Source organism: Ambystoma mexicanum, chromosome 4q, assembly GCF_040938575.1.
Source record: "Ambystoma mexicanum isolate Mex_15411 chromosome 4q, UKY_AmexF1_1, whole genome shotgun sequence".
Classification (NCBI taxonomy): Eukaryota; Metazoa; Chordata; class Amphibia; order Caudata; family Ambystomatidae; genus Ambystoma; species Ambystoma mexicanum.
Window position 1 is genome coordinate 51,809,437 of NC_090928.1, and position 1,153,433 is coordinate 52,962,869.

At 45.9% G+C, this 1,153,433-nt stretch overlaps 2 protein-coding genes and 1 long non-coding RNA gene across 11 annotated transcripts; 1 reads left to right on the forward strand and 2 right to left on the reverse strand.

The window, feature by feature from the left end:
* Positions 1-100,528: 100,528 nt before the first annotated feature.
* Positions 100,529-493,173, reverse strand: LOC138467454 (zinc finger protein 300-like). 3 transcript variants are annotated; one of them, XM_069607458.1, is made up of 7 exons: positions 493,006-493,173; positions 425,750-425,870; positions 347,783-347,893; positions 287,798-287,911; positions 228,244-228,342; positions 138,104-138,463; positions 100,529-100,822 (listed from the first exon to the last, which is right to left on the reverse strand). In XM_069607458.1, the coding sequence occupies exons 1-7, from the start codon at positions 493,027-493,029 to the stop codon at positions 100,797-100,799; spliced, it is 855 nt and encodes a 284-aa protein (XP_069463559.1). In that variant the 5' UTR covers positions 493,030-493,173; the 3' UTR covers positions 100,529-100,796. The 3 variants fall into 3 exon arrangements, with proteins under 3 accessions (XP_069463559.1, XP_069463560.1, XP_069463558.1); XM_069607459.1 differs by lacking the exon at positions 138,104-138,463; XM_069607457.1 differs by lacking the exon at positions 100,529-100,822 and having other exon boundaries at positions 119,748-138,463.
* A 166-nt stretch (positions 493,174-493,339) lies between these two features.
* Positions 493,340-745,344, forward strand: LOC138467455 (zinc finger protein 436-like). Of its 7 annotated transcripts, none has more exons than XM_069607462.1 (8): positions 493,340-493,604; positions 518,805-518,925; positions 589,918-590,025; positions 593,403-593,486; positions 631,575-631,685; positions 633,781-633,879; positions 710,806-710,940; positions 715,266-716,038. In XM_069607462.1, exons 1-8 carry the CDS (start codon positions 493,581-493,583, stop codon positions 715,961-715,963), a joined length of 1,380 nt encoding a protein of 459 aa, XP_069463563.1. In that variant the 5' UTR covers positions 493,340-493,580; the 3' UTR covers positions 715,964-716,038. The 7 variants fall into 7 exon arrangements, with proteins under 7 accessions (XP_069463563.1, XP_069463562.1, XP_069463565.1 ...); XM_069607461.1 differs by having other exon boundaries at positions 493,342-493,604; positions 518,799-518,925; XM_069607460.1 differs by lacking the exon at positions 493,340-493,604 and adding an exon at positions 493,627-493,792 and having other exon boundaries at positions 518,799-518,925.
* Positions 631,681-861,427, reverse strand: LOC138467457 (uncharacterized). Its single transcript, XR_011268101.1, has 5 exons — positions 861,351-861,427; positions 833,139-833,352; positions 724,566-724,797; positions 716,076-716,140; positions 631,681-631,859 (listed from the first exon to the last, which is right to left on the reverse strand). It is a non-coding gene; the product is annotated as an uncharacterized lncRNA (long non-coding RNA).
* Positions 861,428-1,153,433: the final 292,006 nt, after the last annotated feature.

Here is a 1,153,433-nt window from a genome sequence, read left to right on the forward strand (position 1 = left end):
ACAAAACAAGTTCCTTTTTGTTTGCACAGCTCCAGGTGCTAATAGCCTTATAGAACTCATTAGAGGTCATTATCACCTGGGATAAAGATCCTTCTGAAACTCATAGCCCTTGTCTTTGCCCTAGGCAATAACTTGGGTTTACTGTAATAATGACCCCCTGCCTTGGTCAATAAGTCTTAAATAACATTCGCTCTGAGTGCAGCATTCAACTTGGTTGCTCAGAAGTCAGGCATTCATATGTCAACATCTGTGTTCTAAGGTGGGAGCTGTGCACCCTATAGCTGCTGGTTCTGATTGAAAAATAACACATAGACACACACTAGTGAAAAATACTTCTGTTTATGCAGTTTAAAAACGGAACTTACCTGATGCTGTGTTTACCTCTCCCTCTCCATCCGGGATGCTGCAGTCGTTTTCAGTGTTCCTTACCACTTCGCAATGAAGACTGAAAGCAGACTATCAGTATCCAGGTGCGGTGAAACAGAAGTACAATCAGCACCAGGGGCGAATGAGTTGCCTGCATCGCATCTCAGTTTTTTACCCGTGGGCGCTAATGGCAATACAAGCCTGGGGGCGGCAGGCTATTAAACACACCGCCGAGCCCGCTTTAAGCACCCTATATTACCTAGGGCCCTTCATTTTGGGGAAGCCCCGGTAGTGGCTGGGACATCCCACCAAGTTCTTACAATAAAATGACTGGCTTTTCAACAATCTTACATACATCACTGGTAGAACTTGACACATAACATGTATGTATGACCACACGCCCATGAATGGTTTGTTTGATTTTCATTCATATTTTACATGGTTTGCGCAGTATATTTTGTTGAACAGATTTTGCTGATTCAGTTGAGGGGATATCGAATGAACATTTTTTTATAAATCACTGTAAATTAAGTTCAGGGTCGGACTGGGACAAGAAATAGGCCCGGACACCAAAAAAATAGGGGCCCACCCCTCGCCTCAAAAAAGTGGCCCACCCCTTGCCTCAAAAAAGTGGCCCTCAAACCATCATCCGTGAATCGCGTCGATACACAACTTTACAGAAAAATGCTATGTATTGAGGGGTCATGTGTCTGTTACATTACAACACAACTCATAAAATAACATTACTTTGCATACAGTTCTGTGACAGGGTGCACAGCTGCGAGGCGCAGGAGTGGCATGAACCAACCACCCCCACTGCAGTTTTGGGACCTGCTGCAAGTCAATGCTTATACAGCGCTCCGCAACCCCAGCAGGGAAGGAGGGTTAGGGTGACGATGGTTGGATAGGAGGGGGTTGAGGGGAGTAGGGAAACCAGAATGAGGTTTAGGGAGAGATTATGGATAGGTTGGGTAAGGTTTGATCACTGCGCATGCTTCCAGCTAGCTGTTACACTCATACAAACACACGTCCCAGCGCAGGATCAAAGGATTTCTCCCTTCTCTGGCAGCTTTGGTTTAAGTTTCTGGCAGAAATAGCCCATACGCCCCTCACTCTTATACATTGTACACAATAGATGTGCCGGGACTTGCACTCCAGTCCCCAGTAAGTTAGTAACTCCCCTCATCTCCCTAGGTGCAGCGTTTGGGGGATCTGGAAGCATGTACCTGTTTAAACTTTACATACAACAAGAACACCAACCCCGGCACCATTTTTAGTTTGCGCTATTGGGTAGGGGTGTGGCTAGGGCTGGAAAAAGATCCAGGGGCAGGCTATGCTAATGTCGGGACTGGCGATACTCTGGGCTAGCTACCATTTTGGTTGTAGGCAGCCCTGCCCCCTGAGCTTCTATCCGGGGCTATAACGAAAAGAGAACCAAGGGTTATAGCCTCCTTAGACCCCCCCACACTCGCTAGCAACGCCTTTGCTCATGGGAACTCTTTGAGCTCACATTAATCAGCCTTATCAAACTTGCACTTGAAGTGCCTGCCAGTGTGTTTATCAAAGCCGTCTTCTGAGAGTTATTAGCTTAATTGGAGTTACAAATCGCTACTGGTGTAATAAAAATGTCTTAACCAGGTCATCCTAGAGCCACTTGATTTATAGGCATTCTGTGTGACCTGCTCGGAAGTCCTGTTAAAAACACTTGTGCTTGTGTGGAATGTAACCATGGTGCCTGCGTGGTGCGTGTGCATCAGGTCCTATATGACTCTTATGCCGTGTGTGTAAAATGGTTGGTTATGATTGTGGTTTTTGCTGTGGAGTACATATGTGCTGTGGGCGATTCGTTCACTTCACACTATTGCTTGTTGCACTGCACACACACTAGTAAGTTAAGTATGGGCCAACGCCTTGGATTCGGTGGCCGTGCGAGCTGCTGAACATGGGAGAGCGCAAGCCAAGCGTATGAGAAAAGTGACCATAGACCAGTCTGAAAAAGTCCCACAAGCACACGTTTCTTATTTGTTACTATTCACAAAAAATTCAGAAGTTTCTATAGGCACATTTAGGAAAATAATGTTGCCAAACACAGTGTATTTTAAAACACCCAGGTTTAGTAATACCATGAGCACAGTGTACATACTCCAACACTGGCCTGTTGGCCCTGCCCTTCAGTTACTGCCCTATTACACGTTAAACCAGCTGAATCTAATGATAGCAGTCTGAGTCCTGCCCAAATGGCGTCTTGCTCTGGAAGGACTAGAGAGCGAGAGCAGACAGGGTACAGTAGTTTGAGATGCCCATATACTGCCCATCAGAAGTGTAAAAGCAGGTGGCGCTCGTTGCTGGTGACATTTACTGTGAACACTTGCCTTTTTTGGAAAGTGTGCTTTGAACCACTGTAAGTTACAATGTGGTGGTAAAAAATGGGCATGGATTCTATAATCATCCATGGAGAAAGACATGTGACAGCCCTTGCAATAATCCATTCGGCAAACACAGAGTCACAAAAAAGGATAAAATAAAGTGGACAGAAAATCAGAGGTTCAGTGGTGCAACCTAAAACGATGGGCCATCCCATTCCGAATGCGTTGAGCGGGAAGCCAAATGTGGCACAACGCAAAGCTCTATGGGCAGGTACACCACGGAAGCTGCAGTGGTGTAGGTTACACTCACCCCACTGGAGCCCTCCCTTTAGCTAACAAAGATTGGACACACTTTTCAAAAGGGTTAGAATAAAGCTGTCACGATATCTTATAAACTGCAAACACTTTGGATTCAGATGAGCAGGTTTTCTATTTTTTTTTTAAACATTTGTAGTGGTAAGGTTTGAGGTGCATGCATCAACAATTCGTAAAACACTAGAACACTTTTGTTTTCATAAGTGAACAGATAAAACGAAGTATGTCATGATAAATGCATTGAAATGAGCCACAATGTATTTGCCCGCCGAGTTTCAATATAAATGCTCTGCTTCGCTTAGTATGTGTGTGCTATTTCAAAAGCGCATACGTTTCAATGCAAAGTAGTGTACCAGCCTGAAAATATCCTCAAAAGGTGTACACTTCTGCTTGCCAAGTCGTGCCAAAAATAAGCAAACCCGCAGACTGAATTTGCTAAGTCGTTTACAGAGGCCTATAATTCCAATCACTTCTTATTGTTCAGCAGTTCCTCTAATTATATGTTGGTGCACTGTGTTCGTTTGTAAATAAATCAAGTCCCAGAAATATCTCTGAATACTACTGATATGTTCTTTTCAAGCAAAAGTATTTGCAACTGTCTTGAAACTTGGCCTAGATCAGATGAAAAAAGGCATCCCAGTTTTTTGGACACTGCTTAGGTGTTGGGAAGAGAGGTTGAGATAAGCTAAATACAATCCACTAAGATATCGAATCAAATATTGAAAACGGCTTTCATTGCATCGTATCTAAAGCGAGGATTGGCAGTTTAGGGAGGGTGAGGACAGTCACATTGCAGCCGATTGGGGCTGAAAAGCGAAACAGACTGCGCACTGCACTCCGTGACAAATGTTGTTAAGGCAATAAAAACACACACACAACAGGATAATACAATAAAAAAACCGCAGGCGCCTCCTATCAAGGCAGCCCCTGTGCTGTGGACCCGAGGCCCCCGCAGGCTATGACATGAAGGGTAATTACCGTGGACCCGGGGATCGAACCCGTGTTGCTCCATGTCGTTTTGCTTTCAAGGCGAGCACGTTGCCCCCCTAAGCTATCCTCCCGAGACCTGATGTTCGTGTGATTTTCTTTGGGCACAAGCAGCCTGTGCATGCGGTACAAAGCCAGGAAGGGGCAGTTTTGGGGGAGTAGAAAAAGCGGCATGGGCAAATCTAGGGAGATCTGGCGCCGCATGAGGTAGAGAACAGGAACTGACAGAGCAATATTGGGGCAGAATGAAGGACAGCGCGCAGTAAATTTGGGGCAGATCCTACCTAACCTCCGCGATGTAAAACGCACTGAGTCTGAGCTAGCTGGTGGGCTGCCTGCCAATCCATTAGAAGTCTGACCTTACCTGATTGTGCAATCTACAGCACAGTTAGCAGGCTGGCTGCTGTGGCCTGGGCACTGACGGCCTCCTCTGACTCGCCTGCCCTGCAGCCCTGGTGGCTCCTCTCCTCCTTAGTGGCTGTGGGCAGTGGCGGGCTGACGGCCTCCGAGTTGTCTGGTGGTCCACCACTGGACTGGTGTGTGCACTGCAGTGTGGCTCAGCTGGCTCTCTCTGTCTCTGTCTCTAGTAGTCTGTGCCCGCTCTGTGCTACCTGTGCGCCGTGTGGTGTGGCCAGAATCGTGCCCAGGGTCAGAGGGCCAAGGCAAAAATCCTCAATCACGTCACGTGGTGTGACGTCGTGGACCTGGCGGCACAGAGTCTATGTAGGGCGAGCAGCTGGGCCTGCAGTGAATTTTGCTGGCCCCCGCCTTGTTCGGCAGCGGCCGCAAGCCCCAGGCACAAATTGCTGTTTCAACTTTGCAAGAAGTGCAACAAATTTGTTGTTACTTCCTGCAAAGTTGAAGTGAAGCAACTGAGTGTGTGTGAAATGTGTCAGTGGCTGCACTGCTGTGCCAAAGTGCCGGAGGCCAGGCCCAGCTCCCAGCCCAGCCCTGAAGCCTAGGCAGGCAGGCTGCCCCGCACAGTTGGCCCCCCAGGGTCAGGACTCAGAGGTGTCAATTGCTTTAGTTTGTAATTGCTAAATTGCTAGATCAATCAGAACTAAGCTGGCCCGATCGAGCCAAGCACATGACACTGCATGGCGCCGCCCCCCCTCGGCACGGCCGCCGGTGGCCACTGGCCACCGTACTTGATGCATATGCATCTGCATGCACCATAAATTATGATGCATGCATGATGCAATCATCAAAGCAAGGTAACCCAACATCTCAGATCTGTTGTGTTACCTTGCTTTGATTAATTATTTATGCTGATGCAGTCTGACTGCAGACAGTGCAGCCTCCTGTTGCCCGGCCCAGCCCCCCACCCCCTCATGAGTCTTGACACTTCCGCTGGCCGCGGCCTGCTGTGAGGCAAGCTGCTCCGCTCGGTCACGTCAGGCAGGGCTGCCCGCCCGCAAGCAGTGCTGCGGGCCACGCCATGCCGCACACATATTCTCATACAGAGACAATTGGAATTACTAATTAAAAAAAAAAAAAAACGGCCCAGGGGTGGCTGCCGAAAAACCGGCCCCAGGAGTCCTCAAAGTCGTTCGGCCACGGGCCGATCGACCGAAAGGGCCAGTCCAAGCCTGATTAAGTTTCATCAAAAGTAACTTCTGTGTGCTGATGCACATAATTAATGGGTTAAAGAAAGGCTGGCCACTACAGTTTTCCAGATGGGGATAGCTGTTGTTTGTTATCAGTGAAGACTAAGAAGTGGGATATATTTCAGACTGTGTTGCTCTGTTCTTATTCAGTTAATAATGCATAATGTAATTAAATAAATGAATACAAACATTTCATTTCGAAAGATTCATAGCTGCTCTTTGGAAGGAAATGTTTCTGTGCTGCGAGTGACTTACATACTGTATATGTTTTCTTTAAAGTGGAGTAATAAGTAGTGACAGCAATACATATTTCTCTTACGAGATATGTACACTGAACATTGTGATTAAAGTACAGGAGAAGACATGTTGCTACTATGGATTTACGGCAGTACATGATACGGGAGGCCGTTTGCTGGCACACTATGCACATGTGTGCATACGATTGCTGCCAGCCTCGGATATATGGCAAATGTCAACATAAAGCCAATTAATGCGAAAGTCTCACATACGCTATATTAAGTGGCAAGGTAAAGTAGAACTCCTCTACATAACGCAGGTGTTTTATTACTGCATAAGTAAATGTGGAGCTGCCCAGACACAACTTAAACACTATTGATAAGTGTGCTAACATAAGTTATCATGTGTCATATGTTACGAATGTGCCAACAATACGTTGACACATTCGCAGTGTCGTCACGCTCTGACCAGTTTTTTTTCTAAATCTGTTTAATACATTTTTCAAGATAATACAATCAATGAACGGGGAGGTTAAAATAGGTAAAACATTAAAATATCACGAACATAGCATGTCGTCAACTGTTACAATTTCCTATATACAAAGAGAGGAAAGGAAAGAAAAGGAGAAGAGAAAACTACAGTGACAAGGACATCACTTAGAGTATAAGAGAGGCGGCAGATGAGATGGCCAGATTGCCGCTTCAGAGGAAAAGGTGGACACGCAGAAGCTTAAGTAACCTACTTGCTGCTGCAGGGAATTAAACGTGGATTTTCTGCATGGGGAGATAACGGGGCCTTCCCCTCATGCTCAGTAACAGGCGAGACAACATCAATTTCACTGCGAGGGACTTTACCACAGTGAAATGCACAGTGGGGGGGAAACGACATACCCAGGTGGCCTGATACATAAATAAGACTTTGCACAGTTGCCAATTGATCTGAATTATAATAAGAGCAATACACAATGTATCCTGCAGCCTGGTAACAAGGAATGTGCACTGTTCATTAGGCTGCCAAACCAAATGTAGAATGTTCTAAAAACAGTGACAGCGATAGTGAAGTGTGGAAAGGACGACATAGCACACAGAGAGCCTCCTGTTCCTCATCACTTCTGGGCAACGCTGCAGGCCCTGCTAAGGAAAGTCTTTAGCTCCACCATGAGTCCTTGCAACTCCTGAGTGGCGTTGTCCAATTCTGCATCAACCATGGGAAACCGACTGCAGTCAACGGAACAGGATTGAGCTACTTGACTGAGAGACTTGGTAAAAGACTATTTCTGTAACAGACCTTCGTACTGACACCAATGGAAGAGTTGATCTGTGAACCTACTTTCCCAAAGGTGGGAAGTCGCACTTCTTTGAATCTGGGCAGACAGGGAGACAGCAACCCAAGGACTCCATCGACCAGAAGGGAAGCATACTCTGCATCCCAGATAACTTTAGTCACACTTTTTGCCCAGCATAAGTATCAGACCAGATTGCTGGGGAGAGACTTTGTTTTCATTTGGATCAGACACTTGACAGTGCCAACAGAAGAGAAGTGGGGAAGCAGTTGGAGTCAGGAAGGTGTATCCATACTAGTACTGCTAGTTTCCATATTATCCTGAGCTCTAAAACGAAGATCCTTGCTAATTTAAAAATTCCTTTCTGTGAATCACAAATAAAGGCCCTTTCTTTCTAAAACTGGAACTTATCTGTCTGGTCGTGTTTCCTCATGTTTTTGTGAGAATACAAATACATGGATTTCAGGCCTGCACACAGAACAGTCTAACATCCTAGATTTCGAAGAACAAATCTTTGACCAATTTGACACTTCTTATTTTTGTAAACCTCCTTTACAATTGATTGGATCAGTTCTTTCGTAGACAAAAAATCTCAACAAATCAAATTAGGTCCTTCCCGGTCACCCTCACTGCATTGTTGATGGCTTGTCCTTCTCAGCTCTACTGTTTAACATCTATATTGTGCCTGTTGCGAGATGTCATCAAACGTTTTGGCTTAAATGTACAGTACTTGCCATCCTCTGCCATTTACCTGAGTGCTCAGATAACCATGGTTCAGAGCGCCACAGACAAACAGACAAATGTACACAGATGATACTCGGTCGGTCGCCCTTATCACCTTTCGGCCTACAGATCACCTTGAAATTGCCTCACATCTGCCCAAAACTATTCAAGATGATTCAAAGCTATTCAGAGCTGGATGAACACTCAAAATCAAGCCCTTGATGGTGATAGTTGGGAAATCCACATCCTACCACCCCAACGCCCTTTAACCTTACCATTCGTCTGGGCCAGTGAACTATCATCTGCCCCATTGCCACATCCTTAGCTATACACCACCAAGTTAATTTTGATGTACAGTTCTCACTGCTCAACCAAGTCAACATGGTGACCAAGAACATCAGACACAAAAACCATCAACCCATACTTGCCAACGCTCCATAGAGCATGTCTAATCAGAGCTATCATTCTACAAAGGCTAGACTGACTATACCACCTCTTTATTCTTCACTCCCCTTCAACATCACCTAGGCAAATTCCAAAGTATCAAAAAGGAAAGCAGCTAGGCTCATACTAAACTTGAATCTGCATGATCATGTCACCTCTGATCTGACACTGGCTCCCTGTTTCTGCTCGCATTTCGATTTAAAAAAAAACTTTATTTATCACCTCGAATACTCTCCACAGAAACAGTACAGGACCAAATCAAGAAATATAACTCAATCAGAAAGATTCACTTCTCAGTCGCCTGTTTTCTCCAAGTTTCCTGCTTCAGGAATTCAGAAATAAGGGTCACAGCTCTGCTGGTAAGCTCTAAAGTTATGAAATTGTTTCCCTATTCATGACCAGTAAAAAAAAAAAGACGAATTTCTGAAATTAAACACCCACACGCGGATTACCCGTTACTGAAAATCCTGAAAAAATGCATCCTCCTTCCCCATAACCATGGGCAGCCAATACATGAATAAGTAAATATGTATAGGCCGCCCTCCAGATAAGGGATGTACTTCCTGTTTTACTGCATACAGGAAGGCCAATAATACTCCCATATAGAAAAACCAAAAGATACACAGGTCATTCCGCCTCCCCCACCCCCACCCTTGCCACCTGCACTGCTGTGTTGTGTTCAGAACAGTGGCATCCGAAATACATGCCACAAGCCGAGATCTGTATTATCTGAAGAGGCCCTGTGAACTTAAAACATGTTTACATTTATGGCAACTGCTGTGCTCAAACAAAATGTGTTTTACAGTAAAAATGCCAATGGTTTCTAAAATTAGAATGTTTTTTTTGTTGCTTTATTTCTGTTTGTTTGTTTAAACCTTTACAAAATTGTAACAAATATATACAAACAAACAATATTAGAAAAACATCATATACAGATATTTAGCAATAATCACACCAATATTAAAACCCTAGAAAACATACAAGAAACTCGTAGCCTTTTAAGAGTAATTGGATGTCGACACAACGACATATATACATATATACATGCCCAATGAGTTCAAAACTTCCTAACAAAAACATACTAGGAAGTGATAAAAGACTGGCAAGTATATTTTAAAATCTAGCCATTACAAGATCAATTCATTAATACAGATCACATATGTTCTTCAAAAAAGCAATCACACGGATCCTTAACGCCATCGAATTACCATTCCTCATTTAATACCACAAAAGTTCTCGATCTACACTTTGAATGGTAATAACAAATTGTTCAAAGTATAGAATTCGGTCATGCGTAAGGGCAGGACAAAGAAGTAAAATGTGGTCCAAAGTTTAATTTGTTCCCTCATTTTTACAGAATCTGCACCATTTCCATGTATCAGAAGACATATTCCGAATGTTAAGTATGTAGTTAGTTTTTAATACGTTTGTCCTAAACCTCATAAAAGCATTGCGTAAATTTGTGCTTGGGTACTTAGATAGATATTCTTCAATGGCAGGGAAACATTTCCAAAAAAGAGTTGACCTAGTTATAGATTTTCGACTGTGTTATATTAGTTATGTTCTGATGTCAATCACTGCCTTTCAATTTTTTTTTTTACTTTTAGCGGATTAGACAGTAACATTTCAATAGTCACACCCAAATTTGAGAGGACACCTTCAACTTCACTTTTCAATTGATTCCGAAATTCACTTGCATTTTCCATACCTGCTATGCATATAAGTCAGAATTTTTACCAATTAAGCATTTCCTCCTCTTAGTTGTCAAAAAATAGTCGTTTGACAGTGAGAAACACTTTTTTACTCACATTAAAGTCCTTTCTCTTCCAACTTCCAAAACTAGGGGGCAAAATACCAATTACAAAGCCTATCTGGATCCCTATGACCAAGGCAACCTGCCATTCATGTGCTGTGTTACAGAAACTTTGCACCAGTGCAAGAGCAACATTGCATGGTTTTGCACAAGGGCAAACGTTGCCCTAATGCTAATAAATAGTGGTGTTGTCCTAGTGCAAAAACGTATTCTTTCAATGCATTTTAGCATCAGGGAAAGGTTTGCCATACTGCTATTGCTAATAAGCAGCAGTATTTAAAGTGGGGCCAACGTTGCCCTGGTGTGAACATTTATCAAATTTGCACTAGTGCAATGTTTTTCTTAGTGCCAATACCTTGTAAATAGCACTTACACCAGTGCAAAGTTTCTGTAATTCTAGGACTGTTTCTGGAATACAGCCGTAGAAAATTCAAATGCCTTCCAGAATCTAATACACTTCACCAAAATTGTCAATGAGTATTGAAGCTGGACACATCATCTGACACCACCCATGAATGTTAAGGAAGACTTCCTAACAGCCGTAGATGACAAACAAAGCCATTTAAACATGTTTCAAATGCTCAGATGTCCATAATCCTGTAGTCCTTCCTTCCATCTGTTTACTGTCATCTACTGCTAATTTGAGTATCTTCTAATGCTCAAATCTGTAGGCAATTTTATCACATGACATGATCCACTCGTGCATAGCACCTTTTTAATATTTTGGTTGCCTTCTAAAGTAACCCTCTAAGTTGTTTAGTTATTGCTGTGCCAATATATGCCAGTATTTCCATGTAAGAACACACTTTGGCTTTGCCCATAATATCAGAAGTACCACTGTAAGAAGACCTGTCCATGCTGGCTGTGGCAATATATGCAAGCATTTCCACATACAGTGTACATTCCAAAGAGGGTGCTAAATAATAATTAGATAAATCAGAGTTGGGCTAGCTGAGTAGCAGCCCACCGGCCCCTTTTTATATTTGCAGTCACTTTTGGCTGGAAAAGTGTCAATGAGCCCTGTATAGATAAATGTATCTCCTACCTAGTCACAAAGTGATTAGAGCAAGGTCTGGTAAGAGGCATGCAGATAGATCTTGCTAATCTTGCGGTAACACAGGAATCCTAGAGATTCTGGAGCAATTAGTGATCTATTGTCTGAAGTAGAGGTGCATTAGAGACAAATTCCCTGGGTTTTCTTTTTAATCGTGAATATTATGTCTCCCCCTCTGTCATATGTGCAATAATACTTTTGGGTGATCAATTGTCCTTAGCAATTGCTACCATAAGATTTGCACTGGACATTTTTCCTGGTACATTAACTTTTTTCATAGGATACTTTTTTAAAAGTGTAATATATGAACTAATATTTAATGTTCTACTGTTTGTTTGAAAGGCTAATTTCTCTAATTTTAACCCAGAATCAATTCTGACTCCTACCGCTCTATGCAATTTGCCAAATCCTCCAAATTATTTTACCGTGATTTGCTGTTTTCCTTTTCTTTTCTAACTCTAAATTATGCATTGTGTAAGGTTTGCTTGTACACCAGATCACAAATGAAATAAATATTGAATAGTACCCCTCCAGCCTTTCCTTTGATGGGGCCAAGCCAGTGGGGATGGGGTGGTCTGGCCTCTATCTAAATGGCCTCAAGGTGGGTGGATGAAGCAGACTCCCCTAAACCCTGCATATACACAGTAGCTCACCAGTAGATCAGAAGGAATTCAGTAAACAGGCCACCGACACATGAACGCTGGATGGAGGTCTGCAGGACCAAGTGCAGGCACAACTCTTGAATGGACAACCAAACATGCTCACCACCAGGTGAAGGAAAGGCGCTCTTTACCTTGCCCTGAATGTTAAGTTAGCCTAATATAGAGAGTTAATTCCATTTTCCTCAAAACGGAAAACCATGGAACGCCAAGGAGCAGCAGCAAGCTGCCGAAGAAATTCCAAGATGGTGCCAATGATGTGGCGATCTTTTATAGGCATAGGTCGGCTGAAAGCAAATAACGAAAACACCTTTTTGGCCAAACCAATCCCAGACCAGATTACTTTAGATCCCACTGGTCTGATAGTATCAAAGGAAGCAAGACATATCAGTAGGGTAGGCAAGATGGAGAGAAGCAGTCATGCTGCTCAAGTGCTGGAAGGAATCTTGTATGCCGACTGCCTGAATCAAGGCAGAGTCGACATTGCAGGAGAAAATGGTGTACGTGAGGAGGAACTGAGAGAGACTTTAGCTACTGAGACGTGAAGGAAGGCACGCACGCTGTATTTTTCTTGAAGGAACCAGAAACCACTTCCATGAAAAATAAAGCCCCTAGCTGGAGGGCCAAGTATGCTGGCTGTCTAAAAGAACCTTGGATGAGTTTGTGGAAAAATACCTATTGCAGAACCCAAGATACAAGAGAAATCAGAGACCACATGCAGTCCATAGTCTGGAAACCACACCTCTTGGAGATGAGCAGTTCTTCGAGAGGCCTGAATCATGAGTAACACTGGAAGACAAGACTGAGGAGAAAGCATGTGCAATGCTTGAACTCTTTTCAAGATAGGATTTGTGAAATGTTGTGCTGACCAAGAATTGGAGAACTTTTTTTTTATAGCATAGGTTTAGTCTGTGAGCTAACAAGACTTTAGAATTAGGTTTTAGACTTTTGCTGGCCACTGCATTTGTAACTTACGTTACAAGAGCAAGGGTTCCAAGAAAGGGCAGAGACGTGTTAAGACTAGGAAAAGGAGTTTATTCTTTAGTACCAGGTTGACCATGAAGCTGCATAACCCCACTTTTTATTGGCACATTGTGGGAAACCTAAGGGTGTTCTCCTATTCCCCATGGACCCTCTACGCAGGTGACCAAGGAAAGGCCATCGCTCTTGAATCCCGACCCAGGGGGTGGGCAAGTGAGGGAGCATCACCTGAGTGTATGGTCTGTGGAGACTGCTAGTAGGATGCACTTGGGAGAGACATGGGCCCTCATTCCGAGTTGGGCGCAAAGGGATACCGGGCACTGTTAAGGACATCGGTGCCGGTAATCCCTTTGCACCCTATTCCGAGGTCCCTTAGCGGGTCCCTTCCTTAACGCCTGGTTTTACCAGGCGTTATGGACGGGGCCCGTTAAGGGACTTCAGAGCTAATAACGGTACCGCAATTTGCGGTACCGTTATTAGCGCCTTCCCATTGAGCCCTATGGGGGCTGAAATGGGAATGGGGAATGGCTTTTTCAATGGGGACCTACCGGTCCCGCAAAGGTCAGAATAGACTGGTAAATCCCCATTGAACCAGGGCGGACTCAGTACCGGTATTGGAGGTAGTCATGGCGCGAATAGCGCCATGATTACCTCCATACTCGGAATGAGGCCCATGGTATCCTGCTTTTCCTACTAATGATCAACCCAGCCCTTCCCCTGTCTTCATGGGGTATTATAAATCAACTCCCATGACTTCCTCATGCATAACTACAAAAAGTACTGAGATGAAGAAGAGGCAAACCGGAGTATTGAAGAGTAGTTGCTTTCACCACTCTGGTACTGGGACGCGGAAGAGACTTGCTGAGAGCAGTAGAGGTCAGGCATGTCCCCTTAATGATCGTCAGGCAGGGCTAATTGTAAACTCACACCTGCAGCCTGTTAAGGGGCTGCAGGTGTATACAAAGCCTCACCAAGTGAGAGTGAGAGAGGAAGCAGTGGCGGTGAAATAGCAGCAGAGAGGTCAAGGGAAACAGCAGGGAGCTGTCCATGTGGAGCACACCTATGGTTCAGGGAAGAGTCGTCCAGAAGCTAGAGTACAGTGGAACCAAAGGGGCCTTGAAAAGAGAGCCGTGTTGGAAGGCGGCCTCTTTTTCTATTGCTCAAAGTGCTTGTTCTCCTGGGGCCAGAACCAGATCCAGGAGTGCCTATGGGGTATGAGGTGGAGCCCTGAGGCACCAACCGGAAGGCTGGGAAATCTGCACTGCAGAAACTCACATTGGAGCAACCAGTGAGTTTCTAAGCAAACAGAAACTTGGTATGCGAGTATTTGATCTTACACGCAAGGTTATATTGTATTGGAGGGCCCACCCCTCGCCTCAAAAAAGTGGCCCACCCCTTGCCTCAAAAAAGTGGCCCTCAAACCATCATCCGTGAATCGCGCCGATACACAACTTTACAGAAAAATGCTATGTATTGAGGGGTCATGTGTCTGTTACATTACAACACAACTCATAAAATAACATTACTTTGCATACAGTTCTGTGACAGGGTGCACAGCTGCGAGGCGCAGGAGTGGCATGAACCAACCACCCCCACTGCAGTTTTGGGACCTGCTGCAAGTCAATGCTTATACAGCGCTCCGCAACCCCAGCAGCGAAGGAGGGTTAGGGTGACGATGGTTGGATAGGAGGGGGTTGAGGGTAGTAGGGAAACCAGAATGAGGTTTAGGGAGAGATTATGGATGGGTTGGGGATGGAAGGGTAAGGTTTGATCACTGCGCATGCTTCCAGCTAGCTGTTACACTCATACAAACACACGTCCCAGCGCAGGATCAAAGGATTTCTCCCTTCTCTGGCAGCTTTGGTTTAAGTTTCTGGCAGAAATAGCCCATACGCCCCTCACTCTTATACAATGTACACAGTAGATGTGCCGGGACTTGCGCTCCAGTCCCCAGTAAGTTAGTAACTCCCCTCATCTCCCTAGGTGCAGCGTTTGGGGGATCTGGAAGCATGTACCTGTTTAAACTTTACATACAACAAGAACACCAACCCCGGCACCATTTTTAGTTTGCGCTATTGGGTAGGGGTGTGGCTAGGGCTGGAAAAAGATCCAGGGGCAGGCTATGCTAATGTCGGGACTGGCGATACTCTGGGCTAGCTACCATTTTGGTTGTAGGCAGCCCTGCCCCTGAGCTTCTATCCGGGGCTGTAACGAAAAGAGAACCAAGGGTTATAGCCTCCTTAGACCCCCCCCCACACCCTCGCTAGCAACGCCTTTGCTCATGGGAACTCTTTGAGCTCACATTAATCAGCCTTATCAAACTTGCACTTGAAGTGCCTGCCAGTGTGTTTATCAAAGCCGTCTTCTGAGAGTTATTAGCTTAATTGGAGTTGCAAATCGCTACTGGTGTAATAAAAATGTCTTAACCAGGTCATCCTAGAGCCACTTGATTTATAGGCATTCTGTGTGACCTGCTCGGAAGTCCTGTTAAAAACACTTGTGCTTGTGTGGAATGTAACCATGGTGCCTGCGTGGTGCGTGTGCATCAGGTCTTATATGACTTATGCCGTGTGTGTAAAATGGTTGGTTATGATTGTGGTTTTTGCTGTGGAGTACATATGTGCTGTGGGCGATTTGTTCACTTCACACTATTGCTTGTTGCACTGCACACACACTAGTAAGTTAAGTATGGGCCACAGCCTTGGATTTGGTGGCCGTGCGAGCTGCTGAACATGGGAGAGCGCAAGCCAAGCGTATGAGAAAAGTGACCATAGACCAGTCTGAAAAAGTCCCACAAGCACTCGTTTCTTATTTGTTACTATTCACAAAAAATTCAGAAGTTTCTATAGTCACATTTAGGAAAATAATGTTGCCAAACACAGTGTATTTTAAAACACCCAGGTTTAGTAATACCATGAGCACAGTGTACATACTCCAACACTGGCCTGTTGGCCCTGCCCTTCAGTTACTGCCCTATTACACGTTAAACCAGCTGAATCTAATGATAGCAGTCTGAGTCCTGCCCAAATGGCGTCTTGCTCTGGAAGGACTAGAGAGCGAGAGCAGACAGGGTACAGTAGTTTGAGATGCCCATATACTGCCCATTGGAAGTGTAAAAGCAGGTGGCGCTCGTTGCTGGTGACATTTACTGTGAACACTTGCCTTTTTTGGAAAGTGTGCTTTGAACCACTGTAAGTTACAATGTGGTGGTAAAAAATGGGCATGGATTCTATAATCATCCATGGAGAAAGACATGTGACAGCCCTTGCAATAATCCATTCGGCAAACACACAGTCACAAAAAAGGATAAAATAAAGTGGACAGAAAATCAGAGGTTCAGTGGTGCAACTTAAAACGATGGGCCATCCCATTCCGAATGCGTTGAGCGGGAAGCGGGAAGCCAAATGTGGCACAACGCAAAGCTCTATGGGCAGGTACACCACGGAAGCTGCAGTGGTGTAGGTTACACTCACCCCACTGGAGCCCTCCCTTTAGCTAACCAAGACTGGACACACTTTTCAAAAGGGTTAGAATAAAGCTGTCACGATATCTTAGAAGCTGCAAACACTTTGGATTCAGATGAGCAGGTTTTCTATTTTTTTAAAAACATTTGTAGTGGTAAGGTTTGAGGTGCATGCATCAACAATTCGTAAATCACTAGAACACTTTTGTTTTCATAAGTGAACAGATAAAATGAAGTATGTCATGATAAATGCATTGAAATGAGCCACAATGTATTTGCCCGCCGGGTTTCAATATAAATGCTCTGCCTCGCTTAGTATGTGTGTGCTATTTCAAAAGCTATTTCAAAAGCGCATACGTTTCAATGCAAAATAGTGTACCAGTCTGAAAATATCCTCAAAAGGTGTACACTTCTGCTTGCCAAGTCGTGCCAAAAATAAGCAAACCCGCAGACTGAATTTGCTAAGTCGTTTACAGAGGCCTATAATTCCAATCACTTCTTATTGTTCAGCAGTTCCTCTAATTGTATGTTGGTGCACTGTGTTCGTTTGTAAATAAATCAAGTCCCAGAAATATCTCTGAATACTACTGATATGTTCTTTTCAAGCAAATGTATTTGCAACTGTCTTGAAACTTGGCCTAGATCAGATGAAAAAAGGCATCCCAGTTTTTTGGACACTGCTTAGGTGTTGGGAAGAGAGGTTGAGATAAGCTAAATACAATCCACTAAGATATCGAATCAAATATTGAAAACGGCTTTCATTGCATCGTACCTAAAGCGAGGATTGGCAGTTTAGGGAGGGTGAGGACAGTCACATTGCAGCCGATTGGGGCTGAAAAGCGAAACAGACTGCGCACTGCACTCCGTGACAAATGTTAAGGCAATAAAAACACACACACAACAGGATAATAAAATTAAAAAAACGCAGGCGCCCCGGTGCCTCCTATCAAGGCAGCCCCTGTGCTGTGGACCCGAGGCCCCCGCAGGCTATGACATGAAGGGTAATTACCGTGGACCCGGGGATCGAACCCGTGTTGCTCCATGTCGTTTTGCTTTCAAGGCGAGCACGTTGCCCCCCTAAGCTATCCTCCCGAGACCTGATGTTCGTGTGATTTTCTTTGGGCACAAGCAGCCTGTGCATGCGGTACAAAGCCAGGAAGGGGCAGTTTTGGGGGGAGTAGAAAAAGCGGCATGGGCAAATCTAGGGAGATCTGGCGCCGCATGAGGTAGAGAACAGGAACTGACAGAGCAATATTGGGGCAGAATGAAGGACAGCGCGCAGTAAATTTGGGGAAGATCCTACCTAACCTCCGCGATGTAAAACGCACTGAGTCTGAGCTAGCTGGTGGGCTGCCTGCCAATCCATTAGAAGTCTGACCTTACCTGATTGTGCAATCTACAGCACAGTTAGCAGGCTGGCTGCTGTGGCCTGGGCACTGACGGCCTCCTCTGACTCGCCTGCCCTGCAGCCCTGGTGGCTCCTCTCCTCCTTAGTGGCTGTGGGCAGTGGCGGGCTGACGGCCTCCGAGTTGTCTGGTGGTCCACCACTGGACTGGTGTGTGCACTGCAGTGTGGCTCAGCTGGCTCTCTCTCTCTCGGTCTCTAGTAGTCTGTGCCCGCTCTGTGCTACCTATGCGCCGTGTGGTGTGGCCAGAATCGTGCCCAGGGTCAGAGGGCCAAGGCAAAAATCCTCAATCACGTCACGTGGTGTGACGTCGTGGACCTGGGGCACAGAGTCTATGTAGGGCGAGCAGCTGGGCCTGCAGTGAATTTTATTGGCCCCCGCCTTGTTCGGCAGCGGCCGCAAGCCCCAGGCACAAATTGCTGTTTCAATTTTGCAAGAAGTGCAACAAATTTGTTGTTACTTCCTGCAAAGTTGAAGTGAAGCAACTGAGTGTGTGTGAAATGTGTCAGTGGCTGCAAAGTGCCGGAGGCCAGGCCCAGCTCCCAGCCCAGCCCTGAAGCCTAGGCAGGCAGGCTGCCCCGCACAGTTGGCCCCCCAGGGTCAGGACTCAGAGGTGTTAATTGCTTTAGTTTGTAATTGCTAAGTTGCTAGATCAATCAGAACTAAGCTGGCCCGATCGAGCCAAGCACATGACACTGCATGGCGCCGCCCCCCCTCGGCACGGCCGCCGGTGGCCACTGGCCACCGTACTTGATGCATATGCATCTGCATGCACCATAAATTATGATGCATGCATGATGCAATCATCAAAGCAAGGTAACCCAACATCTCAGATCTGTAGTGTTACCTTGCTTTGATTAATTATTTATGCTGCTGCAGTCTGACTGCAGACAGTGCAGCCTCCTGTTGCCCGGCCCAGCCCCCCACCCCCTCATGAGTCTTGACACTTCCGCTGGCCGCGGCCTGCTGTGAGGCAAGCTGCTCCGCTCGGTCACGTCAGGCAGGGCTGCCCGCCCGAAGGCAGTGCTGCGGGCCACGCCATGCCGCACACATATTCTCATACAGAGACAATTGGGGATAGCTGTTGTTTGTTATCAGTGAAGACTAAGAAGTGGGATATATTTCAGACTGTGTTGCTCTGTTCTTATTCAGTTAATAACGCATAATGTAATTAAATAAATGAATACAAACATTTCATTTCGAAAGATTCATAGCTGCTCTTTGGAAGGAAATGTTTCTGTGATGCGAGTGACTTACATACTGTATATGTTTTCTTTAAAGAGGAGTAATAAGTAGTGACAGCAATACATATTTCTCTTACGAGATATGTACACTGAACATTGTGATTAAAGTACAGGAGAAGACATGTTGCTACTATGGATTTACGGCAGTACATGATACGGGAGGCCGTTTGCTGGCACACTATGCACATGTGTGCATACGATTGCTGCCAGCCTCGGATATATGGCAAATGTCAACATAAAGCCAATTAATGCGAACGTCTCACATACGCTATATTAAGTGGCAAGGTAAAGTAGAACTCCTCTACATAACGCAGGTGTTTTATTACTGCATAAGTAAATGTGGAGCTGCCCAGACACAACTTAAACACTATTGATAAGTGTGCTAACATATGTTATCATGTGTCATATGTTACGAATGTGCCAACAATACGTTGACACATTCGCAGTGTCGTCACGCTCTGACCAGTTTTTTTTCTAAATCTGTTTAATACATTTTTCAAGATAATACAATCAATGAACGGGGAGGTTAAAATAGGTAAAACATTAAAATATCACGAACATAGCATGTTGTCAACTGTTACAATTTCCTATATACAAAGAGAGGAAAGGAAAGAAAAGGAGAAGAGAAAACTACAGTGACAAGGACATCACTTAGAGTATAAGAGAGGCGGCAGATGAGATGGCCAGATTGCCGCTTCAGAGGAAAAGGTGGACACGCAGAAGCTTAAGTAACCTACTTGCTGCTGCAGGGAATTAAACGTGGATTTTCTGCATGGGGAGATAACGGGGCCTTCCCCTCATGCTCAGTAACAGGCGAGACAACATCAATTTCACTGCGAGGGACTTTACCACAGTGAAATGCACAGTGGGGGGGAAACGACATACCCAGGTGGCCTGATACATAAATAAGACTTTGCACAGTTGCCAATTGATCTGAATTATAATAAGAGCAATACACAATGTATCCTGCAGCCTGGTAACAAGGAATGTGCACTGTTCATTAGGCTGCCAAACCAAATGTAGAATGTTCTAAAAACAGTGACAGCGATAGTGAAGTGTGGAAAGGACGACATAGCACACAGAGAGCCTCCTGTTCCTCATCACTTCTGGGCAACGCTGCAGGCCCTGCTAAGGAAAGTCTTTAGCTCCACCATGAGTCCTTGCAACTCCTGAGTGGCGTTGTCCAATTCTGCATCAACCATGGGAAACCGACTGCAGTCAACGGAACAGGATTGAGCTACTTGACTGAGAGACTTGGTAAAAGACTATTTCTGTAACAGACCTTCGTACTGACACCAATGGAAGAGTTGATCTGTGAACCTACTTTCCCAAAGGTGGGAAGTCGCACTTCTTTGAATCTGGGCAGACAGGGAGACAGCAACCCAAGGACTCCATCGACCAGAAGGGAAGCATACTCTGCATCCCAGATAACTTTAGTCACACTTTTTGCCCAGCATAAGTATCAGACCAGATTGCTGGGGAGAGACTTTGTTTTCATTTGGATCAGACACTTGACAGTGCCAACAGAAGAGAAGTGGGGAAGCAGTTGGAGTCAGGAAGGTGTATCCATACTAGTACTGCTAGTTTCCATATTATCCTGAGCTCTAAAACGAAGATCCTTGCTAATTTAAAAATTCCTTTCTGTGAATCACAAATAAAGGCCCTTTCTTTCTAAAACTGGAACTTGTCTGTCTGGTCGTGTTTCCTCATGTTTTTGTGAGAATACAAATACATGGATTTCAGGCCTGCACAAAGAACAGTCTAACATCCTAGATTTCGAAGAACAAATCTTTGACCAATTTGACACTACTTATTTTTGTAAACCTCCTTTACAATTGATTGGATCAGTTCTTTCGTAGACAAAAAATCTCAACAAATCAAATTAGGTCCTTCCCGGTCACCCTCACTGCATTGTTGATGGCTTGTCCTTCTCAGCTCTACTGTTTAACATCTATATTTTGCCTGTTGCGAGATGTCATCAAACGTTTTGGCTTAAATGTACAGTACTTGCCATCCTCTGCCATTTACCTGAGTGCTCAGATAACCATGGTTCAGAGCGCCACAGCCAAACAGACAAATGTACACAGATGATACTCGGTCGGTCGCCCTTATCAGCTTTCGGCCTACAGATCACCTTGAAATTGCCTCACATCTGCCCAAAACTATTCAAGATGATTCAAAGCTATTCCGAGCTGGATGAACACTCAAAATCAAGCCCTTGATGGTGATATTTGGGAAATCCACATCCTACCACCCCAACGCCCTTTAACCTTACCATTCGTCTGGGCCAGTGAACTATCATCTGCCCCATTGCCACATCCTTAGCTATACACCACCGAGTTAATTTTGATGTACAGTTCTCACTGCTCAACCAAGTCAACATGGTGACCAAGAACATCAGACACAAAAACCATCAACCCATACTTGCCAACGCTCCATAGAGCATGTCTAATCAGAGCTATCATTCTACAAAGGCTAGACTGACTATACCACCTCTTTATTCTTCACTCCCCTTCAACATCACCTAGGCAAATTCCAAAGTATCAAAAAGGAAAGCAGCTAGGCTCATACTAAACTTGAATCTGCATGATCATGTCACCTCTGATCTGACACTGGCTCCCTGTTTCTGCTCGCATTTCGATTTAAAAAAAAACTTTATTTATCACCTCGAATACTCTCCACAGAAACAGTACAGGACCAAATCAAGAAATATAACTCAATCAGAAAGATTCACTTCTCAGTCGCCTGTTTTCTCCAAGTTTCCTGCTTCAGGAATTCAGAAATAAGGGTCACAGCTCTGCTGGTAAGCTCTAAAGTTATGAAATTGTTTCCCTATTCATGACCAGTAAAAAAAAAAAAGACGAATTTCTGAAATTAAACACCCACACGCGGATAACCCGTTACTGAAAATCCTGAACAAATGCATCCTCCTTCCCCATAACCATGGGCAGCCAATACATGAATAAGTAAACATGTATAGGCCGCCCTCCAGATAAGGGATGTACTTCCTGTTTTATGGCATACAAGAAGGCCAATAATACTCCCATATAGAAAAACCAAAAGATACACAGGTCATTCCGCCTCCCCCACCCCCACCCTTGCCACCTGCACTGCTGTGTTGTGTTCAGAACAGTGGCATCCGAAATACATGCCACAAGCCGAGATCTGTATTATCTGAAGAGGCCCTGTGAACTTAAAACATGTTTACATTTATGGCAACTGCTGTGCTCAAACAAAATGTGTTTTACAGTAAAAATGCCAATGGTTTCTAAAATTAGAATGTTTTTTTTGTTGCTTTATTTCTGTTTGTTTGTTTAAACCTTTACAAAATTGTAATAAATATATACAAACAAACAATATTAGAAAAACATCATATACAGATATTTAGCAATAATCACACCAATATTAAAACCCTAGAAAACATACAAGAAACTCGTAGCCTTTTAAGAGTAATTGGATGTCGACACAACGACATATATACATATATACATGCCCAATGAGTTCAAAACTTCCTAACAAAAACATACTAGGAAGTGATAAAAGACTGGCAAGTATATTTTAAAATCTAGCCATTACAAGATCAATTCATTAATACAGATCACATATGTTCTTCAAAAAAGCAATCACACGGATCCTTAACGCCATCGAATTACCATTCCTCATTTAATACCACAAAAGTTCTCGATCTACACTTTGAATGGTAATAACAAATTGTTCAAAGTATAGAATTCGGTCATGCGTAAGGGCAGGACAAAGAAGTAAAATGTGGTCCAAAGTTTAATTTGTTCCCTCATTTTTACAGAATCTGCACCATTTCCATGTATCAGAAGACATATTCCGAATGTTAAGTATGTAGTTAGTTTTTAATACGTTCGTCCTAAACCTCATAAAAGCATTGCGTAAATTTGTGCTTGGGTGCTTAGATAGATATTCTTCAATGGCAGGGAAACATTTCCAAAAAAGAGTTGACCTAGTTATAGATTTTCGACTGTGTTATATTAGTTATGTTCTGATGTCAATCACTGCCTTTCAATTTTTTTTTTTACTTTTAGCGGATTAGACAGTAACATTTCAATAGTCACACCCAAATTTGAGAGGACACCTTCAACTTCACTTTTCAATTGATTCCGAAATTCACTTGCATTTTCCATACCTGCTATGCATATAAGTCAGAATTTTTACCAATTAAGCATTTCCTCCTCTTAGTTGTCAAAAAATAGTCGTTTGACAGTGAGAAACACTTTTTTACTCACATTAAAGTCCTTTCTCTTCCAACTTCCAAAACTAGGGGGCAAAATACCAATTACAAAGCCTATCTGGATCCCTATGACCAAGGCAACCTGCCATTCATGTGCTGTGTTACAGAAACTTTGCACCAGTGCAAGAGCAACATTGCATGGTTTTGCACAAGGGCAAACGTTGCCCTAATGCTAATAAATAGTGGTGTTGTCCTAGTGCAAAAACGTATTCTTTCAATGCATTTTAGCATCAGGGAAAGGTTTGCCATACTGCTATTGCTAATAAGCAGCAGTATTTAAAGTGGGGCCAACGTTGCCCTGGTGTGAACATTTATCAAATTTGCACTAGTGCAATGTTTTTCTTAGTGCCAATACCTTGTAAATAGCACTTACACCAGTGCAAAGTTTCTGTAATTCTAGGACTGTTTCTGGAATACAGCCGTAGAAAATTCAAATGCCTTCCAGAATCTAATACACTTCACCAAAATTGTCAATGAGTATTGAAGCTGGGCACATCATCTGACACCACCCATGAATGTTAAGGAAGACTTCCTAACAGCCGTAGATGACAAACAAAGCCATTTAAACATGTTTCAAATGCTCAGATGTCCATAATCCTGTAGTCCTTCCTTCCATCTGTTTACTGTCATCTACTGCTAATTTGAGTATCTTCTAATGCTCAAATCTGTAGGCAATTTTATCACATGACATGATCCACTCGTGCATAGCACCTTTTTAATATTTTGGTTGCCTTCTAAAGTAACCCTCTAAGTTGTTTAGTTATTGCTGTGCCAATATATGCCAGTATTTCCATGTAAGAACACACTTTGGCTTTGCCCATAATATCAGAAGTACCACTGTAAGAAGACCTGTCCATGCTGGCTGTGGCAATATATGCAAGCATTTCCACATACAGTGTACATTCCAAAGAGGGTGCTAAATAATAATTAGATAAATCAGAGTGGGCTAGCTGAGTAGCAGCCCACCGGCCCCTTTTTATATTTGCAGTCACTTTTGGCTGGAAAAGTGTCAATGAGCCCTGTATAGATAAATGTATCTCCTACCTAGTCACAAAGTGATTAGAGCAAGGTCTGGTAAGAGGCATGCAGATAGATCTTGCTAATCTTGCGGTAACACAGGAATCCTAGAGATTCTGGAGCAATTAGTGATCTATTGTCTGAAGTAGAGGTGCATTAGAGACAAATTCCCTGGGTTTTCTTTTTAATCGTGAATATTATGTCTCCCCCTCTGTCATATGTGCAATAATACTTTTGGGTGATCAATTGTCCTTAGCAATTGCTACCATAAGATTTGCACTGGACATTTTTCCTGGTACATTAACTTTTTTCATAGGATACTTTTTTAAAAGTGTAATATATGAACTAATATTTAATGTTCTACTGTTTGTTTGAAAGGCTAATTTCTCTAATTTTAACCCAGAATCAATTCTGACTCCTACCGCTCTATGCAATTTGCCAAATCCTCCAAATTATTTTACCGTGATTTGCTGTTTTCCTTTTCTTTTTTAACTCTAAATTATGCATTGTGTAAGGTTTGCTTGTACACCAGATCACAAATGAAATAAATATTGAATAGTACCCCTCCAGCCTTTCCTTTGATGGGGCCAAGCCACTGGGGATGGGGTGGTCTGGCCTCTATCTAAATGGCCTCAAGGTGGGTGGATGAAGCAGACTCCCCTAAACCCTGCATAGACACAGTAGCTCACCAGTAGATCAGAAGGAATTCAGTAAACAGGCCACCGACACATGAACGCTGGATGGAGGTCTGCAGGACCAAGTGCAGGCACAACTCTTGAATGGACAACCAAACATGCTCACCACCAGGTGAAGGAAAGGCGCTCTTTACCTTGCCCTGAATGTTAAGTTAGCCTAATATAGAGAATGAATCCATTTTCCTCAAAACGGAAAACCATGGAACGCCAAGGAGCAGCAGCAAGCTGCAGAAGAAATTCCAAGATGGTGCCAATGATGTGGCGATCTTTTATAGGCATAGGTCGGCTGAAAGCAAATAACGAAAACACCTTTTTGGCCAAACCAATCCCAGACCAGATTACTTTAGATCCCACTGGTCTGATAGTATCAAAGGAAGCAAGACATATCAGTAGGGTAGGCAAGATGGAGAGAAGCAGCCATGCTGCTCAAGTGCTGGAAGGAATCTTGTATGCCGACTGCCTGAATCAAGGCAGAGTCGACATTGCAGGAGAAAATGGTGTACGTGAGGAGGAACTGAGAGAGACTTTAGCTACTGAGACGTGAAGGAAGGCACGCACGCTGTATTTTTCTTGAAGGATCCAGAAACCACTTCCATGAAACATAAAGCCCCTAGCTGGAGGGCCAAGTATGCTGGCTGTCTAAAAGAACCTTGGATGAGTTTGTGGAAAAATACCTATTGCAGAACCCAAGATACAAGAGAAATCAGAGACCACATGCAGTCCATAGTCTGGAAACCACACCTCTTGGAGATGAGCAGTTCTTCGAGAGGCCTGAATCATGAGTAACACTGGAAGACAAGACTGAGGAGAAAGCATGTGCAATGCTTGAACTCTTTTCAAGATAGGATTTGTGAAATGTTGTGCTGACCAAGAATTGGAGAACTTTTTTTTTATAGCATAGGGTTAGTCTGTGAGCTAACAAGACTTTAGAATTAGGTTTTAGACTTTTGCTGGCCACTGCATTTGTAACTTACGTTACAAGAGCAAGGGTTCCAAGAAAGGGCAGAGACGTGTTAAGACTAGGAAAAGGAGTTTATTCTTTAGTACCAGGTTGACCATGAAGCTGCATAACCCCACTTTTTATTGGCACATTGTGGGAAACCTAAGGGTGTTCTCCTATTCCCCATGGACCCTCTACGCAGGTGACCAAGGAAAGGCCATCGCTCTTGAATCCCGACCCAGGGGGTGGGCAAGTGAGGGAGCATCACCTGAGTGTATGGTCTGTGGAGACTGCTAGTAGGATGCACTTGGGAGAGACATGGGCCCTCATTCCGAGTTGGGCGCAAAGGGATACCGGGCACCGTTAAGGACATCGGTGCCGTTAATCCCTTTGCACCCTATTCCGAGGTCCCTTAGCGGGTCCCTTCCTTAACGCCTGGTTTTACCAGGCGTTATGGACGGGGCCCGTTAAGGGACTTCAGAGCTAATACCGGTACCGCAATTTGCGGTACCGTTATTAGCGCCTTCCCATTGAGCCCTATGGGGGCTGAAATGGGAATGGGGAATGGCTTTTTCAATGGGGACCTACCGGTCCCGCAAAGGTCAGAATAGACTGGTAAATCCCCATTGAACCAGGGCGGACTCAGTACCGGTATTGGAGGTAGTCATGGCGCGAATAGCGCCATGATTACCTCCATACTCGGAATGAGGCCCATGGTATCCTGCTTTTCCTACTAATGATCAACCCAGCCCTTCCCCTGTCTTCATGGGGTATTATAAATCAACTCCCATGACTTCCTCATGCATAACTACAAAAAGTACTGAGATGAAGAAGAGGCAAACCGGAGTATTGAAGAGTAGTTGCTTTCACCACTCTGGTACTGGGACGCGGAAGAGACTTGCTGAGAGCAGTAGAGGTCAGGCATGTCCCCTTAATGATCGTCAGGCAGGGCTAATTGTAAACTCACACCTGCAGCCTGTTAAGGGGCTGCAGGTGTATACAAAGCCTCACCAAGTGAGAGTGAGAGAGGAAGCAGTGGCGGTGAAATAGCAGCAGAGAGGTCAAGGGAAACAGCAGGGAGCTGTCCATGTGGAGCACACCTATGGTTCAGGGAAGAGTCGTCCAGAAGCTAGAGTACAGTGGAACCAAAGGGGCCTTGAAAAGAGAGCCGTGTTGGAAGGCGGCCTCTTTTTCTATTGCTCAAAGTGCTTGTTCTCCTGGGGCCAGAACCAGATCCAGGAGTGCCTATGGGGTATGAGGTGGAGCCCTGAGGCACCAACCGGAAGGCTGGGAAATCTGCGCTGCAGAAACTCACATTGGAGCAACCAGTGAGTTTCTAAGCAAACAGAAACTTGGTATGCGAGTATTTGATCTTACACGCAAGGTTATATTGTATTGGAGGGCCCACCCCTCGCCTCAAAAAAGTGGCCCACCCCTTGCCTCAAAAAAGTGGCCCTCAAACCATCATCCGTGAATCGCGTCGATACACAACTTTACAGAAAAATGCTATGTATTGAGGGGTCATGTGTCTGTTACATTACAACACAACTCATAAAATAACATTACTTTGCATACAGTTCTGTGACAGGGTGCACAGCTGCGAGGCGCAGGAGTGGCATGAACCAACCACCCCCACTGCAGTTTTGGGACCTGCTGCAAGTCAATGCTTATACAGCGCTCCGCAACCCCAGCAGGGAAGGAGGGTTAGGGTGACGATGGTTGGATAGGAGGGGGTTGAGGGTAGTAGGGAAACCAGAATGAGGTTTAGGGAGAGATTATGGATGGGTTGGGGATGTAAGGGTAAGGTTTGATCACTGCGCATGCTTCCAGCTAGCTGTTACACTCATACAAACACACGTCCCAGCGCAGGATCAAAGGATTTCTCCCTTCTCTGGCAGCTTTGGTTTAAGTTTCTGGCAGAAATAGCCCATACGCCCCTCACTCTTATACAATGTACACAGTAGATGTGCCGGGACTTGCGCTCCAGTCCCCAGTAAGTTAGTAACTCCCCTCATCTCCCTAGGTGCAGCGTTTGGGGGATCTGGAAGCATGTACCTGTTTAAACTTTACATACAACAAGAACACCAACCCCGGCACCATTTTTAGTTTGCGCTATTGGGTAGGGGTGTGGCTAGGGCTGGAAAAAGATCCAGGGGCAGGCTATGCTAATGTCGGGACTGGCGATACTCTGGGCTAGCTACCATTTTGGTTGTAGGCAGCCCTGCCCCTGAGCTTCTATCCGGGGCTGTAACGAAAAGAGAACCAAGGGTTATAGCCTCCTTAGACCCCCCCCCCCACACCCTCGCTAGCAACGCCTTTGCTCATGGGAACTCTTTGAGCTCACATTAATCAGCCTTATCAAACTTGCACTTGAAGTGCCTGCCAGTGTGTTTATCAAAGCCGTCTTCTGAGAGTTATTAGCTTAATTGGAGTTGCAAATCGCTACTGGTGTAATAAAAATGTCTTAACCAGGTCATCCTAGAGCCACTTGATTTATAGGCATTCTGTGTGACCTGCTCGGAAGTCCTGTTAAAAACACTTGTGCTTGTGTGGAATGTAACCATGGTGCCTGCGTGGTGCGTGTGCATCAGGTCTTATATGACTTATGCCGTGTGTGTAAAATGGTTGGTTATGATTGTGGTTTTTGCTGTGGAGTACATATGTGCTGTGGGCGATTTGTTCACTTCACACTATTGCTTGTTGCACTGCACACACACTAGTAAATTAAGTATGGGCCACAGCCTTGGATTTGGTGGCCGTGCAAGCTGCTGAACATGGGAGAGCGCAAGCCAAGCGTATGAGAAAAGTGACCATAGACCAGTCTGAAAAAGTCCCACAAGCACTCGTTTCTTATTTGTTACTATTCACAAAAAATTCAGAAGTTTCTATAGGCACATTTAGGAAAATAATGTTGCCAAACACAGTGTATTTTAAAACACCCATGTTTAGTAATACCATGAGCACAGTGTACATACTTCAACACTGGCCTGTTGGCCCTGCCCTTCAGTTACTGCCCTATTACACGTTAAACCAGCTGAATCTAATGATAGCAGTCTGAGTCCTGCCCAAATGGCGTCTTGCTCTGGAAGGACTAGAGAGCGAGAGCAGACAGGGTACAGTAGTTTGAGATGCCCATATACTGCCCATTGGAAGTGTAAAAGCAGGTGGCGCTCGTTGCTGGTGACATTTACTGTGAACACTTGCCTTTTTTGGAAAGTGTGCTTTGAACCACTGTAAGTTACAATGTGGTGGTAAAAAATGGGCATGGATTCTATAATCATCCATGGAGAAAGACATGTGACAGCCCTTGCAATAATCAATTCGGCAAACACACAGTCACAAAAAAGGATAAAATAAAGTGGACAGAAAATCAGAGGTTCAGTGGTGCAACTTAAAACGATGGGCCATCCCATTCCGAATGCGTTGAGCGGGAAGCCAAATGTGGCACAACGCAAAGCTCTATGGGCAGGTACACCACGGAAGCTGCAGTGGTGTAGGTTACACTCACCCCACTGGAGCCCTCCCTTTAGCTAACCAAGACTGGACACACTTTTCAAAAGGGTTAGAATAAAGCTGTCACGATATCTTAGAAGCTGCAAACACTTTGGATTCAGATGAGCAGGTTTTCTATTTTTTTTAAAACATTTGTAGTGGTAAGGTTTGAGGTGCATGCATCAACAATTCGTAAATCACTAGAACACTTTTGTTTTCATAAGTGAACAGATAAAACGAAGTATGTCATGATAAATGCATTGAAATGAGCCACAATGTATTTGCCCGCCGGGTTTCAATATAAATGCTCTGCTTCGCTTAGTATGTGTGTGCTATTTCAAAAGCGCATACGTTTCAATGCAAAATAGTGTACCAGTCTGAAAATATCCTCAAAAGGTGTACACTTCTGCTTGCCAAGTCGTGCCAAAAATAAGCAAACCCGCAGACTGAATTTGCTAAGTCGTTTACAGAGGCCTATAATTCCAATCACTTCTTATTGTTCAGCAGTTCCTCTAATTATATGTTGGTGCACTGTGTTCGTTTGTAAATAAATCAAGTCCCAGAAATATCTCTGAATACTACTGATATGTTCTTTTCAAGCAAATGTATTTGCAACTGTCTTGAAACTTGGCCTAGATCAGATGAAAAAAGGCATCCCAGTTTTTTGGACACTGCTTAGGTGTTGGGAAGAGAGGTTGAGATAAGCTAAATACAATCCACTAAGATATCGAATCAAATATTGAAAACGGCTTTCATTGCATCGTATCTAAAGCGAGGATTGGCAGTTTAGGGAGGGTGAGGACAGTCACATTGCAGCCGATTGGGGCTGAAAAGCGAAACAGACTGCGCACTGCACTCCGTGACAAATGTTGTTAAGGCAATAAAAACACACACACAACAGGATAATAAAATAAAAAAAACGCAGGCGCCCCGGTGCCTCCTATCAAGGCAGCCCCTGTGCTGTGGACCCGAGGCCCCCGCAGGCTATGACATGAAGGGTAATTACCGTGGACCCGGGGATCGAACCCGTGTTGCTCCATGTCGTTTTGCTTTCAAGGCGAGCACGTTGCCCCCCTAAGCTATCCTCCCGAGACCTGATGTTCGTGTGATTTTCTTTGGGCACAAGCAGCCTGTGCATGCGGTACAAAGCCAGGAAGGGGCAGTTTTGGGGGGAGTAGAAAAAGCGGCATGGGCAAATCTAGGGAGATCTGGCGCCGCATGAGGTAGAGAACAGGAACTGACAGAGCAATATTGGGGCAGAATGAAGGACAGCGCGCAGTAAATTTGGGGCAGATCCTACCTAACCTCCGCGATGTAAAACGCACTGAGTCTGAGCTAGCTGGTGGGCTGCCTGCCAATCCATTAGAAGTCTGACCTTACCTGATTGTGCAATCTACAGCACAGTTAGCAGGCTGGCTGCTGTGGCCTGGGCACTGACGGCCTCCTCTGACTCGCCTGCCCTGCAGCCCTGGTGGCTCCTCTCCTCCTTAGTGGCTGTGGGCAGTGGCGGGCTGACGGCCTCCGAGTTGTCTGTGGTCCACCACTGGACTGGTGTGTGCACTGCAGTGTGGCTCAGCTGGCTCTCTCTGTCTCTGTCTCTAGTAGTCTGTGCCCGCTCTGTGCTACCTATGCGCCGTGTGGTGTGGCCAGAATCGTGCCCAGGGTCAGAGGGCCAAGGCAAAAATCCTCAATCACGTCACGTGGTGTGACGTCGTGGACCTGGGGCACAGAGTCTATGTAGGGCGAGCAGCTGGGCCTGCAGTGAATTTTATTGGCCCCCGCCTTGTTCGGCAGCGGCCGCAAGCCCCAGGCACAAATTGCTGTTTCAACTTTGCAAGAAGTGCAACAAATTTGTTGTTACTTCCTGCAAAGTTGAAGTGAAGCAACTGAGTGTGTGTGAAATGTGTCAGTGGCTGCACTGCCGTGCCAAAGTGCCGGAGGCCAGGCCCAGCTCCCAGCCCAGCCCTGAAGCCTAGGCAGGCAGGCTGCCCCGCACAGTTGGCCCCCCAGGGTCAGGACTCAGAGGTGTTAATTGCTTTAGTTTGTAATTGCTAAGTTGCTAGATCAATCAGAACTAAGCTGGCCCGATCGAGCCAAGCACATGACACTGCATGGCGCCGCCCCCCCTCGGCACGGCCGCCGGTGGCCACTGGCCACCGTACTTGATGCATATGCATCTGCATGCACCATAAATTATGATGCATGCATGATGCAATCATCAAAGCAAGGTAACCCAACATCTCAGATCTGTAGTGTTACCTTGCTTTGATTAATTATTTATGCTGCTGCAGTCTGACTGCAGACAGTGCAGCCTCCTGTTGCCCGGCCCAGCCCCCCACCCCCTCATGAGTCTTGACACTTCCGCTGGCCGCGGCCTGCTGTGAGGCAAGCTGCTCCGCTCGGTCACGTCAGGCAGGGCTGCCCGCCCGAAGGCAGTGCTGCGGGCCACGCCATGCCGCACACATATTCTCATACAGAGACAATTGGGGATAGCTGTTGTTTGTTATCAGTGAAGACTAAGAAGTGGGATATATTTCAGACTGTGTTGCTCTGTTCTTATTCAGTTAATAACGCATAATGTAATTAAATAAATGAATACAAACATTTCATTTCGAAAGATTCATAGCTGCTCTTTGGAAGGAAATGTTTCTGTGCTGCGAGTGACTTACATAATGTATATGTTTTCTTTAAAGAGGAGTAATAAGTAGTGACAGCAATACATATTTCTCTTACGAGATATGTACACTGAACATTGTGATTAAAGTACAGGAGAAGACATGTTGCTACTATGGATTTACGGCAGTACATGATACGGGAGGCCGTTTGCTGGCACACTATGCACATGTGTGCATACGATTGCTGCCAGCCTCGGATATATGGCAAATGTCAACATAAAGCCAATTAATGCGAAAGTCTCACATACGCTATATTAAGTGGCAAGGTAAAGTAGAACTCCTCTACATAACGCAGGTGTTTTATTACTGCATAAGTAAATGTGGAGCTGCCCAGACACAACTTAAACACTATTGATAAGTGTGCTAACATATGTTATCATGTGTCATATGTTACGAATGTGCCAACAATACGTTGACACATTCGCAGTGTCGTCACGCTCTGACCAGTTTTTTTTCTAAATCTGTTTAATACATTTTTCAAGATAATACAATCAATGAACGGGGAGGTTAAAATAGGTAAAACATTAAAATATCACGAACATAGCATGTTGTCAACTGTTACAATTTCCTATATACAAAGAGAGGAAAGGAAAGAAAAGGAGAAGAGAAAACTACAGTGACAAGGACATCACTTAGAGTACAAGAGAGGCGGCAGATGAGATGGCCAGATTGCCGCTTCAGAGGAAAAGGTGGACACGCAGAAGCTTAAGTAACCTACTTGCTGCTGCAGGGAATTAAACGTGGATTTTCTGCATGGGGAGATAATGGGGCCTTCCCCTCATGCTCAGTAACAGGCGAGACAACATCAATTTCACTGCGAGGGACTTTACCACAGTGAAATGCACAGTGGGGGGGGGGGACGACATACCCAGGGGCCTGATACATAAATAAGACTTTGCACAGTTGCCAATTGATCTGAATTATAATAAGAGCAATATACAATGTATCCTGCAGCCTGGTAACAAGGAATGTGCACTTAGGCTGCCAAACCAAATGTAGAATGTTCTAAAAACAGTGACAGCGATAGTGAAGTGTGGAAAGGACGGACATAGCACACAGAGAGCCTCCTGTTCCTCATCACTTCTGGGCAACGCTGCAGGCCCTGCTAAGGAAAGTCTTTAGCTCCACCATGAGTCCTTGCAACTCCTGAGTGGCGTCGTCCAATTCTGCATCAACCATGGGAAACCGACTGCAGTCAACGGAACAGGATTGAGCTACTTGACTGAGAGACTTGGTAAAAGACTATTTCTGTAACAGACCTTCGTACTGACACCAATGAAAGAGTTGATCTGTGAACCTACTTTCCCAAAGGTGGGAAGTCGCACTTCTTTGAATCTGGGCAGACAGGGAGACAGCAACCCAAGGACTCCATCGACCAGAAGGGAAGCATACTCTGCATCGCAGATAACTTTAGTCACACTTTTTGCCCAGCATAAGTATCAGACCAGATTGCTGGGGAGAGACTTTGTTTTCATTTGGATCAGACACTTGACAGTGCCAACAGAAGAGAAGTGGGGAAGCAGTTGGAGTCAGGAAGGTGTATCCATACTAGTACTGCTAGTTTCCATATTATCCTGAGCTCTAAAACGAAGATCCTTGCTAATTTAAAAATTCCTTTCTGTGAATCACAAATAAAGGCCCTTTCTTTCTAAAACTGGAACTTATCTGTCTGGTCGTGTTTCCTCATGTTTTTGTGAGAATACAAATACATGGATTTCAGGCCTGCACACAGAACAGTCTAACATCCTAGATTTCGAAGAACAAATCTTTGACCAATTTGACACTTCTTATTTTTGTAAACCTCCTTTACAATTGATTGGATCAGTTCTTTCGTAGACAAAAAATCTCAACAAATCAAATTAGGTCCTTCCCGGTCACCCTCACTGCATTGTTGATGGCTTGTCCTTCTCAGCTCTACTGTTTAACATCTATATTGTGCCTGTTGCGAGATGTCATCAAACGTTTTGGCTTAAATGTACAGTACTTGCCATCCTCTGCCATTTACCTGAGTGCTCAGATAACCATGGTTCAGAGCGCCACAGCCAAACAGACAAATGTACACAGATGATACTCGGTCGGTCGCCCTTATCACCTTTCGGCCTACAGATCACCTTGAAATTGCCTCACATCTGCCCAAAACTATTCAAGATGATTCAAAGCTATTCAGAGCTGGATGAACACTCAAAATCAAGCCCTTGATGGTGATAGTTGGGAAATCCACATCCTACCACCCCAACGCCCTTTAACCTTACCATTCGTCTGGGCCAGTGAACTATCATCTGCCCCATTGCCTCATCCTTAGCTATACACCACCGAGTTAATTTTGATGTACAGTTCTCACTGCTCAACCAAGTCAACATGGTGACCAAGAACATCAGACACAAAAACCATCAACCCATACTTGCCAACGCTCCATAGAGCATGTCTAATAAGAGCTATCATTCTACAAAGGCTAGACTGACTATACCACCTCTTTATTCTTCACTCCCCTTCAACATCACCTAGGCAAATTCCAAAGTATCAAAAAGGAAAGCAGCTAGGCTCATACTAAACTTGAATCTGCATGATCATGTCACCTCTGATCTGACACTGGCTCCCTGTTTCTGCTCGCATTTCGATTTAAAAAAAAACTTTATTTATCACCTCGAATACTCTCCACAGAAACAGTACAGGACCAAATCAAGAAATATAACTCAATCAGAAAGATTCACTTCTCAGTCGCCTGTTTTCTCCAAGTTTCCTGCTTCAGGAATTCAGAAATAAGGGTCACAGCTCTGCTGGTAAGCTCTAAAGTTATGAAATTGTTTCCCTATTCATGACCAGTAAAAAAAAAAAAGACGAATTTCTGAAATTAAACACCCACACGCGGATTACCCGTTACTGAAAATCCTGAAAAAATGCATCCACCTTCCCCATAACCATGGGCAGCCAATACATGAATAAGTAAATATGTATAGGCCGCCCTCCAGATAAGGGATGTACTTCCTGTTTTACTGCATACAGGAAGGCCAATAATGCTCCCATATAGAAAAACCAAAAGATACACAGGTCATTCCGCCTCCCCCACCCCCACCCTTGCCACCTGCACTGCTGTGTTGTGTTCAGAACAGTCGCATCCGAAATACATGCCACAAGCCGAGATCTGTATTATCTGAAGAGGCCCTGTGAACTTAAAACATGTTTACATTTATGGCAACTGCTGTGCTCAAACAAAATGTGTTTTACAGTAATGGTTTCTAAAATTAGAATGTTTTTTTTTGTTGCTTTATTTCTGTTTGTTTGTTTAAACCTTTACAAAATTGTAATAAATATATACAAACAAACAATATTAGAAAAACATCATATACAGATATTTAGCAATAATCACACCAATATTAAAACCCTAGAAAACATACAAGAAACTCGTAGCCTTTTAAGAGTAATTGGATGTCGACACAACGACATATATACATATACACATGCCCAATGAGTTCAAAACTTCCTAACAAAAACATACTAGGAAGTGATAAAAGACTGGCAAGTATATTTTAAAATCTAGCCATTACAAGATCAATTCATTAATACAGATCACATATGTTCTTCAAAAAACCAATCACACGGATCCTTAACGCCATCGAATTACCATTCCTCATTTAATACCACAAAAGTTCTCGATCTACACTTTGAATGGTAATAACAAATTGTTCAAAGTATAGAATTCGGTCATGCGTAAGGGCAGGACAAAGAAGTAAAATGTGGTCCAAAGTTTAATTTGTTCCCTCATTTTTACAGAATCTGCACCATTTCCATGTATCAGAAGACATATTCCGAATGTTAAGTATGTAGTTAGTTTTTAATACGTTCGTCCTAAACCTCATAAAAGCATTGCGTAAATTTGTGCTTGGGTACTTAGATAGATATTCTTCAATGGCAGGGAAACATTTCCAAAAAAGAGTTGACCTAGTTATAGATTTTCGACTGTGTTATATTAGTTATGTTCTGATGTCAATCACTGCCTTTCAATTTTTTTTTTACTTTTAGCGGATTAGACAGTAACATTTCAATAGTCACACCCAAATTTGAGAGGACACCTTCAACTTCACTTTTCAATTGATTCCGAAATTCACTTGCATTTTCCATACCTGCTATGCATATAAGTCAGAATTTTTACCAATTAAGCATTTCCTCCTCTTAGTTGTCAAAAAATAGTCGTTTGACAGTGAGAAACACTTTTTTACTCACATTAAAGTCCTTTCTCTTCCAACTTCCAAAACTAGGGGGCAAAATACCAATTACAAAGCCTATCTGGATCCCTATGACCAAGGCAACCTGCCATTCATGTGCTGTGTTACAGAAACTTTGCACCAGTGCAAGAGCAACATTGCATGGTTTTGCACAAGGGCAAACGTTGCCCTAATGCTAATAAATAGTGGTGTTGTCCTAGTGCAAAAACGTATTCTTTCAATGCATTTTAGCATCAGGGAAAGGTTTGCCATACTGCTAATGCTAATAAGCAGCAGTATTTAAAGTGGGGCCAACGTTGCCCTGGTGTGAACATTTATCAAATTTGCACTAGTGCAATGTTTTTCTTAGTGCCAATACCTTGTAAATAGCACTTACACCAGTGCAAAGTTTCTGTAATTCTAGGACTGTTTCTGGAATACAGCCGTAGAAAATTCAAATGCCTTCCAGAATCTAATACACTTCACCAAAATTGTCAATGAGTATTGAAGCTGGACACATCATCTGACACCACCCATGAATGTTAAGGAAGACTTCCTAACAGCCGTAGATGACAAACAAAGCCATTTAAACATGTTTCAAATGCTCAGATGTCCATAATCCTGTAGTCCTTCCTTCCATCTGTTTACTGTCATCTACTGCTAATTTGAGTATCTTCTAATGCTCAAATCTGTAGGCAATTTTATCACATGACATGATCCACTCGTGCATAGCACATTTTTAATATTTTGGTTGCCTTAAAAAGTAACCCTCTAAGTTGTTTAGTTATTGCTGTGCCAATATATGCCAGTATTTCCATGTAAGAACACACTTTGGCTTTGCCCATAATATCAGAAGTACCACTGTAAGAAGACCTGTCCATGCTGGCTGTGGCAATATATGCAAGCATTTCCACATACAGTGTACATTCCAAAGAGGGTGCTAAATAATAATTAGATAAATCAGAGTTGGGCTAGCTGAGTAGCAGCCCACCGGCCCCTTTTTATATTTGCAGTCACTTTTGGCTGGAAAAGTGTAAATGAGCCCTGTATAGATAAATGTATCTCCTACCTAGTCACAAAGTGATTAGAGCAAGGTCTGGTAAGAGGCATGCAGATAGATCTTGCTAATCTTGCGGTAACACAGGAATCCTAGAGATTCTGGAGCAATTAGTGATCTATTGTCTGAAGTAGAGGTGCATTAGAGACAAATTCCCTGGGTTTTCTTTTTAATCGTGAATATTATGTCTCCCCCTCTGTCATATGTGCAATAATACTTTTGGGTGATCAATTGTCCTTAGCAATTGCTACCATAAGATTTGCACTGGACATTTTTCCTGGTACATTAACTTTTTTCATAGGATACTTTTTTAAAAGTGTAATATATGAACTAATATTTAATGTTCTACTGTTTGTTTGAAAGGCTAATTTCTCTAATTTTAACCCAGAATCAATTCTGACTCCTACCGCTCTATGCAATTTGCCAAATCCTCCAAATTATTTTACCGTGATTTGCTGTTTTCCTTTTCTTTTTTAACTCTAAATTGTGTAAGGTTTGCTTGTACACCAGATCACAAATGAAATAAATATTGAATAGTACCCCTCCAGCCTTTCCTTTGATGGGGCCAAGCCACTGGGGATGGGGTGGTCTGGCCTCTATCTAAATGGCCTCAAGGTGGGTGGATGAAGCAGACTCCCCTAAACCCTGCATAGACACAGTAGCTCACCAGTAGATCAGAAGGAATTCAGTAAACAGGCCACCGACACATGAACGCTGGATGGAGGTCTGCAGGACCAAGTGCAGGCACAACTCTTGAAAGGACAACCAAACATGCTCACCACCAGGTGAAGGAAAGGCGCTCTTTACCTTGCCCTGAATGTTAAGTTAGCCTAATATAGAGAATTAATTCCATTTTCCTCAAAACGGAAAACCATGGAACGCCAAGGAGCAGCAGCAAGCTGCCGAAGAAATTCCAAGATGGTGCCAATGATGTGGCGATCTTTTATAGGCATAGGTCGGCTGAAAGCAAATAACGAAAACACCTTTTTGGCCAAACCAATCCCAGACCAGATTACTTTAGATCCCGCTGGTCTGATAGTATCAAAGAAAGCAAGACATATCAGTAGGGTAGGCAAGATGGAGAGAAGCAGTCATGCTGCTCAAGTGCTGGAAGGAATCTTGTATGCCAACTGCCTGAATCAAGGCAGAGTCGACATTGCAGGAGAAAATGGTGTACGTGAGGAGGAACTGAGAGAGACTTTAGCTACTGAGATGTGAAGGAAGGCACGCACGCTGTATTTTTCTTGAAGGAACCAGAAACCACTTCCATGAAACATAAAGCCCCTAGCTGGAGGGCCAAGTATGCTGGCTGTCTAAAAGAACCTTGGATGAGTTTGTGGAAAAATACCTATTGCAGAACCCAAGATACAAGAGAAATCAGAGACCACATGCCGTCCATAGTCTGGAAACCACACCTCTTGGAGATGAGCAGTTCTTCGAGAGGCCTGAATCATGAGTAACACTGGAAGACAAGACTGAGGAGAAAGCATGTGCAATGCTTGAACTCTTTTCAAGATAGGATTTGTGAAATGTTGTGCTGACCAAGAATTGGAGAACTTTTTTTTTATAGCATAGGGTTAGTCTGTGAGCTAACAAGACTTTAGAATTAGGTTTTAGACTTTTGCTGGCCACTGCATTTGTAATTTACGTTACAAGAGCAAGGGTTCCAAGAAAGGGCAGAGACGTGTTAAGACTAGGAAAAGGAGTTTATTCTTTAGTACCAGGTTGACCATGAAGCTGCATAACCCCACTTTTTATTGGCACATTGTGGGAAACCTAAGGGTGTTCTCCTATTCCCCATGGACCCTCTACGCAGGTGACCAAGGAAAGGCCATCGCTCTTGAATCCCGACCCAGGGGGTGGGCAAGTGAGGGAGCATCACCTGAGTGTATGGTCTGTGGAGACTGCTAGTAGGATGCACTTGGGAGAGACATAGGCCCTCATTCCGAGTTGGGCGCAAAGGGATACCGGGCACCGTTAAGGACATCGGTGCCGGTAATCCCTTTGCACCCTATTCCGAGGACCCTTAGCGGGTCCCTTCCTTAACGCCTGGTTTTACCAGGCGTTATGGACGGGGCCCGTTAAGGGACTTCAGAGCTAATAACGGTACCGCAATTTGCGGTACCGTTATTAGCGCCTTCCCATTGAGCCCTATGGGGGCTGAAATGGGAATGGGGAATGGCTTTTTCAATGGGGACCTACCGGTCCCGCAAAGGTCAGAATAGACCGGTAAATCCCCATTGAACCAGGGCGGACTCAGTACCGGTATTGGAGGTAGTCATGGCGCGAATAGCGCCATGATTACCTCCATACTCGGAATGAGGCCCATGGTATCCTGCTTTTCCTACTAATGATCAACCCAGCCCTTCCCCTGTCTTCATGGGGTATTATAAATCAACTCCCATGACTTCCTCATGCATAACTACAAAAAGTACTGAGATGAAGAAGAGGCAAACCGGAGTATTGAAGAGTAGTTGCTTTCACCACTCTGGTACTGGGACGCGGAAGAGACTTGCTGAGAGCAGTAGAGGTCAGGCATGTCCCCTTAATGATCGTCAGGCAGGGCTAATTGTAAACTCACACCTGCAGCCTGTTAAGGGGCTGCAGGTGTATACAAAGCCTCACCAAGTGAGAGTGAGAGAGGAAGCAGTGGCGGTGAAATAGCAGCAGAGAGGTCAAGGGAAACAGCAGGGAGCTGTCCATGTGGAGCACACCTATGGTTCAGGGAAGAGTCGTCCAGAAGCTAGAGTACAGTGGAACCAAAGGGGCCTTGAAAAGAGAGCCGTGTTGGAAGGCGGCCTCTTTTTCTATTGCTCAAAGTGCTTGTTCTCCTGGGGCCAGAACCAGATCCAGGAGTGCCTATGGGGTATGAGGTGGAGCCCTGAGGCACCAACCGGAAGGCTGGGAAATCTGCGCTGCAGAAACTCACATTGGAGCAACCAGTGAGTTTCTAAGCAAACAGAAACTTGGTATGCGAGTATTTGATCTTACACGCAAGGTTATATTGTATTGGAGTGGTCGCGTGAGTGGTGAGACATGCTTTTGAAGGTTTTCGGTCCGAATCCTTGGAAACCTGTGAACAATAGGACTTGTTAATCTTTAAACAAGTAAGAATACTTTGTTACAGAATGGATGCGTGCAGATGAAAGCAAGATTTTGAAAGTCTCTGAGTGCTGGGCATATTCAAAGGCAAACTACAAAGGCATGTTACAACATAGTGAATTGAAACTAACAGAGTGATTTATATGAAAACCTTTAAACATTATTGAATACTGAACCGAAAACAAAGATTGACAAATACATCTTCATATTCTGAATACCGCACTGAGAGAAGATTTTTTCCTATGAAGATTCAAAAGAAATTAAGCTTTACCATTTAAATAAATACAATGTATGCCAAGTCCAAAAGTGAATGAAACTTAAATTGCAAACAACGTTCACATACATTGAATCTACAATTCAGTTAAATGTTAAACCAAAGAAACCAACGCATATTGAACTCTAAGGTGAATAGAACTTTAACAAAGACAGCAAACCCAATGTATATTGTAATCCAAAGTGAATGGAATTGTGGAGGTTCACTGTAAAAAGTGGATTAAAACGAAATACTATTTTCAACCAAGACATTTTTTGTACAAAGACTAGTCATATGCAGAGGGTGCAAGTGTGGTGCAGAACAGTAAGAGAATCGGGAAACCTCATCATATCGCTACATCATTGAAAGTATATCTTGGGGAAGCGAACCATGAGTACTAACCTTATATTACTTTGGACCTTAAGGCAATCCTGAAACTTTTGTTAGAACTGCTTTATACTCGGGGAAGAGAGCTGAAAGAAAGCTGCAAGTTGTACAAAACTCTGAACTTTATGCTGAACACTATTTGGTAGGTTCCTGACATCCCTACACGTATAAGATTAGTTGTGAGGGCAAGTATAGGATTTGGACACAGACAGATTCCTAAATTGAACTTGTGGACTTTGACTTTCTTTAGTTTTGGTTTGGTAGGGATATCCCACCATAGTATAGGGCAAGATCAGCGTTTTTCCATCCTGACATTTACGTTAATAAAAGTGTTTACTTTGAACCTTGAATCTGTTGCCTGTGTCTTACTCCAAGATGCTCTCACACATCCCTGGCACTATTTTATATAGTTCAACTCCTTTTGTTTCTAGAATATTCCCTTATTCCTTTTGGGGTGTACTCCTCCCCAAACCCGAGAAATCTCCTATTAAATTGTTTCAAGCACATCTGGTCTGTGCCCTAATTTCTTAGAAACTCACATAAAGTTATGTGAGTGCCAAGTTTCTTTGTCTGCACGTTTCAGCTCCCCGAATTGGGGAACTCTTATTTAGGTGGTGCTCTGTTATGGAGAATTCTCACTTATGGCTAATTTCCCTTACCTAAAGAGTCCCCCAGCAGCTTTGCTGGATTTGAAGGGTTTATTTCTTTTTACCTGCTAAGAGTGAGACTCTTTTTTCCCACTCTTAGGCATCTTTGCTATGTGTGTTCTAGGCTATTTTGTGTTTAATGCCTATGGGATCTTTTCTCTCACCCATAGGAACCATCTTTATGCACATGTGTTACACAGAACCCTCCGTGCAGTGACCTTGGGGGTGTCGTAGCAACCCCGAAACATAGACTCCATACCCTGGGACTGACTACTGTCTCCCAGGGTATGTAAAGTCCCCATTGACTTTACTAGTCAATCTCTATGAACTAAACCAGTACAACCCATCTTAATATGGAGGTACTGGAAGGGGTTAATAGTTTTTCCCCTATGTTCATTTTCGAGAGGGTACCTTAAAGTCCCTCTCTACAAAGTTTCTGGCTGGTGGCAGTGGTTACTGCCTTTTATATTCGACCGTGAATATTTTCCTATGGGATTTTCCCATTGTTCGAGGCTTTTACTGACAGCCTCTAATATACCGCCGGTGTACTTTATTATTAACTTTACTCCGGTAGGTTTTATTTGCCAGAACCTTGATATAACTTCTTTCTCGAGTCTTACTCCATTTTCCTAACCCAGGTCGGGGATCCCTTGTTCGCACTTTTGGCGGGCTTCTGCCAAGAAGCCCTCCTTTCGGCGCCTCTGAGTCTGGGGTGGGTCTGTTGTTTGGGAGGGGGAGTAGAACCCCTGGACAGAGTTGCCACAGCAACTCAGATCGCACTCTAACCTGATAGGCTGGAGGGTCTCCCGCCAAGAAGACCACTCCACTGTGTGAGTGACAGCTAGGCTGTATGAATGGGTCTCTTTCTGCATAAAAACAGGGTCCTGAGGACTGGAAGAGCAAGACGTCGCCACTGGAACTACAGAACCGAAGGGGAGAGAAGCCACAGATATCTTCAGCATCTACACCACCGGTGAAGCCCTGCCGGGTCGTCTCACCACTTTTCTTCCACACAACGAGAGGAGATCTTCAGCGAAAGAGTCTCCTTCCCTTGAGCTGGTGGGGTCAACCAGTGCACTTATCGCTTCCTCAGACCTGCCTTGGTCGAATCGACAGTGCCCCACACTTGGAGACTGGATAGCCTGGCAGCTATCGACCCGGACCGCGATTAAAAGGAGCGTACCTTTTAAACTTCGTTTGGCAGCACCGCGGCTGGTTTCATCCCTGGGTAGTGCAGCGACTCGAACCTTCCTCCACGACGAGAGCCTCTCTTCCTCTGTTGGACCCCTCGGCCTGCAGGAACTACCAGGAACAATCGCCACTGCAGGAGCCACTTCTCCACGTTTAAGGTACATTGTTCCACCAGGCCGGCCTTTCTCCATGGTAGCCCTAAAGGTGTTTTAAATCCTTTAACTACTTGTGGGGTCGGCCGCCCTCTCTCTTAACATAGTCTTACGCCTCGCATCTACCTCTTCAATATTTTTCTACTAAAGACTTGACTGCAGCTACAAGAACATTTTTGCTCCTAAGCTCTTGGTCCTGTACCACTGACTCTGGCTCAGGCCTATTGACTCTGGCTGATTTGTTAGATCTGCTCTCACTTGAATGGTTTTCAATGAGAAATGTGTTGATGCACCTAAATCTTCTAGACCCCTCTTCCTTCCTACTGTTTTAACTTGTGCAGTGCCATTTTGCTCAGTTTTCATTCACTTATCTTTCTGCTAAAGTGTGACTGCATTACTTGTTCACAAAACTTCAGGGAAGTGTTGCTAGGGGGTGTCTGAAGATATTTCGGTTTAACTTGTGCTTTCCCTACAACTTCTTATTTGGTTTTACATATAAGCAATATATATATCACAACAGCAATCGCAGAACAGCAATCATTCAATATGGGTTAGCAAAAGCGACTCATGGGAGGGCCAGAGTGCAGGGAGCAAAAACGTCAGAATGGCCGTTAGATCATGGACTGTCCTGTCCTTTTCCGCCAGGCGGATTGTGGGGCGCTGGATAGCTATGGAGTGAGGCTGTGGTTCAATAAAGCGGGCTGCTTTGGAGCCATCTTGTTAACGGAGGCCTCCTGGTGAGGGCCGGGAACCTGGGCCGCTGATCCGAATTCTTTCGGAGCTCATCCTTGCTCCTGCACTGTTGCCGTAAATGAGAGTTGATGATTCTGGAGGCTTTCTCCCCACACGATGGAGTTGCCAGGACTCGGGTAAGTTCTTGCCAGGTTGGTCATCCCAGCGAGGTGTCTTTCTTAGGGGGACCCCGGAGTCTTCGTCTTCTGCCGGCTTTTGACCATTCTCCTGTGGGAGGCTTTTCCCGAGGAGGTCGGGATGGTTATTCTGATTCCGACTCCCCGTCAGACTTTCTGAGGCCCATGAATTTATCCGCCTCTTTAGGCGTGTGAATTTGCCTCAGGGCTCCTTCCCATTTAAATTTGACTGAGGTCGGGAAACCCCATTGATACGGAATCTTTCTGTCTCGTAGCCATTCCGATAGAGGTCGCATGATTTTCCGCTTTTGTAATGTGGAGGCGGCTAGGTCCTGATAGAGCGAGATTGCGGAGCCCTGGAACGTGATCTGGCGCATTTGCCTCGCCTCGCGCATAATTTCTTCCTTCATTTGAAAGAAATGGATTCTGACTAGTACATCCGGTGGGAATGTGGATTCCCTTCTTGGGGAGGTTCTGTGCACCCGATCTATTTCCAAGGGTGCGCTATCTGGAAGTGTAATTATAAATCTAAGTAGATTTGTGACATAGCTTTTTAATTCTGCATCTGGGATGGAGGAAGATATTCCTCGTAAGCGGATGTTATTCCTCCGAGAGCGGTTCTCTGCGTCCTCCTGTTTTGCCTCTAGGAGGTTGCATCTTGCCTCAAAGGCCGCGATCCTGTCCCTGTCCTGCTCGGTTTCAAATCTTTGGTCACAGACCTCCGCTTCAAGCTCGGCCGTTTGGTGTTCTACTTCTCCCATCCGCCCGTCTAGAGAGTTAATTTTCTTAGTGACCTCTTCTGCGCTTTTTTGGATTTCTTTAGTCAAGGCTGACAGTAGATCTTGCAGGTCGGCTTTAGAGACTAATTGGGATGGGCACTGGGTTGATGCCGGTGTTGCAGACATGGGGATGTTGGTGGGATCTTCCGGTGGGTCCCCCTTTCTGGATCTCTCCGTAGTAGTGTTCGCTAGTAGGGAGACGATGTCCGCTTGCTTAGAGGCCTTGCCGCTTCTTGACATCTTGGAGCTGCTGGGTCACTGTGGCAGGACTTACTGCGTGGGATTATTGCTAGTATACCACGGGGGGGGGAGTGCGGCGGGCCTCGGCGTGCCGAAAGAAAGGTCCCAATGACCTGAGAAGGTGCGGTGGACTTATAGGCAGAGGGGAATGAAGCCGCGGCTAGGCGGGTGGTGCCCCTCGCCTTTGGTGTTGTTCGGGGGGCTGTTATTAATGAAACGGGCGGGCAGTCCTCCCCTCTCCTCACCTTAAAGATGTCGGTGCTGTTCTGCTGTGTTTTCGAGAGGTCTGAGGACTCCGTGTCGACCCGCAAGTATGCGGCTTTACAGGCCCAGTGAGATATGATCCGGGTGATCTGTGCTGGTGTAGGTTCACTGCGTGTCGAGGAACGCTGGGCTGAAGGTTTGGGTGCAATCCGGCTGTGGCTTGCGGGGTACAGCGGGAAAAGCGTTGTGGTGGGTACCTCTGGCCGGGCCTGGAGATTTGGCTGGCAGGGGGGCAGTCGCCGCCGGAGTGGTCGCCAGGGGTGAGCTGATGAGATGTTCTCCGCTTGCCGTTCCCCACTTCCCGGAGGTGGAGCTGCTCAGTCTCGGCCGACCGCAGCCAGTACCCCCCGTGTGGGATAGAAGGGAGGCGGTGGGGAAGAAAACCGGGGCCGAACAGCTTCTGGTAAAGTTAGCTCAGTTCTATGCAGGTCCACAGTCCTACGTGCGATGGTCTGCCTCCGGGGCTGTGCGGGATGATTGGGGTTGTCCCGGCTTCAGGGCGTGAGAAAGCTGGAGTCAATGTGGGCTGGAGAGCTGTGTGCGTTAGGTGGCTTTGTTTGCTTTAGGGCGCCGGCCCCACCTCTGCATGGAGGTACTCCTCTGTTTGAGCTCCGCGGCCGCCATCTTGGATACGAGAGGGGACCCATGTGAAAGAAATTGCTGAAACTTCATAATCCGGCCATGGCGCGGGGTCCCACTCGGTAGACAGCTGCTGGCGGTATTCATGCAGCGGTCGTTTTAGTTTCACTCCATAACGGGGCGTTTGCAGCCGCGGCACGGTGGGCCTTTCAGGAGCTCCTAAGAAGCCATTCCACTCGTGGTGGCTCCGAGCCACGCCCCCCAGTTGTTGTTTTTTTAATGTTTTTTTTATTTTTATACTTGGTTTAACCCAAAGGTTTTTAAAATATTTTGTATTGAGTTCCTTCAAGTTTACAGTCTATTTGCCTACTTTTCTTTATCTACAGTTGAAAGAATTGCATCCAAGATTTTCGCTGTAGCTGTGACCCAGGTTGTGCGGCCGCCTCCAATTAACCTGGACCACCAGGTCTCCTCGTCAAAGATATGTGCCGCTGATAACATCGTCTTCAAATAGGGACCTCTTATAGCCTCCACTCCTGGACACACTACAAGCAGATGTTTCGTCGTTTCCACTACCGACGGATCTTTAAAATATCTACATTTGTTTTTTGTGGTCAGGCCTCGTATCTTCAAGATTTAATTATTGGTGTGGAGTAAAGTGAGGCGGGCTCTTAAGAAGGTATTCCTCAGCTTGCGGTTAGGGTATTTTTCTCTAACGGTTGTAGTTCATGTAGTTTATAGGTCATGAGAGGCAGGTGTGACACCAATTTGTATGCAGCGGCCTGATCCAAGGTATTAATCCAATCGAGCTTGTTTCGTTTCTTTTGGGATTTTCATAGGATTCTCCACCAGCTCTTTTTTGGGGCATTGAATTAAGTCCAGTTTCACTTCTTGATCCTTGTACCATTGATTCAGGACAGCAGAATGGCCTCCTTCTGCCTCGTTGTTTATTGCTTCTAATAACTTGGGACATTTCTCCAGTAGTAGTTTTCTGAACAACATTATAATGTTCCTTTCTACTATCGAGACCATTGAGAGCTGACTCATTTCACATCTTATCAGGACCAGTGGCGTTGAGCTTGGTAAGTTCAAAACTTCCCTCCAGTATTGGCTTTCGAGTGTGGTCCAATTTTTTTTAGGTAGCCCGGGCATGGCTTCAGCTCCATACACAAGTGTAGGGACAACCTATGCTTTATAAAAATCCACAATTGGTATGAGGGAAAAGCGACCAAATTTCTTATCTATCGCTTTAGCCTGGGATATTAAGCTCTTTGTTTTTGCCAAGAGCTGTTTTTGCATTGCATTTTCCTTTGGCGAGTTGTCCACCATAATACCCAGATATTTGAATTATGTGACCTTCTCAATATGCTCTCCTTCCATGGACCATGTAAAGGAGTCGCTTTTTTGTTTCACTTTTCCGAAGAAAAGACTTTTGGTCTTGGGCTTGTTTATTTCGAGACCATTTGCAACAATGTATTCAGCAAAGTTAGTAAGTTGCCTCTGCAGCCCTATTGCTGTTTGGTCTGCGATGATATCATCCGCATACAGAATTCTTGAGATTTTCATGTTTCCAATTTTTGGCGGAAATGATCGGACCTTATGCTCTGTTTCTTTATAGTCACCAATTAAACTCAAAAAGAGCGCCGGTACCAACAGGCATCGTTGCTTAACCCCCTGGTTTGTTAGGATCTCCTCAGAAAGTGTGCCTTGATGGTCGAGCCTCACTTGGATCCTTGTAGCCGTGTGGAGTGCTATGATGGGATGTAATATGGCCGCTGGACACTTCCAGGACCTTAGCTTTTCCCAGAGCCTCGATCTATTGACTTGGTCGAAAGCTTGGCTTAGATCAATAAAAGCCATGTAGGTTCACGTGCCAGCGGCAAGGGACTTGCTTTTTAGGATGTTAACCGTTAGAATGTTGATGGTTGTTCCAACGTTCTTTTTAAAACCAGATTGAAGCGGGTCATTGCAAGGAGAATCCTTTGCCCAATTTTGGAAGTATTGAAGGAGTAATGATCCATAGATCTTGCCGATCACATTTAGCAGAGCAATAGGCCTAAAGTTCATAGGATCATCTCTCCTCCCTCTCTTATAGATAGGAACAACCACAGCATTGGTCCAAGATTCTGGTAGAACTTTCGCTGTTGTAACTCTTCGGAAAACTGCACTAATAAACTTTTCCCAAGCCTCTGGGTGTTCTTTTAGATGCATGTTGGTCAGGCCGTTCGGCCCTGGGGCCCTTGAGTTTTTTAGTTTTTTCAAGATATACAGTATATCTTCAGGATCGTGGAGCTCCACCCAGGATGATGTACTTTGGTCCTGTGTAGCAGTGATGACAGCAGCAGAGTCGAAAAAGAGATTTTCGAAATGCAGCATCCATTTCGCCTCTGCAATACCATTGATTAATGCGTCTGAGTTGATCCATTCGGTTGCATTAATCAGAGCCCAGAATTCACGAGAGTTTTTGCTGGACACACATCGCAGCATATCTTCTGAGTCTTTTTGATACATGGCATGTCGATGCTCTATCAGCCAAGACTTGTAGGACCTTAGCTCACTGATCCATGCTTGTTTGTTGATGTTGGAACTGACTTTCGTGAATCTTCTCTTTAGTTTCCTGAGTTGTCGTCTTCTAGTAACCAAAGTTTGATCATAGGTGTGGACTGATTTATTCGTAGATGTTCTATTTTTCAGTCTGGGTTTCTTGAAGATGTTCAACAAGGCACTGTAATCAGGTGGTATAAAGACGCCGTCCGATGACTCCAACTTGGTGTAATTGGTTGTCAGGAGCGAGGCGATTTCCTTTCAGGTTTGCTTCTAGCTTTGGGACAAACGTCGTTTTTTCCTTTGAGGTGACCAACCAGGTTAGACATAGCAATTTGTGGTCGCTCGCCTTGGTTTTAACAATGTCAAAAGATGTGATAATTGACAGTAAGGCAGACGAGGCATAAATGTAGTCTATTGTTGCCGACGAGCTACGACCCTCCGATGTTGGAAGCTGGTCTGTGCTTGTAAATAGCATATCCACGTTAACAAGGTTTTTGGATTTCATCAGCAATGACCATTTTTCCCCTCTAAGTTCAGCCTTAGTTCCGGCCTTTCCTGTCAGTTTCTTAGCACATACAGCGTTCAAGTCTCCACAGACATACAGATGGACTTCAGAGTATTCAATGTATGCTTTGTCAATTTCTTTTTCCACCATGTCCAAAAAATCTCGATTAGAGATGGCATCGGAATTCTAGTACACGTTTTTGATTATCGCTGTTGTTGACGCTGATTTGTTCAGTACTACATTCCAGTAGTTCCATTTTACTTGTACTGAGATCGTGAGGAGTGATATTGTCAAGATTTGAATCAGTTTTATTCCTTTTCCATTCCTGATTGCAGTTATCAGCCCCGAAGAAGGTCTCCCTTTCGGTCCTTTTTTAGCTGTTGCAAAAGCTATTTCAAATCCATCTAAAATAGGCTTGGTGGTAAGCCAAGTCGCCTGGAGGCACAAGATGTCAAAAGAGGCCAGATTGACGTCACCCTGTACTGTGAGATGCATAAACCCACGGGTGTTCCACAAGCATAATTTGGCTTGGTTGATGTTTACGCATCGTGTAGAGTCATCTTCGAAGTTTTTGATGGACTTGAATTGCTATTTTTTTTGCGGGACCAAGGCTTTTGGAAGCCATGCCCAAAATGTTTGTAGAGGGTTAGGTTTTTCCTTATCTTCGTTGAGATTTTGAGCCGTTTTCACCGTCTGCATGCAGGTTCTTTTAATTAGTGTTAATGGCCCCCGAGGATTTCTTTCATATTTCGTCACTGCCTCCTCTGATCTTTCTCTGTAGCTTACTGAGGTCGGTTGAGAAATGTCTGCTTTTCTTGTAGTTTCTAAGTGAGGTCTTCTCTTGTGCACGTTACTCGACCTTTCGGTCGCTAATGCTAATGACTTTACGTTGTTATGCTGCTCTGAGGAATGTTTTTGCCTCCTCTCATCAAAAGATCTAGTGTCCTTGATGGAATCTGCCCTTTTCCTTGGACTACAATGAATAGGGCTAGATTTTGAGCATTCACCCAGTTGTTCACCCCCCGCAGCTTCAATTTCACTTAGATCATATCCCAGTTTCAGAAGGTGCTTCAGGCAGTCACGCAGCTTCTGTATGACCGATCTCGAAGAGATAAATAGATAGGCGGTAGCTTGTCGGCCTTCGTGGATCGGCTCCACTATTTGCAAATCCTTCGATTCCACAGATCTTAGTTTAGGGATGCTATGTAGCAGTTCCATCACCGTTCTTCTGTTAAGGATCACGTAGTCTCGGCAGTTGCCTATTTGTTCCAGTTTAAAGGCAGAGGGACCAGTCTTCATTGGATGGAGTCGCTTTTTGGGTGGAACCTCTCTTCCTCGCGGTTCTCTTTCATGTCTAATTATTCTTCTATTCTCTTTACTAACTTCTCGCAATGCATCTTTCTTGTGTCGCTCATGGGTCTGCTCCCCTTTTTCAATTGTGATGTATGCGAGTCTCCCTGCACTGCGTTTGTCAGAATGTGTGGCTTTGGTCTTGTAATGCTTTTGGGATCCTTAGCTGGGTTTCTTACAACCCATCTCAGACAATTTCTCAGAGCCCCAATTTGCAGTGTGGGATATCTTCTTACATCGGTCTTCCAATGACAGAAATAGGGATTGGTCTCCTACATCATTTGTAACTTGGTCTGCTTGAGATTCGGATTTGTGTTCACATGTTTTCCCCTTTCTTGTTGGTCTCTCGGTAAATTCTGAGGGGGTTACCTCTCAAGATTGGCTCAGATTATCAAGAACTTCTTCCATCAAAAGGCCTTCTGTAGATTTTGAGGTGTTTGAAGCTATGGAAGTCTCCAGTAGGTCAATACAGATTGGAATAGAAGCTTCCTCTGGGTGGGTTGGAGTTGAGCAATTTAATTTTGTGTCTGTCCTTAATCCACCCTTATGGATCAGCTTCCCATCAGTGAAGCTCTTTTCCTGAACCGGTAAGCAAAATACCAGTTGTTTCTCAGTGTTCATGACTGGTACATTTGTCGGTCGGCAGTCTGCGAAAATAGAGAAGTCTTTATCACAGGTTCACTAGCCTTCGATGGATGGTTCTCAGAGTCAAACAACACTATAGTGCCTTTTTTTCCACATACACAGTTTTGAACCTTCTTTGGGCCATGGAGGCTGCTAGCACTTCCTTTCTTTTCTAGATTACTCTGCGGCAAACTGATGGACTTGGACTTTTTAGCTGGCGGTTGAACTGTAGAACTTGGCTTAGTGGTAGGCATGGCTGCACTCTCCGTTACATTCAATGGCAGTTGGATTTTGTTTGGCTCACTGTCCGCATTTTGGGTCTCCCTTTCGATGATTACAGTTGTAGAGGTCATTTCGGTTTCCTCTGAAGGTATCAATTGGTTTCTTGGTTTCAATTGGAATTCTTTTTCCACCTCAGTGACATAACCTTCCAAATATAAAAACTTTGCGTGCATTGTTGCCAATAAAGAGCTGTGGTCCTTTAATGAGTCATTTATGGCCTCATCAGCGTTACTATGGCCAGTTTATTTTCAGGTGATTTCTCAGGCATAGATTCTCGGCAAGGGCTTCTTCCCTTTTCCTTAATTGGCATAGTAATTACAGGTATGTATGTATCTTTAGCCACTGTTAGGCAGAAACCACTGCAAAAAGATTTAAGACTACAGGTGTTTGGCAGTAAACCCACTTGGTAGCAGTCTGTACCACACAGATTCACTTGGTAGCTGTGGCTGAGCAGTCAGACTTCTCTCAAGAAGAGTTAGGCAGTATGCAGAGTATACACAATAGGTACATAGACACAGTAGTACAAACAAACACTGACCAGAGCTTTGGTGTAAAAGTATATAATTATTTATTTAAAAACACACTTGTAAATCACACTAGCAAAAAAGAGGTAAGTAATTTTAGCACACAGTCACTATCATATATATACAACCCTATTCACTTATTAGACAAGTCGTAGTGAGAAACACCACTTATTTTCAGACAGAGGTGAGCGCTTAACATAAGATGATACTCTAATAAGTTGTAAAGAAAGGGAGGGAAAAAGGCAGAGTTAAAGAAGCACACAAGTTTCAATACTTTCTCAAAGAACCACAGCAAGGCAGGATAGGCAGAGTTCTACTGGAGAGCAAGGAAGTCAATTGCAAGGCCCACTCTTGGAGAGAGCAAGCAGAAGGGGTCCAGGTTCACCAGTGGGGTTATGCCCAAACAGTCCTTGTAGATAGTTCTCACCAAAAGGATGAAATTAAAGTCAGGAAAAGTTAGCTAGGTTGTCCCAGGCCAGCCCAGGTTAGAAAGTCGAGGCTTTACTGTCACCCCGAACGATCTGTCGCAAGGGAAGCCAGGCGGGACACAGTACCTTAAGTGTGAAGGAAGCTCCAGCGGGGGCAGTTGTTCCTGGCAGCAGGTGCAAGTCGGTGTTTCGTCCAGAGGAAGAAGAGGTCTCGCCGTGGAGGAAAGATGAAGGTCGTTGCACTGCCAGGGAAGAAACCAGCCGCGGAGTTCTCAGTTAAAAGGCACTACCCTTCTCTTCGCGGTAGTGGTAAACCGTGGTATTCCGGTTGCCGGGGTGCTTGGCACAGGCAAGACGGCCACGAGATGCTCCAGGAAGGTGAAAAGAAGGAGAAACTGGTTATCCCCACCAATCAAAGGAAGAAAACTCTCCGGACTGGAGATCTCCTCTGTCGTCGGGAAAAGTGGTAAGACGGTTCAGCAGGGCTCCACCGGTGGTGTCGTCGTTGCAGGTCGGCTCAGCTTCTCCCTCCTTGGATTCTTTGGTCCTGTGGCGACTTCTCAAGTTCCAGTCCCCAAAGTCCTGCTTTTATGCAGCAAACCCCCATTCATTCAGCCTAGCTGTCAATCAAACATGCTAAGTGGTGAGCCGGCCGGCTCACCACTTGGGCCAATCACACAAGAGTGCGACTTGAGTTACCCAGGTAACTCAGTCCAGGGTGCCTAATCCCCTCCCACACCCTCTGTGGTACCCAAACAGAGTGGCACCACTTTTGGAGGCTTCTGTGGAGAAGCCCGCCAAAAAGTGGAACAAAGGGCTCGACTCGGGGTGGACTCACAGAAGAGAACACAAACGCCATTTTAGAATCGAGTTCTGGCAAAAAATACCAACCGGTGAATTAATATAAAATAAATAAACCGGCGGTATGTTCGAGGCTATAAGAATTAAATAATTAAAGTTGGTAGCCTCGAACAATGGGACAATCCCATAGAGATATATTTGCGCCGAATATAAAAAGTAGTATCAACTGCCACCAGCCAAAACTCAATCGGGGGGACGGAGACGTGCCCCCTCGACCAACAGACCCCGGGGCAATCGAATTGCCCCGACCAGTACGTCCACAATATGATGGTTTGTACTGGTTTCTGTTCATAATTTGGGACTAGTAAAGCCAATGGTGACTTTACGTGCCCTGGGAGACACTAGTCAGTCCCAGGGTATGGAGTCTATGTTGGGGGGTCGCTACGACACCCCTGGGTTATGGCACGAAGGGTGCTGTGTAACCCACATAAAAAAAAACACGAGACCCTATGGAGTAAAAGACCCCGTAGCCCATAAAACACATGGAAAGTGAAAGGAACACCTCAAATCATGTCTAAGAGTGAGAGCAAAAGAATCTCACTCTTAGCAGGAGAGAAAAAAGTAAACCCCAAAAATCCAGCAAAGCTGCTGGGGGACTCACTAGGTTTGGGAAATTAGCCTTACAGAGAATTCTCCCTAACAGCCACTGGATTGTTCGCCTCAAGTATCGAAGTCAAAGCAGCAGCTTCGTCACTTTCCATATGCTTTTTGTTTCTTGCCTCCTCTGTGTCTTTGTCATTTTGCATTTTGTCTATTAGCAATTGGGGAGTTTCCAAGCTATCCGTCCAAATCTCCTTCTCTAGTATCATTGATGGAGTTGAATCTAACTGGAGTTGGTCTCTGGACATGTGGGTAGGCTCAGGCTATTCTGTCCCATTCATTGGACTGGTCGATGGGTTCTTTTGGCCCTCTAGGCTAGGCACACTTGTGTCTAAAGTTGCACTAGGTTTCTCAATCAGCAAATCCTCTGAGCTGTAGACAACTTCCAACATCTCGCTGTCGATTATTTCACATATGTTTTCGAACTTTCTTTTACAACATTTCACAAAAAAGTCTGCTAAGATTTGAGAAGAGAAGCTGTTGTTTTCTGGTTCACTTTTATTGTTTGTGTTTTTCAAAGTTCGCCTTATTGTCCGTTTGGCTATCTGGTTTTCGACGTTGTTGTGTTCTGCTCCTTTAGACCTTGGCAACTTGCCTGGGTGTGTAGGTTGGCCTAAAGAAGGAACTGATGACATTTTTTTTTTGCACTGTTTTCAGTTTTTTGGGACACGGACCTTCATCTGTTTGTATGTCCGGCGATCTTATGGGTGGACGCTCTCTGGTGTGACTTTGTTGGCCCGGAACCTCGCCGTCTTCATTTTGATCTATTACTTCTGTCCCTGCTGTAGTAGAAGGCGTAATTAGAGGCGGCGGGTGGATTTCCACGTCCACCCTTACCGGTATACCTCCCTGTTGGCCCCCCGGATAGGGGGCTTCATACAGGTTTACAGCCTGTTCAATTTCTATCCATGCCTCAATTGGCTCCGCCACCAGGGGGCCCTCCTGGGCGTCCTCTACTGGCGGATCAGCGTCGTCCTCCACGGCTTCCTGTTTTTTTTTCACTGTGCTGTTTTGCTCAGTTTTCACTTCACCGCAAACGTGTCTACAATTGAATAGGGAGTTGTTTATGCTTTTCCTTGACTAAACTTAACTTACTTTAACAACTGTGATCTATGTGTTGGAACTAGATGTGTATAGAATAAATATATTCTCTTTTTAATACAAAGCTTTGGTCAGTGTTTCTGTTCTCCATAGTACTGTCCTGCCAATTGTGTAAACCCTGAATACTGCTCATCTCCCTCTTGAGATAAGTTTGACTGCTCAGCCACAGCTACCAACTAAATCTTTGTGGTACAGACTGATACCAGAGGGGATTTATTGCCCTCACCTGTAGTCCTAATCTGGTGTAGTGCTCCCTAAGGGAACTGCACTGGATTCTGCCTAACATGCTCTAATGCTTTTTTCAGCTTTTTTGGCCATTGATATACACCACATCCCTCAGGCTGCAACAAGTTTGGTAGTGCCTCTCATGTCTGTCAGTTTGCAGGTGAATGAACACTCCTTGTTCCGAAGGGCAGAATGGGGAATCACAATAAATCAAAGACCCACCTCATGTTTGACAAGGGGGCTAGTCCTAAAACCGGTGAAGGTCTGCTTTTGCCTCAGTCTCCATCCCGATTATCCCTTTCAAACTCTGGGGTGGTTACAGGGGCACTCAGGGGCATGTTCTCTGCGATTAAAGAAGGCCTGTGACCTAGCAACCTTGAATCTGTTGGGGGTCTACAGAGTTCCCAGAGTGTATTGCCTAAAACTGACTTCCCTGGTGCTGGTAATTGAATGGTAACAGTATCAGGATAAACGTTGATACTATTGCATGGATGAAATTGACTCTGGTCAAAGTGAGGGGTGTTTTTCAATGCTAGGATGTTGGGCCTGTTAATCAGGAGCTTTGGGCACTGTCATTTGAGGAGGGGGTGCATTCAATGTGGTCCTCTGACTGTCCCCTTCCATTGGCAGGGTGTCATGGCTCACTCCATATCATTTATTCCTATTTATATACAGGGAGGAACAATGCTCCTTTGATCCCAAAAGAATGTACAATAGATAAGACATCAGATTTGACCGCAAGCAGTGAGCTTCTTACGATGGGGTGAGTTTGAGTGACATTCTGACCAGGTTGTGAGGGGGTAAATGGAACAGTCCCTGGGGACAATACATGGGTTGACATACATATATTAAGGAAAACCAACATTAGACACTTTTAAGTGCATATAGGTGGTACGGCCAGCTGGGTTAGGGATGTGACCATGATGGATGAAGTGCTAGAGTGGAGTCAAAGAAAGTGAGCGACTTAGGTAGGCTGGAGGCGATGGAAAAGTGTTAGAAGGCAGATGAGAGGTAGGTTAAGAGGATAACTTGGAGAAGAAGAGGCAGGATTTTAGTTTGGTTTTGAACAAATCGGTGTTGGCGGCTTCTCGGTTGTCCGGAGGAAGAGACGTCCATGCAAGTGGAGTAAGAAGAGAGAAGGAGCAGAAGTGAGAGGTAGCATAGGGAGGGTGAGGTGCCACAAGGATAGTTGAGGAGGCAGAGCAGAGATTATGAGAAGGATTGGATAGAGGAAGATAGATGGATACGGTCGTGCCTTACCGTGAATAGATTTTTGAACCAGGAGATGAAATTAAAATCTGGCCCTGTTTTGCATTGTCAGCCATCCAGCCTGGTGACGATACAGAAAGTAGGTGTAAAGTTTGGGCGTTCAAAGAGAGTCCTTGTAACAAAGTTAATGATCTTATCAAGAGGACAGAAAACATAGTTGTGGAGAGCAAAGAAGATGCTGGCACAGTAGTTCAGTTTAGAATAGTCAATTGTGATTAGAGATGCTTGGTGGTGGTAAAAGGAAAGAAGTGACTGATTTTCCTAATATTGAGGAGGTTGAGCCAAGCTGCGGTTGCAGGTTTGGAGATAGAAATAGAGATGGTGTGAGAAGGGTCATAGATGATTATGTTCCAAGCTGAAGAAGAGTAGGGGAGAGTGTTGAGGGGAGCTGGATAGGCATGGGTAGAGATGAGAGTATTTGGCTGGGAAGAAGAGCAATATTTAATGGCAGAGAGACAGTTTTAAATGTTCATAGATAAATCAGAGGTGAGTTCAGGGAAAGAGAGGATGATGTGGGTCATGTTTGTGAAGAGTTGGCACGAGAACCAAAAGGAGATTAGTGCCTCAAGAACAGAGGTGTAGAGTGTAAAGAGGAGAGTACCAAAGACAGAGCCTAGTGGAACACCAACAGTTAGAGGAGTGAGTTGAAAGATGTTGTTGCTCCAGGAGACAGAATTGATGAGGTGCCACGTAGGATTCAATCCAGACAAGGGCTTGAACGTGAATCCCAAGAAGAGAGAATGTATTGGGGAGATCAGAGTGATCGGCAGTGTCAAAGGCAGCAGGAAGGTCAAGGAGAATTAGGATGGAGGATAGGGTGGCGTTCTTAGCAAAGGCAGTAAAGGTGGGGACATACATGAGAGCAGTTTCCATGGAGTAACTTGAGTGGGAACTTGCTTGTAGGGCTCTCTAAGGTTGCCTATGACATTTGTAAGACGGTTGAACACAACCCTTTGAGCACTTTAGAGTAGTATGAAAGAAGAGATGCAGGGCGAACGTTAACTGGTAAGTTTGGGTCAGCCCATTACTTATTTAGGAGAGGGATGACCATGGCAGATTTGAAAAAAGGAGAGAAAGCAAATGGAGTCAAAGGACAGGTTGAAGAGTTCAGCGAGGTGAGAGGCCACTAAAGGGGCAATAGGCTTCATTAGCTGGGGAGCAAGAGGGTCTGATGGGGCACAAGAGGAGTTTGCCTTCATCAATAGAGCTACGATGTCATCAGTATTAGTGTGGCTAAAGTGGGAGATAGAGGCATAGGATGAGGGTAGAGTAGGTGGAGCTGAGAATATAGGAGGAAGGAGTGTGACGAAGGTGGGAGAGTGTATCTACTAATTTTGAAACTATTTGCAGCAGTATTGAAGTAATTAGCTGTGAGAGTGAAGTTGATATCAATAGGCTTTGGAGGAGTGAGGAATGAGTTAGTGTGACCTGTTTCCGGCTGGGATGGTTGTAGTGAGAGTCAATGAGGATGAGGTAGAAATTATTTTTCGCTCTATCAAGAAAGTATTTGAGAGAGTTTAGGGCACAGAGGTTGAGTTGCAGGTCCTAATGCGAGTGGGTACGCCTCAATTTGCTCACTAGCCAATGCATGTCTGTGCGGAAAGAGTGTGTGAATATGGTGGGCCATGGTCGAGGTCTCTGAGCTTCAGTGGTGAAAGTTAGCAGTGGGAAGTGTAAGGTTCAGAAATGAGAGGCGGACACAAAGTGGTAGTGTTTTCAACATCAGACATGGTTATTAAAACAAAAGGGTTGGATAAAGGCTTCAGTCCCTATTCTAAAGAGAGTTTCCCTACCCAGGAAACTAAAACTAAAGATCAGTCTGTGTCTTGTCATCAAACTTAGGTAAACTGTCCATGTGTCCAAAACATATCTGACCGTCACACTAGAAATGAAACAATTAAGAAGTGCAAGGAAAATTGTCTCTGATCTAGGTTTAGCCAAAAGGTGTTCAAATGTAAAGCAAATGGATAAATCCAACAAAAATGGTTTCTTCCAATGATACGGACATTGGATCCATAGGATAGTTTGCTTCCCCTAGAACATTTCAGAAAGGATGGTGAAAGTTTCTTTTCCAAACAATGGGCCTCATTCCTAGCGTGCCGGTATCGTGGCGGTAGAGCCGCCAGGATGCTGGCATTTGATACTTACCTTTACCGGCACTCGGTCCGGCGGCATTGCCACTGGATTATGAGTGCCGGCGGGATGGTGTAAATCCTGATTCATGGAGTCCTATAGGACTCCATGAGATTTTCCGTCATTAACACGACCAGCAATGCAATTTGCCCCAGATCACGAGTAGTGGTAAGGTGGTAAATCCCCATTTTCCATTGGGTCCATTGGACCCAGTGGACATGGGTGGCACAGTTACTGCCAGCGCAAATACTGCCAGCAGTAATAGCGCTGAAAATGCCCTTACCGCTGACACATTCGCCTGGAGGTGAAATGTGTCGAGGTAGGGCCATACTCTGGATTGGGCGGAGCGGTAAATGCAGCGGTAATAGTGTTACCACTGCATTTTCCTGCTTCACCCAACTCCTGATGAGGCCCTGTTAAAATTAGGTGAGGGCCAACTAAGGGGAAATATATTATCTGCTTAAACAATATAACAATTTTGAAACTGTCTGAAAGTTTACTAATCAGAATTGGATATTCGAGATACATGTTATCAGTGGCTAATAAAAACTCCCCATAATCACTTTGGCAATGTGACAATAGTCTTTCTTTAAATCTGTCCCCATCTTTGGACAATGCATTTGCAGAATCTAATTGGAACGAGTACTTTAAAGATAAGTTTGGTCATAATCCCCCAATGCATCCATCATTTGAGGTAACCACATTGGAACCATGCAAGGGTACCTACTCTAGAGATGACATTGCATTAAAAATAAATAAATCCAAAAGATCAAGAGCAATGGGCCCGGATGGGCTTTCCAACTTGTTTTTGTCATGGAGAACCTGCCTAGTGGGCAGACCACTTGCACAACCTATACTAAAATATTGTGTTGAGGTGGATTATTCCTACTTCATGGTAGTTATGCTTTATGTTCCAATTTTCAAGAAGGGTGGGTGGTCTTTCCACTCCGGCAAACTACCATTCCATAGCACTTCTTGATGCATCTTTTAAGATCTTCGCATCATTATTATAAGACGACCTTCACAATTCGTCAAGGTCGGTTGGTCGGCGGTCCAAATATCAAACTGGCTTTCGTAAAAACATTGGCACTTCCCTTAATGGCATTATAATACATCTATTACACGAACAAGCCATGCAGACAAATAAATTGACACCTTGCCTGTGCCTGTGTGGATCTTACTGCAGCATTCGACTGCATTAATAGAACTAGACTATAAAATAAATTAAGCGGTTTGGGCATTCCAGGTGGTCTAGTAAACATGCTTATCGAGCTACACAAAGAAACTACTGTAGAAGTAAGATTGAAAAACAGTGGAAATCTAGCTGGGAAGGTGTGCACATTTGTTGAAGACAGAGTTGAGTCTTTTTTCCCTGTCATTTTAATTTAGATCTTTCTGAATTTGTGGATGACCTATCCAAATGCTGACAATTTCCTCACAAATTGGCCATCAAAGTATTTCCACTCTTGTTTGCTGGCAATATCGTCCTTTTTGAACACACCCAGATTGGTCTTCAACAGACTCTTCATTGCTTGAATCAATATTTACGTTACAAACATTGGAGTAATAATCGTTCTAAAACCACTATCCTCATAACAAAAAATAACTGTTGTAATTCAAAATACAACTGGTTTATTGAGGTTGCTTGTCTTAATGTTATTTCTAATTTGATTTATCTGGGTTTGTCAGTCCATGCCAAGTTCCGGACAGGGAATATATGTGTCAGCCAAACTCTATGCATATATGCAGAAAATTAAGAGGAAATATTGTAAATTTACGTTAATTCCCTAAATAATATTTTATGTGGGGAAAGTCCTTTGGTCTATATTGTATGGCCTTGAGACTGTTTTGTTTTTGTTTAGACTGGCAAAAAATAAATGTTATGCAAGGGCTATTTTGGAAAAGGTTGTGTCTTCCAACCTTTTTTCCCTTAGATTTAATACGCCATGAACTTGGTATTCAATTGTGGTGTTCTTACGCTATTTGAGGAATTACATTTAGGTGCTTTCGGGAAATTAAGTTCTCCTTTAAATTCTTTTATAATCGATTGTGACAAACGTTTGCTGGAAGTGAACCATAATCGTCATACCCTATTGACCAATCCATGTAAAATTAAAGGTAAAGTCAGATTGCATGACTGGAGGAGGTATCAGGACCAAATTGGGAAATATAAAATACATTCTAAGAATGGTAAAATCCATAGACCTCATAACTGACTACCTAAATAGCTGATGAGATTTCCTGACCCTTCTTTCCACTATATTTATATGCGTTTACATGTTAAACTCCTCTGGACTCTTCAGAGATGGGGCCCCTTCATGGCTATCCATCCTGAGAATGGAGTCTGTCGGCTCTGTTCTAATCTAACACACCTAGAAACGTTGAAACATCGCTTGATTTATTGTGATTCTACTGCTGAAATAGGATACATTTATTTGGTAAATGTGTACACAATCTTTCTTTTTTTTGTTTTCTTCTTCAAACTTTCTTCATTGAGCTTTATACACAATCTTTCATGTTTGAATCTGGAATCACTTTAGAATCGACACGGGTAGCTCCCAGATTTCATTAATGATTGACTTGATTTGTTGCCTGATATCAATACATGCATGTTTAGTTGAATCTGTTTAAAATAATCAAAGAATCTCTGTTTCTACATATTGTATGTCATAATTTTGTTACATGTTCAGTTTGGGTGGTTTTGGCATGCCTGGATGGACACACTGAGGGGTAGGGCAAATACTTTTGAATTCCCCCTTGATAAACCCCCTGGGTTCTTGGTTCTGGACCCTCTCTCCTGTGCACCTTCCTGCGTCTTTGCTATGTGCTGTACTGCTGTACTCTTCTTTCTCTCTGGGCTTTTTGGTCCTTCCGGATGCCTTTTTTGGCACCCATCTTTGTTACCTCCTCCAGGGCCTATTTCTTCTTCAAACCCAATCAGTCTTTTACAACCTCTAAGAACCACCTTGCTTCCTGTCTTGCATTGCTGGTTAGCTCATCTGAGCACCACCCTCTTCCTTTATCAGCTCTACCACTTCTTTGCTCCTTCGAGGCCACTGTCCTCCTCTGCCACCACTTCTTTGCTCCTTCTAGCACCACTATCTTTATTTGACACTTTTTCAAACCTTTGAGAACTATGTTCTCCCCTTTCCGGTCTATCATTACTTTACTTCTTTGAGGACAATCCTCTGCTTCTCTGCAATCTGGCACTTCTTCACTCTTTTTAGCACCACACTTCTCCTCTTTCTGCCTCCCTCAACCTTCAGAGTTTCTTCTTAACTCAGAAGATCTTACTTGAACATTTTCTCACACCCACCCTAAACTCTTCCACCCGCTCCTTAAATGCTGCAGTCTCCTCTTTAACCTCCCCCACCTGCTCCTGGAAATCTGTAATCCCCTCTGTACACTACTATTCTAATAACATCCTCCTTCTACTTTTTCAATAACCACTTGCCCTCTAGCTTCTCACAGTTCCTCACCTTACCCTGCTACTCCAGTTTCCTCTTCCAGCCTCTGTACGCCTCCCTCCTGTTGCTCTCTTCAAACTCCTCCCCCCGTTCCTGCTTCAGTCAAAACTCCCTCCCCCCCACCACTGTTCCTGCTCCAGTCACTGTTCTACATCGTCAAATCTTCCACGCTGACTTGGAGTCTGGGTTCTTCCATACTGACTTGCAGTCTGGGTTCATATAGGGCATTGGCTTCAGTTTCCATACTCTTTGGGAAAAGGTGACTCAGGTGTGCAGACTTGATAGGCAGTACTTAGGAGTTGTAATACTCTGGGTGCGTGTAATGTGTGTGCTGAACCGCAGCCTCAGGCAGTACATCTGCCCTCTTGGGGTTCTCAACATGCACTTCAGGTTGCTAGTATAGATGTTACTTGGTAGGTTCTTGGCCTACCTCCTTCCCAGCTCTTTTTGGAATTAGTAGGGCTTTTTTCAGGTGAGCAAGGGGTTCCCTTATTTGCCCTATTCGTTCTAAATGGGCCTTTATGATGCAGGTATATTTGGTCTTCCCCTTTAAGGGGGCAGGTGCCTAGTTCTACATGGGGGAACCTGAACCCCAGGTACTAGTCACCTCAGGGTGGTCCGTAAAGGTGTCATCGTGGGTAGGAATCTGGCGGGGGTGGAAGTGGTTGTGTTCTCAGTTTTATCTCCAGGGGGATTATGGGTGCTGTATTTCTCATTTAAGGCAACCTACTAGACCGCAGGGCTGCAGCATGGTGCTCCAGGGAATTTTCTGAGTCCTTACCCAGGGGTTGCCATACTGAAACTTACAGGTTTCCACAGTCATAGGCTCACCGGCACCCAGCGCCATGCAGGGGACTTTGACAGAATCTTGGCTAATCAGGTTCTCAAAGCAAAGAGGATGCTCATTAGTATTGATATTCCTACAAGGCTAGTTATAAGATGATGATAATTTGTTATTTATATAGCACTTTCATCAAGGAGCTGTACAAACGGTGTGCCCCTCCCCACATTCCATCTCCCTCCTATCATTACTCAAATGCAGTAGTTTAGTGTTATTAGGTAGCGTTTATATGTTAGTCAAAACTATAAGGTTTTAGTGTCAGTAGCCATAATGGCAACAACGGACGTGCAGAGCCTTTCAGGAGCACTGAAGCTGTGCCCTCCAAACTCAGAGGGAAAGTCGCCATCAGTTGAGGTACAGTGCAATGGCACCCTTCCCCACATGTTGCAGTGCTACTTCTCTGCGATGCATCTGCATTTCTACGGCAGCACCCCTTCCAGAGGAAGCAAGGTGCAGGAAGAACAAACAATCTCAATCTGAAATGGTCAAAAGAACGTGAGCAAGAATGACTAACTACCTAGGAAGAAAAACCTGGAACCAGAAGGAAAGGCTGTCTTCCTTGCATTGTGATCCTGGGTGGAAAAGATAATTGCCAAAAGGCTAATCTGGTGTCATGTTGCCCTAACTGGTTAATCGATCACCATGGCCACACTCACCATGCTGCAGTGATTAGAGAAACAGACAACATGGCACGCGCCACCACAATGGTAGGAAATTAACCGAAGGCTTCCTTTCCGGGTGGTGTTCATCCTCTGCCGCCACCACGCCAGTAGCTACCGGCTGGCAGATTGCGATGGGCTCCCTTGCGCCAAGGGCTTAGAGGAGTGTAGGACTAATACCTCTCATAGCTAAGGGCCCAGCGAAGTATCCTGTTCCTAACACTTAGAGAGTTAGTCATACATTCTCCAGAGTAAGTTTAAATATGTCAGGCCTTTGCAGGAGGAAGAGAACAGTCAAAGTGGAATTAGGTTTCCACTTACCAAGGCAATAAACTACTGGCCATGCCTTTTTATATTCTTTTATACAAAGGTAGGCAATGTCTCTCATATCAGCATGCAAGGGGCGCTAACCACAGCATTGAGCATGCCCGATTCACATCCCATACTACCCGACTTGGTGTAGGCAGAGGGCCATTATCTCAGGTTTAATGTTTTTTTGTGATTTTAGGAGGGTAGACAGGAGACTGAAGGAGGCAAAGAGACAAACAAGTTACTTACCAACTGTAACGTTCTTTCGACTGGATGTTCCTCGCACGTATTCCTCATCTTGTGATAATTAGTTTCGCCAGCTTCGCTGCATCGGAAATTGTTTTTCGGCAGAGGGCGCTGTGCTCGAGGTCGTGGCGTTGAATGTCCCTCGACGTGCTCCGTTGGTATAAATGGCTCGAGCCGCGCTCATTGGCTTCAGTTCTATTTTTTCGAGGAAATACTCGTGGAACATCTAGACGTATGCTGTGACTGATAGGCCCATCGTGAGAGGAAATTGCAAGAAAGTATAAACTATACTGTGGGGTAGGTTGGGAGGGTCGATGAGGAATACGTGGGAGGAACATCCATTCGAAAGAACGTTACAGTTGGTAAGTAACTTGTTCTTCGAATCGATTGTGTCCTCCCACGTATTCCTCATCTTGTGATAGACTCCCATAGCAGTGATCAATCTGGAGGCGGGAGTACTAGTTTTTGTTTTCATGTACAGATTGAAGTACTGCTCTGGCAAATAAACCCTCATTTGAGGAAGAGGTATCCAAACAGTAATGTTTGGTAAAAGTATGTATTGATGCCCATGTTGCAGCTGAGCAAATATCTTTTGCCGGGACTACCCTCTTCAAAGCCGCAGAAGTGGCCATTCCCCTTGTGGAGTGAGCACGTAGCCCATCCGGTGGGTCTTTTCCTGCTAATCTGTAGCATTCCAATATAGCTAGAATAATCCAACGGGATATGGTTTGTTTGGTCACCGCTAAACCCAATTTACAACCTGTGTATCCCACAAAAAGTTGGTCGTCTTGGCGTAATTTTGCCATTCTTGAAATGTAAAAGCTGATAGCCCTTTTAGGGTCCAGCTTATGTAATCTCTCCTCTTCTTTCCCCAAATGAGGAGGATAAAATGTTGGTAAAACAATTTTCTGCGACAAATGGAAGTCGGTAACTACTTTCGGTAAGAAAGATGGTTTAACTTTCAGAATTACTTTGTCCTTATAAAAAGTGGTATATGGAGGTTTACATGAGCGAGCCTGTAGTTCACTAACCCCGTGGGCTGATGTTAATGGCACTAGAAGGACAGTTTTTAGTGTCAGAAGCATCAATGGGCATGAGTGCAGAGGCTCAAATGGTATACATGTCAAGAATTTAAGACTTAAATTCAAATCCCAAGTTGGAACATGGAATGGTATTGGTGGATATACATTTTTAAGTCCTTTCAGGAATTGTATTATTAATGGAATTTTAAAATAAGAAACCTCTTCCGAGGTACGCTTTAAAATGGAAAGCGCAGCCAGGTATCCTTTGATTGTTCCTATCTGGAGCCCCAGATTGGCTAGATGTAACAGGAAAGAAAGCACCATTGGTGTGCCACATTGAAAATGGTCCACATCTCTATCTTTGCACCAGTTACTGAATTTATTCCAATGACACCGGTACAAAGATTTTGTTGCTGGCCTCCTGGCCGAAAGCAAAATCTCCATTACGTCATCCGGAAGGTCCCAATCCTTGCATCTCAACCTCTCAGAAACCATGCATGAAGGTTGAGCGTGTTGATCTCTGGATGGAGAACCCGTCCTTCCTCTTGCGAGAGAAGATCCTCTCTTTGTGGAAGACGTACTGGAGGGCAGATGGACATGTCCAGAAGGTCCAGGTACCACGTTCTCCTGGCCCAATCCGGGGCAATTAGAATCATGGTTTTCCTGAACTTTCTCAACCTCCTGATTACTTGAGGAATCACGGGGACTGGAGGAAACGCGTACAGCAGGGGAAAATCCCAATCCACTACGAACACGTCTCCCAGAGCTCCTCTCGGAGGAAATTCCCTTGAGCAGTACTGATCGCACTTTCGGTTCACCGAGGTTGCGAACAGTTCCACCTGAGGGGTTCCCCAAAGGGTGAAGATCTCCAGAAGGACTTCCTGAGCTAACTCCCACTCGTGGGAGACTGTGCTCCGCCTGCTCAGAGCGTCTGCCGCCATGTTCTGCTCTCCGGCTAGGTTATCTGCCGATAGAGCGATTCCTTCTCGTATTGCCCAGAACCAGAGCTGCATTGCCTCTCTGCACAGAGGTAGTGATCCTACGCCTCATCTTTTGTTGAGATAGTACATGGCCACTGTGTAGTCTGTCATTATCAGGACATTCATTCCCTGTATGGAGGGCAGGAAGGCCTTCAGCGCTAGCCTGATTGCCGTCAGCTCCAATAGGTTGATGTGTAGTTTGAACTCCGATGGAGACCAACGTCCGCTGATTGTCAGATCGTTGGTGTGAGCTCCCCACCTCGTGAGTGAGGCGTCCGTCACTACTGTTATCTCCGGCCATGGTTGCCAAAAAGATTCTCCCTTTAGGATGTTGTCGTTGCAAGCCCACCATGATAGATCCTGAGCAATTGTGCTCGGGACTTGCAGAAGATCTGACATATTCCCAGAGAATTGGGACCACTGAGTTCTGAGGGCCCATTGAAGGGATCTCATTCTCAGTCTGGCCTCTGTCACCAGAAAAATGCAGGATGCCATGAGGCCGGGCAACCTCAGGAAATCGAAGGTCGGCAGATGCTGGGCTTTCTGGAATTTTGTTACCATCTGCTGGATGTGGAGAGCTCTCACCTCGGGCGGCGAGGCTTTGCCCGAGGAAGTGTCCAAGACTGCTCTGATAAACTGGAGTTTTTGGGATGGTATCATGTAGGACTTCTTGAAATTGAGGGAGAAGCCCAGGTTGTGGAGCAAGTGGCAGGTGATCGACAGGTGTTCCTGAGTTTGTTCTGGGGAACGTGGTCTGATTAGCCAGTCGTCCAGGTAGGGGTATACATGAATCCCTCCTCTCCTGAGACTTGCTGCCACAACTGCCATCAACTTGGTGAAAACCCTCGGAGCGGAGGTTAGCCCGAATGGCAGAACTCAAAACTGATAGTGAGAACCGCCAACTGCGAACCTCAGGTATTTCTGTGCTTGGGATGGATCGGCACATGAAAATAAGCATCCTGAAGGTCCAATGATACCAACCAGTCTTGAAGTTGGAGAGGCTGAAGGATCTGAGAAAGGGTTACCATCTTGAACTGGTCCTTCCTGAGGAATTTGTTTAATTTTCTCAAGTCCAAGATGGGTCTCAATCCTCCGTCCTTTTTGGGGATGAGAAAGTAGGGGGAGTACCAGCCTTTGTTCCTCTCCGCTACAGGTACATGTTCTATTGCACCTTTCTCTAGCAGGGTTATAACTTCCTGCCAAAGGAGCGAGTCTGGAATTTTGGTCGAGCTGGCTCCCGGTGGATGATTGTGAGGTCTTTTTAGGAAGGGAAGGCAGTTACCCTGAGCTACTGTTTCCAGTGCCCAAGCATCTGAAGTAATGCCCCGCCATTCTTTCAGATGCTGAGAGATCCTGCCTCCCACTGGTGTTTTGTAAGATAAGACCTCAGATTTGGAGTCCGGCTGCAGGAGCGGCTGAGGGCATAGATGTCGTTCCTGAAGATGGCTTTGTCGTCTTTCCTCGTCCACCACGAGTGACATTTCATCTGCCCCTTTGAAAGGCCTGTCCTCTTCCTCTACTAACAGAGGAGTAGTATCGAAAAGGACGACCCCTCCAGGAAGGTGTGCCCGAATAGGGTCTCTGGGGCTGTCGCATAGAGGCACTAAGGGACTTTGCTGCCGCTTTCGAGGTCTGTAGTTTTTCTAGGCCCTCATCAGCCTTACTACCAAACAGCCTCGAGTCATCAAAGGGCATGTTGAGAAGCCTGGTCTGCACATCCGGTGCAAATCCCGACTTCCTCAACCACGCAAATCTGCGCAGTACTGTGCTTGAAGCCATGGATCTACTGATACTATCAGCAGTATCCAGTCCAGACTGGAGACATGCCCCATTGCCTCCTTACCGTCATTGACTATATTCAGGAAGCCTTCCCTTTCCTCGGCTTCCGGAATATGTTCAGCCACCGCCGAAATACATTCCCACAGGGTATGTGTGAACCTGGCCAGGGTACACGTTACATTGGTAGATTTTAAGGCCATGCTACCCGAAGTAAAAACCTTACGAGCCCAGGCATCAACCTTTTTATCCTCCCTGTCTGGAGGCATAGTTGGGTATGCTGTCTGCCTGGATGTATTAGCTGCCTGAATAACCAAGCTTTCTGGAGTATGGTGTCTACTCAGGTATTCTGGATCAGAAGACAAAGTTCTGTACTTTTTTGGTAGATTGTTGTCTATTGCAGCAATGCTATATGGTTTCTCCCAGTGCCTCTCCACTGTTCTTTGTAATGCCTTATGAAAGGGAAGAATTGGATCGTTCAGAGGGCCTCTGACTATAATATCCATCATGTCATCCTGTTCAAACTTAGGGGAAGCTCCTCCCCAACCCATATACTCAATCACCCTACTCATCAGATTTCTGTAACCTGAGTCTGCATGATCTGCCGGATCAGGTGAAGCAAACTCCAATTCAGGTGATGTGTCCACACCACTGGCAGAATGTAGAGTTTCAGACAGGTCTCTCATTTTAGTCTGAGGATCTACCAGTTCCTCTGGAACTTGTCTAATTCCATATTTTACTGCATACAGAGTGATTTCCTCTTCATCTGAACAAGATTCCTCAAAAATGGAAGACATGGACTTAAAAAAGTCAGATCTTGGTAAAGGTATAAACCTTCTTTCTTCCTCCTCATGAATTGTCGATGGAATCAGAGTTTTCTTCGAGGTGGCCTTCGAAGGAGTCGAAGGAATCTTTGAAACACTCGAGGAAGCCCTCGACAGAGGCGTCGAAGATGAAGTAGGCTTCGACGTCGTAGTCGTCGGTGCCGATGGCGTTGACAAAGTTGCACCCGACTTCGATAATTTAATTTTTTATGAGGGATCGGCGAGATACTCGATCCTCGAGGGTCTCTCGACGATTTGCCGACTCGAGATTTATGGGTACTACCCGGTTTGGCCGCTGTAGTTCCAGACTTCCCTGCATCGTCCAAAGGAGCAACCGGGGTCTGACTTTTCTGTGGTTTCTTCGAGGGGGTCGAGGCCGCATTCTCGAAGACCTGCAACATTTTCTTTCTAAAGCTCTCCCATTTAGATGGGGAATCTGATCTAGTCGGGCATCGAATCAATTCAGATGACGAATCGGACGATGACGACGGAGATCTATGTCTCCTCTTGTGCTTTTTTGAGGAAGACGAAGAAGATCGTCTCGACCTGCTATGAGATCGGGATCTCTTCGAGTGCCTTTTACGGTGTTCCGATTCTTTAGAGTCTGATGATTTTTTATATTTTTTTGACAATGCTTTCGAAGAGCCCTTCGACGCCTCCCGCCCCCGCCAACTTACTTTTCCTCTCACGGAGGGCCTTTTCAGTCATTGATTGACAAGAACCACAGTCGCCTGTTCGGTGGTCTGTGCCCAGACACCATAAACAGATTCGATGGGGATCAGTGATGGACATCTTCGATCCACAATCGCTACACTTCTTAAACCCCGTCTTGGGAGTCGAAGCGGTCGAAGAAGACATTTTTTTGATAGAAAATCCTGAAGCGCACCGTTCACGAGTTGCGAAGCAATCGGAAAAACACAACTGAAGCCAACGGGCGCGGCTCGAGCCATTTATACCAGTGGTGACGTTGACACAGTACGGAGCCCATCGAGGGACATTCGACGCCACGACCTCGAGCACAGCGCCCGGTGCCGGAAAAAAATTCCGATGCAGCGAAGCTGGCGAAACAAATTATCACAAGATGAGGAATACGTGGGAGGACACAATCCATTCGAAAGTGATGAATAGAAGAGGGTGGTCAGAGAATGAAAAATCAGAAGAACTGGGGAGTAAAGATTTGATTGAGTAAATTGCCAAAGTTGTGGATCGCCAGGTCATGAAGGGCACCCAGAGAATGGACTAAAGGAATGGAAGATTATGTAAGAAAAGGTTGTTGGTGCTGGGGGAAAATAAGAGGACATTGAAGGGGTTGGTGTGCGAGTTTGAACAGCAATTTATAAAAAAAAGTGGAGGAAGTCAGTACAGGGCATATTGACTGGCTTTATTAATCGTGATACCAACATTACCAACTTTGATAGATCAATGAGGGAAATTAGAAACAATTAACTAAGTGTTAATGGATGTAAGTGTGGTATTGTCATGAGGTATCTAAGTTTTTGTGACAGCCATTGCAGTAAAATGGCTGTTAAAATGGATTTTCAGATCCAGTCCTGTGGGAGGTTTCTGAGAAGCCACCCTAGTTGATGAGCAGTGTAATGGGCTGTTAGGTCTAGCCAAGCTATCAAGGTAAGCGTGGGCTGAGCAGTAAGGCAGACCTCAAGAGTATGAGGGTGGTGGATCGCACACAGAGCTTTCAAATAAATGAAATCCAACAGGAATATAACAATATGCAACTGTATTAGGATTTTAAACTCTATGCAAGTAAAGTAAATCAAGCATTTATCACTATAACACACACTTGGTGATCTCAAGGGGAGATCTCCTACAGTTTACACTAGAAACAGTAAAATCAGATCAAATAAATTGAAACGGGTGAAAACTGATGAGTAAAGTGAAACACAATGCAATTCAATCCTAAACTATATATTATGCCTAATAAGTCTACAGTGCCTAGAACTTAAATAGCTAGTCAAAATGAGACTTGACGCAAGTTTAAGTGTGCAGCGTAAGGGATCCCCAACACAACATTTTTTTTCAAAATATACAATATTCTGTATCAAAGACTACATTAAAAGTTAATAGAAACATATTTTTTTAGATTCAATTACACAATGTATCAACAACTCATCTGTAGTAATTATGCCTTGAATTTCCGATTTTCAGAGTGACCACCCCTGTTATTCGGTATCACCCCATAATTTCGCTATAGAAAATACTGAGGCTAAAAATGCTGATTTGTTTGCTGTGCATTTCTACACAATTATATGTGGCGGGGGGGTTAGGGTAATACACAATGTATGGGGAGTATGGGAGGGCTGCAGGGGGCACCCATGCATATAATTGTGTGCAAATAGAAAGAAAAATAAGTATTTTCAGCTTCAATATTTTTTTTATTAGATAATCACATAGATCTAGTTATTCAGAATCACAGGGGCACCTACTTGTGTAGTCGGTCTAGTTGTAGGGGGTCTAGAGACTGTGTATGCAGTAGCTGAATTTGGTGTTTGGATTGATTCTGGCTAGGCAGCGGTTCTGCACTTCAATGAGATGGTTCCAATGTTTTTCCATCAGGACGGGCCAGGCACTTCCATAAAGCAGCCACAGCATGTCCCATGACAAGAAGTGACCCCCAGGAAATAGCAGAGACTGTCACCAGCGAAATTCACTGTGATCAGATGGGCAGCAGGAGAAACATATTGCAATGAAGACAGCTCCGGAAAGGCCTCACTTGAAGCAGGAGAGGAGCTACAGCAGGATGGATGGTCTTAAGCTACAGAGCCCAAACTCCAACACAGGACTCCGACGGATGCACTGGAAAGGCCTTGTGTGAAGCTCGAGAGCAGAGAGGATCGCCCTGAGATACCTCTGAAAGCTTCAGGGAGCAGGATTCTTGTGCAGAGAGCCAGACTGGTTGACCCCTCTACCCTAAGGATCGAAGCACCGACATGGGTCTTCTTGGATCTTGATAAGAGCGGCAGGGCTTCACATGGACTTTGGCAATGTTGGTTATCTGCAGCCACAGTCTTCCCGCTCTTCATCATGGTGCTCCTTTGCTTCAGGGTCTTGACTCCAGTTGATGATTTTAACCCAAATTCAGGCTGGGGCTGTCCTAACCCACCAATGATAAGTATCTGCACCATTCAAACTGGCAAGCGCTGTCCAATCATCTAGAGCCTCTGGCCCCATAGTAGCCCAGTAACAGATATCCCATGGCTGGAATGTCGATTGGGGCAAGACAAAACAGTCCCATTCATCATATCTTGGCAGGCTGTACACACCTCCACCTTGCCTGGGAACTCCAGGCGGAAGCCGCCCAATGTACATGCCTAATATGGCATTTCCTGGCTTAAGATGGCAGGAAAAAGCCCAAAGGACATGATGGCCAAAGAATTGAGCAGAAATTGCATGGAACTGCCATTTTGAGTATATGGTACTTAAAATGGCATTAAACAGTAAAAAATTAAACATACACACAAATACAATGAAAAAACTGTAGAAATGAGTCCACTACCACCAGCCCACCCTGGACATATCAAAAGGGTACAAATATGTTAGAACTGAAAAACAAAAAGGGATACATAGTACCCCCGCTGCACTTCACTGTAAGATGATGTGCCCTATATTAAAACAATGAAATTAGAAGAGTCTTGCACAGGGGACAGAGCCCATGTAAACTGGCAACCATATGGGCTGACCAGTGCGCACGAAATGAGTGAGTTGAGAAAGGGAAGTAAAGATAAAAAAGTCTTTATGTACCGCCATGACTCAATGGAAGGGAAGTTGACTAAAAGAAAACTCTTTCCTAAAAATGGAGGTGGTGTAAGTCAAAGTAATCAGTAAAAGAATAGATTTTGTTACAGATTGACAGAGCATTCTACAGTTACAAAGTGAGTTGAGTAGGGGGAGCAGGCAGAGGTGGAGGGAAGAGGATATGCTGCGTGGGGTAAATGGGGTAGAGAGGTTTGGAGTGAATGTGGAAGGAGCACCAAGAGCGTCATCGTTGATATAGGGAAATATGATCAAGGTGCAAAGGATAAGGCAGGGTCAGGATGGCCTATCTTAGGTGGGGGTTGGGCACATGGGTCATTTCTGGACTTTGAACGCCAAACAGGACAGGAAGTTACCCTTGATTATGGGCACATTGGCTCGAACCCTTGGGAAAACAATCAGAAGGGAGGACATATGTTACATGACCCTCTATGGAAATAGCCCAGGTGGCTTCCACCAGATTTTGGAAGCCTTTGACTCTCCCTTGGTCCAGAAGGGAAAGGGGCACTTCGCTTTAGCTACAGGTCACTCAAGTGGTGGTCAGAGCTCCACTTCCGTGAACTCTGAATCCCCTTCAGAACTCAATGCTTTGGATTTTCTCAGTCACCCTCTCAAGTTCAGATGGAAAGGCATTGCATTCATGCCAGATAGTATATCTTCTGCATGGGGCAGCCTGGAACTTGATTTGATATGATGATATGGCATTTATAATGCACCTGTACACACATGTTTGTAGGCGTGACAAGACAAGGAGGGGGAAACAAAGGGAGGACAAAACAACGATCTTACTAGGCCTTGTGTCATTCAGATCACACAAGCGCAGGCAGGGGAGGGGAGAAGTGCAAAAAGGGGGGTGGAGTTGTGCAAAAGGGAGGGGGAATGGAGAAGTGCAGGTAGCAGAGTGCAGCCAGCATGTGGCTAAGTGTTGGTAATCAGAGGGTGTAGTCAGCAGGTGGCTCATAAGTGCAGAGAGAGGGGACTGTAGGGTTACAGATACAGACCACAAGTGCTATGGGGTGGGGGGGAGGCAAAAGGTAGTGCGAGGTGCAATTGAGCAGGCAGGGACCTGGGCCCAAATTCAGATGGTGGCTAGGTGATTAGTGCATGGAACAGGTGGGCCATCAGCAGGGGAGAGGAAGAGAGAAAGCGGAAGCGAAGAGGAAGGTCTTGAGTTGCTTCCGGAACACAAGATGGTTCTGCTCAAGTTTGATAGAGGCAGGGAGGCTGTTCCAAAGGGAGGCCCCAGCCAAAGAAAGATCTGCCCCCAACTCTCTGCTTGGAAAAGCGTCTGACCCTCTGAGAGTTGGAGGTGAATGAGCGGAGAGCCCGAGAAGGGAGATACTTAAGAAGAGAGAGTTGGAGGCAGTGCGGACCTAGGCCCCAGAAAGCCTTGTGGACAATGCAAAGGGTCTTGAACTTGAACCTTGCCACCACTGGGAGCCAATGAAGAGATTTCATAGCTTAGAGATACGATCCCTGGGCTTGAGGCCAAGGAAAGGTCTTGCAGTCCTGTTCTGGATAAGTTGTAGAGGGCGGAGAGTAGAGGCAGGCAGATTTAGAAAGATGCTGTTGCAGTAGTCCAGCCTTGAGAGGACCAGAGCTGAATTTCTGAGGGAATGTGAGGAAGGGAAGAATACCTCTGAGGAGGTGCAGCTGATAGTTTGATTTCTTAGAGACGTCAGAAATGTGAGGAGAGAAGGAGAGGGTGGAATAGATGATTACTGCAAGGTTCTTAGCTTCACAGGTAGGAGTAGGAAGAGGACCCACAGTGGGCGGCCAGAGAGAGAGGGGAAAGGAGGGAGCTTGTGTTCTGATGAAGAGGCTCACCATCTTACTGGTATTGAGGCAAAGATCATTGGTGGCACACCACTCCTGAATTGCAGACATACAGGAATGAGAGAGGGAGTAGAAGCGACTGAGAGGAGCCTAAAAGAGAGCTGAGTGTCATCCGCATAACTCTGAAAGTTGGAGCAGAGAGCAGCTATGCTTTGGGCGAGAGAAGCTAGGTATTGGTTGAACAGCCAGGGAGAGATGTTAGACCCGTGGGGAACACCACAGGTAGAGAGAGATAAAAGAGAGGAAGGACCCCAGTTGGACCTGAGAGGGTCGGTCAGTGAGAAAGGATGTCATCCAGGCCAGGGTCTGATCAGTGATACCCAGGTTATTACGGAGGCGCTTGAGCAGGATGGCATGGTTGACTGTGTCGAAAGCAGAAGAAAGATCAAGGAGAATGAAGACAGAAGGAAGGTTGGAGTCAAGGTTGGAGAGCAAGTCTTCATGGATGTTCAAGAGAGCAATTTCGGTGCTTCTGGCCTCTCTGAAGCCAGACTGATGGTCATGGAGACAACCAACAGATTCAGTGTGAAGGTTAAGCTGGGAGATGGCCAGCTTTTCCAAGAGTTTGCCTAAGTAAGGAGTGATAGAAATTGGGCGATAGTTATCCGGAGAGGAAGGATCGGCAGAGGGCTTCTTAAGGAGAAGGAGCACAAGGGAGTGCTTCAGGGGTAGCAGAAAAGTTCCAGTGGCAAAAGAGTGATTGCAGAAATTGGCCAGGGGTGGAGCAAGAGTGTTGATGTGGTCCTTGATGATTTTGGAAGAACAGGGAAGTACCAGTTTTGACGAGTCTTTCATAGATCGGACTTGTCTAGAAACATCATCTGGGGTTAACAAGGGAAAGGAATAGAAGGTAGGAGGAGAGGAGGCCACAGACAGGCCCGGCGTGAAGGAGGAGGAGGAGGAGGAGGAGGAGGAGGAAGAGAGGGTGGGCAGGATGTCCTGAGTTTTAGTGATTTTAGCCAAGGCCGTGCAGAGGGCCTGGGAAGGGACAGGAGAGTTAGAGACTGCAGCAGGATTGGCCCACTCCTTGCAGATTTTGAGGAGTTTGGCCAAGTTGTTAGATGCTGCAGAAAAGCAGGCTTGGATGTGTATTCTCTTCTTGGCAAGGACAGAGAGTCTGTACTGCCTTTGGAGCGGGCGGCAGACCAGTTTGTCAGAGGGTGCACCTGTAGCCTTATACTTCCTCTCAGCCACCCTGCACTTCCATTTCAGGGTGACGAGGTATGAGTCGTACCAAGAGTTGCATTTGGATTTAGGCTTCAAGGGGATCCTCATGACAGGGGCAAGTACATCAGTTAGAGATAGAAATATGGAGGTTAGAGAGGGCTATGGCAGGATGTGAGTCAGCAAAAGGTGTAAAAGGAGGAGAGAAAGTAGGGGCGAAAGCTTCAACTGACACACGCTTCATGGGTTGAATGACCAAGAAGATAGGTGGCAGAGTTGGAATTGGCTAGGGGGGGTAGAGAGAGAGAGAGAGATGGGAAGAAAGGAGAACGTGGTCACTCCAGGAGAGAGGAGTGGTAGGTCATCCACAGAGGGGTACAGGTCAGAGGTACGCCCTGAGGAAGTGTTGTAGGCGCCCGAGGATGGGCACAGGAGAAAAGAGGAGAGGGCAAGGTAGACAAGGAAGAGGAGATGCGTGCCATAGTGGTGGCAGAAGAACGAGGCAACAGGGTGGCCGGAGAAGCAGCAGGGACAGCCATAAAGGTGGCAGAGGAAGAGGGAGGTGGAAGAGCCAAAGAGGGGAGAAAAGGGACAGCAGGAGAAGAAAGGACGTTGATAAGGCGCAGGAAGCATCTATCAAAAAGGAGGAGGTTGGCTGAGGGCCTTGGACAATGACAGTGCCATTTAGGTAAACATTAATGATGGTCTTGGAGGAATGGAAGGGGGCCAGGAGGGCCTCCCATCGAGTGCCACTATTAATGAGTGGGGAGGAAAAAGGAGAAAGAACAGAGACCATATGAGGGGTCGATAGGCACGGAGAGGGAACGCCCAAGAGGATGCCGGTAAGGGTCTGTCTAGAGGAAGCACTGGTGTAGGTATCAGCGATTGGGAGGTCTGGGTTGGAGACCAGGATATCCCTCTTGAACTTCTTCCGACCATACTTAGTGAGAAGGATAGGATAGTCAATTGAAAAAAAGTTAGTGACGATAGGAGAGACAGAGAGCCCCATAGAAGGTGCATAGGGCAGAGTGGAGAAAAGGGAGAGTGGAGGGGTGAGGGTGGGCTAGGTAGCAGGCAGGGGGGAGAAACACTAGGCTGAGGGGAGGACACAGAAGGAGGAGGGCACAGAGTGGACAGAACAAATACTGAAATCAGATACAAAGTATAGACAAGCAAACAAGAGCAAAGCGCAGCTAAAAAAAGAACAATCAAACAGGGAACCTGAAAGATGGAGTGAACAGCAAGGATTTAGGAAATTAAACAATGTAAACAACCAGGAGAAACAAAACTGCCAAGGCAGAGCAGTCAACCAGGGAATCTAGAAAAAGAATGAACAGCAGGGATACAATGACGCAAACAACAAAACCGCCAAGACAGAGCAATCAACTAGGGAACCTAGAAAAAGAATGAACAGAAGGGATACAGTGACGCAAACAACCATGAGATACAAAAACGCCCAAGACAGAGCAATCAATCAGGGAACCTAGAAAAGAATGAACAGCAGGGATGCAGGCAGTACGATCTAAGCAAGCAACCATGGTTAGTAAACAGCCCAAGGCAGGACAACTACAAAGGGAACCTAGAGGGAAAGAAAAGAGCAAACCACGGAGAACAAAATCACAGAGTACACAGTATGTCAGGTGAAGGAGTGAGGAGGGGTAAGGAAGGGCTGGCAGGGGAAGCGTAGGGTGCGCAGCAGGTGGAGAAGAAGGCCTAGAGTTGTGAGGGAGCGCAAGCGATCAGAGATGCGAGGGAAAGGATGCAGCCCAGGATGCAAGGAGCGCTTGCGATCGAGGAATGCGAGGGAAAGCACACGGCCTAAGCACCAGGGAGCGCACGCAATCAGGGAATGACGGCCAAGGACGCAAGGAGCCCATGCGATCAAGGAATGCGCGGGAATGCACGTGGCACAGGACATGAGGAGCACACGCGATCAATGAATACGAGGGCATGCACATGGCCTAAGCGCAAGGGAGCACACGCAATCAGGGAATGCGTGGGAATGAACGCAGCCAAAAACACGAGGAGCGCACGCGATCAAGGAATGCATTAGAACGCACGTGGGCTAGGAAGCGATGTGCACACATGATCAAGGAACGCAAGGGGACACACACAGCCTAGGAAGCAAGGAGCGCACGAATGCACGCAACCTACGAAGTGAGGAGAGAACTCGATCAAGGAACGCATGGGAACGTACACGGCCAAGGTCACGAGAGCGAACGCTGTCCTAGAATACGAGAGTGCACACGCAGGCGGAGTAGAGATGACCTAAGATGAGAGGGAGCAAGTGACCGCACGCAAACAGGGATTGCGACGATGCATAGTGAGCGAGGGGCGAGGAGGGGGAGCCAGGTACAGGTCACAGAGGAAACAGCGCAAGTGCAAGGTGAGAAGGGGCACCAGGTCAGGGGGTTACGTGGACTAAAGCAAGCTGAACTCTCCCCGCAACCTCTTACCTGGCAGCCACAGACAGGAGAGTGAGTCATCCGCACTCGCTGTCTGCACCCCATCCCCTTCGCTGCCAAACACCTGCATCGCTCAACAACACAGCCTTGTCCTGTGAGGGCTTTGCCAAAGAGGGTCTGTGCCTCGGTTCTTATAGGCACGGATGCGTAGGCGTAGCAAGTGTGCTATGTTTCATCGGGCAGCATCTGCGTCGCTCAACACCCCGGCCTTGTCCTCCGAGGCCTTTGTTGCAGAGGGTTCGTGCTTCGGTTCTTATAAGCGTGGACGTAGAAAGCATGTTACGTTTTGTCAGGCAGCGTCATCTGCACACCTGTGTCATGATTCCTGCCCCTCATGTCCCCAGCCCTCCAAGATGTCAGCCTGAAGCCAGGCCACGATCACCTACATGGCCTCTCCATCCCTCCAAAGACCCACTTGGAGTCAGACTTGGCGCTTGTGACACCAGCCTCACTCACTCCCATAGGATAACATTGGGGATTGGCCTTGTAGTGCATTGATGGGGACAAGATGGATGCCCCCACATATTTCGGTTCCCAGAACTGCATGTGCAGTCTAGACTTTTGGGTGTGGTTCAGCCCAGAGACACCTGGGATACCCAGAGACTATTTAAGCCACGCCCAGGCTGAGAAACATGCTTTGTGTTTTCTGCACCTGCAGCGTGACACTCACCATGTTCGGATCGGTCTCCAGTAGGCCTGCATCTTTCTTCTGCGCTCAGCTCCTGCAAGAACAAGAACACTGTTAGGAACAGCCTTACCTTGCAGCGCTTCTGCCCATTATTCATCGCTCCTTCTGTTCTGCGGGCATCTTCGGCGGTGTCATTCCCATCCCGGCACGCCGCTTCCTAAGGAAAAGGGAAAAGAATAGAAAAAAGGCATTAGTAAGCATTCAGCAAATCTAAGACTGTACGAGCTTCAAACGCTTACCTGAATCCCAGCCTCTCTGGAGGAACTCTGTCTCCGGAACTTCTCATCCATCTGCAAGAGGGAAAAGACACTCCAGGTTAGCATGGAAACATCTAGAGGCACCGCATTTCTTCTTCATAACCAGCATCCACGCTGAAAACGTTGCGCCACCCAAAAGACACAGAAAAAGAACTCAGTTCAATACAAGTACGAAAGGGTCGCATTGCGCTCTCACTCACCTTCAGCGCTACTCATCTCAGCAGTACGTCACCATCCCCAGACGTCGGCCATCATCTAAGGAAGGAAAGGAACAAAGTTAGAGAACTGTTCAAAAGACTCATTATACTTACCTGTCGGACTCTTGCCAGTGAAGTAACTAGGCAGCAACAAGCCTGCATCAATCAACGCGCCCCTGCGCTGAAAGCAAGACGGAGAGCACACTTTCCAAGAAAACAAGGTGAGCTGTGGATCAAAGGGAGGGGTTGGACCCCGGTGAATAAGGGGTTCAAGCACACAGAGACAATAGGGAGTTAAAATCTACCAATCCTGTGTTTCAGGCCCAGTCTCCAGTCGAGTAGACTCCAGGGAAGGGTTTGAGGTCGTAAGAGGTCAGAACAGGCTGAGGGACGTCCCCGTGGAAAGCAGGTGAGCTTTACACCTGCATCCCTCAACACTGCAGCTTTGTCCTGCGGGGGCTTTGCCGCGGAGGGTCCGTGCTTCAGTTCTTATAGGCGTGGACATAGCAAGCATGCTACGTTTCATCGGGTAGCGTCTCCTGCGCAGCTGCATCGCTCAACACCATGGCCTTGTCCTGCGAGGGCTTTAGGACTTCTCTTCACTGCTCCACCCTCAAGGGCTTGGCATGTGTGGCCCGGTAGGACTTCTATGCAGGGCATGCCTCGCTGGCCAATAGGCGGGCTGACAAAGGGCATGGCCCGGATGCCCGGTTTCAGTGACCCACTTGCCGTCCAGACTGGGCAGCTCTTCTGCTCTTTGCCCCGGGCAGTATCACACACACTGACACCCACCAGGGTCCAGTGGGTGCTCGGGCTGCCCCAGGCATGCAGTCCAAACCCATGGTTACTAATCCGGGTTGCCCAGCTTACGTGGGCTAGCACTACAAATGACTTTTAGGCCCTTGGGCCAGGCCCGCAGGGAGGTGGTTTCTTCGCTCTTATTCCTGTGGCTCTTTCACTTGTCTAACGGTTTTTCTCTGTTTCTTTAACAGATTCTTTTCTTCTGTTAAATATCTCTCAGTCCCTTCTTGGGGCAGGGGAGTTATGTTTCCTTTGTCCCAACATTCCATCCAGCACCACGGTTGGCTATATGGAATTGTCCACTACACATACACACACATAAATAAAACACACACTACATCCATGAAATACTTTATTCAGAACCCTGGTATCTGTGGCTTTCTTCTAGGTTTCTCTCATGGGCAAGTATGTAGTCCATTCTAGCCATGGCCTATTGCATCGCGTGGTAATATGCATGCAGGAAGTACAGGAAAAGCCTGTGGTCCTGAGAAGCCTAATTGCAGTGCTCAGTGCACCAGCAACCAGTCCAGGAAGCCAGATCGGGGAAGCACAGTTGTTCGCAGGCACGCCAAACAAACATACGTGCAAACTCACTGCTCAGATGTTAGATGGTTCATTTCCAAATTGGAGGCAGCTTTCCCCACTTGAACCCAGCACACTGTGGGACCACGTGGACCTGCAAAAGCATACCTCAAAATTTCGATAAATTAATAGATCATATCCTAACCAATATAAAAGACCTAATGCTTTTGATATAACAAGGACCTTGACAATTCAAAAGAAAATCAATCACAAGACCCAACGCAGCCCAGAGTGAGAACTAATCATGAGCCAGGTTGTACCATCAGGCCCCACTTCAAGTGTGTAAGAGGAGCTTGGAAATGCCAGTGAGGCCTGAATCCTGGAACTGAGCGAATGTGCTGAACCAGACTCTGAACATATATGAGGATGCTGCCATCTGCAGAGCAAAGATGAGACTGTTTAGGCTACTACAATGGAAACTGTCCGACCCAGGGCAGATGCTGCACCATCTGGGTTGGTGGAGAGCTTTGAACCTAGGACCAGTTTCCTTCCTAGAGATATCTCAGAAGAATTCATGGCAAGATTGTAAGATGTATGTCTCCCTAAGAAGGACCTTAAATGAGGGAGGGGGAGAAATACCCAGTGATGCTGAGAACCATGATCTGGTGAGACCTAATTAGGTGAATGCTGAGAACCAGGTCATGGAGAGACTTGATGACGTGAATGCTAAGAAACCCGACGTCATGGTGCAAGGTTAAGGTGGAAACCCGAGGAGCCTAAAACGAGGCAGAAGTCTGGAGAGAGGTTATGAAAGCAGGAAGACCGAAGAAAAGTCCAGATTTTAAGCAATGCTGGAAGAAACTTCACAGGATCCTTTTATCTTTTGTGGCTATTTGAGTGTAGGATTTGTGAGCTTTTTTGTTGGCCAAACCTTGGATCATTTGTTATAACTAAGGATAGCAAGGAGGCTAAGGACTCATTAAAATTATGGTTGGAATTTCTGTTCTGTTGAACACATGTATCAACTTCTGTTTGTAGGCTAGATTGCCCCAGAGAGCAACAATGACTCTTAAGAATAGGTTATAGATGATACGATTTGGTTACTAATCCTTGAAGGTGGTGAACACCTTGAGAATCACCCCACTTTCTATTAGCCCATTTTTGTATTTTATTTATGTTTTATAAAGCACCTTAAACCAAAGCGCTGTACACTTTAAAACAGAGCAGGGTACAAAAAGTGGTAAACAGTGAACAATCAATACTCGTAGCAAACGTTCAGGGATATTGAAGGTGAGTTTTCAAGGAGACACGAAAAAGAGACTAGACAGTATTAGAGCGGAGAGAGAGTTGAAGTGCATACCGGTGAAGGGGAGCAAGAAGGTGGAAAGATCGGAAACGGGACTGAGCACACGAAGGGCGGGGCATGTTAAGTCTGAAGAGGAAGGAAGATCAGAGAGAACGAGGTTTAGTGTAGAAAGATAAAAGTGAAGCAAGATAATCGGGGGCAAGTCATAGAGGGATTTGAAGACTAGACAGAGACAATTAAATTTTATTTGGGAACGAAATGGTAACCAACCAAGTGAAGAAGAAATATAGTCTCGGTAGGAGAGAAGACAAAGTAGATGAACAGAAGAATTGTAGATTGATCTTAAAGGGGCAAGATGGGAGATCGGAAGACCAAACAAAGTGGTGGAACAATAGAAAAGTTGAGAAAAGATTAGTGAGGAAATAAGTAGTTTAGAAGCCTGGAAAGTAAGGAAGGGACGGACTTTACGAATATTATGAAGATGGAAATGACAGGAACGAGAAGTGAGAGAAATATGGTGAGCAAAAGAAAGATTTGAATCAAAATGGAGGCCAAGATTACAAGCAGTAGAGGAAATAGGAAGATTAGAAGGAGGAAAAGATATGAACGGTGGTGGAGGATGAGGAGGTAGAGTATTAGCGGATAAGAATAGAACATCTTTCTTTCCTTTGTTAAGGGTAAGTAAATGAGATGCCATCCAATACCTGATGGCAGAGAGACACCCAGTGAGGGTATGTGAATTTCAGGAGTGAAAGAAGAAAAAGATAGAACAAGAAGAGATAACAGCAGCGAGTTGTGAGGTATACGATGAGAAAAGAAAGGGACCTAAAACTGCGCCTTGGGCCACTCCGTGATCAAGGGGGAAGGACGAAGAGGTGTCACCTGCCCAAGAAACAGAAAACGTTCTATTAGACAGATAAGAAGAGAACTAAGAGAGAACAGAAACCTTTAGACCGAAGGAAGAAAGGGATTCTAGAAACAAAGAATGATCCACAGGGTCAAAAGCAGCAGATAAGTCAAGAAGAATAAGAAAAGAGGAGTGTTTGGAATAGTGGGCTGAGGGAAGAGAGTTAAGCACAGAGTTCAAAGCAGTCTCAGTAGAGTGAAAGGGACGGAAACCAGAGTGAAAACGCAGGAGAGAAAGATTAGTCATGAAAGAAGAGATTTGAGAATACTCAAGACGCTCTAGGAGGGTGTGCAGTCATAATGTCGAAAAAATAATGTCAACTTACAAAAAAGTCAAAAACGTAATGTAAAAAAAAAAAATCAAATGCTTTATTTTTTTATTTATATGTTTTTTTGGGTTCCGCATGTAAATAAAAAGGTCAAAACAAAAAATAAAATAAAAAAGGGGGGTTGGGAGGAACCCCCCCATTTCGAATAAAAAACGTAGTAAAAAAGACATTCGATTTTTTTTTTACATTATTTTTTCGACTTTGACTTTCGACATTATTTAATTTGACTTTATGACTATAAACCCTCTAGGAGTTTAGAGAGATAAGGTAGAAGAGAAATGGGACGGAGATTAGAGACAATGAGAGGATTACCTGAGGGTTTCTTCAAGAATGATACTTGCATGTTTAAAGAATATGGGAAAGACAGAAGTAGAAAGACAAGTATTAAAGAAAGGGAAAATAGGGTATGAGAAGAGGGTAAGCCTTCGGAAATAAGAGCAGAGATGGAATTGGACCGGTACGGGTAGCAGTGGGATGAGCTTTGGCTAACAGGAATAGTAGATCAGTATTAGAAACAGGGGCAAAGCTAGAAATGAAAACAGAAGGGATAGTGGCAGAAGGAGGTGCAGAGGTTAGATGAAGAGAGGCTTCAATGTATTGGCACAGAGAAAGAACTTTTGAAGAAAAGAAGTGGGCGAAGTCAGAAGCAGAGAGTGTGGAATTAAGAGAGTGATCAGGAGAGGGAGGGGAAAGAAACCATTTAAGAGTTTGGAAAAGACGCCTAGGGTGAGTAGACTGAGCATGAAGAAGGTCAGAAAAGTAAGCATGTTTTGCAGAGATTAGGCAGTTATCATAGAGAGTGTGATAGGAGAAATAGGAAGAGCGATTAGATGAAGCCAGTGCCTTTTAAGTCGGCGAAGAAGACGTTGCATAGAGCGAAGATGAGGGGAAAGCCTATGGCTGAGAAGGTTTGCAAGTAGGTTGGAAAGCAGACAAAGGATAGAGTTGATCAAAACTAGAAGAAAGGAATGAGGAGAGAGTAGATGCTGCCTCATCAGCATTAACAGTAGAACAGCTTAGGGAGAAGGCAAGAATAGTAGTACAGGTGCTGTGAAAAAGAGATGAGTTGAAACTATGTAGATCATGCCAAATTGTTTTTTTGCTGGAGAGGAAATAGGGGAACTCTGAGAAATAGAGGATAGAAGTGACACAGAGAGTAGGTGATGATCTGATAGGTAAACAGGTAGGGCTAGTACTGAGGAAGCAGAGAAAGTAGAAAGAAAGATTAAGTTAAGCGAAGAGCCAGAGATGTGTGTGTGGAGTAGAAAGAGGCGAAAGAAAGTGAGAGTCCATAATAGAGAGGAAGGAAGTGGCTGAGTGTACTGAAGAGAGATGAAGATTGAAATCCCCTAATAATACAAGAGGAGTAGGACTAGGGAGGATAGGGGACAGAAGGTTGTCTACATCATCACGGAAAGTGCCAATTGAGCCTGGAGGACGATAGATAATGATAAATGAGATGGCATGAGGTGAGGTAAAGATTTTATAGATTAATTCAAAAGAAGAGTAGAATGGTGTGGCAACAGACGGAGGAATAGAGGAATAACAGGGACATTAAAGTATGCCAGTGCCGCCTCTGCAACTACTGGCTCGAGGGACAGGAGCAAAAGAAGACAGAGAAGAAGTTAAAGAGGCAGCGACAGTAGTTTTGTGTGGTACAATCCAGGTTTCGGTGATACAGTACTGCAGTTGTTTTATTGCAAAAAGATCTGGCATTCCAGAGACCGAGGTTAATAGTGGCAGTTGTATTAGTAGTGGAATGCTAGATGAGATTATATTAGACACAGGTGTTTGTAAACCTGGCATCTGAGTGAAGGCTTGCAGGGGAAATATAATTGGATATTGTTATAGTCATGAATATGGAGACCAGTACCTTCTTGAAGATCCTGATGCCGGGAGATGGTTTGCGTGGGTGCACTGGAGAAGGAGTAAGGGGGCAGGGTTGTATTACTACTGGGCCTTGTGCTGCATTCTCGCCGTGCACAGCTGCAGACAGCAGCAAGCAACTTGGCCCAACTTCGCCACGGCTTCGCCTGGAGGCGGGTGTTGTAGCCGGCGAGCGGGGTGAAAATGAGGCTTGGGGCATGGTTTGCAAGTTGCCGGGTGTTGTTAGGTAACGTCACAACAACGCTGGTGGCTTTGCAGGCCTCAACGGAAGAGCGGGCAGCACAGATCTTCCTGATTGTACTCCTGTACAATCAAGGTGCAGTTTCCTTCACAATCCGGGCTGGTGGAGTTTAAGCAGTTCACGCGGCCGTGCAGACAGCAGGAAGCAACTTGGCCCACCCGTGACACAGTCTGCTGTTGGAACATCCTTTGCATTTCTAACTACTACCCATATTTCTTATAAGCGTTTAACCAACACATACCCTGGAAAACATGAAATAAAGACCATATCTTAAACCATAACTATCCGGTGCCAAGAGTGTCATTGCTCAGTTTCACTACACTTGTCCATTAAATCTGCTGACTCAATTTATCTCAGCATTAACGATGCAACTAGTTGTGAGCAACATCTCTGGAAAGTACATAATCTTGTGTTTGAACACCCTTATTGCGAAGATCCAACCTTCCTGTATTGTTTGTAATTGAAGAATGAATCAGCACACTGATAAATCCCTTCCTTACAACCAGCAATACAAAAGTATCATTTGGAGTCATCAGCCAATCTATCATACAAGTAATCTGACGCTTCTGCCCTCATTCATTCTAGAATATTTCATACTGAGAGGGATAACGCAGAGACATCTAAACCAAAATGATGTCCCAATAGGTACGGTTTTTATTGTGTGAAAAAAGGGATTTGAGTTAGGAGCAGGTCAAATAGAAATAGAAATAGAAGCACAGAGAAAACTCATACAGTTCTCTGCCAATCTATGTCAGGGCTGTCCCCTGAGTTAAAGTTCAAGAACAGTAGGTTTGTGGTCAGAATGGCTGCTGTAAGAAAGTCCTCTGCCTTGGGATGATGGTTGGGGTGGCAATGTTGTAGATGCCACCACTCGCGATGTAATGCTGGGGACATAGTCGAGAGGATGCTGAGGCCAAGACAATCATTTCCAGATCAGGCGGCAGGGGCTCACCACATTCCAAAACAAAACAGTGTTTTCCCTTTATAGGACATTGAAGAAGTCACCCCTAGAGTGTGCCCTGTGACCCATCCAAATTTCTAAGATCTTGGTTAGGCCTTCAGTTCCTTTGGGGCCAGACATGCCTGTCACTAGGGAGACGAGTTTAGTATGCAGTTACAGTATGAAGAGAGACTCAGAATGAAGAGAGACTCAGAAGGCTTATGCTCTGATTAAAATGAAGGCTCAGTAAGATGTACACATAAAGGGCGGAAGACAAAGCGAAGCTGCTAAGTGAGCAGCTACACAGTGTTTGCAACCCCTTGTGAATGCATGAGACCAGAAACCTAGCTAGTGAGGGGTTGGGACCAGGAACATAGTTGGGAGCCCATGGCACAATCAAAGAAAATCCGAATACATTAAACCCCCTTGAGACAGACCTGAGCCCAGAGGAGATCCCGGGAGGTGAAGCTAGCTCACTATTTAAAGAAGTAAGAAAGGCGAGAGAGAGCTAGAGAGAGAGAGAGCGTGAGAGAGAGAGAGAGAGAGAGAGAGAGAGAGAGCGAGAGAAGGGGAGGGATAAACCATGCAGAGTTGGAGAGGAAGAAGGTTGATTGGAGGATGCAGGAATGTGAAAGAGGAGTAGGAAAATCACATGGAGAGAGGAGGAAGTTGAAGTAGAATAAGGAAGGGGATTAGAAAGACCACTTTGAAAAAGAAGACAGGTGAAAGGAGAGGAGCTGGGGAAGATAAGCTTGAGAAAGGGGAAGGATTAAATATGAGGCAGGACAGGAGAAACCCACCAAAAGGAAAGCGAAGAGAACGAATAAGGTGATTAAGAGTAGTAATCCAGTAAAGTTAAGAATGAGGTTGGAGGAGCGGGCAAATCAAGTCCAAAGAACATTAAGGAGACAGACTTAAGGCACTGACTATCCCTAATAAACTGTGACAAGGCCAGGGACAAAGCCTTGTCAAGAAAGGGGGTCGACCCAGGAAAGGATCTCATTCCCCTTACCAATTCCCTGCCAATATGTTTGCGTGCAGAAACTTACCTCCTGCCTTTCCACCACAAAGCAAAGCCAGTGTTCACCTATGCCTCTCATGTCTGTTAAATCCAGAACAGATGAGTAGCCGAAGCGGGCCTCAAGGGAGGCTTATGGGAAGGAGTGGTGGCAAATAGCAAAAGTGCTGGCCGTTGTGGTAAGTCAGAGATAGGAGACAGACAAGAGGACAGGTTTGAACAAGACAATTTATTGAAAAACCTAAAGAAAACCTACTCTAGGCCCTATTTCTCTGATGAATTTCCTACATTAGAAAACAACAAATGGGTGTTGATCAGGACATCTAACAAAACCAAACTCTGTCCTCTGCTAACCTATTTCTGCGAGAGAAAGAAAGAAAGAAAGAAGGAAAGAAAGAAAGAAAGAAAGAAAGAAAGAAAGAAAGAAAGAAAGAAAGAAAGAAAGAAAGAAAGAAAGAAAGAAAGAAAGAAAGTTTCAGTTTAGCATTAGGCTCCTCCCCCTTGGGTAAATTGGTAGTGGTTGGTTTTCTGACGCCCATCAAAAAGAGTTCCCGGTGTCTCTTCCAGCTCTCGGTCTAAGTCCAAATCAACAAAAGAAATCTCTTTCAGATCTAGTTAATACAGTGTTCCCGTCAGGTAGTCTGAACAGTTTCCAACGTACGCCTTCTTCTCAATGTATTGTCCAGACCTGGGTACGTCGGTAGTCACAACAAAAAAAACAAAGTTTGCTCTATGTTGCTCCTGTGTTGTTAACAATCTTAGCTTCATGTATACTGTGGGCCTGCTCCGCCCTGCTTGGGCTACCTCTTCTCTCACCCCCTCATGGGGTATTGGATCTCTCAGCCCCAGGTGGTCCACGGGCCTGCTCAGCCCTTCTTTGTCTGTCTTTCTTCCTCCCCGCATCCTGGGGTATTGAGTTTCTCAGCCTATTGTGGGCTACTGGCCTACTTAGCACTGTTCAGGTTCCTTCTTTGACCCCGTTGTGAGGTATTCAGAGTCTCAGGCCCGGGTGGACCATGTGCTCATTTTGCCCTGTTCGGTTGTGGCCTCACCGCCCTCCAACCTGACCCCGTGTACAGCTGCGCAGCTTCATTCCAGCAGCAAGACTCACTACTGGAGCTGGGTTCTCCATTCCTTGCGGATCCACACCCTTGACTCATTATTGGTCTGCGTGGTCGGTTAATCTGCTTTTCTTATCCCCGTTTGGGTCTCCGGTATCGCACAGCAGTACTTCTTGTTGCTTCTTCACTCGCTTCCTGCTTCTGTGGCTGCTGCCCTCTTGGGGTCCCCACATTTTTCTAAGCATCAGTGTTCTTTGTGCTGCCTGGTGTCTCAACCACCACATTCTCTGTGTCGCTCTCCGTACTTCGTCTGAGAAAGAACCTCCCTCTTCTGCATATTGGCTGATTCTTTCCACCTCGACTGGCTTCCGTCTGGATTTAAGTTACCCCAGGAAAAGGGAGAAGAAGATTCCACTGTTCACCCATTTCACCAAAAGGCAGCAATGAATACAGGTCAGACATCAAGTCATCCACTTTAAAGGGGACTTGTACACGATTACCCTGTTCAATTCCCATATAACCATCAAACATTGTGATCTTGGAAGTGAAGGGAGGTTCCTTGTCCAAAGAGGGGGGGGTGGGAGGACACCGCCAATGGCATCCCGCTTGTCCTGGCCCCTAGGGAGGGTATTGCGTAGTGTGATCGCCTCCTTTGTCCAAAATGGTTGCCCCCCCTTCAATTCATCCTGTGGGAAAAGAAGTGCAACCTGGTTTCCACAGGATGTGGGCCCATTGAAGCCATAATGGTGCCTCCCTGCACTGAGATGGAAAGGGCAGGGTGAAGCCGCCATACCAAACTCGCACAACGACCCGAGTGCCCCATATGTAACATTGATCCAGGGGCCAGACATAACTGACCCACTCTCAACAACCTATAACCCTCAGTAACGTCAACTAAAGGGTGCATCCGGGCTCAGAGGGGATCCACAGAGAGCATGCGGAAAGGAAGTGGGTGGGGCTTAGTCTTAAGGTGAGGTCACACGAGGAGGAGGAGGAGGAGATGGATGGATGGATACCAAGAGACCAGCAGGAGAAAGAAGGAGACGGCAGTGTGTGGAGGGGCTTGATCAAGAAAGTGAGGTGTTGGCTTGGGAGTAGTAGTATTTTGGCAGAGTGTATGGCCATGTTTGTGAGACGAGTGAATTGGGGCTAGTGTAGGAAGTGACTGACGTAGATTATATTGAGCAAGAGGACAGTGGTAGTATTGGTGGCAGTAGAGTGGTAGGGATAGGAGGAGAGTTGTAGTGGTGAGAGTAGAGTGGTAGGAGGAGACTGGTAGTGGTGGTAGTAGAGTGGTAGGAGAGTGGTAGTGGTGGTGGGTGTAGAGTAGTAGTGGTAGGAGGTGAGTAGCAGTAGTAGGAAGAGAGTGGTTGTAGTGCCCAGAGGAGAGTGGTGGAAGGGAGAGGTAAGGAAAGAAAGGAGTAATACCAAAAAGTGGCGGTGAGGACAAGGGACGGAGCAAGAAGGAGTTAGCACATAAGGGAGAGGTGAATCTGGATGTGAGTGGCTGAGGGCCTCATTACGACCCAGGCGGTAAGTTACCGCCTGGGCCGTGACTTTACCACCATGGCGTAAACTACGTTTACGCCATGGTGGTTGGCGGACTTACCGCCCCATTCCGAGGTCGGCGGGGCGGTAAGTCCCCAATCCCCATTTACCCTTCCCCATTCCCATTTTTGCCCCATAGGGCATAATGGGAGTGGGGAAGGCGTTAATTACGCCACCGTAAATTACGGTGACGTAATTAACTCCATGGTCCCTTAGCGCCATGGATTTTAACACCTGCTAAAAGCAGGTGTTAAAAGCGCCATGGCGCTAAGGGACCTCGTAATTGGCGGTAAGGGGTCGGCGCAGCTAACGCTGGCGTTAACCCCTTACCGCCAGGGTCGTAATGAGGCCCTGAGACAATTCGAACAGAGTGAATGCAGGGCACTGTTCCCCATCTACCCTACAATGCTAAGCGGGACGAGACTACTGAGCGCTAGAAAACCATGGGTGAGTTAATGAGCCAGCATTTAGGGAAATCATCTGTAACGAGAAGCAGGGGTTACCATTAATGAGCAATAGCCAGGATGTATGGATGCATTGGCTAGGTTAGGGACACCCTACCCAGGCAGGAGAGAGAGGGACGACGCTACGTGACCCAAATTCCTAATAAAGACCCCTGAACTGTCTGTGAGAGTCTGCGTGAGTGGTGAGCTATCTGTGACAAAATATCTTGAAATCTATTTTTCTGTTGGTTTGTGCTCTGATTAAGCCATGTTCAATTTGTGATGCTGATTCAGATGGAGCCTGTACAACCAAGCCAATCACAGTTCCTTAGGTCGGTATTCTTGAGACCCAGAATCCCAAACAAATCTCTTGATGCCTTGAAATCTCATATCCAGAGGTTGTGGTAATGGACTCATTTTTTCCAGCTTCTGCGGCCTGTCGGTGCACCACCAATCATTGGGGCACCGGTTGGCCGGGGTCATCCTATCGCTGCTGAAAGTGTATTTCTTCCCTCTCTGTCCTGGGTCAATTTTAAGGCCCTTGTCATTACAGCACACAATCAATGGGAGTCTCATTTTAGGTCAGGTTTCTGGAATGAGCTTCTTCCACTTGTATCACTTTCTGGCTTTCTCTTTCAAAAGCCTCTGGCTCAGTTATTTCTTCTCAGTATTTCGCAGTCCACCTAATGGTTTCCGGTATCCAGCTAGCCTTCTCGTTAGCAGCCACCAGCTCTGGACTAATAGCAAGTTGTCTTTTGTATCATTGGTGGGATTCCAATCCGACCATATCCAGAGTAATTCACCCAACTAGCCTGCTTCTCTACACTTTTTTTTGACTTTCTATTTGATGGCATATGCTCTTTATTATCAATTGTCGACTTTCGGCTTGCAAATTCCTGGTGAGCTTATCACTTGTGTAGTCTATTTGTTATCTCTTAGCTCTTGTGGCTTTATTCAGTGTTTGGTTTCTCCTAGCAATATTATCTTCCAGCACCTCTGAATGTTCTCCTCACTTCTACTCTCCTTCCTCCTGTCTTGGTTTCTCCATACTTCCGTGTTCCTTCAAATCTTTCCTTTCTGATGTGCATTTCCATGACTGCTTTCCCCTCTGTCCTCCAACCTGTTGCTCACCCATATGCCTCTTTCCTTCTGCTCTCCTTTACTCTCCTTCCTTCTTCATGATACTTTTTCCCCAACATTTTGCTCTCCTTCCTTCGCCTCTGTCACTCTTCTTCCTTCAGAAGAAAAAGTCCAGAGGAATTTAATTTATAAACAAAGTATCAAAAAGGATGTATTGTGCCTGATACATCATTTACACAGACAAATTAATCATGACTTAATCAACACTTTGGATATTATTTACGTTGCAGGAAAATTAAGAACAAACAATTCGATACAAATAATCCAAATGACAATCAATCATTCACTCATTGGTCCACACACAGCCATCATACATACACATTCTATACAGTTTATATACCCAACAACAATACATCTATGATAAAACCTGTTAAAAATCATGGCTAACAAATTACATTTTTAAAGTGCATTCAATGTACATGACCACTATAGTTGTAGATGTGGTCTACTCCTGGGGTGGGTCAATTAGATATACAACATAACCTCATCCCCAATTTCTCGACTGGTTTCGACGTATTTACATCATTTAACAACGTCATCATCAGCAGAGCAAGTTTACACACTAAAACAAAGGGAACCACACAAAACTACTATGAGAACCTGGCTTTCAGGTAACACAATACACGCTATGTGGGACCATTCGTAATAGGGATGCTCCCGCAATTCAAATCAATTTGACCATTATTACAAAGTACATAAAAAAGCATTAAAATGGTGCCACCCAGGACAAATATCTCTGGGGTGCACCATTTGGTTCCTACGGTGTCAGACAGAAAGTGCTACCATACAAAATTGGTGCCCTGAGGTGAGGTGGAGGAGTAGGTCATGGCAGCCACATATCACAGGATCAAAATATAATGAAATAAGGAACAAGTTACTTACCTGTAACTGTTGTTCTCCAGCATGGGTCTGGCATAGATTCACATGCTCATGAATATTCCCCGTTGTCAGGCTGGGAATCAGTATCAGTTTTGTTTCTGATCTGTCTTTCTTAGTAGTAACCAATCACTGATCTCTGGGTCATACTGCCCCCAGCCAATGACTGCCCTCTCCCTAAGCCCCTCCCCTGGCAGCCATCGTCAGATTTGGTAGCACGTAAAGTGGCATTATAACCAAGTGAAGAGCCGCAGAGGGGTAGGAGGGAGGGTTTGTATGTGAATCCATGCCAGACCCATGCTGGAGAACAACAATTACAGGTAAGTAACTTGTTCCTTCTCCAGCATGGGGTCTGGCATGGATTCACATGCTCAAAAATATAAGAATACATAGCAGTACACACATGCACAACCACGGTAGGTGGCAAAGGCTCAAGATTAAGCATTACATAAACTCAACATTTAGCACTCTTACCTCCTCACCAGGCCCACCTTCAGGCGAACAGGTTGCGCAGCACTGCTTGGCCGACCCTGGACTCCTCCCTGGAATCCCGGTCGACGCAGTAAAATCTTGTGAAGGTGTGCGTCGACCTCCACATAGCAGCCCTGTAGATGTCCAGCAGGGGCACACCAGACAAGAACGCTGTGGTAGCAGCGATCGCTCTGGTAGAATGGGCTCTCGGACGGCCGGGCAACAGTCGGTTTGCCAACCGGTGACAGTGCATGATGCAGTCGGAGAGCCATCTAGAAATGGAAGCCTTTGAGAGAGCCTCCCCTTGGTTCACAGGTCCAAAGTTCACAAGTAGCTGTGACGTCTTCCGAAAACTCTTTGTGCGGTCCACGTAGAACTTCAGCGCTCTAGCCACATCCAGCGAGTGCAAAGTTCTCTCGGCCGGCGACGAAGGCGACGGGAAGAAAACTGGTAACACCAAGGGCTCGTTGAGGTGGAAGTCCAACGGCACCTTGGGCATAAAGGAGGGGTGCGACCTCAGCACCACCCTTGTGTCATGAAAAGTCAAGTATGGAGGCTTTCAGGATAGGTCCTGGATCTCTCCCACTCGTCGTGCGGAGGTGATGGCCACAAGAAATGCTGTCTTCCACGACAGAAACTTCAAAGGCGCAGAATGCAGAGGCTCGAATGGCGCCCCTATGAGCCTTGACAGCACCACGTTGAGTTCTCATGCCGGGGCAGGAGCCTTCACCGGCGGGAACGATCGGAACAGTCCCTTCATAAATTCCTTCACCAGGCGATGAGACCACAAGGACGCCCGTCCCCTAGTTCTGGTGTATCGGGAGATCGCAGCCAGATGTATCTTGATGGAAGCGTGAGCTAGTCCAGCCTTGGCCAGCGACAGTAGGTACGGCAGTACTTGAGGGGCCGTAATCCGCAGACGGTTAATCTTCTGTGCACGGCACCAGACAGAGAACCTCTTCCACTTATGTCCGTAGCACTTGAGAGTTGAGGATGCCCTGGCCTTTGCAAGAACCTCTCTGCAGTCGGCCGGGATATCGTACCCTCCATACTCTAGTGCTGCAGCAGCCAGGCCTGCAAGTTCAGCGACTCCGGGGCGTGATGAAGGATGACGCCTCCTTCTCTGGAAGGAAGATCTGTGTCCATCGGCAGCTTGACCGGTAGGGATGCCGACAAGTCCAGAAGGTCCGGGAACCAGATCTGCCTCGGCCATGACAGGATCATCCTGCACCGGGACCTCTTGAGCTGGTTGATGAGTCGGAGCAGCAGCGGCAACGGAGGGAACGCATATAGGAACAGGCCGTCCCAGGGGAACGAGAAAGCATTGCCCATGCTCCTGCTGGCGAACCTCTGGCACTTGGAGTTCGCTGCCATCGCGAACAGGTCGATCTGGGGTTTGCCCCATCGCTGAAAGAGTCGGTCCACTTGATCCTGGCGTAGTTCCCATTTGTGGCATGAGCGCGAGTGAGTCGGCGATGGTGTTTTTTATCCCTGCCAGATGAAACGTCACCAGAAACATCCCTTGAGCAATGGCCTAATGCCACAAATCCTGGGCTTCCTTGGATAGGGCCGGGTGTCATGATGCCTGCCCCCGGAAGACCAGACCAGGCCCAGCAGCCCCGGAAGCAGGCATCATGCCACTTGGAGCATGCCCAAAAGCCCCAGTTAGGGGCTGTTTGGGTACAGTCCTGGCGCCTATGGCACCAGGCTCATAAAGATAAAGTCAGTCCTGGCGCCATGGGCGCCAGGCTCATTATTGATAACTTACCTGAAGCAGACCATGCTGCATACTGACCTGAGGCAGACCATGCTGAATGAAGACTCAAGCCAAATGAGGCTTAGGAGGGACTATTTTACTGAATGGACTATTTTGTTACTTAGGTGGGGCTGTGGAAGAATACTTACCTGGATCTTCTTCCAAGGCTATTTAAACTACGCCCGGACAGCCACACGTGCTTCGCGTTATTCTGCTTGCTGCAGCGTGTTTTCAGCAGCTCCAGTCTTCAGCCACGCCCGCTTCAGTCCTGGGACTCCTTAAACAAGAAGAAAAGAAGGATAAAGGTTAGAACAGGAGTTTTAACTTTAATCCTTACCTGAATCCTGATCCATTTTGCCACGGAACTGAAAGACAGAAGTCTTTGAAGCATCGCTTCGCATTCCTACGGCGCCGCACTGAACTCACCTGCTTGGCGGAACTTCAGCATTCCATCACGCTCTCTCCATCTCGCGGCTGCCCTCCAACACCTAAGGAGACAAAGACAGCAAGGTGAGCAAGGGGACTCCCTAAGGCTATACAAGCTACCCCCAAGGACTTACCTGATTTACCACGGGAGGTACTCGCCTCATCTCGGATCAGCGCAGTCAACTCTGCTTCATCGCCGTACCCTGGCCCCTAAGGGGAGAAAGCAAAGACAATACCAGTTACCCCCCACAAAACTTACCCGATTTACCACGGGGGTCTCACCTCATCTCGGGTCGGCACAGTCAACTCTGCTTCATCGCCGTACCCCAGCCCCTAAGGGGAAAACCACAATAGAGTTACCTGAATCTTACTGAGTGCCATTTGGAAATCTTCGAGTGGATTAATCGGCAACCTGCAAGGAATCGGACAGAGTGAAGAGCAGACATTTGAACTCTTATGAACAATTGGACTTTAGAGTCAATACTGGAACTCACCAATTCCTCTACGCCAGTGAAGTAACTGGTCATCAACGCGCCCCTGCGGTCGACGCAGGATGGAGAGCTCATCCTTCCAAACCATCAGGTGAGAGTAAGGAGGGGACATCAAGAGTGATCTGTGGGAAGACAACGGGAGTGGGGAAGGTGGGTTGACACTCAATTCCACGGGTGGTTAATTCCTCTTCTCCTTTGCAGAAGAATATTCTTGCGAGCCAGACAAACAGGGCTGAGCGGGCAAGTCCAGCCAGTCATCTCGGCGCTACACGTCACGCTGGTGGAAATAACAGCGGCCCAGTTCCGGTTGACGCCCCCGTGGGAACCAGGTGAGCGTAACACCGGGGATCTGTTTCCGCCCTGCTTCCGGATATAGAACATCGTGGTGGTGTTGTCGGTGAAGATCCTCACCACCTTGCCCTTGAGGGACAGGAGAAAGGACCTGAGGGCCCAGAACATCGCCCGGAGCTCCAGGATCTGATGTGGAGCTGCTTCTCCTCCGGAATCCAAAGGCCTCTCGCGTGAAGATCTCCGTTGTGCGCTCCCCACCCCTCCAGGGAGGCATCCGTCGTCTCCGTTGTCACCGTCGCCTGGTGGGCCGGGGTCTGAAAGTCTGTCCTCGCCGCTAGATGAGCGCGGGTGCCCCACCACCGGATCGCTTGTCGGAAGGTCTCGTTGATAGGGATCCTGTCCTCGAAGCTGCCCATCGCTTTAATCCAGCGGGCGTCGAGGAACTCCTGTAGAGGGCGCATCCGAAGCCTGCACAGGCGCACGAGATTAATGCAAGAGGACATCATCCCGAGGAGGGGCTTGATGGACCTCACCCTGACAACGCCCATGGCCAGCAGACGCTGCACCTTGCCTAGGATGGCCTTTGTCCTTTCCTCCGACGGCGAGGCCAGACACGCCACTGTGTCGAGCTTGGCTCCCAGAAACAGTGTCACTTGAGAGGGGACCATGTGGGACTTGGGGAAGTTGATGAAGAACCCCAGGTCCGTGAGCAGCTGGACCGTCTTCGCTGTGTGTTCTACGGCAAGCTCCCTTGTCCTTGTGCGAATGAGCCAATCGTCCAGGTAGGGGCAGATGTGGATCCCCTGCAGGCGCAGCCGCGCCGCCACTGGAGCGAGGCACTTGTTGAAAACCCAGGGTGCCAACTTCAATCCGAACGGGAGGGCCTTGAACTGATAGTGCCGCCCTTGGACCACGAATCTGAGGAACTTCCGGTGTCCTTTTAGGATGGGAATGTGAAAGTATGCATCCTCCAAATCCAACGACGACAGGAAATCGCCCTCCTCCAGCTGTCCCAGCACGTCCTGGAGGGTGACCCTCCGGAACTTCTGTGCCTTGATGTACTTGTTCAGTCGTCGCAGGTCTAGGATGGGTCGCCACCCTCCTGTCTTCTTTTTCATGAGGAAGTACCATGGGTATACTCCGGAGCCCCGGAGCCTCTTTGGGACGAGCTCGATGGCACCTTTCTTGAGCATTGCCCTTACCTCCAACAGTAGTTGGGGGAAGTGGTTTTCTTTCCTGGCCACGGGAGGAACGTATGGGGTACTTTTTTAGAAATTTGTGGGTGTGCCCCTGGGCCAGGGCGTCCAGCACCCAACGGTCGGTGGAGATGGACTCCCACACGCTGACGAACTTCGCCAGCCGGCCTCCCACTGGGGTGCTTCGGTGGGGGCCCGACGTTACGGTCGGTTCAATCTTGCTTGGAGGACGCCTTGCCACCTTGGTCTCCCTGACGACGACGGCGGGATCCACCCGACTTGCCTCGTCCTCTATAGGCTTCCTACGACGAGGAGCGGGCCGCTTGGTGGTACGTAGAGGAGCTACCGCCAAATCCCTTGGAGGCACCCTGCTTGCCTCCGGAGCTCCAAAAGGACGGTCTTTGTTGCTGGAGAACTCATAGGGCCTTAGCTGTCTCTGTGTCCGCTTTGATGGCTTGGAGGGACTCATCCACTGTTTTCCCAAGCAGGTTGTTCCCATCGAACGGCATGTCCAAAACCTTGGCTTGTACGTCCTGGCGGAAATCCGTCGCCTTGAGCCATCCTCGTCTAATGAGGCAAACGCCGTTGCCTAGCTGGTGGAAACCGGTGTCGGCAATGTCCGTTGCCACCGTTATGGCATGGTCCGACGCCACCTCACCTTCCTGAAAGATCTCCAGGGCCTCAGCCCTATTGTCGTCCAATAGGAAGTCCAACAGGGGGGCGATCTTGTACCATAACTCCCTGTCGTAGCGGGCCACGATCGCGAGGGCGTTGGCCGCCTTAATCGTTGTTGCCGCCGACGAGATAACTCGTCGTCCCATTGCATCCAGCTTCTTTCCTTCGCTGTCCGGAGGGGAAGTTGACGTTGAGGCCGATGCCCCACCCCCGCTTCTTGGCCGCCGCTGAGACGACCAAGTCAGGGGTCGGTTGCGCCCTAAGGCACAAAGGTGCCGCATCGGGTCCCGGTACTTCTTCTCGTACCGATCCCTCTTGGTAGGCGTTGTAGACGGGTTCTTGAGAAGGGTGAGACCCTCGTCCCAGATGTCATCCAGCAGAGGCACGGCGAGGACTGTCTTCCTCTTGGCCTCGCACCGTTGATAAAGGAAACCCTCCTTCTTCTTCTCTTCGGGACAGAGCTGAAAAAGCTCAGATGCCCTGGCGATCATAGCGTGGAAAGACCCAATCTTGTCGGGCGGGGAGGCCCGGGCTGGAGGCGATGGGAGCTCCGTCCCGTCGTCGCCCCCGACGTCATCCGTACCTGTCGTGGCCGTGTCCGTTCCCGTGTCATCCCCAGGTACGGGGGACCTGGGCAAAGGCTGAGCAGGCCGCGAGGGCTGAAAAAGCAGGGCTGGATGAGTCCGTCTTCTCTTGTTTGGGGGACTTCCCGACAGGCCTGGCTCTGGCTCCTCTGTCGGGCCTGGTTCCAGCTCCTCCGTCGGTGGTAGGGGCAATCTCGTCCTTATCTCCGAACATAAGGATTGTATTGCCAACAAAATGGCCGCCGAGTTGTCCTGCGGCTCCGGAAGCGATGGGCGCAACGGTTGACTAGGAAGCTCACCGACGCCGCCACCGCTCCCGTCGTCCTCTCCACTGGGATCCCTCCCGTGGGACCAGGCCTCTTCGACGGCCTCGTCGAGGCCCTCCAAGACTTCAACCAGTTCCTCCTCGGAGGCTGTGTCCATGTCCACAATGGCCAGCGGCTCCCCCCCTCTTTTTCCGCCGGGGTCTTCACGGGGGTCTTCTCGATGGGCCTGAAAGAGGCTTCCCTCCGCGGTGGCAGGGAAACTCTGGGCCCCGAGGTCGCCTCCACTGGTGTAGCCTCCTCAGGCTGCACCAGGGCTGCTGCGACTTCCTCGATAGAGGCCTTAGCTGGGTGAATCAGGGCCTTCACCACCTTCTACAGGCCTGTGGCCTTCACCTTGGGGGAGGGTCACCGCTTCAGTCCCCCTCGGCTGGATCCTTCGAGACCGACCAGGGCCTCTCCAGAAGCTTCGCCAGGTTCTCGGCTTTCCTCTTCCCTGAGCCAGAGCGTTGGCTCGTGGCTGATGGACCTGGAGAGGATGCGCCCTGCCTGGCAGCCGAGGAGCCCGACCGTTCGGCGCTCCCTGTGCCCGCGGACTCGCAGTGCTTTGCCTTCTGTTGGGCCCCCGTCACCGGGGCGCCCTCACAGGACTTAGAAGACCACTCAGACTTCTTCTTCTTCTTCTCACCTGACGGGCTCTTTACTTCCAACCAGTTGGAGAGACGAAGATGTCGATCCTTGATGGTCTGTTCCGACATGTTCCCGCAAAACGCACAGTCCTTCTCCACGTACGTTTTGTCCTCGTGAAGGCAGTAGAGGCACTTCGAATGTTCATCCTCTTTGAACACATTCTGCAGCTGGCATCCAGGGCAAACTCTGAACAGCTTTCCGGGCGTCGAGCTTCCTTTCTCCTGGGCCATGTCCGGGGTAGGCCACAGAAACTTCTGGACTCCTCCAAGAAGCGTAACTCGACGAAAACTTCACCCTTGAGGGGCGTAGAAAAATCCGAAACGGGTCCCCGTTGATTGGATGTAGACACAGTGGAGCTTGAGGCCCTATTCCACTGAAAAATGAGAAAATCTCTTTGAAAAGGCGCGAAAACACAGCAAAAAGCTTGAGAGCTAAACACGAGGACTCCCAACACTTGAGCGTGCGGTAAAAATCTGAAGATGGCTGCCAGGGGAGGGGCTTGGGAAGAGGGCAGTCAATGGCTGGGGGCAGTATGAACCATAGATCAGTGATTGGTTACTAGTAAGAAAGACAGATCAGAAACGAAACTGTTACTGATTATTTGTTTACCGAGGATTCCCGGCCTGACGACGGGGAATATTCATGAGCATGTGAATCCATGCCAGACCCCATGCTGGAGAAATGTTCTAATCATACAACTATGTGAAACACTGGCAGCCCTCCTGTACCATATGCTAATACCGTGAATTTAGGAGTCGTGAAATTTAGGAAGCCGCCTCAGTGACAAGTAAAACATTTTCCATGCAAGAGGGCTCATGCAAGAAGCTTTAGGATGGTATGCTATCACTGACCTTATAGCTAGGAGAAACTGCTTCTCAAAGTGACAGAAGCTTCTACATCATGGGCCAAACGAGACCGTGGTTAACAAAATCTGAGGGATAATAACACGGACCCCTCCATGGTGGTCACTGTGACCAGTACTGTGACTGAAAAAGTGGTGGTTCTAAGAACAAATCAATCGTAATTCCCAAAGTAATCACGCAGCCCAGGGCAGTAGTCCAACCAAGTCCAACCGAGGTATCCCAAGTCTGCGCTGGCACTGAGAACATCTGTATGACAAAGGAAGGATACATGCCGTAAACCTGTGTGGGAATATGAATCTCAATGGTACTAGATGTCAGCACCTAGAAACAGCATAAAATGGCATGGATGCGGCTGAATCCGCACTGGGAACATCTGTATGGCAGAAGAAAGAAAATCACATGCCATGAGCCCATGTAGCTGTATGCGTCTCAATGGTCTAGTAGACAGCCCCTAGAGACGGCATAAAGTGGCATAGATACTGCCATCTGGGACTGATACCTTGAACAAATATTCATCTAAGTCGAGGGCTACAGTTAACAATAATAGCCTGCAATATTTGCCCATTAATAATGAACAAAAAACTTCAATGAGCTTGAAATCCATACTTTCAGCAGTCAGGGGCCGGCACCCTTGTTATTGTGTCATGGCTAATATGCGTCCAAATATGGCGGTATTACATATGGGGACTCCGCAGGGTTAAATAACTAGCGCTTCATTTGCTACAAATGTTGCCTCCCAAGTGAGTTGCTTACCGTATTCTGCATCTGTTCTCCTCACAAAGCTTCTCGTAAGGCACCACAGCAATACAATGCCGAAGCTTCCAAACAAGCGTCACGGCGTGTCTAGCAGCTGATGTTGTCAGCACGCATGTATCTCTTAACACTGTCGCGTCACTTCCTCCAAATTGTGACGGCCAAACCAATAACGCGCTAACCCTCTAGCGGAGAGTGGTCACCTGGTCTCCCACGTATCAAGATACGGAAGTTACTGTCACTCAGGCCCAGGCTTTCAGGGTGGTCACGTGGTCCTGTAGAAGTGAATACAGATTTTCCATACATTCATTACAGAAAGTCATGATTCTATTAAAGACTCGGAGGCGAAAGATTAGGCTCAGATTATGCTCTCACTTCTTTACTTTTACTCGAGCAGCAACAAAGAACAAAAACAATATCAAAAGAAACTACAAATCCCAGGAAGAACTAATATATTTGTAGTCCATTTTTGATAGGGTATTAAACAACACGTGACTTGTTTCTCCAATCACAATGTCTTCTCCTCTATAACACGTCGTAACCCTAAAGTCCTTCCTCTTTCTTTCGCTGAACTAAACCAATTTGTGTCCCAACCGGTAAACGACTGAACTTCTTAAAAGATCTCCTCACGGCGCCGTTTTCTGCTCTGTCCCTGAAACAGAAATAAACTATTACTAATCCCATTATAAACGGGTGGGCAATCGCATATCAACATTAACATGCCAATACAATATGCATCATTACAACATCACATTATTAACTTATACAGCAGCAATTGAAATTGGGTGGGATAATCTTTCGCCTCTGAGTCTTTAATAGAATCATGACTTTCTGTAACGAATGTATGGAAAAACTGAATTCTATGTCAAGACTCGGAGGCTCAGATTATGCTCGTTTAAAGCTTACCTACCACCAACGACGCTACTTGCTCCACTGGTCCAAAATAAAAGTTCTTAAACGTCTCCTCATTAGACCAGTCTGCCGCCTTCAAAATATCCTCCAGAAAGGCTCCTGCCAAAAAAGCAGATGACGCCATCGCCCCTCTTGTGGAGTGTGCTCCTAACTGACTCACGTCTACTCCTGCTTCGGCCATGCACCACCTGACCCATCTAGCCAAGGTGGCTGATGCTACTGCCTTAAAAGGTTTCCTAATAGCTATCAGCAATTGACTCTCTCCCACAGGTCTCACCCTATTCGCATTCTCCTCATACGCTTTAAAACATCTTACTGGACACAATTTGGGTTTACCCGGAAATGCCATGTACTCAACTGTCTAATGTTCGTCTTCGTCCTTTTCTCTATGTAAAATACTACACCTGCAGGCGAAAAGGATTTCCTATTTACCTCTAACACTCTCACATCGGACACTCTCTTACAGGAAATCTCAGACACAATAAGGTAGTTAGTTTAGCCCACAACGCTTTCCTAGATAGATACTCATTATCTGGCCAAGCCTGAAACATCCTCAATACTATACTCACATCCCATAAACGAGAATATCTGGACATAGGTGGTCTCATACATCTGATGCCTTTCAGCAACCTACATACTAGGGGATGTTCGCCTACCGGCTTATTCTCAATGTACGCATGACCTGCTGAGATCGCTGACCTATAAGTATTAATGGTCCTGTAAGCCTTCGCTTGCGCTGCTTGTGCTGCCAGGAAATTCACTATGTGCACTACATCTGTGTGTATGGGATCAACTTGCCTCTCCAGACACCAATCACTCCATCTGTTCCATGCCATCCTATAGGCCTTCCCTGTGGCTGGAGCCCATGATTCCCTGATAAATTCTTGAGCTGCGCCTGAAAGTCCTGGCCTAGCCCAACCTCTCCTGAAATCCCCCAAGCCATGAGACTCAAGTTCCCTGACCTGACCAGTGGATGAACTTCTCCTGCTGGATTCAACAGTATATACTCTCTGTCTGGCAACCGGATTGGAGCTTCGTACGACACCTCCAGAAGATTCGGGAACCAAGCCTGACCTCGCCAATCTAGCGTTATCAGAACCACTGTGGCTCGCTGTCGCATGACTTGAGCACTGTGCGTGCTATCATGGCAAACGGAGGAAAGGCGTATTCTCTTGCTAGTCCCCAGGCCTGGAGAAATGCATCTGTCACTGTCGCTTCCGGATCCGGTCTCCAGCTATAAAATCTGGAGATATTCTTGTTCAATCTGGAGGCAAAAAGATCTGTCTGACATGGACCCCAGCGACGCATTATCTCCTGAAATACCGAGTCGTCCAGCTGCCAGTCGCTGGAGTCCCTCAGGTATCTCAAGTTCCAATCTGCTACCAGATTGAGATCTCCTGGCAGATGCTCCGCTCTCACGCTTATTCCTTTCTGGAGACATATCTGCCAGAACTCTTTGGCCATCTCCGTCAGCCTTTTCGACTTCGTTCCGCCCAATCGATTTATATATCGGACCGCTGAAACATTGTCCATCTTCAACAGAATGGCAGCTTTCACTCCTTCCCGGGTCCAACACTTGACAGCGAAGGAGCCCGCCAGAAGTTCCAAACAATTGATGTGGAGACCCAGCTCTTTGCTCGACCATCTCCCTCCAGTCGATTGGTCTCCACATCTGGCTCCCCATCCCCAACGGCTGGCATCGGACTCTAACACCATGTCCGGGGATGAGCCAAATATCGCCCTGCCATTCCACGCTTCCATGTGGTAGTACCACCATTCCATTTCAATCTCGCTTCCTGCAACACTCTCACTTTCTGCTCATAAGATAGACCTCTCCTGAGATGGTCTATCTTCAGCCTCTGCAAGGCCCTGTAATGCAGGGGCCCTGGAAATATCGCCTGGATCGAAGATGACAGACGGCCTACTAGCCTCGCAATGTCCCTCAAAGAAATCTCCTGTTTCGTCATCATGCTCTTGATCTCTTTCTTCACTGAGTTCACTTTGTCCAACGGAAGCTTGGGAACTCCCTTTGTCGTCTCTAAACTGAATCCTAGAAACTCCATCTCCTGTGCTGGCTCTAGCTCCGTTTTCTCCCAGTTTATCAGAAAACCTAACTGTTGCAGTAAAGCCGTAACTACCAGAATCTGTTGAACTAGTATTCCCTTGTCCTGACACATCAGGCAGATATTGTCCAGATAAATAATCAGCCTGATCCCCTGTCCTCTCAGGAATGCTATTACTGGTCTCAGTAACTTGGTGAAACACCATGGTGCTAAAGCCAGTCCGAACGGAAGGCATTTGAACTCCCATCTCCTTCCTCTCCATATAAACTGTGAAAGTTTCGTCTGCTCTGGGTGAATTGGAATCGTTAAGTATGCATCTCTGAGATCTATCCTTGCCAACCAGACTCCTTGCTGGAGAACGTCTCTTAAAAGATGCATCCCTTCCATCCTGAAGTGCCTGTACACTAGGAAGTAATTCAAACCCCTCAAGTTTATCACTGACCTTACCTTGTTTTTCCTTTTCACTAAGAACAGGTTGCTGAAACCTCCTGGACCTTCTGAGGCTGGACCTATTGCTTTCGTTGCCCTGAGTGACTCTACCTCCTTGTCCAGAAGATCTTTGTCTTCTCTGCTGAACTTTATCTGCCTCGGCAAAGCTACCCGATATGGCTCTTGCCAAAATTCCAACTGAAAACCTTGCACGATTTGTCTTACCCATGCGTCTGAGGACAACTCCTTCCATTTCTGTACAGGCAATTTCACTCTTCCTCCTACAGGAGGAATACTCACATTCAGCGACTTTACTAATTGCACATCTCTCACCTGGTGTTGCTGTCTGCCATTGTTCCTCCAACCCCTGCCCCTGCCTCTTCCCCTGGAAGGGAAGAAGGGGTTGGATCTCCGGTCTTCCTGCCTCCAAGAAGTTCTGTCTTTGTAGGGGCCCCTGTATTGACTACGGCTGGACGAGCAGCTCTTTCCTCCTCTACCTATGCTCCTTGTCCTGTGACCAGGCAGCTAGGCTTCGCAGGATGCCCCTCTCCCTCCGGGGTCTTTCAGCACTTTCCATTCTCTGGACTGCCTCACTCATGCGGAGCCCACTGACGTGGGGACCGTCAGAATCATCTGAGTAAGTACTCATATTAACAACGGCTTCTCAATGCCGTATTAGTGCCTTATGCAGTTTACTTGGGCTGCCCCCGTCACAATGTATGTATTTATATATATTTATATGTAGCTAGGCAAGTCTCTATATGAATGCAGTCTTACTTGGGACTGAGCCCGTCAATAAGATTACACAATCTCTTAAAGCCTCCTCCCCAGTAGGCAGAATGATGAGGGGTCAAAGCAATTTTTCACCTGATGTGCTCAGCAAAGGCTTGAAATCAAACTTTGGCCTGCGGTACCTGTTTATGCCACTAGATGGCGCCCGCAGCTCATAGAATCAGTAAGAACCAACACGAGTCACTGAACGATGCTGCTTCGGGTTCTTTATATAACAATTAAGGATGCCGCTCTCCGAACGTTAAAACTGGTGCTCTCCACTCCTAACGGAAGCTCGCAACGGCGCCGGAACCCCAGGAGTCCTGTCGCAAACTTCCATACTCACAGTGCCCCCTGCTGAGGGAACCGACACCGGAACGAAGTCCTGTCACGTCTCTCCCTTGCGGATATATTCCACCAATAAACCCTGGGCGCCCAGCGTGGAACGTCCCTACGCGCGTGCTGCCTAACGTTATAAAAGCACAAATACAGTATGAACATCCGAAAAATAAGAAGTAATAAAAAGGCACTTATCTCAGCTGCTCGAGCAGCAAAGAAAGAGGAAGGACTTTAGGGTTACAATGTGTTATAGAGGAGAAGACATTGTGATTGGAGAAACAAGTCACATGTTGTTTAATACCCTATCAAAAACGTACTACAAATATGTTAGTTCTTCCTGGGATTTGTAGTTTCTTTTGATATTGTTTTTGTTCTTTGTTGCTGCTCGAGTAAAAGTAAAGAAGTGAGAGCATAATCTGAGCCTAATCTGAGCCTCCGAGTCGAGTCTTGACATAGAATACGTTGCAGATTAATAAATCTGTATTAGACCGACGTATAGCAACAGCAGCGACTGTGTGACCATGTGCCGTCATGATTGTGTGATTTGTGGACCTGATTATTGTGATATGGTAGATTATGCACCATAAAGGTACCTAATGCGGGCTGTCATTTGGTGACCAATGACGATGTATCCAGCTCCTTATAAACGATGGAAGCTAAAAGTTGCGAACAAATTACATAAAATTTGCAGCTCCATGCCTCTAATCTTTTGAAAGTTGACAATTGTCATACACAGGGATGTTCTTTACAAGGCTAAATGTCAGTGCTCAACAAAGTAAAATCACAGTTTGATGGAGGCAGAAATAGGCCCCAAAGTATCCGCGAGGTGTGCCCGCCAGTCCAGGACACTTGATACTGTTAGGGAAAAACAGCCACCATAGAAACAGTAATTGCCCCCGCTTTCAGGTGGAGTGATGACATTTGTGACCCAACAGGATCCCATATGGTCCCAATCTGGGGCTCCTAACAGTAAGGGATCCAAGGTTCTAATGTTTTGAGGCCTTTAGTTTAATATTACCCCCACTTTCAAATGGGGTAATGGAATCTGTTGTCTAACAGGGCCCCATAAGGTCCCAGTCTGGGGTTCCTACCAGTTTGGGTTCTTCTTCCTTCTGCCAGAATTTTGCCTCCTATTAAGCCTTTCCCTCCCTGCTCTTCCTCCAACCTCTAGCTTGCCTTCACTCTGCACGCATCCATGTTATCTCCAAACTCCCTCACCCAATTCTGAGCCCAGCCCTTATGTTACTCTGGGCTAATGGGGTGACTTGGCACCAGCATGTCCATATTAACTGGGTTTATGGATTGGTCTGTGGTGTTTGCCATGCCCCACCCCTGCTTAGGTAATGGACTCCTAATTGTGAATCGACTGCCTGCGACTCCATGGACCTAGCATAAACTGCCTTGTCTGCATCTTGGAATTAGGTGGCCCTTTCATGCAGCCTGCCTGATTCCGGCAATGGCTCCACCTATACCAGATGCATGCTCCTCTTCTTGGAGCGTCTAGCCTCCATAATCCCCACTGCCTCCACTGTGCCTCTGGCATCAAGCCAAGAGCACACATGTGGCATCTCTCTGATTCACATTGTTTGGCTCGCGAACTGCGATCTGAGTTCAGGCGCCTCGAGCACTGTGAAGAATAATGTAGTCCTAACTTAAAGGGGGTGACAGGCTCCTACATAGAGTATCGGGGTGGGGAGAGGTCCTCAGAGGATATGCTATGTGCTACGTCTATGGTTCACATTATCTGGGTCCCTCTCTCACCACTTCCCAACCTCATATCTGGCAATTCACCCTAGATACCGATTTTTAAAATACAGCACTCAGATTCTACCCAGTCCACCCAGGTAATCAGCATACTAATAGGTACCTTGTGGGCCAATTATAATAGGAAAGGCCTGAATGGTAAGGGTGCCCCCACCCTCCTGTTGTCTCCAGCTTCATACTGTACATGTTCACTATACAGGAACCCATCTCCTTAAAAATGTCCTGTTTCCCAGAGGCTTACCCCTCTTACCGGGAACAGGCTCAAGCCAGGCTCAGGCCTTCAACGGAGGAACACTGTCTTAACCCTTACAACACTCTCCTCTATGGTTCTGCCCTTTGCACAACGTCCTCTCTCCTGAGCAGGTATACCTGAAGGTTCTGTCTGAGGCACCTCAGTTAAACCTAAAGGTGTAGGGGTAGGAGTACACTTACCCCTTCAGGTTTTGCATTTTCAATATTCTGTAGGTTTTGATCATGCATGAGCCAAGACCGTTTTGGTCTGTGAGGTAGTGATAACAGATCTAGGAGGATATGATTGGTTAGATATCATACCTACGCCGTCAAGGTCATTCACAAGAGAGATTTTACATGGAACATTTTCCTGAATGCTAACAGGAATGGTTATAGTCACATATTTCATTGTCAGGGCTACACATGTTAAAAGGAACTGTAAAGGGGGCCCCATGAACAAATTATTGGTTCTCAAAAGAGTATTAGCATAATGCTCTGGCATGCATAACTAGGGTTTTATCAACCACTGCCTGGCTAACATTTGGTTTCAATGTCATTGGTGAGAATACTGCCTTCAAAATACTTTAAAATAATCCTACAGAGGTCCCGAAGGGGTTTAGCATATTGCTTCCAGGCCCCTATTGATACTAAAGTTATCTCTACAGAACATCAGACTGGCAGCCTGGATCCCCAAGGTTTTACCCTTACATTTGTGTCTCCCTCACATGGTCAGATGTCTAGCATATCCAGCATGCACCAAATATTCTGGGGATCTTATTCTGACCTCATTCCTGCTTAGCAGCAAGAGAACCACTAACCGTATTACCTCTTGCATAGAAATAACCCCCACTATATTTGAGGTGTGTGACAAGGTTGAGTGGTTACTACAAACGACAGAAGCCGCCAATAGGTATAATGTATACTTTATTAGGGACTATCTAGAAGGTTGGAGCAAAATAAACTTAAATCAAACTGATGGTCAGAGTGGCAGTCTCTCTGGTTGCTCTTGTTTATCAGTCTTATAGTTATTGTCTCAGAAAGCCTCTTTGGGTATCTTCCCCGTTGCCCCTCCCAGTATTTACCGGGCAACAAAGTTTCTCTTTGCAGATGATCTTCTGTATTTCATCGACCTTAAACAGGTCTGTAGATCCGCCCTCTCAGGCCAGGTTGGTACATGGTCAGGTGCTCATAGTCCACACTATAATTTGTATTGGGCTGACACATCCACTTAGTCCCCAGTTTCAGCCAGAGGTGAGACCATCTTGAAGGCTCCAGAGTCTGTCCTCTATGGTACTGTCCCCCTCCGATCCAATCTCCCTTGTTCACCACCCCTTTGACTTTCATCCTTGTCACCCCCAACGTATGCATGGGGCCTTCAATTAATTCCTCTTGTCTTACTCTTCCTTCTGATTAACTCAGTTGCATCTCCTTGATGCTTCACCACATACTTGCTCCTTCTACTTCTGGGATGGAAGTATTTCCCTCTGTTGTTTCCTCAATCCTTTCTCTGATCCCCTCTTGGTTCCGCTTCCTCAACTCTTGGTTCCTTTCTCCCATTACTCCTTTTCTCACCCCATCCTCTTCTGCTCTTTCTTTTGCCACTTCATCTCTTGTGGTCACCACCTACTTTTCAACCCCTTCTGATGCCACCACCTCCTGACACAAATTCCTTTGATTACCTCCCTATGCTCCTCCTGATACCTTCAGCCTCTCCTCTCTCCAGCTTCCCTCTAAACCACTCTTTCTCTGTCTGCAAAATCCAACAAACACTTTGGGACTCATTACGGGTCCAGCGGTAACCCTGCAGGTGCTACCAGCGTGTTGCCGCCAGACTCGTAATAATTTACCGGCACCTGACTTCCCGGTGCAACCGGGCAATTACAAGTCCAGCGGCCGGGAAGTCAGGCGCTGGTACATTTGTTAACCCCCTTTCCCATAGAGTCTTATAGGATTCTATGGAAGTGGGGACACAGGAGCACCGGCACCGTTAGCAACGGTGTGGGTGCTCCCTTGACAAGTCTGCTTTGCGTGACCACTGCACCCGGCAGGGTCAGACCTGTCAGGCACAGCGGCTCCGGCAGACAGACTTGTAGTTTGCCGGTCCGGAAACAAGGTTGCCAGTGAGTTTACCGGCACCCTTGTTTCCGGACCGGCAACATTATAATGAGGCCCTTTGTCTTTCTTCCAGATTTTGTAGCCCTTTGATCCCTTACCCTGGGAAGGATAACACATGTCCTGTGTGCGATTGTTCATTCCTGAATGTGACAGGATGCCCCTATATTAAATATTGAATTAAAGAGTTTCTCCTTTCCCAATGTGGGTCTGAAATGCTATGCGGGCAGAGCCTCTAAAAGGCTGTCCGCCATCTTGGATCCTACACTCGGTTCACGCATGCATGCAGGAGAGCAGGCCCTTCATTGAGCGTTCAAAGCCACAGCAGTCTGTAGTAAATCTCTCCTGTGCCTCCCTTTTTATAGCAATAACACATTTAGCTCCTGTTCTTTATTCCTGGTGCAATCACAACTACTTGAGCTCACTTCGGTGAAAGGGGCATTTATTAAAGTGATTGTTGGCCTTCCAGCTTGCATGCTGCTCATAGTAGGGCACATGGGGCATGCCGCTGCACCTGATCCAACTACTGTGGGATTGACCCCTCCTTATGATTGTTTGTCGTCTCACTTTTCTAAAGAGATCTCCTCTCTTTGTGTGGTGTTGCATGGGACACCCACACATCTGTATCTATGGCTTATTATTTAGAGTACAAAATGTTGGTACCAGGCATCTTCCCAAACACAAGGATTAAGGCTTTCTTCATGCTATCTCTGAAACATCCAATTCCAAAATTGCTTCACAACCACTATGGAGAAATCTAATTACAAGACATATAACGCTGTACAACCTGCAAACCATTTCAAATGTACTCACCCAAGCCAAAACATAATTCCCTACCTTAGGTATGGTCACTAACTCCTTATAGAACTCAGGAATATGAGGGGATGCAGAGTCATTCCCAGTCATGGAAGAATTTGTCCCTGATGTGTTGGCAGCCGCAAGCTACAATTTTTACGTTTCAGCTGATGTACCCTTTTCCTGTTTCCTTATATAAACTCTGCCTCAGAACTTATAAATTCCATGTTTGTTACCTTCAGAAACTAATTAGTAAGCTTTGAAATACAACTCCAATGACTTACCTCTGAGAGACTCAATGTCTACTTCTTTACGTACCTTAGTTCAATCAGAGAGGCAGGCTGTATTTGAGGGGCAGTAGAGGTCCCTGGGTCTCCCCCATCAGTAAGAATACTGTCTTGGAAATTCAAGATGGCTTAAATTGCATATGACTATAAGCCAGTTGCACAGATACGTATAGGTATATACAGTTCTTCAGGGTCTCCGCTGAAAATATATACATTTATAAGAAGTACCTACAGCAGATGCAAACTTTAAGCACTTGTAGTGTAGATAGTTAATTGGCACTTATGTGATGTCCACGAAGTCCTTATACCGCAAATCCCATAGCTGCTTCTACTGTCTCTGCTGATAGATGAGGAAGAACAACATTTGAAGTGCAAGGTTGTCAGTAAGTCAGTCTAAACTCTCACAATGTTAAAGCAGTCAGGCTTTACTGTTAGGGAGGGCAGAGGATTGGTAGAAGGTACAGGTTCCACACCTATCAGCATACAATAAGGAATTGTCCACACAGTTCGATTACTGAAAATATATACTCTTTATGTAAACGTTTTGCATTAAAGATTATCTACAGAAAAGGTAAGTACTACATTTCAGCAATGAATATTACAAACAGTAAAGTGTCCCAAGAGGAGACACAGGCCTACCAATGACATATGTCTTGAACCCAAACAATACCTGAAAAAGAAATACCAAACCGTACCTGAAAAAGAAATACGGTGGATCAGCCTTTTTGAACATCTCAACAACCTCAACAACACTCTGAAACTTCCTCCCAACATAAATATGCACAATAGAGGAACATTTGACCTTCAGGAAAGCACTAAAAACAAAGTACTTCAATTTGCCCACCTAAACCCATACAACCATAGTCTTAGTCAAAGAAAAACGAGCAGCTCTAATGAAGAGAGGTACAGCACAAACAACTGATTCTCGAATAAGGGCCACAGAGCCACGTGATCGAAGCGGTTAGGCCTTCCAGTGAAAGTGAGACCACCAAACAGCAGGACCCAGTTTACTCACAGAAACCTCCATGACGATAACTCAATCCTACTACACAAGGATCACCCCCCCTCTTCCTACCAGCGCTAATAAAACTCTCCATACTCCTGCAAACACACCACACACTAACCAATTATGCCACACTCACACTGCAAATGCATCACCCACACTGACACCTAAGAAACCCCACACTTCTTCCAATAACACACACAATCACAACGCAATTACGGCACCCCTTAACCAGTAACACAAAGAGCACCCGGACGCACTCAAAAGCGCATGCACGCCCACCAATCCATACCAACAAGAAATGAACGCACACACAGCGACTGTTTTTTCGCAACTGAAACTACCAACACAACAGCAAAGCACTGGTGCTCTCTTTCTCCTCCTACTAACCCACCCCTTTTACATTTATTTCAGAGGCGCTAAAGTGCCTGGCGACCATGCAAGTTCCACGGTACAATTATAAAATAACAAAATACTCTAAAAAAGTCAGTTACACAGTTGCAACAGCAAAGGTACTACTAGCTGCGAGTTATAGGTTTTTAAGTCAAAAACTGTCCAAAACATGAACACGACTTTGTAACCTACAAGGTAAGTAATTCAAATTCAAAACAATGTCCCAAAAAAGCTACTCAGTCAACTAAACCAGTGTTCATCACAATAGTATAGATAAGTAAGAATTTAGAGCACTTTTAGGGAGTTAGGAAAGTTACCCCTAGGAATGAACATGACCAAACCAATAGTTCACTAGTGGTTATGTTTGATCAAGAGCTGTGAAAGAGGCATGCAGTGTTCTGGAAAAGATGTGGCACCCCCCCCCCCATGGGTTCCTGACCCAGGTCCAATGTTCAAAGGCTCAGGAAAGTATGGTTGCAGGATGACGCAAGAGCATCGCACCAGTGATGACAAAAGTTCACAGGCAGGGTGGGGGGCTTGGGACAGGTCTGTAGGAAAGCACCCAAGACCCCAACAGAAGAGATTCACAATGAAGCTGAAGTTAGAGGACCTCAGGAAGGCTCACCAGGCTGATTGACACCATTGAGAAGGCCCAGGAGCCACGGGTGCAGAGGTGTTTTTTGGTAGTGGAATTTAGTTTTGGCCTTGATGCCAGTTCCTGAAGCAGGGTCTGTAACCAGAACCCTGGAAGAAGGTGGGCGATGAAAACACACTTGACATCATTGGAACACCTCCTCAAGATAATCCATGAAGAACTGGATGTCACAGATGAAGCAAACGTGAGTAAACACAATTGTGATCCTTACCTAGTGGTGCACATATTCTTGTATGGACAATGGCTTTAGGGCAAGCTAGAGGAAGACTCCCACAAACAGAGGCAGCTTCAGGGGCCTGAGATTCAATGTCCCACGATAGAGAAGATACTGTGGGTGAGCAGTACGCAGCACCACTTGATGTTCCAGGTACAGCAAGGCACCCACTCACGATGAGAGGATTCTCAATCCAAGAAGCGTCACGGGAGCACCAGACTGTGATGCATGATGGTGAATCACCTTTGCTCACCCTCAAGAGAAAAAGATGGCAGCAGCACAATTTCGAACAGAGTCGTCAGCATTATTCTTGAGTCTCTCAGTTTCCACAGAATCAGTCTTGTTCACTAAAGAAATTATAAACACCCACATTGCTGGGGCTTACCCAGGCCACCAGTTGCCTATGGTGTACCATTGAAAGTTAAAGAAGCTATTCAATCAGAGCTAGCCAGCTTTCCTCCAGATGTTCAGATACACACACAGCAAAGTGGATTAAGGTGCCAGTGAGACCCATATCCAGTCAAACGGGATTCCATTCACTCAGAAGCTCCTTTAAATGTGAACCCCAAAGCGGTCCTCAGGTGATTATGCTGTTCAATGGATACTGTTGTTTTATTTTTCGAAAGCTGATTTGTTGAACAGTTTCTATATAGTGCGAATATACAAGTAATGTTGAGTCATCGCTGTTAGCGAGATGGTAGACTAATCACCAATAATTGCAGTGCTATGTAATATATGTACTCAATAAAATTTCTAAATCAAAACAAACAAAAAACAGATTTATATTAGCAACTGAAAAGGAACAAAAGGCTACATCGTAGAGGAAATTGTCTACACAAAAATGTCACCATGCAAAAAGTAAACTACTGCAAAAGGCCTGCATTGAACATTCTCCCTGGGTGAGACGGCCCTCCAAGGGGCAAGAACATGGGGTAAAAGTCTTCCCCTTTCTCGGCGGCCATGTGGGATGTTAGGGCAGCATATACAACAAATGAGTCACATGGTAGTTGGAGTTTAAGAAGAACCTTACACAAAATTAAAATCCAGACATAGTGAAGTCAGCAAAAATAATTGGGTCTCATCGTGTGAGGCAAAAGAGCAAAAAAAGAGATAAGAAGGAATCATCCCTGATTTTGCTTCTATGTACCTCAATGTAAATTGTGCCATATCATGATTTCCCTCCTGGATGTCACAATGTAATATGTGAAGTACTGTAACTGTCTACTACATATGGCATCTTCACCTCCTTACAGTGTTGTTCCTAGGGAACCAACAAAGCCCCTGCCCCCTTTCCCTTGCCATAGGGTGTTTCTAGAATGAGTTCTGCCCTGCAACTATTTTCACCTACAGTCTACTTGGTACCACTGCTGCAACCTCTATTGTGTCTTGCCATCTTCCCATTATTTCCCCACTCTGATCCAGGACCAAACTCTGCACACTGTCTGGTGACAGACACAAGTTCATATCAGGTGCCTCAAGACGTCTCTAACCTCAGTGCTCCAGATAAGATTTAGAGGTGGGAGTATTCCCCATTTTTTAAAGTTGATAGTAAAATTATTTTTAGGGAGTAAAAATGTAAGTCCAATTTACAATGGGTGTATTTTATGAGCGGGTAGAAATAAGTTTTAACTGGAAAATGGAAATGTTTTTTACTAATCATTTCTTTGCACCTCGTCAATCAAGTACATTCAAAGATACATGATTACTTCTTTCAATCGGGCAGTAATAATAGCTTCCTCCTGTGGTACTATCTGCGCTACTGGTTCAAACATATACATGGAGCTGTGCGGGTGAAAGCTGTGGGACAAGGTTCTATGTGTCTGTTTCCTATTTTATTGTTGTGGGGTGTATTTGTATTACTTATTTTTATTTTTGGAAAATATTTGCCTATTTTTAGGGAGTAAAAGTGGCTGATACACCCCTTATATGTGGGGCGGTTTACCCTACCTGAAGGGCACCAATACAGGGACTTCCCCACACTAGATGACAGCTACATATTGCCCACGTAGCTTTCAACTAAAAATTAATTGCACTAACTTTCTCAACATCTATGTTCAAACTTAATTTACATAAACCAACTAAGCCACTCATGGCAATATAATATACCTCCCAAGAGACATCCTAAAAGGGTACATCTCTACAAGCAACTTACTTATCACAGTTTCAGCTAGTGCATCATAGGACAGTGGGCTTGCCTCTGGATAGAAAAATCTAAATGCTCTTGACGAGAAACGCCTACGAACAGACTTACAAAGGTACCGGAGTAGTTTGGAAATGCACACATCAATACTACATCAATGCCATCTTCAATTGTCCCTTTCTTCCCACCATTCTAACCAAACACCCCTCTCTTTCAGATCCACCAGAGCTCTAGGAGATCACAAATTGCAGCAGAACTTGGTAAAACAAATTAGTAACATGACACAATATAACATCTCATTTGACAGAAAAATCAATAAAAAAGTGCATGTACATTACCACAAAGGTGTCTAACAGTTTGGACAGCATTAGAATTTTTAAATAACACCAACCTTTAGATGCCAGACATTGGGAACTTAAACCAGAACTAAAGTGGCCTATCCAATTTATTCAGCTGATCAGTAATTACAAGTTACTCACCGTAGTAACTAACGTACTCTTAGTCCATAGTCCCCTTTCCTCCATATTGTCTTTTTCACCAGAAAAAACCTTCTCCCTCTTTAAATCTAGAGGCGCGCGGGGTGCAGACCTGGGAGCTTGGGCTGTCCTGACTAGGCCCAGCAGCACCACTCCTCAAATTGCCTAAGTGACACCAGTTTTATTAGGGGGGGAAGATGGTGGGACGTATGGAGGAAAGGGGACTATGGACTAGTACGTTAGTCACTATGGTGAGTAACTTGTAATTACTCTTACGCTCCGTCCCATTTCCTCCATACTGTATCAGCGATTACAACTGAATACAGCCCCAGGGTGGAGAGGTGACCCTCCTTAAGAAAACAAATTCCTTAATGCTGCCTGAAAGAATGCTGGGTATGATCTTGAGCGGGCATCCCAACAGTAGTGCTTGCAAAGAGCAGAGGGGGTGGCATCAGTGGCTGCCCTGCTAATGACCTGCCACGGTACGTGTCTCTGGCGGACGACCGCCGTGGCCTTGGCTCTGAATGTGTGGACATGCATGTTTGCCGGAGGCCGCTTGCGTTGCCCCTCCTAGGCCTCCTTCAGGAGGCCACCATCCACCTTACTATGGAGGCCTTGGAAGCCTGATATCCTGGCCCTGACCCTCCAAGGGTGATAAACAGAGCCTCAGACTTGCGGAAGCTTCTAGTCCTGTCCAGAACTTTGGCGCTCCTCTAGCATGAAGACAGTGCAGAACTGTCTGTCTGAGAAAATAGGGAGTACTATCTCCACATTTAGATGGAACGCAGAGACTACCCCAGGTACATTTGCGGGATGCGTTCTGAGGACCACTCTGCCCTGTGAAAGGTAGTGTATGGCTAGGGTGCCATCGGAGCTTGGATTTCGCTGACACCTCGTGCAGACGTAAGACCCACCAAGAGGGCTGTCTTAATGGTGCTTACCCTGATGTACGCGGATGCAAATGGTACAAAGGCTTTATGCGCCAAGGCACCCAACATTATGCTGAGGACTCACACAAGGTTTGGCTTCTTGATGGGAGGGTAGAGCCTGGAGAGGCCCGTCAACTGTCTTAACCACCGGATTGGAGGATGAAAAAAAACGTCCTCCTCGGATTCCCAGTAGGCTCTGGTTGCCGGCAGATAGGCTTTGAGGGTGAGCTAGATGGCCACCCACTCGAGCTAGTCGATGAGGGCTGCCTGCTCCTGACAGAACCCTCTCCGTGGACCCTGTGGCTGTCCAAGGTAGCTTCCCATCCCGCTAGGGATGAGTCAGTGGGTAACCTGCAGAGCTAGCTGACGAAGGGGCATGCGTATCTGTAAGTTGCTCTCCTTGCTCCACCAGACTAGGTTGTGATGGAGATGTGGTGGAATGCTGACCGGCTCCGCCTGGGAAACCTTCTCCCGATTCCAGGCGGCTGCGCAGTGTAACTGCAATTTAGGCGTTGGTACAACCATGCCGAAGTCACTGTTCTGCTGAGAAAATACCCCTGGGGCATCTGATGGCTGTGACCGGTGGCCATTTTGTCAGGCTGCGTGCTGCGTGCCTGTGTCATGGTGCTTGCTGCATTGGGCCCGCCTCTTCCAAGACACCTAGCGGTCAAGGTTGAGGACTACCCTGCACCTCAGGACTAGGCCTGGTAGGCGGATTGAGTGCTGTGTACAGGTGCCCCCTCAGACATCTGTCTGGGACTGGGGGGTAGCCCTTTGGGCCTTACCCCGGTAAAAGAACCTTGCGGCCCCTCAACGGTAGGATCTCGTGACCCACTCGGCCTTGCTGTAGTAGCAGCCTCGGTACCTGCACTGTTACAGGGACCTGGAAGGTCCCTCCCGTGCCTGTGCCTCCTGGACGGAGACAACTTTGCAGGGTGTGTGGTGCGTACAGGCGCCCACCTTGGACATCTGTCCAGTACTGGGGCATAGCCCCTACGGTGTAGACCCAGTAATTGAACCTTGCGGCTCACCCAGCGCAGTAGCCTGTAGGAGCTCCCGACCCGTCTGCCTGATGGCTTGGAGCTGAAGCAAGCAGCCTTGGTACCTGCCCTGGTACCAGGACCTGAAAAGTCCTGGTACCTGCCTTGGTACCAGGACCTGAAAAGTCCCTCCCGCTCCTACACTTCCTAAGGGAAAGAGCCGCTTTTGCAGGATACGTGGTGTTCTAGGGCATAGCCCTTCGGGTGTAGACCCGGTAATAAACCCTTACTGCCCTTCAGCGCAGTGTCCGGAAGGATCTGGCAACCCCCTCGGCCTGACAGCCGGTAGCTGCAGCAGCCTCGGTAGTTGCACTGGTACCAGGACCTGAAAGGTCCTTCCCGCTCCTACGCTTCCTGGGAAGGGAGTCACTTCTACAGGCTATGTGTTGCGTACAGTCACCCCCTTGGACATCTGTCCGGTACTAGGGCGTAGCCCCTTCGGGTTAGACCCAGTAATAGAACCTTGCGGCCCCTCATCGCAGTGTCCGGTAGGATCTGACGACCCCTCGGCCTGACGGCTGGTAGCTTTATCAGCCTCGGAACCAGCACTGGTACCAGGACCTGAAAGGTCCCTCCTGCTCCTACACTTTGTTGTAAATGCAAGGTACATGGTGTGTACAGGCGCCCCCTCGGACCTATGTCCGGTACTAGGGCATAGCCCCTCGGGTTACACCTGGTAATCGAACCTTGCCCCCCTCAGCGCAGTGTCCGGTAGGATCTGGCAACCCCTCTGCCTGACGGCCAGTAGCTTTATCAGCCTCGGAACCTTTACTGGTACCAGGACCTGAAAGGTCCCTCCTGCTCTTGCACCTCCTGGGGGTGGAGTCGCCTTTGCGGGATAAGTGGTGCGTACAGGCGTCCAATCAGACCTCTGTCCAGTACTAGAGCAAAGCCCCTCGGGTGTAGACCCGGTAATAGAGCCTTGTGGCCCCTTATCACAGTCACCGGTAGGATCTAGCGACCCCTCGGCCTGGCGGCCGGTCGCTGTAGTAGCCTCGGTACCTGCACTGGAACAAGAACCTGAGAGTTCCATGCCACTCTATGGGTGGATGAAAACATTGCCCCTACCTTGGGCCTGGACTTGTCCTGACAAATTACTTTCAGTCCTCTGGTTTCCGAAGAGCCCCTTCCACCGGGCTAACCTGTTCTTCAGAGTGCGTTGTAAGCGCATTGCACGCGGTACAGGACTCCCAGCCGTGGTCAGGGCCAGGGCAGCAGAGGCAGAGAGCATGACGAGATGTAGGGAAGAGCCCCTTGCAGGCTGAGCACCTGCTGGAGCCTGCTGACGTCGAACTGTGCCGGGGAGGAGCATGGCGCCAGAGGACAGAGGTATCTGATTAAAGACAAGAAGATAAAAAGAAAATACATATCTGGGGAAGAGCATGTGGAATTACAAGGCCGGAGGCCTAACCCAGGAGCGCTGGTGAAAGCGGTCCGATCCCATCGACGCGGAAAAGAGGACAGAGGAATGACGCCAGTGTGCGTATTCAGGGGAGCCCATGATCCCAGGGCATCTCTAGATTTAAAGGGGAAGAAGGTTTTTTCTGGCGAAAAAAGGTTCAGTCTCCTGTCCCTAGCGAGGGACGCCCATACAGTAAGTAGGAAAGGGGACGGGACGTAAGAGTAAGCTTGTTATTGTATACCTTCTCAAAGTTTTGACTGAGCCACATTGCCAGATATTTGTTGTAATACTACATCCATGACACCAAATGGCAAGAGATCCAGGGCCATTCCAGTGCAGCCAGGCAGAAGGTATAATACAGACCTGTCCCAGTTCATTGTAAGAGACCATTGTAAAATCCATAATACCCCCAAACATCGGTGGAACGTGGAGACTGGATCTCTCATGTACAATAAAATATATGCATCCAAAGATCATATGAGATTAACTCCCAATCCACACCCCTATATCAACAAATTGCATTCTTATTAAACATGCATTTGGCTAAACTGCATGGGCAGAGGCCAATGGAAACAGAGCACATCCCTGTCTCATGCCCCACCTAATCTGCCATTCATCCTAAACCACGCAACTGGGCTAGGCCCTGCCATTGACTCAGTGCATTACAAAGATACTCAGCCAATGTAGGTACTGCTCAGTCTGAAGTCCTTCAACATCCCCCAGCACAATCTGCCCCTCAAAGGATTTTTCGGCATCCGGTCTAAACGTTGTAGAAGGGTCCTTACTAATGTTATACTAATCCAACAGCAAGAAAAGACTATATTGGTCGAGATGTGTATTCCCATGTAGAATAAATCCAGCGTGATCCTAGTGAACCAGGCTGGAGATCACCACAGTCAAGCTACCAGCTAGCACATTACAATGGATATTAGCATCAAAATTCAAAAGTGACTAGGGGTATGTTATGGGCCATGCCCCTGACATCCGTATTGGCTGTAGCCAACAAATAATTATCTCATTGTTGAAGGTGACGTACCACGCTCCAGCCCTTCATTGTTTACTTTGAGGTGGTAGTGAAGAGGGAGTAACAATTCCAAGTGATTTCCCAAAAAGTATTTTACCACTAAGTAATTTATTTTGGTAAAATGACATGGAACCCTGTCATCCATACGCTCTGACCTGCCGACTATAGAAAGTCTCAAAATTCTGCACAAAAAATGTAAATCCCTCCAGAACTAATAGCACCAGGAACCACAGTCCCTGTTGACCATCCACGCCAAAGCTCACCCTACTTTGTCACCACCCTCAAGTTGTGTGGCCTTTGACAAACTCATCTGCATGAGTCTGAGGCCTTCCAGTGGAGTGACCAAGTGGACGTGGACCTCTCCCTCAAGCTTGTGGCTGATGGGAAGCATCCGTATGTCATCCTCAATTTGCCCCCACGACAGGACGGGGACCATCACATGCTGGGACAAAGTGCTTCTGGCCCTTAAAGGGCTTATGTTGGAGGTCTGTGACCTGGATCGGAACCAAGTGCCCTATTTCCAACACATGTTCAACCAAATACAAACCCTGACATCACCAGAAGATATTATACCAACGCAGAGGATCTGGCAGTGCCATAGGTTCCACACCAAATTTTTATTAACATGAAATAAATGCAAAAATCAAATATCTACACTTGCAGCACAAGATTGGGTGTAGGACAAAGAACACATGTGGCTGGTAGTGTTAGCACTGATCACAGTAAGGCATAGTATCATTAGTCCATTTTAAAAGCCTCAGTTTACTTCAGTCCAATACTGGTCATGGTTGCAATGTTCCTATTTCATGACAGTCCTCTTGTTCCTGGTTCTAAATTCCTGGTTTCTAATTCATGGCCCATGGTTTTTGAAATTATTGAATTTTGATTTTGTTTGCTTAATAATATTCCCCACTTCCTGGTTTCCCTTTCAAGCATGCCACTGTTCTAAGCCAGCAATTTCTGATGCCTTCCTGCTCTTGCAGAGCACAGTTTGCCTGTGCTCTTTCGCATCTTGATCTTACTGTGTTCCACAGTCTAAGGCCTCCTGGCCTGCTATTCAATTCCAGTCCTGGGCCTGATTCAGCTTGGTTCCGAACCCTGTTGGCTCCTAACCGTGCCTCGTGTTGCAGTCTCCCTTTTGCGGGTGATCTGATGGCGGCCCTCTCTGGGCTTGCTAGATTCTATCCCTGCCATGGGGTCTCGGGTTTCATCCCCCCTTGTGGGGTAGTCTCCCAGCCCCCGTTTGGTCTCTCAGCTTCTCTTGGGCTCTTCACCTTCGCACTCCGGCTTCGGGTATATGGATTCTCGCCCCAATTCAGGCTGTTTAGTGCCTCAGCCCCTCTTGGGATCTTTAGCTTCTCACTCCAGCTTGGGTTATGGCTGGGCTTGTCTGCCCTCCTCCTGGTGCCCTGAATGCACTGCGTACCTGGATTGCGACTGTGGTGTTCCCCAGGAAAGGTGGCAACGCGGCTCCAGCTTCTTTTCTGTCTTCCACATTGGTGAATGGACTTCGGTGCTTCACGGCATTTGGCTACATTTCCTGTGATCGCCTCTCTTCTCTTGTTGGTGGGGCCGAGCGTCTCCAGGTCGGGCTTGGTTCCAGGTAGCAGCGTTCTGAAGGCTTTTTCGCTACTCTGCACTCCATGGCATCTGTGTGGGTCTGCATCCCGACTTCACCTCGAAGCAGGATGGGCCCTCCTCTGCATTTCGGCTCTGAAAGCTTGCATGCCTCTCTCCTGCTCAACCGCTCCTGGTTGGTCCCACAGGCCCTTAATGTTCCTCCCTGGGAGGAGACAGAACAGTCCATTGGTCCTCCATTTCATACAATGAAGGCAACAGTAAAGAGTCAGTTACCATACCAGTTACCTCTTTATGACCATTCCTATAGGTGTCTGGTGCAATCCCCACATAGCCAATAAAGACATTAGATTCCTGGGACAAGGGAGGATAATATATATCCCTGTGTAGGGATAGTCTGCCCTCCAAGTGGGGGTTCAACTCCCAGTGGGATTCCGCTTGCCCTGTCCCTTCGGTGGTGTTAAGCTTAGCGGTCTCATTGGGGCGTGGCTATGCGGCCATGCGGTAGACAGTGAAGCTCGGGAGCTCCGAGACGATCCTGAAAGAAAATGGACTAAACTGGCTGGATTTGCCACATAACACAGCCAAAACGCAACTAACTGGCAGCGGAATACCCAAGGAACAGCTGGGGAGTTTTCTGTGGAGAATCGGAGGAAGAAACAAGTAAATTAAGCATATTGCAGATCTTCCCCGCCGAATCCAACATGGCGGGCGCATTCTGCGTGGCTCACCAAGGAGGACCCTCGCACTGAGCAAGCCAACGGCAGCCCTGCCAGAAACGAGAGATACGCGGTGATAAGACCAGCGAGTTCACCACGCCACATGCAGACTCCTGACGGGACCTCGGCGGGCCGAGAGGCACCCGAACCACCCAGTGTGAGTGTACAGTGAGGACAACGGCTTCATGCATCAGAGAACTGCCGGTTGAGGAGCTGTGCGTGGAAAGTATGCACCGGAGCAGATTCAGCCGGGGCGGTCCCGGAAGGGAGGAGTGGCGGAGGTGTAACGGAGGGGACCCTGAGACCCACAGTCCCTCAACCTCCGCTCCCCCCATGGGGGCCAACAATATCTGGACCGACCCAAACGATCTGGGGGTGGGGCAGAACACCGCCTGTTGGGCCAACAGCACAAGGGCAACAACAGCACAAGGGCAACGCAGCACCCATGTGCATGTCACCCACCAGGAGCGGTCGGGCCCTGAGGCAGCCAGACCGCGACGGGATCAAGGCGGTTTCCACACCCGCCTGCACCATGACAGCGAAATTGCCTGCAGCCCCAGCACGAGGGAGGATTGCAGGTCCACTTCCGTGCATAACACAGCGCCTGGAGAGCGGGGAGAAGAGCCAGAGGGACCTGAAGCGGCTAATCAGATCCACAAGATGGTGAGTGGTGTGGTAACAAGTTGACGCCGGAGGGGAACTCAGGCCCTCGGCCCGCCACGAGGTGCACACAGTAACCGGAAGATTTCAGGCACACCTGGCAATGGGGGGGCCATGATTTGCCACTTCATTACACCGGTGCAGGCGCTGTCCAAACACAAACTTTGATCCACCGGGTTGGGCCTGAACAGACCGCTGGAGTAGCACAAAGCACCCCGACCCGGGCTCAGGGGGCCGAACTTCCGATACGAGGGCGCTTGATAAGCCCACTAACCAGAAGGTGCAATTATAACACAAGCATCCCGGAGTGAATGTCAGAACAGAGGTCATAAAGTGAAACCCACGCCCCCACCCACAGGCAGCAGAGACAGTGAAGGAAATAGAACCTACCTGAGGACAAGGGAGGTAGCTCACCTCCGAATAGCAGCCGAAATAAGCAACAGAGACAAGTAAGGAAACATTACGCTCGATACATGAGAGGGCGCAATCCTTCCCTCTCCCCCTTCCCCCGGGGGTCAACTGAACCACACCTGCACTGCCTAGCACAGCAAATAGAGGTCAAGGGCATCTTTTGTGCACATAAACCCGGGAACACGGCCCAAACAACAGCTAAGGATCGTGACACTGGGCCATTGTAGGACCTGGCCAAACACAGAGGGAAGTTGGAGGCCTCCGGACATTTACCTGGCGTGAACAACAGGAAAGAGTGCGCATGCTGAGCTGACACCTGGGAAAGCACAACCCATGGTGTCTCCTAGAGCAGACCGGACTCCACCCGCAAAGCTGGACCGGGCAGATACAAAACAGGTGCAACCTGCTAGTATACACCCCCTGTTAAGTGGCGGTACTAGGCCACAACAAGCACGAGAAGGTCCAACGCCCTGTCCGGTGCAGCGCAACTGCGATGCGAGGCACTCAGTTACGCACAGCAAACAGAACACAAGGTGAACCCCCAGGAGAATTTGGTGGGGGCAGGAAAACTGCAAAAGTGCACAAGGACTAGACCTCTGAGCCTGCAAAGAAGTAAAAGGAGAGAAGTGATCCTGTTTGGGCCGGCAGCATCGAACTCACGCTAAGACCTTTCGCAGAAAAACGCATAGCTGTGAAGAGACGCCCTCGGACGTCTAAGTGATAACCCCACCTGTGATGACAGACCGTGCTCCAGGCGCTGAGAAGGTGACTGAGTCTTGCAAAACGCCAAGGGGAGGAGAATGCCAGACAAATCAAAAGGCGGAAGAGGCAAACAAACCAGCATGGAATCTTTTTCCAAGAAGCATGACAAAAGCCAACCCACCTCGTCGGACACAAACATGGCTGCAACTAGCTACGAACTGCAGGAGGGAGGCCGAGGCGGTGGCCCCATACTGGAGGTTGTTGTTTACTCTTTTTGGCAGGAGTGAAATACGTCTGCTGTAAGAAGTCAAAGTGGATTTGCTTGAGACGTGAATTTAGTGCTATTTTTTTGTGTTTGACGTAATATGAATGTCCATTCCTCCTCAGGTATTACTAACTGTAGGGAGTTCTCCCATCTTGTTTTCCTGCGTGTGTTGACGGGTACAGTGTCTGTTAAGATGGATCGGTAGATGGTTGAGACCAATCTGCCCTTGCCTTGTGCTTGGATCACATCATGCAATAGTTGCCAAGTTGAGGGTTGTCGCAGGAAGGTGGGGAAGAGTGCCTGGAGGGTGTATCTAGTTCTGAAGTAGAGAAACCTGTCCAGGGAGGTGACGCCCCCTCTCTCCGTTGCTTGTTGGGGTGTTATAAAAACTCCCTCATTGAACAGGTAACCCAGAGTGTTTATCTGCAACTTTCCCACCCATTGATGAAAGACCTTTTCGGAGGTCAGAGGGATCCCTGGTATGAATTTGATCGAGAGGAGGAGCGAGTACCTCACCGGAACTTTGTATTTTTGTGCGAGTCTCTTCCAGATCCCATAGGTCGCGAGGACAACATTCATGGTATTGTTGGGTACTGGGAGCTGACTAATGATGACCACCCTCAGTAAGTTGGGAGTCGCAAGGGTGCGCTCTATTTGTACGTGTGGCCTGACGAAGTGTGTGGTGTACCATTAGCTGAGGAACTGCGCCTTCGTCGCCCAGAAATATCTCTCTAAGTCAGGGAGAGCTAATCCCCCCCTTGACACCGGGAGTGTCAGCATTGAGTGAGCGACCCTGGCCGGTTTGCCCACCCATAAAAGCTCTAAGACTAGACTTTTAATTTTCTTCAGAAAGGGTTGTGGGATTAAAATGGGAATATTGGAGAAAAGGTACAGCAGTTGTGGTAGGACCACCATTTTGACTAGTGAGGCTCATCCCCACAGGGTTAGCGGGAGAGATTTCCAATGGTTTACTTTCTCCTGCAGTGTTTTTACTACAGACTCGTAGTTGTCACGGAATACTTCGTGGTAGTTTAGTGACATCAATATCCCTAGATAGCGTACCCGTGAGGTCTCCCATGCAAAGTGATAGTCATCAGTGAATGGTTTGGTGGCAGGAGTGAGCGGGAATATGATTGATTTAGTGTGGTTAATTTTTAGGCCAAAAACTGCCCCAAATTTAACTACTTCCCTCATCACTGGATTCAGATTTTCAACGGGGTCTCGAATGAATAGCGCTACATCGTCCGCATTTAGGGATATAATCAACCTGTGTGGACCTATGTTAAGTCCCCGGTGGAGTTGACGGGATCGCAGGGTCGACGCCAGCGGTTCCATTATCAATGCGAATATTAACGCTGATAGCGAGCACCCTTGCCTGGTACCCCGTTGTAGTTTGATGGGGGCCGATCTCGCTGATCCCACTAGCATGGTAGCTTGGGGGTTGTTGTATAATAATGATATAAGTTTAATGAAATGGGCACCTAGGCCCATCCAGGTGAGTACTGAGAATAGGAAAGGCCACTCTCCCGAGTCGAAGGCCTCTTCGGCATTGAGCAGAACCGCGACGGCCCGGTGAGTGGGGTCCAGAGCCTCGATAATCCCAAACAGCCTTCTGATGCCGAATGTCGTACTGCGACTGGGCACAAAGCCAGCCTGGTCCGCGAGCACGAGACCGGGCATCAGTGGTAGTAACCTCTTTGTAAGTATTTTTGCGAGTATCCTGTTATCGAGGTTAAGTAGAGAAATGGGTTTATACGACACGCATTCTTCTGGGGGTTTGCCGGTCTTGTGTAATAAAATGATATTGGCCTCACGAGAAGACTGTGGGAGAGAGCCTGATTCCAGCGCCTCATCGTACACCTCGGCAAGAAGGGGAGCTAGGGTATTTGCAAAAGCTTTGTAGAATTCCCCCGTTAGGCCATCATGCCCTGGGGCTTTGGTGTTTGGGAGGGTTTTGATAGCTTCAATTATCTCTTCTGACGTGATGGGTTCATTGAGGGGTTCTCGCAGCTCTTTCTCTACCCAATAGAGTTCTGTGTCTTCAAGGTACCTGTGTAGGGCTTCAGTGTCCGAGTTGTATTTTGAGGTGTACAGGTCCTGGTAGAAGGATTGGAATGCTTCTGCTATTTCCTCGTCTGTGTGCACGATCGTGCTTGTCTGGATCGTATCCCTTCAACCATCGTAGGCTTCTGGTCGGCATTTACTAGTTTTGCCAGGAGGGCTCCTGGTATTTGGCCTTCGCCGTATTGACAGACCTGTCTGTTGCAGCTTAGGAATTTTACTTCACGTTTCGCTGTGGCTCTGAACGTCTGCATTTCTTTTTTAAGAGCAGCCTGGCAGCGTGAGTCATTTGTGGTGGAACATTTGAGTTTGAGGAGTTTTAACTGTTCCTCACTGGAGGTTAGTTCCCGTCGGAACAGTTTAAGGAGCTCTGCTCTAGAGCTGGTGTTGTGCACTGCCGAGTGGAACGTGTAGTCACGCTGCTCCCAGTTACTGTGCCTCCACGCATCCACTAAATCGTAGGCTTTGCATATTTCCTGCACCTGGAGGCTGGCTTTGGAGATCGGCAGTGTTGTGTTCCGTGACCTGTCTTTTGTGGGGTCTAGGGCAGTGTTCAGATCTCCTCCCCAGACAATTGTCTCTGCGCCTTGTACTGAGAGATGTGTGAGCACCCAATCAAAGCTGTTTGCACCATCAAAATTGGGGCCGTAGGAGTTGACCAAGGTGATTTCTTTGCCTTCTACTATCCCTTTCACCAAGAGAGATCTGCCTTCTGTGTCTTTCTCTGAGTTTATCAGCCGAAATCCAGTCCTCCGACTGATCAGGATCGCTACACCTCTGGCATACGCTGAGTACGAGGAGAAATATCTATGACAGCCCCAGTTTCAGGCCCATTGATGCTCGTTTCCAGGGAGGAGGTGCGTTTCTTGGATCATGGCCACATCCACTTCATGCCTCTTCGGTTTGAAGGATCTACCTTGTTTTAGAGGGGCGATTGCCCCCTCTAATGTTCCATGTGGTGACTTTGAATTGTTTGCTTGACCTGCAGGTTTATGCTGATGTTGTTGAATCTGACTCGAGGGGTCTCCAGGCGCCGCAGGCGGCGCTTACATCTGATTGCTGGTGGTCTCCAGAGTGTGTGGAAGAGGAGGTACGACACTGCGTGGTGGCTTGGGTGGGCGGCGGGGGTCGCCGGTCCGGAGGCGCATTCCCAACCCCATTCTCCAACTTCTTTCCTTACACGGCCAACCCCCAATTCGGCCGTTTGCTCCTTTGGTCGGGGTACGATCCGCAACGGCGCGGGTCTGTCCCCTGAATTCCCACCCATTAACAATGAACAATTGAGTTAACTTTGCTGTGCAAGGGGTACTAGAGGCTTCCCAAGTTGCACGGCCTCGGAGTGCTTAACTCCCATGTTTATTTCCGAAAAGTTGCTGTGTTTTGTACGTAGGTTTTAGTGCCGATGACCTTGTGTTAGTTATGTTGGGTTTCTGTGGATTCTTTCTCTTTGTGCTTGTGCCTGGTTGATGTTTAGCCTGGGGCATCCTGCTCGATCCAAGAATGCGTTTGCCTCTTTCGGTGTCTGGAAAAAATGGACTTTTCCCCCTTGTTGGATTCTGAGACATGCCAGGAAGAGCATTGAGTATGTGATTTGGTTGTCTTTGAGCCTTTGCCTGGTGGGTGGAAGTAAAGGATCTCCTCTGAGACTGGACTGCCGGGGAGAAGTCCGGATAAAAGTGTATTCTGTCTCCGTCGTGGTGGAGCTCACCTCTCTCCCTGGCTAGTCGGAGGATGGTAGCACAGTCTTTATGATTGAGCAATTTTTCAATTATTGGCCTGGAGGGGGCACCTAGGATGGGTTTCGAGGATGGAATCCTGTGTGCTCTTTCCACTACAAACAGGTGAGAGAGGGCTTCCCGACCGAAGAGGGTGGCGCATAGTGCTTCGACGAAATCTTCCATCTTCGCTTCAGGCTGGTGTTCCCTCACCCCGATAATCCTAATATTATTCCTTCGTGAGCGACCCTCTAAATCTTCACACCTGGCGGTGGCTGCCTTCATTTGGGTCTCAAGTTGGGTGACTCTTGCCACAAGGGTCACTGTGCCGTCATCCAGATTGGACACGCGTTGTTCAACCTCGTTGAGACGCTCAGTGTGAGTGTCCATTCGGTGTTGGAGGAGATCTACTTTAGAGGAGAATCACACCCATCTTGTTGTTCAAACTCCCTATGCCTGCTTTTAGGTCTAACAGGAGTCCCTTAATGTCAGTAGAGGCGATTCCCTCATCCATTTGGTGCCCACTGTAAGTTGGGGTCTCTGGCTCCTCTTGGAGTCTGGGGGTTTTGGGGACTGTTTCAGGCTCGAAGGTCAGCTTTCTCTCCGTCTTCCCCATTGGACCTGCACTGTTGGGGTGTCCCTGCGTTGAATATAGCATGCGCAGTTTCAAGGCGCTAGTTGTCCCCCTGAGATGGGGCGTGGTGCGTGTTATGCGGGGAGTATTGGTGATGACAATGCGTCCCCCTGGGGGCGAGGAGCAAGGAAATGTCACCCAGCTCGGGTGCAGTACTTTAAGTTTGCAGTTCACAGGGGGGGCTGGAAGTCTAGCAGTGGGTGGGAGAGGAAAGGTGCTGCCCACTCGGCGGTATTTGTACAGAGTCCACTTCTTCAGGTAGTGTGGGGCAGTAGAGGCTGTTTCCCCACTCCGCCTCGCCGAGGGAAGAAGACCCGCCACGCAGCCTCTCAATTTGGATGTTGAGTTCTAGAGGAAGGTGCGCGGTTTGTTGAGATGCGCGGCTTGGGATCAGACGCAGCCTGAGCACGCAGGAGGGGGCCCGAGCAGGACTGCCAAAGGTTGGGTTAGCGTTCCCCCAGCACCCGCCGTACTTGTGAGGAGTGGTTGGCTGGTGGGCCCCCGCCACTGGTCTCTGCCTGCCTCTCTGGTGTTTTGCAGGGCCGCCACTGGTTGCCATCCGTGGCTCCTGGGTCACGGCTCCCAGCCCAGCTCCCCCGCTCCGCGCAGCAGGAGGAAGATGCCGCGCACCGCACCGGGTCAGGTGGTGTGAGCAGCGGGAAGCCGGGAGGTAATCAGGCTCGATCCTAGGCCCCCCGCCCGAGCCGCGGCCCCCAGTCGTCCGCTCCAGTCGTGGCCGTGGATGCAGCGCCGTGGGGCCTCTGCTGCAGGGAGGGGGGCCACACTCCAGCCCCCGTCCGCGGCCCGCGGATGATCAGCACGGCTCTGTCTCTTGGGGATGTGGTGTGGGAAGGCGGCTCTCCTTTGCCCGATCCCCGCTCAGGCACAGGCCGTCACCCTCCGCCCCGGCGTCTGGTGGGTCCACTTGATTACCCTGGGCGTCAGTCTTGGGTGACTGCATTTAGGGTCGCCGGGTCTCCGGTTTGGCCCCAAACTTCGCAGGACAGTGGGGCAACATCTGGCCAGCAGGGATGTTATTTGGTCAGGTCGACAGTATTCCGAATTACAGAGGATGATGCTGGATTAATAATGGGTCGTGCCGGAGCTCACTAAGATGCGGCCATCTTGGTTGGCCCTCTAGCGCCCTCTGAGGCAGCATCCATTTGGGCAGGGGATTTCAACTGTGCATTGGACCCGCTCCTAGACCGTTCAGACGATAAAAACAAGAGGCTGGCCCCACCAGCGAAAGCACTCCAGGAGGAATCTACATGCAGACAAAAGGGGATACACCCACTATAGTGCCCCACACGGTACATTTTCATGCATACATAACCTTTTTTACTGGGAGAATTCACTAGCGTACGTCACAGAGCGAGAACACTCTCTAACCATACCCCGGTAACTGCAATATGGGCATACACGCACAGGAAAGCCCCAATACCGACTTGGAGATTGAGGGCAGAGACGATGCTAGAGGGGGAGGTCTAAGGGTATCTGCAAGATACGATAGATGATTACTTTCAATTCAACACAGGTAGCATAGACAGATCGGCAACAGAGTGGGACGCCTTTAAGGTAGTAGTCAGAGGAGCAGCGGTTGGGTAGACAGCGGGACTCAAGGGGAGGGTCCTGACAGAACATGGGGAGATCGAACAGGAAATAGAGAGGATGGAATCGCAAGCGGGTTCACTGGGGGTGGAATCACCTGAACTAGTATCCCTTAGGATACAGTGCAAGGCAATCTGGGAGAAACTGGGGAATCTAAATTACGCGAAATACACCCAAAGGCTACATGCTGAAGGGGATAAACCGGAGAGGCTCCTGGCCTGGCTAACCAAACAAGAGGTTAAGAAAGTCCCAATCAATGTGATTAAGAATAATGCTGGGGAAGAGGTGAGGACCCAGGAGGGAATAAACAAGGTTTTCTCGCAATTTTACGAGTCCCTATACTCAAGTACTCATGAAGCAGATAACTCGGATATTGCAGACACCCTAGACCAGATTGACCTCCCAAAGTTTGAAGTAGAACATGCACAGATGCTCAAGGCTCCCTTAACGGCAGGGAATTAGAAGCGGAGCTAGACAGCCTCCCGACGTCCAAGACTCCGGGACCCGATGGGCTACCCGGAGAGTTCTACAAGACATATAAGACCACTTTAGTTGCTAAATTATTGGAGGGGTATCAGGAAGCGTTTGAATTGGGCCAGTTGCCAGACAGCATGCGAGAAACCCTCATAATACCCATCCTGAAACCAGGTAAACCCCCCCTAGACGCAGGCTCTTACAGGCCTATCTCATTGATAAATCAGGACTGCAAAATCCTAACGGCAGCTCTAGCCAACAGGCTCAAAAGGGTAATACACACAACTAGTGCACCCCGACCAGATGGGCTAGGTCCCGACGCGTAACACCATTTGGAACTTGCAAAGGCTACACCACGTGGTGTATCAAACCAACGGTCAACAGGATAAAAGCGTTTAGCGTCTTTAGACTTGGTTAAGGCCTTCGATTCTGTGCACTGGAATTGGCTGTTCAGGGTGCTGGCCCACTTTGGGGTGGGTGAGGGCTTCCTTACATGGATCAGGTTATTGTACAGAGACCCTAAGGCCAGAGTCAAGACAGGGAGGCATATCTTGGAAGCATGGAGGATATACAGGGGCACAAAACAAGGCTGTCCACTATCCCGATGCTCTATATTAGCTTTGGAACCCTTAGCGGTCTTCGTGCGAGTAACAATGTCACGCACCTCCTGTCATTATACGCTGATGATATGCTTTTGTTGGTCAATAACCCTTGCGTAAACCTTCCCGACCTCCTGGCGGCAATAGACGCCTACGCCATACTATCAGGCATTTCCATTAACAAAGCGAAATCCATCATATACCCCCTTGGAGAACTTAGACAGGTTCCCATAAAGCAGTTGCCACACCTGGGTCTCACGTGGGCACCACGCACCTTCTGATATTTGGGTATAGACATACATCACGACCCTGCACACACACACATACTGCCAACATGCAAACGGCCCTAGAAAAAACTATGAAATCCATGGAGTTCTGGAAGACATTGCTTTTGGGGATGGTAGGGAGAGCAGCCCTCTTAAAAATGACGGTCCTACCTCGCCTGTTACATTATTTCACAAACATACCTTACAACATACCTGGGTTATTCTTTAAGAAATTGTACATGATAGTGTGAGAATTCCTGTGGGGCGGAGGGCAGAATAGACTAGCTCTACATGCTCTACAAAGAGACTACCTGTTCAGGGGAATCAATGTGCCGGGCTACGAGAGATACTATCTAGCAGGACAGCTGCAATTTGTGGTTCGATGGCTAGGGGATGAAGAATCCATAGATTTGCTGCTATTCCAGACGGCATTGCAAAACTGCTACCTACGAGAACTCATCTGGATGGACAAATCCTGAGCCAAGGGCCTCCCAACCCTGCTCAGATTGGGGCTAGCGCTATGGAAAAGGGTGTGTAAGATTCAAGGGACCCAAGACCAGTGCTCTCTGCAGATCCCCCTGGCGGGACTTGCAGGCACCAGACCGGAGGCTTTGACTGCATACAGGGCACACTGGGAAGCTAAGGGAGTGGCTGAGGTCGGAGGCCTATGGAAGGAAGGGAAATGGGTACATTTCAACCCCCTTACAGAAGGAAATGAAATTCACAAAGGAACTTTCATGCTACACAATAGCATGGTCCTAACTATTAAGAGGAGATGGCCGGATCTTACCGAGGAAGGGGAACCGCAAAAAGACCTAGATAGGTGGTATGGCATCTCAGAAGGAGAACATATGACATCAAGGCTGTACGAACAGCTCATGAAAACTAATAACACCAAGAAAATGCAAGCGCGTGGTGAATGGGAGTCTGAACTCCAGAAGCCCTTTACGGATCAAGAGTGGTCAAGGGTCCTACGATATACGAAAACGGTCTCAAGAAATGCAAGATTCAAGCAGACGCAGCTCTATGTCACCCACAGAGCGTACATCACCCCAAAAAGACTTTCCAAAATGGGGAACAAAGACATTCAAACTTGCCCCAGATGTGCCGAGGAAAATGCAGACATGCTCCACATGTTCTGGGGGTGCCCAGTAATATAAACATTTTGGGAAGACATCAAAGCAAGGGTGACAAGGGGCGGAGTGCAAATGCAACAATGGACACAGAGAGCTACTTGTTGGGACTATTCCCAAAGGGTGGCAAGCAAAGGACACATATAGCCAAGATGAAGGACTTGATGTGCATTTTGGCGAAACGCCGGATTGCCATGTCGTGGAAGACTGACACAGGGCCCAGAATACAAGCATGGTGGGCCGACTTAAATCGTTGGGCATTGGCAGAGACAGTTGTATGGACCAGTGCAGTACAAAGAGGGTCAGGAGAAATTAGCGACAAGTTATTAGCCTGGAACACACTTCTACAGGATATGCTAGGATCCAGAGACGACAGAGATATTGAGGACCCGATGTGTCGGTTAGCGTGGTCATACACCAGACAGATCGAGAGGAAAGCCCTAATGGGGGTGTCAGACCAGCTGTGGTGCCATCCGAACATTAGTCCAAGAGGTTGGGCGAAAGGACATGCAGCCAGTAACTCAAAACCCAGTAATTGTGCATGGTGGAAAGTGCAAGCGCCATAATCATCACTATCGCGAGAGCCTCCCCGCAAGTATTGCCATCTGTATGTTATGTTATTTTATTTGTAGTTTTGTTGTTTATGTTGAATGTTTAAAAAACAATAAAGATTTTTTTTTTAAAAAGCTTAGCGGTCTCACCTCCCGAGTCCCTAAGGGGATGGCTCCCTTTGGGGGCAGGGGTCAATTCCCTGGATTCATCATATTCCGTACTTATTGTTAGGTGTAGTGTGATGTTCTGCTGTACCTGTGTGAATGCCTAGGTTTGTCTCACTCTCCTGTATGCGCTATTCCCACATATCCCTGTGACAGATTTCAACAACCACCCCCTGAATACCTGTTGCTGGGTATCAGTGATTGGCATGCCAGCAGGATGTTAGTAGCAATGGGACTACACTTTTAGAAAGTGCCCCAGCCAGATTGTTCAATAACAAAGTGTGTTCAATAACAAAGTGAAAACGCGGTTTTGGTTGCCATATCTACCACATCTATTCCTACCAAACGATTTCTGGCTGGCATTCATAGAACCAAAGTTATTCTAAATTGTGCATTGGCCTTCTCTGGAATAAGAACGGAGGAAACCCTCCTTTGAAAGGAAACAAGTAGTTTTCACAATGACTGTACATCCCCTAGGCCTGGTGGCAGTTTGGTTAATAAATAAGTATAAGTCATATCTGGTTTTATAAGGTGGCCTATGGGAATAAAGTAAAACAAAAGAGTTTATGGCTGGAAGGTTTAGAATTAATCTTAACCTCTGTCATCACTCTGGGCAACCCTCCAGATCATCGTTCTTCACCTGCCAAGCCATTACAGGAAGGGGAAAGACCATAAGCAAATCAGGCTTGGTCCCACATCAAAAGGGGCAGTCCAGCATGAACTGCTGGGTCAGATCCCTTTTGCACGAGAGCACAAGCATGCTCAGAGCTGTTTCGGCCTCATTGGGTGTCACCAGTGAGGAGTAGCTTGTGTCTCTAGGCCTATGGGAATATAGTTATACTGACCAAAACCATTTGAAGTAATTTTATTGTCAGCCTGATTTTTAGTGACTCATTCAACTGTCATAGTTTTGTGTACCCTTGTCTGAAGCTGGGATTCACCCACAAAAAATATTTGGGTCCAGCCCTAGAAGACTCTTTTGTTCTCTCTGTGAAGGCTTGTCAGCTTCCGAAAGGGGACAGGATATACCCCCAGGGGGTTAGCTGGTAACTGGTGCCTCAAAGGCAATCCTTTCAGGACCATAGAGAGGGCGCACCATTGTGGAAAGGAGAGTCTCTTTGATGTAAGGCAGACATGGGAGAGGGAGGAGTTGGAGTAGAGAAATTACAGTCAGAAGAAAGTTCCCATCATCTTGGCATCTATTAGGCCACCTACACTTCCTGTGCTCCCTCCCTACTTCTTGCATACAAAGCACTCTAAGACTGACATCACCAAGTAAACACTTTTACAACAGCAGCCAGGACTGGACCCTCAGAGTAGGCTTGAAATAGACCAATTTGACCTTGGCAAATTGAGTCTATAAAAGGGTGAGGCTTCCCTCCCCTTCAGTTCAATCACCTTTGGACTCCAGAAGGAGGAGTATTTCATTGGGGTATCAGTCGGTCCAAAACATTCAGCCATTCAGGTGAAAATAAGGACTTCCAAGGAAGGAGCAAGACATTCCCTTCATCCATCCCAGAGAGCCATTTTGAGTGACCTGATGCTGGGCCTGCCTGCTTAGACACTGGTATCCAGGACTCTGCTTCGTCATGCTAAATGCAATTTACCATATGTTGAACAGCACTGGGTATTGGACTCAATCAACCCGCTCACCAACCAGAAGATAAAGCTGTTGAGCCCAAAGAACAAGAAGGAAAGGTATCTGTAGTGGTTCTGCCCCCCCCTGGCCTGGATTTTAGGGCCATAGTGACACTTAGAACCGTACTTTTTACCTTTGCAAAATACATATACTTTGAACTTGACTGCTGAGTCTATTTAGGCAAAAGTCTGCATACTCTCTCTCTTCCTTTACAGGGGTCCATTATTAGTATTTATTGGTCGCTTTTTGTTTTTTGTTTAATTGAAGACTTATTTTTTGTAGAGCCTTGATTGGACATGGTTGTTGCTTGGGTGCTTCTCGGTTAGTTCACATCCCTCTTCAAGAGGATAGCTTGCTCTCGGCCCATGCTCCCTAAGGGGCGAACGGGATGTATCATTCATGTTGTGCCAGTTTCACTCTTATGGTTGAGATTACTGCTGGTTTAGTAGTAGTGGGGGTCTGAATAGGAGCTTCAACCACTCCTGCAAACCAGTGGTCGTTTATCACACCCTTGTCAAGAGTCTTATCTATTAAGTTATCCTCTCTTTGATATTACAGTCTTTCTGTGTCTCTGTTTGATTGGTAAAGAAAATGGGCATTGCTGGCATCCCAGGCTGTGTTTCTTGTCCTTGTGAGCATGGTCTTTAATTTGTGTTATGCCATACCATAAAAGGTGTCAGCTCACAGACCTAGAACAGCATGGATGGGCGATATTTCTTGTAATCATAAAGAACTTACAAGTACTTACCCCACATTCCTTTCATATAATTGTCTTACCTTCTACATGCACAACTGGGTGTTCGAGTGCATGCACCTTGGTTCCTCTGTGCATGTAGATTGATAGGTTATTTACTCTCTGTGTGATCTTGTGCACATTTTTATGCCAATAACTCCTGCATAATGTCTCCCTTTGACAGACCCTTGACATTCCCCATGCTGTGGAATACCCAGTTTGGATCATAGATTCCAGAATTAGATTAGTCGGAATTGCTTTGGATGAGGTCCCAAGGCTTAGCAACATTGCTGTACATCAACGGGGTGATAATTAATAGGTTATTCCTATGTGAAACTGGAGTTTGAATGGAGTTTGAATGCAAAACACTGCAGGGGAATTATTAATATATTGTCTGTCTATCAACATTTTCTTGCTAATCCATTGTAAGTGGTAATTAACCTCCCTTGCTGAAGCATGGGTGCGTTGCATTTGAAATACAGTGCAGCACAACTTACCCGTAGTGTAGCACAGGTGGTGTGTAAAGGCTATTCTCCGAGCAAATTTCGGTGCACTGTGTTTTACAAGCAAAGCATACAATATTTATGGTCAGACTTCAGTTTTACACATTTTAGCAGGGAAATTATAGTTTGACGATTATCCTGATAGCCTATAGACCTTTTCATAAAAGCTTTACGAGGGCGCACCCTGACCTTCCCACCATTAGGAACATGATTTCATAGAAAAACAGTATTACATGCAAAATAATGTTTTAAAATGACATTATGACCATTAGTACATAACATCAATATTTGGGTAGATGATATGATGTACTATTTTGACCTAGAACCTAGGAATACCAAAACTGTGCACAGATTTATTGAGTCTGTCTTTTTCTTTGCCTAATGGTCTCATTACATTTCGGGTACTTACGCAGTTTTCATATTTATTCTGTGAGAAACCTGAAGATGTCTCTCTAGCTAGTCCCCAGGGATATGTCATCCAGGTGGCCAGGACACGGCCATTGCTATTGGAGCCAGTTTCTGGGGGTGGACCAGTGCGGGAGGATCACCTGGATGGGGGGTCCTCTGGGAGTGGGACACCGACAGGTGAGATGGAGTATCCCCCTTCCTTTGATACCTTTTCCCCATCCTCTCACCTAGGATATTCAAAACCACTGTTCCCCTCCTTTACGACACGTAAACTTTTGTACAACACAAAGGACAACGGACTAACACCAGAGCCGTTTACCTGACATGTCCCAACACAAGGGTCAGACCAAGTCAGGCAATTAACCTGAATTACACACATCTGATGGCTCTTTCGCTTCCCCACAGGGATAAAAGGTGGAGCACGGCAGACGGTACAACCAGACAGCTACTCAAGCGCAGCAGTTCAAGAGAAGGATAAAGGCGGCAGGAATCGGGAGGGTGCCGAGGAGAGAAGTGACATTGCCCTTTTTGTCCCAGACCTGTGGAACCTTTGAGGAAGAAAGCCTTAGACCGCGAACAATAGCAAAAGTGTCTTGCAGCAAATGTCAACGGTACACGGGGCAAAGCCTACGCCAATAAGCAGGAGCGAGGGAAGCTCCTGCGACCGTGCTACCGGCCTTGACTCCAGAGAAGCCAAAAGCCAAGTGGTTCATCACAGCCGGTGAGTTGAGGGGAGAACCAATAAGACCCGGGCCGTGTTAATTGAGAATCAGCTTTTACCCAGTTCAATGAACTATGAAAGAACTGTAAAAGTGTTAAGGGGAGACAGCTGCAGAGGGAGACCAGCACCACATCGGTGCTAACTCAAGAGACTCTGGTCGATCCCCATCTGAGCAAAACTACAGAAACCAAGAGGCTGTAGGAGGGCTGTATAAATCGGCCAAAGAGGTCATACTGACGGTCAAGCAAAATCCCTGTTCAATCGAAAGACTTTGATCTACAATCTGTGTGAGAGAAAGGGAAGCGAATCCCACCGTGAGAGAAAACAAGGGAAGCGAATCCTAACAGGGGAAAAGTCTAAAGTCCCAAGAAACAGTGTGTAAACAGAAGTGTTCCCGGCAAAGGGATGTCTGCTGGAACTATTTAAAAAGGCATTAAGATTTGTGAAGAAGAAAAAGCCATAGTAAACCTGACCAAGGAAGGCTTAGAACAAGAGAGGTCAGCACACGGAAAAGGGGGACCCAAGGGTGGAGAATCCTCACCCTAAGTGAAAAGAAGAAACAAACTTTCATTTGTTGAAGGAACTTTTGTTGTGTTGTTTTGAAGACATCAGGTCCTCGAAGGCAAGAGACTTTCAAGTGAAACGAGACTTGGCCATCGACGGCCCTGATAACTGAAAACTGAACTGTCATCTCGTGCTGGGAAAGCTCGAGAGTGTGCTGTGCTCCACGATCCCACCTTACCCTGTGCTCAAAACGTGGGGAATGGAGACCCAGGCTATCGCATCCTGACATATTATTTGAGAACACTACTTTCTTTTCTTGAGAACTATCCCACAACTCTGTAAGGTTTGGCAATAGGTTTCTTAGTATAGGCCCTTTTATTTTGACACAATGCCACTAGGACTGCCTTATTTTTCATTTGATGGTTGACGCTTGCTCCCATCCTAGATTTAGGTGATTTTCCAACTGGCATACAGCATTCATTGTTCAATAAACACCCTTGAACTTTGCTCACTTGTGTCCGTCTTACTTGTTGTCACCATGAGTTCTTCACAACACACATAGCATTAGATCAAACTATTTGTTTTGTTTTACTTTGTCTTTGTATGTATTTTCCAATGTCCAAAGAGATGGTGCTTTCGGCTGAACCTTTTTCCACATTCATTGCACTGATAAGGTCTTTCACCTGTGTGCATTCGTTGGTGTCTAATAAGAATTCCCTTCTGACTGAAACTTTTTCCACATATAGCACAATGATAAGGTTTCTCCCCTGTATGTGTCCTTTCATGAATTATAAGCTTTGAGATTGTAGAAAAGATTTTGCCACACTCAGTACATGTGCATCTTCCCTTTTCTTTATGTGCTTTCTGATTTGCAGTACGGCTGTTCTTCTGGCAGATCTGCTCACCTTCGATATGTAGGTATGTTTGGTAGCTTTGCACTGGGGTTGATTCACATGGAATAATGTTATCATTTATTGTAGAACCCTCAAGTGTTTTATCAGGTTCTAAACTCTGCACATAGGGTGCTATCTGATGTAAGTTGGAAGGTGTAAGTTTACTGTAGCCCCTTTCCAACTGTGCAGTTTCCCCTCCATCCTGTTCCAGATGATGACCCGACCACAGCTCACTATTAGATGTCCTTCTCTCATAATCACTATGGCCCATGTTTGCTTTCAGTTTTTTTCCTGCAGATTTGCACAAGGTTGATTTATCAGTTTGTTTCAAAGAATTATCCAGGATTTTCTTTCTTTTCATGGTCCGTTTCCCTGTTGAATTAGAAATAAATACACATTATTAGCATTCTACAATTGCATTGTAATAATAATTTCATACCAGATAGGTAAAAGTGTTCTGCGCTGCAAAGGAAGAAAACAATGTATTTTTCCTTCAGGTGAAGAGATCCTGGTAGAACTATGCAAATAAAGGCCTGGAGTACGACACGATAGACTGACAAATTTGACAGCTTACATTGAGCCACAAAGGACAAACAAGGCTCAGAGGGGATTGAAATACAGTAGCTAGACCTGCCACATCCCTCCTGTGGCAACCTGTAAAGAGGCTGCCACAGAGAAGAATAGAGTTACAGGTTCAGCTCCAGTAATAATAAGTAAATAATTTAAAGTACACAAATTACTGTAAAACTATCACACACCATTTATGTACAATACTACATAATCCCATTAAGTAAATGATTTGTACAATAAGGAACTGACAAAGACATCAGCATTAACTCATGTTGTTGAAGACACACAGAGCAGTACCAACTGCCATTAGAATGTAATCTTTCTGTAAACACCACATTAATAAGAGCGCGTGCGTTGATAAAGCAGTACATAACAGAGGAATTAGAACAAATAAAATTGGCAACACAGTTTCAATGTTTTTTCGATATAATAAATCCCAAACTATTATTAGTGCATCATGCCAGGATTGCAGCTATTGTTATAACTGGAACATGCAGGAACGCATGATGAAGTGTAGGCCATTCTGATTTAACCAACCTTTGGTTACCATAACAGCTCAGTGAAGACAATTGTATGTCACATATCTACAGCACCATTCTAGAATACCATTCTTTAACCTCCTCCCAGGAATTTAATATCTACATTTTTAGATGGGTCTCGTGACATGCTTGGATTCTGGTGCAGCACTGTCTAAGCTGTTAATGTACCATGTTTTTGGTTGTACCTTACACCGACAGGTCATGTCAATTCTTTGGTTTTCTTTTTCCATGTTGATCCAACCTGACTAGCTCTAGATGACATGATATGAAAAGATTGCAGAAGAGCTGCAGACCCCTTCTCAGCACCTCATCATATTATCTCCTCTAGAACTCTTCTCAAAGCTGTTGAGCTTGTTCTGCAGGAACATCTGGTCTTCAATTGAAATTAAGGTTGGATTAGCAGGAGCTACATGCAGCTCCTGGGTATCCAGCATTAACCAGTGACCAGGCTCTACCACTTGGGAACAAGGAGCTACTAGACAGCATTCCGCAAATCTTATTTCTACAGAAGATGAAAACACATAATTTGGTCCATTATTTATGACCTCTCCTACTTTAACTGAAGTATAGGCTTGTCCTAATGTTTATTTGTAGTTTGTCCCAAGTCCGCAGAGTCAAATTCAGGTGTGTTTGTTCGGCATCAGTTGGCCTGGGGAGTCAAAAGTAGATCCTGGTAGATGTTGCTGTCAATCTAACCAGGCTCTTCTATGCTACAAGCAGGAGCTAAATAGCACCCATCAATTTCAAATCCGGAATTGCAGGCTGAATCACCCAAGTTTGAAATTCCAGACCTACGAACTTGTGGCTGCCTATGTCGCTAGAACACTGCAGCAATATTTTGAAGTGAAGGGGAAGCACGCTGTGGGCATTGTCGGTGGGGTGCCAGTGAGCCCACTTCCATTGTTTCCTGATCGCTAGTGCTTTGGGCAACATGCAATGTGGAGCTATGGTCTGCTGGATCTGTGATTTCATCAGAGGTCGGACATCAAGAGTATGCTCAGAAGGCTGAATATTGTGATGTATTTGACTTTGGATGGTTGCTGCAAGGCAGGGCTTGCCAGCTGTTTATCTTTATACCCAAGCCTACTGGTAATGAGGAGGTTTCCATACGACATGGATTAGAAGGATCCCCAATTCAGAGGACATCTTCAGCAGCACCCAGAGATCACAAGTGGATTGGTACTCTTGGGGCTCACAGCAGTTCTGGAAGCCATGAAGCTGTTGGGATGCATGTCCAAGTCCCCTGCTACCCAAAACGATTCTGGTTGAGGAAAAAATATATTAAGGGCATAAAGAAACTAAGAAGCATGGTGGTAGGAGCAATAGGTGACATACAGGTAGGGTAGGGGCCAGGGGGCAGTGGGGTATGTGTCTGAGAAGGCCCAGGGGAGGGGGATGTACCTGTGGGGTGAGGGAACATAATAGGAAGTAATGAGAATGAACCATGTAATAGCCAGCCCTGTCCCGCGGCAGAAAGCACTGAAATGCGCCACATGAAAATTGACGCCTTGAAAAGCCAGGTCCCGGCATCAACAGCAGTAGATCTTGGCATTCAGCACCAATACACTGTCCCATCCCTGTTCCCAGCCCAGACATCAGACAAAAAGGCCTTCACGCAGAGCAGATACAACTATCCATTGTTTCACATTGCAGGCCCATACCATCAGAAAGGAATGCAAATAGCCAAGCGTGGGCAGAGCTGCCCTGAAGGATGATCTCTTGGGGCCCAGGGAAGAGGTCCTGAGCTGCCAAAACAGTCCCCCTCCAGATAATGATCACTCTATTTGAATTGCAATATGCCCATCAATAGAACTCCTAAATCCCTCACTATTTGACTGATTAGGGTGGTCCTGACAGAGCCCCGGTGAAGGTTCGGGGAAGGGTGGCTGTCAAGGGGGGAGCATGGGAGAACCAAAGTGGTGCCGAAAGATATCAGACACTCCGGTCCCCTGCACACCTTTGTGCTGTTTGACAGCCAATATAATATTAGACAGATGTTAATACATAGTATGTATACATCATTAAATCAAAATAATATATACACAGGAAAGTTTCTTTTGTCCAGTTCTTCTTTATACTTAAAAATGAAACGCACAACGTGTTTCAGGATACATGATTCCCTTCATCAGGTGCAGTTTAACCAATATGCAGAATAATTCATTTGATCAAATTCATATTAATTCAAACTGTTCTGGAATGTATTTTTGTTAAATGAAACAAAGCAAAACATCTTACACAGAATAATTTTGATTGTGCAAAGCAAGCCCTCCTAGATTGTTAAAGACATTCAGACAGGCTAATGGTGAATCAGCCAAAGAGGGACTCAAGTAGAGGAATGCCTTAAGGATCATTCATATCAGTGAGCAAATCAAGACATAGTCAGGGTGAAGCTGGTGGGTGTAACCCCTTCAGAAAATCCAAAATGGAAGTATGCAGCTAAGGTGAATACCAAAAATCAACCAATCAATCTCCTATTGGTGAGGAGAGAAATGAATTTAAATATTATACAAAGTACCTGGAAAGTATGGAAAAAGCAGTGGAACGCAAATAGGGCATTTTGTGAACGCTGCAGGAATCTGTACCTAGAGGGACAGATGCGCACATTGAGTAAAGTGGAATAATAGAAGGGAAAATAAAAGAGATAAGAGAGACAGGCAGTATTACCTTTCAGTGAAAGTGCCAATGTCCTGAGAGCATTCAAACATAGCGTACAGAATCTTCAAGTTCTTAACAACTTAATATCAACAGGAGTGTACTCACAAGTCTTCTATTCCTTGAACTCCAAACTTAGATGAACACAGAACGTCCCCCCAGTCGTCCAGAGACCAGAAAACTGGGCTCTGTGCAACCCAGGGGGCCGCCCCCTGGGAAACTCTCTTGGGGAATAAAACCCAGATGACTGAGGTTGAAGATGCTTCAGAGTTCTGTGTTGAACCAGAGTTCCAGGATAGCTTAAACAGTAGTAAGTTTTCCAGCAATTCAGGTAGAAAGTATTGCAGCCAAGATCCACAGTCCATTGAATCAGGAACCGAAGGAAGACGGAGCAACCCAAAGAAGCTGGAAGGGTTGCGGTAGGAAAACCTTGCAGCGGAAAGTAGGTTTTCGGAAAAAAAACAACTTCAGTTTCGGACAGTCTCAGCTGTCTGCAGTGGAAGGGAAACGGAACAAGGAAGAGAAGAAACAAGTCGGCAGAAGCACTGTGAAAGAATGGAAGGTGAGCTGTGGGAGGATGGCGGAGTGAAGTGAAATAAGGAAAGGAACTGGCAGAAGCGATGTGGAAAAAATAAAAGCGAGCCGCGGGAGGATGGCGAAGTGTGGAGGAACAAGGAAAGGAGCTGGCAGAAGCGCCATGGAAAAATGAAAGGCGAGCCGCGGGAGGACGGCGGAGTTTATAGAAACAAGGAATGGGCGGCTGCGGCAAAACGGCTGCGGACAAATAAGCAAAGTACGAATAAGTCTAGATTGAAAATAGACAAAAGAACGGGAGAAGGGCAGAAAAGGAAAAGAATGTTAGAGTAAGGATTCAACGTAGATAGAACGCGAAGCGAGGAGTACTGAGAAATGAAGGAAACGTAATTCAAAGGATTTCTAAAAAGGGAACTGCAAACGCGGGGGAGAGCAGGAACAATGCTAATACGGATAAGACGGAGTAGCAATGCAATTACCTGTCTTCCCCCACTGCAGATATAGAACTGAAGGGAGCTGTTGACCTGGCTCTTCCATCTTGGATGGAAGACTAGACTGGTAACAACAGTTGATGGTGATAGAACTGAGTAGCCGCCATCTTGGGTTCCATTGTGCATAACGAGGATGATGAATCTTCCAGTGTCTACAGAAGGACCGAGGGGTACTTCTGACACAAGTGTGTGAACGTTCGTAATGTTAGTAACTTCTATGTCTAAAATCCATCTAGCATTGAGTCAACGGTTGACGATCAGAGGCTACAAGAAAAGGTAATTGGCGTTGGATATAGTACGCAGTAGAGCTACTTAGTCAATACAACCTAAGTGAACTTGTTATGCAAGGGCGAGATGGGCTACCTGTACTCTAAACAAGAAGATCTCTACCGCATTTGACAACGTGAACTGGTCGCGGTCAGATCTGTTGTATTTGAAGTTACCATGACGACATGGTATAGAGATAGAAGACGGACTGCGTGAACGTAAATAGTGCAGAGCGTGTGCACATATAGGACTAGGTAGAAACGAGTGTGGCAAAAATAGGGAAGTGTATGCAGAACAAAATGCATTTGATTAAAAATATGTACAAATCTAAACGTCATTCGTCATCTGTTAAAAAAGATTTATGAACACCCAATATGATATTTATGAAAAAAAGAAGGTCAACATTACGGTTGGCTGAATCAAAAATCATTCCACATTCAAACTTCAGAAAAAATACAATATTGTGTTACAGTTTTCATAAACTATTAACAAGTCATAATGTGGGTGTCAGGAATCAGGGCTGGCAAAGGCGTGGAGTGTGTAAAAACGCCTATTGAGACATTATGGGCTGAATTGGATGTGAAAACTACAATTCCCAGCATCCTTGGTGGTTCTGGGTAGTTCGGCCCGTGCGCGCCTTGTCAGCTGCAATGCATTAAGAATCAACGTAGCTTAAAGGCAGGCAACGGCTACCGGCAGGTGTGGCTTAGTGTTTTTTATTTGCGGCGGAAGGCAGACGGCCTCGTTCGGTCTCAAGGAGTTGGAATTCGCGTGCTACTGAGGCAAGGCACGCTCGGGAGTTCACGTGTTCACTCTGCAGCATGAAGCAGGAGGGGCGCTGAGTCACCGGCAATACAACGCTTGAAGTTCTTCATCTGGGAAATTCCTCTGGGTTTCCCAGACTCCAGTTAAGTACTCAGGAGGGCAATACGGGGCACTATTGACAAAACGGCTTGAAGTGATTGTTCAGCTATTTTCATTTGTGTCTGGGAGGTCCCGAGGGGCCCCCAGATCTAAGATAAGTAACGACCGCATTTCTTGTATTTTACATGTTGGGAACAAAACTAAGTGTCTTGGTTACGCATGTGGCACACAAACATTCTAAAGTGTGTATTTGGGTCATTCCGGACTTATTGCAAATGGACCATAACTTTTAACTAGTGAATAAAACTAAGGGAAGTGTATTTATGTTGTACGCTGCTAACGCTGCCCTACGGGCCATGTGCACTGTTTAATCATTCTGGGAAGTTTTCCTTTATGTGTTCATATTGCTTGCTTATGTGTTGTTTCAGTCAGAGTCTGATGTAAGCATTGTATAGTACACGTATTAAGGTGTACTATTCTGGAGTTAATCAAATGTCAGGAGTACTGGTGAAAGTAATGTTTGTTGTGTGCTAAACAGAGTAGGGTTTTTTCCTGGTGCTTCCCTGATCCCATCCACTGTAGGAGTTCCTCATCCTCTTTCCGGTTTACCTAAATTCCCCTCCTTATCCTCAACCTCTCCCTAACCCCTCTTCCCCCCATTGGCTACCACGTGGTGACCTGTTATCTAAATCAGGCACCTGTGCCAACCACAGTGGGAGGGTTGAGTTCATTCGGCTTCCGTGGTTCGGGGGAGAGTGTCGATCTCTCTTCCCTCCAGTGACTGTGATTGTGACATAATAAGCCACCCCCAAATTGGGATACTCACAACCACCTAAGCCAAATGGAACCGACACCTCCACCTTTAGCAGATGTGCTAAAGGCTTTACAGGATATCCAGTTGGAATTAGCAAATGCTAGGCAGGAAGCTGCCACACTGAAGGCGCACGTACAAGGTTTGGTAGCACAAGGTACTCCATTAGAGGGGCCCAGTACTTCCTCTACTGCAGGCATGCCCACTAGGGGAAGTCCTACGGTTATTGTTCAACCGTCGAGTAATGTACCTTTGGCAGCGCCAGAATGTTTTTCAGGAGATCCTAGAAAATACATGACCTTTCTAACTCAATGTAGACTCCATTTTTTGTGCAAGCCGGCGGCATTTGAGACCATCCAAGCCAGAACCGCTTTTGTAATATCTTATTTGACGGGAGATGCAGGAGCCCGGGCGATGCCTTTGGTACAGAAAGATGACCCCTTGTTATATAACTGGGATAATTTTCTAGGAGAATTTGGGAGATTGTTTGACAGAAGGGAGGTTTCATTGGCCCAAGACAAGGAGTTGTTAGGACTAAAACAGAGATCACGAGATTTGGTTACATATGTGACATAGTTCAATAGGTTAGTGATTGAAACTGAATGGCCAGTGGCAAAACAGACGGTACTGTTCTATCAAGGGCTACTGGAGGAACTGAAAGACGCCATTGCGCAAGTAGAACCGCAACCTGGTACTTGTATGGCAATGGTAGATTTAGCCCTTAGATTAGATCATAGAATGAATGAGAGAAGGGGAGACAAGAAGAAACCAGAAGCAGTCCCGTTTGTGAGATTGGACAGGAGTAGAGGAGGAAGAAGTAGCGATGTTGAACCAATGCAGATTGGGAGCATCCGAGGACCTTTATCAGAGGCAGAAAAGGAACAGCAGAAGCTTAATAGATTGTGTTTGTATTGTGGCCAGGCAGGTCATTTAATCCGTACATGTCTTAATACTCCACAGAGGAGTACTGGAGGGGATCGAGGCAAGAAGGAGGCGGGAAAAGAATTGGGGCGACCTTAGGGGGAACTCAGGTGACAGGCCCGAAGGAAGAAAAGTTCCCCAAATTGGTGGCAAATATAGTTGGAAGTAAGACATCTCATTTGTATATTTTGGTAACATTATGTTGGGCAATGTCTGAACAGGGGGTGATGGCAATGTTGGATTCAGGAGCCACAGGTAACTTTGTGGATATTACATTGGCACACCAGTTAGGACTACCAATACAAGATAATACAAGAGTGGAAGGGGCACAGTCGGTGGACGGTTCTCCTTTAGTGTGTAGTCCAATCAGACAACAAACGCAAACTTTACAGATGACATTTGCATCAGGTCACACAGAAAACATTGTTGACTTGATAGCTGCTCCACAGTTTGGTTTAATTTTAGGTATGCCTTGGTTAGTGCAACACAATCCCAGAATTGACTGGGGAAAGCACACTGTTGAATTTACAGAACAGACATGTCAAGAACATATGGTATCGGAGGTGGGACTGGTGAAAAGGTTAGATAATCAAGAAGGAAGAAATCAGTTGGTGGGAACAGTGGATGTAGGGATTCCCTTGCAATATAGAGAGTTCCCAAAGGTGTTTGACAAAAGTGGGGTGGAACAGCTGCCACCCCATCGCCCATATGATTGTGTCATTGAATTGGAAGCAGGGGCGAAGTTGCCTTGCAGTAGAATTTACGCCCTGACAGAAACAGAAAATAACCATTTAAGAGAGTATTTGGATGAAATGCTGGCGAAGGGATTCGTTAGACTTTCCACCTCCCCGGTCTCTTCTCCATTGTTTTTTGTCCCAAAAAAAGAGGGGACATTGCGAACTTGTATAGATTACCGCGCATTGAACAAAGTAACCATTAAGAATAGGTTTCCATTACCGCTAATTTCAGTATTATTGGATAAGGTGCGGGAGGCCAAAATTTACACTAAATTGGACTTAAGGGGGGCATACCACTTGATCAGAGTACAGGAGGGGCATGAGTGGAAAACGGCCTTTCGGACAAAGTTTGGTTTGTTTGAATATTTGGTCATGCCGTTCGGATTATATAATGCGCCTGCGGCATTTCAATTCTTTATGCAAGAGGTGTTGAGGGATCTCATTGATGTGTTTGTAATTGTTTACATTGATGATATTTTGATTTATTCAGTTTCACCAGAGCAGCATGTTCGGCATTTGAGGGCAGTGCTTCAGAGGTTGCAGGAGTATCAGCTATGTGTAAAATTGGAGAAATGTGCATTTCACACCAGGCAGATGGAGTTTCTAGGGTTTATTCTCACTCCAGAAGGTGTAGTGATGGATGCCAAGAAAGTACAAGCTGTGACAGATTGGCCATCTCCTCAATGCATCAACGACGTACAACCGTTTGTAGGATTTGCCAATTTCTATCAGCGTTTTATTAGTAATTTCTCAACCATTGTAATACCAATTAGGCGATTGCTTAAGAAGGCAACACCATTCATTTGGGGTCCTGAAGCAGAAAAGGCTTTTCAGACTTTAAAGTTTGCATTTACAACTGCACCGGTGTTGAAACATCCAGATACCAGTCAAGTCTTCCAGGTGGAGACTGACGCTAGTAATTTGGCAGTAGGGGCCATATTGTCACAGAAGGATAAGGAGGGGGTATGGCATCCAGTGGTATTCTTTTCTAGAAAGTTATCGGGTTGTGAACAAAACTATTCCATCACGGATAAGGAGTTGTTAGCTATTCGATCAGCATTTTTAGAGTGGAAACATTACCTATTGGGGGCTAAGCATCAGGTAATAGTGGTAACTGATCATAAAAATGTGCAATACTTTAAAACTGCTCACAAACCTAGTCCCAGACAACTCCGCTGGTCTCAGTATTTTAATGAATTTGACTTTGTGGTAACATTCAGGCCAGGCAAAAATAATGGAAAAGCGGATGCACTGTCTAGGCAGCAAAATATGGAGAGTGGGGTGAGTGAAGTTAAAACAATTATTCCCTCTGAGAAAATCATTGGAGCAATCACCACAAACTTAATAGGGGAGGTTAAGAAGGCATTACCACCTGGGCAACTCCAGAAGTGGTGCGACAGTCATCCAGCAAGAAAGGTGCGGCAAGGGTTGCCATACCATCAAGATCGATTATTTCTTCCAACTTAAGAAGTACAGGAAAAAGCATTATATTGGTGTCATAATTCTCCCTTAGCGGGACATGCTGGGCAAAGAAAAATGCAAAATATGCTAGAAAAATATTTCTGGTGGCCTACATTGAGACAGGATGTGGGCCATTATCTAGTGAAATGTGAACATTGTATGAGAAACAAAGCAGATCATGTAAAGAAAATAGGGTTACTACAACCATTACCAACCCCTGAGAAAGTATGGACTCACATATCAATGGATTTCATTACCGACCTTCCATCTGATAAGCAATTTGACACTATTTGGGTAGTGGTGGATTTTTTGTCCAATCAAGCGCATTTTATTCCTTGTGAAGGCATACCTGGAGCAGGCAGGTTAGCGGAATTGTTTCTTCAACATGTGGTTAGACTACATGGTTTGACAAAAAGTATTGTTTCGGACAGAGGTCCTCAATTTACTTCACGGTTTTGGCGTGCTTTTTGTCGCATGTTGGGAATCAACTGTGCTCTTTCCACTAGTTATCACCCTCAAACTGATGGTCAGACAGAACGAGTCAATCAAACACTCAAACAATACTTGAGAGGCTATTTAGGTGATGGCCGGGAGTCGAGGGTACAGGCACTCTGGTTGGCGGAATTTACATATAACAACATTCTGCATACGTTCTTGGGTATGTCTCCTAATGAATGCCTATTTGGGTATGAGCAGAATATGATACCAGAACATTTACCGGAAGTGGAGAATCTACCAGTGTTACAAGACCGAAAACAGTTGCTTCTCAAGATCCGACAGAAAGCCTGCACTAATTTGGAACAGGCTAAGAAAGCCTATAAAAAACATGCTGACAAACACAGACAGGAGAGTCCGCCTTATAAAGTAGGGGACAGAGTTTGGTTATCAACCAGAAATCTCGATATAGTGCAATCTCGAACATGTATGCCTAGATATATTGGACCTTATGAAATCATTGTATGCGTGTCACAATCAGGGCTGGCAAAGGCGTGGAGTGTGTAAATACGCCTATTGAGACATTATGGGCTGAATTGGATGTGAAAACTACAATTTCCAGCATCCTTGGAGGTTCTGGGTAGTTCGGCCCGTGCGCGCCTTGTCAGCTGCAATGTATTAAGAATCAACGCTGCTTAAAGGCAGGCAACGGCTACCGGCAAGTGTGGCTTATTGTTTTTTCATTGTGCGGCAGAGGGCAGACGGCCGCGTTCGGTCTCAGGGAGTTGGAATTTGCGTGCTCGGAACGCTCGGGAGTTTACGCGTTCACTGTGCAGCATGAAGCAGGAGGGGTGCTGAGTCACCGGCAATACAACGCTTGAAGTTCTTCGTCTGGGAAATTCCTCTGGGTTTCCCAGACTACAGTTAAGTACTCATGAGGGCAATGCAGGGCACTATTGGCAAAACGGCTTGAAGTGATTGTTCAGCTATTTTCATTTGTGTCTGGGAGGTCCCGAGGGGCCCCCAGATCTAAGATAAGTAACAACCGCATTTCTTGTATTTTACATGTTGGGAACAAAACTAAGTGTATTGGTTAAGCATGTGGCACACGAACATTCTAAAGTGTGTATTTGGTCATTCCGGACTTATTGCAAATGGACCATAACTTTTCACTTGTGAATGAAACTAAGGGAAGTGTATTTATGTTGTACGTTGCTAACGCTGCCCTACGGGCCATGTGTACTGTTTAATCATTCTGGGAAGTTTTCCTTTATGTGTTCATATTGCTTGCTTATGTGTTGTTTCAGTAAGAGTCTGATGTAAGCATGGTATAGTACATGTATTAAGGTGTACTATTCTGGAGTTAAACACAGGTCAGGAGTACTGGTGAAAGTAATGTTTGTTGTATGCTAAACAGAGTAGGGTTTTTTCCTGGTCCTTCTCTGATCCCATCCACTGTAGGAGTTGCTCATCCTCTTTCCGGTTTACCTAAAGTCCCCTCCCTATCCACAACCTCTCTCTAACCCCTCTTCCCCCCATTGGCTGCCACGTGGTGCCACGTGGTGACCTGTTATCTAAATCAGGCGCCTGTGCCAACCGCAATGGGAGGGTCAAGTTCATTCGGTTTCCGTGGTTTGGGGGAGAGTGTCGATCTCTCTTCCCTCCAGTGACTGTGATTGTGACAGTGGGTATAAATATGTTATCGAAAGAGTCTTATTCTTCCAATGGTCACAATAGAAGAACCAAACTATTTCACAAATTAACAAAGCTGTAGATATCTTGAAAGAAACTTAAATGGGAACACTCGAGAATGTATTGATACAATACTACATAAGTGTATATTACATATGAAAAAGACAACATTACAATTTCAGATAGAGTTATACTGTTAAGTGACAATAATAGATGAAAAATGAATGATAAAATTACATGAATTGAGCAATCAAATCGCTCAAGTGGACACATTTTCCCTTATTGTACAGCCAATAGAAACATGCACATCAAGACAGTTTGATGCAATGTGTGACAACACAGTTAAAACATAGGATATAATACATTTTTAGAATTCCCAAAAAGTCTGATCTTAACAAAATTGGACTAAAATTTACAACAGCTGATTCGAGATCATAAGAAACAATGTATATTGAACTCTTCAGTCATCCCTCTTGGATGTACCGTGTCTAGCAAGTGCATCCAGTGCATCCCTCTCTGAGCTGGTTTCTTGAGTTAATCTCCACCTCTAGATGGGGCATGGACTACTTCTAATATGATAAATCTGATCTGAGCCAGATTATGTCTACATTGCTTAAAGTGTCTGGCTACTGGAGATTTCGGGTTCTGTGTCCGGATGTTTGATTTGTGCTCTACCCATCTTTCACAGGCTGCTCTGTTAGTTTGTCCTATGTAAAGTAAGTCGCAGGGGAATTTTATGGCATAGACCACTCCAGTGCTATTACAGGTTGTATAGTCTCTAAGAGCAATTTTTTTCCAATGTGTGGATATTGAATAGTGTTCCCTTTAATAACATGACTGCAGTTGCTACACTGCAGACATGGAAATGTTCATTTTTTGCATGTCATCAATCTTTTTCTGAGTCTTGGGGAAATGTTTCTGCTTTCACCAATCTGTCTCTAAAGTTTATCCCTCTCTTGTACGCCATCATCGGGGGTTTGGGAAAGAGTTTTTGAAATGATGGATCGTGATGTAGATATTTCCAGTTATTGGTAATAATCCTCCTATGTGTAAACTCTGTCTAGAGAACTCTGAAATATAAAGGAGTGGTATTCCTTTATCTTTAGGGACTGGATGTAGTAGGGTGTCTCTGTAAATAGCGTCAGCTTTCTCATTAGCCTGTTCAACTATATCAAAAGGATAACCTCTGCTCATGAATTTGTTTTTTTTATCATTGTACTCTTTCTCTAGCATACCGCTGTCAGTTGTGAGCCTTTTAATGCATAAAAATAGACTGAATCGTAGACTGTCCTTTATTTGGCCTGGATGGAAACTTGCGTAATGGAGTACATTATTTACATCCATGGGTTTGTGATATACGTTTGTCTGTAGTCCACTCTCTGTGATCTTAAGTTCAACTTCAAGGAAATGTAATGTTGGTTCCCCCACCTCTAGTGTACATTTAATCCTGGGGTGTACATTATTAAGAAAGTTGTAAAAACAAGTTAACTGTTCTCGGGTGCCTGACCATATCAAAGATATCGGAGGTCATTACGAGGTAGCCATGCCGCTACTAGCATCATGGATACCCACTTACCTGGTCCGGGTTCCTTGAATGAGGAATTACCGGGCCATTCTGACCATGGAGGGCCCGGTAATTCCTCATTCAAGGAACCCATCCCCATTCGAGCCCCCATATGGCTCAATGGGAATGGGGAGGGCGCAAACCACGCGCTTGTTAATAACGGGCCCATTGTTAGCACCCTGGTCTGCTCGCGGGACCCGCTAAGGGCACCTGCTAAAACCAGGCATCCTTAGCGGGTTCCCGCGAGCAGACTCGTAAGGAGGCGGTAAGGGGTTGCCGGCTCCGGCACCTATACCGGCACCATTAACCCCTTACCACCTCACTCGTAATGACCCCCCATCGTCTATGTAGCATTTCCAAAAAGTCAAATGTTTGTTCCAGACTTCATTCTCAAGAATATGTTGTTTCTCTACATGAAAATATTGGCATAGGTGGGGGCCCTCACTGAACCCATCGCTGCGCCAGAATTCTGTGCATAGAATTTGTAGTCAAACCTGAAATAATTATTGTGCAGGATAATATAAAGCAACTCAATTATAAATTGTTTCTCGCCCCTCACTCCCTCTTCTCTCAGTAAGAGCCATTCTACAGCTTCCAGACCGTCTTGTTGGGGGATAGAAGTATATAAGCTCCCCACATCTGGAGCAAACTGAATGTAGTTAGTAGAGATCATGTCGATGTGAGTAAGCTTATTCAAAAAATCTGTGGTGTCTTTCAAATATGTGTCAGTAGCCTGTACTAGAGGCTGCAAGAACTTATCTACATAGATGGCCAGTGGATCGAAGACACTCTCTGGGATGCAACACTTGGTCTAAAGGGTGGTCTAGTTGCACGTTTATGGATTTTGGGCAAATCATAAAATACAGACGTTATCAGGAACTGATTAGTCATAAAGTCCTTCATTTTTGTGGAATCCAGCCATTAGCTTCAGCTTTGTACAGTGTGGTCTTAATTAGATGTTTGATATCGATGATGGGGTCCCTATCAAGTCTCAAGTATGCATTTTAATTGGTGAGGAGATTGGGACAACTGGTATGGTAAAATGTTTGATCCATGACTACTATAGCTCCTCCCTTGTCTGCAGGTTTGATAACTAAAACTATCGTCCTTTGCCAAATTTTCAATACATTTCAGATGGTTATTTTTTATATTTATAGGGGACTTCTTTTTATAATTGATCTTGTTCATCTCTTTGATGACTTGTGTTTCAAACATATTGAGCGCTATATTATTGAAAGATGGAGTAAATTGGCTCTTAGGTCATATGCCAAAAAATCAAAAGAAGGGGAGTCTTGTTCTATTGGCGGTTGAAGTTGGAAGAACATCTGAAGATGCATTCTGAGTAATAATTTGTGAAAATTGACCTTTTCTGCAAATACGTTTTTATTAAATGCGGGTACAAAAGAAAGCCCTTTGTTGAGTAATCCTAATTGTTGGTCACTTAATGGTTTGCTCGAAATTTTAACCGCCATTGTCCGTTGCGCTATCTTTGATTTGATCACAACTTTCTTTTGGCCTCTTCTTCTTTGCTTCTTGGGTCTAAAAAAGGGAAGGTTCTGTATTGGTTAATGGTGGTGTATTGCCTGAATTCAATTGACTTTCACCCATGGGGGGATCTAATTGAATACGTTTCGGTCTCCCTCATGTACTATCACTTGAGTTGCTGTCGTCACTTGCATCACTAGAGTTGGATGGTCCACTAGGTTTATGAGGATTTCTTCTGTTGGAATCCCTGAATCTCTCTGTGTAATATTCCTGCCAATTATAGACAATGGGCTTCATTATGAGTTTGCCGGCCCGGAAACAAGGGTGCCGGTAAAGTCACTGGCACCATTGATTTCAGATCAGCAAACTCTGAGTCTGCCTGCCGTGGCCGCTGTGCCCAACAGGTCTGACCCTGCTGGGCGCAGCGGCCATGTTAGGCAGACTTTTCAGGGAAGCACCATCACTGATGGTAACGGTGCTGGTGCTTCGTGTTCCCACTCCCAAAGAGCCCCATAGGACTCTATGGGAATGGGGACTTACATTTTACCGGTGACCGACTTCCCAGGCCGCCGGACTCCTAATGAGCTGGTGGCACGGGGAAGTCAGGCGCCGGTAAAGTATTATGGGTTGCACCAGCAGGGTTACTGCCGGACCCGTAATGAGGCCCAATGTATCTCATATAATCCAATGTATCATGCTTGAATTTCCTCTGTTCTATGGCCTGTTTGTAGTTTTTTTGTAGTTAGTGAATTTTATGTTGATGTCATCCAAAATACCATTTAGTTCTTCTAATGTTTTGAACACACTCAATTGTGTTATCAATTCTGATATTTCAATATCTATGGAGTGCAGATTTTTTGAATAGTTCTTATATGGTGAGAAGAATGAGGTCAAGTGAACATTTATTTAACATTTGGTCCCATTTCTTTACAAATTCTATGGTGTTCTTGCGTAGAGTGGGACGTAAGTACACTCGCAAGCCCCTTGGGATATGTCTGGATTTGTAGTATTCTACTAGTGTCGAAGCATATAGCTTCTGTGAAATTTCCCATCTGATAAGTCTTTCAAGCTTGTTGATTAATTTATTAGGATCTGCAGTGTCTGTTGTATGTTCACTTGTGTGATCAAAGAAAGAATCCTGGTAGCCTCGTCAGAGGAAAATGCTAAGGTTGTAGCATGCTTGTCAGTGAGATCATTAATTCTTGAGAACATTACAAAATTTAGATATAGGTATCTCTGGGGGAGCACGGAGCAGGTTCTCCTGTGATTTGTACTACGAGGTGCACGGGATGAGGCCAACCGGTTCAGTGCCAGGGATGCATGGCGGGGGCGCCTGTGTGTCTGGGATCCAAAGAACCTCCTCTTCTTTCAGAGGGCCAATTTGACCTCGAGAGTATACACTGATCTCATGTCTAATTACCAGATACACATTACGTGAGGTGTCCATGGGGAAAGAAACATTCTTAAGCAGGCCGCCAATCATGTCTCTAGAACCTAAGGTGGCAAGGCCGAAGATCATGTGGAAGGAGATTGGCACAAGGAAACCACAACCAATCATCCGGCATTCCACACGGAGCGGGTGATGTGCACATAGGGGATGGCCAATGAGTGTGGGGAATGGGTACCCTGTATTGTATGCGTCATGAGTGATGACAAACTCCTTTATAACGTGATGCCTGCTTTGAACTAACCAGTACGCTCCATGGCAGTTGAGTTTGAATGCCCCTACTACATGTACTTTTTCTCTTCTGTATGAGAAATAAAACTTTGTTATCAGTGCAAGACGTGCACCTAGCCTTTTTCCTCAGAGGTTTGTTTTTATTTGTCTGGTTGTCTGCCCCATAGAATTTGGTGACCCTGATGTGATCCCAGATTTTCTGCAGAGACAGAGTATTTCTGGCCCCACATCTGGAGAGGCACCGCCCACCTGCAGCGACCAGTCCCTTATGCACAACCTGGAGTGGTTTACAGGAGCCCCTGTTGCCCGAATTCCTGTCTGTTCTTTGGAGTGGGGCGCTGCTTCCGGATTGTGCAGCCCGTTGATGGGACCCTGTGACGAAGGAACTCGGGAGAACATGCAGACGTAAGGGCATCTTTTGCGGGAGAAAACAACATGGGGCGGGAAACAAGGGGATAAGCGTGGCTGTTGAGGAGTGTGAAAGGACGTGATGATGCAGCGATTGAGGTGTGGGTGCGTAGTAGAAAGACCACGTGGCGGTTTGCTTTTTTGTTATATTTGTATCATTATATGAATTAAGAGGATAATGGAGTAACGGGATCTTTCCTGCTTGGGGGAAGAAGACAGCGCTGTATCTTTAAGGAGAAAAAGAAAGAAGAGTAGATGCTCTGTATATTGAGTGGGCCTGGGATCTCCCCGTATAAGAGGGGCACTGGAACAAAATATAGGTTCTTTTGGTGTTTTGTATTGATTTTGTTATTGTATTGGTGGGGACTGAGGAGGGATCCAAGTTGGTGGTGTAGAATTTTGTGGAATTGTGTGAAGTGAAGGTGCATGTGATGGGCGGTTATATAGTGGGAGTGTGTTGGTATGAGATTTGATTGAGGGAAGAACGAGTGACGGGGTGTGGCATGGAGGAACGGTGACAATATCGGGGTTGAACAGGGTGGGGCAATGGGAAGATAGAGGTGCTGCAGGTTCGGACCTCTGATAAACAGAAATGTTTTGCTTAATACGTTTGACCAGTGGTGGCCAAAATGGTACAGAGTACCCCCTTAGAATACATGTCTGCGGCTCTACCACTGTACAAGGAAACGATTTTAAAATATCACAAAGAATGGGTGGCTGAGATGAGGGGAGGACTGTTTCAACTTTGGCCAGAGCAGGGGACCAATAATAAAGAGATTCTAGGACATATGTATACATTTCTGGCATTCAAGGACAAGGGGAAAAAGTTGAAAAATAGAAAAGAAGTGTTGGAGTTGTGGAAGATGGTAGAAGATTTAGAGGACTTTCCCACAGGCCAGGCAAAGCCACTAGCGGGGTTACCAGTATCAGGGGTCGAGACCGCCCCCACTGTGCCGCCCTGTCCAGAACCCCCTGCCCTGCCTGCATCAGAACCCACAGTACAAGCACCCTCAAGTGCACCACAGCCCCTGTTAGGATGTTACCCTAGCCGTGCAGCCTCAGGATAAACAAATCCAGTGTATGTCCCTGTACCCGCCACAACGCTGCCACAAACGCCACCACAGGCCCAGTATCAGAACCTCCCGAATCCCATGGCATTGGTGGCTGGGTGGGGGCAAGAGCAGGGAGGGCAAGTTAAGAAACCACAAAAAGAACTAGAGGAAGCATTGAAGAGAACACATGAAGAGTTGGCACGGTTGAGAATGGACAGGAGGGATGGTCAAAAGGTACATAGCAGCCTGGATGAGTGGAGGGCAGGAGATCAATTGTTCAGGATCGACAGTACCAACATCAGGGGAGTGCAATTAGAGAAAGTGGACAGGGGGGAGGAAGACAACGAGCAGGACGTTTGGATTACGGGACTGCGCAGTCGGTGGATGAGATGGGAGGGGACCCAGGAGAGGAGGAATGGGACACAGTGAATGAGGTAGAAGAGGGGAAGGCTCTGCCCATGGTATCACCACAAGTGGAGTTTATGGAGGCCCAGGTTCAGAAACCGATACAAGTGCATAGCAGTGGCAAAAGGTAAAGTGACGGAGAAGAGGAAGGTGAAGAAGGTGACAGGGATGCAGTTCCTTGTATTACATAACGGACCAGGGAGGGCTCAGTATGTTCCATGGCTGCACATGGATAAATATAATCTTTTTTTGTTTTGTTTTGTTAATCTAATTAAAGTGCTGCCATCTCTCACTGCAGGGGTGTGGAAATGGATCTACGTTTTGAAAAACAAACTGCTTGTATTTCTTTGGTTGTAGGCGATTTGAAGAGCTTATCTTTTGTGATACTGTGAGACCAGGCAGATGACATATGGGTGAAAGTAGGGTACCCTGGAGTGTGATTGGGGATGACATTCATGACAGGGCCCATTTTAATGACATAAGGGCTCAGGTGTGGGCATCTTTATGCCGTGCCTACCCTGACACCCAAATCTCCAGTCCATCATGCGACGCACAATGCGAGATGATGAAGACGCTACCTACTATATTTTACAGATACAGGAGATGTGGGCGGTGGAAAAAGGCAAATCATGGGATCAATCGATCCCATTCTTTTATTTTGTGGTTAACAAGGAGCTTTCCGAGGAGGTACAAAAGGAACTGAATAAGATAGTGGGGATAGAGGCAAAGGGGTGGGGGGGGATACAGTCCATAATCATACATCACTGTAAACGGTTGAGAGAAAAAGGTAAGGTAATGGCCCAGCGAGTACAAACAGAGGAAGTGAAACTGGTGCTGAAAAAGTTAGCAAAGATATCAGTAGAAGGGGCGGTAGTAGTGGCCTTGCAGGACGCACAGACAGAGCGCAGGGCAGAAAAGGCAGACGTGAGAACGGCACCTGCATGGGCAGAAGGATACGAATGGAATGGTGAGTTTCAGCCACAGTATCAGGGGTGGCCTTGAGGAGGGTACCCACAGGTAGACAGGGATTTGCAGGCTTGTGGAGGGGGGGAAGGAGGCTTCAGAGGGATGGCGCCTAGAGGAGGAAATACAGAACAATGTTGGACGTGCGGGAGGATGGGACATTTGTCACGAGAATGTAAGAGAAGGCCAAGATTTGCATATAACAAGATGCTCCTGTATGCCCCAGGACTGCAAGCCCAGTACCCGCAACATTATGTCCACGCACCAACAGCGGCCCGATTCAGTGCACCACCTGTGCCAGCCCGCTCCCTACACCATTTCCACAACTACAAGCACAGATCCCCAACGGCCCAGTTCCTTACTTAGCACCTCCTGCCACACCCCAAGCACCTCAGATACCCAGCAGCAATGCATCCCTAATGGCACTGTCACACACTATCACGGGAAGAGCGTGATGGGAGAAAATCCTTTTGTCTTCCCCGGGACAAACACATATCCAGATTAGGACAGCCTACAGAGAGCCTTAGCGTGCCCAGTCCTGCCAATCACTGCCAACCCAGAAGAGGAACCCTTGGTGGGCATGGAGATAGGCGATAAACCTTTTATTTTCATGGTGGACACAGGTGCAACTAAATCATGCCTCAACAAAGGGCATTTTCCGTTGTCAGGTGAGGTTATGGACATGCAGGGCTTCTCTGGGGCAGTGAAATCAGTTCCATTCACAGAAGAATTGACCATTAAGGTCAGGGGCAAGGTGGTGCGGGCCCTGTTGTTGTTTTCGACAACAACCCCAGTCAACCTGTTAGGACTAGATGTGTGGTGTGTTCAACCTCAGGGATGTGCCACATAAAGACTATGGTGGTCATCCATGATTTAGGGAACATTGCTGCCTGAGGGATTCTAATTCACAATGATCTGTTCATTTATGGGATTAAAGCGCTGTTAAATGTAATTCCCCAGGTAGGTAATGAGTGTTGGTGTATACCTTCCGATTTTGTATTCAGGCCTGCCTTGTCCCAAGAACACGTAGCATGGACGACTCTTATCTTGGACATAGAAGGGGTGGTGGTGTCAGAGAAAAGAATTGTCCTAATAGGGACAGACACTGATGGAGGGGAGTGGTCCACGGTGCTGTACATTGAACCAACTCAACCATTGAAAGAAGTGACTGATGTTGATTTGTTTGAGGATAAGGACGATGACAGAGAACTAGTGCTGGCATTGTGTGTTCCTTTTGGGATTATGGTGTAAGATCTAGCACGGGTTCCTGAGTTTGTGGAAGACTAACCCCCATGATGTAGGGCTCTTGCGTAGCGTGGCTCCAATACAAATTACCCTTAAGCCAGGAGAAGTATTGCCCAGAGTGAAACAGTACCCACTGTCCAAAGAAGCAGAAGAGGGAATAAATGACACCATCACTGCCCTCCTACACCAATGCATTATTGTACCCTCTAACTACACCTACAATACTGCTATATACCCTATCAAGAAATCGAAAGGGTCTAGTTGGAGAATGATTCAGGACTTTGAACGACATAGTGCAGGCTGAGTTTCCAGTGGTTCCCAACCCGTGACAATACTATTGCCTTGAAAAATGCATTATTCTCAGTTCCATTGCACCGTGATTCACATAAGCGCACAGCATTTATGCATGGTGGGAGGCGGTGCCAGCATACAACATTGCCTTGGGGTACTGTGAGTACCCCAGTATCTTTAAAAGCATCCAGACTTGGGGAATACACACGTGCTGAGTACCATCATTCAGTACGTGGATGATTTGTTAGTATGCAGCATCAACAAACTATCGCCCTGCTGCTGCTTGTTGACAAAGGGTATAAAGTGGATAGAGCGTAGTTACAGTACTGCCAACAGGAGGTGTAATACCTCAGTCAATTTACTTCTGTGCATTGAAAGAAAATAACACCAGAATGTGCTGCAGCAGTGTGCAGCAGGCCCCAACCTGTAATGGTTAAAGACATGCAGAAGTTCCTGGGACTGTGTAATTTTTGCAGGGCATGGATCTTTGACTACACGACTTACACACAACCACTGCTACAGCCCCTTAAAGATGCCCAGAAAGCAAAGAGCCCAATCACATGGATCGAGGACATGCTTACTAGTTTCTGAGAGTTGAAGATGTTTATTGCTATAGCCCCTGTCCTAGCCACACCCGACTAGACACAAAACCTCTACCTCTTTTCACATTTGGACGGGCAGATGATGATGGCTTTACTAACACAGAAGAGCATGATAGGCCACAAGCCCCAGGCATATTACAGTGGCATGTTAGATTCAGTTATCCAGGGTAAATTCCCTTGTGAGCAATCTCTTGCGGCAGCCATTGTTACGATGGGGTGTTCAGTGATACTGTATTTGCCATTTTAGAACGATCAAACTCAACCTTGAATACACAGCGAGCGTCAGCCTATGAGGTTATAATGTCCAGCCCCAACATCTACACAGTACGGTGTAAAACAGTGAACCCAGCCACATATCTGACAGAAACTGATGCTAATGATGTACATGACTGTGCAACGTACGAGGGACTTTACAATGATATGCTGTCATGATGCCTACCCCCGGGGACCCAGACCAAGTTCAGCAACCCCGGAAGCAGGCATCAAGTTATTCTAAGCAAGCCCAACAATCCCTGCTAGGGGCTATTTGGGTGCAGTCCTGGCGCCTATGGCGCCAGGCTCATATGGAGTCAGTCCTGGCGTCTATGGCGCCAGGCTCATAGATTAAAACTTACCTGATGCAGACCATGCTGCAAACTCACCTGATGCAGGCCATGCTGCAAGAGCTCCAAGCCAAAAGAGGCTTGGAAGGGACTACTTTACCTAGGGACTATTTTTTTACTCGGGTGGGGCTGGGGAGGAATACTTACCTGGGACTACTTTGGAGGCTATTGAAACCACGCCCTAAGAGCAGCACACACTTCGCGTTATTCTGCATCCAGCAGCGTAGCGCTCACCGTCCATGCAAGTCTGCATCCAGTGTTCTGCCACGCCCGCCTCGAGTCTGGAGCTCCTACAAAAATGGAGAAAGAAGGAGAAAAGGTTAGAACAAGAGCAATACCTTTGATCCTTACCTGAATTCCCGATCCATCGCGCCTTTGAGCTGGAAGAAAGAAGTTATTTTATGCGCGTCGCCTCGCCTGCTGCAGCGCCGCGCTGAACTCACCAGCCTTCGCAGCATCTTCACATTCCACCGCATCCTTCTGCATGTTCCCGCCGCACTCCGGCACCTAAGGGGAACACAAGAACAGCAAGGTGAGCCAAGGGAATACACAGAGGCAATATTAGTTACCCCCCATATACTTACCTGATTTTACCACCGGGGGTACTATTCCTCTTCACGGGTCGGCGCAGTTTCCACTGAATCCTCGCCGAACCCAGCCCCTAAGGGTAAACAAAAGGACAGCAAGGTGAAACAAAGGTACAAACAAGGGGAAACCTCCTCACCACAATAGACTTACCTGATTTTACCGCCAGAGGCATTATTCCCCGAGACTTCATACTTTCTCTCAGCGCCTGAATAAGGGAGAAAGCAACAGGTTACATATAGACATTATTTTATCGAACTGTGTTGGATAATACAAATCCTTACCTGAATATTACCGGTTGCCACAAGGAACTCTTCGCTAGGGTCAAGCTGTAACCTGCAAGGAATCGGACAGAGTGAAAGTCAGACATTTGAACTCTTACGAACTACATACTTACGGCGTCTTGCCGGGACTCTCAGAGTCAATATTGTTCTGGAACTCACCAATTCCTTCGAGCCAGTGAAGCAACTGGTTATCTACGCGCCCCTGCGCTCAATGCAGGATGGAGAGCTCTTCTTTCTAAACCATCAGGTGAGACTCTAAGAGGGGACATCAAAGGTGATCAGTGGGGAGATCAGCGGGAGTGGGGGGGTTAACGCTCAACTCCACGGGTGGTTAATTCCCTTTCTCCATTTGCAGAAGAATATTCCTACGGGCCAAGCAAACAAAGCTAGGTGGGCCAGTCTAGTCCGTCATCTCGGCACTACGCGTCACATTGGTGGAGACCGCAGCTGTCCAGTTCAGATCGAACCCCCTGTGGGAGCCAAGTGAGCGTAACACATACCAAAAGAATGTGATTATGCCCTTGACACCGGAGAAGTATTCTTTGTTGACGGTTCAGCGACTATTGACCAGGAGATAGAAAAGAAGCACATAGGGGATGCAGTAGTCAATCTAGCAGACAAAGAATATGAAATACCAGTGCAAAAGAGGTTACCCATGCACTACTGAGCTTATTGCTTTAATTGAAGCATTGGAGGCAACACAGGGCTGCCTAGTAACAATCTATTCAGACTCTGCTTACGTCACAACTACAGTACATTCGGGATTGTCCCGGTGGAAAAGGATAGGACTTAGAAGAGCAGATGAGTCTGCAGTACAGCACACTGCCCTGCTAGGCAGACTAATTTATGCCATATTACGGCCCACTCTAGTAGCAGTGGTGAAATGCAATGTGCATACCAATAACACAGATTTTATTTCTCTCTGAAACACTGCAGCAGACACAGCGGCAAAGTTGGCGGCCACCTTCCGGTACCAGATATTGCTAAGTACACTGAGATTGCAAATATGCAGTTACAATCACTGGTTCCCTATACATCTTTACCAACTACCCAAATAATTCAGTTATATGGTCTGGCCCCACAAGAAGAGAAAGCATTGTGGCTAAAGAGAGGTTGTGTACAGTCCCCCACAGATTTGATATGGAGGCAGGGAACTACAGGTAAGGTGGTAATGCCCCATGAATTGGTGATGGTTGCATTTGAACAGTTGCACTTCCTTTCTCATGTGTCCAAGCAGCACATTGCTGTGGATATACAGGAGTATTGGTACATGCCGAACATCTAGGAATTGTGGAACATTCTAATCTCCAATTGTGTTGTGTGTCAAACTTACAGCACTGGGCAAACACTGCAGACGTTACAAGGCACTTTGCCTCACCCTACTGGGCCGCTCCGCGAGCTTCACATCGATTATGCTGACATGAAAAAACGGCGCAACCCCTTCCGATACCTAATTGTGGTGGTGTGCCTCTTTTTCTGTTGGGTTGATGCTGGTCCATGTGCACATCCAGACGCCAAATCTGCGGCCAAATTCTCAGTAAGAGAATTGTTTCCCCCATGGGGAGTGTGTGAAGTATTGAAATCAGACAATGGCCCACACTTCTTCAATGAGCTGTTCAAGGAAATTCCAGCTCTGCTAGGCATGAAGTGTGTTCCATCTATCACCCTCAAGCCAACGGCGTGGCAGAATGAATAAATGGCCTCTTAAAGGCAAAATTGTCAAAATTGTGTTACCCTCAAGAAGAATTGGGTCCACTGCTTTCCCTTGTCCCTCGTCAGCATGCAGACGCAACCCTGTAAGGATCACCATGTGTCCCCTCATGAAATAGTAATGGGACGGTGTATGCACATGCCATTATCGACAGTTAGAAGAGCCTTAGATGCTCACAGGGCTGCGTCCATATTGGGGGGTTAGTTTAAACAATATCGGTCTGTTTTGATGAGATCTACCAAGCTTATTTCTCGACAGATAGCAGTACAGCGATCAGAAGACGACACAAGCACTGCATCTGACTCTGTGAGCTCACCACACCTCCAGCTGGCCCCTGGAGATTCTGTCTATGCAAGGGCCTTTGTCTGCAGGTGGAGCGAGCCGATGTATAACGGTCCGTTTACGGTGGTATACGCCACTCCAGTTGCAGTCAAGGTAAAGGAGCATATTGGGTACACCTCTCTGATGTCCAGCGGTCTCCCCATACCACACCTCCTGTGTCTAAGACACCACCAATTCTTCTGTGGCATGATCATTTTCTTTTTACATGTATGAAAAGTATTATGTGTTGACTCTAGACAAAATAGATTGTGGACTTTAACCAGTGTGGATTTATATATGTATATACAATTTTGTGATTATCCTTCAATGTTTTCACCTCATCAGTGTAAAAGCATCACAGCACACTCGACGATCGACCAATTTCATCGACCCTCATCTTAGAAGGTTTAGCTGCTAAACATTTTTGGGCCTATTTTCACTGTACTGGCCCCATTATACAGCACTTTTCAGAAAGCACACGCACAGCATTTTCACCACTACCGCCACCCATTTTATGTTGTCGAGGTATATAAAGGGGTGTATGATTTGGGTGGGTGTGTGGATATGGGAGGGAATCCATTTGGGCAAGATATCATGCAGACTGACAGTTATACAAATGAACTTATTGATGTGAAGGACACACAAGTGACTAACACTGTTACATGGAAATGGTCACGCAGAGTAAAAAGGGGGTGGATGAATGAAGAGGATATGCTGAATACAAAGGGTTTGTATTAGAAACAATGGCAGATGTGCACCATCCAGAATTTAGTAATTTGTGGTACAGCCACATGCGCTCAGTGGGGAAACAGAGGGCAAACAGAAGCTGCTATGTCTGCTTCTTGATCCCCCACGTGTCAGGAGCACCCAAAATGTTAGTGCCCAGGAAACATTATCTGTAGAAGCTCAGTGTTTAGCCCATCCACCGGTATGTCGGGTTCGTAGCCTGTTTCAGGGGCACTGAGTATGGCTCGTGTTGATGGACAGGGACAAAGCAAAATGTGCCAATAATGCTTAAGACGCACAGTGCAAACCCCGGCCACTACTGAAAATGGAAGGTGTACTGTTCGTATCCAACAGGTGGCATGAGCCGGTGGTAAGCTGCACAGCAAAGGGATTTGTGGGTTTCATGAAGAAGTAATATCGGACATTAACAAGTGTTGTGCTATCTGGACGACATATTTTCCAAAGCTAACATGGATTGAAACCAAAGAGACTCCAGTGAAAATGCAAGCACCAGAAGAATACCAACTATGCTTCCAAGGGCTCGGAAATACCGCTGTGGGAACCAACTGTAAATGCAATAAGACTGTATATCCCAGACTTAAGCAAGGGTACTGCAGCGCTGAACATGAACTGGGTGTGCGGCCAGTAGGCGTACTTGTAACTCCTACCATCATTGAGGGGCATTTGTTCATTGGCGACATTACATTCAGCCATTCTTGTAGTTCCTGAAGCACACCTCACCATAGCACCAACTCACGTTGCAACTCAGGCAGGCAGTCCCCCCCCCAGCCCCCACAGGTGAGTAGAAAGAAGCAGTCACTGCAAAGACAGAAGAGGCGATCGAATTACCTATCTGAAGATTTCTCCAAGTTGTTGAAAGAAATACCTGACAAATATCGGTTGTACACCAAGACGGTGGTGTTCTTTGCATCCATACTGTTACATGGGGTCCAGGCTGTAGCAAGCTGGAAATGGCTCCAAATAGTGAGGTGGGAGATGATTCAGTTTGCGAACGATAACGAGCGAGGACTGAATGCAATCAAAAGCGAAATGCGGGCCATCAGGGGGCATGTAAAAAGATTGGACTGCCCTGTTGTACCTAAATACCCCCAAATGATGCAGAAAATCATTCTCTGTCACACATAATAGGAGCCCTACGCAGGCTGAAGACTGGCATGGAAAGTGAAGGCGGAGATGAAGCCAACGATTGGTTTGAGACAATGTTTTTGTGGGCCCCATCATGGCTGGGAGCACTGGTGAAGATCTTAGTCCCTATCGTAGTGCTCCTGCTGGTGATGTTCTGTACGTGCCAGATGACACTTCGGTGCTGTATAAAGACACTCCCAATGATGATGGTTTTGATTGGGGCAAGTAGTACAACTTGTGGTACAAAAGATGGGCAGGCCCAAACAGACGACCCTAAGAAACGTCATATGGTGAGAATCCAAAGACCCATAGACCCCCCAGAGATAACAACCATGCCCCCCCACCAGACTCAGAAAATTACACAGAGCACTGGGTCAACCTATCAGGTGATGGAGGGTGTATATTTACCCCAGAACAGTATACCAAAGCGGGTGAACGTTTGTGTGACGTATGTAGGATTTCGGTACGTCAAGAGGGAACATGGAGAGCTCAAGAGGCAGCAAGGGAGGCAGCAGAGTTAGTTAATGTAGGATTAACTAAAGGGGGGAATGTTGGGATGGATGTCCAAGTCCTGCAGGGAAATACAAGGTAGCTGTGCATTTCATCATGCACATTTTAGCAAAGGTCGGAATTTTAACTAGGGTCAAGGGTGTGAGAATCATATATTTGACTGAAGGCTATGAGACTCAGGCTGAATCTAAATAGATGCCAATGTTGGGAATGCACAGAACACATGCTAGAAAATAATCACTTTGCTCCACGATACCACAGTTGTGGGCTGAGTTGCACTCAAAATAAAACTAACATATTAATTTACCTTACCCATTTAACATATAACAGATTCCCATACTAACATTTAGTGCAAACCAGTCCATGATATAAACTTGGTGCAGATTGATGGAAATGCATGTGGGTCTGGGAATGAAGTGAACTAAATGTGCAGGTTTAAAGCTGCCCTGTGTCTTAAAGTGTGGAATGTGAGATCCGTTTCTGCTAAAGACATTGCATTGTTTCAGAGGAGAAAGAGCGCCGGATGAATATAACATTTTCTCGGTCAAAGGCACACAGGAAATCCTGTGCTATTTTAATGGGCTGATTTGTCAAGGGGAGGCTCTTTGAATGACACATGAGTTTAAGAAAGAGGGTTGAGAATGGGCGGGTTCTTTTTCACTCACTCACTGGCGAAGGCAGCAGAAGGGCTGGCAGAGAGACAGCTGGTTCATGGGCTGTCTCTCTCTCTCTCTCTCTCTCCCTCTCTCTCGCTCTCTCTCTCTCTCTCTCTCTCTCTCTCTCTCTCTCTCTCTCTCTCTCTCTCTCCTGGGTTGCCAGTCCTTAGAAGAGTTGCAGTCTCAAGCACCATTATCTTTGATTGACCCTGAGCGCGGCAAGCAGAAAGGCTGGGGAAGGACTTTGTGGGTTACTGCCAAGCTGAGTCAGGGAATATCGCCAATTGAATCTAGGTAATTATGCAGTAATTGGGGAGCGTGTAGTGTTCGATTGATACAAGGCAGCATAGGATTAAGTAAGTCATTTTATTTTTAGGCGCTGCATATTAAAATTTGAATAGTGCATGTAAAACTGTGTTCATATTTCTCCAATTTTTGCTGCGATAAAACTCAAGAGTGTCGCAAGCTGTGCTCTACCAATTTGTTGCAAAGTTCAAGGCTAATGACAGGCAGAGCTCTGTGCATTATCGCAAACAGAGTCATTTGAAATCCATTGCAGGAAAAACGTTGCTTATGTTTGAATTACAACATGGGTGTACATGTCATATTGTGTAACTTGCATATTTCTAATTTCTGATAAGGAATAACAATTTGAAAAGGTAATTTAGTCTCAGTGTATTTATTCTGCATTCGGTCTCATTGGGTTGGCATGCATAGAGATGCAAAACATGCAGTAAGAAAAATATCAAAGTAAAGTTAGTCACAGTAAATTGAATGTTTTGTATTTCATGTCCAGTACTTGTTTACCGTTATTGACCCTGGTAAAATAATTATTAGGCAGTGTTCTGAAATTAGTATCACCACTATAAAAATACCCCAATAAGTTTACCACAATATATTACCAAGAGCTAAGAAAAATACCACCATACCAAAATACCACAAAATACCACGAGACACTAAATATAGCCCAAGAAAAGATCTCTAACACTTTGGTGCATTGGCTGGGAAGTGGTAAAATAATTACTGGGCGTAGCCTTGCATCATAAAGCATAACCATATTGTGCACTCATTCTCTGAATTAGAGCTGTGAGGTAGTGCAGTACTGTGTGCTCACTTTGACTCTTGTTATAGTGTCATTGGCAATAGTACCACAATAGTACCGCCATGTTCCAGATTCAGGCTAAATTTTCTGAATTGTCAGATTACCTCGAGGCAAAGCATTATGCTCATGCAAACTGGTCCTTGGAAAATGTGACAAAACATGGAAAAGTAGGGTTAGCACAGAGGTATAAAAACAAAGCCTTTGAAGGTATTTTTGATGAAGGAAGTATTGTCCAGGTGTGTCTCCTTAGACTATTCCGAGAGCCAGAACGCACAGAGGAAAAAAACTGCATCATCACACTGTGCGCAAAACATTGGTTTCTGCTACACAGATCCATAAAGATGCAAGCGAAACACAGTGACATCATTAGCAAATTACAACGCAGTTTGGATAATGACTGTGATCAGGTGCAGCCATTGAAAGCAGAATTAAAACAGAGAGAGTTAGACAGGGGAGTGCAAGCCAAATGTAGCGACCTTGCTACTCAAATGGCTCAGAGCGAGAAACAACTTAATGAGAGCGAGTAAGAAAGAACCCATTTAAAAACAATATTGGATGATATAAGGCAAGACAAAGATGTTGCAATTTCCAAAATGCAAACCCTTAGAGAAGATAACAGAGAGAAAGATAAGGAATCCGATGCTATGGAACAGGAGATATTTAAATTACTGGATGAAAATTAAAAAAAAAGCCAGAGCAATTGATCATTGTCAGACATAGATCAATGAATTGCAAGCAATAATCAATAAGGTCAGGGACCAGAATTCTGCTCTCCGTCATGAAGCAGAACAACTACATGGATAGTGCAAGGACTTGGAACAGCAAATATTTAATCTCAAGTCTCAGGAAAAGTGACAGGGTACTACATTCATTAGAGCTGAACTCAATCACAGCCCTAGCCAAGTAAATGTACCAGCAGCTGTCTACACGGCCAGACCTGGTTATAACCCAATGTTAGCATCTGAATCGCCTACAAATATTCACACACGTTTTTTCCCACACGAGAACAGGAATGTGCGACAAAATGACACATACTAGAATGCACCATGCAGTCCTTTAAAAATTATGAAATCTATCAAGACTTTAATTAAACCATTCAAAAGGGGTGGGGGGATTGTTGTATGGAAGACCATTTAGAGGCTGTTAACGATGTATTCAAATCACTTCAGATTCCTAGGGAACAATACAGACAGTACTTTCACCTCGCTCTAGATGCAGCAACTGCTAGTATCATTCGTGGTCTCAAGGGACAGGAAAATGTGTCATGGGCAGACTTTGAGAAAGAGATTAGACATCAATTCTCACCTTACCAGTCTATACAGCAAGCCAAGAAAGCTGCTTATACTATGACGGCGCAGCAAAATGAGTCCCCTCGCCAGTTCTTTCAAAACTTAAAAAGAGCATTTTCATGTTTTGATGTGACCTTTAATCCTAACTCTGTAGAATTTAAAACTGCATACTTTTATGGGCTCCAAAAAGAAATTGTCTCCGAGTAAATTTGTGAATTTGACAGGAAAAAACTACTAGAATGGATAATAGAACAGGGGACCACATTGTATGAAGTGATATTTGGTCAGAAAGAGGAGGGGCCTAAGAATAAAGAGGCAAAACCAAAGTCTAAGGAATCCATACCAACGATTTTGGAGGTAAAATCTGTAAAGATGCCGCTAGAATCAGCCTAAACTCAGGCAAAGAATGCAATGACACCTAATCAAAGGAGCGTGCCTCCACAGAGGACATCACCCCAAACTCCTAGGTTCCAATCCATTGATCCCAGCAACACAAGTTCTTACATTAGTCCAAGATATCTTGGTATTTCTCTCAGAGTGGGGTTTCGCCATGATATGCCAGGCCTAAATAACAATCAAAATCAAATGGACAATGGCCCATACCAGACACTAGGGGCCCAGAGTAAATTTAATACAATGGTGTATGGCCACCAAGAAATACCAAGATATGTGGATAGATTCACATTGAAAATGGAAACCAACATAGGGAACAGTTCCCACCAAATGAAAGAAAAATTTGAATTATATACCTTGCGAATATAATCAATCCCCACCACTGGTCGACCATGGTCAAAGGATGGTCAATCCACATTCTCCGTCACGTGAATTCAAAGGTAACACAAATAGAAATCAATCTCCTGAAAGATATCAGAACAGGCCTAATCAGGGTGACTTTAATCATTACAGGCCCAGACCACAAAGAGAGGAAGACATGGACAAGTTTGAATGCTAAGAGGCCCAAGTCAAAATGTTGTCTGAACAGACAGGAAAATTATGCACAGTCAGCAACAGCCAAGTGAAGGCGCAGAAGGGTATAGGAGTGATCTTGTGTTGTGACAATAAGTGACTAGCTAATCACCTCTGCCCTGATGAAAACACAGATGCCCATGAATCGCCTTTGAATACAAATACTGAATTGCTTTCTGATTTAAAATGAGTAAAGAAACTAATGAAAGTGAGACAGGGAATGATAACACACACAAAAAGGGAGTGTGGTTCAATTTGGAGCTGAATCAGACCATTCAGGTGTGTGAAGATGAAGAACAAAAAGGAGAAAATGAACACGAAAAACCCAAAGAACAGAGAAGCAGATTTAAAAAGAGTATCCAATGTGAAAATTAAACACACAATGAAGAATTAGGATCAACAGATAGATTATCCTCACTTAATAATTAAAATACTGTTCATACCCACGCAGAAGGAACAATTGTCCAAAAGTCAGGTGTAGGTCAATCACCTGAAGAATATTTTGAACCACGGATGTTCCAAGGGACAGAAATGACATGCTCCGTACAAAATGCAGCCAGAAGCTGACATGCTGTCACATGACACTTGCGAAAATACCCAGCCAATAGTTTGCAATGTGGAGGTAAGCAGAGAGGACCCAGACAATGGGAAAGCCACAATGAGAAATTGGGGTGTGAACACTAGTGGTCCCAAGTGAGAGGAACAGTCAGTGGCTACACTCCAAATGGGTTCTGAGCCCAGGACAATAGACAAAGAAATTCAAAATGAAGTGGGTAAAAAGGAGGGTAAAATGTCATTTCATATGCACATTTGCCTATCAAAATGTAAAAACGATCTAAGAAAAGTAAGTCTTGAAATTAGTAAAAATGTAAATGTTTTATGTGTACTAGAAGAGGTTGAAGATAGGTACCATGCTCCTATCACTATTGAAGAAAAATGTAATGCATTTGCAATGATTGACACAGGTGCCCAAGCAACAATAATGTCAAAAGAACTGATGAAAAGCATCCATGAAGGGAGATACCCACAAAATCATGTAAAGGTGAGACAAAATGAAGCCCCCGTGAACAATTTCAATGGGGAAGAAATACCTATTAAAGGTGTCACTGAGGTTAAAATAAAGATAGGGAAGCATCGGATGAGACAGGAAGTGTTGGTCATACCCATTCATGAAATACCCTTCCTCATAGGGACAAATTACCTGAAGAGATTATTGCCCCTCATTGATGGGGTAAATGGAGTATTGTGGTCCTTAGCTAAAAAGCCATTGAGACCTAAGAAAATAATGACCCAAAGCAACAGTGTAAAAGAATGCCACACTGTTGCTAAATCAGAAAGTGCAGTGGAAGTATATCTGCAGAATGGCTGTGTGCCTAGTGTCATTGTCATGTTCATATGTCAGGATGAAATGCGAGGTGAAAAAGAGAAGCAGTCTTTGGAGATTTATTTGGACCCTAAGAAAAACTGGCTAACAGAAATAGATGAAAACACGTTGCCTTTTTATCTAAATTAAGAAAAATGCAAATAAAAGATTACTCCAGAGTTAAATCAAGAAAAATGTATTTCAAGAATCTCAGAAATACAGATGTGAGAAGTGCAGCCATGGAATTCTATCCGTGTGAATGGGCACTCTGAAATGGTTGAGGCCATGTTGGTGCTTGAGCATGAAAGGAATTTCATTAGTGAAAAGGTACTCCGGAAAATACTTGACAGAGAAGAGATCCCAAAGTTTAAAATAAAGAACCAACAGATTTTGACCTAGATGACCCTAAATTGGGACAAAGCATTGTAGGAAGATGCATGTTAAAGATTACAATTGGCTCTAAGCGTATTCACCACAATGTGTGGATCGTGAACGGGACTCAAAGCACATTTTATTTGGGAAATGACATCATGCACAGAATGTGTATTGTACTAGACTTTCTAAATCAAAAGGTCTGGTCCAGGTTAGGCAGAGCCGCACCTGAATTTGAAGACAAAAGACAAGCTTACCATTGTGCCCAAATTACACCATATGCAATTGAGCTTCAGGTGAAAAGGATCTTACCATTCCCACATTCACCAGACAATTTACAGTAGCATTAAAATATAGGAAGGGACAACAGATAAAAGATTCTGATGCATTTGTATGCCTAAATGAATCCATAAAGCATAAAGGGATATAATGCAAATGTACAGCACTGATAGAGATTGGGGATGGACCATTATAATCCTGGTGGACACTAAAGGGTGTCAAGACATTAATTTGGAAGAGAACTCAGCATTTGGAATGGAAGTACAGAAATCTTACTGCACTTCTGATTTCAGTAACTCAGCGATCGGGAACATCAATGAAAGCTATGTGACTGCACAGGGTTAATTACCAGAATCATTGGAGTCTAAGGATAAAGGAATATTTAAGGTTCAGTCTGTGTATCCTTATGAGCCGAGTGAAATGGTATGCTGTCATCAGGATGATTGTACCCTATTCGAATTAGGTGAATCTAAAAGAGAAAAACAGCATATTGAAATGGGGGTCAATATTCCAAAATATTTTAGTATAGCGACTCTACAGAGAGACACTGCCACACGATTAGAGGAAAGTACAGAGGTTCCTCCTTTGGAGGATTTCCCAGAGTTTTCTAAAATGGTAGAGGAGCAGATTCCAGCTGCAGATGCTTGCACAGGTGAAGAAGAAAAAGACCAATTGAAGAAAATATTCTTCGAGTTCAAACAGGTTTTTTCCAAAGATGCCTATGACTGTGGGCTGACCGATTTGCATGTGGCCACACTACCAGAAGGACATGGTAGAGAGCCGGTATTTGTGCGGCAATACAGGTTACCCCTGGCATGTTTGGAATAATCAAAACTTTAGAATCTATAGGAATCATTAAGCCTATTCATAGCCGGCATCTAACAACTCGGCTGAACTCCTTAAAATCTGCAAGGAGCTGGCCAATCCTGCTACAGTCTCTACCTCTCTTGTCCCCTCCCAGGTCCTCTGCATGGACCTGGCTTCTCATTTCATTGCTAAAACTCAGGACATCCTGTCCCCTCTCTCTCTTCCTCTCCCCCTCCTCCTTCTACTCCCTGCTCTTCCTTTGGCCCTTCTTCGGCCACCTCTCCTCCCTCCTTCTCTGCTTTTCCCCAGTTCTCCTCTGACAAGGTTTCTAGACAAGTCCGATCTATGGAAGTCCGTCAAAACAGGTTCACCTTTGTTCCTCCAAAACCATTAAGGACCACATTGACAACTTGACTCCTGCTCTGGCTGATTTCTGCAACCACTCCTTCACCACTGGAGTCTGCCCCTCCCCCTGAAGCACTCCTTTGTACAGCCTCTTCTTAAGAAACCTTCTGCCGACCTTTCCTGCACAGCTAACTATCGTCCAATCTCATCACTCCTTTCCTGGGCAAACTCCTGGAAAAGCTGGCCATCTCCAAGCTTAATCTTCACACTGAATCTGTTGGTTGTCTCCATGACCATCAGTCTGGCTTCAGAGCTGCCAGAAGCACGGAAACTGCTCTCCTGAACATCCGTGAAGACCTGCTCTCCAACCTTGATTCCAACAACCCCTGTGTCCTCATCTTACTTGATCTCTCTTCTGCCTTTGACACAGTCAACCATGCCATCCTGCTCAACCGTCTCCGTTATAACCTGTGTATCACCGATGAGGCCCTGGCTTGGCTGACCTCCTTCCTCTCCGATCGACCCTCCCAGGTCCAACTTGGGTTCTTCCACTCCTCTCTCTCTACCTGTGATGTTCCCCAGGGGTCTAACCTCTCTCCCTGGCTGTTGCCCACCGCATTGCCGTTCTCTGCCCCAACTTTCAGTGCTTTGTTGATGAAACAACTCATTTTCAGGATCACTTCCCCCACCTCTTCTCCTTCTCTCATCTCTGACTGTCTGTCCGCCATCCAGGAGTGGTGTGCCGCCAATGATCTCTGCCTTAATTCCAGTAAGACAGAGATACTCCTCATCGGCACACCTGCTCCCTCTTTTCCTGTCACTCTCTGGTCGGCCTCTCTTGGCCCTCTTCCTGCTCCCACCAGCGAGGCTAAAAACCTCGGGGTCATCTTCGACTCCACACTTTCCTTCTCTCCTCACATCTCTGACGTCTCTATGAAGTCACACTACCAGCTGCACCTCGTCAGAGGTATTCTTCCTTTCCTCTCCTTCCCCCAGAAGCTCACTGTCTCCAGAGCTTTGGTTCTCTCTAAGCTGGACTACTGCAACAGCCTCTTTCTAAATCTGCCTGCCTCTACTCTCCGCCCTCTGCAACTCATCCAAAACAGGACTGCAAGATTTATCCTTGGCCTCAAGCCTAGGGATCGTATCTCTCCAGGACTGAAATCTCTGCACTGGCTCCCAGTGGCAGCGAGGATGAAGTTTAAAACCCTCTGCATTGTCCACAAGGCCTTCTGGGGACTGGGACCTCAATACCTTCAACGCTCTCTTCCTAAATATCTTCCCTTTCGATCTCTTCACTCATCCACCACCAACTCCCTCAGGGTCAGTCGCTTCTCCAAGTAGCGAGTTGGTGGTAAATCTCTTTCTTCTGCTGGGGCCTCCCTCTGGAACAGCCTCCCTGCCTCTCTGAAACTTGAGGAGAACCATATCCGGTTCCAGAAGTACCTCAAGACCTTCCTCTTTGCTTCTGCTTTCTCTCCTCCTCTCCCTGCTGATCTCCTGGCTGAATCTGATACTGCACTGGTTACCTGGCTACCCTCTGATCTCGGGCCCAGGTCCCCTCCCTGCCAGTTGCCAACTTGTACTGCCCCCTGGCAACCCTTGCACTTGGGGGACGGTTTCTGTATCCCTACAGCCCCTACTAGCACTTGACCCTTGATATTTTCTCTTACCCTTGCACTTGCCACCAGCTGGCCGCACTTTTATTTATTGTCTTTATTCATATTACTGTTATCCCATGTACTGCACTGCTCTTTCCCCTTTCCCCCTGCACTTTTCCCCTTCCCCTCCCCCTGCGCGATCTCAATGTCACCTGGCCTAGTAGGATTGCTGTCTGTCCTCCCTCTGTTTCTCCCTGCCTCGTCGCGCCTTGAAACACTTGTGTATAGCGCGTTAAAAATGCCACATCATATCATATCCTATCATATAGTACATCAAATACTCCTATATTAGGTGTGCTAAAACCCAATGGCGCTTGTGTGCAGATTTACGAGAATTAAACAAAACGGTACCTGTCTCAAGGTGACATCTTCCATTTATTGATCCGGACCTTGCACAGGTTCACGGGTCAAAGGTATTTACCACCTTAGACCTTACAGCTGGATAATGGTGTATGCCACTAGCTGAATACATTCAAAGTGTATTTGCATTTTCATTTGACAAATCACAATATGCATGGTCCCAGACCTCTTTCGGGTATGTCAATAGTGGGAGTGAATGTGGGATATTCCTGAGCAAGGCACTTCCAGATGCAGCTGAAAGAGGAACAATAGTTTATGTGCATGATGTGCTAATACAAAATGAAGATCTGAAAAGCCACTTCAATGAGATTAGACATGTACTCAGTCAGCTACAGAAGGCTGGGGAAAAAGTATCTTTACAGAAAGCACAGTGGTGCAGAAAAAGGTTACATTTCCTGGGCCTTGAAGTGACAGAGCATGGATTAAACCCACAAAAGAAAAACATGGAAGCAATTCAGAAACTAAAAGATCCCACTAACTTGTTACATCATGCCCACGATTCCATAACTGAAGGCCACAGAGGTTCACAGAAAACTTTCGAAATTATAAAAGATTACACCTATTGGCCACACATGTCTCAAGATGTTGAGCTCTACACAGGAGGGTGTTTAGTGCGTACACAGTTTCAGCCTGCATCACCAGCTCATAGAGCCCCATTAATGAAAAGGGGTTTGACACTCCCATGGTGCGATCCACAGGTAGATTATGTAGGCCCCGTGAGGAGATCAGCAAGGGGAAACAGTTACATGCTGACAGTCGTTTGTCTAATCTCTAAATGGTTGGGGTGCATTCTAGCTCCAGACTGCAGTGCGCAAAAGGCGGCCACTTTACTGATAAATCATATTTTTTCAAGATTTGGTTTACCTCAAAGAATAGAGTCAGACCGTTAAAGTCATTTCACTGGTGCATTAATGACAAAAATGTGGCAAATCTCGGATGTGAAGAGGAAGCTACACATTTCTTACCGGCCCTCCTCTTCAGGGGGTGTGGAACGGTGTAACAGATCAATAGTGGACATGTTAAAAAGTTTTGTAGCTGATGCAGGGTCTAGCTGGGATTTGCAGCTTGCATTGGTACTAATGGCTCTCAGGTCAACGCCCTCTAAATCAACAAATCTCAGCCCTCATAAAATTATGACAGGTAGAAAAATGGTTTTGTCACAACACTTACTCTACAGAACAAATTAACAGGTTCTTGTAAATGCATCCACAATTCATGAATATGTGGAAGAACTGAGAAAGCACTTGCAATATGCGTTTGCATTTGCGCAGCAAAAATTTGGAAAAGATAGCTGAAAGTGCAAAGTCATATTACGATAAGAAGACATCTGTGAGACAATATGAGATAGGAGACCAGGTGTATACGTTTAATTTTGGGAAAGATAAGCATAAAAACTCTAAATTTCTTGCAGCATGGCAAGGGCCATATATACAATTGCTACAAAGGAGGGAGAATTAACAGGTTGTCCATGTTAATCAAATTAAGCCCTTCCACCTGAAACATGAGGTGTAAACGCTAGAGGGAATTGAGACTAACAGAGAGTGGAAAATGTGATGATATGTGAATAAAGCGCTTAACTATTAAATAGAATTACCATAGCAGGTCAAAAGGTATAAATAGTGTGAAGACATAAAAATAGGGTTTGAAGAAATAAAAGGACAAAATATATCAAATTAGTAAGCAGGGATATAAATAAGTAACTACTGGAACGGGGTATTGTAAATAGATAAAGGCTCAGTTATTTGCATTATTTTATTAGATGTTGTTAAGATTGGTTGTGATTGAGACTGTTGCCTGAAAAAGTGCTGTGTGAATTTGTGCGTTTAAAGTATGTTATTTTCAGATGGTCCTAAAAAGATGTCCTGGCTGCATTATATGGGATTTGTTGTATAATCTCCAATTGCAACTGTATGCCTAATATAATTTGATTTCAGACACCCAAGTGAGAAGGGAAAAATAAATGGATTAATGTACTTGATTCTTAAATTGTCTTTTTCTTTTTAATCTAGAAAAAGAATTATTTTCCCTGTCAGTGCGCCGTATCCCTCGAAGCGCTGGATCTCTGGAGGATTCCACTGGAATGGAGTCCCCTGGAAAAAACCCTGCACCAAAAAAGGGGGTGAAGATGAGGACCCCAAATGGAAATCCTGATTTTATTTTTATTTTATTTATTTTCTGAGGCACAACCACGTGGGTTGAGCTTCTAACGTGCTCGAAAATGGTTTTTCATTTAATGTTTATGCGTGTTAATATATATTCCAAGATGGCGATCTGCCTTTTATGCCCGCAATAGCAGACTATTCACCAAACAAGGATCAGCTCACTTCATCTTCTACGGCCTGCATCGGATTGGTCCGCACTGCACAGCCTACCAGCTACACCGGCAGGCGGAAGCCAGCCCAAGTCTCGAAGGACCGTTCTCTAAGGCCCCTGTCTGTGCCTGTCCGGCCCTTCCAGAGCCCTGGAGCCTACAAGCTCGGTTACTAGCCCTATCTGAGATCCTGGCCTCCCTTCACCACCTACGGCACCTGTATCAAGACCCCCACTTCTGCCTCGCTGTCACCCTCTGATCTCCGACGTAACGGCTCGGCATCCTAATTGTCAACCTCCAAACACTTCGGAATCTCCCGCTCGCTCGCCCTAGCAGATACCGGTCAGCCTTAAGTCACCGCATACTAGTTATTGTCTGCTTCTCCAACTTGTCGACTACATACCCTCCACCTTCAGTATCTGTAACATCACAATTCGCAAACATATACTGTAGACAATGTTTTAGCTATATTGTACCTAGTTATCTCCTAGCACGGTCCGAATTGCCAACATAACGTGTCTTTAGTTCATTAACTGCACTGTTTTAGGCCAGTACGACCTCACTGCACTGAACTATCTTAGCTAATGTCACCCTAAGTACTTTAAATATTTAGCACATCTTGCAGAAGGTGTCCGCCTATACTTCAGTTTGGCACACACTAGCTTGAACTCATATTGCAGCTCCACCATGAACTCACAGACAAATATGCTACTCTCCAGGCATGACCCTCCCTTACCACAGCCTATTACAGGCCTCCAGTCATACCTCACGCACTATTAAGACTACAAATCTCCCTTACCCTCCCTCACTACAATGCCATTCCCCCTACTCGCTTCCTTCTAGCAGCGAATACACTCTACCTCCAGTCACCACTATGGCCATGCCAACCATCTGAACCCAACAAAAATTCGGCAGATCAGCTCTTAACCAGGCTACAGAAATCCACCCTCAGTCTACCCTGCCCAACAGCTTTTAGAAACAGCAGATTGGCTATATGAACAGTCAGTCTCAGCAGGACCCCAGCCTCAACTACCATCCCGCCACCCTCCTGGCGGAACACTCACCTAAACTCCAGAACACCCCTCCACACCAACATGACTCACAAACAATACACTATCCACACCCACGCTCGGAACCCACAGAGCCTCTTCAATCCTAATAGGAATTATGCCACTTCGATACCAAGCCTCAGTCTACCCTGCCCAACAGCCTTTAGAAACAATAGGTTGGCTATACGAAGAGTCAGGCTCAGCAGGACCCTAGCCTCAACTACCATCCTGCTGACCTCCTGGCAGAACACTCACCTAAACTCCAGAATACCCCTCCACACCATTATGACTCACAATCAACACACTAGCAACACCCACGCTCGGAATACACAGAACCTCTCTACTCCTACTAGGAATGACGCCACGTCGATACAAAGCAAACTTGACCATCGAACATCAACACAACCGCAAAACTTAGACATCTCTTGCAACCCATGGCAATACATCAACTCAAAAACAATTTAACTCCAGGGTGCCCTCATTAATGCCAGGTCTCTCCCAGCACATGCCCTTGACATAGCAGACCTTATCATCACCAACAATCTGGATTTCTTAGCCATTACTGAAACCTGGCTCCATGTAGCAGCAGGTCCAGCTCTTTCACTTGAGGTCCCTGATAACTACACCATCCACAGGTCTGACAGACTTACAGCTAAAGACGGCGGAGTAGAAATCATTGTCAAGAACACCCTCAACACTAGAGATTCGCCTAACCATACCCTCCACTCAGGCAAACTATTATCCATCAAAATTGCTTTATCCCCCACGAGCACCCTGAATATACACCTCATCTACAGACCTCCCGGCCCGATATCCACATCGAGGATGATCTAACTCAACTCCTCTCCACAAACACCAAACCCAGCTCTCAAACTGTACTGTTGGGAAAATTCAATCTTAGGACAACAATGGCCTAGCTCTTGCCAACACCATCTCCGCACTAGGATTTACTCATTGAATCAACAACCATACACATTCCAAGGATCACACACTCGATTGGCTTGTGGACCTTAACTGCAACACAAATATAATCTCTAACTCCCAATGCCCCTGCACCGACCACCACATCATCACATTTAATATCGCCAATAACTTTGGCCTAGAATCCCCCTTGCCTATGACCCCAGCTGCCCGGTCCAGAAATTCACGAAGCATCACAGCGAACAATATCCTACCTCTGCTAACCCCTATCACAGCATTCCATGACCCGCAGATCAATGACCTCTCAGCTATGGTTGATTCATCCAACTTAACCATTCTTGCAGCCATTGACAAAGTCGCACCTTTAGCCTTGCGCAAAACCAAAGCCCACCTTTACACCTGGTACAATTCTACTCTTAACGCTCAACGTAGTTCAAAAAGAATAGCCGAGTCCAACTGGAAAAAACTCCTGACTGAACAGAATAAAGTCACCTTTGCTGATGCCTCCAAAAGTTATAAGCAGGCTATCATCCAAACCAAAAGCTCCACATACAATGCGAGGATCCTGAATGCTAAATAAGGGTCCAAGGAACTCTTTGCTATCCTGAGAGAACTACAATCGCTAGCACCACCTATAGAAATGTGCATCAAAGTTGAAAGTTGGTGCACCGCACCAGTATTCAAAAAGCCCTCCTAGATAAAATAGCACTTCTACAAGCTAACATTAAAACAAAAAAACTCAACCTTAAACCTGCCCAACAAATCCAGACTCCTAGTAATGCTAGCTAGAAAATTAGCGCTCCTTTTGATTTCACACCTGTTTCAAATGAGGAAGCCTTGAAAATCATATCAAGTCTCAAACCCTCAAGATGCAATGGTGACATCTGCCCAGCTTCGCTTATCAAAGACTGTGCGCCTGAACTGACACTGTTCCTCACAAGACTAATCAATGCCTCATTTGAAAGCAGCAATGTTCCAACCAACCTTAAAGATGCCTGGGTCCTAGCTCTACTAAAAAAAACACTCTAGACACCAATATACTTACAAACTACCGACCTATAACCATAGTGCCTTTCCTTCTCAAAATCCTGGATAGAGCAGCTTACCTACAGATCCAGAACCACCTCAAAGCCAATAATCTCCTTGGCCTACGCCAATCTGGCTTCCATCCAAGACATGCGACAGGAACCGCCTTACTTGACTTAAAAATACAAATGGATGAGATAAAAGACAAAGGCAAATTAGCTCTCCTCCTCCTACTTGACCTCTCTGCAGTGTTCAACTTAGTCAATCACAATATACTCTGCAATCATCTTGCATCAGCAGCACACTTCTCACCAAAAGCTGTTCTCTGGATTCAGTCCTTCCTCTCAGATAAATCCATGAGAGTCTTCTCACCCAGCTCAGCAGCTGTACCAGCCACAGTAACCTGTGGTGTACCTCAAGGGTCCTCAAGGGTCATGTGTCTCACCTACCCTCTGTAACATATTTGCAAAACCACTTTTCGACCATCTTGATGATTTGGGTAGATAGAAGGTAACACTATCAAGGTATCCAAAGAAGTAAAAACTCTTGGTTTTTACCTGGACTGAACCCTCGCCATAACCAGACAAGTCAACGCTATGGCGTTGTATGCAGCCTACACATCAAAGCTCATCACTCCCTGTAGGCCCTTCCTATCACCAGAGAGCTGCATCACGCTAGCTAGAGCCCTCATCCTGTCCAGACTGGACTACTACAACGCCCTCTTCGCTGGATCCAAAAACTGCAACATAATAAAATTACAGGTTATCCAAAATAACGCCCTAAGAGCAGCACTCAACATCCCTAAAAAGATGCACATATCCACGATCAGATGGAACGCCCACTGGTTACCTGTCTAAGAGCGTATCCTCTTCAAAATACTAGCTATGACCTACGAATGTCTACACAACTCAGCCCCTAAATACTTGGCAGACAAATTTACTTCCAACCAATCTAATAGGCCCAAACGCACAGCGTACATACACCTACTCACCACCCCCCGATTCAAGCTTCAGAAATCTGGAGGCAGCAGCTTCCCAGTGGTAGCTGCCAAACACTGGAACTTACTACCAGCTGCATTAAGGTCAGAAGCCTCATTCTGGACTTTCTCAAAAACACCTGAAAACTTGCTCTTCTCCCAAGAACTACTTACATAAGAAAGCAACTTGCACCCCCCACAGCCCACACTCACAACACCAAGAACCTTGCAACTTAGGGTGCTGACTATTGGATACTCCATTTGTATTTTCGCAACCTGTAGATATGCCTGGACACTCAATGTTCTTCAAGTCTAGCGCTACCTGTAATTCCTATGCGCATCTATACCTGCAACCTTTATGTTCCTATATGCATATGTATTTGCTTCTGTGCAACCTTGAAATGCCTGTACGTCCTAAGCTCAAGAATGCCTTGGTAACCTGTAACTTTTCCTTTCCTGTAACATCTATGCACCTTTATGCACAAGAATAGTGCCTAGATCCCATGGGTTATGAGCGCTCTACAAATCTCAAATAAATAAATTGAGTTATGATTTGAAAGAATTGCAATGGACTCCGGCGTGGACAGAGTGAAGCAATCCGTTACATTAATGAAACAATTCTGGCTCTTAATGAGCAAGCGACAATATTAGAGTATAGTACCAATATCATTGTTATACATGATAAACTGCTGCATGATATTTTAAATGTGGTAACTCCATTTGAAAGCATTATAACAAAGTATTTACAAGAAATTCAAAACACAGTATCTCAGTTGATTGAAGGCAATATACCTCTGTATTTTTTGTCATCTGATAGTATTTGTCAAATGATGGCACGGATTACACAAAGGGAGGTTGAGATAATCCAAGAAAGAATTGCATTGGAGATGGGGAGTGCAATACCATTATATATTAATATGGAAAGAATGGAAATAGGTGTTCCACTGTGCATTCCGTTTATTACCCCAGAATTGATTTATGAAACTAAGTTGGTACATAATGTAGGTTTTTGGCAAGATGACAAATATGATGGAGATGGTAGCATTTCAAGCATGGGAACCTGATTTTTATCTGATACCAAAATTAGATATACCTGTATTAAATTCAAGGAAAATAATTATATATGTCCAGGCAAGCCATTTATACCTGATGCAGCAGGTGCTATTTGTGGGTTGAGATCAGACCATGGGGTGTCTAAGGGGTGCAAGGTGATTATAAGTAATACAAAAGTTGAGGATTTGGCCCATGCTAGGTTGATTAAGCATAGGTGGTTAGTGAGTACTGCGATGACAAATTACACAATTACTCAACTTAATCATGGTTCTTTTATTGTCAAACAATTGCAGCATAGCGCGCTCTACATATCTGTCCTTAAAGATACAGTGGTGTCAGTGGGCGTATTGCCCCCGTTTCATGCCGATGTAGATTTGTGGGAACGGAAAGTGGAGAACATTGATTTCTTTTGAAAAAAATGCGTTTCCCATTGATCCAAATATTCAATTCTTACTAAAACATAAACGCATACACATGATTATAATTAATCTGAACAGAGGTAACATTACTTTGAGTAGTTTAGGCATGACAGAGGCAGATTGGGGGACCTGGGTCGAAAGAGGTTTAGTGATTTTGGCGGTTCCAATGGTGATTATTTTGTTATGGTTGATTGTACGTATAATTAAGATGCAGAAGATGATGTTTGTTTTAATGACAATGGGGAGAGAGAAGGTCCGATTGGGAGAAGTACATGTGTTTTAGAACATATGTTTTTTCCTGCAGTGATTTCAGTTGTGTCCCAGCAGAAAAACAAAGGAGGGTGTGTAGGGAAATACAAGGTAGCTCCGCATTTCATCATACACATTTTAGCAAAAGTCTGAATTTTAACTAGGGCCAAGGGTGTGAGACTCATATGTGTGAGTCAAGTGTATGAGACTCAGGCTGAATCTAAATGGATGCCAATGTTGGGAATGTGCAGAACACATGCTAGAAAAATAATCACTTTGCTCCACGATACCAGAGTTGTGGGTTGAGTTGCACTTAAAAATAAAACTAACATGAAAGTAATTTACTAATTTACCTTACCCATTTAACATATAACAGATTCCCATACTAACATTTAGTTCAAACCAGTCCATGATATAAACTTGGTACAGACTGATGGAAATGCATGGTGGTCTGGGAATGAAATGAACTACATATGCAGGCTTAAAGCTGCGCTGTGTCTTAAAGTGTGGAATGTGAGATCCGTTCTGCTAAAGACATTGCATTGTTTCAGAGGAGGAAGAGCGCCGGATGGATATAACATTTTCCCTTCTGTTCTGCAGTTTTAATCTCAGTCCAAAGGCACACAGGAAATCCTGTGCTATTTTAGTGGGCTGATTTGTCAAGGGGAGGTCCTTTGAATGACACAAGTTTTAGAAAGAGCCTTGAGGAGAAAGGGCAGGTTCCTTTTCACTCACTCACTGGCGAAGGTAGCAGAAGGGCTGGCAAACAGAGAGCTGGGTGCTGGGCTGTCTGTCTCTCTTCTGGTTTGGCAGTCCTTAGAAGAGTTGCAGTCTCAAGCACCATTATCTGTGATTGACCCTGAGCACGGCAAGCAGAAAGGCTGGCGGAGGACTTTGTGGGTTATTGCCAAGCTGAGTTGGGAAATATCGGCAACTGAATCTAGGTAATTATGCAGTAATTGAGGAGCATGTAGGGTGCGATTGATACTAGACAGCGTCGGGTTAAGTAAGTCATTTCATTTTTAGGCGCTGCATATTAACATTTTAAATGTGCATGTAAAACTGTGTTCATATTTCTCCAATTCCTGCTTTAATAAAACTCAAGAGTGTCACAAGCTGTGCTCTACCAATTTGTTGGAAAGTTCAAGGTTAATGACAGGCAGAGCTCTGGGCATTATCGCAAACACAGTCATTTGAAATCCATTGCAGGAAAAATATTACTTATGTTTGAATTACAACGTGGGTTTACATGTCATTGTGCACAACTAGCATATTTCTCATTTCTGATAAGGAATAACAATTCAAAAAAGTAATTTAGTCTCAGTGTATTCATTCTGCACTCGGTCTCATTGGGTTGGCATGCATAGAGATGCAAAACGTGCAGTAAGAAAAATATCAAAGTAAAGTTAGTCACAGTAAATTGCTTTACTCTGAGAGGCTGAATGAATGTTTTGTATTTCATTTGCATTTTTTATGTATTCTGGGATGCAAGCCACAAGGGCATAAAAGAGTGGTATTGTAGATAAAATACCACAGGAGGGGATGAGTTAACTATTCAGTGTACTATGTCCAGTACTTGTTTACTGTTAGTGATCCTGGTAAAATAATTATTAGGCAGTGTTCTGAAATTAGTCTCACCACTATAGAACTACTCCAATAAGTTTACCACAATATATTACAAAGAGCTAATCAAAATACCACCATACCAAAATACCACGAGATACAAAATATAGCCCGAAAAAGATCTCTAACAGTCCCCTGCCCCAAAACAATTTAGGTTGAGGAAAATATATTAATGACATAAAGAAACTAAGAAGCACAGCGTTAAGGGAAAGGTGGGTGAGCAATAGGCAACATACGGGTGGGGTATGGGGCAAGGTGGCAGTGGGGTATGTGTTCGAGAAGGCTCAGGGGAGGGGGATGTATCTGTGGGGTGAGGGAACATAGCAGGAAGTAAAGTGAATGAACCATGTAATAGCCAGCCCTGTCCCACGGCAGTCAGTACTAAAACGCTGCTATATTAAAATGGAGGCATAGAAAGACCAGGTCCTGGCACCAGCAGTAGTAGATCTAGGCATTCAGCACCAAAACACTTTCCCATCCCTGTTCCCAGGCCAGACATCAGACAAGAAGGCCTTCATGCTGAGCAGATACAACTATCCATTGTTTCACGCTGCAGGCCTATGCCATCAGAAAGGAATGCAAATGCTGCACCTTTCCCAGAAGGACGATCTCCTAGGAGCCGGGGCAGAGGTCCTGAGCTGCCAAAACAGGTCAGTCCAGATTTAGGGCACTAGCGCCCCCCTCACCCAGATATCGATCACTATATTTGAATTACCAGATGCTCATCAACAGAACTCGCTATTTACCTGATTAGTGTGGTCCTGGCAGAGTCCCGGTGAAGGTTCGGGGACGGGGCAGCTGCCAAGGGGCGAATACAGAGCAGGATGTCCTGTGATTTGTACTACGAGGTGCACAGGGTGAGGGCAACACGTCTAGGTCAGTGCTGGGGAGGCATGGCGGGGGCACCTGTATGTCTTGAATCCAATAAAGCTCCTCTTCTTTCAGAGGGCCAATTTGACCTCGATAGTATCCAATGAGCTCATGTCTAATTCCCAGATGCACATCACGTGAGGTGTCCATGGGGAAAGAAACATTCTTAAGTGGGTCGCCAATCATGTCTCTAGAATCTAAGGTGGCAAGGCCGAAGACCACATGGAAGGGGATTGGCACAAGAAAACCACAACCTATCATCCGGCATCCCATACATAGCGGGTGATATGTACATAGGGGATGACCAATGAGTGTGGGGAATGGGTACCCTATATTGTATGTGTAATGAGTGACGGCAAACTCCTTTATAATGTGTTATCTGCTTTGAACAAACAAGTGTGCTGCATGGCAATCAGGTTTGAATGCCCCTCCTGACATGTACTTCTGTAAGAGAAATAAAACTTTGCTATCATCATCAATATACTTTTATTCAGTAAAACAAACCTTTAAGTTTACAATAAAACAATAAATAAGCATTTAATAAACAAACAAATTAAAAACCATACATTCCAATATTCTAAGACTTCCTCAAGTAATTGAAACAAGGCGAGCAGTGCTCGCAGCCTTGGCACATACATTGCAAAGAGAAATAGAGAAAAAGTAATTATCCTAGTTGCTAGCCCTAAACTTCTTTCTCGGCAGCCACGTCCTGTGGCTGTATCGAGCTGTTGCAAATGTCACAATCAGAGAGAGAGAGAATAAGTCAGAAGAAACATAGCCTAGTTAAAAGTATGGACTCCAGAATCTCTTAGGACCGTTTTAAGTACAGAAGTCTCAACCTCTTTGACTTTTCTCATAGTAAAAAGAAATGTGACACTGTTTCTCTTGTACTCCCACACATAGGACAAATGCCAGATGCTAAGGGGCACCAGACCTGGGACCAGACAGCAACTGAAAAAATACCCAATCTCAAGTGCATATACAAATATCTTTCGAATGGGGGCGAGATTTCATCCAGGTACTGCTTGAAGCCTTATTCGCTAATATGGGCAATATAAACACAACCAAGATTGAGAAGAAATTCCATTTAGCAGAAGTTTTTGCTTTATTCATAGCTGATCGGCGACTCCCCTTAGGATCACTCAGTTCACTAATACCCAGTTTTTGTAAAATCTTCTTGATATGGACAAACCATTTAAGGCTTTTGCCTCCGCTCAAGGACATAAGATGTAGCAACGCCTCCTTACACTTTTCCAGTCCCGGTTCATACCAGACCCTTATCCAAAAGAAGTCGGGTTTTTAAACATAGAATGGGTGCCCACAGGAATTATGTTGTACTCAAATGAGTTAAGGCATAGGGAGCCCTGCTGGGTAGAAGCAATAGTTATTTTAAGAATTTATTTTCTTTTATATTCAATTGGCCAACCTTCACATGACCCCAGAGCTCTGACCCAAATAGCACCGCTGGCTGTACTTGCTTACTATATAGGTTTAAAGCCGGGAACACAGCACCACTGCCATGACTGCAAAAGTACGACCTAATGGTCCCACTTAGTTATCCAGGTTGATTGCTGCTTTATTAACCTGGGCAACCCAGCCGGGATACTCTTGAACCCTCACCCCAAGATAGTCAAAGTGGTCCACTTGTTCAATCAGAGTATCTCCCACCTTTAGGTGGATCACCCTGCGTTTAATGGTTCGGGAGCTAAACACCATCGATTTAGTTTTACCTACGTTCAATTTCAGGTGGAGCTCAGAACACTTAGCCAAAAAAATACATAACGTTTTTTCTAGGCACTGTAGAGTGCTTGAGATTAAAACCGCATCAACCACGTAAAAAAGTGCTGCATATATGCATGAGGCTATTTTCGGGCAGTCTTGGCACCCGCTCAACAATACATTGATTATTTTCTGTATGCAGATGTTAGAAAGGAGCGGGGCAAGGACGTAACCTTGTTTAGCACCAATGGACACTTCGAACTTTTGCCTCACCACCCCCCCAGGCCATAACGTATGCAGGCATTTATATTTGAGTACAATTGTATTAGGACATAGATCAAGTCTGTAGGGCCCCCTGGGTGAAAGAAATTTGCCACAACATTCCCCTTGAAACAGAATCAAAGGCGGTACTTAAATCAAGAAATAAACATAAAGGTTAATTTTCCAAAGAGAGGTGTACTTTTGGATCATCTGGGATAGGATCAAACACTGGTCCATCATGCCCCTGTTTCTCCTGAACCCCGCCTGTAGGTCGGTTATTATATTGCTGCTATCCACTCAACCTTGGAGGTGCTTCAATATGATTTTGCCAAATAGCTTACCCACATGGGCATAATTTTAGGGGGGTACGAGGGTGTTTGTCCCCCCCAACTTTCATGGCACACCGTATTGTCCCCATTCATTTGGCTGGGGCACCTTTTCTTCAGGTGTGATGTCCCGCCAACATTTTCAGCAAAGTTACTCCACTGCTTACCCACACCGTCAAGTGAGGAGATCGGATGGTAGTTTGCGGGGTTATCCCTCCCTCCCTTTCTGTAGATCGGGTCAATGACCGCTCTACGCCAGGAGTCATGTGTAACCCCCTTGGCTGAAATGAAATTGAAAACTTTTGAAAAGACCGGGGTCCAGATTTTTATTTCATTTTTTAATATGTCTAAGGGTATTAATTTGGGCCTGGACCCTTACCCCAGTTAGACATGACCAAAGCTACTTCCACCTTTTTTACAGTAATAGACAGAGGAACTGCTTTGCATAAACGTGGCAAAGGGATACCTAGAGGTAAAAAAGGCAAGGAATTACAGTATATGCCTAAAAAGTGGGATCACCACGGCTCACCGCTAATACAACATAACAAGGACTGATCAGATTTAAGATCTCTACTAGAGACCAATTTAGAAAATAAGGGGATATCCCCTGCTTTGTGAGCACTATGCAGTGCCCGCCAACGCTTCGCTGCAAATTCTTTCTTTTTTGACACTAGCAGGGACTTATAATTAGCCCTTAGCAAACGTAACCTATTCCTGTACACCCCCACTTTAAAACGCAAATATTTTTCAATATCTCTCTTCGATAAACGGCAGGCATCTTTACCAGTGGCCGAATCTTGGCCTTCATTGTTTCAAATCCAGCCAACATTGCATTATCAGTAATGTTGGCCGCCATAATAAATTCCATGATGGGAAGCATATCATACAATTTGGGTTTTACATCATGGTCAATTAATTTAGCCCATGGCAAGGATTTTCGGACATTGCCTTTTACCCTAATCTGTTGGGAACAAGTGGCAGAGCAAGAGCAAAAGCATGATATGTTAGACATTGAAATAGAAATCGATAAAGGAGAGTGGTCACTTTCGATCCTCTGGAGTATCACATAATCTTTGATTCTGGCCCAGTCTCTGACTGAAATTATAATCTATGATCAAACAGCCATTATGACCATTAAACGTGTGGCATGCCAGCTCGTCATTTGGGAACCGCCTGGTACAGGCCCTCAGATGTAAGTTAAACATTGTGCATAACTTTGTTATCCCTGCAAGAGGAGCACCTAGCCTTTTCCTCACGGGATTGTTTCAATTTGTCTAGTTGTCTGGTGGTCTGCCCTACAAAGTGCTTAATCAAAAATGATGTGGTGTGCCCTCAAGTTAACTGATAAATAATGAGGTGCGTGTAGCACCCGTCATTCGTCAAATTATTCAGTACATTAAGTGCAGCAACCAAACTTGCAGAAGTCCTAAAAAATTCTTCCATCTTTTTATGATTATTAACATACTATTCACTTGCACATTTTAACATACATTTTATAGCACATATGCTTGCAACTATCAATTTGACTGTGCAAGAACTGCAATTCCCCACTTCAACAAATGCAGAGGCCCACTTATTAAATATGTGCAATAACAATTTATGTAATTCATGATGTGAAATTGTGACCGATAAATAAAGTCTGTTTTCTGAATTTATCTGGTTCTGAGATTATTTTGATTGCATAGTAGTACGAACAAGTGTGTATAATGCAACCTCATAAACAAACATCAACAATATGTAAATCAGGTTGTGTTCGATACCCTCAACTTCCTATTGGCTTATTCCGAACTAATTAATCAGCCGTCAATACTAGAGAGTACATACATGATTGCCCCATTTTACCTAAGGTCGACACCGTTGATTGCTCCAAACGCTCATTATTTCAGAGTTCAATTCATTCAACACTAATCAGAGCTTTCCAGTTTCCACAGGGCATCCGTGGCAAGGTCGCCCATTCATGTTTTTTAATTTCCTTTTAATTCTGGGAGTTGTAGTTTCTTTTTTCATCATTTTAAATTTAGGAAAATTGCAAGTCCCAGAATCCCAAGATAAACAGGACTGGATGACTTTCTCAACCATGGCATAGAGAAAGAGAAATTGAAATCTCTCACGTATACATCTCATCTCTTCGATATGCTAGATGCTCCGCCCAGTTTATGGCTTCACTCTCCTCTTATCTCCAACATCCTCCATATTCCTTTTTCTCTCTCCAACTTCTACCAATTCCTTCCTTGCTGTCCGACCACCACTCAACTTCCCTTAGCCAGCTCCTACTTCAAATACTCACACTGCTTGGTTGAGACTGTGAAAGCCCTGCTATCCCTCCCCTGGCATTGGGTTTCCCATGAGGGGCTACACCTGTGGATGAAAATGAGTGTGGGGATTTGACTGGCAGTGCCTACTTGGTTCACCTGTGATGCCTTGTGACATTGGTGCCTGAGCAAGCCTTTAAAAGTCTACCCACCATTTTGGATTTCTCGCCTCTCTCCTGCACTGTACCAGGCTCCTCATTGCATTCCCTTGATTCACAAAGATCGTGCACATGCTATGTGGTTGTTTTACTTGAGAATAAGCAGAGCAAAAGCATTTTTGAATAAGCCACTGATCCCTTAACAAACTCACTCTGATTGCTCTGCACCAAAATAAATATGGCATCTGTGTCTCCAGCATGCGTATTACAGTAGAGATTGGAATGCCTCTGATGTATATGGCTCGCCGACAAGAGTGCTGCAAGAAAATGTAATGTACCACTGTCTTAATGCCCTCACCGAGCTGGCTCCGGAGAAAAATGTAATGCGCCTCTAATGTCTGAGGGTGCCCGGTGAGTGGCCCCTGGTAAAAGAATGTAATGGGCCCCTGTCTGACCTGGTGTTTTTCGCATGCAAGAAAGACATTTATATCCTTTGATAACTGCTTTCTCTCACTCGCAGTGTTCAATTCCCTTATAGGTGCGGTGTTTATAAATGCCCCACTGCATGAATACATAAAGTGCTTCTTTTTTAACACGAGGAGGGCCTTCCTGTGGTCATTCATATTGCCAGAGATGGGAGACAACCCCCCTCAAAGGGGACATCATTCTTAATTGGCCCTATTCTCTGCCTTAGGGTGGGGGCTTAGTGTGGGCGACCAGCAGATCCTGCCCATATTCTACTGGGCCCATCATCCACAAGCTGTGGGAGGTATGTAGCCGCTTTAGTCACCTCACTAGATGAACCCATGGCTAGGCAAGGGACTTCATCTCATGCCCCATATTGAACTCTGTGTCTAATAAATATGAATGGTACAAAACTAGCCAAAGCAAGTGGAGCCCTACCCATTATAATGTGGGTGTTTCTGCTGGACCACTCTGACTTTAGACATAGTAAGTCTGTGCAGTACAACCTCATAAAACTATTCACTGTAAGACACCAAGTGAATCTGAGGGGTTGGATGCAATAGCCACACTGGATCCAGGAAAGTCATTCAATTCCATCAAACAGAATGTTGTATTTTGTGTACTGAAGAATAGGGGGTGAGCAGGTACCTGATGGACGTAGTTAAGCTATCATATAATTGCCTAGTTTCAGGGATCAGGACACCTAGGGCTATATCGAAGCAATTTAACCTATGGGGAGGCACAATACAAGGGTGATCATTAACTCTTTCATTTTTCACCTTGCAACTGAAGACCTTGTCATCTGTTGTTTGGAGAAAGATACATAGGGATATTCAAGTTTACTTTCACAAACTAATTGTATCTACTTGTAGATAACATGCTACTCTATGTCAAAAACCATGGCATAAATATTCCTATCCTGGTAATAGAGGTGTAAACGTTTGGGAATTATTGGCTGTGTATGAACGGGGCAAAGTCAGAGCTGTTCCCGTAACAACCAACAAAAACATAGCCACTGAGTGGTCACCGGAAACAATTGGTGATCCTAGGGTGATTGTTAGTTGAAGTGTTGACAGTCTCTCTGAACATGACTTTTGCAAAACCATTGCTGAGATGAAAAACAAATAACTGAGGAGGACTACATTGCCTATATCGAATTCGGAATGTATGTCATTGTTTAAAATGGTGGGTTTTTCGTAAGCTACTGTAATCATTCACCAACGCCCTGACCAGATTATGCTGTAAACCATGTGCTTCCCTTAGTTCAATATTGCTCGCCTTTTGTTGGGCTGGTAAGCACCCCGAAGTAAACTGGACCATTCTGACGTCGCCATGTAAGCTAGGGAGCCCTGCAGTCCCAGTATTATCCCAAGTATAATGCCCTAATAGCCCAGGCCTAATATGCAACGCATTGCCCCTCCCTGGTAGTGCCCCCAGAGACACAATTGAAATACCAATTGAACACCCAAGATCACAAGCTAACACCCTGATGGCATAAAATACCTTTGGACATGCAATCATAAAAATAGATGAGGTGCCGATGTGGGCCATGAGTGGGGTTGGCAGGTTTATCATCATCAACTTTATTTGTGACTATAGGCCATAAAAGTTAAACATGTGTCATCGTCATTATATATCTGAAAATTATAACTGAATAAAATGAAAATATGCAACATATATCTGACTAAAACATCAGAGAATCACTGCATATATAATTCATTACAAAATACATTATCTTAAAAAAAACCCTGGCTATAAAAAAAAGCGGCTGTTTGCAGCCATAGCTGCCTTACCAGCGCTCACTGATGGTCATGCTGTCTGAGATCCATCCACTGCCATAAAACGCCGGTGAGTCCCCCGGAGCGGCGAAAGCCCGGCTGGAAAAGGGCGGCTGTTCGCAGTAGGGAGCTGGAGGGGAAACACCTGGGCCACTGTCTACGAGAAGGCGCACCCGAATGGACTAGTCCTGCAAGCTTATCGGCTAAGGTAGCTCTGCTGTTAAATATGCATGTGCCATAGTTGCACACACCCAGTTCCCCTCCTATAAATTACTAGATTATGAAGACTTGTCATCTGCTGTGAGAGTGGGTAAAAGCTATGGGACAGTTTGATCAGCTGTCCTGACTCCCCTGTTGATTAAAAGACAGAAGTAACTAAAAGGATTCTCGCTTGAAGGAAGCAAGGCAACTTTTTTAATGTCCTTCTTCCCTTTAAAGTTTGGGGGAGCGAAGAGGGGGAGATGGACTAATGCTTAGCTATCGGGCATCCCTCGCTCCGCCCCTTATGTGATATCTGTCCCTCCTGTTTATTCTCGATCCTCTGGCCCACAGTGCACCTTCCTGCAGCACTGGCACACAGGCTTTGGACTTACTGGGAGCTACAAGTGACAGTGGCTCAAGATGGGGAAGAAAATGGCAGAGTCTTCTACTTCGCCTGACTCTAGGCAACAGAAAATCTCAGGAATCATGTCAAGTGTTATTATTAGTTAATAGAAATAGAACGGGAATCTAAAAATAGTCGGAGGTAGCTGTATTGGAATGGTCCATGTAGCTACGGAAAGGAAATTATAATACTGCAAAGTAATTGTCAAATCTAAAGTTAATCACCTCAGGGCATTCCTTGCGTTTTTCTGACAAAGTGCTTCAGAATCCAAGGACTTAACGTGCGGTCTGTATAAACTACAGATTTATAGCAGACAAGCATTCACACTAACACTGGAGTTTCGGTGGTGTGCAGAAGTCTCAGTGAAAGGCATTTGAAGTCTGGGGAGGAAGTCCTTTGCAATTTCGCATGCAGCAGTGCTTGTTTACTTGGAAAGAGGATGGGTGAAGAGCTGAGACACTGACGCAGTTTGATTGTAGACGCCAAGAAGAGAAAAGTATGAGGCCTACATTCATGCTATGCAACTTCCTGGGTGAAGCGCCTTTGTGGACCTAAACAGCTAAATTCGATAGAGCCACTCCTTACCCATATTAGAAGATGGGCAGGAGGAAAACAAATCACCCAGATGCAAGGCTGACCAAAGGAAGTTCAAAGATTGTTAAAATGAACCTTAGAGGGGGGTCAATATTTGACGAAGAAAGACGTTTGAGGGGGCACTCGTGTAGTCTGAAACCAAAGAGGTGCTAAGAGAAAGCACTTGGCCCTTTGAGATTCTGGAAGGCTGAGAGAAAGCACACATGAGAAGTGCTGAGGATCCTAAAAGGACTTGAACCTGAGAGCTGCTGAGAACCTTGAGAGTAGTAGATTCTAAGAGATAATGAGAATCAAAGTATTTGCGGGGAAGGCCCCTGGAACTGCAGAAACAAGACAAACAAATAATCGTTCTTCCCTCCTTGTCATTAAGTGAGCAGCAGCACAAGAGAAAATAAACGACCCAGAGCAAAAGTGCTAGTCGGTTGAAAAAAGTGGAGTCTGAAAGAATCCTTAAGCAGCTCAGCTGTGTGAGTGCCAGCCAGAGACTGAAGCTCACAGTTCTGAGTCGAGCAAGGGAGGCAAGGTATGCTCATGTGCAAGACTGAAGCAAGTGGGGAGGCACAGAGACTATACCACCAAGTGAAATACCGAAACCGGTATGCCAAAAGCAGACAAGGAGTGAGCAGTGTACTTCACAAAAGACTGCCAACTGCTGAGCTTACACAGTGAGGGGAGACTGATAAGTGGCAAGTAGAGCACAGAGAGTGGTCCACAATGGACATAGACATGCAGCCTTTCCACCTGAAGAAGCAAACCTTCGGAGACCTGACAAGGGTCTGGCGGAGAGGGAGAACATAGAAAGAAAAACCATCCACAGAGAATTGGAAACCCTGAGAGCCGGACCAAACACATGGGGCCTCATTACGAGTTTGGAGGTAACCATGCCGCTATTTGCGGCATGGCTGCCTCCAAACTCGTTCCAACTCCGGCCTGGTGAATGGAGCAATTACCGGTCCATTCCGAGGTCGGAGGGACCATAATTCCCCATTCACCAGGGCCATTCCCCATTCCCATTTGAGCCCCCATAGGGCTCAATGGGAAAGGCGAAGGCGGCACATAATGGTACCACAAATTGCGGTACTGTTATTGACCCCGGCATCCCTTTGCGGGTCCCGTCCTTAACGCCTGCAAAAATCAGGCGTTAACGAAGGACCCGCAAAGGGAACTCGTAGTAGGGCGGTAAGGGATTACCGGCACCGATGCCCTTACCAGTGCCGCTAATCCCTTACCGCCCACCTCGTAATGAGGCCCCATGGTCTCAAGAGCCAGCCATTTAAGTGGAGATGAGTTGCCTTTTGTTAACTGATGTCCATATTTTTTCCATACCTCTGAGTGAGGGGTTGTTTAACAAGTCAAAGAAAGTGAAGAAATGTTGCACCTTGGGAAATTGAAGTAACAGGTTCCCAATACCTCTGTGGAAGAAGGGATCTGGAGAAACATCCAGTGAGTAAAACATGCATTGCGAGATCAAATGACCATAGGCCCAGTATTTTGAGGAAATAGACTAAATACGCTACGTTAACATACTGGCAGCTGAATTCTTGATTTATAAAATTCATGAGAAAGCAGAGACTCTGCAAAAAACCACATGATGGGAACTAAAGTTCACATTCCCAGATGTACAAGAATTCGAGACTTCAGCCTGGCCCATAAGGTATCAAAAAATGGTGCACGCCTTCCCAAACAGCCTTAAGTAAGTGACCAACAGAAGTGTGGCCAATGACCAGGCTAACTTGCAAGATAGACAGCCTGGCAACTTATAAAAACAAAATCATTTAACATTGTTCTTGTATGTTCTAGCATCATTGTTTTAAGAGTTCGCCACATACTGTAATATAAGAGTTAAGATATATAAACATTCCATGCCTGAGAGGTGATAACAAGCATACATTTATGGCAACCTCAAAACAGAGTAACCCATGTTGTGATTTGTAGGACATGTGTCAATATTGTTAAGGACTCAGACATATGTAATGTATAAGAAGAACGGAACGAGTCTTCAAGCTGAAACATTTCCAAAGCTAGGAAAGGTCACACGTGTGAGAAGGTGAACCCAGTGCCTCTTTGATGGCAACTGTAGAATAAACAAAGCAGGCCATCAACCAAAGGCCAGTACATTTTATGAGATTAATAAACTTGAATCCTATCAACACATTCACACAAAACAAAGTGAGGACTGTTTAAAAAATAGAGGTCATTTTAGACCAAATGTAAAGTATATAACAAAAATGTTTAAGCATTGAAAGAATCAAGAGAGATGCAAACTTTCGTTTTTCACCTGCAGTAAGCTCTTTAATCACCAGGTAAATCTTCAAAGCTAACATTGGCTCTAATTCTGTTTTCCAGAGATGTACTAAAGATACATGTGAATTGTAGCATAAGCATTTTTTAAAAAACGTGTGTACACATAATACATAACAAAGTAGGTATAAAAGACCTTCAGTGGTCTTTGTTCCATTAAATACTTTCCATTTCAAGGATATTGGGGGAATCATATTCCCCAATGTAGAAATCGAAAGGAGGGGCCAGCAGTGTTGGCACCGTTGGGCAAAAAAATCCACTCTGTGTAGTTGTAATCCTTTAAACCATGCAGCAGTTAAAGAGTAAAGCATAAAACACAGGCACAATTGCCTTTACGCTTAACATTTCCTCTATGTGTTTAGAACAGTGTAAATGCCTCCCAAAATTGATGATTGCGGGAGGCATTTAACCCGGATTCCTATGGAATCTGCCTGCTTTTTTAAAATTTTGGCAGTAATCCATTGGTTTACCACCACCATGACAAGCTCATGCTGGTGGAAAACCATATGGATTTGTCAAGCTGAGTGGGGAAAGGGGGCAGATATGTCAATTTCTCTCCTCCGTCTGACAAATCCTAAATAATCCTCAGGATCGATAAAAGTAGATGTAAAAGTGGAGGTAATCATTATTACCCCAATTATACTATCAGGTATATGTAAAAAGCATACCAGAAGTGAGCCTTTCAACCTAATCACCTTTTGTAAGCTGTCACTTCTCTTCAACAAGATGACTCACCAGCTGAAAACCCCTCACAGTTGGCGGAGTGTCAGGAGTGTTTCCTGTGTGGAGTTGCTGTATGTTTCCTCTTGTGACTGTCTGTTTTCCCTGCCGGTTGAACATCTGAGGAGGAGCTGACCTTAAAATACTCATACCACGACGCACAGCGTTGCAGAGTGTCAGGAGTGTTTTCTGTGTTCCCTGTGAGACCGGTGGATATGGGGGGGCAAGAATCAACTTGCCATCTATCTTCACCATCATGGACACAGATGCAGAGATGAGGCAAAGAGCTCTGCTGACAACTAGAAAGTAGGCTCGGCTCCTCCTTCTGTCCAACCAGTCTCCATCTCCATCTACTGTGGTGGCTAACTCCCCGAGGCGAACGGACTATGAAACCGACGTCGAATCAGAGGTAAAAAATTCCCCTCCAGACACCCCCTCCCGTGATCTGACATAAACGAAAGAAAGTTTTGTTCTTGAATCGTGTTGGTGGCGGTGTGTTTGCCGAAGTCACAGAGGTCAAAGAGAAAGCTGCACCGAGCAGGGAAAACCAAAAGCTGGACTTTTTTCTGTCATTTCCTGCGCCTCTGATGCCCTCAAGAGCCAGTCCATTGCTAATTTCTACAATAGCTGCATAGTCTATAGCAACAATAATGACTACCGGCAACTACCATTCTGGTAACCTCCCCAATTAGATAATTGCGACTCACCTAGAGGCACAGACTTCAAATTAACATCAGCTCATCTGGCGCAAGTCCATATCAGTGCAAGTGGAGATGATCGCTACGACCATCAGAAAGACTTACATGATGAGATGTGCTGTAAATTGTCTGCAGAAATAACGGCAAATTATGGTTCTTCACCAAATCTGATCATGCAAGCTGAACAGGGTTGCAATAAAGGCTCAACCACAACCCCTGGTTGCTATGTAAGACACCAAGAGCCGGCATTCTCTAGTATGAATAATCACAGAACGGATAATGAATGTTTGATCTTGGAAACAAAGCGTAATGCGAGCGCAGGCAATATTCGTGAAGAACCAAGAGGGAGTAACACTTCCATATTATTACAACCCATATTTAACACAGAGAACACACACTCAACCGCATTTCGTGGACCAATTCCAGCCAGTGATGACACAATCCCAGCATCTGGATCTCTTGCCGTGGCTGCAAAACTATCACGTGATATTGCAGAGATCTCTCTACAGCTAAAGACCAGCAAAGCAAACATAATGAGACAGGCCTCTCAGTGTGACCTTCCTGCGACTGACCGAGAAATTACAACTATTCCTTCAAACAAATGCAAGAGGATTGATTCATGTACTCCTCCAGGGATTACTTGTTCTCAGGTCGTTCCAGGAACAAAATGAGTGAACACCCCCACAGATTAGGTGTTTACTGCTGACTCCCTGGTGGAACTCAAACCTACCTCTCATGCTTCAAAGGATTCAGATGTATCTTCAACAGACTTCTCATTTGTTCAAATGGACTTTCCCAAGGTGCGAAGAACACGCTTTAATTGGATACATAGTGGAGAAAACCCCAAAACCAACACATGTAAGCCAACCCCCCCAGGACACGCAATCAATAATGGTGTCGGCCTTAACACTTTCACTGGCTCCTTTGTTAAAAATGCATGAAAGTACAAATGACAATTATAAAGATCAGTCGACCCATGATGCATTCGAAATTCCTGCACATTGAATCATTTGTATCAATGGTACATGACAAAAAGAACTGTGAAAGTGAGAGGTAACTTGGCCCAAAAGACATTGGGCCTCATTACGAGTCCGGTGGTAACCGAGGCGGTAAAACTGCCTGGTTACCGCCGGAGTCGTATTACCATTCTACCTCTGTGACTCCCGGAAATACCAGGGCATTACGACCCTGGTGTCCCGGGAATTCCAGAGGCGGAATTCGGTAAATCCCCAGGAATGGGGAAGTGGAAACACCGGCACCATCTTGTGATGGTGCTAGTGTTTCCACGTCCGCCTGCAGGCGGGAGGTGTTCAACATATCAGGTCAGACCTGGCGGGAAGATCACCTCCCGCCTGCAGGACTCGGGATCGGGCGGTCCGGAATTAACAGTGGCGGTGGGTTTACCGCCACTGTTAATTCCGGACCGCCCGACCTGAAATGAGGCCCATTGTTTGAACAATTAAAGGTGAATGGAGAGGTAAAAAAACTCTTAGCAAAAGTGGCGCGAGAAGCCTTGATGTTGCTAAAAATGAACAAACCTCTCTCATTTGAGCTGTGTCAAACATCGGACACTAGTGCAGAAATAAACCAAAATACCAACAGCTCGAGTAAAAGAGGAACAGAAATAAGCACCCAGATGGAAATTTCGAAAAATCATGAGACAGAACCACACACAATGAATGTTTGCCCACTTTCAGTTCCTCTGCATCGCACTAATGAACCTTTACACAGAGAACAAGATCATTTAGAGCCAGTGCTTAGAACTGAGGTTCACCCACTACTCATGGTACAAGACGAAATGGGTGATCACCCGTTTACTTGTATACAAGTGGAGTGTCAGCCTGGAACCATTGATATAAGATCTTCAGCTAGATCTGTTGCAAAGAAATATGGAAACAACTATACAATCTTTTGCAATGGGCAAAAGCAAAAACAGGCCACGAAAGAGAGCAAAAATGCTCCCACAAAAAAAAAAAGTGACACAAGGCACCCAGTTGAAATCTAATAGCTCCCAAACATTCCTTCGCAATCTTAAACTCTATTCTCCAGAACCTGTAGAAAAACCTCCAGAGAAAAGAGTTACAGCAACTAAACACAAGAAGGATGGCCAGGCACCTACCACCTCAAATGATGCTAGAACAACTCCCTTTCAACCTAACAGCTCAGAAATGGGCATGATAAACATGCTGAACATGACGACACATGATGTAGAAGTGGATGAGGAGGCCTACGAAGGCCGGAGTTCCCCAGAAGTGTATCCTTCAAGTTCACCAACGGGATCGTTGGGTCGAATGGTGGTGGTAGTAAGCGAATCTTCATAAATCACTTGTGATCGATACATGACGTTATCAGAAAAAAGACACAAACCTGATGCCAAATCTTGTGAAGAATTTTGTAACACGGATGTGCTGCACGAGTGCCTTGGGGACCATTTAGAGAATTACCTCAACGAAACGCTCTATCACAACAAAGTATTGCCAAAGCAAACATGACCCTGGAGCCACTTCGACATTCAGTAGAGGCCAAGAGTGACATCCAAAGGTGAAAAATAGGGCAAGTGCAAATAATCAACTATTGCTGGAATGACTGACTACTAACGATGAAGGATGGATTAATCCTGAATCGTTTCAATGTTCTACTCTTGCTCCACCATGTCCCGACCATTCGAGCAATTGACTTGGATGACATTTCAGTAGTAGAATTTATCAACGAGCAACAATGCCATCGAGTTAAATTGCAAATTCAGTCCAGAATTATTTGAGATCTTCTACTTGAGGACTCTCCCTCTCTTTTACCGCTGGACTTCAACATCACAGAATGCAAATCCGAATTAGAAGAGTTCACCAGACCAAAGAGTGACCACAGAGAGAGACATATGTCATTACTACTGAAAGAATCACACTCAATATAGAGATCAGAAGCGAATTACAATGCATCTCTTATTAGGTTTAGAAAACCTACATCAAAATTAGAACTGCCTCATTCCACATCTCCTACTAGAAACAAAAGAATAACATCCAGTCTAAGAGAAGGCAGTGAAAACAGTAATCCATTAAAGATAACCTTTAATTGTCATAAAAATACATCCAGGGTGATCACTGAAGTTGTGAGAGAAAAGACTAATGAAACAAAGCAAGACTCATGGGGCTGGTTGGCGAAGGCCCTGGCCATTTAAAACAAAGGATAATGGCAAGACACTGTACAGGAGATGACAACATTAATGGGCTCCTGGAACACAGGGGGTTTTGTTCACCTATTTGCAAAGGATGAGTGAAAATGACAGCGCTTTGACATTTTGTGTCTTCAAGAAACGTGGACAACTAGCTCTCCGATTGTGGGTGGTTTCAGCATCTATTTAAACTCTGCAATAAAAGGCCTCAAAGGTCAGCCCATGGCAGACCTAATGCCATTTGTAAGAAATGGGATCGACCTGTCAGTAAAAGAAGTAAAGAATCCAACCCCTTACATCCAAGTACTAATATTGGAACTTATTCAACAACCTAGAGAATCCGCTGTGCTGCTTATGATAATGAATCTATATTGGCAACCTGAAGCCACGGGTGCGATCAAATTTGTGGATTTAGTAACATTTTTGATCGACAACTTCAAAGCTACAACAAATGACTCATTTATCATTCTATGTGGGGACTTGAAGTGCGTTGGAGTGTTCTCGGCTTCGGACCCCTTGCTGTGTGCCTACTGCTACGAGTGTTTCCTAATTGTTTACAGTTGGAGGAGCAGCTTTTACATCAAGAACTCGCACCCGGACGCAGAGCGTCGCAGAATGTTCTTGGTTTTTGTGGTGGAAGTGGGGATTTGCGTAGGAGGTGTCTGACCCCCACCACTTACCCTCCGTCCTGATGAACGCCTCTCGCTTGCAGCTACCCATAAGTTCCCCATCAATGCTAATCATGCCGCCTCCACAAACCCAGGCTCAGCTGCAGCGCTGCAAGTCTGTATCAGCTGATCTACCTCAGCGGGAGCGAAAGGAGAGCAAGAAACGTGAACAAGTAAGTGTGGAACCTAATAACACTGAAGAGACTTGTGAAAAACGATGTACCTGCTGTACTGGGGGGGCGCTAATAAATGCACTCCGGAACTTGGTAGCACATCTAGGAGACTGTGTGCGCTGCCCCCTAGCCCCAATCCGCCTGATTCATCGAACGAGACACAGCTGTTACCAACTGGCAAAAATTGGAAGGCGTGAAAAATTCAGTAGGGGAACAAAGTGAACAAATGCATGAATCAGCTGAGGGATGTTACGTTTTCAAATCACGTGAATCCCCAAACCACCGATCCTTTCCTACATGGCTCTACAGGCTCTACAGAATGCATTATTGAGTCTATCTGCTCACGCCTAGAGAGTGAAAAAGGTGGAGTTCCTTTGCTGCGTGTATTAGCATGGCGTACAGCGGAATTTAAGAGCAGTGTGCAGGCTGACATAGCGACAGGAATAGTGAGGGTGTTCAGCAATGTAAGATGCCCTAATCACAATGCAGCATGCGAAGAGGCTCATGTCTCTGAGTCCAACAAAATGAAAAGGCAGCAAAGGCCTGAAAAGGAAGTTGCCTGGGACAAAACCAACTCTCCATGGTCCAGGAATAATAAAGAGCCGCCGACAGTGGAGGATAAGCCTAAGGTTGGCAAAGGCAGACTACCGCACTCCTTATTCTTGTTGCTTGAGACCAAGATGTGTACAAGTGTTGAGTGTTTTCCAGAAGCTCATAGTTCTACTCAACAATTAGTTCTGGAGGATCTGCCAGAAGTAATCCAAGGCGACGCGTTTCGTCCTGCCTCTGAGCAAGTGTTTGAGCCTGATGTCCTTGCGGAGTTATGCAGCGAACATGGAGGGCTTGTTTTAACCATTGTTGAAATTTATCTTGTGTGAATGAATGAATAATATTTCATGAGTGTGTGTGTGTGTGGTACGAATGATGATGAGTGGGATAATAATTAACTAAAATATGATGATGTATGATTACATTGCATAAGCCACTGAACCATCTAGGCCCCCATTGTTGGGTCCTATTTGTGGAATTACTTTTCATTGTTTCTTTACAGTGATGTTTTCTTCAATCCTTTTATTAACCCTCCCCTTTCTTTTGATTAATCCCATGAGAGGGTAGTCAAACTGTCTATGCATCTAATTTGTGTAATGCACTTGTGTTTGTATATTAATTAAAATATGCAAATGTTTTAGATCCATCAACTAGGTTGTCTTCTATCTCTGATATAATATTTTTGGTTTGAGGATGAAGGTTAGCTTTCTCCTGTTATTCTAAGACAGCGGTCAGGTTTGGAGTCACAAGCCTTTTTTGTTGCTTAACAAGGGTTCTGCCCTTTATGTGAGGGTTTGCCTGTGACTCATTTCTTTCCCTCAACCTCCCTGTGTTCTGTTGCCGCCTCTAATGAACACAGAGCCGTAATGATACAAAGTTGACGCAACTCACTTGCAGTTGTAGACCAACACCTCAAGGACCTCACAACACTGAATGCTAAACTTACCCATAATAATACAAGCCTAGAAGTCGGCAATAAATCAGAAAGGTGGCTGTCGGAGCTTAACGAGCAAAAGAAATGTATTTACTGTTGCTCAATCACCTGGGAAGCGCAGAAAGAGCTAAATGAGCAAGACGAACATAAGCGCCCCCAAAAATGAATGCAAATCAATTCGAGCCCCACACGGCAAGTTTACTGCTCACAAAAAAGGAAGATCATTGATATAGAACTCCTGAGAAATAGCAGTCTACCCAATGAACGGCGCTCTAAAAACATGACACAAACACAACTAAATAAATCAGTCTCAATGTCTGATGAGACATCCTCGGACTCCTCATTTGTTGAAAGAGAATTCCCCAAAGTAAGAAGAATCATACCAGTGAGAAATCCAAAACCAGCTATCAGTAGCAGGAACAACCTTGACACATACAAGATGGTAGAGAAGGTGGTCAACAAATTAAGGCCAAACATTGCTGTCAGCAATGGCTATTGCAATAGTGCTTTTTACCAAAATGTAAGAGCAGTTCAATGAGAACTACAAAGACCAAACACATTAATTGCCCTCATGAACTCCAAGATGGTCAATATCGAAATAGAACTGCGCGAAATGAAACTACAAATCAGTCATGATAACCAGAAAAAAGAATTGTCAAATAATTTGCTCAAAGAACAGTTAAAGAACAACACTGTAAGGCTCCTTGCGGAGGTTGCAAGAGAAGCCCTGGTAATTCAAAAGAGGGAGCATCTTATTCGAGGAGAAAGAGGCTCCATGAGCCTAGAAATCCCCAGAGAACCAAACAAACTAAAGAGAGCCAGCTCTTGTGTCGTAGTGGAGCCTCAAGTTGATTCACATACGGACAAGCTACTAATGGCTGTACCCAGTGTCACCCCATACAAAAGTGGTGTGAGTAATTGCTTAACAAAGACAAGTGAAGAAATCAGCTTGAGTGCTGCATCCCAACTAGAGGACTAGTCCTCTGAATCTAACAAAAAGTTGTGAAACAAGAAGACAGAGTTAGCTCTGATCTGGGATCTGAATGCCAAAAATTCTTGCAAATTTCTAAGAAACATAAAATCCCTAAATGTACCAACAATCCAAACTTCCACACTCAAAATATCCTCAATGATGTGCGATGAGAGGAAGGTGCCCTCGCAGGAGTATGTCAAAAAGAATGAACAGGATAAAAAAAGCATCAGGCAGGTGGAGAGGGAAGAAGCGACAATGATGAAGGTGATGATGAATCTGTCTATATATGAAACGGGCAGAGATGAAGTCCTGGACGAAGCTGGTAGCGCTCAAGAGGATCGCATCATCCAGGGCTCGGACTCCAAAGAAGAGAATGCGGTGCCTCCCATGGATGAGCCACAGGAGAGCCCTAGCAAAATCTCCAAAAGAATATGCACCATCCCTATCACACTGACGAAACCCAACACTCATAACACAAACCCGAGTGGTCGTGTCACAGACTTTGGCGGTTTTCTAACAATCTCAGATCGAAGAGTAAGAATTGAAGCAAATCAAGTCAATAAAACTCAAAACCGGGCATCGAAACAAAGAGCACGACCACCTGGTCAAACACTCAATCAAGCACGGAACTATTTAATTGATAACCTTTCTCGGGAAACAAACAAGAGAAAAGCTGACGATGACATGGATGCAAAGATGACTGCAGAGCTGACAGGCAGCCTACAGCTTTAATCACCCAAATAAATCAGAGCAAAAGAAAAAAGATAGATTCTAATTATTGTATACTACTCGAGAGAATTATTCCAACTACTGATGGGCTCATCCTAAACCGGTACAATATCCTGCAGCTTTTCCACCACATTCCACAATTAAGATCGATATCGTCTAACGACATCAAAACAGTGGAATTAAAGAAACCACGTTTGACCGGGTGATACTTCACATTTATTCTTGAGCCATTCGTGACATCATTTTAACCAGTACATCAGACATACATTTCGTGGCTTTCGATGTAAAAGAAATTCGCTCTTTGACTCACACAACTAAAACCACCACACCCTTAAATTTGATAGAGAAACATGCAGTGACATTTGTGAAGATGACAGACATCAAAAAGCTCTTGATAACTCAACCAAAAAGCTGTCTACCTACAAGAAAATGGCTGAGGCAGAGGAGCTGTCGGCCTGTAGCTCTCTTGAAGATGAAACAAGTCCCAAAAAACATATAAAAATTACATTTGCATGTGACAACAAAGAACCAACAGTATCAAGAAAATCCAATGCTATTGTTGAGAAAAAAAGCGAGTGTCATAGCTGGAACTGAACTCCAACAAGGATAGCTAATGTCCAACTAACCATGATCCAGCTTTGATACAGATGGGCACGTGGAATACGCGTGGCTTTGCCCATCTGTTTCAAAACATCTCAACATGCTTAAAATCATTGGACATCATTTGTTTACAGGAAACATGGCTGACAACTCTACCATGTGTTGAAGGTTTTGAAATGGCAATAAACCCAGCCATTAACCAACCGAAGGGTCGTCCGATGTCAGGCCTAATCACTCTAGTCGGAACAGGAAGTGGTTTCAAAATACTGAAAACTCTAAACCACTCACCATACATACAAAGGACTATCATCGAATCGCAACAGGAAGTTGCTGGAAAGAGATGGAAAATACATATTATCAATGTATACTGGCAGCATCATGCTACAGGAGAGTGGTCTTTTCTTGATGAGGTCTGTGACTTGATGGATACCATTATGTTAAGCGAGATAAGCCCTAACATTATTCTTTGTGGTGATCTAAACATGGAGTGCATCCAGTTAGAACCTGACAAGAAGAATAAAAGTCAGAAGATTAAACCCTCAAACATCATCAAAATAGCTTGAATGGACAAGATGGAGGCCAGATCCATGCCACTTATGAATGGAAAAATCGTTGGCGACATACCGCCTCAAGCAACATGGAAACGAGGCCTACAACACTCTATCCTAGATTACTTTTATGCCGCTGAACAATTTGCAAGAAAAATTCCCAAACTTAACGTCATTAACATGTCACAAAGTGATCACAACCTGGTGAAAATCATCTGTCAAGGAGTAAAGAACTTCCCTACAGCGACATGGAGACATGACGTGAATGTAGAACCAGGTAGAAACAGACTGAGAATAGACAGCTCCAAAATCATGAACATGGAGACGGCCCTCAATAATAAAGTAAGTATTGAAGGGACCGGTAAAATAGAATACTGTGCTCTCCAACAACAGTACATTGAAAAAAGTAACAGCATGAAAAAGTCGAGATTCAAGAAACATCATGCATATGACCCTGACATTGTAACTAAAAAGAGAGGACTACGGAAAAACATTTGAGCTCTCATGAAAAGTGAGAATGCAAGTCGATTCAGAGACATAAAAAAATGAAATCGCGATATATAAATTGGCTATGCTTGCATAAAATCATAAATGAACAGTGAGACGCTGAAAGGATGCTGAGGAGTATGGCACAGAAAAACTCACAAGAGTTCTGGACTATCATTAATAATGTAGATGCTCCCCAACAATCTAGTCAATGTAACATGGTTACAGAAGTACAATGGATCGACCACTACACATTCTTGTTCAGAAAGCAAGGATTGATTAAAGCACCATGCTATCAGCACCAAAAGGCCTGGGACATTACCATCACCAGAGATGACATCTTAGAGAACATCAAGAGAATCAGTTCGTCTAGGGCTCCTGGCCCAGACGGCTTAACAAATCAAATGTTGAAGCAATATCCCAAAGAGTGGGCTGACTTCTGTGACAATCTGTTTAAGAGCATACTGAAAGAACGCAGGATTCCGACGTTCTGGAAAGGTGCAATCATAGTACCGATATTTAAAAAGGGTGTAAAATCAGACCCCAAAAATTATCGGCCGATAGCACTCTTGGACGTGGTAGGCAAGCTCTTTGCCACCCAATTGCTAAACCACCTAACAGATTGGATCAAATCATCAGGGGTCTCACATCCCCGCCAAACGGGATTTGTTAAAGGCGTAGGATGTGGGCTAAATCTACTGATGCTTAATTTGCTTAAAATGGAAGCAATTAAGAAAAGAACAAAAATCTATCTCGCTTTTGTAGACTTGGCTCACGCCTTTGATAGCGTAGATAGAGAACTGCTATGGTTGAAGTTGGCGAAGTGGAAATGTCCGGAAAGTCTACTAATGGCAATTAAAGAGCTGTACTCCAATACTGAAATTAAAATCCACCTAGACCAAAAAGGTGTACTATCAGCCCAGATAAAAACATCTCGAGGTGTGAAACAGGGTTGTCCCTTAGCTTCAACTCTGTTTAACCTGTTCATAGCTGATGATGGTAGCGCATTAGGAGAAGAGTGAAGATCTTTCCTCCAAAAATTAATGGAAACCACCTGAGCTACATGTTAAACGCAAACAACATTGTCTTATTTGATATAACTCCAATTGGCCTGCAGCATAAATTATCAGCTTTGAAATCAAACACTGACAATAATGGCCTAGAGATAGATGTCGTAAAAACTGAGATCCAGATTTTAAGGAATCGGATAGGATCCAAAGAAAAGCGCAAGAAAAAATTCCAATGCAAGCTTGGACAAGAACCAGTAAAATGCGTAAACCAGTCCCAATACCTGGGAGTCTTCAACGCAGAGTCCATGGTTCAAAAAATAGAAATGAAGTGCAAATTACTATCAGCACAAGGAGCAACGTTAAACAGAAAATTTGGAAATTTACATTGATAACAGTTATCAAATTCTACAAAGCCAAAGTAATACCAGCTTTGATCCATGGTGCTGCTCTTACACAACATGGTTGTTGTATGAACACATATACTGGACAAAAATTCTACACCTACCGAAGGGCACACCAACAGCTTGCATTCGGTATGAGCTGGGGCTTATTTCAATCAATGCAAGGGTCACTTGGAATACCCTGGCGTTATACAGAAAAGTGATTGGTGCAGACAGTTTATTTCAGTGTAAGATCTTGAATCCACCCACAGTGGAAGAAACTGAAACAACGCTGGGTAAATGGATGCAACGCTGCAAAATGGTTCTCACGCAATTAAATACCACCAAAGATGTCCTGCTTTTCAATCCGAATGTAGTAAAGAAGAAATTATGGCAACAGGACTGGGTAGAACCCATAGAAATGAGAGCACAACACAGATGTATGCAGCATAATGCACCAGAATCTAAGGCTCTAAACAAGCTTCAAAAGTATTTAGAAATATTTCCAAGTATTCCTAATTAAAGAAACCCAAAACTTGAGAAAGAAATGTCCGGAAAAAGATCTCAGGTGTAGATTCTGTGCTAACGCAACTGAAACATTGAAGCACTTAGTTCTATTTTGCGCAAAACTTAAAACTCTGAGAACCAAACATCTTGGGACCAAAATAGCTAAAAGACCTTCTCTAAGCGGGGACGATTGGTGGGTAATGATGTACAAAGGAACGTATAACAAGTTGACATTCGCTTTAACATTCTACCTAGAACAGCTGATTAAGAGACTAATGAACTAAGAAAAATGTGGCGTGTCATATGCAAATCAGGATACAGAGCTGAACTGTTCAGATCTTGTGTTATATATTGATGTATGTTGACAATTTCCGGACCATGTGATTAATTTTCATAAAATTTTAAAAAGGTTGTAACAAACTGCAATACAATTTAAAAAAGAAAAAAAAAGAATATTAATTGCTTGGGGCCAAGTCCCAGCAAAGGCAGAGTGCCCAATGGCACAAGCCTAGGGAAGGGAAACATCAAATGGGTGGCTCTGGGAAATGGAAGAAATACATTTACATATGCTGAATGGACAAACTGCAGGAGACATGCCAGGGAAGGCCACATGGCGAAGAGGGCTACAACAATTAACACTAGACTACTTCTTTGGCTCAGAAAACATGAATCAAAGAGTTGCATCCTTTATAATATCCCCTATGAACAACAGTGACCACAACTTATTGGAACTGAGATGTCAACTCCAAATCACTCCTGTTAGAGGACACTGGAGGGAAGCAGTCCTGGTAGTGCCAGTAAGAAACAGGCTTTGTATCACTCCCTCCAACGTCTGTATGCTGACAAAATAATAGCGACTTGCAAATGAGAACAACGATGCAGGAGTTGATTGCACCCCTACTCTCACCGATTTCACAGAAGTGTGGCGGGAAAACCACAGACCCGGCTTTAAACCAAAAGACTCCTATGACACAGAGATACTACTACAAAAAAGAATGATGCCGAAAGCCATCAGACAAACTGCTAGGCTACTGATGCCAGAAAGAGCTGTAAAGCGAAAAAACATCAGTCAGCGCTATAAAAACGGGCCCATTTCCCATAAAAACATTATGCACCAACGTGATGCATAAACCATGCTGCAAATATTATCATCAAAAAATACCAGAACATTCTGGCAGACCCTGAAAACATAAACACCCCCCAACCAGCTCTACAAGTGTCTGAAGCGGAATGGGTGCGATACTATGGCAAACTGAAAAAAAGAGAAAGACTGTTGACCTGGTAATACCCAATCAAAGTGAGTGTACAATCCCATTTGATAGAGATGACATCCTCACCATGATCCAGAAAGCCAGCAGTTTTAGAGCCCCTGGCCCAGACGAACTAAGCAACAGCATGCTTAAGTCCGTCCCAGAAGAGTGGGCCGACTTTTGCTTGATTTTATTTACCGAGATATTAAAAAAAGGAAGTACCGATATTCAAGAAGGGTGAGCGAACAAATCCAAAGAACTATCGATCCATCGCCCTTCTTGATGTCTTGGGGAAAAAATGCCTACTTGGTTTTGGTACGATTGACAACTGGGTCCAAGAGTTTGGAAACTTTGGCTGTTGCCAAACAGGCTTTGTGAAGGAAGTTGGCTGCAACCTTAATCTATTGTTGCTCAATTTCCTAAAAGTTCAAACAATCAAAGATGGGAGCAATATATATTTGGCATTCATAGACTTGACTCAGGCCTTTGATAGCGTAGACAGAGAATTACTATGGACAAAATTGATAAGCTGGAAATGCACGGTGAGTCTCCTTTTGGCTATTAAGGCCCTTTACACTGAAACTGCAATCAATATTCATTTAAATCAAGCTGGCCTATTGTCAAAAGCAATCAACACATACAGAGACGTAAAACAGGGGTGCCCGCTAGCATCCTTGTTTAATCTATTAATCTCAGACATAAGAGAGGTAATGGGGATTCAAGACTCATTCCAACCCAAAATGAATGGCAATCAAACACCCATCGGCTTGCAAAGAAAACTAAACACACTTCAGGCATATGTGTACTGCAATGGGCTCTAAATAAACGTAACAAAATCTGAAATCTCAATACTGCTAAATCGAAAGAGAAAGAAAAAGATGCCTTACCGGTGGTGGCTGGGGAAGGAGCCGTTGAGCTCTGTAGAAACAATAAGATACTTGGGCATGTGCATCAATTCGAGCGTGAACGATGCTCCTTGGGTTGCTGCCCTAAAGAGCTTAACTACCCAGGGTGCCGCATTACACAAAAAATGTGGCAAGTTCTCATTGGTCCTGATTACAATCTTTTACAAACAGAAAGTTGTCCCTATTCTACTCTACAGGTCGAATGTGCATTGTGCCTTTCTTGGGAGCTCTGAGCAACTCTCAAAAGTGTGTTCTGGCAAAAAATTGTACATTTTCCGAGATCGGTTGTGACTACCATCATCAGATATAAATTAGCAATGGAGGATAGCACAGGGGGACGATAGCAGAGGGGCAACGTGCTGGTCTTGGAAGCAAGACCACACAGAGCAACAGAGGTTTGAATCCCGGATCTGTACTTAGAAACCAAACTCAGGTATTAAGCGCGTTATACAAAAAACAATTACATTAAATTAAATCAATGATTGCAATAGTGACATGGAGATCCCTATCCTTGTATAGGAAACTCATTAGGGACTCAGCTCCCCCACAGTTTGCTATACTGCGAACCGGGAACAAAGACAGTGGTGAATGGATCCTAATGAAGTGGATCTACCAATGCAATGAAATTCTAGAAGACCTGGGCTCCTCAACGCCTGTTTTAAAGTCAAATCCTGATGCAGTAAAGAAAAAACTGTGGAATTGAGATTGGACCAGGACTATAGAGTGGAAACAGAAGTACAGGATTTACGAGCACTTATTCAAAGAAGTAAAATCACTGAACATACTGCCCAAGTACTTGGAGAAATTTCCCAGATGATACCATTGCAACTTATTCATGAAAAATTCTTTTAATCAACCTATCTAACAAAAAGCCATGAAGACCGTATCTAATCTGCCTGCCCCAAAACATGCTTGTAGTCACTTCTTCTTGAATGATTAGAAAAATACATATGTAAATTCAAATAACATGGACAGAACTTGGTACATTCTTTTTTCATCCTTTTTGTAAAAGTTTGTAATAAACTAAATACAAATAATTAAAAAAAGAAAACCCCTCACAGTTCAACCTATGAGCAAAGTCTAGATCCATCGGACCAGTCTTTTTCACACAATCGGAAAGATCCTGCCAAATGCTCTTGGGCAAGCATGTGTCGGAAAGATCCTGCCAAATGTTCTTGGGCAAGCACGTGTGGGTAACAGAAATGTAAATCTCTTCTTCTGTGCTGCAACATGGGGGCTGGTATAATATAGTGATGCGGTGTCTAGCTAAAAGGGATGGATGAGGTCAGGGATCTTCATTTCCCTATAGCTTTTTTCTATAAAAGTCACAGGAACCATATTAGCAATTTTAAAGGTATTTCAAACCCTGTAATTCCTGAGACCAATTCTCTAACCTAACACCCAAACCTATGCATGTTTCTGCAATTCCATGCCAAATGCAAGAAATCACCCTTCTACAACCCACATATTGTGCATTCATCCCTCACATCTGGGGAAAAAGGTGTGCAACTTATGCAGTAGGTAATGCAGTTTGTGTAGACATTTGAAGTGGATCTATTTCTTTTTATAGTTATGTTAGACCCTTCTAGTGTGCACTGAAACGATGAACCAATGAGTAACAGGAAGGGGTGAGGGAATCCAAAGATGGAGGCCAGGCCTGATTAGGGCGTGGTCCTGCCCCCAACACCAAAAGTGAGTCCAGCTGCACCTGAAAAGGACAAACAATCCCAGGCTGTCCCCAATTACAGAAAACAGGTGCAGACACTCATATGGCATTCAACTTCGAGGCAGGGATCAGAGCCCTATATAAAGCAGAGCCCCCAGGTGGTTAGGGTGGTTTGTTGGAGCAGAAGGCTAGAGTTTGGCATAGCAAGGAGAATGGAGAGTGGATGAGCTGGAGAGACAAAGGGGGTTGGAGAGGCAGAAGAGTAGAGGGAAGAGTAGCTGATGGGAAAGAGGTTGCTGGTTACCCGAAGGAGGGCAGTAAGACAGAAGTGATTAAATCAGGTGGTGGAGAACACCATCAGGATGTTGATGGATAGAATGACGCACAGGAGGTGAAAGATCTTCAGGCAGGGCCTGATAAAATAAAGGGGGTGGTAGGAGAGGGATATCATGAGTTGGTTTGAGAGTTCAGCATGTGGTTGGAGAAGAGGTTGGGGAGCAACATCAGAAAGAGCCTATAAGAGGAGGAGGGATGATAAAGAATGTTGGTGGGTATTAGAGAGAAAGAGGGAGCCAGTCTACCCTGGAAGTTGGTGGTGGAAGGGGAGGGGCTCAAGGAGGAAACCAGAGGCAAAATAGCCAGCGGTAAGAACCAAGCCAAGTAGGCTAGTTAGGTTAAGCCCTGCGCCGAATGAGTAGAACAAACACATCTAGGTTACGGTTGGAGTGGTGACAGGGGGAGCAGCCAAATGACTACAGGACAGGAAAGGCCTGAAAGGACTCCTCTGTCTCTTACAGCCACCCCCCGCCGACAGCATGACTGACTGATTCACTGACAGAGGTACACTACCACCAAATTAGTCTTTGTGTCTCAGAACGCCGGAAGCACACACCCAGTTAGCAACAAGAAGAAGCATTACGGAACCCTAAAGCTGGCAGTGCCTAAAGAGCAGATGAGGGGTGACTTCTTAAATAATCTATGAGGCTGTTAAGGCCAACTTGTCGACTCCCAGAGACCAGTGAGGCCCAGTCGAGGTTAGAAAATGTGAGCATTTTGGCATTTGAGTTTAAAGAACCCCATTTACTTTAAGTTTTATTAACCTTAATAAAACTGACAAACATGAATGTTTGTCTTGGCATATTTCTTGGTCCCAAGTCCATTCAAACAGATTATATTGGGAAAAGCTCAGGTATGCTGCCTCGAAGTGGCATCTTAGGATATTTATTCTCCCACTCATCTAGTGCAACTTTGGGTGTGTATTTAAGTCTCAATAGTTTGAAAGTTTACTATCCCCCAGAAAAAGCATGTTTGATACGATCAGACTTCCTGGCCACATCCAAGTCACCATAGTATGGAGAACATCACTAAAGTAAAAGACAATGTATTCAGCTTTAAAACATCTGCTAAAGAACTGAAAGAAATAGTGGTGTCATTGGATCACATAGGTCAACAAACAAATGATACAATCTATTCAACTCCTTTAGTTATACCTATTAAAATGCAACTGCAGAAAACACACCATGGTCATCTATTTCGCATATTTACAGATAGCAATTTCCCCCATTTAAGATCATTTACAACCAATCTATTCTTAACCAAGCTAGATACCAGGAACGTTATTTGGGTGTTTCCAGTGGTAGCAGCTGTTTTGCCCTGCTCCCACCCCGCTACCGCTAGACCTGTCCTTGCTACCACTCGGCCACTGGTCAAAGAGGTAGTGCCAGGAGCAGATATCTGTGTTGCACCAGAATAAAGCAGTTATAAATGCAGCTAATTGCGCCACAGCTTCTTTCATCTGGAATCACAATCTTGTTCGCTGGAGAAATAACAGATGCTCAGAGCTTCGGAAGTGGCTACGTTCTGTCTTTGGTTGCTTGTTCTCGTTGCTTAGTGAGACAGCGTCGTGCGGCTTGACTCTCGACACATTTGCTAGGTACTTTCCTCTACCCACATTGGAGCTGCAGCCCGAGGAGAAGTACGAATACTAACAGTGCGGAATGGTGTGTTGTGGTGGGGCAGCCCCTGCCCCCACTGTCTTGCCCCACTGTCTTCTCCCACTGCCTTGCCAGCCTTTTCTTCGCTGTGACGCCCGTGGGATGACCGTGACTCCAAAAGGAATTGAGAGGCATGTTATGAGGTGAAGGGTTAACTCAAGCAAGCTAGGCTTTAATCCTCTCTTCAATCCTCTTTGGTTTGGCAGCCCTGTGGTGAGTTCATATTATACCCCGCGGTCGGGCTGCAACTGATACTGCAGCTTGCTGCCTACCCTCCATCCCACAGAGTGGTGCGAGGCGCAGCTTGTTGGGGCTGCTGGGGCTGACCAGGCTAGTTGGTGCAGTCAGCGCTTAAGTCAAGCGCAAAAACTCGGCCAATAGAGGTCCAACAACTGCAGCCGGTTTGCCCATGAGTTGGTCTCTCTTAACTGTGAGCCTAAAGCTTGATTACAGGGAACACACGCATTGCTCTCTAAAGGCTTGGCAAAGGAGGCCCCAGGCACTGGTGACCTCTGCTTTGGACGAGTGCAGCAGGTGCTGACCAGTCTGCTCAAGATTCTTTCTGGGATACTTCCCATGGCACAGCATATGTTGAGGTTAGGGGCAGTAATAGCCTCTGGTGGAGAGGTGGCAAACTCCTGCACCCCTACTGTTTCTGCCCTGTCCTTTAAACAAACACGGCTGCGGCCCCCCCAGGTCATGAGTAAGATGCAGGGTGGGCAAGGGGAGGCTGCAGTCTGCAACTGGAACACAGATGGTGAGAAAGATGATTTCCCTGCAGCCCAGGAAACTTACACTAGCCCGTTACGAGAGGGGTTGATGGGGCAGGAGAGCAGGATTCGGATGGATGGTAAGGGGATATGGACGCACAGATGATAGGAGTGACTCCCCCGGTCCCAGGAAACATCTACCTATTACCACCCCCGACTTTCTTACCAACAAACGGGTGCGCTTTCATGCTACCAGGCAATTGATGACGCCCAGTTTACAAGATGGGGTACAGTTGAGTCAACATTCAGCTTCTCCATGTTCCCGTATGCTAAACCTAAACAGCGATGCATTTGTTTTTTGTTCACACCAATCTTACTCTTTTGTGTTTAATGATGATGCTGACAATCTTCCCAAAAATGCTGAGTATACTCAAGATAATGTCATGTCAGGTAAATTCAACTGGGGTGGGGCCCTCTGGGTGGACATAGATGAATCCATCCCCCTATGGAACTCGGGGGAGGTCAAGTTGAGCTTACAGACATGGAACTGCTATCCGGATGCACCTCTAAGGAAATCCCCCACTGTAATCAATTGCCTGTTAATAAGGCCGTGAATGCACAGGTGGATGTGAGTGGATGTGAGTGATATAAAAGTTACAGAAACGGCAGGCAAGCGGCAGGAGATCGTCCTCCAGCCTGTAGGGGGTCAGGAGTGGTCAGAAAAAGCCCCCTATAATGTGGGCTGCACATGGGGGGCAGTCACTGATCCCAGGAAGTCTCCGGATAGGTTTGCCCTACCCGCCTTGGACAGCAGCTGGAATTTGAATTTGGACCAGCGGCTGGAGCTGAAGAGAGTGGAAATTGTGTACTCCAGTCAGGCTTAAACAAGATCAAACAGGCCACTACAGGTAAGACCATCATGCCTGTTAATCTGCCGGCACGGGTGCATCAATCTGTTGGGAGCTGTAGTATGGAATGTATATCTGTGGCTTTGATTGAACCAAAAGACTCACCAACCCCATTGTTGGAGTGTATGGCCATGTCTGAACATCCCCGGGGGGTGAAGAAACTGCCCTGCAATATATCTACGGGAGAGGGCGATAGAAACACTTGTGTATAGGCGCGTTACAAATGCCATATCATATCATGTGTGGGTTGGGAAGGGTGTGACAGCTCTGCAGAGAATCAATCCTCTACTCCCTTCTGTATTTATACTACTAGGATAAAAAGGAGGAAAGTCAATAAAGCTAAAAAATCCAAGAATCAACCAGCAACCAAATTGAGGTCTGAACGCTTCAAGTAAACATGTCAACCAGCTATCCAACAATGATTGTATTACTGACCGAAAGCAGGGACGTAGAGTCAAAGGCTACCCCTCTCTTTGATGCACATGGGGGGCAGAAAACCTACAGGAAGCTAGGTATAATTATAAACTAGCCATTTGATCACATCAACATGAATGAAAATGGTACTGATAAAACAAAATGTATTCACATTATGGATACATCTTAAAAAATAAAGACCAACAAATTAATAGTCATACATTGCGCGAAAAGAAGGCATACAATTCTGTATACGGAAATAGGGGTTTAACAAAGAAGGGAGTGATTTCTAACGCCCCTCCACTCCCGGTTATGATTGATCTAGTCCCATCATCCCCTCAAAAGAGATATGTGTTGAACATACTTGTTATGCAGTGTAAACGGATTCCCAGCAACCCAGTGAAGTCAAAAGAGCAAGGGAGGTCTTTCATCTGTCTGAGGCAATGAATAGAGCACAACAGTCTAAGCGTACTGCCCTTTGGCCTTCGAAGGTCATCATGTCAAAGACTGGTTTGTCATTGAGGCCGAAGGACCTAGTAGGATCTCAGCCACAGGCGTCTCAAGAAACATCTATGATTTGTGGGATACTTGCTGTGGACTTGCCCAAGGGTCCAGGAGATCGAACGCCTCCACAATCCCAGGTAAATCCTAACAAAGGGAGAGACACTTCTTTGAATGGTCAGAATGCTTGTGTCATGAAAAACTCCACTATGGTCAAAAGTGGGCCGGAAATGCAGGACAGGGATCATGAGTTGTGGGGTGCCTCCAAGATAATTGGTTGCAAGTTGATTCAAAAGGGTTTGGGTTCCAAGCGACTGAACAGGTCTAGGGTACTGGAAATGTTCATACAAATTCCATCATTAAAGTCATTACACTCGGGAGATATCGAATTCATCGCCCTGTCTCTGTTTACAAATAATCGTATGGTTTCACACTTCTGCTCCAAGATTATATCAAACTTGGTTTGGTCACAGAAGGGGATTTTGAAGTCTTTGGGGTATGATTTGTTTGACTTTAAATTCCCTGAGGCTGCCAAGACATTTCTGGCTCCCCCCGAGGCTCCTGAGAAAACATCTAGAAATGTGGAATCTATGACCTCTCGTGCATTGGCTACTATTCAAACTGTGTTGCCACCTTCCATTAGCTCAAAGGATGTTCAGGATTGGTCCTGGATTGAGGGGGGCGATAAAAACCTTTGTGTCTCTTACAGCGGGACCGAAGCAATCCTAGCACTGGTGAGGTTAAAATTCTCTCGTGGAATACATGTGGGATAATAATCTTTAGATACAACTGGGACAAGAAACTATGTGTTTGTCTTCTTTTGTGTTGGAGGGGTATTTGATTGTTTCATCCCCAGCGATGGGAGGGGATTAGAGGAGGCCGAGCAGGGGCTGGCTATTGCGAAGAAACACCAGCTGGTTTATTTCCTCCTCACTGTGGTTCGAGGGTGCGGGCATCCTGGCAGTGCATGCCTCTTTTCTAGATGGTATTGTGGATGTCCTGCTTGTTAATATATATTAGAACCCAGCCAAACAATCCATTTCAGCTTTTCACTCCTTGCTAGCGCAGACTTTTGACTCATAGTTAACGGCGGGTCACCAACATGCTATGATTGTTAGAGGGGACTTTAATACCTACTGTGCTGAGTCAGAAGGGCAGGGGCAAACATTTTACATGGGGCACGAGTTGGGCCACGTTCATGTCAGCCTGGGATATGCATCTACTGGAGGTAAAGCAGCCGAGTAAGGGAGAACTATTTACCTGACATAGGGGCCCCTCTAAATCATGGCTAGACTATATCTTTGTCTCTGCCCCGCTCAAGGCGAGGTCTTCTCACCTGCAAGCATATGATGTGGGGGTTAGTGATCATCTTATAATCTATTTTACAATGAGTCAAGTTACTTGCAGGTCTGAGGTATGTCCCTCATTGTCGCTGGTAACACTCGAGAACAAGGGGCGGTCCTGCCGCTGGGACACTAAAATGTACAACAAACTCAGGAACTACTTACTGCCTAGTTCCCACTGTAGAAGAGAAGATCAATATGGGGATCCCAGGGTTTCTGTGGCTCATAGGTCACTGGCCCTGTGCATTGGGGAATGTATACAGAGGTTTATTTCTGAAACAGAGGGGCGAGTTAAGGGACCTTATCCCCATTTGTTCGATAGTAGAATCAGGGATCCGAAGAGAATGAAAAGGCATGCCATTAAAACATTTTTAAAGTTAGCTGCATCTGCAGAGGTGTTCGTTAGTCTTAAAAGGCGTGAATGTCAATGACATAAGAATCTCGTGAATGCCTTAAGATATGTACTCCATCGAAAAGATAATCAACACATGTTGACGATGCTCTTGAAGGCTGACAACAGACAATTCTGGAAGACAATCAATCCCAAAGGGGATGCTATGTCCTCATTTGAAGCTGATGCAATACCAGAAAATATGTGGATCTCTTTTGTTGAGGGTAAATTCAATCTTTCGTTGAGTGCCAATTCCTCTCTGTTCGACCATGACAACATCAGGAGTTATGACCCATGTCCTTGGACGACAGAGGATATAATATGGGCTATTAACAAACTTAAGCCATCAAGGGCTCCGGGTCCGGACAGGATCCATCCCCTTTTGATTAAAAAAGGACCCGACTGCGCGGGCAGCCTGGCTCAAACCTTACTTTGACTCTATTTATGGCACGCACAAGGTGCCGACTTCGTGGACACAGTCCATTCTTATCCCCATTTTCAAAAAGGGAGATCCTCAGGATCCGGCTAATTATCGGCCCATTGCTTTGATCGACTCGACTTGTAAGATCTTCTCCACGCTGCTGCTTAGAGACCTGAACACCTACTTAGTGGAAGCAAACATCCTTTCTCGCTTTCTGGTAGGACTCAGGCAGCTAATTGGATCTCCCCTCAATTCCACAATAGTTTAACATCTGTTGCTTAGTGCCAAGCCTCCTCAGCGGGGCAATATCTATATGGCCTCCCTGGGCCTTTCATCAGCATTTGACTGTGTTGAGCGCCAGCGGCTATGGGCCAAACTCCTTGGTTTGAATGTGCCCTGTAAGTTGGTCTGTCTAGTGGCTTCATTGCATTCCAATTAGGATTTGCCTAAATAAGGAGGGGGCTGTCACTAAACCCTTTCAGGTTTCACTTGGGCTTAGAGAGGGGTGTATACTGGCACCAACTCTTTTTAATCTGTGTTTGTGCAACATAGAACATCTGTGGGAGAGACATGAGTTAATTGCGGTAAGACTGGGATATCTGAGAATTCACTGGCTGGCCTTCGCGGATGACATCATAATTTTTGATCGGACTCCGCAGGGCCTCCAAAACAAATTTAACATCTTTGCGGCGTATACCGCAATGAATAAACTGGCCACAAACGGAGCGAAATCTAAGGTGGTGATCTTCACGAAGCTTAAGAACCCAAGGGTGATGCAATGGTGTGTGGGGGAGGATATCATTGAAAGGGTATCATCTATGAGTTATTTGGAGCACAATTTATCCAACATTGGGTCAATTGAAATGTGGCCATGTGCACTAAAGGCGAAGTTAATGCCACTACTCTCTCACATGAGGCATATCTATTGGAAACTATGCAGGTTGTCTATTTTACCCGCTCACGAATACTATTTGGGCAAGATAGAACCGGTACTGTTGTATGGGTTAGACATGGCGTCTGTAGAGCTTGGCACCTGTTCGAATTTTATTTATTTATTTATTTATATGTTTACACTGTGCCGAAGCCCACAGGCATCAGGGCGTACCAAAAATACAGTGGACATACATATAATACAGGACGGGAGTCAGCTCAATTGGGAGAGGCAGGACTAATTCAATGCTAGTCACTTAAAAAGATGCGTTTTCAGCATTTTCCTAAAACTATTATGATTTCTTTCAAGCTTTAGTTTGATTGGGAGTCTTTTCCAGTTTTGGGCTACTCTCACTGGAAATGCTCTTCCAAGTCTGTTAAACTGTTTGAAGGTCGGGGACTTGATTAGACTTGAGGCCTCTGAAAGGATCTTGATGGAATATATTGAGTGATCCTTTCTTTGAGATAAACTGGGGCGTGCCCGAGCCAGTGTAGATCTGTCCTATCCTTGGTGATATGTTCTCTTCTTGTTCTCCTCTTAATTATCCTCATATTGTTATTAAGGAGGATCTGGCATTTAGTTAGGCATCCTTTCCTGGCACCCAACATCGTGCGTTCCCATAGTCCAATTTCGACAGAATTGTTCCTCTCGCAATGGTGACACAATTATCCTTTGCTTAGGTTGGGTCCGATGGACCTGAGGAAGTGGAGATAGTACTGACAGTGTTTGTGTAAATGCGAGAACTGAGCTTCGGCACCCATTGAAGCTTCTAGGAACAAGCCAAGTGTTTTCACTTTCTCACTGACAGTAATGGAGCAGTCTTTAATGGTGAAGGACTTAAACTCTGAACTGAGTTTAGCTCGAGCTTGCATTGAGCCAAAGATCATCATCTCCATCTTCCTCCCATTCAGACACATAGAGTTCCTCACCATCCAGGCTTTGATGGTGTTATATATGGCTTCTACTTTGGCACTGTCCTTGATGTAACACCCGCTTAGTTCCACCACCAACTGGGTGTCATCTGCATAGTTCGTGAAAAAGGCTCCTATGTTATCGAGCACTATGCAGAGACACCTCAGGTAGAGGTTGAACAAAAGCAGGGATAGACCAGCGCCTTGTGGAACTCTGCAATCAATGGGCGTTTCACTGGAGAATTTTTCCCCCCAGTGGATCTTAGACTTCCTGCCTGATATAAAGGAAATCACCCATCTGGTAGCTTCAAGGGAACAGTTAGCTACATTTTCCAAAACCCACTGGAGCTGTTTATGATCTAAGAGGTTGAAGGCTGCACTCAGATCAAGCAGTACAAGTAGACCCGTTTTGCCCTTATTAGTAATGCTCAACATGTGGGTTTGAAGCCGGATTGTTGCCTATGTAGGATGTTATTTGCTTCTACAATCGATTGGAGCTGTGCAGTAGCCACATTGTCCCTGATTTAAAGTAGGAAATTACTGTTAGTTATGGGGTGCAGGTTACCTGGGTCCTTCGGGTCCTGTCCTGTTTTTTTCACTAGGGGTGTGATAGTAACTGTCTTCAGTGCTATTGGTATTTTTCCATCTCTAAATGAGGAGTTCACCATCCTGGTAAACAGGGGTGCGAAGATCTTTGTTTTCCAGGATTATACTCATAGGGAGGATGTTTTCTGCACAGGAGGTTGGTTTCATGGAAGCCAATAGCTTTAGCATCTCTTCCGTGCTACTGGGCTGAAAATCAAAATGATCCTGATTACATGGTGGTTTTGTCGTGGCGGGTGTACTTTGTTGGCCCTGTGATGTAGCTTGCGCTGCTTGTATTGTTTCTGTGGCCTTCTTTATTTTATTTACGAAGGCCTCTTGCACATTTTCACAGTCCTCCTGTGAGTGCACAGTTGGTGGAAGAATGACTTGGGTTTTTCTATTGATTTTAAAATTTCGAGCAGCTTGCTGGACGAATTTGATGCCAATAAGATCTGTTTGTTGAAGAAATTCTTTTTAACTTCTACAATGCAGTTTTTATAATGCTTTTCTATGTCCTTCCACTTGTCCACATTAGTTTGTGATGGTGACTTCTGCATATTTTCTCTTTCCTTCTTTTTTCTCTTTTCAACTCCACTAGTTCAGAATTAAACCACTTTTGTTTTTTTTATTGGCTCTGACCAGCTTATTCCTGATGGGCGCCACACCGGTCTACTAGCTCTTGAAATTGTAAATTGTATTTAACAACAATGTCCTCACATGTGTCATCGCAGAGCTTTCCTCCAGGATTGTTTTAATACCTAGCTCTAGCTGTGCTGTAGTTATTTTCTTGTAATTCCTGTTCTGAATTTTTTTTATGTTCGTTGTTGTTTTTCAATTGAAAATTTTGTATAAGTGTCGAGAAAGATACGTTGTGGTGATCTGTCCATATACAAGGGGTAGTTTTTCCCATTCATGCCTCAAGGGTGTGGTTAATTGCCCAATCAAGTTGGTTCCCTTTTGCAGTTGTCGGTTCTGAATTTAGTACCGAGAACTCAATGTTGTTTAATGCCCTTTCCAGATCAATTGCATCCTTATCCTCTGAGTTTCCTCTACACCTATTGAGGTCTCCCAGTACTACTGGTGCTGTCGTGGTACCTTTAATGTTGTTGAGCTGCTGGATGATTTCGCCGTTAAAATCCAACGTTAGTGAGGGTGGTCTTTAAATCACTATAATGTTAATACAACTGTGGTTAGATGATGTGTGTTTAAGGTGAAGCAGTTTATTGTGGATGGGAACATGAGAATTGAGTCCCTAACTATGACTGCTAGGCCCCGTCCAATCCCTGTTTCCCTATTTTTGTGGTGGATGGTATAACCTTCAGGTACTGCCTTCTCAATTGTAGGGCCGCTAGGGTCCTGGAGCCAAGTTTCATTCAGACATAATATATCCAAGTCGTCCTCAATGATTAGCTCGTGGATACTAAGAGCATGTTTATTCATCGATGTTGTGTTCAGCAAGCATACGTTAAACTCTTTGTTAGCGTTTGCTTTATCAGTGGGACTTACCCGTACTAACGGATGGGTATCTTTCCTCTTTTTATGCTGCCTGTGGGTGTCTTGGTGTACCTTGCTAATACTGACCGACATGCCATGCAAGGGACCTTGTGGAAAAAGGTATTGGGGCTTGCCCTGTCAGTGCCTAATGGGATTGTCAGGCATGAACTCAACTTGATCTCATTACAGGCTAGATTCCAATGGAGTCTGTTATTGTCATACCTTAGGTTTCTAAGCCCCCCAACCAACTCTCTGTATATGGATCTGAATCAGATTATGATCCAATGTTCAGTTCCAGCTTTTAAAAGGTTTCAGGACAGTATGGACAACTTATTGGCACGAATTGGCTCAAACGTGTTGGAACTAAAATGCAATCCTGACGCTGTTAAGGCCAAGTTGTTCAGGGATGACTGGAGAATTACGATAGAATCCATGAACCAATATTCTACCTATCAACAGTATGCTAGGTTTCTCCACAGTTGGGGCCAGCTCCCGGCCTATCTTGAATGCTTTCCCCGCCCGAGTCCCGGAAGGTGTACCTTAGATTTAGGTTGAATCAATTCCATACTTATGAATGGAATTGATAAGTAAAGCGTCATGCCTTGAAACACTTGTTTATAGGCGCTTTGTAAATTCCATATCATAATGCACTAGAAAGTGGCTTGTATCTGACTTAGAAAGGTCATGCATAGGGGATGTTTGTCACTTCTGTAAAGGGAAATCTACGGTGGAAAATTTGAGACACTGGATTCTAGATTGCTACTCTTTGAGTGCGATCAGAATAAAGTGCTTCAATAAAGAACTACATAGTTTTGCCTCGGAAATTCTCTAAAGAACTATTGTGGTCTCGTATTATGTGGGGAAACAATCTATCCCTAACCAATTTGCTTGTCCGATTCTTAAATGAAATTGAATTGATGTGCCACGAGAATAATGTTTTAGAAATGCAATTAATGAATGTATTAATCAAATGAAAGATTTTAATGTAATGTAATGATTGAATGGTCTTAGTTATGATGGTATTTTGGCATCTTTGTACTTTGTGTAAGGTTTTTCTGTTAACCAAATCACAAATAGACAATAAATAAATAAAAGAGATGTTGGAAAAATCATGGAGCCGCCATCACTAACGGGTTGGCAGTCCATTAGTGAAGAATGCCTGAATGGTTGGGTTCAGAGGCGGGGATGTCTGCAGATCATACCCAGTACTGTAGCAACAGGAAGGGTATAGTGCTACGTCTAGCTAGCTGGGAATAGGTCAGAGCAGCCTACAGTACTGAGTGACAGCACAGTATGAACGCAAATCTCATCAGTGGTTCTTGTTGTCTGATTTGCCCATCCAGTGAGACACTGAGTCTATGATGAGATGAGTGAGCCCCAGTGGCTTCTGCCGCCAATCCTGCCTGGACACTGTGACCTGACCCAGATCTACCAGACCTGCATCACAGGCACACTGTAGATAGACGCAAAGTGAGATAATTAATTTAAATGAAGTTGCCCTCTTTGAAATAAACCATCTGTTGCTTCCTCAAGCAAAAAATATATATATTTGGAAGGGTAGCTCAGGGGCAACACACTTGCTTTGGGAACAAGAGGATGCAGTGCAACATGGGTTCAGTTCCTATTCCAGTGCTTAGAAGCTGGATGAGGCTGGCATTAAGCAAGATATAAAGGACCAAAGAAAATAATAAAAAGAGCCTTTTCTAGGGGTAATGTCATGGAGCTGTTGCTGCTGTTTACACTTTAAAATTGAAAGAACCTGCAATGACTGTGACCTGCAACACATCCTTCCCCTCTATCTCACATCCAACAAATACAACTTTGGGTTACTTACCAAATAAGCAAAACAGGAAGGTGATGGCTAGAAGGTTTCAAATCATTCATAACCACTGGCACAGCTCTGGGCAACCCTCCAGACCATCATTTCTCAGCCTGCCAAGCCACTTCAGAAGGGGAAAGACCATATGCAAACCATGCTTGCTCCCATCCCAAAAGGGGCAGTCCAGCCCGAACTGCTAGGTTACACCCCTTCTGCACGAGACAAGCATCCCCAGGCATGTTCCATCCTCACTGGGCATCATGAGTGAGGAGTATCCTGGGTCTCACGGCTCAGCAGGCTGTTCAAGGGGCGATGTCATGGAGCTGATACTGCTGTTTACATTTTAACATTAAAAAAACACGCAATTACTGTGACCTGCAACACATTCTTCCCCTGGACCTCCCATCTAACAAAGAAAACTCTGGGTTACTTACCAAATAGGCAAAACAGAAAGGGAATGGATGGAAGGTCTCAAATCATTCATAACCACTGGCACAGCTCTGGGCAACCGTCCAGAGCATCGTTTTTCTGGTTGGACTTGTGTTGGTCAGTTGCTGTTTGCAGTCTGTGGCCAGACACTTGGCACTGGATGTCTGTGCTTGGGGTTTAGGCCTCTTCAAGATGCTCTGTCTGTTTACAGTTTAGCCTGAGTTATGTACAATAGTCCAGGTTGTTGTGTTGGACGTCTGCTTACATTCACAGTCATTTGGTAATATGGGCCTATACACACTGATATTAACGCTACATATGGTGATCCATTCTTGTATGAAATGTATATCATATTACAGTGATATCATAATCATATTTGTCTTAGTTTATTGAGGAAGAATGCAATGCAATGCCACTTATTTTTTTGTCAAGGGGTGAAAGGTTGCGTGCCATCACTTCCTGTGATGTCAATGGGGCGTGGTCAAATGACATCACTTCCTGTGATGTCATCAGAGGTAAAGGGTTATGTGATGTCACTTCCGCTACCCCAGGCATTTTGGTGAAAAGACGCCCCTTCTAGAAACCCTTTGGAATGCAGATAAAATCATCTTGCTGATACACTGATCTGACGAGGAAAGACATTTACTATTCAATTATCTTAAACACTGCACACTTTGGAGTCATTAGGGTTTTGGTTGAGATACTTTATCACTGTTTTCAGGACCAGCACGAGACAGGTCATTTATAATAATAGTGTAATATTAGTTTGTGGCATTGGTGTCAGGATTGTGTTAAATTCTTGAAGTGACCTTAGGACGCAAATACATACCCAAACAATTGTCTCATATTGCCACAAGGAAAGTATATATGCCTTCATTTGGAAAGGGGGCAGTAGGATCAACGCCCCTCCACCCGAAAGTCCCAGGAATCCTGTGGCAAAACATTATTTTTGTCACAGCATTCTGGATCCCTGTAGGATGGCAGGGAGTAGACACTCAAAAGGTTAATATTAGATTGGATCTCGAAATATATTTATTCAAAACTGTAGATGTGGTACAATCAGATATTTTGGGAATAGATAAATGTATCTTGTCTCAACCACAATGCAATCCAAAACTTTTACCTCCAATCTTGCCATCTTTGTTGGTGTCAGTACATTTTCCTTAAAAAACATTTATTGTATGAGGACATAAGCTAATAACAATGCATAACTAATAGACTGTTTTGATTTTAAAACGACAACCATTTTGGCGATGTTTTCTCAACGTACAATTCCTCCACCCACATTCTCCTGGTTTTTCCTTTATTTATTCACAATTGATGCCAATTAATTTGTAATTAAGTGAAGCTTGACATATCTTTAAAGCTGCATTCGTACAGGGTGATACTGGAGTTATCAGTCAGTCAGATTTTGCTGTGAGAAAACCTTTTATTTTGTTTATCAAATATGAAATATGAACATGAAGGGAAAGAAAGGTCCATTGACATAGAAATGGGCATGTCTATAATGGGATTCAAAGGTAAAAACAACACTATGAACTAATGACATGACTATGATAGGTCCTTGACAACTGCTAGTGCTTCAGGAACAAGTGCAGAACAAAGACGTCTGCCCAGCCTTAATTATTAGGATTCTGAGATCATGAATGTCTTCTGCGCAACAAGAAAAGGAGGCTATAAAAAACATGTGATTAGGGGACAATTGGAATTATACACTGGGTTAATCTATTCTATCAGGTGTCATATTGAATTGCACATAGGGTTCATCCCTGAGTATGTGTTTTACTAAGAGCAGTGAGAGCACTGGAGGATGTAGACCGATGTCAGAAAGTACATACAATCCAGATCTCCTTAAGAGCTGGACAGCCGAGACCAGTAAACACGAATCAAATACTGCAATATGTGACAAGGTATAGGGACCCCCTTCAACCTGAGTTAGGTGGCCATTCTGGGTACAGCCAGAGCCAGAACTCCCTGGCTCCCCACAGTGCTTAAATATGTGCAGGCATATTGGTACTACTGTTCATACCTCAGTACCTATCAGCCCCCATCCTGGCCAGGTCCCTTTTTCTTTTTCAACACACACAAAGACCCGTGAACACCTAACCTCTGTATAGCCAGACAGGAATCCCCAAGCCTAGGAGCAAATAAAAGTAGCGGGAGACCAAAACTGCCACTCCCAGAATGCAACTGGGATCAACTGGGAAACCCAGACTAAAACTAGGGTAATGGAATTGTGACCAAAAGGAAAAAGAAACCCACATCCAAACCCACCAACCCCAGACGGACCCTAGGACCCACAAATCCTTCCCAAACCCAGTTGGAAGCAAAACTCATCAAAACCCGGTGAGAATCCCAGTAAAAATGAGCAGCATAAGCACATGCATGCTGGCCCAAGAACGTAGAATGAAAAGGGGGCAGAGCCAGGTGCCTTCTTAAAGACTTCTAAGGGAAGTCCCAGCCCCCAGAGGACTATCTCAGAGATTGGCCATTGGGAACAGCTGAAATAAAGGGCAAATGGGAGCCAAGAGGGACTCCACAACAGGGAAGACTGGGCTACAAAAAGCCAGCAGGGACAGAGGAGGGTGAAAGCTGTTTGTTGAGGTTGGGAGCAGAGGAGGTAGACCAAGAGACCAGCGAGGAGCGTGGATCAGTAGGAGAAGGAGGTGGAGGTACCTGATGCAGCATAGAGAAAGAGTTAAGGTAAGGTGTTAAGGTGTTAGATGGTGGTATTCATTGATTAGTTTGTGAGAGATTGACTGCTGAAAGGGAGGATAGACAGAAGGGAATGGAATAAAGACTAGGTGTGAAACCGCGTGTGTGTGTGTGTGTGTGTATGTATATATATATATATATATATATATATATATATATATATATATATATATATATATATATATATATATATATGAAGAAGAGATGAAAGTGAGAGTAGGCATGTTCAGTGGTGGGAGTGAGGAGTGTTGGACGGAGGGACCATCAGGATGGAGTTGGCCGGCCAAGATAGGGGAGTGGAGATATAAAGAGAGCAGCAAGAACAGGCAACGAAGTGTGCAGGGAAAGTGAGGAGAGAGATAATACCGGGAAGCAGAGTATAGGGACAGGGAGAGACCAGTGAGACGGTGTAGATAAGAGAAGTGGAAGAGACCTTTAAGATCAGTGGAAGGAGTGTGGAGAGAGAGAGAAAGAGGGAGACAGAGAGGGAGGAGGAGGGGTGTGAGCGAGGGAGAGAAGCCAGGGAGGTGAGGAGTGAGGAGAATGTGTGGATTTAAATATTGAAAGAAATGATCAACCAGACAACCCATCAGGTCCCTTAGGAATTGCCTGGTGGAGATATTTAGATAAAGCCACAGACAGTAGGCCTCCTCCTTGGAATAATGGATACATCCTGACAACAGGCATCAACTGGTGATAATCTACAGATATCGTGAGGATCATTATGGGGAATAGGGAAGCCTGTGTTAGGGAGATGGAAGTCCCTCAGATGACGAGGAGGTAAGCTCCTCAGACCACCCCTAATTTGGGAACCCAAATTCATTTGAAATACCTATTTCTGCTGTAATAAAAAAAGTTACAATTATTTAATTGCTGTGACATTCTGGGAGCAAAGTTTTACATATACTGCTTACCTGTGCAACTGCTTATACTTCTTTGTATATTACTGTCACGATGGTCCAAGCAATAGGTTTCTTCCTCATCTTTGATGTCAAATGAAATAACTGCATTTCCTGTTATATAAAAAATAAATATTATTAATTTGTCATCTGGTCATATTTTTAAGATTGTGAAATTGTCTACTCTGGGAAACTTGAGGTATCGTCACTTTTACTCCCCCTGGATCCTCTTCTCAGGTGTCCAGGGAAAGGCCATCACTTTAAGATCCTGACCCTGCGGGTGGAGAAGCGAGGGAGGATAACCTGGGTAAAGGGTCCTTGAGGATTGGCAGTGGGGTGCCCACAGGTGAAACATGGTATCCCCCTTTCCCTATGGAAGACCAACCTAACCTTCCCCCAGCCTTAATAGGCTATTGTAGAACATCTCCCCTCATTTCTCCTAACTCAACCTTTGATAGTACTGGGACGAGGAAGAGGCGACTAAGAGTAATGAACACTGAAACGTACTGTCACCACTTTGGTACTAGACAAAGAACATGCCTACAGAGTATGTGCAAGGTCAGGTATGTCCCTTTAATCATAGTCAGGCAGATCCAATTGGGAATCCACACCTGCAACCTGTCAAGTGTCTGCAGGTGTATAAAGGGAGACCAATGGAACAAGCAAAGAGAGCAGCAGGGAGACCAGCAGGGGGCCTGCGTCATGAGGAGGCAGCCGTGGTGGGACCTTTGAAGGAGCCAGGACGCCGGCCGATATCCCAGAGAGTTTATGAGCCCAAGGCAGGTCGGATATGCAGTTGCCACAGGTCTGGGAGCCTCCAGGTTGGAAAACAAGCAGCCAGAGCTGTGAGTGAGTAAGAAGAGAGAGGACGCCATCTACGTTCATGTATAAGCACTTGAATTGCCGGTGTGCAGAAGACATCAGCCGCCATGTGAGCGGGGCTTGCGAAGGCTGGCCTGCCTGCCTGAGAAGCTGAAAGCAGCGGGAGCCGCCGGGAAGGAACACTGAGGACCGGCGAGTGTCGGGAGGAAGATGCTCACAAGCCGGAGCGTTCCTAGCAGACCGCATGTAGATAAAGTTATACCAAACTAAATACAAACTTGAAATTAAGCTGAACTATGTTTATTGAATACTGACAATAATACAATCTTGAAAGTGAGTTGAGTTAAACATATTGAGTACCGAACTGAATGCAAATTAGTAACTAAGCTGAATTACGCATACTGAATATCAAACTTAACGAAACCTTGAAATTAAGCATTCTGAACACTAAATGGAAATAAAACTTTATGGGCAAAACAAGTAACTGATGAAAGCTAAAACAGGAACGTGCCAAAGTGAAAACCTTTGAAAAAGAGTGCAAGTGTGAAAGAATGTAACAGAAAGGTGGGGCATGAATCGGACCACCATATAGTGACCTTTTATGAATGGATACAGTGCAGCAAGGCCAAAGTCTGGCAAGAGAGTGTGACCCGGTATGGCAAGGCCAAGAGGTGAACCAGGTGAAACCAGGAGTGTGTAAAACCACCAATAAAGCCAAGACGCTGACAAAGAGAAACTAAGTGAATGTAAATCTGTGAATGGGACAGTTACAGAAGAACCTATGCGAGCTGATGAGCCTAGGGTCTTGGTTGCGTGACCTGTGATGGGTGGATCGTGTGGTCTGACAATTGCACCTAGACCAGTGAGCCCTAAATTGTGAAAGCCAAAGACATTGTGATAAACAACCAAAATGAAGCACAGTAAGAAAAGTGGTAATGCCATTCGGAAGGAGGGTCAGGTTGACCAAGAGTTGTGTTGAACTTTGTAACACAAATACTGGTTGTTACATTTAATTCTTAAGGAAGGGAACCCTGAGACTTAAGGAGCTTCAAGTGGTGTCTTGAGGACGGAGCCTCAAGACCGGTTTCATTTGAACTGTGTTACTTGGAATTCATGAGACTTGTGTGGAATTGTTTTGAACTCGGAGAAGGGGAGCTGAAGAAGAAGCTAAGAGCTGGAAGAAGCTCAGAACTTTGGGTTGATCACCATTTCTTTTATTATTGACATCCCTACACATTGTTTAGTTTTAGTTGTGAGGGCAAGGATAGACTTTGGACCCAGACAGACTTTTAAGTTGAACTCTTTGACTGCTTAGTTTTGTTCAGGTAGGGAAATCCCACTTTAGCATAGGGCAAGTTAGGCCTTCTATCATCCTGACATTTACTTAAATAAATCAGATTGTTTTGAACTTTGAATCAGTTGTCTGTATATTGCTTCATGATTGCTTCATGATGCCTTCACACTACCCAGCATCTGACATGCCATCCACCACCCATAAGTAATTTCAAAATTTGGGTGAGGAAAAATGGACAGACACCTTTCAAATTCCTTGGACATGTCAATAAAAAAAAAGATAATCAACTTTTGTGTCTGTCCCCGAAAAAAACGAATGGGTGATTTAAAAAAATCTTGAGAAATATGGAACTTCACGAACCAGTAGGTTTTCCATTGGTCATGGACGTGTCTGAGCACTAGCTCTTGTGGTGTGAAGCGTGTAAATGCAAGAATTTTAGGCTTCAGTGATAGTGGCTGAAACGAGATGGATCAGACAAATTTGTGTTTTGGAAAGAATTGTAATTGACGTCAACATGCTCTATATAAACACGCATTGGCAATGCCAACAGTTTGGACTTCGTCCCTCCTCATGCCATTCCTCTCTATCTGTTCTCCAATGCAATAGTATCTGCTTATAGGTGTCTCAAGCAACACCTAATATCCCAAACTAAAACAACCTCACTCTACATGTATTACTAGTGAGAGCTTCAGCAACACCTCGCAACACTGTAAATAGAAACAAGCTGTAATATTCATCCTACACAAGAAAGCTCACATTGACTCACCAGTGCTTTTGTTTCATCGAATACACAATTTTGGATTTTGACACGAAAGGTGGTTATCATCTGACAATATTTATTCAATTTCACTCTTAAATTAAAAAAGATTAACAAAAAGTTATATGATAATCAATGTCTGCATCAAAATACACACACATACCAGATTAAACTAACAGACTGTTGATTCATAGTGAGATTTATTGATCCTAGACCAGGATTTTCAAATAGGAGTTGGGAATAATTATTTTTCAATCTGTCTTCTCAAAGTGTGTCACTTTTATGAACCACTTCAGTGCTCAATTCACTTATTAAGGGCTCAGAAGCTGCCATTTTGCATTCAGGCCAAGAGCACTCCTCCAAAAAAGTCAATCTAACTCACAAGAGCTTTAGAATGGAACTCAGCAATTCCTTTGAAAACTGATCGCCATTGAAAATTGCTGATTTCATGGCGTCTAATAGGTCACACATTAAACACTAATGTTACCAACTAAAAAGGTTGATTTTGCATTAAGAAGTCACTTTCACATCATAAAAAATGCCTAAGGTAAATTCAAGAACGTCTACTAACAACCAAGAAGTACAGCAATAACACACAGGTTTAAAAAAAAAACAATATTTGGTAAGCATACACTTCCTGGAGTTCACAGAATATGTTTAAGTGTTAGTGTTCAGTTTCAAAGATTGTTTTTACTCATCAATTCAAATTCATGTACAATTTTTATCCCACAAGTGCCTACAATGAATTGCCGCAAAAGCACATCATGTCATAATCGGCACATTTTTAACAGGAGCATATGTTTCTCAGCACTTCTCTGGGAACTCCGGTGGTCCTGGACCGGAGCCCTAGCACAAGCCCTGTGATGCACTGATGTGAGCTTACTGCGGCCCTCAGAAACTTTTCATTTATCTGTAGTGCAGCATGTCGAGTCTCAAAGCACCGAAGCAGCCGGAAGGCAGTATTATTGGCGATAACCCACAAAATAAAACACTTTCCATTGGTCCATCCACAAACGGTTCAAGAACATCAATAAGGACGAAAGGAATCTTTAATGTACTTCTTTAGCATGACAAAGACAACTCAGTGGTCTAAGAGCATCTTTCAGTTTGTGTCATTCCGTGACTCAGCATTGAGAGCTGGATCACCAAGAAACTATTTTTAACACTGGGTAAACAACAGCTGCATACGACCATAGAGTGTCTTCAACCCTGGAACAGTGATGAGGTTGCAAGACTTATTCGCAATTAAAGCTGACGTCCAAAATTAGATATACCATCTATAAAAATAAGCAACGCACCGTAACGTTTGACAGCACTTGCATTATCAATGACATATAAGTAGTCTGCAGAACGATAATCAGATTAGCCAAGATGTACACAGACAAAAAAACGATTTTCTGATTTGTCACACGCCATTCTCTACTGACTATTACATTCCAGTAACCGAATTTAGACAGTTTAACCATGAACAAATGCAAGTGAAGGACTTTCATAAATCTAACATTGGTGAAAACAAATATGGAGTTCAACCTTTCTCCATTGTTATGCCTGTAAGCTTCTCTGATGTTTACTTGGAACCTTCTCCAAGGTTCCATGTACACATCAGAGAAGCTTACAGGCATAAAAATCGAAATGTTTATAATTTACCAGAGTATATTTATGATTAACTGCTTGGAACCTTCTTCATTTCTTGCCATACCACGTTTGACATACTTCAGGATACATGCTGTTCGCCTGCAGAATTACCCACACGACTCCTCATTCATGATAACGACACAATGAGGAGCGGACACAAACAAAGGCTACAAACACACGTCTTTATTCAAGTGTGTCCCTCACTCTAACTAACTCCTCCTCATCCGCTTTCCTCTCTCCCCCTCCCTGTGACCCGGCCTGCCCCTCACCAAGTGACATGGGTGCCGGCTTCACAAAACATCACAACCCTCCCTTTCTTAGCAAAACGTTACTACTCAGTTAATTTCTTCTATGAGTTTGTGGGGCCTTTTCCTCGCCCGCTGGGGCCTCTCCATCAAGTTTAGCTGCCAATGACAATTCCCTGCCCGCATGGGTGAACTGACCTGGTCCTCACTGGAGTCCTCTCCAACTCCTTCATAGGGAGCATCCCACTCCTGTGGATCAGAGTCCTCTTCTGGAGTTCTTGCCATGACAATCCCGGGCACCTTCTTGAAGTACCAGGAATTTTGGGTCACCTCTCTCCTTTCTCCTTCAGCGGTGATGAGAGACCCTTTCACTCGGATGATAGTCAATGGTTCCTTGTCGAAAGTGGCGGTGTGTTTGTGGGTCTGGGGCTGGAGCACTATCACAAGGTCCCCCACCTCTAGATCATTCTCACAAGCTCTCCTAGCCACATCAGCTCGCTCCTTCATACTTCCCTTGGCACTCATGTCCCGCTCACAGATCTCCGGGTCTACCGCATATCTCTCCCAGGTGCCATGACATGCAGGATTCTTGTGCGTATGTTCCGCCCAAACATCACTTCCGATGGTGCTTTTCCAGTGGTAGTGTGGGGTGTGTTGCGATAATCATGCAGTAGCTGATATAAGATCTTGTCAACAGGCTCTCCCGTCAGGCGTGCAATTTGCACATTTCTCTTGATGTTGCTCATAAAGCGTTCCACCGTTCCATTGGTCTGCGGCCAAATCAGTGTGACTCGTCTGTGGGTGAAACCCATGTATTCTGCAAACGTTTTAAAATCCTGCCCCGTGAAGGGGGGTCCATTATCGGATTTGACTACTCTCTGTATCCCATATGAGGCAACCATCCTGTCCAGCGCCTGTATGGTGTGGTAAGCATAGGTAGAGGGCACCAATTGTAGATCTGGGAATCGAGAGCATTCGTCCATTGCCACAAATATATATTCCACCTTTCCAAGGGAGCAAAGAAATCAACTGCTACCTTGTCCCATGCTTTCTCTGGTAGGTCTGTCATGCACAATGCCTCAGGTCGTGTCCGAGGGCAGATGACTGCACACGTGGGACATTGTCGGAGAAGCATTTCCACCTGCGCATCCAGCTGCGGAAACCCTACTTTCTGCCACAGCATCCTCTTAGTGGACAGAATCCTGCAGTGTCCCTCAAATGCAGGCTCTAAAATCTTCCTTTGTAATGTCCGGAGAATTACTATTTTGGTTGCTTTGAGTAAAAGCCTTTCTTGTGATATGGACAGTTCCTCCCTCACCGCCACCAGGGTACTGAGATCTTGTTGAATTTCTGGGTTGGCGCACACACCCGTCTACTTGGTCTGTCTCCATCGACCTGATTCAATGCACCTGAAGATGATTTGCATGGCCATTTTCTGTGCGATGTGTGCCAGGTCAACTCCCTTTGGGGTAGCTGCATGTAAGATGTAATGTATATATTGATCTACAATTGAGGGTGTAGGCATGGGGCTCTTGCGCAGATATCTAGATAGGAAACCTGAGGGGTTGTCATCCTTCCCAGGGCAATGAATGATGCGGAAACTGTAGTCCTGCAGTCTCAAATCCCACTATGCAATTCTGGGGGGCATTTTTGCTTGAGAGTTCCCATAGATGAAAAGCAGGGCTTGGTGGTCGTTGACCACTGTGAAGGGTTTCCATATAGGAATAAATGAAAATGACCTTCTTTTTCAGCATGCACGTATGCTTGTTCAATCCTTGAGAGACTTCTACTGGTGTACAAGACAATGTGACGTGTCCCGATGTTCCCGGAATAGACCTGCGTCAAGATAGATTCCAACCCTACGGGGCTGGCGTCCACAACCAATTCTGTCTCCCTTGAGGTATTGAAGTATGGCCTGTTTTTGGTGTCCGCTATGCGTTGTCAAATTGTCTCAAATGCCTGATGACATGCATCTGTCCACGCAAACATTGCTTGCTGTTTCGTCAGGGCTCTCAAGGGCTCACTGACTGATGCGAAATACTGGATGTACCGGGTACAGTAGCTAGCGAGTCCTAAAAAGGATCGTAAATCTAAGACATTTGTTGGGGGCTCTGTCTCAGTGAGGGCAGTCACCTTCTCCGGATCCGGGGTCATTGCCTGCGCCGAGAATATGTGTCCAAAGAACTACAAATTGTCCCTATTTAGCATGAGGTGAGCTACCACAAGTGGCATGCACACTCTCGTGAGGGTGTTACCGTGTTGTTCTTGATCTTGCCTGCACACTAGAATGTCATCACTGTAATTTAAACAGCTGGGGATATGCTTTATGGCATTATGTATTTCTGCCCGAAAAATATCTGCACCCGATGAGACTCCAAAACGGAGGGGTTTGTATCCGTAGAGTCCCAGATGAGTGACAAATGTGGTTATGTATCTGGACTCTTTGCTCAGTTCCAGTTGATATCCATTGTTAAGGTCCAGTTTTGAAAATACAGTGGCACTGTTCAGCAGATGGACCATGCGGTGATCCGTGGAGCTTTATGACGCTCTCATAGTATGGCTTAATTAGACCGATGCATATCTACTAGGGGTGTACCGAATATTATATTTACTATTCGGCCGAATACCGAATAGTGGACGAAACTAATTGGCTGAAACCAAATAATTACCGAATAGTAGGTTACTACTGGAAATGTGTCAAAATATGCATAACAAGCCAAAACTGTTGGCTTTACCAATGCTTGTTTTAACAGTCCTTCAGTGAAGGGCATGCTTATAAATAGATCATAGCATAGATGGTGGGGACATGGGAGAACATTGCGGGACAACGGAGGGGGTGGGGGATTTGGCAGAACATTGTGGGACAACGGACGGGGTGGGGGGACATGGGAGAACATCGCGGACAACGGAGGGGGTGGGGGGGACATGGCAGAACATCACAGACAACAGAGGGGTGGGGGGACATGGCAGAACATCACGGACAACAGAGGGGTGGGGGGACATGGCAGAACATTGCAGGACAACGGAGGGGGTGGCGGGACATGGAAGAGCATTGTCATGCCACGTGCTTTGCACCGGTGGCCCGACCAACATCAATACTACTGCGGTGAGGCCGCGGGCACCCCCGTGGCCTCACCGTGCTGAAGGGGCGGGGGGGCTCATTAAAATTCGAGGCCACCGGGGTGGGCAAAGTGAGTTTGGGGCCGCTCCTACAGGAGCGGACCCCATTGCATATCAATGTCGGGCCACCGGCTTTGCACCGGTGGCCCGACCATCATCAATATTATTGCGGTGAGGCCGTGGGGGTTCAGGGCACCCCCGCGACCTCACCGTGTTGAGGGGGGCTCACATACCTGTAAGTTATGGTGGTCTCTCCGGGTGCTGCTGGCATCTGCTGGAGCTTGTCCGTTGGCATAGGAAGTGAGGGAAGGGAAGAACTGTTTCCTTCCCTCGCTTCCTATTTCAACACGTTCTGAGGCTGTTTCCTTTGTGGTCAGGCTGCAGAAGCCAATGAGCAAACAGCTTATTTGGCTTGCAGTTGCTCTATCTTGGCTGATGGATCTAAGTATTTGTGAGTCAGAAGTCTGTAGAGTGCATGTATGAGGCCCAGGTCTATGGCGGCTTTGAAGGTTAGGATGAACCCACTGTCCGTTGCGGCCTCCCGTACATGCATGGTATCCTTTTTGTTTGTGTTTTGTATCTGCAGTGTGCCATGAAGTATGCATTGTAGGGTAGTGACATTTTTTAACCATATGGCTAGATGTTTACCTCTGCTGGTCGATGTCGTGGAGAATGCAGGAGATTGTTGTAAACCTCTTCGCTTATGACATTTACCGTAGCTCCTGTGTCTACTAGGAATTCAGCCGCCATGTCATTTACTTGGAGGAGCAGTTTCGGACTTTGTTCTTTAGCCGTCGGGTTTCCCAGTGCGTAAAGGTAGCCTCTTTTCCATGGTTCTTCACAAGGGTGTTCTCTTCTTCTCGAGTCTTCTTCCGACGATGCACTGGATCTGCTGTCTGTCTGACTGTTCAAACAGGCAGCAAACGTATCTTTTGGGTTTTCTCCTGGACCTGGATACTGTTGTCTTGTTCAACCACCATTCTACTGGTGCTCTCTACTGTGGCTTTCCTTCTTCCCTTCTGTCCATCTGCCTTCGATGAGGTGGTTTATAGGGTTGGCTCGCTGTTCTGGAGGACTCTGCCTATCCCTGCCTTGCGTTGTCCTCCCACCATTTCCTTAGCCTCGTGCTTGACTGCGGTACATGCGACAAACAGCTTTGAAGTGGTTGTCCCCCGCACAAGCTGACCATTGTTGTCCTATGGCTGGGCAGGCGTCTTTCATGAGGAAACTCATATCCACATTGATAGCAGAATGGTTCTCCATTGCCTTTAGTTGTTGGCATTGTCTCCAGTTTGTGGACAATTTCCGTTTTCCCATCACTTGAAGAGCTAGGGCCGCGTCTGATCTTGCCAAGTGTAGGATCTCTTCCAGGGATCGAGGTTTCTGTAGCAACCTCTTTCTAAAATCAGCACATTCTCAACATACAATGATCTGGGATCTTAACTCCTCGTCATTCAAGCAGTTGTTGAAATCGTAGTGTTTAAGTCGAATGCGTAGACGCATGACGTAGTGTCTATCAACTCCCCTTTTGGTTGCTTTGTTGTATGGAACACGTGCCGTTGATAGTCCACATTGGTGTGGGGTGTAAAGTAATCGGTGAGAGTTGTCTTGAGGTTGGTGTAGGTGTCCGTGGATTCAGTTGGCAGCTCATTCACAATGTCTCGCACATTTGGGCCTATGGACAGGGTTAGGAGGCTGTGTTTTTTGTCCTCTTCCAAAGGTCCAAGGGCCTTGATGTAGACCTCGAAATCCCTCATCCATCTTCTTCATCTGGGACCCAAACTGCTGGTTTCCGATAGGTCAAAGTGGGTGGGTAATTGTGTGATCAAATTGTCCTGCAGCCGCAAGGGCAGAGCTGCTGGTGGCGTGACAGGCACTGTCAACTCCTCCTCTTCGGACATGGTGATTCTGTGGCTGGCAGTGGGGAAGTGTAGTATGGCCCTTCTGAAGGGGCCCCTAGGGGACCCTCGTGTAGTGGAAACAAGGCAAATCACCACACACGAACTGATACGCCAGACACGAGGTTGTATTCCCAAAAGCTAGGGTTTATTGCAAAGCAGACAATCTCAGTTGGCCAACTCGGTCTCACGCCCCGCGACGTGTGTCTCCAGACCTCGAGGGACGCAAGGGAGCATTACGCCCATTGTACAGTTTCCTTGAACTGGGTCTGATGATTGACAATTTCGACGAATATGACACCTTCGAACATCTATTTTATCAACAATATGCAACATTGCGAGTCTGGAGACATATTTCTTTGTTGAACAGAACACAGAGCTTCTGTTCTTGCGAGCAAGCTGCTTACGGGGGAAGAGTCGCATTCCAGGCCTTGCTATCTCCTATTTGCTATTTGTGTCCTGGGAGTCAGCACCCTCTGCTGGGCTCAGGAAAGGGGGGCTGTAAGAAAAGCATAATTCAAGCCTTTAGCTGTTTCTTTCTAGCATTTCTACCATATTAACGAGACTAGCTGGCATCAGTGAAATGATTAAATGCCATGGTGCTCTTCCAAGGCTACATGCGGGAGGGGATTGGGCATTCCTCTCTGGGGGTGCCTACGTCATGTTTCAACGAATAACTCCCGGCCCCGCTGCCTTGCTCTTTCGCTTTGAACAACAAAGTAATCAGTGAAGCAGAATAAGCAGAATAAGCTTTCGGCTAAGCAGTTTTGAACAAAAAGCAATGAGCAAACGTTAGAGAACAAAATGGCGATTCTAGTTAAATCAAAAATGGCCGCACATTGGTCAAACTTATGAGTCTGTATTTCTGACATTCCGTACATGAGACGGTTGGTCTTCGGCCAATATGATACATTGCCATTAATCGTGTGGTATCTATTTTCCTAGACTGACAAAACCTCCTTTTGGCCGATTGCCAAACGCCTCATCCATACATTGCACCCTCCTCTGATGAAGTGTCTGATATATCTGAATTTGAATTTGAACCTGAATCTTACATACTACTATATGCATCTTCATTCCCACCAATATTTATGGCCATGATTTCTTTTATCATTTTCATTTCATGCATATCTTTATCATTTTGGCGATACGTTTGTTTTTGGGTTACCATATGGATACACTCTTCACTTATCTCAGTGCAAACTAGGGGCAGACAGTGTCTGCAACAACAGCAAGTCATAAACATTCTGAGCACTATTACTAGTATTGCAACTAACTTCCATCCCCAAGCACGTAATATCCCCCAGAACCAGGACCCTGCCTCCCAATTCCCATTCATGGTATGGAGTTCGGACGTGTAACTTTTTTATTGCTCCAAAAATCGTAGGGGAGGAGTCATTTACGCATACGCAGCACGCTGATCCCCCAATTTTGCAAACTCCCCCATGATCAACCAGGATTACATCAAGAGCCATTCTATTTTGCAGCGTCATTAATCTTATTCCTTTCTCTTCCAGCGTCATGTTGTATAGTATATCAGTTGTTATGTCTATTGTACTCTCTAACACTCAGGATAGTTTCCTTATGTTATGGGAATTTATGGCTTGGGCCAAAAATGGTACAAATTATTTTGCTAAGTCTTCTGTTCTTAAAGCATCTTCTGTGCTTCTTCGTAGCCTGGGTCTGGATAACCTGGCTACATCTGCTGTCTCTAAGAGGAACACTCCCGGGAACAGTAGACCCAAATAGCATGCGCCTCCCCAGTTTCTGGGTAACCAGGGATACGCTTTTTCTCCGCATATAAAATAAACAGGATCACCTACATACACTGGTTCTACTTCTCTTTTGAGAACCGCTGTATTCATACATTTAGTGAACGTTCCTACTGAATAGGAGCCCTTCTTCTTTAAGCAAAAAGGGACAGTTTGTGGGCTATAATTCACTGTATAGGAAGGGGGCACTGCATCTTTATTTTCTTCTGTTCTTACACGGAACGTGATTACTGATGTTTTGGATGGTGGAGACAATCTATCTCGTTGTGCAGGTTTTGGCGTAGGGTTTTGGATTATCATTTGTGCTTTATGGAATATAGGACAACCTATGGGTCTCATAATTATTTCCTCAAATTCATTCATGTTTGTTTTATCTAGTTGACACGTATCACTCTTATGCCATTTCCCATAAAATAGTGCACTTAGTGATGCTATGCATGTAGAACTTAATGGTAATGGCTGCACATACCAACCTATTCCCTTCCCAGCGTGCTGCAGTACATGGGCGCATACCCAGCAATTATTTTTCTTTAAAATTGCATGTGTCATGTTCATTTTGAGCAATAAGGTATTATTCCCATATTCTTCTCTGTGCCTCTCTTCGATTGGGGACAAGGTGTAAGTAATTACATGAAGTGGGCTTTCAGTAGTGGAGATGTTAATTACTGGCAAGAGCATATTTAATGGGTGTGTTACCTCTACGTACCATAGTATCAATGCTGCTATTATTGGCGCTAACATACTCATGATACACATTACTATCGTTAGCATACAGTAAAAAGTTAGCAATATTATCGATCAGCATACAGTTTTTTCGACAATGTGTTTTTTCTAACTTTTCAGTCTTTATACCTAATTTGTTATCAGCAGTGGTGCAGGAGGAGGCTAAAGCTGGTTCTGGCATTCTCTCTCTCACAGTTCTTCTTCTTCCGCAGTGGTCGTCGTGAATATCTCTCCTTGTGGCACTCGTCCAAATGTCAATGAATTTGATAAATGTCAACAGTTCATTCTGCCAGTTCTTAGAAGCCTGGATTGCTTACTTGTTAGGCAAGATCATTATGCATTTGCATGTTTGCTCAAAAGGACTCCAGAGCAGTTATCAATTGCCTTTGTACCATATGCGCCCCACTTGTTCGTTCGGGTTCCGGACACATGGATTTTTATGATCGCACCGAGGAGCCGCGAGTCTTGAGTTTGCCGACTTGCACAACTCTCACGCTTCTCTAGACCTCCAGTTCCTTCTCCAACCGTGATGGGAACCAGAGGCAATGATGAAAAAACCCAATGAAATGCAGCTTCGATCACTCCTTCTTCCGAAGCCATAGATTGTACCGTTTAGCTCCTGGTATAGTATGGTCAATGAATAGTGCCGGTGCACTCCCAGACTCAAACTCGGAGTCCTGCGGCGCAGTGACAGGTGGCTGTGAACGCCGCAGTGGTGATGCAAATTTTATTTCAGGCTGTGGCACAATGGCAGATGCTGGCGGGCGCCAAAGTGGTACATGCTTTGTGTCGGCCCGCAGTGATGCAGGTTCAGCTGGCCAAAGTTGGGGCACTCTTTGCCCTTTCTCCTTTATAGCAATCTTTCCAGGCTTCGCTTCAAGCTTCACTTCAGGTTTAGGCAGATCCTGTAGTAAGGGACTGGCAACAGTTTCTTTCGATTCTGGAGCTGCTGTTTCTTTCTGGTCATCTCGGTCAGGCAATTCTTTGAGCAGCGGTGGGATCTTTTTAGGGTGCGTGGCATGAATCCACGCCTTCCTCCCATCCACTCAGATCGCCGTTTGTGTTGCCAGCAATACTTGATAGGGGCCACGCCATCTGGGTGCTAACGATGATTTTCATTCAAAATTCTTAAGTAGCACCCAAAATCCTGGCTCCAGCGCGTGCCCCGGACCAGTATACCTCATGGGTAAAGTCTCCTGCACCTGCTGATGAATCAAACACAGTTTTTGTATTAAAAGGCCACAATAAGTACTAAGCACAGGATGCTCAACTTCGCAAAGCCGCTTAGGCTGAGGTGCGCACCAAACATTTTCCGGCCTCCCCATGACAATTTCATACGGGGAGAGCTCAGTTCTTGCCTGTACTGACGTGCGCATGCACAATAGCGCTAATGGTAATGCGTCCACCAAACTCAACTTGCTTCCTGCACATATCTTACTGATCTTAGACTTTAAGATTCCGTTGTGACGTTCAATAAGAGCGGCTGACATTGGATGTCTGGAACAATGGAATTGCTTATTGATCTGGAGACCTGCGCAAATCTGTAATATTACTGCGCCCACAAAGTGTGGACCGTTATCTGACCATATGACACGGGGCAGGCCAAAACGGGAAAAGTATTCCTTTAACATTACTTTTGCCGTGCTCATTGCAGTGCAGTCTTTTAAGGGATATGCTTCCACCCATTTGCTGAATGCACATATTACCACTAGGACATAGTTCAAGTTTTGGCATCTCTCCATCTCTATGAAATCAAAATGGATTACCTCAAAAGGCATAGAGGGAGGGCCAAAACTTCCGGTTGGAGTCACTGTTCCTTTCCTACATTGGGCCTCATTACGACCCTGGCGGAAAGTGACTGACCGGATCGCAACAGCGTAAATAGCGTTTCCGCCATTGCACGAAGGAGCAAAGTGCGGCTAATTACGACCCATCGGGCACGAGCATTACGCCATGGCGGAATCCGAAAGGCTGCGATGGCGGAAATGACCCCAAAACGGCCCTTACCGCCGCCGTACGCTGCACCAGGTGCAATACCGCCACCCATCTTAGCGGTCACCGTAATGAGCGGTCACCGTAACGAGCGGGCACCGCAAATTACGGGCACCGTAAATATACGGAAACGGAAGTAAAAGCATGTGGCCGGAACGGGAAACAGCACGCCGCACAACTATAAAATCCGAATCCCAACACAACCATTAAAAATCCGACCCTGACACACATCCCAACCCGTTAGCAACCCCAGTTAAAAAAATAAATATGGGAAAGGTAGCCAAGAAAGCGTGTGACCGCAAGCGGCAGGTACACTTCTCCCGAGAGGAACTGACCGTGCTCACCGAGACCCTCCAGGAAAATGCCGCCGTCGTCTTCTCCAGTCAAATGACCAGGACGGCCCTTGCCAACAAGAAGGCCATATGGGCCCTGGTGGCACAGCGCGTAAGTGCGGTGGGGACAACACCCCGCACGCCACAGCAATGTCGCAAGCGGTGGGACGACCTGCGGATCCGCGTACGCAGCATACTTTCTGCGAACAGGAACATCGCCACAGCTACCGGGGGGGGTTCAGAGTCGCCCATCAAGTTGACCCCCTGGGAGGATATCTGCGCCTCCACCATAGGAATGGAGAGCATAGAGGGAGTCGGAGGGATGGAGAAAGGAGTGCCGACATCCGGAGAATCAGGTAGGTTGGCCAAGAGAAACAATGCGAAATCCACAAACCACGAACATGTGCAGTACCATGTGACCCCATAGTGCAATACATACTTTGCCCTGACAGCGCCCTCTAAAAGTCAGAATGAATAAACAAATCAATCAAGATGCCATAAACAACCCCTACATGTGCAGCATGCACCCCCTAACTGCAGGCAGCCAAATGAATGCATCCTCAATCCACACGAAAATGAGACCACCTCCAAGGCCCAGTCCCAAATCAGCCTCATGTACCACCCCAATGCATTTGATACGTTGCCATTCCAAATCCGACAGACCCATAACTAACGCTCGCCCCTCTTTACTCCACCACAGGGTCCGATACCAACGACGAGCTGCAGGACACCCCTACCAGCACGCCTGCAAAGAGGGCCAGGACCAACGTCCCAAGAGCCTCCACCTCAGGTGCAAGGATCAAGACACGGCAGCAGCAGGAATCAAGTGGCAGCACACTGGAGGGGACTGCAACAGGCACCCCAGCAGCCAGCAAGTCCACAACCCCAGCACCACAGGTCCCCCCAAAGAACGTATCTGATGGCACTGCCTCTGGTGGTAGCAGCACCATAGGTGACACAGCTGTCATGCCAGCATGCTCCGACACGGAAAACAGTGCTGGCGACGTAGGTACCATCCATGACCTTTCCCAATCCCCCTGCATGTTCCATCCCCTACACCATGACGAAACCACGCAGGGGCACCCTGAAGACGACGACTGGCCAACCCCCACAAGTCCTGTGCCAAGGCAACATGTGTTGAGCAGCCCCCCTGTCACACCACCGCAAATGTCCATGGCCCAGCAGAGGCAACAGTCCCTCGACCTGCTGATCGAGCAACAGCAGGAAGTGTCCACGCTACTCAAGGACCATGCAAATGAATGCGGGGGTTCCAGGGCAGCCATGGAAACATCCACCGAGACACTCAGGGCACAAATAGAGAAAAGTAGTGAGAGCCTCAGGGGAGAAATGGAGAAAAGCACCGAGAGCCTGAGAGCACAAATGGAGAAAAGCACCGAGAGCCTGAGAGCACAAATGGAGAAAAGCACCGAGAGCCTGAGAGCATAAATGGAGAAAAGCACCGAGAGCCTGAGGGGGGAACTGCATGCGACGTCCAAAGACGTTTGTGCTGAACTCGCTGCTGTGCGCCGTGTGCTCTCGGAGCTCTCACAAACCCTCAGAGACATGCATGGACGCGAGCAGGCAGAGACATCATCCGTGGCAAGTTCCGTCCAGGGCAGCCCCCAACGCAGATCTGGCAGGAACCTGCGCTCCACGGGCAGGGGTGCCCCTGATACCCGTAGAGGGGGCTTGCAATAGCGTCCAACCACGGACAGCATGCATATTTGGACACTGGTGTTGGGGGGGAGGTAGTAGGGTGGAGGGGGTGTGTTGGGCTTCACTGGGTGGCGGGTCCATAGGGTGTATAAATCAAATCACATTAACAATACAGCATCTCATTATCATCCAATGACATGTGTGGACATTGATATTTGCGTACGAGGCCTTCATAGGCGTACAGTCCACAATGTGCCTGTACTACACACACACAGTGCCACAGGTCCCCTTTCCGTGTAATAGGCACCATGCGTGGTTGCTAGAAGCATGCATCTATGATGCTCTGTCGGATTGCACGTGCATCCTGTGCCTCATGGACTCCTTGAGGTGCCTCCACATCCCCACCCTCATCATCATCATCATCTTCAGGTGCATGCAGTACAGCGTCAGGGGGCATGGGCACATTCCTACGTATGCACATGTTGTGCAGCATGACACATGCCATGACCATCTTAGAAACCTTCTCATGGCTGTACATGAGTGCCCCGCCAGACCTGCTGAGGCTGCGGAAACGAGCCTTCAGTAGGCCGAATGCCTGTTCAATGACCACACGGGTACGTGAGTGGGCATGGTTGTAGTCCTCATCATGCTCGTTCTGTGGGTTCCGGATTGGTGTAAGGAGCCATCTCTTCAGTGGATACCCGGCATCACCTGTATGAGACGAATAAAGGGTGTCAGTGGAATGATAGTGCTAAGTAGCCCCCCCCCCCCTCCTGCAAGGTCATTGACGCATCAAATGGGCCACGATGTCATGCATGGAATGTGACTCACCGAGTAGCCAGGATCTGTGCCCTGCGTGTCGCTCCATGTAGCGTGGTATTCTTGTGTTCCTCAGGACCATAGAATCATGGGTAGATCCTGGAAATCTGGCACAACAATGCGTAAATATCTTGTTGGAGTCACACACCATTTGCACATTGATTGAATGAAACTGTTTCCGGTTGCGGTACTGGACCTCCATGGCATGTGGGACAACCAATTCAACATGGGTGCAGTCGATGGCACCAATGCAACCCGGGATCCCGCCAAGTGCATGGAATCCCACTTTTGCGTTGGTAATCTCCTGGTACGTGCGTGGTAGTGTGATGTGGTCGTCGGCGTGCTTCAGGAGGGCATCGTGCACTTGGAAGAGTGTCCGTGAGAACAGTGGCTGTGAAATGCCATGCAACTGTCCCACTGTGTGCTGGTAGGTGCCTGTGGCCAGGAAGTGGAGTGCAGACACCACCTTCAGTAGGGGTGGGATGGCGGTTGGGCTATCTATCATGCTCACGAGGTCAGCATGTGTCATGTCCACAATGGCGATTATGGTGTCCCGGTCCAAACGGTAGAGGGTGTGGATCTGCTCAGCAGTGAGGTTGAACGGATCGGCTCGGAGGCGTGGGATTGCGGGCCGCCTGCGTGGTGGTAGTGGCAGTGCTTGTGGGCCTTGCTGACCCTGCCTTGCCCTCCTCCTCCTCCTTCTCCTCCGTCTCCCCTGTGCGCCCGGTTGTTGTACCTGTTGTTGTTCGTCGTCTTCTTGTAGTTGTAGCACTTGCAGTGCTATCTGGTCCCCCAGGCCCAACATCGCTAGTCCTGCCGGTAGCATTTTGGAGTGGGAGTGGTTGTGGGAGGGGTTTGGGTCTGCTATATATGTGCTGTCGGCCTGTATGGCCTCCACCTGTGCTGATTGAATGAATCTGTGGCAGATGCAATCCCTTCTGGCCGAGCACGTCCCGCACGTAAGGCTGCATTTGGCCGCATGGCATCTTGGGATTGGAATCATGTATCAAATCCCGATGGCAGTGTGATGTACTTTGACTGATTTTCATGCTATGCTCCCATTGTTACACATGCTATGATTGCAGCCGCTTACATACCTGTGAAGAGTCAGTGGTATGTAGGGCTCGATCGATGGCCGACCCTCATGCAGCACAGTAACGTACTTCACCGACGGGCGTGGCGTCCCATTTGTGATTGCAGCCAGTTAGCATTATGACACACAGCCGCACTACATTGATGTAATTGTGAATGCAAGCGTTCACAGAAGCCTTTTCGACGTAATGTTGCAAGTGAGGAATTCGAAGGCCAGCATTTTTGGTTTTGAAGTAGCGGCGAGGATACGCCCACAGGTCTGGCTGGAAATGTAACGTTCTATTGTAGAATGTCCTTGGGACATGGCCCATAACGAGCAGGCAATGAATGATATGAATTGAATGGGATGCGCAATAGCGTAGTGGACGATAAGGCAGGACGTTCCCAAATCCATCTTGCTTCACAACACTACAGATCCGGCCAGGAGCACAGTGGTTTTTGCAGACTGCATTACGCACAGACGCGATGGAAGTTTCACATATTATGTGAGTGAATATTCATGCGTTTTCATTGCGGGATGAGGGAATGATGAATGGATGCATGGACAGATGATTCCGTTTAGGGTCTGCCATGTACATGGGTTTTTTGATTCACTCCCCTTCCCCTGCGCTATGTGATGCAAGGCTGCCATAGTGGGACTTACGTCTATCTGCCCTTGTCGGATCCTCCCTGTCTCGACGCGCCTTCATACACTTGTGTCTAGGCACGTTACTAATCCCATGTCATGGGTTCTATCTTGACGGACGCATGCACAGTAACCGACGTTGCCAATGGTGTATTTACCTCGATTGATTTCGTTATGATTCGATACTGATTTAGGGGTCTGTTTATTCCTTTGGAGTGGGCTAGCATGCATATGGGTGTGGAATTGGTGTGTTGAATGAAGATTGTAATGCATCATGAGTCCCGTAATGCAATCGGTTAATTTGTGTTTCTTTTGGGTGACAGGTATCTCCTGCCCTATTGCAGATGCCATCTCTACGCCACTCCTCCAGATGGTTTTTACTCTCGACTCCTGCAGCTTCGGGTGAATCAGTGGAGCACCATTTCGATCTTATGGGACGATCGCCAATGGGCCACATGCCCTTACGCTGTACTGGTGGCTAGGTGCAACATTTCGGCCTTTCAGCTCGACTAGTGCCTGCCTCATGGGACGGACCTGCGGTTCTTGCCGCTTCCATGTTGCCTTTTGGAACGTTGATGTAGGCCCTGTGTGCCATGATGGTACAGGGCGTCACACAAGTGGAAGCTGGTCAATTATTGCAGATGCAGCCCTCGGTGATGATGGTTGTTTTGGTGTTATTTTGCAAATTGCTGTGGGGCCTTTGTCATTTGGATGTGCATTTAAATTGTATTCCGATATTTGTCGTGTTGCGTTGTTCTTTGCAGGTGATGTGGCGATTTTCGATTTGTGGCGGTATGTATTGCGAGATGATCTGCATTGTGTTCCGCCTTCTGAGTTGAGTTGTGTGGTACAGTACTGGCCGCGTTTGCCTACGTAGCACAGTATGGTCACGGATAGGGGCTGCCATTGTGACTGTTTACATGATGTGCTGTTCAGGGGCGGGGGATTGGCTTTTGGCCGACTGGTGCCTGTCAGCCAGGTCGATTGGTGGAATGATGGGATGTTCAGAATGTGGCTGGTCACAGGTGACTGTGTTTGCGTGCGTTTGTTGGAGGGGGACTGGGGTCATGTCCATTGGAATAGCTTCTGTATTGATGCCATCTGTGCCCTGCAGCTCCCATCGGCCCCTCTTGGGATGAGCCTGGCTGCTCAGTCACTCTGCCAACTTGTGTGGTACATGCTTCTGCTGATGGTTGGTTTGTTTACTGGCAAGAGTACAGGGCTGGTGCAATCCCCCTCAGGATGCTGTTTTGGATGTTGCCTTGCGCTGGTGGCAAGCGATGGGGGACTACTGTTGTTTTGTGTCATGTGTTCTTGATTTTCATTTTGATGTATTGTACCTTCACATGCCTGTGCTGCATCAGTACGGCTATGGTGACATGCCGTACATGGATGCCCACTCACGGGGCGCTTTGAGCCCCTGCATGCTTTTCTACGTTGGCATGCATGGGTGAATTGTAGATTTCACTGGTTGCATAGTGTGAGTACATTGCGCCTGCCAGGAGTTGTGCAATGTGGCCAGGGAGTGGAGTACAGGCACTCAGTGGGCCATTTACGGTTGGTTCACGATGCCGTATTTCTCGCCATGGCGGAATGGTACTTTACGACGTGCTTGATGGCGTTCAGTACATGTCCGCTAGGGTCAGAATTCGCGTACCGTTGCGCCATGGCGGTGATTCCGGTTTTGCAAGGCGCGCGTGCGCGTACTTGGTGCAGTTAGCGTTGCCGTTCACTGCGGTGTCGCTAATGGCATCGTACTTTACGGTGACGGGTCATAATCGCAACGAGCGGTGTTCGATGGCGGTATTGCATTTCCGCCATCATTTTTCCATTTCCGCCAGGGTCGTAATGAGGCCCATTGTGTTGTAAGCACATGAATCAGTTCTGAACCAACCTTTCTGCATTCTTTTTTATGTTTACATTCTCCCATACCGTAGCTAGGTGCTGGATTATTTTCTTGGCACATATGTGGGTAGGGCTGTGAGCCATTGTGACCATTGCAATTACATAGGAATTTGGCAACATCCAGTTTTTAGTTCCCTTGTCCACCCAACAACCCTCCAAATCTAATTCAGCAGAGCCCTCAGCCCACCTTTGTATCTCATCAGCAGTAGCTTCGACCTGCATTTCTTTGACAGTGGCAATCCCATCTTCTATCATGCAAGGCACTTCCTCAGAATGTACTGTCATCATTTTGGTATTTAAATCAGTGGCAGTTTGTTTCGCAATCCTGTCTGCAAATGCGTTTCCCTCTCCCACTTTACATGTCACTTTTTATGCGCCTCGCATTTCACTATTGCTAGGTGCTTTGGAAGCGTGAGCGTAGACAGCAATCGTACAATCAAAGGGCCATGTTGAATTCTGGCCCCATGTGATGTCAAGAAACCCCTCTCAGCCCAGAGTCGGACAAAGTTATGAAACACGCCAAAGGCGTACTGGCTATCAGTATATATGTTCACGTTCAAATTCTCAGAAATCTCACAGGCTCTGGTCAACGCTATTATTTCTGCGGCTTGCGCCGAGTTGTAGGGGACTCTTTTGCTTTCTACAATGCTCTCTTGAGTAGTGATAGCGTAGGCGGCAGTTGATGTGCCATCAGGTAATTTAAAACAAGAGCCGTCACAAAATAACTCTCCATCTGGCTCTTTCTGTGGGGTGTCACTTAAATCAACTCTTCCCTTCGTTTCTTCCTCAGTAACCATTAAACAATCATGGGGAGGTGATTCGTTGTCACCAAGTTCTTCCGTGGGTGGTGGCATTAATTCTGCAGGATTCAAGGCGCTAACCTCATAATTTGGATATGGGGCGCGAATAGGATGATTTCATATCTAGTCAGTCTAGCAGAGGTGAGGTGTTGCGTCTGTGTTCTATTTAATAGAACGTCTATGACATGTGGCACCATCAAAATGAAAGTGTGCCCCAGTACCATCCCTTCCGTTTGTTTCACTGACGCAGCAGCCGCTGCAACAGCTCGCGAACATCGTGGCAGTGCGCGCGCTACAGGGTCCAGCGCTGAAGAAAAATAGCTGCATGGCCTATTTCTTCCACCTTGTTCCTGTGTCAAAACAGCCAATGCACATCCTCACTTTCGCATACAAACAGTCTAAAAATCTTCTCATAATTTGGTGTGCCCAAAACTGGAGCAGAACATAATGCAGTTTTCAACAACTCAAATTCTCTCTGACATTCTTCATTCCACTGCAAAGGCATCACAGCATCCTTTTTGTCAATGGCACCATTTGTTTCACAATTAACACAAAGTTTCCAATCCACTGCCGGCAATAAGAAGCCATGCCTATTATGGCTCTGACTCCTTTCTGTGTTTTTGGAATAGGCATACCAGAAATGCTCTCTATTCGCTCTGGCGTTAGCCTTCTCCCTTCTTTCGAAAGTAAGTAACCCAAATAAGCCACTTCCTTTTGACAATACTGACATTTTTTCAAGCTGGCTTTGTGGCCATGCGCTGCTAAGTGTGTTAATAGCAAAATGGTACTTTCTTTACAAATCTCCTCTGTGTCTGCAGCGACCAACAGATCGTCTATATATTGTAGCAATACACAACCTGTTGGTAGCTCTAGCATATCTAGTTGTTCCTTTAATGCCCTACTGTAAATACTAGGACTTTCCGTGTATCCTTGTGGAATGCGCGTGAATGTGAATGACCGTCCTCCTAAAGTGAACGCGAACATGTATCTACTGTCCTTGTTCACTGGAATGCTAAAGAAAGCATTCTTTAAGTCAATCACGCTAAAGTATTCTGCCGATGCGTCATAACGAGGGCAACCTCGCTGGGCCAGTTCTATGTTTGGAGTTTTTTTCACAGTTAAGTAGGGAGGGTGGGAATACGGGAGTTTTTGTACACGTTTTTGCACGAGTTGGGGACATGCACTGGGACACATGGAGACCACAGGAACAATTCACATGCAACGCAGCACCTCCTAGATCCCGAGCTCCACCCGCTACACAGAATAAACCACACCACCCCTATGGCTGACACAATAAGGGTTGTTACCTGGAACGTCAGGGGCCTAAACAGCTTTGTTAAACAACGACGGGTCCATACTTACCTGAAAAGATGCAGGGTCGGAATCGCCATGCTGCAGGAAACTCACTTAATACCCAAGAAACTGGAAGCCCTGGCAAAAACTTGGCGGGGTACCCTAATAGGTTTGCCTTACTCCTCCTACGCCAGGGGGGTTCTGATTTGGATTGCCCCCACTGTTCCTTTCCAACTCACTAGCACTAAAACAGACAACGAGGGTAGGATGGTGGTGGTGTGTGGCTCCATAGAGGGAAAAGAGGTTTGCTTGGTCAGTACTTACGCACGCAACCATGACGCGACTGCCTTCTTCCATTCCCTTCATGCGCGACTCAGCCCATATGCGGACAGAATTTTGATCTGGGGGGGTGACCACAACTGCACCCTTGATCCTCTACTTGACAGATCTGATAATAAACATGACTGACCCTCCCCCCCAGCCAAAATACTTTCCAAACTAATCCAACAGTTGCAACTCAGTGATCTATGGAGGGTCCAGCACCCCAAGCAGCGGGAGTACTCCTTCTACTCCCCACCCCACGCCGTACACACCAGGCTGGATTACATCTTTCTCAGCCTAACGCAACAGTCCATATTTGTTGATGCGCGCTACCTGCCTAGGGTGCTGTCGGATCACTCTCCCCTTCTGGTAACCTGGGAGGTGTTTCCGCCCACACCCCCAATACCCACATGGAAGCTGAGGTCCGAGGCCCTACTTGACTCTGCATTCAAGGAACGCATTAAAGATAGCACTGAAGAATATTGGCAAAATAATCTGCATTGCGTTAGACACTTGAGCACAACTTGGGAAGCATATAAGGTGGTCATGAGGGGCGAGATGATTGCAGCGGTTGGGGGAGCCCAGAGATCTCTTACATCCTCGCTTGAGAGCGCAGAAAGGGACCTGAGTACGCTCGAAGGTAAGGCTGACCCATCCCCTTACCACTTAAAAAAAGTGTCCGAACTTAGACAAACCTGCCTAACTCATTGGGAATCCCTTGGTAAACTGAGTTACGCCAAACACACAGAAAGAATCCATGCCCTGGGAGACATGCCCGGGAAACTCTTAGCGTGGCTCTATAAAAGGGAGACCTCCAGGCCACCCATCTGCCATATACTCACCCCCGACGGCACGGCCGTACATACCCAACAATAAATCAATTTGGTCTTTACTGACTTCTATCGTAACCTGTACTCTGAAGCCCTGCCCCCCTCTGATACCAGGATCGAAGACGCCCTTGACGCCAACGACCTACCTAAACTAGACTTGCAATTGGCTGAGACCCTTGATGAGCCTGTCACCCCCGATGAGGTCAAGGTGGTAATCAGATCGCTACCAGCTGGGAAGACCCTGGGTTCGGATGGGCTCCCGGGGGAATTCTACAAGACCTATGAGGAGACTCTTGCCCCAATATTGGCCCAGGTCTTCCCGGACTCCATGAACAAGGCCGTTATTATACCCTTGCTTAAACCGGGGAGGGACGGGGCAGATTGTGGTTCTTACAGGCCCCTCCCTATGCTTAATCTTGACTGTAAGATCCTCACCGCCCTGCTGGCAAATAGACTGCGCAGAGTTATCCCTCTGCTGATCCATCAGGACCAAACGGGATACGTCCCAGGGCGCTCCATCACTGAGAACCTGCGCACGCTGCATGATGTTATCTATAGCACTGAGGGAAGGCCGCAGAAACTTGCAGTGGCATCACTGGACGCCACCAACGCCTTTGATTCAGTGAGGTGGGACTGGCTGTATGCCACTATGGCCAGAATGGGGATAGGCCCTGTGTTCCTTAAGTGGACCCGGCTGGTTTACGCCAGCCCCACTGCGAGGGTACGTAACAACAAAACCTATTCCGCTAATTGGTCCCTACACAGAGGCACCCGCCAGGGGTGCCCTCTGTCCCCCATGTTATACATCCTCGCCGCTGAACCAGTGGTGGCCTACCTGAGACAGGAATATGGAGAGGGTGGCATTAAGATAGACAGGGTGACCCACCTCATCTCTATGTACGCTGCCGACACCCTACTGTACATAAGGGACCCTGAGCACATCCTTCCCTACATCTTGGAAACCCTGGACTGTTTCCACAAGCTCACCGGTATCCAGATCAATAGGAGCAAGTCTTGCTTTTATCCCCTCGCAGCTCTCTACACCGACGAATACAGGTCCCTCCCCCCTCTGGACCTCGAATGGCAGACTACTTCCTTCAAATACTTGGGGATAACTATACACCGCAACCCAGCCACCAAACACATCCTTAATACCGTAAGGGTCAAAGAGTCTCTTACGAAATCTATGGAGTTCTGGGGCCGGCTCCCACTTTCGATGGCCGGGAGGGCGGAACTCCTCAAAATGGTCGCCCTTCCCCGCCTATTACATAACTTCACTAACGTCCCCTTCAACATCCCTCCTCTTTTTTCAAAGATCTCAACAAACTCTGTAGGGGCTTCCTTTGGCAGGGAGGCAGGCACAGGGTGTCATTGGAGACTCTCCAAAGACCGTACAAGAGGGGTGGACTTAAGATCCCCAACTTTGAGCTGTACTTCCTCGCCAGCCATCTGAGACATGTCACGCAGTGGATGGCGGACGAAAGCACGACAGACACCCGTCTCCTTCAGCCGGCCCTCCGCCGGTTGTTACTCAGAGACATACTGTGGGCCGGGGAGGGTGCTATGAGTCACTGCCCTTACCTCGCCAAGCTCGGGATCCGGCTTTGGAAAAGGGCCTGCAAACTGGTCGGGTCGGATGACCCGTTTTCCCCACAGATCCCTATCGCTGCACTCATGGTCACTCACTCTTGGGGGCATGTCAAAACACGTACACAATGGGAGCCCCTTGGGGTGGCCACACTGGGGGACTTGATCCAAGAACAGGAAATACTAACTTTTTCAGAACTCTGTGAGACCACGGGCCTCCCGGCTGGACAGTTCCTGTTGCACAGGGTGGTTGTACATGCCTTGTGCAGTAGATGGCCAGTCGCAGCTGACCTGACCAAGGAGAACGAATACATTGAAATGATATTGAACTCCGCTGAGGGGGGGCCACGAAACCTCACGAATCTACGAAAGCCCTGTTATGGGGTACGACCTGGGGAGACCTCAAATGTAGGAGTAGGTGGGAAACTGAACTGGGCCTCGTTTTTGAAGACAAAGATTGGGGTGACATAGCCCACTATCATAAGAAGGTCTCCAGGAACGCTCGCTTACAGCTCATTCAACTGTATATCACCAATAGAGCGTACCTCACGCCGGAAGCCATATCGAGATTCACGGGAGCTGGAACCCAGTCATGCCCCAAATGCAATGAACCCAGTGCGGGAATGACTCATATGTTCTGGGGCTGCCCAGTAATCAGGGAGTTCTGGTCACAAGTGAAGGACAGAGTGGCTGGCGCAGACATCGTAGTTGAGGTGGACGAGCCTACGGCCTGCATTCTTGGCAAATACAGGCGAAACAGGAAGAACACACCCCTATCCAAGCTCACTGACCTTATTTACATCACAGCCAAAAGACGTATTGCCATGGGGTGGAAAAGCCGCAGAAGTCCACATATGCCCCTATGGTGGGGTGACCTCACGAAGTGGATCATAGCTGAAACCGCGGCATGGGAAACGGCTATTCATGTGCAAAGGCTGGATTCCAGCGAGGAACTACACCGCTGGGTGGCCCTGACGGTGCCCTTGCTCCACCCTGATGCGGATGATACGGAGCGGAGTGGAGGGAGTTGCCCGGATACGGGCACGAACTAGAGAGGAACAGTGAACTAACATGGTCTTGGGGGGGGGGGGGCGAGGGAGAGGGCGGGGTGGGGTTTTGGGTTGTTTTCTTGATATGCTTAACCATTCGCCAATGATGCATTTTTGTATTTGTTGTTTATTTCTTGTTATGAAACCAATAAAAATATTTTTTTAAAAGTATTCTGCCGATGCAGGTATCATTGTCAAAATCGTAGTGACGTCTGGCACTAAGGGAAATTGAGGGTCAGCTACCTTGTTTAACGCGCGCAGATCAATTATGAAACAATAGGGTACCTCATTGTCTCCTTTCTTATATACCGGAAGAATGGGGCTGTTACATGTACTACCTTTAATTTCCTCAATTACTCCCAATCTTACCAAATCTGAAACAATACTTTACAATCCTTTCTCTCCGTCAGCTGAAATTTTATACTATGGAATACGCGGCAACGTGACCACTTCTTTCAAAATTATTTTTACTGGCTCTATCTTTAAACATCCGACATCATTGTCATTCATTGCCCATATACAGGTTGGCACCTTACTCAACTCTCCTGGCAAGGGTTTAGACAAGAATTCAGATACCGGTGCATTCTGTGGCCAAATTGTCAAATACACACCATCGGGAGTGCAATGAATAACTGCACCTAGTTTTTTCAATAAATTCAATCCCATGAGGTTTTCCCCACAATTTTCTGTTAAGAGAAATGGACAATGCTCAGTGAATGGACCTATCGTTACTGGGATTGATTGGAACACTGCATTAATTACTGGTGTACCTGCGAACCCTACAGAAATATTCTTTTGCCCTGACAGTGGTATATCTGGAACCAAGTGATAGTCTTCTCTGACCACCCCCATTTCTATTTTGCAAATGTGGGCATTGCGCTCTCCAGTGTCCTTCCTCTTTGCAATATGCACACTGATTCTGCCCCAACGGCCCTCCATGCATATTTGAATTACTCCTTCCTTGTGCGTTCCCTCTCCCTCTATTGTGTCCCGCTACTTGCTGAAGTAGCACTCTTGTCTTCAATAAGCATGCTCTCAAATCCTCCCCCACCTGTTTTAACAATAATAATTAATCAACAATCGCCTTTTGCGTCCTTCCTTTCCCAACCTCCTTGCTTCTATACCCAGGTGCGGTAAACATTTCAGCATATTCATTATCAAGTTCATTTTTAAGCGCAAAAAGTCCATATACATGTTCCCTTATTTCTTCATCTCTTTCTCAACAACGTGATAATGCATTTAAATCTAACAATCCTTGTGGCAGTAATTTCCCAATTAACTGTTTCCATCTTCCTACTAAATATTCACCCATGCATTCCAACACTACCTGTCTTTCATTGCTTCTTCGGAAATCATACATCAAGTCCAATGCTGCCGTCCCATTGTTCCCTTCTATATACATCTCTGCTTGTACTTGCAACTCCCGCTTTCTCTCCTTGCTGATCGCACTACGGGTCACTCTTGTGCATCCACTTTGTGCAGTCCCATCTCTCGCCCCTGTAGTTTCGAGTTTAATCACGGGTGGGACGGACGGGACTGTGTCTGTTTCTAGGGCGGGAAGTGCGGATGGGATAACAGGAACGGGAAGTGTCTGTTGCGATACTGGCTGGCTAATAGGAGGTACTAAGTGTGCAGTCTGCGGCTGTGCTAGGATTTGAACAATTGGGAGGGGCGCGGGGGTTTGAGCAACAGGAGGGGGCTGGACAGTGGTTCCTGACGCGCTTGTTTTACTTTCTGGTCTTGGACCCCGCTTTGTATTGGTTAACATTTTTTCTATTAAATCATCTGCTATATGCAATTCTTGTTGTGGATATATTCTTTCTACGTTCAACTGTTCGTGTCTACCTGTCCTTCTCAGACTCTCAGTCCACTCCTCCTCCTGCTTTTCTTCCGCTATTTTAGTTTTTGATTTATGCTTGTGTGCATGTTTCTCTCTGCTTCTCCAATGAAGCATAGCTTCCCTTCTCCAGTCCCTAAGGATATCAAATGCTGCGGGACGTGCTTTCTTTCTTATCAATACCTTTTCCAAGTTATCTATTCTCTCAATCTCAAAACTCCCATTGATCGGCCACTGAAAATCTTCTTGGTTTCTGGTGTGCTTATGCCAAATCTCACAGAACATTATCGCACCCACACCATACTTCACATACATCGGCGTTCCCCCAGGTGGCGCAACTTGGCCAATTTCCAAAGATTGTCTACCACAGCGGAAAAACCCCACTAGGGTGGACAATACCTCAGGCATGTTTTAACCTTACCGTCGGCTAATCAACCTTACACTGGGCGTTTGATTTTGCAAAGTCAACTCTCAACCAATATCAGGGTTATTTTGAATCGGGGTACGACTCACCTGATAAGTCAAATTGTCTTCCAAGACACAATTTGTCCGTATACTGACGCAACCAATGACGTTGTGTCTGCGTATCTTGGTTCTGCCTCGTTTCGGGACCCTCGCCTCCTTGTTCTCTGGCCGGGCACGTCGATCAGGGATCAGATGTGTGCAGATCTACAAAGGAGTCTCTCATCACTTATACAGGGCGCCCCAGACACCTTTTGATCCCGGCTCGATCGTCCCGTCCTCGCCGTTCTCTCCGCCTTTCTTATTTTACAAAGTACACGATGGAACAAGTGGGGGAGGATCTCTATTCGGGTGCCATATTGAAGGGGCCCCTAGGGGACCCTCGCGTAGTGGAAACAAGGCAAATCACCACACACGAACTGATACGCCAGGCACGAGGTTGTATTCCCAAAAGCTAGGGTTTATTGCAAAGCAAATAGTCTCAGTTGGCCAACTCGGACTCACGCCCCGCGTCGTGTGTCTACAGACCTCGAGGGACGCAAGAGAGCAAATAACGTACATCAGTTACATATATACAAAATGGACATCCTACAATCAGTCATGACATGTTCATTACGCCCATTGTACAGTTTCTTTGAACTGGGTCTGATGATTGACAATTTCGGCGAATATGACACCTTCGAACATCTATTTTATCAACAATTTGCAACATTGCGAGTCTGGAGATATATTTCTTTTTTGAACAGAACACAGCGCTTCTGTTCTTGCGAGCAAGCTGCTTACGGGGGAAGAGTCGCATTCCAGGCCTTGCTATCTCCTATTTGCTATTTGTGTCCTGGGAGTCAGCACGCTCTGCTGGGCTCGGGAAAGGGGGGCCGTAAGAAAAGCATAATTCAAGCCTTTAGCTGTTTCTTTCTAGCATTTCTACCATATTAACGAGACTAGCTGGCATCAGTGAAATGATTAAATGCCGTGGTGCTCTTCGAAGCCTACATGCGGGAGGGGATTGGGCATTCCTCTCTGGGGGTGCCTACGTTATGTTTCAACAAATAACTCCCCACCGCTGCCTTGCTCTTTCGCTTTGAACAACAAAGTAATCAGTGAAGCAGAATAAGCAGAATAAGCTTTCGGCTAACCAGTTTTGAACAAAAAGCAATGAGCAAACGTTACAGAACAAAATGGTGATCCTAGTTACATCAAAAATGGCCGCACATTGGTCAAACTTATGAGTCTGTATTTCTGACATTCAGTACATGAGACGGTTGGTCTTCGGCCAATATAATACATTGCCATTAATCATTAATCGTGTGGTATCTATTTTCCTAGACTGACACTTCCTTGGCTGGGATGTGATACTTTTGGCCAGGGAACTTACTGTAGTCACGATTACCCGACTTGTGCCTTTAATATTTGCCTGGAAGTCTTTTGCCCTGTTGTGATGGCAGATGAAAAGCCTACATGAGCGTTGCCCATTGTCTTCCCCAAGCAGTAGCAGTGTAACAATGCCCACTGTGCACTGACCTTTGTGTTTTTTTTTCTTCTGTTTATTTCACTGTGTTGAAGCAGCGAGAGTCCTGAGGGGCCGCAGAGCCTTCCTCGTGCATTTACAATAACACGTGTGTGAAGAAAGAGAAACACAACTGCATAGGAGCTATATGCGCCACCTGCTGCGACTTGCCCACATCTCCGCTCCGGCTCCTTCCTTCACTCAGCAATGATTTTCGGACCACTCCGCCTGCTGAAAACACCACCTTCTGGTGCCAGATACTGCACTGGCTTCTTTATTTGCGTAGCATTGATATTTAGGCTGCTCCGCCTGCCGAAACGCCACCTTCCGATGCTGGATACATCTCCTGCGGATCATCTGACGCAAGGCACTAAAAACGCACAGGTCGACTCCTTCTTCGACACTTTGATATCCTTCAGAATATATGCTGTTCGCCTGCAGAATTACCCACAAGACTCCTAATTCATGATAACGACACAATCAGGAGCGGACACAGAGGATACAAACACATGTCTTTATTCAAGCGTGTACCTCACTCTAACTAACTCCACCTCCTCATCCGCTTTCCTCTCTCCCCCTCTCCGTGACCCGGCCTGCCCCATAACACGTGACATGGGTGCCGGCTTCACAAAACATCACATCACAAGTAAGACATGGCCTCGAGAAGATAAACTAAGTTAATTTTTCACACGAGAGCTGTGCAAACAATTCCCAGCACAGACGCTTCTAATGCTACATTTGACCATGCTGGAGTCAACTGCTTGATAGACAAGAACATTGACCAATGAGAACAGTAACTGAACGTGTGCCTTATGTCCATTCATGTGCAGGTTACTCGCACTGAGAAGGCTATGTGGCTTAAAGAAACTGACTTTAAAAGTTAGTGTATGTTCCTGTCTCACCTTAATCTGGGTGCATGCAGCGTGCCATTGGGCATCTGTGTGTCACCTCTGTTGTCTGTACGCAGCCCCAGTAAAAGGATTGGATCAAAGACAGCCGGCCAAACATGAAAGTGAAAGCAAATGCTTTCCATAGGAACGCACTTCCTATCAATGAAAAACGTTATATTAATAATTGTTGGGCCTTGTTGCGTGTGTCCTGCCCTGTCCTGCCACGGCTCAGTAGTTAAAGTGGCAAGAATCCTGTCACCAAAGCAGGAGGGTGAAAGATGCCCATGATAATGGAATCATGGACAATTTCAATTCCAACATGGCAATCCTACCTTTCAAAGTTAAAGTGGCATTTTTTTAAAACATCAATAATTCTTTTTTTTAACTTGTTTATTTTTGGTTAGCGCACAGGAAAACAGATTAGCATATCAGTTCAACACTTTGTAACAGCATTAATATACAGTTGTATATCCCCAGACACCCGCTCCCACCTTTTAGTTCCGGCAGTCTTCTGTGGACTGTCTATTCGCCCCTTAAATCCAATTCCTGATTCGTTCGCTCCTGTCTTCCCCTACATCGCTTCGTCTTCCTCCCTCCTCTCCGAGCTTACGTCATCAGGTCCTGATTCTGGCTATCCTCCGGGGCTTGCTCCTTTATCGATTGAGTCTGTTCCCTATCTGCCGCCTGCTGGGCATATGTCACTAGGCGCGGTTTGTATGTCAGCGCCGGGAAGCACAGGTTATAGTCTATCACCGGCGACCAAATGTTTGTGAAACGGTGGAGGCGGCCTCTATTTGCTGCCATGATTTTCTCAGCAATGAAGTTGTCCCAGATTTTCAACCACCACAACACCGTTAAGGGGCCTTCCGGAGTCTTCCATGTCCGAGCTATTGTGATTTTAGCGGCCAAGAGCAATTGTGTGATGAGGGCCGCGAGCGCGCCCTGTTTTGTGTAGATGTCTAGAATCGGGGTCCCCAGCAGAAGTGGCTCCAGTTCTAATGGCAACGAGATCTGGGTTATGTCTGTGATGATAGCTATACATTGGGCCCAAAAGACCGTCACCACCGGGCATGACCACCACATGTGTAGATAGGAGCCTGGCGAGCCACAGCGACGCCAGCACTGTGGGTCCAGCGACTGGTTGAAGTGGTGTAGTTGAAGCGGTGTCAAATACCATCTCATAAGCAGTTTATGTGCGCATTCTCGGTTGGTGATGCAGAAAGAAGATGAGTGCGTGCAGGACCAGATATCGGTCCAGTCTTGATCCTGGATTGGATGTCCTAAGTCTTTTTCCCACTGCGACATATATTTCGCTCTATTTGACAATAGGCTCACTTGGAGTAATCGCTGCAGAGCCGAGATCCGCCCTCGGGCTGAAGGGTCTGCCACCGTTAATTCCAAGGCATCCAGGTCCCGGGTGGCCCCCTCTCGCGTCTGGGGATGTGAGCACCAGTGCCTGATTTGGCAGTATGAAAACCTGTCTGACTCTGAGAGATTAAACGCACTTTTGCACTGGGCGAATGTCAGCGGCTGGGTTCCTTCGAACAATTGGCTTAGGGAGCTGAGGCCTCCGGCGATCCAGTTTTTAAAGTTCGAGGGGGAAGATCCAGGTGAGAACGCGCCGGATTGTGGAAGACCGGAGCTGAGGGGCCCAGGTCTCTCGGGATACCTCTGGATTTGCGGGCCCAATCCCATGCCTTCAACGTTTGCTTGGTCGAGGACAAAATAGCTGGCCACGACCGCCGCAGTGAGGTTGGCAGGTGCAAAAGAAAACGCAGGGGGAGCGGTAATCGGGATTGTTCTATGTCCATCCATTTGGGGTGCCCTGACGCTATAATCCAAGCCCGGGTGTGAGCGATCTGCGCCGCCATTTGGTATTTTTGTAGGTCAGGGACCCCCAAGCCTCCCTGGTTCGGGGCACACAGCATGTTCCTCCATGGGATGCAAGCTTTCTTCCCCCTCCATATGAATCCAAATATCTTCCTCTGAAGTCTCTGCAGCTGGGGGCGAGGGACTATGATGGGAAGAGCTGAGCAGGCGTATAGAAATCGTGGCAGCAAATTCATCTTACAGGCCGTGATACAACCTATTAGGGATATTTCCTGCTTGAGCCAGGCGTCTAAGTCTTTTTCCAACATTTTCATCAGGGGCGGGAAGTTTATCCGATAGATGTCTCCAGGGTTAGCGGGGATCCGCACCCCGAGGTAGGGGATGGATGTGTCACTTAGTGGGATCGCGCACTGGGAGCTGAAGGATGCCTTGTCTCTCTGATCTAAGCCTAACCCCAACGCTGTTGATTTCACAAAATTGATGGCAAATCCGGACACCTTCCTGAATCTGTGGATTTCCGCTAGGGCGGCTCTTAAGGACTGGGAGGTGTCTGTAATGGTTAGCATCACGTCATCAGCGTAGAGCGCGATCTTGTGCTGGGTGGGGCCCACTTGAAGGCCTTTGATTCTGGTGTTGAGGCGGATCCGCTGGGCCAGAGATTCCATAACCATAGCAAACAGTAGGGGGGAGAGGGGGCAGCCCTGTCTGGTGCCGCATGTTAGGGAGATCGGGTTAGTTAGCAGGCCGTTCACTCAGAGAAGGGTGGTCGGGGTTTGATAGTGCGCTAAGATTAGCTTTAAGAAGGTGGGCCCACAGCCGAACGATTCCAGGGTGAGACAGAGAAACGACCAGTCCACTTTGTAGAAAGCCTTGGTCGCGTCCAAGGCTAGTAAGGCGAGTTTCTTCGAGCCTTGCCTAGCTATCTCGATCAGGTTGAGGACTCTGCGAGTATTATACGTGGTGGCTCTGTTTAGAATAAATCCCGTCTGGTCTGGGTCTATAATGTCCGGAAGAAGCTTCGCTAATCGGTTTGCCAAGACCTTTGAATCCAGGTTTAATAAGGAGATGGGTCGATATGCTGCTATATCTCTGGGGTCTTTTCCTGGTTTCAGCGCTAATACTGTTATCGACTCTTTCATCGATGGGGTTGTTGATCCAGAAGTGGCGAAGGAGTTGAAGAGGGTTGTCATTGGGGCTAGTAGCTGGGGCCAAAAGAGTTTGAAAAATCGGGACGAGAAACCATCCGGGCCCGGGGCTCTAGTTCTTAAGCTTTTAACAGCCTTGTCGATCTCTTCGCTGGTAATCGGGGCCTCCAACTCTTCTCTACTTGTAGTTGAGAGCTTGGGTAAAACGGCTTCCCGCAGGTAGGACTGCTGCTCTCCATGGGGTTTTTGGGTAGCTGACATAGTTTCGGTCACGTGAGCCTCTGCAATTCTCAGCTTATCCCGATCTGCGAATTGGACTGCACGCTGGGGGTCTAGGAGGCCTATTATAGTGTTCCTTCTCTTGATTCTTGCCAGTTTTTCCACCAGGAATTTATTCGCCTTGTTTCCTCTGGCATAGTAGCTTTGCTTAGTTTTGGTTAGCAGCTGGGCTGTGTCCTCCGCGTAATGGGCCTCTAGTTTCTTTCGGGCTGTCTGCAGGGCTTGGTAGGTTCTCGGGGAGCAATTTCTGGCCTTACACGCCGTCTCCGCCTCCAGGACCTTGTCTTCTAGGATGCGGCGGAACTGTTGTTTTTGTTTATGGTAGGCCGCTCCCCGGGAGATCAGTACCCCTCTCACCACGGCCTTCATTGCGTCCCACGTATTCACTGGGGAGGTATCTTCGTTTTTATTATCTTCGAAGAACTGCTTTATTGTTTTAGCTACCACGTCTCTGGTGGCCATATCATTCAGGATCGGGTCATAAAGAGACCATCTGCGTCTTGGGGACGGGTCCGGATTATGAGCTCTTAGCGTTAGCATTATGGGTGCATGGTCTGAATGGATTCTGGGGCCTATGAGGACGTCGTCTGTGCGTGACAGGATCTGTGGAGATGCCAACAGGAGGTCGATGCGTGAGTAAGTTCTATGCACATAAGAGTAGCAGGAGTAGTCGCGCTCCTCTGGGTGGAGGATCCTCCAGGTATCCACCATGTCGAAGGTTCGGAGCAATTTAAGCAGAGCAATCGCCAAGCCAAAGTCTCCGCGGGCTGGGGGGTGTGATCTGTCTACTAATGGGTTGGGGACTCCTTTGAAATCTCCCCCGATGATGGTCTGACCCTCAACAAACGGTAGGAGGGTGCTTTCCAGGGCCGAATAGACTGCCTCCTGCTCTTCGATCGGGGCATATACTGAGATCAACGTGTATAGTTGTCCGAGCATTCGGCACTTCACCGCCACAAATCGGCCATCGGGGCCCAGTTTAGAGTCCAGGATTTGCGGCTTCAAATCTTTGGCGATTAAGATTGCTGTGCCACCCTTCTTTGTTCCATTCGATGCCAGGAACTGTAGTGGGAATTGCCGATCTCTGAGCCTTGTGAAGTCCACCGGAATCAGGTGTGTCTCTTGTAGGAAGACAATGGAGGCCTTGTCATTCTGGATGCGTTTTAGGATCGCTTTCCGCTTCTGTGGGGCGTTGAGGCCTCTAACATTCAACGTTAGAAACCTTAGTTTCTGGAGCGACGGTGGAGCCTCCTGGATGTCCTCTGGGGTGGGATCCTGCTCCTCGTGGGGGGGCTGGGGGTATTCAGTCTTCATTTCGTGACTCAGAGTTAGCTAAGTCTTCCTGCGGCTGGGTTTTCTGTATCCTCCAACAGGAGGGTAACCTTTTATCTGCGTAGGCCAGCCAACGGGCTGGCGAACTTAAACGAGAGGGAGAACTCCAGAATGTGTGGGAGGCCGGGGTTTTCTGCGCAGCCATCACCACGGCTAACAGGGCCCAAACAATTTTCCTCGCCAACGGGGCGGGGGTCGAACCATTGAGATTGGCTTGGCTCCAAGGGTGGGTTGGTGACATACTCCTCGGAGTGGGGACTGGGCCGTTCGGGGCCCGCAGCGTTGCCATGCTTTGTTTTGGCTCCGGGGTCGATCTTAGCACAATAGAAGAAGACATCTAGATCATTTCATCTTCCGGCGTCTCTGTGCTTTAGACCAGGGTTGTTGCTGCTGTCTTTGGGGTGATTGATCTGGTTCCTCTGGCGGGAGGTGTGGACTGGAGGTGAGTGAGGTCTCTGGAGAGCTCGGGTGTAAGATAGATTTTGCGTCCTCCAGGTGGCAGATTTTACGCAGGGTTGCCTGGTACGAGAATTGTAAAGTAGCGGGGAAGAGCCATCGGTAGCGGATCTGCTGGGTCTGGAGGAACAGGGTAAAGGGCTTGAGAGCTCTCCGTTTCTGTATGGTGATCGGGGAGAGATCTTGGTATATCTGCAGGGGAGTGCCCATGAATGATCTTTGGTGCGGCTTATCGCCGAGATGGCCTCCTTGGTAGCATAGAAGTGGACCCTAGTATTCCGGGGGGCCGTCCGAATCTGCTCCTCGTCTCGGGCGCAATCTGTGAGTTCGGTCCAGGACAAGTTGGGCTTTGTCCATAAGCGGGAGGAGAGCCTGGAAAAAATTCCTTATGTATTCCGGAAGCTCTTTGTCTTGAATAGTTGATGGGACCCCTCGGATGCGCAGATTATTTCGTCGAGCCCTATTTTCTAAGTCCTCTTGCTTAAATGCGAGGATCTAGTTACTGGACTGGAGCGCTTGGATCTTGCGTCGCATTTCTATTATCGTTGCGTCGTGGCTCTGGGTCAAGTCTTCGACCTCTCCTATCCTCTGTTCCACTTCAGTGAGTCGTTGGTCCGTTTGTTCTAGCCGTGTGGTGAGTTCGGTCATGCAGGACCGGAACTCGGCTTTAATGTCCCGCATGAAGGCCACCAAGTCATCTTTGGTGGCGAGATTACCTTGCTCTTCCGGGGGCTTCTGCGGGGTGAGTTTAGGAGGGGGGTCCGGTTTCCTTGTCTTGTCTGTTGCCAGGAGCATGGTAGAAATGTCCGCGATTTTGGCTGGTTTGGTGAGTCTCGACATTTTGCTAGGGCTGAGACCCTGGGGATCCTCTTCTGGCTGGGTCGCTGCGGGCAGTCGAGATGTGGCGATCTCTTTGTCCGGGAGCACCTGGGGACGCTTGGGGGGGAAGGATAAGCCACGGCCGGATCTGCTATAGATAGGGTCTCCTGGGAGGGTGAGGGATGAGGCCTCCCCAAGCGATGTCTTTCGGGGGAGAGGTTGATTTGCCAACCGTATTTATTTTAAGGTTGCTGTGTCTATATCCAGGTATTGCCGCTCTTGAGTGTTGTGGGGGGTTGGTTAAGCTTGAGGCGGTTGCAATCACTACCAGGGGGCTGCAGCCATCCAGGATGGTAGATGTAGTGGGTAGAGTGGGCAGGGGCGCCCCAGGAGGTTATGGAGGCAGGAAACGTGGGAATGCCTTCAGAAGGGGGTCGAGGAGTGGTATTGTGTAGCCGGAGGGGGTAGGAGAGATACGTGGCCCGCTCAGGGCAACCAGGATCCCAGATGGTAGAGGCCACTTTCCTCAGCTGGCGTGGTATCTGGTGGGCAGGGGCGTCCCAGGAAGCTGGAGGGAGGCACTAGATCCAGCACCGGGGTGACCGTAGGGAGGGCTCCAGGGAATTTGGCCAGCAGAGAGTAGAGATCTACCCAGGGAGTGTAAATAGCAGGCTGAGCCGCTGAGCGCTGGGGAGGCCTCACTTCAGGGAAGGCGGAAGGCAGAGCAGGATCCGGATCAAGGGGGAACGGAGCGTGTATCCTTCAATGGAGAGAGGGGGCGGGGCACCCGACATGTCCCCCGACACCACTTCCAGAGAGCCGGGCCACAGAGCCGAGGACAGATGGGAAGCACTGGGAGCTCTCCTCACGGAGGGGTCCTGAGAGGCCGATGGGGGCCCCACAGAGTCTCAGGCCGCAGGCGGAGCCACCTCGGAGGGAGACGCCATCGCCCCGACTCTTGGCGTCGACAGTTGCAGGCGAGAGAGGTGGGGGTGGGGGGCGGATGATGAGCCCTCGCCCCCGCACCCGGTCTGGAAGCAGGAGGGCTCCGGGGGACCGGACGTCCCTCCAGGGAGCCGGGCCGCCGAGCGGATGAGTGTTGGGGAGCTCCGGAGGCTCTCCTCCAGGAGGGCCTCCCTCCGATATGGGCTCGTTGGGTCCGGCAGGCAGGCGAGTCGGAAGGTGGCCCCGATGGGGCTCAAGCTGCAGGCAGAGCCATCCGGGGGAAGGAGGGAGACGCCGCCGTCCCGAGACTCCGCTCCAGCAGATACAGGCGAGAAGGGGGGGGGGAGGGGCGGATGGAGAGATCCCGCACCCACGCCCAGGCTCCAGGCAGGAGGGCCTCGGGGTCCGGAGCGGCCGCCTCCCCAGTAGCCTCCGACAGCGAGACCCGGGGCCGCAGCGGAGCGGAGGGAGGGAGCAGGAGGCACTATAGGCGTCCGGACACTGGGCGCCAGAGGAAATGAGGGGCCTGGGTCACGGCCGCCATCTTGGCTCGCTGTAGGGAGACACCCGCACCAAGTTCCCCAGCCGCTTTTTCGTTGTTCCTGCAGCGCTGAGCTCCAGAATCGAAGCAATGGATGCGGGAGTGGTTCCGCCAGCCTCCCCCGCCAGAGGAACAGCAGCAGCGTTCCTGGAGCCGGCTAAATCTTAGTCGAGGCCGCGGATCCCTACGGAGGCAATCAACAGAGCAGCCTCATCAGTGGCGCTCCAGGCCACGCCCCAAAACATCAATAATTCTTAAATAACATACACAAACTAATAATTACTTTTATTAGCATGAAAAATGGGAGAGAAATATTTTATTAGCATATAAACACAACGACCTCCATCTTGAAAGTAAAAATGACCGTCAATGCACTACAATGGAAATGCGAGGAAAGAGTGTAAAAGGGGCGTGGTTTACGTGGCAATGGGTGGAGATTAACATGGGTTTCACCTACAAATGGGTGGAAATGGGTGGACACATAACCAAACAACACCTACAGATGATGTATCCATGCTCATATCTCATCTCCATTTGAAAGCATTGCAAGCCCTCATTCTCAGCCCTCATTTCCATCTCCACTCTGAAGCTCTTATTTCAATGACAATAGTTTTGGCTTGTAGGTGCCGCAATTGACACCTAATAGCCCAAATTAAAAAGTCCATGTTTCTTATTTTACACATGCCCCTAAAATACCTGCAGGGACGACGTCTGAAATCTGAAAAAAGTGGGGGGACTCCGTCCACCCGGTGTACCCTCGACTTGAGCCCTGTTTATATGGCACCTGAAAAGGTGCCATTAGGTGATCTTTTTTGCTGTGGCTGGTGGGTGTAAGGACATTGCCCGGCCCTTGTGGCACGGCCCATTTCAACATGATGTTTGGGGACCACCGCCTTACAACTGGGAACAGTCCAAGGTACTTGTGGTGTGCTTACATAATTCAAAAGAATAGATGCAGATAATCACAGGAGCCAGTCAGTCAACCAGCCAGCGGGTATCTGAAACACTGAATGTCTTCTGAAAGCCTACTAATTGCTTTATGACAGCAGGGTACTGATATCCGGGAAACCAGAGCAAAAAGGCAACGAGTTGATAAGAGGGAGGTGATGGCGTGAGGATGCCAGCAAAAGGCACCTGTAAGGTGCACTGCGCATGTTTGATATCCTGAATGAAAGAACTACATTTCTGTGTCAAGACTGCCAACATTGGGGCAGCTGCTTGAGCCCCCCAGAACTCAGGGACCGTTTGAACTGAAAAACATTATAGGCCCTGACAACCTCCCTTGGTTGTTCTGCAGGCCTGTGTGTGTGCGTGTGTGTGTTTGTGTTGGATGAGGTCGTCATGCTCTGTGAGCAGGAGTGCGGGTGTTGGGGCATGGTGTATTGTGAGCTGCCATGCATTAACCGGCAGGGCATAACTGGTGCGGTTGCAGAAAAGTGTCAGCATGCTCCATTACGCCCCATTACCTATTCTGCAAGATGTGTAAAGCAGTTTCAAATTAAGCCTTTTCCAAATACTCTGCACTTCTGAAAGAGCTCGGCAGTGCAGTACATGAAAGAATATTCTGCCTCAAACCCGTCCCTTCTTATTTAATGACTGTCCTTTTGAGGTAAAAACATTAAAATCATGCATCAGCTCCATGCTGTGGGTGCACAGTTCACAGCAAAATAAGTATAGTTACATGGTATGCAGTGTAACCACAGAGAACAAGAATAGCCATTTTCTTTGAGAAGCTTATGTTCTTAAGGTGTGATCTTTAAAACCAGAACACTGATGTTGGCATGAGAATCTTTGACTTGAGTTTACAGAAGCAATTTCTTAATCCCTATAAATCAGAAAAATGGTCTAAATTTCCTCAACACTATTTTTTTTTACAGTTTGCAGCATTATTTTTTAATATATATATTTGTGATTCATACTTCTCCCCTGGCTGATCATTAACTTCTCCATCAAGTGTATCAGGCGCGCACATCCTGGGAAATGGCTCACCCAGAAGAAAGCTGCACAGCCATGTTAAATAAGGTCTTTGAAATGTGTACTTGATAACGCCAGCTAACGAGAACCGAGTGTTGACTTGCTGATTCCTGGGTGATAAGGGGGGGAATAGGAGGGGGACACGCTTCTAAAATCAGTTGAGGCATCGACCTCACACAAAAACCTGAGGTTCTTCACAATATTTATTCATTGGCATAGGAATACGTAAAGATCCTGAAACACCACAAGAAAACGAACGACATGCCCTTTTACTTGAAACAACACCCATCAAGGAAGCATTGCTGTGAAATGTTGCATTTTAAATTGAACATAATTCCTACTAAGGAAGTCAGATTCAAGACAGGGCATCATCACGGGTTTGGCGGTAGCCCTTAAATGCGGTGATAACGGTATTGCCGCAGCATTTAAGGGCTAGCCCTATCACGAGTTGGGCGCTAAATGGGCTATTTTACCTCCAGCCTTTCTCTGGAGGTGAAAATCCCCTGTTTTTGGCTGTATTACCGCCGGCTGTATTAACCTGCATAGTTAGCACTGAAAATGCCCCATTGAATCCAATGGACCCAATGGGGAATGGGGATTTACCGTTAACACCCAACCTGTGATCCAGTGGTAGTACCGCCGAACCGGTCGGTGCTAGGGCTATTACAGTTGGGCAGTATTACAATCGGGTACAGCCCAACTCGGGATGGTACTGAACGGCCTTTGAGGGTATGTAGTTATTGCTCTGTACATATTGAAACAAGTTGCCATCTTCTGTTCGAATGATTGGCTTTCGTTGAAACCGTTTTAAGCTTTTTCAGCGCTTTGTTCCAGGTGTAGACCTGATAAATACTGAGTGGTTTTGGGACAAGATTTTAAATAGCTTTGAGACATCATTGGATGTATCAATTTTAAAACATTTGGAACTTGCATTGTGTGAAACGGAATGAAGTTTTTTTTATATTCTTCATATTCTTTTAATTTTTTGATATGTAATGCAATGTAATATTTGATGATTTGTGTGTTTTAATGATTTAATATGAACTGATATGAATTGATTTGAATTGAATTGTAATGTAACAAAGTTTTTAACAATGGGCCTCATTATATGGTAGGTGGTAGCCATGGCGCTATTAGCGCCATGGCTACCCCTTACCGCATTCCGGGTCCGTGTTCCCGGAATGGGGACTTACCAGGTAATTCCGTCATTGGCGGGACCGGTAAATCCCCATTCCCGGAACCATTCCCCATTCCCATTTGAGCCCCCATAGGGCTCAATGGGAATGGGGAAGGAGCTAATAACTGTACCGCAATTTGCGGTACTGTTATTAGCTCTGAAGTCCCTTAGCGGGTCCCTTCCATAACGCCTGGTAAAAGCAGGCGTTAGGGGAGGGACCCGCTAAGGGACCTCGTAGTAGTCGGTAAGGGATTACCGGCACAGGTGCCCTTACCGGTGCTGGTAATCCCTTAGCGCCTACCATGTAATGAGGCCCAATGTTTTTAGTTTTGAATTTTTGCAAAGGTTTGTACTTAAACACAAATAAATAAATGACACAAGAAAAATAAATGGACTCACACAATTCCGAAATTGATTTCCCAATATGTTTATTTATTCATTTGTTCAATGAATAAAAACACAGGCACAATACAATAGCAAATGTGACAACCATAAAACAATTCATATATCATCAATCACAACTCTAAAACATACTCTCACAACCATTCACACATCCTACCTAATAGCATCATCACCGATAAACCGTAATACAAATGAATGTGGAAAAACAGCTATATGTGCAAAACAGCGCAGATAAAGTGCAAGCAACAAATGTGGGTGCAAACAGCGCAAATAAGGTGCAAACGATTTACAGTTACTACAATCTGATGAATGCAATTAACCAGTCTACAATGAAAAAGTGCAAAAGTGCCTTGATAAGTCGCATTAGCCAATCTCCCAGATTGAAGCTGCGTCACTATAGCTTGAATGAATCGTAGGTCTTCTTAAATTGGCTTCACATTGATAGTTGGCCTACTCGAGTTTTGGCTATTGGGCTCTTAGTGTGACTGCCCTGCCTTCTTCAGTGCAAGATTCTATTTGGTGCGAGGGTGATGAGCACAACCTGAGTCAAAAAGAGATGTATTAGAGTTGTGATTGATGATATGATATATAAATTGGTTTCTGGTTGTCACATTTGTTATACAGTCTTTTCACTGAAAAATGTTTCAGTGAAAGTGTTTCATCGAAAAATGTTTAATTGAAAACATTTTCATCGAAAAAATCTTTCAATTAATTTTTTTCTTATCTAGAATATATGTATGTATGTTTGGGTGGGGTAAAGGGTTAAAGTTGAAATATTGGGGTTTTGGGGGGACTCACAATAAAAAAGAAAATATTTGGGAATGTTTGGGTGTTTTAAAGGGCAGAAAACAGGTTTGGGGCGACCCCCTCAATAACAAAAAAAAAGAAATCAGTAAATTCAGTGTACAGATTTTCGGTGAAAAGTGTCACTAATCTACAAACATTTTCGTTGAAACATCTTTTCGATGAAAAATGTTTCACTGAATAGACATATAACCGTCACATTAGCTATTGTATTGTACGTTTGTTTTTTTATTAATTGATAAAATGAATATATAAACATATTTGTAAATCAATTACGGAATTGTCAAATTTACATTGCAGTCAATCTAATTAAATTGTATTGTATTGTACTGGTCATTTATATAACGCCATTTCCCCATTCCACATTTGTATGGCCTTTGAGGTTGGAACGCCCTCAGGGACCGAAGTCCATGTATGTGAACATTCGAAGAGTTTGATTTAAGATGCGTGTGTGCATTCTGCCGGGAAAGGACTTAGGGTGGCTGGGCCCTAGTAAGCAACCAGAGGTCAGGCACTTGACGGTTGCTGTCTGTGATTTAAGATAGAGTGCTGGTGCAGGAGATTTTATGTGTGCCCAGCTAGACCAAATTTCTACGTAAGTTGTCGCTGTATACTAATGGCAGGGGTGTTGAGGCACGTAAGGGATTTCAGTGCGGATGGCTATGGGAACTGCTAGACTGGATTTGTCGTAGCCATAGCAGCATTCTAGAGTGCATGAATTGGGGGCCATGCCTGCGGCATGTGTCACGGATGATGTGTGGATTATAATACCTTAGATTCGGACGGATTTTGTCAGCAGTGTCGATTTTCTTAGGTCTCTCATGGCGATGGACTGGTCGTTCGGATGCATCTTCTAGTGGGCTTAGCATGCTACAGCATTTTACCTTTGGTTAGACCTGGCCGGTGGCATTCTCGAGTCCAATGGGTAAATGCATTAAAAAGATCTTGCCACCTTCGACCTGAGATTAGTGGTGTGGTTTCCCGTCCTTCGCGGAAAGAACCAGAGCTGGCAAATTTCCTCTCTACCCCTAGTGAAACTGATGAGTAGAGCACTCTGGGTGCTTGACTAAGCCCTTGATAGTTAAGAAGGCCCATCCAACTGAGTTCATGACACACCTCTCCACATTCAACTGGTCCCATTATTGTTGCTGCCTTTAGCGTTCCGTCTGGCCAAGCATTCCATCCGGCATTTTTAAGTGGTCCCAACCAAGGTGTGATCAGATTATTAGGTGTAGTACGGTAACTGGTTTGTGTAATTTATAGAGCTGGTGGTGCGCACAGGCGGGGATGTTTTATAGTCTGTTGGGTGGGAGTAGGGTGAGTTTATCACAGTGTGCCGCTGCTAACACTGCCAGCATCTACAGGGATTGAGGTCTAGGTGTTTTGCTGGGTCTGGGCCTGTATTTGTGTGTGAGGAGCAATCAAAGCATAGAATGAGAGAGGGATTTCAAGAAGGGGAAGGAAAAAGTCAGCTTTTGAGAGCCTTTCTGAATGTGATGTGGTTGTCAATGCTGCAGATGTGGAGAGGTAGAGTGTTCCAGATAGTGGGAGCTTGGACAGAGAAGGAGGATCCACCAACTCTGGTGCATGTATATTTGCAGATATTTAGGAGAAAGGCTGCGTTATATTGGAGTGTCCTCGAGGGTTGGTAGCATGTGAGTTTATCTTGGAGGAGTTCAAGGCCGGAGTTGTGGATAGCACGTTGAGTAATGTACATGGCTTTAAAGGTAGTTCATCGATCAATAGGGAGCCAGTGAAGGTGGGGCTGATGTGTTCTCCAGGAGTGAGGGAATGAGCAGGCGGGCCGCAGCGTTTTGGATTCTTTAAATTTTTTTAAGTTGGAACGCTGGTGCGCCTAGATAGAGACAGTTTGCATTCTCTAGGCGGAAGAGGATGATGGTGAGGATGGCACAGATTTGGTGTGGATAGGTGAGGTAAGGAAAGATACGCCTGAGAATGCCTAGGTGGACGAAACAGGTTCTCGACAAGGAGTTGATGTGTTGGGAGAGGGATAGATTTGTGTCCATTGTGCATCTGAGGTTTTTCACTGAAACGGAGGTTGCTGGGGTTGGACCTACAGAGTACAGCCAAGGGATATGTTGGGGAAGGAGTGTGTTTTTTCTGCAGACTAAAATTTCTGGTTTCCCAGAGTTAGGTATGAGGTTGTTGGTCGTGATTCAGTGGTCAATATTGGAGAGGCATGATTTACTTATTTATTTGTACATTTGTAAAGTGCACAAAGCCCAAAGGCAACTAGGCGCTGACACTTAAGAAGATGGTTACATGTTTTCTTTGAAGCTTCCATAAAAAAATAAATTTACATAGTAAAACACAAATCCATTACACATACAAAAAATGCATTCAGAGATTAGCTATAGTTACATTGGTTAAGTATACTTGGTGTTTGTCATAGTGGCAGTGGGGTCGTCAACATAGACGTTAAAGCTGGGGGGCATAGTGGTTTTTAGGTTTTTCCTGAATGACCAAAAAGATGTGTCATTTCTTAGTTGCGTAGGGAGTGCGTTCCATAGTTTGGGTGCAATCACCAGAAAGCATGAGCCTCCCCCTTTCTGCCTTCTATATCTAGGGGTGATGAGCAGGTTGGCGTAAGATGACCGAGTCAGTCTATTGGATTGGGTTTTGCTGATTAGGCTAATGAGATAGGCAGGCACCTTATTAGAGATACATTTGTGTGTGAGCATGAGAATTTTTAATATGATCCTGTCATGGACTGGGAGCCAGTGGATGTTGCTCCTAGTGAACGAGATATGTTCATTGATGGGGATATTCAGAGCTGCCCTGATGACGACGTTTTGTAGAGTTTGTAGTTTTTTGATATTTCTAATGCTGGTTCCAGCAAATAGAGAGTTGCAATAATCAATCCTGGAGAGTATCAAGACTCTGGCCAGGGCGATGGAGTTGCCCAGGGAAAGGATGACAGATCTGGATGGGTGGAGCCAGGTGATGTGGGGATTTTGAGGATGATCTGGGTATTATTTGTGTAATTGTAGCAGGCGAGGTTGTGGGAGCGGAAGAGCGTGGGAAGTGGGCTGAGATAGATATTGAAGAGGAGGGGAGATAGGGATGCTCCCTGTGGGACCCGTCCTTGCAATGGGCGGGATGCAGAGATTAAAGGGTGCAGGAGCATGATTTGCGAGCAATTAGAGTTGAAGGAGGAGATCCATGTGACGGCAGTGTCTTTGACGCCTGAAGAGTGTAGCATGTCTAGAAGAATGGTGTGGTCAATACTATCGAAGACAGCAGAGTGGTCAAGGAGGATGAGCACTGTGCATCCTTCCGCGTCCGACGTTCTTTTTATGACATCCCAGATGGACACTAGCGAGGACTCGGTTCCTCAGAGGAGTCTGAATCCGGATTGGGCAGGGTCAAGAAGGTTGCTGGTTTCAGTGAAGTGGCAGAGTTGCTTGTATGATGTGCGGTGCATGAGTTTGGCCATGAAACGGGTGCTGGAGATGGGCCTGTAGTTCTGAAGAATGAGAGGGTCGAGCATGGGTTTTTTGAAGAGGGGTTTGATATAGGAGGTTTTGAATGCTTCTAGGAAGATTCCCAATGTGAGTGATTGGTTAAGGATTAAGCGTGCTTCTGCCTTTGAAGGTTGATGTTAGGATATTTTTGAAGAGAGTGGGCGCGCATGGATCCTCAGGGGACCCTGAAGGGTGGTTTTGTGCTAGGAGAGGAACTCCTATTCTGAAGAGCAAGAGTTGGGACAGGAGGTTAGCGCGGAGTGGGCGGGGGCATTATTGCTACTTTAGAGATGATGGCAGTATGTGTATCGATTGCAATGTTGTGAAAATGTTTACATAACGCATCGCATAGGGATTGGGAGGTAAGTGGAGGAAGGGTAGAGCAACCTGGCGACTTGAATTCCGATATTATTCTAATCAATTCCCTACTTGGGTTGCGACAGTTCAAGATTCTGTTCCCATATAATGCTTTTTTGGTTTTCATGATTTCCAATCTGTAGGCCCCCAGTGTAAGTCTTGCCAGGGGGGTTTGTTTAGAGGCGTCGGGTTGGTTCTCCAGGTCCATTCCAGATGGTGCTTGAGAGTTTTCAGAGATTGCGGTGGGTCGGGGTGAAGATGGTAGGGAGAAGAACATTGTTGAGTGATCTGTCCATGATAAGTGGTGTGGGGGCAGAATGGATTTGATGTTTGTGGCACTGAAAACCGAATCAAGGGTGTGGCCTGCGGAGTGGGTGGGCAGAGAAATGCATTGTGTCAGGTTGAAGGCTTCTAGATTATCTGCAAGAGAGCGGGCCATGGGGTTTGAATGGGGAGTCAAACCAGATGTTGAAATCACCTAGTACGCTGAGCGTTGGATGTTGTGTGATGGTAGTTGACAGAGCGTTGCTGAGTGTGCCTGCAAGGTTTTTATTGTAGCCAAGGGGTCTATAAATAAGTAGGAAGCTGTGGGAGGTAGTGGGTGAGAGTTAGCATTTTACCAGTAGGGATTCATAATCTGTGGTGATGGCTGATGAGTCCTTGATAAGCACTGGAATTTGGTGGTTATGTAGGATCGCTAGTCCCCCATCTCTTCTGGGTCTGTTCTAAACAGTCAGGTTGTACACTGGGGGGTTAGGGGGGCGGGCTCGTGAGCAATGGGTTTGTAGTCGTCAGAAAACCAGAAAACCAGGTCTGTGTGATGAAGAGAATGTCTGGGTTTTCGTCCGAGATAAAGTAAAAGATGTTCCATTTCTTATTTAGACTGGCTTGGCATTGATGAGAATGCAAGAGATTTGGTGGGATGTGGGGGGGGGGGGTTGCGGATGTTTCTTGGAGCGCTGGCAGTTGTGGTGTGTGTTGCTCTGGATGTCAATTGTGCTGGAAGGCATGGGCATGCCCAGGTCGTGGTGGGGATTGATGATGGAGGGTGGAGTAGCGGAGGTGGGTTCAGGGATGGGGTGACCAGAGGGGGCATGGGCGGTGGAGGTGGACAGGAGGGGAGGGCGGAGGATTAGAATGGAGTTAAGACTGGGTTGGGAATGGGAGGGGAGGCTTGGGGTGCAATAGCGAGGTGGCAATTATTGGGATCTGGGGTAGAGTATGGGTGAAACTAAGTGGGCTTGAGGTGGCTGAGGCCTTGGTCTTTTCTTGTCTTTCTGGCAGCCCATGGGGTATGGGTGAGAGTGGGGGAGGCTGTTGAGGTAGGGAGTTGACCAGGACTGCCCTTGCTGCACTAGGTGAAGGGAAGTGTGAGTTGGGGGTGGGGGCAATGTCGTTCAGAAGAGGTGAGACGTGAGATTGGAGACAGAGAGGTGGTGGTGGTTGGACTGGAAGGGTTGGCGGGGTTGGGTAGGTGGGTGGTACGACATGGTCAGGGGGTCGATGATTTCAGTGGTAGCTTTCCAGTGTGTCACTCTGGCTTGGGCTGAGCAAGATCTATGTGGAGGTTGGAGCAGAGGGGGAACAGACATGGGTGGAGGTAGGGCATAAAGCACAGAGTGTTGGAGGGGGTGGAAGGGGTTGCATGCTAGGGAGAAGGGGAGGGAGGATGGGCTGTGCGTGCACGAGGGAGGGAGGCAGGAGGTTTGGGCATCGTTAGGCATACTGGTGCGCCAGCGTGCAGCTCTGATTTGGGCAGTGTGGGGTATGGTGTCTATCTTGTGAATAGGATGCACCCTAATTGAGAGTTCACCCACATATGGATAGTACACCTACATTTGAGAGTCAACAGTACATGGAGAAATGTTAATGTTAATGTTAAAGGACATTTGTACCGTGCACTATCACCAGCGGAGTGGTCCCCTGGTCTAGAGTGGTCCCCTGGCGCTCTGGCGGCTCTGAAAGAGAAGGGGAGGTGGAGTTAGTGGGAGGAAGCAGGAAAAGTGCAAGAGAGCAGTGATGTCCTGTTGGCGGCCTCAGCCCGGTGGGTCCGTTGGCTGGGCCTGGGGTGTTTGCGGCCGGTTGTCGTCGTGTACTGTTGTGCAAGACTATGTGTGTTTTTGTTTTGTTGTTGCGATTTAGTGAAGTTTGTGCGGCTTGTTGTGCTGTAGGTTTTGGTTGTGTTTGGTTTGGAGTTTGAGGGGTGTATGCAGAAAGGGAAATTGTTAGAAGGGTTGGTTAGTTTGCGTCTCTATCCTGAATTGAGGCGCTCAGCTTGCGTAGTCTCCCCTGATGCGGCTCTGTCCTGATCTGGGTCCGACTGGCATATAAGGTTCCTTACTCCTCTGGCCCCCACCTCTAACATGCTCTCTCATAGCTCCCCTTATCCTCCCTTCATACTCCTGTGGCCAGTGCATCTGCCAATGTCAACCTCTCAGGTAATGTGGTGATTGCCAATATCTCGACAATTCCACATCACTGTGGTGCCTGGCGGTAACTAAGGGGCGGGCGAAAGTGTTGGTGGGATTGTCTGGGGTAGTTGACTCAGTTTCCGTGCATGCCGCCTGTGTTCCAGTCTATCCGGTGTCACCCGTCCAGGTGCCGTGGGAGTTACCCTCTTGGGTCAGGGATGTCCGTGTCCTTTCCGGTTTAGTCATCCTTTTTCCGGTTTTGGTTTCCAGATTTAGTCTGTGGTGTTGAAGAGCCAAGTTTTTAGTGATTTCCTGAATTTTAGGTGATCTTCAGTGTTTCTTATTTCTTTTGGGATGTTGTTCCAGGTTTTTGCGGCTAAGTGGTAGAAGGAGGTGCCTCCAAGTTTTTTCTTAAGGTATGCCTAAATTTGAGAGTCAACAGTACATGGAGAAATAACTACATTTGAGCTATTTTGAGCAGTGGCAGAAACGCCAAATGTTAGACAAAACAGTAAATGGAGAGCCACCTAAATTTGACCCTACAGCATTGCAATATCTGTGCAGTGGGAGAAAACACCTACATTTGAGAGTCAACAGTACATGTAGAAACATCTAAATTTGAGAGTCAACAGTAGATAGAGAAATGCCTACATTTGGGATACCTGAGCAGTGGGAGAAACGCCTAAATGTGTGACACAGCAGTAAACGGATAACCACCTAAATTTGGCACAGCAGCAGGGGGATACATGAGCAGTGGGAGAAAACGCCTAAAATTGAGAGTCAACAGTACATGGAGAAATGCCTAAAAGCGGGTGACCTGAGCAGTGGGAGAAAATACCTACATTTGAGACACAGCAGTAAATAGAGAACCTCCTAAATTTGGCAGAACAGCAGTTGGATACCAAAGCAGTGGGAGAAAGGGCCTACATCTGAGACAGCAGTGAATGAAAACAAATTATTAGCTGGATAATATGGGTGTGCTAAGTTATGTAAGATAATAAGAATGGTAGAGCTTTACTGGAATACAATAATTGCTGTGCTTCCCACCCAGACCACACATACCTTGTCCGTCGCTGCTGGTTGACGGTGGCAGGATTCAAACCCGAACACAGGCAAACATGGACTGGAGCTGCTTATTTGGGAGCTGCCCGTTGCCTTGGGCCCTTTGCTCAGGGCTTGCCGGGCAGAGGCTGCCCGGGGAAGTCAGTCTGAAATAGGGCCAAGGCCCAATCAGTGGCGGCTTGAGGCCGGAGAAGGCGGGAACAAGCACCAACAAAATGGAAACAGCCTTGGGAGGTTGAGGCACAGGATACGCTCACCAGAAGTGTGCAAAGCTAACAAAAAACGATTTTAAACAGGCAAATATGCAAAACACAGGGTGGCAGACCCAAGAACTGTACCTGGGCGAGCTGAGGGACCTAATGAAGCTCAGGCCAGGTGTCGAGGGGAAGGGATCCTCTCAGATGGTAATGAAGGGCTGAGGGCCAATCAGAGGCAGCAGGAGACAGGAGAAGGCAGGAACAAGCACCAGCAACAGGGCATGGGATGCACACACAAGAAATGTGCAAAGCTAACAACATTATTTTTTTAAACAAACAAGTATGCAAAATACAGGATCACAGACCAAAGAACTGTACCTGGGTGGGATGGGGACCTAATGAAGCTCAGCCCAAGTCTCGAGGGGAAGGGACCCTCTCAGGCAAACATGGACTGGATCTGCTTCTTTGTGAGCTGCCCTTTGCCTTGGGCCTTTAGCTGGGGGCTGACTGGGCAGGGGCTGCCCTGGGATGTGAGTCTGAAATAGGGCCGAGGCCCAATCATAGATGGCTTGAGGCGGGAGAAGGCGGGAACAAGCACCAGCAGCACGGATACAGCCTCGGGAGGCTGGGGCATGGGATACGCACACCAGAAGTGTACAAAGCTAACAAAAAAGATTTTAAAACAAATATGTAAAATACAGGGTCGCAGACCCAAGAAATGTACCTGGCCGAGCTGGGGGACCCAATGAAGCTCAGTCCACGTCTCGAGGAGAAGGACCCCTCTCAGATGGCAATGAAGGACTGAGGCCCAATCAGAGGCAGCGGGAGAAGGGAGAAGGCGGGAACAAGCACCAGTAACACGGAAACAGCCTCAAGAGTTTGGGGCTTGGGATACGTACAGCAGAAGTGTGCAAAACGAACAAAAAAGATTTTAAACAAACAAATATGCAAAATACAGGGTCGCAGAACCAGGCACTGTACTTGGGCGAGATGGGAGACCTAATGAAGCTCAGCCCAGGTCTTGAGGGGAAGGAAAGCTTTCATATGGCAACGAAGGGCCTAGGCCCAACCACAGGCAGCAGGAGAAGGCAGGTACAAGCACCAGCAACATGGAAATAGCCTCGGGAGGCTGGGGCACGGGATAAGCACACCAGAAGTGTGCAAAGCTAACAAAAAAAGATTTTAAACAAACAAATATACAAAATACAGGGTCGCAGACCAAAGAACTGTACCTGGGCGAACTGGGGGACCTAATGACATGTGGCATGGGAGACTCCATTTCTTTTTCTTGTAGCCCCACCAACCTGACACCATTGCTACGTCACCTCTGCTGAGTGCACGCAGCCCCAGTAAAAGGATAAGATCAAAGCAAGCCGGGCAAACATGAAAGTGAAAGCAAATGCTTTCCATAGGAACGCACTACCTATCAATGAAAGGTTTATAATAGTAATTGCTGGGCCTTTGCAGCCGCAGGAACTGCTTATCGCGTGTGTCCTGCCGTGTCACGGCTCAGTAGTTAATGAGCTGAACATGACAATAGCCATCGGCAAGAATCCTGTCAGCTGCCAGGTGAAAGATCCCCATGATAATGGCATCAGTAAAGGCCTCCTTTGCCTTAATTAATTGCTTTCCATGGTAATGCACTTGTTATGAACGAAATGCTGTAAACAAAATGGATTTGCTTGAACAAAATGTCTCCAACTATAAAACCAAGACACCTTCCAAAACCAATCTGGTAATGCTGACATCACAGGGACTCTACATCCAATCACATGCTACTTATATCACATTCATTCTACATTCACAAACAATCACAAGAAATCAAAACGCTGGACCTATACTGTAAATAAGTACGTAGACAATTTCAATTCGAACATAGCAGTCCTGACTTTCAAAGTTACAGTGGCATTTTTTTAAACATCAATATTTCTTAAATAACATACAAATCAATAATTACATTTATTACATGAAAAATACGAGAGAAATTGTATTAGCTTATAAACATAACAACCTCCATCTTTAAAGTAAAAATGGCCGCTAATACACTACACAATAGAAATGCGAGGAAAGAGTGCAAAAGGGCTGTGGTTTTGGGTGGGAATGAGTGGGTATTCACATAGGTTTCATATACAAATAGGTGGAAATGGTTGGACACATAACCAAACAACATCTACAGACAATGTATCATCCTCATACGTCATCCCCATTTGAAAGCATTACAAGTCCTCATTCTCAGCTCTCATTCTCATCTCCACTCTGAAACTCTTATTTCAATGACAATAGTTTCGGCTTATAGGTGTCGCAAGTGCCACATAATAGCCCAAACTAAAAAGGGGATACATTTATTTGAAGAAAGGCAAATGATCTACAATACATCATCAGAATAAAACCCCACATTATGACTGCTCTGTGGTTGCGGAAGTGCCCCTGCTCGGGGCTCTTCCACAACCTCTGCGACACTCTCTCTTTCTTCCATTCTGCCCTCTGATCCGACACACTCTGCCAGGCATACCTTGGATGTTCTCATCTCCTCAGACATCCCCCTCTTGAACACTCTCACCACCCCTCTCTCTTGGACTGACCACTTTCTGCTCTCCCCTCACCTGAGGCTCTCTGTCCACCATGTGAAGCCGACCCGAACACTGACACCTACCTTCTTAGTCACCCGGCCCATGAAGTGTGTGTCAATGAGGGCCTTTGCCGCTACTTTCTCTGCTCCTCCTGCACCTGCGACTGACTCAAACTCTGACACAGCCCTCTATAACTTTCATCTTTCTATCCCCAACACTCTGGATGTCCTTGCCCCTGTCATGAGAATCTGTCTGAAGCCTAGCTCCAAGTGCAACTCTTGGTATGACTACGATCTCGTCAACCGCCGAAATGCAAGTGTAGGGTGCCTGAGAGGAAGTGGAGGGCATCGGGCGCATCCTTTCACATAGTGGCCTGCTGCCTGCTCCAAAGGCAATAAAGACTCTCTGTTCTATCGAAGATGAGAGCCCACATACAAGTCGAGTCTCTGCAGCTTCTAACAACACGGCCAAACTCTTTATAATCTTCAAGGAACGGCCAATCCTTCTGCATTCTTCACCCTCCTGTCCCCTCCGAGGCCCACTACACAGCTCTGGCTTCTCATTTCACCACTAAAACTCAGGACATCCTGTCATCTCTCTCCTCTTCCTCTCCCTCTACCTCTCTTGGCCCCCGCTCCTCCTCCTTTCTCCTCTTTCTCTCTGACCACCCCAGATGATGTTTCTAGACAAGTCTGATCTATGAAAGTGCCATCCAAGCAGGTGCTCCCCTGCTCCTCCAGAACCATCAAGGATCACACTGACACCCTCGCTCCAGCCTAGGATGACTTCTGCAATCACTATTTTGCCACTGGAACTTTCTCCTCTCGCCTCAAGTACTCCCTTGTGCACCCCTCATGAAAAAGCCTTCTGCCATTCCTTCCTGTCCAGGAAACTACTGCTCGATCTCCATCACTCCTTTCCTGGGCAAACTCCTGGAAAAGCTGGCCACCTCTCAGTGCACTCTTTACACTTAGGGGCTGTATCTGGAACCCTACAGTCCCCTGCCCCCTTGCACTCACCCAGAGCCACGCTGCCCTGGCTGCACTTACTCGGAGCAATGCTGCCCTGATTGCACTTCCCCCTCCGCTCCCCCTGGCAGTTCCCCTCTCCCTGCACTTTTGCATATCGCTCTTGCACTATCTGAATGACACAAGGCCTAGTAGGATTGTTTGTTTTGTCTTCCCTCTGTCTTCCCTCCCCTGTACAGGCACGCTATAAATAACTTATCATATCATATATTGTTTGAATGATTTGAGACCAAGTTAATCTAATTTGAGCAAACTGTAATGTGAACATTGTTAATTGTTTTTCTAAATTGAATCATGGATGATCTGATCTATAGAATTATCATTTCTAGGATAAAAAGGGACACATTTAACAATAAAGGAAACAACAATATATCAACAGATCATCTGATTAGCAAATAACAAGTTAATAACATATCATTAGAGTTATACATTAATCTGATATAAACACAAGACACAGGACAAGACACACACTAACACCCGTGACAGACCCCCACCCCACCACAAGAATTGAAACAAAACTATACACACACACTAGCTACGTATTATTCATAAAACTCATTAAACTGTCTCCATTGTTCCTCGTAGGCATCCTCTCTATGCAATTTACCGAATTTGATCTTCTCAAAACCAGAAAGAAGTTGCACAGTTACTAGCCATTCCTCAACACACAGTTTTTTCCTGGTTTTCCAAACTCTTAATATTTATCTGGTAGCAACTAAAAGAACTTTGTTAACCCAACACAGTGTCACATAATCAAGGTGTCGACTACAATTTGGAGACTTCAAAAGCACAGCTAAGGGAGTTCTTAGAAATACAATATTCCACATCATATCAATCCTATCCAGAACATCATTCCAAAAACCTGTCACTCTGGCACAATTCCAGAGCATATGCAACAAGGTGCCCTTTTCTTTCAGACATCCCCAGCATTTATCACTGTCCTTCAATCCCAACCTACCCATCCTAACAGGGGAGTCCAAAAAAGGCCTCTGTATCAATGGTGCATCCAGCATTTGTTATCTCTCAGATATCAAAGCCTCCAACAATTTATATCTCCTCAATTCCCTCTTATGTAAGCCAAATTTCCCCCTCAAATGTTCAAAGGTTGGTATTCCTCCATCACACCAGATGTCTCCTATTGACAATATACCTCTGTTAATCCTACTCCTCCAACGTAACGTTTTATTATTAATCTGTAATCCTGGGTTGTGCCAGATGGAAGCTTCACTGTACATATACAACCCTTGCCAAATACCCAATATCAGTGAAGTTACAGCCTCCTTGGTGGCAACCACAGCATGTAAAGACGCCACATGCTTAGGTAATTTTCCAAACGAATATAGACTCTCAATGCGATACGGTCTCATCATATTTACCTCGATCTGAGCCCATAGAGGAACCGATGGTCTATCCAGAGTGAAATAAGCTAACGATTCCTTTAATAAGAAACCTTAATAATAATTTTCAGGAATCGGGTATCCAAACCCCCATCATTTACACTACGGACCATAACATACCGTGGAATTTTAGGTCTTTTACCAACCCCCCATAGAAACTGCTGGAATACTTTATCTATATGACTCAAAATCATTTTAGTAAACCTCAAGGGGAGTGATTGAATGGTAAACAGGACTTTAGGTAAGAGCACCATTTTAAGTGCATTAATCCTTGCCCAGATAGTCAATAAGAGTCTTCCCCATTTACGGATATCTCTGCGAAGAGTTTCTATTACTCTATCCACATTATACCCAACCAATCCCTTCATACCTCTTGTGAGATACACCCCTAAATATTTCACATTCCTATTCTCCCATTTACAGTCCCAAGTCATCAATTGATCCCGTATAGGTGTATTTCTGACTGGAAATATTACCGTTTTCCCCAGTTAATTTCATAGTCCGAAAGCCTACCCCCCCCTTCAATCATATTCTGCAAAATTGAGCCCTCCTCCTCTGGATTACCAAGAATGATCGTGACATCATCTGCATATACTAGCACCTTGATTTCAGTCTCCCCTACCCTGAAGCCTGAAAGATTTTGGCTATGTCGAATATAAATCAAGAGAATCACCAATGCCAAATTAAAGGTTTTGTACGATCGGACCGAAAAAAAAGGTCCGACCGTACAAAACAACCAAAAAATGCTACCACCAAAGGTTCGAATACTGTGTGGCATAGTGAGCAGGGTATTGCGGGGGAAACCTCTGCAGCACACCCACAAAAAAAAAAAACGGGGGCTGCAGGGGTATCCCCCGCAACACCCTGCTCACTATACTTTATAGTATAGTGAGCAGGGGGTTGCGGGGGAAACCCCTGCAGCCCCCGTAGTCTGTAAGTGTGTTTGCATGAGAAAGGTGCAAACTTTTGGTAGTTCACACCTTTCTCATGCAAACATTCTGGCCGTGGCAAAATCAGCCGCGGCCGGATCACTTAGAATCAAATTAAAGAGGTACAGTGACAAAGGACATCCCTGTCGAGCGCCTCTGAATAGCTTAAAAGAAGCTGACAGATCCCCATTCACCCAAACCCTGGCACTAATATGCTGTATAGCTCCAACAGCATTGATAAATAAGGGGTCAATAGCCATTTTCACTAACGTATAATTTAAAAAAGTCCAGTTTACACTGTCAAAAGCCTTTTCGGCGTCTAAAGAAATTAGCAACAAACCGTCAGCTTCCGAGTTTGACAGATTCAAAACATCAAGAAGAGTTCTGATATTATCATAGCCATAGCGTTGCTTCATAAATCCTACTTGCGTCCTATCAACAAGATCACCAATGTATTTATCCAACCTATGGGCCAATATTTTTGTAAAAATCTTCACATCCACATTAAGGAGAGATATAGGATGGTAGTTACAACACTCAGCTGTATCTCACCCTGACATAAGGATCACCTTAACAATAGCTTCCTTCATCGAGGGACATAAAATACCTTTCATTAGGAACCAATTACAAAGAGCACACAGTTCAAGTGCCAAAAGATCAAAGGACTGATGAAATTCAACAGCCCTTAACCCTCTGACCACCTGTAGAACTTCCGCAATGGAAATTGGAGCATCAAGAAAATCTCTACCATCACTGGAGAGGCAGGGAACATCAATCTTACGGTCTTCGGCATACAAAGCAGCATAAAAAGAGCGAAAACACTCACTAATCTCTTCCCTTCTAACCGCCACACCACCCAGACCATTATCAATTTTTTTAAAAGATCTCTCGGAGACACCCCTCAATTTGTTTGCCAATAATCTCCCTCAACAGTCTCCTCCTTCCCAGTATCGCTGCTTCAAGAAAAATACACTGCGTTCAGCTTGAGCGTCAACTTTGCATCTCAATAATTCCCTTGCCTTGTCCACCTTAATGCGATCCTCTAGAGCTCTAGTACGAGTAAAGGCAATTTGTAACTCTCCCAACTTCAATTCAAGATCCCTCAATTTAACACCCCACCCTCCTCCTCCCTCTCGCAGTCCAATTTATTAAATCACCCTGAATCGAGGCCTTAAAGGTGTCCCATACCATTAGACTGTCAGCTGATCCATTATTCTTGTTAAAGTAGTTCACAATAGAACTGCTTTGAGCCTTTAAAGCGCTTTCCTCTTTCAGGATAAATGGTTTAAGTCTCCACCTGCAAAAACCCTTTCTACTCGTACCAAAATGTAGTTTAATCTCAACTATTGAGTGATCTGAAAGATACCGTTCAAGAATATTTGCCTCAATAACATTTTCAGCTAGCTTATCAGAGACGAGCACATAGTCTATTCTAGAAAAAGAGTCATGAACCGGAGAGTAGAATGAGAAAGCCTTCTCTCCCTGATGTAAATATCGCCAAGTATCAACCAAATCGAATACCTCCAAGAACTCACAACATTCTTTGCTTGATTTTTGTCTGGTAAAAGAACAAGTTGAGGATCTATCCATTTTATAATCCAGGACACAATTAAAGTCCCCTCCTAAAATCACCAACCCCCCCCCCCCCATATCACGTAACAGTCTGGTTATGGAGTCAAAGAAACTTCCCCCAGCTGCACACGGGCCATAAATGGAGCCTATGGTGGTGAGTTTGCCTTCATATTTCAGATCAATTAAAATAATACGACCCTCACCATCCATAGCTACTTTATCTACTCATACACCCAACCCTCTCCGAATTAGAATTGCTACACCTCTTGATTTGGAGGAATAACAATTTAACCATATTTTCGAGTATTTTGAGTCAGTAAGGAGACTCGCAGTGCCTTCTTCTAAATGTGTTTCCTGTAGAAGAATCACATACATTTTTCCCCTCCAAAGCCTAGATACTATGTTCTTTTTTTTACAGGAAAATGTAAACCTTTCACATTCCATGAACCCAACGTTAACAACCCCATAATATCTTACATACCGAAGCTTTCAAATTTTGACTTTGGTATACCGAAATAGTGTCAGGATTAACCTCACCATGTAGTAAAAGTAGACATGTTCTGTTTATGGCAACATACAAAGCTAAAGCAGACACCAACATAACTTCCCCAACAAAGACAAACACGAAGACACTACACAAAGACATGTAATAGTTTCGGTTGAAAGGAGTCTGACGGAAGTCAGGCTCAGTAAAAAGTTCAATTACTTACACAATTAAAACTGTTCAGAACTATACCCCCCAGTAACCCATGCCCTCAATATAAGTTTCATTCAATCCTTCCTACCTCCCATTATAAGAGATAAAGCATTAAAGAAAAATCAAAATATAAGTGAGAACAACTAACAATCACTATCTGAGTCACTGCGACCTCCAACCTACACTTTGATTTACATTACAGTACTGCTAATAGAACCTTATCCAACAACCAGGAAAGTTAAGTTATCCCCCAGCAATATTGGTCTCCCTACAAAGTATAAGGGGCCAACCAGATTGAATAGACTGTGGATTGGCTTGCAGAAAACTGCAAAAATCTTTGATTGCATAAATCAGCCAAACAGCGCATTAATTTTTGTGTGTGCTCTAAACAAACAGGTTCTCAAGGACTAACTGCCATAAAGGACCCACTTTGGAGAATATTAACCGTGCACCAAAGTAATCCCAGTGTAAATATGTGCATCAAGAACCAATTTTGTAGCAGATGAACCCCGTTGAGAGGTCATTCACTGCAGAACCGTGTGAATGTGCCACTCAAGAGCAAATGCAACCTTCTGAAAAGGGCTCCTTTTCTGGTTAGTGGGATCAAATTATCAACCAAGCACTACTTGTGAAATGCTGGGAAGCGAGGGCCACAACATAATAAATGCCAGCAAAGTATGACCTCTGGAGCAGGTTAAACCTTTTGGGAGGGTGTGGGGGAGCACTTCCATAATAATTCTAGCAAAGGGATAATTCAGTAGTATAATGTTATGCTAAGACGGATTAGTTCCTAATCACTAGCTTCTGAACTATTCCCAGAGGAGAACATACTGGCACGCTGAAAAGTACTTTTACCATGTAATCCCATTGTTTTAAGAATGTAAAGACGTATGGTACCTGAATTGGGGTTGGCACTGCTTTCTCTGATTTCTTCGCCAAGATGGTTAATTAGAATTGAGACTGATTCTTCTTTGTTCCTCAAACGAATATCAGTATTAGGAGGGGGAATTTCTGTTGAACAAGGTAAATAATCGCAATATTAGTAACAAGTAACACACACAGTGTTAAGATTCACATCAGTGGTCTAGGCACATTGTAACCAAGGGTAAATCACAGAGATCCAACTCAGTTTGCACTATTGTTTTAGAAATGTACACTTTTGCTTCTCTTAAAAGTGTAGTTAAACGTTTAATAGCTGGTATGTACAGATGACAAGCCTAATATTATAGTGGGGAAATAACATGTGGAAGGAAACATCCACAGTGACACGTAATAGAATGATAGAATGATCATTTACATTTCATAAAAGACAGACCATTCTTCAGAGACAGATACTGCTATGCATTTTTCTAAAGAAAAGATATTATGAATGGAGAAATGAAAAAGAAACGTAGAATAACAAGACAAGAGCAAAGGTAAAGGTAAATTAAATTCAACAGTCTCAATAGTTATGCAGTGTCATGAAGTCTCGTATTTTTGGTGAGAGGATGGGTCTAGGGAAGCCATGGAGGCAGGGGACTACCACTGCTTACGTGAAGTAGGGGACAAATGGGCTAAACAGTTTCCCAGCCCATACCTAACTTTTATAAGTGTGCATAGATCAGTCATCGCAGACAAACAACCTCTCAGGTCTAAGGACCATTTGCACATTTTCCAGAGCTAAAATAATCACGTCTTCAATGTGCAAGACAGTGGTAAGTTTCTATGTCTCTGACAGCTGTTATCAGTGGTCACTGTGACAAGTGAGACACAAAACAAGAGACTATGGGGGTCATTATGAGTCCGGCGGTAGCTTAGCCGGCAAATACCACACCACCAGAGTCATTTTTTTCCGGCGCCCGGCAATGAGCAATTACCAGGGCATTACAGCCCCGGCGAACTGCACATTGCTGGGTGCCGGAAAAAATTACTCCTGATTCCCATTTCAGAATGGGACCAGTGCTACCGTCAAGGTCTGTGGGCGGGTGCCATTCCGCCTGCCAGCTCCAACCGTACCAGTACAGTTGTTTCCAGAGTGGCAAGCTTGTAATGAGGTCCTATGTAAAATAAATGGTTGTGGTGGAACCCGCTTATGGAGTGTGGTAAATCAAAATCAGGAGACGGGCTAAGTGGCATTTTGGGTGAAAGATTTCTTTATTTTGAACACCAAAAGCCTGAGCTGTCCCTAAGTTTCCCGTCCCTACCCTAAAGAAAATAACAGAGTTTAGAAGAGTGCTCATTAGGATGTCCTACAAAATAAATAAAGTTTGCTGTCCAGAAGCCCGCTCTATCCTGATTTCTGCCGCCCCTACCAATATAACAGAAAAAAGCCTAACTCCCCACACGGATGTCTCTGTATCAGAAAGAGGGGCTCCTAGCCCCGTTGCACAGTTCAAATCAAGATACCAAATGTCTCTTCAAGCTTCTCCTCCTCTGGTTGTGGGTAAATCTTTGGTCAGTCTCTTTCTCCTTCTTCTTCTTGCCACACCTCTCAGGAGGAGGTCTTTCCTCCTCTGCAGCTTCGATGGCTACTCTCCTCCCGTGTAGTGACGTTGATAGGGTCTTTATCCTCCACAAAACTAGGGGGTGGGCATATTCTCTGCCCTCTCTTGTTTGTTGTGGACGGCTGTGGGTAGTGCCTCAAAGGGTCAAAAACCATACTAGCCGTTAGTTTATCTGCCATATAACCAACAAAACTATTAGGTTCCTGAGACAAGGGAGGATGACATAAATCCCTGTGTAGGGATTCCCCCAGTCGGATCCTGCCTGCCTTGTCCCTAGGGGGTGTTAAGTATTGCTGGGTTAAACTCTCTATTCTCACGTGGGGTGGCTCCTTCTTGGGGAGAGGGGAAAATTCCATGGATTCATTGCCGGAACAATAAACACAGAGTCCCATGGACTCACAAATCCCAGTATTCAACATGGGTTTACAATCGGATCTGTAGCATGTGCAAGGTTTACTCAGAGATGTAGGCCAAAGATCTGAAAGGCCAGTGTTGTGAGTTTGCTGAACATCCCATTTTTACCTGTAGGTGTATCGGGCCAGTAGAGATAAGGTTTGTCTGGGTGTTCCCTGATGTGTCTCCCCAAGGGTGGACCTGGTGGGGTCCCGCAGACCTGCTGCTCATCAGGAGACTGTTTAGCACTCTGGTGAATAATATGAGGTTAGAAGGGGACTTGAAAAACTACAGTTGCCAGAATTCCTGTGGAACATCTTAAGTTACTAAGGTAATCCAGATGTGGAACCCTTGCTCACTGTTCTTAGACAGGCACAGCTCCACCTCACTGACGAGGCCCAACCAGGCTGAAACGCGTGTCTGGGGTTGCTGTTGGTAGTCTTGCTCAGAAGAGAATTGGCAGGCATTTTGTTGCTAGACTGCCCTTGGGCAGGACACAGACTGATATGTAGTGGAAATTTCTCTTCTGTGAAAGGATGGTGAGCTAAAGACTCTGGTTGAGACTCTAACCCGGGATATTGGTCGGTTGTAGAGAAACTCCCAGAACCCCCCCTTGTTTGAACATCTTGTGTTGGCCAGGAAGCACCAAAGTATCTGAGTGCTCTTTAAGAAACAATTTTGGGATGTTCAGATGACTCCCTCATGATTTGAGGGATATCTATGGGCAATGCTGCAAGCCCACTGTGCTTCCCGAGAACACATGGAATCTGGGTGAAGACGATTATCAGGACTGCAAACCCTGGGCATTGGCAGTACTTACTTTAGACATCAGCAAGAGTTACCTTAGTAGAAGCTGGGAGAAAGAGGCTCACGCACACTGCACAGAGGAAATCCTGGGGAGACAATGGGATTGGCAACACCAGGAAGAAGCGGGACTGCACACTCTTGTGTTCTGTGTCCAAAAGAGATCCACCATGCCACTGACAAGCATTTTTCCTTTTAATGCCTCACAGGCCCTCCTTAGGGCCTTTTGAACCCATCATGCATTTAAGCAATCGACAACAGGAACTAATACTGATATAATGAACATGAACACTGGAAATAAATAATCAGACCCCATGATTCAAACAAAATCAAGAAATAACCTATGGGAACAGAGAGGAAACATCTAGTTTATTTGGCTGATAATATAAAGAACTGGGAGATTACAGGCGCTGAGAGAATCCTGAAGGTGGCAGACTGGTTTGCCCCATTTCCAAAGAGTGATGTGGTGGATGTGATGGAAGAGATACACAAGAAGAATGCGGCCTGGTTTAAACATACACACATCTTGCGAAGGTTACACAGGCCTACAGCAGGAGCTACCCAAATGGTGGAGCTTGAATGAAAAGGCTGAACAGAAAGAAGAGACCCAAGCTCTTAACCTTGAGAGAACTGAAAGGAAAGGGGTCTAGGATCTGCATCAGCAACCCCAGGGACAAAAGACTGGACAGTGGATAGAGGGCATTATAATTTTGGCTGGCTGACAAGGACCTAGATGAGGGAAGGAAAGAAAAAGCTATTACAGTGAGTGAGCTGAGTGAGCAAAGAGCTTGCGGAAGACCTGGAAAGAAACCTGAAACCAAAGTCTACTGAAACGCCTCCTGTGAAAGCAGAGACTAAGATCTGGCAGTAGATGGGGAAGAAAGCCTGAACTCGAGATCCATTAATGGCCTAATGTGAGTCCCAAAGCCCAGAGTGGTGGAAATCGAACAGAAAAGCAGACACCTAAGGTCTCGTGAAAGACCACTTGTGATTCTTGAAGCCAAGGTCTGGAAAAGCTGCAATCTATGTGAGAACCTTACATTGGGTTGGAAAGCTCACAGAGACGTGTTACAAAACAAGGACAAGGAAGGTACTTGAGAGACTGACAGAACCCAAAGTTCGGGAGAGCAGACTTGTTGTGCAACCTGAGAGAAACCAAGACCTGGAGGGAGTCTGTATATCCAAAGTGACAGCTAGTGAAGGTTCTGCAGACATTGTGGAAAACCACGAGAACCGAGGGCCAGAAGGGGCCTACAAAAAGACCAAGAGAAGAAGGGTGGAAACCAGAATCCTGTCTCCTAGGAAGTGCCTCACAGAAAACCAGCTGAAAGCAGAGCAGTCTGACTGAAAGTGCAGACTGTGAGTAAATACTATGAGAACCTTTTTCCCGGAAGAACCATTTGGTTTTGGACTATTTGTTTTGGTGAAGTACTTCTACAAGTAGCTATACGTGCAGGAGCGGGTAGAAAAAGCCCTGGGTGGATCACTTTAGTTTGTTTCATTTGTCCTGACACTCAAATACTTTGGTTGTACTAGCGTTATTGTAGAGTATATCATCTTCGGTGATAACCCTAGAACCAACAGGCGTTAATCGCAACTGGTCCTGTACTGCATGAATACAGACAATACAAAGTAAACATCTTGTGTCACATGCCGCACTGTTCAGCCTACTAGAGGAAGTAGGAATGATACAATTGCTAAGGTGGTCTAAAGCTGAGAACGAATGGAGGCTGTGCTCTTCATTTCAGCCAGTGGAAGGAATCTGGAGTGCCTTTATTTATAATCTGCCTATAGCGGAGGGTCTTTGACGAGTGCAGCCTGGGCAGAACACTCTGCTGTGAGTTGCTGGTTGCTGCGAGGAAGCAGTTCCGTGGTGCATATCCTGCTACACATTGCCCAAGGAGGCACGGAGTGCCAATAGTGGAGTGCCTTACACGAGTCAGTCCAGGCGGAATACTCGGCTGTGAGTTGTTGGTTGCTGCAAGGAAGAGGTTCTGCGGTGCAGATCCTGGTACAAAGTGCCTGGAGAGGCACAGAGCACCGACAGAACAGTGCTTTTGACGAGTGCAGTTGGTTCTATGTGAAAAGATCTCATTATTAAGGTCTCATGACCGTTTTTCTTTTGATCATAGATCCCAAGACCTTAATAATGAGGTCTTTCCACACAGAAACCCCTTTAAAAACTCCCCTTACCAAAAACACATACATACACACAACACACACGCACCCACACACTTACCCGTTCTCCTCGTCCTGCGCTTCCTGCACTTCCTGGTCCCACTGAGCTTGTCAGTCCCTGCAGGGGTGTGACAGTTCGATATAGAAAGACCGCTCCGTGCGGTCAAGGAGTGGTCTTTCTAAACCAATTTTTTTGTGAAAAGATCTTTTCACCTAGAATGTTGCAGTCTGGGTGGAACACTCCGCTGTGAGTTGCTGTTTGCTGGTCGCTGTGAGGAAGGAGTAGTTCCGTGGTGCACATCCTGCTACAAAGTGCCAGAGGAGGTGCGCAGCTGTGATTGCAGAGTACCTTAGATGAGTACAGTCCGAGCAGTCTGGGTCAGGAAGTGGGCTGCAGCTGTATACTGTTGGAACTTGTGTGACATATGCGGCATTACAGTAAGGCATTTAAAGCTAATCCCATCTGTTTGCCCATGCTGTTCCTTTTTTGATCCCATGCATCAGCTGAGGAAAATAAGTACTAACTCTGCCTGTTAAGTAGTAATGGTGGCTCTACTGCTGCCGCTCCTGTCTGGTCAGCATGATAAAAGGAGCATAACAATGGACCTAAATCTTACTGCAATAGCCAAACTGGCCTCCATTGTAGGAGAACTATCAAAGATTTTTTTATGATAAAGTCCCCGGGATTGGTGGTAGCAAGGAACACATTATCTCCACAGACACCCCAATGGTCATCCATCACAATATGAGTTTGTCCGAGCTCACACTACAGGAAGAGTGCCACGTAGAGGAATGTGGTCAGGCTTTTGAGTTCCCAGAGTGGAGAGGGGGACAGCCTACCTCCTATATGAGATACTGCTTTTTCAATATCTAATAACCCCCATTTTGAAAGAACGTTTGGGATACTCGATTTTGGACTAATACTCTATAGCCCTCCTTCAGTGTCCTGAAGGAGCTTGTTAAGTGTCCAGGAGAGCCTTGACAGTCTAATGTATGGGTGGGGCCTTTGGGCCACTTGTTTGAATATGTTATCTTTGCAGGAACCTCCGCCCGATATTGATCTTATTGAAACCCCACATCTCACCTAGTATCTCAAGGATGGAGCAGGGGTCTTCACCTTTGGGAAATTCTGGGTGTAGCAACTAAGGTGAATCTAGTGAAATCATAGGCATCAACCTTAGCAGCACCCCTCCATGCTGTGAAAAACAAAAACTACAATAACTGTTGAGAAAAAAATCAAAAAATCAGAAAATAGGTAATCCCAATAAAAAATCCTCCAGGAAATTCTTAAGATCCCTTTCTTTACAGGAAATGTGGGGAAGCTCACGGCCCACTCTGTCACAGAAGCAATCTAGCCAGGTGAAAAAGCAGCAGCCTGGTAATTATACAAATCTGATATCTAATTCCAAAGTGACTAGTGAGGAGTTGACTGCAAGCCCAAATGTGCTGTTTGTCCATACAGAGGTCATCAATAATAAGAGTGGGGAACAGGCGCAGATGGTTTTGGATGAAGCTAACCAACAGTCTGATCCCGTGTTAGAGTTGTTCAATATTTCATGACTCTAGATCAGACTCTAGAAAAGCCAATCTACAGGCATCATCGTCACATCCATCAAGGAAAAAACCTTCAATGTTGGGGATCTAGTACAAGAAGGAGTGGTCTCTATTAACAAGCAATACCAAGGACAACTGGATCATCCAACCCGAGTGATCTCAGGTCACATCGCAAACTCTCCTTAATTGCCATTGTAGAACAAAGCAGGACCATGTACCTCATCTGAGGCTGGAATTCATTTTACGGGATAAATATAAACCACTTCTTAAAAGATAAAATATCTTGGCCCTGCTGTATGAGATTCCTTATCACCTCGCATGATATTGACCTGGTGGAATTTATTGATGAGATGCATATGGACTTGGTCGCCCTGCAAATTCCCTTGATAGTAATTAGAGACATGCGCTTTGGCGAATCAGAAAGATTCATGTTGTGACATTGCTCCTTATCGGGAGAAAGCATGGCAAAAGCCCTACTTTCTATCCAGAGCGATTTAACACATCCAAGCTTTGAGGGTGTAGAGGAATGATTGATTACATCATATGATATGATGTGGGATTATGTGCATGAAGATGGCAGAGGGTGGTGCAGGGTTGGGGGGCAGATCAGTTAAGAACTGTAATAACCAGCTACTGAGTAACATTGAGTGGCCCTGGATACTGGATGTTCTCTTTATCCATAATAACACTTCTAATTCCACCCCATTGAACCGTCGGCACTGGCTGAGTCTAATGATTGTTTCATGGAACACCCGTTGTTATTCTCAAGTATGTGGAAACAGCAATTTATGTGGAACCCTTTGGGACCATCAAGTCATTATCTTACAGGAAACTTGGCTTGCAGTAAATGTTTCTGGATGGTTTTACGGTGTGCTGTCAACCAACTATTCAAGGGGCACGAGGTGCCGGGTATCTCCCAATAGCCATAAGCAATACAATGAATATGAATGTTGGGAGGACATGGGTGGACCTTCGGGGTCTGTTGGCCATTGAATGTTATTACCTTGTGAATTCCGTCCGTTCTGAAATTCTAATTCTAAAAATGTATTGGAACCCTAGTAAGGTGTCGATTGGCCCCCTCCTTAGGGAATTAACATTGCTACTTGAAAATTGGAGGGATTTGTCATATGAGTGTGCCATCTTGTTAGTTAATTTTAACACTTATATTCCATGTATGGATAATGAGGAACTATTTCTAGCTGGAGGTTTGACATGGACTAAAGAGGGAGTAAGGGATTGGCCTGGGAACCTTTTTGCATAAATGGAATCTACTCCAATTGAATGGGAATGTTACAGGTGATTTAGAGAGGCTTACAACTTGGGAAAATTGACTCAGCGACTTAAATATTGATTTTTGTATTATATTTATATTTTATCTTATTGTGAATTTGTAAGGCGCTTATACATCAAGTACACTGTGTTTCAAAGTGCCCATAGGGCAGCAGAGAGGGGACATGGGAATGAAGAACAAATACAACAATGAAAGATACTAGGCCCTGTGAGCATTCAGAACGTGCAAGTGCAGAGAGAAGAGAGAAGGGAGTGGGGGAGGGGGGTAAGTGCTAGGTGTTTCAAGAGCTATGGAGTGAGCAGCTGTAAGTGCCTAAATGGAGTGGTCAGCCATCAATAAATAAGTAAGTGCAGGCTTGCGGTGACATAGGCCAGTGGGTGCCAAGGCAAAGTGCTGGGGTGGAGGCTGTAGGTGATTGGGTGTGGGAGGAAAGGACCCGGGAGGACACATATGGGCCTTGGCCACCAATCTCAGCAACTGTGGGATTTAACAGAGAAGGGAGGAAGGGAAGGAGGAGGTGAAAAGGAAAGTCTTAAGGAGCTTCTGGAATTTGAGGGGATCCGGCTCAAGACAAAGAGGAAGGGGGAGGCTATTCCATAGGAGGGAGCCTGCTGAGGAGAGATCGGCCACCAGCTTGCTGTTTAGCGAAGCGCTTAACATACAGAGTTGGTGCCGGAGGAACGTAAAGATCTGGAGGGAGAGTATTTAGTGAGAGCAAGTTGTAGATAGTGTGGTCCCCGGCCCCAGACAGCCTTGTAGATGATGCAGAGGGATTTGAATTTGATCCTTGTAGCAACCGGGAGCCAGTGGAGAGTTATTAGGGCTGGAGAGATGCGGTCCCTGGGCTTGAGGCCAAGGATAAGTCTAAAAGCCCTATTCTCAATTTCAGGGGGCCGCCTAAATGCCTCCGGAATGGCCCTGTTGAGGGCTGTAGGGACCAATCAGATGGCAGGCAGGTCGCGCATCGTAGCACTCCAGTGCTAGAAGAGGAAGGAGGCCATGTTGGAAGGCGCAAGGCCAACGTACCTCATGGTCAAGTGGTGAAAAGTAGACACAACATGCCTCAAAGCAAGGTGGGTGGGCCGGTGGAGAACTACAATAAATAAAGTCAGCCCAAACAAGGGGCTGATCACATTTGTGTTAGTAATAATCTAAGTGTTCAAGTTTTAAGGTACTGAAATCTTAATACAGCGATCATATGCTGTTGGCGGATTTTGGCCTTGTGAGGGGTGTTTCCAGTAAGAAGGGACCGACTGAGCTGTCTGTGCACATGGCTGGGAACCATTTATCCTGGAACCACAAAAACGTTTGTAGATTTAACGCCTCCCTTTACAAAGGAATTGATTAATCTAAATTAGATTGAGGTAAAGTGGCAGAAGAGGCTGTGCAAGTCCATGCCTATGTGCATAGAGTCTAAGCACTAATGTATGCCAGCAGCAAACACCAAACGTTTTCCTTTACCTCTGGAGCACTTGTGGCAAGGACAAAGAGGTACAGAAAGTCGAGATGACAGATAACCCTAATGAGCTCTTGGTTCACAGCACCAAATGCAATTGCGAAAGCAAGGCAGTGTGAACTGAATCATCAGTTTTAAATTCAGGGAACCATTCCTTATTCTCGGCTCAGGGAAGGAAACAGCTGAACACAGTCTTTCAAATATCTGACCCATGGGTAGTCTCAACTAAGTACAAAAACTCAGTGTGCTACAGTGGATATGGAAGTTAGAGATGGGAGCTTGAGCGAGAGCGATGTCGGTCATTGCTGTGAGGAGGTACCCGAGTATAGCGAGTAGGATGGCAAGCAGAAAAAGTGAGAGCAGAGGCAGCGGAGCAGAACATGGAGGTGGAGGGAGAGAAGGGGAGAAAGAGCACAGCAGAGGTTGGAAAGATCAGGCATGGTGGTGAAAGAGACGGAAGAGGCGGGGAAGCAGGAAGGGAGAAACAGAACAGAAGATGTTGGAACACCATGATGAGTAGGAGAGGGATTTGAAAGAGAGAAACAGTGGAGGAGGTGGAAAGTAGCCTAACAACAGTTGTTAGGAAGGGTACACAAGAAGAGATAATGGAAGAGGATATAAGCAGGTGGTGGAGAAGAAAGCCAGGAGGGATGGGGCAGAGGGCATGATCATTGCAGGGTGTAGAGGAGGAAAGAGACCATAATAAAACAACAGAGGAGAAAGAGTGCGGGAGGTCAGGAGAAGGAGGATGGATCACCTGAATGGTAGAGTGTCTACTACCCCAGTGCTGTTGGAAACTGTGGCAGTCTGCCAGTGGCATCAGGGACACAGAGTTTTGCCAATGACTGATACTGAATGGTTTGGACTTGCATTGTCAAAGCCTGGAGACATGGCCCATGACACATGGGCACCATGAACTCAAGGTAGTGGAACTTGTTATCAAGGAGCGTGGTATTCTGAGAAGTACAACGATGGATCAGCAAGCCAAGAAAGAAGTGCCAAAGCACTAAGAACCCACATGACTGAGTCACTTTAATTGATTACCAGGAAGCAGAGGGATGAACTGACAGACTACACTCCTTAAGCAAGTTGAAATTGCTCACCATTAACTTTAAGTGCCCTATAATCTTATTTTAAATGTATCCTAAACACTTGGCACATTTATGTTGTATATTCAACTCTTGGCTCCTCGTTGATTGAGGATTTGGCTGCTGTCTCAGCAACAGATCCAAAATACATAGGAAAACCTTTCATGTGAAGCTAAAGAGTCCCTTGCGCAATGATTCCCAAGATGATAAATATTTTCTAGAATGGTTACATATTTTCGTCTGATTTCCCACTCCCTTTTCATAGGTGGGATTTTGTTATCCAAGTGGCAAGCTATTAATGTAATAACAATGGTTGTCTAAATACAACGCAAGTTAAAAGAGAGATCAATATCTCCTCTAGTTAACCACAACAGAAAATCCTCTCCTGTAGCCAGAATCTGTGTCGCAATTGAAGAAGAAGGGTGTTAGGAAATTGTAGACCAACAACAAAATACCTTAATACATGATTGGGTCATATGCCCCCATAACCATGGAGTAGTGTTTATTAAAATTATTGTAGATCACTTGCAATATTATGGGTCTCATTATGAGTTTGGCAGTAAATCCGTGGTGTTACCGTGATGCCAGTCCCACCGTTTCCGGCAACCCGTAGCGCTGGAATCAACGGCTGATTACGCTTGGTAGGCCGCGCGCATACTGGCATGCTGGAAATGGTCACACTGGCATCCCAGTAACACTGGGAAAAAGGCCATACGCCGGTCGAACCCCCATTCAGAGTGCCGGTGTCCCCATTTCCGGCATGACCATGCTGGACGCAGCGGCACCGGAAACAGCTAATACCTTGACCGGTAAACACCATGACCGGAAATTACGTGATCGCCGGAACAGGAAACTGGTCTGGCGGCCAACATCAAAATCACAATCCACTGCAATCCAAGGGTGCCAGCAATCATCCATCCCTCCTGACTCCAGAAATAAATCCCAAGGCATGGCATCTCGCATCCTGGAGACCCCTCAGCGCAAGCCGGGCTTCACACAGGCAGAGCTGCACATGCTCACCAACACCATAGTGGAGCATGCTGGGGAGCTGCTTTCTACAGACCAGCACCGCCGAACCCAGCAGCGGAAGAAAGAAATATTGCAGGAGGTGGCACAAAAGGTGGCTGTATTGGGGACGACCCCATGCACAGTGAAGGACTGCCACAAGTGGTGGGACGACCTCCGCCTGAGGGTCAGGAACCTCCTGTCTGCACACCGCAGACAGTGCATGGCAACAGGTGGTGGAACCTCCTCCCCAATCTAGCTCCTGCCCTGGGAGGAGAAGTGCAGCAGTGTGCTGCACATTGAGGGAATTGAAGGAGTGGGTGCTGTAGAGGCCGCAGCCGGGACACCTGTTGAGGGTGGTGACTACATGAAGCCCCAATATCAATAACACACCTGACTGCCAGGCAGCCCCCCCCCTCCCTTGCCCAACATGCACCACATTCCCAGTGCCTGCAACCACATTGGTCAGGGGACAGCACCAGCCCCTGTGGCCTGTGATGTCAGTCATGGTTGTATGTAAGGACGGTCCCTGTCTGCAATCATCAGCACGCACAAACCCTGCGCAGCAGCCCTGTACAGCGACCCATGGCAATGCACACAACAGTACCTACTCCCCCCCACCCCCAACTCCGCTGCCCTCTCCACCGTAGCGTGACAGGATTGAAATGGCAATTGCACAGTCCCCATTCCCCAAATGACAAACCAGTAGTAGCCCTGACTCCCCTCCCCAACATGTCCAAATGGTGGCAACCAAGTCCCATGACCGGTCCCCCATGGCAGACACATTCCCAAACGCATGTCAGTCCGCCTCACTGTGTCACCTGCACACTGTGTCACACCCACACCCTGCAGGCACACTCACACACTAGGATAAACACCCATGATACTGTTGTGGACATACACCAAGGCCCTCTGACAATTATCTGTGCGTGAAATCCATGATGAGCACTCCACAGGCACCCTGTACAGCCACGTTAACATTCATGCCCCCAGACACAGACACAAGGCCCCCTGTCACCACATACTGCATTTGTGCCTGCCATGTCATAACTGCCACCACAACCATGCCTGCCCTCACCTGAACCCACACATGGCCACCCTCCAATTGAATGGCCAGGGCATGGACCTTGCATGTCCCTGCCAGACCTACCCCAAACCCCCATTTACATGTTGGACCTGCAACTGGGTCACCCGTTAACTTGCTCCTTGCACTTTCTGAACGCCCCCCCTCCTGGACACTCATCCTTCACATCCCAACACCCCACTCCCAGACAGAGCCGCATGCCACCGTCCCCAGCAGATGCACGGTTACCACCCCAGTAGTCGCAGTAGAGCTATGTTGCATGTGCCAACATCCCAGACCTTGCGGCCGAGGCCACACAACACATGCATGAGTGCACCATGTCATGTACCACGGTATGTCCCCTCAACAGCATGCCACACGATGAACAAATTGCCTCAGGGCAATTGGAAGCTACATTGGTCCCTAACATCATACCTTTCTTCCACCCTCAGGCACATCTGACAGCGATGGAGGCCAACCAGGCAACTCAAGGGGCACCAGACGTGGAAGGCAGTCAACTCCACCACCACCACCCGGGACACAGCAGCACCCACTGTGGCTGTCACAGCTGCCCCCACCATACCGGCAGACTCTGCAGTGATCACATCTGCTGCCCCCACCATCTCGGCAGCACCTGCAGTGGTCACAACTGCTGCACCCACCAACTCAGCATTACCTGCAGTGGTCACAACTGCTGCCCCCACCACCCCAGCAGCTCCAGCAGCCCCTTCCATGGTGCAATTGCCTACAAGGGTGAAGACAGGAGGACAGCGATTTCCCCAACCCCAACAACCACCATCATATGCGCCTGACACCTGCGATGATGAAGCGGCTGATGATGCTGGTAAAAACACGGGGTACCCCTCGGATCACACTGCATATGAGTGGCCAGAATTCAGCCCCATCAATCTGAAGAGCCCTGCACGCCCGCCCTTTCCCAGTGTCAGGGACATGGACGGCTGTCTCCGCCGCATTGAGGAAATGCAGGAAGTGTTGTCGGCCCTGGTGCACCACCTGCAGGAGTCCTGCCTGAGGCAGGGGAGGCGGCCCTGCTCTGCACTGAGGCCCAGCTCATACGGGAAATGTTACATGCATATGGGCATGTGCGCTTGTGACAGGCAAGTCACCTGGCTTCATGCTGTGGAATGCACTGTTGGTGGGGAGGTAGGTCGAATTTGGCTGACATGGCTGTGGAGGATGTGCACAGTATGTACATGCTGGGGTAGGTGGCAGGGGTAAAATGCATTCTGGTACCCGTAGTGCATGTGATGTGCCTATCCATCTGTGCACAAACTGTGATGGTGTGTCCTTCCATTTGCCCATGCTCCACATTGCAAACATGCCCTCCGGCCCATGCATGCAATCTGTGTACATACTGTTGCATGACGCACATGCACTGGTGACAGTGGACAACTCCTCACCCCCTTCAAAGTGCACATGCTATGAGTAGGTACTTTCACTCACCCAACAGCCAGGTCTGCTATCCGCTGTATCGTCCCATGTACCCTGGGAGTGTTGAGTTAAGAAGCACCATGGAGTTGTGTGTGGATTCAGGGAAACATGCACTGCAGTGGCGTACAGGATATCTGCATCACACACAACCTGTATGTTCAATGAGTGGTACATTTTCCAGTTGCGGATGGCCACTCACTTTTCCACAGGTAGCCTGTGCTACCGTCCAATTCCCAACTCCTGGAACATGTTCTGCCCTCTTAGGGAGACCCTCCTTGTGTGGTGGGAAATTATTCTTCATCACCCACCTTCCTAAGCTGCTACAGCCCCTGCAAGAGACCCTGTTTTCGCTCTACCTCACGTTTGCGTGCACCAGCATCTGAAAGTACTTTTGAACGCTATGCTCCACTCTTCTTAGGGACTGGACTGCCTCTTAGTTAGGGATTGGTTGATGAAGAACTGCCTAAAGTCTATTTGCACTGTTTGCTCCCTTTCTCCATATGTTGTGGACCCATTCTGTGCACTATTCCTTTAGGCCACTTGGTAACTTTATATATGTTTGATAGTAGTGTTTTGTTGGTTTGAGGTATTACTGTTGATATTTGCTTTGTGTTTGATTTCAAAGGCCTTAAATAAATGTATATGTATTTTTGATATATACACCTGACTGGGGGTGATTTGTAATGTCCTTTACTGTGTGTGCTCATTATGGGCTTTCAGTCACCCTCACCCCTCCTGAGACCTACTCTTGACTGCCACCAATGCTACCTTGATTGGTCTGGCTTGTCCAGAAGGTTACCCTGTTCCAAGAAACTAGGCTGGCCTTCTGAACCTCTGTCCACCAGGTCAGAGCTCAGAAGTCTATCTTAACACAGGGAGACATCCAACAGTGAAGCATGCAGCCGAAGCCCACTCTGGGTTTTGTGCATGTGCGGTAATGAAAGTTACCCACCATGCCGTAGCAACCCTATCTAGCATATGGTCTTAAGCTCATTGAGTATGGACTAGAAAGCCAGTCCCTGCTTGGAAGCCAACACATCTAAACACTCTTCAGGCTTTCTTTCTTGGTCCCCTTGTTTGTTGGCCTCAGCTTAGTGTCCCTCTTCTAGACTGCCTTGATCTGTCACTCCAGTTCGATTCCTCATCTTATTTCCCTTCTAGGGTTTCCCCTGTCTGACCTTGCCCTCTGTGCTTTCTCCACCAGTTAATTATTCTCCTTCTCCTGCCTTCTATTCCTATCCTATTCCATCTCTATGAAGTCCATGCTGGTGTGGCTTGCGGTCTGCTCTACACACTAGCTCCCTGACTGCCAGAACGTCTTATCTGGATTTTTCGCCTGCCTGTACATCTGGCCTGGACCTTTCATCAGCCTGTACATTCTGGCTGGATCTCTGCCTGACCGAACTTCCTTACCATTGCTCCCGAACCTGTTATCTGCAATATCAGCTTCCCTGGTCAGTGTTCTGCACTGCCCTTGTGCCACGCTAATCCAGAGAAGACAGAGCATGCTGTGTGGAGCTGATCCTGTAACATCAAGCATATCTACCAGGAGAGTGCCGGGTTTGTTCTCCGCCCAACCTAAGCATCTACCTTGTAGGTCAAACTGGAGCACTCACTCCTGGAGCAAATGCATTGAATGACAACACTGTCAGGAAGATCCTGATGCAAGCAGCATTTGTCCATTTAGCGGGAAAGGGAGCAAGCAGATGTGCCTTGCATTACGCTCATTCCCAACCCCTCGGATCTCCTCTGCCTCAAAGTCTGCATTACCTCTTGTTTTCTGCATCTGCCGCATAGACATCTACCACTAGCAAGCTCCTGGCTTACGTGGCTGCAACTGAGAGGCCACCACATTTACCCTGATTTTTTCTGTGCCAGCGGCTGCTTCTAGTATATGCAGCCACTACCCTGATCTCTGTGCCTCTCTTCTGCCTTGCCTAAACCTTGCATGGCATTCTGCGGCTCTCCTGGGCCGGATCCCCTGGCACTGAGGACTCCCTGGCTCAGACACATGTATGAGAGCACCAGCGAGTAAGTGTTTGGTCAGGCACACCTGGTCAATGTGTTGGTTGCCTCTATGTAGGCTTTTCTTTAGCCTGCTTCTACCCCATATTCTTTCTCTGTGCTCACCCATTGTAGGCAAGACTTTATAGGGCATTCAGTTTGGAAGCTCGCAATGCTCCCCAGTTAGTGGTGTCAGCTGCTGGTACCGCCCACCTTGAAAGGTGCTGGGGTATAGGGATCCTTCAAGTCTGAGGAAGATTGAGGGGTGAGTCCAGTCATAGGATTCAAACCTAAAAGTGTTTCTTTGTCTTCATAGCTTCACTAAATTGCTGAACCCATTTTAGTCCTCCAGTCTTCCCATGTCCTCCATCCAAATGCTGTCCGTTTCACCTCCAGTTCCAGTGAAGGTCTGGTCAGTGGCTTCAGCCACTTGGTATTATTCACCCCTTGGTTCTTAGGGGTAAACCCTGCTTAGGAGTCTGGACCACCTTTGCATCAACTCATGTGCGACTACTGGAGAGGCTGTTTACAACACAAACATGCCACATATCATTTAAGCTGCCTCCTATTTTCCCCTTTTTTAAATGCCTGCAAACACTCTGGCATGGAACCCTTTCTAATGTTCCCCCTGTTCCTATCCTACCATATCCTTGTGCTATGCTCCTCTGACCAAAATTATACTGTCCACTTCTCTAGCTCCAACTCCATTTACCAATCACATCTTGCTCTCTCAGAAGCTCATCTCCTCCTTCTCTTCCTTGATCGTCCACCCCCTCCCCCACTCCTTTCAACATTGGCGACATAGAACACCCAGATTCTCTACAAGAAGACTTAATTTCTCACAGACACCACCCTAAACTCTCATTCATATCTATCACAGAAACTGAGATCACCCCATGACACAGCTACAATTTCTGCTCTCCATACCAATTCCGTTTTCTTCTCTCTACCCACTTGGCCAAAAGAGGTGGAGGGTGGGCTGTGGGATTAGCAATCCAATCTATGTGTTCCACTTCCTCCATAGGACTTCCTCCCCTTCATTTGAAACATTCTGCTGTTCAACTCCTTGCTTGCACACTGTGACAACCCTCCTATGCAACTGGCACCAAGCCCCCTTAACGCCCCCTTCACTGATCTAGACTTTCTTGTTCACACTCTACCCAGTGGAACCCCTACCATCCTCTCTCACCACTAGCCTTCTTTAAATTAAACATCATTTCAGAGCACTGACTAAAAATACAAAATAACACGTAAAGCGAAATAACAAATAATAATGACATACACAAATCATCTTACATTCCAAATAAACACAGCAGTAATTCGGGTAAGCAAAAATCATATACAAGTCATGTACCATTCAAGTACTAAAAATCAAATACATTACTTTTTAGCACGTAATTATGATTACATCTAAATAAAGCTCAGCCAATTGTAATGGTTTTCAAGTCATCCCCAATCCTTGATCAAGCAGGGGTTTTATTAATGAAGTCATTGGCAGGCCAGTCGGAATAGACCACTTTAATATCATTGCTTAGTTCGTCACTTATTATTGCTACTTTCAAACTGGATGCGGAAAATGAAGTTCAAAGGTATTTTGTAACAAGTCCAAACAACTTCTAGCTGTTTCCATTCATGCCCTCTATGATCTTCCATTGGGAATCTCTGAGTATGGCATGCCTGGGTGTTTAATGTTCAAGCAAGCTTTATTCAGCATTATTAACCATAAAAGCAGTGATACAGTTGAAACAATTGATTAGAAAGTGTTTTAAAATTCATATAAAGTAATATGAAACATAACATATTTCTGCCATTTAAAACCATTCAGAATTGACAATATTTAGGAAAGAGAACAAGCTCATTATTCCATATATAGCCAAACTGAGCTCTTGCGCAACCAGTTTATATTGGGTCTCATTGTTAAAATGGCTTAAATTCACATCCAAGTGAATGGAACAGTAGGAATGCTAGGGGGGTAAATGCAATCATGTTTTTAAATACTGATTTTTCTCTACGCCGAAGCAGGCAGGAATACTAAATCCCTAGAACTCACTTCTATATTATAAAGCTGTACAAACTTGTTCTTTATACGCCTCAATACGGGCTAATTATATTGAAATTATTTTGCCACCACAAGTAATGCGCCAATGCAGCATTTGCTGACTAAAAGGGTATTTTCTTTTTGAGCTGCCCATGTACCATTGTTAGAAAATTTTACCACCAAATAAACAAAGTAAGGGGCTTGTGTGATAAATCCCATATAACCATACCCATATTTAAATTAACAACAACAATTTTTGATGTGATGTATTAATAAGTGATCTCTACCTCCACAAAATAATTCAACCTCTCTTAGTTTCTTTCTTAGTCCTATGAGAGTTCTTGAAAAGAGGGCTGCATCATAAACAAAGAGCAGAAGGCCCCACACATAATTATTACATTTAGGAGCATCAGTCTTTCCACAACCTACTGGCGCGTGACCATGGAAACATGTGTGACCTTATCTTCATCTTGACTCCTTTAACCACCAGCTCTGCCTTCTCCACTGATTCTTTTGTGAACATAATCTCCTGAACTTTACATTCTCTGAGTCCCCTCCTAAATCTTCCCCCACCCCATTAACTAAAAAAAAATAAAACCTATCTCACTAGTTCCCTATCAAGCTAAGGTCAGGTCCTCCTACTTTTCCATCTCACAACAAAATACTCATTACACTGAGGAGGCTTTCAATGCTCCCTTCCAAAACGGGGGCACTAACACCACCTACCACCACATATAATCCTGCATCAATTCCGCTGGACCATGTGGCAGTAACAGTAAATCCGTTTTGTGGTATTTCACCAGATTTATCACCGAAATACCACTAAATCTGTAATGAGGCTATTTCACCACACCCACCCATGTAAATGCTCCTCTAAACTTCTAGGTGATGCTCCCTCTCCTCCTCTTTCTCTGCCAACTTTGCATTATACTTTTTATCCAAGAACTCTATCACATCCCTATAGCTCTTTCCACCTACCACCCCCTCTAAACTGTAAGACATCTGCCAAAGAGCCAAACCTTTATGTGCTCCCATGGGCTCATTTGCTCCACAAACAATGAAATATCTAGCACCCTTTACCTGATCTTTCTTTTCCACACTCTTCAATCTCTCTCTTGCCTCTGGGATCTTTCCTGCCTGCTACAAAATCCACCCATCTAAAAAAAGCATGTCTTCCCCAGTAGCCAATCCAACTACCTATTTCCTTTCTCCAATGCCATTCAAAAATTCTGGAACATGTGGTGCCCAAACAAATCACGTGTTACCATGATGCCAATTGACTCAGTAGCACCCTCTAATCTGGGTTCTGCACCAGGAATTCTACAAAACCAGCATTGACCCACATCTCCAAATTTTTTACCGCTCTAAACTCTACTCAGTTGTTTTTGTCCTAGATCTCTCTGCAGTCCTTTACACTGTTCACATTCTCGCTCTCTGCAACCACAGCATAGAGGATTGTACTCTGCCCGCATCTGGTTCATCTCACAACTTTTGGACTGGTCTTTCTCCATCTCATGGCAAAAAGAGCACTTACAACCCTATCCCTGTTTCAGTGGGAGTTGCCCAAGGCACTGTCCTTGGCCTACACAAATCTTCACTCTATAGACCCCCTGTCTTGGCAAGATAATCGCTGGTGACACCAGGATCATGGTTTTTCACTCCTTCACACATGATCTCATGTCACGGTTATCTATCTTTCCACCATCCATTACTGGATGGTTGTTTGCTAGCAGATGCTTGGCTCCCCCAAGACTAAGGTAATTTACCCACCCTGATGTATCTAGTACACCAAGCATCCTCTACTCCCCTTTATCCTTACTTTCTGACCTCCTTTGACCTCCCCAAGACTCGCAACCTTGGAGTTCTCTTTGGTAGTGAATATAAGCTTCAGAGGTAGATCAGATCAGCTGCTACATAAGAGAACTCAACCTCCCAGATACCACATCACCAAAATCCTGATTTCTACTCTCGTTCTTAGCTGCCTTCAGTACTGGTCTAGCCATCTACTGAACCACCATTTCCACTTCATTACCTTCTCAACAAAATTCTCAACTTTCCAACTGCTACAATGTACACAATCTTTCACTCCTCTTCCACCTAACCCCACCGCCTCCATGCTGGATGGCTCTCTTTGCACCAAAACACAGTTTAAAATTCTTCAAACTCGAATTCAAAACCATCCACATCGTCACTCCCCTGTATCTTGCTCATCCTTATCCATATACTCTACATTTTTCACCCTCTGTTACCATGCATCATTCAGTAAAACTGTCATCCAGCCATGCTGTGCCGCCTTCCCCTTCCACTAGTCTCCTTGCTCCCTTCACTGAAACTCCTTAGGACCCTGTCATCAAGAATTTAAATAATATATTATCCTTGAAAATCACCTTTAAACAATATCTTGTCTCCCTACTGGGATGCCACTATCATACAAATAAACAAAAACAAAATACAAACTATGGGCGAGTAACAACATATTGTGCAATGTGGAACAAGCAATAAAGATGACTCCAACAGTGATTCAATTTAGATATTGTGAGGTCACCGAACTCCCGATGTTAAGTTGTGTGCAACGCTAGCCACTAGGGACAGAGGTGGTCTGGTGTCTACAGGATGTGTCCCCCAGAGGGAAGATGAGGAGGGATCCTGTTGATTCACTGCCCCAAAGAGAAGCAGGAAACCATCCTCACAAGATTCCCAGGGCCATTTTTATTTTGAGCACCCGATACACCAGAATGTACTATCTGAGCCCAGACAACACCCTGGAGTAAAATATGGAACTAACATTAATCTGCTGAAGGTTGTTTGCTCGCTTGCTGCATTTGCAAACCTGATCGTGTTGACTTATCCCAGAAAGATGAAAAGCTGAGAGCTTGCCAAGCCCATGGGTCAGAGTCTCCATCACCGCTGAGGCTACGCTCAATGAGAGAGACTACGGAGCACCACGGAACTGTACAAACAGCTGAAAGGATTTCTAAGATGACGCTTCACACAGCAGACACTTAAGAAATGTTGCAGTTCCTACTTCCATCTAATAGGAACCATTACTGTATAAATCAATCCTTTAACCAGACTAATAATGTAATGGAGACCTATAAGAACAACTGAAGAGAAAAAACAATCCCATAGAGGAATAGATTGAGTTACAAAGAGAAATCAATCAGGCTAAACCTAGAACAGGCAATAACAGCAGGAGATAAATACAATGGGCTGGGAAATGTCACACTTTGGCTTGGACACAGAGGAAACAGATGGGTTTGCGAACACTTCCTTGACAAAAGGGGAGACAGTGAGAGAAGAGAAGTTGGAGAGAAGCGTGTGTAGCACACTCCCTTGAAACAAGGAGCAACTACTGGAGGTGAGCGGCTAGAGATAACCACTGCCTGGCAGGAGGCAGTTCCAGAACAGCCTGAGAAATCCACTGCCTGACCAAAGGCAGTGCTAGAGAAGCAATTAAAGAAGGCCAGCACCTGGAGAAAGGCGCAGCAAGCCTGCAAGGCTTGGGGAGGGGAACAGCATGTCCTGGAAGAGAAAGTTGTCCAAGCTAATTCCAGAGGACTAGAGACAACTAAGGGGGACTGGAAAGTCAGACAGTGGGACTCTCCCCCAGCAACCCTAAAAGGGGGGCAGCAACCTTAAAGGGGTAGACTGAGGAGCAACTCTATGGCAGAAGGGTTACAAGATCCTCTGCCTGACAAGGAACCAGATTATGTAGGGAGAAATCTCCTTTCAGAAGTACCAGTGAAGGTGATGTAGAAAGGCCACTTTAATCAAAGAAAGGTGAAGGGAGGCCAAATAAGTACCATTCCCCGCCGAGAAGCCTAAGAGAAGCACAAGGAATGGTGAAAACTGTCAGAAGAAGGCCAAAGAAGCAACAGCCTCTGATGAGGGGCGAGAAGGAGCCCAAGGAAAAGGGATGAGAACTGCAACCCGGGAAAGGCTAACAGAATTTTGTGAAAATAGGAATATCACAAGGAAGATTGACTGTGGGTATCCCGTTGCGGTCTGTATCTAAAAAAACGTTTAGTTGGTGTTGATACAATCGGCAGACTTTTGAAATCAGTATTTTTGAAGCCAGGAGGCTCAGAACCTCAGAAGTAAAAGGTATTGGATTTTCTGTTGGACCCCTACTTGGAACTTTGTTATTTAAAATAGGGTGTCCCAGGAGGGGCACAGACCTTTTAGAGTATTAAGAATCTTTATGTTTGCACTTTAGCGCTCCAAATAAATCAGCTGCTAAATTTAGAGCATAAGATCAAAAGAAAAGAGAGCCAGGAATAAGAGGGGAACATTATATAAAAGACCTGTAAGAAGAGAAAAGCTCTGTGGACGCATCAGAAGCAGCGAAATTGTCTTTGTTAGGAGGGTGATAGTTTAGTACGTTACAGAGCCTGTAAGAGGGCAGAGCTGGAAGATCAGAGGAATCTTGCTTGCTGATGGGGTCTGCATGAGTTTATTGAGTTTTTTGGTCATATTTGGTTCGGCGAGTCAGAAATGAAGCTCAAATTAGATTCTTGAGGTGGCGGGAAGACAATGATGTTTGGGCAAGAGCAGGTGAAGTATGATCATGTGCTTTAAGATTGAAAACCAGTCTTGTTGCTCGGTTCTTTGCCTGGTAGGATTCAAGTAGACCAGAATAGAGGATGTTTGCAGCCATAGTCGATCCTGGACAACAAGATGGCTCTGATAAGCAAAGCTTTGTGAGCCAAGAAAATGAACAGAGTAATGTTGCAAGCTAATCTAAGTTGAAGGTTGCAGGATTTTATTAGCCGGTTGATCTGAGCATGTAATTTTATGTTATGTTATTTAGCTTTTATAGTGCACGAGGCAAAATTGTAGTGATCTTAAAGGGCAGAGTCCTTGCCTGTGGGTGAGCAAATTGTGACCCTGCCCAGGGTGTTAATACCAAACCGTAGTCTTTGGTAGGAGAGGGAAAAGGGAGAGTGAAGAAAGGAGAGAATAAGTTGGGGGAGAACAGATGAACAAAAATGGAACAAACATTATGGTAAAATAACACAAGTTCGAATGAACGTGTGAGCCGGGATGTATGTTAGAAAAGATAGTGTAAATCAGGAGGTAGAAAGAGAATGCCTTAAAGGCAACCTCCTCTTTAGGTGGTTCGTGACATTTTAAGCGTAATTAGGTGATGTATTAAGGCTGGTTATGAATGCCTGATGGCTTTGAGATGTGCTGCTCAAGAGCTCCAGATAGTTTTGGTGGTTATGTATACCAAATAATAATGTCAAAAATCTCCCCTAGTAAGTGTTTCTGCAGGCCGGGCAAGTTACGCCCAGTTGACAGAAGTGCTTCAGAGAACAAAGAGTTACCTATGTATTGAGGGTATGCAGGTAATCAAATGGGAAAGGGAGACAAAAAGGCATTCCAACCCAGAGTCAAAATAAAAGGAAGGACAGGGTCCAGGGTTATGTTAAATATCCTTCAGAGACACAGAGTCCCTGCGCCAGTTGTCCAAGAGGAGATACTTTGGTGGGTAAGGTTGGGTTTGATAATTCATGCAATGCAAGTCAATTACTTAAGCAATCAAGAGACAGTGTAGAGGGTGGAGGCCTAACGGTTACATTTATTTTATGACAGGGAATAGGGTGCCTATCCATTCCTTTGGATGAAAATCAACCATGACTAAAAGGGTACCATAAAGGATAGGAGCAACAAAGACGTGTAGTAGGCAAATCTAATGAGGTAATCGTGAGCAGAAAATTCATTATTTTGTGAATTTTGAGTCTGAAAATCATATGTTGTAGAAATGAGGCATAGTAGTCGGGCGCAAGAAAGAAGAAGTCCTCTATTCAGGTATAAAGTATTCGGTCTCAGCGGGTATGGTTTCAAAATGGGTTAAGTCTCACATCAGGGTCGGACGACCCAGTCTTTCCCCTTTGATATGGAGCGTTCCTTCTCTTCTTCCGACGTTCTCTCTGGTCCTTAGTACTCCCAGCGGTACTCCAACAACTGGTCCTGCCGAGTGCAGGAAACAAAGAACAAAAAACCTTGATTCGGTATCCTTTTGAAGACCCCGCCCGTTCCCCTCCACAATCCGCATGCAGAATGCAACCCGGTCCTCCCTTGTATGTCCTGCCCCCTTTCCATGGCTCTGCCGGTCCGGCCCGCCATTGCGTCTGTTTCCCGAGGCCATGACTCGGCTTACCCCATCCTTGTCAACTTAGTCGACCGTCCTTGGGGAAACCTCCATGGCTTCCATGGGTCACCTGTACGGGTCTCCGATGAGACACCTGTGTCCGGGAGTGGACGCCGTCACCGGGTAAGGGCTGTATGGATTGCTTCCACTCATTATTCTGGTTGTGTGTGGCTGGGTCCTCTTGACTGGGGCGGCTGACAGGAGACGGCCTGTAGGAGACCTCAAATGCTGGTATGGTGTTTAGGTTCCTCACGGGGTCCCCTCTGGGAAAACCCACCCGCCTACATATCTGTTAAAGAAAGATATTCTGAAATGTTACTATTAAATGTTATGCATATTGTAAGACTCATGAGTACAGCAGTAACAATTGAAGCCTGAAAATAATGATATAGAACCTTTGACAACACACAAACAATACACGTATCGTCCCGGGAGGATAGCTCAGTGGCAACGTGCTCGCCTTGGAAGCAAGACGACATGAAGCAACACAGGTTCGATCCCTGGTTCCACGCTTAGAAACCTCTGGGTATTTAAGCGCATTATAAATATGCAACTAAGAAAACAAAAATTCTGTAACAGCGCTTCGATGCCCCCGGGCTGTGTGAGCGCTTTAAAAATGCAAATAAATAAATAAAATTATGAGACAGCTTACTCGGATACGGATTCAGGCACCAGTAAAGCTATGCTTATTGGGTTTGCTTGCTTCACTGTGGTAAAGGGACATGGAACAGGATGCCTTCTCTTTGGCTCTTATTCTGACCAAACAAAATATTGCAATGGCTGAAAGGCAGCAAGGGATCCAGTCTTGGGCTGCTGGCTGAAGGCCTTCCATAGGTTCATTAAAGCTAAAATGAATATCTTGGACAAACTGGGAGAAACTGAAGTTGAGACAGGTCACTATAGTGTGGCACAAGGTGTGGGATCTATTGCAAACCCTGTTTCACCTGAGGCAGGCTAAGTAGCTCCAGAACCAACGTACAAGATGCTAAATATGGATTGAGTCACTTGATCAATGGGAGTTGGTATTCCAGGGGCTTAGGATGACCTGGTAAAGGATCAATCGGGGTGGGGATCGGGGGAGGGGGAGCGAATACTGGAGCTTCAGGGCACAGGAAAGTGGTTTAAAGTCATAAAATAAAAACACAAAGTCGAAAGTCATAATCTCTAAAAAATAAAGTCGAAAAAAAAATTTCGAATTTCTTTTTTAGGTTGCTTTTTATTCGAAATGGGGGGGTTCCCCCCCAACCCCCCTTTTTTATAATTTTATTTTTGTTTCACCCCTTTTTTTTACCCCCGGACCTAAAAAAAAAAAGATATAAATAAAAAAAAAATAATTCGACTTTTTTTTTCCGACTTTATGTTTTCGAATTATTGACTGCACACCCAGGAAAGTATTGTATTGCAAAATAACCATGTTGTTCCATTTGTACCATCCTGATATGATTGTTTATGACTGACGTTAGTCCTCAATGTATTGATATATTACTGGACACAGAGATTATCTGAACTATGATGTGTTTAAATCAATAAAAAGAAGTTTATAAATAAACAATAAATTATGAGAAGACATGCATGGACAATTTTTGTCAAAGTGGAATCCAAGTTCCGAAATGACTTGGGTAGGTTAAAGCACTGAGCTTAGTTGAGAAATGGGAATTTACAGTTAACGCCCAACCCGTGATTACCGCCGGACCAGTTGGCGCTAACGCTATTGCAGATGGGCGGTATTACAGCCGGGATACCGCCCAACTCGTGATAAGGCTTAATGACAGAGCAAGTTCTCCCTGTCGTCAATCTAAGACATAAAACATAAATCATTAATCAGAGTACAAAACCAAGATCATAAAGTACAAGTGCATATGTTTCACAGCAAATCAGAGTTCAGCTCATATCAGTTCACAGTTTGTTTTTCTTGTACCATACCTGGCGAATAAACATCGAGACAAAGAATACTACATTCAGGTTTTCTGTGGATTTACAAAGTAGCATAGCTTCCCTAGTTGTTAAGATTCTGAACAATGTAAACAATGGTTTTAAATGTTTCTTCCTCAAGTCACCAAAGCCCTTGCTTATTAGTAGGAAATGACTATCGCGGCACCACAGATCTGGCAACTTTTACTTTGTGTCCTGTCCCAGTTGCCAGTGAAAGACCTTACTGGCAGGCTGCCCAATCGGAATGTAATATAGGAAATGGCCCAAAATGTCACTCTCACAATTGCGACGGCCGAAATGTCTGAATTTTTTTTTAACACCCCCCCCCTTACACCACATAGCTATGTGGGGGGTATGTGATATTATAGTAATATGGGAGGGAGCAAGGGCCCTGCCCCCGCATATCTATGTGGTGTAATGGGGGTTAAATTAATAAATAAAAAAATCAGCATTTTCAGCCTTTGCAATTATGGGGGTCGCAGTGTTAACATATCTCCGTAACATATAATACTTGGGCATATGATGGTGCTATACCATCGAGATATTCCTCTTACCCCTGCTTGGTTTTAAATTTTAAGTATTCAGGCCCACTAGCCAGTGCATAAAGTGTTCATCAATGGAGGCTGGGAAGGGGTCTCTGGGTGAAACAGCATTATTTGTTCTTAACAGCATTTAAGATGCTGTTGGTGTGAAAAGGACCGATGTTGCTGAATTGCCTTGGGAAGGAGGTAAGGAGGAGAAACTGAAGGGCTGAGTGATAGTGATTCTCATTTTGAGGTTCTGGATTTTGGAAGTGAAGAAGTCTTGAGCTTTACTTGCTTTAGATTTTTTGCATAGGAGATGTATGGGCAGCTTGACTGGAATAGACTATAAACAATGCTGCTTTGTTTGGTGATCTTGCACTAACAATATGTTAGAAGGTGGCTTGTTTCAGCCTGATAAGGGCTCATTTGAGAACTCTTTGCTGAATTCACAAGGTACTCTTATCTGCCAACAAAGCCCCAGTCACTGGCATTCTCTTGACATTTTGAGTTTATTTGGGAACCATTTGTTTTGGGAGTCGGATGTTTTTTCAGGCATCTACATATTGGTGAAACAAGGTGCCCAAATGATTCCCTGAGAGCAGGTATGTGTTTATCAAGCATTGCCTCAGGCTTACGTTGTAGAGATGAAGCCCCAGGTAACTCTTTCTCCACCTTTTCCTTGAGCTTTAATATTCCCTTTCTGTGTCCTTGTGTTGGCCAGCCAAATGTTCTGCTTTTTCTTTCCCCACTTTCCTTTTGGCCAGGGCATCTACACCTTCGCCTTTTACACTCTCTCTCTTTGACCTTGGTTTCAGCCTTTCATCTCTCGTCCTTATCTTTGGCCACAGTTCATACTTTTACACTGGCTGCCTGTTCAAGTCCAAAAACAATACCTGCATATTCATAGCCAAAGCAACTGTCTTTCATCCCTGGTTATACAGTGCCCCACCCACTTTCTTCTCCTCTTCTGCCTTTCCATGGGCCACAGTCATCATTGTTATGTTTATTCCTTGGGAATTTGGTGTCCCGCTCACATTCTTCTCCTGTTGGGGTAAGCTGCCTGTTCACCCTTTTCCTCTCCTTGTAGGAACGCTCCTCTTTCACCTGTTGCACTCTTCTTGTTTTCTCTTTCTATCCATCTTCCTCTTTTACTCTACCATTCTCTGGTGTCTGGGTTTTGTCGTTCACTGCCCCTTCCTGTGTGTTTGATCGTTTACTCAACCTTCCCCTGGTCTCCAGGTTTTCTCTTTCACTCCATCTTCCCCCATGGTCTCTAGTTTTTCTCTTTCACTTCTGCTTTTTCCACTCTCTTGTGTCTTACAGGCTGTCTCCTCCTTACCCCACTGATGGTTCCCTCCTCCACTCCACCGTCCATACCTTGCAGTCCTCCAGCTATTCAGCAACACAACTAGTCACTTCTGCACTTCAAAACTCCTGTTCAATTATGTCCTTAGAACTGGCCTTTTTATAGGACTTCGGCTGAATAGCTTCTCCGAGTGGCTGGACATGTCAGTGTTCTGCTTAAGCATGCGCAGCAGCAGGGATGATTTGTAGTTCTGTAACTGGGACAGTTAATTTATAGTTAAGTAACTTGAGCCTTTAAATAGGTCAGCCGCCATTTTTGATATCTTCCTTTTGTGGTGCTACAAGCAGTTCAGCTGGAGCTACCGTCTTGCTTCCATATTCAGGGTGCAGCACTTCCCCTTAGGCTGTCTCTGCCCCTGTAGTTAGCAGGTTAATTTGTGGTCTATAAAGTGTTTTTGTGGGACACAGTTTGAAAAACGATTTGTTGCTGCATTATGTACTGTGTTGGTGTTCCTCTCAATGATTCCAATGGATGTATTGGAAGCAGGAGATTCTCTTTCTGCTGTTGTAGGTCATGAGAATAACGAGTTTTCCTTCCCTCAGGTCTTCCTGTAGCCTTCTGTGTATCTGCTTGTTTTTCAGGGGAGAGTTGCACTTCTCTCTGTTCTCCTGGGTGTTACATGCAACAGCGTTAAGTGTCTCCCACAACTGTCCTCTTCAGGGTGGGAAAAGTACTTTTGTGGGCTGACTATTTCCCCATAGTCTTCCTCCCTTTGGATCTGTATTTGAGGTTTCCAGATCATCAGACGGGTTTCTGTTTGAGAGAGGGATTCTGGAAGAAGTGGACTATATTTGTTTGGTCTTTGGAAAGGATCTGGAAAAATGGTCTTGAGGATATAGTCTTATGAATCTTTCTCGTCTTCGAGGACCCAATGATGTAATTTCTATTTTCTTGTGATGATGATGTATGCCACACCTATCACTTCCCTTTGTTTACCAGCACTAATGAAGTCCAATCAAAGCCTGCTGTGGGAACACTATTGGTTTCTTGCAAAACCTTGAAGCTCTTTAAAAAAGCAATGTTTTAGAAAATAAATATATTCTAAGCACTGAAAGCGAAAAGAAAATAATCTTGGATAAAAGGGGTAAACTGCTACCTTAATACTGTACATGTTAGGTATTCTTTTTAGCAATTGTTGTGAATTTTGCAGTAATTCTTACTATACCATCAGAAGAACAAGTTACTTACCAACTGTAACCTTCTTTCGATTGGATGTTCTCTCTCCAGCAGAGGGCGCTCCACTCGAGGCCTTGGCGTCGATGTCCCTTGGCGGCACCCGTCGAGCAACGACGTCATCCACTGTATAAGAGCCTCGAGCGCACCGGTTGGCTTCAGTTCTGTTTTTTCGTATAATATAGACCATGGATCTTAATTTCTTAAAGGTGTGCCTTTTTTGACCCCAGCCATAAAAGAGTTTAGAGTGTAATTCACGTAAACTGTACTGTGGGGTTGGTTGGGAGGGTCGATGAGGAATAGGTGGGAGGAACATCCAATCGAAAGAACGTCACAGTTGGTAAGTAACTTGTTCTTCGAATGGATTGGGTCCTCCCACGTATTCCTCATCTTAGATAGGCTCCCACAGCAGTTTTGTATTGGAGGTGGGAGTACAGTATCTTTTTTAATCATTGACAGAATGGAGTACCGATTTGGCAAATAGACCTCCTTGAGAAGAGGTCGAGTCCAAAGCATAATGTTTTATAAAAGTGTGCATGGATGACCATGTGGCTGCTGCACAAATATCTTGTATAGGGACACCCCTTTTTAAAGCTGTTGAAGTTGCCATTCCCCTGGTAGAATGAGCTCTCAGACCATCAGGTGGTTCTTTTCCAGCCAATCTGTAACATTCTGTTATGGCTAAAATTATCCATCTGGATAAAGTTTGTTTGGTTACCGGAAGACCCAGTTTGCGTCCAGTGTACCCCACAAAAAGTTGGCCGCACTGACGAATCTTTGCCAATCTTGAGATGTAAAAACTAAGAGCTCTTCTGGGATCTAGTCTATGCAACCGCTCCTCTTCTTTGCTTGCATGAGGAGGAAGGTAAAAAGTAGGTAAAGTTATTTTCTGTGACAGATGAAAATCTGAAACAATTTTAGGTAGAAAAGAAGGTTTGATCCTAAGAACTCCTTATAAAAGATGGTGTGAGGAGGGTTGCTCGAAAGCGCCTGCAACTCACTTACCCTGCGGGCTGATGTCAATGCTACAAGGAGTATTGTTTTCAAAGTTAGGAGCCTTAGCGGACAAGAATGTAAAGGGTCAAATGGAATGCATGTAAGAAATTTTAGAACCAAGTTCAGATCCCACACTGGAACCTGGAAAGGTATTGGTGGAAACACATTATTCAAACCCTTTAAGAATTGAATTATTAAGGGTATCTTGAAGTAAGATTCTTCTTCTGAAGAGTACTTAAAGATGGATAGCGCTGCTAAGTATCCTTTTATTGTTCCAACCTGGAGCCCCAGATTAGCTAAATGTAATAGAAAAGATAATATTATGGGGATGTTACATTGAAATGGGTCCACATTCTTTTCTTTGCACCAGTTACTGAACTTATTCCAACAACACCGATACAGAGATTTGGTTGCTGGCCTTCTGGCCGAAAGCAAAATCTCCACACGTCATCTGGAAGATCCCAATCCTTACATCTCAACCTCTCAGAAGCCTTGCCTGAAGGTTGAGTTTGTTGACCTCTGGATTGAGAACATGACCTTCCTGTTGCGAGAGAAGATCCTCTCTTCTTGCAAGATGTATTGGAGGGCAGATGGACATGTCGAGAAGGTCCGGGTACCACGTTCTCCTGGCCCAATCCGGGGCAATTAGGATCATGGTTTTCCCGAACTTTCGCAACCTCCTGATTACTTGAGGGATCACAGGGACTGGAGGAAACGCATACAGAAGTGGAAACTCCCATTCTACTACGAACGCGTCCCCTAGAGCTCCTCTCGGGGGAAATTCCCTTGAGCAGTATAGTTCGCACTTCCGGTTGGCCCTGGTCGCGAACAGATCTACTTGAGGGGTTCCCCAAAGGGTGAAGATCGCTTGAATGACTTCGTGAGAGACTGTGCTCTGCCTGCTCAGAACGTCCGCTGTTGTGTTTTGCTCTCCGGCTAGATGAATTGCCGATAGAGAGATCCCTTCTTGTATTGCCCAGAATCAGAGTTGCATCGCCTCTCTGCACAGTGGCAGTGACCCCACTCCTCTTCTTTTGTTGAGGTAATAGATGGCCACTGTATTGTCAGTCATTACCAGAACATTCTTTCCCCGTACAGAGGGCAGGAAGGCCTTCAGCGCTAGTCTGATTGCCCTCAACTCCAAAAGATTGATGTATAGTTTGGACTCCGATGGAGACCAACGTCCGGTGATTGTCAGATCGTTGATATGGGCTCCCCACCCCGTAAGTGAGGCGTCCGTCAGTACTGTTATCTCCGGCCATAGCTGCCAAAAAGATTCTCCTCTGAGGATATGATGTCTGCAAGCCCATAATTGTAGATCCTGTGCTACTTGGGCTGGGACCTGCAGCAGATCTGACATTTCCCCTGAGAATTGGGACCATTGAGTTCCGAGAGCCCATTGAAGAGATCACATTCTCAATCTGGCTTCTGGCACCAGAAAAATGCAGGATGCCATCAGACCGAGCAACCTGAGAAAATCGAAGGCCGTAAGATACTGGGCATTCTGGAATTTTGTTACCATCTGCAGAATGTGGTGAGCTCTCTCTTCGGGAGGCGAGGCTTTGCCCGAGCAGGTATCCAGGATTGCTCCTATAAACTGGAGTTTCTGTGATGGTATCATGTTTGACTTTTTTAAATTCAGAGAAAACCCTAGTTTGTGAAGGAAGTGGCAAATCTTGGACAGATGATCCAGGGCTTGTTCTGGAGAACGTGCTCTGATCATCCAATCGTCCAGATAGGGGTAGACATGAATCCCCCCTCTCCTGAGACTCGCTGTCACCACCGCCTTCAACTTGGTGAAAACCCTTGGGGCGTAGGTCAACCCGAATGGCAGAACTCGAAACTGATAGTGAGAATTGCCAATCACAAACCTCAGTTACTTTCTGTGCTTGAGATGGATTGACACATAAAAGTAAGCATCCTGAAGGTCCAATGATACCAACACATCCTGAAGTTGGAGAGCCTGAAAGATCTGAGAAAGTGTGACCATCTTGAATTTGTCCTTCCTTAGGAACTTGTTCAAGTTTCTCAAGTCCAAGATGGGTCTCAGTCCTCCGTCTTTCTTTGTAATAAGGAAGTATGGGGAATACCAACCCTTGTTCCTCTCCGCTACAGGTACATGTTCTATTGCACCTTTCTGTAGCAGGGTTAAAACTTCCTGCAACAGGAGCGGATCCGGATGTTTGGCAGAGTTGTATTCCGGGGGGTGATTCTTAGGTTTCTTTAGAAAAGGAAGGCAGTAACCCTGGGATACTGTTTCCAGTGCCCAAGCATCTGAAGTAATGCCCTGCCATTCTTCTAGATGCTGTGAGATCCTGCCTCCCACCGGGGTCATGTGGGTCAAAACCTCAGAGTGGTTTTGCGGCAGCTGCAGCAGCGGCTGATGGTACAGATGCCGTTGCTGGGTCTGATCTAGCACCTTTTCCTCGCTCCCGAGGAAATTTTCTTTGACCTCTCTGATTGGCCTGCGCTCTTCCTCTTCCAATTGAGGAATAATAGCGAAAAGGATGACCCCTCCAGGAAGATGAGCCTGTGTGGGGGCATTGCTGAGGTTGTCTTATAGCGGCACTGAGAGACTTTGCCGCCGCTTTGGAGGTCTGTAGCTTCTCCAAACTTTCATCTGCCTTGTTACTGAACAACCTCGAGCCATCAAAGGGCATATTAAGAAGCCTGGATTGCACATCAGGAGCAAACCCAGACTTTCTTAGCCACGCAAATCTACGTAGCACTGTGCTAGTCGCCATGGACCTGCTGATACTGTCAGCTGTGTCCAACCCTGATTGAAGGCATTCTCCCGAAGCCTCCTTTCCATCCCTTATGATAGCTAGAAAGCCATCACGTTCTTCACCTTCCGGGATGTGTTCAGCTACCGTTGACATGCAGTCCCACAGGGAATATGTGAACCTTGCCAAGGTACAAGTTACATTAGTATACTTCAAAGCCATACTGCCAGATGTAAAGATTTTCCTAGACCATGCATCCACCTTTTTATCGTCCCTATCTGGAGGGATTGTAGGGTATGCTGCATTCTTTGTGGAAGTGGCTGCCTGTACTACCAAACTTTCCAGAGTTGGGTGTTTGCTGAGGTATTCCGGGTCAGATGAGCAAGGTCTATATTTTGCCACAAACTTTCTATTTACTGCCCCTATGGCTTCAGGACGTTCCCATGCAGAACTAACCCTTCTCTGTAAGGCAATATGAAAGGGTAGAATGGGGTCTTGTTGGGGTGTTCCAGATAAAATATCTGTCATGTCATCACCCTGACAGACTGGTGAACTCCTACCCCACCCCATAAATTCTGTAACTCTGCTCATGAGTTTTCTATAACCCCTATCAACCTGTTCTGATGGGTCTGGTTTGTCAAACTCATACTCTGGAGAAGTATCCAGGCCACTTGCTGTTTGCAAACATTCTTGCAGATCTAGAATTCTTGAATGAGGGTTAATTAACTCCTCTGGGACAGATCTAGTGCCAGAGGTGACTTCCTCCTCGTCTGATGAATCTCCCTCATAGATGGATGACATGGTCCTGAAAAAATCATGTCGACTCTCAGGTTGAAAAACCTTTTCAGGCATTACAGGTTTTTCCCTTATTAAAGGCTTGGGCGTCGACGAAAGCGTTGATGGCGCTGAAGTTTTAATCACCTCCTTCGACGCTGTCGAAGGAACTTTCGACGACCTCGATATAATCGTCGAAGGCGCCGTGGGGACCGTCGAAGGAGCCTTCAAGGTTCTCGAGCGTGAACTCGACGTCGCTTCCTTCGAGGGAATTGTCGACTCGAGGACCTTCGATGCCTTCGATGACGTCGATGTCGCCTTCGATGGCGTATGATCTTTCGATGCCATTTTATTTCCCTCTACCTTCGATTTATGCACCGAAGGATCTGTTTTACGAGGTGATCGAGAAGAGTCTCTTGATGACGCTCTTGATGTCTTTTTACCAGCTTTTCTTGTTTTGGGCCTTCCTCTATCACTTTTCTTGTGAACAGGAGCATGGTCTTCATTAGCTTTTTTTGAGGGAGTCTGGGCCGCGTTCTCAAAAATTTTTTGCATGGAAACTCAAAAAGCTTCCCATTTACTCGGAGAGTCATGCTTCGATAGACATGCTATGACCTCTTCCGAAGATGTCGAAGATGATGTCAGGATTAGTCAGGCGAGTACAAAGGCAGCGAATATGGCAAGGGAAATGTGCAGTAAATCACACAGTGAATAGCTTCGAATTAAACTACGTGCACACAGGAACAACGACTCATGTATGCTAGAACCCAGGAGTGCAAATAGAGTGTGACAACAAAACCAATATATGAAAAGGGATGTGGGGTAAGCACCTGACCGCGAGGAAAGTCGGCAAGCGCCTTACCCCCAATTGCTGTTAGAGGTACTGACAGCGCTAAACCCACGTGGAGGGCAAGCAATGACAGGATCTGTGAACTAACACTCTTGATGGTATTAAATAAGGGAACTAAAGAACAGTACTCACGAGGACGAGATAAACCTCTTGAATGTCAGCTAGCCCACGAATCCTGTTGATGAAACTGGGACCCAGAAAGGCTATAACAGCAATGGGAGGAAAACTAAATACCTAAGTTGGAATAGTGATTACAAATTAGTGAGGAAAACATAAGCATTCACACAGGAGCTAGCTACAACAGCACACCACACCTAATAATCAAATGGGAAATAAATGCAGAAGTGCAATGGAAAACATGGAATGGATCCCAATGGAAAGTAAGGATCAGGAGCAGGGAAAAACGAAATAACCAATGCAATCTTCCCCCTACCCCTCCAAGGAAAAGACAGGAAGCTAATCTAAGAGGAAGGCTAAGGCATACGGGTTTACAGCAGCAAAGGACAAAGTCAAAGAAATATAGAACACAGACAAACTGGGCTGCATCTAAAAGGGGAAAGCACTGAGAAATGCTGCCTGCAAACAGAGGAAGACAAAAGGGAATCAAGGGACCAGAAATCAATTTAGCGCATGAATCCGAAATCCAGGGCGGAGGAACAAGAAAACAGGAACTAGGAACTAGGTACAAAAGCTAAGGTCAAGGAAAAAAGGACTAGTCACAACAGGAAACACTGCAACGATGACGAGCGCTGGAATGAAGTAAGACTGAGGCTTTTAAAGCTGCTTAACGAGCACACGCCTCAGGTGTGCTGATTGCTGCACCTGCAGCCACAGGTGTTGCCTATCCTCCACCCAACCTTGTCCTGCAAGGGTGGAGGTGAAGCAGTGGGCCAGGCATTCTGGGAAGCATAGTCATTTGGTTAAAGAAGCATGCTGGCTGCCAAAAACCTGGAATGGATCCGGAAGGGAAGTAGCTTGGAAAATAGGGATTTAGCGCTCCCAATTCATCACAGCACTGTAGCATAAGGTTCGGAGGAAAAGTCCAGTAGGGAATAAACCCCAAATCATGCCCCCAAGTGGTGGGAACGGGAGCGAAGGGAGCGAGTCGTGACAGTATACCCCCTCCCACGGCCGTCTTCTGGTGCCCGCCACCCGCACGAGACATCTTCTTTCCATGATGGGAGTGCTTTTTCTTTGGAGGTGGCACTGATGGAAATGGTGGCCTGTGGGCAAAGGCAGATGGACTTCCATGATAGGAGCGCTTTGTCTTTGGAGGTGGCACTGATGGAAACGGTGGCTTCTGGTGAGGAAGAGACTCATGGTTCGAAGAACGGCATGAAGGACTTGCAGGACCTGAAGCAGAGTTGGAAGGTCCAGGAAGCTCAGTCACTGGGAGTGGACACTTATAAGTCTTTGAGGAGGGAGGCAGGCTGGTGCAACATGCCTTAGACAATGGTAGAAGCCCTGTTAGCCTTTCTGCCGAGAGTGGACATGCGGGAGGTGAGGAAATTGCTGGCTTCAGGAAAGGTTTATGTTCAGCCATTAGAGAAGGTGGCGACTGAGGTAGAGGTTCAGATTTTCTTCTGTCATCCATCTGGGAAAAGGCTTATGGTTGAAAGTGACTAAGGTTTGACTGCACATGTTCTACGCCTTGGAGACCTGGAAGTCCAATGGGTTGTACAAGGCTGGTACTCCTGGTGACAGTCGTGTAGCCACTTTGTTGCACGTGGGATACAACAGCAGGGACGTTTGGCATACTGATAGGAGTGATAGACGCAGTACTTGGTATTTCAGGCACACTTTGCAATAGGAGCAATAACAGACACATTTTGAACTGCAGCAGTCATTCCCTTCCTTTGGTTACTAGCACCCAACTGGTGCTTCTTGGCGGAATTCTGTTGCACAAGTCCTGTAGGTAATACGCCGGTCTGCACCACCCCCTGTGCACACCCAGGTGAGTGGTTCTGACTCATCACTTGGTCCAGCTTGATGACTCTGAAGCGGGAGCTGGCAAAAGTCTCAAACTCTGATGCTGCATATTTAGGAGGCTCTGATGCTAAAGTGAAGCAGTTGGGAGAATCGTCTTGTGGAAAAGGCAGGCATTCTGGTGCTCCTCCTGAAGCAAAAGAAAGGCAGGCCAGAGGAAACCTTGAGGCTGAAGGCATGCAAGCTGGAGCAATCTCGGTTGCTGGATACAAACATGTCCAGGTCTTTGGGACTGGCTCTTGAATAAATGGCAGACATGGCAGCGGTTCATTGGGTGAAGACACGTGTGCCAAAGATGACTGCAGGGCTGTGGGTTGGATCATGGAAGAGTCAATGGTTGTAGGAGGACAAACAGAAGTCTCAGAAGTTGACAGACACATTGGTGGCTCAGGAATGGAGGGCACCTTTAGGGCAGTAGACTCCTTGGCACCAGTAACCAAAGACTGAGCTGTACCCTTGCAGTCCCTTTCTTTAGTGGGTGACACAGAGTCTTTTTCTTTGTAGAAGTCAAATTCAACCAGTGGAATTACCATAGTAAAGTCTCTGTTAATCAGGATTTCGTCAATTGTCCATTCCTCTGTTTTAGCTTCTGAAAGAGGCAGATTAACAACCAACAGTTCAGGAATCGCCTGCCGGTTTTTTGGTTCTGTATACTGTGGAATGAGTCCATCAGAAGATGAAATCTGTGCTGTTTCTGACTGTTCGGATTGATCAGAATTGGCAGAAGGAAGAGTGAACCCAGAGGTAACATCGTTTTCCACATCAGCTTGAACATCTACTTCAGTCTCAGCAGCTGTATCAAGAGCAGGGCCTAAGCCTACTGTAGTGACTGAATCTGTGTATGCCACCATTGTGGATTGTGTTTGGAAATCAGAAGCTTGCATGTGTGCTAGCTCAGAATTATGACAAACTGCTACACAGGAAATTTTAGGTAAAGGAGTGGCTTGTAAATCTTCAACTAACTGCAATCCCTGACAAACAGCAGAACAATTGTTAGAAACTGTGCCCAGATTAAGCGCTGTGCTAGAAGAAAGACTTTCACTCCCAATAGATCTAACATATTGACAAATATCATGGTTTACCAAAGTCTCTGCACTCAGGGGCTGAACAGTGTTCACTTCATCAACAGATAAAGTCTGAGGTGTATTCAGTAAAGAGTGCAAGGTCTTATTCTCCTTTTGTAAAGAAATGAATTCTTGTCTTAACTCCTCAAGCTTAGCTCTTAGCATGCCCTGCATTAAATGTACATCCCTATCAGTAGGCACAGGGGAAGGCATGGTGGCATCAGGGCTGGATCCTGCACTAGCAATCTGGATGTGCACCGATTGTACATTGTCATCTACTGCTTGCAGGTTCTGTGATTTATACTTTCTCTTACCAACTTGGTCTGTGTTTCCCTTAAGCAAACTATTGACATTAGACCTATTGGCATTAGGGACTACAGTATGTACCTGTGCAAAGGAGTATGCTTTAGACTGAGGATAGAAAACAGAAGTTATGCAAGGAACCCCTCCATTCTTTATGTTTGTACCATGAAACTGTTCAATCTGAGGTGAAGCACAACTGGAATCATGGGATTCAACAACAGAGGTACTCCTGTATAATAAGTCTAACAGTGTGTTGTTTTCTGCGGCTAAGGCTTGCACTGACATAGAATCTGGATCTAAATAAAAGACAGAACTAGGATCAGGCAATGTAGGATGTGCCATCCTGTGGGAAAAATACTTTGCACGTAAATGCCCATTCGTGACAAGGAGTTCCTTTAAGTCAGGACTAGTGATTTGATTGTCACAGGTAAATGTAGGGGAAGCTTTCTGTACAAACTTGTTAGAGGCCTTTCTTCCTTTCTTTCTTAAACTTGCCATGTTCAATGGGAATTTTGGGCTGGTCATTCTGTCAGGATTAGTCAGGCGAGTACAAAGGCAGCGAATATGGCAAGGGAAATGTGCAGTAAATCACACAGTGAATAGCTTCGAATTAAACTACGTGCACACAGGAACAACGACTCATGTATGCTAGAACCCAGGAGTGCAAATAGAGTGTGACAACAAAACCAATATATGAAAAGAGATCTGGGGTAAGCACCTGACCGCGAGGAAAGTCGGCAAGCGCCTTACCCCCAATTGCTGTTACAGGTACTGACAGCGCTAAACCCACGTGGAGGGCAAGCAATGACAGGATCTGTGAACTAACACTCTTGATGGTATTAAATAAGGGAACTAAAGAACAGTACTCACGAGGACGAGATAAACCTCTTGAATGTCAGCTAGCCCACGAATCCTGTTGATGAAACTGGGACCCAGAAAGGCTATAACAGCAATGGGAGGAAAACTAAATACCTAAGTTGGAATAGTGATTACAAATTAGTGAGGAAAACATAAGCATTCACACAGGAGCTAGCTACAACAGCACACCACACCTAATAATCAAATGGGAAATAAATGCAGAAGTGCAATGGAAAACATGGAATGGATCCCAATGGAAAGTAAGGATCAGGAGCAGGGAAAAACGAAATAACCAATGCAATCTTCCCCCTACCCCTCCAAGGAAAAGACAGGAAGCTAATCTAAGAGGAAGGCTAAGGCATACGGGTTTACAGCAGCAAAGGACAAAGTCAAAGAAATATAGAACACAGACAAACTGGGCTGCATCTAAAAGGGGAAAGCACTGAGAAATGCTGCCTGCAAACAGAGGAAGACAAAAAGGGAATCAAGGGAGCAGAAATCAATTTAGCACATGAATCCGAAATCCAGGGCGGAGGAACAAGAAAACAGGAACTAGGAACTAGGTACAAAAGCTAAGATCAAGGAAAAAAGGACTAGTCACAACAGGAAACACTGCAACGATGACCAGCGCTGGACTGAAGTAAGACTGAGGCTTTTAAAGCTGCTTAACGAGCACACGCCTCAGGTGTGATGATTGCTGCATCTGCAGCCACAGGTGTTGCCTATCCTCCACCCAACCTTGTCCTGCAAGGGTGGAGGTGAAGCAGTGGGCCAGGCATTCTGGGAAGCATAGTCATTTGGTTAAAGAAGCATGCTGGCTGCCAAAAACCTGGAATGGATCCGGAAGGGAAGTAGCTTGGAAAATAGGGATTTAGCGCTCCCAATTCATCACAGCACTGTAGCATAAGGTTCGGAGGAAAAGTCTAGTAGGGAATAAACCCCAAATCATGCCCCCAAGTGGTGGGAACGGGAGCAAAGGTAGCGAATCGTGACAGTTGATGAGGGAGATCGATGTTGTCTCTTCTTAGCCTTTTTTGATGACGAAGAAGAAGACTTTCTCGATCTACTCCTCGAATGATGTTTTTTATGGTATTTTTTCAAAGACTCGTCCGAGTCTCTCTTTTTTAAATTGGACTTCGATAAACCTTCCCCCATCGCCAGTTTACCTCTACGCTCTTTGAGGGCTTTGTGGGTCATCGACTGGCATGAACCACAGTCTTCCGTACGGTGGTCGGGATCGAGGCACCAAAGACAATTTTTATGTGGATCCGTCAGGGACATCTTTCCACATTTTAGGCATTTTTTAAAACCTGTCTTCGGTGTGGAAGGGTTCGAAGACGATGACATAGCTTTTTCTCACAAAATACTGAAGCGCCGTTTAACTCGATCCGAAGCGAAGCTAACGGAAACACGGACCTGAAGCCAACAGGCTTGCTCGAGGCTCTTATATAGTGGATGACGTCGGTGCTCGACGGGTGCTGCCGAGGGACATCGACGCCACGGCCTCGAGTGGAGCGCCATCTGCTGGAGAGAGAAAAAATTTCCCAGGCGAAACCCAAAATTAAGGCTATATCTAAGATGAGGAATACGTGGGAGGACACAATCCATTCGAAAGTAATACTTCTCAAAAGGATGTCTAAAGAACATGTAGAAAACCTTAAATGATTTAAGAAACAGAAAAACAACCGACAAAATGATGCTAATGACTCAGAAGCAGTAGAGTAATGTTGACCACAAATATGACACAGAACAGGTAAGGAATAAGATATATGAATAGAACTAGGGAGAGTGGTGGAGAGAAATTGTACAAAAGAAAACGCACAGCATAGGGGTGCACAGTTGTAGTCCCCCATCGGTTGTGTAGAGACAGGGAGGAGAGGGCAAGAGCGTATGTGTGTGCCCTCCAAATAAAAGCAAACAAAAAAACATTAATTGTGGTCAGAGGTGCGGGTGTGGCAGTTTATAGATGATGACCTTTTTATACATGTAAGTCATGAAGAAGTGGTACAAAGCCTTTTAATTTAAGGAATGTAAATCAAGGCATGGTGCAACAAAGTGAAATAGGCAAAATAAATGCCAAAAGTGGAGACTGACAAAACTTATCACATGTTCTGAACAAGTATCCACCTTTACAACAAAATGATAAGAAACAGTCAATTACTCTGATAAAGAAAAAGATCTATTATATCACTCAATATACCAAGGACTTTATTTATGTATACATCACCAAATATGTATTTCCCCTACATAAACAGGAGAACAAGTATAGAATGCGTTATTTTGGACAAAGTTTGAAAGAAATCAATGGGCCTCATTACAAGTCTGGTGGTTTGCCTGCCGGTGCTACCAGCGGGTTGCTGCTGGACTTGCAATATTTACTGGCGCTGACTTGTTGGAAACACCTGGGAATTACGACCCCGGCGTTCCGGGAAGTCAGGCACTGGTAAATTGTTAATCCCCATTCCCATGAACTCCTATAGGACTCCATGGGAATGGGGACCACGGAAGCACTGGCAACGGTGCTTCTGCGAAACTTTGCGGGCGGGTGCAGGTCTGCCCGCCAGGTCTGAAACTGGCGGGTGGGACGGCATCCGCCCGCAGAGTCGTACTGTGCCGGTCCGGAAACACTAGTGCTGGTAGGGTTACCGGCACCAATGTTTCCAGACCGGCACAGTCGTAATGAGGCCCACTATCTTCAAATAATAACCCAAAAATAATATTTACAATATGAAAACTCCACTATTTACCAAAAAGACAAATCATCAAAGGAAAAGTAGATATAACAAAGATGCTAATACATGTCACAAAGACATGGAGGTGGAGGGGGCGGGAACACCACCCAGCACATAAATAAGGTTTAAAAGCTTGAGCCCTTTTTAGAGGTTTATAACTGCTTGGGACAGGAATAAATGAAGGAGATTCCGTCCTGATGGCAAAATAGAATGACACAAGGGATCTGTAACTGCTAGGTCTTTCCTTTCCTCAGCATGTGGCTTATTGAATGACCCATGATATTTCATGATGACTATTAAGCCTTTAAGTGGGAGTGTTTTCAATCTGAATAAAAAGTCCTTTATAAGTAGGCGTTGTCTTGATCTCTGTGATTGGTCGTTAACCAATCTGGAGGAACATACTCACGCTCAACTTCCATCATTTATTACAAGTCTTCTGTCTAGGTGGACAGTCTTAGGGCCTCATTACACGGAAGGCGGTGGTCCAGGGTGCTATTAGCACCCTGGACCATGCCGGTAAATTACCGGCACCGCCTTGGCGGAAAGGGGATTTACCGCCCCATTCCAAGGTTGGTGGGGCGGTAAATCCCCCTTCCGCCATTGCCCTTCCCCATTCCCATTTCTGCCCCATAGGGCTCTATGGGAATGGGGAAGGCGCTAATTACGGCACCGCAATTTTGCGGTGCCGTAATTAGCTCCGAGGTCCCTTAGCGGGTTGGTTATTAACGCCTGCAAAAAGCAGGCGTTAAAACACCAACCCGCTAAGGGACCTCGTAGTAAGGCGGTAATGGTTAACGGCCACCGTTACCATTAACGGTGGCCGTTAACCATTACCGCCTTCCGTGTAATGAGGCCCTTAGTGTTAATGACACTATTCAGGACATTCCCAGGGTCTCTTTTCAAAGGTTGCAATTTAAGACATCTCACCCAGTTTATTAGTTCTTGGTGACAATCAGAATCTTGTCTTTTCATTAAACAATTGTTCCGGGTCTTTCCCCGGCATCACTCAAAGTCAGTTATAACTGGTCTTTGCTCTGGCTGAAGTCACAGTGGGTTAGTGGCATCTCTGGCAGGCCATGGATGCAGGGCACCACAGAAGTAGGACCAGTTCTCCAGATGTTGGGCCCACAGCTCCTCCCAGAGGGGAGGTAACCCCAGAGGATTTCATAGGTATCCTTCTCGGCTGGACTGGCTTCGCTGTCCCAGAGTCCTGAACCTTTCACTGGCCCACCTATTTTAGCTTGCCTTATTGTCACAACGCTCATTGGAGTTTGGGGGTCTGTCACTTAGCTTGGCATTTGCCTCTTAAACTGTGTTTAGAATGTCCTCCTTGATGCTCTACCACATGCTTATTTCTCCTCCCCCTGCTCCCATACAGCGTGTAGATTTAAGTTGCCTCTTGCGCAGCTTTGCGTCTTCCCTGCGTTTCTCCATGAGAATTATCACCTCTGCCACCGTCCTCCTGCTGCAGCACCTTACCTTTCTCCACCCGCTCCTGCTTCACCTACTTCACCTGCAACTGCATCTTCATCTTCTCCAACCTCTACTGCTTCACTACCTCCTCCTGCACCTTGGACTCCTTCGAATGCTCCTCTGGTCACGCCATAATTCTGCTCTACATCTCTGTGCTACTTCAAACTCCTTACCCCTACTTTCCCAGGGCTCTGTTTTATACATATTCACTCCCACCACTTTGACAGTCTCTTTCCTAACCCACTTGTATTCAGGGATTGGCTGGGGCTCTAGTGGCTTATGAACTATTGATCAACGAGTTTCATGTACAAGGCTTTTCTGGATGCCATGGACCAAGCCTTCAAAATTAGGTTGGCAATCTTTGTTGAGCAGAATGCCAGTAAGCATGTTTATCAGGTCCTGCACGTGGAGCTGGCGTGACCTCTCCTCTGACAGTTTCTTATCACATACAGAGAAAGCATATTTACAATCTTGACCAGTAACAGCCATCAATCCCTTCCTTTAAATGCAATAGTAATACCAATTGTCTGCTCACACCTGGCCCGCAGAGTTCCACATTGCAACTCTTAAAGGGCATGTATTAAAAGGGGGACTAATGTGACCCTCCCTTGCTAGCTATTTCCCGTACTGTGGGGGTGAGTCAAGGATTCTTTCCATGCTGCCCGTTCCCCACAATACAAAGCAGGTGGTAGGACCAGGCCCCCTAAGTGAACCCCAAAGGTCAAGCATGGAACATCGTCATATACCCTTCACGTGGTAGGAAAATGTCAGTTAGTAAGAAGCTCTTATATGAGATAGGATAATCTCTTAAAACTATATTAAGTAAGAGATACCAGTATGTCTTTTCAGTTTCGGCTGTAATGAGGCAAAATAATGCTGTGGGTCCAGCTGGCTAGAGGTGAGACTGAGCATGTGCAATAAAGAATAATTAGCAAGGCCTACAAGGTTCAACAGGGAGATGCTCTAACAAAACAGGGTAAGTCACAGTATAAAAATGCAGAGCTGCAAGAAAAATACAAATCAGTGCCAGTGATTTTCATACTCTAATCTATGGTAGGACGATAGTCCTAACTTTGAGTTTACTAGACTCCAACAGTTTGTAGCCAGCAGTGTATTAACCCAAATGATTCACACCCAGTTATTCACAGTCTCAAAAAGGATCACACAGGATTCCAAGATGGCGGCCAGCAGAGGAGGACGTGTGTAGTTGTCTCTCCGAGCCGGTCCGCACCAACAAGGGCAACAAAGAAGCAATTCCGACAGCGGTTTACACCCCCACAAAGTGGTAGCCGAAACAAGAGGGGACCACCATCACTTCAAGCAAGTGCCTTCAGGGAAAAATCTGTGAGGCGAGGACCGGATACAGACCTAGACCGCAACACGGCTGCAGTGCAGCAGAATCCCACAGGCGAGCTGCGAGCTGAGATAGTGGAGGAAAGGAAGGGTGGCGTGAAAGAAAGGGTAGAAGGTGCAGGCCTAAACCCCGTCTTCTCATCCGGGTATTGGAAGGCAAAAGGAGGATAACACGCCCATCAGCGTGACCCTGCCGAAAGGTGTCGAGCTCTGCGTCAAACAGGTGGAAGCGTCCGCGGTCCAAGACAGACCTGCAGGTGAATATCTCCGGGAGAGCAGGGCCAATCTGGAAGCAGCATCGGAGCAGCCAGTGCAGCCCGGGAGCAAAGGACATAGCGATGAGAAATCGGTAACGCCCGCCACCACAGCTGTGTCACGCCAAGGAGGAAAGACAACGAGTGCCCAACAACCCAGAGCACGAGGTGCACCCTGCCGGAGGCCGGCCAGCAGGGGAAGGAAACAGCAACGGCCGTAAGCCCCATACAATATCTGACAGGAGTTATCCCCCCCGCGAGCGGGACTCAGCGGCAATGCGGGTACCGGCGGAGGGACATCCCCAGAGGTGGAAAGCGGGACTTAAATAGATCTCCGATCACACCGCTGCGCGTCATCAAAGACAAGTTAAAGCAGCGAGGACCGAATAGGCAGGAGGGGCAAGGAACCTAGAGGGCCTCCTGTATCAGGTCAACGGGAGGCCCGCAAGTGGAAGCAAGGTCACAGCACGGACCTCTGTCTGGTTCAGGGACGCAGCGGCTCCTCTTCCCACACAAAAAGAAACAATCGCCAAACTCCACAAGGGAGACCCAAGAACAACAGAACAACAGGGAACCCCAATTGGCAACGCATAATAAACAAGGCAAGGGATTTAACACCACGCCAGACCATCAGCAAAGAGGGCAGTGAAAGCGAATCCGAGAGAGAACCCCCGCCTCCACAGCGGGACGCGAAGGGGAAGACACCAGACTACTATCAGCATCAACAAATACATCTGGGACGTATAGAAGGAGGGACCCTGCCAAAGATCCAGCTCAAAGTAGTCTACACCACAGGTTAAGGAGCACCACTGTAAGTGATGCAAAAGCAATACCACAGCTCCAGCATTTATGTCCAAATCCAGACTGAAAATCATGACCCCAGCACATCAATCCCCACAAGGGAAGCAACCCAAAAACATTAAGCAGCTCTGGAGTATGAACGATACTACGACAACGAGGAGCGGCAGACAAGGGGGGAGAAAACAATGAAGAAAGAGGGCATGCAAAATTGCTTCAAAGAATTTCAGAGCCAATTCCTACCCTCCTTCCAGGAACAATTCCAAACTTTGAAAGAGGACATGAAACAATCTTTACAGGAAGTAAAGATAGACATTGTGAAACTGGAGGAAAGAACCAAAATTTTGGAAAAAGTGGTTCAACATATGGAAGACGACACCCACAAATCAGATGAGGCGCTTGAACACCTATATCGCCTATCCAGCAACCTAGAAATCCAATGTGAAGATTTGGAAAACAGATCAAGAAGATCCAATATCAGAATTAAAAACCTACTGGAATTGGTGGACATTCTCGGAAGTTCTGGCTGGGGAGACTTTGAATCCCCAGTCCAGATTGACAGATTGCACAGAGTAGGCCCAAGGAGATCAGTCGAGCCAGGGTCACGACCAAGGGACGTACGGTCAAAAAGAGCAAATCCTGAGAAAGGCGAGAACAATGGGACAATTGAGAGTGAACGGAAAAGAAGTACAACTAGATCAGTACCTTGCACAATCCACGCTCCAGAAGAGAGAAGAATGGGACCAGTTGTCCAGCACTTAACGACCGACCAAGTAAGGTACAAATGGACGTTTCCATTCGGGCTCCTGTTCACATGGGAGGGCCGACAACATAGGATCATGACATGTGAGGAAGGGGAACAGATCCTGCACCTGCACCAAGAAGACGAAGATGATCAGAAACAGGCACAGCAGCGAACAAAAGGCACATCAAAACCAGAGGGTTGGAAAACAGTGGTAAAAAGGAGTCGAGGAGGAAGGAAAAAATGAAAGACAAACAAGTCCAGAAACCATTACAAGCAAGAAGATGGAGGTAACCTCACCATGATAATGGGGTGCGATCCGCCTGGTATCAGATACTCTGAAGCCCAGGGGGAGGTGGACGAAGGGCATTCTTGGAATGACAAGTGGGGTTTAGGATCCCTCACAAGTTAGTTCTGAGGCCGTTTGTGGGCAAGGAGCGAGGGACAATTCATCAGTGCGCTCCTAGGAACCTGGCGCCTCCTCAGGGGATAAGGGAGACTTGGAGGGAGTGGGGGGATTCGGAGTATTGGGCGCAGAAAAGGGAAAAGGGAATGGGGGGCTTGAGCGGACAAGGGGAGAATGGACCGGTGGTGTGGACTCAGGGCTAAGGGGACTAGAAGACCGGGATATGGCTAGCGGGAACTCTAGACTAGTGAAAATCTTAACACATAATGTGCGGGGGATGAACACCCCGCTCAAGAGGAAAAAGCTGGGACGACAGGCTTGGAGAATGAAAGCAGACGTCCTAATGTACCAAGAAACACACATTAAGAAAGCAGACAGGGGCCAAGTAAAGATTAGAGGGGCAACACAAATTTACCAAGCCAACAAGAGGGAAAAGAGAGCGGGGGTCCTGATCCCCCTACAAGACAGGTTAAATGCACATGTCCAGAACTCCGTAGTAGACAAGAAGGGGTGCTACCTCTTCCTCAATGTCGACATAGGATGTAAACAACTGACGCTAGCCTCAATATATGCCCCCAGCACGGGGCGCATTACTATATAAAAGGGGTACTGACGACTCTAGATGGATTTTCCACAGGGGATATTATACTAGGGGGAGGCCGTAACTTAGCGTGGGACCCCAGGATGGATGGAAGCACAAAGTCACAGCTAGGGACAAACGCTCCCTCAAAAGCCTTCAAAAAGACATTTGAAACACTAGCACTCCATGACATATGGCGAGCCATAAGAGGGGAAATGCAGGGATATACCCACTTCTCACATGTTCACAATTCCCAGTCTAGAATAGGCTACATCTGGGCATCCACATGCCTAGTGGGAAAGGTGGGCAACATTGAAATAGGACCAATTGCCCTCTCGGATCTTGCTCCGATAACAGCAACATTTAACAAACACACTACGTGTTAGTGATCTGGTCCTGGACTTCTCAACAGATATATTACAAGATCAGCTATAAAAGACAAGATTGAACAGTAATTCTCCAATTATCACAATGGTGAAACTCCACAAAACATTGTATGGGATGCCTTCAAAACGGTATTGCGGGCTGACCTAATAGCCATAAAAGCACAAAGAGATAGACAGAGAAACAGATGGGAGGAAGAACTAGAGGGGAAACTGAAAGGGCTACAAAATGAGGTAGCAAATAACCCCAGCAGGAACGCGAAACTAGCCTTCGAACACGTACAAGGCCAACTGTGAATGGTAGAAAAACAAAAAAGCAGAAATAGCGCTCCTACACCTAAAACATAATTACTATATCAGCGCCAACAAGACAGATAAACTACTGGCAAGACAATTACGTGGAAAGGGGCGGAGGAAATCGATTATGAAATTACAAGACAAACAAGGCTAAATCAAGACATCCAATGAGGATATTGGGGAAATACTGAGAGACTACTACCAGACCCTATAGAAGTCAGATGAACCACAGGAAGGCAGCAGACAGAAAGAATACCTAGAGAAGCTCAATCTCCCCCAAATCTCAGACTCAGACAAGATGATATTAGATAGGGACATACAGGTTGAGTAAGTGCTAAGTGCAATTAAACAACTTCCAAGAAATAGGGCACCGGGCCCTGACGGGCACCCAGACATTTTTTATAGGAAATACCAAGACATAGTAGCACAAAAACTAACCAGCCTATTTAACATCTTCAAGATAAAAGGGAACATAACCAGATCAATGAATGAAGCTAAATTGGTGGTATTACCTAAACAGGGAAAGGACCCATCACTGCCGGGGTCATACCGTCCGATAGCCCTAATAAATCTGGACGCAAAACTATACACAAAAATGTTGGCGGAGAAGCTGACATGACTGCACCCGACACCTATAGGCCCGGACCAATCGGGATTCATACCCACGAGACAAACAACAGAGTACACCCGCACAGTGTTAGGCAGAATCCTGTGCAGGTCCCTTACAGAGCACTACAGAAGATTAAGACTACAGGTGAGAGCCATAAATCCCCTTTGGTATCAGTCTGTACCACAAAGATTTAGTTGGTAGCTGTGGCTGAGCAGTCAGACTTATCTCAAGACGGAGATGAGCAGTATTCAGGGTTTACACAATAGGCCTTCAGTACTATGGAACAAGGAAACACTGACCAAAGCTCTGTAGTAAAAAGAATATATATATATTTATTTTATACACTTCTAGTTAAACACATCTATCACAGTTCTTAAGCAAGTTAAATTCGGTCAAAGAAAGTATACACAACTCCCTAGTTAAATTGTAGACAAGTTTGAGCAGGAATGAAAACTGAGCAAAACGGCACAGTGAAAACCAAACACAAATGGCACTCTAGCAATTTCTCACAAGGCAGGAAAAGCACAAGTTATACAGAAATATCTTCTTACACACCCTAGCAACACTCCCCATCGGTTTGTGGACCAGATTAAGCAAGGCAGTACATCAGTTTAACAAATAATTAAATGAAAACTGAGCAAACTGGCACTTCACAAGGTTACCAACTGGTAACGTTCTTTCGATTGGATGTTCCTCCAACGTATTCCTCATCTTTGCGGTTATTCCATCCAGCTCAGCTGCTTCGGAAAAAGTTTTTTAGGCAGAGGGCGCTGTGCGTCGATGTCGTCGAGTCGATGGTCCCTCGAAGGCCTCCGTCGAGGGTGACGTCATCGGGTGTATAAGTAGCACGCGCGGTGCTCATTTGCCTCAGTTCTGTTTCTCCCCCTCTTTTGTTATTGATTCACACTATGCAGACTGTGTCGGTAGACAGGTACTTTGCCTTGCGAGAGTTGGAGTGGCAATAGCCCGGGAAAAATCTACAGAGGGGTAGGTTGGGAGGGCGATGAGGAATACGTTGGAGGAACATCCAATCGAAAGAACGTTACCAGCTGGTAAGTTACTTGTTCTTCGAGTGGATTGTGTCCTCCAACGTATTCCTCATCTTTGATAGACTCCCAAAGCAGTAAGGAAAATCCTTATGGAGGAGGGATTCGATTTTTTTTCTTTTTTTTAGATGGCCAAGTACTGAACTGCTCTGCCAAAATTTAACTCCTTAGATTGGGAAGCATCTAGGTTGTAGAATTTTGAAAAAGTATGCAGCGATGACCAAGTCGCTGCTTCACAAATGGACTTTATAGGAACACCTCTTTGCAGGGCTGTAGACGAAGCGATGCCCCTGGTAGAATGAGCTCTTAAACCTTCTGGTGGGTCTTTCCCTGCCAGTCTGTAGCATTCTGAAATGCAAAGGACAATCCAACGTGATATGGTCTGTTTTGTTACTGATTGACCCAATCTTTTTCCCGTGTAGCCAATAAACAGTTGGTTATCCAATCTAAGCCTAGATAGCCTAGCGATATAAAAGCTTTAAGCTCTTTTTGGATCCAACCTGTGGAGTCTTTCCTCCTCCTTACTAGGATGGGGTGGAGGATAGAAAGTCTGTAATACAATTTTTTGATTTAAGTGAAACTCAGATACCACTTTTGGTAAAAAAGAGGGTTTGACCTTCAAAACAACTCTGTCCTTATGGAACACAGTATAGGGTGGCCCAGAAGACAGTGCCTGCAATTCGCTCACTCTTCTTGCAGATGTTAAGGCAACTAGAAAAGCAGTTTTCCATGTTAGCAATCTCAATGGGCATGTGTGCAGCGGTTCAAAAGGAGCACACATTAAGAATTTTAAGACCAAATTGAGATCCCAATCTGGAGAAGATCCGTCATTTGACCTGAGAACTGGGACCATTGAGTCTTTAACGCCCACTGAAGGGATCTCATCCTCAAGCATGCCTCTGGCACCAGGAAGATGCAGGATGCCATGAGGCCGAGCAACCTTAAAAAGTCGTAAGCCTGGAGATTTTGGGCATTTTGGAATTTGTAAACCATCTGGAGAATGTTTTGAGCCCTCGACTTGGGAGGCGAGCTCTTTCCCAAGGATGTGTCTAATACATCTCCTATGTACTGAAGCTGTTGGGAAGGTGTAATTTGCGACTTCTTGAAATTGAGGGAGAAGCCCAGTTTGTGGAGGAAGTGGCAGGTGACTTTCAGATGATCCAGTGCTTGTTCGGCAGAAGGCGCCCTGATCAACCAATCGTCCAGGTAGGGGTAGACATGAATCCCCCCTCTCCTGAGATGCGCTGCTACCACTACCATTAACTTGGTGAAGACCCTCGGGGCGGAGGTCAATCCGAATGGCAGGACTCGAAACTGATAGTGTGAATCGCCAACCACGAAGGTATTTTCTGTGCTTGAGATGAATCGGCACATGAAAATAAGCATCCTGGAGGTCCAATGACAAGATGAATCGGCACATGAAAATAAGCATCCTGGAGGTCCAATGACACCAACCAGTCCTGAAGTTGAAGGGCCTGAAGGATCTGAGAAAGGGTAACCATCTTGAACTTGTCCTTCCTGAGGAACTTGTTCAAGTTTCTTAAGTCCAAGATGGGTCTCAATCCTCTGTCCTTTTTGGGGATAAAAAAATACGGGGAGTACCATCCCTTGTTCCTTTCCGCTGCAGGTACTGGTTCTATAGCACCTTTCTCCAGCAGGGTCAGAACTTCCTGCTGTAGGAGCGGATTCGAAGACTTCAACGGGTGTCTCCCTGGTGGATTGCTTTGAGGTTGCGTTAGAAAAGGAAGGCAGTAACCTTGGGCTATTATTTCTAAGGCCCAAACATCTGAAGTAATGGCTTGCCATTCTTGCAGATGTTGTGACAGCCTGCCTCCTACAGGTGTCTTGTGATGCAAGTCCTCAAAGTGGTTTTGTGGCGGTTGCTGCAGCTGCTGATGGCAAAGAGGCTGTAGCTGGAGCTGGCTTCGCACGTCTTGCTTGTCCACCGCGAGTGGCCTTTCTTTTGCCCCTTTGACTGGCCATTCCTCGCCTTTCCATATGAGGTGTAGTAACAATAGGATCGTCCCCTCCAAGATTGATTTGTCGCACGAAAGAACTGAGGATGCCTGATAGCAGCTCCCAACGATTTGGCAGCGGCCTTTGAGGTCTGCAACCTCTCAAGGCTCTCGTCAGCCTTGCTGCCAAAAAGGTGAGACCCGTCAAAGGACATGTTCAGAAGACGGTTCTGCACGTCCGGTGCAAAACCTGACTTCCTTAACCATGCAAATCTACGCATTACCGTGCTAGTGGCCATGGACCTGCTCACACTATCAACAGTGTCCAAACCAGATTCAAGGGATTCCTGCATAGCTTCCTTTCCATCTCTAACAATGGCTAGGAATCCTTCCCTTTCTTCCCCTTCTGGTATGTGCTCCGCCGCCATTGCAATACATTCCCAAAGAGTGTACGAAAACGTTGCCATGGCACAGGTGGAGTTGGCTGATTTTAATGCTACCGGCTGAAAATACCTTCCTTGACCAGCCATCCACGCGCTTATCGTCCCTGTCTGGAGGGATAGAAGGGTACGCAAGTTGGTTTGAAGCTGTGGCTGCCTGTTTAACTAAACCTTCTGGAGAGGGATGCTTAGACAGATAGCTGGGGTCGCTACTGGCAGGGCGGTATTTTGAGGTAAAGGATTTATTCACTGGAGGAATAGAATCCGGCGACTAAGGCCACCTGGAAAGGTAGAATTGGGTCTTCAGTAGGACCATGGTCCAATATGTCTGTAAAATCATCTTGGACAAAATGGGCTGTAGGCCTGGCCCAGCCCAAATAATCCACAACCTTAGTCATTAACTGACGATATGATGGATTAGCATGTTCACCTGGCTCTAGTCTACCAAATTCGTTCTCTGCGGACGTATCAATACCACTTACATTGTGTAATGACTCCACCAAATCCTTCATCCTGCTTTCCTCTGAAATCAGGCATTCAGGAACATTTGGAGTACCAAATTCAAGGCCAAAGGGAACATTTTCTTCATCAGATCTTTCTTGTTCCTCAAAAATTGAGGTCAAGGATTTGAAGAACTCCTTCCTAGGTAAAGGCTTAAGAACCTTCTCTGGGGGTGGTGTAGGAGGAGTGCTACTGGGTCCAAAATGCAACCCAGGTGCTTTTGCCTTTTCTTTCTCTCTTCCTGGCTGATCTTGTCGAGCTGGAAGTTTCGACGTTGAGGGCTTCAGTGTCGACTTCGACGGCGTCGACTTAGAGGGCGTCGAGGCACCCTTTGAGGACTTGCCCTTCGAGGTGTGTTCGGTCTCGGACAGTGTCGGTGACCTCGATCGGTCGACTTGACTCGAGCTGTTTTTTTCGCTCGACGTCCTAGAAGGTTTTCTAGCCTTCCTCTTTCGATAACCCGGGCTCGAGGGCGCGCGAGTGTCCGAGCAATGGCGCTCCCGGCCAGCTTCCGAGGAAGGCGCGGACCGAGGCTTTGCTTTGTCAAAAACCTCCAACATTTTCATCCTAAAAGCTTCCCATTCTTCGGATAATGAATGTTTTGTGGGACATTTCATCGTTTTTGTGGATTCGTCTGAAAAGAAAGTGGAGGGGGATCTATGGCGTCGTTTCTTCGATTATTTTGTCAAAGACAACCAGCGATGGGAATCGCTTCGGGACCCCGACGGATAACTTTTGCGTTGAGGAGATTTCTCCTCACGGGACCTCGACTCAACGCTAGAGGCTTTTCGGTTGGATTTACGACCTATCTACAGTTTTCCCCTCCTCTCTCGTAAGGCTTTCCCCGTCATCGATTGACACTTCATGCAGGCTTCCATGTCGTGGCCCTCTCCAAGGCACCATAAACACTCTCTGTGCGGATCGGTAATTGACATTTTTGAGCCGCACGATTTACATTTCTTGAAACCCGATTTCGGGGTCGTGGTCGGCGTCGATGACGAAGACATATTTTGTTATTTATCTTTTCTTCACAGAACTCAAGGCGCGCCGATTCTCCGAAGCAACGTACACTGTGGAAAAACGGAACTGAGGCAAACGGGCGCTGCGCGTGCTACTTAAACACCCGATGACATCACCCTCGACGGAGGCCTTCGAGGGACCATCGACTCGACGACATCGACAAACTGCGCCCTCTGCTGAAATTTTATTTTCCGAAGCAGCTGAGCTGGATGGAATAACATCAAAGATGAGGAATACGTTGGAGGACACAATCCACTCGAAAGGGTAGTTATAAGAAGTAGGTGCACCAACACAGTTCCAGTTGAGAATCAATCTAGAGAAGGCAGTTCTAACAAATTTAGCCAGAGTCAGTAGGCCTGTGCCAGAGTCAGTGGTACAGGGCAAGGGCCCAGGAGCAAAATGTTCTTGTAGCTGCAGTCAAGTCTTTGATTAACGATTTTGAAAAAGGTGGATGCAGAAGGTGAAAGACAAGGTTAAGAGAGAGGGGCAGCCAACCCAACAGGTAGGTAAAGGATTTAAAACACCTTTAGCTCTACCATGAAGAAAGGGCGGCCTGGCGGAACAATGTACCTTTAAAATGAAGAAGTGGTTCCTGCGGTGGTGGTTGTTACTGGTAGTTCCTGCAGTTCAGGGGATCCAGAAGAGGAAGAGAGGCTCTCGTCGTGGAGGAAGGTTCGAGTTACTGCACTACCCAGGGATGAAACCAGCCGCGGTGCTGCCCGACGAATAAAAGGTACGCTCCTTTAAATCGCGGTCTGGGTGGACTGGTGCCTGGCTATCCGGCCTCCGAGTACAGGGTACTGGCAATTCGACCAAGGCAGGTCCGGGAATGCAATTGGCAAACTGGTTGGCCCCACCAGCTCAAGGGAAGAAGGCTCTTTCGGATGAAGATCTTCTCTCGTCATGTGGAGAAAAGTGATGGGGCACTGCAGCAGGACTTCACCGGTGGTTCAGTCGTTGCAGATGTCTTTGGCTTCTCTCCTCTTCGGCTGCTTAGTTCCAGTGGCGACGTCTTGCTCTTCCAGTCCCCAGGACCCTGCTTTTATGCAAGAAGAGCCCCATTCATACAGCCTAGCTGTCACTCACACAGTGGAGTGGTCTTCTTGGCGGGAGACCCTCCAGCCTATCAAGATAGAGTGCGACATGAGTTGCGGAGGCAACCCTGTCCAGGGGTCCTACTCCCCCACCCACACAATGGACCCACCCCAGACTCAGTGGCACCAAAAGGAGGGCTTCTTGGCAGAAGTCCGCCAAAAGGACGAACAAAGGATCCATGACCTGGGTTAGGAGGTTAGAGAAAGACACGAGAAAGAAGTTATATTAAAGTTCTGGCAAATAAAACCTACCGGAGTAAAGTTAATATTAAAATACACCAGAGGTATGCTAGAGGCTGTCAGAAAATGTGGTAACCTCGAACAATGGGAAAATCCCATAGGAAAATATTTGCGGCCGAATATTTACGGTAGTAAGTGTTAGGGAGAATTCTCCCTTTAGGCTGAATTTCCTAACCTAGTGAGTCCCCCAGCAGCTCTGCTGGATTTCTGGGGTTTGTTTTTTCCTTCTGCCAAGAGTGAGACTCTTTTTCTCCCACTCTTGGACATGATTATGGTATTCATTTGACTGGTAATGTGTTTTATGGGCTATGGGGTCCTTTACTCCATAGGGTCTCATGTGTTTTTCCTATGTGTGTTACACAGCACCATCCGTGCAGTAACACAGGGGTGTCATAGTGACATCCCACCATAGACTCCATATCCTGGGACTGACTACTGTCTCCCAGGGCATGTAAAGTCACCATTGGCTTTACTAGTCCCAAATTATTAACAGAAACCAGTACAAGCCATCATATTGTGGACAAACCGGTCGGGGCAATTCGATTGCCCGGGGTCTGTTAGTCGAGGGGGCACATCTCCGCCCCCCCTGAGTTTTGGCTGGTGGCAGTGGAAACTACTTTTTATATTCGAACGCAAATATTTTCCTATGGGATTTTCCCATTGGTCGAGGCTACCAACTTTAATTATATAATTCTCATAGCCTCGAACATACCGCCGGTTTATTTAATTAATATTAATTCTCCGGTTGGTATTTTTTGCCAAGACTCAATTCTAAAATGGCGTTTGTGTTCTCTTCTATGACTCCAACCCAAGTCGAGCCCTTTGTTCCACTTTTTGGCGGGCTTCTCCACAGAAGCCTCCAAAAGTGGTGCCACTCTGTCTGGGTACCACAGAGGGTGTGGGAGGGGGTTTAGGCACCCTGGACCGAGTTACCTTGGTAATTCAGGTCACACTCGTGTGTGAATGGCCCAAGTGGTGAGCTGGCCGGCTCACCACTTAGCATGTTTGAGTGACAGCTAGGCTGAGTGAATGGGGGTTTTCTGCATAAAAGCAGGGATTTGGGGACTGGAACTTCAGAAGTCGCCACAGGACCTAAGAATCCGACGAGGGGGAAGCTGAGCCGACCTACCACGACGACACCACCGGTGGAGCCCTGCAGAACCGACTCACCACTTCCCGACGACAGAGAAGATCTCCCGGCTGGAGAGGCTAATTCCACTGACTGGTGGGCACAACCAGTTTACCTTTCTTTCTTCGCACCCCAGCCTGGTTTGAGGTTGAACTGCCCGGGCCAAGCACCCCGGCAACCGGATAGCCACTCACCACTGAACCGCGAATCACCGGACCGCTCCTTGTACCTGAGAAACTCTGCGGCTGGTTTCTTCCCTGCAACGGACTCCTGTCTTCCTCCACGACGAGATCCTCTCTTCCCCCGGACGAAGCACCGACTTGCATCCGCTGCCAGGAACAACTGCCCCCGCTCGAGCGTTCTCACCACTTTAAGGTACCGTGTCCGCCAGGCCTTCCTTTCTAAAGATTGCAACAAGGTAATGATAACTCCTTAACCTTCTGGAGTGGGCTGGCCTCTTTGACCCTCTAACTGGTCCCTTTCCTTGGTCCAACTCCTTTTTGAACCGTTACAAGACTTTTGTGCACTGCAACCGTGTGACCTTGGACACATTTCGTTTTGATCCTCTTAAAGCGGATCCAGCCTATTGACTCTGAATTCACGGTGCTACTTTGCCTTTCTCTCTTGTGTGTTCGTGAAAAAGTGTTGGGATCTGTTTCAATGTATTCTCTGCTTTTCTCTCCCTTTTTAAAACGAATTATTAGAGTGCCATCTATGTTAAGCGCTCACCGCTGTCTGAAAATAAGTGGGGCTTTCCTTAAGACTTGTCTAATATTCTTTTAAGGGAGTGTATATCTTTTAGTGACCGTGTTTTTGAATTGCTTACTATTAGTGCCTGTATGTTTTTCTAGATGTGGTTTTAAATAAATAATGATATCTCTTTTACACCAAGCCCTGGTCAGTGTTTACTTGTTCTACTGTGTTCTCTTGACCTATTGTGAATACTCTGTATACTGCCTAACTCTTCTTGAGGGAAGTCTGACTGCTCAGCCACAGCTACCAAGTGAATCTGTGTGGTACAGACTGCTACCAAGTGGGTTTACTGCCAAACACCTGTAGTCCTAAATCTTTTGCAGTGGTCCCAGAGGGAACTGCACAGGTTTCTGCCTAACAGTAACCACTGCCACCAGCCAGAAACTTTTGAGAGAGGGACTGTACGGTACCCTCTCGAAAATGAACATATGGGAAAAACTATTAACCTTTTCCAGTACCTCCATAGTAAGATGAGTTGTACTGGTTTAGTTCATAAAAATTGACTAGTAAAGTCAATGGGGACTTTACATGGCCTGGGAGACAGTAGTCGGTCCCAGGGTATGGAGTCTATGTTTGGGGGTCGCTACGACACCCCTGTGTCACTGCACAGAGGATGCTGTGTAACACATGTGAATAAAGATGGTTCCTATGGAGGTGAGAAAAACCCCAAAGGTCCGGACCAATCGGGATTCATACCCACGAGACAAACAACAGAGTACACCCGCAGGGTGAGTCATTTAATCGAGAAAGCAGAACTGACCCACACCCCAGCTATCCTCGTGTCCCTAGACACAGAGAAGACTTTTGGCGGGGTGGAGTGGACACAACTCTTCCACACTATGGAATACATGGGATTTGGGGAAAACTATCTGCAAATGATCAAAGCCAACTACAACTCACCAGTGTTGTGGATAGTCCTGAATGGAACTCTGTCAGGACCAGTGTCCCTGAGTAGAGGCAACAAACAGGGATGCCCACTTTCACCTTTACTGTACGCCATATTTTTAGAACCGCTTTGGTTTGGATTCGGCAAACCCAGCTTGTGAAGAGGATAGCAATGGGGGTTAGGGGCGAGCACAAATTAATGGCCTTCATGGATGACATGCTATTAGCACTGACGACCCCAGAACAATCCCTGCCGGCGCTGATAAACTAACTAGATCTATTTGGCTCCATCTTTGGTTTGAAAATTAACATCAAAAGTAAGAAATATTAAACCTAACAGAATACCCCGCAATAGTAGATAGACTGGCCCAAACCACACAATTGAACTCACCAGAAGGGATCACATACCTAGGGATCAAATTAACATCCTCAATTGGGCAGATGTATAAAGCTAACTACCCGAAACTCCTGGCAAATCTAAAAGCAGACCTAGCAAAGTGGAATCCCCTGAACAATTCATGGTGGGGGAGACTGACCGTATTAAATATGGCAGTATTGCCGAAACTACTCTACTACTTCCAAACGCTCTTCCAAACGCTGCCAGTAAAGATCCTGCAAACGTTCTTTAGGTCACTGAATAAATTAGTAAATACCTTTATATGGAAACACAAGCCACCTAGGATATCGACGTTGACATTAACAGCACAGAAAAACCAATGCGGACTAGCGCTCCCTCACCTTCGTAGATACTATGAGGCAGCACAATTGAGGGTAATAAGGGAATTGGTGGTGCACTCCCGCCTACATACCTGGGCAAGACAAGACATGGCGGGGTCAGGCGCCCCTCTCCCAAACCTACTATGGCTAAGCAAATGTTACAGACATACTAAAACCAAGATAAGTGAAGTCGTGGGAGTTGGGATCGAGGCCTGGGACAATGCGGTCAAAAGAGGGGCCCTTACACATTCCAATCATCGTTCTGCCCGATGTTTGGGAATCCGGATTTTCAGCCGGGATGGATCAGAACATGTACACAAAATGGGTGCAGGGAGGCTGCTACAAGATCAGAAACATGTACAGGGGTCAAACAATAAACACACTCCAGGAAGGCAAGCAGACTCTGGGGACAACGGACAGAGATGAATTTAAATATACCCAACTAAAGCATTGGATCACTTCCCCCCATTAGAGAAGCAGCCACAAGACAGCTAACACTGTTTGAGACCTACATGACAACAGACACAGGCTCAAAAAAGATAGTCTCTAATCTCTACAAATTCCTGAACGATCAAGGGGAAGAAATATGGTGAAACTATATGAAACGCTGGTAAAGAACTCTGGGCGAACCCATCACTAGTAAACAATGAGAATATGTATGGAGCATAGTCCCCAAGCTAACAAGCTCAATACAGGTGAGAGAGATGTGGCAGAAAGTTATATTGCAATGGCATTACATCCCTGAGAGGCTTCACGCAATGTAGCCGTCTACCCGCGACATATGCTGGCGAGGATGCCCCAAGAAGGGGTACTGGAGGCATATATGGTGGAGCTGACCGAAGCTCCAGCAGTTCTGGGGAGAGGTGAAGCCACAGGTGGGCAAAATGGTGCAGGGAACAGACCAACTTCGGGATAAGGTATGGATGGAGGGAATGTGGGAACCAGGCAAGGGATCCCACACGAAAACACAAAAGAGGGGAGTGATGATCTTGGTAATAGAAGCTTGGCTGACGATTGCCCAACACTGGAAAAAAAAACCCTACCCACGATATACGACTGGCCACAGAAAGTGTGGTGATTCGTGTCGCTTGGATGGATGACATATCAATTTCAGGGAACACTGGAAGCTTTTTGAAAAGACTGGGGGCATATCCTAGCTCACCTGCAAAGTGACTATATTCTACAATGGTGCCCGCATAAGATCAGAATATTAGACATTTTGTAAAAACTTTCCACACCCCGGACGAAGATTTAATCTACACCATCGAGGGAGGGAGGGGGGAGGGAACAGGGAGTTGGGGGGAATTTAGTAAACTGTTTGTATATTGTAAAATCAATAAAATATGGTTTAAAAAAAGGATCACACAAACTCACTCAAAGTGCCCAAGTGGTTCCAATGATCCACAACCCTTCTGTGGCCAATGGCAAAAGTTGGCCCTCCTGGGTTTGGTAGCTCGGTATCCAGGTAAAAGTTGATTTCTCCCATCTGTGGAGGGTGGACTTTCAAGCTGTAGTTATTGCCAACCCCAAGCCCTTAGCCAAGAGCATTGTGCATGCTTAAGGACCCACCCCTAGTTTCCTACATATAGCTTGGTGCATTTGATGAAATATAATTTGTTACGTACTATCACCTAGCTGAGCGAGTCCTCTAAGTATTATAGTTTTGAATATTGATGCCTAGTTAGTATTTGTCTCTTTTAAAGGTTCCCCTGCAGTATGTATTTCTTTCTATTTTACCCAGCTATTTTAAAGGAGAATGTTTTATCTCCCGTGTTTTTCAAATTGTAATGTATGTTTTGTAATCTTGTACAAAATGCATTTTATGTCTCACAACTGTAGCATCGAAATGTATCACACATTTATGGGCAATGCCTGAAATAAAGTTACTGTTGATTGATTGAAACAGAACCCACACCTCTTTCGTTTTGTTGAGGTCACAGCTATTGTAGATGTGTGACTTACCTGGTAAATGCTTAATAGTGTGTCTTCTGTCAGAAGTCTGTTTCTCTACCTGGATCAGCTCTTCCTTGCCTTTGGAACTTAATGAAAGCACAGTAGTGGCAATAAGAGGACCTGAGAAGTGAAGCAAACAAATCAACATTAATATTCAGATGTTTGCTGGGTTGTCGGAGTCTGGATACATAGTGCAGTGCTTTAACATGGTCAACCCATACAATAAGAAAGCCAGGAATATAAATAGAGTTCATAGACTGATTTAAATTGTACAGGACAAACTACCATGGAGACAGATGCAGGGACATTTTTTCCTACAGTAATAAAGTAAAAGACCACGGAAAGTACAAAAGAGCAGAGATATCCTAATCATCCTCAACATTTGTTGTGTCAAGATTGGGTACAGCAAAGTTATATTCAATACATGACGGGTGTTTAAAACACTTTAAAAGTAGGAATGCTTTAAGTGCTTAGCAAATGGATAGGTATTTCTTGCATAAATAATGGAAGAACTGAAGGCTAAATGAATTCTATATTTTTTCTGGAAGGGAACTTCAAATATATCTTCTGGGTCACGCTTCAGAAGATGTGCTCCCCATGTGAATGAAAGATCCTTGATGGGAGAGTTTCACTGAACCAGAGAATTCTAACGGTTACCAGTCATTTGGTCGAAAAAAAAAGGTTGACAGGACAAATGGTCGACACCATTTGGTCGAAAGCCAAATGGTCGAATTTTTTTTTTTTTGTATTTTCACTTTTTTTTTTGGGGGGGGGTCCCCCCCAACCCCCCTTTTTTTCTAAAAAACCCTTTTTTCCCTAAACGAAAACCTAAAAATATATATATAAATTAAATAAAAAATTCGACCATTTGTCTTTTGACCAAATTCCGTCGACCATTTGTCTTTCGACCAAATGTCTTTCGACCAAATGACTGGACAGCAATTCTAACAGGTGTATATTTGAGAAAATACAGAAAGAACAATGTGCACAGCTGGATCTAGATTTCACCATGCATATTTTCAGTCCTAGCAAGTGACATGTCAAATACTTGAAGCTCTTAGAGATAAGGAACAGAGCATTACACTTGATCTAACAAAAAGAGATAGAATGTCTAGTGACACATGACTTACAGAAGTCCAATCAAGGGAGCAGGAGTTATAACCCGCAGGGAACAGCAGCAGCAGTGTTTGTCTGCAGAGACCCGCCGTACCCAAGCCCTGCCCACCATCCGCTTCAAAATCTTTGGTGTTCTCCCAAGAGGGCTGAAGCCTGCAGGGGATCAAGGGCGCAGGAGTTGTAACCCCCAGGGAGTTTGACCACAGAGGTGAGTGCTCTTGAAGCTTGAAAACACCTTTTAACCTAACCTGGCGAATACCAAGGGAAGTGAAAAAAGCCGACAGTGCCTCCCGTATACTGTTTACCCCAACGCATCGGCGATGACCAGATAAGAAGACAAAGCACTTACTTACAAGAAGTAACATTGGGAAAGATATCAACAATACTCCCTCTAGTTGAGAAGGGAGGTTTTATGACTGTATGGAAATTGTTTGGAAATTGCTTTGACTGCTGGCACCATAGGCATAGGGAGGGGGGGAGCCTCCCAAACCCATACAGTCCTTGGAGGCTCACTTAGATTTCAAAAGAACCGATGTCTCCACCGGGAATTAGCCACACAACTAATTATCCCTGCAAAGAATAATAATTTAAATTAGGCCAGAGAGAGTGAACATTGCATTGAAGCCGGGAAGTGGCACAACAAGTGAGGGTGCAAGGTGTAAGGTGTCTGTCTTGAGGAGAGTGTCACGGATTAAGACCGTCACTCGACAAAAGGAGGGAATTGCACGGAAACAAGAAAGGCATTGGGAGGAGGGTGGACCGGACTGGAGTAAGTGACTAAACGCACTCCACTGGGTCGTGGTTCTGTTTCCTCAGCTAACCCTATTGAAGTAAGCACATTGAATCATGACAACCCAATATAAACAAAGCCCCAGTGGAGCTGGACATAGACTAGATACTGGTTTCTTGGCTCCCTATTTGATTCAGATTTTATTGCCGGGAGTATTTTTAGATATTGATACACTGCTCTTTTTATATAAGACTTTTTAATAATTGGTGTTCGTGAGTTTTTAATATTGTGAATTGCATAACTGCACTGTGCTTTAAATTAGCTGTTCTTAACCCCTTCTCTGTGCATCCTGATTCATGTTCGATTCATTGCTCGCAAGGTATACTGTTTAACTATCTTGGCGAGATGACAAAACACAAGCAGTACAGTCCATCCCACCCAAGGGAGGCATTTAAAATATTCAAACCGATTAAGGATAACCTATTCCTCATCTTTTGATATCTCCATATCCACCTTCAACTGCTTTGGAAAAAATGTCCAGCAGGGGGTGATGCGTGTCGATGCCTGTCGACTTGATGTCCCTCGAGGGCCTCTGTCCCAATGTCGATGTCAACACTGGTATATAGTGTCACACCTCGGCGCCGTTCCACACTACGACCCCGTGCTTCATACTTACCTCAGGGCCGACAGTGGAAAAAGACATCTGCCAAAACTATTGCGCTTCGCCGTTCTGTTTAAGTTCCGTCTTCATCGCCTTGTTTCTGAAGCTCCTCTTTACAGTTTCCAGTCTGCTCAACGGAATTCTGTTTCCTGCTCCTTGTTTTTCGTTTGAACAAAGGACTGCCTGTCTGCCGTTTATAGCCTTCTTGCTCACCCGTGTACTGACTTGAGGATTGATTTAAGGACTGCCTTCTCCATGCGCCCTACTCCCATCTGCACTCCTCCTCTCGTTTGTTTTGGAATCTTTCCATTTGGCTCCACTGTTAAAGGACGCTTGCTGTTACGGAATCTACCTGGTTCCGCCCTATAAGCGCACTTTGGGGACGCCTTGCAATTGTGCACCCACCCGGATCTAGTGCGTCCCTCGTTCCGCCAGGACTAGCTACCCAACTAACATTCCCCGTTTATTATTTTGCACTGTCGTTGTGTTCTGCATCCTGGAGTACAAGAAAACTCTGACTTCCTAGGGTAAGACTTTCAGTCTCTTTTCTTTTCTCCTTGTTACTTACACTACGCACGATAGTTCTAATTCCTTGTCTATAATTTCAGGGGATACCAGGGCATTGTGGTTTCAGAATCCAGGTACTGGGTTGTTCAGGTACTATTCTGTCTTATTCCCACCTATTGGTAGTTGCAGTTATTCCAAGTGATTAACCGTGTGTTGTTTCTTGCAGCTGGGTCCGTGGCGGTGTGTTTCTCCCCGCTCTTTCGGGTGATCGGTCCCTCTGTCTGGCACACCTATCAGCAGTGGGTCATATCATCAGAAAGGTCATTTTCCCTCATAGAGAGGAGGCTCGGGTGGAGGCTCCAACCCGAGCTCTTCAATCAACGCACAGTCTCGCTGGTCAGGCCTCCTGTCTTGTCTACTCCCGTTCGGTGAGTAACATATAGCATGTGCAGCGATCGTTGGCTTCAGTTCCGTTTTTATGCATATTTCCAATTTTCTCTTGGATGTACCTTACGTCAGACAGTTACTCAACCTGAAAGCGCATGAACTGCAATAACAATGAAATTCTTCTGCGGGGTAGGCTGGTGGGCGCGATGAGGAATATGTGAGAGGAACATCCAATCGAAAAAACGTTACCACGGGTAAGTAACTTTTTCTCCAAATGTATTGTGTCCCCCCACGTATTCCTCATCTTTTGATAGACTCCCAAAGCAGTGTTTGCATTTTCGGAGGAGGAAGTAAGAATTTAGGAGTTCCTTATTGGCTTGTGTGTACAGAATGTAACACTGCCTTCCCAAATCCAGATTCCCGGCTCTAGGTAGAGTCCAGACTATAATGTTTTGTGAATGTGTGGACGGAGGACCATGTGGTCGCTGCACAAATATCCTGAATTGGTTCTCCCCTCTGTAAGGCAGAGAAAGTAGGCATGCCCCTGATCGAATTAGCTGTGAGACCCTCAGGAGGATCTTTTCCCACTAATCTGTAGCATTCAGAAATTCGTAAAATGATCTTCCTGGATAAGGTTTGTTTTGTGACTGATATACCCAATTTATGGTCCATGTAACCAACGAAAAGTTGATCATCCTGTCTTAACTTAGACATCCTGGATAAGTAGAAGCTAAGTGCACGCCTTGGGTCAAGCCTGTGTAATCTCTCCTCTTCCTTTCCAGGATGAGGTGGAGAATAAAATGACAGACTTATGATTTTTTTAGTTGAAACTCAGATACAATCTTTGATAAAAATGTAGGCTTAACCTTAAGGTTATCCTTAAAAAAGAGTGTGTAAGGAGGCTTGCAAGACAAGGCTTGAAGTTCACTCACCCTACAGGCTAATGTAAGAGCAACTGAACGGATTGTCTTCAGTGTTAGCAATCTTAGAGGGCAGGAATGAATAGGCTCGACTGGAGCACGCATGAGAAATGTCAAAACTAAGTTGAGATCCAGGCCTTGAAATGAGATCAGAGGGAACACATTTGCCAATTCCTTCTGAAATTGTATCACTAGTGGTATTTTGAAGAATGGTACCTCTTCAGAGGAACCAATAAAAATATCTAGCTCTCCTAGATCCCCTTTAATTGTGCCAACCTGGAGCCCCAGATTAGCCAGGTGTAACAAGAAAGATGAAACCGTTGGTGTGCTGCATGTAAAAGGGTCCATATTCTTATCCCTGCACCAGCTGCAGAACTTGTTCCAAAAAGCGGTACAAGGATTTCCTTGTTGGCATCCTGGCCGAAAGCAAAATCTCCATTACGTCGTCTGGGAGGTCCCAATCCTTATATTTCAACCTCTCAGAAACCATGCGTGAAGGTTGAGTGTCTTGACCTCTGGATGGAGAACCCGAACATCCTCTCGCGAGAGATGGTCCTCTCTTTGTGGAAGACGTATTGGAGGGAATATGGACATGTCCAGAAGGTCTGGCTTTCCCAAACTTTCTCAACCTCCTGATCACAACGCATACAAGATTGGAAACTCCCAGTCCACTACGAACGCTCCTCTACAGGGAAATTCCCTGCAGCAGTACAGCTTGCACCGCCGTTTGACACTGGTTGCGAACAGATCCATGTGAGGGGTTCCCCAAAGGGTGAAGATCTCTTGAAGAACTTCCTGAGATAGTTCCCACTGGTTGGAGACTGTGCTCTGCCCGCTTAGAGCATCCAGCGCCATGTTCTCCTCTCCGGCTAGGTGAACTGCTGATAGGGAGACTCCTTCTTGAATAGCCCAGAACCAGAGCTACATTGCTTTTCTGCACAGTGATAGTGGCCCTACATCGCCTCTCTTATTGAGGTAGTACATGGCCACTGTGTTGTCCGTCATTATCAGGACATTCTTTCCCTTTATAGAGGGCAGAAAAGCCTTCAGCGCTAGTCTGATGGCACTCAGCTCCAAAGGTGTATGTGTAGTTTGGACTCTGATAGAGACCAACGACCGCTGATTGTCAGATCGTTGGCATGTGCTCCCCACCCTGTGAGTGAGACGTCCGTAACTACTGTTATCTCCGGCCATGGTTGCCAAAAGGGTTCTCCCATCAGAATGTTGTCCTTGCAGGCCCACCACAGAAGATCATGTGTGACTCTGCTAGGAACCTGAAGAAGGTCTGACATCCTGCCTGAGAATTGGGACCATTGAGTCCTGAGAGGCCATTGGAGAGATCTCATTCTCAGGCGAGCCTCTGGCATCAGGAAAATGCAGGATGCCATAAGGCTGAGCAACCTCAACAAATCGAAGCCTGGAAGACGCTGGCCACTCTAGAATTTGGTGACCATCTACAGAATGTCTTGAGCCCTCACTACGGGTGGCAAGGCTTTTCCCAAGGATGCATCTAGGACTGCCCCGATGAATTGGAGCCTTTGAGATGGTATCATGTGGAACTTCTTGAAGTTGAGGGAGAAGCCCAGTCTGTGATGGGAGTGACAGGTGGAGCTGAGAGATGTTCCAGGACATGTTCGGGAGAACGTGTCCTGATCAGCCAATCATCCAGGTAGAGGTAGACATGAACCCCCCCTCTCCTGAGGCTCGCTTCACCACCACCATCAACGTGGTGAAAACCCTCGAGCTGAGGTCTGCCCAAATGGCAGAACTCGAAACTGATCATGAGAACTGCCAAAAGCGAACCTCAGGTACCTTCTGTGCTTGTGATAAATTTTCACATGAAAGTAAGCATTCTGAAGATCCAATGATACCATCCAGTCCTGAAGTTGGAGGGCCTAAAGGATCTGTGGAAAGGTAACCATCTTGAACTTGGCCTTCCTGAAGAACTTGTTCAAGTCTCTTAAGTCTAAGATAACTCTCAATCCTCTGTCGTTGTTGGGGATTAGAAAGTAAGGGGAGTACCAACTCTTGTTCCTCTCTGCTACAGGTACTGGTTCTATAACACCTTTCTCCAGCAGGGTCAAAACTTCCTGCACAAGGAGCGGATCTGGAACTTTGAAAATGTTGCTCCGGGTCGATGATCCTGAGGCCTTTTTAGAAAGAGAAGGCAGTAACCCAGGGCTACTGTTTCCAATGCCCATGCATCTGAAGAAATTCCCCGCCATTGTTGATGATGCTGTGAGAGTCTGCCGCCCTCCGGGGTTTTGTTGATTAAGGCCTCTGAGAGGTTTTGAGGCAGCTGATGCAGCGGCTGAGGGTAAAGCAGCGGTTGCCTGGGCGTCTTAGCACCTCTTCCCCGTCCACCGCGGGGAAATCTTCTCTGACCTCCTTCATTCGGCAGTCCTCTCCCTCTTCCAACTGAGGAGTACTAGTGAAAGGACCTGCCCCTCCAAGCTGTTCCAGTGGGGCAAGTTTGTGGCTGTCTGACTGCAGCAGCAAGGGATCTGGCTGCCGCTTTGGCGGTCTGCAGCTTCTCCAGGCTCTAGTCAGCCTTGCTGCCAAATAAATGTGTGTCCCGTCACGGGGCATGTTAAGAAGTCTTGATTGCACATCAGGAGCAAAACCAGACTTTCTTAACCAGGTAAATCTACGCATTAAAGTGCTAGCTGCCATACCTCTGCTGATACTGTCAGAAGTGTTGAGACCAGCCTGAAGGGATTGGCACATTGCGCCCTTCCCATCCTTAACAATGTCTATTCGGGGATCTGTTCAGCCGCCATTGATATACATTCCCATAGGGTAAATGTTATTTTAGCCAGTGCATACGTGGCATTTTATGATTTAAGGGCCATACTTCCTGCAGAGAAGATTTTTTTTTGCCATAGCATCATAGCGTTTGTCATCCCTGTTGGGGGGGAATTGTTGGGTATGCAGTCTGTTTAGATGTGGATGTGGCAGCCTGTATCACCAGATTTTCTGGAGTAGGATGTTTACTTAGGTAAAAGGGGTTACTGCTTGAAGCTCGGTATTTGCTTGTTAATTTTTTATTTACTGCTGGAATTCATTCCGGCATCCCCCAGTTGGCATTGACCTGCCTTTGTAAGGCTACATGAAAGTGAAGAACAGGGTCCTCCTGGGGTCCCTTATCTAAAACATCTGTAAGATCATCCTGCTCAAAATGTGGTGCAGGTTTACTCCATTCCAGATATTCAATGACTCTGAGGGATCTGGTCTTCCATATAAAATTTCGGGAGAAGTATCTATCCCACTTGCAGTTTGCAGAGTCCCATGTAGATCTTTTATCCTCGACTCCTCTGATATAAAAGCCTCTGACACACCTTGTGTCCCATATTGCTACCCAAAAGGACGTGATTCATCAGAAGAGGGTTCATGTTCCTCACAAATTGAAGAAAGTGATTAAAAAAATTCTTTCCTTGATAGTGGGAGAAAAGAATCTCTAATTTTTTCAACCTCCTTCGAGGATTTTGTCACATGCATTGATAATGGCGCCAAAGTCTTCCATGCCGTCGACATCGAGGGCTTTGACAACTGAGGTGTTGAAGATTTTTTTGTTAATTAAGTCGACTCTTTCGGCATAGATGGCATTGAAGATTTTCCTTCAAAGCAGTTTTTCTCGACTCGATGGAACCTCCAAAGGCTTTTGAGGAGTTTTCTCCTGGAGACCCGGGCCAGATGGCACACAGGTTTTGTCTTTTGCCTTCTCTTTGTCTGGTTTCTCGACATGGGCATGACTCTTTCTCTTCTTCATAGGAGGTTGAGGCCATAATCTCGCAGACCTGAAGAATTTTCAATCTGAATCTCTCCCATTCAGCCGGTGAGGCAGATTTGGTCGGCCAAGCGACCCATTCAGGGAAGGAACTCGACGACAAAGACGGCGATCTGTGATGCCTTTTCTTCAAGCGGTGTGAAGACGATGACGAGTGGTGAGACCCACTCCTAGATCAAGATCTTTTAGCTTTCTTCCAACAAGGTGAGTCAGCCCTCTGCTTGTCGGAGGTTCGCTTTTTCAACAGTCACATGCAGCTAATTTGCCTCTACGTTCTTTCAGGGCTTTCAGTGTCATCGATAGGCAGGATCAACACTACAATGTCTTGTGATTGGTTCCGCGACACCATAGACCCACCCGATATGGACATTTTTGCCCTGCAGTCGTTGCATTTCTTAAACTCTGATTTAGGCGTCGATGATACCGACAAAGATGCCATATTGTTTCAAAATAACCGTAGATTCACGAAGGAACTGAAGGGTGCCGGTCGCTGCGTGCGCTATATACCAGTGATGACCTCCACATCTAGACAGAGGCCCTCGAGGGACATTGAGTCGACAGGCATCGACACGCAGCGCCCCCTGCTGTAAAAAATGTCCAAAGCAGCTAAAGCTGGATATGGAGATAGCAAAAGATAAGGAATACATAGGAGTACACAATCCATTCGAAATAAAGGCTCTGTTGCATGACATTGAAGGCCCGATTGGCAAGAAAACAATGATGTCAATCATAGAAGACATGCAAGCGCTGCAAATTGTATATTGGTAACAGAAGACATTGAAATTCTGCCGGAAAGCATAGCACCAGTTCTAAAACCCACATGTAATACAAATATTTCAGGCATCCTGAGAAGCAAAAAGACTTGTTGGCTGCCAATGAGATAGGCAAATTTGAAGGGTAGGAGAGGGGAGAAACGATGTGCTCCCAATCCTGCCAAATGGTGATATGGGAACCCAGGTCATACATGATGTGGACTTCCTAACCTTAACGAGCCTCCCTCAAGCCTTAGAATGTGCAAATAATCAAGACAACAGAATGAGGTGGTGGGGGAGGGGATCTAGACCCCAATGTTGAAGAGGGGGAGGACAAAATATAAATCACGATTCCCACGTCAAACAGGTACCATGCCCTAGAGGATGAGATGACATTAGCTAGCAACGCTAGTAAACAAAAAGGGAGCAATACAGTAGGAACTAACGGAGGCTTAAAAGGAACACCACAATGAGTATTCACCCATAAGGACAACAGCACAGGTACCCAAACAAATGACGTTAGTGAGTCTATCACTTTGGAGTTGGGGCCAGGAAATAGTTTATTAGAAGCACTATGGGACGATTTACAATTGATGATAAGCAAGTGCGGGTCACTGGAAAAGGTTATCAAGGAGCAGTTTACCCACTTTGGCACCAACCTGACCTGTATTAAGGAGTGGCTATCAAGGGCATTTTCATATAAGGACGCTTCTAGCCCGGTATATAGTAGGATCAATTGTCACCCAACGATTGCATTAATACCCAAAGTTGTCCCAGCCAAAGTATGCAAATCCGATCATGGGCCTGATTTGGGAGCGAAAACTAATGAAGGGCGTAATGCAACCAATGAGGTGGTTAGGGAACACATATTGGACCAGAGAACCCCCCCACTCCCAGGTTGGTAATGGACCAGTTGCTAGTAATGTGGATAGAGGGCGTATGGTGGGAAGCATTCAAACCCCCCATATGAATATACATACATCTATGCCGTCATGGATAACACCACCCAATACAACCCTGTTGGGGTATAGGATGACGGGAGGGCCAATATATGATCTGGGTGGGGACCCTTATAAATATCTAACCTCATCCCACGGTGTAAGGGCACAGCAGATCTATTCATCCGTCACACTACACAACGTGGGAAAAGCATTAAGCGGGCCTCTTGAAACACAGGAGTCTCCAGTAAAGACGTGCATCCATTCCTTTAGACCATTATTAGAAGTGACATAATAAAGTGCGTGAGACAGAGGTCCTCATCACGAGTTGGGCGGTATGCCGACTGGGATACCGCCCAACTTTATTTACTTTACTGCCCACCCGTGCTGCTGTATTACCGCTGGATCACAAATTGGGCAGTAAGCGTAATTCCCCATTCCCCATTGGGTCCATTGGACCCAATGGAGAATTTTCAGCACAATTACTGCCGGCGGTATTAGCACACGGTAATTGCGCCAAAAATCATAATTTTTCCAGCGTCTTTACCCTCAGGGATTGGGCGGCCCCTTAAATGCAGCAGTAATAGCATTACCGCTGCATTTAAGGTCTACCGCCCAACTCCTGATGAGGCGCAGAGTATGCTCAACTGTGATGAGGATATGAGCTTGGTCCTCCTAAAAAATGAGTGGCTGATGGAAGGCCTATTGTCCATAGAATTACAGACATACCCTCCGCTGGGGTCAAGAATCTCAATTAGGCCAACAGCCAATGTGTATCACAAGAACCCTCAAAACAGCATTTCTGATCATTGTGGACACGGATCATCAGTAAGCGGAGTAAATAGGCAAGAGACGGTCAGTGACCAGGTGCATACTAGCCTGGATGCGATAGATTGACAAATCCCTACCCCCAAATTGAAGCAACTGCCAAAGGAGAGAGGAGTTAGCTTAATCTCCTAGAGCATGGCTGACCTCAGGAAACATCTGATAGATCCAGACTGATGTAGTTTCATTCGGGGATACAAAGTGGTATGTTTCCAGGAAACATGGGAATTGGGTCTGCTCACATTCCAAGTTTCATTAGGTGCCAGCCACAAAGGGGCCCATGGGCAGGCCGGTTGGTGGACTGGCAATATGGATTGGTACTGCCCCTGATTGGCACATTTCAAGATAGATTCTGGCTCCCCCGAAGGACAGTGTACAGTATCTGGTTCTTAGCTCATTGGACGCTCTATCAATATCCATTTTTAATGTATTTAATCAGGTCACAAATAAAAAAATCTTGAACCTTGCGATCGAATTGGTAAGGAACCTTGTAGAATCAAGAGAGTCACACGAGGGCCTGGAAAATAGAAACATATTGCCTGGTGATCTGAACCTGCAAATCGAGCTCCATCCGGATTTAGATGAGGCTTGGAACGATTATGATGAGGTATCGGATATTCCATTCCTGGACTCATCAATGTCCGGTAGGGTTCATCCACAGGCCCTCGGGTGTTCTGCTATTTTCCTTAGGCATGGGCCTAAGGGCTTGTAACAGGCGTTTTGGAAAGCATTAGCTGGCAAAACCTACTTACCAAGGAAATAACAGCACCACGGACATAGACTATGGGCCTCATTACACGGTAGGCGGAGAACCATGGCGCTATTAGCGCCATGGTTCATGCCGGTAAAATACCGGCACCGCCTTGGTGGAAAGGGGAATTACCGCCCCAGTCCAAGGTTGGCGGGGCGGTAATTCCCCCTTCCACCATTGCCCTTCCCCATTCCCATTTTTGCCCCATAGGGCATTATGGGAATGGGGAAGGCGATAATTACGGCACCGCAAATTGCGGTACCGTAATTAGCTCCCTGGGTCCCTTTGCGGGTTGGTTTTTAACGCCTGCAAAAAGCAGGCGTTAAATTCCCCAACCTGCAAAGGGACCTCGTAGTAAGGCAGTAAGGATTTACCGGTACCGGTAAAATACCGGTACCGGTAAACCCTTACCGCCTACCGTGTAATGAGGCCCTATATCTTGTTATCAATTAAATTATGGGTTAACGCAAAGGTCTTTGAGGTGCTGGAAAAGTAGTAAGTGACCACAAGTCATTGTGCCTAAAGTTGACCAACTTGGGCAAATACGAGAGCAATTACCAAAGTGATCCTAGTTACCCTGTCCAAATTCAGGGGCAATCTAAACAGAGAATTAAATGGCTTGACCTTGATCTAGATTCACTGAAACCAATTATTTACGAGTCGATCCCGCCTGACTTGGAGCGCTTCTTATTAATGGACTCTAGTAACAGAGACTCTGTATAAGACAATTTGATCCGTTCCATACAACCCTTTGTGACTAAGCCCAGTAAGAACATAAAGAGACATACTATAAAACATAATACCTGGTTTGATGAGGACTGCAAGAAAGCAAAGCTTGATATCTTGAATTGTTTAAAAAAACATCAGGGCCCACATAGAACGGAAATGAGGTGCCTCAGGGCAAAGTATAAATCCCTGAAAAAGATCAAAAAGATAATTATGTATGGCGGGAAAGGGACTAAATGCAAGAAGCCTCGCAGTCAGGGGATACTTCTAAGTTCTGGAAAATAGCCAGTGGGAACAAAGAAGGATGAGGCAATGATGTAGCCAATAACATAAGCCCTAGCACCTGGGGACAACATTTCCAGAACCTCTATGGACACCCAGAGTCCTGTAATGCAGAACTGGAATAGAGTAAATTCCCCAGCTTCAGTCCAATTTGAATTACGGGATGTCTATAAAGCTATTTGCTCGTAGAAGTGGGGAAAAGTTTCCAGACCAGATATTGTTCCGATAGATCTAGGGGCACCAGTGTTATGGCATTTAACACAATTCTTAGATCAAATAAGGTACCCTCATCCTGGTAAAATGCGACAATAATTCTGATCTATAAAAAAGGAGGGAGGGAAGACCCGGGGAACTTTAGGCCGATTTCCCTATTGGATGGAGTGGGGAAAGTATTTGCCAAAGTTATCTATTAGCACCTCCAGTAGTGGGTGATTCAGGAAAATGTGGTAGACCATCTACAGACAGGTTTTCGCCCTAAAATAAGTAAAATAGACCAAGCATTTTGTTTACATTTGGTTACGCAGAAATATGTGGTCCAGAGGACTATGAAGGTATATTCTGTCTTCATCAATCTCAGGACCGCTTTTGACTATGTGTCACGAGAGCTACTGTGGTCAATAATGTTAAAGAGGGGGGTACCACTGGATCTTTTACGCATCATAGTAGAACTCTATTCCAACAATAGTGCATCAGTGCACTGGGGGTTGAGGGGAGAGTTAACTGAACCCTTTGAGGTAACTAGGGGGTTGAGGCAAGGATGTGTCCTCGCATCCATATTGTTCGTGCTACACATTGATGAAATAATACACCATGTGAGATACAAATGTTCGGACCAAACGGAACTAGGCCAGGAATCCATCCCAGTGCTCCTTTTCGCAGATGACTTGGTTATTTTTTCTACATCTGTGAGGGGGCTTGCGATCACCCTTGAAGCTTTCATGGAGAAATGCTCGGAATCTGCACTAAAAGTTAAACTAAATTGTTGATGTATATATCCGTATTATTTTGATATAAATGAGTAAAGGTTTGATGTGTAATCCAATCACTGTGCTGTGACAGAGGGATAAAATATTATTTGAATACAGCAGAGAAAACAAAGGTGCATGAATTAGCAACAGCCATCAGAATTCATACAATTAATTATAAAATTACTGCATGCTAAAGCCCAATATAAAACAATTTATAAAAATACAGGAAGAGCAAAGTCAAGCATAAGAAACCAACACCAACTATATATAATCTGTCAACAATGTGATCAATACGCGCCCCATTGCCCTTCTCTGCAACCCCTATGTCATGAATCCTGCAGATTCATCACTGGACCTCAGCCTAAGATCTCCTCACATGTGGGCACAACAAGGCAGCCGCTACCTGATCCTAACAGCGGGGGTGGTATCATGAGGGAGGATCACATGGGAGGAGATGGCTGTCAGTGGGAAGTGATGACTCCTCTGGGAGAGATGCAGTATTCATCTTCCTCTGAAACACTTGTGTATAGGCGCGTTATAAATGACATATCATATCATATCATATCATATCAAGATGAGATTCTCATAATCCTCAAATACCTAATGGTATCTGTCAGTGCACAAGTTCCTCCTATCAAACTACCCAAAGAACATGCTATGAAAAGTCATCTAACCAAAATAAGATGTATACTTTGGTGGTGCAGGAATTAAATATAACATCCTCTAATTGTCATGATTACGTCCTAAATAGAGATCCTAACCCCAATGTTAAAACACAAACCTTTTACACAACATGTTCTAACTCTAACAACTCTCATTTCACAAAGAAATCCCAACTATTCAAATATCAAAACGAGGAAGGGGGGGGTCAAAGTTAGTAAGGATCAACAATGCCATTGAGCAAAAAGAGCAGTCTAGTTGTTACAGACCAAAACACCTGAGCGGGACATTTATACTCAGAAATGATGGGGGAAGATGCTGAAGGAGTAGCTGAGGCAGAGGCATACCAGAGTGCTAGTTCTGCCGCAGAAGCACGGAAAGCTCCCAAAATAAAAGGTAAATTAATAACATAAAAATGTGCAGCACAACAGGAACGCTGGTACAGTTAATAAGAAATAAGAAGAGCGCAGCAGGGATGCTGGACAGGACGATGTCCCAAAATAAAAGGTAAATTAATGCCATAAAAATGATCAGCACAGCAGGAACGCTGGCCTTGGTAAATAAGAAGTAAGAAGTGCACAACAGTTACGCTGGGTACAGTAAGAAGAAGAGCACAGCAGGAACACTGCGCATGAATTGTCGCAAGCTACCGAAGGGGCGGAAGGGATCAGCCTCGAGTTGGCCCTACATTAGAGAAGGGCCCCCGCTCACCGATTTTGCCAATTTTCAGAGCTATTACCAGCCAGCGGTAATAGCGCCGAACATTTCCCGCTGGGCCCAATGGGGAATGAGGAATTCCTGAATGGGCCCAATGGGGACTTACCGGTCCATCAAACCCGTGATCCAGCACTAATAGCGCTGGGGGGTTTGGCGGTAACGCTAATAGCCCTGGCAGTATTACCGCTGGGGTTACCGCCCAACTCATGATGAGGCCCATAGTCTTTTCAGTCCAGAAAAACAATGGGCCTCATTATAACAGTGGCAGTACAGTGATAACGGCACCGGTAGGTCCAGTGAAAGGGGAATTACCGGGCCCGCCAAGGTGGAATGGCCCGGTAATTCCACTTTCGCTGGACCCAGAACCGGACCCGAGTTTGGGGTAGCCATGCCGGTATAAACGGCATAGCTACCTCGAACCTCGTAATGAGGCCCAATGTCCTTTGAAAACCCTGATGTTATGCTTTGTACAGGGAAGAAGAGTCAGTATAGAATTCCAGTATTAATACAGGGGGAAACTTTTTGGGCACAATTAGATACAGGAAGTAGGGGATGTGCCAGAAAAGCAGATCTTCTTCCTCCAGATTGGAAGCCCATGGGACAGAGAACTGCACGTTGTTTTCATGGTCAAACAAAAGGACACTCATTAACCCAACCTTTTGTTACCATATTGGGAAAGGAGATACTGTTATTAGTGGCAGTAATACCTGATCTTCCGACTCAATTAGCTTTGGGTAGTGAACTACCCCATTTGATCAGTGGATCCTTCAGGTGGCCAAATACATTTTAACACAGCTAACTACCACATACAGGAGAAGCAGAAAACTTATTTTCCTTACTCCCCTGGGGGTGGTATCATAAGGGAGGATTACATGGGAGGAGACGGCTGTCAGGGAGAAGTGTTGTCTCCTCTGGGAGAGAAGCAGTATTCATCGGTACAACATCCATTCATCACTGTTTTTTTTCACTGGATTTTTTGCTGCATATTTATTACTGCAAAAACCCATCGAAGAATATGGGGTGGGTGGGTAGAGGGATATAAGGTTTGGGGTATTTTCGGGACTAGATTCTAAATAGGTGGGAAGGGGGGTTTGGGAGGGTAACCCCCCAACAAAAAACAAAAAACATTTGATGAGTTTTTGCGGCAAAAACATCTGCAGCAAATAATGCTGCAAAATAAAAACGGGCGATGGAATGACATGGAACCTATTCATCTTCCTCTGAAGATGAGATTCCCATAATCCACAAATACCTAGTGGTATGCTGTCAGTGTACACGTCCCTCCTATAAAACTACCCAAAGAATATGCTATGAAAAGTCATGAACCAAAATAAGATGTATACTTTGGGGGTGCAGGAATTAAATACAGGATCCTTTAATTGTCAAGATCATGTCTTAAATAGAGATCCTAACCCCAATGTTAAAACACAAACCTTTCACCCAACATCTTCTAACTCTAACAACTCATTTTACAAAGCAATCCAAACTATTTAATATCAAAACCCCAAAACCACTATGGACTTCAGGATCCAAAATGCCTGTGGTACTGGGACAAGGAAGAGGGGGTCAGAGTTAGTAAGGATCAACAATGCCATTGAGCAGAATGAGCGGTCTAGTTGTTACAGACCAAAACACCTGAGCTGGAAACTTAAACTCAGGAATGAGTTGTGTAATAAGGTAGGTCCACGCTCAGGTAAGTTGCTTGTAAGTCTTTAATGTCTCCAAGTACAAGTTGACACGTAGGAGAACAGACACCGGCTTCCCTCCCAGCGGGCACTCACCAACTGACTCCCTTTAGAACACACACACGTCATCCCAGTTATAGAATGCATTGCTATAGGCGCGCGCATTACACACCACTGTAATGATAAACTGCAACCATAGATTACAACAAGTTGCAGCTGGGGGAAGATGCTAAAGGAGTAGCTGAGGAAGAGGCAGAGGCAGACCAGAGTGCTGGGTCCGCCGCAGAAGCAGAAAGGAGAACACCAGCTGACGCTGACACGAGTTATGGAGGCCAGCACCATTGCAGAGTAAGCGCCGCGGGAAGTGGTCTCAGGAAGAGAAGCACAGTCGAAAGGGAGACGTACTCCCAACCTGACATGTGGCGTTTCGGTCTGCAGGTGAGTGCAGCGGATCAACAGAGCTGTCAGAGCTCCGGGAAGCAGCTGAAGATACGTGGGAGCCAGCAATGGAACAAACAAGACAGAAGGTCCAACGCAGCATCAGCAAGGGGAACGGAGACGCCAAAGAAGATCGGTGAGTGTGCTTGGCACTCAAGGTGACCCTGGGGCACTCAGAAAATTACATTTAAGTCATTTTAAATACCAAACAAAATACACAGTATGAAGGCGGCAAGGGTGCAATTCCCCTTATATGGGACACCAATCGGGGTTAACCTGAAACCCACATTGCCAACATCCAAAAGTCTGCAAAGGAGTAACACAAAGGCGGCAAGGGCGCAACTCCCCTTACATGGGACACCAATTGGGGCAAACCCGTAACCCACATTGCCAACAGCCAAAAGGTTATGCAGGAGTAATACAAAAGGCAACACAGGTGCAATTCCCCTTTTATGGCACATCAACCGGGGGAAACCTGTAACCTGCATTGCCAACCGCCAAGAGGCTATCAAGGAGTAATACAAAGGTGGCAGGGGTGCAAATCCCTGTATATGGGATACCAACTGGGGGAGACTTGTGACCCACATTGCCAAGAGTCAAGCAACTTTAAAAAGAGACAGTGATTGTTCAACCCGCCTCACATAGGATACTGGTGTCACTAAGCACAATTATAGTTGTAGGTGTTTTACATCCTGGCAGGTGAGTAAACCAGGAGAGGGATCCATAGTAGTTATTCCTAGCAGACGAGTGGACCAGGAAAGAAGAAGATATTTTGAAGCAGTATGATTGTGGCAAGAAGTGTGGCATTATCAGAAGTAGTTGCTTTGCTATCCTGACAAAAGTATTTCATTTGAAGAATAAGTGTGGCATTACCAGAAGTAGTTACTGTGCTATCCTGACAAAAGTTCCACTTGAAGAAGAAATGTGATATGCTGATAATTGCTTTAGATCCAATGAAAAACAATGACTTTGATTTATGAACCTGTGTTTTGAGAGCGAGACATTTTCCTTATCAAGAATGATATTGGAAAAGACACCAATTGCTTTGATTTATGAACTTGTGTTTTGTAAGAGAGATATTTGCTCTACCAAGAAGAATATTGAGAAATACATCAGTTGCTTTGATTTGTGGAACAAGGGGTTATGAAAGAGACATCTGGCCTCATTACAAGTGAGCTGGTCTGGAAACAACGGTGCCGGTAAGCCTACCGACACCGCTGTTTCCGGACCGGCACACTACGGGTTTGCCTGCCAGAGCCACTGTGCTCGACTGGGCAGACCCTGCCGGACACAGCGGCCACGGTGCCCGTACTTCCGTGGGAATGGGGATTAACAGAATTACTGGCGCCTGACTTGGCGGCCGCTGGGGTTGTAATACCCCAGTGTTACCGTGAAGTCAGGCACCAGTAATTCTTTACGGGTGCGGTGGCAACCGCCGGTATCAACGGCAGGGTTACCGCCGGACCCGTAATGTGGCCCATTTAGTCTAACAATCGGAAGGTCGCATTTGAAGGAAAATATCTCTTGTGTTGAACTGAACAGAACTTAGTTAAACCAGAACTTCTTCAAAGGTATTCCTGCATTGATCCAGGGGAAGGGATCCAACCCTGGTTCCAAGGAGTACTTTCATAACCCTTTTAACTTTGAACTTTTACAATACTGTGTGGAATTGAAGACAGCCAAATAATCCTTGTGTTATTTTGTGGTATGTATTAGTGTGAGGGTCAGAGACATTTTGGACACTAGGTCATCTTTCTTTAGTTTAGTTTGCTAGATACGGGCATCCCCGTTAGGATAGGGAAAGATAGGCGTTTATCTCACTCTTTTTCATTTAATAAATGGTAAACATTGAGAAAACATTACTTTTGTGACTGTATCTCATTTCTGACCCAAGTGAGAAACTTGAGGGTATTCTCACTTCTACTCCGTGGGCTCTTCTACACAGGTGGCCAGGGAAAGGCAATTACTCTTGGATTCTGACTCTGGAGGTGGAGAAGTGAGGGAAGATCACCTGGGTGAAGGATCCTTGGGGATTGGGAGGGAGATATGCTCAGGCGAGGCACATTATTTCCCATGCCCTTCCAGGAAGAATCCTCCATTCCAAAGACAGTAATGGGGTATTGCTATACATGGCCCCTTAACCAAGAAAAGGCTTATATATAAGATGAGTGAGACATGGTAACCCCCTTTCCCTTGTAACAACCCACTCAATCCTTCTGCAACCTTTATGGGTTATTGTAAACCAGCTTTCCTTATTTTCAGTCATGCCATTCTAGTACTGGGATGAGGAAGAGGCGACTAGGAGGCATACACACCAACATACAACCAAACCACTCTGGTACTGAGATGAAGAAGAGAGCCTCAGAGGAATACCACTACAAAGATCAGGCATGTCACAGTAATAAGCCTAACTATAGTCAGGCAATTGAAAGAGAGGACTCACACCTGCAGCTCATTCACCCACCAAAGGTGTTTAAAAGGTGGGATGCCAAAAGAGCACATAGAGGAGGGAGAGAAAGCCGAGACACTGCTGTGAGCCGGTGGATGCGGAGCTGCCGTGTGACAAGGGTCAGAATATCAGGGACTGTAGAGACTGGTGGTCCGAACTGACATGGCGTGAGAACAGGAGTTCTCTGGCATAACTGCAAGTCAAGAGAAGGCAGCATGCTGAGGGGCCGGCCTTCTAATGAAGAGACAGAGTGCTTGTTCTCCTGTGGTGCTGTGAGAGTGTGTGGGTGTCTGAGGGGCAGAAGAGGGAACTCTGGAGGCAACCGATGGTGAGTTTCAGAGGCCAGGAAACCCGGTGTGAAACTGACCGTGAGCGCTGTGAAGGAACCAGTGATTGTGCAAGTATACAACGTAGTATAGTGGTCAGGTGGGTCTGAAAGAAGCGGATCACGTTCTCGAAAGTCTCTGTATGAACTGTTTAATGAAGTACCAATCACGTGAAGTGTTAAAGGGACAGCGCACCTTGAGAAAAGGAAAGGGGCAGTCCTGAAAGGTTCCAACTTGCAAAATGAACATTTCCATGGTGTAAATGAAAGGAAATCTTTATAGCTCAACCTTATAAAACCTAAAAAGCTATTTCAAACTTTGAACTGAATTAAAATAAAGCAAATGGCCCTTTTTTCTAAATACTGGATTGAACACAGGTCAACCACCAGAAGGTGAAAACCAGAAATTGGGAATCCTTTGAGCCTAATAATACTGTGAAATATTTTGAAATTGGGGAAGGGACCGCCAGCTTTTCTACTGTGAATTATTTTGAACTTGGGGAAGGAAACCCCAGTGCTTCTACTATGAATTATTTTGAATTTGGGGAAGGAAACCCCAGTGCTTCTACTATGAATTATTTTGAACTTGTGGAAGGGAACCCCGGTGCATTTGTTGTCAACTGCCTTTAACCTGGGGAAAGAACCCTGGGTCCTGATTTAAACTATTTTCCCTTTTGCCTACGAAGGATAATTTTGAGACTGTGTTACGAAACTACTTCACACTTGGGGAAGGAGCAGAACTTTAGATTAAACACTGTTTTCTTTTGGTTGCTGATATCACTATTGTATAGTTAGTTCGGAAGGCAAGTATAGGTTTTGGACACAGACAGATTCTTCAGTCGAAACTTTTGACTCAGATGTCCTTAGTTTTCTTTAGGGAGGGAAATCCCACCTTAGATTAGGGCAAGCTGGGCCTTTTTCCATCCTGACAATTAAGTTAAATAAAAGTGTTTATCTTGAGATTTGAATCTTTTGTCTGTGTCCTTCTTCATGATGCCTTCACACCTACTTCTGTCAAAAGTAACACAATTACAATGGAGTTAGATTAAATGTACCCTCTGGATTCAATGGATTGGCATGCCTTGGTCTCTTGGACATCCTTCACTTGGTGTCAAGGATTTACTTGGTGTCAAGGATGTACTTGCAAATGCACCACCACGTCTCCTCACTGGATCCGTACAGGCCAGCACAACTGGGATCACAGGGTCACTTTTAAATCCTTACCTGGGTTATCTAGCAAACGAGAGTTGTAAATATGGAGCCATCATCAAGTGTTTGGTGCGAGAAGCAGACCACAGCACTTTTCGGGTATCTCCCACTTCAGGCCAGTCTTAAAAAGTACCTGATTACACACTGGATTTTCGAGCTTGATGGGTAAAAACAACTCATAGGCTGTACTTTATGCTGTGCATCTTGTTGGTATCCAGGCCAGCTTTGTTAGCCGAGGGTACTGCAACTCACATTGTTTATATATGCTTCAGTAGCTGTTTCCCTTCATATTGTCCTCAGGGATCCTTTGACACCTTTGGTTTGGTGATTAGTCTTCTGATGTGGGGCTAAACACCATGTTGCAAGTAATATTAGAGTCAAGAACCCCAGTTGGGAAGCAATGGGCATTATTCCCCACTCTCTTCTGTCTACCCCCATGACTCAGCATGCACCTCCAAACCAGAGGTTGATCCTAGTGTGGGTCGGTCTAAGTTATCTACGCCAATTATTTCACTTCTGATATTTGTTACATTTGTTACGGGAATCAATGAACAAGACAAACTGAGAAAAGTAAAACAAAAGTAATTTATTATGGAACGTTTACAGTCAGTAGAATAAATAATAAACTGCATAAGAATAAATTGCAATGGAAATGCCAGGATTATTCTGTTGGCGGGGGCTAAGGTTCAGGAAAACAAAAAGTCCAAATTGGTGTTTCTTCAGTCTTGTGATATTCCTAGTTCTCCACCCAGAAAGGCAGTACAATAAAAGAACGCCTGTGATCAAATTACTTTTCTAGGGGTCTAGAGGGGTTCCAACTTGGCAGGATCTGTTGAAAGAAAGTATTTCGCAAACTCTATAGCAATGTAAAGTCTCAAAGTCTTTATGTTTCCTACTGCTGGGATTTGCCTGTGTCGCAGGGTTTTCGGGTCAACCTCAGCATGGACTGGTTTGATGTAGATGTCTTCCCTTTGCTCCTCCTCCCCTAGATTTCTCTTTTTTAATTTGTAGTTGGATCTTCTTCTTTGTGTTCTTTGCTATCGGTTCCAGAGAGTTGACCATAGTAGAAACACTGGGGCCCTGGTCAAAAAATGTGTTAAACATGGGTTAAGGTTGTGCCAACTCCCAACATCCTGGATGGGGACCAGGGAAGCTGGGATGGTTAAGAGGATGGGCAACTACTTTGCAGTCTCCTTGGTGGTTTCTAACACAATCCTTGATCCGCAGTGCTTTGGCCGCTCTCCTTTTCTCCTCAATCTCTGTCAACCACAATATCCTGCACTCATCCTCACTTTCTGTTGTTTCTCCTCTCATGGTCATTCCTCCTCCACCTTTCTCTAACACATCCTTTCCCATTCTTCAATGGTAGACTTGTCTAGTACCTCTGCACACTTTGTATCTCTCCTTTCCAGAGATATCTCCTTCTGCAACCATTTCTGGTTTGTGTACTCACAGTCTTGCCCAACTTCTTCACTACTGTCACTATCATTACCTTGTAGAATACTGCTGCCACTGGACTCACCTTTCTCACTGCTCTACACACCACACTCCTCTGCAGCCCTGCCATCCTCAAGTTCTTCATCCTTATGGGAACCTTCTTTACTGTCATGACTACGACCCCCATTCTACTGCTTCCCCCTCAGGTTCTTCACCTGTCTGGGCACCTTTGCTCCTCCGAGCACCATTCTCCTCTGTACTACCTTCACCATTAAGCTCTAAACCCATCTAGGTCCCTTCTTTTCCGTACTACTGTCACCCTTCTTAAGATCTTAGCATACACTTCCCTCGGCCAGGTCCTGCAAAACTCGTTCTTGGAAGGACACAGATCCCCTGCTTTCCCTGTGTGGTAACCTGCCTCTGGTTAAATCACTTGACAGTCTCTCTAACCATTCTGAATGCAAAAAGAATGCTGTCTCTCTGTAAAATTGCAACTTTATATGATCTATGAGCGAACAGTCGGACAGTCGACAATGGGTTGATATGTTTGTACCATTGGTAGCTACAAATGCTGCAGGAAAATCATGAAATAGCAACATGGCATCACACACAATCCCTCCAAGTGACCCCCTCTAGGCCTTTGAAATGACTTCCTTTTGACCATGGTATGATTTGCAACATGAATAGCTTGCGTTTTATAAGTATCTTATTTGTGAAATTCACTGTTGATGAAACACTGTGTTTGTTCGCTTTCTCTCTCTCTCTCTCTCTCTCTCTCTCTCTCTCTCTCTCTCTCTCGCTCACTCTCTCTGTCTCTTTCTCTCCCCTTCTCTGTTTTTCTCTGTCTCTCTAGGATGTTGGGTCTCGCTAGAGAGACCTTTATGCTCTTACGCGGAGGCGCCATAGTAATTCCTTGTGTGGCTGAATTGAAGATGACCAGAGGATCTGCTCCATTTCACCCTGGGCACATAATTTTCTAGCCCAATTTTAAATGAGGTTGGATGTTAAATTGAGGCGTTATAGCACAGGGTTATGCTGTAATGCCTCCATTTAAAACCTTGCTCCTTTTCCAGTACTGGTGAGATGGAGGAAGGACACAAAGGGCAGATAAGATCTCTGCCGTGAATTCTTCCTCCATCTCATTAATTTGTTTCATTGTACACTTGCATGAAACTCTCATACAACAAACAAATTCCTATGGGAACCATCTTGGTTTTGCACCTGGTCAAGATCATGCAGATCTAATAGGAATCCATTGTAAACACTGCCTACAAAGCGCTCTGGAGGTGTTTTCATTTCCATGAGAAATGAGTGGAAAAATGAAAGAGTAAAAGCAAGTTTGCCTACACTTTCCTTTTTTACTTCGCCTCATATACATTTAAAATTGCAGGAGGGGACGCTGCAGCATGTAAGTGCTAACATTGCTGGTATCCTGCATGCAATTAAAGATGTTTCATAAAATAAAGGTGAAAGTATTCCCAGAAAAAGGCTGGGAACTTCATTACCACTCCTAGAAGGTTGTTGCTTTAAATGTGTTTGGTGAGTGAAAGGCAGCTTTCAATCGTGCAATTTCTCGTTATAAAAAAGGTATTCATGTTAAATAATAAATATTACTATTTGATTTGAATGAAGAAAGACTAATACTTGAGTTTAATGAATTTTCATTTGCAAGAGTTTGCAGAATTCTGTTTTGTATTACAACATATATTTGATTCCTCAGATTGGACCAATGACAATTAAGCTCAATCTTGGATGAATAAGTGGTCCATGTGAGGAATTCATATCAGGTGTTCAACAATTCTGCAAAACTCAGGGTATCCATACTGATTCAATGTTACAGGATATGCTTTTGAGATGCTACATCGACTACCAACTAATGGATAGGTCCAGGACCATAAATCAGTATTGCTTGGAATCCCCAATAGTTGACAATGCTACAAAAACTAACATGGAATTGAAACATTATTTGATCCTATTCCAGTACTGATTTAGTTGTCAGCATTCACTAATAATTTATTCAAGATTTTCCTTAGATGACTAGGCTCTCAATAAGTTGCACAGCAACGCAAATCTGTTTTCAATTTCTATAAAACATCATACAAGAAAGTTCCAGGCAATCGGGGGTCTCATATTAGGGGCACTCCCTGTATGCTTTCCTTCAACCTCAAGGGGGCTCTCACCTCCCTAGCCAAGATCCCTACTCTCACAGGCCTCTTCACAATACAACCTCATTGCAGCAAGGGTACCCATACTAGATGAGCTGTCTCTCACCTAGGGGACCCTAAAGGTTGTAGACTTATCTCTCTAAGTCCACCCGGAACGTCCTAGGTAACCTAAGTGGGTAGTCTGAACGCCCAGTCATGCCCTTCCTCTGATGATGGTTTTTCAAGTCTTAGGCTCACCGTTTCCATCTTACTCTGGTTGGTACTCTTCTTGACCCTTCTGATTCCACCTCCCTCTCACTCTACCTCTCTACCCTCCTCCTCCTGGTATTCTCACTTCTTTCACATCGCCTGTCTCTACTCTTCAGCTCCCTCCTGAGCTTATCTACCTTTGTCTTACTCCTCCTTTCACTTATTCTGTCTCACATGCCTAGCTCTCCTTCCACTCTATCTCTCACTGCCTCTCGAATCTCCTTCCCCCTTCCTGGTCTTATCGCCTGTCTCCATTTGCTTCCTGCCTCCTAGCCTAATTCTGCATCTCACCCCTTCTATCTCCACTCTTTCCTAATGCCCCTGATCTTACTCACTACTTCTCTCTCACTCACATTCAAGTATACAAACAAATTGGTACCACTGTCTCAATCACAATACCTTACTTTCACTCTGACAAAACATGCTAAAACTCTCATCCAAGTCTTCCTCCTCTTGCTTTACACTCATCTCTGGTCTCTTGTTTCTCTTTCACCTTCTCAAACCTCACCCAAATACCTTTCACTGCAAATGGACTCACCTGGATTTTTATAGTCTTGCACACTTCCTGACTAGCACATTCTGTGAGCTACACTTGATAATCAAATCAGCTGCTTACCTGTGCCAATCCCTTTGTGATCTATTTCCAACTCCTTCCCTCTCCTCCCTTTGTGTGCAGGACTTCTCCTTGGAAGTCTTCATTTTTCCATGTTCCCTTTACAGCCTCCAATTCTGTTCAGCCTGCTATTCTGATCTCTGGCATCGTTTGTCATCTTCTACCCTTCTGTACTCAGTAAGCCATAGTCCAAAAATGGTTTGAAGAGTGCTTCCGAGTTTCCCCTAGTGTCATTTAGACCCTTGCTGGTTTCAGTTCTACTACTGATGCTCAACTGCTCCTTTGTAGTCAATCTGGGGCCTCACATTCGGCTCTTCAATGAAGGAGGATTGTACACGGGTACCAAAGGAACCACTTCTTTCTTCCTGTTCTGGCTGGGTCTTGTCCCTTTTAGAGGCAGGTGCATTGGGGTGTATGTCATCTGTTTTTCTCCGGGTTGGGCTGCTTTCCAGGATCCATTATCCATTTCAGGAATAGGAGACATTTGTGGAGTGCGGTCGAGTGCTGTTTCGCTGCCTCGCTGTTGGACCAGACCGGACTGCATTGAACCTTCAAGAGACCTTTATTGCAACCCTTGGATGATACAGTGCATTTGGACTCACATCTCTATTTTTATTTTTGCAATCATGGACATAATCTAATACAATATTTCGAATGGATTGTGTCCTCCCACGTATTCCTTATCTTTGATAATTCTATTATCCAGCTTGCTGCTTCGGAACATTTTTTTCCAAGTAGAGGGCACTGCGCGTTGATGCCTGTCGAGTGGATGTCCCTCGGAGGCCTCCATCTCGACATCGACGCCATCATGGGTATAAGTAGTGCGCGCAGCATCCGTTGCTCAGTTCTGTTTTTCCGTGCTTCATGAGCATCGGGAAACGCAACGCTCGGTTCTGTGAGAAAATCAAAATTGCTCGAGTTTTTCTGTAAAAATCTTCTAAACTACGATACGAGATGGCCTCTTCATCGGCTCCATCTACGCCTGTGACTGCCGGTCTAAGATGTCTATGAACAGATCCACACCGGGTCTGTCTGTGGTGCCTTGGGGCAGAGCATCCTTGTTCAGAATGAGACGAGAGTGTATGTCCATGACGGCAAAGGCCTTGAGGGAGCGCAGAGGGAAGCTGGAAAGAGGTAAGCCCCAAAAGTCCATTACCCCTACCAAACGCACTTCCCATGAGTCGAGACCGTCGTCTCCTCATCACAAGAAACACTCCTGGTTAAGTTCTCAAAGCGGATCACATCATTCATCCGCTTCGAAACATATTAAGAAAAGGCGCCATAGATCGCCATCCACCTCATCCTCCAGTTCACCGGAGAGAGTCATATGTCCTACCCAGCACAGTGGGAAGAATTCCGCAAATGTATGATAAAGGTGTTTGAGAATGCGGCCTTGCCCCCCTCAAAGACACCTAGATGCGATACCCCCGGACAAAAGCCTGGCAAACACGGAAACCCTGAGTCTTCGACCTTGGCGAGAGATACTCCTCGAGAGCGTGAAAAACCCTTAAATTGAGGAAAAACCTCTGTGATGCACAAGATGTCGTCATTATCGACTCATACGTCGAAGCCAACAAAGCCGAAGACTGGTCATTGACGCCGTCGGCCACTCCGTCGAAGGAAAGGTCATCGACGCCTCGAGCATCAACCACCTCAACACTGTTCAGGACATTACCCTGGACGACTCCGTCGAAGACGTTGACATAACAGTCGATTCCATCGACGACCTCGAAAACGTACAACTGTTTCATCAGGGTCACTGACGTCTACGTCGACGATTTTGACTATTTCTGCACCAATAGTGACATCAATAGCACCTACTCAGTTTGCCCCATAAGGTTGTTGCCATTTAAGGAAAAGGAAGCTTCGCTAAAAAGGTTTGTTTGGGGTACAATAAATCAATTCAAAAGTGTATATTTTGTAACTGGATATGTTTAATTCACAATCCTGTTAATTTTTTAGAGTTGCGTAATCCTGAAAATCATCAATTGAGTTTTCATCTTGAGTTGCCCATAATACATAAGTGCCAATGCATTTCGGATTATCCTTCTTCAGGGCAGTATTAAGGCAATTTTTAGTAGCACATAACTAATATTCCTTTAATATATTTGTTCATTATTGGCAGATTCACAAACCATTTCATTTAAGTAGAACCGATACAAAAACACATACCATATTGTGTGTAGAAACAATCCATGCATACCATAGTGGAAAGAAAACAAAATAAAAGCACATGTTAGTTAGCTGACAAGCTGATAAATTCTGTCTTTGTAGATAGAATTACATATAAATGCGGGTCCTACCTGGGTTATGCTATTCTCTTACATGTGTACGAGCATGTACACAGAAGTATCTGTGGACAGAAATATGAAAGGCCACCGGACTGTTGGTTTCACGTAAAAATATGCAGAGATTCCTTTTACGTAGCCGCTCTTACCGTAGGACTTGTTCGCGCGTGCTATGGAAGCCGAGTGAGCCGCTGTCTAGCATGCTCGCGCCGGCTTCAGTTTCCTTTTATTGGTCTCCATGGAGACGGTACGAGGCGTCGTGGTCCAGCTGGAGCACATACGCCTCGCCCCCCACCCCCGGGCGCAAGCCCAGGGGCGGGGATGTCTCCATGGAGACCAAGTGATTGCAGACGCTTGTTCCTGGAATGTATACGCTCACCGAGCGTGAAAGAGCAGCTGCAAATACGCTAGTGTTTGCAGTACCCTGTGTAACTGATAGTTAGGATTCAAAAAGATTAGCTCGTAATAATGTGCATGTGTTGTGCAGAATTCACTGTTGTTAAGTGTTTATCACAAACAATTTCTATTAAGCCAAAAAACATTGGGGTAGAGCACCCAAAGCTCCTAGTTGTGTAAATTAAACTTATAGCTTCACATATAACAGATGTCCAGAACGCTATTGTGTTATGTAAATTGCAACAATCAAGCCTTTCATTGAACCAAACATTATAAAAAGCACATAAAGTTAATTTCTTCCTTGAGCCCCCTCTTTTCTCTACCACCTCCAAAATAACAAATTGAATCTGAGCTAGGTTGTGTTTTCTATCATGCCAATGTCTGGCCACAGCTGAATTGGGATTATTATTCCTTATGCAGGACCTGTGTTCATTCCATCTAGTTTTAGCCACCCTGAGAGTTTGGCCCACATAGTATAAACCACACGGGCACTTTATAGCGTAAATCACATTGTGGGAGTCACATGTTGCAAAACTCTTGAGTCTAATTGTCTCCCCCGTATGTGGGTGCTTCACTGATTCGACTGTCATTATGTATCCACAGTTGCTACAGCTCAAACAAGGGAATGTACCAATCCGTTCTGTAACTTTCTTCTTGAATGCTGGTTTAGTTTGGACAAGCCTGTCTTTCAGATTTTGACTTTGCTGAAATGCGAATGAGGGAAACTCTTTAAACAAATGTTCTACTCGTTGATCACATAGTAATGTGTTCCAGTGTTTTTTGGTGATGCATTTAATTCGATTGCTCTGTCGGGAATATTTAGACACAAAAACAAGTGGAGGAGCATCATCTTGTTTGGTCTTCACTTTCAACAGGTCTTCTCTACTTTGAGTAGCTACTCGTGATTGTGCTGCATTTACTTCTTCTTCTGAGTATCCTCTATCAAGAAACTTTTTGCCCATTTCTCTGATGGCAATGTTATAGTCCTCTGGATCACTTACCAATCTTTTCACTCTAAGCATTTGGCTGTATGGAAGATTTTTAATAAGACTCGGTTGATGAAAACTTAGACGTTGGAGCAGGTTCTTACGATCTGTTGGTTTACGAAAGATGGTGGTTTGGTATCCTGTGTTAGTAATGTTGATCTCTACATCCAGAAAATTGATATTTTCTCGAGAGTATTCATGTGTGAATTGGATTCTGGCATCTTTACTGTTCAGATATTGAAAAAATATTAATAATTCTTCCTCTGTGCCTTTCCATACCCCAAAAATGTCAACAATATACCTGATCCACAAACTTAAAGGCATGGTCTAGTAACATTTTTTATTGTCCCTACGGGTCGGCCATGTTTTTTTAAGCCTAAGTGGCTCGATTTTAGAAAACTTTCCTATGGACCTTACCCGAGTTTTCGTCCATTAAACGCATGCAAAAACAAGCACCAGGGAGCCGCCATTTTCTGATAATCCTATCTTTTCCCCGATCACCCTGGCTGACCTGCTTTTGCGGCACTAAATCAATTCCCCCGCCCCTGAGCCTGTCATCAGCAGACTCGTACCGCCCATTTCCCAACGCCAAAGCACGTCTCGTGTCAACATTCGCTGCGCTTCAGCTAATGACGTGTCGCCATGGAAATGGCAGGACGCCTCTCTCCTCAATAAGTATAAACAGACCGTTTCACAACACACAGCAGCCGATTTTCGATTGCATTCCTCTCTCTGTGTTACTTTGAGTATTCTGTGACTCGTTTCTGTGCTATGGTCAGCTACCTTCGCCGCTTGTAGCCCGTGCAAACAGATACCAGTACCACCGCTATAAATTATTTTAGTTTGTTTAACACACAATGGCTACAATAATGCCCTACATGTACGAGCCCGAGTATATGTGGAGGAACTACTGGAAAGGGAAGCACGCGAAAACGATGGGGATTCGGACGGCAGTTGGCAGGACGAATCAACAGATGAAGAGCCTGGGCCTAGTCGCATGGACGGCGTCTCCACCTGGTGCACATGCAATCGGTGCGAGCTAATGCCAACTGAGGACGAGAACTGCTGCTGCTGAGAAAACTCGGGATGCCTGGCCTACATTTCGGAAGGCGAGCCATGACCGCAATGCATCACCGAGCTGCCAGACTTCAGGGCAGCCTGCCTCACACGGGCCGTGTTGAGAATAATGATGGTGCTTATGCACGAACTTCGAGCAACTGTTCGTCCTCGTAATCCGAGTAACGAGTAAGTATACTCTGCTTGTCATGCCACTCCTATTTCATGGTCTTCTACTATATCCAAAATTACATCTACATATCATTGTAACGCATGTAAGTCGTTGAATAGTGTGCATTGTCTAGATAGCATTTGTCCGTGTAAAATGCCATTAGTTACAAGTATTGTCATTGACAACAAACGTTTATTAAACTTATCTTGGTCATTTAAAAACAGTTTGTTTCATTCCTTTTCTCAGGTGGTACAGGCTGGTGGCCTATCGTTCCTTTACATGGTGGCTTCACGGGAGGCTTGGACACCGCGTTCGAAGAGTGATACCCGCCTGTGCTGTTCGTGCTATTAGAGAAATGTTCCCGAGTGACAGCGGTCAGTACAGGGGATTTTCTCTCGCTGTGCTGCAACCTGACCTGTATAATCTTTAAAGTCTTGTATTTTTGTGTCATGAAAATAAGATACAAAATAAAACACCACATATATTTTAACAACGGTTGTCTCGATTTTTTAAATGAATCAAGTGTGTCTCCATTAAAGGATGGACATCAGACATCTGTGCTCCGAATGGGTGAAGGTCTGGTTGCTGTGAAGCAGGGTGGTCACTATCTATCTAAGCTAACATAACATATTCTCGATAATGCATGCACTAAAACACACTTGTTCAAAGTCTTTCAGTAGGTTATGTCTCTATAAAAGTCACACATATATCTATACTAACATTTTCCATTGGATTATACAGTCTTGACCACTATAATACACCGGTTGAAGTGTGGGTCTGTGCTCACAAGAATCTCCGGTATGTGGCATTTGTTATTGATAAGCAAGGATATACTATCATTGATATAAAGGTGATATACTGTATATTGATATAAAGGCGGTTCGCGCCGGTGGATGAGCGCTGGCATGGGGGGCTGTCAGGGGCGCGAAAGGCTAAGGTGCCAAACTGCATGTACACTTCAAAAGGTAGACCACGCCAAGGGGCCATTGTTCACATGGTCTCCTCAGACCCCGTGTCTCCAGGCAGGCCTCCGCTGAGGCAGGCCGCCCCCCTGCAATACACATAAGTGTGTCTCCATTCAGCAGTCTTCCTGTGCCTTATCTGCACGCCCCAGGCCCATCCATCCCACCCGCCCTCTATCAAAGGCGGTTCACACCCGGGGATGCGCGCTGGCATGGGGGGCTGTCAGGGGCGCGAAAGGCCAAGGTGCCAAACTGCATGTACACTTCAAAAGGTCGACCACGCCAAGGGGCCATTGTTCACATGGTCTCCTCAGACCCCGTGTCTCCAGGCAGGCCTCCGCTGAGGCAAGCCGCCCCCCTGCAATACACATAAGTGTGTCTCCATTCAGCAGTCTTCCTGTGCCTTATCTGCACGCCCCAGGCCCATCCATCCAACCCCCCCTCTATCAAAGGCAGTTCACACCCGGGGATGCGCGCTGGCATGGGGGGCTGTCAGGGGCGCGAAAGGCCAAGGTGCTAAACTGCATGTACACTTCAAAAGGTAGACCACGCCAAGGGGCCATTGTTCACATGGTCCCCTCAGACCCTGTGTCTCCAGGCAGGCCTCCGCTGAGGCAGGCCGCCCCCCTGCAATACACATAAGTGTGTCTCCATTCAGCAGTCTTCCTGTGCCTTATCTGCACGCCCCAGGCCCATCCATCCCACCCCCCTCTATCAAAGGCGGTTCACACCCGGGGATGCCCGCTGGCATGGGGGGCTGTGACGGGCGCAAACAGCCAAGGTGCCAAACTACATGTACACTTCAAAAGGTGTCCCACGCCAAGGGGCCATCGGTCACATGGCCTCCTCAGACCCCGTGTCTCCAGGCAGGCCTCCCCTTCAAGCAGGCCGCCCCCCTAATACCACGACATACATGCGTCATTCATTCACAAACACACCCCAGTTTCTAATACTTTAAAAACCACTCGATATGTCTCATGAGAACATCTTTGTGCTTTGCAAGTCAACTCCTGAACGTGCTACCTGGGAACCACTGAGATCTATGCTAATCTGCTTGTCGTCGTGCTATCCGTGAACTTCTGTGACCGCTTTGAGCATACCCATCAGTGCGCTACCTGTGGCCATCCACCTATTCTCCCGCAACATACTGCTCTGCTTGCTGAATCCAACTGTTTGTTGGTCAAGGTAAGGCCACGTATCCTGGTCATATTTCGCAGATTTTTAAATTTCTATCTATTTTCGAGTGGAGTACACAATAGTGCTATGTTCATTGGTCTCATTGCTATTGACTTGAGTTTCCATTGCTATGCTATCAATAGATCTATTTATTTTAATCTGTGTCTATTGTCATTGAATTGCATCCTTCGGGGGTCCAGTCTATAATGTAAGCATGTTTCCTTCTCGTGCAAGACAGAACATCCAAGGGACGAGTCACATGTTCAGATTTCAGTCACATCAATTATACATTTCTGCAACTTATGCAAATACTAAGCAGCACATAATGAACTGGTATAGTTCCTGCGACCAAAACAAACCTTGCATTGATCATTGTATGATTCATTTACTTTTGTATCAAATCTTTACTCTTGAAGATTGTATAATAATGTCGATATTTACTTTTCAGATTTATCAACAATGCCTGCCTGTTCGATTAGCGGGTGCCCTTCGAAGACCCATGTGAAATCTGAAGGAACTACAATGCATGTATTCCCGAAAACTGTTGATCGAATAAGAGAATGGGTCAGACATTGCGGATATCCACTGGATGAGCAGGAAAGTAGAGTCCAACAAGTCTTAGAGGACAAGAGGGGTGATCGATACTGCATCTGCAGCCGGAACTTTTCCTTGGACATGTACACAACTTCTTGGGTAACAAAGAAGAATTAACGGCGAACGACATGGAAATTGCGCGAAAACGCTATTCCCACTCTATTCGTCCACATTCCGCCACCGGTGAGTCAAGTGTCCGGATTTAGCTTTCGGCCTTGCGGGAGTGTGTAGCCGAATGGATTAATTGATATTGTAGGTGTTCTATCCCTTGTAATAATTTCGATATTGATATGAGTGTATAGTTTTTTTGAATAATCACATTTATCAATATATTCTTTTTCGATTTCATAACCCACAAACGCAATGTATATATATATGGGGACAGGGAACTGTGCTGTATTAAGCATTTTTCAAGTATTCTGTCGGCTTACATGGCTATTTTTAATATTGGCATTTCATTATCAATCATTAATTGACCTTTACAACTTCTTGACTATCCCTTGAATCTGAAGCAAGAACATTCTACATCCTTGACGTGGTCGCAGTTCTCAACCACTTCTAGCGCGTATCAGGTAATCTTACTAGGCTAATCCGCTACATACTTGTTTTATGCATGTCAAGTAATAGTTTTATTCTATCGTGTAATTATTTTACCAAATGTTTGGTTACTGCTTTCCAATTGATATACACCTTAGTTATCGTCCACTGGTGTTTGTTTTCAGTTATAATTAGTGTTATCCATACTAATGCAAGTACTGTCTTTCAGGGAGATGCTGAAGCGTCCGCCACATCTACAACATTTCTAGATGTTTTTCAACATCAGGAGGTATGGATACTGACAGCTCCATCGAGCATCATCATCAGAGCTGGAATTCTTGTCGTTTGATTGTTCTACACAATGTTTCATTCGTGGTTAGCCGTTGATATGTACCTGTGCTGTCGACCCCAGGTGTGTGTTATGTTTTCACAATTGTAATCCTCACTAATGCAAGTACAATGTTTCAGGCAGTTGATGGAGCGTCAACCCCTGCACTTGATTCAGAGCCTGACATTCAAGTATACGAATCGGCGCAACAGCTTTCGGAAGTGCGCACTACATTTGCAACATCCATAGATATTCTTCAGCAGCACGAGGTATGGATAATGACAGCTCCATCATGCGTGTTCATATAACTTGATTCCATTTGCTATACTTTCTTCCCTATTATCGCAAGTGCTGTGTTTCAGGGAGACGACGAAGCTTCCACCACAATCACAACATCTCATTTAGATGATGCAGATGTAAAGGAATCGTTGAAATAAGTCGATGAAATGTGATCATATTTGGATTTTCCTTGATTCTTTTGGACAATGCATCATTTGCGGTTATCTCTTTATATGTACCTGTGCCGTCGACCCCAAGTGTGTGTTCTGTTTCCAATATTGAAAAGCATACTAATGCAAGTACTGTGTTTCAGGGAGATGCGGATGCCTCCTCTCCAATACAACCATTCATGGCAGTCCATGCAGAGCCAGAGGTATGGATACTGACAGTTCCATCGAAATAGATCATCACTGGTCGAATACTTGTCGTTTGATTGTTGCACACAATGTTTAAATCGTATTTGGCTATTGAGATGTACCTGTGTGTTCGTCCTCACGTGTGTTTTATGCTAACAATATTTTGATACATAGTAATGAAAGTACTATGTTTCAGGGAGACGATGGAGCCTCATTCTGTGCTGTCTATGCGGATACAGAAAATATAGTCGTTGCAGCGCAAGAGGAAGGGAGGACATGCGGAAACGAATCGGAGCTACAGGGTTCAGATGTTGAAGGTTGAGTCAAAAAAGTTGCAAAGAAAAAAAAACAAAAACAGGTTAGTTACAAACAGTTCATAACTTTAAAAAAATGTTTGTGCTGGGGACTATTTTATGTTTTTTTCCAGTCAATTCTACTACACTCCATCTTGTGTTTAAACTGAACATCCCTTTTCCAATCTCTCCTCCAGTTACCCGTGGGTGTCAGAACTACACACACACAGACAGACAGTGAAGCGAATGAGAGATGTGGCTTGCCAGACCGTGTACACTATGGAGGAACTATTCATTGAGGCGAGGCGTGTTCAGGCTCGAGATGCTCATGTCCAATGGCCAGAACATGAATTAATTGTGTTTGGAGACTACAGCAAAGTTGCATTGGACCATAGCTACAGTGCGACCGCACCACCACAAGAAGATGTTATTGAATGTATTGAAGGTAGCTCTGAAGTAGTTGCAGATCAATTTACACAATCTACACCCGCCAAAAATTTGCCACCAAAAAACCTGTCGACATTGTTGTGTTCTCCCATCAATGTTGAAGTAATAGATGTTGAAATGACAGAGAATGAACCAGCCGCAGCATCCATAGACGCATCAGAACTTGATATCAGCGATATTACTTTCCAATGTGTTGAAATCTCCACAACGTCAAAGGCCGAAACAACGTTGACGCAGGATGACAGTCTAATGAAAGAGAGCAAATACATTGTATTCGACAGTTGTTTGATGGAAATTATAAGTATGCTGAAATGTGTGCATTCCATTAGAGGGAAAGTATGTGGGAAGCCATTGATTAATGTGACTCGTCAAATAAAAGGCAGTAACGTCAAAATAAATGCCGCCTGTAGATTAAATCATAGGTTCTCATGGTCTGCACAACCGATGCTGGGGAAACTGCCAGCAGGCAATCTACTGTGTGCAGCTGCATCACTTTTTAGTGGCTCCAGTTTTAGAAAGTTTGAGGCTTTCTTTCAGTTTGTGGGACTCCATTTCATTTCTAAAGCGCTGTACTACACATACCAACATGATTATCTGTTTCCGGCCATTAGTGATGCTTGGAAAATTGAACAATTGTCTCTAGCAAGTACATTCGAAGGCAAACGATTCAGGCTAGCCGGCGATGGACAGTGCGACAGCCCTGGATTTTCTGCCAAGTACTGCACCTACCACTTTCAGGACATGGATAGTAAGAAAATTGTGAGTTCGGTGGTCGTGCAGGTAACACAATGTACATCCTCAGTGGCCATGGAGAAACTAGGTTTTATAAAATCAGTGGAATATCTACAATCGAGGGGAATGCACATCGACCTCATAGCCACGGATAGACACGTTTCAATTGCCAAGACAATTAGAGAGCAGTTCCCACATATTAAACATCAATTTGACGTATGGCATCTTGCTAAATCAATCAATAAGAAAATCTCGGCTGCAGGGAAAAAAAAAGGTTTTGAAAGTATTTTGCAGTGGTCACATTCTATCACCAACCATCTTTGGTGGAGCTCAAAAACTTGTGAGGGGTCAGTGGAAATACTACTTGAAAAATGGCGGTCACTGATGCACCACTGTACCAACGTTCACCGCTGGACAGCAAATGAACATTTCCACCAATGTGAACATGGCCCTTTGTCCCCAGAGGAGGCACGGAAGAAGAAGTGGTTGATTCCATCTTCACCGACACACAAAGCCATTGAGAAGATTGTCTTCGACAAAACTCTATCAAGAGATTTGAGAGGACTGACAGAATTCTGTCACACAGGAGATTTGGAGGTGTTCCACAATATGTGCCTAAAGTACAGGCCAAAGCGCTTGCATTCTAGCTTTCGGAGCATGAAACATCGCACTCTACTAGCGGTCTTGGCCCATAACAGCAATGTCGGACGTGAACTATCTAGGACTAGGGGTAAAGTAAGGATGCCTCGCTACACTAAGGTGTTTTCAAAATGAAGTAAGCAATGGTTGATCAAACCAGTCTATGATGAAATGCAGTTCGACTTTGTGAAAGGCCTTATTGTTGCTGTGTTAGAGAAGCACAGATATGGAATTTTGGACGTTTCTGTGCAGAGCAGTGATCCACTGCCACCGAACATTGCGACTGGGCCATGCCCACCCGAAGCACAGCTGATTGTGAAGTACAAATCCCGGTTTAAATAATTGCAATACGATTGTCTTTTTGTAAATAAATGTTATTGTACAGTGTACCTGTAAACCTAACCCCTACATTCACCATCATGGGTGGCGAACAAGCTGGGTGTCATCTTTGAATTCTCTCTATTCACCTCACATATGTGTATGTATATATTTTTCTCATGTCTCATCTCATGTAAATGTAAATGCTGCGCACTGTTAATGGAGGGGAGGCTTGCGTATTGCAAATAATAAAACAAACAAACAAACAATAAATCTCACTTTTAATTCAACTCCTGTGGTACTTTATACTTTCCCTGACCTTCCGGCAAAAATTAAATGTCTCAATTTGGGCTGCAAAGCTCGCAGACAACGGGGACAAAATTGGGGCACTTAGAACGCGCCAGCCAAGCGGGCCGTGGCATTTGGGAGAGAAGCCAGTTCGCATTTGCACATTGAGGCACACTACATAGACGGATTCTAAACTTCAAGTTCTCACAGTTGCCTATACTACGTGATGTTGCAAATAAAGAATGCGAAGGACAGCGCCCAGATGAGGCCCACAAGTCGCACTGGATGTATAAGGGTCTATTGTTTTTTGACCTTGAGACAGGGACCATGCCGAAGGAACTACATTTGAAGGGAGTGCGCAATAACGTAAGAGACGATAAGGCAGAAAATTCAGAAACTAGACCGAGTTTCATTTTAGTTCAGTATACGAAAAATCGTTGTCAAGAGCACGGTCCGTTTTACAGACTGCATTACGAAGAGACACAATGGAAATTTCAAATATAATGTAAGTAAATCTTTACACGCTTTTATACCGGAATGAAGATTTAATGAATGGATGCATGAATAAATGAATGAATGAAGAGCTAGGAAAAGCAAGTAAAACTGTTCATAGTGGGCACATGGGCATGCAGGTCCACTGGTCTCAGCGATCTCGATCCTTGGCCCAGCCACTTTTCCATGCACTGCCTACCTGCACTACGGGACTGTCTCTGTATCCTTCAGCCCCTTCTCCCGGCATTTACCTTGCACTTGCCACCAGCTGGCCCTATTATTTAATTTGTACTCAACTAACCATGTACAGCCCTTCCCCATGCGCGATCAGAAAGACACCTGGCCTAGTAGGATCGTTGTCTGTCTGCCCTTGTTCCCCACCTGCCTCGTCACGCCTAGAAACACTTGAGTATAGGTGCGTTACAAATGCCATATCATATATCATATCATTCCTCATGCATGTAGACTGTCGTTTATCATTGTGTGTTGGCCTCGATTTATCTTGTTACTTTTCGCATTGATTTTAGAGACGAACATACTCCATTGAACTATCCTTGCAAGCAAATAGTTTCTGATCGGCCGTAATAAATAAAATGAGTAATATTAATGAAGTTCGGCTAGCGAGACTAATTATCATTTTTTTGTTTTCATAACAGGTATTTGATCCCTTTCTGCCACTGCCATCTGTTTGAGACACCGGCGGATGGATTCTTCAGCAGGCACCTGCAGCTTCGTGTCAACAACTGGAGCACGATCACCATATTATGGGACGATCGCCAAGGGCCCACATGCCCTTATGCTGTACTAGTGGCTAGAAGCAACATATCAACCTTTAGGCTGGACTAGTGCCTAGTTGATGGAACAGCCTTGCGGTTCACCGTGCTTCCAAAGTGATTCTTTTTACGAAAATGAACACCCCGTGTACCATAAAGGAACAGCGCGTGACTCAAGATGAAACGGAACAGTTATTGCGGATACAGATAAAAGAAAATAAATGGCTTCCGGAGTTCATATGTCAATTGCTGAATATTCTCTAAACATTTAATGTCAAATAAATGTACTTTACCAAATGTACCGTGTTGCTGTTTCATTTTAAAGTACAGTTTCATATTCCGAATTGTGGCGCGCTGTGTTGTGAGTTGATCTGTGTTGGTTTCCGGGTTCTGTGTGGAGTCGCGCAGAAGACGACTGGGCGCGTTTGCCTACGCAGCACAGTAACGTCACGGGGAGAGGCGGGGAATATGAATGTTTTGATAATGTCAGGCTCAGGGGCGGGGGAATTGATTTAGTGCCGCAAAAGCAGGTCAGCCAGGGCAATCGGGGAAAAGATAGGATTATCAGAAAATGGCGGCTCCCTGGTGCTTGTTTTCGCGTGCGTTTAATGGACGAAAACTCGGGTAAGGTGCATAGGAAAGTTTTCTAAAATTGAGCCACTTAGGCTTCAAAAAACATGGCCGACCTGTAGGGACAATAAAAATGTTTACTAGACCATGCCTTTAACTTTGGTTGCCATTGTTGGTTCTGTAATATGAATTCTGTCTCGAACTTATGCATGAATTAGTTTGCATAGGATGGAGCCATGGTGGCCCCCATGGCGGTATCAGCTACTTGGAGGTGGTATCGATCTTTATATCGAAAATATGAATTGCTGCTTATAAATTCAAGTAGGGCCATTATAAATTCTTTTTGTGCTGGTATCTCTTCTGCTTTTAGAAGCATCCATTCTACAGCTTCACTTCCTAGGTCGTGAGGGATCGAGGTGTAAAGGCTCTTTACATCTATAGTGAAACAAATGTTATTGGGGTCAAATGGTGTCAAATTCAGAAGTTGTAAAAAGTGTGTCGAGTCTCTAATATATGTGTTCGTTTTTTGAATGAGCGGTTGTAAGAAATAATCCACATATTTGCCAAGAGGTTCCAGTATGCTGTTCATCCCTGCTACGATGGGTCTCCCAGGGGGTTTGACAGGATCTTTATGGACCTTCTGCAGGGTATAAAAGTGTGGTATTCGGGGATGTGAATTGATCAAAAAAATTTTCATGTGATGATTGATCCACTTTAACTCTTCAGCTTTTTCAAGCAGTACTTCCAGATTATTTTGTATCTCGGGTGTAGGGTCCTTTGTTAATCGTGCATAGGTGTTCATGTCACTCAATTGTCTCTCACATTCTTCTTCGTAATCGGTAGTATTTAGCAATACCAAGCCCTCTCCTTTGTCCGCAGACCTTATTGTGATAGATGTATCTCCATACAGAACTCGTATCAATTTTAATTCTTGGGGTTTCATGTTGTGTATTGAATGGCCTTTGAATCAAATCTTTTCAAGATCCCTTGTCACCTGTTCTGAAAGATTTCTATTGAAGGTATACTGATCGGGGGAACAAAAGTTCTCTTGCTTCTAAACTCTTTAAGTTCTTCTTCTTCAGTAGTCTGCACTTGTTCATGTTCAAGCTCGCTAAAGAATACTTTTAATTTCATCTTTCTAATCAGTTTATCCAGTTCTATCTTAGAATCAAATAATGTGCTGTCATATGTCGGTACAAAAGTAAGGCCTTTTTGCAATGTTTCTGTTTCTTTCGTAGTCAATGTCCTTGCAGATAAATTCATCACTATGTTTTCTTTTGTTGAAGTGTTGTGTTAGGTTTCCCTCTTTGTCTTTCTCTTCCCCCGTCTTGTTCTCTTCTTCCTTTTTCTAAAAAAGATGTTGGTCTGCCACTTGGTGGTGTCTCAGAAGGTCTTGGTGATCCCGAGGTACTTGCCAGGTTATCTTCTTCTCTATTTGTAGGTTCTCTTTCTGTGTCTGTACCTGAACTCGATGTCTCACTTGAATTTGCAGGCTTGGGTTTCCTTAATGGAGGACCATATTTATTCATCCAATTATAGACTTCATCTTTTAAATAGTCATATGTATCCCTTTTGAAATTTTGGATTCTCTTGGTTTCTAATTCTGCTTTGTATTCTGCCAGTTTCTCATTGATTTCTTGGAGAATAACATCCACTTCTTCTCTATTTAATGTTGTTACCAATGTTGTTTCAATCTCTTGGATTTCTTTATTTAGATCAGATATGTCTTTTGCTAATTCTTGTATGGTAAGCAATATGAGGTCTAAAGAACATTTGTTAAGTATGGCCTCCCACTTCTTCGCGAAGCTTTTACTTTCTTTACACAATGTTGGACGCAATTGAATGCGTAACCCTCTCGGGATGCGTTGGCTTTTGTGATATCTCCCTAATGTAATTGCATGTAGCTTACGGTTTATTTCTTTTTGAATTAAATACTCCAATTGTTTAATCTGTTGCTTTGGGTCTCGTTGTTTTGTACTACCAGTTTCAAAGCCGCTGTCTCTTATGAGGCCTAGTATGACATCTGCTTCTTCTGATGAAAAACCTAATGTATAATCCCTGTTTGTGGTCAGAGCTTCAATGTCTGTGTATGACATCCTTTATCAGTCTCTCAATTGTTGAATTCCTATCTTCAAACTTAAAACTCGAACCGTGTGCTCCACCTCACTTGTGCTGAGAAAAATGTCAAGAATATGTAGATGGAGAGGAGGGCACTACTTTTATTCAATCCTTTGGTAATCAAATGCTGTAGATGAGTATACTTTTACATTCAAAATACTTTTGCCTGGAGCTGCCAGTCCATATCGGTCCTGTAGCACAAGGACCTATCCAAACTTAGAAAATCCAAAAAACAAAGTAATTATATCTTGTTAGGAATGGCGCTTCTCAGTTTGCCCCATAAGGTTGCTGCCAATTAAGGAAAAGGAAGCTTCGCTAAAAAGGTTTGTTCGGGGTATAATAAATCAATTCAAAAGTGTATATTTTGTAACTGGATATTGTTTAATTCACAATCCTGTCAATTTTTTAGAGTCGCGTAATCCTGGAAATCATGAATTGAGTTTTCATCTTGAGTTGCCCATAATGCATAAGAGCCAATGCATTTCGGATTATCCTTCTTCAGGGCAGTATTAAGGCAATTTTTAGTACCACATAACTAATATTCCATTAATATATTTGTTCATTATTGGCAGATGAACAAACCATTTCATTTAAGTAGAACCGATACAAAAACACATACCATATTGTGTGTAGAATCAATCCATGCGTACCATAGTGGAAAGAAAACAAAATAAAAGCACATTTTAGTTAGCTGACAAGCTGGTAAATTCTGTCTTTGTAGATAGAATTACATATAAATGTTGGTCCTACCTGGGTTATGCTATTCTCTTACATGTGTACGAGCATGTACCCAGAAGTATCTGTGGACAGAAATACGAAATTTCACCGGACTGTTGGTTTCACTAAAAAATATGTAGAGATTCATTTTAGGTAGCTGCTCTTACCGTATGACTTATTTGCGCGTGCTGTGGAAGCCGAGTCAGCTGCTGTCTAGCATGCTCGCGCCGGCTTCAGTTTCCTTTTATTGGTCTCCATGGAGACGGTACGAGGCGTCGTGGTCCAGCTGGAGCACGTACGCCTCGCGCCCCACCCCCGGGCGCGAGCCCAGGGGCGGGGATGTCTCCATGGAGACCAAGTGATTTCGGACGCTTGTTCCTGGAATGTATACGCTCACCAAGCGTGAAAGAGCAGCTGCAAATACGCTAGTGTTTGCAGTACTCTGTGTAACTGATAGTTAGGATTAAAAAAGATTAGCTCGTGAACATCGGGGTAGAGCACCCAAAGCTCCTAGTTGTGTAAATTAAACTTATAGCTTCACATATAACAGATGTCCAGAACGCTATTGTGTTATGTAAATTGCAACAATCAAGCCTTTCATTGAACCAAATATTATAAAAAGCACATAAAGTTAATTTCTTCGTTGAGCCCCCTCGGTGCCAAAGAGCTCAATGGCTCAATCCAGAAGGTTTCCCTTTGGTCCATCCTTTTCTGGAAATTTTCGTGGAGATCTCTTTTCTCTACCACCTCCAAAATAACAAATCGAATCTGAGCTAGGTTGTGTTTTCTATCATGCCAATGTCTGGCCACAGCTGAATTGGGATTATTGTTCCTTATGCAGGACCTGTGTTCATTCCATCTAGTTTTAGCCACCCTGAGAGTTTGGCCCACATAGTATAAAGCACACGGGCACTTTATAGCGTAAATCACATTGTGGGAATCACATTTTGCAAAACTATTGAGTCTAATTGTCTCCCCCGTATGTGGGTGCTTCACTGCTTAGAGTGAAAAGATTGGTAAGTGATCCATAGGACTATAGAGAAATGGGCGAAAAGTTTCTTGATAGAGGATACTCAGAAGAAGAAGTAAATGCAGCACAATCACGAGTAGCTACTCAAAGTAGAGAAGACCTATTGAAAGTGAAGACCAAACAAGATGATCCTCCTCCACTTTTTTTGTGTCTAAATATTCCCGACAGAGCAATCGAATTAAATGCATCATCAAAAAACACTGGAACACATTACTATGTGATCAACGAGTACAACAATTGTTTAAAGAGGTTCACACATTCTTTTTGGCCAAACTCTCAGGGTGGCTAAAACTAGATGGAATGAACACAGTCCTGCATAAGGAACATTAATTCCAATTCAACTGTGGCCAGACATTGGCATGATAGAAAACACAACCTAGCTCAGATTCGATTTGTTATTTTGGAGGTGGTAGAGAAAAGAGATCTCCACGAAAATTTCCAGAAAAGGATGGACCAAAGGGAAACCTTCTGGATTGATCGATTGAGCTCCTTGGCACCGAGGGGGCTCAACGAAGAAATTAACTTTATGTGCTTTTTATAATATTTGGTTCAATGAAAGGCTTGATTGTTGCAATTTACATAACACAATAGCGTTCTGGACATCGGTTATATGTGAAGCTATAAGTTTAATTTACACAACTAGGAGCTTTGGGTGCTCTACCCCGATGTTTTTTGGCTTAATAGAAATTGTTTGTGATAAACACTTAACAACAGCGAATTCTGCACAACACATGCACATTATTACAAGCTAATCTTTTTGAATCCTAACTATCAGTTACACAGAGTACTGCAAACACTAGCGTATTTGCAGCTGCTCTTTCACGCTCGGTGAGCGTATACATTCCAGGAACAAGCGTCTGCAATCACTTGGTCTCCATGGAGACATCCCCGCCCCTGGGCTTGCGCCCGGGGGTGGGGGGCGAGGCGTATGTGCTCCAGCTGGACCACGACGCCTCGTACCGTCTCCATGGAGACCAATAAAAGGAAACTGAAGCAGGCGCGAGCATGCTAGACAGCGGCTCACTCGGCTTCCACAGCACGCACGAACAAGCCATACGCTAAGAGCGACTACCTAAAAGGAATCTCTGCATATTTTTTAGCGAAAGCAACAGTCCGGTGACATTTCGTATTTCTGTCCACAGATACTTCTGTGTACATGCTCGTACACATGTAAGAGAATAGCATAACCCAGGTAGGACCCGCATTTATATGTAATTCTATCTACAAATACAGAATTTACCAGCTTGTCAGCTAACTAAAATGTGCTTTTATTTTGTTTTCTTTCCACTATGGTGCGCATGGATTGTTTCTACACACAATATGGTATGTGTTTTTGTATCGGTTCTACTTAAATGAAATGGTTTGTTAATCTGCCAATAATGAACAAATATATTAATGGAATATTAGTTATGTGGTACTAAAAATTGCCTTGATACTGCCCTGAACAAGGATAATCCGAAATGCATTGGCACTTATGTATTATGGGCAACTCAAGATGAAAACTCAATTCATGATTTTCAGGATTATGCGACTCTAAAAAATTAACAGGATTGTGAATTAAACATATCCAGTTACAAAATATACACTTTTGAATTGATTTATTATATCCCGAACAAACCTTTTTAGCGAAGCTTCCTTTTCCTTAATTGGCAGCAACCTTATGGGGCAAACTGAGAAGCGCCATTCCTAACAAGGTATAATTACTTTGTTTTTTGGATTTTCTAAGTTTGGATAGGTCCTTGTGCTACGGGACCGAAATGGACTGGTAGCTCCAGGCAAAAGTATTTTGAATGTAAAAGTATACTCATCTACAGCATTTGATTACCAAAGGATTGAATAAAAGTAGTGCCCTCCTCTCCATCTACATATCAATAGCACCTACTTCATTTGAAAAAACATATGTTCCTCAATCTCGTTCAGATTACTTCAGAACTGCAACCTCAATTTATGAGGAGGGTGAACTATCTGATGAAGAAAGACCTTTGGTCTGGAATATGGAAGACCTTCTATCCCAGAAGAACTGGTCTTAGAAGAGTCCAGAATGAAACATCTGCAGGACTCCCTGCATGAAGCAAGTGGGATTGATACTTCCCCAGAGGTTGACTTCGGTAAGCCTTATCCAGGGGATCATGCAGAATGCAATTACAGAATGCTCATGAATGGAGTGATGGAATATATGGGGTGGTCTAGGCCCACACCTGTGTACGAGCAAGATGACCTAACGGACATACTTGACAAGGGGCCACAGGACGACCCTATTGTCACCTTTCACAAGGCTTTGCATAAAAAGGTGTCTACCAACTGGGAAACACCGGATGTGATCCCTGCAGTCAGTAAAAGATTGACAGCTAAGTATAGAGCATCAACAGCAGATCCTTTATATCTGTCAAACCACCTAACTCCTGAAAGTCTAGTTGTACAAGATGCAACTTCTTCTGGAAAACAGAATTCATATCCCACAATCCCGCAGGATTGTGATGATAAAATGTTTGATGCCATGGCCAAGAAAGTTTTCTCGGCATGCAGCATCGCCTTAAAGTCTGCTAATGCCACATGCACGCTGGCAAAGTTTGCCAGATACTTTGGGATTGTGCGTCAATGGAGGCTGACAATCTCCCCGAAGGGGAGGAGGGAGACGGTTTCTTGAAAATTAACAAGGATGAAAAGGACGCTATGTGCAAATCCCTCCAGACTGGTCTCGACTCTGTTGACAGCATCAGCAGAGCCATGGCGGCTAGTAGGACAATCTGCAGATTTGCGTGGTTGCGGAAGTCGGAATTCGCTCCAGATGTACAGTCCAGGCTTCTGAATATGCCCTTTGACGGCACTCATCTATTTGGTAAGAAGGCTGATGACAGTTTGGAGAAGTTGCAAACTTCCAATGCAGCGGCCAAATCCCTTGGAGCTGCAATAAGACAAACTGCAAACTGCCCAACAGGTGCGCCCTGCAGGGGCTGGTCCTTTTGCTATTATTCCGCATTCGGAAAAGGCAGAGGATAGCCAGCTCGAAGAGGACATAGACGATTTCCCTTTGTGGACGGGGCATTGGAACTAAGACCGCAGCAGCAGGGGCTACCTTAGCCTCAGCCTCTGCGTAAGCTGCCTCAAAACCTCTCTGAAGTCTTATATCACCAGACAACAACAGGAGGCAGGTTAACTCAACATCTGACAGTATCGCAGGCTATTACTTCAGATGCTTGGCCATTGGAATCAGTTGCCCAGGGTTACTGCCTGCCTTTTCTACACACACCTCAGAGTCATCCACCAGAGGAACAACTCTTTGAAGTTTCCAGGCCCGCTCCTTGTGCAGGAGATTATAGACCTGCTAGAGAAAGGTGCTACAGAACCGGTACCAGTAGCGGAGAGGAACAAGGGTTGGTACTCACCTTATTTTCTAATTCCGAAAAAGGACGGAGGAACGAGAACCATCTTGGACTCGCGAAAATTGAACTTTGAAGTTCCTCAGGAAGGACAATTTCAAGATGGTTATCCTTTCTCAAATCCTTCAGGCCCTCCAGCTTCAGGATTGGTTGGTATCTCTGGACCTTCAGGATGCCGAATTTCTTGTGTCAATCCATCACAAGCACAGAAAGTACCTGGGGTTCGCCATTGGCAACTCTCACTATCAGTTTTGGGTTCTGCCATTTGGGCTAACCTCCGCCCGAGGGTTTTCACCAAGCTAATGGCGGTTTTGGCAGCGAGTCTCAGGAGAGGGGGAATTCACGTCTACCCCTACCAGAACAGGCCCTGGATCATCTAAACTATGTTTGCCACTCCCTCCACAGGCTGGGCTTCTCCCTCAACTTCAAGAAATCCCACATGATACCATCACAAAGACTCCAGTTTATTGGAGCAGTCCTGGATGCATCCCTGGGAAAAGCCTCGCCACCAGAGGTGAGGGCTCAAGACATTCTACAGATGGTATGACTATCAAAAGAAATCAGGATGAGAGATCCACATACAGCTGTGTGGCTTTGAAATTATTTATTCTGATCTCAAAAACAATTTTTGCACAGATGATTTTTTTTAGATATTTACATAACTTTCGATAAGCATGAAAGTGACACGGACAGGTTTGATGTTAAACATATGAAGTACAGATGTGTACCAACCTCTAGAATATAGAGGTAAAACTTCCCAAAAAGAGGCACAAGAAAATACGACAATTGGGTGAAACAAAACTTGAAAGAGTGCTGCCCAGGGCTTTCTTTAGTCCGGCAGTAGCTAACAGACAGTGTACACAACACTATATATAAAACATCCAACAAGGGTTAAACAGTTGTGTCACAGATCATCGACACTGTAGTGTTTCGGCCATAGGGGGCTGGGTTCAAGCCCGTTAGTAAGGTGGCCTTCATCAGGATAGACACGAAGTGTGGTTCTGTCCGTGAGAGTTATCGTCAACTGAGAGTTCGCCGGTGTGGCTGTGCTTGCGAGTCCCTTTTCAATGCAGGACTATCAAGTGATCAATGCACTAAACCCGGTAGACCAGGGGTTCTTGAGTGGGATGTTTCATCAGGATCCAGAAGGTTCTTTGTTGGCCTTGGAGGGTCTCAAATTGGCGTTATGAATCAAACCGATCTTGCTGCATCCTAGGCATGTGAGTAGCAAGATCGGTTCGATTCATCACTCTCATCCTGATTTCTTTTGATATTCATACATGTACCCACCTGGGCATATCAGGAATCCTCCCGGCGCCCTTTAGATATATTTGATTCTACAGATGGTGACAACATTTCAGAATGCCCAACATCTCCCGGCCTTCGACTTTCTGAGGTTGCTCGGCCTGATGGCATCCTGCATCTTTCTGGTGCCACAGGCTCACCTGAGAATTAGATCTCTCCAATGGGCTCTCAGGACCCAGTGGTCACAGTTCTCAGGAAGGATGTCAGATCTCTTACAAATCCCAAACAGAGTCTCACTAGACCTTCAGTGGTGGGCCTGTCAGGGAAAACATCCTGAAAGGAGAACCTTTTTGTCTACCATGGCCGGAGATAACAGTAGTGAAAGACGCCTCACTCATGGGGTGGCGAGCCCATGCGAACGATTTGACCATCAGCGGTCGTTGGTCTCCATCAGAGTCCAAACTACATATCAACCTTTAAGAGCCTAGGGCAATCAAACTAGGGCTGAAGGCCTTTCTCCCCTCTGGGAAAGGATGTACTGATAATGATGCACAACACAGTGGCCATATACTACCTAAACAAGAGAGGAGGTGTAGGGTCACTACCACTGTGCAGAGAGGCAATGCAGCTCTGGTTCTGGGCAATACAAGAAGGAATCTCTATGTTAGCAGGTCACCTACCAGAGAGACAAACACGGTGGCAGACGCTCTGAGAAGGCAGAGCACAGTCGCCCATGAGTGGGAACTAGCTCAGGAAGTCCTTCAAGATATCTTCACCCTTGAGGGAACCCCTTAAGTGGATCTGTTCGTGACCAGTGTCAACAGGAAGTTCAAACCATTCTGCTCAAGGGAATTTCCCCCGAGGAGATGTGCTTGTGGTGGACTGGGAATTTCCGCTCCTATACGCTTTTCCTTCTGTCCCTGTCATTCCACACATAATAAGAAGGTTGAGGAGGTTCAGGAAATCCATGATCCTAATTGCCTTGGATAGGGGCCAGGAGAACGTGGTACCCGGACCTTCTACACATGTCCATCTGTCTTATTATTCGTCTTCCACAAAGAGAGGATCTTCTCTCGTGAGAGGAAGGTCAGGTTGTCCATCCGGATATCAGGACTCTCAGCCTTCATGCACGGTTTCTGAGAGGCTGAGATACAAAGATTGGGACCTCCCAGACGATGTAATGGAGGTTTTGCTTTCGGCCAGAAGGCCAGCAACCAAATCATTATACAGCTGCCGTTGGAACAAGTTGTGCAGCTGGTGTAGAGATAAGAATGTTGACCCTTTCACATGTCATACACCAATGATGTCATCTTTCCTTTTGCACTTAGCAAATCTGGGACTCCAGATTGGCGGGATAAAAGGTTACCTAGTAGCGATGTCCATCTTCAAGCGCACTACTGAGGATCCCTCATACTTTAAAATATCCTTGGTAATTCAATTTTTGAAGGGGCTAACTAATGTTTACCCCCCAGTTCCTTTTCAGGTTCCCCTGTGGGACCTAAACTTGGTTTTAACATTTCTAATGGGTACTCCTTTTGAACCTCTACATTCGTGCCCATTAAGACTTCTTACCCTCAAAACTGTCTTTTTGGTGGCAATAGCATCTGCCCAAAGGGTGAGTGAGCTACAGGCTTTATCTTGCAAGCAGCATCCTTCACATTGTCTTTCACAAGGACAAGGTGGTTTTACAAGTGAAGCATAACTTCCTCCCCAAGGTTGTTTCGGAATTTCATATCACCCAAAAAAATAACCTTGCCTTCCTTTTACCCTCCTCATCATCCGGGGAAAGAGGAAGAAAGGCTGCACAGACTTGATCCAAGGCGTTGCTTGAATTTCTATATTAGCAGACTAGCTGGACCCGAAATACCATTCCGCCTCCATGATTGCCGGAATCACTGGGGCATTACAAACCCGGTGACCCGGTAATTCCGGAGACTGAATTCCGTAAATCCCCATTCTCATGGAGTCCCATAGGACTCCATGGGGAGGGGGACAATGGAAACACTGGTTCCTTCTATGATGGAGCCGGTGTTTCCATTTCCGCCTGCAGGCGGGTGGCGTTACTCGCGCAAGGACAGACCTGGCGGGAGACACCTCCCACCTGCAGACCTCGGAATCAGCCGGTCCAGAAACAACAGTGGCAGCGGATTTACCACCACCATTGTTTCCAGACCGGCAGGGTCATAATGAGACCCAATCTGTCCAATTGTTTGTTGGTTACACAGGGCATAAGCTGGGCCTAGCCATCACCAAACAAACCATTTCAAGACGGATTATTCTAACTATTGTAGAATGTTACAAGTTGGCCGGTAAAGACCCTCCAGAGCACTTAAGGGCTCATTCAATATTGCAGCTTCGTCAGATCTTCAAGGGGGAGTTCCATGAAAAGACATCTGCGCAGCTGCCACATGGTCATCTGCACACACCTTTATAAAATGTTACAGTTTGGATTCTTCCACTAGCCAAGAGACTACATTTGGAAAGGCAGTATTGCTTTCTGTACATGCTTCAAAAAATGTAGTTTTTACTCCCTCCTCCTGCATACATTGCTGCTTTGGGAGTCTATCAAAGATAAGGAATACGTGGGAGGACACAATCCATTCGAAGAACAAGTTACTTACCCATTGTAACGTTCTTTCGACTGGATGTTCCTCCCACGTATTCCTTATCGCCCCTCCCATCCTTCCCCGTAGTAAAACGTCCCTTGTTGGTACAGTCTGTGCTCCCTCAAGGGTAGTAACTGTCTCATCCTGGACAATGCCTAACACTTCAAAACGGAAATGAGCAACGGACGCTGCGTGTGCTATTTATACCCATGATGACATTGACGTCGAGATGGAGGTCTCTGAGGGACATCGATTCGACAGACATCGTCATGCAGCGTCCTCTATTGGGAGAGAAAAAATTCCGAAGCAGCAAGGTGGATATTGGAAATATCAAAGATAAAGAATATGTGGGAGGAACATCCAGTCGAAAGAACGTTACCATAACTTGTTCATCTATCTCCCCTTATAGATATTGGTAAAAGATCTCTAAAAAGCAGATAACGATAGGCTCCCCCCTCCACTTCTAGTTTTTCATCTTAAAAACTGAAGGCCTCTCACATTTGCGCGCGGGTGTGTTTGTGGAGTGCGGTCGAGTGCTGTTTTGCTGTTGCACTGGTGAGCTGGTGAATGGTGACCTTAACCTAACAGTGTATATTTCATTACACTGTTGCAACTATATTTTTTCGTTACTATTATCTTGGCGGTAGTGTTCTCACTGGTAGCTCTTTATGGCTATGCCTGCTAAAAGCAAACTCATTAAGTTCATCCAGCCCAGCAAACGTACCCTGATACGAGCAGCTAGCCCTGCAAGCTCCTCTCACGTTAAGGCTGTGACATCACAGCTTTGATCCCAGTCTCTGACCACCGATATCAGAGCTTTTTGCAGTTCAGAGCGCATCCGCAAGGCTCCAGCTGTAGTTGCCATGCATGCTCCGCCGGCTAATGCAGCATTGAGCTCCATTCAACCAAATGATGCGGACGATGGTACGCTGATTGATCTTTCAACTCCTACTGACGCAATTTTAGCTGCAGGCTTTAATTCACCTGCAGCACGCATTGGTTGTGCTTCTGAACCGAGTGTAACTCAATCTTTTGAAATTTCACCAACAAAACCGCAAGCATCCACTGCAATTATCTTGCTACCTAATATTGTAGTCTCAGCACAAGCGCACAATACACCTTTCCTAGGTTCTACTTTGCTCAATGACACTGTGGACAGTACTGTGCTTCTCTGTATGATGTCATACACACTGTAATCGCTGCAATAGGCGACTTGGTCACTTCAGCTCCTAGTCCAATCATAATGGGCCACATTAGGAGTGTGCCGGTCACGGTAACAATGGTCACGGTATCAACGGTGCTGGTAAGCTACAGGCCCCGTTGTTAACGGACCGGCACACTCCAAGTTCTGCAGGCAGGTTCCGGCCTACAGATAGACCTGGCGGGCGGGACGGCACCCGCCCGCAGACTTTGTAGAAGCACCAGCACTGTTGCACACACTGCTGGTGCTTCTGTCCTCCCCATTCCCTTTGAGTCCTATGGGAAAAAACAACGACTCTGACATGGCTACCACCGGAGTTGTAATGAGGCCCAATATCTCCTCACATGTCCCCCATTCAAATGCCTTGACCTCGCTCCAATGATTTATCCCAATCACCTATTATGGGCCTCATTATAAGCTTGCCGGTCCGGTAATAACAGTACTGGTAAGCTTGCCGGTACCATTGTTACCGGAACGGCTGTAAAGATTGGAGGGGGGTGGTCTGTACTTCTGCTCTCTATATAGTAGAGGAGAGGCACAGAGCACCCCAGCCAAGATTCTCTATTTGGTAGCTATGGTCGAGCAATCCAGGCCTAGCCAGAGGTCGAAGTGGGCGGGAGCGGTCAGGAGCAGTGATCCTATACTTTTTATTTTTAAGTTTCATCGTTCCTATACTTTTATTTTAAAACAAAACCATTCCAGAACGCTTTGTTTTTAAAATAAAAGTATAGGAAGAAATTGAAGCTTGCACTTCAGTGCACTGCACTGAACATTCCAATAAAGAGTGGGAATGTTTGTTTGGGGGTTTGGATTGTGTGTCGGACGGGGTGTGGCGATGGGGTTTGTGGGGAGGTGGGCAGGCCAGCAGGGAACATAGTTCCACTACTTCTTTTTGTACACTTCGACCACTGGGCCTAGCTTCTCGGGAGGTGATGCAGGATGGTTCTTAAGTACAGTGTAGTCCCCAAATCCCCACAAAGGAATGTCCACACACCGTATTGGTTAAAACACAGTCTTTATATAATTAATATTCAAGGTTATGTACACTATCACAATAACTCACTTTGTGCTCTGAAATCAACAATGGCAAATATATACAGTTCTAAAGTGGTACCACAAATATTATCAGATCTCATTAAATTACATATGGTCAGAATGTCACACAGAACAAAATAAAGAGGGAACCAGCATTAGAGAGAGGAAGGAAAGCAGGATGGTTGAACAATTGGCAGAATACTGACCCCGATACCTAGACACAATTCTGTGTGGAGATCCCCCCCCCACCTGGGCAACCTGTAAGATAAAGATATAGCACAAGCCCAGTCCATATATTGTTCTAGGAGTCTTATTTCCTTCTACAATAGTTCTACAGCCCCAATGTACCTGGAATTGTCCGACGGGGAATAGGGTGAACTACGGCGGTGAAGTGGGAGCTTCGTTCCTAGCGGTGCTTGTCGACGACAAGAGCGTTGGCGTCCTGCAAGGAAGAGGCGTGCGGGCCACCTCAGTGACAATAGTTCTGGACCGCAAAGAGATGATAAAGAACTGTGGTCCAGCAAGGGCATCAAGTCGTCGGCGTCTCTGTGGTCTTTAGGTGGTGGGAAACCCACCGGCGGATGCTCCTCGGTGAGTCGACGGTCAGGCCTTCTCCAGCGGGATAATGCGGACGGTGATGCAGAGGAGAGTGTCCGTGGATCAAATGAAGTTCTTAGGCAAACGGGAGCAGGGCGGCTCCAGTCGGCGACGGCGGTCATCGACAGTGGCGGACAACAGTCCGGGCGCTTCTCCTTTGGATTCCGCAGCAGTCCCCATCTCGGGTCGGCAGCCTGTTGAAGGTCTGTCTACCAGGGAGCTTTGGCAAAGATCAACTGGTGCACGATGGTCCCTCATAGCTCGGGAAGAGGGTGCCTTACCAGGTCCTCTCTAGGTCAGTCCTTGGAGGCACAGCAGCTTTCAGATTGTGAAGGAGAGCACCAGCAATTCTTCTCGTCCGGCAGGGCTTCAAGGTCAAGCTTCAGTTACTCCAGTTACTCATCGTAGTGGACTTCAGCTTCTGAACACGATTCCTAGCAGTGAGAGGTCCCCAGATACACTGTTGATCTCCCATTCATTCCGCTGGGTCATACTCAAGCATTCAATCACGACTAAGGGCATTCATGCGGGCAGGCAGCCAATCAGGCACACAGTGCATTCAGGTCATTCACTTCTCTCCAGACACTCACAACAAGTTATGTGTATTGGGACAAGTACCGAGACATTCAACACTCCACACTGCATTCATACCGGTTTCGGGCAGGGCTATCTCAGTCATTGTGTCAAACACCACATACTAGACACCCACAACATAGAATGCGTGTTCGTCACACACTCCATTCACCCAGGTCCCACCCACAGGCGTACCCACAACATACGGTCATTGAGAAGGCTCCAGCCAGTCTGGTCAGCACTTCTCCGCACTACCATATATGGAACTTCCACCCAACAGCCAGTCAGGGGGAAGGGACAGAGTCAGGGCTTCCCGGGACTTTGGGAAGATCAAGGTAACAAGCGCTGGAAGGCAAGAGGCCACGGGGCCATGTTGTCTCCATCAGGAATCTACCGATTCGAATGACAGGGCCTGGGCATCCCAAAATGGAGGACGCTCAGGGCACTAGTCAATTCAGCACGGCGCTGCCACCAGCCCGTAGCCTGCTCTGTGGGTCACACACAGGTGCCCAAAAACATACACTACGGGCACAGGGTTGCACCCCTATCCATGGGTGCCATAAGGGTATCCCATGGCTCTGTTCACCAAAACCAAAGCAGAGAGCTGCACCGCCAGGGGTCCCACATGAACTCCTGCACGGATAACACGACAGAACACACGATAAAAAAGCAGTAAAGGACAAGGATACGGAGGCCCTGTCCCTCCGATGCATTTCCAGCATCACACGGGCAAACTACGCGGTCTGCTTGCGGGTGCCTTTTTTGCCCGCCAGGTCTGACTTGGCGGGTGGATCTGCACCCGCGAGCAGACCATGTCGGATGCACCGGCATCATTCATGAATGGTGCCGATGCATCCGACCTCCCCATTCCCATTGAGTCCATTAGGACTCAAATGAGAATGGCCAGTATTATTTTCTGGCGCCCTTGAATGGGCAATTACCGGGTCCGCTGGGGCTGTAATGCCCCAGTAATTGCCCATTCCCGGGCGTCAGAAAAAAAATGACTCCAGCGGCAGCCGTGCTGGTAATACCGGCATGGCTACCGCATGAGTCATAATGAGGCCCTATGTTTCCAAATACATCTTCAAGCACTTCATCAGATCTTTCTATTTCCTTTGCCAACCCAACACTTCGGAAACCCATTTCATCTGATGTTTCCTCCACACACCTAAAAGAAATATCGGTTATGGCTATGAACACTGCACTTGTTTCGCTGACCAAGTTGTTTGAAAAACTTGACACGAAAGTGGATAACCAAACCGCTTTGTTGATGACCCTGAATGAACAGCATCAGGGTCTAAATTCTTCCATGCCAAAATCAATACAAATCAAGAGTAAACGTCGCCTTTGAACAATCTGCATGCTAAACCCATCATAAATGTTACATCTGCGATCATCCCTACTGACACACCTATACACCGACTACTTGATTCTCCAAACCACTTTCTAAGCCGACTTTTACTATATTCTCACGGCCAAACTTGGATGCCAAATCAAAGGCTCATCTTAAAAAAACTAAAAACATGAAATCCATCTCGACTTCCTCACGAAAAGGCTCCTGTAAGTGTCTTCGATCGCTCAAAATGCGTAGCAAGCAGAAACATTTAGCTACTAATGCCATTACACAAAAATATGCAGCCCTTGCTCAAGTGAAGAGAACTCTTGATGCTCAACCCTGAAATCTCAGCGTCTATCGCTGTCTCTACTGATGAACTCCATTATGAGCCTCTTGATGCCCTGGTGCATGAAGTGTAGCACCAGAATAGAAATGTGATCTACTGCAAACCTCTTTAACCAGCTCCTCGTTTAAAGCACAAGTTACTAATAACATTGAGTCATTAGTTCCTCGAGCTTGTGATTTCCTTACACTTGAGCAGAGGTGCCTTGAGCTCACCAAAACGCTTGCTCAACATGGCCTTATCTCTTCTCTGCATACAAATCCTTTGAAACCATCACCAGGTATAAAACAGTTGGAACGTCCACCCTGACAACTACATCCTGAGTCTAATCTTGGCATTTTTGCCTGTGCCCCCTAACTTGGCAGTGGGAGATCAGTTCCCTTATCAGGGTCAGGCCACTGCCTCAAGCAATCATAATATTCAATCAAAAATAGTCCATGAGAAGAACAAAGTGATTTCCTCATTCTCACAACACCATAGACTGATCCTTCAGTGTCGGGGTGTTTTGTTTCCAGTTTATGATCTCAATACGACCAGTGTGCTTCACATCTTTATTGATGTTGAAACGCTTGACGATCTATCTTCAACTGACATAACACAGGTGGAATTTCTACACGAAAATAATCTCACGGCAGTTCGTCTGTGGATTCAATCTGGAGTGGTCAGGAACATCCTATACATCCTATGGCAAGCAAGGGCGCATTTACTCAAACTGGGATTTATCCTTTCTCAGGATCAACAACTGCCCATTTGTAAGACACCAGAGAATTTGTGTTCTTTGGCTCACACACTGAATCTATCAGGAAACATGCCTCTAAAGATCAGTTGCTCTCAAGGTGCCTTTGAGACTCTTCGGAATATCGAACCTTTACACAAACCATCACACACTGTGCAACTACGAGGTCCTAGCAAAAATTAGCAACCTATACCCATGAAGCTATCTCACTGCAGATTTACTAGCTGGAATACTAGGAGTTTCCATCACCTTTTAAGCTCTACTTCTAATTCACTTGGTGAGTTTGACATAGTAGCACTAGCTGATCCCCCAGTATGGGACGACCATGTAATCTCCTTGCTTCCAGCTAAGATTCAGGCCAAGGGCCGACTGATGGCAGGTCTACTAGTCGCTGTTAAAGCATCAAAAGGCCTGCAATTAGATCCGTGGGCCCCTCCAAACATGCATACTGAGCTTGTTAGAATTGAAACCCCATGTGAAGTTATTGCCCTTACCAATCTGTATTGGAATCATTCCAACAATGACACTGAGCGCTTCTTTCATGATATGACATTCATTTTAGATCTCATTATGAATAAACGCTCCATTGATCATGTTATTATACTAGGTGGATCTTAACTTGCATTGCCTCCCTGGAAAACCATGCAAAATCAATCCACTTGTACAACAGTGGTTATCCTTAATGGAAGAGCAGCAATTTTGTATGATTAATGGAGCGATTAACAGCGATTTACAGCCACAGAGTACTTGGAGGAGAGGCCATCAATCGGCAATTATTGATTACATCTTTACTACCAGGAACTTGTTCACAATTGTAGAACATTTCTAAATAGTGCCGCAAAAACATATCGTCCATGAGCTATTATCCCTAACCTGGTAGATGTCCTGCCACTTATCCGTACCGCAATACTATAAATCAACCCTTACTGTTTCTGTGGGTAAGGATAGATCGACACCTTCATCACTAATTCATCTTCACTCACTTCTGCAAAATCATGACCATTTGTCTACTTCCAAATTAGCCAAGTCAGATGGCACTTATGTAGCAGCCTGCCCGTTATTTATAGAACATAGAACAGCCATCTACATTAGCTAAACCAGTCTACAGGCACAAACATCTTTATGATTTGCGTACCAGTCTTAGAAATTTGGTAGGGTTGCCCCTTGAACTTAGAATCACTAAGAAAACAGCTTAAGACTCAGCATAGGAATTGGCTCAAGTCATGTTGCACACTCTAGCCTCCACAAATACTGCCTCCATTTGGAATCTGTTAAATCAGGTGAGCCATGATGCTAAGACTTCTTTACAAATCAATACAGTGCAAGAACAAAACTGGATTCAGTACTTCCAGACCCCTTATTCTCGAGCACCCAAATATCAATGTGCTTTAGTCCCGAACTACATGTCCACTGACACTAACATTCAATTTGAAAGAAGTGACATTCTATTTTATATTACCAAACTAAGCTCTTCTAGAGCTCCTGGACCTGATGGGCTCACCAATGTTATGCTAAAAGCCCATCCTGAATTCTGGGCTGATATATTACAGGACATTTACCACAATGTTGTTAAATGTCACCAGATTCCGCCATCTTGGCAGAAATCTGTTATAATCCCAATTTTCAAAAAGGGTAATCATGAGCTCCACAAGAGCTATCGACCCATAGCTCTCATGAATGCTCCGGGGAAACTCTTTGCTCGCCTGATTTAACGCGATTTCAATTGTTGAATGACTGAAAAACGCCACCATGGCAAATTTAAAACAGGGTTTTTAGCAGGGTTAGGCACAGCCGTCAATTTGATGTTCATGACCGCCATCAAAATGTATGGGAAACAAATGAACCAACCAATAAACATGGCTTTTGTGGATTTCAAGACCGCCTTTCATTCTGTGTCAGGTGAATTGCTAATGGACAAACTGGCCAAAGTGACTTGCCCTACTCATGTCTACACCCACCCTAGTTTCTCAGCTCCATTCAAACACCTGTGTTCAAATCCGTTTAACCCTAGGTCGGAAATTATCAGTTCAGTGCCAATTCTAACACACAGAGGCCTGAAGCAAGGTTGCGTCCTAGCCTCAGCACTTTTCAACTTCTACATCTCTGATTTGAATCTACATCTAAGTAAGGTTGTTTCTGACCCTCCCAAAATTGGCAATTGTGCCATTCCGTGGATACTTTATGCAGACAATTTAGTGCTTCTATCCAAAACTCCAGACGGATTACAAAAACTGCTTCCAAGAATATACTGAGACTAATCAGCTCACAATCAACTTGACCAAAACAAAGGTTGTGATCTCTTCGACTCCTCATTATACCAGATATTGCTCATATAAATGGCTACTGCATGGCCCTAGTCTAGAAGTGGTAACTGAATATCGCTATTTTGGTTTTAACATCAACAATCACCCTTCTGACTTGCCTTACCGTTTGGAGCTAAGGAAGAAGATACAAACATCTGCCGCTCAGGCCCGCATAATCCATCGCAAGTATGAAAAATTTACTTTTTCCCTTTTGATAACGTATTACAAACAGAAGGTTGTCCAATTTTGGTTTATGGTGCTGAAACAAGGGTGTGGAAAAAGATGGCCTTCTGGTTACATCTGGAAGGCCTGTTCTGGAAGCAGATGATTTGCTTGCCAGCAGGTCAGCCCATGTGTATTGTTAGACATGAACTGGGGTTGCTTTCTCTTGGTACTTCCTATGTGTGGAAGCTGCGTATTCTTTTAAGAAAGTGTCTGTTGGCTGATGATCTGAATTCTCTGTTGTTTAGCCTAGTGCCTTATGTTAAAACTGCAGAGGATCCTTTTGTGCAACCATGGAAGCAACATCTGATTGAAATCTTGCGAGGCTGCAGATGTTTCAATACAGCTATTGCTGATGAACCCCGTTTCCACCAAAATCAAACTATGGCGCTATGATTGGATACTTACCCGACAAAAGTGCATGCTTCCTCAGCACTTTGCTCACGGCAACTATAGAGTCAAAAACCTCTCAGAATCTGAACCCTATCTTGTTAGATTCCCTTGTCGAGTCTATAATAATTTATTTTTACACTTTCGTCTGAACCTTTGGCTCACAAGAGAGGTGTTTTATTGTCAGAAGGCTGTTACCAAAGGAAATCAATCATGCCGATTCTGTCAAAAGTGGGATGAACCTGAAACCTTAAAACATGTGTTAGTAATTTGTCCCACCTTATCTCAGAGACGCAATGATTTTCCTCGCTCCTACTTCCTTGAATATGTAAATTTAACATGCAAAGATTTGTTGTTCAAGATCCTAAATGGTGAGCTTGTTATGTCAGCATCGCAGCTATGAATTGTTTTTGATCGCTACGCCTGGGTTAGCCTTTGCTTTTTTTTGATTATGTAATCTCACACTGAATTGATTGCTCAATGATGATCCACTGTTCTAAAAAACAATTTGGTCATTGATTTGTTATTTTGATGCTTAGTCATTTTTACCTTTTTCAATCTCCTAATAATTGAAAATGTTTAAATAGATAATTTTGAAACTGATGAGTTTCTCTGTTGTTAGGTAAAGTTTGTATGCAGTACCCTTTGGGTGCACTACACACAACTTTGACTACAGGTAGAGGAAACCCAACCTTTGGTATAAGCTTGTACTACACAGTTTTGGTAGTGTGTTGAGCAGCCAGGCTTATCTCAAGAGGGGTCAATGTGAGCTGTAGGGGAGTTACAGAGAGATTCACAGTGACAAGAATTCAAATAAACTCTTACACACAAGGTTTCTTGAATAAATCATTATTAATTAATGTATCAGTCAGTTAGAGTAAGCCTTCTTCAGAAGGGAGAAATATAAAAAGTAATACACAAATACACTTCAATACTATTCACTTTTAGTTTCTAAATCAGTAAAGACCCTTTTGGGACGGCCCACAGACACAACCTACACCCTCAGGTGACTTCTATAGCTAAGGTGCTGGGGACATTAATATCTTACTGTTTGCATTTAGAATACTGTTAGAAGTTGGCAAAAGGAAAAGGTTATTAGAACAACAAGAGACCACAAATATTCTTAAGCAGGCAAATACTTTTGGATCCCCTAAGAGGAGTCATTCAGTACAATAGGCTAAGCCAAAGTCAATGGGCAAAAGTCTTATATAGGATGAAGCACTTCTGGTAGGTAAGTAGAAAAAATATTTGGACAATGTTTTAGAAGTCTTTGAAGAAAAGAAGAATCAAGTGTAGGGCCACAAGCTGATTAGACTTGTGAGTAGTAGAAGATGCAATCAACTCTACAATGAGAGGTAAGTTCTCTCAGACTTTACAGTACCTTTGTATTGACGAGAAATTGCAGCTCTTCAGATCTCACTGTTCCTGAGCCTCAGTCGTGGGGGAAACGGGCAGGACTTCTGGGGAATCTTCCTCTGCAATGGGACGGTCACCGCTCGCAACTGTCAATCTTTCCAACAAGTGGCACTCCTGTGTTTCAGCTCCTCGTGACTACCGCAAATAACAACACTGCGGTTCCTGGCTGTCGAGATGGACTTTCCTTGCTTCTGGGGTCCCGCACTCTGTTGAGGGGGCTCAGGCTCGGTCAGTCCTGCTTCCTGGGAGTCTGGACGATCTTCCTGGAGCTCTTGGCCAACTTAAAAGCAAAACACACAATCTGGCATTCCTCTTCCTGGTTCTACGGTTTCCAGCAGCAACTCTGTGGAAATTCAATCATCTTCGAGAAGGATGTCCAGGTGGCTTACTTTGGAGTTGATTGGTCCCACCAACTCTTTTTTTTTTTTTTTTTTTAAACTTTATTTTGGTTTTAACATGAGCATACAGTAACGACCTGTGTTAGCAGGTCCAATCAACAAAAAAGGGAAAACAGTACGTTCATAGCACCTACAATGCACAGGGGTGAAGTCGTCCTTGCAGAGGCTTCTCTGTCGATACGAATTTGGCGTTTCAGCACAACAGCAGGGCTTCACTGGGCAAACCAATGGTCTAGGAGTTGCAGCAGGTGTCCTTTTCAAGTTCTTCTTCCGTCCCTTCGTCCAGTGGTCGACTCTGCCTTCTAAGCCAAAAGTCTTGCCTTTTATTCAGTTCTCTCCCATTCATTCCAGCCGGCCAATCACTACAGAGTGCATTTGGGTCTCCAAGGAGACTTAGCACAGGGAGTTTCTGGTACAATCCTCACTTCCGGCCTACCCCAGACATCCTGGAGCCAGAGGCAGGCTTCACTCGTGAATCCCGCCAAAGACAAAGCGAACAATGGGAATAAACCTGGTTTGGCGCGCAGAGTAAATCTCAAGAAGGACCTTTCCACAAAGAAATGCCAAAAATAAAGAAGACCGGGCCATTTTGACAAACATGGCACCCTTGGGTGCTTTACTGCAGCTGCTAACGCAGCCCACGGTAAATGCACACCACGGTAGTTAAAACGAAACCCCTGCCACCAGCCATTCAGGGAGAAAAGGGTATCATAAAATGTTACATGAGAAGCTAGACAAAGGGGATACTAGGTAACCCCTCCATCACCCTATTGTCAGATAGTGTGTGCTGGGTCTAGAAAGTTGCAAATGTAAGTAAAGTCAATTTCACTTATTTAAACCTTTGGGAAATCTGAAAGACTTCCCTGTGCCACTGCACTGAAGGTGCTGTGTGACACAATGTAAAAGATGATGCCTATGGAGTTTGTCAGACTCCACAACCAAAAGAAATACAGAGTACAAAATCACATGAGAGAGTGGGAAAAAAGGGTTTTACTTTCTCCAGGTAAAAAATCAAGTCCTCAAAATCCAGCAAAGTTGCTGGGGTTCTCTAAGGTGGAGGGAATTAGCACATTTCTGAGAATTCTCCCTAACATCTGTCACAAGGTATAATTCTTTTAATAGTCAAGTTGAATCATTGGTAATTTTATCATACACCTGCTCGATCCAAACATCATGTGTCTCATTCAAGTGTTATATTAATTCTATCATACACTTCTTCGATCCAAACATCATGTGTCTCATTCAAGTATTTTATTAAACGTATGATGATAACCTAAATTGAATTTTATTTTATTCTTCTCTTGTTTCGATAAATGCATAAAAGCTTTTAATCTCGGTATACCTGTTTACTGATAGGTAGAAACTGCATTTGTTTTAATCCAACGTTTTGAGTTTAATATTTCATGCATTTTTAGTTCTTTATTATGTCTTATGTATATTGAAAGGTTGTACTTTTCAACCGTATCAATAAAAAAAAAAAAATAGGAGACATAAGGTACATGCTGAAGCTGTAGTACCTAATGTTGAGATAAAACGCTTGTCGATGCACCTTCTCTCATGGGAATCAACTGAAAAATTAGAAAGAGAGAGCTGGCCAGTACAGAGTCTGATAGACACTGGACAGGGAAATACATATGCATGTCACCCCACAATCCGGGGAGCTGATAAGAGGGGTCACTTTCAGCTCACTCTTACCACATCTGGGATAGATCTGGCTCTAACCTGGTGCTTATAACCCGCTGACCAAAGATTCAGAGGGGTCCTCAGGCCCATTTGAGAGGGTCACATTCATGAACCTGTCACACATAGCATTTACGCATAGCAGATCAGTATAGTAGCTAGGATGTTTAGGAGTAAAATATACGCAGTTAAATGAAAATGTTTTTCTTCAGCAGTACCAAATATTGGAAGAAGATTTACAGTTTTAACAAAATCCATCAAGCAATTAGTTCAATTCTGAATGGTAAATCTTGCATTGGCAGTTAATGATAAAAAGATCACAATAGGAGTGATTGGTAATTGCTGCAAAACAATGAAATGCTGCAATGTCTCTGCTTGATATATTAATCCCCAAAAGGAGGCAGCAGCTAAGAGGCCCATGCTGTCTGATTGATGTCAAGAATTTGTCACCCAGGAGTGTGTTATACCTGCATAAACACCACTTGGGTTCCAGAAACGGAGAGCTATCAAATATGAAGTTAATATTAATTTGTTTATACTTAGTCCTTCCATTTGCACATCAGTTGGCCATTCAGAGAGTTTGTTTTAAACTTACTATGTTTGTAATCCCACAGATATGGATGACTATCATTATGAATTCGCCAGAGCAGTAAAAAAGTGGTGGTAATTCCGTAAGGGGTCACTTTTTTGGGCAGTAACGGAATTATTGGTGCTTTTAACCACACAGCAGTCATACCTTAAAGCAGAGGATTTACCATTTTAATGCTGGAGTTAAATCCTCGTCAAAACTACTACTCGCAATAATTCTACACAAATCTCAGTGTAGTTCTATGGACTCCAAAAATGGGGATTTACACCACCTTGCCACCACTCATAATCCTGTGGTAAATCCACGGGACAGAGTGGCAGTAACAGTAATTGATTTTGGCAGTAATTCAGAAGATTTTACCGCTGAGTTGCTGCCAAACTCGTAATAAGGTGTACAATTTTGATGGTAATGTATCTCTTCATACTCACTTATCAACAATGTAGTCTCTCTTCTATGTCTACAGTAAATCCTGTGTTTTGAGTCAGTCAAAACATTTCTTTTTAGTCCATCTACAATTTCATTACCCAGCACCACTGCATGCGGACATTCAGACACTCTATAGCATTACTACCATGACAGAACCTGCAAACTGCCTCTGCATTCACTTACCTGCTTTACTGCTAGTTCTGACCCAAATGTATTTCCTTTTCCATTCTGGGTTTTGGGTTAACCTAGCAGATGCAGATGCATTTTCCTATATGCATGCTGTCCAAAAGGCAAAAGGCTCCAAAAGAGGACTGATTTCTGGATTCCTGTTTATATCTGCTTCCTGCCTAACCACTTCCGGGTTACTTTGGGAATATAAGCACTTTCCTTTGGGCGTCCATTCTTCCAGGCACCCAGAGCAAAGGGAGGACAGAGCAAAAGTTTGGTGCTAACATCTGTCTTTATTTCATTCTTTGTTCCCTGTTAGCCCCTGGTTTCCACGGCGTGCCACATTATTGCCTCAAACAAAGCACACAAACAAAGTTCAAATCAAACTATGACACAGCATATCATTTAAACAGCTAATAAGATACACCTGCATGCTGCACAACTGCACACACAAATGAAATCAATTAACTCATTAGAACACACTCTACACACATAACCTTTCAAACAGAGACATGGGTCACACCGCCAGAATCCATTATCCTTGACGTGCTTCCCACACACTATCTCATCCACAGCAGAGACCGCACACACAAACAAGGTGGTGGCATTGCCATCATATACAAATACTCATTCACACATAGTAACCCCATACACTTCCCTTAAAGCACTCGCTCTCACTTGCCCCACTCCATCACACCCACAATCCACCTTTATCCACCTCATGTATAACTCCCCCAACACACAATGCCAACTTCCACACTGACTGGGCTGACTTCACAACTAACAACCACAGCCCCCCTGCATCAATATCTACCTTGGCGACTTCAACCTTGGTAGTGCTCATTCAGATAGAAATCCCATACTAAAGAGTATCTTTGCTCCATACACCCCCTGTGACCTCCTACGACTCATTGCCTACCCCACACATAGCTGGGAATATGCTTGACCTTTTGACTTCAAGCAAAAATCATGTTTCCTTGCAAAATCGAATCTGGTGTCTTGGTCGGATACCTTTGCTCTCCCTGACAGTCACTCTACCACACATGATCCCAACACTTGCCACACATCCCCCTCACCCACTTGCTAGACAAACCAAACACACTAAAGAAGCAACCTTAGCACCCATTGTACCATCCCCCTCGATCCCACACACACATTCCTCCATTCTCCTCAATAATTACAACCCCATCTTCACACAAACAATCACCAAAATAGCCGCCCTCAAATCACAAAAACTACCACCATAAACCATGGTTCAACAGATCCCTCCTCTCTACCGTGCTGGAAGCCAGACAATTTAAAAGAGCCTGGCAAAAGAAACCATGTACTACAACCAGGACACCCCCCACCCCTCAGACACTACTGCAACACATACAAACCAGCCGTACCCAATGCCAAAGCCACCCTTTTGCAATGAGCATTCCAATATAGCACCAATCATACACAGAAACTATTCAACATTATAAATCACTCTCCACCCCATCATCCACTGTAGTATTTAACTCCCCCTGGACTACTCAAACTTGAAAATACACAACAACAGGCAATTCCTCCCCTCTGCTCTCCCACTCCCCACTCCCAAGCATTCCAAAACATTAGACACCTTCCACCCCATCAATACAGAAACCCTTTTCATCCTTACTACCAAAACATAATCTCCACACATCCTGGATGAAGCATGCCCACCTCAAGCTGCATCCAATTGCATCACCACCCTGGATCCACACTGGCTCATCATCAACTCCTCTCTCAAAACTGGACAAATTTCACCCCTACTCAATACATTAACCCTCAGCTCACGAAACCTACAGCCCCATGACTATTTTGCCATATCGTGGCAGAATCATGGAAAGGTTTGTCACTACCCAACTGCAGCAGCACATCACCACAAACAACTTCCTCAGCCGCTTCCAATCTGGCTTATGACCTGGACACAGCAACAAGTTCATTACAGATCACATTCTCGATAACTGCCACAATATCACAGACAAAATACACACAGCACTACTTGTACTCCTCCACCTCTCTGCAGCCTTCAACAGTTTCAAATACACACTTATACTCAACATCTTATCCCCCAGAATGAAACTCTCAGGCACCGTCCTCAACTAATTCATATTCTCCCGCACTGAAAGAACACGCTTGGTCTCCAGGCTGCTTATCGATCAGACCGCACTTCAATCATGTAAAGGGGGCCTACAATGATGCTCCATGTCGCCACTTCCTTCAACCTATATGTAGAATCCCTTGGACAGACCCCTATCGAACACGTCAATTTCCACCAATATGCAGATGACACACAAATATACTTCCCAATCGCTTGCCCTTTCCTTCCGTCTTTGCAAATAGGTCAACTATTGTGCCTCAGCTTCGTATTCGTATACTGTGTGACCAACTGGATTGGTCTCCATTAAGATCAGATAAGGGAAGGGCCACTGTCTATTATCTCCAGTTTTACACTTACTTCCCTCGCTCCACTGGGAAAGGAGACCATGCTGCCTGCCTAAGGCCCTGATTGGTGCTGCTGGGGGTCACTTGGCTCAAACTGCAGCCCCAAGGAAACCAGGAAACGAAGCGATGGAAGCCATTTACTTCCCTCACGACTCCCACTCTAGGTAAGCTAAGACCTCTGGCCTAAACCGTTTACCCACTCCCCCACCCACCGCCCAACCCCATTCCCTTAATGTTCTATAAGAAAAAAAGCCCTAAATCCACTCCCCCGCCCCACCATTTATTTATTTATTCATTTGTAAAGCGCCTCTGCTGGCGGCATTCCCCAATCTGCCCTCATAAGGCTCTGATTGGTGCTGCCGGTGGTCACGTGACCCAAACAGCAACACCCCAGAAACCCAAAAATAAAGTGAGGGAAGCCATTTCCTCCCCTTTCTCTTTTGGGCAAGGAGCTCCCCGCCCCACACCAGTAAGCTAAGGCCTCCGGCCTAAACTGTTTACCCACTCCCCACCCATCACCCACCCAATCCCCTTAAAAGTAAAAAAAAGAAACACTCATTGCTCGCCCCTTCCAAAGACTGCCCTCCCCATGCCCTGGGGATCACATGACGCAGAACAGCACTCTTCCCTGACCCTCCCAGGACAGCCCTCCCGGACAGCTGGCAAAGGGCAGTGGATAAGGGCAATTTCCTTTTCACTTGGCACCCAGCCAGCCACCAGCACAGGGAACTACTGGATAAAAAGGTATGGGATGACACAAAATACTCAATTGGTTTCTTGCATCTGTCTATTGTCACCACTGAGATGTCCCCCTATCAGACTCGCCACTTTTGCACTTTAAATTTTGTTGCTGTAAGTTTTAATTTTGAAGCTTTGAATTTTGCCACTGGAAGACCCTGTTACTTGAAACTTTGTTTCTCTGAACTCTAACTTTGAATTCTGCCACTATGTGACTCTGTTACTTAGAACGTTGTTGCTGCAAATTCTCTGACTTTGAATCTTGCCACTGGGAACCTCTGTCTCTTTAAAGTCTGTTGCTGTACATTTTTATTATGATTTTGTAACTGTGCAACCCTGTCATTTGGAGTTTGGTCACTGTGCGACTTGAATTTTAAAACTATGTAACCTTCTTGACTTTGAATTCTGCCATTGGTGTGACACTGGCACTTTGAATTTAGCTGCTGTGAGTTTCTAACTTTGAATTTATCAATGCTAGATTCTGTCACTTTGAATTATTTTGCTGTGTTTTAACTTTGATTTTTCCACTGGGTAACTCTGTCGCTCTGACTTTTGCCACTAATTTTTAATCTTGCCACTGTAAGATTCTGTCACTTTGAACTTGGCTGCTATGAGCTTCCAAACGCTGAATCTTGCCACTGGAGACTCTGCCACTCTGAACTTTGTTACTGCACAAATGCTATCTCCCTGAACTCTGTTGCTGTGGGTTTTCGAACTTCAAGTTAGTTGCACTGTTAGATTCGGTCACTTTGAAACTGGCTGTTGTAAGTATTCTAACTTTAAATGTTGCTCCTGACGAATTCTCTTAACCTGAATTCTGCCATTGTGTAAACTTCCAGACTTTGATTTTTACCACTGGGTGACTGTGTCACTTTGGATCTGCCACTGCCAGATTCTGTCACTCTGAACATAGCTTCTGTGCACTTCCTAGGTCTTATTTTGCCACTGTATGACTCTGTCACCTTGAATTCTGCCACAGTGAGACTTTGTCACCTTGTTTTGGTTGCTATGTGTTTTTGGCTTAATTCTTGCTACCAATAGATAATGTCATTTTGAACCTAGATGCTATGTACTTCCTAACTCTTAGTTTGCTACTGTATGACTCAGTCGCTTTGAATTTTGCCACTGTGAGACTCTCACTTTTAACTTTATTGCTGTGTTTTGACTCTGAATTGTCCTACTGTGAGATTGTGTCATTCTGAAATTAGCTACTTTGAGTCACCTCCCCTTGAATTTTCCCCTAAAGGTTTCTGCTAATCTTGCACCTTGCCTTGTTTAAATTCTGAAACTCTGATCCTCTTCCTCTCACTTTGAATGTTACCACCGTGAGCTATGTCTCTTTGAATTCTGTCGCTGTGAGGTTAGACTCACTCTTAATTATGCCACGCTCGGGCCCTGCCACACGGAATTTCGCCAATATGAGATTTTACCAATTTTTGCAGCATACCACCTAGAGTTTGCCACCTCTGAATCTCGCCACTTTGTCACCCTAGCATTTTTGGACTTTAACATTCTGAACCTCGCACTGTTAATTCTGGCCACTTCCAACCTTCCACTTTGAACCCTTCCATTGTGAAGCTGGGGTTCCCATACACCACAAGACCTTGAGACAGAGCTACAACCACCACAGAGAGGCCTTTGTCACTGTGAGCCTGATGCCACTACAAGGCCCTAATAGCGTGTGCCCCAACCATCAGGAAGCTAAAGCTACATTGAGCCTTTTTACACTACAAGGCACCATCGTTACAGGGTCTTACGACAAGGAAGCCCAAACACAGTGAGGACTTACCAATCAGAGATACTGCCATTGACAGACTTTGGAATGACAAGCTTCAAGCACTACAATGCCTCTGTCACAAGAAAAAAATCGCACCAGCAATGATTTCCCAGGGACAAGGGGTTATTAATGCCCCTAGGACAGTTTCCTCTTAAGAGAGTCTGGAATAGGCACCGACCATCAGATAAACACCCCTGCCATGGATAGGTCTGGTCCCAGGACAAGGTTTTGCCTCATGATAAGGTTTTGCCCCCCAGGATATGTTTTTGCCCCCCCAGGATAAGGTTTTGCCCCCCAGGATAAGGTTTTGCCCCCCGTGATAAGGTTTTGCCCAAGGACAGTTTGATCCCTAAAATAGTCTAGCCCCTGGGATAGATTGATTACTGGGATGGTTTGCCCTATAATATTATCCTACACCATAAGCCCCCTGCTCCATGCTGAATTGCACAAACAAACACAACTCAAGTGAAGAGAAAACATCCTGAGGATAAACAGACAACCCACAAGGAAAGACCCGAACACCCAGCTCATCTGAAAAAAACAGACCCAGAATTTAACAAGAAATCTAGCCTCCAAGCAACAAGCCTAGACCACAAAAATACGGTATCAGGTAGTAATATCGCCACATATATGGTCGCCGTAAATAATATCGCCGGGAAAATGTTGTGGCGATATTATTTGGGTGACCATATATGTGGCGATAGGGACAAAAAAAAATAATAAATTTGGGGGTTGCGGGGGTGTCCCCCGCATGTTCCATGCAATAATGTTGCCACAAAAAACGACCATTTTTCGGCGATACTTTTGTATGGCGATAATTTTGTGGCGACATTATTACATGGAACCAAAAATACATCGTACCAGGAAAGATAGACACACAAAATAACCAAACTGAAGAAAACCAACCATCTCAAACCAACACACCTGAGAGCCAACCAACACCAAGAAACAGCACACCTAACTGCATGCTGGAATAGAGTTCTTTTCCTGGAAGAAGACCAAAATCATTCTGCTTATCGATGTATGTATTAGCCTAGCACCCACTCACACAACCAACCACCCACATGCATAGTAAGCACATAAGAAGGAATGCTGGAAACAAAACAGTCAGATGTGAAACCCACAGCACAACTGAGCGAAACAACCTCAACACACCATTAGTGACAAAAAATTGGGGAGACACAAAGAATCATCCATTTGAGCAGGCAGACGACCCTGAAAAAAATCAACCCAAAACCTAACCTTCTTGATCTACTCAATGAAGTAACAGCAACAAAACATGCACAATGTGATGAAAAAAAGGAATCAATACCAACTCAAATCACCAGTGCCTCTGTCAAATGACAAAAAAACCCCAGAAAACAACAAGATACATAGCAACCTAGTCAACTCGGGATCAGTGACCACCGACATACAACCCTACTTTCACTGACACTCGTGGACGCCATCACCAATATTGCTATAAAACATGATCCCCTGATCATACTGGTTGATTTCAACTTTGGGTTGAAGAAAAAAAACATCAAACTCCCCAAAAACTCTAGCAAAGCACCTGGCAATGATGCATCTACAACAATTGGCGAAGGGAGCAACACACACAGCAGGCCACACCCTGGATGTAATCCTTTGCAAAATAAACCTGGTCAGAACTGCACACCCAATGCAGAGCCTCTGGATCGTCTACCTCATAATACCCTTCGTAATCCACCCGCCAACGCCATTACTAGCTAACTTTGCAAAAACTCCTCCATTTCAGAAAAGAAATTGAAACCCATAAACATTGCAGACCTAAATCAGACTGGAATCCACAAAACCATCAATCACCAGCTTGAACTTATCCAACATCGAAGAAAGAACTGAAACAATCTGAAAATGGATCACAAAAACACTAGATGGCATAGCACCAGAAAAACCATTCACCCTCGCACTAAAGAAAACAATGGCGAGATGGTTCACACCCGACCTCACAGTACTGAGGAAAACTAACAGGAAACTGGAACAAGAATGAAGGAAAAACTATGATTAACAGAAAATAAAATCACATACCAAAGAGAGATACTACTATAAAAAGCTGAAATACTCAAAGCAAAAAAACACACTACAACGTACGGATCTCAAACTCAAGTAACATTTAGAAAGAGATGTTCAACATCATCAACAAGCTAAGAAACCCAACAGCATGAAACAACAAACACATCCACACACTCACAAAAAGTATGTGATGACCTTGCAGACCACTTCAAAAACAAAATAACAAACACCCAGCAAGTCATCAATAGCATACCCAAAAACACAAACAATCCCGTTAGCCAGCCAATACTGGAACCAATTACAAGACTAAACATCTACTCACAAATCTTGACAGAACAATTCACCAGCCTAGAGAACAAAATCAACAGAGCCGGCTCACCAGCAGACCCCTAGCCACCAGACATGTACAAGACTATCCCCACCCAGAAAATACCTGCATATTTCCTCAACATGTTCAACCATTCACTAGCAACAGGAAATGTGCCACGAGCCTTCAAATTGGCATACATCAAGCCACTCCTTAAAGACCCATCAGGAAACATGGAAGACCTAACTAACTTCTGACCAATTTCAAACATCCCGTACCTGACGAAACACCCAGAAAGCTATGTTTTTGAACATATCCTGGCACATGTACAAAACAATCGGACACTAGACCAGGCACAAGTCGGCTGCAGACCCATGTGGGGAATGAAAACAGCATTATTATCTATATGGAATTATCTAAAACACAGACTCGTCACATCAGCACTAACACTACTTTATTAGTAGGTATCACTGGTCAGGCTCTGGCTTGGCTGACTTCTTTCCTCTCTGACCGACCCTCCGAGGTCCAACTTGGGTCCTTCCTCTCTATCTTTTCATCTACCTGTGGTGTCCCCCAGGGGTCTAACCTCTCTCCCTGGCTGTTCAACCAATACCTGGGACTCCTTGCACACTGCATCGCCGCTCTCTGCCCCATCTTTCAGCGCTATGCAGATGACACCCACCTCATTTTAAGGCTACCCTCGGCCTCCCCCTCTCCTTCCCTCATCTCTGACTGTCTGTCTGATATCCAGGAGTGGTGTGCCGCTAATGACCTCTGCCTTAATGCCAGTAAGACTGAGATTCTCCTCATTGGCACACTCGCCCCCTCCTTCCCTGCAGCTATCTGGCCGTCCTCTCTTGGCCCTCTTCCTACTCCCACCTGCAAGGCTAAAACCCTCGGGGTCATCTTCGACTCCACATCCTCCTTCTCTCTTCACATCTCTCACGTCTCTAAGAAGTCTCACTACCAGCTGCACCTCCTCAGAGGTATTCTTCCTTTCCTCTCCTTCCCCCAGAAGCTCACTGTCTCCAGAGCTCTGGTTCTCTCTAGGCTGGACTACTGCAACAGCCTCTTTCTAAATCTACCTGCTTCTACTCTCCGCCCTCTGCAACTTATCCAAAACAGGACTGCAAGACGTGTCCATGGCCTCAAACCCAAGGATTGCATCTCTCCAGGACTGAAATCTCTGCACTGGCTCCCAGTGGCTGCAAGGATTAAGTTCAAAATTCTCTGCATCGTCCACAAGGCCTTCTGGGGCCTGGGGCCTCAATACCTTCAACTCTCTCTTCCTAAATATCTTCCTTCTCGAGCTCTTCACTTATCCACCTCCAACTCCCTCACGGTCAGTCGCTTCTCCAAGCAACAAGTTGGTGGTAGATCTCTTTCCTCGGCTGGTCCCTCTGGAACAGCCTCCCTGCCTGCCTTAAACTCGAAGAGAACCATCTGCGGTTCCGGAAGCACCTCAAAATCTTTCTCTTTGCTTCTGCTTTTTCTCCTCCTCTCCTCTGCTGACCTCCTAGCTGTAACTGAAACTTGCACTGGCTATCTGGACACCCTCTGATCTCGGGACCAGGTCCCTCCCTTGCCAGCGTCTCACACCTGCACTGCCCACCTGGCAACTCCCGCACTTGGGGACTGTTTCTGTATCCCTACAGTCCCCCTCCCAGCCCTTGACACCTGATGTCTGCACTTCCCCATGCCCTTCCCACATGCTGGCCGCTACTTACTTAGTGTTATCATCTTTTGCCATGTACTGCACTGTCTCTGCCACCTTCCCACGCACTTGCGCGATCTGAATGATACCTGGCCTAGTAGGATCGTTGTCCGTCCTACCTTTGGTCCCCTCCCTTGCCTCATTGCGCCTTGAAACACTTGTGTATAGGCGCGTTATAAATGCCATATCATATCATAGCAACCTTCGGCACAGTCCACCATGAAACACTCATTAAAAGACTTGAAGAAATAGGAATCGGCAACACAGCGTTACTTTGGCTAAAATCCTTCCTCGCAGAAAGGACGGAAAACCTTGCACAATAACTTGCAGCATTCCACAAGGCTCTTCTCTCTCACCACTGCTATTCAACATGTTCATGACACCTCTCATCAACTTCATCAGTGGCAAAACTGTGGAACTAGCTCCAAATCAAATACGAACAAGAGAAGATCACCTAAAGTTCTGAAAATCGCTAAAAACATGGCTCTTTAACTCACTGATCTAACTAGGAAACATCATCCAAAGGAAACTGCCAACACATCACAAAAAGAAACATCGAAAACAACCAAAACCTGATAAACCAAAACATGGATACCCAACTAAATAAAGCATTTCACTACAAACCACCATAGAAGAACATGAACTCGACAGACCAACATAACCATGGCACAAAAGGACACAGATGACTCTAAACTAATCCTACTAAAAACTCTCCACTATCTTGCATACTTACACTCAAACAAGGAACAAAACACACTCATACCTCAACGGCAGATAAAACCTAAAACCACCACAAACTGCACACACTACGCAACACCCAACAGATAACTAAAACAATTGCACACAAATCACCCCTTACACACTCATACACTGAACACCACATAAAGCCTATCAACTAAAAATAAACCAGCACACAGTGACAATTGTTTCCGAACTGAAGCTACAATAGCACACGAAAGCGCTTTTGCGCTTTTCCCTCTCAATCCGAATAACTAAGCCCTCTTAGGCCTCCTTCCTTTTCAGATCCGCATGAGCGCCTGGAGAACATGAAAATGGTAGTGGAGCCCGGTATAAATCACAAAAACATTACATAACATAACTTGCACAGAGAAAAACAGTCTCTTCTGTACGTCTGAGTCATGACTGCTGTATGACAGATGTATGACAGATGTTAAGAGTTATTTGCCGGTACGAATCCCAAGGGCATGATATGTACCCTGTTTCTGTTATATGCTGTGTTACCTACCAAATGCCTCCTAATCTACAATGTGTACTTTGACACATTTATTTTTCCCTATGCTCCCCTGTCAGACTCCTGACAAGTAGTCACTTAAAATACACGAACTAATCTTTGGCTTTTGTGTTCGTTATTTCCTACCACTGCCCTATACTTAAATATCTGTTATCGACATTCATTTTAAATTATGACAAACAACAAAATTACTTAATTTCACGATATCGTTATAGTTCTGCTTGCATAAACTGAACCTTATTCAAACACTCGTTTTACACCTGTTTACTTTCGTTATTACAGCCAGTAATAAAATAGTTATAAAAATGGATCAGGGACTCTCCAATTTGATGTACATTTTATCACCCACGATCTTCCCACTAGACCTAAAGCTTCCAAAACTGCATAATCAAAACAGACCATGCGTTGAATATCGATTGTGTGTTTAATCTTTTATGAATTTTACGCAGTTCATTGTGTGGAGGAAAAATTGAAATAAATGTACATTGTGGATGTTGATGGGAAATGTAATTGCAAGTTAACAACATCTAATTTGGAAAGCGTGGCCTCAAAACAGTTGAGAAATGGAAACCATTTAGAATGGTGTGCTTTCAAGTAGAATTGAAACTACACGCTTTGAAAAGAATTATGCAATTACACACAGGTTGAAAACTGCTTCCGCAGCACAATTATTTACAGGGATGCTTTCATTGGTAAAATTAAATTACAGCATACTGATGAAAGCAGCAGCATTAATGCTATCACTTTTAAGAATGTTTTCCATTCTTAATTGTGCATGTTGCTTGCAGCTGCAGAGCTATCTCATGTAGATTCAGTTTGACCTTAGGTGTCTGGTATGGCCTGGTTACACAGAATCTTCTATTGTGCCAACTGTAGAAGACAATCCCTCGGTATACATAGGGGTCAATTTAGGGAGGCAGGGAAACGCAGTTTTGAATTGTACAGGCATCTGCACATCTCTGTGTCTCTTCTTGTATGTGTTTTCCAGTGGTGGTTCTAATAAAGATTTGATGAACTAACCTCACCTGAGTCTAGCGATTGATTTCAACTTCAATTGTATATGTACAATAATATACAGCAACCTTTGTTTTTTTCTCTGACTATAGGCAGTACTCATAATGTACACTCGCCACAAGGTACATGTAACTGAGGATTATTAACTCTAGTCATGTAAGAAATGGTGTGCTGTGAATGTGGAAAACTGCAGGTGCAAGTGATTTTTCATGCCGGGCTAGTAGCTTTTTCTTTTCCCGTGTTTAGATTTTGGAATATTGAATGTAATATTGAATGTCATTTTTCTTTGAGTCCCGAGAAAACACCTGCAGGCATGAAATTATTGACTTAAAAGCTGTACCATTGGCATTAGAAAGAAATCATGAGAACACTGACTGTTACCCCAAACAATTACTTATCAAACAACACAGAACAAGAGAGGTGGATCAACCCATATAAAAGAGGCCTGGATGAGTCAAAGCAAGGGTCATTATCAGGATGAAGGAGAATTTTTGGAGAAGTGTTGAGGGAAGTGTTTGAACACGAGATGCGCAGAGAAGAGAACATGAAGAATGACTAGTGCAGAGGAGAGTATTTGAGCCTAAGAAGTAGGTGTACTAAAGGTGAGGAGAATCCTGAGAAACACTTGTGTATAGGCGCGTTATAAATGCCATATCATATCATATAATACCTGGCATAGAGGTTCCAAGAATGCTGAGATGCAGTTAAATCGGAGGTGATGAGAACCATTTATATCTGAGAAGCCACGAATTCTGGGAAGTAACTCAACAGGAGGTGCTAGATCCACAATGAGCACTTTGACATAAGTGGTGCTAAGAAGTGGCAATATATGGCAAACAATACTTACCAGTAATCATCTTCCTGTGGCTTCTATCTGCTTACTTTGACGTGTGAAGGATCATGGGTACCTGCATATGTAGGGTAGGGATAGTGTGGCAGGTACGCCCCTTTGTCGAAATTGAAAAACAACGAGATTTAATACTCTTCACCAACCACTAGATGGTGGCCTATGCAAAGCATGTAAATCTAAGCAGAATCACAAGTTCCGGAAATGTATATGTTACAGAATGGGTGAAAGTAACTCTCAAGCTATGAGTAACTTGGACAAAGCGTAGGAAGTGCACTTTTTGGGTGGCATATAATGTTGGTGCCATTCAACAAATCTTCATGAAACTTTCCAAACATACTATAGGCTGGACTCTTTGAAACGATTTGTACCACTTCATCGGGTGCGGCATTACCAAAAGAGTTTTACAATTCATTCTCAATAGACACATTTTTGCTCACCTACGTCTGAACCACTGTTGCATTATGTACGCGCTCCACGGGGGTAACGGGCCGCAGCCCCAGTTAACAGCCCGAGCGAAGGAAGGAAGGAAAATCCTTTACTAACATGGCTGCCATTGACAGGGAAGCTGGGGCTCCGTACGGAACCCGTCTTCCCTTTCCATGGTTGCCGTGGGAAGCTGAGAGGAAGGTGTGGCTGGGCGGCGAGAGCCGCCACATCCGAAATAAGGTAAGGGGGGGTTAATAGAAGAAACAAAACGGGGACAGAGGGTGGGGGGAAGATGGCGGCGTCGGGAGCCATCCATTAGGCGACTTCAAACAGACTTACACCGGGGGTTGAAGCCAATTGTTCCCCCCGCCCAGGGTGCAAATGGACAGTTTTGTGCTTGACCTCTGTGGAAACCTATGTCTGGTGTAACTTACAATACTTTTATGGTTTGGTACAAATCCCTCCAGCATGTATTAAAATATGTCAGAAAATTGCCAAAAACGTATTAGTGATATCTGGGCTCTCCTGGTACAATCTGTTGTATCACATACCACTTTTTGGCCACGCCATTTGCTAGTTGGCTGTTGGTTTTCAGGCCCTTTTTTTGGGAACTCTGTACCCACGTCTGCAAACCCAATAAAGGGAAACTAAATGGGGTGTTTGGTGGGTAGGAGTACAAAATAAAATCAGTGACCGCTATTGTAATTCGTGGACCTTTAGCAAGATCTGGCTGAAGCCCATGCTGCAAACATGTTAGAAAAGGATACATTAGAGGTCGGTTTGGATCAGCCTGTTTACCGATAGAGCATGGACACCCACAGAACTGCGCAATATGCCCTCAAATGTTCAACAAAAGAAGGCTGCTTGTCCGTCTTGGGCTTCTGTAGGCCACCTCTATGTTCATGAAACAACATCTGGGTCTTAAACACATGACGCAAAACGTGTAACATACTGGTGGCCTTCAGTTATAGTTTTAACTTGTATGTTTGGTTGTGCACAATTTAGAGACATCAATCCTTATTTTCACGTGTCTCTACTTTTTCTCTCCGCAATGGAAGGGGTTTTTTCAGTAGTCCTCAATTTCCTTCCACCCAAATGGGGACAGCCAGATTGAGGTGATCCCAATCCCTGAGTTTGGCCATCTGATTACTGATTATTGGAACAGATATTGTTGGGCATCCATATTGTTCTGGAGAGTTATTGTGTTTACTTTATTTTCTAGGGTTCTGTCCAGGTACAGCCCTATCCAGTGTTTCCCTATTCCCTGACTAGAGATTACCAAATCATAGAATAGTAGAGACTGGAATAACTCTAACAGTGTATAGGAGAATCGGTGCTGTGCTACATTCCTCAAGAGAACCACATTCGGTTTAGTGAAAAAAATCATGACATAAAGCGAATGATCCAAGAATGTGAAGCATTGAAGAAATAGGTATAATAAAGGGAATAAAGGGAGGAAGAGTGGCAGGATTACAAAAAAATATAGCTGTACCAGGAGAAAAGAAAAATGACAGACTTGAGAAGTGGGAGAAAGATAGCTCAACTACAGACTAAAAGCTCTGAGAAAGTATGGGAAGTAATAAAAAAAATGAAACAATAAATGTATCATTTTAACTATGTTCCTTCACTGATTATTTGACCGATAACACTCTGCCATAGTCGTCTTTAAACAACGATCATTAGGACCCAGATGTATTTAAATTTAAAATTAAGAAAGGAAGGCATTCACATTTAGCACATTAGATTACTTTGATGAAACAATTATGCAGACAACAATCAGAAAAACATAGAATTTTATATCAAAAAAATAATTATACTTTACAGTTAGTAGTCAAATGGAAGAATACAAACAAAATAAATTCAAGACGTTGAGTAAAAAAAACTGCAGAATGTAAATTCTGTACATATAAAACAAATATTAATTTTACCAAGTGAGTTGAAAGCTTGCTGAATTTCCCTCATCACACTCCTGTAAAGTTTATTCTCCCAGTTTTGCAAAGGTTTCCACTCGTCTTCAGAGAAATGGGGAGAATCATCATGAAATGCAACCTGTGGTGTGAAAAGAACATAATACATCACTTAGCAGTATGCTAATAAAAGAGGCTGGAATCCTGTTAGTCGTGCAAATGCTTTTGAAAACCTGGAATGAGAATTCTGCTCCAAAGAGAGGGATTAGAGACGGTCTGATCCTGGGGCACGAGACACCTTGCTACCCTGTATCAGGTTATCCAGGTCTACTTCTGTGAAATTCCCAGCACACAAATTAGACTGGCCCCCTGCCATACTTCAGTGTCAAGCTGTTTCCCCAAGAGTAGTTTTTATGTAATGGGTCCACGCCTCCTCCAAGTAGACAAGTCATTTTACGCAATGCCAGAAGTCCTGAGTGTCATTGATGTTACATAAAGTGGCAAACCCCTACTATCTTACAGTTTGTTAGATACTTTTAAGTTCACAAAGCCAATTTCTATTGCTTTGTTTAGTACTCTTGATACGTAATGCAATTTCTGATGGAGAGACTGGAGTAGGCATTATTTCCTTAATCTCACATCGTAGTCCCCTTTTCTTCTCCCTTATACTTTTGTCGTACTTGTGCTTTTGCAGGCTAGTGGAAGTTAGTTTGTGACACCGTCACCTTTTTAGGATATATTGTGGGAGACAGTGTACCCTTATATCTGCCGGAAAGTTTTCAAATTGAAAGACCATCAAAAAAGTTCTTTTACATTTAAGTTGTTCTATAAGATAGTGCCCCTTACCTTACTCAATAAGTACATCTTAGTAATCATGTATTATGCCACCAGGTGTCCAGAGCCCTTTCCCTTTTGGAACAACACCACCAAAGCCTTTCGGAAGGTCCTGGTACCGTTCTTCACTTGAGTGGGGTTTCCAAAAGAAATCCTGATGGATCAGAACAACAGTTTTATGTCAAAATGAATGACGTAGATGGAGTATCTGATGAACATTAAGATGCTGCGCACCTCTGTTTGTCATCCCCAGATGGACAGGTCAGTAGAACGGCTGCATTAAACCCTAAAGCAGTTGTTCAGAAAGCTCCTAGATGAAGATGGTTGAAATTGGGATACGCTGATTACCTGCGCCATGTTCCCAGTTTGGAAGAGCCCTCATTCATCCACAGGGTCTTTACAGTTGCCACTAGTCTACGGCAGGAATTGCAGGGATATGCCTGATGCCCTAAAAGAGGGCTAGGAAAACCATACCAGCATACAGAACAGTAAAGAAAGAAAGTAACTGGTCAGAAAGCTGATGCTACCCACTTCTAAGCTGCACAAGCCAGACAAGAGAAGAGCTATTACCAGAAAGCCCAGCTGAGAACATTTGCAGTCATGGATAAGGTGATAGCATTGTAGGTGGCGCTAGAGAGCCCAACCGTGATGGCGGCTCTTCCTTGAGCTCTGTGAAGAGCTCCCAGTTATCCTGCAAATAATAGCGTCAGAGACGATGACAGCAACACACTAAATGTGTCGGAAGAGTCCTAAGCAGCCTCCGGCACCAGTGTAGGAGTGGGGCCTCCTGGGAGCCCGTCCGTCACCGTGAGAACAGATGTGGTGCTTAGATCGGCAGGTGGACACAAGCGCAGCGAAGAGGCAGCAAACTACGCAGAGGCGGTGAATAGGCCCGTGAGCCTCCTGGGGAGCTTGTAGTTGTTGGTCAGAGGGAGTGCACGGGAGGATAGCAGGTGTAACGGCAGTGACGCCGCTGCAGAGAAGCTCATCGTAGTAGCACAACAGTGAGGTTGACGTGCAAATCGGCCCACCCACTGGCCCTTGAAAGAAGATACCCACAACACTGGGGGGCTGAGAGAGGCATATAGAACAAGTCAGAGAGCCCACCAGCTCGGGCCGCTTCCCTCAAGGAAACCGAACCAGTGTGCGGGGGAGGTGGGGAGGGAATGCGGCAGGGGCATAAGCGAGAAGAGGAATCCAGTACCCTCCAACAGCGGTACGCCGGCCCACGACCCTCCGTATAGGCAAAGACTCACACTGGGAAGCAGTGTAACGCAGAGCAGAGGCAGTGCGGAGCCCGTTCTTGGCCCCCGACCCGTGGTGCCCTTTGTCGACCGCTGGAGTAGAGGGTGGACCAACGGAGTTTGGTGTGACATCAGGCCAACAATTCCGGCAGGATAAAGTTGCTGTTCACCGAGCCGGGATACTGCTGCACAGCTGAGAGAAGGAGCAGGCACCCTCCATGCTGCAACACTGAGCCACTGCCCCCTGAATAACAACAGCAACCCTCGAGGCATGACACAACATTACAGGGGCCACGAGCAGTGTGGAGCATACTCCTGGTGTCTGACCATCAACCCACATTGTAGAAAATCAGCAAGGAGAGCGAAAGTGTTTTTTGCCCACAGTCTAACTACAGCTGGATCAAGCTGGCAGAGCCAGCAAACAGGCACAACCACCCACTGATCCAACAATTAGCTGGGGGTCGGAGGCAGTTTGGAGCCCACCCCTAGTGAGCATCAAAGTGCCATCCATCGGGCAACTAACACCGCCGACGGGGAGGAATTAGGGGGAAAGCCTGGCCGCTAACATAACACTTCAACATACCACAAAATAGGGAGTGAAGGTAGAAGCAGTTATCTACCTATGACGGAAACAAGCTGGTAGAGCTAGCAGGCCGGCACAGCCACCACAGGTCCAACACATAGCTGGGGGTCGGAGGCAGTCTGGAGCCCGTCCCCCCAGTGAATGTCAAGTGTTAGCCATATGACAAATACTGTTGTCGTCAAGAGAGGGACCTTTGGGAAGACCTAGAATCTAATAAAAGGCGCCAACACACTGCAAAACATTGCGCAAAGGGAGAGCCAGCTGTGTAGCTACAACAAGACCAAGTCGGCAGAGGCAGTTTGCTGACACGGCCACCCACTAACCCAACATACAGCATGTGGGTCGGGGCAGTTTGGAACCTGCCCCGCTCCAGTGAGCATAAAGGTGTCAGCCATCTGACAAACAACACTGCCACCAAGAGAGAGACTCGTGGGGAAACCTGGTTACTAACATAACACTCCAGCATACTATAAAACAGTGAGTAGGGGGAGAGCCAGGTGGGACGAGGTGAGAAGGTAAAAGGAGACTACCTGCTAGGTGCCCTCATTAACAGTGCATCCTGGAGAAGGGGAGAATCCTGTAAGGCCCACGTGGAGGGACAGAAGGAGAGATCCAAGATTAGGGCACACTACAACGATCAGTGCAGTTCTGGGTCAACCCCGGGGGACATCATCCTGCCGAAGGACAACCCTGGAATGCCATCTCCCCAGGAGTGGGGTTGGACACCGCGGCAGACTACCTGAGTCGGGGGCGGACAGACTGCAACCACTGAGCCTGACGACCCCACTCATAGATGCACACACCTGCCTAACTCTGGGACCGCACACAACCGAAACTCTGTATCCACACTGCGGTGGAGGGAGGGCATCCCTGACTTCCGCAACCACTTCTGGACAGACTGTGTCAGCACCAAGAAAGACTGTCACTGAATATGGGGAAATCTGACAAAATGAAGCGTAAACTTCATTTCAAAAGTGGAGCCTCTGACAGGACACCCAGACCACAGCTTCAGGCGGAAACATCCGAATCAACGGGGGAGACGGCAGAGAGCGCTGCCCAAGCTCTGGAGGTGGACATTAGAGAGTTTCTGTTAGATTTAAAGGCAGGCATCGGTTGTCTGGACTCCAAACTGGACTCATTGTCATCCGCGGTCCAAGGTCGACCTACTACACACAGTCTGGACAAGCATGGCGACCACCTGGATGAGGTGGAGCAGAGGGTATCTGGGCTAGAGGACGGAAAGACATTGATGTGGCTCTGCTCCTGGGAACCCACCTTACTCCTTCCTCCGAATGTAAATGGGGTGCTGGCTGGGGATGCCACAGGTACTTCTCCTCCTACTCCTCCTATGCCAGAGGAGTAGCAATTTTGAAAAGCAAAGGGGTGAAATTGCAGATAATATCGGTTGCTAGAGATGGAATTGGGAGGACATTACTAGTACACAGAGTGCTGGTGGGGATACAGGTGGCCCTGGTGAATTCATATGTCCCAAACGTAGATTGCACAAATGCATTCGACAGGGTTATGACACAATTAGCTGTGTACCAAACAGCCACCATTGTGTGGGGAGGGGATTTGAATACCACACTAGACCCCCTGTGGGGTAGATCGGGAGCGAGCCAGGGTGGAATGACTAGGGCAAACCTACAAGTGCGAGAAATCTGCACGACATAAAATCTCCTTTGATGTATGGAGGCAACAACATCTAGAGGTCCGAGTTACACATACCACTCCTGAGTTCATGGCTCAAGCTCCAGATTAGATTATCTATTAGTGTGCCGGGAGGGGGGTTCCAGTGGGGGAGCAGTCACATTCTCCCTAGAACGCTGTCCGATCACTCCCCATTGCTGCTAGAGTGCACGCCAGAGATAGGTGGGAGGGGAGGTTACTCATGGCGGTTCAAATCGGGGGCGCTCCAGGACCTGGTATTTGCTCAGGAACTGCGGGGAGAAATACAGTCCTTCCTCCAAGATAATGAGGGATCAGTCCCCTCTGAAGGAGTTCTATGGGAGACCCTTAAATGTTACATCAGAGGGGTCTGCATGTCCAAAGAAAATGGAATTCTATGGGTCATTAGAAGGGAAATCACCGATGGGGAAAACCGGATTAACGCATTAGAGGAGGAATATGTAGAAAAACAGGCACCCCAGGCCCTAGCCCAACTCCGTGAGGAACTCGATAAGTTTAGGACGAACGCTGATCGGGAAATCCGGTTTCTGGCCCAGGGACATCATGTGCGGCAATATGGCGAGGGTCAGAAACTGGGAGTGCTCCTGGCATAAATGATAGCTCCAGATAGATGTGCGCCCCTCGTAGAATGTGTGAAGAACCTCCAAGGAGAGATGGTTCACTCCGAAGAAGACATTGCTGATGTGTTTCGAGCCTTTTATCAAGATCTGTATAGCTCCAAATGTCAGAGAGACCCAGAAGCCCTATGTGGCTACCTTGAAAAAACTGAGCTATACTGGGTGGAAGCGCACCTACGGGAATCTCTCAATAAATCGATCACCGAAGATGAAATCTTGCCAGCAATTAAAGAACTCCCTGATCAAATCACCAGGACCTGACAGGTTAACAAGGGAGTTTTACAAGGCCTTCGCCCCTACTTTGGCACCAATCCTTCTCCGAGTCTATGAAGAAGCGACTGCAAGAGGGACTCCCCCCCCAACCCCCCACTGTGCATGAAGCAGATGTGGTGTTACTACATAAACCTGAAAAAAAACCTGAGGACTGTGCCTCGTATAGGCCAATCTCCCTAACAAATGTTGACAATAAGATACTTGCCAAAATCTTGGCCAGAAGGCTACTCCCATTGATGCCCGGTCTGGTACTGGCGGATCAGGCGAGCTTCGTCCCCGGGCGACGCACCACTTTTGGGCTCTGCTGTTTTTTTGGGATCATTGAGGTGTTGGCCCCTTCGTCTCAGGCAGTTGCGGTACTTCTGAACACTGATAAAGACTTCGACTCTGTTGATTGATTGATTGATATTTTATTTCTATTGCGCTCGTACACAAGTGTTTCAGAGCGCGACAAGGCAAGGGAGGGGAACAGGGAAGAACAAAACAGCGATCTTACTAGGCCCGGTGACATTGAGAACGCGCAAGTGCATGGGAGAGGGGGAGGGGAAAAGTGCATGGAAGGGGGAGAAGTGGAAAGTGCGAAGCAGAGGAGAAACAGATAAATAACAATAAATAAATAATAAAGGCAACAAACAGTGGTAGTGCCGCCAGCAATTTGCAAGTGCTAGGTTTGAGGCAGAAGACAGGGTAGGTCTGATAAGTGCAGGAAGAAAAAAAGGGGGGGCTGTATGGGTACAGATACAGACCCCAATGCAGGGGCATTGCGGGAGGGTGGCGGGGTGAGCAGGTACCTGGGCCCGGAGGACAGAGGGTGGCCAGGTGCACAGTGCCAAGAGAGAACAGATCAGCAGGGGAGAGGGGGAGCGAAGTCAGAAGAAAAGAGGAAGGTCTTGAGGTGCTTCCGGAACCAGAGATAGTTCTCAGGTTTTAGAGTGGTGGGGAGGCTGTTCCAGAGGGAGGCCCCAGCCGAAGACAGAGATCTACCCCCAGCTCTTTTCTTTGTAAAACGACTGACCCTGAGGGAGTTGGAGGTAGAGGAGCAAAGAGCTGGAGAGGGGAGGTATTTGCTGAGGTATAGCTGAAGGTATTTTGGACCCAGGCCCCAGAAAGCCTTGTGGACAATGCAGAGGGTTTTGAATTTAAACCTTGCATCCACTGGGAGCCAATGGAGAGATTTCAGAGCTGGAAAGATACGATCCCAGGGCTTGAGGCCAAGGACAAGTCTCGCAGTCGTGTTCTGGATTAGTTGCAGAGGGCAGAGAGTAGAGGCAGGTAGATTTAGAAAGAGGCTGTTACAATGGTCCATCCTAGAGAGAACCAGAGCTTGGGATACCATGAGCTTCTGGGGGAAGGAGAGGAGCGGCAGAGTAGCTCTGAGGAGATGCAGTAGGAAATTTGACTTTTTAGAGACCTCAGAGATGTGGGCGGAGAAGGAAAGGGTGGAGTCAAAGATGACCCAGAGGTTCTTAGCCTCGCAGGTGGGGGTAGGAGGAGGGCCAAGGGAGGCCGGCCGAGAGTGAGGGGAAATGATGGTGAAGGTGTGCCGATGAGAAGGATCTCCGTCTTGCTGGCATTCAGTTAAAGATCATTGGTGGCACACCAATCTTGAATGGCAGTTAGGCAATCAGAGATGACAGAGGGAGAGGAGGTGGCAGAGGGCAGCCTGAAAATGAGTTGAGTGTCGTCAGCGTAGCACTGGAAATTTGAGCAGAAAGTGGCAATGCAGTGGGTGAGAGTTGCCAGGTATTGGTTGAAAAGCCAGGGCGAGAGGTTAGACCCCTGGGGAACACCACAGGTATAGAGGACGATAAACGAAAGGTAGAACCCAAGTTGGACCTGGGAGGGTCGATCTGAGAGGAGAGAGGTCAGCCAGGCCAGAGCCTGATCAGTGATACCCAGGTTTTCACAGAGACGGTTGAGCAGGATGGTATGGTTGACCGTGTCGAAGGCAGAAGAGAGATCGAGTTAGAGTCAAGGTTGGAAAGCAGATCTTCACGGATGTTCAGGAGAGCAGTTTCTGTGTTTCTGGCAGCTCTGAAGCCAGACTGGTGGTCATGGAGACAGCCAACAGAATTGGAATGAAGGTTAAGCTGAGAGATGGCCAACTTTTCCAGGCGTTTGCCCAGAAAGGGAGTAATGGAAATTGGCCGATAGTTAGCTGGACAAGAAGGATCAGCTGTGGGTTTCTTGAGAAAAGGATGCACAAGGGAGTGCTTCAGAGGGGAGGGGAAGGATCCTGAGGCAAAGGAGAGGTTGCAAAAATCAGCAAGGGCCGGAGCGAGGGTGTCAATGTGGTCCTTGATGGTTTTAGAGGAACAGGGATTAACCTGTTTTGACAAGGCTTTCATAGATTGGACTTGTCTAGCGACCTCGTCAGGGGAGAAAAGAGGAAAAGGATGAGAAGGATGGTGAGGGGTGGCTAAACGAGGGTCATCAAGCACAGATGGAGAGGGGAGAGGAGGGGTGTAGGTGGAGAGGGTGGACAGGATGTCCTGGGTTTTTTAAATGAAGTGAGAGGCAAGGGCATTGCAAAGAGCCTGGGAGGCAACAGGAGGGGTAGAGATTGCAGCAGGGTTGGCCCGCTCCTTGCGGGTTTGTATTTTTGGAAGGAACTTGGGGTTGGTCACCCTAAGTTACCTGGGGGCAACCAGACGTGGACTCCCTGCTCACGGTGCTCAGAGAGGCACAGCTTCACCTCACTGATGAGGCCCAACAAGGCTGAGACACATGTATGGGGTTGCTGTTGGTACTCTTGTTCAAAAGGGAATTGCCATAGCATTTCGGTGCTGGACTGCCTATGTGGCCGGGACAAAAGAAGAAGATTGCCTGCCTTAAAGACCTTCCGGGGAGGGGTACAGATCAGAGGTACGCCCTGAGGAAGAGAAAGAGCCCTAGGAGGGGCAGAGGAGGAGGAGGAGAGAGAGGGCAAGGTAGCCAAGGGGGGAGAGGAAATTGATGAGGCGAGGGAAGCGCCTATCAAAGAGGACGAGATTGGCCTGAGGGCCTTGGACCATGACAGTGCCATTTAGGTATACATTAATGATGACTATAGAGGAGTCGAAGGAAGCCATGAGAACTTCCCAGCGAGTGCCACCATTAAGGAGAGAGGAGGAGATAGGGCAGAGCACAGAGACCATATGAGGAGTCCATAGATCTGGCGAAGGAACGACAAAGAGGATGTCAGTGAGGGTCTGTCTGGAGGAAGCACTGGAGTAGGTATCGGCGATATGAAGGCCAGGATTGGAGGCCAAGATATCCTTTTTGAACTTCTTCCTACCAGACTTAGTGAGAAGAGAAGGATAGTCAACGGAGAAGCAGTTGGAAAAGATAAGAGAAACAGAAAGCGCTGTGGGGTGGAAGCGAGGAGAGGATGGAGATACTGGGGGTGCTAAGGCAGGTAGGTGTGGGACAAAAGAGAGTGGTGAGGTCACTGGGCTGATAGATGATTCACGTGGCTTCTGTTTAGTGGGGTGTATTAGGTCTAGGCGCAATTGTTGGACCACGCGGTCCACCCATTACAGGTCACACAACCGACTCACCCGATTGGCTGGCAAGTTACAGAGAAGCAACAGTATACAAGCAAAATACAGAGAATTTTGCAATGGGCAGCAAGATTTGACTTTTTAGCACAAAGCAAAAACAGCAAGATTTGACTTTTTAGCACAAAGCAAAAACGTCAGGATTTGACTTTTTAGCACAAAGCAAAAACAGCAAGATTTGACTTTTTAGCACAAAGCAAAAACAGCAGGATTTGACTTTTTAGCACAACGCAAAAGCAGCAGGATTTCACAGCACAAAGCAAAAACAGCAGGATTTGACTTTTCAATCTTGGAATCAAATGTTAGCAAAGGTGGTCAGTCAAAATATCGAAAAAATCTCGACTAACAATAAGGTGTAAAAAAAAAAGACCGAAAAAAAAGTCACATTTCTCTTTTTTTAATGATATATTTATTTTGGGGTCCAGGATTTAAAAAAAATTGGTTAAAAAAAAATAAAATTCAAAAAAGGGGGGCGAGGGGGGACCGCCCCCATTTCGAATAAAAAACGTCATTAAAAAAAATGCGACTTTTTTTTCGGCATTTTTTTTCGAGATTTTTTTTGTTGAGATTTTTACCATAAACCGTTAGGGTTTTAGGAAGCACTGCGCATAAGGATGACAACATGGGAGTAACAAGCAGAAAGAACAGTGATATTCAAAGGCAGTAGGAGTGAGTCCGTACAGAGGGAACTAACCCATAGTTCTGGAGGAGGCAAAATCAAAGCAGACCGGATTTCTTAGAGGAGTGAGGTGGCAGCATCATTGTGGTTAAGGTGCAGGGAGGACCTCAATTAGCGTTCCGGAAGCAGACAGGGAGCAGACAGGGGCCTTAGAAGTGGGCCTTTGCTGGGGGCCGGCTAAAGCCTGCCGGTCCCTGATTGGATGGAAGAAAAACACTCAGCAACCAATGGGAGTGCAGCACAGGGAGAGGTGGTTCAGCACAGCCTGCCTACACAACAAAGAAAACCACAGCGGCCATCTTGGAAGGGCCAAAAAACAGTCAAATAAGCAGGCAAGAGTGGGAAAAACTTGTGCTTTCAAAATAGCAAGGCAGCTCCAGGTATTAAAAAGCTCCAAAATTGCCGGTCCATGAAAATGCCAAATAAAACAGTCCTTTCCAACAATTTTATGCAAATTTCATTTTTTTCTTTTTCTTCTCATTTTTTTCCAATTTCGATTTTTCAGGTTCAATAATTCCCCTGGAGGAGCAGTAATGCACAGAAAGTGCACCTATCTAATGGAATGGTCAGCAGCCAGGCACAAACTCCACATGTGCAGGAAAACAACAGATGGCCAGGAGGGTGGAAACAGGACCTCACTCTCAGTGAGAAGCAGAGGAAAGAGATGAATGGTTCTACCTCTTTGCAGTACTACAAAAACTAGGGCTGGGGTCCCACTTCATCAAATTGGTCTCTCTTCTATATACAAACCCTTCAGCAAAAATCGTAATAGGGCGAGTACCAACAGCGCACTTCGACATGAAAAGAGGGACCAGGCAGGGCTGTCCTCTGTCTGCGCTACTGTTTGCCCTTGCTATGGAACGGCTTGCAGCAGGCCTAAGAAAGATCCAGAAACTAACTTAAACCGGGGGGCGCTGTTGAGCAGCCGAGGAAAATGGCTGCCTAGCCGATGAGCTCCGTCTCTACCCACGACAATCTGTTGGACATCGGCGGTATACGGAATACTTCCACTACGAAACCACAACGATTTTGGTCCCCCTATCATCCTGTCTACCTGGGTGTAATTTTGGCGAGAAACGGTGCTGGGAAAGGGAGGCACGGGCTTTGGGCCATGTGGTGCGACGTCCCCTCCTTGCCAACACCGGATGAGACGACCTGCAGCCTTCTGACACGCCGCCCTCGCGGGCCTGTTGGGCCCCCCGCTCCGAGGCACCTCTGGCTTGCATACTGGGCGACTCACACCCCGCTGCTGTCTCCGTGCCGCCCCCGCGGGCCTTGTGAAGCTCCTTCGCTGCGCCCCCACTCCGCGCGACGGAGGCCTGGGTGGGCTCACACCCAATATACACCCTACGCTGTGGCTGCGACAGAGGCCAGATCGCCTCCATTGGATGCGGACTGGACGGCCCGAGGGTGCTCTCGGCCGCCACACCCGAACCTGATTCTCCACCCCTGGAGGGCTGCGGCGGGGGTCCCTGCGGCGAAGTGGGCGCACAAACCTGGACTGGGCCTCGCTTCCTCCGACCTGACGGGGCCCCCAAACACCCCCTACATCGCGCTGTGGCGCACTCACGAACGCGCGGCCTGGGGACGATACTCCGCCACTACCTCCTATCAAGCCGGATCTGTTCCCTCCACAACGATGCCCAGTAAGCCAAGGCCTAATGGTAAACCAGGCGCCATGGACAGATTCGCAAAGGTGGCGCCTAGGGCGGAGCGCGCGGTGTCCTCTCCACCACCTGAAGAGGAAGAGGAGTGCGCCCAGGACCCCCCTCAGGCCGACCTCTCCACGATGATGGAATCCATGGCTAAAAACTTTGCTGCCTTCCATGAAAAGCTGGATGACATCAATGCAAACCGCCTCAATGAGAGCGAAGATCGAACAGCACGGGACCAGAATCGCAGAGACGGAGCAGAGGATCGGGGCAAACGAGGATAACGTCCACACCCTACAGAACACGGTTTCACAACTTGTCCATGACATGAAACAGGTAAAGGCCAAATGCGATGACCTGGAATCGCGGTCCCGGAGGAACAATGTACGCATTGTGGGGGTGCCCGAATCTGCGCTGAAGGGCCGCATGGAAACGGCGGTCGAACAACTACTTAAGGACCTCCTTGACAACCCGCCACTCTCGCCGTTTTTTACCATGGAGAGGGCGCACCGATCCCTAGCACCTCGACCCAAACCCGGAGATTTCCCGAGGCCAATCATTGCAAAGCTACTGAGCTATAAGGACAGGGATCATATCCTCTGGTTGGCCAGGGAAAAAGGGGAACTAAGGATGGACTCCCAAGTCATCAGAATCTTTCCCGATTTCTCGGTGGCAGTTCAGGTGGAAAGGCGCCAATTCAACGGAGTGAAGAAGCTACTGCGAGAGCGGAAAATTGAATATGCAATGCTCTTCCCTGCCCGCCTCAAGTTCACCCACCGCAACAAACACTACTTTTTCACTGTCCCGGATGAGGCCGTCAAGTTTATCGAGGCGCAGATCCCGCCGGCTGACCCTCCCGAGGAGCGGATGGAAGACGCTTAAGGTCTAAACCTGTAATATCCTGTAATGGGTGTTGGGGATGGTGGTACAGATACCATGAGCCGCCCTGGTAGGCTCCGAACCCCCCCCTCCCTGTCGGATCATTCGGGTGGGGGGAATGTACAGGGAGATCCTAGGCCTGCGGCGCCACACTCTGAGCCTTGACCACATAGGGATACAACATCGTGCATAAACGTACTCTAGAGACGTAAAATATACTTTTGCGGCTATGCGTCAACTAGGTTTGTTCCGTGGATTCCAAGTGCTCCAATATCCTTTCCTTGAAATTGTTTACTTGTCAGCTGAAGTCCAGTTAGATATGCTGTTATTGTAACGGATACTAGTAAAAGTGGGTAGAATGGCAGCGGCAGCCCCCACTGCGGCTGCAATCTCTTCTGTATCTAAATGTTTGTGTTTTGGCCCCGGTTGGGCTAGTTTCCCGGTGCCGCCAAGTTGGGGAAGGCGTGCAATGGGTCAAGGTTTGGGTGGGTTTTCACACACTGCTGGTTGGGGTAGGGCGGTGAGGGAGGGGGTGGCAGAAGTTGGGGTTGATTATATACAAAATGGCAGAGGAGTTGAGACTGGCTCCGGGGGGTGGCAGCAGTCTTCTGGGGCGGCACACATCGAGAGAAACAATACTAGATGCTTGACCTGGGATGTTCCGTAAACCGGGGACATGGCAGTCAGGATGATGTCTTGGAATGTCCGGGGGCTGACTAATTTCACGAAGACGCGAAGGATCGCGGCATATGCACAGAGACATGGGGTTAAGGTGCTCCTACTGCAGGAGACGCACGCTCAGAAACATTTATCGTCCACTATAGCACACACCTGGGGCCTCAATAGGTATTACACTCAATATTCTACTCAAGCTAGAGGGGTCCTGACACTTATTCATAAATCTCTAAACTTCACACTCCACTCGTCACACATCGACACAGAAGGCAGATATGTTATTTTACATTGCACCTTGGCTCATGCAGACTGCATACTGGTCAACGTATATGCGCCCAACACTGATTCGCCCGAGTTCTTTAATAACGTGGCCTCCATCCTGATGAGATACCCAGATATCCCTATCATATGGGCGGGAGACATGAATCTGATAATCGATAACACCTTAGATAGAACAACAACCACCCGTAGAACCACGACGCGAGCTGCGGCTCGACTCCATTCACACATGGAAGCTCTCAATCTGCACGATATATGGAGGACTCTCCACCCTCACGAATGGGACTATACATTCTGCTCCACTGTACACGATAGCTCCTCGCGAATCGATGTATTTTTGCTCTCGGGAGGGCTGGCGGGCAGGGTCTCGGAAGCTAAGATCCTGACACGCACGCTGTCTGACCATTCCCCGGTGCTGCTACAGATCCTGGTCGGCAATGAGGGCCCAACGCGTCCTGCGTGGCGCTTTAAAGCTGCCGCCCTGGCAGACATTGTATTCAAAGCTGAAATACTAGCAGACGTTACCACATTCTTTGAAAATAACAGCACGTAGGAGACATCGGAGGGGGTCAGGTGGGAGGCATTCAAAGTGTATATCAGGGGGATGTGCATCTCTAAAGAAGCAGGTATCCTGAAGACTATTAAGCAATCCCTAAGCAATTCGGAAATTAAGCTCAAGGCCCTCGAGCAGAAACACCTTGCTACACCGACCCCAGAGATACTAGCAGAGATCAGGGCTGAGCTGGAACAGTTCGAGTCGCATGCTATAAGGGAGGTCCAATACTATGCCCGCCCGGTCGCTGCCCGCAGATATGGAGAGGGGGACAGGCCGGGTAGAACACTGGCCAGAGCGGTGCGGGCGGAGGGCGGCTGGACCAGGGTCGATTGTATCCTAGATGAAAAGGGACTTAAGCACTGGTCGGACCGCTCCATCCTCGACATATTCGCCACCTTTTATGCCGAACTGTATGGCCCCCGACCCGGACACTCAGATCGAGATCTAGATGACCTCCTGGAAAGCATCCCTATGACGGTTATCTCCCGGGATACCAGAGAGTGTCTTGAAGCCCCGTTCACCCTAGAAGAAATAGTTCAGGTAATATCAGACCTTCCCAAAAACAAGGCCCCCGGCCCGGACGGGCTCACCTCTGAGTTTTACCAGGAACATGTGGCAGTCTTAGCACCGGTGTTACACGGGGTCTGGGCCGAAGCACTCAGATTACACACCCCCCCCCTCCTTACGGGAAGCCTTAATAACAGTCATCCCCAAACCGGGCAAACCCCCGGAAGAGTGCGGGTCCTATAGACCATTATCCCTCATTAACACGGACATGAAAATCTTCGCCAAAATAATTGCAAATAGGTTTCTCCCTTTTATGACCCACATGGTTCACCCGGACCAGAGTGGGTTCATCCCGGGTAGGTCCACGGCGCTCAACATCCGCCGTCTATTTAACGTAATGTCCAGGATTGACCCGAGCGCTGATGCGGTGGCGGTAACTCTCGATGCCCAGAAGGCCTTTGACATGGTCGCATGGCAATACCTATGGGCGGTGCTACAGAAGATGGGTGTGGGACCAAACATGCTCTCCTACATAAAGCTCCTATATACTGATCCAGTGGCCAGGGTCCTTGTGAACTCGGTTCCTTCTCCCCTCTTTAAACTACACCGTGGGACCCGCCAGGGCGGCCCATTCTCCCCCCTCCTTTTTGCACTTGCCATCGAGCCCATGGCAGACCATGTTAGGGGGCGCCACTCCAATAAAGGCATTCGGTTAATTGATGACCCGGAAGTAATATCGCTATATGCAGACGACGTCCTCCTCTACATAAGAAATCCCTCCACACACTTGAACCAGATTATTAGAGACGTCACCAAAATAGGCACTTTCTCCGGGTTTGAGATAAATTACTCGAAGTCTGAAATCTTCCCCCTCACTGCAGCGACACAACAGCCGACATGTGATTACCCCCTCCGCTGGTCTCCGAACGGGGTCAAGTACCTGGGAGTACAGGTGTCGCTATCCAAAAAGGCCCTATTAAAGGACAACTATGAAGCTGCGGCTCAGCTCATCGTTTCCAAGTTCTCCAAGTGGCGACACCTACCATTATCCTTGGCAGCCAAACTGTCACTGATAAAGATGATAGTGGTCCCCAAGCTTTTTTCAATGATTTGTTTTTTAAACAAAAAGGTTGAAAATGGAAGAATGAAAAATAAGTGAAAAAGATGTTTTCTAAACAACTGATTTTTCTTTGGCGAATTATGCTTTACTAAATATATATGTTTTTTTTTTTTTTAAAGATAAAACTATTACCACATCTCTCCTGAAGATCCTTTGTGATTTAAACAAAGGTGAAACACGTGTAGAGAGGCAAAATTATATTTGAAGAAAAAAAGAAAAAAAATGTAAAAAAGAAATAAAATATAAAGGATTTTTGAAAGAACAATCAAGTGTGGAGACAATTATTTGGCACTCATGGATAATATGCAAAGGGAAGTCGCAAGTGGAAATGCATAGAATTTGATAAATGACTTAACTCTACCAGTGGCAATCAAGGTATTGATGCAATACCACAGCTGACAAAACCCTACAAACAATATAAAAAGCAAAAAAGAAGGAATTCGCCGGGAACAAAGTCCATAAAAAGGTTGCCAAGAAAGTGTTTAAAGTGGTCCCCAAGCTCCTTTACGTCTTTACTAATGTCCCGATCTGGCACGGAAGGCAGTACTTCAAAGAGCTCCACGCGGAGTGTGCCCAATTCCTCTGGCACTCTGGGTCGGTCCGCATGAAGTGGCAACACATGACAGCTCCATATGATAAAGGGGGATTTACGGCACCAGACCTACAATTGTACTGGTACGTGGCCCAGGCCCAGCATGCCACCCACTGGTACGTACTTCAGAAACCCCCTATGCATGTAAAACTCGAAAAAATGGCTGGAGAGGGAACTAACATTATGACCCTATTGCTGCAACACGGGCTCCAAACGGAAGCCCAAGCGGACCCAGTGACTGCCACGATAAGGGCTTGGACTGCTATCTTGCACACCGAGCAGAATCTGCCCCCGTACTATAAGTGGCTCCCTCTGTGGCGGTTTCCGGGACTTTCCCCCACACATGACCGGCACCTCTCCCAATACTGGGAACAACTTGGTTACCGGGGCTTGACGGACCTCTTCCCAGAGTGAACGTTTATCACCCCCCAAACATGGCGCCCTGAACATACTAACTCCCTCCTTGAGATGCTTCAGTACTACAGGCTCCGAGCTGCGGTCCGGGCCATGTGGCCCTCGTATCCAAACGAACCCCCTGACTCACCCGAACTCCAGTACATTGCGAACTCTGCCGGATCCAAGGGGGTACTATCCACTCTGTACAAAATGCAGCTTGGGAAGAAGGTGTTCGGGTCTCTCAGGCCCCGAGAGGCGTGGGCTGGGGAACTTGCTATAGACATACCTGAGGGTCTGTGGAGGAAGATGTGTGCACACACACGCACGGTCTCTCTGAGCGCCAGATTCCGCTGCATTCAATTCAAATTCCTCAACAGGCTTTACTACACGCCGTCTAAAGTGGTGAAATTCGCTGGTGCCCTGTCCTGCACATGCCCAAGGTGTAAATCTCCTGACGCTGACCACATTCACATGTTCTGGGCATGCCCTGCGATTCACACTTTCTGGGTGGCTGTGGCAGAGGCACTCTCCGAAATAATAGAGGCCCCAGTGGAGATGAACCCACTTGCACTACTGTTTGGAATCTGGGAGGGGGAAGGTGCAAAGAAAATGTCTAAGTTCTTGAATGTGGGAGCCATTGTCGCAAAAAGGTGTATTTTGCAAAACTGGAAGAGGCACAGCCCCCCTACCTTCTCGATGTGGCTTAAAGCCCTTACTTGGACTCAAGTGTGCGAAGAGGAATACATTGGGTCATTGCCCCCTACATCCCGACCCAGAAACGTGTGGACAGAATTTCGCAGCTACCTGAATAATAGGGACGATGCAAAGAGGATGGCCCCCCCCCAAACACGCTCTGCCACACCATGTCACTAACTCATGTCTCCTCGTGCCCAAGCTGGGCTGCTCCGAACGTTAAATGGTCTTCCTAAAGAGGAGGTACCCTACCTCCGTGTGTTGCTCGATGTTGTGTGTTCATACCTGATGGCTGTAATGTACCCTGTTGTATGCCTGTCTTGACTTTCTGCCAATAAACAAAGTTTAAAAAAAAGAAACTAACTTAAACCCAGTGATGCAAGGGAGCCTCAGATTTGGGGTTTTCTCTGGCTTTAGGATTCTACACAGTAAGTCTGTGGTGTTCCCCCTCACGGTTGAAACCAGAGAATACTGAGACGTATTTGATCTTAGGTGGGAGTCCTCTGGTGTTCGATACCTAGGGCTGATGCTATCCTCCAATTGTGAAGAACTATTTTGCGATAACTACGGGTTGACCAATGAAGGGCTTTGTGAAAAGATAGTGAGGTGGCGAAACCTTCCACTCACGCTCCTGGGGCACATATCCACTGTCAAAATGATCATACTTCCAAAACAAATGTACCTCTTCGTTAATGTCCACTTGCTGTTCTCGGATGGCTTTTTTCGGCGCTTGCAAGTATTGATCCTAGATCTACTGTGGGCTGGGAAATCAGCAAGAGTAGCCTATACAACGCTTGTCCAGCCGATTACAAGAGGAGGTTTAGCTTTACTAGATCTCGAACGTTACTATTGGGCAGCAGAGGCACAATTCCTGGGGCACGGGTACGCTACACACTTTGTGCGGCCGCATGTTCAGGTTGAATGGGCTTTGATGGTGCCCAGCTTGCTACAAGCAGCAATAACTGGGGCGTTCCAAGTCCCACCAGACACGCTAAATGTGGTTCTGATCACATATGCGATATGGAGGAAGATGGCCAGGAGGTGCAGTATCTTCAGCCTATGCTAATCTCTCCTACCAGTGAAGCATATAACGGGGCTGGTCATAACGAGTGAGAGGGTATATTTGCAATGGGCAGATAAGCTAAGAATAGAGACCCTGGATGACTTATTTGTGGATGGGGTGTTCCTCACGGTACAACAAGCAAAAGAGCTGGGAGCTGTCTCGGCCCTCGATATTTTCTTGTATTTTCGGCACTGTTACACTTTTAAGACATTCTTTTCCTAATTTCCAGCACAACCACTGGTGTGGCATCTACTGCACAGGGTAATTCAGTCACATGGGGGAGGGCCGGTTGATCTCACAGATCTATAGTGATCTGATGGTAGACAGGACAGAGGGGATGGAAACCCTGAAGAGAAGGTGGGAAATAACCCTAGGAGATTCCATTGAAGAAGACTGGGCCTATATATTGAAGCAGACCCAAAACGTTTCCCTTAATTCCAGGTATAAACGTATCCATTTTAACTTTGTGCATCAGGTGTACCATACCCCAGCCAGGTTACACAGCCACTTCCCTACCACGCTGGATGTATGTGTTAGGTGTGGATGCACCCTGGCGGGCTTACTCCATTTGGTGTCGGAATGCCGGAGGGTCTGTCAGTTCTGGTCGGTAGTGCTGCCCAAGATTTCATTGATTGTTGGGGAACCACTGGAAATGAACCCATTTACAGGACTATTGGGATGTGCAAAGCCCTCACAACCCGCAGTGAGGCAACTAGCAGGACTGCTTTTAGTACTGGTGTGCAGGAGGGTGGCCATGGCCTGGGGGAAGGGTCCCCCCCCAGTGTTCAACTGTGGCTCCAAGATGTCGCCTACTGTCACAACACCGAAACTGCTTTCATCACTGTCACAACACCGAAACTGCTTTCATCAGGACTCTTCCCTTACATACGAGCCCCCCCCCCGGAAGTCTGAGGCCCTTATATTCAATGCTTGATTACTATTGCAGACTGATTGAAAAAAAAAAAACACAGAGCTGATAGCGTTATTTTGTACCTTATATTCTTGGAACTGTGATACCTATGCGCTGCTTGGAATTGTGTCCACCTTCATCTTCAGTAAAACGATAGTCTAATCTTCAGTATAAACTGGAAGCAACATATGAGACATCAGTACATTGGATGGAAGCACCTAATAGAGGTGGACTATTAACCAAGTCGGGAATGCATGGGCCCTGCTCCATAAAACTAAAACAGTAAATGGTGGGCAGTGTAGCGTTCCGCTCAGCAGGCGCGCCAGGGAAAACGAGTGGGCCTCACTCTTTTCGAGGCGACACGGCACATATGCTTTCATTAAACTTTATTTTCTAACTAGGGACTTCCCCGTTCCCTTCGTGACTTCCTCCAACTATAGCCTAAACGTGGCTCCGCCCATACAATGGATGGCATCCTCGCTTTAGGTTTCCATAGATTGTGAGAAGGCCATGATGGTCTGTGGCGACTGTGAATTCTTTTCTGTATGAAAACCAATGACAATGTTTGCACGCCCACACCACTGCAGACTTTCTTTTTCGGCCTGGGATTAGGCCTGCTCGGTGCAAGATAAACTATGGCTGGCATAAGCTAGCACTGATCTCGTTTGGGTGTCCTGTGGTCATGTTGGGTCAGTATTGTGCCAAGCCCTGATGGACTAGCTTCCACTGCACTTCTGTGTATTCATCAGCATTGAAATAAGCCATGTCTTCGGCAGTCGAGAGGCACATGTGAATTTTCTCGAATGAAGCTTGACACTCCGGCGTCCATAAACATTCTTGTTTGTGTTTCGTGAGGTCTCGCAGTGAGGCGCTCACAGTGGCGTAATCCTGTAAGTATCGAGAACAATACCTCACTAGACCTAGAAAAGATCATAAGTCAGAGATGTTTTCAGGCCTTGAGGTGCTGCTACCTTGTCAGGGTCGTCTGGCTGCACGCCTTGCTCAGAGACTATATGCCCAAAGAACTTGAGCATCCTTTTGCACTTGGTTTTATTTAGTGTTAGACGGGCCTCCTCCAGCGCCTTGCAAACTCAATGTAGTGTGGCGTCATGTTCTTTCGTTGACTTGCCAAACACTCAAATGTCATTGCAGTAGTTTAAACAGCTTGGTATGTGTCTAATGATCTTGTGTATCTCCTCCTGAAAGATCTCCGCCACTGCGGATACCCCGGAGCTTAAACGTTGGTATCGGTACAGTCCTAGATGGGGTACCAAGGTGGTAATGTAGCGGGATTCGTGGGCTAGCTCCAGCTGGTGGTAACCTTTGTTAAGGTCTAATTTGGAGAAGACCGTGGTCCTGTATAGGAGATGGATCATGTCTGGTATTCTGGGTGCCTGTTGTCTCTCTCTCTCTTTGTATGGCCTTGTTTGCCCTGTCATGTCCACACATAATCGTATTGAGCTGTTTTCTCCGGAACGAGTACTATGGGGAATACCCAGAGGATGGATCCTGTTGCTGGTTCAATGATATGTTGATCTAATAATTTTCGGATCTCTCCTTCCACCTGCTTTTAAATGTTAAATTGGATGCTACAATAGTGTTGGGCCACTGGTTTTACTGATGGGTCAATGTGGAGCCTCACCTTGCAGTCTCGAAGCTTGACTAGTCCTTCAAATAATGCTGGAAATGTTGTTTCAAGTATGTGGACCAGCCCCATGTCCACTGCTGTTCTAAAACTTAGGATGCACTCACTGTCGGTTTCTGTCTTGAGGACGTGTAGTTGGATGCGGGCCGAGTGAGACTTGTATGAGCAAATCTCCATAGGGATAAATGTCTACTCTGGGTGCTTTTAGTTTGGGTGGGTGCAGCATCTTGTTGTACGCTTCCCCACTGATTACGTTGATCGTTGCTCTGGTATTTATGAGAAATTCAGCTGCTGTGCAATTCACCTATATTAATAGGATCAGGCTATGGGGCCTCATCACAAGTTGGGCAGCATCCAGGTGGTAAATCTGTCGGGATACCACCAACGCAAATTGCATTACAACAAGTCATTCCAGCGCTACTTGGTCACGAGTTGCGGGGCAAAGCGTGGCTGGTGCTAAATCCACATTCCCATTGGGTCCATCCATTGTGGCTGCTATTACCGCCGGCGCTAATATGCTGGTGGTAAATCTGCAACTTTCCAGCCAAACTCAGGATTGGGCGGAGCAGTAATGCTGTGGTAATGGTGTTACCGCCGCATTTTTACTGCTCCACCCAACCCGTAATGAGGCCCATGTTCTTTTATGGTTGCATTCCATAATGCCCATACGTATCCTTTCTTTCTGCGTTCATCATTTGAAGAAGTAGATTCGCTGTCCGACGGGGATTGTACTTCAATGTATCGTGCGTACCTTCTTGGACGTCTGTGTTTTCGCCTCTCAGGGGAATGACGATCACTTCTGGTGTGCAGTTTTTTTGCTTCCAATCCCACCTGCCGATGGCTTCTGGGCTTCACTGTGTTCCATTTCCACTGCTCTTGTAGAATGTATTCTGTCTTCCTATCCTGTGTTTTTCCCAGTGGGCAAGTTTCTGCAGACCGCCCAGAGGTGTTCTTCTCCTCCACATGCGGCACACTTCTGACCTAGTGTTGGTCAGGGTCCATCTTGCGGGTATTCATATCCACAGCGCAAGCAGGATTGTTCTCTGTGTCTTTGTGAGGTGTCTGTAGTTGTATTCTTCCCATTGTATTCTGCTAAATACATAAATAAATACATTGTTTACCATTTGGCGTTCAATTGTCAACTCTATGCGGGCCATCACTAGAATTTCCTCTAGTGATCTTTGTTTCTGTAGCAACTTTTTTCTAAAATCCAGTTACTCGCACCCAGCGATTACCTGTGATCTTAGGGCCTTGTCAGAGTATCTGTGAAAATCAGTGTTTGATGCTGATGCGTAGCCTCATCACAAACTTGTCCATTGTTTCATCATTTACTTGCTTGGTGGTATGAAATACAGGCCTCTCCTAATCCACGTTGGTATGTGGCACAAAATAAGTTGATAAAGTGTCTCGCAGATCTTCAAAAAGACACTGTATCATTGTCTAGCAGTTTGTCTAGGATGTCTCTTACCTCTGGTTCTACTGCTAGTGACAGTATGTTTTTCTTCCTCTCATCATCTAGCAGTTCCATGGCCCCAAAATACACTTTAAAATCGTGCAGCCATCTCAACCAGTGAGGCACTAGGTTGCTGGTGTCTTTCAGGTCAAATGTGGCTGGTAATTGTAATGAAATTGATTCACTGAAAGGTTGTAGATGGTCTGGTTGATACCGTTGCCATTATATCCTCAGCACACATGATGAAATGTAATGACATCCCTTTAACTTGGGTTTGGGGTTTGTGAGGAAGCTACTGCTGCTGCTGTGTTTTTGCTCTTCACTAATTATGTGTGTCCTTTTATCCCCTTGTTCCAGATCCAGATAAGAAGGACAGAATTCAAAATGCCTCACTCTGTGTGGCTTCTGCAAGCAGCCTTTCCTGCTCTCTTGCTGTCTGCAGATGGTGTGCTCTTAGTGCCATGCTCATGCTCTTCCTATCCTGCTGTGAGCAGGCTTTTCCTCGCTCCTGCTGCCAGAAGCTGTGTGAACACTGAGCGCTGTGCTCGTTCTCCTCCTCATGCATGTGCAGCACTCTCATCCCGTCAGCATGCCCTCCTGCAGTGTAGCCTTCAGGCTAATGGCAGCTCCTGCTGCTGGATGGCGCGCCACGTGCACCACAATCCTCATATCAAACGTGCTTTGCAGCCACCGCGCATACATTCTTGCTGAGTACCAGTGAGTCACGTGCCACAGTCCGTGCGGCGACGCGGGATGGGATTGGTGTAGAGTGTAAAATCGCGAGAGCTGACCCAACCTCTCGCGAGAAGACGGAACGGAAAAGGAAAGTGCGGTGCGCAAAAGGCATTCATGGAGTGGGCTAGTGAGGGACAGCACCGCAGCCCCAGTGATCTGACCAGCAAGTCAGGCCCCAACTCCTGCCAACCTAACACCCCTACTTTAACCCCTCTTAGCCACTTGCAGAATAAGTCATGAACTAGAATCATTATAATGAATCAACTGTGTCCAAGCTGAATCATGTTATTGGCAATAAACGCAGTGTCGCACTAGAAAGCGTCTGTGTGATCATTGGGAGGCCACAACATAATTGGCGACGAGGACAGACGTGACGACCCACAACAGACATCATGCAAGGTACCATCCATTCCACCACCAGCATTTCTCCAGTCCCCAGGTAGGCCAACCATACCATGGCCGCATTGGGAAGCCATGTTTGTGGCATACGTGGAAACATTTGGTGGCGCAAACTTTACAGCAGCAAGGAAGAGGGCCATGCTGCTAAACGCACTACGGGTGGAAGGCTAGAGAATCTTCGCAGGATTGAAACCCGAGGCGGCAGAAGGGGAAGATGACAAAGTCTATAAAGAGGCAGTGAGGCGAATCGTGAAGAGGTTTTCGTCTAGTGAGAATGTAGTACTGCACAGAATTAGGTTCTACACGAAGAAACAAGAGCCTGCTGAGCCAGTGAATGATTATGTTACAAAACTGAGAGAGCTGGCTGCATTGTGTGCCTTTGTGGATATGTCGGAAGAAAGAATATGCAACATGTTGACCCTGCACACCAACAGCCGCAAGATACAGCATAGGTTTATCCTGGAAAAAACACTGCAGCTGGATAAGGCGATACAAATAGCCAGAGCGGTGGAGGAGACCTCCGGGAGGTGGAAAGAATTCGGGGGGAGCTGCCCCGAGCTGGAAGTGCAGGCACTACAATTGAAAGGGAGACAGGAGAGATGGCAGCCAGACACCAAGGACAGCAGATCAGGCAGAACAGAACTGGCCAAATGCTACAGGTGTGCCAGCACCAGCCACCTTGCTAATGACAAGGAGTGCCTGGCCAGAAACAAAGAGTGTTTGCAGTGCCGCAGATTCGGACACGAGGCCGCCGCCTGCATGTGGAGAGGTAGGAAAATGTCCACAGCGATACTCAGCGACACAGCTAGGACGGAAGAGTCATCGGAAGACGAGGGCTGGCCCACCGTTATCATGGTCAACAGCATCACTGCTTGCAGAGAAAAGCTGCACTGCGTCATCAATGTCGACAGCAATGAAATAAGGGTCATGGCCGACTCTGGATCTGATCTAACCATACTTGCCCTTGCTATGTACAAAGAAATGGTTGGGAAAGACTGAGTGGAAGTATGCACAACAAAGCACAGACCAACCGTCTTTGGCGGAGCTACGGTAAACTTACTGGGCTACATACGAAGCACCATTGAATTTAAAGGAGGGGTAACAGAGAGCAATGTATAACTTTCTGGAAGAGGACGAGATGTGCTGGGTTGGGACGATCAAGCAAAATTGCAGATGCGATTAGATGCCAGTGTGGAAAGACAAGTGCTATCACTCACCTCGGAGGGCCCACGAGTATCCAGAGAAGATTTTTGTGAACTGTTCTCTGATGAGCCAGGTTAAATAAGCAACTATGTGCATAAAATTAAGTAAAAGCATTAGGCCGTCCCAGTCAAGCATAAAGTGAGGCCGGTCCCTGCCACAGCAAGAGAAACACTATAGGAACAGCTAGCCAGGATGCTAAAAGACAGGACGATAGAAATTGTAGAGTTGTCTGAGTTGTTGAGGTTGGTGGTCCTGATCAAGAAACAACACTCGAATGACCTGCCTATATGCATATTTCTCCGCAGCTTGATCTTCGAGTTGGTAACGGATAGTCTGTCGTCGGCTGCCTCGGCCTTCCAAAGCATGATGGACTTGCTACTGAGGGCAATTGACAATGTAGTGTACTTCCAGGACGACATTCTAGTGTATGCAGCAGATGTTCAAACGTATGAAAAGGTGCTTCGTGAAGTAATGACACGGTTAAAAGAAGTGGGAGTCTGTCTGCGATTTGACAAGTGCCTCTTAAGGGCAGATGAAGTAGAGTAATTAGGCTACAAACTCTCAAGAGAGGGCATCAGCTTGAAGAAGGTCTCCAGGCTATTGTGAAAGCACCTGATCCGTCTAACAGGGACAAACTTAGATTATTTCTGGGCATGGCCGAAAACTACAATAAATTTGTACAGACCTTTTCGGAAACCACAGCTTCCATGCAGAAATCAATGAAAAAGGGGTCTGAGTACAAGTGGGAGCAAAGCAGCAGGAGGCGTTTAAAAAAGTGAAGGATTGCATCACACATGCCCCCTGCCTTCAGCGGTTCAACCTGCAATAGAAGACCATCATAACAACAGATGCCAGTTCCTACGGCCTAAGAGCGACATTGATCCAAAGGAAGGGCGACATGGAGCAGGTAGTGGCGTTTGCCTCAAAGGCACTGTCACCAGCTGAGATGAACTACTCGACAATTGAAAAAGAAATGCTGGCTTCCGCATGGGCAGACGATTATTTCCAGATGTACGTCTGGGGCACCAAATTCCAACTGGTGAAGGATCATAAGCCACTGGTACACATGCTTAGCCCAGGGTGCACGAGAACGGCCACCCCCAGCCTTGCCCGCATAGCAGCAAAACTACAAGAATATACATACCAAGTGGTACATCTCCTGGGATGGCGCAATGCACAGGTGGACTGCATGTCCAGACTGCCGGAGTGGAACAGCTCAACCAAGAAGTTCCTGAAGGACAAATGCATCATAGCTTCATTGGAAGATCTCCGAAGCAAAGAATACCTGGAGATGAGTGAGAAACACTGGAGAGTGGAAGCAGCCAACAACGCCACCACTGCAAAACTCACACAAAGGGTTTGAAAGGGCTGCCGGATGAAAGAATGATCCCAGAAGGCGTGTAGCCGTACTGGAAAGTATCAGATGAGATATTTGAGGACCAAGCCATCCTGATGAGAGGCGACCAAGCCATCCCGCCTTTTGCGTTGAGAAGTACTTTCATGTGAAGGGCACACACAGGGCACTTGGGGAGCAACATGATGAGGAGAAGAGTGAGACAGTCGTACTGGTGGCCAGACATGGAGCCCGACATAAGAATGATATGATATGATAGGTTATTTATAACGCGCTTACCTGTGTTGCTCCGTGTCATCTTGCTTCCAAGGCGAGCACGTTGCCCCTGACCTATCCTCCGAGAATGACGGAAAGGTGCCACAAGTGTCTCAATAGCTACAAAATGCTGAAAGTAAGGCAAGCGCCTCTCCATCCAACATAGATCACAGAAGAAGTGTTTCAGAAGCTAGGACTTGACTTCATAGGACCACTAGAACCAATGAGACCTGAGCACAAATATGAGAGTGTGCCATACAAAAGTAAGGAAAACCCTACCCACTGACCTTTGAGCATCGCACGTTGGAACACACACGGATGTACTCATCTGCTGAATAATGCTGACTCACTGCAGCATTTAAAATCCTATGACATCTTTACGCTGCCAGAGACATGGCTGTACTGTCCCCTGTGTATTGAGGGTTACCACATTCATCAAGAACTGGCAATGAAGGGTGATAAAGGCACACTCCATGGTGGGCTTGTAATAGCAGTGAGAAATATCCTTCACGACGTGTGTCAGCAGACTCTGCCAATTGTAGCCTCGTGGCGGTAGTTGTGGACCAAGAGGGGACCACAGACTGGGAGTTGCTTCTCATAAATGTGTATGCCCTCCTGGGCTTGAAGGGCCTGAAGTATATTCAAAATAGTATTGAAGACATATTATCAATATGAGAGGGGGCCGGGAGACACAACTGATAATAGTGAGTGGTGACCTAAATTCTTTTTGTGTCGACACTAAACTTAGAGCAACCTATAATAACATCTTGCCAAGGAGTGTGATCAGACAGGAGAGAGGAAATAATAAAGGAGTCAAATGGATTTCCTTTTTAAGTGAGTGGGATATGTGAATGTTGAAAGGCAGAACGGTTGGCGACATCCCAGGAGCATACCCATGGAGGGGTTTCAAAGGTGTTGCCACTCTGGAATACCTTTTCGGCAATAATGTGTGTATGCAGATGGTGAAAAATCTTTCAGTAATGCACACAGAACATAGTGATCATGATTTATTGGCACTAGAAATGAACAGATATACCCAGGAGGGGAGGTTCAGTGGGTGTAAGAACATCACAGTAAATCATGCTAGTAATGCGGTACGTTGGACATAAAATAACCTCACAAAGATTGATGTTCTATTGGGGTATTTTCATGGGCCCTGTTCAAGCAATATCGAAAGAATTAGTGCAGATGAGATTGAAAGGTGGATCCAACAGTTAACTAAATAGGCGGGGAGTACAAAGAATATAGGACCTGCTATTTTTAATAAAACCAATTATGGCTATGATAAGATTCTACGGGAAGCAAAACACATGATGCTCAGTGAATTACGAAATCTCTGTAGAAATGGGGTAAAGTGTTTGGAGTTGGCCACACGATGTAAAGAGATTAGAAATAGATATCAAATATGGCTTAGACGTCAGAGAGCTTCCATCCGAAACGTAGACTGGCAGTTAATGATTAAAGCCCTACGGAGCAACTGCCCCCACAAAATCTGTGCAAAACTGTCAAAAGCAAAAGGTGAGGTAAGAAAATTGACAGTAAACCCTATACAGGAAAAAACTTGGAAAGTCTACCTGGAGGATGAGGCACTCGAGCAACCATTGAATTCGTGCCCAGATTACGTGATTGGGGTTGGCCACTCACATTTACTATGGCGTCATTTAAGAAAGTAATAGTTAATCTGAAAAACTCTAGATCTCCAGGCCCAAATGGTCTGGCAAACGGTGGTCGGTCATTTTTTCGAAAAATAAATGTCGAATGTCACTAATGTCGAAAAAATAATGTCGAATTTCTTTTTTTTAATTATATATTTATTTTGGGGTCCGGGAATAAAAATAAAAATGGGTAAAACCAATAAAAAACGAAATTAAAAAAAAATGTGACTTTTTTTTTCGACATTATTTTTTGGAAAAAATGACTTTCGACATTTTTGTATTCGAAAAAATTACTATAAACCCTGGCAAACATTGTGCTTAAGAAAAACCCAGATCAGTGGGCCTCTATATTAAGGGATTTATTTGAGAAGGTCTGCTATACACAGCTCATCCCTTTATCATGGCAGCAGGCGGTATTATTAGCGGTTTACAAAAAGGGGGATAGGAACCTCCCGGAAAATTATAGATTGCTATCTATGTTAGATAGAACAGGCAATATATGTTCTTCCTTTTTGTTCGAAGCACTGCAGTTATGGGTGGAAGAATCTAAGATATTACACTTCACTCAGACTGGGTTTCGAGCTGGCTCGAGCACGAGCCACAACATCAGAACACTTGACTCAGTAATCAGAGGTACTCTGGATTCAGGGAGCCAGACTCTGTGGGCCTCATTACAAGTGAGGCGGAACGGGTTAACGGGCTCCGCTAAAGGAGGCAGACTCGTTAAACCCGTTCCGCCTCATTACGAGCTCCCCTCGCGGGACCCGGTAAGTAAAGCATGGCTAAACCATGCGTGCTTACCGGGTCCCGCGACGGGAAGAGGGAGCAAACAACGGACCGCTCGTAATCGGCCCGTTGTTTGCTCCCTCCCCCATTCCCATTCAGCCCTATGGGGGCTGAAATGGGAATGGGAAGGTCCGGGCCCGGGTTCCTGGAGGGAGGAATTACCGAGCCCTCCGAACTCGGAATGGCCCGGTAATTCCCCATTCTGGGAACCCAGACCCGGACCTGATTTCGTCGCCAGCCATGCCTCCAATAGCGGCATGGCTACCGCCAAAATCGTAATGAGGTCCTGTATCTAATATATGTGGACTTTGAGGCCGCTTTTGACAGTGTAGATCAGTCATGACTCTGGGAGAAGCTTAATGAAGGTGGGTGCCCGTCCGTGTTGATTAATATTCTGAGAGGTCTTCACCAGCACACTAAGGCTGGTGTCAGGCTCACGGACGAAGGTATGGTAACGGCCATGGTTGAACTGTAGAGGGGAGTGAAACAGGGTTTTACCTTGGCCCCGACTCTGTATAATCTTTACATGTCGGACCTGCCGGAATAGTTACATTCAGAGGTGGGATGTTGTCCGAAGGTAGGGGGTTGCCCTCTACCTTGTCTTCTTTACGCTGAAAACCTCATACTTTTAAAGCACACATACTCTGGTACAATGGCCATGTTCGAGACACTGTCCCTCATCATAAGGTTGGCGGAATGGGTTTACCGGCACCGGTAAAGGTGCCGGTAAACCCATTCTGCCCTACCACAAGGTCTCCTTGTGGGACCCGCAATGGGCGCCTGGAAAAACCAGGCGTCCATACCGGGTCCCGCGAGGACACCAGGGAGCTAACAACGGGCCCGTCATTAACGGGCCCGTTGTTAGCTCCATCCCCATTCCCATTGAGCCCTATGGGGGCTTGAATGGGAATGGGGATGGACCGAGTCCGGGTTCCTCGGACGGGGAATTACCGGGTCCGCCAAGGTTGGCCCGGTAAGTCCTCATTCGAGGGACCCGGGCCCGGATTGCGGTAATGAGGCAACCATGCCGCTCAAAGCGGCATGGTTACCTCCAACCTCCTGATGAGGGCCACTGTGTAGATATGCGCCTCTGAATAAATTAACTATTAATATGGGGAAGACCAAAGTTCTGGTTGTGTCTGCAAAAAAGGTAACGCGTCCTACCTTTAACACGTCTCTAGGAAGTTTAGAATATGTTGACTCCTACCCATATCTAGGACTGGACATAAGTGGCACCAAATCATACATGCAAATTGCAGAAGCTAAGAAGACAAAAGCCTTAAGGCTGGCCGACCAGAGATTGAAATTGTAAGAGATACAGCTGGCTATTCCATAGAGGGTATAATAATGTTATAAAAACAATGCGTCTGCTCTATGATGCTTTATGGACTAGAAGCCCTTGCAATGCGAGATCTAGCCTGGCTAGATAATATTGAAGGTGGCTTCTGGAAACGGATGTTGAGATTTAAAGTTGGGTCTTCAATACAATACATCAGACTAGAACTGGGTTTGATATCACTTAGAGGTGAGCTTTTGAGAAAACGGGGCTTATATGAAAACCCATGCAGGTCCTAAATGTGAGCTACTTGGTTTATTGGCTGCCCTTGTCCATGGAAAAGACAGTTTTGAATGTTTGGTCAATGACCTTTTCGATCTCAAAGGTTGGCACCCAGACTTTTCTAGGGGCTCCGCCTCCGAAACATTGCAACGTGTTTTCACAAGAAAAATTAAGCAATGGGATTGGGTCGCCAATTTGTCATATGTTGAGACCTTGAGTAGCCATATCTTTATGGAGGGGGTATCGTATAGTTACCTTAAACCGCAACTATATTTTAGACAATGCCCATGTTCGAAGGTCTGTGCCTTTAAGCTGAGGCTGCGGACAAATCAGCTTCAAGTATTGGCTTTAATTGGCCCCCAACTGGGATTTCACCGAAGTGAGAGATATTGCCGTCTCTGTAAGACACATGAATATATTGAGACAGCAAGGCATATCCTAACAGAATGTGGAACTACGGGCAATGCATGTATGGCTCTATTAGGACCTTTTGTGTTTCATTATGATTACATTAAACGGGACGACTTTTTGGTATATTGTCTGAATACAGACAACCAAAAAGTACCTATTGCCCTTTATCAGGTGTGGGAAATTGCCAAAAAGAGATTTGAGAGTGTTACCAGATGAAATGACATATACATTTTAATTTAGTAGAACTAAATAGAATTTAGAAGCATCCAGATGAGGTATTATATTGATAAAGTTTTAACCTAAAGCTCCAAGATTTTTAAATATCATAGATATATTTTTATACTTTTTAGGAAATCTATATTGTTTTTAAGTAATGTGACGACAAGAACCATAGGTATATTAAATACAGCGATCAAAAAGGAGTTAAGAAAGAAATTACTTTGTTGAATAATTGCACACTCTGTAAAATTGTACTGAATTTGTTATAATTTGGATTAACCGTATAAATTGGTAGGATACGATTTGGATTTGATTATATTAGATGTTTAGATTTGGTGTTTGAAAATGTGTTTTAATTTGTTATGTTTTATGAATATTTTGTAAAGTTCCTTACGAAACGAAACAAATAAAGAATAATAAAAAATATGGCATTGTGCTAATAGACCACCGATTGAAGTGGGTGGAAGTGGAGTTCATCCCGGACAGTACGTCATCCACAGTAATCAAAGTACTGAAGAACATCTTCCAGAGGGAAGGCCTGCCCAAAGAACTGGTCACCGACAATGGTGTCCAACGAGTTTCTCGCAAGAGAAAACAACATCCACCAAGTAAAGACGGCACTGTATCAATCTCAAGCAAATAGCTTGGTGGAACGGACCAATAGGTTCATCAAGGGAGCAATGCAGCTAGCCACAGCGTCAGGGATGGATCCCTTTTCCACAGTCAACAGCCCACTGATTGACCCCCAACGGGATCACCAACAGGTCCCCATTTCGGATGCTAGGAGGACGCATTCCTCGGTGGATGTCACAAGTAAGGGAAGATCACGAAGTCAACATGGACGCCCATGAAGGAGTGGAATGACAAGAGAAGGGCGCCCCAGGACAGCGAAATGTGAGAAAGAGACTCAGTGAAGATAAAGCTGACACACAGAGACCCTGTCACACGGTCCAATTTCAGCAGACCCATCCAGGTGTGCAAAAGGAGGACTAATCACGTGCACACTCAGGACAGGAGAAGATGGAACATGGAACTAGTGGCGCTGTTTGAGAGAAGTCCCAAGGAAACACCAGGCCCCACCGCTCAGGACCAGGTGCACGAAAAACAAGGAGAAGGGAGAGGAAAGAAGAATCGACAAAATACTGCAAACCCTGAGCAAGGAGATGACAGGGAAGCAGGAAGAGCAGGAGGAGCATAGTCAGGAAGACCAAGAGGAAGCAGAGGACATAAAAGAAAGAAAGGACAGCTGTGAAGGTCGACTGCAGAGGGAGAAAAAGAGACCCACATGATTCACAGACTTTGTCATGGAGTAACACCACCTGTTTTCGTCTTCCAACAAAAGGAGGTATGTAGAGTGTAATCTTGTGAGAGCCGACCCGACCTCTCGCGAGAAGGTGGAAATGGAAAAGGAAAGTGTGGGCACGAGAAAGGCATTCGCGGCGTGGGCTAGCGAGGAACTAGCGTGGGCTAGCGAGGAACAGCACCGCAGCACCATCGCTCTGACCAGCAAGTCAAGCCCCAACTCCTGCCAGCCTGACACACCAACTATAACCCCTCTTCGCCACTTGAAGAATAAGTCAAGGAATAGAATCATTACAGTGAATTAACTGTGTCCAAGCTGTATCACATTATTGGCAATAAAGGCAGTGTCACACCAGAAAGTTTGTGTGATCATTGGGAGGCCACACGTGGGCTCCAGCTGATGTCAGCGAGCCAGGCACTTACCAATTCCACGCGCTGTTCGCTGTTCTCTTTGTCGCTAGTGTAGCGTTCTGCTCAGTGGGCGTGCCAGGGGAAAAGAGTGGGGTTCATTCTTTTAAAGGAGACATGGGACACAGGACTTGTGCTTTCATTAAACTTTATTTTCTAATTGGGGACCTCCCGGTCCCCTTTGTCACTTCCTTCAACTAGAGCTTCAATGTGGCTCTGCCCACATAACAAAGTCAAATGTTACATGACATGACAGGCAACTAGCTCATTATGCAACCATTGAAGCTCCAGAGACTGGCAATTGGTGTAAATTGGCAGGGTAGCAGCTACCTCTGTACTTAAAAACTGCAGGCTCTCAGACTGACAACAGCTATGTTAATCTGGCACAGCAAGTAAAAAAACAGAAAACAAACGAAAGGCCCCCGACATGTCCAGAGTGATTCGGGAGATACAAATCTACTTATTTTCTTCTTTGTATGGCATTTGTAGAAATTAATGGAAAGGGGCGTATTTTGGCATGTATGTAGATCCCCATATACTACTCAGGACTGATGAGGATAATAAGACACATTTATCACCCGTGACAGAACATCTGTGCCTCAGGCAGCAAGGCATGACCAGCTCCCGCCCTAAAGTACCCAATGCACCACAGCTTACCTCGGCCATGACAAGTTGGAGGCCTGCACACAGGAGCGCGATGTGACATGATCTGTGTTTGTGATGAGTGCTGCCAAGCCACTCCTGGCTTTTGTCAGTCCTCGTGTCAATCACTTTCCAAGTGGGGCGAGTGGGGGGGGGGGCAAATTCTGTATTAATGGGTCCTTGAAATTACAAATTCTACAGCTTGCTTCAATGTTTACATGTGTACAGTTTTCGTGAAGATATGCTTGCGGGTGAGGGCACACATGTGAGCCGCTTTTTTTTCCAGACTGTTAGAGTTTATTCATCTTTATTACAATTATAATTATAATTGGTTTTTTAATATTTTATAACACGCTTAATACCAGCAAGTGGTTTCATACTGCGGGATCGGGTTTTGAACCTGTGTTGCACTGTGTTGTCTTGCTTCCAAGACAAACGCGTTTCTCTTGGGCTATCCATCCTCCCCAATGTTATTTTTACTACTGCTTTGTGTTCGTCTTTAAAATTAAACTTGTCATGGTTAGGGGTAGAGGGGTCATATCTGTTAACATCATTGGTGAAGTTTTGGTGCATGCCGCTGCACACATCTGGGACTGCTTTTAGACCACAAACAAGGTTGGGTACATTTTATTTAGACTATTAGCTTAAACATTGAATTGTTGCACCCTGATACATTATGTCCATATATTACCATCATTGGACTTAGTACTTACTTCATATAACAGACATTGCTACATATACCATTTATTGGGAGTAAACGTCAAGGCAATCACATCATTGTCAGGGATTACCACTACATGGCTACACACTAACTCAATTACCATGGTTTGTTGCAAAATGCCCAGATGCACACACTGTTTAGCAGAACTTGTGAAGCTGGGTGTGAGTACTGTGTAATACAGTCTTCAGAGCGGTAGTTCACCTCCACCCGTTAGAGTGATGGCGCATCCTGAACTCCCTGTTGCTCCAGGGAACTGTTTGGGACTGAACAAGCCTTGGATGTTTTCGTCACTCTGCTTGAACTGCTCAAAAATACAGCTGTGCATGGAAGTTGTGTTTTTGAGTTCTAGTAGTGTTTGTTTAATGTTTTGAGGTCCACTGAAGATTAAAGTTAAGAAAGCTTAACCATAATGCCTGGGGCAGCTCATTCAAAGTGGGTGACAACCTACTACCATGACCCATTATGGACAGCCCAAAGCCAGCTCTGAGAAACCTAAATGTGTCTCATTTACTAGTACCCGGGGATCTGTCGTCCAGGTGGCCAGGAAACAGCCATCACTAATGGATCCAGTTCCTGGGGGTGGACCACTGCGGGAGGATCACCTGGACGAGGGGTCCGCGGGGAGTGGAAGTGGGACACCGACGGGTGAGAAGCAGTACCCCCTTCCTAATAACACCTTTTCCCCATCCTACCCGTAGTATATTCAGAAGCTGTACCCCTTCTTCCGACACAAACACTTTCTTACACCATGAAATACAACAGACTAATATCAGAGCCGTTTTCCTGACATGTCCCAACACAAGGGTCAGGCAGAGTCAGGCAATTGACAATAACTACACACACCTGACTGCTCTTTCCCTTCCCCACAGGGATAAAAGGTGGAGCACGAGAGCACACTACTAGCAAGGCAAAATGAACGAGAAGGCGGCTGTTCCAGCATGGCAGTTCAAGAGGAGGAGAAAGGCGGCGAGACTGTTATGGACGACATGGGTGGCGGTGCCCTTGCCCTTTTTGACCCAGACCCGCAAAGACTCTGTGAAAGGAATTATAAGACCGGGAATTACAGCTATTATGTGGTGTAACAGATGCCAACGATCCACGGGGCTCTCCTACACTGATAACCAAGGCAGAGAGAGGCGCTTGCTACCCTGGTACCGTCCTTGACTCCAGAGACAAGCGCTAAGGAGTTCAGCACAGCCGGTGAGTCGGAGGGAGAACCGGTAGATGACCGAGCTGTGTTGAGCAAAGGTTGTGAATGGTAACATGATATGAATTGAAGAACGAAGAACTTGTGTGTGACTGAACTTTTAAAGCCCAAGAAAAGACCAGCTGCAGAGTGGTCTGACGCCAAGTGGACGCTTATTCGAAAAACTCTGGTTGGTCCCCTTTAAAGCTACAGAAACCAGGAGGCCTTAGGAGAGCCCGGTATAAAAGGTCAAAGTGGTCATACGAGGGTCAAGCAAAACCTCCTGTACAATCAAAAGTATTTGACACTCTGAGGAAACAAACTGAACGTTGGTTAATGGGGGCAAATGTCAACCTGACTGAGGGATGCCTATAAATTAGTGTGACCAGTAACAACCCCAAGAATATTGTGTGAATAGAAGTATGTGAAGCCGGACTGGGGGCTGAAACCCAGACCTAGGTAAGAAAAGAACCTAAGGGGTCTAGTTAACTGACAAGTGTGAACCCGACGGAGGGATGCCAAGAGAAAGCTAGGGGAAGGGAACCCTGCTTTCTGATGAACTGTGAAATTGCGAGCTGAGGCATGTGTGAACCCAACGGAGGGATGCCAAAAGAAATGTATGGGAAATTAATCTTGCACTTGTGATAAAACAAACGTAACTGTGTTAAACTGGCAAATGTGAACCCGACTGAGGGATGCCTGCGAATGAGAGCAAAACATAACACACCCGTGAACATTGTGACGACACATGTAAACCCGGCTGAGGGAGGTCCACAGTGAATGGTTGTTTAAAAAGATATTGAGAATCTTGAATGTTTCAAGTTTCTGATATTTTGGATGAGTGCCATAGTGAAGCCGACTGAGGGACACCCACGTTGCAAGAAGGATCGGAGCCCGGTTGAGGGGGATCAAAGGGTGAAAAGAAATCACCCGATATGAAGATTGAAAGGAACATTTGTTTTGTTAGTTATGACACATCAGGTCCTCTGAGGCAAGAGACTTTGGATAAAAGAGACTGGGCCACAGAAGGTCCTGATATTTTGGAAACAAACTGTATGCTTGTGCTGGAGACGCCCAGGAGTGTGCTGTGCTTAAGTCCCACCTTGTCCCGTGCTAGAAAACGTGGGGAAGGGAGACACCAGCGTTACCCTCCTGACATATAATTTTGTGAACACCTCTTTCTTTTCTGGTGAACATTATCCCACACTATTTTGTAATTTAGCGGTAAGGATTGGCAATAGTTTTTATTTTTTTAGTATAGGCCCTTTTTATTTGACAAGACGCCACTAGGACTGCCTTATTATTATTTGATGGTCGTAGCCTGCTCCCATCTTAGATTTAGGTTTGGATTAGGCGTTTTCTTCACCCATTTATACAGTTTAATAAACACCCTTGAACTGTGATCATTTGTGTCTGTCTTTACTGTTGCCACCATGGGTTCCTTACATATGGTGTCAGAGTGGGATTTGATTCAACTGATAAAAAGTGAAACCCATGCTGATAATTGTTGTACCATGAGAAGGGGAAAATAGAATAGTTGAACTCTCAGACTCTGACCGTGTATCCACACTAAAGAGGTGTTCTCCCAACTTCAGATCCCAACTGGTCAACAGGATGTGTTCTATAAGACTCAGGTATTATTAGGCACTCTTCCTCTTTCCCATTATAATATACAACAGTGGGATCACATAGTACTGAAAGTTCAACCCTTCTTTACCTTCATTAGACCTAGTGCCCTGAACCCCACCTTCAAACCTTTTTATTGACACCCAATTGTCATGCATGGCAGGGCCTTAAGGGGTAGAGAGTAACTCACCAGAACCCCTTCCTTCAGCAGACTTAGAGTCAGAGAAATAAGATGACTTTGAGACCTTATCTGAGGGAGTTGAGAGTTGTTTCTTTTCCAATTTGGAACCCTACACTGAGGGAACCCTTACACCCCAGGAAGAAATGGCCAATGTTGCCAAAGTGATCGCCCAGTTAGCGGCCCATCAGATGCAGGCTGAGGCTACACTTCAAGAAAATGTGACTAAATTGATTGCATTATAAGCAAGACCACTCTTAACACAAGGGGTACTTCAACCATATCTTGAAGGTGAAGATTTAGGAATTTTTTTCTTGAGCTTTGAACGCCTGGCTGACCAACTAGGATAGGATGAGAACCTCAAGAGGTGCTATTTGGGCCCTTTGTTGAAAGTTGAGCTACAAACCTCCTATCAACTACTTAATCTTGCACAGGGCACCATTTTTGTATCCATCAAGGAGGGGCTGTTAAAAAGAGTGGGACAAACCTGCAATTTTAATCGGCAGAAGTTGAGAGCCATTAAATTAAACCCAGGAGAAACCTCCTTAGAAATGGGAAAACAGGTAAAAAACACGGTGGCCCTGTGGATCAATAACAAATCCTTAGAAGAACTGACAGAGATGTTAACCGTAGAACAATTCACCAATTCCTTACCCCCTTTTTTTGCAGAAAGCCGTTCTACAGTTAAATCGACCTACCTTAGCCATGGCCATTGAGACTGCACAAAAACACTCAGATGCAGCTAAACAATTTCACTCAGCCCATCGGTGGGAGGATCGGAAGGATCACAGGTCTATCCACCAACCTCAAACTCAGGGAACAGATAAACAAGGGGGGTCATATAGAGTTAAAGAAGGGATGCCACAAGACAAATTAGAGATCAGAAGAACGGATCCTAAAACCAAAGGTGAAGGCAAAAAGGAGGAAACAAAAGGAAGCAGACCACCTCCACCCTTCTGTTTTTCACATAGAGAAACTGGACATGTAGCTAGACACTGGCCAAAGAATCTAAGGGACGAACCTATGGAAATAGGATGTTTAAAGGGCGAAGAATGGGAAGAACCCGAAGAGGAAGTAGAGAGCTTTAGTATATGTTTATGTCAATCTTCGAATTACTTTACATACGAAAAGGCCTGTGCAAATGGGAGGCAAGTAAGAACCTTGATCGATTCAGGTAGTAAGCAAACTGCTATATGGGCTGATTTAGTTACAACCATAAACCTAGAAAATACAGCCCTAGTGAGGGTTACATGTGTACACGGGGAACAATGAAGTGTACCACAACATACCTGTTCACATTAATATCCGGGGTGAATCCTGTGAAATATCGTCAGCCTTAATTCCTGGACTCCCCGAAGAAGTCATTTTGGGGTGGGATTTCCCTACCTTCTCTACACTCTTGCAGGAAACTCCACCTCCATTTGGAGATTTTCTACCTCAGAGTTGTTAGCAAGCAGACTACTACTCCTAGAACTCCCCAATATGGGACTGGGAAACCTATGAGCCTAGGGGACCTTAACCAACCCTTGAAGAACACTGCATAGGCTACTCTACTATAGGGAGACCAGTAAAATCATTACACCTCTACCAACCCCGACCACGACAAACCAACGGAATATGCAAGAGTTAAGGACTTCTCTCATCCCTGTTCTCTTCCAGGTTTTCACAACGTGGAACCTGGACTAAGAACGAGCATATCCACCTAGCATAGGGGAACGGTATGTGAGAAACCTGAAGGTATCTCACTTACTAGTCCCTGGGTATCTGTCGTCCAGGTGGCCAGGACATGGCCATCGCTACTGGATCCAGTACCCGGTGGTGGAACAGTGTGGGAGTATCACCTGGATGAGTAAGTCTTTGTGGAGTGGAAGTGGGACACCGACGGGTGAGAAGCAGTACCCCCTTCCTTATAACACCTTTTCCCCATCCTACCCTGTAGGATATTCAGAAGCTCTACCACCCCTTCCGACACAAACACTTTCTTACACCATGAAAGACAACAGACTAAAATCAGAGTCGTTTACCTGAAATGTCCCAACACAAGGGTCAGGCAGAGTCAGGCAATTCACAATAACTACACACACCTGATGGCCCTTTCCCTTCCTCACAGGGATAAAAGGTGGAGCACGAGAGCACACCACAAGCAAGGCAAAACGCACAAGGAGGCGGCTGTTCCAGGATGGCAGTTCAAGAGGAGGAGAAAGGCGGCGAGATTGGAAAAGACGACAAGGAGGACAAGGAGGGAAGCGCCCTTGCCCTTTTCGACCCAGTCCCGCGAAGCCTCTGTGAAAGGAATTATAAAACCGGGAACTACAGCTAGCATGTAACAGATGTCAACGGTGCACAGGGCTCTCCCACACTAATAACCAAGGCAGAGAGAGGCGCTTTCTACTGTGGTACCGTCCTTGACTCCAGAGACAAGAAGCGCTAAGGGGTTCAGCAAAGCCGGTGAGTCGGAGGGAGAACTGATAGAAGACCGAGCTGTGATGAGCGAAAGTTGTGAATGGCAACATGATATGAATTGAAGAACACAGAACTTGGGTGTGACTGAACTTTTAAAGCCCAAGAAAAGACCAGCTGCAGAGTGGTCCAGCGCCACGTGGACGCTTATTCGAAAGACTCTGGTTGGTCCCCTTTTGTTAAAACTACAGAAAGCAGGAGGCCCTAGAAGAGCCCGGTGTAAGAGGTCAAAGTGGTCATACGAGGGTCAAGCAAAACTCCTTGTACAATCGAAAGTCTTTGACACGCTGAACAAACAAAGTGAATGATGGTTACTGGGGGCAAATGTGAACCCGATTGATGGATACCCACGAATTAGGGTGACCAGTAACAACCCCAAGAACATTGAGTGAATAGAAGTATGTGAAGCCGGACTGGGGGCTGAGACCCAGACCTAGGTAAGAAAAGAACCTAAGGGGCTCTAGTGAACTGCGGTAAGGGTGAACCCGACAGAGGGATGACAAGAGAAAGCTAGGGGAAGGGAACCCTGCTTTCTGATGAACTGTGAAATTGCGAGCTCAGGCAAGTGTGAACCCGACGGAGGGATGCCGAAAGAAAGCTATGGGAAATTAATCTTGCACTTGTCATAAAAACAAAGGCAACTGTGTCAAACAGGCAAATGTGAACCCGGCTGAGGGATGCCTGGGAATGAGAGCAAAACATAACACACCCGTGAACATTGTGACGACTAATGTGAACCCGGCTGAGGGATGTCCACAGTGAATGGTTGTTTAAAAAGACATTGAGAATCTTGAATATTTCAAGTTGCTGATATTTTGGATGAAGGGCCGTAGTGAACCCGACTGAGGGAAACTCACGTTGCAAGAAGGATCGGAGCCCAGTTGAGGGGGATCCAAGTGTGAGAAGAAATCACCCGACGTGAAGAGTGAAAGGAACTTTTGTTTTGTTGGTTATGGCACATCAGGTCCTCTGAGGCAAGAGACTTTGGACAAAAGAGACTTGGCCACAGAAGGCCCTGATATTTTGGAAATAAACTGTATGCTTGTGCTGGAGAAGCCCAGGAGTGTGCTGTGCTTAAGTCCCATGCTAGAAAACGTGGGGAAGGGAGAACCCGCTTAACCATCCTGACTTATCATTTTGTGAACATTTCTTTCTTTTCTGGTGAACGTTATCCCACACTATTTTTTTAATTTAGCAGTAAGGATTGGCAATCGTTTTTTTTAGGCCCTTTTTATTTGACAAGACGTCACTAGGACTGCCTTATTATTATTTGATGGTCGTAGCTTGCTCCCATCTTAGATTTAGGTTTAGATTAGACGGGATCTATTTGGTTACTATGACCCCAAGATGTCTGAGGGCCGAAAATGATGACTTTTTAACCCCCTTTACACCACAAACATATGCGGGGGAGAGCCCCGCTGACCCTCCATATTACTATTGTATCCCATACCTTCCCCACATATATATGTGGTGTATGGGGGTCAGAAAAAAAAGTAGGAGTTGGAATTCTGGAGGCGACATTTGGGTGTTTTTCCTACCCTTTTATACAGTTTAAACACCCTTAAACTGTGATCATTTGTGTGTGTATTTACTGTTGCCACCATGAGTTCTTACACAGCCCAGTGAACAGACTATGCACTTCCCAAGGGCTGGCTTTAACTGTCAAAGACAAACCTGGTTTCCCTTTGACAATGTATGTTCCCCAGCATGCATGCCCAATGGGCCATGCAAGACTGGGGTGCATTTTGCTTCCACAGTCTTGCAAGGTTCATTGGTGATGTAGGCTGGAGAACTACAGGCCTAAATGTGCTTGTGGGACACTCTGGTACCTCCCCTCACATTTAGCTCTAACTGGGCAGCATCAAAGAGGTGCTCCGACTCCACTGCCCATGCTCTCAGAAACCAGGAAGTGCTCCCTGCTTCCTGTTGCATGCTGCGCAGGAGCCAGAGGGCCATCATGGTAGGTTAAATCCAAACTGGGACTGGAGGTAAGGAAAGACATTTATGTATGTATGAAAGTGTGCATGGGTGCTGTGAAGGCATCAATAAGCAAGACACAGACAACAGATTCAGAATTCAAAATCAAATATTTTATTAATTCAAATGTCAGGATGGAAAAAAGCCTAACTTGGCCTATGCTAAAATGGGTTTTGCCTACCAAAATAAAACTAAGGCAAGTCTGAGTCAAAGAGTTCAACTTGGGAATCTGTCTGTGTCCAATACCTATACTTGCGCTCACAACTATAATGCGTATGGATGTCAGCAACCAAATTAGCTTCTTCCAGCTCGCAGTTCCATGAAAAAGTCTCAAAATTACCTTTCTTGAATTTAAGATGAAAGAGTCTTGATCAAGACTCAGGGTTCCTTCTCCAAGTTCGAAGCAACACAGTCCAAACCACTCCATTCTCACTTCAGCAAATGTCTTAAACCTCAAGGGATTCCTTCTCCAAGATTTAGCTGACTAACACAGTTTAAATTAAAAGTATCCTTGTCTTCTTAATTTTAATTTCCACAGTTCAGTTATTTTTGTTTGTAAAGATGTTCCTATAGTTTGTAGCTTTCACACAAATTGATATCAATAATCGGTTAACTTTTAAAGTTCCACTGTAACTCAGGCTTCAGTATCTTTTGTTTGCCGATTCTTTAAAGTCAACTTCATTTTATTATTTTTATTTATTTATTTGTATATAGTTCAATTAACTTTTACAACATTACATATTGGGTTACAATGATAATTCATACATAATTAACATATGTGGAATAATCAAACATGATACATAATTCTACAAATTCAAGGAATTCAAAATTTAAACTTCAAAAGTTTGTAATTCAAATTCAAAATACACAATTCAAGCCCAAACCACACCCATAAGCAGAAGCCCAAGTCGGACTGACTAAAATAACTGCTACAGATAGTAGAGCTAGAAACCCCTACCAATAGCGGACAGATACCACTATATGGCAGATGTTAACCATTAAAGGTGGTTAGGAGGGAAATGGAGCAGAGGTCTAGAATCCAAGTTTCGAGTTGGTCACCCATAAAACGCTTAAAACCTAAAATCAAATCTCTGTAACTACACGGCGAGGCGACGACCACACGTGCCCTCAATAAATACATAAATATGAAACTAATGTGGGTGGCCAATGCAGAAAAATAGTAGAGGATCAGTAGGCAGCAACGGGGCACGGCACTAACACTCAGCCAGAGTTTTGCTTACTATCATCACTATGTTAGCATTCGCAAGCCTTTTGGAAACCAGACACTGTACACGGAACAAGGCAAACCTCATTCTTTTGGATTCTGCGTTTAAGCAATAAATCCAGAAGTCCTCTCCTTTTATTGTCTCATACCCGTGTACGAAGCCCCCAAAGCAGTCATGTAAACCACACCTAATTCTTCAAATTGGTTCAGGACATGTGAAGGGGTTTCAAGCACCCCAGAAGCATTACATATATGGCATGTCCTGTCCCCTACCAGTATTTTATACCTAACTCCGGTAAATATAAGTAGTGGTAATTGATTTGTATGCAGTTTTAAATAGAGGGACTGCAGTGCCGGGCATGGGCATTGTCTCAGATAGCCTTGTGTTTGAAAATAAGCGTGAGTCACATTTCCGCATACTTATAGTTCTTGAGGGTGGACAATTGCAGGCCATTATTTATCCAATCCAACTTCATCACTTTTGTTTTTGAACAGTTGATTCAAAGTATGTGTACTCGTCCCTCATTTGAAATCTGGGCTCCATCCTATCCATTAATGTATCCGGGACATCATGCAACCATATTCTAATTCACAATGTCTGTTGCAGCAACCTTCTGTCTCATTAAGAGTGGCAAGTAATTTGCATTGTGGGCGAGAGTTGGCTTTTAGGTACAATAGGCCCTATCTCGTTATCAAATGTCCTTTTAGGGATAGCAAACCTAAACTCTAGTTGAAGTTACTCCATCAGTGTTGAGGGACTCAGTTTTAGTAATCGTTTCCAAAAGTGGCCTTCCAAAGTGTCCAGCCACCTATAGTCGCCCATACAAAGAGACTCCAACCCGTACAATATTACTGGGCAGAAACATTGAGAGTAAAGAGCTATAATTCCATCAAGGGTATAACCTGCAGTTTTGGCTGAGAAAGATCTTATTAAGACCGTCAGATGCCTGGCCTTTATGCATTTAGCCCCTTTGATGTCCTTATTAGCCCTATTGGCGCTCACCTCAAGCAACAAATAAGGGATTGACGCCACGTAACCAATCCTACCCAAACTAGTGTCAAAGCTTATGTGCTTTATTCTTTTAGATGAAACAGTCATGACCTTGGTCTTCCCAAGGTTGATTGTTAAATCATTATCTCTGGTGTACCCTAGCAAGGTGTTAAACATAGCCTGGGCACCCGACAATGTATGATTAAACGTGATCTGATCGTCTGCATACAGCATACACGGGATTGGGCAGTTCCCCATCCGTGGAAAGCACCCAGCTTCTAACCCAAAATGTTTCGGTAGATCAATCATGTATAAGTTGCTTCATTCCCCTGTAAATCTGCAGCAAAGGTGACATGGCGCTCTGGTCGTCCAACCGTACACGGGCTTGAGTGTTTAAATGCAAGCCCCTAAGAAGATTAAGGAGCCATTCCAGGCACACCCAATTTCTAATTTTAGCCCATTGCGCTTCTTGCGGTTGACTCTGTCAAAAGCAGCGCGAAAGTCTACAATGGTTACGTACAGGGTCGCCCCACCCACATCTGAGGTTTCCTGGATAAGTACATCTATAACCCTCAAATTATGCACTGTGCTAAAGCCGGCTCAAAACCCAATTTGGATAAGGTGCAAATGGTCAATGCTTGCCACCCAGCTTTCAAGGGCCCTTATGGTGAATATGGAGAAGATTTTCCTTGTAACATCAAGGAGCGACAGCAGGCGATAATTAGGCATGAGTCGGTCCCCTTTCTTATAAACTGGGACTAATATCGACTGCTGCCAAGAGTGTGGTATGATTTCAGAGCTACAGACTTTATTAAATAAATGTTTGAGAATACGAGCCCATCTAACTGGATTTTCTTTGAGCACTACATTAGCAAGCCCATTCGGCCCGGGTGCTCTTGAGTCTTTAAGGCTCAGTATTACCCTTTCGATCTCTAGTTCCTCAATATATAAACACCACCACTTCAGTCGGTAACTCTGGGGGTCGTCGTCTACTTGTACTCCCGCTCTCTCCTTCATAAAATCCATCCATCTATCTTCTGAAATAGGATTCAGAATGTTCACTCTTTGGCCAGCTCGGGCCCTAGATAATTCCACCCAATTACTTCTAGGTTCACCCCTTCAAAGCACCGAAAACATATGTTGCCAATGTGAATTTAAGGTTGAGCTTTTCCATCTACGTGACCAACTGGCGTAATCTTTTTTAATTTACTTCATTTTGAGGGCCCTTGCGTTACACGCAATCTCTGCCTGGCGTATCGACCTAATCTTTCGCCGCATCTCATACTTTGCTTATTTTATAGTTCTATCGAATTTATGTGACTGTTTAATGCAACTGAGGTTAGGTTGCCCCTCCAAGGTGCCCATTATTCCTGCCAAATCCTTTATCCAAGACTCAATTTCCTTAGAACCACACAGACCCAGGCTTTCAATTGTTTCTTCCGTGAGATTGTTGATGTGTTCACCCACCCTCCGAATTTGTCTGGTAGCCCAATGGATACAGTTACCGCTATGGTTGGTTGGGTTGTTATACCAGCTGCTTTCTGGTACTTCACGTGGAGGTTCTTGATGTGAAGGGTAACGGCCAAAATATTGTGGTCACTTTGCTTGTTATGGATCACCTTAAGCTCTATGGTAGCTATTAAACACAGGTTATTTCCAAAATAGTAATCTAGTGTTGATTGACCCAGATTCCCGTTCCAAGTATACTTACCCGGAATATCACCTTTAGTTCGACGGTTGAGCATTGTCAAATCCCATAGTCGCAAGAACTTGATCCACCTGTTGCCCTTAACATTACCCCCCTCATGTAATATAATGCACTGCTTAGCTATATTTTCACTTGGGGCGCAGGGAACTTCGTCCTTATATTTTGCATTTAAGACTCCTCCTAAAAGAACGTAATGCTCCCCACAGGTTCTTTTATTCACGGAAAAAACACCCACAAGCTGTTCAAACAGCGTGCTCGTAGAGCCCAAACCTCGATGGGCATAACGTTAATGAGGAGCATATTCCACTTACCATCTGGTATGTCGGACCATAGTTCTACAGCCAACACGTTTGCCCCTATGGTCGTTGGAGTCAATCTACACAAGTAGATATTTGTTTTACTCCAATTATGAGCCCCCAAAAGGTCTTCCCCTTTGTTTGCGAGGACTTGATGGATAGTATAACCATCTACTAATAAGGCACAGTCCAACCAAGTCTCCTGCAACATAAAGAAGTCATAATCCACCAGAGACTTAACCGACCCATCTTTGCACAGTAGATGGCTGAACCCACTGGTGTTCCAACTAGCAACCTTCAGTGGTCAGTTTAACTTAATCTGGTTAACGTTCTGGGGATCTTTGTATGGGAGCATAACCCAAGTGCTCCGACAGCAATTATCTGCCCGGTTGGTTTTCTTGCCCACCATATACCTCCCCAGCTTTTCCTAAAATAGGAAAACCCTCTCTGGGGGAATCAACATGCATAGGGGGGAGCGTAATGTGTTGCACATGGACAATTTCAACCACAAAGACAGTAGAACACCAGCATTTGCACACAACAATATCACAATACTTGGGGAAACAAATCTGATCAATACCCAGTTCAGCGCACTCCCCCTTTTGGGAAGTTTCAGTTGAGCCATGTCGGAAGAAGTGATTGATGATAGCCAAAACGTGTTAGCCCCGAGGTGAAGGAGGGTAGTTCTATTCAAGAAAGGGCTTCTGTCTGTGGGCTGCACTTCTTCCTTCCAGGTCTGATAGGACACGTCACCCTATTTCCCGTAGACATACTATAATATGGCCCACATCTTGGTGATCTGCTCCATCCCCCAGTTTCCAAATTGTTAAAGGGCTTGACACCCTTCCCCCAGCTTCGACTGCTCAAAAGGGCAATGGCCCCCGAAAGAGTTTGGACATGGACCATGTTGGCGTCCCTTACATTACTCCGGGTGTTCGGGGCCAACCTAGGATGAGGGTAAGGTGCCAGGTTACAGTCCGCCACTTCTTTAGCTATTTATTTTCTTAGCATTAGATTTCCCCAAAACAGATTGAGTGTCACCTTCATTTTAGAACTCAGAATACTGTGGTTTGCTTATTCTTTAAAGTTATTTTCATTACAGAGTTTTTACATACTTGAATTTAAGGTTCCTTTCCCTTCTGGATTTCAAATATCTTCTGTTTGTTAAGAAAGTTTTAATTCAGTTCGGTATTCAATAATTATGGGTTTTGCTTATGGCTCATTTTTGCTTCACCTGTTGTTCACTATTAATTTGATTTGCTTAAATTGAATTGCCTAGAGTTTGGAGACCTTCGAAAACGTGTTTCTTGACACATGCGACCACTCCGATGCAAAGAATACCCAGCAGTTCGGTAATTGACAATGAACTGATCTGAGACTTTCAAAATCGTCCTCATTTGAGGCATGCGACCACTCTGATGCAAAGTATTCCTGAATTCCTGAATGATAAGGTTCACACACTCACGCACCGGGGTTCTCATTCATCAGAAACTCACTGGTCACTTGGACACTTCTTGCTGTAGCGTGGAACATACAGCCTTCTGCTTTTAGTGTCAGGGCTTCAGCTCCTGCACCTTAGGCACTCATGTGTTGATCCTTCAATACAGCGGAACACGCACTTTGAGCAAAAGTGAAAGGAACAGCCTTCCCACAAGGCTCCCTTCACCTTGTTCCGTCTCCTCCAGGGAGTCCCAGGTCCCACACCACGCTTCCATGGACTGCCTCTCTCCGTAGTCCCCAGCGTCTTGGCGTCCTGCTCCAATATGGTTCTCTGCTGCTTGCACCAGCCTCCTTGCTGTTTCTCCAGTCGCTCACTTCCCCACTGGGTTGGTCTCCTTTTATACACCTCAGCCCCATGAGAGGCTACAGGTTTGAAGGTTTTATTAGTTCTACCTGACCATAGACCAAAGGCCATGCCTGACCCTCACATCTCTTAGCAGGCATCATCCTCGTCCCAGTATCAGGGTGGTAAAAGAGCATAGTCTTCATTGCTCTTAGTTGCCTCTTCTTTGTCCCAGTAGTGTCAAGTATTAATTGTGGAGGAATGAGGGTAATAAGAGGAACTGGCTTATAATAATAATAACCTTTATTGTGTTTTAGCTCAAATAAATCACATAATTAAATCATCAAAACATCATCAACATCAAAACATCATCATTAAAACCAATGTAAGAAACATTAAGAAAACATATTTCATAATTACATATATGTACAGTACAAAGGAATGCCTTAACATATTTAAGATGAAAGGACAGTCAAGCAAAAATCAAGTACAGTTTCATAATAATACTATTCCTATTACTTAACAATACCTAAATCATACACACAACATAGATATAATTAAGGCTTAGACTTGTACATCAACCTGGTTTAAAAAGCCCCAAGGCCACTTACATTTCGAGCACCTTTTTTATATATTGATATGAGAACAGACTGCTGCCATGAGGATAGCACCTTTCCCTGTAACAAACCCGAGCAAATAGGACAGGAATTACGTGAGCCCAGTTACCTGGGTCACTCTTAAGGACCATATTGGCTGGACCATTGGGGGCGGGTGATCTTGAGTTCTTCTATTTAATTATTGCAGCCTTAATGATGTTCCAGTTAATATTTCAATCGGCCAGATGGACGTCACACTGGTATCTTTGTGTAGAGCTGTCCATTCATAGAAGTTAGATCTTATATGAGCAATCCAGACTGCACCAGAAATTGGGTTTACCAGTTTTTCTCTCTCTCACCCTTAGCCGTGGCCAGCATTTTCAAAATAGCACCAGTATCACGCTTTTTGAAGACATGAACAAACCATTCCCAATTGGTCCTGGCAATATTGGCCTTATAATGTTTTAACCAGTATCGATATTCCTTATTAATTAGTCGGAATTCCCCTGCTGCAGCTGCTGTCAAGCCATGGGCGTCAGCCGTCAGTTTAACTGCTCTAATAGCCCTGCCTTTAATAAGCTTGGAATTTCATATGTTAATATAAAAAGATGCTTATCATTAGCTTATCATTAGCCGCATTTAATTTTTCCCACAAACACCAGTTCTATGTGCAATCTGTCTGAGCCATTCTTCGTTAGCACATTTACCGCTTAGCTTGCACCAGACAAAGATACCCTGGTAAAAAATAGTCACACAGATTTTCTCGATTTCAACCTTGGTTCAACTTAACTGGTTCCCTGCACTATTTGGCATCAAGTCGCCACACTTGAAGGTGTCTAACTCTCTTCCATTCAAATTAATGTTCAATAGAAGAATGGCACGGTCAATATACTCATTTGGTATGACCCTAAAAGCATTTACATGTTCGAACAAACAATTATTGTCAGCAAAGTAGTCCGACGTGGCCTTCTTTGTCCGACAAGACCACGTTGGCTTACCCGGCCAGTCACAGAAGGCCTGACCATTGAACAAAGTCAAGTCCCATTCCTTCAAATAAAGGAGCCACTGCAACCCATGAGTATTTGATGCTTTATGGGGCATTGCACTATATTCAGCTCAGGTTTTGTATGGAATACACAGCTTCTTGTGAACTCCTGCATCAAACTGTATCCACTATGTCCTAAATTCAATGTTTTTTTTTTAAAACAACATTTTATTGAGTTTTCGCAAAATAATATATTCAATTACAACAATGCAACAGTTATCAGATAGCTTATAAGTATTAGTCTCTGGAAGTATTTTGTTATAACTTGAATGTCGTGCAGATATGTGAGACCTCCGTCCCCAAGTGCCGCACAGGGAGAAAAACAATTCACTCCCTCTACAACCTTTGAGGCCACAGGTGGAGAAGAATCCGGGACCGCGAAGTACTGGAAGCCCCACGGAAGCTGTAAACGAAAGCAGTGTTAAGTACCAAGTAAGCAGGGTAAAACACAGGTAGGCAATAAAGGGAAGAGTCTTACCAGGATTTGATAGCTGAAAGGGATTCCGGGGCTCAAGATGGCAATTGGTCCTGGATATAAGGTACTGACTGGTAGTCACAACAGACCCCACCTGAAGAAGGCGTAGTTCAAACAATATTTCAATTTCTTTGGAGAAGGATAAACCACAAGACAAACGTAAAAACAATCCAGGGTCTAGAGCCAAGTGTAGCAGTCCAGGTTGACGAAACAATGAAGAGCAGGATCCAAAGAGAAGTCCGTGACAACAATCCGAGGTCAAAAGCCAAGGAAATCAGTCCAAGCCAAAGCACAGATATAACGTGATCCAAAAGAGTTCCAAAAAGAGTTCACCGAGTCCAAGATCCAAGAAAACACAAGATGACAAGACACAAGCCAAACAGAGTCTCCGAGAAACAGCTGTGAAGCGCGGAACTGAAGTACTCCACTGCTTAAGTACCTTTTGGTTTCTGCTCACGTGATCGTGAATCCAGGTCACGTGATCGCGAGTTCCGGTCACGTGATCGCGAGTTCCGGTCACGCGATTGGATAGCGCCAGCAGCACGATGCAAAGAAGCGAACCTGATTCTTTGATGACTTAATCTCCACGGCAGCTGCCAATGAAGAAATGGTCGCAGACGTGACTGTGGAGTAGTAGCGTGAAGCTGCTGTAACTGTGTGCGAGCCGGTCTGGACCACCACTGTGAGCCCCGAAGGATAAGTGAGGGATGAATCCGGGCTGAGGGGGAACTGGTGTCACTGGAGGTTCGGATGGAGGTCATGACATATTTGTAGGTTGGGGGAACAAATGAAGCTGGGCTCTTGGTTGTTGTAGTTGGGACCTCCTGGTCACGGATAGCTGTCCGATATGATTCTGTCGTACTTGGGGGCCCTTCGTAGTTCAGTAAAGTGGGCTGCATTGAACTACCTGGTGAGTGGGGGTCTCACGGTGAGGGCAGGGAATTTGGCTGCGTAGTCCAGAAATGGGTCCCATATGTTCCAAGTTCTGTTTAGGGAATCTGAACGTATAGCCATGATTTTCTTGGCTACTGCTATGTCCCAACATTTGGCCCACCAGAGGGCAATCGAGGGGCCGCTTTCGTCTTTCCATAATCGGGCCATTGCGATTTTCGCGGCTAGTAGTAAGTGATTGCATAGGCGAGGGATTTGTCCTGATATCGGGAATGCGCCGTTTCCGGTTTCGCCCAGAAGGACAATTCCTGAGTCCCAGGGGATGGAGAGGCCGGATATATCTTTGATATGTTTCAAGACTTCTTTCCAGTATACCTCTGCCTTTGGGCAGGCCCAAACTAGGTGGAATAGCGATCTGGGGACCGGGCAGCTGCGCCAGCATGTATCTGGAATGTCTGGGTTGGCCTTGTAGATTTGGGTCGGGGTGATATAGTATCTATAGCACATTTTATAGCCCCACTCCCTGTTCGAGATGCATTGTGAGCTTTTGTGCAATCTAGCCCAGATTTTCCCCCAGTCTTCAACTGCTATTTCATGCCCAATATCCCTTTCCCATTCTGTCATGTATCTTTCTTTCTTTGCAGGGTGTGACCTGTCCAGGAGCCGATATATAGTGGATATTCTGCCTCTGTTGGTTGGTGTTGAGAGTGTGAGTTCGAGTGTTGTTGGGTCTCTAGAGCATTTATCTCAGGTTCTCCTGTGAGACATCCAGTGCCTAATTTGGGTGTATCCGAATCTTTCCCGCTCCCCCAGTCTGAATTTTATTTTGCATCTCTCAAATGTGATGGGTGAGCCTTCTTCTAGAAAGTCGCTAGTTCGCGCCAGGCCCCCTGCTATGCAAGCTTGGAAATCCCATGGAGGGTTTCCTGGTGAGAATTCGGGGTTGTTCCAGATGGGAGTCATGGGGCCTAGGGTGCCCCTTGTTCCCCATTTCCGCGCTGCGACTTTCCAGCAGTGTGCCGTGACCGTCGTCGCTGATAGGGGCCCACTGTTTGCTTGTGGTTTTATGGGTGGCAGGTGTGGGAGATCATGTAGTGGGACCGGACCCCAGGACTCTTCGATATGTCGCCATTTCGGTGGATCTGCTTCTTGCACCCAGGAGAATGCGTGAGATAACTGGGCGGCAAGTGAGTATCTAGCTAAGTCGGGGACTCCCAACCCACCCTGTGGCCTCCCCTTCAACATGATTCGTTTGTTGATCCGGGGCCCCCACCCCCCAGACAAATTCCAATATTTTCTTTTGTAGCACCAGTATGCCGGGGGCAGGGATCTGTAGAGGTAGGACTGCACATTGGTATAGCCACCTGGGGATTAGGTTCATTTTAATGGCAGAGATTCGCCCGAACCAGGAGATTTCCTGCTGCTTTCACCTTTTTTTTATTTTTAAATTTGGCTTTATTGGTTTTACAAGAACAAAAAAAAAAAAAAAAAAAGAAAGAGAAAAGACAAAAACCAAGAAGCAAACAGCAAACAAAGAAAAATATACACCTCCAGAAGTACATGTCAGTCCAATCAAGGCAGAATATAACATGTTATTGAGAATCACATAGTTTGGTAATAATTCCATGTTTCTGGATGTGTCACCGCCACTGTTCGCTTCAACCCACTTCCAGAAGCTTAATTGCATGGAGCTTATATTGGTTGGATATGGAGGATTTAGGTGCAGCTCTACACATTAAGTCCCATTGATCGGGGAGTATCTCTTCGCCAAGGTCCTTTTCCCATCTGGCCCTGAGGGGATCTGTGGTTCCATCTCTCGTCGCTAATAGCACCTGATACATCACAGATATGAGGCCTTTCATTTCTGATCTGGAGTCTAAGAGTTTCTCAAAGGTGGTAAGGTCTCTTTTAAGCTTTTCTCTCCATTCAGGTTTCGTTAGTACCCCTTTTAATTGGATAAAGTGGAATGTCGATAGATTGCCTATCCCCAATGCCGTCGTCAGGTCCGGTAGTATAACGAACGAGTCCTTTCTTTGGAGTTGCCCTACCCTTTCCAGCCCCGCCTCGTACCATGACTGGAACCGCTCCACATTAGGGATATGGTTGTTTATACCGGGTGACCACAAGTGACTGAGCGGGGATGGCCAGGTAGTGATTTTGCGCATCTCTTTCCCAGTTTGCCATATGTTCCATATGGTGCTCAGTATGGGGTGGTATTTGATTTTCCTTTGTACCCATTGGTATGGTGACCATAGCCATTCTGCAACTGTAGCGGGGGACAGGTAGTGATTGTCCATCTGTACCCATTGAAGGTGCTTGTAGTCCCTAAGGTGTGGAATTAGGACGCGCAACTGGGCAGCTTTATAGTAGGTCTTCAGATCGGGAAGCCCTCTCCTCTCTTGTCTTTGGGGAGTATCAGTGTGTTCTATGCTATTCTCGGCTTCTTCCCCTGCCAGATGAATCGCATCATGATCTTTTGGATCTATGAAGAATCTTTTGGGCATCTTAATTGGTAACATCTGGAAGGGATAGAGGAATCGGGGGAGGCATACCATCTTGACGGCGTTAATACGCCCCGGCCAGGAAATCGTCAATTTGCTCCATTTCTTGAGATCTGTCTCAAATCGCCGGAGAAGTGGGGGGAAATCAGCCTCATAAAGGTCACTCAGGGTTCTAGTAATCTGTATACCCAGGTATTGCAATGTTGTATGTTCCACTTTGAGCCCTAATGAGAGGAACTTGGCATCGTTCTCTTCTGGGGTACTTTGGAGGGGGAAGAGTATGGACTTAGATTTGTTTACTTTAAAGCCGGAGCACTGGCCATATTCATCTATTAGGGCTAGGGCATGAGGGATGGAGTTTGTAGGGTTTGTTACGTGTAGAAGGATGTCATCTGCGTACAACGCTGCGTTATATTCCACCTCTCCCAATCGCATTCCTTCTGTGTTGGGGTAATCTCTCATTTTTTGTGGCAGTGGTTCGAGGGAGAGTGCGAACAGGATCTCAGAGAGGGGGCATCCCTGTCTGGTCCCTCGCTGTAGTTCAAACCACCTGGAATATTTCCCGTTTACAAATATCGACGCCTTGGGGAGGTGTATATTGCTCGTATCCCATCTCGGATTTTTGGGCCTATCCCTACTTTCTGTAGGACTGCTCCCAAGAAGTCCCATTCCACCCTATCAAAGGCTTTTTCTGCATCGATTGACAGGAGGACCGGATCATCTGGTAGGTTGTGGGCTGCATGGATGAGGTGTAATGTTTTACGCATGGTGTCGGCTCCCTGCCTCCCGAGAATAAAGCCGACTTGGTCGGGGTGGATCAAGTTGGGCATTAAGGTTTCCAGTCTTGCCGCCAGTACCCTAGCATACATCTTGGCGTCGAGATTGAGGGGGGAGATGGGGCGGTATGACCCGCAGAGTTTGGTCTCTCCCCTCCTTAGGGATTACTGTTATGAGCGCTCTCTTAAAAGAGTTCGGTGCGACTCCAGTGTCCACTATCTTGTTAAAGAGCTCTGTTAGGAAGGGTGTCAGTTGTTCACTAAAGGTCTTATAGAAGCAGGCCGTATAACCGTCTTCACCCGGAGATTTCCCCAGTGTTAGCCGTTTGATTGCGTCCCGGATCTCGTGTTTAGCTATTGGAGTATCAAGGAGCTTGGCCTCTCTGTGTGTTATTGTGGGCATGGTGATTGAGGACAAGTAGGAGGATATGTCAAATTGGGCAGAGGTCAGCTTGGAGGTGTATAGGTTTTCATAAAAGCTGGCAAATCACTCAGGTATCGAGTGGGGTGGGTGCACCGTGGGAGTAGTGGTCTCTATTATCTCTTTCACCTTGCGTTCTGCCCTCTGTTCCCTAAGCCTGGCTGCTTATAGTGCATCAGCTTTGTCTCCTTTTTCGTAGTATGTCTGCCTAAGAAATTGCAGTTTGCGCACTACTTGGCCATGCTCTAACAGCCGTAGTTCCTCTCTTTTACGTTGAGCTGCATCTATTTTGGTAGGGTCCACCTCTGTGTTTCCTCTTACTTCCACCTCGAGTTGGTGTATTTCATTACGTAGCTTGTTTTCTACAATCTTACGTTCCCTTTTTTTAGAGGAGCCCTCGCGTATCAGTATGCCCCTCCAAGTGGCCTTCCCAGCTTCCCAGATCACTTGTTTGGAGACCTCCCCATTATTATTCACCTTAAAATATTCTTCGATCTCGGTCTCCATTTCATTTCTAAACACCACATCATTCCAGAGGGACTCGTTGCAACGCCAAGATCCCCCAGAGACAGGTAGGTTGGTCCAGTTGACGTCTGGCAGAACCATGTCATGGTCTGACCATCTTATCGGGACGATTCCAGAGTAACTTGTGGAGCCTGTGAGGTCGGTTGATAGAAATATGTAATCTATACGTGTAAATGTGCCATGAGGGTTCAAATAGAAGGTGAATCCACTCTCTCTAGGGTGCACAGTTCTCCACACGTCCCGTAGTTCGTATAGCTCCATCATGACGGCGAGTTCTGTACGGTCCCCTCTGTGTTGAATTCTCGTTTCCGGTTTGCCTGGTCTCCAGTCTATGGACGGGTCGACCCACTGGTTAAAGTCGCCTCCCAGAATGAAGTGGCCTGCAGCTTCTAGTACTATTTTAGGGATCGCTTTCCTAAGGAATGCGGCCTGTCCGCTATTGGGTGAGTATATTGTGGCAATTGTAACCTGGACTTTCGCAATTTTTCCCACTATCAGGAGGGCTCGACCACTCACATCTGACCAAGTCTTTTCCAGTTCAAACCCAGTTCCCCTCTTAAGATTCCGACCCCTCCTTTCCTGTGCGGGCCAGAGCCCCAGAATTCTATGCCTCCCCGCTTCCCCAGAACGCTCTGCTCTTCCGCTCTTGCAAATTTCGTCTCCTGGAGAAGGAGAATGTCTATGTTGGATCTGCGGAATTCTCTATGCACCAGTGACCTCTTAGTTGGCGAGTTCAATCCCTTCACATTGACAGTCCCAATTCTGAGGAGACCCTTGCCTTTAGACTTGTCAGGTGACGCCATTGGTGGCTTGTGTTGGGGGATCACTCACCCTCAGCGGCCAGAGAGATTTGCGATTTCCCAGTGTCTCATTGACTGTGGTGTGTTGGAATGAACCAAGTAATGCTAATATGTTTCCCAAGTGTCTGTTACCCTTCCCCCCATTACCCCTGTTCGGCCATAATTGGTGGTGCTCGTGTGAGCTCGGGAACTGGAGGTGCTGCATGGGCAGCTGTTGACGGCGTCCGGAATGGACTGTATGACAGTGTGCGGTCCGTTGGCGGACCATCAGTGGGGACCGTTGCCTCACGGTCCCAATCAAATATAACATCTCAATTTAAGGGTGAGCCCCCATCCCATCCCCCCCCAAACATTGTATAATTTCAACAATATCAACAACAATCATGTAGAAGTATAACGTTACGTGCATTCCCAGGTTCCCCCCGCAAGAGTTCGCGTCCCCTCTCGATCCAGAGGTGTGCCCCACCTGCGGTGACACCCACATCGCGGATCTTGCCGGTTCTCAGTCTCTGCGGGGGTCGGTGTTCCATGATTCAGCTGAGGCTGTAGTTAAGATGATTCACAGGAGCTACAGGAAATCTCTTCATTTTCAACTGTCAGGAGTGTTGTTGGGACGTCTGTATTTCCTTGATCCCTTTACTCTCTTTCGCCTGCAGCCCTGGAGTTCCCATTGTGGTCGTTGAGCCATTTCGTCAGGGGGCTGCAGAGGCGTCTAAGCGCCTATGTAAGTGAGGATAAGTCCTGAAAAATTGTGATTTGGGCGCCTCCCATTCTGAGTGGGCCTCCGGACCTGGCCTTCTCGAGAATTCTGGTTTTGTCTTGGTATTGATGAAATTTGGCCAAGACGGAACGCGGACCGCCGGGCGGTCCACCAGCCCTATGTATTCTTTCAGTTTTAGGTTTATCAATTTCTTCATCAGCGGTCAATATTTTTATGATATCGTGGATGGCGTCTTTGAGGTCTTTTTCAGTTTCGCTTTCGCGCTCTGGAATACCAAAAAAGCGGAGGTTGTTCCTCCTCTCTCTGTTTTCTAAATCATCCATCTTGAGTCGCACCTCAACCTCCCTCTTTTCAATATTACGAATCCTCATGTCCATCTGAGTTTCGAGGGTGTCAATCGAGGCCTGGTTATTCGCAACACCTTCCAGCCGTTCTTCGAATCTGTCCATTCTGTCCATTCTCTGAGTAATTTTATCGATCTTACCACCAAGGTTGGCCCCCATGTTTTTTATCTCGCTTAATAATGTGGCGATGTCTCCTTTGGTAGCAGCAGCACCTGCTTCCGAGATGTCTGTGGACATGGTTGCTATGTTTCGGGGGCCTTACCCTCTTCGGAGTTGCACAGGACTGCAGGATCAGGGCTATCCCCTATATTTGGCACCGCATGCAAGTCGTCGTGGGGTCATCAGGGTTTGCGATGCGCATTCCATGAGGCCATGTGGCAATGTCAGGGTATCCGTTGGGTGTCCGCCGAGGGTTAATTGCGCTCGGTTCAGTGCAAGTGGATGGGGGGTTACGGACCTAGTTATGCGTGGATTGGTCCACTATATCCTTCACAAATTCCTCTTATCCTTTCCTTGCTCCTCCTTCTATTGCACCTTCTTCAACTGCTCCTTTCACTTTGTTTGCCCTCTGTTACATTTGCACATTGATTCTAAGGTGCAGGGGTTCTTCAGGACATGCACCCCGTTAGTTCTGTGCCACAAGCGCAAGCTGTAGAGGTTCTGTGCCGGGGAGGGGCCGCCCGCCCTGGTCGTTATGGAAAGAGCAGGGAATTCAGCAGAGGCACCAAGTAGGTGCGTGTTGGGATTCCTCTTGTGCAGGGCCCTGCGTTCGTAAGGCCCCACGCATCTCAAACGCAGCACTGAGAGGAGCCAGGAAGGGGGGACCTCCAGACCTTGGCCGCGCGGTGTTCAACGGGGGAGCCCCAGGGGCGTGTCCAGCGCAGAAGGCAGACTTGCGTTGGGCTGGTCCCGGTGGAAGCGGCTCTTGTCTGGGGAAGCTTGGGGGAGGTCTAATGCAGCGTTGTGCGGTCCGCGGTGGAAGGTGCTGGGGAATCCCCGACGCCGCGGTGGGGTTATCCGCCACACGCGGTCTAATGGATGGTGGGAAGGGGACGGTCGCCTGCCGTTCATTAGCGGAGAGCGGTGTTTGTGCTTCCTTCGGCGCCTCTCGTAGCAGGCGTGTTAACTGCGGGACTAGAGGCTCCTCTGTTTCTTGCGGTGTAGCGCCGTATGTGTCGGAGACTCTTCCGGGGGGACGAGGTGTTTTCCGGGTTTCCTCTGCCTCTCAGGCCCGGGATCCTCCTGCGACGACTGCGTAGGTCCACACGTGTGCAGAGGGGCCGCGGAACTCCTCCACACGCTGCCTTTCTCTGGGACAAGTTTCGGGGGCTTCCGAGATCCGATTTTGTTCAGATTTTTCCCAGGGTGGGGGGGGGATCTTCATACGGCACCACAGCAAGTCTGGATCTCGGGGGGGGTCCCAAGGTGGGGGCTCAAGCCAGCTTAGGGAACGTGAGTCGCGGAGCACACACGGAATCAAGACCCATCCGTGCGCCTGCTTCCACCTTTTGAGGTCATTCTGCAGGCCGCTGATTAATTGCGGGATATTTTTGGAGTACATGAGCAATGGGTTTTTTGTGATCTGGACCTAAAGGTATTCAATTGCATCATTGGCCAAGGGGACTGGTGAGAGCGGGGTGAGGAGAACCCTCTCCTGGTGAAAGATATTGATGGGTAATTCTGAGGATTTAGACAGGTTGACCCTGAAACCCGATAGGGCCCCAAACTCCTCGATCTCTTTCCACAGTGCCCCCAGGGAAGTTGGAAGGTTTGCTGCCGTAAGTAGGACATCATCGGCGTATAGCGCAATTTTGTACTCTTGGTCACCCACCTGAATTCCCTTTATGCCCTCAATTTGTCTTATTCTGGCGGTGAAGGGTTCCATAGACAGAGCGAAAATTAGGGGTGATAATGGACAGCCCTGTCTGGTGCCCCTTGTGATGTGTATGTGACCTGATCTGGCGCCGTTAATTCTGAGTTTAGTGGTGGGGATTTGGTAGTTTGCCATGACCCATGTGGTGAAATTGGGGCCGAAGGCAAAGCGCTGGAGGACTGCATGCATATAGCCCCAGTCGATACAGTCGAAGGCTTTGTGGGCATCTAGTGAAATTACCGCCATTCCTATCTTAGCTTTGGGGGCGCACTCGATTAGGTTTATCGTTCGCCTGACGTTGTCGTGTGTCCCTCTCCCAGGTATGAACCCCGTTTGATCTCGGTCGATTAAGCTTGGGAGGACTGGGCCTAGTCTTCTGGCTAATACTTTAGTGAAAACTTTGCCGCCAATGTTCAGAAGAGGGATCGGGCGGTAGGAAGCGGGTAGCTCAGCGTCCTTCCCCGGTTTGTGTAGTAGGACTGTGATCGATTCGGCCATGGATTTCGTAACTACTCTTGAGGATAGGAAGGAGTTGAATAAAGCAGATAATTGGGGTGCCAGCACTCCGGCGAATATTTTGTAGAAGTTTGCCGAAAGGCCATCCGAGCCTGGGGCGGAAAATTCAATGTTTTTTTACCATATGTCTGCCTCCAGATTTTGTAGCCCAATGCAACATGTAACTACTGTAATCAAACGCAATATGTAACTACTGACCACCACTCTTACGTAACCAGCGTCCAGATGCCTCTGGGTTAGGTGCGCTTTACAAATGTCAAATGAGTAAAATAAATAAACACATCTATAATTCCGGTCTCCACATATTACCACCAGGTTATTAACAGCCAACTCGCCCCACTGTGTCAAAATTATATCTAGATAATCAAACACTTCCTCAGAACCACAAGTACCTGAGGGGTCATAAATATTTATGACCAGCATTCGTAATGGCACCCCACCTTATTTAATGTGTACCTCAATGGCCAAAACGTTGCCCCACATATGACCCTTGGCAACAGTAAAGAGGGATTGAGGTAGTTCCTTACTCCAATCATAAGACCGCCCCTGCAGTATCCTTCACTGCTTTTGATTGGAAGACCACGTACCCATCAATCCCAATATTAAAGGTTACCCAAGTTTCTTGGAGGGCAAATATGTAATTACGGAACAATTTAGCCATTGTTTCGCCCTTCTTTAATAAGTGTGAAAAGCCCCTGGTATTCCAACTCACAATCGTACTACTTCATTGAGTGCTTCTTGTGTTGGGTAATAATCTCTGGAGCCATTCTCACCCTTTAACATCATCATAATTTACAGCTGCTTTAGAGCTAGATTTTATGTTTACAGTATTGTGAATAGGCTGAGATCTCTTGCATTGAGGTTAGCAAGTCGATGGCTTAGGTGGGTCAATCTTTTTGTCCAAAACAAACCCCAAATATTTCAAGGATGTCTGATGTTCCCCTATAAGTGTTACTGTTTCAGGCAAACAACAATGTATCCGAGATACCTTCCTGGGCGCAAAGATCAAAGGTTCAACAAAATCAAAAATGCCCGAATTCAGCAATCGCAACAATGGCACTTTATGAAATAAATCCATCAGGGCTGAACGATTTAAGTTCTGCTCGCCATCGGTCACTGTAACCCGTCCAATGGTAAAAACTTTGGAATCAAGTTCCTCCTCTACCAGTACCTCACCAATGGTTATTTGTTGATAGTCTTGGGGTATTGAAATGTGGTCCTCGATACTTAAGTCGAGAATCTGTGGCACTATAGTCCCAGGTGACTGTCTGGGTTCTCTGATAGTAGGAATGCATGGAGCCTCCAATGATGCTGCCTGTACTAGACCATCGTCCTTCACCAACCAACTGGTTAGTGTTCCCACATTATGTGCTGATCTCATCTTTCAACGTGCTCTCTCTTAACCTTTTTTGGTTTTACCATTTGCGCAGTTCTTTTGGTTGAATTTAAGGGATGAGAAACCGTAGTATCGGCCATTGCTTGTTGTGTTCTCTCATTTTTGAGAGACCTACTCTGCAGGCGCTTCGCCAGCCGTTGTTGTTTATGAGAATAAGGAAAGTTGCTGGAGAGGTTGAACCTTCCTCATTTACAATATCAATTGCTTGACTATCAATCCGGATGGCACTGGTTTGTTGGGGAATAGAAAAAGCAACCCTGTTGTCTGCCTGTGGTTCACCTTGTTCAATTGTAGGCACTTTGTCTGCAAAAAACTCATGTAGTTGTGTTATAGCTTCCCCTTGCCGTTTTAAATCTTCATGAATGGTACTGCAAAGTTAAAGCAATTTTAACCGCGAAGTGCAACACTCCAAGGCTTGGATTTGTCAGAGTCTTCACCAAAATGATTGTGGGAAGCTTGAGTGTTACTAGATGCTGGTAAAATATTCTCTCTACTTGTATCATACACCAGCTTAGGGCTTCCTGAAAGTCTTTGTTGGATGCCTATTTGAGTCTGCACTTCGACCTCACCTCCATCCACTAGACTGCAAGGCATAGCAAAGATTCAGGAGGGAATTATTGTCAATATCCTGCAACAAATTGTTCATACTCATCTGAAGGGAACCCAAGACCTCAGTGACAGTCGTCAAATGTGGCTGCCTTTCCAGGTTGTTTCCCGTTTTTGAATAAAACATTGTCATTTCCCCTCGCGTCCTTTCAGTGGTTGATGCTGTTGCACTAATGCTACTTGAAATTTCAACCATGTCAATTTTCAACTGCCTGCCCACTTCGGCCATAGGATTGGTGTTTGTTTTCTCTGACCTGAGGGTCTACGATTTCATTTTCCGTGAGAGGTGAGCTTCACTTTTGCTCAGAGCTTTTCCTGGCATCGCAATAGTTCAATTGAATGGTTTTATATTTAAACACACAGCTTTGCACTGTGTTAGAAATGTTAAAAAGTACCCCCAATCTGGAAGTAAAATAAAATGTTATCTGTTTGACAGGCTCACATTGTGTGTATGAGCGGACTTCTCCAGGAACGGCAGAACAGCCTAGTATTGGTCTCCTTGCCTTTCCGGCCCCATACGGACCACAGACAGACCACTTTGCTAAAACGTGCTTCCTTAGGGCAGCGAAAGCTCTCTTTGCCTTACTTGCCCTGCAGCTAGCCACCACTAGCAAGTCTCAGCCAACACCAAGCAGTCCACTGCTCTGCTTTGCCGCTGGTACAAGAGAGCAAAAAGCAACCGGACCACCGCGCCTGGCTGTCAGAACACGTTGGAGCAGGTAAGAGGCAAGGTAGTGCACTTTTTGGTTAACAAATTTCACAGACAAAAGGTGAGCAGGAAGTGAGCAGATCCAACAAGCACCTAGGCCCTACGAGTTTACCTGCACTCTAAATCCACACTAGAGAGTTTGCACCGCCGTCTCACTCACCAATCAGACTGACCCACCGCCAAAGCAAGGCAGGACCGGAACGGGATGCAGGCGCAGGGGGCCGCAGCGTGGGGCAGCTTAAGGGACAGCTCGCATCAAAAACTCCTGAGGCGACAAAGCTCGGCCCAATGTCTCTGCCAGAGGGTGGATCAAAAACGCGGTATCGGGACTGTCAGCTACACCCCACAGACTCCAAAACCTCAACGGGATAGAGGAAAGGCCCCAGCAGCGTCTTCCAATACATGTGTCAAGCCGCACTGAATGAACGCAAGGATAGTTCAGGGGCAACGTGCTCGCCTTGGAAACAAGACGATGCGGAGCAACACAGGTTCGAACCCCAGGTCCGTGCTTAGAAACCTCTGGGTATTAAGCACGTTATAAATAACCAATTACAATTACAAAAATCACACAATCAGCCGCTTCCAACACGTACCATTAACATTGGCTTATAACAGCCCCTGAAAGTTGGGGAAGGGTTGGGTTGGTTGCCAACATGGAACGGGGATGCCATGTCTCGCCCAAGAGCACCTTATTCCTAGTCCCTAAGGACCCTCCACCCTGGAGATCCTCCCTCGCTTCTCCGCCCCTAGTGTCGGGATCCAATAGCGATGGCCTTTCCCTGGCCACCTGCGCAGAGGATCCACAGGGGTCAGGAATGAGAATGCCCTCATGTTTCCCACAGTGCATGCAGTGCTTCTATCTGTAAGTGTGCACAAGTGAATGGGAGAGTGTCTGTTGTTTGTGTACGCAGTGAATGAGAGAAATTAATGAATGTATGAATGCATGGGCATAGCCAGGGTGAAAATGTTTATAATACTGGCGTATATTGTGGGAAAAGTTATTTGTATCCTCTGTAACCAGCAAGTATCTCTGTAACAGCACCACAATGCCTCAGGGCTGATCCGTGCTTTATAAATGCTAATAAATAAATAAATACATCATGAAAATGGTTTGGAAAACACGCCTGTGCACTGTTGGTGACTTGTACCTGCTGGATTTTATCATGAGTTACCCTACAAAACTGTTGGCAAACTTTGTGTTATTTAAGCCAATTTTTTAATGTTCAATTTTCCAATTTTTCACAGAAAATGTGCTACAAAATTATGCAATATTTAACCCCATATATTCAAATAAAAACTCTGATAACCCCCTGCCCCAAATAGTTGGATCAGGTTCCCTCACTACTCTGTATTCCTGCCTGTTTGTAGGAAACATTTACGTGCCCCCAATTAAAGAATTCACCAGCTGCCACTCATAATGCTCTCCTCCCTTTAATCTAAACAAGCCTTCCTGGACTATACTTGTCTGAGTAATCTTAATTCTATGGCATGACAGGAGGCTTCATATTATGCATTTCAATCTTTACTCTGAAACCACAGCAGCAAAGAAAACATTTTTACAACAAAAAGTTTCAATAACAGAACTAAATAGAGCTCAATGTCAATGTTAGGGGATCTCCCCAATATATCATGTAGGACAGGCCATGTCCTGCAGGAGACCAATGAGCAGGGACCCTCTTCTATATAAGTCCTTTACTCCAATCCCAACTCCTCTTTCTTTGCTGCTGACGCCACAGCTAAGTCACTCTTTTGGGTTCCTTTGCCTGTGTTGGTGATACTTTGTGTCAGCTGTATTACACAGTATTTCTCTTTTCAAAGGGGGCGCTTTGGGAAAGTGTGTTTTCTTTCTTTACATTACATTTGGGGTCAGTGAGGATTTTATAATGGTTTAATAGCGTCCTGTTATGTCACGCCCCATTCCTCTCAGGGCTCCTTATCTTATGCCTGCCGAGAGAGCCTGTAAAGCTTTGCTTCAGGCCGTCGCGTGAGGGCATTGTTGTTTACATTGAAAATTGCTTTCACTTCTACGCACGCAGGCCCGCCCGTTCGGCCTCCATATTCGGTTATTATTATTTTTTCTTAACCTCATTAGCTGTGACACACGCAGCCTTCTAAGAAGCTTTGCTTCAGGCCTGCTGCGTGCCACGGTAGATTAACCCTTTGTGGCACGCTGCTTATGTGTTTGTGTGTGTGTGTTTCAATCCAGTGGCAGCATTTTTTCATGCCCTTATTTGCTGTTTTATACTGCCATGGTTTAACATAGCCTAATTTCCTCCTTGCTCGGTTGAGTTTCCATGTTCTTAAGGCAGTTTTGCCCTAAAATCCTCACGCTGCTCGCGTGTGTTTGCCAGGAGTTAAGACATTTTATGGCCTGTTATTTTCTCTTACGCTGCTAGTGTGTGTCTTCCTGCTAGGTTCAGGTGCTGCCTGTCATCTTTCTGAGAACTTTGTTCTCTGGTGCTGCTGTGTGCCACACCCTGCTAGGGTGAGCAGCTTAGTATGCACCTGCTAGGTGTGTTCTATTTTGTTACAGCGGGTCCGCTTGCATTATATTAATCAATTTCGTTTTATTTTATTATAATTTATTGATATGTTTTATGATGGCCACCCTCCCCTGCCCCACGTGCAAGCCTTTCAGAAGCTGTTGCTTCAGGTGTTGCACACGGGGGGGAGGGGGTTCTAAGGACAATGTTAGGTCTTGGAAGTAAGACCACAGAAAACATCAGGAGTTTGAATTCCCTACCCGCGCTTGGAAACCCAATTTGTATGGGTATTAAGCGCGTTGTAAGAAGATAATAAATGGATTTATAACATTATGGCATTTTTTCTGGAAAATATTGGCACACCTGGTTCGCCTGGCTATAGGCATACCACGACCTGCACGGCTTCAGGCTTTGCCTGAATTATAGTGTGAGGTTACCCCTTGTGTGCTGCTGAGGGCCACACCCTGCCAGGGTGAGCAGCTTGGATGTGCGCTTGCACAGTATGGTTTTCCTATGTTTCCTCTGTTACGGTGAGACTATGAGCAGTGTGTAGGGAACATTAACCCTTACCCGCTGGGTTGGTGGTTATTTTAAGTGCAAATAATAGAATTTCATTTTTTCCTTCTAAAAAAAAGTGAGAGTTAGGATCCAGCCATTGATACCGCAATCAGTCTTCATTGGACACTGTTGGTCAATCCTAATTTTCCTCACTAGTCTCAGCCTTAGGGGCCTATGAAAGAAACATTCCAATTAAGTTTTTTCTTCTTTTCAGAAAACTCCCTTTAGGCGCATTAGTATATCCCATCATGTTACAGGACAACTGAGTCCATCCTCCACCACCCCCCACCCCTCTCCCACCCTCTGCCATGGTAAGGGGTCAGAGGAGAGAGTTGGAGTAATACAGACAGTACCTGTCTGTTCCTTCTTGGATCTAATAGCTGTTTCCTGCAGTACCTATTCTTCTATTGATAGCCCAGTGGTCTGGGTTTTTCCTCCGGAAAGGGGTACAAGAAATTTAGATCTCCCATTTTCCTCAGTTAAAAATGGGGGTAATATTCTTCATCATTTTTTTTTCTTTATAAAGATGACCCTCTTCCAGGAATAGACCACTTCATGGCATCCTTTTGGTCCCAAATAAAGGGGCACAGGCCCCAAAAAAGGGGATATATAAGGTCTTGAGGAGTTGTCAAGGCAAGTTATCGAATGTGTTGGGTAAGGTCACCCAAACTCTGGTACTGGCTTTGGTTGAGGTGCGAGCCCTGTGGGGCTAGACTTTACGAACGGTTTGCCTGCTCGGCATCACCAAACACCTTCATTTCTACAGAATGGTGTGAGTCCCTTTCCATGTAACTTCATCCCAATTGTCATTAGGCAAGGTTGCTTTCATTAACATATTTGCCCCTCAGGGGTATAGAGCCTGCTCCATTGGCTGTTTTTCCCAGGGCTCTACCCATCCTTGACAAGGCTCTCAACACTCTCTCATCCTTTGGTTTCAAAGGCTCTGCTCTTAACTGGCTCTCCTCTTACCTCTCCTCCCGCTCTCATCCTCCTTCCCCATGGAATACGGCGTCCCCCAAGGTTCAGTTTGTTCGGCCCCTTCCTATTCTCTCTTTACACCTCTCTCCTTGCCCCCGTCATCTCTTCCTTCGGTATTTCTCACCATTTCTATGCTGATGACACCCAACTCTTCCTTTCCTTCTCTTCCTTCTCTACTGATATCCATCTTAAACTCTCTTCCTGTCTTACTGCCATTAAAAACTGGATGTCATCCCGCTTTCTTTCCTTCAACACTGATAAAACTGAAGTCTTATTCTTCCCCTCCAACACTCTTCCCCCTCCCTCTCCTCCACCTTTTATTCACTTCCCCCCTCTAACCTTCCCATCTCAGCCCACGCTCGCAATCTAGGCATTCACTTTGACTCCTCCCTTTCTTTTTCCCACCATATTTCTCTTATCTTTCGCACCTGCCCTACCACCTTTTCAACATTCACAAAGTCTGCTCCTCTCTCACCTTCCACGCCACTAAACTTTTAATATCCTCCCTCATCTTCTCTCGCCTCTTCTATTGTTCTCTATCCTCCTTGGACTCCCTGCATCTCATCTCGCCCCCTCAAATCCCTCTACCACTCAGCCATCTGCACCCTCTGTCTCCTTGCTCCTCACGACTCCATTTTCTCTTCGCTTTCTTACCTTGGTTGGCTTCCCTTCCACTCCCAACTTTAATTTAATTTCCTCTGTCTTGTCTTTAAATCTCTTCATGATCTTGCACCACCTTATCTCTCCTCTCTCATCTCTTTCTACACCCCTTCCAGCTTTCTTCGATCTGCTGATCTCTTCCTTCTCACCGTCCTCCCTTGCCCATGTGCCTCCTTCCGTTTCCGCTCCTTTCAGCTCCTAGCCCCTCTACACGGGAACTCCCTACTTCCCTCCATCCCCACCTTTTCCTCCTTCTGTTCTTCCTTGAAATCTTTCCTTCTCCATAACCCCTCCCTGATACCCTTACCCCCCTCATCTCTTTCTCTCCCCTCACTTCCCCTATTTTCCTCTGCCTACCCACTCCTTTTTCCCCCTCTACATTACCTCTTCATCCTAACACCCTCTCTGTTCCCTCCTCCTTCTCTTCCTCACCCCCCTCCTTCCCTTACTTACCCTCACAGGTTAATTGCCCTAACTAATGTTTTATTGGTTTGATTCATGTCTTGTAAATTGCTTCTACTGTTATAAAATTGTATGTATCTTGTTACAATGTAAAGCGCTTTGGATTAAAGCGCTATATAAGCACAATAAATACAAATACAATTACTCCTGTGCTCGAGGGCTTGAACACCATGTTTGACTTCTTTGGAGAGGTTGTGCCGGCAGGGTCCTGCTAGACCTAGGGTACCTCCTGTAATGCCACATGTGCTGGCCAGGGTTTTTCTTGGGGGGGGCGTTCACCTCAATTTCATTTCCCGTCGGTTGCAGTAAGTTAAGAGGTTTCATTTTGAATATTTCCTCTCTTTGTCTGTTTTTTCCCTTGCCTCTTTCACCAGTGTTCAGTAAGGCAAGCAGAATTTGATAGTGTGGAGGTAAGTGACCTCATTTTTTTTGAGGGGGTGGTGATACCTGCGTCCGTCACTTTTCTCAATTGTGAACGTGATAACTCTGTTCCTGCTACATGGGGGGGGGGGGGTTCTCTCAATAATTAACTTGCAAGTTCTATCTAAAGGTAACATCTTCAAAATTGAAGTGTTTACTATGCTCATGGCTCCCTTCTCCCGGTGGATTGTATGATCAAGTTAAACCTCAGGGCTGAGTGCCAGGTGGTTCCTGTTTTTCCTCCTTATCCGGAGTTATATGCGTTTCTTCAGTGTTGAGGCATTCAGCCTATGTGTCCAAAATAACGACGGAAACTCCTATTACATCCTTTCGTGAGAACATTATCGTTCCATTCCCAATTTAACTGTGAGGCCGTCCACAAAATGTGCTTTTTACTTGAGAGCCGAATCAGTGCTATGGGACTTGAGCCTGACTAAGGAGCATGGCCTGAAAACGGGTAAGATGTGGAGGTGGAAACCAGAAGGCCCAACGCAAGGAATATCGTACCCAAAACGAGTTTGCTCATATGTACAACATCAGTGGAGTTCGCAAGAAAGGTACTCACCTCATCCGATTCCCGACAAAACATTTTTATTCAAAGGCCACGAGTGTATGACCGTCCAAATGATTCTCTTTGCAGGGGCTTGAAATAGGAATTTCGTCAGTCAGCTTTTGACGAAGAAATTAATTCTAAGGACATAAGGACAGCACTATTCAACGAGCAACTTCCCGCGGCGGATACCGTGTGAGTCATGCTCAGAGAAGAGACACTTAATTGGCCGTAGATTCTCAGAGACAGAGACACTAATCTTCCACACATGCGGAAGAAATCTGATTCCATCGGCTGCAAAAATTTGACCAGAGCCCATCTAAGCACGCGTAGAGTTTGGTATACTTTTACACTACGTTTGGGCATGCGTTGAGTTAAGTGTGCAAGTGTACAGACATGCGTAGTGTGTTTTTGCTTCCAAGCTCAAATCGATTATCTCATTGTTCTGAACCTATATTTGTTCCTCTGCTCAGTGCACAGGACTCGCTCTGAAGAAGCTGTCTTTTTAATTGGGCTTTCTTTGATGGTCACCGCTTGATTCGGTTCTACGCTGCTAATTTTGGACCACTGCAAAAGGTCGCTGGGGAGAAATGTCTCAGAACTGTTCTGAGGAGGTGAGTCACGAGTGACCTACATTTACAAGTCTGGGTGAAAAGGTTTGAGAACAGCTCTTTGGGACGAATTTGTTAATAACCTACATGTACAAGGATGCGGGTGTCCGAGGAACGTTCTGGAAGTCAGTTTCGCGAGGGACCTGCATATGAAAGCAGACGAGAAAATGCCTGAAAGCAGTTTTGAGTGGGTGAGTCGTAAGTGACCATACATACATATACGATGCTGGGAGAAATGTCTGAAAATAGTTCTGGTGAGGTGAGTCCTGAGTGACCTACGTATACATGGTAGGGAAGAAACGTCTGAGAGCAGTTCCAATGGTTGGCTTTGTGAGTGACCAAGGAATGGTGTGCGTGCTTGAAACGACTTTTATTAACCTTGATAGTTATGAACTTGGTGGCCAACTTTTGATGTTCACTACAGGGCGATTTTTGTATTGTGCACTTAATCCTTAACCCTTAACCCTAATGCTGTAAAAGTATCAGGATTTCCAAAAATGACCTGTAAACACCATGGCCTCATTACAACTCAGGTGTTAAACCGCCTTCGTGCTAATTACGGCACCATGATTTACGGTGCCGTAATTAGCGCCTTCCCCACTCCCATTATGCCCTATGGGGCAAAAATGGGAATGGGGAAGGGTAAATGGGAAATGCGGATTTTAGTTTAGTCGCCAACCACCACTGTAGCTCCGTCCTGGACTCCTGATCGATGTGAACTAAGTGGTGATAATGCAGGCCCTGTTGTAGGTGTCTTATTTTTAGCCTTTGCAGAGCTCGATAATGAAGCGGACCTGGAAAGATCGCTTGTATTGAGGCCGCCAATAAGTTTACACCATGGTGGTAAAGTTGGTGTACTTACCGCCTGGGTCGTAATGACCCACCATAAATCAGTTGTCAAAGCACGTGATTCGTTTTTATGGTATCTAAAGGAGCATACAGTGACATTGTTTTGTATCATAGTAGGTGTTACTATCATGAACGATCACAAACAGACCTGCTAAAATTATAAAGCCCAACAAAGCCAATAATGCGGGCAATGAAGATTACCCCTGCTAATAGCGCAGGGAGCTCTTGATTCTATTAAAGACAAGAAGGCGAGTATTAAGCTTTATCTTCTTTTATTTTCCACTCTCCAGCAGTTTTAACAAATATAAACTTTTGTAAAACTTTCATTTAAAATGTAACTTTTTATTTTTTGTTTTTTAAAGAAAAACTTCAAGTCCCATCATTCCTGTAGTCCCATAGTCTCTGGTCATGTGACCTAGTCCTTCCTGTTCCTCTGTCCTTCCTCTTCTTTGACTGCTCGAACTGCAATCCTTTTTTAACTGCGCAATTAACTGGTCAACCTGCGCTGAACTTCCTGCTTTGTGCTGGGTCGATCTCTCACATTCGAACTTGTGAGTTTGCTCCAGACAACCTGATCTGCTTAGGGCTTTCAGCTGTTCTTTTGCTCATCCCCTTATTCCAGGAAGAAACAAAACGTATATGTTAGGGCGGGGAATACACACCCTATTCTGGAAGGACTAGTAATGTTAATTATCAACAAAGCATCACATCGTTTGCTTCTTCATTGCATCAACTTGTGTATTCGGGATGGGAATTTAATGCTCGCCTCCTTGTCTTTAATAGAATCAAGAGCTCCCTGTGCTATTAGCAGGGGGAATCTTCATTCTATGTCAAGACGGAGGCGAGAATTAAGCTTGTTCAAAGCTTCGTACCACCGTCTCTGCTATTGAATTTATTGGTCTAAAATAGAACGTCCTGAATGTTGCATCGCGAGCCCAATCTGCTGCTTTCATAATGTATTGCAACGCTGCGCCTTGCCCTAGTGCTTTCGAGGCCATCGCCCCTCTGACTGAATGCACTCTGAATTTGGACATGTCAATGCCTGCTAGGTTCATGATGTCTCTGATCCATTTCGCTATGGTGGCTGTTGCTACTCCTCTATGCGGTTTCCTGCGAGCTATTAGTAGTTGGGTTATTCCTGCCGGCCTCACTTCTGCTGTTCTGTTCTCGTATTCTTTAATACATGTCGCTACGCACCATTTAGGGTGGTCTGGCATATATGGGTAAGTGATCGTAGAAGAATCTGTTTTCGTCCTTCTGGCTAAGTTGAATGTCACCCCCTCTGGACCATAAGTCTTTCGATTTATCTCCAATGCTTTCACGTCTGCCACTCTCCTGCATGATACCTGGTCTCTCCAATCCTGGAGGAACGCATCCGCCCCTGCTGCTGCTGGGTCTAATCTCCAGCTGAAAAACCTCTCTTTCTGTGCGTTCAGTCTGGACGCAAACAGATCTATGTGAATCGGTCCCCACAGTTCTTCCAGCTGTCGGAATATGCCCCGCTTCAGCATCCAATCGCTGGAGTCCAAGAGGTATCTGGAGTTCCAGTCCGCTATCACATTCAACGATCCTGGAAGGTACTCGGCTATTACTGAAATCCCCGATTCCAGACAGGTGTGCCAAAAGTCTTTGGCTATCTCCGCCAGCAATTTGGATCTCGTCCCACCTAAATGATTTATGTACTTGACTGCTGAAATGTTGTCCATTTTCAGCAGAATACAGGAATTCACTTTCCCTTTGGTAAAAGCCTTGATTGCAAAAGATCCGGCTAACAGTTCCAGACAGTTGATGTGCAGCTGGAGTTCTTCTGCGCTCCACCTCCCTCCTGTCTGGAGATCCCTGCATCGGGCTCCCCAGCCCACTTGGCTGGCATGTGACTCTATTACCAAGTCTGGACGTCACCGAAAATGGCTCTCCCGTTCCATGCTTCCATGTTCGCCAACCCCACTGTAGCTCCGTCCTGGACTCCTGATCGATGTGAACTAAGTGGTGATAATGCAGGCCCTGTTGTAGGTGTCTTATTTTTAGCCTTTGCAGAGCTCGATAATGAAGCGGACCTGGAAAGATCGCTTGTATTGAGGCCGCCAATAAGCCTACCACTCGTGCTATGGTGCGGAGGGATATAACTGTCTTGCTGGCATGTTCTCAATTCTCTTTTTATGTCTCTGATCTTCCTGCTCGGAAGCTCTAGAGTTGCTGTCCTGGTATCTAAGATGAACCCTAGGAATTCTAATCTCACCACCCAGTCGGCTTGATAACGGAGCGTTTCCTTGCAGCTGGCCATCAGTAGGACATCGTCCAGATATAATCATACGAATCCCCTTCTCCCTGATCGCTGCTGCCACTGGCTTCATGATCTTCGTGAAAGCCCACGGCGCTGATGCCAGCCCAAAAGGCATTGTGGCAAATTGCCATAATTGCCTGTCCCAGTCGAATGCCAGGAAGGGGCGAGACTCCTTGTGTACTGGTATCGTCAGGTATGCATCTTTCAAATCTATCCTCACTAGCCAGTCGTCTTGCCTGAGTGTATCCCTGAGCTGATGGGTCCCTTCCATCTTGAAATGGTTGTAGACTACCCATCTGTTCATGTCCTTTAGATTTATTACAGGTCTTACTTTGTCCTTCCGATGGACTAAGAACATGCTGCTCACAAATTTCGGGAGTGTTTTGCATTGCTCTATCGCTCGCTTCTCTGCTAGCTTTTGCAGCTCTGCGTATAATAGTTTCTTCTCTGTCTGTGTCGCAGTTAGAGGACGGGGCGTTTGGCTTTGAATAATGGTCCCTTTGAACTCTATGTGCATGCCTTTCACCGTCTGAAGGACCCAGGCGTTGTTGGAAAGCGATCGCCAGTTTTTCCAAAACATCTCTGTTCTCCCCCCGACCGGCGGGTAAACGCAAACTCTCACCTGTGGGGAAGTTGTGTCCTCTTCCCTGTCCTCTGCCTCTCCTCCCTCTCGGGAAGCGACCTCTTCGTGGGAAGAATGGGTCTGGTTGTCTGTTTTCCCAGTAGTTGTTTCGATTTCCCTGAGGCCTTCTGAACGCCTGAGAGCGACCGGTCGCTCGGCCTCTGAACCGACCGCTCCCGCCAAAAACTCTCTCGGGAAAGATCTTCTTCATAGACGCTTGCGCCTTTTCTAGGGAGGCATATGTTCCCACGAACCTCCCCATTTCCTTGCCAAATGTGTCGCCGAACAAAAGTCCTTGCGCTGCCTCGTCTGCTTCATAGGACGAGAGATCTCCTAGTTTACTGTCGATTTTAAGCAGGAGGCCTCTTCTGCGCTCTGATGAAATCGCGCAGTTTGCGTTGCCTAATAGGCATATGGCCCTCTGCGCCCAGTTTGCTAGGACTCTTGGGTCCACCTCCTCACCAGTGTCTTTAGCCCGTTCCGCTAGATCCATAATTTTCGCTAGTGGACCAGCTATGTCCAGGATCTTTTCCTGGCAGCTTTTCCAGGAACGGTCTATCCCTTTCCTGGGATCTCTGTTCGACTTAGCGACGAAGGAGACCATTTTCGGGTCGAGTTCCGGGGCTTCCGCCATCTTGCCCGGCAAGTCCGGTCTCGGACACTCCGCTCTCATCCTCTGTCTTACTTCCTTCTCTAATGCTTTACGCAGTCTTTGCGTCATGCATTTCGTTACCCTCGGCGAGGGTACCCATTCCGATGATCTGGGATTTCTTATCTCCTCAGGCTGGAACATATCAGAGGTTTCATCCTCTTCTAGGTTGTTCAGCTTTCTGAGCTTCTTCTTCGGAGGAGGCTGGCATTCCTCGTCCTCTTCATTATCTGCTTCCTCCTGAGAGGAGTTCGGGGATTCTTGTGTTTCCTCTTCGGGGAAACCTTCCTCTATGTTGCCCATATTGTCATCCCCTGGGTAGGGGGTCTCGAGGCTCGGCACCTGCGATTTCTTCATGAACGCTTCTCTTAGTTTGCTGAAAGCGTCATGAGCCTCTGGGGCCCCTGATCCTGCCCCTTCAATTTGGCCCGGGGGGTCAGAAGAGTCTCTGCTCTTCCGGGCCTTGTTACACCCCTTTGGGCCCTTTGGTGAGACCCTAGTGGACGTGCTTTCTTCGGTGCTTAAGTGTTTCTGGCTCAAGAATTGCTCGATGGTCTGGAGTCTCTCCTGGAGGGGTCTAACTCCCTGAGCCACTGCCTCTGTCAGTGAATCCCCCAGCACTTCCTTAAAGCTATAGGCCAGATCCTCATGGGATGCTGCCTCCTGTTCCTCCTTACTCCATTCGAAATGAGACATTATAGTGCTGTCAGGTGCCTTAAATACCTTAGAAAGGTGTAGTGGCACGTCCACTGATCCACTCTGTGAGGCTGCACCGTATGAGCACCAAGTATGTGCTGGGCAGTAGATTCCTGGGACTCTTACACTGTCCCTCGTGTAGATTTTACACTTATTATTGTTATATCAGGTTTAAACCTGAGAATTATGATCAAACTGGAGCTTATTACTGCTCTGTAGCGAAACGAACCATCCCTCTGCTTTGACAACTTTCACTACACGGAGCTTTCCGTGTCAAACTCCACCTACCCAAGGGTGGGGGCTCTTCTCACGAGCTTTGCACTCTAAATTCCCTGGAGAAAACCTCTCCGCCTGCGAGCCGCGCTCGTTCTTTGTCTCCGCCCCCACAAGGGTGGGGGCTGGAGCTCATGGGATTATACTGCGCGGCGGAGATCCCGCTCGCGCTGCAGATGACACGCGAGCGGGAGGGAAACCCCGGGTTTCCCCGCTCGTGCTTAGCTCCGCCTCCCCAAAGGAGGGGGCTTACTCGCTCCCAGCACGAAACACGCGCTGTGGGCCCAACGAGTTTCGTGAGGGGAATCTGCAGGCCCCTGAGGTGCCGATAGTGCGGCACGGTGCTGCAGAAACCTCACAATAAACAATCCAATTTCTACCTAAAAATTGAAACGCTGCGCCGCGCACACTCCCGGGGTGTACTAGACTTGTACAGTCATCAATAACTACACCAAATCACTAAACAATAGAAAATATCACAGAGCACATAAACATGGTCACTTATCTCTGAAGAGCAGGAAAAGAAGAGGAAGGACAGAGGAACAGGAAGGACTAGGTCACATGGCCAGAGACTATGGGACTACAGGAATGATGGGAATGATGGGACTTGAAGTCTTTCTTAAAAAAAAAAAAGTTACATTTTAAATGAAAGTTTTACAAAAGTTTATATTTGTTGAAACTGCTGGAGAGTGGAAAATAAAAGAAGATGAAGCTTAATGCTCGCCTCTGTCTTGACATAGAATCCACTGCCAACTTTCCTCTCCTAAAATCACTACTTCATTAACAGTCTTGTTTATTAAACAAATGCAGAAAAATGAAGTGGGATCTAGTGAATGTTTTAATTGGCAGAGCGTAAACATTTCCCATGAAAATGTGGGAGCGACTGAGTGTACTGTGTCACCCAAACCAACCCAGATGGTTTTGCAGAGATTTTGAGATTTTTTTCTAATAATGGGTTAAAATAGTGTATTTTACAGCACACTTTGTGTGAAGAATTGAATTGGATAAAAAGCCACACTGTTGACAGTTTTGCAGAGTAACACATTAAAGCATCCAATAGATGCTAAGTCACCAAAAGTGCACAGGAATATTTTCCAATGCCTTTTCATGATGCTTTTGCCTACCGTATGTGCTTGTATGCTGCCATTGTAAAACTTTTTGTATGCTTGTTGTGCCCATGTATATCCAAGCTGGCTGCACCAGTATGTGCCAGTATTACCACATGAAGGCATACTCCTGTAGACTTTGCCCTTAATGCCAGTAATGATATAAGAAAACATGGCCATGCTGCCTCTGCCAATACATGCCAGTATCCCCTGTTAAAAATTCATGCCCCTGTAACAAAACATGTCCATATTGGCCGCGCCAACGTAGGCCACTATGCCCACATAAGAAAAATGTTCATGTTGGCTTTTCCCGTAATACCAGTACAAATACTATGCCTACTGTAAGAACACATGTCTAAGCTGCCCACACCAATTTAGCCACCCTCACAACTCCATTTAAGAACAGTCATCCTGTTGGCTTTACCTGCAATTCTAGTATTCACTGTAAGAAGACATGTCCATGTTAACTAAAGGTCCATGTTAACTAAACTAATGTAGCACCCCTCCACTCCTCAATGTAAAAACACTCATGTTGTTTTTACCTTGTACATGATACCAGTAAATATGTATGCGACTGTAAGAAAACACCCATGTTGGCTGCTGCTGCACCAAGCCACTCCCCCTCACCCCCCCTAATTGGAAGCTTGCTCCCGGCCAGGCTTCCACACGTGTTCATTTATGCACATATACAACATACTTGCTACCTCATCCACACACGCATCCATATAAGGTGCACTTTCTCATTTACACATGCACCCAAGCAACATACACACTGCTACCTCATTCACAGGTGCACATACACAAACCATTACTTGGATACAAGCATGCATTCATTTATACACATAGAGAAATTCTTACCTACAGTACTGGACCCCAAATGCAGCCGGGATTGCCCACCGGCTCGCACACACCACTCAAACAGGATGCAGGGAGAACTTCCTGGTAGCTGACATACGCAGTGGAGTTGAAGCACCACCATCTTGCTGTCCCAGGGATTCTAAATATGTGGCGAAGTGCTGGGGCACCCCTTATACACAATACCCCAGCCTGCACCCCTAATGACCAGTATAAGGCTGAGGAAGCAAAATGTCCCCTGCCTTGAATGGCCCATTGACAATGTGTCGTTGGGTTGCTCTGCTGACTTTCCAATAGAAAACACCTTTTCCTGTATAGTTAAAGTCAGCCCAGGAGCATGTCCTTAGCTGCTTGACCATGTTCGGTAAATCCATTTTTTTGTGCATGTCATTTTGAATTCATGTACACATTATAAATGCCTGACTACAACTATCTGCTGGGCCTAGAGACCCAAGACGCTCCTCAATGATGGCACCCAATGAGGCTGAAGCATGTCTGAGTATGCTTGTGGTCTCATGCAGAAGTGATGCAACTTAACAGTTAGGGCCGAACTGCCCATTTTGGAGTGGGACCAAGCCTGATTTACATATGGTTTTTCCAGAGTGGTGAGAAGAGTTGTCTTGAGGTGGTCCTCAGTCTGTTCTGCTGGCACTTACATGAAATAGGAGCTCTGAATGCAGCAGGCGAAGTAAGAACTTAAAAATGCCACACTGAGCGGAGCAGTCTCACAGAGGTTTGATAGAGGCTGGAGGAGCTGGAAGCCCTTTCCCTTCATTCGCTGCTTGCAAGAATTCAATTCCGGAAAGAGAAAGTAAAACAATCTGCAACCGTTACGGATTGTAAAGAAATGGCTACATACTGATCGCAAGGACATTTTCCCAAGCGTGTTAATCTGGCGGTGTTCCAGCTTCTGAGACCACCTGCATTCCAAGCTGTGTATATTATATTTGAGTACTGCAAGTAATTTTGTTATCCGTTTTAAGTGCACAAAACTAAGCAGATATTTGTGCCACTTTACATTTCTTTCCATACTAGTGGAGTAGTGACTTGTTCTTTGTCATGGCACGGTACAATAAATGTAAGATTTGAGACTGCTGTTTCTTGTAGATCATTTACGGTCATATTTTCAATACTTATTTGTTCTTCTCCTGCTTCTCTCTTCCACACAAACTGTTTTGAAACTCGTTTGCAAGAAAATATGAAAACTAAATTGTCGCAGGGCAAACCGCCATTACCACAAGCCTACTCCCTGAGGAGTCAGTCCAAACGTTAAACAGCGCCTTCACGCAAAATGAAAACCAACATACGCACCAGAAAGACGATGACTAAGACTGCTAATACAAAAGCTCTTCATGTGGTTAATGCTGTTGCTGATAGCTGTGAGGAATCTGAGCACATTCTCACTTCTTTCCCCAGATTATCCTCCCCCCATGTGGCCAGGGAAAGTCCATCGCTTTTGGATCCTGACCCTGGGACTGGATTTGCGAGGGAGGATCACCTGGGGGGAGGAGGAGACTTGGGGAGTGGGGATGAGTCACCCTTGGATGAGACGCGGTATCCCCCATATTCCTTTCATCAGGAATTAAATGTCCCCAGGCTTTTATGGGATATTTCCAATCCCCTCCCTATTGTAAAAAGCCTCTCCCAATGCACATCACTCTGATACTGAGACGAGGAAGAGACAACATAGAAACTTGCATTCAACTTTTATTGAGTTAGACATACACAAACACAACTCTGGTACTGGGACGAAGAAGAAGGATGCCGAGTACCCAGACTGTTGTGAAATTGATGCAAATGGCCTGCACCTGAGGCCAAAAGGGTGGCGTAAATGGCCCCCTCAGTTGAGGATGGGGAGATCAAGATTGTCTAGGAGTTGGTCTGGAAGATCGCCTGTGGAATGCTTGCTGACAGTGGAGCCGGAAGTGAAGGCAGGGAGACACTGGTCAGTGACGCTGAGGGGCTGCAGAGTTATTGCAGTGGAAGCAGAGTGTGGCTGGCATTGTCGGAAGGTCTCTGGTGGAAGGGTACGGATGGTGACCTCCTGTAGTTACGAAAACTCCCTCTTCGGTAGCCTGAGGTGTCGGAGATCTTGGAGGAGTGGCTTGCCGAGCCAGAAACAGCGGCAGCTATGAAGGACCGACCGAAGCGGAGAAGGGCACACAAAGACAGCACACCCAGTGAGTCAAGTGAGGCTGAATGACTCTGGGATGCTGTGGTGCAACACACCTGGTACTGGAAGGTCAGAGCGCTTGCGCGTGATGGAAAGGCAATGGGATTGCTGGTTAAAGTGTAACACAATGTGATGATTGATGAACAAAGCTGATTTTGAATACCAAACTGTATCTGTGAAAGGGCCTGAAAAGCAGCAACTTTAATACTGAATGAAAAGCAAATTAGCAAGATGCAAATTCCCAGCAGGAGAGTGAACTGGAAATTTGTAGTTACGTTGGTTTAAAGATGAATGAATTACAATTTTGAATACCGAACCAAAGGAAAGTGATAATGAGTGAATGCCACCTGAACATAAAGAAAAGCATTTTGTTGCCCAATACAAATTAACTATTAATCATGAACACTAAAGAAAGCACACCTTGGTAATAAAGAATGGTGTTTTGTGCAGACTGAGGAAAAGCAAGCATTGCCAAAAGCCATAATGAAAAGAGGAACTGTACAGAATTGAAAGTTAAAACTGTGGCAAGCTGTGAGGAAGTTGTGAAAATCCAACAAGTGAATGGTGGCAAAACAAGTGTTGAAAAGGGCTGCAAGAGTACAAGCCCAATACACTGTTGAGCTGAAGCAGTGGTGGTGCTACTGTGGAAAAGAAGCCAATCGGGTGCGTCGGTTGTGTGACCCGTAATGGGTGGACCGCGTGGTCCAACAACTGCGCCTAGACCTAATACACCCCACTAAACAGAAGCCACGTGAATCGTCTATCAGTTTATGGTTGAATATCCGGAGAAGCTGATATATTGTGAACTAAAGGACAAAAAAGAGTAGCAGGCACCCCTCTCTCAAAAGAACACGGCATGATAACCTGTTCAGTGGTTATTAACCACTTTGAGAGTTCGCAGCCATTTGCTTTTTGCTCACTGTACCTTTCACAGATGGGAAATATCCATATGCATATCAGTCTTTGTCCCGGCCACATAGGCAGTCCAGCACTGAAATGCTATGGCAATTCCCTTCTGAATAAGAGTACCAACAGCAACCCCCATACACGTGTTTCAGCCTTGTTGGGCCTCATCAGTGAGGTGGAGCTGTGCCTCTCTGAGCACAGTGAGCAGGGAGTCCACGTCTGGTTGCCCCCAGGTAACTTAGGGTGACCAACCCCCAGTTCCTTCCAAAAATACAAAAAACGGTAGCAGGCGCCCCTCTCTCGAAAGAACACGGCATGATAACCTGTTCAGTGGTTATTAACCACTTTGAGAGTTCTCAGCCATCTGCTTTTTGCTCGCTGTACCTTTCACAGATGGGAAATACCCATTTGCATATCAAACTTTGTCCCGGCCATACAGGCAGTGGGGCAGTGAACCCCCCTCCCGCATAATCCCCTGGACCTTGCTGCACCTGTTGCCCATATCCTCAAAACTCTCCTGGGAGACCCCCTTGGTTGTGGTGTATATGTGGCACATACCCACGCCCCCTGGGTGCCCCCCTCTTCCGTGAAACCCAGGCTCCATGTTTCCCCGCCCCATGAATCCTCTCCTGTGGGCAGCGGTGCATACTGTTGCTGTGGTGTACCCTCTGCTCCTGCCCTTGTCAGTACCGGCCCTTCCAAGGTGTACTTAGATCATTTCTTTTGCACTACCCTCGCTTCCTCTTGCTCCCTTTCCTCGTTCTTCTTCCTTATTTTCTCTTGTAATAGCCTACAATAGTACTATCATGAGCTGTATTTCTGGTCAAGGTTTTGCTTCCATGCCTACTAACTTCTTGAGCTGCCTCTGCACCGGCTCTGGCAGCCCCTGGCACAATAAGTGGCAAAACAAAGCTACTGTTTTGTCCCACGGTTCTTGTGTTTCAAGGCGCCAGAGCTCTTGGATTGCCTGAATATAGTGTAAGGGGTCTTCGCCTTCCCCCATCTTGTGAGCCATCAAACTAATGTCTGACGTGTCTGGTTATTGTGTCCTTAAAGCTTGCTATACGGCAGCACAGCAATCTGCAAACAGGGAACCATTGTGTGCTGTGTCCTGGATGGTAATTCCTGGGAACTCCACCCTTTTCTGTACGTCATCAACAGCCTCACCCAACGATCGCCATTAGTAGTCCCTTTACGTCCCCCACTGCTAATCTCTGTCCCGCTGTCCTTCTTTCCATTTCCTATATTCATTTCCCTGCACCCGTAGTTAGCGAAGGTAACCTACATCTCAAGTTTTCCTTGTTAATGTGTTGCCAAGATATATATTGAGGTCGCTCCCCTCCCTTTTCCAGTAGGGGCAGTTGCGTGAACCCTACCTCCCCACTCGCTCCTCGAGTCAACCTGATGTGCTTGTCTGTATCTGTGCGGTCGGTGTGTGCTCTTGCTGGCTCTCCCCTAGTGACTTGCGCAGACCCCCACCCCATGTCCCTAGTACCAAACTTCCTATGACCGTCTCCCCCTTCTTTCATCCTGGGAGATCCCTAAGTCTCTGAACGTATGGGACCAGGTCATCGATGTTGCACAAATCAATCCCCGACCGCAGTGTTCGGTCGTCCTTGTCTCCCTTAGCACCCCCTGTAACTGCCCCCATGTCCCAGGTCACACATCTTTCTGTGCTTTTCCCCATGGACTGGTACTTGAGTTGCCCATTTCCCTCGTCCCCACTGTCCCTTGCTTTGTTGTCTGAGTCGGAGCCCATATTGCTACAATGGTCATCCACGAAACACAGTCTCCTGGAAGTTGTGTCTGTATTGGGTTTCATGGTAAAGTCAAAGTCATGCAAGTTATGCCTGCCTCCACCTCCGCAGGACCCCAGGCCTATTCTGTCTGATACAGTGATGGTCCCATCCTCTGTGGTCGTGCTCTCCGGCTCTGCTCGTCTAACCCCTCCTTCTCTGTTATTTCCCGTGCCCATTGTCCAAAGTGTTTTCACATCTCTAATCGCACACTCATCCTCCTCCTTGCTCCTGCGCTCTCGTGCTATTCGCTCTACCTGCCACTTTCTTTGTTTCCTATCTACTAACATTTGTTTTCCTTCTCATCTGCTTCCCTGTGCTTCTCAATCTCTTCTTGCTCCTTCCTTCTCTTCTCTTTCTGCTCCTGCTCTTTCTCTTCCTCCCTTTTCCTTTCTCTGCAGTCCCTCTCTAGTCTCTCTTCTCCTTCCCTCTCCCTTCTGTCCGCTTCCTCTATTACCTCTACCCAGTCCTTTGCTTGGCTGTTTCCCTTAAGGCCTTCTATTCCTTTGATTGCTCCCTCTGCTGCTCCTGTTGTCTTCCCTTCTAGTTTTAGGAGAATCTGTTCCCCTACCCACTCATTTGTGGCTATGCCCTCTAGCCCCTCCTTCATGCCCTTCACGCCTCACTGCTCACTCCCTTTTCGCTGATCGGCTGCCCCATTCCTTTCTGTCCCTCTTCTTTGGTATATGGTGGTGGTTTATATATCAAGTTTGAATATCCCTCTGCTGCTTTTAGCTCACGTAATGGGTACATCCTATGCAGGAGAGGGTGGGGGAGCAGAGGGTCTGGGCGTGGACCCATGCGCCTCCTGCTGGCTCGCAATCCACTGATGCCTCGCTGCATCCCCCTTGACCTCCTGAAACATCCTCCACAAATCGAATATTGCCATGCAGCTCGCTAGCTTCTTCCCCTTGTAGGTACCCTGTAGGTGTGTCGGTAGTGATTGCTGTACATCCTTGGAGAAACTTCTGCAAGTTGGGCATGGTCTGGTCAATTTACCCTCAATGCATTCTACGCTATATTTACAAATCTTATCCTTATAAGGTGGGAAGGTCTTACACAGGTGCTGTAGGGGCGTGTCACCCCTGCACTTCCCTTGATACAGTGCTTTGCCCTAACTTGACCTTGAATCGAGGATTTCGATATTCCGCTGTAAGTGGACCAAACACAGTGTAATAATAATTTGAATGGATTGTGTCCTCCAACGTATTCCACATCTTTGACATGTAATGTCCACAGCTGTGTACTTCGGAAACTTTTTCAGCAGAGGGCGTCTTGCGCCGATGGCGTCAGATCAATGTCCCTCAAAGGCCTCTGTCGAGGGCGACATCACCGGATGTTATAAATAGGACGCACAGCGCCCGTAGCCTCAGTTCCGTTTTTTCTGCAAACGTGTTTGCTTCGGAGACTCAGTGCGCCTTGTGTATTCCTCATGAATATGTCTTCTTCTTCTACCCCTCTGACTACGCGGTCTGGCTTTAAGACTTGCAAGTCGAAAATGTCGATTACGGACCTGCATCGCATTTGTTTGTGGTGTTTGGGTGAGAGTCATGATACCGACAACTGTTCCAAATGCCAGTCGCTGACTGCTAAGGACTTTCGGGAGAGCGTAAGGGGAAGTTTCAGGTAGGTAGGGGTTCCAAACCCAGTAAGTCTAGTAAAACTGCTAAGGGGATATCCACCGACGATTCGAGGGTTGACTCTCCGCATCGGAAGGAGTCCTGTGGATCTCGGTCCCGGAGTGGTTCCCGCCATTCGTCCTCCTCGTCTCTGCATTCCAGGAAGCGCCGTCATCAGTCGCCTTCCCCGTCCTCCTCAGAGGATGGTGCCTTGAGGATAGTGGCTTGTCCTACTAAGTCCTCGACTCCGGAGGAATGGGCAGCCTTCAGGGATCAGATGCTGGCGATTTTCCAATCTCAAGGCACAGTACTGTCCGCGCATTTGGAAGAAGCCGGCAGGGAATGGTCTCGATCCGTGGCTCATGCGCCTTCGGGCTCGGGTCCTCGGCACGATTCTCATTGGGAACCTTCGAGGTCCCGTTCAGGCTGATCGCATGAGACGTGCTTCCCGGTCTCGGTCCTCGTCCCTGGCGAGACCGCAGAAATCTGGCAAGGGCTCGAAGTCGGCGTCGACTCCGTCGGCACGCTGTCCATCGGATATGGATGTCGAAGCTTTGCCTTCGCGTCAGCCCTCAGTGCCATTCTCGGCGTCGACACCGAAGCCATCAGCGACCTCGACGCCGAAGCAGTCGGCGCCCTCGACGTTCAGGGTCTTTTGGCCGAATTTGCAGATGGACGTCCCTGGTACTGTGGATCCACCAAGAACGGCTTCTTTCATGTCTGAGAGGCCTGTTAAGTATTCCAGAACCTCTTCTGTCCCGAGGCAGGAGTGTTTACTCCGTCTGGATGACATCTATGAGGATGAGGAGAGGTCAGATTTTGAGTTTGACCCTATTGAGCCTGAAGCCTGATGAAACTGGCGGCTCACACTTTCAGTTTCGGGTCCTGCTATTCGGATTGACCTCCGCCCGTGGATCTTCACCGAGCGAATGGTGGTGGTGGCAGCATATCTCAGGCGAGGGGGGGATTCACATGTACCCCTACCTGGATGACTGGCTGATCCGAGCGCATTCTCCCGAGCAAGCAATGGATCATCTCGGTCTCACCTGCCGCTCCCTCCACAAGCTGAGCTTCTCACTCAATTTCAAGAAGTTGGATCTGACACCTTCCCAACAGCTCCGGTACGTCGGGGCTGTGTTGGACACGTCATTGGGGAAGTGCTTGCCTCCCAAGGTGAGGACTCATCACATTGTGCAGATGGTGGACAAGTTTCAACATGCCCAGAGTCTCCCTGCTTCCGAATTCTTAAGGTTGCTCGGACCCATGGCATCCTGCATTTTTCTGGTGCCAGAGGCCAGACTGTGGATGAGATCCCTGGAATGGGTCCTCAAGATGCGATGCAGTGGTCACAATTCTCAGGCAAAATGTCGGATCACGTTCAGATTCCACTCTCGGTCTCACAGGATCTGCTGTGTTGGGCCAACGAAGAGAACCTGATGAAGGGGGAGCCGTTTTGGCAACTGTGGCCGGAGGTGGCAGTAGTGACGGACGCTTCCCTCACAGGATGGGGGGGCTCATGGCGAAGATTTGACCGCCAGCCGTCGTTGGTCTCCGTCGGAGTCCAAACTCCACATCAACCTGTTAGAGCTGAGAGCCATCAGGGTGGCCCTGAAGGCGTTTCTGCCATCTGTGTGGGGGAAGTGTGTCCTGATCATGATGGAAATACAGTGGCCATGCATTACCTCAACAAAAAAGGGGGGAGGTAGGGTCACTCCCGTTGTGCAGAGAGGCGATGCAGCTCTGGTTCTGGGCAATCCAGCAAGGAATATCACTCTCGGCAGTTCATCTGGCCGGAGAGGAGAATGTGGCAGCGGATGCTCTGAGCAGGCAGAGCACGTTCTCTCACGAGTGGGAGTTGGCTCAGGAAGTCCTTCTGGAGATCTTCACCCTTTGGGGAACCCCGTAAGTGGATCTCTTCACGACCAGTGCCAACCGGAAGTGCGAGAGATTCTGCTCAAGGGAATTTCAAGGGAGGAGCCTTAGGAGACGCCTTCTTAGTGGATTGGTAATTCCCACTTCTGTTCGCGTTTCTCCTTCATTCCTCAAGTGTTAAGGAGGTTGCAGAGGTTCGGAACCCACATGTTCCTCATTGCTCTGGATTGGGCCAGGAGAGTGTGGTACCCGGACCTTCCAGAAATGTCCATCTGCCCTCCATGCCGTCTTCCCTACCGAGAGGATCTGCTCTCGTGAGAGGGGGGGTTGGGTTCTCCATCCAGAGGTCAAGACTCTCAACCTTCACGCTTGGTATCTGAAAGGCTGCGGTATAAGGATTGGGACTTCCCGGATGACGTGATGGAGGTGTTGCTTTCGGCCAGGCGGCCGGCAACCAAATCTCTGTACCGTTGCTGTTGGTGTAAGTTTTGCGACTGGTGCAGAGGAAAAAATGTTGATCCTTTTCAATGTTCCATTCCTGTGGTTCTATCTTTCTTGTTTTCTTTGTCCCACAGGGGCCTTCAAGTAGGTACCACTAAAGGTTACCTGGCGGCGCTGTCTTTCTTCAAGCGCTTGTCTGAAGAATGTTCTTTTTTTAAGATTCCTTTGATTTCCCAATTTCTTAAAGGGCTCACCAATGTGTTCCCGCCGTCCCCGTTTCCGGTGCCGGTTTGGGATCTGAATTTGGTCTTGAAATTCCTGATGGGTGCTCCATTTGAACCTTTGCACTGTTGTCCTTTGAGACTATTGTCTTTCAAGGCGGTGTTCTTGGTTGCAGTTACTTCCGCAGAGTGAGTGAATTGCAGGCACTTTCGTCTAAGACACACTTTACTGTGTTCCACAAGGATAGGGTTGTACTGACGGTACGTCCTTCCTTTCTACCTAAGGTAGTGCCTGAGTTTCATTTAAGCCAGAAAGTGGTACTTCCTGCTTTCTATGCTCCTCCTCATCCTGGTAAGGAAGAGGAGCAACTCCATAGGTTGGACCCTAGGAGAGCTCTGAGCTTTTATATTTCTAGGATGTCCAGGGTTATTGTGGACGATCAACTCTTTGTGGGGTATGCTGGACACTGATTAGGCCAGGCTGTTACCAAACAGACCTTGTCCAGGTGGATTATCCTCACCATTACTGAATGTTACCGATTGGCGGGCAAGGGCCCACCTGAAGGGTTGCAAGCTCATTCCACTAGGGGCGTTGCTACTTCCACAGCCCTGCAGCAGGTAGTTCCTATTAGGAATATTTGTGATGCAGCCACATGGGCTTCTATCCACCCCTTTGTTAAACATTACTCCCTGGATACGCTCCGTGGTCAAGATATGGCCTTTGGTAAGGCGGTTCTTTATTCTGCCATCTGATTGGGTATTCTAAATTCTTTTCCCTCCTCCATTTTCTGGTACTGCTTTTGGAGTCTGTCAAAGATGTGGAATATGTTGGAGGACACAATCCATTCGAAGAACAAGTTACTTACCAACTGGTAACGTTCTTTCGATTGGATGTTCCTCCAACGTGTTCCACATCGCCCTACCAGCCTGCCCCTCTGGAGAATTTTCTATGCTATTGCAGCTTATGTTTCCGCAAGGCTATGTGCACTCAAACAGGCATTGGATATGTGCACGTTACATGTTATAGAGGAAAAAACATTAACTGAGGCTACGGGCGCCGTGCATCCTATTTATAACATCCAGTGTCGTCGGCTTTGACGGAGGCCTTCGAGGGACATTGATCCGATGCCATCGACGCAAGATGCTCTCTGCCGAAAAAGTTTCCGAAGTACCCAGCTGTGGACATTACATGTCAAAGATGTGGAATACATTGGAGGAACATCCAATTGAAAGAATGTTACCAGTTGGTAAGTAACTTGTTCTTCTTTAGATTTATTCCGAGCCTCTCTGGATCCACAACCACCTATCAGGCATGCTCCGCACACCGCCCCTTCACAATCTCTGCCTCCTCAGGCACATCCACAAATCTTGTGCATGCGTCTTCCGCGCACCAGTCCTATGCACAAACCTACAGGTGACGTCACCAATTCACTAAACAAGGTAGTGCTAAAAAATCAATTACAGCGTGCACAATGCTAGAACCCCGTTGCCCAAAAATACAGACAACCCCAACACAAACCCACAGCTGTCTTCCTGCTTCCTAGCAGAGTATACTAATATTTTCTTGTGTTCGATATGTACGTGTAGCATCGCCTTACAAGTAACTGCCTCCTCGAGACTTCACTAGACGAATCACCTTCCGCAATGTAGACAAGGTCCTTTTGCTAAACCTTGGCGGGATACCGTCATCTATGACCCGAGCTAAAATGCCCAACCCACAGAAAATCCACTATTTGTGATCTAGGTTGTTCACCAGAACCTTTTACCTCGAAACCGAATGTGCCCTAACCACAGAAAAATGACATCTTCCTCCACTCCTGTCCCTACAATACTTGACAATACTCTTAATACTCAACGATGCTCGATAACACCCTTGCACCCCCCTTTACTCGCCCTCTCCTCTATGTTGCAGTGTGGCTGGGTGAATACTTACACTCCATGGTCTGCTTACGCTGCTCGGCTGCCGCGTCCCCCAAAGCTGCCACTTCGCTCTTCTGGTCTGCTGGACTCCTGGTGGACGGCGGGCAGGATATTCCCCAGGCTAGCTCCTGACGGCCTTTACACGGGGCACACTTGCCCCATTCTCTCGAAACCCGCAAGGAGTACTGTAGCCTCGGGCTCTGCAGCAGGAGAGTCTGCTTCGTGCCAGGCTAACGTAGCCCAACCATTGACTCTGCTATCAACTTGTTGGGATGGTTCCCTGGTATGCCTGAGGTCATCTGATAGCCCAACACCCTTCCCCATAATAAACAGAGGACTCAGTCAACAGCAAGTAAGAAGTGGTTTATTACAAAAAACAAACAGGGATCATACAAGACAATCAAGATTCTCCGGTACTTCACAACTTTACAATGCATGCTCCCCAGTTTTGTGGTGACATTGCGTCATCACCTGGTCCCTTCCCCATAAACCTATCCCCGGTGCGGATTGGGTGCTAGGAGTGGTATCCCTTATGGATGTTCCCTATAGAGGTTATTCTACTGGTCCTTGCATATAAGGTGGCTGGCCTGCCCCGCCCCCAAGAAACTATCTATTATATTGTTGCAGAGTAATGGGGTTACAATTGATTATTGCCCCTTGCCATCCACCCCTAATTTTCTATTTCGTGATTGGCTAGAGGTGATCTCCCCAGGCCTGGGACTCGATTTGGTTCTCGGCTCTCTATGCACCTCTTCAAGGTGATGTGAAACGTCTATGTGTCTGTATTGTATCTGGTAGTGTACCACCTTTGCCTATGAGAATGTGCCTCCACGTTGCAACACTTGTTTAACTCTGCGTTTGGTTTTCTGGGACCGGCTCTCCTTTGCCACCGCCGTGGAATGCCTATTGTCTAGTTTGGCTGCATCACATGCTTGTAGACCAAAAAATCAAGCTCTTGAGCCTGCATTTGTGAGGATTTATTAATTTTTTCTGCAGCTAGTCTTTTTGTCTAGAGTTTGGAATGTGACTGTTTATCTCTAACCTTGACTGTGAGCTTGCTTCACGCTCTGTGCAGCCTGAATCAGCTCCTCTCGTCTCGTACTCTGTGGCTTGAGGCCTTCTGTAATTTTCCTTAGACTTATAATATGATTTTTAGATGCTCATGTTATACTATGTAACCTATAAGTAAGTCACACATGGTCCTACATGGCTCCATATATAGTCCCGTAGTTCTATAGGGTTATTTTGCCATAAGCATCTGCAAGCTTGTTCTGGATCTCTTGTTGCCTTGCGTTTCTGCGTTACTGCATTTGGCTAGTGAGAAAAATAATAAAAGCTTTGACAGTATGTATATGTATCCGTCCTCTAGCTATAGAGCGGTGTAAGCATGTTCTTCGTATATGCAAATGTGTGTTTGTGTAATGTGGTGCAGGGCTGCGAGTGTGCTTCATGACTGACGCTGCTATGTCGTGGTGTCTCTAATGACGTCAGAATCATGGCTTCTTGGTTCTTAGTCCGTTGTGTCCCCTATACCTCTAGAGATATGCACAGGATTAGGTCTGATTGGCTGACTGAGGGGATACCTATCTGTGTACGTGTCAGCCAGTGGTGCACTTGGTGTTCGTTTGAAATATGATGGGTGACTTCGAGCGTTCCTGGCTCTCCATCCTGTCATTTTCAGTGGGGTGAGGAGGGGCATTCCTGGGATGCTCTCTTCACAACTATAGGTCACACTTGTAGAAGATCTTATACTTTGTTTAAGTTGCCAAGCTCATATGAGACCCCTGCCTATTGTGAAAATTCCTTACTAAAACTAAAATGCCTAACTGCATTTCCATGCGCACAGCCTGCATATCAAATGAGTCGATGGCCAATTGGGACACATCGGGCAAAGTCAATTCCTGACCTATATTGACAAGCCTCCACTGCTTTGCTCATTACTACTTTTGCGAGCTGGTGTGCTAAAACAAGCAAACCCTGCAGTGGAATGTTGCTCGAGGGACCAGGTGTCCTGGAAACATAGCATAGCAGATTCTCTAATGAATATTAACCAGTCCTCCTCACCAGGCTTAGGTCTGATATCAGCAGTTTTTCATTTTGTGACCTAAATGTACCTCTCGTGTCTCCCAGTGCCTTCCTCATCCTCCCAAACAATGGGTAAGTCTGTGGAGTGTTGGGGGCTCTGTCAATTCTACTACACTCTTATCATTTATTGATTCATCAGCAAAAAATGCAAGCGCATCTGAAACCTGTTTTTCTAGAATAGCAAAACGGTGACCCTGCCCTCAATTTTCTGCCTCTTTGGGGTTCATAGACTCCAGTGATTGATTTGTGGGGAGATTGTTTTAACTCCCTCTTCAGCCCAGTTTACCACAGGATAATTTCTCATGGTTAGTGGAATGGATTTATGTTGCATCTCAGAGTCCTTTGGTGGCAATGTCCTGTGATCAATAGACAACAAGTCAAGTGCCAATTCCGGGTGTAGTAATTTCACTTTAATAAAATCATACCTTGGGTTACATTAGTCTGGGTGGGGAAAACCTGTAAAAATGCTCTCTCAGTTAACTGATAGGCAACCCTTAACATTTCTGATCCAGTGGTAGGATTTGTTCAATGGAGAGCCCCCGCTTCTTTTGCACCCGGAGCCAATTTGGGGGCACATGTCAAATAAATGTTGCCCCTTACATGTGCCCTAACCCAAGGGGAGGGATTTGAAGATATATGTCGGTTGCTATGTGCTTTCTTCTTTGTTGTTTGAAGTTGGTCCCCTTCCGCCCCCCCTTGTTTTTACACAGGGATGTGGGGGTTAGATGTTGCGTCTATCAGGGACCATACCGTACCTATATTAACAATGTTTCAAGTGTTGTTTTGCCTTAAAGAAAACTCATTTAACAAAGAATCAATATTCAGACATGAGTCATTCTCCATGCATATCCCCCTATCGCCGGCAGGTTGCACGCAGCTCACACCATTGATATTAATAACCTGGGTTCATTGTTCACTTTTAAGGCAGGAAAATAACCCTGTAATGTGGTTACCTGCAGTAGGGTCTCGCTTGTGGCATGAAATATGGTCTGTAGATCATCCTTAATTGATTCCACTAGCCCTTTCAGGTTAGTCATCTCATGCTTTATTGCTGTCATTACAGAGAGTAAGTTTGAGCATACTCACCTGAAGAGCCCTTACAGGGGTCTAAAGGTAAGCTTGACATCAGTTTGAAAGCCTTGCTGGATTTTTCACCTTTGCTCTAAGAGTATTCTTATTTATCTTGTGTTCATTAAGCTCCTTACAAACTTGTGTTACTTCTATTCTCAATGAAGGATAAATTGATTAATAAGGGGACCCAACGCCACATGTGTGCCATTCAGGAGGCTACTACTAGTCTGGTTCAACACTACAAATCTATTTTTCAAGTCCACTGGCTTGTCAATATCGATTATAAATTCATCAGAAGCAATTGGGGAACTTGGTACAATCTCATTATCAGTATCGTTGATATGCTTTGCGTCATCTGTGTTAGTACTTGAGAGTAAGGATGTGGGGCCAGTAGGCACCACAATAGGAATCTTGCAGTCCTTCCCTTCTTCTTGATGTACTTCCATTGGCTGGCTATACAGGCCTAGAGAATGTTCATCCTCTGTCCGGAGCTTTCCCTTATGGAGCTCTTGGGATTCCCCTATGTGGTTCACGTAACTCTCTTTCCAAGGTCTGAAATACACTTATTTTTCATTCTCACCAAGTTTTGAGTGGCTGTCCTGTACAAGTAATGAAGTATGGGTTGAGGGCCTTAAGTATAGCAGAGACACTACTAAAGTCTTGTAATAATGGATCTATTTCGTTTAATAGGTGCCATGACTGAGGTCAGTTTCTTTATTGCCAGGGCAAAGACCAGACGTGAAACACCTGCCGCTTTCCTTTTCACCAAAATCCATCCCTTATGGCACCTTTAGGGAGTTAGAGGTACACAATTAATGTAAATGCATTGTTGCCTTTCTTGCTTCGCTTACCTTTCTTGACTACACAACCTGGATTCAAGCCCAATTTATCGCCAGTCTCCATAGTCTGCGGGGCGCAAGAATGGTAGTACAACGGACAGAGTTTTTTGATTTAAGAAAACGCATAAACGGTTTCCGAGGTCTCCACGTCCAGAAATGGGTGCTACCAGTCTAGCACCACAGCTCCCACACGGTGGAAGGGAAGATGTACTTCTAAAAGTTGTGCGTTTTTAAATAAGCAAAACCAGCCCATCAAACTCATGGCACACATAAAAATGAGCCCAACATCAGCGTTGCTTCTCTCCTCTCTCAGAAGTCTGCCCAGGCTCTGTACATATACAAATAACTTGATAGGCGGTGTAGAGCAGTTTAGAGCATTATAAGTCAAAGAGTTGCAAGCAGTTGTAGTCAGTGTGTTTGTGTCAATATTACAGCTCACTTTTCAAAAATAACAACTAAGCGATGTCAGCACCTCTACCCCTTACAACTCTTCACCATGGGTGTGTGCTTCTGTTGTGGGTGGGGGTGGTCAAAACTTCAATAGAACTTCTGTATAATAAGGGTTGATTGTGTGTTATCTCAGACTCTTAAGAGGGGGCTCTGCACTCTTGATACCACTAGGTGGAAATAGGTAGCAATATTCTGGAAGCATCAGGAATCAAGAATCTGAGAGTCACTGTGTGCCAGCTGTCGCCGCATCACCTACAGACCACAGGTAGACTGCCGGACAACTACCCTTGACTTGGCCTTTTGTGCCCACTTGCAGTTTAACAGGCTCATGACTCTTGACTCCTCCTTATCCTCACAGTGTCATTGTGCACACCCTGGGCTCCAGGGGGAGGAGTGGTCTGCCCTTGACATTGTCCTCTTCGCCAGTAGTTTAAAGAGCAACTGATTTTGGACTCCTCTTCCACATCACAATATAGCTTTTTACACTTTTGGCTCCCAGACGAAGACTGCCCTTAACACATACCTTTGCACAGCAAATCACACCTACATCTGAAGTCTAAAGGAATCCTGACTCTGGACTCCACCCCCTTCTCACAGCATTGATCCTTACATCTCGGGCTACCAGGGGAGGACTGGTAGAGGACTGCCCTTGACATGGCCCAGGAGGAATCTATACAATGCTGCAACCTATCTGGGGCACGTGCAATAAGTGCAGCATAATTTCTGCAAAGTAGTCTTGGAATGCATCTTTTCGTGGTATATCGTTAGAAGCTTACTGGAATTACTTACCTACATAATCAATATATATGTTGAGTGGAAGGTTGCAAGAATGCTCGCTTACCTCAATTCAAAGGAATAATTTAGCGGCTAAGTATGTTTGACCATGGCCATATCTGAGAATTGACGTTTAGAATGCAATTGGATAAGGATATTTATTAGCAAGCTGTTGGCTGTCTTTCATATGGTGGGTAATACATTGGCTTCATATATTCTGTTGAATGTGGTGCGCAGGTACTTACCTTCATACTTCCCTAGGAAAAGGTAGATAGCCAAGAACTGCTCAACAGTGCTCACTCCTTCCTTAAATCCAAGTTGAATACTCTCTAAATGGGTAAGTCACAGTTCAGGGATCAAAATTAAGATTGGATGAGCAGGAGCTAAATGCAGCTTCTGGGTATCCAGCATTAACCAGTGACCAGGCGCTACCACGGAGGGACAATACTCTAGTGCATAGCTTTCTGCGAAAGTAACTTCCACGTGAAATGCAAAAATATCATTTTGTCCATTATGTATGATCCCTTATGTGTCCAAATGTTTATGTATGTATTGTCCGAAATGCACAAGGTTAAACTCACAAATGTATGTTTGTTCATCATCAGTTGGCCAAGGGAGCCAAAAGTAGCTCCTCGCAGCTGTTGGTGTCAAACTAACCAAGCATTTCTTGTCTTTAACCAGGAGCTGAATAGCTCCCAGCTCCCCTAAATTAAGAACCCTACAATTTGACAAGGATCTTGAATATTACGTCTGTCAGTGAGAAGTGTTAGCAGTTTGATTGGTCCACCTGACACCCCTTTTTGTAAATAGCCACTTTACAGAAACAAATAGCTGAAGATCTTTCAGTGATAAGAATACTATTTTTCAGATCCCTTGACCAGCTAGACCAATTTATTTTTCCTCCATTCTCCCTACTGCTTGCTCCATCATCCTTGCTCTTTCTCCCAGCATCTCTTCTTCAACCTCCTTTCTTTATCCCTTTTATGATATGTCATTTATAACACGCCTATACACAGGTGTCTTCCATTTTTTATCAAAGAAAAGAAGTCCTTTACCTCCAAAAATGAAAGATGGAAGAATATTTTATTCCCTAACAATTGTATGATTTCTATATTTTTTTTACTTTTTTCTTGTTCTCTCCTAAAATGTTATGCTCTGAGTGTGGTTTAAAGTGAAAGTGCATGGCATGCTCCATTTGCTGTTGAGGTTCACCCCAGGCAAACTCAAAGTAAATGGCAAGTAATACATCTGTTATTTGAGACGTGTCTGGCTGAATGTTTTCATCTTTCATTTGGAAATTTGGTTTCGGACCTCATAGAATCATGCCTTAGGCACATGTCTCCAATTTTAAGTGTAGGCCTTTTGAGGCTGCATTAATAGGCAGCAGATACACAAACAATAAAATCGTTTCTCAGGCTGCTGCTCTTCTTCCACTCCCCTAAACCTTCTCCTTCCCTCCAACTTCCCATACTCACTCGCCATTTTCCCTTCGCCTTCCACTTTCCGTTCCTTCCTGCGGCCCCCCCTCTCAAATTTCCTTGATTAGGGCTTATCACTATCATTAGAAACATCCAAGTAGCAGTGTGTGAGTGACAGTTTAAGAAAATTCAATTTTTACTTCTTGAATGCACATTATAGGTATTTTGTTTCACAAAGTGGTTTTATTGAATGCGATTTTAACATTTTTCTATTCAAGTCACAGGTTGCGTTCCTTGATGTTTCTACCTATTTCTCTGAAGACGAGTGGACGCTTTTGCAGGAATGGCAGAAGGAACTTTACAAGAATGTGATGAAGGAAATTCATCAGGCATTATTGTCCCTAGGTAAAGCTACACTCTTTATAACTAGGTCCAGTTTTTATAATCTATTATGTGCATGAGTTGATATTTCATGATTCTCAAACTCTTTTCCTTATTTCTCATTGCTTTGTCCTAAAACATTGGGCCTCATTACAAGCTTGCCGGTCTGGTAACTACGGTATTGGTAGGCTTGCCGGTACTGTAGTTACTGGACCGGCACGCTACGAGTTCTGCTCGCGGGTTCCTTTTCTCCCACAGGTCGGACCTGGCGGGCGGACCGGCACCCGCGAGCATAGCATTTTGGATGCACCGGCACCATTCTGAATGGTGCCAGTGCATTCAGCCTCCCCATTCCCATTGAGCCCTATGGGCCTCAAATGGGAATGGGGAGCATTTTTATACCGGCGCGGGGGAATGGGCAAAAACCGGGTCCGGTGGAGGCGTAATGACCCGGTAATTGCCCATTCTCGGGCGCCGGTAAAATTTGCAAATTTGGCGGCAGCCTGCCGCTTTTACCAGCAAGGCTACCACCAAACTTGTAATGAGCCCCATTGTATTGATGGTATTATGAACGTTATCTAGTAGTGATATGTCTTTTAGCATTGGATTTTGGGATTGAGGGAAATATATAATGTTCGTAGCAGACAATAGATCCGGATGAAACCAATTTCTATTATAAATATTTTGAAGAGGGACATAATACAGACTGTTTAAAGAACTCTAATCTCCCTTTACACTACTCCATTGCTCATTTCATCCTTTTTGTTTGTGTTGTATCTTGCATGAGTGGATAAGTGATGTCATGAGTGCTGTGTGGGATGTAGAGAATCGGGTGTCCCGCTACCCAGTTGGAGAGATGTAACCAGAGTTGGGGGCACCAGTGGGTCCAACTCCATTGAAACGTATTAGTTGTAACTTAAGAAGATGTACATTAAACCTACTTACTTGTACACTTGCCAGAAGAGCCATGTAGGTCATTTTATAGCAGTTTTAACACAGTTTCACACCTTTCAAACCCTTCTTGCTGTACATCCTTTCTCTCATCTCAAACTCTTTCCCATCCTTTGCCTACCTTTTTGCTCTCTCCATTTCTCTCACACAGTCTCTCTCCATCCTTCTACTCTTATCGCTCTTTTAAAAAAGAACAACTTTATTTAAGCAGACAGGCAGTCAGATTGGATGCAAGTTGAACGCCACATACAATACATATAACAATGAAATTCATAATGGTTCATTTTATACATTTATCCTCTTCAGACAGCAAAGCACACTGATCTTTTAAACATTGTTAGACTGTGCTTTTCTCAGGTAATCATGCAGGGGGTCCCATATGTTCTTAGGTCTACTAGTTGCACTCACAGTTGCAATATAGCCCTCCTACCTCTCGTTCACATAGGTAAGTTCTTTAAGCCATTCTGTGCTTGATGGTGCCAACTTGGATTTCCATTTTAGCAAGATGCATTTTTTCGCCAACCTACAACTTATGTTAAACAGTCTACGTATTTTGGTTGAAACTTTACCAATGTCTCCTACCAGGTATTTGAGGGGGAGTAGTACTGGGCGGGGGGATTCCAATCATAAGGTGCAATATTCCCGCTATCTCCTGCCAGAATCTTGATATTCTCGGACACGTCAGAACACATGGATTGAGTCGGCACCCTCACTCCCACACTTCAGGCATTTATCATCTGTGCCCAGGGAAAATCGGGCTACCCTGGCAGGTGTATAATGCAGTTGGGTTAGGACCCTGAATTTAATCAGACGCAGGCGTGCGTTGAGTGCTACTTCTTTCATCAGTAGACAATATCTATGCCATTTGGTATCATCAATGTCCATAGCTAGGTCTTTTTCCCATTCGGATTTTGCAGTGTTTCTCAGAGACTGAGCTGCTTGTACCCTCTTATATAACTTCGACACCAACCCCTTCTGTAAATCCTTCTGTACCACTGCATCCATGCACTCACATGTTACCGGCTCAAGAGGAAACGACGGCTATTTCCGCGTGCCCTGATGTCATGCGGTACTACTGTAACAGAACTCCTCCTGAGTTACAAGCCTCCCTTCAGGGAATAGATTTCCTCGTATCATTGTTTTCCCTGGATCCCAGGACATCTGTATATCATGGTCATATGTGGGAGGGAGACCCGGACAGCACCAGAGCCCAACCTTGCTACTATAGGGTCAGTAAAATACCTTACCATAAGTTCTTGGTGGTCTCACCAGTCCTTGCACGTTTATTGGGTTTACTTCCTCTAAACATAAATACATGCACTTAGACACCCTGTCTATAACTGTTACATCTTGCTATAAACGTTGGTCTTTTTGGCATCGTGGCCGAATTTGCCATGCCGCGATTTTGAGTCCTTCTAAGATGGCGGGTGCTCATACTTGTCATTCTGTGAGCACCGGTCTAGTTGTTGCACGTATTCCCCCCTACATTGCCAGCCGATCATGTGACCGAATATAGTGTGGCCAGTGTATTGCTTCAGTGTGTCGCTACTCCAAGTCCAGACGCTTCGTAAGTGACCGCCACCTAGGGATCTTAGTTTCTGACTCTTATCTAAATCCTAACCTCTTACCTCTTGTATTCTTCGCCTTTGTTAATCCAGATCCAGATCGCGGGAAATCTTTGGGCCCGTCCTCCGAGGCTTTGTCCCATTTTCCTTCGGAATACTGCCTGGAACTCGTTCAAGTGATCCGCAATTGAATTCACACCGGGGTACATATTCCCAGTCTTGTCCTTTCTCCCTAACGGTAGTACCGTCTATTCGCTTCATGCCATTTCTAACAGCAGGTTTTTTTTGACTAACCCTTTTCTCCCTCCTGCTTAGGATCATTCCTCCCTTTCTTGCAGTCTTCCTATTCACAGAACGTGGCGAGTATATTTGATCAGCATTAGAGATTCCAAGGCGGATCTGAGGTGGGTGACGGCTCCCGTGGGACTCCCTTTGGTTCGCGATTCTTTCCACTTCTCTTAACTGTCCTTTCTCATTCGCAGAACAACTCCCCTGCAGAAACCGAACATCTGAAACAATGACAAGCTCCCGCAGGGGTCCCGCTCTTGACGACCAGACGACATCAGACTGCTCTCACCCCAACCCAGGGTTTTCTTCCCATAGAGGGTTTCCCTGGGGGCGCAGTCCTCTCTTCTCCTGGTTACCATTATCCGGGTAGAGAGTGATTGGGCTTGTTGGGGAATTCTCGCATTCGTCTGTTGCTTTGCCTTTCCGGTCACTGCTGAATGTCCAGGTTAGTGCTCTCCTTCCTAGAAAACTATTGAGCTGGAGATTGTTAAATTGTTTTCCGTTAGGGGCATAATCTTCTTTAACAGTTAGCGACGCCCAGGGAAAAAAAAAAATAATTTAAAAAACCTTTCTTTTTTCTTTCCTTGAACATCAGCAAGTGACTATGGAACAGCAAATGCAACAACTCATGGCTGCCATGCAGTCGATGTCCCTGGAGCTGCAAAGTGTCAAACAAGACAATGCGCAGCTCCGTCAAAAGATAGCTCATGTAGTTCCTGAAAACCCCCCGTCCACTCTGCCATCTGGCAAATATGATGGAGATCCTCATAAATTAAAGGAGGTTTTTAGACAGTTGCACCGTGCAATTCACATTCAAGCCACAATATTTCCCAACTGAGAAGAACAACGTAGGGTTTTTGATGTCTCATCTTTCTGGACCCGCTTTAGCGTGGGCTACCCCTTTAGTTACCTCGGGGAATGCAATTCTGGATTCATATCCAGCCTTTGTTAATAGTCTTAAGTCTATGTTTAATAGACAAGAAATATCAGTGGCCTCCCAGGAACGACTCCTTGATCATAGACAAGGAAGTAAGGATCTCTTGACTTATATTACACAGTTCAAGCAGCTTTCTTCAGAAACTAATTGGACGGATGACACTTTTCTTACTTTGTTCCAAAGAGTGCTCACTGAGGAATTAAAGGATGAAGTGTCTAGGAAACCCCGTCCAGCGCATCTAGCAGGTATGATCACCATCACTATGCAAATGGGCTATCGTCTCCAGGAGAGAATGGATGAATGAAGGAAGGGAAAAGTGTTTCGTCAGCTTTCCGAGAGCTACCCAACAACCAGTAAACCACCACAGACAGAGGAACCCATGCAGATCGGGGCAGCCGGGGGTCCTCTGTCTACGAATGTAAAAGAATGACGTAAGTCGTTAGGGCTATGCATGTATTGCGGTTCCTCCACCCATGTGCTACGAGACTGCCCGACTGTTCCTTCCCGAAGACCAAGTTCCCAAATGTCGGGAAACTCCAGAACCCAGTCGTAGGAGGAACCACGGCTGGGGGAAACAATGGCGGTTCCTCGACTCAGATAGACGTATCCCATGCGTCTCCCCCACAGGATCTTTCCATGGTTGTTTTGTCTCTGACGTTAGTGTTTCAAGACAGAGTAATTCAAAGGGTTCCGGCGTTAGTAGACTGTGGAGCAGCTGGGAATTTCATTGATGATAAATGGGCAGAAGACAATGGAATCGCCCGCGTCTCCAAGACTTGCATAATGCCTATTCAAGGGGTAGACGGTAGCCCTTTAAGTTCAGGTCCTATCCGGGAACAAACTAAACCCTTAACTTGTATAATCGCCTCACATAAAGAAGCCCTCACATTTGATTTGATTAAGGCAGCACACTTTCCCGTTATATTGGGCTTGCCCTGGTTACGGTTACACAATCCGATTATAAACTGGTCTGCTGGCACCCTTTTCCTAGGATCTGAATACTGCGTTACTCACTGTCTCTCTCATGAATCCGTGGGACTTCAGGTTCCCTCACAAGTTCCCAGTCATACTCCGATAACAATTTCACAGATAGAAAAAATCCCTGTTTGTTACCAGAAATATCAATCGGTATTTTCCACACCGCAGTTTCCTACTCTTCCTCCTCCTCATCGGAGCGATGACTGTCATATCGAGTTGATCCCAGATCAGCCTGTTCTGTTTGGGCGCATGTACATGCTATCCCAACGGGAAAAGAACGCCCTCAAGGAGTACCTTCACACCAAGTTACAAAATGGCCTTATTACCAAATCCACCTCTTCTGCTGGGGCCTCTCTATTCTTTATTCCAAAAAAAGACACGGAAGAACTCAGACCCTGTATTGACTATAGAGGCCTCAACAAAATCACGGTACCAGACAAATATCCAATGCCCCTGTTCCCAGATATTCTTGAGGCAGTACAAGGAGCCACCATTTACTCCAAATTAGATCTCCGAGGGGCGTACCATCTCATCCGAATCGCTCCAGGAGATGAATGGAAGACGGCCTTCCGACCACCTTTTGGAGACTACGAGTATCAAGTAATGCCATTTGGCCTCTCTAATGCCCCAGCCATTTTTCAACGATTTATGGATCATCTGTTTGCAGATGTTCTATTACACTTTGTAGTCATATACCTGGACGACATTCTGATTTTCTCTGCAAACGAAGCCGAACATATCCGTCATGTAACGTTAGTCCTGGATCGGCTTCAAGCCAATCATTTGTACTGTAAGGCAGAAAAATGCGAATTCCACAAACCACAGTTCAATTATCTAGGATTTGTGCTATCGGCTCAAGGGGTGTCTATGGACCCAAGAAAGGTATCAGCAGTATTGGAATGGCCATCTCCATTGAATGTTAAAGAAATACAACGGTTCCTTGGCTTCACCAATTTCTACCGTAAGTTTATCCCATGTTTTTCCGACATCATTCTTCCCATTACCAGGTTGTTAAAAAAGGGAGTACCCTTTTCTTGGGATTCAAAGGCTGAAGAGGCCTTTGACAGACTGAAAAGATTGTTTTCAACGGCCCCGATATTGTCAATCCCTGACCAGTCCAAGCAATTTATACTAGAGACCGACGCATCACATTATGCTTTAGGAGCGGTCCTCCTGCAAAGATCTAGTCAAGGTGTGGAATCCCCAATTGCATATTTATCCAAAACCTTCAATCCCTCCGAAGTCAACTATTCGGTTCTGGAAAAGGAACTGCTGGCTATCAAGAGATCTTTTGAAGAATGGAGACATCTGTTGCTGGGGTCTCCGTTTCCTGTGGAAGTCCGCACAGATCATCAAAATTTGAAGTACTTCAACACGCCCAAACCACCAACAGTCGTCAGGCACGTTGGGCCCATTTTTTTCTTCCTTATCGCATTCTATTTATCTTTTTACCTGGAAGTCAGAATCTTAGGGCAGATGCTCTTTCCCGGAAAGACCACCCTAAGGCTAGATTCTGCCCTGAAAGCCTGTTTCCCAAGGCTCAGTTCATATCAGTTCTGACTGATTTTCTCCAGACCATTAAACTAGACACGACTCTACATTTACAGTCCTGCAAAGATTTTGAACGTAACTACCATCTGGTTAAAGACAGGAGATTATTCTTTCATTGCAGGCAAGTACTTGTACCCTCCACCACTCTCCAGAAAGAGGTGCTGTATATGTGCCATGATTCCAGAGCTGCTGGTCACCGGGCATATCAATCTACGTTGGAACTCATCCAACATCATTTCTGGTGGCCAAATCTCCACTCCGATGTACGAGACTATGTTTCGGCTTGCGTTACCTGTCTGCAGTCTAAAACACCCAGGCAACCTCCCTTGGGTCTACTTACCCGAATGCCTATTCCTGAAAGGCCCTGGCAATTGATTTCTACGGATTTCATAGTGGATCTCCCTCCATCCTCTCACCAAACCACTATAATGGTAATTATAGACTATTTCACGAAAATGGCCCATTTCAGCCCTTTGCCCAAATTGCCTAACGCGGATCAGATGGCTCGACTCTTCATATCAGATATCTTTTCTCGCCATGGTTTGCCAGACACAATTGTGTCAGACCGGGATCCCCAGTACATCTCCCTTTTTTGGCAAAAGTTGTGCGCCTTTTTGGGAATCAGAAGAGCACTGAGCTCGGGGTACCATCCACAGACTAATGGACAAACAGAGCGTTTAAATCAGACATTGGAATGTTATCTACGTTGTTTCATATCTGCCGCACACGACAACTGGGTTGAACTTTTACCAATGGCGGAATTCGCTTATAATAATGCGAAGCACTCTGCCTTGAAAACTAGTCCTTTCTACTGTACCTATGACTACCATCCGGCTTATGTTCCAACCATAACACCATCTCCTTCCCGTTGCCCTGGGGTGGATCGGCTCATTGCGGACATTCAGCTGGGTCATCAAGTCACTCGTAAGGCTCTTCAGACTGCTCAGGATCGTGCCAAGGTATCTGCAGACCGTCATCGAAGGGCGGCTCCGAAGATAACTGTTGGTGATAGTGTATGGTTGTCTTCTCGATTTCTTCCCTGCCATTTGGTTCCCTCTAAGTTGTCTCCCTGGTTCTTTTGACCCTTCAGAGTTGTTTCTCTGGTGGGCGCTGCAGCGGTCAGACTCACTGCCTCCTTCTTGGTCTCAGATCCATCCTGTTTTTCACCTCTCCCAGATCAAGATGGGAGTACCCGATCGTTTTAACGCTCCACTGTTTCTCATCCACCTCCTGTGTCCACTGTAACAGGACCTGAATTTGAGATTGCTGACATCTGTGACTCCCGTTACCACAGGGGTCGCCTTCAATTCCTGATTGATTGGAAAGGGTTTGCTCCGGCGGACAGGTCCTGGGAGCCGGCTTCAGGAGTTCATGCTCCTCGTTTGGTGCGCAGATTCTTCCGGCTCCATCCAGGAAAGCCGGGTCCCCCGCCCTTGCAGAGGGGGCATACTGTTACATATTGCTATAAACGTTGGTATTTTTGGCATTGTGGCCGAATTTGCTGTGCCGCAATTTTGAGTCCTTCTAATATGGCGGGTACTCTTACTTGTCATTCTATGAGCACCGGTCTAGTTGTTGCACGTATTCCCCTACGTTGCCAGCCGATCATGTGACCGAATATAGGGGGCCAGTGTATTGCTTCAGTGCGTCGCTACTCCAAGTCCAGATGCTTCGTAAGTGACCACCACCTAGGGATCTTACTTTCTGACTCTTATCTAAATCCTAACCTCTTACCTCTTGTATGCTTCGCCTTTGTTAATCCAGATCGTGGGAAATCTTTGGGCCCGCCCTCCGAGGCTTCGTCCCGTTTTCCTTTGGACCACACACTGCCTGGAACTCGATCAAGTGATCCGCAATTGAATTCACACCGGGGTACGTATTTCCAGTCTTGCCCTTTCTCCCTAACTGTAGTACCGTCTATTCGCTTCATGCCATTTCTAACAGCAGGTATTTTTCGACTTACCCTTTTCTCCCTCCTGCTTAGGATCATTCCTCCCTTTCTTGCAGTCTTCCGATTCACAGAACGTGGCGAGTATATTTGATCAGCATTAGAGATTCCAAGGCGGATCTGAGGTGGGTGACGGCTCCCGTGGGACTCCCTTCGGTTCGCGATTCTCTCCACTTCTCTTACCTGTCCTTTCTCATTCGCAGAACAACTCCCCTGCAGAAACCGAACATCTGAAACAATGACAAGCTCCCGCAGGGGTCCTGTTCTTGATGACCAGACGACATCAGACTGCTCTCACCGCAACCCAGGGTTTTCTTCCCATAGAGGGTTTCCTTGGGGGCACAGTCCTCTCTTCTACTGGTTACCATTATCTGGGTAGAGAGTGATTGGGCTTGTAAGGGAATTCTCGCATTCGTCTGTTCCTTTGCCTTCCCGGTCACTGCTGAATGTCCAGGTTAGTGCTCTCCTTCCTAGAAAACTATTGAGCTGGAGATTGTTAAATTGTTTTCCGTTAAGGGCATAATCGTACTTTAACAGTTAACAATAACTCCTAAGGTTCACTATTATTCTGTGATTTCCTGGACCGATCACTATTTTAGTTCTACTCCTTTTTGAACAATTATATTATAGTGCTCTATTCCCAACTAATCTGCCTGAAAAGTTAGCATAATTGGTATAGGAAATCACAGAATAATAATGAACCTTAGGAGGTATAGATGGAGTCTCTAAGTGCAAGTATTTATGTTTATAGGGATTAAACCCAATTAACACGCAAGAACTGGTGAGACCACCAAGAACTTATGGTAAGGTATTTTACTAATTAGTAATGTGTAAATGAACAGCACGTGACATTCTTACACTCTAATGTTTAAATAAGCTGTCCCAACCTGCAGAGTCCAGAGTATTTATTGGACACAATTAACCCTGGACAATTTGAATGTTGGAGCACTATTCGCATCAAATATGTAAATTATGAGCTCTGATATGGTTGAGCAGAGAACATACCTTGGACAGAACTTAATGACTATGTGCAACCGTTTTGGTTTTAAAGCTTTGTTTTGATTTTGTGCTGTACTGACTTAACTCATTTTCATTTTTCATTATATTGTTTTCTCTCTGAAACTTCCTCCACTCCTCCCTGATCCCAACCCGAATTGTCTGTCACGTTTGTTTTTTTGACTGTTAATGCACTAAATATATACGTTTGGCTAAATGACATCACTGTCATGTATTTTAATCTACTGTCACTATATGGAAACAATGCGTTTAACATTGATAGAGAAACAAATATGCCCTGATTTGAAAAAGGCGAATTGCCAAAACATGTGTCATCGAAAGGGCACACTTTATTGGATGAATAAATAGTGGTGATGGTGACCAATCTTGGCGCTTGTTCTCATTGAGTAACATTAGACCAATGATAAGGGGCAGTATTTGGCTTTTCGCCGTTATACTCTTTTTTGAGATGCAACAAGAGCAAAACTAGAACAAAACGAAGTCATTGTCATTGAGGAGTTGCCGAGCGGGCCAGTTTAAAGATAAAATTCCCTAGCTTGCTTTAATTTGCTTCTAGAGGGTGTTGTTCCCAGTCACTTGAACACTCGGGCCCACGCATTAACTGTTGTGCGCACCGGGTGGAATGTACAAGCGTCCGTGTATCAGTCCTCAAGTATAACTGATTTAAGGTCTGTCGGGGCTGCACCATATCTTTCCAGTGCCAGATATATACTGGGCCTGTGTCAGGCACATACCAATGTCCTGTGTATTATGCCTGGGCCACTAGATAATATAACTCGAAGTCTGGTACCGCCAGTTCCCCCACATCCCCATATGGTTCGGTCAGTCCCTCCCATCTCATACAGGATGTATCACCCCTCACCCCCTCTAGAGAAATTGCACCGCAGTGTTCAGAGCTTTACAAAAAAAGGCCTGCCCCTGCCAGATTGGTATTGAAGTATAGTAATACAAAGGTTTGGGGACCACTGCCATTTTTAACAAAGCTAGTCTACCAAATAGGGAGATCAGGAATCTTGCCCACAGTGCCAACTTAACCAGCAGAGCATTCAGGCATGCTTCATGATTGTCTTCGTAGAGGGTTTGTTGTGTGTGAGAAACCTTTACACCCAAATACTTGAAGGCGGTCGGAGCCCATCAGAATCCTCTAAGGTGAACTGGTGTTAGTGTTGTCTGTCAATGGGAACAATTCGGATTTAGAGGTGTTGATCTTGTATCATGATTGATTTGTGAATCTGGCCACTTTTTCCATGATTGGTCCCAAGTTTTCATCTGGATTCCATATATATAACAAAGTATCATCTGCATATAGTGATATGACTTGTGAGGGTCCAGCTATGCGTATTCCCCTGTGTGCACTTTGATCCCTAGTTAGTCATGCTAGTGGTTCTAACGTCAGTGCAAACAGCAATGGGGAGAAGGGACAGCCTTGACGTGTACCCCGGGCCAACGAGGAACACCCGGGACATTGTGCCGTTTGTACGTACCCTGGCTACCAGGTTCGCGTACGACAGTGTCACATACCCAATAAAATGATGACCTATCCCAAAGTGTTTGTGCACCCCAAACAAATAGTTCCATGATACTGAGTCAAAAGCCTTTTCAGCATCTAATGATTCTGCCACTGCTTGGGCATGTGGATTTATTTGCGACATAATGCCAAAAAGCCGACGTAGATAAAGGGCTGTGGATCTCATGGGAATAAATCCTGATTGGTCCGGGTGCACCAGGTAAGTCATGTGTGGTAGGAGTCTGTACGCCAGTACTTTCGCAAAAATATTAGCATCAACGTTAATTAATGATAGCAGATGGTAGGAAGCAACCTCACTTGGTGGTCTACCTGGTTTTGGCAACACTGAAATAACAGCCACGTTAAGCATGGGTGGGAATCGCCCAACTCTCAGTGATTCCTCTCAAACCCTGAGTAGGCGCGGTGGCAATGTCCTACTATATGTCTTGTACATTTTTTTGCCCAATCCATCAGGACCGGGGGCCTCACCCGGTGAAAGCGAAGTGATGGCTTCCACAATCTTGTCAGAAGTGACTGTGACATCCAATGCTTCGCATATTTCCCGGGGGAGACTCGGTAGTGCTATCCTATTTAAATAGAGTTCTACATACTCTTCAGTGCAGGTATCTGCATTTGCATACAGTGTTTTATAGTATCGCTGAAATTCCTCTTTAATTGCCTCATTGGATGTCACAAACCTCCCCATTACCCCTTTGATTCCCGTAATGGTCTCCACCCCTCTCTTCCCCACTAATCACGCTAGCCAAGAATTGTCCAGGTTGGTCTTCTTCCCCATATCAGTGGGCTTGAACTGGCTTTGTCATGTATTATACTTCACGATCCGCTAGTTCGTGGAACTTCAACAGTTTGCCCTTAATTACCCCCAGTAGTGTCTTGTTGGCAGTGGTGCTGTAGTCATTCTCTAATCTGCGTAGCCTCCTTTCGGTCTCTGCTAATTCCAGTCTAGTGTTCTTGAGTACCCCGGATGTAACTGAAATAAGCAAGGCCTTAAAGGTTTCCCATACTGCGGCGTATCTTGAAACTGAGCTTTCATTGACCTAAAAAAAAACTTCTATTTTCTCATGTAGGTCCTCCACAAGTGTGTTATCTAAAAAAATATTTCATGACATGGTCCAAAGTGGGCGGGGGCAAGGTGGATCGCTAAATTCTAGTGACATCACCACCGGGGAATGATCCGACATTGTATGAGGGAGGATTTTGCTCCCACGCAAGCGTGGGGACCATATTGACGAAAGTAGCCAATAGTCAGTCCGTGATGAGGCGTTGTGGACTGTAGAATAGTGTGTATATTCAGTTGTCCTTGGGTGTTCCTCCCTCCATACGTCTATCAATCCCAGTTGTTTCATTGCTTGTTTAATCATTTTAGCCGCGGCCGTAGCTCCACATTATGTGGTGGTTGATCGGTCTTTATGTAAGCCTAAGATTGTGTTGAAATCCTCTCCCAATATGATGGGAGCCTCTGCCATCTTTGCTGACCTCCCCCAGATTTGGCCATAGTATCCCAGGTCATTTAGTCTGTAGGTGTTCACTAATATGACCTTTTCACCTGCCATTTCCCCTCTTATTTTGATGTGTCATCCCTCTGGATCCGCTATTGTCTCCTCTGCTTGAAAATGTATGGAGTGGGGCCCCAAAATAAGTACCCCCATGGCCTGCGAGAAGTAAGTTGTGTAGAACCGTTGTCAGGGCCATTTGGGCGCAACCCCCTCTTGCACTGGTCCTAATGCATGTGTTTCCTGCAGCATTCCGATTCTGGCGGAATGCCGATCAATGTACACCGTAATCTTCCTAGCCTTAATTGGATTATTCAGGCCCCGGAGATTCCATGATAACAAATTTACCACTTCACCCGGCATTTAGTTGTAAACAGCAACAATTTTTATGTTGATGTCTCAAAGTCAATTTGCGCATACTACACCCCACATTCAACAATCCTCCCAACTCTGTCTGCTTTTAAATTCCCATTTAACTCGCCCAACTACACATTTCCCCATCGCCCCTGCCTGTAACCTCCCCCAATATCCCAATGTGCCCTCCTCCCCCTTCCCTTACCATCTTCCCCAACTCAATGCTGTTTCCCTTTGAACAACCATGGAACTTTGCCGGGGACCGCTGTGAGCAGTCGCCGCTGGCAGCGGCCAGTTCTACTGCCATGTGCCCCTGCTTTAATTAACAATTTAACATGTCAGAGTCAAATATTGCTATCGTGAGTTCATGTGGGGGCTTCTTGTTCAGTCTCCCACATCGTTCCGGTCAGCTTCTACCTCAGGACCATGATTTTGATCATTCCCCTGGTCGCACAGCGGGGGCAGGTTAATTGCCTCAACATAGTCTACAGCTGGTGAAGGATTTTCAAAGAAGTGCGCCCTGCCACTGTTTTGAATACGTAGTTTCGCAGGGAACATAAGGGCGTATGGGATGCACCTGGCTCCCAATAATTTCTTCGCAGGATGATACGATCGCCTCTTGACCTGTAATTCAGCGACAAAATCAGGGTAGATGTGGATGTTGTTGGATTCATATCTGAGTGTCCCTTGTTCCCTGGAGAGTTTCAGGATGAGGTCCCTGTCTCTGTAATTGAGTAGCCGCACCATGATCGTGCGCAGTGGGGCCCCTGGTTTAGGTAATGGGCCATGAGAGCGGTGGGCACGTCCAACCAAGAAGTGTGTGGAGAATTTGGTTGATCCAAACATTGTTGTAAGTAGACTATCAACAAACAGCTCCACGGGCCCCTTGCATGCAGCCTTAGGTATACCGATGATGCTTATGTTGTTCCGTCTCGAGCGCGACTCAGGGTCATTGCACTTGCCATGTACTTTGGTGATTTCGGTCTTAAATTCCACAATGTCATGATCATGACGGCCCAGCATGTATTTGTAACGCTCACCTGATTCCCGTAGAGGCGCCGGTCTTGACTGGGCGTATACCGTATCTTCAAAGGTGATGTGTAACACATGGCTGGCTCTTTGGGCTGGACCTCTGTGCACTGTATGTCTGACTCGAAGGGTAAGATGTCTGCATATAGAAAATATGGGATTAATGAACTGGGTTATTGAATGTCTCTCTCTTCTTCCCTTTCTCTTCTCCTGTAGAACCCCGAAGGTTAACGCTCTCACCTTAGGTAAGTGAACGCCGTGCTCTCCATCTGCCTCGGGGCAGGGTGCTGTAACCAGTTTCTTCACTGGATAAGGGGAGCAGGCCTCTTGACTTCAGAGGACTGCTGTCCGTCGTTTACTGCACGAACGGTAAGTTTCGAGTAATTCTAATGTCTTTAAAGTCTTTAGTAATGATGTCTCTTGTTTTGCAGGGTCCGGCGATGGTGGATGACGGGCTGAAGTGAGTTGAAGATGGAGCCCGTGTGATGAATAGAAGCGCCTGGAAGCACGTAAGTAAGCGCTTGTTGCCTGCTTCACGATGCGCTCTAACTGTCTTTTTATTTTGCAGGTACAAGTTCGGAGCGGCTGCAGGGTGCCGGAATACCCACTGGGTTAGATGTGGAAAGGAGTAATGGCACGTGAGTATTAAAGTTCCCCAATGTCTTTAAACGCACCTTGTTTTGTCTTTCAGATGCAGGATGCAGCGCCGAAGGCCTCCGGAGCGTGCGAATAGTTGGTAAGCTTTTGTCTTTCAGATGCCGGAATGCAGTGTGAAGACCTCCGGAGCGCACGAAGAGTAGGTAAGCCTTTGTCTTTCAGATGTCGGAATGCAGCGCGAGGCGTTGGTGACAGCCGATGGACCAGGTAAGTGAAGAGCTGTCACTGAAGACCGTAATGCTAACCTGTTCTTTCTTGTCTTTATAGGTGTTGCTGAAGACTGGATTCAGGATGGTAAGCCTTTTTCCTTAGGCCCAGGATCAGATGCAGAAGACACGATGAGCGTTCTGCTGCAGAGGATGCAGAATAACGCAAAGCAAGATTCATCCATCGGGTGTGGTTTAAATAGCCTCCTGTAGTGCTTAGATGTCTCCTTCCACAGCCACGCCTAGGTAAGAAAAGAGTTCCTGCTTTCCAGAAGAGTTCCAGTGTTCTGAACCTAGGGAGTGGCTCCTGCCCCACCCAACAGGAAAAGTAGTTCCAAACAGAAGAGGATCAGAGGCTCAACTGGCAGGCAAGTAAGCAGCATGGTCTGCTGCAGGTAAGTCCACCCAAGCATTATGAGCCCGGCGCTTCCAGCGCTGGGACTGGGCATATTTATGAGCCTGGTGCCACTGGCGCCAGGACTGGGTCCAAAAGGTCCCAATTGGGACTGGTTGGCACTCGGAACCTGGGTTATGGATCTGCTTCCAAGGGAGTTGGGAAAACCCTGACCTTTTGGAAGCAGAGATCATGACAGTATTCCACCTCACCAATTCTGGTTCCTGCTTCATTAATGCGGGCCGTCTCCTTCTCCAGTTTGGATTTCAGGGACCCAATCGTTGCCACAATGTCGTCCAGTTTAACATTAATGAACATGAACCCACTCTGCATTGCCATCCTCAGCATGTCCTTGCGTGCCTCCCCAGGTACATTGCTCGAGCTCTCCCTTTGTCTGGTTTACGGGTTGTGGGGCCACTGTTTGGGCACTGGTTAACAAATCCATTGGGCCTTTTTTCTTCCCAACCTCTTTGGTCATAATGCCTTTCGGGTGCCAGAGCTTCTCAGCCACTTTGTGAATTGCTAAGTTTCTTATTCTAGCAGTGTTCTGTCCACTATGTTGCTATCATGTGCATGTGGATCTGGTGGTATCACACTAAGTTTGCGGCTGGCGGTGCCAGGATGTTTCTCTCTCCGTCTTTTCAGGTGAGTCTGGGTCCACAGTCTATTGTTGCCCCCTAAAGAAAATGTGCTCAGGAGCTATTTGTTACTGGGTTATTGCTATTTCTAATGCCCCACTGGGCCCTGGATTCGTGGCACACTGTAGTAGGTACTGAGGCCACCGAATTTCGTATTAATGTCCTTTGATGGTCAGCGCTATCAGGCACAATCATACCTCCCTAGCGCACGGGGGGGGGGGTTGTGTGTGTGTGTGTCGCTTCAAGTTAGGGAAGATGGCGGTGGCTCAGCTCACAGTGTGGCCCCTCTCTCTGTACGATCCCCGGGTTATCTCATTATTGTTGGCCTAATGGGCAGTGATGCCACGATCAGCAGGGAGGGTGTTGGTGCAGGATCTGTGTAACAGAGATGGCTGCAACCTTTGACAGAGAACCAGTCTCGGCAGCTGCAGCGCCTCCCTCCTCACTTAATTCTACCTCGGGTCGCTGGGGTTTCTGATGTGGTCTGCAGATCGGTCCACGGGTTAGATGTGCCCACAGTAGCAGCCGCAGCTTGCCGTAGTTCGTTTGGTTTCCGCGCCACTGACGATCAATGCTGGGTGGGTTGCTGGCTTTCTCCGCTCCTCCCCCAATCAGGCAGACAGCGCTGCAGTGTAAGATAGCTTCGCCACCAGCTCTCCTGGGTGTCCTCGTCGGCCCAGGCCAGACAGCCGTACCGTCGGATCTATAAATGATCTGTTCTCCCCTTCCTACTAACAGATCGGGCCACCCTTGGATGGGGCTCGCATTGCAGTCACAGCTTCCTCCTGCAGATTTTATGTAGTTACAGCTCTGACATTGAGAGGATATTGCAGCCGTCAAGATATTGCCGGAGCTCTTTCCTAGACCTCCATTACCTTTGGCTGGTCAACAGCACCCCCCACTCTTCTCGCTCTTATTTACTCTTCTCTTTCTGACACTCCCCCATAAATCTGTTTTTTGTTGCTCATTCCTATTATCATTATACCCTCTCTTTTCTTAACTCTCTGCCCTCTCTCCTCACCATCCTCTCACTTACATCCGTCTATTTCTACTCATACTCCTCTATCATAATTTCTCCTCCTTGTCACACAAATGACACCTTCTTTCATAAGCTTCTCCTTTCTCTTTTCACTTTATTGTCCTCCTTTGTCATTGTGAAGACCTATTGACAAATATGAGGAATGTCTGCAGGGGACCCGCAACCAACCCTGCCAAGTACCCCGAGTAGGTAACTGACGTCAGGGAAGTGGGGCCGGAATGACTGGTTGGAGCGGAACCCAGGTTGGTTTAGAGTTGCTGGTAGAGGACATGGCAGATTCCCAGTAATGCTTGTCTGCTAGCACAAAAGGAACAGAGGAAACACTATAATACACTTCAGTGCCCTGCTCCCTTGCCTCTCCTTCTATCTCCCATACTCCCTTCCATACCTGATGTAGTTCGATGGAGAAGGTCTGAACACAATGGGGCCAGGCAACTACCGCGTACAGAACAAGGACACAAACAAAATCAGAATGCAGGAACCAAAACGGGCGTCATGAGGACCCAGATAAGGGACCCGATGCAAGGTGCTGGGCAACAGCCCAGTAGGTTAAGCCCACAATATATCCTGAATTACAGTTTGAAAATAAAGTTCCAAGATACTGTCCAGTGAGATTTGTCTTTCAAATCCACAAAGCACACCACAACTTTGTAAGCAGGAAAAGACACCAGTAAACCAAAACATAGTCAATAAGCAGTTCAAGCTGGGTAACGGTCTGAGGTCTGGCAACAGTTGTCCAGCATTTGTAGTAATGGGCAGGAAGTCGAGATGAAAACACTACAAAATATAAAGCACAAGGAAATAAGAAAACACAGTGTGGGCGCTGGATTAGCGTGTACTGACACTTGTTGAGCATTGTTTTTTAGATCGACCAGTCTTTTTACAGGGTTCGAGCTTCCGTGTTCCGCCCTAGTGAGTCGCGGGCTGAACTCATTACTGCATAGATTGTGTGCATGTGTATATGGACTTTTGGGAGATGTAGTACTGACCTGAAGATGTCGGAGAATGTGCCATCCACAGCCTGCCAATCCCTGTGTGCAGTACTGCCATGTGCAGGCACAATGGTTCTTGACAGTCACAAACCTCCCTCTAGCTCCTTAGTCTCCCTACCTTCTTCTCATCCTGATTTCCTTTTACTCCTTACTCTTTCTTGTTCTTTTTACATTCTTTCTCACACGCCTTTATCTTTATTTCACTATCCTTTCTCATCACAAACCCTACTGTATACTATTCTCATTCAGTCACCTTTTCTGGCTTACCCTACCTGTCTTTTTCATCCCTCTGTTCTGTCGCTCTTCTCTATCCCTACTCCTTGTCACCATCCTTGTCTCCCATCCCTTTCTTATCTGTCATTTGTCTCACCATCATAGCCCCCTCATCACCTATATGACCCTCCTTATGCCTTTCTCCATGTTGTGTCCCTCCTATATCTCCTCTGTTCCTCCCTGCCACTAGCTGGGCCACAGTTTTCACACTAGTTGGTCTGTCATTGCGTAAGATGTGCTTGTCAAAGCTGGAGATGAACAGGAATAGTTTATACGGGACTCAAGTACAAGAAATACACACTTTGACCGCTGGCCTTGGTGCATGAGTCGTGCTTCTGCTCCGTTTTGCTTTCTGTCCAGTTGCTCAACCAGGAGCAGTGCGCCTTCGATGCTCATGTGCACTGTGGCAGCTCAGAGCCTGGAGGGACTAGATATCCCATCATGCTAATGCATGCCTTTTCAGAGCCACGCGGCATGCTGGTCAGTTGATGCAGAAACATTGTGTTGAATTATCATCTTTTCCTACCTGCAAGATCTCCATCAGTGGACTCGGATTTTGCAGCTGTGCTTCTTGGATGTGGATTATCGTGGATTGTTGTGAAGACCTGAGGCTGAAATTATCTGCCTCAGGATCTTGCCCAATCACATGCTGTGACTGTCAACTGGCTATTGAGTAGTTTGTCTGCATGCTGTTGGGTCACGCCTGTTTGTCATGTCTTGTTCCATCGTATGGGTTCTATGGTCTGTGGACTCAGTGCTGATGAAGGTGTAAAGGGTTTCCAACCATCTTTACCATAGACCTCAAGTTCATTGGTATGGTGGATGAAACAGATGGGCAGTTAGGACAAGCCACATGGATGCCTTGGGGTGAACTGACACTTTCACGGTCTTCTTGCGGCCCACCTTCCCCTCTTCTTGTTACCGCCAGCTCTGTCCAACTTTACCTCCTGATGTTAGCATGCCCTTTGTGGACAAACGTGACTGGTACCAGGTGGATCAGGTTGACCTGTTTAGTGAGGGCAAGTCTGGATGGACAGCAGTCTGCCTACTGCCTGACTCTTGCATCACCAGTATCCCACTTGGATGATGGGGAAGAAGTACGTCAACCATGCCTTGTCTGTCCCTGGGCCAAGATCTCGGCATGCTTCACTTGTGCGACTTCTGGTTTTCTGGCTCCAGACACAGCAACATGGGCTCCAGGGGTTCTAGAGTTGGACAGGAGCAAAGAAAATACCCCATTTGCTCACATGCATGGCATTGGATGGCAGAGCATTCGGACAGTCACTGCAATTTTTGGAGTTCACCAGTGTGGATGTTGGAGTTGGTCTCTGGATGTCACTGCAAGCCTTACTGGCTTACTCAGACTGTTAGAACCCTAGGCTTAGTCTCCAGCAGTGACCAGGGACCTACAACAAACCCAAGGCTTCTTCTGAGTGGTGGTTTCAGGTCTGACTTCTGTGCCGACTCTTCTGGTCCTTCATGATCCCATTGCTGTGCACTTTGTACTATGGAGTCAAAAAGTTGTGACAAAGCCAGTTATTGTTTCATCGCCTTGGCCGTTTTCCTTCCCATCCCTTTTTTCTACCAGAAATTAGATTCTAGATGACATTTGCCTGATTGTCTCCTGATTTTGTTCGGACTCTCCTTCAGGTGTTGTCGTTATTACTCAGGATCCCTAATAAGCCTGACCACGATGCCATCCTGCAGTGTGTCATCAGTCCGGACATTGACTTTCAGCACTTGGTAGAATGCCTGGAGTTCTCCTGTAAGCATAATGTAATGGCACCAGCTGGTCTTTTCCTATTGGATGGGCCCTGCTAAATGCTCAAAATTATTAAAAGTAAGTCGTGGGGACCCCCACATTCTCCACACACCTCTGCAGCAGGGATAGAGGTGCTACTGGCGTTTCACTTTGCAATTGCCCAGATGATGCTGGCCAAAAAGATCGGTGATAAGAACAGACACAAGCTCCGCTTGCTCCTTATGTTCTGAGTATCAGGTATCAAAGGTGTACCTGGCTCTGCTTCAAAGGAGTGGTATGATCAGACTCTGCTCCATGTTGATCCCAACAGCTGATGCTTTAGGTCATTATCAAAGTTCTCTGGGTCCCAGAGGTCATCGGAGTCTTGCCTGCTGGTGGACTGGTTGGTATAGGGGACCCGCTCCTCGGTTCTGAAGGAAGCCATGGAGCACCATGCCATGGTGGATGTGTAGGTAAGTACCTTCACTACCTAAGTGGTGGTACCCAAAACTTGGGCTTTGACTCAGACCCCTGTCCATATAAGTCTACAGGGATGTGTGATTGAGGCACAACCATCAACTGTCAGTATTAGGTCTCTAGTTTGTCTTTTCCTTGGGAATCCAGGGTGAACAAAAACATTTTATCCAGGGTGGGAGAGTAAGGTTTTGCCCTAAATATCTGGGACTTGGCATTGGAGTTTGCTTACCTGTCTTACCCTTCTTGAACACACTTCAGATCCCACATGTGACAGGGCTATCTTGGACCCAGAACCGTGCCAACACCATATGTTTGAGTTCAAAGTTTTATTTAGGGGAAATATATACAAGTTGGATGAACTTAATGGAAAACAGTATCTGACCCAAAATCAAAATGTGTCAGGATGGATCTTCTCAGTCTTAATTGCTTAAATATACATCTTCCAAACACCACACAGAGATGGGACGCCCAACATTAACCCGCCAACCCCAGACTTGTCCCATGGGCATGGTGGAGCAACAAAAAAGGAACACGGAGTGAAAAGGGATTGCAGGTGAGCAGTGGGGACCTCCTCAACCCCAGGGGGAAAACAAGTCACCAATACAGGAAGAAAACCACCAGGAAAACGAGCAGTCTGAACACTTGGCTGCCACCCTTTACATGGAGATTGGAAAGGGGCAGGGCTAAAAGCCTTCTTAAAGCCTTCCATAGGGAGTCCAAATCTGCCAAAGTGATAGCTTTGCCAAGGATTAGCTAAGAGGAGCATTTGATAAGGGAGACCAATGGGAGCTGGGAAGAATGTTGGAAGGGGAAGGCTGGACTATAAAAACACAGCGAGCACAGAAGAGATTGACATGTGTTTGGATAAGATCAGGTGGAGTGATAGTGGAGTAATAGGCCAGTTGGAGGGTGGTGTAGTAAGTCAGAATGAGGAGACTGACAACTCACTGTGGTTTAAATTCAATTATTTTCTTTCAGTCCCAGAACCCTGTACTAGCCCTACGACTCTGGTCCCTAAACTAAGAAAAAGAAAAGAGTTAAAAGGGTGCACGTGAGGATGACATACACAATAAAGTCTGTCTGCCGTCTAGAAAACTAGATTTTGCCTGTTCCTTACCCCTACCACTAGAAAGAAAAATAATTTGATTTGATCACTAAATCACTTAAGAAGGTCCTTTTGCCCAAATGGTATATTCCTGGCTGGTTTCTGACCCACCCTAAACTGTCTCAGGATTAGACAAGGGCTTCTTTCCCTAAGCAAGATTCCACTCTTATTACCAGGCATTTTCTGTGGGCCTTTCGCCCGATCCACCATTCCAGCACAAATGTTTAATCTATCTCGTTGGGGCTTCCCGCCCGGTATACAATGGAGTAGTGAATGTCTCTAAGACTCCTGGCCTGCTATTCAGTTCCAGTCCTGTACCATCAAAGTCCTCTCAAATGTCTTTAGATAGCTTCTTGGGCTCTTTATCTTCTCACCCTGACTTGGGGTATATGGAGTTTATCCCTGTTTTGGACTGCCCAGTGCCTCAACCTCTCTTGGGCTCTTTAGCCTCTGGAGTATATCGATTCGGATCCGGCTCAGGTTATCTGGCGTCTCAGCTCCTCTTGGGCTCTTTAGCTTCTCACCCCGGCTTGGGGTATGCCCTGGCCTGTCAGCCCTCCTCCTTGTTACCTGAACTCTCCGCATAGCCATATTTATTTATTTATTTTTACATTTATAACAGCGCACCCAACCCTCAGGCATCAGGGCGCTGGTTACAGTAAGTGCAGGTAAGATAATACAATTTCATGATCATGCAGAAGGTTACAAACATAAGGTCGATCTTGAGCGCAAAATGCAGTGGAGCCACTCCTCATGGTACTGGGGGCAATTGCTAGTGTAAGGAAATGTATGAGAGACATTAGAGTAGGTGCACAGACTGGGAAAGCCAGCCCCCTGGTATGGGGGGGCTACATCACGTGTGTAGAAACAGGTAGGTAAGGGTGCACAATTTGGATTGCTTCATCTCATGGTGCAGCGGGCTACGTCAGGTGTGCAGTTACAGGTAGGCAAAGAGCGACATAGATAAGGGTGCACAATTTGGATAGGCTCACCTTTTAGTGCGGGGGGCTACATCAAGTATGCAGTTACAGGTAGGTAAAGAGCGACATTGATAAAGGTGCTGTGAGAAACCTGATGGTATTCTCCCAGGTAGGCCCCGAAGTTCCTCTATTCAGGTGGTCATGGGAGGGCCATCACTTTGGATGCCAACCCTGGGGGTGGACAAGCGAGGGAGTATCACCTTGGTAGGGGATTCTGGGGCAATAAATCCAGGAGACATTCAAGTGAGGCGCAGTATCCGAGTAGGATAACAGGGGGTGAGGAAGACATCCCTGACGCCTTTACAGGCTATTCGGGACTACCTCCCTTGAATAAGGAACAGATTTCCAATAGAATGACGAAGGTGGGGAAATACAGGAACGAGAGGGACCAGAATCTGGTTGGCTATAACTGAAACAGGTCCTTCCCCAACTCAAGTCAAAGAACTTCTTATCCATATCAGTCCAACTATTACAGATCATCAGTAAAGAAAGATGAAATGGGGAAAAGGGAATTGCCCTGGACATATAAAAATCAAGCTGGGTGTTTCCCTTCTCCCCAAACTCAAACATCTTATTATCCTTTGCCATGCAAGAACCCTTATTGGTCTTGTCCCACCTCCCCCTCCCCATTTCCAACAAATACTGAGACGAGGAGGAGGCAACCGGGAGTAGTGAAGATTTCCCCTAGGAATAACATGGGGAGTGTAAGGGAAACCGGCTGTAGAAAGAACTTAAGTTGTCCCATTGATAGAGTCAGGTATTCACAAATTATCACTTATACCTGAACCCACTTGATTGTTTTCACAACTATAAAAGGTGTGGTCCTACACAGGTGAGCGAGCTGGGGACGTTGTCTGGACCAGAGAAGCCAAGGAGCAAAGAGCCACAGGATCTACAGCCCAGAGGAGAACGGAATGCCGAGACGCTGGCCTGGGGTTTGTAAGGGGCTGCAGCGTGACTAGGAATCCGTGTCTCCAAGGAGCTGGAGCGAAGGTGCCTGTAGGCTGCTATTGGCGGTCGGAAAATTGTTCGTTCCCTTGGGACCTGTGCTGGTTCCAAGAATGTCTGAGGGGCAGGTGGGGAGACCCTGACCTCGGGCCCGCACAACCAGTATGCGACTGACCAAAGTGGGGCTGGGGAAAGCAGTACATAAAGCGGCACAGAGCGGAAAAGAAGAAAGGAATTAAAGGAACTAGTAAAACAATATAGAATGAAAGAAGAGTGACAAGATCAAGAGAAAGTAAGAAAAAGCTAGAAAAGCAGAGCGCGCAAGTGTGCAGAGTGAAAGAACTGTAATAAAGAGGGCGCAAGCGACCCGAAACAAGAGAAGGGCAAGGAACCTGGCAGAGTGGCAAGTGTGCACGGGAAAGCTGAACAAGTTGCCAGTGGGCACGGAAAGGTAAAGTGAGTGCAAGTGTGCACTAAAACCTGGCGAAAGTGCCAGGCGGCACAAGAAGGACAAAAGAGGTGCAAGTGTGCACAGAGGAAGTTAAAGAAGGTGCCAGTGGGCACAAGAAAGAAGTCAAGAAAACAGGGGAACAAGAAGGATGTGCAGAAAGCTCCTGAAGGCATAAGGTTAAGAGAAGGAAAAGCAGGAAAAAAAGAGAGGGGTTAAAGTTTGGAGTGGTCGCGCTTAGGAGGAGCAAAGAACCTGGCGTTTTTCGAAAGTCTTTGATGCTACCCTTTGAAAGAATTGTAAATGAAAGAAAGGTACATCCTGACAAACTGAATTTGTGTTTTAAAACACAAGAGGCCTAAGCTTGAGAAAGGGAACACAGAGAGCTCTAAGAGCTGAACTTCTATTTGAATTTGGAAACAGACTGAGCCTGGGGAAGGGAACCCTGAGAGGCGTAAGGGCTGAACTTGGAAGAGGCCTAAGTTTGGTGAACGGAACCCTGAGAGGCCTAGCAAAGTGGAATCTTGATTATTTTGTGTTACTGAAGGAATTGAACCGTGGGAAGGGAACCCTGAGACGCTTAAAGCAGAACTGTGTTTTTTTGGTTATAATTTGAACTTGGAAGAACTAAAGCTTGCGGAAGGGAACCCCACGGCATTTAAGACTTTAGCATTGTGTGAACCATGGAGAAGGTCCTATGAACAGTCCCTTGTTGATTGAACCCATTCTCTTGAAGCTGAACAACCTACACCTGGTGAGAAGACCACCTGAAACCAATCTTGGTTTCCTATTTTTGTTGAAATGCCACTTTTTGCTTTTTGCAAGGCTTCCTAACACATGTTTGTCAAAGAGTGAGGTCAAGCATAGGTTTAGACACAGGATTTTTATTTTGGACTCTCAGACATCGGCAGCCCTTAGAAACATCAGTTAAGGGAACAAATCCTTCAGTGTTAAGGCCAGTTAGGCATTACGCCAACCCAGGAACTTTAGTAAATAAAGGATTTTAAAACAAATATCTTTGAGTCTGTGTCTCTCATGATACCATACTTGTCTTACAGTGCATAGTTTTGAAAGCCTCACCTCTTAGTGTGGGAGGCTGCATCAAGTATACAGTTACAGTTAGGTAAAAAGCGACATTGGTGAAGGTGCATAAATTGGACAGCCTCACCTCATAATGTACAAGTATTGAGCGATGCTCACAACTATGATTGTAATAGTGTGGCCTAGCAGATTATATGGGTGTGTACTGTGAGGAATCCGAGGGCGTCCTCACTTCTTTCCCCAGATTATACTCTCCCGAGGTGGCCAGGGAAAGGCCATCACTTTTGCATACCTGAACCCTCAGGGTGGATATGCGAGGGAGGATCACCTGGGCGGAGGAGACTTGGGGCTGGGGATGAGGCATCCTTGGATGAGACACCGAATCCCCCATTTCCCTTTCCTCAGTAATTAAATGTCCCCCAGGTTTTTATGGGATATTTCCAATCCCTTCCCTGTTGTATTCAGAAAGCCTTTCCCAATGCACACCACTCTGGTACTGAGATGAGGAAGAGTCCACATAGGTACTCACATTCAACCTTTATTGACTCAGACATACACCTATACCACTCGGGTACTGGGACGAAGAAGCGGGATGCCGAGTACCCAGACCGTTTTGAAATTGATGCAAATGGCCTGCACCTGAGGCCAAAAGGGCGGTATAAATGGCCCGCCCATGTGAGGATGGGGGGGTCGATATTGCCTGTGAGATCGCCTGTGGAATGCGTGCCTGAGACACTGAGGGGCTGCAGAGTTATTGCAGTGGAAGCAGAGTGTGGCTGGCATTGATGGAAGTTCTCCAGTTGAAGGGTTCAGCTGCTGACCTCCTAGAGTCACAAAAACTCCCTCTCCAGTAGCCTGAGGTGTTGTAGAGCCTGGAGGAAGGGCTTGCCAAGCTGGGAACAGCAGCAGCCACGAAGGACCGGCCGAAGCAGAGAAGAGCACACAAAGACAGCGTAACTGGTTAGTCAAATGAGGCTGAATGACTCCTGAACACTGTGGTGCAAGCAACGTGGTACAGAAAGGTCAGAGCGCTCACTCGTGACTGACGGAAAGGTAATGGGATTGACAGTTAAAGTGCAATACAATGTGAAGATTGATGAACAAAGCAGATTTTGAATACCGAACTGTAAAGAAAGTAGAAGCCTGCGAAAGGGCCAGAAAAGCAGCAAGTTTAATACTGAATGAAAAGCAAATAAGCAAGATGCAAATTCCCAACATGAGTGAACTGTGAATTTGTATTTACGTTGGTTTAAAGATGAATAAATTACAATTTCGAATACTGAACCAAAGGAAAGTGATAATTAGTGAATGCCATGTGAATGGTAAGAAAAGCAATGTGTTCCCTGATACAAAGGACCTATTAATCATGCACACTAAAGAAAGCTAACCTTGGTAATAAAGAATGGTGAATTGTACAGACTGAGGGAAAGCAAGCATTGGCAAGAGCCACAAGGAAAAGAGGAACTGGACAGAATTGAAAGTTGGCTGTCCTCTTTCCTCACTAACCACCCTTCCCAGCTGCAACTGGGCCCTTTCTCCACCCACCCTCCCTACCTCTTCAATATCTATCTCGGCCCTCTTGCTCACCTGATCTCCTCCTTCTCTCCTCATTTCCAGTGTAATGCCGATGACACAGAGATTTCCTTCAAACATCCCTCTACTTCCCCTTCTTCCTCCACTCTCATCTCTGAGTGTCTGTGTGCCATTCAGGCATGGTGTGCAGCAAACAATCTCTGTCTCAATGCCAGTAAGACAGAGATCCTCCTCATCCGGACACCTGCGCCCACTTTTCCTCCTACCCTTTGGCCACTGTAAGGAAGGCATGGTATCAAACAGTAAGACAGACACTGATGCAACACAACAAACATTACAGTTCCTTTCTTCTTATGATTTCACATACACAGCTTCTCAGGTGATTTTCTATTCACCCCGGATCCCACTCCGCCGGGCTCAGACCCACTTAAACACAAAACCTTCAATTGGTCTCCCTCTGCCGGGCTCGGGCCAAATTTATTGACTTTTCCAAACTTTCTTTTACTTGATCAAAATCGAAGACTTTCAACTGCACAGGATTTTGCTCCACCGGTCACAGGACAACTTCAATTCACAATTACTCATTCTCTTCTTGATATGACTTTTTTCTCAGTTTCACTTTTGCCTTTTCTCAACTGTATACCTTACAGAGGCCTTCGATTGAGCACCCACGCGATGCTGGACCACTCTGTCAAAGGTATTATATCCTGCTTATAAAGTTCAATCACTCATCAGCAGTTCAACTTTACTTGTGACTATCACACATGTTTTAACAATGTTCGTTCCAGTGCTTGCCATACACTGTTGCCGCTTGCAACCTTGGTTTCAACACCGACCGGTCTTGTATCAGTCTCCCCAATTTATCGGCTGTGTTGATTTCATTGACGCTGCTTTGATCTTGGAGCCAAGGACGGCACCACAGTGGCTGATGCTTCTCCCCGCCTTGATTACTGACGTGGAAGGGCCCCGGTTATCTCCACCACACAATGCAGGATTCTTCAGCCTTGTTTCCTGGTCTTATGCTTTCAATTCTTGAGATTTCTGGAAAGTAACGGTTCCTTGTCGAAAAGGTCAAGGGAAGTTCCCTCCTTGCGATCTGTCTGTTTTGCTGTCTTTCTTCTCTCTTTTAGCTGCTGTCTCAAAACCTCCTGCTTCCTTGTGTGCTGTGCCTCGCTCAGAGTGTGCTCTCATGCTCAGCCTTTTATCCATTTGGGGAAGTTTAAGGGAAGTCAGGTGTGAGTAATTATCAGTAATTGCCTGACCAATGCATTGGGACATGTCAGATACACGGTTTGGGTTTTAGTCTGTTTTATCCCATTGCGGGCTGTCAGTCTGAAAGTGTTTCTGTTGTAAAGTGGGCAGGGTGTTGAGGTCCTAAATATCCTACCTGGTAGGATTGGTAAAGGTGTTACAGTGAAGGGGATACCGCGTCTCACCATCCAGCGTCCCACTCCCTGAAGACCCCTCAACCGGGTGATCCTCCCACACTGGTCCACCCCAGGAACTGGAACCAAAAGCGATGGTCGTGTCTACCCTCACCATCTTGTGAGGCCAAAAACCTTGGGGTCATCTTCGACTCCGCTCTCTCCTTCACTCCTCACATCATGGACCTTACCGAAAGGTATCACTTCCAGCTCCATTCCTTCAGAGGCATTCTTCCTTTTCTCTCCTTCCCCCAGAAGCTTAATGTCTCCAGAGCTCTGGTCCTTTCCAGGTTGGACTACTGCAACAGCCTTTTTTCTCATTTTCTCTCTCTCCTCTCTAATGCTCCCTCCAGCTAATCCAGAATAAGGCTACAAGACATATCCTTGGCCTCAAGCCCAGGGACTGTATCTCTCCAGACCTAAAATCTCTCCACTGGCTCCCAGTGGCTGCAAGGATCAAATTCAAGACCCTCTGCATCATCCACAAGGCCTTGTGGGGCCTGGGACCACGCTATATCCAACTTTCCACCCCTAATTACTCCCCTGCTAGAGTCCTACGCTCTTCTAATTCCAACTCTCCGACTGTCAAACACTTCTCTAAGCAGAGAGTGGCGGGCAGATCTCTCTCCGTGGCTGGGTCTCCCTTTGGAACAGCTTCCCTCCCCCTCTCATATTTGAGCCAGAACTCCTTAAGTTCTGGAAACTGCTCAAAACTCTGCTCTTCTCTACATCTTTCCCTCTTTTACTTCCTTGCTAATCACCCCACTGCCGCTGTGACCGGTGGCTTGATCCTCTTGAACCTTAAAGGATCTCAGGCCTTTCCTCCCAGTCATTACCAGCAACCCCTCCCACCCCCCACTGCATTGCCCTGCGGGCCCTTGCCTGGTGGCTCCACATACCGCCCTCGAGAGCTGCCGTTCTAGCACTTAGCCTGAGGTGCTCCTCCTTGCTCCCCTTTGCACTTCCCTCTTATACCCTCCTCCAGCACTTGGCCACTCCCCTGCCCCCCCTTCCATGCCCCTCCCCTGCACTTTTCTTCAATGCACTTGCACAGCCTAATGCCACAAGGCCTACTAGGACCACGACTGTCTATATATTATTATTGCTCTTTCTTTTGTTGCACTGTTATTATTTCCCCTGTTCCCTTCCCATTTAGCATTGTGGTGCTTTGAAACACAATTCTGTTGTATTAAGCACCTTACAAATGAGCAATAAAATAAATAAATTATAGTTAAAAGTGTGGCAAGCTGTGAGAAAGTTGTGATAATCGAACAAGTGAATGGTGACAAAACAAGTGTTGAAAAGGACTGCAAGAGTATATGTCCAATACCACTGCTAAGTGAGAGCAGTGGTGGTACTACTGTGGAAAAGAAGCCAATCAGGTGTGTCGGTTGGGTGACCTGTAATGGGTGGACTGTGTAGTCCGACAACTGTGCCTGGACTGAATACACCCCAATAAAGAGAAGCCATGTGAATCATCTATCGGTTTATGGTTCAATATCCTGAGAAGCTGATATATTGTGATATTGTGAACTAAAGGAGTTGAACTTTATGATTTATTTTTTTTGTATTATTTTTATTGCCATTTCAAAACATCCGACAACAACCAGCAACCTTGTCCCCCCCCCCACCCTCGCCCCTGTACATTTCAGCAAACCATGTCTTTCGGTGTCTACAGACTCGTGGTGTGACTGTTTATTTAACATTGTCCTTCGGGCCATTGTGGAATAAAGTATAGCATTTCAATCGGGCTTCATAAAGATTCACAGTTGGCGTTGTGGGATCTTTGTGCTGTTTCGGCACTGTGATATTTTAGATATGTCTGTGTTGAGGACACTGTTCGTTGGTTGAGCTCATACATCTGTCCTTGGTGGTTGACTATACCTTTATGATTGTCATTTTACAATTTTGCCCCTCTAATGTGTCGGGTCATGGTATGAAAGGCCCATCTCCCCCATTGTCCGGGTGTCCGATCATGTAATGCGTGTATGCATCCCACATTCGCCCATCCCCCCCTCGGTTACCCGACATGATTCCTCATCTAGTTTCCATGCCGTTACAGTACAGAATATCTGCATTCCATTGAGCTACCTTCAGGCATTGTTTCCCAACCCCACCAGCATCGCCATCCTCCGTTTGGCCAGAATCAAGAGAAGGCCCAACAGTTTCATAGTATGTCTGGGTATTGACTTGGTGTAGCCCAGTAAGGCCATCACTGGGTCCGGTTCTATCTCCTTCCCCGTGATGCCGCTGATTACCTCGAACACTTGTTCCCAGAATTGCTTGATACCACCACAGTCCCGTGCTACATGAAGAAAGCCCGTGTGGTCATTATCCCATTTGGAGCATTTACTGGAGGCCTCTGGGAAGAACTCTTTCAGCTGAGCCGGAGTATAATAGTATTGATGTAGGTATTTGATTTGGATCAGTTTGAATCTTGTACTGACTGCCCCTTTTCTGATAATCTCGCAGCAATATTTCCATATTTCAACCTGAACCTCCCTCCCTAGAGTCCGCTCTCAGGCCTCTCGAGGGTTGGTTGTTATCTCGGGTTTAGAGGATAGGGCCATAGTGTACAACCCGGATGTCACCCGACTTCCGAAATTCCCCTGTATCAGTTTATCTAATGTTTGCGCGGTCTGAGGTTGCCTGGGGAAGGAGGGGAACAGTCGTTGTAGGGTTACTCTTAGCCTGTAGTATATGAACATGTCTAATGCGCCTAGTTCCCCCTTCTCTTTCAATAATTCCAGTGTTATGAATGTCTCATTGGGGAACAGCTCCCCGTAGTGTGTTATCCCCAGTCTTTTCATCAGGGACACAAATCCTGCTTCATTGGAAAGAGGAACGTCTGGTATATGTGTAATTGGAAGTCTGGGTGAATCGAGGACCTTCCCCTTGGTCTTACGTTCTATGCCGACCCATGCCCTGCAAGTCAGATCCACCATGTTGTGTATTTTATGTGCTCGACTGGGGGACGTGAGAATCACAGATCTCAGCAGTGCTGGGGCCGCTATTGCCCTTTTCACTGCCACATGTCGCCAGTCCCCTAGTCCTGTCTACCAGTATAGCAGAAACCCAGCCTGTGCTACATTGTAATACGTTTCAAACTCTGGTAATGATAGGCCCCCTTCCCATGTGGGTGATACAAGTTTGTCCCAGGTCACCCTCGCTTGTTTACCCGCCCAGATGAATTGTGTCACCGCCGATTTTAGTTCACGAAAATATCCCCTGGGCACTGCTATGGGTGCGTTCAGAAAGACGTTGAGGAATCTAGGGAGCAGTGCCATCTTAATCGCCGATATCCTACCTTATAGATTGAGGGGAAGAAATCTCCATCTGGCCATTGCCGCTTTGGCCTGTATCAGAGCCTTTACATAGTTGTTACGGTACACAACCCCATTATCTCTTGCTATGATAATCTCCAGGTGGCAAGTTTGAACTATGTCCCATTGGAACCCTCCTTTATCCTGGAATTGACTCACCTTGTTTGTCAGAGGAAATATTACTGACTTGCTGGTGTTCACTTTGAGCCTCAACAGGTCCCGAACTGTTGAACATCTAGCATAATCGGGTCTAGGTTAGTGCCGGGGTCTCGTATGAATAACACCATATCATCTGCATATAGTGAAATCGCCACCCAATGGGTGTGTAGTTTGATTCCTCTGTGGCTATGTCGGTCCCTTATCCTTTCCACTAGCAGTTCTATCGCCAGGGTGAACAGTAGGGGAGAGAGCGGGCACCCCAGGTGTGTCCCTCGCTCTAGTGGTATTGATGATGTTACCTGCCCATTCATTCTCACCTTAGCTCTCAGGTTAGTGTGTAGCAGGGATGCCAGAGAGATTAATGCCTCCCCCATGCCCAGTCGGCGCAGGACCGAGAACAAGAATGGCCACTCGACTGAGTCGAACACCTTGGTGGCGTCGAGTAGAGCTGCTATTGCGGGGTCATCTTGCGGTAGTGCCACCATCAAGCCGAACGTCCTCCTGAGTCCGTACGATGTGGACCGCCCTGAGATAAAGCCTGCTTGATCAACTCTGACCATTGCCGACATCAAGGGCGATAATTGAGTCACCAAGGCTTTGGCTAATATTTTATTGTCAAGATTAATGAGCAATATTGGGCGATAGGACGAGCAGTCATTACCTGGTGTGTCTGGCTTCAACAGCACCACCCCCACTGCCTCACTCAGAGAATCTGGCAATCGTCCCATCACTACGGCCTGCTGGGATACTTGTAGTAGGTAGGGGACTAGCTTATCGGTCTAGTGTTTATAAAATGTGGCCGTGAATCCATCTGGTCCCGGCGAGTTCCGGGACGGTAAGGCTCTTATCGCCCCTATGACCTCCCCTTGTGACAATGGGTGACTCAGCCATTCCCTCTGCTCTACAATGCACCAATACAGCGCCACTTGATCTAGATCAGAATTTATTTCTGTCTGGGAGACATAAGACTGGGCAGAGTACACATGTTTATTAAATTTTTAAAAACTGTTGAACTATCTCTCTGTCTTCAAATAGATCCACCCCCATGTTCATCGGTAATCATCGAGATTCTGGCCTCCTGATTATTCATCTTAGTCACCCTCGTGAGCGTCAGGCCCAGTGCCTGTGCCTCCCCGTACTGTCGAGGTGCTGATTCCCCCCATAGATATTTGATTGCCCTTTATGTCAGATCTTGGAATTCCTGAAGTCATTGCAGTATCTCCGCTTGCTCAGCCTTTGAGGGGTTGGAGGTTTCCGTCTGCAATGTTCAAACCTCACTTTCTTTTTTGGCCAGTTCTTTCCTAATTTGCTTTATGATCCCAGATTCCCTGGCTATGCATTCTCCCCTTATCACACATTTAAACCCTTCCCACAGAATCCCTACCGAGTTTACTGATCCCTCGTTGATCTCAAAATAGGAGTCAATGGCTGTTGTCAGTCCCTCTCTAAATACTGTGTCTGTGAGTCCTTCACTCTTAAATCTCCAGGGGGCCTGGGGGAGTCTCTCCCTCCCACGTCAAGCCAGGTTAATGGACAGCAAGACAGGAGCATGATCTGAGAGAGTGCGTGCTAATATGTCTATCCCTGTAACTTGACCCAGGATTGATTGGGACACTAGGAAGAAGTCTTAACCGTTATGCCGAGTTGCGGGGCACAGAGTGGTGTGTGAACTGATGCGCATTTAGGTTCCTTACCCTCCAGACATCTTTGATTTCCCACACTATGAGCATAACCTGTAGTTTGCTAGATCCCTTATCCCCAGGGTGGTGAGTCCGTCCTGTACGGTCCTGTGTTGGATCCATCACCGCGTTGAAGTCCCCAGCCCATATTCTCTCCCCTTCAGGCATTTCCCCCAGTTGCTTTTCTATCCAGTCCAGTGACTCGGTCATGTCATGGTTTGGGCCATAGTACTTAACTAGAGTGTATAGTTTCCCCTGAATAGTCCCTTGCACCAGAAGTGCCCTACCTTCTTGGTCTTTAAGCACCTTGGTCTGTCGGAACCCCACCGAGTTGTGAATAAGAGTACACACATCCCTTGCATATGAGGAGTATGAAGAGTAATATCTGTGACAGCTCCATTCCTTCCCAAATCTTGCTTCCACCTCTGCCGTTAAGCGAGTCTCTTGTAGGAAAGCGATCCCCACTTTATGACCCCTCATATACATCAGAACTTTCCGGGTCTTGGAAGGGCAGTTAAGTCCCCTTACGTTCCAAGTGATAAAAATAAGTGTTGCCATGGGAGGTCAATGCAATATGTTCCCTTTTGGACAGTGGAGCTATCCAAGGTCTGAGCTTTTCTTTGCCCCTCTGATTGCACAATAGCCACAGTCCGCTGCCTATTGTCTTTGCTTCACCAGTACCGGTTTCCTCTTTATCCCCCTCCCCCACCGACAACCCCAATGCATCTGTATCAAATCCCCCCGTCCCTCCTCCTCCCCCAACATAACCCATATTGGAACCCTTTTCTCTCCCCCGCTGAATACCCCACTTCTTCAGCTTCCCTTTTCCCCCAAACATGTGCAAACTGTAGCTTCCGCTTGAGGGTTAACAGCGAGACACCGACCCTCCGTCACAGCATTGTAGATACGTGGTTTCCCGGACCATCAGGTTTTAGACCTTTTTCCGCTTTCAGTGGCCTACAGCAGCAGCGGGCATGACCCTAGGGTGTGCCGTCAATCGTTGTTCCCTCGTGGCCGAGGGATCCTTGGCAGCGTTTCCAGAAAAGCATTGGCCTCTTCTGGAGTATGGAAGAAGAGAGCATGCCCCTCATGTTCAACTCTCAGTTTAGCCGGGAACATCATAGCGTATTTTATGCCCCTGTCTTGTAGCCGTTTCTTGATTTCAATGAATGTTCTTCTAGATGCCTGTACTTTATCCGAAAAGTCCAGAAAGAACCTGATCGTGTCTCCCTTGTAAAGAACTGTTCCTTTTTCTCTGGCTTTGCAGAGTGCCACATCCTGGTCTCGGAAGTTCAGCAAGCGTGTTATTAGTGGACGGGATGGAGCTCCTGGAATTGGCTTCCTTCCACTTGGTATCCAGTGGGCCCTTTCTACAATTCTCAGGTCCTAGTGCCTCCTGCAATATTTCCTCCACCAGGCCTTCCATGTTCCTCTGCTCTTCCTATTCCAGCAGTCCGACAATCCTGATGTTATTCCTTCTCAATCATGATTCTAAGTCTTCTTGCTTGTCAGTGTGCTCTTTCAGCGCCCTCTTCACTCCTGACATCTCTCTTGCAGTGGAGGCGGACTCCTCTTCCACCCTCGCCACTCTATCCTCTGCCTCGTCTAGCCTTTCGCCATGCCTGTCCAGAGGGACCTGCATGTGGTCGAGCTTGCAGGTGAGAGAGTCCAGCTTCCCATCTAGAGATTGTATGCTTGTTTGCAGTTGCGTGAACATTTATTTAAGGTCCTGGAATGTTACTGCTGGGTCTTGGGAAGGTGCTGGAGGTTGCACCTCTGGTGAGTCTTCCATCGCTCTGCCAGCCTTTGCCTGTGAGGTTGTGTCAAAGTGCAGTTTTGACTGTTGTTTGGCCCCTTTGCCTGATTTATACATGATGACCGTCTGGAAACTGAGCAGGTCAAGCGTGTAGTGTCTGTAGACGTTGTATTCCAGTTGCCCCCCTCTGTGTGCTCAGCGATGCTTAACAGCGATGCAGCCCTCCTCAACACAAAGTAATTGTGTAATTGCTGAGTACTGTAACACGATTCTCTCTGTTTCTCAGGTGGCTCTCCCACAGCAACGTTACCTTTGTGGACTATTGAAATGTAGTTAGTCCAGATTGCCTGCACAGGGTTGCACCCACTGTTGTCCGCACCAATGGGTGGCTTTCGGTGTCAGTGATGTTATTAAGTGTCCTGCAGTGCTGTCCTTGTGGGCCCGTTGTTTTCAGGGAGCCGCTATAACTGTTCTCACACCCTCTGCCTCAGTCACAGCTTGCCACTCCATGCACTGAGGCGCCCGCCATACCACGCCTCGTGACTACAGCTCCTAGGAGTACCTCAGATCACAGGTCTCATGGTTTACATGCCTCTCTGTGGATCCATCTCAGGGAAATGGTGCGCTCAAGACCAGTCTCTCCCCATCCCGATGCACAGCACCCTCAGACCAGTGCAGGCTTGCCCCCAGTGTTTTTTAGTTCTCCGGTAGTGGTGTACTGATTATGCGTGACTCCCTTCTTTCCTGTTCCTTTCTCACCTCCCCACAGACAGCCCATGCGCTAGTAATGAAAGCTGTGTTGGGACCCGTGTAGTCCCACTGACCCCGCTCAAAGAGCCTCAGGTGCCACCTCTTTATATCTTCTGTACGGCCACCACACAAGGTCCAGGCACAGCAGGCCCTCGTTTTTTAATTTGCATTGTTCGTTTGTATGTTTTCCTTCCTTCTGATGGTTATCAGTATAGTGTGAATCGGTGCCGCCCAAATCTGCAATTTAGCCATGAGTAGTGCTTGCAATCTCTATCTAACGGATTTACTTGGCTCAACGTTGCAGTCAGTGTAGTATCCGGGGTGCCTGCAGCGGCAGGACCGTCCCCCAGTCACGTCTGTTCTGCTCAGATGATTGGAGGTCAGCCACTGATGTGGGGCACACCCAGTATCTCCTCCGTGCAGTCTTGTTGACTCAATGCTAGCCAGGTTTCGTTCAGCAGCTGCGGAGCCTGCTGCTCGGAGTTGGACGTTAAAGGGATCCACCCCCCCGCCCCCCGATCCACGAAGCAGTCAGGGTGTCTAGTGTCCTTCCTGGTGATTCACATGTTCTCCTTTCACCAGTGCGTTATGTCCCGCCCTGCCAACAGGCGCCCACTGATCTTGCTGTCCCTCTACCCACAGTCGTGGATGTCACCACAGGGGTGTGCGCCTCCCAGGCCTCCTCGTTGCTGTTTGATCGGAGCCCGGGGTGAGGGCTGCCGCATTACCCACTTCCTTTGTGCATAGGGCTCACTGATCCGCCTCGATCCTCCGCTCGCTGGCCCGACTCCTCCCTGCCTCAGACACCACTTTTTCCCTTCCTCCACGGGGGCCTGGATGGCAGGGCCCCGGTTCTGCAGTTAACGCGGCTTCGCCCTGCCTCCAGCCACAGCTGCGACGAATCCCCATGTCGGGATGGAAGATGCCCGGGTTCGCGCCCGGGGTGACTCCTCCCCCACGTCCGTGGGTCTCCGCACGTTCGCTGTTCTGATGGTTTCCCAGCTCCAATTTTCTCTGAGTTTGTTCTTCTTGGGAGCCCTTTCAGAAAACAGGTCTCATCAAGTGAAACTGCTGAATAATGACCAGATCTTATCAGGTGTGCGGGAGCTCACAGGCTCGCGGCCATCTTGGTTGGACTCTCTAGCGCCCCCCCCCCCCAACTTTATGATTTTGATGAAAGATCAGAAAGCCTGAAAGCTGAGAAGAATCCTGAGGAATTGTGCTGTTGTGAAAACAGTGAGAGACTTGGAATATTGGGGAAGTGAGAACTCCTTTTCGATCAAGAGCTGGAAGAAGCTCTGAACTTTTGTTTGAATACTTTTTCATTTGATGCTGACATCCCTACACAATGTGAACAAATAAGTGCATGGGCAATTATAGGTTTTGTACACAGACAGATATTTAATTCGGACTTCCTAACCCAGACTATCATTAGTTTTAGTTATGTAAGCAAATCCACCTTTGCATAGGGCAAGATAGGCATTAAGCCAACCTTTTGGGATTTTAATAAGTGTGTAGCCCAAACTTTACTCTGTTGTCCGTGTCTACTTCCTGATGCCTTCACAGTACTTGCAAGTTCATGAGTGGTGGCAGCAAAATGTTGAAGGAGCAGGTGGCAGGCCGTACTAGCATAGCCATCTTCACAGTGTGTGCACAGTTGTGATCCTTAGAGGGCCTTGTGAGAGGCCAAAAGAACTGGTAGGGTCGGACAAAAACCTCCGAAGCAGTAAGCAGGGCGGAACAGCAAAGTCACAACAAGTTAGTGTAGTACCGTTTACCCCCAAAGTTGATCCTGGGTCTTGATGCGATGCTCCTCCGCTGGCTAATGGGAGTTTGTTCGGCACCCTTAATAAGGGATGATTATGTCCGGCATAAAGGCAGGGAGGGGGGCTGCCGTCTGGCACTCTGGCCATGGCCGGACGGGCCAGACAGGAAACACAAGGCTTTAAGAGTGGGCCTTAGGATGGGGGTCCGGCTTTGCCCGCGGGCTCCCCGGATTGGGCTTTTGAATTGTGATGAAGCCAATCTGGGGACAGTGGAGCTGGCTCTGCGTGATCATCCCTGATGTCGGAGAGTGCTGTAAATGGCGGCTGCCATTTTTGGATGGTAGAGGCCTCCGAGGAAAATCACAGTAGCCCTGCTTGGCTTACCTTAATGCAGTATTAGCCGTTGTTGTTGCTACGGTGGTGTTTCTCAGGAAAGGCAGCAGCGCGGTTCTGGCTTCTCTTCTGTCTTCCGCATTGATGCTTGGACTTCGGTGCTTCCCATCGGTTTGTGATGGGACTTTGGCATCAACTCCAGCCTGCTCCGGTTGACCATGGTTCATGCTCATTCTCTAGTCGGAGCGGCCAAGCTTCTTTTCTTTTTTTTTTTTCTTTAATGAAATTTGGCTAATAAATTAAGCCTTTTGCATACAGTACAAAGTAATATGTGATTTTAAAAACAACAAAATATACTCTGCATTTAAAATCAACAATATAAAGGAAAAAGATCAAATGTTACATACAGTACTTCAAATACATATACTAATATCAATGCCTAAAAATTCTCAGTCAATTTCAGCGATTTGATAGCTGACATTTAATTTTAAAATGCCTAGTGACTTAAATTATTAAAATAGATAAAAATGTTCATACAAACCCTCGTCACTATGTCCGTATTTGACTATTATGTACTTCTGTGCCTATCCTGTTCATAAAAGGCATGTCACGTTTTAACTAAGTATAGGATTCAATTCAGTTCCAATGCTCTTAGTTAATAAAGTGCATTGTATGATCTCCCAAATGTGCATTGCTGTAGCAGTAATCACAAGAGAGTCAGCAGCTACAATCATGGACCAAAACTGATCTGTTCCAATACAGCCTGGCTGTGTTCAAAAACACTCATATCCTTTAGAATAAAGGCTTGTTACCTTTTCACATGCAGTCAATATATGCCTACTAGATTCTATAGACTTTGCGCACAGGCGACAGTCTTTTTTTCACAAGGAATGTTCTGCTAAGCACCAATATACTCCATAACCGGAAGAATATTTAGGCGCTGATACATGATGATGCGCCTTAGAGCACTAGTACAGGCCTTGATTAAGTAACTGCAAGGTTTAAGGTATTGAAAACTTTGCTTTACATACTCTTCATAGTGTCACATGTTCTCAAGTGTCTCAATAGTTCTTACTCTGTTCCATTCTTTTGTCTTATACTTTAATTTATACAAATAATAACCAATATCAACTGCCCTAACCAGAGGTAATCCGATATTCTCAAAAGTATGTTGGACTAACTCAGCTGGTTCAAGATGTGTAATCCCTCCGATATTGGGCATGCGCTTTAAACATCAAGAATGTCTTGTGTGTCCATTGTGGTGCTGGCTCTATATATTATTTGGAATAATTTACTACAGGTCAGTTTTCTTGTAATACATAAGGATGTAATACCAAGTTCCATTCTCACAGCAGCCACTGGAACCGACAACAGGAGGCCCAAAAGTGACCTGAGTATTTTCCCTTACAATTGATCTAGTCAGCCCACATTCTTTTCTGGAATTGATTCTATACCATATAGATTACAGGGGACTGCTGCTTTATTATATACTTCAATAAGTCCCTCTATTGAGTTTATGCCCACTCTTTTGATAAAGCCCCTCAGTAACAGCCATCGGTGCAACGCTTTAGCTTTGATATAGGCATGGTATTTGACAGATGTAGGGACACTGAAGAAAGGTATGTCAAGATAAGCATACATTTTAACCAGCTCTAGTCTAGCACTATTAATGTGCCATTTAAATCTGTTAGAAGTATGGCCTTTTCCCCGTATATGCATAACCATGCTCTTTGCACAATACTGAGGAAATAGTAACACTCAATTTGATTGAAAAAAAAAAAATGCACATGTGGATGTTTTCATCGAATTGGGTGTTACCGTTTTGTTTGTGTCCAAAATAACCAAACACGAGGAGCGGGGGCTGCAGGGGTATCCCCAGCACCCCATGTTCGGTATTTTAGGGTTTGTCAAAAAACATAGATCCTTGTCAGCCATGGAGGGAAGAAAGTCATCCAAGAAGTTTAAGCTTCCTTCTGTCTGGATCCAATTTTCTTTGAATAAAGTAGTGGATACCACAAGCACACGCACCATTCTGAATCTAAACACTTGTTAGAGAAACAAGTGTTGGAACATGTAAAACTATGAGTGGCAAAGGCACCAAAATCTGCTCAACCTACTGTCATGATGCCTATAGCTGATGCAATTACACAAGAATATGTTAATGTGGTTATCCTCCACTACCAGAGATGGAACAGCCTAAAGTTAAAGACAAAGATGACTCCAAAGAATTATTTTCAGCAAAATGCATTAAAAGAAAAGACGTGAAAGCTATACTAGTTCATGTTCACTTCAACATTGAGCTCATTAGACATTTAACAGCAAAAAAAGGGGGGTTTTCAAGCAATTCAAAGATTCCCTACTGTTGCCTTTCCATTTTACAAATACTGTGAGAAACCAGAAGGTGTCTCACCCACTAGTCCATGGGTCTCTGTCATCCGGGTGGCCAGGACATGGCCATCGCTTTTGGATCCAGTTCCTGGGGGTGGACCAGTGTGGAAGGATCACCTGGGTGAGAGGTCTTCGAGGAGTGGGAGTAGGACACTGGATGGTGAGATGTGGTATCCCCTTCCCTGTAATACCTTTACCCCATCCTACCAGGTAGGATACTTAGGAACTCAGCCCCCCCCTTTCACAACCCGAACACTTTCTCACAGACAGCCCGCTATGAGAGAAAAACGGACTTACACCCGAGCCGTATACCTGACGTGTCCCAATATAATGGTCAGGCAAGGTCGGGCAATTACTGACCTTCACACACATCTGACTTCCATTTTACTTCCCCACATGAATAAAAGACGGAGCACGAGAGCACACTCTGAGCGAGGCAAAGCACACGAGGAAACAGAAGTTCCAAGATGGCAATTTAACACAAGGAGAAAGTTGGCGAAATCGAAGGGGATCACAAAGAAGGGGATTGACCTTTTTTACAAGGAACCGTTACTTTCATGACGTCTCGAGAATAGTAAGCGTAAGACCAGGAAATCAAGCTGAGGAATCCTGCATTGTGTGTCGGAGTTACCCAGGGCAGTCCCGTGTCGAAATTCAAGGCAGGGAAAATCGCCAGCTGCTGTGGTACTGTCCTTGGCTCCAACAACAAAGCTAGTCATCCATGAAATCAACACCGCCGGTGAGTTAGGGAGACTGATAAAAGACCTGTATGTGTTGAGGCAAGGTTGCAAGCAGCAACATTGTATGACGAGCACTGGAATGAACATGTAATGGAACGTGTGTGATAACCACGCAAGTAAATTTGAACTGCAGATGAGTGATTGAACTTTGAGACCAAGATATACGATACGTTTGAGAGAGTGGTCCAGCACCACGTGCATGCTTAATCGAAGGTCTCTGTAAGGTATCCAGCTGTTAGTTGACAAAAGTGAAAGAGTGGCAAGGGATTGTGAAATCGAAGTGGTCCTATAACAGGTCAAGCAAAATCCTGTGCACAATCGAAAGTCTTCAATGTTGATACAGTAAAGAGAGTTGATAGCAAAATTGATAAAGTTGGTCTGAGCCCAGCAGAGGGAGACTAATTGAAGATTTTGTGTTAGAACGGATCTGAGCCCGGCAGAGAGGGACCCGAGGTGAACAGTAAATCCCCTGAGAAAAGTGTACGTAGGAGAATCGTGAAAGGAAAGGAGCTTTATTATTTGTTTGTTGCATAAGGCCTTCTGAAAGAAGAGACTTTGAACGGCATAGAGACTTTGGCACAGAAGGCCATGATGTTGGAGTCTTGAACTGCACCCTCATGCTAGAGAAGCCAGAGACTGTGCTAAGCTCCAGTGTGCTGCCTTATCCTGTGCTGAAAATGTGGGGAAGGGAAGCCAACAGCTTGGATATCCTGACATGCTTTCTTGAACACTTTTCTTTTGCATAACATTGTTTCCCACACAATTTGTATTTAGAGGTTAGGATTGGCAATAGGTTTATTAGTATAGGCCCTTTTTATTTTGACAAGACATTGCGTTATTATTATTTGATGGTCCTAGCTTGCTCCCATCTTTAGATTTAGATTTAGGCTTAGATATGCATTTTTCAAACCCAAATTGAAGTTCAATAAACCCCCCCTTGAACTATGTTCACTTGTATCTGTCTTACTGTTGATACCATGCCTCCCTTACAATACATAGAGCAATTACTTCTCAACAGGCCTCATTACAAGTTTGGCGGTGTGGGGAAAAAAGTAATTCCGTTACCTCCATTTTTCCTGCACCACTAAACTACAAGTTTGGTGATTTTACCACCAGTGGAATTACCGGGTAGTAATACTGCTGATTTTTGGAGATAAATTGGCAGAGTTATCTCCCACTTCATGCTGAAGGTAAATCCTCTACTTTACGGCCAGAAATCTTCGGTATTACCACCCAGTAATTCCGCTGGTGGTAATGCCACCAAAAATCACCAATGGACTCCAGAAAAGAGGTAATACCGCCAGTATACTACCACCAGACCAAGTTGTGGTAACAGTAATACCGTTTGGTGGTATCTTGGTGGTAAAACTGCTGAGATACCACCAAACTTGTAATGAAGCCCATCGTATGGAAAGATGCAGATAAACCTTCTTTTCCCTGTTATTCATATAAAAGATACCCTGAGAAGGTTTTAACAATAATGATTCAGGGATAGTGAATGTTCATACACAGCGGATGCCACCTCATTGGTCAATCTAAATTCTTTCGAGAACAACCAATGGCAATGGACACAGTGGACAGAAATAAACGAGAATTACCTCCAGCGCACAAACTCTGCCATCAACCTAGTTGTGGATGCTAGATCGTATTCAGTTTATGCAGCATAATCCTTGCTGGAGCATTTTCAATAACTTTACCCTGCCTACCACAAGGGTTCTGATATTTCTGAATTGATGGAATTTGTGGAGAAACAAGTGCAGTACTTTCAAGACACCCTTTGGTGGGCTGCTTCTTGGGAGCAGGTAGTTCTTCCATAGCCGCCAAGAGCTAAGTATAGCTACCAAATAAAAAAATGAACGTGTCAAGAAAAACACGATTGGCAATAATTACCATTTTTGTGGTCCTTACTCTTCCCTCCACAATTGGACGTCTTCTTTGAGAAATAGATTAATGACAGACAGCATGGCGCTAAGGGGCAGATTATTTTCATTCAGCTGAACCCTTTCCCCATAGTGCATCATTTCCTCATTGAGAGTAATACCACATGCTCCTGTTTTATCCTCAATCCCACCTCCATTTTTCCAACCCAATCTTAATTAATCATCGATGGGCAGGTCAACTGGTAGGTAGCAGGATCCTCCACATAGGATAGGCATGTGGATGATTTGTGGGTGTAAGATGTCAATTCCAAAGGATGGTCTATGGAATTTGTAGTGCGTCTCCCAATAACTGATGTATTGGCTACTCCTCCATGTCCTCTTCCTTCTCCTCATTCAGTTCCTAATGATAGGCATTGAGAAAGGGCATACAGAACCTCAAAGATTGTGATGTGCCTAGTGTAAAGGTGTCATGGCAATGACCCTGTCAGGGGGCAAGGACCCCTTCATCCTGGGGTAAGCGGTCTACTACAGCATTGTCAGAGCCAGACCTACCCCAGAGGTGATGTGAGGGAGTTGTGAGAAACCAGAAGGTGTCTCACCCACTAGTCCCCGAGGATCTGTAATCCAGGATACGGCCATCGCTTTTGCATTCAGTCCCTGGGGGTTGTAATGAACTCATGGTGGCAACCGTAAAGACAGACACAAGTGATCATAGTTCAAGGGTGTTTATTAAACTGTATAATGGGTGAGAAAAACACTAAACCTAAATCTAAGATGGGAGCAAGCTCTGACCATCAAATTATAATAAGGCAGTCCTAGTGGTGTCTTGTCAAATAAAAAGGGCCTATACTAAACAAAACTATTGCCAATCCTTACCACTAAGTTACAAAAAGAGTGTGGGATAATGTTCACCAGAAAAGATAGACATATTCACGGGTAAAGTCAATTTTCTACAAAGTCTCTTGCCTTAGAGGGCCTAATGGCTCAAACACAAATAAACTAAAGTACCTTCAGTAATCTTGTATCTTGGGCGGTTGCTCTTCGCCGGGCTCGGATCCTTCTTGCAACTTGGGCCTTCCTTCATCGGGTTCACTATGGCCATTCACACAATAATGCAGCTCCCAATGTTCAAGAGCCTTAAATGTCCTTTCAAACCACTTCCCAATGTGGGCAACACTCGACCAGGTTCACTCTTATCAACACAATGTTCACGGGTGTATTACTCTTCACCCCAACTCGCAGGTATCCCTCCGCCGGTTTCACATTTGCCAATTTCACAGTTCGCTTTACTTTAGCAAGATACAGGATTCACTTGTCTTAGTTCTCCCTTGGCAATGGGCCAGAAACTTTTGAGTGTAAAGGGATTCGATGTGACCCCTGTAGGACCACTCTGACTTTTCACGCTGCCCTTTCCTATGGCCTTCTGGTACTTGCAGTTTCAAAATAGGTCCCGGTTAGAGTCTTTTTACAATGAGCAGCCACGTGACGCCGGACCCCTCTGAATCTGGACCTTAACTGGCCTTTCTTTAAAGTTCATAAACTCATACGTTCTTTGTTCTTGCGCTCAAAAAATGTTTGCTGCTTGCAACCTTGGCTCAACAAAAATCGGGTTGCTATCAGCTTCCCCCGACTCACCGGCTGTGCTGCATCTGTTGGCTTCTCTGATCTCTGGAGTCAAGGATAGTGTCACGGTAGCCAGCTTGCCTCCCCAACTGCATTATCAATGTGGGAGGCCCCTGTGCACCGTTGAGATCTGCTACCCCACACGTTAGCTGCACTTCCCAGTCTTATGTTTCCTCTTTTGGAGACTTTGCGGATCTGGGTTGAAAAGGACAAGGGCATCTCCCTCCTTGTTGTCCTTTCAGGTTTCGCCGCCTTTCGTCTCAGTTTAAACTGCCGTCCTGGAATAGCTGCTTCCTCGTGCGGTTGGCCTTGCTCGTAGTGCACGCTCTGCCTTTTATCCCTATGGGGAAGGTAAAAGGCCATCAGGTGTGCGTGGTTATTGTCAATCGCCTGTCTCTGCCTGGCCCATGTGTTGGGACATGTTAGGTAAACGGCTCTGGTGTTAGTCCGTTGTCTGCTACGGTGTAAGAAAGGGTTTGTGTTGTAAAAGGGGGCGGGGTAGAGCTTTTAAGTATCTACCGGGTAGGTTGGGGAAAAGGAGTTGCAAGTAAGGGGGTACCGCATCTCAAACATCGGTGTCCCATCTCCACTCCCTGAAGACACCTCATCCAGGTGATCCTCCCCTACTGGTTCACCCCCAGGAGCTGGATCCAATAACGATGGCCGTGTACTGGCCACCTGGATGACAGAACCCCGGGGACCAGCGTGTGGGACACCTTAAGGTTTCTCACATGGTGGACCTGTGCGGGAGGATCACCTGAGTGAGGGGTTTTTGCGAGTGGGAGTTGGGCGCCGGGTGGTCAGACACGGTAGCCCCTTCCCTGTAACACCTTTACCCCGTCCTACCAGGTAGGATACTGAGGAACTCTAACCCCACCCTTCACAACACGAACACTTTCACACAGACAGCCCGCTATGGGAGAAAGACTAACACCCGAGCCGTGTACCTGACATGTCAATGTCAATGCATTGGTCAGGCGAGGTCAGGCAATGACTTACACCTGACTTCCATTAAACTTCCCCACACGGCTAAAAGGCTGAGCACGAGAGCACATTCTGAGCAAGGCAAGGCACAGGTGGAAACAGCAGTTTCGAGGCGACAGCTGGACGAGAGTAGAAAGACAGCAAAACGAGACGGCATCGCAAGGAGGGAAATTCCATTGAACTTTTCCGACCAGGAACCGTTACTTTTAACACCCCTCGAAATGGGAAAGCGTAAGACGTGGAACCCAGGCTGAGGAATCCTGCATTGTGTGCAAAGATACCCGGGCCCCTCCGGCGTTAATTATCAAGGAGGGGAGAAGCACCAACTGCCGTGGCACCTTCCTTGGCTCCAAGAACAAAGCAGCGTCAGTGAAATCAACACAGCCGGTGAGTTGGGGAGACCAATACAAGACCTGTCTGTGTTGAAGCCAAGGTTGCAAGCAGCAACATTGTATGATGAGTGCTGGAACGAACATTGTTAAAACGCTTGTGATAAAATACGCAAGTAAAGTTGAACTGCTAATAAGGGTTTGAACTTTGAGAGGAAAAGATATGATACTTTTGACAGTTGTCGGACACCGCATGTGTGCTCAATCGGAGGCCTCTGTAAGGCATCCAGCTGAAATGTGGCAAAAGTAAAACTCAAAGAATTATAAAGGAATTGTAAATCGAAATGGTCTTGCGACGGGTCAAGAAAAATCCTGCAGACAGTTGAAAGTCTTCAATTTTGATACAGTAAAGAAAGTTTGGAAAACAAGATAAATTGGTCCAAGCCCAGTGCAGGGAGACTAATTGAAAGTTGTGTGTTTAAAGTGGGTCTGAGCTCGACAGAGGGGGGCCCAGGGATGAACAGTGAAACCCCAGAGAAATTGTGCATATGAATGCTGAAGACAAAGGAACTTTGAATGTTTGGTTGTCTCGTCAGGCCCTCTGAAGTAAGATACTTTGAATGTCAAAGAGACGAAGGCCCTGATACTGAGATTTTGAACTGCATCCTTGTGCTAGAAAAGCCAGAGTATGTGTTAAGCTCGAGTGTGCCACCTTGCCCAGTGCTGGAAACTTGGGGAAGGGAAGCTAACGGCTTAACTATACTGCCATATCATTTCTTGAACACTTTTCTTTTGTATAACATTGTTTCCCACACCATTTGTATTTAGAAGTAAGGACTGGCAATAGGTTTATTAGCATAGGCCCTTTTATTTTGACAAGACACCACTAGGACTGCTTTATTATTATTTAATGGTCGTAGCTTGCTCCCATCTGCAGATTTAGCATTAGTTAGGTGTTTTTCAAACCCAATTGAAGTTCAATAAACCACCTTGAACTGTGGTCACTTGTGTCTGTCGTACTGTGTGATACCATGCCTTCCATGAGTTGAGATGGAGATTAGTCCTTGGCTCTGCTGGGGTGCACAGTCATGAATGTACCATCAGCTGTTGTTCTGTATGGATCTTTTTTCTAATCTTTCAGGTGGTTCTCCAGAGTCATGGTTTTCAGAGCGTCCTGGTGTACCAACACAATACCAAGGGACTACAGCTACAACCATGCACCACCTTCCTTAAACATTTGGATTGGCTGGTGATCCCCAAGGAGTAAATCCCTCCAGAGACCAACAATGAGGACTACAAGTAACACAAATCACGTGGGTTCAACAGCCAAAACCCAGCCAAGACTAGAAGGAGGAAAAGTGTTTCTCTACTAAAAAATAGACTTTCCTCACCCACCCAGGAACCAAATGGTAGACCCAGCATCTCCTACTAGGTCCCCACAGTTGCTGCCAGAGAAAAGGGGCATATCGGTAGTGGAGCACAGCCATGCGGGGAGTCTAAGGAACACTCCCCAAGACCCCTACAGCGAGTGCCTTGCCTGATACAGGAGGGGAAATGAGAGCAAACAAAAATATGGCATGCTGAAAGGAATTGGATGCTGCAAAGGGACTGGGGCTAGAGGCCCTTCTGCAGGCTTCCAGGAAGAATTCCGGCCCATAAGGAGAGGCGATAGGGGGAGTTTGGCCCAGATGACAGCTGACCTAAGTATCCCATTGGAGGTAAGAGAATGTTCTATATAGGAAGGGGAGAGCTATATAAACCCCGGAAAGTCAGTCCTCAGTGAGAGGTGTTTGGGTGAGGGTCGGGGTGGTGCATGAGGACCAAGAGAATCAGAGAGGATTGTGCAGGAGGAGTTGGAGGAGAGTACTGGCATGTTTGGAGAGAGATGAAGGTAAGTTGTTGGGATTGAGAGAGTGGTACCAGTTTGGTTGTACGAATGTACGTGAGATAGAGTGAAGGTTATAAAAAGAGATGATCAAACTGGCTCTATTCAGGACACCTAGAAAGGGCCTGAGGAAGGGAGATAGATAAGGATTTAACCTTTAGGAGTCAACAGAGTGAGACAAGCTTAGGAAGTAGGGTTACCCTGTCTGTAGTGAACCCATCGTGCATTACTACCTTTAGAAGTAGGGAGCCTGGGTTAGGGGTAGGGGTTCCCTTTAAGGCGGAGGTAAGTGTACACTGACCACCCAAAGATTCTGATTCCCAATTGCCTTTACTTGTATGTTTTACTTTAATAAAAACTAAACATGAATCAGACTGTCCGGTGAGTTATTGATATCCTTGCCACAAGTGGTGTAATTGTGGGATTACATAGGCTCCTAAACTGAGACCAGACACAAGTGCAGACGGAGGACCCTGATGACCATGCAGTCCTGGCAGAGGACCTAACACCAAAGCTGTTGGAACAGATCAGGAAAGATTGCAAATGCTCAAGAAGGTTGGAGAATGGTCAAGCCAGCGGGAGCGGACTCCAGGCAATCCTAGAGACAACCACCTTCCAGCAGTGGAGAGACACCAGACTGCTGAAGGCTCTGGTTGATGGACAACTGTCAATGAATTGCCAACACTAGGAGACTTTAATGGCCTCTTATGGTGTTCTAGTGGAGAGACTGGGGCACCCCTTAGTACTACCAGTTGAGCTTTAGAAGTTTGGGACTGGAGAGAATCTGGTTGATTTCTTTGTAAACTTTGAGTGGGTAGTGGAGTTAGCTGCGTTGCCCAGTCAATTTTGGACTTGCTACATACCACTCCTTCTCTAGGCGAGGCTCAACATGCGTTTTCAGGTCCTTACTCCTGAAGGAAATGCCCACTATGATGACATAAAAAGGGTGTTCTGAAACTGGTGGGGCATGACCGTGAACATTACCAACTTAGGCTGAGGAGCCTCAGGTTATGCCCAGGAGGGGCATTACCATAGTTGTCCTACAGTGTCCGTATTTTATGAATAAGTGGCTGGGAATTAATGCGTATGAAGAAGCTAAAGAAATGCCAATTTTGGAACAATTTACCAGCTCTTTACCTGCATATCTAGAAAAAGTGCTCTTAAGCTCTACAAACCTACCACGGAAGAGGTCATTCAAAGGGCACTCACCACTTTGGTTGAAAGTACATTTAAAAATGTTATTTTTACCAAATCGTTTTCCACATTTTCTTTACTGCAGAAAGGTAAATGGTGGTTTGGGGATAGGTTTTTTAGAAAGGGGGATTGGGGAGTAGGTGTTTTACTTTCGTTCAAAAAATGTGTTGTTCATATACTAGAGCCATTCAAACAGCTAAAGCCTACGAGAGAGCCAAGTCCCAGTGAGTGCCTCCGCTTGGTTCGAGGAAACCAGAAAAGATGAAATCACTGTTACAAGTTAATTAAGGGACTCTAACACCACAAGTTCCAATTCCTCTAGGAAAAGTCATTGAAAGGTGTAAGACAGACATCCGCGCCAGAGGAAACAGTTTCAGCCCTGCTAGACCTTAGGTGATCTCAATGTTGGAGATGGAACTGCACTGTTATGCATGTGGAAAACATGGCCATATCACCATGTTCTGCCCGGAACAAAAGGAAAGAAGACTCAATTGAAATACACTTATTGTCCCACAGCGCTCAATAAGAATACACTAGTACAGTATGGTCAAACCACATGCCGAGGACAGAGAACCTGGATCGGGAGGTGGACCTAAAAGAAAGGGTGAAGGTGTGTGATACATTCATGGATATGCACCTGCCAGGGGACGGGGGACGATGAGCCTTCTCAACTTTGGGTTGCCGGTCTACTAGGGTAGTGCCAGGCCTACCTCAGAGGTGGTGGGAGGGAGTTTAGAGGGACCTCCAACCCTGACTTCTCGGTGTTCATGGTGTCATGAATGTACCTTGTTACCTCTTTCACTGTCCTGATACCTCTGTCCTGGACAAGTCTCTTTCTCTAATCTTTCAAGTGGTTCTCCAGAGTCAAGGCATTCAGAGCGGCCTGGTATACCAACACAAGACCAAGAGACTACAGATACCACTATGCATTACCTTCCACATACTGCTCAAATGGCTAGTGAACCCCAAGGAGACCAGCAAAGAGACTAGAATACCACGAGGCACCTGTGTCCAACGGCAAAAGCCTGTCCCAGATCACAAGGAGAGGAAGGGCTTCCCTGTTCAAAATGGACTTTCCTCACCTACTCAGTATCCAAATGGGAGACCCAACACCTGCTACAAGGTCTCCAGAGTTGCTACAAGAGAACGGGGAGTAGCAGCGGCAGAGCTTAAGCCAAAGGGGAATACCACAGCAGTGAGGGAGACTAGGGACCACTACCCAAGACCTTTACGGACAGTGGCTTACCTCGTTCCTGCTAGCACTTACACTGTGCCACAAATACCATCCAGGATGGCTACCGACTACAGAGCATGACCAGGAGAAGGTAATCCCTGCTGGGCCTACATACTGCAGTCCGGAGCAGTTACTCCCTTTAAAAAGGGCTGACGTGGCATCTGCTACATTCTCAGAGGCCTTGTTGAACTTTCTCCCCCCTCCTGAGACCTCCGATTGGCTATTTGCAGAACCTATAGCCAGGAATCCAGAGATCCCGCAGTCGTACTTTGGCGCTGACCTTGTCATAATTGGTATTTAATAAGTTTTGATTTCTACACTTGGTAAGTGTTTGCAATCGGTATTGGTTTAATGTTTGTCATGTGCTTCATACAGAGGTTGTCACTCTTGTGACATGCATTTCAAATTGGCCATGACTTTCGGAGAATACCAAAAAACGCAAATGCTTGGGTTTCACTAGTAAAACACAGCAGATCACTGCGGGACCAGAGACAACAAACTTTACCCAACCGGGAACAGGTACTATGCAGTACTCTTGATACCTTGACTTTTTTCACCGCCAACCGGGACCACGCATTATTTAATTTTGCCTTGAGAAAAACCTGTCGGCACTAGTGACATTTTTGGGTATTCTCTGAAAGTCATGACCCATTTGAAATGCATGTCACAAGAGTTACAAACACTGTATGAAGCATATGACAAATTATAAACCAATACCTATTGCAAACACTTACCAAGTGTGGAAATCAAACTTATTAAATACCAATTATTACCAGGTCAGCGCCAAAGTATGACTGTGGGATCTCAGTTACCAAAACAAATGTGTCTAACAACTATCTAGCTTGTTGGAGGTTGTCTTGCTGAATCATGCTTATGTACTCGCCTTACATAGCCCCATACCATGAGACGAGACTTTACCAGACTGTGCACGCTCACCAATGTTGTCTTTCATGCATAGTTGCACATCTAATGTAGCCCCCGTACCATGAGGCAAAGCTTAACCAGATTGTACACCCTCACCAATTTTGCCTTTCATGCATAGTTGCACATCTGACGTAGCCCCCGTACCATGAGGCGAGGCTTTACCGAAATGTGCATGTACCATCTACCTCTAAACTGTATCCCTTATGCCTGTTCCTGCATATGTTGAACATGGCTATCACAGTTGCACTGTAACTAGCACCTAGATGCCTCAGGGTTTTGTTTGCTGCTATAATTGTAAAAATATAAAAAATTATAGAGTATGCTCCAAAGGGGACAGAGCTAAAGGCCTTTATGAAGACTTCCAGCCCACAAAGGGAGGAGATGAGAGGAGTTTGTGGTACGCAAGGCAGAGATTAGCCCAGGGAGACAGCTGACCCAAGTACCCAGTGGGAGCTTAGACAACTTGGAGAGGGATAGGGGAGGGCTATATAAATCGAGGAGAGTCCGTTTTTAGTGGTGGGTGTTTGGGATTAAGTCGAAGGATTGCAAAAGGACTTAGGGCCTCATCACGAGTTGGGCAGTAGCCCTTGGACCCGGCGGTAATGGAATTAGTGCTGCCAATACCACTCTGCCGGATTACGAGTCGGCGCAAATACTGCTGGACCCAAAACATAACAGCACTATTATAGCCAGTGCTGTTATTGCCGGCGCTATCCTAGATGGCGCTAATAGCGCTGACAAGATAAAGCGCAATTTCAGCCACATCACAAGTGCACGTACAGCGATATTAGCGCCGAAAACCAACGCTAATACAGCCGATAATTGCCTCCTTCTGGAGGTAAATGAACCCAGGTGAACACAATGCACACCAGAGGGCTATATAAGACACACCCAGGTCGCAAACACGATTTCCAATACCATACTGCCATTATTTGCTGGAAGCTGGGACAAGCAGCTGCTCATGCTGCGCCTGGACCTTCAGATGAAGTCAAACTAGGCTTGGGCACAGGGATTAGTGGGGGGGGGGGAGGAGGAGGATGAGTAGAATGAGGAGGAGAGCGGCCCAGCAAGGTGAGCACCCATCCCCAGGGTCAGGCCATCACCCTGGGCTCTCAGCGACACCCAGTTGGTTACTGAGTACCGCCTCAACAGAGAGACCATCACTGAGCTGCTGGCCACAATCCAGGACGGCATAGCGAGCCGGAGCAATATCCGTACAGCTGTGCCCCTACTGGTGAAGCTTGTGGCAGTCCTGCAGTTCCTGGGGACAGGCCCCTTCCAGTACCTTGTGGCCATGATGCACGGCATGGCACAGCCCACGGTCTGTGCAGTCCTGGTCCAGGTGATGGATGCACTCCTGTGCCATGTGAACCACCATATTGCAATGCTCAAACACCCTGGCCCAGCGCAACGACATGAAGGCAAGGTTTTATGACACTGCCCAACTTCCCAATGTCATAGCAGCCATTGACTGTACCCATGTCACATTGGTGGCACCCCAGGCACATGAAGCCGTATACAGGAACCTGAGGCACTACCACTCTCTCAACGTGCATGTGACTTGCGGTCCTGACCTCATCATCAGCCACTGCTGTGCCCGCTACTGACAAGTGCCTGCACTGGCAGCACCCGGCCAACATCTGCACCAACGACAAAGGGCATGCAAGGGAGCATGCACAGGTCCTGACACACCTGGACACACACACTGACGCACACACACTGCTGCCATTACAATGACACATTACACCACATGTACCGCAATGCATCATTAATGCAGTGCACCGCAGATCCACACAGCAGCATGTCCATCCATGCCACGGCCACGTGTCCATGTGCACTCTCCTGGGACATGCCAAAGAACAGTTGCCATATTGACACAGGGTGCATGTACAGGCAAAGGAATGCATGCCACCATTTACAAATGCTGCACAGCCATCACGCATTCACATTGCAGGGGCGATATGTATGCACATGGCTATTTTTCCCAAGTATGAGAAAATTGACTGATGTCTGTATGTCACCCCATGCAGGTGACTCTGGATATCCGTAGCTGGTGTGACTGATGACCCCCCTTTCACTCCCCACCAACTCCCCAGCAGAGCCTCTCGTGGGGGCCAGTGTCTTAGCATTCATCACTGTCAGAGCCTCTTTCCCCTTCCTTGCCAGCACCAGGTTATTTAGGATGCAGTAGGTGCTGCGATTGGCACTGCAGAGTGCCCTCTTGGGACTCCTTTCTGGGTGTCGTAGAGGTGGGTGGCAGGGAGGCAGCCACAAGGTACTGCTGGTACTGGGGTTCATTCCCCTGCCGGATGGCTTCGGCGAGGGCAGACACACCCTCTGCGAGTTCCTGCTCAGAGCGGACATGTTGGCACTTGTGTCCACCCTGTTGCGCACCCTTTGATGCATGATCCTGTGTGTGGCTCCCTGGATTGAGTCCTTGATGGTCTGCAGGTAATCAGAGTGTGTATGGGCGATGGCCTCCATCTCCCGCTGCCTACGCTACATAGCGTTACGGCTTTGCAGTACCACGTTGGTCGGTGAAGCATGCGGTTGTGGAGGTGGGCTATGCGTCGGGCAGTGGCTAAATGCAGGCAATTCATATGCTGGTATAACCACATCAGCTTCCGTTGTTGCTAGAGGGCTCCCTGGGGTGTGTGGGTCATGCCCAGGTGTGTACTCGGGCCTGTTGTCCCCCTGTGGCTCCTCTGTGTCACCTGCAGCGGGTAATTGCTTTCCTGTCAGTTCTGACAGCTGCAGGTGTGGTTGCAGATTTGCCTGCACCGACCCACTGGTCTGCTGCTTTAGCAGCAGGGCCATTGGTGTCACTGGCAGCCTTACCCTTGCTGGGTGCAAATGTGCTACGAAGGGCTGTGCGCCTAAGTGACAGGGTCCTTCATGAGGACGTGGTGGTGGCAGACCTTGATTGCCTTGTGGAATCACTGCATGATGGCCCTACAGCTTTCTGCTCCTTGGCCTCCTCAGGCGCCTCTGGCAATGCATGCGCGCCTGTAGGAGACATTGGACATTGCATCAGGTATAGTATCACCACGTGATTTGGCATGCATTACATGATTGATATGTTACACATTGTGCCCTCAAACATGTGGCCAAATGGGCATGTTTGGCCATGCGTGATTGCATGTGGGCCCACCGTGATGGGGTACCGGTGGCAATGCGTGCATGGCCTGTTGGCCATTGGCCTGTGTGTGGGTTAGGGGGCGTTGCAGGGTTCGATTCCCATAACATGCATTACTGTGGCCCTTCATAGCCCCACATACCCTCCCCGGGTGGCAGTGACATGGAGGGGGGACTTCTTCCATGGTACCATCATAGCTCTGTGAGCCACTGCCGCATGGCCAGCTGTGCTGTTCAGTGGTGCATGCTGATTGGCAGGCTATGCGCATGTTTGGGGGGGGTGTTCTTCCCTGTGGCTTGGCTGCCGTGCACTCATGGCAATGACCTTCTGGGTCCCCTACATTCAGGAGTGACTGATGCACGGCATCATGGTTGTTATCGCACCTCAGTCCTGCTATTGCACATACATTTGTTTTTGGGATTCACTTGCCTGCCCTCCCACTGCTGTGGCTCTCAGGGTGCCCTTGGTGCCCTGCCCCATGACTGCCCTGGGGTTGCCTGATGTGACAGGCACTCACTCTGCCCTGTCAGTATGCTGCGCTTCGTGGGATGATGGCATGTGTTCCTGTGCACATGGGCTTATAGTGCAGAGTTGTCCCTTGAACATGCGGGGTGGTGGGGATTCACTCACCTCCTGGCTCCCGCTTCAGCACTGCCGACTTCCACAATGTCCTCGAGGTCGAGCACAGTGCTGCATTTTTTTTCCCACAGTGTCAGGGCCAGTGACTGGGCACTGCCTCCTCCAATTGCCAGGGACTCTTTGCTGTGTTGTACAAGCAGTCCCTGCACCCGTACCCTCAGGTCGTTCCACCATTTCTGGCAGTCCTCACCATCATGGGGCACACATGACACAGCTGATACCTTCTGGGCAATGCTGGCCCATATGGCTGTGCGCCGCTGCCCACTGGTCTTCCTCTGGCGTGGCCCATAGAGCTTATCGCTGTGGCCCACTACCTCCTTAGCAAGTACCACAAGCTCACCCTCGCTGAACTTGGGCTTTCTGAGCCTATGTTCTGGCCCCTTGCCTCTCAGCGTTTACTGTGACACTTTCTTCTCTCAGGTCTGCTGGATGGCTGCTGGTAGTTGAAATTTTGAATGGATTGTGTTTTCCAAAATAGCTGGTACTGCTTCCCTTTCCGTCAGTGACGCAATTTCCTCCGGCACTATTAGCTGTTACTCACCAACTTGTAAAGTGGAGAGATGCGGTAAGCCGGTGTTCTTGATTTTGGATCAGGGAGCTGAGGTTATCCGAAACCGGGGCCTCCTCAACTTGAGGGAACTCTTTTCTATGATACAGCCCTCTGCTGTGGCAACCAAAACAGACAGAGCAGTAAATCAAATAAACGAGCGGGGAACATGCGCACCACCAAAGTACCAGTCTGTAAGGAAAGAAAAACAACAGGTCAAAATAGGTTGTGGGTAACAGGATTCCTAACTACAATTTCCACCTATAGCAAATACCTTCTTCCCTCTTGATTAGGCCTGGAGGAATACAGGTCTCAGAGGATAATGTCAAATTTAGACCCTAAATTAATCGACTGAAATGCGAGAATAGAATGGTGATGGGATATGATGATAAACTGCAAGGTCTTGCCAGTGCAAGGAGGATTAACAGCTGGGAGATGAGTTGGAGTCCGTTACCACAACGACAGGGACAAAATAACGAACAGGAAGTTAGTAAGGTAGTTTACCCTGGTGGCACGAGGGATGCACTAGAGCCGGGATGGTGCACTGTGGCAGCAGAGCGTCTCTAAGTGCACTGCTCCTGGCGAAAGTTGTGGCAGAGTATTATTGTATTCCTTATAGTGGGGAAGCTTGAATGAAGGTATGCCCAGAACAGTTCAGGTGATGCAGTATATTTTATTTATTTATTTTATTTGTTTATTTATTTATATTGCGCACCTAACCCCTAGTGGGGTAGCAAGGCGCAGAGGCAACAAGAGGAATGCAAAGCTTGGTTACATACAAGGAATTAAGTCCAGCCGTGGTTACAGTGCTGGATGCTTAGAAAGAAACAATGCACGCCGATGAGGCATGGGTTACAGAAATATACAATATAAGTAATACTATATACAATATTGTCTCATGAAAGCTGTTGTCTCGACTACACTGAGCAGTTGACAACCTAAATGTACATATTTACAATCACAGTGATGGAGCATTAGGGTAGCAAGAGAGCAAGAGGTCGTTATGTGTCGTGAGTCTTGAGCCAATGGATGGTCTTAGTTCTGAATAGGCGATAGGGGAGGTCCTCCCTGCAAGGTGGTGGAAGGGAGCTCCAGTATTGTGCTGCTTTAACAGGAAAGCTGTTCCCACCAGACATAGAACGTTTAAACCTGGGCACCAGGAGGAGGTTGGAGTTGGCCATTCTAAAGGGGCGAGAGGAGGTAGTTCTGGTGAATCTAGTGATAAGGTATTGAGGGGCTGCTTGGTGGAGGCATTTGTGGGTCAGGGAAACCGATTTGAGGAATATTTTGTCTTTGGTAGAAAGCCAGTTGACAGACCTTCTAGAATCAGAGATGTGGACTTTCTTTGGGATACTGAGGGCCGCTCTTAGGGCGTTGTTTTGGAGGATCTGAATTTTGTTCGTAATATATTTGTTGCATCCTACATAAAGTGAGTTGCAATAGTCCAGCTTGAACAGGATCAGAGCCCTGGCTAGGGTGATACAGTTGGACGGGGAGAGAAAAGGTTTGGCTGCTCTGATGAGTTTGCATGTATAAGATGTGGCGGATGCCATAGCATTAACTTGTTTTTTAAAGGTAAGAGTGGAGTCTAAGTAGAAACCAAGGCTTTTAACCTCCTTGGCTACCGTGATCTTATTGTTGTCAATTACTAAGGAGGAGTAGTTTTGGTCTAGTTTGTTAAGGTTATATGAGGACCCTAGAATGAGGAGTTCTGTTTTGTCGTCATTCAGGCATAGACCGTGTGAGGCCATCCATGCCTGGATGATGAGGTATACTTTGTTGACGAAGGCCAAATCCTTGTCATAATCCCCCGTCAACGGGATGAGGATCTGGGTATCTTATGAGTTCTTTCTTAATGGAAAGCCAGAAGCTTCACGGATACAGGAGTGTGAAGATCTTGATTCTAAAAGTGATGATATGCAAATGAAGATTGGTGTTGCGCTGTGTTATGAGGAGCTCAGCTGCGGTGAAAAGCAGCGTGTGCAACAACAAGTGGTTTTGGCGAATCCTGACAAGGGAATAACAAGGCAGTCCGTATGCAGTCTGAGTCGGTAACAGGATTAGAAGAAAACAGGTACCTGGGAAGTGACTTCGGAATCCGGGAGGCAGTCGGAGGTCGGCAACAGTTGGATCAAGGTAAGCGACACGTGAGGCAAAAGGAGATCCGTAAAGCAGGCATAGTTCGGCAACAACGGGTGGAACGAAGTCAAGACACCAGGCAAAGAGAAGGTCCTTAAGGCAAAGCAGGATTGGTATTGGGATATAATGAATCAAACGCAGTTGGAAAATAAGCTACAAATAGAAGCAGCGTCTAATGGAATTATGCTATTTTTAAGTGTGTTTTAGGGTGGACCTTGTGAAAGCAAGCAGCTGCCGCGGTCACATGATGTGCTCACACTTGATGTGCTCTCTGCGTGGAAACCTTAGCAAGAACATTCTTTTTATGGAAGGACGCTGTAGCTCGACTCCGGGGTAATTGCCAATGTCTCAGGAACTGGGCGGCCAGGCGATGATGCTTACGATAAAACAAAGAGGTGAGACAAGGCTTTGAATCCTGGACACGGGAGCAGGAACCCCGAACCGTAACATTAGCGCTGCTTCTCCGATGGCAGCGCTGTTAGTGCTGGTTTTATGGCAGTAGCCCTTATTTGAGTGTAATTACCGCCAGGCGCTAATAGCGTTAGCGTCGGAGTCGCGTACACAGTAGGTCGTGATGAAGCGCAGATACCGCCGCATGCCACAGCAGTAACGCTATTTGCGCCTGGCGGTAATTACACCGGTTTACTGACAGGCTCTTGATGAGGCCCCTAGAGAACAGAGGGGAGAATGTTGCATGTGGAGGAGGAGTTGAAAGAAAGATCTGGCGTGTTTGGAAAGAGTGAAGCTAAAGTGTTGGGAATGATAGAATGGTACCAATTTTGTTGTATGTTTCTATGTGAGTGAATGTGATTAAAAGTGAGAGAAAACTAATTATGAGGGAGGAAGAGAGGAGTGAGATGTAGCGTAAGATCTGGAGGCAGAAGGAGAGTTGAGATAGGAGGAGTGGGGGATGGATTGTGATCAAGAAGGAGAATCGAGGTAGGAGAAGTGAGAGGAGGAAGGAAATGATTAGAAATAGAAGTGAGAGGTAAAGAGAACGAGTCAGACCCAGAGGAAGTGTAGAGAGGAGGAATAGAGGAGAGAGTAAGAATAAGAGTTGCCATGCCATCAAAATAAGGGTACAGTGAGATGATCAGACTACCCCTGTTTAGGTCACCGGAGCTAGATGAGGTTGCCGCCTTATAATTCCGTAGAGTAGGGAAAGCTTAAATAGTAGTGACCCGGTCTATTGTGAAGGGGCAACATGTTTGTCTTGGAAGCAAGACAGTAGATAGCAACACAGATTTGAATCCTGGTCTCGCGCTTAGAAACTGGTCTCCGGGGTGCTGTTGTGTAGCCAACAAGATGGCCGCCTAAACTATCTGCTCTGTACCTCGTAAGAAAATCCTGCTGGAAACATCCATCGCCGCAACTATTTCACCCGATTTGAGCACATATCCTGATGTAAGAAGCTAACGGGCAAGGCATATTCAAAGCCCGAGCTGATTCCGCCACCACAACGAGAGATATTCTAAGGGCGGCGATAGGCGGTGCTGACACCGGCGGGGACGCGTTCTGCAATGGGGAGGAGCGCCTGCTCTCTCAGAAGACGCGCATCCCTTCTGTGACAGCCGCTGAGGAAACCACACAGCCCCACCGCCACGCAGGCCCGCCGCACAGCGAGTAATCACCATCTGTCCCTCCAGCTTGACACCACCGAACCGTGTGTCTACACATCCAGAAGCCGGAAACACTGGCACAGACTGGGGCTGACCGTGCGTGGTTGCTTGGGGCTTGCGTGCCCTGTGTGGTCCAGTTGCGGGCGCGGCCGCAATATGCCTGGGGTCATCGCCAGCTGCCCTGGGGCACAGAGAGGCTCCCTCCCCCTCCGACTTAACAACACCAGCCACAGGGAGAGCACAACACCAGCCACAGGGAGAGCACAATCAGCCCATACGCGGCGGCGCTGCAGTCCTGACGGGTCCTGCGCCTGAGAAGACAGCGTCCTGCCTGGGAGCCCGGGGACGGAGCGGTTCGGGCTGCGCACAGGCGAACCAGAGAGGCCTGCCACACGGACCGTGGATCCGGGAGCCCTTACACACCTTGAATGATCGTTGACCTCCCAGCAGAGCCTGGACAACGAACCGGTACGCTCGCAGGGGGATTGCACAGAGCCTCCTGATCTCACACAATAAAATAACAATAACAACAAACTCCTGCAGCGCTGCAAAGTAGGACTCTCCTCCTCCCGCACCCGCGGCGGGGGCTGCATCCCCTCGGCCTACACACTGTGAACTAGCACTACTGCACGGGGGCACCCACCGGGCTGGCGCGCCCCATAGGGCTGTAGCCTCATTGATATATACCCGCCCACTCCCCCTTGCATCAGCCGCTGGCGGGATACAGCCCGCTGGCCCCGAGCGCGATAAAGCGCACCGGCAGACGAGCGAAAGAGGCGTAACATCAGACCCCCAGAGACTTGCCACATACACACTTTGCTGGTGACTTGAGCCCTACAGGACCGCATCTCTGAAGGAGAGACCAAAACCCAGTTGCAAAATAAACACCTGGCAGACACTATGAAGGCCCCTGCATAACGCATATCTCCTAACACAGGCTGTTATCTTGCACTCTAAGGGGTAAACTCTTTACGGTCGGCGACCCTCATAACAGACAGCAACCCTGGAAGTGAGAGAGGGGACAGCACCTAGCCTAACTGACTAACCTGGAAAACGCTCGTTGGACTGTGCTGCATCAACCCCGGAGCACTAGGGACTGCTGGAGCCATAAACCTCCTATAAAAGCACATTGAAGGCATAGAATACCACTAACGGAGCACCGGCACCCCAGAGGCAGCTACACACAGCGGCGCACAGCACAAGGTCCTCAAAAACCTGCGCATCTCAAGCAACAACAATGACCAAAGGCGCTCAGAAAAAGAAAGGTTCAATGGACTTATTTAGAGGCCCGAGATCTGCTGCTGCTGAGCCTCCCCCTCAACCAGTAACTCAAAAATGCAACCAGTGGAAGAAAATTCAAGGGACGATTATTTACTGCAGACCATGCAAAATGGATACCTCGCAATCAATGTGAATCTGGACAAAATTGTCGGCACAATAGGGTCGCTGAAGGCGAAGATAGAACAGGAAAGCGGCTGCATCACCGAGGCTGAGGGCCATATCAGTACAAACAAAGACACTATAAAACGCCATGACCGCACAATAAACAATATGCAAACAGAACTAAAGAAAGTGGCAAATAAATGCGAGGACTTGGAATCAAGATCCCAGCGTAATAACATCAGGGTGGTCGGGTTCCCGGAGGCGGCAACAGGGGCCCTATGGAACCATTTATGGAAGCCTACTTAAATCACTCTTTGATCCCACAAAGTTCTCCCCACAATTCCTTGTGGAGAGAGTGCATCAGAATCTTGACCCGGAACAACCCCCCACAATCCACACCCCGGCGCTCCGCTAAGAACTACCGGGACAGAGATTTGGTGCTATGACTGGCCAGGGAAAAAGGAACACTACAATATGATTCCAGTATAATACACATCTATCCGGACTTCGCGGCTGGTGTGCAAACGCAAAGAAGATCTTACAATGCTCGCAAAGAAGATCTTACGATGCTGTGAAGCGCCTGCTCAGAGCAAGAAAGCTTCCATACTCATTAATGTTTCTGGCTAAGCTCCGAAAACAATCCAATGGAAAGGCGCAATTCTTCGAGGACCCCACATAGGCAACGGCCTATGTGGAATCACACATACCCGAGCCCAATCCACTGCAGCACCCAGAGGCCGCAAAATCACAGGACATAGACAAGAGGGGCTTAGATGAAAACGACTGAGTGGCCTGCGGATTCCACACCCAATCTGCATATATTCGATATGTCTGGTGACGGAAGCAAAACTTAGACATATGGGGTACGTTGAGCGGTATGGAAGGTAACACTGACGACATGACCCCGAAGGGTTCACCCCAAAGCTTAAATGGGCCGCATCATCAAGCTGGGGTAGATGGTGGGTGGAGGGGAAGATGGTTTCAGGGGAGAATGCAGTTGTTTAAAGTTCAGGACTACCAGACCGCCGCCGCCTTGACGGCATTGGGAAGTAAAGTTCAGAAAAACTGTGGCAACAGTTGTGCAGTGAGTACCAAACTCATAAACTATGGCACTGCGACAGTGCTAGCAGCGAATTACACTCCAACCAACAATGCACCATGGCGACCAAATCGAAAATGATTTGATGGAACATAGGAGTCCTAAACAACCCAATTAAGGCAAGAAAGGTCTGGGCATACCTAGATCGTCATAACCCCAACATCGTCATGCTGCAGGAAACCCATGCTTGAGAATCCACACACAAGCAGATGGCGCACAAATGGGGAAAAATAGATTCTATACCAATTACTCCTCCCAAGCCACAGGGGGTGATAACACTCGTACATAACAACACGGATTTCAAATTGTGTACTGCCAACATAGACCTGATGGCAGATTCGTGGTGCTATCGGGCAGCATCGACAACAGGCCAATAGTTATGGTGAATACCTACGGCCCCAGCACTGATGATCTAGTATTCTATACCAAGATAGCCACGCTGATTGGTCATAACCCCGACGTCCCCATCGTCTGGGGGTGGAGATTTCAATCCATTTTTGGACCCCTCCATAGACAGATCCAGCACAAAGCAAAGGAATGTTACAAGAGCCTCATGCATGATATCACAGATTATGTCGCAATATAGCTTAATAGATATCTGGAGATCAGAGCACCCTACCCAAAAGGAATATACTTACTATTCCACCGTACACGTTGCCTACTCCCGGATAGACTTTTGGCTGATCTCAAAGGCATTGACTACCGGAAGATGCCAAACTACAATCCTGCCACGTACATGGTCCGATCATTCACCCATAGTACTGGAAATCACCCATGACCAAGTCATAGCACCCAGACCCCCATGGAGAATGCCTCCATCCATACTTTTAGATGACGCCTTCACTGAAACACTGAGGATAGACATAGAATCATTCTTCTCTGACGAGGACTCAGTCTCCGGATTCACCACAGTCTGGGAGACATTCAAGGTGTGGATATGCGGTACGATGATCTCCGCCACAACAGGGACCTTGAAGTCCATTAGAAAGGAGCTACAGGAAACAAAAGAGAACTTGAAAAATCTTGAAAATGAACACAGCACCACGCGTAACATAGCATTACTAGGCCTAATTAAGGGCAATAGGCAAAGGATCTGCGACCTACTCGACCGGGAAACGCGATTCATCTATAAGAAACTACAAGCCAAAAGATACGGTGAAGCAGACCGTCCTGGAAAGCTACTTGCAGGGTTAATCAAAGTTGAACGAGACCCACAGCACATCAGCGGCCTCACAAAACCTGATGGGCAAACAACCATTCAACATGAGGAAATGAATGAAATGGTTAGAGACTATTACCAGACACTATATTCCAATAACGACAAGGTCACGATCGAGGAGGTAGACGACTACCTTGGAGGAACTAAACTACCTACCTTAGATGATCTATCCAGATCTAAATTAAATGCCCCGATCACGATAGATGAGATCAACGATGCTATAGCCTCTTTAGCATCAAGCAAAGCCCCTGGCCCCGATGGGATAGGCATAGAACTCTACAAAACGTACAAAGATATTTTGGCCCCTAAACTACTTAAGGTTTGGGAAGAGGCGTGCACGATCAGCAAACTACCTCCCTCCCTTACAGAAGCAGTGATAACAGTACTCGCTAAACCAGGGAAACCAGAAAACGAAATGGCCTCATACCGCCCACTATCCTTGATAAATGCAGACAAAAAAATCTTTGCCAAGATTTTGGCTAACACGATACTACTACACATGCCCGACTTGGTTCACCCGGACCAATCAGGTTTCATAGCAGGGATGTCCACTGCCCTGAACCTAAGAAGTCTGCTCGGAACCATGGCCCAGGTGAACCCTGATCTCCCTGCAGTGGCGACGATACTTGATGCGGAAAAGGCGTTCGACTTTGTGTCATGGAACTTCCTGTTCGGCGTCCTGAGACGCATGGGGCTGGGAGCTGAATTCTGTACGTTCGTGAAACTGCTGTATACGGACTCAGGGGCCAGGGTTCACACTAATCAGAACTCTTCCCAAAGAATAAAACTGGTCAGGGGCACCAGGCAACAGGGGTGCCCGTTTTCCACAATTTTATTTGTATTAATGATGGAACCCTTTGCAAGTAGAATTTGCGAACACCATGGACAAAAGGGACTACATATACAGGGACCCACACAAATAATATCTCTATATGCCGACGACACCCTCATCTGAAACAGCCAGAGGTGAACATACCACCAATCCTAGAGGAGGTCAACATATTCATGTTACACTCTGGATACAAAATCAACAACATGAAATCAGAACTGTTTTCCCTAACTGACCGAACCACTAGACCCACCTAGCTGCACGGCATGAAATGGGCTGGAGACACTGTGAAGTATCTGGGTGTTCAGATCGCACGTACACACAAGGACCTATATGAACGGAACCACGCAAACTATCTCAGTACACTTGAACGGCCAGCACTCCATCCATTGAAATATTTGCTGGGAGACATTGGAAAGACCAACTTAAAGACCCGACGACTGTTTAACATTGGGTGCATAATCGCAAAGAAATGTATTTTACTCAAATGGAAAGCCACAGAAACACCCACACAGAAGCAATGGCTTACCGAAATGACACGAGTTAACGAAAACGAGGAAGGATACGCACAAACCATAGTTGCAACCTCAAGACCAAAGGATATCTGGGCACCCTTCCGTGCGTTCAATGGAAAAGAAGCCACCACAGAGCCTACTGCTCATAACGAGCCATAAACACTCATGGACTTCAGATATTCGGCCGAACGCCCTTTTGGACACGAATATCACTGACGTGTAATTGCTTGCGCTGTACTTAGAAATATGAATTATCTATGGTATTTGAATTGTTTGGTGATATAGGCTGTATTACTCTGCCACAGGTTAAAATAAAGTTAAAAAAACTGGTCTCTGCTATTAGGCGCATTATAAAAGAACCATTTTAATTAAGCATGTTGGGGAATAGGGTGCCTAGGCCAGGGATATGGGAGCCTTCTTCAAGGTTGAGGGGAAGCGTACAGGGACCACCCGTAGACTCATAGCCCCAATAGACTTTACTTGTATGTTTAAATTCAAAGACAATTGAAAATGTATCGAGATTGTATTGTGAGTTATTGACAACCTTGCCAAACTAGTCCCTCCATGAGCACAGCACCATGCTTTTTTTCTATATCCTTTTTGGGGTTCTGTAAACCACAGAAAGGATATAGAAACTGTCAGGAGATTTCTGACCCTTTTTGGGACCTCAAACATCTAAATCATTTCATCAGATGTCAATGTTCTCATCCAAAAGGGTTATTATCTTATGACCCATCGGCTTAGAAGATGCATATCTTCATATTCTGATTCTGAAAAATCACCAGAAATTCCTGATGTTCAGGGTGAACTCAATCAGTTATCTATTCCGGGTACTCTATTTCGCATTGGCTCCTATAGAGTGCACTAAATTCTTGGCTCCCTTGATGGGCCTTCTCTGCCATGGGGAGCTTTAGATTTCATCTCTGCCTGGATGCTAAATTGGTGGCAGGTGATAATCTGGGAAGAATCCATGAAACTTTGTATTTAGCTATATAGCTTCCTGCAAACATACAGTTACATGATCAACTTCAAGAAGTCCCATTTTACATGTCACAGGAGTTCGAGTTTTCCCTCTTCTGCGCCAATCTAGGAAAAACTCTCCTACCTATTGAAAGGTTTTCGACACTCCAGACACAGATCCAGCTCAAGTACATGGCTTTAGCAAGATTCTTGCTGTGGTTACAAGGAGAAATAGAAAAATTAACATTGACATGCAGCCACAAGATGACACAGCAGAGTGCACACCTACAATGCCTTGATCCAAAATAGGCATGCATCCCATCCTTCGTTACATCAGCAGGCACTGGATTGTATCCTTGATGAATTACTATAAAACTATCACTTGTAAAATCACACAGGGTACAAAATCGTATATGGATCTAATTACCTGAATTACAAAAATGTGTGTATGTACTTTTAAATGTCTAAGAATTATAATAAATATTTAATAATTAAACAAAAGAGGGGATTCTCCCTGTATAGAGAAGCGAATATCTAAAATGACAACTCTGGCAGCCCAAGATTCGATCCTACAGAGGAAATATGGTACTTATTCGCTATGCCCTCTGCTTTTATTTTATAAGCAAAAAGTAGTACCTACTATTACATATGGGGCTGAAGCACTGAATAAAACTATAAGGAAATTAACTGGTAACATTTAGAAGGTATATTTTGAAAGCGCCTTTTGACTTTCCCAAAGAGCACCCCCATGCCTCCAATTAGATACGAACTGGGCCTCCTTTCATTGATTGCAATTATAGGTTGGAAATGTCTACTGTTTTTAAGGAAATATTTACTGCCAGACTCATAGAAGTCTGGAAGAAAGAATGTTTACAGATCATGTCTGATGCAGACATTTCTTTAGATTTGCTTTTGGCTAATCCTGAGAAAGCAAAATCTAAAATGTGGTTAGCTGATTGGCTTATGACTCGGTCTGCTTGTGGCAAGTATAAAGTATTTGAGATATTCGAAGATGAGACTGAAACTTTTAACATTCTCCCGAAATACCTGGGTACAAATCCGAGTTCCGCATTTCGAATTTTTTTTGGACAAATAAGATTTAATCTCCTTCCTACCCCAGACCTCCTGCGGATTAGATCAAAGGATCCACCGGTTGATGGAAATTGTAGATTTTGCTTGAATGCAACTGAAACTTTAAGGCATCTCTTGTTTGATTGTATCTCTCTATTGGAAACTCTGGTAAATTTAAAACTCAGTGTGTACTGCTAACCAGCAAAAAATGGATTGCAATGTTATACAGTGGCTGATATGTATCCCTGACAATTGTGTTAGTGAATTATGCGATGCATTTAAATCTTAATTAGGCCACTTTATGTGTTTTATATATGCTCTCACACGTAAAATTATTTGATTGATTATAAGTTTTAACCGAAAGGCTTTTGCTGAATTTTGATATTATGAATTGTAACTTTTTTCTATTCTCTTCCTTCCCTTTTTCGGTTTTATTGATTGAGATTGCGTTATATGTAATTAATTCATGTAAAAGTTCATAATTGAGCTGTGAACCCAATACAATAAATACAAATAATAATAATTGTAGAGTGGGGCAAAACTTCACTGATGAAATAATTTTTCCTGAAATGTGAATTTCTATCTCTGTTCTTATAAACTTGTCACTTTTCCATAGTCGGCTACTAAGTAACACGCACTGATCTCTATAATCCATATGTACACTGTGAATTTCTTTATATCTGCCCTTTGTTCTATTTCATGGCTCCCTTTTGGTCTTCATGTTCAATAATGCATGCATTACATTCTTGACGTCAGTCAAAATGCATTTCTATCCTGAATATGAAATGTTGTTTAAATTTGTCCTGAGCACTGAAGATGTTGTCACTTCATTAGCCCCACGTTAGTTATTATAGTGTTTCTATATTTTAACTGAAAGTTTACCATAGAGTTCAGTTTAGTCACCCAGCATATTTTCTCTGATAAACTTAGTGTTGATTCTCCAAGATGGGGTCTGGCATGGATTCACATGCTCCTGAATATTTCCCGTTGTCAAGCCAGGAATCCTTGGTAAAAGAAAAAAACAGTTTCACTTTAGTTTATAAATTGTCTTTCTCCTATAAAACAATCATTGGGTCATACTGCCCTCAGCCAATGACTGCCCTCTCCCTAAGCCCCGCCTTTGGCGACCATCTTCAGATTTTTACTGCACGTTCAAGTGTTGGGAGTCCTCGTGTTTCACTCTTAGAGCTTTCTGCGTTTTCATGCTTTTTTGGATAAGAAAACCCTACTTTTGTTCAATCGAGCCCTTGTGCTCCATCGTTTATTCATCCGATTAACGGGAATCTGTTTTTTTCCATCATCTTTCATCGCCCCTCAAGGGCAAAAAGCATTGAGTGTTCTTCTTGGAAGTTTTCAGAAGGTCATCAGGCCTACACCGTGCCAGATCATGTCGGAGTAGGAGATGGACGGGGCTTCCCTCTTCAAGCTCTGCACCAGCTGCAGTTTGTGGAATGTTTTCATGCACAACAACCATTCCCAGTGCCTTTATTGTCTTCACTCAACACACAAGGGAGAGGATTGCGAGATCTGCCATGGCTTCTCCAAGTGCACATTGAAGGATCGGCACGTCCGGCTGGCGGTGTGGCTCAAAGCCAGGGCCTCTACACAGGCTTCTAAGTCCTTTGATGGTGCTCCATCCATGGGGGCACAAGATGAGGCCAAACACTGTGAGTCCGCTTCCGTCGGGTTCGCCGCGCAAGTGGGTCCTGCGATAGTCAGGGTGCGTTCACCATCTCCATCACCCTCAATCTCCAGCCATTGTGCCAGTTCTTTGTCAAAGAGAAAGTGAGCTACCCTGGGGAAGCTGTGAGAGAAGCCAGATAAAGCCAAGCAGGACAAAATGTCCGACCTGCCAGTCAAGGCCCAGGTGATCCAGGACAAATCGTCCTCTTCTATTGAGATGGTGGCTGCTGCCCTCTCAAGGGCGAAAGGGGCTGACCCGAAGGGTACCCCGGTGGCGGTCAGTGTGGCTCTTCCTCCCAAGCGGGAGGTTTCAGCCAGACCAGTGGAGAAGACTCCGGAAAAGAAGATGCCCTAGACCGACCCCTCAGGACCCAAAGAAGGGGGAGCGCGCAGGAGCTCCAGGGTATGGATATCTCCTTGTCCGACGAGGAAGACCTAGTTTCCGTCCACACCATCCTGGAGGAGGGTGGTGATGACGAGAACGTCAAGAGGATGCCCACCGGAGGCAGCGACGACGGAGGGAGCGAGGATATAGGTGCTGGGCTCAGCGTCCCTGTTCCCCAGGCACCTACCAGAAATCTGTTGCAGGATATTCTCTTGACCCTCCACACCATGGTGTCGGAGATTCAGAAGAGGATGCTGACGGCGCCACCAGCGACAGACCTGTTGACACTGGGGCCACCAACGCCGAAGAAGAGGAGGAGACACCCTACACCTCTGCTCCAACCGTCGCTGCCCTCCCCACTAGAGATACAGGGGCAGACACGGCGACGACAGACACAGACGACGGACAACGGCGGAATCTCTCTGTCACCAAAGGCTTCTCTGCCGGACAAAGGGGGTTTCTTCCACTCCATGATCGTCCGTGCGTCGGAACTCATCCAACTCACCCCGGAAGAGAAGGAGGGCTTCCTGTATCAGCACCGGGAGGTGAAAAGGAAGACCATTCTGTCGGTACGACTCCTGAACAACGTCTGGGATGAGAGGCTGGCGCTGCTGAAGAACCCTGCCTCAGCCCCGGCGAAGAGGGACCGGCTAGAGAAGAAATACTGGGTGCCGGAATCTGCACCCAAATGTCTGCAGTCGCAACCATCGCCGGACTCGGTGATCTCGACTGCAGCTAGGAAGAAGTCATCCAACCCGTCGTCATCAATCTCTGTCCCCCTGTACGGCGAGGGGAAGAAATTGGACTCTGTGGGACGGAAGATCATTTACTCTACGGCGACGACGGTCAAGGCGGCCAACGCCTTAGTGATCCTGGCCAGGTACGACCGGGAGCTATGGTACAAGATGGCTCTGATCCTGGATTTTCTCCCCGAGGACAATCGGGCAGAGGCAATGAAGATCCTTCAGGAAGGCGAATTGGTGTCGGACCACGCCATCACCATGGTCCTGGACATTGCCGGGAAGGGGGTCTGCCAGATGGGAACGGGTTTGCCTCTGTCGCCGTGGCTGGCTGAAGGCCACCAATTTCAGAAAGGAGGTCCAGACGAGGTTCCTGGACATGCCGTTCAACAGAGATAATCTTTTCGGCAAGGCCGTCGATGAATCTCTTCAGGCCATCAAGACTGACACGGAGATGGCCCGTGCCCTGGGCACGCTGCAACAGCAATGTCCGACCTTTCGTCTCTGAGGAGGGAAGTCGGGTAGATCTTCGAACAGTTTCGGCTGTGGAATGTCCTCTTAGCGCCAACCCTCCCATTCCACGACCCAGGAAACCTATAAGGGTCATTTGAAGGCCTTCGTAGGTGGCCGCCGTCGTCATCAAGGCTCCCAAGGCGGCACACCGGCCTCCAAGTAGGACTGAACCAGCCAAGGCACCGGGCCCTCACCCATGCACCACCCCAGTGGGAGGCCAGCTGGCAAACATCGTCAGCGCGTGGGAAAACATCTCCACCGATCAATGGGAGCTGAACACTCTCGCCCATGGATACACTTTGAAATTTCAGCTGAAGTATCTGCGAATACCACCGGTGGCCCGGCAGGAACAACACATCCCTCAGCTGCTGCTGGAGGTTCGGGCCATTTTAACAAAAGGGCCGATAGAGCTGGTTCCGAAGCGACTCCAGGGCTCCAGAGTTTACTCAAGATACTGTCTGGTAAGAAAAAAGACTGGGGGCTGGAGGCCCATTCTCGATTTACAACGACTCAACAAGTACATCAAGTCCCAGAAGTTCAGGATGGTCACGTTGCAGTACGTGCTCGGCCAACTGGAGGAGGGAGAATTTCTGTCATTGTTGAATTTAGAGGACGCATACTTCCATGTCCCCATTCACAAATAACATTGCAAGTTCCTGCGCTTCGTCGTACAAGGGAAGCACTACCAGTTCAGGGCTCTCCCCTTCGGACTGAAGTCGGCGCCCAGAGTCTTTACAAAGTGCCTGACTTCGGTGGTGGCCCATCTACGACTACAGGGAATTCATGTGTACCCATACCTCGACAACTGGCTCACCCGAGCCAAGTCATGGGACATTGCCATTGATCACGCAGAGAGGACTGTCCGGATGCTCACGGAGCTGGGGTTCTTGGTGAACTAGGCAAAATCCTGCTTGACTCCATCGCAGAACGTGCTGTTCCTGGGGTCCAGACCAGTGTCCTGCCTGGCGGCTACGTCGGAGGAGAGGATAGCAGCCCTTTTGGGCAAGGTGCATCGGCTGTTTGCACTGAAGTTCGCCACGGTAAAAACCATCAAGTCGCTGCTCAGCATGATGTCGTCATGAAGTCGTCGTGCATCTACCTGATCCGGATCTGCAGGTTGCAGATTAGCCCGCTCCAGGAATTCCTGGATGCCTGTTGGGTCCAGGTGTCCGGAAGCTTGAAGGACAGGATCATGCTCGACAAGGAGTTCCATCGAGCCATAAGGTGGTGGGGCATGTGCTCCAATATCGCCAGGACGTGGACCTCCAGAGCCCCTCATACCAGGAGACTGTCACGACGGACGCTTCCCTGGAGGGGTGGGGAGCACACAACAGTCCTCTCCACGCTGCAGTGATTGTGCAACAACGGCATTCCTGTCTGATGTGCCCCTGCTTGACATCTGCAGGGCTGCTTCGTGGAGGTCTACACACACCTTCACTAAATTCTACTGCGTCGACAGAGATTCCAGGGAGGGGTCCAGAGTCGGCCAAGCAGTGCTATGCAACCTGTTTGCTTGAAGGTGAGCCTGTTGAGGAGGTAAGAGTAATTGCTTCTGTTGAGCCTTGCCACCTCCCGTGGTTGTGTATGTATGTATTGCTGTGTATTCTTTATTCATGAGCATGTGAATCCATGACAGACCCCATGCTGGAGAAGGAACAAGTTACTTACCTGTAACTGTTGTTCTCCAGCATGGATCTGGCATGGATTCACATGCAACACTGCCCCTCTTCTTGGTCATACTGCCACTTTACATGCTATCAAATCTGAAGATGGCTGCCAGAGGCGGGGCTTAGGGAGAGGGCATTCATTAGCTGGGGGCAGTTTGACCCAGAGCCCAGAGATTGGTTTATAGGAGAAAGACAGTTTATAAACGAAAGTGAAACAGTTTTTTCTTTTACCGAGCATTCCCGGCCTGACGACGGGAATTTTCATGAGCATGTGAATCCATGCCAGACCCATGCTGGAGAACAACAGTTACAGGTAAGTAAGTTGTTCCTTCTTGTCATTGCACAAGGCCTTCTGAATAAATCGTTGTTTTTGTTTTCTTTTAATTACAGGTCCTCTTATTGCTACCACTGTCAGTTCAATAAGGGCTAAAGAAAAAGAACTGTGTTCCATGGATGTACAGTACTCTGAGACAAGACACAGGATTACTAATTCTCCAAGTGAGTAAAAAGTTCTTTTTCTCTCACCTGTTAGTGATTTGGCCTGGCTTCCCCAGAGCCAACCGGTACTTGCACAGTCTGTTCGCAGTCACCTGGAGATACATACAAGTACAATTCAAATATACCATCCATACCAGCTACCTTTAAAACAGTAATAGAAAATTGTACTAGAACTACCAATTTAGTGGACGAAAATAGCTGCACCAGAAGAAGAGAGAAAGTGAAACACTCCCTTTGGTTTAGCTAGAGCTGAGAGCAGAGGTGAAATTACAAAACCTTTACAGTAAACAAAGTGATATGGGGGAAAAGAAAAAGCAAGCCACATAGAGGAGAAAGAAAAAGTGACCCAGCTAAGGAACATGTAAGAAAGCGATTACCAAAGATGAAGTAGAGAGCAGTGTAGTTTGCTGACTTTCACTTGAGTGTTTGTTGTCATTGACCTTGCTTCTGATATGGTGTTATTAGCCAATGTATCAATTCCTGAAAAGGCTCACTGTTCTTTTTTTTGAATTACTGAAGCTTGGGCTATATGATCAGATTCAACTGTATCTGATGGCATCAGCGCCTTGTGTTCTGGTCTTGGGGATCAATGAAGGAACCCTAAAATCCCTTTTGCACCCCATAGACTATATTTCAGACTCTTACCTGTTTAACGGTTTGCTCCGACATTTCAAACTCATCCCCATTAGCTTGGATCATGAGTATCCCTATGTCGTATATGTTTATTCATTAGTGGGAGTTGGATGGTGATCAGATCCAAGCAGTTGATTAAAGTCCTCTTGGGAGCTTGAAAACAAGGGTAATTATCCAGCATCTTATACAGGTTTCCTTCCATCTCTCCCTCTTTGCATTGAAGAACAGCTTTATAGTAGTCCTACCAATTTCACTTTCAAGAAAGCTTCATTCCACTATCACAGTTTCTGGATGTCTGCTCAGGGTCATTTGCATGAGTTCTTTTTTCCATTATTTAATGGAGAGACATTGAGGTAGATGATCTCTGTGGTTATTGCCAGTTTTCTTTATAATGTTACTAGCAGGTGTACCTGTGCTTTGCACAGTAATTCCTACTTCAGTCTGAGTTTGAAGTTTATTTAATGAACTAAATCAATGCCTCTTTGTAGACAATATTGCTAGTCTTTTCTGTAGGAGATTTTAATTGTAATAGGTTATTTATAACACGCTTAATACACAGAGGTTTCTAAGCGCAGACCCGGGGATCGAACCTGTGTTGCTCCATGTCACCTTGCTTCCAAGGCGAGGACATTAAGCTATCCTCCCGAGACTGTGTGAAATGTAGCTGATAGGTTCGGGCAAGTACCTTGCTTTTTTAGCGTATTGATGACCCTGGCTCTTTTGAAAACAGAGTGAAAGAAAGCAGAGTCAAAGGACAGGTTGAAGAATGCAGCTTGGTGAGAGGCAACTAAAGGGACAATACGCTTGACCAGCTGAGGAGCAACAGAGTCTGATGGGGCACAAGAGGGGTTAGCTTTCATCAGTAGACATACCACTTTGTCAGTATTAGTGTGACTAAAGTGGTTGATGGAGGCAGAGGATGATGGTAGAGTTGGCAGAGTGTAAAATGTATTTTATTTATTTATGGTTCGCTTATCAGGCTCTTATACAGCAAGTGAGGAAGGAAGTGTGAGGAAGGTCAGGAGAGTGTCTCTAATTTTGTAAATATTTGCAGCGAAGTATTCAGCTAGTTCATTAGCTCTGAAAGTGGAGTTGATAGTCATAGGGCCTCATTACAAGTTGGGCAGTCTAGAAATAAAGTGCCAGTAATAGCGTATACCAGCATTTTTCCGGACAAGCCAACTACAAGTGTGCCGGTAGGGTGGAGGATTTACCTCCAGCTCCAAGCTGGAGGTATACCCTACCAGCAAAAACCTGCCGATATTACCGGCCCGGTAACACTGGTGCTAGTAATACCGTTTGCCGCATCCCTCCAGATCGGCGGGATACCGGCAAACTCGTAATGAGGCAGGAGTGAGTTAAATTATATTGCAATGTTTCCCTCCACTTATAGGATAATGTTACCAATGCCAAAGTAGGACAGACTGAGCACTACCTTTGCCCTACTCAAAATCCTTACAGGGCAAATTAATATTAGATTTGTATAATGTGTTCACTTGCAAGGGTACCGCATCAAAGTGCTTGTGTGGCATATGCACAAAAAATAGGAAGCATCCTAGTAGCCTGCTTACTTACAATCAGTATCCACAATTTGAGCTGACAGTTGGGTTACATAGTGTGGGTGATGCTTTTGCTAAGGCACCATGAGTAACAGAAATTCTGGTGCTTGAACTTTATTCATATTACAACATAAAACAAGTGGATGTATGTACAAGTCTGGTAACCTTTCACATGGCCAAGGTAGGCAGGGTCAAGGTTGTCGGGTAATATCTAAATGTGGCCTGAGGATGAAGGTAGAGTCATAACGTATACGTGCAGTAAAGTCAAGTATTGGGGTAATGTGGGTGGGAAGGGAAGGTTATCTGGTTAATTTGTGTTAGATCTTCTGTTCCTGGAGCTTCTTTTTCATATTCGTTTTAATCTCTTGAGGGTGTATTCTGTTTTTAGGTTTTTAAGGTCACACTTGCATTTTATAGCAATGTAAATAGGCTAGACCAGAATATCAAGACTAGCTACTAAAATGTAGCTTTAAGAGAGGAACCAAATGTCCAGCAACTGCTGTGGCTTGTGCACTTTTTAATTCTTCAGAAGGTGGGAATTGTGTGTATGCGCTGCTAAAACTCTTCTGAGAGGCATTCGGAAGGAACCTGGGCAAGCGCACATGTGCACCGTAAAGAGGGAACTTTGCCCCAGACAATCAGTGCATTGACGATTCTTTATTTATTTTGTCCCCATGGCATAGATTAGACAAGAGAGTAAAATCAGCGTACTCTGTAGAAATAGGGTCTTTCGAATACGGGATGGTTACATCCTGATAATAAGTATACTTGCACTATTTGTATACTATAATAGCACTTAAGTGCACGCCCTGCTTTATTAGCCCAGGAGTAGTTTTGACAACCTATGTATTGAATCTTTTTGCCCTGAAAGAGGTTTGAGGCTGTGAGAGGCTTCATGTCTGACGTGCATTTCATGAAACACTGTACATAGGTTGAATTAGTAGAAACTGTGGGAAGTGTATTACTTGAACTATACATGAATGTTTTCTGTTCTCCTATGGTTATACTACAGCTTGCTCTACTACTACCAGACACACGGTCACTGGTAGCTATGTGGATTCTTTAAATAGTAAACATTAAAAAGGCAAGATAGTGAAACGATTACAACAGATGATAAGAATGCAAGAAACATAAATGTATTCAAGAGAAGTGGGTAAATCATGGATTTCTGTTTTCTTAAATCAGGAAATACTGCGGACGATCCAGAGGTGCTGCGAATGATGAATGATGATGAATCTCTGCTTCTGAACAATCCACACAGTTCCAAAGGTAGGCAAAGAGTTAGCTGCTTCACGTAAGTTGAGGAAGCCCTGTGATGTCTCAGATTCAAAACCCATTATAGAAAGCTCCATACTTGTTGCACCATTTTTATGGTTTACTTGCTTTGCACACTTTACAAAGATGGACTTGTGCGTGCACGTTCCAGCGTTTAAGAAGCAGTCTACGGTATCTGCCATCAAGTTGTATTATCGGCTGACACACACAATGCAGCCTTTTGCCTCCATGCGAGACCCGTTGTCTCATCGAGTGACCTCTGCTTGATTAATCTCCTTTTCCCCCCATCCCCGATATGCCTAAAGAAAAAGTAACGGAATCTCTCAGTGTCTCCATGGTATGGTGCAAGATGAAAAATGTGCTGCCCATGTGCAAGATTTTGCCTGAGCCGAGTGGATGGAGATGTATGGGGATATGTTGAAACTCATCTGTACTTTTGCAGGCTTTACTGACACATCTTTGGATTGGCGGTGGATGTGAAATGGTCCTCTGAATGAGGTGTAATCATGAATGCTGGCTTTGAATACCACCTCTTCCAACACCTTTTTGGAATTGGCATTGGCTTGGAATTTTTTATTTATTTATTAGAGATAATTAAAAAAGCAACCTGATGCCATAGACAATACATTATGCAGCTTATCTTGTGGCTTGGATGGCCGTAGGGAAAAGTTTTAACGCAGGCTTACAAATCCACGTCCATGTTAATCGCCATTCTTCAGCCCCCCTTGGCATCAAATGCAGTTTTCTGAAAACTTTTCTGAAATTTTATTTGCTTTTGAAAAGTCAAAGTTTTAATCCACAAACAGTACAAATGGGAACAGACAGGTCCTATACTCCTTAATATTATGAAAGGACCACAACCTATGCATCAGGTAAGTCAAACTTCTTCTTATTCATCTCTATCATTAGTGGCCACCGGCTTCACAGCATGCCTTTGGCAACTGACTTTCTCTAACCACCCACACTCCTCATTCTATATTCGCATTCCAGATTCTAACTGGAATGTAGAGTGCTACACACCTTTCTTCCTTATAATTCAACAACCCAGGGAGAGGGCATCAACATTCACACTCTAAGAATAACCAACGAACAACAACGGAAACAAAACTCCTAACTATGTACAACCTTTTCTACCACTTGTCCAATCAGTGAAATATTAACTCACATACGCGTAACTCAAATACTCCTTCAAAAAACTTGGTCTGCGACACTCCCTCCTTGGCCTGCCCCTCCTGCAAACTTCCCCATTCTCCTCCCATCACACTCTTCCTCCATCTCTTGCTTCCCACATCATGCTCCCACTCACATCTCTCACCTTCGACTTCTTGAACACTCTATGTGAGTTCCATACTCTTTATCTGAAGTCGTAACTAACCCATGCAGCCTCTTCACCACTTCAGTAGGCTCTGACGAACCTCTTGTTCCCATGGGAAGCTTTACATGCACCCAATCACCTGCTCTAACATCCACCTCCTTGGACACCTTACACAGGTCAAAATTGACTTTATTATCCCTCTGTCTGCTTCTAATGTTCTCTCTGACAGTACCAAAATTAATCTTACTAATGCAAGCCCTGGCTAACCACAGTGGACATACACTAGTGTTGGGTTTCTCTCTCTCAGCATCTGAAAGGGAGACACCCCTGTGGTGGACTGGGGAGTAAACCGGTGAGCCACAACAGTCTCACCCACAGCCTTCCTCTGATCACTCCGTTCTGAAATGGCACTGCGAATACTGTCCTTAATAACCCAGTTGAAGCGTTCTATTATCCCATTCATTTCGGGATAATACACTGCACTGGTGCGGTGCCATCTGCTTCCCCTGCACAGTCAAGATTTCTACAATATGTGCCTCTTCAGGTTTTCTCGCCTCTGGTTCGGTTTTCTTTTCTAGCTCTTTTACACACTTGTACATATGCTCGACTTCCTTTGCCACCCGCAGCACTTCCTCCAAGGATATATTGTTCTTTGCCCAGAGGGCTTCCCTCACTTTAACGTCACTGCATTCAAGCATTAACTGGTCTTGCAGGACTTCCTGAAGAGTGTTTTGAAAATCACAAGTCAAGGCCAATCCTCTCAGAGCCGTCACATATTGTTCCACTGATTTATTTTGCTCCTGCTTCCATTTGCCAAAATGATACCTCTCTAAAACAATATTAAAAATGTTCGCATGATCTTTGTCAATCATTCTTAGGCATTTCAGACATATTGCTCGACTCCTCCTTAGACAAGACTAGCAGATGTTCGTATTCATCTTGACCCTAATTGCCAAGACAATGCATCAACAAACATTTCTTCCTTTCACTGGAAATATTTGGTCCATGCACTGCTTGCTCGCTTTCAGGGTATAGCCGGTTCCCCATGTGTCTTCAAAAAGTAATTAGGTGGAGGCAAACCTTGCATCTTATGTATTTTATTGCACCTTGAATATGTCCTTGGCCATTTTGTTTTATTCCAGTGTGTCCAGTGCGTACACTCGCACCTTCAACAATCTTTAACAATCAATCAAACTGCACGTTTCAGAGTCTTATGGCATTGATTAACCCGAGTTCCGCTACTTATCCTCAGCAGCACTGACACAAAGAAGAAGAACAATAATAACGATTTCTTTGTCCTCTCTCCTTTTCTCCCCCCCACTGAGATGAGGAGGAACAAATAACGGTTACATTGTTCATGCCAAAGAAAATAAATCCAACATGGCCACATGCTTCCTGACGTTATAGGGTCCTTTATTGTAAACGCTTTGTTGTCTTCATGGAGTATGTACAATTACGTCTACAGGGCCATTCCTCTAATAACATGCCTTCGGCCAACAGCATGGCAAGCTCGCGCTAGCACTGGAGCTCACATGATGCCTGCAGCCGAGGACTCTCACTGCCTGCCCTTCTTTATGCCAGAACAGCACAGACAAAACCCAATACTATTTAATCTTCAAATATTCTTTATTCGGCTGTAAGCCATAAAAGAGAGAATAAAACATAAAAAAACACTAACCAAATTATTAAAACGGGCTCAAATACATAACCTGCCCCCTAAAAGCACCCATCACATCAGTATAACATACACACATATATTTAAAAATATAAAAACAGTGCAATAGTAAAATCATGAAAACTGCTAAAAGCTCATAGAAAAGAATATTGTAAAAGGAAAAACCCGTTGACAGTAAACGTCAACTAGCTATGTCAGGGCTAACACCTACCAACCCACTCCCTCACCCCTTCTCTCTCTGCACTTGCATGTTCTGAATGCTCATAAGGCCTTGTAGGTCCGCCTCTATCTTTCATTGTTATATTTATTTTTCAATCCCATGTTCCCTCCCTGTTTCCCGCTTTGAAACAGAATTTACTTGATGTATAAGAGCCTTACAAAATGCACAATAAATAACAATAAATAAAAACAAATAAAATGGTAAAAGAGCAGGAGTTCTTCTCGGAAGGTTCCTCTGATTTTCATCGCTCTCCTAAGGAAAGGGCGCTGAGCCCTTGGCATGTACCCAGAGTCTGCTTTTAACAAGAAGTAAATGGCTGGCTGACATTGAGTGAGGTTGGATTGCCTTAAAACAGGCAGAATCGTTTGTCTTCGAATTTCGCTATAAGCTGGGCAGAAGAGGATAAAATATAATAAATCGTCACATTCTTAAAATAATAATAATAATAATAATTTGGCACTTATATAGCTCTACAAACCCTCAGGTATCTGAGCGCTGCTTATTATTATCCACATACTGGACAGCTAGTACCCGCTGAATAGCCCTGCCAATGACTAGTGTTAATCTTTAATCTCAAACAGTCAAAATGAGCCCTTGTAATCAGGCAACGATCTGATGGATAGTAGTTGAACAAAAGGTAAGATTGTAGCAAACCCAGGATACCAATAATGGCATGCCTCCTATTAGTATTAATCCTGAGTTCATTCTATTCCCTTTCTTCCAGGATTCTAGATTTGAAACCTTCCGGATAGCTTGTAATTTGGGTCTTAGATAATAGGACTTCCGGGGGGAAAAAGTGTATATGCATTTACGCTAGCGATGCTTCCTTTAAGATATTTAAACCAGGGGATTCGATTGGCTCCATCAATTTTCAGAACTTTCTTAATAAAAAAATGAGGTAAGAAGGCATTAGCGTTTGACAAAATTCTGAGCCAGTGTAATAATGGGGCCAGAAGCCAAGTGTCTTCCAAGAATCCTATGCCCAGTTCCACATGAACTGCAAAATTTGCGGCCGAGCCTTGCAAACCCAACAAGTTTTAAAGAATTCTTTTTCGCCCACCTGTAATCCCACAACCTTGCTAAAACCCCACAAACTAGCTCCATAGTTGTTTGAAGCCAATGTTTGGGTATTATAAACCTTAAGGATCATTTGTAATAGTTTGCCACAACACATACCCATAAAGCGAGCTACCCCACCCAGGCTTTGTGTCATTTGTATTTTTTGTTTGGCCACATGCACTGCCCCTGTCAGGGAGCTAGAAATGGGCATACCTAAATAGTCAATGTTAGGGAGAATTCTCAGAAATGTGCTAATTCCTCTCTACCTTAGAGACCCCCAGCTCTTTTGCTGAACTTTGAGACTTTGTACTTTCAATCCAATGTGTTTTCTGTGTTTCTTTTGGTTTTGGAGTCTGACAAACATAGGCATCATCTTTTTACATTGTGGCACACAGCACCTTCAGTGCAGTGGCAAAGGGAAGTCTTTCAGATTTCCCAAAGATTTAAATACTTTCTCTTGGATAGACTACTGTTTCCACGAGCAGTGAAGTGAAATTGACTTTACTTACATTTGTAACTTTCTAGACCCAGCACACACTATCTTACGGTAGGTTGCTGGAGGGGTTACTTAGTATCCCCTTTTGGGTAGTTTCTCATGTAACATGTTTATGTTACCCTTTCTACAATTAATGGCTGGTGGCAGTGTTTTACTTTGAACTAATGTTGTGTGTTTTTACCACGGGCTGCGTTCGCAGCTGCAGTGAAGCACCCATGGGTGCCCATTTTGGCAAAATGTCCCGGTCTTCTTTTTTCGCCATTTCTTGTTGGAAAGGTCCTTCTTGAGATTTACACTGTACACCAAACCAGGTTTGGTCCCTTTGTTCATTTTGTCTTTGGCAGGATTCACGAGTGAAGCCCCCCTCTGGCTCCAGGATGTTTGGCATGGGCAGGAAGTGAGGGAGGTGCCCGAAACTCCCTGTGCTTATTGCCCTTGGTTACAGGAATGCACCCAAAGGTGATTGGCCGGCCGGCTGTCTGGCAAGTACAGCCACCCTGCTGTGTGATAGACAGCTAGGCTGGAATGAATGGGAGAAACCTGCATAAAAGGCGAGGCTTTTTTGCTTGGAAGCAGAGTCGACCACTGGACGAAGGAATCCGAAGAAGAACTTGGAGGCGACGCCTGCTGCAACTCCTGGACCTTTGGTTTGCCCGGTGAAGCCCTGCTGCTGTGCTGAAGCTCCGAATTCGCCTCGACTAGAGAAGCCCTACAAGGACGACTTCTCCCCTTGAGTTGGTGGGACCAATCAACTCCAAACGTGAACTCGTCTGGGCATCCTCTCGAAGCTGTCTGTACTTCTGCTGCTGCTGCAGCTGTTGGAACCGAAGTGCCAGGGAGAGGAACACCAGATTGGGTGCATCACTTTTAAGTCGGACCCGAGCTCCAGGAAGATCCTCTGGTCTCCCGGGAAGTAGGACTAACTGAGCCTGAGCCACCTCAACACAGTGCGGGGCCCAGATGCGAAGAAAGTCTGAAGTGGTAACCGAGAACCGCGGTGGGGCTATTTGCTGAGACACGAGGAGCTGAAACCGCGAAGTGCTGCTGAATTGAAGTTTGTCATTTGCTGCTGCTGACCGTCCCATTGCAGTGCAGGAGTCCCCAGAAGTCCGCCCTATCGTCCCCATGACTGAGGCCCAGGAACAACAGCCTCTGCAGAGCTGCACAGGAACAGAAGCCAGCTGGAACCATTTCTTCTAACCAAAGGTACTGTACAGTGTAAGAGAACTTACCTATTGTTGTGTAGCCTTACTTGTTCTCAGTTGAGACTTGTCTTAGTTGCTTCTGTAGAGTTGCTTACAGCTTTACTCCCCACAAGCCTAAACAGCTTGTGGCCTTACATTGATTCCACTTTTTCTACAAAGACTTCTAAAACATTGTGCAACACTTTTACTTACCTGCAAGAAGTGCTTCAGCTCACCTAGACTTTTGCCCAATTGACATTGGCTGGCCTGGCTCCCTGAATGACTCTTCTTCCCTCTGACTGTGTGTTTTACCTTCCTTCCAGGAAAGGGTTAACTTACTTTGCATTGGGGAGTTTGAAAAGTACTTACCTGTTTCAGAATATTTGTTTGATCTCTTGTTTTATTCTGATTACCTTTTCTTTGACACCAATCTCAGTATTGCTCTAAATGTACTAGTGATCTATTAATGTCCAAGTGTCCTAGCTCTTTAAGTCACCTGAGGGTGTAGGAAGTGTCTGTGTGCCATCCCCAATGGGTACTTGCTGATTTAGAGAACTAAGAGTGTGTAGTTTGGAGTGTATTTGAGTGTTACTATTATATTGCCCCTTCTAAAGAAGGCTTATTCAAACTGACTGTTAAATTAATTGTTTGTTTATTTGGATACCTGTCACTGTGAATCTCTGTGTAACTACACTACTGCTCACATTGACCCCTCTTGAGATAAGTCTGGCTGCTCAACCTCACTACCAACCTGTGTAGTACAGTCTTATACCAAAGGTTGAGTTCCTATTGCCAGGAGGACAAGGTTGTGTAGTTACCCCAAGGGTACTTAACAAACTCTTGCCTAACAGTCAAATTCTGTGACTTTTGGAATCACTGCTCCTAGACACTGCATGTTGCACATCTTTGAAACCGTTTTGCTCAGTGAGCATGCCATAACAGCCGATTTAGCAGAGTTGACTACCAAGTCTATGTCAGATATGAATTGCGTATAAGTGGTAATTAACCGTTGGAGAGCCCTAGGTGTGCGCATAATAAGGATGGTATCGTCTGCATTAGCAAGCACCGAAAGGGCTCTATTCCACACTCTAGGGTAGTCTGCCTTGGTGTTCACTAAGCCTTGTTCTAAACCATTAATATAAAGTATGAACAAAACTGGAGCCAAGACACAGTCTTGGTGCACTCCCTTGTTGACCTCGAAATAAGGAGTACATCTTGCTCTCTGTATCGTATGCAGGCTCTATTATTTACATGGACCGCCTCAAGGAGCAAATTAAATCCACCGAGCAATCCAAGGACCTGAGCACACCCCACAATTTTGACCTGGTGATTTTGTCAAAGGCGGTGCTCGGATCCATGAAAGCCACATATATTGGTTCCCTTCTGATGTAAATCGAGGGGGACATCACAAAATATACATTGAATGCTGGTTCATAAGTTCCCACCCCCAGCCTAAATCCCAGTTGAATATCTGATGAAATGGAATTTGTCAATATCCACTCTTCGAGATGCTGCGAAACCACCCTCCCAAAAACTTTAAATGTAGAATCCAAGAGGGATATGGGGCAGTAGGAGACTGGGCTCACAATCACCTTTTTTTTAAAATAGGATAAATAATTGCGTCTTTCCATGAAGAGGGAATAGCCCCAGATCACAGTATGGCATTAAAAGAGATGATCAACAAGGGTGCCCAAAGATCCAGGAAAAAATCCATAGGTACTGCATCAGGACCAGGGGCCTTATTATGGGCTTGGATAATTATTGCTTGGGTACCATCTCCCGGCCGACATTCCAGGGATCCCGCTGTGAAAGAAGAACATTCCCCTCCTTCCTGCTGGCCCTGGTAAAGTGCTGCAAAGTGTTCCATCTAAGCAACAGCTTCAACAGTTGTCTTAGGATCTTTCCTACCACATTTGTATTTAGGCCCAGAGGTGGCCACTTTCCAAAAAGCTTTAGACTCTTTATATTTGGAGGCCTCAACCAGGGCTTCCCAGGCCTGTAGATCGAGCTCCTTCTTGCAGGTTTCAATTGCTATCTTGTAGGAAGCCCTGGCCTGAATAATCACGCTTTTAGTAGTGCACCCAGATTTTAGGGTGGACAAGAGAGCTGTTTTGCCAGTTTACACTCATCATTAAACCACCCCTATTCTGCCTCTGCCTTTTTCCCATTTCCTGGACGAACATACCAGAGACCTTATTCATTGCATTTTAAAACAAATACACCATAACAAGCATGGGTTTCTCATTCTTAAGGATGTCTTGAATCAAATGTAAATTAGGGGTGACTACCTGATGTTGTATTCTAGAATTGTTCTGCTTTACCCACTTAATCCTGCACTTACCAGGTGAAGCATCCTCAGCCTGATCAAGATGGGGGAACTGTACAGAGATAGAATTGTACCTTTGCCACAGGATACTAGCGCGATTGGGGAAGTGGTCACTACATGGCTTATCCATGACCTGAAATCTTCCACCATATACCAATGGAAAACCAGAATACAAAAATAATCAATCGTGGAGGAACCTCGATAATTTTTAAAAGTAGCGCCGCCCGGCACATTGGGTTGTACACGGCCGTTCTAGCATTGCATACCCCATTCAAGCAACCATAACCAGAATATCGCCCCCTTCGCGCACATGCTGTCCTCCAACATCCGGGGATCTTGAATGCCTAGAAAATGGTCTTCCCAGTCATCACATAAACACTATGGTAGCCCATTACCTAGTTTAAGATTTAAATCCCAACCCAGAAGTATCACATTATTGGCATCTAAGTGCCCAAAAACCTTTGCCTTCACACAGGTTTTAAACGTTTCCAGTGTATTAAGGTCTAAACAGTGAGGGCTATTATAAAAATGTAGGATTACAAAGCAGTCCCCCATCCTTGGGGTGAGGACAGTTATCTGCAAATTATTCAAATTTGTATCAATTACTTTTATAACAAAGTCTAATGAAGCCCTTGTCACTGTCATAAGTGCCGCAAAATAGCTACCTCTATTATTCTTTCTGGCAGGAGTGAATATAGTTGCAAAGCCCTCCAGGAACAAACTTTCAGTTTCCCACGCCTCCTGTAACAAAATGACATCACATGTTTTAAGAAACAATACAATATCCTCCATCATCAATTAAGAGTTCACTCTGGCATTATTCCATGACAGAAAACATGTTGACACTAATGGAGGGGGATCCACACTCTCCCTCTCAATGTTGGTCCTTTGAGAGTTTATGAGTTAATTGGCAAATGCTCACGTTGTGCCCGGGATCAATCCCGAAGGACTTCTACCAAGCCTAATGAGGACTGGAATTTTGATAGAACAGGCAAGCCGTGAGGTACTAATGAACAGTACAGAACAGAATAAGAAGCCGTGGAGTATATCTGAGGAGATATATATTGGAGGGAATGACGTAGAAGAGTACAAGGGATTATTGGACCCTAGAAACTAAGTGACACAACTCGTATGGATACAACACCCAAGACCAGTTGCCTTGAGGACGACCAAGTGTCGAATCACGTGTCGGCTGTCACCAAGAAAATAAATCAAGAGCACAAATAAATTGATTTTGTTAATGATTGTATTATGTAGGGGAACACAACATCTTTGGCTAAGCGCGACTCTCCAGCACAACATTATCAGTTGAACTATTTAGCATGAGATGTTTAGGGGGATACCTTGCAGTGCTGGGGACGCAGCTAACCTACCAATGAAAATCAAAAGGCCAGAGCGCACTAATAAATGGTTATACCCCAACGTACCTTAACCCATCAGAGGAAGTGGCTTCCTTTGCATAGTTCCCCTGCTGTCCCCCCTCCCAACTGTTCACGTGCTGCACCCCATTTGAGAGACTCACCTGCCTCTTTACCTCAACAACATTAAATCTATTTATGGAGTCTCCCAATTGTAAAATAGTAGGGTAAAAATGTGCTAAAGGAACCGAACAGCTTCTATAAAGGTGTCTCGCTATGGGGCAAGGCCTGGACAAATTAGAGCCGAATAAGTAACTCAAAAGGGCTGGATCCCCTTTAATGCTTTTTTTTGTTGAACCTACACAACTGACCCTCCTGCCATAAGGATCAAACGTGGGTCCATTTTTGTGCCGAGTATTTTGGTATTCATCCAATGGCTGGTTTTGTTTATTAACAAAGGGGTAGACTCAATACTACCCACCGATAACATCGGCGCGTCCATGATCATGCCTACCAAATGAGCTGCCTCCGGGGAAAGGTCTATTATAACAGCGAAAGCCACCCCCTCTGTCACTTGAAATTGTGGAAGATCACCTATGAAATTCGATACACCATTAGACCACCCCATAGATTCCTTGTCCACTATATCCAGAACCCACCTTCCCCTCCCATCATCCACAAGCCAGATCATATCCTTCTTATTGTTGTTCTCCGCAGGGTGCCACTAGATGTATTCAGTGCCTTACCAATGGTATTGCCTTGAGGTATCTGGTTCCAAAATACTTTTTTCCAGACCCCTCAAAGTATCATCCATAATAGCAAGAGATCCCAAAACAATTTGTCTTAGAGACGTTATTGCAGTTAGGATGGGTTTATATCCAGAATATCCTCTAAAAGCTGTACGACACTCCTTAAATCATCCTCACTACACGTATGTGAGACCTCAAGAATAGGTGGGTCTACAGGGTGTGCAGAGATGTTCAGCAATAGGGCTGCAATCCAGTAATAGCAGTGCCCACATTCTTAACAGAAGGAGGGGTAGCAGGAAGGGCATTAGCTTTAGTCATCTCCAATATAGCAGTCTCCAGTATAGCATCTTTCATGTGCAGGCTCTCCTGGATAGGCGTATGCGCACCATTTTTGATATTGGTGGAAACACTAGGCAAAGTCCTTTTTTCACCATGCCTATCGTCTGCGTCATCACATATATTTGTAGGTGTTTCAGCCGGTTTAATTGGAGAGTTAGCCCTACAGCTTGACGCAGAGTACTCTCTGTGCAGTCCTGCTGATTTCACTGAGCATATAGAACCCTCATTCTGGATGGCTGCCACGATAGCCCTCTCAGTAACTAAGATACGCTCTTCTATTTTCCCTGCCATTGCCTGTTAATATGTGTCCAACAAGGATTGGGAACCTCCAGTTTTTTTCTCTCCAGCCTCCTTCGAATTTCTTAGAATTTTTTCATCCAATCAGGTCCTCTTTAGCCTTCTTTTTTGGCATGACCACTTATAAAAATGAAGGGTTACAGCAGTGGAAAAAGTTTTTTATCATCCTCAACTAGCTGGACCAGCCGGCATAACAAAAAAAGAATTCCAATCAGTCTCAATCTTAGTCTCCATATGTGAGAAAGAGTAAATCATAATAATAATACCTGCTCTTATGATCTTAAGGTCTTACGGTCGTTGCTGGTCGCTTGGTCACCCTAAAAAATGGGGTTGGTATCCCATACGAGAACACCTTCAAGCAAGCCAGAATCACACCTACAAAACATATAGCATACGTTCCTCCAGGCACCCCAGACTGGCAGGTAACAAAACACAAGAGAAAAAAATCCCTTTTTGTAATCCGGGCTACGGCAGGGGAAAAAGAAACTGATACAGTATCCTCTCCAGCAGCACCCTGATACCTTCTGAGCCCCCAGAAGAGGCAACAGCATGACAGCAGCCAGCCCCGCCAGCCAATCCGTGGTCCGGCTCCAAATAATGAAATGCAGCTGATGCTACACAGGCAGAGGTGGGCTCCATTTCTCCTCCTTCCCACTGCAAACAGGACAACAGCCTACGCCACCAGCCGCTCTGCAGTTCGGCGCCAAATAATGAAATGCTGCTTATTGTAAGGGGTCAGTAATGCGAGGCGGACATCTGCTTGTAGTTATTTCAGTATTTGACATTTTATTTCAAAGGAAAAATGCAAATAAAACATAACTAAGCCTACTCTACCAGGAAATTCCCAACCTAGTCTAGGATCTAAGGGAAAATCTCCTAGCATATGCAAAACTGGCCCTCTAAACAGCAAAAACAATCCAAACAAAGCATAAACAACATAAATAAAGGATTACCAAACAATCTGTGTCTTGGATGATTTCTATCTGGCCTGGGTAGCTCTTCTTCCCCAGGAATGTCCAGAAGTCTTAAATCAATTCTTGAAAGGTTCCAAAGAAACAGAAGTTCACTTAAACAAGGAATCCACTGGTAACAGTGCCTTCTTGGTTTGTTGAAAAGTTCCTCTTCCAAGTTCCACAAAGAAAACAACACCTATGGTAATCCTGGATAATCCTGGATGACCTCCATCCAGGATGGAATGAATAAAGTTTAAAAAAAATACCACTTCTGCTTTAACAACATCTCTTGACTCAGCATCTTCAATACATTTTGTCAGGATGCTTCCTCTAATGAAGTTGCGTTTGGCAACTCCCTTCTACAAAGGATACTACGAGAGCAGACTCCCCTGCCTCTCAGTCTACTACTGCCTCAACTACATTCAAAGAAAAATGTTCTGCCAAAATGAATGACAACCACAGCTCTACTTCGTCTGCTGCAAATGCAGGGGTCAAGTACTAAAAGAAAAGGGGGGTTGACTCAATACCATACCAATTGAATGTGGCATCACCAGAAATTAGCATATCAAGGTGAACTCTGAAAGAAGTGGGGGACTCCTGAAAAAAGTGGGGGACTCCGTCCACCCATGTGTACCCTTGACTTGGATATCTTAAATATATGTTAGGAAACTTTAAACAGACTTCTCAACCTCTACAGGTTGGCAAGCACTCGAAAAGGGCAGCCTCTTTGCCTCTCCATTTCTGTCTTGCAGCTACCACAAAAATCTATCTTGGCTTCTAGACTGCTTCTTTTTGTCAGCTTCAATAGTCTCAGCTTCACAGATAAGTGATCGTCTTTTTAACAAGCTCCCAACTCCCTTCCCCAGCTTTATGCCCAAGTTCTGATTTCTAGTAGTTACCCCAAAGCTGTATTGACCCGCTTCCAACCATGGATAACCTGATCACCCCTGTATCAGAGGACTCTGGGTTTGTAGCAGCTTCAAGAACTTCAGAGCATTGGTTTTCGGATCTTAAGTGAGCTGGTTTCACTTTATAGAGGAACTGTCTATTGGCTTGGGTAATGCTTGTGACTTCAGCAACTTCTACAAGTATTATGTATTTGTACTGAATGTTACAAGAGTCCGTTTTCACTTCTGAAACAAATTTATGTATCCTCGATTTATCTTTGATGATAAACTTCAGCTTACAAACTTGCGTTCCCTTTTTTCCGGCAAGGTTCTATTTTAACAAGGATCAGGAAACACAGTTTCTCATATGGGACCTTTCTGTGATGTGAAATATTCTTGTAACACTTTGGGAAAGTCAATTACTACTTCTTGACCAATTACCGATAACGTTCTCCCACTTAATAGGAGGCATGCAACATCCTTGGTTTTAAAGGCAAGAATGAGAAAAGAAAGATTTTCTTCGTATGCGGGCACTTTAACTTGTGCTGAAAACATGTAATAAAAATTCCCTTTGTCATTGAAGACTTCCCACGACTGCAAACAACTTCACCCGCTCCAACTTCTACGCAAGTGTGAATTCAACTGGCTACAGTTACCGGCAAGGTAATTCTTGTGCTTTGGGAGTACAGAGCTTCACTCACCGGCTCCAAAGTCACTGCATTTACGGGCAGTTTTCACCTCCCGGCTTTCTTACTTCTCTTGGGCCCCACACCCCTCTGCTGCACAGGTTGTGTGGGGTTCGGCCTCAACAACGGAGTGTCTTCATTTCTCCAGCTTCCCTCTGCTTGCCTCTGCACACGGGCCTCGCGTGGGTGCACAACTTCAGCTCTGCATTCACAGCAATTAGGTGCATCTGGAAAGATTGCTTGTTTCTCCCAGTCTCTTCAAGTACAGCTACAACAACGTAAGGTTTGTGAGCACAGGACCAACTCTGAGCCTGCAGGTCAAATCTGCTCTTCCTATGCTCTGGCTTGTGGTCACGCTGCCTAGTGATCTGTCAGCCTTGTGCTCTGTGTCGTCTTCTGCCACTGCTGCCAACCTTTCAGATCCTGCTCCAGCTTCTTTCTGCTGCTCCTTCCTGCAGCAGCCTTTTATTCCTATCAGGTGAGTTAATTGGCTTCAGGTGCAGGCCCTTAGAGTTGATTGCCTTACCCTGCCAATGGAAATTTTGCCTGCCTGTCCTTTAGCTCTACATGGCTCTTCAGCCCTCTTCTTCGTCACAGTCGCTGAGGGATTCTGGGGCATGTAGTTCAATTTAAGGAAATTCGATTTTCCTACTGCTTTACTATTTTTAACAGGTATTTTACTTCCCTTGATGCTGTTAGAAGAGGGATTCTGGATATAGATAGGAGATGCAACACTTGCGCCACTCTCTTTTGTATACCTTTGATATTGGGGAGGACATTTAGGGATAACAAAGAAATGTTCTGAGGATGTGACAGATTTACACGTTTTAGCCCCAGATTATATTATTTTAGGCTTCACCATAGGCAGAAATTCATCTGAACTACAAGAGGCTATAAACTCTTTCGGAATAGTCTTAAGAGTATCTGAGAAAATACCATGTCTCACCCTACAGAATCTCCCCACTACACTTGGCCTTGTCTCCACCCAAGTGATCCTCCCGCAGTACGCCACCCCCAGGATTGGGATCAGAAAGCATATGCCCTCCCCAGGCCACCTAGGAGGAGACTTTAGGCAGGGTTTTAGTTGGAGATCCACCGGATTCTTCACATTATGCTGCAGGGCTGGGCTCCACTCCTCCTCCTTCCCACTGCTAGCAGGACAACAGACTGCCCTGCCAGCTGTTCCGTGGTCCAGCTCCAAATAAAGAAATGCAGCTGATGCTGCACAGGCAGGGCTTTCCTCCACTACTCCTACTTCCCACCGCTAGCAGGACAACAGCCTGCCCTGCCAACCGCTCTGCGGTCCGGCACCAAATAATGAAATGCATCTGATGCTGCACGGGCAGAGCTTGGCTCCACTCCTTCCCACTGCTAGCAGGACAACAGCCTGTCCCGCCAGCTGCTCTGCTGCGCCAAGTTTAGTCACGCTGGATGGAAACACAGGCTTGGACAACAGAACCAGAGAAAATGCAGGCACAGAAGAACCTCTATTCAGCACGGGGATCCCAGATGACCAGCTACTTAGTGGGGACACTGGCCGCCATGTAGCTCGCCACCATTGAAATGACCACAACTTAAACATCAGGTAAGTCAAACTTCTTTTTTATTCAGCTCCATCATTAGTCCCCACCAGCTTCACAGCATGCCTTAGTCAACTGACTTTAACTGAACACCCACACTGCTTATTCCATAGTCACCTTCCAGATTCTAACTGGAATGTAGAATGCTACATATTATAATCTTGTTTTAGGAAAAACAAATGTCAGTTCATTTGAAAATGTATTTTGTTCACTTTTTAAGATCTTCAGTTCCATGTTTAGCAGTATTATCACACTGTGTAAAGTCATTATTGAATGTTTATAGATATTTGAAATTGATATTACACTTGACATGCTAACCACGTTTTCTATGGTGTTCTGTAGAGAACGCAATGCTTTCCTGTTTGTGCTTATATCAGTTTTGCTGGTCTTTCCCGATTAATAGAGATAGAAATAGAAATATGACTAATAATGTTATCCTTTGCTGGCAGATATCTTTAAATATACTGGAGATCTTGTGTGGCTATGTTTGAAGTGTCTGTTGTAGAGTTGATTTTTAATGTAATAGTCTTTTGACCAAGATATTATACTATATAGTCAGTTATAGGTTCAATCTACTTGTTAATTTATATTAGTTATATTTAAGTATATTTTCTGATTATGCGTTTGTATAATTTGTGTATTTCTTTCTTCAACATTTATTCTGCCTGCTAAGACATCTTTATCTTTTTTATTTTTCAACAGATGTATATTATTTAAAAAAATGCTCTATAACACCCATACATTCTTTCAAGGTATAATAGCACTACTTATAGAAGTGCATTATGATTATTGTTGGCTGATTGGCTTGCGCTACATTGTTAACATTTGTATTACATGGCAACAAAAGCCTATGGTTACAGTAACAGTAAATCCAATGAAATGACAATTCCTTCCACATATTTACAATTGTGCAATTTTTGATTACTTATTTGGCAGGATTATAGTAATACTTGAATGTAACTATTTCACAATTCACTCAGGGTAAATTCTTATAATAAATTATACTATTTGTGATCCTAGTTTGAGCCGTTCACAGTCTAATTGAAATTAAACATGGTTCTTGATTCTTTTAGTTTCAAAACATGTTGAATATTGTATTTTCTTTCTTTCATGTTGATATTTTTGAACTCCACAAAGGGAATGTCCCTTAAATTCCTGTTGGCATGGTTGTCCGTACAATGCGTTCCCAGTGGGTAGCTCAGATCATATGATCAAACGATGTGGCCACCAGAAAGCCTTCAACATTTAGAGTCCAGGCTACCCTATGATTTAACACAAAATGTGCCAAGATTTGGCCAACAGAAAGTTTCAATAATCCTAAACTAAACATGTCCGGTCCTTTGTTAATCAAAACACAAAAAATAACTGTTCTTGGGAAGTCTCCTTCAGGAGTTACTCACAGTCTGGAGGTTTCTTCAGCATCTCTGCTCTTCCCATATGCATTAGAGTATTTCTTCTATTCCCCTTATTCTGGTTCCTTTTCAGGCAGCCGATATTCTCTTTCCCTCATACCCAGGCCTCAATCTTCCCCTAGGGGTCGCTGGCAGAAAAACAGTCCTTCCTGTATTCCTCTCTTCAGCAGCCTCCCCTTCTATAAAGGAAGGATCAGAAGGTATGCCTGCTTCCTGTGGATCCAAGATGCTGAATAATCTTTTCCCAGACACTTTAATACCTTTGAGGCACTGGAATATTTTCTAAAGTTGGCTCTGATAGGTTATTGTACAGTTCCACTTGTATCCCTCTATGGGATTAGTTATTCCTCCCAAAATCTTTTTTTTCCCTATTATAGTGTCCTCGGCATACAGAGCCATTCTACCACTTTTCGTGGGGTATGGTGGTCTGCAGTCTACTCAATGGCCAGAGTGCTGGAGTGCCTAGGCTGAAAGCGCGCCTGTCTGGTTGTGTAAGGCAACTCATTTTTATTTGTGAACTCTGCAGGCATAATAGTTTCCGAACTGCAGAGGTTTATTCTGGGAAATGGAGTTCTTGAAGGAAGTTACTGTAGAGCCAGTGAGCTGGCGGGATCCCTTTTCCTCCACCCTCTGAAAGGCCAATCAGGCAGCAGCTGGATCAACCCCATCCCCTGTGGCTTGCTCCACCAAGGAAGTGTGGAGAGTTCCTTCTGCTCGCTACATTTTCTATATGTTGTTCATATCACCAAGATATTCGCAAAACTAGATCTTTGCAGTCTAATTGGACTTGGAACTAGTGACAAATGATGACAGAATTTAGAGCACCATATGGACACTACGAGTATCAAGTCATGCCTTTTGGTTTGGTTAATGCTTCTGCATTGTTGCAGAGACTTATGGACTGTGTGTTTTCCAACATTTTACTGCAACAAGGTTCTCAATGAGCCATAAGACGCTTCTAATACGTTTTCAGTTTTGATTATAAAACTGTACAAAAACAGGGCCTTTTGAGCTCGCAGTCTAGGCGGGATCCCACTTCTCTGTCAACCTTTCAGGAGGATCCCACCTCCCTAGTCAATTCTCCCTGCTCCAAGAGGTCGTAATTCTGTGCCAGTTTACCAGAGTCATAGTACCCTCACTGTCTGGTCTATCACTGTTCTAGGGGGGGCCTAACGCCATGGCCTTATCTCTCTGACCCCATCACAAACTTGATAAGTGACCTAGCAGGGTAGTATTTTTCCTTGTGCATTTTGCTGCCAAATGAGTCTCTTAATTTTTTCCCTCACACTCTGCGCCTCTCTCGTTTTAAACACAGGCTTGGAATTGTTTGACAGCTATTGTCGTTTTTGGTTAAAATAATAATAAGAGTGGTGTCTCTTTATTGCAACATCTTTATTGAAATCTGACTACATTTTGGGCTAGGTTTTTTCATTTCTTTCTCTTCTAACAGTACTTTTAAATTTCAGGTTGTGGTGGCTATGGAGCAAAGGTGCACCACACATACAAATGTTGTAACCTCCCTTAGAGTACTTGTTACTGCCTCTGGCTGCTTGAAAGGTGTTAACACCTTGCACATTTTCACATGGGATCCTGTTGATGTCAGATGTCAACCAATGGGGGTGGAGGAGGTGAGTGATGGGAAGGCAAGTGGAGCTTAAGCTGACCGATACACTGTAGATTGTTTGTATGTTTGAATGCCACACACATTCAATTTGTACTGTAAAACAAGAGAAGCTAAATAAAAAGAATATAAAATATAGTAACACTTCACAGTTCCTGGCAATTATTTCCTTTACCTATGTCCTGCACCAATAAAAATTAGATGTTCATGTTCGGAACTTCCAAGAGGTATGATTAAAGGAAAACCCATATGTAGATGGTTACAAATGTTTTTTGCAACCAGCATAGAAAGGTGTATAGGCCTCCCTTGTGGTGGCCTCTTAATGGCAATACAAAATTGTATCAGTGATGTTTGCAAAAATTGGCAAGTTGAACATCCAGCCGTCTTGGTTGTAGATCTATTGAGAAAGGATGACAGCTTCTTTTTACCTGGTGATTTACTTATTGTGAATTTATTCTGTAGAGTGAAGCCCTGCCATGACAACAAATAATTATATATTAGAAAGCCTGATAATTATTCTACGAACCTTGTGTGAGAATTATAATTCAGATTTTGTTCCGATTGCCGGTCATATCAATTGCTATTGTAGGGATTATATTCAATCATCAAGACCTTCCAATAGACCTGATATTAATGAGAAGTCTTTGTCTAATAAGGAAGCCACCCGGACTAACCTATTGGAAACCTGGGTATTGTGATTTAATGATGTTGCCTACTTGGCATAGAGGAGCCTCTTCCTCCACTATTGATTATGTCTTTGCATCACAGTCAATATTTAGTCATGGCCTCAGTATAAGGTTTTGGCCACTAACTAAAATGATAATTCAACACTAACTGCACTTAAGCGTACATTTTAGTTATGGCAGTCAGAGTGGCCTTTTTAAAAAAAAATAAAACACATGTGTGTAATCGTATAATATGGAGACACTGCAGTTAGTAAGTTTAATTGTAAACTTCTATCTATTGTGAAAAACCTAAGGGTCTTTCCCAAACTACTCCACAGGTATCTTCAACACAGGTGGCCAGGGGTGGGCCATTGCTGTGGAATCTCAACCCTGGGGGAGGATAAGTGAGGGAGGATCACCTGTGTGTAGAGGGTCCTCGGAGATTGGGGAGGGAAGACCCAAGGGTGAGATCTAGTATCCCTCCTTTCTTGGTAAGGATCTACCCACCTCCCCATCAGCCTTCAGAGGATTTATTCAGGCACGTTCTGTTCTTTCCCCTAAACACCTCTTGAGTAGTGGGACGAAGAAGAGGAGATAAAAAAAGAGTACAGATTTCTTATCAGAAACACCATTATAGTACTGAGAAGACGAAGATGCAGATCAAGGTACATCAACCTCTCCATTTTCTCTGTCACATTATCGAGGCCAGGCAAAGTCAGGCAATTGACTTTCATTGTGCACACCTGCAGTCTGTAAGCTTGCCAAGACAGTATAAAAAGCACTGAGGCACTCAATGGTGGGAATGAGTAGGAGGTCGGATGGAAGTCTCGGCTGACCTCAGCAGCAGAAACAGAAGCCAGACGAAGTAACCACGTGACCAGCGAGTTTCATTGAATGAGAGAGAACCGGTACACAAGTAAAGGTTGCTAACATTACAATGTATCCAGGCAAAAGCATGCAGGCGGCATGCTAATTGGAAAGCTCTTAGTTTAAGTGAAGCGAACAAATGAAGAGTTGGACAATGGAAGTGGGAAACAAAGTAACAGTGGTCGCGTGCAGGAGTGTACATAATCCTGTGAGAAAAGGGGAGCTGTGCGCAGTGCTGAAAAGAGAGCAAAATATAGAGATCCAAAAAGGGGGAGCTGTGCGAAAACTGAAGTTGGAGCAAAGTCCCAAAAGTAAAGGGAAAGAGACTTTCCATAAATATAAGAGTATTAAGAGGCATTGGGGTGGGCTTTCAGGCAAGAGATGGATCCAGGAGTGCCGCTGAGACCCCACCAAGAGAACAAAAGAAACGCTAACAAAGTAAGGCACCTGGTTGCACGACGTGTAGAGGGTGGACTGTGCAGTCTGACAACTGCACCACAACCAGAGGAGTCTTGGCTGTGAAAAAAAGCTGCCAGAAGTACAAAGTTGGCAAACCCAAAAAGGACTTGGTTCAGAGTGGGGAAGGGAGCTCTATCAGGACCCAAGGGGTAGAGTGACATTTTGTTAATAAGACTGTGCGAATGGAACTTCTGTGTTTCCCAAGAAGCAACCTTGAAACAATTGAGTATTTATGAACAGTCCAGAGGGTCTAGCTCCAGGCAAAGAAGCCTGAAGGGCCCGTTGCAGAGGAGTACCTCAACCAGAGAAGGTATTGTGAACTTTTGTCAAGTCTACTGAGTTGCCAAGGGAATCCTGGGACCCTGTGGAACTTTCAAGACCTGAGTGACTTGAACTTTGGGGAGGGAGCTGCAGAAGAGTTCCACTGTTACCCTGACTTTCATTTGAACACTATTGAGTTGGCCAAATTACATACACCCGGTTATTCTGTAAAAGCGAGGGCAAGCATAGGTTTTGACGCAGACAGAGTTTTACTTTTGACAGACAGGCTTAGGCTTCCCTTAGTTTACCTTTCATTAGGGAACATTCCCACCGTAGTGTTAGGGTATTTTCCCATCCTGACCACTGAAATAAAGGTTGTTGAAAATCTGTCTGTGTCAACTCTTGATAACATGCCTGTCTCACACTATGCATAGCCCTTTGTTAGGTAGATTTTCATATTTTACGCACAATCTCCTCTACGTGCGAGTCCCTCAGCACTTTTTGCTGGACTTATGGATTTTTGGTCCGTCCCCCTGAGTAAGTGAGAACCTTTTTCCACACTCACTCATTCTTTTACCCTATTCTTTGTAACTCTCTTGGGGAAATGCTTTCCTCCAGGTTTTGCTACACGCACCACTCTCTGTGCAGTGTGGATGGGAGCCCCTTAAGCTTCCGTTTTTATTTTCTGTAATTTTTCCTTGTGAGAGCTAATGTTCTCAGTTGCAGGGGGGTATTTAGTATCCTTCCTAACTTTTATATTGTGAGATCAGCACACCCCACCTTCTGTGGAGTGCTGATGGGCTACATAGTGTCCCCTTTCTCACTGCTCCTGTAACTCTCTCCCTTTTACTGGTGGGACCAATCAGTGTTAAGTCGACCTGCATTTTGAGCCATCCCACAATGAACTGTGACCTTCATGGGCTGCAAAACGCCAATACCCTGGGACCTGCGACCATTGTGCAGTGCATCGTCTTCCGAAGAGCAAGTCCGCCTAGAACTTTGGTCGACTCTTTCTTGACCTGCAGAGGTACGATTCCACTTCACAAAACCACACAGCCACAAGAGGAAATTAAGAATTCCTGGCTGAAGCCTCCACCCTCGACTGCTGCTGCGAGATCCACTCCAGTGTCTCTTCTTCAGTCTGCCTGACCAATAATCCGGTGACCGGGTAGGCTGCTGCTGCACCGTGCTGCAACTTCTTCTTCACTCATAAACTACTATGAGACCCAAGGTAGAACTTACATAGAGTCGCTTTGCTGCTCCTCTGTTGCTGGAGTGCTAATTTGTGTAGTTGGGAGTTCGCCCATATATGGTCGTCCAGGTACTAACACCTTTGTGCCTTCAGGGAGCTTGCTTTCTGCAAAGTCCCTGACCCCTTTAAACCAACAAAGAGTTACTTGCAACAGAAGACTTCCACAGAACTTTTGAACATTCTACAGCTGTGCCTTACCTTTTTTGCCCTCCAATCTGACTTTGAGGCACTATTAACTAGATAGGCATCGATTTTTAAAGTGTTAGGCCTCTGTGAAAATAATTAGAAGTATGTACCTACCTGGTGTTGGTTTTGGTACCTGAACCATATATTCTATCATTATTACTTAGCGTTTAACTGTATACTGCCATTCGGAAAAGTATTATCAAAGTAATTTACTGTGAATATTGCATTGGTTTTTCTACAGTTACTCATTGAATGTTATAGTACTTACTTTTTACCTTCTTGTGTATATATAAAATAAACCATTCTTTTATATTACTGTTAGTGTGTCAGTGTTTCTTTGGCCTTATGGTATACACTAAGTTCTGTGTACAACTACTTACAGCCCTCTGCTCCCTCCTAAGATAAGCCTGGCTGCTCAGCCACTGCAACCAACATACTTGTGTGGTTCAGACGTATATTAAGAATTGAAGCCCTGTGTCCCAAATGAGAGTCTTCTAAATCTTACCTAAGTTGGACTTTTGTAAAACTCCCTAACACTCTTCAACTGAGGATCAAAAAGCTGGCCTCTTTTCTGTGCCTAGCTTCTCAGAATTGTTTTCAACTCACTCAAGATGTGGTAGGTCACGTTAATTAAAATATCAGTATCAATACTGTCTCTAAAAAGCATGTTTTTGGCAAAGAAATTCAAACAAAAAGAACAATCAAGGCGCAATGTGTGTGCCCTTTACGAAAAATATGATGCTGAATACTTAACATTGGCAAAAGGTTCTGAGGCAAAGCTATACATATTGGCTGAAGGGGCAGAAACTTCAATGTGGCAAAATCGTAGTGTACTAATGCTGTCTGTAGCATTTAAAAAGCAAGTTCACTGTTTTTGTAATATTAATGATAAAGTTACAGTTATTCCAACAACTTTACACTCCTCTGGAAAATGGAGACTGCTTCCTGGTTCCTCTTTTAAACACCAAGTGGAGCTTTCATTTTGAAGATATTAGAGAGCTGGTAGGTAAGGCCAAGAAAATGCAAGCAGCCGGTCCCAAAGGTCTCTCTAATCTCACACTATAAAGTAATCCTCAGGGTTGGGCATCTATACTGGCCACCTAATTCGGGAGAATTCACTCCTTCGTGGAGATGCCAGTGCCATTGACAAGGTCAGATTTGAATCCAGTTTTAAAAAATGAAGACAGATTGAAACAGTCAAATAATAGTCCTTTACCGCTCCTAAAAATGAGCATTAAGATTTCTTTTACAACAGAACAATGGATGGGTTTCCCCTACTTCAGTGGCTAAGGGGAAGCAACAAACAATAGTAAAGAGGGGTCGAGCCAGCGGAAAAAGAAAAGGTTCACTCAAAGGACATCGTCCAACCTTGAAGAGAGGGAAAAAGTCCCCTTAGCGCAGACCAGATCTCCATTCATGAAACAAGGAAAGATTAAAATACCATATTTATTTATTTCAATTTTAAATCCTTAAAAAGAGTATTAAATCATCTAAGGTTCTAGTACAATGTACAAATATATATCATACAACTATTAAAAAAAAGTGCATACTGTGTTAAAGTGCTAATGTTAAATATTGGCTGCTGCAGGAGGTCACAAAAGGATAAAGCACATAAATCCTGGAAATTAATCTGGGCATGCCGTATAGGGTGCCTCAAGCGAGTGAAGGGGATCACTCTAATGAGGAAACCCCTGGTCGCCCTGACCAGACTAAGTGTATAGCCAACACATTTTGTGTCAGTGACATAACCTGGACAATATTGGTAATACAAAAATACTGTTGATAATAATGATTCCAAAAGTCAATTTAGAATCAGACAAGAAACTAGAAAAGAAAATTATATTAATTCAAAGAAAAACAGTAAAGCATACACACTCAAATCTAACTATGGGATGCTGTGCGTCGAATACTAAGGTGTCATGTGGACAAAGAAAACAAATGACAAACATGGCACTGTTGGAAAATAGTAGTTTCAATGGAAATAACACATCTAGCAAAAAAATGCAAGTGGTATCCATCTTCGTCAGGACATAGCATTCCAGTGGATTTGATAGGTTCTTGGACATTCATCTGTGTCTTTCTGAACGTACCCAGATTTAAATTCAGTTTAAAAACTTTTGCATATACATTTAAACATGTTAAGAGAAAAGATCACCCTTAAAACAAGGTGTCAAGGAGAGAAAAAAAGGAAAGAAAAACACATGATGAATGTCAAATACAACACTGGTTAAAAAATGATGATCTGAGAGTGCAGCAAATGGGACTTCTCCCATGTCAATCGGTTAAAACATGTCGTGTGACACTATATATAAATGGGGAGAAGAGGTAATTACCATAGTGTCTACCCTTTTGGGGGGCTGGTCCCGTAATCCTGTCAATGAGTCCAGGAAATAACAGTTCAGCCACACCGAAAGGATATCTCGAACGAATAAGATCTACACCGCAAGGTATCAATAAATGGTTTTTGTTTCAATTAGCCATATAACAGCATGGTCAACACATTACTATGTTTTCAAGAGGTTCCTCCAAAGTGAGAGCAAAGAAGAGTGGTCCAACAAGGTCATACTACCCATTATAACCGACGACAAGAGGGAGAGGGGAGATAAAATAAAATAAAACTGAAAATAAAATGGAAAAGAATAATAATGATGATAAAATTGTGTTAGAATGACTAGACCAGAATTGAGGTCTAAGATGGTAAATAGTGTTTTAAATAACAGATAAATAAATGATAAAGGGTAGAAACTACATGCCAAAAGCTGAAATGTGGCTAGTCTACTCACCTTTAAACCAATTAGAACGTCCAAGTGTGGGTAATCAAGAAGTTGGAAAACACGGTGCCGAGTTTACAAAACGGAATCAGCTCTTGATTGGATGTAATCAAACCGTATGTCCGTACTGTCCAGGGATGTCAGGCTTCTATGTCATCAAATGGCAAAACGGAAAACCTAATAAAAACGAGTATATAAAAATGAATAAATGTATCCCGTAGACCCAACCGTTTATCATTTCCACAAATGCGGTTGAAGCTGGAAAAACGGTTTTGAAACTCTAAAGCAGGCTTCTGAGTCGTCAAATGTCTAAAAGAAAACCTAATAAAGACGGGTATGTATAAATGAATGGATATATCCCGTCAATCCAACCGTGTGTCATTTCAACAAATGCGGTTGACACTGGAAGAACAGTTTAATGACTCCAAAATAGGCAAATTCTACACGCTGTATATAGGACACATAAAGTGCCTGGCTGACAATCCGGCTGAAACCGGGAGGTACATATGGCCATTGAGAGCTAGCTACCCAAGAAAATGCTGATTCAGATAGTGGGGCCAGATCTCCACAATCAAACACTGAGAAGGGCTCTAATAACACCCATTTGTATCAACAATAACAAAAACAAAGAAGGGCTCCCTCCCGCCCAAACAGTGCGCTTACAAAAAGAACATCTAATCAGACCGCAAAAGCACCTAAATATTACCTGTGTGTGAGCTTGAACCAACGTGAACCCTGTTCAGACGGAACCGAAACCAGAAGTGCCGGGCCGTCATTCATCCGCCATGTCCCAAGCTAAATACACGTCTGTAAATGTCTTACGTATAGCGTGTCTCGTTGGGCGTATGTATGAGATGGGGGCTGGGATACTCGCCCAACCAATAGAAGCAAGCTAATCAACTGGCTGCCTACCTCGAACCGTACACAAAAAAAACGAAAAATAGAAAAAATGAATGAATGAAACGCATGCCGCAATGCACACATCTCCAATCCCACACAAAGCGTCCACACGCCTACCAAGTGACACGCGGATGTTCAAATGGCGGAACGCCTTCAGGCATCTAAGGGTAAGGCCTGACCTTGGGAGGGGCAGGGGAGGGGAAGGGGGAGGGAGTTAAATAAATGTTATAAATCTAAGTCAAACTAAAGACAAAAAGAAAGACAAATAGTAAAAGTATCAAAAAAGAAAAGTAAACGAATAAGCAATAAATCACTAAGTGGTTTAATGCCTAGCTGGTCACTATATAAAGCGTGCCAAAATAACGGATGTTAAAATAAAAATGATCAAAATCATCAGAAGGAGGCAACCACACCTATGCTAGGGTCCCCGATCGATATGAGTCACCAAAGTGGTATAGACCCACTGTAAACTGCGCATAATGTAAAATACAGGAACGGGGAAGCTGCAGGGATAATAAGGTATTAATTATAGAGCGACAAAGTATACCGAAAAGCGGGGCTCAACCGGCTCTTGGCGTCTAAAGCCTAAAATATTTTATTTGACTGTGCATGTAGGTCCAAATTAAGGCTTAAGATGAAATACAAACAGCTCTGTTATACCTTGATTCTGGAGTGGTCTATTTGTTAAATACTGATTGCCATTCTTCATGGGCATTCAAGCTCAAGATGTGGCTTTGGGTGTTATATATCCACCAATGTTCGCGTGTGGCAAGTCTATTAGCCGTGGCATATTGGTCAGATCCTGTTATGCGTTCCAGCCACCACCATCGCAGATCTTCACAGTTGTGGAGATGCTCTATAAAGTGTGCAACTAACGGTGAAGAAAAATTGCGGGTCCTGATTCTAGACTTATGTTCTGATATTCTGAGTTTAATAGGCCTAGATGTCTTGCCTATGTATGTTTTATTACATGGACACATGACAGTATAGATTACGTTTTTTGAGTTGCACGTCGTGTGGTCTCTAAGCTTCCATGACCTATGGTTAATGGTAACCGTATTGGCCGCAGTGGTAGATCCACACTGGCAACAAGTGCCACATGGATAGTGGCCCGTGATCTTTTCCATGCCCCACATCTCGGTTATGGTTTTTGCTGCCTGTGGAGTCCGCAGTCTATCCGCCTGTGATAGCCAACTCTTCAGATTGCTGCCCTTTTTAAAAGCATACATTGGAAGTTCCAATTCTGGTATATTCATTTGGAGCAAATGCCAATGTCTACCAATCGCTTTCTTAATTTTGGCATGGTGTGTGTTATAGGTTATTGCACAGACCATGCGCGATTGGTTTTAGTTTTCGCGGGTATTTTTGGCCAGCAATATTTCACGGTGCTGATGTTTTGCTCTTTTGCGCGACTGTCTTAAAATATGAGAAGGGTAGCCTCTCTGAGATAATCTTTCCTCAATGATGTTGGACTGAGACACAAAATCTTTTTTCTCTGTGCAGTTACGTCTAGCCCTAAGGAATTGTCCATAGGGGATACTTTCTCTCAGTGCTTGAGGATGGAAGCTGTCAAAATGTAAAATGGCATTCCGATCTGTGGTTTTGCAATAGAGGTCCACTGAGATGGCTCCATCTTTAGTTTTAACCAGGAGATCTAAAAATGAAATAGATGTGTTGCTGGTGGACATAGAAAATCTGAGATGTTCATTCAGGGAGTTAATCCATGTAAGGAATTGTTCGTGATCTCCCTTGGTTTTATCCCAAACGATAATAATATCATCTATGTATCTCTTGTAGAAAATAATAGATAGCAAGAAAGGATTAGAGTCATCAAAAATGGAGACCTTTTCGAAAGCCCACATGAATAGAGTCACATAATTTGGGGCAAATGCAGCGCCCATCGCGGTTCTTTTTACTTGTACATAAAAACTTTCTTTGAACCTGAAATAGTTCTTGGTAAGAGCGATTTCTAATATATCAACAATAAATTCACTAGGAACTAACTGAGGATCGCTTCTAAGGTCCAGGAAAAATGTAATAATGGGCAATGACTCCGCTTGTGGGATATTAGAGTATAAAGACTCCACATCAGAGTAATAAACAAGTTGTTGGTGGAATCAAAGGGTAAACCTTCAAGGTGGACAATGGCATCAGTGGTGCCTGCCAAATACGTCGGAGTGTCAGCAGCCAAGGGTTTGAGAAAAAAATCAATGTATTTGCCCAATGGTTCTAAAATTGAACCGCAGAGGGACAGTATCGGCCTTCCTGGGGGATTCAACGTATTCTTGTGGATTGTCAAGAGAATGTAAAAGAGGGGAGCTCACGTTCCTTTGTTTGTGAGGAATTGGAATTCTTTGGTGCTCAAGATTTCAGCATCCTTTGCCCGTGTAACTAAGGCTAAGATTTTATTTCGTATTCCCTCTGTGGGGTCCCCTCTAAGTTTCAAATAGAAATTGTTATTGTCTAGTTGTCTTGATACTTCTGAGTCGTAAAAAGAAGCATCACAAACAACCACCCCTCTGCCTTTGTCGGCCTGTTTGATGATAATAGATGTGTCTCCTTTGAGTTCTTGCAGACAAGACCATTCCTTTTTAGAAAAGTTATAACATCGATTATGTCTTGAATCCATTGGTCCAGAGAAAATGGAGTGAAAATCTCAGAGAACCACACATTCAAAGGTAATGGTTTCGTTAGAAACCATTTGAGATGTAGGCATGAAGGTGGATTTAGGTTTGAACGGTGTGTTGTTATCTGGATCATTGTTGTTACCTCCATAATAATCCCTTAACCGGATTTTTCTGAAAAAGCCCCGGAGCTCCATTTCTAAATCCATTTGACTGGGATTGCTCATCGGAATAAAGGAAAAGCCCTTCTCAAGAACTGTGATTTCATTTGCTGTCAGTATCCGCTTGGAGATGTTATAAACTGCTGACTGGTTAGTTAACGTTGGTATGATCGCCTCCTGGTCTGGAACATGTTCTCTAAAGGTGGGGGTCCTGCCTCGGTGGGAGGAAAAGGGAGGTTGGGAGGAGGAAAACCCGGGTATGGTCCCTGAGGTGCATATATAGGCATCTGCATGTACTGTTGATAATGCCAATTTTGGCGTCCTCTTCTACCTCTCCGTGAACCTCTGTTCCATTGGCGTCCTCTTTGCCCGTGTGTATTCTGATTAGGATAGGAACCACTCCCATCCGAAGAACTATCGGAAAAGGTTACTCTTTTCCTAAAGAATTGAGGGCCTTACTTGGGATTGGTGGGATCAACCCACAAACCGGGTCCCGCGTAATTAGGGCTCAAGTATGGGTAGGCAATCTCTTTGGAGAAAGAGGCAATGTCTTTCTTAAGTTTTTCCATCTTTTTTGTGGTAGTGAGCTTGATAAACTCTTTCGTATGTTTATCTATGAGATCAAGCTTCTCTTTGATATTTAGTATAGTCGTATCAAGTGCAAATACCGCCTCTGCTTCATCAATCTCGTTGCCCACGACCACACTTTTCTTGAGGGCTGTATTGATAGTCAGGAGCATCCAGTCTCTACTGCATTTGGTGCCTATCCCAGAAAACGCTGTTTTATATTGTAGGTCATCAATAAAAAGGCATGGTTCATTCCTGACTAGCAATCCCTGCGGTATGATGTTCTTTTTGAGATATGCTGTAAGGAGGTGCCCGTGCATCTCAGGCCTAAATTTCTTTTTTCTCAATTTGAGAATGCCTTCACTGGTAATGCCCGTATTAGATTCTTCCCCGGTGGTCTGTATCAATGATTCAAAAAAAGAGGGTACGCGGATGGCTTCAGCCAATTGGTCCTCACTGAAAGGGTAAGTATCTGAGGCAGCCATGGTCAAGGGGGATAGGAGGCCTCATGCCATTTTTGTCATTTGTTTTCTTTTTCCACATGACACCTTAGTATTCGACGCACAGCATCCCATAGTTAGATTTGAGTGTGTATGCTTTACTGTTTTTCTTTGAATTAATATAATTTTCTTTTCTAGTTTCTTGTCTGCTTCTAAATTGACTATTGGAATCATTATTACCAACAGTATTTTTGTATTACCAATATTGTCCAGGCTATGTCACTGACACATAATTTGTTGGCTATACACTTAGTCTGGTCAGGGCGACTGGGGGTTTCCTCATTAGAGTGATCCCCTTCACTCGCTTGAGGCACCCTATATGGCATGCCCAGATTAATTTCCAGGATTTATGTGCTTTATCCTTTTGTGACCTCCTGCAGCAGCCAATATTTAAGCGTTAGCACTTTAACACAGTATGCACTTTTTTTTATAGTTGTATGATATATATTTGTACATTGTACTAGAACCTTAGATGATTTAATACTCTTTTTAAGGATTTAAAATTGAAATAAATAAATATGGTATTTTAATCATTCCTTGTTTCATGTATGGTGATCTGGTCTGCAGCTAAGGGGACTTTTTCCCTCTCTTCAAGGTTGGACGATGTCCTTTGAGTGAACCTTTTCTTTTTCCGCTGGCTCGACCCCTGTTTACTATTAATATTTGTTTTATACATAATCTTAAGAGTTGAAGAACTGGACATTTGGAAGTTGCCATATAGATAAATTTTAATCTGGATAATTCACTGTATTTACTTTGTAGTAATGGACGATTTTGAATGAAAGATAAAGATTTTGAATATAACTCTGGAGAAAACGAATTGCTTGAGAATCCGCAGCTCACTCTTGGGGCTATCAATCCATCTAAACACCAACACTAACATTCAAGGTCCTAGACCTTCTGGGTGTCACCTACACCAACTATGCAGATGACACCCAGATCCTCATACCCCTCTCTGGAGAGTATGATAAGGACCTGGCTTTGGTGAATAAAATATACATTATTATCCAGGCTTGGATGGCCGCACACGGCCTATGCCTAAATGATGATAAGACTGAGCTCCTAATACTCAGCTCTACAACTAACCTCAACAAATTGAGTTTGAACTATGCCTCCTTCAATATCGATGGTAATGCCATTAAAGTGATTAAAGAAGTAAAAACCCTGGGTTTTTATCTCGACTCGGCCTTCACACTTAACAAACAAGTAACAAGTAAGTGCCATGGCATCCTCCACAGCCTATACCTGTAAACTGATTAGGGCTTGCAAACCATTTTTGTCCAAAGACAGCTACAAAATCCTAGCTAGAGCACTTATCCTCTCCAAGCTGGATTATTGCAATGCTTTGTACTTGGGGGCAAGTAAATACATTATCAACAAAATCCAAATCTTGCAAAACAATGCTCTTAGAGCAGCTCATGGCATACCAAGGAGAGAGAGCATATCTCTCATCTGAGGAGTCTGGTCAAATGGCTCTCTGCTAAGGACAAAATCATGCTCAAAACCTTATCACTTACGCATAAATGCCTTAATCAAGCAGCCCCCATCTACCTCTCTGAGAGAATCACGAAAAAATCCAAAATGTGCCCTACAAGGACAGCTAATTCAGCATGTCTGGTTGTGCCCAGATTTAAGCTAAAAAAGCAGGGGGAAGTAGCTTCCCTGTTATGGCAGCACAAGCATGGAACAACCTACCACCCTCACTGAGAGCTAACCAACCTTTCTTCATGTTCAGGCGTAATACCATTAATTGGCTTGTTACGAATGACTTAAATGGTTAGCTCCAGTCCTGCATACACAAGGACTTCTGACCAGTCTGACTTCTCTGTCGTCGCCAAGCAACTTCCCTTGACTTAACCACGTAACTCCTTCTGACCACCAAGTAATTCTTCTGTATCTGTACTCTTGTATATATTTACTTACCCATTATTCAAGTTTCTCTTTTGTATCTGTACTTTGTATATACTTACCTACCCTTATCGTATAACCAACCGCATCTTTGTTATTCTTGTATTTACTGTAACTATTGTTATGTTATGTTATTTGGCATTTATATAGCGCCTTATGTATCATTGGTATGATCTCAAAGCGCTGGTAGGTTGAACACCCTCGGGAGCCGCAGTTCAGTCAGTAGAGAGAGAGAGTGTGTGGTATGGTGCGTGGGCGCACTGGATATGTGTGCAGCCGGTGTGGCTGTTGCATGAAAGCTGCTTCTTAGCGGTAGGTGTGGTGCTGAGGAAATCAGTTGGATGTGTTCAGTCTGGAGGGTGGACACCCAGACTGAGTTCAGGCTGCGTTAGGCCTGAAGAGATGCTTAAGCTAGCCGGAATGTGCTCAGCTAGCTGTGTTTTATTAGGATGATGTGGAGTTTGTGGGGTCATGTTAATTATTAGAACAGCTAGACCGAATGTGTCATAGTACAGCTGTGTTCTAGTTGAATGATGGTTCATATGACCCAAAGGAGAGTTCCGGCCAATTTCATTTCTGAACTTCTTGACTTTGCACTAACCAACAACTATTTCTCATTTAATGACATCTTCTACCAATAAACATGTGGGACTGCCATGGGCGCAGCGTTCGCACCCAGCCTACCCATCATTTTCATGGCAGAATACGAGAAGACCTTTATATTCAATGATGCTAATCCTTTCCATAATAACATCCACCTCTGGCATAGATACATCGATGATGTTAATTTCATATGGCATGGCAACAAGCAAGAACTGGACAATTTTCTTAACTGGACCAACAACTTAACACAAGAAATTCAATTCACGATGAGCCACAATAACGCGAAAATGAACTTCCTTGACCTTAACATACTGGCCTCGGACTGGAAGCTCACATGCTCGATTTTCAAAAACGAGACTGACCGCAATACTACATTGCATTATAGGAGCAATCATCCCAAAAGCCTCTGGGACAACTTGCCCTATGGACAATTTCTCAGAATCAGACGCAATTGCACGGATACTCAGGACTTCAAAGCACACGCATCAGAACTTCAACACAAACTTGAAAACAGAGGTTACCCCAAAAACGACTCAAGGATACCAAGAAAAGAGCACTCTACACACCTAGAGAAGTCTTATTGGCTCCCAAGGTCCGCAACCATAACTCTGAAGACCTTATGGCATGTGTAACCACCTTCAATGCTAATACATCCAAACTCAGAGGCATCATCAAAAAACTCTGGCCTATCGTACAGCTGAGCCTGCCAGAAGAACCTCTACCCAGAATGGCCCTTAAGAGATCTAAAAATCTCAAAGATCTCTTAACGCATGCTAGAAACAAATGCAAAGATTCCAGGTCGACTCTGTGGAATATGCGGGAGATCCGCGGTCACCATCCCTGCGGTAGCTGCTCAGTTTGTAGCCAAACTAAAAAACTACGATCCTTCCCGGTAGACGGCAAGGAATGGGAAATACATCACTTTTCAAACTGCAAGACATCCAATGTTATCTATTTGATTGAATGCCCCTGCCACTTACGATACATAGGGCAAACATCAAGACCAGTGAACAAGAGAATAGGGGAACATAAGTCTAGAATAAGATACAAGACTCACAATGCACCCCTGGTTTCACACTTTCTCGAATTCCAACATAACTGTGATTCTTTCAAATGGTGGGTGGTGGACAAAGTGATGGACTGCTCCACTACCACCAATACTCTCAACTACAAAGAATCCTGGTGGATTTTTAAACTACAGACCATTGCCCAGGGTCTCAATGAACTCGCACAGGTTGAATATCTGTAACCAGCTGCACTCTCTCCCAGCCACTATGCACCTCACTCGCTGGTATTCCTTCTATCTTTTCTTTTCAGGGACATTCCGACCCCCCCACAGCCTGGTTACTCTGATTACCCCAACCAGCAGGTGCTACACACAGTGCAACGTGGCACCCAGCCTTCGACTGCTCAGCAGCTTCATTCCACAATTTGCATATCATGCTATGTCCTTCCGTTTACAGTTATTTCTTTCCTTCACATACATGAGCACCGACATCCAACTCACCCAGTCGGCCTGCCCACTGAACTTAGGTGTATCCACAACACCAACTGTTGAATTCAAAACGAGGCGTCCTTTCGCGTCCATGTCTCCTTGGAGACCAGACTGCTGCGCCCTTGCGCATGCGCGAGGGAGAGACGCTCACTCGACCCGCATGCGTACTTCATATTGCTCGCACAGCTCCTTCTCCTCTGAACGCGAGCGCCGCTTCTGTGCGAATCTGCTGCACGCCAACAGATCCATGCCTTTAGGTGAGTTCTACCCGACATAGGGCACCAGCCTCCCATTCAGGGCCCCACCTCACAGCCTGCACCATTCACTGACAGGCTGTTACGGTCTCTTCATTTCCCTGTTTTGGTTCTTTTGTCTCTCCCCCTTACCCCCGCCCAGTAGTTTCGATCTTCTGACCGCCCAGACCTTACAGACAGGAACTTTTCTCCTGCCACCAAGACTCCTTTCACACCGAGGGACTCATGCATCACCTCGACCAGCGGTACCCAGTCTAACAGGTACCCCCCTCTTTTTGTTACTTTTACATCATGTCAGCAACTAATAGGCTCCCCAGCCACATGTGCCTTAATCCACCACATATGTCTTTTTCAGGTCGCTCCACAGTGTTTACCCAGCGTCCCTCAGCTAGCAGGCAACCATCCTGTTACCATGAGCACTGCTACTATCAGCTCATACACCTAAAAACCTCTGAATGCAAGGTCAGTGCTTGGGGACGGAGGGCTTTCCCGAGTCTGTAGCCTCTCTCAGGCGTTTTTAACATTTGCATACATGGTCCATGTTCTGGAACATCCAACAATATCTTATATATTGTATTTTAATCATAGGGAGACCTGCTTTTCCTGGCCCCAGAAGAAGGCTACCATCCTTTCACAGCCGAAACGTCCCACGTCATTGTGTCTTTAACCTACATCATAGAGACCAATGACCTACATCATCTTTACCACCTTCAGTGTTGACGTTGGTTGCAAAAGTGTTGACAAATATGAAGTAATATTTTGGAACACAACACACAGGCAGCACAACAGAGTAACAATATAGTATTGTGGAGACAACACACTATACTTATCTTACAAATGTGTTCTTTTTTGAAATGTTGGCAGAGTGCCTATAAAAAGTCACTTTAGATTTTTGTACGACTTTAAGTATAACAGGCAGCATTTTGTGGCTTCTGTGTTAAACATTTGTGTCCTTGCTTTTCAAAACTCAGCAAGTAGGTGACTATGTTTATTGCTTATCGTTTATATGTAAGTCTTTCAGCTAGCAAAATTGAATTACCCATGCTGAAATATGTGACCTAAATAAATAAAGGTTTCAATAACTGGTTTTCCAGTTTTTCCAGAATTTGGATTTGTACGTTTCCCTCCTATGATGCATACTTATGGAGATGTATTTTACTTAATATGGAGATGTGTTATAATTGTTTCTACAGCAAACTATTGTAGTATACATGTTTGAGGTCAGGACCACCCCCCTGTACTAAATATCATTTCAGCCTTAACGTCCTGCCCGACCACAGGCTATCCCTTAGGTTACAAAAGTATAGGGGAGAGTAAGCATAGTAGTTTGATATGGTGATTATCAGTAAAGCGCCTGTGATCAAGCACGAGAGCAGGACAGGGGGCGTACATTAAGGCACAATTTCTAAGTTCATCAATACCACAGTTACGCTATTAGGCACATTTTCTAGATTCAGCTTTAGCACAGTGACGCTATTAGACACACTTTCTAGATTCAACTTTACCACAGTGACTATACTACAGAGACGCAATTAGGCACATTTTCTAAAATCAACTATACCACAGTTACGCTATTAGACACATTTTTTAGATTCAACTTTAGCACAGTGACGCTATTAGGCACACTTTCTAAATTCAACTATACTAGTGACGCTAGTAGGCACATTTTCTAAAATCAACTATGCCACAGTTATGCTATTAGGCAAACTAAGCTGAAAGTATATGTGTAACCTCCTGTGTGAAAGGCACCCAGATACCCCCAGGTTGGGTGCGCCATACAAATAAATAAACAAACAAACAAGTTAGATTCGTCTGAACGGGCACTATGTCTGATGACGGCTGTGCCAGGGTTGTGTAGGTGCGCCTGCCTTGTTTAATCTTTATATATTGGACTTTGGTGCTGCCTTGGGCAAAGTCAGTGCATTTCCTCACCCACTGCATCACTTCAGTGGCTGGTTTATGCCAATGATTTGATGCTTCTTGATCAAACAGCAGACGGATTACAATTAATACGTGAATAATGACGATTTAGAGATCAACTGTTTAAAATTCCAGGAAAGTAGCTCGATTTAATTGTTTTTAAATAGTATACAAATGGAGGCGGTTGATCAGTTTGTGTATTTGGGATTCCATATAAATAAAAATATAAGCATTGGACTAAATGTGGAGAGAATGCGATCCAAGAGTTTCATGCTTGCATCGCAAATGGAAAACAAAATGTAAATATGGATGCTTTTCCCTTTCTCCCAGTGATAAACGGTTATGAAGCAAAGGTTATTCCATGTTTAATGTATGCCTCTGAAATCCTATATCCTGAAGGATTAGACAGTTTGGCACAGAGAATGTGTCTTAATCTGCTGACTACGCATGAAACAGTAGGTGCAAGGTCTGACATTCCCAGAAGGGGAACGCTATTGTCAAATCTGTAAAAATGTTTGAAGCAGAAACATTAGAACATCTGTTTGTTAACGCCCAAAACTACAGTTCTTAAGGGTACACATTTTAGGTGTTTTACGCATGATGTACATTTTTGGTCATGAATCTCATCTGCAAATCGGCTTTCACCAATTCTAGCTACAATCAGATTTTCTATATCTATATTCCATCTTGATGTATGAATGATGTTTTGATTATTATATATTGGTAATCATTGTTGTAATCATGTTTAAAAAAGTAAATTGTTTCTATTTTAATTCTAAATAGATTTGCGGGAGGTAACTTGCTTGTTATATGAACTGAGGGTATTTATAATGGATATACTTATTTTTTCTTTATTATTTCTCCTCTTTACTTTTTATGTTTTGATGTAAATCGCCATTATAGTCTTATTAATCTTAAATTTGTATTCGTATGAATCTTGTCTAAGGTTTATCACAAGAAAGCAATAACAGTATATAAGATACATGCAAATAACAGGGCATATCTGAAAAGCTCAATATTAAATAAATGCTAAATAAATACCACATGTGTAAAATGCCTGATTACTGAACGCATTAAAAGTAACAACAGTGGGGCAGATTGAATTCTGGGACGAAGTTGATTTTGGGGGGTCCTATTTTATTAGGTGTCCACCCAATGAATGAGGCTCGAGCTAAGTTTGATCCCCGGTCCGCAGTCTATCATGCATGCACCACATAGGCTTTCAATCACTGATGCACCACTGCTGCATACAACTGCAATGCCTACATCACTCTCCCCCACTCGCAGCATTCCTGTGTCCTGGGCCAGAACAAGAAGGTGCAGGTACTCTTACCCCCATTCCCCTTTTGAATGGCAAGGAGCCACCTTGTGGTGAAATGATGAATATCGCCTCAGGAGGCTGTGCACAACCAATATCAAAGATATTGCAGTACAGTGTGCTCTCTATCAAATGTGGATAGGCTGCCAATTGTAATGGAGCAATTACCCTCCCAACACTTCGTTCTCCATCATTGCCTCCAAAACACTGAAAGGACTCTAGGTATGTATATGAATTTCGAAAACTGTAGTTGTAATTTTCTCTAAAGTTGAGGCGATTGTGGTAAATGAACCCCACTAGAGGACCTCTTCCTCAGTATTCAGGAGTTCCTTATGGGCCTATATTGAATGAATACGACACTAGCAGCGTTGTCAAAGGTGTTAAGGAGGGTAATGCACGAATTAGCAATCAGCGATACCTTCTCCTGTCTCCTTCCATTCCCTCCACCTCCCCAACCCACGACGTCTTTACTTGGTGCACTGAAGTAACTTGCACCTAATTTTTGTAAATTATTTTATTGTGTTTAGTCAGATTTGACTTTTCACATAAATACATTGAAACCATACGATTTAAAACATTAGCTAGTTAGCTTGCACCTAATGTAATACAGTTCCAAATCCAAATAAACAAAATTGTATGTTTTTGCATGTTTAGACCCGTCACAACGCGGCCAAAGATTATGACATTCGAACGCTAAGCATTTGCAAATAGGGAGTATGCTAGCTATTGATTGATCAAACACATTTGTGTTTCTCTTAGGCACCCTGCACGCATACATTATTCGTCTTTACCACCATCCCTTAATTGGCATACAAAGTATGGCACCCGCTTTCTTTAGTGAATGCTGGCATTGGTGGGAGAAGGTGGCATCACAAAGTCCAACGGCGAATAACTACTTACCATATGATCACCAGTAGCTTGACTTAATAATGAGGGACCAATCCAGTTGTGTTTCATTGTATAAAGGGGTTGAGGGGCCGATGCTCAGAACAAGAAAAGTGTACAAGAGGCTGTGCAAATACTAGTAATGCTACCAGCACTGTGACCAACACATCAATAAATCCATCTCAATTTGAGTTCAGTGAAAGTAAAATATACCACAATTGTTCCATGTGAAATTGTTCAACCTTTTAAATGTATTATAAAAGATATAAAAGTCAGCAAAATTCAACCATGCATTTTAAGAAAATTAACATTGTGATGTTGTTTGACAGAATATCCATTTCTCAATGCTAGCAACCTTTTGACGAAGGAAGAGCCAATTTCAATTTTCATTGATGATCTTCGTGCAGAAAATGAAGAAAGCAGCTCTGACCCAAACTCTGGTAGGTTTATTATTTTTTATGTTTCTTGCAATAGTTCCAATTCTCAGTAATTGACCTCTTTGCAGCAGGATATAGGTGCTTATGATTGAATTCTTGGTCAGTATAAGTGCCCTTCCCAGTGAGTTAAGTTATACATGTTGTCTTGTTTTGTCATATTGTTGGGCTGTCAGGTAGCTGTGCAAAAAAAACAATGTTCCTGTTATATTTTCATATAGAGTATTTGGGAAGCTGTCTTATTTCACAATTTAACGTGTATCATTAAAAACAAAGACCTCTACGTAATGGTCATAAAGGGTAGCATTTAATCACATATACCATTCAATATACCATTCAATAGTCCCAGCTGTACATTAGACTTATTAAAAAGACGGGTGGCCCATAATAAGACCATCTAATAAAGCTCTATGGACGATGAAGTCTCTTGTTTCCAAACAGCCAAGCAAGATGGATTATATTTAAAGTATGCAATACATTCTCAGTGTGCCCACAGAACTCGAGAAATGTGATTTACATGATGTATGTTCACACATGCCAAACAAATTAGAAATAACAAAAACACATTTTCTCAAAATCCACGTCTCTTACACTGGGTGTGATACACTATTGCCATCCAGTGGCATTGCAGACTTCTCAGGAGTTTGTGAACCCTGATGCCAATCCTTTTCCTAGAAAAGTCTGTTTGTTGGTTTTTGCATGTTTCCCGGTGGTTCACAAACCCTGTTACCAGTCCTGGTTCACCAAAGTTCTCTGGGTAAGCCGCACTGTCTCTTCCACTAGCTGAAGTAATAGCTGGAGCTTCTCCTTCAGGTTGAGATGGAGGCAGGGGGTTGCCCTCCTTCCCTTAACATTCTATTTAGGATACTCTGTCGCCCGGGTCAGTCCCCTTCCTTCCATACCACTCAGAGATTCCCATCTTAGGTCGCACTGACTATTCCTACACTGACTATCTTGCCTCAGTTTGCATCCTCTCCTGTCCTCACCTCTTTAGCTTGCTTTTGGCATAGCCAGCCTCCTTCTACCTTCCTGTTCTGTCTGGCTAGGGGTATGCCCTCAAACTGTTCTGTTGCCACCACCTCTGCTATTACCACCCCCTCTGATTCCCCCCTCTTCTCCCCCTCCCCTTGTCTCCCAACATCTCCTTACTGCTTCTTGTATCCATCTTCAACACTCTGCCTACTGCAACCTTCAACAACCCACACCAGCTGACTGGGGTTCCTTATTTGTATAGTGTGCTCCCTTTATTGGGATTTGAGTGAGTGTATGCACCTATGTTTGATAATTGGGGCAGGTTTGGGATTGGCTGCTGCTCCACTGTGTACATAGCCTCCCAGTGGGCATAGGTGGGTGACCAAGTATTTGTTCCCTGCCTGCCATTTGGGATTCCAGTTCTCTCTCTCTTACCTTTTTTTAGAGCTTCCTGTGCAGAGGTGAGGTAATCAGTTCCCTAAGTCTGTTTTGTACGTACTGGAAACTCTCTTGATTAAAACTTCCAAAATGTATGGAAAACATTTGCTTGCAGTGGACTTGCAAAATTGTGTCCATGGTGAGTGAGCGCTCTGCCGGTAGGCAATAAATTGGTACCTTAGTTTCACACATGGGTCATGCAACCTTGTAGCATTGAACCAATTGTAGTAGGCTAGCGCTTCGGGGCATCTTATCAGGGAATCTTCAGACTCCCTCAGTTGGGCAAGGGGTCAATATCAGTGGGCTCTGTTGACTGTCCCTTGCCATGTCCTGGTTTGCAAGAACCAGTGAATAGGATTTCCTCCCCATGCCACCTCCGAGGCCCATCATCCACTGGACGGTTCAGCACTCAACCCCCTAGGTCACCAGCTTGATGTCCCCCAGAGCAAGGCAGGGGACTTTGTCACAGTACACTCTTCAGTTACTCAAACCTTATCAAGAACTTTTGATAGTTGTGAACAAGATCCCCCGTCTGACGATGCCACCCTCTTGGAAGGCCCTTTAATATAAATGCAAAGGATTTTTCTTTTGCCCCGCCTCAGTTCTTTTTTGGCTGTGGGAATGCACTTGTTAAATGATTTATATTTTCATATATTCGTTATGTCATACTTAGATTTCTCTTATGCAACAGGTTATGAAATTGTTTCATTCTGCATAAATGACAAGACTGAGATCAGCAACATGGCCAATCAGGACAGTAAAGAATTCAAAACCATCAGCCTTTCCAGAGGTGAGTACAGCGCATGTATCTGCTGCAAATCTGAATGTTATTCTATTAGTGTTCACACTTTCTTAGGTAAGATTTTCACAGAACTGGTAAATCTTCATGACCTGGGTCAACCCCAGAACTTTATGCTTTACTAGTGGGATATTTTTCCATAATACCTCAGTGAGTGGGAACCTTTTTCCACACTCACATAATCTTTAACTCTTTTTATAGGTGTCCTTTTTAAGACTATCCATAGTGTCTTTTTAAAGTTAGCCTCTTTAACAACGTATTGGCAATAAGTGCCTGTTGTTGCTGGGTTGCCCTAGAGGCTCTCCTTTTAACTTTCTTGTGCTAACCTTGAGTAAACTACAGTTCCCAAGGGTAGAAAGGATCTTTGGATCCCTTTCACATTTTGTTAAGTGAAACCAGCAAACCCCACCTTATGTGGAGTGCTGGGGAGATACAATGTATCCCCTTTCACACTAAAACTATAACAATACTGTTACAGGGACAAGCTTACCTTCAATGGCTGGTAGCAGTGATATCTTATATTAATTTGGTGCATCTTTACCGTGGGCTGTGTTCACAGCTGCAGTAAAGGGACCTAAGCCATCTGAATCTCGCTGAAACTTCGTGGGCATACTGGTGGATCTCCAGAGACACAAATCGAGTCCGAAAAGTCCTCTCACCAGAGTGCTGGACCTTTAAAACAACGAGAATTCAACCGCAATCTTCTGTCTTCTTCTGTGCTCCTTAAAAGGGAGCCAAATCCGCAGAACCGCATTCAGCCACGAGGGAAACCTTGCCTAGAGCCTTCTTCATTGACCCTTGCTGCAAAGACCCTTCTGAGGTCTTGTTTTCAGTCTCCACGACAGGGAATCCACTGACCGGGTATTTGGCTGTAGACCCTGAAGATCTCCTTCTGTAAAATCTTCTTTAATGCAGAGGTACTGTGTTGGCTCGGGTATGTACTTACCTTAAGCCTGTTAGGATTTCTGTGTAGCTGTGTGGTGTTTTCTGTGATATATGATATGGCATTTATAACGCGCCTATACACAAGTGTTTCAAGGCGTGCTGAGGCAAGGGAGGGAAACAATGGGAGGACGGACAGCGATCCTACTAGGCCAGGTGTCATTCAGATCACGCAAGTGCATGGGAAGGGGGCCGGGACAGTGCAGTACATTGAAAAAGATAATAACAATAAGTAACGGCCCACAAGTGGCAAGTGCAAGGGTTAGTGCATACATCAGGTGTCAAGGGCTGGTAGGGGGACTGTAGGGATACAGAAAAAGTCCCCAAGTGTGGGGGTTGCCAAGTGGGCAGTGCAGGTGTGTGATGGGGAGGCCTCTCATCCAGTGCACCCAGTCCCACTGCTAGAATCCTGCTAGGGTGTCTTCTGCGAAGCCCCTGGACCCTCTTATAACTCTAAAGTAAAGTACTCACCTGTTTGCCCAGTTTTCCTAAGGAACTCTGACTTTTGATACTAAAGAACCTATTCTGACACTGCCTGTTGGTCACTAGTCCTAGTGACCACCCTTCTGCCACTGAGAACACTCATGCTCCAAGAATAAGGGAAAGACTTTCAAGGGATTGGGACTTCTGCCTAGAAAAGAAAACAAGTGTTTAAAAGTTACTTACTTGTAAAGAGTTGGCTGGTAACTGTAATTCTAAGAGTGAACAGTTACAAAAGTTCTTACTGATCTTGAATGTGTGATGCACTATTCTTAAGTATGGTTAACATCTTTTCATCCTTTGACACTGTTTTGCCAGTCTAATAGAAAGTAGATGTGAAGGTATTTTACTCTCCCGTGATTAGGTTGTGCCTCTTCCCAAAAGTAAAGTGTTGGTTTCACCAGATTAGTCCTTTGAGGGTAATTGTGTGAGTGTCCTCCAACTGTTGGTATCACCAGATTAGTCCTTTGAGGATAATTGTATGAGTGGCCCCCAACTGGGTCTTGCTTCCCCTGACTTGCTACTAGCCTGTCCTTAATAAGTCTGTATTAGATTGTTGCCTAACTAGAATAACTTCAAGTCATTCAGTAAAGTGTGACATTGGGTTTTATTTTCCCCTTCATTGTGAGGTTAAAAAAGGTATGTGGGTTTTACTTACCTTGTGTTAGCTGTGTGCCATCCCAAAATAAGTTACATGAGTTAATGCTTACCTCAATCTGGGGTTCCCTGATTTCAAAAGCAGCTGTAATTGTATGTTACATTCTTACAGGCCGATTCATGGAATTAATGTGCGCCGAAAATTCTGGCGCAGAGGTGCCAAAACGAAATTCGCAGTGCAACTGCGAAAATCGCAGGGAAACCAGCGCACATCGATTCATGGAAGTCCGTGCGCGAGAAAAATGTTGGATGTGCGCTGAAAAAGTGCACGGCGCACGCCGGCGCACAGGTCATCCAACGGCGTGCGCCACGCCCACTGCGAAATCGCACATAGCGCGGCGCACATCACAAAAGTAAGCGGAACACGGGGCGTAACACTTGGAATGGGGAACAACGCGTGAAAATATGGGTGTCACGAGGGAAGTACAGGAGGCAAGTGCGCGGAACGCCCACACGCTCGCCTACAACTCGTTTTCATGGAATCGAATAGGGCAAACCAGTGCACGGTGAAAGACGCGCACAGGGCCAAACAAGTACGCCACAAGAAAGCAGGCGGTAGCGTCCCTGCGCCTGAAATAAATGTGCGCCAAAATGTGCGCTAACAAAAAGCACCCATATCCAGCTATGATGAATGGTCCATACAGTGGCCCCCTAGGACAAATGAGGTGCAAAGCGGTACCGACAAACACGGACACCCGCTGTGTGAAAAATAGCGGGTGCGTGTATTACAGGGTTCGCGGGAAGTTCCACACGCGATTGGCCTGGGCACGTGTATTCCGGGGTGCTCATGAAGTTTCCCACGCGAATTAGCAGGGTACATGTATTTCGGTGTGCGCGTGAAGTTCCACATGCAATTTCAGCAGAGTACGTGTACTCCAGGTGCACGGCAAATTCCACACGCGAATCCAGCAGCCTACGTGTATTTCGGGGGTGCCGGGGAGTCCCACACGTGAATTGGCCGTGTGGGTCCTCCCAGCTGTTCCCTCTACACCCTCCACGGCCCCTGCAGGTGGCCCACACCACAGGGGACTACCCTGCACCCCTGCACATGTCCCGCAGGCAGCCCATCCACCATGGCCATGCCCTGCAGCCAACCCACATGTCACCTTGCACTACTGCCCACCAACGCATGTCTCCCAGCACCCCCACCCCCCAGCATCCAGGGGCACCCTCCACCAAGCCGCCACTCCTGTCCCACCTCCCTGCATCCAGGGGCACCCTCCACCAGGCCCCCACTCCTGTCCCCCTGCACCCCCACCCCCCTGCATCCAGGGGCACCCTCCACCAGGCCCCCACTCCTGTCCACCTGCACCCCCACCCCCCCACCAGTCAGGGGCACCCTCCACAGGCCCCCACTCCTGTCTCCCAGCAACCCCAACCCCCAGCCGTGCGATTTGCCTGGGTACGTGTATTCCAGGGATGCGCGGGTAGTCTCACATGCGATACCATCAGGGTACGTGTATCATGGGTCCGCGTGAACTTCCACACGCGATACCAGCAGGGTACGTGTATTCCAGGGTTCGCGGGAAGTTCCACACGCGATTGCCCTGGGTCCGTGTATTTCGGGGTGCGCGGGAAGTTTCACACGCGAATTAGCAGGGTACGTGTATTTCAGTGTGCGCGTGAAGTTCCACACGCGAATTAGCAGGGTACGTGTATTTCAGTGTGCACGTGAAGTTCCACACGCAATTTCAGCAGGGTACGTGTACTCCGGGTGCTTGGTAAATTCCACACGCGAATCCAGTAGCCTACGTGTATTTCGGGAGTGCCGGGGAGTCCCACACGTGAATTGGCTATGTGGGTCCTCCCAGCTGTTCCCTCTACACGCTCCACGGCCCCTGCAGGCGGCCCACACCACTGGGGACTACCATGCACCCCTGCACATGTCCCGCAGGCAGCCCATCCACCATGGCCATGCCCCCCAGCCAACCCACATGTCACCTTGCACTACTGCCCACCAACGCATGTCTCCCAGCACCCCCACCCCCCAGCATCCAGGGGCACCCTCCACCAGGCCCCCACTCCTGTCTCCCTGCACCCCCACCCCTCAGCACTGTGGTACACCCTCCACCAGGCCCCCACTCATGTCCAACTCATGTCCCCCTGCACCCCCACCCCCAGCACTGTAGGGCACCCTCCACCAGGCCCCCACTCCTGTCCCCCTGCACCCCCACCCCCCTGCATCCAGGGGCACCCTCCATCAGGCCCCCACTCATGTCCAACTCATGTCCCCCTGCACCCGCACCCCCCAGCAGTGCAGGGCACCCTCCACCAGGCCCCACTCATGTCCAACTCATGTCCCCCTGCACCCCCACCCCCCAGCACTGTGGGGCACCTGCCAGCAGGCCCCCACTCATGTCTCACTCATGCCTCCCTGCACCCCCACCCCCCAGCAGTGCAGGGGCACCCTCCACCAGGCCCCCACAACTGCCCAACTCCTGTCTCCCTGCACCCCCACCCCCCAGCAGTGCAGGGCACCCTCCACCAGGCCCCCACTCCTGTCTCCCTGCACCCCCACCCCCCACCAGTCAGGGGCACCTGCCAGCAGGCCCCCACTCCTGTCTCCCTGCACCCCCACCCCCCACCAGTCAGGGGCACCTGCCAGCAGGCCCCCACTCATGTCCAACTCATGTCCCCCTGCACCCCCACCCCCCAGCAGTGCAGGGCACCGTCCACCAGGCCCCCACTCATGTCCAACTCATGTCTCCCTGCACCCCCACCCCCCAGCAGTGCAGGGCACCCTCCACCAGGCCCCCACTCATGTCCAACTCATGTCTCCCTGCACCCCCACCCCCCAGCAGTGCAAGGCACCCTCCACCAGGCCCCCACACATGTCCCCCTGCACCCCCACCCCCCAGAAGTGCAGGGCACCCTCCACCAGGCCCCCACTCATGTCCAACTCATGTCCCCCTGCACCCCCACCCCCCAGCACTGTGGGGCACCTGCCAGCAGGCCCCCACTCATGTCCCACTCATGTCTCCCTGCACCCCTACCCCCCAGCAGTGCAGGGGCACCCTCCACCAGGCCCCCACTCATGTCCAACTCATGTCCCCCTGCACCCCCATCCCCCAGCACTGTGGGACACCTGCCAGCAGGCCCCCACTCATGTCCCACTCATGTCTCCCTGCACCGCCACCCCCCAGCAGTGCAGGGGCACCCTCCACCAGGCCCCGACTCATGTCCAACTCATGTCCCCCTGCACCCCCACCCCCCAGCACTGTGGGGCACCTGCCAGCAGGCCCCCACTCATGTCCCACTCATGTCCCCCTGCAACCCCACCCCCCAGCAGTGCAGGGCACCCTCCACCAAGCCCCCACTCCTGTCTCCCTGCACCCCCACCCCCCACCAGTCAGGGGCACCTGCCAGCAGGCCCCCACTCCTGTCTCCCTGCACCCCCACCCCCCACCTGTCAGGGTCACCTGCCAGCAGGCCCCCACTCATGTCCAACTCATGTCTCCCTGCACCCCCACCCCCCAGCAGTGCAGGGCACCCTTCACCAGGCCCCACTCATGTCCAACTCATGTCTCCCTGCACCCCCACACCCCAGCAGTGCAGGCCACCCTCCACCAGGCCCCACACATGTCCCCCTGCACCCCCACCCCCCAGCAGTGCAGGGCACCCTCCACCAGGCCCCCACTCATGTCCAACTCATGTCCCCCTGCACCCCCACCCCCCACCAGTCAGGGGCACCTGCCAGCAGGCCCCCACTCATGTCCCACTCATGTCCCCCTGCACCCCCACCCCCAGCAGTGCAGGGCACCCTCTACCAGGCCCCCACTCCTGTCTCCCTGCACCCCCACCCCCCCACCAGTCAGGGGCACCTGCCAGCAGGCCCCCACTCCTGTCTCCCTGCACCCCCACCCCCCACCAGTCAGGGTCACCTGCCAGCAGGCCCCCACTCATGTCCAACTCATGTCTCCCTGCACCCCCACCCCCCAGCAGTGCAGGGCACCCTCCACCAGGCCCCACTCATGTCCAACTCATGTCTCCTTGCACCCCCACCCCCCAAGAGTGCAGGGCACCCTCCACCAGGCCCCCACACATGTCCCCCTGCACTCCCACCCCCCAGCAGTGCAGGGCACCCTCCACCAGGCCCCCACTCATGTCCAACTCATGTCTCCCTGCACCCCCACCCCCAGCACTGTGGTGCACCCTCCACCAGGCCCCCACTCATGTCCAACTCATGCCCCCCTGCACCCCCACCCCCAGCACTGTAGGGCACCCTCCACCAGGCCCCACTTCTGTCCCCCTGCACCCCCACCCCCCTGCATCCAGGGGGACCCTCCATCAGGCCCCCACTCATGTCCAACTCATGTCCCCCTGCACCCGCACCCCCCAGCAGTGCAGGGCACCCTCCACCAGGCCCCACTCATGTCCAACTCATGTCCCCCTGCACCCCCACCCCCCAGCAATGTGGGGCACCTGCCAGCAGGCCCCCACTCATGTCCCACTCATGTCTCCCTGCACCCCCACCCCCCAGCAGTGCAGGGGAACCCTCCGCCAGGCCCCCACACATGCCAAACGCCTGTCTCCCTGCACCCCCACCCCCCAGCAGTGCAGGGCACCCTCCACCAGGCCCCCACTCCTGTCTCCCTGCACCCCACCCCCCATTAGTCAGGGGCACCTGCCAGCAGGCCCCCACTTCTGTCTCCCTGCCCCCCCACCCCCCACCAGTCAGGGGCACCTGCCAGCAGGCCCCCACTCATGTCCAACTCATGTCCCCCTGCACCCCCACCCCCCGGCAGTGCAGGGCACCGTCCACCAGGCCCCCACTCATGTCCAGCTCATGTCTCCCTGCACCCCCAGCAGTGCAGGGCACCCTCCACCAGGCCCCCACTCATGTCCAACTCATGTCTCCCTGCACCCCCACCCCCCAGCAGTGCAGGGCACCCTCCACCAGGCCCCCACACATGTCCCCCTGCACCCCCAACCCCCAGCAGTGTAGGGCACCCTCCACCAGGCCCCCACTCATGTCCAACTCATGTCCCCCTACACCCCCACCCCCCAGCACTGTGGGGCACCTGCCAGCAGGCCCCCACTCATGTCCCACTCATGTCTCCCTGCACCCCCACCCCACAGCAGTGCAGGGGCACCCTCCACCAGGCCCCCACTCATGTCCAACTCATGTCCCCCTGCACCCCGACCCCCCAGCACTATGGGGCACCTGCCAGCAGGCCCCCACTCATGTCCCACTCATGTCTCCCTGCACCGCCACCCCCCAGCAGTGCAGGGGCACCCTCCACCAGGCCCCCACTCATGTCCAACTCATGTCCCCCTGCACCCCCACCCCCCAGCACTGTGGGGCACCTGCCAGCAGGCCCCCACTCATGTCCCCCTGCACCCCCACCCCCCAGCAGTGCAGGGCACCCTCCAGCAACCCCCCACTCCTGTCTCCCTGCACCCCAACCCCCCACCAGTCAGGGGCACCTGCCAGCAGGCCCCCACTCCTGTCTCCCTGCACCCCCATCCCCCACCAGTCAGGGTCACCTGCCAGCAGGCCCCCACTCATGTCCCACTCATGTCCCCCTGCACCCCCACCCCCAGCAGTGCAGGGCACCCTCCACCAGGCCCCACTCATGTCCAACTCATGTCTCCCTGCACCCCCACACCCCAGCAGTGCAGGGCACCCTCCACCAGGCCCCACACATGTCCCCCTGCACCCCTACCCCCCCAGCAGTGCAGGGCACCCTCCACCAGGCCCCCACTCATGTCCAACTCATGTCCCCCTGCACCCCCACCCCCGAGCAGTCAGGGGCACCTGCCAGCAGGCCCCCACTTATGTCCCACTCATGTCCCCCTGCACCCCCACCCCCAGCAGTGCAGGGCACCCTCCACCAGGCCCCCACTCCTGTCTCCCTGCACCCCCACCCCCCACCAGTCAGGGGCACCTGCCAGCAGGCCCCCACTCCTGTCTCCCTGCACCCCCATCCCCCACCAGTCAGGGTCACCTGCCAGTAGGCCCCCACTCATGTCCAACTCATGTCTCCCTGCACCCCCACCCTCCAGCAGTGCAGGGCACCCTCCACCAGGCCCCAGTCATGTCCAACTCATGTTTCCCTGCACCCCCACCCCCCAGCAGTGCAGGGCACCCTCCACCAGGCCCCCACACATGTCCCCCTGCACTCCCACCCCCCAGCAGTGCAGGGCACCCTCCACCAGGCCCCCACTCATGTCCAACTCATGTCCCCCTGCACCGTCACCCCCCAGCAGTGCAGGGCACCCTCCACCAGGCCCCCACTCCTGTCTCCCTGCACCCCCACCAGTCAGGGGCACCTGCCAGCAGGCCCCCACTCCTGTCTCCCTGCACCCCCACCCCCCACCAGTCAGGGGCACCTGCCAGCAGGCCCCCACTCATGTCCAACTCATGTCTCCCTGCACCCCCACCCCCCAGCAGTGCAGGGCACCCTCCACCAGGCCCCACTCATGTCCAACTCATGTCTCCCTGCACCCCCACTCCCCAGCAGTGCAGGGCACCCTCCACCAGGCCCCCACACATGTTCCCCTGCACCCCCACCCCCCAGCAGAGCAGGGCACCCTCCACCAGGCCCCCACTCATGTCCAACTCATGTCCCCCTGCACCCCACCCCCCAGCAGTGCAGGGCACCCTCTACCAGGCCCCCACACATGTCTCCCTGCACCCCCACCCCCCAGCAGTGCAGGGCACCCTCCACCAGGCCCCCACACATGTTCCCCTGCACCCCCACCCCCCAGCAGTGCAGGGCACCCTCCACCAGGCCCCCACTCATGTCCAGCTCATGCCCCCTCACCCCCACCCCCCAGCAGTGCAGGGCACCCTCCACCAGGCCCCCACACATGTCCCCCTGCACTCCCACCCCCCAGCAGTGCAGGGCACCCTCCACCAGGCCCCCACTCCTGTCTCCCTGCACCCCCACCCCCCACCAGTCAGGGGCACCTGCCAGCAGGCCCCCACTCCTGTCTCCCTGCACCCCCACCCCCCACCAGTCAGGGGCACCTGCCAGCAGGCCCCCACTCATGTCCAACTCATGTCTCCCTGCACCCCCACCCCCCAGCAGTGCAGGGCACCCTCCACCAGTCCCCACTCATGTCCAACTCATGTCTCCCTGCACCTCCACCCCCCAGCAGTGCAGGGCACCCTCCACCAGGCCCCCACACATGTTCCCCTGCACCCCCACCGCCCAGCAGTGCAGGGCACCCTCCACCAGGCCACACTCATGTCCAACTCATGTCCCCCTGCACCCCCACCCCCCAGCAGTGCAGGGCACCCTCCACCAGGCCCCCACACATGTCTCCCAGCACCCCTACCCCCCAGCAGTGCAGGGCACCCTCCACCAGGCCCCCACTTATGTCCCACTCATGTCCCCCAGCACCCCCACCCCCCAGCAGTGCAGGGCATCCTCCACCAGGCCCCCACTCCTTTCTCCCTGCACCCCCACCCCCCACCAGTCAGGGGCACCTGCCAGCAGGCCCCCACTCATGTCCATCTCGTGTCTCCCTGCACCCCCAGCAGTGCAGGGCACCCTCCACCAGGCCCCACACATGTCCCCCTGCACCCCCACCCCCCAGCAGTGCAGGGCACCCTCCACCAGGCCCCCACTCCTGTCTCCCTGCACCCCCACCCCCCACCAGTCAGGGGCACCTGCCAGCAGGCCCCCACTCCTGTCTCCCTGCACCCCCACCCCCCACCAGTCAGGGTCACCTGCCAGCAGGCCCCCACTCATGTCCAACTCATGTCTCCCTGCACCCCCACCCCCCAGCAGTGCAGGGCACCCTCCACCAGGCCCCACTCATGTCCAAACCATGTCTCCCTGCACCCCCACCCCCCAGCAGTGCAGGGCACCCTCCACCAGGCCCCCACTCATGTCCAACTCATGTCCCCCTGCACCTCCACCCCCCAGCAGTGCAGGGCACCCTCCACCAGGCCCCCACTCCTGTCTCCCAGCACCCCCAGCCCCCAGCCGTGCGATTTGCCTGGGTATGTGTATTCCAGGGGTGCGCGGGTAGTCTCACACGCAATTCCATCAGGGTACGTGTATCATGGGTCCGAGTGAACTTCCACACGCGATGCCAGCAGGGTACGTGTATATCGGGGTGCGCGGGAAGTTTCACATGCAAATTTGCAGGGTACGTGGATTTCGGTGTGTGCGCGTGAAGTTCCACACGCGACTGGGCTTGTGAGAGTGGGGTACGTGTATCCCAGGGGTAGGCGGGAAGATTTACACGGTCGCCTACAACGCGCCAAAAAATAAAAGGACCAATCCTGAAACACGTACGCCAGCATGAAGCAGGCGCACGTCCCGCGCAGCATAAGAGTGCGCAAACAACAAACAAGCTCAGACGCCAGGATGAATATACCGTTCCTAGCAGCACTGGCCGTGGGATATCGCAGGAGGAGGAGAAGGATAGTCGGGGCCAGAATCTTCACACCCAGAACCAGCCTATTTGGTATGCCTGATGACCAGGTGTATGGGAGGTACAGGTTTCCACCACACATAATACTCGACCTGGTCAGTCAGTGGGAGGATGACCTCATATCACCCACCCTGTGCTCCCAAGCACTCAGCCCCCTGGAGAAGGTCCTCAATGTACTGCACTTCTTGGCTACCGGATCATTTCAGCGGACAAGTGCCATAGTGGGGGGGTGTCACAGGCCACGCAGTCACGGTGCGTAAACCAGGTTTTGGCCATCATCACTGCACGCCCATCAGTCCGCAGGCACATATACCTGCCCAGAACACCTGCAGAAAGGCAGGCTGTCAGCCAGGATTTCTACAGGGTGGCACAATTCCCCAAAGTGCTAGGTGCCATTGATTGCACCCATGTGGCTCTACGTCCCCCCCGGGCATCTGAGCACATCTATAGAAACCGCAAGCACTGGCATTCCATCAACGTCCAGGTAGTATGTGATGCCAAGGGAATCATCACCTCAGTATATGCCAACTATCCAGGGTCCACCCACGACAGCTTCATTTACAGGATGTCAACCCTAAACCGGGACATGGAAGCTGGGCGGCATGGCGATGCATGGCTGCTTGGTGAGTAGAAATGCCACAGCACATGCATGCATGACAGATACAGAGTAATGCCAATACCCCACTAATGATCCCCATCACCACCTCCCGAGGGGATAGTGCCTACTCTCTGAGCACACACATGATGACGCCAATTCGGAACCCCATCACGCCTCCCGAGGCAAGATACAACACAGCCCATATTGCAACACGGGCATAGTGGAGCGCACATTCGGAGTGCTCAAGTTACGCTTTCGCTCCCTTGGCCGTTCTGGCGGGCAGCTGTTATACGCTCCCCCAGTAGTGTGCAGGATCATAGTGGCAGCATGTGTCCTGCACAATGTTGCAACACGCCGGGGCCTGGCTGTGGACATGGTGGTGCCCCCACATCCCCAACCACATGCACACCCGCTGCGCATGGGAGGGGAAAGGGCACGGGGTGAGGCAGCCCGTACGCAGCTGGTGGCTAATTACTTCACATAGAAAGCACACCCCTGTGGAATGCACACAGCCCGGGCACATACCATCTGACAATCAATGATGACTCAATCTGACAATTATGATGAACAAAGGGACAGTCAACTGTCAGAACCATAGCAGCCTGAGATTGTTCATCTGGAAGTGTCACAATGTGTGCATCCCTACCTACACAAACACCACCAATGCAGTGTCATCAAAAGACACACTTCCATGCAGCAAAAATGAATACCCACTTGCAAAATACAACATGAGAACAATGGCATGTCACCCAACCCCTCCCCGGCACGGCCACACAACACACCATGGCATGTCATGCAATGTGAGAGCAAACAAATTAATCCCCACAACATGCCCCAAGTGTCACCAACTACAGTGCCCCTAATGGAAACTGGCCACACATGAAATGCTCACAGTAATGCAGGACCAACAACACACATTACCAAATACTTACCAAGAATACCAATCACCTACACAACCTCCAACCTACCATAAACATGACAGTACGGACTTAGAAAATTGGTAACCTCACTACCTGATAATGGCAGCACTTCGAACACTTCCAAGTATACAGTGTTAGCGACACGCAAGAGTGTAGGTGCACTGCTTACAACATGGACTCCAGTCCCAAAGTAGACCGTCTTGTGAAGACATGAGAAATGGACCTACAAATTAGGAGGATGAGATGGATGCAGAGCCACATATCAATACACCACGCAGTGTACAATACAACAACAATATGCACTAGGAATGTATACACAGTATTGACTACAGACTGCCCACACATCAAATGGGAGTCCAACGTCACCGTGTAAGTCAATGTCACTTGGGCACACCCTTTGCAAGCCCATGGAAACGGGAAGCAGGAGGGGTGTGTGTCACACAAACCCAAGCATCTGACCGAAATTCAGGACAAGCCTGCATGTGCCCAGCCACAATACAGCGTATGCCCACGGGAGCCACACAAGGCAACACACTGTCCAAAAAATCAAAAATTAAAAATTAAAAAAGAAAAAAAAAATCTAAAATGGCCATTAATGGGCCCGGGGGGGGGGGGTGGGGGTGGCCACCCAGGAAGTCCGAGGACAGGGTGCACACCAAAACCCACCTGTGTGGATCTTGTGAAAAAAAAACACCTCCATGGGCTCGTGGCCTGCACGGCTACCCTATTGTGGGAGAATCGCTGCTGTCGCTCTCCTCACCCTCTGCAGCTGCATCAGGAGGTGGTGGCACTATGGGAGGCAGCCCATGCAAAGCCCTAGTCTGGTCCTCCATGGCAGCAAGCATGCGGGTGTGGAAGGTCTGGTTCTGGAGGATAATTGTGCGTAGGTCCCCATGCAACAACTCACGGTATGCCCGGACCTCCGCCCTAGTTGCCTGCATCTCAGCTGAGAGCGTACGTGTGAGCCGCTCCAGCTGCTGTTCTGTCCTCGTGTTAGCTGAAGCCTCAAGCTCAACCAGAGTTGCCCTGAGCTGACGGAGTTCCACCCCCCGGGCTTCCCTGTGGCCCTGGGACTCAATGGAAATGGCTTCCCGCAGAGTCTCCAGTGCCGCCCGCCTGTCCCTGTTGGACGCCAACATGTCCTCCCTGTGTGACTGGCTAATGGAGTCTGTTGCCTGCTGTAGTTGTTCAATTAGCCTTTCTTGGGGGACAATGGAAGTGGCCACCCTATCCATGGCCTGAGCCATCATCTCAGTTGATGCTGCCTGTTGGTTTGCCATACCGTATATGGATTGCTCCCATGCGGTATTGCCAGGTGGCGCACGGACACTGCGTCGGCGTGCACCACACCTTTCTGGGGCAAGGCAAACTGCGCCTTGCTGTGCTGGCACTGCCTGAGGCTGCAGGACTGCATTCCCCCTCTGATCTCCTGGCCCAGGAACAGGATCAGATGTAGCGGAGTGTGACCCTGCATCCGTAACCACCAAAGGCGGACCTACCAACACTGACATCCCCATTGAGGGTTCTAAGCCTGGTGCAGGTGGGTTGGACAGTACATAATCCCTCCCAGAAACACTTACCTGCGACGGCACATAGGTCTCATCATCCGAATCGACACCTGAATACAGCTCGGGGGAGGTGCACCCAGAGACACTCCTTGAGATGACGGCCTGCAGCAAGTGTGGGTTCTCACCCACCACCACACCACGTCCCTCACTGGTGCCCGGTCGGGCCTGAGACCCCTCCTGGGTCTGCACCATCTCCACAACCCCAGCAGTATCAAGTGCGTCATCCCCTGCAAAGACATGAAAGAAAAGAAATGGGAACAGGCATTAGCAACATGGAACACAATTCGGGCTGAGAAGCAACAGAAACAGTACTTCATTGACACATGTACCACATGACTACAACCCTCCCATGCATGCACTGTCACGGCGTATGAAGGGGAGGCAAATGGCACACATTGATGACACCAAGATGGAAGACCAACACATTTGCTGCATGCTGCCTAGCAGTGCCATCACACATTGGCCTGTGATTGGCATGTCCAATACACATACATGCCACATGCCATCACACAGATGGCATGTACCCTAGCCATGTCACACATGTGACAATAGGACTGAGAAATGCCTAGTGAAAGTGGTGGAATGCAGACAATCAGCCTGAATGAACACAGAATAATATGCAACTATGTTGTGGCAAGATGACAATTCAAGGGCAGCTGGCATGAGGTTGGGCTGAATGTCTACTGTTGCCAGAAGGGATACTGCAACACCCAAATCCTGGTGCGCAGAATGTATTGGATGAAGCACATGGGTGACCCAAACCACTCAGGCACACACCCCCTCACCTGGCACTCAATCAGAAGCAAACACTAGACACACACCAGCCTTTGCCAGTTGGTAGCCCTATGCTGCACTCTTAATGGGACACAGTCCCCAATGTCATTTTGTAGAGTCTCGTGAGTCTCATCCCACTCCCTATCAGAGAGGTTTTGGGTCACGAGAGTCAGAAATGTAAGTATTCTTACGATGCAATCAGCATTTACTCAGTACATCATATATTCATTAATCAAGATGTTTTGAATCTCTGTCTATTAGCTCGTCTCCAGCAAGGCACCACAACACTGAGACGAGGCAGAATTGTACTGCTCAGAAGGACAATCAAACCAATGTTACTCAGCAATATATGAATTCCTTGTTTAATTGAAGATGTGACAATGTATATAATTTTCTGAATATACCTCTGTACCTATGGGGACGGTTTTTCAACCCCATCTACTGCTAATATTTCTATATGCTATACGTTTTTGTTGTTGACAATATTTTCCCACACTATTAGAAAATAGTGTGTTGTTAATTTAAATGGTTCTTAGTGAAACCGATATAAACAATACTTCTTCTGTTTAAATTCTGTCTCGTCTCAGTGTTGTGGTGCCTTGCTGGACACGAGCTAATAGACAGAGATTCAAAACATCTTGATTAATGAATATATGATGTACTGAGTAAATGCTGATTGCATCGTAAGAATACTTACATTTCTGACTCTGGTGACTAAAAACCTCTCCGATAGGGAGTGGGATGAGACTCACGAGACTCTACAAAATAACATTGGGGACTGTGTCCCATTAAGAGTGCAGCATAGGGCTACCAGCTGGCAAGGGCTGGTGTGTGTCTAGTGTTTCCTTTTTCTGAATCCCGAGTGGCCTCGAGATTCTCCCTGCTGCACCAGAAATTCAGGAAACATCTCTGAGAATTATGATTATACCTCAACTTAATGGCCTAAGCTCGTATTATTGACACAGTTGTGCCTTCCACCTCTGCATTTTGTACTGAATCAGAAGCACTCACACACACGCCATGCACATGGATTACACACACATGCATGTGCAATCACCGGACAATGCCTCGTAATCTGGCAGGTCTCCCACGCCTTGGATCTGTTCCTCCGTGACGTAGGTCCCAGCAACATACTCATGTGGAGTGAGTTCTATGTCCTCTGCCGGAGACCCTCCTCCAGTCACTAGAGTTGCGGCATGACTTGAGGCCAGCTTTTTCTTTGCCCTGCGCTTAAGGTCATTCCAGCGCTTGTAGCAATCATTAGCTGTGCGCCTCACAAATCCAAGGGCACTTATGAGTTCCGCAATGGTCTGCCAGTGTGCCTGACGTTGTGCAGGTGTGGTCTTGCATCCTGCAATAATCACCATTTCGCTGTCATGTGCGGACACATACTCCACAAGTGCATCAAATTCGACCCAATTGAAGCTGGGCTTCCTTGGTGGGCCGGACTGTGTAGCCGTGTCTGGGGCATCAGCCTGTACTGGACGAGCACTCTTCCTCTTCCGCTTGGAAGGTGGTGGTGATACTGAGTGTCCTACGCCACTCTGGACACTAGGGGCAGGCGCCCCGGTGGACTGTGGACTAGGAGTGTGGGAATGAACACTCACCATGGGACTTGGTGCAGGCATTAGCTGAAGTGTGATGTAGTCAGGGGGAACGTCAGCAGGATGGACTAGGACCGACACTGTCCTGGCTGGGACACTCAGAGCTGGGGTGGATGGAGCCGCAGCTGCCCCTGCAGCCTCCCCACCCTGCCTACTCGGGGCAGCAGATGACATAGCTGCCCCTGATCCACGTGGGCTGGTGACACCAACGTGCACCGCCACACGTGGCCTAGACCTGCTGACCTGGAAGTCAGCCATGGAGTCAGCCAGTGCCAGGTCTGGTGCCACAATGGGCTGGTCCAACAAGGGCTGAGCAGGGATGGTGTCAGCCACGTTACCCTCAACCAGGGGGGGTCATGGGTGTCCCTGACTGGTCACCCACACATGGGGGGCTAGGGGCACCCTGCAAGTCCTGGCCACGTCCCCTACCGTATCCACCACGGCCACCTCTTGTGGCTCGCCCACCTTTGCCACCCTTACCGCGTGCTCGCCTCCCAACCATGGCACTGATGTAGTTGTGCGTATGGGAGTTGCAGTAAACTATTGTCCTGGGCAATTGGGCGTCAAAGGGGTAGGGTACTAGATGGAATTTGTACCCTAGTGCTCTAGCAAGGCTGTATGTGACCCCTGGGGGAAGATGACGGGTCACGCAACGCACAGGCACCCCGAAAAAGGGAGATAATGTGCACGCAACCCCTCCTAGACCACGTGCGTGGAAAAAAAAACCTGCACTATGCTGTGGCACCCAGAAACACAAAAATGAACTTATGCGTATCACACGCAGCCTAGACTGACCTTTGAAGGGGTAGGCAACACACGGGGCAAGCACAGATATCAAATACATGCGCGACTCACCGTCTGCCAGGAAAAATCGTGTGTAAAATACGTGCGTGTGCGCGTTGGCAACACCCCCGCCAAAAGAAGAATTGTACGCTGTCTGAGGAGACAGGACAACAGGAGAAGTGAACGCTGTTTGAGGAAACAGGCCCAGGAAAAAGACAAGAAGAGAAAAAGCTGTCAGAGGTAACAGGGAGTACGAACTTGGAACGCCGTGAAGTAAGTACAGATTTCACCCACTCGCTCTCCACGAAAAGCACGTACAAGGAAATGGCGTTCTACACGTACCTTTTAAACATGCCCACACGTCCAGCGTCACTTCTGCGTGTACGCGCTAAGGCCCCATCCTCCAATTACACGCGCTGACACTCTGACGTGTAACATGCACCCGTGTACAGGGAAACGCCTGCGCACGCACGTCACAGACGCGCATACGCGCTGTTGGCCTTTGGGCCAATGAATTCGCATACGTGTCCTGACGCGCTTACGCGCTAAGGCCCTTTCCTCGAATTACACGCAGACGTGCTGGATTTTCACGTGCCAAATCACTCTGTATCAAGCTGGCCACGCGTAAGCACACAGAAGACCAGGCTCCTGCCCAGAAGGCCGAATTACTGCCCCCCAGAGCCCCGAGCACGCTCCCACCTGCCATCTGCTGCTGCCTGATTGCCTGCTGCCCACGTGCCCTGCCATTTGCTGCCTGCACATCAACCAGGGGTGCTGTTGCTGTGACCACCCCTGCTGGAACCGAAGACTCCCGACTGGGATTCCATCGCTCCACAGCCCAGCCCCAGGACCCAGTTGCCCACCCACTCCTGCCTCTGGGGTTGTCATGTCAGGCACTGCAACATCTGGCACCACTGACAACCCCCGGCCAGAGAGGCAGAGGGGCACCAGCTTCACTGCCACCGAAGTTGGTGTCCTGGTGGAGCAAGTCCTGGGGCAGTATGATGCCCTCTTCGGAAGTTTGCGCGCCGACAAGGAAGGACGGACTCGGATCTGGACGGACATCGTGACTGCCATCAACGCGGAGGGGGTGGCAGTCCGCGACTTCCAACATGTCAAGAAGCGCTGGGAGGACTTCAGGTCCAGGACCCTCAACAAGGCCTGGCGCCTCTTGAAGGCAGCGGATGCTAAGGGGCGCCAGGGCCACTTGTCGGACGATCAGATGAGGGTCCTGGAACACATATCCCCAGCGCTCCACGTCCAGGTCCTTGAGAGGCAGACCCGTCTGGAGTCGAGCGGTAAGTGTACATGCATCATGATTGTAAGCTGTGCGTGTGGTGATGTGCCAGTAGTGTGCAGGTTGCACATGTGTTTGTATGGGGCCGAGTATGGGTGGGGGTGTACAGGGCCGTGAGGCTAACACATGCGAGGGCTGTCATGTGTGAGACATGGATGGTGCTTGTGTGTGTAGGCTTGCATGCCAAATGCAGTTGTGTGGGCACACATGTTTGGATGAATGTGTATGTAAGTAGGCATGTTCGTGATGTCACACATGGATGTTGTTTTCAGCTGCATGTATCAGCACTGTGTACATGTGCATGTGTGTGTATTTGACAAGGGTGCAACAGTGATGCAACATGGATGCATGTGACAGCGGGATGTGGAAGCCTGATTGGCAGATGTGACATGCATGCCCATCTGAACACTGCGGCAGTTGGCAGAGGTGTACACATGCATGCAAGTGTGGTGGTGTGTGTGCATGTGTAGTGCACTCCCTGTGTTGCATGTGATGTCTGGCTCACCTTTGCTTGCTCATGCTGTTGTATGTGTATGGATGGTGCTGGCAGTTGCGACATGGCTGTGGTATGGCTCATGTGTGCAAGTTGAAATGACATGTGTGTTGGCGATTGTGATGCCATGTCTGAGGTTTGGCAATGCCACTCATGTACAACTGTCATGTGTGTATGTGTCCATTGTACAGTGCCCTGATGCCTGTGTTTTATTTCTCCCTGTCTGCAGCGTCAACTGATGAAGAGGGCGGAGAAGGTGCTGTGGAGCACAGCGGCGGGGATCGCACCGCCAGCCGGAGACGCAAGGCCCGGCTCCCCTCCCAGGTTGTGATCTCGTCGGGGAGTGAGGAGTCCGGTGCCGTGTCCCAGGCCGCAGCTGCCGGCGGGAGGTCCAAGAGGCGGAGGTTGGAGTTGGACTCCTCGGCAGCAGAAGGGGCAGCTGGGGCCCCACAGGGCCCAACGGGGGAAGATGGCACGGAGTCATCCAGGTTGGTGGGGGGTTTGGTGGAGGAGGAGGCCGTGCAAGCAACAGAGACGGGGACTGGAGGTCGGGATTCCACTGGTGCTAGTGGTGCAGTGCAGGACCAGGGACAGGAGGCAGCACAGGCCGCTGCGGAGGTGCCTGTGTGCAATCCTGTCCCTGATCCTGTCACTGCATCATCTTGCACCAGCAGGGATGCCTACGTCCAGACCCGTTTTCAGGCAGGGGATGAGCTCGCAACAACTGGCCTTCCTCTGCCTGCAGATGTGGCTATCCGGGTCCGGGTTAAGCCTGTCCTGACTGGTGTGGCGTTGCGTCAACGGGCGATGCGAGGTGACCTGCAGTCTTTTCATGAGGAGACTGCACGTCATCTCGAATGGCTCGTTGACCGCGTCGGCCTACTGGGACAGGTCACCCAGGCCGGATTCCTCCGTTTGATGGGGCTTGCTCAGACCCCCTCCTCAACTGAACCCCCTATGCGCCAGTCGTCCTCTGTGCCATCTTCCCACCCATTAGTCACCTGGGTGCCCTGTGGAGCTGCCTCTGACGGTGCGGCCAGGCTGGTGGAGGAGGCATCCCTGCCACAGTCGGGAGTCGGACGTCCAGCAGGGGTGGCCACATCAACGACTGCACCCCAGCCGGTGGAGGATGTGCAGGCAGCAGGAGCCAGGGCACGGGCAGAGGCACAGCAGCAGCAGCAACGAGGTGGGAGCCATGATGGCTCGGGGCCTTCGACATCGGAGAGGCAGGCATCGGCCGGAGGGCAGGAGGACCCAGGACGGGAAGTGTCTTCCGTGTGGCAGCGGTTGGGCCACGCCATAGATGCGGAGCGGCAGCGGGCGGAAGAGGCACGGCTCACGATGGTCAGGGCAGAGAACTCCATGCGGAAGGCCCTGAGGCGGACCGAGTGCCTCGAAGCAATCCGCAGGGAGTTGGAGGTGAACATGTCGACGGCTCTGCGGACCCTCGGGGCCATGGAGGAGGATGCCTCCGGGACATTGAGCAGGGGTTCATTGATGCCCTGGCCTGGAACATCCCGAAGTGAGCCGTCGGACTGGCCCTCTGCCCTTGTAAATAGTTCTTTAGTTAGTGTTAGGTTTCCTTTGGTTTTGCATTTTTTTTGGACCTTTTGGACAATGGGCCACATTTTTGTATATAGTTTTTTTTATTAGGTAGTGTTATTAGATAGGTTTAATTTCTTCTGTTGGGATCATGGACCCTGGATTGTTTATCTGTATATAGTTGACTGTTGGATTTTCTATTTTTTTTTAATGATTTACCCATGGAGCAATGGTTTTCGATTTTAATTTTCCATTGGATTTACTTTTGTGAACTGTGACTTTGGACACCTTTCCTTTGGATTATGATTTGTGGTTTTACATTATTTTACGGACATGCTGCTTTCTTTTTTTTAATTCCCATTTTCGTTTGTTTATTTTTTATTCAATTTATGTTGCTTTTAACACATTTTTTCTTCAAACTTCAATGTGTAGTATCATCTCATTGGTTTCATGCATATCATGATATGGGTTTTGACATTCACTGGCACCCATTGTGTGTATGTGAGGGACATGTGTTCATTTACAAACTTGCCATTGGGGTTGTATCATGTAATTGCCATTTCTAAGTGGGTGGATGCAATACTCGGGTGGGTGTTTGGCATTTGGAGGCTGCCCATTAGGCCCAGGGATCTAGATTGTGATGACATGTTGGCTGGGGGACATGTGTGGGGGCCTGGTGGAGGGTGCCCTGCACTGCTGGGGGGTGCAGGGGGACATGAGTTAGACATGAGTGGGGGCCTGGTGGAGGGTGCCCCTGGATGCTGGGGGGTGGGGGTGCTGGGAGACATGTGTGGGGGCCTGGTGGAGGGTGCCCTGCACTGCTGGGGGGTGGGGGTGCAGGGGGACATGAGTTGGACATGAGTGGGGGCCTGATGGAGGGTGCCCATGACTGCTGGGGGGTGGGGGTGCAGGGGGACATGAGTTGGACATGAGTGGGGGCCTGGTGGAGGGTGCCCCTGACTGGTGGGGGTGCTGGGAGACATGAGTGTGGGCCTGGTGTAGGGTGCCTCTGGATGCTGAGGGGTGGGGGTGCTGGGAGACATGAGTGGGGGCCTGGTGGAGGGTGCCCTGCACTGCTGGGGGTGGGGGTGCAGGGGGACATGAGTTGGACATGAGTGGGGGCCTGGTGGAGGGTGCCCCTGGATGCTGGGGGGTGGGGGTGCTGGGAGACATGTGTGGGGGCCTGGTGGAGGGTGCCCTGCACTGCTGGAGGGTGGGGGTGCAGGGGGACATGAGTTGGACATGAGTGGGGGCCTGGTGGAGGGTGCCCCTGACTGGTGGGGGGTGGGGGTGCTGGGAGACATGTTTGGGGGCCTGGTGGAGGGTGCCCCTGACTGGTGGGGGGTGGGGGTGCAGGGAGACAGGAGTGGGGGCCTGGTGGAGGGTGCCCTGCACTGCTGGGGGGTTGGGGTGCTGGGAGACATGTGTGGGGGCCTGGTGGAGGGTGCCCCTGACTGGTGGGGGGTAGGGGTGCAGGGAGACAGGAGTGGGGGCCTGGTGAGGGTGCCTTGCACTGCTGGGGGGTGGGGGTGCAGGGGGACATGAGTTGGACATGAGTGGGGGCATGGTGGAGGGTGCCTGGTGGAGGGTGCCCCTGGATGTTGGGGTGGGGGTGCTGGGAGACATGAGTGGGGGCCTGGTGGAGGGTGCCCATGACTGCTGGGGGGTGGGGGTGCAGGGGGACATGAGTTGGACATGAGTGGGGGCATGGTGGAGGGTGCCCATGACTGCTGGGGGGTGGGGGTGCAGGGGGACATGTGTGGGACATGAGTGGGGGCCTGTGGAGGGTGCCCTGCACTGCTGGGGGGTGGGGGTGCTGGGAGACATGTGTGGGGGCCTGGTGGAGGGTGCCCCTGACTGGTGGGGGTGGGGGTGGGGGTGCAGGGAGACAGGAGTGGGGGCCTGGTGAAGGGTGCCCTGCACTGCTGGGGGTGGGGGTGCAGGGGTACATGAGTTGGACATGAGTGGGGGCCTGGTGGAGGGTGCCCCTGACTGGTGGGGGGTGGAGGTGCAGGGAGACAGGATTGGGGGCCTGGTGAAGGGTGCCCTGCACTACTGGCGGGTGGGGGTGCAGGGGTACATGAGTTGGACATGAGTGGGGGCCTGGTGGATGGTGCCCCTGACTGGTGGGGGGTGGGGGTGCTGGGAGACCTGATTGTGGGCCTGGTGGAGGGTGCCCCTGGATGTTGGGGGGTGGGGGTGCTGGGAGACATGAGTAGGGGCCTGGTGGAGGGTGCCCCTGGATGCTGGGGGTGGGGGGGCTGGGAGACATGAGTGGGGGCCTGGTGGAGGGTGCCCCTGGATGCTGGGGGCTGGGGGTGCAGGGAGACAGGAGTGGGGGCCTGATGGAGGGTGCCCTGCACTGATGGGGGTGGGGGTGCTGGGAGACATGTGTGGGGGCCTGGTGGAGGGTGCCCCTGACTGGGTGGGGGTGGGGGTGCAGGAAGACAGGAGTGGGGGCCTGGTGGAGGGTGCCCTGCACTGCTGGGGGGTGGGGGTGCTGGGAGACATGTGTGGGGGTCTGGTGGAGGGTGCCCCTGACTGGTGGGGGGTGGGGGTGCAGGGAGACATGAGTGGGGGCCTGGTGGAGGGTGCCCTGCACTGCTGGGGGGTGGGGGTGCTGGGAGACATGTGTGGGGGCCTGGTGGAGGGTGCCCCTGACTGGTGGGGGGTGGGGGTACTGGGAGACATGAGTGTGGGCCTCGTGGAGGGTGCCCCTGGATGCGGGGGGGTGAGGGTGCTGGGAGACATCCATTTTTGATCAGTAGTGCAAGGTGACATGTGGCTGGGCGGGGGGGGCATGCCCATGGTGGATGGGCTGCCTGCGGGACATGAGCAGGGGTGCAGGGTAGTCCCCCGTGGTGTGGGCTGGCTGCAGGGGTTGTGGAGGTTGTAGAGCGAACACCTGGGAGGACCCACACGGCCAATTCATGTGTAGTACTCCCCGGAACCCCTGAAATACACGCACCCTGCTGAAATCGCGTGTGAGACTTCCCGCACACCCCAGGAATACACGTACCCAGGACATTCGCATGTGGAACTTCCCGCGCACCCCTGAAATACACATACCCTGCTGAATTCGCTTGTGAAACTTCCCGCACACCCCAGGAATACACGTACCCTAGCCATTTGCGTGTGGAACTTCCTGCGCACCCCTGAAATACACGTACCCTGCTGAATTCGCGTGTGAAACTTCCCGCGCACCCCGAAATACACGTACACAGGACATTCGCGTGTGGAACTTCCCGCGCACCCCTGAAATACACGTACCCTGATGGAATCACGTGTGGAACTTCCCGCGCACCCCTGAAATACACGTACCCTGCTGAATTTGGATGTGAAACTTCCCGCACACCCCAGGAATACACGTACCCAGGACAATCGCGTGTGGAACTTCCCGCGCACCCCTGAAATACACGTACCCTGCTGAATTTGCGTGTGAAACTTCCCGCACACCCCAGGAATACACGTACCCAGGATAATCGCGTGTGGAACTTCCCGCGCACCCCTGAAATACACGTACCCTGCTGAATTTGCTTGTGAAACTTCCCGCACACCCCAGGATTACACGTACCCAGGACATTCGCGTGTGGAACTTCCCGCGCACCCCTGAAATACACGTACCCTGCTGAATTCACGTGTGAAACTTCCCCCGCACCCCGAAATACACGTACACAGGACATTCGCATGTGGAACTTCCCGCGCACCCCTGAAATACACGTACCCTGCTGAATTTGCTTGTGAAACTTCCCGCACACCCCAGGAATACACGTACCCAGGACATTCGCGTGTGGAACTTCCCGCGCACCCCTGAAATACACGTACCCTGCTGAATTCGCTTGTGAAACTTCCCGCACACCCCAAGAATACACGTACCCAGGACATTTGCGTGCGGAACTTCCTGCGCACCCTTGAAATACACGTACCCTGCTGAATTCGCGTGTGAGACTTCCCGCGCACCCCAAAATACATGTACCCTGCTGAATTTGCGTGTGAAACTTCCCGCGCACCCCTGAAATACACGTACCCTGATGGAATCACGTGTGGAACTTCCCACACACCCCTGAAATACACGTACCCTGCTGAATTTGCATGTGAAACTTCCCGCGCACCCCTGAAATACACGTACCCTGCTGAATTCGCGTGTGAAACTTCCCGCACACCCCAAGAATACACGTACCCAGGACAATCGCGTGTGGAACTTCCCGCGCACCCCTGAAATACACGTACCCTGCTGAATTCGCGTGTGAAACTTCCCGCACACCCCAGGAATACACGTACCCAGGACAATCGCGTGTGGAACTTCCTTCGCACCCCTGAAATACATGTACCCTGATGGAATCGCGTGTGAAACTTCCCGCGCACACCTGAAATACACGTACCCTGCTGAATTCGCGTGTGTAACGTCCCGCACACCCCAGGATTACACGTACCCAGGACATTCGCGTGTGGAACTTCCCGCGCACCCCTGAAATACACGTACACAGGACATTCACGTGTGGAACTTCCCGCGCACCCCTGAAATACACGTACCCTGATGGAATTGCGTGTGAAACTTCCCACGCACCCCTGAAATACACGTACCCTGCTGAATTTGCGTGTGGAACTTCACGCGCACCCCTGAAATACACGTACCCTGCTGAATTCGCGTGTGAAACTTCCCGCGCACCCCTGAAATACACGTACCCTGATGGAATTGCGTGTGAAACTTCCCGCGCACCCCTGAAATACACGTACCCTGCTGAATTTGCGTGTGGAACTTCACGCGCACCCCTGAAATACACGTACCCTGCTGAATTCGCATGTGAAACTTCCCGCGCACCCCTGAAATACACGTTCCCCGCTTGGCGTTTGCTGTTTGGCAGCCCTGTGAACTGGTCCAGGGTTAGCGCAGACATTTGCGATGAATTGCGGATTTTGATGGCTTTTCCTTGCACGAGGGCGTTCTTGGGGGCGTAACTGGCGCTGCTGCAGGGTCGCTGCGCCACTCTGCGCCACGGCTGGTTTTGGAGGCTAAAATCCATGAATACGCTGTGCGATGAAATGGATTTTATCGCACGCGGCTGGCGCAGTGTATCACACGGGGACACTGTGCGCAAGCCGCGTGCGCCACTTTGGTGCGAAATTCTATGAATTACCCTGTTAGTTTTTACTCACCTAGTATAACTGTGTGTTATCACAAAAGTAGTTATAGGTTATTACTACACCTAGAACAAGTGTTCCACTATTCACCAAAAGTATATTGTCCAGTTAACTGATTAAGTGATTTGACTTGAGAATCATTATACAGCTGGAAGGGTCTACCGCCCTTGCATTACTGAATGTAATGTGAAAGTAACCATTGGTTTTTGCTCTCCAAGAATAGGCTTGACCTATACTGAATGTGTATGAAAAGGTTTTGACTTCCCTAGAACTACTGTTAAGTACTTCAAATAAGGTCTATATTTGGATCTGTGTACTTTCAAGTATAGTGTTGTGTTTTTATACTGAGATTTCATATAATGTTTTAGTGCTTACTTACCCCTAGATTTATCTGGGCCTACTTGTATTTAAATAAATTCTTTATTTTTACATACATAGTGTTTCAGTGTTTCTTTGGATCATTTGTATTACAATTTTACTTGTACTGATTCTACAGCCCTCTCTCCCTCCTAAAATAAGCCTGGCTGCTCCGTCTACGCTACCATGAACTCAGGTGGTACTGCCTTATACTAAGAGTGGAGTCGTGTACTGCCTCAGTTGAAAAACTGTCCTAACACACTTCCAAAGTCAAAGTTTACATTTTATTCATAACCTCTTTACACAAAGTCACTCATCTAAGTTTCCTCCAAAAAAGGGACACCAAACGTTTGATTCTGAGCTTGTGATAAAAAGTTTGTGGAAGTACGGCATTCGCCCTTCCAGTTAACAGCACCATCAGTCTGAAGTGGGTGGAAATATTGGAGGGGAGATGTCGTGCTTCCCAGCAGTAAAAGCTGCTAAAATCACACTTTGTGGGGGAAACATGTGCTCCAGTGACATTGCAAGCATTTCTTAATCGACTGCCACTTTTCTAGTTTAAGAAGGTTTTCTTAAACTTTAATTAAACTAGAAAAGTGTTGCTGCAGTCTATGAAATGCATTGTTTATAAATGGAAAAAGAGTGCAGTGGAGTTTAACGGCACCTCAAAGGTACCGGATTTTAACTCCTTTGTTTGTCTTGCTAAACCAGTGCTGCTGGGAGGAGAATCCCCTCCATGTGGCTGCCCTGCATTCCTGATGGTTGCTAGGGCTGTTGGCAAGCCATAAATCAGGCACATGCAAAGGCCGAAGCTTTCATGTTCCTGCACCACATTCTTTCTTCATTAGAATATGGTGTTTGTAAGTAAAGTGTTCCTCCTTTATGGAGGAACACTTTGTTACATTTGCACGCACCTCAGAATCGGCTCCCAAGTGTCTGTTTCCTGTCAAAATAACTCAGAAAAGGTACACATGGTGAATGGAATGGGGCGACCAGCGGTTTGTATTGAATGAAACCCTCAGAAGACCAAGGACTCTTGTCACTTGACCAAACCAAATGATATATCTAGTTGCCATGGTGCTGCACCAGCCTTGATAAGCCCTTCTGTGCAGGACTAGGTTCATATTGAGACGAGCAAAGCATTCAATGTGTATGTGTGCTATCCAATGATGATTGTAGGGTGCACAATAATTGTCAAAAACTATCAGCTTCACAGTGCCACATTAAACAGTAAAAAGACCTACAAATACAATCAAATATCCTAGTAAAAGTGCATGCCATATCTGCTGGGAAAAGTGAGGGCCGGCCAAAGAATCAAATAAAACTAAATGAGGAAGAGTTGTAGGTGCATTAACTGGAATCATGTGGACAGAATCAATTTTGAAGGTGGGCCCATGCTGATTTGTATATGTTATTAATGTTAAAGGTTTTTATACCGCGCGCAGGTGGCACTTGTGTGGTCTCTAGGCGCTCTGATAGTTCTGTGAAAAAAAGGAGGGGGTTAGGCTTATGGAAGGAGTGGGAGAAAGATCAAGGGAGCCGTGATTTGCTGTTAGCAGCTTCAGCTGGGATGTGTCGTTCATTGAGCTTGTATGTGAGTTTCGGAAGGCGGACATCATGTGGTGTTGTGTGTGCTATGTCTTCTTGCAGTGTTGTGAAGGGTGTGCAGTTTGCTGCGCTGAGGAGTTCTTTGTTTTAGTGCAGTATGTGTGAGGTGTATGTGGAGGGTTGATTGTTAGTAACAGTTTGGGTTGTTAGTGGCCGTGGCTGATCTTCTTCAACTTTTCTAGATTATTAGTTGCATCTTCCCTTCCTCTGCGTGCCCTTTCTAGTTGTATCAGTAATGTCGCCTCTGGGTGAAGGGTTCTTGCACTACTTTGCTACTCTGTTGCCTGAATTGTGAGTGCAGTCCCTATTTCTGATTAGATGCCAGTTCCTAGCCCAGAGAGTGATCAGCGTGGCGAGGAGTTCTTTCAATGGATTTTCTTGGGGGGGGGGGGTTAAGTTCTAGTAGGGGCATAGTTAGTGTTTTGTCCAGTTCCCTCTTTTTGCCTTTACTCATGGCATGCCTGGGGGTGACCTTCCTTTCTGATTTCCGTCCCTGGGTTTTCCTTGGCCTACTTCCTGGCCCTAGTGTTTCTGGTTTATGACCTTCTCTTTTCCGGGGCTCTATGTTGGTCGGGGAGGCATGGTTACTTCTCTTTTTTCCCCGTGCTTGGTTGATCGGTAGGTGTGCAGACGTCGTTCAGTTGGCTTTGTTGTGTTCTGAGTTGAAGAGCCAGGTTTTCATCACTTTCCTGAATTTTGTACGGTCCTCCATGGTGCGAATTCTCCTCTTAATAGATTTCCATAGATTTGCAGCTAAGCAGGAGAATGCTGAACCGCCCAGTTTTTTCTCTTCCGGTACCATTTGGGTTCAAGTTGGATGTCGTTGCAGGATCACAGGGTTCTAGCTGGTTTCTAGATGGAGAATTTATTTTAGATAAAGTCTGCTCCCTGGCCGTTTATTGCTCTGTGCGTTATGCACAAGGCTTTGAAGGAGATTCTCTTTTTGTCCGGGAGCCAATGTAGCATCCTGAGCGCTGGTGGGATTTGATCTCTTCTGCTGAGTTTGAGGAGGAGTCTGGCTGCCGCGTTTTGTATTCGTTGTAGTTTTCTCATTAGGTATTCTGGCATTCCGAGGTATATGCTGTTAGCATAACCAATCCCGGACATAATGAGGGATATGATTGCCAGTGTTTTGTACATCAAGGAGAGGAATGGTAGGATCGTTTTTATCATTTGTAGGAGAAAGAAGCATTTCCGGATTATTGAATTCACTTGGGGTTCAAGTGTTAACTTGTCTATGAAGATTCCAAGGTTTTTTACAGCTTTGGATGGCGTAGTTTGGTTTCCCAGCTCTATTGGGCATGGTATGTGCTGGTTGTTCCCTCTGTCTTCCGGTGCAATCATGATTTCAGTTTTTTCAGGATTGATTTTGAGTTTGTTAATGTTCATCCACTTTTTAGAGCTCCTTGAGACACTCTCCAAGGGCTGCATTCTCTTCCTATATGTCCCCGAATTTGAAGATGATTTGGGTATCATCTGTTTAGTTGTAACATGTTAGTCCGTGCCTTTTGATGAGGTTGATTAGCGGTGTCATGTAGATGTTGAAAAGAAGCAGGGATAGTGAGGAGCTTGTGGTGCTCCACAGGAGGAATCCCGTGGCATGGATTTCAAAGACTTTAACAAGATTGTTTCTGTACTTTCCGCGAGGAATGATTTGATCCAGAGTAGTGCTGTGTCAGTGTGCCCCTGTAGAGTTTTATCTTGGGAAAGAACACTAGATTTCAAAATGTATAATTATTGATAACTAGAGAGCCGATTAATATTATTCCTGTCTAAATTCCATTATTAAATGGCTGAAATAAACAAAATTATAGCTAGAGCATTGATGATGAGGCTCAAATCCAATGCTCTTGGCTGCTGGTCTCCCCTGGATGAGTGTTCTGAACAGTATTCACCAATACTCTGGTGTGTGCTGAATGCTTTTATACTTGAGAATGTTGCAGCCATGTTTGTGGTGCACAGGGCAGATCTGTACAGGTGCTTTGATCCCTGTTGATACACAAGATGACACATATTGGGGAACCGTTGGATAATCTCTTGCACTGCTGTATTTGCCTGTATCATGGATATTTTGGGGCTAAAATAGTGGCAATATGTATTGTGGTGTGGTGGCTGTTTTGGGCAATAACAATAAATCCAAAAAGTCACTTTGAGTTACGGTACATACCATCTCTTCACTTATGCCAAAGGTTCTCTCTGATGTCTACCTCAACCAAGAGTACGTAGCTAGGCCCACTCAAGAACTTCATGCCAATTCAATGAGAACCAAGGTGGCCTTGGCTTCATTCTAAAGGCATGTTCCCTGGGATGTCATTGACATAGCTGGCACGTGGGCTTCTCTGCATTGTGTGAGCTCTACTGCATGGGTGTCGACTCCCTGACTGACAACCTGTTTAGTGAGGCAGATTTACAAAACAATTTTAGCTAGACTAAGCTCACCTCCAGCCTCCCTGTGGGTTTCTTCTGATTGGGAATCTCCCATAATTGTGGAGAGAAAGGGGCAGGAAAGAGGAGCAAAGGTTACTTACGTGTGTGGCTAGTGTACTCCTGGCTATGAGTCCCCTTTTCTTCATCATCTAGGAGCAATTGAATTTATGGTGGGTTGTTAACAAATTCCATAATCAATCGTTAAATCCTCCAAAAGCCTTGTTTTAGGCAAAATTGTATGCAGTACCCTTTGGGTGCACTACAACAAGCTTGACCTCCTGGCAATAGGAACCCAAGCTTTGGTATAAGTCTGTACTACACAGGTTGGTAGCGTGTTGAGCAGCCAGGCTTATCTCAAAAGGGGTCAATGTGAGCTGTACGGGAGTTACACAAAGATTCACAGTGACAAGTATTCAAATCAACACTTACAAACAAAGTTTCTTGAATACACAATTATTCATTTATTTATCAGTCAGTTAGAATAAGCCTTCTTCAGAAGGGAGCAATATAAAAGCAACACACAAATACGCTCCAAAACTACACACCCTTAGTTTCTAAATCAGTAGAGCCTCTTTTGGTACTGCCCACAGTCACAACCTACACCCTCGGATGGGGTGCTGGGGACATTAATATCTTACTGGAGCGCTTAGAACATTCTTTGGAATTGGTCAAAGGAAAAGGTTATTAGAACAAACAAGAGATTACAAATATTCTTAAGCAGGCAAATAATTTTGGATCCCCTAAGCAGAGTCATTCAGTATAAAACAGGTTAAGCCAAAGGCAATATGAGCTGAAGCACTGCTGGTAGGTAAGTAGAAAAGTCTTTCCACAATGTTTTAGAAGTCTTTAAAGAAAAGAAGAATCAATGTATGGCTACAAGCTGTTTAGGCTTGTGAGTAGTAGAAGATGCAAGCAACTCTATAACAAGAGGTAAGTTCTCTCAGACTTTACAGTAACTTTGGATTGAAGAAAGCGTGCTGCAGATGACTCCTGTTCATGTGTAGCTCTGCAGATCTCACTGTTCCTGGGCCTCCGTCCTGAGGACAAGAGGGAGGACTTCTGGGGACTCCTGCACTGCAATGGGACAGTCATCGCTCGCAAACGGCAATCTTCAAACAAGTGGCACTTCGGTGTTTCAGCTCCTTGCGACTACCGCAAATAGCAACACTGCGGTTCCTGGCTGGCTGTTGAGATGGACTTTCCTTACTTCTGGTGTCCCGTACTCTGTTGAGGGGCTCAGGCTCGGTCAGTCCTGCTTCCTGGAAGTCCAGACGATCCTCCTGGAGCTCTTGGCCAACTTAAAAGCAACAAACACAATCTGGTGTTCCTCTGCTTGGTTATTCGGTTTCCAGCAGCAACTCTGTGGAAATTCAACCAGCTCTGAGAAGATGTCCAGGTGGCTTACTTTGGAGTTGATTGGTCCCACCAACTTAATGGGAGAAGTTGTCCTTGCAGGGGCTTCTCTGTCGATACGAATTTGGAGTTTCAGCACAGCAGCAGGGCTTCACCGGGCAAAGCAACGGTCCAGGAGTTTCAGCAGGCGCCCTCTTCAAGTTCTTCTTCAATTCCTTCATCCAGTGGTAGACTCTGCCTTCCAAGCCAAAAGGCTCACCTTTTATTCAGGTTTCTCCCATTCATTCCAGCCTAGCTGTCAGTCACCCAGCAGGGTGGCTGTCCTTGCCGGACAGACGGCAAGGCACCACAGAGTGCATTTGGGTCACCTAGGAGACTAAGTACAGGGAGTTTCGAGCACCTCCCTCATTTCCTGCCCCTGCCAGACACCCTGGAGCCAGAGGCGGGCTTCACTCGTGAATCCCGCCAAAGGCAAAGTGAACAAAGGGACCAAACCTGGTTTGCTGCGCAGAGTAAATCTCAAGAAGTACCTTTCCACAAAGAAATGGTGAAAAAAGAAGACCGGGGCCATTTTGACAAAACTGGCACCATTGGGTGCTTTACTGCAGCTGCGAACACAGCCCTCGGTAAATGCACACCACGGTAGTTCAAAGTAAACCACTGCCACCAGCCATTCAGTGAGGAAAGGGTACCATAAAATGTTACATGAAAAGCTAGACAAAGGGGATACTAAATAACCCCCCAGTACCCTATTGTAAGATAGTGTGTGCTGGGTGTAGAACGTTACAAATGTAAGTAAAGTCAATTTCACTTTACTGCTCTAGGAAACAGTAGTTTATCCCAGAGAAGGTATTTAAACCTTTGGGAAATCTGGAAGACTTCCCTGTGCCACTGCACTCAAGGTGCTGTGTGACACAATGTAAAATATGATGCCTATGGAGTTTGTCAGGCTCCATAACCAAAGAAACACAAAGTTCAAAAATCACATTAAAATAGATGAGAGAGTGGGAAAAAGGGTCTCACTCTCTCCGGGTTAAAAAAAAATCAAGTCCTCAAAATCCAGAAAAGTTGCTGGGGGTCTCTAAGGTGGAGGGAATTACCACATTTCTGAGAATTCTCCCTAACACCTTGACACCTTCCCCGCTATAATATGACATAATTCAGGTATGGCCAAGGCAAATGGAACATGACTAGCAGGGGCAATGCGTTGAGAGGCTGCTTATGTGTACATTTAATGGAGAAATGTTTTGTTCTGGACAAAAAGGCCTTGGTCCTGTCTCTCTGGAATGGAACCTCCATATGTATGGAGGAAAGGGCAATCTGGATTTAGGGATACAGTAGTAACTGTTGTGAGTAAGATGTATTTTTGTCTTTAAGGTGCATTAAACCGTACCACTTGGAATCTTCCTTCCCAGATCAGTCTAGCCATAAGCCCTAAAAGTGCATAATGGCTTCAAAGGATGAGAATTCCAAGTTGCTTCCCTTCAAGTGCCTGACTTTATCATAGAGCAGCCCATGTAACTACGAGATCTTTGTCTAGTTCCTCGTCAATTTTATTCATGCTTCAGTCTCAGTCATTTCAGTGTCTGTACCTTGAACCTGAATCGGAGAAAACATCGATGTCGATTGGTTTTTAGGTGGCCGTTTTTTTGGCAGGTGTGGATTGTGTCAAGTGGTCTGCGACTAATTCAAAAGCATCTTCAATGCATTCAGTTTCATCTTCATCTGGTGGTCCAAAAACACTTTTCTGGCTTTGCCGGTCACATTAAATTCATTTTCTGGCCATTGGGCAAATGCATCTCGAGTCAGAACATGCCGCACCTCAATTAATAGTTTCTCCATGGTGAAATCAATTTGGCAAGCAGCATCTCTCATTTGTGTCGCTGTCTGTGTCTGCATAGTCCATACACCGTCGGGCAACTAGAAGACAGGTTGGAAAAAGATGTTCAATTTAAATCCAACATACAGTATTGGACAGTTTACATATTAAAAAAGCATATTATGAAGGCCCCAGCACAAAACACGAGTTAAAAATTAAAATTGTTTATAAATTACCTTATTTTTCTTACTTTTCTTTGAAACCTTCTTTACTGTAACGTCACTCGGATCCACGTGCCTCCTCTTCTATATCTGGATCTTATATGCATCCCTCGAAAAGAGTATCCATTTAAAATAAGTCATTTGTTAAGTCATTTGTATTTGAAATCAAATTATTCCTTCGCACACATGGCTTACACAGATAAACCTGTACATCTGTACGTCATTTAGTTAAAATATACATTTGGGATTTCACCTGCTTGATGGCTAGTTTACTCGATCAAAGTTGACTGTCCGAAGCACACTCTTCGAAATGTTGCACTAAAGCAAAAATAATACTAATACTGTCACTGTCTGATAGTATCAGATCTAGGACCGACTTTCTATCATTCGAGTGAAATGTCAGTACGCATACCTCTGGCTCTGGATGAACTACAAGGGATGATTTAATTGTAGTCGAAGCTTCATCATCTACCTGTAACACAGTACTTGTATTAGTATGGTTGAAATAATTTGAATTTTAACACACACAATGTGACGGAGACAATGGTACATATCTATAAAAGAAACACAAATTAAACATTGTGTAAACGAACGACACGATATGTAAATATGATGAGATGATCTCATTCGATGGAACTGTCTGTACGCATACATCTGGCTCTGGATCACCTACAAGGGATGATGTAATTGTAGTCGAAGCTTCAGCATCTCCCTGAAACACAGTACTTGTATTAGTATGGATGAAACAATTTAAATTGAACACACACATTGTGACGCGGACATTGGTACATATCAATAGCAATCCACAAATGAAACATTGTGTAAACAAATGACACAGTACGTAAATATGATCAGATTATCTCAAATTCCATACATAAAACAATTCCGGAACTGAATAGCTAAGTAAGACTACCTGATACGTGCTCGAAATGGTTGTTGACTCCAGGCACGACATAGATGCTGAATCTTGCTCCTTCATATTCCGTGCATAGTCATGGAGTTGTAAAGGGAAAATATTATTTGATTTAGAAATGCTAATCTTAAAAATTGGCATGTAAGTAGACGGATTACGAAAACATTATGCTTTATTTCAAGGGACACTATAGCATAGTTATCTGTGCCCATAAATCAATTTTCTATGAGGCTTCTAAAACCAAGGACAGATGTTTAGCAAAATGGTCTTTATTTAAAAAGCAATACAATCTTAATATGAAAAGTATTATAAGGGACAAAACCACCAATCCGCCCATTTAGTTACCTGTTCATGACCCCAAGGGCTACAGCTAAATCCGGAACCGTGACTCACCTGAGGCGGCATGTGAACGAATAGAGTCCGTATTGCATTTGGGAGCAATTTTCGAGTCATTCTGAGTTGATTCTTCTTTGTGTACATGGATGGGTCGTACATATTCTGGGTAAAGTGCAGGCTGCAGATGTGGAATCGATCACCCCTCTTGTCCTCCAAGACATCTTTGACTCTACTTTCAAGCTCTTCCAGCGCATATCTGCAATATCTGACCCATTCTCTTATTCGATCTACAGTCTTTGGGAATACATGCATTGTAGTGCCTTCAGATTTCTCATGGGTCTTAGAAGGGCAACCGAAAATCGCACATGCAGGCATTGTAAATTCTGCAACAACAAAAAAAGGCCAACATTATTCGAAAATTACTTTACATAAAAACGTGAGAAAGAAGGATAATACCATATATTCTTCTATGCAAGGTATGTTTTGGTCAACACAGCAAAACCAGTGTATCGTGGGCTGCTGTATTATAGGATAACTTCCATAAACAATTCTTTGATGTGACGAAAATCAGAACATGTTACTCGTCCCTTGAATGTACTATCGTGCATCAAAAGGAAACAGCTTATAATATTGACACGGTCCGCTAAGGATACAATTCAATGCCAATTGACACTGATGACAATTGATATATCGATAACATAACAAATTAAACTCAAGTCAATGGCAATAAGACAAATGAACATAACACTACTGGGTATATTCGCTCGAAATAGATAGAAATTTAGAGATCAAGAAGATATGATTAGGAGACATGCCCTTACCTTGACCAACAAACAGTTAGATTCAGCAAGCCGGGTAGTTAGTGGCAGGAGAACAGGGAGATGTTCACAGGTAGCACGACGACGAGCAGTTTTGCAGTGGTCACCAAGGTTCTCAGGTAGCACGTTCACAAGTTGACTTGCAGTGCTGGAAGATGCTCTCATGATAAATATCAAGTGGTTTATAAAGAATTAGAAAATAGGGTGTGTATGTGAATGAATGATGTGTATATGTCGTGGTCTTATGTGGATTGCAGGGGCGCGGCCTGCTTCAGGGGATCCTGCCTGGAGACACAGGGTCTGTATAGGCCATGTGTAGAATGGGCCCTGTGCGGAAGATATCTTTGAAGTGTGCATGGTGTTTGGCACCTTGGCCGTTCCCGCCCCTGCCAGCCCCCTTTGGCAGCGTACATCCACTGGTGCCAACTGCCTTTGATAATGGAGGTGGGATGGATGGGCCTGAGGCGTGCAGACAAGTGCCGGAACACTGCTGAATGGAGACACACTTGATTCACTGAAAAACTGAAACAACCATTGATTAAAATTCTGTAGTGCTTTATTTTGTTTCTTCATTTTATGGCACAAATATACTACACATTATAAAGTTCAGGTTGCAGCACAGTGAGGGAAAATCCCCTGTATTGACCACTGTCACTGGGGAATGTGTCTCTAATGGCACCAACGGCACAGGCGGGTATTACTCGTCGAACGCGGTGTCCAAGCCTCCCATGAAGCCACCATGTGTATGAACGATAGGCCACCAGCCTGTACCAACTGACCAAGATAAGTGTGTGTGTATTAAACCTTAGTTGCCAATGACCATTCGTGTATCCAATGGCATTGTTGCCAGTGCAAATGCTACCTAGACATTGTACAATATTGAACGACTATTATATGAATAGTACTAGAGAATTGCAAGACTAAATTGGTTTGACAATGATATATTGAAGTTACGACAATATAGGAGACAACCTTGAAATAGTAGTGGCCTAAGTGACATCACAACTAGAGTATACTTACTCGTTACTTGGATTCCTAGGGCGAACTGTTGCGCGAAGTTCGTGCATAAGCACCATCAAAATCCTCAACATGGAACATGTGAGGCAGGCTGCCCTGAAGTCTGGCAGCTCGTTAACGCATTGCGGCCTTGGCTTGCCTTGCGAAATGTAGGACAAGCATCCAGAGTTTTCTCGGCAGCAGCAGTTATCCACCTTGGTTGGCATTAGCATGCACCAATTGCAGGTACACCAGGTGGAAACGCTGTCCATGCGATTAGGGCCAGGCTCTTCATCTGTTGAATCGTCCTCCCAACTGTCGTCCAAAGCCCCATTGTTTCCGCAACGTTCTCTTTCGAGTAATTCCACCTCTGAATAATCCGGCTCGTACTGGTAGGGCTGTATTGTTGCCATTGTGGGGGAAACAAACGAAAATAATTTATAGTAATAGTACTGGTATCTGTTTGCACAGGCTACAAGCAATGAAGGTAGCTGACCAGAGCACAGAAACGAGGCACAGAATGCTCAAAGAAATACAGTGAGAGGAATGGAATAGAAAATCTGATGTTGTCTGTTGTGAAGCGGTCTGTTTATACTTATTGAGGAAAGAGGCGTCCTGCCATTTCCATGACGACACGTCATTAGCAGAGCCGCAAAGAATGACACAAGACGTGCTTTGGTGTTGTGAAATGGGCGGTACTCGTCTAGTGATATCAGGCTCAGGGGCGGGTGATATGATTTAGTGCCGCCAGGGCAGTCCACCCTGGGCAATGCAGCAACTGATAAGATTATCACAAGATGGCCGCGCCCTGCTGCCTGATTTTGCATGTGTTCAAAAGAGGAAAACTACGGTAAGGTGCATTGGAAATGTTTGTGCAATCGATCAACGTATGCTTAAAAACACATGCCCGAACCCTCGGAACAATAACATTTCTGAGCGCACTATTCCTTTAAAAGGCTGTTTATGTCCAAAGCCTATCCTTGCCCTCACAACTGAAGCCTAACAATGTGTAGAGATCTCAACAACTTATGTAATGGTGATAAAACAAGAGTTCTGAGCTTCTTCCAGTTCTTGGTTTCCTTTTCAGCTTTAATTCCCCAAGTTCAAAAACGATCCACAAAAGGATCTGGCCTACTGTTCTTAAGTTCAAAGCAGTTCCACAAATCCTTGGGGTTCCCTTCCCCAGGTTCAAGGCAACACAGAAGGGCTTGTGAATTCCATCCTCAAGACTACAATAGTTCATCAAGACTCAGGATTCCCTTCCCCAAGACTTCAACTTGCCAATCTCTGCTTGGCCTCCATCTCTCAGTGTTCAAAACAAGGTTGTCTCTCCTTTTGAATAAGCTTAAAAACTTTCAACCTATGCTTTCCTGTTTTGCTTAAACAAGGACTTTGGCTTCCACAGTTGAGGGTCCCCTGGTCTAAGCATAGTTGTCAGGCCACACGGTCCACACATCACAGGTCGCACCCAGGAACTCTAGACCTTTTGACCCACACAGGTTCTTCTGCTCTCGTTCCTGTGTGGATGCTCCCACTCACTTGGCCTGTCCTTGGCAGTCTCTTTAATCACAAGAGTTCACTTAGTGGTTGGTTTCCTCCCTCACCACCTTGCTGTTATGCTCTCTCGCAATCTTCTATTCTGACTTTCTTGACGCTCACTTGGCTTTCACACAACACTAGTTGTAGTTCATATGCATTTCTTATTTGTTTCACAAACGTTTAATTCAGTACAGTATTTAACATTATTCCGTTCGCTTTTGCCGTTTCTATTTCACCCAACACGCGGACTCGGGTTTGTTTCATCAATTTCATATGATTTCACTTATTCAGCGCTTGCCTCTCATTCCCCACAGCAGGGGTGCCCCTATCCTTGTGACTTGCTATTTTCACTCACACTGGTCTTGTGCGTTCCTTCCGGACGCTGCACTGCCCGTATTCAGCCTTTCTCACCGATTTCGTTTGGCACGCAAACTCTGCTTGCTCTCCTGGGCTCCTCGGTTCTCGCTGATGGCTCTGCTCTGTATCGCAGCCGTTGGCAGCTTCTTTCTTTCATCTTTCCGCTCACAGCACGGGCCGCACTGCTGAGCAATCACAGAGGCTGCCAAACTTGTGGTTCCTTCACAGCCCGCCTGTCTCCCGAGCAAACAAGTCCTTTGGGTCTTCTGCAGGCATCTTCTTTGTCCCAGTACTAGAGTGGTGAAATAGGTTACTAGTATTCACTACTCCAAACTTGCCATGGACTAGGACGTGCTTTGTGCTGGGCTCCTGCTGATCCGACAATGATTTGCCGAATTACTCTTGAAAAAGGACACTTGTGCCTGGAAATTGATGGATTGGAACGCATGCACTGTGCGAACCCTGGAGAGTGAGTCATTCGGCCTCGTAAATCCAAAGATACATTGACTTTGTTTGGAGCACCCGCGAGGATACTTTTTTGCCAAGATGGTGGTGAACAAAGGGAGAGCTGTCGCAGCTTAGAAGCGTAATGTATCCCTATGAACTGCAGGGAGCGTGCAACAGAAGGCTGTATATGAGGAAACGCTGCACTCCTGAATAAGACTGTGTTCATAGAGAAACACTCCCGGGCCCGAGTGACTGAGGCAGCTGGATACTGTTGCGAGATAAACGAGATAAGCAAGATAAGCCCCTAGTATCAGGGCAGCTTATAATTGTGTGCAGCAGCGGCTGGATCCCGCAGCTCCAGCGGAACGGGTAGACGGCGACCGCCAGCAGCCAAGGTTATAATGTTTATGTTTTTCTTTGCCCTGAACTGACGAAAACCTCACATGAAGAGCGTTCCTGAAATGGACACAATGAACGCAGAGGGGCGCAATGCGTAGACGCGGCTCCCGGCTACTCATTAAAGTAATCGTGCCTGCATAAGCGTGGCAAGATATAATAGAAGCGGGCCATTAGACAAAATAGGAGGCAGATGCGCTTATGGGCTGGAAGCCCTTGGCAAGCCGACTACAGCGGATTTCGTCGGAGCGAGCTGTAAGCACAGAGTGACGTGGAAGACATCACGAGCTGCCGGGCCCCTGCAGTAAGCATTCCACTACAGCGCAAGTGCACGCTGTGACCCGAGGAGCGTCACAGCGTGGGGGCCAGCTCCGTAGCACTAAAGGGTACATGTGAGGCTGCCGCCGGGTGTCAGAACTTTCATCAGGACCACTGCAATAAGAGTGAGCTGGTAAATGCGAAGGGCGCAAGACAAGAGACTATGATTCAAAACAGATGAGGATGCAACCAGAAGATTATAGGGAAACGATCTGTGGACTGGTGATGACCGGTGTCGTGCAACACTAATGCGCCCCTTTGAATGGCACATGGTAGCTACTGAGAGGGTACCAAGGTACATTACATGAGTGTGCTTCATATTACTGCAGGGGGGTACCCAAACCAGGCGCACAACACATGTGCCTAAGCAACCTGGCCACAAGGGGAGGTGGCTGTGGAAGCGTGCGCCACTAAGAATCATATGTGAAAAGTACAACGTGGGAGGCTACAACCCATCTGAATGATAATTTTGTGCGCCATAGCAAATGTGAGGTAGAAGATAGCTACCCCAACGAGTGTGGGAACAGAAAGTATCATAACAGCCCTGAGCCGGAACTAGTCACGTGTGAAGGGTTACACCATGTCGGTGAAAGGACTAAGAGCCAAGACCAAACAACCCACATTGGAGGTCTATGCGAAAACGCAGAGGCTCCCTACAACATCGGCACAGTCCACGGCCGCAACTCCTGCGGAAGAAGCCCCAGAAGGAGACAAGCATCAGATCCTGGAGGCTATAACGGAGCTGAGCACCAAATGGGGCTCGGCAATGGCGGACCTACGAGCCGCCCTAGAGAATAAGATTGATGCGGTAGGAACTGAACTTACCCTGCTACGACAAGATGTTAGGGCGCTGGCAGAGAGAACAAGTGGTCTGGAAAGCGCAGTGAAGACCAATACAGATGTTAGCGCGAGTAATGCAAAAGAGGTCCATGTTCTAAAACAGCAGGTTGCCAACCTTGAAAATCGGGTGGAAGAAGCGGAAGGAAGGGCGAGAAGAAATAACATACGGGTGGTCGGCCTGCCGGAAAGAGAGGAGGGCCAGGACCCCACAAACTACGTGGAGAACAGGATCCTCCAGGAAATAGGAGCAGACAAGCTCTCACATGGGTTCACGGTGGAGCGGGCGCATCGCGCCTTAATGAGGAAACCGCGACCTGGGGCTCCGCCTAGAACGATCATCGCGAGGATCTTGAACTATAAAGACAGAGAGAAGATCCTGGAATATTTTCGTAAAGGCGGAACAATAGAAAGGTCATCCACCACTATAAACGGCATATCCGAACTACACGATGCTGGTGCAGAGGCAGAGATACAGCTACGTGGCCGTCAAGAGGAGGCGGCGTGCAGCGGGGATCAAGTACATGCTCCTGTACCCGGCAAAGCTGAAGGTGCTACATAAGAGCAGAACGCTTTTCTTCGACACTCCAGAGGAGATGGTGTCATGGTTGGACCTGCAGGGTTGCCCGGAACAAGAGGCGACCCGCGACCGGCTGGAGCATGAAAATTGAAGAGTTGTCACGGACATTGAGGGGGTAAGTGGGAGGGTGACCCTGGTTACACTGGATAAGCGAGACCGGACGAACATTTTGTAGCTTTCGGGCCTTGTGCTCGGCATGGACTGGAATATAGTGGGTAAAATGTGAAAGGGAGCTACATAGCATTGATATAAAGCGTAATAAACTTGAAAATAGGAGCGACAGGGTGGAAGCAACCCACCCCGAAATAGTAGTAGTTGAGTGGCCATTAGGGCGATTTCACCCTACTGGGCCCCGAGCATAGGCTTGTGCTGGACAGGGCTAGATGGGCGGGTGCCTGAGATCCAGGCATGGAGCTGGGCAAAAGTTGGGGAGGATGTTGTTGGGGAAGGGCTGGGAGAGGGGAGGGAAGGGAGATGGGGAGGTTGTTATGTATATAGTTATGGGGAGTTTAAGTTTGAACATGAGCCTACATAGAAGAGTCGGAGGGTTGTATCTGTTTTGCGCGGGCGGGAGAGATCGGTTGGAGGTAAGGGAGAGGGGTATCAACGAGTCATGGGCGTTCTTAAAATAATCACGTGGAATGTTAGGGGACTTAATAGCTATTTGAAAAGGAATAAGGTCATGCTGTACCTGAGAAGGCAAAAAATAAATATTGCATTATTGCAGGAGACACATCTGACGTGGGAAGGGATGGAGCTGGTGAGGAAGAAATGGAGAGGGATTGTGGTGGGCTCGTCATACTCTGCCTATGCTAGAGGAGTGCTTATCTGGGTAGCGCTGCATGTCCCGTTTCAACTATTGCAGGAAGCGGCGGAGGCGGATGGGAGGATGGTCATCCTGAGGGGGCTGGTGGAGAATAAAGAGGTGAGCGTTGTAAATACATATGCCCCCAATCAAAATACGGCGGCATATTTCATAACTCTGTGTACCAACCTAAGTATGTGTATGGGTAGTGCAGTGATCTGGGGTGGGGATTTTAATTGTCTAATGAACCCCAAGGTAGACAGATCAGATGGCAGGATGGATAGGCCCACCCCAGCGGCTAAAGCATTAAAGACGCTGCTAGATGATTTTGGTTTGGCAGATGTGTGGAGAACGAAATATCCCCATGGGAGGCAGTACTCGCATTACTCCGCCCCGCAGCAGCTGCATACAAGGCTTGATTACATCTTTGCCACGCAGGATGTATTGACGGAGATCACTCAGATAGAATACAAGGCGAGGGTCCTGTCGGATCACTCGCCCTTGGTTCTCGGGTGGCAATATTGCCCCCCGAGGGCGCGGATTCCGACTTGGCGCCTCCGAGCAGAGGCGCTTAAAGACTCAGTCTTTAGAGAAGATATAAGAGAAGAGATTACTAACTACTTAGAGGTGAATACTGGTAGTGTTGACTCGGCGGGTACACTGTGGGAAGCCTTTAAGGTGGTGATGCGGGGGGTTGCCATAGCTAAGTCAAAGGGCTTACAGGGCGGGGTCTTGGCGGACCTACAAGCAGCAGAAAAGGAACTAGAAGGTGCATTAAAAGGCGGAAGCGTGGACATGGAGCTAGTACTGAAGCTACAGCAGAAATGTGCAGAACACTGGGAAAGGCTCTGCAACCTCAATTACAAAAAAATATATAGAGAGGCAGCACGTGGGAGAGGACAAAACAGGGCGGCTCTTAGCGTGGCTATATAAGAGCGATACTCCTAGACCCCCGATCAGAATGGTAACGAGGGAGGATGGGAGGGTAGCGGACACCCAAGAAGGAGTCAACAAGGAGTTTGCGGATTATTATAGGGCGCTATATGGAGAGAAGGAGGGGGGCAGCCATGAAGAGATAACCGAAACACTAGAAGATATAGGACTGCCCAAGATAAGTGAAGAGGAAAGGGAGGAGCTTGATGCACCAATTACCTTAGAGGAATTAGAAGTGGTGGTGAGGCAGCTGCCTACTAGTAAGACCCCAGGGGCAGACGGGTTCCCTAGTGAATTTTATAAAGTATATAGAGAGGAAGTGCTCCCCCCAATGTTGGAAATGCTTAACGAAGCGTTTGAGGTAGGACGGTTGCCGTAGTCACTCAGAGAAGCGATCATAATGCCGCTTCCCAAACCTAATAAGCCGGGACATAGCTGTGGCTCTTACAGACCTTTTGTTGATGCCGAACCAGGAAAGCAAGATATTGACGGCTGTCCTGGCAAATAGATTGCGGAGAGTAATTAGTAAATTAATACACCCAGACCAAACTGGCTATGTCCCGAATAGGAACATAACTCACAACCACAGGCGACTCCACCGGGTGGTCGAATGGGGTGGTGGGATTGAAGGCAAAATGGCGATTGTGTCTCTAGACGCGATAAAGGCTTTCGACTCAGTCAAGTGGCCATGGCTGCTGGCGGCCCTGGGAGGGTACGGAATGGGGCCTGGTTACATCAGGTTGGCGAAAATGCTATATAGCGAGCCACTAGCCAGAGTTCGAACGGGATCAGCGATATCTGAGAGATGGCAATTTAGTAGAGGCACCAGACAGGGGTGCCCTTGGTCCCCCATGCTTTACATTCTGGCCCTAGAGCCCCTAGCAATATACCTTAGGCAACAATATGATACGATAGGTATTGAGATAGGGGGGGAGCGACACCTGATATCCCTATATGCGGATGATTTGTTATTATACTTGAAATACCATGAAGAAAATCTCCAGTACATCCTGGGAGTGATGGAGAGGTATGCGGGGCTGTCAGGAATAGCGGTAGCTATAAGGGAACCCCTGTGGAAAGGTTACCGGTGTTACAGATACCATGGGCGGTTAGTTCTTTCCGATACCTTGGAATAGACGTGTATCACACGGCAGAAGAGGAACATAGGCACAACACCGAGATAGCCATTGAGAAAATCGGGAAATGCATGAAGTTTTGGGAGAAGTTGCCCCTAGCAATGATGGGAAGAGGGGCAATGCTTAAAATGGTGGTCCTGCGTAGGCTTCTACATTACTTTAGTAATATTCCATACATGATACCTAAGAAGTTTTTTGCTAAACTGAACAGTATGTGTAGGGACTTCCTGTGGCATGGTACCCGGAACAGAGTGGCGCTATGGAAGTTGCAGAACTTCTATGAAAAGGGGGGGATCAAACTGCCTAATTTTGAGGTTTATTATGTAGCAAGCCAGCTACAATATGTAGCCAAATGGCTCTCCGATGAAGAAACCTCTGAATTAAGGCTGTTTGGACACGATTGTAGCCCGTTTTAGTTATAGGAAATTATCTGGCTGCCTGAATCAGAAATGATCGAACGTCCTGGGATGATGAGGCTTGGGTGGAAAATGTGGCGTTGAGCATGCCGGATGATGGGGGACCCTTTCGGTGCTCCCCGCAGATACCGCTGGTTGCATTGGCCGGGGGAGACAGGCAGCTGAGGGTGATTATCAGGACCTACTGGGAATCAATGGGATTGGTAACGTTAGGGGATATTTGGCAAGAAGGGACCATTAGGGATTTCGAAGGACTTGGGGAAGAGGCAGGATTACATACGGGCCAAAATGTTACGTATCATAGAATGGTACAGAAAATTCGGAAAACGTGGCCTGAAACAGTGCTAGCAGAAGAACCAGATGCTATTATAGGGGCACTATATGACATATCGGAAGGGGGGCATGAGATCTCTAGATTGTACGAGATGATGATGACTAAGGTCGGAAGGGAGCCGACACAAGTGAGACTAGATTGGGAAGCGGAAGTAGGAACCCCGGTTGAGGATGGGATGTGGGAACGTGCCCTGGGATACCACAAGAAGGTGTCAAGGAATGCTAGATTAAAACAAATACAGTTGTATATAACGCATAGAGCATACCTGACTCCTCTGAGAATATCGAAGTTCGAAAATGCTGGGTGACAGGCGTGTCCCAAATGCGACAAAGAAAAAGCAGACATGACACATATGTTCTGGTCATGCCCAGTAATTGAGCGGTTCTGGGGTGAAGTGGCACAAAAACTAGCGGAAAAGGGAGTCACGCTCATCATAAACACAGCTTGGGCCTGCTTGCTGGGCGGGTTCCCCAGATCACGGAAACTTAAACATGTTGGGAAACTGAAAGATTTGGTATATGTGCTTGCAAAACGAAGGATTGCCATGGGATGGAAGTCATGTCACAAGCCACGGGTGGAGGTGTGGTGGAAGGAGCTGCAGAAATGGGCGGAGGCTGAAACAATGGTATGGCAAGAGGCGAGCAGCGTAAGGGGGGAGGAAGAAGCAGGTTCCCTGATGGCATGGAAGTTGTTAATAGCAGAACTGTTTGGAACAATATCAGACCCGACAGACTCAGTGGAAAACGAGACCCTGCCATGTGCAGCAGATACTGAACGCGAGGAACAAATAGGCTCATTAGGGGGGTGGGAAAGGGGAAGCAGTAGACCTGTGAATTGCACTGCTTGTTTGGTTTGTATTGTTGTTTGGTGTGAATAAAATTAATAAAATCCTATAAAAAATAGTATTCACTACTCCTAGTCGCTTCTTCCTTGTGCCAGTACTAAAGTAGTGAAATAGGTTACTAGTATTCACTAATCCAAGTCGCTTTTTCTTCATCCCAGTACTAGAGTAGGTTGAATGAGGAAAATGTAGGGGGATTTTGTACAATAGCCCATAAAGGCTAGGGGAGAATTAGGTTGGCTTACACAGGGAAAAGGGGGATACCATGTCTCGCCTGGGGGGTACCCTGTTCCCAATCCCCAAGGACCATTCACCCAGGTGATTCTCCACCCCCAGGGTCGGGGTCCAAGAGCAATGGCCTTTCCCTGGCTACCTGAGCAGAGAATCCAGGGGAGTAGGAGTGAGGATACCCTCAGGTTTCTCACAATACGGAAACACTTTTTCATGGGAATAGTTCGAGAGGTCCTTGCGTAATCTTTTGACCCTTTCCATTGTAGTATTTTGTTTGAATTGTTGAGGTATTCCAACATAATTGCTCCATGGAGCTATGTTTGGATTAGCCTTTTCTGCAATTGGACTATCTCATCCGAATTGTTAGATATTTGGTCCTCTCATCCAACCTCATGTTCTGTAAGTAAAGCTACTGTAGACATTGAAGCTGCCGCATATTTGTCACTAAATGCCAAGAATCTGTCTTCTGCCATATTGATGTGTATATCCAATATACAAAGTTCTCTTCATAAAGTCCTGTGACAACAGCTGCCACAATATCAAATCAAGAAATAAAGGGACACCCGGGAGTTGCACTCCTATAACGGGTGCAACACCTTCACCTAACCCAGACTCACAATGTCATTCTTATAACATTCGGTGAAAGGCCACAGTCATTTTTTTGCATTATAGGGGAAACAAATCAGCACGTTTTATATCCACATTAAAATTCTTTATTCTTACAAAAATATTACAAATTGACTCACAATCCAAAATTCTTTTCCTGAATATGCACATTTAAAAAAAAAAATACCACCGTATGTGACTTTTCACCCAAGTGACTATTTCAATTATAGTAGTTTTAGAATTACTGCCATTGTATCAGAACTTTTTGCTGCACTGCTGTACTCGTAATGAGGCACATTGTATTTCTGAGAGAAGATTTCTTTATCCAGCGGCAAGGGTTTTGTAACTTGGTTTTCCCTATGATACAGTCGCCAGTCAGACAGCCATGGGATTGAAGCATTGTGTCTGTTGGACTTCCTGATTCATGCAATGTCTTTTCTTAAAGTGGTGGAATAACCTCTTTGATGTTCCAAACAAAATGTTAACAATGTTACCATATTTGCTAGCAGTGTCTGGTGAAGTGACACATTTTCCCTTAAAGGGAAATACACTTTTTACTTCACTGAAGCTAGAGGTCTGGCAGGTGTAGCGGTTTTTGTGATAAGCTGTCCTAATGGACAGATACTTTGAGGAGGGTCCAGACAAGCTCAGTAATATGACAAGCTATATGACTCAGTAATATGACATGCTATATGACAAGCTCAGTAATGTGGCCTGGTCACCCGTGGAGGGGACCCCTCTTGGCCTAGTGTGAGAGTCCTACAAAGATGGAAGCCAGAGCCAGGTGTACCCCAAAAGGGGGCAATGGTAATTGAGAGGGCCTTAATTCATGTCCCCTCAAATTAATGTTTATATCTGAATGGGACCACTTTGTATCAACCCAAACTTCTGTCAACAAATGCTTGCTTGTCTTATTTCTTTCATTGGTGGCAACCTCAAGCCGTAGAAATATGGGCGACCCACTCGCGTGAACATAACCTATCAAAGCCTCCAATCCGAAAATTCCAGCCAGTGGAGTTCTCTGTGCAGTGCGTGAAGTAGAACCAGCAAAAAGAAAGACAGAGGATCTGCGTAGCCAAGGGGCAGCAGCCGAAACCACACTCTGGCAGCAGCAACAGGTACCCCTCACAGAGATTCATATCTCTGTGACGCAGAATGTCTTGCTAACAGACTAACCAGTTCCTCAATACTTGCCAAGCAATTTGCCGCAAAGCAGGACCCTTACACAAACTGGGATACTTGCCAATGTGGGCCACCATTGTTGCAAAATAGCAGCTCAGTGTGGAAGAAAGGGACACGGGTTAGCAACCTTGTGGTAAATGCTAATCCTTGTAAAACCTCCCAGTGGGGAAGATAGATTTAGATTGGTTAGAGCCAGGAATCCAATGGGAGAAGGAGTGGGAGTATAAGAAGGGCGATGGGAAATAGGAAGGTGTGGGTTATCCAGGTAAGGACAGAGTAGGAGGGGGAGGTTGGTGGAACAAGAAACCAGCATGTGGAAGAATGTGGACTGCAGTGTGGTGGCATTTTTAGAAAAAGGTGAGTTATTGGTTGGTGAGAGCAAGTGGTACTGTGTGGTGAGTGTGCATGCAAGGTGGGTGAGTGAGAGTGTTAGAGAGATTATCGAGGACGAGTGGTAGTGTTTAAGAGAGTGAAAGGAGAGTGAAAGAGAAGAAGGTGGGGTAGAAGATAGTCATAGCATGGAGAGGATAAGTAGTAGTATAATGGAAAGGAGAGAGTGGTAGGAGGGAGTAGGAGGAGATAACATTGAAGTTTGAGGTTGTTTGTAGGAGAGAACCATTGAAGTGAAAGAGAAGGAAGACATAGGGCCAGAGGAGAGGGAAGAGAGTAGCTGGAAGAAGCGAGTAGAATAGAGAGATAGAATGAGAGGAAAATCAGGATGTGAAAGGTCCAAGTGGTGCTCGAGTGGCGGGAAGGCGGCACGTCACTAGAAATCTTCTAGAACTAGCCTGAACCTCAGAATAGGTCTAGCCTAGAAAGTAACTGAGGGATTTTAGAAAGACAAAGCGATTGCCTTTAGGCCAGGTTTAGTTTTGTTTATTTATTTGTAAAGCGCATGAACACAAGCCTGGGGGCATAATAGCACTAAAACGAGACAAACCACAAAGAACAAAAGCAAACTAGGACAAACTTGAGTACTGTTGTGATCTACCTGAGCTGGTGCTAACCTATGTGTGTGTCAGAGTATGTAGTGTTGGGTCTATGTAGGAAATTATTACTTTTTATCCAATCATTACATTCTATTAATAGTACTCTAGCTAGTATTTTCAAAGTGATATCAAGCATTGCTAACATTATAACATTATTTAGATCAGCCCAGGATCCATTTTTATACAGGGTTAAGATGTGGCTCACACTCCATGATTCTGGATTCGATGTATAACACCTATTTCAACGAACAGCTTATAGAGAGCAGAGGCCCACAGATCAGCTTCCAACTTAAGTAGCTTTGTTACACGATCCATCGGGCCCTGCTGCTCTAGAGTTTTTAAGCTGTTCAATTATTGATGCTATATCTAGGGCAGAGGCTTTACATATCCATGTCTCTTTAGGCAATGGGTATACCTCGCCAGTATTTTCAGTACGGCACAGTCTATTTGTGCTTCCTGTCATTTCCCGGCTCGGTTTTGCATTCAATGTTATTGAAGCCCAAAGGTAACAGTGACTGTGAGGCGTTGAGTAGTTGATTGCAAATCAATCTTCATTGGATGTGTAATCAAACGCGGTCGCCTTGCTGCTCTTGCATGAATTCTACTATCGTATTATCATCCTAATCGATTGCACGAAGCATCGGAACATGGTGGAACAGTTGTAGTATGTTGTGGCGATTCAGTATTAAACCATCATTCATTGATAGTACCTGCTCCAGTATCAATTGATTACTTGTGCTAGATATTTTTTCTGTCTCTTTAGTGAGTATTTTGCTTACTTTGGAGAGTCCAGGTGTTTCTGTTGTCTTTTTCAGTTTGTTATTGTCTGATTTTGGTAGTGAGTGTTTTGATGGTGATTTTCTCAGTGATCTCCAATTTCTTTCGTCCATGCCGTTGTATGAGATCCCCTCTTGGAAGTTTGTGTCAACTGTATGTCTTTTTTCTGATAACTTCAGGAACAAGTTATGTGTTGTCAATGAGGGATCTTTTCCCACACAAACCGTCTGTCCTTTGGATCTGTGTCTTCAGTTTGCCCAGGGATGCACAGCTGATTTGAGTTATCAAATGCTGGGGATGTCCCTCCTCATATTCATCATCTGATAGTTCTTCGTCATGTGTTGTCATGCTCATCATATTTATCATGTCTACTTCAGAGGTGTTAAGATAGTCGCAAGTTTGACTATTTTCAATTTGCCCGGTAGGTGTATGAGCGTTTTCTTTATGATTTATTGCTGCAGTCTTGTTTGTCATGATTGTCTCTGATTCTGGTAAATAAGTCTTTAGATTGTGAAGGAACCTTCGTGATCCATTGGACTTTGGCTGTTTCCCCTTGTTGATGTTTTTATTTTTTTGTCTTGAGTTTCCTCTTTCAATATGTGTTTCTTTTTTCCCCCTCGTTGGAAGATCGGGAAATTGTCATCCGTAGTATCTGTTGCCTCCGCTCTTGATGATCTGAGAAGATCTATGGGGTTTTCTAGTTGGCCTTCTGCCTCAGCAGATATTGAGGGAATACTGATCAGACCGCTTTCAAATATTGTTGCAGAGTTATTGCTCCTTCCGATCTCTTTTCCAAGTTGATCCTGCTTTTGTTGTAGGATTGCTTGGTGAGTTTGAGGCAATGTCGAAATGTTAAATTGTTTTCCTTATGTATTCCCGTCGTACCATTTTGGGTGTCGAGAGCTTCCGTTAGACTGCTTGATTCTGTACAAGTTTGGCTTGAATTATTCCCATTTCTGCTTGTTAATGTACTTGTGCCAAGAGTTCTGCCTGACTCCTTGGTTGTTTTCCTATTCATTTTATGTGATATCAAGGCTTCTCAAGCAACCTCAGCCAACAGTTTCTTTTCTTCTCCATTGGTTTTTAGTTGTTCGAACAAAGTCTTTTGAGCCAAGCTTGCTCTATCAGAATCTTTGTTCAGTTTGTCTTGATTCATGGATATAAATGATTCTATATGCAGAAGCTTTGAATGCATCATGGCGGTTAGGGTTGATTGACCTTTGTAATTGTGGTTGATATGTTGTACATTTTCAAGAATGGGGCCTAGGGGATTGTTAAGGCCGACATTATATTCAAATGCACATCCTGTGTTGACTTATTTAAATGAGGTTTTGTACTTTCGTGGGCTTGTGTTCGAATGGTACCAATCCTTCTCACCTTCGGATATTCTCTTAATATAAAGGAAAAGTCTGTCGCTGACTCATCTGAATCTGTTGTTGTTTGAGGACTGGTGTTGGTTCTCACATTATTTTGGGAGATAGACATCAAATCAGTCGATATTTTTGCCCTTTTTACTCCTTGAGTGGTTTGTGAACAGTTAATTCTGCGTTTATTTGAAGGAATGACTGGCTGTGTTTTCCTGCTCACACTGATGTCAGATTGGACGGTCTGTCTCAATTTGCTCGCTCTGTCGTTCCCCAGCTGAAGGGAGATCTCAGCAATATCCCTTGACAGTTTCTCCCCCATGGCTAGGGATCCAAGTGTGGGCTGAGCGCTTAACTGAGCTGATCCTGCTGATTTGATTGGTCTTCCTGTTTCCGTTTGTCGAAGTTGTTGTGGGCTATGATTTCCATGGTAATGTTGATAGTGTTGGTAATAGAAGGGTAGTGTTTTGGATAGCACCTTCTGTCGATTCGGCAATGTTTTATGGCTTTGGCATTCAACATCCACTGTTAATGCGTCGCTTAACGAAGTCCTGAATTTGGGTTATATGTCTTGTTAGTCATTTGCTCTTTGTCACCTTAACTAACTAGTGAAAAAGACTTGTCTTTGCTGTTTTCTTCAAGAGGGCCTTTTTCGCGTTATCTCTCGTCTCATCCTCTGTCGTGTGGCTAAAGTCACGCTCTTTGTTGACATGTGCATGGGTATTTTCGTTGACTAGAGGTGACTGAGATGCTTGTGAGGCTGTCCCAAGAGTTGAATTAGGGGTCTCTACAGTCTCCATCATAGAGCGTTACACATCAGTTTCCTCCTCTTCATAATATGATGTCTGATCAGAGTGTATTTCTACAATTGTTAAGGTGCACCCTACTTTCGCGTTTACTGGCGTTTTTTTTTTTTCTCCATCCTTTCTTTGCTCCTTTAGCAGCCGCTTTGCTTACTGCGACACAACGCCCCTCCGTCCCCCAGTTCCGCATTTGTTTTGGTATCGGGCTGAGAGATAATAAAGGGATAGGTTCTTAACTCTGTCTCGCCACCGCCGTTTTCGTCATCATTTTCTGTGTCGCCATCAGGATGTATCAGGACACATGTTGTCTCAGCGGGTTTGGCCGGTGGTTTTGACAAACATAGCTGTGCCTGCCGTCTCGTTTGAAGCGAGAGCTTTTTCTCCAACTCCAGTTCTGTGTCTTTGCTGGCAGTGGCCGAAATTGAGCGTTTTCTTTCGCTTCCATGTCCCATCGTCACACAGGAAAGTCGTGGAGTGGGTTTTTAAAGGTAACTCCTCCTCTGTAGAAAAATGAGCCGGGGAGACAGACTGCTGCAATGCAGGAACGTTTCACAATTGTCTTGATCTCCCCACACAGGAAACACTCCGGACACAGACTTAATTAGCAAGCAAGAAGAAATGCTGGAAAAAATAATACCAAGCTGGTGCCAGAAACAAGGCTGCACTGACTAATGGTGCGACCCTCAACCCTTAAAATGTTGACCGCGGCATAAACTCACTTGAGTTTAGTGGCAGGAAAGACAGAATCTCTGTATTGATGCTTCTCTAAACCAAGATGTTTCTGTAATTTGATGAGAGCCAGGCTCACTGAAGTAACAGAACAAGGTGAAGCAACGTTACGAGCGACTCGAAAACAGATGCAAAAAGCACAAACCCAGCAGAGGAAATGCAGTGGGCACTGTATTTATAAGCTCCCAGGATTCCAATAAGCACTAAATGTGCAAAACATATGAAAGAATCCATCCCAAATATATATGTACGTGTATGTGAACTAAGTGCATTATTAATGTGATAATAATGCACTTAGTTGAAATACACCTACATATTCGTGATAAGTCCGGCTGTCTGCGCATGCGTCGTGCATTAGTTTCCTTGTCAAGGCTACACTCTACACAGAGCAGCTCGTAAATGATGCCAGCAAACCTCCCATCTCCCAGAGTTGAAAAGTGGAGTCCTGTTTATTGACTCTTCTTATTAAGGTAAACAGCAACAAAACAAGAGAATGCCCCTTCCCTCGATTACATTGCCCTGTTGCAACGTGTTTGTAAATATGTCCATGCCAATTCAGTAGAAAGCTCTGATTGCCACACTGCTCGAATGCAGACACCAACATGGGAAACAGCCCTTTGCTCCATCTGTCCCAGAGAAAAAAAAACATTATGTAATATGCACTGCTGCAAAACCTATTTGCAATATTCAGTATTACACAAATAGAAAAAAAAAGTGTGCTAACTGAATTGGCCCATGTTTTGTTCGAGTGCTGACTGTATACATGGTTTGCATTGTGCCCTGGTAATTCCCCAGCTCTATTTTTGGTGCTATGGGTTGCTGCCAGCTGGGTAAATCTCAGGCCATTCTGCTCCCGGGCTAAAGTTTGGGTCCTGTTTTAGCTTGGACACAATGCTGTTCGTTGCAGGTTATAGCGTGGATGTTATGGTATGGGTTTGTTATGGTACGGGTGACTGGGTAACTGATGGGCCCGGGGGGAGGGGGGTGGATGTAGCTTGGACACAATGTTCGTGGCAGGTTATAGCTTGGGTGTTATGGTATGGGTTTGTTATGGTATGGGTTTCTGGGTAAATCGTGTGTTCTGTTGCGGGGTGCTGGGTGTAGCTTGGACACAATGCTGTTCGTTGCAGGTTATAGCTGGGTGTTAAGGTATGGGTTTGTTATGGTATGGGTTTCTGGGTAAATCGTGGGCCCTATTGCTGGGTGCTGGATGTAGCTTGGGCATGAGGCTATTCGTTGCAGGTTATATCTTGGTTGTTATGGTATGGATTGCTGGGTATATCTTGGGCCCTGTTTTGCAGTGCTGGATGTAGCTAGGGCACGGTGCTATTCATTGCAGGCTATAGTTTGGGCTTATGATGTAGGTTTCTGGGTAACTCGTGGGCTCTGTCCCAGGGTGCTGAAAGTTTGGGCACAATGCTATTCGTTGTTTGAGCGGTAGTTTGGTCTGGTGAAATTCCAGGTGTTTTCACAGAGACAGCTTTACTACCTGGTTCTTTGATGTATTGGTATCCTCCTATGCAGTCTGTGAAAATATTTTGAAAGCAGGGGGAGCTGTGCGGCTTCAGCATCTCATAACAGTTACCATTCCAACGTCCGGATGGGACGATGATAGTATAATAGCACACATTGCGCAAGCTATCTCAGTTCCTAGTTTTTCTCTCTTTCTGCTCAGCCGTCTTGAAGTATTAAATAACCCGCATGGGCGTTGAAAGAGAGAAGTGATAACAAATTCATCAAAGGTCAGAGGGGTAGGCTGGGAGGGTGATGAGGGACCTGTGGGAGGAACATCCATCAGAAAAAACATTACATGGGAAAGTAATTTGTTATTCTAATAGATTGTGTCCTCCAACAGATTCCTCATCTTTGATAGACTCTGATAGCAGTTTTGGTTTTGGAGATGGAGGTGGGAGAAGTGTATTCTTTTGTGGAAGTCTAATTAACACATGATATTGTGCAGAACCGCACTTCCAAAATAAGCGTCCTTGCCCGATAGGGTGTCTAATCAGCAATGTTTTGAGAAATTATGGAGTGAGGAACAAGTTGTGGCATTGCAAATGTCCTTCACTGGTACACCTCTTTGGAGAGACGAAGTGGTTGCCACTCCCATGGTGGAGTGTGATTTTCAGGGACATCTTTTACTGCAATGGAGTAGCACTCCGAAATGCATAGAATAATCCAACATGATAGAGTTTTTTGGTCACTGTTTGGTCATCCTGTAGATTGTCAAATGTGCCTAGTGCCTAGCCCTTGACATGTACCCCCACTTTCCTTGTACACGGTCAAAAATTGCTCTCGGTAGGATTTACCTGCCTCAGCTTTGCCCTTCCTCCATCCATGTACCCTAGCACATGCCAGCCTAAAGCTCACCACACCCAACCCCACCCCATTTCACTTCATCCACCCAGCCTGTCCCAACGACCTCACCTCACCCTAAACCCTCACCCAGAAATTTCAGACCGCCCTCAGTCACCCCACTAATACACCTAATTCCACCCACCCACCGCCTCTCCTCAACCAAACCCACCCCCCCACTACCTCACATCACCCCATCTACAGCACCCACCAAACCATGCCACCTGCTCACCCAACCTCATCACATTAGCTCACCTCATCCAACATATCACCCCACCACCTCACTGACCCCAGGACCCCTCCCACCTAGGCTAACAATAGCACATACGCTTGAGGACCCTAGCTTACCCTAGCACAATACCCACCTACCCTAGCTCATCCAGGCACAACAACCCATTTTTCATAACTAGCCCCAGAACACCATAGCTCACCCGAACACCCCACTCACACACGCTAGGTCACTGCAAGGTAACACACCACCCACCCAACCCAACGTGCCCCAGCAACCCACTAGCAACCCACTTAGAGCTCACCCCAGGAGTCTACCCACCCAAGCTCACCCAAGCATCTCAATGGCTCACCCACACTTGCTACCCCAGGATCACACCTAACCCTCTACCCACTCTTCCTCACCTAGAATCCCCCCTGCTGGTTGCAGCATCACACCAACACACACACCCTAAGAACCCACCCAAGCTCACTCCCATACCCTATGACACCCTGATCACTCCCAGCCCGGCTACATCACTGCAACACATGCGGCTCACCCCAGCACCCCAACCACCCTTGCGCACCCTAGCAAAGCCTAGCTCACCCCAGCATACCTACCTCACCCCAGCACAACCACCACACCCAGGAACCCTAGCTCAGCCAAGCATTCACCCCAATGCAAATGCAATAAAAACAAGCACAGCTCATTCAACATAGCTCATCCCAGCAGCCCACCTATCCAACCACTGCCAAAGCCCCTCAGAAAACATGAGTTCACCCCAGCGCCCCATTCTCCCGTCACACAACCTCCCTCACACCTCACCCGACCTCACGCACCCCACCAAACTTCAAGCCGGCCGCTCCAGCAAGGGCCGCGACAATAAGGGCCTGTCTGCGTATGATGCACTTCATTTGGGCAGCCATCCAGGGCAGGGCAGGAGCCCCCCCTCACCGGTGGCACCATTTCCCCTAACGTGCTCACAATCCGTGTACGGAGCATCGCCGCGGTGCACTTTAGCACCAGCATCCGAAGCAAGCGTTTTGCTTCAATGAAAGCTACTACCTTTGCTTTCATTTGACCCGACCTCCCTGCATCACGGCCTCCAGCAACAGGAACGAGAACAGTAGTAGCCATTTGAAGATGGCCACCCTGATCACGTCGGAGAACATCTGATTCCCACTCCCCGCCCAGCACAGCTGATTGTCTTCGCGCCAATATTTACTTTTGAGCCCTGGACCGGAGGCAGAAGCCGGCCGCTCCAGCAAGGGCCACGACAATAAGGGCCTGTCTGCGTCTGTCCGCGATGGTCCGTCGCCCGTCGAACAGTCCTGCTGCTATCACCATCCTGTACCACAACCTTCTAAGCCATAAGCCAAGAACCCTGGATAAAACTGTCCGCAATTGCCTACTACTGAGATCGCCACAGGTACTTACATGCTCCTTATCTCCACCATGCACGTATCACTAGGATTGCTGAACGTTGTAAACTGATCTGCCTTTAACGCAACCTATCACCCGTGCGCACACGATTGACGTGAGAGCTGAGGCTATGCACTTAAGCACCGCTCCATGCATTAACTACATTTACTCAAGTCGCATTACCTTTACTATGAATAATGTTGACTGCCTGTCAGCATCTAAGCCTTGTATTCCTGATACAGCGACAACTGGCCATAGAACGTAACTAGCCTGAGTAACGGGCACTCCCCCATCCATATATTCCAAAGCCACTGCTTAGCCTGCTTATTTTGCTCAACCCTAGCCAAACCTATTCTGCTTACTGTACATTCTGTTTATTTGAACCTGCCTACTTTGCACACTCCTAGCCATATTAAATCTGCCTACTGCCATTGAGTATTTGATTGCCTTTTGCACATGTACCTACCATTGAGTATTTGATTGCCTTTTGCACATGTACCTACACTTGAGTATTTGATTGCCTTTTGCACATGTACCTACCTTGCCAGCCATATTTGAACAACTGCCATTGAGTAATTGATTGCCTTTGCACTTGTACCTACGTACCTACCTGCCAGACTTATTTAAGCAAATGCCTCTTGACTAATTGTTTGCCAACTTGCATAAAACCACACAGCTTACCTGTCAGTACATTCACACTACACCTTACAGACGGTTAGGACACCCTGATCACGTCATGCGGCTGCAGCCACCTGCCAGTCTTCACCTCATTTATTTTGTCATCCTAGGGTACCTAACTGTGACCCACTGCATCCTCTCTATCAGCACTGCTAAGACTATTACTCACCCTATTACACACTGTCGCATCATGCTCTACAGCACCGACTTCATAGTCAACCCATACCTCAATGACCCGGCCTTGTGGCTTCAACACTATGCCACAAAACCCACACCCAATCAACCAGGCACTCTCCAGTCTAGGAATCTCAGACTCAGATCTAGGCTGCCCCGTGCCCCAGGCACCCAGCGCAGCCGCACCGCCATCACACAGTCCACCTCACAGATGACACCTCACATCCCCGCTACTTCCCGCCCCCCATCAGAGAACTCAAGGGTGCCCTCATCAACGCCAGATCCCTTACAGCCCATGCTCTGGATATCATTGACCTCATCATCGTCCATAACCTCGATTTCATTGCCATTACTGAAACTTGGCTACATGCAGCCTTCGGCCCACTTCTCGCCCTCGCCATGCCGAATGGTTACTCCATCAACAGAATCGACCGAAAGTCCACCTCCTCCAAAGGAGGCGGAGTCGCATTTATACACAGAGACAATATCACTACGAGAACTATCCCTAACACCCAATTTAGCTCTGCAGAATCGCTATCTGTGAAACTCACCCTCTCACCGACCAACACTGCAACAATACACCTCATCTACAGACCTCCAGGACCACTTGGCTCATTCACAGACGATATTACATCCATCCTGACGGACAATAGTAAGCCCAACTCTCAGGTGCTGCTACTAGGTGACCTTAATCTTGGCTTATCCGACCCTAAGGACCACATTGCCCCGAGGTCGCTACCACACTGGCCAACTTAGGCTTCCAACAACGCATTCTTGAACATACCCACAACAAGGGCAGAACGCTTGACTGGATCACAGATCTCAATTGCAACACCTCAATAAGCTCTAACTACGCCTGTGCTTGGTCAGACCATCACATCATATTCTTCCACTTACCATCCACCAACCCTCACACCAAACCCACCATAGCCCCGGCTATTCCCACTAGGAACAAAAAAGACATTAGCAGGGACAAACTACTCCCTCTCATCCTTCCCATCCTTAACAACTGTGCATCTCAGCACAAAGACCCTACCGTCTTAGTAGACACCTTCAATCAAACATTGCTCAGAGCTATTGATACTATAGCACCGCTTAAACTACGGAAAGCCAAACAACAAGCTCATTTGAACTCATGGTTCACCCCACAGCTTAGAGTCCTGCGCAAAGAAAAGCGCAAGGCTGAAGCTCTTTGGAAAAATCGCCCTTGTGAATCCAACAAAGACTGCCTCCTCATCACCTCCCTTACCTACAAGGATGCGATCCCACAAGCCAAAAAAGAGACCTACAACCAGCGGATATCCCAAGCGGAATCCAACACGAAGGAGTTATTTACAATTCTTAAAGAATTAGAATCCCCTTCTCCTGCACCTGACACCTGCAGTAAAGACAGCACGTGGTGCAACAACATCCAAAATGCTCCTCTCAACAAAATAACCAACTTGCAATCTAAAATCAATGCCAAACAAATCACCCTCCTTACCTCCTCCTTAACTAAACCTATGACGCCCTTAACGGCCTCCTTTTCTCACACCCCTTTCAGCTTCACTCCACTCACCATCTCTGAGGTTGAAAATATTATTTGTAACTTAAAACCATCTAACTGCCAAGTTGACTATTGTCCGGCACCTATCATCAAGGAATCGGCACATGACCTTGCTCCCTTTATAACCACTTTCATCAACTCATCGTTCCAATCTGGAATGGTACCCAATAATTTGAAGGATGCCTGGGATATTCCTCTTCTAAAAAAACTGACTTTAGACCCTGAGATACCAACAAACTACAGACCTATCACCACCGTCCCATTCCTTCTAAAAATATTAGACAGAGCAGCATATTTACAGATACAGAACTATTTGGAAACCAACAACCTCCTCGGCACAAGACAATCTGGTTTTAGACCAAAGCACAGAATAGAAACAGCTCTCCTAGACCTCAAAACCTAAATTGAGGACTTAAAAGACAACAGCAAATTGGCCCTCCTACTATTACTGGACTTATCTGCAGCCTTCGATTTGGTCAATCACCAAATTCTCTGTCAGCATCTGAAATCTGCTGCCCACTTCTCCGACAATGCCACTAATTGGATTAGGTCATTCCTAGACAATAGGCATGTGAGAGTATTTTCACCTACCTCCTCTGCAGATCCTACATCAGTCCCCTGCGGAGTCCCACAAGGGTCCTGTATATACCCCCACACTCTACAATGTATTCACCAAACCGTTGTTTGATGTGCTTGACTATCTGGGTGTCACCTACACTAATTATACGAATGACACGAAGATACTCATTCCTATCACCGGTGACTACATTGTTGACTCTAAAGCTCTGAATGACATTTACCAAGTCATCCAAGCTTGGATGGCCCAACACGAGTTGTGTCTCAATGATGATAAGACAGAGCTCCTCATCTTGGGTACACAACAGAGACTTAACAAACTGAACCCATCGTTCAGCTCTTTCAATATTGATGGCAACTCCCTTATAGTATCCAAAGATACCAAAACCCCAGGAATCTACCTTGACTCCACACTCTCCCTTTCCCGACAAACCAATGCAGTTGTAGCTGCCTCGGCTTACAATTGCAAATTGATCACAGCCTGCCGCCATTCCTCACTACTCAGAATTGCATCACCTTGGCCAGGACACTGGCTATGTCCAAATTGAACTATCGTAATGCTATGTACCAAGGCACCAACCAGCATAACCTCAACAAACTCCAGATCACCCAAAACAGTGCCATTAGAGCAGCCCTCAACATCCCCAGATCAGCTCACATCTCAGAAACCAGGAAGAACCTTCACTGGCTCTCAGTCGCCAAAAGGATCTCCTTGAAAGCACTGGCCATTACTTACAAATGCGTAAACAACCAGGCCCCCATTTATCTAGCCTCCCGCTTCACTCAGTACATTCCATCGCGGTCACTAAGATCCACCCGAACTCAAGGTCTCACGATCCCCAGATATAAGCTTCAAACAGCCGGAGGTGTTAGCTTCCCAGTCCAGGCTGCTAAACTCTGGAACACCTTGCCACTGACAATTAGAAATCTACCATCACTTAACTTATTCAAACACAAAGCCAAGTTCTGGTTAGCCACCACACACGAACAAATATCCTCTTGAATATGTGTATAACTGGGCTTTCTGCATGCCCGCTGGGTCCATGCACCTCACAATACTGTTCTTGCTGATGCATATGAAGTTTTGTAGCATCAACTGTAATTCTGCCATGATTGTAACTACTCTTTTGATTATATGTCATTCCTGTAACTTCTGTTGAAGACATGCGCCCAGTTGCCCTCGGGCCTGGCTGCGCTATACAAATAAAACAAATACAAACAAACCACTCTGCCTCATCCTACACAAGCTTACCCAACAACGTCACCCCGCCCTCGCTCCCCAGCATAACACCGACCCACCGTAGCTCTCCGCAGCACGCCACCCATCTACCCTAACTAATCCCCACACAATACATATCCACCCTAGCTCCCTCTAGTACATAAACCTCCCGGCCTAGCTTGCCCTGGCACAATACTTATTGTAGCTCACCGAGGGCACCATAAACTGTCTCATCAAACCAATCCACACACCAATCCCAGCTTGCATCAGTACACTCCCGACCTTTCCTCTCTCCAGCTCACCACCAACCCACCCTAGCTCACAACATAGCTCACCACAAAAAAACATTCCACTCACCCTAACTCTTACTAGCATACAATCTACCCGCCGTAGCTCACCTGTGCAGTACAACCACCCTCCTCTAGCTCTTAGCAACACCCCCTGCACCCTAGATCACTCCAGCACAAGATCACTATAGCACCCATCTGTCAACTCAAGCTCACCAAAGCATTCCATCATCCAAGCATCCTATCCACCTTAAGCTCCCCCAACACTGCGCACATTGTAACTCATCTCAGCCCCTAGCCACTCACTCTAGCTCACCACAACACAGCACCCACCCACCTAGTTCATCAGGTACAACATCCACCGACCGGAGCTCACACCAGCAAAACGCCCCAGCCTAGCATGACACAGACTAGCACGCCGATCCTAATTCACCCCAGCAAACCATCAATTCAGCCCCACACCCACCAGAGCTATTCCCACCAACACCACCCGCCTACCTTAATTCACCTCATCATCCCACTGGACTTAAGCTCATACCAGCACCCAGCCCACTTAACCTAGCCACCCAGCCACCCAGCATCTGAACAAGCTTATCACAGCACATCACCCACCCACCCTATGAGACTAGAGCAAATAACAGTGTCACTGTGGCTCATCCAAGCACGCCACCGTAACTCACCCCAGCACAGCACCCACCCGGCCTAGCTCACCACAGCAGCCCACCCACCCACATAAACTCACCCGAGCTGTATAGCCAAGCACCCAATTACATCCCAGTACAGGCTCCTCTCAAGACATCACACACCACCCTAGATTGCATCTTCTTGATGCCCGCCCACTGCATCAACCGAGCAAACCCTAGCTCACACAAGCATCCCATAGCTCACACAAGCATCCCCTAGCTCACACAAGCATCCCCTAGCTCACACAAGCATCCCATAGCTCACACACGCATCCCATAGCACACACAAGCATCCCATAGCTCGACCAAGCACAACACACACCCAACTGAGCTAAAAGCAGCACACTTTAAGGGCCTCATTATCAGTTCAGTGGCACAACAAAAAGTGGTAATTCCATTACTGCCACCTTTTTGGGCGGTAGCAGAATTACCGCCATTTTTCACAAACCACTGAATTATACATTTGGATATAAAGCGGAGGATTTACCTCCAGCAACAAATCCGCCGGTGGTAAATCCACCACAAATCTCCATGAAGTCCTGTGCACTACACACACAGGGAATTACACCACATTACCACCACTTGTAATCCCATGGTGCACTCATGGGACCAAGTGGCGGTAATGAAGAATAGGGGCCCCTGAATGAACACCAAACATGTAAATGAGGCCCTTTGCACACACATTAGCACAGCCCAGCAGCCCACTCACCACAGCGCTGCACCCAAACCAGGTCACTGTAGGACCTCCTCCACCAACCCTAGCGCCTCCAAGCACTCCACCCTCCAACTCTAGCTTAGACCTGTCACCCAACATGCCCCAGATCAAGCCAGCACCTCAACCACCCCCAGCACAGCACTGACCCACCGCAGCTCACTCGCCGCAATTCCCACTCACCTAGGTCACCCCAGCATAGCCTCCACCAATCCTGGCACAACCCACCACAGCACTGACCTAACTTCTGTTTACTGCGATAGTTGGCTCCGGACCACAGATACCTGAATGCATTTGGTGGGGTACCCACATAAGGGAGCTCATAAAACGTTGCACAGCGGTTCCGCAGGTCCAGCATGTCTCAAAACGCCTTGTGGTGAATGGTGTAGGTTGTCCAATGGTTAAGGCACAAGGTTAAGGAATTTAGGGCAGTAAACCGAGGCAGCCGACTGATGTGCGAGCGATTTCAGTGCCATTAGACAGGGCACAGCATAGATAGAACGCGAACTCTGGGTGCAATGAAGCGTGATGTTAATTAAAAATTGTTGTGACAGGCACTGGGCATCGTAACAGTTGTAATAAATGTATCTGGAATGAATTAAGAAGAGTTGAGCATTGTGCACCCTGACATGATGTGAATGCACGACCAGGTGGTTGCTAGCTGATCGCTTGTGGTGAGTGTATTAGCACCCAGAGCTATCTTGCCCTGAAGAGGAAACTAAAAGTTATGTGCACATTGTTCATTATTTAACGTTCAACAGGATTAGGCCATGATCCCGGCTCAAACACAAGCGAAGAACACAAAAGTATACCAGTCAGGTAACACAATGGTGTTCCCTCCAAAAACATATTTCTTTTTGCAGATACCTTGATTACTGGACAATTATCAACACACTTGTTCTGTGACCAAATCGTACAGTTTCTCCTCATGGTGTATGAAATGGTAGGACGATCCTATAATTTTAGCCAACCGCGCGTTGCACCCTGGAACGTGGAGTTCCATATTAAATTTGACATATAATAAATACTACGAGCTCCAAAATGCAGAAGCCTGTAGCGCTATGCAAATGCAGAAATGAATACTAAAAGTGTGCAGTGGACCTCTGATGCACTAGTCTGTATGCAGACCTGTCCACATTGGCCTCTTGGTGGCCCCCACACCTAACACCTAGTGGTGAACCCCCCACCAACCATGGAGATTCACCGGCTTGGTGGGAAGGGATGCAGGCAGCTCCAAGGGGGGGGCGCCTGGAAAATGGGAGAGTGTGATAAAAGGGAGGGCATGCTGGGGTGAAGAGGATGGCAGGAGGCAGAAGGACATTGGCCGAATACTGGGGCAAGGTGTGAGGGGCTGTCCAGAGGCAAGGCTGGATAGTGGGAGGCAGGGAAATGCTTATATGCACAGGTGTGGGGAGTAGTAGCCCTCTTTGTTTGCTGACTTGAACAGTGAAAGGTGTAGAGTCCCTGAGTAGTACTTCTGCTGCCTTTCCAGGTAAGTTTGTTCTTAAATAACTTACATTTGCTTTTGTTTCCCATTTTTCTTACTAATGGCAACTTATTCAAAAGTCACTTCCCTGGTTGGAATTGTGCTGTAGAAAGACCAGGGCATATTGCCTCTGTGATGTTTGTGTGTCCCCCCACCTACCCCCAGCCCCATTTGCCCCCCAGGAAGCTCTTTTTACCGTGACCATAAGATGGCCAGAGAGAACGCTGCCATTAGTGGACCTCTGCTGTACCAGTCTGTATGCAGACATGCCCACATTGGCCTCTCAGCCCTTGTGGATGTTTCTCCATGCCCCCCTGGGCTCTTTCATACACGCGCGCGTGCTCGCATCCATCCGCTCACCCCCTTCATGCCGCCACTGCAGTGCATGCACAGCTTTCTTCCCTCATGTTCCATATTCAGAGAAAGCTTTGATGTTTAACCTGCTGAGGTCGATAAATGAGCACCATACTCTGTTGGTAATGAGCAGTGCTCAGAAGCCTGTAGCGCTATGTAACTGCAAAAATGAATACTAAATAAAGTGTGCAGTGCGTGCGCATGCTATGCTCAGTCATGACTTATAGTTAAATAGTGGGGGTAGGGTCGCCGAAATAGCTGAGGCGTCTTTGTACAGAGGAAAGCATTAGGGGCAGGGGAGGGGGCCCTTAGGGCAGTGTCTACACACCTCAGCCATTTTACACCGGCCCAGGGCGTGGGTGAGGGGGTGCCCCCACCTTAGATCTTGTTTGATGTGGTCGAGGCTCAGTGCTGCCCGGATGAGCCATCTCCCCCAGCAGTAACATGAGGCGGGCAGGGCAAAGCGCAAAGCATGCTGATGTCAGGGAGAAGGGATAGGGTGCCTGGCGTTCCACAAGACCCTCATTCATGGGGGATCTGGGCTGGGCCGGGGGCCTCATCAGGATCAAAAGTCAGAGAGGCAGGGCACTTTTGTTGGAGGGATGATTTTCTCACACCCAGTCTATATTTACACAATAGTCTGCTTTCCTCATTTTGCAATTATCCTGCCCGTCCCCATTAAGAAATTACCCACAAATAAAACACCTCTTTGAAGAAAGCACATTAGTTTTTTTCGGTTGCTGTAAGAGGGCACTCTGCACCCCACACACGTGTAACAGCATACTACCGGGAACTCATGGAATCTCAGTCCCTGACTCTTTAAACAATGCCCCCATCCCTCTAGGCTGCTACCTCCTAAAGCGCCTTGAACATTGCCCCCTCGGCACACACACGCTGGCTGGGCATTCGGAAACCTCCACCAAGCTCTGTGAGGATCTTGCATCGGGAGAGGTTTCAATCCACTTGGGTATGTCATCAAACTGAAAAAAGAGGAATTGTTTCCATAACCTCTTACTCCACTTACCCCACTTTCCTGGTACAAGGGCAAATGCCTGCTCTCGGTAGGATTTTCTGACCGGTAGGAAAAAAAAACAGGTCAGGCTGTCATATTTTCTTACCCCGTCACTTTTTCCTACCCCTTGGTGGGTTGACCAATGCCTGCTGTCGGAAGGATTTTCTGATGGGTAGGAAAAAATGACAGGTCAGGCTGTCAGATTTTCCTACCCCGTCACTTTTTCCTACCCCTGGGTGGGTTGCCCAATGCCTGCTGTCGGTAGGATTTTCTGACGGGTAGGAAAAAATGACAGGTCAGGCTGTCAGATTTTCCTACCACGTCACTTTTTCCTACCCCTGGGTGGGTTGCCCAATGCCTGCTCTCGGCAGGATTTTCTGACGGGTAGGAAAAAATGACAGGTCAGGCTGTCAGATTTTCCTACCCCGTCACTTTTTCCTACCCATGGGTGGGTTGCCCAATACCTGCTGTCGGTAAGATTTTCTGACGGCTAGCAAAAAATGACATTACAATTCCTGTCAGATTTTCCTACCAATAGGATTTTCTGACAGATAGCAAAAAGTGACGTTACACCGGAACCAGTGGTCGAAGTGAGCGGGAGAGGTGCTCCTCTACTATTTTAAATTAAGTTTTACTGTTCCTATACTTTTATTTTAAAAAGAAACCGTTCCGGAATGGTGTTGTTTTAAAATGAAAGGGTAGGAAGAAGTTGAAACTTGCACTTTCAGTGCATTACATTGATTGTTCCCTTAAAAAGCAGGTGCATGTGTTCGGGGTTTGGAATTGTGTGTCGGAGGGGGCGTGGTGATGGAGTTTGTGGGGAGCGGGGCAGGCCAGCAGGGAAAATAGTTCCACTAATTCTTTTCATACACTTCGACCACTGGTCGGCACCTGGAAATGCCAGAAATTGCCATAAGCACTGCCAAACTCAAGTGCCAGAACGCCATACTGCAGCTCCAGCCGGGCTGTCACCGACAAAGCAGGCTACGCGGCAAGCTAGCGAGGAGCAAGCAAGCCATGAGGGACGGAAAGAATGAAACAGAGGAAAGGACGCACTGCAACAGAAGGATGAAGCTAGTTGAAGGAGCTTTTTTTCTGGTGGAGATGAAGTCACCAGAGAAATGTTACCCACTGACAAAGAGTCCGGTATTATTTATAATATATTGGGTTAATATGAGATTTATTTATTTTTACATCTAAAATACGCACAAAACGCACAGGCATCAAGGCGCTAGTTGTGAGGAGGGGACGGGAGTGGAGGGGAGAGGTGGGAGGGTGGAGGGAACAAGTGGGACAGGGAGAGAAGTAGGGGGGGGGGGTTAAAAAAAAATAAAAAGAGAAGTTCATGAGTTCATAGTCTGGAGAAAAGTATTGTTGTTCCTGAAGGGCCAGTGTGAAGGCAGAGCACAGGTGAGGAGGAAGGTTATTCCACAGGCGGAGGCAATTACTGGGAAGGTGGAACTCCCCGCTCTTGTAGGTCTGAAGCGCGGGTGGCCAGTCTGTGGCTGTAGATAGATCTTGTAGGTCTGGAGGAGCAATTTTTGTCTCCTCCAGGGAAGTAGGAATGCCTAGGCTACAGTGGAAGCTGCTTATTTTAGACTAAAAAGCCAGTGGCAGCCATTAGTGCCTTCCCAAATGCATCAGTAAAATAAACGTTGAACCATCTCTGGGAGTTGGAATATTCTTTTGGCCATCTGTGACATCTAGAATTAGCCTAGGCTGAGCAGGACTTGGCATTGGCTTTTCCCATAATGCCAATACAAATATTACATTTTCAGATTGAGATCTAGAGACTCCCTCCCCCTTAACCCAATGCCTTGCCACCAATCAGGGACGCTCCTTCATCACTCTCATGCTAGACCAAGGGAAACCATGTTTTCCCTAACAGCAACACATCCAGCTTAGGAGCCACAAAAAGGATTGCAATCGCAAAGGCTTGGTGCAAATGTGTCGAGTGCTTTAGGCTGTAAGTAAGAGCAAAAATACGTATGTTGATAACGAATGGGAACAGGCATGTTTTGGCACCCCACCCAGTGAATTTCCCCTGCTGAGAAAGCAACACAAAACTTTCTCCCCCAAAAAGTCTGGTCTCATTTTTGTCTTCTTTTTTTTTGTTTGAAGTTTCGTCTACTAACACCCATATCTGAAGAACTCCTGCTGTCAATTCTGGAACATATATGATATATATGTGTGTATATATATATATATATATATATATATATATATATATATATATATTTCTGAGGCTTGTGGAATCTGCTTAGATCACATGCTGTGCATAGGCCGACATCTAGTGGAAGCTGCAGAGTATTACAGTTTGTTTTTCGAAACTCGAAAAGGGGCGTCGAACTAGGGCGTGCCAGTAATACTATCCCTAGTGTGACGTCCACTGTACCCATGATCCCTCATGCGTGTAGGACCCTCAGATAGTTTCTTTTCCGCCATACTTGTTGGAAGCATAGTTGCTGAGTTCCCTGGCTTTTAGCCATTTATCATAATTTTATCCAAAAAATCCCTGTTCTCAAATCCCACGTCGAAGATCGCAGAAGATCGATGCCGGTACTTAGAGGACGAACAGCCGTCGAGACTACACGACGGACTTTGGGCCTAGGAAGGCCTTTGGCCTCAGCCCGGGCCTCGGAAGGCCTCTGGCCTCGGCCCTGCAAGTAGGGAGAGTGGGGGTGGACATACTCACACACACTCGTTTTTTCCTACATATACCCGCCTGCTGCCAGATATTGACATATGGAGAGTACTCCATTTAAATTCTGCCCCAAGTGCAACCGTAAATTCCCCTGGGTAGATAAACATAACACCTGTAACCTGTGTCTTCCAAGGGACCACCGCAAGGCAAATTGTAGAGCTTGGAAGCTCTTCAAAGCCAAGACACTTAAGGACCGCTTGACCAAACGTTGGGCCCACTATGCCAGGCAACTTGAGGCCATGGACGCTGGGGGTTCCTTCAGTGATGGCAGCAATGCCGCCTTATCGGACGGCGAGGGCACAGGGGTGTCATTAGGCACCCAAGCTCAAGCCCCCGACCTCGGAGGACTGTCCGGCGGGGCAGTTATGGGGACAACACCTGGCGGCAAGACCGCTACCCACACCTCTTCCTCTAAACACACTAACCCCACCCTAGATTAGACACGCGTGTCGAGGGATAGGCAGAAGAAGGCACAGAGAGAGCGGTCCGCAGAATCGTGTCCTTTGGGCGTTCCAGGTCACGGTCGCCCCATGACACACAGCAAGCATCTACGATTGCTAAGAGTGCTACATTACCTAAAGTCACAGAGGTTTGGTCGTCAGAAGACGAATCCGACCTCTACCCCCAAGCAGCACGTTCGAAGACTACTCCGGCAGTTCGTTTGACGTCTGCTTCCGAGATTCAATGTCCCTCTTCTAAGACTCCCGAATCTCGTGATCCCACCTCCGAATCTCGACGCCAGGCGTCGAAAGATTCAGGAAAGTCCAAGGGGCCAGGAAAACATTCCTCTACACATGGGAAGTGGGATAAACAACATACAAAAGCCTCTGAACACGAGGTTCAGAAGGAGAAACACCCCAAGTCCTTAGAAAAGTCCAAGGCCACTAACCCTGTCACTAGGCCAAAGATTGTCCCTCCCACTCCCCAGGATATGGAATTAGAAGAGGAACCACAGCAGGAAAGGGTAATTCCTAGTTCCAAGGAATGGAACTCTGAAGACATCGACAGAGTAATGAGGAGAATGTCTTTTTTTGTAGATTTTTATGAAAAAGATCCTAATTACTTCCAGAGCTGCTACCTCCGCCCATTCGGGATCCAAAGACCCTCAACCTCCTACTAAGAGACTCTGTACTGAGACTCCAGTTCAGGGGCTGATTTCAGACCCATTCACTATTGAACCTTACCAGCAGTATGGTGAGGATCCAGGAGTACAAATACTAGACAAGCAGGCCGGGGTAGATTATTATGGAGACGATGAGGACCAGGATGAGGAGGAGGAAGACAAGGCAGAGGCCTATAGTCTCGACTCCCCTATTCCCAAGGACCCCCCGGTGAATGACTCACCTGTTGATAATCAGCCCTTGCTAAACGAAGTTTTAGCCAAGGCTGCAGCCCATTTCCAAATAGACACTCGGGGGGCCCAAGAAGAGAGGGATTTTGCAGAGCAAATTCTGGGGGATAAAAGATCCATTGCCCAAGCCATCCCGATTCTAAATTCTATTCAACGCAGAATCGATCCTTCTCTGCTCACCTCTAATCTTACCCTGACAGTTAACCCACGAGTGGAGAAGTTATTCAGGGCCGCCTGTAACGCTCACCTGATTCCCACGGAGGCGCAGGTCTGGCTTCGAATGCTGATGCTTCTTCAATGGTGAAGCGCAGGACTCTGAAGATGGACAGGAAGGGCCCTCTACTCTGGCTTCTCCGGCTCGCAGGAATATTCCCCTGTGCGTGAAAAGGGAGTATTACCTACTGACAGAGTTATGCTCAAGCCTCCCACTCTCTTCCAACCCTCCACGATACCCTTCCACGATTCCCCGTGAAGTCTCACCTTAGGGTCTGAAAGGACGAGCTCTCCATCCTGCTTCTGACGCAGGGGCGCGTTGAACCCAGTTACTTCACTGGATTGAGGTTGGATGGGAGTTCAGGTAAGCTTGATTATACTGGTAAGGCGCTGTAAAAGTTCTGTTGCAAGTTCAAAAGTTCAAGCTTTAAATAATAATGTTCATTGTCTTTTTTAAGGTGTCCTTTGGAGACTTCTTTTCCCCATAGGGGCCGGGGTTCGGAATGCCGGAGATATGGCACCGACCCGAAGTGAAACGTGCAGTTCCAGTAAAGATCTGGTAAGTCCTAGATGAGCGCTCAGGTAATGTTTTAGCATTCGCTCATCTAATGTCTTTGTCTTTTTTCCCCATAGGGGCCGGGGTCCTGCTTGGAAGCAGCAAGACCCGAAATGAAATGGGAATGACCCAACAGGTAAGTCTTAGAAGGAAACTGAGCTTTTCCTATTCCCTTCCTTCTCTCACCTCTTATTCTTGTCTTTTTTCTCTAGGCTCTGGGAAGTGGCTGTGTATCCGGATGATCGCTGCTGAAGATGGAGGAACTCAGGAAAGGTGAGTGAAATGCAGCGCTGCAGCGATCGTAACGAAATGCTTTTAAAAATGATGTCTTCCCTTTCAGGATCGTCGGTGATGTCTCCGTGGTGCAGATTCGCTGGTAGGTCTCTTGTCTCCCTTTGCAGGTGACCCAGGATGCTGACAGGTGTGGCTGAAGTCCAGATGCAGGAGCTGACACGGTGAGCGTCCAGCTGCGAGGAGCAGAACAACGCGAAGTATGAGTTGCTGATCGGGTGTGGTTTAAATAGCTTTGGAAGAAGTTCCAAGTGTGTATCCTTCCTCCGATCAGGTATGTATCCTTCCCCGACCACACCTGGGTGGAAAGAAGTCCCACAGGTAAAGTAGTTCCTATTCAGGCCTCAAGAGGGCCTGGATGTGGCAGCATGGTCTGCATCAGGTAAGTGCACATTAAAACACTTGAACACATGTCTAGCTTTATGAGCCTGGCGCCTAAGGCGCCAGGACAGAGGTCCAACATGAGCCTGGCGCCTAAGGCGCCAGGACTGCGTCCAAAGGGCCCCAGCTTGGGCCCGCTGGCACTCCCCTGGGGGAAATGATGCCTGCCTCTGGGGTTGCTGGGTCGGACCTGGCTCCTTGGAGGTAGGCATCATGACACCGCCGACCCACTTTACATAAGGGATCAGCTAAAACCCGACTCATTAGTGGTTATGACCACCAGGAAGAGGGCGGGAACACCACTAGCTTCTTCAGAAGCTCCCCCGGACAAGGAGAGCAAGAGAATATATGGGCTAGGAAGGAAAGTGGCATCCACTTCGGCTTACCAAGCACGAATTGCTAACACCACCACTCTGCTGGCAAACTACAACTGCCATCAATGGGAACAGGTAGCTGCCCTCATTGCCTCCACACCAGAACCTCTAAAGAGCCAGTTGGCCCAGATTGCGTCGGCAGGAAGATCAGTGTCCGGATGCATTCTGAAGGGTAACTTCGATGCAGCAGACAATGCAGGGAGGCTTATTGCAGAAAAAACAGTAATCAAAAGACACGCTTGGCTGAGGCAGTCAGGGTTTAAACCTGAGACCCAAGCCATCCTCATTGACATGCCGGTGGAACCAAACGTCCTGTTTGGAAAGGCAGTGGAGGAAGCGCTTAAAACGGCTAAGGACGAATACGACACCTTGAAAGTCACTTGCCAACTAACTAATAAACACACAAACCAGCGGGGAAATAATAATTTTCGTCGCTCTCGCGGCCAAAATTCCCAGTGAAGGTCCCATTACTTTCAGAACCAAGGAACATCGTGGGGCGGCAACCAACAAGCTACCCAGGGTTTCACCAGAGATCAAAAGAGGGCCGTGGTAGGGGGAGTGGCAGCTCAGGTAGAGGCACTACGCCTCCCAACAAACAGTGACGTTCCGCTCCAGGTCCCTTCCCATGCATCCCCAGTAGGGGGGCACTTTTCCACCTTCACCCACGCATGGGAAGGGATCCCTTCGGACAGATGGGTGCTGTCCACAGTGTCAGCGGGATACTGTATCAAACTATTGGAACGCCCCTGAGACCATCCTCCAAGACAGAAAATACACTCCTTGGAGCACCAAAGAATCCTCCTCGAGGAGATCGTCATTCTTCTTGCAAAGGATGCGATAGAACTCGTCCCGGACAACCAGGTAAATAAGGGTGTTTATTCAACTTACTTCCTTATGACAAAAAAAGATCTAACGAGGCGCCCAGTATTAGACTTACGCCCTGCAAGTATGTTAAGCCTCAAAAATTTCGCATGACTACACTCCAAGAAGTAATCCCCCTACTAAGAAGAGGAGATTACATGGCAACATTGGACATGAAAGATGCCTATTTTCATATTTCCATGTTCCCAGCACACAGAAGGTTCTTGCGTTTCAAGGTAGATAGCCAGAACTACCAGTTCAAAGTGCTGCCCTTCGGTATAGCCTCGGCTCCAAGGGTATTCACCAAAGTACTGGCGGTGGTGGCTTACCTGGACGACCGGCTCATCACAGGGGAAACCCCGGTAATTTGCAGATCCAACTTTCAAAGAACAATCGACCTCCTCTTTCAATTTGGCTTCTCAATAAACGAGAAAACATCAAGCCTGGTGCCAAGCACCTCCGAACAGTTCCGAGGAGCTGTCCTAGACACCAAAGAGGGGTTGGCCTTTCCATCAGAGGAAAGAATTCGGAATCTGTTACTGCAAATTCCTCAATATCAGTCCGGTCGCCAGATAAGGGTGCGCAAAGCGATGTGTTTACTAGGCATGATGGCATCATGCATTTATTTTCCTGGTTCCCCACGCGCGCCTGCGCATCTGTCCCATGCAGGAATGGTTGGCGAAACAGTGGTCTCAGGCAAGTGGTCAGTGGGACGATCTAGTGGTCGTTTCGCCAACACTAGTACAGAGTCTTCGCTGGTGGACAAGAGAGAATCTTTCAAAGGGGAAACCCTTTTACGATCCAGAAATGCAGGCTGTAGTCACAACAGACGCGTCCCTGTCAGGGTGGGGAGCACACCTCCTTCACCACACAGCTCAGGGTCTATGGTCTCACACAGCGGCTCAGAATCACATCAACCTGCTAGAACTTCTGGCAGTCTTCAGAGCGCTTCGGGCGTTCGAACCCCACCTAACCAACCAATCAGTGCAGATCCTAACAGACAGCTCAACAGCAATGTTTTACATAAACAAACAGGGGGGCACTCGTTCGCCAAATCTGTCCAGGCTTGCCCAGAAAATTTGGATATGGGCACTCAGACGGAATATTTACCTGTCATCTCAACATGTTCCAGGGGATCTCAATTCACTAGCGGACGCTTTGAGCAGAGATCCCCTCCCAGAAGAACACAAATGGTGTCTATACGAAGAAGTCGTAGGAGACCTCTTCTCTCAGTGGGGTTTCCCCAATATAAACCTATTTGCCACAAGCGAAAACAGACAATGCCCAAAATTCGCATCCAGGTTCCCCCAGCCAGGCTCCAAGGGGAACGCTCTATGGATGAACTGGTCAGGGATGTTTGCCTACGCTTTTCCACCAACTCCTCTGATGAGGAAGGTGGTGAACAAGATACACAGGGAATCAATGACGCTCATCCTAGTTGCTCCTATGTGGGCGAGACAACCGTGGTTCCCGCACCTGCGCCAACTGGCGGTGTGCGAACCCATCAGACTCCCGTGCTGGTACAACCTACTCTCCCAGCACGGAGGACAAACGGTGCATCCTCAACCCAACTCGATGAACTTGGCAGCATGGCTCCTGAAGTCATAGAGTTTGGCCGTCTCAATTTACCACAGAGATGTATGGATATCTTAAAAGAATCAAGAAAACCTAACACAAGGCACTGTTACTTTGATAAGTGGAAAAGATTCATTATTTGGTGCCAGAATAAACAAATCAACCCAGTTGATTGCACTCCTTCCAATATTGTCACCTACATGTTCCACTTACTGGACGCAGGGTTGGTATTTAATTCACTCAAGGTACACCTGGCGGCGCTGTCAGCTTACACCACCTCCCATAACAAGGTGTCATGGTGGAAGGTGCCAGTTGTCAAAGCCTTTATGGAAGGGGTGAAGAGACTCCACCCTCCAATTTCTAACCCACCACCAGGGTGGGACCTTAATGTGGTGCTTGCTAAACTCATGGGACCCCCCTTTGAACCCATGCATAAAGCTAGTCTCAAACACCTGACTTATAAAACTGCCTTCTTAGTAGCCATTACATCCATAAGAAGGGTCAGTGAAATTCAGGTTCTGTCAGTGCAGGATCCTTTCTTTACTATATATAAGGATAAACTGGTTTTACGAACTCACCCTAGGTTCTCACCTAAGTTTATTTCCAAATTCCATGTTAACCAGTCCATTGAGCTACCGGCCTTTTTCCAAGAACCCAAAAGCTCTGCTGAGGTGAAACTACACACACTAGATGTGAGAAGAGCGGTTCTCTACTGCGTAGACAAGACCAGACCACTAAGAAAGACAGATCAACTGTTCGTCTCCGTAGCTACAGGCAGAGAAGGAGATTGCGTCTCTAAAGGTGCCATCTCTAAATGGCTAGTCAAATGTATCCAGCTGTGCTACTCCCTTTCTGAAAAGACACTGCCTTTTACGCCAAGGGCCCACTCCACAAGAGGTACTGGGGCCACTCTGGCTTTCATTGCAAATGTACCCCTTGACACCATTTGCAAAGCAGCTACATGGAGCTCTATTCACACTTTTACTCAGCACTACTGCATTGACACTCATTCCAAGACAGATACTCAAGTGGGACAAGCGGTTCTAAGACATTTGTTCGCTCATGACCCTTCTCACATCCCACCTCCTTCTTCTAACACTGCTCGCTAATCTATGCACAGCCTCAGGAGGGATACATTACTCACCGTAATCGTATTTCTGATGCTTGATGTATCTGCTTAGATTCACATGCGCCCGCCCTTCCTCCCCTCTGAGAGAAGGCGCATGGATGCTTGTAGTCTTATCTATCTATCTGCTTGAATACTCTGTACTCATGCTACTCCTCATGCTACCTCATGTCAGAAAAAAATACAATCTGAGGGTCCTACACGCGTGAGGGATCATGGGTACAGTGGACGTCACACTAGGGATAGTATTACTGGCACGCCCTAGTTCGCCACCCCTTTTCGAGTTTCGAAAAACAAACTTTAATACTCTGCAGCTTCCACTAGATGTCGGCCTATGCACAGAATGTGAATCTAAGCAGATACAAGCATCAGAAATACGATTATGGTGAGTAATGTATCCCATATATTGCAATGCAGGAAGTAAATAAGGTTTTTAAAAAAGCTGTTAATATGGAAGATTAAAATGTGAACCTATTGCCTTTTTGATGGCTGTCCCTTGCATGGAAAGATTATAAAATCCTTGAGAAAGCATACTGTGCTCTGAATGATCAAGGGTATTGATGAACTAGTTGCTGCTGAACTTTAGAATTAAAACTATTCTTAAGCATTATTCAACCTTTCAACAGTCTTTATATCTGCTATTTTAAGGATCATGCTTGTTTAAGAGACCTGCATCATAAATGTAACAGTCCCTACTGATGACCCCTTCAGACATGAAACAATTTTCTGGGCTCTTTACGGTTGGCTGAGAAAATAGGCACTGCCATGTGTCCTGGTATCAATGACTGCAGAAAAGGCACAGTAGCAAATTCTTAGATGTGCACATTCAAATGCAGTCCTCTACCCTTTTTGCACATTTGACCAAATGAAAGGGCATTTCTGTGCATTTTAAAGTGCATCCTGTATCCAGAAACAGGGTGCACTTTAAGATGCATGGAAATAAGTCACCCCCATGCGCCTGTTTGTGATAGGGCACAGGAGGATCATGGCACGGTCAATCCTGATCTTGTTATGCATTAATTTTAAGTGGAAAATCACTCGTTTGAACTGCTGCTGTCCGACTTGCATATCCATCCCTCAAGCAGGGATTGAAATGCGCTTTTATGTTTTTGTTTGCATTTGCTGTGAAATGTATCACCAGCACCTGCATCGGTGCTCGGAGCCTGCCATACATTAGTGTCATACTGCCCTGGGCATCATGCAAGTTGCATAGTAGATCTGGCTAGGGTATTTGTCAGGCTGATGGAAGCGGCTGCTGTGCATACTCGGTCTAGTGGCTCACGCACGCGGTGCGGCTTGTCTGCAAACCTGTGTCGGCTTGGTGGTCGGCTCTTGTGGGTGGTCCTTCAGCTGTGCTGTCCTGCATATGCTGTCCTCCTGCTGGGCCTGTACGTTGTCTCCCGGTTCCCGGTTTTGGCTGTATTTAGCCTCTTTGAAGTTGCTCTGCGAGGAGAAACGCTGATGTGCTGTCCTGCGTATGCTGTCCCCCTGCTGTGTCCAGTGAGGCCATTACACTGTCTTCCGGCTCTGGCTGTATTTAGCCTCCTTCCTTTTGTTTCCATCCTGGGTTTGAAGTGCTGGTATGAAAGGGGTCGTTTGACAGGCTGATGGCAGTGAGAGTATCCTAAGGTACTGCTTGGTCTCGTCGTCTGGCATGTTGCATTAGTAGCACTAGCCACTAATCCTGTTTTTAGGTACTTATGTGACTAGCCAAGTGGTCTCTCTGCATAGCTAGCTTTATTGGCAATTGGCAATCTTTCAGGAGTATCTTTTGCTTCTTTTCCCCTTTGCTCAGACAAGCAGCAAGTGTGCTGCATTTTTGCCGTGAGCTGTGGGTGGGGCCACATACTTTCCACTCAGGGGAGTCGTTCTTGTGTCTTTGTCAGCTCGCATTTCTTCAGATGTGTGTATTACTACATCTAGTTTATCACCCAGCTCTTCACCATGTTCTCCATTGCCTTGTGCAGGGTGTTTTAAGAATGTCTTGGAAATGAGCGTTAAAAGGAGACCAAAATTAAGAGGGATGAGATCTTCAGATGAGGAAGTTGTAGCGTCCTACTATGTTTCTGATTTTTCAGAAATGCTGTCATGTTCATAGAAACCCAAGGAACTGCCTCAAAGCATATATACCACTGAAGGACTTTCTAGGCCGTCCATAAAAATAATTATGAAATCTAGGGATTCCGGTGAAAACATCTGTAATCGGGCTGAGCCGGGGAGTCATTTACCTGCAGTATTATATTTAGAGACTGATCAGTTACAGTACTCTGCCATGGAGGTTAACATGTCGTTTATCAGAGGTCACAACATCAATGAAGAATAACTTAATGCAACCTCCTATAGTCCCCATGGATCAGCATACCCTCAAAAAGTGTAGCATGGCCCAACTTGACCATGCAGACAATCTGAAAGAATTCTTGCAATGGGTCGAGTCCTTTGGAGAGGGTATGGGTGAGCTACCAAAGATGTTGGCAGATAAATGCTGTCAGACCAACTCAATATCATTAAGAAGCATACCTGAGTTGAGTAGCGAAACTGGATGGGAGGGGCAAGGGAAGGATGTTTCTTCAATCCAAGCTCCTACCGTGGCCCTAGCTCATGCCTGTCCGGTATAGAAACAGTCAAGAATGGCAAATGCTTTAGGCACACCGGGTAGTTGTCCACCTCCCCTGCAAAGCGTAGCTAAAATCATTAGCTCAAAACAAAATACTGCTATATCAACTCACATGCTCAAGGATATTCGAGGAAGGCATGGAATAGACGGAAGCGCATTGTGAACACTTTAACAGAAACTACCCCCTCGCTAAGCTATTGTTTGCCCTCCAATCCAGATGCCAGACGTTACATGGATGCTCGTCTAACGCCTTTGGACACTGCAGGGCTTCAGTATGGACTGTGTATTTTTAAATGTGTGTACTGCAAGATTATTTATGTATATTGTATTATGTTTTTATATTGGACTGTGTATATTTGTATGTGAGTTTTGGTTTACGGACTTTAGATCCATATAAACTGCTAAAACTGACTAAGATAAAAACAAATGCCATTGATTGTAAACAGAAAAAACAAGTGAACTGATACTGGATAAGTGAAATTGTGTTATCGCCAACGTAGGGAAGCCGGAGAGGAGGAAGCCAACAGATGCGTTGAGGAACAAAGTGTTAGCAAGGCTAAACCATAAAGTCGGGCCAGGGTATATAAGACGGCAACATATAAACAAGGACGGTATTGTTGTAGGCTGCAGGAAAGGTAACCTCCCTATGTTTCTCAGCATCTGTGAGTGGTTGGCCAAGGGGTCATTTGAATCGAATTTGAATATTGTGCTGGATGACCTGTAGTTGTCTCAATTCAGCTAACGGTGGGGGTTAAAAAATTGTATTGGATGACCTATTGTATTTGAACACTATGGTTGATCATGTTGGAGACATATAGCTAATTTAGAATGAATTATCTAGCTATTTATGTCATTCTTTTAATGTTCCTTAAATTCTTTATGCCACAATATACTTTTTTTAATTCTTTTTTCTCTCCATAATTATTGAGGATGTATAGCAATTAATTGCCTGTTAGTTTTGAAGTATTTTTAGGGCCTGTAGTTTGTTTTTTTATATGTTTGTTTGTTTGTGTGTTTGTTTGTTTATTTATAGGGCGCCAGAAAACCCTTGGGTAGCTGGACGCGCAGAATAACAAGCATACTTAGAACTTGATTACAGTGTTATCACATGTTGGTATTATATGTTATATACAGTAATTACATTACATACATTCTTTACTTTACATTTAGGTACATATTATAAGCAGGAGATGCAGTGTGTCCATTTACATGATAGAGTGGGTGGGTATCAATACACAATGCACAAAGTCTCAGGTTTTAAAGGTCATTGCAACGGAGCCAGGTGCGGGTATGGTGCCTGAAGCTGTTGTAGGACTGATCCCGTCTTAGTTCCACTGGTAGGGCATTCCAGTACTGAGCTGCTTGCACAGGGAAGCTATTGCCTCCTGTTTTTTTTTTTAGCCGGAATCTTGGGGTTTGGAGGCAGAAAGAGTTGGCTGTTCTGGTTGGTCATGAAGAGGTTTTTCTTATTATTCTAACCCTGAGGTATGGGGGGGGCAGCATTGTTCAGGCATTTGAATGTTAGTGTGACAATTTTGAAGGTGATCCTATCGCCGATTTTTAGCCAGTTGTAGTTTCTACGCGCATTTGAAATGTGCTCTCTGACTGGGAGGTTCAAGGCCGTTCTGAGCGCGTTGTTTTGCAGGGTTTGGAGTTTATTGATGTGTTTGTTAGCGCCTACATATAGTGCGTTGCAGTAATCCAGTTTTGAGAGGATCACTGCATTGGCTAGGATAATGCAACTAGCTGGTGAGAGGAAGGGTCTGCATGCTTTAATGAGTTTAAAATAAAAAAAAATAAAAAAAAAAAAATCTGTTACGTGTAAATTGGAGAGGAGCCGTTGAATCTGAGGTGAAGAGGTGCGCTTCTGGAATTGCATTATACATATCTATAATCAGCAGGATGCTTTACATTGGATGCGGAGTACTGGAAGTCCTGAATTTGGATTGGATTGGCTATTGATTTGCCTTAGAGTTCGGCAATCACATTTCACTTGTTGAGGACGGCAGGAGTATTCGCAGGGATCCTGGTTCTGTGTACGTCGTGCACAGACAGATGCACAGACAGAGACTCTATTTTCTTTGACAACATTCCCACTGTGAGATATTTTTGCTCCTGAAGAAGGGGATAGTCCCCGAAACGCGTAGAGCTTGAAGCTGCAGTTCAAAATTGGGAGCTTATTTTTTTGTCTGGTTTGATTTGTTTTTCATGCTGGCCATATTGGAAGTCAGTTGATAGCTTTTTTCTGTACTTTTATGAAGATATTTTGTTACCTATGTTCTGAATTGACAATTCTTTCTATATATAAAAGTGCAAATGTTATGAAATTTGACTGATTTATTTCAGCTTGTAAGGTGTGCAGGGGACGGGAGTGTCTTTAAGTTTAGACACTTTTTGTTTTATGTTTAACACATGCTCCAGTGTCAGGGCGTGTATTCCTCCCCAGCACCCAGAATTGTAATAAAATCTCTCTAAATAGTTATTTAGTTTTTGAGTAATTAGGTGTGCTCTGATAGATACTTCTTTTTGCTTTAATGAGTTTGCCAGTGTAGGCCGTGGATGAGGCCAGGGAGTTCACTTGTTTCTTTAAGGATAAGGTCGAGTCCAAGTAGAAACCAAGGGTCTTCACCTCTTTGGCAACGGGGATTATATTGCCGTCGATATTGAAGGAGCTGTAGTTGGAATCAAGTTTTTTTAAGTTGTTAGGTGAGCCTAGAATGAGGATCTGTTTTTTTGTCATTCAGGCAGAGGCCATAGGTTGCCATCCATGCCTGAATGAGGGTGTACATTTTATTTACTAATGCTGTATCCATAGCGAAATTGCCCGAAAGGGGGATGAGGATCTGGGTGTCGTCTGCATAATTTGTGTAGGTGACGCCCAGTCTGTTCAATTTGTCGAATAGAGGTTTAGTAAAGATATTGTACATCGTTGGCGAGACACAGGAACCCTGGGGGACTCATGTTGTCTGGATAGGGTCTGCAGAGTCTAAGGTGGAGAAGACTTGCATACTTCTATTGTCGTGAAAGGATTGAACCCAGGCTATAGCTTCACTTGAGAAGTGGGTGGCTGACGCTAGGTCCAGGGTTTGTTTTTTTAGCAGGGGGAGAACCCAGGACTCTTTTAAACTGCTTGGGACTGTGCTAGATGAGAAGGAGGCGTTGATAAGTTTGGTAACGAACGGGGCTAGGTCTCTGGCGGCATTCTTAATTATCTGGGCCGGGCAGTGATCACCTTTGCAGTTTGACGGTTTAAGCGAGGCAATGATTTTTTCAGTTTCGTGAGTAGAGATTTTAGCGAATTTGAAAGGTGTTAAGCTAGGATTGGGAGTAGTCGTAGGTTTGGGCGCACTGGGGGTTTCGATGATAGGGAGCAAGGCTTTTTTTAGGGCAATTTTGGATTGTAGAGTTTTCACTTTATTTGTGAGGGCGTTTTGGATATTGGTACACCATTGCTTGTCTTTGGGTACATTATCGGGTGGTGGTATGGGAGATTCAAGTTCTCGCAGGATTGCAAATAATTCCTTTGTATTAGAGCATGCGTTGGAGATTCTGTCGTTGTAGACGTCTTTTTTAGCTTGAATGATAGTTTTCTTGTAGTTGGTAGCGAATCGTTTGAGTTTAAGTTTGTTTTCAGCTGTGGGGGTGTGACGAAATACAGTTTCAAGCTTCCTTTTTCCAATCTTAGTTCTTTTAGCTGGGGGGTGAACCAAGTATTGAGGTGGGATTGTTGTTTACTTTTACAGTTCTTCAATGGGGCAACAGTGTCCATGGCTATGACCATGGTGTTGTTGTATATTTTGACCATGGTATCTGGGTCAAAATCTGTTGGCAGGGCATTGATGGTTGGTAGGAGTAGGGGTAAGATATTGTCAGGTGTGAGATTTTTTTTGGCTCTAGTGAGCACCAATGGTGCCATTATTTTTTTCTGTCCTGAGCATCTTGTTGAATGTTAGGTGGAAGTTAATGAGGAAGTGGTCAGTCCACGGCTGGGGTGTAATTTTAGTGATAGTAGTAGGGCAGTTGGGGGTGGCTACCCAGTCTAGTATTCTCCCTTTATCATGGGTGGGGGTGAGAACTTTATTTTGAGTGAGTCCGTGTCCCTCAAGCATGGTGGCAATAGCTTGCGCTTGTTTGTCATCTGGGTCATTAAGACCTAAGTTAAGATCACCAAGGATCATTGTCTGGGATTACTTTTTTGTGTTGCCCGCTAAGAGGCTGGATAATTCCTCTTCGAATAGGCCTAGGGGTCCTGGTGGCCTATAAATGAGATAGATAGTTAGGGTTTGGCATGGGGATATTGGTAATTTAGCGGTCAGGAGTTCGCAGGATTTTAGGGTGGGCGGTGGTGTTAATCTTACATTTAGGTTGGATTTGGAGATGATGGCTAAGCCGCCGCCTCTGGCATTCTGGCGGTCTAGTCTTAGTAATTGATACTCCTTGGGTATTGCTAGGGAAAGGGCTGTACCTGCTGCGTCATGTAGCCAAGTTTCTATGACTGCTTGGATGTCGAGGTTATCTAATGTATGTAATGTGTTTGTTTTTGCTTTGCTTTTGTATAATGTTATTTGTTGTGTGACGTGTTTGTTTCTCTCTTTGTTTAGCACCCGATTGCACATGGGCCTAAGGGGATTTATAAATGGTTAAATAAATACATAGATAAATAAATATCAAATGGGGTTCCCTAGCATATCTTTTGCCACACTGTCCCTAACAAATGTTCAGGTCACCATTGTGCCTAAGGTAATTTGCACATTTCTACAAAGAACGTAAATTAAAAAGTATATCACCTGCCTTTTTTCATTTGCGTTCATTTTTAAAACTCTCTTCCATAATCGTTATTAAATATATATACATATATATATATATATATATATCTCCATTCATATTGATAGCTCTAAGGGAAAATGTTCTCTAGTTACTTGTCCCGTGCTAAGGACTTTCTTTCATTTCAATCAAATAGGTGAAGAAAGCAACGAAAGAAAAGAGATAGATGAAGATCCTAGAAAGTGCTGTGAAAAGGCTCCACCATCTGAAGTTTTAGCAGGGAAAAGCAGCATATTGGTTCCTCAGACCACTCAGTGGGAAACAAACTCAAGAAGCCCAGTTTTGTCAGAAGGTTATCAGGAAGTGAAAGAGGAGAACCCTGCTGGATGTGAAATCGGGTTCAGCAATTTGGCACATTTTGATTCACTACAGGAATGCCCCACCGTGAGAAGATCAGATAGACATAATGAATGTGAGAGTACGCTAAATAATTCACATTTTCTGGAAGATGTTCCAAACACAAAGCAACATCGAGGCACGTACACATGCACTGAATGTAAGAAAAGCTTCAGTTTCCAGAAAACATTGATTAGACATATAAGAACACATTTAACGCAGAGGTCCTATGCATGTTCTGAATGTGGGAAAATCTTCTCTCAAAAAAGCAATCTTAACACACACCGTAGAACGCATTCGCGTGAAAGACCTTATGTGTGTTCTTTCTGTCACAAGAATTTTATTCGGAAAGATTATCTAGAAGGACACATAAGAATGCACACTGGGGAAAGACCATATACATGTAGTAAATGTGGTAAAAGGTTTGTTAGGAAAAGTCATCTTAATAAACATGAGAGGAAATGTGCTCGTACCACAATATATATGACAACAATTTAAGAAAAGGTAGCAATTTAAGATAAACCTGGAAAACCACATGTACAATGAACAATAAAATAAGAACTATTGCAGCAATGACGTATGGATTATTATGCATTTTACAGAGACCTACTTAAAAATGGAGAATGCATTCAACGATTGATCAGATGATTGAAGCATAATGTACCAAGTGGTTTCCTGTAAGTAAAGAAAATATTTAAGCCATACAATGAATGTTATTCCGCTAAGACTCTGAGACAGAGTTGCACTTCACTTTTGAATGTTATATGAGCTTATGATACAAGGGTAATGCATTACTCATACACATATTTACTGCAAAAGTTCCTCTGCGGTTGTTGATTTTCCACTAGAAAGACAGTTAAGATTCTTAGCATTTGGGCATCCAACAGATCTGCACGAAAGTTTACATAAAGTTTGTGCAATCATCTCTAAATTCTTATTTGAACATATTTCTATTGTATTAAGCCCTCCTACAGATTCCTTATCTTTTGAAAGAGCTCTTGGTGCTTTATGGATCTGCAACTGTTTTTAAACAGACATCAGAAGCATAGGTGCACCTCCATGACTTTCTTCAATTTGGTGCCATGGGTGCCACTAGCACGCAATTTAACATGGCTAGTAAATGTCTGGAACTGCATATGCCCTCTACCTCAATTCTTTTTTTCCTGTGAACCACAGGCACTGCTTTGGGAACCTGTCACTCTGTTTCACCAAATACATTCATATGTCTGCCTTAATGTCTTTGGGGTTGAAGCCTTGGAAACATTGCATGTGGCAGATCTCAGTGATGATTCACACAAGCCCTGTGTTTAGTACTTGGACATGGATCGTAGCAATGATGCCAGTTGTTCAGCCAGGCAATGTACCCTAAGGCCTTAAGGCAGCAGCTTGGGAAGGTGTTCACTGCGGGGAGAGCCGTTGTTAGTCCTACCTGCACCAGCATAGGTTTGTTAGTTACGTAGACGTTACAGACAGGAGGGGACTGCACTCTGCTTTAAGGGTATATTTTAAATGAGAACAAAACGTATAGAATATTATGTGTTTTTCAAGGGGGTGCAGATCGTAAAAATAGGACTAGCTTCCAAAGTCCCAAACTAACAATGACATCTACAAACGTCTGAGCAGAACTTGTTCAGAACTTGACCTACACTCTTCCCAGATTTGGACGAAATGGGAATGTAGGAATCCTGGTTCCCGGAGTAGAAGGACCTAGGTGGTGAGCTTTATGATATGATAAGTCATTTATAACGCGCCTGTACACAAGTGTTTCTAGGTGCGACAAGACAAGGGGGGGCAGAGGGAGGACAACAAAAAAGATCTTACTAGGCCTTGGTTCATTCAAATCATGCAAGTGCGAGAATGAGAAGTGCAAAGGGAAGGGGTGGAGAAGTGCCAGGGAGAGGGACAGGAAACAGGGCAGCAATGCTCAGAGTAAGTGCAGCACGGCTCTGGGTAAGTGCAAGGAGGCAAGGGACTGTAGGGGTTACAGTTTCAGCCTCTAAGTGCGTGGACGCCAAGAGGCAGTGCAGGGGTGACTGATCAAGAGAGAGCCTGGTACCCCGTGAGACACTGAGGGTGGTCAAGCAACCGTTCGGTCAGCAGGGGAGGGAAAGAGGGGGGGAGAGGGAAGGGGGAGAGAGAGTGGGAGAGAAAAAGAGAGAGAGAGAGAGAGAGAGAGAGAGAGAGAGAGAGAGAGAGAGAGAGAAAGGAAAGTTTTGAGCTGTTTGCAGAACTTCAGGTGGTCTGCCTTAGGTTTGAGAGGAGCAAGGAGGCCATTCCAGAGGGAGGCACCTGCAGAGGAGAGAGATCTACCCCCCACTTTCTGCCTGGAGAAGCGTCTGACCCTTAGAGTGTTAGAGGCAGCTGAGCGAAGGTTGCGAGAATGAAGGTATTTAGGAAGACAGCGTTGCATGTAGTGCGGGCCCCAGCCCCAGAAAGCCTTGTGGACAATGCAAAGGGTCTTGAACTTGATTCTTGCTGCTACCTGGAGCCAGTGAAGGGATTTCAGGGCTGGAGAGATACAGTACCTGGGCTTGAGGCCAAGGATGAGTCTTGCAGTCCTGTTCTGTATTAGTTGCAGAGTGTGGAGAGCAGGGCAAGGCAGATTGAGAAAGAGGCTGTTACAGTAGTCCAGCCTAGAAAGAACCAGGGCTCTGGAGACGGTGAGCTTCTGGGGCAAGGTGAGAAAGGGAAGAGTACCTTTGAGGAGGTGCAACTGGTAGTGGGATCTCTTGGCAACATCCAAGATGTGCATAGAGAAAGAGAGAGTGGAGTGGAAGATGCCACCAAGGTTTTTTGCCTCACAGGTAGGTGAAGGGAGAGGGCCCAGGGAGGGCGGCCAGAGTGAGAGATGGAAAGCCGGAGCAGGAGTCCCAATGAGAAGGATCTCCCTCTTACTGGCAGTAAGGCAGAGATCGTTGGAGACGCACCAGTCCTTAATCGCGGATAGACAGTCAGAAATGAGCTAGAGGAGAGGAGGCTGAGCGGAGCCTGAAGGAGAGCTGAGTGTCATCCGCATAACACAGAAAGTTAGAGAAGAAGGTGGAGATCAGGTAGGCCAAAAGGGGCCAATTAGAGATTGAAAAACCAGGGTGAGAGGATAGAGCCCTGGGGGACGCCACAGGTGGAGAGACAGGTGCAGGAGAGAAAGGAACCAAGTTGGACCTGGAAGGGGCGGTCCAAGGGGAAGGAGGTCAACCACTTCAGGGCCTGATCCGTGATGTCAGAGTCAAAGGCAGAGGAAAGATCAAGGCATATGAGGAGAGATGGAGTGCTGGAATCAAGGTTATCGAGCAGATCTTCACGGGTGTTAAGGAGAGCAGTTTCTGTGCCTCTGGCAGCTTTGAAGCCAGGCTCATGTTCATGGAGACAAGCAACAGATTCAGTGTGAAGAGTAAGCTGGGAGATGGCCTGTGATATAGTGCTTCTTATGTAAATATGTATATAGAGAGGATGCTAAGTGAGGTCATGGTGATGTAGTTAACAATTTAAATGGAGTCTTATGGATTAAAGGGCATTCCAGTGAGAGCCGTTGAGCCTAGAGTAAAGGGAGATGCTGCGCTGTGGGTCTGTTGCATTGTTACTGAAATAAACTACCATAAAAAGTATTTTCCCATGTCGCCCTATGTTCCTACAGCCAGCTTTTCCAGGAGTTTGCGCAGGAAAGGGGTGATAGAGATCGGGCAATAGTTTGCCAGACAGGTACGATCGGCAGACAGCTTCTTGAGGGGAGGGGGGCAACAATGGGGTTCTTGAGGAGAGAGGCGAAAGTTACAGTGGCCAAAGAGTGATTACAGAAATCAGCCAAAGCTGTAGCGAGGGTGTCAATATGGTCCTTGATGGTTCTGGAGGAGCAGGGGAACACCTGTTTAGACAACACATTCATATATCGGACTTGTCTTGAAACTTCGTCAGATATTGTCAGAGAGAAAGAGGAGAAAGGAGGAGGAGAAAGGAGGAGGGGATGGAGCATTGGCCAAAGGGGCGGGGGTGAGAGCAGAAGGGGAGATAGAGGACAGGATGTCCTGAGTTATTGTGGTGAAGTGAGAGGCCAGAGCCATACAGAGGGACTGGAAGGGAACAGGAGAGGTAGAGACTGCAGCAGGATTGGCCAGTTCCTTGCAGATTTTAAAGAGTTTGACCGTGTTGTAATAAGTCGCAGAGACGTGGGCTTGAATGTTGGCTCTCTTGTTCGACAGGACAAAGAGTCTGTGTCGCCTTTGGAGCAGGCGGCAGGCCAGTTTGTCAAAGGATGCGTCCAAAGCCCTCCACTTCCTCTAAGCCACCATGCACTTGCATTTCATGAAGGCGAGTTCGGAGTCATACCAAGAGTTGCACTTGGAGGTAGGCTTCAGCCGAATTCTCATGAAAGGGGCAAGGATGTTCAGAGTGTTGGAGAAAGAAAGATACAGATTAGAGAGTGCTGTGTCAAAGTGTGAGTCAGCTGCAGGAGTAGGAGGAGCTGAGAAAGTAGAGGCAAAGGCATCCACTGACGCATGCTTCATGGGCCGAATGACCACGAAGGTAGGTGACAGTGGTGGGCTGGGCTTTGCCTGAGGGAAAGAGAGTTTCAGGTGAGAGGAAAGTAGAAAGTGGTCAGTCCAACATAGAGGAGTGGTGAGAGGGTTATAGAGGGGGATGTCTGAGGAGATGAGAACATCCAACGTATGCCCTCCAGAGTGTGTCGGACCAGAGGGCAGAATGGAGAGCGAGAACGTGTCGCAGAGGTCGCAGAAAAGCCCAGCGGAGGGATTGGAAGCATCCAGGTGGATGCAGAGGTTGCAGAGGAGAAGAAATTGAGAGCTAGCGGCAAGGAGAAAAGAGGAGAGGTCAGCCCACTCAGAGAGGAAGAGGGCAACCTGGCTAGGTGGCCTGTAGATGGTGGCCACAGTCAGAAAGAGGCCAGGAGAGATCGAGAGTCTGTATACCAATCATTCTTGAGGACACTTGTGTATAGGCCTTGAAACGCTTGTTGCCATATCATATAATTCAAAGGAGGAGTAGGTCTGCCAGCAATAACAGAAGCAGGGAGCCACTCAGGAAAGATCTGAGCTACTCCACCTCCGGGTCGGTTGGTTCTGGACTCGGAGAGGATCTTGTTGCCGTCAGGGAGGAGAGTGTCAAAACTTGTGACAGAGCTGGCCGTGAACCATGTCTCGGTAAGAGCGTGGAAAAAAAGGGGGCACCTGGCCTTTCCCTGATCGTTCCAGGTTCTACAAGATATATATAAACAATTGGTCAGGGAGATCCCGGACAGAACCACATTGAAAAACACACTGGCCGTTCAGTAGTCTTTTACAAACACAAAATTATGTTTTTGTGTATTTATGCAAATAAGTTCATAAGCATGACATACCATGAAAACATATAGTGAACCTTAAACATTCATAACAAAGAAACAAACAGAACTGCAATTGGTACATTTTTCAATCGTCGGGTGCTTTGTTAAATATAAAACCTTGTTTTTTTAAACAGGGTTACAGTGAAACAATTAAAGAGTTAAACGTGGGGTGTTTTCTGCCACGTTGGCATAAAAAGACAAACAAGAGTCGACACAATGGTGTTTCGGCTTATTGCATTTTGGGTAGCTCCAATCTAACGGCCTTCATCAGGATTTGAATTGTGATGTAGGTTCCTCACAACCTGTGGTATGGTTCTACAACAAATGAAAAGAGTGTCTTGGAGTGCCGTTAACGGGACATAGATGAATTAAAAGCTCTGAGTAGCAAAAAAGACCAATCTTAGGAGGGATTGGAAAAACTCACTTACCGTGCTTGGAGGAGTGGAAGTAGGCCAAGAAGGCCTTCCACCGAGTGCCACCATTAATGGGAGAGGAAGCGATAGGAGAGAGAGCCAAGACGATATGAAGATTCCATAGGTCTGGCGAGGGGACGACAAAGAGAATGTCGGTGAGCGTCTGTCTGGAGGAAGGCCTGATGTAGGTATCAACGATAGGAAGGCCTGGGTTGGAGACCCGGATGTCCCTCTTGAACGTCTTCCTTCCTGACTAAGTGAGAGGGATAGGAGATAGAGCAGCAGTTAGAGAAGATGGGAGAAACAGAGAGCACCATTGAGGGTGCGAAGGAGGAAGGTGGGAGGAGAAGGGCACGAGAGAATTGTTAAATGTTAAAGGTATTTGTACCGCGCACCGTCACCAACGGAATTGGTCCCCAGGCGCTCTGGCGGATCTGTAAATGATAAGGGGGGATTGGTTAGTAGGGTGAAGAGGGAGTAGGATAGTGAGAGGAGTGGTGTTCTGTTGGCAGCTTCAACTCGGTGTACACCGGGTGCTGACCTTTGGTGCGGGTATTGGATCGGTGTCAGTCCGCGTGTGCTGTTGCTCCGGCGTATGTGTTGTTGCAGTGTTGTGAAGTGCGTGCGGCTTGTTGTGCGAGAGATGGTTGCGTGAGTTTTTTGAGTGAGATAAGTATGCAGAGTTTGAGCTTATATTGGTTAGTGGGTTACATGACCTTTAGCATGGTGACATTCACAGAGAGAGATGCATAGCCCAGTGCCACACAACACAGGATGCAGTGAGGGGGGGTCGCTTACAAATGAGAGGGGAAGACACAGGAGGAGAGATACAAGTGAACTCACAGCCGTACAACGGCACCCTTTACAGGGTGTGGGACCAATGGAGTGGGAGTGATCCTAATGGGCAATAGTAAACAGTACCACAGTTACCACGATGTAAATCACCCAGTGGAAAAAAGGACTTGTTTTTTAAACACAGCAGCAATGTAAAACACCCAGATTCAACTTTACTAAAATGGGAAAAAAGGCCTAGTTTTTTCAAACACAGCAGTAATTTAAAATACGCAGATTTAACCTTCCTGATTCGTTGCAGCAGACTTTCCTGGCGGACACTGGTAGACACTATCTGGAGCTGCTTCTGGAAGCCGTCCTTTCCCTCTGGGTCCTTCGCTGAGGAGGGCTGCATACAGTGGATGTCTATGAGGGCCAGAATGGCCAATTGGAGCGCTGTGGGCGGGAGGGTGGGCAGCAACAAGGAAGAGGAGGCAAGGGGAGGGGGAGTGGAAGGCACAACACGCTACGGCGCTAACAAGAAATGGAAAGTCAAGTAATTTCAGTGCCTGGGCAGGCACAAACTCACCTTGCAACTCACTAAGTCGTAAATGGGGACTAGGCGATCTTAGCAGGATTCGAGGTTGGCCAACTATCCTACAGTGTTCTAGTGGCTAGTGATACCTGTCTTTATCCCCAGGGGCCTGACCTCCTTCTCTTCAACTTCCTTATGCCACTCTGTCTCCAAAGCTTGCTCTTATTTCTGCCTGACTTCTATCAGTCTTCCCTCTCTGGGAAGTCTGTGTCTATCTGTATTGCCCCATTTCCCTCACACACACTTTCCCATTCTTCAAGGGTGTACTTTTTTGTTGAGATTTCAACAACCTTATTAGCTCTCCTCTCCAAAGCTCTTTCCTTCTTTAACCACCTCTGATCTGTATTCTCCCAGCCTTTATTCTATGGACCCCCTTTTTCACCCCTTTGTGTACTAATACCAATATTCTCACCTTCACTGCTATGGGTACAGTAATCATGAGCCCCACCTTCTTCATTTCTTTAGGTGCTGCGGATACTGTTTTATCATTCTTCAATCTGTTGGTTGCTGGTGTTTTTATCCCATCCTTCACCCCTTTGGGTACTGTATTATAACCTTCACCCCCTTTGGCACTGTTGTCAATATCCTGTCTTTCTTCACCCCTTTGATCACTGTTGTTACTACCCCCACCTTCCCTTCTCTTAACATTGTAGCCCTGTTTTTCCCCCCCTCTCCCGCTTCTTACCAGCCACCCCAGTTCGCTTGGCTCCTCAGTTTGGCCTTGTCGGTTTCTCTTCCAGCTCCCAGTGTGGCCCAACATTCTGGTCTTCCCCTCCAGTCTTGTGGGCTCTGCTCGGACTATAGGTCTTACTTCTCCCTCCTCCTGCTTTTGCTAAAAATAAATCATGTCTCCACTCTCCATTTTAAGGCTAACAGGAGCAACAGAGAAACACCCAATGAGGTGGCAAGACTTTCATCCTGTTAGGTGTCATAGATGGCCTCAAGAACGTAGCTACTCCCAAAGATAGCTCAAGGGTTTTTATTCATTTTTTGTAGTCCAGGGGCTCTCCAAAAGCCATCCCTCTCTATCTAAATTAGGCATGGGCTGCCGTGCCTATCTTAGGCATCCCTCAACCCCAGGCTTTGCACTGAAGATTGGTAACCCCTACAGTCTAATATTTGTCTAACTGATGACGAGGGCCTAAAGGCAAACACCTTATCTCACTAACTCCCTCTAAGGACAATCTAGGTGGTCCTTCGTCTACAATCCCCAGAGGTAGCTTTCAGTGATGAGTGTCTTTTTAGACACAGATTGCCCAATCATTCTCTTAGTTCCAAGCCCTCCCGCTCCTCTCCCTACATCTTTCTGATCTGACTTTCTCCATGTTCTCCTTCTAACTCCTTCCTCCTTCTAAACCTTCATTGTCTCCTTTATCTACGTTTCACTACCTATGCCCTCCCTCCAGTGTTCCCCTCTCTGTTCTTCCCTACTGTCAACCCCTCCCTCCGATCTTACACTCTCCTGCTGCTCCACACCACTACTCTCTGTTTCTACTACTAACCCTCTCAGCTACTGCTCCCATCACTGCACTAGTACCTCTCTCTCCACTCTACTACTACCCTTTTCCCAACTCTACAATACCACGGACAATCGCCAAACTTTCACCCTTCCACTCACCTTACCATATATTCTCTACTCTGTGTCACTCGCACACCTTCCACATACAGTCACAAATAAGTACTAGTTTCTCTCACTAACCAACACCTCACATTGCACGCTCCTCAGCAATTCTCTGCATCCGTCTTCACCGACCTCCCTCTACCTCGTCTTTTGGTCTTCCGTCTCCTTCCTCAACCTCACCCAAATGACAAACACCTTACTTTTTCCTGCTCCTCCTTTTATCCTTCCCTTTCCCTCCACACTGGCAACCTCCATCACCTGGTATGCCAGGCCACTGCTGGCTTCCTTTCACCACAATAGCTGTTGCAGATGAGTAAAGGCAAAAATGGGGTCTCAGTGTCGCAGTTCGTGTTAATGCTTACCAGTGCACACGGGATGCCAGATTCACAACCAGAACACTGCTGCCTGGTAGCATGGAACATTCTCATCTTCGTCGGTGACTGTGCTGCTCTACAGTATGGAGCACTCCACGCTTGACCTTTGGGTGTAGTTGCCAGTGGAGTTGTTTACGTACACAGCTTTGATTGTCTTTCTACTTGCTGAGGTTTTGGTCCTGCCAGTTGCTCTCTGTTTTCCCGCCGGAGCTTGTGTTTTCTAGAGGCGAGAGACACATTGGCGAGCATAATCAATTTCGGTATTGGGCAAGATACTGGTACTAGTAGCAAGCATGCAGGTACAAAAAGAAGGGACAGGCACTGGGTCCCTCTCAACTCATACCCCCACCTCTGGTTTAAGACTGGCTCTGGTATCCCTTAGTTAGGCCCCCAGATAACTGACTGTGACACATGTTACAACACTCCTGCACTAGGCAGACAGATGAAAAGGCAGGGACGAATGCTGCATGGCTCTCTCCTATGTTGTAGGGTGGCAAAAACACTCAGGTGAGTACTAGGAAGTCAACACCATGTACAATATACACCACACCAACCTGCACCAGATACCTTAAAGAAGTGGACGCTGCTGGAAATCTATGTGGATGTTTAGGTAGTCGGAGTCTACAGAGCATTCTGCCCTGCTGCATGTTGACTATTTATTACAAAAACAGTTTCTGCTGGGACTGACCCAGACAGCATGAGGACATAACTACAGGAAAGAGGGCAGTAATCCACAGGAAGGTTGGAGACAGCAGTCAGAACAGAAGCAGTGTGTGTTTTGGAATGTACAGTCACAAAGGCAGGTTTGTGGCAACCATGTCCAAAGGGCAATCCAAAAGAGACATATTCAGAAGGCAGGTCTGGAAATTGGCCAGAGAGCAGGCAATGGAACAAACTTACCAGGAGTAAGGGAGAAGCAAGCCACAAAGTCAAATGTATGATACAAAGTACAAAGAAGTGCTGATGCAATTGGGGAGCAAGCCATGGTTGAGAAGCAAGTATACCACCACCAATACCCTTTTACCTCTGCAGTATTGTCAGAGTGTGGGGAAGGGGGCATGTCTGTTGAGTGCGTGCATGGCCTGATCACATCATTGCAGACTGGAGATTCTGGGATGTGTAGTTGCCTGAAATGCCAACTGCCAACATTTCCTCACCATTGATACATGGAATAAGGGCACTCCAATCTGTAGGGTGAACTAATCATAACAGTGCCCTCCCACACGGAAGGCCTGCGCCCCAGGTATGCAGTCAGGATGAAAAGAGTGGAATTTCTCCACCAAACACGGATCATGAACATGGGGTTATGGTCCCCATGTCCTATTCTCGGACCTGTATCCCTTAAAATTCGCCCAGTCAAATTATGGAGCCCAAGATGACTGAAAATCTCATGCCTTAGATCCCTGTACCAACAATGGGAGTGGAGGACTGAGTAAATGGGGAGAATGAGGACATGGCTCGAAGAGGGAAGCCTGGAAAACAGGATGTATTTTGCATGTTTTGAGCAAAGACGGTTTATAAGCAACTAGTTTAATGCCATGTGTGATGTGAAACAGCCCAACATATTGTGATAGCTTAGGAGCTACTGGGATGTTAAGATGATCAGTGGCTAACAATAACGTATCACCAATGCTAAAAGGGGGGGGGGGTGCTGGTTGTCTTGTACTCTTCCATTTACTGCTTGACATTGGCTTGGGCTGCATAAAATTGTTGTTCCACCATCAATGTACCAGTTGACTGTGCCATAGGAAGGAATCCAAGGCAGGTACTGCTGAGAATTCAATGGTCACCAAAGGCTGTGTGGATGCTGACTATACATGGCAATAAATATGAAATACTGGTGGTGGAATGGACTAAGTTGTTGTACTATTTGGCTGCACAGAGGATTGACACCCAAGTTGTTTGCTGCTGTACATATAACCCCTGCAAGTACTGATCCACAGACTGGTTAGCGCATTTATTCAGACTATTATTTTGTGGATAGCAAACTGAAGTGACACACATGTCTTCAGTTTTGTCATGGCACCCCAAAACCTAGAGGTGAATTGAGTACTTCTATCTGCAATGATGATTGAGGTAAGACCAAAAAGTGGTACGCTTTCCGAAAAGAGATCCGCCAAGTGAGGTCCGCAATTAATGCCAAAGCAGTGTATGAGCCTGCCCATTTTTTTAAACGAGTCAATAACTATATATTTAAGTAATTCAACAATAGAATCCATAGGGATTTGGAACAATGGTTTGCGGCATGGGTATGTATTACAGCAACCCCACTAGTTTTCCCCGTCTTGTCTTACACTGGGCACTGATAGCACATCCCAGAGCATAATCTATCACATCACTTTTCATGTGACAAAAGCACCAGCAGTGTGACAACGCCAGCATTTCCTTTTGCCATGCATGGCCGGCAACTTTAGAATTGTAATGTCATTGGATGGCATACGTTTGAATTGCAGTTGGTGGAAGATAGAGATGTGCTTTTTGAAGTGTTGTATTGATACTTCTTAAATCTTCTAAATGCTTTCAAGTCCAATGCTGTGTTGCTTGAGTCAAGTTCAGTACAGGCATACTCACGCAAATTACACAATCCGGAGTAAATATGTGTTTGTCCCTAATGAGGTTTGGCCCAGCATCACACAGGTGAGAGCGCATCTGCCCTGCTGTGTCGTCTATCAGAACTATAGGTGATGATGAAATCAAAGGCAGTGAAAAACAAATGCTTCCTGGCCTGTCTGTCAATGGTGCATTTGTTGGATGCTAGGGCCAGCAAGTTTCTGATGTTTTGCACCTTGTAGTTGATGTTGCACTCCTTAAAGGATGCTTTAATCCAAAGCAGCTCACGTGCTCTTACAGTGTAATTCTGCTCTGCAGGAGTTAGATTGCGTGTGAAAAAAGCAATGAGGTGTAGCTGACTGTTTTGGGGGCCTCGGGACGGGGACACCCGCAGTCTCCAGACAGTTGCTGCGGGCATGCAGCAGATCTCCACATGGCCACGATCACGCTGCAAGGATAGAGGCAGGGGGAACCCTGCACCGACCCTCAGTCCTTGATCACACGGATGAAGGAATTATCTTGGCACACGGCCCGGCACACGGCCCGGCCGCACATACAGGCAGTGCTCACATGGCATTGATCAAATAAGGTGCTGGACACCAGACCAGAGTTGCCACACAGGGAGTCTGCTGCCGTACTAAACGCACATGCCATCTGAGGTCCTTTTAGTCTGAGCCAAGTCATGATGGAGTCATGCCATATCCTTAAAGGGGGAAAACTTCACACTGATGTTTAAGACAACATTATGACAATATCCCCCTCAAAGGCCAGGGACAAAGCATTTACTTCCGCCACAAAAGGTTTGTCCACGTTTGTATGCCGACGAACTGGTCCAGTGGTGAATGCTTGCTTCAGAGATTCAAAAGATACTTGAGTTATCTCTGACCATGCAGACGGTATTCATGGTCGAGTTATTCATGTAAGAGGCAAACATTGTTGAAAAAGAATGGATGAAGTATCTAAAAACTGGTAAAACCAGGGAAGGCTTATAACATCTTCAAAGACGCAGGACGTGGACAATTCAACAAAACTCACACCTTATGTGTTGCTCATATTGACATGTTCAGGTCGAAGGGAAAACCCTAAGAATTCCACTTGGTGTGTGCGAAAAGACACTACCCCAACTTGGCATTTTTTGTGGCCCATTCTAGCTGGGCCACAGAGGATTGCATTTGGACAGAGCAGGGCTCTGTGGAAAGGCTCAGGCCTATGCCCATAAACAACATAGAGCCATGTAGAATTATGACCATCCTTTATTTCCCTCTACAGCAGTCTGACTTTTCCTTGTAGCCCCTCCTCCCCCACCCTTCTACCCCGTGCTGCCTCCTTCCGTCCGTTCCTTAAGGTCATCCATCCCTTAAGGTAGTTTCCTGCCATGGCCATTCCAAGGTATTCCTCTGCCATAGCTAATTCCACCTACAACACCACTGAGTGCATAAAGTCTTATTGTCAGTCTTTTTACTGGCTGGAGTTCACAATGATGTTCCCTGTTTAATGTTAAATGTTAAAGGTATTTGTACCGCGCACCGTCAACAACAGAGTTGGTCCTCAGGCGCTCTGGCGGATCTGCAAATTAGATGGTGGGATGGGTTAGTTAGGTGAGGAGGGAGTAGGATAGTGAGAGGAGTGGTGTTCTGTTGGCAGCTTCAACTCGGTATACACCGGGTGCTGAGCTTTGGTACGAGTATCGGATCGATGTCAGTCCTCGTGTGCTGTTGGTGCGGCTTATGTGTTGTTGCGGTGTTGTGAAGTTCGTGCGGGTTGTTGTGCGAGAGATGGTTGTGTGAGTTTTGTTTGTGAGATATGTAAGCAGAAATGTTGAGCTTTTTTTGGTTAGTGGGTTATATGATATTTAACATGCTAACATTCACAATTCTGTCAAAGTGTGGCACTTGCTAACCTTCACAATCTCATCAAGAAGCGACTCAGGCTAACGTTCAGAATTCTATCCAAGTGTGGGACATGCGTACATTCCTAATTCCATTTAAGTGTTGCACTTGGTAATCGTCATAATTCGAAATAAGTGTGGCAGCATGCTAACATTCACAATTACATCTAAGTGTGGCATTTGCAAGCCTTCATAATTCCATCTATGTGTGGCACATGCTAACATTCACAATGCAATCCAGATGCAACGCAGGCCAATGTTCACAATTCCATCCAAGTGTTGGACATAACAACATTCGAATTCCATCCAGTATCCTGAGTAAACTCCGGAGCCACTGTGGAACCAGCTCTATCGCCCCTTTTCTTAACATGGCCCGAACCTCCAGCAGCAGCTGAGGGATGTGTTGCTCCTGTCGGGCCACCAGTGGTATTCGTGGACACTTCCGTTGAAACTCCAAAGTGGGTCCGTGGGCGAGACCGTCCAGCACCCATCGATTGGTGGAGATGGTCTCCCACACGCTGACTAAGTTCACCAGCCGGCCTCGCACCAGGGTGCATGAGTGGGAGCCCGACATCCTGGCCGGTTTAATCCTGCTTGGATGTTGGCATGCCGCCTTTCGGTTCTTGACAATGATGGCGGCCATCTCCGAAGGCCTTGGAGCGACCCCTGTTGGCTTCCTGGGTCAAAGAATTGAAGGGTTGGCGGTAAGAGGACGACCCCCTGCTGAAACCCTTCGAAAACCTACTAGACTTTCCTCCTGAGGAACAAAAAGGACAGCCGGTGTTGTTGCAGAGTGCCCAAAGCACCGGCCGTCTCTGTGTCGGTCTTGATGGCCTAGAGGGATTCATCGACAGGCTTCCTGAACAGGTTGTTTCCATTTAACGGCATGTCCAGGACTCTCGTCTGGACCTCCTGCCTAAAGTTGGTGGCCTTGAGCCAGCCACAACGGTGAAGGCAAACCCTGTTGCGCATCTGGCGGAAACCCGTGTCTGCAATGTCCAGGGCCACTGTGATGGCGTGGTCCGACGCCACCTCACCTTCCTGAACTATCTCTAAACCCTCAACCTGTTTGTCATCAGGGAGGAGATCCAGGAGCTGAGCCATTTTGTACCAAGGCTCCTGTTCGTATCTGGCCATGATAGCTAAGGCGGTGGCCACCCTGACCGTCATTGCCGCTGAGTAATTACCTTTCTACCCATGGAATCCAATTTCTTCCCCTCGTTGTCAGGGGGTGCAGATGAAGAAGACAAACTCAACGGCTTCTTCCTTGCGGCCACTGAGTCCGACAACAGTTAAGACCTCAGGCACTTGGGTACCAGAGGCGTAGACAGGGTAGGGCCTGAGCGGGCAAGGCCCACCCAAAATCTATAAATGCCCACTCTGCAGCGCTGTGTGGGGATTTACATATGTTAATGTCACTGCAGTGGGCCCAACTACATTAGCTTTAGGCACCACTTGTCAGACAATCTTGGCTACGCCTCTGTTGGGTACAGACTCTGGCCCAGGGTACTTCTTTTCAAGCTGGTCTCTCTTCGCTGGGGCTGAGGAGGGGTTGCTCAGCAACGCCAGCACCTAATCCCAAACGTCATCCAGGAGCTGTACTGACAGGATAGTCTTCCTCTTAGCCTCCCGGCGTTGGTACAGGAAGCCCTCCTCCTCTGGGTTGAGCTGGAAAAGCTCCAACACCCGGCCAATCATGGAATGAAAGAAGATCTTATGCAGGATCTCCCATTCCTGCGTGGTCCGTATAGTTTTGCGTTGTGTCTGTCCCCCTAAAGAGGGGATGGGGGCAGCGAGTCTCCTCTTCGCCGTGGTAGCCCTGGTGTCAACAGGGTCACTGGTGGTGCCGCTGTTGGCAACCTCCTCTGAATCTCCGACACCAGCGTGTGGGTGGTTGAGAGAATATCCTGATATGTCTCTAGGAGGCACCTGGGGGACAGGGGCGCTGGGCCCAGCGCCCATGTCGTCATCCCTGTGACGGGCATCTCCCCGCCGTTCCCGTCGTCGTCACCACAGTGGATGGTGTGGACAGAAAGTATCTCCTCGTTGATCACAGAAATGTCTGTGCCCTGTAGTTCTTCGACCCCCCCACCCCTCTACGGGTCCTGAGGGGGACGGTCCCGGGCTAAGGTCTGGCATCCTCTTCTCCGGAGGCTTTTCTATTGGCTTGAACGAAGACTCTCGCCTGGCAGGGAGAGACACTCTGGCCGCCACCGGGGCACTCTAGACTGGGTCAGCCCCTTTTGCCTTCGCAAGGGAGGCCACGACCAACTCGTTCGAGGACGATTTGGCCTGGATCCCCTGGGCCTTCACAAGTAGGTCGGCCATCTTGTCCTGCTTGGCCTTCTCCTTCACGGGCAGCTCAGACAGCTTGCCCTTCTTGGCCCTCTCCAGTGTCTCCCGCAGGTTCCCCACGATAGCTGACTTCCTCTGGACGAAGAGCTGGAACAGTGGCTGGAGATCAATGCCGACGGAGACGCAGAACGCACCCTGACTGTTGCGGTACCTGCTTGCACGGCAACCCAGACGGAAGTGAACTCACAGTGCTTTGCCTTGTGTTGAGCCCCCATGGATGGAGCTCCCTCAAAGCCTGCTCAGCTTGGCTGGATCCCGAAGAGGCATGTCCCTGTGAATCACGCGAGGTAGGAGGACAGCCACCCTGCTGTTTGAGTGACTGCTGGGCATGCAAATGAATGAGAGGGACTTGCAGAAAAGGCAAGGTCTTTTGCAAGGAAGCAGCAGTCGATCACTGGATGAAGGAACCAAAGAGGAAACTGAAAGAGAAGCTTGCTGCACCCTCCTGGACTGTTGGTTTGCCCGGTGAAGCCCTGCTGCAGTGCGGAAGCTCGGAATTTCTAATCGACTAGAGAAGGCCGGAAAAGATTACTTCTCCCCTTGGGTTGGTGGGACCAATCAGCCCCAAGACGAACTTGGCTTGAACCCCTCTCTCTGCTGACTGTACTTCTTTACTGCTGCAGGAACAGAGTGCCAGTGGACAGGAACACCAGAATCGAGTGCATCGCCTTTAAGCCGGGACCGAGCTCCAGGAAGATCTTCAGGACTCCCTCGAAGTAGGACTAACCAAGCCTGAGCCACCTTAACAGAGTGTTGGCCCCCAGAAGCAAGGAAATTCCACAAGGTGTCCAAGAACTGCAGTGGTGCTATTTGCGAGTAGCTGAAACCGCGAAGTGCCGCTGATCTGAATTATGCCCATTGCTGCTGCCAACCTTCAAACCGTAGTACAGGATCTGCAGGACTACAACAGGAACAGAGGCAAGATGGAACCTTTTATTCAGACTCAAGGTACTGTGTAACCAGGGGTACTTACCTCTTGTGTTTAGCTTGCTTGCTCTCACTGGAGACTTACATTTGCTGCCCTTTGCAGAGTTGCTTTCAGCTTTGCCCTTCACAAACCTCCCAGCTTGTGGCCCAACAGGGATTCTTTTTACAACAAAACTCTTTAACATTGTGCAAGACTCTTTTGTGCCATCTTCAATAAGTTCCTCAGCTCCCCTAGACTTTCCTCAATTGACATTGGCTGTCCTGGCTCCATGCAGACTCTTACCCTCTGACTTTGTGTTTAACTGTCCCTCCAAAAACACATAAATACCTTACTTGTATAGCTGGGAAAGTATTAACCTATTTCATTGGGGGATTCAAAAGTGCTTACCTGTTTCAGAAACCTGTTAACCATAGTTTTCTTCCCTAACCTTTTTGCCATAACCTCAGCATTACCTTTTAAGTGTGAAAAGTGATCTATTAATGTCCACAGTGTCCTAACTATTGAAGTCACCTCAGGGTGTAGGACGTATCTGTGTGTCATCCCAAAAGGGAATCTACTTACTTAACTGAAGGAGTGTATTTTTAAGTGTGGGATAGTGCTCCCTTCTAAAGTTGACTTATTTTAAAACTGTTAAATTAAAACATTATTTTAATCAAGAAACCTTGGGTATAAATGTTATTTGATTACATGTCACTGTGAAACTATGTTACAACCCTACAGCTCACATTGACTGCTCTTGAGATGAGCCTGGCTGCTCAGTCACTCTACCAACTTGTGTAGTACAGGCCTATACCAAAGGTTGTGTTACCTATTGCCAAGAGGACAAGGCTCTCCCCACAGGGTTACTACATACAATCTTGCCTAACACCAACATAGATCTGGATAGCTGCAGAGGTCCGTCAATCAGACAGTTGTCCAATATGGATAACTACTGGTTTCACATCCGCCCCAGTACCAGACTGCCACCAAGGATGTGGACTGTGACCACCTTCAGTAGATTTATGCAGTCAACGTGCACACCAAACGAAAAGCAAATCTGGTTAAAATGTAACTGATGCCAGGGTGGAGTGGGCGCGCACAGGGGGGAGCGATAGAGAAAATATTGAGTGAAATGTGGAAGTGCAGAGAGGACACTGGGTTGAATTGCCTTGTAATGCCTACTCACCTAAGCCCACTCCATCAATATTTTGGAAATCACCCCAAAAGAAATCACATCTGCAAAGTAGGCAGTTTAAAAAAAAAAAATTGATCTTTCCCAGATCCCATCAGTAAGTGAAATTAGGGTGTCGGTACTAAGAGTCAAGACTCAAAAAATATGAAGGGACAGCATCTTCGAGAAGCTGTCTGGCCCTAACAGCAGTCCAGGCACTGCAACAAAAAAAAAAAGTAAAGAGGGTGAGAGCAGGTTTAAAGAACATGTCGTTAGCCTTGACTATGTACGGTGGGGGCCGGAAATGCTATGGGGGGATCAAAGCATCAGGGAACTGGAACGGGACTGCCACATGAAGTCTACTAACAATGTGAATGCCAAATCCAACCCCCTTGGCCTGCAGTTATGTGGACTAATGACCCAGTCCTTATGTGAAGTGGACTTGCTAGAGTGGAAAGAGGGGACGACAAGACAATCAACGAGAGCTTTCAAACAAATGCTGCTCTTGCGGGTACAGCATGCCACGAGCAGGAAGCAGAGCACTTACCATCCATGCTCAGACACCTGCCACATACTACTGTGCGTGTGCTAGAGTGTAGATTATACATTGGCAAACTTGTCATCATCATCATAAGGCTTTTATTCGGCAGTTATTCCACATTACACATAGAAATCTCAATGTTTGATATTATTAAATAAAAACACATGATTAATAAACAACCTGAGAAAGATGTGTATGGCATTTTCCAACACAATTGAACCAACAATAGAACCTTGGTATCACTAGCTATTGATTTCTCAGTAAGAGTCCATTTGGTGTATGATTGACCAGTGCAAATATCTATAGTTCCATGAATCTCAGGTGTGTGTGCAAAAGCTAAACATTTTTCTTGAACCATAAAAATAGATATGATATGATATGATATGGCATTTATAACGTGCCTATACACAAGTGTTTCAAGGCGCGACGAGGCAGGGGAGGGGGAACAGAGGGAAGACAGACAACAATCTTACTAGACCAGGTGTCATTCAGATTGCACAAGTGCATAAGTGCATGGGAAGAGGGAAGGGGAAAAGTGCGAGGGGGAAGGGAGAGGGGAAAAGTGCAGTACATGGAAGAGGGGAAAGTGCAGTACATGGAGTAGTAGAATAAATAAGAAAAATAACGTCCGGATGGTGGCAAGTGCAAGGTAAGAGCAGACATAAGTGCTGGTGGGGGACTGTAGGGATATAGAATACAGTCCCCAAGTGCGGGGGTTGCCAGGGAGGCAGTGCAGGTGTGCAAATGGCGGGGCCTGGGCCCAAGGTCAAAAAGGGTGTCCAGGTAGCCAGTGCAGTTTCAGCCAGGAATTCATCAAGGGAGAGGGGGAGAGAAAGCAGAAGCAAAGAGGAAGGTTTTGAGGTGCTTTCGGAAACGGAGATGGTTCTCCTCAAGTTTCAGGGAAGCAGGATGGCTATTCCAGAGGGAGGCCCCTGCCGAGGAGAGAGATCTACCACCAACTCGTTGCTTGGAGAAGCGACAGACCCTGAGGGAGTTGGGGTGGATGAGCGAAGAGCACGAGAAGGAAGATATTTGGGAAGAGAGAGTTGAAGGTATTGCGGCCCCAGGCCCCAGAAGGCCTTGTGGACAATGCAGAGGGTTTTGAACTTAATCCTTGCAGCCACTGTGAGCCATTGCAGAGATTTCAGTCCTGGAGAGATACGATCCCTGGGCTAGAGGCCAAGGACAAGTCTTGCAGTCCTGTTCTGGATAAGTTGCAGAGGGCGGAGAGTAGAGGCAGGCAGATTTAGATAGAGGCTGTTGCAATAGTCCAGCCCAGAGAGAACCAGGCCTCTGGAGACGGTGAGCTTCTGGGGGAAGGAGAGGAAAGGAAGAATACCTCTAAGCAGGTGCAGCTGGTAGTGTGACTTCTTAGAGACAACAGAGATGTGAGGAGAGAAGGAGAGTGTGGAGTCGAAGATGACCCCGAGGTTTTTAGCCTTGCAGGTGGGAGCAGGAAGAGGGCCAAGAGAGGCCGGCCAGAGAGATGCAGGGAAGGAGGGAGTGGGTGTGCCAATGAGTAAAATCTCAGTCTTACTGGCATTAAGGCAGAGGTCATTGGCGGCACACCACTCCTGGATAGCAGACAGACAGTCAGAGATGAGGGAAGGAGAGGAGGAGGCCGAGGGAAGCCTGAAAATGAGCTGAGTATCATCCGCATAGCACTGAAAGTTGGGGCAGAGGGCGGCGATGCAGTGGGCAAGGAATGCCATGTATTCGTTGAAAAGCCAGGGAGAGAGGTTAGATCCCTGGGGGACACCACAGGTAGTGAAAAGGATATCAGAGAGGAAGGACCCGAGTTGGACCTGGGACGGTCAGTCGGAGAGGAAAGAGGTCAGCTACGCCAGAGCCTGACCAGTGATACCCAGGTTATCATGGAGACGGTTGAGCAGGATGGCATGGTTGCCAGTGTCAAAGGCAGAAGAGAGATCAAGCAAGATGAGGACATATGAGGTGTTGGAGTCGAGGTTGGAGAGCAGGTCTTCACGGATGTTCAGGAGAGCAGTTTCCGTGCTTCTGGCAGCTCTGAAGCCAGACTGATGGTCATGAAGACAACCAACAGAATCGATGTGGAGATTAAGCTGGGAGATGGCTAGTTTCTCCAGGAGCTTGCCCAGGGAGGGAGTGATGGAGATTGGGCGATAGTTAGCCAGGCAGGAGGGGTCGGCAGAGGGTTTCTTAAGAAGAGGGTGCCCAAGGGAGTGCTTCAGGGGGGGGATGGGTAGACTCCAGTGGCGAAGGAGTGATTGCAGAAATCAGCAAGGGGAGGAGCCAGAGACTCAATATGGTCATTGATAGTTTTGGAGGAACAGGGGTGAACCTGTTTCGATGAGACTTTCATAGATCGGACTTGTCTAGAAACCTCGGCTGCACAGAAAAGGGGAAAGGCAGAGAAGGAGGGAGGGGGGGTGGCTGCAGAAGGGCCAGAGGAGGAGCAGGGAATATGATATGATATGATATGATATGGTATTTATAACGCGCCTATACACAAGTGTTTCAAGGCGCGACGAGGCAGGGGGGGGGACAAGGGGGAACATACAACGATCCTACTAGGCCAGGTGTCATTCAGATCGCGCAAGTGCAAGGGAGGAGGGGAAAGGGAGAAGTCAAGGGGAAAGGGAGAGGGGAAAGTGCAGTACAGGGTAATAGCATACAGGAAAGTAACAAGGGCCAGCTAGTGGCAGTGCGAGTAAGTGCAGATAAGTGCTGGGAAGGAGGGAGGCGATAGGAGGAGAGTGAGGAAAGGATGTCCTGAGTTTTAGAAATGAAGTGAGAAGCCAGTACCGTGCAGAGGGCCTGGGAAGGTACAGGAGAGGTAGAGACTGCGGCAGGATTGGCCAGTTCCTTACAGATTTTAAAGAGTTCAGCCGAGTTGTTAGATGCCACAGAGATGCAGGCTTGTATATGAGCTCTCTTCTTCATTCCAGGAGTTACACTTGGCTTTGGGCTTCATGTGGATTCTCATGACAGGGACAAGGATATCAAGAGTATCAGATATAGAAGAGTGGAGCATGGAGAGGGCTGTGTCAGGGTGAGAGTCAGCCAAAGGGGGAGGAGGGTGTCAGAAGGTGGTGGTGAAAGCCTCAACTGACATGCGCTTCATGGGTCGGATGACGGGGAAGGTGGGTGGCAGTTATGGAGGTGGCTTGGCCTGAGGGGTATGGAGGGTGAGGTGAGAGGATAGGAGAAAATGATCACTCCAGGGGAGCCGAGTGGAGAAGGGGACAGAGAGGGGACGGTCAGAGGAGATAAGAACATCCAGAGTGTGCCCTGCAGAGTGAATCGGGCTTGAGGGGAGAATAGTGAGTGAGAGAGAGTCGCAGAGGTCACGAAAGAGCCCAGAGGGAGCACAGGAGGCATCCAGGTGGATGTTGAAGTCTCCAAGAAGGAGGAGTTCAGTAGTCGAGGCCAGGAGTGAGGAGGAGAGGTCCACCCACTCAGATAGGAATGAGGAGATCTGACCAGGTGGCCGATAGATAGTAGCCACAGTAAGGGAATGGCTAGGAGAGAGAGAGAGAGCCTGCAGACGAGGCATTTGAAAGAGGAGTAGGCCTGCCTGGGAATGACAGAGGCAGGAATCCACTCTGGGAAGATCAGAGCTACACCCCCCCCAGAGCGGTTGGACCTGGGCACTGAGAGGATCTAGTAGCAGTCAGGTAGGAGCGTGTCAAAGCTAGTGACAGAGCTAGCCGTGAACCATGTCTCGGTGAGACTGAGGACATCAAGGTCAAGTTCTTCCAGAAGGCGGCAGAAGTTAGTGGAGTGTTTGACAGCAGAGCAAGAGTTAAGAGTGGCAATATGGAGAAGGTTGCCATCCTTGAAGGACTTCCGGGGAGGGGTACAGATCAGAGGTACGCCCTTCTGAGTTGTAGAGGGAGCCCGAGAGGGGGCAGAGATGGAGGGAGAAGGTAAGGTAGCCCCTGAGGAGGCAGAAGGGGGAGGCGAGGTAGCCGAGGAAGGGGGAGAGGGGACAGCAGGAGAAGAAAGGAAATTGATGAGACGCGGGAAGCGTCTTATAGATAAAGAACGATGTATGGATCGGCTGCATCATTCAAGGGAGGATTACATTATGTGATGCAATAGGACCAAATTCGCAGTATCACAAAGTATCACATCTCCGGTTGGGATCCCTTCACTTCATGATTCAACAGTTCAAATCTCAATGATTCATTGGAACCTCGCCATAAGTGCAAAAAATCAATAAAAGTGCACGTGTGCATTTAGCAACAATACATTGCACAATGAGTGCCATTTCTTACCTCATATAAAATGACAAGGAACGGTGAAGTGCGCGTATAGACTGGTAGCATGATTAGAAGAAGAATTACATTGCATTAAGGCCACATTGCAATACAGGGTTGTAAATTCACCCAATTTCAACCCAACTTTTCCCCGACCCTTCAATGTTATTAGTGGAGTTCAAGGGACAAAGATGATATTATAGGTTTGATGACGGCTTCACTAAAAAATAAAGGCATGGGAGGCCACCAGGGGGCGCACGGATGAAAGTTACCTGATTGCGTTCCTCCATCACATGGGCCCCTACATGCCATGGATGCCCCTACCTATGGCCCCCCTGGTGTTTTGAGGACCCTGAATGTGAACCACAGAGCTGGTGGGCATCATCTGGCCCAAAACCCAAGAGAAATCTGTGCTCCCAAGTGGAGTTACCGCCCTCCACAGGGTGTCCACCGTACTAAGAAGTGCAGATGTGAGACGGAATGCCCGGTGCTCAAAAACACAGGAGTGTCGCAGATCGAGCGGGCTCAATGTGGAGGTGGGTCTGTCCTCCCCACATCCCAGAAGTGCAATGTGTGATTGAAGAGGGACAGAGGCACCCTCTCGCACCCTGCCGCAGACGGAGAGCACTTGGGGCTCGTCCGGCACTCAAGGAGACAAACCGAGGTGGAGCTGGAGTGGCAGAGACACAGGCTTGTGATGGAGGAAGAAATACACAGAGTCACAAAGGAACTACTACCAGAAGAAGGAGCAGCCCCGGGCCTACAGGGGAGAATGTGGGCAACAGAGGCTGGCGCATTAAGGGTCGGAGGAGGAGGAGAAGGATCCCAGGCTCTAGGAAGTTTCTGACGTTGAACACGACCCCTCCCAATATGTCTTGAGTATACCCTCCGAAGTGGCAGGGGCAAGTGGCAGGCTGAAAGGGTGATTAGGGGCCTGCTTCCTGGGGTGCACCAGAGAGGAGGAATGGCCTGAACATTGGGAATGTAACTGTACTCTAAAGTTGAGTTTTGGGGTTTAGGAAATGTTTAAAGTGTTGAATTTTCCAGGGGTTTATTGGGATCCTGGGGCAGTGGTGGGGGCAACCGAGTTTGAGGGGTCTTGAGGTGAGGCCTGGGTTTTGTGCTTGTTTGGTGGTTCAGACTCGTCTGGTGATGGTAACCGGGTGGGTGCCGGGCACCCTGGGGCGAGGAGGGAGTGGGAAAGGGGATGGGAATTGGGGGTTTAGGGAATATAGTTTCTACATAAAAGTTAATGATATGTTCACCAGTGAAGTTGAGTCTCCTGTTAAGAGGGGGTCTGCTGGTGCTCTGAGGTTTATGCTGGCTACAGGATTGGATTATGGCTGATAGAGGCAAGGCAATGATACGGGACAGTTTGCATGTGTGTACACTGAATGTCAAGGGGCTTAACTCCCCTACCAAGATGTCTTTGGTCGCCAGGGAATTCAAAAGGTCAGGTATTGATGTTATGTTCCTCAAGGAAACCAGATATCAGAAAGGTGATGAACGGACATTGGAAGTGAATACTGGGGGTCTGGTATCGCCAGAAAGGCAGGAGTGGGGATTCTGGTTCGGAAAGGGCTACGAATGGAAGTAACGAAGGTCTGATCTGATGCAGAAGGGAGATCAGTGTTGATCTCTGGCCTGATCAAGAAAATAAGGGCCACCGTTGCAACAAATTATTCCCCAAATCAAGGCCAGAAAAGATTTCTGCAAAGAACCCTAGAGAAAATAATGAGGAAGGGCCAGGGGCACCTTTTTCTTGGAGGGGACTTTAATGTGTGGATGGATACAAGTCTGGATAGACAGACCAGACAAGCAGGTGACCAGGAACCCCAGAAACAGGGGGAGGTGGGGTTGGGAACGGCCATGGAATTGTACCGGCTAAAGGACATATGGCAGCACCTCCAGCCGCAGGGGGGGGGATTCACTTTCTATTCTGCACCACATGGCACTCTCACGAGAATAGATTACCTGTATTTCACTAGGGATCTCTGGGAGGTGTCAAGGGACACTGAGATTCTGCCAATCTCATGGTCCGACCACGATATGGTGTCTGTAGACATTAACTGGGGAGGCCTGTGCCCTAGGACCTCTAAGTGGACGTGTAATGAATCAATGTGGAAGGATCCGGTCTTCAGAGAGGAATTTGAGAATAGTATTGTGTATAGGCATGTTATAAATGCCATATCATATCATATCAAAGGACTCAGCATATCAAATCAAAGGACCCGGGGACAAAATAGGGACTCTTGAGAGGTGTGCTCAGGCCTCCCCCATGGAAAGGGAGGACCGTATTCTGCAAGCAAGGGGTCTGAGGGTTGAGTTGAAATTACTAGAGGAGGGGAAGGTACTGCGAAATCTGCAGTTTCGGAAACAGAAATTCTATGAGAAGGGAGATAAGGCCCTTCTCACTGCAAGGCTTCAGGGACAACGGGCAGCCAGATGGGTCACAGAAGTTGAGGGTAGGGGGTGGCTAGTGAGAATACAGCTTAAGGGATCCAGGAGGCATTTGCCTCGCTCTATGAGGACCTGTATAGAAGTGAAGGTAAGGCCACAGTTGGAGAGATCAGCACATATCTTGAGGGGCCCCCTTGCCGTCCCTATCTGGAGCTGATTCAGGGGTTATGGATGCCTGAATTACAGAGGAGGAAATTCAGAATGCCATATGATGCCTCTGGCTTGGAAAAGCACCGGGAGATGACGGTTTCACACCAGGCATTTATAAAACCTTCTTGCTGGTTCTCATTCCCTTTCGGACACTACTTTTCAATGATCTCCTGGACACGGGGAGAGCACCAGACTCATTCATCCAGGCCCTCATCTCAGTGATACCAAAGGAGGGTATGGACCCCAGATCCTGCGGCTCATACAGCCCAATCTTGCTCCTTAACATAGACGCCAAGATTTACGCTAGGGTCCTGGCTGCAAGACTGGTGGGGCATCTGCTGAGTATTGTACACTCAGATCAGGTGGGGTTTGTGGGTGGGCGCCAGGGGGCATATACTATGAGAAAAACACTCCATTTGATTAACAAGGCCCAGGCTATGCAGGCTGATCCCACACTTCTTTCTGTGAATGCAGAAAAGGCCTTCAATAGGGTCGGTGGGACTTCTTGGAGGTGGTCCTTACCAAAATAGGGGTGGGCAAGAGATTTCTTAAAGGTATAATGGCAATCTACGCCTCCCAGAGGGCCTGTGTGGCGGTTAATGGGGGATACTCAAGGTGGTTTTATCTGGGATGGGGAATGAGGCAGGACTGCCTGTTTTCCCCCACTCTTTGTGCTTTCGATGGAGCCCCTGACCCAGAGACTAAGACAGGACCCGCGAATTGAAGGGTTTACCGTGAGAGGTTCGACCTACAAATTGGGTCTCGATGCAGATGACATGTCACTGCATGTGGTTTACCCATTGACATCGGTCCCAGCGGCTGTGGACATGATTGAAGGATACGGCCGTATGGCAGGGTTCAAAATAAAGACATGCAAGTCCGTCCTCCTCTCCTTGGATAGAAGCAGAGATGACGGGGGGTGGAGCAGTACTTCCCCCTTGGTATGAAGGTAGCTTGGGGACACTAAGGTATATGGGCATTTATGTCATAATAGAGTTAAAGGGCCTCTATGAGGCAAAGCTCCCCCCTCTGACATTATAAGAGAAGACCTAGCAAAATGGAATATGTTGACCGTATCATTGTTGGGTAAGCTGAACACAATTAAAATGGTGGTACTTCCCAAATTCTTTTATTTATTCCAAATACTCCTGACACCGATCCCTGACACCTTCTTCAGACAAATCAAGGGCACTCTCACACGATTTCTCTGGCAGGGTAATCAACCAAGAGTCTCTAGCGCGACACTGAGTCTCTCTAGGGACCAGGGCGAAGTGGACCTCCCAGACTTACAACTATACTACAAGGCCACCCAGCTTAGGGTCCTGATTCCACACCTCAGACGATGTGAAGAGTTGCAATGGGTGGGTCTCGATAACTATCATTTAAAACCGGCCACAGTTGGAGAATGACTGTAGGTTCCCAGGGAAAAGCTATTGAGGAGGATAAGAGAACACCCCATTTTGGGTAGTATTTGGAGTGTTTGGCACCAAGGAATGGGAATGGGTGGCGTCAAGACGTTGTCTCCTCCCCTGGGTCATCTCTGGGTCCCAGTGATCAGGGACGCCATTCTGAATCCCAAGAGGTTTCAACCTTGGTTTGAGGCGGGTTTGGAAAGGGTTGGACAACTGTGGAGAGATGGTAGGTTTGGTTTATTACGTTACAGGAGTTGGAAGAGACCCTGGGGTTGGGCAAGATCTCTCTTCTCGTATCAGCAATTGAAGGAGGTTCTTACAAGGGAGGTTTGGAAAGAGAAGATCCAGAGGGAACTCATGCCATTAGAGAAGATTTTAGACACTGCCTAAGGCTCAAAGGGACTAATTGGTGCTCTATACAGGGCCCTGGTGGACATGAGAAGGGGAAGCTCAAATAGGCTGTGACAGAGATGGGAGGAAGACCTAAAGATGGACCTTTTCCCCCAGACGTGGTATAAATTGTGCCGTGGAGCCTCCCAGGCCTCAATCTGGATGGGATCATGGGACGTAAAACACTGATGTTGGTATTGTTTGGGCTAGAAGGGCAGGAGGGGGAGTATATAAGATTACCGAAAATGGTGCATGGTCTGCTTCTAGCGATGAGGGAATGCCTGGCCACATAGTGGAAGAGAGAACTCCCCCATCCAAGAAAGAATGGGTCAACACGGTTTGATTTATGTTTTGTATATTGCTCCTACTGTTATACATTTCTATGTATCTTGTTGTTGTAATGTCAAGCACTTTGGATTAAAGCGCTATATAAACACAATAAATACAATACAAATACATGGCTTAGAACTTATATCTGATGGAACGCCTACCGGCGACAATACACAGTGACTCTGGGTCTGTGCAAACTGAATGTGCTGGCTTTTGCAAAAAACACATGTAATAGGTGGGCCATGTGACAGCGCCGCTCTCCAGTGAGGAGGGGAGCCACGACCCCTCATCATACCAACTAAGAGGTCACCATGCAGAGACTGCACTCTATACCAACCAAAGAGACTGGAGACCCCCTAAAGAATGTTATGCTCTTTAAGTGAACATTGTAGAGCCGTTTCATTGTTAAATGGGTCAGGGAGCGGGGTGGGTTTAAGTTGGGGAAGGGGTGGGGTAAAGTATAAATTACACATTCAAATGTCTTTTGTTGTGAATTCTCAGACGTGTTCTGAAGAAATCAATGTTGTAACACTCTTCTGTCATCTTTCTTGAAAATTCAATAAAAACTGAAGTAAAAATAAAAGAAATAAAGGCATTTGCCCTTACCCATAGTATTATACAAAGGGCAGTTTATGCATTTTGATTTGGCAGTAGCATGAGATGTAATTACATGCCTGTGGTTCCGGCAAATTACAATACAAGGTAATAAGCTCTTCGACTTCCCCCAGTTTTCAGGATTCTCGCTCTTATGCACCATGCCTGGTGAATGTAGGTTTCCACAAAATAAACTATGTTTATCTCGTTAGACCGCCCAAATAATAGTAAGTCTTCTCCTATCCGGCTTGTACGATATGCATGTTTTTAGGTACTTGTTTCTAATTAAACGGTAACCCTGGCAAAAGAACAAGAAATGGTTTAGGGATTCACTAGCTAAGCCACAAACCAAACATTTATCACTTCCAGTTGAGTGCCAATTGCTTGTGCGGTATGCTAGGTTCAATTGCCCTAACCTGAATCTCATGTACTGGTTGGTGCGAGGAGGATTAACCAAATCTAGATATTTTTTATAACCCAAGCAGAATTTATTAGCCAGATAGGAGTGCCCTAATGCTAGCCCACCGCATGCCTTTATCAGGTCCACTTCAGCTGCCTCCTGTGAGACCCGCTTTACCTTTTCTGCAAGTCCTTTTGTGATGCCCAGGGGGTTATACCAGTGATTGTCTAGATTTAATTTCATCAAGCATTAATTGACGTGTGTGAACCAAGGCACAGATCTATCACCCTCGTTCCCAGAATGTATGTGATTGCCTCACGATACACTCTGAGATCGGGGGTGGTCCAGACTCTGAGCCAGAAGAGTATGGTCTAAGGGCGACATCCCCACCAATCTGCCTGAGGCCCAACTCTAAAAAGGTGGGTGTACCCGGGCATGTGGCAACATACCCAATAACTGATTGAGTAAACCTCTTTCTGCCATGCCCAGTTTACTGCTTGCTGCGATTTAGCTTGTGCTTCTTACATGATAAGTGCAGTCGAGATTGCTCCCTGTCCATGGGCAAGAAAGAATCTCCATATTGCCCGCCATATTTGTCCAGCAGTGAACTAGATTTAACAAGTTGATAGGTCCAGCTGCCCTGGCTGTTAAATCTTACCCCAAGGTAAGGTTACCTCTTACCCCAAGGTAGTGAAAACATCTGACTTGTTCTAAAACAGTGCCATTGATTGCCAATTTAATTTGGGGAGCTTTTAATACATTTTGGTCTAAAGATAAGGGATTTTGTTTTCCCTATGTTTACCTCTAGTTGGAGTTGAGCACATATTTCTACAAATGCACCAAGTACAGTTTCCAGACCCCTTGCTGATGCTGATAACAAGATGGCATCATCTGCAAATAAAAGGATTGCTATTGCCTTTGCCCCAAGTTTTGGTTGGTCAAGGGATTTCGATCTTACACAACGTGTCACAATATTTCTCTGTGCCCGCAAACGTTATGGATTGAATGGGTATTCACTTTTGTAATGTGTGGACACTTCAAAGCCCAAGTTAATTTAACTATGCCATAGAATACAGGCTGCATTTTCATGTAAGGTTTGTACACTTATCAGGTTCATTTAATTACAGTATGTATGTTTCTCTTCCACAGGTGGTACAGGCTGGTGGCGTACCATTCATTTACATGGTGGCTTTATGGGAGGCTTGGATTCCGTGTTCAACGAGTAATACCCGCCTGTGTCATTGGAGCCATTCTTGCCAAATTCCCCAGTGACAGCGGACTGTACAGGGGAATTCACTGTGCTGCAACCTGAAGTATACAATTTGTAGTTTATTTGTGCCATCAACATCAGCAACTAAATAAAATACAAATGAGTTTATATGAATAGTTGTTTCAATTTTTCAGTGAATCAAGAACACGCCCACTTGTCTATGATGGACATGAAAAAGAATGGTTGGTGCCCTTTTACGCTCATCTCCTCCGCAGCAATCCATCCCCTCCATTATAACCCACTCCAGTACTAGGTGGGTGGAAACGGCCAAGGTGCCAAACACCATGTACACTTCAAAGGAATCTTCCACAAAGGGGCCATTGTTCACATGGGCTCCCGAGACCCAGTGTCTCCAGGGTCCCCTCTTCTAGACCCCGCCCCTGCAAGCCACATAAGCGTGTCTCCCTTCAGCAGTGTTCTGTGCCTTTTCTGCATGCCTCATGCCCATCTATCCCCCATCCAGTATCAATGGCAGTTCGCACCTGTGGCCGTTCGCTCCCAAGGGGGCTGGGAGGATGGGAACGGCCAAGGTGCCAAACACCATGTACACTTCAATTGTATCTTCCGCACAGGGGGCATTGTTCACATGGCCTCCCCAGACCCAGTGTCTCCAGGATACCCTCTTCCAGACCCCACCAGAAACATATCCCACATTCACATACACACCAACTTTTTCTAATCCTTTATAAACACCTTGACATTTTGCAGGAGAACATCTCTGAGCAAAGCAAGGTAACTCTGCAAGCTACCTGTTCTCTGGCTGCTAGCTCCCCTGCTTGCTGAATCTAATTGTTTGTTAGTCGCGTAAGGGCAGGTCACACCGGATCTCAAATTTTCTATTTCAACTGAATGTACCCAGTATTGTAATGTTCATTCATCTCAATGACTTTACTATTGTCTAATGTTTCAAGTATTTTGATCTTGATAAATAGCGCATTTCATCAATGTCCATTGTAATAGAATGACATCTTTCGTGGTCCATGTCTGTAAGCATGTTTCCTTTTGATGTATGAAAGTACATTCAACGGATGAGTAACACATTATGATTTGCGTTATATCAATCAATTCTGTGTGAAAGTTATCCCAGTGTACATTCGACTACGTTACACAGGTTTTCCTTCTTTGACCAAAACAAATATTGCATAGAAAGCTGTGATATAATTCCATCAATCACATGCATACAGTACAATTTTTTTAAAATTATTTATATTTTTTTATATAGATATTATAGACTTTTCAAGAATGCCTGCTTGTATGGTTTTCGGTTGCCCTTCTTGGAGCCATGCCAAAAGTCAGGGCACAGTCCTGCATACATTCCCGAAGGATATTGATTTAATAAGAAGATGGGTTCAATATTGTGGCTTTGCGGTGGACGAGATTGAAAGTAGAGCACAGAATGTCTTGAAGGACGTGAGGGCCAATCGATTCCACATCTGCAGCCTGCACTTTACAGACGATATCTACGAACAATCGAAGTACACAAAAAAACATAGACACAGAAATTTTGGTAAATTGCTTCCAAATGCAATTCCAACTCAATTTATGCACACGCTGCCTCAGGTGAGTCCCGGATGATGAATTAGCTGTAGGTGGTAGGGTACTGAAAAGGTAACTTGAACAGATTGGTGCTTTCGGTGTATATTTGCTTAAAATGTGTCTTACTAAAGGTTTGCATATTTACCAGATTGTATTAAATTGTAACTATACTAAATTTTACTATACTACATCTGCCTCGGTTTCTGTAGCCTCAAATAAAGTAATTATGACCAGTAGAAAACAATGCCATAGTGCCCTTCAAAAGAAGCATAATGTTTCCGTAATCGGTTGCTTGACATGTCCCTTTTTTTCGTAGAGCATACTGATGGAAGCACAGACCCTCGCAAGTGACAAAACCACCGACACGTCCAGTATCCCAATCGTGAGACCTGCAGACATGCAGAAAGTGATATTCTCGACAGTTGGATCGTCCCACATATCTAATACAACTTTCATTTTTTCCTTGTACCACTTTATGACAATGTACTGAAAATGAAGGAGCAAGATTCTGCATCCATTTCTTTTCCGGATTCAACATCAACTTCACGCACATATCATGTAATTTGATTTTTACTTTTCATTTACGAGATTGTGTTATGCTTGGAATTTCAAATAATATGAAAACATTTATGTATGCTGTTGGTTGTTTACACTAGGTAGCATGTATGGGTGTCTCTCTATATGTACCATTGTCTGCATCCCATTGTCTCAGTTCCATTTCGCTGTTTTCATCTGTACTAAAACAAGTACTGTGTTAAAGGGGGATGCTGGTACCTCAACTACAATTACTTTGTCCTTTGTAACTGGTCCAGATTATGAGGTATGCATACTTACAGTTCCCTTGAATGAATGAAAGTAAATCCTACATAGGATACTATTAGAGACTGACATTCATATAAACGTGCAGTGTTTCAAACTTTTCCGATTTCAGTTCTCACGTTACACTTCCTCCCTAATGCAGAATACACTGCAAAAAGTTAGAGGGCAACATTACAATCAGTATGTTTTGCATAGTGATATCTGATCAAGTACACTTGCCATCTCGGATGGTTATCAGGTGAAATTTGAAATGTATATTATGACTAAATGACGTACACTGTTTGCGAGGGTATGTGTGTAAGCACTCTGTGCGATGAAAGATTTTCATTTCCAATATGATTTACTTTTTCTAAAATTAATATTCTATTCGAGGAATTTACACAAGGTATGGAATTAGAAGAGGAGGCACATGGACCAGAGGTGAACATAAACTAATATTGGACACAATTGGACATCAAATTTCATTTTGAATACATTTTTATGTTGTCATTTTTTCTCATTCAATCAAGTTATTTAAATATGTTTGTTTGCGTGTAAATGAAATGTGCTTGATTTGAACAATATAAAAACTTTTTTTTCAGCTTGCTGGTGCGGTTGTTAAAGAGAAGCCCACGGGTTCCCAGAGAATCAAGAAAACAAGGCTAACGAACAAACAATTTTGTTTTCTAGATGTTTTTAGGCTGGTGTTTTCTTCATAAAATATTTTTGTATTTAAAGTGCTATCTGCTGTATGTGTGCTATACATTGAGCATGTTTATACAACACATCTCCTCGAGGCCCAGAAGGAAGAGAAGTATAAAGACACAGATAACAAATGAAACCAAAGATTGATTGCCAAACAGATTTGACCATGGAGCAATTACTATTTGGGGCGCAGCGTGATCCATTCAATAAGCAGACTTCTGATGCTGATGCCCAATGGCCTGAAACTGAATGGAATGTGACCGGCAAACCTTGCAAAGTGTCCATGGACCATTGCTACCATGTGACAACTCGACACAATGAAGATGCATTGGAATTCCTCGCAGACCCCATGACTCTACACCTGCAAAAAATCTTCCACCCAATAAACATTCAGTGTTACCTTTTTCTCTAATTCGTGTGCAAATATCAGAACCTGAACTAACAGAGACTGAAGCTTCATCGCAAATGACCGGGGAACTTGCCGAGGATCTCGACTACAGTTTGCCTAGTTTTGGCGATTTGTCCACAACAGTGGAGTCACAAACCACATTCCTGACAGACGATTGGCTAATAAAGAAGCACAAATACATTGTACTTGACAGCTGTCTGGTAGAGACTATACAGATGCTGATATGTGTCCATACATTGAGGGGGAACATATGCAGGGAGCCATTAGTGAATATGTCTTGTGTATTACAAGGCACTAACCTGAAAATACAAGCCAGCTGTATCCACCTCCATAATACATTTTCATGGTCCGCTCAACTGATGCTGGGCAAAGTGCCACCTGGAAATCTACTATGTTCAGCAGCTTTACTTTTCAGTGGCTCTACTTTCAGTAAGATGTCCAGTTTCTGTCAATTTGTGGGAGTTGAGTTCCTTGCTAAAACACAGTACTACAAATATCAAGGGGAATTTTTATTCCCCGCTATTAGTCAAGCCTGGAAGATTGAACAGATGTCAATTGAAAGCACATTCTCTGGCAAACGTTTCAGGCTAGCTGGCGGCGGACAGTGTAACGGCCCCGCATTTTCAGCAAAGTACTGCACATACCACTTTCAAGACATGGAAACAAAAAAAATGGTGAGTTCAGAGATTGTGCAGGGGTCCCAAAGTACATCCTCTGTGGCCATGGAGAAACATGGTTTCATCAAATCCGTCGAACATCTTCAATCGAGGGGAATGCAAATAGACCTCATAGCCACTGGCAGGCATGTTTCAATAGCCAAGGCTATGCAAGAGCAGTTTCCACCCATATGCCATCAATTTGATGTATGGCACATTGCCAAATCAGTCAATAAAAAAATTACATCTGCTGGTTAAAAAAAGGGTTCAGAAAATATTTTACAGTGGTCTCAGTCTTTCAGCAACCATGTTTGGTGGAGCTCCAAAACTTGTGATGTGTCTGTGGAAATTCTACTTGAAAAATGGTGCTCATTGATGCACCATTGTTCCAACGCCCACTCATGGACAGAAAACCTACATTTTCACAGTGGGGCACATGGACCTTTTCTCGAAGGAGCAGGAACGCAAGAAGAAGTGCTTGGTGCCATGTTCACCTCCACACAAAGATCTTGAGAAGATAGTGTACGATAAAACTCTTTCAAGAGACATAAAGGGACTCACAGAATTCTGTCATACCAGAGATTTGGAGGTGTTCCACAATATAAGCCTAAAGTACATGCCCAAAAGGTTGCATTTCAGCATAGATGGTATGCAGGCCAGAACAATTCTAGCTGTACTAGCGCACAATGAAAACTTAGGGAGGGAGCAATCGAGAACTGCTGGAAACTTTGGAATGCTTCGTTACACCTTGGCCTTTACAAAACGAGGCAAACAATGGGTGGCCAAGCCAATATAATAGGAAATGTAATTTGATTTTGTGAAAGATTGTTTCCCATGCATACTCATGGAATCAATCCTGATTTTGTTCATAGGACACATACAATGCTACACAACTTTGCAAACAAGCCCTGTCCACCTAAAGCTGAACTTGTTGAACTGTTGACTTCCCGGTATAAATGATTTGCAACTCGTCCAGAGTACTTGGGCTCTTAATGTGCTCACAATAACATTTTGGATATGTTCCCCAATGTTTGGACATTCTACATTGACAATCGAATGCTACTAAACTCGAATTTCAATGCTATAAAAAGTATTAAAGTTATTTAATTATGAAGATTTAATGCAGTGTATGATTCATTAGTGTATATCTTTTGCCTTCTCTTCATTTATATTAATGGTGCTCGATCGATAAGACAAATATCTGTGGTTGCTATTGGTGATATATTTCAGAATAGAACTGGCCTAGAACACCGGGGCTGCACTGCCCATTTGGGTTGCTGAATCATTGATAGGCATATGGATATTTGCCATCAGACAAAGGTATACTGACGCTTGGTGTCTGTAAATCCTTCTGCTAGACCCAAACCACATCCACACATGCAATACATGGCACTGGCATTGATGGCCTATGGTGGGTAAGATTTTCATAGCAACGATCAATCTCCTGACCTGTGCCAACCCCATAACTAACAGAACGTTTTGCTTTAGCAGTGTATTATTTTGCTAAACACCTCAGCGAGTGTGCACCTTTTTACACACTCACATAGCATTTTGGTCTTTTGATGTGTGTGATTTTTTTTGGGGTTCTGCAGAGCTCAACATAGGTCACCATAGCGTCCAAATTGTCTTTTCAAATGTATCCTCTTTGTCAACTTTTTGGCAAGAAGTGCCTGTTCTAGGATGCCATACAGTGTAACTATGGGTTTTGCTTTTCATGAGCCCCTCCCTGTGTCCTTCCCTTGTGTTCCCCCTGCCCCCTGCACCACCCTTCCTCTTCTCTCCTCAACTTACCGGCTTTTTCTGGGATAAGATAGTCTCGGGCTGCAATGCCGCATTAACAGCAGCGGTGATACGTGTGCTGAAAAGGTGTGATATCATTATTTAAGAACCATACAGGGCCTTAAAATGAGTAAAGGAAGAGAATTTAAGGATAAGCTATGGTAAATGTAGTAACATCAACTATTAAGTGAAAGGAATTAGCTATTGTATTTTCTCTTTCTTCTTGTTTTGTTTGTATATACTGGTGTAAAAATAGATTTTATAATTGTACCTGTTTTATTAATTTTGTAAAGACTTGCGAGTCATAAGCAAAATAAAAAATAAATAAAAAAAACGTACCGACTGTATGGTGCTCTCTGTCTCTCCTATCGTTTCTAAATGCTTCTCTGTCGACTATTCTGCTCTCGTCACTAAATTAGGTATGAAGAAGTTTAAAAAGGACATCCTGTGCTCCAATCCAGGCCTCCCTATCGCTGATACCTAGGCCAGTGCTTCCACTGGGCAAACCCCCACTGGCACCCTTTTTGTCATTCCCTCGCCAGACCTATGAAATCTACATATGGTATCTGTGCTCTCTCCTTTCTCTTCTTCTCCCATTATTGGTGGCACCCGGTGGGAGGCCCTCTTGCCCTAACTGCCCCTCCTGCTTTCGCCCTGCACTTTTCCCCTTCCCCCCTCCACTGGACTTGCCCGATCTCAAGTTCTCTCCGTCGCTCTTGGTAGATGTGCGTCAGCTGGGCTCATCTACGCTGTGTGAACATCAGGGCAAGGAAGCAGTGCATCTATCGAACTACACTAAACAACAGAAACTGATAATGCATAAATAATGGCACACATAAAATCTTGCATGAATAGGGGTATTTTGGTGATATGAGCTAATATATTTGCATTCTAACCTCTACGCTTTTGAATCTATTTGATAACACAATCTCTGTACCTAGGTGCACAACCTAAAGGTTTGATCTGCCATCTGCCCTGCTTGGGTCCTCAGGATATAGGTAGACGTGTGTTGCTTTTTGGGAGAATATATTACTACATAGGATTAGGGCTGTGATGTGGGTCCTCGACTGATCAGGGCACAGGAGGGTCAGATGGATATCAGCATGAAAGGACCTGGGGGTCTGAGCTGGTGGGCTTAGGCCTGGCAGGGTGGAGGCTGTGAATGCACGGGAAGTTTAGTGGAGATGAATGGGCACTTGGGATTATGTGTCAGTGTCTCACGTTATCCGCAGAGCATATGCCTCCACGAGAACAGGGCTCGCGCAGAGATGGCAATGGGCAGAGGTGGCAATGGGGAGGCGATGGTGTGGGCTGGCTGTGCTAGGCGCTGGGGATGAGAGAGCTGCATTTCTACAGATAGCTAGATTTTCTGGCCTAGTAGAAAGATGTCGTTCAGGCTATTTCAAAATGGTTTCCTAATGCTGGGGTATAAGCTATAGTGTATGCGTTATTTTAGATGGGGTGTGGTGTAACGGAATGTCGCGGGGGAACTACCAAATATAATGTAAGTTCAGCTATTCAACATTTTTTTGTAATTCGAAATGCCATTTGGGCTGTATGCAAATGTAACAATTCAGCGACGTGCGACTATGCCATTTGATGAAAAAAGTGTACACAATACGTCATTCCGTAGATTAAATTTATACCGTGACATATTTAAAAAAGCAATCGCGTAACTCACGGGCTGTTTATAAGTCTACTAATAATTTTTATTTGTATACAGTTTAAAAACGAATGAGTTAAGGTTTAATTTTCTGACTGGTATTGCTTGCTGACATTGTTATGGGTTGTTAGTTGGAGCATATTGTGACGATTATTCATTGACGACCCGCAAACACAATCTGTATGCAGGCTAGTGATATCTAAACCACTTCGTCCCATGGAATATCAGGGTCTGCTATCAACGTTGCATTATTGGATGTGTCGGGTGCAGAACATTTTCCAAGGGAACTTGGTTTGCTTTTTGATAAATAATATTGCCAGTTACGTTATATTTTTTAAAAAGGTAGCAGGCGCCCCTCTCTAGAAAGAACATGGCATGATAACCTGTTCTATGGTTTTTTTCCCCATTTGAGAGTCTGCAGCCATCGCTTTTTGCTCAATGTACCTTTCACAGATGGGAATTAGCCATTTGCATATCAGTCTTTGTGCCGCCTACATGGGCAGTCCAGCACCGAAATGCTATGGCAATTCCCTTCTGAACAAGAGTCCCTACAGCAACCCCATACACTTGTTTCAGCCTTGTTGGGCCTCATCAGTGAGGTGGAGCATGGAGTCCACGTCTGGGATCCCCGAGGTAAGTTAGGGTCACCAACCCCAAGTTCGTTGCAAACATTCCGTTATAATGCCTCTATCTGTTGTTCAATTTTTCCGTCAGCTTCTACATCCCATTGGGAGCTCTATATAATTCACAGCGCTAACCTCTCAATCAAATCGTAGTCTCATATTCTCCCCCATGTTGTCGGTGTATGTCCATTGTTTGTGGCTTGTGTTCATAATTAGGTTTCATCCGGTTCAGAATTACTGTAACGCTTACCTGGACTCCTCGGGAGCGTAATGCCTTCTCAGCCTGTGAACCTGTACTTGTGCACTTTTTGGATTTCTTGTCTGTAAAAATGATAACAACAACAATAAAATGGCTATAACATCTAATTACTGAGAAGGTGCTGCCTAAATAATATATATACTTTGGTAATTCTCCCCTCTCACCTGTGTCTATTATGTGTGGAGCTCTCCATTCTGGTTTCTATTGGGGGCGCGTTGAAATGGAATACAATGGAGTCTTGGAATGCTGGGGACTCAATAGTTGTTTGCCTTGAAAATGTCTTTTGGTAAGTATCTTGGTAAAAACGCTGTATTCTTTATATCTTGTAATTATCCCTACGTTGGAGAGATCTCTCTTTCTTACAATTAACCTTCCAGATTCCAGAATTTGCAAAAGTGTATGGCTGTGAAAAACTACGAAGTTCCTTTACCCTGAGGAAACTTTTAATAACCTTTGATCAACTATGCGGAATAACTGCAGTCCTCAGGAAAAACACAGGACAAACTGTGCTGAGAGAAACTTGCAATACTTCAGGTACGTAAGCTTATTTAACTTTCTTTTGTATTTTTCTATTCAGTTCTTTGGTTAATTAAGTACCTCTGTTTTATCTGCAGAATTTCGGTAAGCTGAGGTAAATCCTTTCGGATGATGCGGAGGCGGCGGAGAAAACTTCTGACTGAAGATTCTGTGGGTTCGGAGAAAACTGCTGTCGGAGATGCTGTGAATGTGAGAGGAACTTCTGACAGGAGCTGCTACAGTAATAAATGACCACTGCTGACTGAAGATACTGCTTCAAAGAAAACTACGGTTCGGTAAGTTTTTTCTATAAACTATGAGATTCTGTTGTCTTTTTTGTAAAACTAACGTTTAATATTTCTCTCCTTTTGACTGGTTCTGTGAGGAGAAAGCGTCGGTAGCGTTACCCGCTGTCAGCAGAGAAGACACGAAGCGATGCGCTTCAGCGGAGGTGGGGCTTAAGTAGCTCCCTCTGCAATATCAATGGAACGCGCTGTCAGATATGAATTGGATGTTGCGGGAGCCATGTTTGGAGTATAAGACCAATGTTAACTCTATGAGAGTCTATGAAAACTGATGCTGGGAGTGGTGCAAATGCCATGTATGCCAGGCTAACACACACTTTAGACCCACTGACTGAGGTAATGTTCCTGGCTTATCTGGGATGCCTGAATGTACCCTGTGTTCATTGGCCGGGATCAAGGCAATTACAGGGTAAATGGATACATTTGAATAAAGAACGGCTACTAAAATATATTTGTATTATGTTATCTACAGAGATATATAGATATATTATACCGTTCTGCGAATGCCAAAGTTTCCAGATACCGTGGGATGGTTTCTTCAGCCAACAGTGGCAAATACGCCTAAACGCATTCATTTCCATCACATTGATGTGGGACGATTGCCCGACACCGATATGCCCTTTGGCGGTACCATCTACAAGGCGCAACCTGTCATTGTGTACTGTCTAGCAAGAAGCTGATGCCAAAGCCTTGCGATTCAAGGTGCGCCAAATGCGCATCTTCTCCTGAAAGGAACATTGTGTGCGTCATTATAAAATTTTGATGCTCTAACCCAAGGACATATAACAATTGGTCGTTAATCGAAATCAGTGGATCATGGTGGTTTTCAGAGCGTTTTTTTCGTGAAATAAATGCACATGATACATTGCAGAGTATTGAAGTTTTCTTTAAAAATAGTGTTTTCTAATCTGATTTGAGACGTGCTGTGCTGTGAGATGATGTGTGTGTTGATCTTCCGGGTTCTGCGTCAACTGACATTATGACGTGGGTGATGACTGGGTGCGTTTGGCTACGCTACCCTCTAACGTCATGAAAATAGGGGGAGAATATCGTTTGGAATAGTGATGTCAGCTTCAGTGGCGGGTGATATGATTAAGTGCAGCGAGGACACTTGAACTTAGGCGATGCAGCAACAGATAAGATTAGCACAAGATGGCCGTGCCCCGCGCGTTCATTTCGCATGTGTAAAAGTGAGGAAAACTAAGGTAAGACGCATAGGACATTTTTTTCCGATCAATCACAGTATGCTTAAAAACACATGCCCGAACGCTCGGGACAATAACATTTTTGAGCACATTATTCCTTTAAATCGAGGTCTGCCCCTTTGATCCTTTACATAGATTTTCCCTGGGTTTGAAGCGTATTACTGGAATTATACTGGTGAGCCCTCTCTTTTGTAGCCAAGTGAATCAATTTCAGCGACAGTGGGCAGTGATCACTTCCCTGTTTGTCTAAGACCTCATAAGCCTTTGCATGTATCCACATCCTCATGAACAGAAGGATATAATCGATATACGAGGCACATTATTCCCCTGATATGTGGCCTTAGCTCGCTGGAACCCCATAAAATGCCCATTGCAAGCCCTTAGGTCCATGCCATAGAGAGAGGTTGCAGAGACAAATGCCAGCGGGTGTGACCTCCTTGGCATTTGAGATTTCAGAGTGGGAATATCTCACACCTTGTCATTGGCAGACTTGTGTGTCAAAGGCTTGGTCGGCCTGGCAGAGTTCAGCGGCATATTGAATTCACCTGAATATTTACTGAGTAACCATTCTTCAACTCAGGGTCTTCAGTGCACACACATGCAGACCACAGACAATAGTAGGACATGTGGAAACTGATGGTCTATAAATACACAGAGAAAGTATTAGTGAAACTGGGTGTTTAGTTTAGCAGAGCTAGCAGGCATGGAGAGGCAGAGATGCAAAGACAGAGCAGGAAGACCAAGAGGAGTCTTTGAAGAAAGCTGACGGTGCAGGAGGAGGAGGAGATGCTGAAGGTTTAGGAGGCAGATACGGGGAATGGAGCTGATGATACAGGAGTTGGAAGTGGGGCAGAGGGAATTGAGGAATAGATGGTTGGAGGAAAACATTGAGCATTAGGGGAGAGGACAGAGGATGGTAGACCACCATAAAAGGAGGAAGAAAGTGGAAGAGGATATCACATGAGCTCTCCACACCCTCCAAGTCCAGTTCTATCCCCTCCTCCTCACCTGAACCCTGAGGTGTGTCTTGACTCTTCCTTTCTTTCTTCCTTCCGATAGCTCCTTTTTTTTTGCAGAGATAAGGCCTGCTCCAGGAGGCAGCCACCGTGGTTGCTGATAGACCACAGCGCACCACTGGCTGCTCTCTCGGGACAAGCCCTCAGAAGGGGAAAAAAGCCAGAAGGCTAAAAAAAAAAAACCCTTATAGAAATCCTGAGTTTTGTAGTGGATCCTGTTCTGCGGTGGACTGCCGAGATCTGAAGACTGCGCTGGTTGTAATTCTGGCGGTGGACTGCAGGGAGCTTCAGACTGCACTGCTAGCAGTTCTGGCAGCAGGTTTATATGAGAACAGCCTTGTAGAGGGCTGAACTCCGCAGGAGTGATGGTAGCGCAGGGGAGCCTGGAGGGATGAACCAGTAGGAATGGGACGGGACAATGAAGGACAGGGGGGGAAATGCGGGAAGGTACAGGTAAAAGGGAGGAGATGCTAGGAAAGAGGAACGGGTAAGAAAGGAAAACAGAAAAGGAACTGGAGGGCGGCTGGGTAAAAGAGAAGCACCTCGGGAAGCACAGAGCACAGCACGGAATGGAGGAGCACACTAAACTGGGCAAACAGGACAGCGTAACACCAGGACTGGGAAATCCGCGGTTGCAAAGCGACGGCCGCCGGCTACAACAGGAAGTTAAATCCTCTGGCGGCCACACGTCGCAACCGCTAGACCGATGACGAGCGCTGGGCCTCTGAACGTAATGGAACACTCAATGGCGTCCAACCGCCAGCGATTCCACAAGCGTTGGGAAGCCCAGCGCGTGACAGTATGCCACCGTCCAAAGTCCGTTCCTCCGGGTTTACCGGGTGAGATCAGTGAAACTGTCTAACTAACCTCGGGGCATGGACAAAGGACTTGGGTTCCCAAGAGTCTTCCGAGGATGGGTAACCTTTCCAGTGTATGAGATATTCTAAACGCCCCTTGCGGTAGCGCGAATCACAAATCTGAGACACTTCATATTCCTCAGGCAAAGGATGTAGAGGACCGGGAACCTCCTGTCTAGATGGGGAAGTTGAGCCTGGGGCCACAGATTTCAGGAGAGAGGAGTGGAATACTGGATGAATGCATGACAGACCTTTAGGCAGTTTTAGGCGATAGGCAACTGGGTTAATCTTACCAAGTATTCCAAAAGGTCCCAAATACCTAGGAGAAAGTTTGGACGGACGTACCCACCGGGGTAAGTACTTAGTTGACAGCCATACTCTAGAACCAACCTTCCACTCAGGGCATGCCCTACGGAAGCAATCCGCCTGGGCCTTGTAACGGTTGCAAGCCTCAGCTAGAGCTTTACTAGCTATCTGATGTGCAACCGCAATGTTCTTAAGGGTGGCTTCTATCGAAGGGATGTTAGTATGGACGGGAGTGTCAAAGGGTAAAGCTCGAGGATGCAGACCATAAGTACAATAGAAAGGTCTAATGCCTAAGGTCGAGTGCAATGAGTTGTTATACGCGAACTCGGCGGTAGGTAGGAGTGACACCCAATTGTCTTGAAACTGATTAGAATAACAGCGAAGATACTGTTCTAGCGTGGCGTTGAGGCGTTCAGTTTGCCCATTAGTTTCGGGATGAAAACCTGAAGAAAGCGCCCTATCTATCCCCAGGGAATTACAGAGGGCTGTCCAAAAACGTGAGGTGTACTGACTACCTATGTCGGAAATAATCGTCTTTGGTAGACCGTGCAGGCGAAAAACGTCCCGAATGAACGTTTCTGCCATCTTGGAAGCAGAGGGTACCCCTGCCAAGGGGGAGAAATGTGCCAGCTTCGAGTATGAGTCCACAGTGACCATTATACAAGTACACCCCTGGGATTCTGGGAGATCAACAATGAAATCCGTGGATATCTGCGACCAGGGCCTGGCGGGGACCGGAGCTGGATGAAGTAGACCATAGGGTCTCTGCGTACTGTACTTGTTTCGGGCACATACTGCACACGCCTTATAGAATCTGTCGACATCACCACTCATCTTGGGCCAATAAAAGGAGCGGGAAATTAACTCGAGTGTGTTCTTTACTCCTCGATGCCCGGCTGTCTTGCTGTTATGGCACCACAGCATTACTTTCCGTTGAAGAAGAGAAGTAGGTACCTACACCTTCCGGTCAATGAACAAAATACCATCTCTTTGTTCAATCTGGTGGGAACCCCTAGGTAGCATAGTTTGTGTAGTGGCTGTTGCGGTCTTCAGGTCTTGCAGAAAAGAGGACACCAGGAAGACGATCTTGTTTCGGGGAAACATGGGGTTAGAAGGTTGTTCAGTGAGACAGTCAGAGGACTCTGTGAGAGAGAGCATCCGCCAACACGTTCTGGCTGGCGGGGATGTAGTAACTACAAAGAGGAGTCGATTAGTGGTTGCCTCCTGTTCTTTACCCAAATCGTATTATCACACAAATAACAGGAGGATGATTATTAACAAGGTATTCCTATCACTGGGTCCCTAGCGATAATCTTGTTGGCCATGTGTTTCTAGAATCTCCTGTAGTTTCGATATCAACCCCAGTTTGTGCTGATGTACCGACTACAAATGGTGTATGCAGGTCCTAACCCATTCCTCTCTCACTACTTTCCTGATTTCTAAAAGTAAGTGCACACTTACTGGGGGTCGGTGTATATATTTTTTAATGTTGCCGCCTCCAATCTGCGTGTCTTATCATAATTCAAAAGACCTTAGGTCCAAGAATATAGTTAAAAAGAGCTAGTTCTCTCTTCGCCTGATGTGGAGATAGAGGTAAGTAGCAATGATAATTATTTCATTTATGCAAGCCCTTTCATCTATGTATGTGGGGTATTGGAGTCTAGGTTATCAAGCCAGAACTACTAAAATAATAGTCAACCGGTTTCAGCGGGATCCTTTAATAGCCGCTTTCTTCAGGATGAATACTTCTGATTTAGGTGTTCTCTATGTGATCTTCAAATCTTTATAGATTATGAGGATATTGTCAGGTATTCAGTGGGCATTTGATCCAGTCCCTGCAACCTAAGGGGTGGAAAACAAGAAGAGACAAAGTGGAACTAGCATCAGTCTTTTTGTACTTCTATAGTAGACAGTCTTTTCATCTTTTCATAGAGTTCAGTGATATTGTGGATTACCTGCACTCTCTGCGGAACTATCTGATTCTTTTCTTTTTTGATGAACAGAGTTCAGCTGGAGATCTCATTTGTGGGAATCTAAAAGTAAGTAAATAGTAGATGCTATTGCCCATTTCTTTTTACATCTAGTGATTTTCAATCATAAATTGTATGTAGGGCAAGCATGCTGACATCTTTTCACCTGTTTACTTTGCTTCATTTCTTTAGGAAGGAGGACAGGATCAGGTTCACTGTCATGTGTTCGAGATTCCGTAAGGTTGATTCCTGTGGATTAGATAATGAAATCGATCAGGTGATTACCTATAGGCGGAAAACCACTATCCTTAGTGGTTGTCCATAATTTTATCACCAAGATATATATCTTATCTTCAGGCCATCCTAGTATGTTGCCATCGAAATCTGCAATCTAAATATTCCTTGATGGCTTTCTTCTCAACCAGAGATAGGGCGAACATCCGCCCAAAAGGAACCAAGGCGTTGGGGACCAGGTCGATGGCGCAGTCCTCTGGACAGTGGGGAGGTAGATCGAGAATGGTCTTATTCACAAATACTTCCTGATATTTGTTCAGTTGCAGGTTGGTAGCACTTGTGCAGTATCCTTCGGTTGGGCAGAAAAACAGTTACGTTGGCAGTACAAGGAAAGGAAGGCCAGAGAGTTCTTGCTCCAATCGATAGTCGGGTTGTGCTTCCTGCGCCAAGACACCCCTAAGATTACCGGAAAATGGGCTTCTCGGATGATATCAAAGGCTAGGCTCTCAGTATGTTGTCCCACTGTTATCTGCAGTGGTTCTGTGGTGTGGGTAATGGGGCTGGAGGTGAGGGGCGTGCCGTCCACGCATTCTACCTTTTGGTCTTCATTGCGCCTAAGGTGACACAAGTTCATCTGATCCGCCCAAAAAGTATTGATAAAGTTGCCAGCCGCTCCACAGTCTATCAAAGCGAGGGCCTCAATCTTCCTTTCCAGAGTATGTAGTTGGAGTTTGACTACCATTAAACGGGAGTCCTCCGAGTAATTTGGAGGTACCACAGATAAGGTCACAAAGGGACTGTTAGAAAAACCTCGGTAGCCCGTCCCTACTAGGTCCAGGGTTGTCCGTTTCCCGATCTCCGGGGAGGAACCTCCGGGCAGTTCTGAAGCAAATGTTTATCAGAGCCACAGTACATGCATAACCCGGCATCTCTTCTATGACTCCGCTCTTCCTGAGTCAAAGGTCCCCTGGCGGCTCCTATCTGCATCGGTTCTTCTTTAGGCGTTCTGTTCATGGTGGGAGGAGGTACATAGGGTGATGGGCCAGCAGCGGACACGGCTCGTTCTTCCTTTTCTCCGATCTTCGTTCCCCTAGCTGGTAGTCGATCTGTAAGACAGTTGACAGGAGTTCAGATAACGTTGTGGGTCTAGGGATTCGGGCCAACTTATCCTTTATATCTTCTTTAAGTCCCCTCCGGAAGATCACATACTGCGCCTGTTCCGCCCACCCGGCCTCGGACGCCAGCCTTTTAAATGTGGAGATGTAGGTAAGTAAGTCCATAGCTCCTTGATGGATGTCTAATAATTCTTCAGACGCTCCATATGATATTTCTGGATGCTCAAATGTTTGCTTAAATAGGGTCAGGAACCCTTCGTAGTCATGAAGTACTAGGTCTTTGGTGTTAACCAAAGGAGTGGCCCAGGCTAGAGCGTTACCAGTCATATTCGAAACCATATAACCCACCCGGGCCTGTTCAGAAGCATAGGCGTCGGGTCGAAAGGCAAAATGGATCGTAAATGCCTCAATGAACTCCTTTAATTTCTTTGGTGACCCATCATATTTGTCAGAAGAGATGGCCATTGGGGGCAAATCCGTTGGGGGTGGTACTCTGGCGGTAACCATCTGGCGGAGTACAGTGTTTTCAGACTTTAGGTTTTGAACCTCCAGAGTCAGGCCCTGAACAGCGGCTACTAACTCTTGAATCTGTTCAGCGGTAGACATTGCAATATTCTGGCGTTGCAAACTATCACAGGATCTCTCCACACCCTCCAAGTCCAGTTCTATCCCCTCCTCCTCACCTGAACCCTGAGGTGTGTCTTGACTCTTCCTTTCTTTCTTCCTTCCGATGGCTCCTTTTTTTTTGTAGTGATAAGGCCTGCTCCAGGAGGTAGCCACCGTGGTTGCTGATAGACCACAGCACACCACTGGCTGCTCTCTCGGGACAAGCCCTCATAAGGGGAAAAAAGCCAGAAGGCTAAAAAAAAAAAACCTTATAGAAATCCTGAGTTTGGTAGTGGATCCTGTTCTGCGGTGGACTGCCGAGATCTGAAGACTGTGCTGGTTGTAATTCTGGCGGTGGACTGCAGGGAGCTTCAGACTGCACTGGTAGCAGTTCTGGCAGCAGGTTTATATGAGAACAGACTGGTAGAGGGCTGAACTCCGCAGGAGTGATGGTAGCGCAGGGGAACCTGGAGGGATGAACCAGAAGGAATAGGACGGGACAATGAAGGACAGGGGGAGAAATGTGGGAAGGTACATGTAAAAGGGAGGCGATGCTAGGAAAGAGGAACAGGGAAGAAAGGAAAACAGAAAAGGAACTGGAGGGCGGCTGGGTAAAAGAGAAGCACCTCGGGAAGCGCAGAGCACGGGGCGGAATGGAGGAGCACACTAAACTGGGCAAACAGGACAGCGTAACACCAGGCCTGGGAAATCCGTGGTTGTAACGCGACGGCCGCCGGCTACAACAGGAAGTTAAATCCTCCGGTGGCCACACATCGCAACCGCTAGACCGCCAGCGATTCCACAAGCGTTGGGAATGGAATGGAGAGAGAAGTAGAGTGGGGAAGTCCCTGGAGGTGTAGGGCCAGCCACTGGCAGTGAGGCAGCCACCACCAAACTGTTGCTGTCAGGAGTGAGTGGGAAGAGGACGAAGCTTGTGGCGGACTGGGGAGAAAGTTAGCAGATAAAGGGGCAGCATCCAGGATGATACAGATAGTCTAAAGAACCTCTCAACTCCTACAGATGGGTCAACTGTGTTTATTACAATCTTTGGCAGGGTGCTAAGGGCTGTCCCTCGCTCTTGTCTAAAGTAGGCAGTTCTCATTTTAGTCTAGGCGTCCCTACTTCCAGGGTTAGTATATAGAGCTTATTGACCCCAACTGTCTAGGGAGCTGTAAGTGTTGGCCTAAAGGCAATCACCTTCTATGTCCAATCTCCCTCAGGGACTTCCTAGGCTATACCTACTCTACTGTGCAGGTTAATTCCAAGGGTTTTCGAGAGTTGTGCCATACAGATTCTCAAGCCCCACTCTGTCTTCTTCCTGTCACGCTGTAGTGTTACTAGGCTTGATCCACCTTGAAACACAATTCTGCTTTATAGTGCTCATTACAAATAACCAATACATTTAAAAAAAATACTCTTCCTATACACCTCTTTTACTTTCCCTTCCTCCCGTTTCTCGCATGTCTCCTACTCTACCCATTCTCTCCCCTCTCTTCCTGCATCTTCATCCTCTGTACCACCAATGTCCCTCTCGCCTTCTACCACCTACCTTCAATGTCTGATGTTACTCCCCCATACTTTCCCTCCTATCACTCTTTCCACTCCATTCTACCACTACTCTCCCCTCTCCACACCGATGCTACTCACTCCAATCCGCACAACTACTCCTCCCCACCTTATTTTTAGTCACCCTCATTGCACTCTCTCAATCATTTTCCATTCACTCTCTAAACGACTACTCTCACCATCCTGCATGCTGTGACACATTCAGTATGCTGGCTTTGTCAAGAGGGATCAGGAATCCCTCTCTGACTGGGATCAGGGGCCTACCAGGGAGGAATCCTGAGCCAGTTCGACCTCAGAGACGGATTGTGGCAGTAGGCAGGGCCTCGTTTCCTGTCCCTTCCCCAAGTGCGAATCTATATAAGTGCAGTACCAATTTGCATCACCCCATGCCTCTGAACCCAAGTGCTGGCCATGTGTTCCCTTTCTTTTCCAGAGTAACCACAGACACCAGAGTAGACCACCCGCAAGACAGAAACCATCAGCACCCCATGCCAACACATATGGAATCTCTGCTGAGGAGAGGTTTTGTGGAAAGAGAGCTGAAACCTCTCCTCACCGGTCAGGAGCCCTAGGTGAGTGCCATACAAACACTGTCGGTTGAAGGAATGCAACCAAGTGAGGAGCCATAGCTACTTTTTGGCTGGTGCTGATGCCACATACCACATGCCAGCCTCAAACTACATTGCAATGAGACTGGTGAAGCTCCCCTAGACCACCAGGGGCATTAAATGATAAACTACCCAACAAAGATTTAACTTTGGGGTAGCCAAGCCAGACCCCACACCCCAAACATAAACTTTGACACTGTACAAAACAGACCGCCATTGCTGTTCCACGGCAGCCTACACAGAGAAGGGGGCTGGGATTAAATCAATATATGAGAGCTTTGTTGTATGACACATCTCCAGAGTGCGGAAGACGGGCCATGTTGTCCTGGCACAGCGGACCAACCAGAGGGTTAAGATGGGGCTAATAGAGACTCTAGGAAGTTGTGGGTTGTTTGGGGGTGGACAAAGGAGGAGGAGATGGCAAACCAAGAGACTAGCAGGAGGAAAGACAGTGTAGTGGAGTGGGGAGACTATTGTTGGAGCAGGTGAGGCATTGGTCTTTAAGTGCAAGTGGTATTATGTTGTGTGCGTTTGAAAGACTGTGGGTGTGATTAGGAGAGTGTAGGGAGGTAATGTGAAGTGCTTGTACGATTGAAAGGAGGGTCTCTGAGAATAAGGTGGAGTGGAGGAGTGAGTAGTAGTGTGGTGAAGAGAGTAGTAGTTTAGTGGAGAAAAGAGTAATAGTGTAATGTAGGGTGTTAGGAACATTAAAGGGTGGAGGCAAGGAATAGAAGGAGTGGTAGACATCAGACAGACAGCAGAGGAAGACGCAGGGCGTAGAAGTGGAGGTGGGTGGAGTTGAAAGAAGGAGGGTAGTAAGCGGGAACCATAAGCAAGGGAGAGGAGAATGTGGGCATTAGAGGAAGAAGACTGAATCTGGCACAGTGTCTGAAAGGCACGACCCACTATCCCTATTTTGTCAACTAACTATTGGATATTGTAGGGTCAATCTATGTAATCCTTGAGGGAGATTAAATTGATAAGGCCTGTAGGTTTTCATTTCTAGTGTAAGTCTCAAAGTAGACAGTTGAGGGTCAATATTCTGTATGGACAAATTAAACAAGAGTGTGGAAGCCCCTCTACTGGGGACAAACATGATTTAAACAACCTAAGTGGAAATGTTTTCCACTTAGGGGGGTCTACAACCACGTTTTAGCTCACTGCACCCCTTCACACAGGAGAAATTTAATTTGGATATCAGTCTTGTACTTGTACAAGGGCAGTCCAGCACCGAAACGTTAGGCAATTCTCTTCTGAAAAAGAGTGTCATCAGCAAGCCCAGACACATGTTTCTGCCACGTTGGGCCTCCTCAGTGAGGTGAAGCTGAGCCTCTTTAAGGCACAGTGAGCAAGGGGCCATGTCTGAAATACCATTGGTTTGTTAGGGTGATATTCCAAGTTTAACAAATTAAAGAAGAGTGTGGGAGCCACACCGCTGAGACGAAACATGGTTCAAATAACCTGCTCTGTGGAATTTCGTTAACTCAGGATGGTCTACAACCACGTTTTAGCTCACTGCACCCTTCACAGAGGGAGAACTATCTATTTTCATATCAGTCTGCCCCCCCCCCCACAGGGAAGTCTAGCACTGAAATGTGCTAGGCAATTCTCCTCTGAACAAGAATACCATCAGCAACGCCAGACATGTGTTTCGGACTAGTTGGCCATGTGGTGAAGCTGAGCCTCTCTAAGGCACAGTGAGCAAGGGGTCCACATCTGGATTACCGTTGGTTACTTATGGTGAAACCTAATGTTTTACAAACTAAACAAGAGTGTTGGAGCTCCTGCATATACTAACCTGGAGAGTAGGGACACCTGGGTTAGGAAGGATTGGTGATTTCTAGCTGGGAGAGAGAGGGACAGCCCTAGGGCCCTTAGAAATAATTCTATAAATGCCCTTTAACTGTCTCGCAGACTTGGAGTATTCCTTGAGCAATTCTTTGACATATGTTGAAATTGTGGGATTTCTCAGGCCCTGAAATAGATGCCCTAACACCTTATCTGCAGAATGTTGTAAGGCTGCTACATGAACCCACTTTGGAAGAGAAGCCAATGCCCATCAAAGAGCTATGCATGCCTGAAAGACCCGCTGTGGACCCAAGAAAACACATAACCCACATTTTCCTGCTTCATTTTAAGTGTTTGTGTGAGTGAAAGGAGGGTTTCTGAGTAGAAGGTGGGGTGGCGTAGGAGTGTAAAGGAGGGAGTAGTAACATTAAAAGGTGGGGACAAGGATTTGAAGGAGTGAAGGACATCAAAGGCAGTATAAGAAATGAAGGTGGTTGGAGTTCAAAGGAGGCGTGTATTAAGAGGGAAACATAAGAGAGGGAGAGAAGATGACGGCTGGGTTATAATACTGAATCAGTCTTTCTAGCTGCGCTAGATGACCTACAATTCTGGGTAGATGCAGGAGGCACTGACATGCTTATCTTATTAGATCTACCCCCAGCCTTTGATACAGTGGATCATAACATCCTCTTGAACTGTATCTATAATATCGAATTATAGGGGAAAGCATGGGAATGGATTCAATTCTTTCTAAGTAACCACAAACAAATAGTGCGCATTCCCCCCTTTTCCTTAGCTATGAGAGATGTCCACTGCAGGGTCTCTCAGAGGTCCTCACTTATTCCTTTGCTTTTCAACCTCTCTATGGCTCCTTTGACAGAGCTAGTGGGTAGCTTTAATATGATTTGTTACATGTATGCTGATGCTACCCAGCTAATTTTATGATTGGGTAATTCAAACACAAACCCAATTGACCAATTCAAGAGCTGACTCGAGCAAGTGAAGAGATGGTTGATGACAAACCTCCTTCAACTAAATGAACAGAAAACAGAATTACTTATTTATAATCCAAATAAGATTAATGTATCCGCTCAAGCATCTTTGGGAAAGTGAGATTTCTGGCCGTCTGCGCTGGGATCCTATCGCAGATCTTCTTATTCAGTGCGTAATCTTGGAGTCTGGTTAGACCCTGAATTGTCCTTAGAGGGACAAATTTGCAAAGTGATGAGCAGCTGCTTGTTTCTTTTTTTTTTTTTGACAACATATTTTTTATTGAAATATCGTATAATCATAAAATCATCCAATACATTCATGTGGAAGAATATTTGGAACAATCACAAGTAATCAACCCAGCGATATTTCATTTTCATCAGTATAAATTCATCAAACCATCTAATTCATCAATAACTGGTATCTTATGAGAGAGATTTAACTCAAGCTGAACACTTTTAAACAGAGAGCGAACAAGAGAAGGAAAAAAAAACGGTCCATATTATCCACGAGCTAAAAACACAGCCTCAGGCTCTGAGAACCCCATCTTAATTCAGAGACCCTCCTGGGTACTCCACAATGTCCATGTTAGAAGTCCCTTAAGGTCTCAGAAGGTATTTAATCAGGCGAGGTTGAAAAAACATATGCTCCCTCTCAGCAACATGTTCTAGGAAAGGTCCCCAGATTCTTGAGAACTTAGCCGTCTTTCTTTCCAATGTGGCTGTTAACTTTTCCAAGCCCAGTAAGTCCCATATCTTAACCCACCAATATGCGATATGGGGGCCTTCAATGTTTTTCCAGAATCTGGCACGAGTGAGCCGGGCTGCCATAAGCAGATGAGTTATCAATTCCGCTCTGGGACCTGACTGCGGGTATGTACCGTCATCTGGGGTAGCTCCCAATACCATTATCAGCTGATCCATCGGGAGGAGAGTTCCACAAATGTCTTTGATCTTAGATCTAACCTCCAGCCAGAAAGACTGGACGGTTGGGCAATACCAACACAGATGGCCTAAGCCCCCCCTTGCCCCACATCCGTGCCAGCAGGTATCCGGATAATCGGGATTAATAGCATGGAGTTTCTGCAGGGAAAAGTAGCAGCGAAAACAAATTTTGAGCGCACACTCCCTCACCGTAGTACATCTAGAGACTTTGTGGGCTCTTCCCCATATCCTTTGCCAAGACTCCTGATCGATTTCCCTTCCCAGATCTCTTTCCCAGGCCAGCATATAGGGCATTTTCTCCTCTCCAGCGTCCTCCTCTAAAAGGCGGTAACATGTAGCCGCCCTTCGGGTGAGTTGACCTTCCATCAACGTCAGCTCTAATCCTGTGGTGGATCTGGTGGCTGCCTTTTTTACACCTGGATTAGTTATCCAGTGACGGAGCTGGATGTACCTAAACCTTTCGGTCTCTGGAAGATTGAATTTCGCTTTGCACTGGTCGAAGGTTAGAGGGGAGTTGTTCTCGTAAAGGTCACTTAGTCTCAGAGGCTTCTCTCTCGACCATAGAAGGAGCAAAATCTGGGTTTTGCAATACAGGAGACACTGGGCCTAGTCCCGGCACGAAACCTCTTTGAGCACAGGATCTATCCCATGTACGGAGTGTGGTTTTTGTGGAAGGGAGAAGGGATCCTCTGTGAATATGCGTTTTCCGAGGGAGAAAGGGCAGATGACTCAGAGGTATCTCAGTGCAGTGTTGTTCGATATCCTGCCATCTAGGGGGTTCTTTTGGGTGAGACCATCTCCGAATGGCGGCTAATTGGGAGGCACGGTAGTATCTAACAATCGAAGGGAGACCCAGCTCTCCCATCAGGCAGCTGCGGGTCAAGAGCTTGCATTGGATACGGGGAGTTTTGCGATTCCAAACAAAGCGACATATTTCCCTCTGAAGTCCCAGGAGATCTCGATCGGGGATCATTATGGGAAGTGCCTGGAATGTATATAGAAGCCTGGGGAGTAAAACCATTTTGATAGCGCTTATTCACCCCAACCAAGATATTTCCTGAAATGACCATCTCCCTAGGGATTCTTTGGCTTCTTTTAATAGTGTAGGGACATTGGCCTTCAGCAGACCCACAAAGTTCGTAGTTAGCTGAATTCCGAGATACCTAATGAAGGTGTTCATCCACTGGAGGGAGCAGAGACTGCGCAGGGATCTCAGGGTCTCAGAAGTTTCAGACAAGTTTAACCCCATTGATTTGGCCATGTTTATTGTGAATCCCGAGATCTTCCCGAATTGAGCAAGGAGGTCCATGAGGGGGGGGGGGGGGAGTGAGGTTCGAGCTTCTTTAACAGAGGATGTCGTCTGCGTATAACGCAACTTTGTGACATTGATTCCCGACTGTAAAGCCCTTAATCTTCGGATGAAGACGGATATGCTAGGCTAATGGTTCAATAGCTAGGGCAAAAACTAACGGAGATAGGGACACCCCTGCCTAGTCCCTTTACCCAGCGGAATTTGGGCCGACCAAAAGGAATTCATTCTAGGGAATCTGAAAGTTTGAAAGGATTCATTTGGAACATGTCTGGCCGAATCCAAAACTCTTCAGCACTAAAATCAAATAATCCCAGGCCATGCTATCAAATGCCCTATGGGCATCTAGGGATAAAAGGGACAACGGGCCTGGGATAGTGGAGGCGAGGGAAACCAGATCTACCGCCCTGCGGATATTATCGTGTGCCGAGCGCCCAAGGATAAATCCGGTCTGGTCTTTGTCTATGATGGCTATTCGCATGTCTCTCAGGGACCGTCGGGAACCTTTTGTTTTATGTATCTCTCCGAGCCTACAAGCTTCCTCTTCTAAATGCGTTTGCAGTGCCTTCCTGGCCCACCCTCTCTGCACTGCCTGGTCAATCAGATGACCCCTGAATATCGCCTTGGCTGCATCCCAGAGTGTCCCCAAGTTCCCGTCTCCCTTTTTGTTCTCACAGAAATAGGAGTCTAAGGTTTCCCTTATGTTTGTGCCGACTAATGTGTCTTCAAGTAAAAAAATCATTCAGCCTCCAGGGGGGCTTCTGAGGCGGATCTCGTGGAATGATGAAAACGTGAGTCTCACAGGTGCATGGTCAGAGAGAGCCTCTGGCAGAATCTCCACTCCCCCCACCAGTGGGACCAGGGAATCGGTAACAAGAAACATATCTAACCTAGAGAAACCCCCATGTACCACCGAAAAATAAGTGTAATCCCGCTCATTTTGATGACAATAGCGCCAGACCTCAATAAGGGAGTGATCACGTTGTAAAGTAGTAAGTGCCCGAAAGTTGTTCTTATCTGCCAAAGATGGAGGTAGGGTTTTATTTATGAGAGGATTTATAACAGCATTGAAATCTCCCCCCAGGAGGATTTCCCCATCCGCATGGTCAAATAGGGCTTTGGATAGCTTTGCAAAAAATATATCTTGTTTAATGTTTGGACCATATATTGAGACCAGTGTAACTTTGCGCCCGTCCAATAGCCCCACAACCAACAGGAACCTCCCCTCTTTGTCTCGGACCACCTCCAGAGTCCTAAACCGAGTTCCTTTGCGAACCTCGTTTTTTCAGCTCACTGGAAGCAAAAAATGTTGTGGGGTAAAGTTTATTATTAAGATGTGGTTCATCCGCAGGATATAAGTGGGTCTCTTGCAGAAATAGAAGCGTCGCCTGCAATGTAGCCAATCTATGAAAAAGCGCTTTGCGTTTTAGAGGAGAATTTAAACCTTGCACGTTCATTGTGACACATGTAACGTATGGCGGCGCCATCCCTGGTTCGGCCCGGTCCCCTTGCCCCGTGCTAGAGCAATCGGTCGCACCCATTACATCTCTTTTTGGCTTAAAATCCAGCTTGGGGAGACCAAACAATCTGCCAGCACCTCTAATAACGCGGGGCAGGACATATGTGACATATGATAAATAAGGTCATGGGACCGGTTTATCAGGACCATACGGGGAAAGGAAACAGATGAAAAAACAAGAAAGAAATACAGGCACAGAAAAATTAAAATACCAAATTAGAGTAGGTAACCATCCTAAGAATCTGGACCTATTTAAGACTCCAGTTAATTTTCCCCAATTAATAAACATGTTGGGCGCAATCCGCACAGGCGCCCGAAACTGCAAATTGAACTGAATTTTAATCGCCCTAATCTACCCGCACTTAAACATCGGGCATTCTGGGAATGCAGGTGGAGACTTGCCAACAAACCGAACCAGGAGGCAAAACTACCAAACAGAGCTCTCAAGTATGTCCAGCCCAAGAGGGGGTCCCCCACAGGAGGAGTCCCGAGCTAGCCTCCAAAGGAGAAGGTGAGGGGTAAACCCCCTCTATTCGCAAAATCCAGGAGCTTGCATCGACTGAGCATTCGGGTCAACCATTCGCCAGGCTATCCCCCTCTGTCTCTGCGGAAATCTCATCAGGGATCCGATCCTCCACGTTCTCCATGGCTCCCCCTTCCTGTTGAGGTGTTGGTTCCAAACGGCGCCAGCCACGGGGCCTCTTCCATTATCTCTTGGCGAGGGGGCAAGAGTTCATTCAGTCGAGGCCTGAGAGCAGGGGTCTGTGGAGTTTGACCTGGCTGATCCCGCCATCAAGGCACTGGCCTCATCCTCCAATGAGATCATGTGATGTTGATTCTGGAAGTCAAAAAGTAATTTACAGGGATATCTCCAGCGATAACGGATCTGCTTAGATCTCAGCCAAGCCGTTACGTTGCGCAGCCGTCTTCTGTTAGCAAGTGTGTATGGAGAGAGATCCTGAAAGTGCTGGAGTGTCGCGCCTCGGAATTGCACTGTGGAGGAGCCCCTGGCAGCCGCCATAATCTTTTCCTTCTGTTGAAAAAAGTGCACACGAGTGAGGACGTCCAGGAGAAGGTTTCTTTTAAGTTGAGTGGCGGAGTAGACACGATGAATTCTGTCTAACAGAAGTTCCTCTGATGAAGGGATATTCAAGATGGATCTAAACAGCGCCTCTACGTAGTCAGGCAACTCCTGATCAGGAACATGCCGGGGAACACCCCGAAAACGGACATTGTTTATTCTTGACCTATTTTCAAGGTCCGCTTGTTTTGCCCAGACCTCCTCCAGGTGATCCTCAATGGACCTCACTCTTTCGGTCAACACCTCGACCTCGTGTGTGTGCTCACATGCCACATTTTCCAGCTCGTTAATCCTAGTTTCCAGGCCTGTAAGGTGAGTTGTCGGGTCTGCTCTCGAGCGGGCCAAAGAGTCTTTGGAGGTTTTGATTTCCGATTTGATTTCTACTGTGATTTCTTGCTTGAAGGATCTAAACATTGCTTCGAAATCCTCTCTGGAGAGAGCCATATTCAGATCTTGACCAAAGGGCGGAGGTGAGTGTATTTCTGCCACAACGGTGCGTGAGCAGGGCGAGAGTGCCGTCTGCGGTGTCAGAAAAGCTTGAATACCCTGTGTTCTCCGTTTAGCCGCTGTTTTAGGCATTGCCAGGGTGTACACCGGTTGACTGTCCCTTCAATTGTGGCAGAGGGCTATCCATATCGGGAGTGGGGAGGCGAGCTTCTTCCCGTCGGGACCGAGGATGGGACCACCTACCCGAGGCACAGGTCTCAGTAGAATGTCTCTCAACCAAAACCTGCCTCTCCCGGGGCTGCGCCAAGGTTTGAAGCATTATCACGCCTGATCTGTTCACTCTCAAGCTGTCTCACTCCCCCACTCCCCCTTCCACCCACAGACAGTCAATCCCCTTGAGCGTTGTAAAATTCCTCCCTTCAGGACAGTCCTCTCACCTTTCACCAGGTTTTGCCAGTTGTTCCTCCGTGGCTGGGGCACTATCACAACCCCGGCAGGCGAGCTGGGCTCCACGTGCAGGCGGGGGTCACCACTCCGCCCGGGCCGTCACAACACGCGCGAGGCTGCCGCCGGAGTCAAATGCACAGCAGGCTCAGGGGATGTGATCTTGCGCCCCGGACTCGTGAAAAAGCCGTTCCTCTGGAGCGCGGTGACAGGCGCTCTGCTCCGGCATCCAGCGCTGGAAGCTCCTCGGGAGTACAGGGGGAGGGAGCGAGTGCACCAGCAGCCGGAGGCAAGCCCCGAGGGACTCTGCCAAGCTGTGCGCCCGGAGACCCGGAGCTCCCACAGGCCGCGGCCCATCTCCTCCGAGTCTCCCCTCCGGGAGATGCCTCACAGCAGGCATGTCCGCATGGCGTGTCGCTCAGCCATGCCCCGCAGCTGCTTCTTTCAACTAAAATTCTGAAGGGCTTACTGTGCTATTTCCTGTTCTCTGAGAAAGTGCAGTTTATGAATTCTTTTATTTCCAGTCACCTTGATTACTGCAATGCTGTCTATCTAGGGCTCCCAAAGAAATATCTATCTAAATTACAACGTGTCTTTGCTCCTTGTATTGGCTTCATATGGCTAAACGAGTGGGTACCTAACACATAAAGCTCATTATAAAACGGGCTCACCTTTAACAAGGACCCATTTCACTCAGTATGTTTCTGGATGACATCTTCACTCTACCTCTGTTAAACACTTGACCATTCCTAAGTTGTAGAGATATAGATGGGGCAGCTACACCTTGCTGTCCAGGCTGCAACTCTCTGTAACTCTTTACCCTTTACAATTTGGGATGCGTCTGACCACTTCATTTTCAGGAGACAATTGAAGACCTGGCTGTTCCCTAGAGTTTGACTGTTTACTTGTGCCCTGCAACTGAAATTTGTTCCCAGCGCCTTGATGCCTTGTCTGAGGGGATTTGTTGCACTTAACAAGATTTCTACCTAGCTTTCTACTTAGAAGTATGTGGGCTTGATAGGAAGAAGACCTAACATGGCAAAGTGCCTGAAAGAATTAACACATTATCCTTTTTTAGCCAGGTAGTCATTGTATAGTGTACGTCAGTCTAGGAAGTCCTCGAGGGAGGTAAGACAGACCAGGCATTTGGCCTTTAGGTTTTCACTTCTAGTATAAGTCAGAACTTAGACATTAGGCAGGGGGGGCAATATTCTGCATATAATCCCCTGGGGAGTAGGGACGCTTGGGCTAGGGAGAATTGGTGCTTTCTATATCGGAGAGAGAGAGAGGGATGACACTAGGGCCTTGCAAAATCATTAAATAAAAGCCTTTGAACCATCTTTGTGACTCAGAGTATTCATGACAACGTACACTCACTAAAGAGTAACACTTGCTCTCACCAACCAATACCTCACCTATTCTCCAAAACGCCTCCACGCTCCAGTCCAATAGCCTTCCTCCTGCTGGTCGCTTGGTTTGCTTCTGCCTCCTCTGACCTCACCAGAATAACCCACAACTTCCTGTTTCTTGTCCTCCTTAACCTCTCCTTTCTTCTTTCATTGGCCTTCTCCCCCTAACCATTCTTGCCCTAGTTTCCCTGATCGGGAAGTGTTACAAGGGTCAAAATATATAACAGAGCCCCACACCCTTTTTCCATGTGGATCTGCCATGCCAGAAAGATGGCCGCCCATGTTGGGGACTGTTGCAATTTTTGTTAGGGAGCTGCACTGTGGCTAAATCCAAGGTAAGTATGGTAAAGGCTTTTGGGTTTTCTAAAGAGCCGCTCTGCTGCACCATTGTAATAATTCCTCTTGCAGGGCTTACCAGTTGCAGCTGGAGTGGGCGGGTGCTGAAAATCTCTGGTGGCACTTTGTGTTCCTCGAGGTTGCGCCTATCCTCTGCTGCTTTGCTTGGTGGATTTCTCTCTCTCTGCAGATTAGACTGTGATGACTGGAATGGGCTGTCTTCAAGCTCTGATGGGTCATATTCCAATGGGTTGTCTGCCCAGGCCTCTGATGTGTTTGGTTGCATGAAATGAGAAACAAAGGACTGGCAAGTTTGAAGAAGTATGGGATGATAGCAAGTGGTATTGTTTATGCACATAGAAACACTTGGGGAGGGGAAAGGAATTGGGGCCATTTTAACAGCCATCACTTCCCTCTGGGATAGGACTGCCTCTGGCTTTCACGCTTGTAGACCTCCCACTCCAGGCTGACAGAATTTCCTATCCCCTCTTGTCACAAGACGTAGAGACAATCGCTCAGCAATGGTGAGTGTAACAGGGCTGAGGGGATAGTGCAGGGGCCAAATGTTTGTCTTGGAAGCAAGGCAATGCAGAGCAACACAGGTTCGAATCCTGGTTCTGCGCTTAGAGGCTGGTCTCCGGGAATTAAGCACGCTGTAATAAATTAATTCACTCATTTATTTAACAAGTTTAAGTTGGGACTGAGTGACCGAATAGGGTCTCAGGGATAAAGTGGAACAGTAGCATCTACCTAGGCGTTTGGAGACTGTCCAAGTGTACCTCACCTCTTGGAGACACTGGAGATGCCATTGCAGCAAAGCTTGCAATTGGTTGTCATCCAGTGTTCGATCATGCTATACACATTTGAAAAGTTGGGCGAATCAGTATGATACTCTCCATTAATCTTAAGTATTAGCTGAGTATCGTCAGCGTCATTTGTGAGCAGTTCCCTATATCGGCAAGGGTGTTGAGAAGACACGTGTGATCCAAGAGATCAAACGCTGCCAAAAGATCCAATAAGTCTAACAGTACTGCTTTTTCCTTGTCTAGGGTCTCAAGCATGAGGGTTTGGATGTCAAGCAGTGCGTTCTCTGTACTGTTCCCCTGAGCAGAATCCTGACTGCATAGTGTGTAGTTTAGATGTGGAGTCTAGGTATGCTTGAAGTTGCGAGGTGGCCATTTTATCTACAATGAACTGGGTATGCTTGAAGTTGCGAGGTGGCCATTTTATCTACAATGAACTGGGTATGCTTGAAGTTGCGAGGTGGCCATTTTATCTACAATGAACTGGTAATAGGCCTTAGGTTCTTAGCATCTTTTAGGTCGAGACCTGCTTTCTTTACTAGGGGGATGATCATGACTTCCTTGATGATGTCTGGGACATGGTTGTGATGGAAGGGTGCATTCACGAATCTAGTGAGAAAAGGGGAAAATACCCCTTTGTTCTTCAGAGTAAGCTTTGAAGGGATATTATCTCCAAGACAAGAGGTGGAGTACATTGTGCCCAATGTTTTTTCCATATCCGATACTGTGATGGATTTGAAATTAATAGTTAAGTAGTTTTGCTTTGATGGCGCTTTATGATTAATGTTTGGTGAAATGGGCCCAGGCGCATGTGGTCCAAAGGATTTATTTGCTACCAAGTGTTTATTGATCTTATCACATACAATGCTGATTTTGTCTGCAAAGGCTTGTTGAACCCTGGCACAATCTTGATTTGTAGGGGAGATGGATAATACCTATGCCTTTGTCTTTTCAAGTGATTTCAATATATTGAAGAGCTTTTTGTTGTTGTTGTCTACCCCACTGATTTTCTCATTAAATACGTTTATTTTTTGTCTCCTATATGGCTAATATGTATGAGCGTTCAAGAGTTTTCCAGATTTCTTGGTGTGTATCAGAGTGGGTTTTCTGCCATTTTCTCTCTGCTTGTTTCTTTTCTTGTTTCCTTATCGCGAGATCAGGTGTACACCATTTGTTCTGCCCCATGTTCTCTGAGTATTTTCTTTCTCAGAGGGGCTACCTGGTCCAGCATATGTGTAATGGTGGAGTTGTAAATTAACACCAGTAGGTCTGCAGGGTTGAGGTCAGACGTAGAGACCATGTTCTTGTTGAGACATTCCTGTAAGTCAGAGGTTTGTAACTTTGTATAGTTACAAGCAATGACACTTTTTAAAGCATTTGGTTGTTTCCCCAGAATGTCTTGGGGCAGGATGTTGAAGTGGTCGGACCAACTACAGGGGCTCATATTTGTAATGCACATGCGCAGGTTTCTGGAGACCCCCAGTCTAGAATGTTCCCTTTATTAGAGGTGGGGTCACTGTTGTGGACATAGTAGTCAATATTGTTAAGGCATTGTCTAGAGAGACTGCATCTTTGTCAGCAGCATTGTTTACCCAACTGTTTAAGTCTCCCAAAAACAAAGTAGGACAATTGGGTTTGTTCAATGATCTCAAGAGTTGTACAATGTCATCATTAAAGTTTTGCATATCTTCAGGAGGTCGATATAAGAGGACAACATTAATGCAAGCACAATGTGTAGGATTACATTTCAAGTGAAGCATTTCACAATGGTTGCAATGACTAGGGGATTCAAAGAAGTGGATTTTTTTTTTACGAGGATGGCTACTCCTACCCCCATGGCCATGCTCCCCATTTTTACAATACATAGTATATCCCTCAGGGGTGGCTAGGTTTTATTTATTGGACATTTATAAAGCGCTTATACAACAAGACAGTTTTCAAAGCATCACAATTAATCATATGTTAATCATAGGGCCGCAAGGGTCTGTGAGACGGGTTTCTGTTAGGCATAATGTCAAGGTCATTATCAATAATGTAATCATGTACATCAATAGCATGCTTGTTAAGTGATCTGGTGTTTAGAAGTGCAGCTTTAATTTTCTTATTATCAGACAAATTAGATAGTGGGACTTCAGTATTGTGTTTGTTTTTAGAATAGAGAGGTGTGCTCATTTTTTCTACAATGTTAGTAACTAGTAACTTGGAGATCAGTTTTTGGCTATTAGGACTGTTGGGCAGTCTGACACCAACATTGTCATGTCTACAGAGAATAGTAAGAGTAGGTGCATCCACGTCTCCGCACCTGACTACCTATCGCAAAGAATCCACCCCTCCAGCCCCACAAGGCCAACCAGGACACCTTACGCCAACATGCTGAGCGTGCCCCTGTAAAAAGAGCTAGAACAGGTGGCGCCAGCTTCCCCTACCTTGCACCTTCACATTGGAATGCCCTACCTCCTACTCTGCGAAGCAAAGTATCACTCATGGCTTTCCGCAAAGCCATGAAAACAGCACTTTTCATCTGATGGGCACCTCACTTGTCACCTGTAATTGCGGAATGCATCTCTTGGTAACCTGCAAAATGTTTTATAAACTGTATCCTACTGTATTATGGTAAAACATGTAAATGAATTACCTACCTGTACCTGTACCCCTGTAACTAAGTTCCCTGCAAGTAACAGCGCCTCAATGCCCAAGCGCTGTTTGCGCGCTATACAAATGTAAAATATAAATAAAATAAATAAATAGGATGTTTTTGGTGAGTGGTGACCCTGTTGTATCTAGATTCACATTTGGCATGTTCCTGTCGTCATGATGGTGGTTATCAACAGGAAGTGAGGTCTCAGTTTGGTAGCCGGGTTTGGGGAGCAATGTTGTTCATGGCGAATTGGGGCATACCACACTCATTAGAGATGGTGGATTAGACACTCTGCCAAATTGCCATCACCTCCAAAAAATAAAAGAGAACCTTTTGGGAAACGTTTAGTGATGTCATGGGATATTTAATGCCTGCAATAGGAATCACGTTAAATTGTGGTAAGATACTGAAATTGCCCCTGCTACTGGGGGGAGTAGAGCAAATGACACCACAATTTCCCTTTTACTCATTACTCATAAGCAAGTAGTTATCACACTATTATACTGCAGGATTGAATGGCCTTAGACACTGTCCTGGCTTCAAAAGGTGCTCTTATTGGATAGAATTCTGTACATTTATTCCAGATCGTTGCTGACATGTTACCTATATTAGAAAACCTGTGACTATGTAATACAAAGAGAGTGCATTTGATTCTGGCTGACCAATTTGGTTGGCCAGTTAGAAGCCTCGATTATTCATGGAGTTCTGATGATTATTTCAATCCTTCTGGTGATTTTTTGTGCATATCTGCTAATTAAATGTGTTTTTTCCTAAACATTTTAATGTTTGTAGCAAAATAACCACTAGACTTCAACATTCAACAGAACATGTAATGTAAGTGGTCATGTATAGCGGCTGTCAGATACTTATTTTTGGCCTCACTGTGCTCAGCTCTGTAAGAGGAAAGGGGATGGGGTTCATTGGTGGGACAGTGGGAAAGGTTGATGAGAAATCTGTGGTATTGATGGGTACAGGTTGGAAGTCCCCGGTTCCTGAGTGCCAATCTGCTTTTTATGGGTGTGACGGCAGAAACTTATGAGTATGTTATCTATAGTGAACAGCACACAATCTGATAGACTATGACATTTTGGGTCCAGTTAGCCGTTGATATGGTTTAGTGGGACAGGGCTAAAGAGGAGAATTTAGTCATGGCTCGGTTAATTTTGAAGTGCTAAGGGCTAGGCCTGTGGTGGCTTTCTGTGCATAATTTGTGTGTGCAGTGTAAAGTGATAGGAGTTCTTAGCGGGTAGTCGATTAGTCGGGGCAAGGCAGAAGTAGGCCTTACAAGGCAAAACAACCTGCAACCTTGAACTCCTACCCCCGGCCATTTGCAGACAGGTCCCATTTCTCTAGCTTCCAGTACAGGCATTACCCGATTTGTTCAAATTTAATTGATCGGATGGTAAATGTGGTCGAATTTGGCCAGTTCTATTTGATCGATTACATTAGAACAAATTTGGTATTCAATACTGAACATGGGGAGCAGGGGTTGTGGGGGTGTCTCCCAATTAGCATGTTAGTTATTGATGGCCTTGGGGGGTAGCAAGGGTGTCCCCCGCTTCCTGTGGATTGGAGGCGAGGACAGAGAAAAAAAAGAAAAGGGGCCCTGCAGCGTCGGATTGGCCCGCGTTAGAGGGACGGAACTGATGCTGCAGGGACAGGAGAGGAAGCAGATATCCAAAAGGTAAGGAGGGGTGTGGTGGGGGGATGCGTTGGGGGGGGCGGTTAAAAGATTTGCTGGGTTTGGCTGCAGCAAAATTGTGTTTGCGGTGAAATTGACCACAGTCAATTCCGCCGTGAAGAATTCTGCCACTGCCAAATCACGTACATCCTCCAGTGCCATCTCATCTCTCTTTCTCTGTTTCAAATAGATACATTGTACCCAATGAGGAACAAAACAAGTAACTGTGATCTGGCAGATGAGGGAAAGGAGGGTGGGGAAACTCGGACATTACCATAACCTGGTAACGCTTATGGGAGGGAAGAATGGAAGGATCAAGGGCAGCTTACAATTTGAGAATCGCAGTCACCCATTTCACCTTCCTTAGAATGTTAGTTAGAAGGCTTAGATGCCTCAAACCTTACTCTAACATGCTCAGATGCTATGCTCCATGGCATGCTTGGACTTTTGCCCCACTGTTGCAGGGCAGTGTGTTTGCTAAACATTTGTCAGAACATTGGTCAAGGCAGGGGCTAGAATCCATGCTCTTTTTGCCTCAAGCAGCGAATTCTTAATAAACAGTCCAAAATGATTCCCCTGCCCCACTACAAACAGCCTCAACTCACCAGTTTGTGTCATGGCACCAGCCCTTTGGTATCAGAGTGATGCTGCAACCCTGCAGGGGTTCTTCATAAGGAAATGAGGAGCAGAAAGAAATGAAGGTGGAGTGTGGATTCCTCAAAGCAATATGTGCAGCACCTTATCCTAAAAAAGGGCATTGCGAAGTGAGACAGCTGCAGGATGGTGAAGAAGAGTGTGTTTGCAGTGACATACAGGGGATATGAAGAACCTTCTAGTTCTTTCAATTTTGAGTTTGCAGTCTCTTTACTTATGCTACAGATAAATGATGAGGCATGGGCAAAAACAGATATGCTGTTTTCACCCAGATTTGAAGGGCTGCCCTTCTAAGGGAAGGAAGGGACTGTCAGGGATTAGCATATGCATGTGGTGTGAACTGTTCCCGACGGGTCTACTAGAGCGAGGGAAGGTATCGCCTCACCCAGTAATAGCTATTTATACTACAGAAGGAAGGAAGGAAGGAGGAGAAAGACTGTTGGTCTGTCCTTCTGAAGTACATCTGGTGTTGACTGAATTGTGGCATTTCATTTCCAACTTTTATAGAAGTTGGTACACAGTCTTGGGAAAATGTCAGAGAAGGCAGCAGAATGTACCCCACACCTAATGTGGGCAGTTGCTGTGTGTGAACTCTGTGACCAGAAAAGCAATGGCACATTGCCCTCTCTCTGTGTCATGTATAACCTTCCTCTTCCCCCTCTCTCTCTCTCTCTCTCTCTCTCTCTCTCTCTCTCTCTCTCTCTCTCTCTCTCTCTCTTCTCTCTCTCTCAAAATCTAGCTCTCTGTGTCTAATAGATACATTGTACCCCTTAAGGAACAAAACAAGCATCTGGGGGTTTGCAGATGAGGGAGGGGCGGTGTGCAAACTTAGACATTACCAGAAACTGCTAAGGCTTATGGGAGGCAAGACCCTAAGGTTCAGTGGAAGGGCAGCTTAGAATTTCTGGACCACAGTCATCCTTTTCACTTTCCTTAGTATGTTGGTCAGCAGGCTGATGGATGCAACAAACCTTACTTTAACATGCCCCGTTGCTATAGTCAGTGGCCTCATGGGACTTTTGCTTGTTGTTAGAATGGATTTCCAAACTCTGCTCTGGTAAACAGATGTTTAGGAGGCCACCCTTGTTAGTGAAACAGCGGACACTTCTGCGAAGTTAGCCATGACAATTCAAGGTAGCTTGGAGAGCAGCCAAGGCTAAATCTCAGGAGAAGTGGGGATGATCTGAGGTCTTGGATGAGCACACACAGTAGGACCACAAGAATGAAACTTAGACAGTAGTATCTCAGAAATGTACACTTTATTAGGCCAAGAACAAACACAAGTGAATAATGGAGAACACAGAAATATCACTACTTAAACACACACTATGTAAAATATATGTACAATCACTTTTCGGTCAATGCAGTAAAGTGCGGTTTCCTGCCAAAACCTCTCGGGAGGAAAAGCAGACAAACTTTAATACATTGGCCCATTCCAGAGATGAGTTTCCCTAGCTTAAAAAGTCCAGCCCTACGAAGATTAGAGCCTTGTGCTCAGTGTCAAGTTTGTGCCTAAAAGCTTACAAAGGACAATATTCAATGGGAAGGAAAAGTTAGCAAGAGAGTCTGGAGTGTGGAAATTTGGTTCCGAGGGTCAGAGGAGGATCTGCTGCGGAGAACAAAGCTGTCCCCAAATTTCAGACAGCTTTAGGAAGCAAGAGCCACCCAAGCAAGGGCCACAAGGGATCTTTTGTGCGTAAAAACTGGTTGGATGAACTAGGGGCCAACGGTAAGTGGTATTTTTACTCAGCGCACTTAGCTCATTGCGGGTCCAACCTTGGCAGGCTTGGAGATGGTCACCTGGAGTACAAAATTCCCTCCTTGGTTAAGCTTCAAAGTGCACAGGCACTGTGGGCGCAGATGCGGGTCCGGTTTGTAACTGATACTGGATCTCTCGGCATGAATGCAGGACTGATGCAGCTGGTTTTGGGACACTTGGAAAAAGGCGGGAAAGTCACCAGCAGTGACCGCCACTGTTGCACAGTGACACACAGGGTCCCAAGTCTTGCGGTCTAATGCTCACTCCTCTTGCATGCCCCAAAGCAGATGGGTCAACAGAATTTGGCAAGGAGATGCTTTGCAATGTGAACTAGGACTTTCCCCAAAGCTTGAGGCAAAACTTGATGTAGCAATGCTCCGACACAGGTGTCATGTTACAAGCTGGTCAGTCCACTGGAGGACTCAGGGACACTTCTGAGAAGGCTTGTTTGCAGGGCAACAAGGAGGCGCCGAGAATGATTGGTCCCACCACTCCAAAGGGTTGAAGCACCTTTGTAGGTCTTCAGCGATTGAGCACAAAGCAGGGCTCTACCGGGACAACAACGGTCTCAGGGGGCCAAACCTTCTCTGCGCAGTTCCGGATAGTCCTTGGGTCTGCTTTGCTTTTCTGGATACTTGACTCTGTGTGTAGGTCAATTCAGACCTATGGGTGATCTGCAGGTCTGCACTCTGGCCCCCTCCTCATATCCCAAAGTCCAGTGAGTTCTCACATCCAGCTGGCCAATGAGGAGATCTGCTGCACTCATGCACACCAGAAGTGGTCTGATCAGGGACCACTGCAGCTGTTATGCTCTTGTGCATACCAGACATCCTGGCACCAGTGGTGTGGATTAGGACCAGACAGTCCCAGCCCACCTCCTGGGTACCCACACACATGAGATGCATTAGCATGCAAAAAGCACCGGCTTTCGTGGGTTAATGCATGCCCAAATAAGGACTCCCCGGGTCACAAAGACCAGAAGGAAGGCCAATGGACAAAATGGTCAAAGGATAAGACAAAAGACCTTGTGGCATCGCCATGACGGACACTGGCCAGAATCATGAACTAAACGCGGCAAGCACGGTATGGCTCAGTAAAAATTAATAAAAATACACGAAAAAGCTTCTGCTGCCACCAGTCTACTCCTAGGCACATTGACCAGTTACCAAAAAATTCTTAAAGGGATATCCATGGCCCGAAAATGCAAGGACCCCCATGTACGGTACAGTAGTGTACTTTGCTCACTGAAATACAGTTCCCAAAAGTGGCAACAAATTCAAAAGACTAAGAGAAACAAAGTTTCTCAGTACTGACTGTCTGAAGGACAAGTCAGTTTCCCCATAACGATGAGCGAAAGCCCAGTGGAGTGCAGCTGAAGGCTGTGCTTCACTGGCAGACAGTCAGGACAGGAGGCTAAAACAAAAGAACAATGTTGGGTGGGGTCCACGAATATAGAGGTAAAATAACAGTAAGTGAAATGTTACCTAACACCTGTCAAGGTCAAGACCCAACAAGGCAGGGAAAGGCGTTTGTCAGGCTTCTGTCAGGGGATTGCTCGGGGTAAGGTTCAGTATCCTTGCTCATTTCACCCAGAGGTCTACCCGGCTGTCTCCCACCAGCCCCAAATTCTTCTCACACAGTCCAAAATGAACGCCCTCTCCTGCTTCCAACAACCACACCTCATCAGGTTTCTACATTGCACCAGGCCTTCAGTGTCGGAATAATGCTGCAGCCCTGCAGGGGGTTCTTTACGAGGAAGGGAGAAGCAGAAAAGATGGAAGCCAACCATTCATTGCTCATCTCCTATCGCACTTCCCTTTACACAGTAATAATTTCAAACACACTTCTTTGGCAATTCTCATTTCACCAGTCCAAATGCCTCTCAAGTAACTTCTACTGAGTTAAGGGCTCACAGCCGCATCAGGCATGACAGTAGCCAATGTTCTTTTCTTATGTAGTCTATGAAGGGACTCCACGCTTGTACAAAAGCTATTTCTCATTCTCTAACTGCAGTTGAGAGCTTTTCCACAGTGAAAATATCCCACACTTTGTTAATTCATAAATCTACTGAAGGAACAGACTTTTTCCATTGCAAGAGTATCACCAATTCCACTCTAAGTAATCGATGCATCACCAATCGTCTATGACTGATTGCCAATCTATCTCCTTTGGTCAATCCATCCCCAAAATTAAATACAGCAGGTCTAGCGGTATGTCAAGATCTAGCATCACCTTAACCCTAGTCCTAATTTCCAACCAGACAATTTGCAGGGCAGACCGTCCTATAGGTCATTGTGGAAATGGCAGTCTCCACATATGGACTACTGAGAGCCTTTACCTGGGTTACACATATATGCCTGACTTGTCCCTGCCTATGAATATGTATTTGGTTTGTAAGATTATTTTATTTAGCATTTTTATGCAGCGCCACTGCATGGGTTTAATGCATTGCTATAATGTGGTACAGCAAGACATGTGTCAATTAGCATTTTTATGCAGCGCCACTGCATGGGTTTAATGCATTGCTATAATGTGGTACAGCAAGGCATGTGTTGCCAGTGTGACATGAACATGTAAATGAAGACAGGTTATTCAGTCAAAAAACGATTTCTACATCTAAAATGCAAACAATGTTTTACATGTAAAATGCAATTTTTTTTTCTTTTCTCATCTGAAATGCCTCTGTTGCAGGAGATACATTAGAGGATTAATGAATTAACACCATTAACTGTACTAACATAATTCTAACTTTTAATATTGTAATGTGTTCTCCAGTGCAAATGAGGCAGGCTGAAACTCACACTAGACTGTGTGCAGATTATTTTTTTTTTCTCTTCTCTCTCTGTGCTCTGTCCACAGTATTTGCAGGAAGCAAAAACTCGAATAAGCAGGAAATCAGTTTTGTTACAGTTGCTTGCTGTAAAAGTAAGCCATTGTTCAAGAGAAGGAGGGTAGGACATGATAGAATTTCATTGGTTGAACTCGTTTTGTACGCTGTAACAGAGCTTTTCTAATGAATGTCGGAGAGAAAGAAGGAGAGAAGGCATTTGGCACAGCTGGGAGAAAGACTCGGCTGGTGTGGCTGGGGAGTTTCCTGATTGAGAAGAAGGTCCCAGCGCACTGCTACACAGGTTGGGAAATTCCAGTCAATAAATCCTGGCTTGAGTGACGGCAGATGCACATCCTCGCTGGGGTGATTTAAGAGGGGGCACTGAGCCATTTCCAGAAGGCGACCAGCCTGAGGAATTTGCCTGCAGCACAAGCTCGGTAAATATATTGCAGAGTGCGGGGGCGGTGTGTGTGTGCGAAACCTATTCAGGAAGAGTAGAAGAGGAAATTCCTGGATTTAATCAACATGTCTAATGTTGCAAATTGAGTGTTCTCTTGCTGTATTCCTTTTCATTTTGTTACAGATAAAGTAAAGTGAATATTTCTACTGCTGTGAAACTTCCAGTTATTTCTGTAAAAAGGGTAAGATCGTGTTGAAATGCAATTGTTTATAATACACTAAAATATCTGAAAACAGACGGGTAGTGTGTTTTTATTTTATTTTTATTTTCTTGGTGCATATATCATTATAGCACTGGTAATATGGGGAAGATTTTAGACAGTGCATTTGTCAATTTTCATGTAGATAAAACAGAAAGAACAAGATAGCTAAAAATCAGACTTGGCAGTGAAATAGCTGTGTGCATGGTTCCACTCAGTATATGTGTGTGTGACATTTGAGTGGGACATAATGGAATAGTCTGCTGGAGGTAAATGAGTCAGCAGAAAGAGAGATTTCTGGATATAGTTCACTAATGTAATAAATTAGTGATATACCACATGATTTAGCTCGCTGGTATAGATAAGTCAGTGAGAACAGCCCAAGGTGGCACTCTATATGAAAATGTGGTGTTTCTGAAATGTAGGCCTGAGGTCTCTCTAGTGATCACACGAACAATCTAAACAAAAATAAGGGGATCTGGATGTTGGGGCCACAAATAAAACAAGAAATCATGCCCACAAGTAAAAATGCACACCAACTAAATATATCTGTGTACTGAAATAATGCTCACCACTATACTACCATAATACCAACCCAATCTAAATGTAAGGAGTGATTATTGCTAAATTACTTTTATTTTTGGCGGTAAGAAAATACCGTTAGGCCCCAAATCTACACAAAATACCCAACATATTTATGGTGCGTTGCAGGCCGGGAAAGTGATCACAGAGCACCTACTGGGCATGGCAAGTGTGCCTCACACTGCCATCTGTACATAAAAGGGAATCCATTTTATAATAGCAGTGTGTCACTAAAAACGAATTTCAGAATGTCACAAATGGAAACCACATTCTCAGACCTAGTGCAATATTTAGAGGCAAAGTTATTTGCACATGGGACGTGGTCATTGAATAGTACCTCAGAATGGCATGACCGCATTCAGGGTGAGGTGCAGAAAGAAAAACTGGACAATATTTTTGCAGAAGGCAGCATAATTCAGGTCTGCCTTACAAGGTTATTGAATGCAGCCGATAAAAATGCAGAGAAAGATTGTCTAATACGGCTATGCGCCAAGATCTGGTTTATTTTGAATAGGTCCCTGCGAATGCAGGAAAATAATACCCAGCTAATTAACAGGTTAAAGACTGACTTAGATGGGGCAAGTAAGAAAGAGGAAATGTTAAGAACAGTGTTGGATGTATGCCAAAAAGACATGCAGTTAAAATGCAGAGATTTTGATGCTCAATTGTCCAAAAGCAAGAAACAGTTTGAGGACAGTGAGCAAGAATTGGTACACTTAAAAGCATTAGTGGACCACATTAGACAAGATAAAGATGAGGTGGTTTCAGAGATGCACGTTTTGCAAAAAGAACATTTTGAAAAAGAAAGTGACCTCCAAAATGTAGAACAACAGGTGATTAAAATGCTTCAAGAACGAGACAAGCGAAATACAGAATTTAATGAATGCCAAATGCAAATGTGTGACATGCAGGAGGTAATTAATAAAATGAATGATGAAAACAAATATTTGCAAAACGAAGCAGACAGGCTCCTTAAAAAGTGTAAGGACCTAGAACAGCAAATGTGCATTCCCAGGTCCCAGGAGAGGCGGCAGAGTACTACATTCAATGGAGTGGAGGTGAATTCTATTTCTACCCAAAGAGCTAGTGCTCCAGTGACAGGGCCAGTGACTGAACTTGGTTGCAGCGCCCTTGGGGGATTTGATACTCCGTTTGGGGGCCGCCACCAATCCCATACACCTAGAACCAGGGTTGAGTCACCAGGTAGTGCAATTCCATGCATTGCAACCAGTAGCCCCATAAAGATAATGAAATCTATTAAAGCCCTGATCAAACCATTTAAAAAAGGAGGGGAGTGCTGCATTGAGGATCACTTAGAAGCGGTTCATGACATCTTTAAAGCCCTCCAGATCCCTAAGGAACAGTACAGGCAGTATTTTCATTTAACTTTAGATGCTCCGACGGCCAGCATCATAAGGGGATTAAATGAACAGCAGAATATGACATGGGCAGAGGTTGAAAAAGAAATTAGGCGTCATTTTTCTCCTTTCCAGTCATTACAGGAGGCAAAGAAAGTTGCTTACACAATCACTGCTGGGCCTAATACATCCCCTCGCCAGTTTTTACAAGACTTAAAAAGAGCATTTTCTCGCTTTGATGTATCTTTTGACCCCAATTCTAATGAATTTAAAACTGCCTACTTCTATGGGCTGCAGAAAGACATCATATCTCAATTGGTCCGTGAATTTGATCGTGACAAGTCCCTTGAGTGGATTGTGCATCAAAGCACAAACCTATATGAGGTACTCTATTGTCAGGGTAGAGAAAGTGATAAAATGAAAGATACTAGACCTAAATCTAAAGAACCCTCAGCAACAGTGATGGAAATCAGGTCAGCCAAAATGTCCCTTGAGTCTGCTCAAAGTCTAGGTAAAAATAATTCGGCACCTGAACAAAGGATTAATCAACAAAGGTCATCACACTCTGCACCAATGTTTCAATCACATGATCCTAGTAATAGGGAGAGCTACATCAGCCCTAGGTATTTAGGAGATAGGCCCCGGACAGGCTATCGGCCTGATATGTCCAATATGAACAATAACCAGAGACAAAATCAAGATCAAAGAAATGATGGTCCCTACCAGACATTGGGGACACAGAGCAAATTTGATCCCAACACCATGATATATGGTAATCAGGATAGACCCCGATATGTGGATCGATTTGCTGATAATGGGAATCAACATAGGAGCCAGTACCCACAACATGAGAGACAGGACATGAGACAGAACATGAATTACACCCCACAGCAGTACAATGATTCCCCACCAGGGGACTATAACCAAAGGATGGGCGCATCCCACCCCCCTCCACAAATGAATCAAGAGTTCAGAAACCATCCCAATAGAAATCACTCACCTGAGAGGTATCAGAATAGATCCAATCAGGGAGAAAACAACCAATAACGATCTAGGCCACAGAGAGAGGATTCTAGAGCGATGGAAAGATTCCAGTGTCTCGAGGCCCAAGTGAAGATGTTGACTGAACAAATAGGAAGGCTTTGTACAGTACAAAAACAGTCATCAAAGGAGGGGGCAGAAGGCCATAGCAATGACCGGGGAGCTTCTGAAAAGTGACTAAGTACTCAGGATACATATAGCGCCTAAAAAGACAGATTGCTCTGATGTAATTTCGCATAATGACTCTGAGATGTCTAATGATTTAAAAGTGAAAATGCCAGTAAATGAACATGTAACAGAAAGTGCAAATACTTCTAAAAGAGAGGTACGGTTTAACCTAGAGCACATTGAACATTGAAGATTTGTACAAATGAAATAAGAAAACCTGAAACTCCAAAAGAACAAAGAGACAGATTTAAGGAAAATGACTCATGCATGGGGAATACCAGTAAACATGGAGTAAGTGGGGATGCTATAATTTCTTCCATGGACACTCAGTACAATGACCAAACACAGGCAGAAAAAGGAAATACTCAAAAGGAGGGTACAGGTCAATCACCTGAAGAATTCCTTGAGCCACATATTTTTGAAGAGGCTGAAAGGGCTGGTACCACACTAAATGATCACAAATGCACAGAATTAAACAATGACAGATTGCTGAATGATGTTGTTACACATGTTCAGTTGGAGGGTTGTAATGTGGCCCCTGATGATACCTGGATGGACAGGCGGACAGTGGCCACACTCCAAAAAACCTCTGAACATGGAGAAATGAATAAAGTCTATCGCGCAGAAATTGACAAAAAGGAGGGGTAAATCTCTTTCCATTTACCAATGTGTTTAGTCAAAAGTGAAAAAGGCCTGGAAAAGGTGAGCCCTGAAATCAGTAATAATTCACACTTCTTATGTGTGTTAGAGGAAGTTGAAGACAGGTATTATGCTCCCATCACTGTAGAAGAAAAATGCCAAACATTTGCAATGATTGACACTGGCGCACAGGCCACAATTATGTCTAAGGAGCTGGTAAAGAGTATCAATGAAGGGAGATCCCCACAGAATCAGATCACAGTGAAGGAAAATCAAGGTCCATTGCATAACTTTAACGGGGAGGAGGTGCCCATTATAGGTATAACTGAGGTTGACATAAAAATAGGAAAACACAGAATGAAACAAGAGGTATTAATCACATCTCTTTGTGAAATTCCATTTCTGATGGGGACAGATTGCCTGAAAAGATTGTCTCCTCTCATAGATGGGGTAAATGGAGTGCTGTGGTCCTTAACCAAAGAACCATTGAGACCTGAGAAACTAAAATCACAAAACAGCAACATAAATGAATGTCACACCGTTGCCAAAACAAATGATGCAGTGGAGGTGTATCTCCAGAATAGTTGCATACCTAGTGTCACTGTTATATTAATGTGTCAAGACAAAATGCAGAGCGACAATGAAAAACTACCTGTACAAATATACTTGGACCCAAAGAAAAAATGGCAGACTGCCATAGATGAGCACACCTTACGTTTTTATTTAAAGGAAAAGGCATAAAAACAGGATACTGCTCCCAAAGTAGGTTCAGAAAAACACATTACCACTCTTGCTGAAATACACATGTAAGATGAGCAACCATAGGTTCATGTTGGTATAAGTGACTGTTTTAAAACAATAAAAGCCACTTTAGCGCTTGAACAGGAAAAGAGCTTAATTAATGAGAAATTGTTGCAAAAAATAATGGGGAGGGAGGAGATCCCGAAATTTAGGATTAAAAACCAGTATGTTTCTGGGTTGGACAGTCCAGACTTTGAAAACCGAATTGCAGGAAGATGCATGCTGAAAATTGGTATTGGGCAGAAAACAATTTACCATAATGTATGGATAGTGAGTGGAGCACAAAATGACTTTTGCATGGGCAATGACATCATGCACAGAATGTGTATGGTGTTAGATTTTCTTAATAAAAAAATATGGTCATGCCTAGGTGGGCCGGTACCTGAATTTTAAGACAAAAGAAGGGCTTGTTACTGTGCACAACTGGTCCCTTATGCAATTGAATTACAAATGAGGAAAGATACTATTATCCCTGCATTTACCAAACAGTTTGCAATAACACTGAAATGCAAAAATGGACAGCAGATGAAAGATTCTGATGCATTTGTGTGCCTGAATGAATCCTGAAAACAGCAAGGCCTGGATTATGAATACATTCCATTGGTAGATATTGGTGAAGGGTCTGTAAAAATTATGATTAATAATAAAAGTTGCCAAGATATTCATTTAGAGGAAAATTCCCCATTAGGAATGGCCATACAAAAATCACATTATACTGCAGATCTAAATAACATGGTGATTGGAAATATCCCTGAAAAGTATGTAGATGCCAAGGGTGAGTTGCCAGAATACCTGGATCTCAGCCCAAAGGAATATTTAAAATTCATTCTGTGTACCCTTATGATTCAAGTGAGACAGTGTGCTGTTATCAAGAGAATTGTATAACATTTGACTTAAGTGAAAATGAAATGGAAAATCAGCCCATTGAAATGGAAGCTGACATGCCAAAACATGTAAAAGTGGCAGCTTTACAAAGAGACACAGCCACACAGCTAGAGGAAAGGGCCGAGATTCCCCTACCAGAATATTTTCCGGAATTATCCAAAATGGTAGAAGAACAGATCTTATTAGCGGATGCGTGTGACAACGATGAGGATAGAAATGAATTGAGGAAGATATTTAAGGAATTTAAAGATGCATTTGCCAAAGACGCTTATGATTGCGGGCTAACTAATTTACATGTAGCCACACTTCCGGAAGGTGTAGCAGAAGTCCAGTATTTGTACGCCAGTATAGACTACCGCTGGCATGTTTAGAATCATTGGCAGAGATTATTAAAAATTTAGAATCGCGAGGAATCATCAGGCCTATCCATAGCACATACAACACGCCCATTTTAGGTGTGTTAAAGCCAAATGGTCAATGGCGGCTATGTGCAGATTTGAGGGAGTTAAATAAAAGAGTACCAGTGTCCAGATGGCCACTGCCATTCATTGATCAGGGCCTAGCTCAGGTACATGGTTCAAAAGTGTTTACCACATTAGATCTCACCTCTGGATATTGGTGCGTGCCATTGGCAGAGGAGATACAGAATTTATTTTCCTTTACATTTGACAGCACTCAATACGCATGGGTTAGAACTCCGTTCGGGTACGTTAATAGTGGAAGTGAATTTGGAATATTTTTAAGGTAGGCCATGCCTGATGCAGCGGAAAGAGGAACCATAGTTTATGTGGATGATGTCCTGATAAAAAATGAAAGCTTAAAAAAACATCTTGATGAAATAAAACATGTTCTTGGCCAATTGCAGAAAGCAGGCGCCAAAGTATCTTTACAAAAAGCACAATGGTGCAAGAAAAAAAGTGAACTTTCTAGGCCATGAAGTAACTGAACATGGACTAAATCCACAAAAAAAGAAAATAGAGGCCATACAAAAACTAAAAGACCGTAAAAATGTGAAAGGGGTGAAAAGTTTATTAGGAATGACAGGCTATAACAGAAAGTTCATTGACAATTATGCTGAAATCACTCAACCATTAACTAAACTGCTAAAACTAAATCCGCCCTGGAAATGGGAGAAAGAGCAGTCTGAGGCAGTAGCCAAATTGAAGGAATGTCTTGTAAAGGCACCATGTTTAGCATACCCCATAAAGGATAGGGATTTCTTTATAGAAATAGGTTTCTCTGAACATTGTATGTCAGCAGTATTTTCGCAAAAAGATGATTTGAATCACAAAACCATTGCCTATGCAAGTAAGGCATTTTCCCAAGTTGAAATGAAATTTAATGAATGTGAAAAAGCCCTATTAACCACTGTGTGGGCGCTACAGCATTTCCACCCCATTGTTCAGACAGAAAAGGTGATTATTGAAACAAATCATCAACCTTTGCAATTTTTAGAGAGTAAAAGAATTAGGTCAGGTAATTTAGCGCAGTCCAGAATCACTTCATGGACGCTGGCATTACAGGGTTTTGCTGTAGAAGTCAGATATGGACAAAACAAAAAGAGCCCAATCGCTCAGGGTTTAGCAGATTTACATGACTGTGCAGCTGAACAAGTATCAAACAAACTAGAAGTGGAACCTAATTTACGGGAATTTGAACAATCATCACACAAAGCTTTTGATGAAAAGACATGCAAGGAGTTGCCAACTGTATATGTTGATGGTTGTGCTTTCACATTGAGAATGACAGTAATAAACAATTGGTGTCAGGAATAGGAAATGTCTGGTTGAAATGTGAAGGCATCCCCAGAATAGGGATGAGAATTGGAGCTAGGAGCAGTCAAGTAGCGGAATTGGCAGCCATTTATAAAGCAATTGCTACTGCAGTTGATAATAAATTCAGTGAAATTGTCCTAGTGACTGATTCTGACTATGCACCAAATAGTTTCGTGGAATATTTACCTGGCTGGAAAGAGAGAGGCATGACTACATACAACAAAAATCCACTTAAACATGGGAAAATGATACAAGCTATAGATAAATTGGTGTCAGAAAATGATTTGACAATATACTGGAGAAAAATTCGTGGGCATTTAAAAACTCCAGGAGAGGATAAGGAGGGAAATGATAAGGCAGATCACCTGGCTAAAATTGGGGCTGTGATGGGAGAATGACTACCTATTGAACATTTACTGGGTGAAATACAGATTGATGCAGTAACCCGTTCTAAAGCACCAAAGGAGACAGAGCAACCAGTGGCACAATGGAGTTACAATACACCAGACCAAGATTTGATTGAGGTACAAAAGAATGATCGAATGTTGGGAATCTATTATAATCATTTGCTTGATCCTGAACAAAATCCTTTAACAGAAAATTATTGTGTGGGAAAAGAAGAATTGAGGGTGTATTAAAAAATAAAAAAACAAATTAGATTACAGGATGGACTCATGGTTAGAGAGTCCATAACAGGACAGATACAATGGGTGGTACCCCTTTCATTCAGAGGGTTAATGCTACACCATGCACATGATGCTATAACTGCAGGCCACAGTGGTTCACAGAAAACATTGGAAATACTAAAAGATTATGCTTATTGGCCACATATGTCCCAAGATGTAGAATTATATACTAGAGGATGTCTAGTATGCGCCCAATTTAAACCTGCTTCACCAATGCATTAGAGCCCCATTAATGAAAAGAGGCCTAACTCTTCCAGGGTCAGATTTGCAAATAGACTATGTAGGGCCTGTGAAGAGGTCAAGCAGAGGGAACCGTTACATTTTAAGTGTGGTGTGTTTGATGTCGAAATGGATTGAGTGTATTCCTGCACCAGATTGTAGTGCGCAAACAGCAGCCACATTGCTAGTGAACCATGTGTTTTCAAGGTTCGGGTTGCCACAAAGAATTGAATCAGAGAGAGGAAGTCATTTTACTAGTGCTCTAATGAGTAAGGTATGGCAAATACTGGGTGTGAAAAGAAAACTACATATGGCATATCGGGCGGCTTCTTCAGGGGGAGTTGAACGGGGCAATAGGTCTGTGATGGACATATTAAAGAAATTTGTGGCAGAGGCAGGTTCCAGCTGGGATTTATGTTTACCTTTGGTTTTGATGGTAATCAGATCAACTCCTGCCAAAGCAACATTTATTAGCCCCCATGAGGCCTTGACAGGTAGGATAATGGTGTTGCCACAACACCTGCTATACAGAACACATGAGCAGACACTTGTGAGTGCATCCACAGTTCATGAATACATTGATGAACTGAGGAAGCATTTGCAACATGCATTTGCTTTTGTACAGAGAAATCTAGAAAGAGCTGCTGACAGTGCCAAATCATATTATGATAAAAAGTCAACAGTAAAGGAATATTGTGTAGGGGATCAGGTGTATAAATTTCATTTTGGAAAAAGTAAACAGAAACATTCCAAATTCCTAGCAGCCTGACAGGGGCCATTCCGAATTATAGATAAAATCTCTCCTGTAGTTTATAAAATTTTAAAGATTGAAGGTGAAACAGCAACAGAACAGTTTGTGCATGTGAATCAGATTTAGTCATTCCATCCCAGACATGAAGTTAAATGCCTTGAGCGTGTAGAAACAGATAAAGTCCCTTGAACATAAAAAGTGAAATAAGTGAGTCCAGACAGAAGGTAGCAACAGAGAAGTTAAATAAAGATGGTTGATTATTATAATGGCACATAAACACTGTAATATATGTATATATATAAAATAAAAAAATAAAAAAGATAAGAAGCTGAAGTTTATGGAGTTGGTGTGCAGAATGAAAATGTATTAAATATTGAATGCTGTTTTATGTATGATTGTTTTCTTTTTAACCTGTGCTTAATTTCAGAAGGTGAAAGAAAAAGGGCGAAATGTTTTACAAAGCATGTTTTATTTTTGGCAAAAGGGTGAAATTAGTATTGTGCTATATACTTAATTTGTTTCTTTTCTATTTGATTTAGAATATTAACATATTTGTACCGGAGGTCACAGGAGACGATGGAGTCCTGGTGTCCCCTGGATGAAGACCGAATGATGCCTGCCTCCGGGTGGAGGTGAAGACAAAATTACCGGAATGCCAAAGAAAAGAGGACTTCTATGGAAAAGGATCCAAGAGTACCAAGATGGAAGAGCACCTGAATGAACCAAATGGTGTGACATCGCCGGTCGGGACATATCAGAGGCAGACAAGTGTCCTGGAGTGTGGAGTTCCACGTATTTATTATTTTAATTAGTTATTTTAATCTGTTATATTAATTCTTTATTTTAGCTATTTGTTTTATTTTATTATTTTGTGACTGAACTCAAGTGTAACATAAGACACTGAACTATGGACACTTCCATTGGGAAGAAAGGTGTAGAACATTTTATGGATATTCATTTCGTTGGATTGTATACATTTTAAAGGAAGAAAAAGAGCAAGTTGTTTTTTTTTCTCCAATTGGCTTGGATAATAGCCGAATTCTCAACAAAAAAAAAAGGGAAAAAAAGGAGGGAACATGTAAGATTATTTTATTTAGCATTTTTATGCAGCGCCACTGCATGGGTTTAATGCATTGCTATAATGTGGTACAGCAAGGCATGTGTTGCCAGTGTGACATGGACATGTAAATGAAGACAGGTTATTCAGTCAAAAAGCGATTTCTACATCTAAAATGCAAACAATGTTTTACATGTAAAATGCAATTTTTTTTTCTTTTCTCATCTGAAATGCCTCTGTTGCAGGAGACACATTAGAGGATTAATGAATTAACACCATTAACTGTACTAACATAATTCTAACTTTTAATATTGTAATGTGTTCTCCAGTGCAAATGAGGCAGGCTGAAACTCACACTAGACTGTGTGCAGATTTTCTTTTTTTCTCTTCTCTCTCAGTGCTCTGTCCACAGTAGTTGCAGGAAGCAAAAACCCGAATAAGCAGGAAATCAGTTTTGTTACAGTTGCTTGCTGTAAAAGTAAGCCATTGTTCAAGAAAAGGTGGGTAGGACATGATAGAATTTCATTGGTTGAACTCGTTTTGTAGGCTGTAACAGAGCTTTTCTAATGAATCTCAGAGAGAAAGAAGGAGAGAAAGCATTTGGCACAGCTGGGAGAAAGACTTGGCTGGTTTGGCTGGGGAGTTTCCTGATTGAGAAGAAGGTCCCAGTGCACTGCTACACAGGTTGGGAAATTCCAGTCAATAAATCCTGGCTTGAGTGACGGCAGATGCACATCCTCGCTGGGGTGATTTAAGAGGGGGCACTGAGCCATTTCCAGAAGGCGACCAGCCTGAGGAATTCGCCTGCAGCACAAGCTCGGTAAATGTATTGCAGAGTGCGGGGGCGGTGTGTGTGTGCGAAACCTACTCAGGCAGAGTAGAAGAGGAAATTCCTGGATTTAATCAACATGTCTAATGTTGCAAATTGAGTGTTCTCTTGCTGTATTCCTTTTCATTTTGTTACAGATAAAGTAAAGTGAATATTTCTACTGCTGTGAAACTTCCAGTTATTTCTGTAAAAAGGGTAAGATGGTGTTGAAATGCAATTGTTTATAATACACTAAAATATCTGAAAACAGACGGGTAGTGTGTTTTTATTTTTATTTTATTTTCTTGGTGCATATATCATTATAGCACTGGTAATATGGGGAAGATTTTAGAAAGTGCATTTGTCAATTTTCATGTAGATAAAACAGAAAGAACAAGATAGCTAAAAATCAGACTTGGCAGTGAAATAGCTGTGTGCATGGTAGTCTGCTGGAGGTAAATGAGTCAGCAGAAAGAGAGACTTCTGGATATAGCTGACTAATGTAATAAATTAGTGATATACCACATGATTTAGCTCGCTGGTGTAGATAAGTCAGTGAGAACAGCCCAAGGTGGCACTCTATATGAAAAAGTGGTGTTTCTGAAATGTAGGCCTGAGGTCTCTCTAGTGATCACACGAACAATCTAAACAAAAATAAGGGGATCTGGATGTTGGGGCCACAAATAAAACAAAGAAATCATGCCCACAAGTAAAAATGCACACCATATCTGTGTACTGAAATAATGCCCACCACTATACTACCATAATACCAACCCAATCTAAACGTAAGGAGTGATTATTGCTAAATTACTTTTATTTTTGGCGGTAAGAAAATACCGCTAGGCCCCAAATCTACACAAAATACCCAACAGGTTAATGCATTGATGCTACACTGTACTTTGATTCAACATTGCCTGCTCACTGCGCTTTGCACTGTTACTTTACTATCTCAGTAGTTGATTGGCTCCTTGCACACTGGACATTGCCCACCTTTTACCCTGTGTTCACAAATGTTGCCTCTAGTGTGTGTGTATGTGTGTGTGTGTGTCTGTGTGTGTGAGATTGTATGTATGACCCTGCCTTGCTATTATGTGCACCTGTTGTAAGGAAGGCGAATCACAGTAAGACAGACACAAGTGATCACAGTTCAAAGGTGTTTATTCAACTGTAGAATGGGTGAGATAAACAGCTAATCTGAACCTAACTGTAAAATGGGAGCAAGCTATGAACATCAAATAATAATTTCTAGTGGAGTCCAGTCAAATAAAAAGGGCCTATACTGAAAAAAAACCTATTGCCATTTCTTACCGCAATAAAAATAGTGTTGGAAAAGGTTCACAAATAAAAGGAAGAAGTGTTCACAAAATGATAAGTCAGGATGTTAGGCTGTTGGCCTTTCTTGCCCACATTTTTAGCATGGGACAAGGCAGGTCACTCCAGCACAGCACACTCCTGGGCTTCTCTGGCACAAGGTTACAGTTCTTTTCACCAATAGCAGGGTCTTCTGTGCCCAAGTCTCTTTTATGAAACTTATCTTACCTCAGAGGACTTTATGTACCAAAAACAACAAATAATGTTCCTTTTTCCTTATTCACAGCGGGTTATTTACTCTTCACCCTGGATCCCTCTCAGCCAGGCTTCAATCCTTCGTTCACCTCTAGCCTCCCTCAGTCGGGCACAGATCTACTTCAATATTTGGGCATCCCTCAGTCAGGTTCACATTTGCCACAACAATCTTCTCAGGTGAGTTTTACTGTTCACCCTGGGTCCCCTCTTCTGGGCTCTGGTCCCCTTTTCATCCAATTAGTCCCCCTCTTCTGGGCTCAGGCCAATTTCAATTCTTAGCCAATCAAAGTCTTTCGAATGTGCACAGGATTTAAATTAACCTGCTGCAGGACCACTTCGATTTCACAATTCAATATGATATGATATGATAGGTTATTTATAACGCGCTTAATACACAGAGGTTTCTAAGCGCGGATCCAGGGATTGAACCTGTGGTACTCTGTGTCGTCTTGCTTCCAAGGCGAGCACGTTGCCACTGAGCTATCCTCTAGAGACTTCCTCATATCCTCATAATTCTTCCTCGTTCTGGGGCTGGCACCAGACAGAGACCTTCGAGTGAGTGCCCACGTGGCACCGGACTACTCTGTATCTGGTACTTAACTAGGTTTTCTTAAAGTTCAATTGCACACAAGTTCTTTGTTCATACAATGTTGCCACTTTCAACCTTGAGCATAACACATCGGGCCTGCTATCCATTTCTCCCGACTCACTGGCTGTGCTGAACTCGTTGGCTTTGCTTTACTGTCGGAGTCAAGCGCCCTACATCCCTACTGACACGTCTGATAACTAACCCCTATTCCCTTCAGAGAAGTCACAGAACAAGAAGTCATAGCACTCATGAACTCCATCAAACCATCTAACTGCAAAGGTATCATCTGCCCAGCCACCCTCATCAAAGAATGAGCCTCCACTCTTGCACCCTTCCTCACTGCCCTTATCAACGCCTCCTTTTCAACTACCACTGTCCCTGCATGCCTTAAGGAAGCTTTGGTCCGCCCCCTCTTAAAACATTTTTTTTTAAATCACTAGACCTAACTGCACCGGGCAACTATGGGCCCATCACCACAGTCCCCTTTCTCCTTAAAATAATAGACAAAGTAGCCTACCTGCAAGTCCAGCAGTTCCTTGAAGCTAACAACCTTCTCCGGCAATATGGCTTTCACTCAGGTCACGGAACCGAAACAGCCTGATTAGACCTTAAGAACCAAATGGATGACGTTAGAGACTCTGTCAAACCGGCCCTATTACTGCTCCTCGACCTCTCAGCCGCCTTGGATCTCATCCACCACGAAACCCTGTGCCAATACCTCTCAACCTATGCACACTTCTCCCACAATGCCACAGCTTGGATCACCTAATTTCTCCAAGGCAGAGCTATGAGAGTCTTCTCATACCTAGCATCCGCTCACCCCAGTACCATCCTATGTCCAGGGCTCATGCATATCACCAACGCTATGCAACATCTTCACCAGGCCTCTATTCCACATCCTCGACTCACTAGGCATCACCTATATAAACTGCGCTAACAATACTCGGGTCCTCCTAGAGCTCACTAGCGACTACGAGGCTGGAGACAAAACGGAACCACTCCTAGTTGGATCCCCTGAAATGCTCAAGAGACTTGACACGCAATACAATTCCTTCACCATCAACAACACACTAATTCCAGTCTCTCAAGCCGTCAAAACCCTGAGAGTCTACCTAGACTCCAACCTCTCATTGACAAGAAAAGTAAATGCCATCGCTTCATCAGCAGCATACCACTCCAAACTCCTCACCGCAGCCAGACCCTACCTTACTAAGGATAACTGCCTCACTATAGCCAGAGCTATAATTTGGGCCCGGTTAGACTACTGTAACTCCCTCCTGGCTGGTACCTCCACTATGAACATCGAAATACTTCAAATTGTACAAAATAATGCACTCTGGGCTGCCCTGGATATTCCTAGCAAAGACCAGTTCTCAGCTGCCAGGAAACAACCCCGCAGGTTTCCCACCAAGGAACGCATTCTATGCAAAATATTGTCACTCTCCCACAAATGCATCCACCACGCAGCACCACAATATCTCTCCCAGAGATTTACTAGACCATTCACAGAAAGACCCACCAGAACCCCATACACCAACCTTCTCACAGTACCGAAGGTCTCTAGAGCGCGGGCAGGAGGCTCAAGCTTCCCATTCAGTGCCGCAACCCAATGGAACTCCCTGCCACACAACCTTAGAGGTATCTCTTCCCACTTAGTTTTCCGCAAGGAAATTAAAACACGACTGTTTGCATGAATTCTCGTTATACCTAAAATTCAGTGTAAACTAACCTACCCCCCGGCAGGCCCACAGCTTTTCCACCTAGGAACGTACCTTCTCCTTACCATTTCACTCATCTTCTTTAACCTGTACCAACATTGCTACGCTTCTTGTAACTATTAAGCAATGCCGTAGCATACAACTAAGCTTTCTCTGATGTAACAAGGAACGTACCCTTCTCTTATTATCTCACTCATGTTCTTTAACCTGTGCCTACACTGCTATGTTTCTTGTAACCAGTAAGCAGTGCTGTATCATGTAACTAAGCTTTCGCCTCAATGCCCCTGGGCTGCCAGTGTGCTTTATAAATACAAATAAATAAATTAAATAAATACCAGGGTGGCAATCACTTCTCCCCGCTTTGGCTGTCAATGCGGGAGGACCCCGTGTACCTTTGACACACGTTACACCATTCGTCAGCTGCAATCCCTGGTCTTAAGTTTCTTTTCCTTGAGGCTTTTTAAAAATCACAGTTCTGCGTGGGAAAGGGCCTAGGCATTTCCCTCCTTGTCCTCCCTGATCTCGCCGCCTTTCTCCTTGGTTTAAACTGCCAGTTTTTAATTGCTGCTTCCTCGTGCGTTTTGCCTTGCTCAGAGTGTGCTTTTGTGCTGCGCTTTATATCCATGTGGGGAAGTGTGATGGAAGTCAGGTGTGTGTAATTATCAGTGATTGCCTGACCCTTGTGTTGGGACATGTGAGGTATACGGCTCTGGTGTTAGTCCGTTGTCACTCACGAGGGACCTTCCAGGACAAAGTACTTGTGTCGGAAAAGGAGGGGTTGGGTTTCTAAGTATCCTACCTGTTAGAATGGGGAAAAGGTGTCATAAGGAAGGGGATACCGCATCTCACTCTTCAGTGTCCCACTTCCACTCCCCAAATATCCCCCATCCTAGGTGATCCTCTGTCACTGGTCCACCCCCAGGAACTGGATCCAATAGTGATGGACAGTGTCCTGGCCACCTGGATGATCAATCCCTGGGGACTAGCGGGTGAGACACCTTCAGGTTTCTCAAACTGTGCTGAGTTCTTATGTTATTCTACCCATTTGTGTGTGTATATTGTGGGTGGTTGTCGAACTCCCAGACACAGGAAATCCAAGGCCAAACTCCCCCGCGCCCCACCCCGAGAACTATACTTGTTCCAAACCCAGGTGACAGCTGCAAGCTTTGCCAGCTATTGAAACTGCAGCCTGGGTGAAAGGGGGTGGGGGTGGCTCTTCCATCTCTTCCTGAGAAATGCCCTTCCCTCCCCTGTAAACAGCTTCTTTTGTTTCCTTCCCACCGGGATTCCCCGCCCCTTCCTGTCACCAAGCCAGCTTGGCATTATGGAGGTGGGTGAGCTCTAGAGGGGGAAAAGCAACAATTGTGCAGAGAGTACCTGTCCCTGCATGTGTTTGTCCTACAGCCTGTGAATCCTGCCCCTTCCTCCTTGGACTCTGGGATGATTCATGGGGCTGGGGCAGCTCTACAGGGGAAAGGCAACAGCTGGGCAGTACCTGTCCCTGAATGTATTTGCTCTCAACCCTGTAATTCCTGCCCCTTCCTCCTTGGACCCTGAGAATAGCTGCATGTGGGTGGGCTCTGGATGAGGGGTGGGGGGGCGGTGACAGCCTTATAAACATTTGAAGAGAGGACCTGGGGCTATTATTCTGGGTTGCCTGCCATGGTGGGCTGAATGTGTATGTGGGGCAGAGAAGCTGCAGACGCTAGCAGGTACCCTTCCTCCTGTCTGGTATATCCTTCTCTTCTAGTTCCCCTTCCTCCCTAATCTTCACTATTTTCCCTGCAGAGCCACCTGACTGCATCTGCCCTTCCATCTATTTCTCTTTCTTCTTTCCTTATATTTCTCTCTATCTTTCTCTTTTTCGCCCTCACTCTTTTTTTCTCTATCCCTCTCTTCAACGCACCACAGGCCTGATGCTCATCTTTCAGCTGCCCTGCCTGGGTCTCTCCCCTTCTCTCAGCACTCACCCCCTCTTCTCACGCCTTTCTCCCCTCTCTCCCCATGATATGACAAGGCAATAGATTCTGACAGCGACTCATCCTCCTCCTCACAAGTGGAGGAGGAGAGGGAGATGGTAGCACCCATGAGGACTGTTGCTGCTCCTCGGCAATTACCCAACATTAGGAAGAAACCTCAGGAAATTGTGGTGTTCCTGAGGGATATCATAGCCACCTATTCCCCTTCTCTATCTAAAATGCACTAGTAGCTGAGGACCTTCAAAATCTGACTGAGAAGACAGAAGATGACAGAGTGACGTCAAATAATCCTTCCCTGTTCCGGAAGTTAGAAGAGATTGTAAAATCCATAGCAGAACTCTACCCGGCAGTCACTGATTCTGAAAGGATCAAGTCATGTAAGCAGCATAGAAAGATGTGGCTGAGTATCTCGAGAGGGCAAAGCAGGTCTGCCAGCAATACTCTGAGATGGATGACCATGTTAAGACAGCTATGCCCTGATCGTCACCTAGTTTGTAGAGGATCTACTGCCAAAGGCCAGTGCAGACATCAAGTGGATGTATGTGGGGTGGGACAGCATGCCCTATTCCAACATCTTGGCCCAAACGAGGTACTACTGCAGCCAGGATAGGAACGAGCGAGAGGACACTAAAGAGAAAATCATGCAACTGATGTTTGCCACTCTGCAGATGCAGGCTGGTGTGGCCGCTGAGGCTGTTTTGCCTGCATCCCCAGACCTGGATGAGACTACCCTCCAGATGGGGCACACACCCTGTGTGGGCCAGTATGGAGTTTCTAGAAGCCAGCATGGATTTAGCAGGGGAGGGAAAGTGTTAGGAGGAATGATTCACTGCTCCCAGATGTCCTCTTTGAACCCCCAGTACTGGGGGCATCGGAACCCTCAGTAAATGCTGCACCCTGTCTCAGGCTATTATCTAACCTCAGCCTGGTACCCATACCAGTTGGATCCCTTTGTGTTTCAGGATCAGTGTGCATATTGTAAGGAATGGGGCCACTGGAAGTGCAACTGTCCTCATCGAATTCAGCATGAGCAGAACCAGGCTGCAGCCTTGTCTGCGCAAGGCCAATTACAGCTACTTGCACCATACCCACCTGGTCCCTTTCAGCTCCCTACTCAGCTTAGACCCCCCAGATCAGAATGCTGGATCTAGCCCAGCATCCCAACCTGGACTACCCCATGGCCGAAACCCAGACCAATACCTCTCAACCCCTTGCTAATACTGCCATCATGGCAGTGCAGAAGCCCAATTCTAACACTTATCGCCTTGTTCAGGCCCTCAGACCCATTAACCTTAAAGTGGAACCCCTGACGGCCTTCAACCCAAATCCGGCCACACTCTTAGCTGCCATCCCTATTACTGCGTCCCACTTCAGTGGCATCGATCTTTGCAGTGCTTTCTTCAGCGTCCATCTGCATCCAGACTCCTGCCATTGTTCGCCTTTTCCTTTAAGAGCATCCAGATGATTTGAAAAAGAATGCCAACAGAGTATATCCATGCCCCTACAATGTTCTCCCAAATTCTCCACCAGGATCTCTCAGAGATCGTGGATGTTCTGCTGATCTGCTTTATGACAGAGGAGCTGTGAACTCTTGACACAATTCATCTGCTCACTGAGCTGGCTAACAGGGGCCACAAGGAATGAAAGGAAAAGCTGCAGCTCTGCAAAAGTGAGGTGGAGTATCTGCAGCATATTGTAAGCAAAGGCTGCAGGTCCCTGGATATGGAGTGAGTGAAGGGAATCTCAGCCCTCCCTCTGACAGGTTACTCACAACCAGGGTGCCTCTTCTGGCATCACCTTGCTACCCTGGCCCCAGCAGTCAGGCCAGAGTCCCTTCCAGTTCCCTCAAGCTTGACAGGAACTGGACTCAGATGAAGTACCTAACCATCCCCTTCTCATTGAGTGGCTCCTATGTGACCACCCAGGTAGGCAACAAGCATGCTAGTGGGCTGGTAGACACAGGGGCCATCTTCAGCACACTGAGGCTGGGGTAGTTTCCGGATCCCACTGTCTGGCTGGATAGTCACAACTACAGGCGTAGATGGTAGATGGCATCCCCTCTAAGGTGCCTGCCACCTTGCTCACTAGAGTTCCTCTGGGTGCCCTGACTAGCACACAGGCATTCATGTTGAGTGCTTCCTCCCCTGAAAACCTAATGGGGGTGGATTTCCTCGGAATGATTGGTGCAGTGATATTTTGCCAAAATGGTCAAGGTACTCTCTACAAGCCAGACACTCCTGATGAGTTCTACATGGAGATCTGCAAAACCAGAACTTGAACTGAAGCATTCAGAAATCTGTGCCCTACCCTCTCTGTCATGGATCTGACAGAGGTGGATGAGCAGAAGCTGACAGCAGTGCCAGACACCCTGTGGGCCACCCAGAGCATGGAAGCGGGACTGCTCAAGTCTGCTCAGCCCCTGCATGTTCAGGTGATCCTGGGGTCCTCCCTGCACCAAACTCCTACCCTATGAAGCCAGACTGGTTCCTTTCATTAACACCTTGTTAAGACAGGACATCCTGGCTGTGGCATGGCCCCTTGCTAATACCGCCATCATGGCAGTGCAGAAGCCCAATTCTAACACATATCATCTGGTTCAGGATCTCAGACCTATTATCCTTATAGTGGAGCCCCTGACTACCATCACCCCAAATCCTGCCACACTCTTATCTGCCATCCCTGTAAATGCTTCCCATTTCAGTGTCATCAATCTTTGCAGTGGGGTATATCCATGCCCCTACAATGTTCTCCCAAATTCTCCACCAGGATCTCTCAGAGATAGTGCACCCTGGCTCCAGCAAGCTTTTGATCTACGTGAATGACCTGCGTATATCTGCTCTATGACAGATGAACTGTGAACTCTTGACACAGTTCATCTGCTCACTGAACTGGCTAGCAGGGGCCACATGGCATCAAGGCAAAGCTGCAGTTCTGCAAACTGTGGTGGAGTATCTGGGGCATATCATAAGCAAAGGTTGCAGGTCCCTAGATCCGGAGTGAGTAAGGGCAATCTCAGCCCTCTCTCCTAAAGTGACTCAGAGCGACCTACGCTCCTTCCTAGGAATAGTAGGCTACAGCTGGCAATGGATATGTGATTATGCCATCTCAGTAGGACTATGGCAGGAGGCCATCCTGTCAGACCAGCCTTGAATCCTTGAGCAGAGGGAAGCCTTTGAACGGGTCGAAGCAGCTCTGTGCAGTGCACTTGCAATTGGTTTACCTGACTAATAAAAACGCTTCATCTTCTACTGTCATAAGAGGAAATAATATCTTCAGGGGTACTGCTTCAAGGTCATTGTAGTGCACTGGATCCTCTGGCCTACTACAGCACTCAGCTTGAGCCTGTTGCTGCTGCCCACACTCATGTTTGTGCACTATTGCATGTTCTTTGTCTTTGATTCTGAAGAGTAAGAATATTGTCATGGACAGTGCCCCTTTCAGTGCATGCTCTCTTGACACAAAGACCGGCCCAACATCTTTCTCCAGCCCACAAACTGAGATATGACAAGGCACTTTTCAACAGTAAGATCACTATAACGAGGGCTCCTAATTTCAACATCATCTCTCTACTGCCAGTGTGTGATGAGTACCTTGAAGAACATGACTGCCTCCAGGAAGTAGTACATCAGCAGGTTACCCTCTGCCCAGACTTGTCCAACACTCCAATTCCGGGGGCGCATACAATATTTGTAGTCAGGTGCTCCCAACAGGGAATTTCTGAGGGGGCCTTCATATCCGGTTATACCATTACATCCTGGGATGAGGTGAGACACACCTTGACTGTCCTAGAAGCATAGCACATATCTTCCCCTTGTTCTGCTCAAGTAGAAGAGCTTGTGGCCCTCACCAGAGCCTGCACATTGATGTCGGAGAAGTAGGTTAATATCTTGACTGACAGTAGGTATGCACTAGGTGTGTGCCTAGATTTTGGCATGATTTGGTCAAGAAAAGGGATATCTCACTTCGGTTGGGACCCCAATCAGGAATGCTTCTCATGTCACTGCTCTTGTATAGGCTTTGATCCTACCTGGCAAGGTCTCAGTCATGAGCTGTAAAGTGCACAAGACCGGAACATCCTTGCAGGTGTGATGAATTCAAGGGATTTATCACTGATTTCCCGGCAATGACTGCCTCCCATGTGGCCTAGGGATGGCAGCCGCTATCTGATCCGGTCCCTCGGGGTGGTTATATGAGGGAGGATCACATGGGGGGGAGACAACCTCTGTGGAGGTCTCATGGCTTTGTCTGGTGACATATGGTATCCCCCATTTTCCCTTGGAAATAACTCTCCCATGTCTAATGCCCTGATGGCCTATTGTCATAAATCTACTCATTCCCCTGTGAAGAATAGGGAAAACCTTCTATCCACACTGTAAGGAAGGCATGGTATCAAAGTAAGACAGACACAAGTGACCATAGTTCAAGGGTGTTTATTGAACTTTATCAAGGGTGTGATAACCCCCTATCTAAACCTAAATCTAACATGGGAGCAAGCTATGGCCATCAAATAATAATAATGCAGTCGTCGTGGAGTCTCGTCAAAATAAAAGGACCTATACTAAAAAAAAAATATTGCCAATCCTTACCGCCAATTTACAAATATTGTGGGGAAAAGTTCATGAAAAAGAAAGAAGTGTTCACAAAATGATAAGTCAGGATGCTCAGGCCACTGTCGTCCCTTCCCAGCGTTTTCAGCACGGGATAAGGCGGTTCACTCGAGCATAGCAATCTCTTGGGCTTCTTTGGCACAAGGACATAGTTCCATTACCAACATCGGGGCCTTCTATGCTCAAGTCTCTTATGTTATCAAAGTCTCTTGATTCAGAGGGCCTGATGTACCAAAAAAAATGTAAACTTCCTTTACAAAGATTCAATTCAGGTGAGTTACTCTTCACCCCGGATCCCCCTCAGCTGGGCTCAGATCCCTTTTACCCAATTAGTCTCCCTCAGCCAGGCTCGGACCAATTACGTTCGTATTAGCTATTGAAGACTTTCAAATGTGCACAGGGTTTGGCGGGTGAGACACCTTCAGGTTTCTCGTATATCCTTCCCCAATGCAATGTAGCTGCATCTGTTTCACAGGGGAACCGAGAGAGGAAATCTAGATTCCCTTGGTCTTTACCTTTTTGGTGCTCAACAGTGAAACAGTAGGGTTGCAGGTCTAAGAACCATTGCATGACTCGAGAGTCTTTTCGTTGGCTAATCCAAACTAGTGGAGAATGGTCAGTGACGAGTGTGAACTTTCTTCCTAGGTGGTAGTATCTAAGATGGATAATGGCCCACTTGATTGATAACAAGGGCCTCTAATTCCAGCACAGAGTAATTCTTATCACGTGGGAAAAATGTGCGACCCATGAACAAGATGGGATGTTCCAATCCGTCGCAAATTTGAGATAATACTACTCCTAACCCTGTAAAGGGGTGTCGGTCTGCAGTCCAAATTCTTTTGAGAAATCTACTACCTTTAGGATCGGGTTCTGGCACAGGGTTTGTTTTAGGTTGTTGTAACATATATCATCCTCGTCAGTCCAATTAATTTTCTGGGGCTCTGCGTTCTTTCGTTTTTCTGTCAGCCTAACTGTCCTGTCTGAGAAGTTTGGGATATCGACAGCCAGCCAACCATCCCTTCCTGCGAATTGCTTCTCGTCAAACTATCCCTCCCCCTAACGTTCTCCCACAGCTCCCTAATCATCTACAGACCTCCTGGCTATGACAGACAATTCTCAAACAACCTCTGCAATTCGATAGCCTCCATCCAATTAAACCATCCCACCCTCACTCTTCTAGGAGACTTCAATATCTGGCTTGACATCCCCACCAACCCTATGACCCACTCTCTGGTTGACTGCCTAAACGCGATTAACCTCTGTACCCACATAAACGGCCCAACTCACTATAAAGGACACACCCTGGATGCCATCTTCAGCCCCCACACCCAGATACAGCTAAACCCCCCCACCCCTATCATCTGGTCCGATCAATTCATTGTTCCTTTCCACATTCGCTCACCCGCCCCCCTCCCCGTACCCGAACCAGAACCTCCAAATCTACGCAAATGCTGGAAGAAACAAAATATCCGTCCCGATGCGCTCCTTCAGTCTCCTCCCCCTACCTCCCCACGCAATGAACACTTAACCACTGACGCCTTTGACTCATGGCTCAATACCTCATTAATCCCGCTCACGCCCACTTGCCAATCATCCGCTCGCCATGGCCCTTTTCCAAGATGATTTACACCAGAACTGAAAACTGCAAAACAACTATATAAATCCCACGAACGCAAATGGCGGAAAGATAAAACCACCCTGAGCAGATCAATCCGGATCCCCGCTAGACCCCTGCCCAGCCTCAACCCTCAAAGAAATATTTGCATCTACCTGCGCAGGAGAATACGCGAGAACCACCATAAATGACTCCCTCTCCTCGGGAATTTTTCCAGACACGTTCAAAACTGCTCATGCTAAGCCCCTTCTAAAAAAAACTTCCCTCGACCCTCTCAACCCCAAAAACTACCGCCCCATCTCAAACACCAGGTACCTTGCTAAACTCATCGATCAAACCGCTTTATCCCAACTAAATGCCTTTGTTGAAGCCAACAAGCTCCTAGACCCCGCTCAATCGGGTTTCAGACCCCGACATGGAACCGAAACCACCCAGACCTCAATCTGGAATGACCATAAAAACACTGCAGACTCTGCAGGATGAGCTGCACTAATCCTTCTTGACCTATCCGCCGCCTATGACACAGTCAACCACTCAATCCTCCTCCACGGCCTCCACACCCTAGGAATCCGTGGAAACGCTGTCAAATGGATAGCATCCTTCCTCAACAATAAGAACCAAATAACCCTCCTCTCCTCCTTTGTTTCCGCCACCCGACCAGTCAATACCGGAGTTCCACAAGGAGCGTGCCTATCAGCCCTCCTGTTCAACCTCTATATGTCCACCCTCTTCTTACGAATAATCCGCTTGCAAAATATCCTGTGCTACAACTACGCCGACAACACCCAACTAATCCTAAAACTCCTTAACTCAAAACCCAGCTGCCAGCCCGACCTCGCTGCCTGCCTCCTTGACATTGATCACTGGATGACCACAAACCACCTCCTTTTAAACCCCACCAAAACTGAAATCATGGTGTGTGGCAACACCGAACTTCTTCCGCACCCTCTACCCTGGCCATCATCCATGGGCAATCCCCCGACAACCTCAACCTCAGTAAAAAACCTTGGATTCCCTCTTGACTCTGACCTAACCCTCTCGCACCAAGTCAACAACATCTCTAAGTCCTGCCACTACCACCTCAAAATTCTTAGGCGCATGTTTCCATACCTCTGCTTTCCCAACAGACTCGCCGTGGTCCAATCAATTGTAATGTCAAGACTGGACTATGCTAACTCCCTCTACCTCGGAGTCCAAGCATACCACTTGACTAAACTACAAAGAGCACAAAATGCTGCAGCCAAACTACTACTAGCACTTGGCCCAAGAGATCACACCTCACCAGCTCTCAAAACTCTCCACGGAGCGAATGGAACAGACAAAACAGATGGAACGGAGTGGACGTACTGGTTGGAATGATTGGAACGGATGGTATAGATGGAACAAAAGGAATAGATGGGACGGATGGTATAGATGGAACAAAAGGAATAGATGGGCAAATGGAAGTTGCAACAGATGGAGCAGATGGGAACGGAAGAAATGGATGAAGTGGATAGAACTGATGAAGTGGATAGAACAGATGAAGTGGATGGAATGGATGGAATGGATGCAGTGGATGGAACGGATGCATTAGATAAAACAGATGGAATGGATGAAACACGTAGAGTGGATAGAACGAATGAAATGGATGGAACGGATAGAGCGGACGGAACAGATTGAGTGAATGGAACGGATAGAGTGAATGAAACGGATGGAACGGAGAGCTGGTTGGACTAAGTCTACTTGTCAGAACGAATGGATGGAATGGATGGAGCAGACGGAGCGGATGGAGCAGATGAAACAGATGGAACGGAGTGGACGTACTGGCTGGAGTGGATGGAACGGAGTGCTAGCTGGAATGGATGCACTGGCCAGAACGGATAGAACCGACAGAGCGAATAGAAGAGACAAAACAGATGGAATGGAGTGGACGTACTGGTTGGAATGAATGGAACGGATGGTATAGCTGGAACAAAAGGAATAGATGGGATGGATGGTATAGATGGAACAAAAGGAATAGATGGGACGAATGGAAGTTGGAACAGATGGAGCAGATGGGAACGGAAGAAATGGATGAAGTGGATAGAACGGATGAAGTGGATAGAACGGATGGAGTGGATGGAACGGATGGAGTGGATGGAAAGGATGGAGTGGATGAAACGGATGGAGCGGATGGAACGGATGGAGCGGATGGAATGGATGAAGTGGATCGGATGGAGTGGATTGAACGGACGGAGTGGATGGAACGGAAGGAGTGGATGGAACGGATGGAACGGATGGAGTGGATGGAATCGATGGAATCGATGGAACGGATGAGTGGATGGAACAGACGGAGTGGAAGGAACAAACGGAGTAGATGGTAGGGATGGAACAGATAGAACGGATGAGTGGATTGACCGTAAGTGACGAATGAGCAGATTGAATGGATGGAAAGGATGAGTAGTTTTAACGAATGGAACAGATGGAATGAATTGAGTGGGTGGAACAGATGCAGTGGATGAAATGGACACAGTAGACAAAATAGATGGAGTTGATGAAACAAATGGAGTGGATGGAACAGATGGAGTGGATGGAACAGGTAGAGTGGATAGAACAGATGGAGTGGATGGAACAGATGGAGTGGATGGAAAATCTGGAGTGGATTGAACAGTTGGAGTGGATGGAATGGATAGAGCAGATGGAATGAATAGAGCGGATGGAGTAGATGGAACAGATGGAGTGGATGGAACAGATGGAGTGAATGGAACAGATGGAGTGGATGGAACACATCGAGTGGATGGAACGGATGGAGTGGATGGAACGGATGGAGCGGATGGAACGGATTGAGTGGATGGAACTGATGGAGTGGGTGGAACACACAGAGCTGATCGAATGAATAGGAAGGATGGAACGGATAGAACACATTAAACGGATGGGAAGGATAAAATGGGTCTACGGAATGGATGGAGTAGATCATGTGGATGATGGGTTGAGTGGATGGAATGATGGAAGGACCAGTAGATTAATTGGATGAAACAGACGAAATGGATGAACAGACGAAGTGGAATAAACAGACAGAGTAAATAAAATGGATAGAAAAGATGGTACAGATGTAGTGCTCGATCTCAAGCACCTTACCGATAACCACCGTATCACACTACCACGCTTACTCTCTCCTATACATCACCACTCAACTAGAACACAGCAATACTATGACACATTCGGTATAGCTGTTCTCATACTAACACCCGCCACATACTCGTTATAATCCTAATTAAACACAGCTAGCTGAGCACACACCGCTAGCTTAAGCGTCTCCTCAGGCCTAACGCAGCCACAAATCAGTCTGGGTGTCATCCTTCCAGAATGAACACATATACCTGACCTCCCAATCGCTACACCTACCGCTAAGAAGCAGCTATCATGCAACTGCCACAGTGGCTGCATACATATCCGGTGCACCCATGCACCTTATGACTCTCTCTCTCTCTACTGACTCGAACTATGGTTCCCGAGGGCGTTCAACCTACCAGTGCTTTGAGATCATACCAATGATACATAAGGCGTTATATAAATGCCAAGTAACATGACATAACATAAACCTAAGCTAATAACCGTTTAACCCTAGATATGCTCTGAGATCTCTTTTAGTTTTAGGTGTAGGGGTATCTAGTATGGCTTTCACTTTCTCGTGTTGAGGTTGCACACCACCATTACCTACTAAGAAGCCAAGGTATTTCACGGCTGATTGGGCCAGTCTGCATTTGGATGGTTTGACAGTTAGACCAGCTTCTCTGAGAGCTCTCATAATGGTAAAAAGAAGGAAAAAGTGGTCTTCCCATGTTTTACTATAAATAATGATATAGTCAATACAAGCTCCACAGAAATCAGAGTAGGGCTGTGATATTTGGTCCATAAGCCGTTGGAAAGTGTGTAACCCTGTCTAAGCCAAAAGGGAGCACTTCGAACTGAAATAGTCCTCGGGGTATCGAGAAAACTGTCTTTTCCTTATCAGGTCCATGCACTGGGACCTGCCAGTACCCTTTTGTTAGGTCTAGGATTGATAGAAAGGTGGCCCTTTCGGAGTTTATCAATTAGGTCATCGATGCATGGCATGGGATAAGCATCGAAGTCAGAAATGGCATTAACTTGGTGGAAATATATACAAATCCTCCAGGAATGGTCTGGTTTGGTGACCAATACGATAGGGGAGGATCATGGGCTTGAAGGGGGTTCGATAATGTGTGCTCTTAACATTTTATTCACTTCCTCAACCACTATCTGCTTGCAGGCTTCCGGGAGTCTTCAGGGTTTCAGATGAACCACTTTTCCTTTAGGTGTTCTAATGTAGTGATAGGTGCCTTTCACTCTTTCTAGTTTCTCCGAGAATACATCGGGGAGTGAGATAGTTAAATCTTTTAAATCTTCTTGTTGGTGACTAAATAGCTCTTGAGGAATTAATTCAAAGTTAACCTCCTCTTCTGGCACCAAACAAGAGAGTATTGAGGCATTGTGTCAGGTCAATTGAAGAACTAACACAACTTTTGCCTGAACACAGAATGGCGAATGGAAGTCGACGCTCCACCCTAGGTTGACACAGGTTTCTGATTGCCACTAACAGGTCACCACATGGCAGCCAGCGGGGGAAGGGAGTTAGGGAGAAGTTTTGGACAGCTAGGGGGAAGCCAGGAACACCAGAAAGAGGTTTAGGAAGCGTAAATGGATGTGAAGGGGGAGTATAGGAAAACACATAGCATAGATGAACAAGTAATATGCATTTAACATTAGCACCTTCAATCGTTGAATAACCAAGTACCACCAGGATTTAGCACCCAACCTACCGGCCCTTCCTTATTCAAGAGCTGCTATTCCGAATAAAACCTGTATACTCCTGACAAACATGCTCAGAGATTCCTTACAAAATGCCTAGCAGATGGTCGCCAGACAATAGCACAAACATAAGCCCATGTAATGGGCTCTTTGAACCCTGACATCAGAAGAACACATACATATGTCACTGCAAACAACATGGAAGCGTGAAATTATTGTTAGCAGTAAGCAGGTCAATCAATCGCCCCTCTGTATCTGTAGCATTTTTTTTATTGGTGTAGCCATCAGTTCCTTTGTGCATAGCATGCCTTGGCTTGTGCAGTGTTCCCCACCAACCCAGCTGCTTCCGTACACACAGCGCCAACAGGTTTTTTTTACCTTTGGCCCAACGGACCAACTGTACTCTCAGGTGAACTTGGTAGAGTGTTGTACATCAAGCCGCTGACTCGATAGCCTCTTGAAACTCTTGCGAGTGCAGGGAAATGCTGCTCCTCAGCTCAGCTGCAGAGCGTGTCTCATGCGCTATCAGCCATAGCAATTGTAAAGCGGATCAGCAGGGAGAGAAGGCAAGCCGCTCTGACCCGCAACGGCTATCGGCCACTTCCTGTGCACACCTCCTCCACCGTTCAAAACCTGTGTCCTCAGCTGCTCCTGCTCTCACCCTGTGCCTGCATACATCCGTAATCACCAGCAAGCAGCACAGGCTGAGGCCGAGCTTAAGAAGCTGACCTGGCAACCTCCCTCTAATGTGTCCCATCACGTGGCCGCCGCCGGCTTTGATGGGAAGTGTAGCTCCTCCTGAAAAAGCTGCTCCGATTGTCTGACAACACCACAGCTTTTTGGCCTGGATATCGTTGCTCCTACCACACCACACCACCCCCACCATCCCCAGTCCTTACACGTTGGTGGCAGACATGATATAGATGGACCTTCTGTTTCCTGTCAGGTTGTGCTACCTTATAAGTACAGGTTCCTGTTCATTCCAGTATTTCATATGGCCCATGCCACTTAGAGATGAGCTTGTTTTCCGAGGTAGGCAAGAAGACCAATACATTTTGTCCTACTGAAAACGGTCTTAAGATCACCTTTTTGTCATAGGAAGATTTTTGCTGGATTTGGGCCTTTTCTATTTGGGTATAAACTAGATTGCGAACAAGTCTCATAAGTTCTCGCAGTCTGGTAGCTGTCTACAATAGGGGAATGGGTGCCTCTTCTCATTCTTCCCAGGTCTTCTGGAGCATATCCTGGACATCTCTAGGTTCTCTACCATAGAATAGCTCAAAAGGAGAGAATCCTGTAGATGCCTGAAGGGTTTTTCTCACTGCAAACAGTGCCCAGGGGATCATACGATCCCAATTCTTCCCATCCTTATCTACCAACTTTCTTAGGATCATTTTATGCGTTTTATTGAATCTCTCTACCAAACCATCTCTTTGGGGATGGTATACGGAAGTTCGTAAGGTAGTAACATGGAGTAGTTCCTTGACTTCCCCCCTGAGCTTACTCATAAGATTTGAGCCTTGATTCGTTAGGATTTTCTTAGGAAGAATACGGGAGGAGATGCTTTAGAATTTGCTGAGTGGTGTTGGTACGCATAGGGAATGCCTCAGGGTATCTGGTTGCGTAGTCGACAATTAGGAGGACATATTTGTTGCCCAGTCTAGATGCTTCTAAATGTCCAAGAATTTCCATCCCAATTCTTGAAAAAAGGACTTCTGTTTGCCAAAGGATTCAAAGGGACAGGCAATGGGATGTGAGTACTGGTTTTCTGACATATTTCACAGGTCTGAATAAAGTTTTTTTATATCAGCATGCATACATGGCCAGTAAAACTTCCTGCTGATGTGTGCCTGGGTTTTGGATGGTCCTAAGTGTCCCCATGTCAGATGGGAATGCGCAATCTCGGAGGCTTTCGGGGATTACCAACTGTGTTTTACTGAAGCCTTCGATGGATGTTTCTTTTCTATATAGCAATCCTTGTTTTAAGAAGAAGAAAGGGCTTCTCTACATTCTCTCCTTTGGGAATTGCTTGTAAAAAGGCCTCAGTGAGGGCTGGGTCATTTCACACACACAGGCTAAACCTCTCTGCGAGGACCGTGAAAGTGAAAGGCTAGGACCTGTGTGGTGGAGCCAGGTGGCTCACTGATGAAGAAAGAAGCTGCTGCAAGAGCAAGACATGCTGCAGGAACGCAAGGCGCAGGCGAGACACTCTTGGGTGTCCGCAGGTGACAGAAAGCAGCGCTTCACTTACCGGAGCCCAGAACGAAGCAGACATGTCAAGTGGAAGCTGCGAGAGACGGAAGAACAAAGAAAAAGTGGTCACAGGAAGGAAACGGATGGAGAACCTTGCAATTATATGAATGCATGCAGTACAACTACAGAGGTCACCCAAACAGGATAATATGCTAAGCGGGCACATTATACCATTAAGAATATGTGAAACTCTGGGAGAGAGTTGAGAACATGTATAATACAAGAAGCCCTGGCAGGAGAGTGTACCAGGCATTTACACATTTGTGAATGCAAGATGCCCTGACAGGTGAGCATACAAGGCAATTACAAGTATGCAAATACAAGAAGCCCTGGCAGGAGAGTATAGCAAGCAATTATAAGTGTGTGAATACAAGAAGCCCTAACAGGAAAGTATACCAGGCAGTCATAAGAAATATATATGAAACACAGAGGCCCTGAAAAGAATCATCAGTACTGGGGAAATAAGAGTATTAATCCAATTTGAAAGAAGCCCGGAAAAGAAATATCAGCACTAGGAAAAGGAACTGTGTGAACAATATTTCAGATGTACTGAGAGAGAGAGAGAAAACTAAAAAGATAACTGCCCACACAGTGTTGTTGTGTGTGTAAATCATCAGGGAGTAAAGAGGAATTTAGGGGAAGGGAACCACCCTGTGGAGCAAGAACGTTAATCTCTGGAGAACCTTTGTGTTGGAGCCATTTTTTCTTTCTTTATGAACACTTTTCAAAACCACCCAAGGTTAAAGACATTTCCTTCTTCACCTTAGAGTTTAGTTTATAGTGTGAGGGTCAGACTAGGACTTTGGACACAGGCCAGACATCCTGACACAGACAGACCCTTTTTTTTGTTGGTTTAGGTTGGACATTGCTCTTAGAGCAGGTCCATTGAGGCATTTTCCCAACCCTTCTACTTTCAGTAAAAGCCTTTAACCAAAAACATGGCTAACTTGTGTCCGAGTTTCATTCCTGGCCCCTCACATATTGTGTCAGGAGTTTGATTCTGACCCAGCTGACTAAAACCGGGGAACCCGTCAGAATTCCATGTTAGTAGTGCCACTCATTTATTAAATGATACTCACTATCCAACAGCTAGAAGAAGACGATTGCATATTTCAAACAATCCTGGATGAGTCCATCCTTATTTTGAAACAAAGAAAATGTAATCCATTTCACTTCCCCATTAGATGCCATTAGATACCAATGTCTCCTTTTCTGGGGTTGCCCTTTATTGGACACTCTAAAATTATCAGTTTGTGAAATAAAACCAGACAGTAAGCTTACTTTGATAGTTAAAGCTGGAATAGATCTTCCCCAATAGCTACTAATTGTATTACACATACCCTTAGGAGACCCCCGCCCCGGATCCCTGCCGGGACAAAACATCTAGGGGTACCTACTCCACAAAAACACACATCAGTCCCAACAGAAACAGACCAGCCTCGAGGAGTAGAGGAAGAGGTGTTTTCCTTTACAACCAAGCAGACAGAAAGTTTATTTCAAGATCCTAGTGTACATTGTTTTCAACAGCATATTGGCTTTGTTGGAGAGGAAGATACAACAAAGTCCCTGATATAGTGGAAACTCCTGAGATGGCTACTATAGAAAATGTGCTAACTGAGTTAACCGCTCGTCAGATCCAAGCGGAAGATTGGTTTCCAACTGGTCTGAATTGAATTATTGCCTCTCAATAGAGACCTATGTTACCCCATGGGGTGTTACACCCTTACAAGGAAGAGGAAGACCTGGGACATTTATTTCCCAACTTTGAAAGGTTGGCGCATCAATTCCATTGGGGAGCTGATTTAGAAACGTGTTATCTGGCTCCCTTGTTGAGAGGCAAGCTACAAACGTCATATCATTTGTTAATTCCTGTCGGCACAGCAGTCCTTTGAAGAAATAAAAGAAGCCTTATTATAAAGGGTGGGGAAAACAGATAATTTCTATAAACAAAAACTAAGACACATCAAGTTAAATCTGGAAGAACCACCTGTAGAATTGGGGGCCCCAAGTACAAAATACTATGGCTTTTTGGCTCAGTAAAAAAACTCTACACGAAGTACTCGAGACCCTAACCATCGAGCAGTTTGTAAACTTCTTGTCCCCCCATCTACAAAAGGGCAGTCCTTCAGTTTAACAGCCCTAGTTAAGCCATGCCTATAGAAACAACCCAAAGTCATGCCCAAGCCAATAAACATTTCAAAAGCCTACACCGGAATGAAGAACCCAGGAGAGATCAAAATGGGTTTCCCTGTTCCCTTTCCCTGAAAAAAATAGTTGCCATAAATCAATATCAAAAGATCTGGGAAGGGGAGAAAGAAAACTCATAGCAAGCTAAGAGAGAGGAGAAATAAAGACAGACGAGGGGTGGGCCCCTAGATATTCATCCATTATATGTTTTTTTGTAGACAGATAGGCCATTTGGCCACACAATCTCCCTCAAACAAAAAGGAGCAACCCATGGAGAACGGTTAAATGACAGGAAGGGATTGGGAGTAAGGTAGCTTTCCTGAGGAAGAAGGTATTGAAACTGCCTGCAATGTTTTGTGTGGGGTAACACTGTTAAGATGGATTTCTGAACTCTGACCTGGAGGGGCAGAGGTTCAGAAGGCCAGCCTAGTTTCTTGGAGCAGGGTAACCTCTGGATAAGCCAGACCAATCAGGGTAGCTATGGCAGGCGGTCAAGACTAAGGGCCTCATTACACGGATGGCGGTAAGGATTTACCGGTACCGGTAAAATACCGGTACCGGTAAATCCTTACCGCCTTACTACGAAGTCCCTTTGCGGGTTGGGGGATTTAACGCCTGCTTTTTGCAGGCGTTAAAAACCAACCCGCAAAGGGACCCAGGGAGCTAATTACGGTACCGCAATTTGCGGTACCGTAATTAGCACCTTCCCCATTCCCATTGAGCCCAATGGGCTAAAAATGGGAATGGGGAAGGGCAATGGTGGAAGGGGGAATTACCGCCCCGCCAACCTTGGAATGGGGCGGTAATTCCCCTTTCCGCCAAGGCGGTGCCGGTATTTTACCGGCATGAACCATGGCGCTAATAGCGCCATGGTTCTCCGCCATCCGTGTAATGAGGCCCTAAGTCTCAGGAGGGGTGAGGGTGACTGAAGGACCTCAATGAGCACACAAAGCAAGGACACTTACAAATTACTCCAAATAGGTGTTATATCAAAAATATAGACACATTTATTACAAGGCCTTTGTAACATAGACCATAGCAGAAGAATCACAGTAACACTAAGTAAACCAACACAACTCTATCAATACAATGTATATACAGGACCATTGGGGTCTAAAGGGTTAAATGCACGAAATATGTCAACAACCTAGAGGGGAAGGAAACAGGCAGTGGAGATAGTCTTTAGGCCCAGTTCGACATCGACAATACACCTAAGAGGCAGTCCAAGCCCTAAGAAGAGAGGAGCCTTGTGCTCAATAGTTCATGCAATGCAAACGCACACGGTTGTTCCAATGGGCAGAATAGGTTCTCTTCAGGGGACTCTAGCAGCTCGGGAAGGTAGATGACGTGATGCAGAACAAGTTCCCACTTTTCAAGAAGGACCTCCACTTGAAGGCAGAGATAGTCGAGAGTTCGGGATGGCGTCGCTATTTCGCAATAGCAGTGGAAAGGAGAGGGGCCCCTAGAGGCCGCTCGTGCGTAAAAATGGGCCCTTGCGCTAGGGGCCACCTGTTGGGGTATGGAGTACTCACCGGTCCCCGATGCAAGCAGACCCAAACTTCACCAGTTCAGTCCATTTCGCTTGCAGGTTCGAATGCAGCAAAAAGGACATCCCGGCACCTTTCAGTTCCTGAGAAACAGCGATGATTCCCAAATGGGACAGTGGCGATTTATCAGCTCTGGGTGGATGAATCGACCCAGTTTCACTGCAGCAGGCTTCAGGGGCAAGAGGGTCACAGATGCAGTGGACTTGCAAAGGATGTTGCCACGGCATTGGCAACACAGTAACGCTTTCACTCCGGTCCTGGCGCACTCGTCTCACTTCAGACCTGGGAATGACAAGTGTACGAAATTCGGTGTAAGGGTGCGGGGACACAGAGCTAGCAGTATACCAAGTTTTGAGGGCCTCCTCAAAACGGTGGCGGGGACAGAGCAAAGCAACTGGGTAAGCTGGTCATACCACTCGTTGGCCTAGGGACCCTTCCGAGAAAGCTTACTTGCAGGGATTCATGAAGGTGCCGAGAATAGTTGGTCCCACTATTTCAATGGGTCAGAGAGTCTTTGCAGACCTTCTAGTACGACCAGATGCAGAAGGGTCCCACGGGATGATAGCGGGCTCAGGGTACCAAACCTTTCAGCGGGTCACCAGCGGTTTCTTGACTCGACTTCATGTTGCAGGATACTTGGATCCTATCCTTTGTTCAGGGAGCACTCAGGAGATCGACATGGTATGGATGTGTTCAGCCTCCTCTTACCCAAAGTTCCCTTCGCGCCAAAACAGAGAGGACCCAATGGGAGGTCTGCTCACAAACACACACTCCATACGTGGACCAATCACGGACCACAGTGGTCCCAGTCATTCATGGCACTCCAGACTCTCTGGCACCCAGGATGTGTATTGGAACCAGACGTTCCAGCCGACATCCTGGAGGCACACACACACAAAGCATGCAGAAGCCCGCAAAAGCATTGGGATTTGCGGGAAAGGGTATGACCAAATAAGGACTGACCTGGGTCGACTCGACCTTGGGAAGGTGAAGGGGCAAGATGGCCAAAGGACAGGACAAAGAACCTTGTGGCATGGCCATTTTGGAGCCAGGACACCTATTTGTGCCAAACATGGTTAACGCGGTTAACATGGCAGGAAAGGGTTGAAAAGAATGCGAAAAGATAGCTGCCACCAGGCCTGTCATTGACACATCTACACAGTTCATAAAAAGTCCAGCGAGAGTTTCTAGGGCCTTTGAAAATGACTGTAGACCCAAGTGTGTTGTATGGTAAGATACATTGCACACTTGTTACATGTTACACAAAAGTTGCAACATGAGTAAAGGACTAAGGGAAACAAAGGGCCTCATTATGACTTTGGAGGCAGCCATGCCCTTAATAAGGGCATGGCTGCCTCCAAAACCGTGTCCAGGTCCGGGTTCCCTGAATGGGGAATTACCGGGCCATTCTGAGTTTGGAGGGCCCGGTAATTCCTCCCTTAGGGAACCCGGGCCCGTACCTTCCCCATTCCCATTTGAACCCCTATAGGGCTCAATGGGAATGGGCAGGGGAGCTAACAACGGGCCGATTACGACCGGCCCATTGTTAGCTCCCTGGTCCCCTCACGGGACCCGGTAAGGACGTCTGGTAAAACTAGACGTCCACATAGGGTCCTGCGAGGGAACCTCGTAATATTGTGGAATGGGTTTAACGGGTCCGCCACCATTAGCGGCACCCGTTAACCCATTCCGCAATACTTATAATGAGGCCCAAAGTCTCCCAGTACTGACTGTCTTAAGGACATGTCAGTTTTCCCATAAAAAGTCAGCGAAAGCCCAGAGGAGTGCAGCTGAAGGCTGTGCTTCTCTGGCAAAGTCAGTCAATGGAGTCTAAACAGCAGCAAAAAGTTTGGGGGTTGACACATGGAGGGAAAGTTACATACAATTATGAAATCTTTCCTAACAAACACCATTCGAGGAGGAAGATATTTAGAAAGAGAGAGTTGAAGGTATTGAGGCCCCAGAAGGCCTTGTGGACGATGCAGAGGGTTTTGAACTTAATCCTTGCCGCCACTGGGAGCCAGTGCAGAGATTTCAGTCCTGGAGAGATGCAATCCCTGGGCTTGAGGCCAAGGACAAGTCTTGCAGTCCTGTTCTGGATAAGTTGCAGAGGGTGGAGAGTAGAAGCAGGCAGATTTAGAAAGCGGCTGTTGTAATAGTCCAGCCTAGAGAGAACCAGAGCTCTGGAGACAGTGAGCTTCTGGGGGAAGGAGAGGAAAGGAAGAATACCTCTGATGAGGTGCAGCTGGTAGTGTGACTTCTTAGAGACATCAGCGATGTGAGGAGAGAAGGAGAGTGTGGAGTCGAAGATGACCCAAGGTTTTTAGCCTTGCAGGTGGGAACAGGAAGAGGGCCAAAAGAGGCCGGCCAGAGAGCTGCAGGGAAGGAGGGAGCGGGTGTGCCGATGAGGACAATCTCAGTCTTACTGTCATTAAGGAAGAGGTCATTGGCGGCACACCACTCCTGAATAGCAGACAGACAGTCAGAGATGAGGGAAGGAGAGGAGGCCGAGGTTAGCCTGAAAGAAAATGTGCTGGGTGTCATCTGCATAGCACTGAAAGTTGGGGCAGAGAGCGGCGATGTGGTGGGCAAGGAGTGCCAGGTAATCACATACATGTAGATATAGGCGAGCACTGAAGAAGGTAGTTAGTGTCTATATATAAGGCACAATTAAGTATTAGTTGATAGATCTGTAATGTCAGATCACAGACATTTGAAAGCTTAGTTAGTGCTGTAGAGCAATCAAACTCCCACTCCTCCCCAGAAAGAATGCAGCCTGTGGGATCCAAATAGACCAAATGCGTTTAGTGTGTGGTTTTCTTCACTATGGCCAGCACGAAGTGACTCTCCAGGTGTCCACTGTCCGTCAAGAAATATATATCCACTGGAAACCAATATAAATGGTTTACTAACATATTGCTTAGTTGGTGAATAAATTACGGGCGGAACAAGCCATCAAGGAAACTCCCCCTAGCAATGTTGGTTGCATGATACACTCGAGACAGTGATGTGTTGTCTCCCGAATGGGTTACCCTTGTAGTGGGTTTTTATGAGAGTGAGTCAAGAATGCCAGAGTTCGGAATGAATTGTTATGTAGGGACAGACCTCTCCTTCTTTTCTTTTAGATAGGTGGTGCATCACCTCTAGGTAATGTAAAAAAAGGAAGACAAAGCTGGTATAGGTGCTAGAGTAGAACTTGAACTAGGAATGGGGGACCAGTTACTATTAAAAGGTTAACATCATTTTTAATAATAAATCCAGAAAGTTAAAACATATAATTAAATTCAATGGTCCACAATACAGTACTTAACATCTAATATAAAACAAGGAATACGTAACAGGCTATCAGTGCAAGCTAAAACAACTTCACAAAACATATACATATAATTGGTACAAATGAAACAAATAGTGATGTACCAGATTCAATTAGGATTGGTGTATCAAAGATTTATATCTCTGTTTTAAGTCCAGAGAACTGTCTCGACATGTTTCTGTTCTTTCAGCATAAGTATAGAACATTCATCAGGAGGAGTTGTTTAGTACGAGAAAACCTAATTCCTGTTGGATCAGGGGTTGGATAAACGTCTGTCTCATAGCACCTGTAGGGTTAAAAACACATAGAACAAAGGGTAAGCTGTAGGATAGCTTTAGTGCTTTGAGGAGTTCATATAGATGAACTGGAGTACCAAATACCAGGGAATAATTACCTGAATTGGTGCTTTTGGGGGCTCCTTACTTCAAGAGGTAAGTAGGAGTAGGAGGAGGTTTCAATCCTACAAAACATATAATATGGAATAAGAGTGAAGTATTAAAGGTACGAGGGTATAGAGTATCTTATTATTAATCTGTGCAAGAAAAACATACCGGAGGTCAAATACCGGTTAACACTGTGATTGTGACATGCGGTGTATAGTAGTGAAAGCAATAGAGTGGTCATCGTAGCGAGCTCGTTTACGGGCAGTGTAGACAGGAGTAAGTTCCACTTTTGTGGTGGTTAGTAATCAGGGTCTTGAGCGGTATATTAATAGTTATAACATACTTATGCGCGATGTGGGCACTTTCATTAAACCGCATGAAAACATACCTGTACTGTTAAACAAGTAAAGCGTCCGCGTTGTCAGGTTAGATATGGCTATGATCGGAGACTCGCAGGTACGATCCCCAGTTGCAACGCTGTAGTTAAATAATGAAGTAAGGATATGGTTAGGAAGCGTAAGGGCCAGTAAATACTAGAAAATATCGGTGGCTTATACGAGCAAAAATTCGCGTACCTAATGTTGCTCGGGTAAAAGCTAAAGTGCCGGGTGCTGACGGGGATAGTTCCGCGGGATTGTCTAGCAGAACAAAGGCGCCGTGGCTTCTGTGTAGTCAAGGAGACGGGGAGGTCCTTTCTCCGTGTTGACTACCTTGTAACTAATGTAGAAAAGTAGGTGAATACGGCGGCCATGTTAGAATGGACCATAGATTGAATGTATATCCCATATTGAATACGCCTGAGGAGGAAACAGAGGGTACTGCACAGTGGTAAATAAACTGTGGACCTAAGTGGGCAGATATTGAAATATTTAATATAAAGTACTTAGAATGTAGCAATATATTTAATTACTACTCTGTGTTTTAAAATCGGCCGGCGGGTCATGCGATAGTGTGTGGGATAACGTCTATCGTATAGTATACCCTGAGGTTCAAGATAGAAGTGAGGTGGAACAATAATGGAGGAAGGTGGTGAAGTCTCCATACTAATCAAGATGAGCTGAATTACAGGGCTCGTTGTGAATCCTATAATAGATTGAAGTAGGATTGCCAAAGATACTAGCAGGTGTCTATGGATACCCGAGGGAGTGTGAGGGAGACTAGAAGTATCTTGCTATATTGTTAGCAGCAGATACTAGAAAAGAGCCGGGTAGGAAAGAGAAAAGTGTAGAGTGATTCCTACAGATATATAGGAGGAGAGGGGCTAGATGTTGTGCCATTCAACTGATTCATTCAGACCTGTAATATCACTATGTAGTGTATAAATCATTTTCTGTTCCATTTTCAAAAGTTTGTTTTCGCGGTTTTCATGAGTGACACCTTTAAGAGACATAAGTATTGTCCAGGTAAATTCTTCGCAATTGTGTTGTTGACGGGTGAAGTGCTTGACTAGGGGGGCATTCTCAGTCTTGTTTCTTATGCAATTTCGGTGTTCCATGATACGGGTCTTCACTTTCCGTATAGTCTTTCACACGTAGTGTAGTCCGCATTTGCAAGTAATTAGATAAACAACGAACTCTGTGTTACAATTAGTGAGTTTTTTTTGGACCCAGCGTTTTGAAAGACCAATATCTAACTCTTTGCTTTTAGAGGTAAGTTTGCAGACTCCACAGGAACCACAACGGTAGTGTCCAGTGGCATTGGGAAGGCCCCATAAGGTGGTCAATTTGGGGTCAGGAGTGTTAATGTTTTTCAGTTTGCTATTGCTAACTCGATTGCCTATAGTAGTACTTCTTTTATAGGCAAATATTGGCATGGGTATAGATTGGGTAGCTGTGTTGAACATTTTCCAATGTTTTTTGATGATATTGGTGATTTTAAAACTCTGGTCCGAAAAGGTGTTTACACAAACAATACGATCCTCTTTAGCTTTCTTAGGTTTTTGTTCTAGTAGGGCTTCTCGATTATTATTGTAAGCCCTTTTGGCTGATTTTTTCACTAGTTTTTTTGGGTAGCCTCTTTGTCTTAGTTTTTTGCTCAGGGTAGCAGCTTCTGCTTCATATGTGTCTTTATCTGAGCTATTCCTTTTAAGGCGTAAAAATTGACCGAAAGGAAGATTGTCCCGTAGATGTTTGATATGATGCCTGGAGTAATCTAATAAGGAGTTCTTGTCTGTGGGTTTGTGATAAGGTTTGATTTTAAGAACACCATTATGTGGAAAGATAGTAAGGTCTAAAAAGTTGGTGAATTCATTACTAGCTGTCATGGTAAACTGTAGGTGAGGATTGAGAGTGTTCATCCAGGTAAAGAAATTCGAGGCTTCGGTATGAGTCCCTTCCCATAGCACTAAAATGTCGTCGATGTATCGGCTCCATTTTCTGATATTCTTAGCATACGGGTTGTTGTCATTGTAGATGTGTGATTTTTCAAAGGTTTCAACGTAGAGGTTTGCTACGCTAGGGGCCATAGTGGCGCCCATGCCGGTACCTTCTATTTGTTGGAAAAAATTCCCATTGAATTCGAAGTAGTTACGTTTGAGCGCCAACTCGACGCACCAAAGAATGAAAGAGGTGGGTACTGGACCGTGGTCTTCCCGTGTGAGTAGTATTTCTTCTATTGTATTAAGAGAAGCTTGTTGAGGTATGTTAGTATATAGTGAGATAATATCAAATCCCAATAGTAAGGAGGTGGAGGGGTCAAATTCAAGGTTCTCGTAGTTGTTGATGACATCTCTTGAATCTTTAAGATAGGATTGCATCTTCTGTACATAGGTTTTCAGATAGTGGTCGGCATATGTAGAGAGTGGTTCTAATACTGAGTTTATGCCGCCCCAAAAAAATAAAAAAAATAAAGCATCACCCCTAGGGACAGCCCCTCGCCCCTAACAGGGACAGTGTGTGCTTCTGCATAGGAATATCTGTAGTGGCCTCAAGATTGACTCTGGCTTAAATTCATGTAATTAAGCATAGTCACTACTTTGTCTACAGGTAAACAATGTCCAGCTCGTTCTTCATATATTACTTTACGCAGCACCAGTGAGTGTTTCTCTGCAGGCGGAAAAAATCTTTCCCTGTCACATGTGACCCACAGTGCTCAAATCTGTAGGATTGATCTGCCTGGCCATTTGGTGTTCCATTCATTGAACTACACCTACTTCTGCTTCCGTCTAGTAGTTCCTGAAGCTGCTGTGGCCCATTCGTGCTCTCACAGTATACTGTCTTCAGACACTCTCTACATCATTTTTTTCCACATATGAGTTCCATTCTAGTGTGCACTCCAGCAAGCACTCCAGCTCTACTGCTTGGCATGGTCATTGACGACACAAAGACATACCCTGATTTCCCCCACTACTTTTTTAAATTGCTGGGGATGCCTCTGGGTCTCCCAATCAAACGTTTTTTTAAATGTTTGGAAAAGAAGACTGTTAAGACCCTAAATGTTCAAGAAAGAGTTCTGTTGATGGAAAACTACTGAAGTAATGATTGAGAAATATACTGTGTTACACATTGTGGGAGGTGGTCTCTGTGGGCTCGCAACTGATTGTGTGGTACTCTTCACTACGCGACTCCCGAGAATCCTTCTCAAGATGACTTCTGTGCTAAAGGTAGCGGTCTAGTCTTTTCACGTCTCTCCGAGACGCTCTGGCCTGCTCACGTAATCCTTTATCAAACACGGAAGCCGACAACTCCTCGCGTCGCTTCTGTTTCAACAGACGCTCCGTGAGTTCGCTTCTAGGGATTTCAATATCTCTGCCTCTCCTAACTGACTTCTCTGACTAACCCTGTAACCTTTTTGTATCTCAAGCTCTCGTCTCCAGACTCCCCCTTCCATTCCGGTCTTCCCTTCTCTCAGGATCTCTCGCCGAGACCAGATATCCATCGTCGTCACAATTACGCCAACCCTGATTTCATCTCTGCTGAGATACCGGATAGCCGTAAGTGCCATTATATTAGAATTCCTTTCTGTCTCTCACGATTCTGATTCTGACCCTATTATTATTTCTTTTAGAGCTCTCGTCTCCCAATCTCTTCTCCCTCGAGGCCCTAGATCAATCATCCTATCCTTCACTCTTGCCTCTGTTGGTGAGACACCTTTACTGTGTCGTTTAATTACCACTCCCCATTCCCTTCTTTACGAAACTACTCTGACCATTTTCCTTTGTTCATCCAGACGAAGCCTTCCTGTCTGCCTTCCACTGCCACTCATAGAAGACATTCATCAGCCATCCGGATCCACGACACTTCCAGATTCTACCAGGGTTTTCTTCCCCATCGAGGGTTTCCCTGGAGAACCTGTTCTTTCCCCTAGTTACTCCTATTCCGGGTCGGAGAGGACAGGGCTGTCCTAGGGTAGCTTTCACTGCTGCACTTGGTTGTTCTCTGGCGGTCTACTCGATCTGTCAAGGTGATATTATTCACACTTTGTTAAGTATTGCGGGAAGCGGTATCGAAATTACAGTCAAAATAACAGTAAGCGACGCCTAAAAATATATATTGACAGACGAAGACCATTATGGAACAACAAATGCAGCAATTAATGGCCGCTATGCAGGCCATGTCTTTAGAGGTACAGTCACTTAAGCAGGACAATGTACAATTACGACAACAAGTTGCTAGAGCATTTTCTGATACTCCCCCGTCCACATTACACCCGATAATGTATGATGGCGACCCTTACAAGCTCAAAGAATTTCTTGATAGCTGTATGGTCCAGTTTACACTTAAACCTCGTTTTTTCCCAACGGACAAAGATAAGGTGGGGTTTGTAATTTCTCACTTATCTGGACCCACATTGGCATGGGCCACGCCCTTGGTTACCTCAAACAATGTAATCCTTGATTCTTATTCTGCTTTCACTAATAGTCTAAAATCCATGTTTGGTAGGAAAGAAATCACAGTATCCTCTCAGGAAAGACTCCTTGACCTAAAACAGAGCGGAAAGGACCTATTAGGGTATATCACCCAATTTAAGCAGTTATCTTCCGAATTAGGATGGCCGGATGAGGGTCTTCTTACTCTTTTTCGTAGGGGATTAACAGACGAAGTGAAAGACGAGATTTCTAAAGTTCCTCGCCCAGCCAACCTAGCAGACATGATAACTCTAACCATGCAAATTGAGTACCGTTTACAAGAACGATCCTATGAACGTAAAAAGAGCAAGGGTACCCGATCCTTTAGTGAATATTATCCGACAGGAAATAAAAAACACGTCCAAAATGAAGAGCCCATGCAGATCGGAGCTGTGAGGGGACCACTATCCGCTTCTGAAAGAGAAAGAAGAAAGACTTGTGGACTGTGCATGTATTGTGGTTCCTCTCTACACGTCTTGAAGGATTGTCACTTGGTTCCTCCACGACGTACCCCAAATCCTAAGTCAGGAAACTTCAAAGCCCTACCTCAAGGGGAAGAACGGTAGTGGCTCCAAATCCTATTTCCCCATATCGAATGGGAATGTCGCTTGACACAGCTACTTGCCAAACCATGGTGGTGGTATCTCTATCCATGATTCTTTCAGGACGAGTTTTAACGGGCATACCAGCCTTGATTGACTGTGGAGCTGCAGGCAATTTTCTGGACAATGATTGGGCCACGAAACACGAGATACAACTTGTTTCCAAATCCATCATTACTCCCATCCAAGGAGTGGATGGGAGCCCATTGAGCTCCGGCCCGATCAAGGAACAGACCGAACCGATTACTTGTATGGTTGCCAACCATAAAGAGACTTTGGTTTTTGACCTTATTAAAGCCGCTCATTTCCCTGTTATCTTAGGTCTCCCATGGTTACGACTCCATAACCCTTATATTAATTGGTCAGCTGGTACTCTATTCCTAGGGTCTGAGTTCTGTGTAAATCATTGTTTGTCCCAGGAGTCTGTGGGTGTTCATATTCCTACTAAAGTGTCAAACCTTCCAACAGGACCCACCATAAACCAACTAGAGATCATCCCTCTGTGTCATCGAAAGTTTCAGTCAGTTTTTGAGAATCCCATATTTCCCACTTTACCTCCTCATAGGAGGGACGATTGTCATATTAACCTTCTTCCAGAACAACCCATTCCCTTTGGCAGAGTGTATGTTTTGTCCCAAAAAGAAAAGGCAGTTCTAAAGGACTATCTCCAGGCCAATTTACGTAATGGTCTAATCTCTGAGTCAGTCTCCCCAGCAGGCGCTTCTCTTTTTTCATTCCTAAAAAGGATTCTGATGAACTCCATCCCTGTATCGACTACCGAGGTCTCAACAAGATTACTACTTCCGATAAGTACCCCATGCCTTTAATATCTGACATCATAGAGGCAGTCCGGGGGGCTTCTGTTTACACGAAACTTGATCTCAGAGGAGCTTATCACCTCATCAGAATAGCTCCTGGGGACGAATGGAAAACAGCTTTTCGCACCCCGTTCGGACACTTTGAATATCATGTGATGCCATTTGGTCTAGTGAATGCACCAGCAGTGTTTCAGCGATTCATGGATCACTTGTTCGCTGACATCTTGTTCCATTTCGTAATCATATACTTGGACGATATTCTTGTTTATTCCTCCAACCCGAAAGACCATATCAATCATGTTAACATAGTTCTCGGTCGACTCCAAACAAACCATCTCTACTGCAAAGCCTCAAAGTGTGTATTCCATCAGGAGCAAGTTACATACCTAGGTTTTGTGTTATCTAGCCAGGGCATATCTATGGATCCAAAGAAGGTGTCCGCAGTCTTAGATTGGCCCACTCCCTCCTGTGTTAAAGACATTCAGCGATTTTTAGGCTTTGCTAATTTCTACAGGAAATGTATCCCCTGTTTTTCTGAAATCATTCTACCCATTACACACTTACTAAAGAAGAACGTCACATTCTTCTGGAACGAAGCAGCCCAAAGTGCCTTTCAAACTCTGAAAGAAATGTTCACTTCTGCCTCTATTTTGATCACCCCTGATCAGACCAAGCCATTTATCGTGGAGACTGATGCCTCTCAATACGCATTGGGAGCTGTGCTGTTACAACTCTCTGATCAGGGGGAAGAAAGACCAGTCGCGTATTTGTCTAGGACATTCAACGCAGCAGAACTGAATTATTTAGTCCTTGAGAAGGAACTTTTAGCAATTAAGCTGGCTTTCGAAGAGTGGAGACATCTGTTGTTGGGATCTTCTTTTCCTGTCAAGGTTCGAACCGATCACCAAAATCTCAAAGTACTCCAGAATGCCCAGACCACCAACTGTAGACAAGCTCGCTGGGCCTATTTCTTTCTCCCCTTTCGGATCGAATTCACCTTTCTTCCTGGAAAACATAACTTAAGGGCCGACGCTCTTTCTCGAAAAGATTCTCCAACTTCTAATTTCTGTACTGAAAAGATGTTCCCCACAGCACGATTTATCGCAGTCCTAACTGATTTTCTTCAAGAAGTACTGACAGCCACTAATCAGAACAAACTCCTATGTGAAGAAATTGCCGCTAACCATCAGCTCACGGAAGAGAGGGGCCATTATTTTCGAGGAGCTCAAGTTCTGATTCCCACTCCTTCCTTCCAACAAGAAGTTCTACAAATGTGTCACGACTCCCGAGCAGCTGGCCATCGAGGATACGCCTCAACCTTGGAGCTCGTTCAACGACATTTTTGGTGGAAAGAAGTAAAAGCAGACGTCCGTGATTATGTTGCAGCCTGCACTATTTGCTCTCAGACTAAGGGCCTCATTACACGGAAGGCGGTGGTCCAGGGTGCTATTAGCACCCTGGACCATGCCGGTAAATTACCGGCACCGCCTTGGCGGAAAGGGGATTTACCGCCCCATTCCAAGGTTGGTGGGGCGGTAAATCCCCCTTCCGCCATTGCCCTTCCCCATTCCCATTTCTGCCCCATAGGGCTCTATGGGAATGGGGAAGGCGCTAATTATGGCACCGCAATTTTGCGGTGCCGTAATTAGCTCCGAGGTCCCTTAGCGGGTTGGTTTTTAACGCCTGCAAAAAGCAGGCGTTAAAACACCAACCCGCTAAGGGACCTCGTAGTAAGGCGGTAATGGTTAACGGCCACCGTTACCATTAACGGTGGCCGTTAACCATTACCGCCTTCCGTGTAATGAGGCCCTAAGTCTCCTCGGATGTCTCCTCTGGGCTTACTTTCAAGAATGCCTATTCCTGACCGACCTTGGCAGATAATCTCCACCGATTTTGTTTCAGACCTACCTTCTTCTGAGAATAAAACCACTATCATGGTCACCATCGATTACTTTACCAAACTGGCGCATTTCACCCCATTAGTGAAACTTCCTGGAGCAGCGGCTATGGCAAAGATCTTTCTTTCCGAAATATTTTCTCGACATGGACTCCCAGATACCATTGTATCGGATCGAGGCACCCAATATACCTCTCTTTTCTGGCAGAAGGTATGTCACATTCTGGGAATCAAGAGAGCCTTAAGTTCCGGATACCACCCCCAGACTAACGGGCAGACGGAACGCTTAAACCAAACTTTGGAAGGATATTTGAGATGTTTCATCTCAGCAGCCCAGGACAATTGGATCGAATTGCTCCCATTTGCGGAGTTCGCCTACAATAACGCCAAGCATTCTGCACTTCACACCAGTCCTTTTCATTGTTCTTATGGTTATCACCCTTCATTTGTACCTACCGTTTCTATTCCTGCTTCCTGTTGCCCTGGGGTTGACAGTCTTATCTCGGATATACAAGAGGGTCAGAAGCTAGTCAGACTATCACTTCAAGAGGCTCAAGATCGGGCTAAGAGGAACGCAGACAAGCATCGTCGGGCAGCCCCTAATATCCTCCCGGGAGATTCGGTTTGGCTGGCATCCCGATTCCTTCCTCGGCATCTTGTCCCTTCTAAATTATCTCCCAGGTATTTTGGACCCTTTAAAGTCGTATCCTGGGTTGGGTCTGCTGCAGTCAGACTCGCCCTACCGACTTCCTGGTCTCGGATTCATCCAGTGTTCCACTTATCTCAAATCAAGTTGTTCGTTCCGGACCGTTTTCGGAGATCGGAACCCCTCCTCCGTCTCCGGTCTTCACTGCTACTGGATCTGAATATGAAGTGGCCAATATTTGTGACTCTCATTACAGGAGGGGTAAACTGCAGTTTTTGGTAGATTGGAAAGGCTACTCACCTGCTGAACGATCCTGGGAACCAGCTTCTGGAGTTCATGCTCCTAAATTGATTCAACGGTTCTTTCTTTTTCACCCAGGTAAACCGGGTTCTCCCCCCAGGAGGAGGGGGTATACTGTTACACATTGTGGGAGGTGGTCTCTGTGGGCTCGCAACCGATTGTGTGGTACACTTCACTACGCGACTCCCGAGAATCCTTCTCAAGATGACTTCCGTGCTGAAGGTAGTGGTCTAGTCTTTTCACGTCTCTCCGAGACGCTCTGGCCTGCTCACGTGATCCTTTATCAAACACGGAAGCCGACAACTCCTCGCGTTGCTTCTGTTTCAACAGACGCTCCGTGAGTTCGCTTCTAGGGATTTCAATATCTCTGCCTCTCCTAACTGACTTCTCCGACTAACCCTGTAACCTTTTTGTCTCTCAAGCTCTCGTCTCCAGACTCCCCCTTCCATTCCGGTCTTCCCTTCTCTCGGGATCTCTCGCCGAGCCCAGATATCCATCAGCGTCACAATTACCGCAAACCCTGATTTCATCTCTGCTGAGATACCCGATAGCCGTAAGTGCCATTATATCAGAATTCCTTTCCGTCTCTCCCGATTCTGATTCTGACCCTATTATTATTTCTTTTAGAGCTCTCGTCTCCCAATCTCTTCTCCCTCGAGGCCCTAGATCAATCATCCTATCCTTCACTCCTGCCTCTGCTGGTGAGACACCTTTATTGTGTCGTTTAATTACCACTCCCCATTCCCTTCTTTACGAAACTACTCTGACCATTTTCCTTTGTTAATCCAGACGAAGCCTTCCTGCCTGCCTTCCACTGCCACTCATAGAAGGCATTCATCAGCCATCCGGATCTACGACACTTCCAGATTCTACCAGGGTTTTCTTCCCCATCGAGGGTTTCCCTGGAGGCCCTGTTCTTTCCCCTGGTTACTCCTATTCCGGGTCGGAGAGGACAGGGCTGTCCTAGGGTAGCTTTCACTGCTGCACTTGGTTGTTCTCTGGCGGTCTACTCGATCTGTCAAGGTGAGATTATTCACACTTTGTTAAGTATTGCGGGAATCGGTATCGAAATTACAGTCGAAATAACATACTGGTCTTTTTGAAGGAATTATGTCTAAACGGCTGTCATATCAACATTAGGCTACACCCTTTCTGCTCCTCTTTCTCTTCTACTATTTGTGTCGTCCTGTGAACTTTCTGTCCTTGTGTCTTTGTCGCGCCCTGATGCTTGTGAGCTTTGGCGCGTTATAAATAAATAAATAAATAACATAAATAAACGGCACTTACAAAAGCCAATACCTGCAGATTCCAGCACAAAAGGCAGCATTCTGTAGGTGCAACCTTTTTGTAACTGCCCTGCTCCAAATCCCTATCGAGGGGTCTCCTCCCAAACCCTCAGCTGCTATATCACACTCTCTGCCCCCGCCACCCGCTCCTGCCCCCTCCCCTACATACCTGCTGTGGGGTCCGGCCTCTGGCTGCCTCCTTCCTGCTCCATTTGCGCTCCAGAAACTACTGCCTTGGAATGGAAGCCCGACGTACAGAATGCTGTGCTTTTGTGTGCAACATTTAGTTCTTTGGGCATCTAGACCACAAAGACTTTCTCAGTTGATGATTCGAAGCATTTAGAGGTGCAAGTCTCGTTTTCATTAGCCTCAAAGAGGGATTCCTGTGGAAGAAACATGCAATTAGATATACATGATTGCTCGAAGAAGGTAGAAGGGACATTCAATTGTAAATGACAAGACATTGATACTAATGCAAGAGAACTATGCCTTATAGTCGGCACCCACACCTGGTGTAGTTTGAATGGACTGCATTTTGAATGATATGCTTGTAGCCAAAATGGAGAAAGGAAACATGGCATTTTACTCAGGCGTTCTCTTTCTGCTTCGTTAGCACGTTCTATTCATAACCTCCCTTAAGCTGCCAAAAATATTTTCATATATCAGCCAAATCTGCTTTAAAGGAGTAATAAGAAAATGTCAGTCTTAACTGCATTAAGAGTGCGGATCTGTGTTGGTATCTCTTGAAGAAAGTATAAGTGACCTTGGGATGCCAGGCATTGCATAGCCTCTCATAGAAGCCCATTGTACTAATTGTAAGCAGCGAACTCATCATTAGTGAAGTCATAATATCTTCCAGTCATTGTACAGAAGCATATATGTTCAAAATCTATAAAGGTTGCTGATAAAGGAGTTGTGGTTTCACAGTTTGGGATTGCTTTGGGACAGTGTGCTGTCCATAACTGGGTTTGCCCTGCAGTGCTGCTATTAAACATGTAACAAACTAACCTCACTGAAAATTAATGCCCAAAGTTGATTCCCACAAAAAGTGAATTGGGACGGAAACACTACATTTGCTGAATGATGGTTTCATAAATAGGTGATAAACATGTCCAAAGACGGTCTCTTAGTTGGAAATTATATGGAAATTATATTCGGAATCAAGGTCTGACCTGGCACATGTCTTTTATTTGAATGTATGTTTTAAAAAAAACAAATCAGGAGAAACTACATAACTGAAACACAACAATGCATGAAATAAATGATACAATGGAATACATATTTCATCCCTAAAGGAAGTGTAAAAGGGAATGAATGAGAAATTATTAATTATTCACCCTTTTCAGATTTCCTTGTCTATCTCTTATTGAAGATAGGGATTCAGGTTTCTACAAGTATTGACAAAATGGGTTCAATCATGGGCAAATGTGTCAAAATAGGAAGCCATTTCCTTACATTGAAACTTAAGTCAACAGTGCAGAAACCCAATCCCAGAATACACTGTGAGGATAGTGTCACAAGGTTAACATGGATAAAAGACAGATCAACCACAACATTCTCTCTCAACACTTCTTTGTTATTATAATTTTTTGTTAGAATGATGATATGAATTCAAATTTTGAAAATGAGAATATATAGAGAAACAAGCTCAATCTTTCCCAGACTATTGATTTCTTTAAGGTCTCTTTTAATTGTCCTCCCCACAGGGATGTAGGGAAATGCCAATGCTTTACCACGTCCTAGCTCCTCCATCAGTTCCAGGCTCCATCTGGTCAAGTTTAGGGTTCACCACTACACCTATCCAAGTTGACACCCACCATTCAGGGACTGACCTCTGGATTGGCTAAGCATGAGTGGGTTGATACATTTCCCAGGGGTTTGCAATTCCCTGGACCTCCGTCTTGCATGTCCACAGACAGAGTGACTAAGTACATGGGTTTGCAAAGCTGGATTCCCCCTTTATTTCTGTCACCACTTCCAGAATTATGCTGAGGCTGGCTCCCTCACTTACTCCAAGTGCAGCATACACAATTACTTCTCTACGTGTAAGACTTCCACACACTAATGCTGCAAGCAAGCCTGTTTTTCAGTCAGGTTTGGATTGCTCTCTTGAGCACATTGCGTGTTTTTTCAGAATACATGCATTCAACATTTCTGACCATCTTGGTTCCCATGTAGGGTAATGCATATTTAGGTTGAGAGACAACTAATTTCCCTCAATGGGGCAGTAGTCTCTGTTGGGCCCATTTGGTGATTACCCCATCTGCAGCAATGGCTGTATTACTATTTGATTAACTGGGTATTTAAGCACGTTATAAATACGTAACTAAGACAAAAGAAACTACGCAACTAAAGCAAACCATTTCTGTAACAGCGCCTCGATGACCGCGGGCTGTGTGAGCGCTTTAAAAATGCAAATAAATAAAAAATAAACAAATAACTTGGCCATGGTCGAGTAATAGTTCCTGTTGTTTCTGCAGTTTGAACCGCCCCATTTCCATCAGCAGGTGCTGGCTCTGATCAAGTCCTGAAAATGTGCAGACTTTCTGCTGCGACACAGTTTAGGAGATTTCTTTCCCTCGGGCCAACGTTGTACTAGTTTCTCCCGGCGGCTGGAAAATCGAATAGGAAGGAGCCTAATCATTGTTCCCCTGGTTTTATGAGGAATGGGCATTGCACCGTGATGCTCTGCACTATTCTCACCGGATGTGAGCTTTGTGGTCCAGCAGATTCTTGTATGGCATGCGATAAGATGTTGATAACCGACTCAGCGATTGTGGCTTTAGTTGATGAATGGGACTAATCAAGGCTTCCATCTTTATTTAGTACAATAAGGTAATGATACTACATAAATATACACTACGTTTTGCTGCTATTTTCATTATTCTAAATAATGATTCTAAACACTTTGGTACATTAAGCTTAAACGTTAATTTATTAATTTAGATTTCGACTAACTTCAGATTAAACAAAGACAAATGACTAAAAATGAAATCATATATTTAAGGTTTTCATTTAACTTGGATACAGCCAATTTGATGAAATTATTTTCAGTGAAGATGGATTCATCAAATCCACCTTCACTGAATATGGGTAACCACAACGACAGCCTGCAACACCTCTGTATGGCGAACATTGAGTCTGAGAAAATGGACCATGGCCCTCATTAGGACTCCGGCGCTAGACCATGGTGCTATTAGCACCATGGTCCATGCCGGAGTCCGCCATGGAGAAAGGGGGAATTACCACCCCATTCCAAGGTTGGCGGGGCGGTAATTCCCCCTTTCTCCATGGCCCTTCCCCATTCCCATTTTGCCCCATAGGGCTCAATGGGAATGGGGAAGGCGGCAATTACGGTACCGCAAATTGCGGTACCGTAATTGCCATCAAGGTCCCTTTGCGGGTCCCTACCTTAACGGCTGGTCCAGACTAGCCGTTAAGTTCAGGAGCCGCAAAGGGACCTCTTAGTAAGGCATTAAGGGGTTAACGGCGCTGCAGCCTTTTACGGCGCCGTTAACGCCTGGGTCGTAATGAGGCCCCATGTTCCACTTTCTATTACCAGTGTACACCGGGCAGAGAAAGGAAGAGTGGCCTCCAAAAAGGGACAGGTAAGGAGAGGAAAGGTATGGGAGGGCAGTGGGATTAGGGTTCATGGGGCAGGTTTGATAAATGGTTGGGGAGAATTGGGGGTGGAGAGGGCAAAGGGGACTGGGGGTACGGTGGAAGTCAAGCTGCTGAGGGAAGTGGGATACAGAGGTGGTGTCCCCATTGAGAGGTATGATTATTATTATTATTATGGTATTTATTGAGCGTGGACCTACTATTCCTTTTCACGTTGAAGTAAGGAGGGGCAAATTGGAAAGGTTTAAATAATGTATTAATTAACTTTCATAACGATATATTTATGTAAATATTATAAATAAACAGGGGACATGAAATGTGCGTCTTCACTACTTCGCTTCTCCTCCAACTGTCCTTTCCCCACGTTCCATCTCGTCACTTCCATTCTCCTGCACGAGCATCCTCTCGTGCAGACGCACGCTATTTCACATGTGAAGATACTACACATCTCCCTTCTTTATATAGAAGAACTCTTTGGCATAGTTCTCATTATCCTACATAGTCACAAAGATATCTTGGTGGTCTGCATTCTCTTCCCGTCCTGGATCTTATCCTGTTACTTCTTTCTTGATACTCATCTGAATCTGTTGCCAAGGAAGGAACTCTCTTAGAGATTCTGCTCGACACTTCACTCTCACCTCGCACATTCTTATCATCTATGTCAACAGTTATACCTACACTGCTTCTCTCACTATCCATTTCACCCAAACCATCAGACTTACTCCCCCAACATTGATCACTTATATCCATTACCCTTTCATTGTTCCATACTCTGCCATCCTGGGTCCTAATAGCATGGGAATATATCTCTACCACTCTCACGGGCTTGGACCATTTGCAACCATCTCTTCTCAAATTCACAGGTAGTTTTATCCTCACCCAACCACCCACTTGAAATTCAGGTAATTTCCTAAAGCGTTTTTTATCATGCATTTTGTTTGTTGTCAATTTGCCTGTGTCTAATGTTCTCCCTTGCTACCTCTATTTTATTCTCACTTCTCACAAGGTCATTCATCCACCCTGGAGACATGTTTGTATTGGCTTTCCTGCCTCTACTGAGTTCAAATGGCGTGACTCCAGTCGAACTGTGAGGAGTGAATCTGTGGGCTAACAGGATCTCTTTGACTGCTACCTTCCATTCTTTTCCACTGGCCCATGCCAGTTTAATAGCATCTTTTATTACTCTGTTGAACCTCTCCACAATACCATTGGTTTGTGGATGGTAAATGGCGCACAATTTATGGTTGATGGCTTTGCCTTTCAAATATGTTTCCATTTCCTCAGATTTAAACTGTGAGCCATTATCTGTGAGAACTATTTTGGGATAACCCTCTCTTTCACACACTTCTTCCATGAACTTTATAACATTGCGTGTGGTAACTTGAGGTAAGAATTTAATTTCAACCCACCTGGTTAACATGTCAATTATCACTAAACAATACGTAGCACACCCATCACTCCAAACGGGACCAATCACATCCATAGCTATTTCACTCCACGGACTCTCAGGGATTTCTCTCAAAACCATTGGATAGTCCGCACCCCTGCACACTTTATCGCTCTTGGAGCAAAGGATACATTTTCTAACTTGGTCTTCGATCAGCCTGTCACAACCGGGCCACCAATATGTGCTTCTGATTCTTCTTTTAGTCTTTACAATGCCCTGATGTCCTTCATGAGCCATTGTTATAATCTTTTCTCTTAGGTTGGTAGGGGGTATTATTTTGTCTCCTTTCATGAGATAATCACTTTGAAGATATAATTCTTCTCGTACGTCCCAAAAAGCCTTAACTTCTGGAGAAAGTGCTTCATTCTTCCTCCATCTCCCCTCTTTGACCATCTTCACAACTTCTAATAGAATGTCATCCTTCACCATGCCATCGCTCCAATCTTCCTTGGATATAGCTTGACTCGATATTTCACACACAGCTTCTTGATCTCCAAGATCCTCTTCAACATCATTAAGATTGGTCAAACGAGACAAACAATCCGCTGTAATGTTCTTTGAACCTGGAATGTATATAACTTTGAAATTGAACTCCTGAAGTATTGTAACCCATCTCCTAATCCTGCTGGATACTCTGTCCAGGCCTTTGGTACTGAATATTTCCACTAAAGGTTTATGATCTGTGTGTATGGTGAATTGTAACCCCCAAACAAAAGATCGGAATTTCTCAATGGCCCACTTGATTGCCAAAGCTTCTTTCTCAATTGTGGCGTAATTCTTTTCTGGTCCTTTAAGTAACCTAGATGCAAAAGCAATTACTAATTCTTGTCCATTATAATATTGCGATAGGGATGCGCCTAAACCCACATCACTTGCATCAGTGGTTATTACAGTCTTCCTGCCTCTAACATAACTTTGCAGTGCCGGGGCTTGGGCTAAAGCCTTTTTTATGAACTGGAATTCTTTCTCACTCTTCTTATTCCACACACATTTCTTATTCATTTTCATTAGACTCCTCATTTCAACTGTGTGGTCTGAGAAATTCTCTATAAACTTGGCATAATATTCTGCCATTCCGAGAAGGTTCTTAGTTGATCTTTGTTGTCTGGAGTATTCATGGATCTGATAGATTCTGCCAAGTCTTTCTTGGGTCTAATACCATCACCAGATATTACGTGTCCCAAATATTCAATCTCTTTTCTATTGATTTTCGATTTGGCTTCACTCAACACCATTCCAGCCTGGTGTAGTTTGTGCAAAACTCTGTTCAACCTCATATCATGTTTGTCTTGATCATCTGCAAAAACCAATACATCGTCTTGAAAAAAAACTACACCTTCCATATCACCAAGTATATTCTGCATTATTCTTTGAAAAACTGAAGCTGCTGAAATTAACCCAAATGGCATTCTGTGAAATTGATAGAGCCCCTCTGGCGTGATAAAAGCCGTCAAAGGTTTAGAATCTTCATGTAGTTTAATTTGATGGTATGCTGCTGTGAGATCTAGCGTAGAAAAGACCTTTGCAGGACCCAAAGTGGATATTAGTTCTTGTATATTGGGTAATGGGTGTCTGTCGGGAATCACACATTTATTCAACTCTCTCATGTCGACACATATTCTTATTTTTCCTGTAGTTTTCCTAACAATGGCCAATGGTGAAACCCATTCCGCTGCATCAATTTTCTCAATAACTCCTTGCATTTCCAATTTGGTTAGTTCCTCTTTGACTTCCCTCTTGAGAGCCAGCGGAATATTTCTGAGTTTCTGGGCCACAGGTCTTGAATCCCTCTTTAGCAATATGCGATGTGAGAATCCTTTTAGACATCCTATCACATCATCTCTAAATATTTCATTCTTTATCTTCTGAATGTTACCAATGTATGATCCATCGATTTGGTAAACCATTTCATGAGCATTAGGGTCTAAACGGACCTTGAGTAATATCTGGTGTGTCCAACTGAGTAGCGCAGACTCTCCGCTTTTAGATACATAAATGCGACCACTTGCTTGCCTCCCTTTGAAGTCTAAATTTGCAACAAACCACCCAAGCAATTCTATCCTGACTCCACCCTATGCTTTGGGTTTTACATCAACTTCATGTAAATACTCTGGGCCACATTTCCTCCACATCTCTTCTGGTATCAGCGTATACTTCGCTCCAGAGTCAACCATCATATTGACTGGAAATCCATTCACAACAATTTCAGTTCTGGGACTCTCTATGTGTGTGTCCTCATCAGTAACCATGAATACACATTCCTCTTCATCGTCATCATCTCCAATCCAATTAGAGGATTGTTCACCACTTGGGTTGGTCCTACAGCACTTTGCTATGTGACCTTTTCCCCCACACCTTCTGCAAATCATCTTAAGAGCAGGGCATTCCTTATTGTCGGCCCAGTGACTTGGGCTACCACATCGGTAACATCCTCTTTGTCTGGTCCTCCCTCTACCATCCTGGGTAAACATGCTCCTGTTTTGACGTTCTCCTCCTGACGTAGACGTCCTTATCATGTCGGGTCTATTCCCTCTCCTAGATTCGACTCTGTCAGGTCTTCTTGTATTGGCTTGATTGTTGTACGTATCTCTACTCTCAAAAGGTCTTCGCCGTAAATTGCTGGTGTTGGGTATTGTTCCATCTCTTTGTGATCTCATTTTCTTTTTCTTGTTGCCTCTAATTATTCCAATTTCTTCATCTTGATCTGATTGTACAACACTAATCGTAGATTTGATTGATATGTCCTTCATTCTATTTTCCAAAGTAGAAACACACGTTTCCATATGCTCCACTTCCTTGGCCAATCTAAGTACAACATCGAGTGTGGGATCATCTTCAGACCAAAGTCTCTCCCTGACCTTACTGCTCCTGCACTCAAGCATAAATTGGTCTCTGATCCTTTCATCGAGTTGTTGGTTGAAATTGCAATTCCGGGCCATTTTCCTCAGGGCAGTAACATACTGTTCTACAGATTCTTCTTTCTCTTGAACTCGCTTCCCGAATTTGTATCTTTCTAGGATGGTGCTCATTTTTTTGTCGTAATGTTTATTGAGTTTGGCAATGGCAATTTCATACATGTTCATGCCCCCTGTTTCATCTTCTGTGAGATCAGGCAAATCCTCAAATTTCTCTTGGCCCGCTGGTCCTAAACAATGTAATAGTAGGGACTTCTTTCTTTCTATACTGTAGTTCACTCCACAAACTACATGTGCGTAATGTTCAAAAGCTTTAAGCCATCGTTTCCAGGGAAGTATAGGTTCACCAATTTCCGGTAGAAACATGTGTGGTGGCTGTACTCCTTGCATGGCCATTTTTGATTATATTTAATTGGTTCAAGGATTAAGTTTAGAATCTGTATCTTGTACGATATCAAGCTCTTTATCTTTCACTGTGAAGAGGAAGAGTGTGAGAAGTAATGAGGATTGCTGAAGAATGTAGCGTAGAAAACTTCGTGAGGTTGCTTTTGCTTTATTTTAAATTTCCACTGTGAAGAGGAAGATTATGAGGAGTGATGAGGATTACTGATTTACTCGACGTGGAGTAGTGCGTAATGACGATGGAGTCTGATATTAGCAGCAGGATCTGGTTCCACCGGGAACACACGACGTAGTGTGCGTAGATTAGGGCAGGCAGGAGATTGGCATACGGCAGGGAGCAGTGAATAATTTAACTGGTGTCAACAGCTGGGCCAGCCTCCTCTGAGAGCACGTAACGCGGTGTGCGTAGGACGCGGCGGTGAATGAGGCCAAAAGTCAACAGCTTCATACGGCAGGGAGCAGTGAATAAATTAACTGGTGTCAACAGTGGGGCCCGCCTCCTCTGAGAGCACGTAACGCGGTGTGCGTAGGACGCGGCGGTGAATGAGGCCAAAAGTCAACAGCCGATATATTTATGTAAATATTATAAATAAACAGGGGACATGAAATGTGCGTCTTCACTACTTCGCTTCTCCTCCAACTGTCCTTTCCCCACGTTCCATCTCGTCACTTCCATTCTCCTGCACGAGCATCCTCTCGTGCAGACGCACGCTATTTCACATGTGAAGATACTACAGATTATTATTATTATTATGGTATTTATTGAGCGTGGACCTACTATTCCTTTTCACGTTGAAACCATATTTTAGTTTGGTCAACTACTTAATTGTTGGTCAACTACTTAATAATACATGGCAACAGTGGTTAGAATTTCGGGATGCATGTCTCTTGTGACCGGTAGGGCATTGATGGTAGTCCAGGCACAAAACAGCAGCGAGCCACTTAGTTAATAAAGCTAGGTAAGCTTTATTAGACATATGTAGAGTTGCTGTATAGTGTCTGTTACAAAGTGACTTCCAGGCTTCTTATGGTAACTTCTAGGTTTATTAGCAAGTACTTAAGTCACAGTTACAAGAAGATAGAGACATAAGTGGACAGGACATAACACTGGCTCCCATCACCCAGGCTGAGGAGCTCTAACTGCCTGAGTGTGGAACCCTTGGGTAAACATTCTAACATTCACAAGGCAACACTCCACATGACATCACCAGCTCACAGCATCCAAAGGCAGTCACTATAAAACACATCTCCTTCCTTTACTAATACACAATACATGCACATAAGCACTATATAACACAATCCTTCCTTTACTAATACGCAATACATACACACAGGCACTATATAACACATCTCCTTCCGCTATGACTCACATACACCCACACAGATACATCATGGAGCCTAACACAATGTCAAAACACAGGGGAAAGAAAGTCACACACACACCCTGCTCATTCACACGACAACTGATCTTCACCGCACATGGACACCACCAATGATTTGCATATAGAGGTGGGGCAGCATAAACTTCTCTGCCAAGAACAGGTCCAAGCGGAAGCCATATCCCCTTATCATCACACAAAGGGAGCCAACACCTTCCACCAACTAATACTCTTCCTGAACGAGCATCAGGTGGTGCTAAAAATCCCAAACCTCACATCTCTCATAAATCTCCCTTCTAATGATAGATCGTACTCTAGATAGATCTCCCACTCTACACACAAACATCACCTTAATACGACGAGGATACAAGTGGTGCACCTTTTTCTAGAGAGGTGCAACTCACAACAACTATTTCAACCACAGACCATCGTGGCACTTACCGACATTCAACTTTCCATACTGCTACCGGAGGCGCTACCTCCAATTAATTTCACACTTCTGCCAGAAGCGCTACCTTCCAATAACTCACTGTTAGGCGGAAACCTGTGCAGTTCCCTCTGGGACCACTGCAAAAGATTTAGGACTACAGGCGTTTGGCGGTGAACCCACTTGGTAGCAGTCTGTACCACACAGATTCACTTGGTAGCTGTGGCTGAGCAGTCAGACCTCTCTCAAGAAAAGGTGAGCAGTATGTGGAGTATACAAAATAGGGCAATTCTTCACAGCAAGACAAGCAAACACGCAACGAGGCTTAGTGTAAAGATATTAAGGTATTTATTTATAACAAAACATCTATGAAAAACACTATGGCAAATTCACGGCAAACAAATCAAACACAATTACTCTACGAAGAAGAAAACGATCAATCCCCCTAGCAATATTTCGACAACTCTAGGTTCTACTGGTACCACTTATTTTCAGACAGAGGTGTATACCTCAACCTAGATGACACTCGAACATTAGTTAGGACGGGAGAGAAAAAGATAGGCAGGTTATGAAATCAACACAGTTCAATCCTTCGCGGATAAAATGCAAGGCAGGAAGGCAAGAATCACAATAGATCATAAAGTTCAGAGGCCAGGCCCACTCAGAGAGAGGCAAGGCGCGATGTCCCAAAAAGTCTCTAGCGGAGATGCATTCAAGTCTTTGTAGCAAATTGTTATCGGCAGATTGAACCAGTTCAGAACAATAAATGAGAAAAGCTTGGAGGCGACCCAACGGAACGGAGAGGATTAAGACACCTCACTCGAACCGATCGAAAGGGAAGCCAGGCGGACACGGTACCTTGTTGTGGAGGGCAGCTCCGGCGGGGGCAGTTGTTCCTGGTGGTGGATGCACGTCGGGTCTTTGCCAAGAGTAGAGATGATCTCGTCGTCGAAGAAAAGTGAAGTCCGGTGCACCACCAGGGAAGAGACCAGCCGCGGAGTGCTCCGTCACAAGGCACCACCTTTTGGTCACGGTACAGGGGTAGTGGCTATCCGGTTGCGGGGGTGCTCTGCACGGCCAATTCGACCACTGCGTCCTGAGGCGAATAAAAAGCAAAGGGGACTGGTTGTTCCCACCAGCCAGGGGAAGAGACTCTCCGGCAGGGAGATCTCCTCTGTCGTCGGGAAGTGGTGAGTCGGTTCTGCAGGGCTCCACCGGAGGTGTCGTCGTGCAGGTCGGCTCAGCGTTACCCTCGTCAGATTCTTAGGTCCTGTGGCGACTTCTGAAGATCCAGTCCCAAAAGCCCTGCTTTTATGCAGAAAACCCCCATTCATTCAGCCTAGCTGTCAATCAACACATGCTAAGTGGTGAGCGGGAAGGCTCACCACTTGGGCCAATCACTCCAGAGTGCGACCGGAGTTGGCAAGGCAACTTGGTCCAGGGTGCCTAAACCCCCTCCCACACCCCTGTGGTAACCCGGACAGAATGGCACCACTTTTGGAGGGTCTCTGTACAGAGCCCGCCAAAAGTGGAACTAAGGGCTCGACCTTTGGTTTAGGAGTCACAGAGACGAACACAGACGCCATTTTACAAACCGAGTTCTGGCAGAAAATACCATCCGATAAACTTATTTAAGATAAGTAGATGGATGGTACGTTAGAGATTAACGAGAAAAAGGGTCAATCTCCAACAATGGGACGAATCCCATAGGGTTATGTTCGGGGTCGAACATAACAAGTAGTTTCCACTGCCACCAGCCAAAACTCGACGAGGGGGGACGGGACAGTGCCCCCTCGAGTAACAGATCCAGGAGTAATCGAATTACCCCTACTAGTACGTCCACAATAAGATGGTTTGTACTAGTTCTGTTAGTAAATTTAGGTCTAGTAAAGCCAATGGTGACTTTACATGCCCGGGGAGACAGTAGTCAGTCCCCGGGTATGGAGTCTATGGTGGGGGTCTGCTAGGACGCCTCAGTGCTACGGCATGTAGGGTGCGGTGTAACACACATAGAAAAACATATGAGACCCTATGGAGTAAAAGACCCCATAGCCCATCGAACACATTGACATTTCAAAGGAATTACACACATACATGTCCAAGAGTGGGAGAAAAGAGTCTCACTCTTGGCAGGATGGAAAAAAACAAACTCCAGAAATCCAGCAAAGCTGCTGGGGGACTCACTAGGTTAGGAAATTCAGCCTAAACAGAGAATTCTCCCTAACACTCACTGCCGGAGGCGCTACCTCCCAATAACCTTTGTGGCACTCACCCACATACCACTACATACTCTGGGCGCTACCCGTCTGCCACCAACTTCTTTGACTCACACCAAACACATATTACTGCATGTGCATTCAATACATTTTTCACAATTTAGTCAATATATCATCCTATATCTGCCAACCTCTTAACTTCAACACTTTTGTCTATTAATGCGCTTTCATTGACATTATTGTTTTTGAACTCCTAATAGTCCATAGGCACTTTGTGCCTCTAGTCTCTTCCCTTTAACTTCTACAAGTCCATGTTGCTCCGTAGCAACTTAAATGCTGGAAATCCTCAAAGAGTTACACTTAGCACTCACATGTGGTTCATTATTTATCCACACACATCCATTCACAACATGTTTGCAGCATAGCATCTTCACCCGTAACTTGCAGTTCCTAAAATAATTGCTTTTAACTCGTGGACATGTAACTCAAACTCATCCACATCAACTTCTAATTAAACAAGTCCATATATTCGGTGAAAATCCTCAAATGTGGTTATTCCTAATCACTAACCTCATAAAATGCACACGGCATACATGCCATGCATCCATATCTTACCCTTGCTCCATGCATTATAAATTGGCTCTACTGCCATTCCATGTACATCATAAAAGTCTTCTGCCGCATCTCTGCGCACTCACATCTTCTATCTTCATATCTCTTCGTTTGCCTGGGCACATCAAATGCCGCTTCAATGCTCGTCGCTCTTCGTTTCATGTAGACTCACAATGCCGCTTCTATGTTCATATCTTTTAGTTTGCCTGGGCACATCGAATGCCGCTTCAATGCTCGTCGCTCTTTGTTTCATGTCACCACGTAACATCTTTACATCTTTACCTTCTTATATTCCGCCACATCCTGCACAACGCTTTCGTGTGATCACCGTTAAGTCTTTCTTTGTCCGACGCGTCTGACAAAAGTCCCCGGATATATTACTCATACGTAGCTCTCATTAAGCATTGCACGTTTCCTCCTGCTTCTGACGTTGCGCCTCTTACACGAAGGTCCTTTCCTCGTATCGTGCTGAACTTCACTGCTTGCTGTATTATGGTGTTTGCTTTACTTTCATTAGCACCTCCCTGCTTGGCAATTTTCAGAGAGCAATAGCCATTCGTTCTGTCACCTATGATGGCATTTCATCCTTCGCCATCATCAACTGCTTTCAGTGTGACGTCACCAGTCCCCTCTCTGCAGCGGAGCACCTCGGATCTCTGTTTTCCAACCGTCACGCAGATGAAATAACATTTGCCACCATTCCTGCCATCACAGTACCTTTCTTAATTTTACGGTCCTTTATAGCGCACCACTTTTTCAGCCCCAATTCAAGCATAACGCCATCTCTCCCATTAAGACATGCAGCGCTGGGCATTTCACGTTAACGTTGCGTTAATTTTTCTTTTTACAGGGCCTCTTTTCTTCCTTCTCCTGCTACTCTCTTTAACCCGTGATGCGTTTTACAACTTTGCATTTCTCTTCATGGGCCCACTTGTTTCATCAGCCACTGGTCACATCACAGCTACCTTCTCCTGCTTGGGGAGAAACGTCCCTTAACAGACTGTGGACACAAATACTCCTGATATGGCACTTCACTGCACAGCGTGCCCTTTCTTCTGCTTATGGGACAGCATCCTTTCTCCAAGTATGGGTCCCCTTGTCCAACTTCTTGGACAGTTTCCCTTCTTCAGTTTATGGGAAAGATACTGCTTCTTCACTCTTCTACTTTTGGGGGCCTGTTCCACCATTGGGCTTGCTTCACTTCACTTAAGGATTTAAGGAACCCCACTTCACTGCTTCTTCCTCAACTTCAAACTCCTATTTCACTTCAAAATCCTTGCCCCATGTCTCTGCACAGGTGCTTCCCCTTCTTCAGCCTTTCCAGCCCCTGGATGCAGCTCTCACTGACCCTCAAGGGTAGCTAATCCCTCCTTTTATGGGCTTTTTTTCACCTTATTACCCAGCTTCTCTCTTCAGCCCTTGGACCCAGCTCTCCCTCCACCTTATGAGCAGCTGGTCCCTCCTGTTGTGGGCTCTTTTCCTCCCGCTTTATGCCTTGGGTGATGGATCTTACTTGTCTTGGGCGCAGTGTTGTCCTTCTTCTTATCCTTCTTTTTCCTAGACACCCCGCAGCAGGCTTCTTCCGCTTCCTTCAGTTTCCTTGCACATGGGTTCCTTTTCTCAAGACCAACTCATCGCCATTGTGTCTGGACCTCGAGTTTTGTTCCTCGTGTCGGGACGGTCCTTCTACGACCACATTGATGTTTTACAGATTTCAGGCAACCATCTCATGTATGAAGATGCTGAAATCTGGGGAAAGGGGTGGGTTGTCCAAATGTCATGTAACTAGTAGTGTCCGGAGAGTCATAACAGGTAACTAAGCAGAATTCGGTGTAGATGAGTGAAACAGTGTGAAATTGTATAAGGAACAACGCTTTACCAAGCCACAAACCCACAAACACATTTTGAATTGTGCTGAAATATGGGGAACGAGGTGGGGTGTCCGAATGTAATGTAGCCAGTAATGCCCAGTGGGTCCCAACAGGTAACTATGCAAAATCTGGTGGAGATTGGTGAAACAGTGTGGAATTGTATAAGGAAGAACGCTTCGCCAAGCCACAAACCCACAACCCACAAACACATTTTGACTTGTGCTGACCTCCGGGAAATGGTGTGGGGGTGTGTAATGAATTATTGGAGCCCAATTATTGGAGGCTACTGCTGTATGCAGACATGCTCAGGTCCCCGCATCAGTACTTCAAACATATGTCACTGGAGAGGATCCCGCACATTTTTTTGTTAATTTTGAAAGAGTGGCGAGGAATGCGCAATGGCCTAATGAAAGCTGGTGCCATTATATTGCGCCTCTCATGACAGGCGAGATGCAGAGTGCCTATCAGGCGGCCAACCCAACGGGAGAGACGACTTATATGGAGATGAAGAGAGGGGTCCTAGAACGTTTGGGTCATGATGAAGAGCCCTATAGACTAAAGTTTCGTGAGATCAAGTTACAACCGGAAGAGACACCCCGACAACTCTTTTATAGGGTAAAAGAACTGGGAGATAAATGGTTGCAGACAATGAACACCACGGTACAAGAAATGAATGAGAATATTGTTATGGAATAATTCATTGAAGCTCTACCCATCCCTATGCAGTGCTGGGTCCGTCAACATCATCGGCCCAGCCTTGTGGAGGCCGTTAACATCGCCTCCGCTTATCAAAAAGCTGGTCAGGGTCACTCAATGAGTTATTTGACAAACACCAAACCAAATACCAACTTCAACCATTCTGCTTCCAAGAGCCTAGGTGCTTCAAGATGGCCCAACTCAATGCTCAGAAAAACAGATTGGGAACCTACTAGAGTACAACCCATTAGTGAAAGCCCCGCTGGGATACGAGCACCAAGTGTGGTTCCCAAGGGAATACAGTGCTTCGAGTGTGGAGAATAGGGGCACTTGGCGAGAATATGCCCTAAAAGCGTCAAGACGGAACCTATGGACGTGGGGAACATGGAGGTTCCCAAGGAAGGAGAAACGTCTGAACCAGCAAGAGTGACAAGATCCCCTTTTCCTACACCTCTGAGGCTGAGGTTGATGGGAAACCCACGAGAGCCATGGTGGATACCGGCAGTTTACAAACCGTAGTAAGTACTGAACTAGTAGGGGATGTGAAGCTTTCTAATAAAAAGATTCCTATACCGTGTATCCACGGGGATGTGAGATCTTACCCTACCAAAGAAATAAATTGAAAGGTGGCTGGAGAACAAATGGAGGTCAGGGCCACTGTGATGCCGGTATTGCCAGAGCCACTTCCGATTGGGTCAGATGTACCGAACTTTGCCAGGATAGTGTAGAAAGTTGAGGAGAGTTGGTTGCAAGACACCCCTTTTGCTCACTGTAAGATTCTGAAAACCTTAATTAAAGAAAAGAAAACCAAAGCCACTATAAGAAGGTTGAAGAAAGACTGGGGCAAAAGAAATGTTTTTCTGATAGTGGTCGATTGGAAAATTGATGAAGGTGGCGATAGTTTTCGCATGGCCCAAGATTTAGACCCATTATTGGCAAATGCTAGGGCAAGTGTTCGGGAAGAAATATTAGGAAATGGACCCTACTTTATCAAAGAGAAGGGTTTGTACTATCGGTACAGTAAGGATGGGAATGGGATTACTACCAAACAATTATTAGTCCCCAGTAAATACTACCAAACCGTCATGGAAGTAGCTCATTTACAATTGGGCGAAGGTCATCTGGGAACGGAGAAGACCATACAGAAAATTTTAGGGAGGTTTTACTGGCCAGGAATATATGCTCAAGTGACCCGATTTTGCCAGACTTGCCCTGAGTGTCAGAAGAAAAATCGAGCAAATGTAAAAAAAGCTCCACTTCAACCCATGCCAATTGTTTTGGAGCCCTTTAGTAGAATCGGGTTGGATATTGTCGGCCCTTTAGTACATCATCCAGAGGACATAAATACATCCTAGTAGTGTCAGGTTTCATGGGGTTTGGTTGAATGTGGTGGAATGAGTGTATGATTAACATAAAGTATGGTTTGGGCCTTAATTTTTAGTGCAGAGTGTGGAGAGCTTCCCAAGCCAAAATGGAGACTTCCAAAAGGATCAGTGATTGGTCAGAAGTAAAAGAAAGGCATTGTTGGAACATTCTAAACCGCCTTTCATTGTCAGCAGCCCAGGTGGAAGGTCTTATGTTTGAAGCTCTTAAGATTTAGAAACTTTAGCTAGGCCCTTGGGTCTAGGATTTGTTATTTGGATCAGGAAAGTGTTGGAGAATTTAAGAAGAAACTCAGAAACGTTCCTGTAAAAGAAAGAAGCAAATTAAGTGACTTTATAATTTTTCCACTGAACTTTGTGAAATTCAAGAAGGAGTTAAATTTCTATACAATTTATTAACTAGTTCCTGTTTTCTTATTCTTTGTTTTAAGAGTAGTTCGTTTTGTTCTTTTAAGACTTTATTTTTGGATTTCTTGAACAGTACTCTTATTTAATGAACTGCGTCACATATTTAGCGCGTGGCAAGTTGGTGTGTGGAGACCTGTTCATCGTTTCAGCGTCGTGTGTTTTTTCGGCCATATAAAAATTATTGAGCATTGTTCCTTCTAACGGTAACAGTGCTTTCTTTTAACGTCGGGCTAGCGTTAGAAATCTTACACTGTCTGCGCAAGTGACAGTGTTATAGATACGCGTTCCTGAAACGTAATGTTTAATTTACTAACATTCTAACCTGGCGTGTGTACCTCATTCAGCTGCCTCTTCAAGGATTAGCGTCCGGAGCTAAGTAATTTCCTCTTTCCTACTTGAACAAATAAAATTAAGGAGGGAGAAATACTGATCAACTACGCATGCGCATATGCCATGAACTCTATTTTCTGTTCCTATGCGCACACCTGTTCTAACTTGATGGGTCCGACTTGATGGTCGTGCAGTTATGTAATGCCTCCGTCCCCAAGTACCGCTCGAGCAGAATGTAAAATACTGCCCTAGCAATCTTTGAGGCCACAAGTGGGAGTGTCGTCGTCAGCCTGGTATCGGGAACCCCGGAAGGACCCCTGAGTGCTGTAAGGCAAAGGGTTATAATCAAGGAAACACTCAAAAAGGCAATTGGCAATTGGCAGAAGGAGTAAACAAGATGCAGTGACACCAGCTTACCTAAAAGGGGTGGAGTGTAGGTAAGAAACCTATGCAGGGGAACCCACAGCAGGCTGGGATGATGTAGTTGGCACTCCTGAAAGCACCTGGTGGAGCAAGACTGGATCCGTGGCAAAACGTGAAGCAATCCGAGGTTTGCAAAAACAGAAGGGCAATCCAAAAGCAAGTCCAGAGTACAAATAGGTGTCAGATGTCCGGGAAATCAGAGAGCACGCCAGAGTCCAAGGGTAATCCAAGAGCAGTTCCAAGAAGCGTTCCAAGGTCGAAGCAAGGAGAGAAACAAGAAGCAAAGGTAACGCCTGGCAGTCCTCCGTAGAAGTAGCTCTGAAGCAAAGAGTCTTGTTTGCCGGCTTCTTTTGAAGCGGCGAGCGGTATCACGTGACGCATCACGTGACTGCTCGCGCACGTTGCGTGGAGCGCAACGCGGCCAGCGATTGGGGCTGCCGGTACGTCCTGGTATCCTGGCGTCGCCGGCTGTGCAGGAGGCGCCATGGCAACCGCCAACGCGGAAAAGGGCGAAAAGAGGCGGGTCCGCCCAACATGGTATTCCGCCTGCCGTGCTTCCCCCGCTGGTGTGGATGGGAAATACGACTGCGAGAAGCGCCTGATGAGGGAGACAGGTGTGAGGGGGGAAGTGAGAGATGGGTTGTGTGAGAGGGCGTGACAGAGCCCCTCCTCAAAGGCCCACGACCGCGTGGGCTGGAAGGATGCTCTCGGTGAAACTGGGCCACCAGGCGAGGAGCGTGAACATCCCGGGAAGCAACCCAGGAGCGGTCCTCAGGGCCGTACCCCAGCCAGTCCACTAGATACTGCAACCCGCCCCTGTGTATACGGGAACCCAGAATAGCCCGCACCTCAAATACATCGGGGGACGAGACAGAGACTGGGGCAGGAGGGGCAGTAAATCGGGTAGGGCCAGGGCATTGTTTAAGCAGGGAGACGTGAAAGTACCGGGTGGATCCGCCAGGCGGGGGGCACCGCCAGGCGCATAGCCACCAGGTTCAGGACATTTGACCACCTCATATGGACCCACAAAGTGAGGGAAAAGTTTGCGACAGCCAGGGATGTGTAAATGGCGGGTAGAGAGCCAAACCCGGTCCCCCACCTTGTATGCAGGCGCATCCGCCCTCCTCCTGTCAGCAGCAGTTTTCATGGAGGATTGGGCCTCACGCAGGTGGACCAATGTTTGGGCATGGACTGAGACCAAATCCCGAGCGCAGGCCGAAGCGGCGGGGGTATCAGAAGAGGAGAAGTCCGGAATGGGAAGAGTACCTGGATGTTGGCCAGAGAGGGCGAAGAAAGGTGAGAACCCAGTAGCAGAGTGCAATGTATTGTTATAAGCAAACTCGGCGAGATGCAAGAGGTTAAGCCAAGTGTCCTAATACTGTAACGTTAGGCAGCGTAGATACTGCTCCAATGTCTGATTGACCCTCTCGGTTTGCCCGTCGCTCTCTGGATGGTAAGCAGAGGAATAATGAGCATCAATACCCAACAGAGAGGTGAGGGCCCGCCAGAAACGGGAGGTGAACTGTGTGCCTCGATCGGACACCAAAACATGGGGCAGGCCAAAGAGACAGAAGACAGACCTAAAGAAATGCTTCGCTAAGACCGGGGCTGAGGGTACCCCCTTGCATGGTACGAAATGGGCCAGTTTGGTATAGGAGTCGACAACGACCCACATAGTATCGAAACCCTGTGTACGTGGCAGGTCGGTAATCAGGTCCATTGAGACCGTGTGCCAGGGACGTGGAGGAACCGGGAGAGGAAGAAGAAGACCCAAAGGTCGGCCCCTGCGTGACTTGCCCTGAGCACAGACTGAGCAGGTATTGACGTAGTTCTGTACGTCGCGTTTCATAGTCGGCCACCAACACCAGCGTTTGAGTAGTTCCAGAGTACGATGCTACCCGGGGTGACCATTAATGGCAGCATCATGAGACCACTCCAACGCCAGGTTCCTGGTTTCACTTGTGGGAAGAAAAAGCTTCCCGTGTACGAAGGGTAGCCCATCCTGCATAACCGGATCCCATTCTGTTAGTGACTGTGGATAGCGGGAGACCCACTGTCGTATGGTGGACTGTAATGAAGGTGATGGTGTGCAGACACAAACTACATGAGTCTCACTCAACAAGGTTTCAGGGAAGGGTGGGAGAACCTCCCCCCCAGGGGAACGAGACAGAGCGTCTGCTTTCCCATGCCCGACACCAGGTCTATGTTTGACCACGAAGTCGAACGCGGCAAAGAAGAGATGCCAACGTACTTGTCGGCTGTTTGTACATTTCAGGGAGGCAAGGTCTTGGAGATTCTTATGATCGGAGAACACCACCGTCTGGTGTTTTGCGCCCAGTAGGTGGTGTCTCCAGGTCTGTAGAGCGTCCTTAATGGCCAATAGTTCTTTTTCTGTGACTGTGTAGTGCAATTCGCTTGCTGTGAACTTACGAGAGTGAAATGCAACCGGATGCAAACGACCAGTGGCAGGACATGGTTGGGACAGTACAGCTCCTAGTGCATAGGAGGATGCGTCTGCCTCGAGGACAAACGGGAGTTCAGGGTCAGGGTGTTGTAACACCGGAGCAGTGGTGAACATAGTTTTCAGAGAGTCAAAGGCGTTTTGTTGTGTCACGGACCAGACATAGGGGACTGAAGGGCTAGTGAGCGCAGTGAGTGGTGCTACAATAGAGGAGAACCCAGCTATGAATCGTCGGTAAAAGTTGGCGAAACCCAAAAATGACTGCAGTTGCTTGAGTGTGGTCGGAATTGGCCATTCGTTAATTGCCCGGACTTTGGACTGATTCATAGAGAGACCCCCGGGAGAGATATGGAACCCCAAGAACTCAACCTGACTGGTGTGGAAAATGCACTTCTCGGGTTTAGCAAATAGTGCGTTGGCTTGAAGACGCAACAACACTTCCTTGACATGCATGATGTGTTCATCGAGGGAGGAAGAGAAAACCAATATGTCATCTAAGTACACTACCACGTAAGCGTTCAGGATATCGCCAAATATGTCATCCATGAAGCGCTGAAACGTAGCAGGAGCATTACAGAGGCCAAACGGCATAACTGTGTACTCAAACAACCCTTGTCGTGAGCAGAAGGCCGTCTTCCATTCATCTCCTTCCCGCATGCGTATGAGATTGTACGCTCCCCGCAGATCCAGTTTGGTGTAGATCGTGGCATGAGTGAGTTTGTCTAACAATGGGGTAATGAGAGGTATCGGATAGCGTTTTTTTACCGTGATGGCGTTCAAACGCCTGTAATCAATGCAAGGACGGAGATCCCCTTCCTTCTTTGGCACAAAGAAGATAGGACTTGCAGCTGGGGATGTTGATGGGCGAATGTGACCCAGACGCAGGGCCTGCTGTATGTATTCTTGCAGGACTCCCTCTTCTGTCTGGGTTAGGGAGTAGATCCGCCCCTTTGGGATGGGGGCGTCCGGGACTAAATCAATGGGGCAGTCGTAGGATCGATGCGGAGGAAGACCTTCCGCAGAGCCTTTGTCAAACACGGCCCGAAATTCATAATACTCAGGAGGTATGTTGTTCGTGACCGCCCCTACCATGTGAGTGTCCTGGGAGTCGGATCTGTCTTCTATGGCTAAAGAAGCGACTACCCCTAGGATGTCTGCGGGACTGGAAACCCGAGGTGTCTCGAGCAGGCAGTAGTATTGACACGTTTCTGATTCAAAGGAGACCTGACCCGTGCCCCAGTTAATCAGGGGATTGTGCCTCTTTAGCCAAGGAATGCCCAGGATAACAGCAAACTGAGGCGTGGCTATGAGATCAAATGACATGGTCTCTCTATGGACTTCCTGTATGACTAATTCCAACGGGGCTGTCTGTTGTAAGATTGGTCCAGAGGCTAGGGACTTCCCGTCTACTGCATGAACCGGTTCGGGGTGTTTCTTTTTGATCAGAGGTAAGTTTAGCAAACTGGCTAGCGCTATATCTATAAAGCAGCCTGTAGCTCCAGAGTCGATCACTATTTGTACTGCATGGGAGACTCCTGCAGCTGGGTTTAAGGAAGCTTGTACCACCACAGGTCGGACGGGACCAAAAGCTGGATCAGAGGTATTTTATATAGGACTCGCCCCAACCCCTGATCTCAAGGGCGAGTCTTCGGAAAACCCGGAACTTTGTTCCTTGGCCGGCGGGGACACTCCTTTACAAAATGCCCGTTGAGACCGCAGTAGAAGCAAGCGTTGTCCGCCCTTCTGCGCTCTCGTTCGGCATGAGTAATAGGACTGCGTACCCCGCCGATCTGCATGGGTTCAGGTAAGGTGCCAGATGAGGTTGAAGGTGAGGTATGGGATAACCCTGCTTCCCCCTTACGTTCTGCCCGCCTGGCGTCGATTTGCAAGGTCAAATCAACTAGGTCGATATAGAGTGAGGAAAGAGAAGGCACCACAGATAAAGCATCCTTCATGGAACCACACAAGCCCCGATAATAGATCACTGCTTTCTTGTTCTCTGGCCAGAAAGTCTCAGTAGTGAGTTGGTTGAACTTGGTAATATATTCAATGAGAGTGGATCGGCCTTGAGTAAGATCTAAGAGTTCCATGTCTCTGGATTGGGCTTTATATCTAGTGTCAAAAACCTTGGCCATTTCTTGGGTCAATAACTCGAAATCGTACAGAGCAGGATGGTTGCCCTCCAACAATGGGTTAGCCCATGTGGCTGCCACACCCGACAAATGGGAGAGAAGAAAAGCCGCCTTAGAGACCGGATCAGAGAAAGCCTGGGGTCGGCATAAGAAATGCAGTTTGCACAGATTTATGAAGGTGCGATATTTCAAGGGATCCCCTGATACCTGTCAGGGGCTGCTAGAGGAAATGGGGTCTGAACCACCACAGACGGGGCTGGCAGAGTGGGTGGTGTGACGGGAATCGTGTTTTGGGATGGGGCAACATCGCCGAACTCGGCGTCAACAGGTAAGGGATGTTGTGTGCTTTGCATGGCATCAAGACGGTGGTTCAGTGCAGTGGTGGCAGAGGCCAGGTCAGTGCGGAGGGCAGTGGTAGCAGCTGCCATATCTGTCCTAAGCGATGTCACTGCTTGCATTAAAGCAGTCACAGGGTCCCCGGCTGAAACATCCATAACTGGACGACCATAAGGCTTCACAGTCTGTTCTAACTTGATGGGTCCGACTTGATGGTCGTGCAGTTATGTAATGCCTCCGTCCCCAAGTACCGCTCGAGCAGAATGTAAAATACTGCCCTAGCAATCTTTGAGGCCACAGGTGGGAGTGTCGTCGTCAGCCTGGTATCGGGAACGCCGGAAGGACCCCTGAGTGCTGTAAGGCAAAGGGTTATAATCAAGGAAACACTCAAAAAGGCAATTGGCAATTGGCAGAAGGAGTAAACAAGATGCAGTGACACCAGCTTACCTAAAAGGGGTGGAGTGTAGGTAAGAAACCTATGCAGGGGAACCCACAGCAGGTTGGGATGATGTAGTTGGCACTCCTGAAAGCACCTGGTGGAGCAAGACTGGATCCGTGGCAAAACGTGAAGCAATCCGAGGGTTGCAAAAACAGAAGGGCAATCCAAAAGCAAGTCCAGAGTACAAATAGGTGTCAGATGTCCGGGAAATCAGAGAGCACGCCAGAGTCCAAGGGTAATCCAAGAGCAGTTGCAAGAAGCGTTCCAAGGTCGAAGCAAGGAGAGAAACAAGAAGCAAAGGTAACGCCTGGCAGTCCTCCGTAGAAGTAGCTGTGAAGCAAAGAGTCTTGTTTGCCGGCTTCTTTTGAAGCGGCGAGCGGTATCACGTGACGCATCACGTGACTGCTCGCGCACGTTGCGTGGAGCGCAACGCGGCCAGCGATTGGGGCTGCCGGTACGTCCTGGTATCCTGGCGTCGCCGGCTGTGCAGGAGGCGCCATGGCAACTGCCAACGCAGAAAAGGGCGAAAAGAGGCGGGTCCGCCAAACATGCTATTCCGCCTGCCGTGCTTTCCCCGCTGGTGTGGATGGGAAATACGACGGCGAGAAGCGCCTGATGAGGGAGACAGGTGTGAGGGGGGAAGTGAGAGATGGGTTGTGTGAGAGGGCGTGACAACACCATTTTAGAAGGAAAAGGAATACCTTCACGCATGCGCATAACTCTAGTCAAGTGAACGCTTCTTTGAAGAGCGATATTTTTACGCAAGCAAAAGATCCAATTAGTGAACACTCCTATCTTTCCACATGCACAAACAATTCTAAATGGAATAAGCAAGAGTGTCATTTTTGGAATTTGTGTTAAAGCTAGAGATTCACACAAAAGACGGATCTAGCATTTCCAGATGGGTATGAGTGTGTTCTGGAAATTTGAACTGCTAGAAGATTAATTCATGGAACTGAGAGAGTGAGCTAAAGATGGCAGTTTTCCAATACTGAATTGAAGAAGTTAGTAAGAGCATCAGAGACTCTATTTTTTCTTCAGTAGAAAACAAACACTTCCTCTAGGTTATTCATAGAGGATATTCAGGTATGGTGGCGTGTTTATTTACTCAATTCGTTAAAGAGAAGTTAGAGCCTAGGAAAAGAAAGGTTAGTGACTAAAGTGTATTTGTTGTTATTTTATCTACAAGTTAAGAGATAAAGAAGCTGAGCAAAACCTGAAGTTTATTATTTTGTCCCATTTTCCCCCTTTCCCTTAGGGATGCTCTCAACTGAACTGTTTGTTACCAGTTAAGAGGTTAGCATCCAAAGGGGACTACGGGGGTTCAGCAGCTTCCGCGGACAATATCCTGATTGAAGATAAAGCCTGACAAGTAGTCATTGATTACGCAACTAGGTATCCTGAGGCTTTCCCTCTCAGGTCAACCAGCGCTTCAAACATTTGTGACGTATTGATACCCTTTATCAGTCGAGTAGGAATACCAAAATAAATCATCACAGATCGTGGGACTAATTTTATGTCAGCCGTCATGGAGCAAGTTTGTGGGATTCTAAAGATAAAACATTTGAAAACGGCTGTATATCACCCACAGACTGATGGTCTTGTAGAGAGATATAATCAGACAATCAAGCAGATGTTGCACAAGTCAATGGAACCTGGGGAAAGAAGTTGGGATCGGATTTTACCATGGATATTACTCACACTACACAACACACCCCAATCCTCCACAAGGTTTTCTCTGTTTGAACTGATGTTTGGGAGTCCAGTGAGAATGTTACTCGACATTTTAAAGGAGAGTTGGGAGGAAAATCCAGGTCAGGAGATTTCCTTAACAGAGTATGCCTGTCAGCTTAAAGAAAGAGTGGAGTACTTGCAGAAAATTGCATGAGAACATTTGTTAAAGAATCAAATCAAGCAAGAATATTATTACAACCGAAACGCTCAGTTGAGAACCTTCCAGAAAGGAGATAAGGTGTTGGTGTTATTACCCACCTCTGAAAACAAAATGCTGGCTACGTGGAGGGGGCCGTATGTGATCGAAGAAGTCCTGGGGCCTTTGACCTATAAAGTGAGACAAAACGATCGAAGATTTCCAACCCAAAAGTATCATGTAAACCTGCTTAAAAAATGGTCTGAACCAAAGACGTCTATAGCAATGATAAACACCAAGGAAATTCCTATGGAGCAATTCCCACAGTTAAAAGGAAACCTGGGAATTGAGGCATTAAATATAAATGAAAATCTGTCAGAGAAACAGAAGGTGGAACTCTTAGAACTCAACAAGAAATATTCAGAGACCTTTTCCAGTTTACCAGGGAGGACAACATTGGTTTACCATCGCATTGAGACTCGACCTGGGGAGGTAGTCAGGATCAGACCTTATAGAATTCCAGAGGCGAAGCTAGAATCAATTAATAAAGAGATCCAAGAAATGTTGGAGTTGGGGGTCATAGAGGCCTCCAGTAGTGAGTGGTCGTCACCAATAGTTTTAGTCCCTAAAGCAGATGGAACAACTCGTTTTTGCTTAGATTTCAGGAAGCTGAATGAGACCTCAAAAATCGACGCCTATCCTATGCCTAGGATTGAAGATTTACTTGATAAACTCGGAAAGGCCAAGTTTTTGACGACCATAGATTTAACGAAAGGGTATTGGCAAATACCACTCCATCCTAATGATAAAGAAAAGACCGCTTTTGCCACTCCCTCGGGTTTATTTCAATTTACGGTCTTGCCCTTTGGGTTACACGGAGCGCCTGCAACGTTCCAAAGGTTGACAAACTCAATAATTAGAGGGCATGAGGGTTATGTCTGAGCGTATCTGGATGATATTATTTTTAGTCAAACATGGAATGATCACCTTGTTCATCTGGAAACAGTACTTCGACTGCTACAAAACTCAGGACTTCATATAAATCCTAAGAAGTCCTTCATGGCTAATTTTCATACAAAGTATTTGGGCTATTTTGTTGGGCAAGGCATCATAAAGCCCCAAGAGGAAAAATTAGTGGCTATAAAAAACCTACCATTTCCTGTGAATCCCAGGCAAGTGAGGACTTTCCTAGGCTTTATAGGCTACTACAGGAGGTTCATACCACATTTTTCCACGTTGGCAACACCTCTGACCGATCTTTTAAAGACCTCGCCACCACCCCGGAAGGAATGGCGTACGTCGGAAACAGAGAGAGCTTTTAATAACCTGAAGGAGGCTCTTTCCGAGAAAGCAATTCTACATTGTCCTGACTTCTCCGTGCCATTTTATTTGCATACGGATGCATCGGATACAGGCCTTGGAGCGGTGCTGTATCAAAACCAAGGGGAGGCCGAAAGACCTGTTGTGTTTATAAGTAGGAAGTTACTTCCCCATGAGATGCATTACACCACAATTGAAAAAGAGTGCCTGGCCGTAAAGTGGGCTATAGAGGCATTACAATATTACCTGCTAGGTCGAGAGTTCCCTTTGGTGACTGACCTTGCTGCACTGGTGTGGTTAGCTCGTAAAAGGACACAAATCCCAGAGTCCTCAGGTGGTTTCTTGCCCTTCAACCTTTCACCTTCAAGACGGTACATCTACCTGGGAAGTTATTGGCACAGGCCGATTTTTTGTCTCGCAACGCCACCCTTCCCGAGCGTAAGGGCCTAGAAGAGGGGGTGTCTAATGAATCCACTCTGAAGTGCACAGGAGAACTCCCGTCAGGCGCTGACTCTGGCAATACCAGGATAAACAGGGCATCAAAGTGTTAGGGCATCAAAGGGTTAAATATTTCTGTCAGCTGGGGAGGATAATTGACAGTGCTTAAAGCCAATCACGTCAGGGATTCAAGCTGTTGACCTTTTCTTTTGTTTTGCTGGTTGCTAGGGAACGGAGGAGCTGGAGGAGGAAAACGACGGTTATAGCTGGGCTTAATGAGGAGGTCGGGCAAGAAAACAAAGAAAACTGTTTTAACTTAAAGAAGTAAAAGTTGCGCCGTTGCGCGTTCCCAATATTTATTGTTGAGCGATTGTGAATGAGAGAAGAAGGTTTGTGTCTTACCGAGGACGCTGAAGGAGCCGAGCGAAGCACGTAGGAAGAGTGCCGGCTGTTCGCTTGAGAAATTTTACGGAGACACGCCTCTGCCTATCGAAGCGAGGAAACGTAACACGGTGAGTCTCTGACGGTGAGGGGGCTTGGCGGCCTCAGCGAATAGGCTACACCGCTTCTAAGGGGAGGAGCGAGGAGACAGAGATTCAGCTGTGAGGGGGCTGGGCTCAGCAGCGTGTACAACTCCCATACGCTGAAACGCTCGGCCCAGCTGTTTGATCCCCCGCCATCAGCGACGCACAACGTATCAGAGCAGAGGAGTTGAGAAGACTGAGAACGCGAAAAGGTACATAGAGAAAATACGCTTGACATTGAGGCAGACTGAAGGGCTTTTTGGCGTTGCAGTGTCAATGCTAATTAGCCTCTTTTCCTTTGTGGAGTATAAGTAAATGTCACGGAAGAAGTGGAATGAGGATATGACTTTTCACACACTGATTCACACAAGTGAAAGGGAAGAAGCCATGATCGCTTTACCCTGAAAGAACTGTTCTAAGACTGTGTCAATGGTTAATCCCTGTTAATATCACATGGACACTTAATCGGAAGGGAACAAGTGTATACACGCAACAACAAGAAGAAACAAAGAAAGGTGAAAGGAGAAGAAAAGGGAACCATTACATATCGTGATTAAAAGTTAAAGGCTGAAGAGACTACTAAACAAGGTGTTAAAGGATTAAGAAATTGCAAACATTTGTAGTGAATTAACGAGAAAAGGCAAAGGCATTTGAAACAAAATGAACTGACAGAAACTATGAGAGAGGCTTGAAGGAAATGAGAATAGAACATTTCTACCCTCAGAGACTTACCTGAAGGAACCAAGTCCGCTGCATGAAGCTATCATCGGTAGAAGTTCTCGACCAAGTTGAAAACGTATCCTTTTTCCTAAAATAGAAAAGAAAATAAAGGTTGTTTCACTAACAGGAAAACATCTACTTTCAGTCTCAGCGTACTTATTTAAAAATATATAGTGTTCACGTTACAGGGTGTCCAAATGTCATGTAGCCAGTAATGTCCGCAGGCGCCTAACATGCAACTATGCAAAATGTGGTGCAGATTGGTGAAACGGTGTGGAATTGTATAAGGAACAACGCTGTGCCACAAACGCACAAACCCACACCCAATTTTTTACTTTTGCCTAAATCCAGGGAAAGGGGTGGGGTGTCCAAATGTCATGTAGCCAATAATGTCTGGAGGGCCCTAACAGGCAACTATGCAAAAGGTGGTGCAGCTTGGTGAAACAGTGTGGAATTGTATAAGGAACAACGCTTCGCCACAAATCCCACCACAAATACATTTTGACTTTTATATATATAGATTATGAGACCACTCATTGGCCATTCACTTGCATTCTATCTCAGGCCCCCAACTGACACATTCAGAACATTCACACTCAAGCACTTAACAACATTCCCTTGAGCTGTTAGTCACACAGTGCACCAATATTCCATTAGCATTCAGAGATGGTTAGCAGGACAGGATAACATTCAATCTTCCTAACAATATTAAATGGCCCTCATTATGAGTTTGGTGGTCTGGAAATAAAGGTGTCGGTAGGAGAGGAACCGGCACCCTTTCTGGACCGCCAAACTATAATAATGCCGGTAGGGACACTGAACTACCGGCAGGCCTGACCGGCCGGGAGTTCAGGCCCCTACCGGCAGGTTTTTCACTGAAGCACCGGCACCGTTACTAACCGGCACCTTTACTAACGGTGCTGGTATTTCAGCTTTCCCATTCGTATGGAGTCTTATGGGACTCCATGGGAATGGCAAATAACCATACCACCGCCTGTGATATCCTGGTAGCACCGGAATGTCAGGCAGCAGTAACAGTGTTACCAGGTTGCCGGTAACCCACCACCTAACGGTGGGTTTTACCGGCAACCTCGTAATGAAGCCCATGTCTTTGAGTGCAGCTAAAGTTTTAGATTTCCCTTCTGTTTAGTGATCTATTGATAAATAAAGTTATCTGTAGGCTTCCCATAACAGGAGTACACTGCTTATTGAGCCCTGGAGTTTTCCTTTGCATTTAGCTTATTGTGGTGTATGTTTACTTTTTCCATTATAAATGTAGAACTACAAGTCTCAGAATGCAAAGAAAGGAAAAAATACACAGGCATGGATATCAAAAACACACCTGACGTGCGGCACCTTGAAATCACTACAATACTGTATAATGAATGATTTATTAATGTTGCCAAACTACTGAACCAATTTATGGTCAACCATTTAAAGGTGAAGGCAAAAATATTTCCTGCAAATGACATGCCATGAACTAGTGTCCAACATAGGCATAACCGAGAGGCTCACACCCCTCTTTTTTCCTTCTATTTATGAACTTTGTAGTTCACAATTAAAATGGCAGAATAGAAATTACAAATTCAAGAATTCAAATTAAAACTTAGGACTGGATAAGTATCTCTCAAATGGTAACAGACGTATTTGTATTGAATAAAATCATCCTCTCATTTCTGAAGCCAGATATATTGACTTTGACAATGCATTTTATGAAATGGTGCAACGTTTTCCAGACAGCTGTTAATATTTTACATTTAATCACACTAGAATCATAATCACAGCTCTCAATTTATAATAATAAAAGAAAATATGCATATTTACTAAACCAGTAGAAATGATACAGAACCAATCAAAGAATGCATAGTTTTCTGAATTGGTAGATGATGCCTGTATATTAAGCATAGCGACTTTATACACTTCCTATTGCTTATTGTTAGGCTTTCTGGTTTTCAGTTAAATCCAATAAACCCTAGAAAAGCACCACTAGGAGAACAAATGCCTACTCAGTTTATCCCGAAAAACACTGTTTTTTCCCTGCCAGTGGTGCCTTAATGTGAGCAAGCATGGGAGGAAGTGTATGGGTTGAAGAGGTGGCTGGCAAGAGGGCTTAACAAACAATAGAAGGGGCCGACTCCTCCCACTTTGCCTGTAGGGTTTCTTCCATTCTTCCTCTTCTGTCCTTATTCAAACACAATGCACATTCTATGTTACATCGCTTTCTTTGTTAAAAAAAACAAAATTAAATTAAATCTCTGATCCATCCTTTTATTTAAAAAAACAAATATTTGTCAGTGAACAGAGGCTGTTTTGAGAAATTGTAGCCAGCTTTTAGTCATTTGTGTGACCACACATTCACTTGCCCCCAAAAATAAAAATGGCCCTGAAATTTGCCACACGTCATCTAAACAGCCACCGACCACCGACACATACTTTTTTCTTTTACATATACAAACAATGTAACATTGTATTTGCAGTATCAGCATTCTCCCAGGATCCTTGTTTCTATTGCTGCACACATGTTGAGAAAAGGCAAGCAACAGGTGAGAGGGAGGTGGGTGTCTAAGGAGTCAGCGACAAAGTATACTGCTGCCCAGTGTTGTCACACTTTTAAGGCCCTTCGTACTCCAGTGCATTGAGGCCCTGCCAACCCTCCACTTGAATGCATGTGTAAAACTTTCACTAACCCTGGTGACCTCATCAACATATTTTGTTTCACCTAATTCTTGAAAAATTATATTTAGCAAACTCAAGTTATTTTTTAGCCAAGTTATTTTTTAGTCTCATGTTGCTCTGTATTCTGATCCATTCAGACTTCTGTTCAAAATGAGGAAACATGGTTACAATTATACTCTTTTTATCAACAGAATTCTAAAAGGATGTATATGTTTGTCGAAGTGGTTTATTATGATTTGTGTATAGAGTATTCTTGGTAGACAAAAACACATCCGTCTACCAGCTAGAGATGGAGGATATATGTGGCCAAAATTCTACATTTCAGACTGGGGTCAAATCGCTGCATCATGACTTAACTGAAGTGTGTGATCTTAGGCAAATCATTTTATCTCACTATGACTTCCCTGTGAAAAGTAGAAGTGCTTAGAAATGATTTTGTTCACATTGTGCTGTAGAAACAAAACGTCCCATTAATTCTATTGTGCCATAAATAATAGCAGTGCATAGAAGAAATGCATTAAAACAGTTGGTCAACAGGGGCATCCACAGGTCCATCGCCAGTGCTTTAAGTGGGGTAAGAAATTGAGGGGGGGCCCTCGTTTGGGGGCGTGGCATCCGCTGTGGGCGTGGCCTAAAAGTGCACAAATCATAGTAGGGTGCGCAAACAAATATATAAATGTAGTAGAGCATTTATGTATTTGTATGCGTACTAGTATGGTTTGTGTATTTTTCAAGCTTTCTTTTATAAACATAGCAATGTTACATATTTCTATGTTTATAAAAGGTGGCTTGAAAGTGTACAAACCATAGTAAGTTACGCACACTTGTGTGCTTACCTTACCATGGTTTGTGTACTTTTCAAGCCACCTTTTATAAACATAGACATTTGTAACATATTTCTATGTTCATAAAAGATGGCTTGAAATGTACAAGCCATCTTTTATAAAGCGTTGAGGACGGACAAAACGCAAGGTGGTTTTGTCCGTCGACAAAGCTTTATAAAAGATGGCTTGAATTGTGTACGTTTCAAGCCGTCTGTTATAAACGTAGAAATATTTCTACGTTTATAAAAGATGGCTTGAAATGTACACATTTCAAGGCATCTTTTATAAAGATTTGCCAAAGGAGACAGGCACCTCGGGCTCAGTGATCACTGCTCTGAGCAGAGATCACAGAGCCCGAGGCGTCTTTCACCCTCTGGGAACCCGCGGGCTCCGTGATGTAATCTACGTATTAGATCATGGAGCCTGCAGGTTCACAGAGGGTCAGTGACCTGGCGAGGGCAAACAAAGGAACTGTTACTTCCCTGATGACCCCTCAGATGGGGGGTCATCAGGGAAGTTACAGTGACTGACAGAAGTGCCAGCCAGCCTCAGCGACGCTGTGGCTGGCTGGCACTTCTGTCCACTTGCCTAACGTTACACTGGCGGGCGCATCTCCCGTCGCGGCTGCGGCCGTGGCGGGATAATGCGTCCTGCCATGGCGTGGTGGGACTGGGGGGCCCCGGCAGGGCCCCGGTTCAGCCCCACTTTTTGGAGACTGGCGGGGCCCGGCCCCGGCAGGCCCCGGCCCACTTAAAGCACTGTCCATCGCCCATCTGTAGAGGTCAGCAAGAACCGCATCGGGTCCCGCGATTGCATGCATAGAGGGCCAGCAGACTATAAAAATGGGAGCGGGACACAGTCTAAATCAACATAACATACCATGTATTGCACATTAAATTGTTTTGCTTTTTGGTTTACTTGTGACAATTTCTTGTGCTTTCCATGATATCCTCAAGTATAAAAGCCTCATGTCACTTCCTGTAACATCCTTTTCCTTGATTTCACACTGATGTCATTACATATGCAAATTAGGGAACCCTGCAATTCCTTTGTCACACAGGCCCTCACACTTCAAATAACCTGTCCTGGAAATGTATAAAGGACATCATTATGTAAACAAAATTACAGGGGCAGCGCCTTACTGACAACTGCTGCCAGCGTTCTCCACAGAAGCGTGCTGACTATGCCTTTTGAGACACTGGGCCTCATTCCGAGGTGGGCGGTAAGGGATACCGGGCACCGTTAAGGAGACCGGTGCTGGTAATGCCATACCGCCCAATCCCGAGGTCCCTTAGCGGGAATCTTAAAGGATGTGTGGTCTGACCACATGCAAGTTGATCAGAGCAGGCAAGGCCTTCCTGTCGCAGGACAGTTGCATCACCCTAGCCAGAGCCCTCATCTTATCCAGACTGGACTACTGCAACGCACTATACATAGGAGCCAATAAACAAACCATCAAAAAAATCCAACTCCTACAAAATAATGCGCTAAGAGCAGCCCTAGGAATCCCCAAGAGAGAACATATCTCTAACACCAGAAGAGCCAACAACTGGCTTTCCACTCACGACAAAATAAAACTAAAAACTGCCTCCCTCACGCACAAATGCTTGAACAATGCAGCACCCCGCTACCTATCCGACAGATTCACTTTGAAGCCTACCACAAGAATCACCAGACTCGCCAAAACCAACTACCTCTGGATCCCCAGATACAAACATGTCAAAATAGGAGGCAGCAGCTTCCAGGTCAAGGCAGCACTCCTATGAAACTCACTACCTTCCCCTCTAAGAATCAATCAATCCTATCACAAGTTCCGTCAAAGCATCACTAGTTGGCTCAAAGTTGCAGACATCTAGGCATATACCTTGCTGACTTTGCCCGGCACCTCTCTCTACACTGCATGCACCAACCACTGTGTAAAACTATGCATGCCATCAATGTACCCGCCTGTATATATCGTAACTTCATTGTGCCAACATGTAACCAAGCGGCACTTGCACATAATTGTATTTTACATGTTGTAACCAAGCTTTGAATATCCTTATGCCTTGCGCCTGAATACCCTTGGGTCTGGAGCGCAATACAAATAATAAACTAAACTAAACTAATAACGGTGCCGCAATTAGCGGGCCCGTTATTAGTGCCTTCCCCCTTCCGATTGAGCCCTATGGGGGATCAAATGGGAATGGGGAATGGCATTTGGAATGGAGACTTACCGGGTCCGCCTAGGGCAGAATGCTTTCATTATATGGTGTGCTGAAATGGCTCTGACAAAATTTTTTTTTCAATTTATGGGCCAATTTTACATGCAGGTGGAAGGCACGGCCATGGGAGCAGCGATGGCCCCTAATTTAGCCAACCTATATGTAGACATGGTGGAACAAACTGTTATTTACTCTGGGGTTAACCCGTTTAGACATCAAATATCTCAGTGGTTACGATATATTGACGATGTGTTTATGGTGTGGCATGGAACATTAGAAACAGCTAACAGTTTTGTTGTGTGGCTTAACAATCAGAACAGGTATCTGAAATTCACAGCTTCTATGAGTTCCAATGAAGTCAACTATTTAGACCTGACCATTTACCACAGAGATAACCAACTATGGGTTAAACCATATGTAAAAAGTACTGATAAGAATGCATTATTGCATTATGGCAGTCACCATGCCAAACATGTGCGTGACAATTTGCCTTTTGGTCAATTTCTACGCCTTAAACGCAACAGCAGCACAAGGTCGGACTATGAAGATGGGGCCAATATTTTGATTAACAAACTCACTGAGAGAGGGTATCCCGCCAAGATTGTGAAACAATCAGCCAAACGAGCTTTTAATAACCATCGAGAAGCGCTTTTTGAGAAGAAAAACAGAGAGACGGTAGAGCGACCATTGGTATTTGTCAACACCTTTAGCAATATTTCTTATAAAGTTAAAAACATTATCCAGAGGAATTGGAAGAAGGTAATGACCATTCCCACCCCTTTAGTGGCTTTTAAGAAAAGTACCAATATTCGCAACTTAGTGATGCGCAATGATATACAGAAAACCTATACCCCTGAAGCACGACAGAGTACTTTATGGGGGAGACCTAGGGTTGTAGGTCATCATCCTTGTGGTGATTGCACTATGTGTCCACTTACCCGCAAAATGACATCTGTGAACTTGGGTTTAAAATCAGAATGGCAAATGAAGGAACATACTAATTGTCAAACAGATAATGTGATTTACATGATTAGATGCCCATGTGCCTTATTGTACATAGGAAAGACCAACAGAAAATGCAAGACACGTATGATAGAACACAAGAGTTGCCTTAAGAACCATGTAGAAAAAGCCCCCCTGGTGAAACATTTTGAAGAAAAGGGCCATTCTTTCATGGATTTCGAATGGTGCATCTTGAAGAAAGTAAAAGGAAAGTCACAGGAAGATATCAACAGAAAATTAATAAATTTAGAACAAAAATTGATCTTTTTAACCAACAGTCATATAACAGGACTTAATGAAAATATTGAGTGGCACAATATTAAATAGATCAAGCAATTTTCCTGTGTTTACTTTAGACTATAGGACGTGTCATGCACTGACTGTAGGTATTTCCTATCTAGAGGCTCTTACTGTGAATTAGGAATTTATTTCTAGGGTATCCTGTATTACTTAGTGGAAATGACTAAATGTGTCTTTGACTCGTACAGTGTTTTCATATGATAATATCATATGAACACGTGATCAGTGTACGACCAAACCTGAATGTTGGACCCTTTGTGTTACATTATATTGTGCCTCTTAAGAAATCTGGCACATTCAACCATTAGAGATTTCTACTAATTTGGGAGAGTTCCAGTTTCTGGTTTTAGTGGCAGGTAATAACCGTCTGTGTACCTTTAGGGACAGGTAGAAATTATCTGTGTGCCCTTGGGCCCCCACAACTATGTAGAGATAGTATTTTTCAATGCTGGTCTTTCTCCTCTCTCTCTTCCTTATTTTGAAGAAATATGTTCACGCCCCTTTGGAGGTGTGCGAATACCAATACCTTTGCTATTGACACTTTCGTGGATCACCGTGGCAACCATGTTTGTTTGGTGCTGCGCGGTACGTATGACGTCATCGTGTCACGTTTGGACGTGATGACATCATTAAAGTGCGCACAATTGTAGCGCACATCATAAATAGGAAGGCTCGCCTTACGAGTAGGTTAGCGCCAAATTTACTGCACCATGCTGATGAAATTGGACTGTAGATTCCCTCAAAGGTAAGATGGGGTACTTATGCCTAGGGAATGTTTTGGTAATTCATTATTGGAAGGTATTTTTCTGTCTAAATGACTTACTAGGGTGAGGTTTTGTGTTTGCTACAATTTAGGGAATACGTTTGACTCCCTTGGAATGCTATTTAAGAAAAATAGAAGTTTGATTCAGGAAGTTGTGGATATGATTCCAGACCTCAGAAATTAATAACTCCCTGAACTGAGTGCTATAAAGGTATGAAGCTCCCTTTTTGTCTATTCATTTCTGCCTATTTAGGGGCGTTTCACTTTTAGTATATTTAGGAACACATAGAGTGTCTTATGGGTGTGTTTAGTAAAAGCGAACTTGACTCTGTTTATCTGAATTAGGTTTGAGAAAAATCTTTGAACTTTGCCCAACAGAGAGTAAAGTCAGTATCGAAATGGAGGTGAGGCCACACTCCATTAGACTGTGTAAGGACCATAGTGAAGGTTCTGAATAGGTGTGTGGACTTGATGATTATACTATGCATTGGTAAGCACGTTTGGATGAGAACAGGTGGGATAGGTGCTAGATACATCTCTCTCTAACACTGTGAATAGTGTAGGACAAAATTGTGATTGTCTATTAAACTTGTTTAAATGGCTACAAGTTTTAAGCATTAGTATTTGATTAAAAATTTACTTTATGCATCCTAAGGGTAATTGGGACGAGTTAGGTTAAGTAAAATAACCCATCTTGTCAATGTAGTAATAAGTTTTTTGTATTGTATGTATCCTCAATTTTAGAAACCGGAATTACAGAGAGAAGTCAAAAAGAAGCACAAGACAATTTTCCGCCCCTGAAGAATGTCCGGTTATTAACAACATTCAGGACAGAAACTTATATAAGTCGGGCTTAGCTGTTACGCACAGTAGCAAATAAGAACAGTTGAATCAGCTACCGTGGATAATGTTCAAGTAGTTGTTTAACTTGAATATGTGTGGTATTTTCACCACTTTTATATATTGTGTATTTTTTATGTGATTCAATGCAGTTTTATGTGAATGTCTTTTGATACTTGTGCTGTTTAGCAAATGAATTAAATATGATATTTTAAATATTGAATACATGTCATTTATGATATTCAACATAGCCTTTATTTGGTGAGTGGACTATGTTAACTGGTTTCAGATTGTTGTGGATAACGTATTGTATTGTACATGTCTCTTCTTTCTTGATTAAATAGATATTATATCCCCACTGTGTAGGAGGGATTATCACTTTAGTGTGGGGCAACCCGCGTATGAATTTAGGTAAGTCCCCTCTCCAGCAGACCAGACCCGGACACGATTTTGGAGGCAGCCATGGCACCCCCACTGTCCCCCTCAAAAGCCTGTCCATTAAGAACTTTATATATCCCATGAAATTTCAACTCCAAAAACTATGTATGTTAATAAACATACTTTTTCATACACACATGAAAAACTTGGTTCTTCTCCATTAATTTCTGCCAAAAATGCAGAAGCACTTATATACACAGATTTTCCAATTTCGTGAAAACTGGAAAAATAACACTGACATTAACAAAACGTAAACACTGAAAACCAGATAAAGTTACATAATTAATATTGGTTTGTTCACGAAAGACTTGCTATCATGGGCATCAGGAAACAGGGGCTTTTATGACACTGGTGTTGGACTGAAGTGATGATGTCATAAAGGGGCTTTATGTGAGTACTTTAAACCTGACTTCAAAATTGCAAACTCTGCTTTGGCTCTTGTGATTTGGTCAGACGCAGGTTTCTGGTAAGTCATGAAACTAACTTACTAATAACTTATTATACATGTACATAAGTCTGTATTTATAAACGTTCCCGGACATCGCCTGTTCCTCCCAGGATGTGAGATGCTTCTTAGGTTTCTCTGTCCCAGTGCATGGAGATAGAGGCACCAAGCCTGTCCCCCAGGCAGAGATTACCTCCTTTGGGCTTCTTTCTGTTTTACTTCTTTGGAGAAACAGTTTCTTCCAGGGAAGCTGCATCCAAGGCAGTTCATTGTTTCAAGTGGTTCTTAAGTAGTAACTTTGCTGTTTAAGATGGTGTGTGTTTAGGTGGATACTTGAGAAGGATATGCTTCTACAACATTTAGTTCAATCCTCTTTCTTTGGAGTTTGAGGCAGTTTGACCCCACTGAAGCCGTTGTTAGGTGTGTGGGCTCCAGTAAAAAATACTGATATATTGTTTCACCATTTATCACAAATGATTCCTTTATTTTACATTAGTACCCGGCACGTGCGGCGCAATGGGAATACAGCATGGTGATTGGCTCATTTGCGAGCCATACCACACAGTATTCCCTTTTACGCTGTGCGTGCCGGCTACTCTGTTCCCGGCGAGGGGCGTGGCAGCCCCTCAGCCAATGAGGAGGCACGAAACGGGGCAATCCCCGCTCCAAGACTCCCCATGGCTGGAGGCTTCCCTCGTCCCCCGCCGGGGACTCAGGTAATACATTTTTTTTCCCCTTTCGGCCTCGCTCCTCCCACCCCACCCCACTTACCTTCTATCTCGCAGTCTCTGGCCGGGGACGATGGAAACCTCCAGCCGTGTGGAGACTCGGAGCGGGGCCATCCCCGCTCCAAGCCTCCACACGGCTGGAGGCTTCCATCGTCCCCCGGCGGAGACTGTGGTCCGATTTTTTTTTTCTTCCCTGCCCCACTTACCTTCTTTTTTCTTCTTTTCTCGGGAGCGGACGCGCTGGGAACAGAGGGCCTCATTACGACCCAGGCGGTAAGTTGCCGCCTGGGTCGTACCTTTACCACCATGGCGTAAACTATGTTTACGCCATGGTGGTTGGCGGATTTACCGCCCCATTCCAAGGTGAGTGGGGCGGTAAATCCCCATTTCCCATTTTACCCTTCCCCATTCCCATTTTTGCTCCATAGGGCATAATGGGAGTGGGGAAGGCACTAATTACGCCACCGTAAATTACGGTGGCGTAATTAGCACCATGGTCCCTTAGCGCCATGGATTTTAACACCTGCAAAAAGCAGGCGTTAAACTCACCATGGCGCTAAGGGACCTCGGAATCAGGCGTTAAGGGTCAACGCCTGACTCGTAATGAGGCCCAGAGTGTTCCCAGTGCGCCCGCTCCCGATGGGCGTCATGGAAAGGGAAAACAGACTACGTTTTCACTTTCCAGGTGGCCATTTTTTTTTTCTGTTCCGAAACGTGTTTCTGAACAGAAAATAAAAGCAATTAGTACGCCAGTCTAACGGGCATGGTACTAATGGCAATAAGCCCCTCGACTGCGGGCCAATACCGCCTGCGGTAACTACAGCCCCGGGGGCATTACCTTGGGGCGGTATTGGCCCGCAGTCTTGTGGCTTATTGCCACAATCGTGAAGCATAGTCATGGAACACACTGTAGTGAAAGATGTTGTCTTGTGCCCTAACAAGCTTATGAAGTATGAGCAATTCAATTTGTTCACAAACTATAAAATTTTTGTATATACCATCTTTCCCTATATTATTATAGGATCTTCATGAGGTTTCTTTCATTCTATATTTACAAGGTCCATATAAACATAGCATTTTATTATCTTAAATATGAAATACAAAATATGTATTGACTTGTGTCATACTGTACCTTTAAACGGACTAGCGAAGGACAGTAAATACAAAACCTTTTTTTGTTAATTATTTTTAAATGTTATGGTGAAATCTTAAACCTTACATAAACAAAACAATATCTGACATACAAATACAATTTCATTATTAGCCATAAAAAAAAACAAAGATAAAGGCAGATCCATCACAAAACAGTGAAACACAGGATAAAATACATAATTTTTCACAATTAACACATTTAAAAATAGAAATCATTAAAGTAATATATTCGATGATTCAATATTATATAGTACTGAATTCAGAATGGAGAGGGAAATATCTACTGTATAAACCACAGGGCTGATTAGGTCAGTGCTAGCTGTTTACCCTCAAAGATACTTTGCCAGAATTCCACAGTATTTATTGTTATGGCCTAGAATATCAATGTATTAAAGTATAATGATCTTAATTGGTTAAAGCGAGGGCATTGCAGAATAGGTGAACCATTGTCTCAAATTCAGAAGTTACCAAACAAAACCGGCAATTTTGATCTATAAGCAGCATGCCGGTTTTTGCCCCTAAAACTTCATGCATAGGTAATAAAATCAATCTAAAATGCATGAATACGGTTTGCGACTTATAATTTGGTATTTATTTTAGATATGGTTGTAAAAACCACATCTTTCCTTCTTCCCTATAGACATTACAATATAGTTTGTACCTTAAAATTGATTTGTGCAGAGAAATAATTCCTAAAGTCATTTTTTTTGCTTTGTAACTATTTTTGATTAGAGAGGAAGCAGCAACTCCAATCCTATCTAGAATGGACTCACATTTAATAATAAAAGCATTAATAACTTTAGCAGATTACTGCCTACATATATTAGGCATATAGCTGAAGGATCAAGCGTTTTTACATATATCTGAAGTATCCTCCAATTCACAAAGGTGCTGCGCGCAATGGACCGAATTCATAACAAATTATATTCTTTGGAACACACTTTGACAGATTTAAAACTCGTCTCCACGATATACTCTGTAATCTATTTAGGAGCTCCCCATCTGAAGAATCAGCAGGTTCCATGCCAAGCCATTTCCAAATACCTCTGAAAGGAGAACTTGTAGTGACGTTGGGCCCGATAAATTGGAAAGGTGCAAATTGATCCTGCAAAGCCTGCACCCCGAGAGCGACTCCAAAGGTCACTTCGTGTATTCATAGATTCAAACACGTGTTTCAACCCAGCCCGCAAAGAGATTCGAGCTGCGCGAGGAACGCCCACAACACACCCCCATGAAAACCAAAAATATAGCCGTAGACCAACCTTTCCGCAAAGCTCGGCGTCCACCTCTGACGCAACATCCAGCTCTACTCTGCGTGAGGTCGCATGTAATTAACGGCTGCACCCCAGCTGCTCTGCGCAAGGTCCTTTTGGTTCAATTTTCTAACTCCACCTCCATTCAGAGGAATTGGAATATTCCAGAAGGTGCCCTTTTTACAAATAATATTCGCACTGCTGGTTTCTTTTATCTAAACCATGCAATGCACAGTGCCGACAATTAGGTCCTGTGTTAGGATAGTGACCAGGCATTTCTTTCCTTTGGGAGGCTGCTCTGGTGATACCATCTCCCTCCTTACTTTCTTGTTTTCAGCAGAACTGCCCAGAATTGGGGAGGGGTTTTTGTAAGACAGTATGTATCGTTTTTAGGGTGTTTTTCGTCAGAAAGTCATCACCTACTGATAATTGTTCTTTAGCCGTTTTCATCTAGTCTGGTTATCATAAATCCAATGTCAGCCTTAGTTTCCCATTTCCATTGGGCCTCTTTCTGTCTTGCTTCCAGGCAAGCTGAGCTCAAGCAGCCTTTAAGTGGCCCTGAAGTTACTTTACTATTGCCTTGAAGTGTGTGTGTGTGTGTGTGTGTGTGTGTGTGTCAGTGCACACTGGAGCTGGATATGTTTTGGTAGCATTCAGGTAATGCCTGTTTCTTTGGGGGCTGGAGTGGATTGATCCTACAAGCCATTGTGAGGTTTGTGCGGTCTCCAGTAAATACCTCTATAATGTTTGCATATTTTATCCTTTATTGTTCGCATTGGTGATTTGCACTAGTCAAGCATGAACTCGTAATATACTTTAGATAACAGTGTTTGCTTGTTCACTGGCATGCGCATGAAGTGTGGGCAATGCAATGAGCTCAGAAACTATAATATAGATGCATATCCACTTCTTATATTCTATTGGCATATCCGTGAAGTTTCTTTCCTATGTTTCATTTTGTACAAGAGCCATATAAACATTCCTTTGTGTTATCTTACATACAAAATGCAGGCTATTGATGCACGTCTTATTTTATCTTTAAATGGAGAGGTGTTTGACAGCAAATACAAAACATTACAAAATACTTCTGTAAAGGGAACTTACACATGGCCCCACAAGAGCGGCCTCTGGGTTTTATGTTTCCTTTGTTATAGTTATTACTGATTTTCCATGAGCAAGACGTCAGCTGGCATCTAAGTGGAAACTAGTGAATACAGCTCATCAAGATCGCCTTCACCCAAACCTCCAGCACCTCTTTCTGTAATGATTCTCCAATTGGTGGTTTCCTTTGGTTCAGTTTTGGGTCTTGCGCAACATAGTTCTGCCCACTCTCAGAGTAAATGGAATGTTCCAAACTGTGCCCTTTTTATAATGTCTAATATTCACACGGCTAATTTCTTTGATTTACACCACACCATTCAAGAGGGGGAGGCAATGGTCGTGGGAGGTAAGATCGTTTCCATGTTTATCTTTTCTTTGAGGGGCTACTGTGGGGATTACTCCTCTATCCCTATTTTCTTTATTTCAGGAGAACCAGACAGAAGAGCCCCAGGGTGTTCTCTAAAGAGACAATAGGACTGATTTTCAAAGAATTTTTCAATGAGGTTTTCGCTTCGAAAGTGCTTTTGTAAATTAGGCCCAATATGCGTCATTTGTAATTTGATTTTTTTAGAATGCCAACACTTGCTTGCAATTATACTTTGGCCGTTTACATCTGGGCTGGTTTTCAGAAATCATTAGTTGCCTCTTTAGTTCTTGTCATTCGTTGGCCTTTATTTTGGGCTGCAGAGAGTTCCTAGCATATAGTCCGCTGCTACATGTCCCCTTAATCTGATAAATGAGACAATCTACTTTTGTATCCTAATCTGCGCTCTATTCTGGAATCATCTTAAAATGCAATGCTCTTGAAGGATGATGGTGTCATTAGAAAATATCCATCTCTAACATTTTTAGAAAATCATGTGGCATAATGCCTTTTACAAAGGTGCACTCCCGGGTATTTTTGATTTTAGGAAGACACATGATAATGACGTTCTGCCAGAAAGTGTGCTCTGACAAATACACACTTTCCCCTGGCCTCTAGCTAACAATTGGTCTTTGAGGTTTCACCCGAACTGACATGAACTTTGTAAGCACATTTTCCTAACATTGCCAAATTAATGAACACACAATGTGATCAACCATTTAAATGTGCAGACAAAAAACTTTTGTGCAAATTACATTACATGAGCTACTGTCAGCATTAATGCCAATTAGTCCAATGACATACCAAAGAGGCTCACAGGCCCCGACTGTTCATGATGGACTTGTATTCCACAAACATCATGGGAAAATCAAGACTTCACTATCCAGAATGCAAATCAAAATTATAGGCTGGATACGCCTCTCCCAAATGGCAAGGGACATGCTGGCCTATATTTCTTAGAAGCAGCTCCTGTTGTACAGCAATGTGACTTGTCAGGCTAATATGTCAACCCCATTGTCAAAACCAGTAGGCCTGTATTTGCATTTGTGATTGTAAGACTTTTTGCCCTGTTGGAGACTGTAATAAAATCCTTATTTCCAATGCCAAACCTATTGACTTTACCAATGCATTTCATGAAATGAAGCTACATTCTCTAGACTGCCCTTAATGGGTTGCAACATTTAATTCCACTAACATCATCACAATGCTTCTTCCTTTGATCTGAGTCACGTGTCAGGCCGAGTCTTAAAGATATCGTCTGCAGAAGCTGCTGAAACCCGGCAGACCCTCAAGAGCGTGATGCACTCAACTACTCGGAATTCACAGTTGAGCACGAAACAAGCATGGGAGAAAGGGGAAATTGATCAAATAAAAAAATCAGATTTCTACCGTCTACCACTCGGAAATCTGTAGGGGTGGAGAAGAAGGAAACAACATCTTTGGTTAATGTCAACTTCCTCACTCTTCCCTCCCTAATTCCCTTAAACTCATTGGACAAAATTATACTGAGAACCTGAATCTCCTCTGCGGTTTGCCTAGAGGAGCTTTCCTATTGTGTCTGGAATATATCTTTCCTTGTACAAGGGAAACTTTTTTTTGTTTGCTTCCTATTAAATCTCTTGCCAGATTTTAAACACAAAAGTGTATTCGGCAACTCTCTTCCAACAAATAAAGTTTGCTTCTGGACCATTTCTGTTTTTCCTGTAACAACAACATAGGAAACCTCAAAAACTGTGTTTGAAATAAACTCCCTTTTGCAGCCGTGCTAATTGCCCTGCTTCTTTACCATGTAAAATAAGAATGTGCAGTTACTTACTGTTTTCACTTGATGTAGATCGCTGCACGTGCTATAAGTCTCAGTATGAGTTGCTGATGACTTTCTTTGCACTACCCGTGCTCTCCCTGTCTCCTTGGTTTTACCCAAGTCACTCTGCTGTCCGTGCTCGAGATGAAAACAGTTTCTTTCCCGCTCGTGGATCGTGTGTCGAGCTGTCCGCGCATCTTAAATATAAGACTCTGCACTGCTCGTGCTTGTATTAAACATTTCCTTTCCCCTCAGGGAATGCCTGCCACAAGAACCGCGGATCTCCAGTCCCTTGAGGAAAAAACATCTGTGCAATGTTCTTTCTTCCCAACGTGTGTAACGTAGACCAAACAGAATTCTACACTACTCACGCAGCATGAAAGCTTTCAGATAGAGGAACCACTGATGCTCTACCATTCCTAGGCAATGGAACATAGCTGCGCAGGGCGTTTCCTCTGAAAACGATCATTCACGAAACAAGAACGGTTTGACTACAAAACAAGAACAGTTTGACTACAAAACAAGCTCACTTTGGAATTGTAATGTGCAAGCACATCTAAAGCTTTTAAAAGAAAATATAGAACACAACTTTCCAGCCTTCAAAGATACTTTTCCGGTGTAAGGTGGCGGGGGGTTGCCCTTGAAAGTGGAGCCATGATGGCTACTCTTCAGTGAGCTCCTGATCAACCCACCGAATATCCTGTCTATATACTGCCATTGGCAAGTGATCGCCCCAAATAAAGCCTGTGTGGGCACGGTAGGCTAAGCGAGGGTCTGCCCACAGTGACTCCTAAGCCTTAGATTGTCTGGAAAGTGGTGATTGCAGGCACCCAGCTGTGTGGCCCGGAAGAGGGGAGGTTGCTGATGTGGATGTTGCATGTCACCCCTCCTGGGGAACATGGTACCTCCCAATGATCTGTATGTGGTCACATAGTGGCAACCATGTACCAAGTTAATAAAGAGAACGAGATGCTTCCGGCTCGTCAGTCGATCCTGAGCTGACTCCGATGTCATTCTTTCAGGCACCATGGTGGTGCCACACCACCTGCAGGAGGCTCAAGGATGGGGCCCTGCACGAGGACGGTGCCCTTGCTGGGCAACACTGTCCCTCTTGAATGCTGGGGCCATGTGAACATAGCTCAAAGTGCGGCCCCGGCCTGGAAGCTCCCAGAGCCGGGGCCGCAGTGAGATGGAAGCCCCCGGCCCACGTTGTGGACTCCGGTGATCAGGAGCTCCCAGAGTGATCCATGGGATCCAGGAGCTGTGTGAGCGCAGCATCAAAATGTACACGTCGGGTGATCCCGACATCTGTGTGGCCCGCTCCGGTGACCTGGGAGCGGGCCACAACAGTGGAGGGCACAGCGGCCTGCACAGAAGCAGAGGTGAGGCAGACATGGGGGGCCTCTATCCCATTCTGGCAAAGCACATACTGCACCCCCATGGTGGAGCGTGGGAGGCCCTGCAGCCGTGTTGCATCAGACATGGGCAGCGGATTACTGGATGCATCATTCGGGCTGCAAACTTGGAGCCCTTCTCAGCCGCTGAGCCAGGCTGCTGGGAGGAGTGGGAGGTCGAGAGCGTCATTCTGGCTTGGCATCTGAAGCTGCGGGCACACATGAGCTAACTCGGGGGGCAGGAGAACAAAAGGAGCAACAGAGTGCCCCGGAACTGCTGGGGGATGAGTGGAAGAGAAGACACTCTGGGAATCATCCTGGAGGGTTGCTGAGAGCAGAGGGCTGGCGCACAGCAATGTTCTACTGTTCTAAAGAAACAGCTCCCTTGGGAAGCAAGACAACGTGGAGGCTACAGCCAGCCTTAGAGAAGCGGTCACTGTTTATGCTGGCGGAAAGGGCTGATACTGCCTTCCCAGTGAAATGGGTGCCATTACTGAGAGCGAGAAGCGGCCACATATGGGACTTGGCAGTGTGAGCTTACCCCCATGTGATCCTGAGCAGTTTGCCCCAGCACTGGACAGGACTATGCCTCGGTGTGCAATAACAGAGGACTGGACGGAGTTTGGCGTGCGACCGGTGGCCGGGGTTGTGGGACCAGTTTGGGTTCCTGAACTACTGGTGGCTTAGAGCACATGGTAATTGGTTGCCACGGCGGGGGTGAACATGACTGACTAAAATTGGGCACCACTCTGGGATTTCGATTGGCACTCCGGGCTGCAGGAAAGATGGGGATAAGTGAAAAGGCGCAGCCCAGGTTTCCGTTTGGTACACCCTAACAGTCAAAGATGACAACAAAAAGATCGCTGGACATGGAGGTGATGACGGAACCCCGGGCAGAACCCTCTTTGGACACACTGCAGGGCATAAAAGGTATCCTGACACAGTTACAATCTGGCATTAATTTGCTGGACAGCAAACTGGATACCCTCACTCGTAAAGTCGAGCACATGCGGATCAGGCTGAATAGGCACAGTGATCGACTAGATGAAGCAGAGCAGCGGCTATCCATGGTGGAGGATGAATCTGCGGTGATGACGCGGAAAGTAGTACAACTGAAGAAGGTGGTCAAGGAGCTGCTGGAGAAACGAGATGACCGAGAATCCAGATCCCAGCGTAACAACCTCAGAATAGTCAGAGTGCCGGAAGCAGTGGATAAAAGGCCCATGGAACAGTAGGTGGAGGAAGTGCTGCATGAGGTGCTGGAGGAGACGGGCCTCTCATAAGCATTTGTGGTGGAAATGGTACAAAGTATTCCGGGTGGGCAACCACCAGTCCCTGGGGCACCCCCCAAACCCATTATTGCCAAACTTCTTAAATACAGCGACAGGGACTTCGCTCTGCATCTCTCCAGGGAATTGGGTGACCTCAGCAACGGTGAAAACCAGATTCGGCTCTTCCCAGCTCTTTTAAAATATAGTAAAGGCATCAAGGAAGACTTCAATTGAAGTCAAAAAGAGGCTCCAAGCAAAGGTGTTCAAATATGACATCTTATTTCCAGCACATCTGAGGGTGGAGCATAATGGTAAAGCCATGTTTTTTCAATCACCAGAAGAGGTGAGTGACCTTTTGGGCAACATGAACAGCGGTACAGGGCCAGCAAGAAACAGAAGGGGCCAGGGCTAACCCTCGCCCAGGGATCCAGACTAGAACTACATTGTAAAGGCAATGACCATACCTTTGGTGGCTATTGTAATAGGATGGGGTGATCTACTGTTGAGGCAAAATGCATTTTCAGTGTTGAGTGTGGGTTTTAAGAAACTCCCATGAAATGGCTCATTGGTTGCAAGTTGGCGGGGATTTAACTGGCAGGTTGGGGTTGTCAGTGGAGGTTGGGAGAGGGGGGAAGTGGGTAAACACTGTTGCTGCATTAGGGGACTTTGTCTGGTTTTCTCAGCACACACTTGTATGGACCCTAACCCTTTTGTGGGCCAACTCATTAGGGAGGGATTCGCTGTGAAACAAGATACCTGGGGTATGGCTGACAAGGGGGTCATGTGCATGTCATGGAACGTTGGGGGGCTGAACTGCCCCTCGAAAGCTAGAAGGGTTCTACTCTACATGCACCGGGTGGATGTAGCTTTCCTTCAGGAGACGCACCTCTCACCCACCAGTGAAACTGCCTTTGCCAAATCCTGGGGCTGCCATAGGTACTTTTCATCATATTCCAGATACTCTTGCGGGCCGGAAGGGTCTGCATAATTGTAAAGAGTATGGTGGGGTTTCGATGCACAGAGGTGAGGAGGGACGCTGACGGGAGAGCCTTGATCCTCATGGCACTAATATAGGGGTTGGGGTTTACTTTTGTGAACTACTACAGACCCAATACAGACTCCATTGAGCCGTTGGAATTAATTGAAAGTCACTTGAGGAAGCACCCAGGGAACATGGTATGCTGGGTGGGGGATTTCAACATCGTCATGAATAGCCTGCTGGATAGATTGGGGGGGCTTAGTAGAGGGGTCTCCAAAGCCACTGGGAAGTTATTACAGATTTGTTCTAATGGGGGCTTGATGGACATACGGAGGGCTAGGCATGGTGAGGAAAGGGGGTACACATTCCGTTCTCCTGTTCATGGCTCTGCCTCTCATCTGGACTTTTTACTTGCCTTCACCAAAGGGTCTGGCTGGTTTTTCAGACTATAATATCCTTGCACACACACTCACTGACTATGCCCTGGTGGTTGCTAATCTCTCCATACCAGGAAAGGGACGTGGGGGTAGGAGTTGTTTCTTTAAAGATGAAAGCCTTCTAGACACAGTGTTTCAGGAAGAGGTGAGGGAAGGACTGATCCCATTTTTCCAAGAGAATAAGGGCTCCGTAGCCTCTTATTCTATGATGTGGGAGGCATTCAAGTGTGTGATAAAGGGTTTGTGCATTGCCAAGGAGGCAGGAATATTGAAAGCCATTAGAGCACAGCGCGCCACCTGTGAGACCCGCTTACGCAAACCTGAATCTGGGACAGGGTTCCTAAATGATGAGGGCAAGCAAGCCAGATTCTGTGAAAATGAGTTTGTTTAGGGGCACTGCTGATCGGGAGGTTACATTCCTTAATAGGTCGGCAACGGTGAGGATATACGGGGAGGGCCAGAGGAATGGGGCCATGTTGGCATGTCTTATTAAAGCCGAAAACTCCAGGTCATACATCGACAGGCCAAAGGTCACAAAGGGGAGCTCATGCAGACAGACAACGGGATAATGGGGGCTTTTGTTGACTTTTACACAACGCTGTACTCATCCAGGGAACAGGCTAGGTTGGACGGATATCTGGACCAAGTTGGGCTTTACTGGTGGGCATAGGGGGAAAAATGGTTCAGAAAGCCATTAACTGAGTAGGAGATTCATGAGGCAATCAAGTCGCTACCCGCCGGGAAGGCTGCCGGCCCTGACAGGTTTTTAGCTGACTTATGACAAGACGTATACGAGCGCTCTGGTTCCTCACATGCTTCGCATGTACGAACATGCCTTAGAAGACGGCAAACTGCCGGGGTCAATGTGCGAAGCAGTGGTTACCCTCCTCTTGAAGCCCGGGAAGGAGACGGACAACTGTGCATCCTATCGCCCGTTCTCCCTAGTAAACTTGGACAATAAGATCCTAGCAAGGGCGTTGACCAATAGGCTTGCTCCAGTAATGCTGAGGTGCGTTATGGCCGAACAGGCAAGGTTTATTCCCGGGTGATACACTTCCTATGGGCTTTGTAGTCTCTTTGGCCTCCTGTCAGTTCTTGAGCAACAGACCTCAGTGGTGGCAGTCCTTTTTGACGCAGAGAAGGTGTTCGATTCAGTCGAATGGCTGTTTCTCTTTTCGAGTGCTGAGGCATATGGGGATGGGGGAGGAGTTTCTATGAATGGTCTCTTTATTGTATAAGGGCCGTGTTGAGTGCATTAGGGTGAATAGTAGGCTTTTGGCCGCCAAAGAGATGGGCAGAGGGACAAGACAGGGATGCCCTCTGTCCTCCCCCCCCTGCTGTTCGCACTCGCGCTGGATCTCCTAGCAGAATTGGTTTGGACGAGGCGCATAGATAAGGTTGTTCAGATGTTACACATAACCCTTCTTCAGCCTCTCCAGCCCCTTGACTTAGCTCTCACTGACCCTCAAGGGTAGCTAATCCCTCCTTATTTGGGCTTTCTGTCACCTTATTGCCCAGCTTCAATCTTCAGCCCTTGGACCCAGCTCTCCCTCCACCTTATGAGCAGCTGGTCCCTCCTGTTGTGGGCTCTCTTTCTCCCCCTTTATGCCCTGGGTGATGGATCTTACTTGTCTTGGGCGCAGTGTTGTCCTTCATCTTGTCCTTCTTTTTCCTGCACCCCCCGCAGCAGGCTTCTTCCGCTTCCTTCAGTTTCCTTGCGCATGGGTTCCTTTTCTCAAGACCAACTCGTCACCATTCTTACAAAGTGACTTCCAGGCTTCTTATGGTAACTTCTAGGTTTATTAGCAAGTACTTAAGTCACAGTTGCAAGAAGATATAGTCATAAGTGTACAGGACATAACACTGGCTCCCATCACCCAGGCTGAGGAGCTCTAACTGCCTGAATGTGGAACCCTTGGGTAAACATTCTAACATTCACAAGGCAACACTCCACATGACTTCACCAGCTCAAAGCATCCACAGGCAGTCACTATAAAACACATCTCCTTCCTTTACTAATACACAATACATACACACAGGCACTATATAACAGTTTCAGTTACTCTTTTAGTATATACTCTAACACCCGTTCTTTGAACGGATTCTGTAGACAAACAAGATCACACTGATCCCATAGGTCGCTGTTCTGATTTACTTATCGCTTAATGTGCTTTGCACCCTGACGTAAACTGCACTGAGAATGGGCACGTGTGGCTGGCTGACATACCCCAGAGCAGACGTTGGTGGGAGGCGAGAGTTGGTGTGCTGCTGCATACGGGGAGCTTCTGTGCTCTCTCCCCACCTCTCACCCCACCCTAGTGTGGTGCAGTCCATTGCGGTGCATTGGATGGAGTGCAAAGATTTTGGAAACTGTGCATGTTAGAGCCTGGACCTCGAGTTTTGTTCCTCGTGTCGGGACAGTCCTTCTACGACCACATTGATGTTTCACCGATTTCAGGCAACCATCTCATGTGTGAAGATTCTGAAATCTGGGGAAAGGGGTAGGGTGTCCAAATGTCATGTAGAGAGTAGTGTCCGGAGAGTCATAACAGGTAACTATGCACAATTTGTGTAGATTAGTGAAACAGTGTGAAATTTTATAAGGAACAACGCTTTACCAAGCCACAAACCCACAAACACATTTTGACTTGTGCTGAAATATGGGGAAAGGGTTGGGGTGTCTGAATGTAATGTAGCCACTAATGCCCAGTGGGTGCCAACAGGTAACTATGCAAAATCTGGTGGAGATTGGTGAAACACTGTGGAATTGTATAAGGAAGAACGCTTCGCCAAGCCACAAACCCACAACCCACAAACACATTTTGACTTGTGCTGACATCCGGGAAACGGGGTGGGGTGTCCAAATGTCATGTAGCCAGTAATGTCCGCAGGCGCCTAACAGGCAACTAATCAAACTGTAGTGCAGATTGGTGAAACGGTGTGGAATTGTATAAGGAACAACGCTGTGCCACAAACGCACAAACCCAAACCCAATTTTTGACTTTTGCCTAAATCCGGGGAAAGGAGTGGGTGTCATGGAAATTGTTTCAGAATATAAGTATTTGGGTGTTGTTATTCAAAACACTGCCACTGATGACGCATTTACACACATCCTAGACACAAAATTGTTGAGTCTGATATCGCAAGCCAAAATTCTTGTATATAAATACGGGAAATTCACGCTGAAACATATTCTGATGTTCTATGAACAAAAGGTGGTTCCTATTTTGCTCTATGGCGCTGAATCAAAATTATACTCTAATGATAACTCATGGAACAGACTTGAGGCTACTTTCTGGAAAAGGGTGTTGCGACTCCCAAACTGTGTACCTCTGCCCATATTAAGATTTGAACTGGGCTTGAACTCTCTGCATAGCAGAGTGAAATGGAGAATGTGCGCCTTTTTTCGGAAAAGCCTGCCTGGAATCACCAATAATAACATCTTGAGTACAGTAGCTCGACAGTTATCTGGGTCCTCTGCGCCTTTTCCCATGAAATGGCGAAATCTTGTATTAGACACATTAGTTGGAGCTAACATCTCCTTGCAATTCCTTATTGATAACCCGACTCGTGCAAAGAAAACATTCCTTTATTGGGATTGGATCATAAATCATGAGTTGTGCGCAAACTATAAAGACTTCGATCCTAACCTCTTTGGGTCCAAACGCCTAGGACAAGCGGCTGGCTACCTCCTGAAATGCCCATCGGCAAACATTCGTAATAAATTATTACGAATGAGGTTGAACCTGTGGTTGACGAGAGAGGTTTTGGTCAGGCGCAAAATTATTCATGCGGATCTTAACTTTTGCCGTTTTTGTAAAAATCGATGTACAAAGGAAACCCTCCAACACTTAATTGTGTCATGTCCATACCTGAATGCTATCCGTGAGAAACATTGCAAAAACCTTTTGAGTTTGTACATGGAGAAGGACGAAAACGAGATTTGGAGTATTTTATTTAAGAGTACCAGATTTTCAGTTATGAAGGCCATTGTTCAGTTTCTAGAAAATATTCTATCTGATGAGATACTGTTATAAGCATGTTGAATGGACACTGTATCAAGATAAATGTCTCTAAATTTAGAACTGTATAAGTAGCAATTGGTCTTCTTTCTTAAATGCTGGCTATTTTAGTTATTCATACTTGTTTTAATGTATTCAGACACTTAACTGCTCCAAACATCACTTTTATCATTTTGATCCATATGCTTAAAGATGTAATTCTTCTCCTTTTGCATCCTCTGTGATCTTATGTATTTACTCTGTTATGATATATAATGACTGTTGATTTTGAAAAGTTGATGTAATCAGCTATATCAAAATAAAAAAATTAAAAAAATTAAAAAAAAGAGTGGGTGTCCAAATGTCATGTAGCCAGTAATGTCCGGAGGACCCTACAGGCAACTATGCAAAATTTGGTGCAGCTTGGTGAAAGGGTGTGGAATTGTATAAGGAACAACGCTTCGCCACAAATCCCGCCACAAACAAATTTGGACTTTTATATATATAGATTATGAGACCACCCACTGGCCATCCTCTTGCATTCTATCTCAGGCCCCCAACTGACACATTCAGAACATTCACACTCAAGCACTCAACAACATTCTCTTGAGCTGTTAGTCACACAGTGCACCAATATTCCATTAGCATTCAGAGATGGTTAGCAGGACAGGATAACATTCAAACTTCCTAACAATATTAAATGGCCCTCATTATGAGTTTGGCAGTCTGGAAATAAAGGTGCTGGTAGGAGAGGAACTGGCACCCTTTCTGGACAGCCAAACTATAATAATGCTGGTAGGGACACTGAACTTCCGGCAGGGAGTTCAGGCCCCTACCATCAGGTTTTTCACTGAAGCACCAGTCCTATGGGACTCCATGGGAATGGCAAATAACCGTACCGCCACCTGTGATATCCTGGTAGCACCGGAATGTCAGGCAGCGGTAACAGTGTTACGAGGTTGCCGGTAACCCACCACCTAACGGTGGGTTTTACCGGCAACCTCGTAATGAAGCCCATGTCTTTGAGTGCAGCTAAAGTTTTAGATTTCCCTTATGTTTAGTGATCTATTGATAAATACAGTTATCTGTAGGCTTCCCATAACAGGAGTATATTGCTTATTGAGCCCTGGAGTTTTCCTTTGCATTTAGCTTATTGTGGTGTATGTTTACTTTTTCCATTATAAATATAGGACTACAAGTCTCAGAATGCAAAGAAAGGAAAAAATACACAGGCATGGATATCAAAAACACACCTGACGTGCGGCACCTTGAAATCACTACAATACTGTATAATGAATGATTTATTAATGTTGCCAAACTACTGAACCAATTTATGGTCAACCATTTAAAGGTGAAGGCAAAAATATTTCCTGCAAATGACATGCCATGAACTAGAGTCAGCATAAATGCCAACATAGGCATAACCGAGAGGCTCACACCCCTCTTTTTTCCTTCTATTTATGAACTTTGTAGTTCACAATTAAAATGGCAGAATAGAAATTACAAATTCAAGAATTCAAATTAAAACTGGATAAGCATCTCTCAAATGGTAGCGGGCACCTTGACATATTTGTATTTAATAAAATCATCCTCTCATTTCCGAAGCCATATCTATTGACTTTGCCAATGCATTTTATGCAATGGTGCAACGCCTTCCAGACAGCTGTTAATATTTTACATTTAATCACACTAGAATCATAATCACAGCTCTCAATTGATAATAATAAAAGAAAATATGCATATTTACTAAACCAGTAGAAATGATACAGAACCAATCAAAGAAGGCATAGCTTTCTGAATTGGTAAATGATGCCTATCTATTAAGCATAGCAACTTTATACACTTCCTATTGCTTATTGTTAGGCTTTCTGGTTTTCAGTTAAATCCAATAAACCCTCGAAAAGCACCACTAGGAGAACAAATGCCTACTCAGTTTATCCCGAAAAACACTGTTTTTTCCCTGCCAGTGGTGCCTTAATGTGAGCAAGCATGGGAGGAAGTGTATGGGTTGAAGAGGTGGCTGGCAAGAGGGCTTAGCAAACAATAGAAGGGGCTGACTCCCCCCATTTTGCCTGTATGCTTTCTCCCATTCTTCTTTTTCTGTCCTTTTTCAAACACAATGCACATTCTATGTTACATCGCTTTCTGTGTAAAAAAAAAAAAATTCAATTAAGTGTATGAGATCCATCTTTTTATTTAAAAAACAAATATTTGTCAGTGAACAGAGGCTGTTTTGAGAAATTGTAGCCAGCTTTTAGTCATTTGTGTGACCACCCATTCACTTGCCCCCAAAAATAAAAATGGCCCTGAAATTTGCTACATGTCATCTAAACAGCCCCCGACCACCGACACATACTTTTTTCTTTTACATATACAAACAATGTAACATTGTATTTGAAGTATTGGCATTCATGCTCCCAGGATCCTTGTTTCTATTGCTGCACACATGTTGAGAAAAGGCAAGCAACATGTGAGAGGGAGGTGGGTGTCTAAGGAGTCAGCGACAAAGTATACTGCTGCCCAGTATTGTCACACTTTTAAGGCCCTTCGTACTCCAGTGCATTGAGGCCCTGCCAACCCTCCACTTGAATGCCTGTGTAAAACGTTCAGTAAACCTGGTGACCTCATAAACATATTTTGTTGTACCTAAGTCTTGAACAGTTATATTTACAAAATTCAAGTTAGTTTTTAGTCTCATGTTGCTCTGTATTCTGATCCGTTCATACTTCTGTTCAAAATGAGGAAACATGGTTACAATTATCCTCTTTTTATCAACATAATTCTAAAAGGATGTATATGTTTGTCGAAGTGGTTTATTATGATTTGTGTATAGAGTATTCTTGGAAGACAAAAACACATCCGTCTACCAGCTAGAGCATGGAGGCTATATGTGGCCAAAATTCTACATTTCAGACTGGGGTCAAATCGCTGTATCATGACTTAACTGAAGTGTGTGATCTTGGGCAAATCATTTTATCTCACTATGACTTCCCTGTGAAAAGTAGAAGTGCTTAGAACTGATTTTGTTCACATTGTGCTGTAGAAACAAAACGTCCTATTCATTCTATTGTGCCATAAATAATAGCAGTGCATGGAAGAAATGCATTAAAACAGTTGGTCAACAGGGGCATCCACAGGTCCATCGCCCATCTGTAGAGGTCAGCAAGAACCGCATCGGGTCCCGGAGCGCGATTGCATGCATAGAGGGCCAGCAGACTATAAAAATGGGAGCGGGACACAGTCTAAATCAACATAACATAGCATGTATTGCACATTAAATTGTTTTGCTTTTTGGTTTACTTTTGACAATTTCTTGTACTTTCCATGATATCCTCAAGTATAAAAGCCTCATGTCACTTCCTGTAACATCATTTTCCTTGATTTCACACTGATGTCAATACATATGCAAATTAGGGAACCCTGTAATTCCTTTGTCACACAGGCCCTCACACTTCAAATAACCTGTCCTGGAAATGTATAAAGGACATCATTATGTACACAAAATTACAGGTTCAGCGCCTTACTGACAACTGTTGCCAGCGTTCCCCACAGAAGCGTGCTGGCTATGCCTTTTGAGACACTGGGCCTCATTCCGAGATGGGCGGTAAGGGATACCGGCCACCGTTAAGGAGACCGGTGCCAGTAATCCCTTACCGACCAATTCCGAGGTCCCTTAGCGGGAACCATAAAGGACGTGTTGTCTGACCACACGTTCTTTACAGGTCCCGTTAAGGGACCTTGGAGCTAATAACGAGCCCGCAATTTGCGGGCCCGTTATTAGCGCCTTCCCATTGAGCCCTATGGGGGCTCAAATGAGAATGGGGAATGGCATTTGGAATGGGGACTTACCGGGTCCGCCTAGGGCAGAATGTCCCGGTAAGTCCCCTCTCCACCAGATCGGACCCAGACATGATTTTGGAGGCAGCTATGGGTACCTCCAAAGTCGTAATGAGGCCCACTGTCCCCCTCAAAAGCCTGTCCATTAAGAACTTTATATATCACATGAAATTTCAACTCCAAAAACTATGTATGTTAATAAAAATACTTTTTCATACACACATGAAAAACTCTGTTCCTCTCCATTAATTTCTGCCAAAAATGCAGAAGCACTTATATACACATATTTTCCAATTTCGTGAAAACTCTGGAAAAATAACACTGACATTAACAAAACGCGAACACTGAAAACCAGAAAAAAGTTACATAATTAATGTTGTTTTGTTCACGAAAGACTTGCTATCATGGGCATCAGGAAACAGGGGCCTTTATGACACTGGTGTTGGACTGAAGTGATGATGTCATAAAGGGTCTTTATGTGACTACTTTAAACCTGACTTCAAAATTGCAAACTCTGCTTTGGCTCTTGTGATTTGGTCAGACACAGGTTTCTGGTAAGTCATCAAACTAACTTACTAATAACCTATTATACATGTAGATAAGTCTGTATTTATAAATGTTCCCGGACATCGCCTGTCCCTCCCAGGATGTGAGATGCTTCTTAGGTATCTCTGTCTCAGTGCATGGAGATAGAAGCACCAAGTCTGCCCCCCAGGCAGAGATTACCTCCTTTGGGCTTCTTTCTGTTTTACTTCTTTGGAGAAACAGTTTCTTCCAGGGAAGCTGCATCCAAGGCAGTTCATGGTTTCAAGTGGTTCTTAAGTAGTAACTTTGCTGTTTAAGATGGTGTGTGTTTAGGTGGATACTTGAGAAGGATATGCTTCTACAACATTTAGTTCAATCATCTTTCTTTGGAGTTTGAGGCAGTTTGACCCCACTGAAGCCGTTGTTAGGTGTGTGGCTCCAGTAAACAAATACTGATACATTGTTTCACCATTTATCACAAATTATTCCTTTATTTTACAATAGTGAAGCATACTCATGGAATGCACTGTAGTGAAAGATGTTGGGTCTCATTACGAGTTTGGAGGCAGCCATGTAGCTATTAGCTCCATGGCTGCCTCCAAATCGGGCTCGTTTTCCAGGTTCCTGCAATGGTGATTTACCGGGTCATTCCCACATAGGAGGACCCGGTAAGTCCTCCTTGCAGGAACCATTCCCAATTCCCATTTGAGCCCCCATGGGGCTCAATGGGAATGGGGATGGAGGTAATAACAGGCACATTATGAGTGTCCCATTGTTACCTCCTTCTTCCCCTCGCGGGACCTAGAAAGGACACATGGTTTTACCAGACGTCCGATCCGGGTCCCGTGATGGGAACCTTGTAATCGGCCCTTGATTCTATGAGCGCCTGCCTCGTAATGAGGCCCGTTGTCTTGTTCCCTAACAAGCTTATGAAGTGTGAGCAATTCAATTTGTTAACACACTATAATATGTTTGTATATCCCATCTTTCCCTATATTGTTATGGCATCTTCATGAGGTTTCTTTCATTCTATATTTACAAGGTTCATATAAACATAGCATTTTATTATCTCAAATATGAAATACTAAATATGCATTGACTCGTGTCATACTCTACCTTTAAACGGACTAGTGAAGGACAGTAAATACAAAACCTTTTTTGTTAATTATTTTTAAATGCTGTGGTTAAATCTTAAACCTTACACAAACAAAACAATATCCGATATACAATACAATTTCTTCATTAGCCATAAAAGAAGACAAAGATAAAGGCAGATCCATCCCAAAACAGTGAAACCCAGGATAACATACATCATTTTTCACAATTAACACATTTAAAAATAGAAATCATAAAGTAATATATTCGATGATTCTATATTATATAGTACTGAATTCAGAATGGAGAGGGAAATATCTACTGTATAAACCACATGGCTGATTAGGTCAGTGCTAACTGTTTACCCTCAAAGATACTTTGCCAGAATTCCATAGTATTTATGGTTGTGGTATTAAAGTATAACAAGCTTAATTGGTAAAAGCGAGGGCATTGCAGCATAGGTGAAATATTGTGCCCAATTCAGAAGTTACCAAACAAAACCGGCAAATTCGATCTATAAGCGGCATGCCTGTTCTTGCCCCTAAAACTTCATGCATAGGTAATAAACTCAATTTAAAATGTATGAATACGCTTTGCGACTTATAATTTGGTATTTATTTTAGATATGGCTGTAAAAAGCACATCTTTCCTTCTTCCCTAGAGACATTACAATATAGTTTGTACCTTAAAATTGATTTGTGCTGATAAATAATTCCTAAAGTCTTTTCTTTTGCATTGTAACTATTTTTGATTAAAGAGGAAGCAGCTACTCCAATCCTATCTAGAATGGACTCACATTTAATAATAAGAGCATTACTAACTTTAGCAGATTACTTCCTGTATAGATCTATGTATAGGCATATAGCTGAAGGATCTAGCGTTTTTAGATATATCTGAAGTATCCTCCAATTCACAAAGGTGCTGCACGCAATGGACCCAATTCATAAAAAATGTAATTCTTTGGAACACACGTTGACAGATTTAAAACTCGTCTCCACGATATACTCTGTAATCTATTTGGGAGGTCCCCATCTGCAGAATCAGCAGGTTCCATGCCAAGCCATTTCCAAATACCTCTGAAAGACGAACTTGTAGTGACTTTGGGCCCGATACATGGAAAAGTGTGCATTGATACCGCAAAGCTTGCACCCCGAGAGCGACTCCAATGTGCCCTTTGTGTATACATAGATTCAAACACGTGTTTCCACCTCGCCTTCAAAGAGATTCGAGCTGCGCGAGGAACGCCCACAACACGCCCCCATGCAAACCAAAAACATAGCCGTAAACCAACCTTTCCGCAAAGCTCGGCATCCACCTCTAACGCAACATCCAGCTCCCCAGCTACTCTGCGTGAGGTCGCATGTAAGTAACGGCTGCACCCCAGCTGCTCTGCGCAAGGTCCTTTTGGTTCAATTTTCCATCTAACTCCATCACCATTCAGAGGAATTGGAATATTCCAGAAGGTTCCCTTTTTACAAATAATATTTGAACCACTGGTTTCTTTTATCTAAACCATGCAATGCACAGTGCCGACAATTAGGTCCTGTGCTAGGATAGTGACCAGGCATTTCTTTCCTTTGGGAGGCTGCTCTGGTGATACCATCTCCCTCCTTACTTTCTTCTTTTCAGCAGAACTGCCCGGAATGGGGGAGCGGGTTCTGTAAGACAGTATGTATCGTTTTTAGGTTTTTTTTCATCAGAAAGTCATCACCTACTGATAATTGTTCTCTAGCCGTTTTCATCTAGTCTGGTTATCATAAATCCAATGTCAGCTTTAGTTCCTATTTCCGGTTGGCCTCTTTCTGTCTTGCTTCCAGGCAAGCTGCACCCAAGCAGCCTTTAAGTGGCCCTGAAGTTACTTTACCATTGCCTTTTAGTGTGTGTGTGTGTGTGTCCGTGCACACTGGAGCCGGATATGTTTTGGTAGCATTCAGGTCATTCCTGTTTCTTTGGGGGCTGGAGTGGCTTGATCCTACAAGCCATTGTGAGGTTTGTGCAGTCTCCAGTAAATACCTCAATAATGTTTGCATCTTTTATCCTATATGGTTTGCATTGGTGATTTGCACTAGTCAAGCATGAACTCGTAAGATAATTTAGATAACGGTGTTTGCTTGTTCACCGGCAGGCGCATGAAGTGTGGGCAATGCAATGTGCTCAGAAACTATAATATAGATGCATATCCACTTCTTATATTGTATTGGCATATCCGTGAAGTTTCTTTCCTATGTTTCATTTTGTACAAGAACCATATAAACATTCCTTTGTGTTATCTTACATACAAAATGCAGGCTATTGATGCACGTCTTATTTTATCTTTAAATGGAGAGGCGTTTGACAGCAAATACAAAACATTACAAAATACTTCTGTAAAGGGAACTTACACATGGCTTCACAAGAGCGGCCTCCGGGTTTTATGTTTCCTTTGTTATAGTTATTACTGGTTTTCCACGAGCAAGACGTCAGCTGGCATCTAAGTGGAAAGAGTGAATACAGCTCACCAAGATCGGCTTCACCCAAACCTCCAGCACCTCTTTCTGTAATGATTCTTCAATTGGTGGTTTCCTTTGGTTCAGTTTTGGGTCTTGCGCAACATAGTTCTGCCCCCTCCCAGAGTAAATGGAATGCTCCGAACTGTGACCTTTTTATAATGTCTAATATTCACACGGCTGATTTCTTTGATTTACACCACACCATTCAAGAGGGGGAGGCAATGGTCGTGGGAGGTAAGATAGTTTACATGTTTATCTTTTCTTTGAGGGGCTGCTGTGGGGATTACATCTCTATTCTTACTTTCTTTATTTCAGCAGAACCACACAGAAGAGCCCCGGCGGTTCTCTAAAGAGACAATAGGCCTGATTTACAAAGCCCTTTTCAATCGGGTTTTCCCATTCAAAAGTGCTTTTGTAAATTAGGCCCAATATGCGTCATTTGTAATTTGATTTTTTTAGAATGCCAACACTTGCTGCAATTATACTTTGGCCGTTTACATCTGGGCTGGTTTTCAGAAATCATAAGTTGCCTCTTTAGTTCTTGTCATTCGTTGGCCTTTATTTTGGCCTGCAGATAGTTCTTAGCATATATTCCACTACTACATGTCCCCTTCATCTAATAAATGAGACAATCTACTTTTGTAATCCCACACACAATATTCTGTAATCATCTCTTAAAATGCAATGCTCTTGGAGGATGATGGTGTCATTAGAAAACATCTCTAACATTTTTAGAAAATCATGTGACATAATGCCTTATACAAAGGTGCACTCCTGGGTATTTCTGATTTTAGGAAGACAACATGATAATGACTTTCTGCCAGAAAGTGTGCTCTGACAAATACACACTTTCCCCTGGCCTCTAGCTAACAATTGGTCTTTGAGGTTTCACCTGAGCTGACATGAACTTTGTAAGCACATTTTCCTAACATTGCCAAACTAATGAACACACAATGTAATCAACCATGTAAATGTGCAGACAAAACACTTTTCTGCAAATTACATTACATGAGCTACTGTCAGCATTAATGCCAATTAGTCCAATGACATACCAAAGAGGCTCACAAGCCCCGACTGTTCATGATGGACTTGTATTCCACAAACATCATGGGAAAATCAAGACTTCACTATCCAGAATAGCAAATCAAAAATATCGGCTGGATAAGCCTCTCCCAAATGGCAAGGGACATGCTGGCCTATATTTCTTAGAAGCAGCTCCTGTTGTACAGCAATGTGACTTGTCAGGCTAATATGTAAACCCCATTGTCAAAACCAGTAGGCCTGTATTTGCATTTGTGATTGTAAGACTATTTGCCCTGTTGGAGACTGTAATACAATCCTTATTTCCAATGCCAAACCTATTGACTTTACCAATGCATTTCATGAAATGAAGCTACATTCTCTAGACCGCCCTTAATGGGTTGCAACATGTAATTCCACTAACATCATCACAATGCTTCTTCATTTGATCTGAGTCACGTGTCAGGCTGAGTCTCGTCTGCAGAAGTTGCTGAAACCCGGCAGACCATCAAGAGCGTGATGCACTCAACTACTCAGAATTCACAGCTGAGCACGAAACACGCCTGGGAGAAAGGGGAAGTTGATAAAATTAAAAATCGGATTTCTTCCGGCTACCACTCGGAAATCTGTAGGGGTGGAGAGGAAGGAAATAACATCTTTGGTTAACGTCAACTTTCTCACTCTTCCCTCCCTAATTCCCTTAAACTCATTGGACAAAATTATACTTAGAACCTGAATCTCCTCTGCGGTTTGCCTAGAAGAGCTTTCCTATTGTGTCTGGAACATTTCTTTCCTTGTACAAGGGAAACCTTTTTTGTTTGCTTCCTATTAAATCTCTTTCCAGATTTTAAACACAAAAAAGTATTCAGCAACTCTCTTCCAACAAATAAAGTTTGCTTCTGGACCGTTTCTGTTTTTCCTTTAACAACAACATAGGAAACCTAAAAAACTGTGTTTGAAATAAACTCACTCTTGCAGCTGTGTTCGTTGCCCTGCTTCTTTACCATGTAAAATAAGAATGTGCAGTTACTTACTGTTTTCACTTAATGTAGATCGCCGCACGTGCTATAAGTCTCAGTATGAGTTGCTGATGACTGTCTCTGCACTACCCACGCTCTCCCTGTCTCCTTGGTTTTACCCAAGTCACTGTGCTGTCCGCGATCGAGATGAAACAGTTTCTTTCCTGCTCGCTGATCGCGTGCCGAGCTGTCCGCGCATCTTAAATATAAGACTCTGCGCTGCTTATGCTTGCATGAAACATTTCCTTTCCCCTTAGGGAATGCCTGCCACAAGAACCGTGGACTTCAAGTCCTTGGAGGGAAAAAACATCTGTGCAATGTTCTTTCTTCCCAACGTGTGTAACGTAGACCAAACAGAATTCTACACTACTCACGCAGCATGAAAGCTTACAGATAGAGGAACCAGTGATGCTCTACCATTCCTAGGCAACGGAACGCAGCAGTGCAGGGCGTTTCCTCTGAAAATGATCGTTCACGAAACAAGAATGGTTTGACTACAAAACAAGAACGGTTTGACTACCAAAAAAGCTCACTTTGGAATTGTAATGTGCAAGCACATCAAAAGCTGTTGACAGTTTAAAAGGAAATGTAGAACACAACTTTCCAGCCTTCAAAGATACTTTTCCGATGTGGGGGGGTGGGCTGCCCTCGAAAACCGATCCATGATGGCCACTATCCAGTGAGCGCCTGATCAACCCACCGAATATCCTGTCTATATACTGCCAATTGGCACGTGATCGCCCTGAAAAAAGCCTGTGTGGGCACACTGGGTTAAGCGAGGGTCTGCCCGCAGTGACTCCCAAGCCTTAGATTATCTGCGAAGTGGTGATTGCAGGCACCCAGCTGTGTGGCCCGGAAGAGGGGAGGTTGCTGATGTGAATGTTGCATGTCACCCCTCCTGGTGGCAACCATGTGACCAAGTTACTAAAGAGAACGAGCCGCTTCCGGCTTGTTAGTCAATCCTGAGCTGACTCCGGTGTCGTTCTTTCAGGCACCATGGTGGTGCCACACCACGTGCAGGAGGCCCAAGGATGGGGCTCTGCATGAGGACGGTGCCCCTGCAGGGCAACATTGTCCTTCTTGAATGATGGGGCCATGTGAACATGACTGAAAGTGCAACCCCGGCCTCGGAGCCCCCAGAGCCGGGGCTGCAGTGAGATGGAAGCCCCCAGCTGACGTGGTGAACTCCAGAGCTCCCAGGGTGATCCCTGGGATCCAGGAGCTGCGTGAGCGCAGCCTCAAAATGTAGTGGTTGGGTGATCCCGACATCTGTGTGGCCCGCTCCAGTGACCTCGGAGCGGGCCACAACAGTGGAGGGCACAGCGGCCTGCGCAGAAGCGGAGGTGAGGCAGACGTGGTGGGCCGAAGCAGAATGGTCCCTGCCACTATAATTTTGTGGTGAAATGCAGCAGTACGGCCCTTGGCATTGGCCCTCAGGTTTCTGGGCGCCCTCTTAACAAAATTGGTGGCACCGTCTGGTAGAAGGTCCTGGCTTTGTGATGGGGCTGAAGAGTCGCTTCTGCCAATCTGCGGTTTCGGATTGCCCAGCCTGACAAACCCTTGCGGGGGGCCTCTCTATCCCATTCTGGAAAAGCGCATACTGCGCCCCCCATGGTCGGGAGTGGAAGGCCCTGCAGCCGTGTTGCAGCAGACACGGGCAGCAGATTACTGACTGCATCATTCGGGCTGCAAACTTGGAGCCTGTCTGAGCCGCGGGGCCAGGCTGCTTCGAGGAGTTGGAGGTCGAGAGCGTCATCCTGGTTTGGCATCTGAAGCTGCAGGCACACATGAGCTAGCACGGGGGGCAGGAGAACAAAAGAAGCGACAGAGTGCCCTAGAACTGCGGGGGATGACTTGAAGAGAAGACACTCTGGGAATCACCCTTGAAGGCTGCTGAGAGCAGAGGCCTGGTACACAGCAATGTGATACTGTTCTAAAGATACAGCTCCCTGGGAAGGACGGCAAAGCTGAGGCTACAGCCAGCATTAGAGAAGCGGTCACTGTTTATGCTAGCTGAAAGGGCTAATGCTGCCTTCCCAGTGAAATGGGTGCCATTACTGAGAGCGAGAAGCGGCCACACATGGGACTCATGCAGAGGAACATGTGCAAATGGTGACTGGTGGTGAGCTTTCCCCCATGTGATCCTGAGCAGTTTGCCCCAGCACTGGACATGACTATGCCTTGGTGCGCAGTAACAGAGGACTGGAGGGAGTTTGGTGTGTGACCAGTGGCTGGGTTTGTGGGACCAGTTTGGGTTCCTGAACTACTGGTGGCTTAGAGCACATGGTAATTTGTTGCCACAGCGGGGGTGCACATGACTGACTAAAATTGGGCACCACTCTGGGATTTCGATTGGCACTCCAGGCTGCAGGAAAGATGGGAAAAAGTGATAAGACGCAGTCCAGGCTTCCATTTGGTACACCCTCACAGTCAAAGCCGACAGCAAAAGGATCGCTGGATGTGGAGGTGATGACGGAACCCCGGGCAGAACCCTCTTTGGACAGACTGCAGGGCATAAAAGGTATCCTGACACAGGTACAATCTGGCATTAATTTGCTGGACAGCAAACTGGATACCTCACTTGTAAAGTCAACCACATGCGGGTCAGGCTGAATAGGCACAGTGATCGACTAGATGAAGCAGAGCAGCGTCTATTCATGGTGGAGGATGAATCTGCGGTGACGACACGGCAAGTAGTACAACTGAAGAAGGCGGTCAAGGAGCTGCTGGAGAAACGAGACGACCGAGAATCCAGATCCCAGCGAAACAACCTCAGAATAGTCAGAGTGCCGGAAGCAGCAGATAAAAGGCCCATGGAACAGTAGGTGGAGGCAGTTCTGCATGAGGTGCTGGAGGAGACGGGCCTCTCATAAGCATTTGTGGTGGAAATGGTGCACCGTATTCCGGGTGGGCATCCTCCAGTTCCTGGGGCACCCCCCAAACCCATTATTGCCAAACTTCTTAAATACAGCGAAAGAGACCACTCTGCATCTCTCCAGGGAATTGGGTGACCTCAGCAATGGTGAAAACCAGATTTGGCTCTTCCCTGCTCTTTTCAAATATAGTACAGGCATCAAGGAAGTTTCATTGAAGTAAAAAAGAGGCTCCAAGCAAGGAGGTTCAAATATGCCATGTTATTTCCAGCACATCTGAGGGTGGAGCATGATGGCAAAGCCATGTTTTTTCAATCGCCAGAAGAGCAGAGTGACCTTTTGGGCAATATGAACAGTGGTACAGGGCCAGCAAGAAACAGAAGGGGCCAGGTCTAACCTTCACCCAGGGATCCAGGCTAGAACTACATTGTAAAGGCAATGACCATACCTTTGGTGGATTTTGTAATAGGACGGGGTCATCTACTGTTGAGGCAAAATGCATTAGCAGTGGTGGATGTGGGTGGCTGGTGCCTCGAGAAACTCCCATGCAATTGATCATTGGTTGCAAGTTGGGGGGGGGCTTTAACTGGCAGGTTGGGGTTGTCAGTGGAGGTTGGGAGAGGGGGGAAGTGGGTAAACACTGTTGCAGCATTGGGGGAGTTTGTCTGGTTTTCTCAGCACACACTGGTATGGCCCCTAACCCTTTTGCGGGCCAACTCATTAGGGAGGGATTCGCTGTGAAACAACATACCTTGGGTACGGCTGACAAGGGGGTCACGTGCATGTCATGGAACGTTGGGGGGCTGAACTGCCCCTCGAAAGCTAGAAGAGTTCTACTCTACATGCACCGGGTGGATGTAGCTTTCCTTCAGGAGACGCACCTCTCACCCACCAGTGAAACTGCCTTTGCCAAATCCTGGGGCTGTCATAGGTACTTTTCATCATATTCCAGATACTCTCAGGTGGGGGGGGGTCTGCATAATTGTAAGGAATATGGTGGGGTTTCGATGCACAGAGGTGAGGAGGGACGCTGACGGGAGAGCCTTGATCCTCATGGCACTAATACAGAGGTTAGAGTTTACCTTTGTGAACTACTACAGACCCAATACAGACTCCATAGAGTCATTGGAATTAATCGAAGGTCACTTAAGGAAGCACCCAGAGAACATGCTGGGTGGGGGATTTCAACATCGCCATGAATAGCTTGCTGGATAGATTGGGGGGCTTAGTAGAGGGGTCTCCAAAGCAACTGGAAAGTTATCACAGATCTCTTCTAATGGGGGATTCATGGACATATGGAGGGCTAGGCATGGTGAGGAAAGGGGGTACACATTCCGTTCTTCCGTTCATGGTTCTGCCTTTCATCTGGGCTTTTTACTTGCCTCCACCAACCAGACTATAATATCCTTGCACACACACTCACTGACTGTGCCCCGGTGGTTGCTAATCTCTCCATACCAGGAAAGGGGCGTTGGGGTAGGAGTTGGTAATTTAAAAATGAAAGCCTTTCAGACACAGTGTTTAGGGAAGAGGTGAGGGAAGGAGTGATCCTGTTTTTCCAAGAGAATAAGGGCTCCGTAGCCTCTTATTCTTTGATGTGGAGGCATTCAAGTGCGTGATAAAGGGTTTGTGCATTGCCAAGGAGCAGGGGAGTTGCTAGGTCTGGAAAAGACCCGGGGCTAAGCTGATGTCAGAACTGTCGGGACTGGGGGCTAGCTAGTCTTTTGGCTGTAGCTCCTGAGATTCTATCCGGGGCTACAACCAAAAGATCAGGGGCTATAGTCCCCTTAGCCCCCCCCTAGCAACGCCCCTGCCAAGGAGGCAGGAATATTGAAAACCATTAGGGCAGAGCTAGCCACCTGTGAGACCCGCTTACGCAAACTGGAATCTGGGACAGGGTTCCTAAATGATGAGGGTAAGCAAGCCAGATTCTGTGAGAAAATGATTTTGTTTAGGGGCACTGCTGACCGGGAGGTTAAATTCCTTAATAGGTCGGCAATGGTGAGGATACACGGGGAGGGCCAGAGGTCTGGGGCTATGTTGGCATGTCTTATTAAAGCCGAAAACTCAAGGTCATACATCAACGGGCCATGGGTCACAAAGGGGAGCTCATGCAGACGGACAACGGGATAATGGGGGCTTTTGTTGACTTTTACACAACGCTGTACTCATCCAAGTATGACAGGGAACAGGCTAGGTTGGACGGATATCTGGACCAGGTTGGGCTTTACTGGTGGGTATAGGGGGAAAAATGGTTGAGAAAGCCATTAACTGAGTAGGAGATTCATGAGGCAATCAAGTCGCTAACCGCCGGGAAGGCTGCGGCCCTGACAAGTTTTCAGCTGACTTATGACAAGACGTATGCGAGCGCTCTGGTTCCTCACATGCTTCGCATGTACAAACATGCATTAGAAGATGGCAAACTGCCGGGGTCAATGTGCGAAGCAGTGGTTACCCTCCTCTTGAAGCCCGGGAAGGAGACGGACAACTGTGCGTCCTATCGCCCGTTCTCCCTAATAAACTTGGACAATAAGATCCTAGCAAGGGTGTTGACCAATAGGCTTGCTCCAGTAATGCTGAGGTGTGTTATGGCCGACCAGGCAGGGTTTATTCCCGAGCAATCCACTTCCTATGGGCTTTGTAGTCTCTTTGGCCTCCTGTTGGTTCTTGAGCAACAGACCTCAGTGGTGGCAGTCCTTCTTGACGCAGAGAAGGCGTTCGATTCAGTCGAATGGCTGTTTCTCTTCGCAGTGCTGAGGCATATGGGGACGGAGGAGGAGTTTCTATGAATGGTCTCTTTATTCTATAAGGGCCGTGATGAGTGCATTAGAGTGAATAGTAGGCTTTCGGCTGCCACAGAGATGGGCAGAGGGACGAGACAGGAATTCCCCCCCCCCTGCTGTTCGCACTTGCGCTGGATCTCCTAGCAGAATTGTTTTGGACGAGGCGCATAGATAAGGGAGTTCAAATGTTATGCATACCCCTTCTTCAGCCTCTCCAGCCCCTGGACCTAGCACTGACTGACCCTCAAGGGTAGCTAATCCCTTCTTATATGGGCTTTCTTTCACCTTATTGCCCAGCTTCGCTCTTCAGTCCTTGGATCCAGCTCTCCCTCTACTTTATGAGCAGCTGGTCTCTCCTGTTGTGGGCTCTCTTCCTCCCATTTTATGCCCTGGGTGATGTATCTTACTTGTCTTGGGCGCAGTGTTGTCCTTCTTCTTGTCCTTCTTTTTCCTGCACCCCCGCAGCAGGCTTCTCCCACTTCCTTCAGTTTCCTTGCGCATGGGTTCCTTTTCTCAAGACCAACCCGTCACCATTGTTACAAAGTGACTTCCAGACTTCTTAAGGTAATTTCTAAGGTTTATTAGCAAGTACTTAAGTCACAGTTACAAGAAGATATAGACATAAGTGGACAGGACATAACACTGGCTCCCATCACCCAGGCGGAGCTCTAACTGCCTGAGTTTGGAACCCTTGGGTAAACATTCTAACATTCACAAGGCAACACTACATATGACATCACCAGCTCACAGCATACACAGGCAGTCACTATAAAACACATCTCCTTCCTTTACTAATACACAATACATACACACAGGCACTACATAACAGTTTCAGTTACTCTTTTAGTATATACACTAGCACCCCTTCTCTGAAAGGGGTTTTGTAGACAAACATGATCCCACTGATCCCATAGGTCGCTGTTCTGATTTACTTATCGCTTGATGTGCTTTGCACCCTGACGTAAACTGCACTGAGAATGGGCGCGTGTGGCTGGCTGACATACCCCAGAGTAGACGTTGGCGGGAGGCGAGAGTTGGTATGCTGCTGCATACAGGGACCTTCTGTGCTCTCTGCCCACCTGTCGCCCCACCCTGGCGTGGTGCAGTTCAATGCAGTGAATTGCAGTGCAAATATTGTGGAAACAGCATCCTACAGCCCGGACCTCGAGTTGTGTTCCTCGTGTCGGGACGGTCCTTCTACGACCACATTGATGTTTCACCGTTTTCAGGCAACCATCTCATGTGTGAAGATGCTGAAATCTGGGGAAAGGGGTAGGGTGTCCAAATGTCATGTAGCTAGTAGTGTCCGGAGAGTCATAACAGGTAACTAGGCACAATTTGGTGTAGATTAGTGAAACAGTGTGAAATTGTATAAGGAACAACACTTTACCAAGCCACAAACCCATATACACATTTTGACTTGTGCTGACATCCGGGAAACAGGGTGGGGTGTCCAGATGTCATGTAGCCAGTAATGTCCGCAGGTGCCTAACAGGCAACTATGCAAAGTGTGGTGCAGATTGGTGAAACGGTGTGGAATTGTATAAGGAACAACACTGTGCCACAAACGCACACACCCACACCCAATTTTTTCACTTTTGCCTAAATCCGGGGAAAGGGGTGGGGTGTCCAAATGTTATGTAGCCAGTAATGTCCGCAGGGCCCTAACAGGCAACTATGCAAAATTTGGTGCAGCTTGGTGAAATGGTGTGGAATTGTATAAGGAACAACGCTTCGCCACAAATCCCGCCACAAACAAATTTGGACTTTTAAAAATATTGATTATGAGACCACCTACTGGCCATCCTCTTGCATTCTATCTCATGCCCCCAACTGACACATTCAGAACATTCACACTCAAGCACTCAACAACACTCTCTTGAGCTGTTAGTCACACAGTGCACCAATATTTCATTAGCATTCAGACATGGCTAGCAGGACACGCTAACATTCAAACTTCCTAACAATATTAAATGGGCCTCATTATGAGTTTGGCGGTCTGGAAATAAAGGTGCCGGTAGGAGAGGAACCGGCACCCTTTCAGGACCGCCAAACTATAATAATGCTGGTAGGGACACTCAACTACCGACAGGCCTGACCGGCCGGGAGTTCAGGCCCCTACCAGAAGGCTTTTCACTGAAGCACCGGCACCGTTACTAACGGTGCTAGTGCTTCAGGTTTCCCATTCGTATGGAGTCCTATGGGACTCCATGGGAATAGCAAATAACCGTACAGCCGCCTGTGATATCCTGGTAGCACCGGAATGTCAGGCAGCGGTAATAGTGTTACGAGGTTGCCGGTAACCCTCCACCTAACGGTGGGTTTTACCGGCAGCCTCGTAATGAAGCCCATGGGCCTCATTATAAGATGTGTGGAATGGGTTTAACGGTGCCGGTAATGGTGGCAGCGCCATTAAACCCACTCCGCACTATTACGAGGTTCCCTCGCGGGACCCCTGCTGTGGACGTCTGTTTTATCCAGACGTCCATAGCGGGCTGCTCGAGGGAACCAGGGACCTAACAACGGGCTCATTATGAGTGGGCCCGTTGTTAGCTCCCTCCCAATTCCCATTGAGCCCTATGGGGGCTCAAATGGGAATGGGGAAGGACCGGGCCCGGGTTCCCTGAAGGAGGAATTTCCGGGCCCTCCATACTCGGAATGGCCCGGTAATTCCCCATTCAGGGAATCCGGACACGATTTTGGAGGCAGCCATGGCGCTAATAGCGCCATGGCTGCCTCCATAGTCGTAATGAGGCCCCATGTCTTTGAGTGCAGCTAAAGTTTTAGATTTCCCTTCTGTTTAGTGATCTATTGATAAATACAGTTATCTGTAGGCTTCCCATAACAGGAGTACATTGCTTATTGAGCCCTGTAGGTTTCCTTTGCATTTAGCTTAGTGTGCGGTATGTTTACTTTTTCCGTTATAAATGTAGGACTACAAGTCTCAGAATGCAAAGAAAGGAAAAAATACACAGGCATGGATGTCAAAAACATACCTGACGTGGGGCACCTTGAAATCGCTACAATACAAAATGAAGGATTTCTTAATGTTGCCAAACTACTGAACCACCTTATGGTCAACCATTTAAAGGTGAAGGCCATGAACTAGAGCCAGCATAAATGCCAACATAGGCATAACCGAGAGGCTCACACCCCTCTTTTGTCCTTCAATTTATGAACTTTGTAGTTCACAATTAAAATGGCAGAATAGAAATTACAAATTCAATAATTCAAATTAAAACTGGATAAGCATCTCTCAAATGGTAGCAGGCACCTTGACGTATTTGTATTTAATAAAATCATCCTCTCATTTCCGAAGTCATATCTATTGACTTTGCCAATGCATTTTATGCAATGGTGCAACGCCTTCCAGACAGCTGTTAATATTTTACATTTGATCACACTAGAATCATAATCACAGCTCTCAATTGATAATAATAAAAGAAAATATGCATATTTACTAAACCAATAGAAATGATACAGAACCAATCAAAGAATGCATCGTTTTCTGAATTGGTAGATGATGCCTGTTTATTAAGCATAGCGACTTTATACACTTCCTATTGCTTACTGTTAGGCTTTCTGGTTTATAGTTAAATCCAATAAACCCTAGAAAAGCACCACTAGGAGAACAAATGCCTACTCAGTTTATCCCGAAAAACACTGTTTTTTCCCTGCTAGTGGTATGTTAGTGTGAGGAAGGAATGGGAGGAAGTGTATGGGTTAAAGAGGTGGCTGGCAAGAGGGCTTAGCAAAAAATAGAAGGGGCCGACTCCCCCCATTTTGCCTGTATGCTTTCTCCCATTCTTCCTCTTCTGTCCTTTTTCAAACATAATGCACATTCTATGTTACATCGTTTTCTTTGTAAAAAAAAAAAATAAATTAAATCTCGGATCCATCCTTTTATTTAAAAAACAAATATTTATCAGTGAACAGAGGCTGTTTTGAGAAATTGTAGCCAGCTTTTAGTCATTTGTGTGACCATGCATTCACTTGCCCCAAAAATAAAAATGGCCCTGAAATGTGCCACACGGCATCTAAACAGCCCCCGACACATACTTTTTTCTTTTACATATACAAACAATGTAACATTGTATTTGCAGTATCGGCATTCATGCTCCCAGGATCCTTGTTTCTATTGCTGCACACATGTTGAGAAAAGGCAAGCAACAGGTGAGAGGGAGGTGGGTGTCTAAGGAGTCAGTGACAAAGTATATTGCTGCTCAGTATTGTCACACTTTTAAGGCCCTTCGTACTCCAGTGCATTGAGGCCCTGCCAACCCTCCACTTGAATGCCTGTGTAAAACGTTCACTAAACCTGGTGACCTCATCAACATATTTTGTTTCACCTAATCCTTGAAAGTATATTTACAAAACTCAAGTTATTTTTTAGTCTCATGTTGCTCTGTATTCTGATCCATTCAGACTTCTGTTCAAAATGAGGAAACATGGTTACATTTATCCTCTTTTTATCAACATAATTCTAAAAGGATGTATATGTTTGTAGGGGTGGTTTATTATGATTTGTATATAGAGTATTCTTGATAGACAGAAACACATTTGTCTACCAGCTAGAGCATGGAGGATATATGTGGCTAAAATTGTACATTTCAGACTAGGCTCAAATCTCTGCATCATGACTTAATTGAAGTGTGTGATCTTAGGCAAATCATTTTATCTCTGTGAAATGTAGAAGTCCTTAGAACTGATTTTGTTCACAATGTACTCTAGAAACTAAATGTCCCATTCATTCTATTGTGCCATAAATAATAGAAGTGCATAGAAGAAATGCATTAAAACAGTTGGTCAACAGGGGCATTCACAGGTCCATCTCCCATTTGTAGAGGTCAGCATCTGGTCCTGCAGCGCGATTGCATGCATAGAGGGCCAGCAGACTATAAAAATGGGATCAGGACACAGTTTAAATCAACATAACATAGCATGTATTGCACATTAAATTGTTTTTCTTTTTGGTTTACTCGTGACAATTTCTTGTAATGTTGCTTTCCATGATATCATGAAGTATAAAAGCCTCATGTCACTTCCTGTAACATCCTTTTCCTTGATTTCACACTGATGTCAATACATATGCAAATTAGGGATCCCTGTAATTCCTTTGTCACACAGGCCCTCACACTTCAAATAACCTGTCCTGGAAATATATAAAGGACATCATTATGTACACTAAATTGCAGGTGTAGCGCCTTACTGACAACTGTTGCCAGCGTTCTCCACAGAAGAATGCTGGCTACCCCTTTTGAGACTCTGTCCCCCTCAAAAGCCTGTCCATTATGAACATTATATATCCCATGAAATTTCAACTCCAAAAAGTATGTATGTTAATAAAAATACTATTTCATACACACATGAAAAACTCTGTTCCTCTCCATTAATTTCTGCCAAAAATGCAGAAGCACTTATATACACATATTTTCCAATTTCATGAAAACTCTGGAAAAATAACACTGACATTAACAAAACGCGAACACTGGAAACCAGAAAAAAGTTACATAATGAATATTGTTTTGTTCATGAAAGACTTGCTATCATGGGCATCAGGAAACAGGGGCTTTTATGACACTGATGTTGGACTGAAGTGATGATGTCATAAAGGGGCTTTATGTGACTACTTTAAACTTGACTTCAAAATTGCAAACTCTACTTTGGCTCTTGTGATTTGGTCAGACGCAGGTTTCTGGTAAGTCATGAAACTAACTTACTAATAACCTATTATACATGTAGAAAAGTCTGTATTTATAAACAATGTTCCCGGACATCGCCTGTCCCTCCCAGGATGTGAGATGCTTCTTAGGTATCTCTGTCTCAGTGCATGGAGATAGAAGCACCAAGTCTGCCCCCCAGGCAGAGATTACCTCCTTTGGGCTTCTTTCTGTTTTACTTCTTTGGAGAAACAGTTTCTTCCAGGGAAGCTGCATCCAAGGCAGTTCATGGTTTCAAGTGGTTCTTAAGTAGTAACTTTGCTGTTTAAGATGGTGTGTGTTTAGGTGGATACTTGAGAAGGATATGCTTCTACAACATTTAGTTCAATCATCTTTCTTTGGAGTTTGAGGCAGTTTGACCCCACTGAAGCCGTTGTTAGGTGTGTGGGCTCCAGTAAACAAATACTGATACATTGTTTCACCATTTATCACAAATTATTCCTTTATTTTACAATAGTGAAGCATACTCATGGAATACACTGTAGTGAAAGATGTTGGGTCTCATTACGAGTTTGGAGGCAGCCATGTAGCTATTAGCTCCATGGCTGCCTCCAAATCGGGCTCGTTTTCCAGGTTCCTGCAATGGTGATTTACCGGGCCATTCCCACATAGGAGGACCCGGTAAGTCCTCCTTGCAGGAACCATTCCCAATTCCCATTTGAGCCCCCATGGGGCTCAATGGGAATGGGGATGGAGGTAACAACAGGCACATTATGAGTGTCCCGTTGTTACCTCCTTCTTCCCCTCGCGGGACCTAGAAAGGACACGTGGTTTTACCAGACGTCCGATACGGGTCCCGCGATGGGAACCTTGTAATCGGCCCTGACGGAATGAAGGGGGCCAGTCCCGTATCGGCCCCCTTGATTCCATGAGCGCCTGCCTCGTAATGAGGCCCGTTGTCTTGTTCCCTAACAAGCTTATGAAGTGTGAGCAATTCAATTTGTTAACACACTATAATATGTTTGTATATCCCATCTTTCCCTATATTGTTATGGCATCTTCATGAGGTTTCTTTCATTCTATATTTACAAGGTTCATATAAACATAGCATTTTATTATCTCAAATATGAAATACTAAATATGCATTGACTCGTGTCATACTCTACCTTTAAACGGACTAGTGAAGGACAGTAAATATAAAACCTTTTTTGTTAATTATTTTTAAATGCTGTGGTTAAATCTTAAACCTTACACAAACAAAACAATATCCGATATACAAATACAATTTCTTTATTAGCCATAAAAGAAGACAAAGATAAAGGCAGATCCATCACAAAACAGTGAAACCCAGGATAACATAGATAATTTTTCACAATTAACACATTTTAAAATAGAAATCATAAAGTAATATATTCGATGATTCTATATTATATAGTACTGAATTCAGAATGGAGAGGGAAATATCTACTGTATAAACCACATGGCTGATTAGGTCAGTGCTAACTGTTTACCCTCAAAGATACTTTGCCAGAATTCCATAGTATTTATGGTTGTGGTATTAAAGTATAACGAGCTTAATTGGTAAAAGCGAGGGCATTGCAGCATAGGTGAAATATTGTGCCCAATTCAGAAGTTACCAAACAAAACCGGCAAATTCGATCTATAAGCGGCATGCCTGTTCTTGCCCCTAAAACTTCATGCATAGGTAATAAACTCAATTTAAAATGCATGAATACGCTTTGCGACTTATAATTTGGTATTTATTTTAGATATGGCTGTAAAAAGCACATCTTTCCTTCTTCCCTAGAGACATTACAATATAGTTTGTACCTTAAAATTGATTTGTGCAGATACATAATTCCTAAAGTCTTTTCTTTTGCATTGTAACTTTTTGATTAAAGAGGAAGCAGGTGCACTAATCCTATCTAGAATGGACTCACATTTAATAATAAAAGCTTTAATAACTTTAGCAGATTACTGCCTACATAGATCTATGTATAGGCATATAGCTGAAGGATCTAGCGTTTTTAGATATATCTGAAGTATCCTCCAATTCACAAAGGTGCTGCACGCAATGGACCCAATTCATAAAAAATGTAATTCTTTGGAACACACGTTGACAGATTTAAAACTCGTCTCCACGATATACTCTGTAATCTATTTGGGAGGTCCCCATCTGCAGAATCAGCAGGTTCCATGCCAAGCCATTTCCAAATACCTCTGAAAGACGAACTTGTAGTGACTTTGGGCCCGATACATGGAAAAGTGTGCATTGATACCGCAAAGCTTGCACCCCGAGAGCGACTCCAATGTGCCCTTTGTGTATACATAGATTCAAACACGTGTTTCCACCTCGCATTCGAAGAGATTCGAGCTGCGCGAGGAACGCCCACAACACGCCCCCATGCAAACCAAAAACATAGCCGTAAACCAACCTTTCCGCAAAGCTCGGCATCCACCTCTAACGCAACATCCAGCTCCCCAGCTACTCTGCGTGAGGTCGCATGTAAGTAACGGCTGCACCCCAGCTGCTCTGCGCAAGGTCCTTTTGGTTCAATTTTCCATCTAACTCCACCGACATTCAGAGGAATTGGAATATTGCAGAAGGTTCCCTTTTTACAAATAATATTTGTACCACTGGTTTCTTTTATCTAAACCATACAATGCACAGTGCCGACAATTAGGTCCTGTGTTAGGATAGTGACCAGGCATTTCTTTCCTTTGGGAGGCTGCTCTGGTGATACCATCTCCCTCCTTACTTTCTTCTTTTCAGCAGAACTGCCCGAAATGGGGGAGCTGGTTCTGTAAGACAGTACGTATCGTTTTTAGGTTTTTTTTCGTCAGAAAGTCATCACCTACTGATAATTGTTCTCTAGCTGTTTTCATCTAGTCTGGTTATCATAAATCCAATGTCAGCTTTAGTTCCTATTTCCGGTTGGCCTCTTTCTGTCTTCCTTCCAGGCAAGCTGCACCCAAGCAGCCTTTAAGTGGCCCTGAAGTTACTTTACCATTGCCTTTTAGTGTGTGTGTGTGTGTGTCCGTGCACACTGGAGCCGGATATGTTTTGGTAGCATTCAGGTAATTCCTGTTTCGTTGGGGGCTGGAGGGGCTTGATCCTACAAGCCACTGTGAGGTTTGTGCAGTCTCCAGTAAATACCTCTATAATGTTTGCATCTTTTATCCTATATGGTTTGCATTGGTGATTTGCACTAGTCAAGCATGAACTCGTAATATACTTTAGATAACAGTGTTTGCTTGTTCACTGGCATGCGCATGAAGTGTGGGCAATGCAATGAGCTCAGAAACTATAATATAGATGCATATCCACTTCTTATATTCTATTGGCATATCCGTGAAGTTTCTTTCCTATGTTTCATTTTGTACAAGAACCATATAAACATTCCTTTGTGTTATCTTACATACAAAATGCAGGCTATTGATGCACGTCTTATTTTATCTTTAAATGGAGAGGCGTTTGACAGCAAATACAAAACCTTACAAAATACTTCTGTAAAGGGAACTTACACATGGCTCCACAAGAGTGGCCTCCGGGTTTTAGGGTTCCTTTGTTATAGTTATCACTGGTTTTCCACGAGCAAGATGTCAGCTGGCATCTAAGTGGAAACGAGTGAATACAGCTCACCAAGATCGCCTTCACCCAAGCCTCCACCACCTCTTTCCGTAATGATTCTCCAATTGGTGGTTTCCTTTGGTTCAGTTTTGGGTCTTGCGCAACATAGTTCAGCCCCCTCCCAGAGTAAATGGAATGCTCCAAACTGTGACCTTTTTATAATGTCTAATATTCACACGGCTGATTTCTTTGATTTACACCACACCATTCAAGAGGGGGAGGCAATGGTCGTGGGAGGTAAGATCGTTTACATGTTTATCTTTTCTTTGAGGGGCTGCTGTGGGGATTACATCTCTATTCTTACTTTCTTTATTTCAGCAGCACCACACAGAAGAGCCCCGGCGGTTCTCTAAAGAGACAATAGGCCTGATTTACAAAGCCCTTTTCAATCGGGTTTTCCCATTCAAAAGTGCTTTTGTAAATTAGGCCCAATATGCGTCATTTGTAATTTGATTTTTTTAGAATGCCAACACTTGCTGCAATTATACTTTGGCCGTTTACATCTGGGCTGGTTTTCAGAAATCATAAGTTGCCTCTTTAGTTCTTGTCATTCGTTGGCCTTTATTTTGGCCTGCAGATAGTTCTTAGCATATATTCCACTACTACATGTCCCCTTCATCTAATAAATGAGACAATCTACTTTTGTAATCCCACACACAATATTCTGTAATCATCTCTTAAAATGCAATGCTCTTGGAGGATGATGATGTCATTAGAAAACATCTCTAACATTTTTAGAAAATCATGTGACATAATGCCTTATACAAAGGTGCACTCCTGGGTATTTCTGATTTTAGGAAGACAACATGATAATGACTTTCTGCCAGAAAGTGTGCTCTGACAAATACACACTTTCCACTAGCCTCTAGCTAACAATTGGTCTTTGAGGTTTCACCTGAGCTGACATGAACTTTGTAAGCACATTTTCCTAACATTGCCAAACTAATGAACACACAATGTAATCAACCATGTAAATGTGCAGACAAAACACTTTTGTGCAAATTGCATTACATGAGCTACTGTCAGCATAAATGCCAATTAGTCCAATGACATACCAAAGAGGCTCACAGGCCCCGACTGTTCATGATGGACTTGTATTCCACAAACATCATGGGAAAATCAAGACTTCACAATCCAGAATAGCAAATCAAAAATATCGGCTGGATAAAACTCTCCCAAATGGCAAGGGACACATTGGCCTATATTTCTTAGAAGCAGCTCCTGGTGTACAGCAATGTGACTTGTCAGGCTAATATATAAGCCCAAAGTTAATTAATATGCAAAACAAAGGAGGTTCTGGGAGTCTCTCTACCAGCACGAACACAGCCCATTGCCCTGTTCTTGGGTGGATGGACCCTGGGAGAGTCTCAACCAAGTCTTTAGCTCACTGTCGTTTTCATAGAGAAGAAATATCCCTGCATATCAGTCTTTGTCCTGTCCAGGGGCAGTCCAGCACCGAAATGCTAGTCAATTCTCCTCTAAAAAAGAGTACCAACAGCAACCCCATACATGTGTGTCAGCCTTGTTGGGCATCATGAGTGAGGTGGAGCTGTGCCTCTCTGAGAACGTAAGTAGACTAAACAGGATTCTATGCTATTATGTAGCATGAAAGCTCTCAGATAGAAGAACCACTGACACTCTACCGCTCCTATGCAATGGAACGTAGCTGCACAGGGCCTTTCCTCTCAAAACGACCGTTCACAAAACAAGAATGGTTTTACTACAAAACAAGCTCGCTCTGGAATTGTAATGTGCGAGCACATCAAAAACTATTTACAGTTAAAAAGAAAATGGAGAACACAACTTTTCAGCCTTCAAAGATAATTTTCCAAAATTGTTTGTTTCACAAGGCAATGCTATTAGAGTTAGTTCAAGATAAAAAAGGAGAAATCTTTTCGCTTAGCTTTTAGATTTAGCTGTCCTGCAACTCGTGTCCTATAACTGCTCTTCACTGACCTGTCTGATTCTACATTAATCTGAAAGGGCCTCTTGAAGGATAGGCCCTCTTTAACCTGAGCTCCTGACTTCCTGACCTTCTCAGCTCAGCAGAAGACAATGAAAGGCAGTTGAGAATGTCCAGTAACTGACATAACCATTCTCTGGCCAATCAGGGGGCTGAGCGAGAACCACCATCTTGGCCTGGGATAGTGTCAACACACTAAAGTTCCAGTTAACACCGAACGCCCTCTAAACTGTAAATGATACGAAATAAATAAATACACACATACTAACTTAAGTAGGCAAATTGTAGGGAAAAGGGACCTGGTAAGGAATAGGGAAATCTGACACCACACCATGCATAGAGGAGGCAAATGAAATGCATACCTTGACCGTTTCCATGCAGATCCTTTCTTTGGGAGGCTGTTGGCCTTTGAACGTTCTTAATTTGAGCAGAAGCACCCAGAAGAAGGAAACAGCAAGTGTTGTTTTTAGTTTGGATTTTCCGGAAGGCATCCCTTGCTTACAATTTTACAGTTTGTGTGTTTGCGTACGTCCAGCCTGGTTATCAGATAGCCAATATTTGCCTTATTATCCAATTTTGAGTCTGTTTTTGATTATTCTCTAGATTGCGGGCTGCCGAGTTATCCTTCCTAGTATATGTTCCACTCCTTTGATAAAGGTGAAAGTGTGTTTGTTTTGTCATGCACTCAATATCTTGGAATCAACTCTTAAAATTCAATGTGCCTGAGGGCGCAGCAGGAACTAGAAATGTGCTCTCTGTAATGTGTTAACAATATCCTTTTGTGACATAATTCTCTCTGCAAAGGTGTACTGTCTTGAGTATTTTTGATTTTATAAGGCCAAAAGTGTAGGTGGTTTTCTTCAAGAAAGTGTGCTCCGCCAAACCAAAATACTTTCCCCTTGTGCTCTGCGATTTAAAATTGGTGTCAGACGTTGCACCTGAGCTGACCTCTACTTTAGCAACGCTTTCTTAATATTGCCAAATTACTGAACCCACCTTGTAGCCACGCTTTGTAAAGGCATAGACAACCCCCTTTTATGCAAATGACATGGCATGATCTAGGGTCAGCATAGATGCAAATATGGACAATGAATGTAGAGGCTCAGAAGTGCTCTGATTTCTTTTCATTGTTGGACTTGTAGTCCACAATCCTAATGTGCAAATCTGTCACAATTCTAGATCCCTGCCTCTGAATGGCGCTGTCTGCAGTTTGCAATGTCACTAGATATGTCAATGACCCCTGTACACTGGACTATCATTTCCATTTTGCACCTGCTAGATATCTGGAAAACCTGGTAACCTAATCGAGAATCTCTCTTGTACTTAGAATAGCTTGCCGTACTGGTTCCATGATGAATGGGAGAAGGAAAGCACATTTCAAATGACAGCAGTACTCAGAATACCATGGCAATTAGTGTGCGTTTTTCCAAGTTTAGCTTGGTGCCTCCACTAGGTCAACCTCAGGCAGAGTTTTGAAACATTCCCTTATGACTTTTACTGCTGTGATGGTCAGCCAGATCCTCTCCCCTCTCAGCAACATGAACCACCACTCTGTTGCTGCTAGTGATCTGTAACATTCGTTGAAAAGCCCAAAATGTCTTGTCCTGATAGGTGTCAGGGTCGTACAGTCAGTGAACACCTGAGGAAGGTTTTCAGCCATGTCAATGTTTTTACAGAACCTGTAAAACAGGGCCTTTGGACTCGCAGCACTTTAGCTGACAAGATCCCATAGTTTTAAATGAGTTCAGTCTGATCCTCATAAAGTCGGCCCTGAAAGATGGATCCAGGAACTTCTTCAGTTAGTCTGGTAGGTTACCCTTGCATCTGGAATCTTTCACTAAGTTGTAAAAGAGTGTGTACTTGTTTGCCTCGTCGTTTGTGGTTATCCAGTCTAGCGTCTGAAGCTTCTTCTTGGCCTTCCACGGGTTCCGACAGATAGTCTAACCTGGATTGACAGTCTGCTCCCCACATAGCCAGATTGCTTTCATCTTCCTTCAACAGCTCTGATCTTATGATGGACAGGATTGGGGGTGAGTACTCGTCCATACATTTACATAAAAAGTTTAATGATTTCCAGTCGGCTGCAGCTTTTCAGTGAGCCCAAACCCAGCTCGTGTCTGATTACCTGGATTGGGACTGTTCTGGGGAGACCCTGTACCTGTTTCCAGAAGGTCCTCTCCAAAAGAGCCCAGTGCTTTTTAGGAAACCTGAGCAGGGCCTCATTTTGATTTACTCTTTGTGCTGTTCCATTTTCTGCAGCCCTTCCTATGAGCCCCAATCCTTCCACATCTGTCTCCAGCCAGTCCCACTGTTTCTTGCCCTTGTGCTTTGTCCCTGCAGTTTCCAGACTACACTGCTTGCACTGTTTTCCTGCAGCCTCCTGCCCTTGCCCTGTGAGCTCTTACCCTGGCGCCTCCAGCTCCTGCCTCTGCTCCCTGCACTGTGTTCCCTATTCATTTTAATCTGTGCTTGATGTCTCCACCTCTTCTCGCTATTACATAGTCTGACTCATGTCAGACTGCATGCAGTGTCCCTGCATAGTCAGCCCCTGTTTCTCTTGCTCATGGTTGCTCATGTTCCCTTAGTTCTCTATGTGACTTGCCTTGAATCCCTCCTGGGCTCTTAGTGTCTGGTAAGTTTTCCACAGTGTCCTCATCTGTGCCCTTGTGTTTTCCTTTGTATAGAGATTGGCTCCTATAACCTGGAAGCCAAACGCTGCTGCTTCCTTTGTCTTGTCTTACCTGCAATCCATAGTATGTCTCATGTATCACTGTACTGATTTCTGTTGCATCCACTGTATGCTCTGGCTGGACACATATTGGCTTGTCTCATTTAAGGATACACCTTGTTTCTGTCTGAGGGTCCAGACGCAAATGCACTCTTGCGGCTCCCTCTTTCATGGACTTGTAGGGCATATGTAAGAGTAACCTACACAGAGGCATTGTGCTTCCCTATTTTCAGTGGGTGGTCTCCAGTTGGGCCTTGTACACCCCTTGTGGGATTCCAAATTGTCTAGTACAAGGTTCCCCTCCCTTCTTGTTCACCATCTTGGTCTGCTCTTTGTTTGTTCTTGTTGTTCCCTCTCCTTTTAAATGCACTTTACCTGTCCCTGTAAATAAGCGCTGCAGTTTCCAATCTTAGTCAGAGGGTCTTCCTCTTGATCCCTCTGATAAAACTACAAATTCCAGAAATTACATTAACACCACGACTGGCTAGTCATCTCTCAAATGTCAAGAGGAATGTTGGCCCAGTATCTTAGTAGCAGCTCCTGACCTACCCACTGTGTGACTTGCCTGGGTAATATATCAGCCCCATTGTTGGTCCAAACGCAGAAAGATGGAGGACTCAGGATTCAGGCAAATAGTGGCTCCTTATCGGCTTCCAACATGTATGTGGTTGCAACAGTTAAGTAAGTAGAAGGACAAGACAACCCAGACTAGCTTTTGCTGCCTAACTCTAGCAATGCACATTCTACATCTGACATGCTAGCATTCCATTCTCCAGCACACTGTGATGTCACAGCTCCTTTTTATATTGCAGAGGAAGGCACCATGCCAGCCAATATGCCTGTCTTTGCAAATCTAGAGGGAAACGTTTTATGACCATTCTTGGACTTTGATAAAAGAGCACCCTCTCATTTCCTCTGCCAGACCACTTGACTATGCTAATTCATTTAATGAAAAAGGAGTTACAGTATTTAGTTTATCACTACCAGGTAAACTCATTTAATCCCACGAATCATAACCACAATCCTCAATTTATAATGAAAGAAAACATGCATATTTTTTTTTTTATTTTTTTTATTATTTGTATTTATCCAAAATCTGGATTTAACAAAAAGATCTCGGTTTCCTCTGGTTAGATAGTTGCGATTGATGGCGTACTCTGTGTGCACTGCAGTAGGGCATTCTGTAGAATTTTTGCAGTTGCGATCGACCAGTTTGTTTTTTGACCGCTGATTAGGCGGTTCCACCATGTTTCCTCTTCGCTTTCGGTATACAGTTCGAGGAGCGGGTGAAGATATAGAAGACGAAGCTGATGCATCACTGGGCATACCATTAACAAATGTCTTACTGTTTCAGAGTCCGCTTTACATAGACGGCAACTTTTGGAGGTCGAGTAACCTCTTGCAAACAGAATCTCGTTTGTGTGTAGCAGGTTTAAACGGGCTCTTAGAAGAAAATGTCTCATTGATTTGTTTGGGAATCTTCGGAGTAACTGGGATGTCTCATTTAGCTTCTTTGGATCTTGAGGAAAAGTGGTCAAGGTCTTGTTTCTTTTGGCTATCTCTTCGGTGTTGATCCAGTCAGCCTCTTCCAATTTTTTTTTTTTAATCTTATTTGGATTCGTGATAAGGTCTTCATTTGTACATGCAATTTGGTTCAGCTTTGATTTTATTTGCTCAGCCCAATTCCGAATCATACTACACCCGCCTGACTTGATCTCCAAGTCAATTAGTTTGTAAAGAGGTGGGGCGTCGGGAAGGATTGTTTTCCTGAACAAGGATACACTTGCCAATTCCACTGTCGTGCTTAGTGAGACGAGGCCTAGTTCTCGTCTTATTGCCTCCATCTGGGTTGATTTTGGCAGATTTAGTACTGATTTCCAAAAGTGACCCTCGAGTTTTTTCCAGATTGTGTTTGGAACCGATGGCATCGCAGCTGCTCCGTATGTCAGGGCCGGGACAACTTTTGCTTTATAGAATGTTATTGTCGGGATCAGAGAGAAGCGACCAAATTTCTTATCCAGCACTCTGGCTTGGGAGGTCAGGGAACGCACTTTCTTCCAGAGTTCTTTTTGCATCGCTGATTCTGTGGGAGTGCTGTCTATTATTACACCAAGGTATCTGAAGGTTTCTACCGTTTCCACATTGACTTTTTCAAGGTTCCAGTTGAAATCTTTCGCTCTTTTGGTTTTTTTTCCCAGTATCAGCACTTTTGTTTTTGCTTTGTTTATGATTAAGTTGGCCTGGTTGATAAACTCTGCTAGATCGTTCATTTGTCTCTGGAGGCCGATTTCTGTTCTGTCCAACAGGGTGATGTCATCGGCGTATAGCAGTCGCGAAACTGGTGTGTTGCCAATTTTCGGAGGAAACGATCGTGTATTCTTGCTTGCTTCTTTTATGTCACCCAGGAAAGCAATGAATAATTCGGGGGCCAGCGGGCACCCCTGTTTCACTCCTCGGTTGGTTGAAATCTCTTCCGAGAGTAGGCCCTGTTGATCTAGTTTGACCCTCATGGTTGTTCCTTTGTGGAGAGCTTTTATTGGAGCGAGGATGTTCGGGGGACAGTCCCATGTTTTTAACTTCTCCCATAGCATTTCTCTGTCCACCATATCGAATGCTTGCGATAGGTCAATGAAGGCGAGAAAAGTTCTCGAGGATCCTTGCAGAGTCTTGCTTTTGGTTATGCTGAGTAGCATGATGTTAACTGTGGCCGTTAAGTTTTTTTTAAATCCTGCTTGAAATGGATCCGCGCAGGGGGCGCTCTTTGCCCAGTTTTGAAATCTCTTTAGGAGCAGGGAGCCGTATATTTTCCCAATTGTGTCCAACAGGGCAATTGGCCTGTAGTTGTGAGGATCCGACTTTGCGCCTTTTTTATAGATGGGAACCACTATTGCTGAGGTCCAAGACCTCGGGATGGATCTGGTGTTTGAACATTTACTGAGCACCAGGCTTATGAAGGGCACCCAGTTTTCAGAGTATGTTTTCAGATCGATGTTTGTGATCCCATCAGGTCTAGGTGCTCTGGAAGCTTTGAGTTTGCTCAACAGGTCATGGATGTCTTCTTTATCGGACACGTCAATCCACTCAGTTTCGGTTTCCTCCTGGTTTGTAGGGTTCACCTTTGATGGTGCTCGAAACAGATCAGTGAAGTGCGTTGTCCAGTTTTCTTCGCTTACTACGTTACAAGGGGTGTTTGAGTTTGACGTGCACACTTGGTTTAGCAGTTTCCAAAAATCTCTAGCATCTTTTCCCGCCCCTTTTTTCAACATTGTTTCGGAGTCTTTTTGATACAAATTTATTCGATGGTTTTTTATCCAGGCTTTATATTTTTTCGTTTCTGCTTTCAGTTCTTCTTGCAGTGCTTTCGAGTTGTTCCTTTTCGTCCACCTTTTTAACTTTCGTATTATGGCCCTTCTAGCCGCCACCTGTTTGTCAAATTGGTGCGATTTGGGCGAATCAGTTCCCCGTTTCTTGTTCAGGCTGATTTTGAAAGGGCTTAGCAGGGGATGGTAATCTATTGTTGAGTTACAGGAAGAGTATTTCGAGGTTAGTAGGTCGATTCTTTCTTCAGTTAGCCTTAGGCGAGTTCCTTGGTTGTTGCATTCGACCGTGTGCCTCGTCCTGCTTTTGTCATTGCAGCTGGAGTTCCACGTCGCTTGTAATAAGTTATGGTCGCTTGCTTCTGTTTTAATCACCTCGAATGAGGACATCACTTTCTGCATTTCTGCCGATGTGAAGATGTAGTCTATTGTCGCAGACTTTTTCATTCTTTCCCACGTCGGAGGTCTATTTGTAGCGGGAAAGTCCTTGGCCATATTGCTGAATCCTCTTGAGGCCATGAGATCGTTCCATTGGGCTCCTCTTTCTTCCTTTGTGCTCTTCCTTATAGACTCTCTTGACCATTCCCTTCGGGTCTGACAATTGGCGTTTAAGTCTCCACAGATTATTATGTGAACTGTGTTTTCCTCCACAAATAGGGTGTCTATAGATTTTTCGATCAGTTTGAGGAACTTTGCGTCGGAGATTACTAAGGAATTCCAGTATACAATAATCACTGCGAGCTTGGCCTTCTGGGGGTCTTCTTTTGCTTGTGTTTTTTCGACGCAAGGGGGTTTGCCCATTCCAAGGACGCTACCAGATGGTGTTTGGATGATTCCAGGACTTTCGTAATGCTGATTCCTCTCCCTACAAGAACCGCTAATAAAATTCCAGACGATGGCCTGCCCAAGCGGCTTTTCACTGCCGGGGAGAGAACAATTTCAAAGCCGTCCAAAGACGGTACCTCCGTGAGCCAGGTTTCTTGTAGGGCCAAGATGTCGAACTGCCCTAAGTTGATTCCTCCTTTTTGTGTTAAGTGTTTGAACCCACACGTGTTCCAGGAACCCAGTTTTAGGGTAATTTCGTTAGCTTTGTCCATGTTGTCTCGAGGCAGCAGTTTCAGCCCTGCTGGTTGCTATTTTTGTGATGGTTTGAGAAGGGCTTTCGGTAGCCAGGACCACAGTTGGGTCCTTATGCTTTGGCTGTCCTGGGATCCAAGAGGCTCGCTGGTTCTTTGTTGGGTGGAATTCAGGGGCTTCGGTTTTTCTGACGCATTCGGGTCGCGGGGAGGAGTAGGGGAGGATTTCTGACGCTTTTGCTCCTTCATCTTTTCTTTTCCCTCTCTTGTTTCAGTTTCTCTTCCCACCGCGTGAGAAGTGGATTCACGGACTCGTTCTCTCCTCAGAATTTGCCTGGGTGATTCGTGCAGTGCGTACTCCCTTCGGTTTTTCAAGTTAATTCTTTCAAGGTTTGAGGTTTGATGTCGATTTGGCGGAGATACTCGTTTCTGTTTTCTCCAACGCGGGGTACGAGTCGGGGTCTCGAAGTCCCGTCTCTTCAGGTCTAAGAGGTCTCAAAGTTTCGGGTACGGGCTTCTAATTGTTTCTCTCTCCCTTTGTGCTTCACTGTTGGACTCTGACCAGTTTAGTATCCTGATTCCAGATTTATGTAGTTCTCGGCGGGTGTCTTCAAGGTCTTTAATCACGAATGACGCTTTTATGTGTAGGTAAGCTTTTGCTGTTGATTTTTTGTGATACGGTTCAACCAGTGCCAGGTCATCTGACCTCAAGCTTTTTAGCGTGATTGTTTTGCCGAAGATTCTGAGTATCGTGTTTCTGTTCAAGGTTATGTGCTCTGTGTTCCTGGATTTCTGTTCCAGTTTGTAGATTGTTGTTTTTGGCTCTTGTCTGTGTTTTTTCTGTCTTTTGGGCGAATTGAATTCTGTCAGCCTTCTCTGGACTCCTGGGCGTTCGCGTGACTTTGAGCTGTTTCCCACTCCTCGAGTTATTTTTGTTTCCTCCCCGCTGAGAACTTCTTTTTTTCCTGCAGGCTGTTTCCAATGGCTCGGTTCCTTTGATCCTCCCCGGGTCCTTTTCTCTGTTGTCAATGCTTTGCTCAACGGCCGATGGTGCCCCGGAGTTATTTGCCCACTTTCCCCTCCCTGTCGTTTTGGGGGCAGGATTCTTTTGTCTGAAGTTAAGTCAATTTGGATACTAACATCCGGTGTGTCAAGATGCTGAGAAATGTTCATGGAGGACTTATCCCTTAGAAAGTCGTCCACTGATTTCGGTGAGGTTGGCAGTGGCTGAGTGTCACACATTCTTTCATTGGTCAGGGCAGATTTGAGGCTTGTTCCACTGTCTGGAGTTTGTTGCAGAGCGCTCTCCTCTTGGTTTTTCCGTCTCTTTTCTCAAATTGGTCTCGGCAGGGCTCCTAATATTAGGACTGTTTCTTCTTTGTCCACTCTAAGAGATGTTGTGTTTGAGGACCTAGGCTTAGGTGGAGAGACCAACTTTGGGGCCCTAGAGCTGTTGGTGCCTTCTGCTGACCCTTTGGGGGCTTTTAAAGTGGATGTCCGGGACGGACAGGGTTTTGGTTTAGAGGGGAAAACGGAGAAGAGCGGAAAGTGGCCCTCCCGAGTTCGATTTAAGGCCGAGGACAAATTCTCTCCCGTAGACATCGGATGGCAGCATGGTTCAGTTTGGGTAGCTCTGTTTCTTCTTGAGATGGGCGCTGCGGGTTCTAGGGTTTGTCCCTCCTTTCCCTGTCCCCTTGATGCAGGAGAGCTACCCGTTGAGCCCGTTGGCTTTTCGAGTGGGCGTGTTCCTAATGCTGTGATATATCCTTCAAGGAATAACAGCTTAGTGTGTGTCATAGCTAAGAGCGTGGTCTGATCTTTCAGCGAGTCGCTCAGTGCTTCATAAAGTTTGCAGAAGGGGGCGAGTGCTATTGTTATTGCTGACATAAAAGCCAGCGTGTCGTGTTTTTTCCCTGGAGTTTCGTTTTTGCTAGGGGCAGAAGCCTCACTGCTCCTTCTGGCTTTGTTTGGGGTTGCGAAGGTCTCGTCCAGAGAAAATTGTTGAGGCAGGTTGAATGCCTTATGTGGGCGAGAATTTGACAGATTCTGAGTAGCGGCCTTCTTTTGTTTATCATTTGGTGAAGTCTGTGTGAAGGAGTTTGCTCCCTTGGGCTGCGACCGCGCGGCCACTGGGCTTGGGAGCGATGCTTCCTTCTGTGGCTCCGTTCCGAGTTTGTTGCTGTTCACTGGTTCTGACCATTTTGAGTTTGTAGTGAGTCTGGTAGTTGGACTCATATTTCCCGGGAATGTCTGCTCGGCGATGTCCTGGCTTTGTGATATTTTTTTCAATGGGTTTAGGGTCTGGGCGATTTTGCTGCTCAGTAGTTCTATTCCCAAGTCATCTGCTGGTGTGTCGCTTGTATTGTCGTGGCTCTTAATCGGCAAAGCCTTCTTCGTTTTTCGAGGAGTTATGAGGACGAGGGTGCCATTCCGGTGCAGCCCCTCCGTTTCGCTGATTTGCTTCTCCGGGGTGGCAGAGCTCCCTGGTGCACTTGTTGCCGTCGGACCCTTCGGGATGGTTCCCCGCCCAGTTTCGTGGCTGGAGGATGTTGGGGTAGTGTCAGGTACTGTTAGGATACAGTGACATATTCTGAGACATTAGGTCTGGGGAAAATTAGTATAGAAAGGTTTTTGGAAGTTATTATGAGTTTAATTTTAAAACAGCCAATTTTGCCCTTAACATTCATTGCAGTCTATGGAGAATGCCCCAAGCCAAGATGGAGGTCCTCAGTCTAAGTGCTGATTGGCTGGTGATTGTTTATAGGGAAGACAGTGAACATTCTAAACTGCCTTTCATCGTCTTTGCCCAGCTGAGAGGTCGTGTATTAAGCTGCTCCTGCTTAACTTGTTCAGGGGTTTCAAGTTTCAAGCGGTCGAGCGGCTTATTTGGAAAAGCAAACAGGAATCTTGCGGAGATTCATTTTGGCACTGAACAGGAGTAAGAAGATTTCGAGTTATCCGAAAAGAAAACAAGGTTTCAAAGACTCTTCACAAGATAAGTCCTTTTAAAACTCAAGACTCTTTCTATGATGTCATTGTAGAAGATTTAATCTGATTTTCAAGTTCATATAAAAAATATTTACTAAGAACGATATTGCTGTCGCATGTTTGGCTTTGCTACGCTACGTTTTCTATCAAGCGCGCGGTTTTTCCGTTAAGAGAAACCTGCGCGTGAGAGTCTTCGCTTGAGAATCTTGCGCGAGCTCTATGGTGTCGCGTGATACTCTTGTGCGTGTGTTTTTTCTACCGGCGGTTAGATTTCCGCGCGTGTGCATCTTGTATTAAGCGCGTGTGGATTTTTCCCGCTGTTCCGACTTTAGCGCGTGTGCGTGTGATCGCATCTTGGACTAAGCGCGTGTGGATTTTTACCCGCGGTTTGTCGTCAGCGCGTGTGCGTGTGCTCGCATCTTGGACTAAGCGCGTGTGGATTTTTACCCGCGGTTTGTCGTCAGCGCGTGTGCTCGCATCTTGGACTAAGCGCGTGTCGATTTTTACCCGCGGTTTGTCGTCAGTGCGTGTGCGTGTGCTCGCATCTTGGACTAAGCGCGTGTGGATATTTCCCGCGGTTGGACTTCAGCGCGTGTGCGTGTTTTCGTTTAATCGCGTGTGGATTTTTCCCGCAGTTTCGACTGCAGCGCTTCAACGATCTTCACTCAGTTTGGATCCCTATGCGAGTTCAAGAGATTTCCACGTGAGATTTTTGACGCAAGTCTCAAGAACTGTTTATTTAAGTAAAAACACTCTAAAAAGAAATTAATAAGAAGAAATATAAATACTTTCCAGAAACACTAGAACTTCCATTTACTATTAATGAACTTAAGACTTTGTTCAAGCTTCTTGAGTTTAAAGAAGATTTCCTGCAAAGTTAATTTCACATTCATGGACCTACTAAGAAGGCTGAATGATCGTTGAGATTCAAGTCAACTAGTAAGGAAGTCTAGTCAGCTTATTACTTCTCTGGGCATTTTGTAGAGAAGTTCCAGGTATGGTTTTTACTTTATTTGGTAAAGGATATTGATTCTTAAGGTTAGTATAGTGCCTCATGAATAACAATGTGTATTATATGTTTATGTTTTACCACAGGTGAAGAACCAGCTAGTCTTAGCTTCCTGCCTGGTGTTTGTTAATTTGTCCCTTCCCCCTTTCCCCTGGAAGTGAGGTAAACTGAGCAGTTTATAGTATCAGCTCAGAGTGCCACATTTTGGGTGGATTGTCGGGGGCTCAGCAGCTTCTGCAGACACCAGGATCTCAGCCTGACAGAATGAAAGGCCAATAAAAAAGAAAAAGTCTGCCCAAGCTGTATGAACCCCGACGAGACAGCCATGGAGGCGTTGGGGGAAATGGTTAGGGAAATTAGAGAAGAGTTACGGGTGGCTCATCGAGAATACTCAAATCTTAATAAAAGAATAGATGAGTTAAATTTAAAGGTAACACAAATACAAGAAAAGGAAGTGGAAGTTTCGGAAGGTGCAGGAAACCCACCTGAGTTGGTGAGAGTAGGGGAAGAACAAGAACATAGACTTTCAAGAGAAGTGGTGGGTGGTTTAGGAACTTTAGTTATGCCAGTTCCTTTGGCTGCCCCTGAGCGTTTTTTGGGAGATCCGAGAAAGTTTCAAATTTTTCAGACTCAGTGTGAATTACATTTCTTAAGTCGTCCCGAGTTATTTTCAACGGATGCTTCCAAGGTCACATTTACATTATCTTATTTATCAGGAGAAGCATCTGCGTGGGGAAGTCTTTTGGTGAGTCAAAAGAGTTTGGCTTTGAATAATTATTCCCTGTTCCAGGCCGAATTTAAAAAGATGTTTGATAAGAGACAGGTATCTCTAGAGGTAGATGGAGAACTACTGGAGCTGCGTCAGGGAGGAAAGGAGTTGATTTCTTATATCACTCAATTTAGAACTTTAATTTTAGAGAGTAGATGGCCAGAGGAGAAGAGGGCTTCCTTATTTTATCGGGGCTTAAAAGATGAATTGAAAGATGCTTTGGCTGGTGTTTTGGAACGACCAACTACTTTAGATGCTCTAATTGATTTGGTAGTTCGGTTAGATTTTCGTTTAACCGAAAGACGTTTAGAGCGTAGACGTTCTCAGGGGGAAGTTAGGTTTCCAGGAAGAGTAGAGAGATCTAAGGTTGAGGTGGTGAACAGGGAAGTTAAGTCAAAGGGAAATGAGCTGCAGAGTCGGGTGAGAGGTCCGTTGTCAAAGGAAGAGAAGACAAGAAGAAGGGAGAATAATTTGTGCCTATACTGCGGTAGGAGTGGTCATTTCCTTGAAAACTGTCCTTTTACCTCCAAGAAGATCTTCAATTCTTCAGGCAGAGTACAACAAGTTGCTAACACGATACAGACAGCTGTTCCTCATATAACTGTGAACGTATCCTTAATGTTTGAAAAGAAAATCTTAGGTTCTGGGCCAATTATTATTGATTCAGGGGCTACAGGAAATTTTATGGACAGAGGATTGGCAAAGAGTTTAGGTGTTCCTTTAGTGGCTAAGAAAGAAGTTGAGCAGGTAAGGGCAGTTGATGGTACATCTCTTTCTTCAGGTCCAATCACTCATAATACAGAGGTACTTGAGATGGAGTTAACTGGAGGTCATAAGGAAACTATCTCTTTTGAATTAATTGATGCTCCAATCTTGAAAATGATCTTGGGTATGCCCTGGCTTACTCTGCATAATCCTAGAATTGATTGGAGTGCAAGACTTGTATCCCTAGAATCAACTTTTTGTAAGGAACATTGTTTCTTAGGGAAAAGTCATGGAGAGGAAGAAAGATTTGTGAATTCTGTTTCGTTTTCACTTGCAGAAAGAGGGGCAATTGGTTTTGATGTTGGAGCAGTAGTGGGTGAACTTCCTACTTGTTATCAAGATTTTTGGGATGTATTTGATGAAAAGGAAGCTGGAGAGTTGCCTCCTCATAGACTGTTTGACTGAAGGATAGATTTGGAGCCTGGAGCTATTTTACCTAGCAGTAGGGTTTATGCCCTGACAGAAAAAGAGAATGACTATTTGAAAGAATACTTAAAGGAAAATTTGGCTAAGGGTTTTATTCGGCACTCTCAATCGCCGGCTGCCTCACCATTGTTCTTTGTGCCAAAATCTGACGGTTCCCTCAGAACTTGTATAGATTATAGGGCGGTAAATAGAATGACAGTAAAAAATAGGTATCCACTCCCTCTCATCTCTGAGATGTTAAATCAAATTCAAGGTGCCACCATTTTTTCTAAATTGGATTTAAGGGGGGCTTATCATCTTGTACGAGTTCAAGAGGGGGATGAGTGGAAGACGGCATTTAAGACCAGATTTGGCCTGTACGAGTACCAAGTGATGCCATTCGGTCTTTGCAATGCCCCAGCGGCTTTTCAATTTTTTATCGATGAGGTTCTTCGGGAATTTCTTGATATTTTTGTTATTGTTTATATTGACGATATTTTGATTTTTTCCCAAAGTTTGGAGGAACACAAAATTCACGTTCGGCAGGTCTTGAGAAAATTGAGAGAGAATAATCTTTACGCTAAATTGGAGAAGAGTCAGTTCCATACGAATTCAGTGGAATTTTTAGGTTTTGTGATCACTCCTAGTGGTCTGGAAATGAATCCGAAAAAGGTGGAAGCGGTTCGTGATTGGCCCATTCCAACGAAGGTGAAGGAGATCCAGAGTTTTTTGGGATTTGCCAACTTTTACCGAAGATTCATTGAAGGCTTCTCCAGTTTGGTGACTCCAATTACTCAACTTTTGAAGAAAGGAGTTCCTTTTGTTTGGGACGTTAAGGCTAATGAGGCTTTTAAAGTATTGAAGGAGAAATTCATAACTACTCCTATCTTGATTCATCCTGATACTTCCAAGCCATTCTTTGTAGAGGCTGATGCTTCCAATGTGGCAATGGGAGCAGTGTTGTCGCAGAGGCATAATGTTACTGGACAATTGCAGCCAGTGGCCTACTTTTCTAAGAGGTTCTCACCAGCGGAAGAAAATTATTCCATTTCAGATCGCGAGCTTCTTGCTATCAAAGTGGCATTTGAAGAATGGCGACATTTTTTAAAAGGAGCACGTCACACTGTGACAGTATTAACTGATCACCGAAACTTACTTTTTTTGAAGACAGCAAGAACTCTGACACCTCGACAACTAAGGTGGTCTTTATTTTTTGCAGATTATGATTTTATAGTTACTTTTAAGCCAGGAAATCAAAATAAAAAAGCAGATGCTCTGTCACGGCAATTTCCAGAAAGTGAAGTTAAGTCGGTTTGTGAGTCACTTCCTCTGATCGCTCCAGAATGTTTTGTTCTTGCTGGAATTGAGAAAGAAAACGAAATCTTTAAACAAGTACGAGAATCCATATCTGAGAGACATCTTGAACATTGGGTTCGTTTGGATCCAGCTCGCAAGATTAAAGATGGTTTACCTTATCTAGACGACAGGCTTTATTTACCATCTATTGAACTTAGAGAAAGGATTTTGAAGGAATGTCACGATTCAGTTCTGGCAGGACATCCAGGATATCGAAAAACACTTGAGTTGGTCAGAAGACATTTTTGGTGGGAGAAAATTCGACAAGATACTCTTAATTTTGTTAAGACCTGTGAAGTTTGTGCTAGATCTAAGAACCTCATCGGAAAGCCTTCTGGGTTATTGGAACCGTTGCCAGTTCCACCGCGGCCTTGGTATTCAGTGTCTTTAGATTTCATCACGGATCTACCACTAGATAAGGGGTGTACATCAGTATTGGTTGTAGTGGATTTACTCACTAAAGAAGCACATTTCATTCCAATGAAGGGAGAGGTTACCGCTGATAGTTTAGCTCACAGTTTCTTGCAAGAAGTAGTTAAACTGCATGGAATTCCCAGTCAGGTTATCTCAGACAGAGGGTCTCAATTTATTTCTAAATTTTGGAGAGCTTTCTGTAAGAGATTGGGAGTTGAGGTATGTCTATCATCCGGTTACCATCCCGAAACCAATGGGCAAGTGGAAAGGATAAATCAGGAGTTGGAGAAATATTTAAGATGTTATCTACAGACAGGGGAAGAGTGGGTAGATATGTTGTGGGTGGCAGAATTTGCATATAACAACTGTAGTAAGGATGCCACCTCAATGTCTCCATTTTATTTGGGACGAGGTTTTCATCCTCGTTTTCTTAGTATAGAGATCGATTATGATGCTGAAAACCCGGAAGTGGAAAAGAGACTAGAGATCATGAAAAGAAATTTGGAGAAGGCAAAAGGGGTGTCGGTGGAGAGTAAACAAAAATATAAAAGATTTGCGGACCTTAAAAGAAAGACTAGTCCCCAGTATAGGGAGGGAGATTTGGTATGGTTATCAACCAAATTTTTGAGAATTAAGGGAAAAAATAAGTTTTGCCCTCGTTTTGTAGGGCCGTTTGTTGTTGAAAGGGTGATAAATCCAGTGGCTGTTCGCCTTCGATTACCAAGACATATGAAAACTCACCCAACTTTTCATGTTAGCTTGTTGAAACCTGTGGTTAAAGGAACTAGATTGACACCTACTCCTTCACCAGTTGTATTTGAGGAAAATGATTCAGAAGAATTTGTAGTTAAGAAAATTCTGAACTCTAGAATAGTGAGAGGAAAGCTACAGTATCTCATTGATTGGGAGGGTTTTGGTCCTGAAGAACGCACTTGGGAGAAAGCAAGTGATGTACATGCTCCTCATTTGGTTAAAAAATTCCATAAGAAATTTCCATTGAAGAAAGGCCCAGGGACTGGGTGTTAGAAGGGGGGTACTGTCAGGTACTGTTAGGATACAGTGACATATTCTGAGACATTAGGTCTGGGGAAAATTAGTATAGAAAGGTTTTTGGAAGTTATTATGAGTTTAATTTTAAAACAGCCAATTTTGCCCTTAACATTCATTGCAGTCTATGGAGAATGCCCCAAGCCAAGATGGAGGTCCTCAGTCTAAGTGCTGATTGGCTGGTGATTGTTTATAGGGAAGACAGTGAACATTCTAAACTGCCTTTCATCGTCTTTGCCCAGCTGAGAGGTCGTGTATTAAGCTGCTCCTGCTTAACTTGTTCAGGGGTTTCAAGTTTCAAGCGGTCGAGCGGCTTATTTGGAAAAGCAAACAGGAATCTTGCGGAGATTCATTTTGGCACTGAACAGGAGTAAGAAGATTTCGAGTTATCCGAAAAGAAAACAAGGTTTCAAAGACTCTTCACAAGATAAGTCCTTTTAAAACTCAAGACTCTTTCTATGATGTCATTGTAGAAGATTTAATCTGATTTTCAAGTTCATATAAAAAATATTTACTAAGAACTATATTGCTGTCGCATGGTTGGCTTTGCTATGCTACGTTTTCTATCAAGCGCGCGGTTTTTCCGTTAAGAGAAACCTGCGCGTGAGAGTCTTCGCTTGAGAATCTTGCGCGAGCTCTATGGTGTCGCGTGATACTCTTGTGCGTGTGTTTTTTCTACCGGCGGTTAGATTTCCGCGCGTGTGCATCTTGTATTAAGCGCGTGTGGATTTTTCCCGCTGTTCCGACTTTAGCGCGTGTGCGTGTGATCGCATCTTGGACTAAGCGCGTGTGGATTTTTACCCGCGGTTTGTCGTCAGCGCGTGTGCGTGTGCTCGCATCTTGGACTAAGCGCGTGTGGATTTTTACCCGCGGTTTGTCGTCAGCGCGTGTGCGTGTGCTCGCATCTTGGACTAAGCGCGTGTGGATTTTTACCCGCGGTTTGTCGTCAGCACGTGTGCGTGTGCTCGCATCTTGGACTAAGCGCGTGTGGATATTTCCCGCGGTTGGACTTCAGCGCGTGTGCGTGTTTTCGTTTAATCGCGTGTGGATTTTTCCCGCGGTTTCGACTGCAGCGCTTCAACGATCTTCACTCAGTTTGGATCCCTATGCGAGTTCAAGAGATTTCCACGTGAGATTTTTGACGCAAGTCTCAAGAACTGTTTATTTAAGTAAAAACACTCTAAAAAGAAATTAATAAGAAGAAATATAAATACTTTCCAGAAACACTAGAACTTCCATTTACTATTAATGAACTTAAGACTTTGTTCAAGCTTCTTGAGTTTAAAGAAGATTTCCTGCAAAGTTAATTTCACATTCATGGACCTACTAAGAAGGCTGAATGATCGTTGAGATTCAAGTCAACTAGTAAGGAAGTCTAGTCAGCTTATTACTTCTCTGGGCATTTTGTAGAGAAGTTCCAGGTATGGTTTTTACTTTATTTGGTAAAGGATATTGATTCTTAAGGTTAGTATAGTGCCTCATGAATAACAAGGTGTATTATATGTTTATGTTTTACCACAGGTGAAGAACCAGCTAGTCTTAGCTTCCTGCCTGGTGTTTGTTAATTTGTCCCTTCCCCCTTTCCCCTGGAAGTGAGGTAAACTGAGCAGTTTATAGTATCAGCTCAGAGTGCCACATTTTGGGTGGATTGTCGGGGGCTCAGCAGCTTCTGCAGACACCAGGATCTCAGCCTGACAGGTAGGAAGCCGGTTCTCAAAGTGAGGGGCGGCCAGGGGGAATTCACGCCCTACGGGTTTCCCACATGCCGAGTCTTCTTCGGTTTTGCTCGTCTGGGGAGTTGGAGCAAGGTCGGTGAGTGCTTCTAGAATTTCTGCGTCAGAGATTTCGTCGTCTGTGACGAGTTTTTTTTTGCCCAGACGGTTGAAGAAGTCTTTTACCGACATACCCAGGTTATTTTTGCACGTCATAGTTTTTGCTAGTCCCCTCTTTCTTGCTTTGTTAAAAATAATGGAATTTTTTCTTTGGTATTGTTGTGAGCTTTTCATGTTGAGCTCGTGCAGTTGTGTACTTGGAGATGTTTCTTTGTTTTTTGGTGTTGCACTTCTTTTTTTTTGTTTCTTTTTAGGGATTTTATTTTTGCGCAGCGGACCATTTTTCTGCGTGCAGGGTGTGGGTGCTCCTGCCGAAGATGTTGCGGGTGGAACAGGGCCGTTGTGAGTCTCCGTTTCTGCCCATTCCTCGGCCGGTGCTGAAGGGGGCGAGCCGCCAGTTTCCCGCGGCTCTCCGAGGCTGTGGATTTCCGCTGTAATTCCGAGTCTCACCACTGGTGGAGCCTCGTCGAGTGGCTCCCCGGACGTTCCATTGGCAACCAGCTCCAGTCCGCTCTCCGCCGGGGGCGGAGATTGGAGCGGGCGCTCCTCCTCGCCCACCGCAGGACCAACGCTGTGCTCGTACGTCTCTTCGACCCCAGGCCCCCAAACCCCCGCTGGAGGGCTTTCCGGACAGCAGGTAGAAGCTGACTTGTCTGGTACTGTGGGCGAGGTACTGTGATCCATGTTGTTGCTCTGATTTGGGCTCCCGCGGCTGCGTGCGCCGCTCTCCCCTACTTTGTCTTCCGCCTCCCCTGTCCGCCCTTCGGCCGGCAGTGGGGGGCGGGCAACGATCGCGGGGAGGGCTGGCGAAGTCCGCAAGTTCTGCCGCTCGAGTAAGCCCGATGGAAGAGGCTTGCGGTCTGCATTGGGTCTGTGGTTTGCCCCCCTGACTTGGGCGTGAGGGGGCTCAGAGTTTAAGTTGCACCCTGAGAGACCGATACTGTCATGTCCGTTTATGGCTGTGGAAATGGTTGCTTCAGGATCGGCGGAGTCCGTTCTAGTTTGGCACGTGTGTCCTAAGCCCCTCTCAAAGAGTTCCGCTACTCGAAGAGGGGGAGCGTGCTCCGAGGTGGGTTTCCAAACTATGGACCCCCCCGAGGGGTTTGCCCTATTTTGGGCAATCGGTCTTGGGAAGATGAAGGTGGATTGAGCGATTGGCCCCCCAGGAACTGGGCTGAGATCGCCTTTTGTGGTGATTAGTGGTTTGGAGCTTCGTAAGAGTCTCTTCGTCCCCTCTCCCGCCCTGGAGTGGGTCTGTTGTGGGTCGACTGGCTGCTGTGTAGCAGGATCCATCCCTTCCCTGCGGTCTTGCCGGGACTTGCAGGGACTGCAGAGACTGCGACTCCCTCAGCGACTGGCTCCGCGGCCGCTCCGCGGCTGGAGGGTGGTTTTGTAGCACTTCCCCCTTCAGTAGAGGGTGTAGAAAGACTGGAAACAGGACCAGAATGGAGGGTGGACTGCAGAGACTGCGACTCCCTCAGCGACTGGCTCCGCGGCCGCTCCGCGGCTGGAGGGTGGTTTTGTAGCACTTCCCCCTTCAGTAGAGGGTGTAGAAAGACTGGAAACAGGACCAGAATGGAGGGTGGACTGCAGAGACTGTGACTCCCTCAGTGACTGGCTCCGCGGCCGCTCCGCGGCTGGAGGGTAGTTTTGTAGCACTTCCCCCTTCAGTAGAGGGTGTAGAAAGACTGGAAACAGGACCAGAATGGAGGGTGGACTGCAGAGACTGCGACTCCCTCAGCGACTCGCTCCGCGGCCGCTCCGCGGCTAGAGGGTGGTTTTGTAGCACTTCCCCCTTCAGTAGAGGGTGTAGAAAGACTGGAAACAGGACCAGAATGGAGGGTGGACTGCAGAGACTGCGACTCCCTCAGCGACTGGCTCCGCGGCCGCTCCGCGGCTGGAGGGTGGTTTTGTAGCACTTCCCCCTTCAGTAGAGGGTGTAGAAAGACTGGAAACAGGACCAGAATGGAGGGTGGACTGCAGAGACTGCGACTCCCTCAGCGACTGGCTCCGCGGCCGCTCCGCGGCTGGAGGGTGGTTTTGTAGCACTTCCCCCTTCAGTAGAGGGTGTAGAAAGACTGGAAACAGGACCAGAATGGAGGGTGGACTGCAGAGACTGCGACTCCCTCAGCGACTGGCTCCGCGGCCGCTCCGCGGCTGGAGGGTGGTTTTGTAGCACTTCCCCCTTCAGTAGAGGGTGTAGAAAGACTGGAAACAGGACCAGAATGGAGGGTGGACTGCAGAGACTGCGACTCCCTCAGCGACTGGCATATTTACTAAGGCAGCAGAAATGATACAGAACCAATTAGACAATGTATAGTTTTCAGTATTGGTAAATGACTATTGCGCATAAGTGAGTTTACACACGTCCCACTACCTATTCTGTTAAGGGAAGACTTGCGATTATGTGCATCAAGAAACAGGGGCTCGCATAACACTGAGGTTGGACTGAAGCAATGATGCCATAAAAGGGGTCTTATGCGACTTCCAGAAATTAACTTCAAAATTACAAACTCTGCTTTGACATTTGTAAGTCATGAAACTAACGCACCAACAGTGATATAACCTACAACAAATAACCTGTATATTACTTTGCAGACAACATCCTTGTCTGTCCTGAATACTTTAAGACAATATTCTGATTTTATTTTATTAAAACAATGACTTTCATTTGCTGGTTGAAATATACAGTTCCATCACACCTTTGTACAAAGCAGCTCCTTTATTCAGTTTTTCTTTTTTTTTATCTGATTAACAGAACAACCCAAATACATATTTCACTGTTAGCAGAGCGTCTGAAGGGGGATTTAGTTGCAATAAACTGTTATTATGATTCTTGTTAGTCACGAATTGTGAAATTAGCTCATGTTTTAAAATATGTTTGTCTTGAATATATTTACAATATTTTTTTTTTAAACTCCTAGAAGATATTTGGTAGGTATCCCTCTCTGTACCTGATTGTGCTTGGCTTTCAGTGCTGAAAAAAGCATTTCAAACAAGGAAGGTTTATGTAAATGTTATATGACTCAATGGAACCCTTATGTAACATGTAAATTAGTCTAAGTCACGCCGAGTGGGACAGTGACGCCCGGACGTGGGTCCCTAGTCTGCTGCTGGGCCTAGAGACCCAAGCTACACTCATTACTCCAATCAGGCTGAAACCTATCTGGAGTTGCTTGTGGTCTCATGCAGAAGGGATGTGACCAAGCAGTTCGGCCTGCCTTTTTTGGGTTGGGACCAAGCCTGATTTGCACATGGCGTTTACCCAGTACTGGCTTGGTAGGTTGAAGAACAATGGTCTGGAGGGTGGCTCGGAGCAATGACAGGTTAAGATTAATTCCAAGCCTACCCACCATCATCTCTTTGGTCTCACAAGTAAATTAGTCTGCATTTATAGAAGGTCCTTCATATCGCCTATCCCTCCCAGGAAGGGTGATGCCTTTTAGTTATCACTGTTCACAAGCATGGAGCCAGACATGGTGGCAAGCCTGCCCACCAGTCAGAGGACATTTCTTTGGGCTTCTTTCTGTACTACCTCAGAGGGAAAACAGTTCCTGTAAGGGAAGCTGCACCCGAGCAAGGTATTCCTATTTTCAAGTGCCTCTGAAGTGTTACGGCTGTTTTACCATTGTCTTTTAATTTGGTGTGTGTGTGTGTCAGTGCCAACTGGAGAAGGATGTCTTTCTGCAGCAATCCGTTAAATCCTGTTTCATTGGCGGTTGGAGTGGATTGATCCTACTAAAGCCATTGATAGGATTTTGTCAGTTCAGTAAATACCTCTACAATGTTTCATATTTCATCGTAAATTATTGTTGCTGTGATTTACAGTAGTAACACTTACGGAATACACTTTAATTGCTTTGTTCTTTTTCATTGGAAGGCAATTTGTTGTAAAAAAAAATAAAACAGGGATACACATGCTCTTTCCTCGTATTGTCCTGGCATATTCACAAGGTTCCTTTCATTTACAAGTGATATATCAAGATTGCATTTTGTTATCTTAAATCCAAAATGTGATTTATTTATTGATGACAGCCTTTATCTTTAAAGAGACATGTCAAGGACGGCAAATAAAGAAACGTTACACAATAACTCTCAGAAGAGATCTTATAGTGATTTAATATTGTATGACCCCGCACAAGTGGCCATCATTCCTTTCTTATAGGTATCGCTGCTTTTGAGCAAACAGTCTCAGCTGGCATCTAAGTGTGAACTAGTGTATATAGCTCATCAAGATCTCCTTCACCAAAGCCGCAGGCATCTCTTTCTGCAATGATTCTCCATTGGTGCTTTTACTTGGTTCGGATTTGCATCTTGCACTACTTTGCAGCTCTGCCTCCATTCAGAGTAATTGAAATATTTCAAATGTGGCCTTTGTATAAGTAATATTAACATGGTTCTGTCTTTGATCTAAGCTATACTATGCACAGGGCAGAAAAAGGTATTGTATGGTAGGATAGTGTCCAGGCATACCTTTTCTTTAGGAGGTTCGGGGGGGGGGGGGCGAGGGGTCGCTCAGGCAATACCATCTTCCTTCTAACTTTCTTCATTTCAGCAGAATGTCCCAGAAGAAGGCAGGGGTTCTCTAAGAAGACAATGGCCCTAATTCAAGTTTGGTGGTAAGAAATCGTAGCTTGCATGATGCTGGTCCCACCATTTCCGCCATTGCAGAAACAATGACGATCACGGGTAATGAGGCACGCGCATTCCGGCATGCCGGAAACAGTCACACTGGCATCACAGAAACACTGTGTGAAGTGGCCAAAACTGTCTGCACCGTTGCCCTTTGTGCCGGTTTGCCCGGATCCGGCATCACAATGCCGGACCCAGCAGCACCAGAAACAGTGGCACCGGAATTACTGTGACCAGAAATAAAGTGATCACCGGAACAGGAAACAGGCCCGCAGCCATCATAAAAACACAATCCATTGCAATCTGCATTAAATAGTCTGCATCCACCCTTGCTGACTGCAGAAATTCATAGAGGACCATGAAATCTTGAATCTGTGAGACCCGGCAGCGCAAGCCGTGCTTCTCTGAGGCGGAGCTGCACATGCTTGCAGAGACTATTGTCCTGCATGCAGGGGAGCTGATCTACACAGGAAAAAGGCCATACGGGATGAAGTGGCACAGAAGGTGTCAGCAGTGGGGACAACCCCACGCACAGTCAGAGATTGCCACAAGTGGTGGGCCAACCTCTGTCTGAGGGTCCAGAACCTCCTTTCTAAACACCACAGACAAAGCATGGCCACAGGTGGTGGACCCTCTTTGCCAATCCGACCCATTCCCTGGGAGAAGTGCAGCAGTGTACTGCACATGGAGGCCATTGAAGGGGTTGGCGCTGCGGAGGCCAGAGCCAGGACCCCCATTGAAGCTGGTAAGTAGACGTAGCCCCAATATACTGAACATCCCCTTGGCCACCCTGCTCTCACCACCGTACCACCATATCACTGAGATGGGAATTGCACTGTCCCCATGCCCCGAAACACACCCTGCAGCTGAGTCAGCACAACAGAAGCATGTGTGCACCATGCCATGTATCATGGCATGTCCCCTATACAGCACGCCTCACAACCAACATATTGCATGTATCAGTGCATCTTGAACCCACACTGGTCCCTAACATCATGCCTTTCTTCCAGCATCCAGCACATCATCTGACAGCGATGGATGCCAACCACCCACCTCAAGGAGCACCAGACACCGAAGGTGGTCAACTCCATGGACCACCACCACCCAGGACATGTCAGCAACCACTGTGACTGTCACAACTGCCCCTCCAACCGAGGCAGCACCTGCAGTGCCTACAACTGCTTCTCCCTCCACCCCTGCAGCAGCTGCAGTGCTTACAACTGTGGCCCTGTCCACCCTGGCAGCACCTGCAGTACCTACAACTGCTGCCCCCTCCACCATGGCAGCATCTGTGGTGGTGCAATTTCCTGCAACGCCAACAGCAGTAGGACAGACACTATTCCCACCACAGCAGCCACATACATATGTCTATGACTCCAGCAAAGAGGAAGCCGCTGACGATGCAGAAGACACCACGGGGGAGGCCACCAACCAGGCCACCCATGAGTGGCCTGAATTCAGCCCCAGGAACTTCTCAAGCCCCCGACGCCCGCCCTTCCCTAGTGTCAGGGACATGGAGGACTGCCTGTGCCGCATTGAGGAAAGGCAGGAGGCATTGTCGGCCCTGGTGCAGCAGAACCTGGAGGAGTCCCGCCTGATGCAAGGGGTCGGGGGGGGCAGCCCAGCTCTGCACTGAGGCCCAGCTAATGCGAGGGAGCGGGCATGCCATTGGGTGACACAGTGCACGTGCCCTTGGACGTGCAAAGACTGCCATCGTGCTCCTGGCCAGGAAGGTCCGTGAGTGCAATGGCATAACGTTGGCCATGGCCGAGTTGCTGGCAATGTCCCTACATGGGGCCCTGGATCGATGGGCCAGTGACCCTTCTCACACGCCATCCACACCCACTAGTTGTCTCTGTGGCAACCCAAGGCGGAGGTCGATGTGCCTGTCAGCCACACGACACAAGGGCAGCCCAGGTGGCAAGCGGGCCCGTAAATAGGCCAAGGACTGTTCATCTGATACAGGGTGTGGATGTGTGTAGCACTCAGGTTCCAGGGTGTGGTTCTTAAGAAGGGTATAGGTATTTTTGATTTTCCAAGGACAAAGTGAAGGTGGTTTTCTAAAAGAAAGTTTGCTCTGCTAAACAGACACACTTTCCTCTTATGCTCTGTGTTCAAAGGTTGGTGTCAGTGGTTTCACCTGAGCTGTCGTTTGGCTGAGGGGGCAAGTAGTATAATAACTGCCATCCATATCGATATGAAATGATACTTCTGCATTGCACAGTCCATAAAACATGAAATGGCACTTTGCAGATCCAAATGTCAATGTAGTCTCAAATATGGACACGGAAGACTGTTAGCTGTGTTTCTTTATTTAAAAGCCCATTGTCACTTATGATATGGTCTAATATTATAAAAATGTATATTGGCACCTCTGGCTGTATAAGTACTAAAAGGTAGGGGCCAGGAAAGTATAATAATAATTAGAAAATGTCGCTAAGGCCCTAGGTAAAACTAAAGATAAAACAACATTTTACACTGGGAAAAGTGGTATTCTGATTATAAACAAAGCTATAACCATATTAGTTTTAGCAGAAATGAAGTTACTAAACTATGCCTGTACTGATTGGTCCTAAAGATGTAAAGACCACAAGCTCAAATAGTATCTTCACATTCAGAGCTGATGCCAAATGCTTCAGCTTAACCCAGAAAGGCTTCTATGGTCCCCACAAACCGTTTCACATTTCACCAGCATGTGAAGGGAGGGACTTCCAAAGATTGGGGGGGAAATCAAAATAAACCCTTGGAGGCAGTTCAGCAGGGGCTGATCTTCCTATGATCATACAGAGATATGATGTGGATGGAACTAAGGCAATATGGGAGGTCTGGCACAGGGAATGTATTTGCTGCCTTGTTTGCATCTCCCATGCTTAGTACTGCCCCACATGAACTCTACTAGAAACAACGTACTCTGGGAATTGTTGCGTAAAGGCAGTAAATGCTAATAGTGAGTTTTCTACATACTATATCAACAATCACCGGTTAGGATTACCTAGAAATGGAGTTGAAGAAGCACATTCTTTTGATTAGCTTTCAGATCTATTGATAGTATAAAATTCCCTTTCGAGGTGAAGAAAATGATCAAAAGTGGGGTAGAGACCATCCATGTAACATCAATTGGGAACATATGGAACACCAGTTGGAAGAAACTTGGCACTTGCTTGCAGCTGAGGGCCAATAAACCATGATACCTAGGTACCCAGAGAAAGATAGTTTGCTTGGAGGTGCCTCTATTCACTTCAGTCAGAGGGGGAAGAAGCATCTCTCTGCGGCTCTCTGGAGAAGACACCCACCATCCTTATGTTCAGAGACATCTCTAGAAAATGCAGTGGCTCAGCAGACTCCAGCCACAGTAATCAAGTATAGCTAAGCCATTTCACCCCAATGAACCTCAGCTTGAGCTTGTAGATAGTGCACTGAATGCTTGCTCAATGTTTTTGAGACATCACCAACTTGATTAGCGTAGTGATCTTGTTTTCTAGGTATAATTCCATGGCATCCTAGGGACTGTGACCTCTTGGGCTTAACTTGGGCCCTAGAAACTAACTAAGGCAGTGGGCAAAAACATTTTAAAATACTAATTTTGTGTTGCCTTTCGTAAGTCAATTGCCATTATGTTCCCTTCTGTGGTACACGTCTCACGTACCATGATTGCGTAAGGTAGCTAAACAGTTGGTATTACTGTTGTTTTTATTAAGAACTGTGATTTCAGAGATCATTGCTTGCACATTACTTTTATTTTATTTCTTGCGATATTGTTATCGTTTGAAAACATTTACTACTGACCTACCTATCTGGACAGTACAGCTTGAGCTAGTTGCATGTTAACAAAGTAAAGAGAAGAGGCTATTCTATACACTTTTATCTGTTTACATTCAGAACTGAAACACCTGTAAGCCAAGCTGTGCTAAAAGTTTGGGAATAGTACATATAGGAGCTTGTGTTCCTCTCAACTACTTCTTCTGGTCAGCATGTGATTTTATCACATCTTCACAGAAACCTCCTACTGAGATTGAAATGCTGCAAAGAAGCAGGATTTTTCATTCTGAATATATGCAGGGTCTGCAGACAGAATTCCAAGGTTCTACCTCTTCAACAATAGGGCAAGCATTGATAATATCAACTGCATTGTGATAAATGGGGCTGTGCCAGTGATCACTATTAAGACCATGTGGTGAGCAGCCGCAGATCCCCCTTATAATCCCTGTGGGCGTTAATGTATCACAGCACTAAGGCATGTGGTGCTCAGGACCACCAGTGGTTTGCCCGTAGCCACGGATAGCTCTTTCAGAGCCAATGATTGACATGTTTGTGAGCGTTCTGTAACTTGATTGAGCAATGGTGGCAGCTCCCTGAAGGCTGTGTCCACACAGAGGGGCCATAGGTAGAGGTTGTTATAACACACCCTCACTCTTGGCTGATGTGAATCAGCAGCTGCAACCAAGGATCCACTCGTAAGATGCATGGCAGAGGCAGTGATTTGAGGTGTGTGATTAAAGCACTGCTCTGCAGCATGCAGGAAACTTCTTATAGATTGGGTGACATATGGCAAAGTAATCTAGATTTACTGTGAGGTGTAGCCCAAAGGATCAACACTCCAGGTCAAGCTTCAGCTACAGAGTTGACCCATGCTCTCCTTAAAAGGGCAAACGAAGGCTGCAGCAAACTATGGGGCAGCTTTGTGGGGTATGGAAAAAGTCACCCCAATTGAAACATTGGAAAACACCTTTTTTTTTTAAAGCTGCTCAGTTTTCCAAACTCAGCACCCAATTTTGCTGTACATATTGATCTTGAAATCCCCTATATTGGGGATGAGTGGCAAATGGCTCCCCTGCTTCATTGGCTGGCATTGTGGTTCAATCCAATGGCTGCCCTAACACACATGTTTATTAAATCTCTGACCACCAGTACAGCAAGGCATAAAATACCTTGGCTATCCTATATCAAGAAGTGCACACTACAGCTGAATGCTCAAAGTTTGCAGTGTCCTTCTACCCTCTTATCATTTCCTATGGTAAACAAATGCAAGCAATTGTATCACTCAATCACGGTGTCTAACAGAGAAACAGTTGGACTTTGTGTTGAATCCAATAGAAAACACATGCTTATCTCTGGCCTACAGGGCATCCAGCCATATCTCCTGCATAGCCATAATGCCACAGATCGCTGGGCACTGACCAGGGCATGCTTCAACTGTTCATGGCTTAGGTCAAGAACGAAAAACTGGTAGAATATGGAACAGTCAACAGGGGTGTAACTGGCCAGAGATAGACCTTTTACATTTTGTAATGTTTTGCCCTGTCTACCAAGATATTAGGAGAAGGACTATTGTACTACCCAGAAACATAGGTTTTCCCCAAGTTAGACCAGTGCTTATATTCTTCGTTTGCGCTGAAACTATCCCAATGGCTTGGGCTGCCTAGCATTTTAAAGAAAAGCTTGGTATCGGCGGAAGAAACTGTTTGAAAGATGAAACTGTACATGCACTTTTATTCTCTTTTTCTGATGTTTTTAACATATTATGTGTTGAAATGTGTTTTTATAAGGCTTGTTTTTAAAAGACATAATCATTGTTGCAAAATGTGTGTATTGTTGTTTGTAAAATTGGTTTATAGATGTTTTTGTATCTGAATAAACTTTATTAATGATGATGAAAGTGTCTACTTTTAAATCGTGATGGATTTCCCTGATTCAAAGAGGCCTCCGGCCCGATATCTATCAATCCTTGCACCTCTTGTGTGTTTCCAGGCCTCCAAAAATGTTTAACGTTAACATGAGGTTGCCCATCAACTTTTATATATGCAGACACCGCCAGGGCTTGGCCATAATCCTAGTCAAATGTCGAATGAGTGTATCCAGACTCCGACTCTAACATTGCCCTCACCACTTTCCTCAAATCGGCATATGTTGGCTGGTACTGGGAAGGGATCCTCATAGGCCCTTCTTCCTGTTCCTCCTCAGGAGGTGAGGTGTCCCTTTGTGTCGTAGTCACCACCTGTCTCTTAACTTGTTTATATTGCTCTTTCATGGCAAGGTCTCTCTTTTTGTATAGCTTGTACATCTCTCTTGTTTCAATACCATCAATCTCTTCTTGTGGCACACCATCTTTCAACAATGCCAAAAACATGTCCTTTCTCAACACTGGGGCATCTCTACTATCTTGCCTCCTGCCCTCTGTTCTTCACTGGCTATGCCCCTCTCTCTCATGGCTTGTCTTCACTTTTGTCCCATTCACCCAGATCTGCCAGTTTCCAGATGGCATCCGCTACTTCATCAGTGGGTTAGCCCATCAGACCTGTGAGTAAAGTCATGATGACACTTTTTTATGCAAGTGGGCAGTTCTTATAACCATATTTCTGGTTGACACTGAAAGCGGCATTACTCCCATGTGGCCTGGCTCATCTACATGAATGGCCTCCTTCACAGCGTGCTCTCTGAACTTTTAAATCGCTTCTTTCAAAGTATACCACCTCTTTTCCTCACTAAGCCAGTCAGTGGTAATAGGATACTTGCCGTTAAACCCTTGGGCCACTTAGTGCAACAGAGACACCTGCAAATCTTGCCCATCAACTTCAGGGGCGGCCCTGCCCTCAGTACTTCCTGTACATTGGTGCCACTAGCCAAAGGCAGAAAGCGCAGAGAATCCATTGCATATACCAATAAACCAGCTGCTCCTCCGTCAAATATTCGCACTATCCATGCCAAAAACGATTCTCCTGACTTCTGCCTCAAATGAGTAATGATTTCCCCAACCTCCTGTTGAGTATAATCTTCTAGCGTAGTTAAATCTACAACCCCTGCTCCCGGATTATGCGGGTGCGGCCCTGTCATCCATCTCATAACTGGCTTGGCTGCTTCTGGCTTTTGATTTGGTTCTGATTTAGATTCTGCGTCCCCCTCCGAGTTACTCTCGGAGCCGGTGGAGTATAAATGTCTCCATTCCAGTTGTCGGGGTCCCAGTCTGTGCCTGCTGGGACTATTCCAGCGGCCACTATCCGCTTGTGCACACCCCCTTGTCTCTTTTTATATTTATATTGGGCAACCCTTACTGCGGCTCGCTGCGCTACTGTCTGGTATCTATCAGCCTCGCCATCATAAAGCTTCATTTGCAATTGCTGCATTAGCACAATCTGTCTCTCCACAGCTAACTCTTTTTCCAGCTGTAAAATATCCTCTTTCAACTCCACATTCCTCTGATTGTCAGAACTAGAGGGTATTACACTTGGAATCTGATCCACACAGAAATCAGGATCGTTGTGGAAACCTTCTTCCCCCACCTCCTCCTCCTCACCTGTTTCAGTAATAGAGTCCAGGACCTTCTTCCCACCTTTCTTCTTGCTCTTGTGTTTTCGTTCGAAGAGGTAGGGTCTCCTTTGGGTTGAAGCCACTCTGCTGCCTGTCAGATGATGGCACGCAAGAGGGACCCCTTTCCGCTGGATTCCAAACAGAGGAAAAAGCCCAAAGGCAGAAAAAACCTCTGGATGTTTGGCAGGCCAGTGGAATAATGCAGCGGAAGGTGTTTCCAGCAGGCAAATGATGCAGTGTAAGTCTTTAGAGGCAGGGCATGTCTCGGGTGGTATGGCAGCAAACAACGATGGGAAGAGTTCCAAAGATAAACAACAGAAGCACCGGAGGGGCGCCGAGAGACAAGATTTGCCCCTTAACTCCTTGGGTGTCACAAGACCAGTGATCCGGAATGCTCTGGTAAGAGGAAAGGAGGAAGAAGAACCCAGAGTGCAAAACGCAGGAAGCGTAAGCGAAGAGCTGGTAAGTATGGTAGAGAAAGAAAGAGGAGACGGAACCCAGAATGGGTAGAAAGACCGGAACAAAGAGGACCAGTACAGCTAGAAGAAAACAAAGCAGAGGATACGGAGTAGGAAGTAGAAGGTAACGGTAAGCGAACCACGGGGAGAAAGAAAGAGAGAGAAAAGAGAGACCACCCACATTTTTTCCATTTCGACCTCTCTTTGTTTAGCACCAACATTTTTGATTCAGTGCCATTAATTGAGAGGTCCAATTTGAGCAAAAATGCATTCACTGCACACAGGGCTCTCTGCAGTCCAATAGGGATCAAATCCGAGATTACAATATCATCAGCATACTTCAGATGCTGCAATTTATCCTCCCCCCAACCTTGAGGGGTTTTGTCCTCACCAAATTCCAGCATTTGACCCTATCTTTGATGTAAAAACAGAACAGAAATGGAGCAAGGACGCATCCCTGATGCAGCCGCCGATTTGTTTCCATCCAGTCTGTAAGAGACCACGGCAAGTCCAATCTGACTGGTCCTCAAATGCATAGCCTCCAGAATGCTAATTAAAGGCAGGGGGCAACCATTATCATGTAAGTTCTTCAATAGAACAGCCCTGAACAAGAATGATCAGAGCTACAGCTGAGGAAGATTCTGACCTTCAGACAACATGTATAGGTAAGCGTGCTTCCGCGGGCAGATTCGGTTGGGAGTTATTCGGACTGGGGGTTCTTACTGCAAGTCTGTCTTGTTGCAGGATCGGTGGAATCTCCCAGTAAGTAGCTGGAGTTGAAGCTGCTACGGAGCCTGGCTGATGAAGTCTTCACGTAAGTATGGCTTCCAGAGCAGATCCAGAGCTCAGAGGAGTTAAGGCGAGCACCAGTAAGGTTGGAAGTCACTGTGCACAGGGAAACAGGAGCGGTATGCATTACACTACTCTCACAGGTAGCAGAAGAAACACTAAGTACAGGGTGTGGCCCGGGGTGTGGTTGTATAGCCTCAGGCTGCACCCTGTAACACTAGACTACCAGGGATCCCAGAAACACAGGCCAGCTGGGGGCCATGTTGAGTTCTGCTGCAGATCTTGATCTGGCAGCCATGTTGGTGTGGGGCATGACCACTTACTCTCATTAGCAAACGCCTGCGCCAGCCAGCCATTCTACATGTACAGTCCTTCCCTATGCTGCTATGTGAGGGTGTGCCCTGCATTCCCACTGAGTTCATGAAAGATACACACTCTCAGCTAAATGATGAACTGGCTCTTATATGGCCTTTTATTCATCAAAAGCATACATAAACCAATAAATGCAACACATAATAAATGAAGCAAAGAGGTCTAAAGAAAATACATCACAGTTGGCGCAACTTTAAGAAATGTCCTCATCTCACCAGAATCAGCTGAAAAGCCCTGAAAACAGCCAGGCAAAGAGACCACAGCAGCCAATAGGCCCGGAGCAAGGTGTCCCCTCTCCAAGATAAAGCTTTCTGTCAGACCCTTTGAGTGCCCCACATTTTAAGCCCTGCCCTCTGCAAAGGCAGGGTGGCATTTTCTAGAAATGTCTGGCCTCAGTGTCTGTTCGTTCTCAGTCCCTGTACGCCCCCTGCCGTAGTGACCCACTGTTACCTCAAGGAGCAGAACTCTTCCCCTGCTCAAGAAAACAGCAAAAACAACTCTGTAACTCATCCTCAGCTTTGACAATGTCCATGGCAACCTTATCACGTACCAGCCGGCATCTGTGTATCCCAGCCTTTTCACGCGCAGTGTCCTTGGATGAGCAATGTAAACCAACATAAGCAACAAACAACGTTTAAAACATGTTTTACAGTGAAATAGTGCAAACAATGCTGAAAATATGTTTATAGTTCACAGCAAGTGCAACTTTTACTGAGGCATAGAGCGAATGTCCATTATGGCTCAGAGCGCACCAGAATGCACTGCGTACCAGCACTATTTTTTAGTTCAAAGTATTACAGATGCCCATTGTATTTAACCCCTGTAGAACTGTGCCTCAGGTTTTCCCCACCATTAACATTTCAACCGGGTGCACACCCACCCTCAGTGGGTTTCTACTCCAAGGCATCCAACTTAGGGTACACGCGCGATCAGTTCTCTTTTCTCTGCATTGCAAGCTCAGTCACTGTTTGCCAACCAAAGACACTGGGAGATTACAAAAGTCATACCCATACAGGAAGAAGTCTATACGGACAAGGACACTGATTTTTCTGCACTTCAGGGGAACATCACAATCCATTAACTCCTAGAACATGCAAGCCTGGGAACAGCAGTGGCCACCAGCAAATAACGGCTAAGATGCAAAAGATAAGCAGTACAGTGAAACCGACTGAGAGTCAACAACATACCCAATATCTAAAGCACTTGATGGTTAGCACTGGCAATGATTTTCACATGAAAAGGCAACCAAACTGGAAGGGAGCAGCTATCATTAACTAATCGACTACAGGAAACATCAACCTACAGAGCACAGATCATCATATCTACTCAACACCTATCAACAATACCTCCCATGGAATATACAAAGCCGAACACAACCACCAACCAGACCAAGGATCCTGTACATCCCATGCTACCTATGAATAAACTGACACAGCTTGAACACACATTCAGTGCAGCCAGGTGCCCAATAGCCAAAGTGAAAGAACCAGGAAACTGCAGTGTGATATAAAAAGGGGTAAAGAAGAATTACACATTCCGGAACCTGAAAAAACCCTGCCCTAACAAATGATTTTTCCTGCCAGCACTACATATGTTGGGAAAATCTTACTCTCTATGGTGGGTCTGCAGACAATGGGCCCGGTTGAGGGGATCTGTCTAGAACTTGGGCTTCCTTCCTTGATGTCTCTTTGGACGATGGCAGCATGTAAACTATGGACCAAGATTAAGTTTGGAGGAACATAGCAAGTGACCCTGCTGAACCTGACAATCTCACATGCCAAGCGTCATTCAAAAAGTAGTTGGCATAATGAGTTGGTCCAACTGGTCTGGCTTCATTTGAAAGAACTGGGATTTGATATACCTCTAGTTCATGGCAGGATTTTTACCTTTTGAAGTTGGAGAATGAAACAAAACAGCTGGAAGTGATTCAAGCAATTGACCACCTAACAAAGCTCCTGCACTATGTAGAGTACTCTCATCATGGGTTTACAATTGGTTCCCCTAAGACTGTAAGAGGATTCAATTCAGCACTACCGCTAAGTCAGCGCCTAGTCTAGAATACTGGATGAAAACCCTTATTGATATATCTTTATGTCCAGTTCATGCGTTCTGGATGACTACCCCTATATAACACCCCTCTCTTGGAATCCTCCTGACCCCACTGAGCCAAGAAGTAGTTCTGTTTTGCAAGTTAAAAGATTTATTTGATAATTTAAACAATATATATATATATATCACACTTTATAATAAATTAATAATTGAATATCACACTTAATCTGATATGATAAATATTAACAACGGAGAATCTGGCACTAGCACACTTCTTTATAATCACTAAGGAGTTGACATGAAATGGATAAGGTAGCACACTGGTAAATAGGTACAGAAGTATAATGTGGTAGAGAATGCTTTATAGAGTTCAAATGGTTGTAATGTTGAATGAAAATGCAATACAGAAAATACTCAATATGATTTCAACAGAACAATGTAATCACTTTTCTCTGGCAATCCCCTCCCCCCCTTGATGCAATGCAAGGAAATGGAAGGAAGCACACAGTTCTCAGAAATGCAATCAACTGTAATTCAGTTCACCCCAGCAAGCTTAGACAACAGAAGTTTAAAACACAGCCCAAAATGCTTCTATATGTGCTGGCAATGGAGTGAAAAATATGCTAAAATGCTTTTAATTCCCTGTAGAGGTTCAGGGTGAGTGGTATCTAGTTAATATTAGTCCAGGCTCACTCTTGCAATGATTCAGGAATGATTAGCAGGTTAAACGAATTTCTGGAAAATGAAAGGCAAGCAGCAGCAGATTTTTACACGTGAAGAAATTTGCAAATCGCGGTAAAATTCGCGAATGCGCCGGGCGCTATTACAGAGAAACTACAAGGACTATCACTATCGTTTTGGGGTCCTAGGAAAGCCTAGGATCTCAGCTTCCAGAGGAAAGTTACTGCAAGTCTCTAAGACAAACGGTCGCGGAGATATGAGCGATTTAGTAAAGGTCGTTTTTCAGATTTGAAATTTTAAAGTTCAAAGTGGCAAGTGACAGTTTGCAACTAGAAATGACAGGTGACAGCTTTGCAAATGACAGGTGACAGCTTTGCAAATGACAGGTGACAGTTAGGAGGCAGTTCTACTTAGATTAAAATAGATTGAATTATATTATTTTAACTAAGAGATTGGTTTCGCACAGTTCTACTATGTACTCACAATATATTTAGAAATATGCCTCGTCACGGATCTGGTCAGGTTTTGGACTGGACTCCGGTCTCGGTCTCGGCACTTCACAGTGATATGAGTCAGCCCTCTCTCTCTCTGGGTACAGCACTGCTTCTGGATTCTGGAGATTGAGGGATTTGAAGTCTCTGTTTATCTTGGAGTCTAAGTGTTGGCTCTTTGAAGTTTGATGGAGGTAAGTATGGATTTTTCCGGCAGAGCGTCCCGCTGCAGATGGAAATGAATGTCTCTACCTAAGTTTCAGTGGTCCATTTATATGTTCTGCAAGTGGGTGTGTGTGTTGGTCATAACTAAACTTGCCCCTCTCACTTGTCATTGGTCCAGCTTTCATTCCTCCCCTGATTGGGGGAGCTAAGTTGTGTCAGAGTGATGTCAGCCATTTATGATCTCTTGAAAAAACTCCCCTGTCATCTGTGCACCCAAATCTATATATGATCAAAATCCATATTTCACAGTTACACAGTTGTTTGAAATTACATACCCATGTCACATATCACATGAGGTATACTCTGTCCCAAATCTGCTGTTTCTAGGAGCTTAGGTAAGGAAATGGCAACTTTTTGCGCGTTTTGGTAGCGTTCCCCCTATCGGATTGTTCTCCAAATTTGTACAATTGTACACAGCCTGTCCATACATATCTCAGTAAATTCCCATATCCGTAGCTTTCACACAGAGTCTGTGGTGCAAACAATAGCGGGGTTTTGCCCCAGGACATCACACCGGATCCCAAAACCTCTTAAAACATAGACAGAAAAATCACACAAATTATGGTATCAATTACATTATTTTGACAAGTCCACATTGTGAGTTATTCATCTTTTTCTAAAACCATATTCTGGCTACAGAGGTGTGTCTTCCCAGGTCACATGGTGGAAATACTGGTTTTTCCAGTTCTGCCAAGCCAGCTTGCTCTCACAGGCAGTGCCCCTCCCAGCTTCTTCAGGAGGAAGCCACTTTACGACCCCCGCCAATAAAACATTTGCCTGAGTCAGGACAGGGCATTGTTCAGAGCTCCTGTATTCTGTAGGGGGCTCCCCTTAATTCAATTATCAGAGAGATGGCATATCCTTAGTGTGGCCAGCAAAAGGCAGATAGGCCTGGGAACACAGTTGTGACTCAAGTTTCACTCCTGATGGGGGTAGTTGCCAGGCAAAATTCAGTTCCTTAAGCCAGTTTTTTTTTTAGATAAAATGTCACTTCTGTTCCCCAGTTTCTGCATTCAAATAAACTAAACATTTTTACATATGCAGCTAGAATGCTGATTCTAAGTTTAAAACTATGACATTTAAACAATTGCAACCTATGTGACACTCAAAAGTAGGTCACTCAGTTAATTTAAACATTTTCAATTTTGGTGGTTTTAAATCCAGTTTCAGTTAGTCTTAAGCTGCTGACATGCACAGCTTAGCCAGTTTATTTATACATTGTTTTGTGCTCTTCATTTCCCAGATTTTGTAAGCACACAAAACTTCATTCTGCCAAATGTCTGCTGGTGTTCAGTGAATATTTTGCACATGTTGCAATGTTTGAAAATAGGCATTTTGAGCCTGCCTTCAGAGAAACACAGGGTGGTTTTAAAGCGCTTTGAAGCTAACCGGCGCTACTGTTTTTCCTTTGGCAACCCATTTCCCTCATGGCAACCCGGCCTATCATTCTCGCACGGGTGGGTGGCAAGTGAGGCAACCATTTTGGTGTGCGCACAAACTGCGCAGCTTTCCTGGATTTCGGCGCACATGTGGGTTTTCCGCCATCTTGAATTTTCTAAGCCCACAGCACCAATTGTTGTAGCCTGATAGCTTGCACGTGGGTCAAGACACCCAACAAGCCCCCCCGCCCGACTGCACTTTGAATTTGAGTCGATGGGGAGTCGGGTGCATAAGGGTTTTGACCCACGCACCGGTCTGTCCGCATAATCTTCTTCCAATTCTGTAGATGGCACAGTTCAGCATCTTTTCCTCCATCCGGTATTGATCGATCGGTTCTCCTCGCCGGTCCTGATGGGAATATTGGGCGGTACCCCGGCCCATTGCGTCTCTGCTCCCGGTCTCCGGATCGTCCTCCTTTGCCCGTCTCCAGGTTTTCTTTCTCCTAGGACGACAAAGGAAGAGCGGCAATACCTACTCATAGACGTTTTTCCACCACTGTTGAGATAGTGGGGCAGCATATGCATTTCATCATCACGAAACATTACATTCTTATTTTGAAAAAAAAACAGTATAACTAAGAGACAGTTTCATGCAAATCACAATGTTTTAGAGACTAGATGTGGTATGTTTTATGGTTGGAACTGAATTAGTCTGAGACAGTACCCGCTAGGATTCCAGAGGATTCCTCCAGTTGTTGCAGAGCGTGCCTGGGATGGCAACATTTCAACTGGTTTATGTGGACCCACTTGTCTTCCCCCGCTGCCAAAGGACCTTTGGGGATGTGGATTTTGTAGGCCACAGGGGAGATCTTGTCGATGATCTCAAAGGGTCCCTTCCATGTAGGCAAAAATTTGCGCTGCTTGGCCTGGTTCCTTTGGAAGTTGTATAGATAGACCCGGTCTCCCACCTGATATTCCTTCCTGGAAGTTTTCAGGTCATAATGGGTCTTCATGCTATCAGCTGATCTTTCTAGATTCCGCTGAGCATAAGCAAAAGCATGTTGAAGGTGTTTCCTTAAATTCTCCACATACTCATGAGTTGTGGAGGCATTTATCAGTGTCTGCTCTTGGGTCATATAGAGCAAATGCTGAGGGAGCACCATCTTGCGTCCCGTCATCAACTCAAATGGTGACATTTTGGTTGCAGATGAAGGGGTGGATCTGATGGCCATTAGGACCAGGGGTAATCGGATATCCCAACTTGGCCCAGAATCTGCCACAAACTTCTTTAATATGCTCACAATTGTCCGGTTATATCTCTCTACTGCCCCAGAAGAAGCTGCTCTATAAGCAATATGCAGCTTTCTCTTGACCCCAGTATCTCCCACATCTTTGTCATTACTTCACTGGTGAAGTGGCTACCTCTGTCTGACTCAATACTTTGAGGTAGACCAAAACGGCAAAAGATGTGGTTAATCATCAAGGCAGCTGCAGTTTCTGCCTTGCAATTTGGGGCTGGGAGACATTCCACCCACTTGGTAAACAAGCATGTCACAGTCAACATGTACTTATTCCCCCTAGCAGAGCGAATCACAGGGCCTACAAAGTCGATTTGTAAATCTGACCATGGCAGTGTCATCCCCCTCTTTTGGAGAGGCGCGCGGTGCGTGAGGGATGATGGCTGAAATTGTGCACACACAAGACACCCCTTCAAGTATTGGTCGAGGTCCTGCCCCATGTGTGGCCAGTATGCAACCTCTCTTAAGATTTCCAGTGTTGTGTGAAATCCCCTATGACCGGCGGTGGCCGCATCATGGGCGTGACTTAACATCAGGCTTCGGAATGAGGTAGGAACCACCCACTGATCGTGGCCAGCTTTGGATTTCCTTACCAACAAACCGTCTTGGATCCGGAACATTTTTGGACATTTCATCAACACTCTTAGGTCCTCTTTCCCAATGTAATCGGTATCCGTCAGGGGAAAGTTCTCAGGGTCCTCAAGGTGCTGGTAAAATTTACCAATTATTGGATCCCCCTTCTGAGCGGTAATCAAATCAGCATCAGGGGTCTCCTTACTCCATTGTGCAATTGAGAGGTCGTTGTGAGCATTTGTCTGGGACCTAGTGATAGCAGTGACCTGGATTTCCCCCAACAGGGACTCAATCTCAATTAGATCCCCTTGGATGGCCCCGGTCTTGGCCAGCTGATCAGCTAAGTCATTTCCAGTTTTGTCTGGTCCCTCTACTTTGGAATGACCCTTGATCTTCTTCCAATAGATGGTCATTCCCTTCGAGGTGACCAGATCATCAATGTTTTGGATCAACTTCCCATGTTTCAAGGGTTTGTTGTTAGCACATAACATGCCTCTGGTTTTCCAATTAACCAGGTGCTCCACGAACCCGTTCCGTACATAATCAGAATCTGTGATTATGACCAGTTCGTGGAGTTGATGCTGGACAGCAGTGAGGATGGCCTGATGCACAGCCATCAATTCTGCCACCTGACTACTTCGGGGACCAATTTTGTATCCAGCGGAGGGTTCTGGGGACTCATTCACCCATGCATTCCCTACACCAGCCACCAGTTCTTTCTCCCCGTTGTTGTCAACATGGTAAGAGCATCCATCCACATACACAGTGGGCATTCCCTCACACTTGTCTTCTTCAAAGACTTTGTGGGGGGAATTAAGGTATGCTTCCATGTTGTCCTTTATTTTTAGACTTTCGTCCTCGAGACAGTTTTCTCCAGCACAATCATGCAAGTCAGCCAGACCTTGCGCGAGGGGACTCTTCTTGTTTTGGCCATATCTGACCTCCACAGGAAAGCCTTGCATTGACAGAATCCAGGAAGTAATTCGGGAATTACTCACATTTCCGGCCCGGATTCTGTCACTTTGGAGATATTGCAGAGGCTGGTCATCAACCGCCATTCCAATAATGGTGCCTGCGGCTAGAGTAATACTCTTTAAGTCGCTGTTATCCACCTCTATTGGAATGGTGTCATGTTCTATGTTGACTAATGGTGTTGGGTTTACCCCCAACCCTTGCTGTTGGAGAGAAGCATTTAGATGTATGTAAGCATCAGGGTTTTTCAACTCTTGTCCCCTTTTAACTTTCACTTCCAGGGAGAATTGTCGGGTCCTTTCTGGGATGGTGACTTCCTCTTTAACCTGAATTTCAACTGCATAAGGTAGCAATTGAGCTGACCTAAATGCTTTTTCTGGATCATCAAAGCCCATGGGATTATCCGCTAATCGGGACCAGGCTTTGAAGTTTATTAGGTCCAAACTAATGGCAAAGCGATTGAGAATGTCACTGCCTAAGTAAAAGGCGGCAGGGACGTCTCGCACGACCCAACAATTGTGGACTATGCTCTTGTTGCCAATGGAGATTTTGAGCATACACCTGCTTGGCAGGAGATGTTTGGAATTAGGTGCTTCCAGGTCCATTTCCCATTTGTCTATCAGTTTGAAGGTGGGAATGGCTGGATCTTTTGGGAGTTGGCGAAACATGGCTTCGCTGATGAAGCTCTTACCATTGTTCACACACACTCGAGCGAGAACAGAGTCCTTCCCATCATTTAACTGAACAGGGATGAACAACTGCTCTCCAATTTGCTGAATCTCAGCCAGGCTCTGAGCTGATTTCACATCTTTCTGGACTATAGGAGTGGGAGTTTCTGATTGTGGATTAATATAGAATTTCAGAGTGTTTCCTTCCAGCGTGGAATACCACTTTAGACTGGAAGGAAGGTTGATTTTCAGAAATAGAGAGGACCCCCCGTCACCAGTCTTTTGTCCTACTGCTATTACTGTCACGTCTGGAATTTGGTTGTTCTGGAAGTGAAATTCTACTTGGTCAGATTTTTGTTCAACCATGTGGCAGGTGCCGTTTAAACTAACATGGTTGACACTCTGTTTTAATTTTATTGGTCGGCTAGTCTGGGTCCAGAGGACCTTGTTTACGCAATCTATTAGGGGTGACAACCTTCTCAGGAGGTCATTCCCTAGTAAACAAGGAGTGCCCTCTGGGGTCACAACTATGACCGGGTGTTTCAACTTATGTCGCCCAATTTTAATGTCCAAATCTGCCGTCCCCTCGACGGGAATTTCCTTCCCGTCAAAGTTCTGCAGTTGTCCAGGAAGAGAGGTGAGAGGAATTTGGTAATTCTCTCCCCTTCCTGCATTCAGTTCGTCAAAGGCCCTTCTGGACAGAAGGGTAGCTTGAGATCCAGTGTCCACCAGTGCCGAGATTGTACCCTGCCCCTGTACTTGTACCGGGGCATAATATCTTCCCTCCTTCTCCTCAAGGGGGCACAGATAATGTAAATTTTTGGACAACTGGTGGGCTAATTTTCTGGTTTTGGACATCGCTAGCGAAGAGATTTGGGCAGAATTCTGTGGAGAGCCTTGGGAATCTGAAAGAAAAATTTGGCAACTGGAGATCAGAGCCATTGTGGGTTCCCCTGGCTCTGGTTCTGGGCCGCCCCCCCCTTTTTGGAGGCAGTCACCAGGATGGGTTTGAACCAGGGGATTTTCTTGCTGTTGGTTCTGGGATGAGATGGTGGGCGGCGGTAGCTCAGTCTCCACATCTCCCCAGTCTGGATTTGCATCCCTAGGGACCCATTTTTCTTTGGGAGGAGTTCCCCCCTCTCTGAAGGAGAAGATCCTTTTCCAAGGATCCTCTGAGGATCCCTCTCCCTCAAATTGGAAGATCTGTACCTCCTCCTCAAACTGAGTCTGTTTGGGTCTTTTGTTTCTCCTACCCCCCCTCTGCTCCTTAGGAGGCAGACTTTCAGGGGCAAGAGATTTTGTTTCCGGTTCCTGGGTTTCCAGTGGCTGTTTACAAGTGAGGAAGGAAGCTTCCTCCAAGGCTTTACACCCCCCTTCCCTTTGTGCCTCCTCCCTGGGAACCGGTGAGTTATCGGGGTGCTGCCCCCGTCATTGTTCTGGAGCACCAGGTCCAGAGTTGGGTGCGTTCTGCGCCGGCACGCCCATCTGAGGGTTCTGCTGAGCCCTCAGTATGTGACCCAGATCCCGCGCCATGTTTTGAACCTGGCGCTCTAACTGGGAAACCCGCTCAGGCTGATACGGGGCCCTGTTTTCTCCCCTGGGCTGATCCCGGGAAGGGTAGCTGTCCCTCCTCTGGTAATACCCCGGGTTGGGAAGATTTGGGTACCCCTCCACCCTTGGCCTCCCCTCTCCCGGATTCAGTGGTCTGGGCTCAGGGAATTGGGGAAAGAAGGATGGATGGTTTTGGGGCTGAAAGTCGGGTGGATATCTGGGGAAAAAGTTCTGCCCAGGGTTTGGTAAATTTCTGCCCTCCTGTGGGAAGTTTGGAGGGAAGTTCCCTGGGTTAGGTGCTTGGCTGGATCCCCCCCTTGGGCTGGAGGAGTCCACACATAACCCAGGATGGGTCGATTTCCCTTGTAACAGGGACTTACATAATCAGGAGAGCGAGGGACCCCATTTGTGGGGCTGCCTCCTTGGCTCCCTGTCTGTGACTGACCCGAGGACCTCCTGGGCCTAGCATTATTAGGTGCAGGTAGGTTTTTAGGCCCCCCCATCTCCAAATCCAAAACGGGGGTGACCTTTACCTCTGCCACCTTGGCAGCAGCAGGGGTGCTGTTGGCTTTGGGGTTTTTCTGGGCATTACTTTTGCTATCTATCGGTTTCTGCACCTCATAGATCCGGGTAGCCTGTTCAATGACCCAGTCTAAAGATCTTTTCTCGTGAAAATCCCTCACGAGCTGGGTCATTATGTATTTGGGCAAGGCATGAAAAAATGTATTAATGAATTCTCTGCTATCCGTGCACACCCTTCTTGTGGTCTGTGCAAAAGCACGCTTTAACTCCTGCACAAATTCTTGTGGGGCATGATCCTCCCCACATTGTAAATTGTAGGCTGCCTTGCGAGCCTCTTGAGGATTTCTGTGAACAGAAAAATGTTTCAAGATGGCCGCCTTATAGGTGGACCATCTTAAATGATTTTGGTCCTCCAGCCCCGCAAAGAAACTGGAGTATTCCGGGGAGAAGGTCCACTTTACATATTGAATACAGCTTTGGCTGTCCTTCAAATGGAAAGTCTCCATCATTTGCTCAAACAGCTCTAAGTGCTCCCAAACAGAATACTTAGCGTTCTTATGGTAAGGCGTGATGACGCTCCTGATTGCCTTAATCTGTTTTAAGGGGTCCTTAAGCAAGGCCCTTTTTGCCTTATTGGCCTTTTTGGTTCGGGTAACCCTTGTCCATTCGTCCTCGGACTCAGAGGCACTGCTCCCAGAGGTTCCCGTCTGTTCTTCCAGGTTTTCCCGGATTCTGCGAGCCTGGGAATGGCTGGCAGAATGTGGGGACCTGGTCTCCTGTGTCCTGCGCAGTTCAGAGGAGTCTTCAGATTCCTCCTTGCTGCCAGGATTTGATGGGTACCCCCTCCACTGACCTAACTGGGCAGAGGTTTTCAGGATGCCCTTAATGGGCCTACTCTCCTGGGGTTCCCCATTAAATTGCACTGTGCTTGGGTGCCCATACCCGGATGCCCGCCCCTCCATTCCTGGGTGGTACTGGCCTATGAGCCCCATGCTTCTGGCTGGATAGTAATCTGCCATCCCTGTGGCCCTGTGCTCACGTGCGCCAGGGGACATGGGGGTGGCAGAGTCCAGGGACTGAGAGGTATGAGGGCCTCTGGTACTAGGGCCCTGAGGTTATGCTCCAGAGTTTCCATTTCCCAGCGAACCTCATCTCTATCCGCCCCTGCTCCCTGTTGCAATGCAAGAGCCTGCATTTGTGCCTTCAGTTCCCCAGTTAAGGCCTTACTAGACTCTATCAGTCTCTCCTGCATCGCTACCTGTTGCTGGAGCCTCTCATTGTGCTGGCAGAGAGCCTCATTCTCTCTTTGTGTTTCCTGATTGGTCCTGGAGCACTGGGCCAGTCTTTGCTGCAGGAGGGTTACCTCCTGAGCGGTGTCCCTCTTGGCCTGCTCCTTTCTTGCTAGAGCATCCTCCACCCTTCTGGTGTGCTCTACCAAGTTCTGGTGTTCGTTTTGGAGGTCACCCAGTCCCTGGTGGGCCAGGTGATTTTCTTCCATTTTTCTTTTTAAATGGCAGACTTCCTGGCCTAAGGCGTCTCTTTCCTGACTAAGAGCCTGCATTTGTGCCGCCAGGTCGTCCCTTTGCCGTTGAAAGGCACCAGCTTTTTGGCGCTCCTTATCAAACTCTGCCTGGGTATCCAGGTCTTTCAGAATCAGTTTATTGCTCTCCTCTTTCTCTCTATCTAGCTGGCTTTGCAGGGTGACTACCTGCTCCGCGCATGCCCTGTTGAAATTGATCTGTTGCTCCAACTTTTTCTGGTTCTGCCGTAAGGAGTCCAAACTGTCTTGGTGCTCCTTCTGCAGGGCCAGAAATCTGGTATCCTGGTCTGTCTTTTCCTGTTGTAGGATGCCCATATCCTCTTTTATTTTAATGATGTACTGCCTACTATCATCTTCTGACTCCTGGCTCCTCTGCAGCCTCTGCTCAGAAGAGACCAGGTCAGATTGGACCTTCTCTAACGCCATCTGTTGCCTATTTGCCAGATTTTGGCTTTCAGCACATCTATCCTGCATGTCTCCCATATATAGGTACAGGTATGCCGCTATCCTAACAATCTTGTCGTGTTCCTCTTTGGCCTTCGGGGCCATGTATAGTTCACTCAGGGCCACATGTAGGGGACCCTGATCTCTATATATATCTGACCCTGTTTCAGTGACCTGTTGCGTGATGGCCTGCAACCAGACTGTTTGGTCCTGGTGAGTCCACTCACCTCTCACAAATAACTTATGTAAGAAGTGCTCTCTGGCTATTTTCATGTCTACTAAGGTCGTCATTCTAGAGATTGGTCTCTGTCCTGACTTACAGAAGTTTGTATTTTATTCTTGCAAAACAGACCGTTTCCTAGAGCGTTCCTTTGAGGAGTGCTTTACAGCGTAACACAGCGTGGTGATCCGACCAGATATGTGTATCTGGTCAGCTGGCACGCTGTATTAATCTGCACAAATGGTAAATCTAACCCAAACATCCCGGACGAGCCCCCAATTTGTAAGAGGATTCAATTCAGCACTGCCGCTAAGTCAGCGCCTAGTCTAGAATACTGGATGAAAACCCTTATTGATATATCTTTATGTCCAGTTCATGCGTTCTGGATGACTACCCCTATATAACACCCCTCTCTTGGAATCCTCCTGACCCCACTGAGCCAAGAAGTAGTTCTGTTTTGCAAGTTAAAAGATTTATTTGATAATTTAAACAATATATATATATATCACACTTTATAATAAATTAATAATTGAATATCACACTTAATCTGATATGATAAATATTAACAACGGAGAATCTGGCACTAGCACACTTCTTTATAATCACTAAGGAGTTGACATGAAATGGATAAGGTAGCACACTGGTAAATAGGTACAGAAGTATAATGTGGTAGAGAATGCTTTATAGAGTTCAAATGGATGTAATGTTGAATGAAAATGCAATACAGAAAATACTCAATATGATTTCAACAGAACAATGTAATCACTTTTCTCTGGCAATCCCCTCCCCCCCTTGATGCAATGCAAGGAAATGGAAGGAAGCACACAGTTCTCAGAAATGCAATCAACTGTAATTCAGTTCACCCCAGCAAGCTTAGACAACAGAAGTTTAAAACACAGCCCAAAATGCTTCTATATGTGCTGGCAATGGAGTGAAAAATATGCTAAAATGCTTTTAATTCCCTGTAGAGGTTCAGGGTGAGTGGTATCTAGTTAATATTAGTCCAGGCTCACTCTTGCAATGATTCAGGAATGATTAGCAGGTTAAACGAATTTCTGGCAAATGAAAGGCAAGCAGCAGCAGATTTTTACACGTGAAGAAATTTGCAAATCGCGGTAAAATTCGCGAATGCGCCGGGCGCTATTACAGAGGAACCACAAGGACTATCACTATCGTTTTGGGGTCCTAGGAAAGCCTAGGATCTCAGCTTCCAGAGGAAAGTTACTGCAAGTCTCTAAGACAAACGGTCGCAGAGATATGAGCGATTTAGTAAAGGTCGTTTTTCAGATTTGAAATTTTAAAGTTCAAAGTGGCAAGTGACAGTTTGCAACTAGAAATGACAGGTGACAGCTTTGCAAATGACAGGTGACAGCTTTGCAAATGACAGGTGACAGTTAGGAGGCAGTTCTACTTAGATTAAAATAGATTGAATTATATTATTTTAACTAAGAGATTGGTTTCGCACAGTTCTACTATGTACTCACAATATATTTAGAAATATGCCTCGTCACGGATCTGGTCAGGTTTTGGACTGGACTCCGGTCTCGGTCTCGGCACTTCACAGTGATATGGGTCAGCCCTCTCTCTCTCTGGGTACAGCACTGCTTCTGGATTCTGGAGATTGAGGGATTTGAAGTCTCTGTTTATCTTGGAGTCTAAGTGTTGGCTCTTTGAAGTTTGATGGAGGTAAGTATGGATTTTTCCGGCAGAGCGTCCCGCTGCAGATGGAAATGAATGTCTCTACCTAAGTTTCAGTGGTCCATTTATATGTTCTGCAAGTGGGTGTGTGTGTTGGTCATAACTAAACTTGCCCCTCTCACTTGTCATTGGTCCAGCTTTCATTCCTCCCCTGATTGGGGGAGCTAAGTTGTGTCAGAGTGATGTCAGCCATTTATGATCTCTTGAAAAAACTCCCGTCATCTGTGCACCCAAATATGTATATGATCAAAATCCATATTTCACAGTTACACAGTTGTTTGAAATTACATACCCATGTCACATATCACATGAGGTATACTCTGTCCCAAATCTGCTGTTTCTAGGAGCTTAGGTAAGGAAATGGCAACTTTTTGCGCGTTTTGGTAGCGTTCCCCCTATCGGATTGTTCTCCAAATTTGTACAATTGTACACAGCCTGTCCATACATATCTCAGTAAATTCCCATATCCGTAGCTTTCACACAGAGTCTGTGGTGCAAACAATAGCGGGGTTTTGCCCCAGGACATCACACCGGATCCCAAAACCTCTTAAAACATAGACAGAAAAATCACACGAATGATGGTATCAATTAAATTATTTTGACAAGTCCACATTGTGAGTTATTCATCTTTTTCTAAAACCATATTCTGGCTACAGAGGTGTGTCTTCCCAGGTCACATGGTGGAAATACTGGTTTTTCCAGTTCTGCCAAGCCAGCTTGCTCTCACAGGCAGTGCCCCTCCCAGCTTCTTCAGGAGGAAGCCACTTTACGACCCCCGCCAATAAAACATTTGCCTGAGTCAGGACAGGGCATTGTTCAGAGCTCCTGTATTCTGTAGGGGGCTCCCCTTAATTCAATTATCAGAGAGATGGCATATCCTTAGTGTGGCCAGCAAAAGGCAGATAGGCCTGGGAACACAGTTGTGACTCAAGTTTCACTCCTGATGGGGGTAGTTGCCAGGCAAAATTCAGTTCCTTAAGCCAGTTTTTTTTTTAGATAAAATGTCACTTCTGTTCCCCAGTTTCTGCATTCAAATAAACTAAACATTTTTACATATGCAGCTAGAATGCTGATTCTAAGTTTAAAACTATGACATTTAAACAATTGCAACCTATGTGACACTCAAAAGTAGGTCACTCAGTTAATTTAAACATTTTCAATTTTGGTGGTTTTAAATCCAGTTTCAGTTAGTCTTAAGCTGCTGACATGCACAGCTTAGCCAGTTTATTTATACATTGTTTTGTGCTCTTCATTTCCCAGATTTTGTAAGCACACAAAACTTCATTCTGCCAAATGTCTGCTGGTGTTCAGTGAATATTTTGCACATGTTGCAATGTTTGAAAATAGGCATTTTGAGCCTGCCTTCAGAGAAACACAGGGTGGTTTTAAAGCGCTTTGAAGCTAACCGGCGCTACTGTTTTTCCTTTGGCAACCCATTTCCCTCATGGCAACCCGGCCTATCATTCTCGCACGGGTGGGTGGCAAGGGAGGCAACCATTTTGGTGTGCGCACAAACTGCGCAGCTTTCCTGGATTTCGGCGCACATGTGGGTTTTCCGCCATCTTGAATTTTCTAAGCCCACAGCACCAATTGTTGTAGCCTGATAGCTTGCACGTGGGTCAAGACACCCAACAAGACATACCTCCCAAAATTATCTTCACCCCCGCTGACTAGATTCATCCTTGCCATGCGCTTACATTTTCTTCCAGTTTGGGAAAATACGGGATCATGGCTGGGGACCCCTTGGGAAAAGCGCATTTGTAGATTATGTTCTATGCAGGTGGAGGTGCAAAGGCATATTCTTAGCAACTGTGTATATTTGAAAAAGGAATATGCAAACGAGAATCAAAAATTTGGACTGGTGGGTTCTGATCAATTTTGGTATATGCTTTTGGTAGCAGATTCACTTGTTATAGTTGCAGCTGCTTATCATATCTGGATTGGAAAAACTGATTAATCCTACCCAAACTTAAATGTTTGGGTCGGATTGTCTATGAATGAAACTAGGAAGATGTACTCCGCATTTTATTTGATTTATGGAGTATTACTAAGTTTTAACTTGGCTCAAAGAAGTATTTTATGAAACTAATGAATTGCAAGATAAGAAGTTTGTCTTTTTAGAATTTTAATGGTTGGTTTTAAGAATTGTTTTTGATTATATGAATTTAAACGATTATGATTGTATACATTGTGATATGTCTTTTTATGTGTAAAAGGAGGACAATGGAGGACAAATGTGCACAACATTACCTTGGCCTACTCAGATGAGAACTATCCCAGAGACAACCACAATGGCTAAAAGCATATGGGATTGGATGGCCATAGGCTACCCCTGGAACTCCAAATGAACATCATGGTCAAGAAGTGCCCTTTTCACCTAAGCTCAGTCAGGTGGTTAAGCCCATCCTCGCCTTCACAAACAGAGATCCGGCAGTCATATCACCTGTTCTTTCAGGATTGGACTATATAAACAGCATATATGTCAGCATTCTGAACCACCTGCTGAAGAAATTATAGGGAATCCTGAACAAGGCAAGACGACTATTACTAATACCTGACAGAAGAGAGCATATAACACCAGCACTAAGAATCATCCCCTGGATACCAGTCAAGAAGATAATGCATTTCAAACAAATATCCATCATCCAACATGTCCTTTACGGTGTGGAGCAAAATTCCTCCAAGGGACAATTACCCCATACTACCCTCTGAGATCCATCAATAGCATACTACTAATGACTCTGCAAAATGTCAGAAAGAGGCATTATTGCTTGGCATCCTCAAAATGACAGCCACACTCTGGAGGTCACTTCCAAGAGAAAGCTGCAAAAGTCACGTTAATGTAACTTCAGGAAAACTATGTCTCTACAATTAACTAACAGCTGCCATGAAGATCTAGCTCGGTCAGTGGACGCTGAACAAGATAAAGCCTGCTAACATACCAACATACCTTACCATCAACAAGGTTTTACTCCAGCATGGGTCAAAGCATGAACATGAGGCAGATCAAACACATAGCAAATGTAAACATTGCCTTTGATTGAGCCAATCAAATAATCACACAGTTTTACTCAGGATTCGGTCAGAGGCCTTTGTAAGCAAAGGACATGCGATAAAAATAGAATAAAACCTTTACAGAGATGGTAAATAAACAAAGCATTAAAACAATCTCCGTTTTTAGTTTAGTCGCAGTATAATACTGCAAGTGATATCCAGAAAAACATCATGCTACATTAATCAGCATCGCAAAGTCTACTCAAAAATGTAACTAGTCCATTTTAGATCAAAACCCGTCTCATCATAATGTTTTGTATTTCGGCATTGTTCAGTTAAAACCTCTTTGAGTGTGGTATTCTCTTGCCCTAGCACTAACTGGACCCTCACAGTGTCTGTAGGAAGGCAAAGGTTCCAGGCAGCTGAAACTACAGATTGTAAGATTTGTCTAGACAACAGATTTTTCTTCCTGATCTTCATGGCTCCATACAGAAAGGGGGCCACTGTCGAGTTACCCCTTTACATTTTTCACACAAAGGAATGTCGTAATTTCTCTGGAATAATGAATGGGGCACCCTTTCATTATCAGCATCAGGTATTTACTCCTTGGAAGCCTCTACTCTGGCCAAAAAAGAGAATATGGAATAAATATTCTCCATGACTTTGATTGCAGGCGCATATATTGGTTTCAATTTTATCTCATTTATTCTTTTGATCCTTGATGTCTAATATGATGAGTCTTGCCAATGCATAATAGACTCTTCTCTGTTCACTAAAGTTTAAGACTGAATGTCCGCTGACCAAGTGAATATACCCAGCCACAAAATGCATGCCAAGTTATTCAGTTTCTGACCCACAGTTCTTCAACTTTATGCTAGGCAAGCATTGGATTTCCTCAATACTTTGTCTAACAATAATTCTCATGACCTGAGATTCTGTTAGTCCAACTTGGGCAGCTTCCATACCCATGGACTCTTTACAAACCTGCCAGCTGTCTGTGGCAATGACTTTTGACCAGCACTCATCTATCAGATTTCACGTGTTAGTGGATCTCACCCTCCGATTGAAATCTCACACTACAAGGGTCGAAACTCTGATGCCCTCAAGCTACTCAGCCAGGGTGAACGTGATGAAAAAACCCTCACTTCACCACACAGTCTACGTCCAGCATAAAGGCGCTAACAGTTGGACAAACAGTTGGACAAAAACTTAACATATAGCAGTAAGCATTAAGAGCAAGGGAATTCTGACAGGGGTGGTGGTATTATCCAACCAAATGGGTTTTTAGCGCTCTTTTAAATGCAGGTAAGGTGCTCTGGAATCTTAGATCTTTTGGTAGTTAGTTCCAAAGTATTGGGGCCGTTGAGAAAAAGGCTCCCTTCTCGGCTTGAGCGGTTCTACGTCAGGGCTGAAAGAGAAAGTTCTGTCCATTGGACCTAAGAGCCCTACCAGTCGGTTTATCACTGTTGGAATCCTGCAAATAAGCAGGCATGGTGCCTAACCTGCACTTGAAAGTGACGGTAAGGAGCCTGAAGGCTACACGCGCTTCAATTGGTAGCCAGATTGCCTGGCACTCGTTACATGGTCTCTTCTAGAAAGACGCAGAACTACTCTTACAGGTCTGTTTTATGTTATTTGAAGACTATGCAATTGACATTTACTAATACCAGCTAATAAACTCCTGCAGTAGTCCATCTTAGCACCAATAATGGCTCTGGTGATGATCTCAGCGCTTGCTTGGATGATAAGTGGTTTGAGATAGTGTAGTAGTTTGATGTAATATGCAGAGGCTGTAACAATGCTGGAGACGTGGGGTCCATTGGTTAAAGATTAATCAAGCATTACTCCTAAGATTTTAAGTTTAGGAACAGGGGCAATTAGATCGGTTCCTAATCTAAACCAACCATAGTTGCTTTCTAGTTTTTTTAATAGCGGCAGAGCTCCCCACTATCAGGAGTTCTGTTTTGCTTTTGTTAAGAGTCAGGTTATTATTAAGCATCCAATTATGGATTATGGTAAAAATTCTGTTGAGTTCCAGTTCGTCCTGCGTGTGAATTCCTGTGAGTGGATGGACACATTGTGTGTCATCTGCATAATTGCAAAACATTATGCCCTCTGCATCTAATTCAGAGGAAAATGGTATCATAAATAGATTATAAATGCATGGTGACGTACTGGCACCCTGAGGTACCCCAAAGTGTACCAGAATTGGCAAAGCTTCCGCTATATCAGAGCAGACTCTACTAACTCTGTTCTCCAGAAAAGAGACAATCCAGGAGACGCCAGAGGTGAGACGTTGACAACATCTGCAAGTCTGTGTTTCAAGATAGAAGGATCGACTAAATCGAACGTTGCCGATTGATCCATCGAGACTAGCAGGGATAGCAAACGTTTGTCTAGTCTCTTGAGCAGATTGGATTTTAGTTTGAGAAGTGAGGTTTCAGTGCCGAAACCCCGTCAAGATGGGGTACAGATTTAAGTGTTCTGATATTTGTCTGTTTGCCACTTTATCTAAGATCTTCAGAAGAAAGGGTGTGTTTGAGATGGGGCGATAGTTAAGGGGATTATCCCTGGCCAGTCCGATTTTCTTTAAGATGGGTGTGACCATAGTTTGTTTCAAGTCATCGCGTACTAACCCTTTATCCAATGATTCATTGACAAATTTGCAAATTGCTTTTGTAAGGAGTGGAGGGTTTATGATCAAAGAGGCACAAACAACGCCTTTAGAGTGCAAAGGTTTTAATTTCTCAATAACTTCTTGAAGAGTCTCCTCTGTTATAGGATGGAAATTAAATTGGGGAATGGTCTGGATGTGTCTGATATATATAAGGGGCAAAATGGTCTTCTCCCATCTTGCCATCCCTGTTTTCCTTTCAAAATTACCAAACAAGACTTTGGGGCAATCTCTGTTGTTGTACAATGGACAGAGGTGTCTGCATGTGCAGTTGGCCTAGGAGAGCTAGATTGCAAATCACAGGTTTGCCAAAAAGGAAATTAGGGGCCCTGTTGGTGCCTTGGCTTGTTCTCCTCCGGATCGTGGCCCCTCAGTTTGACAGGTTCAACATGACTGCCACAAGATGTTGAATCTTGGGGCCTTCCTGCTATTCAGGGGGGAATTGCCTGGTAGATTCCAAGAAGTCTTCAGCTCTGTTCTTGTGCTCTAGTTGAGGCTGTGGACAGGAACTATAATCTTTTTTCATCAGTTCCAACGGTTGACAGATTCTTGGACCCTCCTGGTAGCATTCTCGATATCCAGTATGCCGTCCCTCGTCTTCGTGCTTGACATTCTTCCAGGAGGCCAGTGTTTGAATCTGACTACAGACTTTTCAAAAATACTTCTTCATTCTTCCTGCTTGTTGTGTTGGCTGGCGTGCTAGACACATTCCCCTGATCAGGAAACAGCCCCAGAGCCTCCTACCAGGATGGACTAAAAGGTTCATGTCTCTCAGACACTCCCCAGATTATTTCTGAAATGTTATATCCATCTAATAACACTATTACTGAGTTGGTTACTATAGCTAAGCCGATTGATCATATTTCTTACATCATATGCCATACCATAGTCATTGATCAACAGGTGGGACCCCGCCTAGATTGCGTTTTTTTATTAGGAATTCCTCTTTTATTTTTTGGCTCTGCCATTCTCAATTCATAACAAAAGGAAACCAAATTAGACTTTGGGTGGGACCCCAATCTAGGCTTTCCATCCATTTTACACACCACCTCCTTCCCATCCACTCTCTTGGGAGGGGAGACAGTGGTCAAAGCAAAAAAAGCAAAACATCCCCAACAGTCTGTTGGGTTCCCTTCTTGGGTCACCAATTTAAAAATGGATTTTGTAAAACAAATGTCTTTCAATCAAAGTCTCTCTTTAGTTGAGACGGTTAAAATAGAAAACAGAGCCTATTCACTGGGATTTCTTAAAGTTCTGATTCAGCACTCTCACTCTTTTTAAGGGGTTGATGTCTGTGGGCAGGGATGGTCAACCCAATGCATCTGGTTTAGGTTCCACAGACTAGATTTTGATGGACCTATCACCTCTCTTCTCTGGGTCTTGATGTTTACCCTCTCCCTTGCTTCTCTGATTCTGCACTCATCCTTTCCATCCTCATCGCTTAGCCACATCCCTGTTGTTCCTCCACACATAGATTCAGTTCCTTCAGATTGGATCTTCACTCATACCCCATGCCTTTGGATGTGCATGCCCTATCCTTCTCTGACTAGTTTTAACCTTACTAATATTTCCCTTTCCTCCTGCTTTCTATATCTGGCTACCACCTGATGTTCTCTTCCTTCGAATCCCAGCAGTTGTCCTCCTGAAAATACCTGTTACTTTTCTCCTTCCAACTTCTGCTGTTCTCCTTCCAACTGTCTGTTCTCCTCTTCCGCCCTTTGCAGTTCTTCTGCTTCCAGAAGCTATAGATCTTCCCACTTTAAGTACTGCTTTTCTCCTTCTTCCAGGCCTTCATATTCTCCTTCCACTCTCTGACACTCTCCTCCTTCACCCCTCTGCTGTTTGCTGTCTTCTTGTGTCTGTGGTTCCTCCGGGTCACAGTTATTCACAAGTTTGGGCTTAAATGCGTTCATGCACCCTTTCCCCCTTTTCACAATATCACCCTCAGCACTCATACTTGGGCTTATATGATTGCCTGCATCCTTCTTCTCTGTACTTCTCAGGTTCTTCTCCTGCCCTGATTTTCAGTCTTGGTTTTAAACAGTTCCTGTACCTTTTCGCTCTGGTATTGTGGGATGTATTTACCCATGCATCCGAGCCCTACCTCAAAACTGTGCAGTACTGACATGGAAAACCTCATGATGGCCAGAGCTTCCCAGAAAATGCACAGGGAAATGCATGAAGAATAGGCTGCCACCCATTTTTGCCGATGTTATGGGCACAGAAGGACACTGCCTAAAACCACCATTGGACTACCCGCACAGTAGTCTGAAACCATTGGGAATGGCAATGCTGATTGCCAAATGCAACCTAGAATTGTGGGGAATTCATTTTCTTAAATCCCAAAAATGGGTGCAGTACCAGTGCTCACCACTATCCAAAAGCCGGCAGTTTAAAACCACCCTGTGTTTCTCTGAAGGCAAGCCAAAGTGCCTATTTCAAACATTGCAATATGTGCAAAATATTTACTGAACACCAGCAGACATTTGGCAGAATGGAGTGTTGTGTGCCTACAAAATCTGGGAAATGAAGAGCCCAAAACAATGCTTATAACAAAACTGCTATGGAGTCAGCAGTTTAAGTTGCACTGGATTTAAAGACACTAAAATCGAAAATGTTTAAATTGACTGAGTGACCTACTTTTGAGTATCACATAGGTTGCAATTGTTTAAATGTCATAGTTTTAAACTTAGAATCAGCCTTCTAGCTGCATATGTGAAAATGTTTAGTTTTATTTGAATGCAGGAACTGGGGAACAAAAAGTGACATTTTATCTGAAACCTGGCTTAAGGAACTGAATTCTGCCTGGCAACTACCCCCATCAGAAGGGAAACTTGAGTCACAGCTGTGTTCCCAGGCCAACCTTCCTTTTGCTGCCCACACTAAGGATATGCCATCTATCTGATAATTGAATTATCTGTGCTCTGCAGGAGAGTGAACAAAGCCCTCTTCACTCAGGCAAAGGTTTTTATTACCGCAGTCGTAAAATGTAGCTTCCACTTGGCAGGAGCTGGGAGGGGCACTGCCTGTGAGAGCAAGCTGGCTTGGCAGAAGCTGGAAAGACTGGTTTCTATACCATGTGACCTGGGAAACCACACCCCTTTGGAGCCAGAACATAACTTTATAAAGATGAATAACTCATAGAGCGGACATGTGAAAATTTTATAAATGATACCATAATTCTTGTGATTTTTCTGCCCACATTTTAAGAGGTTTTTCGACCCAGTGGCGTGTTCAGGGGGGTTTTAGCGGAAAAATGGATATTACTCTAACTGTATGCATGTTAAAAATCTGAAACTTCATCAGTTAATGTCCCTACTCCCTGCGCACATGTATGTAAAGTTGGGTCAATGTCAGAAATTGAAAAATCAGTTAAAAAGTGAAATATGTGCCATTTCTGAATGCAAGCTCCCAGGAAGAGCAGAGTTTGAACAGGGGATACCTCCTGTAATGCATGATGGGTGCATATGATTTTAAAACAATATGTACCTCTGCAAATATGTATTTGTTTCAAATCTAGATTTGTGTGTAAGTTGACAGGAGGAGTGGACTTTCTGCAGGCTGTAAAATGACATCACGCTGACTCACAGTTCATTCCCCAATCAAATGATAAATGGAAGTTTGACCAATTAGAAGCTGAGAGAGAGGTAGGGTCAGTGATGCTAGAACACACCCACATTCTAAACACATAAAAGCAGACAGACAGGACAGATAGGGACCTTCAAATTCCATCTGCAGCGGGACGCTCTGCAGGAAAAATCCATACTTTACCTCCATCAAACCTCCAGAGAGCCAAACTAGAGACTTCAATCTATCCAGAACTAGAGACCAGACCAGAGGGAGAAAGCAGTGCTGTACCCAGAGAGAGAAAGCAGTGCTGTGCCCAGAGAGAGACCCGAGCCCAGTCCAAAACCCTGACCAGATCCGTGATGAGGCCCATTTAATTCAAGAATATAGTGTGAGTACCCAGCAGAACTGTGTAGAACCAATCTCTTAGTTTAAATTCATCTAATTCAATCTATTTAACCTAAGTAGAACTGCCTCCTAGCTGTCACCTGTCATTTCTAGTTGCAAGCTGCACTTGTCATTTTGAGCTTTTGAAATTTGCAAACCCAAAAACGACCTTTATTAAATCGCTCATATCTCCGCGACCGTTTGGGCTAGAGACTTGCAGTAACTTTCCTCTGATAGCTTAGAATCGTAGCTTTGAATCGCACCAAGAACCGCATTCCTACCCCTTATAGTTTTACCGCAATCGCGGAACACGCATCCGCGAATTTTACCGCGATTTGCAATTTCTTCACATGTAAAAACTGCTGCTGTTTGCTTTCCATTTGCCAGAAATTCGTTTAACCTGCTAACTATCCCTGCATCATTGCTAGTGTGAGCCTGGACTAATATTAACTAGATACCACTCACCCTGAACCTCTGAAAGGGAATTAAAAGCGTTTCCAGCATATTTCTCATCCATTGCCAGCACATATCAAAGCAATTTGGGCCTGTGATTCAAAACTCCTATCTGTTTTCTGTTGTCTAAGCTTGCTGGATTGAACTGATTACATTGATTGCATTTCTGAGAACTGTGTGCTTTCCTCCCATTTCCTTGCATTGCATAAAGAGGGGGGGAGTGAATAGCCAGAGAAAAGTGATTACATTGTTTGGTTGAAATCATATTGAGTATTTTCTGTACTGCATTCATTGAATATTGCATCCACCGGAGCTTACATAAAGCATCCTCTACCACATTATACTTTTGTTCCTATTTACCAGTGTGCTATCTTATCCATTTCATGTCAACTCATTAGTGATTATAAAGAAGTGTGCTAGTGCCAGATTCTCCATTGTTAATCTTTATCATATCAGATTAAGGGTGATATTCAATTATTAATTTATTATAAAGTGTGATATCCATATTGTTTAAAGTTTCAAATAAACCTTTTTAACTTGCAAAACAGAACTACTTCTTGGCTCAGTGGGGTCAGGGGGATTCCAAGAGAGGGGTGTTATATAGGGGTAGTCATCCAGAACGCATGAACTGGACCTAAAGATATATCAATAAGGGTTTTCATTCAGTATTATAGACTAGGCGTTGACTTAGCTGTAGTGTTGAATTGAATCCTCTTACAAAGTGGGGGCTCGAGCCGAGACGTTGGGTTAGATTTACCACTTGTGCAGCTTAATACAGTGTGCTAACTGACGGGATACATACATCCGTTCGGATCACCACGCTGCATTACGCTGTGAAGCATTCCTCAAAAGGGACACTCCAAGAAAAGTTCTGTTCTGCAAAAATAAAATACAAACTTCTGTAAGTCAGGACAGAGACCAATCTCTAGAATGACGACCTTGGTAGATATGAAAATAGCCAGAGAGCACCTCTTGCATAAGCTATTTGTGAGAGGTGAATGGACCGAACAGGGCCAGGATGTGTGGTTGCAGGCCATCACACAACAGGTCACTGAAACAGGGTCAGATATATATAGAGATCAGGGTCCCTTACATGTGGCCCTGAGTGAACTATATATGGCTCCTAAGGCCAAAGATGAGCACGACAAGATTGTTAGGATAGCGGCATATTTATATTTATACATGGGAGCCATACAGAATAAATGTGCTGAAGGCCATGATCTGGCAAAAAGGCAACAGATGGCGTTAGAGAAGGCCCAATCTGATCTGGACTCTTCTGAGCAAAGGCTGCACAGAAGCCAGGAGTCAGAAAAGGACAGCAGACAGTACATCACTAAAATAAAGGAGGATATGGATGTGCTGCAAAAGGAAAAGTCAGAACAGGATACCAGATTTCTGGCCTTGCAGAAGGAACACCAAGAAGGTTTGGACTCCCTACTGCAAAGCCAGAAAAAGCTGGAGCAACAGCTAGACTTCAATAGGGCATGTGCTGAGCAGGTAGTCACCCTGCAAGGCCACCTAGATAGAGTGAAGGAGGAGAGCAATAAACTGATTCTGAAAGACCTGGATACCCAGGCAGAGTTTGATCAGGAGCGCCAGAAAGCTGGTGCCTTCCAAAGGCAAAGGGACGACCTGGCGGCACAAATGCAGGCTCTTAGTTAGGAAAGAGACGCCTTAGGCCAGGAAGTCTGCCATTTAAAAAGAAAAATGGAAGAAAATCACCTGGCCCACCAGGGGCTGGGTGATCTCCAAAAAGAAAACCAGAACTTGGTAGAGCACACCAGAAGGGTGGAAGATGCTCTAGCAAGAAAGGAGCAGGCCAATAGGGACATTGCCCAGGAGGTAAACCTCCTGCAGCAAAGACTGGCCCAGTTCTCCAGGACCAACCAGGAAGCACAGAGGGAGAATGAGGCCCTCTGTCAACACAATGATAGGCTCCAGCAACAGGTAGCGATGCAGGAGAAACTGATAGAGTCGAGTAAGGCCTTAACAGAGGAACTGAAAGCACAAATGCAGGCTCTTGCATTGCAACAGGGAGCAGGGGCGGATAGAGATGAGGTCCGCTGGGAAAGAGAGATTCCTGACCATAACCGCAGGAGCCCTAACACCAGGGGCCTTCATCTCCCCCAGTCCCTGGACTCTACCACCCCCATGTCCCCTGGCGCACATGAGCACAGGGCCGCAGGGATGGCAGATCACTATCCAGCTAAGAGTATGGGGCTCATAGGCCAGTACCACTCAGGAATGGAGGGGTGGGCATCCGGGTATGGGCACCCAAGTACAGTACAGTTCAATGGGGAACCCCAGGAGAGTAGGCCCATTAAGGGCATCCTGAAAACCTCTGCCAAGTTAGGTCAGTGGAGGGGGTACCCATCAAATCCTGGCAGCAAGGAGGAATCTGAAGACTCCTCTGAACTGCGCAGGACACAGGAGACCAGGTCCCCACATTCTGCCAGCCATTCCCAGGCTCGCAGAATCCGGGAAAACCTGGAAGAACAGACGGGAACCTCTGGGAGCAGTGCCTCTGAGTCCGAGGAAGAATGGACAAGGGTTACCCGAACCAAAAAGGCCAATAAGGCAAAAAGGGCCTTGCTTAAGGACCCCTTAAAGCAGATTAAGGCGATCAGGAGCGTCATCACGCCTTACCATAAGAACGCTAAGTATTCTGTTTGGGAGCACTTAGAGTTGTTTGAACAAATGATGGAGACTTTCCATTTGAAGGACAGCCAAAGCTGTATTCAATATGTAAAGTGGACATTCTCCCCGGAATACTCCAGTTTCATTGCGGGGCTGGAGGACCAAAATCATTTAAGATGGTCCACATATAAGGCGGCCATCCTGAAACATTTTTCTGTTCACAGAAATCCTCAAGAGGCTCGCAAGGCGGCCTACAATTTGCAATGTGGGGAGGATCAGGCCCCACGAGAATTTGTGCAGGAGTTAAAGCGTGCTTTTGCGCAAACCACCAGAAGGGTGCGCACAGATAGTAGAGAGTTTGTCAATACGTTTTTCCATGCCTTGCCCAAATATATAATGACCCAGCTCGTGAGAGATTTTCATGAGAAAAGATCTTTAGACTGGGTCATTGAACAGGCTACCCGGATCTATGAGGTGCAGAAGCCCATAGAAAATAAAAGCAATGCCCAGAAAAACCCCAAAGCCAACAGCACCCCTGCTGCTGTCAAGGTGGCAGAGGTAAAGGTCACCCCCGTTTTGGATCTGGAGATGGGGGGGCCTAAAAACCTACCTGCACCTAATAATGCTAGGCCCAGAAGGTCCTCGGGCCAGTCACAGACAGGGAGCCAGGGAGGCAGCCCCACAAATGGGGTCCCTCGCTCTCCTGACTATGTAAGTCCTCGCTACAAAGGTAACAGACCCATCCTGGGTTATGTGTGGACTCCTCCAGCCCAAGGGGGGGGATCCAGCCAAGCACCTAACCCAGGGAACTTCCCTCCAAACTTCCCACCGGAGGGCAGAAATTTACCAAACCCTGGGCAGAACTTTTTCCCCAGATATCCACCCGACTTTCAGCCCCGAAACCATCCATCCTTCTTTCCCCAATTCCCTGAGCCCAGACCACTGAATCCGGGAGAGGGGAGGCCAAGGGTGGAGGGGTACCCAAACCTTCCCAACCCGGGGTATTACCAGAGGAGGGACAGCTACCCTTCCCGGGATCAGCCCAGGGGAGAAAACAGGGCCCCGTATCAGCCTGAGCGGGTTTCCCAGTTAGAGCGCCAGGTTCAAAACATGGCGCGGGACCTGGGTCACATACTGAAGGCTCAGCAGAACCCTCAGATGGGCGTGCCGGCGCAGAACGTACCCAACTCTGGACCTGGTGCTCCAGAACAATGACGGGGGCAGCACCCCGATAACACACCGGTTCCCAGGGAGGAGGCACAAAGGGAAGGGGGGTGTAAAGCCTTGGAGGAAGCTTCCTTCCTCACTTGTAAACAGCCCCTGGAAACCCAGGAACCGGAAACAAAATCTCTTGCCCCTGAAAGTCTGCCCCCTAAGGAGCAGAGGGGGGGTAAGAGAAACAAAAGACCCAAACAGACTCAGTTTGAGGAGGAGGTACAGATCTTCCAATTTGAGGGAGAGGGATCCTCAGAGGATCCTGGGAAAAGGATCTTCTCCTTCAGAGAGGGGGGAACTCCTCCCAAAGAAAAATGGGTCCCTAGGGATGCAAATCCAGACTGGGGAGATGTGGAGACTGAGCTACCGCCGCCCACCATCTCATCCCAGAACCAACAGCCAGAAAATCCCCTGGTCCAAACCCATCCTGGGGACTGCCTCCAAAAAGGGGGGGGCGGCCCAGAACCGGAACCAGGGGAACCCACAATGGCTCTGATCTCCAGTTGCAAAATTTTTCTTTCAGATTCCCAAGGCTCTCCACAGAATTCTGCCCAAATCTCTTCGCTAGCGATGTCCAAAACCAGAAAATTAGCCCACCAGTTGTCCAAAAATGTACATTATCTGTGCCCCCTTGAGGAGAAGGAGGGAAGATATTATGCCCCGGTACAAGTACAGGGGCAGGGTACAATCTCGGCACTGGTGGACACTGGATCTCAAGCTACCCTTCTGTCCAGAAGGGCCTTTGACGAACTGAATGCAGGAAGGGGAGAGAATTACCAAATTCCTCTCACCTCTCTTCCGGGACAACTACAGAACTTTGACGGGAAGGAAATTCCCGGTGAGGGGACTGCAGACTTGGACATTAAAATTGGGCGACATAAGTTGAAACACCCGGTCATAGTTGTGACCCCGGAGGGCACCCCTTGTTTACTAGGGAATGACCTCCTGAGAAGGTTGTCACCCCTAATAGATTGTGTAAACAAGGTCCTCTGGACCCAGACTAGCCGACCAATAAAATTAAAACAGAGTGTCAACCATGTTAGTTTAAACGGCACATGCCACATGGTTGAACAAAAATCTGACCAAGTAGAATTTCACTTCCAGAACAACCAGATTCCAGACGTGACAGTAATAGCCGTAGGACAACAGACTGGTGATGGGGGGTCCTCTCTATTTCTGAAAATCAACCTTCCTTCCAGTCTAAAGTGGTACTCCACGCTGGAAGGAAACACTCTGAAATTCTATACCAATCCACAATCTGAAACTCCCACTCCTATAGTCCAGAAAGATGTGAAATCAGCTCAGAGCCTGGCTGATATTCAGCAAATTGGAGAGCAGTTGTTCATCCCTGTTCAGTTAAATGATGGGAAGGACTCTGTTCTCGCTCGAGTGTGTGTGAACAACGGTAAGAGCTTCATCAGCGAAGCCATGTTTCGCCAACTTCCAAAAGATCCAGCCATTCCCACCTTCAAACTGATAGACAAATGGGAAATGGACCTGGAAGCACCCAATTCAAAACATCTCCTGCCAAGCAGGTGTATGCTCAAAATCTCCATTGGCAACAAGAGCATAGTCCATAATTGTTGGGTCGTGCGAGACGTCACTGCCGCCTTTTACTTAGGCAGTGACATTCTCAATCGCTTTGCCATTAGTTTGGACCTAATAAACTTCAAAGCTTGGTCCCGATTAGCGGATAATCCCATGGGCTTTGATGATCCAGAAAAAGCATTTAGGTCAGCTCAATTGCTACCTTATGCAGTTGAAATTCAGATTAAAGAGGAAGTCACCATCCCAGAAAGGACCCGACAATTCTCCCTGGAAGTGAAAGTTAAAAGGGGACAAGAGTTGAAAAACCCTGATGCTTACATACATCTAAACGCTTCTCTCCAACAGCAAGGGTTGGGGGTAAACCCAATTCCATTAGTCAACATAGAACATGACACCATTCCAATAGAGGTGGATAACAGCGACTTAAAGAGTATTACTCTAGCCGCAGGCACCATTATTGGAATGGCGGTTGATGACCGACATTTTCCATTGATTTAGGTAATGAACTGTTAGGACCAATCCCCAAGGACTGTTTTGACAGTGACAGTGAGGACAACACAACACCAGACAGGATTTTTACCCGGCATGGGGGGAACTTCCTGGTGTACACTTCCTGCCCCTATGGTAAGGAAGATGTGACGGAAGGGCTGCCTTGCCCACCTGAAGCCTCCGGTCCAAATCAGCACTCTGACCAGGGACTTCTCCACCCAGCTGGAGGAGGCCGCGGAGATAGCCAAACAAGAAGTCTTTCCAGGCTTCAGGCAGATGGTGGAAGAGAGAGTCAATCTAGCTGATGCCTGTGTGACTCTGGAACAAAAGCAAAAGTTGAAACAAGTTTTCTTGGATTTCCAAGATCTCTTTGCGGTAGACTCATATGACTGTGGTCCCACCGACATCCACACAACAACAATCCCCACGGACCCTGGCATGACTCCAGTGTTTGTGAAGCAATATCGTTTGCCTCTCACATCCATGGAGTCCCTTACTGAAATAATTAAGAACCTTGAGTCCCGGGGAATAATCCGTCCAGTCCACAGCACCTTCAATAATCCGGTGCTGGGAATATTGAAGCCAAACGGCCAGTGGAGACTCTGCGCTGACCTTAGGGAGCTCAACAAACGGGTCCATACTTCCCGATGGCCTCTGCCCTACATTGACCAAGGGCTGGCCCAGATCCAGGGGTCACAGGTATTCACTGCAATAGACCTGACCAATGGATACTGGACCGTGCCTGTCAGCAGGGAGGACCAATACAAACTGGCTTTTACCTTTGGGGGCCAGCAGTACACATGGACCCGGACTCCCTTCGGATACCTCAACTCCGGCAATGAATTCAACATTTTCCTACATAAGGCCATGCCCGACCTGGGTGCAAGGGGTAACCTGGCTTATGTAGATGATGTCCTCATCAAAAGCTCAACTGTGGAGGAACACATAGCGGAGATCCGTTATGTTCTGACACAGTTGAGGGCCGCCGGAGCAAAACTTTCCTTTCAGAAAGCACAGTGGTGTAAAACCCGTGTTAACTTCTTGGGGCATGAGATTACTCCTCAGGGTCTTTGTCCCCAGGAAAAGAAAGTGGAAGCACTTCAGAAACTGAAAGACCCCACAACTCTGCGGGAACTAAGGAGCCTTCTTGGACTGACTAATTACAGCAGAAAGTTCATTGAGGGCTACGCAGAGATCACCAGACCCCTGATTCATCTCCTGAAGGGGGGGGTCAAGTGGGAATGGGGTCCAGAACAAGCCGAGGCAGTAAAACAACTCAAAAGAAGCCTCTCACAAGCGCCTTGCCTAGCTTACCCGGTCAGAAACAAGGAGTTCTTCCTGGAGACCGGGTTCTCTAGTACGTGCTTGACGGCAGTATTATATCAAAAGCATGACAAGGTCAATAAAGTAATCTCCTATGCGAGCAAAACTTTATCCTCTGTGGAGGAAAAATTCAACGATTGTGAGAAGGCACTCCTGGCAACGGTGTGGGCATTGAAGAATTACCGCCCGTTTATCCAGGGGGAACACATCATAGTGGAGACTCCACACCAGCCTCTGCAATATCTCCAAAGTGACAGAATCCGGGCCGGAAATGTGAGTAATTCCCGTTTTGGTCTACCTCAAAGGATTGAGTCAGACAGAGGTAGCCACTTCACCAGTGAAGTAATGACAAAGATGTGGGAGATACTGGGGGTCAAGAGAAAGCTGCATGTTGCTTATCGGCCAGCTTCTTCTGGGGCAGTAGAGAGATATAACCGGACAATTGTGAGCATATTAAAGAAGTTTGTGGCAGATTCTGGGCCAAGTTGGGATATCCGATTACCTCTGGTCCTAATGGCTATCAGATCTACCCCTTCATCTGCAACCAAAATGTCACCATTTGAGTTGATGACTGGGCGCAAGATGGTGCTTCCTCAGCATTTGCTCTATAGGACCCAAGAGCAGACACTGATAAATGCCTCCACTACTCATGAGTATGTGGAGAATTTAAGGAAACACCTTCAACATGCTTTTGCTTATGCTCAGCGGAATCTAGAAAGATCAGCTGATAGCATGAAGACCCACTATGACCTGAAAACTTCCAGGAAGGAATATCAGGTGGGAGACCGGGTCTATCTATACAACTTCCAAAGGAACCAGGCCAAGCAGCGCAAATTTTTGCCTACATGGAAGGGACCCTTTGAGATCATCGACAAAATCTCTCCTGTGGCCTACAAAATCCACACCCCCAAAGGCGGTTCGGCAGAGGGGGAAGACAAGTGGGTCCACATAAACCAGTTGAAGTGTTGCCATCCCAGGCACACTCTGCAACAACTGGAGGAATCCTCTGGAATCCTAGCGGGTACTGTCTCAGACTAATTCAGTTCCAATCATAAAACATACCACAGCTAGTCTCTAAAATATTGTGATTTGCATGAAACTGTCTCTTAGTTATACTGTTTTTATTAAAATAAGAATGTAATGTTTCGTTATGATAAAATGCATATGCTGCCCCACTATCTCAACAGTGGTGGAAAAAAAATCGTCTATGAGTAGATATTGCCGCTTTTGCTTTGTCATCCTAGGAGAGATGAAACCATGAAGAATGACCAAGAAGGACGATCCGGAGACCGGGAACGAAGATCCAATGGGCCCAGTGGACCGCCCAATATTCCCATCAGGACCGGCGAGGAGAACCGATCGATCAGTACCGGATGGAGGAAAAGATGCTGAACTGTGCCATCTATTGGAAGAAGATGAGGAAACATCCCAGGTCTTGCGAGTCCCATTCGGGAAATAGAATGGCCATCGCAAGAGGGGGGCTTGTGGGATGTATTTACCCATGCATCCGAGCCCTACCTCAAAACTGTGCAGTACTGACATGGAAAACCTCATGATGGCCAGAGCTTCCCAGAAAATGCACAGGGAAATGCATGAAGAATAGGCTGCCACCCATTTTTGCCGATGTTATGGGCACAGAAGGACACTGCCTAAAACCACCATTGGACTACCCGCACAGTAGTCTGAAACCATTGGGAATGGCAATGCTGATTGCCAAATGCAACCTAGAATTGTGGGGAATTCATTTTCTTAAATCCCAAAAATGGGTGCAGTACCAGTGCTCACCACTATCCAAAAGCCGGCAGTTTAAAACCACCCTGTGTTTCTCTGAAGGCAAGCCAAAGTGCCTATTTCAAACATTGCAATATGTGCAAAATATTTACTGAACACCAGCAGACATTTGGCAGAATGGAGTGTTGTGTGCCTACAAAATCTGGGAAATGAAGAGCCCAAAACAATGCTTATAACAAAACTGCTATGGAGTCAGCAGTTTAAGTTGCACTGGATTTAAAGACACTAAAATCGAAAATGTTTAAATTGACTGAGTGACCTACTTTTGAGTATCACATAGGTTGCAATTGTTTAAATGTCATAGTTTTAAACTTAGAATCAGCCTTCTAGCTGCATATGTGAAAATGTTTAGTTTTATTTGAATGCAGGAACTGGGGAACAAAAAGTGACATTTTATCTGAAACCTGGCTTAAGGAACTGAATTCTGCCTGGCAACTACCCCCATCAGAAGGGAAACTTGAGTCACAGCTGTGTTCCCAGGCCAACCTTCCTTTTGCTGCCCACACTAAGGATATGCCATCTATCTGATAATTGAATTATCTGTGCTCTGCAGGAGAGTGAACAAAGCCCTCTTCACTCAGGCAAAGGTTTTTATTACCGCAGTCGTAAAATGTAGCTTCCTCTTGGCAGGAGCTGGGAGGGGCACTGCCTGTGAGAGCAAGCTGGCTTGGCAGAAGCTGGAAAGACTGGTTTCTATACCATGTGACCTGGGAAACCACACCGCTTTGGAGCCAGAACATAACTTTATAAAGATGAATAACTCATAGAGCGGACATGTGAAAATTTTATAAATGATACCATAATTCTTGTGATTTTTCTGCCCACATTTTAAGAGGTTTTTCGACCCGGTGGCGTGTTCAGGGGGGTTTTAGCGGAAAAATGGATATTACTCTAACTGTATGCATGTTAAAAATCTGAAACTTCATCAGTTAATGTCCCTACTCCCTGCGCACATGTATGTAAAGTTGGGTCAATGTCAGAAATTGAAAAATCAGTTAAAAAGTGAAATATGTGCCATTTCTGAATGCAAGCTCCCAGGAAGAGCAGAGTTTGAACAGGGGATACCTCCTGTAATGCATGATGGGTGCATATGATTTTAAAACAATATGTACCTCTGCAAATATGTATTTGTTTCAAATCTAGATTTGTGTGTAAGTTGACAGGAGGAGTGGACTTTCTGCAGGCTGTAAAATGACATCACGCTGACTCACAGTTCATTCCCCAATCAAATGATAAATGGAAGTTTGACCAATTAGAAGCTGAGAGAGAGGTAGGGTCAGTGATGCTAGAACACACCCACATTCTAAACACATAAAAGCAGACAGACAGGACAGATAGGGACCTTCAAATTCCATCTGCAGCGGGACGCTCTGCAGGAAAAATCCATACTTTACCTCCATCAAACCTCCAGAGAGCCAAACTAGAGACTTCAATCTATCCAGAACTAGAGACCAGACCAGAGGGAGAAAGCAGTGCTGTACCCAGAGAGAGAAAGCAGTGCTGTGCCCAGAGAGAGACCCGAGCCCAGTCCAAAACCCTGACCAGATCCGTGATGAGGCCCATTTAATTCAAGAATATAGTGTGAGTACCCAGCAGAACTGTGTAGAACCAATCTCTTAGTTTAAATTCATCTAATTCAATCTATTTAACCTAAGTAGAACTGCCTCCTAGCTGTCACCTGTCATTTCTAGTTGCAAGCTGCACTTGTCATTTTGAGCTTTTGAAATTTGCAAACCCAAAAACGACCTTTATTAAATCGCTCATATCTCCGCGACCGTTTGGGCTAGAGACTTGCAGTAACTTTCCTCTGATAGCTTAGAATCGTAGCTTTGAATCGCACCAAGAACCGCATTCCTACCCCTTATAGTTTTACCGCAATCGCGGAACACGCATCCGCGAATTTTACCGCGATTTGCAATTTCTTCACATGTAAAAACTGCTGCTGTTTGCTTTCCATTTGCCAGAAATTCGTTTAACCTGCTAACTATCCCTGCATCATTGCTAGTGTGAGCCTGGACTAATATTAACTAGATACCACTCACCCTGAACCTCTGAAAGGGAATTAAAAGCGTTTCCAGCATATTTCTCATCCATTGCCAGCACATATCAAAGCAATTTGGGCCTGTGATTCAAAACTCCTATCTGTTTTCTGTTGTCTAAGCTTGCTGGATTGAACTGATTACATTGATTGCATTTCTGAGAACTGTGTGCTTTCCTCCCATTTCCTTGCATTGCATAAAGAGGGGGGGAGTGAATAGCCAGAGAAAAGTGATTACATTGTTTGGTTGAAATCATATTGAGTATTTTCTGTACTGCATTCATTGAATATTGCATCCACCGGAGCTTACATAAAGCATCCTCTACCACATTATACTTTTGTTCCTATTTACCAGTGTGCTATCTTATCCATTTCATGTCAACTCATTAGTGATTATAAAGAAGTGTGCTAGTGCCAGATTCTCCATTGTTAATCTTTATCATATCAGATTAAGGGTGATATTCAATTATTAATTTATTATAAAGTGTGATATCCATATTGTTTAAAGTTTCAAATAAACCTTTTTAACTTGCAAAACAGAACTACTTCTTGGCTCAGTGGGGTCAGGGGGATTCCAAGAGAGGGGTGTTATATAGGGGTAGTCATCCAGAACGCATGAACTGGACCTAAAGATATATCAATAAGGGTTTTCATTCAGTATTATAGACTAGGCGTTGACTTAGCTGTAGTGTTGAATTGAATCCTCTTACAGTATTCATAAGCATCTCTTCTCCTTCGTCCCCAGTTCTGGATGTAAGGGCTTTCCCACACTATTCTCTCATCTGATCATGGTCTCTTTCCCTTGTTCCTTCAACTTTCGCCTTGGTTTTCACTGAGGCTAGTTTCAAGAGGGAATTTGTCACCTCCTGGCTTTAGGTTCATGACTCTTGTACCTTTTTACTACAGCTCTATTTCTATTCTTGTCCTTCTCCTCCTATCTGGCAAGCCACATACTCATTCCTCCTCCCACCGTGGGCTTAACCCCTTCTGAGTAGGATATCACCCAACCCCCTGCTTTTACCAATGAGTACCCTTGCATTTTAATGATCTTGTCAGCTACTACGTAGCTAGCCTCATGCACTTTCATCTAATGCTCTCTTTCAAAATCATCCTTCTGTTCAACCTACACACATGACTTAATCCAACGTGTCTTATCCCAACCTGCTCTAGATGTCTAAATCCAACCTCCTCCTGTCTCAACCACACCTCCTCCATATGAATGAGCTCATGTGACAAATCTAGCCATATTGTCAGTACTTCCCTATAGGGAAGCCTACCTTATGTAGCCAGGGAAAGGCAGAAGCTACCTGACTCTGACCCTGGGGGTGGCTATCTGCGGGAGAATATGTGAGGGGGTAAACTCGAGGGAAGCAAAGTAAAGACACTGGATCAGAACAGTTCTTTACTTCGATCCCTTGAGGATCACATGGGGGAGAACAAACCTTGGGGAGATTAAGTGAAACTGCTAGGTTAGACCAGACCCCTTCCAGTATTCCTTGGTGACACCCATGGGCCTTTACCCCATTCTTGTATGGCATATTGTAGAGTGGATAACAAATCTCCATCTTCTTCGGACCACCAGTCTTTCTTTTATCTTTACCCCTTTAATGATACTGAGACGAGGAAGAGGAATGGAGTAATAAGGATCACTAGAAGCGGTAAACCAAGGTTGCTTTCTAGTCATTGGAGGATGTTAACAAGTGCCAGGACATTCAAATACGTCACAGCTGAACAGAGAAGGGGACTCACTTCTCCTAACACTAGTTGGGATGTGGGAGGAGTGAAAACTGCAGACCGGAGCGAGAAGGATGCTGAGAGCGACGTGCAGGAAAGTCAGTCAGAGAAGGGTTTGTTGCACCGATATCATGGACAGCAGGAGCTGCTGTCGAACAAAGGAGAAGGCAAAATGGGAACCGAGGAGCTGACAAGACGCGCTCCAAATCAGCATTAAGCAGTGAAGGAAACAGTGAGACGCGAGGTACACTGAAGCTGCCAACAAAGACCGGTAAGCCCAAAGAAAGAGATTGGGACACTGGGGCACGTCAGGGCGAATCCTGTGTACTGTTAACAGGGTGGGTGAACCAAGATAAGGGAGCTGGGACATTTGATATGGAGATTGAGTGTTGGAAAAGGATTGGTGACTCGATATGTGAAGAATAGAATCTCCTGAATACCAAAGAGAGTGAATTATGAATTGAGAAAGCCCTGACAGAAAAGTAAACCAGGCAAGCAGCGAATCTGGGACTCGCACCCATGTGAGAAGACTAAAGGCCCTGACAAGAGAGTGAACAGGCACATTGTGAGTCTGGGACACGCACCCAAGGAACAAAATCATTAAGGCCCTGGCAGGAGAGTAAACCAGGGACAGGAGGAAAAGGGGAAAGTTACCCGAATGTAAAACTGTGAGAAATGCTGAGAAGGCTCAGGGACAGAAGGCCCCCTAGTTGCACTGTGGAATAGTAATATTCTGAAAGAGAAGAACCATACCTGTTTACAAAAGAAAATGTGAGGTCCAGAGAGCAAGAAAGTGAATATCCGAAAGAACTGTGCGATTGAAGGAAACTCAAGGGAAGAGTCTTCCCCCTTGAGATTGTGGAACTTTATTAGTTTTATTTTACAAAGGCACCTTAAAAAGCCAGTAGAAATATAGGGAAAGGAAGACCCCCTTTCCTGGTGAAACTTTATTGGTTTTCTATTCAAACATTTTAACGGGATAGTGAAAAGCCAGAAGAAACCTAGGGGAGGGAGGGACCCTTTTTTCGGGTGAAACGTTATTTATTTTAACTTTCTTCCTGTTTGAACTTTGCGTTTTGAATTGTGGAAGAAAGCTGCAGGTGTACAGCTTGCAGACATCCCCATCTTCAAATTATATTGAGTTTAGTGTGTGAGGGTCCGCTTGGGATTTTGGACATAAAACAGAGGACTCTTTTTGATTTAGACATTCTGCCACAGACATTCCTTAGTTTTGTTGAGGCAGGGAAACCCCTCTTACAGTTAGGGATAGGTAGGATTTCCCCAAACCCTTCTTTTCTTTTGATAATAAATGTCTTTAACCATCACAAAAACTGTTACTGTGTTTGAGTCTTACTCTTGATCCCTCACACTTTCCTCTTATCTCCAGCATCCTCCATATTCCTTTTTCTCTCTCCAACTTCTACCAATTCCTTCCTTGCTGTCAGACCACCACCCAACTTCCCTTAGCCAGCTCCTACTCCAAATACTCACACTGCTTGGTTGAGACTGTGAAAGCCCTGCTATCCCTCCCCTGGCATTGGGTTTCCCATGAGGGGCTAAACCTGTGGATGAAAATGAGTGTGGGGATTTGACTGGCTGTGCCTACTTGGTTCACCTGTGATGCCTTGCGACATTGGTGCCTGAGCAAGCCTTTAAAAGTCTACCCACCATTTTGGATTTCTCGCCTCTCTCCTGCACTGTACCAGGCTCCTCATTGCATTCCCTTGATTCACAAAGATCGTGCACATGCTATGTGGTTGTTTTACTTGAGAATAAGCAGAGCAAAAGCATTTTTGAATAAGCCACTGATCCCTTAACAAACTCTCTCTGATTGCTCTGCACCAACATAAACATGGCATCTGTGTCTCCAGCATGCGTATTACAGTAGAGATTGGAATGCCTCTGAGGTATATGGCTCGCCGACAAGAGTGCTGCAAGAAAATGTAATGTACCACTGTCTTAATGCCCTCACCGAGCTGGCTCCGGAGAAAAATGTAATGCGCCTCTAATGTCTGAGGGTGCTCGGTGAGTGGCCCCTGGTAAAAGAATGTAATGGGCCCCTGTCTGACCGGGTGTTTGGCGCATGCAAGAAAGACATTTATTTCCTTTGATAACTGCTTTCTCTCACTCGCAGTGTTCAATTCCCTTATAGGTGCAGTGTTTATAAATGCCCCACTGCATGAATACATAAAGTGCTTCTTTTTTAACACGAGGAGGGCCTTCCTGTGGTCATTCATATTGACAGAGATGGGAGACACCCCCCTTAAAGGGGACATCATTCTTTATTGGCCCTATTGGATGTCCCTCTGCCTTAGGGTGGGGGCTTAGTGTGGGCGACCAGCAGATCCTGCCCATATTCTACTGGGCCCATCATCCACAAGCTGTGGGAGGTATGTAGCCGCTTTAGTCACCTCACTTAGATGAACCCCTGGTTAGGCACGGGACTTCATCTCATGGCCTTAAGCACGTGCCCCATATTGATCTCTTTCTATAATAAATATGAATAGTACAATACTTTCCAAAGTAATAGCAAGTGGAGCCCTACCCATTATAATGTGGTTGTTTCTGCTGGACCACTCTGACTTTAGACCTGGTAAGTCTGTGCAGTACAACCTCATAAAACTATTCACTGTAAGATACCAAGTGAATCTGAGGGGTTGGATGCAATAGCCACACTGGATCTAGGAAAGTCATTCAACTCCATCAAACAGAATGTTGTATTTTGTGTACTGAAGAATAGGGGGTGAGCAGGTACCTGATGGACGTAGTTAAGCTATCATATAATTGCCTAGTTTCAGGGATCAGGACACCTAGGGCTATATTGAAGCAATTTAACCTATGGGGAGGCACAATACAAGGGTGCTCATGAACTCTTTTATTGTTCGCCTTGCAACTGAAGACCTTGTCATCTGTTGTTTGGAGAAAGATACATAGTGCTATTCAAGTTTACTTTCACAAACTAATTGTATCTACTTGTAGATAACATGCTACTGTATGTCAAAAACCATGGCATAAATATTCCTATCCTGTTAATGGAGGTGTAAACGGTTGGGGATTATTGGCTGTGTATGAACGGGGCAAAGTCAGAGCTGTTCCCGTAACAACCAACAAAAACATAGCCACTGAGTGGTCACCGGAAACAATTGGTGATCCTAGGGTGATTGTTAGTTGAAGTGTTGACAGTCTCTCTGAACATGACTTTTGCAAAACCATTGCTGAGATGAAAAACAAATGACTGAGGAGGACTACATTGCCTATATCGAATTCGGAATGTGTGTCATTGTTTAAAATGGTGGGTTTTTCGTAAGCTACTGTAATCATTCACCAACGCCCTGACCAGATTATGCTGTAAACCATGTGCTTCCCTTAGTTCAATATTGCTAGCCTTTTGTTGGGCTGGTAAGCACCCCGAAGTAAACTGGACCATTCTGACGTCGCCATGTAAGCTGGGGAGCCCTGCAGTCCCAGTATTATCCCAAGTATAATGCCCTAATAGCCCAGGCCTAATATGCAACGCATTGCCCCTCCCTGGTAGTGCCCCCAGAGACACAATTGAAATACCAATTGAACACCCAAGATCACAAGCTAACACCCTGATGGCATAAGATACCTTTGGACATGCAATCATAAAAATAGATGAGGTGCCGATGTGGGCCATGAGTGGGGTTGGCAGGTTTATCATCAGCAACTTTATTTGTGACTATAGGCCATAAAAGTTAAACATGTGTCAACGTCATTATACATCTGAAAATTATAACTGAATAAAATGAAAATATGCAACATATATCTGACTAAAACATCAGAGAATCACTGCATATATAATTCATTACAAAATACATTATCTTAAAAAAAAGCCTGGCTATAAAAAAAAGCGGCTGTTTGCAGCCATAGCTGCCTTACCAGCGCTCACTAATGGTCATGCTGCCTGAGATCCATCCACTGCCATAAAACGCCGGTGAGTCCCCCGGAGCGGCGAAAGCCCGGCTGGAAAAGGGCGGCTGTTTGCAGCCGTAGCTGTTCGCAGTAGGGAGCTGGAGGGGAAACACCTGGGCCACTGTCTACGAGAAGGCGCACCCGAATGGACTAGTCCTGCAAGCTTATCGGCTAAGGTAGCTCTGCTGTTAAATATGCATGTGCCATAATTGCACACACCCAGTTCCCCTCCTATAATTTATTAGATTCTGAAGACTTGTCATCTGCTGTGAGAGTGGGTAAAAGCTATGGGACAGTTTGATCAGCTGTCCTGACTCCCCTGTTGATTAAAAGACAGAAGTAACTAAAAGGATTCTCGCTTGAAGGAAGCGTGGCAATTTTTTTAATGTCCTTCTTCCCTTTAAAGTTTGGTGGGAGCGAAGAGGGGGAGACGGACTAATGCTTAGCTATCAGGCATCCCTCCTCCGCCCCTTATGTGATATCTGTCCCTCCTGTTTATTCTCGATCCTCTGGCCCACAGTGCACCTTCCTGCACCACTGGCACACAGGCTTTGGACTTACTGGGAGCTACAAGTGACAGTGGCTCAAGATGGGGAAGAAAATGGCAGAGTCTTCTACTTCGCCTGACACTAGGCAACAGAAAATCTCAGGAATGCTTAAACCGATTAATGATGTGAATGATCTGATAACTGAAATCAAAGGTCTTCTAACTGATATTGACATAAAAGAACACTTCGATGCGCCAGTGTTGTATGGGGGTCAGCCATCAAATTGAGCTCTTATAGAGCTGGCCAACGATCCGCTGATTGAACCATATATTCCCCCACCAACTCAGCAAGCAAAACAGCAAGCAATTTATGCCCGAATGACAGTCGCAAAAACATTAAAGGATAGTTCCGTGACTTTTTTTTTATTGTCCCTACGGGTCGGCCATGTGTTTGTAAGCATAAATCGGTAGATCGTAGAAAACTTTCCTATGGACCATACCCGACTTTTCGCCCATTATCGCACTCGAAATCAGCCTCCATTTTGTGATAATCCTATCATTTCGCCCCATCGACCTGGCTCACCTGCCTTTGCGGCACTAAATCAAATCCCCCGCCCCTGAGCCTGACATCAGCAGACGCTTACTGCCCATTTCCCAACGCCAAAGCACGTCTCGTGTCAACAATCGCTGCGCCTCAGCTAATGACGTGTTGCCATGGAAATGGCAGGACGCCTCTTTCCCCAATAAGTATAAACAGACCGTTTCACAACACACAGCAGCAGATTTTCGATTCCATTCCTCTCTCTGTGTTACTTTGAGTATTCTGTGACTCGTTTCAGTGCTCTGGTCAGCTACCTTCGCCGCTTGTAGCCCGTGTGAACACCTGTACCATCTCTGTAAATTATTTTACTATCTTTACCGCACAATGGCCACAATAATGCCGTATATGTACGAGCCCGAGTACACCGAGGAGGAACTACTGGAAAGGCAAGCACGCGAAAACGATGGGGATTCGGACGGCAGTTGGGAGGACCAGTCAACGGATGAAGAGCCTGGACCATGTCGCATGGACGGCGTCTCCACCTGGTGCACGTGCAATCGGTGCGAGCTAATGCCAACTGAGGAGGAGAACTGCTGCTGCCGTGAAAATTCCGGGTGCTTGGCCTACATTTCGGAAAGCGAGCAAAGTCTGCAGGAAGGCGAGCAAAGTCCGCAATGCATCACCGAGCTGCCAGAGTTCAGGGAAGCCTGCCTCTCACGGACCGTGTTGAGGATGATGATGGTGCTTATGCACGAACTTCGCGGCACTGTTCGTCCGCGTAATCCGAGTAACGAGTAAGTATACTCTGTTTGTGATGTCAGTGATGCCACTACTATTTCATGGTCGTCTCCCACATATAAAATTACATCTACATATCATTCGAACGCATGTAAATTGGTTCCATATAGTGCATTTTCTAGATATAATTTTTTTCTAAGAAAAATGACATGTTTTACCTGAATCGACATTGATAAGAAAGTTTTGTCAGTTTAATACAGTTTGCATCTTTCTTTTTCACAGGTGGTACAGGCTGGTGGCCTATCGTTGCTTCACTTGGTGGCTTCACGGGAGGCTCGGACACCGCGTTCGGAGAGTAATACCTGCCTGTGCGGTACTTGCCATTAGACAACATTTCCCCAGCGACAGTGGACAATACCGCGGGTTTTCCCTGGATGTGCTGCAACCGGAACTTTACAATGTATAATGTTTATTATTTATGTTCAATGGAAATTAAGATTTAAAATAAAGCCCAACATATATTTTAACAATGGTTGTTTTGATTTTTTAAATGAATCTAGTGTGTCTCCGTTGAATAGCCTTCCAGTGCCTTGTCTTGTCACACCACATGTCTCCGGCCAGCATCCTCCCTCACGCTGGCCGCACACCTTCAATCCACATAACCGTTGAACCCATATATGCAGCAGTCATACATATATTATTTTGTGGGTTGGCATCAAGCGTTGGCAATAAAAAGCCGTTGGATTTTATTGATACAAAACATGGTTATAGGTAAATAATAAATATGGTTGATCATAATAAATCCTCCTTTTGGGCACCGGGTACAGAGATGACCCCCATATATTCTCCTGGGAGGGTGAGGTATTTATAAACTCACCCCCCTGCCTTCCATGTAGTAGATCCTGCAGCCATCCTCTTACATTCAGTTAGATGGCCTCTCCTTGGTGAGGCCCTGCGGCAAACGGGTCTTGTCTGCACGACCACCGCCCCAATCCACCCCCCCGCCCTATCAAAGGCAGTTCGCACCAGGGTACTTGTGCTGGCAAGTGGAGCTGTCAGGGAGCGATAAAGGCCAAGAGGTGCCAAAGACCATGTACACTTCAAAGTGGTCTATAGAGCATGGGTTGTTGTTCCCATGACTACCTCCAGACCCCGTGTCTCCTGCCAAGCATCCCCCCTCACACTGGACGCCCCCCTGCAATCCACATAAGTGTGTCTCCATTCACGAGTCTTCCTGTGTCTTGTCTGCACGACCACCGCCCCAATCCACCCCCCGCACTATCAAAGGCAGTTCGCACCAGGGTACTTGTGCTGGCAAGTGGAGCTGTCAGGGAGCGATAAAGGCCAAGAGGTGCCAAAGACCGTGTACACTCCAAAGTGGTCTATAGAGCATGGGTTGTTGTTCCCATGTCTACCTCCAGACCCCGTGTCTCCTGCCAAGCATCCCCCCTCACGCTGGACGCCCCCCTGCAATCCACATAAGTGTGTCTCCATTCACGAGTCTTCCTGTGTCTTGTCTGCACGACCACCGCCCCAATCCACCCCCCGCCCTATCAAAGGCAGTTCGCACCAGGGTACTTGTGCTGGCAAGTGGAGCTGTCAGGGAGCGATAAAGGCCAAGAGGTGCCAAAGACCATGTACACTTCAAAGTGGTCTATAAAGAAGAAAACACTGCGAGCGAGGCGAAAATTGCTCTCAACCGCTATTCCCACTCTATTCGTCCACATCCCTCCACTGGTGAGTCAAGTTTACGGATTTAGCTCTCGGCCTTGCGGTAGTGTGTAGCATTAGCTAACAATAATTTCCCCATTTATGTATCCACTCAATATGAAGGCAGAAGATTCTCCATCCGTGTCGTTATTGCAGTCATCAGCCACTTCAAGCGCCTATCGGGTAATCTTACTTAGCTATTCTGCCACTGACTTGTTTTAGGCATGTAAATCAATAGTTTTAATTTATCGTGTAATTATTTTACCTAATGGTACACCACAGTACTCGTCCTCTAGTCTTTGTTTTCAGTTATAATTATTGTTATCCAAAATAACGCAAGTACTGTCTTTCAGGGAGATGCTGAGGAGTCCAACGCATTGACGACAACCGTTGATGTCACTCAGATGCTCGAGGTACGTTTCCGGACAGTTCCATCGATGGAGATCATCAGATCTTGCATTCTTGTAGCGTGATTGTTACACACAATGTTTCTTTCGTTTTTAGCCATTGGTATGTCCTTCTGTCGTCGCCCTCCTATGTGTCTTCCTTTTTCAATATTGTGTTCATTACTAATGAAAGTCCTATGTTTCAGGGAGTCGATGGAGCATTAGTCCAAGAAGAAGGGGGAGCATGCAGTTACGGGTCGGCGCAACAGCTTGCAGAAGTGTGCACCGCAGTTACAGCGTCCCTTGATGTTCTTATGTATTTCGAGGTATGGATACTGACAGATCGATCAAGCGAGATCAAATGACGTGATTACATCCGCTATACTTCCTTCTTTATTAACGCAAGTACTATGTTTCAGGGAGCTGACGGAGCTTCTTCTACAAGAACATCACCCCTAGTAGTTGATGCAGATCTCTGGGTGGTGACACTTCCAACGATGGAGCAAATCGAATCATATTTAGATATCCATTATTTATTTTAGACAACTGATCAAAGATTGTGCAGGTCTATTTAGATGAGCCGTTGACGCCTGCACAAAGTTTATGTTCTTTTTAACAAAATAGAAAACCATACTAATGCAATTACTGTGTTTCAGGGAGTTGCTGAAGCGTCATCTTCAATAATATCATCAATGGAAGTCTATGCGGAGCCCGAGGTATGGATCTTGACAGTTCCATCTAACTAGATCAACAATGCGTGAACTATTGTCGTTTGAATGTTCTACACAATGCGTTCATTCGTGTTTTGCTATTGAGATGTACGTATGGGTATTGGTCCCCAAGTACATTTTGTGTTTTCAATATTATTATACATACTAATGAAAGTTCTATGTTTCAGGGAGTCGATGGAGCCTCAGTGAGTGATGGATGTGCTTATCATGAAAATATAGTCGTTGCAGCGCGAGAGGAAGTGGAGACATGCACACAAGAGTCGGAGCAACAGCGTCCAGATGTTGAAGTTCGAGGCAAGAAAGTTTCAAAGAAAAGAAAGCAAAAGAAGGTTAGTGTCCTGTTCACTATATTATGTTGTTTTTCACTGTCAATAGTTCAATACTGTAAGTTGTGTTTAAACTGAACATCCCTTTTCCAATCTGTCCTCTAGTTGCGAGTGGGTGTAAGAACTAGATCTACACAGACAGTGAAGCGAACGAGAGATGTTGCTTGTCAAACCTTTTGGCAGGGACTTGAGACTGGAGATGCATCGTGCCAATGGGAAGAATATGAAGTGATTGACAACGGAGCTATACCACCACCAGCCATTGATAGTGAATGTCCTCCTGGTAGTTTGGATGCAGTCGGAGATCAATTCACAGAATCCACACCCGCAAAAAATAAGAGCGCGAGAAAGTTGAAGACATTGTTTTTTTCTCCCATCTCCGGACAAGGAACAGATGTTGCAGTGGAAGAGAATGAAATGGACGACAATGAAACACCATCAATATCACTCAACATAGCGGAAGACGATATCAGAGATTGTACCTTTCATGTGAGTGACATGTCCTCAACGTTACAGGCCGAACCAGCTGGGATGCAGAGTGACAGTATAAGGAAAGAGGCCAAATTCATTGTATTCGATAGCTGTTTGATGGATATTATTATGATGATGAAATGTGGGCATTGGGTTGGTGGGGAAGTATGTGGGGAGCCATTGATTAATGTGACTCGTGCAATTCGAGGCACTAACCTTAAAATACATGCCACCTGTACACAATATCATCCGTTCTCATGGTCTGCACAACCCATGCTGGGGCAACTGCCAGCAGGCAATCTACTTTGTGCAGCGGCCGCACTTTTTAGTGGTTCAAGTTTTAAAAAGTTACAGTATTTCTTTCAGTTTGTGGGAATCCATTTCATTGCGAAAACTCAGTTCTACAAATACCAAACCGATTATCTATTTCCAGCCATTAGCGAAGCTTGGAGAATGGAAAAAATGTCTATTGAAAGTACATTCGCGGGCAAACGGTTCAGGCTAGCCGGTGATGGACAGTGCGACAGCCCAGGATTTTCAGCCAAGTACTGCACCTACCACTTTCAGGACATGGAAAGTAAGAAAATTGTGAGTTCGGTGGTCGTGCAGGTGTCACAAAGTACATCCTCAGTGGCCATGGAGAAAGTTGGCTTTGTAGCATCATTGAAAGAACTACAATCGCGGGGAATGGTGATCGACCTGATAGCCACGGACAGACACGTTTCAATTGCCAAGACAATGAGAGAAGAGTATAAAAATATAAATCACCAATTTGACGTATGGCATCTTGCAAAAACAATCAATAAAAAATTGTCGGCTGCAGGAAAAAAAAAAGATATGCAAGGTATTTCACAGTGGTCCAAGTCAATCAGCAACCATCTTTGGTGGAGCTCAAAAACATGTGAAGGGTCGTTGGAAATTCTACTGGAAAAATGGCGGTCAGTAATGTTGCACTGTAGCAACATACATCGATGGTCGACAAGCCAACATTTCCACAATTGTGAACATGGCCATTTGTCCACAGAGGAGGCACGGAAGAAGAAGTGGTTGATTCCTTCATCACCCACTCACAAGGCCATTGAAAAGATTGTATTTGATAAAACTATAACAAGAGATTTGAGGGGACTCACGGAATTCTGCCACACAGGAGATTTGGAGGTGTTCCACAATATGTGCCTAAAGTACAGGCCAAAACGATTGCATTTTGGCATGGAAGGCATGATAAATCGGACTCTTCTAGCGGTCTTGGCACATAACCATAATGTTGGCCGTCAACAAAGTAGGACGACCGGAACTTTAGGGACGCTTCGCTACAATAAGGCCTTCACTAAAAGAAGTAAACAATGGGTGATCAAACCAGTGTTTGAGGATATGCAATATGAGTTTATTGAGAGACTTATCGTAGATGTCCTCGATAGGCACATACATGGAGTGGTGAACGAACCTATGCAGGGGCCAACTGCATTGCCACCCAACATTGCCTCTGTTCCATGTCCACCTAAAGCAGAGCTCATTGAGAAATACACATCACGGTTTAAATGATTGTAATTTGATTGTCTGTTCTCTCGAGTCTCCTCGTCTCGCAGGCCCATTGAATAGGTGTATCTATTTAATTTGTAATTGAAAGTGATTGCTCAGTGTAAATGCAATGTGTCTCTCGAACCTTGTTCATTTGCGCATTAAATTAAACCAAACAGTAATATAAATCATTTTTACAAAAAATATAGAATGTTTCCGTATTAATGGTGGCTGCAAAGCACGCAGACAAGATGCCCTTACACTGACTGCAGATAACTAGAAATGTGTGCTCGCTCAAAGTGAAGGTCAGCTGCTTTGATGTTTTGCTCGGGTGGCGGAACGGCCCACGACCCAGTATAAGGTTCTATTGTGATTTGACCTTGACAGGCCGGGACCATCCCGAAAGACTACTTTTTGGCGGTGTGGTGCAATAACGTAAGAAAAGATAATGAATAAAATTTCAGAAACGAAACGATAGCCATGTTCATTAGAAGAAGTAACGTCGGCATAGAAGGAGTGGTATTTCGGATCTGCCCTACACAGAGACACAATGGAAAATGCAAATATAATGTAAGTAACTTTTGATGAGTTTATACCGCAATTTAATTACTATACAGTGGCTTTAAAGACGGGTTCAGTTGTACTTGTTCGTTCTATGTGGCATATTGTTTTGTACCGCGCACTATCTATCTTTTACGGAAGCACCTCAAAACCTGCACTGCCTCACTGTCAACCCCTGCACTGGGGGACTGTCTCAGTATCCTACAGCATTATTTTATGCTACTTACCTTGTACTCCACTCCCCCCCCCTGCCTCGCCACGCCTTTAAACACTTGTGTACACCCAGTAGCGCTGTCCTAGCTATGAAATGAATAATTTTAATAAAGATCTGATGGTGAGACTAATTTCATTTTTTATGTTTTTAGGTACATCATTCACTACTGTCTGTGTCACGAGTACCAGACACCGGCGGACGGCTTTTTTAACCGCCAGTTGCTTCTCCGCGTGAACAACGTTACCACCCTGACCATTTTATGGGACGATCGCCAAGTACAAGTATGCCCTTACGCGGTACTAACGGTTAGATGCAACATACCTACCGTTGTGGTGGCCTAGTGCCTCGTTGTTGGAACAGCCATGCGATTATCAGTGCGACCGAAGAGCTTATTTTTATCGTAAACCAACACCCTCTGTACTGCACACGAACATCGCTTCCCTCAAGACAAACTATTTTGGATCGAGAGCAAAGAAAAATGCAAATCGCTGAATATTCTCTAAACATTTGATGTCCAATAAATGTACTTTGCCAAATGTACAATCTTGCCGTTTGCTTTTAAACCACAGTTTCACATTCCAAATTGTGGCGCTGTATTGTGAGATGATCTAAGACCCTGTGTACAGCAAAGGACCATCGCGTTCATCAAAACAAACTTTTTGGAACGTGAGCAAATAAAAATGCAAATCGCTAAATATTCTCTAAACATTTGATGTCAAATAAATGTACTTTACCTCATTTACAATCTTGCGGTTTGATTTAAAAGTACAGTTTCATATTCCGAATTGTGGCGCGCTGTGTTGTGAGCTGATCTGTGTTGATTTCCGGGTTCTGTGTGGAGTCGCGTAGAAGACGCCTGGGCGCGTTTGCCTACGCAGCACAGTCACGTCACGGATAGAGGCGGGGAATATGAATGTTTTGATGAAGTCTGTTTCAGGGGCGGGGGATTTGATTTAGTGCCGCAAAGGCAGGTGAGCCAGGTAGATGTGGGGAAATGATAGTATTATCACAAAATGGAGGCTGATTTCGAGTGCGATAATGGGCGAAAAGTCGGGTAAGGTCCATAGGAAAGTTTTCTACGATCTACCGATTTATGCTTACAAACACATGGCCGACCCGTAGGGACAATAAAAAAAAAGTCCCGGAACTATCCCTTAAGGACCATTTAATTCCATACCAGGTTGAGAATATTCCCGGCCAAGAGGGTGGTCAGAATTATGTCCTCCCACTTAAGAACAGTATTGTGGATGGGTATGGCCCTAGGGAGGAGGGAAAGAGGGGCACAGGTACCATCCCGCTAGTTGAAATTCACATACAAAAAGGGAGGGGGGGGGCTGCAAGAAAATGAGATAAGCAAGGCCTCAATTATAGCCGGGAAGAGGAGGGGCAGGAAACTGTCAAAGGCATTGTCCCGCCTCAGGTAGGTGAAAGACAGAAAAAATATCAAAAGGGAGGGGAGGAGTGAGAGGTGGTCTGGGAAGCACACATGGTATTGCAACAACATCAATCTGCAGGACAAAGGGATTATGTGTGAAAACCGCCTCCCAAGCACCGAGAGTAAAAGAAAGCGAGGATGGGGAGGGCGGGGAAAAAGATAGGGGTAAGGAGAGTAGCTCCCTGGAGTACGGGCGAACTGATGGCAATGTTATGAGGGATTTGACTTCGGTGATTGAGGGCCTAATATCTAAGGTGAAAGAGGAAATTTTGTGCAGTATGGAAGGTCCATTTAACCTCTTGGCCCTTGATATAAAGGCCTTAAAGGATAGGGTTTGCATCGAGTATGGTGATCCCTCTAGGGGTGTACTGAGGAATGATTTAGTGTGGGAGCAGAATACTGCTAGAGGCCCAGGCAAGCTGTGTAGTAATGTCTTGGTAGCCCAAGGAAAAGTGAATGGGAACCCAAGCCAACCACATTGGGCTTACAAGGAACCACAGAATTTAGGGAAGGGTAGCAATATGTGTCCCCTCACAGGATCAAATCAAATTCAGATCACTAACCCATGGTGAACCCGCAGTTAAGTAGCAAGGTGTCTAACCCCTGGCCATGGTGCAGGGGGTAGTGGTTGCCCCTCGATAAACATGGCTAATGTCCCTCGCTTAGTCTCAACCTTGTTTGAGAACTGGGACGCATTGATGAACAAGTCTATACATTGATTCAGGCACACAAGAGGTTGTCTTTCTGTAATTAGAGAAGATGTTGTTAGATACATAAGACCTCCTATCCCCCTACAATGGCCTAGACTACATTCAGGTATTCTTAAAATTATGGGACTTGATAGATGGGCTTTTGAGCCTTGAAACCAGATCATACCCGCTGAGTAACATTAGCATTAATCTTAAATGCACTTTTCTGTGGAGAATGCAGAAAGAAAGGTCTGAAACCTAAGTTCATACTAAGAAGATTCCCACCACACAGAATGTAACTCGGGGAGTGGAATCAGAAACCGGAAAAGATGTTGACCCCCTTCTTATAGGGCTAGGTGACCTTAATTTGCAAATTGAGCCGCAACTTGAGGGAATATGGGAAGATCAAGACCAAGGGCCTCATTACACGGTAGGCGGTAAGGGTTTACCGGTACCAGTATTTTACCGGTACCGGTAAATCCTTACCGCCTTACTACGAGGTCCCTTTGCGGGTTGGGGAATTTAACTCCTGCTTTTTGCAGGCGTTAAAAACCAACCCGTAAAGGGACCAGTGGAGCTAATTACAGTACCGCAATTTGCGGTACCGTAATTAGCGCCTTCCACATTCTCATTGAGCCCTATGGGGCAAAAATGGGAATGGGGAAGGGCAATGGTGGAAGGGGGAATTACCGCCCGCCAACCTTGGAATGGGACAGTAATTCCCCTTTCCACCAAGGCAGTGCCGGTATTTTACCGGCATGAACCATGGTGCTAATAGCGCCATGGTTCTCCGCCTACCGTGTAATGAGGCCCCAAGTCTAGGACATCCCTGGCGTGAAGGCAGCTGCCCCGAAAACAGTTCTCCGATGTGCATTAGACACAGCATGTGTATTATATGATCTGAATTTGCAGGCCTGTAATGGTAGATGCAGCGGGGACTATCCGGCAAGAAACACATTTTGTGGCTTGAGTGGCTTTTTGATAATTGACTACGCACTCATAACAGGTAAGGATTGGGAAAAAAGTCAATAAGTTCGATGTTATCAGTAGACCGGGCAGTGATCACTGCCCATTGAGTCTAAACCTTACCTTGAAGGGAACAGTCCAGCCAGCAACTAGAACTGAGCATAAGGCACAGGTAATAGTTGTGACAGGAGACAGGAAATGCCTGGAGGACACACAGGTGGGCAAAGTTAAAGGAATTGGGCCAGAAGAGTGATATATATATATAATGCAATCAGGGATAGTATAGATGACATTGGAGATGGTCAAGACACAAGTGCAATTATACTGGCCGAATATGAGGGTCTTAAGGGTAAGTTAGAACCTTTTTTTTTTTACAGCCCTAAGCATGTTCTAAGGCAAAAGGTGTTAAGATGGATTTCTGAACTCTGTCCTGGAGGAGCAGAGGTTCAGAAGGCCAGCCTAGTTTCTTGGAACAGGGTAACCTCTGGACAAGCCAGACCAAACAGGGTAGCGATGGCGGCGGTCAGGTCTCAAGAGGGGTGAGGGTGACTGAAAGCCCGCAATGAGCACACAAAGCAAGGAAGCTTACAAATTACTCCAGGCAGGTGTTATATTAAAAATATAGACACATTTATTACAAGGCCTTTGTAACATCGACCATAGTAAAGAATCACGATGAAACACAAGTAAACCAGCACATCACAATCAATACAATACATATACAAGACCGAGGGGTCTAACGAGTTAGGAGCACGAAATATGCAGACCACCTAGATGGGGAGGAAAACAGGCAGTGCAAGTAATCGTTAGGCCCAGTTCGACATCAGAGACCACCTAATTAGAAGGAAGTCGGAGCCCGGCAAAGAGTGGAGCCTTGGGCTCAAAAGTACCTGCACACGCGGGTGCCAACGGGCCAAGGAGTGTCTCTTCGGGGAAATCAGGCAGTTCAGAGAGGTGAACAAACGATGGCGAACAGACCTCCGCTACTCAAGCGTAGCCTCCACTTGTGGGCAGAAGCAGGGCGCGAGTACGGAGAAAGGGGTGCTGCTTTTCAACAGCGGGGGAAAGCCACAGGCTTCTGCAGGAGGGAGACCGGTTCAGGGTATTGACTACTCACCGGTCCCCGATGCAGGCAGACCCAGGCTTTGCCGAGTTAGTTTCTTTGCTGGCAGGTTCAGATGCGATCAGAGGGACGTCTCGGTGCCGTGTAGATTCCGCGGCAGCAGAAGTCAGGGTCGAGGGTTTCCCAAACGCAGCGAACACGCACAGATGGTTACCTCAGCAGGGCAACTCGGCAGCCGCTTGTATTCCAGGCCCAATGTACACTTCTCACTTCAGACCTGGGAACGCCAAGTGTACGAAGCGTGTGAGAGTGTCGAGGGCTCGGATTTCAGCAGCAGCCAGACGGCTGTAACAGAGCAAGGTTCCTGTGTAGGCTGGTCAGTCCGCTGGATGGCCCAGGGACGCTTCCGAAGGCTTACGTACAGGAGTTGGTGAAGATGCCGAGAATAGTTGTTCCCACTATTCTAAAGGGTCGAAGCGCCAGTACAGGCCTTCTCGTTCGATCAGAGGCAGAGGGGTCTCACAGGACGACAGCAGTGCAGGGTGCCAAATCTTCAGCGGGTCACCAGCGATTCCTCAACTCAGCTTCTTAGTTGCAGGATACTTGTCTCCTTTATCCTTTGTTCGTGAGAACTCAGGAGATCGACATGGTAGTGGTGTTTCCTGCCTCCTCTTATCCAGGGTTCCCTTTGAGCCAAAACGGAGAGGGCCCAATGGGAGATCTGCTCACAAAACACTCACACAATACGTGGACCTATCACGGACCACGGTGGTCCCAGGCATTCAAGACACACTAGACACCAGACATCCCAGCCCACATTCTGGAGGCTCACAACAGGCCTGTAGAAGCCCGCAAAAGCATCTGTGTTTCGCGGGAAAGTACATGCCCAAATAAGGATGGCCCCGGGTCGGCTCGACCTGGGGAAGGTGAAGGGGCAAGACGGTCAGCGGACAGGACAAAGAACCTCGTGGTCTGGCCATTTTGGAAGCCAGGCCACCCATTTTGGCCAAACGCGAGAAGCGCGGTTAACAGAGCAAAAGGGAGTTCAAAACACAAAGAAACGATCACTGCCACCAGTCCCGTCTGTGACATACTTGCACAGTTTGTTATAAATCAATCGAGAGTTTCTAGGGCCTGTAGAATGACTAGAGACCCAAGAGCGCAGTAATGTAAGTTATGGTGCACTATTGTGCCATGTTGCGCGAAAGCAACGTTTCCCGGTACTGACTGTCTTAAGGGCATGTCAGTTTCCCCGTAAGAATAGAGCGAAAGCCCAGAGGAGTGCGGCAGAAGGCTGCGCTTCTCTGGCAAAGTCTAGATCAGGGTGTAAAACAACAGCAAAAAGTGTGGGTTTGCCACATGGAAGGAAAATTACCTACAATATGAAATCTTTCCTAACACTCGCCCCTCCCAGACTAAGGACAGGGGGAACTAATCCACCCCTGGATGAGTCTCTTGTTCAGGTCGGTTAAACATTCTGGACAACCCATCAGCATTGCTATGTTGGACACCTGGCCTATGCTCAATAGTGAAGTCAAAGCTTTGTAGACTTATGGACCACCTAAGCAACTTTGGATTCTCTCCCTTCATGTTCATCAGCCACTTTAAGGGCTTATGGTCAGTTTGCACAGTGACGTGGGTCCCATAGAGGTAGGGCCTCAGCTTCCGTAGGGCCCACACAACAGAGAAGCATTCTTTCTCTACTGTGGACCATCTGAGCTCTATGTCCTTAAGCTGGCGACTAATGAACCCAATAGAGTGTTCCTTACCCTTCTCATCTACTTGTGATAGTACAGCTCCTATCCCAGTGTCAGAGGCATCTGTCTGCACAATAGAAGGTCTTTGATAATCAGGGGCCCTAAGGACAGGGGCCTGGCACAAGGAGTCTTTTAAGCCGTTGAAGGCCTTCTCACACTCGTCGCTCCAAGTTACCTTCTTGGGTTTCTTCAGAGTGGTGAGGGCAGTCAGAGGGGCAGCTATGGTGCCATAGTCTGCCATGAAGTTGCGGTAATACCCCGTGAGTCCTAAGAAGGCTCTCACTTGGGTCTGTGTAGTGGGCGTAGGCCAGTCTTGTACTGCTTGTACTTTACTGGGAAGAGGCTGTATCCTCCCTCCACCTACTTCATGTCCAAGGTAAACCACTGAGCCTTGTCCAATCTGGCATTTACTAACCTTTATGGTCAAGTGTGCTTTCTGAAGAGCCTGTAGCACAATCCCGAGGTGTTTCAAATGGTCTTCCCAGGTGGTGCTGAAAACTGCTATATCATCCAGATATGCAAGACAGAATTCATCCAACCCATTCAACACATGATTCACAAGCCTCTGGAAAGTGGCAGGTGTATTCTTCAACCCAAACGGCATTACCCTGAATTGGTAAAGACCGTCTGGAGTGGAAAACTCTGTCTTCTCCTTGGCATGTTCTGCTAAGGCTATTTGCCAATAGCCCGCAGTGAGGTCAAATGTGCTGAGGTACTTGGAGGCACCCAAGGTATCGACCAGCTCATCTGTTCGAGGCAAGGGGTGTGCATCTGTCTTGGTGACAGCATTCAGAGCCCTGTAATCCACGCAGAACCTCTATTCAGAAGTGCCTTCTTTTGGAACCAAAACCACAGGGCTGCACCAAGGACTACTAGACGGTTCAATCACCCCAAGATCTAACATTTAGTTGACCTCTGTCTTATTGTAAGACCATACTTTTCTGACATCCTGTATCCTCTACTTTTGGTAGGAACGCTGTCTCCTGTGTCTATGTTATGTTTGCACCAAGGTGTCAAACCAGGGGACTGCGAAAACAGGGGGGAAAATTGCCTAAGCAAACTTTTCACCTCAGCCTGCTGATCAGAAGTCAGGTGAGGGGCCACTCGGACACCCTCAAAGGAGCTATCTGAAGGACCGCTTTGGAACAGGTCGGGGAGAGGTTCAGACTCCTCTTCCTCAACATCTGAAGCCAGTAGCAGTGCTGCGATTTCGACTCTTGGGATGAAAGCCTTCAGCATATTTATGTTGAACACTTTTGGAGCCTGTCCAGGCCTTCTAAGGTCCACTAAATAGTTGACCTCACCCAGGGGCTCCACCACTGTGTAAGGGCCTGACCATTTGTCCTGTAAAGCTCTAGGCCTTATGGGATTCATGATGAGGACTAAAGTTGATGACGGAAGCTTTATGGTCATACCAATGTTTCACCAGCGCTTGTCCTGCCTTCAACTTGTCACTAGCCAGACCCATCAGAAGTACCATCAGTTTTCTGAGCCCTAACACATAGTCTACTACGTTGGTAGTAATAGGGGGAGTGGGCATCTCCCATCCATCCTTGACTATGGCTAAGGGTCCCCGCACAGGGTGACCAAACAGAAGTTCGAAGGGCCTGAAGCCAACACCCTCCTGTGGTACCTCTCGGTAGGCAAACAGTAAGCATGGTAAAAGAAGATCCCATTTTCTTCTTTGAGGTTCTTCCAGAGCCACAATCATACTCTTTAATGTTCTGTTGAACCGTTCCACCAGACCATTGGTCTGGGGGTGGTATGCGGAAGAGAACTTGTAGGTGACCCCACATTCCTTCCACATAGCCTGCATATACTTTGAAATAAAGTTGCTGCCTCTGTCAGACACAACTTCTTTAGGGAAGCCAACCCTAGTAAAGATGCCAAGTAACGCTTTTGCAACTGACTTGGCAGTTACAGTTTTCAATGGGATGGCGTCAGGATATCTGGTAGCATAGTCGACCAGCACCAGGATAAAACTATTACCTGAGGATGTTTGCGGGTCAAGGGGACCAACAATGTCGATCCCTACCCTTTCGAATGGTATTCCCACAACTGGGAGTGGTACCAATGGAGCTTGGATTGTTGAGCCACTCTTACCAGATAACAGGCAGGAGGCACAACTCCTGCAGTGACTTTCTACTTGCACCCGCAACTTGGGCCATTAGAAGTGCATGGATAACCTTTGCTTGGTCCTCTTAATACCAAGGTGACCAGCAAGGGGCACTTCATGCGCCAGCTGCAGGAGGAAGGGTCTTACAGCAAGGGGAACCACCAACCTCCTATGGTCTCCTTCTGTAGACTCTGTGGGCTCACTGTACAGGAGTCCACCTTCCCAATAAATCTGATGCTTCCCAGGAGGTTCACCCTCAAGCTGGGAGCAGGCCTGTCTCCTTAGGCCTTCCAGAGATGGGCACTCACGTTGCCCTTTACTGAACTCTTCCCTGTCAGGACCACCTTCTACTAACAAGTCTTTTAGTTCAGGATGGTCATTGGGGTCAAATACTTCCGGTATCGCCGCCTCCTCGTCAGGTCCGGGCGATTGACCAACTTCCTCCACCGCAGTGGTAGGTGAGTTCGGGGGAATATTTTCTTTCCCTCGTTTTGGTTTCTTCACTCCTTTAGCCTTGGGTTTCCCCTTTGGCTGGGGCAGTGCATTGGTCTTGGCCAATGGTGCCCGTGTTTGAGACTGTGTGCAGGGTCTGTCAGCATTGTCTCCCACGAGCCCTAAAGCTCTGAGGTCGTTGCCCAACAAGACCTTTCCTGGGACGTTCCTCTGAATGCTCACTGGAATCCTAACTACTGTACCATTGAGAGTAAGATTTACAGGTATTACTGGAAACATGCGAGGTGGGCCGTCAGCCAACTTAGTGGGCATCCGAGTAGCTCTGGCAACTTCCTCAGAGTCTACCAAGGTAGAATCCACTACAGTTCAACTGCACCCACTATCCCTAAGAGCTGGAGTATCGACTCCATTGATCAGCACACTGTCTTTAAAGTAGTGCTTGGTATTATCTGGAATCCTAGCATAAGCCTCTGCGACTTTAGGCTCCCAGGAACCCAGGGAAACTAAAACTACCTCAGCTTCTATCCCACTGGGGAAGGGGTCTGAGGAGAAGGATGCTCCTGTAATCTCTTCTTCCTCGTAGGAGGAGAAGGCCAGATTAGCGGAGTGGACCCCCAAAGGTTTAACCTTACACCGGGGATCCCCCTTCACGTGGTAAGTTGCTCCACAAGCAAAACAAGATCCATTGGGTCTGTTTAAATAGGGAGGCTTACTATAACCAGAGTTCTGTTTCGGAGGCTGACCTCCACTACCCTGTGAGTTCTCTTGTGTCTTACCCTTATTTTTCTTTTTGTGGCCCTTTTGAGAAGAAGATTTATCAGATTCTCCACAATCTTTATCTTTGGACTTTTTCCCTTCCTCCTGCTTACCAGGATGAGTTTTGTCCTTATGGTACACTCGATGTGACACCCATACATCTGCTGCAATGGCAAGCTTCTTAGGATCTATCTCCTTTGAATCTGCCAAATGCTGCTTCAGCTCAGGGGAAGAAGATGCAAAAATATGTTCCAGCATGACAAGACTTATCATACCTTCAAAGGTAGAAACCTTATAACCTTTGACCCAGCCAGTCAAGTTTTTAAAGGATTTGGTTACATAAGATACCCAAGTACCACCCTCTTTTTTCTTATACTCTCGGAATCGTTTTAAATATTGAGCAGGAGTCCTTCCAAACTTTAAAATGAGAGTTTGCTTCAACATTGCAGAATCTGCTCGCTCAGCCTTCGACATTTCCATAATGGCACTGCAGCCAGAATGGGGAAGTCTGCTGAGTAACCAGGCAATTTTATCAGCATTGTCAACTTGTTGAACTTCACATGCATACTCAAATGTATTCAGCCAGTCCATAATGCCATTCTTTTCCTCATACACACTGAGCAGATATTTTGGAAACCTTGGATGAGAGGAGGCGCCAGACCCATGTCCAGGACCCTTGGATCCATTGGCAAGTTGAAGCTTGGCCAGTTCCAACTGGTGATCCCTGTCTTTCTGTTTTTCTGCCTGTTCGATTTTTAGCTTGACCCTATTGAACTCAAGCTCTTCCTGGAGTTTGGCCATATTGAACTCAAGCTCCTTCTGCCTAAACAGCAGCTCTTGTTTCTTGATTTCAAGCATGGCTTCCCCATCAGCAATGGCAGAGGAAACATTGGACATCGCATCCTCCCTGTCCTCCTGGTCGCGGTGGACTAGTGCAGCGGCAGAACTGTCAGTTCTACCAGTGAGAGCAGCCTCACCTCCTTCTGCACTGTCCTCGGAAGCTATAGCGTCAAGCTGAGCTTCTTGCCACGCCATGATTCTTTGGATCATTTCCATTTTTGTGCCTTGCGAGGAGACACCTCTTTCAGCACACATCTTTTTCAATGTTTCAGATTTAGAAGCATTTAAATTTAACAAGGTACCTGTTTCCATACTGTTAGATAGGACTATGGCCTTTTAAAAGTTATACTACGACAATTCACTACGTGTCCTGGTAGGAATAACTTGAAATGCCTTCGCTTGTGCGCAACACTGGATACCTTCAGTCGTATCCCACCGCTGTACACCAATTTGTTAAGATGGATTTCTGAACTCTGTCCTGGAGGAGCAGAGGTTCAGAAGGCCAGCCTAGTTTCTTGGAACAGGGTAACCTCTGGACAAGCCAGACCAATCAGGGTAGCGATGGCGGCGGTGAAGACTAGGTCTAAAGAGGGGTGAGGCAGGTGTTATATTAAAAATATAGACACATTTATTACAAGGTCTTTGTAACATCGACCATAGTAAAGAATCACCATAAAACTCAAGTAAACCAAGTAAACCAACACATCACAATCAATACACCGGAGCGGTGAGCGGAGCTGGGAAGCAGAGGTGAGAAGCAGTCTGCAGTAGTCCAGCACAAGAGTCTTTCTACTGTCCTAACTGTGTGAGGTGGAGCCTATAACTACCCACACCTATCGCGGAGCGGTGAGCGGAGCTGGGAAGCAGAGGTGAGAAGCAGTCTGCAGCAGTCCGCTGCAGACGCGGAGTCAGAGTCACATGGAACCGGATGTAAGACCACAGAAGTCTTCAAAAACCACATGGTTAATGGCGACCGGATTAAAGGAGAGGAGTAAGTCCGAATCCGCAGTGAGACAGGCAGTGAGACAGACATTGAGCCCTGTTGAGGAAGAGGTCTCTGGCCGTCCGGCCCTAAAGTCGGGGCCAAAACTACAGCCTCGACCTTCGAGGAGATAGGAGTTCCGAGAATCAAGCAAACACCTACGGGGGGGGGGGGGTCGTCGGAGATTCTAACACTACCGAGACCCCCAGGAGCAGTAGTGGGGCAGATGCGAGGAAACAAACAAAGAATAACGAGAGTGTTCTCGGAAAACGGATCACGTCAGAAGTGGAAGCACCCTTAGACGGTGAGATTCTATGTCCATGGAGTGGAGCAGAATCTCGAGGGGATGAACTTACCAGCATGAGTACCCCGGTGTCTGAGGCCGATCCTACGGCTGGCTTCTCGCAGTCTCCGCTGGAGACAAGTGACATCTGTGCGAGCGCGGTCGGAGGACGGCGCCCGCCTGACGCCAGGCGGAAGTTCAGGAGCGAAGGGCTAGGCCGGAGTCCAAACGACGAAGAAGGAAGGAGAGAGGAGGATGAAGAGGGGAAAGCGGAGGACGTGGAGGCCGTGGTCGCAGAGGCGGGGGTCTCGTCTCGGAATGAAAGGGCCCCCGTCAACAAAAGCCTCCCAGGAAACAACGATGGGCCCGTGAAGGGACCAGGAGAGTCAGAGGCAGAGGCACTGAGGATCAACCCTCAGTGTCCAGTGCAAAACCAACCAAACAGCCCAGGAGGGAGCCGCGGAAAACCGTGGAGCCAGCAGACCACTACTCTGGAGTACGAACCAGGGTGAGTGGTAGCCCAGAAGACGAGTAAAATAGAAATAAAAGCTATGATACACCAAAGGAGCAGTGAGAAAGAGAGCTGTACTAAAAAAAAAGTAAGACGGACTAAAAGAAGATCACATGAAAATAATACCACTAGGGGGACCATTGACAGCGAAACTGACTCCGAAGATGAATCGGATGTGGCGAGTCGTAAAGACTCGGAGGTGGGGCTGAGTGCAGTAGATTCAGACCTAGAGATCATCGAACCTGATGGCCCAGGTGATATAATAAATGGATCAAAGGAATTGGAAACAAACCAGAAGACCCCAGCAAAGGGGCAAAAAGGGGAGAAAATGGGGGAAAACCACCAACTATGTTTGAAAATAGGAAAAAAAGGAACGAACCCAGGGACAAAAAAGGCAAGAACTGAGAGGAAAACGGGCAGAAAGGGAGGGATCGAACAGACAAGAACGAAAGAGACGAAAAGAAGAGGTTCCCAAAGGAAAGGTTCACCGGCTCCTATCATATCGCACCCATTAAAGAACTTCTTCATACTACATCATAAAAGAAAGTTACTAATTGATGACGAGGTTTCCGATGCTGAATTGTTGGAAGCGGTCGGGGAAACGCCATCTGCGCCAAAGCAGCGAAGAACCGAAAGTGGTCCGTTTGTGTCCATCAGCCAAGACCAGGCGAAAGAGGCAATCTCGGAAAAGACGGCAACTCAGAGTGTAGCCCCTCCCAGGATCAGTGAGATGAGTGGTCAGGAGGCAGGTACGGAAAGAGAATTGCTACGTGTCCTCCCCCCTGGACCGCTAATGAAAACCCCAAAAAATGGGACTAAAGAGACGGAACAGAAAAGGACTGAGCAGGAGGGGGAGAACAACAAGGAGCAGGTTTCTGTAAACCCGCAACTTGGGAACACAACACAAAGAGGGGTACCTCCATCGGACAGAGAACAGTCTACGGCATGGAATAAACCACATCTGACGACAGGCTCCCCCATGAAAGCAGCCATGGAAACAAGAGATGCGTCGAAAGCAATCTGGGACCAAGTACTGTCGAACAAAGGGTCGGGTGGGCCAAATCAAAGAAAGGACAAAGTATATAGTCCTTTGGTGGACATAACACAGTCAGACCCTCACACGGCGACACGAAGACAAGAGAAAATTCAAGAATCTCCAAAAAAGAGAAGACTAAGTAACATCGCAGCCTCAATGCAGAAAGAGATGCCTAACAACAAACCAGACATGATCGCAATTATGTCAGCTATGTCAATCGTGCTGGCACCATTCTGCAAGCTATACGAGGCAATAAAGGAAGATGTAAAGGATAACACTGCAATCTTGGCAAATATGATAAGTAAACTAAGCCATGTAGAAAGTTATATCATCGTGGGTGAAAATCGGGCAACGCAGGAAGCATGCAAGTGGGAAACCAAAATCAAAACGCTTGAAAAGAAGATCGAAATAATGGAAGCCCTAAATAAGGATCAAATGGAAAAAAGGAGCTGTACAAAAGCTAAGATCCAGGAAATGGCAGCGCAGTCGAAGACAAAGGGAAATCCGCCCTCATCTCCCAGAGAGAAGAAAAAAGCACTGACTGGGGAGCAAATCGTTAAAAGAACAACCCAAGTATCACATCACACCCCGGAGGAAAAGAGAGGCGTGACATTATCAGTGAGGCAAACGACTGAGCCGTCAGAAATAATCGACCTTGGGGCAGGGTGCGCAGAAGAGGAGAAAAACAACAAACCAACGGAAAGACGAACGAAGGAACCGGACGCTAGATCACCGAAAACCATAGAGGAGTTTATGGTGATGTCCGACTTAATGAACATCTCAACCCACGAACACAAGGAAGAAACCTCTGTCAGGCTGAGAGGTCCTGTGTCCGCGGAAGCTGCTGAACCCCGGACAATCCCCCTGAGATGTATTTCCCAGAACTAGATTTCAATTCAGCTCTGTAAACTACACCCCAAAGGGAAAGGGGGAAGGGGATAACAAAACAACACCAGGCAGACTGCGTCAAGGCTAACCAGAGCTGAACCTGCAGAGGATAAAAGAATAGCAGATACACTTCCTTAATTCACTTACTTAACCTTATGAATGGGAAGACCTTAATCCTTAACTAATAATTAAGAATCATACCTGGCTCTTCTCTTGAAATTTCTTAGAGAAGCTGATAAAGAAGCTGAAAATCTCTCTTACTTGAGACACTTGAAATTCACAGCAACTTCTTACTTTAGGCAAAACTGGAAGTCTTAGTTCATTGTCTTTTTTCCAAAAATGCCCTGGATGTTCAGTTAGATTTTCTTTAAAATATTCTTTCTTTTTCTTTCAAACTATTTATAATTATATTGAGTTTTTGAATCCTTGAAGAAAATACATGTGCTAAACGCACACGCAGGTTATTTCCATTCAGATGAACGATGAACTTCACTTAGAAATCTTCCTGGTTGAAGAACACGCGCAAACGAATGAAGACGTGCGATCAAAAGAATCCACACGCGCAAAAAAATCCACACGCGCAATAATCCACACGCGCAATAATGTTCTCGTGCGAAACACGCGAAATAAAAACACCCGCGCTCTTGAGTTCAAACGCGACGAATTGATTCTCACGCGCACAATCACTCGCGCTGGAAAACACACGCGCTCTTTATTCCATACGCGACGTATTGATACTCACGCGAAGAAACACTCGCGCTATGAAACACACGCGCACTTACATCGCACGCGACAAACAGATTCTCGTGCTCTGAACACCCGCGCTAGAAATCACACGCGCTCTTTAGTTCTCACGCGACGTATAGCTTCTCGCGCTAAGGAGCACCCGCGCTCTGAAATACACGCGCATTTAAAATCGCACGAGACAAACAGCTTCTCGCGCTCGGAACACCCACGCAAGAAAGCACACGCGCACTTGAATACGCACGCAACAGTCAAATTCTCGCGCTATGGAACACCCGCGCTCTGAAATACACGCGCATTTAAAATCGCACGAGACAAACAGCTTCTCGCGCTCGGAACACCCACGCAAGAAAGCACACGCGCACTTGAATACGCACGCGACAGTCAAATTCTCGCGCTATGGAACACCGCGCTGGAAAACACACGCGCACTCCGGGAGTTCAATAGTTTTAGTAGAAACACAACTTTTCACGAATTTTCAAGGAGAAAGTTATTATGATGAACAAAGTTACAGTACAAATAAAGTCACTTATCTCCTGAGCGAATTCATAAGGATCTTCTGCTTTTCCTGTCTTCAAAAACGAATTCCTGCCAACTGATAACTTCTCCTGTAACCCCCAAGAAAGTAGCCGCTCAACTGCTGATGTCTGAAGGATAAAATCCGCCAGGCCTAAGACTAAAGCAGGAGCAGCCACTAAACACGTCCCCTCAGATGGGGTTTTGATGATGAAAGGCACAGAGTGACAGTTTAGAATGTTCATTGTTGTTCTGCATTGTCTTCTAACCAATCAGAGCTGTCACTGTGAGGCTCCATCTTGCCTTGGGTCAGAACCAGGATTCTGAATCAGCAAGTTAAGGCCAAACCAACTATAATGGAAAACTTCCCACCCACACAAAGCTAATCTGAAAAGGATAAATAAAGAGAAATAATGAAAAGGAAACTTGCATAAGGGAAGGAAACCTGACAAATAAGGGAAGGAAACCTGACAGTACCCCCCTCCTAATGCCCAGTCTCTGGGCCTATCTTATGTGGATTTTTAGCGTGAAACTTAGCAACTAAACGGGGGGCATGTACATCAACTGAATCTTCCCATGATCGTTCCTCCGGTCCATATCCCTCCCAATCAATCAAATACTGCAACCTTCCCCTCACTTTCCTAGAATCCAAAATTTGTTTAACCACAAATTCCTCAGATGAATCCTCCAAAATCACAGTGGAAGGTGGTGTTCTAAATCTAGTTCCTGAACAAACTGGTTTTAAAAGACTAACATGGAAAGTAGGATGTACCTTCAACTGCTTGGGTAATTTCAATCGTACTGCCACAGGGTTGATGATTTTCTCTACCTCAAAAGGGCCTACAAATCGTGGACTGAACTTATTCTTCCCGTTAATTTTCAGGTACCGGGTAGAAAGCCAAACTAAGTCTCCCACCTTATATTCAGGACCAGCCTTTCTTCTCAAATCTGCACACCTTTTATATTTCAACTTATTTTCTCCCAGAACCTTTTTTGCTCTATCCAAGTTATTTTTCATTATCAACAAACGATCTTCCACTCTAGGATTCCCTGAATCCTCCAACACCTCAAAACTCAGAAAGCGAGGATGAAACCCACGACCCAACAAGAAAGGGGACATAGAAGTAGCATCTTTTCCACAATTGTTGTAAGAGAATTCTGCCAACCACACCAAATCCACCCATTCCTCTCTAGCTTGTAAATAACACCTTAAAAACTTCTCCAATTCTTGATTTACTCTCTCCACTTGTCCATTACTCTCCAGATGATACCCAGAAGTCAAACTAACTTCCACTTCAAGTTTCTTACAGAAGGCCCTCCAGAATTTTGAAATAAATTGAGATCCCCTGTCAGAGATAACTTGACTTGGGAGTCCATGTAGTCGAACTACACCTTGCAAAAAACTATGAGCCAGTTTTTCCGCGGTAACCTCTCCCTCCATTGGTAAAAAATGTGCTTCTTTAGTAAGAAGATCGACCACAACAAGAATGGTAGTACAACCCTTATCTTGAGGGAGATCAACTATGAAATCCATAGAAATTGTGTGCCAAGGACGAGGAGGAACAGGTAACGGCTCCAATAAACCATGCGGCTTCCCAACTTGACTTTTCGCTTGTGCACAGACTACACAAGTTTTAACAAAGTTCAATGTGTCTTGGCGAATTTTTTCCCACCAAAAATTCCTTCAAACCAATTCCAGAGTTTTTCTGAAACCAGGATGTCCTGCTAAAATGGATTCATGACAATTTCTCAAAACCTTTTCTCTTAACTCATCAGTAGGTACATAAAGCTTGTTATCAAAAAAAGGAAGATCGTCTTTCAACCTTCTAGCTGGATCCAGTCTCACCCACTCCTCCATCTTCTGCAAGGACATATTTTGACGAACTTCATTCAAAAAATCCATTTCTTTAATGGCTCCAGCTAACAAAAAACGTTCTGGAGCAATTATAGGTTCTGGTTCTAGAATCTCTTTCTCCTCACTTCCAGGAAATTGGCGAGATAACGCATCAGCTTTTTTGTTCTGACTTCCGGGTTTAAAAGTCACAATGAAATCATAATCTGCAAAGAATAAAGACCAACAAAGTTGTCGTGGAGACAAAGTTCTTGCAGATTTTAAAAACAATAAATTTCGGTGATCAGTAAGGACCGTTACTGTATGTCTTGCTCCTTTAAGAAAATTTCTCCATTCTTCAAAAGCGGACTTTATTGCTAACAGTTCACGATCAGCAATTGTGTAGTTCACTTCAGCAGCAGAAAACTTCCTAGAAAAGAATGCAACTGGATGTATTTGACCAGTAGTTTCATTCCTTTGAGAAAGCACCGCCCCCAACGCTAAATTTGAAGCGTCCGCCTCCACAAAAAAAGGTTTAGAAAGATCTGGATGTATTAGAATTGGACTAGAAGTAAATCTTTGTTTTAACTCTTGAAAAGCTTTTTCTGCTTCAAGGTCCCAGTCAAATTTCACTCCTTTTTTCAAAAGTCTCGTTATAGGAGCAACCAGCCGAGAAAAACCTTCTATAAATCTCCTATAAAAATTGGCAAACCCTAAGAAACTTTGTATTTCCTTAACCTTAGTAGGAGAAGGCCATTCAAGAACGGCTTGCACTTTTTTAGGATTCATTTCTAAACCCTTAGGTGAAATTATAAAACCTAAAAACTCCACAGAATCGGTATGGAATTGACTTTTTTCCAATTTGGCAAACAAATGATTTTCTCGCAACTTTTGTAAAACCAAGCGCACATGTTTCTGATGTTGATCTAGGTCAGAAGAGAAAATCAAAATATCATCGATATAAACGACAACGAAAATATCCAAGTATTCTCTAAAAACCTCATCAATGAAAAATTGGAAAGCCGCTGGAGCATTACATAGACCGAATGGCATGACTTGATATTCAAACAGCCCAAACCTGGTCTTAAACGCTGTCTTCCATTCGTCCCCTTCCTGCACACGTACAAGATGGTAAGCTCCTCTCAAATCTAATTTAGAGAAAATATTTGCTCCTTGTATTTGATTGAGCATTTCTGAGATGAGAGGAAGAGGATACCGGTTCTTAACAGTGAGTTTGTTAACTGCTCGATAATCTATGCAAGTTCTAAGCGTGCCATCCGGTTTTGGTACAAAAAATAAAGGAGAGGCCGCCGGTGACTTAGAATGACGAATAAACCCTTTGGCTAAATTTTCCGACAAATATTCTTTTAAATAATCATTCTCTTTCTCAGTAAGAGCATATACCCTACTACTAGGCAAAATTGTTCCTGGCTCCAGTTCAATTTTACAATCAAAGGGTCTATGGGGTGGTAATTCTCCTGCCACTTTCTCATCAAATACGTCCCAAAAATCTTTGTAACACTGGGGAAGTTGACCCCCTACAGCTCCCACATCATGACCTCCAATTCCAGTCTCAGCCAGAAAACTAGACACGGAATTACTTTGTTTTACATCTTCCTCTAAGAGACTTCCTGAAAAGCAATTCTCTTTACAAAAATCGGATTGCATGTCAATTGTCCTAGCACTCCAATCAATCAGGGGATTATGGAGAGTAAGCCAAGGCATGCCCAAGATAATCTTCAACAAAGGGGCATCAATTAACTCAAACGAAATTATCTCTCTGTGACCTCCTGATAACTCCAAAGTTAAAGAACCAGTTCTATGAGTAATTGGACCAGAAGATAAACACGTACCATCAACAGCCCTAGCCTGCTCTACAACCTCCTTCTGAATAATTGGAATTCCCAAAGATTTGGCCAGACCCCAATCCATGAAATTCCCAGTCGCACCAGAGTCAATCATTACAGGACCATTTCCCTTACACTCCAACTCAAAAAATAAGGATACATTTATGGTTATATGAGGAACCGCTGTCTGCACCGTATTGGTGATCTGTTGTACCTTGACTGCTGAGGAAGAAGTCTTCTTGGGAGTGTAAGGACAGTTTCCTAAAAAGTGCCCGCCTCTTCCACAGTATAAACACAGATTATTATCTCTCCTCCTAGTCTTTTCCTCCACTGTTAACGGGCCTCGGATTCTTGGAGATGAATTATTCCCTTTGGGTCTACTCTCTACTTTATGTCTATCTACTCTAACTATAGACTTTACATCACTCTGACCATGACGCCTCTCTGCCTTCCTTTCACTCAAACGGAAGTCCAATTGAATAACCAAATCAATCAGACCTTCACAAGTAGAAGGGCGTTCAACTACTCCAGACAAAGCATCCTTTAACTCATCTCTAAGGCCCCGATAAAACAACGAGGCCTGTTTAACCTCGGGCCACTTGCTTTCTAACACAAGGGACTTAAATTGTGTTATATAAGCAATCAATTCTCTATTACCTTGTTTAATTCTAAAAGTTCACCATCCACTTCCAGAGATAACTGTCTTCTATCAAACATTTTTCGGAATATCTCTAAAAAACTGGTATAATTTCCTAAAACCGCACTCTTTTGACTCACCAACAATCCAGCCCAAGCAGATGCCTCCCCAGAAAGATATGACAACATAAATGTTATCTTAGAAGCATCCGATGGAAATATTTCTGGTCTACTCATAAAATGTAATTCACATTGTGTTAAAAACACCCTAAATCTCTTGGAATCCCCATGATAACGTTCTGGAGGCGCCAAAGGAACTCGCATAATTATACTCCTTACCCCTTCTGCCACTGGAGGCGCCCGTTGTATGTGTGGTAACTGATCTTCTCTTTCTAACTCAGGTGGAGAACCTGCGCCCCCTGAAACCTCATCCTCTCTCCTTTCTCCCCTCTGTTGAATTTGTGTAACTTTAACACTTAAGTCATCCACCTTTTGACTAAGTAAGGCATTTTCATCCCGAGAAATTTTCAACTCCTCCCGTAACTCCCTAATCAAAGATCCTAACATCTCCATGGATTCGTCGGGGTTCATGACAGCTCGGGCGGACTAAATTATTGGCCTTTCATTCTGTCAGGCTGAGAGGTCCTGTGTCCGCGGAAGCTGCTGAACCCCCGACAATCCCCCTGAGATGTATTTCCCAGAACTAGATTTCAATTCAGCTCTGTAAACTACACCCCAAAGGGAAAGGGGGAAGGGGATAACAAAACAACACCAGGCAGACTGCGTCAAGGCTAACCAGAGCTGAACCTGCAGAGGATAAAAGAATAGCAGATACACTTCCTTAATTCACTTACTTAACCTTATGAATGGGAAGACCTTAATCCTTAACTAATAATTAAGAATCATACCTGGCTCTTCTCTTGAAATTTCTTAGAGAAGCTGATAAAGAAGCTGAAAATCTCTCTTACTTGAGACACTTGAAATTCACAGCAACTTCTTACTTTAGGCAAAACTGGAAGTCTTAGTTCATTGTCTTTTTTCCAAAAATGCCCTGGATGTTCAGTTAGATTTTCTTTAAAATATTCTTTCTTTTTCTTTCAAACTATTTATAATTATATTGAGTTTTTGAATCCTTGAAGAAAATACATGTGCTAAACGCACACGCAGGTTATTTCCATTCAGATGAACGATGAACTTCACTTAGAAATCTTCCTGGTTGAAGAACACGCGCAAACGAATGAAGACGTGCGATCAAAAGAATCCACACGCGCAAAAAAATCCACACGCGCAATAATCCACACGCGCAATAATGTTCTCGTGCGAAACACGCGAAATAAAAACACCCGCGCTCTTGAGTTCAAACGCGACGAATTGATTCTCACGCGCACAATCACTCGCGCTGGAAAACACACGCGCTCTTTATTCCATACGCAACGTATTGATACTCACGCGAAGAAACACTCGCGCTATGAAACACACGCGCACTTACATCGCACGCGACAAACAGATTCTCGCGCTCTGAACACCCGCGCTAGAAATCACACGCGCTCTTTAGTTCTCACGCGACGTATAGCTTCTCGCGCTAAGGAGCACCCGTGCTCTGAAATACACGCGCATTTAAAATCGCACGAGACAAACAGCTTCTCGCGCTCGGAACACCCACGCAAGAAAGCACACGCGCACTTGAATACGCACGCGACAGTCAAATTCTCGCGCTATGGAACACCCGCGCTCTGAAATACACGCGCATTTAAAATCGCACAAGACAAACAGCTTCTCGCGCTCGGAACACCCACGCAAGAAAGCACACGCGCACTTGAATACGCACGCAACAGTCAAATTCTCGCGCTATGGAACACCGCGCTGGAAAACACACGCGCACTCCGGGAGTTCAATAGTTTTAGTAGAAACACAACTTTTCACGAATTTTCAAGGAGAAAGTTATTATGATGAACAAAGTTACAGTACAAATAAAGTCACTTATCTCCTGAGCGAATTCATAAGGATCTTCTGCTTTTCCTGTCTTCAGAAACGAATTCCTGCCAACTGATAACTTCTCCTGTAACCCCCAAGAAAGTAGCCGCTCAACTGCTGATGTCTGAAGGATAAAATCTGCCAGGCCTAAGACTAAAGCAGGAGCAGCCACTAAACACGTCCTCTCAGATGGGGTTTTGATGATGAAAGGCACAGAGTGACAGTTTAGAATGTTCATTGTTGTTCTGCATTGTCTTCTAACCAATCAGAGCTGTCACTGTGAGGCTCCATCTTGCCTTGGGTCAGAACCAGGATTCTGAATCAGCAAGTTAAGGCCAAACCAACTATAATGGAAAACTTCCCACCCACACAAAGCTAATCTGAAAAGGATAAATAAAGAGAAATAATGAAAAGGAAACTTGCATAAGGGAAGGAAACCTGACAAATAAGGGAAGGAAACCTGACAGAAACCAAACAACAAAGTAAAGAAACAAGAGAGGGTGAGATAAAAAGAAAAGGTGCAAGCCAAATAAGGGACAAGGTGGATGGGAACGGAGTGGCGGAGAACGAGCAGGCGCCTAAAGTAGCCTCCGATCGACAGTTGGCTAATTTAGACGACCCGCAACAGAAAAAAGGCCCCCTGGGTATTCTGGGAAATACAAGGGAAAACCCAAACAATAATAGCAGAACAGAAACGCATTCGAACGAGAAAGAGGAAAGCCATGAAAAGGCCAGGCACGACAATAAGAAAGAAGAGACAAGATTGTTTAAACTGGAACAGAGAGTCAAAGACGGAAGATTCTTGATCTTGAATAGACCTACAGTGCTGAATATAATGAAAAAAATTAAAACCCTGAGAAAAATCAGAACAGAAGACCTGAAACTTGTGGAGCCTTATCATAGAGAAAAGAGGGCCAAGGCCTACCTCCATCTCAAGTCTGCAGGAATCGAACATATTGACCAACAAGTCTATGAAGAAATCGAACATTTGGGTTTCCACCTCACAGAGCTAACCAAGAAAAACGACAAAAATGCCCTCGTAATGGAAAAGGCAGAAACCCAAAGAGCACAAACGCACTACAAATCAAGGACGGAAGAGCTCTATCGTCAAAACCGTTGGAAAGAACCACAGGAGAGGGTGGAAGCACGCAGAGAGCATCGTAACATCAGATGGGAAGATGCACGAAAGAGTGAGAGAAACAAGATAGAGACAGAAATCCAAGCATCAATCCGGTCCCGCCTGTCTAGGGAGAACCGGGAGAGACCGAAGGAAGACTCAGAAGACTCCCCGGCAAAGGACAAAGACAGGGATTTACGGAGGGTAAGAGGGGACGAGCAAAGGAGACATGAGGATAAGAATAGAGCAACATCTAAAACAGAGAGGAAAGTGGCGGAGGAACAGAAAGCAGGCCCATGGAAATGGCTAACACAAAGCTGGAACAAAAATTCTAAAAAATAGCAAAGATCTGGGTCCCCCGGCGTCCACGAGATAAATCAAAGCAGTGACGCGGTGAGGCCCGAAAAAGATCATTTTACTTTGGGGTCTTGGAACACAAGAGGCCACGCACATCTGACCACAGCTGGAGAGGTGGAACTGGGCATTTACGACATAATATGCCTTCAAGAAACATGGTTGCTTGATAGGCCAGTGCTCGATGGCTACACCGTCGAAATCTCGCCGGCAGTAAAAGGTCTGCTAGGTAGACCTTCATCAGGTCTCCTAATAGCGATTAAAACAGGACAGGGGCTATCGGAACCAAAAAAATGGAAAGAAGCTTATGAACTATTGGTGGTTTTGACGTCATGGAATCAGTGCGATCGTAAGAAGCAAAAATCTCAGATAAAGCCACTAGCGATAGTCAACTGCTATTGGAACCCGCAACGGACGTCCACCAAATCGTTCTGTTCAAACATGAGAGACACAATTGATAAGCTATACGAGGAGTTCGAGAGGATCGAAATCGTAGTATGTGGAGACTTCAACGCGAAATGTTCCAAGATAGAGTCGGTATACTCGGGGGGCAAACAAGCAAGCGGAACATACGACCCAGCTGGAGAAAGAGGCAAGGCGTGGAATGAGGTCATCAGAGTCAGGAACATCCAAAACACAGCCGACCTCTTTCCCTCCCAACAAAACCTTCCAACGTGGGAACGCAATGCATCAAAAGCGACCCTGGACTACATCTTTATCTCGGATGGGTTGACAAGTGTCATGAGGAATTTTGAAGTTATAAAAACCCAACAAAGCGATCACAATCTGCTAACGTGCTCATGGCAAGGACACAGACCAAATAAGGAAGTATATGATTCAGCAGTTGAAGCAAATGCCCAGAGAACCCGTCTAAGAATAACCGAAACCGACATAGCGAAAATCAACTTAGCATGGTCCCAAAAGACAATCAAATCTCAAATGACATCTGATGAGGAGAGACCGAACTACCTACCATTTTTATTGGCATTGCGAAGAAAGGTGAATAAAAACACCGGAAACCCAATAGCACCAAAACATGCTTTTGATAAAGAGTTGGTAGACAAAAGGAAAATTGTCCGTAGATTGAAAAGAGTGGCAAAAAAGACCAACGCGCTGGAAGACTGGAAGAAATGGAAGCAGGCAAAGAACGAGTATACAAACTGGAGAAAACAGCACAGAGCTGCCCAAATTCAAAAAGACGCTGAGGAGATGCTGTCAAAATTACAATCAAAAAAGGCTAGGGATTTCTGGGGCTTGATAAACGCACCAAATAATACACTCAAGAGCGTACAGAGCAACGCAGTCCCGGAAGCAAGTTGGATAGGCCACTTTACAACAGAATTCAAGTCCCCGGAACAAGATGAGGGCACAATGAAAAAAAGGAACAACACACCCTGGGTCAACGTATCAGATAAAGCTGACATCGAAAAAACAATCAACAAACTAAAAACATCCCGCGCACCAGGTCCGGATGGTCTATCAAACACGGACCTTAAAATGTGCCCGAAGGAATGGTCCAATCTGATCAGCAAGATATTTGAGGAGTGCGGCAGGAAAAAAATTATTCCAAAGACATGGCTAAATGCGGTCATAGTACCGATCTACAAGAAAGGAGCGCGACATGTGCCTGAAAGCTATAGACCCATCGCCCTATTAGATATAATAGGAAAGATCTTTGCGACTCACCTGCTCACTCACTTTCGCACCTGGGAACAAAACGGCCCTTCAAGAGACGTCCTGCAAACAGGGTTCCAAAAAAACGGAAGTACGGGGATCAACATCTTTCTACTGAATAGTCTGAAGGCAAAGTAAAGGAGGGGGCCCCAAGGATCTTCCTGGCCTTTGTGGACCTATCAAAAGCGTTCGACAGGATAAATCGAAGAATGCTATGGGACAAACTACAATCCTGGAAGTGCCCAGAGGAGGTGATGACCCCATAAAAGCCCTACATACAAAGACGAAAATCAGAGTGAAATTAAACCTACAAGGCACCCTCTCTGAAGAGATCGAAGTAAACAGAGGTGTAAAACAGGGCTGTCCATTGGCCCCAGCACTATTTATAGCCTTCCTGGGAGATTACCAACACTCAGAAGAGAAAATAAGAGTGTTCCCTCCCAAAATTGGTAAAACAGCAATCCCACGCCTGCTATATGCTGACGATGTAATCTTGATCGATCAAACAAAAATAGGCCTCCAACGGAAACTAACAAATCTGGCAAGATATATCAGCGAAAACAACCTCGAAATAAACAAATCAAAAACGAAGGTTTTGATATTAGAAAAAGGTCAAAACCTAAGAAAGAAAAAGCAGACTTTGTTTATCGAGAACATGGAAATAGAAAACATAAAAAGTATCAAATACCTGGGGGTAATGATGGACAGCTCCGGAACAGACAGCGCTTGGCAAAGTCAACTATGGGAGAAAACAAAGCGCCTGACAGCACAAGCAAGAGCAGTGGAAAAAAATACGGAACATTCTCGCTATCTCCAGCTATCATATTCTACAAATCTAAGGTAGTGCCGGCCTTAGTGTACGGAGCCGAAACTTCATTCAATATACCACGCCAGCTGTGGACAAAATTGGAGGGCTATATATGGAAAACGCTGTTAGGGGTCCCGAAATCGACAGCCATGCCGGCAATTAGGAGAGAACTGGGCCTGGTATCCTTGGCAGCCATGGTGGACCAAAGTGCGATGAGTCTATTCAGAAAGATAATCATGTCGGACACGCTACCTACCTATGAGTTCATGAGAGATGAAATTGAAGCAGGAGAGTGCAGAGCCCTAAACAATTGGGCGATGGCTAGAAAAGAAGATCTGAAAAAAATTGCCTGCTCTGAAAAAGATCTAATGGAAAATCCTGAGAGAATCAAACGAAAAATGAAAGAGTGGGATTGGATGACCACAGTGGAGAAAGCGGCTGGCAATAAACTTCTAACGCATCTACCACCCACTTTCAATTGTTTGAACAAACCTCAAAATTACTGCCACAAATTCCCCGACAAAAAACTGAGCAACCTTTTTCTAAAAGCCAGATTAAACCTACTACCAACCCGAGAAATCATAGCCATTCGGGATTCGAATAGGATAAAGACATGCCGCCTATGTGACAATCAAGCAGAAATAGAAACACTGAAATGCCCAGAAACTATGGAAATCCGAAAAATGTATCTCCAACCCCTGGCAAAAAATGCATGGCACCTCGAACCCGATGACTGGTGGAACCGATTAATATCAGGTGAAAAAACAAACTGGACGGTGGCAATGGCAAAATTAACAGATATAGTGATGAAAAAAATCAACACACCTTCGAATGGACCACAACCTGCATCAAGACTGGAACCAACATAGGGAAGCGGACAAAGACGCAAAGCCCAGTGGGACAGAGACACCATCTTTGTGAGACGCGGAGAGGAAGGGGACTTGCACGAAGTGCTTCCCTAATGAAGAGAAAGAAACTGTGAAGAAGTTTTGATAAAACTCTTTGTTTTACCACTTTGAGTAAATTTCAATAAAAAAAAAAAAAAAAAAAATATATATATATATATATATATATACAAGACCGAGGGGTCTAACGAGTTAGGAGCACGAAATATGCAGACCACCTAGATGGGGAGGAAAACAGGCAGTGCAAGTAATCGTTAGGCCCAGTTCGACATCAGAGACCACCTAACTAGAAGGAAGTCCGAGCCCTGTAAAGAGTGGAGCCTTGTGCTCAAAAGTACCTGCAAACGCGGATGCCAAAGGGCCAAGGAGTATCTCTTTGGGGAAATCAGGCAGTTCAGAGAGGTGAACAAGCGATGGAGAACAGACCTCCGCTACTCAAGCGTAGCCTCCAGTTGTGGGCAGAAGCAGGGCACGAGTACGGAGAAAAGGGTGCTGTTTTTCAACAGCGTGGGAAAGCCACAGGCTTCTGCAGGAGGGAGACCGGTTCAGGGTATTGACTACTCACCGGTCCCCAATACAGGCAGACCCAGGCTTCTCCGAGTTAGTTTCTTCGCTGGCAGGTTCAGATGCGATCAGAGGGACGTCTCGGCGCCATGTAGATTCTGTGGCAGCAGAAGTCAGGGTCGAGGGTGTCCCAAACACAGCGAACACGCACAGATGGTTAACTCAGCAGGGCAACTCGGCAGCCGCTTGTATTCCAGGCCCAATGTACACTTCTCACTTTAGACCTGGGAACGGCAAGTGTACGAAGCGTGTGAGAGTGTCGAGGGCTCAGATTTCAGCAGCAGCCAGACGGCGGTAACAGAGTAAGGTTCCTGTGTAGGCTGGTCAGTCCGCTGGATGGCCCAGGGACGCTTCTGAAGGCTTACATACAGGAGTTGGTGAAGATGCCGAGAATAGTTGTTCCCACTATTCTAAAGGGTCGAAGCGCCAGTACAGGCCTTCTCGTTCGATCAGAGGCAGAGGGGTCTCACAGGACGACAGCAGTGCCAAACCTTCAGCGGGTCACCAGCGATTCCTCGACTCAGCTTCTTAGTTGCAGGATACTTGGCTCCTTTATCCTTTGTTTGTGAGAACTCAGGAGATCGAGATGGTAGTGATGTTTCCAGCCTCCTCTTATCCAGGGTTCCCTTTGCGCCAAAACAGAGAGGGCCCAATGGGAGATCTGCTCACAAAACACTCACACCATACGTGGACCTATCACGGACCACGGTGGTCCCAGGCATTCAAGACACACTAGACTCTCTGGCACCCAGGATGTGTATTGGGACCACACATGCCAGCCCACATCCTGGAGGCTCACAACAGGCCTGTAGAAGCCCGCGAAAGCATCTGTGTTTCGCGGGAAAGTACATGCCCAAATAAGGATGGCCCCGGGTCGGCTTGACCTGGGGAAGGTGAAGGGGCAAAACGGTCAGCGGACAGGACAAAGAACCTCGTGGTCTGGGCATTTTGGAAGTCAGGCCACCCATTTTGGCCAAACGCGAGAAGCGCGGTTAACAGGGCAAACGGGAGTTCGAAACACAAAGAAACTATCGCTGCCACCAGTCACGTCCGTGACATACTTGCACAGTTCGTTATAAATCCATTGAGATTTTCTAGGGCCTGTAGAATGACTAGAGACCCAAGAGCGTGGTAATGTAAGTTACGGTGCACTCTTGTGCCATGTTGCGCGAAAGCTGAAACATGAGAAAAGAACTACGGAAAACAACGTTTCCCGGTACTGACTGTCTTAAGGGCATGTCAGTTTCCCCGTAAGAATGGAGCGAAAGCCCTGAGGAGTGCGGCGGAACGCTGCGCTTCTCTGGCAAAGTCTAGATCAGGGTGTAAAACAACAGGAAAACGTTTGGGGGTTGCCACATGGAAGGAAAATGACCTACAATATGAAATCTTTCCTAACAAAAGGCAGTTAATACCACTGGCTGGTATGAGGCAGAGTGATGTGCAGCAAAAACGTTGATAGTGAATTATGCTAAAGGAGTTGCTACAGTGAATAAATCTCCACTTTCTGCACTGAGATTATCGTATAAAGAATAACTTCATAGGAAAGAAAGGGAGTTTGTGGCCAAGCAGTGGGAAGAAGTTCATTTAGCCTGTATAGGGAAAGATACATTTTTATTCTGGGAATTATTTTCTGGTAAAGTGAAGGAGGAAGATCAGGCAGGTATTGTACCAAAATGTCGCCCTCATTTGCAGTCACTGCGACTTTGGAGGTGCACAAAATGAGGGCAACATTTACTGCGCCCATGCAGAGTAGGCCTTCCAGGGGTGTCCCACGCTCTACTTGGGAGCAGTAACAGGGGTTGGCGGTTTCGGGGGTGTCCCCCGCTTACCATTATAGAAAGCGGGGGACACGTAAGAAAAAAGAAAAAAAGAAAAGCACCCTGCGGCGTCACCTCCAACCAACGTTTGTGGGAGGAGCTGACACTGCAAGGATCGCAGAGTGCGGGCGGCACACGCAGAAGTGAGCCGCCCTAAAGGTGAGTGGAGAGGGGAGGTTGGGAGGGGTAATGCAGGCCGGGGTAAGTGGCCACAGTGATCGATATGATCACTGCGCTGCTCCGTAACTGGCGTTGGCATTTTCGGCCTTCGCAGTGATCACATAGATCCGATCAGGCACACATAGTGAATATCTCAGGTAGTGATTAGTAGACCCACTTCTGTACCCTGTATGAGCTAGAGTAGGGGTCCCCAACCTTTTGTTAGCAATGAGCCACATTTGAGTGTCAGATGAAATCATATAGTAGGTTATTTATAACGCACTTAATACCCAGAGGTTTCTAAGCGTGGACCCGGGGATCGAACCTGTGTTGCTCTGTGTCGTCTTGCTTCCAAGGCGAGCACGTTGCCCCTAAGGTATCCTCCCGAGACTTTGGCCTCATTACAAGTTTGCCAGTCTGGGGACTACGCTACCGGTAAGATTGCCGGTACTGTAGGTCCCTGGACTGGCAAACTACGAGTTGTGCTCGCGGGTGCCTTTCTGCCCGCCAGGTCTGACCTGGTGTGCAGAGCGGCACCCAAGAGCACACCATGCTGCATGCACCAGCACCATTCACGGATGGTTTCAGTAGATGCGGCTTCCCCATTCCCATTAAGCCCTATTGGGCTCAAATGGGAATGGGGAAGAATTTTTCCTGGCGCCCTGGAATGGGTAATTACTCGGTCTGCCGGGGTTGTAATACCATGGTAATTGCCCATTCCAGGGCGCCAGGAACAAAACAGCTCCGGTGGCAGCCGTGCCTACATTACATTACAAAAACATTCTTAATGTGGGGGTCCTCCCCAAACCCCTTTTCTTAACCTTAAAAACCCATTTTTATTAAACTAAACCCCTTACCATCTAAAAAAAATGCATTAGATGCTTTTTTTTTTAGATGGTTTGGCTGTCGATGCTTTGGTTGTCAATGCAATGACCGGATACCCTTTTAAAGCACTCAAGGTCTGTTACATTGGAGACAAGTGATTAGGAATATAAAAGCATTTTTCTGATGGATTTGGGTACTCTTTCCCCTAGAAATCCCCTGGTAAATATAGTTGTAAGTGGTGCATTTTTAAGCATGCTAGTGGGCCAGTATACATTGTTCACAAATTGAAACTTGAAGACCACTTTACAGAAGGGGTGGGTTTTTTCCTTCATAGTGTACACATTAATATGTTTATGGTTGTATACCTCACTTGTTAAGTGCACTCCCTTGACATGTGGCCAGCCTGCACTTCCCAAGTTCAAACCTTTGGCAGGGTCGATTTAGCCATTCATCGCTCGAGGTTGATGAATTCAGTACATTAAATTGGCTAATATCACGTTCTTAGTGCAAGATGCCATAGGGAGGTGATAACGCGATCTGGAATTCACTCTCACTTGCAGCTTCTCTTTTCATGAAAGTTAAGCCTAATCAGTTTATACAATATTGGTAGGAGGGAATATTTTTAAATATATATATTTTTATACAAACTTACTACCTTTAACTCCTTGAAGGGAATGTATTGATTCTCTATAGGGCTCACATTTGTTGTCACCGATGGCCTGATCAGGGAAAAAAACTCCCTGATTCGGGGGTTGGAGCACAGTAGTGGGCGACCCTCTCTCCTCATCCCATGGCCTCACACCTCCAAAGTGCACAACCCCTTAAACCACAGATTTTTAACTTACAATCAGTGGCCCGTAGAATCTAAAAGCTAGATAATTTGAGGGTCTAACAGCTTTAGCTCTCTCTATCTGGTTCCCTCTGGGGTTCTTCTAAGTGGTCCCAATGCTAACACTCACCAGGTTAGATTATGGAGTGATGTTTTCCCTTTATTGCGCCTTAACAGGTGCCCAGCTTCTTTCCCTCTCTCCACCTGCTCTATTCTGCTCCTTTCCTTATGCTCCTTCTGACTACTCTCCGCTTCACTCTATTCCTGCTCTTCATAATATTTCAATTCATAGACAGCACTTAAATCGTGTGCTCGTTGTTCATGCACTTTAAGTCGAATCGACCAATTACATACGCATGTTTGTGTATATGTAAATGTGTGTCTGGTGAAAGGAGGAAGTGGGCTGGGGGTTGAGGTATGAAGTGGTAGTAGTGTCGGCTAGAGGGGAGTTTGGGAGTGACACGCATTGAAAAAAACGAAGAGTTGAAATCATGTCGACCAAACGTGAACGTTTAAAACACTGTCTATGATTAAATGTAGAACCCTACTCTTCTCCCTCCCTATTTATTTTTCTCTGCCTCCACCTACTCTCCTCATTTATCCCTCTGATGTTCATGCACTCTCCCCTCTGCTCTTCCCTCTATCCCTTTCCAATCCCCACTATATCTCCTCCCCTTCTCCTGTCTCCACTCTCCTCTTCGCTCTCTCCCTCTCTCCTCTCGTCTCCTTTCCCATCTTCCTCTCACTCACCCCTCTCATGCAAACACATAGGCCCTCACACACACCAAACTCTCACCCATTCACAGCCTTGACTTTCGCTATCTTGTACCGCTCTATCAACACCTCACCTGTAACAATCTCCACCACAAATTCTTAAACACTCCACTCCAGCGTCCGTCCTCCACCTGGCCCCTTGGTCAACCTCCTCTCCTCCCGACATCACCCACATTGCCCATCATTCTATCTTTCCTTTTCCTTTTCCTTTTTTTTAAACTCCTCTCGTTATGTTTCTGGCTTTGCCCTTCTTCTCTATTGATCCGCTCTGCCACCTGGCCTCATTACACGGTAGGCGGTAGCCATGGCGCAATTAGCGCCATGGCTACCCCCTCCCGCCGTCGGAGTCCGGGTTCCCGGAATAGGGCTTACCGGTCTATTCCGACCTTTGCGGGACCGGTAAGCCCCCATTCTGTGAACCATTCCCCATTCCCATTGAGCCCGCTAGGGCTCAATGGGAATGGGGAAGGAGCAAATAACGGTACTGCTATTAGCGGTACCGTCATGTGCTCTGAAGTCCCTCAGCGGGTCCCGTCCTTAACGTGTGGTCTGACCACACGTTAAGGACGGGACCCGCTGAGGGACCGCGTAGTAGGGCGGTAAGGGATTACCGGCACCGGTGCCCTTACCGATGCCGGTAATCCCTGACCGCCACCCGTGTAATGAGGCCCATGTCTGATTTTCATGTTGGGGTGGGTTTTGACCCTGTAAGTCTTTGTTCACCCCTTTAGACCCAGCCTCCGTTTCTTGCATGACTATCAAGTATAGTTTTGGTTCTGGATATTTCAGTGTTCTCTCTGTGTTTGTGTCTTCATATTCTGCAGTGTATTGTCTACTTGCCATGATGTGTGGCTCCATAAACGCGGTTGTTTCACGACTTTATTGAGACCACTGGTTTCGTTCTTTTTCTTTCTTTCTTTCTTTCTTTCTTTCTTTCTTTCTTTCTTTCTTTCTTTCTTTCTTTCTTTCTTTCTTTCTTTCTTTCTTTCTTTCTTCCTTTTTTTCTTTCTTTCTTTCTGGTGTATGGTGGTTGCTAGTAATGCTAACTGGTAGCTATAGTAGTTCTAGTCTAATTGCACTGATTGGAACTGAAGTGGGAAGACAGAGAACTGACTTCCAAATGATTCTTTCTAAGCAGTCCACAAATGTCCTATTCTGAAAGGCTGTCAGTTCACAGGCCACACAAGATCATTGCAGTTACCTCTACATTATAGAACTCTATTAAGGAGTCAAAGTATAAGCACACAATATAAGTTTTAATACTTTCATTAGAGAAATGCACGCTCACATTTTGCCCTCAATTGTCTCTTTTTGATATTTGAGTTGGGCCTTTGTTGATAGGGTGAAACCCAAGTAGCTTATTGAGTTTACCCTTGCAATTGGGTTCTTATTCAGTCTCCAGACATACAATTTATTTTTGAGCCTGGTAGAGATCATCATTACATAGGATTTCTTAGAGTTGATTGTCAAATTATTTGTTCCCAGATAGCTTTCCAATCCATCTAGGAGCCGTTGCATTCCTGCCGGGGTGTAATCTAGCAGTACAAGATCGTTGCCATAAACTATGATATTCACTCTGCATTTCCAACCATTTGGGAGCACAACCCACCGAAGATTTACTCTCTTCCAATAAACTAGCCAAGTAACAATTCAAAGTGGGTGGGGGCTAGTACGCACGCCTGACACACTCCTTTTATTACTGGTATATCTGTAGATAAATCTCACTCTGATTTTCAATGAGTTGCCATAGTATAGGAGCTGAATCATATGCAGGAAGCCCAGATTAATGCCCCGCTTCGTTAATGTCTGCCAAAGATTATTGATAATGTTGTCAAATGCAGCTGATAGATCAGCCATATATAGAGCTTTCTCAAGTTTCCACCTATATCAGACATACATGTACAGAGGGCTACGGCGCTCGTAGGGTCCCAACACCTTTCCTAAACCCTGTTTGTAGTGGACTAAGTCGCTTAGTAGACTCAGCTCACAGAGATAGATCTTTTAAAATCAATTTGGCAAAGATTTTTTTTTTATTTGGTTTTATTGATTTTGAAACAAAAATAAAAATAAAAACAAAAAAAAAGAACAAAAGATTTGAGCGTTTCACTTGTTACAACTCTGTTAGCATGCGGTTACATCAAAAGAACAAAACTAGAGTCTCATTATACAGTTGATTGTCCTTGTGTTCGTTTCGGATCTCTAGTAGTAACAATCAGAATAACATTCTCCATACCCACCCCCCTCCCTCCCTGTGGTTAGGCAGACATCATTGCGGCATCTTTTCTCCTTTGACATGTTCATAGCGGGTAATGTTTGGTTCACTATTATGAGGTTTCCTTGATTCTTGGGTCTTAGCTGGCTTGTATGGAATGTTCTGGGATTCTTGGTTCATTTAAGATCCTATAGTGTCTTCGGGTTGGGAGTCCGTCGTCTCGGAGAGGTGTGTGCTTCGAAACTCCGACCATAAGGTCTCGCATTGTGGTGCCTTGTTATGCAGGGAAGCTGTGATCAATTCCATTGTATAAATGTTGGTTGATAAATTGATCCATTCCTTTTTACTTGGAACCTTTTTGGATTTCCGTTTTGTTACTAGCAGCGCACGGGCTGCTAATAATAGGTGTGGGGCAAGACCCCTAAGTCTAGTCCATTCGTCCTCGTTTTTTTCCATTCCAAAGAGAACCAAACATGGATCAATGTCTCTTTGTATGCCATCTATGTCCTTAATCCATGCGAGGACTTCCTCCCAGAATACTCTAATGCGTGGGCAGCTCCACCACATGTGCCAGTAGTCGGCGGTTTCTCCACATTCTCGCCAACATTTCGGGTTCAGAGTCTGAAACATCTTAGACAATTTGAGTGGGTCGTTTTGCCATCTATGCAGGAGTTTGATGGCGTGTGATTTATATTGGCTGGATAAGGACGTCTTGGATGCGTTTTTGCATATCATTTCCCATTGTTCTGGGTCTATCTCCTCTCCTAAGTCTCTCCCCCATCTGCTTCTAAGATGTTCCGTGGACCCGGTGCCTGCTTCGATAAGTTCCTTGTACATAGCCGATATCAAACCCTTCATTTCAGACTTAGAGTCCAAGAGTTGTTCGAATGGTGTGAGTTCTCTCTGCAGTTTTTCTTTCCATGTGGATTTTGTGAGGACTCCTTTTATCTGGATGTATTGGAAGGTGGACAATGGGCCAATCCCTAGGGCATCAGTTAGGTCTGGGAGAGTAATGAACTTGTCCTTCTGCTGGAGTTGCCCTACCCTTTCAAGTCCCGCCTCGTACCAGGATTGGAATCTCCCTACCTCAGGTATGTGATCGTTTATACCAGGAGACCATAAGTGGCTAAGTGGGGACGGCCAGGTGGTGATCTTGTTCATTGCTTTGCTTGGTTGCCAGATGTTCCAGATGGTACTCAGTGTCGGGTGGTCCTTAATTTTCCGTTGAATCCTTTTGTGAGGGGTCCATAGCCATTCTGACACAGTGGCCGGCGAGAAGTAATGGTTGTCCATGTGAACCCATTGTAGATGGTTGTGTTCACGTAAGTGTGGAATAAGGATGCGTAGTTGTGAGGCTTTGTAGTATGTTCGCAGGTAGGGGAGACCTACACCTCCTTTGTCTTTGAAAAGCGTCAGAGTATTGAATGCAATCCTCGCCTTTTTTCCCTGCCAGAGGAACCTAAGCATACGTTTTTTAGCTTCGTCAAAAAACGCATTTGGTATCTCGATAGGTATCATCTGGAAAGGGTACAGGAATCGGGGGAGGCATACCATTTTAATGGCGTTAATCCGCCCTAACCACGAAATCGTGAGTTTGTCCTACCTGTTCAGATCGGCCGAGAAGCTCTGGAGGAGGGGAGGGAAGTTGGCTTCGTATAGGTCCTTTATGTTTTTGGTGATCTGGATGCCTAAGTATTTAAAGGCAGAGTGTTCGAGTTTGAGGCCTAAGGGCAAGAACTTGGTTTTGTTTTCCTCTTTTGTTCCTTGCAAAGGGAACAATATTGATTTAGCCTTGTTCACCTTAAACCCGGAGAGTTTACCATATTCTTCTAATAGTTGGAGAGCATGAGGGACGGATACAGAGGGGTTGGTAATGTGTAGAAGTATATCATCAGCATAAAGTGCTATCTTATATTCTTTTGTTCCCAAATGCATGCCTTCTATTCTCGAGTCGATCGTATCTTTTGGGCCAGGGGTTCTAGGGAGAGTGCAAAAAGTATAGCTGAGAGGGGACACCCCTGTCTAGTACCACGTCCCATGCCAAACTGTTAGGGAGAATTCTCTGTTTAGGCTGAATTTCCCTACCTAGTGAGTCCCCCAGCAGCTTTGCTGGATTTCTGGGGTTTATTTTTTTTCTCCTGCCAAGAGTGAGACTCTTTTACCCTCACTCTTGGGCATGTTGAAGTGTGTTTTCTTGGTTAAACCTTGTGTTGAATGGGCTATGGGGTCTTTTACTCCATAGGGCCTCATGTATTTTTGTGATGTGGGTTACACAGCACCCTCTGTGCCGTGACCCAGGGGTGTCCTAGGGACTCCCCAACATAGACTCCATACCCTGGGACTGACTACTGTCTCCCAGGGCATGTAAAGTCACCAAAGACTTTGCTAGTCTTGAATCCTGAACAGAACCAGTACAAACCATCATATTGTGGACGTACTGGCTGGGGCAATTCGATTGCCCCAGGGTCTGTTAGTCGAGGGGGCACGTCTCCGTCCCCCCTGATCGAGTTTTGGCTGGTGGCAGTGGAAACTACGTTTTATATTCGACCGCGAATATTTTCCTATGGGATTTCCCATTGTTTTAGGCTAACACATTTAATTATTTATTTACGGTAGCCTTAAACATACCGCCGGTTTATATATTTATTATTATAACTCCGGTTGGGATTTTTTGCCAAAACTTGATGCTAAAATGGCGTTGGCATTCGCCTCTGTAACTCTGACCCAAAGTGGAGCCCTTTGTCCCACTTTTGGCGGGCTTCTCCACAGAAGCCCTCCAAAGTGGTGCCACTCTGTCTGGGGTACTTAGGAGGGGTGGAGGGGGATTTAGGCACCCTGGACTGGGTTACCTAGGTAACTCAAGTCGCACTCCGTCCTGATTGGCCCAAGTGGTGAGCCGGCCGGCTCACCACTTAGCATGTTTGAGTGACAGCTAGGCTGGGTGAATGGGGGTTTGCTGCATAAAAGCAGGGCTTTGGGGACTGGAACTTCAGAAGTCGCCACAGGACCTAAGAATCCGACGAGGGACGAGCTGAGCTGATCTGCTACGACGACACCGCCGGTGGAGCCCTGCTGAACCATCTCACCACTTTTCCCGACGACCGAGGAGAACTCTTAACGGAGTGGCTCCTTCCCTTGACTGGTGGGGACAACCAGTTTTCACCTTCTTTCCGCTCTTCGAGGTATCTCGTGGCCGCCTTGCCAGTGCCAAGCACCCCGGCAACCGGAATACCCACCACTTTTACCCCAACCGCGAAAGTCGGTACAACCCTTTAACCGGAGGACTCCGCGGCTGGTTTCTTCCCGGGCAGTGCAACGACCTTCTTCTTCTGCTCTTCAGCGAGATCTTCTTCTCCCCTGACCGACGTCGAGCCTTGCTGCCACTGCCTGGAACCACTGCCCCCGCTGGAGGATCCTTTCCGTTAAGGTACCGTGTTCCGCCTGGCTTCCCTTGCCACCGACTGTACGGGGTAGTTTTAGCCCCCGGCTTTCGATCCTGGGATTGCCTGGGACACTTTGGCTAAACTTTCTAAGCCTCTCTAACTCTTTTCCGAACTCTCTTGCAAGACTCTGAATCCCTACCAACTGTGTGATCTTGGGCACGTTTTCGCTCTGTCTGCTCTAAGAGTGGGCCCTGCTTAGTGACTTTTGCTCACCTGTGACTTTGTGCTTCTTTGAGCTTACAAAAAGTGTTCTTAACCTTAGAGTGGTGTGTTTATCCTAATTCTGCTCCTTCTCCCTTCTTTTTACCTACTAGAGTGTCATCTAACGTTAATCGCTCACCTCTGTTTGAATTATGTGGTGTTAACTTAGAGTTGTCTAGATAGGAATAAGGATTGAGACTGCTTTCCATATAACTGTGTTTAGAGTGTTTTACTATATTTTGCTAGTGTGTTTTCAACTTATGTGTTCTTGAAAATAAATAACTATATACTTTTGAAACCAAGCTCTGGTCAGTGTTTGCTTGTGCTATTGTGTCTGAGTACATATTGTGTATACTTTACATACTGCCTAACTCTTCTTGAGGGAAGTCTGACTGCTCAGCCACAGCTACCAGGTAAATCTGGGTGGTGCAGACTGCTACCAAGTGGGTTTACTGCTATACCTGTAGTCTTAAATCTTTTGCAGTGTTCCCCAAGGGAACTGCACAGGTTTCTGCCTAACACTGGTGGCAGCGGTGGGATTTGTATTGAGTATACATTTTATTGTGCTTTAGATACCTTAGTGCAACTAACCACAAAGCTTAGCACTGTAAAAGTGATCCTCTAACATGTCAGTTATAGAAAGCTATAGTCAAGAGTCCCATGCAGCCAAAACTGCTGATTGTTTAAGAGTGCTCTGTAAACATAAGGATCTCCTGACTAAGGGCAAGAAAATGGAGCTGATTGAAAGATTGTTAGCTAACCAAAGTCTGGGTGATGGTTCAGAGGAACCTATCACTCCAGTAACTGTAGATGACAGTATTGAAATTAACATGGAGCAAAATGTTGATGATTCTGAGGAAGAGTCAGAAGAGGAGGGTGAGGCTGTTGTGACTGTCCCCCCTAGGCCTCTGCCTGCTCTACCTGCTGTACCTACTGGACCTTTACCAGGTCCCCCATTTAGTCCTCAGTACTTTGAACTGGAGAAAATGAAACTAGAATTGGAGTATAAGAAACTTAATGCTCAAACTGACAAAGAACTAAGGCTAAGGGAAATGGAGCTCAAGTATGACTTAGAAATGAAGAAATTATCTGTTGAGAATGCTTCTCTCTCTGGCTCCTCTAGAAGTTCCAGTCCTAAAAGACCCCGGATGCCTAAAGAATTGGTTGGTATGCATGAGCCTAAGTTGGATGTGTTGGATTGGTTGTCTCTGTTTGAATATAATCATGGGCTCCAGAACATCACAGGAAATGACTTACTCACCTGGTTGTTCTCTAGGCTTCCCCCTGTTGCAACTGATGTGGTAATGGAGATGGGGGAGGAGGATAGGAAGGATTATGAATGTGTGAAACTAGCCTTGATAGCTAGATTTGGGAAGACCCCTTCCCAGTATCTTAAGAGGTTTAGGAGCCTCAAAAAGCATGATGGTACCCCTTGGGCTACCTGGGTGAGTGAAGGGTTGAAAAACTTAGAGGGATGGATTAAGGGTTACAAGGTGAACACCTATGAAGGTATGAAGAATTTGTTTATGTTGGAGACTATTTATGATGCCTGCTCTCCTGAGCTCAGACAACACTTGGCTGATTCCAGGGAATTAGATTCCCGGAAGCTAGCTAAGGCTGCTGACTTGTGGGTTGCCAACAGGGCCACTCACAAGGATTCTGGGGTAACTCAGAAGAAGGATGGGGAGAAACAGCCTAAAAAGGACTCCAAAGAGAATTCTAATACTACAAATTCCAAAGAGGGCCCCAAACAAAACTATAAGGGTAAGCCACAAGGGAAACCAAATCAGGCTAGTGTACCTTCTGGTCCCAGACCAGAAGGAGGTCAGAACAAGCCTCCCTTCCAGCGAGCCTTTGGCTCATGCTTTGTTTGTAAGGCTACTGACCATGTGAAAGGAGATCCCAGATGTAAGGGTAAACCTTCAGGGGTCCAGCTTGCCTCCTTAGCCTTCGCTCCAGAAGAGGAAGTACATATGGCAAGTGGAAACTTTCTATTACTAGCTGATGAACCCACTGGAGTCTCAGCTAGTGTTTCTTTAGTCTCTCTGGGGTTGTGGGAACAACAGAATTTAGATGTCTATAACTCTATCCCAGATAATACTAAAGAGTATTATAAGGACAGTGTCCAGGTGAATGGTCAGGAGACTCCTGCCATTAGGGACACTGGAGCCAGCATAACTGTGGTGGATGAATCATTTTTCAAGGCAGAGGATGTTGCTAAGGCACCCAAATGCCTCACCAAGTTAGCTGGTGGGCCTGTGCAGATGTGTCCCCAGTTACCAGTTCTCATCCAATGTAATGATATGGCTGTAAAAATACCTGTCAGTGTACAATGTGAAGTGCCAGGTAGGGTCCTGTTGGGTAATGACCTCAAAGCTCTTGGAGTTGTGTCACATACCCCCAGACCACCTAGCAAAAGGTTACAGGAGCTCACAAAACCTGCAAGAGAGAAAACCCTGCGAGGGTTATCTCAGGAGATGATGACAGAAATCACTCCTCTCCCACTGGAGCAACTTACTGCAGTAACTACCAGATCAGGAGCAAAGGGGCAACCCAAGACTCCTAGGAAAAAGCCAGCAGCAAGCACTCCAGTGCTTCCAACAAGGACTTCCCCTAGGTTGTCCAAAGTTACACCTGTAACTCCACCTCCAGCTGAGGCTGAGAGGGAGGTACAACCCTGTGTGGTTGAGCTAGACTCTGAGGAAGAGCTAGAAGGAGGCCCCAACCTTATTGGAGATTTGGACCCTGAGGACCATCCTGAGCTGCAGTCTTTACTGGCAGAAGGTGGGCCTAGCAGGGCAGCTTTTCGTAAGGGGCAAAGAGAATGTCCAACTCTGGAAGGTCTCCGCCACCAGGCAGCTTCTCAGGCTGATGGGCAAGAGCCTGGGAAGTATAGGTTACACTGGGAAGATGGCCTCTTCTACAGTGAACCGACTGAGTCTGAACCTGGAGACTACAAACGCCTTGTAGTCCCACAAGAGAACAGACAGCAGTTCTTACAACTAGCCCATGAGATACCTTTGGCTGGTCACTTGAGTTTCAAGAAGACCAAGGAAAGGCTATCTCTCTACTTTTATTGGCCAAAGATGGGGGCTGAAGTAGATAGATATTGTAAGAGCTGCCACACCTGCCAGACTTCTGGTAAGGTTGGTTCCAAGAATGTGGCGCCTTTAGTGCCCCTCCCAGTTGTGGGAGTCCCATTTGAGAGGGTAGGGATTGACATTGTTGGTCCCCTTGATCCCCCAACCTCCTCAGGCAACAGGTTTATCCTTGTTGTAGTAGACCATGCTACTAGGTACCCTGAGGCAATTCCTATGAGGACTGTTACAGCTCCGGCTGTGGCTAAGGCCCTCCTTGGTATTTTTACCAGGGTTGGGTTTCCTAAGGAGGTAATCTCTGACAGGGGGTCAAACTTTATGTCCCACTACATGAAAGCCATGTGGAAAACCTGTGGAGTTACCTACAAGTTCTCAACCGCATACCACCCTCAGACAAACGGGTTGGTTGAAAGGTTTAACAGAACCATGAAGAGCATGATAGGTGCTTTAGAAGAACCCCTTAAGAAAAAGTGGGACCTTCTACTGCCATGCCTTCTCTTTGCTTATAGAGAAGTCCCTCAGGAGGGAGTAGGTTATTCTCCCTTTGAGCTTCTCTATGGCCATCCAGTCAGAGGTCCATTGGCCCTGATTAAGGAGGGATTGGAAGGTGCTCCTCCCCTCAAGCCAGTCAGAGTGACTGACTATGTGATAGGTCTCCGGAGGAGAATGTCACACATGATGGCAGAAGCAAGTGACAACTTGAAAGCTGGTCAAGCTCTGGTCAAACATTGGCACGACCAGAAGGCTAACATGGTTGAGTTTACTCAAGACCAGCTAGTTCTAGTTATGCTCCCAACAAGGCAGAGGGCCTTGCAAGACAAATGGATGGGACCCTTCAAGATTGTGGGAAAACTTGGGGAGGTCAACTATCTGGTGGATCTGGGCAGACCCAGGGAAGCTCCTAGAGTCTTCCACACCAACCGACTAAAAGCATACATCTCCAGACCTGATGTAGGAGCCTTGCTTCTAGCTTCAGCTGCAGAGGAAGAAGAGAGTGAATCTCTCCCTGATCTCCTCAGAGGTGTGCCTTTAGATGAAAAAGTTGAAGGAGTCAATCTCTCTTCAGACCTGACACCTGAGCAACAAGAGGAGTGCAAATCTATGTTAAATCAGTTTGCCTCCCTGTTCTCACTGTCACCAGGCTTGACCCCTTGGGGCCAGCATGAAATACTCACTGGTGACTGTCTGCCAGTCAAAAGCAGAGGATACAGAATGTCAGAACATATCAGAACCCACATCAAAGGAGAGGTCAAGAAGATGCTTGATCTCGGGGTAATAGAGCCCTCTACTAGTCCATGGTCTAGCCCAGTTGTGGTAGTACCAAAGGCAGGATCCAAAGACTTGAGATTCTGTGTGGACTATAGAGCTCTAAATGCAGTCACCAAGACTGATGCCCACCCTTTGCCCAGGACAGATGAGTTGGTGGATAAACTTGGTGCAGCCAAGTACCTCAGCACATTTGACCTGACGTCAGGCTATTGGCAAATAGCCCTGACAGACCATGCCAAGGAGAAAACTGCATTTTCAACCCCAGTTGGCTTGTACCAGTTTAAGGTCATGCCTTTTGGACTAAAAAATGCACCTGCCACATTCCAAAGGATGGTGAACCAAGTTCTAGCTGGGATGGAAGACTTCTGCATGGCATACTTGGATGACATTGCAGTCTTCAGCCACTCCTGGGAGGAGCATGTGAACCACCTAGGACATGTGTTGCAGGCCCTTGAACAGGCCCATTTGACAGTCAAAGCCAGTAAGTGCCAGATCGGTCAAAGTAAGGTGGTCTACCTTGGACATGAGGTAGGAGGTGGAGAAATAAGGCCTTTGCTCAGCAAGATTGAAGCTGTGCAAAATTGGACAACACCAACTACTCAAACCCAAGTGAGAGCTTTCCTAGGCCTCACTGGGTATTACAGGAATTTCATTGAGAACTATGGGACCATAGCTTCTCCACTGAATGTAATCTCCTCTCCCAAATTCCCTAAAAAGGTAAAATGGAATGAGGAGTGCAATCAGGCCTTTGAAAAACTGAAGAGAGCTCTTTGCCAAGCTCCAGTGTTAAGAGCTCCTGACTACCACCAAACTTTCATTGTACAAACTGATGCTTCCAATGTAGGTATAGGTGCAGTTCTAAGCCAACTGGATGAGAAGGGTAGGGAGCACCCCATTTGCTTCATCAGTAGGAAACTGAAGGATCCTGAGACAAGGTGGGCAACTATCGAAAGAGAATGCTTTGCTATTGTGTGGGCACTGAAGAAGTTTAGGCCATACTTGTATGGTTCTACTTTTGTTATTCAGACTGACCACCAACCCTTGAGATGGTTAATGCAAATGAAAGGGGAAAATCCAAAACTATTGAGATGGTCAATCTGCCTGCAAGGGTTTGATTTCACCATTGAGCACAGGTCAGGGTGTCACCATCAAAATGCTGATGGACTCTCTAGGATGTATATCATCGACTAGAGGTATGAGGTTCATCCAGGAGTGGATTAAATCCTCCTGTCCCTTAGTCTGGGGGGGGCGAGTGTTAGGGAGAATTCTCTGTTTAGGCTGAATTTCCCTACCTAGTGAGTCCCCCAGCAGCTTTGCTGGATTTCTGGGGTTTATTTTTTTTCTCCTGCCAAGAGTGAGACTCTTTTACCCTCACTCTTGGGCATGTTGAAGTGTGTTTTCTTGGTTAAACCTTGTGTTGAATGGGCTATGGGGTCTTTTACTCCATAGGGCCTCATGTATTTTTGTGATGTGGGTTACACAGCACCCTCTGTGCCGTGACCCAGGGGTGTCCTAGGGACTCCCCAACATAGACTCCATACCCTGGGACTGACTACTGTCTCCCAGGGCATGTAAAGTCACCAAAGACTTTGCTAGTCTTGAATCCTGAACAGAACCAGTACAAACCATCATATTGTGGACGTGCTGGCTGGGGCAATTCGATTGCCCCAGGGTCTGTTAGTCGAGGGGGCACGTCTCCGTCCCCCCTGATCGAGTTTTGGCTGGTGGCAGTGGAAACTACGTTTTATATTCGACCGCAAATATTTTCCTATGGGATTTCCCATTGTTTTAGGCTAACACATTTAATTATTTATTTACGGTAGCCTTAAACATACCGCCGGTTTATATATTTATTATTATAACTCCGGTTGGGATTTTTTGCCAAAACTTGATGCTAAAATGGCGTTGGCATTCGCCTCTGTAACTCTGACCCAAAGTGGAGCCCTTTGTCCCACTTTTGGCGGGCTTCTCCACAGAAGCCCTCCAAAGTGGTGCCACTCTGTCTGGGGTACTTAGGAGGGGTGGAGGGGGATTTAGGCACCCTGGACTGGGTTACCTAGGTAACTCAAGTCGCACTCCGTCCTGATTGGCCCAAGTGGTGAGCCGGCCGGCTCACCACTTAGCATGTTTGAGTGACAGCTAGGCTGGGTGAATGGGGGTTTGCTGCATAAAAGCAGGGCTTTGGGGACTGGAACTTCAGAAGTCGCCACAGGACCTAAGAATCCGACGAGGGACGAGCTGAGCTGATCTGCTACGACGACACCGCCGGTGGAGCCCTGCTGAACCATCTCACCACTTTTCCCGACGACCGAGGAGAACTCTTAACGGAGTGGCTCCTTCCCTTGACTGGTGGGGACAACCAGTTTTCACCTTCTTTCCGCTCTTCGAGGTATCTCGTGGCCGCCTTGCCAGTGCCAAGCACCCCGGCAACCGGAATACCCACCACTTTTTCCCCAACCGCGAAAGTCGGTACAACCCTTTAACCGGAGGACTCCGCGGCTGGTTTCTTCCCGGGCAGTGCAACGACCTTCTTCTTCTGCTCTTCAGTGAGATCTTCTTCTCCCCTGACCGACGTCGAGCCTTGCTGCCACTGCCTGGAACCACTGCCCCCGCTGGAGGATCCTTTCCGTTAAGGTACCGTGTTCCGCCTGGCTTCCCTTGCCACCGACTGTACGGGGTAGTTTTAGCCCCCGGCTTTCGATCCTGGGATTGCCTGGGACACTTTGGCTAAACTTTCTAAGCCTCTCTAACTCTTTTCCGAACTCTCTTGCAAGACTCTGAATCCCTACCAACTGTGTGATCTTGGGCACGTTTTCGCTCTGTCTGCTCTAAGAGTGGGCCCTGCTTAGTGACTTTTGCTCACCTGTGACTTTGTGCTTCTTTGAGCTTACAAAAAGTGTTCTTAACCTTAGAGTGGTGTGTTTATCCTAATTCTGCTCCTTCTCCCTTCTTTTTACCTACTAGAGTGTCATCTAACGTTAATCGCTCACCTCTGTTTGAATTATGTGGTGTTAACTTAGAGTTGTCTAGATAGGAATAAGGATTGAGACTGCTTTCCATATAACTGTGTTTAGAGTGTTTTACTATATTTTGCTAGTGTGTTTTCAACTTATGTGTTCTTGAAAATAAATAACTATATACTTTTGAAACCAAGCTCTTGTCAGTGTTTGCTTGTGCTATTGTGTCTGAGTACATATTGTGTATACTTTACATACTGCCTAACTCTTCTTGAGGGAAGTCTGACTGCTCAGCCACAGCTACCAGGTAAATCTGGGTGGTGCAGACTGCTACCAAGTGGGTTTACTGCTATACCTGTAGTCTTAAATCTTTTGCAGTGTTCCCCAAGGGAACTGCACAGGTTTCTGCCTAACACAAACCATCTGGAGTATTCCCCATTAACAGAGATAGATGCCGTTGGGGATGTGTATACTGCTTGTATCCCTTTCCGAAATCTCGGCCCTATCCCCACCTTGCGAAGGACTGCCCTCAAGAATTCCCACTCCACTCTATCAAACACCTTTTCTGCATCTATTGACAGTAGGGCAGGGTCACTTGGTAGTTCTGGTGATGAATGGATGAGATGAAGAGTTTTACGCATGGTGTCAGCCCCTTGCCTACCTAGTATAAATCCGACTTGGTCATTGTGTATGAGGTGAGGGATCAGTACTTCTAATTGAGCGGCTAGTACCCTGGTGTACATTTTTGCATCCAAGTTGAGCAATGAAATTGGGCGGTATGAAGCACAAAGTTTGGGGTTCCTTCCCTCCTTTGGGATCACTGTTATTAGCACCTTCGTAAAGGAGTCGGGGGCCATCCCTGTTTCTAATATCTTGTTAAAGAGCTCTGTCAGGAATGGTGTCAGTTGGTTGCTGAAGCTTTTATAAAACCCAGCGGTATAACCGTCCTCTCAGGGGGACTTACCTATAGTTAGTCTTTTAATTGCCCCTTTGACCTCAGGTTCGGATATCAGGGATTCTAAGAGCTCGGTTTCGGGGTACGAGATTTTGGGCATATCTATCTGGGAGAGATAGTGTTCTGTACCTGATTCCCCTGGAGTCACTTCGGAGGTGTACAACGCCTCGTAAAAGTTGGCAAAACTCTCTGGGATAGTGTGGGGGGTTGCGGGGTTCGTAGGGTTATCTTCAGTTATCTCTTTGACTTTCCGTTCTGCCCTTTGTTCTCTGAGTCTGGTTGCCAATAGTGCATCAGCCTTGTCCCCCTTCTCATAGAATTTCTGTTTGAGGAATCTGAGTTTGCGTGCTATTTGTTCGTGCTCCAATAGTTTGAGTTCTTCCCTTTTACGTTCAGCCATGTTGATGTTGTCGCAGTCCGTGCCCAGGTGTTCTCTGTTCTCGCTCTCCAGTTGGCATATTTCGGACCTAAGTCTGTGCTCAATGATCTTTCTCTCTCTTTTTTTGGTAGATCCTTCTCGTATCAGGATGCCTCTCCAGGTGGCTTTTGCCGCCTCCCATATTATCTGCTTGGAGACTTCTCCATTGTTATTTAATTTGAAGTATTCCTCGATTTCAGTTGCCATTTCCACTTTCAATACTGCATCTTTTAGCAGGCTTTCATTACAGCGCCACTTCCCTCCCGAAACAGGTAAGTCTGCCCATCTTATATCTGACAGGACCATGTCATGGTCCGACCATGTTATCGGAATTATTTCTGATAGCGTTGTGGTGTCAAGGAGGTCCTTGGTGAGGTACAGGTAATCAATCCTGATGTATGTTTTGTGCGGATTGGAGTAAAATGTGTAACCCCTTTCATCAGGATGTTTAATTCTCCACGCATCTTGTAGATCATATATCTCCATATTGTCTGAGAGTCCAGTGCGTTCACTTCTCATTTGGCTTCTTATCTCGGGGTTGCCCGGTTCCCGGTCTTTGGTCGGGTCTGCCCACTGGTTAAAGTTTCCTCCTAGAACAACCTGGCCGGATGCTTCCAAGATTATTTTGGGTATTGTCTTTTCTAGGAACTTTGCTTGTCCTGCATTGGGAGAGTATATAACTGCGACTGTTACTTTGACCTTTGCGATTGTCCCAGATATCAGGAGAGCCCGTCCGCTTACATCAGACCAGGTCTTATCCACTTCGAAGTGAATTCCTTTCTTGATCAGGATTCCGACTCCACCTTTCCTGAGTGGGCCCGAGCCCCAGAATTCCTTACCCCCTCTTTTTCCAAGTATTCCTCTCTCCTCCCCCTTGGCAAACTTTGTCTTTTGTAGCAGGAGAATGTCTATTTGAGATCTACGGAATTCCCTTGCCACTAGTGATCTCTTGGTCGGCGAGTTGAGGCCTTTCACGTTAAGTGTTCCTATCCTTAGGGACTCCCTACCCTTCTGCTCTTCAATTGGTGCCATTATCACCATATTTCGGTTGTGGATTCGAGACCCATGTCAAGTGAGTATATTGGTCATAGGGACTCACGTCGTCTTGAGTGCTCCTTTGTGTTGCCGGTAATGCTTCATCCTCTGTACATTTCTTGTCTGCCCAGCCCCCCCACCCTCCACCCTTCCCACATTGACGGCGTCCGTGCGGACCCAGGTGAAAATGCTGGTCCTGCATCGAACCACCTTTAGGGACCGTCGCCTCGGGTCCCCAAGACTATTATAACATCATAATCTTGATTGAGCCCCCATTCACCCCCCATCTTTGTGTACATGGTCTGGGTCTTTTTTAACCCTAGATATCCTTACGCAGTTCAGGCCATTGAGATATGTATTAAAGTATATGTCGTCTTACCAGTGTTGTAGTTCATCAGTTCTCCCCCCCTGGGGGGGTATTACCTCTCTGAAATTACCTTGATTCCTTGACACGTTTCCTTCTGGTGCCCTGTATATGCCATTTCTTTCTTCGTGGCGTGGGTCTCCCCGATCATGTTCCTCTGCGCTTGATCCAAGGAGTTCGGAGATGTACGCCTTGATCTCCCCTTCTGAGCTCAGCTTGATTTTGTTTCCGTTATATTCAAAGGACAGAGAGAAGGGGTACCCCCACCTGTATCTTATGTTCTTTTCTTTCAGATGTTTGGTGATGGGCCCGCACGTGCGTCGGAGTGCCAGGGTCATGGATGATAGGTCCTGGTATATCGAGAGTCGGGATCCTTGGAGGGTAATTGAGTCGCTGCCTGTTGCTTTCTCGAGGATCCGTGTTTTGTCCTGAAAGCGGTGAAATCGAGCGAGGACAGATCTCGGTCCGCCTGGGGGCCCTCCGGCTCTGTGTATCCTCTCCGTCTTAGGTTCATCAACTGTATCGTCGGCAACTAAGAGTTTGATGATGTCGTGCAGGGTATTCTTCAGATCGCTCTCCGTTTCCCCTTCTCGTTCCAGGATTCCGAAAATCCTCAGATTATTCCGCCTCTCCCGGTTTTCCAAGTCATCAAGCTTGAGTTTGAAGCTCTCCTCTCGTTGCTCCAATTCGGTCATCCGTTGGTCGAGTTGCGCTTCAAGAGTGTCTATGGACGCTTGATTGTTCTCGACCCCTTCGAGCCTCTCCTCCATGGTATCTACACGTTGGGTAATCTTGTCAATTTTGGAGCAAATGCTGGCACCCATATTCTTTATTTCGCCCAGCAAGGCGGCAATGTCCCCTTTGGTAGCTGCTGATTCGCTCTCCGAGGGATTTGGGTTCGCCATGGTATGGGCACAGTTTTCGGCAGAAGTCGAGACGTAGGAGAATATGGCTAGTTTCTCCCTAATGTCCATTGGTTCTCCCAAAGTTCCTTAGTATCACCAATGCTGTTCAATGGGGAGACGGAGTCGGGGTCAGAGGAGGCACACGCCCCTGGGTCGGGGGCCCTATCCTCTGCACTTCGATGTCGGTGTTCTCCGTAAGTTAGGCGTTGGAAGGGGTGTCCGTCGTGCGTTTGCTAATATGCCAAGGGTGCGGGTTCAGTAATGTGTATGGGTTACCCGGAGTGCGCTTTTGGGGTGTTTTCTTCTTGTGCAAGGCGAAACATTTAGGGCGCGAGGGGTCCGAGCCGCCACTGTGTTGTGATGCCGCCGTTGTTAACTGGGTAGATGGGATGGCCTACCGTCTCCCCGCTCAGCGCTGTTCCAGGGCCTAGCCTAGCCCGGTCCCGCTCTTCGGAAACTCCGCCGACTCGACCGAGGCTGTCCCGCTCCTTTTTCGGCGCGGGATGTCGTTGGGAGTGCGAATTCCGTGGTCAGGGTTCTAGGTCTTTCAGGCTTCCTTCGTTCGGCAGGCATAGGGTCCGCTTCCGATCGTTGCGCAGTTCCTTGCGAGCGGGCCGCGGAGCCGTTATTTGTGACGTCTTTTTGATGGCCGTATATCTCCGGTTTGCAGGGGTCGTTTTCGATCGGGTTTTCGACCAAACGGGGGGGGGCTCTCTGCTGGCAGCACACCGACGTAGAATCTTGGGGGGGTCGTCAAAGTGGGGGCTCAATCCTTCTTACGGACCCAAAGTAGCGGAGCTCACGCGAAGTCAGACCACATCCGCGCGCCCCCTGGTGGCCAGTTGGCAAAGATTTTTGATGCATAGTCAATCAAAGTGACTGGGCTATAGCTAGATGGATCCGCTCTATCGCCTCTTTTGAATATAGGAATCAGTAGGGCTTTCTGCCAGGGGCTAGGACAGTATTCTACCCCCAGCAAATTAATATTTGAGTGTCATAATGTGTTAACTTGCAAGGGGACCACTGCAAAGCACTTGCGTGACATATGTACAAAGAACACGAATCATCTTATGAGGCTACACATCCAAATTGCCTGCTTACTGAAAGCCAGTATGCACTTTGTATCTGATAGTTGGGATACATAGTGTGAATGACGCTTTGGTAAGGCACCATGAGCAACAGAAATTCTGGCGCTTGAACACTATTCATATTACAATAAATATGAAACAAGTGGATGTACGTACAAGTCTGATAACCTTTCGTAGAGACAAAAGAGGAAGTGTCAAGTTTGATATCTAAATGTCCTCTTGGGCAGAAGTTAGAGTCATTAGGTAAAAGCGTGGTAGAGTCAGGTATTGGTGTCATGGGTGGGGAGGGAACATTATTAGGTTTATGTGTCCAGGCATATCTTGATTGGATTCTGCTGTTCATGGAGCCACTTTTTCATATTAATTTTTAACCTCTTGTGGGTGTATTCTGTTCTTGGGGTTTTTAGGGTCAAGCTTGCATAGTAGGGTAATGCCAATGAGCTATACCAGAATGTTAAGATTAGTTCGTTATTTTAAGAGAAAGCAAATGTCAGGTACTTGTTGTGGCTTATACCGTATTAAATATTTTTGAATAGGTTAGAATTGTCTGTGTGCGCTGCTAAAAACCTTGTGAGCGGCACCCAGAAGCAATCTGAGCAAGCACACATGCACACAGCTTAGACGGTACATTGCTCACAACATGCTTTTAGCTAGGGAAGCCTTCCCTAGTCTTTCGTTTACTTCTCTCCAACTCTGCGCTTCACGTGCACATTCTTGATGCTCCTCCACTAGTGCATTCCTTCACCCCTTCAGAGCTCATTGCAAAGCAACTTAGGGTTCAGATATTCATCTCTTTGCCTACTAGGTACCTCATTTGTCAGGGCCAGACGCTCCCTTCTCATTATATCTCTTTCTCCAGGTGCTCTCCTTCACCTCCTCCCGATGACTTCCACCCTTCTCCTCTTTCCTCCTGATATTTGTCTTACCTCCTAGCAATTCTCACACTCCTCCTCGCCATGAAATGTTCTCCTCTTCCTCTTCTCGATGACTCAAGCCCTCCTTCTTGCTACTCCTGATGGCTGACTCCAGTTCCTCCTAAAAACTCCCACCCTCCTCCTCTCTCCTCCTGATGTTTTTCTCTGTCACTTCGTGACAAATCTTTACCTGGAACCACTCAGAACCCTCCTTCCTCCACACAATATCCACATCCATCAATATGCAGATGACACTCAGATCTGCCTTAAGATATCCTCCATTGAAGACATCCACAGGCTCAAGTTCTGCCTCACATTGATCCAGTCGTGGATGTCCAGTGCTTACCTGAAGCATAACCCCTCCAAGACTGAATTCCTACTGCTGACCAACAACACTAAACATCCTGACATCTAGATCTGTCTGTCTGCCATGAACCTCAAGGGTTTTACATCCCAGCTGGCCACCTGCGCCAAGTCCCTTGGGATTGACATCGACAGACAACTCACCTTTAAATAGCACATAGCAAGGAAGACACAAATTACTTGGTACCAACTTACTCTCCTGCGAAAGATCAAGCCCTTCATCCCAGAAAATAACTTCAGATTTGGCATTCAAGCCTTGGTCCTCTCCTACCTGAATGGTGGAAATGCGCTGTGGGAAGGCCTTACAGCGACCACCCTGGCAGCCCTGAGATGTATCCTCGATGCAGCAGCACGACTCCTCAAAGGGCTCTGCAAATTCGCCCACATCACCCGATGGCTGCACGCCCATATCATCTTCAAATCCTGTTGCATCATCTATGAGGCTGTCGCCCTGAAGTCCCCAAGTTACCTCACTGAGAAACTCAGCATCTCCCGGAGGTCTGCGATCCACTAGAAGTAAGGACATGTGCATATTTGAACTCTGCCTGTGCAGGAAGGAAAGAACCAGAAGACAGGCCTTCTCTATCTATGACCCTAGACTCTGGAACCTCCTCCCCATCAACATCAGACTCACCCCATGGCTTCTACAGTTTAGGAAAGAGTTCAAGGCCTTCATCTTCAAGGAATGGCTCATCCCTAACACCTAGGTTGCACAACCTCTACTCCCCACCCTACCTGAGACTCTGTGATCTCCTCCTGGTTGCTTGTAGATTCCTTGCTGCGAAGTGCCTGTCCCCCTGTTGTTAGCTCCCCACTCCCTTTGTCTCTGCTTAACTCACAGTGTTCTTGCTCTATGATTGTAAAGCACTCTGTTGCTTCCCGAAGCTTGCTCTGTGCTCAATAAATATCATCATCATAATAATAATTAATGAATTTTCCAGCTGAAATACTTTCCCTATTCGAAGCTATACACCAGAATACAAATGAATGTGAAAGAAGTGGCTCATATGGTCATTGTACCGGTTCTATTGCGATAAGAACGGGGGCCAGGCAGGGTTGTGTATTGGCTCCTCTATTGATTAGCCTTTATATCAATGGTCTACATTCAACCCTTGTTTCAATAGGTGCCAATATACCAAAACTGGGAACCATGGCACTGCCATCTCTGGCGTATGCAGATTATACTGTTGATGGTTTGTACTCCTCGCTCACTCGAGAGATTGATTACAGAGTATGCTCAGTTTATGAATCACTCAGACTTATGAGTCAATGCTAAGAAGTCAGTAATAATGGTGTGCCACAGGACCAGACGATCAACGATAATGTTTAGTAATTATTGTAATTGGGGACTGTCAATTGATGAGTATGCCTAATTTCAAACCTATAGATTTAATTATCAAGGTGTATCTGAGTAAAGCCACAGCTGTTGTCAAGTACGGTATGGAGCTATGGGGCTTTGGAAAGGCCGATGAGATTTAAATATGTGAAAATGTTTTTTTGGACTACCCCGATCCTCAGCTGATAATGGGGTTCATTTCTAAATTAGACTTCTATATATAAAAGATGACTTAGCCATTCTACTGCGATGCGTACTCAATCTATAATAAAAACTCTTCTGGGTATGGATAAGGAAATGGCAATCCCTTGATTCTCACAAGTCCAAAAAACAGAGTGGAAATCACCCTGTAGAAACCGAGCTAACTTATTGCTCCTCAATGGAGCTAAATTCGTTACGTAATGGTTAAATTCAACGTTATGTACACATATTTTGAAAAAAAATTCTATCTGATAGAACCTTCTTTGTTTTTTCGTCCAACAATTCAAGCTTTAGTTCCAATAACTTCACAGAGTATATTTGTAAAATGATCTTGTGTTTAATTTGCACAAAAAATCAAATGGCGAAATCAAAATCCCTCTTCTTCAGAGTACAAGTAAATGCCAATGCATTTCGGTGCAGTGCACCATCATCAGGGCTTTAGAATAAACAAATGTTCAATCATTCATTTATGTCATACATGTACATTCATTATATTCATTTTTCATTTACAATTGGAAAATGCATACATACCAATTTCAGATAAATTGCAGCCATAGTGTTGTAAAGAACATAGAGGAAAGTAAAAATAAATGAACCCTTTGTTAGTGCTATGGTCATTGAATCTTAAGTCAAATCCCCTATTGCATTTGCTCAGTCAACATACCTGAGCTTGTGCCTGTTAGAATCCTATTTGCCATAAATTGTTACGCGTGTGGATATCGATAGTGCCTGCAAGTTTAAAAGATGTAGCTGTGAGACATCCCACAAACTACTGTTGCAATCTTATCCGAGCGATTTGCTGCTTACCTTCACAGCGCGTTCGTTTCCATGTTCAGTTTTCACACAGATACAGAACTCGTGTGCAGCAGTTAGTTGTATTTAACTGTTACCATGGCAATGCAATTAGCGTCGTCCATCGACCGGGAATGGTCGTCATGGACGCGCCTTATGTCCCACCCTCCTGTGGAAGCGGGTGGGAGGGACGTTTCGTTGCCAGGGTTACTTCACGTAGATGCATAAGTCATGTGCAGTGACTCATCAAGTATCCTTACATACAAAGAATACCTAAACTGCTTAAAGCTGTATGCCTCCTGTCTAATTCTCGACGCGCCGTCGGTATCTCTAGTGCGCGGGAACGCTTTTTACTTCTACTATTCTTGCATGTCAGAATAAGTTATTTTTAAGGTTACCTTTCAGAACTAAATTAAACAGAATTAAACAAAATTAAACAAAACATCATGGGATTTTCTCCCTGTTTCGAGTATCCCATACATATTGTACCATAGATGGCTTTTAGTATGACAACAATTGGAAACCCACTGCAGTTAGACTTAGTGTGATAGGAGTCATGTGACAAAATCAGTTGTATCTCATCCACAAATGACACCCTATTGTGTGCAACTTTGAAGGTTTAGCTCACTTATCATTATTATGCCCCCTGGGGGTTACACATTATCTATTTATGTTCTGTGTGGCCATTTTGGTCGTTACTATTATCTTGACATAAAAAAAAGTTGCAAACAATAGGGTGTGTGAGAGTGACCCAGAGTTAACTCTAAATGTTAAATAATGTTACAGGCAATCTGTCGGCCCTCATAGTCAGTGTCTGTTGTACATGATCAAAGGAAACATGCATAATTGATCTCTTCGTTCAGACCCCTCAGGGATAAAGTTCTGAGCTTGTCTATCCAGAATGATTCTCTGCGGTCAAGACTATGTTGGATGTTCATATGTGGTTCCACCTTCTTCACCACTTCCAGTATCTGAAATCTTATTTGTGATATGTTGTGTTTTTTGTTGTCCCAGTTTCTTGCTACAGCTGAGTTTTTATTATGGTTCCGGATGCACGAGTGGTGCTCATTCCATCTTACTTTCGCTGTCCTCGTAGATTGTCCTACACAGTACATGCTGCAAGGGCATTTAATGCAGTAGATCATTGTTCGTGGTGCATGTTCCAAAGTGTCGTAACTTTATTGGCTCTCACTATGTTGCCCTTCTGTATAAAACCACAGTTGCTACAGTTCAGGCACGGAAATGTCCCCGTTCTTGATGTGTTTTTACGGGTGTTCAAATTCCTGGTATTTACCACTTTGTCCTTCAGATTCTCGCTGCATTTATAGGCAAATGTAGGTGGCTCTTTGAACATTGATTCAACTCTCTCATCCAGAAGGAGAATGTTCCAATTCTTTTTAATTATTGTCTTAATTCTGCTGCTTTGGAAAATTTAGATACAAAGATCATTGGGGGGGAGGTCCTCCTTAATTTTTTGTGGTGGATTCAACAGTTCCTTTCTTGTTTTGTTCGTTAATCTCGCTTCTGCTTCTTCAATCTCAGATTTGACATGGCCCCATTGTAAGAATTTGTCTCCCATCTTTGCTATGGCCTGTTCATAATCCGCTGGGTCACTTCTGATCCTCTTGACTCTTAACATCTGACTGTAGGGTAAGTTCTTAATTAAACTCGGTTTATGGAAGCTGAGCTTGTGGAGAATATTATTTCTATCAGTAGGTTTCTGGTATATGTTGGTCTTATATCCGGTGTTGGAATTACTGATTTCAACGTCTAGAAAATTGATACTTTCTTTTGAAAATTCCGATGTAAATTGAATACGTTCATCTATTGTGTTGAGGTAGTGCAGGAAACCTCGTAATTCATCTTCTGTGCCTTTGCAAATACCGAAAATGTCATCGATATACCGGATCCACAGATTGATCTTTCCATTCCAATCTTTGTTTTCCAAAACATACTCTGACTCAAATTTATGCATAAATGCGTTGGTGTAAGAGGGTGCGATGGTTGCGCCCATTGAAGTTCCAGCAGTTTGCAGATAAAATTCTTGTTTGTATTGGAAGTATGAGTTTTCACTTATGAACTCTAATAGTGCCATTACGAATTCTTTCTGGGCTGGTATGTTGTCTTCTTTAAGTAATAACCACTCGACTGCCGTTCTTCCTTGGTCGTGCGGTATGGGCGTGCATAGGCTCTTTACATCAATAGTAAATAAAATGTTGTCTGCTGCATATGTGGTTCCACTCAGAGGTTGTAGGAAGTGAGTAGTGTCTTTTACATAGGTACTTGATTTTTGGAGGAAGTAATCTGTATATACTCCTAGTGGTTGTAGTATACTGTTTGTGCCAGCAACAATTGGTCTGCCAGGTGGATTAATTGGATCCTTGTGCACTTTGGGCAGCATGTAGAAATGCGGTATCTTTGGGAAGTTGTTAGTTAAGAACCTCTTAGTGTGTTGGTTTATCCAGCATAATTCTTCGGCTTTCGTTAATAACTCATTAAGGTTGTGTTTGATTTCAAGGGTAGGATCTGAATCCAATTTGGCGTATGTATTTTGATCGCCTAGTTGTCTCCTACATTCAATATTGTAGTTAATGGTATCAAGTAGTACCAGTGCCCCTCCTTTGTCGGCAGATCTGATGGTCGGTTTTTCATCTCCATAAAGGCTTGTTATCAATTTCCATTCATGAGGTCTCATATTGCCACGTCCTCTGGCTTTAAAGTTGATTTTTTCAAAATCCTTAATCGTCTGCCTATGAAAGATCTCTATGGATGGTACATTAATAGCCGGATTGAAACTACCTTTGCCTCTAAACTCTTTAAATCCATCCTCTTCTTCTGCTTCTCTTGAGACCGATGTTTCTAGCTCGTTAAAGAATACTTTCAATTTCATCTTTCTTACCAGTGCCCCTCCTTTGTCGGCAGATCTGATGGTCGGTTTTTCATCTCCATAAAGGCTTGTTATCAATTTCCATTCATGAGGTCTCATATTGCCACGTCCTCTGGCTTTAAAGTTGATTTTTTCAAAATCCTTAATCGTCTGCCTATGAAAGATCTCTATGGATGGTACATTAATAGCCGGATTGAAACTACCTTTGCCTCTAAACTCTTTCAATCCATCCTCTTCTTCTGCTTCTCTTGAGACCGATGTTTCTAGCTCGTTAAAGAATACTTTCAATTTCATCTTTCTTATGAGTTTAAAAAGTACGATGCAGGTTTCAAAAAGTGTGCTGTTGTATGTGGGCACCAAACTTAATCCTTTGTGTAGTGTTTTTATCTCTTGTTCAGTTAATGTTCTTGAAGAAAGATTCAGAACTAAACTTTTCTCTGTTTGAGTCTCGTCGATGGGCCTCCCCTTTGTTTTCCTTTTCCCCCTCCTTGTTCTCTTTGTTCTCGTTGTCCTCTCTCTAAAAAAGAGGTCTCAGGTAGGGTGCTGGAACTATGAAGCTCCATATACAGATACAAATGATTTGAGAAGAACGATCAACATATCTAATTATTCAGGAACGTAGTAACAATATATAAGTGGTGCCCACCGATACCCTCTTCTTTAATCCCTTGGTTTTGACAACTAAAACATCTGTTCACAGAAACCAACACACTAAATCACTTTCACACACCTGACACTTCATCAAGCGCTATGGAAGAGCATTTAAATTGAACTTTTAACCTTAAATGCTGAGCTCTATGCAATTCTATGCAAATAGGATGAGCATACTCGTCCTTAGTATTTAGGGGATTAAAACCGTTTAACCACAGTCACATAGTTATTACCACAAGTGCCCTACAAAAATACTTGCTATGGGCTAGTAATCGAAGCCAGCGTGTTCCGGTCACTATGGCCAGATTTAACTGTTTGCCTCTAGTAGCCATCGAATCGATATGGATGAACAACATAATTGATAAATCATGTCCCCTCTGCAAAGAACCTAAAAAAGACGTATTACATTTTATATTGTTATGTCCAGCCTACACAAGTATTTGGAATTGTGCACTGGAACTCATTTGAGGAGAGTTGGACTTGAGACAATCCGGCCCTGCGTTAACATTTCTGCTGTGGGCATATTCCCCAAGGTTGGCTGGTCCTTATTATAATAGCTACAGATGGTCAGGTGCAAAAGGAAACAGTTGCTGGAGTTAGTGGGGGCACATATTATTTTTTAAACAATATTTTAATATGAGGTCTTTTTATACTCTTCTTCAAACAATGTTAATGCCGATGTGCTTATGGTGCTGATATGTGCATATGATACTTTTAAAAACTGTGAATAGGGCTGCTTTAATACATAGTTAAGTTGTTGACACATAATTATTTGCTTTTATTGCTATTTCTTACATTGTGATTTTGTATTTTAAGCTGTTGTTTTTATGGAAATATTTATTTTTCCGAAATAAACATACAAGGATGGATGGATAATAATAATAACATATTCCTGTCTCTTTCTCTCCTCCTGATCTTCTACGCCTCCTCTAACAGCTCTCACCTTCTTCGCTCCTCTCTCATGCTACCTGTGCCGACCCCCTCTGCTCTTTTTCACTCTTTCATGCTGCTCCACATCATCTCTTGGTCTGTCCCCAAACACACATACTGTTCTGAATTAAGTTCCCCTTTTTATGCTCTTGGTGGCCGGTAATATGCTGATTCATAAGCAGAGTGGTTTCACATGCGCAGGAATGAGATTGGGGGCTTTGGCTGAGTGGTACTGCTCCTTTCCATGGTTCAGTAGTCTTCTCTGTCATGAGCATCTGGTCAGAGGGATTAAGACTTGGAGCCTTAGACTTGGATTTGCACTTGCTTTGAGTTATGGCGCTGAGCTCCTAACTGATGATAGACCTCTGCAGATCTGCTGTCTCTCCCTCCCTAAAGCCGCATCGGTACCCTCAATGCCTTGCGCTGACCTCTGCACCTTAGGGAGGTAACAATGAGAGCAGGAGTTTCCTCTTGCTCACAACTACTCTTGCCATGGAAATTGTTTCTAATCTGTTTATATGTTTCTGTACATGTTTGGTAGGAGGCAACATTGATGATTTCTGTCAAACGTATTCCTGGGAAGGATTGTATTGATTCTCAATGGGACTCATCTTTGTGTCCCTTAAAGGATAGTTCTGGGACTTTTTTTTTATTGTCCCTACGGGTCGGCCATGTGTTTGTAAGCATAAATCGGTAGATCGTAGAAAACTTTCCTATGGACCATACCCGACTTTTCGCCCATTATCGCACTCGAAATCAGCCTCCATTTTGTGATAATCCTATCCTTTCGCCCCATCGACCTGGCTCACCTGCCTTTGCGGCACTAAATCAAATCCCCCGCCCCTGAGCCTGACATCAGCAGACGCGTACTGCCCATTTCCCAACGCCAAAGCACCTCTCGTGTCAACAATCGCTGCGCCTCAGCTAATGACGTGTCGCCATGGAAATGGCAGGACGCCTCTTTCCCCAATAAGTATAAACAGACCGTTTCACAACACACAGCAGCAGATTTTCGATTCCATTCCTCTCTCTGTGTTACTTTGAGTATTCTGTGACTCGTTTCTGTGCTCTGGTCAGCTACCTTCGCCGCTTCTAGGCCTTGTGAACACCTGTACCATCTCTGTAAATTATTTTACTTTCTTTACCACACAATGGCTACAATAATGCCGTATATGTACGAGCCCGAGTACACCGAGGAGGAACTACTGGAAAGGCAAGCACGCGAAAACGATGGGGATTCGGACGGCAGTTGGGAGGACCAGTCAACGGATGAAGAGCCTGGACCATGTCGCATGGACGGCGTCTCCACCTGGTGCACGTGCAATCGGTGCGAGCTAATGCCAACTGAGGAGGAGAACTGCTGCTGCCGTGAAAATTCCGGGTGCTTGGCCTACATTTCGGAAAGCGAGCAAAGTCTGCAGGAAGGCGAGCAAAGTCCGCAATGCATCACCGAGCTGCCAGAGTTCAGGGAAGCCTGCCTCTCACGGACCGTGTTGAGGATGATGATGGTGCTTATGCACGAACTTCGCGGCACTGTTCGTCCGCGTAATCCGAGTAACGAGTAAGTATACTCTGGTTGTGATGTCAGTGATGCCACTACTATTTCATGGTCGTCTCCCACATATAAAATTACATCTACATATCATTCGAACGCATGTAAATTGGTTCCATATAGTGCATTTTCTAGATATAATTTTTTTCAAAGAAAAATGACATGTTTTACCTGAATCGACATTGATAAGAAAGTTTTGTCAGTTTAATACAGTTTGCATCTTTCTTTTTCACAGGTGGTACAGGCTGGTGGCCTATCGTTGCTTCACTTGGTGGCTTCACGGGAGGCTCGGACACCGCGTTCGGAGAGTAATACCTGCCTGTGCGGTACTTGCCATTAGACAACATTTCCCCAGCGACAGTGGACAATACCGCGGGTTTTCCCTGGATGTGCTGCAACCGGAACTTTACAATGTGTAATGTTTATTATTTATGTTCAATGGAAATTAAGATCTAAAATAAAGCCCAACATATATTTTAACAATGGTTGTTTTGATTTTTTAAATGAATCTAGTGTGTCTCCGTTGAATAGTCTTCCTGTGCCTTGTCTTGTCACACCACATGTCTCCGGCCAGCATCCTCCCTCACGCTGGCCGCCCACCTTCAATCCACATAACCGTTGAACCCATATATGCAGCAGTCATACATATATTATTTTGCGGGTTGGCATCAAGCGTTGGCAATAAAAAGCTGTTGGATTTTATTGATACAAAACATGGTTATAGGTAAATAATAAATATGGTTGATCATAATAAATCATCCTTTTGGGCACCGGGTACAGAGATGACCCCCATATATTCTCCTGGGAGGGTGAGGTATTTATAAACTCACCCCCCTGCCTTCCATGTAGTAGATCCTGCAGCCTGCCTCTTACATGCAGTTAGATGGCCTCTCCTTGGTGAGGCCCTGCGGCAAACGGGTCTTGTCTGCACGACCACCGGCCCAATCCACCCCCCGCCCTATCAAAGGCAGTTCGCACCAGGGTACTTGTGCTGGCAAGTGGAGCTGTCAGGGAGCGATAAAGGCCAAGAGGTGCCAAAGACCATGTACACTTCAAAGTGGTCTATAGAGCATGGGTTGTTGTTCCCATGTCTACATCCAGACCCCGTGTCTCCTGCCAAGCATCCCCCCTCACGCTGGACGCCCCCCTGCAATCCACATAAGTGTGTCTCCATTCACAAGTCTTCCTGTGTCTTGTCTGCACGACCACCGCCCCAATCCACCCCCCGCCCTATCAAAGGCAGTTCGCACCAGGGTACTTGTGCTGGCAAGTGGAGCTGTCAGGGAGCGATAAAGGCCAAGAGGTGCCAAAGACCATGTACACTTCAAAGTGGTCTATAGAGCATGGGTTGTTGTTCCCATGTCTACCTCCAGACCCCGTGTCTCCTGCCAAGCATCCCCCCTCACGCTGGACGCCCCCCTGCAATCCACATAATGCCACGACATATACACGTCATTCATTCACAAACACACCCCTGTTTCGAATTCTTTATAACCCACTTCATATTTCTAATGAGAACTTCTTTGCGCTTTGCTAGTCAACCCGTGAAGGTGCTGCTTATCTGCTCTTCGTCTCTGTGAACTTCCGTGACCACTTCTGACCACTTCGAGCAAACTCGTCAGTTTGCAACCTGTGAACTGCTCCCTGTTCTACGACAAGAAACTACTCTGATCCCTGCATCTAACTGTTTGTTCGTCAAGGTAAGGCCATGTACCATAATCATTTTGCGTCCAATTTTTTAATTTATATCTATTTGCTAGTAGTCATCATATTGCATCCATGTTTTCTTTTCGTTCACGACAGTACATGCAAGGAACTAGTCACATGTTCTGAGTTTAGTCAAATTATTTTTCAATTTTTTTTAAAGTTATTCAAATACTTATCCGCATGTGAATAACGTGTATAGTTCCAAGAACCAAAACGAACCTTGCATTGAACCTTTTATGTGTCATTTAATTTTTTAACACATTGGTATTCATAGAGAATTGTTGATCTTTACTTTTCAGAACTTTCCACAATGCCTGCCTGTTCCATTCATTGGCGGTTGCCCTTCGAAGACCCATAATAAATCTGAAGGTACTATAATGCATGTTTTCCCTAAGACAATAGATCAGATAAGAGAATGGGTCCGATATTGCGGATATCCACCGTCTGAGCTTGAAAGTAGAGTCCTAGAAGTCTTTGCGGACAAGAGGGGTGATCGATACCGCATCTGCAGCAGGCACTTTAGCTCAGACATGTACTCCACATCATTGCTAATAAAGAAGAAAACACCGCGAGCGAAGCGAAAATTGCTCTCAACCGCTATTCCCACTCTATTCGTCCACATCCCTCCACTGGTGAGTCAAGTTTACGGATTTAGCTCTCGGCCTTGCGGTAGTGTGTAGCATTAGCTAACAATAATTTCCCCATTTATGTATCCACTCAATATGAAGGCAGAAGATTCTCCATCCGTGTCGTTATTGCAGTCATCAGCCACTTCAAGCGCCTATCGAGTAATCTTACTTAGCTATTCTGCCACTGACTTGTTTTAGGCATGTAAATCAATAGTTTTAATTTATCGTGTAAATATTTTACCTAATGGTACACCACAGTACTCGTCCTCTAGTCTTTGTTTTCAGTTATAATTATTGTTATCCAAAATAATGCAAGTACTGTCTTTCAGGGAGATGCTGAGGAGTCCAACGCATTGACGACAACCGTTGATGTCACTCAGATGCTCGAGGTACGTTTCCGGACAGTTCCATCGATGGAGATCATCAGATCTTGCATTCTTGTAGCGTGATTGTTACACACAATGTTTCTTTCGTTTTTAGCCATTGATATGTCCTTCTGTCGTCGCCCTCCTATGTGTCTTCTTTTTTCAATATTGTGTTCATTACTAATGAAAGTCCTATGTTTCAGGGAGTCGATGGAGCATTAGTCCAAGAAGAAGGGGGAGCATGCAGTTACGGGTCGGCGCAACAGCTTGCAGAAGTGTGCACCGCAGTTACAGCGTCCCTTGATGTTCTTATGCATTTCGAGGTATGGATATTGACAGTTCGATCAAGCGAGATCAAATGACGTGATTACATCCGCTATACTTCCTTCTTTATTAACGCAAGTACTATGTTTCAGGGAGTTGACGGAGCTTCTTCTACAAGAACATCACCCCTAGTAGTTGATGCAGATCTCTGGGTGGTGACACTTCCAACGATGGAGCAAATCGAATCATATTTATATATCCATTATTTATTTTAGACAACTGATCAACGATTGTGCAGGTCTATTTAGATGAGCCGTTGACGCCTGCACAAAGTTTATGTTCTTTTTAACAAAATAGAAAACCATACTAATGCAATTACTGTGTTTCAGGGAGTTGCTGAAGCGTCATCTTCAATAATATCATCAATGGAAGTCTATGCGGAGCCCGAGGTATGGATCTTGACAGTTCCATCTAACTAGATCAACAATGCGTGAACTATTGTCGTTTGAATGTTCTACACAATGCGTTCATTCGTGTTTTGCTATTGAGATGTACGTATGGGTATTGGTCCCCAAGTGCATTTTGTGTTTTCAAAATTATTATACATACTAATGAAAGTTCTATGTTTCAGGGAGTCGATGGAGCGTCAGTGAGTGATGGATGTGCTTATCATGAAAATATAGTCGTTGCAGCGCGAGAGGAAGTGGAGACATGCACACACGAGTCGGAGCAACAGCGTCCAGATGTTGAAGTTCGAGGCAAGAAAGTTTCAAAGAAAAGAAAGCAAAAGAAGGTTAGTGTCCTGGTCACTATATTATGTTGTTTTTCACTGTCAATAGTTCAATACTGTAAGTTGTGTTTAAACTGAACATCCCTTTTCCAATCTGTCCTCTAGTTGCGAGTGGGTGTAAGAACTAGATCTACACAGACAGTGAAGCGAACGAGAGATGTTGCTTGTCAAACCTTTTGGCAGGGACTTGAGACTGGAGATGCATCGTGCCAATGGGAAGAATATGAAGTGATTGACAATGGAGCTATACCACCACCAGCCATTGATAGTGAATGTCCTCCTGGTAGTTTGGATGCAGTCGGAGATCAATTCACAGAATCCACACCCGCAAAAACTAAGAGCGCGAGAAAGTTGAAGAAATTGTTTTTTTCTCCCATCTCCGGACAAGGAACAGATGTTGCAATGGAAGAGAATGAAATGGACGACAATGAAACACCATCAATATCACTCAACATAGCGGAAGACGATATCAGAGATTGTACCTTTCATGTGAGTGACATGTCCTCAACGTTACAGGCCGAACCAGCTGGGATGCAGAATGACAGTATAAGGAAAGAGGCCAAATTCATTGTATTCGATAGCTGTTTGATGGATATTATTATGATGATGAAATGTGGGCATTGGGTTGGTGGGGAAGTATGTGGGGAGCCATTGATTAATGTGACTTGTGCAATTCGAGGCACTAACCTTAAAATACATGCCACCTGTACACAATATCATCCGTTCTCATGGTCTGCACAACCCATGCTGGGGCAACTGCCAGCAGGCAATCTACTTTGTGCAGCGGCCGCACTTTTTAGTGGTTCAAGTTTTAAAAAGTTACAGTATTTCTTTCAGTTTGTGGGAATCCATTTCATTGCGAAAACTCAGTTCTACAAATACCAAACCGATTATCTATTTCCAGCCATTAGCGAAGCTTGGAGAATGGAAAAAATGTCTATTGAAAGTACATTCGCGGGCAAACGGTTCAGGCTAGCCGGTGATGGACAGTGCGACAGCCCAGGATTTTCAGCCAAGTACTGCACCTACCACTTTCAGGACATGGAAAGTAAGAAAATTGTGAGTTCGGTGGTCGTGCAGGTGTCACAAAGTACATCCTCAGTGGCCATGGAGAAAGTTGGCTTTGTGGCATCATTGAAAGAACTACAATCGCGGGGAATGGTGATCGACCTGATAGCCACGGACAGACACGTTTCAATTGCCAAGACAATGAGAGAAGAGTACAAAAATATAAATCACCAATTTGACGTATGGCATCTTGCAAAAACAATCAATAAAAAATTGTCGGCTGCAGGAAAAAAAAAAGATATGCAAGGTATTTCACAGTGGTCCAAGTCAATCAGCAACCATCTTTGGTGGAGCTCAAAAACATGTGAAGGGTCGTTGGAAATTCTACTGGAAAAATGGCGGTCAGTAATGCTGCACTGTACCAACGTTCATCGCTGGTCGACAAACCAACATTTCCACAATTGTGAACATGGCCATTTGTCAACAGAGGAGGCACGGAAGAAGAAGTGGTTAATTCCTTCATCACCCACTCACAAAGCCATTGAAAAGATTGTATTTGATAAACTATAACAAGAGATTTGAGGGGACTCACGGAATTCTGCCACACAGGAGATTTGGAGGTGTTCCACAATATGTGCCTAAAGTACAGGCCAAAACGATTGCATTTTGGCATGGAGGGCATGATAAATCGGACTCTTCTAGCGGTCTTGGCACATAACCATAATGTAGGCCGTCAACAAAGTAGGACGACCGGAACTTTAGGGACGCTTCGCTACAATAAGGCCTTCACTAAAAGAAGTAAACAATGGGTGATCAAACCAGTGTTTGAGGATATGCAATATGAGTTTATTGAGAGACTTATCGTAGATGTCCTCGATAGGCACATACATGGAGTGGTGAACGAACCTATGCAGGGGCCAACTGCATTGCCACCCAACATTGCCTCTGTTCCATGTCCACCTAAAGCAGAGCTCATTGAGAAATACACATCACGGTTTAAATGATTGTAATTTGATTGTCTGTTCTCTCGAGTCTCCTCATGTCGCAGGCTCATTGAATATGTGTATCTATGTAATGTGTAATTGAAAGTGATTGCTCAGTGTACATGCAATGTGTCTCTCCACCCTTGCCCCTCCCTTCACCGTGCAGTAGTGCGAACCACCCGGGTGTCACCTGTGACTTTGCTCTCGAGTCTCCTCATGTCGCAGGCCCATTGAATATGTGTATCTATGTAATGTGTAATTGAAAGTGATTGCTCAGTGTACATGCAATGTGTCTCTCCAACCTTGTTCATTTGCGCATTAAATTAAACCAAACAGTAATATAAATCATTTTTACAAAAAATATAGAATGTCTCCGTATTTATGGTTCTCTGGGGCTGCAAAGCACGCAGACAAGATGGCCTTACACTGACTGCAGCTAACTAGGAATGTGTGCTCGCTCGTTCAAAGTGAAGGTCAGTTGCTTTGATTTTTTGCTCGGGTGCCGGAACGGCCCTTGACCCAGTATAAGGTTCTATTGTTATTTGACCTTGACAGGCCGGGACTATCCCGAAAGACTACTTTTTGGCGGTGTGGTGCAATAACTTAAGAAAAGATAATGAATAAAATTTCAGAAACGATAGCCATGTTCATTAGAAGAAGTAACGTCGGCATAGAAGGAGTGGTATTTCGGGTCTGCCCTACACACAGACACAATGGAAAATGCAAATATAATGTAAGTAACTTTTGATGAGTTTATACCGCAATTTAATTACTATACAGTGGCTTTAAAGACGGGTTAAGTTGTACTTGTTCGTTCTATGTGGCATATTGTTTTGTACCGCGCACTATCTATCTTTTACGGAAGCACCTCAAAACCTGCACTGCCTCACTGTCAACCCCTGCACTGGGGGACTGTCTCAGTATCCTACAGCCCCCCCTTCCCAGCACTTGTTCTGCACTTACCTTGCACTTGCCACCAGCTAGCCCTATGTATTTATTATTTTATGCTACTTACCTTGTACTCCACTCCCCCCCCCTGTCTCGCCACGCCTTCAAACACTTGTGTACACCCAGTAGCGCTGTCCTAGCTATGAAATGAATAATTTTAATAAAGATCTGATGGTGAGACTAATTTCATTTTTTATGTTTTTAAAATAGGTACATCGTTCACTATTGTCTGTGTCACGAGTACCAGACACCGGCGGACGGCTTTTACAACCGCCAGTTGCTTCTCCGCGTGAACAACGTTACCACCCTGACCATTTTATGGGACGATCGCCAAGTACAAGTATGCCCTTACGCGGTACTAACGGTTAGATGCAACATACCTACCGTTGTGGTGGCCTAGTGCCTCGTTGTTGGAACAGCCATGCGATTATCAGTGCGACCGAAGAGCTTATTTTTATCGTAAACCAACACCCTGTGTACTGCACACGAACATCGCTTCCCTCAAGACGAACTATTTTGGATCGAGAGCAAATAAAAATGCAAATCGCTGAATATTCTCTAAACATTTGATGTCCAATAAATGGACTTTGCCAAATGTACAATCTTGACGTTTGCTTTTAAACCACAGTTTCACATTCCGAATTGTGGCGCTGTATTGTGAGATGATCTAAGACCCTGTGTACAGCAAAGGACCATCGCGTTCCTCAAAACGAACTTTTTGGAACGTGAGCAAATAAAAATGCAAATCGCTGAATATTCTCTAAACATTTGATGTCAAATAAATGTACTTTACCACATTTACAATCTTGCGGTTTGATTTAAAAGTACAGTTTCATATTCCGAATTGTGGCGCGCTGTGTTGTGAGCTGATCTGTGTTGATTTCCGGGTTCTGTGTGGAGTCGCGTAGAAGACGCCTGGGCGCGTTTGCCTACGCAGCACAGTCACGTCACGGATAGAGGCGGGGAATATGAATGTTTTGATAAAGTCTGTTTCAGGGGCGGGGGATTTGATTTAGTGCCGCAAAGGCAGGTGAGCCAGGTAGATGTGGGGAAATGATAGGATTATCACAAAATGGAGGCTGATTTCGAGTGCGATAATGGGCGAAAAGTCGGGTAAGGTCCATAGGAAAGTTTTCTACGATCTACCGATTTATGCTTACAAACACATGGCCGACCCGTAGGGACAATAAAAAAAAAGTCCCGGAACTATCCTTTAAGGGGGCAGTAGCTTGCTTCTGGGCAATGTGGCAAGTCCCTGACTCTTTAGCTCGGAAATGTGTGGTTGGCCGGGCATCCTCCCCATTTTACCCCTGAGTCCAGTATTACACAGTTGGTGGCAGCATTTGGCTGCTTGGCTTGCCCACCATCCATCTTTAGGGTAAGGCAGGGGACTTTGCCACACACATTAGATAGACATAAGGCCCCGGCCATCTGTAGCGCACTGGCAGTTCTCCTTTATTACTGACACTAAGCCACAATCAGGGGCTTCTTGCACACCTTCCCGAATATCCTAGAAGAAACCAAAATGTTACCGTCCCTAGTCAGCTGCTTCTACCCAGGGCAGTACCCAATTTGTATAATTATAGTCAGAAACGACCACAGAGTACAATGACTACCATGAAGTCCCCATGAGAGGTGGACCTGCCTCTGGATATCTCAGAAAAGACCTCTACAGATCTGCTGCGTCCCCCTTTCCAAAGCTGTCTTGGTACGCGCAATGCCTTTTGCAGACCCCTGGCCTTTCGGAAGGTAACAACGTGAGCAGGAGTTTTCTCTCAATCGCAAATTAGTTTTGCACGGACATTGTTACCAATCTGTATTATAGCAAACTGTACATGTTTGGTAAGAGGGAACATTAATGATTTCTGACAAACATACTCGGTAGGAGCATTGTATTGATTCTCTATGGGGTTAATGTTTGTTTCCCTTAAAAGGGAAGTAGCTTGCTTCTAGGCAATGTAATAAGTCCCTATAGCCATGGGCGGTGGACCTGTCTCTGTATATCGCAGGTGAAGGGGAACAAATATCTGGAGATTGAGTTAATGCATTTCTATGAACCATAGTCTTAAACTGATGCACTTCAAATTCGTACATGGGGTCCACCACAGTCCAGGTAGCCATAAGGTACATCCTAACAGATCAGATGATTGCCCCAGATATCAAACATAGACAAAATGGTCTTGTCTTTCAATAAGCATTCTGGGTGAAGACTAGCTATACCTGCATATCATAATCTGTAAACTAGTTCTGCCTCTCTCTGTGCTCACTTTCTCCTCTGTTTCACTCTATGCCCCACTATCTGCACAGGGGGACGGTGCTATGTGTGCCATTTTTTGCAAAAGAAGATATTACAACAGTTTGTTATTTATTTGTACTAGGTTTGTAATGTATCTCTGCTCAAAATTGTACATTATTTATTTCTAATGACCACTTTCAGCGTATATTGTAGTCATAATGAGAACTTTCACTTATATTACTAAGAAAGCACATTATCATAACCGAGAACAACTATATACATTATTTTCTGACAGAAGGGTATCATTTTGAAACAGTCTTTCTAAATATCTGTATGAGGAAGGTGGAAGGGACAAATAGCACTAATGACGAAAATGTGCTGCTTTGAATAAAATCAAAGAGCATTTGGGCAATACAATAATGAGCACAGATATTTTTGTTCGACAAATTAGTTGTGTTTAAAGGGCTGTATTTTTGTTTTGTAAGTACTTGATGCACACTGATCTTGGCTTTCATTTTATTTTTCACGAGACTCTAAAATGTAAATGTTTGTACTCATTCAGACCGACTATAGATTTGGATGTGAGTTGAAAACAACTGAGATATCTGCTACTCCATTTGGGTCCTAGTTTTTTTCTTGTTTCTGGAACACTTTAGAAAAGGAGGGGCTGAGTCTCAGTTTGAGCAAGGTTCGTCCCCAATGCAAAAATTATATACATTGAATTAAAAAACATTACCCGTTGGGGTGCTGTTAGATAGACCTACATCAAATTGCCAATGTTTTGAGCTATAGATGTTGCTTCACAATGAAACGTTTGGCTTACAGAGTTTTCAAACATGTGAACTGGCTGAAGACCCTTTCCATCTGCAATGAATATGAAGAAACATACAGGGGGATGGTGGAATTTCATTCTAAGCCTGAATACATTTGCAATGACTTCTGCCTCTTGCTTTTGAGATTGAATCTTCCTCCTTAGAGGGGGGAACTGATGAATAATATTATAAAATCGTTCCATAATCTATATGCAAAATGTTATACTGATTATATGCCCATCCTGTAAAGAAATATCAAATATGTATTGTGGGGAGAGAATGCTTTTGCTACAATGCACATAGGTTTATTATTGTTTAGTAAGTAAAGGTAAACCTCATCAATCTACTATCAAAACACAGGTATAACAAACCTTAAACCAATCTAAAAGAAAAATGCGTGGTGCTCGAGGAGAAAAACTGAAAATGTGTAAAAATCAGAGGAAACACGTGATCCATTGCCTAAATACATCCAGCAAGATACTATAACAGTAAAAAAAAACATTCTTACGAGAAAAATCATGATTTAATTGACTGACACACACATTTGTCACAGAGTTGAAAGCGAGCGCTTCCAATGAGGTTGAAGTGTAATTATTGTATGATAATGCTATTAGAACATGCTTGGCGGGAACACCAAACTATCACTGCTGTCTTCAGCATAACTTATTTAAAATAAACTGTTTATTTTTGCCTATTTTCAAGCTCTTTACATTTGAAGAAGGAGTACGTTTCTTACCTGTAAACTCCAGTTCTCCAGCATTGGTAACGTACATATATATTCAAATTCTTTTAATATTCCCAGTCTTCAGGCCTGGAATCCTCAGTTACTTACCTCCTACTTTATAGTAAAGAAAAACAAGTGCCTTGTGTAGCCAATCCACCTTGTCTTGGGTCATTTTGCTACCATTTTGATACCATCCAATGGGACGCCGAGTGTGGAAGCTCCACTTTTTAAATTCTAATCAGGCAGAGTGCAAATGGTGGTATACATGTGTCCCTCTCCACCTAGTGGTGCCTTTGTTAGGGTCAGAGGAGGTTGCATGTGAACCTATGACAGATACTGATGCTGGGGAACTGGAGTTAGAGGTAAGAAGGATATCCCTTCTCCAGCATTGTATCTTTCATAGATTCTAAAGCAGTGTGCCCCTGAAACATCAATGCTATTAAGGTTAAGGTGGTAGTTTACCTTATTGAAAAAGTCGATGTAGAACAGCTCGTCCCACTTCTGCTTCCGATCTTGCCTGTGCATCCAGGCAGTAGAGTAGTCCTTGGTAAAGGTATGGGGCATCGCCTATGTAGCAACTCGACAGATGTCCTATAGTGGGACCCCTGCCAACATGGCTGCTAATGTTGCCATTCTTCTTTTTGAGAGACCCTCGGTTCTTCCAGTTAGAGTTTTTTGTGCTTTTTTGCATGGTAAAAGGATATTGCTAAGGTGATCCAACAGGCTAGTCCCTTCTTGGAAATAGCCTTTCCCTTATTCAATGAAGCAAATGCGGTTAAGATTTGAGTGTTTTTTCCAAAGCTCTCTTATATGTTAGGGCCTGCTTATCATTGAGGGAGTGTAGGGCAACTTCTGCTGGTGATGAGGTACTTTGGGAAAAGGTTTATGTGAAAGTCTGTGGGCACTTTTGGGATGAAGCATGGGTTCGTCTTTAGTACTACCTTGTCTTTAAAGAGATTTGCTGACCACTGGAGCCTGAACTTCTGACATAATTCTGGTAGACATAATTGTCACCAAGAATGTGGTCTTCCACAAGACATATTTGATGTCTCCTTTTGCCAGAGGATTAGAGGGTGGTTTCATTAGCATAGTGAGTACCGGGTTGAGGCTTAATTTAGGAGCAGCTGTCCTTACTAGAGGGAAAGTCCAGAACAGGCCCTTCATGGAGTGGTTTTTTTTTCTCTCACTGAAGATCGGCCTCATGTTTGAAGTCCTGGTGTACCAGGATATGGTGGCGAGATGTACCCTTACTGAATAATAGGATAAGCCACTCTCAGCTAAAGTGAGTAAGTATGGCAGGAACCTTTGCTGTTCTAACGCAAAAGGTTGCAATCCCTACTGTGTGCAAAAGCATTTCTGCTTATTTGTATGTCTAATTTGTAGACATGGCTCTTGCCACCTGTGGGTCCTTCCTGCAACTGTTGGGAATATTTAGATAACCAAATACAGTGAAGTCAGGAGCCACACTCTAAACTTACGTGATTTTGGGTTGTGATGATAGATGCATTTCTGGTCCCATGACAACAGGTCCGGTGTTGCCGGCAGGCGGACCGGCAGGTTCACTGACAAGTGCATGAGGTCGAAGTACCACACTTTCCTCAACCATCTCAAGTACATGAAAATGATCATACAAGGATCCTGATTGTTGCTATCATACTCCTTCTTAGTGGGATTGGAGGGCAAACGTAAGCGAACATCACCGTTCACAGAAATGTAAAGGCAACCTGATGATATGCTGCCTTCAAATCCAAAATAGAGAAAACTTTGGCTCCTGACAGCCCCACCAACAAGTCATCCATCCTCAGCAGAGGAAACCTGTCAGCTATGACCATGCTGTTGAGATACCAAAGGTCGATGAATAATCGTATCTGCCCATTGGTTTTCCTGACTACAACAATGGGGCTGTCCCATTCTGAGGCCCGCACTCTCTCAATAATGCCATCGCTCTCCATCCTCATGAGCTCTCTGGGGAAACTTGCTGGCAAAGCAGTGGTCTTTTTGTATTTCTCAGGTAGCAAACAGGTCTACCTGGTTAGCTTCCCTTTCTTGCAATTCCAATTTGTGAAACTGTTGTGTAGTCCTGCTGAGTTTTTCTGCTATTTTGTTTTGGAAAAATGATAGCTCATATGCCTATAGGAGCATGTTGTTGCAAATTGCCCAATGCCAGAGCTGTTGGGCCTCCTGCAACAACTGCCTGATGGGTTCCTCCCTGATTCTGTATGTAGTATATTGCTGTTGTGTTCTCTCTGAGGATCCTTACTATTTTGTCTTTGAGGATTGGGAGGAATGATCGTAGAGTACATCTGACTGCTCTCAGTTCAAACACGTTGATATGTAATTTGTTGTTCTCTGCTGACAAGTGACATTTCGCGGACAGTTGGCTTAGTTGCACTCCACACCCTGTTAGGGATGCATCTGTAATACTTGTTTCTTGGGATGTGGTTACATAGTGGCATTCGCCTGAAAAGGTTTTCTCTCTGTACTGTAAGGAACTCATGGTGGCAACAGTAAAGACAGACACAAGTTAACTGTAAATGTAGGATGATAAAACGCCTAACCTAAACCTAAATCTAAGATGGGAGCAAGCGTCGACCATCAAATGAAAATAAGGCAGTCCTGGTGGCGTTGTGGCAAAATAAAAGGGCCTATAATAAGAAAAACCTATTGCCAATTCCTTACAACTAATTACAATAAGAGTGTGGGATAGGGTAATCAATAAAGAAAGAAGTGTTCACAAATAATAATTCAGGATGTGATTGCCAGGGGACTTCCTTTCCCATGTTTTCAGCACAGGACAAGGTGGGACCTTGTAGGGCAGCACACACTTGAGCCTTTTCAGCACGCGCAAACAGTTCTGTTTCTGCTATCAGGTTCTTCAACGGTTAAGTCTCCTTTCAATTAAAGTCTCTTGCCTTCGAGGGCCTGATGCATTCTACAAACACAAATTTCTGTTCCACATATACTTTGGGTGACAGCTTCACCCTGCGTCCGCCTCTCCCAGCCGTAGACCCTTCATCAAATCGTATTCAACCAATCGATTAAACAGTTTCTTTTCAATGCACTTTGGGTGATAACTTTCAACCCCGGATCTCCCTCCTTCGGGCTCGGACTCCTTTTTGAAGTTTCGCCTCCCTCCCTTGGGTTCACTGTGGCTTTTCTTGCATTCATGGGTTTCAATGTCTCTTTAAACAGTTTATTGCGCCTTGCCCTTGGTTGTCGGCTTCCCTCTGCTGGGTTCGCTCTCGCCAACCTTTACCAAACAGTTCACTATGGGACTTTACACTTCACCCCTTCTCGTTAGCATTCCTTCACCGGGTTCACTCTTGCCACCTTTACAAAACACAGTTAATTGGACTTTGTCCTTGGTTCTCGGCTTCCCTCTACCGTGTTCACTCTCACCGACCTTTACCAACAATTCCCTACAGGACTTTTAGACGTTGCCCCTTTCCATTAGCATCCCTCTGCCGGGTTCACTCTTGCTAATCTTCCACCATGCGGGATTCACTTCCCCTTCTTCACAATCATCTGTCGGTCCAAGCCTTTCGACGGTACAGAGGATTCTTTGTGTTCAACTCTTTTTTATTCACACTTTTGGCCAACAGTGAAGCATCCGTCATTACCCACATCATTATTGGACTTTACTTGTAGAGCATGCATTACTGCTGTAGTCAGTAGTGATGTAATGACTCTATACCCTCCCAGCTCCCACTCCACCCCCCCATCTCCTCCCTCTAACCCCCCTCTTCACCCCTTCCAATTGTCCATAGTCAAAGTTCTTCTTCAAATATGATGAGGATTACATAGTCTGTCCGGCTACGCAGAATGAGAAGTTCTGAATGAAGTTATGCCAGAGCCAAGAGTCCAAGGGCTCTAAGTCGTGGAGGACAAGTGCAGTCTTTGTTAGAGTCTTTTATGTATTGTAGAAAGGAGCCCCATTTCTTGAAAAACACATTCAAAGCGCTGTGTAACGTGAGTGTTATCTTTTCACAACTGAGGAGCCTCCACATTCCACTAATCCAGTCGTCTATCGTGGGGATTCGTGTGGTTTTCCAAAACGCCGCAATGATATTCCTTGCTATTGGTAACATACGTTTTAGGATCCTCGGTGGCTGAGAGTATGCGCTGGTGCTGCTAGGCTGCTCAGCTGAGGGAGGGTTCCAGCCTTGGAGACAGTGCTCTGCGGAGCTCTGTAGTGGGTGGTTAGTGATGTGTCTCACCGTTTTGAGTATCAACTCCCAGTAAGGGTGCAGTTTTGGGCAGTGCCACCAGATGTGCAAGTAAGTCCCTGCTGTACCACATCCTCACCAGATAACCCTGAGCTTTCTGTTCCTATATGTGCCTCCCTGTCTGGTGTCAAGTACCTCCTCACTAAAATGTTATAGTTTTGTTCCGTATGTTGTGCACCAGATCTTTGTGCCATTGTTTAGTGTATGAGGGTAGGGTGGAGTGTGCTCGAGCTAAAAAAGCATTGATATATCTGTGATATCAGGCCAGTGGACCCCTCTCGTGTAAAGACAAGCTTTTCAAAGGACGTCAATGCTTTATTGGCTGCGCTCCTGTTAACCTTCTGTAAAACCAAATGTCGTATTTGCAAATATCTGAAATGCTCCCCCTCGGACACCACAAAAGTATGCCTACAATCATTAGAGGTTCTGATGCGCCCTCCTTCAAACATTTGAGCTATACATTTGAACCCCCATCCTGCCATGCTCTGAAGACATCTGTTTGATACACTGTAGTGAAATCAGCATTATGATGGATTGGTGAGGTCGGTGAGTTCTAGTTTCCTTGCAATTGCATCCCATATTTTAAATACCATTGCGGTCGAAGGTAAGTCATATAGACATAGAGGTTGGGCTTGTAGTTGGAGCCACACCATGTATCGCAACGGCCCTCCCACCACCTGTTCTTCAATCTGCTTCCACGGCTTCACAAAATGCGGGTCCATCCAGTCCCACAGTACCCTTAATTGTGTTGTCTGGAAGTACTTCCAAATATCAGGAAGAGCGAGTTCCCCATGTTTTGGGGGCCTATGAAGTGTGGACTGCGCTATTCTTGCTGGTCTATTGGCCCATGCAAAATGATAAATGTCCCTCTGAAGGTCTAGTATCACTTACCTGGGCATCTCTATGGTTAAGGTTTGAAAAAGATAAATCAGTCTGGGTAAAATCATCATCTTTATGGAATTGATTCTGCCTACTAATGAAAGTTCTTTTGAACTCCATTTGGAGAGATCTTTCTTAATCTCCTCTATGAACCGTGGATAGTTCGCGCCATATAGGTCTTTGTTTCTTGCAGTTAAAAAGATTCTGAGATACCTGACGGACCTCTTCGCCCATTTAAATGGGGAGACTTCTGTTGCGTTCTTTAGATCTGCCTTGCTTAGGGAAATATTTAGTGCCTCGCACTTGTGTAAGTTCACCTTGAATTCATAAATCACCCTGAACCTATCTAGGAGCTCAATTATGTGGGGCAGCGTCTCACTGGGTTTAGTCAGTGCAAGGAGGATATCGTCTGGGTGTAACACTACCTTATTTTCCCTGGCACTGTATGTAATCTCATGGATGGACTTTGTGCTTCTAATACACTCCGCTAGGGGTTGCACCGACAGAGCGAAAAGTAAGGAAGACAGCGGGCAGCCCTGCCTTGTTCCTCTGTCTACTGGAAATCCCTGTGAGAGTTGTCCATTTACCAATACTTTTCCCTTCAGTGTTCGATATAAAGCAAAGGTTCCTTGTATAAAAGTTTCTCCCATCCCGAATTTGCACAAGACCTCTCTTAGATATGCCTGTTCCACCCAGTCAAATGCTTTTTCAGCATCTAGGGCGACCACCATGGCTGAGAATTTCATTTGATGTGCAATATCTATAAGGTCAACTATCTGGCGTGTGTTATCTGATGCTTGCCTTCACGCCACAAATCCGGGCTGGTCTGCTGCTACTAAGGAAAGTAGGACCTGATCTAGTCTGGCTGACAATATTTTTGCATATAGTTTCCTGCCTGTGTTTAACACCGCTATCGGACGGTAGGAAGCACATTGGAACAGGTCTTTGCCTTCTTTGGGGATCACTGTGATCCTCGCATCTTCCATTGAATTCGGTACCTGGCCTTCCCTCCAGATCGCGTTAAATAGCGTGTGTAGTAGAGTCACCAGTTCACTGGCATATGTTTTATAAAACTCTCTTACAAACCCGTCGGGTCCAGGGGCTTTCCGTGCTTTCAGGGAACTTATGGCCTTAATCTCCCTTACCCGGCACGGCACTCTCAGCAGATGATTCTGCTATTAGTGCCCCTTTTAATCAGGCGGGGACCGTGTTGATGCCCTCTTATCCCCGAGCACCACTCCTAGCTCCCCGCTCTGCTGCTCAGCTAAGGTGGGCAGCTCAGTGAACTGTGGGCCGCTCTGCGGGCCCTCTATCCGCAGGGTTCTTCGTGTGGTCGCCACTGTGTTGCATCATCTCATCAATTTCGGGAACCGTTGCTTCCCGGGAGCCCAGACTCGCGTCTCCGTACTTTCCTGCACCCGAATCTTCTTTACTGTCAGCTTTTGAAGTTGTGTTCTGTACGCTTTGCTTATATACCCCCCCCACGGCGAAGCCGGACCAGCGTACTCAGGCGGCCATCTTTGGCGGCCACTAGTCACGCCCTCCGGTACAGAGGATTTTACAAGGCCCCTGTATTACCACTTTGATCTATCTTCACCTCTTCCCAATGCCTTCTGGTTATGGTAATGGTAGTCTCTACCTTCGGGTAATCGCCCAGTATTTTCTGCGTGAGCACCCACGTGGTGCCAGACGCCTCTGTTGCAGGCTTTCCCCTCACTTTCTCAAGTTCCTTTAAGCTTTCTAAGGTTCAAATTATCGGTCTGCTACTTTTCGTTCAACACAGCCCAGTTTCTTATCGACTCCCCCATCAACGGCTGTGATGAAATGCTTGGCTTTCTTCTCCTTCGAGTCAAGATTGGTAGCACAGAGACTAGCATCTCTCCCTGGCTTGGCTATCAGCGGAGGAGGGTCTTGTGTACCATCGACATCTGCTGCAACACACGCTGACCTTTGTTCTCGGTCTTATGCTTCCATCTCCAGAGGTTTCACAGGCCTTGATAGGAAAGGGCAAGGTTACTTCTCCCCTTGTCACCCTCTTGTCTTGTCTTTCGCCTCCTTTTGAACTGCCTTGCCGAGTTAGCTCTCAGGACGTGTGGTCTGCCTTGCTCGTCTTCTGCTCTCTTGCTCCACCTTTTAACCCTGTGGGGAAAGGAAAGGGCCATCAAGTGTGTGTGATTCGAGTTAATTGCCTGCCTCTCCCTTGTACTTGGGTTCGGACAAGTCAGGTAAACAGTTTTAACATTAGTCTGTTTTTTATCACAGTGTAAAAAATGGTTTGTATCACAGTGTAAAAAAGGGTTTGTATTGGAAAAAGAGGGGGTTAGAGTTTCTGAGTGTCTTACGGGCTAGGATGGGGAAAAGGTGTCAAAAGAAAGAAGGTGCTTAGGAAACTCGGAAAGGTAGGATTTGTAGGGATTATGGAATGAACAGGAATGACAAGGATTTTTATAATAAAATAAACAGGGGGAATTGTGGGAATTGTAGGGTTTGGTCAAAGTGGACCTGGAGTTCGGAAAATAATAATTAAAGGGACAAGGAGAAGAGTGAACAGGAGTATTCAGATAGGAACCAAGAAAACAGGGATTCTGGGAGTTGTTTTACCAGATGCAAATGGGTGTTGGCTTTACCTTTGGGCAAGAGAGATTCAATGGGTGGAAGGGATAATGAGCAGGAATAACTTATAAAAGCTATGAGGACTTCGTTTCCCTCACCATCCTCCCCATGATGGTACCGCATCTCACCAGGGGCATTGCCTTAAGCATAACCCCGGGCTCCCCTACCCAGGTGATCCTCCCCCACTGGTCCACCCCCAGGAACTGGATCCAACAGCGATGGCAGTGTCCTGGCCACCTGAAAAAGGGATTCCTGGGCTCTACTTGGGGAAGTACCCTTATGTTTCCCACAGTACCCACCATTGTAAGTTCCGCAAGAGGGCTGGTTGAATCCTTATAGTGTCCTCCCAGCTGCCCTGCTTTTGGGACCATCTGCCGACAAGAAACTGCCGAATGAGCTGCATTTGGAGTCCTTTGAAGGCTGCATGTGTGATTTTTTTGTAATTGGTTGCAAATCCAAGAATTTGCAGCGTTTTTAGTGTTTGCTGGAGCAACCAGGCCACCTGCTTCTGTGTGCAAGACCGTACAAGCAAGTAATTCAGGTATGGGTATACCTGATGACTGTTGCATCTGTAGTAAGGTGCTACCCTGGTGAGGCACTTTGTGAAGGTTCTCCGTACCGATCTTAGGCCGAATAGCAATGCCTTGCACTGGTAGTGTTTGTTGCTTACTACGAATCTTAAGTATTTTCGGTGCACTTTCTTTATGGGTATATGCAAGTATGCATCCTGGAGGTCCAGTGATGCATAAAGTTGTGAGAGTGTTGGCAGAGTGTGGCAGTACTCTGAGGCAGACAACAGCGTTTTCCATTCCTCCTGGGGCTTTGCAGCATTTTCTTTCTGGCTATTGTTGGAGGCAGGCTCTATCTACAAAACCCCCACTCCCGACACAGAGCATCACAGAGTTCGCAGAGTGTGGCAGTACTCTGAGGCAGACAACAGCGTTTTCCATTGCTCCTGTGGCTTTGCAGTATTTTCTTTGTGGCTATTGTTGGAAGTGGGCTCTATCTACAAAACTCGCACTCCTGAAGCAGAGCATCGTGGAGTGTTGGCAGAGTGTTTGCTGAGGGGGTGCCGACGGGGGTTCTGACAGTGCCGTGCACCAACATTTACAAAATAACACCAGCCTCTCCCCCTGCACAAGGATCCAGATGAAGATAACAGCTTAGGAAAGGCGCGAGAAATGCTGTGCATAGAGGAAGCTGGTGTGCGACTTGAAGCTACGATCCGACAGAACATGCCATCAGAAAAGCCAATAGAAAAGCTGAAAGAACAAGAAGAGGACGATCAAGTCACAGCTGACCAGGAAGATCTTGATGGTAATTTTTGTGATGCAAACTCCCCCTCCGCTGACCTGAACGAGCGCTGTGTTTACCCCAGATCCTCTTCCCAAGTCCCGTGGCCGCGCAGCTCGGGCGAGCCTGCACGTGTGACTGTGCCTGCGCATGCCCAACTGGCTGTTTCCGACCAGTGATGCGATAATCGACTCGCTGGGCCAGGCGGGAGGGGGGCTGCGGGGTGGGGAGGATGTGTTTTGCGATCTCCATGGAGAGGGTCAACTCGTGCAGATGTGGATTAGGAAATCGAAAAGAACATCCCTATACTGATAGAGGATGTTAATAAGACAAGTAACTCGAATATAACATGCAAAAACAAATTGACCAGAATGGATGCTGATTGTAAATCAACAGTACAAAATGCTATGCAAACAGAAATTGAAATGACTCCAGAAGATAACACAAATGATAACACAAGTGGTACAATAACTCTGGAGACAAAAAGAAAAATGACAAACTGTAACAATTAGGTACTCACGAATGTCCGGAAACAGCAGAGGAGTAGAATAGCTCTGAAGTATATAGGTAATTCCCCCAAAGTGTTCAGAGGCCAGAAAACTGGACTCAGTGCACCCCGGGGGCAGTACCCTTGGGAAACCCTCGAGGGGAAGAAAACCCAATTGTGTCTCGTAGAGGATGGTGTCTTCCGAGTAGCTGTGGAAGAATGGTCAGTACTGCAGGCTGAAGGAGGAACGATTCCAGGAATCTGCTCGGGAAGAAGAGTCGAGTAGCAACGTAGTGGAAGCCCGAGTACAGCAGGCTTGTGGAAGGAACGGTTCAGGAATCCGCTCGGCGATAAGGAACTCGAGCAGCAATGTGGAAGGAAGTCCGGTCGTGCTCTAAGTTGTAGACAAGGAGAAAAGTAAGGAAGGAAGCGAGGAAGGAAGTAGCGTAGAAATGAACCGCACACGAGTGCACGGGGAACGAAGGCAAGAGGAGTAACAGGGAAAATGAAAGGTAAGGAAAAAGTAGAATAAGTCGAGACGGAACTCAGATAGAGTGCGCAGCGCGCAGAAGAGAGGAGGAGAGGCTTAGAAAAACCTCGGCGGTAGTATTTGCAGAAGTTAGAAAAAGCACCAGCGCAAAGCGAGGTGAAGCGAACAGAAGCGACGCGTCTGGCCCAACCATAGAGAGGAAGATATAGAATGGGCAGACGCGGTCGCCTTGTTGGAAACAACTAGAACGGTAATCGTCGTGTGGTAATAGCGCTGATAAGCCGCCATCTTGAGTTCCATTGTTGGTATTTTGAATGACTCATTCTCCATTTCCGCCAAGCGTGTCGAGCTGAATTCCTGACAGTATGCCCTCCCCGTGGGGTGATTGGTCCAGGTTTCCAAGGGTGAGATCGATGGAATTTGTTTACCAGTCTGGAGGCATGAACTGATGAAGCGTTTTCCCAAGTTCTGTCTGATGGATTGTAGCCTTTCCAATCGATTAGATATTGCAACTTCCCATGATAGTATCTGGAGTCGCATATTGCAGCTACTTTGTACTCAGGACCATCTTGAGTATCCACTGGAGGGGGAATATGATTGAAGCCCCTATTGAACCTATCCAGTATCTGTGTCTTGAGTTGAGAGACATGAAAAACATTATGGATCCGGTGCCAGGATGCTGGTAGACGGATTCTATATGCTACCTTTCCGATGGCCTCAATAATGGGAAATGGTCCAAAATACTTGGGTGAGAGTTTCGATGGTACCAAGTGTTTAGGAAGGTATTTAGAGGAGAGCCATACCAGATCTTTAGGTTTGTACGTGGGTTCCTGTGAGCGTTTCTTGTCGGATTGTTGTTTTACCCTGTCTCTGGTTTCAGAAAGGGTAGCAAGGGCTGTAGCATGCCCTTTCTGGATGTCGGAGACTAACTCATCCACCGCTGGGATTTTGGTGGATCGAGGAGTTACGGTAGGGAAACTGGATGGATGGAACCCATATGTGCATAAAAAAGGTGTCATTTTGATGGCAGTGTGAAAGGAGTTATTATATGCGAACTCAGCATATGGTAGAAGAAGACTCCAGTTGTCTTGAGCAGCTGACACAAAGCAACGCAGATACTGTTCTAAGGATTGATTTAATCTCTCTGTTTGCCCATTGGATTGCGGGTGATACCCAGAGGTGAGATTTCTTTGTATACCTAAAGTTTTGCATAGTATTTTCCAGAAGGAGGAAACATATTGTGAACCTCTGTCAGATATGATGGATTTTGGAAGTCCATGGAGACGGAAGATAGTTTGTAAAAAACAAGATGCCATCTGAGCTGCTGATGGTAATCGGCTCATGGGAATGAAATGTGCTAGTTTGGTCAAAGTATCTATAGACACCATGATGGTTGTATTGTTTGAAGAAGGTGGTAAATCTACAATAAAATCTGTAGATATGCATTCCCATGGTTGAGTGGGAAGTTTAGGTTGTACTAACCGCCCTGTAGGCAGATGTCTAGGAACCTTAGATTGCTGGCAGATGGAGCAAGAGGACACATAATCCTTGATGGCTTGTGTATCTCCAGGCCACCAAAAGTGTCTATTGATGAGTTCCATGGTGGTTTTGATTCTTCTATGTCCTGCGACTTTATGGTCATGGCACATATGTAATACTCTCTTTCTTGATATACCTTCAGGTATGTATAGTTGGTTAGCTCAAAAGTAAAGTCCATCTTCCATTCTTAGTTCATGATCACTGATTTCTTTCTGATTCAGTTCTTGGCATTGTTTTCGTATAGTTTGTAAGTAAGAGGATACATAGAATAGAAAAGTGGCATGTGACCACATCATTTCCGGGAGGAATGACAAAGTATTGTGTGAACTTCTGGACAGAGCATCAGCGATTTGATTATTGGTTCCAGGTATGTAAGTAAGGATGAAGTCATAGGATGAAAAAAAATATGCCCACCGAGCTTGTCGACTGTTTTGGCACTCCATGTTCTGTAACACTCTCAAGTTCCTGTGATCTGTACGAATTTGAACAGGGTGCTGAGCCCCTAAAAGGAGGTGTCTCCATTCCTGGCAACTCCTCTTTATAGCTAAGAGTTCTTTTTCAAGTACGGTATAATTGCGTTCTGATTCTGTAAGGGATTTCGCATGTAGGCAATTGGATGTTCGAGCCCTTCTTTCGAAACTTGCTTGAGTACTCCTCCTATGGCTGAATCCGAAGCATCGGTTTCCAATATAAAAGGTTTTGTCTGATCTGGTAACCGTAACATCGGTGCAGTAGAGAAGGCTATTTTGAGACCTTCAAAGGCTTTCTGAGTGTTTGGATTCCACTCAAAAGATCTTCCTTTTTGAAGAAGAAGAGTGAAGGGTTTGATGATTCTAGAAAAATTTGGAATAAATTTTCGGTAGAAGTTAGTGAACCCTAAGAACCGCTGTACCTCCTTTACGTTCTGAGGAGGTTTCCATTTGTAGATGGCTTCTACCTTCCTTGGATCCATAGCAGCTCCTTCTGCAGATAAAATGAAACCCAAATAGGGGATACTGGGTAGATGGAATGAGCATTTTTCAATTTTGGCAAACAATCTATTTTGACGAAGCCGTTCTAAAACTTCAGAAACATGGATAATATGTTCTTGCAGATTGTTAGAAAAAATTAGGATGTCGTCCAAGTATACGATTAGGGTATGAAGGAGTAAATCCACAAATATGTGATCAACAAAACGTTGAAAAACTGAAGGGGCATTTGCTAGCCCAAAAGGCATCACCCGATACTCATAATGTCCGAAAGGCGTGCGGAAAGCTGTTTTCCACTCATCTCCACTTTTAATTCTGATCAGATGATATGCCCCTCTAAGGTCGAGTTTTGTAAAGATAGTTGCACCTCGGACAGCTTCCAGAATGTCCTGGATAAGGGGCAGTGGGTATCGATTTTTATATGTAACTTTGTTTAGGCCTCTATAATCGATGCAAGGGCGGAGCTCTTTACAATCTTTTTTGGGAATAAAGAAAAGTGAAGCACCTGCAGAACTTTTAGACTCTGTGATGAGACCATGACGCAAGTTAGTTTGTAGGTATTCTTTTAAGGCAACTTTCTCGGGAATAGAAAGAGTGTACATGCGACCAAAGGGTACTTGCGCATCTGGTAGTAAATCGATAGAACAATCGTCCTTTCTGTGGGGTGGTAATTCCTTGTATTCATCATTTGAGAAAACAGAGCTGTACTTGTGGTAACATTCCGGTAGTAGATTCAGGTTGGATATGGTAGATAATACCGGGCTTTTGTCCGGGGATGCGGTTGTAGTATACAACCCCATCACTCCTTTGGGTAGGCAAGAATGCAAGCAGTGTTCTGAACCCAAAAACAATGTTCCTGCAGTCCAATTGATGAATGGGTTATGTTTAACAAGCCATGGGAGACCCAGTATGAGTGGATAATGAGCGGCTTTTATCAAATCGAATGATAACTCTTCTTCATGAGTAGAAATCTTCATGGTGAGAAAAGTTGTGTTTTCTTTAATGGGTCCTGATGATAAAGGATTTCCATCTACTCGTTCCACTGGCAGACTCAGTGTTTTAGTCACCCGGGGTATGTTGTTTCTGAATGCCCATTCGGAATCCATAAATAATCCCGCTGCACCACAATCTACTAAGGCAGGTATTTGTTGAATGTGATTGTCTAGAAATTGTAGAGACACATTGATTACCACCATCTTATGGTGAGTTGAGGTTGTTTCCTGGGAACTTTGTACCAAAGACCCACTCATGGTTCCCTTCATGGGTGGGAGTTGTCGTTTCCCTGACGTCTAGGAGTAGTCAGGTGACAATCTTTTAGAACATGTTTATCGGAACCACAATACATGCATAAACCTAATGTTCTTCTTCTTTGTCTTTCTTCCGGTGTTAATGGTCCTCGAGCTACTCCCAATTGCATAGGTTCCCCGGATTCTTGGTTTTTACTGGTCCTTGTAATATACGACTTGTAAGGTCCTAGCAGTGGACGTGATTTCCCTTTCTTTCTTTCTAGATTTCTTTCTTGTATCCGGTAATCCATCTGGAGTACTAATGTAACCATTTCTGCAAAATTATGAGGTCTAGGAACTCTAGAGACTTCATCTTTGAGTTCTTCACATAGGTCCCGACGAAATATGGTCAGGAGGGCATCATCAGCCCATGCCGTCTCATTGGCTAATTGTTTAAACTGTGTGATGAAAGTTAGGATATCAGTGTTCCCTTGCTTCAGATCCAAGAGATTTTCTTGTGCTGAAACCACTAATTCTGTTCTCCCAAACATGGCTTGCAGACTATTGGTAAATCCTGCGTAGGAATCCATTAGCTGATTGTTGGTGGTGACTAATGGTGTAGCCCAGGCCAGGGCGCTGCCGGCGAGATTAGATATCAGAAAACTTACTTTAGCTCTTTCGTTTGGGAAAAACGAGGCTTTCAAAGTTATTTGCACCAAACAAGAATCCAAGAATTCTTTTAGTTTTTTAGGGTTGCCATCGTATTTTCCCATGGGTAATGATCCTGGTGGGATCTCTGCCCTGTTTGCAACCATTTGTCTCAATGTAGCATTTTCGTTTCTTAACGTCTGTACTTCAGTACTGAGACTCTGCATGGCTGCCATTACTTGTTGCATCTGCTGTTCCATTTTTTGTTTCCTTTTTTGGGAGTCGCTTTCTGTAACAATTAGGTACTCACGAATGTCCGGAAACAGCAGAGGAGTAGAATAGCTCTGAAGTATATAGGTAATTCCCCCAAAGTGTTCAGAGGCCAGAAAACTGGACTCAGTGCACCCCGGGGGCAGTACCCTTGGGGAACCCTCGAGGGGAAGAAAACCCAATTGTGTCTCGTAGAGGATGGTGTCTTCCAAGTAGCTGTGGAAGAATGGTCAGTACTGCAGGCTGAAGGAGGAACGATTCCAGGAATCTGCTCGGGAAGAAGAGTCGAGCAGCAACGTAGTGGAAGCCCGAGTACAGCAGGCTTGTGGAAGGAACGGTTCAGGAATCCGCTCGGCGATAAGGAACTCGAGCAGCAATGTGGAAGGAAGTCCGATCGTGCTCTAAGTTGTAGACAAGGAGAAAAGTAAGGAAGGAAGCGAGGAAGGAAGTAGCGTAGAAATGAACCGCACATGAGTGCACGGGGAACGAAGGCAAGAGGAGTAACAGGGAAAACGAAAGGTAAGGAAAAAGTAGAATAAGTCGAGACGGAACTCAGATAGAGTGCGCAGCGCGCAGAAGAGAGGAGGAGAGGCTTAGAAAAACCTCGGCGGTAGTATTTGCAGAAGTTAGAAAAAGCACCAGCGCAAAGCGAGGTGAAGCGAACAGAAGCGACGCGTCTGGCCCAACCATAGAGAGGAAGATATAGAATGGGCAGACGCGGTCGCCTTGTTGGAAACAACTAGAACGGTAATCGTCGTGTGGTAATAGCGGTGATAAGCCGCCATCTTGAGTTCCATTGTTGGTATCTTGAATGACTCATTCTCCATTTCCGCCAAGCGTGTCGAGCTGAATTCCTGACACAAACATGACGAAGTGTGGAACAAAAACCCAACTCATGCCCCATTTGGACCTAAAGAAGTGGCCGTTAGCAAAGGGGGGTGAGCCTCCCACACAAGTGAATTCTGAACGTGTCCAAGGAGAATCAGCTGACACAGGACTAAACACCTCCTCCAATGACCTAACATTGGCTGAGGCTTCCAGTAGGCAATTACTTACCAAAACCTCCACGCCTCTAACAAGAGGAGAAAAACTAGTAATCGCAGAAGTAGAGACTGACAAATCTACACTACTGATGGCACCTGGGAAGAAGGTCAAACTAATAACTGATGTAGAAGTGGATTTTCTAGACCATGAACCCGCTAAAATTGGGGGTTGCTCAAACTGGAAAAATACCAACAGTAGAACAAATACTGGAAACGGAATGGAAAAACCTAGCTCGGCATCCACAGAAGACTCAGAGGACTCATCTGGAGCAAACTCTCCTTAGTTTGGGTATCGACAGAAAAAATATTGTGATGAAGGTGATAAATCCTCGAAGAGAGATCAATATGACCCAAAACAAGCAAAATCAGACAGCGGCCTATTGCAAGAAGAGCAATGTGCCAACCTACATGCCGCACTGGCCTCAATGGTAACTATAACGCTTGCTCCGTTTCTCAAGCTATATGAAGCCCTACATGACAATTACAAAGATCAGGCGACACTCCTAGCGCTAATGCAATCAAAACTAGCATTCATTGAAGCTTACATCGAGGCAACAAGAGAAAAGAGAGCGCGTGAGAAGGAGTCGGAAAACATAATTCTCAAAATGCTAATCGATCTGATTGAAGAAGCAAGAGAAGATAAAAGATGATTCTTGAGTTGCTTCCGAGACACTGTCAATCTATTAAGAACTCAAAACTTGGGGAATGACAAAATAAATGGTGAGGAACGAGCAACAACAGATGCAAAGCAGACCCAAACAATATCACGAAGTGAGAGGTCGGTCACGGCTCAAACAAACTCCACTCAGCTGGGAAGCAATGCGTAAGCAATGGAACTACTTGTGTGGATGTCTGTTCCAGCAAACCCGACTGACACTGGCAGCTTACTGACCGTAGAAGAAACTAACACAAGCCAAGATGGCCAAATTTCGGAATTACAAGGAAATTCAGTTCAAACTGAAGAAATGTTCTCTATTTTTGAACTAGATACACATCATGATCTCAAACTTAAGGAACTGGGAGCTAGACGAAAAGTACGGCAAGTGCCTAACAAAAAGGCAAAGATCCTTGCCAGAACTAAACTGAGGGCAAGTGACAGTATTCGACATTTTATTCGAAACCTCAGACCAACATCGGAACAGGCACAAAGAAACGTGCTAGTGAAAGATAAAGAAAAGGAGTCCTCACCAAATTTGATGAAAAGACAACATGACAAAGAAATGCAGACAAACCTGACCATGCATCATCCGATTATAACAAGGGAATCAAGCGATAGAGAAATTGCAGTACCATTACAATTATCCACCTAGGAAGAAGATAGCTCCCCCGAAAGGGAGAGTGATGGAGCCAGTAATATCACTACAATGGACTCCGAACCAGAAATAGACCTCAAAAGGTCAATCAAGGACACTTCCCACTTTCGAAACCTTAGGTGAAGATGAATGCTGGTGGAGGCTAAAGCAGCGAAAGAAAATCTAAAGCATACAGTGATGGAAACTATTATTGGGCACTCAAAACAAGAGAGACTGACCCAGCCGAGAAGTGTAGGAAAGCAGCAAAAATGTACTCGATTGGACAACCAGAGGGCGCAACAACAAGTACGCCCTGCAACAAACCTTTCAGAGCCCGACAAGGGCCTACATAAAATTCTTCTAGAACGAGTCCTAAAGGCAAAAGATGGTTTGATCATGAATCATTCAAATTTAATGATACTCTTGCAAAGTGTGCCCCAATTTAGGGTAATTGAGCACAAGGACATAAAGATCGTCGCCTTTCCTAAGGAATCAGAAAACAATATAATCTGCGCGCATATCACAACGAAAGCAGTTGCAAATGTACTGAGATCAGCTACAGATGATTTTAGAGCCGTGGGCTTTGACCGTAAATCATGCCTTTTGGAACAAACACAGCAGCCAAAAGAAATGTCTGACTCAAGAAAAATGTCTTGGAAGAAAGAGGAGACATCCTGGGACCAAAGTGAAAAGGAACAATCTGACAAACAAATTAGATCAACACCAACAATCTTACAGGGTCCTGAGCCTTTACGCATTGTTATAAAAGGCAGACCTGCGAATAAACCAACAGGAAAAAGTGCAAAAACAGATCACCTGGAAACAAGACTAGACAGGAAACAATCATGGGATTGGCTCGTAGCGACGCTAGCACGCCATGATAAAAACTAGGCAGGAAGTGCAATCCCAATAAGAAGCTTGCACAGAGTTCCATGGAATACCCATGGATTTAAACATCGTTTTCAAGATCTAGAGCAAGAATTAACAGATGCAGACGTTATAAGCATCCAAGAATCCTGGTTTCGGGAAACACCAATCCTAGATGGCTTTACCAGCTTCCTAAATAAAGCATCTAAATGGCAAACTGGAAGACTGTCGGCAGGATTGCTTATACTTATAAAAAATAGCATTCCAGGCAAAGTGCTGAGAGCGACTAATCCTTCGCTTCTTATTCAAATAGTTATAATACAACAACAAAAACATACCTCCTCAGCCAAGGAAACAAGAGTAATTAACAACCTCTATTGGAATGCCAAACTAAAGGAAGGAAAGACCTTTTTGCAAACGGTTAGGAAATGCATTGATGACCAGAGAGTGGAATTTGAAGACATATGGATCATTATCCGTGGAGATCTCAATATCGATTGCTTAGAAATCACAAAGAAAGAAGATCATTCCTGTATCAAAACTCAGAAGAAAAACAGAACCAAATAGTGGCAATAGGAGACATAAATCAGAGATTTACATATGGTCAATGGACACGTAAATAGTGACCAAAAAGGAGCTAAAACTTGGGCCTCTATCAAGGCAAGTGCCACCCTTGACTACTTTTTTTGTCGATGCAGCAACCTTCCACAGTTACCTCACTGAAGATCTTGAGGTCCACAAAGAGTGATCATAGACCATTAATCCTAACATGCTCTGAAATAAACCAAAACACGATGTAATTGGCAACAGAAAGCAGTGGCCACATAAAGTCGAACTAAATAACGGGCATAATATACTTTGGCTAAACCCAAAATCCCTTCCAGAACTGGCGGCAGCTATGTAAAAATTGCATGTTTCACTGGAATTGGGTGTTGAATATAAATCATGCTTACTTGCCTTTAGGGAAATACAACCTGGAAAAGACAGGACAACACTGACAAGGTTGCACAAATCGAAACCAGAGATACAAAAAAAAAGAAACAACTGGCTACTAAACTCCGGTCCTTGAAAGATGAACCACTGAAAACCAGACTAATGAAAAAGAGAGCCTTAAAGAAAAAACATCATAACTGGGTAAAATCCCACGGAGCTTACCTGTACCAAAAAGATTCAAAGCACATGTTAATGGCTCTAATCAACAAAAATGCTAACTTTTTCTGGTCCCTTGTAGACAACAAAACCAGCAAGCGCTGATCTTCGCTATTAAACCCAATACAAGAAAGCCAATGGGCATAGCACTTCGAAAAAACAAATGGTCAAAACAATCCAATAAAGCTGGCACTAACAGAGATCATGATTAATAAACCATGGATGTCAGCAAGAGCGAAATCAAGTTACTAATCACGAAGGCTAGCACATCGCAGACTTCGGGGCTCGATGGTATGATGAATATAATACTAAAGGAAGCACCGGACCTGTGGAGAGACTTTTGTTTTGACCTCTCTACGTGAATCAATCAGTCAGGGCAGGTACCCGTTTCATGGAAGAAGGCAGTGGTAATACCGATCTTTAAGAGGGGAGATGGAGCAAAGCCAGAAAATGACTGTCCAATCTCCCTTCTGGACGTGCTGGGAAAGTTGTACGCTGGAATCCTATTCAAACGCCTAAAGGAATGGATAAAGACTAGTGGAAATTTCAATCAATACAAGCAGGATTTGTGCAGAAAGTAGACTGCAGATTGAATCTATTCGTAATCAGTCTACTGAAAATGAAAATCTTAAAAGAAAATCAAAAGCTCTTCCTAGCCTGCATTGATATGGCGCCAGGCTTTGATAGAGTGGACCGGTACATCTCATGGACAAAACTACTTCAAAAAGGGTGCCCCAAAGATCTATTGTCAGCCATCATAGCGTTACACACTGGAACCACACTGCAAGTGCAATAAAACGCCAAAAGCACCCTCACAAGAGAAATAGCCACTAGAAGAGGGCTGGAACAGGGGTGCCCCCTAGCTTCAGTCCTATATAACTACTATATTCTAGATATGAAGGACGTGTTTGAACCGCCTAGATCGTGTTCCCCAAGTATTAATTTAGTAGGGCAACTACTATATGTGGATGATTTGATACTGCTAAATAGAACACCACTTGGACTCCAACGAAAACTAGATGCACTCCAGACTTATGTTGAGCAAAACGACCAGAAAATAAACACTGAAAAACCGGAAGTCCCCGTAATCAAAAAATCGCAAGCGCAAGTAAAAAAATCATTCAAATGGTGCCTTGGAAATAAGACAAATCAGTTCCAATGGGTGTTCTTCGAAATGAACTGGGGCTTTACTCATTGCATTATCACATTATCTGGAAAGCTTTAACAACTTTCAGGAAAGTGGAATTATCCACTTGCCCTCCACAATATGGTATCATTAAATCAGGAAGCGAAACAGCAAACTTCTGGCCACTAGCCCTCTGGTGAGCAAAGTGTATCGAAATCTTATCTTCCCTAAACGTGAAATTAGAGTCCCTATGTGATCATCTTCAAAAGATAATGCCTCTAATCATAAACAGAATCTATACGATCTAACTCAAAGATACATACATTCTCAAGAAAATGAATGGGCCTTCCAGGGATCACTCCAGAATACCTAAAAATATATGCGAGTCCAAAACACAGAGACCTAATCCTGAGATTCAGGATAAATGTACTGAGAACTAAAGAAAATCTACTCAAGTATGGCATAAAAAACAGCAGCAAATGTCGCCTTTGTGATCTGGAAGATGAATCCTTATGACATTTAACCCTATTCTGCAAAGAATTGAGGACGGAAAGAACAAGCCTGCTTTTGTGACCGGCTTGCGTATTCAATCCTGACTTATGGTGGGAAGAACTCTATGGTGGATCAAATCAGAAAATTATAAAAGCTTTGGGCATCTTTCTGGAAGTGATGCTAGATAAACTAGAATCTGCACCGCTGAATTTTGAAAAAGTTCAACAAAATGGAGTATCAAAACAGAGCCCAGAGTAAACTGGAATATGAGAAATAAGAAAACATTTTCTAGACCCTATTTTTGAGAAGGAGTGGGATTTACGTGGAAATCAATGGGCCTCATTACACGGTAGGCGGTAACCATGGCGCTATTAGCGCCATGGTTGCCGCCGGTACCGTACCGAGTCCGCCTTGGTGGATGGCGGAATTACCGCCCTCCTCCAAGGTGAGTGGGGGCGGTAATTCCCCATTCACCAAGGCCCTTCCCCATTCCCATTTTTGCCCCCATAGGGCATAATGGGAATGGGGAAAGTGCTAATTACGGTACCGCAAATTGCGGTACCGTAATTAGCTCCGAGGTCCCTTTGCGGGTCCCGTCCTTAACGCCTGGAAAAACCAGGCGTTAAGGGAGGGACCCGCAGAGGGACCTCGTAGTAAGGCAGTAAGGGTTTACCGGTACCGGTGCCCTTACCGGTACCGGTAAACCCTTACCGCCTACCGTGTAATGAGGCCCAATGTGATTGTTTCTTTTGGCTCATGTTTGGTGGGAAATTAATTTAAAGCAAAAGTTTGTATTTTTTTTTACTGAATGCTTAAATAAAAAAATAAAAAAATAAAAAATAAAGTTGTGATCTTGAATTGCTGTGAGGATCTCCCCGAGGATGATCATCTTCAATGTTTGTTTCTTGATATATTTGTTTAGGATCCTTAAGTCTAATACTGGTTTCCATGTTCCGCCTGCCTTCCTGACAAGGAAATATATGGAGTACACACTGTTCCCCCAACATCTTTATGAGACCTCTTGTATTGCTTTTTTAAGTAACATGCTGTGGACCTCTTTCTGCAGGAGTCTTTGGTGTACTCCCTGCCGCCTTGTCGGTGGTATGTTTGGAGGTCTTCTTTTCAACTACAGATCATGCTCCTGTTTTATGATATCTAGAACCCATTTTTCGGATGTTATGTCTTTCCAGATGGAGTAATAGTCCATCACCTGGCCCCCTTTATTGTTGTCTTCTTGTCCAGCCTCCGGTTTGCTGGATCTGCATCTTTGGGCATTGGATCCTCTGTGTTTTAGTTGATGCCTGGCAGTACCCCTGGAAATCCTTACAGAATCACTGAGAATAGTAGGCCTGGTTTTGATAAGATCAACCACTCCTGGTTGCTGAGGATGATCTCACAAAAGGTTTTCTTCAAATGCAGTGATCCCAGGGATCTGGCAGTGTCTGTTTTGATAGCCTTCAGAGCCGCATTGATTTTTTTGACCAAACAGCTCCTTACCTTGGAAAGGCATGTCTAATAATGTAACTGCACGTCGGGTCAGAGGTCTGTGCAATGTAGCCATCCTTGTTGCAGTAGTACTGTTCCGTTACATATTTTCTTGTAGCCTGTTACTGCTGTGTCAACTGTGTCAAAAGTGATGATGATATAGGGCCTCATTACAGTTTTGCCGGTCTGGGAAAAGTGCAGTTAATTCTGTGACATGCCCTTTTCCGCACTGGCAAAACACAAGTTTGCTGGTGGGGTCACTGATTTACATCCTGCCAAGAGCTGAAGGTAAATCAGGCTCCCACCAGCAAATAAACGCGGGTATTACCGGCACCGAAATAACTGGTGACGGTAATAAAGGCAATCCCCTCCATGGAGTGATATGGAACTCCATGGAATGGGGATTTACCGCTCTTTCCAACACCTGTAATATCCCGGTAACACCAGGAAATCAGGAAACGGAAACAGTAGGGCAGTTTCCCGGTATGAGGGGATACCAGGAAACTTATAATAACCCTAATAGTGATTAGAGGCCTCTTCCCTTTCTTTTTAGTATATATTAGACCGGGCAGCCTACCTGAAGGTTCAGCAGTTCCTTGAGGACAACAAATTCCAGGGGATGAGGCAATCAGGCAATGACAATGACATTTTTTATTTTGGATAGATCAGTAATGTTATGTACATCATACAATGGGGTAAATCATTAATTTGAAAAAAATTGGAAGAAATACTCTGTCCTGAAGAAGGCCTGTACATCTGTCTTGAAAAGACACTAGGGATAGTGTCTAATTTAATTTGTGGCCGAAACATGTCGACTATCTCACAAAAGACCACAAATTATTTTAGTCTGTCGAATTATTTCTGTTTTTTACAATGTCTATTTTGTAACTTACACCCCTTTGTGTTCTGTGTTTTTAGTTTTGTGTTAACTGTGACATAAATGCACTGAATCTGTCCAGTTTCATAATCACTATTTTAAACTTTGTTTAAACAACCAACAATAAATTAATTATTAAATATAGCTGTGGTTTTTATTTGTTTCTCTATGACCATGATACAAAAAAGTGATAACAATGTATCAAACATGTTTGTCTGTTAAGTATAGTGTAAAAACATCACCAATCTTGAACCCTCAAGCAGTTTGGGGAGAGGTAATCAATTCTCTGTTCTTTGTTCATACAGTTCGACACTTGGTGCCATGCCTGGGGCCTTGAACTTCTTCTCAAGATTCCCTTTTAGGGCTAGTTCTGAGACGGGATGCTTCATCATTAAGAAGCCCTCTGACCACACATGGTCCAGGATTGGGATTGATACCACTGACCTTCTGCGTCTGTTCATGTGATTGAACAGAAAGTAGTTGTTTTTATCTTTTGTGCGGTGTTACCTGAATGTGGCACATGCCCTGCCAATCATGGCACACTTTGTCTGTGGTGACTGTCTTGGAGGTTCATCCAGTATTTTGTCTTTGGGATTGGACTCTTCGGCCCATTCTTCGCTGCGGGAAGAAATTGTGGAGGAATACGATTCCCTCTGTTCAGTATCAGAGTCTGTGTTTGGCAACTCCTCTTTCCCTTGGTCTATCTGGATTTGTGACGCTCCCCTTGGGGAGTGTGGCAGGGTATTTCTTCTATATGGCCACCACAGTGATGACCTGGGGCAGCGGAATCGGTTTAGTTCTGATACCAGAGTTTGCAGTGACATCCGTACTTTCATAGAAAGAGGCAATTGTGGGTGCTACCATAGTTTAGGTGTTCGTAATTGAAGGATCTGGGGTTGTCTTGATTTATCTCCCCTTTCATGTCATGGTTTCTGTCATGAACCACAGAACGCGCCCCTTCTGGACTTCCTGGTCCTTGTCACGGCGGGGTTTGCATTCATTGTTTCTCCCAACATGGCCGTATCACGTGACACGCCTCGCACCAGCCTTCATAGCGCACGTAGTACGTTCCATAAATATGCCACGCCCCAGTGAGCCCGCGCGTCTCAATGCTATTGCGAAGTAGCGACCAGACGTGTGCTCCGTAGCTCGTGGTATTATTCCCTTGCTTCTTCCACCCTAACCCAATTCTAGTCCCTTCCTCCCTTTCTTGATTCCTGGACTCGTATGCTAGTTGTGCACCCTGTTATTTCCTGGATTCCCAGACCCTTGCTTCCCGGTACTTGAACGCACGCTGGAGTTGGAATAGACTCATGCAGCCTTATTCAAGACTCGAGCAGTACGCAAGAAGGCATCGATCAAGAAATCCAGCAAGGATCGAACTCAGGTGAGAAGGGGGGAACTCCTTGACAGTTTCTATCCCTGCCATGGATTCCCCTGAGCCCGGAAATCGTGGCGAGAGACCTTGTTGCGCTTCAAAATTGAAGTCCAAATGGTGTTCCAGGATCTGGTCCGGCATAATTTCTGGGCCCAATATAGGAGATATAGGCCGGGGACCAGGAGAGCTTAAAGGTTGTTGCTCTTCTTTCTGTCTTTTTGGTCTGAAGCGGGTGTGCATTTCCTGTTTTTGCTAATAATGGACCAATCATTGTAAAAGTGTTCTTTAGTGATGTGGTCGATTAGGATCCTTTTACTGGTGACCCCTTAGTCAGGAAGGATGCAGATGGCTTACCTATGGTTGCTGTGGTTGGCAGTACATGGCCTGTCAACAGGAGTGTCATTGATGGGGTTGATAACTTGCTAGGCCTCATCGACAAGCCAATCTGGTCATCGGGGTGAATTTTGACAAGGTCTCTGAGCCAGCCTCATCGCCAGATTTCATGATAATGATGTGGTCGATGAAGGTTTCAACAACCATTTTGAGGGTTGGCCTTTTGATGATTTTGTGGATGAGGTCATGCTCGGCGAGATCTTCGACAATTTCAATGACAAGGTTGTCATCGATGGGCCACCTGAAGATATCGATGACGAGGATGCTGTTAGCGTTTCTGATTCCGATGACGAGGTTGTAGCTACTGTGTCTGGGGCTGCTGTCTACGAGCTTTCTTTTGCTTTCATCAGCAAGGTATCTTCTGCTTCCATGCCCCTCTTTGTGGGTGGTATTTATGATGCACTTGTCAATGGCGCATCCCGGTGTTGGTGGGAATCTTATTCTTGCACCAAGGGGGCATGTTTTCCCCTCTTTTCTGATGTGTGTGGTCTCTCTTCTGACCTACATGTTTTTATGAAGCTGAGCTCAACAAATGCACACTATTAAATACAGTCAGGATCCTTTGAACAATACATATACGCATGTATTTCCCAATTCACTAGTGAAAAAGAGATGTACGTCTGTTTGCAAAAGCAATTTGTAAAACATACTAGAATTTAATGTAAACCAATTTCACAGAAAAACAAATGATGCAGCATATGAGATATCACCAAATCTTTTTATATAGCTTAGCAAACTAAAACGGACATTTCTCCAGGGCACCCGTGAAGGCAGCACAGCAGGGCTTTGAAGGTTTTGAAAGCTATCTTGATCTAATTGCCCCGCATTACGCACGCTACCAATATTTCAGATTTAAGCTGGGCATTCTACACACAGCTGCTCACATATCTCTTTCAGACCTGTGCCCTGCATGTATGGAAAGCAAGTAAGAATCATTAACTGTAGAGATCAATCTGTACAGAGTCTAACACGGACGCTAGGTAGAAGCACACCCTATCCCTATCAGGGAGTGCTGTCCCTAGGACGGCGGTGGTGTGCCGCCTATCTAAGGGACAAGAGAAGAGAAACTGTCCCTATGCTTAAGCACCATCTATTTAAGTGTCCAGTTAAAAAACATACAGTAGCCCACAAAAAGGAAACAGACCTTTAGTGTCTGATTTGTCACATTCTAAACATTCCAGAGTGGAGTTTGTATGCATTCCTTTCATTCCCCCACAGAGCAATATGTTCGATAGATGTGTTGTATATACTATCTTTTATCTAAAAGTCTTGCAATTAACAAGGCGAGAGCAATGCATGTAGTGCCCCATGTATCAGCTACTCGGCAAGGTACTGATTAAAAGACGTATCCTTACTGCTTCAAGGATATCGAAGTAGGAAGGGGTCGCCCGGTTTCGATGACTTGGGTTATTTAGGTCATAATCTTCAGGACCTGTAGGTTAAGAGGAGGTGTTATTCACTGCGATCCATGGTTAAAGTTCTGGCAGCCATCCCGTGACCTAAGAGGCAAGCAGTGAACACATGTTCAGATGGATACCAAAAACACAGGAATCACAGGCAGCACAATGCCAAAGGATTGACTCCCACTTTCTGCCCCTCTTGAGGACCACTTTAAGATTTTAGCCAAGTATTTTTTACATGTACAGTGTACTTTTAGTCTGATACTATATCATAGGGAACCATATATATCCCTAGAACATTTATTTCTGCAGTATGGTGGCACAACTGGGATGGGAAAAGTTAAAATAGTGAAATGGACATATTAAAATGTGGCCTAACATATCTATTGCGGGCCACAAAGGGTTAAGCATGCACCCAGCCCATGGGAGAGAGGGAGGAAGAGGAGGAGCCGAAGGAGGACGGGCAGGCAGTAATAAAGTAATAGCATCCATATACAGACCTGTCTCTGTGTGTTCCTTACAGTAATAGGCCTAACAACTGGCAACAAGGCTGAGGCGGCCCACGCAGTGTGCCCCGCTGCCATCCGCAGCGTCCTTCCCACTACTGGAGTAGCGTAAATGCAACATGTTCCGCTGGCATCTACAGCGTCCTTCCCGCTACTGAGGTAGCGTCCGTCCTCCTCCCCCACAACCAGAATAACCACCCACACGGAGGCCACACGCACCCCAATTACACACCTCACCAGTAGTGACACAGCCGACAGGGCGAGGAACGGACATGAGGGAGCAGTTTTCACGTCCCTTGGATGATAAAGCCATCTGGATACGGGTAATCGAGGGCTGCACCTCATCAATATTTCGGAAGCAGCTGCTCAAGAAACCAATGGCTTTTGATGAGGTCATTGAACTGGCAAGAGTCCATGAGAGACTTGAGATACAGGCCAACACCATGGAAACATCTAAAAAGAGCTCAGAGAGGGAGGAGACAGTTGCAGCCTTTTCAACATCCAGGGACATCCAGGGTGCTGTCTTTTGTGTGCGCCGTGAGGCCTGCGGCCGATTTGGCGCTCTATCAAGAATTAAAATAAATAAAATAAATAAAGATACAATGCAGAACCCAGTGGCATGGAAGAACATTTCAAGAGGAAATTATCCACCACCAAGACCAGGACCACGTCCACTGAGACAGTGTTTCGGATGCGGACAGGCATTCCCACACACCGGCACGTGCCCCGCACTCAGCCAGTGGTGCTCCAAGTGTGGTAGAGAAGGCCATTTCCACTCGGTGTGTAGGGAAGGGATAACCACCATGCACGTCCTCAGAAGCCCTGTCAAAGGCAAATGCTTACTTAGCTACAGGACCACAATGGAGCTGGGACTCATTGACAGTCACTTCTAAGAGAATGATGTTGTACGATGTGAGGTAGCCAACCTCAACGCGCAGAATATCATACCAGCGAGAGAGACATACATCGAGATTGGGGGTCATCCAATTGTGATTCCCAGAGCTATTTCAAGGACTAGGAAGGCTGAAAGGAATGGTGATCAAACTCCACATTGATGAGACGGTCAGACCAGTGCCATAACCCCCAGGAGAGTGGTATTCCACCAGCAACAAGCAGTGTCTCAAGAACTGCACGATCTACTCCATGATGGAATCACAGAACAGGATACAGGACTGACACCATGGATCTCGCCCTTGGTGGTAGTAACAAAAGGCAAGGACAAAATCAGACTCTATGTCGACATGAGAGTGGCCAATAAGGCCATACAGAGAGAGAGAGACACCCATGACCAAGAACCGAGGACATGATCGTCCAGCCAAATAAAGCCACCAAATTCTCAAAGTTGGACCTCAACCAGGGGCATCACCAACTTGAACTACAACCCAAACCCAGATATATCATCACTTTTTTGCCACCCATGAAGGACTGTTCAGGTACCGACGCCTCAATTTTGGCATCTCTTCGGCGGCTGAAGTCTTTCAGGAAGCCATCATGCAGCTCCTCCCTGTCAGACCAGCTTTCAACTATTCGGATGACATTTTGGTGTATGACACGACAAAAGCAAAACATGATCAAGCCATCATAGGCGTGTGCAAAGTCCTGAGTAACGCCTGCCTCACACTGAACTATAGCAAAGGCAACATCAACAAAGACAAGCTGCGGTTCTACGGTCACATTTTTTCAACTAAGTGATGAAAACAGGCACCGACAACGTCTGCACCATCAGTGAACTACCAGCACTAACCCAGGTGGCTGATGTGTACTCCTTCTTATGAATGGCAGCATACTGCGCAAGATATCTCCCACGATACGCCATCACAACGGATGCACTGAGAAAACTGCTATTCAAAGAGATACCCTTTCAGTGGTCAAAGGAGTGCCAGGCAGCGTTTACCTCCATAAAAGTGTAACTGAAGAGAGCAACACACCTAGCATACTTCGATCCAGCATGGCACACTGAAATTGTAGTAGACCCCACCCTGGTAGGCCTGGGTGCAATCCTAGCCCAACAAGAGGACCAGGATGCGTCAGTAAGCTATGTCGTGACCTACGCCAGTAGAGTACTATCACAGACGGAGAGAGCATACTCCCAGGCAGAGAAGGAAAGCCTGGCAGCCGTATGGGCCTGCAAATATTTCCACCACTTCGTGATAGGCAAGAGGTTCAGACTAATAACACACCACAAGGCACTCCTATCATTGTTTGGCAACCCGAGGACGAAGATGCCCCCATGCATAGAGAGGTGGGGAATCTGCCTACAGGAATACAATTATGACACTGTCCACAGGCCGGGTGGTGGGGAACACAACCCTGCTGACTACATCTCAAGACACCCAAGCCAACAGAAGCAGATACAAAACACAGAAGACGCTGAGTATATATACTACATCACAGAACATGCCTTGACGCTAGATGAAATGGCACAAACGTCCGGAAAGGACCCGTCTGTTGCAAGGGCAATAGTACTGACAAGTGCCAACAAATGGAAAGATTACAAGCGGCAATTACTGCTATACAAGGAGGCTGAAAGGAGGGAGATTGAAAGGCTATCCAAGGTTAGCACAGAGCTGGCGGTGTTGGAACAAAGGATCCTTCTACGAGGGTGCAGACTGGTCATATCAACCGCGCTCAGGCAAAACATAGTGATGACTGCGTATGAAGGGCACAGAGGCGTGGAAGCTACTAAGTGAATCTTAAGAGAAACCACATGGTTCCCGTTCATGGACGAGATGGTGGAAGATGCAGTGAAGAGATGTTTCCTCTGCCAATGCATGGCAATGAGTGATCCGCCCCTCCCTTTGCAACCGATGAGATCCCGAGTGCAGTTTGGCAGAAGATTGCAATGGACTTCTATGGTCTGTTAGAATCTGGGGACTAGATGCTTGTAATAGTGGATGAATACTCGATGTTCCCGTTCATAAGGAGGACCTGCTCCACCGCGTTCACGCATGTAGCAGGAGTCTTTGATGAAGTGTTTAGTGAGTTTGGCATTCGCCACACGGTGAAGATAGACAGTGGACCACCTTTCAATGGCCATGACTTTCATCGCATGGCAGAACATCTTGGATTCAGAAAATAACGCTGCTTTGGCCACAAGCTAACGGCATGGCAGAGCGTTTCATGGCATCTATTAGGAAAACAATACAGAGGGCCGAGGTCGAAGGAATGTTGATCCAACAAGCGCTCTGCGGGATTTTGAGGCACTACCAAAATACTCCCCACAGCACCACAGGAGTAAGGCTGGTAGAACTCATGATAGCATACAATTCAAGGACAAGTATCCCCAGAGCGGCGGTAGAACAAAAGGACGGGGTGATGGAGGCTCTAGACGATGAACTCAAAGAAAGGGATGCAGAGAGGAAAGAAGAGGCCAGACAGTGGACTGATTGGAAACGGGGAGTGAACTTGAAGGTTTTTAATGAAGGAGATGAAGTCCTGGTGATACAGAGAGTGAGGAAAAAAATGGACAGTAGATATGATACCAACCCATTCAGAGTGACCGAAGTTAAAGCAACCATGGTAACCGCCCACAATGGAGAGAAAACGGTGACCCGGAATGCCTCATTTTTAAGACATCTGATCCCCAGGCTAGAACAAGAGGTGCCTGCGCAGCAAAGCATTGCAAACCAGAGGGAAGTGGACAAAGGGACAGAAGCCACTGCAGAGGAGGAACAGCGAGAGGTCACAGCGGACCAGGGAGGACACCCGCGCCAGGTAATTAGGAAACCCACTAGACTGATCAAAGAGATATGAGATGGACATAAGGATATATGTGAGAAGGAGGTGTTATGGGCCCAAAGCAATTGTTATTGTATGCAGAGAGTGAACGAGTGATTTGTGTGTGTCGCACAGTTGCTGAACCTTTGTTTGATACAGCATTGTACTGGTGTGAACTGTCTACGCTGCCTAGGCTGCTTGCAAGCTACCACTTGCTTTTGAAGCAGCTTGTATCTTCTGTTGCTCTGGGTTAGCATTGGCATTGGGAACTACATCTCTCGGCCTCCCCAGCTCAACACAAATCAGGATACCTGGCGCACCTGTGCCGGTGCACCTGGAACAAACCGGTCCGTGCAAGGTAACAACGCCTCTCTTGGCAAACTTCATCCCATCTAGACATGGTAAGATTAGTTTTTCATTTTCTATCTTATCTCATCCCGGCAACACTAAGACTTCAGCACGGTCACAGTGTAATCACACCAGGGTGGCTCCTCCTCTCTGGACATGGGTTACCTCGATAGCGTTCAGCTGCTATTAGCAGGCCAAAAAGTGTGCCGTTGAAAGATACATTTCAATGAGACTAAAGCCCTTAGTCGCTCCACTCCCAGAGTATTCTCCTTCCACCCCCGCCATTGACCCCTCTCACGACTCCATCCTGGAGTCCATCGGATTAGGACTCCCAGCAGAAACGTTTCTATCCACGCTCCATCCACAAACCCAATATCAGCCCCATCCCTCACTATCAGTATCTTCACCTAATGCTCTGCTCCTTCCTTCAATCTCACGACAGACTGAGAAAAAAGTAGCCAGCCCTCTTTGCAACCAACTAATCATCCCCACATCTCTGGCCCTAGAACACATTGCAGAAAATAACCCAGCACCTTCTGCGCAGCTGGCAAGACCCCCAGTTGTTAATCCCTCTGAGAAACCAACTAGCATCAAAAAGCAAGCTGCAACTTCACTAAAATGTGTGCTACTAAATACACACTCTTCCTAAACATGCAGATAACTTTCGAGATTACATTATGGAAAAAGACTTAGACCTTTTGTGTCTTACTGAGACATGGACCAACAAATCTAGTGGCCCAATAATCGCTCTAGCTTCACCTGCAGGCTACACCACAATCTGCCAGAACTGCCCCTTGGGCCAAGGGGCAGGGATAGCCATTATCGCTAAAGATCACTTGAAACTTTTTCAATCACCCTGTTCCTGCACTAACTGCGAAATTCTGCTCGGTAAAATGCACCTATGGAGCATAGTTTCATTAACTTTGTGTTAGTGTACCACCCCCCTATAGACATGCCTAACTTTGAGGATGACCTTGTTCAAATTCTCAATGGACTAAATGGCCCCAACTGCTCCACCCTGTTATTTGCGGACTTCAATAGATGGTGCAATGATAGTACTAACCACCAAGCTATTGCCTTGGAAAAATCTTTAAACATCATTGATTATTTTGTACTCAACAACACACCTACCCATAATAAAGGGCATACCCTTGACTGGGTGATAGCTAGGAGCCTCACAGTTAACACTGTGGATACCCTTTCTTGCATCTGGTCTGACCATTGCTTCATTACTTTTGACACCTTATTCAAAACCCACCTTCTAAAAGTAAGAAGCCTGTGAAAATGGTTAAAAAAACTAACTTTAAAAAAGCCACAGTAAAAGATCTGGAAGATTGTTTGGATGATATCATGACCGCAACCTCAGACTTAGACACCCCCCCAACACATTAATCGATTACTTTACTCTAACTATGCACACTATGCTGGATAAAGTAGCCCCTATCAACAATAAAGCAATACGAGACAATGCCCCCCATAAGAATTGGTGTACTCAAGATCTAAACCTAATGAAAACAGGGAAAAGACAAGCTGAGTCAAAGTGACTAAAATGCCCCACCGAAGAAAATAAAACATTATGGAAGACTCTTGACAATGCGTATAGATTAGCTATCTACGATACAAAAAATAACTTCTACAATAAGCAGATCGAAGAGGCTAGCAATAACACCAAAAAATGGTTCGATATTGTCAAATCTTTAGAGAAATCTAGTACTCTTCCCACGCCCTTTCACCTTACTGACCAAAAGTGTCTCGAAATACATTGTGCTTTTCAAGCTAAAGTGGAAAATGCACGTTCTAGAATTAAGATTGAATCCCCTAAAGAGTCGCAAATGCCTCCTTCCCGTTGTGCTACAGACACTGAAGGTAACAATTGCAAATTCAGTTTTTCATCCATCAATATCTCAGACATGATCAGCACTCTGTCCTCTCTACGCCCTTCCCAATGCCTTGAAAACAACATCCCACCCAGCCTCATGTTGGATCATAAAGAAATCTTTGCACCTTTCTTTGTCCAACTAGTTAACTCGTCATTTGCTAACAATCAGGTCCCCTATTCAATTAAAAAGGCCACCCTTACCCCACTGAGCAAGAAACCAGGCATAGGGCCTCATTATGAGTCACCCGGTATGGAAATAACGGTGGCGGTAAAACCGCCGCCACCGTTGTTTCCATACCGGGTGATCTCGAGTCCTGCAGGCGGGAGGTGTCCCTCACCGCCAGGTCTAACCTAGTGGGTTTAACACCGACCAACTGCAGGCGGAGGTGGAAACACCGGTACCATCACAAGATGGTGCCGGTGTTTCCATGGTCCCCATTCCCATTGAGTCCTATGGGACTCAATGGGAATGGGGATTTACCTAATTCCGCCTCCGGAATTCCCGGGTCACCAGGGTTGTAATGCCCCGGTAATTCCGGGAATCATGGAGCCGGAATGGTAATACGAGTCCGGCGGTAACCGAGCCGGAAAAACCGGCAGGTTACCGCTGGACTCGTAATGAAGCCCATAGACTCTAAAAATCCTAACAACCTGCGCCCCATCACAAATTGCCATTTTCTACTAAAAATACTAGACAAATGCGCCACCTCCCAACTTCAAGCCTTCGTTGAAAAATTGGATATACTGCACCCCAGGCAGTCTGGCTTTCGGGCCCATTATGGCACAGACACGGCACTCTTGGACCTTCAAACTCATATGTTGAAAATCACTGATGTAGGTCACAACGGCATGTTGGTCTTATTGGACCGATCAGCTGCATTCGACCTCCCAGATCACGATCGGCTACTGCTAGCCTTAGAAAACATTGGCCTTTGCAGCTCAGACAATGCTGAATGGATTCAATCTTTCTTCTCAAATCGCTCTTCTAGAGTATGTTGGGGCAATGCCACTTCACCTTTTGCCCCATCTCTTGTGGGGTCCTTCAGGGAGCGAGCATGTTACCCATGCTATTTAATCTGTGCATCTGACCTTTTTGAGAGCTTCTAGATGAGCTCAAGGTATTTTTCAATAACTACGCTGATGACACCCAGTTGGTTGTTGAACTCACAGGAGAGGACCATCACAATGTGACCCTACTTCAAACAATCTACGGTCGTATCGAAGCCTGGATGAACACCAATTGGATGTGTCTCAACAGGAATAAAACCGAGCTAATGGTATTTGGTACTTTCTAGATACAAGCTTGACCCCATATATCAGTCTTTCCACATCATTCATGGATGCTCCATCCAGTTCTCAAAGAGTGTCAATACTCTACATTTTAACCTGGACTCTTTGCTTAGCGCTAAGGCACAAGTTAATCAGGTTGTTAAAAACTGTACTTATTACCTCGGTCTACTGAGGAATCTCCAGCCCTTCCTGTCCGAATCCAACTGCTCATCTGTGGGCTTGGTAGTTATTCTATCCAGACTTCACTATGGAAATGCGTTACTGATTGGGGCACTTAAGAAGAATATCTAGACTTTACAATTGATTCAGAACACTGCTATCCGCATTGTAAAAAGAAATCTAAAAGAGACCACATCTCAGCTAGCCGTAGAGATCTTCATTGACTTCCTGTCGCTGCGTGCCTAGAATTCATAGCGGCTTCGCTTGTCCACAAGGCCCTACACGACACTCCCCAATCATACATCAAAGAGCTTGTCTCTCCTTACGATCCCCCAAGAATACTGTGCTCATCGGCTTTAGCACTAGCTAAAACCCCTAAATTCAATCTTACCAACAGCTTAGGTAGATCCTTCCCTGTTGTGGCTGCTAAAGTCTGGAACGCCCTCCCCTTAGACCTCAGACTTTTGAAGGAATTCAACATGTTTTGCCGGAAACTGAAGACTTCTGTTTAACTGAGCCACTGTGTCTATTCCTCCTGCCATCCTGTCCTGCCTATCGTCTGTGTGTTTATGTTTCGGCACCCTGATGCCTGCGGGCTACAGCGCCTTACAAATAAATGAATTCATAATAAGGGTTAAGCATGCACCCCGCTCAGGGGAGGGAGGGATGGAGAAAGAGGAGGAGCCCAAGGAGGACGGGCATGCAGCAATTAAGTAATGGCGTCCATATGCAGACCTTTCTCGGTGTGTTCCTTATAGTAATCAGCCTAAAAATATCCAGAAAAACATCTCCTCACCTAGCAGACCTGATTCATAGTGATGAAAACAACCATTATATCTAGTTGTCTTTCTTCAAACGGTTCTGCCTGCCATCCTCTATATTCTCACGAGACAAGGCACATTTCCTACATTGGCTGACATAGGTATACGGATTGTATTACCCACTTTTTTGTGGAATAGTTTCTGTTCAATATACTCTGTGGGTGCCTGGCCTGTAATGCTCAGAAGTCTTTTTCCTCTGTGATATATAGTGTTGTCTAAAAGTGCATGTCATAGTTTGACTCATATGGCTCTTCCTCTTCAAATTGCCTTTTCTGACTGTGCAACAACCCTTGCAAATCATATTACTCTTAAATGCTGAGTCATTGTGTATGGTAAGGACTAATGATTACTGTTGACTCGTCTTGGCAAACCATAATCCACTTTTGATTTCATTTTTAAAGAAATCCAAAACCATGGACGAAGAGAACAAGAGGCTTAAACAGCAGGTAAGTGCTACCAACATTCCACCTATTTTATCAAATGTGTAAGTGCCATAGGGTATTTCTCATACCATTTTTGGATAGTATTAACTCTGGGGAGTTACAAATTGTCCAACAAACATGAGGCACAAAGTCCAACACGGACATGTACTGCACCCTGCAATGTGGCATGAGAATGGAAGTAATCTTTTGAAGTATTATGAATCCTTCTGGTGACTTTGTATATATTCAATGTTTCCAAGACTCTTACCTCCACTCATTGTGGCCAGAGAGGACATTTTACAAAACAATGTCCTACTTTGTCATCCATTTTGTTCTCATACTGGAACACCACAAAAGCAACTATTGACCTATTCTTTCCGTAGAAGTCAATTACTCTGATAACTGTACACGTGGAAGTATTTGCACTAGAATTGTCTGGCTTGCTTTCCCAAAAACAAAACCGAAGACCTGGTGCCATTCAGTTTTCTGGCCTCCACCCACCTATATTCTCACATGTTAAAAGCACTCTTTTCACGAGGTAGGAGCCCGCTTACACTCACCTCACAGGTAAAGTATATTATTGCGATTGAATTGGGAAGCTAACACTGTCTTGGGTGTATTCTTTTTTATTAAAAAACTAAGGATAATTCGGTGAACCTTAGATAAAATATGTTGCACTGATTTAAAAACTCATCTCTCTCTATTTGCAGATTGATGCGGGTAATAGAGAGCTGCGCAGAAGGAATGAAAAAGTAAGTATAGTGCTAATTTTCAGAACAATACACAACCTGTTGATCATTTGTGTTGAAACCTAGCTACAGATTCGCAGCCATAATTATTGTCTGTTATTGACAGAGGGCCCAGCTATTTCATTTTTGGATGAGCACCAATAAATAGTGATACCAAGCTCCCCACATTTTTTTTTACACATATTCGGAATAAATGGTAAGATACTTGTAGACATCTCCTTTGCATGCCATGGAACGTAGCCTTACTCTAACATGCATTTGCACTTCTGTAACTGGTGACTTCTCAAAACTCGCAATCCTAATTTGCCTGGGTAGGGGGCCACTATGTACAGGGATGGCCGCCAATGATGCCCCTCCCTGAGAGATTTTAAAGAGTGAACCTAGTGCAAAAGAAATGTAGCACTATACTGGGTGTGGGTAACAGTAGTGCAGTACTATGATTTGCCTTCTGTGTGTTTATCAGGATAAGCCCTTGGCAAGGTATTGTTGACATTTTTGAGAACTTTGTGGAATTTGAGAATTGTGGGGATATTACAAGCTGATACAGGGATTGAGTTCCAGAGGGTGAGTGTGTAACAAAAGGATTGTTTGAGGGTCCTCTCTTTGCGGGCGAGTTGTGATTTACGCCAGTTGGTTGCTTCACTACACAAGGAGCGTAGATATGTGGAGTTTAGCCACCAGCCACGCTGGTGTGCTACTCATGACTGCTTCGTAGGTAGTACGAGCAGTCTTCAACATTATATTGGTCTACAGAGGAATCCAGTATAGTTCACATAGGATGGGGGTGGGTCGGTGAAATGTACCCGTACCCATAATGAGGCGTGGTTATGGTGGACTGGTTTTAGGGGAGACAGGTGAGTGGCTGAGTGCTATGGCAGAAGGGTGTTTTCCCCATCTACGTGCAAGATTGCAAAGGCCTGCACTACAGTACTGAAGACCTGCAGCGGGATGTAGGGTTTGATTTCGTGAAGAGTGGAGACTTCGAACTAGGCCGTTTGGGCATTCCTGGATGTGGGTTTCTGAAAGGACAGCCTTCTGTCGATGGAGAAGCCTAAGGACTTTGCTGAATCCTAGAGTTGTAGATCAAACATTTCTAGGCTCATATCATTGAACCCTTGTTGGACAAGTTGTTCATTAAGGGGGTGACTGAAGAGGACACATTTGTTCTTAGAGATGTTACCTTTGAGGTAGGAAGTCAACATTCAGGACTGGATGATGGCTGGATAATTGCAGAGATGACCGGTGTTCCATGGGAATTTTATGCTCAAACACGACTGAGTGGAATTCCATGTATTGGTATATGGCTATATTAGGATCTTTGAAAAGGGTGCCCAGAGGCTCCAGGGGTAGGTTAAAGAGGATCGGCAAGAGGATGGAGCCAATTGGGTATTCTGAAGGAAACTGGGTGCCTGTTTGAATGCAACATGTTCCTCTGGATGGTCTGGGGTCTGCCCAAAAGGTAGGAGGCAAACCAATTTAAATCCGTGCCATTCAATAAAATCTTGTCAGCAAGGAGAGAGAGAAAGATGAGGTGGAAGACATTGTAGAATGCAGCTGAGAGGTCAAGGAGGATAAGGAGGCTTGAGTCATCATTCTCCTGGATGTGGAGGACATCAGCCACCACCTGGATGGTGGCTGTCTCCATGCTGCACTTGGGGCAGAACCCTTAATGATAGTTGTGTGGGAGGTGTAGTTGTTCGAATCTGGTGAGTAGTTGCATAGCAAATACTTTTACAAGACTTTGCCGATAAATGGATGGTTCGTAATGGGTAAGTAGATGGCTAGGTCGTCTGGGTCTAGGGTGTAGGAGGCCAGTCTTGAAGGTGTCTGGGAATTACCCTTCAGTGAGGGGGAGGCATTCATGATGCTGAGGAGTCCACTGAGCACTGGGCCCATCAATTGTTCAGTGATGGAGGCGGGATGATATTGTCAGAATAGCAGGTAGATTTGAAGAAGGCAAGCATGTTTAGCGGGTCTGGGAGGGAGCAAGGAGAGTATTTGGCCACAAGGGTCAATGTACATGCTGAGGTACAGGGGGTGCCTAATGCTCGGGGAGGTTGATTAAATGCTATGTCAGATTTTGTCTATTTGTACCATGAAATAGGTAATTCCACCAAATTGTTCCTGAATTATAGCACATCTGCTAAGGTACGTTTGGTATCATGCTTTGCTACTTCTAAGAGGGCTTCGCTCCTGTTAGAGGCTGCCACGATGGTGGTAGAGTAGTCAGCAAGTTTGGCCGCAGTGGTCAGAATCTTATGGTTGACGCAGAGAGATTTGAGGTTGGAGAAATAGCTGGTGTTACCGTTGTTGCTCCACCGTTTCCCTAGAGCTCTTACTGGGCATTTGTTGGAGGCGAATGCAGGGGTGTACCGATAGGCAGATCGTTTGGTCTTAGTGTGGGTGGCTGGTTTTTAGGGGGCCGGAAGGACCACCAGTTTCAAAGTAGAGCTGTTAAATAATTCTAGGGGGACCAAGGCTTTCCCTGGTACAGGGAAGTCCGCAAGCGTTTGCTTCTAGCTTATTGACCAAGAAGCTTTTTAATGAGCAGTGCTGAGTGAGGGAGTGTTCATCCTAAACTATTTGAGCCTTGATCAAGTGGGTGGTCAACAGTGGGATTGTGGCATTGTCATACCAGTCATGTGGGATAGGGTCTCCGCAGGGGGGATGATGTAGAGACTGGGTCTAGTGTGTTTCTATTGATGTGCGTGGGGAAGAACACAACAAGGGATTTGCTTAAGGTTTCTTTATCCAGTCAGTGTGAATAGCACGCTTTGAGTGTGTTTGTTGGTGTCCGACTTGGGGACATGAACATCTCAGTGTTAGGACAGTTTTTCTGAAGTCCAACTAAGGGCTTAGCAAAACCATACAACTGAGACAGTACAAAACTCCACTCTTAGTATAAGGCCATACCACCTGTGTATTTGATAGCAGAGACAAAGCAGCCAGGCTTATCTTAGGAGGGAGGGAGGGCTGCAGCATAGTACAAAGAACTTATAGTATACCAAGGGTTCAACAGAAACACTTACAACCAGAAGTATTATAAACAATAAAGGATTATTATAAACACAACTAGGCGAAGTTAAGTCATGGGGTAAGTATGTTGTCACAAAGTCATAAACACATTATAAAAACATAACACAACGCTTTAAAATACACAGCCCAAAGCATGGACTCTGTTCAGAAAACTAACAGTATTTCTATGAAAGTCAGACTTTATCAAACACATTTAGTATAGGACACACCTATTCATGCAGAGTAAACCATCAGTTTAGATTACTTTACAGTAAGTGAAGGGTAGTAGACCCTTTCAGTCATGCAGTGACACTCAGTTAAGGAATCACTTTGTAAACCAACCCTGTAACCAGGATACTTTTCTGAACAGTGAAACACAAATTCATGGCATAGTATAAATCTATAGCTATCTTTGGGTTAATTAATTATAATTATAATTACACACAGTTATAGCAGATGAGTAAGACCTTATGGTGCAATATACAATTACAGTTGCTTTTCAGATCAGTGGAACACAGCGAATAATGTAAGCAATAACGTTCTACACTAATTTAAGATTACACCAGGCAGCCCAAGGTCAGCTACACCTACAGAACACTCTTACACATGGTACACAGCTATTCTAGGCAGGTAAAACCTAGGGATGTAATATACTATTATAGTTGCTTTTCAGGTCAGTGGAACACAGACCAAGGTAAACAGTAAGTCTCTAACTTAGTTTTGGATGGCACAAGGCAAACCAAGGTAAGTAAAACCTGCAATACACTTATTAAGAACTGCACACAGCTATTCAAGGTAAGTAAAACCTAAGGGAGACTTATTCTAGACAGGATATACAGCAGGTCAGGGGAAGCAAGACCGAGTTGGGATACTTTTATATTTATCCTAAAAGAAATAGTAAAGTGAAGCCAACAGCATTACTTTTGGGAAAGAGGCACAACCAACTCACAGATGAGTAAAATACCCTTACATATACTTTTCAGAATGGCAGAACACTTTCAAGGTAAGTAAGAACTTTTGTAACTGCTCACTCTCAGAATTATGTTTACCAATCAACTATTTCACAAGTAAGTAACTTTTAAACACTTTTATACTTTTCAAGGCAGACTCCTTTTCTTATCCAGTCCTTCCCTAGTATATTGCATGAGTTCACTCAGAGGCAGAAGAGGTACCCTAGTGGTCTGGGTGCCAGCTGTAGGCAGGGTGAGATAGGGTTCAGTTGCAGAAAAAGTCATGGTTCCTGTGGAAGACTGTTCAAACAAGTAAGTGGTTCACTTAAGAGTTAGTTAGGGTCCAGGACTTCTGAGAAGACACGCTAGGAGGATTCCAGCTGTGGGCCTGGGTGAACTGGATGAGAGGCCTCCCAATCAGAAGAAACACACCAAAGCTACACAGGAATCACAAATGCTTAAGGTAAGTAAATACCCCAGCCAACACCGTACCTCAACACAGAATAATAGTTTGCAGTGGGAGAGACTTCAGGATCTGCAACCAGAAACCTGGTCGATGAATTCCTTGTCATGGAGACTGAAGACAGAACACTGGAAGGGATTTTGCAGCAGAGATCAACGGGGAAGGCCCCAGGCAAGCTTTTTTGTGGCTGGATGCCACTCTGTGGTTTTGGCGCCCTTTTAAGGAGCCAGAAGAAGACTGAATATCACTGATTGGATTCTTGTTGCCTATCTGGTCCAGCACTGTGGTGAGTGTACTACAAGGACTCAACTCGTGTCTCTGGAGATCCAGCAGGATGCCATTAAAGTTTCAGCTCAATTCCAATGTCAGAAGAGCATGCACCACCTGATGGCTTGAGGTCCCATGGTATTAGGGTATTGCAGCCCGCAAGTTTGCAGCACAACGTGGAATAGCTCAAAATGCAGGTCTTCATGAGTCTAGTGGTTCTCACCAAACTCTGGGTCGGGGTCTTCCTTTTCGGGATCCCCAGGTTGATTGGAAGGAAGGGTTACAGAAGGCTCCGGGTACACAGCAGGCTCTCTGGTCACTAGAAATTGCTATGGCCATCGTTTCTTCATCTTTCCCTTTGGATTCAGATCCAGTGGTTGACTTGTAGGGAGCTTCCAGGTTTGGAGTATTTAACAGGAACTACAGCACACCGTCTGCAATCTCTCCCTGCATTTTACAGAAAAGGGTGGTCTGGCTGTCCAGTCAAGACAGCCAGCACCCCATTGAGACTGGGCTCCTTTCAGACAAATGAAAGACAAAGGACTGCAGAGATTAGGACTCCTCCCTCGCTTCTTGCCTTGGCAGGAAATACAAAGGATTCCTGCTGAAGTCAAAACTCCCACTGAGTTAATTTCCACATAGAATGGTAGGGGAAGACTCAGAAACTACAAACAAGCAAGAAATGGTGAAAGGGGAAGGAGGCCACCATTTTAGAAAAATGTTAGCCCTTCTGTGCCCTACCGAGGCTGAATTAACAGCAAGCAAGTACAAATGACTAAAAGTCATAAAGGTAAAACCACTGCCACCAGCCATTCAAGCAAACTTGCAATTGTAACACAAATGTTACAGGTAAATAAGAAAGGGGATACATTGTATCCCCCCAGCAATCCACATACAGTGGGGTGTGCTGGCTCACTATATACATTGTAAAGGAGGATGAAAATCCCTCTTTACTACTTGGGAACTGTAGTTCTTACAAGTTTAGCCAGAGAAATTTAAAAGAGGCTCCCCAAAGGGCAACCTAGCAACAATAGGCTATATATGCGAAAAAGTTGTCAAAGAGGATAAAATCAAAAAGATATTATGGAGAGTATTAAACATGACACCCATAAAAAGAGTAAAAGGATATGTGAGTATGGAAAAAGGTTCCCACTCAATGAGATATAAGGAAAACTAATCCACAGTGCAGCTAAATGTTCTGGGGGTCTCACAAGTGAGGGAGATTTAGCACTAACCTTAATATCTTACCTAACACTCAGATAAAGACAATATTATTGTGTAACTTGCAGAGGAGAGTATGTTGCAGATGTCGTAAATGAAAGAGTCACTCCTGTGAGGTGTCAGTAGATGAGGCGGAAGGTGATAGATTCCTTGTGTGATAAAGGGAACCGACAGGCGAGTGATTTAAACAAACGTGCACTGGGAAAGGGGATAATAATAATTTAATAATAATAATAATTTACCATTTATATAGTGCTACGAACCCTCGGGTATCTGAGCGCTGCTTATTATTACCCATGGTGTGTGGTGCTCACTGGGATGATGGAGCACAGCTATTCACTCCTGTGAATGATTGCCACTCCACCTCCTGTCCCTCCTGCTGAGTGAACTTGATGGATCCAGTAACTGGAAAAACATGAGGGAAGAAGGGGGTAAACCATGTTCTAGTCATGAAGAGGATATTGAGGTTTGTGAGGAACCGGAATGAGACGTGGACATAAAAGACTCATGGTGTTTGGCATGAACATTAATCTCTATATATAAAAGGTAAACTTGTGGATGTGTGTGTGTGTTCAAAATGTTCAGCATGCTTCCCGACATGGTACAAATCTGAAATTTGGCATGTGGGTAGTGTAAGGAACTCAGGGTACAACAGTCAAGACGGACACAAGTGATCACAATTCAAAGGTGTTTATTAAACTGTAAAGGTTGGTAGGAAAATGCCTAATCTAAACCTAAATCTAATACGGGAGTAAGCTTGGACCATCACATAATAATAAGGCAGTCCTATTGGCCTTGTGTCAAATAAAAGGGCCTATACTAAGAAAAACCTATTGCCAATCATTATGCTAAATACAAAACGAAGTGTTGGATAATGTTCTTAAGAAAGAAGGAAGTGTTCAGGAATGATAAATCAGGATGCGGTACTTGAGGTCTCCCTTCCCCACGTTGTCAGCACAGAGCAAGGGTGGACTTTGGAGCAGAGTACACTCTCAAGCTTTCCCAGCACAAGCTGAAAGTTCCACTTTCAGCAATCGGGACATTTGGTGGTTAAATCTCTTTTCTATCAAAAAGTCTCTTGCTGCCATGGGCCTGATGTATTCAAATAATAAACAAAGAGTTCCTTTTCACAGATACATTGAGTGATGCCTTTCACCTCTGGATCCCTCTCTTCCGGGCGCAGATCCCTAGAAAGTTCTTTAATGATACCAGAACCTCTGATAGTTATTCCTCCAGGTTTCGAGGGTCTGTAAGCTTCACAGTATCAAAACAAACGTTCAGTAAAAGCTCTCCTCTGTATTTGGGTGATAGTTCTTCATCCCTGGGTTCCCCCTCTTCCAGGCTCAAACCCTTCTCAAATATCACTTCTCTTTATCAGGTTCCCTCTGGCATATCATGCATTCAAAAGGCTTTCCCTCTTGTATTTTGATTTGTTGCACTCACAGGTCGGTGGGTATTGGCTTTTGACCCTTGGATCCCCCTCTTCTGGGCTCAGATCTGACTCCACTGTTTGCCTCCCTCGATCGGGTTCACTATAGCTTTCAATGCAACTTATCTGGTGACTTTCGTAAAAGGTTTTTTCGTACAGTTCACTGTGGACATCCCTCTGCTGGGTTCACTCTTGTCAACATACTGTATTTCGGGATTTAGACTTCGTCCCCCCTTGTCGGCATCCCTTGTTCGGTTCACTCTTGTCGACAAACTGTATTTCGAGACTTTGGACTTTGTTCCCTCTTTGTCGGCATCCCTCGTTCAGGTTCACATTTGCCAATCTGTCAATCGTACCTTGTGTTCCATTCAACTCTTACAGTGCGATTCACTTCCCTTCACAATCATCTGTCGGTCAAAGACTTTCGACTGTTAAGAGGATTTTACAGGACCTCTGTATGACCACTTTGACCCTTCTTCTCGCCTTTCCCAGGGTCTTCTGGTTTCAGTAGTTGCAATAGTTGGGTAATCGCCCAGAGTTTCCTGAGTGAACACTCACGTGGTGCCGGAATCCTCTGTTGCTGGTTTTCCCCCTTTTACATCAATGTTATACCTGAAAAGTTCAATTAGTCGTTTGCTACTTTCCGTTCAACACAGTTTGGTTTCTTATTTACTCTCCCCTTGACTCACCGGCTTAGATGAACCGCTTCACTTTCTTCCCCTTTGGAGTCAAGGTTGGTACCACAGAGACAAGCGTCTCTCCTGGCTTGGTTATCAGCGGAGGAGAGTCTCATGTACCACTGACATCGGCTGCAACACAGGCTGACTATTGTTTGCGGTTTTACGATTCCTTCTACGGAGGTTTCACAGGCCTTGGTCGGAAAAGGCAAGATCCCTTCTCTCCTTGTCACTCTCTCAGTATGCACCGTCTTTCTCCTCCTCTTAAACTGCCGTGCTGAGTTAGCTCTCTCGTCGTGCGGTCTGCCTTGCTTGTCATGTGCTCTTGTGCTCGACTTTTTATCCCTATTGGTTGGAGAAAGGGCTCCGGTGTGTGTGATTCTGGTTAATTTCCTGACTCTGCCTGACCCTGGTGTCAGGACATGTCAGGTAAACAGTTTTAACATTAGTCCATTGTCTCTCATGACGTAAGCAAATGTTTGTGTCAGAAAAGGAGGGGGTTCGCGTTTGGTAGGGTTTATGAAAACAGACAGGGGGGATTGTGGGAACAGTAGTGTTTTGTTAATGCCGATTGAGAGTTTGGAAAATAATAATCAGTGGGACGTATGGAAGAAGGATGGGGAGTATTTGGGTGGGAAATAGGAAAACAAGGATTCTGGGAGTTGTGGTTTTTTGAGTGTAACAGGGTGGTTGGATTTTATGAAGGTAACCTCTTTGGATGGAAGGGAGGTAGATGGGGAATAACCAAAAAATGCCTCAGGGACTTTGTCCCTGGTAGAATACTGCATCTCACCTGGGGCATTCCCCCAAGCACAACCCTGGGTTCCTCGTCTCAGGTGATACTCCCTCGCTCATCCACCCCCATGCTTGGCATCTGTTAAACCTAATCATGCTGTTGATAGACAAAAGATCAAATAGGCACTAACCTGGATCAGATGCAGCGAGTTTGCTGCTATGAGATATTTCCCTGATGCCCCTGCATCTCCCCCGCAGAGGAACAGCAAAGGGAAACACAAGCCCCCCAGGGAAACCCTCTGGGGAAGAAAACCCTGCAGTGGGGATGACTTCAGTGCAGCAAGATGTCAGGAAGCCCTGTAGGTCGGAAGCCTTTGGATCTCAGTGAAGCACCAATCTTCATCTCAGATGCAGAATTCTCATTACAGTTCTAGATTGGAAAAGGGAGAGATTAGGAATAGATAGAGCTGTAGAGTGGGAGATGATAGATGTATTGTAAAGGTGATTACGCTGGGCTTCAGAAGAAGCGAGCTTCGAAGACAATAGGTGGCGGAAGGATGTGGTTTCACTGATCGTTGTGTTGCTCAGAAAATATTTCTCAGGTCTGCTTCGTGTGACAATTTTAGAAGATTTAGAAATGGTTTTGATCGAAGTGAGACCATTGCTAGGCACGTGGTAGCATTGCAGGAAGTAAGACCACTGTCCGCTGTAGCTTTCACTTCGTGAAGCCGTTCCAAAGGCGTTAGGTGACTCGGGATTCTGAGAGATGTCTTTGCTAGGCTACGGCGTGGTGTTTCCGGAAATGAACCCGGTTGATCTCTGAGGTCTGCTGGCAGACTTGCCGCATGGACGAGCAGAAGCGTCTGCTTGTAGGAATAGCGACGCAAAGTCTGGAGGGCTGGAGGAGTTGATAACAGCCACCTCACTGTCCAGCGGGCAGAGTCAAAGCAGGAGACACCGAGGGAACTGCACTGCTGCCTGCATTCAAGGGCGCCATCTTGCGAGAAGAAAAGTGAATCATCCGAATCCCCTTACAGCGATGCCACAAGAACCAGTGATGTCCACGAAGCATAACAGGATCTGAGGGTGCCAGCACTCCCCTGGCCACCTGAATAAGGAATTCTTGAAGTCTACTCAGGAGAATTATGCTGGTTGGACCTCAGTGTTTCGTTTGGAGATTTCATGACGGAACACTCAGGCTGTTGGTCCAAGCATTCCAGCATATGATTGGAACCGTTACAGCTGGGATTTTTAATTTTATTCAGTGGATTAGGGCTTGCGTAGGAGATGGTTTCAGAGTTCTCTCACCTCCCTTTCTCTTTCCCTCTTTCTTTCCCTGTCTTGAGCTGCCAGCAACTCTTCCTCCATATGAGCGCTTTGAAACACTTGCCTGTGCATAGGCACTATATAAATAAACAATACCCTACCATATTTTCAGAACAGGTCTCCATAACGTGCCCCCACTCTCCACAAAATAAGCATCGGTCTGATTGAAAGACCTCTAAGTCATTTACAGCTAGAGTGGAGGTTGACCCTCTCCTAACCTTATTCAGCGGGCTAAAACAAACATTGGTGCCATGATTACTCTCCAGGTTTTGCTCCTCCTGGTCAACATTCTTTTTGTATCTCTTCTCTTAATTGCTAGCCCCTTAGCACCTTCTCTGAATAGTAAGGATGCGATTTTGGGATTTGGTCTTCTGTAAAAGAGGTCTCTAAAGCTCCTCTTTTTTTTAAACTTTATTTTGGCACTTTTTCAACAACTTGTTACCAAGTCAACCAAAGAAACACATAAACACTAAAAGAAGTTACACCATGCAGAAACAACTCGTCCCCATCTGCCGCCCCGCTTCCCCCCCTTATACCCTGGTGCATCACTGCTAGGTTTTAACAACACCCTTAAATGATTTAATACATAATGAGGACCCGTAATGAGCACCAGCCCCAGTGTCATTAATCAGTCCTTCCCCTACATCAATTTGCCTCTCCTTACCCAAACTTCCTCAAAAAAGCTTCCTAGTGCAAAATTGATCATCATATTAGTTGATGCATTGTCATATTAGTTGATGCAAATAAAAAAAACAAGGCTGGTCGATAGTATCTCAGCCCAGTGTCTCTGAGTATTCCCACCAGTAGCCTTTTCCTAAAATCAGTATAGAGAGAGCACAAAAAAAATCAAGATGAGTAAGGTCTCTATATCCCCACAAAGGCAGTAACTATTTAAAACATCAGATGGTGTAGAGAAAAGAACTGAGCCCCTTGCAGTTCTGCGATGATGTCATTGATCGTGGGAGTGAGGTCCCTCTCTCACTTTATTGCCTTGTTCGGGAGCCTCATATCTACACCGATCCTCACTGAATCGGGCTGTTTTGGCTTCTGCGCAATGACTATGGGCGACACCCATGGGTGTAGGTCATCCACCTTCTCTATAATGTCCAGCGACATCAGATTTTCCAACTCCTTATCCACCACGTCCCGTAGATGGAATGGGACTCTTCTGTGCTCGAGTGCTATTGGCTGTATATAGATTTGTAGATATATGAAGCCTCACAGGTTCGCTAGCCATGCAACCTATCCCCTCAAACAGCCGACTGTATTTCATGAGAAGACCCTGCACGTCCTCCACATAAACCGCATATGCGAAGCTTACAATACCGAACGCTTCAGGCACTGCACAGCTCAGGAAAGTGTTGCTGCTTACACTCGTCACATAGAAATGAGCTTTGATGGATGTTCCTCATGCTCGACCTTCGCCACAAACTTTTCAGCCAATGGAATGGGCTGCTCACCACCAAATGTGAAGATCTGCGCTCTCGGCTTCTGCAGTGTGGGCGGCACCAACATGACATCATAATGCACTCTTGCCATCACGTTCACTGAGGCCCCCATGTCCACCAGCACAGGTACTGTTGGATCATTGACCTGTACCAAATAATGCAGTATTTTCTTCCTCGTCCTCTTCCTCCACTTCCTGAGTCAGTCCGTCTTCCCCTTAGTCCGCCTGAGAGACGTTGGGCGGGCGGGTGCTGATGCTGAAAGAAACCGGCCTGTACCGGCCCTCTCTGCACCACCAGTGACACTGGTGCCTTGCACATACAGGCATAGTGATCAAGTGTCCTACAGTGTCCACACACCTTCCCATGCGTGGGGCATTCTGCCGGGTGCGGGAGATCATAACCGCACTTGAGGCATGACTCCAGACTCTTTCACGCTGGCTACTACTCGGTCGTCTGGCACCTCTCCCTCCTTGACCTCGGCCCATGGCACACACCTTCTCCGTCTTCCCTGGCCAAATGGCTGTGACCATTTTCGACGCCTTCACTTCAGACACCTCATGGGACCGGCCCAGCTCCAGTATGCGTGGCAACGTGAGGCCAAGTTCTCGTAGCACCTGCCTTCTCAGCTAGCCAAACAAACAGCCCTGAATGCACTGTGTTCTGATCATGGCCTGAGCGTTGTCCCAGGCACACGATATTGACATCCGCTGGAGATGGTCCTGTTATGTTGTACAACATTAGATAAATATCCCTTTTCTTCCCAGGGTCCACAACTTTAATCTAATGCAATCACTCTTTAAAAAAAAAAAAAAACTGAAAGAAAAATTGTTAAAACGGTTTAAACCACAGAGTGAATTTTTCATCAAATTGCACGTTCGAACATAGGTTGGCAAATACAATTTTTAGTTGGTCACAATTAAGACTCTGCCAAACTTGTATTGGATATAACAACAGAAATGATAACCACTTTTTACCACAAACCAAAATGGCGATCGCGACGCGCATACGTCATGACGTCACAGCGTGACAACTCAATGACGTCATTGCGCTATTCGCAATGGCATTCAAAGATGATATGCGCCGAGTACTCAGCAATCAGTATACCCAGAATCCGACCAAAGATTGCGAGGAACTCAATCACAAAGGTAAGCGCACCAGGCTATGCAACTCCCAGATTAGAGCCCCAGCACTCAACTTGTTTCTTTTTGAGAATGGGCACAGCGTAAAAGTATCTTTAAATATACTTATGTCAGCTCATTTCTCTTTAGGACACACCATCCTTAAAAATATCTACCCAAAAGGCTCAACTCCAAGCAAACTCCATTGAAATAAACCTGTAAGTATTGGCCTGTAGTTTTTATAGCTAATGCAGCAAATGCTGAAGTAAGAATTATATCAGCTCAACACTTTGTTTTTTAACTATACTCCACAATCTATCTTAAAGGTAACTCAAATAGTGAATAGAAGAACAGAACTCTCTCCCCTGAAGAACCGCCCCTACAGCGGTGGGGAAACACGTGTCAGGAGTCCACTTTGCAAATCGTAATTCAAACGTGGGGAAAAAGGCAATATGCAACATGCAAATAATGTCAAGGAATTGACTATGCTCCATTAAAGTAACTGAGATCAAAGGACAAATTGCATATAAGGAAACTGTTTAACAACAATACAGAAACCGCGGTAATATTGAACTGAACTGCATAGCTGCAATTGACTATGTCTCAGTGAAGCAACTGTGACTAAAGCACAAATTGAACCAAAGGAAACGGTTTATATAGAAACTGTGATTAGTCTGAATGAGAAGAAATTGTTTATATAGAAACTGTGAGAAGCTCGACGGAGAAGATATAAGTCTTAAAAAAAACTTAACCACACGTATGAATGTGTCAAAGAAAATGTACCACCAATAACCTGTACCTCACCAATTGTATAAAATAAAAAGCACATATTGGAACCAACTATAACGGGCCAATGATGTTTACTACTCTTGAAAGGTACAAGCGCTACCAGGGCTAACTGTAACGCTCACCTGGTAACCACGGGGACGTCACTCAGCCTGTTCAGACCTCTTACAACCTCAAACCCTTCCCTGGAGGCTATTCGACTGGAGACTGGGCCTGAAACACAGGATTGGTAGAGTTTAACTCCCTATAGTCTCTGTGTGCTTGAACCCCTTCTTCCCCGGGGTCCAACCCTTCCCTTTGATCCACAGCTCACCTTGTTTTCTTGGATAGTGTGCTCTCTGTCCTGCCTTCAGCGCAGGGGCGCGTTGATTGATGTGGGCTCATTTCTGCCTAGTTACTTCACTGGCAATAGTCCGACAGGTAAGTATAATGAGTCTTTTGAACAGTTCTCTAACTTCGTTCCTTTCCTTCCTTAGATGATGGCCGGCATCCGGGGATGGCGGTGTGCTGCTGAGATGAGTAGCGCTGAAGGTGAGTGAGGGCGCGATGCGCGATGCACTCCTTTCGTATTTGCATTGAACTGAGTTATTTTTCTGTATCTTTTAGGTGCCGCGACGTTTTCAGCGTGGATGCCGGTTATGAAGAACAAATGCGGTGGGTAAGCACGGTATGCAGCGCCTCTAGATGTTTCCACGCTAACCTGGAGTGTCTTTTCCCTCTTGCAGATGGATGAGAAGTTCCGGAGGCAGAGTTCCCTCAGAGTGGCTGGGATTCAGGTAAGCGTTTGAAGCTTGCACAGTATTTAAAAATAAGCGAAGACTTGCAGAATGCTTACTAATGCCTTTTTTCTGTTCTTTTCCCTTTTCCTTAGGAAGCGGTGTACCGGGATGGCAATGACACCGCCGAAGACGCCCGCAGAACAGAAGGAGCGATGACTAATGGGCAGGCCGCAAGGTAAGGCTGTTCCTAACGTTGTTCTTGTTCTTGTAGCAGCTGAGTGCAGAAGAAAGATGCAGGCCTACTGGAGACCGATCCGAACACAGTGAGTGTCACGCGGCAGGTGCAGAAAACGCAAAGCATGTTTCTCAGCCTGAGTGTGGCTTAAATAGTCTCTGGGTATCCCAGGTGCCTCTGGGCTGAACCACACCCAAAATACTAGACCGCACATGCAGTTCTGGGAACCGAAATATGTGGGGGCATCCATCTTGTCCCCATCAATGCACTACAAGTCCAATCCCCGATGTTATCCTATGGGAGTGAGTGAGTCTGGTGCCACAAGCGCCAAGTCTGACTCCAAGTGGGTCTTTGGAGGGATGGAGAGACCCTTGAGGGCCATGTAGGTGATCGTGGCCTGGCTCCAGCCTGACCTCTTGGAGGGCTGGGGACATGAGGGGCAGGAATCATGACAGCACTTCCCCCCAAGGCCCCTCTCAAGGTGGCTCTTCTGTCTGGTCCTGGTTTGGTTGGATGGTTTTGATGAAATCGTCTAAGCAAGCGCCGTGCATGGATGTACTCATAAGGCTCCCATGTCCTGTCTTGTGGACCATACTGTTAGGCAGAAACCTGTGCAGTTCCCTTAGGGACCACTGCAAAAAGCTTAAGACTACAGGTGCTGGCAGTAAACCCAATTGGTAGCAGTCTGTACCACCCAGATGTATCTGGTAGCGGTGGCTGAGCAGTCAGACTTCTCTGAAGAAGAGTTAGGCAGTATATAGAGTATACACATTAGGTACAAAAATACAGTAGCACAAGCAAACACTGACCAGAGCTTGGGTATAAAAGTATATAATTATTTATTTAAAAACACACTTGTAAAAATACACTGGCACTAATATGTCAAGCAAGTTCAAACACAGTCACTAGAAATATATACACCTCCCTGATTAATTATTCGACAAGTCTTAGGCAAAGAACACCACTTATTATCAATACAGAGGTGAGCGCTTAACCAAGATGGCACTCCAATAATTATTTCAAAAGGGAGGGAAAAGGTAGAATTAGGAAAGCACACAATACCAACACTTTTAAAAGAACCACAGCAAGTCAAGAAAGGCGGAGTCTACTGTAGAGCAAAAAGTTCATAGGCCAGGCCCACTCTTGGAGAGAGCAAGGCGGAATGTGCCCAAGATCACACAGTTGAAGTACACTTTAAAAGTCTTTGCAGGTAGTTCAAAAGGGGTTGGATCAGTTCAGAAAAGTTAGTTAACAGGTCCCAGGTCACCCCAGAATAGAGAGTCAAGGATTTACGGGACACCTTGAACAGTCTGTTGCAAGGGAGACCAGGCGGGACACAGTACCTGAAATGGTGAGAAAGCTCCAGCGGGGGCAGTTGTTCCTGGCAGCGGGTGCAAGTCAGTGGTCAAGCGTGGCTATCCGGCCGCCTGGGTGCTTGGCACGGGCAATTCGACCACGAGACGGTCCAGGAAGGTGAAAAGAGGGCGAACTGGTTAACCCCACCAGTTCAAAGGAAGAAGACGCTCCGGGATGAAGATCTTCTCTGTCGTCGGGAAGTGGTGAGTCGGTTCAGCAGGGCTCCACCGCTGGTGTCGTCGTTGCAGGTCGGTTCAGCTTCTCCCTCTTCGGATTCTTTAGGTCCTGTGGCAACTTCTCAAGTTCCAGTCCCCAAAGCCCTGCTTTTATGCAGAAAACCCCCATTCATCAATCCTAGCTGTCATTCAAACATGCTCACCACTCGGCCAATCACACAGGAGTGCGACTTGAGTTGCCGAGGCAACTCAGTCCAGGTTGCCTATTCCCCCCTCCCACACATCCTGTAGACCCAGACAGAGTGGCACCACTTTTGGAGGCTTCTGTGCAGAAGCCCGCCACAAGTGGAACAAAGGGCTCGACTTGGGTTGGAATTACAGAGGCGAACACAAACGCCATTTTAAAACCGAGTCCTGCAAAAAGACCCAACCGGGGAATACATATTAAATAAATAACCCGGCGGTATCTTTAACATTGCACCAAAAAAGTGGTGCGTTTAAAATGAATGGGAAAATCCCATAGGAAATATTCCGGTGGAATATTTCGTGTGGTAACCACTGCCATCAGCCAGAAACTCGACAAGGGGGAACTGCACAGTGCCCCCTCAAAAAACAGACCCAGGGGCAATCTAATTACCCCTACCAGTACTTCCACAATATGATGGTTTGTACTGGTTCTGTTCACAATTTAAGACTAGTAAAGTCAATGGTGACTTTACATGCTCTGGGAGACAGTAGTCAGTCCCAGGGCATGGAGTCGATGTTTGGGGGTCACCATGACACCCCTGTGTTACTGCACTGAGGGTGCTGTGTAACACACTTACCAAAAACACATGAAACCCTATGGAGTAAAAGACCCCATAGCCCATAAAACACATTACAAAGTCAAAGGACATTCTCAAATCATGCTTAAGAGTGGGAGAAAAAGAGTCCCACTCTTAGCAGGAGAAAAAAATAAACCCCAAAAATCCAGCAAAGCTGCTGGGGGACTCGCTAGGTTTGGGAAATTAGCCTATACAGAGAATTCTCCCTAACACTCGCTCCCCCCCCCCCCCAGACTAAGGGACAGGAGGATGTGATCCACTCCTGGATGAATCTCATACCTCTAGCCGGTTATAAACACCCTAGAGAGACCATCATCATTTTGGTAGAGACACCCTGACCTATGTTCTATGGTCAAATCAAAGGTTTTCCTTTGTAAGCTATATGACCTACAAACCCTTTGAGGAACATCAGTCTTTTTGAAACTATAGGGGATCTGGTTGAACAGTCCCTCAGAAGCTGGTACAACTTCTGAACCTGAGTTAGGCTTTTTCAAGGGGCCCCTATAAAGGATTCTCTTAGATCTAGAGTTGCCTCCAGAGGTCCTCACCACTTCTCTGTTGGGAGAAGGTTGGGTCTTAGGCCTCTTGGTTGGAGGGGATGGAGATAAGCAAGGTACATGCTTCTCCTTCCTCTTAGATCTCACCTTACCTACTTTAGGAGTTTCACTCCCAAGACTAGGATTTGAGTAGGAGTCTTCAGTAGAAGGTCCAACAGTCTGAAGGTTTTTGGCCTTAGACTTTTCTTTTCTGGTTTTCCACCAGCACCGAGAATTACCAGTTCTCTTAGGCCTAGTTAGGGGTCCAGTTGGTCTATCCACCTCTTCCTCAGAAGCAGGGGGAGTCACAGACTCTAAAACTGGGGGAATAACGATGGAGCTTGGTTCGGGCTCCCATTTCCCTAACATTTTAGCCTGAAATGTGCCTGGGTCAGAGGTCAACTTACCAACACCAGGGCTTGTAGTGGGGTTCTTAGTAGAGGTTCCCACAGCCTTAGAGTGGTTCCTTAAGGTGGCCTCTCTAGCCAATTTGGTTTGGTTCTGGGTCTCCATACTGGGAGGCCTGGGGGTACTGGATACTACTCCTAGAGTTCTCAGATCATTCCCCAACAGGACTCTCCCAGGCACCTCAGTCTGCACACTGACAGGAATCCTCACTGTCATGTTATTACACTGAATGAGGGCTGGTAGAATTGGAACCATTTGGACAGGGCCTCCAGACATCTAAGTGGGACCTTTGGGTGCCTTAGCAACATCCTCAGGACTGAAAAAGCTTTCATCCACTACTGTTCTGCTGGCCCCAGAGTCTCGCCTGGCAGGGGTATCCTGGCCATTGACAAGAACACTGTCCACATAATAAACTTTAGAGTTTTCTGGTATGGAGTTGTACACACACTTATTCTGATCACTAACCAGGCCCATGGACTCTACTGTTACACTTGCTTGAAGACCCAAAGGTTCTTCAGCAAAGACTTCAAAGTGAGCACTAGCCATTTGGACTTCCTCCTCAGGGGTGAAGGCTAAGGAGACTGTGCTGATCCCTGCAGGTTTACCCTTACATCTGGGATCTCCTTTGATATGGTCAGTGGCCTTACAGATATAGCACACTACAAATGCTCTCTGAAAGGGTGGCTTGTTCTGACCTCCTTCTGGTTGTTGACCAGAAGGTACACTAGCCTGTTGTGGTTTACCCTGGGGCTTACCCTGGTTATTTTGTTGTTTGGGGCCCTCTTTAGGTTGGGAGGTATTAGAAGTCTCTTGGTTCCCTTTTGGTGGCTGCTTTCCCTCATCCTTTTTCTGAGTGACCCCTGAATCCTTGTGAGTGGCCCTGTTGGCAACCCACAAGACAGCAGCCTTAGCTATCTTCCTGGAATCTAATTCCTTTGAATCAGCCAAGTGCTGTTTGAGCTCAGGAGAGCAGGCATCATAAATTGACTCCAACATTACAAGATTTCTCATTCCCTCATAAGTGTTCACCTTGTAACCCTTAATCCATCCCTCTAAGTTTTTCAAACACTCATTCACCCAGGTATCCCAAGGGGTACCATCATTCTTTTTGAGGGTCCTAAACCTCTTAAGGTACTGGGAAGGGGTCTTCCCAAATCTAGCTATTAAAGCTAGCTTCACACATTCATAATCCCTTCTATCCACCTCCCCCAACTCCATTACCACATCAGATGCAACAGAGGGGAGCCTAGAGAACAACCAGGGAAGTAACTCATTCCCCGAGTTGTCCTGGAGCCCATGATTATACTCAAACATAGCCAACCAATCCAACACATCCAACTTAGGCTCATACATACCCACAATCTCTTTAGGCATCCGGGGTCTTTTGGGACTTGAACTCCTAGAGGATCCGGAGAGAGAAGCATTTTCAACAGACAATTTCTTCATCTCTAGCTCATGCTTGAGCTCCATTTCTCTGAGCCTTAGTTCTTGATTCAGTTCTTGGTGTCTTTGTTCTGCTTGAGCATTAAGTCTTTTAAACTCCAATTCAAGTTTCATTTTCTCTAGTTCAAGGCATTGAGGACTAAGTGTGGGACCTGGTAAAGGTCCAGTAGGTACAGCTGGTAGAGCAGACAGAGGCCTAGGGGGGACAGCCACAGCAGCCTCACCCTCCTCTTCTGACTCTTCCTCAGGATTATCAATACTTTGATCAATATCAATATCATTACTGTTATCTACATTCTATAGGAGGGTGGGTTCCTCTGAACCATCACCCAGACTTGGGTTTGCTAACATTCTTTCTATTAGCTCCATTTTCTTGCCCTTAGTCAGGAGATTCTTATGCTTACAGAGAACTCTCAAACAATCAGCAGTTTTTGTAGCAAGGGACTCTTGACTATAACTGTAACGCTCACCTGACTCCCACGGGGGCGCTGGCCTGGTTCGCGCTGCTGCGACCTCGTCTAAGGTGATGCGCAGGGTTCGGAAGACGGACTGGACCGGGCCCCAGATCTGGCTTGTCTGACTCGCAGAAGTATCCTTCTGTAGGTGAGAATAGGGGGTTAACTGTCTGCGGGGTAATGCAATCGGCCTCCCACTTACCCCTCTCACCCTCCTCAAAACCCTTCTGTGCTTCCCCGTAGCGTCTCACCTTAGGGTCTGGAAGGACGAGCTCTCCATCCTGCTTCTGATGCAGGGGCGCATTGGTATCCAGTTACGTCACTGGATTTTCGGTTGGGTGAGAACCAAACTTGCTTGGCTTCCAGGTAAGTCTTTCTATAAGTGGTTCCCCTTGTGTCCATGCATTAATGTTCTAATGCTAGTGTCTTTTTCCCCATAGGGGTCGGGGTACGGAATGCCCGGGAACAGGCACCGACCCGAGGTGAGCGGTGAAATCCTTGTGGAAATCAGGTAAGTCTTTAATGAGTGTTTTGGTAATGTCTTTTCATTCACTCATTAACGCTGATGTCTTTTTCCCCTTAGGGGCCGGGGTCCGAAAATGCCTGGATGCGGCGCAGACCCGAAATGAAAAGGGAATGACCCAACAGGTAAGTCTTGACATGGAGTTTTAGCTTCCCTTTTCCCTTCTTTCTCTCACCTTTGTTCTTGTCTTTTTCTCCCTAGGCGCGGGGGCGCAACTGCGAATCCGGATGGTCGCTGCTGGACATGGAGGCGCCCTGTAAAGGTGAGTAGAATGCGGCGCTGCAGCGATCGATGCGATGTGCTTTTAAAAATAAATGTCTTCCTTTTCAGGATTGTCGGCGAAATGTCTCTGGGATGCAGATTTAGCAGGTGAGGCCTTTTCCTTCTTCTGTTCTCTTGTTCCCTTCCTTTGCAGGTGATTCAGGATGCTGGCAGGTGTGGCAGAAGTCAAGATGCAGGAGCAGACACGGTGAGCGTCCAGCTGCTAGATGCAGAACAACGCGAAGCACGTGTGGCTGATCGGGTGTGGTTTAAATAGCCTTGGAAGAAGTTCCTAGAATGTGTCCTTCCTCCAATCAGGTATGTATCCTTCCCCGACCACGCCCGGGTGGTAAATGAGTCCCACAGGTAAAGTAGTTCCTTTCAGGCCTCAAGGAGGCCGGGGTTCTGCAGCATGGTCTGCATCAGGTAAGCGCACCCAAACACTTTCATAATGAGCCTGGCGCCTATGGCGCGAGGACTGACGTTTTCTATGAGCCTGGCGCCATAGGCGCCAGGACGCTGTCCAAAGGGCCCCTATAAGGGGTTGCTGGGACCTTCCCCGGGGACTTGATGTCCGCTTTCGGGGACGCAGGGCCTGAGCCGGCTCCCCGGGAGCGGGCATCGTGACAGCACTCCCCCCCCAAGGCCCCTCCCAAGGTTGTTCCCTCCGGGGGTTTTGGTTTGTTTGGGAAGAGTCGGTGGAATTTCCTGACTAATCGAGGTGCATGCACATGGTCACTGGGTTCCCACGACCTCTCCTGAGGTCCGTACCCCTTCCAATCAATTAGGTAGAAAAGCTTTGACCTAAACATTTTTTAATCTAAAATGTTCTTCACTTCGAATTCGGGTTCCCCATCTATTTGAATAGGTTCTGGAAGTTTGAGTAGTCGGGTTCCGGGTACCACTGGTTTCAGAAATGACACATGAAAAACAGGGTGAATTCGCATATTAGCTGGTAAATCAAGTTTAACCGCTACTGGGTTAATTATTGCCGTAATAGAATAAGGTCCCAGATATTTTGGGTTAAAAGTTCGAGGCCCTTTGAGCGGTAAATGTCTGGTAGCTAACCACACTTGATCCCCAATCTGATACGGAGGTGCTTCACTCCGATGTAGGTCAGCATTCTCCTTGTATTTTCTCTTGGCTTGTTGTAAATGCGTGGTTGCCTCTTTGAAGGCTCGGGTAATGGTAGAATGCAGATGTTCTACTGCGGGCACTCCGAGTTTCTGAGGTGAGTCGAGGTTTGAGGTTCGAGGGTGATGTCCAAACAAGGTATAAAAAGGACTGTGGCCAGTTCCAGAGTGTACCGAATTATTATATGTGTATTCGGCTATCTAAAGAATGTCTTTCCAGTTGCTTTCAGATTGCTGTAGCATCCACCGTAAGTACTGCTCAAGGGTCTGATTTGTCCTCTCGGTCTGACCATCGGTCTGAGGGTGGTGACTGGTCGATAATCTTACGTCGATTTGTGCCAATTGACAACATTTGCGCCAGAAGTGGAAAATGAATTGGCTTCCCCGGTCAGAGATTAGTATAGATGGGAATCCATCTAGCCGAACAATATTTTCGAGGAATTCTTTGGCTAGGACAGAAGCTGAAGGTAAACCTTTCAAAGGAATGAAGTGGGCCATTTTGGAAAACAAATCCACAATTACCAGAATGGTATTGTATCCCGAACAAGGAGGCAAGTCCGTAATAAAATCCATTGATAGGGTGTGCCAGGGTGCTGGCGGTATGTCTAGAGGTTGAAGGAGACCGGCTGGTCTTTTCTTTTGACCTTTATTTTGGGCGCAAACACCACAGGACATCACAAAAGATTTAACATCTTTTCGCCAAGAGGGCCACCAGAATTGTCGTTTCACCTTTTCCATTGTCTTGGCAATACCGGGGTGTCCCTCTATTAATGTATCATGATAACCTGAAATAACTAGTTCGTATAAATACTTGTGCGGCAGGAATAAGCGTCCTTGGTAATAAGGTAAACCATTATCTATGGTAAAGTCTGATCCCTTTTGTATCCAATCCTGTAGGACTGTAGGGTCCAGGAGTTGTTTCACTCTGACTTGAATGTCTTCAAGCGTCTGTAACGAAGTCATGCCTAGAATTCTCTGTTCGGGAATTATTGGTACTGGTTCTGAGTTTGTATCAGATTCTCCCATTCCAATTCGGGATAAGACGTCTGCTTTGCCGTTCTTGCAGCCAGGTCGATAGGTAATCACGAAATCAAATTCAGCGAAAAACAAAGCCCATCGGAGCTGCCGTGATGACTGAGCCTTGGCGGTTTTCAAATACTGTAAATTCCGGTGATCAGTGATCACCGTGATGGTATGTCGAGCACCAAGCAGGTAATGCGCCAGGCTTTAAAAGCAGACTTTATGGCTAACAGTTCTTTGTCAGTGATTGCGTAATTAATCTCTGGTGCCGAGAATTTTCTGGACCAAAATGCTACGGGATGCAGTTGGTTGGTTTCAGGATCTCTTTGAGACAGAACTGCTCCCATGGCTAGGCTGGATGCGTCAGTTTCGACGACATACGGGAGATCTGGACGTGGGTGTTTCAATATAGGTGCGGAGGTAAACTTAGCTTTTAAATCCTGGAAGGCCTGCTCGGCTTCTTCAGGCCATTCAAAACGTTTATTTTTCCTCAAGAGTGCAGTAATGGGTTGTACTATGCGTGAAAATTCCGGGATAAACCTGCGATAGAAATTGGCAAAGCCGAGCATGCTTTGGACCCCTTTTACAGAGCTAGGTGATGGCCATTTGAGGATGGCATCCACTTTTCTTGAGTCCATTCGGACTCCTTTGGGTTTCAGGATGAAACCGAGAAACTCAACTTCTGTGGTATGGAAAACACATTTCTCCAGTTTAGCAAATAGTTTGTGTTGGCGCAGTTTTTCCAGAACTGCCCTAACGTGTTTTCTGTGATCAGATTCCGAAGAGGAGTACACTAGAATGTCATCGATATAGACGACAACACAAACATCGATGAGTTCCCGAAGGACATCATTCATGAAGAATTGGAAGGCAGCAGGCGCATTGCACAACCCGAAAGGCATTACCTGATATTCGAATAATCCATATTTTGTACAGAAGGCTGTTTTCCATTCGTCGCCTTCTTTTACTCGCACCAGATGATATGCCCCCCGGAGATCTAACTTGGTGTATATGCAAGCGTCCTTCACCTGGTCAAGGAGTTCAGGAATCAGAGGCAGAGGATAACGGTTTTTAACCGTTATCTGGTTCAATGCGCGGTAATCGATACAAGTTCTAAGGTCGCTTTCTTTTTTAGGCACGAAGAACAAAGCTGAGGATGCCGGGGACTTTGATGGGCGAATAAAACCATTGGCGAGGTATTGATCCAAATATTGTCTCAAATGCAGGTTCTCAGGTTCGGTAAGGGCATAAATCCTGCTACAAGGGGGTTGTGCACCGGGCACCAGATCGATTTGGCAATCGTACGATCGGTGAGGAGGTAACGTGTTGGCCTGTTCCTTTTGGAAGACGTCCTGAAAGTCCTGGTATTCCGGAGGTAATTGCATGGAGGCAGAGGTTACAGATGCTAGATTAATCTTCAGGTTTTCTGGGTAGCAGGTTTGTGCACAATCCGGGAAGGTTATTCTCTTAGCTCGCCAATCAATTCGAGGATTATGTGTCTCTAACCAAGGAATTCCAAGAATAACCTGAAACTGTGGAGCCTTGATTACATCAAACACAACTGCCTCCCGATGGCCGTCAGGACCAATAAGAGTCACCTCAGTAGTGGAATGTGTTACCGGTCCAGAGGCAATTTCAGTTCCATCGACTGTGGTGATGACATCTTTGCTGGTTTTAGGACGGAGAGGGAGGTTAATCCTAGAGACCAATTCACGATCCACATAGTTTCCAATAGCCCCACTATCGATGTATGCCTTTATTGCATGCAACCGCTTAGGCTTTTCAGGATCTACGAGAACCATTGGCACAATGAAATGCGAGGTCTGAGAGTTAGTTTTCAAGCTCGGCAAGCGGACCCCTACGCTTGTCGGGCTGAGTCGTTTCCCGAAACAGAGTCTTCATGGTTTTTATCAGCGGCTCCTACCGCTTTTCGGGGCGGTTTTGCCGGGCAATCTCGTAGAAAGTGTCCAGAGTTCCCACAATAAAAACATAATTTTAACTGCCGCCTCCTTTCACGTTCCTTTTGAGTTAAGGGTTCTTTAACCCCTCCAATTTGCATAGGCTCAGAGACATCAACTCCCTTGGGGTTAGCGTGGGTCTTGACCAACACCCGGGTCTCAAACCTGGACCGATCTGTTTTTCTGTTTTGAAGTCTGTGATCCAATTGGACCACTAAGTCTATATAATCTGTGCATTCTTGGGGCGGATTTACAACTTGGGCCAAGACATCTTTAAGTTCTCCGCGTAGACCTCGATAAAATAACGTGACTCTTTTATCCTCTGGCCATCCCGTTTCCACAATTAGTCTATTAAAGGTTGCAATATAGGATAGGAGGTCCTGATTGCCCTGTCGCAGGGATAGAAGTTCGTCATCCAGAGCCTGCCCCTGAGAGTGTCGAGCAAATAACCTTTCCATGCTTGCTTGAAATCCTTGAAAATCACGGAGAATCGGGTCATCTTGAGTAACCAGTGGAACTGACCAATCGGCAGCGCAGCCGCTAAGATATGACAATACAAAGGCTACTTTGGTCTGATCATTAGGGAAGGCCCCAGGTCTGCATAGGAAGTGCAAACGACACTGATTCATGAATACGGCGAATCGTTTGGGGTCCCCAGCAAAGCGTTCAGGTGGGGCCAGCGCCATGTTTCCAGGTAGATTGATCTGCACAGGGTTACTGGGAACCACAGGAGCGGGGTTCCCTCCGGAACAGGGTAGAGGAGTTTGTCCAGCTTGACCTTGCAAAAGCTGTCAGGCCAGGTCATCAGTTCTTTCCTTTGATATTATTAATTCCCTCTTGAGGGCATTAGTCTCTTGACGAGCGGCATGTACTTCGGCCCGTAATTCCCCCAGTAATTGGGCCAACTGATCAGTCTCAGAAGTTTCCATAGCGCCTGGGTGGGAATTTGTAGGAAGGCTTCGCGTTCTGTAACGCTCACCTGACTCCCACGGGGCGCTGGCCTGGTTCGCGCTGCTGTGACCTCGTCTAAGGTGATGCGCAGGGTTCGGAAGACGGACTCGACCGGGCCCCAGATCTGGCTTGTCTGACTCGCAGAAGTATCCTTCTGTAGGTGAGAATAGGGGGTTAACTGTCTGCGGGGTAATGCAATCGGCCTCCCACTTACCCCTCTCACCCTCCTCAAAACCCTTCTGTGCTTCCCCGTAGCGTCTCACCTTAGGGTCTGGAAGGACGAGCTCTCCATCCTGCATTCTGATGCAGGGGCGCGTTGGTATCCAGTTACGTCACTGGATTTTCGGATGGGTGAGAACCAAACTTGCTTGGTTTCCAGGTAAGTTTTTCTATAAGTGGTTCCCCTTGTGTCCATGCATTAATGTTCTAATGCTAGTGTCTTTTTCCCCATAGGGGCCGGGGTACGGAATGCCCGGGAACAGGCACCGACCCGAGGTGAGCGGTGAAATCCTTGTGGAAATCAGGTAAGTCTTTAATGAGTGTTTTGGTAATGTCTTTTCATTCACTCATTAACGCTGATGTCTTTTTCCCCTTAGGGGCCGGGGTCCGAAAATGCCTGGATGCGGCGCGGACCCGAAATGAAAAGGGAATGACCCAACAGGTAAGTCTTGACATCGAGTTTTAGCTTCCCTTTTTCCCTTCTTTCTCTCACCTTTGTTCTTGTCTTTTTCTCCCTAGGCGCGGGGGCGCGACTGCGAATCCGGATGGTCGCTGCTGAACATGGAGGCGCCCTGTAAAGGTGAGTAGAATGCGGCGCTGCAGCGATCGATGCGATGTGCTTTTAAAAATAAATGTCTTCCTTTTCAGGATTTTCGGCGAAATGTCTCTGGGATGCAGATTTAGCAGGTGAGGCCTTTTCCTTCTTCTGTTCTCTTGTTCCCTTCCTTTGCAGGTGATTCAGGATGCTGGCAGGTGTGGCAGAAGTCAAGATGCAGGAGCAGACACGGTGAGCGTCCAGCTGCTAGCTGCAGAACAACGCGAAGCACGTGTGGCTGATCGGGTGTGGTTTAAATAGCCTTGGAAGAAGTTCCTAGAATGTGTCCTTCCTCCAATCAGGTATGTATCCTTCCCCGACCACGCCCGGGTGGTAAATGAGTCCCACAGGTAAAGTAGTTCCTTTCAGGCCTCAAGGAGGCCGTGGTTCTGCAGCATGGTCTTCATCAGGTAAGTGCACCCAAACACTTTCATAATGAGCCTGGCGCCTATGGCGCCAGGACTGACGTTTTCTATGAGCCTGGCGCCATAGGCGCCAAGACGCTGTCCAAAGGGCCCCTATAAGGGGTTGCTGGGACCTTCCCCGGGGACTTGATGTCCGCTTTCGGGGACGCAGGGCCTGAGCCGGCTCCCCGGGAGCGGGCATCGTGACAATAACTTTCCATAGTTGACAGGTTAGAAAACAAACTTTTTAGTGCTAAGCTTTGTGGTTAGTTGCACTAAGGTATCTAGTACACTAAAATGTATACTCAATACAAATCCCACCAGTGTTAGGCAGAAACCTGTGCAGTTCCCTTATGGACCACTGCAAAAAGCTTAAGACTACAGGTGTTGGCAGTAAACCCAATTGGTAGCAGTCCGTACCACCCAGATTTACCTGGTAGCTGTGGCTGAGCAGTCAGACTTCTCTCAAGAAGAGTTAGGCAGTATATAGAGTATTCACATTAGGTACAAAAATATAGTAGCACAAGCAAACACTGACCAGAGCTTGGGTATAAAAGTATATAATTATTTATTTAAAAACATACGTGTAAAAATACACTGGCACTAATATGTCAAGCAAGTTCAAACACAGTCACTAGAAATATATACACCTCCCTGATTAATTATTCGACAGGTCTTAGGCAAAAAACACCACTTATTATCAATACAGAGGTGAGCGCTTAACCAAGATGGCACTCCAATAATTATTTAAAAAGGGAGGGAAAAGGCAGAATTAGGAAAGCACACAATACCAACACTTTTAAAAGAACCACAGCAAGTCAAGAAAGGCAGAGTCTACTGTAGAGCAAAAAGTTCATAGGCCAGGCCCACTCTTGGAGAGAGCAAGGCGGAATGTGCCCAAGATCACACAGTTGAAGTACACTTTAAAAGTCTTTGCAGATAGTTCAAAAGGGGTTGGATCAGTTCAGAAAAATTAGTTAACAGGTCCCAGGTCACCTCAGGATAGAGAGTCAAGGACTTACGGGAAACCTTGAACAATCTGTTGCAAGGGAGACCAGGCGGGACACAGTTCCTGAAATGGTGAGAATGCTCCAGCGGGGGCAGTTGTTCCTGGCAGCGGGTGCAAGTTGGTGCTTCGTCCAGGGGAAGAGAAGATCTCAACGTGGAGAAAAGCTGGAGGTCGTTGCACTGCCAGGCAAGAAACCAGCCAGAGTTTCCTGGTTAAAAGGTACTACCCTTTTATTCGCGGTAGTGGTGAAGCATGGCTATCCAGCTGCCGGGGTGCTTGGCACGGGCGATTCAACCACAAGATGATCCAGGAAGGCGAAAAGAGGGCGAACTGGTTAACCCCACCAGTTCAAAGGAAGAAGACTCTCCAGGATGAAGATCTTCTCAGTCGTCGGGAAGTGGTGAGTCGGTTCAGCAGGGCTCCACCGCTGGTGTCGTTGTTGCAGGTCGGCTCAGCTTCTCCCTCTTCAGATTCTTTAGGTCCTGTGGCGACTTCTCAAGTTCCAGTCCCCAAAGCCCTGCTTTTATGCAGAAAACCCCCATTCATCAGTACTAGCTGTCACTCAAACATGCTAAGTGGTGAGCCGGGTGGCTCACCACTGGGCCAATCACACAAGAGTGCGACTTGAGTTGCCGAGGCAACTCAGTCCAGGGTGCCTATTCCCCCTCCCACACATCCTGTAGACCCAGACAGAGTGGCACCACTTTTGGAGGCTTCTGTGCAGAAGCCCGCCGAAAGTGGAACAAAGGGCTCGACTTGGGTTGGAGTTACAGAGGAAAACACAAATGCCATTTTAAAACTGAGTCCTGGCAAAAAGACCCAACTGGGGAATAAATATTAAATAAATAACCCAGCAATATCTTTAACATTGCACCAAAAAAGTGGTGCGTTTAAAATGAATGGGAAAATCCCATAGGAAATATTCTGGTGGAATATTTCGCGTGGTAACCACTGCCACCAGCCAGAAACTTGACGAGGGGGGACTGCACAGTGCCCCCTCGAAAAACAGACCCAGGGGGAATCTAATTACCCCTACCAGTACTTCCACAATATGATGGTTTGTACTGGTTCTGTTCACAATTTAAGACTAGTAAAGTCAATGGTGACTTTACATGCCCTGGGAGACAGTAGTCAGTCACAGGATATGGAGTCTATGTTTGGGGGTCACTATGACACCCCTGTGTTACTGCACTGAGGGTGCTGTGTGACACACTTACCAAAAACACATGAAACCCTATGGAGTAAAAGACCCCATAGCCCATAAAGCACATTACAAAGTCAAAGGACATTCTCAAATCATGCTTAAGAGTGTGAGAAAAAGAGTCTCACTCTTAGCAGGAGAAAAAAATAAACCTCAAAAATCCAGCAAAGCTGCTGGGGGACTCACTAGGTTTGGGAAATTAGTCTATACAGAGAATTCTCCCTAACACATACCCCTTCCAGTCTACTAAGTAGTATAATTTGGATCTGACGTACTTTGAATCTAGGATGTCCTTGACTTTGAATTCTGGCTCCCGGCGACTACTACTGGCTGCGGTGGCGTTGCTACCCTGGTCCCAGGTTGAACAGGTTTAAGGAGAGACAAGTGGAACACAGGATGAATTTGCATGTTTGACGGCAAAGCTAGTCTGACCGCCACAGGATTTATCACGGAGGTGACAGGTATCTTGGACGGAAAGTTCGGGCTCCTTTAATGGACACGTGTTTAGACGCCAGCCAGACTTTGTCTCCCACTTGGTAGTTGGGGGCCTTTGCTCGGTGTTGATCATCAAACTTCTTTTGGCGATTCTTAGCTTGAAGTAGGTGTTCAGCTGCCCTTTTAAAGGTTTGAGAAATGGTTGTGTGCAAGGTTTTGACTGCTGGCATTTCCAGGGTTGTAGGAATATCCAACTCAGAGGTACGTGGGTGCCTGCAATACATGGTATAAAAGGGTGTCTGCCCAGTGCTGGTGTGTAGGGAATTATTATAAGCATATTCAGCTACCCATAATAAGTCGAAACAGCTTCCTTCAGCTTGGTGTAACATGCAATGCAGATACTGCTCGAGCGTCTGATTTGTCCTCTCAGTTTGACCATCCGTTTGGGGATGGTGACTGGTGGATAGCCGGATGTCGATCTGGGCCATAGAGCAGCATTTTCTCCAGACGTTATATACGAATTGAGTACCTCAGTCTGAGACCAAAACTGAAGGAAACCCATGGAGCTGTACGATGCCTTCAAGAAATACCTTTGCCAGAGTGGAAGCATTTGGGAGCCCCTTAAGAGGAATGAAATGTGCCATTTTTGAAAATAGGTCTACGACCAAAAGAATAGTGTTAAACCCTTGACTTTGGTGGTAAGTCAGTAATAAAATCGAGGGACAACGTGTGCCAGGGTACTGGTGGGATTTCCAATGGTTGTAATAGCCCAGCCGGTTTCTGCTTGGATGACTTGTTTTGAGCACACACTCCACAAGATAGGATGAATTGGATAATGACTTTACGCCACGTGGGCCACCAATAATTTCGTTTTACATTGGCTAGGGTTTTAGCGATTCCGGGGTGGCCCTCGATCAAGGAATCATGATAACCGGAGATGACTTGTTCTCGTAGTTCTTGGTTTGGTAAGAATAAACAATTACTGAAGTAGGGCAACTGATCTTTTATCATGTAATGTTCTCCTTGTGCACTCCACGCTTGTAATTGCTCCGGACTCATCAGGTTTTGGATTTCTTCATGTAATTCTTTCTGAGTTATGCTTGCTGTGATTCCTAGGAGCTTGTCACTCGGGGTGATTGCTATTGGGTCAGGGGTCTGATACCCTTGCTCTTTCTCCACCATACGGGAAAGGGCATCAGCCTTCCCGTTTTTCACCCCTGGTCGAAATGTAATCACGTAGTCATATTCAGCAAAAAAAAGAGCCCAACGTAGTTGTCGTGAGGATTGGGCCTTTGCCGTTTTTAGGTATTGGAGGTTCCGGTGGTCAGTTATTACGCTGATTGTTTGTCTGGCGCCCAAGAGGTAGTGCCGCCATGCCTTAAAGGCTGACTTAATGGCCAGGAGTTCTTTGTCTGTGATAGCGGAATTGAGTTCAGGGGGTGTGAATTTACATGACCAGAAGGCAACAGGGTGTAACTGGCCCGTTTCGGGGTCCTTTTGTGAGAGGACGGCTCCCATAGCCATACTTGAGGCATCCGTTTCCACCAGGTATGGGAGATTAGGGCGAGGGTGGCGTAAGATTGGGGCAGATGTGAATCTTGCTTTGAGTTCCTGGAAAGCCTCCACGGCTTCTGTTGTCCACTGGAACTTTTTGTTGCTTTTCCTTAGTAATGACGTGATGGGATGCACGATTTGCGAAAATCCTGGGATGAACCGGTGGTAGAAGTGTGCAAAACCCAGCATACTTTGAACCCCCTTGAATGAATTTGGGGATGGCCAGTTCAGGATAGCATCTACCTTGTGTACATCTATTCGGATTCCATTCGGGCTAAGAATAAAGCCCAGGAATTCCACCTCGCAGACGTAGAATGAGCACTTTTTGAGCTTGGCGTAGAGCTGGTGTTGACAGGGTTTCTCCAATACGGATCGGACGTGTTTAACGTGGTCCTGCTTTGATGCGGAATATACTAGGATATCGTCGATGTACACTAGAGCACAGACATCAATAAATTCCCGTAGGACATCGTTCATGAAGTATTGAAATGCAGCAGGCACGTTGCAAAGGCCAAAGGGCATTACTTGATATTCGTACAAGCCGTATTTGGTGCAAAAAGCGGTTTTCCATTCGTCCCCCTGTTTTACGCGAACAAGGTGATATGCCCCCCTCAGGTCTAGTTTTGTGTAGATTTGGGCATCTTTGACTTGATCAAGCAATTCAGGGATCAGTGGCAGGGGGTAGCGATTTTTTACGGTAATCTGGTTCAGTGCGCGACTGTCAGGTTTCCTTCCCTTATTCAAGTTTCCTTCTCATTATTTCTCTTTATTTATCCTTTTCAGATTAGCTTTGTGTGGGTGGGAAGTTTTCTATTATAGTTGGTTTGGCCTTAACTTGCTCATTCAGAATCCTGGTTCTGACCCAAGGCAAAATGGAGCCTCACAGTGACAGCTCTGATTGGTTAGAAGACAATGCAGAACAACAATGAACATTCTAAACTGTCACTCTGTGCCTTTCATCATCAAAACCCCATCTGAGAGGACGTGTTTAGTGGCTGCTCCTGCTTTAGACTTAGGCCTGGTGGATTTTATCCTTCAGGCGTTAGCAGTTGAGCGGCTACTTTCTTGGGGGTTTCAGGAGAAGCTATCAGTTGGCAGGAATTCGTTTTTGAAGACAGGAAAAGCAGAAGATCCTTAAGAATTCGCTCAGGAGATAAGTGACTTTATTTGTACTGTAACTCTGTTCATCATTATGACATTCTCCTTGAAAATTCGTGAAAAGTTGTGTTTGTACTAGAACTATTGAACTCCCGGAGTGCGCGTGTGTTTTCCAGCACGGTGTTCCTTAGCGCGAGAATCTGTTTGTCGCGTGCGAATTCAAGTGCGCGTGTGTTTTCTAGCGCGGGTGTTCCGAGCGCGAGAATCTGTTTGTCGCGTGCGATTTTAAGTGCGCGTGTATTTCAGAGCGCGGGTGCTCCTTAGCGCAAGAAGCTAAACGTTGCGTGTGAACTAAAGAGCGCGTGTGTTTTCTAGCGCGGGTGTTCCGAGCGCGAGAATCTGTTTGTCGCGTGCGATTTTAAGTGCGCGTGTGTTTCATAGCGCGGGTGCTCCTTAGCGCGAGAATCTGTTCGTCGCGTATGGACTAAAAAGCGCGTGTGTTTCCCAGCGCGAGTGTTCCTTCGCGTGAGAATTAATACGTCGCGTGTGGACTAAAGAGCGCGTGTGTTTCCCAGCGCGTGTGTTCCTTCGCGTGAGAATTAATACGTCGCGTGTGAACTCAAGAGCGCGGGTGTTTTTATTTCGCGTGTTCCGCGCGAGAACATTATTGCGCATGTGGATTTTTGCGCGTGTGGAATCTTTTGATCGCGTGTATTCGTTCGCAAGTGAACTCTTCGCGCGTGTTCTTCAACCAGGAAGATTTCTAAGTGAAGTTCATTGTTCATCTGAATGGAGATAACCTGCGTGTGCGTTTAACACGTGTTTTTTCTTCAAGGATTCAAAAACTCAATATAATTATAAATAGTTTGAAAAGTTTGAAAGAAAAAGAAAGAATATTTTTTAAGACAATCTAACTGGACATTCAGTGCATTTTGGAAAAGAGACAATGAACTAAGATTTCCAGATTTGCCTAAAGTAAGAAGTTGCTGTGGATTTCAAGTGTCTCAAGTAAGAGAGATTTTCAGCTTCTTTATCAGCTTCTCTAAGAAATTTCAAGAGAAGAGCCAGGTATGATTTTTTCATTATTAATTAAGGATTTAATGTCTTCCCATTCATAAGGTTAGTAAGTAAATTAAGGAATTGTATCTGCTATTCTTATATCCTCTGCAGGTTCAGCTCTGGTTAGCCTTGACGCAGTCTGCCTGGTGTTGTTTTGTTATCCACTTCCCCCTTTCCCTTTGGGGTGTAGTTTACAGAGCTGAATTGAAATCTAGTTCTGGGAATTACATCTCAGGGGGATTGTCGGGGGTTCAGCAGCTTCCGCGGACACAGGACCTCTCAGCCTGACAGCGATAGTCGATGCATGTTCTCAAGTCCCCCTCCTTTTTCGGTACGAAGAATAGAGGACTGGCTGCTGGAGACTTCGAGGGACGGATGAACCCGTTGGCCAGGTATTGGTCAAGATAGGCCTTCAGGTACTGCTTTTCTGGTTCCGTGAGTGCGTAAATTCGCCCACAAGGGATTTGTGCGCCGGGTATTAGGTCGATTTGGCAATCGTATGGTCTATGCGGTGGCAGGGTATTAGCCTGTTCTTTCTGAAAGACATCTTGAAAGTCCTTGTATTCACTTGGTAGGGTGCCGATTGCCACAGTCACAAGTGTGGAGGTTCTGATGTCTATTGGTTGTTTCTCTTGGCGATAACATGTGTGAGCGCAAGTCTCGGGAAAGGCCAATTCTTTTGCTCGCCAATCGATTCGAGGATTGTGAGCTACCAACCATGCCATTCCCAAAATCAACCGGAACTGTGGTGCCTTAATGAGGTCAAAAATGATAGATTCTTGGTGTCCATCCTGGCACAGAAGGGTTAAAGCTGCAGTGCATTGGGATACTGGACCAGAAGCTATTTCCGTGCCGTCGACTGTGGTAACAGTGTCGGGGGTTGATTTAGGGCGTAACGGAAGCCCTATCTTTGCCGCAAGATCCTGGTTGATGTAATTCCCAATGGCTCCACTGTCTATGTACGCTCTTACTGCATGCATCTGAGATGGTTGTTGGTGATTGATCAAGACCAAAGATAGTGCAAAATGGGAGGTCTGTAGTTCACTTTCTTCGCTCGACAAGTGGACCCCTACACTTGCTGGGCTGGGGAGTTTTCCGATTCCTTGATGGTATCTTCCTTGTCCGTTGCCCCTACCGTCCTACTCGGTGGCTAGACAGGGCACTCTTTAAGGAAATTACCTGACCTTCCACAGTACAGACATGACTGCTGCTGTCTCCTTTTATCCCTGTCCGCTTTAGTCAAGGGGGATCTGACCCCCCCGATTTGCATTGGTTTTCCTGAACCTTCCGTTGTTCGGGCAGTATTGTCCTTTGAACGCACATGCATAGGGAGAGGGTCCGGTCTGGTTCGATCTGCTCTTCGGTCCTGCAACCTATGATCCAGTTGAACAACAAGGTCAATGAATTCTGAGCAGTCTTTCGGGGGGTTCACTACTTGTGCGAGAACATCCTTGAGCTCCCCCGCAAACTCCTCTGAAATAACGTGGTTCTCTTCTCCACTGGCCATTCTGCTTCAACTACAAGTCTACTGAACGTGGCTATGTATGTTAATAGGTCTTGATTCCCTTGGTGTAGGGACAGAAGTTTGTTGTCTAATGCCTGCCCATGAGTACAACGGGCGAACAGCTTTTCCATCTCCTGCTAAAAGCCCCTGAAGTCATGCAGCAAAGGATCGTCTTGGGCCACAAAGGGTACAGACCAGTCCACGGCGCTACCACTCAGGTAGGATAGCACAAAAGCAACCCGTGATTGGTCATTCAGAAAGGCCCCTGGCCTACAAAGGAAGTGCAGGCAGCGCTGGTTCATGAACGTTGCAAACCTCTTGGGATCCCCCGTAAATCATTCGGGCGGGACCAAGGGAACTGCCCCAGGAAGGGTTATCTGAACGGGATTGGCTGATGGCGCTGGCATCGAGGGCACGCTTCCCGGCAATGGTGCATGCCCTGCTTGTGACTGGAGAAGTTGCCGGCTTAAATCATCAGTGCGTTCTTTGGCTACTATCAGCTCTCTCCTCAGGGTGTTGATCTCCTGCCTGGCTGCATGTACTTTGGAACATAGCTGCCCCAACATGTGGGCTAACTGGTCGGTTTCTGACGTTTCCATGACGCCCAGGTGGATTTTGATGTGAGGCTTTGCGTTCTGTAACGCTCACCTGGTATCCACAGGGACGTCACTCAGCCTGTTCTGACCTCTTACGACCTCGAACCCTTCCCTGGAGGCTATTCGACTGGAGACTGGGCCTGAAACACAGGATTGGTAGAGTTTAACTCCCTTTTGTCTCTGTGTGCTTGAACCCCTTCTTCCCCGGGGTCCAACCCTTCCCTTTGATCCACAGCTCACGTTGTTTTCTTGGATAGTGTGCTCTCCATCCTGCTTTCCGCGCAGGGGCGCGTTGATTGATGCAGGCTCATTGCTGCCTAGTTACTTCACTGGCAAGAGTCCGACAGGTAAGTATAATGAGTCTTTTGAACAGTTCTCTAACTTCGTTCCTTTCCTTCCTTAGATGATGGCCGGCGTCCGGGGATGGCGGCATGCTGCCGAGATGAGTAGCGCTGAAGGTGAGTGAGAGCGCGATGCGCGATGAACCCGTTTCGTATTTGCATTGAACTGAGTTCTTTTTCTGTGTCTTTTAGGTGCCGCGACGTTTTCAGCGTGGATGCTAGTTATGAAGAACAAATGCGGTGGGTAAGCGCGGTATGCGGCACCTCTAGATGTTTCCACGCTAACCTGGAGTGTCTTTTCCCTCTTGCAGATGGATGAGAAGTTCCGGAGACAGAGTTCCCCCAGAGTGGCTGGGTGTTACGCTCACCTGGTTCCCACAGAGGCATCGATCTGGACTGGACTGCTGCGGTCTCCACCAATGTGACGCGTAGGGCCGAGATGACGGACTGGACTGGCCCACCTAGCTTTGTTCGCTTGGCCCGTAGGAATACTCTTCTGCAAGTGGAGAAAGGGTATTAACCACCCGTGGAGTTGAGCGTAAATCCCCCCACCCCGCTGTTCTCCCCACTGATCACCTTGGATGTTCCCTCTTATAGTCTCACCTGATGATTTGAAAAGATGAGCTCTCCATCCTGCATTGAGCGAAGGGGCGCATAGATAACCAGTTGCTTCACTGGCTCGAAGGAATTGGTGAGTTCCAGGACAATATTGACTCTGATATTCCCGGCAAGACGCCGTAAGTATGTAGTTCGTAAGAGTTCAAATGCCTGACTTTCACTCTTGTCCGATTCCTTGCAGCTTGACCCTACTGATGGGTTCTTTGTGGCAACCGGTAATGTTCTGGTAACGATTTGTATTATCCAACACAGTTCCATAAAATAATGTCCATATGTAACCTGTTGCTTTCTCCCTTATTCAGGCGCTGAGAGAAAGTATGAAGTCTCAGGGAATAATGCCTCCGGCGGTAAAATTAGGTAAGTCTTTTGTGGTGAGGAGGGTTCCCCTTGTTAGTCCATTGTTTCATCTTGCTGTCCTTTTGTTTCCCCTTAGGGGCCGGAGTTCGGCTAGGATGCAGTGGAAGCTGCACCGACCCGCGAAGAAGAATAGTGCCCCGGTGGTAAAATTAGGTAAGTCTATGGGGGGTATTCCTCTGTGTATTCCCTTGGTTCACCTTGCTGTTCTTGTCTTCTCCTTAGGTGCCGGAGTGCGGCGGTAACATGCAGGAGGATGCAGTGAAATGTGAAGATGCTGCGAAGGCCGGTGTGTTCAGCGCGGCGCTGCAGCAGGCGAGGCGACGCGCATAAATAACTTCTTTCTTCAAGCTCGAAGGCGCGATGGATCCGGAATTCAGGTAAGGATCAATGGTATTGCTCTTGTTCTAACCTTTTATCCTTCTTTCTCCCTTGTTCTAGGAGCTCCAAACTCGAGGCGGGCGTGGCAAAAGACTGGATGCAGACTTGCAGGCACGGTGAGCGTTACGCTGCTGGATGCAGAATAACGCGAAGCGTGTGCTGCTCTTCGGGCGTGGTTTAAATAGCATCCAAAGTAGTCCCAGGTAAGTATTCCTCCCCAGCCCCACCCGAGTAAAAAAATAGTCCCTAGGTAAAATAGTCCCTTCCAAGCCTCGTTTGGCTTGGAGCTCTTGCAGCATGGTCTGCATCAGGTAAGTTTGCAGCATGGTCTGCATCAGGTAAGTTTTAATCTATGAGCCTGGCACCTATGGCGCCAGGACTGACTCTCCATATGAGCCTGGCGCCATAGGCGCCAGGACTGCACCCAAATAGCCCCTAGCGGGGGTTGTTGGGTTTGCTTGGGGTAACTTGATGCCTGCTTCCGGGGTTGCTGGACTTGGTCTGGGTCCCCAGGGGTAGGCATCATGACACTGGGATTCAGGTAAGCGTTTGAAGCTCGTACAGTATTTAAAAATAAGCGAAGATTTGCAGAATGCTTACTAATGCCTTTTTCTGTTCTTTTCCATTTTCCTTCGGAAGCGGTGTGCGGGGATGGCAATGACACCACCGAAGATGCCCGCAGAACAGAAGGAGTGATGACTTATGGGCAGAAGCGCTGCAAGGTAAGGCTGTTCCTAACGGTGTTCTTGTTCTTGCAGGAGCTGAGCGCAGAAGAAAGATGCAGGCCTACTGGAGACTGATCCGAACACGGTGAGTGTCACGCTGCAGGTGCAGAAAACGCAAAGCATGTTTCTCAGCCTGGGTGTGGCTTAAATAGTCTCTGGGTATCCCAGATGCCTCTGAGCTGAACCACACCCAAAAGACTAGACCGCACATGCAGTTCTGGGAACCGAAATATGTGGGGGCATCCATCTTGTCCCCATCAATGCACTACAAGTCCAATCCCCAATGTTATCCTATGGGAGTGGGTGAGTCTGGTGCCACAAGCACCAAGTCTGACTCCAGGTAGATCTTTGGAGGGATGGAGAGGCCCTTGAGGGCCATGTAGGTGATTGTGGCCTGGCTCCAGCCTGACATCTTGGAGGGCTGGGGACATGAGGAGCAGGAATCATGACACTAACCCCCTTGTTAGGACACCGCCACCTACCTACAGGCAGTCCTTGTGGGGGTCCCCCTGGTCTTGGACGACCCTGGAGATTATACCCCCGTTACCGCTGGGGGGGTTCACGGCTGCATGGGGCACCGCCTCGCGCGGGCGCATCTCGCCGACTCCGGAACTCTGCGCATGCGGAGCTTGCGTTGCAAGCATTGCTTTCACGCGTGGGCGCGCGCGTGGAGGCGTTGCGTGTCTGGCCTCGTTCTGGCGGGGACTTCCTTATTATGGGGTCGGGTCGAGAACTAGTCGCGTCTCAACGCGGTTTGGTTCCTGACCCGCCGCATCGCTCCGTGTGAGTCCTGACCTGCTCAGTACTCTGCTTTTTCCCTGCCCTGTTGCGTAGGGCCCCTGTCCTGCCTTCCCCTCCTGTCTTGTTAGGTGTTCTTCCCTGCTCCTGTTGCTCCTGCCCTGGTTCTGCCCCGCTCCCGATTCCTTCCTTCCTTCCCAGGTCCTGTTCTGCTCCTTGTGCCCCCTCCTTGCCTTGTGTCCTGCTCCCTGTCTGCTCCTACCTCCTAGTGGCCCTGCCTTGGGGTCCTACTCCAGTTTCTCTGCCTGATCCTGTCTGCTGTTTGCCCTTGGCTTGTGACCCTGTCTAGCAAGTTGCCTGTATCATCGTCCTTCTTCCTGGTTCCTACTGCTGGACCTGACATCTACCAGCCCAGTACCACCGTTGCAACGGCCTTCCCTGTCAGTGCTTGCACTGTTCTGGCGCCACATTAAGATCCAGGGAAGTGCCTCATTTGTGGCGTCAGGAGTTGGTCCCCCTTCAGCCCTGTGCCATTAGGGCGGGAGTGGGGCTGACTTTTGGCGTCATCTTTCTTCGGACTACCAACCAACCGACAGCCTGGCATCGCCTCAACGAACACCTGCTGGATATTCAGGTACGCCACGTCCCAGGGACGTACATCTTGACACCCTCTCATTTAGATTTAGAAAGAGACTGTTGCAGTAGTCCAGGGTAGGGAGAACCACAGTTCTAGAGACAGTGAGCTTCTGGGGGAAGGAGAGGAAAGGAAGAATACCTCTGAAGAGGTGCAGTTGGTGGTTTGACTTCTCAGAGACGTCTGAGATGTGAAGAGAAAATGAGAGTGTGGAGTCGAAGATAACCCCGAGGTACTTAGCCTAACAGGTGGGAGCAGGATGAGGGCCAAGGGAGGCTGACCAGAGAGTGACAGGAAAGGAGGGTGCAGGTGTGCCGATGAGGAGAATCTCTGTCTTACTGGCATTAAGGCAGAGATTGTTGGCTGCACACCACTCCTGGATAGCAGACAGACAGTCAGAGATTAGAGAAGGAGAAGAGGTGGCAGAGGGGAGCCTGAAAACGAGCTGCGTGTCCTCTGCATAGCACTCAAAGTTGGAGCAGAGAGCGGCAAAGCGGTGGGCGAGAGGCGGCAGGTATTGGTTGAACAGCCAGGGAGAGAGGTTAGACCCCTGAGGAACACCACAGGTAGAGAGTGAGATAGAGGAAAGGAAGGAACCAAGTTTGACCTGGGAGTAGGGACGTCATTTAGGGGTCACCAGAGGTCGCAATTGCGACCTCTGAGGTCTCCCTTGGGACCTCTGTGGTCTCCCTTGCGACCACAAAAAAAAATAAAAGTGTGTTTTTTTAATTCTTTTTTGTAATGCAATCTCCTGGGCTGTGGCCAGCACCATGTGGCTCTTTACTTTTGGAGTGGCTGGCTTTTTTGTTCAGTCACCTTAAAAAAAGAAGAAAAATAAGAACAGTGCCACATGTCTAACACTTTCAGCACTGACCCTAAATAAAAAAGAATAGGAATACCAAATAATGTGTCTTTCTGGAATTCTATACAATAATTGCTAGACTCATTAAAGATTTATTTCAGGCACACTTCAGGGGGTGAGTCACGGATTTAGTCTGTTATTAAACGCCTCAACTCAGCCTTTCATCCTTCTGAGGTCGATAAATGAGTACCAACACAGGTTGGGTGATATTGAGTGTATATTTCTTCTATATAAAGCGCTTAAGAGTAAGTGCTATATAATAACACATCATTATCATTTGGTCATGGATGTCTGCTTGCGTTAACAGTAATTTGGTAATATGGGCCTATACACACTGATCTTAACGATACATATGGCGATCCATTCTTGTATGAAATGTACATCACATTATAGTGATATCGTAACCATATTTTTCGTAGTGTAAAATGCTATGTGAAGCCACTTCCTGTTTTGTCAACGGGTGAAAGGTCGTGTTTCATTGCTTCCTGCGATATCACTTCGGGCTGAGGTCAAATGACATCACTTCCTGTGATGTCATCAGGTGTCAAGGGTCATGTGATGTCACTTCCGCTACCCCTGGCATTTTGCTGAAATGACGTCCCTGCCTGGGAGGGTCGGTAAGAGAGGAACGAGGTCAGTCAGGCCAGGGCCTGATCGGTGATACCCAGGTTATCACGGAGACGATTGAGCAGGATGGCATTATTGACCAAGTCAAAGGCAGAAGAGAGATTGAGTAAGATGAGGACAGAGGGGAGATTAGAATCAAGGCCATTGTGTTGTGTACAACCAGGTGTACAACGTCTGGAAAAGACCCAGGGCTACGCTGGTATCGGAACTGTTGGGACTGGGGGCTAATTAGTCTTTTGGCTGTAGCTCCTGAGATTCTATCCGGGGCTACAACCAAAAGATCAGGGGCTATAGCCCCCTTAGCCCCCCCCAGCAATGCCCCTGTAGAACGTTCATGTACAAGAGATTATAGCACAATTTGAACAAATGTGTTTTACGAGTGAATGTCAAAGGATGTTTTGAATAGCGCATTGCTTTCAATGATATGACTTATTATGCCTTATTTAGTGGTTAATAAGAAAAAGAAAAACATGTACAATCAGTAATTGTAACGTTTTATATTTTTCAGCTTTCAAATTTGAAGATCAAAGCAAGTGGTAAGAGACTTTACAAATACTCGATAGGGCGTGCATTTTATTTTGGATTTCAATCAACCATGTATATGTTATTTCCCCCAAACTTCCGTGCATTATAAGCCTTACAGATATATCACCCCAAAGGACGGGTCGGTGTCATGGGATACTTTCCTGACCCCAAACTAGGACATCAGATGAAGTTAAGGCCCATACATTGGGGGAGGGAAATATTCTTAGAGACAATGACCCTTTCCGGGGAAGAACATTTGTTTTCGGTTATTACCAGATTATTGACTGCACTCCAAACTTCCTGATTGTCTATGAGTCCTCGATATGGATTGTTGTGAGGTAATAACTCTTACACATTGTTTCTATAGTGCGTGAGTGCATAGAAGGACACATTCTAGACAGGGTTAGGTCACAAAGGCACCCAGATTTGTTTACAGTTGACCAAAAAAGGTTTATAAAAAACAATCTTGCTTGGCGCTAGGTAGCTGACATGCTTGTTGTAGTTTCTATTTAGGGGGACAGATAGAAATTATTATATGAAGAGAAGAATGGGGGCCTCATTTAGATGCACATTACTGTAACGTGTCCACTAAATAAATGCACTAACACATTCCGAGCATTACAATTCTGATTCTGTGATGCTGATGAAAATGCTTTTAGTCTTCCACTAGTCTTTTTTTAATTTCATGCTAGGAGGGGAGTCTCCGAGCAGCATCTAGTTCGTCCTGCAAACCACACTGTTGGCTCATGAAACACTACCACAACAAACAATAAAAACCACCTTGCCCCCGACCTAGTCCACTACCACCCCCTCCTCCGACTGACTGCCTTGACTGATGTGTTGATGAAAATACAGAAGAAGGAAAGGAATACACGTAGCCTATACAGGGAACCCTTTGCAGGTGTCCTAGGTGCATCCTGAGTGTGGGGCCCCTTTGCTTTAGCCCAAGATGCTGAAACAACTAGTTTATCTGCCCTAACCAAAGGCAGCAGAGCCTATGATTAGGAATATGCCTCTTATATCATAGGCCTTACCCACCTCTTGGGAGCGTCTGCAAAGGGATGAAGGCTTTGTTTACCTGGATCAAGGCCCACAAAATGGGGATCCAACCTCTGAAAGGCCATGGCTCCATATTCCTACTACATTCAGCGTCGTTCTATGCAGAACTAACAAATGCATGCTCTCTTCCGGAGGAGAAAACAGAAATGAACAGAAGAGCAAAGTCATGGTTGATATGGAAAACAGGCAGGACCATTTGCAAAATGAAGTTGTACGACGTTTCAACAACTTCAGAAGAACCCAAAGAGGCGAGTAAAGATGTCTAGTCCAAAAAATTGCCACCAGAATGTGACCTTCAAATTGAAAAGGTTGAGGGCAACCTCGGTTTGGCAGGCTCAATGAATTGAAGACTTGACTGTAGATGTAAAAGTTAATCAAATCTTTATTGTGGCCAATTTTGTGTAAGAGTGTACATTTGGTACTTGTTCACTCAGGGTCGAGCCATTACTAAGTTTCTCTTTCCCAAGATGATTTTGTGTGTAATCCTGCAAGCACCAGCATGCACTGTATTCATTAAGGGCCTCTTTCTCAAGAGACTTTAGAAGTATGGACCCCCAATTCCAGCATGCACTGCTTTGCTTTAAAGTGTCGTTTACAACGAGCATGGGAGTTCTTACCTCTTTCACCCAGTAAAAGGATCACCAGAAATCGCAACAAAGGACCTGTCACGATGTCATCACGCACCCCACAAGGCTGAGTACTGTACCGTCTGTAGCCACCGAAAAACACAAACAAAGAGGATGGAGAGCATCAGCATCAGGAAGTGGCTATGAGTCCCCCAGGGATTCAGGTCAGGCCAGAAGAGGAAGAAGACGCAAGTCTGGATGATTCTGAGAGTTTAAACACAGCATTATGGCCTGGAAGTGAGGCTGCAACAACCTCTGGGCCCTCCATCCCAATTCAATTGTGCCCTTTGAAAGCAGGAGAAAGGTACATGCTACTGCTGACACAGAACCCTTCTTTCCAACCCCAGAGGAAGATATGCAGGGTTCCAGAACTGGAATTATGGACAGACACCCCACAACAGAAGAAGGAACGGAATTAGTGTCTGAACCTCCTTCAGAGACAGTCAGTGGACCCAGGAGATCGCACTGTGAGGTCAAGCGAGTCAGAATATTGAGCTATGATGTTTCAGTTGAATAATGTGAAACCATCAGAAAGGGGCTACCTGCACAGGTGTGTCTATGTGCACGTTCAAACTCGCATCTACAAGTCCCCACTACTCAACCGTTTTAGGATATTCTTCAGGCCAGGGGTGAGACCCTACATCTGTTGAAACCTAGGTAGCTTAAACCCGTAGAGACAAGGGTTTTGCATGACCAGGGGGTGAGTGTAACCCTGTAATAAATTTAGGGTCAATCATAGACCGGTTATTGAAAATAAAATGCAAACGCAAAGTGTAAGCTGTGATAAATAGTTTTGTTTATTATGTGATTAAGTATATGTGCGTTAACGTTATTTCACTTTGACATATCAACCTGGGTATTCGTTTTGTCAGGTGCTTGTCTGTGTTTTTTCTCTGTCTCAGTGGGTGTCCTTTGCACTATATATAGACATAAAATGTGGCTTGGCATCCATTTTGCTTCGGGGTCCTGAGCCCGGCGTTTTCTTTTCTTTCAAATGGTGGGCATTGGTACTGTCTGCCCGCAGGGGCGACCAGTGCGCTCCTGAGGGGATTTTACCTCAATCGGTGATAGACAGGTCGAGAAATGGGCTCCTTTGGGGACAGGTGAAGTGATGCTCCACCAGGACGACCAGCTGTTTCTGCAGTGCAGCCAGGACATTGACAAGAAGTGAATCAATTTGTCGAAGAAAAGAGCCTGTTCGCTGAGGGAGAGAGAGAGCCTAGGAGGATAAGGGACAGGGAAGACGTTCGGGGTTTCCCTGGGCTGGCAGGCGGCATCTGACAGCCTTTGTCGGCCTGTTTTGTTGTGTTTTCTACTTTCTGGAAAAGGAGAGAGACGAGCCAAGGCCCTGCTGCTACAGGTTACTGCTGCAGTGCCTGGCTCCGTCTGGATGCTAGGTCTGCAAGCCCAGTGCTGGTAGCAAGTTCAGCCCTTCATTTTTTCCGTTCAGGCACGCGATGACCATTATACTTGGCGGTGAGCACGGGGGTGGGTGACTATATATGACAATTTATAACGTGGTTAATACCCAGAGGTTTCTAAGCGCGGACCCGGGGATCGAACCTGTGTTGCTCCATGTCGTTTTGCTTCCAATGCAAGCACGTTGCCCTGAGCTATCCTCCCGATAGGCTACCATTCCTTCATGAGGGGGAGTTGGTGGAGGTGCGCCGCCCATGGTATATTTACTGTTCCTGCCTGAGGGAAAGTTTGCTAATGTGTGCAGCCTGTGCATCAGACTCTGTGTGAAGTATGGCAAGTAGGATGGTGACACATCTTTGTTTTTTCTGTTGCTCACAGCAGCGTTCTTTTACGGAGTATAATCCTCTAGTCTGTGCCTTGTTCTGGGCTCAGACATTTCAGAACGGGCAGGAATTGTTTTTTTACGGTTTCCCCGTTGGTGTTTACAACGAAATTCCAAAAGCACTGGTTTATGGTCTATGGGGAGTTCACTGTTGATTATTTCCCATATGGGGTGCGATTATACACTTCATAACCATTGAATGTGTATACTTAATGTAACCTAGGTTTACAAGGCCTCTTCTACGTGTTGTGTCCCCAGGGGTGCTTATATAGAGCTGGAGCATTACCGCAGGAGCCGAGTTAAGGGTCTCTCAGCACAAGAGCGTGTGTGTGTTTGGGATAACCATTCTGTTAATAACATGAGAGAAAAAATAAAACACACCTCACTCTTGGTCCGGGTTATGCTGGGAGCTTTACTTTGGTTCATAAGGCTCCCCATTGAGGTTTCATTCACCTCGAGTTTCGGAGTGAAAAGGAATCTAAGACAATTTTCCTCCTGGAAGTAGAGGTGTTTTCAGTTAAGGTTGGATTTACTGTTCCCCGTCTTGTGGTATTGGCTACTACAGTCCTCTTGAATGCATCTGTGTTGGAACCCGAGGTGCTAAGGCTCTCTGGCACAAATGAGAACAGGCACATTTGAGTGAGTATGTTTCTCTCCTCAGCCTACCCGGACACCAGTACTCAGAGACTAGACAGCTGAACGTTTTGTTTACTGGCCAGCAATTATATATGTAGTCCATGTTTGTAGGTCAATGTTTGTTCTGTGTGGCAGACTTTGGGGCATTGTGCTAATGGGACTTTAGTTGGTATGCATCCTCTGCTATCCAGCCTTCTTGGTTGGACACAGGGGTTAGGAGTTGGGAAGCAAGGTGTGGCATGGGTATTGGCCTACAGGACAAGGGAAAGCATTATAAACTACATGCCAAGTTTACCCTTTCCTTGGCCCTTCTGGTTTTAAATGAATGTCTTCTGTATGAATTTACTAATCTGTCATTTCTCCCAAAGGCATCTGTTACCAGGGCCTATCACTTTATGTAATTAGGTGCTATATGAATTTCTAGGGAGTACATCAAGTGTCCATACCCATACCTTTGTACTAATTTAGATAGGAGGTTGGATGAAATGTGATTATAGAAGTATGTGCATAAATTAATGGTTGCTTATTCCATTCCACTTCACTCAGCACTACAGGGTACAGTGCGGTATTTCCTTTTAAATGCATATTTATTTATTTATGCAGGTTCAATATAAATGTGTCACTCATCCATTGTCCATGAAGTGATGCTATTCATTTATTTATTTATGCAGCTTCAATATAAATGTGCCCCTCATCCATTGTCCAGGAAGTGATGCTATGTATTTATTTATGCAGGTTCAATATATATGTGTCACTCAACCATTGTTCATGAAGCGATGCTATTTATTTATTTATGATCAACATATATATGTGCCACCCATCCACTGCCCATGAAATGATGCTAGTTTTTTAGTTATGTTATGTTATGGTATGTTATTTGACATTTATATAGCGCTTTGTATATCATTGGTATGACTTCAAAATCTGGTAGGTTGAACGCCCTCGGGAACCGTAGTTCTGGTCAGTAGAGAGAGATGGTGTCTTATGGTGCGTGGGTGCACTGGATATGTGTGCAGCTGGTGTAATTGTCGGATGGTAGCTGCTTCCTAGCGATAGGTGTGGTGCAGAGGATGTCAGTTGGATGTGTGCAGTCTGGTGGGTGGACATCCAGACTGGGTTCTGGCTGCGTTAGGCCTGAGGAACGCATATGTGAGCAGCTAGGCCGGAATGTGCTCGGCTAGCTGCGTTTTATTAGGGTGATGAGTTTATCGTGGGGTCTTATTCGTATGTGAAGAGGTAGGCCGAATTAATCAGGGATAGCTGTGTTCTAGTTGAATTATGGTGTATAGTAGAGGGTAAGCGTAGTGGTTTGATATGGTGGTTATCTGGAGAGCGCCCGAGACCGGGCACGCAAACAGTACGGTGGGGACATAGCGACATACAGATATATAGGGATAGGAGTAGATACAGGTATATACGGGATACAGATATTTATGGGTCTATAGCATATATAGGGGGATACAGATATATAGCAACAATAGGAAGATGGTGCACAGTGATAAAATGTGTGGGGTGAATTCCAACAGGTTCCACTCATTACATTCTGTCCCATTCATTCCTTCCACTCCGTCCATTTCTTCTACTTCTTTGACTATCTATTCCTTCCATGTTATCTATATTATCTATTCTGCCTATTCTATCCACTCTATTCATTCCATCCATTCTATCTATTCGATCGACTCTACCGATTCTATCTGTTCCATCCACATTGTCCATTCATCTGTTCCATCCACACCATCTGTTCCATCCATGCCATCTGTTCCATCCACGCCATCTGTTCCATCCACACATCTGTTCCATTCACACCATCAGCTCCATCTGCTCCATCCACACCACCAGGTCCACCTCTTCCATTCGCACCATCAGTTCCATCTGTTCCATCCGCACCATCAGTTCCATCTGCACCATCAGTTCCATCAGTTCCATCCGCATCATCTGTTTCATCCACATCATCCGTTCCATCAGCACCATCCGTTCCATCTGCACCATCAGTTCTGTCTCTTCCGTCCACACCATCCGCACCATCTCTTCCATCCGAGCCATCTCTTCCATCCGCACCATCTATTCCATCCGCGCCATCTCTTCCATCCGCCCCATATCTTCCATCCGCACCATCTGTTACATCCGCGCCATCTGTTCCATCCGCGCCATCTGTTACATCCGTACCATCTGTTACATCCGCACCATCTGCTCCATCCACACCATCTGCTCCATCCGCACCATCTGTTCTATCCGCATCATCCGTCCCATCTGCCCCGTCTGATTCCATCCGCAACTTCTGATTCCATCCGCACTGTCTGATTCCATCCGCACCGTCTGATTTCATCCGCACCGTCCGATTCCATCCGCACCGTATGTTCTATTGGCACCATCTGTTCAATCCGCACCATCTGCTCCATCTGCACCATCCACTCCATCCGCACCATCTGCACCATCCGCTCCATCCGCACCATCTGCTCCATCAGCACATTCTGGTCATCCACTCCATCCATTCCGTCCGTTCCATCCACTCTGTCCGTTCCTTCCACTCCGTCCGTTCCGTCCACTCCATCCGATTTCATCCACTCCGTCCGTTCCATCAACTCTGTCGATTCCATTAACTCTGACCGTTCCATCCACTCTGTCCATTCCGTCCATTCTGTCCGTTCCGTCCACTCTATCTGTTCCATCCACTTCGTCAGTTCCGTCCACTCAGTCCGCTCTGTGAACTGCATCTGTTTCATCCACTCCATTTGCTCCATCCACTCTGTTACATCCAATCCATCCGATCAATCCGTTTTATTCGTTCCGTCCGTTCTATACACTCCATCTGTTTCATCCACTCTATCCATTGCATCCACTCTGTTTCATCCACTCTATCCATTACATCCACTCCATCCGTTCCATCCGTTTCATCCACTCCATCCACTCCATCCACTTCATCCAATTCCGATCGGTCCATCCAGTTCTGTTGATTTTATCCACTTCATCGACTCCATTCATTGCATCCGTTCCATCCGCTCTACATACTCTATTCGCTCTTATTTTCTTTTTTGGCTCCATCCGCTCTACCTACCCCTTCCACTCCACTCCATCCACCTCATCCACTCATTCCACTCGTTCCACTCCATGCACTCAATTCAATTCCAGCTAGTTCCAACTAATTCCATCCACTCCATCCGTCCATTAATTTGATCCACTTCATATACTCCATAGACTTTACCCAAATCCGTCCACCTTTTACATTCCATCCAATTATATCCATTCATCGAGTTACATCCATTCTATCCAATTATATCCATTCATCGAGTCCCATCTGCTCCCTCCACTCCATCCACTCCATCCACTCCATTTACTCCTTCACTCCCTCCACTCAATCAGTTCCGTCACTCTGTCCACCCACTCCATCCATCTGCTCATCTACTCCATCCATTCCATCCTATCCTGTTGGTAGGATCGGAGGTCTTTGAACACCAGGTAGAATAGTCTCTTTGTGTGTTTTGTCATTGGGTTGTTGGGGGATTGAGACACATTATAGGGTGGTCATTGGTGCTATGGGAAGAGCCATGTTTTTAGTAATTTCAGACTGACAAGTAGTCTTCGGTGTGTCAGATGTGAGGTGGAAGCGAGTTCCACGGAGTGGGGACCAAGGCTGAGAACGAGGATCCTCCGATCCTGATGGAGTTGGTGGTTGGGATCACTAAAAGGAGGGTGGAGCTTGATCTTAGGGTGCGGGGTGGGAGATAAGGTTTTAGCTTGTCTTGCAGGTATAGAGGGCCGGTCTTGTTTACATACTAATCTGTCATTTCTCCCAAAGGCATCTGTTACCAAGGCCTATCAATTTATGTAATTAGGTGCTATATGAATTTCTAGGGAGTACATCAAGTGTCCATACCCATGCCTTTGTACTAATTTAGATAGGAGGTTGGATGAAATGTGATTATAGAAGTATGTGCATAAATTAATGGTTGCTTATTCCATTCCACTTCACTCAGCACTACAGGGTACAGTGCGGTATTTCCTTTTAAATACATATTTATTTATGCAGGTTCAATATAAATGTGTCACTCATCCATTGTCCATGAAGTGATGCTATTCATTTATTTATTTATGCAGCTTCAATATAAATGTGCCCCTCATCCATTGTCCAGGAAGTGATGCTATGTATTTATTTATGCAGGTTCAATATATATGTGTCACTCAACCATTGTTCATGAAGCGATGCTATTTATTTATTTATGATCAACATATATATGTGCCACCCATCCACTGCCCATGAAATGATGCTAGTTTTTTAGTTATGTTATGTTATGGTATGTTATTTGGCATTTATATAGCGCTTTGTATATCATTGGTATGACTTCAAAGCTCTGGTAGGTTGAACGCCCTCGGGAACCGTAGTTCTGGTCAGTAGAGAGAGATGGTGTCTTATGGTGCGTGGGTGCACCGGATATGTGTGCAGCTGGTGTAATTGTCGGATGGTAGCTGCTTCCTAGCGATAGGTGTGGTGCAGAGGATGTCAGTTGGATGTGTGCAGTCTGGTGGGTGGACATCCAGACTGGGTTCTGGCTGCGTTAGGCCTGAGGAACGCATATGTGAGCAGCTAGGCGGAATGTGCTCGGCTAGTTGCGTTTTATTAGGGTGATGAGTTTATCGTTGGGTCTTATTCGTATGTGAAGAGCTAGGCCGAATTAATCAGGGTATAGCTGTGTTCTAGTTGAATTATGGTGTATAGTAGAGGGTAAGCGTAGTGGTTTGATATGGTGGTTATCTGGAGAGCGCCCGAGACCGGGCACGCAATCAGTACGGTGGGGACATAGCGACATACAGATATATAGGGATAGGAGTAGATACAGGTATATACGGGATACAGATATTTATGGGTCTATAGTATATATAGGGGGATACAGATATATAGCAACAATAGGAAGATGGTGCACAGTGATAAAATGTGTGGGGTGAATTCCAATAGGTTCCACTCATTACATTCTGTCCCATTCATTCCTTCCACTCCGTCCATTTCTTCTACTTCTTTGACTATCTATTCCTTCCATGTTATCTATATTATCTATTCTGCCTATTCTATCCACTCTATTCATTCCATCCATTCTATCTATTCGATCGACTCTACCGATTCTATCTGTTCCATCCACATTGTCCATTCATCTGTTCCATCCACACCATCTGTTCCATCCACGCCATCTGTTCCATCCACGGCATCTGTTCCATCCACACATCTGTTCCATTCACACCATCAGCTCCATCTGCTCCATCCACACCACCAGGTCCACCTCCTCCATTCGCACCATCAGTTCCATCTGTTCCATCCGCACCATCAGTTCCATCTGCACCATCAGTTCCATCAGTTCCATCCGCATCATCTGTTTCATCCACACCATCCGTTCCATCAGCACCATCCGTTCCATCTGCACCATCAGTTCTGTCTCTTCCTTCCACACCATCAGTTCCGTCTGTTCCGTCCACACCATCCGCACCATCTCTTCCATCCGAGCCATCTCTTCCATCCGCACCATCTATTCCATCCGCGCCATCTCTTCCATCCGCCCCATATCTTCCATCCGCACCATCTGTTCCATCCGCGCCATCTGTTCCATCCGCGCCATCTGTTCTATCCGCATCATCCGTCCCATCTGCCCCGTCTGATTCCATCCGCAACTTCTGATTCCATCCGCACTGTCTGATTCCATCCGCACCGTCTGATTTCATCCGCACCGTCCAATTCCATCCGCACTGTATGTTCTATTGGCACCATCTGTTCAATCCGCACCATCTGCTCCATCCGCACCATCTGCTCCATCTGCACCATCCACTCCATCCGCACCATCTGCACCATCCGCTCCATCCGCACCATCTGCTCCATCAGCACATTCTGGTCATCCACTCCATCCATTCTGTCCGTTCCATCCACTCTGTCCGTTCCTTCCACTCCGTCCGTTCCGTCCACTCTGTCAGTTCCATTCACTACGTCAGTTCTGTCCACTCCATCCGATTTCATCCACTCTGTCCGTTCCATCAACTCTGTCCATTCCATTAACTCTGACCGTTCCATCCACTCTGTCCATTCCGTCCATTCTGTCAGTTCCGTCCACTCTATCTGTTCCATCCACTCCGTCAGTTCCGTCCACTCAGTCCGCTCCATGAACTGCATCTGTTTCATCCACTCCATTTGCTCCATCCACTCTGTTACATCCGATCCATCCGATCAATCCGTTTTATTAGTTCCGTCTGTTCTATACACTCCATCTGTTTCATCCACTCTGTCCATTGCATCCACTCTGTTTCATCCACTCTATCCATTACATCCACTCCATCCGTTCCATCCGTTTCATCCACTCCATCCACTCCATCCACTTCATCCAATTCCGATCGGTCCATCCAGTTCTGTTGATTTTATCCACTTCATCGACTCCATTCATTGCATCCGTTCCATCCGCTCTACATACTCTATTCGCTCTATTTTCTTTTTTGGCTCCATCCGCTCTACCTACCCCTTCCACTCCATCCACCTCATCCACTCATTCCACTCGTTCCACTCCATGCACTCAATTCAATTCCAGCTAGTTCCAACTAATTCCATCCACTCCATCTGTCCATTAATTTGATCCACTTCATATACTCCATAGACTTTACCCAAATCCGTCCACCTTTTACATTCCATCCAATTATATCCATTCATCGAGTTACATCCATTCTATCCAATTATATCCATTCATCGAGTCCCATCTGCTCCATCCACTCCATCCACTCCATTTACTCCTTCACTCCCCCCACTCAATCAGTTCCGTCACTCTGTCCACCCACTCCATCCATCTGCTCATCTACTCCATCCATTCCATCCTATCCTGTTGGTAGGATCGGAGGTCTTTGAACACCAGGTAGAATAGTCTCATTGTGTGTTTTGTCATTGGGTTGTTGGGGGATTGAGACACATTATAGGGTGGTCATTGGTGCTATGGGAAGAGCCATGTTTTTAGTAATTTCGGACTGACAAGTAGTCTTCGGTGTGTCAGATGTGAGGTGGAAGCGAGTTCCACGGAGTGGGGACCAAGGCTGAGAACGAGGATCCTCCGATCCTGATGGAGTTGGTGGTTGGGATCACTAAAAGGAGGGTGGAGCTTGATCTTAGGGTGCGGGGTGGGAGATAAGGTTTTAGCTTGTCTTGCAGGTATAGAGGGCCGGTCTTGTGCACTGCACTGTGAGCACAGGGTCTTGAAAGTGGCCCTTCGTCCAACTGGGAGCCAATGGAGGGTTCTGAGGGCTGGAGAGGTGTGGTCTCTTGGGCCCAGTGCTAGTAGCATTTTGGCGGCAGCGTATTGCGCTCTTTGCAATTTGTTAAGGTGGTATGCCCGGACTCCGAGGTAAAGGGAGTTAGTATAGTCCAGTCTTGACATTAAAATGGATATAACAGCGGCAAGTCTATTCGGGAAGGAGAGGTAGGGAAAAATGGGCCTAAGAATTTTGAGATGGTAATGGCAAGGCTTAGATATGTTGTTGATTTGACGAGAGAGGGATAGGTCAGAGTCCATAGTGCATCCAGGGTTTTTTACTGTGGCAGAGAGGGTGGGTGGTTGGCCCATGGATGGGGGCCATGGTAGAGGGCGGCGAAGAATGTCAGTGTTGCCACACACCATGATTTCGGTTTTAGTGGGGTTTAGAAGGAGGTGGTTTGAAGTCATCCAACGGTGAAGGAGACAGGCTGCAAGGTCGAGCTGAGAGTTGGAGTCTGAGTTGAAGAGTTTCAGGATGATTTGTGTATCATCGGCATAGTTGTAGCACAGGATATTGTGCGGGCGGATGATTCCAGGGAGGGTGGACATATAGAGGTTGATAGGAGGGCTGTAGACATGCGCATTGCTGTACTCCAGTATTAACTGGGCGAGCTGCCGATGCAAAAGTGGAGAAGAGGGTTATTTGTTTCCTGTTGTTGAGGAAGGAGGCGATCCATTTGAGAGCGGTTCCACGGATTCCTAGGGAGTGGAGTCGCACAAGAAGGATTGAGTTGTTAATTGTGTTGAAGGCGGCAGAGAGGTCTAAGAGGATTAGTGCAGCGCATCCTGCAGAGTCTGCTGTGATCTTAAAGGATAGTTCCGGGACTTTTTTTTTATTGTCCCTACGGGTCGGCCATGTGTTTGTAAGCATAAATCGGTAGATCGTAGGAAACTTTCCTATGGACCTTACCCGACTTTTCGCCCATTATCGCACTCGAAATCAGCCTCCATTTTGTGATAATCCTATCATTCCGCCGCATCGACCTGGCTCACCTGCCTTTGCGGCACTAAATCAAATCCCCCGCCCCTGAAACAGACTTTATCAAAACATTCATATTCCCCGCCTCTATCCGTGACGTGACTGAGCTGCGTAGGCAAACGCGCCCAGGCGTCTTCTACGCGACTCCACACAGACCCCGGAAATCAACACAGATCAGCTCACAATACAGCGCACCACAATTCGGAATATGAAACTGTACTTTGAAATCAAACCGCAAGATTGTAAATGTGGTAAAGTACATTTATTTGACATCAAATGTTTAGAGAATATTCAGCGATTTGCATTTTTATTTGCTCATGTTCCAAAAAGTTCGTATTGAGGAACGCGATGGTCCTTTGCTGTACACAGGGTCTTAGAGCATCTCACAATACAGCGCCACAATTCGGAATGTGAAACCGTGGTTTAAAAGCAAACGGCAAGATTGTACATTTGGCAAAGTACGTTTATTGGACATCAAATGTTTAGAGAATATTCAGCGATTTGCATTTTTCTTTGCTCTCGATCCAAATTAGTTCGTCTTGAGGGAAGCGATGTTCGTGTGCAGTACACAGGGTGTTGGTTTACGATAAAAATAAGCTCTTCGGTCGCACTGATAATCGCATGGCTGTTCCAACAACGAGGCACTAGGCCACCACAACGGTAGGTATGTTGCATCTAACCGTTAGTACCGCGTAAGGGCATACTTGTACTTGGCGATCGTCCCATAAAATGGTCAGGGTGGTAACGTTGTTCACGCGGAGAAGCAACTGGCGGCTGTAGAAGCCGTCCGCCGGTGTCCGGTACTCGTGACACAGACAGTAGTGAATGATGTACCTAAAAACATAAAAAATGAAATTAGTCTCACCATCAGATCCTTATTAAAATCATAGCGAGGACAGCGCTACTGGGTGTACACAAGTGTTTAAAGGCGTGGCGAGGCAGGGAGGGGGGGGAGTGGAGTACAAGGTAAGTAGCATAAAATAATAAATAAATAGGGCCAGCTGGTGGCAAGTGCAAGGTAAGTGCAGAACAAGTGCTGGGAAGGGGGGGCTGTAGGATACTGAGACAGTCCCCCAGTGCAGGGGTTGACAGGGAGGCAGTGCAGGTGGAGAGTGGAAGGGCCCAGGACCGAGGTCGCAGACAGTGGACCAGTTGTAGCAGGGGAGAGGGAGAGAGAAAGCAGAAGCAAAGAGGAAGGTTTTGAGGTGCTTCAGTAAAAGCAGATGTTTCTCCTCAAGATAGTGCGCGGTAGAAAACAATATGCCACATAGAACGAACAAGTACAACTGAACCCGTCTTTAAAGCCACTGTATAGTAATGAAATTGCGGTATAAACTCATCAAAAGTTACTTACATTATATTTGCATTTTCCATTGTGTCTCTGTGTAGGGCAGACCCGAAACACCACTCCTTCTTTGCCGACGTTACTTCTTCTAATGAACGTGGCTCATCGTTTCGTTTCTGAAATTTTATTCATTATCTTTTCTTAGTCTTTCAGGATGGTCCCGGCCTGTCAAGGTCAAATCACAATAGAACCTTATACTGGGTCGTGGGCCGTTCCGCCACCCGAGCAAAACATCAAAGCAGCTGACCTTCACTTTGAGCGAGCACACATTTCTAGTTAGCTCCAGTTAGTGTAAGGGCATCTTGTCTGCGTGCCTTTTTTTTTATTGTCCCTATGGGTCGGCCATGTGTTTGTAATACGGAAACATTCTATAATTTTTGTAAAAATGATTTATATTACTGTTTGGTTTAATTGCAATGGGCCTGCAACATGAGGAGACTCGAGAGAACAGACAATCAAATTACAATCATTTAAACCGTGATGTGTATTTCTCAATGAGCTCTGCTTTAGGTGGACATGGAACAGAGGCAATGTTGGGTGGCAATGCAGTTGTCCCCTGCATAGGTTCGTTCACCACTCCATGTATGTGCCTATCGAGGACATCTACGATAAGTCTCTCAATAAACTCATATTGCATATCCTCAAACACTGGTTTGATCACCCATTGTTTACTTCTTTTAGTGAAGGCCTTATTGTAGCGAAGCGTCCCTAAAGTTCCGGTCGTCCTACTTTGTTGACGGCCAACATTATGGTTATGTGCCAAGACCGCTAGAAGAGTCCGATTTATCATGCCTTCCATGCCAAAATGCAATCTTTTGGGCCTGTACTTTAGGCACATATTGTGGAACACCTCCAAATCTCCTGTGTGGCAGAATTCTGTGAGTCCCCTCAAATCTCTTGTTATAGTTTTATCAAATACAATCTTTTCAATGGCCTTGTGAGTGGGTGATGAAGGAATCAACCACTTCTTCTTCCGTGCCTCCTCTGTGGACAAATGGCCATGTTCACATTTGTGGAAATGCTCATTTGTCGACCATCGATGTACGTTGCTACAGTGCAACATTACTGACCGCCATTTTTCCAGTAGAATTTCCAACGACCCTTCACATGTTTTTGAGCTCCACCAAAGATGGTTGCTGATTGACTTGGACCACTGTGAAATACCTTGCATATCTTTTTTTTTTCCTGCAGCCGACAATTTTTTATTGATTGTTTTTGCAAGATGCCATACGTCAAATTGGTGATTTATATTTTTGTACTCTTCTCTCATTGTCTTGGCAATTGAAACGTGTCTGTCCGTGGCTATCAGGTCGATCACCATTCCCCGCGATTGTAGTTCTT

Coding starts and splice junctions, on each gene's coding strand:
- LOC138467454 (XM_069607457.1), bottom strand. CDS start 493,029: ATGTTTTGTCGGGAATCGGATGAG. Junction 347,894..425,749: donor GCAAGCTTTCAACTCACTTG/GTAAAATTAATA, acceptor TTCACTTCTCAG/GTCCTCTTATTGCCACTACT. Junction 138,464..228,243: donor AAGTATAAGCAGTTGCACAG/GTAAGCAGTATA, acceptor CTAATTCAACAG/GGAAACGGACCATGAAAAGA.
- LOC138467455 (XM_069607460.1), top strand. CDS start 493,751: ATGAAAGCAGACGAGAAAATGCCTGAAAGCAGTTTTGAGTGG. Junction 631,686..633,780: donor CAGCTCTGACCCAAACTCTG/GTAGGTTTATTA, acceptor CTTATGCAACAG/GTTATGAAATTGTTTCATTC. Junction 710,941..715,265: donor TGTTGTAGGCTGCAGGAAAG/GTAACCTCCCTA, acceptor TCAATCAAATAG/GTGAAGAAAGCAACGAAAGA.